The sequence below is a fragment of the Bos taurus genome, chromosome 15 (genome assembly GCF_002263795.3).
Source record: "Bos taurus isolate L1 Dominette 01449 registration number 42190680 breed Hereford chromosome 15, ARS-UCD2.0, whole genome shotgun sequence".
Lineage (NCBI taxonomy): Eukaryota > Metazoa > Chordata > Mammalia > Artiodactyla > Bovidae > Bos > Bos taurus.
This window is the reverse complement of record NC_037342.1, coordinates 16079729-17233161: the sequence shown is the minus strand read 5'-3', so window position 1 is coordinate 17233161 and position 1153433 is coordinate 16079729. Positions and strand designations below refer to the sequence as shown.

Genomic DNA, 1153433 nt, shown 5'->3' with positions numbered 1-1153433 from the left:
TGATAGCCATTCTGACTGGAGTGAGGTGATATCTCATTGTAGTTTTGATTTCCATTTCTCTAATAATGAGTGATGGTGACTGCAGCCATGAAATTAAAAGATGCTTACTCCTTGGAAGGAAAGTTATGACCAACCTGGATGGCGTATTCAAAAGCAGAGACATTACTTTGCCAACAAAGGTTCGTCTAGTCAAGGCTATGGTTTTGCCTGTGGTCACGTGTGGATGTGAGAGTTGGACTGTGAAGAAGGCTGAGCGCCGAAGAATTGATCCTTTTGAACTGTGGTGTTGGAGAAGACTCTTGAGAGTCCCTTGGACTGCAAGGAGATCCAACCAGTCCATTCTGAAGGAGATCAGCCCTGGGAATTCTTTGGAAGGAATGATGCTAAAGCTGAAACTCCAGTACTTTGGCCACCTCATGCGAAGAGTTGACTCATTGGAAAAGACTGATGCTGGGAGGGATTGGGGTCAGGAGGAGAAGGGGATGACAGAGGATGAGGTGGCTGGATGGCATCACTGACTCGATGGATGTGAGTTTGAGTGAACTCCGGGAGTTGTGATGGACAGGGAGGCCTGGCGTGCTGCAATTCATGGGGTCGCAAAGAGTCGGACACGACTGAGCAACTGAACTGAACTAAATAATGAGTGATGTTGAGCATCTTTTCATGTGTTTGTTAGCCATATGTATATCTTCTTTGTAGAGATGTCTGTTTAGGTCTTTTCCCCACTTTTTGATGGGGTTGTTTCTTTTTCTAGTATTGAGTTGTATGAGCTGCTTGTATATTTTGGAAATTAATCCTTTATCACTTGTTTTCTTTGCTATTATTTTCTCCCATTCCAAGGGTTTTCTTTTCACCTTGCTTACAGTTTCCTTTGCTGTGCAAAAGCTTTTAAGTTTAATCAGGTCCCATTTGTTTACTTTTGTTTTTATTTCTGTTACTCTAGGAGGTGGATCATAGAGGATCTTACTTTGATTTATGTCCTCAAGTATTCTGCCTATGTTTTCCTCTAAGAGTTTTGTAGTTTCTGGTCTTACATTTAGGTCTTTAATCCATGTTGAGTTTATCTTTATATATGGTGTTAGGAAGTGTTCTAATTTCATTCTTTTACATGTAGCTGTACAGTTTTCCCAGCACCAGTTATTGAAGAGGCTGTTTTGCCCCATTGTATATTCTTGCCTCCTTTGTCAAAAATAAGGTACCATAGGCACATGGGTTTAGTTTTGGAGTTTCTATCTTGTTCCATTGGTGTATATTTCTGTTTTTGTGCCAGTACCATACTGTCTTGATGACTGTAGTTTTGTAGTATAATCTGAAGTCAGGAAGGTTGTTTCCTCCAGCTCCATTCTTCTTTCTCAAAAATGCTTTGGCTATCTGGGGTCTTTTGTGTTTCCATATGAATTGCAAAAAATTTTTTCTAGTTCTGTGAAAAATGCCATTGGTAATTTGATAGGAATCACATTGAGTCTATAGATTGCATTTGGTAGTATAGTAATTTTCACAATATTGATTCTTCCTCCCCAGGAACATGGAATATCTCTCCATCTCTTTACATCATCTTTGACTTCTTTCATTAGTGTCTTATAATTTCCTGTATACAGTTCTTTTGTCTCCTTATATAAGTTTATTCCTAGATATTTAATTATTTTTATTGAAATGGTGAAGGCGATTGATTCCTTAATTTCTCTTTCTGATTTTTCATTGTTAATATATAGAAATGCAAGTGATTTCTCTGTCTTGATTTTGCATCCTGCAACTTTGCTAAATTCACTGATCAGCTCTAGTGATTTTCTAATCCTATCTTTAGGGTTTTCTATGTACAGTATCATGTCATCTACAAACCCTGAGAGCTTTACTTCTTCTTTTCCAGTCTGGATTCCTTTTATTTCTTTTTCTCCCCTGATTGCTATAGCTAGGACTTGCAGAACTATGTTGAATAATAGTGGTGAAAATGGACACCTTGTCTTGTTCCTGATCTTAGGGGCAATACTTTCAGTTTTTCACCTTGAGAAGAATGTTTGCTTTAGGCTTATCATATATGGCCTTTACTGTGTTGACATAGGTTCCTTCTATGCCCATTTTTTAAAGAGTTTTAATCATAAATGGGTGCTGAATTTTGTCAAAGGCATTTTATGCATCTATCAGACCACCTGATCTGCCTCTTGAGAAATTTGTATGCAGGTCAGGAAGCAACAGTTAGAATTGGACATGGAACAACAGACTGGTTCCAAATAGGAAAAGGAGTACGTCAAGGCTGTATATTGTCACCCTGCTTATTTAACTTATATGCAGAGTACATCATGAGAAACGCTGGACTGGAAGAAACACAAGCTGGAATCAAGATTGCCAGGAGAAATATCAATAACCTCAGATATGCAGATGACACCACCCTATGGCAGAAAGTGAAGAGGAACTCAAAAGCCTCTTGATGAAAGTGAAAGTGGAGAGTGAAAAAGTTGGCTTAAAGCTCAACATTCAGAAAACAAAGATCGTGGCATCCGGTCCCATCACTTCATGGGAAATAGATGGGGAAACAGTGGAAACAGTGTCAGACTTTATTTTTCTGGGCTCCAAAATCACTGCAGATGGTGACTGCAGGCGTGAAATTAAAAGATGCTTACTCCTTGGAAGGAAAGTTATGACCAACCTAGACAGCATATTCAAAAGCAGAGACATTACTTTGCCAACAAAGGTTTGTCTAGTCAAGGCTATGGTTTTGCCTGTGGTCATGTATGGATGTGAGAGTTGGACTGTGAAGAAGGCTGAGCGCCAAAGAATTGATGCTTTTGAACTGTGGTGTTGGAGAAGACTCTTGAGAGTCCCTTGGACTGCAAGGAGATCCAACCAGTCCATTCTGAAGGAGATCAGCCCTGGGAATTCTTTGGAAGGAATGATGCTAAAGCTGAAACTCCAGTACTTTGGCCACCTCATGTGAAGAGTTGACTCATTGGAAAAGACTCTGATGCTGGGAGAGATTGGGGTCAGGAGGAGAAGGGGACGAAAGAGGATGAGATGACTGGATGGCATCACTGACTCTATGGACATGAGTCTCAGTGCACTCAGGGAGTTGGTAATGGACAGGGAGGCCTGGCGTGCTGCAATTCATGGGGTCGCAAAGAGTCGGACATGACTGAGCGACTGATCTGATCTAATCTGATTGAGAGGATCATATGGTTTTTATCTTTCAATTTGTTAATATGGTGTATCATACTGATTGATTTGCATATATTGAAGAATCCTTGAATCTCTGGAATAAACCTGACTTGATTATGGTGCATCAGCTTTTTGATGTGTTACTGAATTCTGTTTGCTAAAATGTTGTTGAGGATTTTTGCATCTATGTTCATCAGTGACATTGGCCTGTAGTTTTCTTTTTTTTGTATTGTCTTTGTCTGGTTTTGGTATCAGGGTGATGGTGGCCTCGTAGAATGAGTTTGGAAGTGTTCCTTTCTTGGCAACTTTTTGAAAGAGTTTTAGAAGGATAGGGATTAAATCCTCTCTAAATGTTTAACAGAATTCTCCTATGAAGCCATATGGTCCTGGGCTTTTGCTTTTTTGGGAGATTTTTGATCACAGCTTCCATTTCAGCTCTAGTGATTGGGTTGTTCATAATTTCTATTTCTTCCTGGTTCGGTCTTGGAAGATTGAATTTTTCTAAGAATCTGTCCATTTCTTCCATTATCTATTTTATTGCCATATAGTTGTTCATAATACTCTCTTATAATCCTTTGTATTTCTGCACTATCTGTTGTAATCTCTCCTTTTTCATTTCTAATTTTGTTGATTTGATTCTTCTCTTTTTTTCATGATAAGTCTGGCTGAAAGTTTGTCAATTTTGTTTATCTTCTCAAAGAACCACTTTTAGTTTTATTAATCTTTACTATTGTTTCTTTAATTTCTTTTTCATTATTTCTGCTAGGATCTTTATGATTTCTTTCTTTCTACTAATTTTGGTTTTTTTTTTTTTTTTCTTTTTTCTTTCTCGGTTGTTTTAGGTGTAAAGTTAGGTTGTCTATTCGATGTTTTTCTTGTTTCTTGAGGTAGGATTATATTGCTATAAACTTCCCTCTTAGAACTGCTTTTGCTGCATCCCATAGGTTTTGGGTTGTCATGTTTTCATTGTCATTTGTTTCCAGAAAATTTTTTGTTTCTGTTTTGATTTCTTCAGTAACCCGTTGGTTATTTAGAAACATGTTGTTTAATCTCCATGTGTTTGTGTCAATTACAGTTTTCCCCTTGTAATTGATATCTAGTCTCATAGCATTGTGGTTGGAGAAGATGCCTGATACAATTTCAATTTTCTTAAATTTACTGAGGTTTGCTTTGTGACCCAAAATATGGTCTATCCTGGGGAATGTTCCATGTGCACTTGAGAAGAAGGTGTATGTATTCTTCTGCATTTGGATGGAATGTCCTGATGTTATCAGTGAGATCCATCTCATCTAATGTATCATTTAAGACTTGTGTTTCCTTATTAATTTTCTGTTTTGGTGACCTGTCCATTTGTGTGAATGGGGTGTTAAAGTCTCCTACTATTATTTTGTTACTGTCAGTTTCTCCTTTTGTGTCTCTTAGTGTTGTCTTATGTATTGAGGTGCTCCTATGTTGCATGCATAGATATTTACAATTGTTATGTCTTCTTCTTGGATTGATCCCTTGATCATTATGTAGTGTCCTTCCTTATCTCTTGCAATATTCTTTATTTTAAGGTCTATTTTGCGTGATATGAGGATTGCTGCTCCAGCTTTCTTTTGCTTGCCATTTGCATGAAATATATTTTTCCATCCTCTCACTTTCAGTCTATATGTGACTTCAGGTCTGAAGTGGGTTTCTTGTATCATGCCACTCTCTCTTGGTCTATAAAGTTTATATAGAGCAATCAGATAATACTTTTATTGAGAATCCCTTGTATATGACTGCCTTTCTCTTGATACCTTTAGAATTCTCTAACTTTTGCCATTTTAATGTGATACATCTTGGTTTGGGTCCATTTAGGTTCATCTTGATGGGACCTTCTTCTGTGATTTTTGTACCTGATTATCTGTTTTCTTCTTTAGGTTTAGGAAGTTTTCAACCATAATTTGTTTAAATAAATTTTGTATCTTTTTCTCTTTCTCTTCTCCTTCTGAAATCTCTATAATGGGAATATGAAAGGTTTAAGATCTGTATGTTGCTTTCATTTTTTAAAATCTGTCTTTCTGTCTGCTGTTGTGATTGAGTGATTTCTATTAGTCTGTCTTCCAGATCACTTATGCACTCTTTGTGTCATTTAGTCTGCTGTTCATTGCTTCTGGAGTGCTTTTAATCTCAAATATTAAGTTATCTATTTTTTTCTCGATCTTCTTGATATTTTCTAGGTGTTTTTAAAAATGATTCAGTCCTTAGATTAATTATCTGTCCTAATTCAATTAGTATTTTTATTACCCACACTTTGAATTCATTTCCTAATAGACTCTCTTTCATTTTTTATTTCTTTCTCTTGCTCTTTCAGTTGAGAGCAGTTCCTCTGCCTTTTCATTTTATTTAACTTTGTCTCTATGAATTCAGATGGAACAGCCACCTACTGTGCTTTTGAAGGATTGTCTTTGTAGGAGTGTCCTTGTGTAGACTGTGTGTCTCCAGTGCCTTTGAGGGGGAGAGCTGGATTTGCTGTGGATGCCAGTCATGTCTTTCATATCTGCCGACCGCTATCACCTTGGTATGGAGTGTGGCTGGTTTTGGAGGAGATAGAGACTTCTCAGGGTGTGACGTGGGACATCATCTTTGATCAGTGGCCATCATCACTGGCTCCCAAATTGTTCCAAAGTTTCTTAATTGAAAGCCCTGAGGGTTGAGCTTGAGCTGGCTCTGTTCCCTTTAAGTGTATGTTTTCCCTTCTTCCTTCACTGGGACTTTGCCCCAAAGGAAGGGTGCTTATGCCACGTGTTTGTGCACTTACAGAGGTGCTGCCTGTTCAGTGTCTTTGGCTCTGCTCAAATGCAGCCCGTGGTTGTATCTTTTCCTTCATTCCATCCACCTGAGATCTAGTGCTAGGTTGTGTCATGGAGTGGGTGGTGCTGAAGCATTCATTTGGCTAAACCTGAGAAGTATGGTGTGGAGTTGTGGGAGTTCAATTGGCTGCACTTCTATCAGAAGTGTGGGTTGCTTCTGTGGTGCATTTAAGTGCCAATAATGCCCACTGCCACCCTACCTGGATCACACCCACATTGCTTCTGTGTCCCTAGATCCAGTGTTTCCCCTGGTCCTGACCATCATAGATCCAGTGCCAAGCTGTGGCATGGAGTGAGTGGGACTGGGACTTCACACAGACTGGGAGTGTGGTGGAAGCAGTAAATGCTAAGGCAAACTTCTCTCTGCCCTATCTATGGAAAATCTAGCACCTTCCCACTCCTGAGTGGAGTCTAGGCTTCTTCAGCCTATCTGCCCCAGTGGTTCCCAGATTAGCTCAGAAAGCTTGCCTCCCCTGCATGGGATCCCAGGGCTGGGATGCTCAGTCTGTGGCTTGACTAACTCACTCCCCAGAATGAGTGTCTACCATGTGATCTCCCTTTTCTTCTGAGTCCCCTCCCAGGGGCCCATGTCCCAGCCTAATGCTTTGCTTCCCACTCTACCTGATTATGTGTATATCTTTCTCACAACCTTGTAGGAGTCCTTCTGCCTGTTTCCTATTAGTTTTCTGTGAGTATTGTTTCATGTGTAGATGTATTTTTGATGTGTTTTTAGAGGGAGGTGATCTCTATACCATCTTACTCTACCATCTTGATCTCCCTCCCCCTTCAGGCCCAGTCAGTCATGGATTACATCTCCACTCTGTCAGAATGACTGTAGCTGACTAACCAAAAAAGTGGAAAGCTAAACTTGTAAGATTTGATTTTTGATACAAGTGATGAAACAATCACACTTTGATTTTGGAAATGAACCATTTGTAATTTGAGAGATCACCAACCTGAAACACATTGTATATGATACCATATGTCATTGAATTTAATGATGGCTTTGGACCAGTCCATTTTGAATGTCTCATGAAAAATCATATCTCTGATATTTAACATTACTGATGGTTAGCTCCTGAGTCATAAAGCATTCTCTTCCTGAGAAAGTTGTGTATAACAAAATATATTTTCCTTGTAGATCTCTGTAGTTGGTTCTATCTCCCCTTTTCCATCTTTTCCTGGTATTTTCTGTGTCCCAAATATGCTTATTCTGATACCATGATAGTTAATATGAACTTTTAGCTCAGGTTGCAGTAAATCTGCAAACCAATCCCCCCAATAATAAGATATTCCTTCTATCTACAATGAAAAGATAAAGCAAGCCTAATGCTTCACACCTAGCTGTAAAAGCCACATTATCACTCATATATGGAGAGGAACATGAAAGCTTACCTCTTCTGAGAGAAATCATGTCATAGTATCTGACCTTCACTTTTTTCTATAGGGCATATATTTTTATAACTATTGCTTTTTATTTGCAATTCAATTACATTGGCAATTGTTCTTCTGAATATTCCACATTTATACAATTGAAACTGTGCGATTGTGAGGATATTTATGACCATGTTTCTCTTGCCATGGACTGGAAAGTATGTTGGCACATCATCCTAACTGGATGCCCAGGACTCTCTATTTAATATCAAGCTTTATAATTGAACAGTTACCTGAAAAGAGTGGGCTCAGAGGTGCTTGAATCAGAAGTTTGTTGAATCTCTCACTCTTTTTTATGGTTGCTTAATAATAAACACTTTAACCTTCATTATGGCTGGAAATAGAACAAAAATTTTAGCAAGGGTTGAAATTTTAGCTGTGCAGAGGAATAAATAGCCCTGTGACCTCTGAGATTTCCAACAATATCATTGGATGGTTTCCCTGAGAACTTTCTTTACAACTCTCAGATGCTAAAACCAGTTGCTTACAGATCTCTTTCCCTACTCTCAAGGAACATGATCTAAATATGAATCATCATAGGATCTTGGCTAGACAATCTTCCTAGTGACACAATATCCTTTTCCTTGAGATATGCCAAAGGAATTCTTTCCACAGTTTCTTCCTCAGAAGAGAACATAGTGGGAAAACATGGGCTTTGATGACAATTAGACTGAAGTTTTAATCCTGACTCAGACACTTACTAGCAATTTGTTCTATGACAAGTAAATTAATTCCCTAACCCACAGTTTGGCAGATTAATTCCAATGAATGAATGGCAGATTCATTCCAATCCCAAAGGAAGGTAATGCTAAAAAAATATTCAAACTACCTTACAATAGCACTCATCTCACATGCTAAAAAGTAATGCTCAAAGTTCTCCAAGCCGGGCTTCAACAGTATGTGAACTGAGAACTTCCAGCTGTTCAAGCTAGATTTAGAAAAGGCAGAGGAATCAAAGATCAAATTGCCAACATTCATTGTATCATCTAAAAAGCAAGAGAGTTCCAGAAAAACATCTACTTCTGCTTCATTGACTACACCAAGGCCTTTAACTGTGTGGATCACAACAAACTGTGGAAAATTCTTCAAGAGACGGGAACACCAAACCACCTTACCTGTCTCCTGAGAAATCTGTATGCAGGTCAAGAAGCAGTAGTCAGAACCGGACATGAAACAATAGACTTGTTCCAAATTGGGAAAGGAGTACATAAAGGTTGTATACTGTCACCCTGCTTATTTAACTTCTATGCAGAATACATCATGAGAAATGCCTGGCTGGATGAAGCACAAACTGGAATCAAGATTGCTGGGAGAAATATCAATAACTTCATATGCAGATAATACCACCCTTGTGGCAGAAAGCAAAGAAGAACTAAAGAGCCTCTTGATGAAAGTGAAAGAGGAGAGTGAAAAAGTTGACTTAAAACTCAACATTCAGAAAACTAAGATCATGGCATCTGGTCCCATCACTTTATGGCAAATAGATTGGGAAACAGTGAAAACAGTAACAGACTTTATTTTGGGGGAGACCAAAGTCACTGTAGATGTTGACTGCAACCATGAAATTAAAAGGCTGTTACTCCTTGGAAGAAAAGTTATGACCAACCTAGACAGCATATTGAAAAACAGAGACATTACTTTGCCAACAAAGGTCTGTCTAGTCAAGGCTATGGTTTTTCCAGTAGTCATGTATGGGTGTGAGAGTTGGATCATAAAGAAAGCTGAGCACTGAAGAATTGATGCTTTTGAATTGTGGTGTTGAAGAAGATTCTTGAGAGTCCTTTGGACTGCAAGGAGATCCAACCAGTCCATCCTAAAGGAAATCAGTCCTGAATATTCATTGGAAGGACTGATGTTGAAGCTGAAACTCTAATACTTTGGCCATCTGATATGAAGAACTGACTCATTGGAAAAGACCCCCATGCAGGGAAAGATTGAAGGTGGGAGGAGAAGGGGAAGACAGAGGATGAGATGGTTGGATGGCATCACTGACTCAATGGAAATGAGTTTGAGTAAACTCCAGGAGTTGGTAATGGAAAGGGAGTCCTGGTGTGCTGCGGTCCATGGGGTTGCAAAGAGTTGGACACGACTGAGTGACTGAACTGAACTAATCTGAATTCTTCATTTGTATAAGCTACAGGTTGTTGAGGCCCTCTGGGTTGTGTCATCACTCCCAAGGCCATACCTTTTCTTTCAGTAACAAACAGATTAAACCTTGACCCTGTGGGCAAGCTTAAAGCAGGAGTCTGCAGGAGAGCAGTTTGAAGAGCCTTGAAAACCTTTGAATCTCTGATGACCAGATAAACTTACCAGTCTTGGCCTGTTGAGTTTCAGTTATAAGTTTATATTAAGGCTGGGCAAGTTCCCCATAACCCGGAATCCAAATGCAGCAATTGCCTGTAATGCCCAAGAATCCTCTCAATTGTCTTGAAGTCATGGTAGGTAGAGGATGGTTTAGTGTCAGTTCAATGTCTTAGTCATGTCCGACTCTTTGCGACCCCATGGACTGTAGAGGCTTCCCTGTCCATCACCGTCTTTTCCAGTGAGTCAGTTCTTCACATAAGGTGGCCAAAATATTGGAGTTTCAGCTTCAGCATCAATCCTTCCAATGAATATTCAGGACTGATTTCCTTTTGGATTGACTGGTTTGATCTCCTTGCCGTCCAAGGGACTCTCAACAGTCTTAGCCAACATGACAGTTCAAAAGCATCAGTTCTTCAGTGCTCAGCTTTCTTTGTAGTCCAACTCTTGTATCCATATATGACTACTGAAAAAATCATAGCCTTAACTAGACAGACCTTTGTCAGTAAAGTAATGTCTCTGCTTTTTAATATGCTTTCTAGTTTGATCATAACTTTTCTTCCAAGGAGCAAGCATCTTTTAATTTCATGGCTGCAGTAACCATCTGCATTGATTTTGGAGCCCAAAAAATAAAGTCTGCCACTGTTTCCACTGTTTCCCCATATATTTGCCATGAAGTGATGGGACCAGATGCCATGATATTAGTTTTCTGAATGTTGAGTTTTAACCCAGCTTTTTCACTTTCCTCTTTCACTTTCATCAAGAGACTTTAATTTTTCACTTTCTGCCTTAAAGGTGGTGTCATCTGCATATCTGAAGTTATTGATATTTCTCCCAGCAATCTTGATTCCAGCTTGTGCTTCATCCAGCCCAGCATTTCTCATGATGTACTCTGCACAGAAGTTAAATAGACAGGGTGACAATATACAGCCTTAACGTACTCCTTTCCCAATTTGGAACCAGTCTGTTGTCCCATGTCTTGTTCTAACTGTTGCTTCCTGACCTGCATACAGATTTCTCAGGACACAGGTCAGGTGGTCTGGTATCCCCATCTCTTGAAGATTTTTCAGTTTGCTGTGATCCACACAGTCAAAGGCTTTGGCATACTCAATAAAGAAGAAGTAGATGTTTTTTTGGAATTCTGTTGCTTTTTCAATGATCCAACTGATGTTGGCAATTTGATCTCTGGTTCCTCTGACTTTTCTAAGTCCAGCTTGAGCATCAGGAAGTTCATGGTTCACGTACTGTTAAAGCCAGGCTTAGAGAATTTTGAGCATTACATTGCTAGCGTGTGAGATGAGTGCAATTGTGTGGTAGCTTGAACATCTTTCATATTGCCTTTCTTTGGGATTGGAATGAAAACTGACCTTTTCCAGTCCTGTGGTCACTGCTGAGTTTTCCAAATTTGCTGGCATATTGGGTGCAGCACTTTCACAGCATCATCTTTTAGGATTTGAAAGAGCTCAACTGGAATGCCATCACCTCCACTAGCTTTGCTGGTAGTGATACTTCCTAAGGCACTCTTGTCTTCACACTCCGGGATGTCTGGCTCTAGATGAGTGATCACACCATCGTGATTATGTGGGTCGTGAAGATCTTTTTTGTACATTTCTTCTGTGTATTCTTGCCACCTCTTTTTAATATCTTCTGCTTCTGTTAGGTCCATGCCATTTCTATCCTTTATTGTGTCCATCTTTTCATGAAATGTTGCCTTGGTATCTCTAATTTTCTTGAAGAGATTGCTAGTCTTTCTCATTCTATTGTTTTCCTCCATTTCTTTGCATTGATAACTGAGGAAGATTTTAGTTTATTAAAGGTTTAATTCTAGAAAGCATCCTTTAAATCAATGACTGAAAAATATTTGGCTTGTTCAGGAATTTCAAACAATAAAGTATAATGTCTAGGCACCATGGGGTGTAAACAAACCACAGCCTCATTTATTATTTATAAATTTTGATCTAATTTCCATTTATCATTTGACTTTTTTACACCCAAATAGGAGTGTTTCATGGACTGTTACAGAGAATTAATAGCCCCAGTTCCTTTAAATTGTCAATGATGGGTTTTAACCCCTCCTTAACCTTGCTTTAATGGATACTGCTTTTGATAAAGAAATAGGTGAGGGTCTTTGAGCTTGATAATGAGAGGAACAGCATTTGTGCTCGACCCAGCTTTTCCATCAGCTGACACTCTAGGACTTATATTTTATTCAGTTAATGGGAGAGAAAGAGTGAATTTCATATACATGAAAACAGAGGCCTGGACCTTGCTCAGTATATTCCTCCCCAGAAGGGGTGAGGGAGACTCTGGCACAATTAGAACTCTTGAGAAAACAGCACAAAGTCGCAGTTGCAGCTTAAAGGATGACGGAAATAATGGCATTTGGCTCAACCAGAGAGCCGCATTATGGTAGTGGATCAGGAGCAGTGGGTCAGGGGCTTGAGTGAGCACAGGGAACGTTGCCCCAGTGTCCAAAAGGAAATCGACTGATTGCCCCCCACCCCCGCAGTTTTTAGCACCCGGGGTTCCTCAGATGTAATTAGGATGGAAGGTTGTGGTGGTGGGGGGGGGGTGGTTCCCAGGCACCTACACTCCTGATTGTCTTGAGAGTCCGACCCCTGGGGCTTATGCTTCTGAGGGCAGTCTCCAGTGTGGTCCTGTGCAGACCAGACATGGAGCTGGAGGGGGCTTAAATGATTGACGACAACCCTGCTTTGTGTCCCCCCTTTCCAGTGTAATAGTAAGTCCATCCCTTGTCACCTGGGTCCCTCTGGGCATTTTTCCTCAGACTGTTTCAGAGCAGATCTGACAGCCATCGCTAGGGTTTCAGTCTCTCCCTAGTCTTTTTCTGCCTCTTCTCCTCCTCCTCATACTCTCTGCCATAGAAGACCATTTGAGCCAGCTGCAGTAGTTTATCTAAGGACTGATTTAATCTAAACACCTGTTTTAATAGCTTATAGCAGATATCTGCAGTCAACTGAGTGAGAAATCTATCTTTTAAGGTCACTCCTCCCTTTGCACTTTCAGAATCAATCTCAGTGAATATGAGAAGGGTTTCCCATAGTCAATCTAGGAATTTACCAGGAGCTTCCTTCTCTCCCTATTCTATGCTTGCCAATTTGGCAGAATTTAGTCTTAGCATATGCCCACTTGAGTCCTTCAGGAATACATCTGACAAAGTGACTCTGATCCCATCTTCCTTTAGCCATGTTATAGTCCCAGTCTGACTCTATTGTGGGGACTGTCTGACTCCCCCATAGGGAAGGCTGCTATCTCTTGTTCCCTCTTTCCTATTGACCCATGTTCAAGCCATTCATCTCCAAAAGCAGTAGCTTTTTTCCAAAACCCGAGTTTTTGAGTCAGGAGTCAGCCTGTGTCCTAAGATACACACTACATCTCTCCAAGTAATGTCAAGCTCAGGGATCGAATTTATCCCAGTTTAAAATACATTTCAAAAGGGTGGTTCTGGAACTGTTATCTCCCATCTGTAAGAAGGAAGAAAGTGGCATCCAGCACTGTGGCTTTTTTCTTCTGGAATCATCCCTCCTTGCTCTAGATTGGGGTGGAGTCAGGCTTTCCACCAAAGCTTTGCTTCCCTGGTTGAACTTAGTCTGTCCCTTACCAACAGAGGCAACTTGCTCATTCTTGTCAGCCCTCCTTGCTCTACCACCGAGATGGGGTGGAGATGCACCAGGGATAGACTTGATGGGCATCCCAAATTGATTTCTAATTCCTTACCATTAGGACCTTGGCTTGATTTCCCCTTTTCCTCTGGTGCCACCTGGGGTGGAGCAGAGTAGTCTTCTGGAATGTTTCCCAAGCTAGGAGCACTAGGGAAAGCATCTGTGTTCTGTGTGCCTGTGCACGTGCTTGAGCATATTCCCGACCTCCGTAGAAGCAGTGAGTCATAAAGGGATGAACAGAAAAACCCAAGATGTCTCTTCCAAGTGTCACCACACCACTATATGTGATAGCAAAAGAGGTGGTGGAGGGTTGGCCAGCAAGAAAAAAGTGATTTTTGTCCTCGAGCTACAAGGGCCAATGCTTCCAGTTCATTTTCATAGATTCCACAAAAGGAATGTCTAGGGAGTTAAGACAGAAGCCACTGGAGAACTTTATCTGGTCCGCTAAGAGCTAGCATGTGGTGTACTGGAGAATAGAATGGCAAACCACTTCAGTATTCCTGTCTTGAGAACCCCATGAACAGTATGAAAAGGCAAAGTGATAGGATACTGAAAGAGGAACTCCCCAGGTCAGTAGGTGCCCAATATGCTACTGGAGATCAGTGGAGAAATAACTCCAGAAAGAATGAAGGGATGGAGCCAAAGCAAAAACAATACCCAGTTGTGGATGTGACTGGTGATAGAAGCAAGGTCCAATGCTATAAGAGCAATATTGCATAGGAACCTGGAATGTCAGGTCCATGAATCAAGGCAAATTGGAAGTGGCCAAACAAGAGATGGCAAGAGTGAATGTCGATGTTCTAGGAATCAGTGAACTAAAATGGACTGCAATGGGTGAATTTAACTCAGATGACCATTATACTACTGCGGGCAGGAATCCCTCAGAAGAAATGGAGTGGCCATCATGGTCAACAAAAGAGTTTGAAATGCAGTACTTGGATGCAATCTCAAAAATGACAGAATGATCTCTGTTCATTTCCAAGGCAAACCATTCAATATCACAGTAATCCAAGTCTATGCCCCAACCAGTAATGCTGAAGAAACTGAAGTTGAACGGTTCTATGAAGACCTACAAGACCTTTTAGAACTAACACCTAAAAAAGATGTCGTTTTCATTATAGGGGACTGGAATGCAAAAGTAGGAAGTCAAGAAACACCTGGAGTAACAGGCAAATTTGGCCTTGGAATACGGAATGAAGCAGGGCAAAGGCTAATAGAGTTTTGCCAAGAAAATGCACTGGTCATAGCAAACACCATCTTCCAACAACACAAGAGAAGACTCTATACATGGACCTCACCAGATGGTCAACACCAAAATCAGATTGATTATATTCTTTGCAGCCAAAGATAGAGAAGCTCTATACAGTCAACAAAAACAAGACCAGGAGCTGACTGTGGCTCAGATCATGAACTCCTTATTGCCAAATTCAGACTGAAATTGAAGAAAGTAGGGAAAACCACTAGACCATTCAGGTATGACCCAAATCAAATCCCTTATGATTATACAGTGGAAGTGAGAAATAGATTTAAGGGCCTAGATCTGATAGATAGAGTGCCTGATGAACTATGGACGGAGGTTTGTGACATTGTACAGGAGACAGAGATCAAGACCATCCCCATGGAAAAGAAATGCAAAAGAGCAAAATGGCTGTCTGGAGAGGCCTTACAAATAGCTGTGAAAAGAAGAGAAGTGAAAAGCAAAGGAGAAAAGGAAAGATATAAGCATCTGAATGCAGAGTTCCAAAGAATAGCAAGAAGAGATAAGAAAGCCTTCCTCGGTCATCAATGCAAAGAAATAGAGGAAAACAACAGAAAGGGAAAGACTAGAGATCTCTTCAAGAAAATTAGAGATACCAAGGGGACATTTCATGCAAAGATGGGCTTGATAAAGGACAGATATTATATGGACCTAACAGAAGCAGAAGATATTAAGAAGAGGTGGCAAGAATACACAGAACTGTACAAAAAAGAGCTTCACGACCCAGATAACGATGGTGTGATCACTGACCTAGAGCCAGACATACTGGAATGTGAAGTCAAGTGGGCCTTAGAAAGCATCACTACAAACAAAGCTAGTGGAGGTGATGGAATTCCAGTTGAGCTATTTCAAATCCTGAAAGATGATGCTGTGAAAGTGCTGCATTCAATATGCCAGCAAATTTGGAAAACTCAGTAGTGGCCACAGGACTGGAAAAGGTCAGTTTTTATTCCAACCCCAAAAAATGGCAATGCCAAAGAATGCTCAAACTACCGCACAATTGCACTCATCTCACACGCTAGTAAAGTAATGCTCAAAACTCTTCAAGCCAGGCTTCAGCAATACGTGAACTTCCAGATGTTCAAGCTGGTTTTAGAAAAGGCAGAGGAACCAGAGATCAAATTGCCAGCATCTGTTGGATCAAAGAAAAAGCAAGAGAGTTCCAGAAAAATATCTATTTCTGCTTTACTGACTATGCCAAAGCCTTTGACTGTGTGGATCACAATAAACTGTGGAAAATTCTTCAAGACATGGGAACACCAGACCACCTGACCTGCCTCTTGAGAACTTTGTATGCAGGTCAGGAAACAACAGTTAGAACTGGACATCGAACAACAGACTGGTTCCAAATAGGAAAAGGAGTACGTCAAGGCTGTATATTGTCAGCCTGCTTATTTAACTTATATGCAGAATACATCATGAGAAATGCTGGGCTGGAAGAAGCACAAGCTGGAGTCAAGATTGCCGGGAGAAATATCAATAACCTCAGATATGCAGATGACACCACCCTTATGGCAGAAAGTGAAGAGGAACTAAAGAGCCTCTTGATGAAGGTGAAAGAGAAGAGTGAAAAAGTTGGCTTAAAGCTCAACATTCAGAAAACAAAGATCATGGCATCCGGTCCCATCACTTCATGGGAAATAGATGGGGAAACAGTGGAAACAGTGTCAGACTTTAACTTTTGGGGCTCCAAAATCACTGCAGATGGTGATTGCAGCCATGAAATTAAAAGATGCTTACTCCTTGGAAGGAAAGTTATGACCAACCTAAATAGCATATTGAAAAGCAGAGACATTACTTTGCCAACAAAGGTTCGTCTAGTCAAGGCTATGGTTTTGCCTGTGGTCATGTATGGATGTGAGAGGTGGACTGTGAAGAAAGCTGAGCGCTGAAGAATTGATGCTTTTGAACTGTGGTGTTGGAGAAGACTCTTGAGAGTCCCTTGGACTGCAAGGAGATCCAACCAGTCCATTCTGAAGGAGATCAGCCTTGGGATTTCTTTGGAAGGAATGATGCTGACGCTGAAACTCCAGTACTTTGGCCACCTCATGCGAAGAGTTGACTCATTGGAAAAGACTCTGATGCTGGGAGGGATTGGGGGCAGGAGGAGAAGGGGACGACAGAAGATGAGATGCCTGGATGGCATCACTGACTCTATCGACGTGAGTCTCAGTGCACTCAGGGAGTTGGTGATGGACAGGGAGGCCTGGCATGCTGCGATTCATGGGGTCGCAAAGAGTCGGACAGGACTGAGCAACTGAACTGAACTGAACTGAATTGAAGAGCTAGCATTACCAAGGAAAGAATCCTACTGTATTCCCAGTCTGGCTGGATTCTGGGTTCCCATCCTATCTTTTTAGAAACCTCATGTTCATTAGCAGCACTTCCATCCATATAGTCCGGAGGTATAGCCATTGCAAAGGACTCACTTCTGGGGCTCTGGGCCTGTATGGAAGCAGCCAAGAGAGAGACACTCCTGGAGCTAGAGCTCCACCTAGCTTCCATCAGCAGTGCATGAGCAAACAACCAAGATGTAGCTTTTGGATCCTTGCAAGGCTGGGTGCCTCATGACTATCAATCCAAGCTTGGGGTCTAAACAACAGTACATAGTAATAGCATGGATCACAAGTCCCTTGAAAGTCTACGATTCAACAGATTAGGTTAGTAGTTCTAATTCCCCAGGCAGTTAAGAGATGGTCAAAGAGACCAGAGAAAGATGACCGAGAAAGGAAAGTTCAGTCCACGTGCTTTGCCCATTTCTCGCCGCTCCCCTTTGCAGGGATGGTGGGTGCCTCTTGGCATTGGCAGGGTGAGTATAAACCCCTGATAGGCTCCCCTTTCAGGGCTGCCTTTAGTCGTTACAAGGCGCCACAGAACCACAAAGCCGGGCTCAACACTTCCTTGTTCTTGTTTTGTACGTCTCAGACTTTCAGTCAATCACACACACAGGCACGCTGTAGAGTTAGTAAAAAAAAAAAAAAAAAAGGCAGAAAATTTGTATGAGAAAGCAGAGAGACTAAAGCTTTCTGCTTACCTTGTCCTTACTTTGTCTTGAAGATCCCAGATAAGCCCCCAAGATGATAGCTTATGGTGAATTGTGTTGGATTTGTGATCTTAGAAGGAGAGAATTTAGCTTCGGGACCAGAGATGGGGCTTCAGGCACTCAGAGTTTCATGTGGCAAAAGTTTTATTACAGTGAAAAAAGGGATAGCAAAAGCTTCTGACACAGACATCAGATAGAGAGTGCCCCACTCACTAGTCTTATCAAGGCCTTATATACTTTTTCAATCGGTTACTAACAATAGATCAAAAGAATGTCTCAAGGTTGTAAATGTCTTACCAGACCCACTCCCACAACATACATTTTAGGGTTAGTCAGAAGGTTCTTAAGAAGGAGAAACTTGTTTTCAAGGAAGATACTTTGTTGTTATATAATCATTAGCACAGAATTTAAGGGAAAACATATCCTTGAGCAAGATGAGTTGTTTTGTTGTGTAATCATTAGCTCTGGGCTTAAAGAAAATTAGTCTTAGGTGAAATAGATTGTTGCCATAACAACCGAGAGCTTAAGAAAAAAAAGTATATTATGTGACTAAGAGGAAGAAATGTAGAAAAAAAAAAAAAAAAAAGCTTGTTCCTTTCTCCTCTTCCTCCTCCTCCTTCTTGAGGGCCCCCAGACTCCTTATCAACCTACCTAAGAATTAGCTCTCTCAACAAGTATCATTATGCTCTGTTCATTTCATGAATATGAATCTTCTCTCCTCAGCTTATTTTGCCCCAGGGCCTAGGCCACTGTGGTACCTAATAATATTTCAATAAATGTGTGAATGGAAACCTGTAGGTTGATTTGCCAACTACCTGTTTTTTCAACTTCTATATTTTAGCACTTCCGGGCCCTGTTCTTCCGAGACCTCTGGCTGTTCCAGTGCCTCCTATAGCAACCTGTTTAGGCTGCAGCCCTGTGTCCAACTCTTTCCTGCCATCTTCCTTACTTCTCAGAGTAGTTTATTACTATCAGGGACTTTTTTTAGTGAGAGACCATTTACAATAGCAACAGGGAAAGAAAACAAATCCACAGGTACAAAGCCAGTAAGAAGTGAGACATATATGAGGGAAATGACAAAACTTTACTGATGAATCAGATTTGAATATTTGAAAAGAGACAAGAATCTTGATGGGAAGATTCAGATTTCATCTATTTAAAATAGATGAAAATTTCATAAAATAATCTACAAATTTTTCTATTCCTTCTTTTCCCTCTATCATACCTTGATACTTCTATCACAATCTTTCCAAATGCATACTCTCCACCTCAGTTGCTAATTCCTTCTGATTTAATCTTTCAAACAGTTTTTGAATCTTTTCCCTCTTCTACATATCCACCCCTACATTTCCAGTTTGATCCCCAATAATTTGTTACCTGAACTGCACTACCAATCTCCCAACAATCTTGCTGTCTTCCTTTTGACCTCTTGAATTCACCCTCAAGTGCCAACTCTTTAAGAAAACTTTGGAGGCCATTCTTATTCTGTGTTCTCAGACCTCTGACAAGGCTGAACTGCTTATAATACTCTGCCCAGATTGTGCTTTGTTCACCTTGGTGCCTTTGTCCATACTGTCCCCATGGTGTTGTCTCCCATAGCACCTAATACAGTCCAACTATTTGACTCACCTCACTGTAGTGTAATGGATTGTGTGTCTATCTTCCAGCTGGACTTGCAGGCAATGAGCTCATCTTATTCCTCTTTGTACCCTTGAGATTAGCATAATGCCTGACATATAACCGGCCCCCGGGGAATATTTGCTGATGAATGGATGAATGGATGCACAGTTCCCTAGCCCTCTGATTGTGAAGAAAAGAAAAAAGAACATTTTTCAGGGATATTCTACTTATATAACAGGACTATAAACAAATCTGCATCAGGTACATGGAGCTGCTGGGTGGTAGGAAACAAAAACAGGATATTCAGGGTGATCAGTGAGATGGAAATAAATATGGTTGTTTGAGCTGAAACTGTCATTCCTTGCATCAGTGATAAGACATATATATTCATGGTCCCATTATTCAAAGAGTTGTGAAGTGTTGACAGAAGATGTACTGCCTGGAATTTTTGCTTCAGTGACTCAAATTATTACTGATAAAATTTAAAAAAGAAAAGAAAACAAACTAGTGGTCTTCTTAAACATCCTTAGTGAGATGGTAGCTACAAACTTTCTGCTAGAGGGACCAGGTGATGGGGATGGATGACTCTAGATTATCTCATATAATGCCTGCATGACCCACAGCTGCAGTGTCAGTGCCAAATCAACAATGAAGCCAGGAGGGCTGAGCGGCCTGGCAGACCTGCAGAAGGCAGTAGATTCAGGGAAAGCTCCAGCATAGTGTCAAGGTCAAGGCTCCCTTTCAGTCGTTTGTGAGAGAGCACATCTGGGAATGTGGGTATTTTTTGACTTGTTAGGGAAAATTTTTAATCCAAGTTCTGTGTTCCTGAATATTAGCAGGCGTGGTATACCACACCCTTCATGATCAGGCCTCTGCCTCCACCCTTGGCTTCTGCCTCATTTTTAGTTAGGTGTCAATAAATACTCTGTCCAAAGGTGTGCTGAGCTAATGGTGTTCCCTGGATGGATCATGTATGTCTCCATGCTTTGGCACCTGGTATATTCTGTCAGAATTCTGTCCACTTATAAACAATAAAGACTTAAATAAAGAACAGACTAAACCAACTGAAACTGAAAGATAATGTGTTACACCTTCACATAAAAGTCTGGAGAAGACAGTCTAGGGCTGGTAGATCAGCTGAGGCCCTCAGGGACCTGGCCACATTTAACTTATCACTCACATCCTTACAATGTGGCTTTTGTATTTATGGTCCAAGATGGCAAGTATCACATCCAGTTTATAGTAGCAGAGGGAACTAGAAACAAGTAAAGGGACAGAGGGCATTTCTTTAATGGAACATTCTTAGAAGCTTCTCACAACACTCCCACTTACATTCTACTTAATAAAATTTGTCAAATGATCACTTCTAGCTGGAAGAGAATGCAGGAAATGTAAGTCTTTAGTCTTGGGTAGCCATGCCCTCCAGCTTATTACTAGGGATTTCAGTTACTATGAGAGATGAGTCAAGAAAATACTGGGGAATGATTAGCATTATTTGTTGTACCAAGAAATTATCTTTAATGTAAAATGGTATAGCCCCTCTGGAAAACAATTGGACTGATTCTTAGAAAACTAAACATGAATTACCATATGATTTAGCAATTGCACACTTAGGCATTTATCCTAGAGATATGAAAAGTTATTTTAACATAACTGGTGAAATCGAATTTGGGTGGATTAGTTATCATTGGGGGTAAATGGATGAAGGGTATATGGGATCTCTCCATATTAGTCCTTTTGATAGCACTGTGGTATGAAATACAGTTATATTAAGAAGTTTAATTAAAAATGCTTTCAGAAGCTGAGGAGAAAAATTAAAAAATAACATAATTAGAGGTGGTCCCAAGATGGTAAAGGAATAGGATGGAGAGACCACTTTCTCCCCTCCCAGATTCATCAAAAGATCATTTGAATGTTGAACAACTTTCACAAAACAACTTCTGAATGCTGGTAGAGGACATCAGGCACACAGAATGGCAGCCCAGTCTCTCTGAAAGGATGTAGGACAAAATATAAAAGATGAAAACAAAGACAAAAGATTTGGGGATGGAGACATCCTGGGGAGGGAGTCATGAAGGAGGAGAAGTTTCCACACAGTAGGAAACCCTCTCACAGGCGTGTCTGTGGGGAACTTTGGAATCTCAGAGGGCAACATAACCAGGAGAAAAAAAAAAAACCCCACAGAATACACACCTAACTACAACTACTACAAGAGAAGTGACACTGATGTTTGCATCCACCAGCAGCGAGTGGGGGCTGGGCAGGGAGGCACAAGCTGCATCATTGGTCCTTAGGGTAAGGACTGGGCCTGAATTCCCTGAGGGCAATCTGAGGGAGCTGATGTGAGATAGCAACCCAAACCGGGGGATTGCCAAAGAAACAAAAAAACAAAAACCCTTTCCCACAAGAGGTTCTAACTCCATACGGTGACCCCTGGCATGCTCACAGAACAAAGGATTGATCAAATAGCAGAGGAGAGCAAGACAGCTGCCATAGAGGACCCTTCCTCCGCAGAGGCAGAGAGGCAGTTGTGCAATAGCCAGAACCACAAGGCAAGGGGCTGCTGCAATCTTGGCCCCAGAGACTGCATCTTCCACCAAACCATGAGCAGGCTCCCCATTGATAACCACATCTTCCTGGGATCCTGGACGGTTGACATCTGTCAGGAGTGTCACAGCCTGAGGTCAGCTCCCCAGAGGAGACACATGGCACGCATGAGACTGCCCTAAAGGCACACCTAGGACACTGAGAGGCTGGGACTAGGGAGGTGCATAAGACGCACGGCCCGCCTGGGACAGTGCACTCACCAAGCACCCGGTCACTTTGGCTGCTTGGACCTGGGAAGGGCACAAAACACACAATCCATCTGGGTCTGTGCCCTTGTGGAGGACCTGAGAACCTGAGTGGCTTAGACCTGGGAAGTGCACGACATGCAGCGCCCACCTGGGACAGTGCCCTTGCAGAGCACCCTGAAGCCTTAGCAGTGTGGACCCGGGAAGTGACTCTTGGGCCTCTGGCAAACCCAGCGTGGCCCATCCATGGTGAGCACTCCCCATATATGCCAGCGGAATTTGTTTGCGGTGTCCCTCCCTCCCCACAGTACAACTGAAGAAGTGAGCCTAAATGAGTGGCCTCCTTTACTCCCTTGTGTCAGGGAAAGTTAGACACTGAAGAGACTTGCAAACAAAGGAAGCAGAAATAAACAAAGAAGGGGAAAATACTCTGGAAGTGACAGGTGTAGCAGATTAAATCCCTGCAGTTAATGATGAGACTGTGCATTTGAGGGGCAACCATAGAGCTTGAGAACAAGTCCAAGTTGGAACGAGGGACTATTTGACACTGAACTGACCCCATACTGCTCACAACAGCTCTAGAGAAATTCCCAGATAAATTTTTACTATTATCATTTTTTAATTTTTAAAAAATTTTAGTTATTATTCCTTTAACTTTCATTTATATAGCCTATTATTAACATTTAAATAACTTCTATTAAAAAAAAACAAATTCCATATATATTTTTTAAAATTTTTGTGATAGATTTTGTTTTGTATTTTTTATATTGTATTTTTGAGAGTTTAACCTCTATTCTAGGTTTTTAATCATTGCTTTTTGATATTTGTTATCAATTTTGTACCTTTAAGAATCTAATTTTCAATATCCATTTTCACTTAGGGATTTGATTACTGGCTTGATTGCTCTCTCCCTTTTCTCCTCTAGGTCGACCACCTCTATCTCCTTCCTCCATCTTCTCTTCTCTATATAACTGAAAATTTCTCTGAGTGTTCCTGGCTGTGGAGAATTGTTTCACCATTAATGTAGGGGCTTTATCTTCTGTGCTGTATGGACAGAGAAGTCTTGGAGCTACTGTAAGAGAAGGCCTGAAAGCCAGAGGCAGGAGGCTTAACTCCAGAACTTTAGACCATCAGAAAACTCCTGACTCTAGGAAACATTAATAGACAAGAGCTCACCCAAAAGTCTCCATACCTATGCTGAAACCAAGCTCCACCCAAGAGCCAGCAAGTTCCAGTGTAAGACACATCATGCTAATTCTCCAGCAATATAGGAACACAGCCAAGAACATTAAAAGACAGGCTGCCCAAAGCTATGCCAAACCCACAGACACCTCAAAACTCACTACTGGACACTTGCATTGCACTCCAGGGATAAGAGATCCAGCTCCACTCACCAGAATACAGATGCAAGCTCCTCCAAGAGAAAACCTTGAGAAACCACTGGTCCAACCTCACCCACAGGGAGTGGACCCCACAATTAAGAGGAGCCATGTACTTCCAGCCTGCAGAAAGGGCACCCCAAACACAGCAAGCTAAACAAAACGAAAAGACAGAGAAATGTCCAGCAGGTGAAGGAACATGATAAAAATCCACCCAACCAAACAAAAGAGGAGGAGATAAGGATTCTACCTGAAAAATAATTCAGAATAATAATAGTAAAGATGATCCCAAATCTAGACAACAAAATGTAGTTACAAATAAATAGACTAGAGACAAGGATTGAGACAATGCAAGAAATATTTAGAAAGGACCTAGAAGAACTAAAGATGAGTCATAAAAAATGAATAATAATGGTGAAAAATTAAAAGCATTTCCTCTAAAACCACAAACAAGACAAGGGTGCCCACTCTCACCTCTACTATTCAATATAGTTTTGGAAGTCCTAGCCACAGCAATCAGAGAAGAAAAAGAAATAAAAGGAATCCAGATTGGAAAAGAAGAAAACTCTCATTGTTTGCAGATGACATGATCTTCTACATTGAAAACCATAAAGATTCCACCAGAAACTTACTAGAGCTAATCAATGAATATAGTAAAGTTTCAGGATATTAATTTTATATTCTGTGTATTAATTTTATACACAGAAATCCTTTGCATTCCTATACACTAACAATGAAAAAACAGAAAGAAATTAAGGAAACAATCCCATTCACCATTGTGACAAAAAGAATAAAATACTTAGTAATAAATTTACCTAAAGAAACAAAAGACCTATATATAGAAAACTATAAAAAACTGATGAAAGATATCAAAGATGACACAAATAGATGGAGAAATATACCATGTTTGTGTATTGGAAGAATCAATATAGTGAAAATGAATATACTACCCAAAGCAACCTATAGATTCAACACAACCCGTTTCAAGTTACCAATGGTATTTTTCACAGAACTAGAACAAATAATTTCACAATTTGTATGGAAACATAAAAAGCCTCAAATAGCCAAAGCAATCTTGAGAAAGAAGAATGGAACTGGAGGAATCAACCTGCCTGACTTCAGTCTATACTACAGACCTACAGTCATCAAGACAGTATGGTACTCACACAAAGACAGAAATATAGATCAATGGAACAAAATAGAAAGCCCAGAGATAAATCCACGTACCTATGGACACTTTATTTTTGACACAGTAGGCAAAAACATACAATGGAGAAAAGACAGTCTCTTTAACAAGTGGTGCTGGGGAAACTGGTCAACCATGTGTAAAAGACTGAAACCACAACACTTTCTAACACCATACACAAAAATAAACTCAAAATGGATTAAATATCTAAATGTAAGACCAGAAACTATAATCACAGCAAGATCCTCTGTGACCCACCTCCCAGAGTAATGGAAATAAAAACAAAAATAAACAAATGGTACCTAATTAAATTTAAAAGCTTTTGCATAATGAAGGAAATTATAATTAAGGTGAAAAGGCAGCCTTCAGAATGGAAGAGAATAATAGCAAATGAAACAACTGACAAAGAATTAATCTCCAAAATATACAAGTAGCTCATACAGCTCAATACCAAAAAAAGTACAACCCAATCAAAAAGTGGGCCAAACAACTAAACAGACATTTCTCCAAAGAAGACATATAGATGGCTAATAAGCACATGAAAAGATGCTCAATATCACTCATTATCAGAGAAATGCAAATCAAAATCACAATGAGGTACCATCTCATGCTGGTCAGAATGGCTGCCATCAAAAAGTCTACAGACAGTAAATGCTGGAGAGGGTGTGGAAAAAAGGGAACCCTCTTACACTGTTGATGGGAATTCAAACTGGTATAGCCACTATGGAGAACAGTGTGGAGATTTCTTAAAAAACTGGAAATAGAACTGCCATAAAACCCAGCAATCCCACTGCTGGGCATACACACTAAGGAAACCAGAATTGAAAGAGACACATGTACCCCAATGTTCATTGCAGCACTCTTTACAGTAGCTAGGACATGGAAGCAACCTAGGTGTCCATTGGCAGATGCATGGATAAGGAAGTTGTGGTACATATACACAATAGAATATTACTCAGTTATAAAAAGGAATGCATTGGAGTTAGTTCTAATGAGGTGGATGAAAATGGAACCTATTTTACAGACGAAGTGAGTCAGAAAGAGAAACACCAATACAGTATATTAATGCATTTATATGGAATTTAGAAAGATGGTAATGACGACCCTATATGCAAGACAGCAAAAGAGAGACAGATGTAAAGAACAGACTTCTGCACTATGTGGGAGAAGGCAACAGTGGGATGATTTGAGAGAATAGCACTGAAACATGTATATTACCATATGTGAAATAGATGATGAGTGCAAGTTTGAAGCATGAAGCAGGGCACTCAAAGCCGGTGCTCTGAGACAACCCAGAGGGTTGGGATGTGGAGGAAGGTGGGAAGGGGTTCAGGATAGTTGGGACACATGTGCACCCATGGCTGATTCACGTCAATGTGTGGCAAAAGCCACCACAATATTATAAAGTAATTATACTCCAATTAAAATAAATTTTTTAAAAGTAAGGAAAACTTTGCTAAAAAGCTAAAGTTAATCGGAAATTTTATAAGTAATCAATTAAGCTAAAAGAAGGCTAGACAGGAAAAAAGATCAAAGAACATGCCATTATATATTTGTTCAAATCCATGTAATGTACAACATCAAAAGTGAGCCGTACTGTAAATTATGGATTTGGGGTGATTACGATGTGCCAGTGTAGAGTCAGCAGTTAGAACCACTGTACTATTCTGGTGGGAGATATTGTTAATGACAGCATGCGTGAGAACAGGGAACAGATGAGAAAACTCTGAAACTTCTGCTCAATTTTCCTGTGAACCTAAAAGTGCTCAAAAAATATAGTCTATTGAAAATAAAGTTTAAAAACAGATGAGATAAATAACAAATCATAAAATCATAGAACTAAATCCAATCATATCAATAGTCAAATTAAGTATTTGTGGAAGTAAGAGTCCAAGAAAAGGCAAGCGTTGTCAGATGGAGAGAATAAACTATGATATGTTCACACCATAGAAAACATTCAGCAATGAAAATAAAACAACTCTACTATATACAATAATATAGATGAATTTCAAATTTTGAGGGAGAAAGTTGGACCCATCAGGTTATATACAGTATAACTGCATTTAGATGAAGTTTAAAAGAAGGAAAAACCCAACAGGGATGGCAATACATACATATAAAACACACATTCAGGTGGTAAAACTATATAGTAAACTAAAACAGATTCTACCATCCAAATGATGAGTTATGACTTCAAAGGAGTGGGCATGAAGGGAGCGCTTCTGAGACGCTGATAATATTTTCTTCCTTGACCTGAGTGGTGTAAATAATTTATATTTTATTTTTGCTACATTTCTTATATCTCTATTAAACTTCACAACTTAAATGATTACAAACAAAACAAAAATAAAACAAATGATTAAACACATTAATCCATTAAAAATCCACAGCAAGTTAATAGCATTTTAAGATGGATCTTCACATTTGTGTGGCACATTCATGCATGTTAATTCATTTCATATTTAAAGAGAGGTAGGAACACAAGTTGGAGAAGGCAATGGCATCCCACTCCAGTACTCTTGCCTGGAAAATCCCATGGATGGAGGAGCCTGGTAGGCTGCAGTCCATAGGGTCGCAAAGAGTCAGACACGACTGAGTGACTTCACTTTCACTTTTCACTTTCATGCATTGGAGAAGGAAATGGCAGCCCACTCCAGTGTTCTTGCCTGGAGAATCCCAGGGATGGGGGAGCCTGGTGGGCTGCCGTCTATGGGGTCGCACAGAGTCGGACACAACTGAAGCAACTTAGCAGCAGCAGGAACACAAGTACAAGTTAGGCCCTAAAAGCCAGGAAATTAGTTATGTGTAAATGTAACTCCAAGTCTAGTTATTTCATAAGACTATTTTAATAGCTTTCTTTGAACTGGCTAGTACTCTAAATTACATTTACTATCTTTATTCTAAATCATGAAAAAAGATTCAGATTGTTGTTAATCTGTGTGAGAGTCTTTGGTTTATTTAAGAATGGCTCTATTCTGTTTTGGTATGCTCTTAAATAAGGTCAGAACATTTGCACAGCAGAGTTGCATTATTTTGATTGTCATTCTCTTGGTGTTTTCAAGCTCCTGGGTTCATTCTAGGTTCAGACTTCAAATAATTTCTCTGATAGTTGTGCATATTCAGTTGCTAAGTTGTGTCCAACTCAGCCCACCAGGCTTCTTTGTGCATGGGATTTCCCAGGCAAGAATACTGGAGTGGGTTGCCATTTACTTCTCCAGGGGATCTTCTCAACCCATGGATCAAATTTGCATCTCCTGCATTTGCAGGCAGATTCTTTACCACTGAGCTACCTGCCAAGTTGCAATTAGGTGGTTTCTCTTCAGTGAGGTGAAGAGTTTGGCTAGTAAGTGAAGACTGTTTTCTCCAGCATGTAGGAAGCTAGCCACCCTGCCTGACACCTTGAAAGAAGGAAACTCTTTGAGAATGGCCATCTGTCGGTGTGTGCATCTGGGGCAGCAGCAGCTTTGGCTACTGTGGGAAACTCCTCAAGAAGCATTTGGGGTGGGAGGGCTGGCAATTCGCCTGGGACCTGCATCCGCATTGATGTCTTAATTTGGGGGAGTTGCTATAACAATACTATGGAATGAGTGGCTTAAACAGGAAACTTTTGTTTTTCACAGCTCTGAAAGCTGAAAAGTCAAGATCAAGGTGCAACATTAGTGTCTGGTGAGGACTGTCTTCTAAGTAGATGGCCATCTTTTCACTGTACCCTCAAAAAGCAGAGAAAGGGAGAGGGTATGGAGAGAGAGAGAGAGAAAGGAAGCTCTCTCCTGTCTTTTTTTTATAAGGGCTCTAGTCCTATTTATGAGTTTTACCACCAAAGGTGATAAAAGATCCCACTTCCTAATACCATCACCTTGAGGGTTAGGATTTCAGCATAGGAATTTGGGAGGACACAAATATCCAGTCCATAACAACTTTCCACTTTCTCTATACTAACTCCTGTTTGTGCCTCTGGGTAATAACAAAACATGCAGTCCTTTGTTAGAGGTGGGTACAGTGTCAAGTTATATTGACAAAGTAAATTGAAGGAAAGCAAAGGACGTGTTTGATTTACTTCTAAAACTATTAACAGTTGAGACTAAACCATGTAAGGTTTCAGTGAAGAATGACCAGATCAATATTTTTCAGAGCAAGAAGCAAGGCAGTAGATTTAGACTATGAGTTCTATGAGATCAATAGCACCATATTCTTTTCCATTTGATCCCCAGAGTTGGCAAATCCCTGATACAAAAATAAGTTCTCAATAAATGCTTGCTGAATAAAATTAATGGGGACACTGGCTACAAGGACAAATTTTATAGCTTAATTTTCTGTTAGAGTAAGCTCACAGCCAAAAACCAAACAGATAAAAGCCAACCATAATTAGACATAATTAGTACCGTAATTACTACCAATGTGTTTAATTGGTACTTTGGAGCTTCCCAAGCACTTTAATGAATGATAGTTTGTTTATTTGATTTTTATTCTTACAGTAATCTTCTGAAAGGGAGCTGCCATTATTATTTTTCTGTTACAGATGGTAAGCCAAGTTTGAGAGGGTAAGTCATTAGCCTGAGGAGGCTAGCAGCACATAAACTGGAATATGTGTCTTCTGCCTGCAGATTTTTCCTAGTGTACCCTGCAGAAATAGTAAAAACTTAACCAAAAGTGGATTACAAAACTCCTGGTATCATACCACTTCAGGCTGTTGATGTTCCTATTTCTCAGTAATTGCTACACGATTTGCACAGAAGAGCTAATACATCTAGAATATAACTGTATGGGTGTGATATGAGATTTGGCAAAAAAATAACTCAAAATCTCTCTCTGGGCTTCTGGAACAAACCAGCTGTTCTTCTTTCTCCCAGCAGAAGGACCTACATGCAAGCTCAGCCTCCCTGAGGACTGGAGATTTCCTTCCTTACGGTAACATCCCATAGACCCCAAAGTCTGCAGGGATAGAGCAGCTGGCAGCCAGATCCAGACTGCCTGGCCACAATATGCACCTATCAGTTCATTTCCTCTGCCGAGGTGTGTTTCGGTTTGCCCCCAAAGAGAAGAGGAAGAGGAGTGCAGGAGCTCTTCACCTGGACCCAGACTGACAGTGTGTCTGGCACAGCACACAGGCCCTGGTAGCCTTGGGACAATGGGAATCATTTATACCTTTTTTTCTCTTACTAATACTTGCTTTGAAATTTCCCTAGGAAAGCCTATTCCAAACTCATGTCTTGGGATGCTGTGGAATTCACTCAAGCTCTTGTATGGTGGGCAGTGATCTACCATGAAAGGGTTCCCCTCATCCCCAACTTTGTCTTGATTCACCTTGCATGACAGAGGGGGTTTAACTGTTGTTTTACAAATTTAATCTCAGCTTTCCCTTCTCTTTGCCACACTTTTCTAGTTGCCATCAACTTTCCTCTATAGTCTCTTTTGCAAGACAGGCCACAATGCTAGGTACATAATAGATAAAATAATAGAAAGGGACTAAGTCAACATTTTATTTTTTGCAACCCTACCCCCTGTGAAGTATCCCAGGGTTGTTAACAGATGACATCACACATGTTCAGGTGCCTATGAGTAGTAGCATTCTGGCAGCTATGTCAGGTCATGGGACATAAGAATCTTTGAAGTAAAAGGATTGTTTTATTTATAAAGAATTCACATCTTTGAAGTTCTATAAAGCTCTTTTTTCTACAGATATGCCTTATAGCTACTAACCTGAATATATTGCAGTCAGGCCCTGCAAGGGCACTTTGCTGAGGTTTTCCACTGCAGGGCCAGAAGGAGGTATGCAGGCTTCTCTTGCTCTTGGAGGAGGCAAGGATCTGGAGATAGAGCTCATAATCCTGTTGGAATTGTTCTTTCTGTATCAAGGAAGAAATTCTGGCCAAAAATATGGCAAGTTCTGAGGGATAGTATGGTTAAGTATGAATTCATCCCACGGACATCTGAGCAAGAGATGTTATTTATGTATAGTGTATTATAACTTGGGAGGGGTATATAATCTACGTGTTTATAATCTACCCTTGACAGTAGAAAATAATTCCAACTAGGTAGCCAGCATAATGATTAAGTCGGCGCTTAAGGCTCTGGGTTCAAGATCTTGTTATGCTGTATCTATCATCTATGTATCTATGATCTATCTATTGTCTTTTGACAATAGGTAGATCACATCACCACTGTGTGATGCTACTTATTTGTTTATTCATTTATTACCTTTTGACTATCTTCACACATTTGGCCCAGCCCATACATCATGCCTCTGGCAACTACCTATCTGTTCTTTGTATCTAAAAGTTGCTTTAAAAAATAGATTTCACATATAAGTGAGATCATATGGTATTTGTTTTTCTTTGTCTGACTTAAGATCCATCTATGTTGTTACGAATGAAAGGATTTCCCTCTTCACCATGGCTGAATAATATTCCATTGTGTATATAAATATATCATGTTTTCTTTACCTATCCATCCATCGAAGGACAGTTAGGTTAATCTCATGATGTGGCTATTATAAATAACGCTGCAATGAACCTGGAGGTGCATGTATCTTTTTGAATTAAGTGTTTTCATTTCCTTTGGATATATATCCAAAAGTGGAATTTCTGGATCCTAGGGTAGTTCTATTTTTAGGACCCTCTGTACCGTTTCTGAGTTGACTCATTGGAAAAGACTCTGATGCTGGGAGGGATTGGGGGCAGGAGGAAAAGGGGACAACAGAGGATGAGATGGCTGGATGGCATCACTGACTCGATGGATGTGAGTTTGAGTGAACTCCGGGAGCTGGTGATGGACAGGGAGGCCTGGTGTGCTGCAATTCATGGGTTCGCAAAGAGTCAGACACGACTGAGCGACTGAACTGAACTATACTGTTTCCCACAGTGGTTATACCAATTTACATTCCCATCAGTAGCACACAAGGGATTCCTTTTTCTTCATATCCTTACCAACACTTGCTATTTCTTTCCTTTTTGATAATAACCATTCCAACAGGTGTGAGGTAATACTTCCTTGTGACTTTCTTTCTCTTGAGACTTCTGGCAATATTTTTAAATTCTCTAATCTTGTTTGTCTAGAAAAACAAGCATGCAAATAATCTCAATTTGCATGTTGTTGAGGAGATGAAATAATGTAAGGGAAGGACTAGCAGTCCTGGCATCTGGCAGCAACCCTCACTAAATGTTAATTCTTGAAACAGAATCCATACCAGAATCTCTTTCATCTTCTAGGACTTGATATTATACTTTGTCCTGCTTTTTTGCCATTTTGTTTCTGGATTAGAGCAGTCACTTTTGTCAGGCTCCCTGAAAAGTCAGAGGCATTGCGTTGATGAAGCGTGTGTCACTATGGCTCAGTTTCCTGGATGTGGCTCTGGGCTTGGCTGGCACTTTTCCTTTCTGCCTCTTTTTTCTTCCCTCCACCTCCCATTCCCTAGCTCTACATTCCACCAATCCTGGAGGAGGTTCCCTCCTCATTCCTGTTCAGTATGATCTGGCCCTCTGTGTTTATGGATCAGGATAGTTTGTCACCATGAAGTTTGGTTGCTGGACTTTGTATCCCCATTGCTGACCTGCTATAAGCCCACCTTTCAGTTCAGACCAAGCCCTTATCTCTGATGTGTCTTAAGATTTGGGGGTAGTATATTAGATATCAAAATATCTATGTCCCTATGACGTATTTTTCCTGCCAGAGGTTAGAAAGTGAAATTAGTTTGCATTTGTCTGCTTGGATGAGTAGGATGATTCCTACTTATGTCTGTCTCTTTGTCTCTCACCTAATATCTCAGTTTCCTCAAATTGTCCCAGTTCACCCTACTGTCCTAAAGAAATTAACAACATCCTCTTTTTCTCTCAGAAGTACCTGGTTTGGAAGATGTATCTTTCAGACCTTTTTTTCAGGTCTAGTATATATTTAAGCTTCAATTCAAAGAGTAACGATGGTGGGTCACCAAGCAAAAAATATTTTTTTTCACTACAATAACAAGAAGTGTGAGAAGGAAAATCAGATTTAAGTCACAATTTTCAGAAATGGTGCTTCAAAAAGTTTTCTTTCTTGGGCAAACTGTTTTTTATCATAGCAAGTAGTGTTTTGAAAAACCTGGTAAGGGCATGCTACCTAATTTACATTTTAAGTGGTTGACCCTTGTTCAATGAAGTAACTATAAGCAAGCTAAAAATGTTCAAGGGAAAAACACATAGCGACATCCCACTTTAAAATATGCCTTTGAAAGTTTCTCCCCTTTTTTTTTCACACCTCACTTCATATGACAGGATAGAATACATCTTTCACAAAGAGGTGTGAACAAGAAATCTAATAATAATCAGAACTAGAAGGAGTTGGCAGAGTCTGTTCATCCTAAAATTGTGTAGTCGTGTTAAGAAACAACAGAGAGAAATTCAAGGAGCTGGGAGGGAAAGCTCCTAGCTTTGTTACCATCAACCATCTCTGCCTGATTTGATAGACAGAGTGCCTGATGAACTATGAATGGAGGTTTGTGACACTGTATAGGAGGCAGTGATCAAGACCATCCCCAAGAAAAAGAAATGTAAAAAGGCAAACCTATTGTTTGTGGAGGCCTTACAAATAGCTGAGAAAAGAAGAGAAGCTAAAGGCAAAGGAGAAAAGGAAAGATATATACATCTGAATGCAGAGTTCCAAAGAACAGCAAGGAGAGATAAGAAAGCCTTCCTCAGTGATCAGTGCAAAGAAATAGAGGAAAACAATAGAATGGGAAAGACTAGAGATCTCTTCAAGAAAATTAGAGGTACAAAGAGAACATTTCATGCAAAGATGGGCACAATAAAGGACAGAAATGGTATGGACCTAACAGAAACAAGATATTAAGCAGAGGTGGCAAGAATACACAGAAGAACTATACAAAAAAGATCTTAATGACCCAGATAACCACGATGGTGTAATCACTCACCTAAAGCCAGACAACCTGGAGTGTGAAATCAAGTGGGCCTTAAGAGGCATCACTACGAACGAAGCTAGTGGAAGTGATAGAATACCAGTTGAGCTCTTTCAAATCCTAAAAGATGATGCTGTAAAAGTGCTGCACTCAATATGCCAGCAAATTTGGAAAACTCAGCAGTGGCCACAGGACTGGAAAAGGTCAGTTTTCATTCCAATCCCAAAGAAAGGCAATGCCAAAGAGTGTTCAAACTACTACACAATTGCTCTCATCTCACATGCTAGCAAAGAAATGCTCAAAATTCTCCAAGCTAAGCTTCAACAGTATGTGAACCGTGAATTTCCAGATGTTCAAGCTGGACTTAGAAAAGGCAGAGGAACCAGAGATCAAATTGCCAACATCTGTTGGATCACTGAAAAAGCAAGAGAGTTCCAGAAAAACATTTACTTCTGCTTTATTGACTACACCAAAGCCTTTGACTGTGTAGATCACAACAAACTGTGGAAAAGTATTCAAGAGATGAGAATACCAGACCACCTTATCTTCCTTCTGAGAAATCTGTATTCAGGTCAAGAAGCAACAGTTAGAACTGGACATGGAACAACAGACTGGTTCCAAATAGGGAAAAGAGTACGTTGAGGCTGTATATTGTCACCCTGCTTATTTAACTTATATGCAGAGTACGTTACGTGAAATGCCAGGTTGGATGAAGCACAAGCTGGAATAAAAATTGCTGGAAGAAGTGTCAATAACCTCAGATATGCAGATGATACCAACCCTATGGCAGAAAGCAAAGAGGAACTAAAGAACCTCTTGATGAAAGTGAAAGAGGGGAGTGAAAAAGTTGGCTTAAAACTCAACATTCAGAAAACTAAGATCATGGGATCTGGTTCCATCACTTCATGGCCAATAGATGGGGAAACAATGGAAACAGTGACAGACTTAATTTTCTTGGGCTCCAAAATCACTGCAGATGGTGACTGCAGCCATGAAATTAAAAGATGCGTGCTGCTTGGAAGAAAAGTTATGACCAACCTAGACAGTATATTCAAAAGCAAAGACAAAGGTCTGTCTAGTCAAAGCTATGGTTTTTCCAGTAGTCATATATGGATTTGAGAGTTGAACTATAAAGAAAACTGAGCACCAAAGAATTGATGCTTCTGAACTGTGGTGTTGGAGAAGACTCTTGAGAGTCCTTTGGACTGCAAGGAGATCAAAGCAGTCAATCCTAAAGGAAATCAGTCCTGAATATTCATTGGAAGGACTGATGCTGAAGCTGAAACTCCAATATTTTGGCTACCTGATACAAGAACTAACTCATTGGAAAAGGCCCCTGATGCAGGGAATGATTGAAGGCAGGAGGAGACGGGCATGACAGAGGATGAGCTTGGTTGGATGGCATCACTGATTTGATGGACAGAAGTTTCAGCAAGCTCTGGGAGTTGGTGATAGACAGGGAAGCCTGCTGCTACTGCTAAGTCACTTCAGTCATGTCCAACTCTGTGCCACAGATGGCAGCCCACCAGGCTCCCCCGTCCCTGGGATTCTCCAGGCAAGAACACTGGAGTGGGTTGCCATTTCCTTCTCCAATGCATGAAAGTGAAAGTGAAGTCGCTCAGTTGTATCTGACTCTTAGCGACCCCATGGACTGCCGCCTACCAGGCTCCTCCATCCATGGGATTTTCCAGGCAAGAATATTAGAGTAGGCTGCCATTTCCTTCTCCAACAGGGAAGCCTGGCATGCTGCAAGCTTGCAAAGAGTTACACACGATTGATCGACTGAACTGAACTGATCTCTGCCTTACAGAAGAGACATGAGCTGGTTAAATATGATACATTATCGAACCATGTTAGTGACACATGACTATACTGGATAGGAAGAGACAATGCATATATGTGGCTTACAAAAGCGTGAAATAGAATAACACCTTCATATATAACAGTGTCAGCTGTGGTGGAAACTCAGGGCTCCCAAAACAGGTCATTTACCAGGTTTACAAATTCTCACTTATTCTGAAGAGGAATATATATTCCTGTCACTATTCATGGTATATATCATGCATTAAATCAACTCCTTCCTTTCCCCATTCTAAGAAAAGGCACAAAGGTATGTAAGATGCAGTGCAAAATCCTGCCACCTGGCACGCAGCTGAAAGGGAAAGGACAGCAAAATCCTAGAGGAGCTGGAATGGACTGGAAACAACAGGCACCTTAAAATCTTCTATATCAGCTAACAGTAGAGAAATTAGGCTTTAAAGGAAGTTGCAAAGAAAAAGCTGGATCTTATTCATTCATTAAAGCAACATCAGGCCTCAAGGTTAGTTAAATAAAAGCAATCTCTCAGACATAACACACTGTAATTCATACCTGGTTACTCATGATTTATATTTAGCTCCAGGTTGTCAGTCTTTGACATTCTACCCACCCGCATATTTGCATATTCAGAAGGTGTACAAACACAAAAATATTAAAATGAAATCCACTATACATTATAGTAGAATGACAGGTAATTTATTCATAACTGAGTTAGGCCGTACTCAAAATTCACTTAAATAAGCAAATGATTACACAAATGTCTAATAATACTAAAATTGATAGTCAGAAGGTATAAAATACCATGGGGATGAAATGCCATGGTAAATACTATTCAACAGACTATAATCATAACTCTGAACTAAATCATGGTTTTTAAAATTACTTTAAGCAGTTTCGAAATGATTTGATTTTGTTCCCCTGCCAAGCAATTTACTTCTTCCATTGATAAAAGACAGGGCCATTAGTTTCATAAGTCAGGTTCTTCTCTTGCAACACATTTTCTTGCAAAAAATTTTTTTAATATTACTTTTTGACATAGACAACAAACCAGCCAGCACTCAGTGCCCCAAGCAAAGATGCTTGGATCACAAAAGGGCCTGGGTTTAACTCTGAGTTCAGCAAGAGGCAGGCAGTGAAAAAGCTTTTGCAGCATTTGCAGTATGCATACTTCTTTTCTGAGGCTGAAGCATCATAAATATATTTAGGCATCCAAGCCAGAAAAATTATGAGAATAAAATAATATGATGTCCAGATGACAATGCCACAATTACAACTGGGGGTAAATTATAATATAATTCTGTAGTACTTCAGACAAAAACAACACCTACCTAAATTTGCTTCTTGTAAGCCTTGTTACATTTTCATGAAGTGCAGGGGTGTTTGTAATAATGATTTATCTTATCATGTGTCTGTTTGTATCATTTTAAAGTCTTATACTTTATTGGAATGAGGTCCAAGCATGAACCTGGTCTGAAGAGCTAGCAGCTGTAGTCACAAAACATATCAATAAATTAAAAGGCTTTCACAGAACAAAATTCAGCTAAATCTTTTACATATAAAATACAGCTAGAGAAATACAATTCTTCAATGCTAAATTATGAGTGAGAGGAAGACAATTTAAAAAAATAGAAAACTCTCTCCATACTGGGTGTCAAGGCAAGATGTAACACTGCATGATGCCACAATATGAGCAGTCACTGGAGGACAGATACTCCAGACATGGTGGTATCTGGGGATCTGGTAATTATGACCAAGATATGAAAACACTGTAACAAAAGGCATGCATACAATCACTGAGTGCATTCAGTGCATGAGCCAGGACCTAAGCAGAGATCTAACACAATAATGAGGCAGTGTTCCGGGCTATCCATTGAAACAAGTGTGGGTGACTACATGTTGATTAAACCTTCTGAGGCAGCAAAGTGCGGGCACAATGCCATGTCTGGATTCTGCAGCTGTTTTATGATCCTCTTGCGGAATTTCTCTCGCACACGATTAAATTCCATTATGTCCATAGGGTCCTCTTCAATCCAAAACTTATGAAACTCGTGCATCAGATAACCTGTTAGAGATAGGATAAGTGACAAGAATGCAAGAGGAAAAAAAAAAATCCTTAATCTTATTCAAAATCACCCTGAATGCTGAAAGAGATGTCAAACCAAGTATCAGCAACTATAGAGTGCAAATGCAATAAACACTAGTGTTAAAAATTATTCTTTAAAACTAGTGCAAGTAGAAGCTACCAATCTACAAGATTTTTGCACCTGGTCCCAGAATTATTCTCACTCTTCTAGAGCTGCTGCTAAGTCGCTTCAGTCGTGTTGGACTCTGTGTGACCCCATAAGACGGCAGCCCACCAGGTTCCTCTGTCCCTGGGATTCCCAGGCAAGAATACTGGAAAAAATCAATTCTGCCATTTCTAGAATATGAATAACATCTGGAACATATTCTGAAAGGTAGACAGTAACTACTTCATTCTTCCCCTCCTAGTTAAATTAACATAATGGTCTGATTTTTCAAAAGTACTCCACTTAGCCTTTTTTCTCTTGAAATTTGATTTGAATCAAGTTTTAAATTACCCTGACAAGTCAAGCAATTGCATTTTGACTATTATGAGACAATGAAAACTATAAATCAACTCTGAACAATACAGACTGGTCATTAAACTACATGAAATTGTTAATAAGACACTTTTGCTTTGAACCATAATTTCATATTCAAATCTTTTTGTCTCAAAAACGTTGTCTAGATTGGGGACATTTTGGAATAAATGCTAAGTATTTGACATGAGAACTTACTTACTGTATTCTGCTTCCCAACTGTGACCTCCTTCTACCACATTTAAAACTGAAAGGTGAATCAGTTCAGTTCAGTTACTCAGTAGTATCCAACTCTTTGCGACCCCATGAATTGCAGTACGCCAGACTTCCCTGTCCATCACCAACTCCTGGAGCTTGCTCAAACTCATGTCCATTGAGTCAGTGATGCCATCCAACCAGCTCATCCTCTGTCATCCCCTTTTCCTCCTGCCTTCAATCTTTCCCAGCATCAGGGTCTTTTCCAATGAGTCAGTTCTTCACATCAGGTGGCCAAAGTATTGGAGTTTTAGCTTCAGCATCAGTCCTTCCATTGAATATTCAGGACTGATTTCCTTTAGAACTGACTGGTTTGATCTCCTTGCAGCCCAAGGGACTCTCAAGAGTCTTCTCCAACACCACAGCTGAGAAGCATCAATTCTTCGGCGCTCAGCTTTCTTCACAGTCCAACTCTCACATCTATACATGACTAGTGGAAAAACCAGAGCTTTGACTAGACAGACCTTTGTCGGCAAAGTAATGTCTCTGTTTTTTAATATGCAGTCTAGGTTGGTCATAGCTTTTCTTCCAAGGAGCAAGTGTCTTTTAATTTCATGGCTGCAGTCACCATCTGCAGTGATTTTGGAGTCCAAAAAATAAAGTCTGTCACTGCTTCCATTGTTTCCCCATCTATTGGCCATGGAGTGATGGGACCAGATGCCATGATCTTAGTTTTCTGAATGTTGAGCTTTAAGCCAACTTTTTCACTCTCCTCTTTCACTTTCATCAAGAGGCTCTTTAGTTCTTCTTCACTTTCTGCCTTAAGGGTGGTGTCCTCTGCATATCTGAGGTTATTGATATTTCTCCTGGCTATCTTGATTCCAGCTTGTGCTTCATCCAGTCCAGCATTTTGGCTGATGTACTCTGCATATAAATTAAATAAGCAGGGTGACAATATACAGCCTTGACATACTCCTTTCTCTATTTGGAACCAGTCTGTTGTTCCATGTCCAGTTCTAACTGTTGCTTCTTGATCTGCATACAGATTTTTCAGGAGGCAGGTCAGGTGGTCTGGTAGTCCCATCTCTTGAAGAATTTTCCAGTTTGTTGTGATCCACACAGTCAAAGGCTTTGGCATAGTCAATAAAGCAGAAGTAGATGATTTTCTGGAACTCTCTTGCTTTTTTGATGTTCCAACAGATGTTGGCAATTTGATTTCTGGTTCCTCTGCCTTTTCTAAGTCCAGCTTGAACATCTGGAAGTTCATGGTTCACATATTATTGAAGCCTAGTTTGGAGAACTTTGAGCTTTACTTTGCTAGCCTGTGAGATGAGTGCAATTGTGCAGTAGTTTGAACACTCTTTGGCATTGCCTTTCTTTGGGATTGGAATGAAAACTGACCTTTTCCAGTCCTGTGGCCACTGCTGAGTTTTCCAAATTTGCTGGCATATTAAGTTCAGCACTTTCACAGCATCATCTTTCAGGATTTAAAATAGCTCAACTGAATACCATTGCCTCCCCTAGCTTTGCTTTATTTACCACTGTTGACAATAAACAGGCACTGTGAAAAATTCTTTAATGAGGAATTCATTTTCCACAGTGTGAATTTCACTCACTCTGAATGTTATCTAAGACGGCACAGGGGTTTTAGAAGAATACAAATCCATTTGGTTTCACCATTTTTCTACCTTACAGGCAACTATAGGAAAACATTTTGAAAGGTTTAAATGACTAGAATAAGAGTTGAAGGTGGAGGGGTTTTTTAATAATCTAACACCATTCTCCTCCCTCTCAAGGCTACAAAAGTCAAGCTGTAAATCTTGAAAACCGATTCCCTGAGACTCTTTCTCTATCACATCAGAAAAATAATTAGACACTGTAACATTATTCTAATCAAAATGTGAAAATGGTGGCTTGGCTTCCAGGGTACATATCATAATCACAAAACTTCACTCATTTGTATAACATTACAGAGTGTTCACAAATCCATTTGGCTTACTGACCAATTGGCTCATCTGCTAATTAACAAACATGTAACAGATACAAGGATAAGGTAGAGCTCCATGCTCCCCAACTCTCAGTTTTTTGGAGAGGGACCAAGGCAGAAAATTTCAGATAATGATTTGTTAGCTAAGGAAGCTAACATAATGACATGGAGAGCAGAGGAAGGAAAGAGAAGCCAGTCTCTTTTATAATTGCTTACAGTTTTATTGCTTACAGTCTTATTTAATTCTTACAACAGCTTTATAGAATAGGAAATGCAGATAAGTCTAAATTTTACAGATGAGGACAGCGGGTTTAAACAGATACCTGAATGGTGTACAATCACACAATTATGGCTGGAAGCTAGGACATGAAATAAACTGCCTTTTCCAGTGGATTCACTTCTTCTGGTTATTATTCCTGTGTATAGTTCCTTCTTTTGAAGGTCAAAGAAAAGCTAATTCTTTTTTCTCTTGTGGCCATTGTACTTCCTTCTGCTCACTACACCTAATCTCATTTCATTTCAATGCAGCTGCACGTTCAGTGGAGCTTTAGATCGAATGTAATTCTCATAGCACATTGACGTGGCAGCGCAGTCAGTGCTCACTGAGTAATACTGTAAAGTCAAAGTAACAGAGCTCTTATATATTCGTTCACCTAGATGAAATGCCTGTTCGGAATACAAACTTGCCTTTCCAACCCAGGACTGCAGCAAATTTGTTGTTGCCTGACTGTGTCCTGGTTTTGCTTCACTGCATTTGATTAGTACACAACAGAAACATACCTAAGGACACAGGTAACTGCAAGAATATTACAGAGGAGATGTGCAGAACGGATTACGTTTGATAGAGGAATAAAAAATCCAGGGCAGTTAGCTTCTTCTAAAGAGGCCTAGTCCCTCTATTATAGGAGTAAATATAATCACCTAGTTGTCAAAGTAAGAGCTGTAATCACAAATACAAGAGACTTTCACTTTCCATTAATAAGTCATGAAAATTTAAGTATTTTAAAATTTGCTTTTTTATTCAAGTTATACATGTTTTTGCTGTTCAGTTGCTAAGTTGTGTCTGACTCTCTGTGACCCCATGGACTGTAGCATGCCATGCTTCCCTGTCCTTCACTATCTCCCAGAGTCTGCATAAATTCATGTCTACTCAGTTCTGATACTATCCAACCATCTCATCCTCTGTTGCCCTTCTCCTCCTACTCTCAATCTTTCCCAGCATCAGCGTCTTTTCCAGTGAATTGGCTCTTCACATAGGTGGTCAAAGTACTGGAGCTTCAGCTTTAGCATCAGTCCTTATGAATATTCAGAATTCGTTTCCTTTAGGATTGACTGGTATGATCTCCTTGGTGTCTAACGGACTCTCAAGAGTCTTTTTCTCCAGCACCACAATTCAAAAGCATCAATTTTTTGGGCAGTTTTCTTTATGGTCCAATTCTCACATCCATATATGTCTACTGGCAAAGTCACAGCTTTGACTCTATGGATCTTTGTCGGCAAAGTGATGTCTCTGCTTTTTAATACACTGTCTAGGTTTGTCATTGCTTTTCTTCCAAGGAGCAAGCATCTTTTAATTTTGTGGCTACAGTCACCATCTGCAGTGATTTTACAGCTCAAGAAGATAAAATCTGCCCTGTTTCCACTTTTTCCCCATCTATTTACATGAAATGATGGGACCGAATGCCATGATCTTAGTTTTTTTAATGTTGAGTCTCAAGCCAGTTTTTTCACTCTCCTCTTTCACCCTCATCAAGTGACTCTTTTTAGTTCCTCTTCAATTTCTGTCGAGTGGAATCATCTGCATATCTGAGGTTGTCGATAATTCTCCTGGCAATCTTGATCTCAGCTTGTGAGTCTTCCAGCCTGGCATTTTGCACGGTGTACTCTGCACAGAAGTTAAATAAGCAGGGTGACAATATCAATATGCAGCCTTGACCTACTCCTTTGCCAATGTGGAACCAGTCCATTGTTCCCTGTCCAGTTTTAACTGTTGCTTCTTGACCTACATACAGGTTTTTCAGGAGGCAGGTAAGATGGTCTGGTATTCCAATCTCTGATGAATTTTCCACAGTTTGTGTGATCCACAGTCAAAAGCTTTAGAATAGTCAATGAACTTATTGATGTACAGCTGATTTACAATGTTGTTATTAGTTTCAGGTGTACAGCAAAATAATTCAGTTATACATATATATACCTATTCTTTTTCATATTCTTTCCCTTTTTGGTTATTACAACATAGTCAGTATACTTTTATGCTATACAATAGGTCCTTCTTAGTTATCTATTTTATGTATAGTGTGTATAAGTAAATCCCAACCTCCTAAGTTAACCTCCCCACCTTTCCCCTTTGGTAGCCATAATTTGTTTTCCACTGCTGTGGGTCAGTCTATCTTTTTTGTTGTTGTTACTAAGTTCATTTGTATTTTTTTCAGATTTCACATAAAAGCTATATCATATGATATTTGTCTTTGCCTGGTTAACTTCATTTAGTAGGATAATCTCAAGGTCCATCCATGCTGCTATAATTGGCATTATTTCATTCTTTTTTTATGTCTGAGTAATACTGCATTGTGTGTGTGTGTGTATCTATCCATCTGTCTATATCATATCTTCTTTATCCATTCATCTGTTGATGGACATTTAGGTTGCTTCCATTCCTTGGCTACTGTAAATAATGCTGCAATGAACATGGCGTGCATGTAACCTTTTGAATTATAGTCTTCTCTGGATATATGCCCAAGAATGGGATTGCAGTTCTATTTTTTTTTTTTTTTTTTAAGGAACGTCTACACTGTTCTCCATAGTAGCTGTATCAACTTACATTCTCACCAACAGTGTAGGAGGGTTCCTTTTGTTCCATGCCCGCTCCAGCATTTATTATTTGTAGATTTTTTTATGATGGCCATTCTGACCAGAGTGAGGTGAAATCTTATTGTAGTTTTGATTTATATTTCTCTAATAATTAGTGATGCTGTTGTTTAGTCGCTAAGTCATGTCCAACTCTTTTTCAACCATGTGGACTAGCCCGCCAGGCTCCTCTGTCCATGGGATTTCCCAGGCAAGAATACTGGAGTGGGTTGCCATTTCCTCCTCCAGAGTATCTTCCCAATCCAGGGATCTAACTTCCTGCATTTGCAGGCAGATTCTTTACCACTGAACCACCAGGGAAGCCCCAATAATTAATGATGAAAGTGAAAGTGAAAGTCACTCAGTTGTGTCCAACTCTTTGAGACCCCAAGGGCTATACAGTCCATGGAATTCTCCAGGCCAGAATACTGGAGTGGGTAGCCTTTTCCTTCTCCAGGGGATCTTCCCAACCCAGGGATCGAACCCAGGTCTCCTGCCCTGCAGGCGGATTCTTTACCAGCTGAGCCACAAGGGAAGCCCAATTAATGATGAAGAGCGTCAAACTATACATAGAGTCAAATAGTTTAGAAGTTTTGTTACAAAACACAAACAAAACCCCAGAAACCCTTCCTATCCTAATTCCTGCTTCTTTAAATAAACATTTCAATTCATTCAGTTGATTCTTTGATTACTGACTTCCATATCTCTAAATAACATATTTTCCATTGCTTGATTTTTTTACTTCCTTCATTCTGAAGATTCTCTTCTCTTTCTTTATAGATCTCCTGCTTTCTGGACCCCACTTATTCCTGTAAGGATTACTCTCTTATTTCCTGGAAATACATCCTTTAAGAACTTTCTTATAAAGATACAAAAAAGTAAAATGTTTAAGACCTTGTATTTAAAAAATGTGTTTATTTTATTCCCACACTTAACTAGTAAGTTAGACTGGTTATAGAATTCTAAATCGGAAACTATATTCCCTTAGATTTTAAATAACATTCTCAAATGTTTGAAGACATTATTCTACCATTTTCTAGAATAAAATGTTGCTGTTGAGAAGTTCAATGCCACCTTAATTCTCAATTCTTTATGTGACAGACTTGGAAATATTTAGAATCATTTCTTCCCTAAGTCATAAAATTTCACAATGATATGGACCTGAGTGTGAATCCATTTTAATCTATTATGCTAGTTCTTACCAGCTGAAATATGAAAGTCATCCTTCAGTTGTGAATATTTTTCTTGATGTACTACTTTGATTCATTCCCCTTAGTTTCACTGTTCTTTTTCTAGCCCTTCTATTATAGATGTCTAAGAATGGTCCTTTCAAATCTTTCTTTTCTGTTTCCCATCTATATTTCTTGTTCTACTTTCTGGAAGAGTTTCCAGCTTTATCTTCTAATTCTCCCTCAAGGTTTCATTTATGTAATCTGATTTTTAATTTCTAAGAGTACTCTTTTGTTCTCTGAGTGCTCATTCTATGGCACCTTGTTCGTGTTTCATAGTAGCAATTCTGCTCTTATCTCCTGGGGACAGTAATGATACACATTTTTAAAGTTTTCTTCTCTCTGCCTTGTTTCTATTTCTTTAGAGCGGCTTTATTTCTGCCTGCTTTAGACTCTCTTTCATGCTTGAGGCTTTCCTTACTGTTTTTGCTATCTAGGGCTGCACTCAATATGCCAGCAAATTTGAAAATTTAGCAGTGGCCACAGGACTGGAAAGGTCAGTTTTCATTCCAATCCCAAAGAAAGGCAATGCCAAAGAGTGTTCAAATAACTGCACAGTTGCACTCATCTCTCATAGACTAGCAAAGTAATGCTCAAAGTTCTCCAAGCTAGGCTTCAACAGTATGTGAACCATGAACTTCCGGATGTTCAAGCTGGACTTAGAAAAGGCAGAGGAACCAGAGATCAAATTGTCAACATCTGTTGGATCATGGAAAAAGCAAGTGAGTTCCAGAAAAACATCTATGTCTGCATTATTGACTATGCCAAAGCCTTTGACTGTGTGGATCACAACTGCGGAAAATTCTTCAAGAGATGGGACTACTAGACCACCTGACCTGTCTCCTGCGAAATCTGTATGCAAGTCAAGAAGCAACAGTTAGAACCGGAAATGGAAAAAAAGACAGGTTTCAAATCGGGAAAGGAGTATGTTAAGGTTACATATTGTCACTCTGCTTATTTAACTTATATGCAGAATACATCATGTGAAATGCTTAGTTGGATGAATCACAAGCTGGAATCAAGACTGCTGGGAGAAATAACAATAACCTCAGATACGCAGATGACACCACCCTTTTATGGCAGAAAGCACAGAGGAACTAAAGAGTCTCTTGATGAAAGTGAAAGAGGAGAGTGAAAAAGCTGGCTTAAAACTCAGCATTCAAAAAAAGAAGATCATGGTATCTGGTCCCATCACTTCATGGCAAATAGATGGGGAAACGGTGGAAACAGTAACAGACTTTATTTTGGGGGGCTCCACAGCCATAAAATTAGAAGATGATTGCTCCTTGGAAGAAAGCTATGACCAACCTAGATAGCATATTAAAAACCAGAGACATTACTTTGGTGACAAAGATCTGTCTAGCCAAAGCTATAATTTTTCCAGTAGTCATTATGCATGTGAGAATTGGACTATAAAGAAAGCTGAGTGCTGAAGAATTGATGCTTTTGAATTGTGGTATTGGGGAAGACTCTTGAGAGTCCCTTGGGCTGCAAGGAGATCCAACCAGTCCATCCTAAAGGAAATCAGTCCTGGGTGTTCACTGGAAGGACTGATGCTGAAGCTGAAACTTCAATACTCTGGCCACCTGATGTGAAGAACTGACTCATTTGAAAAGACCCTGATGCTGGGAAAGATTGAAGGCAGGAGGAGAAGGGGACGACAGAGGATGAGCTGGTTGGATGGCATCACCGACTCGATGGACATGAGTTTGAGCAAGCTCTGGGAGCTGGGTGATAGACAGGGATGCCTGGTGTGCTGCAGTCCATGTTGTTGTAAAGAGTCACAAATGACTGAGCAACTGAACTGAAATGAACAGAGGGCTGCTTGAGAAATTATTCCAAAATTCTGTGGCTTAAAAGAACCATTTTAATATACTCATTTATTCAATGGGTTATCAGGAATTAGGAAAGGGCATAAGAGGGATTCTAAACGTGATTTCTGCTTCATTGACTGTGCTATAGCCTTTGACTGTGTGGATCACAACAAATTGTGGAAAATTCTTCAAGAGATGGGAATACCAGACCACCTTATCTGCCTCCTGAGAAATCTGTATGCAGGTCAAGAAGCAACAGTTAGAACCGGACATGGAACAACAGACTGGTTCCAAATAGGGAAAGGAGTACGTCAAGGCTCTATATTCTCACCTTGCTTATTTAACTTATATTAAGAGTACATCATGTGAAGTGCCGGACTGGATGAAGCACAAGTTGGTATTAAGACTGCCAGGAGAAATATCAATAACCTCAGATATGCAGATGATACCACTCTTATGGCAGAAAGTGAAGAGGAACTAGAGGGCCTCTTGATGAAAGTGAAAGAGGAGAGTGAAAAAGCTAGCTTAAAACTCAGCATTCAAAAAACGAAGATCATGGCATCTGGTCCCAACACTTTATGGGAAATAGATGGGGAAACAGTGTAAATAGTGACAGACTTTATTTTCTTAGGTTCCAAAATCACTGCAGATGGTGACTGTAGCCATGAAATTAAACGACACTCGCTCCCTGGAAGAAAAGCCATGACCAAACTAGACAGTATATTAAAAAGCAGAGACATTACTTTACCAACAAAGTTCTGTCTAGTTAAAGCTCTGGTTTTTCCACTAGTCATGTATAGATGTGAGAGTTGGACCATAAAGCAAGCTGAGTGCCAAAGAATTGATGCTTTTGAACTCTAGCGTTGGAGAAGACTCTTGAGAGTCCCTTGGACAGCAAAGAGATCAAACCAGTCAATCCTAAAGGAAATCAGTCCTGAACATTCACTGGAAGGACTGATGCTGAAGCTGAAACTCTAATACTTTTGCCACCTGAGGCAAAGAACCGACTTATTGGAAAAGACTCTAATGCTCGGAAAGATTGAAGGCAGGAGGAGAAGAGGATGATAGAAGATGAGATGGTTGGATGGTATGATTGATTCAATGGACTTGAGTTTAATGTGCTCTGGGAGTTAGTGATGGACCGGGAAGTCCATGGGCTCTCAAAGGGTCCACAGGGTCACAAAGAGTTGGACATGACTGAGCAACTGAACTGACTGACTGATAAGAGGGATGGATCCACAATGCCTGGAGTCTCAAATGGGAAGATCTGAAGGTTGGGGGTGGTGACTTGACAGCTGGTGGCAGGAATCATTTGGAGGCATATTCACTCACATGTCTAGTGGATGCTGACTATCCACTGGGACCTCCTCTGAGGCTGTCAGTCTCGATTACTACATATGGCTCCTCTGTATGTCCTGGATTTCCTCACAACACAAAGGAATCAGATCCCTTAAATGGTGGTTCATGCTTCCAAAGGCAGCTCAATCCTTGATCTCCAGATCAAAACTTTTTTTCTTTAAAAATATTATTTTATTGATATATAGTTGTGTTACAATGTTTTGTTAATTTCTTCTGCATAGTAAAGTGACTCAGTTATACATATATGCACATTCTTTATAATATTCTTTTCCATTATGGTTTATCATAGGATACTGAATATAGTTCCCTAGGATATACAGTAAGACCTTGTTGTTTATCTTGTTGGAGTTGTGTCTGCTAACTCCAACCTCATTCCATCCCTTCCCCAATCTGCTGTTCCTTGGCAACCACAAATCTGTTCTCTACATCTCTGGGTTTGTTTTTGTTTCATAGAGAGGTTCGTTTGTGTCATAATTTAGATTCTACATATAAGTGATATCATATGGTATTTGTCTTTCTCTTTCTGACTTACTTCACTTAGTATTATAATCTCTAGTTGCATTCATGTTACTACAAATGGCATTATTTCATTCTTTTTTTTATGGCTGAGTAGTACTGCATTCCATTGTATATATGTACCACATATTCTTTACCCACAAATGAAAGCCTTTCCTAATGTAGCCCTAGAAGTCACATAGAATGAATTCTGCTTATTCTACTGGTCAACCAACTGGTCAGCCCAATTGGGCTGGGATGACAGGAACACAAAAACCCTACTTTTTAACAGAAGAAGTGTCAAAGAATTTAAGGACATGTTTTTAAGCATCTCACTCAAACATCTGATAATAATTTGGCTCTCTGCAGTGTATTTTACTAAATAAAAAGCCAATTGGAGTAAAAGTTAATTGGAAGTGCTAAGCACTAGGTAGGTTTTGCTGATAGTGAGCATGACTGTAGAGTGATACGGCTAGGCTGTTTCACGGGACAGACCCAGAGGTCAGCGTTTTCAGCTATTTTCTCTTGGGATGTTCAGATTTCAGAGAAGGCCTTTGTCAATCTCTTGACTGGCTGCCAAAGTGATAGGAACCGGGTAGGAGAAGGAGCCTGGGTCTCAGTCTTCATCATCACTTTCAGTATGGTTTGCCATTAGCTGTACCTGATTCTCATAAGACCAGAAACCCTTTCTTTTTCTCTCTCTGGAAAGTAACCAGCCTTTGCTGAGGAGGCGTCAGGACAGAAGCTGTCTCTTGGAAAATGGGATTTAGGCCTCTAAGAGATTCTTAACATATTTTCAAGCAAACTTGCCAGTTTTGGTCTTATGTTAACCCTCATTTATGAGATATTTAATGCTGCCAATTCTTAAACCTTTTGGAGAGTCTTGTGGAATAAATCAGGTTGCTTCTTACTTTCCATGCCACCTGTTAGGGATCTGCTTTCTAAAGCAGATGTCCTGATTAAGTCTCTCGCTCAGTTGTGTCTGACTCTTTGTGACCCCGTGGACTGTAGCCCACCAGGCTCCTCCATCCATGGGATTCTCCAGGCAAGAATACTGGAGTGGGTTGCCATTTCCTTCTCCAGGGGATCTTCCCGACCCAGGGATCGAACCCAGGCCTCCCACATTGCAGGCAGACGCTTTAACCTCTGAGCCACCAGGGAAGCCCTGGATGTCCTGATTAGGCAGATATAAGAGATGACAGAATCCTAGATAATATAAGCACTATTAATTTAGGAATCTAAATAAAATAAATATCTGTTAACTTTTGACTTTATCACATTTTAAAAATGAACCAGGGAACAACACTTTCCTGTGGTAGATTTGGGGTGGAATGATGGGGTCTTAACCATAATTAGAAACAGTGCAGACCTGGTTACCAACTTAACAGAAGGAAAAAAAAAAGCTAAAAAAAAAAAAAAAAAAGGAGAAGAACTTTGACAGTTTCTTGCTAAAAAAAAAGCTTAAGTAAAGCCATCAGTGCAATAAGCAATGTCTAAATGAACAGGAGCCTGGCGTGCTCCAGTCCATGGGGTCACAAAAAGTCCGACGCGATTTGGCGACTGAACAACAAAAACTACAAAATAACTTAAAAGGCATTTCTTCTATAAGTTGCTTAGGGTTACTTGATGATTTGGCAGATTATCTTTCTATGTTCCTCCAAACCAGTTAACGTCTGGCCTGCAAAGATAATAACGACATATAGCTACATTTTAAGATTCTGCCTTTAAAACTGGACAATAGCATACCAGGACTCTACTAAACAGTCTGATCTTTATCATCTGAAACCTCAGCACAACTGCAACCTCAGGTTCAGGGTCAACAATAATTCCCTCTATTAGCACCTACAGTTAGAAGGAACTGCAAATACTACCCTCTGTAGCAATAGTGGTAGTGGTAAAATTAATACCAACAACTCCACCACCATCTGTATCCCCCACTAAACCCCCACCTCCTCTTTCTAATGCTCACGGAGCACTAACAATGGGACTAGCCAATAAAAGAAACATTTTATCTTCATCTCATTTTGCATCCATTTTATAGATGAGATGGCTGAGGTTTAGGGGAGGGTAGTAAATGTAGATCTGGAGTCAACTCAGGCTGTTTTCAAAGCCTGTACGGTTAAGTGTCATGCTGGATCAGAGGGAGAAAGACATCCATGATGTCTTTAAGTCAGATGGGAAGTTGATACATTGAATATTAGGTAAGAGGAGGGAATGAGAAAAGATTCATGATGCCTGAAAATATGTGGTTTTGAATGAGAAAACAAAATACAAACGAAAGGAGGAGTTCAATGGCTCCAAAGCAACCAAATCACAAAGATCTCTCAGCTTCAGCCCTTGCTGAAAGTGTTCTCTACAGAAGTCTATGTCAATAATTAAGCAACGAGACACTTACAGAATGTTTGCTGAAAGTGCGATAATGTTGGAGCTTCTGGAGCGATGTTGTAGAAATGAGTTTTTAGTGCTCCGCTCACCAGTAGATTATATGCCAGATCAGTTATATTGATGCCCACAATTGCAAACGAGTACCTGTAAAGTACAAGCCACAACACCAACTGTGTGTCACATATGGGAAGTAAGCATCTCAAAAAAATGGTAATTTGATTTTTACATTACTATTAAATTATGAGAATGGCAGATTTCCCTTCCTCACAGCCTTATCAAAACTCTGAATCTTATTAATTAACAGAAAATTTTAATAATGTTTGCCAAGAGAATTGAAAGTTTGTATGCTTTAACATACTAATTCCATTCCCAAATATATGAGAAAAAAAAAGAAAATGAAAAAGCCTTATATGCAATGATAGTCATTTATATGGCAAAGATATGTAAATTATTCACATATCCTAAAGAACATGATTGGTGAAATAAATTATGGTAATCTCATCGTGTACTACAGCTAGTAAAACTATATTCCTAAAGATGATTTAAGCAGGATATAAAACAATATATAAGGAACAAGCCAAGTTTTATTATATACATTCAAATGTGAACAAAAATATTCTAAGAATTAAATGCTATAAAATATTAATATGGGTATATTAGAGCAATATGACTAGGGTGTTTCTGTTTACTTCTCTATATTTTTGAAATTTTCTATAATAAATCAAATATTACTTTTAAAATGAGGAAAAATTAGTATCTTAATACTCAGGGTATATTTTCTAGTTCATTTTCCACATGTCTATTCAAAATTAAGTCAAATGGATTCTTAAGTCTTCTCTGGTACTGTAAATCCAGCACATAAAAAAGAAGTACTCTGTTCAGAAATATTTTTGGATGACATGAGGCATTATGTCCTAAAGTAAAATTTGAACTAATAGCTAGACACTTGATAGAAATCCTTAAAAGCAAACTAGCAAATACAATTCCAAATTATGATTTTTGAAAATCATTTCCATACAGTTATAACTTTCTAAACCTTATGACTAGAACACAAGCAAAGGAGTATCATATAATCATATAAGTAAATCCAAATAACATAAACAGGTCCTTTTCAAAACTGGATTATTTATTTCCATCAGGACAAGTGGATTTTCATCCTTGCCATTTTTTGCAGTGCTCTTAGGACATTTTGTTCTGGTTCTGGCTCAGACTGACAACCCGTTATATATGGAGTCCCAGACTCACCCAATTGCTTTATCCATCCTTTTCTTCTCCCATTCTGCTTTGCTGAACTTGCTGAATAAATGAGTGAACAAATAAGTAAATATGTAAGATCTGATCTCTAATTAGCAGCTGTTCTCTTTTAATGTTTTTTCTTTAAACTGTTGACTAGATGTGGGGAAGCCTATAACTAAGTTATGAAACACTAATCAATTTAAATGTTATTAACTAAAAAGCTACAATGCAATTTGTACAGAGCTCAGAAATGGAATTATTTAAAGCCATGGTATTTATCCCTTATTCACTATAGTACAGTAGTGAGAGACAGACCTAAAAGTCAAATGTACTCTTTTATGTTATCCATTAATTATCAAACAATACTTCCTCCATGAAACCTCATCTGGTATTGCTCTCTCCTCTAGCAAGATTCTACCTCACTTTCTCATGATTTCCCACACTGCACTTCATCTGGTTTTCCCTCATGGTAATTATATTATTTAACCTTATTTGTGATGTCTTATACACAGCAGATTCCAAATAAACATTTACTGATAGTGAAAGAAAGAAAGAAGGACAGAAAAAGAGGGGGGAGGGAGGGGAGAAGGGAAGGAGAGACACATAAGCTTTAAAAATTCTGTTCCAACAAGTGCTATAGCATATCCTCTTGCTAAGCTGAGATAACTAACCCATAGCAGACACATTTTAACACATTTTTTATAATTGGAGCTTATGAATAAGACTATCTGAAGAAATGGTACTAAAATAAAGGCATTCTGAAAATACTAACTTGCATTCTATTATTTTGTGTACTTTCTTATGCCCCTTCTCACCCACTTCCATACTGCCAACATCTTGTAGGCAGGAACCACCTTGGACTCTTCTCTGTGGCCAATGTGACCTTCATTCAGTGCTCTACACTAAAAACTGTCATTAGTCTTGGAACTAAATACAATTTTCAAACTAGAGTTATTACGAACATTTAGCTTCCATCTAAGTAAGAGAAAGAGTTCTTCATAAAACAATGCAAACACTACATCAAAAGACACACATGTTATACACAGCACAAGCCCACAAAAACATGATGCAAAATTGGTGTTTTACTCTAAGTACTTTCTACTCTATAAATGACTGGCTCTACTTCAAAGTAACTGTCTTTAATTCATGTCAAAATAAGCCACTTCTTTTTAAAGTGTAACTGCCAATTATCAGCCAAAGAGGCATCGGGAGATTTTTACCTTAACCGACTCATACCCAAACTAAAAAGAGTTAGGTGTGAAATTTAAGAAATTTTGTATAAACAAATTTATAAGCAGCTCTTTTCAACAAAGCTTTATAAATTCATAGTGTCTCTGTATTTTGTTAAATTAAATCTATCTGCATTGGAAATGTAAGAAAAGGCCAAATGACCTCCACTCATTTCAATACTTATAAGTAATGATACTCTATAGGATGTCCGAGCCCAAACAGAAGGAATTCCTCTCTTCAGGAAACATCCACACCACAAACAAGCACAAAAACAAACTGTCAAAATTCTCCTCTTAAACTCCAATCTACTTTTATCCCTCAAGTTACTTCAGGATAGATCTTGACAAGAGCAACAATGTATAATGCTTGCTGAAGGGTAGACAGGGAAAACCTTCCTTTAGTATTTACTGGCTTCTCCCTGTTCAGCACCTGAAATATTCAGGGTCTGAAAGAATCTGGGGTGATATCACAATGGGTTAATAAATATTTCTTTCAGATACTGGTGAAGGACAGTGGTAATTTCAAGACATTCTGATTTGCATTCAATGACATTTACCATCAATTTGAAGTGGTTAATAGTTGAACTTCATCTAGTCAATTTTATTTGTAGCTTGAGGGACAAAGGATTTGCATGCCCCTCCACCCCACACATTCTAGTCTCTTCTTAAGTGTAAACACACAAACCCTTAATACTTCCTCTCTGATGGCCAACACAGGATATAAAATTATAAAGCTTTTCTTTCAGAATGGTTCATAGACAAAACTAATCCCTCTCCAATAGTTTATTAACAAATATTTTAAGCTTATTGCCACTTCCCAAGGACCATGAAGGATTTATGTCTTCTACTTAATGCTTTTCCACAGAATAACAGTGCAGACAGACTCCTCAGCCAATTTTAATTATAGAGACTTCAGAATCTCTACATTAACAGAAACACGTAATTCAATGTAGTTAAAAAATTAAAATAGCTTGATTTTAGCCACGCAATGTATGAAGAAAGAGTTAAGGGATCTTAGTGTTTTTCTCAAAGTAAATAAAAGATAAACAAAATGAAAATTTAACCTTATAAAAGATTATAATTATAAATTTGGGAAGTATAGTATAATTTAATGAATCTTAGCCATTGAAGCTACAGTCAGTATAATATAAGATAAGAGGGGAGCCCCAAAGTCAATCTATACCACTCACAGATTCTGAGAGTGGTATGATAAAATTTGGGACTTATTTAGTAATCATGAACACTAACAAGGACTCTGTTCATGCTGAGGAGCAAAAAGTGATACAAAAATATGAATATATAATAGAAGAACTCCTTATAATGAGAGTGCTAAAGCATGAATATACTCTTCATAATAATACAATTAGAAATACATTAATAGAAGCGTTAATATGCTTTGTGCAACAAAATTCCCAAATAAAATGTCCATCTCTTGGAGTAGATGGGATCAGAGATATGTGGTAATGTGTTCAGCCTTAGGTGACATTTCAAAATGTTTTTTCAATAGACACAGTTGTAGAAAAACTCTGACATTTTCTATCAGGTCAGTCTAATCTGATTTTTCCTTTACCAAAACGCAGGCCAAATGTAACAAACTATATTATATAAAATGTCGGGAAATGTTTGCTTTTAGAAATTTTTCATGAATTTATATTTCTTGAAAAATTCTTACCCATACTTAGCCTAAAATAAAAGTGAGAAAAAGCAAAAGCAAAGAAAAATACCTTATTTCCTCTTTAGTGATATCCCTTAATGCAATCGGTTAAAAAAAATTTAGAAAGTTAAATGAAAACACAAACAATTTACAATCTGGAATTTTATTAAGAAAATAAAAGAGCCTCAGCAATTTCAGACGTTCTCACTTGGTCTCTGACTCCAAGACTTCCATTCTTCCCTCTATTCCCCCTCTCTGGTCTCTTGTGTTTCACTTCTTTCCTACTCTACTGTCTCCTTCCTCTATGCCCATCTACTACTCAGTCTTCTCAGACATCAGGGGTACTACTAATCCCTTCAGGTAAATACATATTTCACTTGAACTGTGCCACTCTACATCCTAAAACCTGTAACAAGTCTGACATTTTAACTTTCCTATTCAGCATTTGTCAAAAGTGCTTGTTTAAAAGAGCTGTAAGCCTCACTTTTGGTGGCTTGACTCTCTTGAGAATCTCATCAATAGAGCCATATAGGAGATGAAGTTAATTCTACCTAATTTACAAAACCTAATTCACCTTTTATTTTTAATGATTACCTGCATTTGGGGTGAAGAGAATCAGAGAGGACCTGCTGAGCTGCTGCAGCATCTCTTTCTGCAAAATACCTGCAGTTGGAGGGAAAAGAAAACCATAACTCCAGACCTTATGAATACATTCATTTCAATCCAATTTGAGGTCATTTCGGATTCAGAGATGGATACCAACATAAGTGATATCACTTGTTTCAGCTCCTCCAGAGAATGAACAGCTTTTCATAACAGAATTTTCTAAATACAATGAGAATCTAATAGGGTAGTTGTAAAATCCACAAAGTTTTAGGAATGATTCCAGTAGGTTTGAACATTTAATTATGAACTTTACCATTCCCCAGAGAGCCAAAGATATTCTTAATGAGAGTTATAGATTCTTTTGTTTGTTTGCTTTTAATTTATTTTTTAATTGAAGGATAATTGCTTTACAGAAGAGGGTTACAGACTCTTAATAGGAAGGCAGGATGAGGCCCCTCAGAAGGCAGAAAAGGCCTGGTTGAAGGCAACATGGTGAGAGGTTCTGACAGCCAAACAGCAGAGAAAGGATGAGACTAGATGAGGGTCAGTGTATTTTCTTGGAGAATATTCTTGGGGTAAATTTTGGATGAAAATATCTTACAGAGCATAGAGATGTTAAAATTCTGTTTTGGGGGAAAAGGGGCAATGAATTTCCTAACAAATACAAAAAGCTTACATACCCTCAAAAATATATCATAAAAGTTACTTCGTAAAGGCAATTATAAAATACAATTAAGTATAGCATATATTATTTGATTTGATGTGTATATAATTTCCTGAATATATCTAAAGGATAAAACAAGCTCTTAAATTTTCTTACAAAAAGTTCAAAGATAGTCAGCAAATTTCATAAACATATCTGTGATTATTAATGAAATTGAGTCTCTTCATACTTTTGTTGATCATCTAGGTTTCTTCTTTTATAGCCTATCTGTTACTATTTCTTGGTCCAGTATATCTACAAATACATTCAAATAAATAAGATAAATAAACCCTCAGAGCCTAATATACTAGAGATGGATCCTTTATCATGTATATGAATGTCAATCTTGGTTTTCATTTTGTCTATGGTGGCTTATCTTACAGAAAGTTTCACTTTTAATGTCTGAGAGCCATTGATTTCTCTTTTACAGCTGGGCTTTTTTGGTTTTTGTCTTTAAGAGATCCCTCTTTACTCACATATTTCAAAGATTTTCTCCTAAAAGTTGTAAACAGTTGTTTTTGACATTCATCTTGTAAACTGAGGCAAGATAGATATTTATTTTTCAAATAGAACGTCCCAGCTGTACTTATCAAAAGCTCATCCTTTACATACTTATTTGCAACCCCACCTTTACTTTTCTATTCATTCACACATTACATAATAATGTAACATTTAAAACACTTCATAAAAGAATGGGTGACTATTCACACAAAGAACAAACTAGTGGTTACCAGTGGAGAGAGGGAGGAGGGACAAAATCAGGCTAAAAGAGATACAAACTGTTGGGTGTAGGACAAGCTATAAGGATGTATTTTAAAACGTGGGGAATGGAAGCAAAATTTTCTAATAACTGTAAATTTAATATGACCTTTAAAATTGTATAAAATATTTACCATCTTAAGAAAAGGCATGGGTGATATTAAACTTCTTAAATTTAAAATAAAAGCAAAGATCTAGGGGGAAAATGGGTGCTATTAAAAATGTCAGTTTTCTTCTTTTAAAAACATATCACTACCCTTCCTAGGAACAACCTACAAGGACTCCTTTTTTCTTGAAAATGAATGGCTACAAATGACCTAATTTAAGCATGAAAAAAATAATGAGGACAATTATTAAATCACATAAACATACAAAAACCAGGAGTTAAAATGATAATTAAAAATATAGAGATAAAGCCAAGAAAAAAAAAGTGTGATCACTAACAAAAGAACTAGGGCACCAACTCCTCCCTCTGAAAACTGGTAACTTATTTACTTGAGCAGCTAGCCTGCCTGTATTTTAGAGAAATCAAACAACCATATTTAATAAAAGAAACTGTCTTTACAGAATTCCAGCCAAAAACTGTGGGAAGAATAACAAAATTAGAGAAGCATTCTATGTACAATTAATTGGTTCAGTGACGATCACTGGAGGAAATGGTTAAATGGCTAGATGGCAACTGAGCCATCAGGCTGTGATTCCTCTGATTCATCTCAGCATAAAACTGAGAGTGGGGATGCGACACTCTCAACATGAACCTATTCAAGTGTTTCCGAATATCTCTTATTTTCAAGAAATACCGGGATGGGTACAGATGCAAACAGACAAATATAGACTGTGGGACATTTTATAGTACTGGAAACTTGACCTAGATTCTTGTATGAGTTTAATGACATGACTGGGAGTGCAAAAGGAGAGGATAGAGGGGGGGAAATTGCTTGAATTAAAAAAGACCAGAAAGATAATCATTAAGTGCAATGCATAGATCTTACATGGAACTGGATTATGACAAACCAGCTATAAAAGACATTTTTGAGAGAATTAGGAAATTTGAATATGGTCAGGATATAGATAATACCAAGGAATCATTGTTAATTTTGTTAGGTGTAATAATGTCATTGGGGTTAATGTAAGGTAATATTCATGTCTTCTAAAGCTACATATTGACATATGAGACTGAAACTACAAACAGTATAAGATTTTCATTAACATAATTCTACCAAAAAAAAAGTGCTGCAAGTATTTCAAAATGTCAATAATTACTAAATCTGGATGATCAGTATAAAGGGGATTCTTTATAATCTTCCCTCTGTTTTTGTATACAACTGAAATTTTTCATAATAAATAATTAAAATAAATTTGAGACTTGTTTAAAAGAATGCATGAAGTTTGCCAGATAAAAGGAAGATGGTAGTAGTTTTTTAAATTTTATGAACCTGAGTTGAAGTCAGAGGACTTGAATGTTTACTTGGAGTCTTCTGGGAAGTAGCTTCTAGGACTAATAACTCAACTTTGACATTTCTATATAAGGAGGCCAGACATAACTTTAAAGCTCAACCATTCTTCATTTTACTTACTGCAAATTGTACAGTCCCAAAAGTCCCATTCCTCGGAAATCTGTTTTAGGATCATCACCTTGGAAACCAATTTCACACCATTGCTTAGAAATCCGGGACTCCAGTGGAGTATTGGGCTTCAAGAATTTCCATAACTGAAGACAAGGGAAAAATTAGCTTGTTAATATACACACATACAATACTATTTCTTACTGGCTAAAATTTAGTAAACTACACTATTAAGAAGAACTTTGGAAATCTGAATATATGCAAGTATATTACAATTGCAGATCTGATTATCTTTCAATTATCTATGACAATAGCTCTCAAAGTATGACTGAAAGACTCCTCGAGGGAGCCTAAGATGTTTCCAGGAAGCCGGGGAAGCAAAAATTATTTTGTAATAGAACTAAGAGGTCAGTTGTCTTTTCACTCTCATCTTCTCATAAAAATACAGTGGAATTTTCCAGAGGCTGAATGACATGTGATGATATCATTGATCTGAAGGCAATGGAATGTATACTTGTGTATATTTTAGTGTTTTTAATCTTTCTGTTTTAGTTCCTAGTCAGTGATAGGTTTATGTGTATATGTGTGTATCAGTGCAGTTCAGTTCAGTCGCTCAGTCGTGTCTGACTCTTTGCGACCCCATGAATCGCAGCATGCCAGGCCTCCCTGTCCATCACCAACTCCTGGAGTTCACTCAAACTCACATCCATTGAGTCAGTGATGTCATCTAGCCATCTCATCCTCTGTCATCCCCTTCTCCTCCTGCCCCCAATCCCTCCCAGCATCAGAGTCTTTTCCAATGAGTCAACTCTTCACATGAGGTTGCCAAAGTACTGGAGTTTCAGCTTTAGCATCATTCCTTCCAAAGAACACCCAGGACCAATCTCCTTTAGAATGAACTGGTTGGATCTCCTTGCAGTCCAAGGGACTCTCAAGAGTCTTCTCCAACACCACAGTTCAAAAGCATCAATTCTTCAGCGCTCAGCCTTCTTCACAGTCCAACTCTCACATCCATACATGATCACTGGAAAAACCACAGCCTTGACTAGATGGACCTCTGTTGGCAAAGTAATGTCTCTGCTTTTGAATATGCTATCTAGGTTGGTCATAACTTTCCTCCCAAGGAGTAAGTGTCCTTTAATTTCATGGGTGCAATCACCATCTGCAGTGATTTTGGAGCCCAAATAAATAAAGTCTGCCACTGTTTCCACTGTTTCCCCATCTATTTCCCATGAAGTGACATACACAAAATCTTCTACAAAAGTGTTTTGGAATCTTCAAAAACATGTAAGAGAATAAAGGGAAGGGAAGAAAAGGAATAATTTTGAGGTCATGCATTAGTCAAGTCCTCAGAAATGATTAGCTAACTTTATAGCAAAACTATTAGCAGCACTGTTAACAAAAAGAAAGTGAACTGACTTGAGTTTCATTTTTCATTGAATAACAGGGACAAGAATAAATAAGCATCATATAGTTGAATAAAGAAAGATGTTCTTGGATTACAAGAATCAATATGTGAAAATGACTATCCTACCCAAAGCAATCTACAGATTCAATGGAATCCCTATCAAATTACTAATGACATTTTTTCACAGAACTAGATCAAAAAATTTCTCTATTTTTATGGAAACACAAAAGATCCTGAACAGCCAAAGAAACCCTGAGAAAGAAAAATAGAGGTAGAGAAATCAATCTTCCTGAATTCAGACTATACTACAAAGCTAGTCATCAAGGCATATTGTACTGGCACAAAAACAGGCATATAGACGAAGGAAATAAGAGAAAAAGCCCAGAGATAAACCCACGTACCTATGGGCACCTTAGCTTTGACAAAGGATGCAAGAATATACAATGGGGAAAAGATAGCCTCTTCAATAAGTGGTGCTCGGAAAATCGGACAGCTACATGTAAAAGAATGAAACTAGAACACCTTCTAACACCATACACAAAAATAAACTCAAAATGGGTTAAAGCCTTAAATATAAGGCCAGAAACTCAAAACTCTTAAGAGGAAAAAGGACACTCTTTGACACAATTCACAGCAAGATCCTTTTGACCCACCTCTTAGAGTAATGGAAACAAAAACAAAAATAAAGTAGCAGGACCTAATTAAACTTAAAAGCTTTGGCAAAGCAAAGAAAACTATAAACAAAAACTATAAACAAAGGAAAAGACAATCCTCAGAATGGGAGGAAATAACCGCAAATGAAACAACTGACAAAAGATCAGTCTCCAAACTATACAAGCAGTTTATGCAACACAGGATCAGAAAAACAATCAAAAAATGGGCAGAAGACCTAACCAGACATTCCTCCAAAGAAGACACAGAAAATGGTCAACAAACACATGAAAAAATGCTCAGTACGCTCATTATTAGAGAAATGCAAATCAAAACCACCATGAGGTATCACCTCACACCCACTAGAATGGTCATCATCACAAAGTCTACAAACAATAACACGCGAGAGAGAATGTAGAAAAAGGGAACCCTCTTGCATTGTTGGTGGGAATGTAAATGGATACAGTCACTATGGAGAACAGTATGGAGATTACTCAAAAAACTAGGAATAAAACTACCGTATGAACCAGAAATCCCACTACTAGGCATATACCCTGAGAAAACCATAATTCAAAAAGACACATGTATCCCAATGTTCACTGCAGCACTATTTACAATAAGTAGGACATGGAAGCAACTTAGATGTCCACGGACAGAATATGGATAAAGAAATTGTGGTACAATCTATACAATGGAATATTGCTCAGCCATAAAAAGAATGAACTTGGGTCAGTTGTAGTGAGGTGGATGAACCTAGAGCCTGTTATACAAAGTGAAGTAGGTCAGAATGTGGAAAACAAATATCATATATTAATACATATATGTGGAATCTAGAAAAATGGTACTGATGAACCTATTTACAGGGCAAGAACAGAGACACAGAAGTAGAGAATGGGCTTGTGGACACAGCTGGGGAAGGAGAGGGTGGGATGGATTGAGAGAGAAGCACTGGAATATATATACTCCCATGTGTAACACAGATAGCTAGTGGGAAGTTGGTACAGAACACAGGGAGCTCAGCATGGTGCTCTGTGATGACCTAGAGGGTGTGATGGTGGTGGGGAAGCTCGACAGAGAGAGGATATGTGCACATTTAGAGCTATTTCATGTGGTTGTACAACACTGTAAAGCAATTACACTTCAATTAAAAATAAAAATATATTGTCACCCTGCTTATTTAACTTGTATATAGAGAACATCATGTGAAATGCTGGGCTGGATGAAGCTCAAGCTGGAATCAAATTTGCTGGGAGAAACATCAATAACCTCAGATATGCAGATGATACAACCTTTATGGCAGAAAGCGAAGAAGAACAAAGGAGTCTCTTGATGAAGGTGAACGAAGAGAGTGAAAAAGCTGGCTTAACTCAATATTCAAAAACCTAAGATCATAGAATCCGTTCCCATCACTTCATGGCAAATAGATGGGGGAAAAAGTGAAAATAGTGACAGATTTTATTTTCCTGGGCTCCAAAATCACTGTGGACTGTGACTGCAGCATGAAATTAATAGATGCTTGCTCCTTGGAAGAAAAGCTATGACAAACCTAGACAGCATATTAAAAAACAGAGACATCACTTCGTCAACAAAGGTCCATCTAGCCAAAGCTATGGTTTTTCCAGTAGTCATGTGCAGATGTGAGAGCTGGACCAGAAAGAAGGCTGAGCACCGAAGAATTCATGCTTTTGGACTGCAGTCCTAAAGAAGATTCTTGAGAGTCCCTTGGACAGCAAAGAGAATTAAACCAGTCAATCCTAAAGGAAATCAAGTCTGAATATTCACTGGAAGGACTGATGCTGAAGCTGAAGCTCCAATAGTTTGGCCACCTGATGCCAAGAGTTGACTCACTGAAAAAGACCTTGATGCTGGGAAAGATTGAGGGCAGGAGAAAAGGGTGACAGAGGATGAGATAGTTGGATGGCATCATCAACTCAACGGACATGCGTTTGAGCAAACTCTGGGAGAAAGTGAAGGACAGGGAAGCTTGGCATGCTGTAGTCCACAGGGTCATAAAAAGTCAGACATGAGTGAGCGACTAAGCAACAACAAAAAATAAAAAAGAAAGATCAATAACATTCATGAATAAACCTCAAAAAGATATTATCATTGTTAAGAGTTACCTAAAATAATTTATGATCAATTGCATTTTACTGGACAGATATAAATTCTAGACATTATGCTCTTTATTGCTTAAGAAACTGGTTGTACTTTTTAAACTTCCTATAGAAAAATAAACTCAGAATGTATTATTACTTGAGAGAGTGAGAAAGACTGAGACCCACAACTGTATAAACATGTAATGTTCAAAATATTAGTTCTTTCTAGTAAATGAAGATGGGTATGTAAATTTACTTTTAGGCCAAATTTACTTTTTAGGCTATTAATAATATTTCATGTTATATCTTCATTATAGACAAGTATAAACAGAAATATAAAATTTCTTATTACTATTTAAGACATAATTCACCTTCTAAATTGCTAATTCTATGTTATATGGATTTTAAAGCTTAAAGGGAACTGTATATATCACATCTGACATAGTATAAAGCAAAGTCCAATGACAGGAAATACTAACAAAAAGAGTTGTAATTCATCAAAGTTCTTTTAGGCATGAATGCAAAATTACTTATTATTCAAGTGATACAATATTTTATGTTTTAGCACAACAGGTAAATTCAATCTAAAGGGTGAGAAAAAAATTTCAGAGAAAAGAAAGTATATCTATCATGCTTGAAAATAAAATATCAAACTGATATAAAAAAACTCTCTCTTTTTTTTTAAAATTTAGTTAGTTTTGGCTGTGTTGGTTCTCCATTGCTCAGCAAGCTTTTCTCTAGTTGTGGCAAGCAGGGCTACTCTCTGGTTTCAATGCATAGGCTTTTCATTGCAGTGGCTTCTCTTTTTATGAAACATGGGCTCTACTGCTTCAGTAGTTTCAGCACATGGGCTCAGTAGTTGCCACTCCTGGGCTCTAGAGCACAGGCTCAATAGTTGTGGCAAACAGGCTTAGCTGCTCTGACATATTTCTGATTTTCACAAGTCAGGGATCGAACCAGTGTCTCCTGCATTGGTGGGTGGATTCTCTACTCCTGAGCCACCAGGGAAGCCCCCAGAAATCTCTTTTTATATTGCCCATATAAGAATTTGCCAGTGCTGTTTATTCATCCAAAGACAAAATGTTGTAATTCACTGGAAAAGTACAAAAAACTGAGAGAAAAGATTTCCTTAAAAAAAAAATCCTCTGGGAACTGATTTGGTTACTGCCACAGTGAAAACCAAGCAAACAAAAACAGAATGCAAAGCTCATCATATTCACTTGAACAATATCTGGAAGTAATCTCAAGGCCCTACACAGTTTAAAAATACCTGGTTTGATCAAGTGAGTGGAATAAAATGCCAACAGCAAGCATTTCACTTCTACAGTTAAAGGATAAACTTCCTTCATTTGGAGAATACTTGGTTTGGGAAAGTAAAAGCTTTGAGTGATAAAATGTTTTAAAAATAAATTTAAAAAAGAAATTCCATTTTAATAATTCAGTATATCACAACAGACTAGATTAATGGCTAAAAAGTGTTCTTAATTTCTTAACGTGTCACTTTCATGGAAAATGAAAGTCAATTATGCTAAACCACTTACATGAAGTGCTACCAATTGTACATTTCCTGTAAGAATGCTTGAGTAACTGCCTACTGGATTCTCCTCTGATAGATAAGCTCTTCCCAGAAAAATAACAGGAGGCAGCAGGGTAGCTCTGAAAGGTAAGGTCATTTCTTGCGCCTGGAAGCTGACTGAAATCTTAACTAAGGTGGTGGGCCTCTGGTGAGGGGCTTTGATGAGTCTAGCCATCTAAGGCTGTACTACTGAGAGTAGAATGATTACAAAGCCACCTGCCAACTGCAGGAGACAAGGGTTAGAAGGGTCATTCTTGTGCAGATGACAAGCTAGAGATGTGAAAGCTGCATGCGGAGTCAGTCCATCATCCTGTGCTCTGTTTAATTCTCTCCTCTTTGCATTCAGACTTTATTGCAAGCGTATTTGAACACTTCTGCCCTGTCTCTGGTCTGCCACAGAACAGAAAGAGCAAGGGCATTTGTCTATCTATCCACTGAAGAAGAAGCAGCTCTATGATCAGACCTTTTAATTTTGGGTTATATTTTTTCTGTTAAGTACACGAATCCACCTAAATTTTTGCCTTTACTATTAACTTGGTTAGAAAACACTTAATAGGAATGTCCATTTGAGTAACGCATATGGACAGTGCTACATCAATGTAAAGTGATGTTAATCAGTTGTATCCCAGCCTATGTTTAAACAACCATAAAAATCAAGGTTTTTTTCTTTTCTTTTTAAAATAATTTTATAATTTTGGGTTTTTAAAATAATTTTATTTATTTGGCTGTTCTGGGACTTCATTGCTGGGCTCTTCCTCTAGTTGTGGTGAGCAGGGGCCATTCTCTAGTTGCAGTACCTGGGCTCCTCATTGCAGTCACTTCTCTTGTTACAGAGTGGAGGCTCTAGAAACATGGGCTTTAATAGCTGCAGCACATGGGCTTAGTAGTTGTCGTGCCTGGGCTTAGTTGATCTGTGACATGTGGCATCTTTCTGGGCCAGGGATGGAACCTGTGTCTCCTGCACTGGCAGACAGATTCTTTGCTGAGCCACCAGGGAAGCCTCAGATTTCTTTTTCATGGTTTATAAGGAGAACCACTGATAATGGTCTCCTTTGGTCTCCTATGTTTATATGGAGAAGGCAATGGCACCCCACTCCAGTACTCTTGCCTGGAAAATCCCATGGATGGAGGAGCCCTGGTAGGCTGCAGTCCATGGGGTCGCTAGGAGTTGGACATGACTGAGCGACTTCACTTTCACTTTTTGCTTTCATGCATTGGAGAAGGAAATGGCAATCTGCTCCAGTGTTCTTGCCTGGAGAATCCTGGGGACGGTCGAGCCTGATGGGCTGCCGTCTATGGGGTCGCACAGAGTCGGACACAACTGAAGTGACTTAGCAGCAGCAGCATGTTTATATACATGAAAGCAATTAAATAATTTGGCAATATATCACTCAAGCGTCTAAACCAAGGGTCAGCAAACTTTGTCTGTAAAGGGTTAGACAGCAAATATCTTAAGGCTTTATTGGCCATAAGTTCACTGCCACAACTACTTGATTTTTTCAATGGGGTACAAAAGCAGCCATAGACAACACATAAATGAATGAGCATGGATGTGTTCCTATAAAACCTTACTTAGAAAAATGGGTGGCAGGCCAGATTTTGACCTACAAGTTTTGGTGTGCTTACTTTAGCTCTAAACAATTTTGTGAAGTAGATAATAATGATATTATTATCCATCTTAAAGATGAAGAAACCTAAGCTCAATAAGTTAAACATAAACCACAGGCCAGCCACTGGAAATAACAAATATGAACAAGACATAGTTTCTCCCTTGAGAGATAGCCTAGTGCAGGAATTAAAAGCCCTTTCTAACTATGTGAAAAATGAGAATAATATCAATTTTCTTCATCTGCAAAATGGGTATAATACCAATATTGGTTATTGTGACAATTAAATGGAATAATGCTATAAAACCTTTACTTTAACAATTGACACATATTAAACACTCAAGGAACATCTTATTATTGATTTTATTATTATCAGCTACGGAATTTTAATTAACTGAAGAAGACAATAAAGATCCTATGCCTAAATCTGCTAGAAAAGATTTCAAAACTCAATGAACAACATTTTTAAAAAAATGAGCCAGATTCTACTCTGAGAGTAATGGGTAACAGGGTACCACAGTTGGATGGCATGGCTTAATCTGGGTCATGGTGAATGACAGAGTATGGGGGAGCTGTACATAATAGGATAAAGGAGAAATAGCTTAAAGAAATAAACTGGAAAGGGTCCAAAATGCATGTGAAGATGCCTTCTGGTTTTCTTCTACCAGACACCGAAAACCTGAAGTTTGTAATTGAGAATACAATGAAAATAATCCCTCCAGTGGTATTTTAGAAGATGGAAGGGAGAAGGCTAATAGTTAGTGGCAGAATTAAAAGGCTATTCTAATAGCTCAAGTTGGAAATGATGGCTAAAATAAGGCAGTGGGAACAGGAATCATTTGAGAGGTATTTTAGAGACACATGAGAGCTGGACTGTGAAGAAAGCTGAGCGCCAAAGAATTGATGCTTTTGAACTGTGGTGCTGGAGAAAACTCTTGAGAGTCTCTTGGACTGCAAGGAGATCCAACCAGTCCATTCTGAAGGAGATCAGCCCTGGGATTTCTTTGGAAGGAATGATGCTAAAGTTGAAACTCCAGTACTTTGGCCACCTCATGCGAAGAGTTGACTCATTGGAAAAGACTCTGATGCTGGGAGGGATTGGGGCAGGAGGAGAAGGGGATGACAGAGGATGAGATGGCTGGATGGCATCACTGACTCGATGGATGTGAGTCTGAGTGAACTCTGGGAGATGGTGATGGACAGGGAGGCCTGGTGCTGTGATTCATGGGGTCACAAAGAGTAGGACACGACTGAGAGACTGAACTGAACTGAACTTAGAGACACTCTATGGATAAGATTTAGTGTCTTTTGAAGATGTAGAGCACCTCCCAAATTAGATTACAAGCCATTTGAGAGTAGAAAATATGTCTTTCCTCAAGGTGCCTATTATAGAGGGAGACAGCCATAGCTTTGTAATTCACTAGCTGTGTGAATCGGAGACTGGACTAACATACTTTAGTTTGCTTATCTCTGAAGTAATGAAAACCAAGATTGGGCAAGATGGCAAAGTAGAAAGATTCTGAGCTCACTTCCTACTACAGGCACATCAAAATCACAACTATTTACAGAAAAATCATCAATGAAAAAGACCAAAATCTACCAGAAAAAAAATCTTCTACAACTGAAGATTAACAGAAGGAATAACAAGACAGGTAGAAGGGGTGGAGTTGCAATATAGTCATGTCCCATACTCCAGGTGGGTGATCCACAAATGGGAGAATAATTAGAAATGCAGAGGTTCTCTCCAAGGAGTGAGAGGTCTAAGTCTCACATCAGACTCCCCAGCCTGGGGGTCTTGTGCTGGGAAGATGAGCCCCCAGAGTATCTGACTTTGCGGGTCAGTGGGGTTTTTCTTTCTAAATTACCAAAGGGCTGGGGGAAATAGAGACTTCACCCTTAAAAGGCACACACAAAATCTCACATGCAGTGGGCCTGAGGGAAGAAGCATTAATTTGATAGGCACCTGGGTCAGACCTACCTGCTGATCTTGCAGAGTCTTCTAGGGCAGCAGAAGGCAACTGCAGCTCACCCCGAGAATACAGACTCTTATGACTACCATTTTGAGGAGTTCATTCTACCACATGGACAATGGTACTGGCAAGCACCATTGTAGACAGAGGACCCACCCCTGCTCTGGCCCAGAACACTGTAGGCACCAGCACTTGGACATCTCAGGCCAAGCAACTAACTGGATGGGGACAGAGCTCCCACCCACCAGCAGACTAGGTGACCTTATGACATTTTAAACCCACAGTTGCTTCTGGAATATGGCCCTTCTAATCAGAGAACCAAGAATCCAGATCCATCAATTACCAAGCAGATATCAGTCTAAGAATCACCTGGGTTCTGGCCCTGCTCTCTAGGGAACCTTCTCTAGCCTCTAGAGCAGCCTCACCCACCAGGGAGCAGATAACAGTCACAAGCCTACATACATGGCCTATCTACCAGTAGGCCAGGCCCTGCACTGGGACCAGCTAGGCTCTGGCCCCACCTATTAGCAGGCTAACAATACAAGCTTTGGGATGCTCCAGACCCTACACCCAACTGTATCAGGAACTGACTCCATCCACTAGCAATCTGACACCAGCTCCAGGACCCCCTGGGTCCTGTAGCCAGATCCTTAGATCTGTACTCCACCCACCAGTGTGCCAGTACTAGCCTCAGGGCTACCCAGGATTCTGCAGCAGCTGCCTCCTGAGCTGGTCCAATGGGATCGGTGACTAACAAGCCTGCCATACTGCCCACATAGTCAGCCCACCACAACAGAAGAACCCTTGCAGTTCTCACAGGGGGAATCCCTAAAACATAAAGCTCAGGTAAAGAGAGGGAAGTTTACTGCTGGGACACATAGGATATCTCCTACAAAAAGCCACTACTCCAAGTTTGGGAAATATAATCAACCTACTAGATCATAAAAATTAAAAAAAAGCAGGAGATAATTTCAAGATGGTGAAGCAGAAGAACGTGTGCTCACCTCCTTCTGCAAAAGAACCAAAATCACAACTAAATGCTGAGCAACCATCAAAAGGAAGATGCTGGAACCCACCAAAAAAAGCACCCTATGTATAATGACAAAGGAGAAGCCACAATGAGATGGTAGGAGGAGCACAATTACAATGAAATCAAATTCCATATTAGTGTAGTGGTGACCCACAAATTGGAGAACAATTATACCATAGAAGTTTTCCCACTGTTGCAAAGGTTCTGAGTCCCACGTCAGGCTTCCCAACCTGGGGGTTAGGCAAAGGGAATAGGACTGCTCAGGAAATCTGACCTTGAAGGCCAATGTGGATTCGACTGCAGGACTTCCACAGGACTAGGGAAAACAGAGACTCTACTCTTAGAGTGCATACACAAAGTCTTGTGTGCATCAGAGTCCAGGGAAAAGGAGCAGTGAACAAAGGATACAGAACCAGATCTATCTGCTAGTGTTGGAGGGTCTCCTGAAGAGGTGTAGGGGTGGCTGCGGTTTACTGTGTGTACAAGGGCACTGGTAGCAGAAGTTCTAGGAAGTACTCATTGGTGTAAGCCCTCCTAGAGGCCACCATTTGCCCCACCATCGAGCCTCTGGCTCCAGGGCTGGGTTCCTCAGTCCAAACAACTGACAGAAAAGGAGTGCAGGCCCACCCATCAGCAGATTAAAGTTTTACTGAGCACAGTCCTGCCCACCAGAGAAAGAGACAGTTCTACTAGCCACCAGTCCCTCCCATCAATAAGCTTGCACAAGCCTCTTAGATTGCCTTGTCAACCAGAGGGCAGACAGAAGCATAAAGAACTGAAATCCTGCAGCATCCAGAAAGAAAACTACAATCACAGAAAGTTAAACAAAATGAAAAGACAGAAGATTATGTTCCAGAGGAAAGAAAAAGATGAAATCCCAGAAAAACAACTAAATGAAGTGGAAATAGGCAATCTTCCAGAAAAAGAATTCAGAATAATGCTAGTGAAGATGATACAGGATGTTGGGGGAAAATGGAGGCAAAGATTTAGAAGATGCAAGAAATGGTTAACAAAGATATAGAAGAGAGTCCAAGGCAGGACAAACCCAAGGAGAAACACAATGAGACACAGAGTAATCAAACTGACAAAAATTAAAGACAAAGATAAAATCTTAAAAGCAACAAGGGAAAAACTACACATAACATACAAGGGGACTCTCATAAAGTTATCAGCTGATTTCTCAGGAAAAACTCTGCAAGACAGAAAGGAGTGGCACAAAATATTTAAAGGGATGAAAGGGAAGAACCGACAACCAAGAATACTCTACCCAGAAGGCTCTCATTCAGATTTGATGGAGAAATCAAAAGGTTCACAGACAAGCAAAAGCTAAGAGAACCACCCGATCAACTATGCAACAAAAGGAACTTCTCTAGGTGGGAAAGAGACTAGCAATTTACAAAACAAAACAAACAGACAAAAAACCATGTAAATAGATGAACTGTTACAGCACAACTTTATGGGAACAGCAAACCTCCAAACTACAATAGATACACACAGAAAAGTAAAAGCAACCCAAACACAACACCAAAGATGGTCATCACAAGAGAAGAAAATGAAAGACGAAGGGAAAAAAGAGACCTATAAAAACAAACCCAAAACAATTAAGAAAACTGATATAGGAATACACTTAAATGTAAATGGGTTAAATGTGCCAATAAAAAGACACAGACTGGCTGGGTGAATACTAAAACAAGACCCCTATATATGCTGTCTACAAGAGACCCACCTCAGATGTAGGGATATATACAGACTGAAAGTGATGCATTGGAAGAAAGTATTCCACGCAAAAGAAAATCAAAGGATAGTTAGAGTAGCAATACTCGTATCAGCCAAAATAGAATTTAAAACAAAGACTGTTATAAGAGACAAAGAAGGATGCTACATAATGATCAAGCTACTGCTGCTGCTGCTAAGTCACTTCAGTCGTGTCCGACTCTGTCCGACCCCATAGACAGCAGCCCACCAGGCTCTCCCGTCCCTGGGATTCTCCAGGCAAGAATACTGGAGTGGGTTGCCATTGCCTTCTCTGATAATGATCAAGGGACCGGTATAAAAAGGAGGTATAACAGTTGTAAACATGTATGCATCCAATATAGGAGGCACTTCAATATGTAAGGCAAATACTAACAACCATAAAGGGAGAAATCAACAGTAGCACAATCATAGTGGGGGGCTTAACACTCTGCTTTCATTAACAAACAGATCATCCAGACAGAAAATCATAAGGAAATAGGCCTTAAATGACATATTAGAGCAGATGGACTTAACTGATATTTATAGAGCATTCCATTCAAAAGCAGCTGAATATACGTTACTCTCGTGAGCAATGGGACATATTCCAGGATTAACTACGTGCTAGGCCACAAGGTCAGCCTTAAAAATTTAAGAAAACTGAAGTCATATCCAGCATCTTTTGTAATCAGAGTGCTACGAGATTAGCAATAAACTACAAGAAAAACTACAATAAACACAAACACATGGAGGCCAGTAATATAAAAGTAAAAACCAATGGATCACTGAAGAAATCAGAGAAAGTAAAAAAACACCTAGAGACAAATGAAAGCACAATGATCTGAAACCCAGGAATGCAGCAAAAGTAGTTTCAAGAGGGAAGTTTATATCAATACAACCTTACCTCAGGAAACAAGAAAAATCTCAAATAAAGACCTAATCTTACATCTAAAGCAACTCAAAAAAGAACAAACAAAAACCTAAGTTAGTAGAAGTAAAGAAATCATAAAGATCAGAGCAGAAATAAATGAAATAGAGACAAAGAAAATAATATAAAGATCAATGAAATTAAAAGCTAGTTCTTTGAAAAGATAAAATAGATAAACCTTTAGCTAGACTCAACAAGGAAAAAAACAAGTAAGTACAACTGACACCACAGAACATAAAGGATCGTGAAGGAAGTGAAGTCACTCAGTCGTGTCCGACTCTTGGTGACCCCATGGACTGTAGCCTGCCAGGCTCCTCCATCCATGGGATTTCCCAGGCAAGAATACTGGAGTGGGTTGCCATTTCCTTCTCCAAGGGACTGCCTGACTCAGGGATCGAACCCAGGTCTCCCGTACTGCAGGCAGACTCTTTACCATTTGAGCCACCAGGAAAGCCCATAAAGGATTGTAAGAGACTACTGTAAACAACTGTATGCCAATGAAATGAACAACCTAGAAGAAATGGACAAATTCCTAGAAAGTGCAATATCCTAGGGCTGAATGGGGAAGAAATAGAAAATATAAACAGTTCTATTGCCAGTAATGAAAGTGAATCAGTAATACAAAAAAACAAAAAAAAACCTCTCAATAAACAAAGTCCAGCACCAGTAACCTCCCCAGGCAATGGAAATATAAGAAAAAATAAATAAACAGGGAATAACCAAACTTACAAGCTTTTCCCTAGCCAAGGCATTCATAAACAGAATGAAAAGACAATCTATGGACTGGGAGAATATGTTTGCAAACAATGCAACCAACGAGGGCTCAGTTTCCAAAATATACAAACTGCTCATGCAACTCAATAACAAAACAACAAACAACCCCAACCAAAAAATAGGCAGAAGATCTACACAGACATTTCTCCAAGGAAAACATAGAGAAGGCCAATAGGCATATGAAAAAAAATGCTCAACATTATTAATTATTAGAGAAGTGCCAATCAAATCCACAATGAGATATCACTTCACTCTGGTCAGAATGGCCCATCATTAAAACATCTACAAACAGCAAACACTGGAGAGGTGTTGGGGAAAGAGAATCCTCCTACACTGTTCGTGGGAATGTAAACTGGTATAGCTACTGTGGAAAACACTGTGGCGTCTCCTCAACAGACTAAAAATAGACCTGTCATCTGATCCAGCAATCCCATTCCTGGGCATATATCTGGACAAAAGTATAATCTGAAAAGACACCTGTACCTCAATGTTCATAGCAGCAATATTTACAGCAGCCCAGTTATAGAAGCAACATAATTGTCCATTGACAAATGAATGGATAAAAACAGAACACAACTCAGCCATAAAAAAGAATGAAATAATGCCATTTGCAGAAACTGTGGTATTGGAGAAGACTGTTGAGAGTCACTTGGAGATCACAGCAAGGAGATCAAACCAGTCAATCCTAAAGGAAATCAGTCCTGAATGAATATCCATTGGAAGGACTGATGCTGAAGCTGAAGCTCCAATACTTTGGCCACCTGATGGGAAGAAATGACTCATTGGAAAAGATCCTGATTCTGGGAAAGATTGAAGGCAGGAGGAGAACGGGAAGACAGAGGAAATGATTGGAGGGCATCACTGACTCAATGGACATGAGTTTCAGCAAGTTTTGGGAGATGGTGAAGGACAGGGAAGCCTGGCATGCTGCAGTCCATGGGGTCGCAGAGAGTCAGACATGACTGACTGACTGAACAACAACAGAGAGATAATCATACTAAGGGAAGTAAGTGAGAAAGACAGATATCATATGGTGTCACTTATACGTGAAATCTAAAGTGTGATGCAAATGAACTTATTATGAAATAGAAATGGACTCAGAACATAGAAAACAGATCTGTGGTTGCCAAGAGGGTAGGTAAGGAGGGATTGATTGGGAATCTGGGATTAGCACATGCAAACTATTAAATATGGAATGGATAAACAACAATTCCTACTGTACAGCACAGGGAACTATGTTCAGTATTCTGTAATAAACCATAATGAAAAGGAATACGAAAAAGAATATGTATATGTGTGTGTATGAAACTGAATCACTTTGCTGTACACCAGAAGCTATTGTCTCTTGAGTATCCTGCATTGGCAGGGGGATTCTTTACCACTCGAGCCACCTAGGAAGCCCCCAGAAACTAACATAACATTGCACATCAACTGTACTGCAATAAAATTTTTTAAAATATGATTAAAAATAGGCAGAAGATTTGAATAAACATTTTTTTCTAAGAGGGCATATATTTCACCAACAGATACATTAAAAGATGCTCAACATCATTAATCCTCAGAGAAATGCAAATCAAAACCACAGTGAGAAATCACCTCATTCCTGTCAAAATGGCGATCATCAAAAAAAACCACAAGGAAAAAATGCTGGTGAGGATGTAGAGAAAAGATAACCTTCGTATACTGTTGGTTGTAATATAAATTGGTGCATCCACTGAGAACAGTATGGCAGTTTCTCAGAAAACTAAAAGTAGAACTACTATATGACTCTGCAATTCCACTCCTGGATATATGTTCAAAAAAACCTGAAAACACTAATTTGAAAAGATACATGTACTACAATGTTCAAAGCAGCATTATTTACAGTTGCCAGGATACGGAAGCAAACTAAGTGCCCAGCAACAGATAAACAGATAAAGACATGGTATATATATTATACATACAATGGGATTCAGCCCCATGGACTTGGAGGATATTATGCTAAGTGAAATAAATCAAATAGAGAAAGAAAAATACTACACAATATCACTTACATATGGAACCTAAAAAAATAAACTAGTAAATAAAACGTTAAACAAGTATCATAGATATAGAGAACTGGTGGTTACCGGTTGAGAGACGGAAGCATGGAGGGGCAAGATAAGGGTAGGGCATTAAGAGGTACAAACTACTATATATAAAATAAGCTATAAGGATATTTTGTAAAGCACAGGAAATATATCCAATATTTTATAAGTAAATGGAGTATAACCTTTGAAAATATGAATTATTATTTAGGGCATCTCTGATAGTTCAGTTGGTAAAGAATCCTCCTGCAATGCAGGAGACCTGGGTTCAATCCCTGGGTGGGGAAGATCCCCTGGAGAAGGGAAAGGCTACCCACTCTAGCATTCTGGCCTGGAGAATTCCATGGACTGTATAGTCCATGGGGTCTCAAAGAGCTGGACACAACTGAGCCACTTTCACTTTCACTTTCATTGTGTATAACCTGAAACATAATACTGTACATCAACAGTACCTCTATAAAAAGTTTTTTAAATAAAGTTAATGATGAAAAAAATTAAGATAATGACCATCAAGAATCCACCTGCCAATGCAGGAGACACAGCTTTGATCCCTGGGTTAGGAAGATCCCCTGGAGAAGGAAATGGCAACCTACTCCAGTATTCTTGTCTGGGAAACCCATGGATAGAGAAGCCTAGCAGGCTACAGTACGCATGGTCACAAAAGAGTCAGACACAACTTAGCTACTAAATAACAACAAAAATCGTCCCCCTGCCTATCTCGTATAGTTATGACTATAAAAATAACACTGACATACTCAAATTGTATCATAAAAGTTCTTGATCTGTATCTATGACTTCAATAATTCATTCATTCACTCGTATTTGCTGAAAACCTGTGTGCCAGGACACAAACAACAGATCAACTAAGATGATGTATATCAGGTACCCAAATGTCATTGATTCAGAGGGCATTTTAGTCATTTTAATGAACTGCTCAGGAGCATATGGCCAGTGCGTTAACTACAACATGTCTTTTCTCTTTCATCACCTCTTATTTCCCACCTTTGAGTTCCTTTAATTAAAGTTGACTATCCCTAGCAGAACACAGGAAAAAACTAACCAAAGAGATGAAGCTCAGCCACTAAGTAGCTAAAAGTAAGCAGAGGAGAAAAAGAAGAAACTATTGTTAAGAATAAAACTATTGTTACTTTTAATGACTGACATCAGATCTAGCACTAATTAGTACGGATAAATGAGTCATCTGCTTAAGCATTTACATACACAAAAATATATACTACACACAAAATCACAAAAGGATACACTTTTCAAATTATAGTTTCTATTTACATTTTTCAATGAAATAAGTTAAAGCGGCTAAACAAATGTTTTCTTCCAATTTCATTACCGCCATTTTGAATTCTAGGAAAGGACAAAGAAGCACTCCAACTTAAAGAGCATCTATTTTCAGAAATGAATTTATAAAACATTTCAGATGAATAGTTCTAAAGACTTGTCTTCATTTTTTAAAGTTTTATTGATGTGTCATAATATAGTATCAGATCAGATAAGATTTTGAAGATTTTGCTTTGACAGCCAAGAAGGAGTGTTTAAAACTGCATATTATTCTTCAAACAGCTTTAATACACCATATATAAACTTTTACCTACTCTTTAATACTCTCCAAGTTACATGAATAAATAATCCTCATTAAGATCTTCGGTAATTTCCCCAGGGAGCTATTGTGGAAGCAGAAACCAACTTCATCTTCTTTGACGTCTACTAAAAGCCATAAGTGGAAATCCTAGGTCACTCTTTGACTAATGCTATTTCTATTGGTTTTCGACACAGTTAAACAATCTAAGTGAATGTGAAAGTATTATAGTTGCTCAGCTGTGTCTGACTCTTTGCAACCTCATGGACTGTAGCCCACCAGGCTCCTCTGTCCATGAAATTTTCCAGGCAAGAATACTGGAGTGGGTTGTCATTCCCTTCTCCAGGGGATCTTCCCAACCTGGGGATCGAACCCAGGCCTCGTGCATTGCAGGCATATTCCTTACCATTTGAGCCACCAGGGAAGCTCTAAATAATCTAAACTTGAGCCAAATGTGAGAGGCCATATAAATCACCTCTCATGCCTTTTTAGATCACACATGAAAATTGGCTTTAACTTCTCACATGGATTTTCTACTGAAAAATTTACCTTCAACATCTGAACTAGCAAGAAAAAGTAGGTTTTACCTATTATTTCAGTGTTCGTGTCATATTCACCCTGGTTTCCCCCACATCCAGACCGGTGCCTAGCACACAGTAGGGGCTTGACAAACAGCTGACCTAAGTGAAGAACTGAAATGTGTTCAAGGACTGACCTTCAAAAGCATTTCTTCATGTTGGGGATTATCAGAATCGTAGGATTCTCTGCGCAGTTTTTCCACATCTGCAATAAGGTTTCTGTAGCCAACAATTTGCAGAAGGCAAGCCTGAAGAGAGATTCCCAATCTAAGGTGTTAAAAAATAGAAGAAACACATATGAGGAAAAACAAAACATATTCTTTGGCGTTTGTTCACTTAATGTATGTACAATAGGGCTTTTCATATTTATATAATATTTAGGAAATTGCTCAAATAGGATCTAATAGAAGCACAATTTTTAACTGAAACTCCACATGGACAATTGTGGAAGTCAGTTAAAATTTACCTCTCATTCCAGTCTTTTCTTAAGTCAAATTGCAATAATATGGCTTAAAAACATGGGAGCTCTTTATGCAGGTGACTTGAAAGATGTAGAAAATACAGGTGGTCATAGTTTCTTAGGGATCATTTTACTCCCTTAGGTAGATACATCAGAAACTCTTCAGAAGGGTGTGTGTGGGCAGCTATTTAGTGTGAGAGAAAGAAATCGTCCCAGGGGCTTAGGGGTAAGAGAAATTTCAAAACAAATGAAAGCAACAAAAATTAAAACACTTCTGCTTGCAAGCACCCCTGACAGATAAGTCAATGCCAAGAGAAAGAACTCACTACTTTACATTTCCCATTTCATTCGAACCACTCTACTTGTCTGAATGCTTTTTCTTATGCTGAAACCAAATGTGCTTTATTACAAAATGGTTCAAATGCTGTTCTCAGAGAAAATATATTTCCACATTTCCCTGCCACGTCTATTAATTTTAAGACGAATTCTTTCTTCCAGTCTCATCTCCAGGGTCTTATCTCAAATCCCCACTTTCTGCTGTTCCTTCTCATGGGACATGGTTTTCAGATGTTTTACTATCTTGCTCAGTCTTCTCTGAATGTACAGGTTGTTTGATTATCAGTCCCCTTAAAACATATCACTGGAACAAAAATCAACCTGGCAAGCATGACATAGAGATGATCATTATTTCCTGTGATCTGAATGCTGTTTTTCTCTCCTATAACACAAAATGTGAAATAGAGTCTCCTTAAGCAGTCAAATAACATTACGAGTTCATTAAACAGGTGACTAAATAATCACCAAGATCCTGTTTTTCCATAAATTACTGTTACATAAATTACCCTCCTGTATTCATTTGATGGCTGCTAGTTTCCTTATAGTCATTCAACTTTGTGATTCAACAATAGCAATTTCATATGATGCAAGCCAAGAATTACTGCTCAATATACTCTGACTTCTAATTCACTCACTAAATTTAAACATTTTTTGTTGGAATGGGGGGTCATCATAATCACAACGACAGTGTCATAACCATCTTTTTGGAGAGGGAAGAGATGTATAGAGTTTAACTCAAAGTTGAGGGCAATAGAAAATCTTATTTTAGGACTGTATGTTTATTTCAAACACAAAGGGCAGTGTCAGATAACCCAGAACACTAAACTGATATAAAACTGAATGTTCAATTTAAAAAAAAAACCTAAATCTGATATTTAAACTTAGGAAAAAGGCACAGTGGTACTCATCACCCAGAAAATCAACAGAGGACAGAGAAGACAGTTAATTTGGAGCAAAGAGGAGAGTGGGAAAAATAAAAAAGAGAACAAGGGAGCCAATTCAATTTTACAGTAGTAATTCTTACCACCACCATAAGTGGCACCTGAAAAAATGTATAAAACAAAGTAAGGTTAATAGTAGTGATGGCTTGATAGATTACATGGTATTTCCCCCAGCTCTATTTCTTGATTTTTTTTCCAGAAAATTATTTAATTTTTTAAAGATCACATTTTGTCAATGTCAAACTGGAAAAAAAAAAACACTAAAATTCATATTCGGCTGTAAAATACAATCTATTGGGTCAGGGTCTAACCATAACCCTAAACGCTAACCCTAACCCTAATTTCTGCATTGTTGAAATTTGCCATTTGATATTGGAATACAGTCTTAAATAAATGTGGCCATGTTATACATCATTTTAATGCACATTTCTTGCTTTACGTTTTTTGCTAATGACTTATTAGATGCTTTTTATTTTAAATTTATTTGACACTGTGGAAATGATGTTTAGGCAAAAAGCAAATCTGAACAATTTTCTCATTCGAGTTTAAATGGATTGTAAAGCAATGGAGACAACTCACTGCATTTGGCCCAGGAACTGCTTATGAACATACAGTGCAGTGGTGGTTCAAGAAGTTTTGCAAAGAAGATGAGAGCCTTGGAACTGAGGAGCGCAATGGTCAGTCACTGGAAGCTGACAATGACCAACTGAGAGCAATCATCGAAGCTGAACCTTTTAACACAAGAAGTTGGCGAAGAACTCAACATCAACCATTTTATGGTCATTCAGGATTTGAAGCAAATTGGAAAGGTGAATAAGCTCGATAAGTGGATACCTCATGAACTGACTGCAAATCAAAAACTGTCATTTTGAAGTGTTTTATTCTATGTAACAACAGCAAAGCTTTTCTTGATTGGATTGTGATGTGTCATGAAAGTGGATTTTATATGACAACTGGCAACAACCAGTTCAATGGCTGAACCAGAAGAAGCTACAAAGCACTTCTCACAGGCAAACTTGCATGAAAAAAAGGTCATGATCACTGTTTGACGGTCTGCTGCTGATCTGATCCACTACAGCTTTCTGAATCCCGGCGAAACCATTACATCTGAGAAGTATGCTCAGCAAACTGAAGATTTGCACCGAAAACCACAATGCCTGCAACCAGCACTGGCCTACAGAAAGGGCCCAATTCTCCACGACAATGCCCAACCACATGTTGCACAACCAAGACTTCAAAAGTTGAACAAACTGGGCTACGAAGTTCTGCGTATCCACTATGTTCACCTGACCTCTCAAAGTACAACTACTACTTTTTCAAGCAACTCAACAACTTTTTGCAAGGAAAACGCTTCTACAATCAGCAGGAGGCAGAAAATGCTTTCCAAGGGTTTGTCAAATCCCAAAGCATGGGTTTGTATGCTACAGGAATAAACAAAAATTTCTCATTGGCAAAAATGTGTTGATTGTAATGGTTCCTATTTTGATTAATGAAGCTGTGTTTGAGCCCAGTTATAATGATTTAAAATTCACGGTCCAAAACCACAATTAAATACTACCTATAAAAGTTTTTTCTTCCTAAAGGAAATCAAAAGAATAGATGGTAAGGAAACACTTCTGAATGAAATATATAACTTTCATAAAAGAGACAGAAAAGATTTGCTATTAAATCTAACCCAATCTCTATAGGTCTAATATATCTCTCATGCTTAATTGTAATCTTAAATTTTAAATGAATTGCATTCTTACCACCATTTCAGAGAAATAAGTCAGGTTTCAAAAAGACATTTACTATATAATTAAATCATATTTAATAAAGCTGAATAAGGGAAAGCAGCTAATTAGCTGAAGCATCTGCAGAAGAATGCTATGGATACCATGTGGAAATGGAGTTTTGTGATGAGCAATTAGCTAGTACCTGGAATCCCTCCAACATAAGAGACCTATGCTAAGTGCACCCTGAATGTAACATCTGAAGTTCTTAAGTATGCACATCTAAAAGACAATTTGACTGTTACCTACCTAAACTGTATCTGACTGTATCTGCATACAGAATTTATTCTACCCAATATCCTTAGACTAAAATTTTACAGAAAAATTCCTGTACCCAATGGAAAATATAAAGCTAATTTTAAATATCATGTACATTGCCAAATGCATTTTAATACTTCCAAGATAAGACAACTAATTACAAAATTCTAAAGTCTTCATATAAAAGTCATCTCTCCTCCCACACATGTCTGTCTTCTTCACAAGCAGGTAATAACTGTCTCCAAGATTAACAGTCTGTCATGAACTGAAGAAATATTCTTCATAGAGCAGAGTCAGCTCAGGCACATTTACAATTTGTACATTTACTGTTAATGTAAAACATAGGCAGCATATGGAGTGACTGTTGATGGATGGGCACCCTTTATTTCATCTTCTGATATCAAGGGCGTCCATCAGATTTCTTACATTCATTGCACCTCAAAGCATAAACATAAATCACAACAGAATTACAAAGTTGCTGCTATTTACAAAAATGAAAAAGGCATCTTTTTTCTTTATTTTTCACCTGAAAGTCAAAACATGCAGATAATTATCTGGGGCAGAGAAAGGAGAGAGAGAGAGAGAAAGCGTGTGTGAGAAAGTATTTAGAAACAGCATATTTAGAAATACTAAGTATGTGGCATGTGACTTCTGTTTTATATTTATAACATGATGAACATATTCTTACTGTGGATTTATGTCGGGGTTAATTTTTTTCAGTTCCATGATGTCGTCTATAGTTTTTTCAATAGCATCAGGATGAACACTCACTGAAGTCTGTAATAGCTAGAAAACAAGTTTAAATCAGTTCCCTTGTCATGAACACTAGTATCTTAAGTGGGGTCTAATTAAATTGGGGCTTCAAATATTTGTTTAAAGCTTAAAAACAAAAATTCATGTAGTCTTTAAATTCTAGTAAATTTGGTGTTTTTCTGAATAAGGTAATAAACATAAAACAAAAATACATAAGCTTGTTTTTTTTACCACTTCCATCTGTTTCAAGTTACTCACATAGAAATATTATATTTTCTTTTTCTCACTGAATACACATGGTTTCCATTGTTAATGAGTATATGTCTATGACTGTGTGAAGTACATAGGAGATACAGTCTTAAGGATGTCAAAGTTAAATATTCAAGAATCTTAAGAAACAAATTTTTCTTTCTTATGTGGGTGCTTAACTATGTGCTAGAAATGCTAGCATAGTGGCTTGGAAAATCTTGAGTATAAAGTTAAATGATTTGGATATTGAGGAAGTAGCAGAGAGATAACACTTCTCTTATTTCCATGGAATATTTATGATTTGGAAATGAGATATAAAAAGGGATGAATTCAACAATGAAGTAATATGTGCAGCATAAATCTGTCTGGAAATTCATGAGTACCTGCTTTTAGATAAAAAGCACAGTGGTTTGTGATGGGAAAAAATTCTTTCTTCTCAGTTTGCCTTAGTATACATGTGCTCAGTCGCTCAGTTGTGTCCACCTCTTCGTGACCGCATGGACTGTAGCCTGCCAGGCTCCTCTGTCCATGGGATTTCCCAGGCAAGAATACTGGAGGGGGTTGCTATTTCTTTCTCCAGGGAATATTCCTGACCCAGGGATTGAACCTGGGTCTCCTGCATTGCAGGCAGACTCTCTACCATCTGAGCCACCAGGGAAGCCCATAGCCAGAGGTAAATTTTGTTTCTGAAAATTTTTACTTTTGGATGATTGGAGGTAAGCCTCCAAGTGAGAAGTTGCTGAAAAATATAGAAACAATTTTACCTACCTTACTTTTTGAATCTCTCAGTGATGTTTCTGGAAAAGAGATAATTTTAAAAGCTATTCAAATATTATCTTTTACAAGTGGTTTACAATTATTGTACTGAAATATAACACTGTATCTTCAATTACAGAAAGTCTACATTGTGCTTACTTCTTTGTTTCATGCTTACCAATTTTCATGGTTCTAGAAGCTCCAGGCTTGGTATTATAACAGATTCGTTGCAGTTCACATCTTCCAGTCAGTTTTCTCATTACAAATTTCAGGCAACGCCACAAAAATTTACAATAAAAAAACAGGCACACCTGGATCAGCATTCTGTCAAAAATAAAAGACAGCACTCTTCCAACAGAACTCTGGAAGAGAATAGAAAGCAGCCACCACCAGCAAGCAACAAGCCCAGAAGAAAACCAACCATTAGACTTCTTGGGTTCACACGCATATTTCCTTATTTCAATCCCATGTTACTTTATTTGAGGTAGCTACAAAATCCATCATCAGGAGTGAAGCCCTAGGTCTGTAAGGACATACCTACTATGACAGCAAGCTCCAGAATGCCTATTCTAGTAAATTTGATACACCAACAGAGGGTGAAGCATGGGAATCCTTTCTTTTCCTACCTTTGGCTAAAAATATTTTTAAAACCAATCAGTACCTTGAATACAGAATCCTTGTGTTTTAGAAGCTGTCTCTCCTATAGCCATGGGAAGAACATGCTATAGCAACCCTCATCTTCTGCCTCCATGAATAGCCTCTCAGCTCACCCTCGTAAATTTCCAGTTTTTCCTTGGTGCCTTTTTTGGCTACTGTTTATTTCTTCCCTTGCTCCCATTTTTCTCCTTTCCTCTGCTTTTGTTTTGGTACTATTGTCCTCTTTAAGGCTCGATTGTGTGGCCACCTGTCTTTTCTGCTGACCAATCCCAATACTTCTTGGATGTGCCAGAATGCCTCCTTATCAGCTCACTGAACAAGCATGTTGACCTTTGGTTCTCCAACATTCTCTGATTTAAACTTTCCAAAATCTCCCCCTCTTGACAAGTTTGTTCCGGGCTCCTGCTAAACAAAGTTTTCTTCATTGTACACCCTATCTCACTCCAATAAAGTATTGGAACTATACTTTAGGGGACAAACTATAAAATATATCGTCACCAATCATGTACTTATCCACAATGTCTCTGGCACATGTGAATTTGCATTTTATGGCAACTTTTAGTTTTTAATACAAGTCTACATATTTAATATGTGAATCTACATATTTACATATTTAATATGTAAGTCCACATATTTAGTTTTTAATATGTCTACTACTTCATGATACTGTTAGGAGTCTCAAATGACTCAGGCTATAGAGGTAAAGATTTATTATCCAGGAACTTGTATTCAACTCATCTTCTTTGAATACTAGAGTTTCCCTAGAAGGTAGAGTTGTTTTCCTAAAAGGCAGAATTATTTATAATACTTCTTATTGGTGTCATTTCTAAAAGATATTTTTCTCACATGTTCACTAATTTCCTCCAATTCTAACATAAGGTGATCCAGGGTCACTCAGATGAATTAGTGTAGTTAACTAATTAATTAGTGTAGTTAAGCCTCTGTGATGTGATGATTCCCTGATTTGAACAAATACCTTAATTGTGTTCCTTTGTTCAACTGCTCTGGCTCCAATACTTCGAACAGCTTAAGTTAAAAACAACAATTCCAACAAACTAACTTGTACAAAAGCATGAAGTTTATATCATATAAATGCAAAGGGAACAGAGGAAACATATAAGTAACCAAAACCGCTACACTAAAATATGAGAGAATCCTTTGTAGATAATAAAATTGGATTCTAGAGTACCTAATAACATAAAATATCCAAAGAACATGTATGGAATAATATATCTTTTCTTATAATAAATAAAACAAAAAATTTAATGATGATATACAAACAAGGAGAAACAGATTGGCAGGATATTCAACAAAAAGGTTAACAGAGGTTTGTCTGGGTAATGGAATCATGAGTAATTTTTACTTGCTTTTCTGGTTAAGTAATTTTCTTTTTTAATATGTATACATTATTTTAAGAAAAAAGAAAGTTATAACAGTGATCACGAAAAATCACTACAAACAAGTAGATATGAAATTTCTATATGAAGTCAGATTCTACTGAAAGACAAAAAAATGGATTTACTGTGTTGTGAAGTCTGCAATTCAACTGTTTTAGTCAAATATGTTCTAAGATCTGTTAAGATTTAGATTACCAGCTTCTAAAAAATGTAACCCTGAAAATAATTAACGGAACATTTTAATTAGATGAGTAAGAAATTATACACAACTTCAACTCGCTTTCTTGAAAAAATTTTCTATTTTTCCAACTATTGGATAGCTATGACAGAAGAAAAGATTGAGCAATATCCTTATTAACTGGTTATCAGCCAAACGGTAATGATATTAATAACTGGTTGGCATTAATCCTATTACTAAGTCAAAAATAAAGCTTTCCATGATATCTGCCCTTATGGTACCCATGTGCAACTTCCTGTAAAGTCTGTCTAGCATGTGGGCCAGCTACTCAGATGAAGCCTCTTTTAAGTCTATACATTAGGACTGCATAATAATCAGGTTCTTATAGTTCTCTAAATCTGCCTAGAGAAAAGGTTCTAATTACTGTTTAAGGAGTATCTTTGTATTCACCCTATTTAGGTACAAGCCAATTAAGTTAAACTGCAGAAAATTTCCCCCATGCAAATTCTTCATCAGATCTATACAAAGATGTGGCTTGAGACCTAGAGGTGACCTTCTAGGTGGCAGGAAGCAGTCAGATGTAGAGAGGCTTATAGCCCATCTATGATTTCTCCCACTGGCCTCCTTGCATATGAGAAGAAAATGCTTGGGGAATTATTTTGCATCAGACAATCTTACACAAAAGGAGAGAAAAGATATCATGTTCTATGCATTTCTTTTTTTCAGTTCCCCTGAGGATATTCACACAGTCAAAGACAACAACATCTGGTGGAAACCCACAATGAGGGGTTAAAGATGATGTCTCATTTCTTAGGGCTCACTAGCTCTGTAAAGTACATCACAACTCTCTCATATAATCACAGGAAGAATATCACAAATCATGAAAGAGAAATGCTCCTTTCAGTTGTGAAAGTGTTAGTCACTCAGTTGTGTCTGACTCTGTGACCACATGGGCTGTAGTCTGTTAGACTCCTCTGTCCATTAATTCTCCAGGCAGCAATACTGGAGTAGGTATCCATTCCCTTTTCCAGGGGATCTTCCAGATCCAGAGATTGAACCTGGGTCTCCTGCATTACAGGCACTGACTTTTATACACTGCTTCCTTACCCTTTCATAATTTCTGGGCTGATAGTCCAATTATGTTATTTATCAATAGTATCCAGGATATATTTTTATTTTTTCCCCTTGTTTTTCTAATTGGCCAACATGCCCATAAATATTTCATTAAGCAACCAGCTTGTTATAGTAGGCACTGTACTTTCTTTGTATGTGAGGTATTTTCCAGCCAATCATCAGATCAAACCATGTTTTGCCAGATACTATTTATTTTGCATTTAGATCATAAACCTAAGGCATGGTCAGAGAAGGAAACATCAGTGCTACCTCTTAATTTGGAAGTCTTATTTTGATGAGAACAAGTACCCAAGTTGCTTCCTCATGAAAGGACCAGATCAGCAAAACCTCCATATGAGCACCTCAGGATGGCTGTTCCTCATCATCAAATGCTACCTACCAGGAGATCATTCCTTAAATGTTTGAATCTATTTCAGTGTGTTAATTATAAAGTTTGTGGGAAAACTGCTTAAGGTCCAGAGAACAATAAAAATGATTAAATATTTGGGAAGAATGTTAAAGTCGTTTGTCATGTTTACCCTGAAAAGGAAGAAATTAAGAAGTGCATCTTTAAATGCTCTTAAGAGATCCAACCTTAAGAGATCTCCTCCATTCTGAAGGAGATCAGCCCTGGGAAGGAATTCCTTCTTTGAAAGGAATGATGCTAAAGCTCAAACTCTAGTACTTTGGCCACCTCATGCGAAGAGTTGACTCATTGGAAAAGACTCTGATGCTGGGAGGGATTGGGGGCAGGAGAAGAAGGGGATGACAGAGGATGAGATGGCTGGATGGCATCACTGACTCGATGGACTTGCGTCTGAGTGAACTCTGGGAGTTGGTGATGGACAGGGAGGCCTGGAGTGCTGCGATTCATGGGGTTGCAAAGAGTTGGACATGACTGAGCAACTGAACTGAACTGAACTGAAGCTAATCAGTAGTTGGTTTAGGAAAAAAGAAAGAAAGGAAGGAGGGAGAAAGGGAGAAAGGTGTGTCCCTTTCCATTCTGTGTTTAGGAATAGGAACTTTTGGATTTATAGTACTTTTCCTTCTTTTAATTTTATCTCCTTTCTGACCGCATGCTTGGAATGAAGGCATCTCAAATATACCTATGTGGCAGATCCCATTTGCTTTCTTTAATCCTATCCTTCTGTTCCTATTCTTAGAAGAATTACTGACATATATTCTTTACCACCTGAACCCTATGTTCAGAGGGTTTAAAGCGCAGCTTGTTTTGTTATTTCCTAACTTGAATCATCAAACCAACAGTCTTAGTTTTATTTAGGAAGATAGTTTGATTTATTCTTCATAACACTATCCTTAGTTTTCTTAGTTCTTATGGAAGATTCTCAAATCACTACTGTAAAGCTCTGCTATATTGTATAGGAACTTAACAATCAAATTCTCAAGACTAAAAAAAGAAAATACTGTCACATCTCCTGTTCTTTCATATGTGTGTGCTTTTGTGTGTGTGTGTGTTTGCCACGCTGCATGGCTTGCTGGATCATAGTTCTCTGCCCAGGAATTGAACCAAGGCCCACACTCAAAGCACAGAGTCCTAACCGCTGGCTTGTCAGGGAATTCCCACCATCTCCTATTTTTAATAAATATATGTACAGATAGCAGGTTTTTTGTGTTTGTTTCTCTTTTTTCAATCACAGCTTCTTGATCATGTTCCAAAAGGAGCTACTGCAGTTTCAAAGATGAATGCCTTGCTTAAGCACTGGAAGAATCTGATTTAACATAAGAGCTACTTATACAGTCTTATACAGGGCCCAGGGTTCATGTCCCTGTCCAGGAACAAAAATTGAATAAATACACAAGAGCTACTTACTCATATTCTATTTCCAACATTTTCTGTTACTGTTATTTACTAATATGCTGCAGAGTGAAGTTTATGGCTGAATTCACAGCAATGTCCTTCCATAAGGCAAAAATGATCACTTTTATCATTTAACATTCATCCCCTAGTTTGCACAAGAATAGCCACCCAATGTAAATTATTCAAACTGAATCCTATCTCTACCAAATAAAAGTGAGCTCCTGTCTCGTGCGTCTTTGTTAGGGGAATCCATTCAGCAGTGATAAGGCCTCGAAAACAGGAGATGTACCTAGGACCCTGTGGTCTCCTGTTTGTGGGGTGGGGGTGTGGGTACCTGTACACTACTCCATCATCTTAAATTTGTGACTCTGATATCTTCTTTTGGAACAGGAAGAGAAAAGTAGCTTATTTTGAACAGTTTCAATGAATTTGCTACTGAAAGTTAATTCTTGCTTGAAGGAATCCTATAATAAACAAGAAATACACTACTGGTGAGGAAAGACACATACAAAATAATCACAATTCTTGGATCAAAACAACTTTCTTAAATGAAATACTTTCATCTGAATGGCCATAAAGAACAGCAGACTACTGAATGTTTCCAACATCACATGTACTTTCTGAAATGACATTTTAAAAATTTTTAGTTGCTCTATTGAAGTTCCCAATTAGGAGCACTGGCAGTCAGGTGGAAATTAACTCATCAACAGGTATTTGGCCTAGTAAATGGGTCCTTCTAAATAATGAGAATCCATAGGAAAAGAGGCTCTGGAGGACTTGATACATGGATTAGAAATGTGAAATCATACAAATAAACCATTTGTGGGCCTCTAGAGAAACAAGATTATCTCCCTCACATTAAGCAGCAGTGAGGCAGTGTGCAGCCCCTTGGATGGAATTCCATCATTCTTTTTTTTTTTTTTTTGGCCTTGTGGCATGTGGTATCTTAGTTGCCTGACCAGGGATGGAACCTGCATGCCCTGAAGTAGAAGCACAGTGTCCCAGCCACTGGACCAGCAAGGAAGGCCCTCTCCGGCTCTTTTCCATCATTCTTTATCTGAAAAGACATGCTGCCTTCTAAAATTAGTGGGTATAAATCTATCATGGATAGACATTATTCCAAATGCTATTGCTATAGTAAAGGGCACTATTTTTTAATTCTGGGACATTTTATATGAGGGATTAGGGAGCAATAGCTGACTGTGGTACAACTGAAATAATAATGGTTTATTCTTTTCCTTTCAAAGAAGAGAGACATAAGCTTCTCTTAAATTGCTAATGAGATCACTATTTAATTAAAAACAATGTTAAATCCATCCATTTTACAAGATTTATTTTTAAAATTCAGGTTTTTTTTCTATTTGGACAACATACTTACTAGTTTATTTATAAGAGAATCAGCAAACACATTATGCTTTGACATTTAGGAAGCATTTAGACAAGGGGACTGACCAAGATGGCAGAGTAGGAAGACTGCTTGCTCACCTCCTTCCATGGCACACCAAACTTGTAACTATTTACAGAGCAACAGCTGATAAGACCAGAAGACTAGCAGAAAAGATCTTCTACAACTAAAGATATAAAGAAGGAACCACAACAAGACAGGTAGGAGGGGTGGAGATGAGGCACAGTCAGACCCCTGGGTAGATGACCCACAAATGAGAGAACAATCACAACTGCAGAGGGTCTCCACATGGAGCAAAGAGGTCAAGCCCAACATTAGACTTCCCAGTCTGGGGATCCTGCACCAGGATGATGATCACCAAAAGGTTAAGGTCTGAAGGCCAATCAGGGGACCCGGAGAGCGGTAGGAAAAAGACCTCACTGTTAAAGGGCACACACAAAATCTCACGGGGCTTCCCTGGTGGCTCAGGTAAAGAATCTGCCTGCTAATGCAGGAGATGCTGGTTTGATTTCTAGGTCTGGAAGATCTCCAAGAAGAAAATGGCAATCAGTCCAGTAAAGTTTCCATGGACAGAGGAGCCTGGTAGGCTACAGTCCATGGAATCCCAAAGAGTCAGACATGACTGAGTGACTCAACAACAACACAAAATCTCACACGCTCTGGCAACCAGGGCAGAAGCAGTCATTTGAAAGGAGCCTGGGTCAGACCTACCTGCTGATCTTGGAGAGCCTTTTGGAGAGGCAGGAGGCAACTGGAGCTCACCCTGGGGACACAGACACTGGCAGCAGCCATTGTGGGGAGTGTGTCCTACCATAGGGACATGTGTGCTGGCAAGTGACATTTTAGAATCCTCCCTGGAACTTAGCTCTGGGACCTGGCCCTACCCACCGGCCTGTCAGCACCAGTACTGGGATGCCTTAGGCTAAGCAATCAGCTGGGTAGGAACACGGTCCCATCTACCAACAGGACTACTGCCTTAAGACCCCTGCCCACTAGAGGGCCCAGGACCTGGCCCCACACACCAGGGCACCAGCACTAGCCCTAGGACCCCAGGGCCTCAGCCCTGTCCACCAGCATGCTGACACCAGCTTCAGGACCCTGGGTCCTACAGCCTGAGACCCCAGGACCAGGGCTCACCCACCAGGAGACAGACACCACTTCCAGGACCACGGCAGTACCCCCACAGCCTAACATGTCACAACCCAGCCTATCCAACAGCAGGCCAACACCAGTTCTAAGACCTCTGAGCCAGGCACCCTAGGATCCAGCCCCTAGATCACTAGTGGGATTATACAAGCTTTGGGACACCCCAGACCCTGCAGCCAGCTGTGTCAGGAGTTGGCCTCACCCAGCAACACACAAGATACCACCCTACATCAGCTCCAGGACCCCCAGGGCTATGCAGCCGGAGAACCCAGAACCTGGCTCTGCCTACCCCAGGCTGATAGGATACCAGTTCTGAGACATTTTGAACACCTCAGCCAGTCATTGTGGGATCCAGCCCACTCACCAATGAGCTGAAACTATCTGGGGACACTCCAGGCCCTGCAGTGGGCCATATAATGAACAGGCTCCGGCCATCAGCAGACCAACATTTGATCAAACACCCCCAGCCCCACAAACACTTGTCCTGGATCCCAGGTCAACCCACAGGAGGGCCAACACTAGCCTCTGGAATCCCCAAAGTGCTATCTTGTGACCCATCCCTGCCACCAGCTGCCAGCAGCTTCTGCACAAAGCAGGCTTTGCAACCAACTGACCAAGGCAGGGGTAGGGGTGAGAGGTAAGAATAGCCATGCCTACCAGACCATCTACAGTATTCAGCCCACTGCAGTAGAAGGTGGAGAAGTAAATGGCAACCCGCTCCAGTACTCTTGCCTGGAAAATTCCATGGATGGAGGAGCCTCGTAGGCTATAGTCCATGGGGTCACAAAGAGTCGGATACAACTGTGTGACTTCACTTTCTTACTTTCTATAGTTCCTTTTGGGGAAGGAAATGGCAACCTACTCTGATGTTCTTGCCTGGAGAATCCTATGGATGGAGGGGCTGGTGGGCTACAGTCTACGGGGTTGCAAAGAATCAGACACGACTAAGCAACTAACACACACACAGTATAAGGATGCATGTAGTCCACATAGGGGGCACCCCAAGAGCACTGAGCTCTGGTAATAAGAGGTGAGTGTACTGCTGGGATACATAAGACATCACCTATGAAAGACCAGTTCTCCAAGGTCAGAAAACAAAACAAACCTTCCAAATACATGGAAATAAAAACAGCAGAAACTGGAGCCTATTATACAGAGTCAAGTAAGCCAGAAAGAAAAACACCAATACAGTATACTAACACACATATATAGAATTTAGAAAGATGGTAACGATAACCCTGTATGCCAAGACAGCAAAAGAGACACAGATGTATAGAACAGTCTTTTGGACTCTGTGGGAGAGGGAGGGATGATTTGGAAGAATGGCATTGAAACATGTATATTATCATATGTGAAACAAATCGCCAGTACAGGTTCGAGGCATGAGACAGGGTGCTCAGGGCTGGTGCACTGGGATGACTCAGAGGGATGGGATGGGGAGGGTGGGAGGGGGATTCAGGATGGGGAACACATGTACACCTGTGGCGGATTCATGTCAATGTATGGCAAAACCACCACAATATTGTAAAGTAATTAGCCTTCAATTAAAACAAATAAATTTATATTAAAAAAATAAAAATAAAAACAGCAAATCAAGCAAAATGAGATGGCAGAAAAATATCTTCCAAAGGAACAAGATAAAACCCCAGAAGAACCAGGTGAAGTAGAGATAGACAATCTACCTGATACAGAGGTAAAGTTAATGACTTAAAGATGTGCAAAGAACTTGGCAGAAGATTGGATGAACAGAGTAAGAAATTAGAATTTTTTAATAAAGATTTAGAAAATATTAAGAAGAACCAAACAGAGATGAAGAATACAATAATTGAAATAAGAAATACTCTAGAAAGAATCAACAGTAGCTTAGATGAGGGAGAAGGCAATGGCACCCCACTCCAGTACTCTTGCTTGGGAAATCCCATGGACGGAGGAGCCTGGTGGGCTACAGTCCATGGGGGTCACGAAGAGTTGGACACAACTGAGGGACTTCACTTTCACTTTTCACTTTCATGCACTGGAGAAGGAAATGGCAACCCACTCCAATATTCTTGCCTGGAGAATCCCAGGGACGGGAGCCTGGTGAGCTGCCGTCTATGGGGTTGCACAGAGTCAGACACGACTGACGTGACTTAGCAGCAGCAGCAGCAACTTAGATGAGACACAGGCAACAAATCAGTGAGCTGGAAACACAGTAGTGGAAATCACTGAAGCTAAACAGAGAAGTAAAACAAATGAGGCCAGTTTAAGAGATCTCTGTGACCACATCAAGTATACTAACATTCACATTATATGGGTCCCAGAAAGAGAAAAGAGAGAAAGGGACAGAGCATATATCTGAAGACATAAGAGTTGAAAAAGTCCCTAACCTGGGAAAGCAAACAGACAGGGCAGGAGAACTAATATTGTAGGTTCAAAAAACATGTCATGGCAAGCTCTGATGAGGTCACCTATAGGAAACTGCCTAGAAAACTCTTCAGGTTAACATATTCCAATAAGGGTATGGATACTTTGTTTTAATACAGGAAACAAAATAATTTGAAATATATATGTGTAAACATGTGTACCTCTGTATGGGTCTATATATAATATATACACATACATAGATATATATATATATGTATGTATACATGTGTATATTTATGTATGTATATACATATGTGGTGTGTATGTATGTGTCCTAAAAAAAAAAAGAGAAAACTATGGCTAAAAGTACCAGTCTACAATGAGAGAGGTATTCGGGTGTACCATAAATCTACCATTTTTTCAGGACTTTGCTTCAACATCCAAAAAATATGCTCAGTTAAAGTCTCAAGTGAGGCTAATCAAATTCTGGAAGAATTACATGAACCTGCACCTTCAGCCCAGCAAAAGCAGTGGAAATTAGTTGGTGCTGAATGGAAATGCTACCCAATTAAATAGGGAAGTGTCTGAAGTCTGACTTCAAATCTACCCTCAATACTGTATGACTGTGCACAAGCTACTCATAATGGAAGGAATGGACTAGATATCTGGCTCTAAGATAAAGTTAGACATATGTTTTAAGGAAAAAAGATTTTCTTTTTTTTTTTTTTTGGTCTGACATCTTTTTATATAAGGGCTTCCCTAGTGGCTCAAACAGTAAAGAATCCACCTGCAATGCAGGAGACCCAGGTTCGATCCCAGGGTTGGGAAGATCCCCTGGAGAAGGAAATGGCAACCAACTCTAGCATTCTTGCCTGGAGAATTCCATGGACAGAGGAGCCTGGTGGGCTACAGTCGATGGCGTCACAAAAGAGTCAGACACGACTGAGTGACTAACTTTCACTTTCAGGTTCATCTTTTTCTTTAAGGTCCATATTATTTCTTGGTGAAAGTGTTACCATGCTTCTGGGCTGTTTTATGCCATGCTTCCAAAGGTGTCCAAGAACTGCCCCCCAAATTTATCTTTGCACCTTATCTTGTACTCATCCTAAAAAGGATTTACAGCCAATAAGCCTTGACCACTTGATGCTTGTGGCAGCTGGTCATACTTTCTTAGGCTTTGCTCAAGCACCTTCTCCATGTATTACATCCTCTATCTCTTTCCTTCAACATCAACTCAGTGAGGCCTTCCCTGAATATTCCTGTCACAAAATAGCTGCAGCATGTCACCAATCACATTCTTTCTTACATCTTAATTTTGTAAGTGTGGCTTTATCTCGTTACCAAGTGGTATGCTACTTTAGAGAACAGGCCACCTCATATTCATTTTTGTATCACCCAGAACACCTCACAACAGGTATACAGTAAGGGAGTAACATGATACAGATATTAAGAGAAAAAAACTTTGACGTCAGATAGGTGTGCATTCAATATCTGTGTGCTTTGCATGAGTTTTTTTTAACTTTGTTAATAAACTTTTTGCCCCGTGCTATAAAGTGAAGTATTAATTCCTCTTTTATTACAGTTGTTATGAAGAGAAAATAAAAGTTAAAATGTGGCATAGTACTAGAATTATTAGTAGTACTAAATGTTACTAATTCAATCAGTGGATGAAGATATTAATCAAGTGTGAATGACTTCTAAAACTCCATTTACAGATATTTTTGTGAACTGGAAGCCTGTATCTATTAATCATAGCAGGGAAATACTGTTTCTCCCTCTATTGTTTCATAGCCAGTACAAGTCTGCTCTATATCTCAGTTTCTCCCATGGAGGTTTGAGGTTGGCAGATGTTTTCACTTTCCTCTCTTCTGCTTAAGGAAGGAAAGTAACCAGTAAGGTCCATGCCAAGAAACTGAGATCTTGAGGCTGAAATAGCTGGAAGCAATTATTTATATGGGGTGACTCCTAATATCCCCTTTATTAGAAAAATTCAAAATTAATAATGTTCCAGTGACCTTAAATGTATATAATCTCAATAACTAAATTCTAGTAAAGGAAAAGATCTTGATATAAGTGTTAGGTCCTCTCTGTTATAAACATCAATTGAATTGAAATTAATGAAATATATTAAATAAACTAAACTCTAAGCTTCAGTTCTATTTTGGACTCAAAAAGTGTCCCCTCTTTCTGATCACACATAGACACACTTTCTTCTCAGTTTTATCCCGTGTTTTTTTTTAATGCAGATCATGGCTAAAGTCATACTGGGTGACTATGGGGTACTTATCCAATATCCCATATCTAATGTGAACTTAAAACACACCCTTCATCTGGGTGTATTAATCCTATAGCATTTATTTCTATTTTTTTTTATAGTTTTATTTATTTATTTTTTTTCTCTAATTTTATTTTATTTTTAAACTTTACATAATTGTATTAGTTTTGCCAAATATCAAAATGAATCCGCCACAGGTATACATGTGTCTCATGTCATGTTTTTCCTATTCCCTTAAGCTTTGAGTAGTTACACCATTAACATATGTGATGGTAGCAGGTAGTCAGAGAGAAGAGTGTGGGCTCCATGTACCTTAAATGTGGATTAAAACTCATTTTTTTCCCACACTTGGTTTCTTTAAGATTAACTTCATTTCTTCTGAGGCTGTACATGACCTCAGAAATTGCTCATTCTAGAGTAATTCAGAAGTAGACAGATTAATCACTCTGTGGGCTTTTAAATGATGCCAATTCTCCTCAGTGAAAGTCAACTCCTTATTCTGCATAATATATTTGCTGAGCTCAGGAATTAACACATGATTTGTTCAAGTTATATTTATGTAACTATCTCTTTAGTTCCAATGTAAAGATTGCCAAATTGTCCAGCATCTGTAGGAACGGACCACAGGGAACAGAAGGCAATCTAAATTACCTGATAGGGCCTGTGATGCAGGATTCTTGCTTCTTGCCCTCTTATTCCTCCAAATCCCACAAACATTAACATATAATGAATACACACAAGTTATAACTTAATAAGAATTAAAAACAAAAATTAAAGTCAAAAGCAATAATTAACTAAGAAGAAATGATGATTGAGTTTCCTTTTGTTATTTCAAAACCAAGGATTAACGAGAAAATCCTCATTTCTTTCTTGATGTGTAGCTTATTTTCCTAGCTTCAGTTTCAATGTTAAGTAAAGTTTATACAACAAATGTGCCAAGTTAAAAGAGAACAATTTGTATGAGAACACATAACTGATAGGGATATGCCAGTTCCATCACCCTTGGTGCTGCTCTGTGTGAAATTAGAGTGGTAGATTTCCCACTGTATCGGTTTTAAATCATAAAATACAAATTAATATTAAAAATATAATCTCTATACCTACGCAACTTAACATAATCTAACAGAAACAAATGCTATTTCTCTTTAAATGGCTGGTTTTGAGGCCACTCAGGTTTTTTTTAAAACAAATAAAACATTGAAGAAGAAATTCAGTAGTTCAAGGCTTGGTACACGCTTCACCACTACCACCCCCCCCCCCCCCCCCCGTTTTACAAAAGGAACTCCTAATCTTCAACCAGTATTAAAGCTCTCTGTTAATATGATTCTACAACTAAAAAACACCACATTTACATTCAAGGGAGATTTATAGTTACTAATTTTTCATGAATGTGTAAACAGGTTAATTGCCATGGCAACCAAAAATGTATGAGTTAAATACTTTGATGGTAAATGTCCCAGTGATTTTTCAAATACTATCTTTTTACACATCTAAAATAAACAGGTTGAGAAATATTTGGTACAACAAAATAAATGCTAATGTATGTAAATAATTTAGTTCTAACCTTCTGAGAGGTTTTCACAATTCTAAGATTGGATAAACACCAGTAGCCAACCAAAACATAGTGAATTCCACACAAATAATTTAGGTGCTCCAGAAATAACAATGCAATGAAAACCAGTGGGAAAAAGAAAATCTTAAATTGCATCTACTGAAAGAATTAAATCATTTCCTAAAAGAAATAAGCCAACTAATTATTTTCTTAGAGAAAATAGCCAGAACAAGGGATGAGAATATGAAATATAGGTAGGTCACCAACTTGCAGGAAAGAAACTCAATATTGTAGAGGGTGTGTTTTATTTTCTAACATTCAGGACCAAATTAACTTTATTTTGTCATATTTTAATTTAATGTAAAATTTCTCTGAGCATTTTATTTATAGAACTGTGAATGACAGTCAATACTCTTAAAAGTAATTATGACTATATGTCCAACTAAATGGCTTTCAAAACAAAACAAGATCATTCTAAAGTACACAAACATATATGGCACCCTATACAGCATAATATTCAGGGAACCAAAAATTAGTGAAGATCTCAGAGGCATCACTGAGGCAGGCAAAGCAAAAGCTTAGAATATATATTTTTCTCCAAAAATGAAGATTTGAAAATGCTTGTACGGATTGGCCGGCCAACCAAAATCTATATTTAAAATTACTTTTTTCAAAGAAAAAGATTCTATACAAATTATACTGATTCCTTGACTACTAATTCCTCAAACCTAAACCATCGAAGTATACCTGCCCCATGCTTTTGTGCCTATATTCTCTTGTAATCTCCTATTTGCAAGTATTCTCTCCTAGCATCAGTATGCATATAAAGTTGGCAGAAGGAACTCTATGGCTAAATCATTCTTAGCCAAAACAATGCTATTACATGCAATCCAAAGAGACCTGCTTATAGGATCACAAATGGTGAACAGAAATACTATACTAATTGTTAAGGAAGTCTCTCCATTTCATAAGGCTCATCCAGGAAACCATTAATACTCACCTCAAGAAGTGCTTCATTGTGACTATTTTGATTATCCAGATGTTATACAAACTGGTCGTAAGTGTCTCCAAATTTGCCTTTGTCAAAGTAAACTGTGGGAAGAAATTAGATATATTTACTGTTAATGGGGCTAGAAAAATCAAATTTCTGCTAATCTTAGTAAGCAGATAAGGTGCTATGTACCCAAAACTTTTAACAACCAAACTGACCACACAGCAATGTAATTCAATGGGTGGAGATTAAAGCTAAAGCCTTTCACTTTATAATTACACAATGTCTTTCAAGTCGCTTGCTGGAGAAATTGTTAGTTTCAAGAGCAATCTCTTCAAAAGTAAACTTTTCATCTATTTTGGATACTGTTCCTATATCTTGAAGAATAGTATTTATATGAAAGAGAAAAATGAAGAACCAATAAATTAACTATTCTGATTTCCAGATATCAGATGGTCTTCAATCTGGCAGCCTCAGCCTTTCAGAAGTATAACTCAAAAAATAACTAGAAGCAACTGGTGATGTTTTTTAAGCTAAAAAAAAAACAAAGCTGATAAAAAGCAAGTACTCGAAACAAATGAATAATATGTCCCTAGCTGAGTGCGGAAGAATTGATGCTTTTGAACTGTGGTGTTGGAGAAGACTCTTGAGAGTCCCTTGGACTGCAAGGAGATCGAACAGTCCATTCTAAAGGTGATCAGCCCTGGGTGTTCTTTGGAAGGAATGAGGCTAAAGCTGAAACTCCAGTACTTTGGCCACCTCATGTGAAGAGTTGACTCATTGGAAAAGACTCTGATGCTGGGAGGGATTGGGGGCAGGAGGAGAAGGGGACGACAGAGGATGAGACGGCTGGATGGCATCACTGACTCGATGGATGTGAGTCTGAGTGAACTCCGGGAGTTGGTGATGGACAGGGAGGCCTGGCATGCTGAGACTCATGGGGTCGCAGAGAGTCGGACACAACTGAACTGAACTGAAGTGAACCCCATCTCTGGAGGGCACTCTAAATAAAATGGTGAAATTATATATTTCTTTCATGCGTGTCAGTTTATAACACACTTTCACAAAATCTGCAATATCAAGCTAACGGTCTTCTTCCAACAAGGAAGGACATCAGCAGCTGCCTACAAAGCAGTAAATTGGGATGAGGCAATGGCACCCCACTCCAGTACTTTTGCCTGGAAAATCCCATGGACGGAGGAGCCTGGTGGGCTGCAGTCCATGGGGTTGCTAGAGTCGGACACGACTGAGCGACTTCACTTTCACTTTTCACTTTCACGCATTGGAGAAATGGCAACCCACTCCAGTGTTCTTGCCTGGAGAATCCCAAGGACAGGGGAGCCTGGTAGGCTGCTGTCTATGGGGTCGCACAGAGTCGGACACGACTGAAGCAACTTAGCAGCATGAAGAAACATATAGAGAAGACAGAGTGGCTGAGAGCAACAGCAGAATGAAGTTACCTTAATAAGAGAAAGAAAAACAACACTAGTTGCAACAAAGACAAGGCAAGAAACTAAATGTGTGGACAAGTGGCTTTCAGTAGAGACACAATTACCAACTAGAACAGCCTAGGAATGTGGAAACTCAGCCTAAACAAAAGCCAGTCTCTTCTCAAGTTGAAGTATAGATGATTTACAATATTACATAAGTTTCAGATGTACAACATAGTGATTCATAATTCTTAAAGGTTATATTCCATTTATACTTATTGTAAAATATTCAATATATTCCCTGTTCTGTACAATATATCCTTATAGCTTATTTGTTATATATATAGTAGTTTATATTAATCTCTCTTAATCCCCTACTTTTCTCTGGCTATTCCCTCATCCCTCTCCCCACAGGTAACCACTAGTATGTTCTCTATATCTGAATATGTTTCTTTTTTGTTCTACTTACTAGTTGGTTTTATTTTTTATGTTCCATATATAAGAAATATCATGCAGTATGGTATTCACTTATTCCACTTAGCATAACACCCTCCAAGTTGCAAACAGCAAAATTCTGTTCATTTTTATGGCTGAGTAGTATTCCACTGTGTATATATACCACATCCTTTTTTACCCACTCATCTATTGATGGACACTTTGGTTGCTTCCATATATTGGCAACTGTAAATAATGCTGCTATGATATTGAGTGCATATATCTTTACAAATTATTGCTTTCATATCTTTTGGGAACATACTCTGGAGTGGAATTGCTGGGTCATATGGTAGTAATATTTTTAGTTTTTAAAGAATGCTCCATATTGTTTTTCACAGTGGCTATACCAATTTACATTCCCATCAACAGTAGATAAGATTTACCTCTTCTCCACACTCATGCCAGCATTTACTGGTTGTAAACTTTTTGATAATGGCCATTCTGACCAGTTTGAGGTGACAGTTCATTGGTTTTGATTTGTATTTCATGAATAACTAGCAATGTTGAACATCTTTTCATGTGTTTTTGGCCATCTGTATGCCTTCTCTGGAGAAATGTTTATTTAGATCATCTGCCCATTTTTGATTGGGCTATTGTGCTTTTTTTTTTTTTTTTTTTGAGCTGCATGAGCTGTTTGTATATTTTGGAGATTAATCCCTTGTTGTTGCTTCATTTGCAAATATTTTCTCCCATTTAGTGGGCTGTCTTCAGTTCATTTATGGTTACCTTTGTTGTCCAAATGTTTTTGAATTTAATTAGATCCCATTTACTTAGTTTTTATTTTCATTATTCTGTGTGGTGGATAAAAAAAATCTTGCTGCAATTTATGTCAAGGAATGCTTTGCCTATGTTTTCCTCTAAGAGTTTTATAGTATCTGGCCTTACACTTAGGATTTTAATCCATTTGGAGTTTATTTTTATACACGGTGTTAGAGAATGTTCTACTTTCATTCTTTTGCATGCAGTTGCCCAGTTTTCCCAGCACCACTTATTAAAGAGACAATAGTATCTCTGTCATATATTTCACCTCTTTCAGTTCAGTTCAGTTCAGTTCAGTCACTCAGTCATGTCTGACTCCCTGCAACCCCATGGACTACTGCAGCAAGCCAGGCCTCCCTGTCCATCAACAACTCCCAGAGTTTACCCAAACTCATCTCCATTGAGTCAGTGATGCCATCCAACCATCCCATCCTCTGTCATCCCCTTGTCTTGCCACCTTCAATGTCTTCTTAGTCAGAGAGTAATTGACCATAGCCGTGTGCATTTATTTCTGGGCTTTCCATCTTGCTCCATTGATTTTATTTCTGTTTTTCTGATAGCACCACACTGTTTTGACGACTGTAGCTTTGTAGTATAGTCTGAATCCACTTTTCTTTCTTAAGATTGCTTTGGCTATTTGTGGTCTTTTGTGTCTCCATAAAAATTTTAAGATTTTTTTTCCTTCTAGTTCTGTGAAAAATACCATTGGTAATTTGATGGGAATTGCATTGAATACGTATATTGTCTTGGGTAGTATAGTCATTTTCACAATATTGACAATTCAAGAACATGGTATATCTTTTCATCTGTTTGTGACATCTTTGATTTCTTTCATCAGCATCTTATAGTTTTTGGAATACAAATACAAATGCTATAATACATCTTATAGCTTTTGTATCTTCTGGTACATTTATTGCTAGGTATTTTATTCTTTCTGATATGATAGTAAGCAGGATGCTTCCTTAATTGTTCTTTCTCATCTTTTGTTGTTAGTGTACAGAAATGCAACAGATTTCTGTGTAGTAATTTTGTATCCTCCAAATTTACTTAATTTGTTGATGAGCTCTAGGAATTTTCTGGTAGCATCTTTAGGATTTTCTATGTATAGTATTATGTCATCTGCAAAGAGTGACACTTTTGCTTCTTCTTTTCCAGTTTGGATTCCTTTTTCTTTTTCTTCTCTGATTGCCATGGCTCAGAATTCCAAAACTATGTTGCATAGAAGCGGTGAGAGTGGACATCCTTGTCGTGTTCCTGGTCTTAGAGGAAATATCTTTCAGTTTTTCACTGTTGAGTATGATGTTAGCTGTGGGTCTGTCATGTATGACATTATTATGATGAGGTATGTTCCCTCTATGTCCACTTTATTATAAATGGGTGTTGAATTTATATTGTTCATTTATGTTTGTTCTTTAAAGCTTCTAGCTCTTTATTAAACATTCCCTGTATCCTTTCAGTCTGTGTCTCCATTCTTTTTCCAAGATCTTGGATGATCTTTACTATCATTACTCTGAATTCTTTTTTGGGTAGTTTGCATATCTCTACTTCACTTGGTTGTTCTTTCAGGGTTATATTTTGTTCCTTCATCTGGAACGTATTTCCCTGCCATTTCTTATTGTCTACCTTTCTGTGTTTGTGGTCTCTATTCCTCAGATTGTAGGACTGTAGTTCTTTCCTGTTTTGTGGTGTCTGCCCCCTGGTGAGGGTTGCTGGTCTAGAAGGTTGTGCAGGCTTCCTGGTGGGAGGGACTGGCCTGTCCTCTGGTGGGTGGAGCTGGTTCTTGTTCCTGTGGTGGACAGGGCCACATCAAGGGGTGCATTTAGAGGTGGCAGTAGGCTCAGGATGACTTTAGGTATTTTTAACCATCCTGGTGGTTGTTTGGCTTGAGGTGTCCCAGCACTGGAGCCCGCATGCTGTTGTGTGGGGCCAGTCTTGTTGCCAAAATGGTGTCCTTCAGGAGCGCTCACGCCAATGAATATTCTCTGGGGCCCCCACCAGTGTCCTTACAGTGAGCCACAGACATTTCCTACCTCCCAGGAGACCCTCCAAGACCTGAAGGTAAGCCTGGCCCAGGCTCCTGTGGAGTCACTGCTTTGCTTTGGGTCCCAGTGCACATGAAACCTTGTGTGCATCCTCCAAGAATACAGTCTCTGTTTCCCCCAGTCCTGCATAGCTCCTGCACTCAAGTCCCACTGGCCTTCAATTCCAGATGTTTTGGCAGCTCCTCCTCCCAATGCCAGACCCTGAGGTTGGGATTCAGAACTCTCACTCCTATGCAGAACCTCTGAAATACAATTATTTTCTAGTTTGTGGGTCATTCACCTGGCAGGTATGGGATCTGATTATATCATAAAAGTGCTCCTCCTATCATCTTATTGTGGCTTCTTTGTCTTTTGGCGTAGAATATCTTTTGGAGTAGGTTTGAGTCTTTTGTTCATGGTCGTTCAGCAGTTAGCTGTGATTCTGGTTTTTTTCATGAGGGGAGGTAAACTCAAGTTCTTCTATTCCACCATCTTGTCTCTTGCCCCTCTCAATAGTATGATTTTTATTCTTCAATTTGTTAATATGGTATATCACATTGATTGATTTATGGCTACTTGCATCCCTGAGATAAATCCCACTTGAGTATGGTAAATGATCCTTTTAGTGTATTGTTGGATTCAATTTGCTAATATTTTCTTGAGTTTTTTGCAACTATGTTGATCAGTGATACTGGTTTTAATTTTCCTTTTGTGTGATATCTTTGTCTGGTTTTGGTATCATGGTGAGTTAATCAAATGAATTCAGAAGAATTTCTTCCTCTGCAATTTTTTGGAGTAGTTTAAGAAGGATAGGTATTAAGTCTTCTCTAAATGTCTGGTAGAACTCACTTTTGAAGCCACCTGGTGGCTAGACTTTTGTTTGTTGGGAGTTTTGCCAGTATTTTAATACACAGCAATTTCTGTAAAATATTTTATGCATGAAAAAAATTTTATGTGTCAACTTAAGATTGTGGTTGCTTCTGAGAAGAGGGAGGGTTTTAGGACTGGAGAGTGAAATAAAGGCCTCCAATTTTAAAAATATTTTATTTATTAAAAAGCAAAATAAATGGTAAATGTGTTCATTCTGAGTGATGGGGCTGTATACTATTCTTTGTACTTTTGTGTCTTTTAAAAAGTATGAAGCTTAAGATAATTCATGAATGTGGCTTCATGAAGCAGTTTTTCAATGTAGACAGAACAGTCTTCTATTGGAAATGCCATCAAAGACTTTCAGAAATGAAAAGAAGTTATTGCCTGACTTCAAAGTTTCAAAAGACAGGCTGACTCTCTTGTTAAGGGCCAATGCAGTTGGTGAACTTAAAGTTAATGCTCACTTATTCAGAAAATCCTAGGGCCCTTAAGAATTAGGCTAGATCTACTCTTCCTGTGCTCTATAAGTGGGACAACAAAGTCTGGATGACAGCACATCTCCTTACAACATGGTTTACTGACTCTTTTAAGCCCACTGTTGGGAAATTTTGCTAGAAAAAAAGGATTCCTTTAAATATATTACTACTTAATACACCTGGTCACCCACGAGCACTGATGGAGATATACAATGAAATCTATACTGTTCTTATGTTTGCTAACACAAAATCCATCCTGTAGGCCATGGGTCAAGGAGTCATTCCAAATTTTAATTCTTACTATCTAAGAAATATGTTAGTAACACTATAGCTGCCATAGATGGTGATTCCTCTAATGGATCTGGGCAAAGTCAAATGAAAACATTTTGGAAAGGATTCACCATTCCAGATGTTACTAAGAACATTCATGATGAACAGGATTTTGGAAGAATTTGATTCCAACTTTCATGGATGACTTTGAGGGGCTGAGGACTTCAGTGGAGGAAGTAACTGCAAATATGGTAGGAACAGTAAGAGAACTAGAATTAGAAGCAGAGTCTGAGGCTATGACTGAATTGCTGCAATCTCATAAAACTTGAGCAGATTAGAAGTTGCAAAGAAAGTGGTTTCTTGAGAAGCAATCAACTCTGGGTGAAAATGTTGTGAAGATTATTGAAATGACAACAATGGATTTAGATTATTACATAAACTTAATTGATAAAGCAGAAGCAGAGTTTGAGAGATTGACTTCAATTTTGAAAGAAGTTCTTCTGTGGGTAAAATGCCATCAAACACTACACAGAAATTGTTCATGAGAGAGTCAATTGATTCACCAAACTTTGCTGCTGTCTTAAGAAATTGATACAGTCACTCCAATCTTTAGTAACCACCACCGTGATCAGTTGGCAGCCATCAACATCAAGGTAAGACAGTCCACCAGAAAAAAGATTATGACTTACAGAAGGCTCAGATGTTGGCCAGCATTTTTAGCAATAAATACGTTATATTATTAATTAAGGCATGTACATTTTTTAGACATAATGTCATTGCACACTTAATAGACTATGGTATAGTTTAAACATAATGTGTATACGCACTGGCAAACCAAAAAATTCTTACAATTCAGTTAATGGCATTGGTTTAGAAACAGGCCCACAAAATCTCTGAGGTATGTCTGTAGTGACTTCCTGGGTACAATAATGAAAGGGGAGAAGTAAGTAACTTTACAGTTGAGAAAGCTGACAAATATTAACTTGGGCAGATGATAAAGATTAATATTACAGTGATAATTCATGTTGACAGTATATACCCTTGATATAACGTAATGAAATGGCACTTTAAGAAATGCAGCCCCAAACTGAAAATTTGCTGGACGGACAAGGGAGATGGTCATCTCTTCTCTCAGGTGCTGGTCTGCCCAGTCCACACTGACGTACTGACCTTGCCTGGCCACCTCCAAGGAATCCTAAGAGTTTTGGTCCAGCTTCTAGATGTCCAGGTTCAGACAAAAGTATACATGACGTAAGACTTTCTCCATGGACTTGTGGTCAATACCCTGTGGAATTAGGAAGCAGAAGTTGTGGGGGGTGAACAGCTGAGATCTGTGAGCTATGGACAAAGCTTTGGCTAGTTACTTAGAATATGTGTTTGGAATAGGGTTGGGCTTAGGAAGGCCTTGATGTGTCTGAATGTGGGACTCAGTGTTTGGGATGCTGGGTGAATAATGTAAAGTAAAGTCACTCAGTCGTGTCCGACTCTTTGCGACCCCATGGACTGTAGCCTATCAGGCTCCTCTGTCCATGGGATTTTCCAGGCAAGAGTACTGGAGTGGGTGAATAGGAAACTACAAAGATATAAAATCGAGGCAGTGTGATTGTCAGAAAGTATGTCATAGTATTGAAGATGAGGTTTGTGAATATATGAAAGTTGTTAACCAGTGATGTTTATCTTTGGCCAAACTGACAAAACTTTTCACTTTCTTGGAGCATCAGTATATTTCAGATTTGGAGGGGCAGCAATTAAATCCTTTAAAAAAAGAAAAATAACAGCAATTTACCTCTGTGGTTTTTCTCCTTTAAACCCAGATTAATCATGATAAAAACATCAGACAAGTACTTAATGAGGGCTATACCAGAAAATAACCAGTATTGCTCAAAACTCTCAAGATCAAAAACAAGGAAAGTCTGAGGAGCTGTCCCAGTCAAGAGATGCCTATGGAGTTACGATTATTAAATACACTGTGGTATCAAGGATCAGATCCTAGGACAGAAAAAGGACATTAAGTTAAAACTAGGGAAATCTGAATAAGCAGAGATTTTCGTTAACAGGGATCAGTATCCGTCCATTAGTTGTGACAAATGTAGCATATTAATATAAGATTTTAAAAAATTAGAGTATAATTGCTTCACAATGTTGTTTTAGTTTCTTTGTTTTATACAACAAAGTGAATTGGCTATGTGTATACATATATCCCCTCCCCCTTGAGCCTTCCTCCCACCCCCCATCCCACCCCTCTGGTCATCACTAAGCACCAAACTGAGCTCCCTGTGCTATACAGCAGCTTCCCCCAGCTATCTGTTCACACATGCCAGTGTGTGTATGTCACACACTGCTCCCAATTTGTTCCACCCTCCCATTTCCACATGTCCATTCTCTACATCTGCGTCTCTATTCCTCCCTTGCAAATAGGTTCATCTGTACCCTTTTTTCCTAGATTTCACACATATATGTTAATATATGATATTATATGATATTTGTTTTTCTTTTTCTGACTTACTTTACTCTGTATGACAGACTCTAGGTCCACTCACCTCACTACAAATGGCCCCGTTTTGTTTCTTTTTGTGGCTGAGTAATGGCTCATCTGGTAAAGAATCTGCCTGCCAATGAAGGAGACGCAAGAGATGTGGGTTAGATCCCTGGGTCAGGAAGATCCTCTGGAGAAGGAAATGGCAACCTGCTCTGGTATTCTTGCCTGGAAAATTCCATGGGCAAAGGAGTGTGGCGGGCTACAGTCCATGGGGTCACAAAGAGTTGGACACAACTGAGCACACATTCCTACACACACACACAATTAACAATAGAGGAAACTGGGCACTAGTATAAGGAAACTCTATAGTATCTTTGTAATGCTTCTGTGAATCTAAAGCCATTTTAAAAAATTATTACAATATGTTAGTGCCTACTATGCTCTAAACACAGTTAGGCACTAAGGATACAGGGTGAACAAGAGGTTATGAATTCCATCTTCCTGACCCAACAGTCTTAAGGAAGAGAGAAGAGAAGCTGGTGTATCAATACAAAAACAAATAGGTACTTAACCACAATATTACAAGTGAAAATGGGTGCTGGGACAGTGAATGTAAGAGATGCTTACCTTAGATGTAGGGTTTGGGGGTTCCCCCAAATAGCACATGCAAAATCCTAGAAGCAAGAATATATTATACACAATGTACGGAGGAGAAAACATTCAATATGACCTAGTGCTCAATGAGAAGAACAGGTAAAAACTGAGATGGCAAAATATGGATGGTCAAGAAAGGATCAGGTCATTGAAAACTTTATGTGATATTAAAGACCTCTGAAACTTATCCCATGAGCAGTGAAGAACTACTGAAAGTTATAGACTGGGATGTGCCATGATCAGAGTTGTAGTCTTAAAAATGTAATCTCACTGTAGTATGGAGAATAAATTAGATTGTGGTGAAATATAAGTAGGTGCATCATTTTTAAGGTTGTTACAATCATCTAGGCAAACATAATAATGGGAGGATAAGGCAAAAGACAGAGACAAATTGTGATGGATCTGAGAGATATTTAGAAGGTAAAATCAATAGGACTTTTGTTAACTGACTGATTGAGGGTGGTTAGTGAAGGAAAAGGAGGAGTCAAACATTATGCCCATGTTTATGGCTAGCAACTAGGTAGACAGTGGAATTTTCCAGTAAGACATGGAATTTTGGAAATGCGGATTTGGGGGTCTGGTTGTATCTGGGGATCTTGGGTTCATTTTGAATTTTCAGGCTCAAGAGGGATTGTAGATATACATGTTTCTGAAAGTTAGGAGAGAAATCTTAGTTGTATACAAAGATTTGGGTTTCCTCAGCATATAAATGGTAATTTAAACTACAGCCCAGAGGAAATGATAAATAAACAGCATATGCAACATTTGTTGTTCCTAACAATACTTTTTGCTATCAGGATAATATTAAATTAGGATTGTCATAAGGCAATAAAGTAATGGAGTACATTTCAGAAAGATTTTTATAAAAATTTCTAAAAATTATACTTAATGGTTTAATTTCAGTTAGCTAGAAAACTGGTTTACCTAAAAAAATAAACTCATTCATGATGATGTGGGATAAATGAAGTATTATAATACTTCAGCTTCATGACCTGTACATAGTGGTTCCTCAGTCTTTCCATTAAAACAAAACAAAAACTTCTTGAATATTTGTGTGCCAGTACTGTTCTGGGTAACATGTGCATGTGTGCTAAATTGTGTTGCTTCAGTTGTGTCCTACTCTTTGTGACCCAGTGGACTGTAATCCACCAGGGTCCTCTGTCCAATGACCTTCCCAGGCAAGAATACTGGAGTGGGTTGTCATGCCCTCCTCCAAGGATGGAACCTGAATCTCCTGCGGCTGCTGAACTGCAGGTGGATTCTTTACCACTGAGCCACAGGGGAAGCCCTTTCTGGATAGGGCAACTTAGTTTAATACTACAAAGGATCCTTACTATTTAAGGGAAATTTGTCAAATATGACAGAGAATATGCATGCTGGTTAAGAGCACAAGTTCTGGAGACAGAATTCATGTCTGAGTTTCACCAATAGCCAAATGGCTTTAGACAAGTTGCTTAATCCCTCTGGGGTTCAGTTAGATGGGGAGAGAAATCACAAGTACATTTAGAAGGACTGCTCTAAGAAGTGAATCAACCAAAGCATAGCATAGTTAAATGTAATATGCAATCAATGAGTTGCTACTTATTTCTAGTATTATTATTACTGTCTTATCATTCTTATTATATCCTCCCCTACAGTAAAAGATCATTTTGTCAAGAATCACTTAAGAGACTGTTTAGATAAATTCTGGCAGGTTGTGACCTGAACTGGCACACCAAAGATTGTGATAAAGAGAAGCAAACAGAAGTAAAAAATAATTCAAAGGTAGAATCAAACTGACTTTCTGGTTGTGTAGGACAAGTGATGGGAAGGAAGATAGTAATTAGTTCTAATTATTTGTTCTCCAAACAGGAAACAAAAATAGCAATTAATTCTAATTATCTGCCCCTAAAGAGGAAACACCAAAAACAGCTTTGGATGGTAGAAGAAAGCATTTTGCAAATGGTATTTAAGTCCCTGCTCACTGGGTGCTCATTAAATAACTTCTCTAAATGTTTTCTAGAGAAAGCAAAAAGAATTGCTTTATTTTTTAAATCTAGCTTTGTTTTAAAGAGGCACATCTGTTAATATATTAATTACTGTTAACTAGAAAATTACATAAAAGACAGGAACAAATCATAATTGGTATGCAATGTATGATACTCTGAGACACTACTGGTGAGAAATGTCCTTTGAATTGTTTTTCCATAAGTGGTGCTGAGTTAATCTACTCCTTTGTAGCCAAAACAGCATTTCTGAAGTGGCTGGCCATGGCCTAAGCTCAGGGAAAATTTGAATTTACTTTTTGTTTGCACAGCACTCTAACAAAATAGTAGCCTTGATAGACTTCTCAAGTATTTTATACACCAGCCTGCTGACTTTAACTTGATGAAGCTTCAGTTCAGTTCAGTTGCTTAGTCGTGTCCAACTCTTTGCAACCCCATGAACCACAGCACATCAGGCCTCCCTGTCCATTACCAACTCCTGGAGTCCACCCAAACCCATGTCCATCGAGTCCGTGATGCCATTCAACCATCTCATCCTCTGTCGTCCCCTTCTCCTCCTGCCCTCAATCTTTCCCAGCACCAGGGTCTTTTCAAATGAGTCAGCTCTTCACATCAGGTGGCCAAAGTATTGGAGTTTCAGCTTCAACATCAATCCTTCCAATGAACACCCAGGACTGATCTCCTTTAGGATGGACTGGCTGGATCTCCTTGCAGTCCAAGGGACTCTCAAGAGTCTCCTCCAATACCACAGTTCAGAAGCATCAATTCTTCGGTGCTCAGCTTTCTTTATAGTCCAACTCTCACATCCATACATGACTACTGGGAAAAACCATAGCCTTAACTAGACGGACCTTTGTTGACAAGGTAGTCTCTGCTTTTGAATAAGCTGTCTAGGTTGGTCATAACTTTCCTTCCAAGGAGTAAGCGTCTTTTAATTTCATGGCTGCAATCACCATCTGCAGTATGATGAAACATAAAACATATTCTCTGACTCAAACATTTTTATTCAGGTTAAACCAGGTTGTTGTTTAGTTGCTAAGTCATGTCTAACTCTTTGAGACCCCATGGACTGTAGCTCACAAGGCTCTTCTGTCCATGGGATTCTCTAGGCAAGAATACTGAAGTGGGTTGCCATTTCCTTCTCCAGGTAAATCAGGTTAATTAAGTCTATAATATGTTATAGGGTGATCACATATGACTAACTCACGTCCTTCTTAGCCTCCCAACTCTATACTGCATAGTCTCTCTGAGCTCTGGTTCCCTTCCCCTATCATAGTCATCATAGTCATTCCATTCACATTCTCACCTATACACAGGGTTCAAGACTACTTCCTTTTACTACAAAGATCACTCTGATCATAAACATCTCAGGAATGATAAACATTTATCTATACATAGACTAAGTGAGTATATAAATGTTTGGTTGAAGGCAGAGCATGGCCTAATCCAAGCTCTATTTTCTTATCTTTGTTTGATATGGTTTAATGTGATGCTACTTCTTGAAAGGTCTGCTTTTGGCTTCCATGTTTCCATGTTCTCCTGATTTTCTGTCTATCTCACACTCTTCCTCTGCCTGCCCTTTAAGTATAGGTGTTCCCCAATGTTCCTATTCTTCTGCTATACCTTTCCTAAGTGACCTTGTGTGGCCTCAAACAAATTCAATAAATGATTTATCCAAGGACAGACAGCCAATTGGTAGGAAGAGACCTCAGTTCTTAATTCTAGTCAATAAATATCATTATGCACTCATTACATTCACTAGAGACTCAAAATAAGTAAAACAGTCTTTGCCCACACTGCCTTTTCTGAAGTCAATATAGAAGCTCTGAGCTTTTTCAGTCTCTTCTTTCACTTTCATCAAGAGACTCTAGTTCCTCTTTGCTTTCTGCCACTAGGGTGGTGTCAACTGCATGTCTGAAGTTATTGATATTTCTCCCAGCAATCTTGACTCCAGCTTGAGCTTCATCCAGCCTGGCATTTCGAATGATGTACTTTGCATAGAAGTTAAATAAGCACAATGTTATATAGCCCTGACGTACTCCTTTGCCAATCTGGAATCAGTCTGTTGTTCCATGTCGAGTTCTAACTGTTGCTTCTTGACCTGCATACAGATTTCTCAGGAGGCAGGTAAGGTCATCTGGTAGTCCCATCTTTTGAAGAATTTTCCAGTTTGTTGTGATCCACACAGTTAAAGACTTTGGTGTAAACAATAAAGCAGAAGTAGATGTTTTTCTGGAATTCTCTTGCTTTCTCTATCACCCAGCGGAAGTGTGGTAGTTTGAACATTCTTTGGCAGTGCCTTTCTTTGGGACTGGAATGAAAATTGACCTTTTCCAGTCCTGTGGCCACTGCTGACTTTTCCAAATTTGCTGGCATATTGAGTGCAGCACTTTCACAGCATCATCTTTTAGGATTTGAAATAGCTCAGCTGGAATTCCATCACCTCTACTAGTTTTGTTTGTAGTGATGCTTCCTAAGGCCCACTTGACTTCGCATTCCAGGATGTCTGGCTCCAGGTGAGTGATCACACCATTGTGGTTATCTGGGTCATTAAGATCTTTTTATACAGTTCTTCTGTGTATTTTTGTCATCTAAATATGTTTATAGACTTCCATCTAAACACAACAAATAAAACACATGTAATCCAACACATAATCCAACTAACACCAACCTAGACAGCATATTAAAAAGCAGAGACATTACTTTGCCAACAAAGGTCCGTCTAGTCAAAGCTATGGTTTTTCCAGTGGTCAGGTATGGATGTGAGAGTTGGACTATAAAGCAAGCTAAGCACTGAAGAATTGATGTTTTTGAACTGTGGTGCTGGAGAAGACTCTTGAGAGTCCCTTGGACTGCAAGGAGGTCAAACCAGTCAGTCCTAAAGGAAATCAGTCCTGAATATTCATTGGAAGGACTGATGCTGAAGCTGAAACTCCAATACTTTGGCCACCTGATGCACAGAACTGACTCATTGGAAAAGACCTTGATGCTGGGAAAGACAGAAGGTAGGAGAAGGGGACAACAGAGGATGAGAGGGTTGGATGGCATCACTGACTCAATGGACATGAGTTTGAGCAAGCTTCCCAAGTTGGTGATGGACAGGGAAGCATTGTGTGTTGCAGTCCATGGGGTCTCAAGGAGTCGGACACAACTGAGTGACTGAACTGAATTCAACTAACGTAAATAAATCAAAAGCATAAATCCATAAGGCTAAGGGCAACAGGAGTGCATATGAGATGTCAGCAGAATCTGGAAGCTGAAAGATAAGCAAATGGCAATGTACTTCACCTATCTGACTAAACCTACAGTGAGGGAAGTAAACCCAAAGGCAATACAATTCAGAGTACAGAATCTCAGTCATGTTCAGGAGTTAGGGATGCCAAACTCCTCTAAAAATGGGAATGCAGAATGAATCAACACAACTTGATTGAAAGTTTTCATAAGGATAAGTTAGGGCCTAGATCTCCTCCCTACCTAAAGAGAATAGGCATAACGCCTCTCCATTCCATCAGAAGAGGTGAGATTAACTTTTGAAGGGGATGAGTTAAATAGGTTCTGAACTTCTAGAAACAAGAAATGAGGCTGAGCTCTATACCGAATACTAGGAAGTTAAACAAAAGTCTACATGATAAATGTGAGATTTATCCAGCCTTCTTCTCCCATTCAGCTCCCAGAACAGTGGCAGACAGATCACTAGTCCTCAGATTTACCCTTCAGAAAACCATCCAAAGCAAGATACATGTGAAACTCTCTTAGGTGAAAACAGAGATAATGGGAGAAGTGAGGAAAGAGAAAAGAATGCACATAAGGGAAAGATGTTACATATGAAAGTTAAATCTTCACTTTTATAGTAGAAAATCAGTAGATATGATATTTTTAAATATTGAGAAATAGCAATATTAGCGTATTATTTAAAAGTAAGGTGGAATACACCAGAAGAATAAGCTAAAAGAATTAAAGTGAGTATACCTGAGAAACACATGTGGAATGGAAAAGGACTGGGCAACAGGCCTATTTTACATTATAATACTGTATAATTATATGACATTTTAAATGATATATATTACTTTGATTAAAGACAAAATTTTTTTTTTTTTTAAGGTGACATACATAGGGTGGTGTTTCCAGCCTCCTGAGGTCCAATGGCCTTAAACTCGGTGAACCCACACTTTAAAAAAACAAAAAAGAAGAAACTAAGGTTCAAGGAACTAGTCAGTTGCTTACATCAAGTAGATAGATTCAAAAAGCCCAAGTTACTTTAGAATAGTATGCCACCAGACCACACGCTGTAGGTTGTTTGTTGAATTTGACACAAATTAAAATGTATTGAAAATATTTAATGGGAAAGTGGAAGAGTTTGAGCTGACAAATGTTGACACAGTTCAAGTCATTTGATATAATAACTAGGAATCCTCCTCTTGGGGCCCAAAATAATAACAGAATAGATATGACATTTCTGAAGATTGCTTTGGAAATGGCAAGAACAGCAGTATATTCTTTAAACACATCTTCAACTAGAGAACATATTCAAAACAAAGTTGCAGAGTGGGAAATCAAGATATATATTACTGCAGGATTATAATATGACCTACTAGCATCATATAAATGTCTTACAAATAAATCAGTGGACACTGAAGTATTCTTCAGATGGTTTTCTTTTTAAAAACCTCCCCCAAAAGGTAGCTTAAAACCTAATTAAAATAAACACACAATTTGTTTATTTAAAAAGGTGCTACAAACTATAAATTTTATTTCTAGGAAAGCAGAAAAACAGTATTTTGAGTATGTGTTTTAGAGATATACACTGAAATATTTACAAATGGTATGGTATGATGTCTGAGATTTGATTCAAAATAAAATTGGGTGGATAGAGAGTAGGGGCTAAAAATCGAACAGCATTTATCATGAATTGATAACTGTTGAATACTAGGATCCATTATGTTATTCTGTTGACTTTTGTACAAATAGAAAAGCCATCAAAAATAAATGTGCCATCCACAAACTGAGAATCACTGTAAGTATACAGGCACATTTTAAAGTCAAGTAAAGTTAAAATGATTAGTACCTGAATTTGTTCATAACATAAATCTACTACTATTCTTTAACAGCTTTGGTAGACTACTAGAACAACGAAACAGAATTTGGTATTTAACTCACAACATTTCCATGACCGACCTAATTATCTTAAGTTCTCTTTAAATCTACTCTAGAGCCCCCACTATGCTGTTACGTATCATCATTTTTTAGTAATTACTTACAGAGCCTTTTTTCTTAATGGTAAAAATGTAGTAGTATATATTCAATGACATCTTAGACTTGGTGAAATATGTTAGATGGGTTGAGGAGAAAAAGGTGGCAATTAAAAAATGACACACTTGTTTTCTAATTTTTCTAATGTGTTCTAATTTCATAAATGTTAAGATGAAGAAAACAATTTGACTCTTAGCATTGATGACACATATATTTTTCCCCCAAAGCATTCTTTCTCACCCCAACCTTTCATCCCTACACTAACTAAATCTTGAGAGTCAGAAATTCAAAGAATATCTGCCTTTATCAAAGTTTGACAGTGGCATCCCTACCTTCTCCTACTTGTCCTCATACCACTAATTTGAAAATACCAGTTTTGCTTGCCTTTCCTACCAAATGCCAAGCAAGGTGCCTTGTTAAAGAAATACTCAGAAAATGAATAAATATTTCCTCTTGAGCCTTTCAGAGTACTTTGTACTCAGTAGGCACCAGTGACTGACTAAGATGCCAGTGTAAGCATGGACTTGTTTGCCTCATACCAGTCAGGGTTTCTTATTATGACAAGGAATGGAAACTAGCTCTCCTATTTAAGCAGAAAATGAATTTGAAGGTAATCTACAGAATCTCCAGGAGGGCTGGAGAACTGGGTTTAGAGGTTGATGCTGCTGCTGCTGCTAAGTCACTTCAGTCGTGTCCAGTGAAACGTAGACAAAAATAATGCTTAAAATGACAACATAAAGCCAGTCTAATAAAGACACCTTTACTTCCATTATCAGGTCCAGAATCAATAGCTGGCTCCACTGACCCCTCCCTAGGACTGATCAAGAGTATTGCCAAAAAAATATGTGCTTCTGGGGCAGACTCTGGGTCCATGTCTCTGATGAGTCCACGTCTTATCTCACGCAAGGATGCCTGGGAGAAAAAGCATCTGGCACTTTTAGCTGCTATGGTGAGAAGTGGCCTCTGTCTCATAATGTGAGACAGCCCCCTCAACACAGGAAAGGGGTTCAGACAGCAGTGTTCAAGAGTAAAGATGGGTGTCCACTCTATATAAACAAATACCTTTGAAAGCCAAAACACACTGCAGACAGAGTACACTAGAATACACTGAGTGAATACATGTCTGCCTTTCATCTTTGTCTACTTTTTGCCATTTTATTTTAGAACCTGAACATGATCCTTTGTGGCTACTCTGTGGCTATTCAAAGAACATATTATTTTATCTAAGAATTTCAAGTCTGATCTTAACTAGGTGAACCCACTGGTGGTCACAAAGTAGAAGCATTTAAGTGATGATTGGTTAACTATCTAAGGAATAATCTTTAAGTAGAAAAGAATGAGGAGAGATATTCATTATTAATCAAGGAAAGGATGTACAATAGTTATGTGCTACATAAATGTTACTAAGTTAATTAGATGTTGGCAGGTTCATAGTAAATGCCTAAGAACTCAATGTAAAATGCATAATCAGATTTAGGAGGTGCTTTTAAGGTCATATGAGCCAACATCCTACCCAGGCTCACAAGAGTCAGGCATTCCCTTACTACATTTCCTGATAGATGGCCCAAAATGCATCACTTTCAGTACAGTGAGTTAATAGTGTCTGTTTTTGATCTTTTTAATATGGACTCTATGAATGCAACCAAAGAAAGCATTAATTTCTTCTGTACTGTTGGTTAATACTCAAGTGAACTAACTTTTACAACTCAAACTGTTGTTAAAGAAGGACTTCTACTCCCTGACCTTAGCAACTAATCTTAGAAACTAAATGAAACCAACTCTTTCTGCACATAATTTTAGTTTCAGCTCTTGCTCTGGGCTAAGGGATATTAAGTGTAACCCTGATTGTCATTCAAATTCACTAGTTCTTGGAGCTTTGCATTATCAACAAACCTGATATATGTATAGTCTATCTCTGTGTGTATGTGCTCAATCACTCAGTTGCGTCTGACTCTTGGCAACCCTCTGGACTGTAGCCTGCCAGGCTCCTCTGTCCATGGGATTTTCCCAGCAAGAATACTGGAGTGGATTGCCAATTCCTCCTCCAGAGGATCTTCCTAACCTAGGGATCCAGCCTACGTCTTTCCAGCATCTCCTACATTGATAGGGGATTTCTTCACCATTGAGCCACCTGGGAAGCCCAAGTATATCTGAGGCATTGATAAAACTGTAGAAATGTCAGGGTCAAGGGAAGAGATCTGAAGCAGGCCAACAGGAACAAGCTTCTATGTGGCTTTCACACTTAGAAACATTCTTTGGTTCCAGCTGATGAATCCAGCTATTAGATCTCATCCCAGATCTCATTTTTTCATTTCATCTACAAAGATTACTCAAGAGTCTAGTTGACAGATATATTCCAGAAGGTTGGTACAGATGTAAAAATTTGATGAGTCTGGCTCTATTTTAAATATTCTATGTTATCTACAATTTAAGGGAATAATAGAAGAAATACTTGATACAAAACATCAAAAACTATAATCCAATCTTTCTGTTTTATGTCTTGATTTTCATGTACTAGTTCACATATTGGGCTACATAGAGATCATACATGAGACAGAATATGAAAACCAAATTTCTATGCCAGATATTTTAATGTAAGCTTTCAAAGTTTTAAGTTATGTATTTAGGTGGTCCTATGAAGGGTGAATATATATTTACAACTGTTATGATTAATGATGTGCATAATATATATTAATTAAAATAGCTTTGATAAATGTTTACCATTTTAAAGAATATATGATAAAACTTCTCAATTAAAAACAACTGTTTTAAGATTTTTGCTAATCTAAATGGATTCTAAGACCAAAGAAAATTTCAAATTAAAATATAACTGTTCTACCAGAATATAGAATCTTCAGAAAATTTGGCTTTCAAATACTGAAGGGCACAGCATCTTGATTCTTCTTCTGAAGCAAAAGGAAGAAATATATTTGTATAGTTAATTCATGCCAGAGACTGATTCACACTTAAAATATTTATAATGCCAAACTGTAATGTAAAAAAAAAAACAATAGGGAACAGAGTTTATGTTATCATTGATGACATTTGCTAAACCAAAAAGTAGCCATGGTATAAATAAGTTATTAGTTTCATCATGAATGAAAGCTTCTAAACATATGGTAGCTTTACTTATACAAGGGAAAAAGGACTGAGAGTTATATCAGCTGAAATAAGACCTTATACCACACGTTCTAATTAACAAAGTCCCAATCCCAATAATTAAAATGGAAACTACATTTAAAAGTTATGTAGACTTTTGAATCTGTAGTCATTAGCTTGTTTGAAACTGATTTTAAGGGGGCTTAATGAGCTCTCCTTGGAGAAGACAATGGCAACCCACTCCAGTACTCTTGCCTGGAAAATCCCATGGACAGAGGAGCCTGGTAGGCTGCAGTCCATGGGGTCGCTAAGAGTCGGACATGACTGAGCGACTTCACTTTCACTTTTCACTTTCATGCATTGGAAAAGGAAATGGCAACCCACTCCAGTGTTCTTGCCTGGAGAATCCCAGGGACGAGGGAGCCTGGTGGGCTGCCGTCTATGTGGTAGCATAGAGTCGAACACTACTGAAGCGACTTAGTAGCAGCAGCAGCAATGAGCTCTCCTTAAACATTTACCACAATCATCTGATTTATATTTAAAAAAAGCAAAAGATCAAACATAGCAAATTCTGAATTATTCTGGTGGCATCAAAAACATTACAGATTGTACACAGACAATATAGAAATTGTCTAATTACATTGAGATTGAAGTTATTTATCCCTTAGAACACAGTTAATGTTTATTTTATAGACAAAGATGATTGAAGTTGACACAATATTCTCTTTTGAAATGTGTATATCTTTCATTTTTCAGCACAGAAACTGATGTTAAATAAGACTTGCTCATGGTCAGCATAAATGAACTGGAGGGCTAAAAGTTCCTGGGATGCAAAAACAAACTGTCTTCAGAGTCTCTAAATTCAGACTATTTACTGAAGACTTAGAATGTGAACTGAGCACACAATTTCAGTTAAAGCTTTTTCTGGGTGACAGTTCGCATAAGCTGTCTTTAGAGATCACTGAAGTAAGGCTTTCTTTAATAAGTCATATCACTTTAATAAGTGAAACCCTGCTGAAAATAGAAACTGTAGTCTAATTGCTTTGAGATTTTGGCAACTTCAAGATGTCTTTGATCACTTTTTTTCTCATGTACTATCAGAATTATAAGGCAGGATATGTTTGCCAGACACTACAAAGAAGAACAATATAAATACTTGAAACAGTGTTTTCTGTTTTATTTTTAAGGAATAATCATTTGATAAGGAAAAACCTGAATTAACTGCTTCACTACGCATTTAAGCATAGAGTAATTTTGTGATTTAAAAAACTTACTGTAATTTAAAGTTTATATTTTATATGCTTATTTACTGTAATATAAAGTAGAAATTTAACCATACATATGGATACTCAGGGCTTCCCTGGTAGCTCAGCTAGTAAAGAATCCACCTGCAATGCAGGAGACCCGGTTCGATTCCTGGGTCAGGAAGATCCCCTGAAGGAAGGGGTAGGCTATCCACTCTAGCATTCTTGGGCCCGGTGGCTCAAACGGTAAAGAATCTGCTTGTAATGCGGGAGACCTGGGTTCAATCCCTGGCTTGGGAAGATCCCCTGGAGGAGGGCATGGCAACCCACTCCAGCATTTTTGCCTGGAGAATCCCCATGGACAGAGGAGCCTGGCAGGCTGCAGTCCATGGGGTCCCAAATAGTTGGACACGACCGAACTACCAAGCATAGCACAGCACTGCATGGATATTCAATTATATGAAGCTTTTCTGAAGATGGTCCCTAGAGATAACTATATCTGTAAACAGACATGAAATCTAGGATGGCACTCTACCATCATTTGCTTGAGACTGGCAAACAGGAACCTTCAGAAAAAGGAGATTTTCTGTTCTCTATTTGGACCATAGTGGTTTGATCTTCAACTTCCCTGGAAAATTCCTATAATGATCAATAGTGAAAGTACCCACTGGGTCTTCAAAGACATAAATATAAGTGGTGTGTTTTTGGAATTAATTACATTTGAAATATTCTGAGTAGGTATTTTCTAGTACTATAAGCATATGGCTATTTTCATATAGTTCTATTTCTGTAAAATCTACATTTTTTTCCATTATCAGAATCTGCTTCTTTAAAGATAGCTGAACTAAATCAGAAAATGATTGCAATTTAGTATCTTTTCCTATTTGAAGCAACAGACTTGCTAAAGCCAAAACATCGGCTTATCTTATTTCAGGAATTTGGGCAAAAGCAACCAAATATTGATCAGCATCACAAATATCAAATTTAAATATCATCTTTTACATAAAAATAACAAAACTTTAAAATGCTATATACCAGATTTGTTTGATGATGATTTTTTTCACCTGAGGAAACCAGGAAGGTAGCAGAACTGTGAAGAAGCCCTTTAAGTATTAGTCAAAAGGCAAACAAACTATTTTTTTAATGCAGTGAGATGCATTCACCCAAGTACCGTTTACCAATCCTTGGACTTGTCCCTTTTCAGCTCCCTTTTCCATTCCCATCACCAACTATGTAATGTCCTTTAGCATTCCCTTTTCATTTTCCTCATTCTCAGCAGGCTTCTTTGTCCTCTGACTGAGGCCGTCAACCTCTAGCTCCACTCCATTAGGTATAAAGGCATGAATTTCTTTATTCCTTACCTCCCAGGGTAAGATCTCTCTCATTCAAGGTCAGACCTGTCAAAACTGCTCATCATTTTTGACTAGAGCCGCTAAGCAGAATTCAGTGGCTTTCCCAGGCTCCTCGAGTGGACCCTGGAAGTCTCATATCTTATGATACAGAGCTCTTCCTCTACCCCCACTTCCCTTACTCATCTTTGTATCTTTTGGCACCTCTCACTAAATCTAGCAAGCAGAGATGTGTTGAACGATTCACTTTTTAAAAGTATTTAAAATTTTTTTTAATTGGAATATAACTGCTTTACAATGTTGTGTTAGTTTCTGCTGTACAACAAGGTGAATCCAAATGCGTATGCATCTCACTTTTAAGCATGAGTTATTTTCAATAGCTTGAACCAGAACTGGACTTGTCCCAGATTGTCTGTAAAAAAGCATATGATTTCTGCTCCACTTTCAATTTTCAAAACACAATGACCCCAAAAAGAGGACCGAAATATTTCCAGTGACTATAGAGTTGCCAGATAAAATACAGGCAGCTCAGTCAAAACTGAATTTCAGATGAACAACAAATAAAACAATTTTTAGTATACCTCAAATTGTGCATGGGATATACTTGTACTAAAAACAATTATTCATTGTTTATCTGAAATTCAAATTTAACTCATGAGCAGCTTATATTTTTATTTGCCAAATCTGACAGCTTTACCAGTGACTCTAAAAATTCTCACAGGACTCAAAGAATGCTTCTTTAGAGCACCTGGAGGCTTGTTTCTGAGCTCTGCAAACTTCTCAACTGGCCATATTTTATGTCTGTTAATGATACTGAGTTACTTTCTGAGCAAGTCAGTAACATACTTTAGGAAATGCTGTTTCTTATACAAAATTTTTACTTATTTTGTTAATTTCATAGAATTCACTTCTAATACCATCTATCAATAATTTCAGCACAGAGAATACTGTAATGTTGCCCCAGATTTCTTGGAAAGCTGATATTCAGAGTCATTATCAATACTATTTCTGAATTAAGTCCTTGCATTTATGTATTAATAATGAAAAATTTTTTGAAATTTTAAGTTTGAAAACACAATATGAGAAATATATGTCTTTCATTCGGGGATTCCTTTTCTTCATCAAGCACAGTGAGACATACTGTCCTCACTAACAGGCTGGGGAGAAGCAGCCCCGGAGGCGGAGGTGGAGCCTGTGATGTAACTGCAGTGGGGCTTTGCTAGAAAAGTCTTCTCTAAATGAGAAATATCTGTACACCGAATTGTTTAGCTTCAATGTGCATGGTCTTACAAGAGAAAAGACTTGTCTCTTTCAGCATAATGTAAATCTTAGAGGCTTGAAATCTTGGTCAACAGAGGAATTCCTCACATTGTTTAGAGACATACTAAGAGTCTCACTAAGGGAGGAAAAAGCAGGTTTCTTCAGCAAAGGAGTACCACTGTAGCGCATTAATGGTGTGTGTGTTATAGTGGAAGTTATAACCCAAAGTGTGAGGAAAGATGCCCTACAGCTTCTTCCAATCCTGAAAGTTTCCTACATTACTGTGTTGTTTCCTTATTCTTGACAGTGATTATGGAAAAGACCTTCATTTCTTATTCCCACGGAAGAATTCAGGAGAGAGAAATGTCTCCCAGTTGTAGAGGGATACAAATTTTGCCTTTCTTAAAATTTCAACTAGATCTCAGATTCAACTTCTAGGGAGACAATGACTAATTCTGTGTAACTACTTGGTGTCTTAAGATGATAATGAATTAAGACGTTTATTCCAACATAAGCATATTACCTGCTTTCCACCATATTGGAAGCTCCGGTTTGTCAAGCTCCAGGCTCAACACGCACACTGCAGAGATGCAGAACAACGCTTGGATATCTGCCCAAGACTGGTCTCTCCGAACGACAGACTCAAATTTACGGTACCAATCTAAAGCTCACCGTGGGGTTGGCAGTATCTTTTTCCTAGTTGGTATAGGAAAGGGATGAGATCTGGCAAACTGAGGCACGGGGCTTCTACCTGCCTGTGCGGAGCATAAAGGCTGACAAACATATTCATTAAACTTGATCTGAAGCAACCGAGCCTACGAGGTCGTTCCTGAAATATTTATAAGGTGTGTTACCGGACTCGCCACTTACAGGTGGGGAGGAAACACGGTGAATAGAAGCACCCACACTTGAGGGGCGGGGGCGGGGACGGGGTCGGGGGGCGGCGAAAGGCACTCACAATCGCACAGCTCACCACCACACTTAACTGTTTTGCTTTTAATAGCTCTGTCAGCCGTCGCTCCCCAGTCGCCTGTTCAATTCTACCTGCCTAGGAAAGAGATGTTCTCGTAAGTGAGGGGTTTCCTGGTAGTAGGAGGCACCGAGCGTCAGCTCCTAAGACAGGTCCCCGGGTTCCGGGCGCTGATGACCCTCCAGCTCTGCGGCCCGCCAACCCGAAGTCCTGCACTGCCCCTAGGGCCTCAGGCCGTGGGGCAGGGGGCCCCGAGACCCCGACGGGCCACTCGCCCTGCCCTGCCGCCCTTGTCTCCGCTCCTATTTTGGTCTCTGCCAACCATGCCTCCTCAAAAGCTTTCGGCGTTCGGTCAATAGGTGATTAGCGCCCCAGCCAAGATGTAAACAGCTTCTCCTGCCTACCTGCATCCCCCGGGTGCTAATTTGGGGTGGCAAGATGAGGGGACAGATGACGGTCCTCAATGACCACGAAGCCCCTGCACCGAGGTAGTATGCACTTTTCATTGCAACACCCTCCTCCCACACCCGCAGCATTCCTGCTGCGCCCCACACGCTGCACAGCTCGCGCGATGCCTCGCGTCCTCGCCGCCACCTCGCTCCTCTTCAAGGGCATTCGCGCCTCTCCTCTCGGCTCCCGGTGGGTCGCCCCAGGGCGCCGCTACTCACGTGAACTCGGCGGCCGCAAAAGCTCAGCAGGTCCCGGCGTGCGGCAGTCGGGTCTCCATCTCTGCTCTCCCAAGCGCTCCGGCTGCGCGCTCCGCCCGGCGCTGGACGAGGTCGGTCCCAGCGCGGAGCTTGGACCAGGGCTGCCGCACTAGCTGCGGACGCGGGCGGGGCGGGGGCAGGGCCGGAATTTGGGTCGCTAGGAGCTGAGCAAGCTGGGATGGGCCCCAGGCGGCGGGCGGCGAGCAGGCAACAGAGAGCAGCCCCGGGTAGGGCGTGCGGAGGTTTCCCTGGAAGCACAACCCGGGAAGCCACTGAGCATGCCCAGTCGCGGGGGAGGGAGCGCGGGCGTCTGGAGGGGAAGGGTTAAATCTGCAGACCTGGCTGCTTGGGCAGAAAGCAAGGAGTACAGGCTGGAATATGGTGAACCTCAGGAGACTTGTCTATGGGGCTCCTAAAGAATCCTGGAATAAGAAGGCAAGATGTATTCCTTGCTCCCTTCTCGGAGAATTGTTCAGAGCGCCAAGTTTGTTTTTTGCTCAGCTTATTTTACCAAGTGAGATCTCTCCAATCCAGACATTCACCCCTCACCTGCTTCCCTGAGCCTGGGGTCCTCACCTACAGGGATGCCTCAGCAGTACCCTCCTTTCCCGATTACTAGACCAGTCCGGTCAAGTTAAAGAGCCAGCTTTTTAGTTTGGTTTGTAATTGAGGTCACGTCAATCCTCTCAGGTTACATATTTGCATTTTTATCAGGTTTCAGAAACAATACCTTAACCCTGGGGTTAATTATAATGGATGAATTATGAACAACAAGACCTGGGGCTGTTTGGGGAACTTTGCTTCACAGTGCAAGAGGACTTGGCTCTGAACTCACTTAATACACACACACACACACGCACACACGCACACACACACGGAGACCTGTGCCTTTATTTTGTATTGTGTTTCGTATTAAGAAGAACGTTTTTCTCTCTAAACAGTTTCTTAAGTTAGAAGCAGGATAGAGTAGGGGAAAGACTATGACCTTGGAGGTAGGCCTCGGTTTCGGTTTCATTTACTACTCGAGTAGTTTACCCAGCTATTCTTCCTCTCTGTTACCTCATCTATAAAATGGTAAGTCCTGGACTTCCTCTCTGGACTGGCGTAAGGATTAAGTGAGACAATGATTGCAAAGCACCTGTTACATAGTAAATGTTCACTGAATAAAATTCCTGTAGGTTCCACCTCCACCATACAGTTTTTATGAAAGGCTAGGTTAGTGATAGCCCTTAAATGGTGAACAAATTGTGTTCCTTCCTCACATCATATAAGCATTACCCTTTATCCTTCCAATTTTTTTTTATTGTTGTTAGAAGCATTATCCACTATTACCTTCCCTTTATACTCTTCAGCTTCTTCATACTTCTAAAATAAAACCTCTTGGGCAGCCATATATGAGTCCTCTTTGGAAGGCAAAGCTTTTTAGGAGAGATTCACTGTTGACAGGTTTATCCACATGACAAAAGAATTTCACTCCAAAGCCGATTTTTAAAGTAATTTACTATTCTTCTTTTACTACTATTCCATAAAGTAAAGTATACTTGCATGGGAAGAAATTTACTTTCCACTGATACTGCATACATTTTAAAGTACCATTGCTCAAAAAATAAACTTTTCAATAGCTCCCGAACATTCCATGTGTTTCGTAATGCTTTGCCTTTATTTATGGTGTTCCAAACTTTCTGGAAGACTCTTCTCTTTCCATTCTGCTTTACAAAGTCCTACCCATTCTTCAAATTCAAATGCCACCTTCTTTCAGAATGCTTCCCCTAACTGCAAGGTAGAGCTAATGCTCTGCTTCCAGAGCACCAATGCATTCTGATGGTACAGCGCTGATCACAGTCTACTGCTATTGTTTAATGTAAAACAGTTTACTGTGCAGGCATTGTTCTGGGAAAACAATTATGAATAAGACAGACATGGTCTTTGCCCTCATAGCGCTTAAAATCTAGCTTGAAGAAGATAGGCAATAAACACCTACAAAGTAAATAATCTCCAAGGACACAAACCAAGCATTTTTGCCTTTGTGTTCATCAAATTAATCTATAGGCCTTGATTCCTTCTCTCAAAAATATCAGTAAAAATAATGATAGCCCTTGGTCCACCAAACTACATGGACTTGGATCCCTGCCAATTATTTTTATTCTTTTCATTTGACTCCTTCAGCTAGCTCCTCTAGGTAGGGACCTGCAATTCAAATGATGAACTGGAAGGGGTACGGGAAGCCCATAGAGTTTAATCCCCACACCAAATTAAATCTTTTATCTAACCTCAAAGAATGGCATTTCTCCAGTGGCCATATTCAGCCTGGACTCTCATATCTCCTACATCTCAAACATCTCTTCCAGGATCATTTACCTCCTAAACCTTCACCTTCTTACCACCTTTGACCTCTGTTTATGTTCCTAGTTATTCTCTGTATTAGTTGACTGTTTGGTTCTACCTACTGTCTGAATAACTTAAGTTTTTCTCTCTGTTTCTCTTATAATCTGAATGTGAGACAGACTTGGCACCACTTAGAATCAACTTTTCCAAAGTATGTTTGTATACATGTATTCCATAGTATTTAGAGGCAGCCTTGCCACGTATTAATGTTTAACTCGGGGCAGGATCTCATTCACCTTGTATTAAAGAATTTAACAGATAACTGATATGTGATAGATCCTGCATAAAAGATTGTGAAATAATGAATGAATATATACAGGTTCTCAACTCTTCTCAATCTCTTAGACTATATACATCTTTTCTTATTAGTCTTCTTAATAAGCCTAGGATTGGAGACAGTTTTTCCCTTTCCTACTCTATTAATTTCCCTCCAGTCACAAATTTACAGATTTCTACCCTTAAGGATCCACAGAGCATTGTGGAAAAAAATCCTAGCCAAAGTTCATTACAAATTTGTGTGTTTTAGCTAAAGCCACAATCTATCATCTATAAATCAGTATTACTATTACCTCCTCCAATTCACAGCAGCTATCCTTAAAATTTTTCTCTTTTCCACATTCTCAACCCACCATGTTTTTAAAAAATGGACATCCAGCTCACCCCACTGCACCAGAGAAGAAAGACTACTGAGCGTCATCGCCCTAGGAATTAGCTTGTTATTGTAAGTTAATCACTTAGTCATGTCCGACTCTTTGTGACACCATGGACTGTAGCCCACCAGGCTCTTCTGTTTCATGGAATTCTCCAGGCAAGAATACTGGAGTGGATTGCCATTTCCTTCTCCAGAGGATCTTCCCGAAACCTGGGTTTCTTGCATTGCAGGCAGACTCTTTCCCATCTGAGCCACCAGGGAAGCCCAACCTTTCTTTCCTTTTCCTAATCAACCTCAGTAGAGTAGGTATTCTCTTCCTTTCTTGAGCTCAGTTCAGTTCAGTCGCTCAGTCGTGTCAGACTCTTTGCGACCCCATGAATCGAAGCACGCCAGGCCTCCCTGTCCATCACCAACTCCCGGAGTTCAACTCAGACTCACATCCATCGAGTCAGTGATGCCATCCAGCCATCTCATCCTCTGTCGTCCCCTTCTCCTCCTGCCCCCAATCCCTCCCAGCATCAGAGTCTTTTCCAATGAGTCAACTCTTCGCATCAGGTGGCCAAAGTACTGGAGTTTCAGCTTCAGCATCATTCCTTCCAAAGAAATCCCAAGGCTGATCTCCTTCAGAATGGACTGGTTGGATCTCCTTGCAGTCCAAGGGACTCTCAAGAGTCTTCTCCAACACCACAGTTCAAAAGCATCAATTCTTCGGCGCTAGTCTATACCAATAAAATATCCCCATGATAAAATATCCTTTATCTTTTAGCTGACTACTAGGTACTGTTTCAAGGAAAACTACTATGATACATAGCTTTGTCACAAGAAAAACAAAGCATTTCTCATCAGTTAATAAACTTTGGGAAAATATAGCTAATAGACAACCTAGTAGGATGACACATAAGTTTATAGAATTTCAGGTTATAGACTTGTTGGGACTAATATATATTTGAATTAATTCAGGAAGTCCTCATGGGCTGCCAAACTGCCAGGGACTTATACTCAGGTAGTGTGAAATCTTGGCCTTCCCCAATCAATAGAAGTTGACTAAGTGCCAGACAAGAAATTCAGGGAAGGATTTATTGAGGCTCCTGTGGTGGAGAAGGCAATGGCAGCCCACTCCAGTACTCTTGCCTGGAAAATCCCATGGACAGAGGAGCCTGGTAGGCTGCAGTCCATGGGGTCGCTAAGAGTCGGACATGACTGAGCGACTTCACTTTCACTTTTCACTTTCATGCATTGGAAAAGGAAATGGCAACCCACTCCAGTGTTCTTGCCTGGAGAATCCCAGGGATGGGGGAGCCTGGTGGGCTGCCGTCTATGGGGTCACACAGAGTTGGACATGACTGAAGCGACTTAGCAGTAGCAGCAGTAGCAGCAGCAGTGGCTGCAGGAAGAAGTGAAAACAAGTAATAGCTTCCCTTGCCCACTACCCAGAGTGGGGGCAAGCTAGTTTCTTATATGGAGTAAGGGTAGGGGTGTGTCCATGTGTCAGGCAGGAGGGGTAGCTTAACTGTTTGTCTACTCTTTCAGTGGTGTTAAGTGTGGAGGCCATGCACAGTACCTTGCTTCTGCTCCTGACACCTGGCTTTTGCGCCCAGCTCTCCAGAAGTGGCAGCTGGGTCTTTTGGTCTTTTTGTATCTTTTTGTGCCTAATTTGCCCCAACTATGCATGCCTACTGCAGATGGTGACTGCAGCCATGAAATTCAAAGACGCTTACTCCTTGGAAGGAAAGTTATGTCCTACCTAGATAGCATATTCAAAAGCAGAGACATTACTTTGCCAACAAAGGTCCATCTAGTCAAGGCTATGGTTTTTTCCTGTGGTCATGTATGGATGTGAGAGTTGGACTGTGAAGAAGGCTGAGCACTGAAGAATTGATGCTTTTGAACTGTGGTGCTGGAGAAGACTCTTGAGAGTCCCTTGGACTGCAAAGAGATCCAACCAGTCCATTCTGAAGGAGATCAGCCCTGGGATTTCTTTGGAAGGAATGATGCTAAGGCTGAAACTCCAGTACTTTGGCCACCTGATGCGAAGAGTTGACTCATTGGAAAAGACTCTGATGCTGGGAGGGATTGGGGGCAAGAGGAGAAGGGGACGACAGAGGATGAGATGGCTGGATGGCATCACTGACTCGATGGAAGTGAGCCTGGGTGAACTCCGGGAGTTGGTGATGGACAGGGAGGCCTGGCGTGCTGTGATTCATGGGGTCGCAAAGAGTCGGACACGACTGAGCAACTGAAGTGAACTGATGCATGCCTACAGTTATTTTTAGTCTCTTATAGTTTCTTTGTATTTTGTTGCTCAAGGAGATGTTTGTCCAGGTGCAAGCATTACATCACTGCAGCAAAGGTCCAAGGTCCCACCCTGTACCACAGTTAATTGTTTGAATTAATTGTGTTTGGTGACATTTGTTACAGCAATGTTACATAATGTTCAGGTACTAGCCTGGAAGTTAAGCAACCTGGCCTTAACCTCTTTCAGTTTTATCTCTAGAGTGAGGATGATAATATAATAAACTAAAGGATATTTACCCTGTGTTGTTGCTGGCAGGATTAAACTCATAAATGATTTGTTAAATGCTTAGCATAATTGTTGTCCCATAGTGGACCATAATGGAGAAGGCAATGGCACCCCACTCCAGTATTCTTGCCTGGAGAATCCCAGGGTCACACAGAGTCGGACACGACTGAAGTGACTTAGCAGCAGCAGCAGCAGTGGGCCATAAATGTTAGCCATGAATCCACCTGCCATTATTTCCACATAAAAAGCATATTTACCAGATTACCATGAGATTCACAGAGAGATAATTGAAGAAACTGAAATCACCTGATGTAGTATTTAGATGTGATGAGTAGGGAATCCATGGAGGAAGAAGTTGTGCCTCTAAAGTCTGCCTCAGTAGTGGATCCGAGGAGGAAGGGAAGACCTAGGAGATACTATGCTCTGTCATCTATTTGGACTCCAGATTGATCCATTACAAGTGACACAGGGATTAGTCTTTTCCAGACAGGTGACTCTCTTACTGAGCATCATCCTTAGGAATTTATTTGCATAACAACTTCTCCACCCAAAGGTCTCTTTCTTTAGCAAGGTTAGATTGAGCAATGGTTAAGTAGAAATTTCCTGCTTGAATCATTTTGTGGGTGGAGTGGAATTCATGGCCCATTTATTCATTTTTAATCTAGCTTTGGTCTTAAGTGTTGTTACTTGAAGAATTTGTAATAGAAGATGTATGTGTTGAATGTATCAGTTTCATAATGAAAGTAGAAATGAAAACTATGGGCTTAAAAAACCATTAGGCCGTTGCTTAACTGTTGTGTAAAATTTAAAAATTAATTTAAGACCACTCTTTTCTAATAGAACAAATTTTATAGGCCTATGGAGTTCTGTGTCCTAAACGGAAGTGAGAGTTGGACCCAGAATGGCTTTTAATATCTGTGTTGATAAAACTGTGACTGAGATTACATGAGTTATTCATTCTGCTAGGGACTTCTTTAAATAAAATAAAGGAAGATTTATAGATATGTTTCTATGGCAGTAGTTCTTAAAACATGATCTGGAGAAGGCTTTCCAGTTGGCCTAAAGACTGGTCCAAAATGTAATTCACTTAATAATCATTTATTGAGTGCCTCCACTCCAGTATTCTTGCTTGGATAATTCCATGGACAGAGTTTATAATCCATGGGGTTGCAAAGAGTCAGACCCAACTGAGCAACTAACACTTTACTTAGTATGTATAATACACTGTCTTAGATATTGGAGATACAAAGATGGATAAAATACCTTGAACTATGAACTCGAGGTATTGAATGTAAAGATGATCAAAGGACTTGAGAGAAGAATGGATGAACAGAGTGAGAAGTTAGAGGTTTTTAATGAGTTGGAAAATATAAAAATGAACCAAACAGATGAAGAACACAATAACTAAAATGAAAAATATGCTAGAAAGAATCACCAGTAGATTAAATGATACAGAGGAATTTATCCGTGAGCTGGATGACAGAGTAGTGAAAATAACTGAAGCTGAACAGAAAAAAGAATAAGATAAAAATAGTCTAAGAGACCTCTGAGACAATACTAAGCATGATAATATTCAAATTAAAGCAGTCCTAGAAAGAGAATAGAAAGGGGACAAGAACGTATTTGAAAATGTAAGAGCTAAAAACTTCCCTAGCCTGGAAAATGAAACAGACATTCAGGTTCAGGAAGCACAGAGAGTTCCAAATAAGATCAACACAAAGAGGACACACAGTAATTAAAATGGCAGTACTTAAAAATAGAGAATATTAAAAACAAAAAGGGAAAAGCAACAAGTTATATACAAGGGAACTGCCATAAGGCTGCTGCTGCTGCTAAGTCGCTTCAGTCGTGTCCCACTCTGTGCGACCCCAGAGACGGCAGCCCACCAGGCTTCCCCGTCCCTAGGATTCTCCAGGCAAGAACACTGGAGTGGAGACCCATAAGGCTATCAGTTGAATTTTCAGCAGAAACTTTGCAGGTCAGAAGGAATTGGCATGATATATTTAAAGTGATGAAAGGGAAAAACCTGCAGCCAAGAATTCCTGGCACAGTTTTCATTCCGATTTTAAGGAGAGATAAAAAAATTTTATAGAGAAGCAAAGCTAAAAGAGTTTGTCACCATGAAACCACTTTTACAAGAAATGTTAAAGGAATTTCTCTAAATTAAAAAGAAAAGGCCACAACTAAAAGCATGAAAATTATGAAAGGAAAAATTCATTGGTAAAGGTAAATATGGTAAAGGTAGTAAATCAACCATGTACAAAGATAGAAGGAAGGCTAACAGACAAAAGTGGTAAAATCATCTATTTTCACAATAAGTAGTTAAGGAACACACAAAGCAAAAAGATATAAAATATGATATAAAAAATATGATGTCAAAAATAAATATGTTGCAGGGAATAAAAATGCAGGCTTTAAAAAATGCATTTGAAATTAAGAGATCAGCACCTAGTAATAATTATGTATATATTTAAATTTCTATAAATAAACCTCATAGTAACCACAAACCAAAAATCTATAATAGATACAAATATCAAAAGAGAAAGGAATCCAAACATAACACTAAAGATAGTTATCAAGACACAATAGAACAAAAGAAAAAAAAAAGAAACAAAAAAGGACTACAGAAACAACTCCAAAATAATTAACAAAATGGCAGTGAGTACATACATCAAAAATTATTTTAAGTGTAAATGGAGAAAATGCTCCAATCAAAAGACGTAGAGTAGCTGAATGGATACAAAAACAAGACTCATATATTTACTGCCTACAAGGGATGCACTTCAGATCTAAAGACACACACAGAATAAAAGTGAAGGGATGAAAAAAGACATTCCAGGCAAATGGAAATTTTTTAAAAATCTGGAGTAGTAATACTTATGCTAGAAAAAATAGACTTGAAAACAAGGACTGTAACAAGAAACAAAGAAAGATAATACATAATGATTGAGAGATCAATCCAACATAAAAATACAACAATTGTAAATACGTAGCACCCAACATAAGAGCACTTAAACACATAAAGCAAATACTTACAGACATAAAGGAACAATTGACAGTAACAAAATAAGAGTATGAGACTTTAATATCCTACTTACATCAATGGACGTATCATCCAGAAAAAAAAATCACTATGAAAACACTGACATTAAAAGACACGTTAGACAAAGTGGACTTAATAGATATGTGTAGAACATTTTATCAAAAAACAGCATAATACACATTCTTTTCAAATACGCATGGGATATTCTCTAACATAGATCACATGCTAGGTCAAAAACAAGTCTCAATAAAATTTAAGAAAACTGAAATAATATCAAGCATCTTTTCCAACCATAATGCTATGAAACTAGAAATCAACTACAAGGAAAAAAAACTACAAAATGTAACCACAAACATATGTGCACGTTCACACACACACACACACACATAATTGGGATTTTTATTCAGGTTTGTTTCCAATAAAGAATTAAATCTCTACTAAGCCTCTTTCTCTTCTCATCTCAATCAACCAGTCAGACTCCTTTGTGGTTGGTGTTTGTTTAAGATGTCATTCCAGTATAACAATGTAGGCTCAAAACATCTATGAGTCTTGGTTCTCAGGTACAAGAAAATATAATTAATCTCTGAAAGATGGTTGATCCTGCAGAAATCTAAGAATAAGAAACTAGTGTTAGACAACAAGATAATAGTTCAAATATACCAACACTGTGTATGATGCTCCTACTTGGAAATTTTAATGGGCTCATCTTACAAAGGCTTTTACAGATGGGCAGCCTCAGGCAGGGACATTGACATTCAATCAGTGGCAACTTCCGTACCAGAATCTATTTTTAAGGCACAAATTTACATTTTTAAAACAGTTTTGAAGAACAGTCAAGTTTAGCAGAAAGGAGAAAATTTAGGCTTCTATGGTTCCAGGAAAATCAGGCTCTGAATCAGATTTATTATGTAATTTTTTGCTAGAAATTTATCTTAGGTTGAAGTAAAACCTTTTGGTGAAGTTCCAGAAGGACAAGTTGTCTGTTTGATGCCAAGATAAACTTTGAGGACAATTCACTATATCTACAAAAAGATATATTTGCCATGAACAACAAATAAAAAATACATCTACTAAAAAGTTATCAGATGTGACCTAAAATACATCAAATTAAATGGGAATACCATGTGCTGTGTGAATGGTGCTGGGCTAGACATTGCTCCATATGACATCAATTCTCTTCATGGTCAAAGTCCAGCCAACTTCTTGGGATCTCAGTGTTAGGGAAGCTCAAGTGTATTAAATATTTTAACTGCTTATTGCTGATCCTAAGGTGAATAGTGAAATTTGCTAATATTACTGATGGCACCATCAAAGACTCTTGAAAACTAGAACTCATATCTGGCGATCAGGCTTGAAGGAATCAAGGTCCAAGAGTCTCAGAGCATATTCAGCAACACCCAACTCCCTGTTACTTCTGGCATTAACTTGGAAGATGCAGTCAGGAAATCTGTGGCCAGCATGACAAGGAAGTGGTTCCTCTGTTTCTAATCTATTGTGGATAGAAGTCTCTGTTCTTAGAAAAAGAGACAGTTCCCATCACTAGGAAGAAAATAGTGTCCATTGGAGATAGTGGAGGGAAATGAGTGATGGTCAGGAATCAGAAACAAAAATTTTATATCTGTACTTTTTTCAGGACAAGGTACCTAAGTAGCTTAAATAATTCTGATCTCATATACAACTTTCATTAAATAATGGCCTATCTTTTGTTATATTCTTTATCATGGTAAATCTGCCAGTGAACAGCATTTTGTTGATGTTTGGGTGCAATCTATATGGTAAACGTGGATAGAGTGAAAAATTCAACTCAGGACCTAGTTTATTTAGGAGAATTCTGCAGGACATATAGTCCAGAGTTAAAAAAAAAAGGTGAAAGAAAAAAATCTCAAGCATAATTACACTTAAAACAGATGGTTTGAAAAGATACAACTGAAATATAGCTGTGACAAAAGTTATAACAAATAGCTATTACACAACATAATAACAAATTTCTTATTCTAACACATATTGTGAATTAGTTGTTCTTCCAAAAATATTTTTGTACTGTTTACCCCACATATGTATTGTCCATTTGCTTCATCTTCTATATTCTATTATCTTAAAATCAACATGAAACCTAAAGGCTTATTTGCATCTGTGAAACAGAATTTTTATATTTCAAAGCTGAATAATTTTCTTTGAAAATCTATATACTTAATTCATTTTCAAGTAACACAGCACTGAAGATTAAGTTTGTCATAGATATTAGTGCTTTAAATTAATTTCTTTCCCTCAGAATCTATCATCCTGTTGTTGAAAGAGGGGAAGATATAATAAAGAAAGCAGGATTTCTTTTCATGATATTTATGTGGTGGAGAAGAATTTGATTTAGGTTTTTGTTAACATGGCTGAGGTATTCATCTGTCCAGAATTTTCTGACTCTCCAGATCTCAAATATTTTCATTGTCAGATTGTATTTTAAATGATGTCTCAATATTTGATTCATAAAATATGTTACCATATACACGGAGACATTTCTTTTTTAAATTTAACACAGAAACTGAAAAACATGCAAATTACAATGACATTCTATTTTCATTCAGCATTTATTGGTGGGCAATAAAGATAGAAGATAAATAATGTGAAGCCTGCCCTCAAAAATCCCTGGAAGTAGAAAACATCATGGAAAAGGTGAAATTAATGCTGAAGAGTAAGTGGTAAATTACAGATATGGACAGATTTTGATAGGACTCCATTGGAAGGAGTGTCACTGATATGTCTTTCTTTAGTATGCCCAGAAATTTCCTACATATAGTAAAAATATTCCACTGAATTGCATGTCTCTGCTTAGTTCAGTGGTGTGTCATATAAAATTCTATAACTTTATATTTCATGGCATGGTGTATTTAAATATTTCAGTGAAAATCTAGAGCAGCCTTTGAAAATCTGACTTTTCATTCTTGAAATTCCACTTAACAGTTGGGTTTAGAGTTTCTGTTCTTTCTGTTGTTATTGTAGAAAGGGTGTTTCTTCTATGAAGCATTTCTGAAATTCAAAAACATTATTTATAAATTCATGATTCTTTAACTTCAACAAACTGTTCTTGAGTACCTACTAAAGTCAGTCAGTTCAGTCACTCAGTCATGTCTGACTCTGTGTGACCCCATGGACTTCAGCACACACGTTTCAATGATGGCTATTCTTACTAATGTGAGGTAATAACTCTTTTAGTTTTGATTTGCAATACTCTAATAATGTTAAGCATTTTTTTCATGTGTTTCTTGGCCATTTCAGTGTCTTTTAAATGTCTGTTTAGGTCTTCTGCCCATTTCTTCATTGGACTATTTGTTTTTTTGATATTGAGCTTCATGAGCTGTTTGGAGATTACTCTTATGTTGGTTGAATTGTATGCAAATATTTGCTTCTATTCTGTGGATTGTCTTTTCATTTTGTTTATGGTTTCCTTTGCTGCGCAAAAGCTGTGGAGTTTATTAGGTCTCATTTGATTATTTTTGTTTTTATTTCCATTACTCGAGGAGATGGATTGAAAAATCTGTTGCTGCAATTGAAAACAAAGAGTGTTCTGCTTATGTTTTTATTTAAGAGTTTTATAGTATCTGGCCTTACATTTAGGGCTTTAATCCATTTTGAGTTTAGTTTTGTGTATGGGATTAGAGAATATTCTACTTTCATTCTTTTGCTTGTAGCTGTCCAGTTTTCCCAGCACCACTCGTTGAAGAGACTGTCTTTTCTCCATCATATATTTTTGCTTCCTTTGTCACAGATTAATTGACCATAGGTGCATGGGTTTATTTCTGGGCATTCCATCCTGTTCCATTGATCTTTATTTCTGTTTTTCTGCCAATACCATACTGTTTTGGTGACTAGTATCTTTGTAGTATAATTTAACATAAGGGAGTGTGATTTTTCCAGCTCCATTTTTCTTACTCAAGATTGCTTTTGCTATTTGGGGTCTTTTGTGTCTCCATACAAATTTTAAGATTTTTTGTTCTAGTTCTATGAAAAATGCCATTGGTAATTTGATAGGGACTGCCTTGAATCTGTATATTGCTTTGAGTAATATATTCATTTTCACAACATTGACTCTACCAATTCAACAACATGGTATATCTTTCCACCTGTTTGTGATATTTTTTATTTCTTTCATCAAAAATACATCAGAGAGTGTTTTGCCTATGTTCTCCTCTAGGAGTTTTATAGTTTCTGGTCTTACTTTTAGATCTTTAATCCATTTTGAGTTTATTTTTGTGTATGGTGTTAGAAAGTGCTCTAGTTTCATTCTTTTACAAGTGGTTGACCAGTTTTTCCAGCACCACTTGTTAAAGAGATTGTCTTTAATCCATTGTATTTTCTTGCCTCCTTTGTCAAAGATAAGGTGTCCATATGTGTGTGGATTTATCTCTGGGCTTTCTATTTTGTTCCATTGATCTATATTTCTGTCTTTGTGCCAGTACCATACTGTCTTGATGACTATGGCTTTGTAGTAGAGCCTGAAGTCAGGCAGACTGATTCCTTCAGTTCCATTCTTCTTTCTCAAGATAGCTTTGGCTATTCGAGGTTTTTTGTATTTCCATACAAATTTTGAAATTGTTTGTTCTAGCTCTGTGAAGAATACCATTGGTAGCTTGATAGGGATTGCATTGAATCTATAAATTGCTTTGGGTAGTATACTCATTTTCACTATATTGATTCTTCCAATCCATGAACATGGTATATTTCTCCATCTATTAGTGACCTCTTTGATTTCTTCCACCAGTGTTTTATAGTTTTCTATATATAGGTCTTTAGTTTCTTTAGGTAGATATATTCCTAAGTATTTTATTCTTTTTGTTGCAGTGGTGAATGGAATTGTTTCCTTAATTTCTCTATTTCCTCATTATTAGTGTATAGGAATGCAAGGGATTTCTGTGTATTAATTTTATATCCTGCAACTTTACTATATTCATTGGTTAGTTCTAGTAATTTTCTGGTGGAGTCTTTAGGGTTTTCTATGTAGAGGATCATGTCATCTGCAAACAATGAGAGCTTTACTTCTTCTTTTCCAATTTGGATTCCTTTTATTTCTTTTTCTGCTCTGATTGCTGTGGCCAAAACTTCCAAAACTATGTTGAATAGTAATGGTGAAAGTGGGCACCCTTGTCTTGTTCCTGACTTTAGAGGGAATGCTTTCAATTTTTCACCATTGAGGATAATGTTTGCTGTGGGTTTGTCATATATAGCTTTTATTATATTGAGGTATGTTCCTTCTATTCCTGCTTTCTGGAGAGTTCTTATCATAAATGGATGTTGAATTTTGTCAAAGACTTTCTCTGCATCTATTGAAATAATCATATGGTTTTTATTTTTCAATTTGTTAATGTGGTGTATTACATTGATTGATTTGTGGATATTGAAGAATCCTTGCATCCCTGGGATAAAGCCCACTTGGTCATGGTGTATGATCTTTTTAATGTGTTGTTGGATTCTGATTGCTAGAATTTTGTTAAGGATTTTTGCATCCATGTACATCAGTGATATTGGCCTGTAGTTTTCTTTTTTTGTGGGATCTTTGTCAGGTTTTGGTATTAGGGTGATGGTGGCCTCATAGAATGAGTTTGGAAGTTTACCTTCCTCTGCAATTGTCTGGAAGATTTTGAGTAGGATAGGTGTTAGCTCTTCTCTAAATTTTTGGAAGAATTCAGCTGTGAAGCTGTCTGGACCTGGGCTTTTGTTTGCTGGAAGATTTTTGATTACAGTTTCAATTTCCATGCTTGTGATGGGTCTGTTAAGATTTTCTATTTCTTCCTGGTCCAGTTTTGGAAAGTTGTACTTTTCTAAGAATTTGTCCATTTCTTCCACGTTGTCCATTTTATTGCCATATAATTGCTGATAGTAGTCTCTTATTTTGTATTTCTGTGTTGTCTGTTGTGATCTCTCCATTTTCATTTCTAATTTTATTGATTTGATTTTTCTCCCTTTGTTTCTTGATGAGTCTGGCTAATGGTTTGTCAATTTTATTTATCGTTTCAAAGAACCAGCTTTTGGCTTTGTTGATTTTTGCTATGGTTTCTTTTGTTTCTTTTGCATTTATTTCTGCCCCTAATTTTTAAGATTTCTTTCCTTCTGCTAACCCTGGGGTTCTTCATTGCTTCCTTTTCTAGTTGCTTTAGGTGTAGAGTTAGGTTATTTATTTGACTTTTTTCTTGTTTCTTGAGGTATGCCTGTATTGCCATGAACTTTCCTCTTAGGACTGCTTTTACAGTGTCCCACAGGTTTTGGGTTGTTGTGTTTTCACTTTCATTCGTTTCTATGCAAATTTTGATTTCTTTTTTGATTTCTTCTGTGATTTGTTGGTTATTCAGCAGCGTGTTGTTCAGCCTCCATATGTTGGAATTTTCAATAGTTTTTCTCCTGTAATTGAGATCTAATCTTACTGCATTGTGGTCAGAAAAGATGCTTGGAATAATTTCAATTTTTCTGAATTTACCAAGGCTAGATTTATGGCCCAGGATGTGATCTATCCTGGAGAAGGTTCCGTGTGCGCTTGAGAAAAAGGTGAAATTCATTGTTTCGGGATGAAATGTCCTATAGATATCAATTAGGTCTAACTGATCTATTGTATCATTTAAAGTTTGTGTTTCCTTGTTAATTTTCTGTTTAGTTGATCTATCCATAGGTGTGAATGGGGTATTAAAGTCTCCCACTATTATTGTGTTATTGTTAGTTTCTCCTTTCATACTTGTTAGCATTTGTCTTACATATTGCGGTGCTCCTATGTTGGGTGCATATATATTTATAATTTTATATCTTCTTCTTGGATTGATCCTTTGATCATTATGTAGTGACCTTCTTTGTCTCTTTTCACAGCCTTTGTTTTAAAGTCTATTTTATCTGATATGAGTATTGCTACTCCTGCTTTCTTTTGGTCCCTATTTGCATGGAAAATCTTTTTCCAGCCCTTCACTTTCAGTCTGTATGTGTCCCCTGTTTTGAGGTGGGTCTCTTGTAGACAACATATGTAGGGGTCTTATTTCTGTATCCATTCAGCCAGTCTTTGTCTTTTGGTTGGGGCATTCAACCCATTTACGTTTAAGGTAATTATTGATAAGTATGATCCCATTGCCATTTATTTATTGTTTTGGGTTCGAGTTTATACACCGTTTTTGTGTTTCCTGTCTAGAGAATATCCTTTAGTATTTGTTGGAGAGCTGGTTTGGTGGTGCTGAATTCTCTCAGCTTTTGCTTGTCTGAAAAGCTTTTGATTTCTCCTTCATATTTGAATGAGATCCTTGCTGGGTACAATAATCTGGGCTGTAGGTTATTTTCTTTCATCACTTTAAGTATGTCTTGCCATTCCCTCCTGGCTTGGAGAGTTTCTATTCAAAGATCAGCTGTTATCCTTATGGGAATTCCCTTGTGTGTTATTTGTTGTTTAGAGCACTTTCTAACACCATATACAAAAATAAACTCAAAATGGATTAAAGATCTAAACATAAGACCAGAAACTATAAAACTCCTAGAGGAGAACATAGGCAAAACACTCTCCAACGTACATCACAGCAGGATCCTCTATGACCCACTTCCCAGAATATTGGAAATAAAAGCAAAAATAAACAAATGAGACCTAATTAAACTTAAAAGCTTCTGCACAACAAAGGAAACTATAAGCAAGGTGAAAAGACAGTCTTCAGAATGGGAGAAAATAATAGCAAATTAAGCAACTGACAAACAACTAATCTCAAAAATATACAAGCACCTCCTACAGCTCAATTCCAGAAAAATAAATGACCCAATCAAAAAACGGGCCAAAGAATGAAATAGACATTTCTCCAAAGAAGACATACAGATGGCTAACAAACACATGAAAAGATGCTCAACATCCCTCATTATCAGAGAAATGCATATCAAAACCACTATGAGGTACCATTTCACACCAGTCAGAATGGCTGCAATCCAAAAGTCTACAAGCAATAAATGCTGGAGAGGGTGTGGACAAAAGGGAACCCTCTTACACTGTTGGTGGGAATGCAAACTAGTATAGCCACTATGGAGAACAGTGTGGAGATTCCTTAAAAAACTAGAAATAGAACTGCCTTATGATCCAGCAATCCCACTGCTGGGCATACACACTGAGGAAACCAGAATTGAAAGAGACACGTGTACCCCAATGTTCATCACAGCTCTGTTTATAATAGCCAGGACATGGAAGCAACCTAGATGTCCATCAGCAGATGAATGGATAAGAAAGCTGTGGTACATATACACAATGGAGTATTACTCAGCCATTAAAAAGAATACATTTGAATCAGTTCTAATGAGGTGGATGAAACTGGAGCGAAGTAAGCCAGAAAGAAAAACACTTATACAGTATACTAACGCATATATATGGAATTTAGAAAGATGGTAACAATAACCCTGTATACGAGACAGCAAAAGAGACACTGATGTATGGAACAGTCTTTTGGACTCTGTGGGAGAAGGAGAGGGTGGGATGATTTGGGAGAATGGCTTTGAAATATGTATAATATCATATATGAAACGAGTCACCAGTCCAGGTTCGATGCACGATACTGGATGCTTGGGGCTGGTGCACTGGGACGACCCAGAGGGATGGTATGGGGAGGGAGGAGGGAGGAGGGGTCAGGATGGGGAACACATGTATACCTGTGGCAGATTCATTTTGATATATGGCAAAACCAATACAATATTTTAAAGTTAAATAAAATTTAAAAAAATATGAAAGACATATTCTTTCATTTTGGAGTACAGGTATTTTGTGTCCTCAGGTATGTTTATTCCTAGGTATTTTATTCTTTTTGCTATGTAGTAAGTGGGATTGTTTCAGGCTCCACAGGTGGTGCCAGTAGTAAAGAACCCACCCATCAATGCAGGAGACATAAGAGTTGGGGTTCCATCCCTGTGTTGCAAGGATCCCTTGGAGGAGGGACAGCAACCCACTCCAGTATTCTTGCCTGGATATTTCTATGGACAGAGAAACCTGGCGGGCTACAATCCATGGGGTCGCAAAGAGTCAGACATGACTGAAGTGACTTGGCATGCACGCATGGAATTATTTCCTCAATTGCTCTTTCTGATCTTTTGTTTTTAGTGCATAGAAATACAACAGGTTTCTGTGTATTGATTTTGTATCCTGAAAATTTACTGAATTTATTGATGAAGACTAGTAGTTTTCTGGTAGCATCTCTAAGGTTTTCTATTTAGAGTATCATGTCATCCTCAAACAATTACAGTTTAACTTATTTTCCAATTTGGATTCTTTTTATTTATTTTTTTCCTTCTCTGATTGCTGTGGCTTAGAATTCAAAAACTATGTTAAATAAAAGTGGTGAGAGTGGACATCCTTGTCTTGTTCCTAATCTTAGAGGGATTGCTTTCAGCTTTCCCCATTGAGTATGTTATTAGCTGTAGGTTTGTCATATATGGCCTTTATTAGGTTGAGATATGTTCCCTTTATATCCACTTTCTGAAGAGTCTTTATCATAAATGGGTGTTGATTTTTTTCCAAAAGCTTTTTTGCCTCTATTGAGATGATTGTATGGTTTTTAATTCTTCAAGTTTTTGATGAGCTGCATCAAACGAATTGATTTGCAGTTACTGAAAAATTTTTGCATCCCTGGGATAAATCACACTGCATCATGGTGTATGATAATTTTAATGTATGGCTAGATTCAGATTGCTAACATTTTATTGAGGATTTTTGTGTCTGTGTTCATCAGTGATATTGGCCTGTAATTTTCTTTTTGTTGTTGTATTTTTGTCTGGTTTTGGTGTCAGGGTGATGGTGGCCTCAAAGAATGGGTTGGTGAGACTTCTTCCCTCTGAGATTTTTTTGAAATAGTTTCAGAAGGATAGCTGTTAACTCTTCTTTAAATGTTTGACAGAATTTACCTGTGAAAGTCCTGAACTGTTGTTTGTTGAAGTTTTAAAATCACAATTGCAATTTCAGTACTTACGCTTGAAGATTCATATTTACTATCTTCCTGGTTCAATCTTGGTAGATTGTACCTTTTTAAAAATTTGTCCACTTCTTCTAGGTTGTCCATGTTATTGATGTATAGTTGCCTGTAGTAGTCTTCTATGATTCTTTGTATTTCTGTGGTGATTGTTGTAACTTCTCCTTTTTCATTTCTGATTTTATTGACTTGAGCCTTCTCACTCTTTCTTGATGAGTTTGGCTAAAGGTTTATCAATTTTGTTTATCTCTTCAAAGAACCAGCTTTTAGATTCATTGATCTTTTCAGTTGTTTTTTTCATCTTCATTTCATTTATATCTGCTCTGATCTTTATGATTTCTTTCCTCCTACAAACTTTGTGCTTTGTTTGTTTGCTTTTTTTCTCCAGTTGCTTTAGGTATAAAGTTAGGTTGTTTGAAGTTTTTCTAGTTTCCAAGGTAATATTACATTATTACAAACTTTCCTCTTAGAACTACTTTTGCTGCATCCTATGGGTTTTTTTTTTTTTAATTAGATTATAGTTGCTTACAATATTATGTTAGTTTCTTCTGTGCAGCAAACTGAACCAGTTATACACATACATGTATCCACTCTTTTTCAGATTTCATTCCAATTTCGGTCATCACAGTGCATTGAGTTGAGTTCCCTGTGCTATGTAGTAGGTTCTCATTTGTTATTAGCTCTGTACATTGTTAGAGCTGGATGTGGAACAGCAGACTGGCTCCAAATAGGAAAAGGAATGTGTCAAGACTGCATATTGTCACCCTGCTTATTTAACTTATATGCAGAAGGCAATGGCACCCCACTCCAGTACTCTTGCCTAGAAAATCCCATGGAAGGAGGAGCCTGGAAGGCTGCAGTCCATGGGGTCACTGAGGGTCGGACACGACTAAGTGACTTCACTTTCACTTTTCACTTTCATGCACTGGAGAAGGAAATGGCAACCCACTCCAGTGTTCTTGCCTAGAGAATTCCAGGGACGGGGGAGCCTGGTGGGCTGCCGTCTATGGGGTCGCACAGAGTCGGACACGACTGAAGTGACTTAGCAGCAGCAGCAACAGAATATATCATGAGAAACGCTGGGCTGGAGGAAGCACAACCTGGAATCAAGTTTGTTGGGAGAAATATCAATAACCTCAGATATGCAGATGACACCACTCTTATGGCAGAAAGTGAAGAGGAACTAAAAAGCCTCTTGATGAAAGTGAAGGAGGAAAGTGAAAAAGTTGGCTTAAAGTTCAACATTCAGAAAACTAAGATCATGGCATCTGGTCCCATCACGTCATGGGAAATAGATGGGGAAACAGTGGCTGACTTTATTTTTGGTGGCTCCAAAATCACTGCAGATGGTTATTGCAGCCATGAAATTAAAAGATGCTTACTCCTTGGAAGGAAAGTTATGGCCAACATAGATAGCATATTAAAAAGAGACAATACTTTGCCAACAAAGGTCCGTCTAGTCAAGGCTATGGTTTTTCCAGTGGTCATGTATGGATGTGAGAGTTGGACTATAAAGAAAGCTGAGAGCTGAAGAATTGATGCTTTTGAACCGTGGTGTTGGAGGAGACTCTTAAGAGTACCTTGGACTGCAAGGAGATCCAACCAGTCCATCCTAAAGGAGACCAGTCCTGGGTGTTCATTGGAAGGACTGATGTTGAAGCTGAAACTCCAATACTTTGGCCACATGATGCGAACAACTGACTCATTTGAAGAGTCCCTGATGCTGGGAAAGATTGAGAGCAGGAGGAGAAGGGGACGACAGAGGATGAGATGGTTGGATGGCATCACCAACTCGACGGACATGGGTTTGGGTGGACTCCGGGAGTTGGTGATGGACATGGAGGCCTGGCGTGCTGCGGTTCATGGGGTCACATAGAGTCGGACACGACTGAGTGACTGAACGGACTGACTGACTGACTATACATTGTAGTGCATATATGTCAGTCCCAGTCTGTCAGTTCATCCTACCCACCCTTTCTGCCCTATATCCCATAGCTTTTGGATCATCTTGTTTTCATTTTCATTTGCCTCTAGGTATTTTTTTGATTACCTCTTTAATTTCTTCACTGATCCATTGGTTGTTTATTATCAGATTGTTTAGCCTCCACATGTTTTTGTTTTTTTATAGGTTTTTTTTTTCTTGTAGTTGAGTTCTAATTTCATAACATTTGGGTCAGAAAAGATGTTTGATTGATTTAAATTTTCTTAAATATTCTGAGACTTGTGGCCCAGCATGGATCAACTCTGTGTATACTTGAGAAGAACGTGTATCCTACTGTTTTTGGGTGGAATGCTCTATAAATGTGAATTAAATCCTTCCGGTTTACTTTGTCATTTAAGGTCTGTTTTTCCTTATTGATTTTCTATCTGGATGATCTGTCTGTTGATGACAGTGGGGTATTAAATTCCACCACTATTATTGTGTAGAGTTGATTTCTCCTTTTATGGTGGTAAGTTGAGATTCTTCTTGATGAGTGCGTATGTATTTAAAATTGCTATAGGTTCTTCTTGGATTGATCTCATCATCATGATGTAATGTCCTTCATCTCTTGTAACAGTCTTTATTTTCAAGTCTATTTCATCTAATATGAGTATTGCTATTCCAATGTTCTTTTGATTTCCATTTTGATGGTATATCTTTTTCCATCCCTTCACTTTCAGTTGGTATGTGTACCTAGATCTGAATTGGTTCTCTTGTAGACAGCATTTTTATGAACATTGTTTTATATATATATATTTTTTTTCATTCAGTCTTCATCTATTTGTCAGATCATATAATCCGTTTACATTTCAGGTGATTATTGATATGCATATTCTTATTGCCATTTTGTTAATTGTTTGTGATTTCTTTTTGTAGGTGTTTTTTTTCCCTTTTTGTGTTCTCTCCTCTTGATATTCGATGACCAACTTCAGTATTGTGTGTGGATTCCTTTTTCTTTTTTGTGTATATCTATTGTAGAATTTCAGTTTGTCCTTACCATGAGGCTTTGATATAGCAGTCTATATACAAAAAAGACTGTTTTAAGTTGTTTGTCTTTTAATATCAAATGCATTTCCAATATCTTGCATTTGTTCTGTCTTCACAACTTCTGGTTTTGATATCATATTTGTGTGTTGGTACCTTTACTGTATGTTTGCCTTTGCCAGTGAGTTTTTCCATTTATAATTTTCTTATTTCTAGTTATGTCCTTTTCTTTTCAGCCTAGAGAAGTTCCTGTAGCATTTATTTCATAGTGGTTCTGTTGGTGCTGAATTCTCTTAGCTTTTGCTTGTCTGTAAAGCTTTTGATTTCTCTGTCAAATCTGAATGAAAGACTTGCTGGGTAGAGTACCCTTGGTTGTAGGTTCTTCCTTTTTGTCATTTTAAATATATTGTAAAACTACCTTCTGGTTTGCAGAATTTCTACTGAGAAATGAGCTGACAGCCTTATGGACATTCTTTTGTTCATTATTGGTTGTCTCCCCTGGTTGGTTTCAATATTTTTCTTTGCCTTTAATTCTTGTCAGTTTGATTATGATGTGTCTCAGCATGTTCATCCTTGGCTTTATCCTGCTTGGAATTTGGAAAACTGTTTCCTTTCCCATGTTAGGAAAATTTTCAACTCTTCAACTACTTTCTGAGGTCCTTTTTATTTCTCTTCTCTTTCCGTAATCTCTATAATGCAAATAATGCTACATTTAATGTTGTCCCCCCATCTCTCTTACACTGTCTTAATTTCTTTTCATTCATTCTGTTTCACAGTAGTGATTTCCACCATTGTCCCCTAGGTTAACATTTGTTCTTTTTTTTTTTTTACTGTGATTAAAAACACATACAATTTTTACTATCTGATCCATTTTAAGTGTACAGTTCAGTAGTGTTGCATATATTTGCATGATTGTAAAACAGATCTCCATAACTTTTTCATATTGCACATTTGAAACTTGATACCCATTAAAAACAGTTCTTCCTGTCCCCCATCTTCCAAGCCTAAACCCATTCTACTTTCTGTTTCTATGATTTTGACTTCTTGAGGTATCTCATGTAAGTAGAATCATATAATATGTGTCCTCTTTTTTTTCCCCAAACGTTAAACTTTTTATTTTGTATTGGGATATATAGCCAGTTAATGGTGCTGTGTTAGTTTCAGATGAACAGCAGAAGTAATCAGCCATATGTGTATTTGTCCTCTTGTAACTGGATTATTTCACTTAGCATAATGTCCTCAATGTATCTATGTTACATTGTGTGACAGAATTTCTTTCCTTTTCCAGGCTGCATTCTATGTATATACCACACTTTATCCATTTATCTTTTGATGGACATTTGGGTTGACTCTACTTCTTGGCTATTATAAATAATGCTACTTTAAGTTTAGATATGCAAATATTTCTTTGAGGCCCTGCTTTCAATTCTTTTGGATATTTACCCAGAAGTGGGATTGCTGAGTCATATAGTAGATTTATTTTCTGTTTTTTGAGGTATTCTTATACTGTTTTCCATAGCAGTTATACCATTTTACAATCTTATCATCAGGGTTGGAGCAAGGGTTCCAATTTCTCCACATGCCCACCAATATTTGTTTCTTTTTCATTTTGTTTAATAGCAGCTGTGTTAATACTGTGGAGGTAATATCTCATTGTGCTTTAAGTTTATATCTCTCTGACAGTTAGTGATTTTGAGTATTATTTCATATGCTTATTCACCATTTGTATATCATATTTGGAAAAATGTTTTTTCAAGTCCTTTGCTGATTTTTTAAAATTAATTTATTTTTTATTGAAAGATAATTGCTTTAGAGCCATTGCTGATTTTTAAATTGAGTTACTTCTTTTTGTTGAGTTGTTCAGTTCAGTTCAGTTGCTCAGTCATGTCCGACTCTTTGTGACCCCATGAATCACAGCACACCAGGCCTCCCTGTCTATCACCAACTCCTGGAGTTCACTCAAACTCATGTCCATCGAGTCGGTGATGCCATCCAGTCATCTCATCATCTGTTGTCCCCTTCTCCTCCTACCCCTAATCCCTCTCAACATCAGGGTCTTTTCCAATGAGTCAACTTTTCACATGAGGTAACCAAAGTATTGGAGTTTCAGCTTCAGCATCAGTCCTTCCAATGAACACCCAGGACTGATCTCCTTTAGAATGAACTGGTTGGATCTCTTTGCAGTCCAAGGGACTCTCAAGAGTCTTCTCCAACACCACAGTTCAAAAGCATCAATTCTTCAGCACTCAGCTCTCTTCACAGTCCAATTCTCACATCCATACATGACCACTAGAAAAACCATAGCCTTGACTAGATGGACCTTTGTTGGCAAAGTAATATCTTGTTGAGTTGTAGTTCTTGATATATTCTAGATATCCCTTATCAGGTAAATGATTGTAAATATTTTCTCCTATTCCACAGGTTGCCTTTTTATTCTGTTTGCTGTGTATTTTGATGAATATAAGTTTTTAAGTTTGATGCAGACCCATTTGTCCATTTTTAATTTTTGTTTCCTGTGAATATTTGTTTATTCTTTCAGCACTTCAACATGTTCTTTCTTTTTAAAAAAATTTTTGTTTATTTATTTTTAATTAAATTATTTTAATTGGAGGATAATTTATTTACATATTGTGATGGTTTTTGCCATACATTGACATGAATCTGCTACGGGTACACATGTGTTCCCCCATCCTGAACCCCCCTTCCATCTCCCTCCCTACCCCATCCCTCTGCATTGTCCCAGAGCACCAGCTTTGAGTGCCCTGCTTTATGCATAGAACTTGTACTGGTCATCTGTTTCACATATAGTAATATACATGTTTCAATGCTATTCTCTCAAATTGTCCCACCCTTGCCTCCTCCCACAGAGTCCAAAAGTCTGTTCTTTGCATCTGTGTTTCTTTTGCTGCCTTGCATATAGGATCATCATTACCATCTTTCTAAATTCCATATATATGTGTTAATATATTGTATTGGTGTTTCTCCTTCTGACTTACTATACTCTGTTTAATATTCTCCAGTTTCATCCACCTCATTAGAACTGACTTAATTGTGTTCCCTTTTATAGCTGAGTAGTATTCCATTGTGTATATGTACTATAACTTCCTTATCCATTCATCTGTGGATGGACATCTGGGTTGCTTCCATGTCCTAGCTATTGTAAACAGTGCTGCAATGAACATTGGGGTTCATGTTTCTCTTTCAATTCTGGTTTCCTTGATATGTATGCCCAGCAGTGGGATTGCTGGGTTGTATGGCAGTTCTATTTCCAGTTTTTAAAGGAATCTCCACACTGTTATCCACAGTGGCTGTACCAGTTTGCATTCCCACCAACAGTGTAAGAGGGTTCCCTTTTTTCCACACCCTCTCCATCATTTATTGTACGTAGACTTTTTGATGGTGGCCATCCTGAGTGGCATGAGATGATGCCTCATTGTGGTTTTGATTTGCATTTGTCTAATAATGAGTGATGCTGAGCATCTTTTCATGTGTTTAGTAGCCATCTGTATGTCTCCTTTGGAGAAATGTCTGTTTAATTTTTTGGCCCACTTTTTGCTTGGGTGTTAATTTTCCTGGTATTGAGTTGCATGAGCTCCTTTTATATTTTGGAGATTAATTCTTTGCCAGTTGTTTCGTTTGTTATTATTTTCTCCCATTCTGAAGACTGCCTTTTCACCTTGCTTATAGTTACCTTCATTATGCAAAATCTTTTAAATTTAATTCAATTCATTTCAGTTCAGTTCAATTGCTCAGTCATGTCCGACTCTGCAACCCCATGGACTGCAGCATGCCAGGCGTCCCTGTCCATCGCCAACTCCTGAAGCTTGCTCAAACTCATATCCGTTGAGTCAGTGATGCCATCCAACCATCTCAACCCCTGGTGTCCCTTTCTCCTCCTGCCTTCAATCTTTCCCAACATCAGTGTCTTTTCCAATGAGTCAGTTCTTCACATCAGTGGCCAAAGTATTGGAGTTTCAGCTTTAGCGTCAGTCCTTTCAATGAATATTCTGGACTGATTTCCTTTAGCTCATTGATTTAATTAAAGTTTAATTTGGGTCCCACTTGTTTATTTTTGTTTTTATTTCCACTACTCCGGGAGGTGGGTCATAGAGGATCCTGCTGTGATTTATGTCAGTGAGTGTTCTGCCTATGTTTTCCCCTAAGAGTTAAATAGTTTCTGGTGTTACATTTAGAGCTTAATCCATTTTGAGTTTATTTTTGCATATAGTGTTAGAAAGTGTTCTAGTTTCTTTCTTTGACACGTGGTTAACCAGTTTTCCCGGCACCACTTGTTAAAGAGACTGTCTTTTCTCCATTGTATGTTTGTAATAAACTGTGCTTAGCTGCCACAAAGTAGGAGGGAATGCCTTAACCATACACATGTTGTCAGGCCTGAGAGCCTCTTCCGTCCTCATCAAGGGGAGTGCTAACCTTCTCTCCTTTCATACAACATTCTTCTGGGGTTTTTATCTTGTGCCTTCATCTGGGACATATTCTTCTGCCATCTCATTTTATCTAGCTTTCTGTGTTTGCGTATTCCATTCCTCAAGCTTCAGGGTTGTAGTTCTTCTAGCTTCTGCTCCTCACCTCCTGGTCAATGAGGCTGTCTAGAGACTTGTGCAAGCTTCCTCATGTGAGAGACTTATACCCACTCTCTGGTGGGTGGATCTGGGTTTTGTCCATCTGGTGAGTAGGGCTGTGTCTGGGTCTGTGTTTTTTATCAAGCAGTTGTTTATTCATGGAGACTTTAAACAGTCTGTCTGCTGATGAGTGAGGCTGTGTTCTAGTCTGATTGAATGTTTGGTCTGAGGCTTCCCAGCACTGGAGTCTACAGGTGGAGCCACCATCTTATCCACAAAGTCTCCCTTTTCTACTCATTAAAATGGTAGAAAACCTCACCCAAAGAGTTTCTGGTACCTCAATCCAAATGGAAAATAATTCATAATTATAAAATCATAATTTCATGATTATAAACTTAAACTACAGGCATTTACTTCTGTGATTAGATAATTTGTTAAGAAATCGCTGGTATACCTACTTATATGGAGAGGCCATAAAAATTGTGGGTGATTTTCTTAACTCCAGTAGTTGAAATTGCTTTTTTTGGATGGAAGGCAATGGGCCAGGAATACTTGGAACACTAGTTCTACATCAGAACCACTTAGATAAACAATTCCAAATAAACGTGCCAGAACATCACCTAGGCCTAGTGAATCAGAATCCTTTAGGGACAGGGCCTAGGTATATATTGTTTTTAAAAACTCCCAGGTGATTCTAAAGTGCACAGCTGATTAATAAGAGTCAGACACATAGGAGATAAGCCAAGTTATGTAAAAGCATGAACTGTAGCTCACTTGTTTTTTATATTCTTGCAATAAAATTATAAAATTTGTTTGTTGCCCAAGGCTAAACCTCCTAAACAGGCCTATTGTGGATATATTATGATGTGGTTACCACCTTTCTCTGCCTGAGTGAAACTAGTATTTTTCTAGCAAAACAGCAAGAGCAATAGCCATTCCACAGAGAGAAGCAATGATTGCTATTGTTTACCATTAACATTTATTAGGCTGTGGTAGGCACGGTAAGGCCACAGGAGACTGGGCCAATGCATTTACAAAGGAACATGATGTATTAGAAAAAGGTGGGGGCAAAGCTGTAAAGCAAAATATTTTTTTAGAATAAGGTTCTTTGTGCCAGGATTTATTCAAAACATTTTACTTGTATCATCTTATTTCATCATCATGACAGTTGTGAAGGTGAGGTCTATTATTATCCCATATTAAAGAACCTGAAGTACAGAGAGATCAAGATCAGAGCTGGCAAGATTCCAGGTCATTTATCTATGGAGTCCACATGTGACCTACTATGTGATATTGTCTTTCAAAATTATGCTAGTTGACTGCTCTTTGATGAGATGAAAGAAAAAGTGCAAGTTTTTAAAAATTGTTAGCCAAAGCAGTGCCATATTTAATGGCAGTTTGGAGCATGTTTTAGAGAAGCAGAAGAAAAGAATAAATATCACTGTATACCAAGATGTTGTGTTCTCTCACCCATGCACAGTAAAGCCAGTCAGAGACCAAATTGTGGTGAAAGAAAGTACAGCATTTATCGTAAAGTGGTAGACAGGGAGTCCAGGGCAGCTAATGCTCAAAATATCTGAACTTCCTGAGGGGTTTAAGGAATGCATATTTAAAGGCAAGGTGACGGGGGTGGGGGGTTCACAAGGTATGTAATCAGATCATGTACAATTCTGACTGGTTGATGGTGAGGTAACAGGGCCATGTCACAAGGGCTAACGTTATCAGTTTTGGGACTTGGGTAGGTCTGCAGGCTGTTATGTGCTCCTGGTCATCAAATAGTTAACTTCCATTTCATGGAGTTTTTGTATCTGTAAAACAATTTAGGAAATGTGCATCAGGTACTGTTATCTATGTATTTTAGAAAGGAACTAAGGATTCTGTGACTGCCATGTAGCTAACTTATGTTTAAATTGTTACCAGTTCTCCTTGCCCAGCTACTACATATTCACATCCTTTTATTAGAACAGATATATAGCAAAATATGGGCTTCCCAGGTGGCTCAGTGGCAAAGAATTTGCCTGCCAATGTAGGAGATGCATGTTTGATCCCTGCATCAGGAAGATCCCCTGAAGAAGGAAATGGCAACCCACTCCTGTGTTTTTGCCTGGGAAATCCCATGGACAGAGCAGCCTGATGAGTACAGTCTGAGGGGTCACAAAAGAGTCAGACATGAATCAGCAACTAAAACAACAACAAACAAAATCACTAAATATGAGCAGAGAAAGGGGGCCAGGCTAAATGGCAGGAAAACATACATCTTGTAAACAACAGGAGTCTTTGGGCAAACAAAGAAAAGCAGAAACCTCCGACTGACAGGAAGCCATATACCTTGAGGAGATAGGTGTCCTGGAGGTAGACAAAGATAGGTGGGAAAATGCAGGAATTTTCAGCATCTTAATGTAACATTTTGCTTATTCTCTCATTAAAATGGAATTATCCTTGCAGATAAGTAGTACCTGGAGAAGGCAATGGCACCCCACTCCAGTACTCTTGCCTGGAAAATCCCATGGATGGAGGAGCCTGGTAGATTGCAGTCCATAGGGTCGCTGAGGGTTGGACACGACTGAGCGACTTCAATTTCACTTTTCGCTCTCATGCATTGGAGAAGGAAATGGCAACCCACTCCAGTGTACTTGCCTGGAGAATCCCAGGGACGGGGGAGCCTGGTGGGCTGCCAGCAGAGTTGGACACGACTGAAGCAACTTAGCAGCATCAGTACCCATCATGCACTGATGCTGTAACACTTCTGATCAAGGCTTTTGTTGTTGTTCTTCAGTCATTAAGTTGTGTCTGACTCTTTGTGACCTCATGGACTGCAACTTGCCAGGCTTCTCTGTCCTTCACTATCTCAGAGAGTTTGCTCAAATTGATGTCCAATGAGTCTATGTAACTAGCCTATCTAGTTAGATGCTATCTAACTATCTCTCCTCTGCCACCCCCTTCTCCTTTTGCCTTCAATCTTTCCCAGCATTAGGGTCTTTTCCAATGAGTCAGCTCTTCACATCAGGTGGACAAGGTATTGGAGTGTCAGCTCCAGCATCAGTCCTTCCAATGAATATTCAGGGTTGATTTCCTTTGGGATTGATTGGTTTGATCGCCTTGCTGTCCAAGGGTAAATAAGGACAAAAATCCTTCCTCTCTTTGGGATGATAGAGCTGGGATGAAAATCAAGAAATATGACCCCCAAACCATCCCTCCCCAATGAATATTCTGCCCATTTATTTTTACACCACCATATACTGGACATGGAACAACAGACTGGTTCCAAATAGGAAAAGGAGTACGTCAAGGCTGTATATTGTCACCCTGCTTATTTAACTTATATGCAGAGTACATCATGAGAAACACTGGGCTGGAAGAAGCACAAGCTGGAATCAAGATTGCCAGGAAAAATATCAATAACCTCAGATATGCAGATGACACCACCCTTATGGCAGAAAGTGAAGAGGAACTAAAAAGCCTCTTGATGAAAGTGAAAGTGGAGAGTGAAAAAGTTGGCTTAAAGCTCAACATTCAGAAAACGAAGATCATGGCCTCTGGTCCCATCACTTCATGGGAAATAGATGGAGAAACAGTGGAAACAGTGTCAGACTTTATTTTTGGGGGCTCCAAAATCACTGCAGATGGTGATTGCAGCCATGAAATTAAAAGACGCTCACTCCTTGGAAGAAAAGTTATGACCAACCTAGATAGCACATTGAAAAGCAGAGACATTACTTTCCCAACAAACGTCCATCTAGTTAAGGCTATGGTTTTTCCAGTGGTCATGTATGGATGTGAGAGATGGACTGTGAAGAAAGCTGAGAGCTGAAGAATTGATGCTTTTGAACTGTGGTGTTGGAGAAGACTCTTGAGAGTCCCTTGGACTGCAAGGAGATCCAACTAGTCCATTCTGAAGGAGATCAGCCCTGGGATTTCTTTGGAAGGAATGATGCTAAGGCTTAAACTCCAATACTTTGGCCACCTGATGCAAAGAGTTGACTCATTGGAAAAGACTCTGATGCTGGGAGGGATTGAGGGCAGGAGAAGAAGGGGACAACAGAGGATGAGATGGCTGGATGGCATCACTGACTCGATGGACGTGAGTCTGAGTGAACTCTGGGAGTTGGTGATGGACAGGGATGCCTAGCGTGCTGCAATTCATGGGGTCGCAAAGAGTCAGACACGACTGAGTGACTGAAGTGAACTGATATAACTAGTTTGCCAAAGAAGTTCATGGTAATTACTCACGTGAGTCCGCCCACTCTTCCCTTTTGAGTGTAATAAAGTGCTTAATAAATCCTTGCTTTGTTTTCTTGATCTCCATGTTTTGTCTCTGAATCCTTTTGTGATAGGACAAGAACTCACTCTTCAGTAGCACTTTCAACCATTAATTGTTGAGACAGGCTTTTGTAAGTCAGCGGAAGACTGGGAGACTGTAGCTTTTCTACAACAAGAGGCAGGCAGAGGACATAGAAGGAAGGGTCTGTCCCAGAAAGCCCACATAGGGTCCTGCTTGGTTACAGAGAGACCATACATACCTCCTTCTTCTATTACTCCTCTTGGTTTCCTTATTTCCTATCATATTTTCCATTTCTTCTTCCTGTATCATTTTTCCTTCTCCATTGTTGAGTCTGTTAATCTACAGATGTCACTCACATAAATTTCTTAGTGGTTTTGAGAACCCTTGGGTATGAATAGGCAGAGGGGTGAAAAAAACAAACATTATGCCAGCAAAGAAGTAATAGTAAGAAGTAAGAGATAAAAACATCATTGAAAGGGAAAAATCAAAAGAATCAGAGATGTATCTAAGGCTAGCAGAGATAGAGGTGTCTCAGATAAGTCTCCTAAAAATTAGAACACTAATTAGGCTGGAGGAAAGGGAGGTTGTCACACATTTGAAATGACTGAACTGAAGGGTGTGAAAGAGGTATGTGGTTAGAAGCAAACAACACAGCTGTCTTTATTTCACCTTGGCAAAAATGGAAAGTGAGGGTAAAGGGAAGCACAGTTCTTGCACTAGGATGGAATTCAATTAATAAGATTCTTCCCACCTAATGTCTATGAAATTACAAAATCATGTTAAAGTGAAAAGGACCTTTGAAATAATTGAGTCAGGTGACTCAAAAATATTTAGTTACAGAACTCTAGAAACCAAGCAGGACCTAGTAAAGCCCACCCAGATTTTTTTTAAAAAGGCTTTCTATGTCTCCTGTTTCTTGTTTGTAGGAATGTTTCAGCCTCTCAGAGCTTCCTTGAGTTCCAAAGGCAGATTCAAACAGTTATGAGTTAGGGGAGTAAGGCGTTTAAGGGATAACAGAAACAAAGGAAAGACAGTCAAGAAAACTAGTGCAGCCATGAGGCAGGGTCCTGGTTCCTCCTCAAGGGATATACATGACAACCTGATACACTTCTGAGTTCTCCTATAGGGACTAAGGCCCCCACCCAGGGGGAGGATGATAACTTCCAGCTGAGCATAAGCACAAGGACCCCAGACTGGTTGGAACCAGAGGCTGTGATTGGGATTCCGGGGACACCACCCTGTTACCTTACCACCCATCACTCAGAGGAAGGTCAGACTTCACCTGAAATTTTGGGTCATTAGACCATGAGCACCCACCCTCCTCTCCAATCTCCTTGATTTATTGGCCCTTGCAATAAGGCTTTCTCTGCTCTAGATTCTGATGCTTTGGTTTTTTGGCCTCACGGTTTGTTGAACTTGGGTTCAACAACGTTCTTACAAATGAAACTTCAACTCTGAACTCCAAAATGTAAAACCAACAAAAGTGAATCTGCTCTCAATAAAGTGGTCATGGACCAGTGTCCCTTTCCTCTTCACACTTGCATTGTGCACGATGGCTCCTGAGGCATGTTTAAGAAACCGTAAGTCTTAAAGAAGCATAATTTAAAAATTAACAGTGTTACACCAAACTGGGTTCACCTGTTGTCATGTGTCAAGCCAAAAGACACAACTAAGCATAAGATTAGGAGAAGGAAATATTTATTATTACTTGCAGCAAGTAAGGAGAACACCAGGGATCTTCCCAAAGCAGGGTCTCTCAGAACAACAAAACTGGGAAAGTTTTAAGCTTATAGTACATGCATATTCATGAAGGGGCAGAAAGAACTGAAGTGCATAAAAGTGACAAGATTTGCCAGAATTAAATGCTTGTGTTTCTATGCAGGGTGCTTCTCTATTGTACCATGCTGCCTCTAAATTAGCAGTAGAATGAGTCAGCAAATATATATTAGTACTACTTATATGCAGTACTTAATCCTGGATGCCAAAGTGTAAGATACAAAAGTATAAGCTGTGGGCTTCAAAGAGTTTATAGCTTGATTAAGAAAAATTGAATTAACAATGTAAAATTTGAATAGTTGAAAGAAACCAGGAGATGGGGCCTACCTGACCACTCTAAGAGGTATAAATCAGATGCCCCCTCCATCTCTGTGACCTGAAGGCTTGGCTTGTTCTCCCAGTGGGAGCCTTTTGAGCGCACCTGTAGACCCAAAGCAGCTGTTGCCCCAGCTGCTTCCCCCAACAGGGATTTGAAAGCCTCTGTAAGGCTCCTACCCGCTGCTCAGTTTCAGGTTTAGTCTGGGAGCCTTTTGAAAGTGCTTCCTGTCCATTACTTCTGAATCCATGTCCTGGGAACAAATTTGCTTTCTATGAGAAGGGAGACCCTGCTTTGCTTTTAGGAGTTCTCCAAAGGAGATCACTTTGCTTGTAAACTCTTCAAGCCTTTTACCTCCTGGTGGACTTCCTGCTGTGGCTTCCCAGGTGGCACTAGTGGTAAAGAACCTGACTGCCAGTGCAGGAGATGCTAGAGACAGGGGTCAATCCCTGGGTCAGGAAGGGACTTCCTGGTGAAGATGCCTGCTGGGAATTCTAAGGTTTGCCTGCTGTTGGATCTCTCTTCCTTTTGTCACTGTTTTGTGATGACGTTGCCACCTTCTGTTGCTTGCATGTCACTTACAAGTCTGTCCTGTTTTCTGAATATACTGTTTTCGAGCAACACTGGTGGACTGATGTTTAGTTTCTATGTGCAGTTCTGTACTTCCCCTGGGGTTTAAGCAGACCCTGCCAACAGTGGTTGAAGAGGTCCTGACTCTTCTTGCTGGTGGCTTCTCCTGTTTTTAGCTGCTGCTAGACTACCAAATAAGCAGGGTGACAATATACAGCCTTGATGTACTCCTTTTACTATTTTTGTCACCCTGCTTATTTAACTTATATGCAGAGTACATCATGAGAAATGCTGGGCTGGAAGAAGCACAAGCTGGAATCAAAATTGCCGGGAGAAATATCAATAACCTCAGATATGCAGATGACACCACCTTTATGGCAGAAAGTGAAGAGGAACTAAAGAGCCTCTTGATGAAAGTGGAGAGTGAAAAAGTTGGCTTAAAGCTCAACATTCAGAAAACGATGATCATGGCCTCTGGTCCCATCACTTCATGGGAAATAGATGGGGAAATAGTGGAAACAGTGTCAGACTTTATTTTTTGGGGCTCCAAATCACTGCAGATGGTGACTGCAGCCATGAAATTAAAAGACGCTTACTCCTTGGAAGGAAAGTTATGACCAACCTAGATAGCACACTGAAAAGCAGAGACATTACTTTGCCAACAAAGGTCCTTCCAGTCAAGGTTATGGTTTTTACAGTGGTCATGTATGGATGTGAAAGTTGGACTGTGAAGAAAGCTGAACGCTAAAGAATTGATGCTTTTGAACTGTAGTGTTGGAGAAGACTCTTGAGAGTCCCTTGGACTGCAAGGAGATCCAACCAGTCCATTCTAAAGGAGATCAGCCCTGGGTGTTCTTTGGAAGGAATGATGCTAAAGCTGAAACTCCAGGACTTTGGCAACCTCATGCGAAGAGCTGACTCATTGGAAAAGACTCTGATGCTGGGAGGGATTGGGGGCAGGAGAAGAAGGGGATGACAGAGGATGAGATGGCTGGATGGCATCACCAACTCAGTGGACGTGAGTCTGAGTGAACTCTGGGAGTTGGTGATAGACAGGGAGGCCTGGCATGCTGCAATTCATGGAGACACGGCTGAGCGACTGAACTGAACTGAACTGAACTGAGACTACCAAATGTGTTTTATCCTTACCTGAGTACATGTGTATCTTTTAGGGCTTTACATCCACTAGGGAGTTGGAGAGTTGCCTTTGACAACCTAACTTGCAAAGAATAACATGAGTGGACTCTGAGTCTCACCTGTGCCTCCCAGGCCTTGACTTTACCCTGGAAACAATATGCTCTGTTCTTAGTTGCTCAGCCAAGTCTGACTCTTAGCAACCCCATGGACTCTAGCCCACCAGGCTCCTCTGTCCATGGGGATTTTCCAGACAAGAATACTGGAGTGGATTGCCATGCCTTCCTCCTAACCCATGGATCGAACCCAGGTTTCCCACATTGCAAGCAGATTCTTTACCATCTGAGCCACCAGGGAAGTCTAAAAATGCTGGAGTGAATAGCTTATCCCTTCTGCAGGGGATCTTCCCAATCGAGGGATAGAACCAGGTTCTCCTGCATTGCAGGTAGATTCTTTACCAGCTGAGCTACCTGGGAAGCCCAACAATATGGTGTAGGGCATTTAAACCAGCAGTTGCTGAAAGAGAATTCTGCTGTGAGGTCTTACATTCCTTTCTTACTGAGGAGGACCAACTCTTGAAGACTCAGCAAATAGGACATCTCATCACAGTGAAGCCTTCTTCCTGGGTGATTTGACAGTGAGGAGGAAGTTACAGAAATCCTGTCTAGCTATTTGATGTTGACTTACTGTTTTCTAGCTTTTGGGGGCCTAGAATCTAATCATGAACTCTTTTACCAGTCACATGAAAATAAGGCTGAAGATCATTTGCCTCAGGAGGTAAGCAACTTGCTGTGTGATGCCCATAATGGCATTTATGGATAGGCTCTGACAAAGTTGTAGGGAGGAAAACAGCAATAGTGTGAGAGAGGAGTAGTAAAACAGTGTTTGAATCCTAGGCTGGATGTCTTTCTCTAAGAGAAATTGAGGTGTATCACAGCAGAGAAGTGCTCAAGCCTCAGCTGTTTACAGCAGACCTATGTCAGTTGTAGCAGTCAGACTTTTGCAGTCACATGCCCAGTATACACCAAGGGTGGAGATGGCTCAGCTCCACATTAAAGGGCTTAAGTTCTCTCCTGTCAGGGCTGCTTTGGGTTTCCTCTTCTGATACCTGTACATAACTTGAAACTGTGGCAAGTTCTCAGTTCATGAACTGCTGAAGGCTAGCTTGAAGGATTTGAGCATTACCTTGCTAGCATGAGAAATGAATGTAATCATATGGTAGTTGGAACATTCTTTATCATTTGCCATTCTTTGGGATTGGAATGAAAATTGACCTTTTCCAGTCCTGTGGTCACTGCTGAGTTTTCCAAATTTGCTGACATATAGAGTGCTGCACTTTTACAGCATCATCTTTAGGATTTGAAACAGCTCGTCTGGGCTTCCAACACCTCCACTACTTTGTTCATGGTAATGTTTCCTAAAGATCACTTGACTTCACACTCCAGGATGTCTAGTTCTAGGTGACTGGCCAATACCATCATGATTATCCAGGTCATTAAAACCTTTTTTGTATAGTCCTGTGTGTTCTTGACCCTTCTTAATCTTTTCTGCTTTGTTAACTCCTCATCATTTCTTTCCTTTGTTGTGTCCATCCTTGAGTGAAATATTTCCTTGATATCTCCAGTTTTGTTGAAGAGATCTTTAGTCTTTCCCATTCTATTGTTTTCCTCTATTTCTTTGCATTGTTTTAGAAGGGCTTCTTATCTCTCCTTGCTGGTCTCTGGAACCCTGCATTCAGTTGGGTATATCTTTTCCTTTCTCCCTTGCCTTACGTTTCTCTTCTTTCCTCAGGTATTTGTAAAGTCTCCTCAGACAACCACTTTGCCTTCTTACATTTCTTTTTCTTTGGAATGGTTTTGGTCACTGCCTCCTGTACAATGTTATGAACTTCTGTCCATAGTTCTTCGGGTACTCTGTCTACTAGATCTAATCCCTTGAATCTATTCATTACCTCCACTGTATAATCATAAGGGATTTGATTTAGGTCATACCTGAATGTCCTGGAGAAGGCAATGGCACCCCACTCCAGTACTCTTGCCTGGAAAATCCCATGGGTGGAGGAGCCTGGTAGGCTGCAGTCCATGGGGTCGCTAAGAGTCAGACAAGACTGAGTGACTTCACTTTCACTTTTCACTTTCATGCATTGGAGAAGGAAATGGCAACCCACTCCAGTGTTCTTGCCTGGAGAATCCCAGGGACAGGGGAGCCTGGTAGGCTGCCGTCTATGGGGTCACACAGAGTCGGACACGACTGAAGTGACTTAGCATAGCATAGCATACCTGAATGTCCTAGCGGTTTTCCCTACTTTCTTCAATTTAAGTCTGAATTTTGCAATAAGGAGCTCATGATCTGAGCCACAGTAAACTCCTGGTCTTGTTTTTGCTCACTGTATATAGGGCTTCTCCATATTTGGATGCAAAGAACTAAATCAATCTGATTTTGGTATTGACCATCTGTTGATGTCCATATGTAGAGTCATCTCTTGTGTTGTTGGAAAGGGGTGTTTTTTATGTCCGGTGTGTTCTCTTGTTAAAACTCTGTTAGCCTTTTGAACTGCTTAATTATGTACAGGTAAGGCCAAATTTTCCTTTTATTCTGGGTATCTCTTGACTTTCTACATTTGCATTCCAATCCCCTGTGATGAAAAGGACATCTTTCTTGTGGTGTTAGTTCTAGAAGGTCTTGTAGGTCTTCACAGAATTGGTCAACTTCAGTTTCTTCAGCATCAGTTGTTGGGGCATAGACTTGGATTACTGTGGTATTGAATGATTTGCCTTGGAAACGAACTGATAGCAGTTTTTGAGGTTGCACACAAGCACTGCATTTTTTACTCTTTTGTTGACTATGAGGGCTACTCCATTTCTTCTATGGGATTCTTGCCCACAGTAGTAGATATAATGGTCATTGAATTAAATTCACCCATTCCAGTCCATTTTAGTTCACTGATTCCTAAGATGTTAACGTTCAATCTTGCTATCCTCTGTGACCACGTCCAGTTTATCTTGATTCACGTACGTAACATTCCAGGTTCCAATGTAATATTGTTCTTCACAGCATCGAACTTTACTTTTACCACCAGACACATCCACAACGAGCATCATTCCCACTTTGGCCTAGCTGTTTCATTCTTACTGGAGCTGTTAGTAACTGCCCTCCACTCTTTCCCAGTATCATACTGGATACCTTCCAACTTGGGAGGCTCATCTTCTGGTGTCATATCTTTTTGCCTTTTCATATTGTCAATTCTCAAGGCAAAAATATTGGAGTGGGTTGCTGTTTCCTTCTCCAGTGGACCATGTTTTGTCAGAACTCTTCATTGTGACTTGTCTGTCTTGGGTGGCCTTGCATGGCATGGATCATAGCTTTGCATCATGCCCGGGCGCATCATTCCCTGTAGTTAATGTCACAGCCTGGCTAGGGCCAGACCAGAGCCTGCCCCCACGTTTTGCTGCTCCTGCTCAGTCCAGGGCTGGCCATGATCATCGATGCCAAAGTTATGTGCATACTCCCCCAAGAATTGACAACCCTTTTGCCTTTCCCGCTTGCAATATGGGAGACCTGGGTTTGATCCCTGGGTTGGGAAAATCCCCTGGAGAAGGGAAAGGCAACCTACTCTAGTATTCTTGCCTGGAGAATCCCATGGAGCCTGGGGGGTTACAGTCCATGGGGTCACAAAGAGTCAGACACAACTGAAGTGACTTCACTTTCTTTTTCACTTCACTATGTCCTATAATTTAAAAGAAGACTTCAGTACAACCAAGAAATTCTTACTTTATCCAACCTAATATATGTGGTTTTAACCCTGCTTTAACAGAAAAGTATAGCTAGGGGAAATGGCAACCCACTCCAGTGTTCTTGCCTGGAGAATCCCAGGGACAGGGGAGCCTGGTGGGCTGCCGTCTATGGGGTCGCACAGAGTCGAACACGACTGAAGCGACTTAGCAGCAGCAGCATAGCTAGGGGAAGGAAATAGTATCCTGAGGCACAGTTTTCGCTTGGGAAATTCAAATGATCATTCAAATATGAGCATTTATTTAGAACACCAAGCAAAGGTTTTCAGCTGTTCTTCAGTTATTAGTTTGACCCACTTCTCCACTTTCAATATTCCTAGGTACTTATAGCTTCAACCACCATCTCTGTGATAGACTTTTCTAGAAGAACTAAAGACAATTCCAGATCATCTTGAGACCAAGCCATACTTTATAAAATGGCACAACCAAGAATGCATGGCATTGTACTAGAAGTGAACTCTTTACTGTAACGTGTTCCCATTTGGTGATTAAGCCTGATAGCCTCTCCCTACCCGTCTCTTTAACATACAGGTAAAACAATTCATTTGCCTTCTCTTATCTGACTCATTTTGACACCATGGTTTCAGCCCTCCATCACTGTATTTACTTCAACAACTAATGTAAAGGAAGGAGGTGCTTGTGATTTACAGCATTCATTTTTAGCTACTCTCATAGAAACCTTCAGTACAACCAAGAAACTGAACTACCCTTAAATAAACAATCATTCTCCATTGCCAAAATAACATCCTAGTCTTGATTTCAGTCCTCCCAGGCAGTCTGTTCATATGCTCCCCACCACTGCTCTAGTAATTGTCAGAACCAGGTGCCCCATTTAGATTTTTGGCAGTGACCACTGTGTCAACGTCTTTTGTTCCCAGTCAGATTTGCTTTGTCTCTGTTCTATTACTTGAGTCTTAAATCCTTGTAATCTTTCTGTTTCTTATTATAGTTCTTTGTCTTTGGTCAAATTATAGTTGATTTTTCTTGGTTTAAACGAAGCTGGCTTCTGAGAAACCTTTTGCTACCATGGCTTGATAACAGTTGTTCACTACTCCTAATTTGATTTTAGTACTTAGATTTCTATTTGTTCTTTAAATGGGAGAATATCTGGGATCACTTCAGTGAAGTGGAACTTCCTAAAGGCCTCCATGTCAGCCAGAAGACTTTGGTGATTATGGAACTTTTGAGGCAAGTTCCTGACTTCCAAATACTGTTGGTATCTCTTTTGTTTCTGCAAGTTCCTGCTTCCACTATTGCTATCTCCTAATCAAAAGTACCTGCTATATTAAAGGAATATGGCTATGAGTTTAGTATAGTTCCTTACGTTCTAGATTCCATTTCTTTAACAATTTGTCACTAACTCCTTTTGTTTCCTGAACTCTCATCCAAGGCTTGTTTAATTACTTTACCCACCTCAACATCCTTGGGTCAGATTAGAACCAATTAACATTATTCTGGGCTTCCCAGGTGGCTCAGTGGTAAAGAATCTACCTGCCAATGCAGGAAACGTGGGTTAGATCCTTCAGTCAGGAAGATCCCGTGGAGAAGCAAATGGCAACCCACTTCAGTATTCTTGCCTGGGAAATCCCATGGACAGAGGATCCTGGTGGGCTACAGTCCATGAGGTCACAAAGAGTCAGACAAAACTTAGCCACAACAACATGAAGCCACTGTCATGATAATATTTATAGTCATTGGACTATAAATTGGAAGAGCATTCAAAACTATGGAGGAATTTGTAACAGAAGCATAAGAAATCTGTCAGAGACTCATAAACCCCAAGCAATTATTTTCACAGGCATGGAAAACATTTTAACTTGAGATCATGGTCTACCTTTATTATTGCCTCAATAATTCAGTTTCACTAAGTTTCTTGTTTCATATGATTTTTCAAAGTTATTCCTATTATGTTTAGATTTCATGAAGAGTTCCATAATCAATGCTAATTATTAATTTCTCATTCTGAGAATGTCAACAGGTTTCTTAGAGATGTTGGAAAGATCTAGTTAAATTCTAGGTCTAGTTAACTTTCTACTAACCCACATGGTCCCTGAAGCTATGATTTCAAATTGGTTGAGAAAATGGTGACAGCCAATCATTTATGACACAAACTGAAACAACAAAAGAAAACAAGACAATTAATGCTGCTTGTCTTTTTTGGAAATTAATAATAAAGCATCTAAGCTTTCAAATAAGATTCTGGGTTCCGTTCAGTTCATTTGCTCAGTCGTGTCTGACTCTTTGCAACCCCATGGATTGCAGCACTCCAGGCCTCCCTGTCCATCACCAACTCCTGGAGTTCACTCAAACTCACGTCCATTGATTTGGTGATGCCATCCAGCCATCTCATCCTCTGTTGTCCCCTTCTCCTCCTGCCCCCAATCTCTCCCAGCATCAGAGTATTTTCCAATGAGTCAATTCTTTGCATGAGATGGCCAAAGTACTGGAGTTTCAGCTTTAGCATCATTCTTTCTAAAGAACACCCAGGACTGATCTCCTTTAGAATGGACTGGTTGGATCTCCTTGCAGTCCAAGGGACTCTTAAGAATCTTCTCCAACACCACAGTTCAAAAGCATCAATTCTTCAGCACTCAGCTTTCTTCACAGTCCAACTTTCACATCCATACATGACCACTGGAAAAACCATAGCCTTGACCAGACGGACCTTTGTTGGCAAAGTAATGTCTCTGCTTTTAATACTCTGTCTAGTTTGGTCATAACTTTCCTTCCAAGGAGTAAGCGTCTTTTAATTTCATGGCTGCAATCACCATCTGCAGTGATTTTGGAGTCCAGAAAAATAAAGTCAGCCACTGTTTCCCCATCTATTTGCCATGAAGTGATGGGACTGGATGCCATGATCTTAGTTTTCTGAATGTTGAGCTTTAAGCCAACTTTTTCTCTCTCCTCTTTCACTTTCATCAAGAGGCTTTTTAGTTCCTCTTCACTTTCTGCCATAAGGGTGGTGTCATCTGCATATCTGAGGTTATTGATATTTCTCCCAACAATCTTGTTTCCAGCTTGTGAGACTCTGGGTACACTATATTTATTGAAGGTTTAAAGTTATACTGTGTAAATTATTTCTGCATGTGTTTGCTTAAGAAATGCAACATTTAAATAAAACATTTTTTCATTTATCATGTCTATATTTGAATCATAGCTTTGGATAGACTTTAAAATATCAGACATTTTCTCTGCAATGGTGTTCCTGAGCATAAAGATTGCAATTAGAAAAGAGGCAGAGCTTTGGGCTGGAGTCCTTCTTCTACTATTAATTATGTGATCTAGGAGAAGTTGCTTAACTTCGCTGAGCCTCAGATTCCATATTTGTCAAATTGAGGACATAAAATTTATTCCCAGGGTTGTGTTTTCTAGGATTAAATAATAAAGTATGTTAAGTATAATATTTGCTGCTGCTGCTGCTGCTAAGTTGCTTCAGTTGTGTCCGACTCTGTGCGACCCCATACACGGCAGTCCACAAGGCTCCCCCGTCCCTGGGATTCTCCAAGCAAGAACACTAGACTGGGTTGCCATTTCCTTCTCCAATGCATGAAAGTGAAGTCGCTCAGTCGTGTCCTTTAGCGACCCCATGGACTGCAGCCTACCAGGCTCCTCTGTCCATGGGATTTTCCAGGCAAGAGTACCAGAGTGGGGAGCCATTGCCTTCTCCTAAGTATAGTATTTAATACCTCACAAAAATGTAGCTGTAGATAGATATGTTTTAACTTATAAAACTGTGCCCTTTTATTCATATAAGAGCACAGACATGAATGTAAATCAGTCTTAAAAACTATTTCCTAAATAGTTTATACAGTTTGTCTTTTAAGTTGCTTTATCTGTAAAATGAGATATGGAAATGTCAATAATTAGAATTATTTTAAGATAATTTTATGGTGTGTCATTGATCCTGTTCATAATGCCAATTGTCTTACTGTTCACACTGTTCTTTGAACCCAGGGTAGGAAAAGCTTGAGCTAAGAGGCTGGAAGAAGACTTGAGGCACTGTAGGAACAGCAGCACATTTATTCTCTCTTGGCTGGCATGGCAGCCATAATACAGCCTCTCTCTGGGCTGATGCAGCAGCTGTAACAGCAGCTATACTAAACCATAACACAACCATAATGTAGCCGTACCATAACCTCATATAACATAACCATGACGCTCCTCCAATGTAGCCTCCATGCAGCAGCCCCCAGGGCTTTTCAGTTGAAGCTTATGTATGCTTTCCAAACAAAAGTAGCCTGTGGCCAAGAGAGTACCTCATGATGGGCAAGCACTATGCTATAAGTGATCTCAGCTGTTACATAAGCATGCAGAGTTACTGTTTACAGAACATGGGGTGAGAGGGCATGAGAGCGTGGGGTGAGAGAACCTGACTGGTGCCATCTTGTTAATTTCCCCACATATGGGTTCTTTAATAATTTGATAATCTGAGCACTGTATCGTCTGTATCTTCTTGGTCCCTTGAACCTTATAAAATTACATTTCATCTGAAATAAAAATTCAAAATACATTAGAAACTTGACAGTTTGTTACTCTGGAACAGATTTTTAAGAGCTCTATGTTGATAATTTTCTTCAATGGTTAGAAGCAAGACTGCTTGTTAAGCAAGAAGATGGTTGGGTGCTGGCCCCAGAGATTTTGAAACAGACACTATAATTCACTGGGGTTCAGAGAAACTACTAAAACATATATTGATTTTAGCTGATTTATTATATCTAACGGGGTATGGACCTCGGTGTTTTTGCAAGTATTGCAGTGATTCTGATGCAACTAGTCTGAGGACCATCCTTTGAGACATAAGCTCAAGTGCAGGCCTCTGATGTGCAGTGTGCACAGCTTAGGTTATCTGGGAAAATGTGTTGGAATTCTACCTATCAAGTTAATCTCTACTCACATTTAGTATACCGGGGGTTTCATTATATCTGCATGTCTGATTGTCACATGTCACAGATTTTAAGAAGTGCTCTAAAAGAAGACATTAGAGTGGGAGTTCGCAGGCAGGGAGGCTGCCTCTGGCCCCTCCCTGCTTTGCTTTAAGCAAGACATGATTCTTGTGCCTGGCAGGCAGGGAAAGCCTTTTGGGATATTATGTATTTTTAGTGGAGAAAATATAACACAGTGCTGAATTTTGTCTTAGAGGAACCAATGAGGTTAGTTCTCATGGTTTATTGGGAGCACCAGAAGTGAGGTGGGCAAGGCAGTGTAGATTTTCCAGCATGTAGACAAGTTTTTCAATTCTCTGAGGTTTTTTTAAAATAAATACCAGATGAGCATACAATTATGTGTGAGATACTGACTATTATCATTAGCATTATTACATAACATGTTTGGACTCCTCTATGCTAGGCATTGCTGTATTAATAAATGCTTTAAAATATTACACAATTTAATCCTCAGTACACATCTGTAGTGGAGAAGGCAATGGCATCCCACTCCAGTACTCTTGCCTGGAGAATCCCATGGACGGAGGAGCCTAGTGGGCTGCAGTCTATGGGGTCGCTAAGAGTTGAAGACGACTGAGCTACTTCACTTTCTCTTTTCATTTTCATGCATTGGATAAGGAAATGGCAACCCACTCCAGTGTTCTTGCCTGGAGAATCCCAGGGATGGGGGAGCCTGGTGGGCTGCCGTCTCTGGGGTCGCACAGAGTCAGACACGACTGAAGTGACTTAGCAGCAGTTGCACACATTTGTAGATTGGTGTGAATGTAAGTAGCTGACATGAGGAGAATGAAGTGGAAGCAGATAAAATAACTTACGATTCCATGGTAAATGCTTATATAACCCCCAAACTATTTCTGCAAAATGGACAAGTGAGTTAGAAAACTGTAAATTCTCTGCAGTGAAGATGAAGATCATAATCTAAGCACAAATAACCAACAGAAAGTGGCAAAATGGATGCTCCTAATAAGAGGTCTCAGTCATCATGTAAGTAAAAGTTAAGGTCACCTAATCAGCTCTAGCAAGTCTCCCCAAAGTAGAACTGATTATAAAGATTATATGAAATATGGATTTATACCCAGGATAGTTAATGATGAAATTGCCCTCTCTGGGCAAGTATCTTTGTATTTTGGGGTCTTTGAGAGATTAATGATAGTATGAAGCCATTAAAGCAGGTAGACATTTTAAAATGAATTGTTTATATATTTTTAAGAGAAATTTTTTCTTGTAAAGACAAACATTACAGAAATTGTTTTATCATAACTTAAAAAAATCATAAATCCTACTCCTTTGGCCACTCTAAAGATTTTCCTGCACCCTGAATTATCTCTCTCTCTCTCTTTTTTTTTTACAACTTATTTTTGGCTGTGCTGGGTCTTTGTTGCTGCACTGGCTTTTCTCTAGCTGTGGTGAGTGGGCACTGCTCTCTAGTCACAGGTTTCAGTCTTCTCAGTGTGGTGACTTCTCTTTTTGCAGAGCACGGGTTCTAGGACATGAGGGCTTCAGTAGTTGAGGCATGTGGGCAAACTGTTGTGACTCCTGGGCTCTAGAGCACAGACTCACTAGTTGTGACCCATGGACTTAGTTGCTACACAGCACGTGGGATCTTCTTGAATCTGTGTCTCCTGCATTGGCAGGCAGATTCTTTGCCACTGAACCACTAGGAAAACCCTATATCTGTTATGTTTTTACTCTCTTCTACTTGAAAAATATGTTGCAGAAAAATATTCTGGAAGTAAGCAATTTTTCAGCATCAAGAATTAACCATTTTGTGGGGAAGGGGTGGTGGTGGGAGTTGGTCAATACTTTATAGCTAACATATTTTGCAATGGACCAAAACACAATCCTCCAAGCAGAATCTTATGTTTTGTATTACATATTAAAGACTGGCCCCTTTTCTTTTTTTTATTACTTTTGCCTCTGTTACTGCATGGCAATACTTTCATCATATGACTTATAAAACTGCAAACTTTTCATTGAATTTTCATCACTATAGCAATGAATAATGCATTCAGTCCTCAAAATGTCACAGTGAACATCAAGTGGTTTTAAATAATACGTTCTTGATGGAGTTTCAAGAAGCCAGCAATCCAAGGATGCAGCAGAGAAGGTGAAGTTTGGAAAGTAAATTTCGTATAAATTTGTCAGTTATCCAGGATTGATGAAATAAGTGGAGAGGAAAGACTGAGAAATAAAAATGTTTTTTAAAAATCAAAAATAGGAAAAAGAAAAAAGCAAAATGAACACACTTGTCACTAAGGACAGAGGGGGAAATACAGGAAGTAGAAAAAAACAGATGGTATGCAGTGGGGGGTAGATGGAGGAGGGGAAATTAGCAATCTCATAAGTGAAGTATAGGAATTGAATTTTTTTAAACTTCTTTTTTTGACTTGGCTGGGTCTTTGTTTCTGTGTGCGGATTTTCTCTAGTTGCAGTTCAGTTCAGTTCAGTCGCGTCCAACTCTTTGCGACCCCATGAACCGCAGCATGCCAGGCCTCCCTGTCCATCACCAACTCCTGGAGTCCACCCAAACCCATGTCTATTGAGTCAGTGATGCCATCCAATCATCTCATCCTCTGTCGTTCCCTTCTCCTCCTGCCCTCAATCCTTCCTAGCACCAGGGTCCTTTCAAATGAGTCAGCTCTTTGCATCAGGTGGCCAAAGTATTGGAGTTTCAGCTTCAGCATCAGTCCTTCCAATGGACACCCAGGACTGATCTCCTTTAGGATGGACTGGTTGGATCTCCTTGCAGTCCAAGGGACTCTCAAGAGTCTCCTCCAACACCACAGTTCAAAAGCATCAATTCTTTGGCGCTCAGCTTTCTTTATAGTCCAACTCTCGCATCCATACATGACCACTGGAAAAACCATAGACTTGACTAGATGGACCTTGTTGGCAAAGTAATGTCTCTGCTTTTCAATATGCTGTCTAGGTTGGTCATAACTTTCCCTCCAAGGAGTAAGCATCTTTTAATTTCATGGCTGCAATCACCATCTGTAGTGATTTTGGAGCCCCCCAAAATAAAGTCAGTCACTATTTCCACTGTTTCCCCATCTATTTGCCATGAAGTGATGGGACTGGATGCCATGATCTTCGTTTTCTGAATGTTGAGCTTTAAGCGAACTTGTTCACTCTCCTTACACTTTCATCAAGAGGCTCTTTAGTTCTTCTTCACTTTCTGCCTTAAGGGTGGTGTCATCTGCATATCTGAGGTTATAGATATTTCTCCTGGCAATCTTGATTCCAGCTTGTGCTTCCTCCAGCCCAGGGTTTCTCATGATGTACTCTGCATATAAGTTAAATAAGCAGGCTGACAATATACTAGCTGCAGTAAGTGAGGGCTACTCTCTAGTTGCTGTGTGGAGGTTTCTCATTTAGTGGCTTTTCTTGTTAGTTGCCACGTGGCATGTGGGATCAAACCTATTTCCCAGGTGTTGGCAGGCATATTCTTAACCACTGGACCACCAGGGAAGTCCTAGGAATTGAATTTGAAGCTGTAGTGAAATCATATTTTGGAACCATAATAAATATTAACAATTTTCAAGGCTTTGGGAACATTTTCAGTGTTTTCTGAGTGAGGAATCTTGAATGAAATATAATAACTATTAGAATGCTACGTTTGAATATTTATTAGTTGATGAGAGTACTCTTCTTTCTAGCATCCTTTTCTCTTAGGTTTTGAGATAGACCATATTATGATAATACAGCCAAATGAAATTTTGAACCCCCAATGGAGCATGCTGTTAACTGTTTATCCAACAGATGTTCTCTTATTTTTTTCTTGCTATGCTATGCTAAGTCACTTCAGTTGTTTCCGACTCTGTGCGACCCCGTAGACAGCAGCCCACCAGGCTCCCCCGTTCCTGGGATTCTCCAGGCAAGAACACTGGAGTGGGTTGCCATTTCCCTCTCCAATGCATGAAAGTGAAAAGTGAAAGTGAAGTCGCTCAGTCGTGTCCGACTCCCAGCGACCCCATGGACTGCAGCCCAACATACTCCTCTGTCCATGGGATTTTCCAAGCAAGAGTACTGGAGTGGGGTGCCATTTTCTTGCTAATAGACTCCTAATTTTATTTTTCTCCAGATATAGTATCAAGGCCTCTTAATCTCAGGGAGTATGGGCCTCATACCAGCCCCTCAGAATTAATCATCACTAGCTTAAAGTAGTCATGGTAATTCCCCTCCCTTTAGCTAATGATTGGTCTGGAGTAAGCATGTGTAATAAGAGTTTCCTATTGCTGATGTAAAAAATTATCACAAATTTGTTATTTCACTGTTACAAAGGCCAGAAGTTTGGGTTAGCTTGCTTGGTCTCTCTGCTGTGAGTTTTTTAAGGACAGAATCAAGGTGTTGACTGGCTGAGCTCTTATGAAAATGCTCTGGAAAGGATCTGCTTCCACACTTTTCAGTTTGTTGGTAGAAATTAGTTCCTTGTGGTTGTAGGACTGAGGTCCCCATTTCCTTATTAGCTCATAGGAGCCTCTCTTCAGTCTTTGCAGATGGACCATTACATCTCAGAAAGTAGAAGTGTGTTGAATCCTTCACAGTTGAAACTTTTTTGACTTCTTCTGCTTGATCTCTTCTAGCTCCAGCTTTGGTAAATGTTTTGCTCTTAAGGAATCATGTTATATTGGGTCCCTGGATAATCTTCTTAAAGTTCTGCAAACTTTATTATATCTGCATATTCACAAGTTCCCAGGATTAGAGTGTGGATATCTCTGGGTGTCCATTATCATGCATAATATTATATGTAAGCCATATGTAGTCAAAGAAATGAGGGAGATTCCATTTCCTAGATGAAAAGATGGAGACTCGGCTTACTGTACCCAGCTAGAGATGCTAGTGTGTGGGGGAGGGTGGACAAGGTGTCTAGAGTGGCAGCAGCTACCTTGTAACCAGGGGACATCAAGAATGAAGATAAACTCAACATACTAAGGATGGTGGAGCAGGAGACTAGAAACCACCTAGATCCTCTTGATGATATTTTAGAATAGCAGAACCAGTGCCAGTGACTGCTTTTTGTCTGGATAGCTTGTCATTTGAGGAAAAATAACTATTTGTTTACAAGCAGTCAGTTCAGTTTTCTGTCACTAGCAACTAAAAGCAATTCTAAATGACATGTTGCTCGTATCCCTAGTTTTTGGAACTCTGCTGTGGGACAGATCTCTACTTTACTACACTGTAAAATGTAGTAATTGACTAATCTGATTAAATTCATTTATACTATAATTTGTAATAAGGGTCTTCAGATTGTGGTGCCAATCTTAGCTTAACCTTGAGACTGTATTCAGGATTATGGAGTCCAGGAAAGAGGATCTAGGGGTCAGCAAACTACAGCCATGAGCCAAATCCTGCTGGCATAAGCCAGGCAGCTAAGAAGGGTTTTCATATTCTTGCTTTTGGCTGTGCCACATGGCATGTGGGATTCTCCCTGACCAGGGGTGGGACCTGTGCCCCTGCATTTGGAGGGTAAAGTCTTAACCACTGGACTAACAGGGAGGTCCAAAAGGTTTTCATATTCTTAAAGCATTTGTACTTGTGGCCCTCTCCCCGACCCCGCAACAACAACAGGAATATCTGACCAGAGACCATATGTGGCCACAAAGCTGAGAGTTTATTATATGGGCCTTTATGGAAAGATCATGCCAACCTCTGCACTAGTCTCACCTATCATGAAATTGAGAATGGGTTTTACTAAGGTAAGTTATTAAGTAAGCGTTTAATACCTTTGAAAAATTATTGTAAATCACTGTGTAAAGCTTTTGGCTCAGGTAAAAATGAATTCTATCTTCAAATTAGGTTTCTTTTCAGTTCAACATTTATTGAATTTCTGTTATTACAAGACTATGGAAGACACCGAAGTTATACAATGAATAAATCAGGGTCTTAATGTAGCTGGAAATCACTTCAGGGAGTAATCTCTGGGAAAAATGATCCATGCAATATTCTGAGCAAAAGATAAGGGCTTGTATAAAAAGTACTGAATAAAAAATTAAAAAAAAATTTATGGAAGGATAATTGCTTTACAATATTGTGCTGGTTTCTGCCATACATTAACATGAATCAACCACAGGTATACATATGTCCCTTCCGTCATAAACCTCCCTCCCACCTCCCATCCTATCCCACCCAGGTTGCCACAGCTCACTGAGTTGAGCTCTGTGTGTTACACAGCAGAGTCCCACTGGCTATCTGTTTTACATATGGTGAAGTATACGTTTCCATGCTATTCTCAATTCTCCCCACCTTCTGCTTCCCCACTGTGTCCACAAGTCTGTTCTCTATGTCTGTATCTCCATTGCTGCCCTGCAAACAGGTTCATCCATACTATTGTTCTAGATTCCATATACATGCATTAATATACAATATTTATCTTTCTCTGACTTAGTTCACTCTATACAACAGGCTGTAGGTTCATCTACCTCACAAAGATTGGCTCAAATACATTCTTTTTACAGCTGAGTGATATTCCATTGTATATATGTACCACAACTTCTGTATCCATTCATCTGTTGAATGATATCTAGGTTGCTTCCATGTCCTAGTTATTGTAAAAAAAATGCTGAATGAACAGTGGGGTGCATGCATTTCTTTCAATTATGGTTTTTTCAGGGTATATGCACAGTAATGTAATTGTTGGGTGATATGGTAGTTCTATAATTAGTTTTTTAAGGAATCTCCATACTGTTCTCCATAGTGGTTGTATCAGTTTACATTTCCACCAGCAGTGCAAGGGGGTTCCCTTTTCTCCACACCCTCTCCAACATTTATTGTTTGTAGATTTTTAAATGATGTCCATTATGACTGTGTGTCACCTCATTGTGGTTTTGATTTGCATTTCTCTAATGATGAGTGATATTGAACATCTTTTCCTCTAATAGTTTTATAATTTTTGGCCCTACATTTAAATCTTGACTCCATTTTGAATTTATTTTCGTGTATGGTGTTAGACAGCATTCTAGTTTCATTCTTTTACATGTAGCTGTCCAGTTTTCCCAGTACCACTTTTTGGATTGGCTGTCTTTGAATGAAAATTTTTTTCTGTATTGGGTTTCTGTGACAGTCCAGTGGTTAGGACTTGGCACTTTCACTGCAGGGGCCTGGGGTTTGATCCCTGGTTGGGAAACTAAGATCCCTCATGCCATGAGGAGTGGCCAAATTATATATATATATATATATATATATATATATATATGTATCTACTTTTTTTAAGGAGGAATGGATGGACAACAAGTGGTTGGAAATTTGGGTCTATAACTCAGGATCAGGAGGGTAGAAAAGGAATGAACAACCACTAATAGCTACTTTCTATTTGATAGTCAAATTGTTACATAAATCCCCATTGATTGAAATGGCAAATGTTATTTTGCAATTTCTACTTCAGGTCACACGCTCCAGTGTTCATATTGTTTTTACTAAATCAAACTGCCTCCTAAAGGGAAGAAAGGATTGAAGATAAAAATTAGGAGAAGATTCACAAATCTGTTGAAGAGGCAGACAGGGAGATTGTAGATAAAAGGGTCAAACACAAAACACGAAGGATTGCCTGCATTTAATCATGGAAAGAGAGAGAAGCTAGTGAAAAACTCTGAAAACAAGTGATCAAAAAGTATAAAGAAAACTAGGAGTTGTTTCACAGAGGCTAAGAAATTCAAGTTTTAAAAGCTCCAGTACCATCAAGCAGAGTGGATATAGAGATGAAATAAACTGAAATTGGTTAGCAGGACATAATGTCATATTTTGTCCACTAGCTAGCTAGCTAGCTCTTCGGAGAAGGCAATGGCACCCCACTCTAGTACCCTTGCCTGAAAAATCCCATGGACGGAGGAGCCTGGTGGGCTGCAGTCCATGGGGTCGCTAGGAGTTGGACATGACTGAGCGACTTCACTTTCACTTTTCACTTTCATGCACTGGAGAAGGAAATGGCAACACACTCCAGTGTTCTTGCCTGGAGAATCCCAGGGATGGGGGAGCCTGGTGGGCTGCTGTCTCTGGGGTCGCACAGAGTCAGACACGACTGAGGCGACTTAGCAGCAGCAGCAGCAGCAGCAGCAGCTAGCTCTTTACATTTAAATTAGTTAAAAAAATCAAACTTAGTTCCTTAGTTGTACTAGCTACATTTGAAATGCTCAAAAGTCAGATGTCACTAGTGGGTAGCATACCAGGCAACTCAAGCCTTTGAGTCATCACAGAAAGTCCTAGTGGTATGTGCCTTTTGCTGTTGTTATTGTTTGTCTGTTTGAACATCCAGTAGAGCAGAAGCAAGAATGCAATGTGAAAATTGAACATGTTTTCTCTTATGCCCTCTACAGTAGTTTGCAAAGTGCAATATCAGCTTGATTTGGTATCTTTAGCTTGATGTTACCTCTTCCCTTTTGCTATTCAGTTTTAGCCTCACCCTCTTTTTTACTGGACTATCGCAGTGGCTGCCTATCTGCCTTTGCATCTTGTTCTTTCCTTTTAATTTTTTCTCCATATAAATCATTGATCCACTCAACAACACTCTTATTAATGCCACTTTTCCTGGGAAGCCAACCTTAAGTTTTCTTGATAGTCCACTGTGGTATGGTGCAAATGGGGGCACCACATCAGCACCATAACCCACTCCAGTGCTCCTGCCTGGAGAATCCCAGGGACGGGGGAGCCTGGTGGGCGGCCGTCTATGGGGTCGCACAGAGTCGAACACGACTGAAGCGACTTAGCAGCAGCAGCAGCACCATAAGGAAGTAATTTCTTTTCTACTCCCAAGTTTCCTTCCCTGCACTTACACAGCTCATAATCAATGCAAGCAGAATGGTTATAATACATTCACATCACACAAATAACATTACAGCAGAAACAATAGCTAATCATCATCATCTCCTGGTATCTTTTATTTCTGATCTATTACCAAATCTTTTCCCTTTTCACTTCAGCACTGCAATAGCCTGTACCTAGTCTTCTTTTAGTCTCTCTTCCTACCTCCCACCAGAAGCTCTGGTCATATTAGTCCCTTTCAGGGATCCCCTTAGGCCTACACAACAGAATGGTGTAAAGTCTTCCATTATATAGGACAACCCATCTTTCCTGTCTTACCTCCCTCAACATTCTTCCACACATCTTTCTGTGGTATTCATCATTCCGGGGCACCTTCATACATAGTCACCTCCCTCTCTCTTGTCCTTGCAAGTCATCTTTTAGACTCCAGAGTCCCCACCCATACCCCTAATAAGACTCAGGAAGAAAGATGCACGCAGTCCAAGGAGGAGGTGGGTACTAATCAGGGCCCGAGGGACACAAACCTGTTTGACCATGTCCATTTGGGAAGCTACTCCAAGTAAGCTGCACTCACAACGCTTACTACACCCCCTCAAAAGACAACGTAATTTTCACTGGACCGGAGAGGAGGCACCTCAGTAATTAAACACTCTTGGCAGAGACAGTTTTAGCTAGTTTCTGGGAGGCGAAAGGGATTCTGGGAGCGCCGTTCATCGCCCACAAGGCTCATGGGAAATGTAGTGCAGTTTTTCTCCAACATGGCGGCGCCCGGGTGAGTTGTGTGAGAATATCCGTCTCGGTTTTCTGTGTTAGAGTGGGAGAACTTGGCGAAGGAGAGAGCTCTCGTTTGCTGAGAACCGCTCCTGAGCCAAGGTGGAGATTTGTGGTACTTCTTATTGGTCGGAACGAAGGCTGCATATCTCCGCTTTCCCTTGTTGCCTTTTCCGGTGTCCTGTTTCTGCCGCATGAGCTTCGGACCTCACCAGGGAGAGGAGGGATTGTCCGTGGGCAGTAGGGTGTCTGTGCGTTGAGTGGTTCTGTTAGAGTTTGAGGTGCATGTGCTCCCGTGGTGCCTGTGTCAGTCTTTTTGGAGGGTTTGGAGACAAGCGATTGTAATCTGGGGAGTATTGGTCTGTGGTGTTAGCTTGAGTTTTTCTGATTCCTGCCAGTGCAGTGACGAGAGTGTTGCTGGTGGTCTGCTGCTGCTGCTGCTAAGTCGCTTCATGTCCGACTCTGTGCGACCCCACAGACGGCAGCCCACCAGACTCCGCCGTCCCTGGGATTCTCCAGGCAAGAACACTGGAGTGGGTTGCCGTATCTTCCTATGCCCTTTTTTTGAGTAATCCCTGAGACTCTTGTGCTTTTCGTAGTGTGAGCCAATAGTTTTGGCTGATTTCATTTAGCAAATATTTACTGTGTACTTTCTGAATGCCAGACACTCAAATTCTGTGCCTTCAATTAGGCGACAGCCTTCTGGGTGAACGCAGCACACAACAAAGTAGTTATAATATGATGTGAAAATGCAGGGATATAGTTGCACATCATATATTAATGAAAACATTGAAGAGGGCCACCAAACTCAATTCTGAAGAAGAGGTTTAGAACGTAAGATGGCAAATTCAGTAAGTTTAGGCTTACTCAGTAAGAGTTTATCGATTGGCTACTATGTGCTAGGTCCTGCTCTAGGTGCTGGGTGTTACAGGGTGAATAATACAGACAAAAATCTCTACTATCATTTTATTGTTGTTCAGTTGCTCAGTGGTGTCTGATTTTGCGACACCGTGGACTGCAGCATTCCTGGCTACCATGCCCTTCACTTTTGTATAAGTTTTGCTCAAACTCTTATACATTGAATCGATGATGCCATCCAACCATCTCATCCTCTGTTGTCCCCTTCTCCTCTTGCCCTCAGTCTTTCCCAGCATCAGGGTCTTTTCCAACGAGTCGTCTTTGTTATAGCTTTTCTTCCATTTTAGTAAGTTAAAGGAGGAAAACAGAATAAACACATTAAAGAGGGCATTAAAAAAGATAGAGTAGTTGTTCTTCAAAGAATTAAAGTGAAGTGATATGACAAGTGATGGGGTCAGTTTTTGCTAATCATTTTTCCCCCCTTTTAAAATTGATAATGCAATTTGAATAGCTACTAAATTGAAAAGTTGCAAAAGAGGAGCTTTCACTCCTTCTCATTCCTGTACCCAGTCTACCTATTTTCCCTTCCTTGAGTCAACCCATATTACTGATAATGTGTATGTCCTAGAAATTTGTATGTGTAATTTGTATATCTGTACTATATACTTTATAGCCAAGCCTCAAATTGTTTCCAATCTTTGCTATTAATTTAATTTATGTACAAGCACAGGAACATTTGTCTGTACTACTTGGTTCATTATAGGCTCTTATTCAAGGAGACCATAAGACATATATTATTATTTCCACTTAGGGCAGTATCCAATAGAATGTATTGGGGTTAAACTTTCTTACAGACCAGATGCGATTGCAAAATTCTTATTATCCTATGGGGAGTGTGCTTAGGCCAGACACAGCATGGCTAATATTCTCATAAAATAGTGACCTTGCTCTTGTCACATCCCATAACAGTCCCATAACATGGCAAGGCATGTGCACACCTTTGTGCAGTAGTGGAAATTCCTTGGCCAGGGAATTGGCCTTGTTAGAAAGGGGCCCCTCCAGGTCTCAGCAGCTGGTATCAGTCTTTTCCTTGTTAAGGGGACTCAGACCTGTCTTCACTTGTAGTACTATTGCCTGACTGAGGGAAGAAGGGAAAGGGGATACCAGAAATGTGATTATGAGGCTCCATCTGCTGGTGACTCTTAGTGTCAGACTTAAAACAATGTATTCAGATTCTTTTCTTTCTCATTTCTTCCACTTTGCAGTCTTTGCTCATGTAACATATTTAGAAAAAAACTCTTAGTAGATTCATCCCCATTCTTCATTGCTGACTGCAAAAATGGTGATCTTGGAATGGAATGGCAATAAGATAATTCTTTGAGGCCCCCTCAGCTTTTCTTGGTCTTTAAACCAGTCTCATCTGGCTCTTCTGGAAATTAACAGTAATTTAGTAATAGACATATGTAGTCATTTAAGAAAGTTATGAAATTATGTCAGAGAGTAGCACAGCCAGACATTAGTTAAAATAGTGAAAACAGATTTTATTTAGGTAATTATGGACAGTAGGGGAAAGAGCTAAGCTCTGCTCCAATTTGTTTGTAAGTGCTTAGGGTGTGTGGGGGCGCTCAGTAGAGTGAAAGTGAAAGTGTTGGTCTCTCAGTCCTGTGTGATTCTTTGTGACCGCATGGGCGGTAGCCCCGCAGGCGCCTCTGTCCATGGGATTCTTTAGGCAAGAATACTGGAATGGGTTGCCATTTCCGTCTCCAGGGGATCTTCCTGATGTACCAGCTCAGTAGAGTTGGTCAGTGGAAATGCACTTAGGCCACCTGTTTGTTAGCTGGCAGTTATCAAAGTTAGGATTCCATCCTGTCACAAAGACGGTCATAGAGGCCCTGTGCTTCCTGATGATTACATTTCAAAGGGGAAATTTCCCTGCCAGTTCAGTGGTTAGGACTCCATGCTTTCATTGCTAAGGGTATGGGTTTAATCCCTGGTCAGGGAAATAAGATCTCACAAGCCACATGGTGCAGCCAAAAAAAAAAAAAAAAGCACACCATAACAAACCCAAAATACATTTCAAAAGAATAACACTCAGGTCCTTGAGAGAAAAACTTCTGAATTGTAAGAGATACTGATACATGTTCACAACTGTAAGCTGTTTTTAATAAGTGCCTTAAAAAAAAGGAAGGTCAGAGGCATTGTTATGAGTTGCTAGAACAAATAGCAAAATTTCCTGGCAGCATTTTAAGTTTTCTCAGTCAAACATTTAAAAAAAAATACTTATTTTTAATTGATTGATGATTGGCATATAATATTGGTTTGATTTCTGTCATGCATCAACTTGAATTCACCTTAGGTGTACATATGTTGCCTCCTTCTTGAATCTCCCTCATGTCTCCCACCCATTTCCACCCCTCTAAGTTGTTACAGAGCCTCAGTTTGAGTTCCCTGAGTCATACAGCAAATTCCCATTGGTTATCTATTTACATACGTTAGTGTATATGCATCCATGCTGCTGCTGCTGCTGCTAAGTCACTTTAGTCGTGTCCGACTCTGTGCGACCCCATAGACGGCAGCCCACCAGGCTCCCCCGTCCCTGGGATTCTCCAGGCAAGAACACTGGAGTGGGTTGCCATTTCCTTCTCCAGTGCATGAAAGTGATAAGTGAAAGTGAAGTCGCTCGTTGTGTCTGACTCTTAGTGACTCCATGGACTACAGCCTACCAGGCTCGTCCATCCATGGGATTTTCCAGGCAAGAGTACTGGAGTGGCTTCCCATTGCCTTCTCTGATGCATCCATGCTACTCTTTCCATTTATCTCACCCTCTTCCTCTTCTCCGCCACTCTTGTCCGTAAATCTGTTCTCTATGTCTGCATCTCCATCGCTGCTCTGTGAACGAGTTTGTTAGTACCATCCTTCTAGATTCCATATATATGCATTAATACAATATTTGTTTTTTTTTTTCTTTCTGATTTACTTTGTATAATAGGCTCTAGGTTCATCCACCTCATTAGAACTGACTCAAATGTGTTTCTATTTATGGCTAAGTAGTATTCCATTGTATATATGTACTGCAGTTTCTTTATCCATTCATCTGTTGATATACCTCTAGGTTCAGGCATTCATTTTAATGAGAAGCTGGGATCATCCTAAGATATGGCTTTATGCTACTATAAACCATGGTAGAGTTTGGTCACATTTTTTAGGGCAGGGTTTGGATGGAGTTATGTGCCACGAATAGGCACTCTTATTCCTATTTTATAGGTGAAGAAACCTAAGTACAGAAAAAACTTAGTAACTCACACAGGTTCATGATAGCTAATAAAGGGTAAAGCTGAGGTTTGAACTAGAACTTCGACCTCTAAACACTGTGTTATATTGTCTGAGGAGGCTGTGGGGAAACAAAAATATTTAATTTTTGTCATTAAAGAGCTCGTAGTCCAGTGGAAGGGGACAAACAGAACAAATAGTGCAGTGTTAAAAATGTATATTCAGCTATCTCCTTCTTGTCTAATGATGACTCCAGAAACTTTCTTTCTAACCCTATTTCTTCTCCTTTGCCACTTTATATTTTCACCTGCCAGCTAGACATTGAAACTGTGTATCTCACCAGTAATTCAAACATATGATATCCTAAATCTGACTTATCACTTCCCCTTACTGATCTGCTCTTCCTGACCGTCTTCTGACTTTGCGGTCAGAATTGGGAATGATATTACTGTAGCCTCTCTGTCACTCACTCTGTCCTGTTAGTAAAGTCAAAGTGAAAGTAATAGGCACTCAGTCCGATCTCACTCTTTGTGACTCCGTGGACTGTAGCCCACCAGGCTCCTCTGTCCGTGGAATTCTCCAGACAAGAATACTGAAATGGGTAGACATTCGCTTCTCCAGGGGATCTTCCTGACCCAGGGATTGAACCCAGGTCTCCTGCAAGATTCTTTACCGTCTGAGCCACCAGTCCGATTCTTCTCTTCCTCGTGTCTGAGTAGTCATCACCGCCTATTGAGTAGTCATCACAGCCTAAAAAAAACTTATCTTTTGCCCTCTCTCCCTGTTTGCCTTTTCCTTCTTTCTACAGCCTTTACCCTGGATGAGACACAGCATTTCTACTTCTTAAACTGGATTATTGCAAGTCCTCTTGCCTCTCATTTCCCTATTGTGCTGTCCAGCTCGCCTATTTTACTGGCCTTACCTCCTGTCTCATGTGCTACATGTATTATTTAAGCTGGATTACTGCCGTTTTTTCAGTAGTCTCAACATTTTTATTCTGTATATAAAAACTAATAGAGTTTTGACTCTTTAAGAGCCACTTTGAAATTATTTTATTTAAGTTCATAAGTTTATTTTGTTTGCTAGCTTTGAAGGCTTTCAAGTGGGTGAAGAGTGGAATTGGTGGGTCAGCCAGCATTCTCTCTTCTAAAAAATTATGTCGCTACTCAGTGTCTTTGCCAGACACATCCATTTCTGTTTTTAGCTTCTGTTCTTTATTGCCTCTCTGGATCCCTTCCCTTCCGTATGACTGTGTAATCTTCTTGTCCTGTGATACTCATCTCAAGTCCCCTTCTGTTTTGAAGTTCTCCCAAACTTTTCCAGTTAACATCAATCTTATCTTTTTTGTCTCTATATCACTCTTAAAGAACATTAACACTTAATTACTTAAAGATATGTCATATTCTTTCATTGTTTAATGTTTGTCTGTTTTCCTCAACTAACTTATAAACCTGTGTTGAAAGCATAAACCATGTATTGAATTTGTATGCTGTAGAGTGCTGAGTCCTTAAGTAGGCATGTGTGTGTTCACTCATCATTTGTTTATCCCTTTAACAAACTTTTATTGAGCACCTGCTATGTGTTGGCATTCCTGTTCTCCTGGAGTTTACATCCTGATGGAGGAATTAAGCCAACAAATTAAACATCACAAATTTTGTTAAATTCTGTATTTATTTTGCTATAAAACGGGCTTCTGTAATAAACATGGTGCAGGGAGCTGATTTGGATAGTGTGAAGACCTTTTGGGGAAAGCACTCAGGAACTACTTACTGATTGACATATCTTTAAAAAGTGAAAACATAATTCTATGGTTTCTTATACCTGTTATTTTGACAGTTATAGATACCAAATATTTAACATACAGAGTTTATAAAAATAATAAAATAAACACCTAAACCACCACCTAGCTTAAATACTTTTAATACTTCTGTGTGTCCCTTTCATATCGTAGTTCTCTCTTCTCCCCTGAAATAACTTCTCTCCTGTACTTTGTATTTATTATTTCCTTGCTTTTATGCTATATATGTATTTCTGAACAACATATGGCTTACTTTTGAATTTTGAACTTTATATAATGGAATCATACTGTATATTCTACTGTGAATTTTTTGTTTTGTTTCTTTTTTTTTCCTTTCCTAATATTGATGAAGGTAAAAGAGGAGAGTGAAAAAGCTGGCTTAAAACTCAACATTCAAAAAACTAAGATCATGGCATCCAGTCCCTTCACTTCATGGCAAATAGATGGGAAAAAAGTGGAAACAGTGACAGCTTTTATTTTCTTGGGCTCCAAAATCACTGCACATGGTGACTGTAGCCATGAAATTGGAAGACACTTGCTCCTTGGAAGGAAAGCTATAACAAACCTAGACAGCATATTCAAAAGCAGAGACATCACTTTGCTGACAAAGGTCCATAAAGTCAAAGCTATGGTTTTTCCAGTAGTCATGTATGGATGTGAGAGTTGGAACACAAAGAAGGCTGAGTGCCAAAGAATTGATGCTTTTGGATTGTGATGCTGGAAAACACTGTTTAGAGTCCTTTGGACAGCAAGGAGATCAAACCAGTCAATCCTAAAGGAAATCAGCCCTGACTATTGAAAGAACTGATGCTGAAGCTGAAGCTCCAGTACTTTGGCCACCTGATGGAAAGAGCTGACTCATTGGAAAAGAACCTGATGCTGGGAAAGACTGAGGGCAGGAAGAGAAGGGGGCAGCAGAGGATGAGACGGTTGGATGGCATTACTGACTCAGTGGACATGAGTTTGAGCAAACGCCAGGAGAAAGTAAAGGACAGGGAAGCCTGGTGTGCTGCACTCCATGAAGCTGCAAAGAGTAGGATACGACTTAGTGACTGAACAACAATAACAAGAACATGTGAGATTTGTCTGGCGCATTTTACTTATGACTTCATAAATAAAGAGATTGGATATGGGAAAACAGCCCACTTAATAGCACTAAAGCACGGACTGTTTTGTAGAACCTACCAGGGATGCTGTTAGATGTTCTTGCTTCTTTCTTACCTTCTTAAATATTCCTTTGTTGTCCATGCATCTGTTTGTTCTCACTTCTCTTGGTTGGTGAAAAGTATAGTAGGTGTTTAAAAATTGTCACATAGAAACATTTATAAAGTATAAAATACATGAACAGTATTATAACTATCCCTTTCTGATTCCTAAGATTGACATTTTGTCCTTTCTTTTTTCCTCCAGGATTGTCATGGATAGCAACCACCAAAGTAATTACAAACTCAGTAAAACTGAGAAGAAACTCTTAAGGAAACAAATTAAAGCCAGGCATACTTTGCTGAGACATGAAGGCATTGAGACAGTATCTTATGCTACTCAGGTAACCTAGAACTATTATTATAATTTGAATTTAAATGTATTGTCATGTTATTGTGTTCTAAGTAGCATTGTTAATAATTGCTCAGAGAAGAAGTTCCATCATGTGTTACAATCTCTGTTAAATGTGTGTATATATATATATATATATATATATATATATGATAGGAGCTTCTAACTTTCTGTTTTGGGACATAGCCTAGTATAGCTTGAATTTCCATTGATTGTGTTGTTTGAACTAGAGGAAACTGCAATTCTGCATTAATAACAATAACACCATATATCTATTTACAGTTTATAAAGCATACTTATATTCATTATTATATTTAATTTCCTAGAAGTCATTGTGAGATAGGTGAGAAAACTAAGGTTCTGAGAGGTTGTGATATGTCCATTGACATAAGGTGCTGAGTTGAAATCTAAAGCTAGATCTTTTGTACCCTAATGCAGTCTTCTTTCTTCTATTCCTAACTTCATCTCTATTATAAAGTATTTTGATTATATGCTGTGAAACATTTTTTTATTTATCAGATTTTATTTATAAAACCTTTTTATATTTCTGATGGGCAATGATTAAATGATATATATGTATGCATGTATACACACACACACACACACACACACACAACTCTTCCTGGGCTATGAATGAGGAGAAGTTAGCTTAACTCTTAGCTTCTCCACTCATTTGTACATGAGCAGTACCCTTTGACCTCAGCTTTCTTCATTTGTAAGGACATACTATTACATACCTTTTTATTACATTGGGTTGTTAGATTCTAAAGAGAACATGTGTATGATAGTACTTCCTAGTCATTGAAATACCATATGAGTATAAAGTATTCTTATGCTATTCGTTCTGATTGTAAAGATATAGGATAAGGATAGTAAGGGAACTTACTACTGAGGGCCAAAGACATACAGTTTAGAAGGTGAAGCTGAGATCAAAACTTAGATCTCTTGATTCTCAGACTAGTACTCTTCTGTCACTCTTGTTCTGTCTTCTGTGCTGCATCGCAGTTTAGGAATGAGTGGAGCTTTAGTATTAGCCCTGCTTAGATTTCTTTACATATTAGTAGCTTCAGGCTCACCCACCCGTGGTGTCCTTGCACAGTGTGCCTCACGCCCAGGCTCCTGTACTGTTCCCTCATGGTCACGGGCCTCCAGGTACTCCTGCTCCCGCTGCCTGTGCTGACGATGCTGGGTGGCTCGTGGGCTCCACAACCGATGAAATACAGTTTAATGTAATTAGGTAAGCTGCTTGTGGTGTGAGATGCGTTCCTGTGGCCTGGTTCTGCAGTGGAGAGCAGGAGCGCCAAGATGGGGCTGATAAGAAATGTGCTTTGCAGATGCAAAATCCTTATCAAACACTAAGCACTGAAGAAACAGTTGTAAGGCATCATCTAAAAACCAGCCTAGTGGAGGACTTTTCCTTTCCTGAAGAAGACCTTCAATAAAAGCACACACACACACACAAATTAATAACTTCAGATAATTTAAACCAAATCCCACAAAAAAGGATGGAGTAGATAATAGATTAGAATTAATATATATGCACACACTTACTGCCAAGAGCCACTGCGGCTGTGAGGCTTTCAGAAGATTAATGACATACTCTATTTTCATCAATTCTCAAGCATAACTGGCTTTTTTTCCCCTTACAGGGGTTGTGTAGAAAAGTAGTAAGAAAAGAAATGGGTTTCTTTGCTGCCTCTGAAACTTGTTTCTGGTTGAGATGAACTTCTCTTTTAGATCTTTAGAAGTTTTAACCTCATCTTCATGGCTCCCAAAGTGTCATTTTATTTGGACTTGATTATTTTTTTCTCCTCAGTACTTTTAAAGGAAGAGAAAACATTTGTAGAAGGACTTCCAATTATATATTATATATCTAGAGGAGAACAAATGCTTTTTTTACTATATGTCATAAATATAGATATCTTTGTGGACTTCCCGGTGGTAATAGTGGTAAAGAACCCGCCTGCCAGTACAGGAGTCTTAAGAGACGTAGGTTTGATCCCTGGGTCAGAAGATCCCTTGGAGGAGGCATGGCAATCCACTCCAGTGATCTTGCCTAGAGAACCTGTGGACAGAGGAGCCTGGCAGGCTGCAGTCCTTAGGGTTGCACAGAGTCACACATGACTAAAGCAACTTAGCACGCATGCACGTAGGTATCTTTGTACAATGTTATAGAGATTGTTAGGTTTTTCTAGAGCCATGGTCCTCAACCTATCAGGACTGAGATAACTTTAAAAAAATCTGAATTCTTTTCTTCATATTACTGGAAAAATTGCTTGACTGAACAACTGTTTATTAAAGTAAGCATTAATTGTATAGCCCACATGAAATAGTAAGTAAGTTCCTCCCTTCCTTCCCGCATTGCACTTGTTTTTGTGTGGTTTGACTTTAGCATTGCCCACAAATCACTTGGACAGCATTTCTGAGTACTGCTACTCCTCAGGTCACCTCTCACTGTCTTCCCCAATTCCTAGGTAGGGCTATGGATCCTTGTCAGTTACAAAACTTGTGTGTCCTTAGATTTGGGAATACTGGAAATATTTTTGTATTATGGCTACATATGACCAAAGCTATTCTGGTACTTTAATTTATAATCTCACTTAATGAATCCAGGATAAACCATCTGAGACTAAATTTTATACCATATTTTATAGTATTGTATTAGTATGTTTATTGTGTGTGTGTGTGTATATACTTACATGTTCTTTTGTCATTAAGTCCTGTTCAGCTCTTTTGAAACCCCATGGATGGTAGTCTGCCAGGCTCCTCTGTCCATGGGATTTCCCAGGCAATAATACTGGAGTGGGTTGACGTTTCCTTCTCCAGGGCACCTTCCCCACCCAGGGATCAAACCTGTTTCTCCTACACTGCGGGTGGATTCTTTACCACTGAGCCACCGTACATATAAACTATTGGCTGCCCCATAACAGAGCAGAGTTTTACTTATTATCCAATTTTATAATAATTTCTTTTATATTCTTTTAAAACAAGGTTCTAGATATGAACCTTCTCATTTTATACATATGAAACTGATACATTATGTTCTAAACTCCAGCTTCATATAAATCAAGTGTTGGCAGACTACTGTCTTCAGGTCAAATCTGACTTGTTAGCTAAGAAAGAGTTTTACATTTTAAGGGTTGTTAAAAAATTACAACTAAATAGAGACTTAGTAGATGCTGAAGAGATCAAGAAGAGATGGAAAGAATACACAGAAGAATTGTACAAAAAAGATCTTGATGAACTGGATAAGTATGATAGTGTGATCAGTTACCCAGAGCCCAGGGCCAGATATTCTGGAGTGTGAAGTCAAGTGGGCCTTACTTAGGAAGCACTGCTGTTAAGAAAGCTAGTGGATGCGATGGAATTCTAGTAGCTGTTCACAACCCCAAAGGATGATGCTGTCAAAGTGCTGCACTCAATATATCAGCACATCTAGAAGACCCAGCAGTGGCTACAGGACTGGAAAAGGTCAATCCTCATTCCAGTCCCCAAGAAGGGTAGTACTAAAGAATGTTCAAACCATCAGACAGTTGCACTCATCTCCCATGCTAGTAAGGTTATGCTTAAAATCTTGCACACTGGGCTTCAGCAATACATGAACCAAGAACTTCCAGACGATCTACCTGGGTTTAGAAAGGGCATAGTAACCAGAGATCAAATTGCCAACACTCGCCTGATAATAGAGAAAGCAAGGGAATTCCAGAAAAACATCTATCTCTGTTTCATCAACTATACTAAAGCCTTTGACTGTGTGGATCATAACAAATTGTGGAAAGCTCTCAAAGAGATGGGAATACCAGACACATTTAACCTGTCTCCTGAGAAACCTTTCTGTGGGTCATGAAGCAACAGTTAGAACCCTGTACAGAACAACTGATTGGTTCAGAATTAAGAAAGTATGACAGGGCTGTCTGCTGTCACCCTGTTTATTTAACCTGTACGCTGAGCACATTATGAGAAATGCCAGGCTGGATGAGTTATAAGCTAGAATCAAGATAGGCGGGAGAAGCATCAACAATCTCAGTTACATGGATGATACCACTCTAGTGGCAAAAAGTGAAGAGGCACTAAAGAACCTCTTGATCAACCTCTTGATAAGGGTGAAGGAGGAGAGTGAAATAGCTAGCTTAAAACTAAATATTAATAATAAGATCACGGCATCCTGCCCTATTACTGCATGGAAAATAGAAGGGGAAAAGGTGGAAGTAGTGACAGATTTCCTTCTCTTGGGCTCTAAAATCACTGCAGATGGTAACTGCAGCCAAGAAATCAGAAGATGATTGCTTCTTGGCTGGAAAACTATGACAAACCTAGACAGTATATTGAAATGCAGACACATTACTCTGCTGACAAAAGGTTTGTAATAGTCAAGGCTGTGGTCTCCCCAGTGGTCATGCACAGTTGTGAGAGCTGGACTGTAAAGAAGGTAGAACATCAAAGAATTGATGCCTGCAAACTATGGTGCTAGAGAAGACTCCTGAAAGTCCCTTGGACGGCAAGGAGATCAAACCAGTTAATCTTAAGGGAAATCAACCCTGAATACACTTTGGAAGAACTGATGCTGAAGCTGAAGCTCCAGTATTTTGGTCAACTGGTGCAAACAGCCGACTCATTAGAAAAGTCCCTGATGCTTGGAAAAGATTGAGGGCAGAAGAAGAGGGTGTCAGAGAATGAGATGGCTGGATGTCAACACTGATGCAATGGACATGAACTTGGGCAAACTTCAGGAGATGATGAGGGACAGGGAGACCTGGCATGCTGCAGTCCCTGGGGTTGCAAAGAGTTGGACACAACTGGATGACTGAACAACAAAAAATAATTAATGGAACTATGTGACAGAGCCTTGTATGATGTGTGAAACCTAGAATATTTACTCTCTGGCATTTTTCAGAAAAGCTTTGCCAGTGTCTGGTGTAAATGATGAAACTGACGCGGGTAGGCCATTAGTTGTTTACTTTTGTTATGCTTCAGAATTTCAAGATCTTAACATGGTGAAGAATGTTTTTAAGTATAGAGACTATGAGGCTTCAAGCATCAGGATAAAAATAGGAGACCTCTTCCCCACCAAATTCCTTGAGTAAAGTTGAACAGGATTGCAAATGACAAGGAAGTAAGCATGATATTTTCAAAGAAAAAAAATTTAATTGCAAAATGACTGGATTATCCAGATACAGGAAACTTTTCCTAATTCGTATTCAATAGAACTCGTAGTTGTTTTTTTCTTTGAGCCAGTACCTTTACCTTTAGTTTTTAGTAAACATTGTATAATGGTTATATCAAAAAGTATAGATTCTGGAAACTGACAGAAGTAAATTTGAAATTCAGCCCCAAACAATTACTACCTTAACCTCATTTTCTGATTTTTAGTTTCTTTCCATATGAAGTGGGGCTAATATTACCCACTTTGTAGGATTATTGTGAGGGCTTCTCAGGTTGTGCTAGTGATGAATCTACCTGCCAATGAAGGAGTTGCAGGGATGCAGGTTCAGTCCCTTGATTGGGAAGATCCCCTGAAGTATTCTTGCCTGGAAAACTCCATGGACAGAAGAGCTTGGTGGGCTATAGTCTGTGGGGCCACAAAGAGTCGATGTGACTGAGCACATACAAGATTGTTGTGAAGATTGTTTTAATGAAGATTGAGTATAAAAATATATAGCACAGTGTCTAGCCAAAAAGCAAGATTTATGTAAATCCTCGTTTCTTCTCCTCTCTACCTCTTCTTTCTGTTTCATTATGTTAAATTTATGAACAGTGAAAGTTATCTTTTAATTTGTGTTTATGGTCACTAAAAGGCTATTTAAAAATCAGTATCATTTACAATATTTTATTTTAAAATGTTATTTAAAAATAACAGGTTGATATCAACTGCTCATATTACTTTCTTTTTTTGTCTTTTTAGAGTCTGATTGTTGCCAATGGTGGTTTGGGTAATCAAGTGAGTAGGAACCAACTGCTTCCGGTTTTAGAGAAATGTGGATTGGTGGATGCTCTCTTAATGCCACCTAATAAACCCTACTCATGTGTAAGATACAAAACTGTAGAAGAATCCAAGACAGCCTATGATACTCTCAATGGTAAAGAAATAGTAGATGATTTAGGACAAAAGATCATCCTGTACTTGAATTTTGTGGAAAAAGGTATATCAGACAGGTATCTTTTTAAAAATGTTTTTGCTTTTGTGTGAGTTTTCTTTCATATCTAAGTCGAAAGTTTTAGTTATTGTGAAACAAAATAGGACATCCCATTTTGGGGTTAAGCAAACCCCTCTTTTTTTTAACATTCTTTAAACGCCTAGTATTGTATAGGTATGGGACTAGTAGTTGAAGGGAGATGATTGAGATACAGTTAATTATTTCTGAGGAGCTGGTCCCACCAAGCTAACAATATCTTTATTATATATGTTATTTATTTTGGAACCCTGCTGTCTAATTGTGTTTTTCAGTATTTATTGTTAAGGGTTCAGATTTATTTTACAATGTCTACCTAGAAGCTTTCAATTAATCACTTAGGAATTAATTGTGATCCAAATGATTGTGTGCCAAGGTTCACGATTATGGAGGAACAGCTTTAGCCACCAAAGATGCATGAAGCTTTATAGTGGTGATAGTCAGTTGAACTTTCTGTGTTGGTAGAAATATGTTTATATTTTATATCTGTGTTGTCCAGCATGATTCTGTGGATTTTAAAATTTGATTTTATTTAAATAAATTCAATTAACTAATTTAAATAAAAGTTTGACAGACTGCTTTACAAAATTGCTGTAGGGGTTATTCCATCTTTTCACCACTGACCCATGGAAATGAGATATATTGAGATGAACTTTGATGTTTAAACATCTCATCTCCTGCTATTATATTCATTTGCTACCTGTTTAGGCAGTTAAACAGTTTTGTCTAGATAAGCTGTGGGTAAGTAAGTGAGTATATGTCAAAATGATGTTTTTTAAAATAAGACTCAAAGGAAACTTTAAATAACTCCATTAAAAATATGTTTTATAAGTTATAATTCTCAGTGTCTATATGTACTTAATTTTAAATCTGACTTAAGCTTTCAGATTTTGCAAAGCAGATTGTTTTCATATTTTGTTTTTGTGGTCAGTTTTTAAAAATTATATGGTTTAAGAATAAATCTTAATCAGAGAATATTATCATTGGGTTTTCCTCCAGCATGTTGAACAGTGTAAGAAATTGCATGAAATGAATTTTGGAATGGTTTTTATTTGAAATCCTATATTAGATCCAGAGACTTTCTTTTTTTTAAATTGAAGTATAGTTGACTTACAATGTTGTATTAGTTTCTGGTATATAGTGAGGTGATTCAGTTATATATATATGTGATATATTTTACACTGTGGTTTATATGGGATATTGAATATAGTTTCCTGTGCTACACAGTAGGACCTTGTTGTGTATCCGTTTTATATGCAGTAGCTTGCATCTGCTAACCCCAAACTCACAAACCATGCCTCTCCTACTTCCCTGCCCTTGGCAAGCAACCAAAAATCTGCTCCCTATATCTGTAAATCTGTTTCTGTTTTGTAAATAAGATCATATGTGTCATATTTTAGATTCCACATATAAGTGATATCATATGGTATTTGTCTCTCTCTTTCTCACTTACCTTAGTATGATAATCTGTGTTTCGATCCATGTTGCTACAGGTGGCATTCTTTCATTTTTTTATGGCTGAGTAGTATTCCATTATATATATATATGTGTGTGTGTGTGTACACATACATCTTCTTTATCCATTCATCTGTCCATGGGCATTAATGTTTCTTCCATGTCTTGGCTGTTGTAAATAATGCTACTGGGAACATTGGTGTGTGTGTATCTTTTTGAATTATAGTTTTGTCCAGATGTATGCCCAGGAGTGGAATTGCTGGGTCATATAGCAACTCTAGATTTTTGAGAAACCACCATACTGTTATTTCACATTTTTCTATTACTTGACCATAGAAGTAAAAATAAATATTTAAATTTTATATTAAGTATTTAGAATCTGGTTTGTTTATGGAGGGGCATACTGTAGATATGAGAAAACTTTCTTAGATTTAAAAAGTGGCCTGATCGTGTTCAAACAAAATACTTAAGTAAATACTGTTGTATTTGCTATTGGTAATTGCAGTGGATAAAATGTACCATGATTTTTATCTCAGCCTTAATTTTTGTATTTTTAATATGTTGTGTGCTGGGCTCCCTTTGGCAGCACACATACTGACATGTTATATGCCTTTCAACATTATGATTTCTAAAAATGAGGCTTAGAATGTTGACTGAAAAAACAAGTCACAACCTAGAAATTGACAGTTATGTTTTATTTGGTGGGAATGTTTAGGACTTCAAGCCCAGGAGACAGCATCTCAAGTAGTCCTGAGAAACTGCTTTGAGGCAGTGGGGGAAGCAGTCAAGTTATGTAGGAGTTTGCAATACAGTGGGGCAGGTAGTCTCAATGTCAAAGATTACTGTTAATTAGGGAAAATCATATATCTTTCAAGTTAAGGAATTTAACACTTTTCTAAGTTTAGAAATATGCAAGCGTCTGGGTATACTGAAATAATTTCTTCCATGTGAACCTCACCTATGTGGGGCCAGAATCCTGTTTCTTGACTTAAAAAAAAATTTAACTATTTTAATTGAAGAATAATTAACTTTACAGTATTGTGATGGTTTTTGCCATTCATCGACATGAGTCAGCTACAGGTGCACATATGTCTGCCAATCCTGAACCCCGCACTCATCTCCCTCCCTACCCCATCTCTCTGGGTTGTCCCAGAGCACTGACTGACTTTGGGTGCTCTGCTCCATGCATTGAACTTGCATGGTCATCTATTTTACATATGGTAATATACATGTTTCAGTGATATTCTCCCAAATTATCCCACTTTCACCTTCTCCCACAGAGTCCAAAAGTCTGTTCTTTACATCTGTGTCTCTTTTGCTGCCTTGTATATAGGATTGTCATTACCATCTTTGTAAATTCCATATATATGTGTTATTATACTGAATTGGTATTTCTCTTTCTCACTTACTTCACTCTGTATGATAGATTCCAGTTTATCCACCTCATTAGAACTGACTCAAATGTCTTCCCTTTTATAGTTGCATAATATTCCATTGTGTTTATGTACCACAACTTCCATGCATCTGCCAATGGACACCTTGGTTGTTTTCATGTCCTACCTATTGTAAACAGTGCTGCAGTGAACATTGGGGTACATGTGTCTCTTTCAATTCTGGTTTTCTTGGTGTACATGCCCAGCAGTGGGATTGCTGGGTCATATGACAGTTCTATTTGTAGTTTTATAAGAAATCTCCATATGGTTCTCCATAATGGCTGTACCAGTATGCATTCCCACCAACAGTGTAAGAGAGTTCCCTTTACTCCACACCCTCTCCAACATTTATTGTTTGTAGACATTTTGTTGGTGGCCATTCTGACTGGCATGAGATGATACCTCATCATGGTTTTGATTTGCATTTCTCTAATAACGAGTGATGTTGAGCATCTTTTCACGTGTTTATTAGCCATCTGTATGTCTTCTTTGGAGAAATGTCTCTAGTTATTTGGCCATTTTTTGACTGGGTTATTTGTTTTTCTGGTATTGAGTTGCATGGGCTGCTTGTATATTTTGGAGATTAATTCTTTGTCAGTTGTTTCATTTGCTGTTATTTTCTTGTGAAGACTGCCTTTTCACATTGCTTATAGTTTCCTTTGTTTGCAAAAGCTTTTAAGTTTAATTAGGTTCCATTTGTTTATTTTTGTTTTATTTCCATTACTCTGGGAGTTGGGACATAGAGGATCTTCCTGTGGTTTAAGTGTTCTGTCTATATTTTCCACTAAAATTTTATAGTTTCTGGTGTTACATTTAGATCTTTAATCCATTTTGAAGTTATTTTTGCGTATGGCGTTCGAAAGTGTTCTAGTTTCATTCTTTTACACATGGTTGACCAATTTTCCCAGCACCACTTGCTAGAGAGACTGTCTTTTCTCAATTGTATGTTTTTGCCTCCTTTGTCAAAAATATAAGGTGTCCAGAGGTGCATGGATGTATCTCTGGGCTTTCTATTTTGTTCCATTGATCTATATTTCTGTCTTTGTGCCAATACCATACTGTGTTGATGACTGTAGCTTTGTAATATAGTCTGAATTCAGGCAGGTTGATTCCTCCAGTTCCATTCTTCTTTCTCAAGATTGCTTTGGCTCTTTGAGGTTTTTTGTGTTTCCATACAAACTGTGAAATTATTTGTTCTAGTTCTGTTGAAAATACCATTGGTAGCTTTATAGGAATTGCATTGAATCTATAGATTGCTTTGGGTAGTGTAGTTATTTTCACTACATTGATTCTTCCAATCACGAACATGGTATATTTCTCCATCTATTTGTGTCATCTTTGATTTCTTTCATCATTGTTTTATAGTTTTCTATATATAGGTCTTTTGTTTCTTCAGGTAAATTTATTCCTAAGTATTTTATTCTTTTCATTGCAATGGTGAATGGGATTGTTTCCTTAATTTCTCTTTCTGTTTTTTCATTGTTAGTGTATAGGAATTCAAGTGATATCTGTGTATTAATTTTATATCCTGCAACTTTACTATATTCATTGATTAACTCTAGTAATTTTCTGGTGGAGTCTTTAGGGTTTTCTATGTAGAGGATCATGTCATCTGCAAACAGTGAGAGTTTCACTTCTTTTCCAATTTGGATTCCTTCTATTTCTTCTTCTCTGATTGCTGTGGCTAGGCCTTCCAAAACTGTTGAAAAGTAGTTGTGAGAGTTGGCACCCTTTTTTCCTCATTTTAGAGAAAATCCTTGTAGTTTTTCACCATTGAGGATAATGTTCTCTGTGGGTTTGTCATATGTGGTTTTCATTATGTTGAGGTATGCTCCTTCTATTCCTGCTTTCTGCAGAGTTTTTTTTTTTTTTTAATCATAAATGGGTTTCTCTGCATCTGTTGAAATAATCATATGGTTTTTATCTTTAATTTTGTTAATGTGGTGTATGACATTGATTTGTGAATATTGAAGAATCCTTGCATCCCTGAAACAAAGCCCGCTTGGTCATGATGTTTGATCTTTTAAATATGTTGGTGGATTCTATTTGGTAGAGTTTTGTTGAGGATTTTGCATCTATGTTCATCAGTGATATTAGCTTGGAGTTTGCTTCTATTTTTTTGTGTGTGGCATCTTTGTCTGGTTTTGGTATTAGAGTGATGGTGGCCTCATAGAATGAGTTTCAGAGTTTACCTTCCAATATTCTGGAAGAGTTTGAGTAGGATAGGTATTAGCTCTTTACATTTTTGGTAGAATTCACCTGTGAAGCCATCTGGTCCTAGGCTTTTGTTTGTTGGAAGATTTTTGATTACAGTTTCTATTTCCGTGCTTGTAATTGGTCTGTTCAGATTTTCTATTTCTTCCTGGTTCAGTTATGGAAGGTTATACTTTTCTAAGACTTTTGTCCATTTCTTCCAAGTTGTCCATTTTATTCACATATAGTTGATCATAGTAGTCTCTTATGATCTCTTGTATTTCTGTGTTGTCTGTTGTGATATCTCCATTTTTATTTCTAATTCTGTTGATTTGATTCTTCTTCCTTTTTTCATTGATGAGTCTGGCTTGTCTATTTTGTCTATTTTGTTTATTTTGTTTAACGGTTTGTCTATTTTGTTTATATTCTCAAAGAACCAGCTTTTAGTTTTGTTTATCTTTATTATAGTCCACTTCATTTCTTTTTCATTTATTTCTGCTCTGATTTTTATGATTTCTTTCCTTCTACTAACTTTGGGTTTTATTGTTGTTGTTGTTGTTGTTTTCTAGTTGCTTATGTGTAAAGTTAGGTTGTTTATTTGATGTTTCTCTTGTTTCTTGAGGTAGGCTTGTATTGCTATGAACCTCCCTCTTAGCATTGCTTTTATTGAATCCCATAGGTTTTGGATTGTTATGTTTTCATTATCATTTGTTTCTATGCATATTTTGATTTCCTTTTTGATTTCTTCTATGATCTGTTGGTTATTCAGAAGCATGTTGTTTAGCTTCCTTATGTTTGTGTTTTTTATAGTTTTTTTTCCCTGTAGTTATTATCTAATGTTACTGCATTGTGATCAGAAAGGATGCTTGAAACAATTTCAAGTTTTTAAAATTTACCAAGACTAGATTTTAGGCCTAGGATATGATCTATCCTGGAGAATGTTCCGTGTGCACTTGAGAAAAAGGCAAAATCCATTGTTTTGGGGTGAAATGCCCTGTAGATATCAGTTAGGTCTAACTGGTCCATTGCATAGTTTGAAGCTTGTGTTTCCTTGCTAATTTTCTGTTTGGCTGATCTATCCATAGGTGTAAATGGGGTATTAAATTCCCCCACTATTATTGTGTTGCTGTTAATTTCCCCTTTCATACTTGTTAGCATTTGCCTTACATTATTGAAGTGCTCCTGTGTTCGGTGCATATATATTTATAATTGTTATATCTTTTTCTTGGATTAGTCCCTTGATCATTATGTAGTGTCCTTCTTTGTTCCTTGTCATGGTTTTTATTTCAAAGTCTATTTTATCTAATATGAGTATTGCTACTCCTGCTTTCTTTTGGTCTCCATTTGCATGAAATATCATCTTCCAGCCTCTCACTTTCAATCTGTATGTGTGCCTAGGTTTGATGTGGGTCTCTTGTCGATAGCATATATAGGGGTTTTGTTTTGTATCCATTTGGCTAGTCTTTGTCTCTTGGTTGGAGCATTTAACCCATTTATGTATAAGGTAAATTATTGATAAGTATGATCCCATTACCATTTACTTTGTTATTTTGGGTTCATTTTTATAAACCTCTGTGTTTTCTGTCTAGAGAAGATTCTTTAGCATTTGTTGAAGAGCTGGTTTGGTGGTGCTGAATTCTCTCAGCTTTTGCTTGTCTTTAAAGCTTTTGAATTCTCCTTCATATCTGAATGAGATCCATGCTGGGTAGAGTAATCTTGGTTGTAGGTTTTTCTCTTTCATCACTTTAAATATGCCCTGCCATTCCCTTCTAATCAGAAGAGTTTCTTTTGAAAGATCAGCTGTTATCCTTATGGGGATCCCCTTGTGTATGATTTATTGCTTCTCCCTTGCTGCTTTTAATATTTGGTCTTTGTGTATAATTTTTGTTAGTTTGATTAATATGTGTCTTGTGGTGTTTTGCCTTGGGTTCATCCTGTTTGGGATTCTCTGAGTTTTTTGGACTTGGTTGGCTATTTCCTTCCCCATTTTAGGGAAGTTTTCAACCATTATCTCCTCAAGTGCTTTCTCATGCCCTTTCTTTTTGTCTTCTTCTTCTTCTGGGACATGTATGATTCAGCTGTTGGGGCGTTTAACATTGTCCCAGTGGTCTCTGAGGTTGTCCTCATTTCTTTTTATTTTTCCCTCTCTTCTTAATTTATTTCCACCATTCTATCTTCCACCTCACTTTTCCTCTCTTCTGTCTCAGTTATTCTGCTGTTGGTTTCCTCCAGAGTGTTTTTAATCTTAGTTATTGCATTGTTCGTTATTGATTGACTCTTCTTTGTTTCTTCTAGATCCTTGTTAAACATTTCTTGCATCTTCTCGATCCTTGTCTCGTTTATTTATCTGTAACTCCATTTTGTTTACAAAACTTTGGATCATCTTTAATATAATTATCCCGAGTTCTTCTTCAGATAGACTCCCTGTTTACCTGTTTTGTGTTTGGTTTGGTGGGTTTTTATCATGTTTCTTCACCTGCTGGAGATTTCTGTGTTTTCATTTTGCTTAGCTTGCTGTGTTTGGGGTGCCCTTTCTGTAGTCTGGAAGGTTGTGGTTCCTCTTAATTGTGGAGTCTGCTCACTGTGGGTGGGGTTGGACCAGCAGCTTGTCAAGGTTTCTTGGGTGGGGGAACCTGTGTCTGTATTCTGGTGGTTGGAGCTGGATCTCTTCTCTCCAGAGTGCCATGAGATGTTCAGTAGTAGTTTTGGGTTGTCTGTGGGTTTGGTATAGCTTTGGGCTGCCCATCTTTTAATGTTCAGGGTTGTGTTCCTATTTTGCTGGAGAATTAGTGTGGTGTCTTGAACTGAAACTTGCTGGCTTTTGGTGGAGCTTGGTTTCAGTGTAGGTATGGAGTCTTTAAGGTGGGCTCTTGTCTATTAATGTTCCCTGAGTCAGGAATTCTCTGATATTCTAAAGTTCTGGAGTTGAGCCTCCTACCTCTGGGTTTTGTTCCCAATCTTACTGTAGCCTCACGACTTCTCCATCCATACAGCATAGAAGATAAAACCCCCAGGTTAGTGGTGAAACAACTATGAACAGCCAGAAACACACAGAGAGTTTCACAGAGTTGTAGAGAGAAAAGAGGAGGGAGATAGAGGTGACCAGGAGGAGAAAAGGGAAGAGACAAAAGTGGAGAGAGAAGTCAAGCCAGTAATAAAGTCCCTAAGTCCTCTCCACAGCTAAGAATACCCAGAGAAATTCACAGTTATATAGAGAAGAGAAAAGGGAGGAGGGTGATAGAGGTGACCAGGAGGAGAAAAGGGAAGAGTCAAAAGGGGAGAGAGCTATCAAGCCAGTAATCAAATCCCTGAGTGAAAATGGATATTGAAGATTAGATTCTTAAAGATAGAAAATTAATAATAAATATCAAAAAGCAAAGATTAAAAACTTAGACTAGAGGTTAAACTCCCAAAGATCCAATATAGAAAATATAAAATTGATCACAAAAATTAAAAAGATATTTTTTATCTTTTTATGGAATTTGTTTTTTAAAAAATAGTTTCTTTTTTTTTTAGAAAGGTGACAGTAGGCTATAAAAATGAAAGTTAAAGGAGTAATAAAGAATTCAAGTTTTCAAAAATTGAAAGGTGATAATAGTAAAAATACATGTAGGGATTTCTATGGAGCTGTTGCGGGCAATGTGGGTTCAGTTCTGTGTCAGATTGTGTTCTGGCTTGTACTTGTTCTCCAGGTCTATAGCTGCCCCCAAAATACACAGTATCAGCATTAACGTCAGGGTTTTAATTTGTTGCACCTGTCACTTCCAGGGTGGCTACCCCTTCTTTGTTTATTTTGGCTTGCTCTGTTTGCAAGTATCTTCAGTGTCTTAATTTCTGCCTTGACATGAGGGGGCGAAGATGGCCACTTATTTTGGCTCACTTGTTCAGTTGTGCTGTGGAGAGGGGGGAACATTGCAAACAAATACTGCTGGCATGTGTGGGCAATGCTCGCATTGGATGGACCACCCTGGGTTTGCCACAGCCCAAGGCGGAGTGTACTTTCCGGGTCCACAGTGCTCAGGCTCAGGGTGCTCCGTGAGGGTCCTGTCCCAAGTGGATCCTGTGTTTTGTGCACTTCACAAGTCTAAGCCTCTCAGGTTCCTGGGTGCCCCACAAGGGTACAGGCCCAGATGGGGTGTCTGTTTAGTGCTCATCCCAGGTCCAAGCTGCTCAAGCGACCAGTGCTTGGCGAGCCCACGGTCCCAGGTGGGTCATGCATCTTACCCACCTCCCTAGTCCCTGCTGCTTGGTTTCCTGTGTGTGCCACGAGGGCCTAGTCCCATGTGTCCCATGTGTCTCCTCTGGGAAGCTGATCTCAGGCTGTGACTCTCCTGGTGGATGTGGACCTTCCAGGATCCCAGGAAGATGTAGTTAGCTGGCAGCCTGTTTACAGCTTGGTGAAAGATGCAGTCTCTTGGGCCAACATTGCAGTGGCCCCTTGCCTTGCGACTCTGGCTGTCGCACACCTGCCTCTCTGCCTCCGGGGAGGGAGGGCTTCAAATAGCAGCTAGCTTCCTCTCCTTTGGTATTTGCTAGGATGCAGATGCAGTCTTTTGTTCTGTGAGTGCTCCAGGTGTTACCACTGGCGTTAGAGCCTTTTGTAGGAAACATCCTTTTTTTTTTTTCATCTCTCTGGCGATCCCATAGTTTTGGTTGCTATGTCACATTAGCCTACTCAGATTGTTCGCAGGTCATCCAAACCTGGTATTTATCCTAAGGACTGATGATCCAGCCTGTGCCTCCCTGCCCAGCCCCCACTCACTGGTGGCAGATGGTATCTGAGCCACTTCTCCACTGGTAGTTGTGGTTAGGCGTGTATTCTGTGGGTTTTCTTTTTTTTTTTTCCAGTTATGCTGGTGGCTGAGACTCCACAGCTCCCCACTGACAGCCTGGGAAAGTATTTCCTATTGTGTGGAAGCTTTTCCTCCTTCACGACTCCCTCCCTGGGACAGGTCTCCATCTCTAAATCTTTTATCTTTGTTTTCATCTTTTATCTTTTGTCCTACCTCCTTGTGAAGACATTGGGCTACCTTTATGAGTGTCTGGTGTCCTTTGCCAGTGTTGAGAAGTTGTTTTGTGGAAGTTTCTCCATATTCAAATGATCTTTTGATGAATTTGTGGGGGAGAAAGTGGTCGCCCCATCCTGTTCCTCTGCCATCTTGGAACCACCCCTGTTTCTTGATTTTATTATATCCTTAGTTCTTCATTCAACATAGGGAGTGGTGACAGCTGACAGTTGCTGTATTGAAGGCATTGTCCTCTCTTTTGGGTGCCCTCTGGGCTCAGCAGTTTACATTTGGAGGCAAGAAATCACTGATGGTTTTTATATCCTTGATTACTGATATGGCAGGAAATACTCCCATTTCACAGTCTCTGCCCATGGTCGGAAATTTGACCAATATTTGAGAGACATTTCATGACTATTTTTTGTCGCATGGTACTTGGCGGATTATCCCAGATTGGACCAAAGTTCTTTCTTGTTGATATGCCACTTCTGGTAATTTCCAGATTAGACTCAGTCCAGTTCAGTTCAGTTGCTCAGTCCTGTCCGACTCTTTGCGACCCCATGAATCACAGCACGCCAGGCCTCCCTGTCCATCACCAACTCCCGGAGTTCACTCATACTCACGTCCATCAAGTTAGTGATGCCATCCAGCCATCTTATCCTCTGTCGTCCCCTTCTCCTCCCGCCCCCAATCCCTCCCAGCATCAGGGTCTTTTCCAATGAGTCAACTCTTCGCATGAGGTGGCCAAAGTACTGGGTTTCAGCTTTAGCATCATTCCTTCCAAAGAAATCCCAGGGCTGATCTCCTTCAGAATGGACTGGTTGGATCTCCTTGCAGTCCAAGGGACTCTCAAAGAGTCTTCTCCAACACCACAGTTAAAAAGCATCAATTCTTCAGCGCTCAGCTTTCTTCACTCTCCAACTCTCACATCCATACATGATCACTGGAAAAACCATAGCCTTGACTAGACGGACCTTTGTTGGCAAAGTAATGTCTCTGCTTTTCAGTATGCTATCTAGGTTGGTCATAACTTTTCTTCCAAGGAGTAAGAAGCGTCTTTTAATTTCATGGCTGCAGTCACCATCTGCAGTGATTTCGGAGCCCCCAAAAATAAAGTCTGACACTGTTTCCACTGTTTCCCCATCTATTTCCCATGAAGTGATGGGACCAGATGCCATGATCTTCGTTTTCTGAATATTGAGCTTTAAGCCAACTTTTTCACTCTCCACTTTCACTTTCATCAAGAGGCTTTTTAGTTCCTCTTCACTTTCTTCCATAAGGGTGGTGTCATCTGCAAATCTGAGGTTATTGATATTTCTCCCATCAATCTTGATTCCAGTTTGTGCTTCTTCCAGTCCAGCATTTCTCATGATGTACTCTGCATATAAGTTAAATAAGCAGGGTGACAATATACAGCCTTGACGTACTCCTTTTCCTATTTGGAACCAGTCTGTTGTTCCATGTCCAGTTCTAACTGTTGCTTCCTGACCTGCATATAGGTTTCTCAAGAGGCAGGTCAGGTGGTCTGGTATTCCCATCTCTTTCAGAATTTTCCACAGTTTATTGTGATCCACACAGTCGAAGGCTTTGGCATAGTCAATAAAGCAGAAATAGATGTTTTTCTGGAACTCTCTTGCTATTTCGATGATCAGGCAGATGTTGGCATTTTGATCTCTGGTTCCTCTGCCTTTTTGAAAACCAGCTTGAACATCTGGAAGTTCATGGTTCAGGTATTGCTGAAGCCTGGCTTGGAGAATTTTGAGCATTACTTTACTAGCATGTGAGATGAGTGCAACTGTGCGGTAGTTTGAGCATTCTTTGGCATTGCCTTTCTTTGAGATTGGAATGAAAACTGACCTTTTCCAGTCCTGTGACCACTGCTGAGTTTTCCACATTTGCTGACATATTAAGTGCAGCACTTTAACAGCATCATCTTTCAGGATTTGGAATAGCTCAACTGGAATTCCATCACCTCCACTAGCTCTGTTTGTAGTGATGCTTTCTAAGGCCCACTTGACTTCACATTCCAGGATGTCTGGCTCTAGATGAGTGATCACACCATCGTGATTATCTGGGTCGTGAAGATCTTTTTTGTCCAGTTCTTCTGTGTATTCCTGCCACCTCTTCTTAATATCTTCTGCTTCTGTTAGGTCCATACCATTTCTGTCCTTTATCGAGCCCATCTTTGCATAAAATGTTCCCTTGGTATCTCTAATTTTCTTGAAGAGATCTCTAGTCTTCCCCATTCTGTTGTTTTCCTCTATTTCTTTGCATTGATCCCTGAGGAGGGCTTTCTTAATCTCTTCTTGCTATTTTTTGGTACTCTGCATTCAGATGCTTATATCTTTCCTTTTCTCCTTTGCTTTTCACTTCTCTTCTTTTCACAGCTATTTGTAAGGCCTCCTCAGACAGCCATTTTGCTTTTTTGCATTTCTTTCCCATGGACATGGTCTTGATCCCTGTCTCCTATACAATGTCACGAACCTCCGTCCATAGTTCATCAGGCACTCTATCTGTCAGATCTAGTCCCTTAAATCTATTTCTCACTTCCACTGTATAATCATAAAGGATTTGATTTAGGTCAACCTGAATGGTCTGGTGGTTTTTCCCTACTTTCTTCAATTTAAGTCTGAATTTGCCAATAAGGAATTCATGATCTGAGCCACAGTCAGCTCCTGGTCTTGTTTTTGTTGACTGTGTAGAGCTTCTCCATCTTTGGCTGCAAAGAATATAATCAGTCTGATTTTGATGTTGACCATCTGGTGATGTCCATGTGTAGAGTCTTCTCTTGTGTTGTTGGAAGAGGGTGTTTGCTATGACCAGTGCATTTTCTTGGCAAAACTCTATTAGTCTTTGTCCTCCTTCATTCCGTATTCCAAGGCCAAATTTGCCTGTTACTCCAGGTGTTTCTTGACTTCCTACTTCTGCATTCCAGTCCCCTATAATGAAAAGGACATCTTTTTTGGGTGTTAGTTCTAAAAGGTCTTGTAGGTCTTCATAGAACCGTTCAGCTTCTTCAGTATTACTTGTTGGGGCATAGACTGGGATTACTGTGATATTGAATGGTTTGCCTTGGAAACAAACAGAGATTATTCTGTCGTTTTTGAAATTGCATCCAGGTACTGCATTTTGGACTCTTTTGTTGACCACGATGGCTACTCCATTTCTTCTAAGGGATTCCTGCCCACAGTAGTAGATATAGTGGTCATCTGAGTTAAATTCACCCATTCCCGTCCATTTGAGTTCGCTGATTCCTAGAATGTCCACGTGCATTCTTGCCATCTCCTGTTTGACCTACTTCCAATTTGCCTTGATTCATGGACCTGACATTCCAGGTTCCTAGGCAATATTGCTGTTTACAGCATCGGACCTTGTTTCTATCACCAGTCACATCCACAACTGGGTATTGTTTTTGCTTTGGCTCCATCCCTTCATTCGCTCTGGGGTTATTTCTCCACTGATCTGCAGTAGCATATTGGGCACCTATTGACCTAGGGAGTTCCTCTTTCGGTATCCTATCATTTTGCCTTTTCATACTGTTCATGGGATTCTCAAGGCAAGAATACTGAAGTAGTTTGCCATTCTCTTTTCCAGTGGACCATATTCTGTCAGACCTCTCCACCGTGACCCACCCATCTTGGGTGGCCCCACGGGCATGGCTTAGTTTTCATTGAGTTAGACAAGGCTATGGTCCTAGTGTGATCAGATTGACTAGTTTTCTGTGATTATGGTTTCAGTGTGTCTGCCTTCTGATGCCCTCTTGCAACACCTACCATCTTACTTGGGTTTCTCTTACCTTGGCGTGGGTTATCTCTTCACGGCTGCTGCAGCAAAGCGCATCTGCTGCTCCTTACCTTGGTATCTCCTCAGTGCTGCCCCTCCTGACCTTGAATGTGGAATAGCTCCTCTAGGCCCTCCTGCACCTGTGCAGCCACCACTCCTTGGTCCATGGGATTTTCCAGGCAAGAATACTGGAGTGGGCTGCCATTTCCTTCTCCAGGGGATCTTCCCAAGTTCGACCCAGGGATCGAACCTGGGTCTCCTGCATTGTAGACAGACTCTTTACTGTCTGAGCCACTATGGTAGTAGATTAGACTCATTGACAGATAATAAAAGATTCTCTGGATCCTCTATCTTTTAACCTATTAGGATCCACGAGATATTTTCCCTTGCCTGCTTCCTCCCACACCTAGAATCACACTATCACAATTATTGATGGCATATAGAACTACATTTTTGACCAGTTGCTTGAAGTTATGTAATCATCATTACATTTGTTGGATGCCTGGTCACATACTGTAAGAGACAAAAATATTATAAGTAATGTAGCTAGTAACATTGACAAAGTCATAGTGTAGCAGAGAGATAAAGATATAAACAATTTGGAAACAGAAAACAAGTTAAAGAACAAATTATTAGTATAACTAGTTGTAATCAAGTTGCAATACCATCAAGTCCATAGGAAGGCCAGCCGGAGAAGCCAAATCTTGGCAAGGTCGACTGAGCTTCTTCACTCACTTTTCACTTTCATGCATTGGAGAAGGAAATGGCAACCCACTCCGGTGTTCTTGCCTGGAGAATCCCAGGGACGGGGGAGCCTGGTGGGCTGTCATTTATGGGGTCACACAGAGTCGGACACAACAGAAGTGACTTAGCAGCAGCAGGCAGAGAGAATACTGAAAATGTTTTATCTTTATTTACAAAGGCATTCTTTATCAACTTGTAAGTCACAGCATAAAAAAAAAGTTTATTTAAACAGATTGAAGTTAGTATGTTCTGAAGTCAAAGTTATTTATCACATTTATCAGTTCATTTAGTCCCATGTAATTGATTCCTTTTGATCTGTATGAAGTAAGCAGGTTTTCCATTACAGTTTGTAATTTGTTATACAATTTAGTAGCATTAAGCCTATCAGAAACACATTTTTTTTTAAAGTTCTTTCTATGTCTTCTTGAAAATCTTTATTGTGTAAAAGCAGTATAAAATTATGATAGTCTGTAAAGGACAAAACTTAAAATAGCATGGTATAGAGTTGAGTACAATGTAATTAGGAAACTTGGATATTTCTGCAACATATAATATGTTAGTATAATCATTACAATTATGACTGATAACATTATATCAGGACATACCAGATGTTAGGGATGTCATATAAATTTTGGAATATCTGTATTAATGATATTTATCCATACATTACAACCTAAAGTTCATCTTCAATCACTTGAGAATGTTTTTGAGTTGGGGCTTCTCTGGTGGCTCAGATAGTAAAGAATCTGTGTAAAATGTGGGAGACCTGGGTTTAATCCCTGGGTTGGGAAGATAAAAATACCAAATAAACTTAGTTTAATATTCATCTCTGAGATGTCTCAAAGACGCTTCTTCAAAGTATCCATCCCAGAGTTAGCTGGAGACTAAAAGAGCTTTAGTTAGATTTTGATATTTGGGAAGTTTGTTAGAAATATCATAAAGGTTTTAAAACATAACAGGATCATAGGTCAATGAAATGATACCTATTCTTTTAACCAAAGTCACAAAAACTATTAAAAGAAAATAAATATAGATCATTTAAGGGTGCAGAAACTCACACAATCTATTATAAAAGGAGTATTTTAACAAATTAAATTCCAGTCCTGTCCTAGCTCACTTAAAGTCCATTTACTCAACAACTTCAGTCTAAATTTGGTTAATCCTGACTGTGTATAGAACTCTTTCCTCAGGGTTTGTTTCCACACTCTCTCATCACTTTCTGTATCCATCCTGTGTCTCATTTTCCATCCAAATAAAATTAACCAGCTCATATTTTTTTTTAATAAAATGTAATTCCATTTCTCATACCTTCTTTACTGAAATCATGCATTCTACTTCTTATTGTATACTGAAATGTTACTGTGTTATTCTTATTCACATTAACTACATGTTTAAATTAGAATCCTCAACTCTTAAAGCTTTGATTTTTAGTAAAGCTAACAAGCAATTATGAACTGTCTTTAAATTGAAAGTGAAAGTGAAGTGGCTCAGTCGTGTCAGACTCTTTTTGACCCCATGTACTATACAGTCCATGGAATTCTCCAGGCCAAAATACTGGAGTGGATAGCCTTTCGCTTCTCCAGGGGATCTTCCCAACCCAGGGATTGAACCCAGGTCTCCCACATTGCCGGCAGATTCTTTACCAGCTGAGCCACAAGGGAAGCCCAAGAATACTGGAGTGGGTAGCCTATCCCTTCTCCAGCAGATCTTCCCAAACCAGGAATTGAACCAGGGTCTCCTGCATTCCAGGTGGATTCTTTACCAACTGAGCTATCAGGGAAGCATTCTATAAATTGGTGAGCATAAACACCAGTGATAATTTTAAAAACATTTGTTTTCTTATAGAGAACATCTCAGGTGATATCAAACATTTTCAACAATATTTCCAACTACCTTAATTTTTCTATTAGTAATTGATGTCTCAGTATCTTTTTAGCTATTTAATAAACTTTCATCACTTAATTTAACACAGTTCTAGAACTTTAAGTTACCAAATATCTGGAAAGATCATTTTAAGTAGATATTTCTAAAATGTAATTACATTGAAGTCTTTATACCAAAGTTCTTATTTCATTTACTTTTACTTTAAATTTATTTCATGTCAAGTTATTTTTCTTGCAAGAGATCTAGTAAGGTCTTATTTATTAAACCTAGGTTAGGTACAATCGTCTTCAGTTCAGTTCAGTTCAGTTCAGTCGCTCAGTCCTGTCTGACAATAATCTTAACATGTCTTAATTAGATCAACAATCTTAAGCATCAATATCAGATATCAGCCTAATAGTGAATATTTCTCAGTTCACATGAACCTGAAAATCATCTTTGCCATTTTAAATGTAAATGCTTTTTATTAAAATTAAGTATAACTCTTTATAGACTTAATTTTGATAGTACTTTCTAGAAGTAGAGATATCTCATATGTATAATGTGTACACAGACATAAACAGGCAAACTAGAGATCTCATGGCTTTACTAAAAGCTTAGATATGAATCACATATAACAATATAAACTTACTAGTTTACAAACAGAATACATTAAGATTGCTTGCTCAGATGACTAAGGCTTGTTATCTGTAAGTTTGGCTAAGGGAGCATTTCCAGTGGTTTGAATTTTAAAACTGCCATTTTTTCCCCTTTGTTTTAGGTTTTGTGTGCTTGAGTTAATTGGGCTCAGTCTCAGGTCCTTATGGCCTGTATTCACATTCTGGTTTTAGAGATTTGGAAGAGAAAGACAGTTGTTTTTAGCTCCACGAAGAACAGTTCTATCACCTAAAGTTACTGAAATCAGTGACAAGATTTTAATTGAACTGAAATGTATTTTACAAAATTCTGTGTTCTATAATTTTAGAATTTAATTTATCATGCCTTTAAAGGTTTGTATAAAACATTCAGCAAAGACTATTCTGAGTTTATGAGTTAAACTAAAGCAAAATCACTAGTTTTATATTAATTACCCCTTGCATGTTAGTTCCCAGTTTTTGCTTGTTTGTGTGGTTCAGGTAACTGCTGGTTAGTACATTCAGTTAGTATGTTCTTAGTGGTAATCTATATGCCTTGTCTTATAATACCATGCAGGGGAATTATTCCCCAATGGAACATGCCTATTTCACAGTTAATTTAAGCAAAAGAGATGTAACCATCTTGTATAAAGAAGGTTTTACCAAGCCAGGTTTTAACTTTAACTGTGTTTGCAGTGAAGAGCCCCCTCAATTTCCAGGGTGAGATTTTCTCCAATTTCCGATCAAGTAAACACTTGTAAGTTTTGTAACATACATTTGCCCAGCTAGGGTACTAGAACTTTGTCCTTACTTTTTCTTTTATTTTGAAACCTTTGTTTCCCATTTTGAAGTCAGTTTGTCAAGACAAAATTGCTAATGAGGATCATGTGGCAGACCAGCGTGTGCTGCTTGAAGGCTTACTCTTCTGGTTTTGCCTCAGAGTTGTTTCAGCCCCCTCTTATGTGCCTTGGGTATCCCAGTGAAGTATAAGACTTCCACAAGTGCTCAGATTGGGGAATGGCCCATTCTTATGCACGTCCCTGGTTGAGCAGATTGTTAATTATGTGAGTGGGTTTCCCTGTAGGTGCAGCCTCATGCACCTACAGACCTAGAGGTCTGCCTCTACCAGTCCTGCAAGTTTCTGTCACCTGAGAAAGCCATTGCTGGCTGGAAAGAAGAGTCCCTTTGGAGCTCAGAAGTTCTCATAAGATTTTTATTTTATTTTGAGCCACTCTGTTAAGGTAAACCAAATCAAGGAAAAACAACAAGTCAGTCTTACCCCTAATAACTCAGTCCTACCTTACTCAGTGTTTAACTGAGCAAAGTCTCTTAACTGAGGCTATCTACTCAGTATCCAAACTGAGCCTTCCCAGTGCCTTAACACTGAGGGTTCCCTGCTGGAGCAGAATCTTTCTAGTCCTCTGACTGAGGGTATCCCACCCTGTGTCTAAACTGAGCAGCCAGGTACACCTTGAAACCAAGTTTCGAGGATAACTTCTTCCCCCACTGAATAAAACTTAGGATCATCAGCCAATAATGGGAAATCCTAGAACCAGGAGAGACTCACCCAGATTCACCTGGACTGGCCGAGCAGGCTGATGGGCAAAGGAACCAAGGCTCTGGATCTCTGTAGCATCCAGGTGAAGAAGAGGAATCTGCTCTGGTTCCCTTGTCCATCAGCCAAGTGTCAACTAAAAAAACTAGTCACAGCCTGAAAGTAGAGAGTTTTCAGTGAGAATTCTTGGGACTTCAAGCCCAGGAGGCAGCATCTCAAGTAGCCCTCAAAGCTCTGCTTTGAGGAGGTGAGGGAAGCAGTCAGGTTATAGAAAAGTTTGCAACAAAGAGGGGCAGGTAGTCTGAACATAAAAGATTGTTAATTAAGGAAAACCAGGTATCTCAAGGGATTTAGTGCTTTTCTAAGTATGGGAAGATGCAAGCATCTGGGACTTATTTACTGAAATCCTTCTTTCTACAAACCTCATCTCTCTGGGGCAAGCATCCTGTTTCTTGATTTTGTTATATCCTTAGTTCCTTGTTCACTGTAGGGATTGCTAGCAGCTGATAGCTGGTGGATTGCAGGCATTGGGCGCCCTCCAGGCTCAGCAATTTATTATATTTGGAGGCCCAAAATCGCTGATCACTGTGCCATCCTTGTTTACTGATACAGCAGGACATACTCCATTTCACAGGGGTTTTGTGAACTGGTAAAAGGCTAACTGAACAGAATTATTTGTCTATGAGAACTTTAAGTTTTGTATGTTGACTGTTTTAATTTTGTTTCCCACAGCACAGTGGAAAGAGTTGGGGCTTCAAGCCTTGCCTCCAGGTCTCAAAGTAATAGAAGAAATTATTTCTTCTGAGGATGAGAAAATGCTTTTGGAGAGTGTTAACTGGACAGAAGATACAGAAAATCAAAATTGTAAGTAAAACTTTAAATCTGATATTTAAAAGCTTCTGCAAAATGTCTTCTTCTCCTTTGGTTTATTAAATTCTGTTTCCTCAAAATTACTGAAAGTGCTCTGGATCCACTGTTAGGTAAGTCATACTAACAACTCTTAAGAGCATTAATAATAGATAGCTTTTATATATAGGTATCAATTTAAAACTCCAAATTGATGTATATTTATTAGCCAACATTTGTGGAGTTGACAGAGGTCCATCTTGTCAAAGCTATGGTTTTTCCAGTAGTCATGTTTTTCCAGAGCATCAAAGAATTGATGCTTTTGAACTGTGGTGTTGGAGAAGACTCTTGAGAGTCCCTTGGACTACCAGGAGATCAAATCATCAACCCTAAAGGATATCAGTCCTGAATATTCGTTGGAAGGACTGATGCCAAAGCTGAAGTTCCAATACTTTGGCTACCTGATGCAAAGAACTGACTCATTGGAAAAGACTGTGATGCTGGGAAAGATTGAAGGCAGGGGGAGGAGGGGATGACAGAGGATGCGATGGTTGGATGGCATCACCGACTCAAAGGACATAAGTTTGAGCGAGCTCCAGGAGTTGGTGATGAATAGGGAAACCTGACGTGCTGCGGTCCATGGGATTGCAAAGAATTGGACATGACTGAGCGACTGAACTGAACTGTAGAGCTAACATTAATAAGCTGTTTCACATACGTTTGGTTGTCTGTATTCATGGGTTCTGTATGCATGAATTCAATCAACTCTGGGTTGAAAAAATCTGAAAAAGAAGTAAAATTCTAGAAAGTTCCAAAAGGTAAAATATGTTGGCAGTTCATAATATATGAAAGTGAAGTTGCTCAGTTGTGTCCAACTCTTTGCAACTCCCTGGACTGTAGCCCACCAGGCTCCTCCATCCATGGGATTCTCCAGGCAAGAATACTAGAGTGGGTTGCCATTTCCTTCTCTAGAGGATCTTCCCGACTCAGGAATCAAACCCAGGTCTCCCACATTGCGGGCAGATGCTTTAACCTCTGAGCCACCAGGGAAGCCCAACATATATATCAGTTCAGTTCATCTCAGTCGCTCAGTCGTGTCCGACTCTTTGCGACCCCATGAATCACAGCACACCAGGTCTCCCTGTCCATCACCAACTCCCAGGGTTCACTCAAACTCACGTCCATCGAGTCGGTGATGCCATCCAGCCATCTCATCCTCTGTTGTCCCCTTTCCTCCTGCTCCCAATCCCTCCCAGCATTAGAGTCTTTTCCAATGAGTCAACTGTTTGCATGTGGTGGCCAAAGTACTGTAGTTTCAGCTTAGCATCATTCCTTCGAAAGAACACCCAGGGCTGATCTCCTTCAGAATGGACTGGTTGGATCTCCTTGCAGTCCAAGGGACTCTCAAGAGTCTTCTCCAACACCACAGTTCGAAAAGCATCAATTCTTCGGCACTCAGCTTTCTTCACAGTCCAACTCTCAAATCCATACATGACCAATGGAAAAACCATAGCCTTGACCTGATGGACCTTTGTTGGCAAAGTAATGTCTCTGCTTTTGAATATGCTATCTAGGTTGGTCATAACTTTCGATATACACAGATATATATTGTATATGCAACTGTTTTACATGTCATATACATTGTACTAGGTATTGTAATAATCCAAAGATGATTTAAAGCATTCTGGAGGATGTAAAAGATATGTTTAGATTATACGCAAATGCTGCACGATTTTATGTAAGAGACTTAATCCTCCTTGGATTTTGGCAGTCACTCAGTCGTGTCTGACTCTTTGTGACCCCATGGACTGTAGCCCACCGGGCTCCTCCATCCATGGGATTCTGTAGGCAAGAATACTGGAGTGGGTTGCCATTTCCTTCTCCAGAGGATCTTCCCGACCCAGGGATCGAACCCAGGTCTCCCGCATTGCGGTCAGATGCTTTAACCTCTAAGCCACCAGGGAAGCCCAGTGTATATATATATACACACATATATATTGTATATGCAACTGTTTTACATGTCATATACATTGTACTAGGTATTATAAGTAATCTAAAGATGATTTAAAGCATTCTGGAGGATGTGAAAGATATGTTTACTTTATATGCAAATGCTGCGCTATTTTATGTAAGAGACTTAATCCTCCTTGGATTTTGGCATCTGAGGGAACCAATTCCCCAAGGATACACAGGGACACATGTAAATTGTCTTATTTGGTTCTCTCTACTCTAAGGCAATTTTTACAATGAGAAATTAGCAGTTCAGTACTCTATGATTATAATGTAGTTAAGAACGTCCTAGAGAAATTTACAAAGTAGTTACTCTGTTTCCAGATCATTAGCAGTCATGTGAGCGGCAGGGTATATGTTTAGCTTTTTCAAATTGATTGGGTGAAACCCTTAAAAGATTGTTTCTATTTTAGACTTAAAAGAATAGCAGATATGAAGTAGAATGTTCAATTTTACTGAAGACAATAGTTTAGCAGTTAACAAAAATTACCATTACTAAATTAATCCTTATTCATAAAGTTAACTTTGAAATATATGAAGGAATGAAGTTCTTTTTCTCCTAAATAGTTTACTTCTCTTGATACAGTTCAAAAATCCTTAAAACACAGAAGAGTAAAGCATTTTGGCTATGAATTCCACTATGAGAACAACAATGTAGATAAAGATAAGCCGTTACCTGGGGGTAAGTAATTGTTAGCAAACAATAAGATCTGGTTCAGGAAAAATATTAATATATAATATTAGGATATCATGGTTGAGATTATTTTTCATTTGTTATTTGTATGTTAACATATAAAACAGTTGATTAAATGTTAAGTCATTTAGATTAAATAGTGTAGTTTTGTGTTAAAAATGTTATACATACAAATAAAGCTAAATTTAATTTCTCTTGAGCACTATCCTTACTCCATACACCTCTTCAGAAGTAATACAGTTAACAGTTTAGTGTATATTATTTCAATCTTTATAAATGAATTTACATCCAAATAACCTGTTTAAGTATATAGTTGTTAACATGTAGCAGTATATTGTATGTCATGAATTATATATTCATATATTGTCACATTATCACAGTATATGTTAGAGATCTTATATAGGTTTTCATTTTATTGAATATTCAGTAATTGCTTATTCAGTTAGTTTCCTTTTGCTAGATATTTAGGTTATTTCTAGCTTTTGGCTTTTACAAGTTGTGCTGCAGTAATATCTTTGTATACACCTCTTTATTTGTTAAGCAAGAGTTGCTCAAGGGAAATGAAACTGCTGGATTAGAATTCTGTCAAAGTTATGCTCACTTAAAAATGTCAGTAGACACTGACAGATTGCATCCTAAAAGAGCTATACCAACATTCTCTCACAAAGTGCTTACTTCCTTACCCCCTACCTCAGTTGCATGTGAAATATCACTTTTAACTTTATACCCAATTACTAGTGAGATTGGCCATTTTTATTTCCTTTTCTGTGAATTCTTTTTCATCTTCTTTGCTAGTTTTTTCTAATGAGTAGTCCAATCTAATAATAAGATTTTACCATATAATCTAGATATTAATCCTTTGGTAGATGTCTTTGTTGGAATTCAATTTATGTGTATTTTTATGACTTTCATCTTATTTAAGGATTTCCTTTGCCTCATGAAATAACATTTATGACCCCAATAAAAGTAACTTAGTTCTACTTTGAAAAACATGTTTTTTAAATGAATTCATTTCAAATAATTAAATTTAAAATAAATTAATAATTTAATAAGAAATTGGTCAGGCTAGTTTCCATATAATATAGTAAATTTTATAATTTTATTGCTACTTTAAAAAATACCAAAATTGTTGTCTGCAAAATTCTTTTGTATATTTTATTTGATAAAGTTAATAAAATAATTTTAAAAGGTTATTAAGTTTTGTTTTTATTTTCTTTTGCTTGTGAACTTACTGTTATGTTTGGATCTGACTACTAAACTAAACGCTGTGTGATTTTTATCACAGTGACTGTTTTTTTCATTCTTGGGTTAAACATGAAAAGTAAATAATTTAGTATGTTTCACTTTTATCATTACTGATTTCAGGTCTTCCTGACATTTGTGAAAGCATTTTAGAGAAATGGTTGAAGGAAGGATTCATTAAACATAAACCTGATCAATTGACTATAAACCAGTATGAACCTGGGCATGGTGAGTATTTCTTCTTTTACAATTCCAGTCATAAATTTCGTAATTTAGTGGGTTACATAGCTCCCTAAGATCAAAGATATTATTTTTTTGCTTAAATTTACTTTTAGAGTAATTTGCTTATGTCCATTACCTGTGTTGATTTTAATCCCTTTGCAATTTTACACTCAGTTTCTTGAGGAATTTGCATCTTAAGTGTAAACAGATTGACATGTTGTTATTTGTAATATTCTTTTGTTCCCCCCTCAGCATTGTTTTTTGGAGAGGAAGAAGATTTCTTTAAAAACAAAGAAAGCATGTAAAATTGAAGAAATCAAATAATGTATAGGTACCAAGAAGAAGGCTAATTAGTTAGATCATCTTGATCTTCTTATTCTTCTGTAGAGAATGTGGAAGATAATTCTAGGATGACATTTTAATGGAAAAATTTTAGGTTATTAACTTCTTTGCACTTGTCAGCATCTTCATCTGATATTTGTACTAATCAAATGATATTGAGGGCTTTATTAGTGACAAGTTATGGCATTTTTTTTCCCTCTGCATTTATCATGTTTTGTGATAGCTTAGTTTCCATTGGTCTATAAACTCCTTAAAGACAGGGATTGTGTCTTACTAGCTTTATATACTCTCACAATGTAGCAAAGTTTCTTTTAAGTAAGAGAGATACTCAGTCAATGTAGTTTCAGGGTGTATATTGTCACCCTGCTTATTTAACTTATATACAGAGTACACCATGTGAAATGCTGGACTGGATGAATCACAAATTGGAATCAAGATTGATGGGAGAAGTATCAATAATCTCAGTATGTAAATGGTACCACCCTAATGGCAGAAAGCAAAGAGGAACTAAAGAGCTTCTTGATGGAGGTGAAAGAGGAGAGTGAAAAAGCTGGCTTAAGCTCAATATTTGTAAAAAAGAGGATCATGGCATTCGGTCCCATCACTTCACAGTAAATAAATGGGGAAAAAATGGAAACAGTGGTAGACTTATTTTCTTGGATTCCAGAATCACTGTGGACGGTGACTGTAGCCATGAAATTAAAAGATACTTCCTTCTTGGAAGAAAAGCTATGACAAAACTAAACCACATATTGAAAAACATAGATATCACTTTGCCAGCAAAGGTTCATATAGTCAAAGCTATGGTTTTTTCCAGTAGTCATGTATGGATGTGAGAGCTGGACCATAAAGAAGGCTGAGTGCCAAAGAATTGATGCCTTCAAACTTTGGTGCTGGAGAAGACTCTTGAGAGTCCCTTGGACAGCAGGGATATCAAACCAGTCAATCCTAAAGGAAATCAACCCTGAATATTCATTGGGAGGACTGGTGCTGAAGCTGAAGCTCCATTACTTTGGCCACCTGATGAGAGGAACTGACTTGTTGAAAAAGACCTTGATGTTTGGAAAGATTGAAGGCAGGAGGAGAACAGGACAACAGAGGATGAGACAGTTGGGTGGCATCACCTACTCAGTGGACGTGAGTTTGAGCAAACTCTGGGAGATGGTGATGGACAGGAAAACCTGTCATTTTGCAGTCCATGGAGTAATAAAGAGATGGACATGACTTAGTGACTGAAAAACCACAGCAGTGTTGATTGAGAGACTCGTGAAAGAAGCCATATCTTAAATATTCATAAGATTAGTTTTCATGCCTGGCTGTTGTTTTTGTTCTACAAGTACTTGGGAATCCAGTATTCATAGGTCAGAATGATTTTGTTAGCTATCTTGGGATGAGATTTGGGAAATGCCCTGGTTAAGCAGTGACTCTCAAGTCTTGATTTTACAGTCAAGTCACAACGGTGCTTTAATGTAAAGTTATATTTTTAGTTTAGACCTAGTTTAATTTTCATACTGTTCATGGGATTCTCGTGGCAAAAATGCTGGAGTGGTTTGCCGTTCCCTCCTCCAGTGGACCACATTTTGTCAGAACTCTCCACTATGACCTGACATCTTGAGTGACCCTGCACAGCATGGCTCATAGGTTCATTGAATTACACAGTCACCTTCGCCACAACAAGGCTGTGATCCATGAAGGCTGTGATCTGGAAGATGAGCCCCATGGGTCAGAAAGTGTCCATTATACTACTGGGGAAGAGTGGAGGTAATTGCTAATAGCTCCAGAAAGAATGAAGAAGCTGGGCCAAAGCAGAAATGACAGTTGTAGATATGTCTGGTGGTGAAAGTAAAGTCCAGTGCTGTAAAGAACAGTATTGCATAGGAACCTGGAATGTTAGGTCCTTGAATCAAGGTAAACTGGATGTGGTCATGCAGGAGATGGCAAGAGTGAACATCAACATCTTAGGAATTAGTGAATTTAAATGGGTGAGAGTGGGTGAATTTAATTCAGATGACCATTATATCTACTACTGTGGACAAGAATCCCTTAGAAGAAGTGGAGTAACCATCATCATCAACAGAAGGGTCTGAAATGCAGTACTTGGGTGCAAAACTGATCTTGGTTCTTTTCCAAGGCAAACCATTCAGTATCAGCAATCCAAATCTATGCCCCAACCACTAATACCGAAGAATCTGAAGTTGACTGGTTCTATGAAAACCTATAAGACCTTCTAGAACTAATACCAAAAAAAAGGGTGTCCTTTTCATTATAGAGGATTGGAATGCAAAAGTAGGAAGTCACATGATACCTGGATTAACAGGCAAGTTTGGCCTAGAAGTACAAAATGAAGCAGGGCAAAGGCTAACAGAGTTTTGCCAAGAGAATGCACTGGTCATAGCAAACACCCTCTTCCAGCAACACAAAAGATGAATATACATGTGGACATCACTAGATGCTCAATACCAAAATCAGATTGATTATATTGTTTGTAGCTGAAGATGGAGAAGCTCTATACAGTCAGCAGAAACAAGACCAGAAGCTGACTGTGGTTCAGATCATGAGCTCCTTATTGCAAAATTCAGGTTTAAATAGACGAAAGTAGGGAAAACCACTGGGCCATTCAGGAATAACCTAAATCAAATTCCTTATGATTATACGGTGGAGGTGATGAATAAATTCAAGGAGTTAGATCTGATAGAGTGCCTGAATAACTATGGACAGAGGTTCATAACATTGTACAGGAGGCCATCCCAAAAGTAAAGAAGTGCAAGAAGGCAAAGTGATTGTCTAAGGAGGCTTTACAAATAGCTGAGATGAGAAGAGAAGTGAAAGGCAACAGCCATCTGAATGCAGAGTTCCAGAGAATATCAAGGAGAGATAAGAAAGCCTTCGCAAGTGGACAATGCAAAGAAATAGAGGAAAACAATCAATAGGAAAGACTAGAGATCTCTTCAGGAAAATTGGGGATATCAAGGGAACATTTCATGCAAGGATGGGCACGACAAAGGACAAAAACTGAGGACCTAACAGAAGCAAAAGAGATTAAGAACAGGTGGCAAGAATACACAGAAAAAAAAAAGTCTTAATGACCTTGATAACCACCTAGAGCCAGACATCCTGGAATGTGAAGTCAAGTGGCCTTGGGAAGCATTACTATGAACAAATCTAGTAATGGTGATGGAATTCCAGGTAAGCTGTTTCAGATCCTAAACGATGATGCTGTTAAAGTTCTGCACATAGTATGTCAGCAAATTTGGTAAACTCAGCACTGGCCACAGTATTGGAAAATATCAGTTTTCATTCCAGTCCCAAAGAAGGACAGTGCTAAAGCCAACTTCTGTACAGTTGCACACATTTCACACTTTGAGCAAGCTTGTGCTCAAAATCCTTTAGGCTAGGCTTCAGCAGTGTGTAAACCAAGAAATTCCAGATGTATAAGCTGGGTTTAGAAAAAACAGAGGAACCAGAGATCAAATTGCCAACATCCATTGGATCATAAAGCAAGGGAGTTGCAGAATATCATCTACTTCTGCATTGACTACACTAAAGCCTTTGCCTTTGTGAATCACAAGAAACTGGAAAATTATTAAAGAGATAGTTTAATTTATCTCTGACCACCTTAATGGTCTCCTGAGAAACCGATATGCAAGTCAAGACACAAGAGTTAGAACAGACATGGGACAATGGCGTGGTTCAAAATTAGGAAAGGCTGTGTATTGCCACCCTGCTTATTTAACTTATATGCAGAGTACATTATACAAAATGCTAGGCTGGATGAAGCACAAGCTGGAAGTAAGATTACCGGGAGAAATATCAAGAACCTCAGATATGTAGATGATACCATGATAATGGCAGAAATTGAAGAGGAACTAACGAGCTTCTTGATGAGGGTGAAATAGAAGACTGAAAAAGCTGGCTTAAAACTCAACGTTCAAAAAGCTAAGATCATGGCATCTGTTCCCATCATGTCATGGAAAATAAAAGGGGAAAAGTAGAAACAGTGACAGACTATTTTCTTGGGCTCCAAAATCACCATGGACGGTGACTGCAGCCATGAAATTAAAAGATACTTGTTCCTTGGAAGGAAAGCTACGACAAACCTAAACAGTGTACTAAAAGCAGAGACATCACTTTGCCAACAAATGTCTATATGGTCAAAGTGTTGGTTTTCCTGTAGTCATGTATGGATGTGAGAGTTTGATCATAAAGAAGGCTGTGCACCAAGGATTTGATGCTTTCGATTGTGTGCTGCAGAAGGCTCTTGAGAGTCCCTTGGACTCCATGGAGATCAAAGCAGTAATCCTAAATGAAATCCATACTGAATATTCTTTGGAAGGACTGATGCTGAGAGTGAAGCTCCAGTACTTTGGCTACCAGATGGGAATAGCTGACTCTTTGGTAAACACCCTGATGCTGGGAATGTGTTGAAGCCAAAGAAGAAGGGAGCAGCAGAGATTGAGATGGTTAAATAGCATCACTAACTCAGTAGATATGAATTTGAGCAAACTCTGGGCATATTGAAGGACACGGAAGCCTGGCATGCTGCAGTCCACGGGGTCACAAAGAATTAGACATGGTTTAGAGACTCAACAACAGCAGCAACAACAAATTTAATTTTATTTACATTAATCTTAAATGTTTCCTTTACCTAAAATTATAGTAGATTCTTGTTTATCAAATGATGTTTTCACTATAATCCTTGAGGCTATATTTAGAGATGTCTTAAATGTACTAAAAAGAAAAGTGAAGTGACCTGTTACCCTATCTTCAATCTCAGGAATTCCTGCTCATATTGACACACATTCTGCTTTTGAGGATGAGATCATTTCTCTCAGTTTGGGATCAGAGGTAAATTTTCAAACACTTTTATTAGCTATCAGCAAATGTCTTACTTTATGCAATGCCCTTTTCATAGGATTTCTCACATTTCTCATTTCAGATGAATTAAGAGTTAAAAATGAAGTGTAAAGACACCATTAGTATTTAATTTCTTATAGAATGTGAAATTATCACAGTCTCTTCTTTTAGGTGTCCAGAGTTTTAGGTATCAGCTCACTAGATGGCAGGAAAGCCCTGTAATGGTACTTTTGTTAAGTAAAACCGAAATGGCCATTTTACAGTGATTTACTGTAGCAACATTGCCATCTAGTGGCTAAAGATAGTAACTGCAGTCTATAGATAAAACTAAAATGTGTCTGGAATTTTGATAAACTTGTTCACATATATTTAATGATTCAGTCCCGTCAAAAACTTTGAACAGTAATGGGTAATGTTGTTTTCTTTACAAATAAAGAAGAGGTTCATGTTTATTCACTGATATATTTTTATAGTATAGTTGTACTTTATTTGATCTGCTATTTGAAAGTTGCTCAGTCATGTTCTACTCTTTGCAACCCCAGGGACTATACATATTCAGTCCATGGAATTCTCCAGGCCAGAATACTGGAGTAGGCAACTTTGGCATTCTCCAGAGGATCTTTCCAACCCAGGAATTGAACCCAGGACTCCTGCATTGCAGGTGGATTCTTTACCAGCTGAGCCACAAGAGAAGCCCTTAAACTGCTATAGAAGCTATCAAAAGCATGATTTAAAGCAATCCATGCAAACTGAAGCTCTGAGGCCTTCCCTCATAGCTCAGTTGGTAAAGAATCCGCCTGCAATGCAGGAGACCCCGATTCAATTCCTGGGTCAGGAAGATCTGCTAGAGAAGGGATAGACTATCCACTCCAGTATTCTCCAGTTTCCCTTGTGGCTCAGCGGGTAAAGAATCCGCCCACAATGTGGGAGACCTGGGTTCGATCCCTGGGTTGGGAAGATCCCCTGGAGAAGGGAAAGGCTACCCATTTCAGTATTCTGGCCTGGAGAATTCCAGGGACTATATAGTTCATGGGGTCGTAAAGAGTTGGACATGACTGAGCGATTTTCACTTCACTTCATGCAAACTGAAGATAGAGTTTTAGATAGAAATCAAAATTTCAAATCTAGAAGAGTCTTTAAAATATGAGGTTGTTTCAAAATCTTACCTTGTTCCTGGATGTAAATACTGTTTTCTAGTATTTTTTGCATATGCTTAGTTCAGTTCAGATCAGTCGCTCAGTTGTGTCCGACTCTTTGCAACCCCATAGACTGCAGAAGGCCAGGCTTTCCTGTCCATCACCAACTCCCAGAGTTTACTCAAGCTCATGTCCATTGAGTCAGTGATGCCATCCAACCACCTCATCCTCTGTCATCCCCTTCTCCCGCCCTCAAGCTTTCCCAGCATCAGGGTCTTTTCAAATGAGTCAGTTCTTTGCATCATGTGGCCAAAGTATTGGAGTTTCAGCTTCAGCATCAGTCCTTCGAGTGAATATTCAGGACTGATTTCCTTTAGGATGGACTGGTTGGATCTCCTTGCAGTCCAAGGGACTCTCAAGAGTCTTCTCCAACACCATAATTCAAAAGCATCAGTTCTTCAGTGCTCAGCTTTCTTTATAGTCCAACTCTCACATTCATACATGACTACTGGAAAAACCATAGCTTTGACTAGACAGACCTTTGTTGGGAAAGTAATGTCTGCTTTTTAATATGCTGTCTAGTTTGGTCATAACTTTTCTTCTAAGGAGCATGTGTCTTGTAATTTCATGGCTGCAGTCACTATCTGTATTGATTTTGGAGCCCAAGAAAATAAAGTCTGTCACTGTTTTCACAGTTTCCCCATCTATTTTCCATGAATTAATGGAACCAGGTACCATGATCTTAGTTTTCTGGATGTTGAGTTTTAAGCCAACGTTTCATTCTCTTCTTTCAGTTTCATCAAGAGGCTCTTTAATTCTTCACTTTCTGCCATAAGGGTGGTGTCATCTGCATATGGGAGGTTATTGATACTTCTCCCAGCAATCTTGATTCCAGCTTGTGCTTCACCCAGCCGAGAGTTTCTCATGATGTACTCTGAATATAAGTTAAATAGGCAGGGTGACAATATACAGCCTTGACGTACTCCTTTTCCTATTTGGAAGCAGTCTGTTACTCCATTTGCTTGGCAACCCACTCCAGTACTCTTGCCTGGAAAATCCCATGGGTGGAGGAGCCTGGTAGGCTGCAATCCTTGGGGTCATGAAGAGTCGGACATGACTGAGCGACTTGACTTTCACTTTTTACTTTCATGCATTGGAGAAGGAAATGGCAACCCACTCCAGTGTTCTTGCCTGGAGAATCCCAGGGACAGGGGAGCCTGGTGGGCTGCCGTCTATGGGGTCACACAGGGTCAGACACGACTGAAGCGACTTAGCAGCATCGCTGAATTTTGCTTTGGCTTTTGAACTTTTGCTAAGCTTGTGTGATCATGTTGATACTGTGTCTATAGAGCTAGGGTATACGTTTGATAAGGCCAAACCATCTTATCCTCTCCACGTGTGGATTCTTACTAAGTGCTTTAAAAAGTAATGAGGACAGGAAGGGAAAAGAGCTCTTCTCTGTTTTGTTTATTTTCATTTTACCTCTTATCCTGGCTTGTAGCTTTAGGGGAACAGTAAAGAATATCTTTGTTTTTTCCTCCTAACTGTGTAACCAGTGTAGAAATGAAATAAAAGATAAATGAAAACAGAATGTCAGCAGCTGAGAAAACATGAAAGATAATGGCTTTGGATCTGTTGCCAACTGGATTTATTAATACTTCAACTCTGAATTAGAGTTAGATTTGAAAAGTAGAAGAAAGGGCTCATTGAAGAAGGTTTGGCTCTAGACCAACCAATGAGCTGAGGTGTGCCTTCTCTGTGGAGAGTTGGAAGTAAAGAAATGGAGAAAAACAGGTCTTCCTATTACTTTCACTCTTATAGAAATTCTCTCCATTCCTACAGACGTATAAAAAATGGGGCCTAAATATTCCTCCAACACCCTAAAAGGTGATTATATAGTTTTTAACGATAAGTTATAAAGAAGGGGAAAACTTGCCTCTAGTTGCAGTGAAAATCTACTGTAATCATTATCTCCATTTGGTGTCTCTGGAGTTACACACTTTTTCCTCTAGTGGAAAAAAAAAAAAAGAAGTATAATTGCCTTACAGTATTAGTTTCAGTTATACAAGCCAGATTCAGACTTAAATTGAAGAAAGTGGGGAAAACCACTACACCATTCAGGTATGACCGAAATCAAATCCCTTATCACTATACAGTGGAAGTGAGAAATAGATTTAAGGGACTAGATCTGATAGACAGAGTGCCTGATAAACTATGGACAGAGGAGGTTCATGACATTGTACAGGAGACAGGGAGCAAGACCATCCCCAAGAAAAAGAAATGCAAAAAAGCAAAATGGCTGTCTGAAGAGGCCTTACAAGTAGCTGTGAAAAGAAGAGAAGCAAAAAGCAAAGGAGAAAAGGAAAGACATACCCATTTGAATGCAGAGTTCCAAAGAATAGCAAGGAGAGATAAGAAAGCCTTCCTTAGTGATCAATGCAAAGAAATAGAGGAAAACAATAGAATGGGAAAGACTAGAGATCTCTTCAAGAAAATTAGAGATACCAAGGGAACATTTCAGGCAAAGATGGGCTCAATAAAGGACAGAAATGGTATGGACCTAACAGAAGCAGAAGTTATTAAGAAGAGATGACAGGAATACACAGAAGAACTGTACAAAAAAGATCTTCATGACCCAGATAATCTCAAAGGTGTGATCACTCCCACTCACCTAGAGCTGGATATCCTGGAATGTGAAGTCAGGTTGGCCTTAGGAAGCATCACTACAAACAAAGCTAGTGGAGGTGATGGAATTCCAGTTGAGTTATTTCAGATTCTAAAAGATGATGCTGTGAAAGTGCTGCACTCAATATGCCAGCAAATTTGGAAAACTCAGCAGTGGCCACAGGACTGGAAAAGGTCAGTTTTTATTCCAATCCCAAAGAAAGACAATGCCGAAGAATGCTCAAACTACCGCACAGTTGCACTCATCTCACACGCTAGTAAAGTAATGCTCAAAATTCTCCAAGCCAGGCTTCAGCAATATGTGAAGCATGAACTTCCAGATGTTCAAGCTTGTTTTAGAAAAGGCAGAGGAACCAGAGATCAAATTGCCAGCATCCGCTGGATCATTGAAAAAGCAAGAACATTCCAGAAAAACATCTATTTCTGCTTGATTGACTATGCCAAAGCCTTTGACTGTGTGGATCACAATAAACTGTGGAAACTTCTGAAAGAGATGGGAATACCAGACCACCTGACCTGCCTCTTGAGAAACCTGTATACAGGTCAGGAAGCAACAGTTAGAACTGGACATGGAACAACAGACTGGTTCCAAATAGGAAAAGGAGTACGTCAAGGCTGTATATTGTTACCCTGTTTATTTAACTTATATGCAGAGTACATTATGAGAAATGCTGGGCTGGAGGAAGCAGAAGCAGGAATCAAGATTGCCGGGAGAAATATAAATAACCTCAGATACGCAGACAATACCACTCTTATGACAGAAAGTGAAGAAGAACTAAAAAGCCTCTTGATGAATGTGAAAGAGGAGAGTGAAAAAGCTGGCTTAAAACTCAACATTCAAAAAACAAAGATCATGGCATCAGTCCATCACTTCATGGTAAATAGATGGGGAAAAAATGGAAGCAGTGGTACATCTTATTTTCTTAGACTCCAAAATCACTGTGGACAGTTACTGCAGCCATGAAATTAAAAGATGCTTGCCCTTGGAAGAAAAGCTTTGACAAACCTAGACAGCATATTAAAAAGCAGAGAAATCACTTTGCTGACAAAGGTCCATATAGTCAAAGCTGTGATTTTTTTCAGTAGTCATGTATGGATATGAGAGTTGTGCCGTAAATAATGCTAAGTGCTGAAGGATTGATGCTTTTGAATCTTTGGTGCTGGAGAAAGCTCTTGAGAGTTCCTTGGACAGCATGGAGATCAAATCAGTTAATTTTAAAGGAAATTAACCCTGAATATTCATTGGAAGGACTGATGCTGAAGCTGAAGCTCCATACTTTGGCCACCTGATATGAAGAGCCAACTCACTGGAAAAGACCATGATGCTAGGAAAGATTGAGGGCAGGAGAAGAGGGCGACAGAGGATAAGATGGTTGGAGGGCATCACTGACTCAGTGGGCATGAGTTTGAGCAGACTCTGGAGATAGTGAAGGACAAGGAAGCCTGGTGTGCTGCAGTCCATGGGGTCACAAAGAGTGCTTAGTCACTTAGACTGAATAACAACAACAGTTCCCCCACTATTATTATTTTACTGTTGATTTCCCGTTTTGTGGTTGTTAGCATCTGCCTTATGTATTGAGGTGCTCCTATGTTGGGTGCAGAAACATTTATAATTGTTATATCTTCTTGGATTGATCCCTTGATCATTATGTAATATGGTTCTTTGTCTCTTGTAATATTCTTTATTTTAAAGTCTATTTTATCTGATATGAGTATTGCTACTCCAGCTTTCTTTTAATTTCCATTTGCATGGAATATCTGTTTCTGTCCCCTTCTTTCAGTCAATATGTGCCCCTAGGTCTGAAGTGGGTCACTTGTAGACAGCATATATAGGGTTTTGTTTGTATATCCATTTAGTTAGTTGTGTCTTTTGGTTGGAGCATTTAATCCATTTACATTCAAATTACTTATCAATATGTATGTTCCCCTTACCATTTTTTAAATTGTTTTGGTGGATCTTTTTCTTCTCTTGTGTTTTCTGCCTAGAGAAGTTCCTTTAGCATTTGTTGTAAAGCTGGTTTGGTGGTGCTGAATTCTCTTCTCTTTTGCTTTACTGTGAAACTCTTGATTTCTCTGTTGAATCTAAATGAGATCCTCGCTGGGTAGAGTAATCTTGCTTTTAGGTTTTCCCCTTTCATCATTTTAAGTATATCCTGTCACTCCCTTCTGGTCTGTAGCTCCCAGGTAGGAGTCAAGGAAGGGAAACTGGTTTCTTGTGGTCTTTGATTTTAACTTTTCTTAAAGGTTGGAAACTAAGCAGTCATGTGTAATATAGGTGTGTGTGTGTGTGTATGTGTGTGTGTGTGTGTGTGTTAGTCATTCATTCATGTCCAACTTTTTGTGACCTCGTGAACTATTGTCTACCAGGCTCCTTTGTCCATGGAATTCTCCAGGCAAGAATACTGGAGTGGGTTGCCATTCCCTTCTCTAGGGGATCTTCCCAACCCAGAACTTGAACCTGGGTCTCCTGAATTGCAGGCAGATTTTTTACCATCTGAGCAACCAGGGAATCCCGTGTAGTATAGGTAGGAGATTTAAATTCCTCTGCTTTGGAAAAATATGGTATACCAGAAGGCTTCTCTTCTAGGTACTTTTCAGCTTAGGAAAGTATACTTTTGGGAGTATCATCTTTTGTAGAGTGACAAAAAGCTGTATTTATTTTACTAAAAATATACTGAGTTCCTCTTCACCCCAACAGTGGACTAATTATCTTATGATATGGTGGGATTCTGTATTTATAAATCCAGGGAACATGTTAACAGATATTTTTGTTATTGCTGTATTTTTTTGTAAGTAATTTGTTTCAGTCTTGTATCTCTGCAGTTGTATTTGTCTCTTCTTTTCTTTTTCTCCTTTTCTACTTGTCAGGATAAAACAGTAATCTGAGTTCTTGTTCACGGAGCCGAAGAATGAACTTTATAAACACGCAAATAGTCACACAGGCAGGGTTTTATTTTGAAGGAGAGAGAGAAATATAAAGCTCCCAGCATAGACACTGAGAGGGGGTGAAGTGCCCCAAAAGGGCATCAATTATAGCGGTTTATATCTTTACCAGTATTGATCTGTTCATTTTTGGTTGGCTCACATCCCTGATGTATATAATTTCTGACCAATTAGTTTGAAAGTCCCTATGTCTTCCAGTTTTGTTATTTTTATGACTTTTTAAAAAATTCCTCTGTCCTTGAGTTTTCTTAGACATTGGGTCACCATCCTGTGACTCTTTCTCATGACCCCACGCCATCATTTAAGGACCGGATAAGGACCAGAAGTATGGGCTAAGAGTTAATGGTCCATCTAGTGTTTTCCTATCTGATAAGTTGGTCAACAGTTACTGATTGTTCTGTCTTGAGTCTGGATATTTTGTGACCCTCCATGCCAGGGAGACTTTCCTCTGAATGCCTGGAATCTGGAACAACAAGTATAGCTTTAAGTCAGTGGAGCAAAATGTTTATATGGGAGAAGGAGTTGAAGTTAAAAAAATGAACTGAGGTCCTGGCCCTACAGTGACTACCTAACAATTTCTACCTCACAAATGTGGCAGACATGGCCATGGTGAGGTATGTGGAATCCTTTGTGTGCTGTTTAAAATAAAAAGCAAACTTACTTACAAGTTGTTACTGAACCAAATTTGTATCTGCTTGCCTGAAAAGAGTAAAGCCAATCTGCTGACACTGTATTGTGGGGAGGAAGAGTGCAGCATTTTTTGTAAAGGCATCAATACAAGAAGAATGGGTGGCTTATGCTCTAAAACCCTGAAGTCTTCAAAGAGTTTCAGAAAAGCTTTTTAAAAGGCAAGGTGAGGGAGGGGAGTGTCCCAGGGTATGTGATCAGCTCTTGCAGAGTTCTCTGATTGATTGATGATAATCAGTCTTTAGGCACCAGAAGTTTGGGAGCTACATGTTCATAATCATCAAGTAGTTAATTTCTTCCTTTGGTGGTGGTTTTAGCATCTAAAAACTCAGGAAATATGTGTCAGATACTACTACCTAGGCACTACTGAGAGGAGCTAAAACAGAGGCTATGGGGAGAGGTCTGTCCCAGGAAAGCCCAATAGGGTCCTGCCCAGTTGCAGTTTGAATCCCATGGAAAAGTTAGTGCAACTACAGAAGATTTATATTTGGCAGGCTTCTTTGTAGTCTGCTAAATTCTCAGGCATGAAATATTTTCTCCAGCTAAATATATCCTCTCAGCTTTCTGCATTCTCTATGAATCACACATCATTCTTCATGTCTTATTGTCTCTTGTTGATATATCCTTAAGAGTTTCAAAAGGTTAAAGGTCTCAGCCTATTTTTAACCAATAAGGATCAGGATTAAATTTGTCTTCTTTCTCAGAAGTGCTCCCAGAGTGTTATATGTTTTCATTTTCCTGTTTAGCCAGCATGGAGGAGATCAGTGTCATGGACTTTTCGGTTATGCATCTGTCAACTTAAAAAATATTCAAAACCTATAAGTTGAGAGTTACGTTTTATTCTGTGGGAATTTTTAGGACTTCAAGTCTGGGAGACAGCATCTCAAGTAACCCTGAGAGAACTGGTCTGAGGAGGTAAAAAGGGGAGCGAAGTTTTGTAGCCAAAGGCAGTAGTCTGAACGTCAAAAGATTGTTAAAAAGAAAACCAGATATCCCAAGTTAAGGAATTTAATGCTTTTCTGTGTATGGGAAGATGCACGTGTCTGGGCTCACTGAAATCATTCCTATAATATGCATCTTGCTGTCCTGGGGTCAGTGTCCTGAGCTTTTTCACATCCTGAACTTCCATGGGGCTCATTGTAGGGAGTGGTTGCAGTCTGATAGCTGCTAGATCACAGGTTTCTTCTTCTTCCTGAGTGCCCCCAGAGCTTACCAGCCCACATTATTATTGTTCAGTTACTAAGAGATGTCTGACTTTTTGTGACCCATGGACTGCAGTACACCAGGTTTCTCTGTCCTCCAGTATTTCCCAGTGTTTGGTCAGATTCATGTCCATTGACTTGGTGATGCTTTCTAACCACCTCATCCTTTGTCACTCCCTTCTTTTGTCTTCAGTCTTTCCAGCATCAGGGTCTTTTCCAATGAGTCACTGCAATTGCTGATGACTGTGACATCCTTGTTTACTGATTCAGCAGGAAATATTTCATTTCTCACATCTTATCTTTACTTCAGTAAATACTTGATAACTATGCAGTTTCCTTTCTGTTGTATTTGGTTGTGTTAAAGGTTTTATGAGAGCTGCATGTTTAGGGTTTTTTGTTTGCTTTGAACTAAATATTATCTTTAATCTTGCCCCATTGTTGCAGGAGAAGGGGGTGTGAGAAAACAGTCATGTCCCAGGTCTTGGGTGAGTTCCTGGGATGGCTGCCAAGTGAGGATTCTTGGCTTCATGTGGAAAAGAATTCTAGAGTGAGCCATAGTAAAGTAAAAGATCTTGTAGAGAGATAAACATTCCATAGACAGAATGTGGACACTCTCAGAAGGCGAGAATAAGATTTCAGGCTGTGGTGTATTTAGTTTATGGGCTGGGTAATTACATATGCTAAGAAGTAGGAGGACTGTTGTAACCGTTTGAGAGAAGGGGCAGAAGTTTCCCGGAGCTGGGCCACAGCCCACTTTTTGTCTTTTTATGGTCAACCTGGAACCTGTCATGGTGTCTGAGAATGTGTCATTTAGCATGCTAATGCACTGCAATAAAAGTATAATAAGGCTCAAGTGCTTTTGCAATTCGAATCTTCAGCCATCTTGGGCCACATTGGTTATAACCAGTTTTGTTGTATCCTCAATGGATGTGTCATTGTTATAGTGATTGTATCCTGTTGCCTTTCTTCCTGTCTTATCATGAGCTTGCTGCGAACTTGATCTTTATTGACTCAGAAAATAAAATATGTAAAACCGAAAAGAATAATTGGAAAAACTTCCAGTGGAGCAAAGCTGTCACAGGGCAGAATGATTCAGCAGTTGCTGGCAAGGATTGTTGATTGTGAATCCTTAATAAATATTTGAAAAAGTCTTTTTTTTTTTTTTCTTTCTTGGTCTTTAACAAGCAGTGTTTTCAGGAAAACATTATAGATTTTATAATATTCCCTCCCTGTTGTTTGACCTGAGACCATGACAGGGAGGGAACACAGTCCTGCCCATCAACAGAAAATTGGCTTAAAGATTTACTGAGCATGGCCCCGCCCATCAGAACAAGTCCCAGTTTCCCCCACAGTCAGTCTCTCTGATCAGGAAGCTTTCATAAGCCTCTTATCCTTATCCATCAGGTGGCTGACAGAATGAAAACCAGAATCACAGAAAACTAATCAAACTGATCACATAGACCACAGCCTTGTCTAACTCAGTGCAACTATGAGCAATGCCATGTAGGGCCATCCAAGACGGACAGTTCATGGTAGAGTTTTGACAAAACATGGTCCACTGGAGAAGGCAATGGCAAACCACTTCAGTATTCTTGACTTGAGAACCCCATGAACAGTGTGAGAAAGCAAAAAGACAGGACACTGAAAGATTAGCTCCCCAGGTTGGTAGGTGCCCAATATGCTACTGGAGAAGAGTGGAGAAATAACTCCAGAAAGAATGAAGAAATGGAGCCAAAGCAAAAACAACATCCAGTTGTGGATGTGACTGGTGAAGGAAGTAAAGTCTGATGATGTAGAAAATAATATTGCATAGGAACCTGGAGTGTTAGGTCCATGAATCAAGGTAAATTACAAGTGGTCAGACAGGAGTTGGCAAGAGTGAACATCGACTTTAGAAATCAGTGAACTCAAATGGACTGGAATGGACGAATTTAACTCAGATGACCATTATATCTACTACTGTGGGCAAGAATCCCTTAGAAGAAATGGAATAGCCTCATAATCAACAAAAGAGTCTGAAATGCAGTGCTTGGGTGCAATCTCAAAAATGACAGAATGATCTCTGTTTGTTTCCAAGGCAAACCATTCAATATCACAGTAATCCAAGTCCATGCCCCAACCAGTAGTGCTGAAGAAGCTGAAGTTGAATGGTTCTGTGAAGACCTACAATACCTTCTAGAACTAACACCCCAAAAAGATGTCCTTTTCATTGTAGGGGACTGGAATGCAAAAGGAGGAAGTCAATAGATATATGAAGTAACAGGCAAGTTTGGCCTTGGAGTACAAAATGAAGCAGGGCAAAGGCTAACAGAGTTTTGACAAGAGAACACACTGGTCATAGCAAATACCCTCTTCCAACAACACAAAAGGCGACTCTACACATGGACATCACCAGGTGGTCAATACCGAAATCTGATTGATTATATTCTTTGCAGCCAAAGATGGAGAAGCTCTATAGAGTCAGCAAAAACAAGAATGGGAGCTGACTGTGACTCAGATCATGAACTCCTTATTGCAGAGTTCAGACTTGAAGAAAGTATGGAAAACCACTACATCATTCAGGTATGACCTAAATCAAATCCCTTATAATTATACAGTGGAAGTGACAACTAGATTAAAGTGATTAGACCTGATAGAGTGCTTGAAGAACTATGGATGGAGGTTCGTGACATTGTACAGGAGGCAGTGATCAAGACCATCCCCAAGAAAAAGAAATGCAAAAAGGCAAAATGGTTGCCTGAGGAGGCCTTACAAATAGCTGAGAAAAGAAGAGAAGCAAAAGTCAAAGGAGAAAAGGAAAGATATACCCATCTGAATGCAGAGTTCCAAAGAATAGCAAGGAGAGACAAGAAAGCCTTCCTCAGTGATCAATGCAAAGAAATAGAGGAAAACAATAGAATGGAAGAGACTAGAGATCTCTTCAAGAAAATTAGAGATACCAAGGGGACATTTCATGCAAAGATGGGCTCAATAAAGGGCAAAAATGGTATGGATCTAACAGAAGCAGAAGATATTAAGAGAGGAGGTAGCAAGAATACACAGAAAACTATACAAAAAAGATCTTCATGACCCAGATAACCAGGATGATATGATCATTCACCTAGAGCTAGACATCCTAGAATGCAAAGTCAAGTGGGCCTTAGGAAGCATCACTACAAACAAAGCTAGTGGAGGTGATGGAATTCCAATTGAGCTATTTCAAATCCTAAAAGACGATGCCGTGAAAGTGCTGCACTCAATATGTCAGCAAATTTGGAAAACTCAGCAGGGGCCACAGGACTGGAAAAGATCAGTTTTCATTCCAATCCCAAAGAAAGACAATGCCAAAGAATGTTCAAACTACTGTACAATTGGACTCATCTCACATGCTAGCAAAGTAATGCTCAAAATTTTTCAAGCCAGGCTTCAACAGTATGTGAACCGTGAACTCCCATATGTTCCAGCTCGATTTAGAAAAGGCAGAGGAACCAGAGATCAAGTTGCCAACTTCTGTTGAATCATCACAAAAGCAAGAGAGTTCCAGAAAAAGTCTACTTCTTCTTTATTGACTACACCCAAGCCTTTGACTGTGTGGTTCACAACAAACTGTGGAAAATTCTTCAAGAGATGGGAATACCAGACCACCTTACCTGCCTCCTGAGAAATCTGTATGCAGGTCAAGAAGCAACAATTAGAACTGGAAATGGAACAACAGACTGGTTCCAAATTGGGAAAGGAGCATGTCAATGCTGTATATTGTCACCTTCCTTACTATTTAACTTCTATGCAGAGTACATCATGGGAAATGCCTGGCTGGATGTAGCACAAGCTGGAATCAAGATTGCTAGGAGAAATATCAATAACCTCATACGCAGATAACACCACCCTAATGGCAGAAAGTGAAGAAGAACTAAAGAGTCTCTTGATGAAAGTGAAAGAGGAGAGTGAAAAACTCGACTTAAAGCTCAGCATTCAGAAAACTAAGATCATGACATCCAGTCCCATCCCTTCATGGCAGATAGATGGGGAAACAATGGAAACAGCGACAGACTTTATTTTGGGGGGCTCCAAAATCACTGCAGATGGTGACTGCAGCCATCAAATTAAAAGATACTTGTTCCTTGGAAGAAAAACTATGACAAACGTAGACAGCATATTAAAAAGCAGAGACATTACTTTGCTGACAAAGGTCCGTCTAGTCAAAGCTATCTTTTCTCCTGTTGTCATGTATGGATGTGAGAGTTGGACTATAAAGAAAGCGGAGTGCTGAAGAATTGATGCTTTTGGAACTCTCATGTTGGAGAAGACTCTTTGAGAGTCCCCTGGACTGCAAAGAGATCAAACCAGTAAGTTCTAAGGCAAATCAGTCCTGAATATTCATTGGAAGGGTGATGCTGAAGCTGAAACTCCAATACTTTGGCTACCTGATGCGAAGAACTGACTCTTTTGCAAAGACCCTGATGCTGGGAAAGATTGAGGGCAGGAGGAGAAGGGGTCGACAGAGGATGAGATGGCTGGATGGCGTCACTGACTCAATGGACATGGGTTTGAGCCAGCTCTGGGAGTTGGTGATGGACAGGGAAGCCTGGGGTTCTTCACTCCTTGGCTTTGCAGAGTCAGATGTGACTGAGCAACTGAATTGAAGTGATAAAACTGTAGAGTCTGAGTCTAGTATCTGATGATATTTTCCCATCAAGTGTTTTCACCCAGATTGATTTCATTCCTTTGAGTCATAGCTGATCATGTTTGTGTGTGCTCAGTTGTGTCTGACTCTTTGCAACCATTTGGACTGTAGCCCTCCAGGCTCCTCTCTAGGGGTTTTTCCAGGCAAGAATCCTGGAGTGGGTTTCCATTTCCTCCTCCAGGGATCCTCCCAACCCAGGGATTTGACCCAGGGATGGAACCCACATCTCCTGTGTCTCTTGCATTGCAGGTAGATTCTTTACCACTGAGCCAAATTAATAATAATCTATTATTGTTTCTTTTTTGTGGACCTTAGTGTTTATTCAGAAAATTGAAGCCTATATGTATGTTTGCTTTAAAATGGGCTACAGTGGTACTTTTCTCCCTTTTCCCAACATATAATAATGAAATTTTTTAGACAGAAAAGTTGATCATATTATACAGTAAGTCTGTATAAATTCACCACCTAGATACTACAGTTAACATTTTAATATATCTGCTTTATTAAATGTCTGTCCATCTATTGATCCTCAGTCTGTCAGCCCATCTTCTGTTAGTTATACATTTCAGGGAAGTTTCAGGTTTCAGTACGTTTCATGTCCCAAACATAATTTATCTACAGTGTTTTTAAAATAGAATGCTTTTGGAGTGTGGAGAGTGCTTTATGGACTGTTTGAAATTATGTGTCATCATTTGGAATAGATAATTGGAAAACTAAATTCTATCATCATACTTTATTTTCTATACTTAGTTTGAAAGGGCATATGAGAAAATGAAAAAGAGTTTTTTAGACCAGTATTATTGTTGTTCAGTCGCTCACTCATGTACGACTCTTTGCAACCCCATGGACTAACATGCCAGAGTTCCCTGTCCTTCACTATCTCCTGGAGTTTGCTCAGACTCATGTCCCTTGAGTCAGTGATGCCATCCAACTGTCTCATCCTCTCTCACCCGCTTCTCTTCCTGCCCTCAATCTTTCCCAGCATCAAGGTCTTTTCCAGTGAGTTGGCTCTTTGCATCAAGTGGTCAAAGTGTTGGAGCTTCAGCTTCAGCATCAGTCCTTCCAGTGAATACTCAGGACTGATTTCCTTTAGGATTGAGTGGTTTGATCTCTGTGTTGTCCAAGGGACTCTCAGGAGTCTTCTCAGTACCACAGATTTGAAAACATTGATTCTTTGGCACTCAGCCTTCATGGTCCAACTCTCACATTCATATATGACTACTGGAAAAACCATAGCTTTGACTATGTGGACCTTTGTTGGCAAAGTGATGACTCTACTTTTTAATACGCTGTCTAGGTTGGTCACAGCTTTTCTTTCAGGGAGCCAAATGTCTTTTAATTTCATGATAGTGATCACTCTCTGCAGTGATTTTGGAGCCCAAGGAAATAAATTCTGTCACTGTTTTCATTTTTTCTCTATCTGCTTGCCATGGAGTGATGGGACCGGATGCCATGATCTTCGTTTTCTGTTTTTCTTTTAGATCTTAGATTTTTGAATGTTGAGTTTTAATCCAGCTTTCTCACTCTCCTCTTTCACACTTCATCAAGAGGCTCTTTAATTTTTCTTCACTTTCTGCCATTCGGGTGGTGTCATCAGCATATCTGAAGTTATTGATATTCCTCCCGGAAATCTTGATTCCAGCTTGTGCTTCATCCAGCCCAGCATTTTGCATGATGTACTCTGCACAGAAGTTAAATAAACTGGTGACAGTATGCAGCCTTGACATACTCCCTTCCCAATTTGGAACCAGTTCGTTTTTCCATGTCCAGTTGGTTCTAACTGTTGCTTCTTGACCCACATACAAGTTTCACAGGAGGCTGGTAGGATGGTCTGGTTTTCCCAATTCTTTAAGAATTTTCCACATGTTGTTGTGGAAAGTCAAAGGCTTTAGCATAGTCAATGAAGCAGAAGTAGATGTTTTTCTGAAATTCCCTTGCTTTTTCTATGATCCAGTGGTTGTTGGCAATTTGATCTCTGGTTCCTCTGCCTTTTCTAAATCCAGCTTGTACATCTGGGAGTTCTTGGTTCACATACTGTTGAAACCTAGCTTGAAGGATTTTGAGCATGATCTTGCTAGCATGTGAACTGAGTGCAACTGTGCAGAAGGGCAAGCCCTTCTTTGGAATTGGAATGAAAACTGACCTTTTCCAGTCCTGTGGCCACTGCTGAGTTTTCCAAATTTGTTGGTATATGGAGCGTAGCACTTTAATAGTATCATCTTTTAGGATTTGAAATAGCTCAACTGGAATTCCATCACCTCCCCTAGCTTTGTTTCTAGTGATGCTTCCTAAGGACTGCTTGACTTCATGCTCCAGGATGTCTGGCTGTTGGTGATTGATCACACCATCATGGTTATCTGGGTCATTAAGACTTTCTTGTACAGTTCTTCTGTGTTTTCTTGCTACCTCGTCTCAATATCTTCTGCTTCTATTAGATCCATACCATTTTTGTCCTTTATTGTGCTCATCTTTGCATGAAATGTTACCTTTATATCTCTAATTTTCTTGAAAAGATCTCTAGTCTTTCCCATCCCATTGTTTTGCCCTGTTTCTTTGCATTGATCACTTTAAAAGGCTTTCTTATTCTCTGTGTGCTATTCTTTGGACTCTGCATTCAGATGGGTGTATCTTTCCTTTTCTCTTTTGCCTTTCATTTCTCTGCTTTTTACAGCTATTTGTAAGGCCTCCTCAAACAACCATTTTTGCTTTTTTTTTTAATTTTATTTTTAAACTTTACATAATTGTATTAGTTTTGCCAAATATCGAAATGAATCCGCCACAGGTATACATGTGTTCCCCATCCTGAACCCTGCTCCCTCCTCCCTCCCCATACCATCCCTCTGGGTCGTCCCAGTGCACCAGCCCCAAGTATCCAGTATCGTGCATTAGCCATTTTTGCTTTTTGCATTTTTTTTTCTTGGGGATGGTTTTGATCACTGCCTGCTGTACAGTGTTATGAACCTCCATCCATAGTTTTTCAGGCACTCTGTTTACCAGATCTAATCCCTTGAGTCTATTTGTCACTTCTACTGTATAGTCATAAAGTATTTGACTTAGGTCATACCTGAATGGCCTGGTGGTTTTCCCTGTTTTCTTCAATTTAAGTCTGAATTTTGCAATAAGGATCAATATAATTCTATATAATTTATGAAGAATTTTCATGTGTATCATCTGTTTTACCCAATATTATTATTATTAATAGGTATTAGTTACTAAATGCTTGCTTTGGTGCCTAGTGCTGTCCTAAATTTACCTCTGATGAAGGTATTATGCTAAATAATGTTCATCCCGCTGATACTAACTTGGCATATTTATTTTTCACATGGATTGATTTGTTCACTTAAATTTTTTTTAGCCCTTTGATGTGCCTTTTAAAAATTCACATTTAGAGATTTCCCTTGTGGTCCCATGGCTAAGATGGTACTCCAAATTCAAGAGCCCCAGGTTCAATTCCTGGTCAGGAAACTAGATCCCATGTACTGCAACTAAGACCCAGTGCAGCCAAATAAATAAATAAGAGAATATTTAAGTCTAAAATGTTGTGTCACTTTAAAGGAAAAATGAATTACATGAAAATCTGCATGTAATAGTTACTTCTCCTTAAATTGTTAATTGTTAATATTCTAAAATGGGCTTCCCACATGGCACTAGTGATAAAGAACCCACTTGCCAGTGCAAGAGATATAAGAGATACACGTTCAGTTCCTAAGTCAGGAAGATCCTCTGGAGGAAGGCATGGCAACCCACTGCAGTATTCTTGCCTGGAGAATCCCATGGACGAAGGAACCTGGCAGGCTACAGTCCAGAGAGTCACAAAAAGTTGGACATGACTGAAGTGACTTCGCATGCCTGCATATGAATAATATCTACTGTTTTTGTACTTACAATGTACCAGATACTATGACAATCCTTTAAAAATTGAGGAAACTGGACACAGAGGTGTTAAATAAGTTGTCCTGAATCATATGGCCAGTAAGTGAAAAAGCCAAGATATGAATGTTTCAGGTTCTAAGTCCTTGAATTTGACTACTAATGTTTTTCATAGTATGAATGCTTCTCTGACCACCTGCATCATAATTTCCTTAGGTAATTGTTAGAAATGCAGATTCCTGAGCCTTACTGTAGACCTACTTTTAGTCATTCAGTTGATTCTTATGTGCACTGAAGTTTGAGAACCACTGTGCTATGCTTTCCTATAAACATTACCATGTTTTAATCTCTATTAGCTTAGAAAGATAGAATCAGTGAATTGCTCTTATCTTTGGAGTGTATGACTTTTTGGGTTGATTGATCTTCATGCTTTTGCCTTTATTTCAAGATTGTCATGGATTTTAAGCACCCAGATGGTATGACAGTGCCAGTTATGCTGCCTTGTCGGAGTTTGCTGGTGATGACAGGAGAATCTAGATACCTTTGGACCCATGGGTATGTACTGAGATGACCCAGATGACAGGATACCTTTTGCCTTGTGGGAGTCTCATTCTTTTCTGAGCCACTAGAACCATGCCTCAGGCTTGCACATTGAGGCTTGCACATGTCCTGGCTTCCCCAGGGACATCTATGGCTTTTTAAAAAACTCTTTATTTTGAAAAAATATCAAATTTAAAGAAAAATTATAAGCATAATATGGTGAATTCCCTTCACCTTTCACATAGGTTTACCAATTGTGAATATTCTGCTGTCTGTTTTCATTGCTGCCAAAATCTTGTCTCTATGTCCACTGCTGCCGCACAGAAATATGAAGAAAGAGTTTGGAAGAAATAGAAATCTGGCTTTAATCCTCAGCTTTTGAAGCTAAGGAGGGAGGATTGCTTGAGTCCCAGGAGTTCTGGGTAGTACACTATGCTGATCAGGTGTCTGCACTGTTTGTCATCACTTTTTTCTCTAATGTGTTATTGTTGTTATTATTTTTGCTCAGTCTTTGAGAGGAAGTTGCAGCTATGATGACCTTTTATCTTTACATGGTTCATTGCATATTTTTAAGGAGCAGGAACATTGTCTGTATTAGGGGTTGGCAAACTATGGCTCTTGAGCTAACTTCAGCCCTTATTTTTACATAGCTCTTGATCTAAAAGTGGTTTTACATTTTTAAAGTGTTGTAAAGAACAAAAACAAAAAAGAATATGGTGATAGAGACTATAGATCACCTTCTATGCCTGAAATACATACTATCTGGTCTTGTTACAGAAAAAGTTTTCCAGCCCCTTATTCTACGAAACTGCAGTGTATGCCTCAAATTCAGGAAATTCAACATTGATCAAATGCTCTTATCAGGCTCATACAATCCATTTTGAAAATTTGCTAGTTGCAGTTTATACTACTGTTAAAGAAAACCAGACCTTGACAGTAGTTAGAGCAACAAAAACAGATTTTACTCAGGAACTGTTGGAATAAAGGAAGAGAGTATAGGGGTGGACTCAATTTCAAATGTAATAAGGAAAAATGGAGATTTATAGGCAGGGAGCCCGGGGTTGAGGGTAGGGCAGTGTGTATGGATAGAAAATTACTAACAAGAAACATCAGTAGGAAGGGAAAATTCTGGCTACAATAGGATTCTTCCTGAAGGCAGGCCACAGTGATCAGACATCACCTGGGGGAAAGATAGGTGTAAGGAATTTGGTCAGTTACCAAGGATGATCAGATAATGGAGGATAGTGGATTGTGGCTAAACTGACTTAACAGGATTCTTGCTAAAATGGGGCTCTAGACATGCCTAGGAGAAGGCAATGCACCCCACTCCAGTACTCTTGCCTGGAAAATCCCATGGACGGAGGAGCCTGGTGGGCTGCAGTCCATGGGGTTGCTAAGAGTCGGACACGACTGAAGTGACTTAGCAGAAGCAGCAGCAGCAGACATGCCTAAGGACAGGGCCTATTTGGGCTCAGAGTCACTTTAGTTCAGTAGCTCAGTCATGTCCAGCTCTTTGCAACCCCATGGACTGCAGCACGTCAGGTTTCCCTGTCCATCACCAACTCCCAGAGCTTGCTCAAACTCATGTGCATTGAGTCAGTGATGCCATCCAACCATCTTGTCCTCTGTTGCCCCCTTCTGCCTTCAATCTTTCCCAGCATCAGCATCTTTTCCAATGAGTCAGTTCTTTGCATAAGGTACCAAAGTATTGGAGCTTCAGCTTCAGCATCAGTCCTTCCAGTGAATATTCAAGACTGATTTCCTTTAGGATTGACTGGTTTGATCTCCTTGCAGTCCAAGGGACTCTCAAGAGTCTTCTCCAACACCACAGTTCAAAAGCATCATTTCTTTGGCACTCAGCTTTCTTTATGATCCAGCTCTCACATCCATACATGACAACTGGAAAAACTATAGCTTTGACTATATGGACCTTTGTTGGTGAAGTAATGTCTCTGTTTTTTAATATGCTGCCTAGGTTTGTCATAACTTTTCTTTCAAGGAGTAAGTGTCTTTTAATTTAATGGCTGCAGTCACCATCTGCAGTGATTTTGGAGCCCTTCAAGAAAATAAAGTCTGTCATTGTTTGCATTGTTTCCCCATCTATTTCCTATGAAGTGATGGGATCAGATGCCATGATCCTAGTTTTTTGAATGTTGAGTTTTAAGCCAGGTTTTTCATTCTCCTCTTTGAACTTCATCAAGAGGCAATTTAGTTCTTTTTCTCTTTCTGCCATAAGGGTGGTGTCATCTGCATATCAGAGGTTATTGATATTTTCCTGGAAAACTTGATTCCAGCTTGTGCTTCATTCTTCCAGCCCAGCATTTTGCATGATGTACTCTGCATATAAGTTAAATAAGCAAGGTGATAATATACAGCCTTAATGTACTCCTTTCCCAATTTTGAACCAGTTGGCTTTTCCATGTCTGGTTCTAAGTGTTGCTTCTTGATCTGCGTACAGATTTCTCAGGTGGCAGGTAAGGTGGTCTGGTGGTCTGGGCTCATAAGAACCTGCCAAAAGTTTGGTTGAGGAGAGTCTGTCAGTACCTCATGGTAAGTTTTCCATCTGATCTAGGATTTGATCCATGATCCTGCATTACATTTAGTTGTCAGTTCTCTTTAGCATTCTTTAATTTGAAGCAGTTTTTCAACTTTTTTTTGTCTTTTTGACATTTACACTTTTAAGAATGCCAGTTGTTTTACGTAATGACCCTGAGTTTTTTTAATTGAATCTAATGTAAATAAAATGGGTTATTAATTCTTGGCAGGAATAAATCCTCAGCCTTTTGAGGTGGAAGCATCGTTCTGCTAAAATTTACATATATTGTCACTTAAAATACTGCTGAATTCCGAACTTATTAATGCTGCCCTGGTTGGAGATTTTTTTTTTTTGACTCATTTTTTAAAAATTCAGAGAAGTGAGCATTTAAATGAGTTTGTAACGTGTCCTAAATGAACCATAAAGACAGATAGCCTGATTTTGTGCACTAAGGATTACATTTGCCTGATTTATTTTTTCATATCCATTTAAAATATTTTTCACTTTCAGCAATTGAAAATGGTGATGAGATCCAGCTTCCCTGTAATTTTGAAAATACTAAAGGCAAAGGAGAAAAGGAAATATATATTAATCTGAATGTAGAGTTCCAAAGAATAGCAAGGAGAGGTAAGGAAGCCTTCCTCAGCAATCAATGCAAAGAAATAGAAGAAAACAATAGAATGGGAAAGACTAGAGATCTTTTCAAGAAAATTAGAGATACAAAGGTAACATTTCATGCAAAGATGGGCACAATAAAGGACAGAAACAGTATGGACCTAGCAGAAGCAGAAGATATTAAGCAAAGGTGATAAGAATACACAGAAGTATACAAAAAAGATCTTAATGACCCAGATAACCAGGATGGTGTGATCACTCACCTAGAGCCAGGCATCCTGGAATATGAAATCAAGCGGGCCTTAGGAAGCATCACTACAAACAAAGCTAGTGGAGATGATGGAATTCTAGCTAAGCTATTTCAAATCCTAAAAGATGATACTGTTAAAGTGCTGCACTCCATATGCCAGCAAATTTGGAAAACTCAGCAGTGACCATAGGACCGGAAAAGGTCAGTTTTCATTCCAATCCTAAAGAAGAGCAATGCCAAGAATGTTCAACCTACTGCACAGTTGTACTCATGTCACATGCTAGCAAGCTCATGCTCAAAATCCTTCAAGCTAGGCTTCAACAGTATGTGAACCAAGACCTTCCAGATGTTCAGTTGGATTTAGAAAAGACAGAGGAACCAGAGATCAAATTGCCAACATCCTTTGGATCATAGAAAGAGCAAGAGAGTTCCAGAAAAACATCTGCTTTATTGGCTACGCTAAAGCCTTTGACTGTGTGGATCACAACAACCTGTGGAAAATGTTAAAGAGATAGGAATACCACATTACCTGCCTCCTGAGAAATCTGTATGCAGGTCAAGAAGGACATGGAACAACAGACTGGTTCCAAATTGGGAAAGGAGTACGTCAAGACTGGACATTGTTACCCTGCTTATTTAACTTATATGCAGGGTACCCATGCAAAAATGCCTGGCTGGATGAAGCACAAGGTGGAATCAAGGTTTCTGGAAAAAATATCAATAACCTCAGAAATACAGATGATACTAGCCTTATTGCAGAAAGTGAAGAACTAAAGAGCATCTTGATGAAGTGTGAAAGAGGAGAGTGAAAAAGCTGGCTTAAAACTCAACATTCAAAAAACGAAGATCGTGGCATCCAGTCCCATCACTTCATGGCAAATAGATGGGGAAACAATGGAAACAATGACAGACTTTATTTTCTTGGGCTCCAAAATCACTGCAGATGGTGACTGTAGCCATTAAATTAAAAGACACTTGTTCCTTGGAAGAAAAGCTATGACAAACCTAGACAGCATATTAAAAAGCAGAGACATTACTTCACTGCCAAAGGTCCGTCTAGTCAAAGCTATAGTTTTTCCAGTAGTCATGTATAGATGTGAGAGTTGGACCATTAAGAAAGCTGAGTGCCAAAGAATTGATCCTTTTGACCTGTGGCATTAGAGAAGACCCTTGGAGTCCTTTGGACAGCAAGGAGATCAAACCAGTCACTCCTAAAGGATATCAGTCCTGAATATTCATTGGAAGAACTGATGCTGAAGGTGAAGCTCCAATACTTTGACCACTTGATGTGAAGAACTGACTCACTGTAAAGACCCTGATGATGGGAAAGATTGCAGGCAGGAGGAGAAGGGGATGTCAGAGGATGAGATGGTTGGATGGCATCACCAACATGAAGGACATGAATTTGAGCAAGCTCTGGGAGTTGGTGACAGGGAATGCTGGTGTGCTGCAGTATATGTGGTTGCAAAGAGTCGGACATGACTGAGAGACTGAACTCCTGACCGAGCATTTGTATTTTTCAAAAAATTTCAAGATTTTTCTTATATGCATCTGGATTTTAAAAATTGATTACAGATTTTTCTATTAGATCCTAGTTTTGGTCATATAGAGTTCTGTTGTTTTTCTGTTGACCAATCATGATACAATGGTATTAAGTGAGCAATAGTTACGTAACCACAAGAGTAAAAGATGTTTATCAGTTTTCACAATCAATAGCCAGAAAAAAAATAAAAGTTGCAATTGCAAACCATAATGCAAGCATGATTAACTTAACAATATAAAATAGTTGCATACAATTTGGGAGGGTCAAGCAGAGTAATGTGGTACGTGGAAGTGTATACATGCACATGTTTTCATCCACCCAGCCAGTCTGTATCTTTTGGTTGGTGCATGTAATCCATTTACATTTAAGGTATGTATCAATATGTATGATCCTATTACCATTTTCCTAATTGTTTTAGGTTTACTTTCTGCCAGTCTTTTCCTTCTCTTGTGTTTTCTTCCTAGAGAAATTCCTTTAGTGTTTGTTGTAAAGCTGGTTTGGTGATGCTGAATTCTTTTAACTGTTACTTGTCTGGAAAGTTTTGATTTCTCCATCAAATCTGAAGGAGAGTTTTGCTGGGTAGAGTATTCTTGGTTGTAGGTTCTTTTGTTTCTTCACTTTAAATATATCATGCCATTCCCTTCTGGCTTGTAGATTTTCTATTGAGGAATCAGCTGGTATCCTGATGGGAGTTCCCTTGTATGTTATTTGTCATTTTCCCCTTGTTGCTTTTAATATTTTATCTGTCTTTAATTTTTGTCTGTTTAATTACTGTGTGTCTCGGTGTTTCCTCCTTGGGTTTATCCTGTCTCTGTGTGTGTATGTATGTGTGTGTTAAGAAAAGAGAGAGAAGAAGGGAGAAAAGTGAAGGGAAGAGACAGTGATAGGAACAGAGGGAGACTGACCAAAGAAACGGTGTGTCAACTATTGGAAGGTTCCTTGGAATGTGAGTGGAAGGGAGAATTAATCAAAGAAGCACACTTAATGTACTAAAAATACATATAAACTCTAGAAATAAACTTTGAATTAAAAATATTTTGATCTGTGTTAAAAAGCATTAGAAAGCACCACTGAAGAAGACTGATTCACACAGCCAGTTCAAATACTTTTTTTTTTGGCTGCACTGGGTCTTTGTTGGTTTTTGTGCAGACTTTCTCTAGTTGTGGTGAGGGGGGACTCCTCTTTGTTGCAGTGCTTGGACTATTTGTTGAGGTGGTTTTTCTTGTTGCAGAGCACAGGCTCTAGGTATGCAGGATTCAGTATTTGAAACTGGGCTTCAGTAGTTGTGGCACATGGGCCTAGTTGCTCTGAGGCACGTGGAATCCTCCTGTACCAAGTATCGAACTGTGTCTCCTGCACTGGCAGGTGGAGTCCTATCCACTATGCCACCAGGGAAGTCCCCAAACACTTTTAATTGGATATAGTTAAAGTTTACTGTTCTAGTTACTATGCACTAAAACAGAGATGGCAGACTGGCAGAACATGAGTCAGATATAGCAGTCAGACTGTTTAGCTGGGGCACTGGCAGTCAACATTGTAATTTTAAAAAATTGGTTGTATATGAATATCAGCAGCTTTTACATGATTCTGAATTTTCAGCTTCTTTTGAAAATTGAGAACATCTGAAAACATAAGACCACAGTATCTTTTGACAGCAGTAGCTGAGACTATCAATGGCCTTCTTTAGGTGCAACAATATTTTCAGGTTCTCTAAGGTTCCTACTGCTTTCTATGATTACCTGCAGTATGACTGAGTATCAGTTGTCATTTATCACTGCGCTCATACTAATGTTTTTATCTTATAACAGAGTTAAATGAAAATTAATTATTTCTTAAACTTACATCTGTTTTAGAAGTGGGTGGGAAAGCTAGAAGGAATAGGAATGTGTGTTTTAAGAAAAATGGAAGAGAATGCTTAATTTTTTTGAAATGAAGACAGTTCCTATGTGTTTAATGGCAAACAGTGTATTTCTAAAGTCTACCTGCTTCACTCATTTATGTTATTAGACTAGCCTTGGGTTCAGTTAGTTCATGAATCTGTTTGAGCTCTCCTTTTAAATATTTTTGGAGCCCTTTGTGCTAGATACTGTCTGAAAGCTTTACATACATTAACTCATGTAACTGATATAATCACAGTGGAAAGTTTTTTTTCATGGTTTTGTCCACATTTTTAAAGGAAACTGGAGCATAAGGAGGTTCCATAACTTGTACAAAGTTACAAAACCAGTCAGCGACAGAGACAAGATCAGAGTCTGCCTTCAGGATCTACGCTCTTAACCATACTGTTACAGCTAAATTTGTTTGCTCCCTTTCATCTGAATTTATGCAGGTGCCTTGTAGCCTTCACACTTTTGTCAACTCTTAATGGAATAAATTTCATTTTCCTTTCCATTCACTTCTTTTTAACATATAGCTCAACTTTTTTGTTTGTTTGTTTCCTTTATGATGTATAAAGTTTTTTCTGATGACAATAGCCTGAAATAATTTCTCCCTTAACTCCTAAAGACTGTGTTGTCTCCTACTGGCTTGTGCTATCTTTTCTATCGTATTGAACTATCATTTAAATTTATAATAATGTTTTTATCTTTTTATTTAATGTTTTCCCAACTAGATTATAATTTGAGTACAGTGGAAAAAAATGTTCAGAGATACTTAAATAATTATTTTTAACATATAGATTGCCTATTCCCGAAAATCTGAGATTGGTTCCAAAAGCAGTAAGTACTGCTTGACCTTTGCCTAAGATTTAACTCTAGGCAACTGAAGTAGTTGACTTCAAAGAGCCATAATAGAGAACTATTTAGTACCTAAGAGAGAACTGCTAATAAGAGTTTCAAGATATTCATTGTTATAAAATAACTGAATTTTGTTCTTTGTTCAGCATTTTAGTTTCAATCATTTTCTGCTATCAGAGTAACAGTCATATAATTTCAGGCACTGTTTGTTTGTTTTTACTTCTAAAAAATTGCCGTTAGCATGAACTCTTTTAAATGAGCTGTTCTTACAACTTGTTTTATGAAGCTGGCACTATCCTGACACCAAAATTTGTCAAGGACATTACAAAAAAGGAAATTGCAGACCAATATCTCTCAGAGATAGTAAAAGTCTGTGACAAATTATTAGAAAACTCAAACCTACAATATATAAAAATGAAAATACATCAAGACTAAGTGGAATTTATCCCAGAGTTGCAAGATTGTTTAACAGTTGGAAATCAAAGAACAAAAGAGAAAAAATAATCATCTTGATTGATGCAGAAAATATATCTTGAAAGAATTTGGCATCCATTCATGATAAAAACTTGGCAAACCGAATAAGAAGAAAAGTTCTTAAGTGTGATTAAAGAGCATCTGTGAAAAACCCACGGGCAGTATCACAGTTAATAATAAAATATTGAATGCTTTTTCCTAAAATATTGAAAAGGCAGGGATTTTTGTTCTCATCACTTCTATTTAATATTATATTGGACATCTTAGTATGATAATACAAGAGAAAGCAATAAAAATCATATGTGATTGGGGGCTTCTGGTTTAAGATGGTGGAATGGAAGGGTGTGTACTGATCTCCTGCAAGATCACCAAAATCGCAACTGTTTTGAACTCTTGAACAGCCATCGACACCAAAAAAAGATACCCCACATCCAAAGACAAAGAAGAAGCCACAGTGAGATAGTAGGAGGAGCGCAATTGCGATAAAATCCAATCCCATACCCGCTGAGTGGACAACCCAAAAACTAGAGAACAATAACACTGAAGAAGTTCTCTGAGTGTTGTGAAGGTTCTGAGCCCCATGACAGGCTTTCCAGCTTGGGGATCTAACAAAGAATGGGAATCCCCAGAGAATCTGACCTTGAAGATCAGCGGAATTTGATTGTAGGACTTCCACAGGACTGGGGGAAACAGAGACTCCATTCTTTGAGGGCACAAAATTTTGCTTGCACCAAGACCCAGGGGAAAGGAGGAGTGACCTCACAGGAGACTGAGCCAGACCTACCTGCTAGTGTTAGGCAGTCTCCTGTGGAGGCATGGGTCAGCAAGGGCTTGCCACAAGGATGGTGGCACTGGTAGCAGCAGTCCTGGAAGATGTCCCTTGGTATAAGCCCTCTTGGAGGTCACCATTAACCCTACCATAGAGTTCATAGATCCCAGAGCTGGGTCACCTCAGGCCAAACAACCAACAGGGAGGGAGCAACAACCCCACCCATCAGCAGATAAATGGATTCTAGCTTTACTGAGCAAGACCCTGCCCACCAGAGCAAGACCCAGTTTTCCCCACTCAATCCCTCCATCAGGAAGCTTATACAAGCCGCATTTGGCATCATCTACTAGAGGGCAGATAAAAGAAGCAAGAAGAACCACAGTCTCAAAAGCATCACAGAAAGTTAATCAGGATGAAAAAGCAGAAAGTTATGTCCCACGTGAAGGGACAAGATAAAACACCTCAAAAAACTAAATGAAGTGGAGATAGGAAACCTTCCAGAAAAAGAAATCAGAATAATGATAGTAAAGATGATTCAGGATCTTGGTAACAAAATAGAGAAGATGTAAGAAGTGTTTACCAAAGACCTAGAAGCACTAAAGAACAAGCAGACAGAGATGAACAATAGATTAGAAGGAATCAATAGCAGAATAACTGAGGCAGAAGAATGCATAAGCGACCTGGAGAACAAAATGGTGTAAATCACTGCCACAGAACAGAATATAGGGGGAAAAAAAATGAAGACAGTCAAAGAGACTTCTGGGACAATGTTAAATGCATGAACATTTGCATTATAGGTGGAGTCCCAGAAGGAGAAGAGAGGGAAAGGACCAGAGATAATATTTGAAGAGATAATAACTGAAAACTTCCCCAATATGGGAAAGGAAACAGTCAGCCAAGTCCAGGAAGCACAGAGAGTCTCAGGCAGAATAATCTCAAAGAGGAACACACAAAGACACACAATAATCAAACTGACAAAAGTTAAAGACAAAATATTAAAACAACAAGGGAAAAAAATGACAAATAACATACAAGGGAACTTCCATAAGATTATCTGCTGATTTCTCAACAGAAACTCTGCAAGCCAGAAGGAAATGACATAATGTAAAGTGATGAAAGAGAAGAATCTATAACCAAGAATAGTCTCCCAGCAAGACTCTCCTTCAGATTTGATGGAAAAAATCAAAAGCTTTCCAGACAAGCAAAAGTTAAGAGAATTCAGTGTCACTAGACCAGCTTTACAACAAATGCTAAAGGAACTTCTCTAAGTAGAAAACACAAGAGAAGGAAAAGACCTATGCAAAATAAACCCAAAACAGTTAAGAAAATGGTAATAGGATCATGCTAAGTTGCTTCAGTCGTGTCCAACTCTGTGCGACCCCATAGACGGCAGCCCACCAGGCTCCCCTGTCCCTGGGATTCTCCAGGCAAGAACACTGGAGTGGGTTGCCAATGGATTAAATGTACCAACCAAAAGACATAGACTGGGCAGATGAGAACATGTACATGTATGTATTTCAACTTACCACATCACTCTACTTAACCCCCCAAATTATATGTAATTATTTTATATTGTTAGATTAATCATATTTCCTAATGATCTTTTATTTTTTGTCTGGCTATTGATTGTGAAAACTAATAAACATCTTTACTATTGTGATTATGTAACTATTATTCACTTAATACCATTGTATCATGATTGGTCAATAGAAGATAGTAGAATTCTATATCACCAAAGCTATCATTTAATAGAAAAATCTATTATCACTTTTAAAAATCCAGATGCATATCAGAATTATCTTAGAATTTTTTCATAAATACAAATGCCCAGGTTTTGCATTTTTTTTCCAGAGCTCCAGATGTGTTTCTAATGAGTAGCCATGTTTAAAAATAACTAGACTGTATGATGATCTTTTATCTTGTTTCACATTTTCTATTTCATATTCAATGCTCCCATTTCATTTAGTTTGTTTCCAACTTCTCCATCTCTTCTTTTTGATGTTCTTTCTCAAGCCTTTATCAAGCATAGTAGAAAAACCTTTGTATACATATATATATAGTATATATAAGATAATAGATACATTTTAGAAAACTTATGAATTTTTGCCTAGCTAAAAAATTTATGACATTTTGATTCCACTTGCTTAACTTAGTATGAATAGAATGCTAGGTTTCTAATTTTTAAAAAAATAGGCAACAAGCAACACAGGTTTATTGTGTAGTACAGGGAACTATAGTCAGTATCTTGTAAACCTATAATGGAAAAGAATCTGAAAATAATATATGTGTATATATATAACTGAATCACCTTGCTGTGCACTTGAAACACTGTAAGTCAACTATACTTCAATAAAATATATATATTAAGAAAAAAATATCATATGTATTTGAAAGGAAAAAAGTAAAACCCTTTGTGGATTGGAAAATTCTAGCATATCTGCAACAGTGGAAACAGTGGCTGACTTTATTTTTGGAGGCTCCCAAGTCCCTGCAGATGGTGACTGCAGCCATGAAATTAAAAGACACCTACTCCTTGGAAGAAAAGTTATGACCAACCTAGACAGCATGTTAAAAAGCAGAGATGTTACTTTGCCAACAAAGGTCCGTCTAGTCAAGGCTATGGTTTTTCCAGTGGTCATGTATGGATGTGAGAGTTGGACTGTAAAGAAAGCTGAGTGCTGAAGAATTGATGCTTTTGAACTGTGGTGTTGGAGAAGACTCTTGAGAGTCCCTTGGACTGCAGGGAGATCCAACCAGTCCATCCCAAAGGAAATCAGTCCTAAGTGTTCACTGGAAGGACTGATGTTGAAGCTGAAACTCCAATACTTTGGCCAACTGATGCGAAGAGCTGACTCATTTGAAAAGACCCTGATGCTCCGAAAGATTGAGGGCAGGAGGAGAAGGGGATGACAGAGGATAAGATGGTTGGATGGCATCACCAACTCAATGGACATGAGTTTGGGTAAACTCCAGGAGTTGGTGATGGACAGGGAGGCCTGGTGTGCTGCAGTCCATAGGGTCACAAAGAATCGGATACGACTGAGCAACTGAACTGAGCATATCTGAAACATAAGTACTAGAATTAATAACCAAATGTGGCATACAAGGCTGTAACATATAAGGTTGATAATCAAAAATTAATTTTTGGAGAGAGAAGTGAAATCATTTTTGAAACAGCATCAGGACTTTGTTACCAAAGCATACTTGGGTTCGCTTGCCCACACTCAGTAAAATCCAGTCTATTGACTTCAGATTGTGGTGAAGGAAATTGCAGCATTTATTGTTGGGTACTACACATGGAGTCTGGGACAGCTAGTTTTCAAAAAGCCTGAACTCCTCAGTGGGTTTCAGCAAAACATTTTTAAAGTCAGAGTGAGGGAGGGGTCTCCCAGGTTATGTGATGCATTTATGTACAGTTGTCTGATTGGTTGATGTCAGTGAAGTAAATGATGGTGTCACAGGGGTTAATTTTCATCCTTAGGCTCCAGTAGGTCTTGGGTGCTCATGGTCATCAAGTAGTTGATTTCCTTCATTTGGGAGGGGTTTTAGCATCTGTAAAACAATTAAGGAAATTCAAATCAGAAACTATTATCTAGGTACTTTAGAGAGGAGCTAAAAGCAAAGGATTCTTTACCAATTGAGCTATGAGGGAAGCAGAGGATGGGCTTCCCTCAAACCTAGTCAGTAAAGAATTTGCCTGCAATGCAGGAGACCTGGCTTTGATTCCTAGGTTGGGAAGATCCCCCGGAGAAGGAAGTGGCAACCCACTCCAGTATTCTTGCCTGGAGAACCCCATGGACAGAGGAGCCTAGCAGGCTATAGTCCACGGGGTCACAAGAGTCGGAGACGACTTAGTGACTAAACCATCAAGAGCAGAGGATATGGGGGAGGGATCTCTTGGGGAAGGCCAGGTAGGGTCCTGCTTGGTTACAACTTGTAAAATACTTCTTTTCTAATACTCTGAATTAATTAGTTTCAAAAGTAAACAGTTTCAAAAGATGTCAGCCCAGAAGTTCTGATTTTTTTTTTTTTTTTGCTAATCTATTTTTAATTGAAGGATAATTGCTTTACAGAATTTTGTTGTTTTCTGTCAGACATCAATAAGAGTCAGCCATAGGTACACCCTGTCCCCTCCCTCCCAAACCTCCTTCCTATCTCCCTCCCCATCCCACCCTTCTATATTGTCACAGAGCCCCTGTTTGAGTTCCAACTCATACAGCAAATTCCCATTGGCTATTTTACATATGGTATTTTAAGTTTCCGTGTTACTCTCTCCATATGTTCATCTACATATGGAGTGGGTTGTATTAGTTTCAGATGTACAGCAACCTGATTCCATGTATATATTGCAAAATAGGCAAAACAGTAAGTCTAGTTAATATCCGCAACCACACAGTTAAACATTTTTTTCTTACACTGAAAACTTTTGTGATACACTGTCTTAGCTACTTTCAAGTATTCAAAATAGTATTATTAACTATAGATACCATTACAGCCAGAACTTATTTACTGTATTACTGGAAGTTGTCTTTTGACCACATTCACCTTCTTTTGTTCTATATATTGCATGTAAATGAGATCATATAGCATCTGTCAACTAATTTCACTTAGTGTAATTCCCAGTTGTTTTCATGTCTTGGCTATTGTAAATGCTTCAGTGAGCATAGGGGTACAGATGTCTTTTTCAATTAGTGTTTTTGTTTCCTTCAGGTAAATACCCAGAAGTGGAATTGCTGGATCCTATGGTAGTTCTATTTAACATTTTTTGAGAAATCTCCTTTCTGTTTTCCATAGGGATATACCAGTTTACATAATCACTGACATGTATAAGGATGGTCTTTTCTACACATAGTTGCCAACACTTGTTATTTTTTGTCATTTTTGTAATAGCCATTCTAATAAGCATGGACTGATCTCATTGTGACTTTGATTTGCATTTCACTGATTATTAGTAACATTGAGCTCCTTTTTATGTACGAGTTAGTCATTCTGTATGTTGTCTTTGAAAAAAGTATCTATTCAGATCTTCTGCCTGATTTTGAATGATTGTTTGGTTTTTGTTATTGTACTGTATGAGTTCTTAATTTTTTTTTTGCAGAGGCATATAGTTTGAACTATGGTCAGTTGTTTTCTATTTTCTCTTTAAACTAGAATTTGTGGATAATAAATTTCATCTTAACTTGATCATATTTTTGTCATGTTTGCTTTGTAAACTAGGTTTTATCTTTTACCCTTCCTATGATCTTTATGATCACTACCTCGAACTCTCTGTTGGGTTGATTGCTTGTCTCCACTTCATTTAGTTCTTCTTTTGGGCTTTTATCTTGTTCTTTCATTTGGAATCTCTTCCTCTGTCACTTCTTTTTGCTTAAATTGCTGTTTTTGTGTCTATGTATTTTTTGGGTTACATTTCCCAATCTTAGAGAAGTGGTCTTATGTAAGAAGTATTCTGTGGGGCCCAGCAGAACACTCTCTTTTGGACACCAGAGCTATATGCTCCAGGGGTGCCCTCTGTGTGAACTGCTTGGTTCCTTCTGTGGGCAGTCTGCTAGGCATAGCTTGCCCCCAGCCTGGTTGTCTGTGAGGCCACACCCTGTGGGTAGCTGCCCTCTGTTGGTGGATGGGGCTTGGTCCTGGCATGGCTGGCTGCATGTTGAGAATGGTCCTGGTGCTGGTGCCAGCCTGCTGGTGAGTGAGACAGGATCAGGAGGGAGCTGGCTATGCAGCCCTGGGAGGTGTGTGTAGGGGGGTGCGTGTAGTGCTAGTATTGGCCTGCTGGGAGGCACGGCGGGTTCCTGACACAGCTGGCTGAAGAGCCCAAGGTATTCTGAAGTTGGTGTCTGCTCATTGGTGAGTACAGCAGGGCCCTCAGGGTCCTGGACTGGTATCTGCCCATTGGTAGGTGGAGCTGAGTTCTGGGTTCTTTGGCTGTGGGGCCTGAGGGCCCTAGAGCTGGTGTTGGCCCTCTGGTGGGCAGGCCAGGGTCCTTGGGCTCCTGGGGCTAGTGCCACCAGCCAGTGAGTAGGGCCAGGTCCTGGGCCCTTTGGTGGGTGAGGCAGGATCAGGCTCAGAGGTCCTATGACAGTTGTCCTGCTAGTGGATGGGGCTGTGTTCTCACTCAGCTACCTGCCAGGACTGGTTCATACTGGCTGGAGGGTAGGGGCAGGTCCCAGCCCTAATAAGCAAGAGAGAGGATTCCATAATGGTAGATGCCAGCACCAGTGTCCCCAAGGTAAGTACTAATTGCCTCTGCCTGTCTGGTAGGCTCTTCAAGATTGGTCAGTGGGTCTGACCCAGGCTCCTTTCAGATTGCTGCTTCTGTCCTGGGTCCTGAAGCATGTGAGACTCCCTGTAAGAGTGGAGTCTCTTATTTCCCTTAGCCCTCTGGCTTTCCAGAAATTAAGCCCTGCTGGCTTCCAAAGTCAAGTGTTCTGGGACCTCATCTTCCCCGTGTTGTACCTTCAGTGGGGAGCCTGATGTGGGGCTCAGATCTCTGGGGTATGGATCCTGACTCTACCACATCTCTGCCCCTCTACCCATATCATTGTGGTTCCTGCTGTATGTCTTTAGTTGTAGATCTCTTCTGCTAATCTTCAGGCTGTTCTCATTGATAGTTGCTCTATACATAGTTGTAGTTTTGGTGTGCTGCTGGGAGGACGTGAGCCCAGGGTCTTCCTACTCCACCATCTTGGCCCCCACCAGTTCTTAATATATTTTGGATATTAACCCTTATCAGATATTTAATCTGCAAATATTTTCTCCCATTCCATAAGAATTCCCATGCCATAGGAATACCATAGGTTTCTTTTTCATTTTGTTAATGATTTCCTTTTGTTGTGCAGAAACTTTTTTGTTTGATGTAGTCCCACTTATTTTTTGTTCTGCTGCATTTTGGGAATCCAGTTCTAGGATCAGGCTGAGTGAACAGTGACCAAATGAAAATTGAAATACATCATATTATTTCATTCTAGGATCAAGCCCACTTTAGTTATATGGTTGATTTTTCTCTTTTCTAGGTGTGTAGTCAACATATTTGTTTCTTGATGTATCAACAACTTTAGTATAAAATTGTGCTTTTTAAAAATCTGCTGACATCTTTCAGGCTTGGCACATTCTCTGTGAGCATGAAATCTACTTCTATAGGCATATAGCCTTGCTAAAGTAAATCAAGCAGAAAACTTGGCTTCAAATGAGTTAAGTGTTAGGAGTAGATTTAACAAGAGATACACAACACATGTATGCTAAAAATCATGAAACATTGCTAAGAGAAATTAAAGAAGGCCAAAATAAATGAAGAGATAAGAGATATCATAATCATGGATAGGAAACTTAATATTGTTAGATAGCAGTTATTCCCAGATTGGTCTAATGATTTAGTGTAATTCTAATCACAATCTTAAAAGGACTTTTTTTGTAGAAATTGATAAGCAGATCCCAAACCATGAACTTCCAGATGTTCAAGCTGGTTTTAGTAAAGGCAGAGGAACCAGAGATCAAATTGCCAACATCCGCTGGATCATCGAAAAAGCAAGAGAGTTCCAGAAAAACATCTATTTCTGCTTTATTGACTATGCCAAAGCCTTTGACTGTGTGGATCACAATAAACTGTGGAAAATTCTGAAAGAGATGGGAATACCAGACCACCTGACCTGCCTCTTGAGAAATCTGTATGCAGGTCAGGAAGCAACAGTTAGAACTGGATATGGAACAACAGACTGGTTCCAAATAGGAAAAGTACGTCAAGGCTGTATATTGTCACCTTGCTTATTTAACTTATATGCAGAGTACATCATGAGAAACGCTGGACTGGAAGAAGCACAAGCTGGAATCAAGATTGCCGGGAGAAATATCAATAACCTCAGATATGCAGATGACACCACCCTTATGGCAGAAAGTGAAGAGGATCTAAAAAGCCTCTTGATGAAGGTGAAAGAGGAGAGTGAAAAAGTTGGCTTAAAGCTCAACATTCAGAAAATGAAGATCATGGCATCCAGTCCCATCACTTCATGGGAAATAGATGGGGAAACAGTGGAAACAGTGTCAGACTTTATTTTTTGGGGTTCCAAAATCACTGCAGATGGTGACTGCAGCCATGACATTAAAAGACGCTTACTCCTTGGAAGGAAAGTTATGACCAACCTAGATAACATATTCAAAAGCAGAGACATTACTTTGCCAACAAAGGTCCGTCTAGTCAAGGCTATGGTTTTTCCAGTGGTCATGTATGGATGTGAGATTTGGACTGTGAAGAAAGCTAAGCACCAAAGAATTGATGCTTTTGAACTCTGGTATTGGAGAAGACTCCTGAGAGTCCCTAGCAAGGAGATCCAGCCAGTCCATTCTAAAGGAGATCAGCCCTGGGTGTTCTTTGGAAGGAATGATGCTAAAGCTAAAACTCTAGTACTTTGGCCACCTCATGCAAAAAGTTAACTCATTGGAAAAGACTCTGATGATGGGAGGGATTGGGGGCAGGGGGAGACGGGGACGACAGAGGATGACATGGCTGGATGGCATCACCAACTCGATGGACGTGAGTTTGATTGAACTCCGGCAGTTGGTCATGGACAGGGAGGCCTGGCGTGTTGCAGTTTATGGGGTCGCAAAGAGTCAGACACGACTGAGCAACTGAACTGAACTGAAGATTTATCAGGAAATGTGAGTGATAGAGAATAACCAAAACAATCTTGAACATAGGAACAATGTTGGAGGATTTATTCTACTTGATGTTTAAGATTTACTGTGTATAAAGCTACCTAATCAAAAGAGTATAGTAGTATTGTACAGATAAATCAGTGAGACAGAATATATTCATAGATGTAGTGTCAGCTGATTTTTGACAAAGATGCCAATACAGTTCATTATGGAATGGAAAATTTTCAACAGATGGTGCTGGGAAAATCAGAGATCTGTGTGGAAATAGCATTAACCTTGATATACCTCATGCCATTCACAAAAATTAGTATGGGGTAGATCATAGATTTAAATGTAAACACAAATTATGAGATGTCTAGAAGACAATACAAGAGGATACTTTTGCAAATCTGAGGTAGGCAAAGTTTTTTTTTTCCCCCCCTTGAGAAAGGTTTCAGAACACTAGAAGAAAAAGAAGACAAAATAACTGCATCCAAATTTAAAACTTCTGTTTATCAAAAGACAGCATCAAGAATGTGAAAAATCAATCTATACTTGGGGAAGAATATCCATAATACATGTATATAACAAAGGATTGGGCATAAGATCTGTTCAACAGATCCTTTACCAGAAGGATCTATGAATGGCTAAAAAGCACATGAAAAGAAATACAGTATCATTGGTCATCAGATAAATACAAATTATAACTACAGTTTCATGTCAATTTCCACTTGCTAAAATTATTAAAATTTAAAACTTACATTGTTTTGGTGAGAATGTCAAGGAGCCTGAAACTCTAATATGCTGCTTGTGGGAGTGTAAAAGTCTGTGCAACCATTTTGGAAAACTAGTATTTTCTTACCCTTTGACCCAACAATCTCACTCTTAAGTATTTTCCCAGGAGTATAAAATAATGTTTCTGAAAGAAATGTATATAAGCTTTATTTGTAATAGTCCCAGACTGGGAATACTAAATATTAGTAAACAGGAGATTTTGGATAAATTGCAGCATGTTCATATAGTGACACTTTGCTCAGTGATTAAAGAAAAACATGCACTACTGAAACACAAAAAGCATGGCTCAATCTCCAAATTATGTGGAATGGGCAAAGCCAGAGAGAAGATAGTGCCAACTATATATGAAATTCAAGAACAGGCAAACTGTGCTGATGGAAACCAGGTTAGTGGTTGCTTTGATTGACTGGAAAAGGGCATGAGGGAGTTTCATGGATAATTGGAAATATTCTACATCTTGATTGGGATGGTGGCTACATGGTTGTATACATTTGCCAAAACGCATGAACTATACACTTAAGATCTATGCGTTTCACTCTATAAATTTAACTTTGAAAAGGCCATTGTTTTTTGACTTTTAGCAAGAATCATACCAAATGATTTCTTTTTTCTATTCAAAAACTTGATCTTACTTCCAAGACTCCCTTTAAACTTTCCTAAAATTTACAATGGCTTGTACTTTTCTCTTTTTATTTTGCATCTTTGTTTTACTTATTGTATCTGTGTTAATCATATGCTTTTTTGTTCCATTATCTGTTGTTTTCTGATGTTGATGTCTTTGTCTCACAGCTAGATTTCACTTACTGAGAAAGATATATTAGAAATTCCAAAGATATTTATGTATTTCTCCATTTAGATTTTTTTTTTTTCATTTTTTGGATTATATATTTTGAGAATGCCCTATTAGGTGCATACAAATATGTAGAATTTTATGTTTTTTGTTGGATTGACCCTTTTATCATTATGAAATGTTCCTTTTTATCTCTATTAATACAAGTTGCCTTAAAGTCTACTTTCTGTAGACTTCCCTGGTGGCTCAGACAGTAAAGCATCTGTCTACAATGCGGGAGACCCGGGTTCGATCCCTGTGTTAGCAAGATCCCCTGGAGAAGGAAATGGCAATCCACTCCAGGACTATTGCCTGGAAAATCCCATGGACAGAGGAGCCTAGTAGGCTACATCCCATGGGGTCGCAAAGAGTCAGACACGACTGAGCGACTTCACTTCACTTCATTTCACTTCTACTTTCTGTGATTAGTATAACTATACCACTTTTTCTCTGGCTTTGCTAAGTATATGCAAAATAATTGTTGTTTGTATGTTGTATTTTTTTTCTATCTGTTTTTCAGCCATTCTCTTTCTTTATTATAAGGTGTATCTCTTGTAATCAGCATGTACTTGGATTTTTTTAAAAAATCCAATCTGAAATTGTTTGTTCTTTAATTGGATTTGAAGTCCTTTTACATTCAACATAATTACTGATAATTGGATTGAAATTTGCTGTTTCCCTTTTGCCATCTGTTTCTTATTTTTTTTTTCCTCTTGGCATTGATATTAATTAAACATTTGTTATTATTCTATTTTCCCCCTTGAATAGTTAGTTAACTGTAAATTCTTTTAATGATTACCCTGGAGATGATTTCCTAAGAGACAGGAGACTTCTATTTCTTTGTTTTTCTGCGATACAGTAATTCAGGGGATCCAATAAACATTTGCAACAAATTCTTGTAGATTTACTGTATTCTCTTAATGTTTTTAAAGGACCTGAAATATTTTTTATGAATACAATGTTAAATAAATTAACTGTTGTTTCTAGAATCACACCCAGAAAATTTGATACTGTTCAAGCATCCAAGGGTCACAAAAGTGGAATTATCACCAGTGATGTTGAAGACTTAACTTTAAACAAGAGGGGAATACGGACATCATTTACATTTAGGAAAGTGAGGCAAACACCTTGTAATTGTAGTAAGTATATAATTTGTTTCTACTGTAAATGGAGTAAATCTAGTTTGAAAATCTTTTTAAGTCCATCAGAACTGAGAAGAGCTTTATCTTAACTCCTGTAATGGCATTTACCATATTCTGCCTTGTATTGTACTTACTTATACTTTTCTTAACCACCCACATTAGAGTTTATATTTCTTGAGGGCAGGAACTGTATCTTACTCATCTTTATTTTCCTTAAACATAGTACTTGAGCATTATTGGATTCTAAATGTTTTATTTATTGTACTCATGGTTAAGAGGACTACAGTTTGGGGGCATTAAAGTATCACTGTACAAAAATAGATTTTTTCGTGAAACAGCTTATCACATTTTTAAATTACTTCTCATTAATGCAACAGGGAAATTTGAGGATGACAAATTGTTCTCTAATAAGTAGATAACTTTAGGGGGATAAAGAGTGGTTTGTCTTATTTGGAAAGTGTTCAAAAACTTGTCAGGAGGATGCTGTTTTGTATTGTCTCTACAAGTACATCATTACCTGTTTTTCTTAGACTCAATAAATTAAAATCCCTTTTTGTTTTATAAGTAATGACAATGATGTTAAGATTCTTTTTACATTTTGGTGGTTTCAGTTATGGAAGGTATCTCAACAGGAGCTTTTGGACTTAGTTATCTTAAAATTATGCTTTAAATTAGAAATCCTTTTTATATGTGCATGATATTATTCTGTTAGGAAACTTGAAAGCTTCATTTTTGATATTGTCATGTTAGTGAAAAGCTTAAAATAGGTTTTAACAGATTTTTGTTTCTTCTGCTAAAAGTGGCAATGAAGACTTAAAATATCACAATTTTTTCATTGATTAAAAATGTTTATTTAGCATTTGATGAATGTCTAACACAGCCATAGATTTACAAGCTATAAAAAAGTAAAGCATGGCTCTGTACCCCAGGAACTTGAAGTCTAGTAGGAGAGAAAAGTTCATTTTCTTATGCCACTATTTTTCTTGTTGTTAAGGACATTAACTAAGTAATTTTTATTTTTTAAGTTATAAAAGTATGATAACATTTACAGGAGACTTGGAAAATACAGAAAAAGTAATATATAGTTTTACAATATATTACAATTATTTTTAAGTAGATAAATCAAGATTTTTATTTGGAGTTTCATTATCAAACTCTCAAAAAATAATAGAATGAATGTACAGAAAAATAGAAGGATATAATAGACCTGAAAAGCACTATGAACCAGCTCAACAAAATTAAGGATTTATACAAATTTTCACACAGCAGCAGGGTACAAATTCTATTTAAGTTCCCATAGACTATGAACCAGGAGACATTAGAATATCCAGGGACGTAAAACAAGGTGTACAATTTTCATGATCACACACTAGCAAAGTAATGCTCAAAATTCTCCAAGCCAGGCTTCAACAGTAGTGAACTGAGAACTTCGAGATGTTCAAGCTGAATTTAAAAAAGGTAGAGGAACCAGAGATCAACTTGCCAACATCCTTTGGATCATCAAAAAAGCAAGAGAGTTCCAGAAAAACATCTACTTCTGCTTTATTGACTATGCCAAAGCCTTTGACTGTGTGGATCATAACAACGTGTGGAAAATTTTTAAAGAGATGGGAAGACCAGACCATCCTACCAGCCTGCTGTGAAACCTGTATGCAGGTCAAGAAGCAACAGTTAGAGGCAGACATTGAACAACGGACTGGTTCCAAATTGGGAAGGGAGCACGTCAAGACTGTATATTGTCACCTTACTTATTTAATTTCTGTGCAGAATACATCATATGAAATGCTGGGCTGGATGAAGCACAAGCTGGCATCAAGATTTCTGGGAGAAATATTAACAACCTTGAATATGCAGATGACAGCACCCTTATAGCAGAGAGTGAAGAACTAAAGAGCCTCTTCATGAAGGTGAAAGGAGAGTGAAAAGGCTGGCTTAAAACTCAACATTCAGAAAACTAAGATCATGGCATCCGGTCCCATCACTTCATGGCAAATAGATGGGGAAACAGTGGAAACAGTGACTGACTTTATTTTTTTGGGGCTCCAAAATCACTACAGATGGTGACTGCAGCCATGAAATTAAAAGACGCTTACTCCTTGGAAGAAAAGCTGTGACCAACCTAGACAGCATATTAAAAAGCAGAGACATTACTTTGCCATCTAGTCATCTAGTCCATCTAGTCAAAGCTATGGTTTTTCCAGTAGTCGTGTGTGGATGTGAGAGTTGGACTGTAAAGCAAGCTGAGCACCGAAAAATTGACGCTTTTGAACTGTGTTGTTGGGGAAGACTCTTGAGAGTCCCTTGGACTGCAAGGAGGTCCAACCAGTCCATCCTAAAGGAAATCAGTCCTGAACATCATTGAAACTGCCTCATTGGAAGAGACCCTGATGATGAGAAAGATTGAAGGCAGGAAGAGAAGGGGACGACAGAGGATGAGATGGTTTTATGGTATCACCAACTTGATGAACATGAGTTTGAGCAAGCACTTGGAGTTGGTGATTGACAGGGAAGCGTGACGTGTTGCAATTCATGGGATCTCAAAAAATCAGACACGACTGAGCTACTGAACTGAACTGAAAGGTTTTGAAATCATACAGAGTCTGTTATCACTGTGGAATTATGTTAGAAATCGATATAAAAAGATATTTGAAAATAACACACATATTTTCAAGTGCAGTGTGACATTTACCAAGAGAGATCTTTTGCTAGCCATTGAAAGCCTCAGGAAGGTTAAAAGACTGAAAAAACACAGAGAGTGATTGCAGAGAAGAAAGCATTTAAGTGAGCAATTAATATCAATATGATAAATTAATATCAAGGATACTTAAAAATCTCCATGCATTTGGTAATTAAATGTCTACTTTTAAATGGTGGGTGTATCTAAGAAGCCATAACAAGGAAAGTTGGAAAATATTTGCAACAGGATAAAAATGAAAGGAAAATTTATTTCATGCAGCTGAAGCTGCTCAGTGCAACTAAATACAATGTGGAATATTAGATAAGGTATGAAAACAAATAATGGACACTAGCATAAGTGAAATTTGAACAAAACCTGAACTTTAGTTACTAATACTGTATCATATGGTAATTTCCTTTTTTTTTTTTAACAATAATATTTCTTTACTTTCAGAATTGGTTTAGAAGTTTCAGGCCTCAATTTTTTTTCAAATATTAATAAAATAATAAGCTTTTAAGACTTTCAACAGTAATACTAGATGCCAGAATAATTGGACCTATATAAAGTTTTGAGTGAATATAAATTAGAAATCTAGCATTCTATTCATACTTAGTCAAACAAATGGGACCAAAATGTCATAAATTTTTTAGCTAAGCAAAAATTTGTAAAGTTTCTAAAACGTATATATTATACTTACTATTTATGTATGTATATGTGTGTGTGTATAAAAGCTTTTCGACTACACTTGATAAAGGCCTGAGAAAGAACAACAAAAAAAGAGACCAAGAAATTGGAAAGCATAAACTAAATGAAATGGGAGCGCTGAATTTATTAATTTAGTGTAAGGGATGGTGTAAGAAGCTCTGATTATTCAGTTTACAGATTTTTTTTTAAAAGTTCAAGGCCAACTTTTAGATACTTTTAGTCAAAATTTGTGGATTTAAGTGATCCTCCCTTTACCTAATTTAGATGTTCATAGTTTCCAAGAGAATATGATTTTTACCAAGACTAGTTGAAAGGAATTTGTATATTGTAGTGTAATTGTAATTCTGTTGTAACTGACATACTAACCCATCTGTTGCCACATGTATGTTAGAGCCCTCAAAGTTTCTAGGGTTACTCTTTTCTTAAATGTCCACATAAAGTGTTTAGAGCCTCACTTTACTCATTAGTAGGGACTAGATAGTTCCACCCCCATTTAAGATTTGGCATCTTCTAGTTACATTTAGGGAAAATTCCTGAAGTCATCAATGCTATAGCCCAATTCTTTGCTGCCATATGATTTATATATATTGCTTTAAGTCTTGTCTGTGATTTCTCTGGGAACACTCCTTTTTCCTTTATTATCTAATATGCTGCTGCTAAGTCACTTCAGTCGTGTCCGACCCCATAGATGGCAGCCCACCAGGCTCCCCCGTCCCTGGGATTCTCCAGGCAAAAACACTGGAGTGGGTTGCCATTTCCTTCTCCAATGCATGAAAGTGAAAAGTGAAAGTGAAGTCACTCAGTCGTGCCCGACTCTTTGCGACCCCATGGACTGAAGCCTACCAGGCTCCTCCGTCCATGGGATTTTCCAGGCAAGAGTACTGGAGTGGGGTGCCATTGCCTTCTCTGATTATCTAGTATACTACCCATAAAAAGATGTGTGTCACAGGCTGGCTGAAGATAAAGGGAATTTAGAGCATAGCAGAGAATAGGAAGAATTTGAAATGAATATTAGATGTTATTATAAAGAAAGGGAACAAATTCAAAATTAATTTGACATATTGTATTCTAAATTTCCTCAGTCACCGCATTTACTTTGTGTTCTTCTTATGATTTACCTTTTTTTTTGGAAGGAGGCAGCACAATGTAGTCATTGAGAATGTGGGTTTTGGAGTTTCCATTGCCTGGGTTCAAATCTTAACTTTGTGACTTACCATCTTTGTCACTTTAGTATCATTATTTAATGTTCTGTGTCAGTTTCCTCATCTGTAAAATGAATGTACTGGTTCCTACCTCACAGTGTTACTGTGAGACAATATATATAAACCACTTCAAATAGTATTCATTAAATCTTGTGATTATTACCAAATCACACACAGTTTCTAGGTCTGGTTCTTCTTCTGAGAGTATTAGGGTCCCCAGAACTCCTACTAAGACAAAACCCCTAAATCCTGTTAATTGCTAAGTTTCTTCAGATTAGGCCAGGCCCATCAAGATCCTTTCTTCAACAGGAGGACCCTTAATCCTAAGATGAAATAAGCATCTTCAATATAAGGCATGCAGAATTACAGTCATGTTTTGTTGCAGATGGATTTACCCCTTTTTATATTAGACTCTTCACATATATAACTGGTAAGAACTACTTTTTTAAAATGATAAATAAGAACCTACTTATCCCTGGTCATCAAATGTGGATTGATTTGCCTTTTCTTTTGTGAAAGCAGTCATAACTTTATTATTCATTTGGATAAAAATAATGGTTTAGGGATTTCCCTGGCAATCCAGTGGTTAAGACTTTGCACTTCCAATGCAGGAGGCCTGGACTCGATCTCTGTTTGGGGGTCTAAGATCCCACATGGCATGGCCTAAAAATAAATAAATGGTTTATATTGCTTTATTTTTTTCATCAGGTTACCCTTTGGTCTGTGATAGCCAGATGAAGGAGACTCCTGCATCATTTCCAGAGAGTGATAAAGAAGCCTTACAACTGGAGCAAGATTATGTCCATCGGGTTTATGAGGAAATTGCTAGGCACTTCAGCAGCACGAGACACACCCCTTGGCCACATATAGTCGAGTTTTTGAAAGCTTTGCCAAGTGGTTCATTAGTTGCTGATATTGGATGTGGAAATGGAAAGTATCTTGGCATCAATAACGAGTTATATATGGCAAGTAATTACCTTTTCTGGCTTTATTTTTGCTTTATTTGTAAAGGTTATCACCTTCCTCATGTTATAATGCTGTGTTTTTAGGTCATTGCAGAAAATTTATAACAGGTTGAAAATTAATGAACACTCTTATTCTTTTTTATTCCCCTAGAAATTTAGAGGCATGCCATTATTTGTAGTTCCTTGGCTTTTTGTTCCCTTTAGATTATGCTTTCTAAGAAGATTACTTTATCAGTAAAACTATCTTATATAACTTTATAGGTTATAAAAAGGATTTTTATTTATAGGAAACATTTTCTTTGCTTAGTTCCTCATAAGAAGTATAAAGTAGATACTTTGATCCATCTTTAATAATTGAAGAAATTGAGTCTCACAGAGTTTTTATATTATTTCCTTGGTATTTTATTATTGGGCTTACCTGGTGGCTCAGACAGTGAAGAATTTGCCTGCAATGTGGAAGACCTGGGTTTGATCCTTGGGTTGGGAAGATCCCCTGGAGGAAGGCATGGCAACCCACTCCAGTGTTCTTGCCTGGAGAATCCCCATGGACAGAGGAGCCTGGCAGGCTACTGTCCATGGGGTCGCAAAGAGTCAAACACGACTGAGCAACTAAGAAGAAGTGAAAGTCACTCAGTTGTATCTGACTCTTTGCGACCCCATGGACTGTGTAGTTCATGGAATTCTCCAGGCCTGAATACTGGAGTGGGTAGCCTTTCCCTGTCTTAGAGGAGATAACTAGAACTTGAGCCCATGCCTTATGACTCCAAATCTAGTATTCTTTTACTCATAGTAGAAGAAAAGGTTAGTATTTATTGTCTTTCTGTTGAGAAAATTAAGCCTCAAGTAGATTAAAAATTTGACCAAGGTTATAGTGCTCTACCTAGGATTGAACCCACTTCTCTCTGATGCCAAAGTTTTCAGTTTTTACAATTTCCTTTTCTTAGGGATCACTTTTTTTCCCTGCTATGTTAGGAAGTAGGAAGTTCTCCGTGCATTAGTGTGTTGTTTGTAAATACTCCTGTCAGCACTACTCTCTGAGGACTGGAGCTTCCCTTTCTCAAAGTTAGGGAAGGAAGGACTAGAGTAAGGGGATTATGTAAGGGGAATGAGAGCAGTTCACTCATGGGCTGTTGTAGTATGTCAGATTGCTTGTAATCTTTACCTCATCCTAGATATTATACACCTACATAAAGAAAGAAAGGTAATACTACAGTTGAGGAAAGGTAGACTTTCTTCATTAAGAGGCAGACAAAAGAATTGCTTTTCATAAAAATAAGACATTAAGTATTCATATATTGCCATCATGCTTACAACTAAATTTTAGTTTATAAAGAATAAGGTCTTGTGAATTAACTTTGTTTATATTTAAGAGGAAATAGGTTTTAGATTTGTCACAGCTCTAACCATAGGTTCAAACAATATATCTTCTGATGTTTTAATCTTAAGGTACTGTCCAAAAATGTTTTTCAGTGAGTTCTGCTTTTACACTTTCTTTATGGTAACCTACGGCTTTATCTAGTCAGGTATCATTTGTGACAGTGAAACTAGGTTCAAGTCAGCCACACTGATTCAGTCACAGTATAACATTATCCTTTTACAGTCGAGACAAATGATTTCTTGATAATCTGAACGAAGAATCTAAAGCTGATTCAAGAAGGAATATATTCAGAAGAATTAGAAAATCATAAGTGCCCTCACTCTCCATTATCTGCATTCATTTCATCTGTGGCAGGCTGCATGTATTCTTTTCTTTCTGCTCTTCTATTGCCATTTTCTGACCTTAGAGAAGGCTCGGTAGATGTTGTTCATGAATGAATGAAAACTACTTGTCTGGGTTGGAGTTAAGGTTTTCATTATACAAGAAATGGAATTATGTATGATAAAAGAGAAACCTACTCTTTTAAGCTGCTGAGGCTCCACCTGGATGGAGCAATGATATTTGAGTGTATTTTGAACAGCATCTTTGAGCATGAAAACACATGCGTTTCTTGACATTCATGAGACGATGTGACCTGAGACATTATTCTAAGTATTCAAATGTAGGATAGTCTCAAAATCTAAAAAAATTATTAGTGTCGCTGTTTTATATAGTTTCTAACAAAGTATATTTTTTAAATCCTAGCTTGGGTTCTCTTAGAAATAGTTTTATGAACAACTATTCATTTCTTTTAGAAGTAAATCTGTTCTTTTCCTATCTGAGGTATGCATGCACTTTTTCTTTTGCTATTTAACTCAAAAGTTCTATATTCTGGCTAAGAAACACTTCTTTTTCATACTTTTTCATTCCTAGCATCAGCATTAGCTGTTGGCTTTATTTTCAGAGTTAAAATTTACCAAAAAGATTTTATACCTTCAAGAAACTTATGGCCTTTATAATTGTACCAATAATAGATGAGATATGCATACCCAGAGCTTGGCCTAGCTTATTTACCAAGTGATGTTTTGTGCATTGTTCTTAAAGTACTTTTAGTCCAGATGTATTTCTTAGATAAATAATTAATATTTGGTATGAACTTTCTTGGTTGTTATAAATAGTTGAGATTGCAAATTTAATAAAATAATAATAATGTCAGGTATCTATAATGGTAAGAATTGAAGATATGATTATATAGGTTTCTTTTATACATTTCTGTTTTTGTTTGGCTTTGCTTTTTAACTGTTGACTGCCCAGTAAAGAAAGGAACAGAAAGGACCTAACAGTGTCAAGTACCTGCTGTGTGCTAAGTGCTATAATGGGGAAGTGGGAAAGCTGACACTTGATCAGGTTATGACATGCTCAGGATTACAAGGTGTCAGGACAAGTTTTAACCTCATTTCCAACTGTAGAGTTCATACTGTGTGGCATTCTAAGAAGAGAGATACCTTAGAGGCTAGCTATGGTGACAGCATCAGGCTGTTAGCTCAGACACAGCAGGGCTGTCTGATGTCCACTTACTTACACATAAAAGAAACTTATTAATGGTTTGTTGAATAGTGAGGAGCAAATCTGTGAATTCACCTTCAATTTCTTACATGAAATTGAAGAATACCACACCATATATATATATATATATATATATGATGTGATCTATAATCTTGAAGGAAATGTGACAACCTCAAAATGCATGGTCTTTTAACTCAGTGGGGTACCCTAACTCAGAGTACGTTACATGGACTTCTCTTCATATCTAGAATTCAGGACAAGAATCTTGTGCATCCTTTGTTTCATATAGCAATAATAACTAACATTTGCATAGTGCTTTTATAGTTATTTAAATATTTAATATGAATCATTTCATTTGATTCTCATGCTAACCCTGAAAAGCAGGTATTTTTATAATGAGAAAACAGAGGCTCTGAGAGATTAGCTATTACTCAAGACAGAATTCAGATCAAGAGTTTAATATGATCTTTTCATTGTACTTTATGCCTTTGCTTATTTCTCTGCCCTTTAAACTATATGTTGACAATCTGATTTTCCTATAATTGCATGTTTTCTCAGTAGTTCTTAATATGCTATTTTTAAAATTTATTTTTTATTGAAGGATAATTGCTTTATAGGATTTTATTGTTTTCTGTCAAACCGCAATATTAATCAGCCATAGGAATACATTTATCCCTTACCTTTTGAATCTCCCTCCCATCTCCCGCCCCATTCCACCCCTCTAGGTTGATACAGAGCCCCTATTTGAGTTTCCTGAGCCATACAGCAAATTCCTGTTGGCTATCTATTTTACATATGGTAAGATAAGTTTCCATGTTACTGTTTCCATACATCTCACCTTCTCCTTCCCTTCCCCCATGTCCATAAGTCTACTCTCTATGTCTATTTCTCCACTTCTGTCCTATAAATAAATTCTTGAGTACCATTTTTCTAGATTTCATATGTATGCATTAGAATACGATATTTATCTTTCTCTGACTCATTTCACTCTGTATAATAGGTTCTAGGTTCATCCACCTCATCAGAACTGACTCAAATGTGTTCCTTTTTATGGCTGAGTAATATTCCATTGTGTATGTGTACCACAACGTCTTATCCATTCATCTGTTGATGGACATCTAGGTTGCTTCCATGTTCTAGCTATTGTAAGTAGTGCTGCAGTGAACAATGGGATATATGTGTCTTTTTCGATTTTGGTTTCCTCAGGGTATATGCCTAGGAGTGGGATTGCTGGTTTTATTCCTAGTTTTTTCAGGAATCTCCATACTGTCTTCCATAGTAGCTGTATCAATTTTTATTCCCACCAACAGTGCAAGAGCATTCCCTTTTCTCCACACCCACTCCACCGTTTATTGTTTGTAGACTTTTTGATGATGGCCATTCTGACCGGTATAAGGTGATATCTCATTGTAGTTTTGATTTGCATTTCTCTAATAATGAATGATGTTGAGCATCTTTTCATGTGTTTGTTAGCCATCTGTATGTTTTCTTTGGAGAAATGTCTGTTTAGGTCTTTTTCCCACTTTTTGATTGGGTTGTTTGTTTTTCTGGCATTGAGTTATATGAGCTGCTTGTATGTTTTGGACGTTAATCCTCTGTCAGTTTTCTCATTTGCTATTATTTTCTCCCATTCTGATGGTTGTCTTTTCACCTTGCTTATAGTTTCCTTTGCTATGCAAAAACTTTTAAGTTTAATCAGGTCCCACTTTTTTACTTTTGTTTTTATTTCTGTTACTCTAGGAGGTGGGTCATAGAGGATCTTGCTTTGATTTGTCATCAAGTGTTCTGCCTATGTTTTACTCTAAGAGTTTTGTAGTTTCTGTTTTTACATTTAGGTCTTTAATCCATTTTGAGTTTATCTTTGTGTATGGTGTTAGGAAGTGTTCTAATTTCATTCTTTTACATGTAGCTGTCCAGTTTTCCCAGCACCTTTTATTGAAGAGGCTGTCTTTGCCCCATTGTATGGTCTTGCTTCCTTTGTTGAAAATAAGGTATCCATAGGCGCATGGGTTTATTTCTGGGCTTTCTATCTTGTTCCATTGGTCTGTATTTCTGTTTTTGTGCCAGTACCATACTGTCTTGATGACTGTAGCTTTGTAGTATAATCTGATGTCAGGAAGATTGATTCCTCCAGCTGCATTCTCATGACTGCTTTGGCTATTTGGGGTCTTTTGTGTTTCCATATAAATTGTGAAGCATTTTGTTCTAGTTCTGTGAAAAATGCCATTGGTAATTTGATAGGGATCACATTGACTCTGTAGATTGAATTTGATAGTATAGTCATTTTCACAATATTGATTCTTCCTACCCAGGAACATGGAATATCTCTCCATCTGATTATGTCATCTTTGATTTCTTTCATTAGTGTCTTATAATTTTCTGTGTACAGTTCTTTTGTCTCCTTAGGTAAGTTTATTCCTAAATATTTAATTCTTTTTGTTGCAATGGTGAATGGCATTGATTCCTTAATTTCTCTGATTTTTCATTGTTAGTATATAGAGATGCAAGTGATTTCTGTGTATTGATTTTGTATCCCACAACTTTGCTAAACTCACTGATCAGCTCTAGTAATTTTCTGATACTATCTTTAGGATTTCCTATGTACAGTATCATGTCATCTGTAAACAGTGAGAGCTTAAATTCTTCTTTTCCAAACTGGATTCATTTTATTTCTTTTTCTTTTCTGATTGCTTTAGCTAGGACTTCCAGAACTATGTTGAATAATAGTAGTGAAAGTGGACACTCTTGTCTTGTTCCTGATCTTCGACTAGGGAATGCTTTCAGTTTTTCACCATTGAGAATAATGTTTGCTGTAGGCTTATCTTACATGGCCTTTACCAAGTTGAGGTAGGTTCCTTCTATGCCCATTAGTTGAAGACGTTTATTCATAAATACACAGAAGAACTGTACAAAAAAGATCTTCACAACCCAGATAATCACGATGGTGTGATCACTGACCTAGAGCCAGACATCCTGGAATGTGAAGTCAAGGGGGCCTTAATAAGATCACCACGAACAAAGCTAGTGGAGGTGATGGAATTCCAGTTGAGCTATTTCAAATCCTGAAAGATGATGCTGTGAAAGTGCTGAACTTAATATGCCAGCAAATTTGGAAAACTCAGCAGTGGCCACAGGACTGGAATAGATCAATTTTTATTCCAATCCCAAAGAAAGGCAATGCCAAAGAATGCTCAAACTACTGCACAATTGCACTCATCCCACACACTAGTAAAGTAATGCTCAAAATTCTCCAAGCCAGGCTTCAGCAATATGTGAACCATGAACTTCCAGTTGTTCAAGCTGGTTTTAGAAAAGCCAGAGGAACCAGAGATCAAATTGCCAACATCCGCTGGATCATGGAAAAAGCAAGAGAGTTCCAGAAAAACATCTATTTCTGCTTGATTGACTATGCCAAAGCCTTTGACTGTGTGGATCACAATAAACTGTGGAGACTTCTGAAAGAGATGGGAATACCAGACCACCTGATCTGCCTCTTGAGAAATCTGTATGCAGGTCAGGAAGCAACAGTTAGAACTGGACATGGAACAACAGACTGGTTCCAAATAGGAAAAGGAGTAGGTCAAGGCTGTATATTGTCACCCTGCTTGTTTAACTTATATGCAGAGTACATCATGAGAAACGCTGGGCTGGAAGAAGCACAAGCTGGAATCAGGATTGCCGGGAGAAATATCAATAACCTCGGATATGCAGATGACACCATCCTTATGGCAGAAAGTGAAGAACTAAAAAGCCTCTTGATGAAGGTGAAAGAGGACAGTGAAAACTTTGGCTTAAAGCTCAACATTCAGAAAACGAAGATCATGGCATCTGGTCCCATCACTTCATGGCAAATAGATGGGGAAACAGTGGAAACAGTGTCAGACTTTATTTTTGGGGACTCTAAAATCACTGCAGATGGTGACTGCAGCCATGAAATTAAAAGATGCTTACTCCTTGGAAGAAAAGTTATGACCAACCTAGATAGCATATTGAAAAGCAGAGGCATTACTTTGCCAACAAAACTTCATCTAGTCAGGTTATGGTTTTTCCAGTGGTCATGTATGGATGTGAGAGTTGGACTGTGAAGAAAGCTGAGCGCTGAAGAATTGATGCTATTGAACTGTGGTGTTGGAGAAGACTCTTGAGAGTCCCTTGGACTGCAAGGAGATCCAACCAGTCCATTCTGAAGGAGATCAGCCCTGGGATTTCTTTGGAAGAAATGATGCTAAAGCTGAAACTCCAGTACCTTGGCCACCTCATGTGAAGACTTGACTCATTGGAAAAGACTCTGATGCTGGGAGGGGTTGGGGGCAGGAGGAGAAGGGGACAACAGAGGATGAGATGGCTGGATGGCATCACTGACTCGATGGATTTGAGTCTCAGTGAACTCCGGGAGTTGGTGATGGACAGTGAGGCCTGGCCTGCTGCAATTCATGGGGTCGCAAAGAGTTGGACATGACTGAGCGACTGAATTGAACTGAATTCATAAATGGGTGCTGAATTTTGTCAAAGGCTTTTTCTGCATCTATTTAGATTATCATATGGTTTTTATCTTTCAATTTGTTAATATGATGTATCACATTGATTGATTTGCATATATTGAAGAATCCTTGCATTTCTGGAATAAACCCAACTCGATCATGGTGTATGATATGTTGCTGTTTTGATATGTTTTGATATGTTGCTGAATTCTGTTTGCTAAAATTTTGTTGAGGATTTTTGCATCTATGCTCATCAGTGATATTAGCCTGTAGTTTTCTTTTTTTTTGTATTGTCTTTGTCTGGTTTTGGTATCATGGTGATGGTGTCCTCGTAGAATGAATTTGGAAGTGTTCCTTCCTCTGTAATCTTTTGGAAGAGTTTTAGAAGAATAGGCATTAGCACTTCTTTAAAGGTTTGATAGATTCTCCTGTGAAGCCATCCGGTCCTGGGCTTTTTTTTGGGGGGAGATTTTTGATCACAGTTTCAATTTCAGTGCTTGTAATTGTGTTTTTCATAATTTCTATTTCTTCCTGGTTCAGTCTTGGAAGATTGGACTTTTCTAAGAATCTGTCCATTTCTCCCAAACTATCCATTTTATTGCCATATAGTTGTTGCTGGGAAAGATTGAGGGCAGGAGGAGAAGGGGACGACAGAGAATGAGATGGTTGGATGGTATCACTGACACAATGGACATTGGTTTGGGTGGACTCTGGGAGTTGGTGATGGACAGGGAGGCCTGGCGTGCTGCGGTTCATGGGGTCACAAAGAGTCGGACACGACCAAGCAACTGAACTGAATAGTCTCTTGTAATCTTTGTATTTCTGCAATGTCTATTGTAACCTCTCCTTTTCATTTCTAATTTTGTTGATTTGATTCTTCTCTCTTTTTTTCTTGATGAAGGCTTGTCAATTTTGTTTATCTTCTCAAAGAACCAGCTTTTGGTTTTATTAATCTTTACTATTGTTTCTTTCTTTTTTTCCCCATTTATTTCTGCTCACATCTTTATGATTTCTTTCCTTCTACTAATTTTGAGGGTTTTTTGTTCTTCTTTTTCCAGTTGTTTTAGGTGTAAAGTTAGGTTGGCTCTTCAGTGTTTTTCTTGTTTCTTGAGGTAGGATTATATTTCTATAAACTTCCCTCTTAGAACTGCTTTTGCTGAGTCCCATAGGTTTTGAGTTGTCGTGTTTTCATTGTTATTTGTTTCTAGAGTTAGTAGTGTTTGCTATGGATTAGATGTGAGGTCCCCCAGAGAATGAGGAGTCAGATGCCTGGCTTTATGTTCTGAGCAGCTAGATGGATAGTGCTGTCATCTTTAATGATCCTTGTCAGGTTGGTTTAGCCAGAATGCCCTGATGTTTCCTCTTAGTGATTTTTCATCCACAGTCCCCAACTCTTCTCCGGATCTCGTGGCTGACCATATGGAGAACAGCATCTGAAACTCAGACGTGGTACCTATCCTTCTAATTCATGCTGAGCCCAGTAGAGTGGAGATGGGAGAGGCTGGATGGTCTGTTCCTAGACTGTCCCCACCCCAAAACCAATTTCCCGGGGTGCCTGCCTTGGAAGGGACTGTAGGGACCCACACGCAGAAAACACTGCTTAGTTTGATATTTAAATCTGGCATACCAGAAATAACATTCCTTTTTCCTGCACCACAGTCTCTTAGTCTATGCTCACAAAATGCTGGCTTAACAAAAACTAAGGCAGATTACACAGAAAAGAACCACAGAACCAGTGGGAGCCAGACTTGAGAGGGTGGCTCATGTGCTCTATACTTTTAAGAAATAAAAACAATATAGGCACAACTCAGAAAATGGGTGAAGTAAAATATATTCCCTTATAATCCTAATGCCATAATAAACAAGTTTATTGTGAAGATATCCTTTTAGTGTTCTTTTCCTATATTTTGTTTAATGTAGTCATGAGTATGCATACAATTTGATAACTCAAATATATCACTTAATATTTCTGTCTTGATATGTAGTCTTATATAGTTCCTGGACTTTATAATATTCTAAGACGTGGCTATAACTTGACATTTGGTTGTATTCAGTTTGGAGCTACCAAATAACACTGTAGTGAACATGTATATTAAATACAAATGTGACAAGAGGAAGAACATGAATTTTTAGAGTGTAACAGACCTGGGTTTAAATCCCTGCACCCACTTTACTACTGCTCAACTTAGGGCAAATTACTTATATTCTTTGAGATGGAGTTTTCTCATCAGGAATATGGTAATAATAATATCTGACTCACAGTCTATTATCAGAGTTAAATACATTTTTTATTGAAGTATAATTGCTTTATGATGTTATATTAATGTACCCCAGTGTTCACTGCAGCACTATTTACAATAGCCAAGACATGGAAGCAACCTAAATGTTCATTAACAGATGAAGGAAGATGTGGTATATATATCCAATGGAATAGTATGCAGCTATGAAAAGGAACGAAATTGGGTCATTTGTAGAGATGTGGATGGACCTGGAGTCTGTCATACAGAGTAAAGTAAGTCAGAAAAGAAAAACAAATATCATATATTAATGCATATATGTGGAATTTAGAAAAATAGTAGATTTGCAGAATAGGAATAGAGATGCAGACATAGATAATGAGCATGTAGACACGGTGGAGGCAGGGAAAGGGAGGGTGGGAAGAATTGGGAAATTAGGACTGACATACATATATATATATATATATATATATATATATACACACACACACACACACTACTATGTGTAAAATAGATAATGGAAGAGTTAAGTACATTGTTTATTTGTGTGTTTTTTAAAAAAATTATGTTGGATTGTAGTTGATTTATAATGTTGTGGTAATTTCAGGTGTAAAGCAGAGTGATTCAGTTATTCATATACATATATCTATTCCTTTTCAGATTCTTTTCCCAATAGGTTATTACAGAGGATTGAGTAGATTTCTCTTGACTGTCTGTTTTATATATATTGAGAGTGTGTATCTGTTAATTCCAACCTCCTCAGTTATCCCTCCTTCCACATTTCCCTTTTGGTAATCATAAGTTTTTTTTCTAAGTCTATGAGTCTGTTTCTGTTTTGTAAATAAGTTTACTTGTATCATTTTTTTAAAAATTTGTACATATACATGATATTATATTTAATAATATAATATATATATTTATCTTTCTTACTTCACTTAGTATGATAAACCTCTAGGTTCATTCATGTTGCCACAAATGGCATTATTTCATTTTTATGGCAGAGTAATATTATGTTGTGTGTGTGTGTATATATATGTATATACACACAAACATATTAATATGAGGGATTGCTGGATCATATAGTGGTTCTATTTTTATTTTTTTTAAATAACCGTTATACTCTTCTTGAAAGTGGCTATGCCAATTTACACTCCCAACAATAGTGGAGGAGAGTTCCCTTTCCTCCACACTCTAGCCTTTATTGTTCATAGACTTTTAATGATGGCCATTCTGACTGGTGTGAGGTGATACCTCATTATAGTTTTGATTTGTATTTCTCCGATTATTAGTGATGTTGACCATCTTTTCTTGTGCTTTTTGTCTGTATGTATGGAAATGTCTACTTAGATTTTCTGCCCAATTTTTTTATTCAGTTGTTTGTTTTTTTGATGTTGAGCTGCCTGAGAGGTTTGTGTATTTTTGAGATATACAAAATATCTTGTCAGGATTTTTTTTTTTGAGATATACAAAATACCTTGTTGGTTGCTTCATTTGCAAATATTTTCTCCCATTCTCTGAGTTGTCTTATTTTGTTTATGGTTTCCTTTATGTCCAAAAACTATTAAGTTTAATTAGGTTCCATTTGTTTATTTTTGTTTATTTGTTTGTTTGTTTTCATTATTCTTGGTGCTGGATCCAAAAAGATATGGCTGCAATTTATATCAAAGAGTGTTTTTGCCTGTTTTTGTGTGTGTGTGTATGTAAGAGTTTTATAGTATCTGGTTTTATATTTAGGTCTTTAATCCATTTTGAGTTTATTTAATTGTAGTAATCTGACACGACTAAGCAACTTCACTTTCACTTTTCACTTTTTACTTTCATGCATTGGAGAAGGAAAATGGCAACCCACTCCAGTGTTCTTGCCTGGAGAATCCCAGGGAAGGGGGAGCCTGGTGGGCTGCTGTCTGTGGGGTCGCACAGAGTCGGACACGACGGAAGCAACTTAGTAGCAGCAGCAGCAGCAGCAGCAGCAGTCTCTTAAGATCCTTTGGATTTCTGTGGTATCAGTTGTGATTTTTTTTCCCATTTCTAATTTTATTGTTTTGAGTCCTTTCTCCTTTTTGCCTTGATATACCTGGCTAAAGGTTTATCAATTTTGTTTATCTTCTCAAAGAACCAGCTTTTACTTTCAATAATTTTTTTTCTCTGTCTTCATCTATTTCATTTATTCCTGCTCTCATCTGTATGATTTTTTTCCTTCCACTAACTTTGGTTTTGTTTGTTCTTCTTTCTCTAATTGCTTTAAGTGTAAGGTTAGGTTTATTTGAGATTTTTCTCTTTCTTGAAGTAAGACTATATTGCTGTAAACTTCCCTCTTAGAACTGCTTTTGCTGCCACCCATAGGTTTTGGATCTTTGTACTTTGTCTAGTTGCAGTGAGCAGGGGCTACTGTTCATTGCAGTGCACAGGCTTCTCATTGTGGTGGCTTATCTGGTTGCAGAGCACAGGCGCAAGGGCTTCAGTAGCTGTGGTGCATAGTCTTAGTTGCTTTGCAGCATGTAGGATCTTCCCAGACTAGGGATCGAACCCATGTCCCCTGCACTGGCAGGCAGATTCTTAACCACTGACCACCGGGGAAGTGCCTATTGGATGTTTCTTGTATCTTCTCAGTTTGTGCCTCCATTCTTTTTCAAGATCTTGGATCATTTTTACCATCATTACTCTGGACTCTTTTTTTGCTAGATTGCCTATTTCTCTACTTGTTTTTCTCGGTTTTCATCTTGTCCCTTCATCTGGAACATATTTCTCTGCCATCTCACTTTGTCTCACTTTTGTCAACTAGAAAAACATGCACAATGTGAAAATGCAAGTTAGGTTTTATTTGGGGCAAAATGAAGACTGCAGCTCCAGAAACGGTATCTCAGATAGCTGAGAAACTGCCCCAAATTGATAGTGAAAGAAGCTCAATAGGGCTGCCCTGGTGGCTCAGACAGTAAAGCGTCTGCCTGCAAAGCGGGCAACCCGGGTTCGATTCCTGGGTCAGGAAGATAGCTCAATATATATAATTTTGGTGAAAGAGGAGTTCAGTGCAATCCAGTGCTTACCTTACAAAAGGTTTTCTGCTAGGCATGAGGAGGTGATGTCACCATGAAGGGATTTAGTGCTTTTCTAGATCTGAGGAGATAAGGATCATGAAATCAGTTCTGAAAATATCTACCTAAAGACTTGTTCGCCAGTTTCCTTGAAGCACAGAGTGCCTCACTCTCCACCCTGAATTCCCTTCAGGGCGTGAAAGTAAACAGCTGTAGCAACAGAGGATTCAGTCTCTCCAGAGGCAGATGACAAATGCCCTTTGCAAAGTGCCAATAGAGGACCCCCTCATGGTAATAAGTTTGACCATACTTTGGGAGGCATTTCATGACCATTCCATTCCACATTGCTAGGAAGACTCATTCCTAGTTCTGGAGAAGGCTACTCAGCGTGCTATTACTGGGTTTAGGTCTTAATAGTCAAAGATCTCTAGACACTTGTCTTCTAGTTAGGGTCCAGTTATGTCTTTTTCCAGTCCTTGCTGCAGGTTGTGAGGCATCTCATCTTTGTCAAAAGATTGATTACTGAGATAAGTCTCAGAAAAAAGCTTAGAATATCCTTTAATAATTCAGTTAAATTTTATATTCAGTTCAGTTCAGTTCAGTCGCTCAGTTGTGTCTGACTCTTTGCAACCCCATGAATCGCAGCACGCCAGGCTTCCCGGTCCATCACCAACTCCCAGAGTTGACTCAAACTAATATCCTTTGAGTTGGTGATGCCATCCAGCCATCTCAGCCTCTGTCATCCCCTTCTCTCCCTGCCCTCAATCCCTCCCAGCATCAGAGTCTTTTCCAATGAGTCAGCTCATCACATGAGGTGGCCAAAGTGTTGGAGTTTCAGCTTCAGCATCAGTCCTTCCAGTGAACACCCAGGACTGATCTCCTTTAGAATGGACTGGTTGGATCTCCTTGCAGTCCAAGGGACTCTCAAGAGTCTTCTCCAACACCACAGTTCAGAAGCATCAATTCTTCGGTGCTCAGCTTTCTTCACAGTCCAACTCTCACATCCATACATGACCACTGGAAAAACCATAGTCTTGACTAGACGGACCTTTGTTGGCAAAGTAATGTCTCTGCATATGCTATCTAGGTTGGTTATAACTTTCCTTCCAAGGAGTAAGAGTCTTTTAATTTCATGGCTGCAGTCACCATCTGCAGTGATTTTGGAGCCCCCCCAAAATAATAAAGTCTGACACTGTTTCCACTGTTTCCCCATCTATTTCCCATGAAGTGATGGGACCGGATGCCATGATTTTAGTTTTCTGAATGTTGAGCTTTAAAACAACATTTTCACTCTCCTCTTTCACTTTCATCAAGGGGCTTTTTAGTTCCTCTTCACTTTCTGCCATAAGAGTGGTGTCATCTGCATATCCGAGGTTATTGATATGTCTCCCGGCAATCCTGATTCCAGCTTGTGCTTCTTCCAGCCCAGGGTTTCTCATGATGTACTCTGCATATAAGTTAAATAAGCAGGGTGACAATATATATTAGTATAGCATAACAACAAACAACTATCTAGGAAATGAGTCTTAGTAGATACAGACCTCAATCGACAAACTGGGATTTAACATTCATCAAAATATCTTTTTCTCCGTAAAATTAACCTCGATTTTTACCAAATATAACTAAATTAAGATAAGTCTGTTTGCAAACTAAGGCTGGTTTCAATAAAACTGGCTTGGTGGTTTATATAACCATAACTATCATATATATATATATATATTTTTTTTTTTTTTTGCTTCACTGAAATTTTTATAAAGAGTCTCAGACTGAACTTAAAACTCTTAGGGCTAGGAAAGTCACACCAAGGGCTTATCACAGATTTTACCTAACAGATCTAGGTGAATTCTTCTCTTCTCCTGATCTGCAGAATTCCAAGATTTCTTTATATGGACCACTTACTGAGATAATTTTTCTAATTTATCTGAAAAAGCTACTGGAAACTTAGAGTTTCCAATCTCTGGAGGGATAGGGTAGAGAGAAAAGGTAAAAATGTTTCAATTTTGCTTTCTTGTTGTTGTCTTTCAGTTCAGTTGCTCCTTCATGTCCAAGTCTTTGCAGTCCCATGGACTTATAACATGCCGGCCTTCCCTGACTTTCACTATCTTCCAGAGAATGCTCAGACTCTAGTACAGTGAGTTGCTGATGCCATCCAACCATCTCATCCTCTGTCACCCGCTTTTCCTCCTGCCCTCAATCTTTCCCAGCAATAGGGTCTTTTCCAGTGAGGTGGCTCTTCTCATCAGGTGGCCAGAGTATTGGAGCTTCAGGTTCAGCAGCACTTCTTCTAATGACTATTTAGAGGTTATTTCCTTTAGGATTATCTGGTTTGATCCCCTTACTGTCCATGGAAACCTCAAGAGTCTTCTCTAGCACCACAGTTCCAAAGCATTAATTCTTTGGCTCTCAGCCTTCTTTATGGTCCAGCTCTCACATCCAAATATCCCTACTGGAAAAAGCATAGCTTTGACTATACAGACTTTTGTCAATGAAGTGATGCCTCTCCTTTTTAATAGGCTGTCTAGTTTGTCGTAGCTTTTCTTCCAAGGAGCAAGCATCTTTTAATTTCATAGCTTCAGTCAACATCTGCAGTGATTTGGAGCCCAAGAAAATAAAGTCTGTCACTGTTTCCACTGTTTTCCCATCATTTGCCATGAGGTGATGGGACTGGATGTCATGATCTTCATTTTTTAAATGTTGAGTTTTTTGTTTGTTTGTTTGTTTTTAAGTTTTTTTTTTCTTTAATAGAAAATTATTTAATTAGTATACATGTGTTCCCCATCCTGAACCCTCCTCCCTCCTCCCTCCCCACACCATCCCTCTGGGTCGTCCCAGTGCACCAGCCCCAAGCATCCAGCATCGTGCATTGAACCTGGACTGGCATCTCGTTTCATACATGACGTTTCACATGTTTCAATGCCATTCTCCCAAATCTTCGCACCCTCTCCCTCTCCCACAGAGTCCATAAGACTGTTCTATACATCAGTGTCTCTTTTGCTGTCTTGTATACAGGGTTATTGTTACCATCTTTCTAAATTCCATATATATGCGTTAGTATACTGTATTGGTGTTTTTCCTTCTGGCTTACTTCACTCTGTATAATAGGCTCCAGTTTCATCCACCTCATTAGAACTGATTCAAATGTATTCTTTTTAATGGCTGAGTAATACTCCATTGTGTATATGTACCACAGCTTTCTTATCCATTCATCTGCTGATGGACATCTAGGTTGCTTCCATGTCCTGGCTATTATAAACAGTGCTGCGATGAACATTGGGGTACACGTGTCTCTTTCCCTTCTGGTTTCCTCAGTGTGTATGCCCAGCAGTGGGATTGCTGGATCATAAGGCAGTTCTATTTCCAGTTTTTTAAGGAATCTCCACACTGTTCTCCATAGTGGCTGTACTAGTTTGCATTCCCACCAACAGTGTAAGAGAGTTCCCTTTTCTCCACACCCTCTCCAGCATTTATTATTTGTAGACTTTTGGATCGCAGCCATTCTGACTGGTGTGAAATGGTACCTCATAGTGGTTTTGATTTGCATTTCTCTGATAATGAGTGATGTTGAGCATCTTTTCATGTGTTTGTTAGCCATCTGTATGTCTTCTTTGGAGAAATGTCTATTTAGATCTTTGGCCCATTTTTTGATTGGGTCATTTATTTTTCTGGAGTTGAGCTGTAGGAGTTGCTTGTATATTTTTGAGATTAGTTGTTTGTCAGTTGCTTCATTTGCTATTATTTTCTCCCATTCTGAAGGCTGTCTTTTCACCCTGCTAATAGTTTCCTTTGATGTGCAGAAGCTTTTAAGTTTAATTAGGTCCCATTTGTTTATTTTTACTTTTATTTCCAATATTCTGGGAGGTGGATCATAGAGGATCCTGCTGTGATGTATGTCAGAGAGTGTTTTGCCTATGTTCTCCTCTAGGAGTTTTATAGTTTCTGGTCTTGAGATCTTTAATCCATTTTGAGTTTATTTTTGTATATGGTGTTAGAAAGTGTTCTAGTTTCATTCTTTTACAAGTGATTGACCAGATTTCCCAGCACCACTTGTTAAAGAGATTGTCTTTAAGCCATTGTATATTCTTGCCTCCTTTGTCAAAGATAAGGTGTCCATATGTGCGTGGATTTATCTCTGGGCTTTCTATTTTGTTCCATTGATCTATATTTCTGTCTTTGTGCCAGTACCATACTGTCTTGATAACTGTGGCTTTGTAGTAGAGCCTGAAGTCAGGTAGGTTGATTCCTCCAGTTCCATTTTTCTTTCTCAAGATCGCTATTGGAAAAGAAGAAGTAAAACTCTCACCATTTGCAGACGACATGATCCTCTACATAGAAAACCTAAAGACTCCACCAGAAAATTACTAGAACTAATCAATGATTATAGTAAAGTTTCAGGATATAAAATCAACACACAGAAATCCCTTGCGTTCCTATACACTAATAATGAGAAAACAGAAAGAGAAATTAAGGAAACAATTCCATTCACCATTGCAACGAAAAGAATAAAATACTTAGGAATATATCTACCTAAAGAAACTAAAGACCTATATATAGAAAACTATAAAACACTGGTGAAGGAAATCAAAGAGGACACTAATAGATGGAGAAATATACCATGTTCATGGATTGGAAGAATCAATATAGTGAAAATGAGTATACTACCCAAAGCAATTTATAGATACAATGCAATCCCTATCAAGCTACCAACAGTATTCTTCACAGAGCTAGAACAAATAATTTCACAATTTGTATGGAAATAAATGTTGAGTTTTAAGCCAGCTTTTTCACTCTCCTCTTTTGCCTTCATGAAGAGATTCTTTAGTTCCTCTTTGCTTTCTGCCATTAGGGTGATGTCATCTGCATATTGGAGGTTATTGGTATTTCTCCTGGCAGTCTTGATTCCATCCTGAGTTTCATTCAGGCTTACATTTTGCATGATGTACTCTGCATATAAGTTAAGTGAACAGGGTGACAATGTACAGCTTTGATATACTCCTTTCCCAATATTGAACCAGTTCATTGTTCCATGTCCAGTTCTACCTGTTGTTTCTTGACCTGCACACCAATTTATCAGAAGGCAGGTAAGGTGGTCTGATATTCCCATCTCTTTAAGAATTTTCCACTCTGTGTTTTGATCCACACCAGTCAGTGGCTTTACTGTACTCAGTAATGCAGAAGTAAATGTTCTTCTGTAATTTCCTTGTTTTATCTGTGATCCAGCAGATGTTGGCAGTTTGATCTCTATGCTTTTTCTAAGTCCAGCTTGTACATCTGGAAGTTCTTGGTTCATGTACTGTTGAAGCCTAGCTTGAAGGATTTTGAGCATAATCATGCTAGCATGTGAAATGGGTGCAATTGTGTGATAGTTTGAACATTATTTGGCATTGCCCTTCTTTGGGATTGGAATGAAAACTGACATTTTCCAGTCCTGTGGTCACTGCTGAGTTTCCAAATTTGTTGGCATATTGAATACAGCACTTTAGCAGTATCATCTTTTAGGATTTGAAATAGCTCAACTGGAATTACATCACCTCCACTAGCTTTGTTCATAGTCATGCTTCCTAGGGCCCACTTGACTTCACACTCTAGGATATCTGGCTCAAGGTGAGTGATCACACCATCGTGGTTATCTGGGACATTAAAACCTTTTTGGTACAGTTCTTATGTGTATTCTTGCCACCTCTTCATAATCTTTTCTGCTTCTGTTTGGTCCATACCATTTCTGTCCTTTATGTGACCATCTTTTCATGATGGGCAATTGTCTCTTGTGTTGTTAGAAGAGGGTGTTTGCTATGACCAATGCATACTTTTGGCAAAACTCTGTAAGCCTTTGCCTGGCTTCATTTTGTACTCCAAAGCCAAACTTGCCTCTTACTCCAGGTATCTCTTGACTTAATCCTTTTGCATTCCAGTACCCTGTGATGAAAGAGGCATCTCTTTTTGGTATTAGTTCTAGAAGGTCTTATAAGTCCTCATAGAACTGCTCAACTTAAGGTTCTTTGGCATTAGTGGTTGGGGCATGGACTTGGATTACTGTGGTAGAAATGGTTTGCTTTGGAAATGAATGGAGATTGTACCCAAGTACTGCATTTTGGACTCTTGTTGACTATGAGGGCTACTCCATTTCCTCTAAGGGATTCTTGCTTACATGAAGAGATATAATGGTCATCTGAATTAGATTTGCCCATTCCTGTCCGTTTTAGTTCACTGATTGCTAAAATGGTGGTCATCTCTTTTTGACCACTTCCAATTTACCTTGATTCGTGGACCTAACATTCCAGGTTCCTATTGTAATATTGTTTATAGCATTGGACTTCACTTTCACACCAGTCACATACACACTGTGTGTTATTTTGGTTTTGACTCAGCTTCCCCATTCCTTCTGGAACTATTTGTCTACTGTTCTCCAGTAGGATATTGGACACTTACTGACCTGGGTGGTTCATCTTTCAGTGTCATATCTTTTTGTCTTTCCATACTTTGCATGGGGTTCTCAAGGCAGGAGCCAAAATGGTTTGCCATTTTTCTCCAGTAGACCATGTTTTGTCAGAACTTTACACCATGACCTATTTATCTTGCTTGGGTGGCCCCCTTCAAGGCTTGGCTCATAGTTTCATTAAGTTACACAAAGTTGTGATCCATGTGATCATTTTGGTTAGTTTTCTGTTATTGTGGTTTTCATTCTGTCTGCTTTCTGATGGAGGAGGATAAGAGGTTTATGCAAGCTTCCTGATGGAAGGGACTGGCTGTGAGGAAAACTGGTTCTTGCTCTAGTGGCAAAGCCATGCTCAGTAAATCTTTAATCCAGTTTTCTACTGATGGATGGGGTTGTGTTCCCTTCCTATAGTTTGGCCTCAGGTCAAATTACAGTAGGGATAATGGTGACCTCCTTCAAAAGGATTTATGCCAACATGCCATGCCCTTAGAATTGCTGCTGTCAATGCCCTGACTTGGCAGCAGGCCACTGTCAACCCAGTGCCTCTGCTGGGGACTCCCAAACACTGACAGGCAAGTCTGGGTCAGTCTCTTATGTGGTCACTGCTCCTTTCTCCTTGGCCCCAGTGTACACAATATTTTGTTTGTGCCCTCCAATAGTCTCTGTTTCCCCAGTCCTGTGGACATTTTATAATCAAATCCCACTCACCTTCAAAGTCAAATTCACTGGGGATTTTCAGTCCCTTTGTTGGATCTCCAGGTTGGGAAGTCTGTTGTGGGGCCTAGAACTTTCGCAGTAGTGCCAGAACTTCTTTGGTATAATTGTTCTCCAATTTGGGATTGCCCACCCTGTGGCTCTATGGTGGGGCTAATGGCAACCTCGTCCAGGAGGACTGATGCCACATGCCACACCTCCTAGGACTGCTGCTGCTAGAGTCCCTGTCCCCATGCCAGGCAACTGCTACCCCAGGCCTCCACAGGAGACCCTCAAACACTCACAGGCAGGTCTGGCTCAGTCTCTTGTTGGGGGTCACTGTTCCTTTCCTCGGTTCCTGTGTACACAAGGTTTTGTTTATACTTTCCAAGCTTCTCTGGTGGGTATGAGGTTTGATTTTAAATGCGATTGTGCCCCTCCTGCCATCTTGTTGCAGCTTCTCCTTTGCCCTTGGACGTAGGGTATCTTTTTTTTGTGGGTTCCAACATTCTCCTATCGATGATTGTTCAGCAGCTAGTCCTAATTTTGGTGTTCTCGCAGGAGAAGATGAGCACATACCCTTCTACTTGGCCATCTTTGTGTAATGTAGATAGCTCAGCCTGAACTAGGTTGCCTCTGCATGCACCTGGAGGCAAGGCCTCAAGTTGTAAAAGTATAACTTACCAAATTACTCTAAGTCATAATTAGTTTGAGGGGAAGGTTTTCCTTATATCTGGAAAACACAGTGCAAACCAGTAGTTTTTCAGATATAAACCATAAAAGTTATAAGCATATTCACCTGATCATTCTGTCCTTTTGTTAACCTTTGGGAAGCCATCAGATTTCCCATTAGAATCCTTTAATTTCTTACCCGGTTCAGCATTATGGTCTGAAAGTCAGACTTGTATGTATCCAAAAGTCCTTTCTGTAAATCTTCTTGAGGAGGAAGCATTTTTGCAAAAACATCAAAATAAAACCTTAACTGTCTATAATGGCAAAAGACTTTGAAGGCACATTTAAAATCTGATTACAATGCAGTTGACAAAGAAACTTGGTTATGGCCATGACAACACTTTACTAGTATAACTGGAATTATGACTGATAACATATTAACCAGGACATATCAGAATTTTAGGCACTCCATACAATTTCTAGGATAGCTGTATTAGTAACATTTACCATAGTATATAATCTGAGGTGATTTATTACTCACTCAACAATACTTTCCATGCAATTCAGCATACCAAATGAACCTAATTAAATATCTCTCTTTGGGATGTTTCGGGGTCCTCTGAAGCATCCCAAAGTTAGCCAGAAATCAAAAGAACTTTAATTAAAATTTGATATTTGGGAAACTTGTCAAAAAGTTTAAAATCACTTGATTAGATAAGATTAGTCATTGTGAGACCATACTTACTCCTTAACAAAAGTTACCAGAGATCTCAAAAGCAAATACAAATAATTTAAAGGCAAAGAAACTCATATCATCTGTTATCAATGTATATTTGATCATATGATTTGAAAATCATATGATCAAAAATGTCATTCAAAGAAAACTTTTCTCTGAACAGAAAGAAAAAGCCAAATCCAAGTCTTAGCTTAGTCTCAAAAAGGTTCGTTTACCCAACTAAATTCAGTTCAGTCTTGGGAAATCCTGATTATGCATAACTCTTTTCAGTATTCTTTTATTTCTCACACTTTCTTTTACTGAAAACATAGCTTAGTTTCCTTACAGTTTTTTCTACATTGAGTTACTTGCCTTGTCAACAGATTTTTAACAGATAAGGTTTTATTTGACCACTAGTAAACCTAGGTGAAGAAGGCTGAACACCAAAGAATTTATGCTTTTGAACTGTGGTGTTGGAGAAGACTCTTGAGAGTCCCTTGGACTGCAAGGAGATCCAACCAGTCCATTCTGAAGGAGATCAGCCCTGGGATTTCTTTGGAAGGAATGATGCTAAAGCTGAAACTCCAGTACTTTGGCCACTTCATGCGAAGAGTTGACTCATTGGAAAAGACTCTGATGCTGGGAGGGATTGGGGCAGGAGGAGAAGGGGACGACAGAGGATGAGATGGCTGGATGGCATCACTGACTCGATGGACGTGAGTCTGGGTGAACTCTGGGAGTTGGTGATGGACAGGGAGGCCTGACGTGCTGCAGTTCATGGGGTCGCAAAGAGTCGGACACCACTGAGCGACTGAACTGGACTGAACTGAACTCCTTGGAAGGAAAGTTATGACCAACCTAGATAGTATATTTAAAAGCAGAGACATTACTTTGCCAACAAAGGTCCGTCTAGTCAAGGCTATGGTTTTTCCAGTGGTCATGTATTTCTGCTTTATTGACTATGCCAAAGCCTTTGACTGTGTGGATCACAGTAAGCTGTGGAAAATTCTGAAAGAGATGGGAATACCAGACCACCTGATCTGCCTCTTGAGAAATTTGTATGCAGGTCAGGAAGCAACAGTTAGAACTGGACATGGAACAACAGACTGGTTCCAAATAGGAAAAGGAGTACGTCAAGGCTATATATTCTCACCCTGCTTATTTAACTTATATGCAGAGTACATCATGAGAAACCCTGGGCTGGAAGAAGCAGAAGCTGGAATCAAGATTGCCAGGAGAAATATCAATCACCTCAGATATGCAGATGACACCACCCTTATGGCAGAAAGTGAAGAGGAACTAAAAGGCCTATTGATGAAAGTGAAAGTGGAGAGTGAAAAAGTTGGCTTAAAGCTCAACATTCAGAAAATGAAGATCATGACATCCCGTCCCATCACTTCATGGGAAATAGATGGGGAAACAGTGGAAACAGTGTCAGACTTTATTATTTTGGGCTCCAAAATCACTGCAGATGGTGACTGCAGCCATGAAATTAAAAGACGCTTACTCCTTGGAAGGAAAGTTATGACCAACCTAGATAGCATATTCAGGGAACACATGTATACCTGTGGCGGATTCATTTTGATATTTGGCAAAACTAATACAATTATGTAAAGTTTAAAAATTAAATTAAAAAAAAAAAAGCAGAGACGTTACTTTGCCAACAAAGGTTCGTCTAGTCAAGGCTATGGTTTTTCCTGTGGTCATGTATGGATGTGAGAGTTGGACTGTGAAGAAGGCTGAGCGCCGAAGAATTGATGCTTTTGAACTGTGGTGTTGGAGAAGACTCTTGAGAGTCCCTTGTACTACAAGGAGATCCAACCAGTCCATTCTGAAGATCAGCTGTGGGATTTCTTTGGAAGGAATGATGCTGAAGCTGAAACTCCAGTACTTTGGCCACCTCATTCGAAGAGTTGACTCATTGGAAAAGACTCTGATGCTGGGAGAGATTGGGGCAGGAGGAGAAAGGGACGACAGAGGATGAGATGACTGGATGGCATCACTGACTCGATGTACGTGAGTCTCAGTGAACTCTGGGAGTTGGTGATGGACAGGGAGGCCTGGCGTGCTGCAATTCATGGGGTTGCAAAAAGTTGGACACGACTGAGCTGAAACCTAGGTACAACAGGAATATTTATACTTAACATTGGTAACTTTAGACATATCTATATTAATCAAACCAACAAGCTTAAGCCACTTCAGTAGCAGATATCAATTCAGTACTGAATATATCCCAGATCACAAGTCCTAAAATTTATCTTGGCCAGTTTTTTATATATTTAGATTTAATTTGTAAGTACTTACTTTCAAGTCAGTTCAAAATTCCTTTACCTGTTAACTTTTACATGAAGACTGAACCAGAAATCTCAGTGTTTTTTGTGTTTTTTTGCTTGCGTTCAAAAGGATTTTTCCCTACCACTGCCCCAACCCCTCTTTTTTTTTTTTTTTTTCCTGAGGGCTTGGGCACAGGAGAGAGAAATACCAATTTCTTTCATGGAAGCATAGTTGAAGGTCTCACAGTGTTCTAAAAATACCCTGGGTGTTTGGGGGGACTATAAGATGGAACAAAGCTTTCCCATAACAAAGCTAGTCCAAAACGGAAAATCCCAGTGAACTTTCCACCACAAGCAGAACCTGAGTCAATAGGGAAGGATTCCCTGGTGTGGTCACATGTGAGCCCTGTCCTGTTATTTACCAAAGTCAATGTAAGTACCAACACATGTCAACAAACAAACATTAATACCAAGTATTAATTAGATCCTTAGTATTTCCCAATTCACATGAACCTGAAATCCATTTAGCTTAATTTCTCTTGGACTTAGCATTGTTTGATTTTGAAGTGCCTACTTTTCTTTAAACCAATTAAATATAGCTCATTTACAAATTAACTTCAGCAACAATATCCAAATACAAAGACATACACTGAGATATACATATATCCAAATAGACACAACAAGAGATCTCATAACTTTGTTTTCCAAACTTAGGCATGAATCACATATCACAATATAAAACTCACTAGTTTATATGTAACAGTTGGAATAAGGACTTTTCCATTTTTTTTTTTTTTCTCAGTTTCAAGAATTAGTAATGATCTAGACAAGTGTCCCGGAGGGCCATGGTCTCAAGGCAAAGGGAGAGAAAAGCATCTTTTCCTAGTAGGAAAATTTCAAAAAAGTTTTAGCCAATTTTCTCTGGAGTCTAAAGACTATTATGGGCACACTATCAAAAATTCTCTTTATATTTCTATGGTCCTAAATTTAGACTAGATAGTGCTCAAATCAGCCCTGATAACAGGGCAACTTGGTCCCATTGGGGACTGCCCCTCTGGGGGAGATGAGAGGTCTTAGTTTGACCAGCCCCAGGCTGTTGATTTGGAAAAGGCAATGGCAACCCACTCCAGTACTCTTGCCTGGAAAATCCCATGGACGGAGGAGCCTGGTAGGCTGCAGTCCATAGGGTCGTGAAGAGTTGGACACGACTGAGCGACTTCGCTTTCACTTTTCACTTTCATGCATTGGAGATGGCAACCCACTCCAGTGTCTTGCCTGGAGAGTCCTAGGACCGGTGGAGCCTGGTGGGCTGCTGTCTATGGGGTCGCACAGAGTCAGACATGACTGAAGCGACTTAGCAGAAGTAACAGCAGACTGCTGATTATAGGGGAAGAGTCCTGAAAGTAAGGCAACTTCAGTCCATTTACCCATCATAGAGATCTAATATTTTTAGGCCATTTTTCTTTGTCATTAGATCAGAGCTATAGAACAAGTCATTTACAGTTTTTCCCAAGGGGTTCCCAGGTTGGTTGTGGAACCTTAGAGGAAGCATTTCCCATTTCAGCTCAAGCAGTTCATACTGGATGTCTGCGTGCTCAAACCAATCTTTGTGTTCAAACCAAAGTAACTAAAGCAAACCAGAACCTCACCAACTGGAAGTCACATTCCAAATAAAACAAATGGCAAAGAGATGCCTAGAAATCAAAAGCCAAATGGAATAAACAGCAATGTAATACCCCAAAATGAAAGCCGAAAGGCAAAAAAAATACCCCAAGAGGATCCCAAAGAGATACCCATAAGAAAAGCCAAATGTAGAGGGTGGGAAGATTTGGGAGAATGGCATTGAAACATGTAAAATATCATGTAAGAAACGAGTTGCCAGTCCAGGTTCGATGCACGATACTGGATGCTTGGGGCTAGTGCACTGGGACGACCCAGAGGGATGGTATGGGGAGGGAGGAGGGAGGAGGGTTCAGGTTGGGGAACACATGTATACCTGTGGTGGATTCATTTTGATATTTGGCAAAACTAATACAATTATGTAAAGTTTAAAAATAAAATAAAATTAGGAAAAAAAAAATGGGGCAAAAAAAAAAAAAAAGAAAAGCCAAATGTGACTTCTCAGTCCTGCTAGATCTGTGACCCAGCAGAGTCAGTGCTAGCAGCCTTTTTTAGTTCTGATATAGTTTAAAGCAATTTCTTGTTGGTTTCCTGTGAAGTTCCTCTATTATTTCCTTTTCTAGAACCTTCTGATACTAAAGTAAGCATTCTATTCGGTGTGTTTGATTTTATGGACTGGCTTTTTCTAACTATGCATGCAAAATATCAATTTTGTAATATCAAAAGAACCTCAACTTTTTCGGTTGATGTCTCCTTCAGTATAATTTCCTCAACTAAGTAGTTATTTGCAAGTATAAGTTTTGTGTGTTCATAACCCTGGCTGAAGTGTTAGAAGCTACTTTCTGATGCTCCTTCTTTCTAGGAGGCTGTATTTCCCATTTTAAGTTGAATGTGTTGTGGATAAAATTCACTCTTCACTTTTATCCCAATAAATTCTATTAAGGCACCTGAATTGAGGAAGAGCCTTATGTCAGCCTCTTACCTAACTCAGCACAGACCACTCAATCTGCTACAACTGAACAACCTCAGTATCTTTCAACTGACCCTCCCCCAACCAGTACTTTTCCACTGGTGGATTTTTCCTGGTGTCTTTCAACCATCCCTCCCCCACCAAAATTTTTCAACTGGAGGGGTATTTCTTGGTATCTTACAACTGAGCCCCCTTAGCGTCTAGACCATGAGTGGGTATGTCTGAGTAGAGTTCAGCTGTCCGCCTCCCCCCAGTATGTTTCAACTGGGAGGGGCAGGTAACCTGCTCAACTGCCAAATAAAATTCAGTATCATCAACCAATACTGGAGATCAAAGAACCAGCGAAATTCATTTGGACTCCTTGAGGAAGCACATGGGCACAAGGGCCGGCTACCAAAGCTCTGCTTCCTTGTAGAGTGCAGGTGAAGGAGGGAAGTCCATCTGGGTTGCCTCACTGGTTGCCATAAGGGTTGACTAAAATATGATGCACAACATGAGAGGGCGAGTGAGGTTTTGTTTGGTGCAAAATGAGGACTGCAGCTTCAAAGACAGCATCTCAGCTAGCTCTGAGAAACTGTTCCAGAGTGGTGGTGGGGGAAGGTCAATGTATATGATTTTGGTGAAGGGAGAGTTCAGTGCAATCAAGTACTTATTTTACAAATGGTTTTCAGCTAGTTATGAGGACCTGATGCCAGCAGATGTTCAAATTACTGTAGTATTGTACTCATTCCACATGCTAGCTAGATTATGCTCAAAATCCTTCAAGCTAGGCTTCAGTAGTAGGTGAACTAAGAAATTCCAGATGTACAAGCTGGATTTAGAAAAGGCAGAGGAACTAGAGATCAAATTGCCAACTTCTGCTGGATCATAGAAAAAGCAAGAGAATTCCAGAAAAACATCTGCTTCACTGACTATGCTAAAGCCTTTGACTGTGTGGATCACAACAAACTGTGGAATATTCTTGAAGATATGGGAATACCAGACCACCTTACCTGCCTCCTGATCAACTTGTATGCAGGACAAGAAGCAACAGAACTGGACATGAAACAATGGACTGGTTTAAAATTGGGAAAGGAGTACATCAAGGCTGTATATTGTCACTCAGCTTATTTAACTTATACGCAGAGTACATCATATGAAATGCTGGGCTGGATGATTCACAAGCTGGAATCAGGATTGCTGAGAGAAATATCAATAATCTCAGATATGCAGATGGCACCACCTTCATGGCAGAAATCAAAGAGGAACTAAAGAGCCCCTTGATGAAGGTGAAAGAGGAAAGTGAAAAAGCTGGCTTAAAACTCAACATTCAAAAAACAAAGATCATGGCATCTGACTCCATCACTTCATGGCAAATAGGTAGGGGAAAAGTGGAAATTTTTCAGTGTCAGATTTCATTTTCTTGGACTCCAAAATCACTGTGGACAGTGACTGCACCCACGAAATTAAGACACTTGCTCTTTGGAAGAAAAGCTATGACAAACCTAGGCAGTGTATTAGAAACCAGAGACATTACTTTGCCAACAGAGGTCCATATAGTCAAAGTTATGGTTTTTCCAGTAGTCATGTATGGATGTGAGAGTTGGCCCATAAAGATGCTTGAGTGCCAAAGAATTGATGCTTTCGAACTGTGGTGGTGGAAAAGACTCTTCAGAGTCTCTTAGACAGCAAGGAGATCAAACCAGTCAATCCTGAAGGAAATCAATGTTGAATATTCATTGGAAGGACTGGTGCTGAAGCTGAAGCTGAAGCTCCAATTCTTTGGCCACTAGATGCAAAGAGCTAACTCGTTGAAAAAGACCCTAATGCTGGAAAAGATTGAGGGCAGGAGAAGGAGGCAACAGAAGATCAGGCATCATCAACTCAATGGACATGAGTTTGAGCAAACTCAGGGAGATAGTGAAGGACAGGGATGCCTGGCATGCTGCAGTCCATGGGGTTGCAAAGAGTCAAAAACAACTTAAGTGACTGAACAACAACAACACCAACAATGTCACCATGTAGGGATTTAGTACTTTCTAAAATGAGGATATGTAAGGATTGGGATTGTGAAATCATTTCCTGAAAATATCTAACTATCTAAAGACCTGTTCTACCAGTTTCTTTGGAGCACTGAGTGCCTCACTCTCCACCCTGAACTCCCTTTAGTTCAGTTCAGTCGCTCAGTAGTGTCCAACTCTTTGTGACTCCATGGACTGCAACACACCAGGCCTCCCTGTCCATCACTGACTCCCAGAATCCACTCAAACTCATGTCCATTGAGTCGGTGATGCCATCCAACCATCTCATTCTCTGTCGTCCCCTTCTCCTCTCGCCTTCAATCTTTCCCAGCATCAGGGTCTTTTCAAATGAGTCAGCTCTTCCCATCAGGTGGCCAAAGTATTGGAGTTTCAGCTCCAACATCCGTCCTTTCAATGAACACCCAGGACTGATCTCCTTTAGGATGAATTGGTTCGATCTCCTTGCAGTCCAAGAGACTCTCAGAGTCTTGTCCAACACTGCAGTTCAAAAGCATCAATTCTTCGGCGCTCAGCTTTCTTTATAGTCCAACTCTCACATCCATACATGACTACTGGAAAAACCATAGCCTAGACTAGACGGACCTTTGTTGGCAAAGTAATGTCTCTTCTTTTTAATATGCTGTCTAGGTTGGTCATAACTTTCCTTCCAAGGAGTAAGCATCTTTTAATTTCATTTTTCGGCTTCCCTGGTGGCTCAGAGGTTAAAGCGTCTGCCTGGAATGTGGAAGACCCGAGTTTGATCCCTGGGTCGGGAAGATCCCCTGGAGAAGGAAATGGCAACTCACTCCAGGACTCTTACCTGGAGAATCCCATGGAGGGAGGAGCCTGGTAGGCTACAGTCCATGGGGTCGCAAAGAGTCGGACACAACTCAGCAACTTCACTTTCACTTTCACTTTCATTTTTCAGGGTGTGTCGAACATTAGCAACTGCAGCAGCACAGGATTCAATCTCTGCAGAGGCAAATGCCCTTGGCACGCTCCAATTTGCAGTTGACACTTTCTGTGTTTGCAATCTCTATTCTGTAGGCTGCAGCATTGTAGACTGTAGGCTGCAGGATTGTAGGTGGGTAAAGCTGGTCTAGAGGGTTATGTGAATTTCCTGGTTAGAGAGACTGGTACCTGCCCGCTGGTGGGTGGAGCTGGGTCTTGTTCTGCTGGGCTGGGCTGTGTCAAAAGATGTGTTTAAGAGGTGGTTGTGGGCTCAAGAAAACTTTTGGCAACTTGTCTGTTGATGGGTGGGTCTGTGTTTCCTCCCTTTTGGTTATATGGCCTGAGGCATCCCAGCCCTGGAGCCAGAGGCTATTGGGTGGGGCCAGGTCTTGGTGTCTCCAGGAGAGCTCACACCAGTTTGCTGGTACCTCTGCCACCTTCCCTGGTGGCTCAGATGGTAAAGCGTCTGTCTACAATGCGGGAGACCTGGGTTCGATCCCTGGGTCGGGAAGATTCCCTGGAGAAGGAAATAGCAACCCACTCCAGTACTCTTGCCTAGAAAATCCCATGGACGGAGGAGCCTGGTGCAGGCTACTGCCCACGGGGTTGCAAAGAGTCAGACCCGACTGAGCAACTTCACTTTCACTGCCACCAGGGTTTTTATCCCCGAAATGAGCCAGAGCCCTCCCTACCCCTACATATACACACTTGCCCCTGCAGCATACCCTCCAAGACAAACAGGTAGGTCTAGCATAGGCTCCTGCGAAGTCACCAAGTTCATGGGTCTTGGTGTGCATGAAACCTTGTGTGCCCCCTCCATACTGGAGTTTCTGTTTTCCCTAGTCCTCTGAAATTCCTTCAGTCAAACCCTGCTGGCCTTCAAAGCCAAATGCTCTGGGGCCTCCTCCTGATGCTAGGCTTGCAGACTGGGGAGCCTGATCTGGGGCTCAGAACTCTCAGTCCTGTGGGAGAAACTCTGTGATGTATTTTCCAGTTTGTGGGTTGCCCATTCAGTCAGAATGGAATTTGATTGTGTTGCAGATGCACTCTTCCTGCTGTCTCATTGTGGATTCTTCTTATCTTTGGATGTAGAATATCTTCTTTGTTGATTGTTGTTCAGCAGTTGGTAGTGATTTTCGTGTTTTCTTGAGAGTAGTTTGGTGTTTCTGTGAGAGGAGGTGAGCTCAAGTCCTTCTACTCTACCATCTTGTCACTCTCAAGAGTTAAGTACATTAATACAAAGAATGTGCTGTAACATATGGTAGATTTCATTAAAGACAGTTTCATTAGCCTGTTTACCTTTTTCCATACTTTGGATTATTTTCTTAGGATAAATTTTTCGAAGAATAAATATTGGGGTCAAAATTGTGAACATTTTTATCTTTCTTAAAAGATGGTTTGTAAAATTGCTTTTTAAACTAGGTCCAGCCAATTTGTATTAATGAATATGTTATGAGAGGAAGTTACATCACAGTGCTATTACTGTAGTATACTTCGGTTTTGAAATATTTTTGATACTTTAATAGAAGAAAAGTGAAACTTGATTTAGTTCTGTTATTAAGTTGAATGCTTTTTCCTTTTTATCAGTATCTTTAGAATTGAATATTTAATATTATGTTGATGATTTTAAAATTTTGAAAAACCTGTATGCAGGTCAAGAAGCAACAGAACCAGACATGGAACAAGAGACTGGTTCAAAACTGGGAAAGGAGTATGTCAAGGCTGTGTATTGTCACCCTGCTTATTTAATGTATATGCAGGGTTCATCATGCGAAATCTTGGGCTGGATAAATCACAAGTTAGAATCAAGATTGCTGGGAGAAATGTCAACAACCTCAGATATGCAGATGATGCCACTCTAATGCCAGAAAATGAAGAGAAACTAAAGAGTCTCTTGTTCAGTCCCTAAGTCATGTCTGACTCTTTGAGATTCCCTGTCCTTCACTATCTCCCTGAGTTTGCTCAAATTCATGTCCATTGAGTCAGTGATGCTATCCAACCATCTCATCCTCTGTCACCCTCTTCTCTTGCCCTTAATCTTTCCCAGCATTGGGGTTCTTTTCCACTGGAAGGACCAATGCTGAAGCTCCAATATTTTTGCCACCTGATGCAAAGTGCTGACTCATTAGAAAAGACCCTTATGCTGGAAAAGATTGAGAGCAGGTGGAGAAGGAGGCAACTGAAGATGAGATGGTTGGATGGCATCACTGACTCAATGGACATGAATTTGAGCAAACTCAGGGAGATAGTGAAGGACAAGGAAGCCTGGTGTACTGCAGTCCACAGGGTCACAAAGAGTTAGACACAACTGAGTGGTTGAACAAGAACAAAGCAAAATTGAAACATTTACCTTTTCTCTCTACCTGATCCTTCCAGAGATTGGAAACTTTTAGGTTTCCAGTAGCTTAACAAATAAGTCAGAAAAACTATCTTGCTAACTACATATCAAAATGAAGGACATAAAAGCATGGTGTGCTATAGTCACAGAGTCAGACATGACTTGGCCACTGAACAACAACAAGGCCAATTATATATCTTACACAGGTAACAAGAGCAGTTAATTGGGAATTGTGCCACTGTTGTTACTAAAGGACTCTTAGTACTTTTCCATCTTAAAATGTAATCAAAATGACATTACTATACTTTACTTCTAGCTTGGTACCTTTATTATACCTCAGGTATTAATGCAGCTGTGGGCTGGAATACTGAAGCTATTGAATGTTAATTAGAAATTGAGCAAATTCATATTAAGTATTACTGACATGGCAGTGTGACTTGACTCAGAAAGAATTCTTTTGATGAGAAGATTCATATCTTTATTCTCAGATGAACTGAGGGAATACTGATCCTTCAGCATTAATCAAAACTTATCACATCAAAAATTCCAATGAGTAAATTATAAACTTTATGTGGCTACCTCTGTTAGATGAAATCTACTTATATATATATCTCCTCTCTATTGTAGAGATTGGATTAAGAAGAAATATCTGGAGATAATCATTAGTGATTTTTTTTTAATCATTAGTGATTTAACTTTAACCTCCAGTTCCTTCCCTAGTTTATATGTGCACATTGCACGTGCATGCATGCACTTTCTCTTTTTTTCTCTTTCTTGTCTTTCTCTGTTTCTGTCACTCCCTCTATATCTGGTATCTTTAGAACAGCAAAGCTGTGTACAAAACAATAGCAAAACTAGAGAAAAGACAGGCAGTCCTAACCCACAGACACTTGCCACAGTACCAGACATATGCATAAGGCATGTTAGGCCTCACCTGCTTGGGGAGATTAAAGGATGCTGTTAGCTGCCTTCACTGTTTTCATTGCCATAAAATGGTTTGGTTATACTAAAAAAATTAATTCAATTGCATTTTACAAATTTCAAATGCAACACTGTATTCTTGTCAGCTCAGTTTAGTTCAGTCACTCAGCTGTGTCCGACTCTTTGTGATCCCGTGGACTGCAGCATCCAGGCTTCCCTGTCCATCACCATTTCCCGGAGCTTGCTCAAACTCATGTCTATCAGTGATGCCATGTAACCATCTCATCCTCTGTTGTCCCCTTCTCCTCCTGCATTCAATCTTTCCCAGCATCAAGGTCTTTTGATGCATCAGTTCTTCATATCAGGTGGCCATAGTATTGGATTTCTGTGTCAGTATCACTCCTTCCAATGAATATTCAGGATAGATTTCTTTTAGGATTGACCAGTTTGATCTCCTTGCAGTCCAAGAGCTCTCAAGAATCTCCTTCAACACCACAGTTCAAAAGCATCAATTCTTCGGTGCTCAGCTTTCTTGAGATATACATATTTAGCAGAACAAGAATCAATGGCTTTAAAAAATGAAATAAGTTATTTAACTTTATTTAGGGTGATTTTATTTTATGATGGTGCATGTAATACATCTTGAAAGTATAAAGAAGCAGGATAAAGTAAGCCATCCTCATGACATCTGGGCCATTACTAAATAGTTTATATCCTAATAAGAGATACTTTGAACCTATTATTTGTAGCTCCCCCAAACGACTAAATGTCTTTATTTATGTCATAATTTCCATTTTAAAATGTGTGATATTGGACTTCTCTGGCAGTCAGTGGTTAATACTCCATGCTCCCACTTCATGGGGCACAGGTTTGATCCCTGGTCAGGGAACTAAGATCCACATGCCATGTGGCATGGCAAATAAAATAAGATAAAAAATAAAATATTACAAAAAAATTCAAGATTCTGAATGGTGATCAATTAGATGCCAATTGGAACTTCTCGTTTCCACCAATGGTATTTTTATTCTAGTCATTTGTTTCGATTCACTAATTTGAATTCTGTCTGGTATCTGTTAAAATAATAAATGCTCCCTTGTAAATTATATAAATGATTTTGTACTGGCTGTAAGAACTGATAATATCATAGTCTTAGACCCTTTCACAATGAATATGAAATCTGTCTAATAAGTTTATGGCATTTAAACAAGATGTTTTGTAATTCTTTATCTCTTACAGATTGGCTGTGATCATAGCCAAAACCTTGTGGACATTTGTAGAGAGAGGCAATATCAGGCCTTTGTCTGTGATGCTTTGGCAGTACCAATTCGCAGTGGATCTTGTGACGCTTGCATTTCCATTGCTGTTATTCACCATTTTGCTACAGCAGTAAGTATTGTCTTTTTTGCTCTAAAAACTTGTAACTAAGTGGCAGGAAGCAGGAACAAGATGGCGGAACAAGTTGGACATGGAGTACATCTCTCTGCACGGATACATCAGGAGTGCACCTTCAGACACAGAAGTGCTTGCAGAACACCAGCTGAGAGCAGACAGAGTACTTGACCACCAGAAAAGAATATATAGAACCACGCAGAACTCCATAGGATGAAGGAACTAGGGGGAAAAACAACTAGGGGGAAGAACTGGATCTGCCCTCAGCAGGTGGGGGAACTGAAGCAGGGTCCCCAAGCAGGGGACCCTGATGGTCCCCACATCAGGGCAATTGCTAGGTCCAACAGTTAAGGCTGAGAGTGAAGCAGCTGATCTGTGACAGCCTAAATGGAATGAGAATCAGACAGTCCTTGCTGCAGCCATATGTGCCCCGGACAGGGACGCAGGTCCCCTAGAAGCCGCAGCAGCTGGGAGCTGGAGTGTAAGGGTGCTGGAGGAATCCCAGGGCAAGGACTGCTATTAACTGTGTAGAGACGGACCAAGGGGACATGAGGGAGGAGATTGTGGTGGGACATGCCTGTGGAGAAAGCCAGGCAGCCATGGAAGCAAGATGATACTGCTGAGTCATGCATAGTGGATCAGTCACTGTAGCCTCTCTCTCCCCATACCCCAGCATTGGTAGCTGAACAATAGATAGGCTGGCCCATCAAGCACCTGACACGCAGAACAACAGAATAGGACCCCACCCAGGGTGCCCCTTTAAGTGCCTGACACGCCAGTCTACAGAGCAGGACCCCAGTTGGGGGGCCCGTCTATGTGCCTGATGCCACAAACAACAGAGAAGGACCCCAGGCAAGGACGCCCTCTAAGTGCCTGAAGGGGTGGAAATATGGAGAAAGACTAGCCAAAGAGGCCTTCTGATTGCCAACTACTAGAGGCTTGAAAAAAGACTCTGATAGGGGCATAACTCCTTCGGCTGAGGCAGTCTGTGTCCCTGCACACTTGGTGCCATCAGGGTCCCCTCAACCCAAGCAGCCATGCCACCTTCACACTTAATCCTCACTGGGACAGAGCTGCCACAGGCAAAAAAAGACTTGCGCCTGTGCACATGGGTTCTCTTCAGTTGTGTGCAACTCTTTGTGACCCTGTGGACTGTGGCCTGCCAGGCTTCTCTGTCAGGGAGGGGGTTCTCCAGGCAAGAATACTGGAGCGTATTGGCCAATACTGGTTGCCCTCCCTTCTAGAGCACTATATTTCCTGCTGCCTTAGCTGCCAACTCCCCTGAGTACCTGGTGCTGCCAGAACCCCTGCGACCCAAACAGCTGCACCACCTCCACTCCTGGCCCTCACAGGGGCAAAACCAAGTCCTTCAGGGAAGCCTCAGGAGCAAACCCCAGTGGATGACCCACATGCAGAGGTGGAAATAAAACCACAGTTGAAACCCAGGGGCAGTGTGGAAGAAGACCCAAAACCTTCCCACCAGCTGTACCAGCTGCAGATTAAATCCACATGATCAACTAAGCAGACACTGTCTCTATAGAATATATAAAAGGACATTGAGAGCTCCCACAAAAGAAAATGTACTCGTTCTGATAGCTGTGGACATTGGAGGCAAGAACACACAGGAGTGGGACCAGATTAGAGTCTGAGCTGTCCCCACAGCAGGTCCAGAGACCAGCACAGTGTTGGAGGGCATCCTAGGAGGTGAGGTGGACTGTGACTCCCAGTGAGGGAAAGGACTCTGACAGCAGTGACTCAGGAAAAACATTTATTATTCTTACATTTTGACTTGTTCTTTAGTTTCTTATGGATTTTTCCCCCTTTTCCTTTTTACCCCCTTTGTTGTAGTTGTCAGTTTTATTAGCACTGTGAGATCTAATTAAGCTTTTGAGTTTTTTTAAATCACACTTTGTATTGCTGTTATAATAAACCTCTCCCTCTACATTGGTCTTTTGCAGTTCTGTGGAGTTTTCCTTTTTTTTTTCTCTCTTTTTTTATAATTTTAACTTAAAATTTTTTTAACCTATTATTTTTTCTATATTTATTCCTTTGTTTACTTTTCCTATCCTTTTCCTGTCCTTTTCCCTTTGCAGTTAATCTTTAATGTATATAAATCTTTGTCTACCTCTATTTAACTTTGCATTTCTATTCTTTTCTTTCTTCTCTTTCTTTTTCTCACCATATTTGTTTTGTTTTCATTGCTTTATTCCCCAGTTGATATCTTGCTTTAGTTTTGTTTTCCAGTTTGTGCTTCAGTTAATTTTGTTCTTAACTGGTGGATATCATTTTTGGTTTCCTTTGTTTGCAGGGTCAGTCTATTGTACTTTATTTTTGTTGGACTGTTTTGAGTTTGCTTATGGGTATTTATGTGTATATTCCATTATTTTAATTATTATTTGCCTGATTTTGTAACTGCACTTGTCTGTAGATCATCTTTGGTTTCTTATGTTTGGGTATTTGTTTTAATCTCATTTAATGCCATAACAAACCACCTGTGGAATCTCCATTTCTGGCAAGAGATCAAGCCCTGAGCCTTTGGAGTGGGAGCACTGACTCCAAGACCCTAGGCCACCAGAGAACTCCTAATCCTAGAGAGTATCAAATAGTGAGAACTCCCACAAAGGAAACCACTTGAATACAAGACCCAGCATCACCCAACTGCCAGTAGCACCCTGTGCAGGATGCCTCATCCAAACAACAAACAAGACAAAAATACAAACCCAATCATCAGGAGACAGGATTTCCACCTCACTCAGCCCTGCCCCATCAGAGGGAAAAAAAAAAACAACTCAGCACAAATCTCACCCTTTAGGAAGCTTACACAGACCACTGCACCAGCCTTAGGAAGGCAGAAACCAAAAGGAAGAAAGAATTCAACCTTGAAGCTAGGGGAAAGGAGACCTCAAACACAGTAAGTTTGAAAAAAAAAAAATGATGAAAAGGCAGAGAAATACTGCACAAATGAAGGAATAAACTAGAAACACAGAAGTCCATAAATGAAGAGGAAATAGGCAAACTACCTGAAAAAGAATTCAGAATAATGATGATAAAGATGATCAGAAACCTTGAAAATAGAATGGAGAAAATACAAGAATCAATTAACAAAGACCTAGAAGGATTAAAGAATAAACATACAGAGGCAAACAATACAATTAATGACATTAAAAATACTCTAAAAGGAATCAATAGCAGAATAAGTGAAGCAGAAGAATGGATCATTGAGCTGGAAGATAAAATGGTGGAAATAACTGCTGGAGAGAAGAATAAAGTAAAAGAATGAAAAGAATTGAGGCAGTTTCAGAGCAGAGAAGTACTCCTGCCTGGAGAATCCATGGATGGAGGAGCCTGGTAAGCTGTAGTCCATGGGGTCGCTAAGAGTCGGACATGACTGGGCGACTTCACTTTCACTTTTTACTTTCATGGATTGGAGAAGGAAATGGCAATCCACTCCAGTGTTCTTGCCTGGAGAATCCCAGGGATGGGGAAGCCTGGTGGGCTGCCGTCTATGAGGTTGCACAGAGTCGGACATGACTGAAGCGACTTAGCCAGCAGCAGCAGCAGCAGCAGCAGTCTCAGAGACCTCTGGGATAACACTAAGTGGCAGGAAATGTTCATAGATTTCACTGACTTGGACTACATTTCAGCTTTTCCTTTCTTTCCATGTCATAAAGTGTACCCCAGTTTTGAAAGAAAGCCCGTGGACTGGAGATGAGCTACATGGGAGTTGTGCTTTCTTAAACAGAGATTTGTCGTGACTATGCTTTACTGCTGCGTATTTCTGCGTTTTTCCTGCCTGAGTCTTACTCATCTTTAAATGTCTTCCTCAAATACACAGAGTTGCAGAACTTGAGCTATAAGAGACTTTAAGAGATCAGCTGTAGGCCTCTTGAGGATTTGTTCTCTCTTCTCAGCCTCTGAGCTTCTTCTCTATTTCTGTTTCCCATCTTACTTCCTCAGCTGTTTCTCTCATTCCCAAGATCTGAGTTTCTATTTTTCTTCTTTTCATATTCTTTTCTTTTCAAAACTCAAGTATTTAACTGGTAGTGGTATGCTAATGTTTTTAATTAGTCACTATGCTTCTCATTTTAAAATAAGTGAATTTAATATTTTATAGGAAAAAAAAATCTTATTACTCCTGAGTACTACTCATTTTCTCCTGATCTAAGCAGTAACATAGATTCCTCTGTGCTGGAGTTACTGGCACCTTAACTGAATTCAAAACAAAACAGAACACCTTCTGTGCCCATTATTGGAAAGAAAAAAAAATTTTTTTTCTATTTATCCTTTTACCCTCCTTGACTGCAGAACACAATTCTTCTTTTTTCCTTTTTTTTTTTTTTTATATAAGATTTGTCTTATGTTTGATTTTCTGTGCTGTCCATCTTAATTGAAAACAGTCCTGTAGTCAATCATATTTCCCATTTCCTCTCTGTATCTCTTTCTGGCTGATAAACAACAATACAGTTTTGTTTCTTTCTTGTTTTTTTCCACTAGGAGCGTAGAGTGGCAGCTCTCCAAGAACTTGTTCGACTCCTAAGACCTGGTGGGAAGGCACTCATCTATGTTTGGGCTATGGAGCAAGAATATAATAAGAAGAAGTCCAAGTATCTTAGAGAAAACAGAACTAGCCAAGGCATGAAAGAGGAAATCAGCAATGATGCATCAGTGCAAGAGTTGCTTGTGAAGCAGTTGCCTAATGTAGGCAATCAAGACTCAGCACACTCTGTCTCCTCCATAAATGACTTTCAAGATGGGGGATGTAATTCAAAGAATGTTGCTAATTCCAAGTTGCCTATTCATACTAACAGGACTTCTTTTCATTCTCAAGACTTACTGGTTCCCTGGCATTTTAAGGGAAATCCTGGTAAGGACAAGCGTGTTGAGCCATTTGGTCCATTAGGATCCCGTGACCCAGGTCCTGTGTTTCATCGTTATTACCATGTGTTTTGTGAGGGAGAATTGGAAGCTGCCTGCCGGACTTTGAATAATATCAGCATACTGCAAAGTTACTATGATCAGGGAAACTGGTGTGTAATTCTTCAAAAGGTCTGATTATCTCTATGAACATATTATATATAGGGAAGAAGTGCTCAGCGTTTTTTTTTTTTTAATGAGATTAAATTACCTATATTTTTTAATTAAAGAGAAAATGTGTGGAAAAGTATCAAAGGAGAGTGCCTGGGAGAAATTTGGAAGTAGAGACTAGTTAGAATATATTCAGTCTACTACTATTGCTGACATCACTTAATCCATGATGGAGGAACAGGGATGGTTTTTAAAGTAATTGAAGTAGTTCCTGAAATATTTGGGATCTTGGGGTAAGAGTACAGCATTTTGAAGATAAACTTTTGTTACAAAGTGTTGCTAAATGAACTAAATTATGTAGAATCTTAACGAAGTAATCACGTAACTTTTTATCAATAAAAAAATATTCCTGTTCAGTAGAAAATTGTCTGAAATTTTATCTGTGATTGTTAGCTCTGTAAAATCACAGATGATAACCACTCTGTCACTGCACTTTACTAGCACAGGCCTTGACACATCATAGGTACTCAGTAAAATTTTAGTCAGTTGGATAGTACCCATACATTAAGGTAGGGGTTTTCATCCAATAAAAGCTTACTGAAATTGTACAATGTACCAGTCACTATTTTAAGTTCTGGGAGGCGAACAGTGAACAAGAAAAATACAAAGTCGATGCCCTTGTTGAGCTTACATTCTAGAAGGAAAGACAGACAATAAACAATACAGGACACCTGGGTTTGATACCTGGATCAGGAAAATGCCCTGGAGAAGGGAATGGCAACCCACACCAGTATTCTTGCCTAGAACATTCCATGGACAGAGGAGCCTGGTGGCCTACGTAGTCCATGGGGTCACAAGGCGTCCGACGTGACTGCGTGACTTCATAGTCGATTAGCAATGTTGTAATAGTTTCAGGTGAACAGTAAAGGGACTCAGCCATACATATGCCTATATCCATTCTCCCCCAAACCCCTCTGAGACCTATCCAGGCTAGCACATAACATTGAGCAGAGTTCCGTGTGCTATACATTAGGGTTTTGTTGGTTATCCATTTTAAGTATAGCAGTATGTACATGACCTTGCCAGAGTCCTAACTATCCCTTCCCCCTGGCAACCATGAGTTTGTTTTCCAACCCTGTGAGTCTCTTTTTGTTTTATAAGTTCATTTGTATTATTTCTTTTTAGACTCTACATGTAAGGGTTTTCATATATTTCTCCTTCTCTGTCTGACTTACTTCACTCAATATGACACTCTCTAGATCCATCCATGTGGCTGCAAATGGCCTTATTTCATTCTTTTTAATGGCTGAGTAATATTCCATTGTGTGTATGTGTATATATATACCACGTTTACCCATTCCTCTGTCGATGGAATTCGCTACAGTGCAAGAACTTCCTTGGTATTATTGTTCTCCAGTTTGTGAGTGGCCTACCCTGCAGGTATAGGATTTGATTTTATCGTAATTGTTTCCCTCCTACCATTTTGCTCTGGCTTCTCCTTTGTCCTTTGATATGGGATATCTTTTTTTGGTGGGTTCCAGTGTCTTCCTCTCTGCCAGGTGGATTCTTTACAACACTGAGCCAGCAGGGAAGCCCTGCAGAAACAGTAGTGATCAATAACTCTTAGATGAGATATTGATTACCTTTGTCATGGAATTTCAGTACAAGATTATACATTTGCCCTTTAGATGAATTTGTAAGGTTCATGATATGAGAAGAAAGAATTACAGGCTAAAAATTTAGCCTTCTGATCTCTATGTCAGAAGCTTTATCTATCTTTTTTATACTTTAATAAAACTTTATTGTATAAAAAGCTCTGAGCAATCAAGCCGCATCACTGGCACTGGATCAATTTCCTCATCTCTGGAGGCCAAGAATCCCGGTATCTTTCACAGCTCATCACAGAAACATTTCAATACAAAAGAGATCCTTCCAGAACTAAGAGTCTTTTAGCAGTACAGAGCTATAGATTACAAAATGAAAATACATATGATCCCCCTAATTTGTGTGGCTTCACAGGTGGCTCTATGTGGGTCAGGAAGATCCCATGGAGGAGGGCATGGCAATCCACTCCAGTATTCTTGCCTGGAGAATACCATGGACAGAGGAGCCTGAAAGGCTACAGTATATAGGGTCGGACAGAGTGGGACACGAATGAAGTGACTTTGCACTCACACACCCTAATTTGTCAAGAAATAGCTGGAGCAACAGGCTAATTTGACACTGGAATACAGAATGAAGCAGGGCATAGGCTAACAGAGTTTTGCCAAGAGAACACACTGGTCATAGCAAACATCCTCTTCCAACAACACAAGAGATGACACTACACATGGACATAACCAGATGGTCAATATCAAAATCAGACTGATTATATTCTTTACAGCCAACGATGAAGAAGCTCTATACAGTCAGCAAAAACAAGACTGGGAGCTGACTGTGACTCAAATCATGAACTCCTTATTGCCAAATTCAGATTTCAGTTGAACTAGGGAAAACCAATAGACCATTCAGGTATGACCTAAATCATATCCCTTACAATCACACAGTGGAAGTGACAAATAGATTCAATGGATTAGATCTGGTAGACAGAGTTCCTGAAAAACTGTGGACAGAAGTTGCTGACACTGTACAGGAAGCAGTGATCAAGATCATCCCCAAGAAAAAGAAATGTAAAAAGGCAAACTGGCTGTCTGAAGAGGGCTTACAAATAGCTATGAAAAGAAGAGAAGTGAAAGGCAAAGGAAAAAAGAAAAATATACCCTTTTGATGCAGAGTTCCAAAGAATAGGAAGGAGAGATAGGAAAGCCCTCCTCAGTGATCAATGAAAAGAAATAGAGGAAAACGAGAATATGAAAGACTAGAGATAGCTCCAAGGAAATTAGAGACACTAAGGGAACTTTTCACACTAAGATAGGCACAATAAAAGACAGAAATTGTATGGACCTAACAGAAGTAGAAGATATTAAGAAGAGGTGGCAAGAATATACAGAAGAATTGTGCAAAAAAGAACTTCACAACCCCAGATAATCACCATGGTGTGATCACTCACCTAGAGCCAGACATCCTGGAATTCGAAGTCAAGTGGGTCTTAAAAGGTGTTTTCATTCCAATCCCAAAGAAAGGCAATGCCAAAGAATGCTCAAACTACCACACAATTGCACTTATCTCACACGTTAGCAATGTAATGCTAAAAATGCTCCAATCCAGGTCATGAGTAAATGAACTGTGAACTTCCAGATGTTCAAGCTGTACTTAGAAAAGGCAGAGGAACCAGAGATCAAAGTTCCAGCATCCCTTGGATCATCAGAAAAGGAAGAGAGTTCCATAAAAACATCTACCTCTGCTTAATTGACTACACCAAACCCTTTGACTGTGTGGAACACAACAAACTGTCTACAATTCTTCAAGAGATGGGAATACCAGAGCACCTGACCTGCCTCCTGAGAAATCTGTATGCAGGTCAAGAAGCAACAGTTAGACTTGGACATGGAATGACAGACTGGTTCCAAATTGGGAAAGGAGTAAGTCAAGGCTGTATATTATCATTCTCTTTATTTAACTGATATGCAGAGTACATCATGAGAAATGCTGGACTTGATGAAGCACAAGCTGGAATCAAGATTGCCGAGAGAAATATCAATCACCTCAGATATGCAGATGACACCACCCTTATGACAAAAAGCAAAGAGGAACTGAAGAGCCTCTTGATGAAGGAAAAAGAGAGAGAAAAAGCTGGCTTGAAACTGAACATTTAAAAAAACAAAGATCATGGCATATGGTCCCATCATTCCATAGCATATAGATAGGGAAACAGTGGAAAAAGTGAGAAACTTTATTATTTTGGACTCCAAAATCACTGCAGATTGTGACAGCAGCCAGGAAATTAAAATATGCTTGCTCCTAGGAAGAAAAGTTATGACCAACCTAGACAGCATATTAAAAAGCAGAGACATTACTTTGCCAACAAAGGTCCATATAGTCAAAGCTATGGTTTTTCCAGTAGTCATGTATGGATGTGAGAGTTGGACTATAAAGAAAACTGAGCCCCAAAGAATTTATGCTTTTGAACTGTGGTGTTGGAGAAGGCTCTTGAGAGTCCCTTGGACAGCAAAGAGATCAAACCAGTCCATCCTAAAGGAAACCAGTCCTGAATATTCACTGGAAGGACTGATGCTGAAACTCCAATACTTTGGCCACCTGATGAGAAGAACTGACTCATCTGAATGACCCTGATGCTGGGAAAGACTGATGGTGGGAGGAGAAGGGGGTGACAGAAGATGAGAAGTTGGATAGCATGACCAACTCAATGGAGATGACTTTGAGTAATCCCTGGGAGTTGGTGAAGGACTGGGAGGTCTGGTGTGCTGCAGTCCATGTGTTCACAAACAGCTGGACACAACTGAGTAATTGAAGTGAACTGAACCCTAATTTGTTAGGAAATTATTGTCACAGACAATATGAGGAGGGCTGAAATATATGTGCAGGTACAAAATGAACAATGAAAGCAACAAATTTGCACCCCCCCCCCAAACCCTCTGATAGGCAGAACAGATGGTAGACAGGTGAAACAGCAGATATATACAAACCTCTGTCATTCCTGAAGATGTGTTCAGTAAGTGAAGTCCATGGAAGGGCTTGTGTTTGAAGATGCAAGTTTGATGAAAAAGCTGCCTCTAGACATGCCTACACTAAGAAAAATCCCTACCTTGCCCCTGTCTAGATTCCACCACAAAAAAATGGGGTCAACTTCACTCTTCCTAACTAGACACTTGGAAACTGTAATAAAATGGAAGGAACGCAAAGGCAGCCCTGGTGCTCCCGCTCCCCAGGGTGTGATCCGAGCTCACCTGTCCTTCAGTCCAGCTGCCTTTCTGGCCAACAGGGATGCGACGGCTAATGGTAGGGCCACAGAGCTGTGTCTGCTCAAGTCAGGGTCACCCAAATGACCCACCTGAAAGGCTGAAGTCTGAGCCACAGACCACAGATCGAGTGTATGTCGTGAATGTTTGGAGTCTAGGACAACACATTTCCCACCAGGATGGTGGAACCTTGGACTTCAGTCATAGCCTGCTCTATTCTCCCCTCCCATTCATTTGGCAACACTCAACTGCCATCCCAGCCTTGAATCCAGCAGGCTGTTTCAGTCCCTGAGAGCCAGGCTGGCCTTGGGAACCTCTATTCAGGGGCAACGTCTGGATGATCCAGTGCACCCCTACAGGCTGGGTTACGGCTGTGCTGCACATCGGGAAGTGGATGACCACCTGCCAGGTCAGGAGGACGAGAGGCTGGTCCAGACGATGCCCTGGTGCCCGGCAAGTCTGCTTGAATTTCAGTTTCCCCATCTCTAAAAGTCAATGACCAGTTTTCCCAACACCATTTACTGAAGAACTGTCTTTTTTTTTTTCTCCATTGTGTGTTCCTTTTATATTTAATTCTGCATTTTAAGGAAAGATGGGATCCTAGCTGTTAGCCTAGCCCACCTTCACTGAAAACCTATCTGTAACCCATATTAATGTCATTTTTTCAATTTTTAAACTATATTTTCAGGGCGTGAAATTCATTACAAAGTGTATTCTTATTACATACACCTTTTGGAGGGTGTTTGTGGTGTCTGCATTATGAACATATTTCCTCATTGCTATACAACTTCTGACAGATGATACTTGACACGTGTAATTATTATGTAGGGAACAGAAAATTGTACACATGACAACAGGGAAAAGTAGTGAATGTGATCAAAGAAGCTGTCATAGAAATGAATTTACCCTAGATTTACTTGGGCCTGGAGTGCTAGGCTAAAATGTAACACTCAGTTGTTGCCATTTTCGTCCATGAAATCCTTCTACTGTTTCATTGCAAATTAGGTCAAGTATTAAGAAAAGTACCACCAAAAAAAAAAAAAAAGTATGTAAGTCAGAGAAAGGCAAGTGTATGTTAATGCATGGTTGTGGAATCTAGAAAGATGTGACTGATGAACCTATCTGTAAGGCAGAGATGGAGACGCAGACATAGAGAACAGACTACAGACTTGTGGACACAGTGGGGGAAGAGAGGGTGGGACCAATTGAGAGAACAGCTTGGAGACATATAAATGAGCTTACGTAAAACCAGAGCAAGTGGGAATTTGCTCTGTGACACAGGGAGCTCAACCTAGTGCTCTGTGACAACCTGGAGGGGTGGGATGGGCACGGAGAAGGGAGGGAGTTTCAGCAGGAAGGGGACATATGTATACCTGTAGCTGAGTCATGCTGATGTATGGCAGAAACCAACACAAGACTGTAAAGTAATTATTCTCCAATTAAAGAAATAAAAAGAAACATGATGTAGTAAACACAAAATTAAAAGCTATTGAGAAAGACAGGCCAGCTTGACTTTCTATCATAGAAAAACATTTCTGGTGTTAACAGCATTTTCACTGCTATGAATACATCTGAACAAGCTTTAAATAAACCCTTTAGACTGACCTTCATATAACATTACAGGAAACAAAAATTTACCTTTTTTTCTTTGAAGATAGTAAAAAGTGAAACTTTATGGCTATATTCTTTAATATCCATAAAAAACGATCAACTTCAGTTTAAATACTTTTTGCTTTATCAAACAAGGTATAAAATACTCAATTATACATATTTAAACATCATTATTTTTAAAATCAGTCATCTCTTCATACAGCATGTTTCCAATGCTTCCACAGTACCATAAATAACTATATCTCTGAAAAATCATGAACTTTGAAAAAATAACACACAAAACAACACAATTTATGCAGTAGGCCATCCTAATGAGGGATGGTGATCCTTGTCTCCTCTAGTGATTAGTGAGGCTGAGCATCTAAAACTTGGACATTTGTGTGTCTTTGGAGAAATGTCATCAACTTGAGAGTCCAGAAACAAATCCAAGCATCCATGGTCAACTCATCTGTGACAAAGAAGGGGAGAATATACAAATGGGAACAAGAAGGTGTCTTCAGTAAATGTCCATGGAAAAATCGGACAGCTACATCCAAAAAATTCTATTGGTTTTTATCTCATACCACCTGAATATCAGTGAAACACATCAACCCAAAGACCGATGTTACGAGATTTCTAGAAATAAGCATTGGTCGTAGGCTCCTTAACATGAGAGTCTCCTTCGCATTTGGTGGGCAGAAGCAGAAATGGGTCTCTCTTCAAGTAAGGGAAACAGGAAAACAAGGTACACCAATGGGTTTCCATCCAATTGAACAGCTTTGCAACAGAAAAGCTAAGGATTCACAAATCAAAAAAATAGTCAACTGAACATGAGAGACTACTTGCAAGTGATGTATCTGATAAGCGGTTCATATGTAAAATAGACTAAGAACAAACAGCACTCAAGTCTCCAAGAAAAAACACACCACCCTTGTCCCTTCCCCCAACACCAACTCCAACCTAAACCCTTTATCTTACTCTACTGCTACTGCTGCTACTGCTAAGTCATTTCAGTCGTGTCCGACTCTGTGCGACCCCATAGATGGCAGCCCACCAGGCTCCCCTGTCCCTGAGATTCTCCAGGCAAGACACTGATGTGGGTTGCCATTTCCTTCTCCAATGCATGAAAGTGAAAAGTGAAAGTGAAGTCGCTCAGTCGTGTCCAACTCTTTGCGACCCCATGGACTGCAGCCTACCAGGCTCCTCCATCCATGGGATTTTCCAGGCAAGAGTACTGGAGTGGGGTGCCACTGCCTTCTCCATTATCTCACTCTAGTTCAGTTCAGTTCAGTCGCACAGTTGTGTCCGACTCTTTGCGACCCCATGAATTGCAGCACACTAGGCCTCCCTGTCCATCACCAACTCCTGGAGTTCACTCAGACTCACGTCTATCGAGTCAGTGATGCCATCCAGCCATCTCATCCTCTGTCATCCGCTTCTCCTCCTGCCCCTAATCCCTCCCAACATCAGAGTCTTTTTCCAATGAGTCAACTCTTTGCATGAGGTGGCCAAAGTACTGGAGTTTCAGTTTTAGCATCATTCCTTCCAAAGAAATCCCAGGGCTGATCTCCTTCAGAATGGACTGGTTGGATCTCCTTGTAGTACAAGGGACTCTCAAGAGTCTTCTCCAACATCACAGTTCAAAAGGATCAATTCTTCGGCACTCAGCCTTCTTCACAGTCCAACTCTCACATCCATACATGACCACAGGAAAAACCATAGCCTTGACTAGACAGACCCTTGTTGGCAAAGTAATGTCTCTGCTTTTGAATATGCTATCTAGGTTGGTCATAACTTTCCTTCCAAGGAGTAAACGTCTTTTAATTTCATGGCTGCAGTCACCTAACCTGTCCCTAAAACCTATCCCTAAGCTAACAATATACATGTGCATTCAAAGGCATCCATCCATCCACAGGAGAGACAGAGAGAGAGAAAGAGGAAGACATAGGCTGAATTCAGAAAGGAAAAGAAAGAGAAACATCTAGAGAGAGACACTGAACAAAAGAGAGGAAATGAGTAGATTTTAGAGACTTTTCATATATCTATCTGGAAGTTAGAAGCAATGACAGTGTCCATCCACCCCAGAACGGGGAAAATGACCCAAGGTTATGAAAGTAAAAGACAAGAATGCAGGGAGCCATTATAAGCTCAGCCACCCACAGAAGCCGAGATGGGGCACTTGAACCAGAATCTCAGTGGAAAAAGAGGACCAGAAAGTTGGGCCCTCTTTTGTATAAGAGAAGGTGACCTTCGAGTCTTCTTTCAGTCCTCCATTGGGGGATCAGGGTCTCGAAATAGGCAGGAAGGGGAGTGCCTTTTCCTAGGTCCCAGAGCCCATCCAGGCCTGTTTCTGCCCCATTCTGTGCTAGGTCAGCCCTGTATTGAATCCTTCCTTTGGGAAGTCCCAGCGCACAAGCTCCATGTGATACCAGCCCCAGGTTGAAAGGCATGGAGGTCTTGTAGGCCGACAGTCCTAGGCAGTAGATGGGAGAATGACCCCCATTCTGCAGAAGGAGAGACTGGGGAAACCCTGAGGGGCACATGGCTTGTCCAGAGCCACATCACAGATGAGAAGAAGGAGCCTGGTCTGAAAGCAGCTGTGTCCTCAGAGCTCAGGCCCTGGCTGCACCCAGGCCTTTCAAGGCTGTGGGGTGGGTGGTGTGGGTGTCACTGTGCCTGCACATGGCCTAAGAGGGTGGGTGAACAGTCAACCCAGAGGTTCCCATGGGGAACTTTGTTTAAGGGACCTTAGTAAGAACCCAGGAAATGATGTCACTTCCTGGCAACAGAACCCAACAGAACCCGGAACGTGGGTATCCAGGCCTCCACAGCAGAGAGGAGCCCCCAGCCAGATCGCTTGCTGCCAAGATGTTCTGCTGTTTGCCCCTGCCCAGAGGCCGGGGCCTCGGGAGAGCTCACAGGCAGAGCGTGTGGGAACATGCTCAACGCTGGCTCAGGCTCCCCCCGAGAGGCCTCTGTCCCTTTGCCTGAAGGAAAAGGAAGGTAACACAGGAGCCCCAGGCCAGGCCAGGTCCCCTCTCCCATCCCATCCAGGTAACCCTGAGTCCTTTCCCTGTGTGCGTGGAAGGGGGTTTCTCGGGCTGTGTCTGCCTCAAGCAAGCCCAAGCGGATGTGGGTCAGAAGCCTGTGGGCCAGTTGTGTCCACACCCCAGGGGAGAGCAGGCTAGGCAGGATGGGAAGAATTCAGGCAGGGCCGGCTGCTCAGGCAGACCTCACGCCCTCAGGTGGGTCTCCTTCCTCCTGGGTAGGTACCTGAGCAGACATATGTCTCTGCTGGGAGCAGAAGTTCGAGCGGGCAGAAGCAGCAGCCATACTGGCCAGGCCCAGCTTGGAAAACTCCAAGCAGGGCTGGCTGACGGTCATTATCATTGCAGAGCTTCCCACTGGATGTGGCCGATGAGGGGGACACCCCGTCCACCTCCCTGACGGAGGGGTTGGACCACCACCCCCCTGCCCGTGAGCCCCAGTGCAGGCTCCAGGTGAGTGTGCCCACGGAGGGGTCAGCCCAACTGGGAATGAAGAGGAAGCAGGGAAGGCTGTGGCCCAGACACCACCCAGGACACACCCTGGGGCCCAGTCTCAGGCTCCCACAAAGCTCAGCACATCCAGCTCCAACCCAGAGCCCCGAGAACCCCTGCCTCTGAGGCAGCAGGAGGACCTGGAGCCCAGCACGGCAGAGCACAGAGGTGAGGAGGCTGGGGCTGTGCATGTGAGGGTGTGGGGAGGGGCTGCTGAGCCACACAGGGAGGAGTCCCCTAGAGCTGTGGCTGGGCCTGAAGCAAAGGCTGGCCTCACACCACCCATCTTATAGACTGCAGAGAAGACTCCTATGCTGGAATTCTTTGGGAATCTCTAGGAAGCTTTAGTGCCCAGTTAGGCACATGGCAAGGTTAGCCTATGGGCAAACTTTTCTCTTCTCCCAGGTCTAGCTCTGACCTTCAAATTCAACCAGGCTCCACTTCCAAGACCTGTCCCTACAGAGGTGGTTGCTACAGGTGCAGGACCCAGGGATCCACTGAGGGGAGATCGAGACCTGAGATTTCCCCTCCCAAAGACACCAGGCCAGCTGGGTACTGGCCAGCACCCTGAGAAGATCGGATCTCTGTGCCTGCAGGACCCCCAGCCCCAGGCACTGATGTCCCACCCCCTCAGAGAAAACCTCCACCTCCACCTGCACCTGTACCTGCTCGGGCTTTGGCAGAAGAACCCCTGTCCGGGGATGAGTTACCACCTCTGCAGGGAGAGCCTGCCCTGGCTCCTGCCCAAGACCCAGATGCCCATGATGACTCACCCACCCCTGCAGGGAGAATGGGCCCCCGCTCTGGACAGAGACCCAGATCCCTTTCTGGAAACACCTCGTCCAGGAGCACGGTTGGCTCTGCAGCGCCTCCATCCCTGTCTGATTCCCATGGACGCCATCAACTCGCTCCCCACCCAGGGGAAATTGAGTTCCCTTCCCCTGAGCTTCTTTTAATCTGGTTTGTGTTTAGTTTTCTTGTGAGGTTTTATTTTTTTTTATGGATTTATATATATTTTTCTGTTAAGTTTTTTTAAATAAATTTTACTTTAATTGATGCAATCTGGGAATCTTAAGGCCTTCACAAAGCTGTGTAACCATCACCAGTGTCTACATTTGGACCCTCTCATTCTATCCCCCCCACTTCTCAGCAAAGCTGGGATTCATGTCAAGCACTCCCTGTTCCTCCCTCCCCCACCTGACAGCATTTAGTCTTCTTCTTTCTCCATTTCTCCCCATTCTTTGGGTGTCCACAATCAATGCCAATCACTGAAATGACAGAAAACTGGATTTTTTTCTGACTGAAAGTGAAAGTTATAGTCGCTTAGTCTTGTTAGACTCTTTGCAACCCCATGGATTTTACAGTCCATGGATTATCTAGGCCAGAATACTGGAGTGGGTAGCTTTTCCCTTCTCCAGGGGATTTTTCTGACTCTCCACATATTGGAAGACTAAACTTGAGAATTCTTGTTTTTATTTCTTTTGAGGTAGCCTTTGGGTATCTGAAAGGACAGTGTAGGTACTTTCAAGATGTCATCTGCAAAACGAAGCCCTTTTGGCAAATGTGGTCAGAATCTCCTGGTAGGCATTGCTGTTGTGTGACATATCAGCCAGAAGGGAGATGCTGAGCTCTTTCTCTGGCACAAACAAATTCACAGAATAAGCCAAGAAAGAGAGCTGGAAAAACAAACCACACCAACAACAGAAAAGCAATCCTCATTGGACAAAGCTAGAGAAAACCCAACATCCTATAGCCCAAAAACCCTCTTGGAAATGAATGTTCAGTAAGGAAGAGAAGAAACATGTGAAGGTCCAAGGACAGGCCATGCCCGTGGCCAGTATAGTTTAGAGACAGTCTGACTGCTCAGATGAAGACACACGCCAGTGTATACCCTTTGCAGACAGCAGCGATGGTCATCACCGTGGTAAGTGTTTAGTCTGGTGACAACCTGCCCCGGGCACCACACAAGGGAGCAGACCTGGTTCTCTTCCTCTGCTCCCACACCACTCCCTCATGAAGGCAGCTCAGATGCTTTTGGGACCTGCCTGCCTGTCTGGCTCATCCAGGAGCTGTGACCACCTCCAGGGTAGACTCCATCTTCTCTTCTCTGTGCACCGTGAACCTGCACACAGTGGGCCTTCAGAACCTCAAGAAACTCGCCCCAGCGCCACTATAACCAGAAGCCCCCCCAGGCATCAAAACATTTGCCTGTAGAGTCACTTTGGCCCAAGCCCTAGTTCTGGATCCCTGGAGCCTACTACAGCCTTTACAGCATGAATAATCAGGTCCTTTATACACAGATTCCCAGCTGTCAGATCTGAGCTTTGGCTTCACAGTCAGCTCGGTCCCTCCCGTGGCAGCCAGGTGGGCCACAATGCAGGCAAAGGAGCTCATGAGCTGAGTTTCAAGGGAGGCATTGAAACGACAGCAGTGGATACAACCTGTTGCAAACTGAAGGAGGGTCCCCGCATGTCTCAGAAAAGGCCTCTAGTGTACAAGTGTGGAGGAGGGCCCCGATGGTGAAAGAGAAGAGGAAAGAGGCAAAGGGGCAAAGGCTCTTGGCCTCTGCTGTAGCAGCTGCAGTTGGTATCCTGTGAACAGTGGACAGCCAACGTGGTCACATGAGCATGACTCTAATTTCCTCACAAAGCAAGAGAAAGGGGGCAGGGTGTGGGAGTACCCGGAGGGTGTGGTTGGGTGGATGAAGGGAGATGCCCTTCCTCTCTTCAGTGCCAACTATAGTGCAAATGAGTCTCAGAGCTGCCAGATGGCAGTTACCAAGTCAGGTCCCCACAGCACCCAGTGGGCTGGGTGCCTTAGTCCCTGTCACACGAACAAGCCCCACCATGTGGCCTCCCTGAGTTCTAACAGCAGGATCTGGGGGGGTTGTCTGGCTACACACTTCCCTGCTATAGCTGAGTTACCCCCTTCTTAGAGCCCCAGTTTTGTCCTCTATAATAAGGACACTGATTGCCAGCTTAGCAGGTTGCTACCTTAATCCTGTGAAGAATCTTTAGGGTAATCCTACAATTAGTAGCTGGTCTTAAGAGATGTTGGGCTTCTCTGATACCTCAGCTGGTCTCCTGCATTGCAGGAGACCCCGGTACGATTCCTGGGTCAGGAATCCTGATCCGCTGCAGAAGGGACAGGCTACCCAGTCCAATATTCTTGGGCCTCCTTTGTGGCTCAGCCGGTAAAGAATCTGCCTGCAATGCGGGAGACCTGGGTTTGATCTCTCGGTTTGGAAGATCCCCTGGAGAAGGGAAAGGCTGCCCACTCCAGTATTCTTGCCTGCAGAATTCCATGGATCATATAGTCTCTGGGGTCACAAAGAGTCGGACACGACTGAGGGACTTTTCACTTCACTTTCAAGAGATATCACCTGAATCCAGATTAGACTGGAGTCTCCCAGTTGTCATCTGGCATTTCTTCCCTGAAGCCAGCCAAAACCCACACACTAGCATTTCCAGGGTCTCCACTTAGCCCTCTGGACAGAAAACCCAGGGAGGTTCAAACAAGCTCACAGATAAGCAGGAGGACTCACAGGCAGAGGGCTTCCCTCAGGTCTCAGGTGGAGCTCCGGGACCACAGCAGGAACCGGTGCTCTCAACCCCTGGGCTCAGCAGCGCCCTCATCTTCAGGCTGGCGGCTGTGCCCTGACGGGAGCAGGAAGGTTACCAACTGCCCCAGGCCGACCTCACACCCCTCCCACTGCTGTAGACTGACCTCACCGGCCCCGCCCCTTCCGGCAGAACGAGAGGTCCTCTTTCCCTTGATTCCAGCTCTGAGTCCGGGTCCTGGACGCCGTTTGGTCACCGCCCCAGTCCTGAGCCAATCAAGGTGGCCAGGGAGGATGGGACACACTGATTGGACAGATCCAGGTCATGTGACCATACTCTCCAGGACACCTGTGAGCACCTCACCGTATGTCAGGGGTGAAGACAGTGCAATGCCCCAAGAGCAGGGCTGAGAATCCAGTTACTGTCTCCATGTGCTCAGTGTCCTGGGACCACCGTGTGCATCCTCTCTGCACACAGCTTCGTTCTCTGCAGACAAAATATTCATGACACACCTCTTCCCTTCCAAGCGCAGTTTCACGCACCCATATTCAAGGGAGCAAGGCCTCCTGTTTGAAGATAGGTTTGGGGATCCGCCTCCTAGCATCTAGGCTTCTTTTGTGTGTCATGTTAGAATAATTGATTCAGTCAAAAAAGACCCACGAGCACCACCGCATGCTGCTCTGTGTTTTCAGGATTATTGCCTGTTCTGAGTATTGGACATGGCCCAGGGGACCCTCATGTGGAGTGAATTTTGTCCAAGGAAGCACGTGAAACACTGAATCCCTGAATCACTTTGCTATACACCTTAAACTAACAAATCTTTAAAAATCCATAATACTTCAATTAAAAAGATATTCACTCATCAAAAATAGTTGTAAAATGTGTCAAGTTTTCAAGTGTTGGTTCTTAGTGTGTGTCTAAATGCTTTGGTGGTGTTTTGTGAGGCAGGGATCCAAGTTACTTTCCCAATGGAGCAAAAATAGCCCAATGGGCCTCCTCTCTCCATTTACATATTAAGAAGCATTTTTCAAAATCCCAAGTAGCAAGGACTTCAGAGCTTTGGCAATTTGTGGAGCACCCCAGAAGCAGGTTTCCTTTTCTGTGTCTTCTCCTCGCATTTGGCCATTACCAGTTTCTAGTATTCAGAAGTGCCATCAGAGGGTTCTCTGTAGTGAACCATGCATGTTTCTTTGAGGACAGGGAATGTGAGCACAGAGGAGGGGCTGAGTCCACAATGACCACCGACCATGCTGAGCAACCCCAACATTAAGTCTAATGTGATAAAATCACATCTTATAAGGGATTTCTACCTTTAACATTGAGAACTCCTAAAACTGAACATAAACAACCTGTTCAGAACATGGGCAAAGAAGCTAAATAGACATTTGTCCAAAGACACACAAATGTCCAGCAAGTTAAAGATATTCAGCCTCACTAGTCACTAGGGAAGTCAAGGATCACCCTGCCCTGTCGGGATGGCACACTACATCAATTTGTGTTTTTTTGCGTTTATTTGTCACAGTTCACAATTTTATATATCTATAAAATATAGTGGTGAGGAGAACAATATAGAGGTGGGGGGAGAAAAAACATTATTATGGGAATATAGGAGATTAGATGAAATCATGTATGAACCTTCTGAAAATTGTAGAGCAACTTAGAATTTAAAAAATCTTTCTATAAAAATATTAAATACACTTTTAAGTGTGATATTTATTTTTTTAAGTATTTGGTTTTGTCGAGTCTTAGTTGCTACATGTTGGATCTTCACTGCATTTTGCCAGACGACTTGCTGTGGTGCACAGACCCTCCAGTTTTGTCGTATTGCCTGCAGAGTGTACAGGCCTCAGTAGTTGTGGGGCATAGACCAAGTTGCTTAATGGCATGTGGGATTCCAGTTCCTGAGTCCCCTGAATTGCAAGGTGAACTCTCAAGCACTGAGCCACAAGGGAAGTCCCTGGTTTTCATCTTGAGGTGATGAAAGTTTCTGAAATTACATAGTTTTATGGCTATTTTTGAATATAATAAAAGCCACTGAGTTGTAAGCTCTGGATGAATTACATGTTAATGTGAATTTTATCTCAATAGAGCTGTTACTTTAAGAGCCCCTTAAAAGCAGAACAGCTTGTAGGACATCAGGGGAGGTAGAGCACAGGCCAGCTCCAAGAGATTTCGATGTTGCAATGCTGGATGACCCTGTTCTGTGAGGTCAGTGGGTAGGGGGCACCGAGGCATCCTCCTGGGCTGCACTAAGCACAGGAATGTCTTGGTTTATTGAGTCTTGAGTTAATGCCTTTCACACATCATTCCCTTGAAAAAAAAATTTTTTTAACAAATCTATGGTTTGTAGCAGCCCTTTGTGGAGCAGGTCTATTGATATCAAAGATCCTTTTTTCAGACAAGATCCCTTCACAGTTTCTGGGGCACAAATCTTTCAGGGACACCATTCAACCTGCTTTCTATATAAAGTGACCCTCTTCTTCTAGGAACTGACTGAGGTCCCATATAAATTGGAACAACACCAGCCATGTGGGTGGGGTTCTGGGGAGAATGAGGACTCTGTGGGTTGGGGCTAGGGGCTAGGCTATGTCCAATCTTATCTTCTGGATTTTCACTCCAGTTCTGGGACAGGGTTGGCCTCACCACTGGGCTTCATTTTTATGCAGTCAGATTATCAGTTTTTGTGGCTTGTAGACTCTTCACATATTTGGAAAGGGCTTCCTAATCTGAGGATGTAATAATTGTTATCCCTTGGCTTCTACACAACTGTTTGTCTCTTGGCTTTTGGTTGCACACCTTTGGGCCAGCTGTAGGGTGTGTGTGTGTATAAAGTGTGAGACAAGAATATCTTTTCCTAGATGACTATCTAGTTTTCTCACTATCAGTCAAGAAAAGATCTCCCTTTCCCAAGCTATGTGAAATATTATGTTAATCTTCTGCTAAAATTATGCATTTTGGGGAGTCTGTATCTGGCTTTTTCATTGTTCTCTGCATCTCTCTGAGAATCCATGCATCAAGGCCAGTCCAAGGCACACGTGTCTTCACACTCCTGAGATCTCTGAATTGGGAGGCACCTAACAAGTCAGAACCTTAATAATTGGCAGTATTTTTAGTGGTGGTTCATGAGCCAGTAATGCACCTTGTACTACACAGTGGCCTGGCTTCTTCAACAAAATGATAATAATCATGGCTTTAAAATCTGTCTCATCTCCTGGCAGGCCTTATCACACCTTATCACTTGACCTGATTTTTTTTCCCTCAGGCGTTTCCTGAGGTATTCTTGCTCAGTTTTCTGTATGAAGCTTAGACTCAGTTTATCCTGAAAATCAGTCTGAATGTTATTAATTAGGATTGCATTAGATGTTAGACTAATAAGAAGTGACATGTCTAACATTCAATCTGATCATTAAGTACACTGTATATCTTCACAATGACTCACGTACTTGCATGTGTGTAGATTTCTCCAGAAAGTGTTGAAGTTTCCTTTATGTTCCTTCTGTTAATACTGCACATTACACTGGAGACGCGGCATGAACAAAGTAGACACGAGTTCCTGTCCTTGGATTTTTGCCTACCTGTGATCATGAAGATATTCCCCTATGTCTTCTTTCAGGTTTTCTTACCTTCCCATTTAGATCCACTATTCACTTGGAACTGACTTTTGTTGGACTGATTTTATTCCATCTACATTGGCAGTTCAGAGAAGGCAATGGCAACCCACTCCAGTACTCTTGCCTGAAAAATCCCATGGAAGGAGGAGCCTGGTAGGCTGCAGTCCATGGGGTCGGTAGGATAGGACACGCCTGAGCGACTTCACTTTCACTTTTCACTTTCATGCATTGGAGAAGGAAATGGCAACCCACTCCAGTATTCTTGCCACGAGAATCCCAGTGATGCAGGAGCCTGTGGGCTGCCGTGTATGGGGCCATACAGAGTCGGACATGACTAAAGCGACTTAGCGGCAGCAGCAGCAGCACATGGGCAGTTAAAAAAGCACCACTGACTTAAAATCCACTTCACTGCTGACTGGTACTAGTAGTGTAATAAAGCAAGTACTCATATATGGGTAAGACTAGATACATTTGAAAGTCAGAATCAACTTTATTTTTCTTCCATTCATATCTTCGTATCTGGGGTTGATGGAAAGGAAGTAGCCAAGAATGACACCGTTGTTTGGGCCTGAGAAACAAGAAGCAGTGACAACTATGGGGGAGGGCCCCTGGAGGAACAGACAGGGAAGTGACAAGTCACGGCTGTGGACCTGCCCGAGCTTGAGGCATCTCTTAGATATCAACATGAAGATGGGAGGTAGGCGAGTGGGGATGAAAGTAACAATTTATATCTCTGAGCACCATTCCCTTTAGAAAATTTAGATATTTGAAAGCAAAAAAGTATTAACCCTCCATGTAGTCAAAAATTATGTGTACACTTTACAGTCAGCCCTCTGTAGCCTTAGTTTCACATCTGTGGATTCAAAAACCATGGGTCATGTCATAGTATGTATTTATCAAAAAAAAATCCAGGTGTAAGAGGACCTGTGCAGTTCACACCTGTGTTGGTTAAGGGTTACCTATATATGTAATAGATGAATGTATCCATCACCCCAAATATTCTCTTGTCCTTTTCCCAACCACTTCAATCAACCCCAGGCAGCCAATAATCTGCTGATCTCCATAGATTAGATCTACTTTTCTAGGATTTCATACAGATTGGATCATGTATTTTCCTTTGTGTCTGACACCTATTGTTTGGCATAGTAAGTTTTTGGTTGCTTTTTGTTTGTTTTTAAATTTCCTTAATTTATTTCTGTTAATGTCCAAGTCTTTTCCTTAAAAAGAAAGGTACCCATTCTTTATAAAGTTCATTAGAAATATATAGATAACATTTTGTGTATTTATGCTGCCTGTGATGTTTGTATTTTTTAATTTGGTTTTTATTTGGTTGCTCTGGGTCTCAGTTGTGGCACGTGGGATCTAGTTCCCTGACTAGTACAGGAATCTGGGTTCCCTGTATTGGGAGCACGGAATCTTCACCACTGGACCACCAGGGGAGTCCTGGATATTCATATTTTTATTTGTTCTTTCTTTTTCCTTATTTCTAATTGTGTTATAGTTATTTTACAATGCTGCATTAGTCTCTGCTGTAAAATGAGTGAATCATTTGTATGTGTACATATACACCCTCCCTGTTGATCCTCCTCCACCCCTCATTCCTCTTTAGCTCATCCAAGAGCACCAAGCTGAGCTTCCTGTGCTGCTCAGCAGCTTCCCACTAGCTAGCATTTTATACATGGTAGTGTATATACGTCAATGCTACTCTCTCAGTTCAACCCCTTCTTTCCCTCCTCTGCTGTGTCCATGAGTTCATTTTTTATGTTTATCTCTATTTCTGCTCTGTAAATAGATTCATCAGTATGATTTTTCTAGATTCTATATATACATATACATATTCTGTGCTTAGTTGCTCAGTCCTGTCTGAATCCTTGTGACCCCATGAACAGTAGGGTGCATGTGTCTTTTCAAATTACGGTTTTCTCAGGGTATTGCCAAGTAATGGGATTGCTGTGTCATAAGGTCTATTTTCAGATTTTTAAGGAACCTCTGTACTGCCCTCCATAGTGGCTATATCAATGTACATTCCCAGCAAGAGCACAAGAGGCTTCCCTTTTCTCTATATCCTCTCCTGCATTGTTTGTAGATTTTTTGATGATGCCAATTGTGATTAGTGTGAGGTAATACCACATTTGTAGTTTTGATTTTCATGTCTCTAGTACTGACAGAATAGTGAGTGATGTTGAGCATCTTTTCATGGGTTTTTGGCCATCTGTATGTCTTCTTTGGAAGACATCAAAGTCTTCTTCTATGTTTCAGCCTCCATTGATCTTTACTTCTGTTCTTGTGCCACTGCCATACTGTCTTGATTACTGTAGCTTTGTGGTATAGTCTGAATTGAGGGAGGCTAATTGTTCCAGATTCATTTCTCATTCTTAAGATGCCTTTGGTTATTTCGGTTCTTTTGTGTTTCCATACAAACTGTAAAAATTTTTGTTCTAATTCTGTGAAAAATGCCATTGGTAACTTGACAGGGTTTGCATTGACTCTCTAGATCGCTTTGGGTAGTAGAGTCATTTTCACAATATTGATTCACTGAATCCAAGAACATGGTGTATCTCTCCATCTGTTTGTGTCATCTTTGATCTCTAAGGATAATGTTTTGATATTCAGAAATTTTAAATGTATCTGCATTTCATTCCTTTATTAAGCTACTTCTGCATTGTTCAGACATATATTGTTCATCTGTTGAACAACTGCTTCTTTCCCCACCAAGTTTTGGCTATTTTAAGTAAAACTATTATAAACAGTTTAGTTCAGTTCAGTTCAGTCGCTCAGTCATGTCTGACTCTTTGCGACCCCATGAATCACAGCACACCAGGCCTCCCTGTCCATCACCAACTCCCGGAGTTTACTCAAACTCATGTCCGTCGAGTCGGTGATGCCATCCAGCCATCGCATCCTCTGTCATCCCCTTCTCCTCCTGCCCCCAATCCCTCCCAGCATCAGACTCTTTTCCAATGAGTCAACTCTTCGTATGAGGTGGCCAAAGTATTGGAGTTTCAGCTTTAGCATCAGTCCCTCCAATGAACACCCAGGACTGATCTCCTTTAGGATGGACTGGTTGCATCTCCTTGCAGTCCAAGGGACTCTCAAGAGTCTTCTCCAATACTACAGTTCTAAAGCATCAATTCTTCGGTGCTCAGCTTTCTTCACAGTCCAACTCTCACATCCATACATGACCACTGCAACCTTAAAGCTCCCAAAAAACACTCTGATAGCTTTTCTTCTATTCATTGCAGCAATGCCTCTGGTTAAACATGTGATTTTTCTTAAAGAAATAGGGCATGAGCAACTTTTTGCTAAGAGCACAACTCACATAACTTCTAAGCATAATCAGAGTATTAACTAGGGTATACTACTTACCACACACAGAATATCTTGCTCAAGTGTTTTTTTCATGGAAGGATCTTGTTTGTCCCAAATGCTTTTTCACAATGCAGAAACTAAAGGGAAGCAAACTGTAGAGTCCCTTGGACAGCAAGGAGATCAAACCAGTTAGTCCTAAAGGAAATCAACCCTGAATATCCATTGGAAGGATGATGCTAAAGCTGAAGCTCCAGTACTTTGGCCACCTGATGCGAAGAGCTGACTCATTGGAAAAGATCCTGATGCTGGGAAAGATTGAGGGCAAGAGAAGTGGGCAACAGAGGATGAGATGGTTGGAGGGACATGAGTTAGAAGGACTCAATGGAAATGAGTTTGAGCAAACTCTGGGAGACAGCGAAGGGCAGGGAAGCCTGGCATGCTGCGGCCCATGAGGTTGCAGAGTTAGGCATGACTTAACGACTGAACAACAAAATGCTGTATGTCAACTAGGAAATTGGGGTATGCATGAAAAAATCAGTTTTTTCCACCCATGAAAGCTAGGTAATTGTGTCCTCAAACCTGCCTGAAAAACACTCTGGTTGCTTGTCTTGTATCCAGTGTAGCAATTTCGCTGGTTAAACATGAATTTTCTTAAGGAAACAGGGTCTTGGCAACTCCTTGTTGCGAGCACACCTCATAGAACTCCTAGTTCTTACTAGAGTAGTAACTTGGGTATTCAACTCACCAAAAATTGAAAATGCTGCACACACACGTTTCTTCACTGAAGGTTTAATGTGACACAGTTGTCTTTTCACAGCTTGGAAACTGCAGGGCAGGGAAACCGTCTATATGTTTGGAAATTGGGGTCTGCTGGAAAAAGCTGTGTTTTCCACCTGTGAAAGCTAGGTAGCCACGGCTTCAAAGCTCCCAGAAATAAAGCTTCCATGGCTTCTTGTCTTCTATTCATTTCAACAATGTCTCTGGTTAAACAAGTGAACTTTCTGAACTATACAGGTTGCTTGCAATTCACTAGGAGCACACCAAACAGAAATTCTAGGGCTAACTAGAGTAGTAATTCTGGAATGCCACTCACCACACACAGAATACAACCTACACATGATTCATCATGGAAGGATAAGTGTGCTTCCATTGTGTCTTTTCACAATGTTGAAACCAAATATGTTGTTTGTAATCTTGGAAACTGATGGCTACACACAAAAGCAGTATTTTCCATCTATAAAAGCTAATAGTTGCACCCTCAGAGTTGCCTGAAAAACACTCTGGTTCCTTGTCTTCTGTTCATTGCAACAATGTCTCTGGTTAAACATGTGTTTTATTAAAGAAACAAGGTGCTTGCAATTCCTTTGTAGGAACAGACATCATAGAACTCTTAGCATTACAAATAGTAGAACCTCAAGTACACCCCTAACTACATACAGAATATCTACACAAATGAGTTTCTTCATGTAATGGTTTAATGTGTCCCAGGTGTGTCTTTTCACTGATAGGAAACTATGAGTAAACACGCTGTGTCAAGTGAAAATTGAAGCCTGTTGGTGGAACAAGTATTTTCCACCTTTGAAAGCTAGTTATATGTGGCAAGAAGCTCCTGGAAATCACTCCGTTTGCTTGTGTTCTATTCATTGCAGCAATATGAAATGAGTGAGTTTTCTGAAACAGGGTGTGTGCAACTAGAGGTTAGTAGTACACCTCAAGAAAATCCACCTCAAGAAAATCCAAGGCCTAACCAGAGTAGGAACTTGATTATTCCACTCATCATACACAGAACATGCTTCTGCACACAAGTTTCCTCATGTGTCCCAAATGTGTCCTATTACAACTTGTAGACTACAGGAAAACTCACTATACATCAACTTGGAAATCAGGACCTGGAAGCAAAAGCAATACTGTTTACCATGAAAGCTAGGTGACCGCGGCTAAAAGATGCCTGAAGAACACTCTGGTTGCTTGTCTTACATTCACTGCAGCAATGTCACTCATTAAACACGCAGGTTTTCTGAAAGAAATGAGATGCTTGCCACTTGTTGCTAGTAGTATATTTCTCAGGACTCCTAGGCGTAACCAGGGTAGTAACACAGGGTATGCCACTCCAAACACAGAAAACCTCACGCACACAAGTTTTTCTATTGAAGGACTTAATGTCCCCCAGTGGTGTCTTTTCACTACTCAGAAATACAGAGAAACATGCTAGGTATTATCTTGAATATTGCAGCATGCAGGGAAAACAGGATTCTCCACCTGTGAAAACTTCGTGGTTGTGGCCTCAAAGCTTCCTGTGAGAAACAATCTGGTTACTTGTCTTCTATTCGTTGCAGCAATATCCCGATCAAACAAGTTGAGTTTTCTGAGAGAAACAGGTTGCTTGCGACTGCTTGCAAGTGGAATAGCTCATAGAACTTCTGGGCCTAACCAGTGTAGTAACTTGGGTTTTCCAAACACCACACACAGAAAGCCTCACGCACAAAAATTTCTTCATGGAAGGTTCTGCTGCTGGTGCTGCTGCTAAGACTCTCTGCGACCCCATAGATGGCAGCCCACCAGGCCCCACCGTCCCTGGGATTCTCTAGGCAAGAACACTGGAGTGGGTTGCCATTGCCTTCTCTGATGGAAGGTTCTAGCAGGTCCTAAATGTCTCTTGTCACATCTCAAAAATGACAGGGAAACACTCTGTGTGTTTATATGTAAATTTCAGCTTGAAGGCCAGAGCAATCTTTTTCATTATGAGAGCTAGGTGACCATGGCACAAAGCTGCCTGAAAAACACTCTGGTTGCTTGTCTGATATTCACTGCAGCAATGTTTCTGGTTACACAAGTAACTTTTCTGAGAGAAAAAGGTTACTTGGCAAACTCCTTACCTGTGTGGTACCCTCCACAGTACTCCTGGGCATAATCAGTGTAGTAACTCAAATATTACACTCACCACACCCAGAACACGCCAGGCACATAAGTTTCTTCATGGAAGCATTTAGGGTGTCCCAGTTGTGTCTTTCACAACTCAGATATACAGGGTAACATACTCTGTAAACTTGAAATTTGGGACTTGCAGCCACATTTTGTCTTTTTTACCTGCTACAGCTAGCTAGTTGTAGATTCAGAGCTGCCTGAAAAACATGCTAGTTGCTTGTCTTTTGTTCCTTCAGCAATGACTCAGTTGAACAAGTAAGTTTTCTGAGAGGAACAAATAGTTTGCAATTCCTTACTAAAGCACACCTCACAGAACTCCTAGGCTTAACTCCTAGTAGTAACTCAAATATTCCGCTCACCACACATAGGAAACCCTGTGCATAAAAGTTTCCTCATGGAAGGGTCCAATGTGTCCTAAATGTTTTTTTTATCACAATTTGGACTACAGGGACTTACTATGTGTCATGTTGGAAATTGCAACTTCTAGGCAAAAAGCAGTACTTTCCACCTGTGAAAGTTAGGTAGTGGCGACTTCAGAGCTGCCTGAAAAACTCTGGTTCCTCATCTTCTATTCACCACAGCAGTGTCTCTGGTGTAACAGATGAGCTTCTGGAAAAAACACAAGATGTTTGCAGCTCTTCACTGGGAGACACCTCAAAGAACTCTGCCTAACAAGTGCATTAATGTGGATATTCCACTCACCAAACAGAGAATTTCATGCACACCAGTTTCTTCATGGAAGGGTTCACTGAGTCCCAGTTGTGTCTTCTTATAGGTCAAATGCATAAGGGAAACGTGGTGTGTGTTACCTTAAAGCTTGAGATCTTCAGTCAAAAGCAGTATTTTCCATCTATGAAAGCTATGTAGTTGTGGCTTCAAGCTACATTGGTGGCTTGTCTGCTATTCATTGCAGAAATGTCTCGGTCAAACGAGTGTTCTAGAAAACCAAACAAAAGACCAGACTGCTTGTAACTTTTTTATAAGAGCACAACTAACAGAACTTCTAGTCTTAATCAGAGTAGTAAATTGGATATTCTAATCACCACACACAGATCACCCTGGGCACACATGTTTCTTCATGGATAGGTTCAGAGTATACTGTCTCCTCTTACAACAGGGAAAGAACAATGAAGCATGCTATGTGTCAACTTGGAAACTGGGACTGCAGTCAATCGCAGTATTTTCTACTTGTGATAGCTGCTGCTAAGTTGCTCCAGTCGAGTCCGACTCTGTGCGACCCCATAGACGGCAGCCCACCAGGCTCCCCATCCCTGGATTCTCCAGGCAAGAACACTGGAGTGGGTTGCCATTTCCTTCTCCAATGCATGAAAATGAAAAGGGAAAGTGAAGTCGCTCCGTCGTGTCTGACTCTTAGCGACCCCATGGACTACAGCCTACCAGGCTCCTCCATCCATGGGATTTTCCAGGCAAGAGTACTGGAGTGGGGTGTCATCGCCTTCTCCATGTGATAGCTAGGTAATCGCAGTTTTGAAGCTGCCTCAAAAACACTCTGGTTGCTTGTTTCCTAGTCACTGCATGAATGTCTTTTGTTTAAAAGAGTCAGTTTTCTGAGAGAGAGACAGCATGAACAAGTTTATCCATTGAAGGGTTGTGTCACTACTGTGTCATTTCACAACTCAAACATACACACACACACACACACACACACAGGAAAACATACTCTGTATTACCTTTAAATAAGCACCAAGAAAGGAGATCCTAACAGAGTGTTTCCTTCAGGAAGCTCACTTATTTGACCAAAGAGTTAACTGCAGTGAAGAGAATCCAAGCAACCAAAGTGTTTTTCTTGCGGTTTTGAGAGGGCAATGTATTAGCTTTTAAGGGTGAACATATTGCTTTTGCCTTTAGACCTTAACTTCCTGGTTCACACAGGAATGTTTCCCTGCAGTTTCCCAGCACTGAAAAGACATGACTGGGACACAGTGAACATGTCCATGAGGTAACTTGTGCGTGCAAGTTGTTCTGTGGGTGGTGATGGGATATCCATCCTAGGCTGCTTTGGCCTGGGGATTCTGTGAAATAAGATCCTAGCAAGAAGTGGCAAGCACACTGTTCATTTCAGAGAACATACTTGGAGCAAAGAGTTTATTGCAGTGGAGAGAAGACAAGCAAGCGTAGTGTTTTTCAAGTAGCTATTAAGGGTGAACTCTCAAGCTTCACAAGGGACAATAGTTAACTGTGAACACTATACCTGGGTTCACACACAAGATGTTTGCCTGCAGTTTCTGTGCAAGGTCGAAATACAAATGATGTATACACACTGAATTGCTCCATGAAATAAGTGGTGTTCACAGGTTGTTCTGCTTGTGTTGAGTAGATAGCCACACTATGCATTCAAACCTAAGTGTTCTATTAAAAGAGCTCCTAGTAAGGAGATCCCAGCACAGTGTTCCTTTCAGAAAACTCCCTTGTTTGTGCCGAGAATTGACTATAGTGAAGAGGGAATCAGTACCCAAAGTGTTTTCTTAGATTGGTATGACAGTGAAACATTATTGCTTTTGCCAGCAGACCCAAATTACATTCGCATTCAGCATATTTCCTTACAATGTTCCAACACTGAAAATACACATTTGGGACAAACAGAAACTTTCCATGAAGGAAGTTGTGGGAACTGGTTGTTCTCTGGGTTGTGAGTGGCACACCCATACAATGCATTTTGGACCTAGGTATTCTATTAGATGAGTTCCTAGTAAGGAGATCCAGGCACAGTGTTTCCATCAGTAAAGTCACTTGTTTCCAGCTAGAACTGAGTGTAGTGAAGAGAGAATCAACGTCCAAAGTGTTTTCCTAGGTGGGTTTGAGTGTGAAACATTCTAGATTTCACAGGATGAGAACATTGTTTTTGCAAAGACCCCAGTTGGCAGATTCACACTCAGCATATTACCCTGAAATATCTCAGCACTGAAAATGTATAATCATGACAAATTGAAACTGTCCATTAAGGAAATAGTGTGAACTGGTTGTTCTCAGCGTGGTGAGTGGCATACCCATAATGCATTATGAACTTAGGTGTTCGATTAGATCCTAGAAAGGAGATCTAAGCACAGTGTTTTCTTCAGAAAAGTCACCTGATTATGCCAAAGATTGACTGTAGTGAAGACAGAATCAGCACACAAAGTGTTTTCCTGTGTGGGTTTGAGAGTGAAACAGTCTAGCTTTCGAAGATGAGAACACTGTTCTTGCCAGAAGACCCCAATTGGCAGGTTCATATGCAGCATGTTTCCCCACAGTGTCTGAGCACTGAAAATGCACACTCGAGATAAACTGAACCTTTCCAAGAAGGAAATTGTGTGAATTGGTTGTTTTCTGTGTCTTGAGAGGCATACCCATACAATACATTATGAACCTAGATGTTCTTTAGTTCTTACCCTAGTAAGGAGATCCAAGCACAGTGTTTCTGTCTGAAAAGTCAGCTGGTTGCACCATGAATTGACTGCAGTGAAGAGAAAAACAACACCTGAATAATTTTCTTAGGTGAGTTTGAGAGGGAAACACTCTAGCTTTAAAGGATGAAAGAAAGAAAGAAAGAAAGAAAGCCACTCAATTGTGTCTGACTTTTTGCGACCCCCTTTTTGGCCCATGGAATTTTCCAGGCATGGATACTGGAGTGGGTTGTCATTTCCTTCTCCAGGGTATCTTCCCAACCCCGGTACCAAACCCAGGTCTCCCACAACTGCAGGCAGATTCTTTATCGTCTGAGCCACCAGGGAAACCTAGAAAATGAGAACACTGTTTTTGCCTGCTGACCCCAATTCACATCAGGCATATTTCTCTGCAGTACCCAGCACTGAACACACGCACTGAACACACACACTTGGGACAAACTGAACCTTTCCATGAAGGAAGTTGTGTGAAACTGAAGTTGCTCACTTGTGTCTGACTCTTTGCAACTCCATGGACTGCAGCCTACCAGGCTCCTCTGTCCATGGGATTTTCCAGGCAAGAGTACTGGAGTGGGTTGCCATTTCCTTCTCCAGTTCTCTGTGTAATCAGTGGCATATCCATATAGCACATTATAAACCTAGGTGTTGGATTAGATGAGGTCATAGTAAGGAGATTGAAGCACAGTGTTTATTTCAGAAATGTCACTTGATTGCACCTAGAATCGACTGTTGTGAAGAAAGAATCAGCACCCACAGTGGTTTCCTTGGTGGGTCTGAGTGTGAAAAATTCTAGCTTTCCCAGGGTGAGAGCACTGTTTGTGCCAATAGACCCCAACTGGCAGGTTCACACCCAGCATATTCTCCAGGAATGTCCCAGAACTGAAAATGCACAGTTGGGACAAACTAAACCTTTCCATGAAGGAAGCTGTATGAATTGGTTGTTTTCCGGGTACGTGGCACATCCATACAATGCATTATGACCTAGGTGTTGTATTAGATGAGCTCCTAACAAGGAGATCAAAGCATATATTTTCTTTCAGAAAAGTCATTTTCTTTGAAAAGAATTGACTAGCAAAAGCAAATCAGCACACATAGTGTTTTCTTGAGTGATTTTGAGATTGAAACATTTTGGCATTTGTAGGGTGAGAATACTGTTTGTGCCAGTGGACTGAAATTGGCAGATTCACAGCCAGCATGTTCCCTGCAGTGTCCCAGCACTGAAAATGCACACTCAGGATAACTGAACCTTCCATAAGGGTGGTTGTGTGAACTGATGATTCTCTGAGTCATTAGAGGCATGCCCATACAACACATTATAAACTTAGGTGTTCTATTACATGAGCTAGTAAGGAGATCCAAGCACTGTGTTTCCTTCAGAAAACTCACTTGCTTGCACCAAGAATTGATTGTAGTGAAGAAGAATCAGCATGCAAAGTGTTTTCATAAGTGGGTTTGAGAGTGAAACATTCTACTTTCACAGGGTGAGATCACTGTTTTTGCCAACAGACACCAATCAGCTTTTTCATGCCCAGCATATTTTCCTGCAGTGTCCAGCACTGAAAATGCACACTCGGGATAACTAAACTTTCCAAAAAAAGAAGTTGCGTAAACTGATGTTTCTCTGGGTTGTTAGACGCATACCCATACAGCACATTATAAACCTAGGTGTTCTAATACATGAGCTGCTCGTAAGGAGATCCAAGCATGGTATTTGCTTCAGAAAACTTGCTTGCACCAAGAATTGATTGTAGTGAAGACAGAGTCAGCACACAAAGAGTTTTTTTAAGTGGGTTTGAAAGTGAAACAGTATAGCTTTCACAGGGTGAGAACACTGTTTTTGCCAGCAGACTACAATTGGCAGATTCACACATTTTCAGCAATGTCTGAAAAATGCACACTCAGGACAAACTGAACTTTTCTATGAAGGAAGTTTTGGCTTCACAGGTGATTTCTACTAAAAATTTAGAAAAGAGATAACGCCTATCCTACTCAAACTCTTTCAGAGTATTGCAGAGGAAGGCAAACTCCCAAACTCATTCTAGGAGGCCACCATCACCCTGATACCAAAACCAGACAAAAATGCCACAGAAAAAGAAAACTACAGGCCAGTATCACTGACGAACATAGACGCAAAAATCCTCAACAAAATTCTAGCAAACAGATTCCAGCAACATATTAAAAAGATCATACATCATGACCAAGTGGACTTTATTCTTGGGATGCAAGAATTCTTCAGTGTTCACAAATCAATCAATGTGATACACCATATTAACAAATTGAAAGCTAATAACCATGTTATCTCAATATATGCAAAGAAAGTCTTTGACAAAATTCAATACCCATTTATGATAAAACCGTGCAAGAAAGCAGGCATAGAAGAAACACACCTCAACATAATAAAAGCCATATATGACAAACCCAGTGCAAACATTATCCTCAATGGCAAAAAATTAAAAACATTTCCTCTAAAATCAGGCACAAGGCAAGGATGCCCACTCTCACTGCTACTATTCAACATGGTTTTGGAAGTCCTAGCCACAGCAGTCAGAGAAGAAAAAGAAATAAAAGGAATCCAGGTTGGAAAAGAAGTAAAACTCTCACTGTTTGAAGATGACATGATCCTCTTCATAGAAACCTCAAAGCTACCATCAGAAAATTGCTAGAGATAATCAATGAATATAGTAAAGTTTCAGGATATAAAATTAATACACAGAAATCATTTGAATTCCTATATACTAGCAATGAAAAAACAGAAAGAGAAATCAAGGAAATAATTCCATTCTCCATTGCAATGAAAAGAATAAAATACTTAGGAATAAATTTGCCTAAAGGAACAAAAGACCTATATATTGAAAATTATAAAACACTGATGGGAGAAATCAAAGATAACAGAAATAGATGGAGAAATGTACCATGTTTGTGGATTGGAACAATCAGTATAGTGAAAATGAGTATACTACCTGAAGCAATCTATCAATTGAAAGCAATCCCTATCAAACTACCAATGATATTTTTCAAAGAACTAGAACAAATAATTTCACAGTTTGTATGGAAACACAAAAATCCTCGAATATCCAAAGCAATCTTGAGAAAGAAGAATGGAACTGGAGGAGTCAAGCTTCCTGACTTTAGACTATACTACAAAGCTACAATCATCAACACTATAGTACTGGCACAAAGACAGAAATACAGATCAATGGGACAAAATAGAAAGTCCAGAGATAAATCCATGCAGCTATGGACAACTTCTCTGGTGCAGAGGTTAAAGTGTCTGCCTGCAATGTGGGAGACCTGGGTTCGATCCCTGGGTTGGGAAGATCCCCTGGAGAAGGAAATGGCAACCCACTCCAATATTCTTGCCTGGAGAATCCCATGGACAGAGGAGCTTGGTGGGCTACAGTCTGCAGGTCACAAAGACATGACTGAGCGATTTCACTCCACATGGACAACTTCTCTTTGACAAAGGAAGCAAAAACATATGATGGAGAAAAGACAGTCTCTCTAACAAGTGGTGCTGGGAAAACTGGTCAACCAATTGTAAAAGAAACTAGAATACTTTCTAACACCATACACAAAAATAAACTCAAAATGGATTAAAGATCTAAATGTAAGACCAGAAACTATAAAACTCTGAGAGGAAAACACAGGCAGAACACCCTCTGACATCAATCACAGCAAGATCCTCTATGACCTACCTTCTAGAGTAATGGAAATAAAAAACCAAATGAACAAACTGGACCTAATTAAACTTAGAAGCTTTTGCACAATGAAGGAAACTATAAGCAAGGTAAAAGGGCAGCCTTCAGGATGGGAGAAAATAATAACAAATGAAACAACTGACAAAGAGTTAATATCCAAAACATACAAGCAGCTCATGCAGCTCAATGCCAGAAAAATGAACAACTCAATCTAAGTGAATAAAGAACTAAAAAGACATTTCTCCAAAGAAGACATACAGATGGCCAATAAACACATAAAAAATGCTCAACATCGCTCGTTATTAGATAAATGCAAATCAAACCACAATGAGGAATCATCTCACACCAGTCAGAATGGCCACCATCAAAAAGTCTACAAACAACAAATGCTGAAGAAGGTGTTGGGAAAAGGGAACCCTTTTATACTGTTAGTGGGAATGCAAACTGTTACAGCCACGATGGAGAACAGTGTCTGTTCCTTTAAACTTCCTTTAAAAACTGGAACTAGAACTGCCATATGATTCAGCAATCCCACTGCTGGGCATATACACTGAGGAAACCAGAAATGAAAGACACCCATGTACCCCAGTGTTTCACTGCAGCACTCTTTACAATAGCTAGGACATGGAAGAAACCTAAATGTCCATTGGCAGATGAATGGATAAGGAAGTACATATCCATAATGAAATATTACTCAGCTATAAAAAGGAATGCATTTGAGTCAGTTCTAATGAGTTGGATGAAACTGGAGTGTATTATACAAAGTGAAGTAAGTCAGAAAGAGAAACGCCAATACTGTATATTTAGGCATATAAATGGAACTTAGAAAGACAGTAATGATGACCTTATATGCAAGGCAAAAAAAAGAGACACAGTGTAACAACAGACATTTGGACTATGTGGGAGGTGAAGGTGGGATGATTTGAGAGAATGGCATTGAAAGATTTATATTACCATATGTAAAATAGATGACCAGTGCAAGTTCAGCACAGGAAGCAGGGCATTCAAAGCCAGTGCTCTGGGACAACCCAGAGGAATACGGTTGGGAGGGAGGTGTGAGGGGGATTCAGGGTGGGGGAGACACATGTACACCTGTGGCTGATTCATGTCAATGTATGGCAAAAGCCATCACAATATTGTAAAGTAATTATCCTCCAATTAAAATAAATTAACTATATTCTTTAAAAAATTCAAATACCTCAATTTTACATATTTTAAATATTAGCAAAAATAGGAAATTGAAAGAACTTTGAATTTATAAAAAGGAACTATGAAGAATAAAACATAAAATTAATACAGAAGGGTTAAGTCCCTTTGTAGAAGAATGGTAAAACCAGGTAAGAGAGGGAGGAACAGCAGAAAATGGGCAGCAAAGATCCAGGTGATTTCATTTATAGTGTACAATTATAGTAATTTTTAAAATTTGACTATATCACAGGGGAACTTTTTACTTTATCTTAATTTGCTTCAAGGTAAGTCTTCAACATCTACTCAGTGCACAGGTCAAGGATAGAGGCACGTACTTCATAAATAAATGTACATTCCTGCTAGTTTGAAGGAATGAAAGCCACTTAAAAAAAAAAAAAAAAAAACAAGGAAGATCATACACCAAGAGAAATTTTTTAAAATCTCTATCTTTACTTAAAAAAAAACTGTATTATTATTAGAGTGAAAACCTTCCGTTTCTGAGCTTTAATTCTTGCCACCCCAGTTGTAGGAAGTTAAATGGTAGTTAGAATTGAAAGGACCTTTTCAGCTGTATCTCTTCTGAGTGAGAGCATCAACATATAACGTTTTATAGAGGTGGTATGTCAAAGTAATTGATTTTTAATGGACACCTACTGGGATTCTAAATACAATCCTACTTCACTTGCCTTAGGGGTAAAATTAAGATGCATAGAATTATATATTCAAAATAAACTTATCTATATTGCTGTCCTGTTATCATGAGAAGCCCTTTTTCTTAGGCATCCCACCTTGCCATGATGTTCAGAACAAAAGCTTTATGGGTAATTCTATATGCTGTGACCTACTCCATTTATGAGTAATGTTGATTGTTTTCTCATCCCTAAACTGCATAGACAGCAATAAACTCTTTCTAAAGTCCTTGTAACGAAACAATCCTTCAAGTATGCTAAGGCTGAATTTACTTTGCCACATTCTGATATGGTTGTCTTGTGGAGTTGGGGGAAAAGTGAGACTCTGCTGCAAGGAGGTAAATATTCTCTGCCAGTCATCCAGAGAGAAGATGGGGAACCTCAGAAAAGAAACTCTTATGTTTTTCTGGGCATCAGTCTCTTTGTTTGAATATTTAAAAAACTGAATTACATATTGAGGGTATTTCTATGAAAAACTGAAGAGGTGATCTTCTGACTGGAGGACTAGATGAGAGGTGGACAGGGTGCCACAGAGTTCCTACCATTTGATTCCATTTATACGAAGGTCAAGACAGCTTAAATTAACATGCAGTGATAGTGGTCAGAGAAGTATTTATCCTAGGGTGAGTATTGCCTGGGAAGGGGCACAAAGAGCCTTCTGGGGTGCTGGCAATGTTCTATATCTTGATCTTCTTGAAAGTTTTACAAGTATGAACATATGTAAACACTGATAAAGCTTTAAATATTAAGATTTGTGCACTTACTAAACGTTACATCTTAATACAAATAAAAAATGTTAAAATTGATGCCAGTAAAATAAAAAAAAAATCCCTTGAGACAAATGACAATGAAAGCACAGCCACGCAAAATCTATGGGATGCAGCAAAAGCAGCTCTTAGAGGGAAGTTTATAGCAATACAAATCTTCCTCAAAAAACAAGAAAAGTCTCAAATAAACAACATAATCTGTGCTGTGCCAAGTTTGCTTCAGGCATGTCTGACTCTTTGCAACCCTATGGACCATAGCCTGCCAGGCTCCATGGGATTCTCCAGGCAAGAATAACCTACCACTTAGAAAAATTAGAAAAAAAAAAAAAAAAATTAGTCTAAATTCAGCACAAGGAAGGAAGCAATAAAGATCAGAGAGGAAATTAATAAAATAGAGATTAAAATACAGTAGGAAAACAATCAATAAAGCCAAGAGCTGGTTGTTTGAAAGGGTGAACAAAATTGACAAACTTCTACCCAGGATAACCAAGAATAAAAGTGAAAGAACCCAAATAAACAAAATAAGAAATGAAAAAGGAGACATAAAGCAGATACTGCAGACACGCAAAAAATGATAAGGTAATACTATCATTATACAACAACAAATTTGAGAACCTAGAAAAAATGGAAAGTTTCTAGAGACATACATCCCACCAAAACTGAATCAAGAAGAATTAGACAATTTGAACTATTGATCACTAGAAGTGAAATAGAATCTGTAAAAACAAAACACTCCCTAAAAACAAGTGTTTAGCACCAGATGGCTTCACAGGCAAATTCTACCAAACATAGAAAGAACTCATGCCAACCCTTATCAAATTCTTCAAAAAGTGTTGAGAAGGGAACACTCTCAAAGACATTCTATGTAGCCACAATTACCCTGATAAGAAAATCAGACAAAGACCACCACCAGAAAAAAAAAAAAAAATTGGAGGCCAATATTTTTGTCCACATAGAGGCAAAAATCCTCAACAACATATTAGAAAAATGAATCCAACAGCACATAAAAAGATTATACACCATGATGAAGTGAAATTCATCCCAAGATCATAAGGATGTTTCAACATATGCCAATCAATCAATGTGATACACCACATAAACAAAAGACAAAACCCACGTGATCATTTCAATAGATTCAGAAAAAGCATTTGACAAAATTCAACATCCATTCATGATAAACTCTTAACAAACTGAGTATACAGGGAACGTACCACAACATAATAAAGGCTATTGATGACAAACCCACAGCCAATATAATACTAAACTCAACTGAAAACATTATTTCTAAAAGCTGGAACAAGACAAGGTTGCCATTCTTACCTCTTCTATTCAATGTAGTTTTAGAAGTCCTAGTCACAGCAATTAGACAAGAAAAAGGAATAAAATGTATCCAAATTGGAAGGGAAGAGGTAACATTGTCACTATATGCTGATGACATAATACTACATATAGAAAACCTTAAGCATTCCACACAAAACTACAAGATTTAATAAATAAATTCATCAGTGTAGCAGGATATAAGATTAACATTCAGAAATCAGTTGAATTTATTTATACTACCAATTAGATATCAGAAATAGGATGCAAAAAATCTTTTAAAATTGTACCAAAATAAATAATACCTATGAATAAACCTGTCCAAGGACGTGAAAGACTTACAAACACTGAGAACTATGAAACATTAATAAGAAAATTAAAGAAAATTCAAATAAATGGAAAGCTATTCCTTGCTCTTGAATTGGAAGGCTTAAAATTGTTAAAATGGCAATACTATCCAATCTTCTGAGATAAACCATAGTGGAAAAGAATATTTATAATAAGAATGTATATATATATATAAAAAGAATGTATATATGCGTAAAACTTAGTCACTTTGTTGTACAGAACAGATTGGCACAACATTGTAAATCAACTATACTTTTAAAATTTTTGGCCAATATAAGTAAATAAATACCCTATCTTGTGCTACCTCTTACTACCTCATATATTTCTGAAACAATTATGGATCAAAATTTCAAAATGAAATGTCATGTTATTCCTCATCTTCACTGAGAAACTGGGAATCCTGTATTTAAATTACTGAACATTCAAAATTTAATTTTCCTTCACACGTTTTCTGAGCATGCTAAGCTCTTAGATTCAACTTTTTAAATTCTCTGATCATGGTAATGTTAGTAGATGTTTTGTACTTACCAGCACCATGCTTCCCTCAAATAATGATATTGATAGTAATAATGAAGATAATAATAATGTTAAAAGATAAAGATGTAGGTGTTTACCTACAAGAAAGGAATGCATAAAAACAATGTGCTTGCATACATATGTTGCTTCAAAACAAATTCCTCAGCTGTTCCTTCCTACAGATTGTAAATGCTAACCTCTCCTGTATAGGTCCCAGAGATGCTATGGAAGATAAAACACCACCACTCAAATGCAAACAATTCCAGCACTGGATTAGGGAAGTGTTAAAAGGAAATCATCCTTTCTGGCCAACAGAAGTTATTGTTGTTGCTTTTGAGATCAGCATTTTACTGAAGTCAGTAAAGTCTAGACAATTCTGTGCTTAAATGAGGATCACAGACTGCACCCAGACTTTCTTAGAAACATATTTCTCTTTGTACACAGTGTTCTGGTGACAGGGTGTTAAAATGTGAATTCATAAGGGAGTCATTTATACCAGTGTGCAGAACATTTGCTTTGAACAGAAAAAATGATCTCAGAGATCCTTTTGTCGCAAAGTATTTTCCAAACACCTCTTAGCAGACATGTTCCTAGTCTTCTGTATATAAAATTTTTGACATTTCCAGCCTCTTCTTTTAGTATGTCTCTAGAAACACTTGATCCTTCTCGTTCTCTTTGAAGCCCTACAGTTTAATCTGGTTTTAGAATATCAGATTCTTGTTTCAAACTAACATCTCATTGTTATTCTAGATTTCAGAGGAAAGCTTACACTTCAGTTTCTCAAATTTCTATAATTAAAAAGCTGATCTTTTGTCTTTCCTTCACATATCAATACATGTACTTACCAAGAAGCTGTGAAAATTTTAACAAAGAAATTATGAGTTCAAGCAAAACTAGTATGTTAAATTTTATTAATATTTCCATTTGTTTACATATACATAAAGGATAAGCTTTAGATAATAAAAATGCACATGTATCCAACAATCTTAGGATTAACTGAGATTCTGTCAGCATACATTTTTGTTCGATCACTATATTGTGCTATTTGAACTTTGTTAAACTGCCCTGAAGCACTTCAAGAAATTAAAAAATAATTGGAATCACCAAAAATTAAAAAAATAAAATCTGCATTAATATCAATAAAGTTTTAGGACTGAATATGTTGTATTGAGGGCTTCCTGGGCGGCTCAGCAGTAAAGAATCCGCCTATGATGCAGAAGATGCAGCAGACACTGTGGATTCAATCCCTGGGTCAGGAAGATTTCCAGGAGGAGTGTCAGGTTGTCAGGAGGGTATGACAACCCATTCCAGTGTTCTTGCTTTGGAGAATCCCATGGACAGAAGAGCCAGGCTGGCTACAGTCCATAGAGTTGCCCAGTGTCTGACATGACTGAAGCAACTGAGCATGCACACATATTGTATTTGACCTATTTATAATCTGGCTATGTTTGAGTGATGTGTATAGAAATTTGCTGTTAACTAAAATGTTTGATTAAATCATGTGATGTGAAAACAGCAGTGGTAGCTAAAATATTTAACAACCAGTAGAACACAGGCAATAACTCTTATCAGTCATAAAAAACCAGGTAGTACCATGCCACTCAGTTTCTATTATACTTCTTCCTGGAACTTTGACCTTTAACATTCCTCAGCTTTAATAGTAAGCCATCTCCTTTACTACCATGTTACTCATATTAGGCTCTACATATATTACTAAGTGGCACTATGTTTAAACATTTTTGGTGAAAACACTTTAGGATAGTGGAAGACATTTTATAGATCACAGAATGTACTTTGTTATATGTACAGCTATGTCATCCAGTAAATGAAATGTGTGTATAATTTATCAAATGACCTCTAAGTTTTGATATACCAATTAAATTTCCTAATTGAAAAATAAATCCAGAGAAATTAATCAATTTTTCTAACATACTTGAAAATGGATCTAGGATCTTAAGGTGAACTCAGTCTTAAAGTTATATTTTTTTTTTCATTATATTATCCAGAAATAGAGCCTCATTAATTTCAACTTTGGCAGCAATTGTTTGTTGGGTATCTGCTTTGTGCCAAACACTGGGTGTTAGACACCAAAAAATAAAAATGAGAAAGCAGTTTCCTCTTGAAGCTACTGTGTATTTTGCAAACAAATTATACAATCATAACTCGGTGTGATAGATACTACTTCAGTTCAGTTCAGTTCAGTTCAGTCGCTCAGTCGTGTCCGACTTTCTGCGACCCCATGAATCGCAGCACGCCAGGCCTCCCTGTCCATCACCAACTCCCGGAGTTCACCCAGACTCATGTCCATCGACTCAGTGATGCCATCCAGCCATCTCATCCTCTGTCGTCCCTTTCTCCTCCTTCCCCCAATCCCTCCCAGCATCAGAGTCTTTTCCAATGAGTCAACTCTTCGCATGAGGTGGCCAAAGTACTGGAGTCTCAGCTTCAGCATCATTCCTTCCAAAGAAATCCCAGGGCTGATCTCCTTCAGAATGGACCGGTTGGATCTCCCTGCAGTCCAAGGGACTCTCAAGAGTCTTCTCCAACACCACAGCTCAAAAGCATCAACTCTTTGGTGCTCAGCCTTCTTCACAGTCCAACTCTCACATCCATACATGACCACAGGAAAAACCATAGGCTTGACTAGACGGACCTTTGTTGGCAAAGTAATGTCTCTGCTTTTGAATATGCTATCTAGGTTGGTCATAACTTTTCTTCCAAGGAGTGTCTTTTAATTTCATGACTGCAGTCACCATCTGCAGATTTTGCAGCCCCCCAAAATAAAGTCTGACACTGTTTTCCACTGTTTCCCCATCTATTTCCCATGAAGTGATGGGACCAGATGCCATGATCTTTGTTTTCTGAATGTTGAGCTTTAAGCCAACTTTTTCACTCTCCTCTTTCACCTTCATCAAGAGGCTTTTTAGTTCCTCTTCACTTTCTGCCATAGAATGCATTAGATTTCACAAATCAGAGAAGTAAGGAAACCAGGATACCAGAATAGTATTTACTGCTCCTTATACCTAGGAATTGTATCCTACTCTTTTTTTATTTTTACCCTTAATACATTATTATTACTATATATTTTAAGCAATAAAATTATGCAGAGAATAGTACAAGGAATACCATGTGTTATTCCAACATTCAGCTTTATAAAATCTTATGATTTTTGCCCTATTCACTTTAAGATCATTCTAAGAGATAAAATATTAAACCATATAGGTAAAGTGACACGTTCTGGTTACCTATGCCTGACCATTTCCCTCACCAAATAGCCAATATTTTGATTTTTTTTTTTAATTCTATTTCCTTTACTTCTCAACTTACTACCTCAATTTCTTTTTAAAATATTTTATGGTTTATGTATTTTGGCTGCACTGTGTCTTAGTTGGAGCACATAGGAAGTTTTGTTGCTGTATGCAGGCTCAGTAGTTACAGCACAAGGGCTCTCCAGTTGTGGTGCGTGGGCTCTAGAGCACACAGGCTTGGTAATTGTGGTGCATGGGCTTAGGTGCCCCATGACGTGTGGGATCTTAGTTCCTCACCAGGGATTGAACGTGGATCCCTTACATTGCAAGGTGGATTCTTAACCACCAGACCACCAGGGAAGTCCTGTGAATTTTAGACTTAACCATATTGATACATGTAATTGTAGTTTTAGCTAATTAGAGTGAATATTGTATAACTATATGACACTTTATTTTTGAACATGTTCTGGGGCCTTTATATATGAATTTCTCCTGGATATAAACCTACATTTGAAATGGTTGGATTTAGGAGATGTGAATTCTAAACCTTTAATTTACCTTTATAGTGCTGTCAAATCTTGTTTTTTAAAATAACTTTAAAGTTTTGCCAGCATCTCGATTTGAAATGGAATATAATTGTTAGTATGCATTTCCATGATTAGTAGTGTTTTAATTCCCCTTTTAAATGTTTATTAGCTATTTGTATTTCTTCTTTTGAATTATTTCCTGCTTATCCTTTGTAGCTTTAGCACCTAACTTCATATTTGTCTGTCCATAAACATTACATTTTTAGATTTATTTGCTTTTGAACTTTATGTAACTAAAATAACACAATATAATTTTTTAAAACTTATTTCCTAGGTCAACATTATGTTTTAGAGATTTATCAATGTTGTACCATATTTATTTCAATAATTTTGCATACTTTGTTTTAGATCATTTTAGGAATATACAATAATTGCCAATCTTTCCATTGCTGATGAACATTTGGATAGTTTTAATTTTTTTTGCTTTAGAACAAGGCCTCAGTAAATAATCTTGAAACCTGACTTCTGGTACACATGGAAAAAAATTGCCTCAGGTATATATGCAATAGTGGAATTAATAGGTCATAAATTACAAGTATGTTGCATATATTCAGCTTTACTAAGTGATGCCAAATTGATTTTCAAAATAATTTTACTATTTTACATTCTCATCAGAAGTGGGAAAACACTTTCATTCCTTCACACACTCTAGCCATCACTTGATTTTGTTTGATTTTTAAACTCTGTTCATCTGAAGGTGGCAATGATGATACTCGGTGGTTTTGATTTGCATATCTCTGATTACTGATGAGGTTCAATATTCTTCATATGTTAAGTCAATTATACACTCTTCTGTGAAATTCCCTTCTTTTTGTTCATTGCTTATTAAGTAGTAAACTATTTTCTCACTTATTTGTAGGAGCTCTTTAATATATTCTGGAAAATAAATGCTTTATTGGTTATATAATAAAATATGTTCTTTTGTTTGAGCTTGCTTTCCCATTTTCTTTATGGCTTTTAAAATGAACAGAATTTCATGTAGTTGAATATACCAGTATTTTTCTATATGACTTACACTTTCTGTGTCTCATTAAAAATTTCTTCCCTGGCCAGTAGCATCAAGATTGTCATTCTGTTCTTCTTTAGACGTTGTAGAGTCTTCCCTTGTACATTTAAGTCTTTAAACCACCTGGGATGGATGCTTATGTTTTCTGAAATAGAGGGCTGACTTACTTTGTATGTGAATGTTATAAGGATCACTAGGAAAAGATTTAAGAGTTTTAAATCATGAAAGTCAATGATATATGGGTCAAAGAACAAGCCATAATGGAATTTAACCAATGTTTAAAGCTAGAAGATGATAATCTTTTGGACTTTATAAAGATATATTTATGGCACCATGTGGTACAATTTCAAACCTATTTTATGAACTTGAAAAGAAAGTGTACTCTGTAACAACTTGGTAAAGGGTTACACAGGGTTAAGTGTATTATTAAAATATTCCATACACTTATGGATATTTTATCTGCTTGATCCATTAACTACTAAATGAAATATCTAAAAAAAATCTTTTGTTATAGTTGTTGATTTTCCTGTTTTACCTCCCTGTTTTGCCAATTTTGTTGGCATATCTGTCTGCATGATATGCCACTAAAATTGGGGATTAGGAATGCCAACCCTCTGTAGAGTAGAAAATATGCATATAATTTTATAGCTGGCCCTTTGTATTATTTTAATGTCATGATGTTCACTTAAAAACACTTTCATTACTTACAAAACCTCAGGTAAATCAATATCTAAATAAAAACCTCTAGCAATAACACAAGGATATAATCTTAAAGCACATAAGGATGTGTAAATGTCTTCCATATTATCTCTGATTAACATAGGCCAACTTATATGCTATTGTTGTTGAATATTCTGATTTTGCCATGTTTTATAACCCTCTAGTATTGTTATGATTGCTTTAAGTGGTCAATTTTTTTTTAATCCACATTTTTTGCTTTCTACTTTTTTTTTTTTTTCGCTTATTGTAGAGTCTCAAGTATGTTTCCTGGGCTTATTTTCCTCTCACTTGAAATACATCTTTTAGAATTTTTTCTTTCATAAAGTTCTACTAGAGACAAATTAGGACCATTTTTTTGTTGCCTTATTAAACATTTTTTATTTTGATGGAAGGATTCAAGAAGGCAGTATAGGAAGCCATTGAGCTCACATTTCAGGGACACACCAAATCTATACATACACATAGAGAAATTCCTCTTGAAGAAGACTTGAGGGCTGATTTAATAGCCACTACACATATAAGGATGATGTAGAAATGAGTAGGAAAGAGAGAGACAGAGTATCCATGGGAATCCCATCCCAATGCAGCAACCTACAGTAGAAAGGAAAGGAATATTGCTGAAGGGCCAGAGTACAGATTCACACTCTTTGGATCCAATAAAAACAAAATTAATTTTAAGGGTATCTAGAATGTAGGGGAAGGAAATTTTTTTGCTAGACACACAAATTTGGTCAAATGAGTAGTGAACTGATGGAGTCTGCTCCAGAACTGGAAGCACCAGTAAGCATGATTGTTTGAGAGTTCCCCCCACTCCTAGTCTGCCCCTGATTAAGGTCTGATCCAGCCCAAGCAAACCTGCCAAGTTGGTCTCAGGTACAGCATTCCCCAAGGACTACCCCCAGCCTGGACCCAATCCAGCCTCAGTCCCTCCATGAAGGTGACACTGGCATTGTGCTCCCCAGGAGCTGCATCTAGGTTGCGCCTCCTCCTGCTCCAGCCACTTTGCCAAGGCATCTCAGCACAGCACCCCCCAGAACTGCCTTGGCCTATGCTGCTAGGCACAAGCAATTTACACAAAAAATGCTTCTACATAAGCTTTTAGACTACATAATCTTTTAGACTATGAGTAATGGTTATTTCACTTGATTAATAGGAACAAAATCCTAACGTTAAACAAAATGAGGAGATTGAGAAATATGTTCCAAACTGAAGAACAATATAGAATTCCAGAAAAAAAAAAAAAAACCCCTAATGAAATGGGAATAAATTATTTACCTGACAAAGAGTTCAAAGAAATGGTCATAAAGATAGTCACCAAATATGGAAGTAGAATGTAGAAACTTAGTGAAAATTTCAGCAAAGATTTAGAAATTATGAGAATCAAACATAACTGAATAACACAAGTCAAATATGCTAGAGGAAATCATCAGCAGATTAGATAATAGAGAAGAATGGATATGCAATCTAGAAGATAAAATAGTGGAAACCATCCAGTCAGAACAGCAAAAAGAAGATTTTTTTTTTTAATAAAAGGTTTAAGCGATCTCTGGGACAACATCAAGGATATTAATATTTGCTTTGTAGGGTTACAGAAGGAGAAGAGAAAGAGTAAAGAACAGAAAACATACCTGAAGAAATAAAGGCCGAAACTTCCCCATTGTGAGGAAGGAAACATACATCCAGGTCCAGAAAGCACAAAATCAACTTGTTTCAAACAGGAAGCACAAACACAAACTTGTTTCAAATAAGACAAATCCAAAGAGATTCACACCAAGACATTCTATATTTAAGATAGCAAAAGTTAAAGAGAGAATCTTAAAAGAACCAAGAGAAAAACAACTAATCAAATACAAGGGAAACCCCATAAGACTATCAGCTCATTTCTCTGCAGAAAATTTACAGATCAGTAGGGAGTAGCAGGATATATTTAAAGCTCTGAAAGTAAAAACAAGCAAAATACTTAAACCTGAAACACTCTATGCTTCAATCTTATTGTTCAGAATTGAAACAGAGATAAATTTTCCCAGGCAAGCCAAAGATAGAGAAACTCATTACCACTAAAATGGCCTTTTAAGAAATGTTAAAGGAGAAAATAAAAGGCCACACCACAGCTAGAAGTAAGAAAACATGTCAAAGGAAAAATCTTACTGGTAAGGGTAAATATACAGTAAAAGCAGTAGATCACCCACTTAAAAAGCTAGTTCGGTTCAGTTCAGTTCAGTTCAGTCGCTCAGTCGTGTCCAACTCTTTGCGACCCCATGAATCGCAGCACGCCAGGCCTCCCTGTCCATCACCAACTCCTGGAGTTCACTCAGACTCACGTCCATCGAGTCAGTGATGCCATCCAGCCATCTCATCTTCTGTAGTCCCCATTTCCTCCTGCCCCCAATCCCTCCCAGCATCAGAGCCTTTTCCAATGAGTCAACTCTTCGCATGAGGTGGTCAAAGTACTGGAGTTTCAGCTTTAGCATCATTGCTTCCAAAGAACACCCAGGACTGATCTCCTTTAGAATGGACTGGTTGGATCTCCTTGCAGTCCAAGGGACTCTCAAGAGTCTTCTCCAACACCACAGCTCAAAAGCATCAACTCTTTGGTGCTCAGCCTTCTTCACAGTCCAACTCTCACATCCATACATGACCACAGGAAAAACCATAGCCTTGACTAGATGGACCTTTGTTGGCAAAGTAATGTCTCTGCTTTTGAACATGCTATTTAGGTTGGTCATAACTTTCCTTCCAAGAAGTAAGCATCTTTTAGTTTCATGGCTACAGTCACCGTCTGCAGTGATTTTGGAGCCCCCAAAAATAAAGTCTGACACTGTTTCCACTGTTTCCCCATCTATTTCCCATGAAATGATGGGACCAGATGCCATGATCTTTGTTTTCTGAATGTTGAGCTTTAAGCCAACTTTTTCACTCTCCTCTTTCACTTTCATCAAGAGGCTTTTTAGTTCCTCTTCACTTTCTGCCATAAGGGTGGTGTCATCTGCATATCTGAGGTTATTGATATTTCTCCCGGCAATCTTGATTCCAGCTTGTGCTTCTTCCAGCCCAGCGTTTCTCATGATGTACTCTGCATATAAGTTAAATAAGCAGGGTGACAATATACAGCCTTGACGTACTCCTTTTCCTATTTGGAACCAATTTGTTGTTCCGTGTCCAGTTCTAACTGTTGCTTCCTGACCTGCATATAGGCTTCTCAAGAGGCAGGTCAGATGGTCTGGTATTCCCATCTCTTTCAGAATTTTCCACAGTTTATTGTGATCCACACAGTCAAAGGCTTTGGCATAGCTGATAAAGCAGAAATCAATGTTTTTCTGGAACTCTCTTGCTTTTTCAATGATCCAGTGGATGTTGACAATTTGATCTCTGGTTCCTCTGCCTTTTCTAAAACCAACTTGAACATCTAAACTCAAAAAAACAAAACTATCACAATCAACAATAAATACAGTAAGCAGTTAGGGGATACACAAAATAAAAATGCAAAATATGACATGAAAAACATAAAATAGGAAGGAGAGTAAAAATGTAGTACTTTTAGAATGCTTTTAAAATCAACTGACTATTGGAGAAAGATCAAGATGGCAGAGGAGTAGGAAGCAGAGTTCACCTTCTTTCACAGAAACATTGAAAATACATCAACAAGTGAAATGAGTCACACATAACAGCTTCTGAGCACTGACAGAAGATGTTAGATATATGAAACAACAAGAAAAACTCCTCATAAACGAGTAGGACAAAAGGAAAAAGAAACAGAAGGAATCATAATGGGGCCTGCACTTCAGGGAGGGAGCTGTAAAGCAGGAACGTTTCCTGCACCTTGGTAAATTTCCTCACTGTCAGGGAGACAAGCCTGGACGAAGGAGAAATTTGGAGCCCAAGAGGAGAGAATAGTAACCAGCTTGAGGAAGGCAAAACGGAGAGTAACCTGCACAGGAGGGCGGCACTGCCACCGAGTTCTCTCCAACCTGACACACGGCTCTGTTGGCTGGGATGTGGGTCAGGTCCTGAAGTTCAAGCTCCAGAGTTCAGGCCCAGGGAGAGGTGTGGAAACAGCTTGAAGAGGTCAAACTGTGGCAACTGAGGGTGTACTTGGAAGAGAAACCTGTGCCTGCCAGACAGGTAAAGCAGCATTATTGGGAGGCAAACAGAGCGGGAAGGGACCACCATAAAGTCTTCTTTCACTGAGTGCTGCCAGACAATAGGACACTGCCTACAGGTGCTCCAGGTGTGGGTGTGAGTCTTGGGCTTCAGAGGTGGGCACTGGCTGCTTCTTCCAAAACTGTGGGCAGAGGCCAGATAACCTCAACAATCCCACTGGCCAGAAAGGCTATGGACAGCTCCCACCAGTAGGAAATCCATCAGTGGGTGTCAGGATCTGCACCAGTGTCCCAGGAGGTGTGAATAGCTCTCACTACTAGGAAATCCTCCAGCCGTTGCTGGGATCTTGCCTGCTGTCAAAGACAGGCATAGATAGCTCCTTCCACTAGGAAATCCACTGAGAGGAGGGACTGAAATCATAGCTGATTTCCAGAGGCTGTGTGCCTAAGGAAGAAGCGCTGAAATCTCTCCTCATTACTACATGAACCATGGAAGTACACCTTCACCAACGGCTTCCTAAATTCAGGGTCTGCAAAACACTTGAAAGGACAACAAGTCGTCCTGCAGCTGGGACAGATCTTGCTTTAGCAGGTGGGGGCTTTGTGTGCAGGGACATACGGAGGGGGACAGGCCAGAGTCTGAGTCGCATCCATAGCTCCCACAGGGGGTCCAGGTGCATGACTACTGCAGTCCTGGGACCTGACCTCAGTGGATCTGCACCAGGGGCTTAATGAAAACAACGCTTATGAGACACCAGGGCCAAGTGCAGGCCTACCCAGTTAAGTGGGACTGAGAGTGGTACCAACAACAGTATACTGTGTGAGCCTGCACAGTGAGCAAAAAGGGACACAACAGAGCACATTCACAGCTGAACAAATCTAGTGGAGGAATACACAGTGGTTTCTTTCCCAGTGAGAGTGCTACATCCCACCTACCTTGCACTGCAGATCAGAAACACAGCTAAGAAACAGATCTGAAGGCCTCTACTCAAATAACTAGGAAACAGATGCTGCCCCTCTCAGGGAAGTGACAACCACAGAGCAAAGGGGAGGCCCCATTCATTATCTAGTGCAGGCTCTGGTCACCACAAGACCAATCAAACCTCGTTTCAAGGGGATAGTGGCAAAGCCTCTGGACCAACATCATGCACCAGGGGAAGATACCAGAAGCAAGAGGAACTATGGTTCTGCAGCGTGCAGAAAGGAGAACACAAATACAGTAAGTTTCACAAGATGGGGCCAAAAGAAATATGTTGCAGAGGAAGGAGCAAGATAAAAAACCTATAAGAACAACTGAATGAGCAGAAGATAAGCAAGCTACCTGAAAAAGAATTCAGAGTAATTATAGCAAAGATAATCAAAGACCTCAGAAAAAGAATGGAGGCAAGAATCAAGAAGATAAATGAAATGTTTTAAAAGAACCTAGAACAAACAGAGATGAATAATACAGTAACTGAAATGAAAAAAAAAAAAAAAAAAACAACTAGAAGGAATCAGTAACAGAACAACAGGCAGAAGAATGGATAAGTGAGCTGGAAGACAGAATGGCCGAAATCACTGCTGTGAAACAGAATAAAGAAAACAGAATGAAAAGAAACAAGGGCAGAATTAGAAAGCTCTGGGACAACATTAAATGCACCAACATTCAAATTAAAGGAGTCCCAGAAGAAGAAGAAAAAGAGGAAGGCTCTGAGAAACTATTTGAAGAGATTAAAGTCAAAAATGACCCTAACAAGGGAAAGGAGATAGTCACCCAAATCCAGAAAGCACAGTCTCATCCAGGATAAATGCAAAGAGGAATATGCCAATACACATATCTATCAAACTAAAAATATCAAATATAAAGAAAAATATTGAAAGCAACAAAGGAAAAGCAACAAGTAACATACAAGGCGATCCTCAAAAGGTTAACAGTTCAGCTGATTTTTCAGCAGAAACTGCAGGCCAGAAGGGAATGAGATGATAAATTCAAAGTAATGTAAAGAAAACAACAGAAAATTGAAAGAAAACTCAACCTTAAATGACACAATAGACCAGATGTTAATAGACCAGATGTTAATGGATGTAGACGGATATTTATAGGATATTCCATCCAAAAGAACACACTTCTCAATGGCACACAGAACATTCTCTGAGATAGATCACACCTTATGTTTCAAATCAAGCCTCAGTAAAATTTAAGAAAATTAAAATCATGTCAAACATTTTTTTTCTGATCACAACAATACGAGATAAGAAATCAGTTATAGGAAAAAACTGTAAAAAACACAAATACATGGAGGTTAAATAATATGAAATTAAATAACCAATGGATCAGGGAAGAAATCAAAGAAGAGATTTAAAAAACAATCTAGAGACAAATGTCAGTGAAAATATGACAATCAAAGACATATGGAATGCAGCAAAAGCAGCTGTAAGAGGGAACTTTATTTATAATGATACAATCTTACTTCAGAAAACAAGAAAACCCCCAAATGAACAACCTAACGTTACACATAAAGCAACTAGAGAAAAAAAACTTGAAAAATTCTAAAGTTAAGAAGAAAATCATAAAGACCAGAGCAGATATAAATGAAATAGATATGAAGAAAACAATAGAAAAAAATCAATGAAGCTAAACTGGCTCATTGAGAAGATGAACAAAATTGGTTAAACTTCAGACTCATGAAAATGGGGGAAGAACTCAAATCAATACAACCATAAATGAAAAATGAGAAGTTACAATGGACATCACAGAAATACAAGGATCATAAGAGACTACTGCAAGCAACTATATGCCAATAAAATGGACAGCCTGGAAGAAATGGACAAAATCTTAGAAAGATACTAACTTCCAAGATTGATAAAAGAATAATAAAAATTTGAACAGACAAATCACAAGTACTAAAATTGAAACTGTGATTAAAAATCTTCCAACCACCAAAAGTCCAGGATCAGATGGGTTCTCAGGTGAATTCTGTCAAATGTTTAGAGAAGAAGTATTACCTATCCTTCTAAAACTCTTCCAAAAACTTGCAGAGGAATAAAACATTCCCAAGCTCATTCTACAGGGCCACTATCACCCTGATACCATAACCAAACAAATATAGCACAAAAAAAGAAAATTGCAAGCTAATATCACTGATGAACAAGACACAAAAATCCTCCCAAAACACTAACAAACTGAATTCAACAACACATTAAAAGGCTTCTACACCAGGATCTCTTAGAATTTATCCCAGAAGTACAAGAATTCAATATATGAAAACCAATCAATATGATATATCATATTAACAAATTGAAGAATAAAAACCCTATGATCATCTGAATAGATGCAGAAAAAAACTTTAGACAAAGCTCAACACCAATTTATGACAGAAACTCTCAGACATTGGGCACAGAGGAAACTGATCTCAACATAATAAAGGCTATATATAACAAAACCATAGCAAACATCATTCTCAATGGTGCAAAACTGAAAACATTTCGTCTAAGAACAGGAACAAGAAAAGGATGCTTGTCACTCATGTCACTATTATTCAACATAATTTTTGTAGTCCTACCCACATAATCAAAGAAAAAAATAGAAGGAATCCAAATTGGAAAGAAACAGTAAAATATTCACTGTTTGCAGATGGCATGATACTATACATAGAAACTCTTAAAGACGCTACCAGAAAAGTACTAAAGCTCATCAATGAATTTGTTAAAGTTGCAGGGTACACAAAAATCTTTTGCATTTTTATGCATTAACAATGAAAGATAAGAAAGAGAAATTAAGGAAACAATCTCATTTATCATCACATCAAAAAGAATAAAATGCTGAGGAATAACCCACCTAAGGAGACAAAAAAACCCTGTATTCAGTAAACTATAAGATACTGATGAAAAGTATCATGGATGGCACAAACAGATGGAGAGTTATACCATATTCTTCGATTGGAAGACTGAATATTGTGAAAATGAATATAGTATGTAAGGCAATTTATAGATTTAAGGCAATCCCAATCAAATTTGTGTTGTTGTTCAGTTGCTAAGTCATGTCCCACTCTTTGCAACCCCGTGAACTGCAGTACACCAGGCTAGTGTAAAGAGTGTCACTATCACATCCAGGCTAGACAGTCCATCACTGTCTCCCTGAGTTTGCTCAAACTCATGTCCATTGAGCCAGTGATACCACCCAACCATCTCATCCTCTGTTGCCCCCTTATGCTCTGGCCCTCATTTTTTCCCAGCATGAGGGCCTTTTTCAATGAGTCAGCTCTTCACATCAGGTGGCATTAGAGCTTCAGCTTCAGCATCAGTCCTGCCAATGAATATTCAGGGTTGATTTCCTTAGGATTGACTGGTTTTTCTCCTTGCTGTCCAAGGGACTCTCAGGAGTCTTTTCCAGCACCGCAGTTTGAAAGTGTTAATTCGAACCTGGACTGGCGACTCGTTTCATATATGATATTGAGGCTGGTGCACTGGGACGACCCAGAGGGATGGTACGGGGAGGGAGGAGGGTTCAGGATGGGGAACACGTGTATACCTGTGGCGGATTCATGTTGATATATGGCAAAAGCAATACAATATTGTAAAGTTAAAAAATAAAATTAAAAAAAAATAAAGTAAAAAAAAAAAGTGTTAATTCTTTGGTGCTCAGCCTTCTTTTTGGTCCAACTCTCACATCCATACATGACTACTGGAACAATCATACCTTTGACTATATATATGGACTTTCATTGGCAAAGTGAAGTCTCTGCTTTTTAAAACACTATTTAGGTTTGACATATCTGTTCTTCCAAGGAGCAAGTGTCTTTTAATGTCGTGGCCACAGTCACTGTCTGTAGTGATTTTGGAGCCAAAGAAAATGAAATCTGACACTGTTTCCACATTTTCCTTGTCTTTCTGGCATCAAATGATGTGACTGGATGCCATGATCTTAGTTTTTTGAATGCTGAGTTTTAAGCCAGGTTTTCCACTCTCCTCTTTCACCTTCATCAAGAGGCTTTTTAGTTCCTTTTCACTTTGTGCCGTTAAAGTGGTATCATCTGCATATCTGAGGTTGTTGATATTTCTCCCAGCAATCTTGATTTCAGCTTGTCATTAATTTAGCCTGGTATTTCATATACTTTACTCAAGTTACCAACTGCATTTTTTCACAGAACTCAAGCAAAAAATTTACCATTTGTATGGAAACATAAAAGACCTTGAATAGTGAAAGCAATCTTGAGAAAAATGAAACAACAGAGTGAGAGAAGGCAGGTTCTCTGACTTCAGATCGTACTACAAAGTGACAGTAACGTAAACAACATAGTACCTTCACAAAAACAGAAATATAGATCAATAGAACAAGATAGAAAGTCCAGAGATAAACCCATGCACCTGTGGTCGCCTAATATACAGCAAAGGATGTAAGAATATACAGTGGAGAAAAGACCGTCTCTCTAATAAGGGGTATAGAGAAAACTAGATGGCTACAGGTAAAGAAACATCTCTAACATTATGCAACAAAAACAAACCGAAAATAAATTAAAGACCTAAGTGTAAGCCCAGACCCTATAAAACTCTTAGAGGAAAATATAGGTAGAACACTCTTTTACATAAATCACAGCAAGATATTCTTTGACCACCTTCTAGAGTAATAAAAATTTTTTAAAAATGAATGGGATCTAATAATACTTACAAGCTTCTGCATAGCAAAGGAAACCAGAAATGAAACAAAAAGACAACCTCCAGGATAGGAGAAAATTTTTGCAAATGAAGAAACCGGCAAGGTATTAATCACCAAAATATACAAGTAACTCATGCAATTATATGCCAAAACAAAACAAAGCAAAAAAACAAAAACAAACCAAAAAATCAAGAAGTGGGCAGAAGATCTAATAGAGAAATGCAAATCAAAACTACAATGAGATATTACTTTACACCAGTCAGAATGGCCATCATCAAAATATCTGTGAACTAAAATGTTGGGAAGGGTGTTGAGAAAAGGAAATACTTCTACGTTGTTGGTGGGAATGTAAATTGGTACAGTCAATATGGAGAACAGTATAGAGGTTCCTTAAAACCTAAAAATAGAACTACCATATTCCCCAGCAATCCCACTCCCTGGCATATACCCAGAGAAAACCATAATTCAAAAAGATACAGGCTGGAATATTGGAATACATTCATTGAGCCACTATTTGCAATAGCCAGGACATGGAAGCAACCTAATTGTCCATCGACAGAGAAAAGGATAAAGAAGATGTGGTACATATATACAATGGAATACTACTCAACTATAAAAAGAAACACAATAATACCACTTGCAGTGACATAGATGGGCCTGGACCTTGTCATACTGAATGAAGTAAGTCAGACACAGCAAGACAAATGTAACATGACATTGCTTATATGTGGAATCTAAAAAAGGGTACAAATGAACTTAGTTACAAAACAGAAGTAGAATCACAGATCTAGAAAACAAACATGGTTACCAGAGAATAAGGCAGTGAGGGATAAATGGAGAGATTGTGATTGATATATACACTATATACATAGTGTATACTGACATACACTACTACATATCTTTTTGTCCTTTTATGCAGTTCTTGAGATTCTCACAGCAAGTGTACTGGGCTGCTTTGCCATTCCCTCCTCCAGTGGATCACATTTTGCCAGAAGTCTCTGCTATGACCCTTCTGTCTTGGGTGGCTGTACAGAGCATGGCTCATAGCTCCATTGAGTTATGCAAGCCCGTTTGCCACAAGGCAGTGATCCATTACATGCTGGAATCAAGACAGGTGGGAGAAACATCAACAACCTCAGATACGCAAATGATACCACTCTAATGGCAATTAAGGACAGAGACCCTGGTTCGATTCCTGGGTCTGGAAGATCCTCTGGAGAAGGGATAGGCTACACACTCTAGTATTCTTGGGCTTCCCCTGTGGCTCAGCTGGTAAAGAATCTGCCTGCAATGTGGGAGACCTGGGTTTGATCCCTGGGTTGGGAAGATCTTTTGGAGAATGGAAAGGCTACCACTCCAGTATTCTGGCCTGGAGAATTCCATGGACTGTATAGCCCATGGAGTCACAAAGAGTTGGACACGACTGAGCCACTTTCACTTTCACATAATAATAAAGGGGTCAATCCAACAGGACTATAAAACATTTGTAAATATCTATGTAGATAGATGTATAACCAACATGGAGCACCAGTATACATAAAGCAAATATTAACAGAATTCAATAAAAGTGGTGGACTTTAATACCCCAATTACATCAATGGATAGATAATCCAAACAGAAAAATCAATAAGGAAACACTGATATTAAACAATACACTAGCCTAGATGAAATTAAAAGAAAAAATAATATATAGAACTTTCTATTCATAAATAACAGAATACATATTCTTTTCAAGTATAAAAGAAACGTTTCCAGGACAGGTCACATGTTATGTCACAAAACAAGACTCAATAAATTTATGAAGATTGAAATCATATCAAGCATCTTCTCTTTCCACACAATATGAAAGCAGAAATAAACTACAAGGAGAAAACTGGAAAAAAGACAGACACATGGAGAATAAACAACATGCAATTAAACAATCCGTGTGTCAATGAAGAAATCAAAGAGGGTATAAAAAATACTCTGAGATAAATGAATATGGAAATACAACATTCCAATATTTATGGGATACAGAAAATCCTAAGGATGAAGTTCATAGCAATAAAGGCTTACTTTATGAAACAAGAAAAATCACAAATACACAACCTAAATATACATTTAAAGAAACTAGAGAAACAGGAAAATGTTAAACTTAGCAGAAGGAATAAAAATCAGAGGAAAAACAAACAAAAACAGAGACTAAAAAACAATGGAAAATATCAATAAAATAAAGAGTTGGTTCTTTGAAAAGATAAATAAAATCGACAAATTTTTAGCCAGACTTATCAGGGGAAAAAAAGAAAGCCCAAATAATAAAAATCATAAATAAAAGAGAAGAAATTACAAATGATGGCAGAGAAATACAAAGGATCATAAGACAGTACCATCAACAATTATATGCCAACAAATCAGACAACCTTGAAGAAATGCATAAATTCATGAAAAAATGGAATAAACCAATTATTAGTAACAAAACAGAATCAGTTAAACTTCAATACCCCAAAACAAAAGTGCAGGTCCAGAGGCTTCGTAGGTGAATTCTACCATATATTGAAAGAAGAATTAATATCTATCCTTCTCAAATTATTGCCAAAAATTGAAGAGAAAGGAACATTCCAAACTCATTTTATAAGGCCAGCATCACCCCTATATGAAAACCAAAGACATCATAAAAATATTAACGGCCAATATTCCTGATGAAAATAGATACAGAAATCCTCAATAACATATTAGCGAATTGAATTCAGCATTATATTAGTATTAAAATGATCACACAACATGATCAACTGGGATTCATTCTAAGAATGGAAGGATGTTTTAATATCAATAAATCAATCATGACATGCCTCATTAACAAAGCAAAGGATAAAATTATATGATCATTTCATTAGATGCAGAAAAAGCTTTTGACAAAATTCAACATCCATTATGACAAAAAAATCTCAAAATGCATATAGAAGGAAAATATCTCAATATAATAAAGGCTAAGATAATCACAATGGTGTGATCACTCACCTAGAGCCAGACATCCTGGAATGTGAAGTCAAGTGGGCCTTAGAAAGCATCACTACAAACAAAGCTAGAGGAGGTGATGGAATTCCAGTTGAGCTATTTCAAATCCTGAAAGATGAGGCTATGAAAGTGCTGAACTCAATATGCCAGCAAATTTGGAAAACTAAGCAGTGGTCACAGGACTGGAAAAGGTCAGTTTTCATTCCAATCCCAAAGAAAGGCAATGCCAAAGAATGCTCAAACTACGGCACAATTGCACTCATCTCACACGCTAGTAAAGTAATGCTCAAAATTCCCCAAGCCAGGCTTCAGCAATACGTGAACCGTGAACTTCCAGATGTTCAAGCTGGTTTTAGAAAAGGCAGAGGAACCAGAGATCATATTGCCAACATCTGCTGGATCATCCAAAAAGCAAGAGAGTTCCAGAAAAACATTGATTTCTGCTTTATTGACTATGCCAAAGCCTTTGACTGTGTGGATCACAATCAACTGGAAAATTCTTTAAGAGATGGGAATACCAGACCATGTGACCTGCCTCTTGAGAAACCTCTATGCAGGTCAGGAAGCAATAGTTAGAACTGGACATGGAACAACAGACTGGTTCCAAATAGGAAAAGGAGTATGTCAAGGCTGTATATTGTCACCCTGATTATTTAACTTATATGCAGAGTACATCATGAGAATCGCCGGACTGGAAGAAACACAAGCTGGAATCAAGATAGCCATGAGAATTATCAATAACCTCAGGTATGCAGATGACACCACCCTTATGGCAGAAAGTGAAGAGGAACTCAAAAGCCTCTTGATAAAAGTGAAATTGTAGAGTGAAAAAGTTGGTTAAAGCTCAACATTCAGAAAACAAAGATCACGGCATTCGGTCCCATCACTTCATGGGAAATAGATGGGGAAACAGTGGAAACAGTGTCAGACTTTATTTTTCTGGGCTCCAAAATCACTGCAGATGGTGACTGCAGCCATGAAATAAAAAGACACTTACTCCTTGGAAGGAAAGTTATGACCAACCTAGATAGCATATTCAAAAGCACAGACGTTACTTTGCCAACAAATGTTTGTCTAGTCAAGGCTATGGTTTTTCCTGTGGTCATATATGGATGTGAGAGTTGGACTGTGAAGAAGGCTGAGTGCTGAAGAATTGATGCTTTTGAACTGAGGTGTTGGAGAAGACTCTTGAGAGTCCCTTGGACTGCAAGCAGATCCAACCAGTCCATTCTGAAGATCAGCCCTGGGATTTCTTTGGAAGGAATGATGCTGAAGCTGAAACTCCAGTACTTTGGCCACCTCATGGGAAGTGCTGACTCATTGGAAAAGACTCTGATATTGGGTGGAATTGGGGGCAAGAGGAGAAGGGGACGACAGAGGATGAGATGGCTGGATGGCATCACTGACTCGATGGACGTGAGTTTGAGTGAACTCCAGGAGTCGGTGATGGACAGAGAGGCCTGGCGTGCTGCGATTCATGGGGTTGCAAAGAGTCAGACACGACTGAGTGCTCTGATCTGATGTGATCTGAAAGCTATGTTAGGTTCAGTTCAGTTCAGTTCAGTTGCTCAGTCGTGTCCTACTGTTTGTGACCCAATGAATCACAGCACACCAGGCCATCACCAACTCCCGGAGTTCACTCAAAGTCATGGCCATCGAGTCGGTGATGCCATCCAGCCATCTCATCCTCTGTCGTCCCCTTCTCCTCCTGCCCCCAATCCCTCCCAGCATCAGAGTCTTCTCCAATGAGTCAACTCTTCACATGAGGTGGCCAAAGTACTGGAGTTTCAGCTTTAGCATCATTCCTTCCAATGAACACCCAGGACTGATCTCCTTTAGAATGGACTGGTTGGATCTGCTTGCAGTCCAAGGGACTCTCAAGAGTCTTCTCCAACACCACAGTTCAAAAGCATCAATTCTTTGGCGCTCAGCTTTCTTCACAGTCCAACTCTCACATCCATACATGACCACTGGAAAAACCATAGCCTTGACTAGATGGACCTTTGTTGGCAAAGTAATGTTTCTGCTTTTGAGTATGCTATCTAGGTTGGTCATAACTTTCCTTCCAAGGAGTAAGCATCATTTAATTTCATGGCTGCAATCACCATTAGATTAGCCCCAACCTAACCTCTTGGCTTTCAGGTGGAGCTTCTATATGCTTAGAGAATAACAGTAGCCCTAGGCCAAGTGAGTATCTTATGATGCATGTGCACAGTGCTATAAGTGTTCTCAGCTGTTACATAATCATTATTTACAAAACATGGGACAAGAGTGAGAGGCTGTGGGGCAAAAAGCCTGACCACACCATCTTGACTAATTTACCCTTTACCTACATACGGCAAATGCAAAGATAAGTTCCCCTAGAAAGGTCTTCTGTTTGCTTCTCAGGTGCTTGGGATGCAGCCAGTCTGAAATGACACAAAAAGAATTCTTGCTTTAACATTATTTATTCAACCCATGTCGTGTCAGTTTGGCTCGCACACCAAGCAAGTCAACTGTAGTTATAATTGCTCAAAAGAGATTTTTATTTCCTCTTCCAATCAATACCAATGAATGAAACAGATGTTTTTGTTATTTTCTGGGTAGTAAGATCCAGCACGGGAGAAGAAACCACATTTTAGTTTATCCTTACATTAAAAGGTATATATTTGCAGTTTGAGTTCATGGAGCAAGGGCAAGGCCCTGGATTCAAATTCTGCTCTCTAATGAAGATCATGGCATCCGGTCCCATCACTCCATGGTAAATAGATGGAGAAACAATGGAAACAGTGACAGACTTTATTTTCTTGGGCTCCAAAATTGCTGCAGATGGTGACTGCAGCCATGAAATTAAAAGATGCTTGCTCCTTGGAAGAAAAGCTATGCCAAACCTAGACAGTATATTAAAAAGCAGAGACATCACTTTGCTGTCAAAGGTCCATATAGTCAAAGCTATGGTTTTTCCAGTAGTCATGTATGGATGTGAGAGTTGGACTATAAAGAAGGCTGAGCATCAAAGAATTGATGCTTCTGAACTGTGCTGTTGGAGAAGACTCTTGAGAGTCCCTTGGACTGCAAGGAGATCAAAACAGTCAATCCTAAAGGAGATCAATCCTGAATATTCATTGGAAGGACGGAAGTTGAAGCTCCAATACTTTGGGCACTTGATGCAAGGAGCTGACTCATTAGAAAAGACCAAGATGCTGGGAAAGATTAAAGGCAGGAGGAGAAGGGGTTGACAGAGGATGAGATGATGGATGGCATCACCAATTTGAGGGACATGAGTTTGAGCAAGCTCTGGGAGTTGGTGATGGATGGGGAAGCTTGGCATGCTTCAGTCCATGTGGTCGCAGAGTCAGACCTGACTGAGCGATTGAACTGAATGAACTGAATGATTTGTTGTTGTTATTCAGTTACTAAATTGTGTCTGACTTTTTCTGACCCCATGGACTGCAGTGTGCCAGGCTTACCTGTCCTTCACTATCTCCTGGAGTTTGTTCAAATTCATGTCCATAGAGTCTGTGATGCTATCAAAACATCTCATCCTCTGTCACCCTCTTCTCCTTTTGCCTTCAGTCTTTCCCAGCATTGAGTCTTTTCCAGTGAGTCAGCTCTTTGCATCAGGTGGCCAAAGTATTGGAGTTTCAGCTTCAGTATCAGTTCTTCCAATGAATATTCAGGGTTGATTTCCCTTAAGATTGATTGGTTTGATCTTCTTGCAGTCTAAGCGACTCTCCAAAGTTTTCTCCAGCAGCACAATTCAAAAGCATCAATTATTTGGTGCTCTGCCTTCTTTATTGTCCAACTCTCATATCAGTACATGACTACTGGTAAAGCAAAAACTTTGATGGGACCTTGGTCAGCAAAGTGATGTCTTTGCTTTTAATATGCTGTCTAGGTTTGTTTGTCATAGGTTTCCTTTCAAGGAGCAAGTTTCTTTTAATATTGTGGCTGCAATCACCATCTACAGTGATTTTAGAGCCCAAGAAAATAAAATCTGCCACTGCTTCTACTTTTTCCCCTTCTATTTGCCATGAAGTGATGGGACTGGATTTTAATTATTTGAATGTTGAGTTTTAAGCTCACTAATGATTCAAGTCTTCAACTCACAAATGTTCAGTTTCACAGGGCATAGCAAAGTGTTCAATAGGAAAGTTGGGTCTATTTAAGAATATAATTTTATTTCATATGCATGTATGAATATTGTTATATATAAAATATATAAATATAGTACAAATAAAACAGCACTATTTTTTTAGTTTTTCAGAATAAGGCCCAGGTACATAAACTGCCGTATTTCCAGAAGTTGAACAAGTCATTTCACTTAAGTATCTAGGGTAAAAGTTCTCTTTATATGAATTGGTAATATTGATTTCCATCATTGTCATTAATTACTTCAATATTTGGATCTATTTACATTTTACACTGTATTTTTTAACTACGCCTTTTTATTCTCTTTTCCTATTTCTTTATATTGATCTGTTTCTTTAATCCTTCTTTTCTCTTTTACTTCTTACTATTTATATTTGATAGTTTTACAAGTTATTTTCATTGCTATTGAATTTACCTTTAAATTTTAATGGAAATAAATAATGTAGAAAGTCTAATGTCAAACAACACACATCTTCCTTGCAAACAATATGACATCATTTACTCCCATCTTATGTCATTACTTCTTATAATATTTCACCTGGATTTTAAAAATGTCTTGAATGCATTATAATTCATATCTATTTATGTAGCCAATATTTGTTGGGATTTATCAACATATATATTTTTATCCTTGCTCCTTATTCTTTTTACATCTCAGAAAGTCTTTCTGAAATCCTTTCATTTAACATTATATTTTGAAGTCCCTCTTTTAGCAAGTTCATATGCCCTAATTCTTGAATTCTAAAGTCACATCTTCTTCACATTAAGTATGCTTTTTTATGGCTTATGTTATGACTATAGAGAAATGTGGTATCTATCTAATTTTTTCCACTGAAGGAAATATATTTCCTTAGGTTGCTTTTAAATTATGATCTTGTGTAAAATGGTTCCATTCTGTTAACTGAGATCAATAACACCCTCTTTTTCCTCCCCCGCCCCATTGTTTATTTGCTTTTTCTTGGTGACAATTTTCCCCTTCTATGTTATAAAATTCTAGATTTGGCAATGCTTTATTATAAGGATTAATTTATTCTGGGTTGCAGGAACTGCAGAGATGTTTTGCATTTTCTTTTGATAGGCATACAAGGAGTCTCAGTGCAGCAGTACAGGAAAATTTTTTTATAGTAGTTCAATTTAAAAATATTGTGATCTGTATTTATCAGTTCTTAGGAGAAAATTTTGTCCCATGTGAACAATACTGAGACAGAAAAACTTCCAACATTCAACTTTCAAGTAGAAGGTGGATTTTTTTTTTTTTTGGATTCACTTTTTTACTGACAGTGCAATCCCATGTGATTGCTGGCTTTATCCTTAGAGTATCCAATTCCCTATGGCCTATCCTTATATGCCTATTGGGTATTAAACAGCTAAAGTCTCTTGTTTAAGGAGAGCCTCTTTGCTTAACCATCTCCTTGTTCCCCTCATACCACCATAGGCCTTCTGCACCCATGTAGGCAGACAGGGTAGGGGGTCTCCAGAGGAAGAGAACCAAAAATGACATCTTTTTTTGATGTAAAATAAGCCATTTTGGTCTAAACCCTTTGTGACCTAAGTGAAAAAAAGTGTTGGTTGCTCAGTCCTGTCTAACTCTTTGTGACTCCATGGATTGTGGCCTGCCAGATCCTCTGTCCATGGGATTCTCCAGGCAAGAATACTGGAGTGGGTAGCTACTTCCTTCTGCAGGGGATCTTCCTGACCCAGGATCAAACCAAGGTCTCCCACACTGCAGGCAGATTCTTACTGTCTGAGCCACCAGAGAAGCCCTAAGCCTGACTACAAATGCCTGCTCTTGAACAGATTTTGGTAGTTAATGATCTTAAGGGAACACAGCAATGTAAGAACAGAGAAAAAGCAGTCAAACAATAGTGCAATGATAAAGCAGAACCCCTGATGGCTCAGTTGGTAAAGAAGCCTCCTGCAATGCAGGAGACCCAGGTTCAATCCCTGAATTGGGAAGATCCCCTGGAGAAGGAAATGGTAATCCACTCCAGTATTTCTGCCTGGAGAATCCCATGGACCTGACAGAGGAACCTGACAGGCTACACTTCATGGGGTTGCAAGGAGTCAGACATGACTGAGTGACTAAACAGCAAAGTAGAGTTTAGTTCCTCCTCAAGGGATATACCTAATAATATACATTTAAGTTCTGCAGGAACTAAGGCCCTCATCCACCAGCATGATGAAATAATGATGACCTTCCTAATGTCAATCAACTAAGACTTGGGCTTGGTCAACCTTGTCTTAGTTCTATACTGAATTCTCCTCCACTCAAGTTTCTTCATAAATATGCATGTACTCTTACCTTAAAACTCCAATATTGCTATTTGAGAAGATACTGCTTTGGGAGAGACCCCTGGTGTTCTTCTTACTTGATGCAAGTAATAATCAATCATTTCTTCCCCCAGTCTTTGGCTCGGTTATATCTATTGGTCAAATGACTAAGGTGAACCCAGCTTTTGGGTAGCAGAATCAACTCAAATGTTTCTTTTATTTTCTAGTTCATCTTTTTGCTTTTTCACTAAATTATTAATTTTGTCCTTCATTTCTAGCTCTTTTTTAGAGGGGTGTTTTCAGGTTTTCTCCTCTATCACAGTGCTAGAGATACAGGTTTTCTCCCAATATTTTTCTGTAGAATTCCTACCTACCCTTCAGATCTCAGCTCATAAGTTACATCCTCAGTGATGTATGTTTTCATCCCTATCATGTGCTATCACAGTACACTGTAAGTCTTCCACTTCATATTATTTGCAATTTCTATTTATATATTGTACAGCTCCAATTAATCTGTGTCCCCTACAATCCATTATGTTGACACTCACACAGGCAGAATTTGACTTCAGAGAATAGAAGTACAGTGCTCTCAGCATAGACACTGAGAGGGAGGAAAAGTGTCCTGAAACCACAGGAATCACAACAGTTTATATCTTTACCAATATTGACCTGTTCATTGTGGGTTGGCTCAGGGGTCCCTGACCAATGAGCTTAAAAATCAGCATGTCCAGCTTTTAAATTTTGTGGCTTTCTTTGATTTTCCAGTCCTTGGATTTCCCTAAGACTTTGAGTCTCCAGCACCTGACCTTTTCTCATGACCTCAGGCCATTGTTCAAGAACCAGATATATATATATATTTTTGAGTTAATGGCCAACCTGGTGTTTTTCCCCTTGATGAGTTGGATACCAGTTACTGATTGTCCTATCGTGGGTTCAACTGTTTTATGGCCTCCGGGCCAGGAAGGCATCCCTGTGAATGTCAAGGAACAGGAACAGGAAGTACTGCTGTAGTTTACTGGAGTGCTGGAGTGAGACACTTGTATGAAAAAATAGGTGGATATTGGAATTGAATTTTTAGGAGGAGAAACCCAGGCCTTATCTCCTACACGGATTACCTAATGACTTTCTATCTAAATAAGATAGGGTCATGGTATGGTGATTCAATGCCTGAGAAGACTTAGAAACTGGGGATCAAAAGAATACATAAAAATGGCAAGTTAAGCATTTTAAACTGATTGGTTAGAAATGACATATGTTAAGGACAAGAGCCAAACAAAATGTACAGATCAATACTAGTCAGGATGTAAATTGCTGTAAGTTCCGCCTTTTGGGGGCACTTTATCCCCTTTCAGTGTCTGTGCTGAGAGCTTTGTACTTTTCTTTATAAATTCTATTTGCTTGCTACTGTGAGTGTTTGTGTGTTCATGAAGTTCATTCTTTAGCTCCATGAACAAGAAGCCAGATTCCTATTTCAAAAGATCATTGGAAATGTAAGCCATCACCTCCTTTAAGGTGAAAACATCAGATAAATTACATGCTAAGATAAGGAAATTTATAACTTCTAAAAGAGCTTTGTCTTGTTATAACAAAGAGACATACTGTTCTTCTCATGTTGGGATTTAGCAAGAAGGATGGGAAAAAAGTTTTCTTTCCTTAGTGGAAATCTAGGCTGAGAGAAGCAAAATTGTCAAGCTGAATAGGAATGTTTTCTTAGTGTTTCCACTAATCACACAGCTGGGATTGGTCCCAGGTCTGTATGTTACCAAGTCCAAACTCGCTCTGCTCATCACACAATAGGTAAATAAATCTGAGAGATGAGGGTTTAAGACAAGGAAGGGACTTTATTTGGGGAGCTAGCTGACTGAGAAGATGGCAGGTTGGCACCTCAAAATAACCATCCTGTCAGGGTCTCGATGCCAGGTTCTTTTGTAGAGTTAGAGAGAAAGAAGCAATGAGGAACTGAAATCAAAAGGCAGAATAGAGAGAGAGGGAGACAGTGGGGAAGTAAAGTGAAAGGGTCTTCAGTCTTACAAAATTTCTTCAAGGGAATGGCCAGCCTTTGGAAGGGGTGTGCTAAGCTCTTCTATTCACAGGTGGACCGGGTCAGATTATCTCCCTATGAACTGAAAAAGGCACTTTAGTTTACAGTCAGACAGAGGGGAAGAGGCAATCTATTAAGTATGATTATAACAAAAGCAATGAAAAGCAAGTCAATAAAACAGTTTCCAACATGCAGTCAAAATTGGTTTCCTCTCTGCAACAGGCATAATTCCAAGTATCACATAATAAAAATAACTTGTGCTTACTTCTTTGCATATAAGTTTCTGTGTGTGTGTGTGTCTGTGTGTGTGTGTATGCTGTCACTTCAGTAATGTTCAACTCTTTGTGATCCCAGGGACTGTAGCCCGCCAGGCTTCTCTGTCCATCAGATTCTCCAGGCAAGAATACTGGAGTTGGAGTTGGTTGCCATGCCCTCTTGCAGGGTATCTTCCAACCCATGTCTTATGCCTCCTGCATTGGCAGGTGGGCTCTTTACCACAAATGTTGAGGTAGAAATTGGTAGGCAGTCAGTGTGAGACTCTGAGACTTCTATCTTGTTTTCAATAAACATCTTACTCCATTAACCTAAAACCATATCTTTTGTTCCAAATTCCTGAAATGTGTCCTTGGTCTGATAAATGATCAGCACTCAGATCCCAGAAAAGGCAATAATTAACTTCTGTTCCTTATGCCTGATGGAAAAACAATTGGTGAGTATTAATCTTTAGTCTGATCCATTGTAAAATGGCCAAGGGGCATGAAAAAGGATGGCAACTTAATCCGAGGATTAAGAGAAGTCATAAAGATGTTAAGTTAAACACCGAGACCTTTAAACTGATTGGTTAGAAATAACATATTTTAAGGACAGGAGCCAACCAAAAATGTACAGATCAAGACTAGTAAGTAAATGTGCTGTGCTGTGCTTAGTTGTTCAGTCATGTCTGACTCTTTGTTACTCCATGGACTGTAGCCCACCTGTCTCCTCTGTCCGTAGGGATTCTCCCAAACTGCTGTAGGTCCCGCCTTTTGGGGGGACACTTTACCCCCTCTCAGTGGCTATGCTGAGAGCTTTGTACTTTTCTTTTCTCTAAAATAAATCCTATTCACTTCCTACTGTGAGTATTTGTGTGTTCATGAGGTTCATTCTTCAGCTTCACAAACAAGAACTCAGATTCCCCCTTCAGTGCCACCTGGGAAGCCAGGTGTTTCTGTAATAATAATAATATTAATAAAAAAAAATAATCAAATAAAGATGTTATGTTTCTATAAGGAACTTCAAATAAAAGGCATAAATTTAGATCTAAATTTAGTGAAGTGTTTCTGTATAACTCTATTTTGAGAATTGAAATCTTATGGGTATTGTCTTTTCCATAATGGAAAATGTCCTGGGCTTAGCTTGAAGTCCAAAACTAAAAATACAAAAGTGTGTAAAACTTGAACGGTACTGAGATGGGGGATTTCTTACCTCCCTTGTTCTTCCAGTTATTGTAATTCTATTTAAAATAATGTAGGAAACCCTTTTTGGCACTTTGCATATACCAGATTTTCCTTTCAACTAGATCATGCGTCCCTTTTTGCATGCCTGGCACATATGCATTCCTCCTGAGGTATTTACATTATTTTCATCTTGTTATTTGATCATGGAAATTATGACATTTTGCAGTGGATCCTTTCTTGATTATCAGAGTTCACTCAACAGAAATCTGGGAGCCTGGTGGGAATCTGTGATCTGGTCAGTTGATGTCATTGGAGGATTTGCTTGAAGATATTAATCATTAATTTGTTTAGAGTATCTCTTCCTATGAAAATTAGAGAAATAAGACAACCCCACAGTTAATATCAAAAGCATGATTTCTAAAATATTTCAGCTGTTTTAAATAGAGAAACACTGTCTTAAGCTTAAGATGGTTAAGTTTCCCCCAAAATAAGGTAATAAGTAATGTCACTCTAAAAAATTTATTGTGGCAGAAATATATAACTGTTCATCAAAATTAGTAGATACAAATTGGAGTGTATTTTCCATCCTATCTTGCTGTTAGGTGTAACTGTGTAATTGAATTCATAGGCAGGAATGTAAATGAAAGTCATGTATACAGTTACAATGGCTAGTCTATAAAATCCTACCAGGCAAAATGACCATCAAACTGGGTCCCTGAATAACAGCGAGAAGCAGATTTACTATGACCTAGAACCTCTTCATAATGATATATGCAATACACATTTATGCTGATCGACCTTGGGCTGATAATGGCTCAACAAAGCAGTATTCATGTCAATTGTCTTATGGCTGAGGATGACACATTTTGTGCCATCCTACCTCAAAAATGCATATTGTGGGAGAGGGGCATGGTGAAACTCCCTCAGCCTTGAAGTGTCTCTCTTATCTGATAAATAACTTTCTAACAGACATAAAACAGCCTGCTAAAAACTAGCAAGGGGGCACTTTTCTGTTCCCTTCTAATGTCTATGTCAGAAGCTTTCCCTATCGCTATTATACTTTAATGAAACCTTGCTACACAAAAGGCTAACCCACTCCAGTACTCTCGCCTGGAAAATCCCATGGACGGAGAAGCCTGGTGGGCTGCAGTCCATGGGGTCGCGAAGAGTCAGACACGACTGAGCGACTTCACTTTCACTTTTCACTTTCATGCATTGGAGAAGGAAATGGCAACCCACTCCAGTGTTCTTGCCTGGAGAATCCCAGGGACAGGGGAGCCTGGTGGGCTGCCGTCTATGGGGTCGCACAGAGTCGGACACAACTGAAGCAACTTAGCAGCAGCAGCAGCAGATGTATATATTGAAGGAAATGGCAACCCACTCCAGTGTTCTGGGGTTGCACAGAGTCGGACACGACTGAAGCAACTTAGCAGCAGCAGCAGCACACAAAAGGCTCCAAGTAGTCAAGCCTCGTCTGTGACCCTGGATGGAAATCGTCTCCTCTGGAGGTCACGAATCCTGGCATAACATAGAGTTTGCAGCAGCAACCTTTCATCTTGGGGGCTCCTCTGGGATCTTCAAGACAAGGTCAGGATGCTTGAAGCGCTAGTTCTTTGCTCTCCTAGTAAACACGTTTCCTGTGGGACTGTACTAACTCTACACTATGCCTGGCTCTGTAAAACCAGCATGAGTGAGATGTGGAATTGGCCTGAAAGTGAGCACTGAGCCCTGCTTTGTGGTTTTGTGGTGCCTCATAATTGGAGAAGGCAATGGCAACCCACTCCAGTACTCTTGCCTGGAAAATCCCATGGACGGAGAAGCCAGTCCATGGGGTCGCTAAGAGTCAGACACGACTGAGCGACTTCACTTTCACTTTTCACTTTCATGCATTGGAGAAGGAAATGGCAACCCACTCCAGTGTTCTTGCCTGGAGGATCCCAGGGATGGGGGAGCCTGGTGGGCTGCTGTCCATGGGGTCTCACAGAGTCGGACATGACTGAGGCGACTTTGCTGCAGCAGCAGCCAGTGCTAAGAGGCACCCAACGTCTCTGCAAGGGGAGTGGCCAGAAATGGGCAAAGTGTGTGGACTGAACTCTCCTTTCTCAGTCACCTTTTCCTGGTCTCTTTGACCACTTCATAACTGCCTGAGAAATTAGAACTACTAACCAAACCTGTTGGATCAGAGACTTTGAAGGGACTTCGATCCATGCTGTTGTTGTTTTATCACGCAGACAAGAGCATGTTCGGTAGCTAGGTGGAGCTCTAGCTCCAAGAACATCTCTCAGGCTAGACGTTGCTCTCTGGGCTGCCTGCCTCAGGGGCTAGCGACCTGAATGTGAGTCTTTATCATGATAGAAGCACTGCTGGTGACCATGAGGTTTTTGAGGACATAGGTTGGGAGTCCCAGGATCTGGTCAGACTGGAAGTGCAGTGGCCCAGACTGGGACCATAACACAGCTAAAGGAAGATGGGATGAGTCATTTTGTCAGACGTACTCTTGAAGGGCTCAGGTGAGCATGTGCTAAGACTTTCAGATCAGATCATATCAGATCAGTTGCTCAGTCATATCCGACTCTTTGCGACCCTATGAATTGCAGCACGCCAGGCCTTCCAGTCCATCACCAACTCCCGGAGTTCACTCAGACTCACGTCCATCGACTCAGTGATGCCATCCAGCCATCTCATCCTCTGTCGTCCCCTTCTCCTCTTGCCCCCAATCCCTCCCAGCATCAGAGTCTTTTCCAATGAGTCAACTCTTCGCTAAGACTTTAAACTATGCCAAATTGGTAAACATAGAACAGGAAGAGAAGGAATCACCTGGTAAATTCTGAGATAGACTTTGAGAAGCCCTTCACAGATTCACTGAGCTTGATCCCCAAAGTGAAGAGGGAAGAATGATCTTAAAGAATACGATTTCTCAGTCAGCTCCAGATACCCACCGCAAGCTACTAAAACAGGCATATGGACCAAATCAGTCTTCAGATAGTCTGTTGCGACTAGCTCAGAGAGTTAATTCTGGCAGGGAATATGAGGAGAGGAAGGAAAGTCAGCGGAAGACCAAGGAACAGACTGAAGCCCTATTAATGGTGGTCAGAACTGTTCTGAGACAGCCTGAGAAAAGTGCCCAGAGGGACCCAGGTGGAAAGGGATGGATTTGCTATTACTGTGGAAAGGAGGGGCACCTCAAGTCGGATTGCCCTCAGGCTTCTAAGCCACTCCTGGGTCCATGTCCAGTCTGCAAAGGACCACACTGAGGGAGAGACTGCCCCCAGAGGTGTAGGCCACAGGGATTGGACTCTCAGGACAGTCAGGACTGAAGGTGGCTAGGGGTCCCCACACAAGCTTCTGTTCCTAATTATACCTGAGGAACCCCAGGTATTAATAACTGTGGGAGGAAAATCAGTTGATTTCCTTTTGGACACTGGGGCTACTTACTCTGTGATTATGGAAGCCCCTGGTCCACTTTCTCCCCAATACTCTACTGTAATGGGATGAGGCAAATGTTAGCATTTCAGTTGTCCTCTAAGCTGCAACTGGACTCTGTGCTGTTTTCACATGAGTTTCTGATCATGACAGAATGTCCCTCACCCCTTTTAGGGAGGGATATACTGAGCAAGTCCATGCCTCTATTTTCATGAATATGGAGGCTCCTCTTTCCCTCCCAGGAACTGAACAAAATGTAAATTCTAGAGTGTGGGTTGATGGAAAAACTGTGGGTTGAGCACAAAATGCTTTTCCTGTTGTTGCCAAGCTCAAAGACCCACACGTATTTCCATATCAAAAGCAGTATCTTCTAAAACCTGAGGTTAAGGAAGGGTTAAAACTTATCATTAAAACTTCAAAGGAACAGGGGCTATTAATTCTCTGTGAGGAGGCCTTACAAATAGCTGTGAAAAGAAGAGAAGTGAAAAGCAAAGGAGAAAAGGAAAGATATAAGCATCTGAATGCAGAGTTCCAAAGAAAAGCAAGGAGAGATAAGAAAGCCTTCCTCAGGGATCAGTGCAAAGAAATAGAGGAAAACAACAGAATAGGAAAGACTAGAGATCTCTTCAAGAGAATTAGAGATACCAAGGGAACATTTCATGCAAAGATGGGCTTGATAAAGGACAGAAATGGTATGGACCTAACAGAAACAGAAGATATTAAGAAGAGGTAGCAAGAATACACAGAAGAACTATACAAAAAAGATCTTCATGACCCAGATAACCATGATGGTGTGATCACTAAGCTAGAGCCAGACATCCTGGAGTGTGAAGTCAAGAGGGCCTTAGGAAGCATTACTATGAACAAAGCTAGTGGAGGTGATGGAATTCCAGAGTGTTTTCAAATCATAAAAGATGATGCTGTGAAAGTGCTGCACTCAATATGCCAGCAAATTTGGAAAACTCAGCAGTGGCCACAGGACTGGAAAAGGTCAGTTTTCATTCCAATCCCAAAGAAAGGCAATGCCAAAGAATGCTCAGACTACCGCACAATTGCACTCATCTCACATTCTAGTAAAGTAATGCTAAAAAATCTCCAAGCCAGGCTTCAGCAATACATGAACCATGAACTTCCACATATTCAAGCTGGTTTTAGAAAAGGCAGAGGAACCAGAGATCAAATTGCCATCATCCGCTGGATCATTGAAAAAGCAAGGGAGTTCCAGAAAAACATCTATTTCTTCTTTATTGACTATGCCAAAGCCTTTGACTGTGTGCATCACAATAAACTGGAAAATTCTGAAAGAGATGGGAATACCAGACCACCTGACCTGTCTCTTGAGAAATCTGTATGCAGGTCAGGAAGCAACAGTTAGAACTGGACATGAAACAACAGACTGGTTCCAAATAGGAAAAGGAGTACATCAAGCTTGTATATTATCACCATGCTTATTTAACTTATATGAAGAGTACATCATGATGAACACTGGGCTGGATGAAGCACAAGCTGGAATCAAGATTGCTGGGAGAAATATCAGTAACCTCAGATATGCAGATGACACCACCTTTATGGCAGAAAGTAAAGAAGAACTAAAGAGCCTCTTGATGAAAGTGAAAGAGGAGAGTGAAAAAGTTGGCTTAAAGCTCAACATTCAGAAAACGAAGATCATGGCATCTGTTCCCATCACTTCATGGGAAATAGATGGGGAAACAGTAGAAACAGTGGCTCTTTATTTATTTTTTTGGCTCCAAAATCACTGCAGATGGTGACTGCAGCCATAAAATTAAAAGACGCTTACTCCTTAGAAGGAAAGTTATGACCAACCTAGACAGCATATTAAAAAACAGACACATTACTTTGTCAACAAAGATCCATCTAGTCAAGGCTATGGTTTTTCCAGTAGTCATGTATGGATGTGAGGGTTGGACTATAAAGAAAGTTGAGTGCAGAGAATTGATGCTTTTGAACTGTGGTGTTGGAGAAGACTTGAGAGTCCCCTGGACTCCCAGGAGGACTGATGTTGAAGCTGAAACCCCAATACTTTGGCCATCTTATGTGAAGAGCAGACTCATTTGAAAAGACCCTGTTGCTGGGAAAGATTGAGAGCAGGAGGAGAAGGGCACGACAGAAGATGAGATGGTTGAATGACATCACCGACTCAATGGACATGACTTTGGGTAAACTCTGGGAGTTGGTGATGGACAGGAAGGCCTGACGTGCTGCGGTACATGGGGTCGCAAAGAGTTGGTCGGATATGACTGAGTGACTGAAATGAACTGAGCTCAACAGTCCATGCAACACTCCTATTTTGGGAATGAAAAATAAATGATAAATGGAGACCAGTTCAAGATTGACAAATATAACTGAGGCTGTGCCTCCTTTACATCCCCTCGTGCCTAATCCTTATACTCTACTGTCTGTAATTCCTGAATGAGCCAAATATTTTTCAGTAATTGATTTAAAAGATGCCTTCTATGCTATACCATTGACGAAGGGAAGCCAATTTTTATTTGCCTTTGAAGACCCTATCCAGTCAGCTTCTCAGTTAACCTGGATAGTTTTGTCCCACAGGTTTGTGACAGCCCTCACTTCTTTGGACATAGTTTGTCAAGAGATCTACAAAACGTCAATAGCCCTGAGACAGTGGTGTTACAATACATAGATGATATCCTGCTCAGTGCTGAGACAGAGGAAGTTTGCTCAGAAGCCTCAGAAGACTGCCTAAACTTTTTGGCTGACTGCAACTATAAAGCATCAAGGGAAAAGGCTCAGCTTTGTCAACAATCTGTTAAACCAGATCAGATCAGATCAGATCAGTCACTCAGTCATGTCTGACTCTCTGCAACCCCATGAATCGCAGCACGCCAGGCCTCCCTGACACAGTGAGGGACTCCTCAGACACACTGCTGAGACTATTCCAAAAGCTGAAAAAAGGTAGGCATTATCATTTCATGAGCAGTTAAAAAGGTCCAATGGAACCAGTATCAAGAGTGTAGTGTGCTCATCCTAGTGCATCTCAGAGAGAAGCAGAAAACTTAGACCTCGACTTTACCGTTTCGAAGGCTGAAAGTCGCAAAATGTGGGTAGTTTTGGTTGGTAATTTCTTGGGTAGAACTGGCTATCCTTTATTCTACTCAGCAGGCATCTTTCAGTCTTATAAACACCAACACCCGGAGTTCACTCAGACTCACGTCCATCGAGTCAGTGATGCCATCCAGCCATCTCATCTTCTGTCGTCCCCTTCTCCTCTTGCCCCCAATCCCTCCCAGCATCAGAGTCTTTTCCAATGAGTCAACTCTTCGAATGAGGTGGCCAAAGTACTGGAGTTTCAGCTTGAGTTTCAGCTTTAGCATCTTTCCTTCCAAAGAAATCCCAGGGCTGATCTCCTTCAAATGGACTGGTTGGATCTGCTTGCAGTCCAAGGGACTCTCAAGAGTCTTCTCCAACACCACAGTTCAAAAGCATCAATTCTTCGGTGCTCAGCCTTCTTCACAGTCCAACTCTCACATCCATACATGACCACAGGAAAAACCATAGCCTTGACTAGATGGACCTTTGTTGGCAAAGTAATGTCTCTGCTTTTCAATATGCTATCTAGGTTGGTCTGGGCCTAAAAAGCTGAGCACTGAAAAATTGATGCTTTTGAACTGTAGTGTTGGAGAAGACTCTTGAGTGTCCCTTGGACTGCAAGGAGATCCAACTAGTCAATTCTAAAGGAAACCAGTCCTGAAAATTAATTGGAAGGAATGATGCTGAAGCTGAAACACCAATACTTTGGCCACCTGATGCAAAGAACTGACTCATTGGAAAAGACCCTGATTTTGGGAAAGATTGAAGAGAGGAGGAGAAGGGGACAACAAAGGATGAGATGGTTGAATGGTATCATTGACTCGATGGACATGAGTTTGAGTAAGCTCTGGGAGCTGGTGATGGAAGGGAGGCCTGGAGTGCTGCAGTCCGTGGGTCGCAGAGAGTCAGACACTACTGAGTGACTGAACTTTGTCACTGAAAGAAAAGTTATGGTCTGGGGAGTTATGGCACAACGCCGAGGGTCTCACCAACAACCTATAGGATACCTGAGTAGAGAATTAGATGTAGTGGCATATGGCTGGCCACACTGTCTAAGAGTAGTTTTTGCTATTGCTTTACTAGTACTGTAAGCTCTTAAGGTTATTAATGGGCCTGATAGTCTATATGGGCCTGCTTCTGTTGACTCCAAAATTCCTGAGTCTGCCATTTGAGTTTGATCCTTAAGGCCTTCCTGTCCTGGCCTCATTGCTCCACTGCATTCCATAATCAGTCTGATTGCTGGGTCTGTGGAGCACACCCTTCCTCATCAGAAGGCTTTCCATCGTGGCCGTTTCCACTTCAGGGACAGGACTTTCTCCATGTCTGCAACCTTCACAAACAATTATATGTGATGCCTCTTTTTAACCTAATGATGTCAAACAATCCTAAAATGGACTGGTGATAGAGTTTTTACCTTAACTATGGACATAATGTGACTTTTAACTTGGATTATACTTTGTCTTGGTTTAATGACTATTTTGCTACACATAAGAAGACAGATCTGATGGTTTTTTACCTAATGTTTATATAGGATGAGGTCATATGGCTAACTCCTGAAAAGGGACGCCTAATGTTTACCCCATATGCTGGGAACAAACAAAGCCATCCTCAGAAGTTGGCTGACAACTTAATTATAATGAAAGTGAAAGTGAAGTCGCTCAGTCATGTCCGACTCTTTGTGACCCCATGGACTGTAGCCTACAAAGCTTCTCCATTCCATGGGATTTTCTAGGCAAGAATACTGGAGTGGGTTACCATTTCCTTCTCCAGGGGATCTTTCCGACCCAGGGTTCGAACCTGGGTGTCCTGCATTGGAGGCAGATGCTTTAACCTCTGAGCCACCAAGAAACAATTGGGGTTTTTGCCTCAAGAAATATGCAATGTAATCATTTCTGTGTTTTCTAACCCCAGTTCAGGTCCTCTTTTTGCCTGGCCAGGCACTGATTGGGACTGGATCCCTCAGTAACACTGGCTTGCTCCAAAAGGGACCTACTGGATATGTGGGGCTCTTACCTAAGGGTGTGGCTTCCCCTTAGCTGGTAGGAAGATGCACCCTAGGTCTAAATTTTAGTCATGGCTTCACATTTGCAGAGCCTCCAGAGAAGCCTGCTATTTTGCCACACCTTAGAACTCATTGGATAAGGTCTGTATTTCACTGGTATGGTTATTTGGCTGCAATATTTGTTCCCTCCCTGGGAACTACAGAGGTTATGCTACGAGTTGATGCTCTAACTACTCAACAAGCCTTACAAGATTCTTAGAAAGCTATTTCAGCCCTTAATGCTGAACAAATACAAATTAGAAAGGTGGTTTTACAACAGACTGGCCTTAGATATTCTAACAGCCACACAAAGAGGAACTTGTGCCATTATTCATACCCAATGTTGTGCATATATACCGGGTAGCAGCACTAATGTTACTCACTTTACTAAACACATGAACACAATGATTCAGGCTATGGATAATCCTGAAGTTTCAGTTGCTTCACTTTGGGAGACATTAACTAGTTCCACATGGTGGAAGACTATCTTAATTGCAATAATTCTGATTTTTCTGTTTTTGCTGTTCGCTCCCTGCATCTGTAACTGTGTAGCTGGATTTGTTTCTAGCTGCATGAAGGCTTTTAAGTTACAAATTGTTGTCCAAACTCCAACAAGTGCCACAGCTTCTTCCAACTACTACTTAAGACCTCTGGATCAGAGACCCTCAATATGAGGGCTAGGAGAATATGTTGCCTCACCAATTTAGGCATGACACCCCTTATCAGCTCAGAGCCAGTTATGGGATGAGAAAGCCGCCCTTTCCCTAGGCAACATGATTCTCCTAAAAGAAAAAGGTGGAATGAGAGGGTAACAGGTAGGAAGGCCAGAGGTCCCCAAGAAGTAGGAGGAAGTAAACTGCAAGTGGAAGACTTTTTTTTCCTTCTCTGTTGATGAAACCAGTTCTGCCGAAGACTAAGTTTTTTATTTTTTTTTCCTTTTCTCAAACCTTGGGCTGATAATGGCTCAACAAACCAATATTCATGTCAATTGTTTTATGGCCTGGGGAGACACACCTTGTACCATCCTATCTCAAAAATGCATATTGTGGGAGAGGGGTCTGGTGAAACTTCCTCAGCCTTGAGGTGCCTCTCTTATCTGATTAAGTTTTCTAACAGACATAAAACACCTTGCTAAAAACTAGCAAGAGGGCTTTGCTCAGATTAATGTCCATTGTGTCACTGATGCTATATACCCATCTCATCCCCTGCTACCTCTTTCTCATTTTGCCTTCAATCTTTCCCAGCATCAGGGTTTTTTCCAGTGAGTCAGCTCTTCACATTAAGTGGCCAAAGTATTGGAGCTTCAGCTTCAGCATCAGTCCTTCCAATGAATATTCAGGGTTGATTTTCTTTAGGATTGACTAGTTCTATCTCTTTGCAATCCTAGGGACTCTCAAGAGTCTTCTGCCAGCACCACAATTCAAAAGTGCCAATTCTTTGGCACTCAGCCTTCTTTATGGACCAACTCTCACATCCGTACATGATTACTGGAAAAACCATAGCTTTGACTATAGGAACCTTTGTCAGCAAAGTGATGTCTCTGCTTTTCTATATACTAAAGAACCCCAAACCCTGCCTCAGGGATTCACTGAGCTTCTTCCCTTCCATCATTTTTTTCTTTAAAGATTGTCATGGTTGAGCAGAATCCTTGGAGATGATTTCTGGAAATGAGTTCACCATCTCTCCAAGTTGCAGACTTTTCTGATTAAAGCATCTTTCCTTTCTATGGACACTTGCTCCTTAAATTATTGGATTTTGAGTGGCAAGCAGCCAAATAAGAATTTGGTAACATGGAGAGCCAGAATACTGTGTATTGGCTTCTTCATCTTGCATTTCATAAAGTACCAAGAGACGGAGTTAAGTTTAGGACAGAACTGTGTAGTTTGCACACAGAATTTGGAGAGGCTAATGACTTCTGCACTCAAAAACAAAATAAAGAAAAGAAAAATAGAAAAAAGAAAAAAGGAGATAGATTGGAAAAGAGTAAGACAAGACTGAAACAAGCATTGGAGACCCATAAAACTCCTCAGTTTACAGAGTCCTGTGGCAAAGATCAAATTAAGAGTACTGCCTTTCCTCTCAACCTTCCCTCTCAAGCCTTCTCTCCAGTACTGTGGACACTGAAGTTCTGGAAGATATTTAATAATTAAGGAGAGTTTTCATATTATAAAAATAATTAAAAATTGGCCTTGCCTGATGTTGTGTCAGTAGCATCATATTTAGTCATAATGATAACACATTGTGAACACTCCATTCACTCATTTACTGGTTCCCCATTCTTTCATTTACTATTCATTCATATTCTAAGTCATTGTCAGTCATGGTATGAAAAAATACACTAAGAAGGATCTATAGACTTGTCTGTTTTGGTATTGTTTATTGATTTAAATATTTTATAAGCGACAGTTTTGACTTATAAGGTAAATAAATGTTTGGTTTAAACAGAGAGTTTTGTAATGAATTATGTAAATATAACACACAACTGTTATTTCTACTTTGTTTTATAAGAATCCCAAATTTTTAATCACTGATTTTTCATATACAAATTTATCTTATTTTTCGGTCTGTAAATACAAAGACATTTTATATAATGAAACATACTATTTACATCATGCACGATTTAGAATAACTATAAATAAGCACAATCACATGAATAAAAAGTGGTGTTACATCAAAAGCAAAGACGTTTAGAATCCTATAAGTGCTTACATACTTTTACACACACTAGTATTCTTAAACTTCTAGTGAAATGAGACATATTTCATCCTTTCAATCAGAAAGCTTCTCTAAACTTGTACTATTGAGTAAAGAAAAAATACCTTAAAATATAATATGAAACACCAAACTTTTAAAATTAATGCTACATGTTTAAAGGATGCAATCATCTTTAAAATTCAAAAATAGCTTGACATTTAAAAACATATGTAACTTAACCATGCCCTATGAATATATTAGTATATATCTTAGTATTATTTTATGACATTGCAATTTAAGTTTGTGATAACTAGCTTTTTAAAAGTAATGATTTTACAAATTATAATTTGATAATAAAATAGCAAATGGAAAATACTATTTACATTACAGGTCAAACAAAAAATTTAGACACATAAGATTATAGCAAATGAATTGGACAAAACATTAAAACAATTCTGTTATCTGGTTAAGTAAAACCTACCCCATGCAGAGGAACTGAATGAAGGCCTAGCACAATATACTCATATGATTTTATTAAGTGGGTTGGGGAAACCTGTTTATATTTGTATAGCATTTGAATGTTTGATAGAAATGCATTGGCTACTTACACATTAAAATGAGCAGGCAGATTTTTGTTTATTTTGTTTTTATCTAAATACTGTTAGGGAAATGAAAACCTTTGGCTTGGTAAAATGGGTATTCACAGTTGAAGTGTCAGAATTCAGGTAGATTGATTTTGAAATGAAGAATGATATGTATTATTTCTGAAATACACTTAATTGTCTATGGCCATACCACCCTGAACATGCCCGATCTCTTCTAAAATGCACTTAATTGATAAATTTTAAAAGCATAATGAGACAGCTTTGTCACTTGATTACCAAAATTATAATGTGATTAAAGGCAGTTATAAAATTACAGTTTGTCCAAGGAAAACTTTTCAGGAAGTTTTTTTTTTTTTTTTTTTAAAGAAAAAGCTGTTAATTCAACTCTAAGAAAATCAAAAAGTGGTTTTGCCCATGAACTGTTTTTCTATTTGAACTTGACCTGACTTTCGTAGTAGTAATAAGCTGCCATTATTATGTGAATCAATTTCCACATAGTTGGAATAATTTTTGCTTATTTCTAAATAATAAAAGGAGACAATGACTAGTAGTTGTTATTTTTGCCAGTCTGGACCTTCAATATAAATTCAGTAAGAGGCAACAAAATAGAGGGAGAAAATGGGACTGTAGCTCACAGCTGTTCAAATGTCATCTTATATTTCATCTGTTTTCCCTCAACCATATTTCTTCTATTTTTACATTCATTACTGAAAACATTTCCCTCAACAAATAAAAATGACAAAGATACTGAAGGTCATATTTCTTCCAAAAAAAAAAAAAAGTATTAAGGTCTATCATTTCAAGACAAAGGTTTTCTTAACACTGAAAAATATAGGAAGAAAGAAATTTGCATTTTCATAGATGTCAATTTATATGGAAGCTGCCTATTTTTTCACAATTTCAAAATAAATAAATATCAATGTGGAATAAATAAAAATTGATTGACATAGAAATTCTTCCCTTTGAAGTTTTAAATTTTCTGAATTTTTCATACCCTTTCCTTTGACAGATTACCTGATTTGTTATAGTAGAAGATCCCTGAGGTGTTCAATGAAGTTCAAATGAGAAATAAATACCAAAATTCAAAGGTATTTGACTTACTGAAGCAAATCTTTCCAGAGAGAAAACATAGCTATATCATTTCTACATAATTTGCTGTTAATGAACACAAACAAATGTATGTCACATAGAAAACTTATTAAAGAGCTTGAATGTAATATTAATACACAACAAAAAATTAATAAAATTTTCAGTTTTAGAGATTAAATATTTTTTAAATCTTGTTCAAGACTTGTTCAAATTATTGTGGTATTAGGGATATCTAAAATAGAAGAACATACTCTCTGTCTTTCTCATTATTCCTTTAAATGAGACGTTTTATTTCTTTTCCTTTATGAATCATATTATCTGCTAGAAATCACTGAATTTCCCTGGAAAAAAATGGTTTTGGATTGGGATTTGTAAATAATTGATCCCTCAATATAACTACCATAAAATGGTCCAACCTGTGTTTTTATACTTAAGATTTCTAGTAATTTGTTAATTCTAGTGAATAACTCAAAATGATGGTAATAAACAACTATCTGAATACATGCCAAAATTTAAAGGCATAGAGCTAAGAAATTTGGAATACATATTACTTTTTCAATACAGTAGACATGAAATTGATAGCAAACATTTTCAAACCCTCAAAAAAGAACCCAAACACCATACTATGTCAAACTGAGTTACAGAAGAGTATACAGGAAGCAAGACAGTGTATCCGTCATCTCTAGACAAAGAGCCAATAAAATCAAGTGGTACCTGGGAAGTCGTTTTTGAAAAAAAATTTCCCTATAGGTATAAGAAGCTTCTTTTCTATTTTTATCTTTAGCAGTGTGGTACCCAAGGAAAGATTTACCATTTGAAAACAAGAGGATTTTTTCAAATTAAGATGTTTGTAGGAGGAGAGTGTCCAAAAAGGGTCACCCTGATATTTCTTGAAATCGTGTTAAAATTCAATAAAAGAAGAGCATTTTAAAAAGAAAACAAAAACTCATGTTTGTCTTAACTGATGAAATGTCATAGAAGCCAAGTTCCCAATTGTCTCAATCATTTCTATACCCAAGTGGTCTGTATCTGAACAGTCACCTTCTTTTCCTTATCTCATGAATTCACAAAGTGTCCCATCATGTGAAAGTGAAAAAGCAATCTCAACCATAATAATAAAATATTATTTTTCCCATACTTTGTAAGAAAAAGAAAAAAAGGAAGGAAGGAAGGAAGGAAGGGGTGAGAGGAAGAGGGAGGGATCAAAGGAAGGAAAGGAGGGAGGGAGAGATAGAAAAGAGAAGCTGGGGATGCTGACAAACTTGAGCCCAAATATTTTGCCGCACATAACACCTATAGATACAGCCATTCATTTCACATTCATAACTAATCTTACTCAGAAGTAACATCAAACTCTACTGTTTATTCAAGTTAGAGCCACACTTGATATTTGGACTCTTGCATGGTTTCTTATCAGCATAAAGACTATGCTAATATTAAATTAGATCATAATGCAAATATTGATTACATAGTACCAAATATTCCCAAATTCTGCACTGATGGGCACATATAAAACAAGATTATTTCTTTCTTTAAATCTTTTTATTCTGATTAGCATATTTCCTGTTTCTTGATCAAAATTTTGACATGCTGAATTTCATGATATTCTGTTATGTATTAATAGTGTTTTAAAAATAAACTATAATCAGTTAGTCTTCCCATCTATCTTCAACTTTCTTCTAAGTTAAGAGGGTTGAGCTATTTAGGCAATTTAATGTATGCAAAGTGATTTTTGTCTCTTGTAATCTTCTATGTAGGTGTCTTTTTTTTTTTTTTTTGATTGCAGTCCAGCTGAAGTAAAATGGGATACTTCCTATAGTCAGATATTCATTTGCATTTTAGTAGGAGAATTTTTCTTTAGACAGGAAAAAAAAGTATTTTAAGGATTAAAAGAAAAAGCAATGAGTACCAACTGTTTCAGGTCACTGAATTGCATAACAACTGAAAGGGATGGATTTTATAATTGTCTGGTAACATACTTGAAACAAATTAAAAGGATAAGAATAATAATTTTGGCTACCATTCACTAGTAATTATCTTTGTACAATAAGAGCAAAAATATTTTTTTTTAATTCCTTGAATTATTGTAGATAATTATAGTCATCCAGTTTATCTATACGTGCTTTGCTAGAATGAAATCTAACATAAAAATAAATTTCTTATTCTTTTTTTTTAAATTTCTTATTCTTGATAACACTTTCTAGTCAAATAATAAAAAACAATTTATCTGAGACTTCAAGCCAATCTGATTTTAACCTGGTAATTTATATCAATAAAATTTGGAGAGGGAGGTTTCATGTTGATAACATCTGGCCACTCCAACATGGAGTTTTCTTTAACTACGGAGATTTGAACTAAAAAAAAGCTTAAAAATTTGGGGGGGGGCAGATTTTAAATTATTTTATAGAAATAATTGGTGCAGATCATCCTAGTCTCAGGTATTATATATCATCTCATACTCGCCTGCCAGCCTTCAGCGATAGTGATATTGACCATAAAGGAAAGCTTCTTGGGAGTCAATAAAAATAGAATTGTTCTAGGAATTGAGATTTAATTAAGTATAGAAATGCATACCTTCTTGTTAGTCATAAAACATATAGAATAACATATTTATTGTTCAAAATTTTGAACATAAATTATTTTTCATTTAGATTTATTCTGAGAAGTTGAGCTACTTTGCTCTAGATCCATATATAGATGAATGGGAATATAGTATACTTGACTGTTACCCTTAACCCTCATATTATTAAAAACAGCTTATTATTTTAAGTAAAAGAATGTTGCCAAATTTACAAACCATAGCTCATTGCCAAAATTAATAACTTTGACTCATTTATGACATCTTCTACATCTTTCTTTCTTGCAACAAATGGAAAACGTAGAGAAAAAAATTGAAATGTGATTTGTAATTCTTTGTTATCTTTTTCTTTCTCAGTGCTGAAGCACTTCATACCTTTAGAAAACTTTCAAAAACCTTTAGCATTCTGAAATTTTGCTATAAGTAACCTGGCTTTCAAGACAGCAACTTTTTGTCCTAAATTATTTTTTTTAACACAGGAAGCTCAACCTGGTGCTCTGTGACAACCTATAGGGGTGGGATGGGGGCTTGGTGGGAGGGAGGGAGGTTCAAGAAGGAGACAATATATGTAAACTTATGGCTGATTTGTGTTGTTGTTCAGCAGAAACCAACACAATATTGTAAAGCAATTTTTCTCCACTTAAAAATAAATTTAAAAAACAGTCTAATAATTCTGATTAAAAATTGCTCAGGTTTGTTTCTTCCTTTTAAAATTTCAGTTCTAAACAAACTCTGCTTGAATTCACTAGCTTCATGTAAAGTGAAACATCTTGAAATGATGTTTAGAGACTATCTAACCCATTTAATTTTAAAAGACTGGGAGTACACCTTCATCTCTCCTTCAGAACATCATCAAATGTTGTGAGGTAATTGTCTCCCCAGCTCCAGGACTCTGGAGCATCCCAGAATAAGATGGAAAGGCCTGGTGTCATAAAATCTTTTATCTCCTCTAAAGTTGATCACCTGTTTTGCTTGCAGCTAAAGCCCAATTTGAAAGCAATGTGAAGAAGAATATAGAATATAGTATAGATCCCCCAAGCCATTATATAGATGTAACTACACAGAATAAATATTTCCTTACCTTTGTGATTAGATTTTCCAACTAGGGAATGATATAACTTCTATAATGTCAGAACAACAACAACAAAAAATGAAGTACAAAATCAAATTGTATTCTTCTCTCTGAATGTTAGCTCAACCAGGCTTGTTATAAAAGGAAAAAAAATATTTTGCTTTAGTATTACTTGAACACAAATAGTCTTTTGTGCTAATTTTCACAGGCTTTCTGTGATATACATCTGATCTGATCTGATCTGGTATTTTTTCTTCTTTGCTCCTCAAGTCCAGATATTCTGACACTTGCATTGATCTTAATCATCGTAACGAAAACTAGCTCTATGTACCACCTTCAGAGTCTCTATATATAGCTTTGTGAGCTTCTAATTCCAGTTTCACAGATGTGTGCCCCTGCTAAGAGGTTGTCACTACCTCCTAAGAAAACTGAAATTAGTTCATGAAGGATTTTTTTCTTTCTTTTTAAAATAAAAATGAGCAAATCATTTGGCTTTCACTAAACCACATGTGTCTATTATGAAAACTGCCTCCCTTTAGGAGTATGTATACCTTCACAAAGAAAAAAGTTCAATCTCTATCCAATCTCACCTAAGCTCCTGCTCATCCCACCCCTCCATCTGTCCCTGTGTACTGAGTCTGATGCCAGGCAGCAAAATGGGAAGAACTGTCTTCAAAAAAAGTAAGGAGTGTGAGGAAACAATTTTGCAGAATTCTGATTTTATCCCAATTAATACATTACTGTTCTACTTGTTAATTACACTTAATAGCCCACAGTAAAAATTCATTTAGTAGAATCCCTTCTTTATCTCCAACTAGCCAAAAGGCCACAGAGGAAGATGAAATATAAACCAATTCCTTTATTTAAAAAATATATATCAAAAGAATTAGAAAAAAGCTGTTACTTAAGCTCACCATTTAGTTTTTCTTGTCTCTTCTGCTTTCAAATAATTAGCAATAGTACTTAAGTCTAACATTAAGAGTGGTCTGATCAGCAACTACATAACTGAGGAAATTAAATTCACTGTAATTTTTTAGTGGACTCAAATATTTTTATTATTTATTATCAAAAGCGTATTAAGGTATAAGCTTCCAATGATATATTAGAAGATGATCATCAAATGCTTTCTCAGTAGGAAAAATAAACAACTTTCCCAGTGACTCAACACACCCTGTTTAATTTTTATAGGGGAATTTTATAAACTGTGTGTAGGAGGATGTTAATTTAAGCTTTGATGTTGGTAGTTGAAAGGTAAAATACTAGCAAGTTCACTCACGATTACAATTGTGTTCAGATTCAAGATTATAAGGGAGTTTATCCATCTAGACAATAATAGAAGCTGTAATTAATGGACAGAGGAGCCTGGCAGGCTACAGTCCATGGGGTCACAACGAGTCAGACATGACTTAATGACTAAACAACATTCTTATTTAGAGGCTTAGGAATGGATTCTGACCTTATATGATTTTGCCAAATAATAATCAGATGATTAGAAGTACCTCAGTGTATCATAAATTTACCTGTTACTTTAATTGTAATCTTGATACATGATTCTAAATGAGGGAGGAACAATTTAACTACTAAAGGACTGATTATTATTAACCATGCTGTATCTGATTAAAATTATATTTTAAGAAAATAGAAATATGAATTAATCATTATGAAGCCTGTGAGATTTAGTGTAATTGTCAAATGAAAAGTACAGGCTATTTAAAATATAATTATACAATAATTTTCAGACATTTTAAAATTATACTTCAAGGTGAATTTCAACCAATCACATTCTGAAAGCCAAAATATTATTGTAGTTACTAAACATTCAGTGTCACAGAAAACAGTGAAAATGACTCTTTAATCTTTCATCTTATCAGAACTAATAAAACCAATAGTTGAATTAATTACCTTATCCCAAGGTGTATCTATATTTTTGCCAAGCCTACACTCTCAATTAGTTCATCCAACCCATTCTATATTTTTGCTCATTTATCTATACTTAAATACATCTATTTATTATATACTACAGAGATCTGAAAATCTGGGCACAAAACATTCACAATGATTTCAGAGGAATAGAAATCATATTATGATAGGTATCAATAATTATATATCAGAAACAATCTGATCAGAACATATCAATTACTTCATAGCATGTGTGAAAATGAAGAATTTATGAGAGAGATTAAGCATGTTACCTGCTCAGATAATTTTTATCTATCCCTTGCTGCTCATTTTGCTGTAGTAGAATGGTGAATATCATTTAAAAGTCCACACTACTTATATTATTGCTTATGTAAGACATGTCTCTCTTTCCCTGAACTTGCATAGGAGTGCAAGTTTCATACATCATCATCATCATGGCTTAGATTATTGCTTAAAGGTTGTTATAAAATATTGCTAGGAAATAATTTTTAGATGAATGTATGATTCAATGTGAAAAGTACAGAGTGAGACTAAGCATCATGTTGGTGATGTTTTAGAACATAAAAACCAAAGCATTCAGAAGTAAGGCTGTTACTTTGACATTTACTTCTCTGTCCAAACATTCATAGTTCATATCTTGGTGGTAAGGGTCAGCAAATATTGTGATGTTCTCTGCACAGCTCTGGCAGTTTCTAAGAAAATCTTACTGTGTCTATAATGCCTAATAGTGAGCAATATTAATCCCTCATGCTTATCAGTATTGACTTAAGTCTATAATAAATTTGAAGACTTATGCTCAAAAAAGTGGACTATAAATTTGAAACCAAAGCTGAAAAATTAAAACTTGTGAAAGAAATAATGCTATGAAACCTGGAGCATTTGCTTTTCAAAATAACTACAAATAAAATAATATATTTCTATCTCAGTCAGCTTGTATTTATTCCTAGTAGTTGGGATTATTTGAATATTCTTCAATGATCCCCAAATCTGGCTGTATATTAGCATAACCTAGAGTGATTTTCTAAATACAGATTCCTAGGCCTTCAACCTGAAACCTACTGAATCCAAATCTTAAAGGTAAAGCCCAGTAATTTGTGTCCCTAAAATTTCCTCAGGTCTTCCTTCATAGCTCAGTTGGTACAGAATCTGCCCGTAATGCAGGAGACCTGGGTTCGATTCCTGGGTGGGGAAGATCCCCTGGAGAAGGAAATGGCAACCCACTCCAGTATTCTTGCCTGGAGACTCCCAAGGACAGAGGAGCCTGGCAGACTACAGTCTATGGGGTCACAAGAGTCGGACATGACTTAGTGACTAAACTACTACCACTACTAAAAGCTTCCTAAGGCAGTCAGACACTGCCAAGCGAAGAGTTGAAACATTGAACAGGATCATTTCTTAGTAAGGATGGAACTGCCAATGAGGCACGTGGCTGAAGCTGTGGTCTGCGTGTCACAGCACAACAGAAATAAAGACACAGACTTGACTTCTCTATATCCCAAGTCCTTCCAACATGTCATTCCTTTTACTCATGTAATATCTACATTCAGTGCACACAAATGCACATTGTTTATTACTTTATAAAACTAAAACTATTCTATAACATAAGATTAGCTGTGATTCTTCCTGTTTAGAAATGTATCAATGACCTTTTATGAAAGGAAGAAGAAAGAAAAGAAGGAGCAATGACTTTTGTGAAAGGAAAAAGGAACAAAAGAAGGAAGTAAACAGAAAGGTAACATAATACTCAGGCTTCAACTTTTTGAATCAAGTATAAGGAATTTTGCACACGGTCTCAAAATGCTCTGACAAAATTTATGTTAGTCTGTATATAACATCAGTGTCTGTTCTTCATTCAAGACCAGGAGGAGCATGAAACTGAGTCCACAGCTGCAGTCAGTTTATCCATTTACAGTAAAATTTGTTCAATCATGTAAACACAGTTTATGTACATGGTAAGTCAGCTGGTTGTAAATTAAGTGTATTCATATTAAGAGCAACCCTTAAAGAATCATCATGTAGAATGTAGTATGTTACACTTTAACAATTAAGCCTCTCGTGCATTGTGTTTTTCAGGTTACATCTAATAAGATATGCTCATAGAAGCCTCTGAAATGACATAATTTTTGTAGCTGAAGATCTGCTATAGTTTTCCAGTCACCAAGTTGTGTCCGACTCTGTTACCCCCATGAACTGTGGCATGCCAGGCTTCCCTGTCCTTCATTATCTCCCTGAGTTTGCTCAAACTCATATCCATTGAGTTAGTGATGCATCCAGCCATCTCATCCTCTGTTGCCCCTTCTCTTCTTGTCCTCAATCTTTCCCAGCATCAGGGTATAATCTAAGAGAAATACCCAGGCTATAATATAGGGCTTAGGTCTTGGACTTGAATTTCTAGGTATTGTTGGCTGAAAGACATCTGGTGCCACCCAGAGCCTATTCAGAGCCACGTGTAATTCATTCTGAAGGAACATTTATTGAAATTGCACAAAGTGCTTAGAGCCAGATTGTATTTTGAAGAGAGCAGAGAAAGAAGCTACAGGTATAAGCAATGCTCCAGCTCAACTAAGAATGGTTAGTTCACTTGATATGTGCTTTGTTACTTGGGCCTGGAGTTTTGTGTATCTTCCAATCTGTCTAAAATAGGCATCTGCAACTGTTTCTATGGCCATGTTAGGTTCAGAGGTACAGAGAAAATGGGGTTTGATGGAACCAAACTTGACTTGGTAAGATGGTTTCCAATGACAGCATGGAGTAAGAGAGGATCTGGGCATGGGTTAAGTTGTGCTGAAAATGCATACAGACAAAAACCTACAAATAGAAGTTTTACTGTCTTCTCTAATAATCCACAAACTTGCCTTGAGTTAGGAAGACAAGGAATCTTCAATAAATATATTTAATGACATTCATAATCTTGAGCTCCCTCTTTATACCACATGATATCAAATATACCATTTCAACTAATATCAGTATGATTCTGTAGAAAAAGACATCCTGGCAGTTTTCCAAATTCTCTGTGATTTTGTGTTCTGTATCCATCAATTTAATTTTGCTTTATTGCTATAACTCTTTGGAGGAATTTGCCAAATTAAGACTTGTGAATGAGATTTTGTTTAAGTTGTTCTATTTTGCTCCTGGAGAGACACACAACTTTGCACTTTGACACTAAAACGCTATGCTCCTGCTACTATTGTTACTAGATAAGAAAAGTGTGAGATATTGAGAATACATACTTGAAGCACTGGATCCCCCATAAACCCACTCTCAAGTCTTAGGCCATCAGTGCCTGTCTCAGAGTCACTGTTGGTCATACACAGCTCACTGGATTTCACACATAATCAGACATTAAAAGGGAAATAAAAATATTTTAAATTTTTAAGAGAAGAGATGAGTATCAAGGCCGATTTTAGACAGTTGGACTAAACTGTTATCTAGAAGTTGTTTCTTCCTTCCCATCTCTACTCAACACTACACAGTCAAGAGTCCCAACTATATGTGTTCTTTAGGCATTGAGCATTATTCTTTTTATTATGGCTGTTACTTATTTATTAAGGTTCACAAAGCACATACTGTACAGTAGGTTTTGGGTACTTATGGGGGGTTTCCTGGCTTTGTTATATAACTCATTTATTTGTAAACAATGACATTCCATTAAAATCATATTGATGCCAACATGAAGGTTTGGTACTGATGGCTAGTCATAAAGTAACTTCTTCAAACCAGTTGCTTGAAAGAATACTGAAACAGAGGACTATAGGTGCCATTTTTTCCCTTAAAGTATCCCCTTTAGAGTGGGTAAAGCCATTTCCCCAATTTAATACCACTTGATTTCTAAAGGGACATTCATTTAAATTCCTTCCAATCTGCCACACTAAAACACATGATGGATGTAATAGTTTGTCCATGCAAATACTGTAGAGATATTTGTCAAATGAAAAACCAAATGCCACCCGTTATTACAATCACAATTGCTAATGGAGGATACATGTATTGTACTCTATAGGACACATAAAAATATAATGCTTTTTCACAGCCTCTAAATTCTATGATTGCAGCTAGAATGAATTGCCATTTTATACCATATTTTGCAAATACATATAGGAAGAGTGTAGCTACAATAAGTCAGCTGTACTAGGTTGGAAAAATGGTGATAGATCAGAATATTGCCTCAGACTATATCTTCAAAGATATATATTGTATGAAAAATGTAGTTTACATCCTGTTTGTGATATTGAATAGATCTCTGGCATATTCTTCATTGTGACATTTGTGACAACGTAAATAGCTACTTTTCTCTAAGTAAAATCATATAAACTAAGAAAGAGCTTATTCTTCTCACAAATTGAATATATACAATTCTTATCCCAAGCCCTATCAGCAACTACTAGATAATGAAGTAGATTGTTGAGGATGCTTTTAAAATATGCTTCCCACAGATAGTTTTAAGTATAGAGAAAATAACCATATGTTTAGAATAGTTGCTTAGACAAATCTTTACAAAAAGCAGAGAAATAGATCGGATGATTCTTGGAAGTCCCTTTCAGCCTTATGGTCACAAAACACATTGGTTATGATTAAAATACTTATAATTTACTATTTCACAATATGCTTTAAGTGACTGTGCAGAATAAGCCTAAATGACTTCAGTGAGTTTGGTTCTTTCTGCATGCTCCTGCGCTATAAGAAGACCACTGGCATAGCTAAGGCATTTCCTAGTCTCAGCAGGAGGATTAAAGTGCTCCCAGAGCCTATTCTTTCTACACTGACTGTAAGCTTGCCCTCTATTCCCTATGGAAGAAGTGAGTTAATCTTCTATGCCACTAAAGAAATTATTTTGTGAGTAATTATTCATATGAGAGCACCTTGTCCTCTGCCTCCACAGCCTCCTATAAACACCCTGGCCTTCTTGCTCAGATGTGGTTAAAAATAGAGACTTAGATCCAAGGAATGGAGGGACAGGCAAGGATTCAGAGAGTTCAGGATCTAGGTCCTATCTCCACATGAAAAGTGTTACACTAGTGTCCTCTTATGCTCCAAGGAGAGACAGAGTTCAATAATTATAAAAATGATAACCATTATAACAAATATTTTGCATATCTAAAAGTATTTCCTAGTTGTATACTTAGGGAGCTTGAAAACACTAATTAATCCTCACAGACTACATTGGACACTAGTTAATATATTCCTTAACTGAGTTATGTGATAAGCAAATCATAATGCAGTCAAAACCCTAAACAGAAAAATGTGTTTTATTTAGTAGACATAAGCTACCAATGAATATACTTACTGGAGTAAGAAATTGGCCACCACAAGGTTTCAAGGAAACAACACTTTCTAACTAATTAGACTGAAGAGAAACTTAGTTTTTATATCTGAACCAAATTAGGAAAATTGTGGACATACTGTGCTCCTAATTTCAGGGTGAGTCTGTAATAATATTTTCATGCATTGTTAATCCGAACATGCAGTGGAAGCCTATTTGTAACTACTGTGATTACTAAGTATGAAAGTTAGGCATACTTCAGTGTTAATGAAGGTGATTCACTGAACTTAAAAGTCACATCAAATAAACTATGGAAGAACAGTAAAACATCTCAAATTCATAAAGCACGTTTTCCCTTGTTTTTATTATGCAAGAATAAACAACATCCTTGGCAAAATAACCTACACTTCTTTCTCACTAATGCCAGTGTTTAGTAATTTATCCCCAAGTGTGGCAGTTAGCCTTTTGGAAGCATACATTGAAGAAGGTGACAGGGCAAGGGGAGAGTTACATGTCATTTAGTAGGATGCTGTTTATTATAATTTAGTATATTGTAAAAACTATGTATATTTAGAAGTGCTAAGTTGAAAGGGTCCAGTGTAGCAAAGCATTTTATTTTCACTGATATTTCTTAGAAAATAGCAAAAAGATCTTTAATCTTGGTTACAGATACATACGTTTGCTATTAGGAAATTCCATTTCCTTTGGATTCTGTGCTACATTAATGAAATCTAAAAGATATAATTACTAAGTAGATATACAATGCTTTCTTGGCATCTGAAATGCTAGGTTATGTTTAAGTCTAAGTGAAACTATATTTAACTTATAAGTTAGAATTATATAATGTATCAACTATACAGAAGCATATTCTGAAAAATCTAGTGCTGCATGAAATTATATAGAGGTATGTATAAAAATAGGTAATATCCCTAAAATATTTTGCAGTTACAGTTTTTCCTGCTGGGAAGTTTACCACACTGCCAAGATATATGTATGAAATGTCTGCTCAGAAAAACAAAATTAGAAAATATTCCTCTCATACCAACTCACTAAATGTAGGAATATATAATCAAAACTGGCTTTCAAAAGCAATACAAATATATAAAGATACCTATATGTGTGACAAACAAGAAAACATGGACTGTTGATTAGTTTTGAATGGGCCCCACATTTGTAATTAATTAAAATACATATATATGTATTATACATATATAATATATATATGACCTAAATCACTCATAAGAACGAATACATTGACCCCTTGCTCTCCAGGTTTTTTATTGACAGTCATAACCCATCTTTTTCCAGGATTATTGCCTGACATAACAGAAATTCCACTGTTTGTTCTCAACAAAGCAGTGAAAGAGAAATCTCTCTCTTCATTCTCCTGTCATGACCCATGTTCTGGGCTTGTGCTTTTTGGAGGAGTCTTTGATCTGCAGCAGGTCTCAGAGGCTTGTCTCCCGGAGGAACATAGTGCCAATGTTGTAGGAAACCTTTTTTATTTTCGATGAAGAAAGAGAAGGCTTTGGCTGCTTAGGACCAGTTCTTACCTCCAGGAAATAGCAGATACCAGGGATTTCTTTTGGAAAGTTGTCTGGAAGCTCTTCACGGGACCGAGGAATGAATGTGAAACTTTCTTCTCGTTTTAATAATCTAAGAAGAAAATATATAATGTGAATCATATGGGCAGGAGAGATGAGAAAAAATGGACACAAACTTTAGAGAATCAGGAAGCCTATAAAAGACTGCATGCATGTGTGCTTAATAGTGTCTAACTCTTCGTTAGTGCGTGGACTGTAGTCCCCCAGGGTCTTCTGTTTATGGGATTTTCCAGGCAAGAATACTGGAGTCGGTTGCCATTTCCTCCTCCAGGGTGTCTTCCCAACCCAGGGATTGAACCTGTGTCTCCTGCATTGGCAGGCAGATTGTGTACTATTGAGCCACCTGGGAAGCCTGATAATAATGAATTAAAAAAGCAAAGTTGTTCCTGGTACTACTTGACAATATTTGTTCAAAGTTGATTTGATTTTTTGTTTAAAAGGCTAAAGAAACTGCATAATACATGTTTTTATTCAAACATGCAAGATTTACCCTTTCTGTTTTAAAAATCTGCCTAAAGTCTGGAACATTCCTTCAATGTTTTATAGACTCTGAATAAGCTTTAAATCCTATGTGTCATTCATATAAATCAAGTTTTTAGCTTTGTAGAACAGTCATAACTCAATGTGTCTGTGATATCTGGTTACTATTTTCTAGCAATACATATTTTGTAAACTTACCAGCATTTATTTGTCAAATAGATTGACTCTTCCAGTCATAAAGACAATTTTCTAGTATACTAATATTGGAGATTTATTCTTGACCAATTCTAGGAAAGGTTCAGTTTAATAGCCATACATAGACAAGTGTCCTAGCATTTCAATTTTTAAAATTATTTATTTATTTGACTGCATTTAGTGGGTCTTGGTTGCAGCACACACTGCGTCCTGCAGGATATTTCCTTGTGGTATGCAGACTCTCTAGTTGGGACATTCGGACTCCAAAGGAAATGGACCCAGTAGTTGCAGCTCACAGGCTTATTTGCTCCAGCGCATGTGGGATCTTAGTTCCTCAACTAGGGATCAAATCCACATTCCCTGCATTGTAGGCAGATTCATAACCACTGGACCACCAGGGAAGTCCCCAGCAATTCAATTTAATTCAACAACTCTTATGGGTTACAATTATTGCCCTAGAAAAGTATCCTAGATACTGTTGTGAATATAATGATAGGCAGAATACAACAACCTAAGAAGCTTCAAGTTTTGCCAACAGACAAAGACACAGAGAAAAAAGAAACAGAAAGTAAAAACTGAATAAGCAAAGAAAAGTCACAGTAATATAAAAGTAATATAACACAATAGACTAGGGACTTCCCTGGTGGTTCAGTGGTTAAGGATCTAGCTTCCAATGCAGAAGACACAGGTTTGATCCCTACTTGGGAAACTAAGATTCGGCATGCTGTGGGGAAACTAAACCTGCATGCCACAACTTCTGAGCCTGCCTGCCTCAACTAGAGAGGCTGCTCACTGCAAATACTGAATCACTCTGACGCTCATACCACAATGAGAGAGAAGCCCATGTGCTGCAACGAAGAGCCTGTGTGCTACAATGGAAGATCCTGCATGCCACAAAGATCCTAAGTGCCTCAACTAAGATTCAACACAGCCTATATATATATATTATACACACACACACACACACACACACACACACACGGGCTTCCCTTGTAGCTTGGGTGGTAAAGAACCTACCTGCAGTGCAGGAGACTCCCCTTCAATCCCTGGGTTGGCAAGAGCCCCTGGAAAAGGGAATGGCAACCCACTCCAGTAATCCTACCTGGAGAATTCCATGGACAGAGGAGGCTGGTGGGTTACGGTCCCTGGGGTCACAAAGAGTCAGACACGAATGAGCAACTAACACACACACACACACCAATTAATTAATTTAAAATGACCAAAAGGCTAGATGCCATAAAAAAGGTTAATCCACAAAGGTGTTGAAGTTCAGAGAGGGTTTACAGTGGGAGGGCTACTAAACTCTCATGAATGAAATGGTATTTAAAGAGAGGCAGAATTTCAACAAATGAACGTGGGGAACAACATAATCAAAGATTTAGATACAAGAAAATTATGATCAGGATCAACATGTTCCAATCATCGGATTTTATTTTAGAAGAGGTAAGAATGAGAGTTAAAGCTGAAGCAGTAGGTTAAGACAAACTTTAAAGTCTGGAGCTAAAACTTTAGACTTTATTTGGAGGCACAATAGAGCTAAACCTATCACCCTTTCCCTAAAAACAACTCATTTTCCTAAGACACGTAAATGTTAACAGGAGATTGAAGTTATGCAGGATAAGAGATAGATTGAGAAGAAAGGAATCATTGTGACAGGGAGAAGGCAAAGTCAAAAAAGCAGTTAGTGTGAGGAGAAGAAGCAATGTTTGAAAAATGTAAGATTATTACACAACAATAATAATCTTTATACTAAAGAGGGAAAAACCATGTCTTCTCAAATGTTTTTAATGGATAAAAATATTATTTGAAAACAATAGTTGGCAGTATTAAGAATTCTTAAAAGTGAGCAATCTATATTCACTTTTATGAATGACAGGTGAAGTATTTTATCTTGAAAAAGTATTTTTTTAAAATATTTTATTCTTATTTGTTCAATTTATTTATTTACTTTAATTTTTATTTCACATAAAAATACACATATAGGGTATAGGTGATTTACAATGATACATTAAATTTAGGTGTATAACAAAGTGGTTCTTTTTCAGATTCTTTTCCCACATAGGTTACAATAGACTATTGAGTAAAATTCTCTGTGCTATAAGTAGGTCCTTGTTGATTACCTATTTTATATACGTAGTGTATATATGTTAAACTCCTAATGTACCAGTCTGCCTCATCACTATCCTTTGGTAACCATAAGATTGTTTTTGAAGTCTCTGATTCTGTTTCTGTTTTGCAGATAAATTCATTTGTATCTTTTGAGTCTACATAGAAGTGGTATCACCTAGATAGCATATTGAAAAGCAGAGGCATTACTTTGCCAACAAAGGTCTGTCTAGTCAAGGCTATGGTTTTCCCAGTGGTCATGTATGGATGTGAGAGTTAGACTGTGAAGAAAGCTGAGTGCTGAAGAATTGATACTTTTGAACTGTAGTGTTGGAGAAGACTCTTGAGAGTCCCCTGGACTGCAAGCAGATCCAACCAGTCCATTCTGAAGGAGATCAGCCCTGGGATTTCTTTGGAAGGAATGATGCTGAAGCTGAAACTCCAGTACTTTGGCCACCTCATGCGAAGAGTTGACTCATTGGAAAAGACTCTGATGCTGGGAGGGATTGGGGGCAGGAGGAGAAGGGGACGACAGAGAATAAGATGGCTGGATGGCATCACCAACTTGATGGATATGAGTTTGAGTGAACTCTGGGAGTTGGTGATAGACAGGGGCCCTGGTGTGCTGCAATCCATGGGGTTGCAAAGAGTCGGACACGACTGAGCAACTGAACTGAACTGAGAAGTGGTATCATATGATATTTTGTCTTTCTCTGCCGACTTCATTTTGTGATAATCTCTAGGCTCATCTATGTTGCAACAATTAGCAGTATTTCATTCTTTTATATGGCTCAGTAACATTGTATTTCATATATTTACCACATTTTTTTAATCCACTCATCTGTCAATGGACATTTAGGTTGCTTCCATGTCTAGGCTATTATAAACCATGCTGCAGTGTACACTGTGGTGCTTGTATCTTTTGAATTATGGTCTTCTCCAAATATATCCCCAGGGGTAAGGCACTGTTGGCACTGGAAGTAGAATCCAGACCTGTTAATTCCTAATAAAGTTTAGTCCTGTGGGCCCAGGAGGGCCAAGTGGAGCTACTCCATGTTCAAGGTCAGGAAGAGCAGCTGTGAGGAGATACCCCTAGTCCAAGGTAAGGACCAAGGGCTGCACTTTGCTGGAGAAGTTGTGAAGAGATGCCCCATGTCCAAGGTAAGAGAAATCCAAGTAAGACAGTAGGTGTTGCGAGAGGGCATCAGAGGGCAGACACACTGAAACCATAATCACAGAAAAATATTCAATCTGATCACATGGACCACAGCCTTGTCTAACTCAATGAAACTAAGCCATGCCGTGTAGCGCCACCCAAGGTGGGCGGGTCATGGTGGAGAGGGCTGACAGAATGTGGTCCACTGGAGAAGGGAATGGCAAACCACTTCAGTATTCTTGCCTTGAGAACCCCATGAACAGTATGAAAAGGCAAAATGACAGGAGAATGAAAGAGGAACTCCCCAGGTCAGTAGGTGCCCAATATGCTACTGGAGATTAGTGGAGAAATAACTCCAGAAAGAATGAAGGGATGGAGCCAAAGCAAAAACAATACACAGTTGTGGGTGTGACTGGTGATAGAAGCAAGGTCTGATGTTGTAAAGAGCAATATTGCATAGGAACCTGGAATGTTAGGTCCAGGAATCTAGGTAAATTGGAAGTGGTCAAACAGGAGATGGCAAGAGTGAACGTCGACATTCTAGGAATCAGCGAACTCAAATGGACTGGAATGGGTGAATTTAACTCAGATGACCATTATTTCTACTACTGTGGGCAGGAATACCTCAGAAGAAATGGATAGCCATCATGGTCAACAAAAGAGTCTGAAATGCAATACTTGGATACAATCTCAACAATGAAAGAATGATCCCTGTTTGTTTCCAAGGCAAACCATTCAATATCACAGTAATCCAAGTCTATGCCCCAACCAATAACACTGAAGAAGCTGAAGTTGAATGGTTCTATGAAGACCTACAAGACCTTTTAGAACTAACACCCGAAAAAGATGTCCTTTTCATTATAAGGGACTGGAATGCAAAAGTAGGAAGTCAAGAAACATCTGCGGTAACAGGCAAATTTGGCCTTGGAATACGGAATGAAGCAGGGCAAAGCCAAAAGAGTTTTGCCAAGAGAACATACTGGTCATATCAAGCACCCTCTTCCAACAACACAAGAGAAGACTCTACACATGGACATCACCAGATGGTCAACACTGAAATCAGATTGATTATATTCTTTGCAGCCAAAGATGGAGAAGCTCTATACAGTCAACAAAAACAAGACCAGGAGCTGACTGTGGCTCAGAACATGAACTCCTTATTGCCAAATTCAGACTTAAATTGAAGAAAGTAGGGAAAACCACTAGACCATTCAGGCTGACCTAAATCAAATCCCTTATGATTATACAGTGGAAGTGAGAAATAGATTTAAGGGACTAGATCTGATAGAATGCCTGATGAACTATGGAATGAGGTTCATGACATTGTACAGGAGACAGGGATCAAGACCATCCCCATGGAAAAGAAATGCAAAAAAAGAAAATGCCTGTCTGGAGAGGCCTTACAAGTAGCTGTGAAAAGAAGTGAAGTGAAAAGCAAAGGAGAAAAGTAAAGATATAAGCATCTGAATGCAGAGTTCCAAAGAATAGCAAGGAGAGATAAGAAAGCCTTCCTCAGTGATCAGTGCAAAGAAATAAAGGAAAACAACAGAATGGGAAAGACTATAGATCTCTTCAAGAAAATTAGAGATACCAAGGGAACATTTCATGCAAAGTGGGCTTGATAAGGAGAAATGGTATGGACCTAAAAGAAGCAGAAGATTTTAAGAAGAGGTGGCAAGAATACACAGTAGAACTGTACAAAAAAGATCTTCATGACCAAGATAATCATGATGGTGTGATCACTCACCTAGAGCCAGACATCCTGGAATGTGAAGTCAAGTGGGCCTTAGAAAGCATCACTATGAACAAAGCTAGTGGAGGTGATGGAGTTCCAGTTGAGCTATTCCAAATCCTGAAAGATGATGCTGTGAAAGTGCTGCACTCAATATGCCAGCAAATTTGGAAAACTCAGCATTGGCCACAGGACTGGAAAAGGTCAGCTTTCATTCTGATCCCAAAGAAAGGCAATGCCAAAGAGTGCTCAAACTACTGCACAATTGCACTCATCTTATACGCTAGTAAAGTAATGCTCAAATTCTCCAAGCCAGGCTTCAGCAATATGTGAACCGTGAAGTTCCAGATGTTCAAGCTGGTTTTAGAAAAGGCAGAGGCACCAGAGATCAACTTGCCAACATCTGCTGGATCATCGAAAAAGCAAGAGAGTTCCAGAAAAGCATCTATTTCTGCTTTATTGAGTATGCCAAAGCCTTTGACTGTGGATCACAATAAACTGTGGAAAATTCTGAAAGAGATGGGAATACCAGACCACCTGACCTGCCTCTTGGAAGCAACAGTTAGAACTGGGCATGGAACAACAGACTGGTTCCAAATAGGAAAAGGAGTACGTCAAGGCTGTATATTGTGCCCCTGCTTATTTAACTTATATGCAGAGTACATCATGAGAAATGCTGGGCTGGAAGAAGCACAAGCTGGAATCAAGATTGCCGGGAGAAATATCAATCACCTCAGATATGCAGATGACACCACCCTTATGGCAGAAAGTGGAGAGGAACTAAAAAGGTTCTTGATGAAAGTGAAAGTGGAGAGTGAAAAAGTTGGCTTAAAGCTCAATACTCAGAAAACTAAGATCATGGCCCCATGGGACTGAGATCTACTCTCATCACTTCATTGGAAATAGATGGGGAAACAGTGGAAACAGTGTCAGACTTTATTTTTTGGGGCTCCACAATCACTGCAGATGGTGATTGCAGCCATGAAATTTAAAGACACTTACTCCTTGGAAGGAAAGTTAGGACTCCCTGGTGGCTCAGATGGTAAAGCCTCTGTCTACAATGCGGGAGACCAGGGTTCGATCCCTGGGTTGGGAAGATCCCCTGGAGAAGGAAATGGCAATCCACTCCAGGCCTATTGCCTGGAAAATCCCATGGACAGAGGAGCCTGGTATGCTACAGTCCATGGAGTCGCAAAGAGTCTGACACGACTGAGCGAATGAACTGAACTGAACTGAGATAGCATACTGAAAAGCAGAGACATTACTTTGCCAACAAAGTTCCGTCTAGTCAAAGCTATGGTTTTTCTAGTGGTCATGTATGGATGTCAGAGATGGACTGTGATAAAAGCTGAGCGCAAAGAATTGATTCTTTAGAACTGTGGTGTTGGAGAAGACTCTTGGAGTCCCTTGGACTGCAAACAGATCCAACCAGTCCATTTTAAAGAGATCAGTCCTGGGTGTTTTTTGGAAGGACTGATGCTGAGCTGAAACTCCAATACTTTGGCCTCCTCATGTGAAGAGGCCATTGGCAAAGACTCTGATGCTGGAAAGGATTGGGGGCAGGAGGAGTAGGGGACGACAGAGGATGAGAAGGCTGGATGGCATCACTGACTCAATGGATATGAGTTTGAGTGAACTCCAGGAGTTGGTGATGGACAGGGAAGCCTGGCGTACTGCAATTCATGGGGCCGCAAAGAGTCATACACGACTGAGCGACTGAGCTGAACTGAACTGAAGACTAAAATATTTTTTCTTAAATAGTGTTATTGCAGTATAATTGACATATAGCACTGCATAAGTTTAAGGTGATCTGCTGTAATTACTTACACCATAAAGTAGCTACCACAATAAGTTTAGTGAGCATCTTATATATACATGCTCAGTTGCTTCAGTTGTGTCTGACTCTTTTTAAACCTATGGACTGTATCCCACCAGGCTTTTCTATCCATGGGATTCTCCAGGCAAGAATACTGGAGTAGGCAAGAATACTGGAGTAGATTGCCATGTCCTCCTCCAGGGGATCTTCTGGACCCAGGGATCAAACCTGCAGCTCCTGCATTGTAGGCAGATTCTTTATCATGAGCCACCAGGGAAGCCCAGTGAACATATCATAAACATACAAAATTAGAGAAAAAAAAATCCCTTTGATGAGAACTGAGGGTTTACTCTTAACAACTTTCAAATATAACATGCTGCTGCTGCTGCTGCTAAGTCGCTTCAGTCGTGTCCGACTCTGTGCGACCCCTGAGACGGCAGCCCACCAGGCTCGTCCGTCCCTGGGATTCTCCAGGCAAGAACACAGTCCTGTTAATTACATTTTTCGTGTTGTATCTTACATCTTCAGTACTTATTTATCTTATAACTTAGTTTGTCCATTTTGACTACATTCATCCCATTTCTGCTCCCTCCAACCCCTTCTGGTAACCACAAATCTGATCTCTTTTGCTATGTTTGTTTAGTTTTGAAGTATAGTAGATCTACAATATACTATTTTGTTTTCTGCTACACACAGTAGTGATTTGATATTCTATACATTTCAAAATAATCATCATGATAAGCTTAGTTACCATATGTCATCATATAAAGATATTACATAATTACTGAAATATTGCCCACACTGTACATTTGATAATCATAACTCATTTATTCTATAATGAGAACTTTGTTTCTCTTAATCTTCTTCAACTATTTCTCCTGCCCCCAACATCTTCCTCTCTAGTAACCATCTGTTTGTTCACAGTATCCATAATGCTGTTTTTGTTATGTTTGGCCACTTGTTTTGTTTTTTAGATTCCACACAAAAGTGAAATTATGCAGTATTTTCCTTTTCCTGTCTGACTTATTTCACATAGCATGATACCTTCTAGAGCCATCCATGTTGTCCCAAATGACAGGATTTCATTATTTTTTATAAATGGGTAATATTCCATTATATGCATATACCATATCTTCTTTATCTATTCATCTATCAATTGACACTTAGTTTGCTTTCATATTTTTGTCTTTGTTATAAAGTTGCAAGGAACATAGAGGTGTATATCTTTTCTTATTAGTGTTTTTGTTTTCTTTGGATAAACATCCAAGAGTGGAATTTGTGGGTCATATGATAGTTCTACTTTTAATTTCTTTTTCCATTGTAAAGTAGGATAATTGCTTTATAATATTGTGACGGCTTTTGTCACACATCATCATGAATCAGCCACAGGTATACATATGTTCCCTCCCTCTTGTATCCCCCTCCTATCTGCCTCTCCCACCCACCTCTATAGGAGTGACAGAGCACCAGCTTTGGGTTCCCTGTGTCAGGCAGCAAACTCCCACTTGCCACCTGTTTTACATTTGGTAATTTGTATGTTTCAATGCTATTCTCTCATATCATCCCAACCTCTTCTTCCTCCATTGTGTCCAAAAGTCTGTTCTTTATTTCTGTGTCACATTTGCTGCCCTGCACGTAGGATCATCAGTACTATCATTCTAGATTCCATGTGTATGCATTAATATATGACATTTGTCTTTCTCTTTCTGACTTATTTTGCTCTGTATTATAGGCTCTAGATTCATTCACCTCATTAGAACCGACTCAAATGCATTCCTCTTTATAGTTGACAACAGACTGGTTCCAAATAGGAAAAGGAGTACGTCAAGGCTGTATGTTGTCACCCTGCTTATTTAACTCATATGCAGAGTACATCATGAGAAAGGCTAGGCCGGAAGAAGCACAGGCTGGAATCAAGATTGCCAAGAGAAATATCAATAACCTCAGATATGTAGATGACACAACCCTATGGATGAAGTGAAGAGGAACTAAAAAGCCTCTTGATGAAAGTGAAAGTGGAGAGTGAAAAAGTTGGCTTAAAGCTCAACACTCAGAAAACTAAGATCATGGCATCTGGTCCCATCATTTCATGGGAAATAGATGGGGAAACAGTGGAAACAGTGGCAGACTTTATTTTTGGGGGCTCCAAAATCACTGCAGATGGTGATTGCAGCCATGAAATTAAAAGACGCTTACTCCTTGGAAGGAAAGTTATGACCAACCTAGATAGCATATTGAAAAGCAGAGACATTACTTTGCCAACAAATGTCTGTCTAGTCAAGGCTATGGTTTTTCCAGTGGTCATGTATGGATGTGAAAGTTGGACTGTGAAGAAAGCTGAGCGCTGAAGTATTGATGCTTTAGAACTGTGGTGTTGGAGAAGACTCTTAAGGGTCCCTTGGACTGCAAGCAGATCCAACCAGTCCATTCTAAAGGAGATCAGTCCTGGGTGTTCATTGGAAGAACTGATGCTAAAGCTCAAACTCCAGTACTTTGGCCACCTCATGCAAAGAGTTGACTCATTGGAAAAGACTCTGATGCTGGGAGGGGTTGGGGGCAGGAGGAGAAGGGGACGACAGAGGATGAGATGGCTGGATGGCATCACTGACTTGATGGACATGAGTCTGAGTGAATTCCAGGAGTTGGTGATGGACAGGGAGGCCTGGCGTGCTGCAATTCATGGGGTCACAAAGAGTCGGATACGACTGAGCGACTGAACTGAACTGAACTGAACTGAACTGAACTGAATAGTCCATCATGTCTGTGTATCAAAACTGCCTCATACATTCATCTCCTGATGCACATCTAGGTTGCTTCCATGTCCTAGCTATTGTAAATAGTGTTCCAATGAACACTGGGGTATGTGTGTTTTTTTCAACTATGGTTTCCTCAGGCTCTATGCCCAGTAGTGCAATTGCTGGGTCATATGGAGTTTTATTCCTAGTTTTTAAAGGAATATGCATACTCTTCTTCATAGTGGCTGCATCAATTTTCATTCTACCAACAGTGTAAGAGGGTTCCCTTTTCATCACACTCTCTCCAGCATTTATTGTTTGTATATTTTTAAATGATGGTCATTCTGACTGGTGTGAGGTGATACCTCATTGTAGTTTTGATTTGAATTTCTCTAATAGAGAGTGATATTGAGAATCTTTTCACTTGTTTACTAGCAATCTTCATGTCTTTGGAGAAATATCTGTTCAGGTCTTCTGCACACTTTTTTGATTGTGTTATTTTTCTTGTATTGAGTTGCATGAACTACTTGTATACTTTGGAGTTAATTCTATGTTTGTTGTTTCATTTGCTATTATCTTCTCCCATTCTGAGGATTGATTTCACCTTTCTCATAGTTACCTTTGTGTGAAAAACCTTTTTATTAGGTCCTTTTGTTTCTATTTCCATTCCTCTAGGAGTTGGGTCATAGATTCTCTTGCTGTGATTTATGTCAGAGAGTTTCTGCCTAGGTTTTATAGTTTCTGGTCTTACATTTAGGTCTTTAATCCATTTTGTATTTATTTCTGTGTATGGGGCATTAGGACATGTTCTAATTTCATTCTTTTGCACTTAGCTCACCAGTTTTCCCAGCACCACTTGTTGAAGAGACTGTCTTTTCTCTATTGTATGTTTTTGCCTCCTTTGTAAAAGATAATGTGTCCATGGCTGCATGGATTTATCTCTGGATTTTCTGTCTTGTTCTATTGGTCTATATTTATGTTTCTGTGCCAGTATCATACTATCTTAATAACTGTAGCTTTGTAGTATAGTCTGAAGTCAGGAAGGTTGATTGGAAGAGGTCAGTTTTCATTCCAGTCTCAAAGAAGGGCTATGCCAAAGAATACTCAAACTATCATATAATTGCACTCACTTCACATGCTTATAAGGTTATGCTCAAAATCCTTTAAGCTAGACTTCAACATATGTGAACTAAGAATGTACAATCTGGGTTTAGAAAAGGCAGAAGAGACAGAGATCAAATTGCCAACATTCATTGGATCATAGAAAAATCAAGGAAGTAACAGAAAAACATCTACTTCTGCCTAATTGACTAATTTAAAGTCTTTGACTATGTGGATGACAACAAATTGTGGAAAATTCTTAAGAGATGGGAATACCAAACCATCTTACCTATCTCCAGAGAAACCTGTATGCAGGTCAAGAAGCAATAGTTGGAACCAGGCATGGAACAATGTACTGTTTCCAAATTGGGAAAGGAGTATGACAAAGTTGTACATTGTCACTCTGCTTATCTAACTTATATGCAGTATACATCATGTGAAGTGCTAGGCTGGATGAATCACAAGCTGAATCAAGATTGCCAGGAGAAATATCAACACTCTCAGATATGCAGATGATACCACTCTGCTAAAGGAGAGTAAAGAGCTAAAGAGCTCCTTTAGGAGCTAAAGGAGGCTAAAGAGCTTCTTGCTGAGGGTGAAAGAGGAGAGTGAAAAAGCTAGTTTGAAACTCACATTAAAAAAACTAAGATCATGGCATTTGGTTTCATCACTTCATAACAAATAGAATGGGGAAAAGTAGAAGGAGTTACAGATTTTATTTTGGGGGGGCTCCAGAATCACTGTAGATGGTGACTGCAGCCAAGACATTAAAAGATACTTGCTCTTTGGAAAGAAAGCTACGACAAGCATAGAAATCATGTTTAAAGGAGAAGACATCTTTTTCCTGACAAAGGCTTCTATAGTTGAAGCTATAGTCTCTCCAATAATTATGTAGAGATTTGAGAGTTGGCACATAAAGAAGACTGAGTGCCAAATAATTGATGCTTTTGAATTGTAGTGCTGGAGAAGATTCTTGAGATTTTCTTGAACAGCAAGGAGCTCAAACCAGTCAATCCTAAATGAAATCAACCCTGAATGTTGGAAGGACTGATGTTGAAACTGAAGCTCTGATACTTTGGCCACCTGATGTGAACAGCTGACTCACTGGAAAAGACCATAATGCTGGGAAAGATTGAAGGCAAAAGGAAAAAAGAGACAATGGAGGATGAGATGGTTAGACAGCATCACTGACTCAATGGAAATGCATTTGAGCCAAGTCCAAGATATAGTGAAGAACAGGGAACCCTTGCATGCTGGAGTCCATGGAGTCAAATGTGTCAGATATGACTTAGTGACTGAACAAAAACAAAGTTTAAAGGTGACTTCTCCCAATATATTCTATTTTCTTACCTTTAAAATGTATTCTCATAATAAAAATTATGGTCTTTGTTTGAAATTAAACTCCTTTGTTTTGTGAGGAATTGAAACATACTTATATACTTAATATAACAATCCAATATATTAATAATACAATATAAAATTTTGCAAATTCCTTTAAAGAGCAATGTGCATAAATGAGAAAAAGTGATAAACAGAAATTGACTTAGAAAAGTTTGATTACCTGCCAAATCTTGAATTTTGAAAGAAAAAAAATAAGTTCACAAAGCATTATTATTTTTAAAATTTAGTAAAAATGACATTACAATACATATAATAGCTATGTGATTTTGCCTAGTTAGCTCTGTTAGTTATTTCTTTAAAGATAATCATATGTTAGAAATTTCCTTCTATTCCCACAACCTCAGTCTTAGCTCAAGTCTGGAACTGTAATATTGTCTTTTAATAGTTATATTTCCTCTAGTTTTCCCTATTCCCTCCATGTGAAACATTACCTCTAAATAAGTTTTTCTTTCATCATGTTTCTTGTGGACTCAAATGTATGCAATGGGTCTCTAATAGCATATATCAAAGTTGAAAATAAAATAAATTCTCAGCCTTGCTAGATGTAGTTTATATTGGAATAATTTTAGATTTAGAGAAGTATTGAAAGGATAGTACAATGAGTTCCCCTATACTATTTACTCTGTTTTCCTAGTGTTAACATTTCACATAACTCTGGTATTTATTTGTCATAACTAAGAAATCAATTATAGTATGCTATTAATATTAACTGAACTGAAGGCATTATTTAGATTTTACTATTCTTCCACTAATATCCTTTTTATTTTCCATAATTTAGTGTACAATTTTTGGAAATAATATAGACCTGCTGATTTTTTTCTAACTCATGAGGAAACAGAAGACAAGATTATTCACATGTCTTACCTAGGGTCATAAACTAATTAGAAGCAGAAAATTAAGGTGAACTTGAGTTTCCTGATATTGATATTTTTTTGTTTACCCAATCACTTATTTAATCAGTCAGAAACAATTAAGGAATCTTCCAAACTACGGGTCACTTTGCATCTAATGTATTAGAAAAAAACATTTTTCCAGAAAAGTACACACAATAGTCTTGTATCACTGATCGTGTTTGTGACGCAGATTGCCTTGTTGTTTCTCACTGTGTGCACTGTTCACTGAATGCAGGGTTGGCAAGGCTTGAGCTAAGAGGCTGGAAGAAGACTTGAGGAGCTGTAGAAACTGCAGACATGTTTATTCTTTCATGGCTGGCTTGGCAGCCATAACACAGCCTCTCTCCTGGCTGACCCAGCAGCCATAGCAGCAGCCACAACATAACCTCATATAACATAACCATGATGCCGCTCCAATGAAGTCCTGATGCAGCAACAGCCAGGGCTTTCATGACCAAGTGAGTACATGACATGCATGAGCAGTGTTAGAAGTGATTTCAGCTGTTACACAACCATGCAAAGTCATTGTTTACAGAACATGGGCAAGAGGGCATGAGAGCATGGGGTGAGAGCATGACTAGCACCATCCTGTAATTTCCCCACAAATATGCTTAGAAAATATGTCAGGGAACTCATAAACACGCTAACCTTAATATTTACTTAAATAGTATACCATCACTCAATACCTTAACATACTGTATTTATCTATGTTCTACTTTAGATATTTAAATCAAATTTCACTTAATTGGTTTCATAGTCAAGAAATATTTAAAAATTTAGCTTAGACTTTTTAGCTTAAATGTGAACATCTAAAAAATTCTAAATAAATAATGTTATTTATTCGTTATTAATTGCAAAATAAACATTTACCACCCAGTCACCTACCATGGTGCCATTTTTAGTGAAGAAAAGAAAGATGTGCCTTCGATTTCCCTCTTACTTTAGAGGGAATTATGCTCAATTATTTTAGTAACTAATTTTCACTGCATAGTGATCTAGATAATATGAAGAATTTAGTAAACTTGGTATTATTTGTAAAGATATTTATGGCCAATAAAATAGCTAGTTTTTGTACTTCATTGAAATTCCTCTTTTGTGTGAAATTAATAGATGTCTGCCAAATTAGAGCTATTGACATGAAACCAACTCATGTCTTTAAACTCTGCCCCCTAAACTTGGTAATTAACTTTGTAGCATTACTGTCATGGGAAAAGAGAAACACCCTTCATACAGAGTAAAGAATGTGTCCTAATATAGCAATATTTCTGCATTCAATCTAGAGCCTTATGATATAGACCAAACCTATGCCAGTCAGTCAGACTATCATAAGAATGTCAAAATTGCAAGTCCCACTTTTCATTTCATATCTATGAAAAATTGTTGTTTAGTTGCTAAGTTGTGTCCTACTCTTTTGTGACCCAATGGACTATAGCTCATCAAGCTTCTTTATCTGTGGGATTTCCCAGGAAAGAATACTGGAGTGGATTGCCATTTCTCTCTCCAGGAGATCTTCCATACCCAGGAATTAAACCCATGTCTCCTGCACCGCAGGCAGATTCTTTACCACTGAGTCACCAGGGAAGCACTAGTTAGCCATTATTACATAATACTTACTTATATATTTTTGTATTGATTCTGACAACCATAAGCAATTAGACTTACAGAAGTGAACTAATATATATAACTTTTACTATAAAAATAATATAACATTATATTCTTATCCTCAAAGACTTCACTATTATTACCTTAACTGTGGTGGTAAATATATGGAATGATTGAGGTAGAATATTCCAAGTGTCAAAAAAGTCAACCAGATTGATTTTTTAAAATTAGGAAGCCTTATGATTTCCAATCTTCAGAATTATATTATCTGAGGAAATATGCTATTTGATACATCAAAGAGACAAAGGAAGAAAGAGCAAAATAAAAAATGTCCTTAAGTAGAATATCCCAATCAATTTTGCTCTGTGTGACTTTTATTGACACTTTTAAAAGGATAATGTGAATATTAGTCTTTGTAATTGAAAAAAAAATAGAAATATAATTCTTTATTTTTAAATTACTTAATTAATTTTAATTGGAGGTTAATTACAATATTGCGGTAGTTTTTGCATACATCGACATGAATCAGCCACGGGTGCACATGTGTCACCACATCCTGAACCCTCCTCCCATCTCCCTCCCCACCCCATCCAGAAATATAATTCTTGAGTCACAGCTTAATTTGTCATTTTGGAAACAGTATTGGCATTTGTATTTACTAATTTTTTTTTATTTTGTAAAATACAGTGTTTACTATCTTTGGTGCTTCTCTGAAGAATAAGATGATCAATAAAGTCACTTGAAAGACTTATAGGACAAGAAAATACCAGCCCAAATTAAAAAAAAAATATAGTCACTAGTGTGGATGAGCATTCTGATTTTTTAAAAACCAAACTCTATATATACTAGACAGAATTCTCTGAAGCCCTTTGAATGTATTTCCTCTTATTAAGTATCTATACTAAGAAGCATAGATATTTACAATAATATCTCATGCTTATGTAATAATAATATTGACAAGGAATAGAAGCAGATTTTCTATGTAGTGTTGCAAACCACTCCAGTATTCTTACCTGGAAAATTCCATGGACAGAAGAGCCTTGAGGGTTACAGCCCATGAGGTCCCCAAGAGTCAGACAAGACAGACACACACACTCAGTAACTATTAACTTTCACATGCAAAGAAAAATATATCCAAGTAGGTTAATCTTTCTTCAGTTTTTCCATGCATATCTCAGTTTACTAGAAACATGCATTCCTCTAAATTGTAAAGTGAAATTCTGAATAGTATGCCTATATTCACTGTGATTTTTGTTATATGCATTAAACACACAATGTTTTAGCATTACAAACAGAGATGGTTTTCTGTTTAATGTGAAAGCCAAGGCATTCTAATTCTGGTTCACTTAGCCACTACTGTATCCTGCTCCACTGTACATCACCTGATATGATGAGCTGTTTATATATCACTGGTTAGAAGGTAACTTGGTTTGAACTGAAAAAGGGGTCTCTCACAGTCATTGAAAAGAGGCATTCTGAAAAGTCTATGCTATGCTAAGTCACTTCAGTCATGTCCGACTCTGTGCGACCACATGGACGGCAGCCCACCAGGCTCCCCCGTCCTTGGGATTCTCCAGGCAAGAACACTGGAGTGGGTTGCCATTTCCTTCTCCAATGCACGAAAGTGAAAAGTGAAAGGGAAGTCGCTCAGTCGTGTCCAACTCTTAGCGACCCCATGGATTGCAGCCTAACAGGCTCCTCCGTCCATGGGATTTTCCAGGCAAGAGTACTGGAGTGGGGTGCCATCGCCTTCTCCGGAAAAGTCTGTAAGCAGATCACTTGTAAAATATGAGAAAAGAAAAATGCTTAAAAGTTAAGGAAATTTTATATAAAGGAATTAAACAGTCTTTCTACATTATTAGTTTGCACTTAGTAAGGAAATACAATTGATTCTGCTCAGGCAAATAATTTGAGTATGAATACCATTTCAAAATTTGCTGAAAATGTCCCTAATATAAGGAATTATTTCAGTTTCATAGATCAGAAACATGATATTATAGACAATTGCTTGTAAAATGTGGATTATTTACAAATGTGAATCAGTGGGAATAAAGATGAGTGCAAACATAGCATCATTCAGAGAGAAATGAAAACATCAAGCATGAAAAATTCAATAAAAATTTCTTTTTGTCTAGAAATGAAACTGGCAATAAAGTGCTCTAGGTGAAAAAGAAATGATCCTTGAGCATTACTGCAGGCAACAAGATGACTCACACTCAGTCTAAAAAATAAATACTATGATATAAAAGTTACAGTCTTGATTTCAAAATCTTCATTCCTAGGTCAAAATGAATATTGAAGTAAACAATGCCTAATCATTCCAATTCTAGTAACCTAGAGGAAACTCAGTTATTTATATCACATGAAATGTAAGTAGCTTAAACTTATGTAATGATCATAGTGATCATGTCATGTTCATAGGAACATACTTTGTAATAATTAAAAATTAAAAAGAACCTAAGTGTTCATCAATACAGGAATAGATGACTAAAACTGAAACACAGCACAGTCATACCCTGGAAAGTTGAAGCATGATTAAAATGATGAACTAGAGCTATATACATCTCAGCAAGGATGGATGCTAAAACATGAAATTTTTAAAAAGGTCAAATGAAGGTTTATAGAGACATATCATTTATGCAAATTAAAATAAAATTCTATTGTTTATGGATACACACAAGAAAGTCAATGTATAAGACACTAGGCTTTGAAAGACACCAGATTCATTAGGGTATTTGTCACAAAGAAAGGAAGGAAAAATTTCAAAGGAAATGTCTTTATTTTTATTAAACAAGATTTGAAACAAATATAAATTCTCAAACCAGTGGTGAAATTATAGTATTATGTTATTCATTTTAAACTTAACACTTTAAAAATATTTCTAAAAGTGTTATTTTCATCAACTACTTAGACATTTCAGGCAAAATATATTTGGAGTGAATTACCCAGAAAATTATTTCAATTTATCATAATATGCAAAATATACACCCTTTCAAAGTTTATGGAATTATATAATCTTTCTAAAAATAAATGAATATAAACTTTTCTGAATGAGGAAAGGGGATCAAGATAGTAGTCTTGATCTTGTCTTACTCAACAGTAAGACATAGAGTTCACCTTTTCCCTCAGAAACATTGAAAATACATCTACAAGTGGAATAATTCACACAGAACAGCTACTGATAGTCAGCAGAAGACTTCACACATCCAGGAAAACAAGAAAACCTCCACATAACTGGGTAGGACAAAAGGAATCAGAACAGAGCTTGCACCCCAAGGATAGAGCTGTAAAGGAGGAAAGATCCCTCCTCCCTGGGAAGTCTTTCCATTAATGGGGAGATCAGCCTAAATAGAGGGCGAGCTTCACAGCCTAACAGAAGAGAGCAGCAACAGGTTTATGGAAGGAAAAATGGAGAGTACCTTGAACAGAGATTCAGCACTTCTGCCCTTCAGTTCCCATCCTGAGACATTCCTCTGTCAGTACAGGTGGGGACCAAGTGCTGAAGCTCAGGATCTGGAGGTCAGATCCAGGGAAAGGACTAGGGTTAGATGTGTAGAAACAGTTTGAAGAGGTCAGGTTATGGAAACTGAGGGTATGATCTGAAGGAGCCTGGGCCTGCCAGAGAGGCAAGTCATCATTATTTTAAAAAAGGCTCACAAAGAGATGGGCAGGGCCACTATTATTGGGAAAAAAAAAAAAAGGCTCATAAAGAGACGAGCAGGACCACCATACGTGCTTTTTTCCCTGTTAGCACTCCCAGGCAACAAGGCACCACCTATAGGGGCTCTAGGGGCAGGTGTGAGTCACTGCTGCCATCTTAGGCTCCAGAGGCAGGCACTGGCTGCCTCTATCAGACTTGTGAGTAGATGCCATGTCCTGCCCTCATTGTCCCAGGAGAGTCCATAGCTTCTGCCACTAGAAAATCCATGTCAGGGGTCAGGTGTCAGGTGTCAGGACCTGTGCCAGCTGCCCCTGGATGGTATGGATAGATTTCACAACTAAAAAAATCTGCAAAAAAAAATGGGACCAGAGCTTCCTCCCATAGTCCCAGGATTATGTAGATAGCTCTTGCCACTAGGAAATCCATGAGCAGGAGCCAGGACTTGGCCCCACTGTCTAGGGAAGGGCTGCTGTACCTTAACACTGCATATCAAGGAGATAATGGCCAGCACATACTGAGGAAAGAGGCAGCAAGCATCCAAACTAAAAGCAGCCCCTTGATTCTGGAAAAGAGGACAGAGTAGAAGGATTTGAGCTCATTTCCTCTCAGAAAAATGCCAAAATCAAAACTTCTAAATAACCATCAATAAAAATAACTGGAACTAACCAAAAAGATATTTTACATTAAAAAACTAAGAAGCCACAACGAGATGAAAGGAGGGACACTTTCATGACATGATCAAATCTCATATGCACTGGGTGAGTGACCCATGAACCGGAAAAAAATATCACAGAGGTTCTCCCATAAAAATGAGAGTTCTGAGCCCCACATCAGGCTCCCCAGAGTGTGGCCATAAGAACAATCATCTCCAAAGCATTTGGCTTTGAAGGCCAGTAGAAGTAGAGAACAGGAACTCCACAGGACTGGGAGAAACAAAGACTCTACACTTGGAGGGTAAAAACAAGGTTTTACATACACTGGAATCCAGCAAAAAATAGTAACTCCACAGGGGCCAGGGCTGTATCTTCATATGAAAATTGGAGGGTATCCTGGAGAGGTGGGGGTTGGCTGTGGCTAACTGGGGATGGGGGCTGTGAGGGGACAAAGACACTGGTGAAGGAAGTCCCAGAGAATAGTGATCACTGTGCTAGCACAAAGACCCAGCCCTAGCCAACATCCTGCAAGCTTCGGTACTAGAACACCTCACGGCACACAACCAGCAGGATAGGAGTACAGACCTGCTTATCAGCAGACAGGGTGCCTGAAGCCATATGGAGCTCACAGTTCAGTTCAGTAACTCAGTCGTGGCTGACTCTTTGAGACCCCATGAATCGCAGCATGCCTGGCCTCCCTGTCCATCACCAACTCCCGGAGTTCACCGAGACTCAAGTCCATCGAGTCAGTGATGCCATCCAGCCATCTCATCCTCTGCCGTCCCCTTCTCTTCCTGCCCCCAATCCCTCCCAGCATCAGTCTTTTCCAATGAGTCAACTCTTCACATGAAGTGGCCAAAATACTGGAGTTTCAGCTTTAGCATCATTTCTTCCAAAGAAATCCCAGGGCTGATCTCCTTCAGAATGGACTGGTTGGATCTCCTTGCAGTCCAAAGGACTCTCAAGAGTCCTCTCCAAAACACAGTTCAAAAGCATCAATTCTTCAGCACTCAGCTTTCTTCACAGTCGCACTCTCACATCCATATATGACCACAGGAAAAACCACAGCCTTGACTAGACGGACCTTTGTTGGCAAAGTAATGTCTCCTGCTTTTCAGTATGCTATATAGGTTGGTCATAACTTTTCTTCCAATGAGTAAGCATCTTATAATTTCATGGCTTCAGTCACCATTTGCAGTGATTTTGGAGCCCCCCAAAATAAAGTCTGACACTGTTCCACTGTTTCCCCATCTATTTTCCATGAAGTGATGGGACCAGATGCCATGATCTTCATTTTCTGAATGCTGAGCCTTAAGCCAACTTTTTCACTCTCCTCTTTCACTTTCATCAAGAGGCTTTTTAGTTCCTCTTCACTTTCTGCCATAAGGGTGGTGTCATCTGCAGATCTTAGGTGATTGATATTACTCCCAGCAATCTTGACTCCAGCTTGTGCTTCTTCCAGTCCAGCATTTCTCATGATGTACTCTGCATATAAATTAAATAAGCAGGGTGACAATATTCAGCCTTGATGTACTCCTTTTCCTATTTGGAACCAGTCTGTTGTTCCATGTCCAATTCTAACTGTTGCTTCCTACCTGCATATAGGTTTCTCAAGAGGCAGGTCAGGGGGTCTGGTATTCCCATTTCTCTCATAATTTTCCACAGTTTATTGTGATCCACACAGTCAAAGGCTTTGGCATAGTCCATAAAGCAGAAATAGATGTTTTTCTGGAACTCTCTTGCTTTTTCCATGATCCAGCGGATGTTGGCAATTTGATCTCTGTTTCCTCTGCCTTTTCTACAACCAGCTTGAACATCTGGAAGTTCATGGTTCATATATTGCTGAAGCCTGGCTTGGAGAATTTTGATCATTACTTTACTAGCATGTGAGATGAGTGCAATTGTGTGGTAGTTTGAGCATTCTTTGGCATTGCCTTTCTTTGGGATTGGAATGAAAACTGACATTTTCCAGTCCTGTGGCCACTGTGGAGTTTTCCAAATTTGCTGGCATATTGAGTGGAGCACTTTCACAGCATCATCTTTCAGGATTTGAAAGAGCTCAACTGGAATTCCATCACCCCCACTAGCTTTGTTCGTAGTGATGCTTTCTAAGGCCCACTTGACTTCACATTCCAGGATGTCTGGCTCTAGGTGAGTGATCGCACCATCGTGATTATCTTGGTTGTGAAGATCTTTTTTGTACAATTCTTCTGTGTATTCTTGCCACCTCTTCTTAATATCTTCTGTTTCTGTTAGGTCCATACCATTTCTGTCCTTTATCAAGCCCACCTTTGCATGAAGTTTTCCCTTGGTATTGAGAATGTAACAGGCAGGAAGGCCAGGGATCTCCAAACGGAGGAAATAGCCTGCAAGTGTCAGACATTTTTAGCTCTCTTAAGCGGCAGGACGAAACAAACTAGCAATATTTTTTCCTTCTCTATACAAATTTAAAAGGAGGTTTCTCTTAAAATACTGTGTTGCCATAATGACACCTGGTTTCACCTAGAGATAACCAATACATTTTTCTTAAGGAAATGTTTATCTTAAGATATGCTAATATACTATGCATTTACCCCCAAACTCTGTCTTCAAGTCGGTTCCGCCTCTTGGCTCAAAACCTACTTGACAAACCAGTATGTTATACTCAGATATTGTTACCCTAATCTATGTAAATGAAACTATTTGTATGGTGGTCTGCCCTTATTCAAGATTCAAGTTAATCATTTTATGGCCCATAATCCATTTTATGGATAAACCATTTGGTGCCAAGATTACCCCAAAATGCATCTTATGGGTGAGGGGCCTGGTGCCATTCTGAATTTTAAGACATTCCTTTCTTTCATTAACAGACTGCTAATGACTATATAACATCCAGCTGAAGACTAGCAGGGGGGTACTCTTCTGCCCCCTTCTGATGCCTATGTCAGAAGCTTTCTCTATCTCCTTTATACTTTAATAAAACTTTATTACACAAAAGCTCTGAGCGATCAAGCCTTGTCTCTGGCCCCAGATTGAATTATTCTCCTCTGGGGGCCAAGAATCCTGGTGTCTTTGCGTGATTCAAAAACAACCTTTCAGTATCTCTAATTTTCTTGAAGAGGTCTCTAGTCTTTCCCATTCTGTTGTTTTCCTCTATTTCTTTGCATTGATCGCGAGGAAGGCTTTCTCATCTCTTCTTGCTATTCTTTGGAACTCGGCATTCAGATGTTTATATCTTTCCGATTCTCCTTTGCTTTTCACTTCTCCTCTTTTCACAGCTATTTGTAAGGCCTCCTCAGACAGCCATTTTGCTTTTTTGCATTTCTTTTCTATGGGGATGGTCTTGATCCCTGTGCCCTGTACAATGTCATGAACCTCCGTCCATAGTTCATCAGGCACTCTATCAGATCTAGTCCCTTAAACCTATTTCTCATTTCCACTGTATAATCATAAGGTATTTGATTTAGGTCATATCTGAATGGTCCAGTGGTTTTCCCTACTTTCTTCAATTTAAGTCTGAATTTGCCAATAAGGAGTTCATGATCTGAGCCACAGTCAGCTCCTGGTCTTGTTTTTGTTGACTGTATAGAGCTTCTCTATCTTTGGCTGCAAAGAATATAATCAATCTGATTTCGGTGTTGACCATCTGGTGATGTCCATGTGTAGAGTCTTCTCTTGTGTTGTTGGAAGAGGGTGTTTGCTATGACCAGTGCATTTTCTTGGCAAAACTCTATTAGTCTTTGCCCTGCTTCATTCCATATTCCAAGACCAAATTTGCCTGTTACTCCAGGTGTTTCTTGACTTCGTATTTCTGCATTCCAGTCCCCTATAATGAAAAGGACATCTTTTTTGGGTGTTAGTTTTAAAAGGTCTTATAAGTCTTCATAGAACTGTTCAACTTCAGCTTCTTCAGCGTTACTGGCTAGGGCATAGAGTTAGATTACTGTGATATTGAATGGTTTGCCTTGGAAACAAACAGAGATCATTCTGTCATTTTTGAGATTGCATCCAAGTACTGCATTTCAGACTCTTTTGTTGACCATGATGGCTACTCCATTTCTTCTAAGGGATTCCTGCCTGCAGTAGTAGATATAATGGTCATCTGAGTTAAATTCACCCATTCCAGTCCATTTTAGTTCGCTGATTCCTAGAATGTCAACGTTCACTCTTGCCATCTCTTGTTTGACCACTTCCAATTTGCCTTGATTCATGGACCTAACATTCCAGGTTCCTATGCAATATTGCTCTTTGCAGCATTGGACCTTGCTTCTACCACCAGTCACACCCACAACTGGGTATTGTTTTTGCTTTGGCTCCATCCCTGTATTCTTTCTGGAGTTATTTCTCCACTGATCTCCAGTAGCATATTGGGCACCTACTGACCTGGGGAGTTCCTCTTTCAGTATCCTGTCATTTTGCCTTTTCATACTGTTCATGGGGTTCTCAGGGCAAGAATACTGAAGTGGTTTGCCATTCCCTTCTCCAGTGGACCACATTCTGTCAGACCTCTCCACCATGACCAGCCCGTCTTGGGTGGCCCCACAGGGCATGGCTTAGTTTCATTGAGTTAGACAAGGCTGTGGTCTGCGTGATCAGATTGACTAGTTTTCTGTGATTATGGTTTCAGTGTGTCTGCCCTCTGACGCCCTCTTGCAACACCTACCATCTTACTTGGGTTTCTCTTACCTTGGACGTGGGGTATCTCTTCACGGCTCTTTCAGCAAAGTGCAGCCATTGCTCCTTACCTTGGATGAGGGGTATCTCCTCACTGCCACCCCTCCTGACCTTGAACGTGGAGTAGCTCCTCTAGGCCCTCCTGTGTCTGCTCACAGCCGCCTTTAAACATGTCCATTGACATGGCCCTGCCCACTAGATCAACCAGTGAGTGAGCAGGCAGCAGTCCCTCCCAACATGAAGCCGAAACAAGTCTCAGAACCAAAGTCACCCACCAGAGGGCAGATACCAGAAGCAAGAAGAACTATGACCCTTCAGCCAGAAAAAAGGAGAATACAAAAAAAGTTAGAGAAAATGAGATAGGAAAGAAGTAATTTGCAGACAAAGGGACAAGATGAAAACCCATAGGAACAACTAGGTGAAGAGGAAATAGGAAATCTCGGAAAGAATTTGGGCTAATGATAGTACAAATGGTCTAAGTTCTTAGAAAATGAATTGAGGCACAGATTGAAAAGTTACAAGGGTATTTAACAAAACATAGAAGATTAAAGAACAAACAAACGATGAACAATATAATATTGAAGTGAAAATATACTAGAACACTAGGAGAAAACAATAGCAGAATAATTGAGACAGAAGAATGAATAAGTGAGTTGGAAGACAGAATGGTTGAAATCACTGCCATGGAACAGAGTAAAGAAAAAAGAATGGAAAGAAATGAGGACAGTGTCAGAGATCTCTGGGACACCATTAAACACACCAATATTCACAATATAAGGCTCTCAGAAGGAGAAGAGAGAAAGGGTCAGAGAAAATATTTGAGGAGATTATAGTTGAAAACTTCCCTAACATGGGAAAGGAAAAAAATCACTGAAGTCCAAGAAGTACAGAGAATTCTATACAAGGAAAATCCAAGGAGGAACATGCCAAGACACATGTTAATCAAACTGGTAAAAAATTGTAGACCAAAAAAATAAATAAATAAAAAATAAATAATAATAAAATCAACAAGAGTGATGGATAACACATAGAGAAGGCATGAAGTGCTCCAGAAGCCTCAGTACTCCCTGAGTCATTGTCTGGGTGGTAGAGGAGGTTCTGTGAATGTGAACTGCCCTGATCTGCACCTGCATGGCCATGGAAGGGACCAAGAAGCACTCAGAGTGCCATTGCTTCTAGGCCCAGATCCCATCCAGGATTTTGTGGAAACCCCCACCCCCATTCCAGGCCTTCCACAAACTCCACAGTAACAGCCACAGCCACTTCATATGATTTAAGAGACCTGCACTCCTATACCGGAGAAGGCAATGGCACCCCACTCCAGTACTCCTGCCTGGAAAGTCCCATGGATGGAGGAGCCTGGAAGGCTGCAGTCCATGGGGTCCCTGAAGGTCGGACACGACTGAGTGACTTCACTTTCACTTTTCATTTTCATGCATTGGAGAAGGCAATGGGAACCCACTCCAGTGTTCTTGCCTGGAGAATCCCAGGAACGGGGGAGCCTGGTGGGCTGCCGTCTATGGGGTCACACAGAGTCGGACACGATGGAAGTGATGCAGCAGCAGCAGCAGCAGCACTCTTATACCATATGGAGGAAAAAGCCAAAACTGAGTCCTGTCAATGTCACTGTGGGTACAGGACGCTAGTGCAAGGCCATGGCTGCAGTTCTTTGGGATGTACGTGGAATAACTGTAGGGTACTGCAGTGGGAGAGGTGAAGCTTTTTGATACTGGGGTAAGTAAAATTTCTCTTTTCAAAAGATGGAGTGGTTCACATTGACAGCTGAGTGGACCTTTCCTGCTACCCACCCAACAGAATTCTCCACCTTTCCTAGGGACAGAACCCTATTTCTGTACTAGGGCAGGAATTCATTGATATCAGGAAGGGAAGCCCTTACCCCAGTTTCAGGGACCAGCAAACCTATTTCCTTTTGCTAGGAGTTGGGAATTAGTTTGGGATAAGCATGGGATCCCTTCTGGCCAATGACAGGTACAGGGATGTTTTCTGTCTCGGGATAAAAAGCATCATTAGGAAAATTTTGGGCTTTCCTTATCCTTTCTTGTTTGGGGGATGTTTGTGTGAGGATATGATGCCTGAGCTCTATCAACCATCAGTCTTTCATCAACCATGATGAAAGCCCACATAAATAAAAAGCCAATTCTCTGAGGATGAAGTTCTGGAAGAAAAAACCTGATTTATGAAGCATCATTGAGCAGCTGAGCACCTTAAACAGTGCACATTGAACAGTGAGCACCTACTTTTGGGCTTTTTGTGTGTGTGTGAGAGAGAGAAAAAGCAAACCCACATATATGTAAATTACAGAGCCAGACATGAAAGTCTAGGACATTAAAGAAAAGCTGCATATATGGGGAGATTAGAAAGTGACAATGTATGCCCAGATAAAGGCTCAGGAAAGACCTGAGGAGATTTAAGCTTATGCTTCAACTGATTCTCAGCACAGAGATTCTACAACAACAAAAAAACAACAACAGCAAAAAATAAGAGAAAACTGAAAAACTTGGGGAAGGTTAAGAATCTTATTTCCAGATTTAACATATTATTAGACTCAGATATCTAGTGATTAACCACAAATTACAACACACACAAAGTTACAGAAAAGAATTGCCCATTTAAAGAAAAAATAAATCAACAATAAATCAACTTTGTCCCTGAAAAAGACCTAATGGCAGCCATACTAGACAAAGACTATAAAACATCTGGCTTAAAAATACTCAAAGAAATATAGGAAAGATGTGGAGAAAGTCAAGAAAACAATGCATAAACAAAACGGAAATATGAAAAAAGAGAAAACCTAAAGATAAAAGAAATTCTGGAACTGAAAATTACAATAACTGAAATGAAAAATTCACTAGAGGGATTCAAGTACAGATTTAAGCAGGCAAAGAGAGTCGTGAACTTGAAGATAGGGCAATGGAAAATTTCAAATTTGAAGAACAAGAGAGAAAAAGGGTTGAAGAAAAGCAAACAGAGCCTAAAGGACTTGTAGGAAATTAGTAAGAGGTTCAGTATATACATCATGAGAGGCCCTGAAGGCCAAGAGTTGGAGAAGGGGCAGAGAGGATATCTGAAGTAATAATGACTGAAAGCTTTCCAAATGTGGTGTCAAGACATGAATATACACATTCAAGAATCTCAATGAATTCCAAGTAAGATAAACTCAAAGAGATCCAGACTGAGACACATTATAATTAAGTTTTCAAAAGGCAGAGGCAAAGAGAGAGTCTTTAAAAATAGCAGGAGAAAAACAAAGAATTCCCTGCCAGTCCAGTGGTTGGGACTCTGCACTTTCACTGCCAAGGATGTGCGTTTGGTCCCTGGTCAGGGAGCTAGGATCCTGCTGACATGACAACTACCCATCCTCCCAAGGAACACACAAGAAAATAAAGAAACACATGACCCCACTATTAGCTATCTACAAGAGACCCACTTGAAATTCAAAGACATAATGACTCTTTGTGACCCCTTGGACTATAGCCTGCCATGCTCATCTGTCCATGGAATTTTGCAGGCAAGAACACTGGAGTGGGTTAGCATTCCCTTCTCTAGGGGATCTTCCAAACCCAGAGATTGAAACTAGGTCTTCTGCATTGCAGGCAGGTTCTTTACTTTGTGAGCCATCAGGGAATCCCTAACCAGGTTGAAAGTAACCAAAAGAAATCAGGAGTGACTTCACTAATATCAGACAAAATAGACTTTAAATCAGAAAAGGTTATGAGAGGCAAAGGACATTAAATACTAATAAAAGGTTCGATTTAGCAAGAAGATATAATAATTATAACATACATGTACCTAATGACAGACTATTAATACTTATAAAACAAACACTGACAGGATTAAAGGGAGAAATAAACAGTTCTAAAATCGTAATTGGAGATGTCAATACTCCACTCATAATAATGATAGAACAAGACAAAAGGTAAGTAAGGAAACAGAGGACTTAAACAACACAATAAACCAGCTAGAGTTAATAGACATATATAGAACACCACCCTACAACAACAGCATATACATTCTTCTCAACTATATATGTATCATTTTCCAGGATGGACTATATGTTAGGCATAACATTAAATCTCATTTTTTTTTTTTTTTTTTTTTACTTTACAGCCGTCCATGTGGGATCTTGGTCCCCTGACCAGAAGTTGGGTCCTTTCCCACTGCAGTGGAAACTTGGCATCTTGACCACAGGACTGCAAGAGAATTCTCTGCTGCTGCTGCTGCTAAGTCGCTTCAGTTGTGTCCGACTCTGTGCGACCCCATAGACAGCAGCCCACCAGGCTCCCCTGTCTCTGGGATTCTCCAGGCAAGAACACTGGAGTGGGTTCCCATTGCCTTCTCCAATGCATGAAAGTGAAAAGTGAAAGTGAAGTCGCTCAGTCGTGTCCGACCCTCAGCGACCCCATGGACTGCAGCCTACCAGGCTCCTCTGTCCATGGGATTTGCCTGGGAGAGTACTGGAGTGGGTTGCCATCGTCTTCTCTGAGAGAAGTCTCTAAATAGATTTAAAACTATAGATATCATATGAAGTATCTTTCCTGATCCATGGAATAAAGTCAGAAAGTAATAACAAAAGGAAAATTATAAAATTCACAATATTGTAGAAATTGAACAACACATTTAAAAAAACCTGATAGATCAGAGAAGAAACCACAAGGGAGATTATAGAATACTTAGAGATAAATGTAAATGAAAATGCAATATACTAAAATTTTGTGGATGCAGTGAATGTAGTACTAAGAGAAAATATTACAGCAGATTATTTATACATTAAAAAAATTTCAAATCAACAACCTAAGTTTACAACTTCAGGAACTAGAAAAAGAACAAACTAAACCCAAAGCTAGCAGAAGGAAGTAAATAATACAGATTGTGGCAAAGATAAACAAAATAGATAACAGGAAAATGATAGAGAAAATCACTGAAACCAAAAGTTGGTTCTTAGAAAAGACCAAGAATATTGACAAAACTTTAATTAGGTGAACTAAGAGAAAAAGAGAGAAGACTCAAATGACTAAAATCAGAAATGAGGGAGTTCCCTCCAGTCCAATGGTTAGGCCTTCATGCTTTCACTGCAGGGGACACAGGTTTGATCCCTGGATGGGGAAGTAGGATACTATAGACTATGGGGGGTGGCAAAAAATAATAAAACGAAATAAAATAAGAATTACTGCATATTCTACAGAAATGAAAAGCATGATAAGACAGTACTGTAAAAAATTGTACACCAAAAAACTGGATAACCTAGATGAAATGAATAAGTTCTTAGAAACACCAAACCTGGTAAGACTAAATCACAAGCTAATAGAAAATTTGAATAGACCTGCCTGTAACAAGTAAGGACACTAAATCAGTAATCAAAAATCTTTCAGCAAGCAGCACTGTTTACAATAGCGAAGACATGGATACAACCTAAGTATCCATTAAAAGATAAATGGTTTAAGATTATGTGGAATATATATATGATGGAAGAGAACTCAGCCATAAAAATAATGAAATATTGCCATTTGTAGCAACATGGATGGACCTAGAGAATATTATATTTGGTGAAGTAAGTCATCCAGAGAAAGACAAATATTATATATCCCTTATATGTGGAATTCTAAAAATAACACAAATGTATCTATATACAAAACAGAAATAAAATCACAGACATAGCAAACAAATTTATGTCTACCAAAGGAGAAAGGGTAGGAAGGACTAAATTGGGAGTGTGGGATTAACAGATACAAACTACTATACATAAAATAGATAAATAAGGACCTACTGTACAGCACAGGGAACTATATTCAATATCTTGTAATAACCTAATGGAAAATAATCTGAATTATATATGTGTACATATATACACAGTGAACTTTATGCACATTTTCAAAACTTTTCTATCAAAGGATACTATCAACAGAATAAAAGGGCAACCCACAGAATGGGATAAAATATTTACAAACCATATATCTGATAAAGGATTAATATCCAGATAATAGAACTCTGATAAGTTGATAATAAAATAAAACAACAAAAAACACTTAAAAAATGTGCAAAGAACTTGAATAGACATTTCTCCAAATAAGACAGACAAATCGCCAATAAGCACATAAAAAGATGCTCAACGTGAGATGCTCAATCATGCTGCTGCTGCTGCTGCTAGGTCGCTTCAGTAGTGTCCAACTCTGTGTGACCCCATAGACGGCAGCCCACCAGGCTCCCCCATCCCTAGGATTCTCCAGGCAAGAACACTGGAGTGGGTTGCCATTTCCTTCTCCAATACATGAAAGGGAAAAGTGAAAGTGAAGTCGCTCAGTCGTGTCCGACTCTAGCGACCCCATGGACCGCAGCCTACCAGGCTCCTCCATCCACGGGGTTTTCTAGGCAAAAGTACTGAAGTGAGGTGCCATTGCCTTCTCCGGCTCAAGCATGAGAGAAGTGCAAAATAAAACTATGAGATAACATTCCACACACATTAGGATGGCTGCTATCAAACAAACCCAGAACTATATGCCAATAAAATGGATAACTTGGAAGGAATGGATAAATTCTTAAAAAGGATGATCTTCCAAAATTGAACCAGGAAGAAATGGAAAATCTTAACACACCCTTTACAAGCATGGAAATTGAAACAATAGTCAAAAATCTTCCAACAAAATAAAGCCCAGGACCAGAGAACTTCACACGTGAATTCTACCAAAAATTTAGAGAACAGCTAACACCTCTCCTACTCAAACTCTTCCAGAAAATTGCAGAAGAAGGTAAACTACCAAACTTATTTTATGAGGCCACCATCACCTTAATACCAAAACCAGACAAAGATCCCACAAAAAAGGAAAACTACAGGCCAAGAACACTGATGAACATAGACGCAAAAATTCTCAACAAAATTATAGCAAACAGAATCCAGCAACATATTAAAAAGGTCATACATCATAACCAAGTGGGCTTTATCCCAGGGATGCAAGGATTCTTCAATATTCCCAAATCAATCAATGTGATACACCAGATTAACAAATTGAAAGATAAAAAACCATATGATTATCTCAATAGATGCAGAGAAAGCCTTTGACAAAATTCAGTATCCATTTATGATAAAAACCCTCCAGAAAGCAGGCACAAAAGGAACATACCTCAACATAATAAAAACCATATATGATAAACCCACAGCAAACATTATCTTCAATGGTGAAAAATTGAAAGCATTTCCTCTAAAGTCAGGAACAAGATAAAGATGTCCAATCTCACCACTACTATTCAACATAGTTTTGGAAGTTTTAGTCACAACAATCAGAGAAGAAAAAGAAATAAAAGGAATCCAGATTGGAAAAGAAGTAAAACTCTTACTGTTTGCAGGTGACATAATCCTCTAAATAGAAAACCCTAAAGGCACCACCAGAAAATTATTAGAGCTAATCAATGAATATTTAAAGGTACAAAATTAATACACAGAAATCCATTGCATTCTAATATACTAATGATGAGAAAATAGAGAGAAATTAAGGAAACAATCCCATTCACCATTGCAGTGATAATAGCAACATACTTAGGAATAAATTTACCTAAAGAAACAAAAGGCCTATATATAGAAAGCTATAAAACACTGATGAAAGAAATCAAAGATGACACAAATAGATGGATAAATATACCATGTTTATGCATCAGAAGAATCAATATAGTGAAAATGAGTATACTACCTAAAGCAATCTATAGATTCAATGTAATCCTTATCAAGCTACCAACGGTATTTTTCACAGAACTACAACAAATAACTTCACAATTTGTATGGAAACACAAGAACCCTCGAATAGGCAAAGCAATCTTGAGAAAGAAGAATGGAACTGGAGGAATCAACCTGCCTGACTTCAGGCTATACTACAAGGCTACAATCATCAAGACAGTATGGTACTGGCACAAAGACAGAAATATAGATCAGTGGAACAAAACAGAAAGCTCAGAGATAAATCCACGCTCCTATGGACACCTTGTCTTTGACAAAGAAGGCAAGAATATACAATGGAGAAAAGACAATCTCTTTAACAAGTGGTGTTGGGAAAACTGGTCAACCACTTGTAAAAGAATGAAACTAGAACACTTTCTAACACTAAACACAAAAATAAACTCAAAGCGGATTAAAGATCTCAATGTAAGACCAGAAACTATAAAACTCCTAGAGGAAAACATAGGCAAAACACTCTTCGATGTAAATCATAGCAGGATCCTCTATGACCCACTTTCCCAGAATATTGGAAATAAAAGCAAAAATAAACAAATGGGACCTAATTAAACTTAAAAGCTTTTGCACAACGAAGGAAACTATAAGCAAGGTGAAAAGACAGCCTTCTGCTCAATGTCACTCATTATGAGGGAAATTCAAATCAAAACTACAATGAGGTACCATCTCACACTGGTCAGAATGGCTGCCATTAAAAAGCCTACAAATAATAAATGTTGGAGAGGGTGTACTCTTACACTGTTGGTGGGAATGCAAACTAGTACAGCCACCATGGAGACAGTGTGGCGATTCCTTAAAAAACTGGAAATAGAACTGCCATACAACCCAGCAATCCCCCTGCTGGGCTTACACACCAAGGAAACCAGAATTAAAAAGAGACACGTGTACCCCAATGCTCATTGTAGCACTGTTTACAACGGCTAGGACATGGAAGCAACCTAGATGTCTATCGGCAGATGAATGGATAAGAAAGCTGTGGTACATATGCACAATGGGATATTAGTCAGCTATTAAAAAGAACACATTTGAGTTAGTGCTAATGAGGTGGATGAAACTGGAGCCTATTACACAGAGTGAAGTAAGTCAGAAAGAAAAACATCTATGCAGTATATTAACACATACATATGGAATTTAGAAAGATGGTAATGATGACTCTATGTGCTAGACAGCAAAAATGACACAGATATAAAGAACAAACTTTTGGACTCTGTGGGAGAAGGCGAGGGTGGGATGATGTGAGAGAATAGCATTGAAACATGTATATTACCATATGTGAAATAGATGACCAGTCCAAGTTTGATGCATGCAACATGGCACTCAAAGCTGTTGCACTCGGATGATCAGGGGGATGAGATGGGGACGGAGTTGAGAGGGGGGTTTGGGATGAGGGGGACACATGTACACCGTGGCTGATTCATGTTGATGTATAGCAAAAACCACCACAAAATTGTAAAGTAATTACCCTCCAATTAAAATAAATAAATTAAAAAAACCCAGAAAACACGTGTTGGTGAGAATGTGGAGCAATTAGAAACCTTGTGCACTATTGATGGGAAATTAAAATGGTACAGTCACTGGAAGACTGTATAGTGATTCCTAAAAACTTAAAAATAGAGTTACCATATGATCCATCAATTGAACTTCTGGATATATGCTCCAAAGAATCAAAAGCAGGGTCTAGAAGAGATACCACTGACAGGTGAATGAATAAGCAAAATATGGTATATGTGTAAAGTGAAATATTATTCAACTTTAAAGAAGGAAATTCTGCAATATGCTACAACATGGATAAACCTTGAGGACATCATGCTAAGTAAAATAAGGCTGTCACAAAAAGACAAAAACTGAATAATTCCACTTACACAAAGTACTTATAATCATCAAAATCATAACAGGAAGTAAGATAGTGGTTGCCTGGGGCTAGGTGGAGGGCAAAATGACATTTTGGTTTAATGGATATACAGTTTTACAAGACGAAAAGAGTTTTGGAAACAGATGGTGGTAATGGTTGTGCAACATTTTGAATGTATATGTAATACCACTGGAGTGTATACTTAATTGTTAAGATGGTAATTTTTATGTATACTTTACCACCATAAAAATGCCCAATGAAAGTGAAGATAATTTAAAAAAAAGGGAAGCCTAAAAAAAGGGAAGCCATACAAGGGAAGCCTAAAAAATCAGAATTTTTTAGCAGAAACTCTGCAGGCCAGAAGAGAGTGACATCATATATATAAAGTTGTAAAGAAGAAAACCTATATTCAAGAATACTCTACCAAGTAAGGCTCTGATTCAGATTCAAAGGAGAAATCAAAACTTCTTCAGACAGATAAAAGCTATCAGAATTCAGCACCACCAAACCAGCATTGCAACAAATCCTAAAGGAACTTCTCTAGCCAGAAAATAAAAAAACACAAATAGAATCAAGAAAATTATGCGTGGGGAAACTTATTGGGAAGGGCAAATATAAAGTATACGTGGGAATTCATTCACAGAAAAATATGATATCAAAAACAGCAATCATGAGAAGGGGAGAGTACAGATGCAGGAAATGCAGTGTAAACTAAGAGACCAGTAAGTTAAAACAATCTGGTATGTGTGTGTATGTATGTATATATATATATATATATATATATAGACAAACACACACAAAAGAAAAAAAAGCAATCTAAACACATCACTAATGCTAGGCATCAAATCACAAGAAAACAAAAAAGGAAAAGAAAAAAGGCCTTTGAAAACCAATTCAAAACAAGTAGCAAAATAGCAATAAGAAAATTCATATTGACAATTACCTAATATATAAATGGATCAAATATTTCAACCAAATGTCAGACTGGCTGAATGGGTCCAAAAACACGAACCATATATATTCTATCTAAAAGAGACACACTTCAGATCTTAGGGACACATACAGACTGAAAGTGAGAAGATGGAAAGGGTATTCCATGAAAACAGAAATCAAAAGAAGGCTGGAATAGCAATATTCATATAAGACAAAATAGACTTTAAGATAAAGAATGTTATAAGAGAAAAATAAGGATACTTCATAATGATCCAGGGATGAGTCTAGGAAGAAGATATACGAATTGTAAGTATATATGCACCCAACACAGGAACACCTCAATATATAAGGCAAACACTAACAGACATAGAAGGGCGGCGGCCAAGAGGAGATATCCCACGTCCGAGGTCATGGGCAGCGGCCGAGAGTACCAGACTGCGATGGCACAGGAACGGCCGAGAGGAGCTACCCCGCGTCGGAGGTCAGGGGCGGCGACGAGAGGAGTTACCCCGCGTCCGAGGTCAGGGACAGCATCCGGGAGAAGATACCCCAGGCCCCAAGCCTGAGGCCAGGGGCAGTGGCCGGGAAGACCAACCCCATGTCCACGGAGCTGTGGCTGCACGGGCGCAGGAGGGCCTAGAGGAGCTATCCCATGTTGAAGGTCAGGAAGGGTGGCAGTAAGGAGATAGCCCTCGTCCAAGGTAAGGAGCAATGGCTGCGCTTTGCTGGAACAGCCGTGAAGAGATACCCCACGCCCAAGGTAAGAGAAACACAAATAAGATGGTAGGTGTTGCAAGAAGGCATCAGAGGGCAAACAGACTGAAACCATACTCACAGAAAACTAGTCAATCGAGAGGGAGGAGCCAAGATGGCGGAGAACTAGGACGGGGAGAACACTTTCTCCCCCACAAATTCATCAAAAGAGCATTTAAACGTCGAGTAAATTCCACAAAACAACTTCTGAATGCCGGCAGAGGACATCAGGCACCCAGAAAAGCAACCCAACTCTTCGAAAGGAGGTAGGAAAAAATATTAAAAACAAAAAAAAAGAGACAAAAGAGGGAGGGACAGAGTTCCGTCCCGGGAAGGGAATCTTAAAAAGAGAGAAGTTTCCAAACACCAGGAAACCTTCTCACTGCCGAATCTGTGCCGAGCTTTGGAAGCACAGAGGGCAACATAACAGGGAGAAAAAAATAAATAAACAATTAAAACTCGCAGATTGCGAGCCCTACGGTAACTCCCCCAGCGGAGAAGCAGCGCAGATGCCTGCATCCGCCATCAGCAAGCCAGGGCTGGGCAGGGAGGCGCGGCGTGGGCTGCATCGCTGAGAGTAAGAATCTGGCCTGAATACCCTGAGCGCTATCTGAGCGAAATAATTTGGGCTAGCAAACCAGACTGTGGGATATCTACCACGCAAAAAGCCAGCCCTAACCTAAGACCGCCAGGCCCGCGCACGGAACAAAGGATTGAACAGAGATAGCCAGCTGCAGATCTTCCCCCTCCGGTGACAGGCAGCCAGAGCCGGAAGGGGGCAATCGCAGCCCCAGAGAGACATTATCTATAAAACTGTAAGCAGGCTTCTTTGCTAACTAAAACTTCTTGGGGGTCTGGATGGTCAACATCTGCCTGAGAAGGTGCGCCGGTTTTACACCCAGATAACCGAGTGGCGGGGAGGCGATAAGTCGCAGCATTGGCACTCGCCAAACACCTCATCACCTGAGCTGCTCGGACCTGGGAAGAGCACAAAACGCAGGCCCAACTGAGTCTGCACCTCTGAGGACTACCCAAGTGCCTGAACCTGAGCGGCTTGGACCTGGGAGGTGCATGCAGCCCAGGGCCAGCCTCGGATTGTTCCCGGCGGAACAACCTAGAGTCCGAGCAGTGTGGACAGGGAGGCTACACGCGCTGTGAGCGGGGGCAGACCCAGGGTGGCTGAGGCACTGCGAGCCCACGCCAGTGTTATTTGTTTGCAGCATCCCTCCCTCCCTCCCCACAGCACGACTGAACAAGTAAGCCTAAAAAAATAAAAAAAAAGTGTCCTCCACCGTGCCGTTTGTGTCAGGGCGGAAACCAGATACTGAAGAGACTAGCAAACAGAAGAAGATATAACAGAGGGAAACGCCTTGGAAGCTACAGGCAATAGATCAAAACCCTGTGGTCACTACGGACTACATAGGAAGGGGCCTATAGATCTTGAGAAATATAAGTCTGACCAAGGAACTAGCCAAAAATGAACTGAACCCACAACACCCACAAAAAAACCCAAAAAAGTCCTAGATATATTTTTATTATTTTTACGATCATTCTTTCTTTTTTAATTAAAAAAAATTTTTTGAGTCCTCTATTGTTCCTTTAATTTTCACTTTTATAACCTATTACTTTGCAAAAAAAAAAAAAAAAAAGACCCTATTTTTTTCTTCTTTAGCAAACTTCATATATATATATTTTATAATTTTTTGACCTTGTTTTTTGTTTGTTTGGTTTTTGTTTTTTTCTTCTTTTCTTTAACATTGTACTTTTGAAATTCCAAACTCTACTCTAGATTTTTAATTTTCGCTTTTTGGTATATGTTATCAATTTTGTACCTATAGTTTTTTTTTATATAATTTCTGTGACTTTTTTTTTTTCTTCTTCTTCTCTGTTTCTTTCTCTTCTTCTTTTATATAACATAGTATATCTGAAATTCCAAACTTTACTCTAGATTTTAATTTATGCTTTTTGGTATTTGATATCAATTTTAGACCTGTATCTTTCTTTATAATTTTTTGTGACATTGTTCGTATTTGTTTGTTTGTTTCTCTCTTTATTTTTCTTCTTCTTCTTCTTTTTTTTTTTTTTTAACATTGTATTTTTGGAAATTCCAAACTCGTACTCTAGATTTTTAATTTTTGCTTTCTGGTATTAGTATCAATTTGTACCTGTATCTTTCTTTATAATTTTGCGACCTTGTTTGTTTTTGTTTGTTCGTTTTTTTCTCTCTTTCTTTCCTTCTCTTTTCTTTAACATTGTAATTTTTGAAATCCACCTCTACTCTAGATTTTTAATTTTTGCTTTCTGTATTAGTTATCAATTTTGTACCTGTATTTATAATTTTCGCGACCCCTTGTTTGTTTGTTTTGTTCGTTTTTTCTCTCTTTAACTCTACTCTAGATTTTTAATTTTTGCTTTCTGGTATTAGTTATCAATTTTGTACCTGTACTTTATAATTTTCGCGACCTTGTTTATTTTTGTTTGTTCGTTTTTTCTCTCTTTCTTTTCCTTCTTCTATTCTTTAACATCGTATTTTTGAAATTCCAAACTCTACTCTAGATTTTTAATTTTTGCTTTTATGTATTTGTTACCAATTTTGTACCTTTAAGGACCCAATCTTCAGGACCCATTTTTCACTAGGGAGTGAGATTACTGGCTTGACTGCTCTCTCTCCCTTTGGACTCTCCTTTTTCTCCACCAGGTCGCCTGTGTCTCCTCCCTAACCCGTCTCTACTCTACCCAACTCTGTGAATTTCTGTGTGTTCCAGACGGTGGAGAACACTTAGGGAACTGATTACTGGCTGGATCTGTCTCCCTCCTTTTCATTCCGCCCTTTTATACTTCTGGCCACCTCTGTTACCTTCCTCCTTCTTCTCTTCTCTGTATAACCCCGTGAACATCTCTGAGTGGTCCAGTTGTGGAGTGCACACAAGGAAGTGACTACTGGCTAGCCCACTCTCTCCACTATTGATTCACCTCATCTCATTTGGGTCAACTCTAACTCCCTCCTCCCTCTTCTCTTCTCCATGTAACCCTGTGAACCTCTCTGAGTGACACTCACTGTAGAGAAACTTTTCATCTTTAATGTAGATGTTTTATCAATGGTGCTGTATAGAAGGAGAAGTTTTGAAACTACTGTAAAAATAAGACCGATAACCGGAAGCAGGAGACTTAAGTCCAAACCCTGACTCCAGGGAACTCCTGACTCCAAGGAACATTAATTGACAGGAGCTCATCAAATGCCTCCATACCGACACTGAAACCAAGCACCACACAAGGGCCAATAAGTTCCAGGGCAAGACATACCAAGCAAATTCTCCAGCAACAAAGGAACACAGCCCTGAGCTTCAAGATACAGGCTGCCCAAAGTCACCCCAAAACTATAGACATCTCATAACTCATTACTGGACATTTCATTGCACTCCAGAGAGAAGAAATACAGCTCCACCCACCAGAACACCGACACAAGCTTCCCTAACCAGGAAACCTTGACAAGCCACCTGTACAAACCCACACACAGTGAAGAAACGCCACAATAAAGAGAACTCCACAAACTGCCAGAATACAGAAAGGACACCCCAAACTCAGCAACTGAAACAAGATGAAGAGACAGAGGAATACTCAGCAGATAAAGGAACAGGATAAATGCCCACCAAACCAAACAAAAGAGGAAGAGATAGGGAATCTACCTGATAAAGAATTCCGAATAATGATAGTGAAATTGATCCAAAATCTTGAAACTAAAATGGAATCACAGATAAATAGCCTGGAGACAAGGATTGAGAAGATGCAAGAAAGGTTTAACAAGGACCTAGAAGAAATAAAAAAGAGTCAATATATAATGAATAATGCAATAAGTGAAATTAAAAACACTCTGGAGGCAACAAATAGTAGAATAACAGAGGCAGAAGACAGGATTAGTGAATTAGAAGATAGAATGGTAGAAATGAATCAGGATAAAAGAAAAACGAATTAAAAGAAATGAGGACAATCTCAGAGAACTCCAGGACAATACTAAACGCTACAACATTCGAATCATAGGGGTTCCAGAAGAAGAAGACAAAAAGAAAGACCATGAGAAAATACTTGAGGAGATAATAGTGGAAAACTTCCCTAAAATGGGGAAGGAAATAATCACCCAAGTCCAAGAAACCCAGAGAGTCCCAAACAGGATAAACCCAAGGAGAAACACCCCAAGACACATATTAATCAAATTAACAAAGATCAAACACAAAGAACAAATATTAAAAGCAGCAAGGGAAAAACAACAAATAACACACAAGGGAATTCCCATAAGGATAACAGCTGATCTTTCAATAGAAACTCTTCAAGCCAGGAGGGAATGGCAAGACATACTTAAAATGATGAAAGAAAATAACCTACAGCCCAGATTATTGTACCCAGCAAGGATCTCTTTCAAGTATGAAGGAGAAATCAAAAGCTTTTCAGACAAGCAAAAGCTGAGAGAATTCTGCACCACCAAACCAGCCCTCCAACAAATACTAAAGGATATTCTCTAGACAGGAAACACAAAAACGGTGTATAAACTCGAACCCAAAACAATAAAGTAAATGGCAACGGGATCATACTTATCGGTAATTACCTTAAACGTAAATGGGTTGAATGTCCCAACCAAAAGACAAAGACTGGCTGAATGGATACAAAAACAAGACCCCTACATATGTTGTCTACAAGAGACCCACCTCAAAACAGGGGACACATACAGACTGAAAGTGAAGGGCTGGAAAAAGATTTTCCATGCAAACAGGGACCAAAAGAAAGCAGGAGTAGCAATACTCATATCAGATAAAATAGACTTTAAAACAAAGGCTGTGAAAAGAGACAAAGAGGGTCACTACATAATGATCAAAGGATCAATCCAAGAAGAAGATATAACAATTATAAATATATATGCACCCAACACGGGAGCACCACAGTACGTAAGACAAATGCTAACAAGTATGAAAGGAGAAATTAACAATAACACAATAATAGTGGGAGACTTTAATACCCCACTTACACCTATGGATAGATCAACTAAACAGAAAATTAACAAGGAAACACAAACTGTAAACGATACAATAGACCAGTTAGACCTAATTGATATCTATAGGACATTTCATCCCAAAACAATGAATTTCACCTTTTTCTCAAGCGCACATGGAACCTTCTCCAGGATAGATCACATCCTGGGCCATAAAGCTAGCCTTGGTAAATTCAAAAAAATAGAAATCATTCCAAGCATCTTTTCTGACCACAATGCAGTAAGATTAGATCTCAATTACAGGAGAAAAACTATTAAAAATTCCAACATATGGAGGCTGAACAACACGCTGCTGAATAACCAACAAATCACAGAAGAAATCAAAAAAGAAATCAAAATTTGCATAGAAACGAATGAAAATGAAAACACAACAACCCAAAACCTGTGGGACACAGTAAAAGCAGTCCTAAGGGGAAAGTTCATAGCAATACAGGCACACCTCAAGAAACAAGAAAAAAGTCAAATAAATAACCTAACTCTACACCTAAAGCAACTAGAAAAGGAAGCAATGAAGAACCCCAGGGTTAGTAGAAGGAAAGAAATCTTAAAAATTAGAGCAGAAATAAATGCAAAAGAAACAAAAGAGACCATAGCAAAAATCAACAAAACCAAAAGCTGGTTCTTTGAAAGGATAAATAAAATTGGGCATACACACTGAGGAAACCAGAAGGGAAAGAGACACGTGTACCCCAATGTTCATCGCAGCACTGTTTATAATAGCCAAGACATGGAAGCAACCTAGATGCCCATCAGTAGATGAATGGATAAGAAAGCTGTGGTACATATACACAATGGAGTATTACTCAGCCATTAAAAAGAATACATTTGAATCAGTTCTAATGAGGTGGATGAAACTGGAGCCTATTATACAGAGTTAAGTAAGCCAGAAGGAAAAACATAAATACAGTATACTAACGCATATATATGGAATTTAGAAAGATGGTAACAATAACCCTGTGTACGAGACAGCAAAAGAGACACTGATGTATAGAACAGTCTTATGGACTCTGTGGGAGAGGGAGAGGGTGGGAAGATTTGGAAGAATGGCAATGAAACATGTAAAATATCATGTAGGAAACGAGTTGCCAGTCCAGGTTCGATGCACGATACTGGATGCTTGGGGCTGGTGCACTGGGACGGCCCAGAGGGATGGTATGGGGAGGGAGGAGGGAGGAGGATTCAGGATGGGGAACACATGTATACCTGTGGCGGATTCATTTTTATATTTGGCAAAACTAATAGAATTATGTAAAGTTTAAAAATAAAATAAAATTAGGAAAAAAAAAAAACTTAAAAAAAAAAAAATTGACAAACCATTAGCCAGACTCATCAAGAAACAAAGGGAGAAAAATCAAATCAACAAAATTAGAAACGAAAATGGAGAGATCACAACAGACAATACAGAAATACAAAGGATCATAAGAGACTACTATCAACAATTATATGCCAATAAAATGGACAACGTGGAAGAAATGGACAAATTCTTAGAAAAGTACAACTTTCCAAAACTGGACCAGGAAGAAATAGAAAATCTTAACAGACCCATCACAAGCATGGAAATTGAAACTGTAATCAAAAATCTTCCAGCAAACAAAAGCCCCGGTCCAGACGGCTTCACAGCTGAATTCTACCAAAAATTTAGAGAAGAGCTAACACCTATCCTGCTCAAACTCTTCCAGAAAATTGCAGAGGAAGGTAAATTTCCAAACTCATTCTATGAGGCCACCATCACCCTAATACCAAAACCTGACAAAGATCCCACAAAAAAAGAAAACTACAGGCCAATATCACTGATGAACATAGATGCAAAAATCCTTAACAAAATTCTAGCAATCAGAATCCAACAACACATTAAAAAGATCATACACCATGATCAAGTGGGCTTTATCCCAGGGATGCAAGGATTCTTCAATATCTGCAAATCAATCAATGTAATACACCACATTAACAAATTGAAAAATAAAAACCATATGATTATCTCAATAGATGCAGAGAAAGCCTTTGACAAAATTCAACATCCATTTATGATAAAAACTCTCCAGAAAGCAGGAATAGAAGGAACATACCTCAACATAATAAAAGCTATATATGACAAACCCACAGCAAACATTATCCTCAATGGTGAAAAATTGAAAGCATTTCCTCTAAAGTCAGGAACAAGACAAGGGTGCCCACTTTCACCATTACTATACAACATAGTTTTGGAAGTTTTGGCCACAGCAATCAGAGCAGAAAAAGAAATAAAAGGAATCCAAATTGGAAAAGAAGAAGTAAAACTCTCACTGTTTGCAGATGACATGATCCTCTACATAGAAAACCCTAAAGACTCCACCAGAAAATTACTAGAAATAATCAATGACTATAGTAAAGTTGCAGGATATAAAATCAACACACAGAAATCCCTTGCATTCCTATACACTAATAATGAGAAAACAGAAAGAGAAATTAAGGAAACAATTCCATTCACCATTGCAACGGAAAGAATAAAATACTTAGGAATATATCTACCTAAAGAAACTAAAGACCTATATATAGAAAACTATAAAACACTGGTGAAAGAAATCAAAGAGGACACTAATAGATGGAGAAATATACCATGTTCATGGATTGGAAGAATCAATATAGTGAAAATGAGTATACTACCCAAAGCAATTTATAGATTCAACGCAATCCCTATCAAGCTACCAACAGTATTCTTCACAGAGCTAGAACAAATAATTTCACAATTTGTATGGAAATACAAAAAACCTCGAATAGCCAAAGCGATCTTGAGAAAGAAGAATGGAACTGGAGGAATCAACCTACCTGACTTCAGGCTCAAATACAAAGCCACAGTTATCAAGACAGTATGGTACTGGCACAAAGACAGGAATATTGATCAATGGAATAAAACAGAAAGCCCAGAGATAAATCCACGCACATATGGACACCTTATCTTTGACAAAGGAGGCAAGAATATATAATGGATTAAAGACAATCTCTTTAACAAGTGGTGCTGGGAAATCTGGTCAACCACTTGTAAAAGAATGAAACTGGACCACTTTCTAACACCATACACAAAAATGAACTCAAAATGGATTAAAGATCTAAACGTAAGACCAGAAACTATAAAACTCCTAGAGGAGAACATAGGCAAAACACTCTCCAACATACATCACAGCAGGATCCTCTATGACCCACCTCCCAGAATACTGGAAATAAAAGCAAAAATAAACAAATGGGACCTAATTAACCTTAAAAGCTTCTGCACATCAAAGGAAACTATTAGCAAGGTGAAAATACAGCCTTCAGAATGGGAGAAAATAATAGCAAATGAAGCAACCGACAAACAACTAATCTCAAAAATATACAAGCAACTCGTACAGCTCAACTCCAGAAAAATAAACGACCCAATCAAAAAATGGGCCAAAGAACTAAATAGACATTTCTCCAAAGAAGACATACAGATGGCTAACAAACACATGAAAAGATGCTCAACATCACTCATTATCAGAGAAATGCAAATCAAAACCACTATGAGGTACCATTTCACACCAGTCAGAATGGCTGCGATCCAAAAGTCTACAAATAATAAATGCTGGAGAGGGTGTGGAGAAAAGGGAACCCTCTTACACTGTTGGTGGGAATGCAAACTAGTACAGCCACTATGGAGAACAGTGTGGAGATTCCTTAAAAAACTGGAAATAGAACTGCCTTATGATCCAGCAATCCCACTGCTGGGCATACACACTGAGGAAACCAGAAGGGAAAGAGACACGTGTATCCCAATGTTCATCGCAGCACTGTTTATAATAGCCAAGACATGGAAGCAACCTAGATGTCCATCAGCAGATGAATGGATAAGAAAGCGGTGGTACATATACACAATGGAGTATTACTCAGCCGTTAAAAAGAATACATTTGAATCAGTTCTAATGAGGTGGATGAAACTGGAGCCTATTATAAAGAGTGAAGTAAGCCAGAAGGAAAAACATAAATACAGTATACTAACGCATATATATGGAATTTAGAAAGATGGTAACAATAACCCGGTGTACGAGACAGCAAAAGAGACACTGATGTATAGAACAGTCTTATGGACTCTGTGGGAGAGGGAGAGGGTGGGAAGATTTGGGAGAATGGCAATGAAACATGTAAAATGTCATGTAGGAAACGAGTTGGCAGTCCAAGTTCGATGCACGATGCTGGATGCTTGGGGCTGGTGCACTGGGACGGCCCAGAGGGATGGTATGGGGAGGGAGGAGGGAGGAGGGTTCGGGATGGGGAACACATGTATACCTGTGGCGGATTCATTTTGATATTTGGCAAAACTAATACAAGTATGTAAAGTTTAAAAATAAAATAAAATTAGAAAAAAAAAAAAAAGAAGAAGAAAAAAAAAAAAGAAAAAGAAAGCAACAGTTAGAACTGGACATGGAAAAACAGACTGGTTCCAAATAGGAAAAGGAGTACATCAAGGCTGTATATTGTCACCCTGCTTAGTTAACTTATATGTAGAGTACATCATGAGAAACACTGGGCTGGAGGAAGCACAAGCTGGAATCAAGATTGCCAGGAGAAATATCAATAACCTCAGATATGCAGATGACACCACCCTTATGGAAGAAAGTGAAGAGGAACTAAAGAGCCTCTTGATTAAGTGAAAGAGGAGAGTGAAAAAGTTGGCTTAAAACTCAACATTAAGAAAACTAAGATTGTAGCATCTGGTCCCATCACTTCATGGCAAATAGATGGAGAAACAATGGAAACAGTGACAGACTTTATTTTTGGAGGGCTCCAAAATCACTGCAGATGATGATTACAGTCATGAAATGAAAAGACGCTTCCTCCTTGGAAGGAAAGTTATGATCAACCTAGACAGCATATTAAAGAGCAGAGACATTACTTTGCCAACAAGGGTCCATCTAGTCAAAGGTATGATTTTTTCAGTAGTCATGTATGGATGTGAACGTTGGACTATAAGGAAAGCTTAGCACTGAGGAACTGATGCTTTTGGACTGTGATGTTGGAGAAGACTCTTGAGAGTCCCTTGGACTGCAAGGAGATCCAACCAGTCTATCCTAAAGGATATCAGTCCGGAATATTCATTGGAAGGACTGATGCTGAAGCTTCAACTCCAATACTTTGGCCACCTGATGCGAAGAACTGACTCATTGGAAAACCCCCTGATGCTGGGAAAGATTGAAGGTAGGAGGAGAAGGGGATGACAAAGGATGAGATTGTTGGATGGCATCACTGACTCGATGGACTTGAGTTTGAGCAAGCTCTGGGAGTTGCTGAGGGACAGGGGTGCCTGGTGTGCTGCAGCCCATGGGGTCACAAGGAGTTGGACACGACCGGGTGACTGAACTGAATAATGATTATTATTATATTGCATAACTTAGAATTCCAGAGATAATTATAGCTTTAAGAGAGAAATGATCTAGAAACTCACTGAAACAATTTTTTCTCTTCTCTTACCCCTCTGTCTTTTATGGTTTCTATTCAACTTCAAGACTCTCCCCACTAATGATTTTTTAAAAGACGGCCACAATAGTTCAAGACTGTTTCAATACCAACTTAAAGAGAATGTCTGATGGCTCTTACATACGTCCTGGAATTCACACTTTCTCACTACCCTAATTGGGCCAAATATTAATCCTTGAACTAAACTTGATAGTCAGAAGGACGGGGTAAAGTGATGGGATAAAGTGAATTAGGACCCATCTCTGGAACTGAAAATGAGATGAGTCCTGCACAAACCTTATGCATAAAGTGAATTAAGCAAAGGAAAATTAGTGTATTATTGAAAGGAGATATAGGGAATAAATGTGAAAAAGACAATTAAAAAAAAAAAAAAAGAAAGAAAACTAGTCAATTTAATCACACTAGGACCACAGCCTTGTCTAACTCAATGAAACTAAGCCATGCCATGTGGTGCCATCTAAGGCAGGCGGGTCATGGTGGAGAGGGCTGACACAATGTGGTCCACTGGAGAAGGGAATGGCAAACCACTTCAGTATTCTTGCCTTGAGAACCCCATGAACAGTATGAAAAGGAAAAATGATAGGATACTGAAAGAGAAACTCCCCAGGTCAGTAGGTGCCCAATATGCTGCTGGAGATCAGAGGAGAAATAACTCCAGAAAGAATGAAGGGATGGAGCTAAAGCAAAAAGAATACCCAGCTGTGGATGTGACTGGTGATAGAAGCAAGGTCCGATGCTGTAAAGAGCAATATTGCTTAGGAACCTGGAATGTCAGGTTCATGAATCAAGGCAAATTGGAAGTGGTCAAACAAGAGCTGGCAAGAGTGAATGTCGACATTCTAGGAATCAGCGAACTGAAATGGTCTGGAATGGGTGAATTTAACTCAGATGACCATTATATCTACTACTGCAGGCAGGAATCCCTTAGGAGAAATGGAGTGGCCATCATGGTCAACAAAAGACTCCGAAATGCAGTACTTGGATGCAATCTCAAAAATGACAGAATGATCTCTGTTCGTTTCCAAGGCAAACCATTCAATATCACAGTAATCCAAGTCTATGCTCCAACCAGTAACGCTGAAGAAGCTGAAGTTGAACGGTTCTATGAAGACCTACAAGACCTTTTAGAACTAACACCCAAAAAGGATGTCCTTTTCATTATAGGAGACTGGAATGCAAAAGTAGGAAGTTAAGAAACATCTGGAGTAACATGCAAATTTGGCCTTGGAATACGGAGTGAAGCAGGGCAGAGACTAACAGAGTTTTGCCCAAAAAATGCACTGGTCATAACAAACACCGTCTTCCAACAACACAAGAGAAGACTCTATACATGGACATCACCAGATGGTTAACACCGAAATCAGATTGATTATATTCTTTGCAGCCAAAGATGGAGAAGCTCTATACAGTCAGCAAAAACAAGACCAGGAGCTGTCTGTGGCTCAGACCATGAACTCCTTATTGCCAAATTCAGACTTAAATTGAAGAAAGTGGGGAAAACCAATATACCATTCAGGTATTACCTATATCAAATCCCTTATGATTATACAGTGGAAGTGAGAAATAAATTTAAGGGCCTAGATCTGATAGATAGAGAGCCTGGTGAACTATGGAATGAGGTTCGTGACACTGTACAGGGGACAGGGATAAAGACCATTCCCATGGAAAAGAAATGCAAAAAAGCAAAATGCCTGTCTGGGGAGGCCTTACAAATAGCTGTGAAAAGAAGAGAAGTGAAAAGCAAAGGAGAAAAGGAAAGATACAAACATCTGAATGCAGAGTTCCAAAGAATAGCAAGAAGAGATAAGAAAGCCTTCTTCAGCAATCAATGCACAGAAATAGAGGAAAACAACAGAATGGGAAAGACTAGAGATCTCTTCAAGAAAATCAGAGATACCAAAGGAACATTTCTTGCAAAGATGGGCTCTATAAAGGACAGAAATGGTATGGACCTAACAGAAGCAGAAGATATTAAGAAGAGATGGCAAGAATACACAGAAGAACTGTACAAAAAAGATCTTCACGACCCAGATAATCACGATGGTGTGATTACTGACCTAGAGCCAGACATCCTGGAATGTGAGGTCAAGTGGGCCTTAGAAAGAATCACTAAGAACAAAGCTGGTGTAGGTGATGGAATTCCAGTTGAGCTATTCCAAATCCTGAAAGAGGATGCTGTGAAAGTGCTGCACTCAATATGCCAGCAAATTTGGAAAACTCAGCAGTGGCCATAGGACTGGAAAAGGTCAGTTTTCATTCCAATCCCAAAGAAAGGCAATGCCAAAGAATGCTCAAACTACCGCACAATTGCACTCATTTCACATGCTAGTAAAGTAATGCTCAAACTTCTCCAAGCCAGGCTTCAGCAGTACGTGAACCATGAACTTCCAGATATTCAAGCTGGTTTTAGAAAAGGCAGAGGAACCAGAGATCAAATTGCCAGCATCCGCTGGATCATCGAAAAAGCAAGAGAGTTCCAGAAAAACATTGATTTCTGCTTTATTGACTATGCCAAAGCCTTTGACTGTGTGGATCACAATAAACTGTGGAAAATTCTGAAAGAGATGGGAATACCAGACCACCTGATCTGCCTCTTGAGAAATTTGTATGCAGGTCAGGAAGCAACAGTTAGAACTGGACATGGAACAACAGACTGGTTCCAAATAGGAAAAGGAGAACATCAAGGCTGTATATGGTCACCCTGCTTATTTAACTTATATGCAGAGTACATCATGAGAAATGTTGGACTGGAAGAAACAGAAGCTGGAATCAAGATTGCCGGGAGAAATATCAATAACCTCAGATATGCAGATGATACCCCCCTTATGGCAGAAAGTGAAAAGGAACTAAAGAGCCTCTTGATGAAAGGGAAAGAGGGGAGTGAAAAAGTTGGCTTAAAGCTCAACATTCAGAAAACGAAGATCATGGCATCCGGTCCCATCACTTCATGGGAAATAGATGGGGAAACAGTGGAAACAGTGTCAGACTTTATTTTTCTGGGCTCCAAAATCACTACAGATGGTAACTGCAGCCATGAAATTAAAAGGCGCTTACTCCTTAGAAGGAAAGTTATGACCAACCTAGATGGCATATTCAAAAGCAGAAACATTACTTTGCCAACAAAGGTTCGTCTAGTCAAGGCTAAGGTTTTTTCTGTGGTCATGTATGGATGTGAGAGTTGGACTGTGAAGAAGGCTGAGCGCCAAAGAATTGATCCTTTTGAACTGTGGTGTTGGAGAAGACTTGAGAGTCCCTTGGATGGCAAGGAGATCAAACCAGTCCATTCTAAAGGAGATCAGCCCTGGGATTTCTTTGGAAGGAATGATGCTAAAGCTGAAACTCCAGTACTTTTGCCACCTCATGCAAAGAGTTGACTCATTGGAAAAGACTCTGATTCTGGGAGGGATTGGGGGCAAGAGGAGAAGGGGACGACAGAGGATGAATGGCTCGATGGCATGACTGACTCAATGGACGTGAGTCTGAGTGAACTCTGGGAGTTGGTGATGGACGGTGAGGCCTGGCGTGCTGCGATTCATGGGTCTCAAAGAGTCAGACATGACTGAGTGACTGATCTGATCTGAACATAGAAGAAGAAATCAATAGTAATAATGTAATAGTAGGGGGCTTTAATATCCCCACTCACACCATGGGACAAATCATCATGAAAGAAAATCAATAAGGAAACCCAGGACTTAAATGACACATAGAGCAGATGGACTTAATATATATCATAGAATATCAATATGGACGTAGCTGAATACACTTTCTTCTCAAGTGCAAACTGGAACATTATCCAAGATAGATCACCTCTGGGACCATAAATCAAGCTTTGGTAAATTTAAGAAAACTAAACCATACCAAGTATCTTTTCTGACAATAAGCCTATGGAATTAGAAATCAATTACAGGAAAAAAAAAAAAACAAAACTAAAAAACACAAACTCATGAAGGCTAAATAATATTTTACTAAACCACAAATGGATCATGGAAGGAATAAAAGAAAAATGAAAAAAAAATACACTGATGTATAGAACAGTCTTATGGACCCTGTGGGAGAGGGAGAGGGTGGGAAGATTTGGGAGAATGGCATTGAAACATGTAAAATATCATGTATGAAACGAGTTGCCAGTCCAGGTTCGATGCACGATACTGGATGCTTGGGGCTAGTGCACTGGGACGACCCAGAGGGATGGTATGGGGAGGGAGGAGGGAGGAGGGTTCAGGATGGGGAACACATGTATACCTGTGGTGGATTCATTTTTATATTTAGCAAAACTAATACAATTATGTAAAATTTAAAAATAAAATAAAATAAAAAAATAGTTCAAGACAAATGACAACAAAAACATGATAAATCAAAATGTGTGGGATACAGCAAATCAGCTCTAAAATGGAACTTGCTGCAGTAAAATTTTACTTCAGGAAATAAGAAATACTGCAAGTAAAGAAACTAAGCTTACATTGAGAGCAACTAGAGAAAGGAAACAAACAAAACCCAAAGGTAAGAGAAGGAAAGAAATCATAAAGATCAGAGCAGAAATAAATGAAACCGACATGAAGAAAATGATAGCAAAGATCAATGAAAATAAAAGCTAATTATATGAGAAAATATACAAAATTGATAAAAGTTTCATCAAACTTGAGAGTGTTAACAGCCTCGGTAGGGAGGTCAGAGGTACCCAAGAGGAAGGAGGAAATAAACTGCAAGTGGCAGATGTTTTTCCCTTCTCTATTTACAACACCTGGTTCCACCTGAACTTAACTTTTCTCAAACCTTGAGCTAACCAATGAGCTATTCTTTGGCATCACTGACTCGATGGACGTGAGTTTGAGTGAACTCCGGGAATTGGTGATGGACAGGGAGGCCTGGCATGCTGCGATTCATGGGGTTGCAAAGAGCTGGACATGACTGAGTGACTGAACTGAACTGATGTTGATGAAACTATGTATTTGCTTTGGAATCTACCTTTCTTCAAATCAGTTTTGCCTAAGACTACATTTTTTTCTTTTCTCAAACCTTGGGCTGATAATGGCTCAATGAACCAGTATTCATGTCAATTATTCAATGGCCAGGGATGACAGACCTTGTGCCATCCTATGTCAAAAATGCATATTGGCCCATTTTTTGATGGGGTCATTTATTTTTCTGGAGTTGAGCTGTAGGAGTTGCTTGTATATTTTTGAGATTAGTTGTCAGTTGCTTCATTTGCTATTATTTTCTCCCATTCTGAAGGCTGTCTTTCCACCTTGCTGATAGTTTCCTTTGATGTGCAGAAGCTTTTAAGGTTAATTAGGTCCCATTTGTTTATTTTTGCTTTTATTTCCAATATTCTGGGAGGTGGGTCATAGAGGATCCTGCTGTGATGTATGTCAGAGAGTGTTTTGCCTATGTTCTCCTCTAGGAGTTTTATAGTTTCTGGTCTTACGTTGAGATCTTTAATCCATTTTGAGTTTATTTTTGTGTATGGTGTTAGAAAGTGTTCTAGTTTCATTCTTTTACAAGTAGTTGACCAATTTTCCCAGCACCACTTGTTAAAGAGATTGTCTTTAATCCATTGTATATTCTTGCCTCCTTTGTCAAAGATAAGGTGTCCATATGTGCGTGGATTTATCTCTGGGCTTTCTATTTTGTTCCATTGATCTATATTTCTGTCTTTGTGCCAGTACCATACTGTCTTGATAACCGTGGTTTTGTATTTGAGCCTGAAGTCAGGTAGGTTGATTCCTCCAGTTCCATTCTTCTTTCTCAGGATCGCTTTGGCTATTCGAGGTTTTTTGTCTTTCCATACAAATTGTGAAATTATTTGTTCTAGCTCTGTGAAGAATACTGTTGGTAGCTTGATAGGGATTGCATTGAATCTATAAATTGCTTTGGGTAGTATACTCATTTTCACTATATTGATTCTTCCAATCCATGAACATGGTATATTTCTCCATCTATTAGTGTCCTCTTTGATTTCTTTCACCAGTGTTTTATAGTTTTCTATATATAGGTCTTTAGTTTCTTTAGGTAGATATATTCCTAAGTATTTTATTCTTTCCGTTGCAATGGTGAATGGAATTGTTTCCTTAATTTCTCTTTCTGTTTTCTCATTATTAGTGTATAGGAATGCAAGGGATTTCTGTGTGTTGATTTTATATCCTGCAACTTTACTATAGTCATTGGTTATTTCTAGTAATTTTCTGGTGGAGTCTTTAGGGTTTTCTATGTAGAGGATCATGTCATCTGCAAATAGTGAGTTTTACTTCTTCTTTTTCTGCTCTGATTGCTGGTGCCAAAACTTCCAAAACTATGTTGAATAGTAATGGTGAAAGTGGGCACCCTTGTCTTGTTCCTGACTTTAGAGGAAATGCTTTCAATTTTTCACCATTGAGGATAATGTTTGCTGTGGGTTTGTCATATATAGCTTTTATTATGTTGAGGTATGTTCCTTCTATTCCTACTTTCTGGAGTGTTTTTATCATAAATGGATGTTGAATTTTGTCAAAGGCTTTCTCTGCATCTATTGAGATAATCATATGGTTTTTATTTTTCAATTTGTTAATGTGGTGTATTACATTGATTGATTTGCAGATATTGAAGAATCCTTGCATCCCTGGGATAAAGCCCACTTGGTCATGGTGTATGATCTTTTTAATGTGTTGTTGGATTCTGATTGCTAGAATTTTGTTAAGGATTTTTGCATCTATGTTCATCAGTGATATTGGCCTGTAGTTTTCTTTTTTTGTGGGATCTTTGTCAGGTTTTGGTATTAGGGTGATGGTGGCCTCATAGAATGAGTTTGGAAGTTTACCTTCCTCTGCAATTTTCTGGAAGAGTTTGAGCAGGATAGGTGTTAGCTCTTCTCTAAATTTTTGGTAGAATTCAGCTGTGAAGCCATCTGGACCTGGGCTTTTGTTTGCTGGAAGATTTCTGATTACAGTTTCAATTTCCGTGCTTGTGATTTCTCCAAAGAAGACGTACAGCTGGCTAACAAACACATGAAAAGATGCTCAACATCACTCATTATCAGAGAAATGCAAATCAAGACCATTATGAAGTACCATTTCACACCAGTCAGAATGGCTGCGATCCAAAAGTCTACAAATAATAAATGTTGGAGAGGGTGTGGAGAAAAGGGAACCCTCTTACACTGTTGGTGGGAATGCAAACTAGTACAGCCACTATGGAGAAGAGTGTGGAGATTCCTTAAAAAACTGGAAATAGAACTGCCTTATGATCCAGCAATCCCACTGCTGGGCATACGCACTGAGGAAACCAGAAGGGAAAGAGACACGTGTACCCCAATGTTCATCGCAGCACTGTTTATAATAGCCAGGACATGGAAGCAACCTAGATGTCCATCAGCAGATGAATGGATAAGAAAACTATAGTACATATACACAATGGAGTATTACTCAGCCATTAAAAAGAATTCATTTGAATCAGTTCTAATGAGGTGGATGAAACTGGAGCCTATTATACAGAGTGAAGTAAGCCAGAAAGAAAAACACCAATACAGTATACTAATGCATATATATGGGATTTAGAAAGATGATAACAATAACCCTGTGTATGAGACAGCAAAAGAGACACTGACGTATGGAACAGTCTCATGGACTCTGTGGGAGAGGGAGAAGGTGGGAAGATTTTGGCGAATGGCATTGAAACATGTAAAATATCATGTATGAAACGAGATGCCAGTCCAGGTTCGATGCACGATACTGGATGCTTGGGGCTGGTGCACTGGGACGACCCAGAGGGATGGTATGGGGAGGGAGGAGGGAGGAGGGTTCAGGATGGGGAGCACATGTACACCTGTGATGGATTCATTTTGATATTTGGCAAAACTAATACTATTATGTAAAGTTAAAAAAAAAATGCATATTGTAGGGGAGGGGCCTGGTGAAACTCCCGTCAGTCTTGAGGTGTCTCTATTATCTGATTAGCAGCTTCATAACAGACATAAAATGCCTTACTAAAAACTTGCAAGAGGGCACTATTTCTGCTCCTTCTGATGTCTGTCAGAAGGTTTCCTTATCTCTATTATACTTTAATAAAACTTTGCTACACAAAAAGCTCCAAGCAGTCGAGTCTTGTATCTGGCCGCAGATGGAAGTCTTCTCCTTCAGAGTCATGAAGGAGAGGTCAGTATAGCACATGGCTCACAGTCACAACATTTCAGACTCATCAGGAAAAAGAGGGAGAAGATTCAAATCAATGAAATTAGAAATGAAAAAGGAGAAATTACAACTGACACCACAGACATACATAAGATCATAAGAGAATATTGCAGACAACAATAGACCAATAAAATGGACAACCTAGAAGCAATGAATAAATTTTTAGAAAGATACAACCTTGCAAGTCTGAACCAGGAAGAAAGAGAAAATAAAAACAGACCAAACGTAAGTATTAATTGAAATTATGATTAAAAATCTTCCAAAAAGAAGTCTAGTGCCAGAGGCTTCACAGGTCAATTCTAGAAAATATTTGGAGAAAAGTTAACATCTATTCTTCTGAAACTCTTCCAAAAAATTGCAGAGGGAGAAACACACCCAATTTCAATCTAGTAGGCCACCACCACCCTGATACCAAAACCAGCGCTGCCGTAAAAAAGAAAATTACAGGCCAGAATCAATGATAAACATGGATACAAAAATCCTCAACAAAATACTAGCAAACATAATCCAAAAATGCATTAAAAGAATCATATACAATTACCAAGTGTATTACCCAGAGATTACCCAGGGATTCAGAGATCTTCAATATTCAAAAATCAGTCACTGTGATACACCAAATTAACAAACAAGGATAAAAACATATGATCATCTCAATAGATGCAGAAAAGCTACTGAGATATTTTACAACTATTTAAGGAAAAGTTCCCCAGATAGAGGGAATAAAGGGAATTTAACATAATAGAGGCCATATGAGACAAGAGATGGGAATACCAGACTAACCTGCCTCCTGGGAAATCTGTATGCAGGTCAAGAAACAACAGTTAGAACTGGACATGGAACAATAGAGTGGTTCCAAATAGGAAAAGGAGTACGTCCAGGCTGTATATTGTCACCCTGCTTATTTAACTTATATGCAGAGTGTATCACGTGAAATGCTGGTCTGAATGAAGCACAAGCTGGAATCAAGATTGCTGGGAGAAATATCAATAACCTCAGATATGCAGATAACCCCACTCTTATGGCAGAAAGCAAAGAAGAACTAAAGAGCTCCTTGATGAAAGTGAAAGAGGAGAGTGAAAAAGCTGGGTCAAAACTCAACTTTCAAATAATAAAGATCATGGCATCCGTTCCCATCACTTACGGCAAATAGATGGGAAAACAATGGAGACAGTGACAGACTTTAGTTTTTTGGGCTCCAAAACCACTGCAGATGGTGACTGTAGTCATGAAATCAAAAGTTGTTTGTTCCTTGGACGAAGAGCTATGACCAACCTAGACAGCATATTAAAAAGTAGAGACACTATTTGGTCAACAAAGGTCTGTCTAGTAAAAACTATTGTTTTCCAGTAGTCATGTATGGATATGAGAGTTGGACTATAAAGACAGCTGAATGCTGAAGAATTGATGCTTTTGAACTGTGGTGTTGGAGAAGACTCTTGAGAGTCCTTTGGACTACGAGGAAATCAAACCCAGTCAATCCTAAAGGAAAACAGTCCTGAATATTCATTGGAAGGACTGATGCTGAAGCTGAAGCTCCAACACTTTGGCACTTTATGTGAAGAACTGACTCATTGGAAAAGATGCTGATGCTGGGAAAGATTGAAGGCAGGAAGAGAAAGAGATGACAGAGGACAAGATGGTTGGATGACATCACTGACTCGACGGACATGAGTTTGAGTAAGCTCTGGGAGTTGGTGATGGACAGGGAAGCCAGGAGTACTACAGTCCATGGGGTTGCAAAGAGTCAGACACAACTGAGCAACTGAACTGAACTGAGACAAGCCCACTGCTAACATCCTTCTCAATCGTGAAATCCTGAAAGCATTCCCTCTAAGATGAAGAACAAGGCAAGTATGTCTATTGCCATGATTTTTATTTTATTTTTTTAAAGTTTTTTTAAATTAATTTTATTTTATTTTTAAACTTTACATAATTGTATTAGTTTTGCCAAATATCAAAATGAATCCGCCACAGGTGTACATGTGTTCCCCATCCTGAACCCTCCTCCCTCCTCCCTCCCCATACCATCCCTCTGGGTCGTCCCAGTGCACCAGCCCCAAGCATCCAGTATCGTGCATTGAACCTGGACTGGCATCTCGTTTCATACATGATATTTTACATGTTTCAATGCCATTCTCCCAAATCTTCCCAAAAAAGAGACACTGATGTATAGAAGAGTCTTATGATTTTTATTTGACATAGTTTTGAAAATCTTTGACACAGCAATCAGAAAAGAAATAGTACAAATTCAAATTGAAAAAGAAGACGTAAAACTGTCACAGTTTGCAGATTTTTGTTGTTAAGTCGCTTAGTTGTGCAGGACTCTTTGCAACACGATGGACTGCAGCACGCCAGGCCTCTGTGTCCTTCACCATCTCCCAGAGATTGCTTAAACTCATGTCCATCGAGTCAGCGATGCCATCCAACCATCTCATCCTCTGTTGTCCCTGTCTCCGCCTGCCTTCAATCTTTCCCAACATCAGGGTCTTTTCCAGTGAGTTGGCTATTCTCATCAGGTGGGCAAAGTATTGGAAATTCAGCTTTAGCATCAGTCCTTCAGTGAATTTCAAAGGGTTGATTTCCTTTACGATTGGCTGGTTTGATCTTGCAGTTTAAGGAATTCTCAACAGTCTTCTCTACCACAGTTCAAAAGCATCAGTTCTTTGGTGCTCAGCCTTCTGTATTTCCCAGCTCTCACATCCATACATGACTGTTGGAAAACCATAGGTCTGGCTATAAGGAACTTAGTCAGCAAAGTAAGTCTCTGCTTTTTAATATTCTGTCTTGGTTTGTCATAGTTTTTCTTACAAGGAGCAGGCGTTCTTAAATTTCATGGCTGCAGTCACCATCCTCAGTGGTTTGGAAGCCCAAGAAAATAAAATATGTCATGCTTTCCACTGTTTCCCCACCTGTTTACCATGAATTAATGAGACTGGATGCCATAATCATAGTTTTTTGAATGTGGAGTTTTAAGCCAGCTTTTTCACTCTCCTCTTTCACTTTCATCAAGAGACTCTTTTGTTCCTCTTTGATTTCTGCCATAAGGGTGATGCCATCTGCATATCTGACATTATTGATAGTTCTCTTGGCAATCTTGATTCCAGTTTGTGATTCATCCAGCCCAGCACTTCACATGATGTACTCTGCTGCTACTGATGCTAAGTCAATTCAGTCGTGTCCGACTCTGTGTGACCCCACAGATGGCAGCCCACCAGGCTCCACTATCCTGGGATTCTCCAGGCAAGAACACTGGAGTGGGTTGCCATTTCCTTCTCCAATGCATGAAAGTGAAAACTGAAAGTGAAGTCGCTCAGTCATGTCCGACTCTTCGCAGCCCCATGGACTGCAGCCTACCAGGCTCCTCCATCCATGGGATTTTCCAGACAAGAGTACTGGAGTGGGGTGCCATTGCCTTCTCCATTGATGTACTTTGCATGTAAGTTAAATAAGTAGGGTGACAATATATATGGTCCTGACATACTCCTTTCCCAGTTTGGAACTAGTCTGCTGTTCCATGACTAACTGTTGCCTCTTGACCTACATAAAGGTTTCTCAAGAGGCAGGTAAGGTGGTTTGGTATTCCCATCTCTTTAAGAATTTCCCAATTTGTTGTGATCCACACAATAAAAGGCTTTAGCATACAAAGTCAATGAAGCAGAAGTTGATGCTTTTCTGGAATTCTGTTGTTTTTCCTATGATCCAATGTATATTGGCAATAAGATCTCTGGTTCCTCACCTTCTCTAAATCCAGTTTGTACATCTGTAAGGTCTCGGAGGTTCACACACTGTTGAAGCCTAATTTGAAGGATTTTAAGCATGACCTTGCTAGCATGTGAAATGAGTGTAATTGGGTGGTAGACTGAGCATTCTTTGGCATTGCCCTTCTTTGGGATTGGAATGAAAACTGACCTTTTCTAGTCCCATGGCCACTGCTGAGTTTTCCAAATTTGCTGGCATATTGAGTGCAGTACTTTAACAGCATCACCTATTAGGATTGAAAGAGTTCACATGGAATACCATCACCCCCACTAGTTTTCTTTTAATGATGCTTCCTGAGGCCCACTTTAAATCTGGCTCTAAGTGGGTGATCACACCATCATGGTATCTGGATCATTAAGATCATTTTGTATAGTTCCGTGTATTCTTGCCACCATTTCTTAATATCTTCTGCTTAGTAAGGTTCATACCATTTCTGTCCTTTATTGTGTCCATCTTTGCATGAAATATTCCCTTGGTATCTCTAATTTTCTTGAAGACATCTCTTGTTATTGTTCAGTCTATCAGTCGTGTATGACTCTTTGTGACCCATGAACGGCTGGATGGCAGGCCTCCCTGTCCTTCACCATTTCCTGGAATTGGTTCAAACTTATGTCCATGGAGTCAGTGATGCTATTCAACCATCTGATTCTCTGTTGTCTCCTTCTCCTCCTGCCTTCAGTCTTTCCCAGCATCAGAGTCTCTTCCAATAAGTTGGCTCTTCACATCAGGTGGCTAAAGTATTGGAGCCTCAGCTTCCACATCATTCCTTCCAATGAATGTTCAGGGTTGGTTTCCTTTAGGAGTGACTGGTTTGATCTCCTTGCTGTCCAAGAGACTCTCAAGAGTCTTCTCCAGCACCACAGTTTGAAGGCATCAGTTCTTCAGTTCTCAGCCTTTCTTATTGTCCATCTCTCACATTTGTACATAAGTACTGAAAAAACAACAGCTTTGACTATATGGACCTTTGTAGGCAAAGTAATACCTCTGTTTTTTAATATGCTGTCTAGGTTTGTCATTGCTTTTTTCCCCAGGAAAATGCCTCTTCTAATTTCATGGCTGCAGTCTCCATCCACAGTGACTTTGAAGTCCAAGAAAATAAAGTCAGTCACTGTTACCATTATTTCTCCATCTATTTGCCATGAAGTGATGGCATGATCTTCATGCTTTGAATGTTGAGTTTTAAGCCATTTTTTTCACTCTCCTCTTTCACCTTCATCAAGAGGTTCTCTAGTTCCTCTTCACTTCTGGCATAGAGAAGAGATCCCTGGTCCTTCCCATTCTATTGTTTTCCTCTATTTCTTCACGTCGTTCACTTAGGAAGGCTTTTTTTTTAATCTCTCCTTGCTCTTCTTTGGAACTCTGCATTCAGATGGGTCTATTTTTCCTTTCCTCCTTTGTCTTCCACTTCTCTTCTTTTCTCTGCTATTTGTTAGGTCTCTTCAGACAATCATTTTTGCATTTATTTTTCTTAGGGATGGTTTTGGTCACTGCCTCCTGTACATTATACTACATATAGAAAAATCTAGAGATATTACCAGAAAACTACTAGTGCTTATCAATGAATTTGGTAAAGTTGCAGGATAAAAAGTTAAAACACAGACATCTATAGCATTTCTGCACACCAACAAAAGATTAGGCTCCCAAGGTGGCTCTGAGGTGAAGAATCTGCCTGCCAGTGCAGAAGCTGCAGGAAACATGTGCCTGGGGCCTGGGTCAGAAGGATTCCCTGGTAGAGGAAATGGCAACCCCCTCCAGTATTCTTGCCTGGAGAATCCCATGGGCAGAGGAACCTGACAGGCTACAGTCCATAGTGTTGCAAAGAATCAGATAGGACTGGGTAACTGCACACATGCATCAGCAAAAGATCAGAAAGATAGATTAAGGAAATGACCCTGTTTACCATTGCTTCAAAAAGAATAAGATACCTAGGAATAAAGCCATGTTAGCAAGCAAAAATCACTACTCTGAAAAGTATAAGATGCTGATAAAATAAATCAGAGATGACATAAGCAGATTTTCTTGGATTGGAAGAATCAATATTTTCAAAATGACTATAGCATCTGATGTAATCTATAAACTTAATAAAAATCCTTACCCAAACTCCAATGTCATTTTTCCTAGAACTAGAGGAATTAAAAAAAAAAAGTTGAAAAAAAGACCCTAAATTGTCAAATCAACCCTGAAAAAGAAAAACAAAGTTGCAGAAATCAGACTTCTTGAATTCAGACTATACTACAAAGATACAATAATCAAAACAGTATGATACAGCACAAAAAAAACATAAATATAGATGGATGGAATAGGATAAACATCCCAGAAATAAACTCACATCCCTATGGTAGTTAATCTATAACAAGGGAGGCTAGGATATACAACGGATAAGACAATCTTTCAGTAAATGGTTCTTGGAAAACATAGAAAAGTATGAAATTAGAGTATCACCTGACACTGTACAGAAAAATATACTTGAAATGGATTAAAAACTTAAATGTAAAGGCAGATACTATAAAACTCTTAGGGGAAAACATAGATGGAACACTCTTTGACTCTTTGACATAAATTGCAGCAAGATCTTTTCTGATCAATCTCTGATAGTAATGGGCTTCCCTTGTGGCTCATATGGTAAAGAATCTGCCTGCAATGCAGGAAACCCAGGTTTGATCTCTGGGTTGGGAAGATCCCCTGGAGAAGGGAAAGGCAATCCACTCCAGTAGATCTTCCTGGAGAATACTATGGACAGAAGAGCCTGAGGGGGCTACAGTCCACCGGGTTGGAAAGAGTTGGACACTGCTGAGTGATTTTCACTGTGAGAGTAATTAAAATAAGAAAAAATATTTCAATGCTATTCTCCCAAATCTCCCCACCCCCTCCCTCTCCCACAGAGTCCATAAGACTGATCTATACATCGGAAATAAATAAATAAACAAATGGTACATCATTGAGCTTAAAAGCTTCTGCACCATAAAGGAAACTGTCAACAAAACAAAAGTATAACCTACAAAGTAGGGGAAAATATTTGCAAATGATATGACCAAGAAGGGATTAATCTCCAAAATATGTAAACAGCTCATGCAACTCTATGTCAATAAAACAAACAGCCCAAACAAAAAATGGGCAGAAAATCTAAAAAGTTTTTGGAAGAAGATATAGAGATGACAAAAAGGCACATGGAGAGATACTCAATATCCCTAATTATCAGAGGAACACAAAATTATAGCGAGTTGTCATCTCACACCTGTCAGAGTAGCCATCATCAAAAAGTCTACAAAGGGCAGAGTCAAGCTGGTACAGTAGGAGGATAAGAAGTTTATATCTCCTCACAATTAAAGCACCTACAAGTCACCTGTGGGTGACCTCAGATATCTAAGGGGATGGGAGGAATCTCTGCATGACCTAGTACAACATGAGGAGGATAAATATTTGAGATGTGAAAGTTCCAATACTCTTGAGGGGCAGATGGGGGCAGTGAGGGTTTTCCATGCTGGGAGGTGTCCACCCACAGTGCTGGGATCAACAGGGAAAGGGAGAGATCTTCAGAAGACTGGGGAATTGGAGAGGAACACAGTCACTGTCTCCCCTGCCTGGTCAGGTCCTGGCAACCCTACTGGGGTCCCGGGTGTGAATATCAGCCCTCTGTCCATACAGGTCCTGGGGGCTTGGGAATGATTTAGAGCTGGATAAATGGAGGCAGGAGAGGACCCAGAACCCCTGAAGGGCAGCAGGGGACTGAGAGTATCTCCCACACTTAGAGGAGCCACCCTACAGTGTGGGAATCAGTGGGGATGGTGAGAGACCTTCAGGGGATCAGAGACTGGAGGGGAACATGGCCAGTGTCTTCACTGCCCACTTGGCCCCAGCGAGTCTTCTAGGGACCTGGGCCTGAATCTACCTTCTGGGGACCCTTATGGCTATGTGGGTCCTGAGCTTAAGATTTGCTCCCTCAGGGCCTCTTTCAGCTGAGAGGGCCCCAGGTCTGAGCCCCACCTCTCTTCACTGCCAAGCCCTTTTTGGCTTTTATTTATTTTTGCTGTTGTGGTTCTGTTTTGCTTTGGCATTTTTCCTTTTTATTTTTTATAATATTTTTTCCATTTTTCTAATTTTATTTTTCGTTGTTGTAGTTCTGCTCCTTTTTGTTTGTTTCCTTTTCTTTTTAGTCACGTTGAGTGGCTTGTAGGATCTTGATTCCCAATCTGGGGATTGAGCCTGAGCTCCTGTAGTGGGAGTGCTGAGTCCAAATGGCTGGACTAACATAGAACCTCAGATCCTAGGGAATATTAATCAATGTGAGCACTCCCTAAAGACCTCACCTCAGCACTGGGACTGACTCTCCACAATTGCCTACAAACTAAAGTGTTGAAAGTCTTAGGAAAAACACCAGCAAGACAGGAACACAGCCCCAGTCATCAAAAGGACTGAATTAAACACACACACACACACACACACACACACACACACACATATGGTACAGACAAAGGAGAAGGTAAAAACTTACAAGACCAAATAAATGAAGAGGAAATAGGCAACCTGCCTGAAAAATAATTCAGAGTAATGATAGTAAAGATGATCCTAAATCTTGGAAATAAAATGGAGGCATAGACTGAGAAAATATAAGGAATATTTAATAAAAACCTAGAAGAACTAAAGAACAAACAGTAAATAACAACACAGTAACTGAAATGAAAAATACACTAGAAGGAATCAATAACAGAATAACTGAAGCATAAAAGCAAATAAGTGAGCTGGAAAATAAACTGGCAGAAATAACTGCCACAGAGCAGTTAAGCAGATAAAAGAATGATAAGAAATGAGGACAGTCTCAGAGACCACTGGGACAACAGAAAATGCACCAGTGTTTGAATTACAGAGGTCCCAGAAGAAGAGAACAAAAAGATTGGGTCTGAGAAAACATTTGAAGAGATTATAGATGAAAGCTTCCCTAAGATGGGAAAGCAAAAAACTCACTCAAGTCCAGGAAGTGCAGAGTCCCATACAGAACCCAAGGAGAAACAACCAAAGAAACATATTAATCAAATTGATAAAAAATTAAGCTCAAAGAAAAAAAATGTTAAAAGCATCAAGGGAAAAGCAACAACTAACACAAAAATGAATCCCCCAAAAGTTAGCAATTTCTCCACAGCAACTCTGCAGGTCAGAAGGGAGTGGTGTGATACATTTAAAGTGTGAAAAAGAAAAATCTACAATCAAGATTACTCCATCCATCTAGGATCTCATTCAGATTCGATGGAGAAATCAAAAGTTTCATAGGCAAGCAAAATCTAAAAGAATTCAGCATCATCAAACCAGCTTTACAACAAATGCTAAAGGCACTTCTCTAGGTGGGAAACACAAGACCCCCCAAAACAAATCCAAAACAAGTAAGAAAATGTTAATAAAAACATACATATGGATAATTAGCTTCAATGTAAATGGTTTAAATGCTCTAACTGGAAGACACACTGGCCAAATGGACATAAAAATGAGATCAGTATATATGCTGTCTACATGAGACCCAGTTCAGATCTAGGGACACAAAGAGATTGAAAATGAAGAGATGGAAAAAGGTATTCCATGCAAGTGGAAATCAAAAGAAAGCTGGAATATCAATATTTATATCAGACAAAATAGATTATGAAAAGAATGCTGTTACAAGAGTCAAGGAAGATGATATAACAATTGCAAATACTTATGCACACAACATAGGAATATATCAATACATAAGGAAAACACTAACAGCTATAAAAGGGGAAATCCAGAGTAACAAAATAATAGTTGAGGACTTCATATCCTACTTACACCAATGGACAGATCATTCAGACAGAAAATAAATAAGGAAACACAAGCCTTAAATAGCACAATAGATCAGATAAACTTAATGGATGTTTACAGGGCAATCCACCCAAAAGCGGCACAATACATTTTTCTCAAGTGTGCAAAGAACATCCTCCAGGATATATCACATTTTCGGTCAAAAATCAAGTGTTGGTAAGCTTAAGAAAACTGTAATCATATCAAATATCGTTTCTGACCACAATACTATGAGAATAGAAATCAATTACAAAAAACAGAACTATTAAAAAATAGAAATACATGGAGGCTAAAAGTATGCTACTAAGTAACCAAAAATTCACCAAAGATTTCAAAGGGGAAATTAAAAAAATAGAATAAAGTGACAAATAAAACATGATGACCCCAAACTTATGAGACACAGCAAAAGGGAAGCTGATAGCAATTCACTCCTACCTCAAAGGAAAAAAAAAAATAAGAAAAGAAAAGAAAATTAACAACCTAACTTTACACCTAAAGCAACTAGAGTAAAAAAGAACAAAAACAACATCAACAATAATAATAAAAGCAAACAAAACAAAACAAAACAAAACCCAAAGTTAGCAGAAAGAAATAAGTCATAAAGATCATAGTAGAAATAAGTGAAATAGAAATGAATAAAAGGATAATAAGACCTAACATAATAAATTAAATATATCTAAAAGTTGGTTTTCAAGAAAATAAAGAAAATTGACAAACAGTAGACAGATCATCAAAAAAAATAGAGAAAAGACCCAAGTCAGTTAAATCAGAAATGAAAAAGAAGTTACAACCGACACCACAGAAATATCTAGGATCATAAGAGGCTAATACAAGCCAATAAAATGGACAAACCTGAAGAAATGGACACATTCTTAGAAAGGTACAAACTTCTAAGACTGAACCAGGAAGAAACATAAAATATAAATAGACCAATTACAAGTAATGAGATTGAAACTCTAATTAAGAGTCTTCCAACAAACTAAAGTCTGAGACCAGATGGCTTCACAGGCAAAATCTATCAAATATTTAGAGAAGAGATATAACCTGTCCTCAAACTCATCTAAAAAATTGCAGAGGGAGGGTCACTACCAAACTCATTCTATGAGGCAATGATCATCCTGATAGGAAAATCAGACAAAGATATAACAAAAAAGAGAAAACTACAGATTAATAACACTGATGAACATAGATACAAAAATCCTCAACAAAATCCTAGGAAATAGAATCCAACAACACATTAAAAGGATCATACACCATGATCAAATGGGATTTATCCAGTGATTCAAGGATTCTTTAACATATGAAAATCAATCAATGTGATACACCATATTGATAAATTAAAGAATAAAACAATATGATCATCTCAATAGATGCAGAAAAAGTTTGGGGCAAAATTCAACACATATTTATGATAAAAACTCTCCAGCAATTGGGAATAGAAGGAACCTACTTCAACATAATAAAGGCCATATATGACAAACCACAGCAAATATCATTCTCAATGCTGAACAACTGAAAACATTTCCTCTAAGATCAGGAACAAGAGAAAGATGCTCACTCTTGCCACTCTTATTCGACATAATTTTGGAAGTCCTAGCCACAGCAACCAGAGGAGAAAAAAAGAAATAAAAAGAATACAAATTGGAAAAGAAATAAAAGTGGTACTGTTTGCAGATGACGTGAAACTATACATAGAATATCCTGAAGATGCCACTAGAAAACTACTAAAGCTAATTGGTGAATTGGCTAAAGTTGCAGGATGCAATATTAATGCACAGAAATCTCTTCCATTGCTATACATTAACAACAAAAGATTAGGAAAGGAAATTAAGGAAACAATCTTATTTACTATTACATCAAAAATAATAAAATACTGAGGAATAAACCTATGAGAGGGGGTAAAAGACCTTTACTAAGAAAACTATAAAACACTGATGAAAGAAATCAAAGACAACACAAAGAGATGAAGAAATATACTATGCTCTTGGATTGAAAGAATCAATATCATAAAAAGGACTATTACTACCCAAAGCAATATACAGATTTTAGTGCAATCTCTATAAAACTACCAATGGCATTTTTTCACAGAATTAGAGCAAAAAATTTCACAATTTGAATGGAAACATAAGACCCCAAATAGCCAAAGCAATCTTGAGAAAGAAAATGAAGCTGGAGGAATCAGGCTCCATGACTTCAGACTATACTACAAAGTTACAATAATCAAGATTGTACAGTACTGTCACAAAAATAGAAATAGAGATCAATGGTACAGGATGGAAAACTCAGAGATAAACCCACATATCTAGGCTCACTTAATGTATGACAAAGGAGGCAAGACTATAGAATGGAGAAAAGACAGTTTTTTCAATAAGTAGAGCTAAGAAAATTGAACAGGTAAGAATGAAATTGGAACACTCCCTAACACTATACCCAAAAATAAATTAAAAATAAATTAAAAACCTAAATGGAAGACTGGACACTATCAAACTCTAGAGGTAAAGAAAGGAAAAACACTTTTGACACAAATCACAGCAAGATCTTTTTTGACCACCTCATAGAGTAATGAAAAAAAAAAGTGAAAATAAACAAATTGGACCTAATTAAACTTAAAAGCTTCTACACGGCAAAGGAAACCATAAATATGAAAAAAGACAGACTTTAGTTATTTTGCAAACAAAATAACTGACAAAGGATTAATCTCCAAAATATACAAACAGCTCATGCAGCTCAATATCAAAACAACAAAAAACCCAATCAAAAAAATGGGCAGAAGACATAAGTAGACATTTCTACAAAGACGACATACAGATGGTCAGCAGCATGTGAAAAGATATTTGATATCACTAATTATTAGAGAAATGCAAATCAAAACTAAGGAAGTATCATCTCACACCATTTATAATGGTCATCACCAAAAATCTACAAACAATAGAGCTTCCCTGGTGGTTCAGTGGTAAAGAATTCACCTGCCAATGCAGGAGACATGGCTTGATCCCTGATCTAGGAAGAAACTAAGCCCATGCACCACACTACTGAGTCTGTGACCTAGAGCTCAGGAGCCACAACTACTAATCCCATGTGTCACAACTTCTGAGGCCCATGCATCCTAGAGCCTGTGCTCCACAGCAAGAGAAGCCACCTCAATGAGAAGCCCACATACAGCAACTAGAGAAAGTCCAGGCACAGCAACTAAGACCTAGCACAGCCAAAAATAAATTAAATTATTTAAAAAAAAGATATTGTGGTCTTACATTAAGATATTTAATCCATTTTGAGTTTATTTTTGAGTGTGGTGTTAGAAAGTGTTCTAGTTTCTTTTTTTTAATTTTTATTTATTTTTAAATTTTATTTTATTTTTTAACTTTACAATATTGTATTGGTTTTGCCATATATCAACATGAATCCGCCACAGGTATACACGTGTTCCCCATCCTGAACACTCCTCCCTCCTCCCTCCCCGTACCATCCCTCTGGGTTGTCCCAGTGCATTCTTTTACAAGTGGTTGACCAATTTTCCCAGCACCACTTGTTAAAGAGATTGTCTTTTCTCCACTGTATATTCATGTCTCCTTTGTCAAAGATAAAGTGTCCATAGGTGCGTGGATTTATCTCTGGGCTTTCTATTTTGTTCCATTGATCTATATTTCTGTCTTTGTGCCAGTACCATATTGTCTTGATGACTGTGACTTTGTAGTAGAGCCTGAAGTCAGGCAGGCTGATTCCTCCAGTTCCATTCTTCTTTCTCAAGATTGCTTGGGCTATTCGAGGTTTTTTGTCTTTCCATACAAATTGTGAAATTATTTGTTCTAGCTCTGTGAAGAATACCATTGGTAGCTTGATAGGGATTGCATTGAATCTATAGATTGCTTTGGGTAGTATACTCATTTTCACTATATTGATTCTTCCCATCCATGAACATGGTATATTTCTCCATCTATTAGTGTCTTCTTTGATTTCTTTCACCAGTGTTTTATAGTTTTCTATATATAGGTCTTTAGTTTCTTTAGGTAGATATTTTCCTAAGTATTTTATTCTTTTTGTTACAATGGTGAATGGAATTGTTTCCTTAATTTCTCTATTTTCTCATTATTAGTGTATAGGAATGCAAGGGATTTCTGTGTGTTGATTTTATATCCTGCAACTTTACTATATTCATTGATTAGTTCCAGTAATTTTCTGGTGGAGTTTTTACGGTTTTCTATGTAGAGGATCATGTCATCTGCAAACAGTGAGAGTTTTACTTCTTCTTTTCCAATTTGGATTCCTTTTATTTCTTTTTCTGCTCTGATTGCTGTGGCCAAAATTTCCAAAACTATGTTGAGTAGTAATGGTGAAAGTGAGCACCCTTGTCTTATTCCTGACTTTAGGGGAAATGCTTTCAATTTTTCACCACTGAGGATAATGTTTGCTGTGGGTTTGTCATATATAGCTTTTATTATGTTGAGGTATGTTCCTTCTATTCCTGCTTTCTGGAGAGTTTTTATCATAAATGGATGTTGAATTTTGTCAAAGGCTTTAAAGATCTAAATGTAAGACCAGAAACTAAAACTCCTAGAGGAGAACATAGGCAAACCACTCTCTGACATACATCACAGCAGGATCCTCTATGACCCACCTCCCGGAATATTGGAAATAAAAGCAAAAATAAACAAATGGGACCTAATTAAAATTAAAAGCTTCTGCACAACAAAAGGAAACTATAAGCAAGGTGAAAAGACAGCCTTCAGAATGGGAGAAAATAATAGCAAATGAAGCAACTGACAAACAACTCATCTCAAAAATAAACAAGCAACTCCTGCAGCTCAATTCCAGAAAAATAAATGACCCAATCAAAAAATGGGCCAAAGAACTAAACAGACATTTCTCCAAAGAAGACATACAGATGGCTAACAAACACATGAAAAGATGCTCAACATCACTCATTATCAGAGAAATGCAAATCAAAACCACAATGAGGTACCATTTCACGCCAGTCAGAATAGTTTCTATCCAAAAGTCTACAAGCAATAAATGCTGGAGAGGGTGTGGAGAAAAGGGAACCCTCTCACACTGTTGGTGGGAATGCAAACTAGTACAGCCACTATGGAGAACAGTGTGGAGATTCCTTAAAAAACTGGAAATAGAACTGCCTTATGACCCAGCAATCCCACTGCTGGGCATACACATCAAGGCAACCAGAATTGAAAGAGACACGTGTACCCCAATGTTCATCGCAGCACTGTTTATAATAGCCAGGACATGGAAGCAACCTAGACGTCCATCAGCAGATGAATGGATAAGAAAGCTGTGGCACATATACACAATGGAGTATTACTCAGCCATTAAAAAGAATACATTTGAATCAGTTCTAATGAGGTAGATGAAACTGGAGCCTATTATACAGAGTGAAGTAAGCCAGAAAGAAAAACACCAATACAGTATACTAATGCATACATATGGAATTTAGAAAGATGGTAACAATAACCCTGTATGCAAGACAGCAAAAGAGACACAGATGTATAGAACAGTCTTTTGGACTCTGTGGGAGAGGGAGAGGGTGGGATGATTTGGGAGAATGGCTTTGAAATATGTATAATATCATATATGAAATGAGTCACCAGTCCAGGTTCGATGCAGGATACTGGATGCTTGGGGTTGGTGCACTGGGTGACCCAGAAGGATGGTACGGGGAGGGAGAAGGGAGGAGGGTTCAAGATGGGGAACACAGGTATACCTGTGGTGGATTCATGTTGATATATGGCAAAACCAATACAATACTGTGAAGTTAAAAAATAAAATAAAATAAATTAAAAAAATAATAAAAATAAAAATAAAAGTCCCATATAACCCAGAAATCCATTCTTGGTTATATATTCTGATAAAACCACAATGCAAAAAGACACATGTATAACAATACTCATTGCAGCACTATTTGTAATAGGCAGGACATGGTGGCAGCCTAAATGGCCATCAACAGAAGATTGGATGAAGAAGATTTGTTACACATACACAATGGAATATTACTTAGCCATTTAAAGGAGCAAAATAGTGCCATTTTCAGAGATGTGGCTATACCTAGAGACTGTCATACAGAAGAAACAAGGCAAAGAGAGAGAAAAAAATATCATACATTAATGCATATATTTGGAATCTAGAAAACTAGTATCAGTTCAGTTCAGTTCAGTTGCTCAGTCTTGTCCAACTCTTTGTGACCCCATGAATCGCAGCATGCCAGGCCTCCCTGTCCAGCACCAACCCCCGGAGTTCACTGAGACTCACGTCCATCAAGTTAGTGATGCCATCCAGCCATCTTATCCTCTGTCATCCCCTTCTCCTCCTGCCCCCAATCACTCCCAGCATCAGAGTCTTTTCCAATGAGTCAACTCTTAGCATGAGGTGGCCAAAGTACTGGAGTTTCAGCTTTAGCATCATTCCTTCCAAAGAAATCCCAGGGCTGATCTCTTTCAGAATGGACTGGTTGCATCTCCTTGCAGTCCAAGGGACTCTCAAGAGTCTTCTCCAACACCACACTTCAAAAGCATCAATTTTTCAGTGCAAAGCCTTCTTCACAGTCCAACTCTCACATCCATACATGACCACTGGAAAAACCATAGCCTTGAGTAGATGGACCTTTGTTGGCAAAATAATGTCTCTGCTTTTAAATATGCTGTCTAGGTTGGTCATAACTTTTCTTCCAAGGAGTAAGTGTCTTTTAATTTCATGGCTGCAATCATTATCTGCAGTGATTTTCAAGCCCCCCAAAATAAAGTCTGACACTGTTTCCACTGTTTCCCCATCTATTTCCCATGAAGTGATGGGACCAGATGCCATGATCTTCGTTTTCTGAATGTTGAGCTTTAAGCCAACTTTTTCACTCTCCTCTTTCCCCTTCATCAAGAGGCTTTTTAGTTCCTCTTCACTTTCTGCCATAAGGGTGGTGTCATCTGCATATCTGAGGTTATTGATAATTCTCCCAGCAATCTTGATTCCAGCTTGTGCTTCATCCAGCCCAGCGTTTCTCATGATGTACTCTGCATATAAGTTAAATAGCAGGGTGAGAATATACAGCCTTGACGTACTCCTTTTCCTATTTGGAACCAGTCTGTTGGTCCATGTCTGGTTCTAACTGTTGCTTCCTGACTTGCATATAGGTTTCTCAAGAGGCAGGTCAGGTGATCTGGTATTCCCATCTCTTGAAGAATTTTCCACAGTTTATTGTGATCCACAGAGTCAAAGGCTTTGGCATAGTCAATAAAGCAGAAATAGATGTTTTTCTGGAACTCTCTTGCTTTTTCGATGATCCAGCAAATGTTGGCAATTTGATTTCTGGTTCCTCTGCCTTTTCTAAAACCAGCTTGAACATCAGGAAGTTCACTGTTCATGTATTGCTAAAGCCTGGCTTGGAGACTTTTGAGCATTACTTTACTAGTGTGTGAGATGAGTGCAATTGTGCAGTAGTTTGAGCATTCTTTGGTATTGCCTTTCTTTGGGATTGGAATGAAAACTGACCTTTTCCAGTCCTGTGACCACTGCTGAGTTTTTCAAATTTGTTGGCATATTGAGGGCAGCACTTTCACAGCATCATCTTTTAGGATTTGAAATAGCTCACCTGGAATTCCATCATCGTCTGCTAGCTTTGTCCATAGTGATGCTTCATAAGGCCCACTTGACTTCACATTCCAGGATATCTGGCCTCTAGGTGAGTGATCACACCATGGTGATTATCTTGGTCCATGAATCAAGGCAAATTGGAAGTGGTCAAACAAGAGATGGCAAGAGTGAACGTTGACATACTAGGAATCAGCGAACTAAAATGGACTGGAATGGGTGAATTTAACTCAGATGACCATTATGTCTACTACTGTGTGCAGGAATCCCTTAGAAAACTAGTATAGATGAACCTATTTGCAGGGCAGGATTAGAGATGCAGATGTTGAAAACAGACATGTGGATATAGGTGGAGAAGGTGATGGTGAGATCAATTGGGAGATTAAAAGAGACACATACACTTTACCATGTGTAAAATAGAGAGCTAGTGGGAACCTGCTCTGTAGCACAAGTTGCTTAGCTTGGTGCTCTGTGATGACCTAGATGGGTGGGTTGGGGAAGGAGTGGACAGGAGGTCCAAGAAGGAGGGGATATATATACCTATAGCTGATCTGATTCACTTTGTTGTACAGCAGAAACTAACACAGTATTGTAAAGCAACTATACTCCAATTAAAAGAATTTGTCAAAAAAATATACAAATAATGCTGGAGAGGGTATGGAGAAAAGGGAACCCTTCTATACTGTTGGTGAGAATGTAAATTGGTACAACCACTATGGAGAACAGTATGGAGGTTCCTCAAAAAGCTAAAAATAGAACTACCATAAGACCTAGCAATCTCACTTTTGGGCAAATATCCATAGAAAACCATAATCCAAAAGCATACATGCACCCCAATGTTCACTGAAGCAGTATTTACAAATAGCCATGTCATTGAAGTAAGCAAAATGTTCATCAACAGAGGAATGAATAAAGAGGTGGTACATAAGGTATACTTACATATGGAATCTAGTTTTTAAAAAGATACAAATAAACTTATTTACAGAACAGAAGCAGGCTTAATGATATTGAAAACAAACTTACAGTTATCAAATGGAAACGTGGGGCATGGGGGAACAAATCAGGAACTTGGGATGAACACATACACTATACTATATATAAGATAGATAACCAACAAGACATAGGAAACTCATAACCAGCAAGACACAGGAAACTATCAAATATTCTGTGATAACCTATATGAGAAAGAATCTAAAAAAGGATGAATATATTTATACATATAGCTGAATCACTTTGCTGTACATCTGAAACTAGCACAACACTGTAAACCAAGTATACTCCAATAAAATTAAAATGTTAAAAAATTTTTTTAAAAACTTGTCTGAAAATTTCAAAATAACCAGCCAATATTGGACACTTTACAGCATTTAATTCAGGAAGTACAATTGGAAATTTCCAGCTCTTAGGAGCTTAATACTTAGTTTTATTTCACAAATTCCTATTTGCTTTAACTTCAGTTTTATGTTTATATTTCCTCATAGGGAATGTCCCTGAAAAGTCCATCAGGCATTTCACTGTGAGTAAAATGGAAAGGGAAGTATACTCTATACCTGTGGATTCATAAGTCACCTATACTATGTGAAATAGAACAATTGTACATAGCTGAAGTGTAAATGGTATGTATAAAACCAAAAGAAAGCACAAATGTGCTTTCTGTATTAGTCACAAATACATCCATAATCTGAAAACCCAGTCAACTGAGATCATATACCTATATTTAGTGTTCTAGAAACGTATCAAGAACCAAAGTAAATTGTTTTTGATGGTTTCCAAGGTGGGGATAAAGGCTTCCCTGATAGTTCAGTTAGTAAAGAATCTGCCTGTAATGCAGGAGACCCTGCTTGATTCCTAGATTGGGAAGATCCGCTGAAGGGATAGGCTACCCACTCCAGCATTCTTGGGCTTCCTTTGAGGCTCAGCTGGTAAAGAATCTGCCTGCAATGCGGGAGACCAGGGTTCAATCCTTGGGTTGGGAAGATCCCCTGAGAAGGGAAAGTCTACCCACTCCAGTATTCTGGCCTGGAGAATTCCATGGACTGTATAGTCCATGGGGTCGCAAAGAGTTGGACATGTCTGAGCGACTTTCACTTTCAGATGAAAATGGGCTTCTCAGGTGGCCCTAGTGGTAAAGAACCCATCTTCCAATGCAGGGGACATAAAAGACATGGGTTTGATCCCTGGGTGGGGAAGATCCCCTGGAGAAGGGCATGACAACCCACTCCAATCTTTTGCCTGGAGAATCCCATGGACAGAGAAGCCTGGCAGGTTACAGTCCATAGGGTTGCAAAGAGTCAGACATGACTGAAGTGACTTAGCACGCAGCATGCAGATAAAAATGGATGTTAACAGTCACTGGTCCAACTGCTCTTCTAAAACATGGGAAGACAAGTTGAAACATCAAATAGTTTGGATTCTAGGATCTCAGTAATTAGCCACATTTCCATCAAGGAAATGAGAATGACTACTTCCTTTCAATCACTGGATTGGTGCCCTTCCTAATCTGTTCTCTTTTTACAACCTTGGAAATCTTTTTAAAGTACAAATCTGGCCAAGTCACACCTATGCTTATAACTCTTCAATGTCTTTCTTTGCTCTTAGGGTTAAATTGAAACTTCTTAACATGTATTATAGCTTCAGTTGGTCTGATTTCAGTCTATCTCTTTCTTCATCCTTATTTTAGTCTACTCCTCCTCTTATTCTAATACTGTGTTCAGGGTTTCTTGACCTCAGTACTAGTCTATTGTAATAAAGTGTTTACTTTCATACATTTACCTTTTGATTTGTGGTCTCTTCCATGAAGATGGAGATCATATTTATGCTGTTTATTGTTGTAACATTAGTGCCTATCATAGTGCTTGGAATATTAAATAAAGTATTAGTAGAAATTACAAGATTTGGGACCAGTAAGAGACAGTATCTTTTACAGTCTACACAGATGGCAGCCCAATGTATTGATCTATGCCCCATTTATGTTTTTATCAGGGGGAAGTTGTTGGAGGTGGGGCATATCATAATAGAATAAAACGTTTCAATGCTTACTATATTTGAAATGATTCAATTTTTTAGACATTATAGATCACCAAGTATCATTACAAACTTCCATCAATGTGATAAAGATTATGAAAATTTAAAGACAGCACCAAAATGCTCAGACTCTGTGTGACTTGTGGGGTTTCCTTTATTAGTTACATGTAAATAAAGCCAGCTAGAGCAATGACAGTTAAGCTTAGGGTATGAGCTCCTTGCATGGTTGATCCATTCTTTACACATCAGTTTTTAAATAATGGAGTTTCTGTAAATCTACACTGACTTATACAAACAGGAAACATAAATATTAGCTCCATGATGGGAAAAATCATAACCATGGTAAAAGGATATATGTTTGGGGGTTGATCTTCAGGAATTTTCCTTACCCTGTGGTCTAGAGCCCAAAGTACACAGATCTAGAGAAGCTTCAGATCAGTGCTGAAGCTTTTGAAGAGATTTAACATGGAAATCTTTGTGACATCATCTATATTATGCCCAAAATTGTGTCAGAAAAATTGGGAGAAACTGAAAAGAGGCAATACCCTTACATAAATACCCTAAAATGACATGTAGTTCTTAGGAAACATTTTCTTGCTTTTATATTTGTAATTTCTTCCCTTTCTCATGTGCTCCTCAGGAATCAGGAAATATTTATCTTTCATCTAAAAAAACTTAATTTCCTTTTATATAGATGTGGTATCAAAAATTTCAAAATACCACCATTTTGTTTCTTATTATAAACCAACATTTATTATGTATATATTTAAGCTTTCTGCTCCTGGGATTTTTGCTGTTGTTGTTAACCTGAGTAAACGTGGTAGCCATGTTAATAAAAAATATCTTTGGCACTATTTCTACTTTACAGTTTTAAGAACGTGATATCTGAGTCATTTAAATCATGGAACTAGTGAAACAGTTTTTACACCAAAGCTTACTTAACATTGGTTTTCCCTTGTAGCTCAGCTAGTAAAGAATCTGCCTACAATGTGGCAGACCTGGGTTTGATCCCCGGGTTGGGAAGATCCCCCGGAGAAGGGAAAGGCTACCCACTCCAGTATTCTGGCCTGGAGAATTCCATGCACCATGCACTGTATAGTCCATGAGGTCGCAAAGAGTCAGACACGACTGAGTGACTTAAACACACAGACACACACACACATTACCTAACATTTAGCCAAAACCAATCAGGAGATATTCATACTGCTTTCTTAGTATAGAGATGTTTATCTTACCAATGCATAAAATTTTTTTTATTAAATATAAATTTTATTTATATTTATATTAAATATATTTATATTTTATATAAATATATATATTATATATAAAAATAATAATATAAATATAAATATATAAATATAAATATAAAAATATTTATATTAAATATAAATATTAAATATAAATTTTATATTTATATTTATATAAATATAAATATTTATAGAGGGCTCATTACGTGCTAAAATTTTTTTTAAGTTTTGGAGATAGAGTGGTGAACAGACTTGGTCTCTGCCCATATGGAGCTTAATATCTAGTGGGTGAGATGACATCTACCAGGCACAAAATAAAGTTTATTTCAGCTGTCAAAATGTGTAGAGTTGTCAGATATGACCTTTAAGATAGATAAAGTTTGAAGTTTTACTCTGTACCCAGTATATATTTAGAGTCCCTATTTATATTCACTATCCAGAAAAATAAAAGAGACAAATATCTTTATATCCAAAGTCAAATGACTTTTATAAACATTGAGGAACATTTTGAAAGTATTAGAATTTCCAGTGTGATGCAGACTCTTAATATTTTCTCTCCTGTATTTTAAACAGGAATACCTAAGAAGGACAGAGACTGTGGGAAATGACAAACCTGATCTACCTCTCAATCAAGTCAAGTTTTCTGGGTCCTTTCTTAGGGTGCAATTTAAATTTTGTGTCGTAATTGCTATCTTTCAGACTGGATGGATCTACTCATTATTAGAGAATAACAGGATCAAGAAAAAATAGAGTGTCACAAGTGACAGGCTATTAGCATTAGGCAATGGCAAAGAACACTTACTGGTAAGTGGTTGGGCTGACATTGATGCGTCGAGGGTGACTTCCTGATTCGAATTTGCTTGCCAGCGTGACATTATTTCCAAACAGGCAATATCGTGGCATTCTTACCCCAACAACTCCAGCCAGCACAGAGCCTGAGTGAATGCCTATCCTCATCTAAAAAAGAAAAGGAAAAAGAAAAAGGGTATGCTTATGTTTTCATTTGGTATGCAATTATTTTAATGAGAGGTTGTTACTGTTGTTCAGCTGCTAGGTCATGTCCAACTCTTTGTGACCCCATGGACTGCAGCATGCCAGTCTTCCCTGTCCTTCAACATCTCCCAGAGTTTGGTCAAACTCATGTCCACTGAGTCAGTGGTGCCATCCAACCATTTCACCCGCTCCTTCCCCTTAAGCTTTCCCAGAATCAGGGTCTTTTCCAGTGAGTTGGCCCTTTGCATCAGGTGACCAAAGTACTGGAACTTCAGCTTCAGCATCAGTCCTTCCAATGAATCTGAAAGGGTTGATTTCTTTTGAGATTGACTTGTTTGATCTCCTTCCTGTCCAAGGGACTCTCAAGAGTGCTCACAAGTGCTGCAACTTGAAAGCATCAATTCTTTGGTGCTCAGTCTTCTTTATGGTCCAACTCTCACAGCCACATATGACTACTGGAAAAGCCATAGCTTTAACTATGCAGACCTTTGTCGGCAAAATGATGTCTCTGCTTTTAATACACTGTCTAGGTACTGCTGAACTATTAGACTCCTAGCTTCTCAAAGTCAGGAACTGGGGGTCTTAGTTATTTTTATCAGCCATATCTGGACTATTATACTATCAGTGAACACAGATGTTGTGGGAAAAAAATCAATGAATGGTTTATTATAAGAAAAAACACTACATTTAATTTTCTACATGAATCCAATTGTGTTTTATGTTAAATCAGGTTTATTTGTACCTAATATGCTCTAAATGTTCTCCCTCCAGTTATTCTCACATAAAACCTTCCTTTTTCCTTCATAGCGTTAAACATAATTGTAAATTAAATGTTTATATTTCTTTTTATCTGTTCATTTAAAATATTTTCATCTCTACTTTAGATTTCTATTTCTAAATTTACTAATCTTCTCTTTGTAAAACCTTATCTTTTGCTAATCACATCCAGTGCATTTTTCTTTTTAGATATTGAGATTTTCATTTCTCAACATTCAATTTGAACATTTAAAAAAATCTTTCAGGTGTCAAATTAATTTTTGAACATACAGAATACTAGTAAAATAACTGTTTTAATACTTTTGCCTACTAATTCTACCATAGGCTCCAGTTCTGTGTCAATTTTGATTGACAAATTTTTCTCATTATTATAGGCTATATTTTTCAGCTTTTCTGCCTAGTAATTTTTGGTTAGATAACATGAATTGACTTTGTTGAATGCTGGTTATTTTTATATTCTTATATATATATTTGAACTTTGTCCTTGGATGGGGTCAAGGTACTTGGAAACAGTTTTTCTTTTTTCTTCCAAGTCTTGCTTTTTAAAATTTGTTAGGCAAGTCATGAGCTGTGTTTCATGTGGGACTATTTCCCACTACTGAGGGGAGAACCTTCTGAGTATTATACCAAATGCATATGATTTATGAGGTTTTTCAGTCTTCCTGGTGGGATTAGTCATTTTTTCCAAGTCCTGTGTGAATTCTGGGAATTTTTTTCTTAATCTTTTCAGGTGTTTTTTCCCCACTGGGCTAAGGTAGTTTTGTCACATACAAACAATTATTGGTAATTTAAGGAACATATAGGAGGCCCATTGGAAGATCTCTGGTAGTCTCTGTGCAACTCTCTTAGTGGTACTCTGTCCATGAATTCTAGCTTTCTTGGTCTTCATAGACTCTCAGCTTCAACTCTTCAACTGGGGGAGTTTGTTGAGTTCCTCCTGATTTGTCTTTCCCTAAACAACTTGAACATACCCCCAAAATATGCCAGGGAAATCATATGTTTCCTCTTGTTCTCTCGACTCTCAGGCATCACTGCCTTCCACTGCCTAATGTCCAACATCATGAAACTGTTCTTTTGTACATTTTGTCCATATTTTTAATTGTTGATGGTGGGAGTAAAAATGCAGCCCCTGTTTTTCCACATTTGGTGGAAGCAGAGATGAGACATATATTATTTTAGGAATGCAAGTTACCTTAAAAATTTAGCCTGTTTCTCATGAGAGATTGTCTATTTGGATTTAAAAGTTAAAAAAGGCAATTGTTAGCATAAGCTCTTATGCCTGACACAAAGTGAGGCTAAACAAACCAAAATGCTGGAGTTTGAAGCAGAGAAAGTTTTGTTGCTGAGTGATGCAAGGAGACAGGTAGCTCATGCTCCAAAAAAATTTCAAGGTCCACAAAATGTTTCAGCAAAGCATTTTTAAAAGTCAGGTGAAGGAGGGGGGTTGCCAGGTATGTGTATGTGATCAGTTCATGCAGAGTTCTCTGGCTGATGGTGAGGTAACAGGGTGGGGTCACAACAGTTAACATTATCAGGCACTAGGAGGCACAGCGCTATGTGTTCATGATCATGAAGTAGTTAACAGCTTCCATTTGGTGAGGGGCAGGGATTCATAATTGTGAAACCCAGGAAATGCACATCAAACATTATTATCTAGGTACCTCAGAGAGGACATGTGGGAAGGCCTGTCCCAGGAAAACCCCATAGGGTCCTGCTCAGTTATATAATGAATGGTAGTATTCCTTATCGGAGAAGGCAATGGCACCCCATTCCAGTACTCTCGCCTGGAAAATCCCATCGATAGAGGAGCCTGGTGAGCTGCAGTCCGTGGGGTCGCTAAGAGTTGGACACGACTGAGCGAATTCACTTTCACTTTTCACTTTCATGATTGGAGAAGGAAATGGCAACCTACTCCAGTGCTCTTGCCTGGAGAATCCCAGGGACAGAGGAGCCTGTTGGGCTGCCGTCTATGGGGTTGCACAGAGTCGGACATGACTGATGCGACTTAGCAGCAATATTCCTTATAAACAAGCATAAAGCACTGTTTTCTAATATTAGCAAGGCATTTTGACAAAATATTATTATATATCTTTGGGCTTCTATTTGCTTTCAGAGGGTTTATTATATTAAATTAATTTTAGGACTGCCTAAAAACATCCAGACCTTAAATATTGTTAAGTTATTGATAATTAAATGTTGACAAATAAAGATGTCAGGTTGGACCTTTGATCTTTTTAAGTGGAAAGACAGCAGAAATTATCAAGTAGACACATTGTACAGCCTCTATATTCTGTGTTTTTAGTCTCAGAAGAAGACTCTATACCTCAGATAAACTATATGGAAGGGTTATATGGTTTCACCTCTGCCTCATTTCAAAAGACCTGAAGCTGTTTCTTGTTTTAAAACCAAATTATCATAATGATAATTATTATAACCAAAAAAATACTGAAGACAAAACCCCCAGTATTCTTGAGAAAGGTTGCTGGAGAAATGGTAATTTTGAAAAACCCTTATCTCTTAGAAGACTACTATAAAATATGCACAAGAATATCAACAAACACAAAAATTGCTCAGATTCACTGTTTCTGTCACTATTTATAATGGAACAGGACTCAGAAAATTATTTACTCTTGGATGTAAGGAGATACCGTTAAGAACTTACAAGCTTAATCATAAGACTCTATTCATTATTTTATTTTTACTTTTCTAAACAACTTTTTGAGATTTCCTAGTAATTGTTATGTTATAAAGAAATCACTGATTGCCACATTCAGAATCTTCCAAAAGCATGTAGCAGGTAGGCAAAGTAGAGAGCTACTTTTAACTGGCAGTGAGGGATTTAGATTCATTTTGGCAAGATTAAACTTCAATTGGTTAACCATCAGTAACATTTGCATCCATCTAGTCAGTATACCCTAGTTAAAGAGGACTTCTTTGCACTAAACCAGTAGTTGTCAACTGGGGCCATCTGTGCCCCTCAGTAGACATTTGACAATGTCTGGAGAGTTTTTTTTTTTTTTTTTCACAACCAGGATGGAGAACTACTGGCATCTTTTCAGTAGAGCTAGGACCTCCCTTGTGGCTCAGCTGGTAAAGAATCCTCCTGCAATGTAGGAGACCTGGGTTCGATCCCTGGGTTGGGAAGATCCCCTGGAGAAGGGAAAGGCTACCCACTCTAGTATTAGGGCCTGGAGAACTCCATGGACTGTATAGTCCATGGGGTCACAAAGAGTCAGACATGACTGAGCTACTTTCACATTCACAGAGATTCCCAGGATACCTTCCTCATGTGAAAGAATTTTCCAGGCTAAAATAGCAATAGTGCTGAGATTGAGAAACCCTGCATTAAACAGATATACAATACATGCTTTAATAAGATCAGTGCTTTGGTGAATAACACTAGACTTCACTTTTTAGAGAAAGTTTATGAAAAAAATTGTGCTTGTCCTAGGGATTTATTGAAAAACACAATAACTTTAAGACCTATCTTGAAGTTAGGATATCTATTACTCAATCTTCCATACTTATATGAAGTGTATGAAATAATGCAAAACTTAGAAGTATATCAAAATTCCCAATAATCAAAAGGTCCAGTTATTTTCATTATACTCTACTGATTATTTGCCAAGGAACATAAACAACTGCATTTTAAGATAATATTTCTTTGAAAACTCTTAAAAAGAGAAGACTTAAATAGTTCAACCTCAGCTAGTCAAAACTGTTTTGATTTACTTAAGTAGGAATGTTTAGATTGGGAGGGCAGCACAGATCCATTAGTCTAGCTCCCTCAGTTTATAAATAAACTAAAGTCAAAAGAAGCACAATGAAAAGAACAAATTAGTGTTAGAGCTAGCTATGGACCATAGGTTAGTTGACTCAGGGTTTAGTGCACTATAAAAAATACCCAAACTAAATATATATATATATATATATTCTTGGGCTGTTTTTACAAGGCCTATCAGACCAAAGAAGACAGTAAAAAAAGAAAAAAAAAAAAAAAGATTTAAACTGGTTTGCCTACTTTACATACACAGAAGGACTAGCGCTTTACAATTGAAACTCAAAAAAAAAAAAATGTTATACATTCATTAAATCCAGGATCAGAAGACTTCCACCCCTCTTCCATCCTTGTTCATGCTTGTGTGTGTGCTCAGTAGCTTCAGTCATGTCTGACTCTTTGCGACCCTACGGACTGTATCCTGCCAGGTTTCTCTGTCCATAGGAATTCTCCAGGCAAGAATACTGGAGTGGGCTGCCATGCCCTCCTCCAGGGGATCTTTCTGACCCAAGGATCAAACCTGCATCTATTATGTCTCCTGCATTTGCAGGTGGGTTCTTTACCACTAGTGCCACGTGGCTTCTCCACACTAAATTTTTCTAACTGGCCTACTCACCATATCCCCCAAATGCCTAGTATACCCATGCCTCTGAGTTTTTACTCATGTTAATAGCCTTACCTGAAATGCCATCCAGATGCTTTACTAGATACTCAGAGTATAAAGAAGAACCAAAAATGTATGTACCCTTTCTTCTGGGAGTTTTCATTTGAAGTAAAAGAGTAGCTAATTGAAATTATAGTAAATGCTAAACAATTGAAGTGTTTTTTTAAAAGCACTTTAAAAAAAGTTTTTTAAAAAAGAAGGCAGTATGTAGGCAGTAGAGGGGTAGGGTTGACCAAGTCAGGGACATGAAATCGCCCTTAAATAATCTTTGAGCTTAGTGCTGAAGAAGGAATGATTTTGGCTACGTGGAAAGGGGTGGCAGAGTTGTACTTAGAGGAGTGGGAGGTAGAATGAAAATAACAGGCAAAGATCCTAAAACCTAAAGAGATTTGGTACATTTCAGCACTGAAGGAAGGCAATTCAATGTGGCTCTTGCTTAAAGAAAAAGTAAGAGAGAGAGACAGGGAATAAAGCTGAGAGACTATGCCTGGCAGATCATACAGAATAAGATTTCTCAGTCTTAGTTCTATTGACATTTTGGGTCAGATAATTCCTTTCAGGGAGAAGTTGTATTGTACATTATAGGATGCTAAGAGTCCCTGGCCTCTGTCCATTAAATGCTAGCTGTAGGTCGAAAGCAGAGATTATGTTTGGGTAGTTTTGTTGAATAACCCAAAAGGTATAGACTTTATAAGCATTCCCAGTTCCATTATCTACTTAATAGTGGAAAGCATTCTCAAGCCAATAGCACTATGATTTTCTTTAGGCCATTTTCTTTCTCCTACTCCAGGTCCAGGAGTAGGCCCTGACTGGTAAGTGTGTGTCAGTCCTCCAGTGTTAGTAATTAGTTTAAATAATTAATTAAAAAAATTTAAATGGCATTTTAAGTGAGGTCATTAACACGAGTAAAAACACAGAGACATTGGATATACTAGGCAATTTGAGGATGTGGTGAGTAGGCCAGTCAGAAAGATTTAGTGTGGAGAAACATGAACAAATTTAAGCTAATGGGAGAGAGAATCTCAGAAATTATGGGAGAGCTACAAGAAGAGATCTCTTTTCCCCAAGACGGTGTGTAACACATTTTGAACAGAACACAGGGTTCCATTTTGGAACTATGATGCTGAGGCTTGGAGCTTCAGGGGGCCACCTTATGGAACCTGAGGAGGAAACTAACATGGAGTAGGCAAACCAAAGGGAACAAAAGAGAAATCAAAGTCATAGTAACATCATATTTTTAGTTGTCTCTAGCCTCAGGTGAAGTTAGTCCTACCTCTTAGCTTTTCAGTTATGAGTCAATGCATTCCTTAATTGTGTCATCTTTTTTATTCTGTCATTTGCAAAACAAGGACTCAAGTCTTTCTGTTCACTAGCTATGTGGTTTTAGTCAAGTTAACTAGCCTATCAAAAGTTATGTGTACAATAATAACCATAGTACCTTTTCAGAGGGGCTGCTGGCAAAATCAAATGAGGTAAACTATAAGACAACAGTAGGCACTGAAAAAAAAATTTCCCTTTCCACACTTGGTGGTAGCCATTGCAAAGCTATGGTGTGAAGGATGAAGTCACGTGCTTATTTACAATTTAGTAAATAGATAGCAGTGGAGAAGACTCTTGGGAGTCCCTTGGGCAGCAAAGAGATCAAACCAATCAAACCTGAATATTCACTGGAAGAACTGATGCTGAAGCTGAAGCTCTAATACTTTGGCCACCTGGTGCAAAGAGCCATCTCATTGGAAAAGACCCTGGTGCTGAGAGAGCTAACTTAGGCAGGTTGATAGGCAGTCCAGGGTCCTTTAAGGAGGAGGTGAAGATTCTCCCTTATGCTTTCCTTAAGCCTTGTGCAACAATGTATCTTGCCTGAGAGAACTGGCTTTTCTTTAGATCTGGGGCTAATGAATACACAGCAATCATACATGTTACTCATGGAAAATGCTTTTCTTACACCCCATTATGCTATGCTAAGTCACTTCAGTCGTGTCCGACTCTGTGTGACCCCATAGATGGCAGCCCACCAGGCTTCCCCGTCCCTGGGATTCTCCAGGCAAGAACACTGGAGTGGGTTGCCATTTCCTTCTCCAATGCATGAAAGTGAAAAGAGAAAGTGAAGTCACTCAGTCGTGTCCGACTCTTAGCGACCCCATGGACTGCAGCCTACCAGGCTCCTCTGTCCATGAGATTTTCCCGGCAAGAGTACTGGAGTGGGGTGCCATTGCCTTCTCCGTTACACCCCATTATGCTTTTCTTAATCTATGTTAATGATTATAATGGTAACAAATCTTGCCTGGAAACCTGCTTCTCAGCAACACAGTTATCCAGAACTCATTCCTTCTGGTTAATCTTGTACTAAAGTTGTCTCAGGATGTATGCCTTGGGAAAAGGTCTGGTGTAACTTTTATGACCTTGAGACTTTCTTTGTATCTATTCTCAGCAGCCAGTTGAAAATTATATAATGCCCTGCTTAAACTAGTGAGGTGGGTCCTCTCCTACGTGCTTCCAGTGCCTTTTACTGGAAGATTTCTCTATCCTTTTTCTCCTTAATGAAACTGTTACATGAAACTCTGAGTGACTGAGACCGCATCTCAGTGAATCCCTCTCCTTTGGAGACCATGAATACCGGCACCATTCACCATCAGCTATCAATGCTGGGAAAGATTGAAGGCAGGTGGAGATGAGGGCGACATGGTTGATGGCACCACAGAATCAATGGACAGGAGTTTGCGTCAACTCTGAGAGACGTGAAGGACAGGGAAGGCTGGAGTGCTGCGGTTCATGGGGTCACAAAGAGTTGGACATGACTGAGCGACTGAACAACACCAACAACAAATAGATTTACTAGTTCTGGAATGTCCAAGTGAAACTAAAATCATGATTAACATTATGCTCCTGAAATAGTCCTGCTTGAGCAAGACAAAATACTCAAATCAAAATAGAAAATATGCAGTAGAAAAAGAAGGAAAATTTCTAGCAGAAAATTGCCAGTTAACTGTTTACTGATGTATGCATTTAAGTATGGTCCTTAGATTTATGTGATTAATTATTTTTAGCTTTTATAAGTGGCCAGATGGTGGAGTAGGAAGACTCTGAGGTCACATTTTCTCATGGGCACACCAAAATTACAGAGCAACTTATCCATGATAAGAAAGACCATTAATGGAAAAGATCGTGTACAACTAAAATATCAAGAAGGAACCACAACAAGACGAGTAGGAAGATCAGACACACAGAACAGTCAAGATCAATACCCCAAGTGGGCAACCCACAAATGAGAGGGTTGTTACATGGCAGAGGTTCTCCCCAAAGAGTAAGAAGTGTGAGCCTTACTCCAGGCTCCCCAGCCTGGGGGTCTTATACCAGGAATGACAAGCCACCAGAATATGTGGCTTCAAAGGTCGAAAGGGCTTACTTTTGCAAAAGCCAGAGGGCTATGGAAAATGTAAATACTACTCTTAAAGGGCACACATAAAATCTCACACACTCTGGGACCCAGAACAGGATCAGTAATTTGAAAAAAAGCCTGGTTCAGATCCACCTACTGATTGTGGAGAGAGGCACAAGGCAACTGGGTCTCACCTTAGGGACATGAACAAACAATGTGGCAGCAATTTGGGGGGATTCTTTCTCTGAGAAAAATGACGGTGCTGGCAAGCAGAATTTTGAGACGCTCCCTCTAGCTTCTTAGCATTAGGACCCAGCTCTGCCCACTAGCATGTCTGTACTAAGACTAGGATACCACAGGACAAGCAGCTACCTGGCCAGGGACAGAGGCCCTCCCATCAGCAGGGCACTGCCTTAAGACCCCCTGTACCCCCAGTCATTGTGGGACCCAGTCCTGCCACCAGCTGGCAGACAACTATTTCAAGACCACCAGGACCCTGCAGCTAGAGACTCTTAGACCAAGCTCTTCCCACTACTGGGCTAACACCAGTCACAAAATTCTCCTGGGACCAAGCCATACCTCTGCCTACCAGTGGACAGACACCAGCATCAAGACGACCACAATCCCACAACTTGCTGTGTCAGGACCTAGCCGATCCACTAGCAGGCTGAATCAGCTCACGGACCCCTTGGGCCCCAGTCTCATCTACCAGCAGGAGAAAACCAGCTCTGGGATAACCTTGGGCCCCACAATCCCTAGGATCCAGTCCTACCCATTAGCAGACTTACACCAGTTTGGGGACACCTGTGCTGCAGCCAGCTGTGTGGGAAATTGGCCCTGCCCAATACCAGGCTGACACGAGATCTGGATCTTCCAATTCCATAACCACCAATCTTGGAACCAAGGTCCACCCTCAAGTGGGCCAGAACTAACCCTGAGGCATCCCCAGGACCCTGTCACTAGCTGCTTTGTGACCTTACCCTGCCTGCCATGGGCTGGTAGCCACTGCAAAAGCAGAGCCCAGCAACTGACCAGAACAAGGCCAATCATGCCTACCAGACCATATACAGTAGTCAGCCAGTCACAGGAAAAGAATTTACATAGCTCACAAAGGGGGCACCCCTAGAGCATAGAGAATTGGTGACCAGAGGGGAGTGCACTGCTAAAGCACATAGAAAGTCTCCTACCATGGCCACTTCCCCAAGGTGGGAAAATGTTATCAACCTACTCAATATTAACACATAGAAATAAAAACAACAAATTAGGCAAAATGCGACAGCAGAGGATTATGATCCAAACAGAGGCACAAGATAAAGTCCCAGAACTAAGAGAAGCTGGATAAGCAATCTACCTTATAAAAAAAGGAATTACTGACCAATATCACTGATGATCATAGATGCCAAAAAAAAAATCAACAAAATGTTAGCATACAGAATTCAAGAAGATGACCCACCAAAAACAAGTGGGATTTATCCCAGGGATGCATGGATGGCTCAATATCTACAAATCAATCAATATGATATACCATATTAACAAATTGAAGAATAAAATCATATAATCATCTCAGCTGCAGAAAATTTTTTTGACATAATTCAACATTCATTTATGATGATAAAAATTTTCAACAGAGTGGTTATTGAAGGACCACACCTCAACATAATAAAGATCAGGTATGACAAACCTATGGGTTTTCCAGGTGGTACTAGTGGTAAAGAATCCGCCTGCCAATGCAGGAGATGTAAGAGATGCAGGTTTGATCCCTGGGTAGGGAAGATCCCCTGGAAGAGGGTATGACAATCCACTCCAGTATTCTTTCCTGGAGAACCTGATGGACAGAGCCTGGCAGGCTACAATTCACAGGGTTGCAAAGAGTCAGACACTACTGAACCAACTGAGCACACACACATGACAAACCCATAGCCAACATCATACTCAACAGTGAAAAAATGAAAGTATTGCCTCTAAGATTAGGAATAAGACAAGGATGCCTATTCTTGCCACTTTTATTCAACATACAATTAGAGCTTCTAGCCATAGCAATCAGTAAGATAAAGAAATAAAAGGATTCCAAATTGGAAAGGAAGATGTGAAACTATTATTGTTTGCAGATGATATAATAGTCTACATAGAAAATTCTAAAGATGCCACCAAAACCTATATAGCACTCATCAATGAATTCAGAAAAGTAACAGAAGATAAAATTAATGAAAATCTGTTGCATTTCTATGTTCTAAATCACATATCAGTGAAATTAAGAAAACAATCCTATATGTAATTGCATTCAGTTCAGTCGCTCAATTGTGTCCGACTCTTTGCAACCCCATGGACTGCAGCATGCCAGGCTTCCCTGTCATGAATAAAATACTTAGGAACAAACCTAACCAAATACTCAGAAACTATGAGACCCTGATGAAAGAAACTGAGGAAGATACAAACAGATGGAAAGATATACCATATTCATGGATTGGAGGACTGAATATTGTCAAAATGATTATCCAAGGCAATTGGACAATACAGATCAATGCAATTCTTATCAAAACACTAATTGCATTTGTGGAAACACCAAAGGTTCTGAACAGCCAAAATTACTGTGTTGTGTGACAGGAGTTTGCATACTGTTGAAGGTCAATTATAGTTAAAAAAAAAAAAAAAAAAAAACAAAATCTCAGAATCAGATCTTTTTTTGTGGTTTCCAGTGGTAGGAATTGTAGTAGTGAGAACTGGATGAAGAGAACCAAAAAGTACAAACTTCTAGTTGTAAGACAAGTACTAGAGGTGTAATGTACAGCATGATCAATATATGATCAATATTGTTACTATTGTTCTATGTTACAAAAGTTGTTAAGAGACTAAATCCTTGTGTTCCCACCACAAGGATTTTTTTCTGTTTTAAAAATTTATGTGTGTGTGTGTGTGTATATATATATATATATATATATATGAGATATTCACTAAACTTACATGTTCACTAAATCATTACAGCATAATGATTTGACTTATGCTGTATCCTTTAAACTTATCAGTGCTGTATGTCAATTATATATAAATAAACTGGGAAAAAAGATTTCAAGCTATTGAAAAGTTTTTAATTGTTACAATAGTAAGGAGATTAAAATGATTATTCACATTCTTAGGTAAGATTGAGGAAAACAAGTACTTCATCCTTATACAGGAATTGGTTAACATTTATTTATTATAAAGTTTTATCATAAAATTGTCCTTTTACCCATAAAATCAGATTAATAGAACTTCCTTTTACATAGTTTTATCTTATTCTGTTGGTTGTAACAGTATATTTATGACAAGAAACAATCAATTAATGTTTTAAGTTCTAATTTCAAAAGCTCAGAATTCTTAGGAACAATGCTATCAACTCACATAATCTATGTAGCTTTTACAATTTCCTCTTGTTTCTCTGATGTGCAAGAAAATGGGGAAATATTCTCTTGTGACATTTTTTTCTTTTGTCAGTGGCCTCAGTCTCTAGTCTAGTGGTATCAACAAACAGCACTGACAGCAAAAGTCTTACTGGGTTCATTTTGATTATTACAGAGGTGCCAATCATAGATAAATTTCACTTTATAGGAAGTATTTGACCAAAAAGTGATTCTTATCACTGGTATGGTAACATATAATTTCTATATTTTAAATAGGGAGGATATTACCCTATGAATGGTGGATGGGACTGAAAACAATATTAGAGACTGCTGGGGGATATAGCAATATGGCTCAACTTCACTACTGCCTACTTATAAGACATTAAATATGTATATGTGGTTATTTAAGTATGTATGATACCTGATAAAAGATTTAAATTTGCCCCGACTTTTAAGAGTATTTTTATTAAGGCCTGTATGGATGTGAGAGTTGGACTGTGAAGAAAGCTGAGCACTGAAGAATTGATGCTTTTGAACTGTGGTGTTGGAGAAGACTCTTGAGAGTCCCTTGGACTGCAAGGAGATCCAACTAGTCCATTCTGAAGGAGATTAGCCCTGGGATTTCTTTGGAAGGAATGATGCTAAAGCTGAAACTCCAGTACTTTGGCCACCTCATGCGAAGAGTTGACTCATTGGAAAAGACTCTGATGCTGGAAGGGATTGGGAGCAGGAGGAGAAGGGGACGACAGAGGATGAGATGGCTGGATGGCATCACTGACTTGATGGACGTGAGTCTCAGTGAACTCTGGGAGATGGTGATGGACAGGGAGGCCTGGCGTGCTGCGATTCATGGGGCTGCAAAGAGTCAGACACGACTGAGCGACTGAACTGAACTGAAGTGCATAGAATCTTGTAGATTTCCTTGTGTAGCATGGTCATTTTGACAATACTGATTCTACCGATCCAAGAACACAGTATATATTTTTCCATGTGTTTGTGTCAGCATCTTACAGTTTTCAGGGTACAGGTCTTTTGCCCCCTTAGGTTTTTCCCTAGAAGTTTTATTCTTTTTGATGAGATGGTAAATGAGATTGTTTCCTTAATTTCTCTTTATAATTTTTTGTTGTTAGTATAGAAAAATGGAACAGATTTCTGGGTATTAATTTTTTTATCCTATGACTTTACAACATTCATTGATGAACTCTAATAGTTTTTGACAGCATGTTTAGGATTTCCTATGTATATTATCATGTCATCTGCAAACAGTGACAGTTTTCTTTCTCCCTTTCCAACTTGAACTCCTTTTATTTCTTTTTCTTCTCTGAGTAGTGTGGTTAGGACTTTTGAAACCATGTTGAGGAAAAGGGATGAGAGCGAACATCTTTCTCTTGGTCCCGAACTTAGAGGAAATGCTTTCAGCTTTTCATCATTGATCAAAAGCTTAGTTGTGGATTTTTCATGTAAGGCCTTTATTACTTTGAGGTGTGTTCCTTCTAGGGCCTCCCAGGTGGTGGTGGTGCTGCTGCTAAGTCGCTTCAGTCGTGTCTGACTGTGCGACCCCATAGACGGCAGCCCACCAGGATGCCTCGTCCCTGGGATTCTCCAGGCAAGAACACTGGAGTGGGTTGCCATTTCCTTCTTCAATGCATGAAAATGAAAAGTGAAAGTGAAGCCGCTCAGTCGTGTCCGACTCCTAGCGACCCCATGGACTGCAGCCTACCAGGTTCCTCCATCCATGGCATTTTTCCAGGCAAGAATACTGGAGTGGGGTGCCATTGCCTTCTCCTCCAGGTGGTGCTAGTGGTAAAGAATCCACCTGCCAATAAAGGAGACCTAAGAGATGTGGGTTCGATCCCTGGGTCAGGAAGATCCCCTGGAGAAGGCCATGGCAACCCACTCCAGTATTCTTGTCTGGAGAATCCCATGGACAGAGGAACCTGGCAGGCTATAGTCCACCGGGTTGCAGAGAGTTGTACACGACTGAAGGGACATAGCACACATGCACATGTTCCTTCTATTCCCACTTTCTGGAGAGTTTTTATCTTAAATTGGTGTTGAATTTTGTCAAAACCTTTTTCTGCATCTATTGAGATAATCATATGGTATTTATTCTTCATCTTGTTAATGTAATATATCACAATGATTGATTTGCAGATTTTGAAAAATCCTGGCTTCTCTGGGATAAATCTTACTTGATCATGGTGTGTGATCCTTTCAATATGTTGTTGGCTTTGGTTGGCTAGTATTTTGTTAAGGATTATTTCATCTATGTTCACCAGTGATATTGGCTTGTATTCTTTTTGTGTGGTATCTTTGTCTGGTTTTGGTATCAAGGTGATATTGGCCTCATAGACTGAGTTTGGCAGTTTATCTTCCTCTGCAATTTTCTGGAAGAGTTTGAGTAGGATAGGTGTTAGCTCTTCTCTAAATTTTTGGTAGAATTCACCTGTAAAGCCATCTGGTCCTGGGCTTTATTTTGTTGGAAGATTTTTGATTACTGTTTCAATTTCTGTGCTTGTGCTGGGTCCGTTAAGCTTTTCTATTTCCTCCTGGTTTAGTTTTGGGAGGTTATACTTTTCTAAGAATTCGTCCATTTCTTCCAAGTTGTCTACTTTATTGGCATATAGTTCTGGACTTCAGTCTTTTGGAAGTTTTTAAGTCACAGATTCAATTTCAGTACTTCTAATTCATCTGTTCATAGTTTCTATGCCTTCCTGGTCCAGTCTTGGGAGAGTGTACCTTTCTAAGAATTTTTATATTTCTTCTATGTTTTCCATTTTATTGGCATAAAGTCGCTTGCAGTAGTCTCTTATGGCCCTTTGTTTTTCTTTGGTGTCAGTTGTAACTTGTATGTTTTTATTTCTAATTTTATTGATTTCAGTCCTCTCCATTTTTTTTTTCTTGATGAAGCTAAAGGTTCATCAGCTTTATCTTTTCAAAGAACCAGCTTTTAGTTTCATTTATCATTTCTATTTTTTCTTACTCTATACTTCATTTATTAAAACAATCCAATCCAAAAATGGGCAAAAATTCTAAATAGACATTTCTCCAAAAAGACATACAGATGGCCAAAAGGCACATGAAAAGATGCTCAACATTTCTAACTAGTAGAGAAATACAAATAAAAACTACAATGAGGTATACTACTTTGCACTTGTCAGAATGGCTATCCTCAAAAAGTCTACAAACAATGAATTCTGGAGAAGATGTGAAGAAAAGGGAACACTTGTCCACTGTTGGTATAATGTAAACTGATCAAACCATTACAGAGAAGAGTATGGACATTTCTTAAAAAACTAAAAAATAGAGCTACCATATGGCCCAGCAACTCTTGTGCATATATCTGGAGAAAATCATAACTTGAACAAATTCATGCACTCCAGTGTTCAGTGCAGGAGTATGTACAGTAGCCAAGACATGGAAGTAACTTAAATGTGCACTGAAGGTGAATGGATAAAGATGTGGTATATTTATACAATGAAATTTTACTCAGTCATAAAAAGAATGAAATAGGACCATTTGTAGCAGCATAAATGGACTATCATACTAAGTGAAATAAGCCATAGGAATACAAATATCATATGATATAGCTTATATGTGGAATATAAAAATATATGAAATATAAAAAATGATACAAGTGAACTTACATACAAATACAGAAATAGACTCACAGACAAAACAAACAAAAGGGAGAAAATGAGGGGAGGGCTAATTTAGGAGATTCAGGTTAACCTATACACAGTACCATATATAAAATAGACAACCAACCAGGACCTACCGTATAGTACAAACTATAGTCAATATTTTGTAATAACTTCTAAGGGGTAAGAATCTGAAAAAAAATATGCATAGCTGTCTAACTTTGCTGTACATTGACACTAATATATATACTGTATACCTAAAAAAAACTGCAAGGATATATTGTATAGAACAGGGAATATAGTCGATATTTTATAGATTTAAATGGAGTATTATCTATAAAAAAACCTTTTAATCACCATATTGTACACCTGAAACTAATACTGTAAACCAACTGTACTTCAATTAAAAAATAACAAATAACTATGAGGTACCATTTCACGCCAGTCAGAATGGCTGCGATCCAAAAGTCTACAAGCAATAAATGCTGGAGAGGGTGTGGAGAAAAGGGAACTCTCTTACACTGTTGGTGGGAATGCAAACTAGTACAGCCACTATGGAGAACAGTGTGGAGATTCCTTAAAAAACTGGAAATAGAACTGCCTTATGATCCAGCAATCCCACTGCTGGGCATACACACTGAGGAAACCAGAAGGGAAAGAGACACGTGTACCCCAATGTTCATCGCAGCACTGTTTATAATAGCCAGGACATGGAAGCAACCTAGATGCCCATCAGCAGATGAATGGATAAGAAAGCTGTGGTACATATACACAATGGAGTATTACTCAGCCATTAAAAAGAATACATTTGAATCAGTTCTAATGAGATGGATGAAACTGGAACCTATTATACAGAGTGAAGTAAGCCAGAAAGAAAAACACCAATACAGTATACTAACACATATATATGGAATTTAGAAAGATGGTAACAATAACCCTGTGTACGAGACAGCAAAAGAGATACTGATGTATAGATCAGTCTTATGGACTCTGTGGGAGAGGGAGAGGGTGGGGAGATTTGGGAGAATGGCATTGAAACATGTATAATATCATGTATGAAACGAGTTGCCAGTCCAGGTTCGATGCACGATACTGGATGCTTGGGGCTGGTGCACTGGGACGACCCAGAGGGAGGGTATGGGGAGGGAGGAGGGAGGAGGATTCAGGATGGGGAACACAGGTATACCTGTGGCGGATTCATTTCGATATTTGGCAAAACTAATACAATATTGTAAAGTTTAAAAAATAAAATTAAAAAAAAAGAAAAACATATAAAAAAAAAAAGAAAATATTTTCCAAATCTCAATCTGAAAAAAAAAAAAATAATTTTTTTAAAAATTTGAGATTCTCAGATGTACAAGGTAAAAATACAAATAGGTGGAATACTGAATCCTCACTTTAGGATGTTTAACTTCAACTTTCCCCCTTACTAAATATTTTAGTATTTGTTATAAAAAGTGGAATGGTACGTTGCATTTTTTAACCTCTTTTTCCTTAGTGTCAGGAAAATATACAATTGCAAAAAAAGTAGAAACAATACCAGCAACAAAGGGCATTAATATTCTAAAACTTGGATATTCAGATCTTGATTGAGTTGATTATAAATACTAGATTATGTTAAAAAATGTTTGAGTAATTTTTCTAATTTCCATTGTACAACATTTGTTTACAATCCAGGAATATTAGTTGCATAAAGAATAACCCAGAATGTAGGATGATTTGTATAATATCCCAAAGCTACCCTGTAGCATTTCTAGGGTATCATCTGGGTGAGCAGTAATTTCTAACTTAGAATTCAGGTGTCAATTTATATGATAGTTCCCTGAACAGTTTAGTTGTGGGTCTAAAATATGGAAGAAGCTCATCAAAGATCATGATGTATATAATAACACTGCCCATTTTAGATTGCCCTGAATGCTGTATATTTTGGTTTCTTCTCTGGGCCAATGAGATGGTGATTGAGGCAAGGATGGTAACAATTGCCATCAGAACTTGTTATTTCTTTAAAGTTTCAAAGAATCTTTTATACATTACATATTTCAGATTATATTTGAAACTGGCAGCTTGGCTGAAAAAATAAATAGAAGGCCAAAAAGTAAAATTAAAGTATAGTTGATTTACAGTACCACGTTAATTTTGGGTGTACAGCAAAGTGATTCAGTTATACACACTTTTTTTTTTTTCAGATTATTTTCTATTATATGCTATTACAGGATATTGGATATAGTTCCCTGTGATATACAGTAAATCCTTGTTGTTTATCTATTTTATGTATAGCAGTTTTTATCTGTAAATCCCATTCTCCTAACATACCTCACCACTTTCCTTTCCCCTTTGGTATCCATAGGCTTGTTTTCCATGCCTATGAGTCTGTTCAGTTTTGTACACAGATTCATTTGTATTACTTTACAGATTCCACATATAAGTGATATCATATAATATTTACCTTTGTTTAACTTACTTAAGTAAGCATGATATTCTTTAGACCCATCATGTTGATACAAATTTCATTCTTTTTTACGGCTAAGTAACATACACATATATATGAATATATTTCACATCTTCTGAAGACAATTGTCTATTGATTGGCAATTGGGTTGTTTCCATGTCTTGGCTATTTTAAGTAGTGCTGCTATGAAAATTGGAGTATATGTGACTTTTTGAATTAGAGTTTTTGTCTTTGCTGGATATATGCACAGGAGTAGTTACAGGAGTTACTGGATCATATTACAGCTCTATCTTTAAATTTTAAAGAAATTTCCATTCTGTTTTCCACCCTGGCTACAACAATTTACATTCCCACCAACAGTGTAGGTGTTTTCCTCAATTATTGATTTATCTGGATGGTTTCCATGCTTTAGACTGAAGTTTAGAAGCCACTTCCTCCAGGAAGCCTCCCATTAGGAAGTTAGGTATCCCTGGTATGAACTTTATTCACTGCATTTCCTGTTCCCTAGGACACGACTGAGCGACTTCACTTTCACTTTTCACTTTCATGCATTGGAGAAGGCAATGGCAACCCACTCCAGTGTTCTTGCCTGGAGAATCCCAGGGACGAGGGAGCCTGGTGGGCTGCCGTCTTTGGGGTTGCACAGAGTCTGACACGACTGAAGCGACTTAGCAGCAGCAGCAGCTAATATATTTTAATTTTTTCCCTCTATCTGTGTCCTTTATGTAGTGCTAAGCTCTGAGAAAACAAGGATCCATGTCTTACTCACTGTTATATCCCCAGCACCTACCAGAAACTTCCTACATGTAATAGTGTCTCAACAAATATTGAAGTAAATATAAATGTAACCACTTTTTTTAAAACCTCAGAATATTTTGAATTGGATATTTGAAATATACTTTGTGTTCTTTATTCCTTTTCATAAAAGATATAATAAAAATACATTTAAGCAAAGAATAATTTGTCATAAACTTGCCTAAGGTGTTCCTCCATTCCCTTTCACTACTTTTTCTGTCAAATTAAAGAAAACACATTAACCAAACAAGCCAAATCAGGTTAAATGTGTGTGTCTGAGCAATTGCTCCTGCCCTGTGGGACCACCTAAGTATTTGCGTATTGAAATGCATCACTTTATACTAAAAAATGACTTGCTTTTTTCTTTTTTTTTTTTTTACTAATACACTTAGCTAACTGAAATAACTTTTAAAATTGAAGTATTTGGCATAATTTTGATAACTGTAGGATATACATGTCTTCCTAAATACCTATTCACACAGATGTCATAATATTTTAGTGGGTAGTGTCAATAAGAGGTAGATATTGGCCTCATTTTGCTGTGTGCTTGGCTTCTGGTATACAGCTCTAACAGGCAACCCTTACATCATTGAGGTGAATGTCTGAAAATGTCTTAGAAAGTACCATACCATAACGAATATGTTCTCATTGAAAGGATTTACAAATATTTCAGAGTACTTTGACCAAATACTGAAAATGAAAAGATATTTATTATTTTATGAATCTAAAAAGTAGTTAATGACAGACATTAGCATGGTTAATGAGATGCCTGAATCACTAGTGGCTATCACAATGACAGCAGTGGCTCCTAGCTTCTTTTACCAGATCATTTTAGTCTACCTTTTATATAGCCATGCATGGACTGGGGAGCAAATAAAGAACACAAGAAGGAAAAGGAGGAAAATGCAAATAAAAACAAATCTTATCAAGTAAGATTCCCATTTTTTTCAATTCGTAGGAAAGGGCAGACCATGGATATCAAGAATTATAAGGACTTTTGATATGATTCAGAAAGCCATCAAGAATATTGGACTTGACCACGTCTATTTTGTTTATTGTGGTAACCTTATATCTTTTCCCAGTGCCTGGTAGAGAAATAAGTGATCAATAAATATAGATAAACTAGCAAAACTTACCTCTAAATGAATCACAGCCTTGTTATGGCACAGGGGCTTGCATAAATCAAGGAAGCTATGAGCCATGCCATGTAGGGTCACCCAAGACAGACAAGCTACAGTGAAAAGTTCTGGAAAAAATGTGACCTCTGGAGGAGGGAATGGCAAGCACTCCAGTATGCTTAGCAGGAGAACCACATGAACAGTATGAAAAGGCAAAAAGATATGATACTCAAAGTGGAGCCTCCCTGGTTGGAAGGTGTTCAATAAGCTACTTGGGGAGAGCAGAGGGTAATTACTAATAGCCTGTGAAAGAATGAAGAGGCTGGGTCAAAGCAGAAATGATGCTAAGTTGTGGATCTCTCTGGTTGTGAAAGTAAAGTCTGATGCTGTAAAGAACAACACTGCACAGGGACCTGGAATGTTACATCCATAAATCAAAGTAAATTGGACATGATTAAGCAGGAGATGGCAAGCATGAACATCGAGATCTTAGGAATCAGTGAACTAAAATGGACTGGAATGGACAAATTTATTCAGATAACCATTAAATCTATTACTGTGGGAAAGAACCCCTTAGAAAAACATGGAGTAGCTCTCATAGTCAACTGAAATGCAGTTGTTGTTGCTCAGTCCCTCAGTCATGTCAGACAATTTGTAACCCCATGGACTGCAGCACGCCAGGCTTCCCTGTTCTTCACTGTCTGCTGGAATTTGCGCAAATTCAAGTCCATTGAGTCAGTGATGCCATCCAGCCATCTCATGCTCTGTCACCCCCTTTTCCTCCTGCTCTCAATCCTTCCCAGCATCAGAGTCTTTTCCAATGAGTCGGTTCTTTGCATCTGGTGGCCTAAGTCTTGGAGCATTAGCTTCAGCAGCAGTCCTTCTGATGAAGATTCAGGGTTGATTTCCCTTAGGATTGACTGGTTTGATATCCTTGCTGTCCAAGGGACTCTCAAGAGTCTTCTGTAGCACCACAGTTTGAAAACATCAATTTTTGTGACCCTCAGCCTTCATTATGGTCCAACTCTCACATCCATACATGACAACTGGAAAAACCATATCTTTGACTATATAGACCTTTGTTGGCAAAGTGATGTCTTTGTTTTTTAATATGTTGTCTAGGTTTGTCATAGCATTTCTTCCAAGAAGCAAGAGACTTTTAATGTCATGGCTGCAGTCATCGTCCTGCTTGCCAAGTCGCTCAGTGGGTAAAGAATCCACCTGCAATTCAGGAGCCACAGGAGACACGGGTTCAACCCCCAGGTTAGGAAGATACTCTGAGGAAGGGCACAGCAACCCATTCCAGTATTCTTGCTTGAAGAACCCCATGGACAGAGGAGCCTGGCAGGGTATGGTCCATAGGGTCACAAAGAGTCGGACACCACTGAAGTGACTGAGCACAGTCACTACCCACAGTGATTCTGGAGCCAAAGAAACTTAAGTCTGTCCCAGTTGGAATTCTCTTGCTTTTTGTATATCCAACAGATGCTGGCAATTGTATCTCTGGATCCTCTGCTTTTCCTAAATTCAGCTTGCACATCTGGAAGTTCTTGGTTCATGTACTGTTGAAGCCTAGCTTGAGGGATTTTAAGCATTACTTTGCTAGTCTGTAAGATAAGCACAATTGTGCAGTAGTTAGAGTACATCATGAGAAACGCTGGACTGGAAGAAACACAAGCTGGAATCAAGATTGCCGGGAGAAATATCAATAACCTCAGATATGCAGATGACACCACCCTTGTGGCAGAAAGTGAAGAGGAACTAAATAGCCTCTTGATAAAAGTGAAAATGGAGAGTGAAAAAGTTGGCTTAAAGCTCAACATTCAGAAAACGAAGATCATGGCATCCAGTCCCATCACTTCATGGGAAATAGATGGGGAAACAGTAGAAACAGTGGCAGACTTTATTTTTTTGGGCTCCAAAATCACTGCAGATGGTGACTGCAGCCATGAAATTAAAAGACGCTTACTCCTTGGAAGCAAAGTTATGACCAACCTAGATAGCATATTCAAAAGCAGAGACATTACTTTGCCAACAAATGTTTGTCTAGTCAAGGCTATGGTTTTTCCTGTGGTCATGTATGGATATGAGAGTTGGACTGTGAAGAAAGCTGAGCGCTGAAGAATTGATGCTTTTGAACTGTGGTGTTGGAGAAGACTCTTGAGAGTCCCTTGGACTGCAAGGAGATCCAACCAGTCCATTCTGAAGGAGATCAGCCCTGGGATTTCTTTGGAAGGAATGATGCTAAAGCCGAAACTCCAGTACTTTGGCCACCTCATGTGAAGAGTTGACTCACTGGAAAAGACTCTGATGCTGGGAGGGATTGGGGGCAGGAGGAGAAGGGGACGACAGAGGATGAGATAGCTGGATGGCATCACCGACTTGATGGACGTGAGTCTGAGTGAACTCCGGGAGTTGGTGATGGACAGGGAGGCCTGGTGTGCTGCAATTCATGGGGTCGCAAAGAGTCGGACACGACTGAGCGACTGAACTGAACTGAACTTGAACATTCTTTGGCTTTGCCCTTATTCGGGATTGGAATGAAAACTGACCTTTGCCAGTCCTGTGGCCACTGCTGAGTTTTCCAAGTTTGTGGGCATATTGAGTGCAGCACTTTCACAGCATTATATTTTAGGATCTTAAATAGCTCAGTTGGAATTACATCACCTCCACTAGCTTTGTTTGTAGTCATGCTTCCTAAGGCCCACTTGACTTCACACTCTAGTATGTCGGGCTCTAGGTGAGTGATCACACCACTGTGGTTACCTGGGTCAGAAAGACCCTCTTTGTACAGTTATTCCCTGTATTCTTGCCACCTCTTAATCTCTTCTGCTACTTTAGGTCCATACCATTTCTGTCCTTTATTGTGTTCGTCTTTGCATGAAATGTTTCCTTGGTATCTCTAATTTTCTGGAAGTGATCTCTGGTCTTTCCCATTCTATTGTTTTCCTCTATTTCTTTGCATTGTTCACTTAAGAAGGCTTTCTTATCTCTCCTTGCTATTCTTTGGAACTCTGCATTCAGATGGGTGTATCTTTCCTTTTCTCCTTTGACTTTTGCTTGTTTTCTCAGCTATTTCTAAGGCCGCCTCAGACAACCATTTTGTCTTGTAGCATTTCTTTTTCTTGGGGATGGTTTTGGTCACCACCTCCTGTACAATGTTATGAACCGACCTCCACAGTTCTTTAGGCACTCTATTAGCTCTAATTCCTTTAATCTATTTGTCACTTCCTCTGTATAATCATAAGGAATTTGAAAAGTAGTACTTCAGTGTAATCTCAAAAATAACAGAATGATCTTGGTTCATTTCTAAGGCAACTATTCAGCATCATAGTAATGCAAGTCTATGCCCCAACCACTAATTCTGAGAAGCTGAAGTTGACTGGTTTATGAAGACCTATAAGACTTTCTAAAACGAACAGGAAGAAAAAGATGTCCTCTTCATCATAGGGGACTGGATGCAGCAGTTGGAAATCAAGAGATAGACACAATAACAGGAAAGTTTGGCCTTGGAGTACAAAACGAAGCAGGGCAAAGGCTAACAGAGCTTTGTGAAGAGAACACACTGATCATAGCAAACACCTTCTTCCAACAATACAAGAGACAACTCTACACATGGACATGACCAGATGGTCAATAGCAAAATCATACAGATTGATTATATACCTTGCAGCCGAAGTTAGAGAAGTTAAATATACTCAGCAAAAACAAGATCTGGATCTGATTTTGGCTCAGTCATGAGCACCTTATTTCAAAACAAGCCTTAAATTAGAAAAGTAGGGAAACCACTAGGCCTTTCAGGTATGACCTAAATCAGATTCCTTATGGAGGTGATGAAGAGATTCAAGGGACTAGATCTGGTAGACAGAGTGCCTGAAGAACTACGAATGGAGGTTCATCACATTGTCCAGGAGGTGGTGACCAAAACCATAAAAAGAAAAAGAAATGCAAGAAACCAAAGTGGTTGTCTAAGGAGGCTTTACAAAGAGCTGTGAAATGAAGAGAAGCAAAAAGCAACGGAGAAAGGGCAAGATATACCCAGTTGAATGCAGAGTTACAGAGAATAGCAAGGAGACATAAGAAGGCCTTCTTAAATGAACAGTGTCAAATAGAGGAAAACAATAAGTGGGAAGGACTAGAGATCTCTTCAAGTAAACTGAATATACCAAGGGAATATTTCATACAAGGGTCTGCATGATAAAGAACAGAAACAGCAAGGACTTAAGAGAAGCAGAAGAGATTAAGAACAGGTGGCAAGGATATACAAAAGAAATGTACAAAAAATTGTTAATGACCCAGATAACCATGATTGTGTGTCACTCATCAGACATCTGGAGTGTGAAGTCAAGTGGGCCTTAGGAAGTGATACTATGAGCAAAGCTAGCAGAGGAGATGGAATTCCAGTTGAGATATTTAAGATCCTAAAAGATGATGCTGTTAAAGTGATGAACTCAATAAGTCAGCAAATTTGGAAAACTCGGCAGTGGCCACAGGACTAGAAAAGCTCAGTTTTCATTCTAATCTGAAAGAAGGGCAATGCCAAAGAATGTTCATGCTACTATACAATTGTGCTCACTTCATGTGTTAGCAAGGTTAACTCAAAATCCTTCAAGCTAAGCTTCAGCAATATGTGAACTGAGAACATCCAGATGTATGGTTTGGATTTAGAAAAGGCAGTGTAATCAGAGATCAAATTGCCAACATTTGTTTGATCATGGGCAAAGCAAGGGAAAAGAGAAAAAACTTCTACTATGTTGACTACACTAAAGCCTTTGACTGTGTGGATCACAATAACCTATAGAAAATTCTTAAAGAGATAGGAATACCAGACCACCTTACCTATCTCCTGAGAAACCTGTATTCAGATCAAGAAGCACTAGTTAGAACCGGACATGGAACAACAGATTGGTTCCAAATTGGGAAAAGAGTACATAAAGGCTATATATTATCACCCTGCTTATTTAACATATATGCAGAGTCAGTTCAGTTAAGTACAGCCGCTCAGTCATGTCCAACTCTTTGCGACCCCATGGACTGCAGCACGCCAGGCCTCCCTGTACACCACCAACTTCCAGAGATTACTCAAACTCATGTCCATTGAGTTGGTGATGCCATCCAACCATATCATCCTCTGTTGTCCCCTTCTCCTCTTGCCTTCAATCTTTTCCAGCATCAGGGTCTTTTCAAATGAGTCAGCTCTTTGCATCAGGTCGCCAAAGTATTGGACTTTCAGCTTCAACATCATCCTTCCAATGAACATTCAGGACTGATTTCTTTTTGGATGGACTGGTTGGATCTCCTTGCAGTCCAAGGGACTCTCAAGAGTCTTCTCCAACACCACAGTTCAAAAGAATCAGTGCTCAGCTATCTTTATAGTCTGACTCTCACATCCACACATGGCCACTGGAAAAACCATAGCCTTGACTAGACGGACCTTTGTTGGCAAAGTAATGTCTCTGCTTTTTAATATGCTGTCTAGGTTGGTCATAACTTTTCTTTCAAGGAGTAAGCGTCTTTTAATTTCATGGCTGCAGTCACCATCTGCAGTGATTTTGGAGCCCCAAAAAATAAAGTCTGCCACTGTTTCCCCATCTATTTGACATGAAGTGATGAGGCTGGATGCCATGATCTTTGTTTTCTGAATGTTGAACTTTAAGCCAACTTCTTCATTCTCTTCTTTCACTTTCATCAAGAGGCTCGTTAGTCCTTCTTCACTTTCTGCCATAAGGGTGGTGTCATCTGCATATCTAAGGTTATTGATATTTCTTCCAGCAATCTAGATTCTAGCTTGTGCTTCATCCAGCCCAGCGTTTGTCATGACATACTCTGCATATAAGTTAAATAAGCAGGGTGACAATATACAGCCTTAACGTACTCTTTTTCCTATTTGGAACCAGTCTTTTGTTCCATGTCCAGTTCTAACTGCTGCTTCCTGACCTGCATACAGATTTCTCAAGAGGCAGGTCAGGTGGTCTGGTATTCCCATCTCTTTCAGAATTTTCCACAGTTTATTGTGATCCACATCGTCAAAGGCTTTGATATAGTCAATAAAACAGAAGTACATGCTTTTCTGGAACTCTCTTACTTTTACCATGATCCAATGGATGCTGGCAATTTGATCTCTGGTTCCTCTGCCTTTTCTAAAACCAGCTTGAACATCTGGAAGTTCATTTTTCACATATTGTCGAAGCCTGGCTTGGAGAATTTTGAGCATTACTTTGCTAGTGTGTAAGATGAATGCAGTTGTGTGGTAGTTGAACATTCTTTGGCATTGCCTTTCTTTGGGATTGGAATGAAAACTGACCTTTTCCAGTCCTGTGTCCACTGCTGAATTTTCCACATTTGCTGGGATATTGAGTGCAGCACTTCACAGCATCATCTTTTAGGATTTGAAATAGCACAACTGGAATTCCATCACCTCCACTAGCTTTGTTCGTAGTGATGCTTTCTAAGGCCCTCTTGACTTCACATTCCAGGATATCTGGCTGTATATAAGTGATCACACCATTGTGATTATCTGGGTTGTGAAGATCTTTTTTTGTACAGTCATTCTGTGTATTCTTGCCATCTCTTCTTAATATCTTCTGCTTCTGTTAGGTCCATACCTTTTCTGTCCTTTATCAAGCCCATCTTTGCATGAAATGTTCCCTTGGTATTTCTAATTTTCTTGAGGAGATCTTTAGTCTTTCCCATTCTATTGTTTTCCTCTATTTCTTTGCAGTGATCAGTGAGGAAGGCTTTCTTATCTCTACTCGCTATTCTTTGGAAATCTGCATTCAAATGGGTATATCTTTCCTTTTCTCCTTTGCTTTTTGCTTCTCTTCTTCTCACAGTTATATGTAAGGGCTCCTCAGACAGCCATTTTACAATTTTGCATTTCTTTTTCTTGGGGATGGTCTTGCTCCCTGTCTCCTGTACAATGTCACGAACCTCCATTCACGGTTCATCAGACACTCTGTCTACATGAAGAGTACCTCACGCGAAATGCCAAGCTGGATGAAGCTCAAGTTGGAATCAAGATTACTGGGAGAATTATCAACAATATCAGACATGAAGTAAAACCACTCCAGTGGTAGAAAGTGAAGAGGAACTAAAGAACCTCTTGATGAGAGTGAAAGAGGAAAGTGAAAAAGCTGGCTGAAACCTCAACATTCAAGAAACTAAGATCATGGCATGAGGCCCATCACTTCATGGCAAATAGAAGGGGATAAAGTGGAAATAGTGGCCGGTTTTCTCTTTTTGGGCTCTATAATCACTGTGGATTGTGACAGCTGCCATGAAATTAAAATACACTTGCTCCTTGAAAGGAAAGCTATGACAAACCACACTAGTCAGCATATTTAAAAGCAGACTTCACTTTTCCAACAAAGGTCCGTATATTCAAAGCTATGGTTTCTCCTGTAGTCATGTACAAACGTAACAGATGGACCATAAGGAAGGCTCTGCCCTGAAGAATTGATGCTTTGGAATTGTAGTGCTGGAGAAGACTCTTGAGAGTCTCTTTGATCACAAGAAGATCAAACTGGTCAATCTTAAAGGAAATCAACCCTGATTATTCACTGGAAAAACTCATCCAATTCTGAAGCTTTGATACATTGGCCACCTGATACAAAGAGCCAACACATTGGAAAATACCCTGATGGTGGGAAGCATTGAAGGCAAAAGGAGAAGGGTGCAGCATAGGATGAGATTTGAGAGCATCACTGACTCAATGAACATGAATCTGAGGAAACTGGGAGATAGTGAAGGACAGAGTAGAATGGCATGCTGCAGTCCATGGATGTGCAAAGAATCAGACATGACTTAGCGACTGAATAGCAACAACAAAGCTAAACTCACACCGGCACACTGGCATGCCCTATTTCTGTGTTAGAATATTATGGGTTACTTTAGAAAGACCAGAAAGACTATATACTAAACAAGTTCTTAGTGGAAGTTGAGTGGTAATGCTGATGGAAAGGAGGGAACCTGTTAGAGAGATATGTAGGTGGCAAGTTGACAAGATTTGGTGGCTGGATGTAAGAAAAAATTAAAAAGAGACAAGGAAGGATGCTCAAAATGCTGGATTAGTGTGCTGTGTTGATGAATTGAAATAAGGGGTAAAAGAGAAAGTATAAGTTCTCTTTTGGTGGGACTAAGATGATAGTTAATTTTGGATGGGAGAGTTAAATATGAGTTAAATTTGATTTGGGAGATATCAGCTTTGAATTGGTTCTAGAAACCATGGCTGTGTCAGACTTACCAGCGTGTATAACATGGGGGAAAAAAGAGTTGGGTGACATCACTCATTATCAGAGACATGCAAATCAAAGCGACTATGAGGTACCATTTCACGCCAGTCAGAATGGCTGCAATCCAAAAGTCTACAAGCAATAAATGCTGGAGAGGGTGTGGAGAAAAGGGAACCCTCTTACACTGTTGGTGGGAATGCAAACTAGTACAGCCACTATGGAGAACAGTGTGGAGATTCCTTAAAAAACTGGAAATAGAACTGCCTTATGATCCAGCAATCCCACTGCTGGGCATACACACTGAGGAAACCAGAAGGGAAAGAGACACGTGTACCCCAATGTTCATCGCAGCACTGTTTATAATAGCCAGGACATGGAAGCAACCTAGATGTCCATCAGCAGATGAATGGATAAGAAAGCAATGATACATATACACAATGGAGTATTACTCAGCCATTAAAAAAATACATTTGAATCAGTTCTAATAAGGTGGATGAAACTGGAGCCTATTATACAGAGTGAAGTAAGCCAGAAAGAAAAACACCAATACAGTATACTAACGCATATATATGGAATTTAGAAAGATGGTAACAATAACCCTGTGTACGAGACAGCAAAAGAGAAACTGATGTATAGAACAGTCTTTTGGACTCTGTGGGAGAGGGAGAGGGTGGGAAGATTTGGGAGAATGGCATTGAAACATGTATAATATCATACATGAAATGAATCGCCAGTCTAGGTTTGATGCACGATGCTGGATGCTTGGGGCTGGTGTACTGGGATGACCCAGGGGGATGGTATGGGGAGGGAGGAGGGAGGAGGGCTCAGGATGGGGAGCACGTGTATACCTGTGGCAGATTCATGTTGATGTATGGCAAAACCAATACAATATTGTAAAGTTAAAAAATAAAATTAAAAAAAAAAAAAAAAAGAAGAGTTGGGTGAATAAGTTTGAAGAAAGTAAATATTTAAAAGATTCACAGTCAAACTGAAACAAAGGATCTGAAGACAAGTCAAGAGTCTGAAATTTTAAAGCAGACAGTAGAGTTTGTGGCACCCCACTCCAGTATTCTTGCCTGGAATATCCCATGGATGGAGGAGCCTGGTAGGCTGAAGTCCATGGGGTTGCTAAGAGTTGGACACGACTGAGCGAATTCACTTTCACTTTTCACTTTCATGATTGGAGAAGGAAATGGCAATCCACTCCAGTGTTCTTGCCTGGAGAATCCCAGGGATGGCGGAGCCTGGTGGGCTGCCATCTATGGGATCGCACAGAGTCGGACACGACTGAAGTGACTTAGCAGTAGAGTTTGTAGGCTAGAGCAAAATAGAGGGAATAAACCAGGACTTAGGAGACGCATAAAAACGTTATGAAGTTTGAGACAATGAAAAAAAAAAAGAGAGAGACCTCAATAGTAAAGCAAATCTGTTAGGACAATAGTCAGCCCCTTAGCAGAACCTAAGGATCTGGGGAAAGAAGAAAGTAGGTAGAAGGACATGCATGTTATGGTGAGTAAAGTCCGGGGCCTCTCCTAACAAGGAGAGACCAAATTCAAGAGACGTCCTGAGAGGAACAGTCCATCTTGAGAGTGTCTCTGCTCAGAGTCCTCTGAATCAGACTCATTGAGTCTGGCAAAAATAATCTATGTGCTTAGTTGCTCAGTCATGTCTGACTCTTGCTACCTCATAGACTGTAACGTGCCAGGTTCCTCTGTCCATGGGATTCTCCAGGCAAGAATACTGGATTGGGTTGTCATTTCCTTCTCCAGGGGATCTTCCTGACCCAGAAATAGAACCCAGGTCTCCTGCATTGCAGGCAGGAGAAAAATAATCTAGCCACTGGCATTTTTCCACATCAATAAGGCGAGCTTCCCTGGTAGCTCAGCTGGTGAAGAATCTGCCTGCAATTCAAGAGGCCCTGGTTTGATTCCTGGGTCAGGAAAAGCCCCTGGAGGAGGGATAGGTTACCCACTCCAGTATTCTTTGTCTTTCCTGGTGGCTCAGATGGTAAAGAAACTGCCCGCAATGTGGGAGACCCGGGTTCAATCCCTGGGAGATATGGGTTCAGTCTCAGCGTTGGGAAGATCCCCTGGAGGAGGGCATGACAACCCATTCCAGTATTCTTGCTTGGAGAATCCCCATGGACAGAAGAGCCTGGCAGGCTACAGTACATGGGGTTGCAAAGAGTCAGACATGACTGAGTGACTAAGCACAGCACAGCACAAGGTGAGAATATGCAATGGATGACATAAGCTTCTCAGTTTGATGGCCTTAATTTCCTGATCTTGGATGGAAACCACAGACATTCTTAATATCTGCTAATGCTAAGCTGCTAAGACACTTCAGTCATGTCCGACTCTGTGAGACCCCATAGACGTCAGCCCAGCAGGCTCCCCCATCCCTGGGATTCTCCAGGCAAGAACACTGGAGTGGGTTGCCAGTTCCTTCTCCAATGCATAAAAGTGAAAAGTGAAAGTGAAGTCGCTCAGTCATGTCCAACTCAGCGACCCCATGGACTGCAGCCCACCAGGCTCCTCCGTCCATGGGATTATCCAGGCAAGAGTACTGGAGTGGGGTGCCATTGCCTTCTCCATCTTAATCTGGAGGGTTTGAAAAAATTTAAATCTACTGAACATAGTATTAAGGTCACCTTTTTGTAGTAATCCATTGCCCAGGTCATTTCAACATAATTCAACACAAAAAAGAAACCCATAAAATAGAAACAACTCATATTCAGAAACTGTGAACACTGGAACACTTAGGAAGTATCCTTTCAATTCAACCTCCTGTTTCTCTTTCTAAATAACTTCTCATCTCCATTTCTACTGTTTCAACCTTAGCTGGGGGATCTCATTCTCTCCTTGGACTATCACACTAATCTCCTAACTTGTCTATCTGTCTCTAGTCTAGTTCTTCTTCAGTCTTCCAACATGCAGCTGCATATGGTACTGTCTAAAATATTTTAATACATTTACCCCAATAAGGTTTTTCCCAATTAGAATTTCTCAATGATTCTTAATTTCCTACTGCATAATATCCAGATCTCTTTGTAAGCACTTCATGATCCCTAATGGCCTGGCTCTTAGTCAATGTCCCATTTCATCTGACACTTCCAAATCTTCATAAATTTTGCTCTTAAAACACCAGATGCCTGTTGCTTTCTAAATTCATGGAATAATTTCACACTTCTGGGCTTCTGCACATGCTATTTCTTCTGTTTGTACTGTCTTCCTTACCTAAATCACCTGACAAACTCCTACTTAATCTATTAATTTTCAATACTCACTTCATATTCCCTCTTAATAAAAACTTCCCCGACACATTGCCTTTCAGCCTCCCACACTTCATCAGCCACAGTGATATTCTCTGCTATCTTGATATCTTTTACATTTCTTTATTTTAACATGCAATAATAGACTCTAAATTCTACTGAAGAGATGAAATGAAGAGGAAATATCTTTGGAAATCCAAACAAATCTTTGAAAAGCTCTGAATTCACAATGCCACAACATCAAAAAAGTTTTTCCCAAAATGCTTATCTAAGAATGAGACAATGCAACCCACGTGGATGTGCAGATGGTAAACAGTAATCTAAGCTCACTGACTAGATCCTTACATTGCAGCATGGGTGATTTAAATGCATCTCTTGGCAAAAACTTTTTTAGTCCAGTTGTGAATTGTTGATACTGTGAATGCAAATTTTACAAAATACCAAGGGCCAGTATTATAGCACTTTCTTGTTTATGCATTTCTCACCCCATATAAATCTACATCCTATGAGGAGGACACTATGTCTATTATTTTTTCTGTTAGAAATAGATTTTCAATAAGTATTAAAAGTATGAATCATAAACCTGAAATTCAGTTACACTATCTAAACAACTACAAAATGTTCATTCCCACCTTCCACGCTTTTGAGATTCACATTGTAACATCTTCCTACTTTAAAAATCTATGATTGCTAGAGGAAAAGATTTACTTCATTCAATAGTGAATTCTTTCACCTATGTATTCATTCACTCACCACATATTTGTCAATTTCTTACTATATGCTACACATTGTTCTATGTTTTGAGGATAGAGGAATATACACAGTAGATGAGGACTCTGCTTTTATGGTGCTTTCATTCTTATGGAGACACACAATAAGCAAATAAATAAAAATCCCATACTACCACAAATTTATATTATTTTAAATGCCTCTTTGTTCTTCTTTAAACTTGGTAATGACTTAGATATGGGGGCTGAAGTTAGCAAGGAAGAACTGGTGTGTCCTGCTCTTTATTGCTGCCACTACATGATACAGTCTTTGAGCTTTGCAATTTCAGAATTTGAAGATTTTTCAAACTTTGTAGTTTTCTTAACCTGTTTGTATAAAAAGCACTGCCAAATGAATACCCAAAATAATTTTTCATTTATGTGGGCTGAAGGTATGACTTTGCAAATGAGCAACTTTGCCAGAAAACTGATGAGAGGTATATTTTAAAAGCTCTTAGTCTTATAATAGAGACCATGTCCTAACTGAGAAAACGGAAGGGAAAAATATACAGCTCTAGAGTGAAAACTGCTCTTTAGAAGTCAGTAAAATTTAATCAGAGACCATTTTCTGCAATGACATTTGTCAGCCTACTACTGAAAAATCAGTAAAGGAAAAAAAAAGATTCCTTCAATGACAAAAAACCTCTTTTTATAAATTCAGAAAATGTCATACCTGCCAAAGTTGTCACAATTAATTATGGCAGGCTAGGAAGATTAAAAATATCGTGAGTTTCTCATAATTACTCTCTCACTTGGAATAATTTCCCCTCTACATGTCCTTCAAGATCCAGCTTAGGGAACCCATCTTTTGTGAACTCCTTTTCTGAACCCTTTTCTCAAAACATTTACTCTTTCCTCAGTTACTAATGTACTTTTAGAAAGTTCCACTAATTCAAAGAATACATTGCACTTTAATTATATTTTATAAATGTTCCTCCTTGATTGTAATCTTCTTGAGTCCATGTATATCATAAATCTCCAGAAGTTATCTTTCTGCAGTAAATGGAATAAATAATTATAGTCTATTGTCTATATTTGCAAAAGTAAACATATTATTCTAAAGTGATTTTTTTTAAAGTCACTTTGAAAATGGCTAAATAACATTGCTTAATTAAGGTTATATATTTTTATATTTCTATTCTTCAATTTTATGTGGGTAAAATTAACTCCATAAGGCAACATATTTAGGCAATGATAATGACAAAGTATTTCCTTGAAGGAAAACAAATATGTTATCCCTAACAATAAAATACTTAATGGGATTGACAGCAAAAAACCATATTGGGAGCAGGAAATTCTGTAAGCTCTATATTTGGGATGACAACTTGTCTCACTACAGAAAGTAAGAAATGGCAAAAAATTGGCTTATTTGTGAACAAGGCAAGTGGATACAGAAATAATTTTTAACTAAACCTAAGTGATAAGGAAGTCCAAGATAAGATAAAAAGACAGTAGAAAAAGGACAGGAAGAAAATATGGACTAGATTTTATAATAAAAATATCCTTACTTTCCCTTCCTCATTCATTTGCTACAAAATCATGTGTAGAAAATTGGTTCCTGAAAGACAAATAACATAGAAATGGAAAATTCAGATTTGGAAAAATCAGACAATTACAGTCTAAGATTATTTGCTATACTTTCTCTTAGCACTGTAATGCTTTCTGGAATATTTATTTTTTAGCAAAGTAACTTATGGGCTACCAAATGTATTTGTGATCAAGCTTGTCAAAAGGACTTATTTTCTAAATCAGTTAAAATTTAAAATTTCTAAATTTTAAACTGCTGGTCTGGGGGTAGGGACTGGGAGGAAGGTTCATGAGGGAGGGGATATATCTATATCTATATCTATATCTGATTTTCATTGATGTATGGCAGAGACCACTGCAAACTGTAAAGCAATTATCCCCCCAAAAATAAATAAGCTGTTGGTCATAATCTTTGAGTGAGTTGTAAGATTTAGCATTGCTTTATTAATCTTTTAATTTTTCATATTTTATATATACAAATAAACACAAATGTGTGCTCTGTGTCAAATGCATTTGTTTTTTGTTGTTGTTTTGTAAAAAAATTGGGAGCTATCATATTAAAGAGCCTGAGTAATTTGACCATGTTTAATGGAAACATTTGAATTCCCTGAGGCAAGATTAACTCAAGGTATAAATGAACTAAATGAATGCTTATAACATGTTGACTGAAGAATATAAGCAATATTTCCTCAGGAATTTAACTCCTCAAATAGTGGCCAAACACCACACTCTTTCCTTAAAGTCTCATCATCAGTACTTGTTTTTTTTCAGTTTTATGGAGATATAATTGACATATTGTGTATGTTTAAGGTGTACAATGTATTGACTTGCTACATCTTTAAATGCAAAATCATTACCACCGTAGTTTTAGCTACCATTGACATCCCATCACATAGTTACTATTTCTTTTCTGTGATCAGCACATTTCAGATCTAAAAATTTGCCTTCAGTATTCATGGATCAATCAACCATGGACGAAAAATATTTGGAAAAATCTAATTTCAGAAAGTTTCAAATGGTAAAACTTGAATTTGCTATGTATCACTAAAATTAAAAAAAAAAAAAAAAAGCATTTACACTGTATGGTTGCCAGGAGGGAAGGATGGAGGGAAGGGACAGTTAGGGAGTTTGGGATGGACAAGTACACATTGCTTTATTTTAAATGGATAACCAACAAGAACCTGCTGTATAGCACAGGAAACTCTGCTCAATGTTATGTGGCAGCCTGGGTGAAAGGAATTTATGGGATACATGTATGGATACATGTATCCAAAATGGATACATGTATATTTATGGTTGAGTCCCTTTGTTATCCACCTGAGACTTTCGCAAAATTGTGCATTAGCTATACTCCAGTACAAAATAAAAAGTTTAATTAAAAAGATAGTATAAAATAAATAATCCAGTGATGATTTAAAGTATATGGGAGGATGTGCATAGGTTATATGCAAATAGTACATCATTTTATTAAGGGAATTGAACATCCAGAGATTTTATATACAAAGTGGATCTTGGAAACAATCCCCTGCAGATACCCAGAAATAACTGTACTCTCTTGGAACATTTAAGTATATGATATAGTATTATTAGCAAAAGTCACCATGCTATATATTAGATCTCCATATGTTAATTTTATAACTGTAAGTCTCTACCCTTTGTGCAATATCTGCTCATTTCCATTAATGCTTCTTAAAGATTATTACAAAACTGCTTCAGATCATTTTAAAGAAATAATTTTTACCAAAATAAGATGAATTTTAAGTCTAGTTATGATATTGGCTATTTTATTAATAGTAGAATGAAGCCATAGAAAGACTGGCTTTGAGGGGATAAGAGGTACAGGGCATACATACCATGTCTTCCTAATGAGAGAGCCAGTAAGTTGAGTGATGGGGGGCTAGCAATGGGCACTAACTGGGAAAGGAAGAGGAGCTTGGACAGGAAATATGGTCCTTAAAAGCAAGAAGGAAAGAGTAAGGATATAGGGCCAGGAGAAGGAAGACCTTGGCAGTGTGATGCCCAAACTTGAATACTCTAACTTCTGAATACTGAAATGTTTGGCTACAAGTAGTCTGTAGATTATAACTGTTCAGCCATAGTGAATAATTTTAGGAATGATAGATAACAATATATTAATCCCCCTCCACATTATTTCCTCTAGACAAATATACCAGAGTTCCCTTTTTATCTGTAAAACAACAGAAAAAAAAGACCAATATCAGTTAATAGGAAGTAATATTGTAGAGTGGTTTTCTAATGTGCTTTTTAAATAACCACTTTCTGAAGAACATAAAGCCAGTATATTATTACCCCCAGATAAAAATCAGAGTGGTTATGAATCACACAAGTTCACAAACCTAGCAATTACTGGAGCAAAACTAAAATCTGAGTTTTTGCACTCCAAATCCTTTGCACTTTGATTGCATTAACCTGCTTTTCCTTTTGAGAGCAAACAAACAAAAAAAGGTACATTCTGCTTACCTCATAGCTTTGCCTGTGGCCTGCTACAACTTTAGGACATACTAAGAATATCTTATAAACCTGTGTAAATGTTTTGTCCTTTGCTTATTCATTCTCTTTTACTACTGGTTGAAAAATACTGCATTTCATAGAATCAAAGACTCTGCAAATTACAAAATCCAAGGATTAATATTAATTTTGATTAAAAGGAAAAAAAAATAAGCAATTGACCCACATATAATGCTCTCATATCTCTTAAAATGTCCTTTAACAATTACTTCGAGTTACTTAGCTAACTCTAAAAATCACATTTTTATCACATATTCTCTCAGTTCAGTTCAGTTGCTCAGTTGTGTCCAACTCTTTGCCACCCTATGGGCTACAGCACGTCAGGCTTCCCTGTCCATCACCAACTTGCGGAGCTTACTCAAACTCATGTCCATAGAGTCAGTGATGCCATCCAGCCATCTCATCCTCTGTTGTCCCCTTCTCCTGCCTTCAATCTTTCCCAGCATCAGGGTCTTTTCAAATGAGTCAGTTCTTCACATCAGGTGACCAAAGTATTAGAGTTTCAGCTTCAGCATCAGTCCTTCCAATGACTGATTTCCTTTAAGATTGACTGGTTTGATCTCCTTGAAGTTCAAGGGACTCTCAAGAATCTTCTCCAACACCACAGTTCAAAAGCATCAATTCTTCAGCACTCAGCTTTCTTTAGAGTCCAACTCACATCCATACATGACTACTGGAAAAACCACAGCTTTGACTAGATGGATGGTTGTTGGAAAAGTAATGTCTCTGTTTTTCAATATGCTGTCTAGATTGGTCATAGCTTTTCTTCCAAGGAGCAAGTGTCTTTTAATTTCATGGCTGCAATCACCATCTGCAGTGATTTTGGAGCCCAAGAAAATAAGTCTGTCACTGTTTCCATTGTTTCCCCACCTATTTGCTGTGAAGTGATGGACTGGATGCCATGATCTTCATTTTATGAATGTTGAGTTTTAAGCCAGCCTTTTCACTCTCCTCTTTCACTTTCATCAATAGGCTCTTATGTTCCTCTTCACTTTCTGCCATAAGGATGGTGTCATCTGCATATCTGAGGTTATTGATATTTCTCCTGGCAATCTTGATTCCAGTTTGTGCTTCATCCAGCCTTGCATTTCACATGATGTACTCGGCAAGTTAAATAAGCAGGGTGACAATATACCGCCTTGATGTACTCCTTTCCCTATTTGGAACCAGTCTTTCTGTTCCATGTCCAGTTCTAACTGTTGCTTCCTGACCTGCATATAGATTTCTCAGGAGGCAGGTCAGGTGGTCTGGTATTCTCATCTCTTGAAGAATTTTCCACAGTTTGTTGTGATCCACGCAGTCAAAGGATCTGGCACAGTCAATAAAGCAGAAGTAGTTGTTTTTCTGGAACTTTCTTGCTTTTATGATGAGCCAACGAAAAGAAGCCTGGTATGTGGCAGTTCATGGGGTGCAAAGAATTGCACAGGACTTTAAGACTGAACGGCAACCAGTAAGGAGAGAAAGGTGTCATAAGGCATGTGATCAGTTCATGCACAACTCTTTGTTTTATTGATTGTGAGGAAACAGGGTGGTGCCACAGGGTTTAAATGAGTAATTTTTAAGCTCCAGTAGGCCTGGGTGCTATGTGTTTATGGTCATCACGTATTTAATATCTTCCATTTAGTGGGGGTTTTAGTGTCTCTGCAACAACTCAGTAAATGTGCACCAGATACTGTTATCTAGACTAAAGCAGAGGATATGGGAGATGGATCTATCCCAGGAAGGTCCGATAGGATCCTATTTGATTACATAAGTTCTTGCTTGATTTTGTTAATAGTAAGAGCAGATTGTATAATCTGAATAAAACCCTCTGTAGGTCAGGTCACAAGGCAAAGAACAACAACAAATGGGTGAAGATGAACCTGAGTAAAGGTGAGCACTAATTTGAGAGTGCTTTTCCATTATGACTTTCTGACCTCAGAAGTGACTGAGAAGGTGAGAAAGTAAACAGTGCTTTTAAAACAGGGACAAAAATTAGAGTTCAATATTGCCAAGTGGGAGGCCCTAGTAAGAGCCTCCACACTTTGAGATTATTACCGGCAACACTAACATGGATAGAATAGGAAGATAAAATAATTAACTTAGAAACTCCATTAGGGAATTGTAGATAGGGACTCTTTGAGGCTTTGGGAGACCACATTCAGACTAATGATCACTCAAAAAAGATGGGAAAATTCTGAAACAATGTCGGCTTGCTTGACTCATAAAGCAAAAACAAGTCAAGTAAAACCAAAGTCAGATTGGCTTGCTTAACAATAAAATCAAGATAACTTGCTTAGCAACAAAACCATGCAACAGAAGCAAGAGGCATGTCCCAAAAACATAAGATAATGGTGGCATGGGGCCTACATTCTGCCCAGTGAGCTCAGTGAGTTTATAGCCACCCGAACATGCTCTTTGGCCCCTAAAATATATTCTTAGCACAGTGCCCCGCAAACAATAAAATGATACTATAAAACAAGGCCTACGAACTGCCCAGTGGTATCATCAAGCTAATGACCCCCAAAACAAGCTCTGTGCACACACAAAAAAACAATCATTTATGGAAAGGTGAGTTTTCAAAATGAAAGACCTGAAAATATTTTTTCCAAAATGCTATGATAGTCCTGGCCTGACCCATATAGGGACAAGTAAACTTCCCTGCCCTCCCTGGGGGAGGAACTGATGTTGCAAATGTGACATCTAGTCAAGAAAGACTAAGAAGTTATTCTCCCCCTTCCCTCTCTTCCTTGGATTATAAAATTGTAACCCATTGAGTACTCGGGGAAGTGCAACACTTGCCTGCCTGCTAGTAAACCTTACAAGCATCCTATCCTAATAAATCACTTCTTATCTATCACTTTGCCTCAAGCTGAATTTGTTTCTATGTTAAGACATAAAGGACTGTGGTGCTGGAGCTCTTTGGAGCTCTGAAAGTGACACCTAACAGCTTCAGCTAGTGACTATGGCAAGATTGTGGTAAGATAAGAAGGTCTGAGGTCTGGTCCTAGTAGGCCCATGGGATACCTCTGGCCAGGAGTTCCAGGGAAGGATGCTCCACTGATGACAGTCCATTTCACTCCAGCCAGTCAACCCCAAATGCTTTGAGGCTCTGATTGGGTTCCTAGGTACAGGCCAGGGGAATGAAGATATGGATGTTTAAAGATATGGAACTGGAGGAACGATGGCAGTCTGTATGAGTTGCCATAGGAAAGTGGTATGGAAATATGGGAGGTATCTTAGTGCAAGTACAAGAGATAAGGGAAATGGCATATAGAAAGGAAGAAATTTCACTGTCTGGGATGCTTTGATCAGGTTTGAGTCCTGGCTACAAAGATACATAAAAAGGCAGTGGAACAGGTATGTTTGTGCACATCAAACAGCTAGCCCAGAATAAAGCCAGTTGCTGTATGATGTTGCAGGATTTAGCAATCTATAATCTTCTCTTTCACTCTGAGGTTTTCCTTCTACAGTAAGTTCTACATCTGTTTCTGTTCCATTTCTTTTCTTTTAATTCCAAGACCTGTATAATCACCAGAGTGTAACAATTCATTCTTCTTAGTTTGTCATGGAACCAGCTTATAGGACTTAAAGTACTTTTCCATAATTACTAGGAGTGCTCAATTGAGGAGGACCTACCAGGCTCCGATGTCAGTCTTTTCCTCCTTCTGGCTCTTGCAAATGTTAACTCTTTTATATCTGACTTGAAGCCAGAACAATTTCAGATTATTGTTGGCAGCTCTAGGAACATCTTCGGTATATTCATTAGTGCTAGAGCACTAACATCTGGTTGGGAGACTTCTTTGGAAGGGATACAATGTAAAGTCATAAGTGCAAGTCTTGATCAAATTACACACAAACAAAAATTTTGGCTAGTTCAGGAATCAGAGACATCTCCCCAGGTTTGGGTCTAAGATGGGTCAAACTGAATCAATCCCAGTTGACACCCCTCTGGGACATGTACTCCAAGATTGGAAAAAAATGTGAAAAGGAAAAAGCTTACCAGGGTATATAACCAGGTTTGGCTGCAATGTATGTAAATTAAAAAGAATACATTTGAATCAGTTCTATTGAGGTGGATGAAACTGGAGCCGATTATACAGAGTGAAGTAAACCAGAAAGAAAAACACCAATACAGTATATTAACTCATATATATGGAATTTAGAAAGATGGTAGTGATAACCCTGTATGCGAGACAGCAAAAGAGACACAGATGTATAGAACAGTCTTTTGGACTCCGTGGGAGAGGGAGAGGGTGGGATGATTTGGGAGAATGGCATTGTAACATGTATAATATCATATAAGAAATTAATCACCAGTCCAGTTCAATGCAGGATACAGGATGCTTGGGGCTGGTGCACTGGGATGACCCAGAGGGATGGTACGGGGAGGGAGGTGGGAGCGGAGGGGTTCAGGATTGGGAACATGTGTATACCCGTGGCGGATTCATGTTGATGTATGGCAAAACCAATACAATATTGTAATTAGCCTCCAATTAAAATAAATAAATTTAAAAAAAAAAAAAAAGAAAGCCAAGAAAAGTGACCACTGAATGGGTCTCTAAATTGTACTACTATATTGTAATTAAATTTACAGTGTAGAAGGGAATGAAAATGGAGTGAAATACCATATGTTCAAATTTTTATGACCTTGCATTTGGAAACTGTAACAGGAAGAGAATAAAATATATGTGCAACCCAGAAAACTAATTTAAGGAAGGAATCAGAGAACATTTTAGCTGACACAGCTTATGGGGCCATGCAAACACCAGATCCCCCACAGAAAGAAGCTGCTGCTCTTGCAGCAGCAGCTGTCCTGGCAGGAGCCATTCCCCACCCTCCTGGAGAAGCTATTGTGCCAACAGAGGCTCCCACATCTTCAAGAGCTGCTACTCCTGTTGAAGCTAAAATCCCAGAGGAAACTGTACCCAACAGTGAGGAGAGGCCACCACCACATTCCAGAACTCCTTCTCTATATCCTGAGTTATCCAAGGGACCCTATCTCAGCCCAGTTCCACGCATAGTGGCCTAAGTTACCAGCCAACTGCCCGTACACTCTTGCCTCTGAGGGAAGTTCCAGATAGTAATCAAGGAACAATAAGAGTCCATGTGCCCTTTTTGATGTCTGATCTAAGGCTGGCAGAGGATAAATTGGGAAGTTTTTCTGAGGACCCTGAACTTTACTAAGCAGCTTACCAGGTTAATGAGATCCTTTGATCCTACTTGGGGAGATTTACAAATTTTAGTATTCCACTGCTGCATCCCAGATGAAAACAGCATATAATACTAGCAGCCAGAGCTCATCCTGACCAAATGGCAACTAGAGCCCAACAGGGACATGCAGTCTTTCATGTGGGGAATTACACCATCCCTGTGGCTGATCCACAGTGGAATTACCAGATAAATTCTATTGATAGGCACAGATGCAACCATATGACTAACTATTTGAAAGAAGGCATGAAGAAACTTACAGTAAAGTCTGTTAACTATGAGAAAGTAAAAGAAGTCCAGCAGGGACCAGATGAAAATCCAGCAGCTTTTGAAAGGAGATTAATGGAAGCTTTTAGAAAGTATACATACGTGGATCCATCGTCCTCCAAGGGACAGCCCCTTTGGCTATCTATTTCATAGCCCAATCTGCCCCAGATACCAGGTACAAAATTCAAAAGGAGACTTCTAGTCCCAGACACCTAGGAATGATTTGCTCTAATTGGTTTATTCAGCTTTCAATAACAGGGATATGACCAAAAAGGCTGAATGCATGCACAGAGATAAACAAAAGGCCCAAATGAGTGCAATGGATTTTGTCCACTCAGTCCACTCAGGGACCACCAAGGAGAGGCCAGGCTTTGTGGGCCAATCTGGTCATGGTGGGCCACGAGGCCCATGGATCCTAGACAAAATCAGTGTGCCCTGTGTGTATAAAACGGACGTTGGAGGAAAGACTGTGGTCAATACAGTCTTTGCAAACAGCTAAAACATTGGCAGAGGGAATGCCCCAGATGCCAGTAAGCAATGGGGGCCCCTTGGCCACTTAAAATTTCACAGTCAGAAGACTGACAGGATCCAAGATCAGAAGTGGCCCTGCCGAGAGATTCCTTCTACATAACTAATACCAAGCCTTGGGTTATCACTGAAGTGGAAGGCCACTTGATAGAATTTCTTGTAGACACTGATACAACCTTACCAGTCTTAACCCAAATGATTGGAAATCTTAGTGGTCATAAGGCATAAGTTATGAACGTATCAAGAAAAAGACAGGGGCACAGTTTCCTGGAAACCCTTGTGTGCAACATTAATGGCAACAACTTTTACATTCCTTTTTGTTTGTGCCTGAATGCCCTATCCCTTTAATAGGAAGAAATTTATTAATCAAGTTTGGGGCCACTCTGTTCTCAAAGGACAAGGAAAACTTATTCATCATCAAATGATTTAAACAGAGAATAAAAAGTAACAGACTGAGTCTACAATTGAGATAGAAATCTTAGCAAACCCTGAAGTTTAAAACACTGAGGTGCCAGGCTTAGCCAAAGACATTCAGCCAGTAGTTATCAGGCTAAGACCTGGATGGAAATATCCATGTAAAAAACAATATCCTTCAAAGCTAGAAGCCCCAGACAGAAATTTCTCTTGTAGTGAAGAAGTATGTTTCATATGGATTATTGGTACCCTGTCAGTCACCATGTAATACTCTGATACTACTCATTCTTAAAGCCTAGTGAAGAATATTGATTTACACTAGACCCAAGGGCTATTAATGAAGCCGTGGAACCAATTTATCCTATTGTTCCTAATCTTTATACTACCCTGAATCAGATTCCAGGGGAAGCAAATTGGTTTATTGTGTTAGATTTAAAGGATTTTTTTTCTGTATCCCCTTGGCATAGGAATATCACTTCCTGTTTGTCTTTCAGCAGACAGACTTCAAAACAAAAAGAAACCTGACAATACACCTGGACCAGACTTCCTCAAGGATTCAGGAACAGCCCACATATTTTTGGAAATGCTTTAGCACAAGATTTGAAAGGAATAAATTTATTGAACGGTCATTCTACAGTAATATGTAGGATTTTAAATAGCAAGTTCTTTTCATAGCAAATTCTTCAAAAAAAACACATCAAATTAAACTACTGTTAAGGCCCTAATTCATTGGTGGGAAAAGGGCTATTGGATATCAAAATCTAAAGCACAAATTTCTAAACAAAAGTACATTATCTAGGATGCATGCTTATTACAGGAAAAAAATATGTGGCTGTTGATAGAATAATATTAATTCAAAACTTGAAGCCAACCAAAAACAGTGAAACAGCTTACAGTCTTTTTGTGGGTGACTGAATATTATCGGATTTGGATTCCTGGCTATGGGTTAGATGTCAAACCACTGCTAAAAGCTAAAACAAAGCACAGAAACTGGACCATTAAATCGGGGGAAAATAGAAGAACCGGTCTTTTACACTCTAAAGGAAAAATTACTATACTACAGCTCTGGGGTTACCTAATTTAGAAAAAAACATTTTTTTTTTCTGTTTGTAACTGAAGGTGGGGTTGCAGCTCCCCAGGATGTAGGCAGTACCTATAAACATGTTGCATATCCATCTAAGGGTCTGGACCAAACAACAACAGGATGGTCACCTTGCTTACAAGTGGTTGTAGCAACCGTCTTACTAGTAACTGAGGCTACTGAACTGACAGAGGGCAAGAGGATGACAGTATTTACACCCCATCGAGTAGTTTCAGTTTTTTTTTTCTTTTTTAAAATTTTATTTTATTTTTAAACTTTACATAATTGTATTAGTTTTGCCAAATATCAAAATGAATCCACCACAGGTATACATGTGTTCCCCATCCTGAACCCTCCTCCCTCCTCCCTCCCCATACCATCCCTCTGGGTCGTCCCAGTGCACTAGCCCCAAGCATCCAGTATCATGCATCGAACCTGGACTGGCATCTCGTTTCATACATGCTATTTTACATGTTTCAATGCCATTCTCCCAAATCTTCCCACCCTCTCCCTCTCCCACAGAGTCCAAAAGACTGCTCTATACATCACTGTTTCTTTTGCTGTCTCGTACACAGGGTTATTGTTACCATCTTTCTATATTCCATATATATGCGTTAGTATACTATATTGGTGTTTTTCCTTCTGGCTTACTTCACTCTGTATAATAGGCTCCAGTTTCATCCACCTCATTAGAACTGATTCAAATGAATTCTTTTTAATGGCTGAGTAATACTCCATTGTGTATATGTACCACTGCTTTCTTATCCATTCATCTGCTGATGGACATCTAGGTTGCTTCCATGTCCTGGCTATTATAAACAGTGCTGCGATGAACATTGGGATACACGTGTCTCTTTCCCTTCTGGTTTCCTCAGTGTGTATGCCCAGCAGTGGGATTGCTGGATCATAAGGCAGTTCTATTTCCAGTTTTTTAAGGAATCTCCACACTGTTCTCCATAGTGGCTGTACTAGTTTGCATTCCCACCAACAGTGTAAGAGTGTTCCCTTTTCTCCACACCCTCTCCAGCATTTATTATTTGTAGACTTTTGGATCGCAGCCATTCTGACTGGTGTGAGATGGTACCTCATAGTGGTTTTGATTTGCATTTCTCTGATAATGAGTGATGTTGAGCATCTTTTCATGTGTTTGTTAGCCATCTGTATGTCTTCTTTGGAGAAATGTCTATTTAGTTCTTTGGCCCATTTTTTGATTGGGTCATTTATTTTTCTGGAGTTGAGCTGTAGGAGTTGCTTGTATATTTTTGAGATTAGTTGTTTGTCGGTTGCTTCATTTGCTATTATTTTCTCCCATTCTGAAGGCTGCCTTTTCACCTTGCTAATAGTTTCCTTTGATGTGCAGAAGCTTTTAAGGCTAATTAGGTCCCATTTGTTTATTTTTGCTTTTATTTCCAATATTCTGGGAGGTGGGTCATAGAGGATCCTGCTGTGATGTATGTCAGAGAGTGTTTTGCCTATGTTCTCCTCTAGGAGTTTTATAGTTTCTGGTCTTATGTTGAGATCTTTAATCCATTTTGAGTTTATTTTTGTATATGGTGTTAGAAAGTGTTCTAGTTTCATTCTTTTACAAGTGGTTGACCAGATTTCCCAGCACCACTTGTTAAAGAGATTGTCTTTAATCCATTGTATATTCTTGCCTCCTTTGTCAAAGATAAGGTGTCCATATGTGCGTGGATTTATCTCTGGGCTTTCTATTTTGTTCCATTGATCTACATTTCTGTCTTGGTGCCAGTACCATACTGTCTTGATAACTGTGGCTTTGTAGTAGAGCCTGAAGTCAGGTAGGTTGATTCCTCCAGTTCCATTCTTCTTTCTCAAGATAGCTTTGGCTATTCGAGGTTTTTTGTATTTCCATACAAATTGTGAAATTATTTGTTCTAGCTCTGTGAAGAATACTGTTGGTAGCTTGTTAGGGATTGCATTGAATCTATAAATTGCTTTGGGTAGTATACTCATTTTCACTATATTGATTCTTCCAATCCATGAACATGGTATATTTCTCCATCTATTAGTGTCCTCTTTGATTTCTTTCACCAGTGTTTTATAGTTTTCTATATATAGGTCTTTAGTTTCTTTGGGTAGATACATTCCTAAGTATTTTATTCTTTCCGTTGCAATGGTGGGGACCACTGGATGACTGGAGTACACATCATTAAGACCTTGATTGTGCCCTTCTCTTGGACACGCCAGAAGTAAATTTAAAGGTATGCCAAATTTTAAACCAGTGACTTTCTTCCCCAATCTACATATAGAAGGAGATGAGAAAGCTGCTTCATGACTGTATACAGCCTATTAAACAAATTTATTCTAGTAGACCTGACTTTTGAAAAGCTCCAGTTGATAATCCTGATGTTGAATGGTATACAGATGATGCAGTTTTATTGAAGAAGGAAAGAGAAGGGCAGGATATCCTGTAATGAGTGTTTATGACACTGTAAAATATGGACTTCTTCCCAAGTGGCTTTCTTCCCTCTTTCCAGAGGGCTGAACTTATAACATTAATTATGGCACTTAAACTGGCAAAGAGAAGAAAGCCACAATTTATACAGACACTGTTGTTGTTCAGTAGCTAATCCATGCCCAACTCGTCACAACCCCACAGGCTGCAGCATGCCAGGCTTCCCTGTCCTTCACTATATCCCAGAGTTTGCTCAAATTTCGTGTCCATTGAGTTGGTGATGCCATCCAATAAATCTCATCTTCTGTTCCCCTTTTCCTCCTGCCCTTAATCTTGCCCAGCATCAAGGTCTTTTCCAATGAGTCAGCTCTTTGAATCAGGAGGCCAGAGCGTTGGAGTTTTACCTTTAGCATCAGTCATTCCAATGCATATTCAAAGTTGATTTCCTTTAGGATTGACTGGCTTGATGTTCTTACAGTCCAAGGGACTCTCAAGAGTCTTCTCCAGCACCACAATTCAAAAGCATCAATTCCTTAGTGCTCAGCCTTCTTTATGGTCCAATTCTCACAACCATACATAACCATCAGAAAAACTATAGTTTTGACTACATGGACTTTTGTCAGCCAAGTGAAGTCTTTGTTTTTTAATATGCTGTCTAGGTTGGTCATAGCTTTTCTTCCAAGGAGCAAGTGTCTTTTAATTTCATGGCTGCAGTCAGCATCCACATTGATTTTGTGTGCTAGGTTGCTTCAGTCATGTTTGACTCTTTGTGACCCTGTGGACTGTAGCCCTGAACTGAATTGGACGGTAGCCCACCAAGCTCCTCTGTCCATGGGATTCTTCAGGTAAGAATACTACAGTGGGCTGCCATTCCCTTCTCCAGGGGATCCTTCTGACCCAGGGATTGAACTCACATCTTCTTAAGCTCCTGCACTGCAGGCAGATCCTTTACCACTGAGCCACAGGGAAGCCCATAGTTTCAGAACTGAAGAAAATAAAATTTGCTGCTCTTTCCACTTTTTTCCCCATATATTTGCCATGAATTGATGGGAATAGATGCCATGATCTTAGTTTCTTGAATGCTGAGTTTTAAGCCAGCTTTTTCATTGTCCTCTTTCACTTTCATTAAAAGGCTCTTTAGTTCCTTTATGTTTTCTGCCATTAGAGTGGTATGATCTACATATTTGAGGCTACTGATATTTCTTGCAGTAATCTTGATTTCAACTTGACTCAGCCAGCCTTGTATTTTGCATGATGTACTCTGCATATAAGTTCCATAAGCAGGGTGACCATATAGAGCCCTGATGTATTCCATTCCCAACTTTGAATCAGTCCATTGTTCCTTGACAGTATTAACTGTTTTTATTGTCCTGCATACAGGAGACAGGTAAGGAGGTGTGGTACTCCCATCTTTTTAAGAATTTTCACAGTTTGTTGTGATCATCATATCTACTACTGTGGGCAGGAATTCCTTAGAACAAATGGAGTAGCCATCGTAGTCAACAAGAGTCTGAAATGCAGTACTTGGATGCAATCTCAAAAACGACAGAATGATCTCTGTTCATTTCCAAGGCAAGCCATTCAACATCATGGTAATTCAAGTCTATGCCCCAACCAGTAATGTTGAAGAAGCCGAAGTTGGACAGTTCTCTGAAGACCTACAAGACCTTTTAGAAACTAACACCCAAAAAAGATGTCCTTTTCATTATAGGGGACTGGAATGCAAAAGTAGGAGGTCAAGAAACACCTGGAGTAACATGCAAATTTGCCCTTGGATTACGGAATGAAGCAGGGCAAAGACTAATAGAGTTCTGCCAACAGAATGCATTGGTCATAACAAACACCCTCTTCCAACAACACAAGAGAATACTCTACACATGGACACTACCAGATGGCCAGCACTGAAATTAGATTGATTATATTCTTTGCAGCCGATGATGGAGAAGCTCTATACAGTCAGCACAAACAAGACTGGGAGCCTACTGTGGCTCAGATCATGAACTCATTGTTAAATTCAGACTTTAATTGAAGAAAGTATGGAAAAACCACTAGCCCATTCAGGTACGACCTAAATCAAATCCCTTATAATTATACAGTGGAAGTGAGAAATAGATTTAAGGGACAAGATCTGATAGACAAAGTACCTGATGCGCTATGGACGGAGGTTCATGACATTGTATAGGAGACAGGGAGCAAGACCATCCCCAAGAAAAAGAAATGCAAAAAGGCAAAATAACTGTTTGAGGAGGCCTTACAAATAGCTGTGAAAAGAAGAGAAGTGAAAAGCAAAGGAGAAAAGGAAAGATATAACCATCTGAATGCAGAGTTACAAAGCATAGCAAGGAGAGATAAGAAAGCCTTCCTCAGCGATCAATGCAAAGAAATAGGGGAAAACAACAGAATGGGAAAGACTAGAGATCTCTTCAAGAAAATGAGAGATACCAAGGGAACATTTCATGCAAAGATGGGCTCAATAAAGGACAGAAATGGTATGGACACAAAGAAGCAGAAAATATTAAGAAGAGGTGGCAAGAATACACAGAAGAACTGTACAAAAAAGACCTTCACCATCCAGATTATCACAATGGTGTGATTATTCACCTAGAGCCAGACATCCTGGAGTGTGAAATCAAGTGGGCCTTAGGAAGCAGCACTCTGAACAAAGCTAGTGGAGGTGACAGAATTCCAGTTGAGCTATTTCAGATCCTAAAAGATGATGCTGTGAAAGTGCTGCACTCAATATGCCAGCAAATTTGGAAAACTCAGCAGTGGCCACAGGACTGGAAAAGGTCAGTTTTCATTCCAAACCCAAAGAAAGCCAATGCCAAAGAATGCTCAAACTACCACACAATTGCAATCATCTCACACACTAGTAATGATCAAAATTCTCCAAGCCAGGCTTCAGCAATATGTGAACCGTGAACTTCCAGATGTTCAAGCTGGTTTCAGAAAAGGCGGCGGAAACAGAGATCAAATTGCCAACATCTGCTGCATCATCGAAAAAGCAAGAGAGTTCCAGAAAAACATCTATTTCTGCTTTATTGAGTATGCCAAAGCCTTTGACTGGGTGGATCACAATAAACTGTGGAAAATCCTGAAGGAGATGGGAATACCAGACCACCTGACCTGCCTCTTGAGAAACCTGAATGCAGGTCAGGAAGCAACAGTTAGAACTGGACATGGAAAAACAGACTTGTTCCAAATAGGACAGGAGTACGTCAAGGCTGTATATTGTCACCTTGCTTATTTAACTTATATGCAGAGAACATCACGAGAAACGCTGGGCTGGAGGAAGCACAATCTGGAATCAAGATTGTTGGGAGAAATATCAATAACCTCAGATATGCAAATTATACCACCCTTATGGCAGAAAGTGAAGAAGAACTAAAGAACCTGTTGATGAAAGTGAAAGGGGAGAGTGAGAAAGTTGGCTTAAAGCTCAACATTCAGAAAACTAAGATGATGGTAACCAGTCCAATCACTTCATGACAAATAGATGGGGAAACAGTGGAAACAGTGGCTGATTTTGTTTTTCTGGGCTCCAAAATCACTGCAGATGGCGACTATAGCCATGAAATTAAAAGACGCTTACTCCTCGGAAGGAAAGTTACGACCAACCTAGATAGCATATTAAAAGGCAGAGACATTACTTTGCCAACAAAGGTCCATCTAGTCAAGGCTATGGTTTTTCCAGTGGTCATGTATGGATATGAGAGTTGGACTGTGAAGAAAGCTGAACATAGAAGACTTGATGCTTTTGAACTGTGGTGTTGGAGCAGACTCCTGAGAGTCCCTTGGACTGCAAGGAGATCCAACAAGTCCATCTAATGGAGATCAGTCCTGGGTGTTCATTGGAAGGACTAATATTGAAGCTGAAACTCCAGTACTTTGGCCACCTGATGGGAAGAGCTGATTCATTTGAAAAGACCCTGATGCTGGGAAAGATTGAGGGCAGGAGGAGAAGGGGATGACAGTGGATGAGATGGTTGGATGGCATCACCAACTCAATGGACATGAGTTTGGGTGAACTCCAGGAGTTGGTGATGGACAGGATGGCCTGGCGTGCTGCGGTTCATGGGGTTGCAAAGAGTTGGCCAGTCAAAGGCTTTAGTGTCAGTCACTGAAGTAGATGTTTGGAATTCCCTTGGTTTTTGTATGATCCAACAAATGTTGGAAGTTGGATCTCTAGTCCTTTGTCTTTTCTAAACCCAGCTTGTCATTCTGGAATTGCTCGGTTCACCTACTGTTGAAGCCTAGCTTGGAGGATCCTGAGCATTTCCTTGACAGCATGTGAAATGAGCACAAGTATATGGTAGTTTCACCATTCTTTGGCATTGCATTTCTTTGAGATGGGAGTGAAAACTGACCTTTTCCAGGCCTGTTGTCACTACTGAGTTTTCCAAATTTGTTAACATATTGAGTTCAGCACTTTTACAGCTTCATCTTTTAGGGTCTGAAATAGCTAAGCTGGAATTGCATCACATCTACTAGCTTTGTTGGTAGTAATGCTTCGTAGGGCCCATTCGGCTTCACATTCCAAGATGTCTGGCTCTAGATGAGTGACCACATCATCATGGCTATCTGGGTTAAGGCCTTTTTATGGATAGTTCTTCTGTGTATTCTTGCCACCTCTCAGTCTTTTCTGTTTCTGTTAGGTCTTTGCCATTTTTGTCCAATATTGTACTTATCTTTGTATGAAATGTTCCCTTGGTATTTCCAATTTTATTGAAGAGATCTCTATCTAGTCTTTCCCATTCTATTTTTTCCCTCTATTTCTTTGCATTGCTCACTTAATAAGGTTTCCCTTTCTCTCCTTGCTATTCTCTGGAACTCTGCATTCAGTAGCGTATATTTTTCCCTTTCTCCCATGGTTTTTGCTTCTCTTCTTTCTCAACTATTTGTAAGGCCTCCTCAGTCAACCACTTTGCCTTTTTGCATTTCTTTTTCTTTTGGATCATTTTGGTCATCACCTTCTGTACAATGTTATCAATCTCAACCCATAGTAATTTAAGCAGTCTGTCTACCAGATCTAATCCCTCAAATCTATTTATCACCTCCACTGCATAATCATAAGGGATTTGTTTTGGGTCATACCTTAATGGCTTAGTTGCTTTCCCTATTTTCTTCAACTTAAATCTTAATTTTGAAATTAGGAGCTCGTGATCTGAGCCACAGTCAGCTCCAGTTCTCTCTTTTGCTGACCATATAGAACTTCTCCATCTTCATCTGCAAAGAGTATAATCAATCTTATTTCAGTGTTGACTATTTTGTGATATCCATGTGTAGAATCGTCTCTTCTGTTGTTAGAAGTGGGTGTTTGGTATGACCAGTGCATTCTTTTGTCAAGACTCTGTTAGCCTTTACCCTGCTTCATTTTGTACTCCAAGGTCAAACTTACCTGTTAGTCCAGTTATTTCTTGACTTCCTACTTTTGTATTCCAATCCCCTATCATGAAAAGGACAACTTTTTTTTTTTTGGTGTTAGTTCTATAAGGTCTTGTCTTCATAGAACCATTCAACTCCAGCTTCTTCAGCATTAGTGGTTGGGGCACAGATTAGGATTACTGTGATAGTCAATGGTTTGCCTTGGAAATGAGCAGAGATCATTCTGTTGTTTTTGACACTGCACCCAAGTACTGCATTTCTGACTCTTTCTTCACTATGAGGGTACTCCAAATTTTTTAAGGGATTCTTTCCCACAGTAGTAGATATAATGGTAATATGAATTAAATTCTCCCATTCCCCTCCATTTTAGTTCACTGACTCCTACAATGTTGATGTTTACACTTGCCATCTCCTGCTTGACCATGTCAGGTTAACTTGATTCATACATAGGACATAACATTGCAGGTTCCTATGCAATATTGTTCTTTAAAGTATTGGACTTTACTTTCACCACCAGATAGGTACACAACTAAGAGTCACTTGCACTTTGGCCTAGGCTCTTCATTCTTTCTGGAGCTTTTTCTCCACTCTTTCCTAGTAGCATACAGACTCTAAGTATTGCTTTTTGATTCTCCATGCTCATGTCACTATTTGGAGGGAAAGGCGCATGCTAAATGCTAAGAAGTCTCTTCTTAAGTATGAAAAGGAAATCCTTAAATTATTAAAGGCAGTATAGGATGCTAAAGAAATACTTGTGGTACTCTGTAAGGGACACCAACCTCTAGCTTCTGGGTTAGAAAATGGAAAGGGAAATCATTGAGCTGATGAGAGACAAAGAGAGCAGCTTGTAAATTAATAGACAGCATTCAGGCAGTTTTAAAATTCCCAAGCCTAGTAGAAGAAATGCTACAAACTTGCTACTCCAAGGAAGAGGAGGACTGGGCTAAAAGCAGAGGATTAATAAATCAAAGAGGATGAAAGTGAAAGTGAAGTCGCTCAGTTGTGTCTGACTCTTTGAGACCCCATGGACACCAGGATCCTCTGTCCATGGGATTTTCTAGGCAAGAGTACTGGAGTGGGTTGCCATTTCCTTCTCCAAAATAAAAGAACTGTGATTCCACAAGTCCAACAGTAAAAACTAATTAAGGCTTTACACAAAACTTCCCATTATGAATATGAAGTTTTTGGAATTTGTTAATATATTTGTTTATGGGAAGGGAAATGAAGACTGTGGTGGCACAGATCACCAAATCATGTGACACCTACTTACAAAATAACCCTAAAACTTTGCCACTTTCCCCTGTATTAGTTAAACCTGTTCAACACAGAGGAAGCTATCTAGGAGAGGTTTGGCAGATTGATTCCACTCAAATGCCCAGGTCCCAAGGATATAAATATTTGTTATTGATGGTAGACACATTTACAAGTTGCATAAAGGCATTCCCTATATGAACTGAGTGGGCTTCAAAAGTAACAAAAAATTTACTTAAGGAAATAATCCCTTGCTTTGGTTTACCTCAATCTATACAAAGTGATAATGAGCCCACTTGACTGCCTAGATACTAAGTCACTTCAGTCATGTCTGACTCTTTGCAACCTATGGACTGTAGACCACCAGGCTCCCCTTTCCACAGGATTCTCTAGGCAAGAATACTGGAGTGGATTGCTATGCTGTCTTCCAGAGGATCTTCCTGACCCAGGAATTGAATCTGCGTCTCCTGTGCCTCCTATATTGCAGGTGGATTCTTTACCGCTGAGCCACCAAGGAAGCCCAAATGGCCTGCATATTTCTCTAAAATCACCCAACAAGTATATAAAACTTTAGAAGTAAGGTATTTCTTTCTTGCTGCACGGAGGTCCCAATCCTCAGGAAAAGTAGAAAAGATGAATGAGTTAGCTCACAGTGAAGTGAACTATAGCTGAATTATGCCAAGAGACTGGAGAAAAATGGGTCCAAGTATTAACAGTTTCTCTAATGAGAATAAGAGCAGCCCCTAAGGAATAACTAAAGGTCAGTCCCTATGAGTTAATGTATGGGAGAACTTTCTTAACAAATGACTTTGTGTTAAATGAAAAAGCAACTGTACTTAAAGATTATGCTGTTAATCTAGGACAAGTACAATGGGCTCTAAAAATCATAGGAAAATATATTGTCAGATAAGACAGAGATTCATCAAAACACTGTTAACATCAATCCGAGAGATTGGGTTCTAATTAAAAGTTAGAAAGAGGGGTCATCCAATGATCAGTTATGACCAAGGTGGTTAGAAAAGGTCAACCTCCCAAGATTGAACCAGGAAGAAACAGAAATTATGAACTACCCAATTACAAACACTGAAATTGAAACAGTGATCAAAAATCTCCCCAAAAGACTTTAATGCCCATCTCACACCTATGGATAGATCAACCAAACAGAAAATTATCAAGGAAATACAAACTTTAAAGGATACTATGGACCAGTGAGATCTAATTGATCTCTATAGGACATTTCACCCCCAAACAATGAATTTCACCTTTTTCTCAAGTGGCACACGGAATATTCTCCAGGCTAGATCACAACCTGGGCCATAAATCTAGCTTTGGTAAATTCAAAAAAATTGAAATTATTTCAAGTATCTTTTCTGTTCATAATGTGGTAAGATTAGATGTCAATTATAGGAAAAAAGGATCTTCACAACCAAGATAATCATGATGGTGTGATCACTCACCTAGGGCCAAACATCCTGGAATGTGAAATCAAGTGGGCCTTAGAAAAAATGACTATGAACAAAGTTAGTGGAGGTGATGGAATTCCAGTTGAGCTATTTCAAATCCTGAAAGATGATGCTGTGAAAGTGCTGCCCTCAATATACCAGCAAATTTGGAAAACTCAGCAGTGGACACAGAACTGGAAAAGGTCAGTTTTCATTCCAATCCCAAAGAAAGGCCAATGCCAAAGAATCCTCAGACTACTGCACAATTGCACTCATCTCACATGCTAGTAAAGTAATGATCAAAATTCTCCAAGCCAGGCTTTAGTAGTACGTGAACTGTGAACTTTCAGATATACAAGCTGGTTTTAGAAAAAGCACAGGAAACAGAGATCAAATTGCCAACATCTGCTGGATCATCAAAAAAGCAAGAGAGTTCCAGAAAAACATCTATTTCTGCTTTTTGACTATGCCAAAACCTTTGACTGTGTGGATCACAATAAACTGTGGAAAATTCTGAAAGAGATGGGAATATCAGACCACCTGACCTGCTTCTTGAGAAACCTGTATGCAGGTCAGGAAGCAACAGTTAGAACTGGACATGGAACAACAGACTGGTTCCAAATAGGAAAGGCTGTATATTGTCACCCTGTTTATTTAACTTTTATGCATAATCCATCATGAGAAATGCTGGGCTGGAGTAAGCACAGGCTGGAATCAAGATTGCTGGGAGAAATATCAATAACCTCAGATATGCAGATGACACCACCCTTATGGCAGAAAGTGAATAAGAACTAAAGAGCCTCTTGATGAAAGTTAGAGAGGAGAGTGAAAAAGTTGGCTTAAAGCTCAACATTCAGAAAACGAAGATCATGGCATCTGGTCCTATCATTTCATGGCAAAAAATGGAGAAACTGGCAGACTTTATTTTTCTGGGCTCCAAAATCAGTGCAGATGGTGAATTGCAGCCATGAAACTAAAAGACACTTACTTCTTGGAAGGAAAGTTATGACCAATCTAGACAGCATATTAAAAAGCAGAGACATAACTTTGTCAACAAAAGTCTGTCTAGTCAAGGCTGTGGTTTTTCCAGTGGTCATATATGGATGTGAGTGTTGGACTCTAAAGAAAGCTGAGCTCCGCAGAATTGATGCTTTTGAACTGTGGTGTTGGAGAAGACTCTTGGGAGTCCCTTGGACTGCAAGGAGATCCAACCAGTCCATCGTATAGGAGATCAGTCCTGGGTGTTCATTGGTGGGACTGATGTTGAAGCTGAAACTCTAATATTTTGGCCACCTGATGTGAAGAGCTGACTCATTTGAAAAGACCCTGATGCTGGGAAAGATTGAAGGCATGAGGAGCAGGGGACAACAGAGGATGAGATGGTTGGATGGCATTACTGACTCAATGGACATGGGTTTGGGTGGACTCTGGGAGTTGGTGATGGACAGGGATTTCTGGCGTACTGTGGTTCATGAGGTCTCAAGGAGTCGGACACGACTGAGCAATAGAAATGAACTGAACTGAAAGTCAGGAACAAGAAAAGGTGCCCATTCTCACCACTACTATTCAACAGAGTTTTGGAAGTTTTAGCCACAGCAATCAGAGAAGAAAAAGAAATAAAAGGAATCCAGACTGGAAAAAAAGAAGTAAAACCCTCACTGTTTGCAGATGACATGATCCTCTACATAGAAAACCCTAAAGACACAACCAGAAAATTACTAGAGCTAATCAATGAATACACTAAAGTTGCATGATATAAAATTAACACACAGAAATGCCTTGCATTCCTACACACTAACAGTTAGATAACAGAAAGAGAAATTAAGGAAACAATTTCATTCACCCTTGTGACGAAAAGAATCAAACACTTAGGAATACATCTACCTAAAGAAACAAAAGACCTACATATAGAAAGCTATAAAACATTAATGAAAGAAATCAAAGATGACACAAATAGATGGAGAAATATACCATGTTCATGAATCAGAAGAATCAATATAGTGAAAATGAGTATATTACCTAAAGCAATCTATAGATTCAACACAGTCCCTTTCAAGCTACCAATAGTATTTTTCAGAGAAATAGAACAAATTATTTCACAGTTTGTATGGAAATACAAAAAACCTTGAATAGCCAAAGCAATGTTGAGAAAGAAGAATGGAACTGGAGGAATCAACCTGCCTGACATCAGATATACAACAAAGCTACAGCCATCAAGACAGTATGGTACCGGCGCAAAGAAAGAAATATAGATCAATGGAACAAAACAGAAAGCCCAAAGATATGTCCATGCACCTAAGCACACCTTATCTTTGACAAAGGAGGCAAGAATATACAATGGAGAAGAGACAATGTCTTTAATAAGTGGTGCTGGGAAAACTGGTCAACCACTTTAAAAAAATGAAACTAGAACACTTTCTAACACCACACACAAAGAAACTCAAAATAAATTAAAAATCTAAATGTAACACCAGAAACTATAAAACTCCTAGAGGAAAACATAGGCAAAACACTCTCTGACATAAATCACAGCAGGATGCTCTATGACCCACCTCCCAGAGTAATTGAAATAAAAGCAAAAATATACAAATGGGACATAATTAAACGTAAAACCTTTTGCACAATGAAGGAAATTATAAGCAAGGTGAAAAGACAGCCTTCAGAATGGGAGAAAATAATAGCAAACAAAGCAACTGACAAAGAATTAATCTAAAAAAATATACAAGCAGATTCTCCAGCTCAATTCCAGAAAAATAAAAAACCCAACCAAAAAATGGGCCAAAGACCTAAACAGATATTTCTCCAGAGAAAACATAAAGATGGCTAACAAACACATGAAAAGATGCTCAACATCACTCATTATCAGAGAACTGCAAATCAAAATGTACCAGAATGAGGTACCAACTCACGCCAGTCAGAATGGCTGCTCTCAAAAAGTCTATGAACAATAAGTGCTGGAGATTGTGCAGAGAAAAGGAAACCCTCTTACACGGTTGGTGGGAATGCAAACTGGAGAACAGTGTGGAGATTCCTTAAAAAAGTGGAAATAGAACTGCCATACAACCCAGCAATCCCACTGCTGGGCATACACACCAAGGAAACCAGAACTGAAAGAGACATATGTATGTCAACATTCATTGCAAAGCAACCTAGAGGTTCATCGGCAGATGAATGGATAAGAAAGCTGTGGTACATATACACAATGGAATATTACTCAGCTATTAAAAAGACATATTTGAATCAGTTCTAATGAGATGGATGAAACTGGAGCCTATTTTACAGAGTGAAGTAAGTCAGAATGAATAACACCAATATAGTATGCATGCATGCATGCTAAGTTGCTTCAGTCGTGTCCGATTCTGTGCGACCCCATAGACAGCAGCCCACCAGGCTCCCCTGCCCCTGGGATTCTCCAGGCAAGAGTACTGGAGTGGGTTGCCATTTCCTTCTCCAATGCAGGAAAGTGAAAAGTGAAAATGAAGTCACTCAGTCGTGTCCAACTCTTAGTGACTCCATGGACTGCAGCCTACCAGGCTCCTCTGTCCATGGGATTTTCCAGGCAAGAGTACTGGAGTGGGCTGCCATTGCCTTCTCCCAACCAATATAGTATATTAATGCATATATATGGAATTTAGAAAGATGGTAACAATGTCCATATATGCAGGACAGCAAAAGAGAGACAGATATAAAGAAAAGACTTTTGGACTCTGTGGGAGAAGGTGAGGATGGGATGATTTGAGAGAATAGTAATGAAACATATATATTTCCATATGTGAAATAGATCACCAGTCCGAATTTGATGCTTGAAATAGGGCACTCAATGCCAGTGTGCTGACACATCCCTGAGAGATGGGATGGGGAGGGAGGTGGGAAGGGGTTCAGGATGGGGGACACGTGTACACCCATGGCTGATTCATGTCACCGTATGGCAAAAACCACTACAATATTATAAAGTAATTAGCCTCCATTTAAAATAAATAATTAAAAAAAAAACTCCCCAAAAATAAAAGCCCAGCATCAGATGGCTTCACTGGGGAATTCTATCAGACATTTAGAGAAGACTTAATGCCTATTTTTCTGAAACTCTTCCAAAAAGTTGCAGAGGAAGGAACACTTTCAAACTCATTCTACGAGGCCACAATCACCCTTATACCAAAACCAGGCAAAGACAATATGAAAAAAGAAAATTACATGCCAATATCACTGATGAACATAAATGCAAAAATCCTCAACAGAATTTTAGCAAACAGAATTCAACAACACATTAAAAAGCTGATACACCATGATCAAGTCAGGTTTATTCCAGGGATGCAAGGATTCTTCAATATATGCAAAGCAATCAATGTGATACACCATATCAACAAATTGAAAGATAAAAGCCACATGATCATCTCAACAGATGCAGAAAAAGCCTTTGACAAAATTCAGCACCCATTTATGATAAAAGTGCTTCAAAAAATGGGCAAAGAAGCAACCTACCTCACTATAGTAAAGGCCATATATGATAAGCCTACAGAAAACATTATTCTTAATGGTGAAAAACTGAAAGCATTCTCCCTAAGATCAGGAGCAAGACAAGGGTGTCCACTCTCACCACTATTATTCAACATAATTTTGGAAGTCCTAGCTATGGCAATTAGAGAAGAAAAAGAAATAAAAGAAATCCAGATCAGAAAACAAGAAGTAAAACCCTCACTGTTTAAAGATGACATGATACTATACATATAAAATCCAAAAGAAACTATCAAAAAATTACTAGAGCTAATCACTGAATTCAGCAAAGTCGTAGGATACAAGGTCAATACACAAAAATCACTTGCATTCCTATATACCAGCAATGAAGAATCAGAAAGAGGAATTAAGGAATCAATACCATTCACCACTGGAACAAAAAGAATAAACCTACCTAAGGAGACAAAAGACCTGTATATAGAAAGCTATAAGACACTGATGAAAGAAATCCAAGATGATGTAAACAGATGGAGAGATATTCCATGTTCCTGGGTAGGAAGAATCAATATTGTGAAAATGACTATACTACCAAATGCAATCTACAGATTCAGTGAGATCTGTATCAAATTACCAAGTTCATTTTTTCACAGAACTAGAACAAAAAATTTCACAATTCATATGGAAACACAAAAGACACCGAATAGCCAAAGCAGTCTTGAGAAAGAATGGAGCTGGAGGAATCAACCTTCCTGACTTAAGACAATACTACAAAGCTACAGTCATCAAGACAGTATGGTACTGGCACAAAAACAGAAATATAGACCAATGGAAAAAGATAGAGAACCCAGAGATAAACCCATGCAGAGATGGGTACCTTATTTTTGACAAAAGAGGCAAGAATATACAGTGGGGCAAAGACAGTGTCTTCAACAAATGGTTCTGGAAAAACTGGACAGCTATGTGCAAAAGAATAAAATTAGATCACTACCTAACACCAAACACAAAGATAAACTCAAAATAGATTAAAGACTTAAATGTAAGATCAGTTCAGTTCAGTTCAGTCACTCAGTCATGTCCAACTCCTCATAACCCCATGGACTGCAGCACGTCAGGCCTCCCTGTCCATTGCCAACTTCCGGAGTTTACTCAAACTCATGCCCATTGAGTCGGTGATGCCACCCAACCATCTCATCCTCTGTCCAGAGACTATCTCTTAGAAGAGAACATATGCAGAACATTTGATGACAAATCACAGAAAGATTTTCTATGACCCACCTCCTAGAGTAGTGGAAATAAAAACAAAAATAAACAAATGGGACCTAATTAAACTTAAAAGTGTTCCATAGCAAAAGAAACTACAAACAAAGTGAAAAGACAAGCCTCAGAATGGGAGGAAATAATAACAAAGGAAACAACTGACAAATAATTTCCAAAATATACAAACAGTTCATACAACTAAATACCAGAAAAGCAAACAATCCAATGAAAAAGTAGGAAACGAACCTGAAAAGACATTTCTCGAAAGTAGACATACAAATGGCTAACAAGCACATGAAAAGATGTTCAACATCACTCGTTTTTAGAATGAAAATCAAAACTACATTGAGATACCACCTCACACCAGTCAGAATGGCCATCCTCAAAAAGTCTACAAACAATAAATGAGGAGAGGGTGTGGAGAAAAGGGAATACTTGCATTGCTGGTGTGAATGGAAACTGATACAGCCACTATGAAAGACAGCATGGAGATTCCTTAAAAAGCTAGGAATAAAACCACCATGTGACCCAGCAATCCCACTCCTAGGCATATAGCCTAAGGAATCCAAAATTGAAAGACATGTACCCCAATGTTCAATGAAGCACTATTTACAATAGCTAGAACATGGAAGCAACTTAGATGTCCATTGACAGATGAATGGATAAGGAAACTGTGTATATATGTACATATTTACAATGGAATACTACTGATCCAAAAAAAGGAACACATTTCAATCTGTTCTAATGAGGTGGATGAAAGTAGAGCCTATTATACAGAGTGAAGTAAGTCAGAAAGAGAAATATAAATACCATATACTGACACATATACATGGAATCTAAAGAGATGGCACTGATGAATTTATTTTCAGGGCAGCAATGGAGAAACAGATACAGAGAACAAACCTACGGACATGGGGGTAGGAAAGGAGGGAGAAGGGGAGTTGTATGGAGAGAGTAACATAGAAACTTAAAATACCACATGTAAAATAGATAGCCAATGGGAATTTGCTATACGACTCAGAGAACTCAAACAGGGGCTCTGTGACAGGCTAAAGGGTGGGATGGAGAGGTACAATAGGAGTTGTACCTATGGCTGATTCTTGTTGATGAATGACATAAAACCACAAAATTCTGTAAAGCAATTATCCTTCAATTAAAAAACTAAAAAAAATAAAAATAAAAAGTTATATTAACAAATCCCACTGCCAATAAATAATAGAGGGATATTCTTCTTGGTCCACCTCTCTAGAGTTAAACCCTATAACTCAACCAACCAAAATGAGTGCACTTATTCTTATAAACCTGTTAACGATCTTAAGTTTCTGTTTAAAAGGCAATCATAGATGGGATATGCTGATCCTATCTAGGGAACCTACATGGATAAGTGATTTACTTACTCCTTGTTTTATTTATACCTCTCTTCTAGATATTGAGGTGTCACATTTGCTGGAAAAACATCGAAAAATCCCACTCTACAGCCTCCAAAACAGACAAATACTTAGTTAAAATTTCCATTTAAAAAATAAATAAATAAAAATTATAAGATGGTATATGATTATTAGCTTAGTTCACAATGTTGCTTCCATAAAAGCTGAAGAGAGTTCAAATGTTTTCCTACTCTGGGCTAAGTCTTATGCAGATTTTACTGATAACTCTAACTGCTGAATATGTGGTCAACTTCCCCTTTCCAGCAGCTCTGGATTGCCATGGTGGGTCTTCCAACTCCAGCATGCTGACTGGTTAGTTTTAAGACATTTAATTTTAGAAGAAAAAAATGCTAGTATGATCCTCCAAGAGAAAATCCATCACTTTATGGGATCACTTTTCCTGGCCTATAGCTTCCACCATATAAAATCCTGGACATTCTATGCATTTTTCATATAGTAAGACAGTTTCTCAGGCTCACTGGAAAGCCTACCCTAAAGTTAAAGACAAAATCAAAAGTCTATGGGCTGGAAACATATTCCAAATTTGGGACAGGTTTATTTGGCTCATTAGAGGATATGGTAGACTAAATGATAGAACTCTTTTTTGCTGGGAGCAGAAAGATCACTCTTGGATAAACAAAGAATATTTTACTAGAAATATGGGATGGTTACCTAGGGATGACTGTCACCACATCACAGTTCTAAGAGATAATGAATGGTTTAAAACAAACTGGGAAAGGAGGCTTAAAACACACTCTAGGATTCTCTTGGGCCCAAGGACATATGTTAACTTCTTTGAGTCACTCTCCAGTCAACCTCCTTATGATGTGTGCTAGATGGACTTGGTCTGTCATTCAATAGTATGATCATTTAGCCAACATCCTTATGCCAGGACTAGGTTTTGAAAATGTAGTTCACATTGAGGCTCTAACAAAATTTATTCAAGGAGCCTTCCATCATAGAAATAATGCCAAATCCCTCTAAATGATGAAATGTCTCTAATGAGAAAAGCTGTTCTATAAAAGAGGATGGTCTTGGACATCATTACAGCTTCTTAGGGAGAGACCTGTGCTATCATCAAAACAAAATGTTTCTCTTTTATTCCAGATGAATCTATTAATGTATCTCAAATGTTAAAACATATGCACACACAAAAAATTGAGGCCTTACATAACCCATAACCCTCTTTCTGATTTGGGAACTGTTCTGGGAAAATGGCTTGGATCTCCAAAATCCTGATTACAATCTCTTTTGATGACCCTTCTAATGTTCACTGTTGTGTTTCTTTTGATCTGCATCTTTAACAGACTTTTAAAATACTTACAGAGTGCTTATAGAAAAGATAATTTGAGTATTATAAACTGAATAAGTAAAATAGTATATTCTCTGGTAATATTTAAAATTAGAATTTTAGCCAATCAATTTTACACTTATTGATTCAAGGACATAACAAAACATTTGCAAGCAATTATAATTGATAATTCAAGTTCCTATTTCCTATCATGATAGGTGCCTCAATGGTGTGTAAAACCATATAAAATTTGTAATTTGTTTTTTCAAAATTTGAGAGACTTGGGGAATTTTCCTTTGTCTTGAGCAAGTATTGCAACTCAAATAACTTAAATTTATAAAGCCTAAAAACTTAGATAGTTTGAAATAAACAGTCAACTGATCACATATAAGCTACTGTAACAATCAAACTTGTTTAATGAAAGATTCTTCCAGTAAGTTTAGAAACATGCCCATGGAAACAAGTTAGTAGCCAAATCAAAATCAAATAAAAATGACAAAAAGCAACTCTAAACTTTGCAAATAATATAAATTAGTAATGAAGCTAAAATTGAGAGGGACAGAATAAAGAGACAAAGTAGGGTAATCTCACTAGGGGACTATAAGTAAAGGGAAAAAGTATGGGAGACTCCTGTAAGTTGAGCTTTACTCAAGAAAGCAGCTTTGTTTAACCACAAAACCAAGCAAGCTTGCTTAGCAACAAAGCATTCAGCAGACGCAAGAGACATGACCCAGAACAATAAAGTAATGTGACACAAAACCCACATTCTGCCTACAGAGCTCAGTAGTTAATGACCCCTAGGATATGCTCTCTGCACACATAAGAAACAAGACTTTATGGAAAGGTAATATTTCAAAGTAAAGATTCTTATTGTACTGAGACTTAAAATATTTTTTCCATAGTTCCATGATAGTTCAGGCTTGACCATCTAGGGCCAAGAAACTGGTGGAGTTGATGATAGAAGTGTGACATCCATCTACTTAAGAATAAAGAAAAAAGTGGTCTTTTCTCCTTCCCCACTTTCCCTTCGATTCTAAAACTGTAGCCCAGGTTCTCAGGTGCACCCTCTCATCCTCCACTTGTAAACATCACAAACATCCTATTCTAATAAATCACTTCTTATCTATCACTTTACCTCTTGCTGAATTCTTTCTGTGCTGAGACATAAAGGACTAGAGCTCCTTGGAGCTCCCTGAAATGTCACTAAATGATTTCAAAATGATTAAGGGGATTTTAATACTTTGAATTCTCTGTTTGAATCCTTATTAAACCATTATTGGCATGCCCTCTTCTGATTTGATAAAGTAATTCATAGTCAGACCAGTTTCACATCCCCAAAAAGAAAATACGGATGAGCACACTGTAAAACTCTATTCCTTTGGTTTGGTTCTATAGTAATTTAAGTTTGCTTTGACAATGCTGCATCAATATAAACATTATATCTCCTGTAAAAGAAAACCCAACATAGAAAAACAATCTCAAATGATAAATTTGCTGAGCTGGTAGCCTTGAAAATGTAAGATGTGATATCAGTTCAATCCGGAATGTGTATTTTTGCCATTTGCTTCACATTTGAGACATCATTCCTCTTTTTTGTTTGTTTTCCTGGCAGTGGTAGGAGTGTCAGTCACACGTGTAAATACTTCAATAATTACATTGAGGGAACTTAAACTTAGATTTAAAAAAAATTATTGCTCCATGCTTTTCTGTTTTCACCATTGTTGGGAGTGGTTTGAAAACCGTTTCTCCCCATTTAAAAAATTTCAAATGTAAACATACATGTACACATTTAGCGTGTGTTATGCTAAGTCACTTCAGTCGTGTCCGACTCTTTGCAACCCTATGGACTGTAGCCTGCCAGGCTCCTCTGTCCATGGGATTCTCCAAGCAAGAATACTGTAGTGGGCTGCCATTTCCTCCTCCAGGGAATCTTCCTAACCCAGAGATTGAAACTGCGGCTTGTGCGGCTTCTGCATTGCAGGTGGATTCTTTATTGCTGAGCCACCAGGGAAGCCCCACACATTAAGCATAGTAATAAAATTAATAATTTTGCTATAATCTCTATATTAATCTTCTTTATTGCATGCTCCTTCATCCAATCACTGTATTTCTTTCCCTAGAAGATAAGCAACATCTTGAATTTTGTATTAGTCATTTCTCACTTTCTACTTTCTCCATCAAGGTATTTCAAAATAACATATTTTTCATCTTTCTAGTTTCTAATTTTAATTCAATAGGATAATACTATAGCATTGTTTATAATACTATAAACAATAGCATTTAACCAGAAATCAAATTGCCAACATCTGTTGGATCATAAAGAAAGAGAATTCCAGAAAAACATTTACTTTTGCTTCATTAACTATGCTAAAGCCTTTGAGGGTGTAGATCACAACAAACTGGAAAATTCTTAAAGACAGGGGTACACCAGACCATCTTATCTGCCTCTTGCAAAACCTGTATGCAGGTCAAGAAGCAACAGTTAGAACCGGACTTGGAACAAAAAACTGGTTCCAAATTGGGAAAGGAGTATGTCAAGACTGTATATTGTCACCCTGCTTATTTCACTTCTATGTAGAGTTCAGTTCAGTTCAGTTTAGTTGCTCAGTCATATCCGACTCTTTGCGACCCCATGGATTGCACCACGCCAGGCCTCCCTGTCCATCACTAACTCCTGGAGTTTACACAAACTCATGTCCATTGAGTTGGCGATGCCATCCAACCATCTCATCCTCTGTTGTCCCCTTCTCCTCTATGTAGAGTACATCATGAGAAATACGGGGCTGGATGAAGCATAAGCTGGAATCAAGATTGCTATGTGCTGTATGCTGTGCTTAGCCGCTCAGTCATTTCTGACTCTTTGCAGCCCCATGGACTGTAGCCTGCCAGGCTCCTCTGTCCATGGGGAGTCTCCAGACAAGAATACTGGAATGGGTTGCCATGCCCTCCTCCAGGGGATCTTCCCAACCCAGAGATCGAACCCAAGTCTTCCACATTGCAGGGCATTCTTGCAACCGTCTGAGCCACTGAGATTGTGGGGAGAAATATCAATAACCTCAGATATGCAGATTACACCACTCTTATGGCAGAAAGCAAAGAGGAATTAAAGAGTCTCTTGAAGGTGAGAGTGAAAAAGCTGGTTAAAAACTCAACATTCAAAAAATGAAGATCATGGCATCTGATCCCACCACTTCATGGCAAATAGATGGGGAAACAATGGAAACAGTGAGAGACTTTATTTTCTTGGGCTCCAAAATCACTGTGGACAGTGACTGCAACCATGAAATTAAAAGACGACTGCTCCTTGGAAGAAAAGCTATGCCAAACCTAGACAGTGTAGTAAAAGACAGAGACATTGCTTTGCTGACAAAGATCTATATAGTCAAAGCTATGATTTTTCCAGTAGTCATGTAAGGATGTGAGAGCTGGACAATCAAAAAAGCTAAGTGCCAAAGAATTGATGCTTTCTAAACTGTAGTGTTGGAGAAGACTCTTCAGAATCCCTTGTCAGCAAGGAGATCAAAACCTGTCAGTCCTGGAGGAAATCAACCCTGAATATTCATTGGAAGGACTGATGCTAAAGCTGAAGCTCCAGTACTTTGGCCACCTGATGCGAAGAGCTGACTCGTTTGAAAAGACCCTGATGCTGGGAAAGATTGAAGGCAGGAGGAGAAGGGGATGACAGAGGCTGAGAGGTTGGATGGCATCATTGACTCAATGGACAAGAGTTTGAGCAAACTCTGGGAGATGGTGAAGGACAGAGAAGCCTGGTGTGCTGCAGTCAATGGAGTCACAAAGAGTCGGACATGACAGAGTGACTGAACGATGATGATTCTTCCATCACTTGCTTCCTTTGCACAATATTATGTTTTTGACATCCATCCATGTTGATGTTCAGTAGCTGAAGCCATTCTTTTTCCTTGCTGTAATAGTATACCGAGGTATAATGTATCATCGTTTATCCATTCTATTTTTAAATGGATATTTATCTCAAGACTCTTTGGGGCCTTTATGAAAGTATCATTGTGAATAATATTGTGTGTGACTTCTCCTGCATACGCACACCAACTTTCTTGGAGCAAACATTTGAGAGAGGGATTACTGGGTTGTAAGAAAGGCACAAGTTAAACTCTACTAGTTAATGCCAAGCAAATCATACCATTTATACTCCCACCAGGTTTGTATGAGACTTCCTGCTACTCCAATTCCTCAGCAATAAAGTCACTGTCAGACCTTCAAAGTTGTGCCAAACTCATATGTAGGAAAGCTACATTATAGTGTTATTAATATGTCTAATGTGAATGCTGATGAGATTAACCAATGATATTTTATTACTTTTATGTATTGCAAAAAATTATCCTAGCTGTGGTTAACTTTTCATTCTCTATAGGTGTTCTTTGTCAAACAGGACGGTTTTAGTTTTAATGTAGTAAAATTTATCCATATTTTCTTTTATGGTTTGAAAGTTTTTGGCCTGCCTAGTTTCCAAAAAGTTCTCTACTCTTATTCAAATTTCTAATTATATCATATTGTATGCAAATGTCAAATCATTATGTAGTACACCTGAAACTGACATGTTTATGTTAATTATAGTTTAGTAAATAAATCACTGAGTTTATAAATTCCTAATTATAAATTAATAATTGTATACTACAGCCTATAATATTTAATCCACCTGTAATTGACTTATGTGCATACACAGGAAGTAGGGATGCAATTACATATTTTTTAAACATGGATAACAAATTGGCCCCCAAACATTTATTGAATAGACCATCTTTTCCCTACTGATGAATGTCACTGTTGTCTTTTATCGTGTCCTCTTTTTCTCTCATGCACTACAGTCTCATCGTTGCTCAGTCACTCAGTTGTGCCTAACTCTTTGTGACCCCATGAACTGCAGCACACCAGTGAGAGGGTAACAGGCAGGAAGGCCAGGGGTCTCCAAATGGAGGAAATAGCCTGCAAGTGTCAGACATTTTTTATCTCTCTTAAGCGGCAGGAGGAAACAAACTAGCAATATTTTTTCCTTCTCTATACAAATTTAAAGGGAGGTTTCTCTTAAAATACTGTGTTGCCATAATGACACCTGGTTTCGCCTGAAGTTAGCTATTCTCGAGCCTAGAGATAACCAATGCCTTTTTCTTATGGAAAGGTTCATCTTAAGCTATGCTAATGTACTATGCCTTTACCCCAAACTCTGTCTCCAAGTCGGTTCGCCTCTTGGCCCAGAACCTACTTGACAAACCAGTATGGATATTGTTCCCCTAATCTATGTAAATGAAACTATTTGTATGGTGGTCTGCCCTTCTTCAAGATTCAAGTTAATCATTTTATGGCCCAGGATAAACCATTTGGCGGCAAGATTATCCCAAAATGCATCTTACGGGTGAGGGGCCCGGTGCCATCTACGGGTGAGGGGCCCGGTGCCATTCTGAATTTTAAGACATTCCTTTCTTTCATTAACAGACTGCTAGTGACTATATAACATCCAGCTGAAGACTAGCAGGGGGGTACTCTTTCTGCCCCCTTCTGATGCCTATGTCAGAAGCTTTCTCTATCTCCTTTATACTTTAATAAAACTTTATTACACAAAAGCTCTGAGCGATCAAGCCTCGTCTCTAGCCCCGGATTGAATTCTTCTCCTCCAGGGGCCAAGAATCCCGGTGTATTCGCGTGATTCAACAGCAACCTTTCACCAGGCTTCCCTGTCCTTCACCATCTCCCAGAGCTTGCTCAAACTCATGTCCATTGAGTCAGTGATGCCATCCAACCTTCTCATCTTCTACCACCTGCTTCTCCTCTTGCCCTCAGTCTTTTTGAGCATCAGGGTCTTTTCAGATGAGTTGGCTCTTTGCATCAGGTGGCCAAAGTATTGGAGCTTCAGTTTCAACATCTGTCCTTCCAATGGATATTCAGGGTTGATCTCTGTTAGGATTGACTGGCTTGATCTCCTTGCTGTCTGAGGGACACTCAAGAGTCTTCTCCAGCACCACAGTTTGAAAGCATCAATTCAGTGCTCAGGCTTTTTTATGGTCCAACTCTCACATCCCTACATAACTAATGGAAAAACCATAGCTTTGACTACTGACCTTTGTCGATAAAGTGATGTCTCTGCCTTTTAATATGCTGTCTAGGTTTTCATAGATTTTCTTCCAAGGAGCAAGCAGTCTCACTAAGATATGTCTAGTTTTGTTAAAATGTTTTGTATAGCAAAGGAAACCTTGGACAAAATGAAAAGACAATCTACTGAATGAAAGAAAATATTTGCATATAATATAATATAATATTTGAATATAATGATTGATAAGCAGTTAATGTATAAAATATATAAACAAAATATATAAACAGCTCATACAACTCAATGTCAAAAAATAAACAATTCAATTAAAAATGGGCAGAAAACTTGAACAGATACACTTCCATCAGGCATATGAAAAAAATGTTCAACATTCCTAGTCATTGGAAAAATGCAAGTTAGAACCACAGGGAGATACCACTTCATACCGGTCAGAATGGCTCTGATCAAAAAGACCACAATAACAAATGGTGAGGATGTTGAGAAAAGAGGACTCTTGTATACTGTTGATGGAAATGTGAATTTGTGTAGCAACTGTGTAAGACAGTTTGGAACTTACTCAAAAAATTGAAGATAGAAGTATCATATGACCCATCATTTCAACTCCTGGTTATATATAGCTAAAGAAAACCAGAACACTTATTTGAAAGGATATGTGCACCTCAGTGTTCATAGCAGCATTATTTACAATTATGAAGATATGGAAATATTCTAAGGGTCAATCAACAGATTGTGGTATATATATACTACAGAATACTACTCAGACATAAAAAAAAATGAATAAAATTTTGCCATTTGCTACAAAATGGATGGACCCAGAGGATATTATACTTAGTGGAATAAGTCATACAAATACTGTATGTTATTACTTGAATGTGAAATCTAAAAATTAAAACAAACTAGTGAATATAACAAAAAAGAAATAGACTCACAGACATAGGAAAAAAAAAAAAAAAAACAACTATTGATTACCTGTGGGGAGAAGGAAGAAGGGAAGGGAAAAATAGGGATAGGGGAGTAAGAAGTACACATTACTATGTATTAAATAAGCTGTAAGGATATAAAGTGGGCTTCCCAGATGGTGCTAGTGGTAAAGAACCCACATGCCAATGCAGGAGACATAGAGAAATGGATTCTAAGCCAGGGTCAGGAAGATCCCTGGAGGAGGGCATGGCAACCCATTCCAGTATTCTTGTCTGGAGAATCCCATGGACAGAAGAGCCTGGCGGGCTGTGGTCAATAGGGTTGCAAAGAATCTGACATGGCTGAAGCAACTTAGGACGCACAAGCATGCAAGGATATATTGTACAGCACAGGGTATATAGCCAATACCTTATAATAACTATAAGTGGAGCATAATCTGTAAAAATTGTGAATCATGTTATATACCTGAAAATAAGAAAATATTGCAAATCAACTGTATCTCAAAAAATATATACATATCCCATTATACACATTGCAGATGTATCATGAAATTAAGTACAAATGAAGTAAAACATTAAAAGTAAACTAAAATACTTTTTATTTAAAAAGTAAAAAAAACACATTAATTAAAAAAAAGATATAGCTTTGAATTCCCATGATTTCTCTTTTGTAGAATTCTTTAAGATTACTGTGTCTGAGACCTGATTTGTGTCTTTCAATAATTCCAGAGAAATTTTCAAAAATATTTTCTCTATTATCTTCATGTGCAGGTAATTCCAACTGAACTTATAATGTCTCCTATATATTTTACATTCTTTTATTCATATTTCCCCATTTTTAATTCTCTGGACAAATTTATGTATATTTTCTTTAACTGTATCTAATCTGCTTCTAAACTAATCTACTGAGAGTATTTTTGTTTTGGTTTGCTTGATTTTTTATTTTTGTTTGTTTTGGTATAGTGTTGATTGCTTAGAAATTCTCTGGTTCATTTTCAAACCTAGCTTTTCCAGCCTTGGATTTTTAAGCTTCTCTTTATTTCTTTAATTATACTAAGTAATGTCATTTAGATTATGTACAATAATTTTGATATCTGACAACATTCCAGGTCTGTTCTCATCTCCTGTTTCTATTGGTTCTTACTCATAGCACTTTGCTTTCCTATGTGAGTGTGTGTTTTTTCCCCCTTTGTTTTATTTTGCTTTGTATTTAGTATTAGGCATTCATTTTTCAGAGAACTTTATCTGTGGAAATTCTTTAAAGAGTGAATTGAGGTTGACTTTCCTTGTGGAGGGATAGTGTTTTCTAGTGTCCTGTTATCACTTCTAATGATAGAGCACTTTAATTCACCTCTTAAATTTTGTTTATATATATAATATATATGTGTGTGTATATATATATGTGTGTGTGTGTGTGTGTGTGTGTGTTCAGCAATATGCTTAGTAGTTTCCAAAAAGCTACTATTTGTAAACTATTTAACACTACATTTTAATAATTTTATTCAGAAGGGTCACTCAGGGTATCTACTTTGCCATAGTGCCAAACTAGAAATGTATTCATATTTTGAGGTGTTTTCTGTATGTTTTGACCCATCATTGATGAACTATTAAAGAGATGCCTTGAATTCAAGGTTACTTTGCCAAATACAAATTTTGGTTTATACATATTCATAGTAAAAGTATTTCTGGGATCTATCAGGTGCTTTCAGAAATATAGCTGGGTGACTTTATCCATTCTCAGATGTAAATCCCAACTGCAGACAGCTATCAGCATCAAAAAGAGTACAATACACTGGAAACTACATTTTCCAGCTTTTGATGTTTCCTCAATCTTGGGCTTGTCAACCACAAGTTGGCACTTGCCACGGGCACTTGCCATCGACCTCTATGAGGACTGAATCATGTGCTGCTGCAGCTGCTGATTTTCAACACTCTCTGAAGAGCTCAGGGTGGAGAGGAGAAACGAAGCACTCTGTGCTCAGGGAAAAACTGACCGGTAGATCTTCAGATAGCTATATATTTTCAGGAGCTGATTTTATTAGCCCAATTCTTGTATCTCATCATATCTACAAAAGCACTAAATTCCTTCATGGTGATGATTGCTCCTTGTGACTAGCAGAAATCATCTGCCAAAAAATATGTGCTCAATTGCATGTATTTCCCCGTCACCAAAATCACATATATACTGACCTTTGCCCCTCCCTATTTGGAGCAGTTCCTCAGATCTATCTGAGGTGCTATATTCCAGTCTACAGTCCTCATTTTGCCTCAAATAAAACTAAACTCACAACTTTCATGTTGTGCTTTTTTTTTTTTAAGTCTGAAGGTTCCAACGTTCAAGCTCTGAAACAAAAAACAATTCAAAAGTAACCCTGAGCCCTGAGCTTCATAAGAACACCTGTACACTATGCACAGGAAGTTGTCCAGGTCCTCCAATTTCTCGCTTCTTATTTCTTGTTCTATGGATTATCTCTCAGGACCAATTCTCATCATCACCCTTCTTTAGTGGGGGTGAACTGTTCACTAACAGTGGGTTCCTTCCTAGGTTTAATCCTTTAACTTTTTTTCCCCCATGGTAATTTGTCTTCCTCACACTTTTTCCTATTCTGGGTGGGTCATATTTCATTTGTTCCTTTCCTGGATTTGTAAGTTATCTCTAGTAATCCCTCTTTCTTAAGCAACTGGCTTATCTAGATTTGTAAACTATAGTAAGTAGAATTCAGAATGGAATTTCTTGCCTTCTTCAGTTACAGGTGCATTACTATTCAAACAAAATTGTTGAGAGGCTTACCTGAATTGGTCTTCCATCAGGTGTCAACACCTCTTCTGAAAGTTCCATCATCTTCAGGGCCATCAGAGCAATGGGTTTAGCATGGCAAAGGCTTTTTCTGTGGAGCCCTGCAGCAACACAGTATGCATCACCTATTGTTTCCACCTGCAGCAATCAGACAGATTAAATGCAAATGTGTGATAATGAACCAAAACAGAAATATTATCTGTGATCACAAATGTTGCTGGAAAATATATCAGCAAAGCACCAGTAATTAAACAATTAGAAAACCTAAGTGTAATCATAGCAGAGTCAAATACTAACATCTAGAGCTGTTTGTTGATCAACATTATCACCATAGATGATCATTAAAACCAGAAACAACTAGAATATAAAATAATTATCCCCCACAAAAATAGGATTGTCACTATTTTGCCTGGAAAATTTCCAAATAATGACATTTTACAAATACACTCTCATCTACTCAAGCCTTCAAGTAGACCTTCACTGGAAAGTAATTCTCTGTAGTTTTTCCAAAATACTCCACACATTTCTTAGTATTAAAAATTTTTTTTAAATTGAAGTATAGTTGATTTACAATGTTGTGTTAATTTAAGGTATAACTATGTTTGATACCAGAGAAGGCAATGGCAACCCACTCCAGTACTCTTGCTTGGAAAATCCCATGGACGGAGGAGCCTGGTGGGCTGCAGTCCATGAGGTCGCTAGGAGTCGGACACGACTGAGCGACCTCACTTTCACTTTTCACTTTCATGCATTGGAGAAGGAAATGGCAACCCACTCCAGTGTCCTTGCCTGGAGAATCCCAGGGACGGGGGAGCCTGGTAGGCTGCCATCTATCGGGTCGCACAGAGTCGGACACGACTGAAGCAACTTAGCAGCAGCAGCATGTTTGATATATCTATAATTTATTGTCTAGCCTATTCTTCAGTTCAGTTCAGTCATTCAGTTGTGTCCTGCTCTTTGGGATCCCATGCTTAACTCTTAATAATTCTAACACTGAACACTTCTTGAATTCATACTCTCTACCATTAATAGCATCAACTGCTTAACACACTTTATTTCATTTAATCCTCACAAATATCCTAAGTGGAAGAATTAGTATTGGTTATATTCTAGAGATTACAAATTGAAGCACAGAAACCCCTCCATAATCTTACAATTAAAGAGTTTGCGGACACTGTCAAGAGTCTTTCCAGATCCTGTTGTAACTCTTTTTTAAATTTATTTTTTAATTGGAGGAAAGTTGCTGTATAATGTTGTGTTGGTTTCTGCCATACGTCAACATGAATCAGCCATAGGTATACACATGGGCTTTCCTGTAGCTTAGGTGGTAAAGAATTTGCCTGCAAGGCAGGAGACCTGGGTTCAATGCCTGGGTTGGGACGATCCCCTGGAGAAGGAAATGGCAACCCACTCCAGTATTCTTGCCTGAAGAATCCCATGGACAAAGAAGCCTGATGGGCTACAGTCTACAAGGTCGCACAGAGTCAGACATGACTAAGTGACAAACGCTACTACTACAACTATACATATGTCACTTCCCTCTTGATCTTCCCTTCCATCTTCCACCTCATCCCATCCCTCTAGGTTGTCCTAGAGCATCAGTTTGAGCTCCCTGAATCATATAGCGAATTCCCACTGGCTATCTATTTTACATATGGCAATGTATATATTTCAATGCTACTATCTCAATTCTTCCCAGCCTCTTTCCCATTCTGTGTCCGTAAGTGTGTTCTCTATGTCTGCATCTCTATTGCTGCCCTAGGAATAGGTTCATCAGTATCAGTTTTCTAGATTCCATATATATGCATTAATATACAATATTTGTTTTTCTCTTTTTGACCTACTTCACTCTGCGTAACAGGTTCTAGGTTTATCCACCTCACTAAAAGTGGCTCAAATTTGTTTTTTATAGATGAATAACACTCCATTGTATAAATGTATCACAACTTTTTTACCATTCATCTGTCAAAGGACATCTAGGTTGCTTCCATGTCCTGGCTACCGTAAATAGTACCGCAATGAACAGAGTACAGTTGACTTTTCAAGTTATGGTTTTGTCAGGGTATGTATCCAGTAGTGGGATTACTGGGTCATATGGTAGCTTTATTCCTAGTTTTTAAAGAAAATTCCATACTGTTCTCCATGGTGACTGTATTAATTTACATTCTTAACAGTGTGTTGAGATTCCTTTTTCTCCACATCCTTCCCAGCATTTATTATTTGTAGATATTTTGATTATGGCCCTTCTGACTGGTGTGAGGTGATACCTCATTGTAGCTTTGATTTGCTTTTCTCTAATAATAAGTGATGTTGAGCATCTTTTCATGTGTTTATTAGCCATCTGTATGTCTTCTTTGGGGAAATGTCTGTTTTAGTCTTCTGCCCATTTTTGATTGGATGGTTTTTCTGATTTTGAGTTGCATGAGCTTCTTCTATATTTTAGAGATTAAGTTTTTGTCAGCTATCTCATTTACAATTATTTTATCCCAATCTGAGGATTATCTTTCATCTTCTTTATGGTTTCCTTTGCTGTGCAAAAGCATTTAAGTTTAATCATGATCCATTTGTTTAGTTCTGTTTTTATTTCCATTACTCTAGGAGGTAGGTCAAAGATTTTTCTATGGCTGTGTCAAAGAGTGTTCTAAGTTTTCCTCTAAGAAAATTTTTATAATTTCTGGCATTACATTTAGGTCTTTAATCCATTGTGAATTTATTTTTGTGTATTGTGTTAGGAAGTGTTCTAATTTCTTTTTTTTAATTTTTAAAAATTATTATTATTATTTTTACTTTGCAATATTGTATTGGTTTTGCCATACATGTACACCTATACTACTCAAACTCTTCCAGAAAATTGCAGAGGAAGGTAAACTTCCAAACTCATTCTATGAGGCCATCATCACCCCCTTTTTTTTTTTTTTTTTTAATGTATAGCTATCCAGTTTTCCCAACACAGTTTATGGAGGAGACTGTCTTTTCTCCATGGGATATTCTTGCCTCCTTTGTCAAAGCCAAGGTGCTCAGAGATGTGTAGGTTTATCTTTGGGCTTTCTACTTTGTTCCATTGGTATATAGTTCTAGTTTTTTGGGTTTTTTTTTTTCGCCAGTACCATACCATCTTGATGACTAACCTTGTAGTATAGTCTGAGGACAGGAAGATTGATTCCTCAAGCTCCATTCTTCATTCTCAAGATTGTTTGGGCTATTCAGGGTCTTTTGTGCTTCCATATAACAAATTTATTCATTTTTATGGCTTAGTAATATTCCATTGTACACATGTACCACAACTTCTCTAAACATTCATCTGTCAATGGACATCTAGATTGCTTCCATGTCCTAGCTATTGTAATTAGTGATGCAGTGAACACTGGGGTACATGTGCCACTTAGAATTGTGACTTTCAGGGTATAAGCTCAGTAGTGGGATTGCTAGGTCATATGGTATAATTATTCCTAGTTTTTAAAGGACTCTCCATAATGACTCTATCAGTTTACATTCCCACAAACAATGCAGAAAAGTTCCCTTTTGTCCACTTCCTCTCCAGCAATGACTGTTGGTATATTATTTGATGATGGCCATTCTGAATGGTGTGCTTAATCCTGATTTCATCATCCTCTGTGATTCTTAAATATTGTATTAAATCACGGTTAAAATTCCCCAAATTTCAAAGCATAGAACATGGTATAAAAGTTAGGAATAACTCATTTCTAGAGGAAAGTTTTCTAATTATCAAGGTAAATATGGTGACTAAATCCTAAAAAATCTAATATTTTAATTAGAGCAAAGTGATGAAATATTGTATTAAACATCCAGTTCCACTATCACCTTTTCTGTGAATCACTCCATGGCTCTTCCATTAGTTCATAGTAGCAAAACTAATCCTTTCTTTTACTTTCAACAACACTTTCCATACCTCTCTACTAGAGCTGTCATTAATGAATATGCATGTTTTAATCAATATGCATCAATGCATAATCAATATGTATCCCCAGCTACAAAATAAACTCAAAATGGATTAAAGACCTAAACATAAGGTCCTTAAGAAAAGGATCATGTATTTTAAATGTCTGTATTCATAGTGATCATCAATGTGTCTTAAATATAACTATTTAGTAAATATATACCAAAGATATACATAAATTTATTATATTTAACTATCAATATAATTAAAATAGTTCAGCTCAGTTCAGTCACTCAGTTGTGTCCAACTCTTTGTGACCCTGTGTACTGCAGCATGCCAGGCTTCCCTGTCCATCACCCACTCCTGGAGCTTGCTCAAACTAATGTCCATTGAGTCAGTGATGCCATCAAACCATCTCATCCTCTCTCGTCCCCTTCTCCTCTTGCCTTCAATCTTTCCCAGAATCAGGGTCTTTTCCAATGAGTTAGTTCTTCGCATCCGGTGGCCAAAGTTATCAGAGCTTCAGCTTTAGCATCAGTCCTTCCAATGAATATTCAGGACTGGTTTCACTTAGGATTGACGGGTTTGCTCTCCTTGCAGTCCAAGGGAATCTCAAGAGTCTTCTCCCACGCTGCAGTTCAAAAGCATCCGTCGTTTGTGCTCAGTTTTCTTTATGGTCCAACTCTCACATCCATACATGACTACTGGAAAAGCCATAGCTTTGACTAGATGGGCCTTTGTGGTAAAGTAATAAGCAATGTCTCTGCTTTTTAATATGCTGTCTAGGTTGGTCATAGCTTTTCTTCCAAGAAGCAAACATCTTTGAATTTCATGGCTGCAGTCACCACCTGCAGGATTTTGGAACCCAAGAAAATAAGGTCTCTCACTGTTTCCATTTTTTCCCCATCTATTTGCCATGAAGTGATGGGACTGGATGCCATGATCTTCATTTTTTGAATGTTGAGTTTTAAGCCAACTTTTTCACTCTCCTCTTTCACTTTCATCAAGAGAATCTTGAGTTCCTCTTTGCTCTCTGCCATAAGAGTGGTGTCATCTACATATTTGAGATTATTGATATTTATGCTGGCAATCTTGATTCCAGGTTGTGTTTTATCCAGCCTGGCATTTCACATGATGTACTCTGCATAGACTTTGAAGTCTTTGCATTGGAATTCCCTGGTGGCTCAGATGGTAAAACGTCTGCCCACAATGCGGGAGACTTGTGTTCAGCCCCTGGGTTGGGAAGATCCTTTGGAGAAGGAAATGGCAATCCACTCCAGTACGCTTGCCTAGGAAATCCCATGGATGGAGGAACATGGTAGGCTACACTCCATGGGGTCGCAAAGAGTAGGGCACGATTGAGCAACTTCACTTCACTTTTAACTCTGCATAGAAGTTACATAAGAAGGGTGAAAATACACAGCCTTGACTTACTCCTTTCCCAATTTGGAACAAGTCTGTTGTTCCATGTCTAGTTCTAACTGTTGCTTCTTGACCTGCATACAGATTTCTCAGGAGGCAGGTAAGGTGGTCTGCTTTTCCTATTACTTTAAGCACTTTCCACAGTTTTTTTGAGATCCACACAGTCAAAGGCTTTAGCATGGTCAATGAAGCAGAAGAAGATGTTCTGGAATTCTCTTGCTTTTTCTTTTTTTAAAACTAATTAATTTTTAATTGGAGGTTAATTAGTTTACAATATTGTCGTAGGTTTTTCCATACATCGACATGAATCAGCCATGGGTTTACATGTGTCTCCTCATCCTGAAGCCCCCTCCCATGTCTCTCCCCTTCCCATCCCTTTGTGTTGTCCTGGAGCACCAGCTTTGAGTGCCCTACTTCATGCATCAAACTTACATTGGTCATCTATTTTACATATCGTAATACACATGTTTCAATGCTATTCTCTCATATCTTCCCACCCTTGCCTTCTCCCACATAGTCCAAAAGTTGGTTCTTTACATCTGTGTCTCTTTTGCTGCCTTGCATATAGGAACACTGTTACCATCTTTCTAAATTCGATATACATGCGTTAATATACTGTACTGTTTCCCTGACTTACTTCACTCTGTATAATAGACTCCAGTTTCATCCACCTCATTAGAACTGACTCAAATGCATTCTTTTTTTATAGCACAATAATATTCCAAAATGTATATGTACCACAACTTCTTTATCCATTCATCTGCCAATCTAGGTTTCTTCCATGTCCTAGGTATTGTAAACAGTGCTGCAATGAATATTGGGGTACATGTGTCTCTTTCAATCCTGGTTTCCTCAGTGTGTATGCCCAGCAATGGGATTGCTGGGTTGTATGGCAGGTCTGTTTCCAGTTTTTAAAGGAATCTCCATACTGTTCTCCATAGTGGCTGTACTAGTTTGAATTCCTACCAACAGTGTAAAAGGGCTCCCTTTTCTCCACACCTTCTCCAGTATTTATTGTTTGTAGATTTTTGATGGTGGCCATTCTGATCAGCATGAGATGATATCTCACTGTGGTTTTGATGTTGAGCATCATCAACATTTCATGTGTTTGTTAGCCATGTTGGTGATGGACAGGGAGGCCTGGCATGCTGCGATTCATGGGGTCGCAAAGAGTCAGACACGACTGAGCGACTGATCTGATCTGATCTGATCTGATGTCTTTTTCGGAGAAATGTCAGTTTAGTTCTTTGGTCCACTTTTTGATTGGGTTGTTCGTTTTTCTGGTATTGAGCTGCATGAAATATCAATTAGGTCTAACTAGCCCATTGTATGATTTAAAGCTGTGTTTCCTTGCTACTTTTCTTTTTTGGTTGTTCTATCCATATCTTATTCCATCCCCTTACTTTCAGTCTGTATATGTCCCTAGGTTTAAGGTGGGTCTCTTGCAGACAGCATATATAGTGATTTTATTTTTGTATCCATTTGGCCAGTCTTTGTCTTTTGGTTGCAGCATACAATCCATTTACATTTAAGGTAATTATTGATAAGTATGATCCCATTACCTTTTACTTTGTTGTTTTGGGTTCATTTTAATAAACCTGTTTTTTTGTGTGTTTCCTGTCTAGAAGAAATCTATTAGCACTTATTGAAGAGCTGGTTTGGTGGTGAAGCTTTTGTTTGTAAAGCTTTTGATTTCTCCTTCATATATGAATGATATACTTCCTGGGTAATCTTGGTTGTACATTTTTCTCTTTCATCACTTTAAGTATGTCCTGCCATTCCCTTCTGGCCTGAAGAGTTTCTATTAAAAGATCAGCTGTCATCCTTATGGGGATCCCCTTGTGTATTTTTTCTTGCTTTTCCCTTGCTGCTTTTAATATTTGCTCTTTGTGCTTAATTTTTATTAGTTTGATTAATAAGGAAAGTTATGACTAACCTAGATAGCATATTAAAAAGCAGAGACATTACTTTGCCAACAAAGGTCCATCTAGTCAAGGCTATGGTTTTTCCAGTAGTCATGTATGGATGTGAGAGTTGGACTATAAAGAAAGCTGAGTGCTGAAGAATTGATGCTTTTGAACTGTAGTGTTGGAGAAGACTCTTGAGAGTCCCTTGGACTGCAAGGAGATCCAACCAGTCTATCCTAAAGGAGATCAGTCCTGGGTGTTCTTTGGAAGGACTGATGCTGAAGCTGAAACTCCAGTACTTTGGCCACCTCATGCGAAGAGCTGACTCATTGGAAAAGACCCTGATGCTGGGAGGCATTGGGGCAAGGAGGAGAAGGGGACGACAGAGGATGAGATGGTTGGATGGTATCACCGACTTCATGGACATGGGTTTGGGTAGGTTTCGGGAGTTGGTGATGGACAGGGAGGCCTGGCGTGCTGTGATTCATGGGGTCACAAAGAGTCGGACACGACTGAGTGACTGAACTGAACTGAACTGGGGTGCTTCACTTTGGGTTTATCCTGTTTGGGACACTCTAGATTTCTTGGACTTGGGTGGCTATTTCCTTCCCCATTTTAGGGAACTTTTGGACTATTATCTCCTCAAGTATTCTCTCATGCCCTTCCTCTTGGCCTTCTTCTGGTATCCCTATGATTTGTCTGTTGGGGCATTTAACATTGTCCCAGATGTCTCTGAGGTTGTCCTCATTTCTTTTAAATCTTTTTTCCTCTATGCTTCATTTATTTCTACTATTCTATCTTCACCTCACTTATCCTTTCTTCTGCCTAGTTATTCTACTGTTGGTTCTCTCCAGAGTGCTTTTAGTCTCAATTTTTGCACTGTTCATTATTGATGGCCACTTCTTTATTTGTTTTAGGTTCTTGTTAAACATTTCTTGCATCTTCTCTATCTTTGTCTCTAGTCTATTTATCTGTAATTGCTTTTTGTCCTCAAGATTTGGATCATCTTTACTATGATCCAATTCTTTTTCAGGTAGACTCCATACCTCCTCCTATTTTGTTTGGTTTGGTGGTTTTTTATCATGTTCCTTCACCTGCTGAATATTTCTCTGTCTTTTCATTTTGTTTAGATTGCTGTGTTGAGGTGCCATTTCTGCAGGCTGGAAGTTCGTGGTTCCTCTTAGTTGTTGAGTCTGCTCCCTGTGGGTGGGGTTGGACCAGTGGCTTGTCAAGGTTTCCTGGCTGAGAGAAGTTGTGTCTGTACTCTGGTGGGTGTAGCTGGATCTTTTTTCTCTGGAGTACAATGAAGTGTCCAGTAGTGAGTTTGGGGTGTTTATGGGTTTTGCATGGCTTTGGGCAGCCCATCTTTTAATGTTCAGTGTTGTTTTCCTGTTTGGTGGTGCATAGGCGTGGTGTGTCTTGCACTGGAACTTGTTGGCTCGTAGATGGAGCTTGGTTTCAGTGTAGGTATGGAGACTTTTGGGTGCACTCATGTCTATTAAGTTCCCTGGAGTCTGGAGTTCTCTGATATTCTCAAGTTCTGGAGTTAAGCTTCTTGCCTCTGGATTTCAGCCCTTCTGTTACAGTAGCCTCAAGACTTCTCCATGCAGCACAGAAATAACTCTCCACATCCAGGAACATCCAGAGAGATTCACAGAGATACAAAGAAGAAAAGAGGGAGGGAGGAGATAGAGTGATCCAGAGGAGAAAAGGGAGAGTCTAAAGGGGACAGAGCAATCAAGTTCAGTCGCTCAGCTGTGTCCAACTTTTTGAAACCCCCATGGACTGCAGCATGCCAGGCTTCCTTGTCTATCACCAACTTCCAAAGCTTACTCAAACTCATGCCCATCGAGTTGGTGATGCCATCCAGCCATCTCATCCTCTGTCATCCCCTTCTCCTCCTGCCTTCAATCTTTCCCAGCATCAGGGTCTTTTCCAGTGAGTCAGGTCTCCGCATCAGGTGGCCAAAGTATTGGAGTTTCAGCTCCAGCATCAGTCCTTCCAATGAATATTCAGGACTGATTTCCTTTAGGCTTAACTGGTTGGATCTCCTTGCAGTGACTCTCAAGAGTCGTCTCCAACACCACAGTTCAAAAGCATAAATTCTTCAGCACTCAGCTTTCTTTATAGTCCCACTCTCATAACCATACATGACTACTGGAAAAACCATAGCTTTGACTTGTTGGACCTTTGAGAGCAATCAAGCCAGTAATCAAATCCCTAAGTGAAAACGGATACTGAAGATTAGATTCTTAAAAGTACAAAATTGATAACAAATATAAAAAAGCAGAGATTAAAAACCTAGAATAGACATTAGAGTTTCAAAAATACAATATAAAAATACAAAACAAAACCGATCCCCCAAATTAAAATATATATATGGAATTGTTTTTTAAAAAACAGGGGTTTTTTTGGAAAGGTAATAAGTAGGAGGCTATAAAAATGAAAGTTAAAGGAGTATTAAAGAACTAAAATTTGTTGATGTATGGCAAAACCAATACAATGTTGTAAAGTAATTAGCCTCTAATTAAAATAAATATTTTTTATTTTTTTATTATTATAAAAAATAAAAAAGCCAGGAAAAAAAATAAATTTAAATTTAAAAAAAAGTTATGATAGTAAAAATATATCTAGAATTTCTTTGGAGATGCTGTGTGGTGTCAGTTCAGTATCAGTCCCTTGTTCAGGCTTGTACTTGTTCTCAAGGTGTATAGTTGCCCCTCAAATGCAGTCTCAACATCAACTGCAGTTTTAATCTCTTGTACCTGTCACTTTCAGAGAGGTCCCCCCTTCTTTCTTTATTTTGGCTTCTTCTGTTTGCAAGTCTCTTCAGTGTTAATTTCTGCTCTGACATGACGGGGTGAAGGTGGCCACTCATTTAGGCTCACTCGTTCAGTTGTGCTATGGAGAGAGACGGACACTACAAACAAATTCCACTGGCATGTGTGTGGAGTGCTCACATTGGATGGGCCACACTGTGTTTGCCACAGCCCGAGGCAGCATGAATTTCCTGGCTCCACACTGCTCAGGCTCTAGGGTGCTCTGCAATGGCACTGTCCCAAGTGGACCCTGTGTTTCATGTACTTCCCAGTCTAAGCCGCTCAGGTTCTTGGGTGTTCTGCAAGGGCACAGATCCAGATGGACTGTGGGTTTTGTGCCCTTCACAGGTCCAAACTGCTCAGGCAACCAGTTGCTTGGCAAGCGCGCTGTCCCAGGTGGGCCTTGCATCTTATGCACTTTCCAATCTTGGCGACTCAGTTTCCTGGGTGCACCATGAGGGCACAGTCCCAGGTGTGCCATGTATCTCCTCTGGGGAGCTGATCTCAGGCTGTGACACTCCTGGCAGATGAGAACCGTCCAGGATCCCAGGAAGATGTCATTATCAACTCGCAGCCTGCTCACAGTTTGGTGGAAGATGTGGTCTCTGGGGCCAAGATTGCAGGAGCCCCTTGCCTTCCGTCTCTGGCTGTTGTGCACCTGCTTCTCTGCCTCTGGGGAGGGACGGCCGTAAATGGCAGTGGGCTTGCTCTCCTTTGGTATTCACTAAGGCATGCACAATCCTTCATTCTGTGAATGCACCAGGAGTCACCATCCTGTGTTAGAGTCTTCCACAGGAAAAGTCCTTTTTGTGTGTGTGTCTCCGGTGATCCCACAGTTTGGGTTGCTATGGCACATGAGCCCTACAGATTATCCTCAGGGCATTCAAAGGTGGTCCTTATGCTAAGGACCAATGATGCAGCCCATACTTTCCTGTTCAGACCCCACTTGCTGTTGGCAGATGCAGGCATCTAAGCCACTTTTCTGCAAGTAGTTAAGGTTAGGTGCGTGTTCTGTATCCCCGGAACCCCGAGTTATGTTGCTCTCTGAGATACCAAGTCTCTCCACAGACACGCCTGTGAGAGGGTTTCCTACTGTGTGGAAACTTACTCCTCCTTCAAACTCCATTCCCAGGATAGGTCTCCATCTCTAAATCTTTTGTCTCTGTTTTTGTCTTTTATATTTTGTCCTACCTCCTTTTGAAGAGACTGGGCTGCCTTTCTGCGTGCCTGGTGTCCTCTGCCACCATTCAGAAGTTGTTTTGTGGAAGCAGCTCAACATTCACCTGATCTTTTGATGAATTTGTGGGTGAGAAAGTGGTCTACCCACACTATTCTCAACCATATTGGGAGCGCCTCTTCTCTTGCTTTTTCTATGATCCAGTAGATGCTGGCAATTTGATCTCTGGTTCCTCTGCCTTTTCTAAATGCAGCTTGAATATCTGGAATTTCTCAGTTCACATATTGTTGAAGCTTAGCTTGGAGAATTTTGAGCATTACTTTACTAGCATGTGAGATGAGTGAAATTGTGTGGTAGTTTGAACATTCTTTGGCATTGCCTTTCATTGAGGTTGGAATGAAAACTGACCTTTTCCAGTCCTGTGGCCACTGCTGAGTTTTCCAAATTTGCTGGTATATTGAGTGCAGCACTTTCACAGCATCATCTTTTAGGATTTGAAATAGCTCAGCTGGAATCCCATTACCTCCACTGGCTTTGTAGTGATGCTTCCTAAGGCCCACTTGACTTCATACTCCAGGATGTCTGGCTCTAGGTGAGTGGTCACACAATCATGGTTATCTGGGTCATTAAGATCTTTTTGGAGAGTTCCTCTGTATTCTTGCCACCTCTTCTTAATATCTTCTGCTTCTTTTGGGTCCATGCTGTTTCTGTCCTTTATTGAGCCTATCTTTGCATGAAATGTTCCCTTGGTATCTCTAATTTTCTTGAAGAGATCTCTAGTCTTTCCCATTCTATTGTTTTCCTCCACTTCTTTGCATTGATCACTGAGGAAAGCTTTCTTATCTCTCCTTGCTATTCCTTTGAACTCTGCATTCATATGGCAAGGCTTTCTCCTTTGCCTTTCACATCTCTTCTTTTCTCAGCTATTTGTAAGACCTCCTCAGACAACCATTTTGCATTTTTGCATTTCTTTTTCTTGGGCGTGGTTTTGATCACTGCCTCCTGTACAGTGTTATGAACCTCTGTCTATAGTTCTTCAGGCACTCTGTCTATCAGATCTAATCCCTTGAATCTATTTGTCACTCCTACTGTATAATCTCAAGGGATTTGATTTAGGTCATACTTGAGTGGTCTAGTGGTTTTCCCTACTTTCTTCAATTTAAGTCTGAATTTTCCAATAAGGAGTTCACCCGAGCCACACTCGGCTCCTGGTCTTGTGTTTACTGACTGTATCAAGCTCTCTGTCCTCAGCTACAAAGAATAAAATCATTCTGATTTCTGTATTGACCATCTAGTGATGCCTATGTGTAGAGTCATCTCTTGTGTTGTTGGAAGAGGGTGTTTACTATCACCAGTGCATTGTCTTGGCAAAACTCTGTTAGCTTTTGCCCTGCTTCGTTTTGTACTCCAGGACCAAACTTGCCTGTTACTCCAGGTATCTCTTGACTTCCTACTTTTGTATTCCAGTCTCCTATGATGAAATGGACATCTTTTTTTTCGTTTTAGCCCTAGGAGGTCTTGTAGGTCTTCACAGAACCATCCAACATCAGCTTCTTCAGCATTAGTGGTTGGGGGCATAGACTAGGATTACTGTGATATTGAATGGTTTGCCTTGGAAATAAACAGAGATCATTTGGTTGCTTTTGAGATTACACTAAAGTATTGCATTTAGGACTCTTTTATTGACTATGCGAGCTACTCCATTTATTCTGAGGGATTCTTTCCCACAGTAGTAGATATAATGGTCACCTGAATTAAATTCGCCTATTCCAGTCCTATTCCTGTGAGTGGTGGCTGTGGCACAGGAGTGGCTAGTGGCAGTTGGGTGGTGCAAGAGCAGCGAGTGGCAGAGAGGAGATACCCCACGTCCAAGGTCAGGAGTGGTGGCCATGAGGACATACCCCATGTCCAAGGTAAAGAGCAGCAGCTGCACTTTGCTGGAGCAGTCGTGAAGAGATACCCCATGTCCAAGGTAAGAGAAACCCAAGTAAGAAGGTAGGCACTGAGAGAGGGCATCAAAGGGCAACCGGACTGAAACCACAATCACAGGAATCTAGCCAATCTGATCACATGGACCACAGCCTTGTCTAACTCAATGAAACTAGGCCATGCCTTGTGGGGCCACCCAAGATGCACAGGTCATGGTGGAGAGGTCTGACAATATGTGGTCCACTAGAGAAGGCAATGGGAAACCACTTCAGTATTCTTGCCTTGAGAAACCCATGAACAGTATGAAAAGGCAAAATGATAGGATACTGAAAGAGAAACTCCCCAGGTCAGTAGGTGCCCAACATGCTACTGGAGATCAGTGGAGAAATAACTCCAGAAAGAATGAAGGGATGGAACCAAAGCAAAAACAACACCCAGTTGTGGATGTGACTACTGATAGAAGCAAAGGTCCGATGCTGTAAAGAGCAATATTGCATAGGAACCTGGAATGTTAGGTCCATGAATCAAGGTAAACTGGAAGTGGTCAAACAGGAGATGGCAAGAGTGAACATTGACATTTTAGGAATCAGAAAACTAAAATGGACTGGAATGGGTGAATTTAACTCAGATGACCATTATATCTATTATTGTGGGCATGAATCCCTTAGAAGAAATGGAGTAGCCATCATGGTCAACAAAAGAGTCTGAAATGCAGTACTTGGTTGCAATCTCAAAAACGACAGAATGATCTCTGATCGTTTCCAAGGCAAACCATTCAATATTATGGTAATCCAAGTCTATGCCCCAACCAGTAATGCTGAAGAAGCTGAAGTTGAACAGTTCTATGAAGACCTACAAGACTCTCTAGAACTAACACCCAAAAAAGATGTCCTTTTCATTATAGGGGACTGGAATGCAAAAGTAGGAAGTCAAAAGATACCTGGAGTAATAGGCAAATTTGGCCTTGGAGTTCAGAATCAAGTAGGGCAAAGGCTAATAGAGTTTTGCCAAGTGAACACAGTGGTCATAGCAAATACCCTCTTCTAACAACACAAGAGAAGACTCTACACATAGACATCACTAGATAGCCAACACAGAAATCAGATTGATTATATTCTTTGCAGCCAAAGATAGAGAAGCTCTGTACAGTCAGCAAAAACAAGGCCAGGAGCTGACTGTGGCTCAGATCATGAACTCCTTATTGCCAAATTACGACTGAAATTGAAGAAAGTAGGGAAAACCAATATACCATTCAGGTATGACCTAAATCAAATGCCTTGAGATTATACAGTGGGAGTGAGAAATAGGTTTAAGGGACTAGATCTGATAGACAGAGTGCCTGATGAGCTATGGAAAGAGGTTCATGACATTGTACAGGACACAGGGATCAAGGCCATTCCCAAGAAAAAGAAATGTAAAAAAAGCCAAATGGCTATCTGAGTAGGCCTTATAAATAGCTAAGAAAAGAAGGGAAATGAACAGCAAAGGAGAAAAGTAAAGATACCCATTTGAATGCAGAGTTCTAAAGAATAGCAAGGAGAGAAAATAAAGCTTTCCTCAGCAATTAATGCAAAGAAATAGAGGAAAACAATAGAATGGGAAAGACTGGAGATCTCTTCACGGAAATTAGAGATAACAAGGGACCATTTTATGCAAAGATGGGCTCAATAAAGGACAGAAATTTTATGGACCTGACAGAAGCAGAAGATATTAAGAAGAGGCGGCAAGAATACACAGAAGAACTGTATAAAACAGGTCTTCACTACTGAGTTAATTACAGTGGTGTGATCACTCACCTAGAGCCAGACATCCTGGCATGTGAAGTCAAGTGGGTGGTATGAAGCATCACTATGAACAAAGCTAGTTGAAGTGATGGAATTCCAGTTGAGCTATTTCAAATCCTGAAAGATGATGCTGTGAAAGTGCTGCCACTCAATATACCAGCAAATTTGGAAAACTCAACCGTGGTCACAGGACTGGAAAAAGTCAGTTTTCATTCCTATCCCAAAGAAAGGCAAAGCCAAAGAATGCTCAGACTACTGCACAATTGCACTCATCTCACACGCTAGTAATGTAATGCTCAAAATTCTCCAAGCCAGGCTTCAGCAATATGTGAACCGTGAACTTCCAAATGTTGAAGCAGGTTTTCGAAAAGGCAGAGGAACCAGAGATCAAATTGCCAACATCTACTGGATCTTCGAAAAAGGAAGAGAGTTCCAGAAAAACATCTATTTCTGCTTTATCGACTATGCCAAAGCCTTTGACTGTGTGGATCACAATAAACTGTGGAAAATTCTGAAAGAGATGGGAATACCAGACCACCTGACCTGCCTCTTGAGAAATCTGTATGCAGGTCAGGAAGGAACAATTAGAACTGGACATGGAACAACAGACTGGTTCCAAATAGGTAGAGTATATCAAGGCTGTGTATTGTCACCCTCTTATTCCGCTTATATGCAGAGTACATCATAAGAAATGCTGGGTTGGATGAAGCCCAAGCTGGAATCAAGATTGCTGGGAGAAATATCCATAACCTGAGAAATGCAGTTGACACGGCCCTTATGGCAGAAGATTAAGAAGAACTAAAGAGACTCTTGATGAACGTGAAAGAGGAGAGTGAAAAAGTTGGCTTAAAGCTCAACATTCAGAAAACTAAGATCATGGCATCCGGTCCCATCACTTCATGGCAAATAGATGGGGAAATAGTGGAAACATTGGCTGACTTTATTGTTTTGGGCTCCAAAATCATTGCAGATGGTGATTGCAGCCATGAAATTAAAAGATGCTTACTCCTTGGAAGAAAAGTTATGACCAACGTAGACAGCATATTAAAAAGCAGAGACACTACTTTGTCAACAAAGGTCCATCTAGTCAAGGCTACGGTTTTTCCAGTAGTCATGTGTGGATGTGATAGTTGGACTATAGAGAAAGTTGAGTGCAAAAGAATTGATGCTTTTGAACTGTGGTGTTGGAGAAGACTCTTGAGAGTCCCTTGGACTGCAAGGAGATTCAAGCAGTCCATCCTAAAGGAGATCAATCCTAGATGTTCACTGGAAAGACTGTATTGAAACTCAAATACTTTGGCTACCTGATGCGAAGAGCTGACTCATTAGAAAAGACTGATGCTGGGAAAGATTGAGGGCAGGAGGAGAAGGGGACGACAGAGGATGAGATGGTTGGATGGCATCACCGACTCAATGGACATGAGTCTGGGTAGGCTCTGGGAGTTGGTGATGGACAGGGAAGCCTGGTGTGCTGCAGTTTATGAGGTCACAAAGAATTGGATACGATTGAGTGACTGAACTGAACTGATTCCAGTGCATTTTAGTTCACTGATTTCCTAAAATGTCAACGTTCACTCTTACCACCTCTTTTTTGACCACTTTCAATTTACCTTGATTCATGGTCCTAACGTTCCAGGTTCCTATGCTATGTTGTTCTTTACAGCATCCTACTTTACTACCATCACCAGTCACTTCCACAACTGGGCATTTTTTTCGCTTCGGCTCAGCCTCCTCATTCTTTCTGGAGCTATTTCTCCATTCTAGTACCATATTGGGCACCTACCAACCTGGGGAATTCATCTTTCAGTATCATATCTTTTTGCCTTTTCATACTGTTCATGGAGTTCTCAAGGGAAGAATACTGAACTATTAAATATAATTAAAATAACAGATAATTATAAATGTAAACCATAATGCATAATATAATTTTAAATGTATAACTATAAAATTTAAAAACAAAGTATAATTAATATAAGTTATTCCAATCATTTGCTCATTTGCTCCATTTATTTTATAAATACAAATTAGTCTTGTGTGCAATGGTGATCTGGATATGATAAAAATACCTCTAAATTACTGGAGATGCTTCTATTATAATAAGAATTATAATATATTCTATTGGTAAGATTTAATTTTGCTGTTACCATTGTTTAGTCACTAACTGTGTCCTACTCTTTGAGACCCCATAGACTGTAGGTGCCAGGCTCCTCTGTTCATGGGATTTCCCAGGCAAGAATATTGGAATGGGTTGCCATTTCCTTCTCCAGGGGATCTTCTTGACCCTTAATAGGAATATATAGATTTCATATGAATACATCCTAACACTTTAACATTAAAAAGCTTATTGCATTAAATTCTATTACATATAAAGGAACATGAATCTCATGAAATAGGGATACCAAAATTATCACTTGATTTTCACAATCATTCAGGAAATATGCATAAAAAATGATTCAGATATCCTTGGACCGATCATGAATTTATGAATCTTCACTTCAAGATCCATTGTCTGATGCTAGAAAATGGAAATTAAGATTATATGATAAGAACAGAGAGATGATGCAGTGTGAGTCAGCAAAAGTTTTATACTAAACACTAAAATACATTTCCACCAAAGAACTCTCACTGCGGAAGAGTGGCCATTTACCATTTTCCCTTAAAAACTCAATGTCTTTTGCTAACCCCCACATTTATCTCATACCTTTGTATTTCTATACAATTAAAAAACCTAGAATGCTGATAGTTATATAATTAGAAACTTGCTTCTGACTTTACAATATTAGATCATATAGGCAGTAAATTATTTGTATAAATTGAATTGCTCTCCAGTCATTCTGAACATGCATGTTCCTGGAGTATGATCTCTTCTTGGAGTCTCTATCATCATCAAACTTATCAGCATCTAAATGTGTATTTCTAGAATTTTAACACAGGAATATATAAAGATTAGTAATAGTATGGATGAGATAGACTAATATGTTACAGAATGATATAACAAATCCAATGAAGTGCACAACATAAATATAAGAAATTCACATCAAAGTCAATATATGATCATGTAAGATTTCATAATATTTAGTTTCCAAATATTTAAAGTCACACTGGCTATCAGAAATAATAGGATCAAGAACTTGGTTTAAGATAGACATAAAAAGCCATATATTCAGATATGAAATTCTCAAAATTACTCTAAAAAGATTATTTATTTATTTATGGCCTTGCTGGGTCTTCATTGCTGCACATGGGCTTTCTCTAGTTCTGACAAGCGGGTTTATGCTTCATAGTGGTGCTCGGGCTTCTCACTGCAGTGGTTTCTCTTGTTGTGGAGCACAGGCTCTATGTGTATGGGCTTCAGCAGTTGCTGTCCACAGGCTTAGTTGCATGTGGGATCTTCCACATGCTCAAACTCAGGGCTCAAACTCATGTCCTTTGCATTAGCAGGTGGATTCTTAATCACCAGGGAAGTCCCACAGTTATTCTTAGACACTCACCATAAAGAAAAAAAAAAATCTAAATGATGTTTTTTCATCATGCCAACCTAGGTAATGCTTCAGTGTCAATACAACCTTCAAATCATAATGCACTAAAATAACAAAGGTTTATTTCTGATTGATGTTGCATATTCATGTGTGTTAAAGAAACGGGGAAGAGGAGAGAAATCCGGGGCTGCATTTCTTCACTCTAGAGATAATGCTAACAGAATTTCCTCATCTGAAGTTGGTTGACATGGCTGAAGAAAAGAGGTTCTGATTGTACACTAGCTCTTACAGTTTCCTCCCAAATGTGACAAATATAGCTTTCTCATGATTAATTCACAACAGTAAGTTATATGATGGCCATTTTTAACATAAGAAGATGGGGAAATGCAGCCAACCTTGTGCCCAGAGAAGGGTCAGAAATACTTGGTAACTAGTATTAATGAGAACATGAATGGATATGTAATCTTTTAAAAGTTTTCAAATAAACAGATGTATGTAAAGTGCAAGTAATACATCCTTGTGATGTTTTTCTTTCCTTGAAGATATATTTCGCATTTTCACCTGAAAATCTTGGATGAAACACCTCAGTAACTCAGCTTTCCATTAAAGCTCAATTCTTCTCTCCTCTTCCTTCACATCAGTCAGATCCATACAGGCTCAGCAGAATTGGATACTTATGAAAATTTTAGTGGATTCTCTTCAAAACAATGCCAACTTTGCTTTCACAAGGAACAGGGAAAGTGAAAGAATTATATACCAATTAACTTGATCTTTAGGCTTTTTTCTTGAGTTAAAGTTAAACAAGTAGACATTATAAACATATAAAAGCAGCAACAACAAAAATGGTTCAAATAGATGACTATGATCTGTATTCCTTTATAATTATCCCAGTCTTTCTTAATAGACACATCTAAAATAGTGCATCTCATTTACTTTCAGTATCTCTAACCTGTTCTTAAATGACATTAAATAAAAATAAAGATGACTAACCTAAGTTTGGAGATGGAAAAGATAGTGCTTATGCAAATGTCAGAAAAATCTTACATCCTTCTCTGAACATAAAAGAGAAGGCTTAAATACTAAAAATATTATATAACAACTGCTAGCCCACACATTATTATATTTGCTTTCATCAAATCTTAAATTCATCTATCTCAGTATATTTTCTCAACACTTTATAATCAAAGTCCCCACATTATTCCAGAAATAAAGATGATATAAACAAACTTCTTAGATTATATATTACATTATTTTAGCTTTAGATTAATTATTTAAAATAATTTCTTGAGACTTTCTTTTAGAATATCATCCCCAAGAATGTTCAAGTAATATCTGGGAAATTTCATGGAAATTTGGGCACAGTGGGGAGGAGAAAATGTCATTGGTAATTTGATAGGGATTGCACTGAATCTGAAGATTTCCTTGTGTAGTATAGTAACTTTGACAATATTGATTCTACCAATCCACAAACATGGTGTATCTTTCCATCTGTGTGTTCTCCTTCATCAGCATCTTATAATTATCAGAGTACAGGTCTTTATACCCTTAGGTAGATTTGTGCTGTGCTGTGCTAAGTCACTTCAGTCGTGTCTGACTCTATGTGGCCCTGTGGACTGTAGCCTTCCAGGCTCCTCTGTCCATGGGATTCTCCAGGCAAGAATACTGGCTTGTCATGCCCTCCTCCAGGGGTTCTTCCTGACCCAGATATAGAACCCACAGCTCCTGTGGCTACTGCACTGCAGCAAATTCTTCACTGTTGAGCCACTGGAGAAGCCCCAGGTAGATTTATTGCTATTTTATTATTTTTTATGTCATGATAAATGGGATTTTTCTTGAATTTTCTTTCTGATCTTTCATTATTTGTATATATAAATGCAACAAATTTCTGTGTATGAGTTCAAGTAATTAAGTGATGAGTTCAAGTAATTTCCTGGTAGCATTTTTAAGATCTTCTATGTATAGTATGTCAATTGCAAACAGTGACAGTTTAACTTCTTTTCAATTTGGATTCCCTTTACTTCTTTTCTTCTCTGACTACTGAATCTTGGACTTTGAAAACTATGTTGAGCAACAGTGGTGAGAGTGGACATCCTTGTCTTCTTACTTAGAGGGGATGCTTTCAGCTTTTCACCACTGAGTATAATGTTAGCTGTAGGTCTGTTTTATATGGAGTTTTTCTTACATCGAGTTATGTTCCCTCTCACCCACTCTAGCATTCTTGCCTAGAGAATCCTGGCAGGCTACAGTCCATGGGGTCACAAAGAGTCAGACACAATTGAAGCAACTCAGCATGCATGCATGCATGTTCCCTCTATGTCCAGTTTCTGGAGAGTTGTTTTTTTTTTTTTAAATTATAAATGCTGAGCTTTGTTTTGAGAAAGTTGGATGGCATCACTGACTCAATGGACATGAATTTTAGAAAGCTCCAGGAGATGGTGAAGGACAGAAAAGCCTGGCATGCTTCAGTTCATGGGTTCACAAAGAGACGGACACAACTGAGTGACTGAACAACAACTTCTGCCAGGTAACAGATAAATTTTTATTCTCACCAGGTAACAGGTAAATTTTATGATTCTCAATGCTGAAGACTTCTGATGTATGAGGTGAGTTAAAAATACATAAAATCTGCCCAGGTTTTTTTTTTAAGTGCCAATAAGCCTTCAGAGTGGAGGAAAGCAGTCCTATTCTGAACTCCAGCCATTCCCATATAACCCTCCTCTGACTCTCACCATAATCATGGGGGTAAAATCTTCTCCAGATATTTCCTTATTTTTCAGAACTTTATATTAAAACCCCCAGCTGACCTCTCCTCAACCCTACATACACACACACACCAAATGCTTTGAGTCATGTGGCATAGTAGGTATTCAATGACCCAAAGTCTGTTATTAAACACATCCAAGTATATTCATTGTGCATAATGGTTTAACAGTTCAAATGGACACAAGTTTAACTAAGGACTTACTGATAAAACTACTTCAAAAAACTCATTCGTTAAAAAATCTAATTATACTCATTTTGATTGGTATTTCTGACCCAAATACTACTTCTTTCAAGAATGCCTCGATAGTGCTCAAGTGATACAGCATATTGAAAAAGAGGTCATGGATATAAATAGAACAGTGATTGGCCTGGGAACTACTCCCAAAAGAGGGAAAATGGGTTCCAAATGCCTACCTAACAAAGAAAGCTCTTCTGATAAAACTCTTAGTAGATCTATTAATGCAAATTCCAGTTCCTGTTTAAGAATGTCAATCATGTGGAAAACAATATTGCCAAGCCTTAGACCATTTATCACAAGGGTTATTAAATATCTAGATATGCTAGGATATTCTATATAGATATAGATGGGCTTCCCTGATGGCTCAGTGATAAAGAATCTACCTACAATGCAGGAGACATGGATTTGGTCCCTGGGTTGGGAAGATCCCTTGGAGAAGGAAATGGCAACCCACTCCAGTATTCTTGCCTGGGAAATTCCATGGACAGAGGAAAAGCCTAGAAGCCTATAGATTATGAGGTTGCTAAAGTGTCAGCCATGACTTAGCAACTAAATAACTATGATAGATATAGATGACAGATAGACAACTTTTTTTCTGGTCAAAATTTTCTTGTAAATCCTCAAGTTAGATGTGGCAACTGAAAATTTCTTTCTGCTACATAGTAGACGCTCCTGTAAGATCGTCATTAATATGGCTCTAATATCCTACCCTTACCCATCACTGTCATCCTAATTTATTCCATGCTTCAATTGATATGAATAACTCAATGTTCTTTGCAAACTTTTTGTACCCCCACCACCTACATTTATACCCAGTTATTTCTCTCCCTGGAATCCACACATTCACTGTTTATAACAATTGAGCCTACGATTTTTTAGAAAAGTTTTCCAGAGATTCCTGATTTATCAGAACTTTACATGTGTCCCCAGAGAATAGTGAATGTCTGAAGGCAGTGGCACCCCACTCCAGTACTGTTGCCTGGAAAATCCCATGGATGGAGGAGCCTAGTGGGCTGCAGTCCATGGGGTTGCTAAGAGTCAGACAAGACTGAGCGACTTCACTTTAACTTTCCACTTTAATACTTTGGAGAAGGAAATGGCAGCCCACTCCAGTGTTCTTGCCTGGAGAATCCCATGGACGGAGAAGCCTGGTGGGCTGCAGTCCATGGGGTCACACAGAGTCGGACACGACTGAAGTGACTTAGCAACAGCAGCAGCTGTATTTTCAGTAAGTACATAATTAGTGCTAAATCATGTTAGTTGATGTCACAAAAGTGAATAGCTTCAAGATTTACTACAAAGCTACAGTAATTTGGACAAGATGGTATCAGTAAAAGGATACATAAATAGATCAGTTAAACAGAATAGAGTCTAGAAGCAGACCCAATAAATATAGTCCACTGATCTTCAACAAAGGGGCAAAGGAAACAATGGAGCAAAGATAGTGTCTTTAACAAATCGTGCTGTAATAACTGGACATCTACATACAAAAATATGAATCTATGGGCGGAGGAGCCTGGTAGGCTGCAGTCCATGGGGTCGCTAAGAGTTGGACACGACTGAGCGACTCCACTTTCACTTTTCACTTTCATGCATTAGAGAAGGAAATGGCAACCTACCCCAGTGTTCTTGCCTGGAGAATCCTGGGGACGGCAGAGCCTGGTGGGCTGCCGTCTATGGGGTCGCACAGAGTTGGACACGACTAAAGCGACTTAGCAGCAGCAGCAGCAGCAGCAGCAGCAGACACCTATCAAAAAATTAACTAAAAATGGTGGGTAGATCTAAATGCAAAATAAAAACCTATGCAACTCCTAGAAGATTGCCGGGAGCCAGCATGAGGAACTCCGCTCGTGGCAAAGGTCATGAGGAAAGAGGCTTGGCATACACAAAGGCAGGATTGAGCCTCAGGAGTCCCCCTGGAAATTCTCGAGCATCTACCCCCAAAACCAGAGTCTGCCTACTTTACTGCTTTGTGCTCTCACCTACACCTCTGACTTTACGGGGGGCTGTCCCCCACCACGTCTCTCTGAAAAAGAGTTGCTGCTGCTACTGCTAAGTCGCTTCAGTCATGTCCGACTCTGTGCGACCCCATAGATGGCAGCCCACCAGGCTCCGCCATTACTGGGATTCTCCAGGCAAGAACACTGGAGTGGGTTGCCATTTCCTTCTCCAATGTATGAAAGTGAAAAGTGAAAGTGAAGTTGCTCAGTCGTGTCCGACTCCATCGACCCCAAGGACTGCAGCCTACCAGGCTCCTCCATCCATGGGATTTTCTAGGCAAGAGTACTGAAGTGGTGTGCCATTGCCTTTTCCAAGAGTTAACTTAGAGCTCCAGTTAATAATAATTCCTGGGCGTGAGAGTGTTTCAACCTACAAACTCCTCTGAAGGTTCTCTAGCCTGCCTGACAGGCTTGTCTGGCCAAATGTGATTGTTCACAGCCTCCCAACGGTGAGAGGCACGAGATGCTTGAAACCTTCTAAAAACAGGTTCTTTAGAGAAGTTAGAAAACTATTAGTATAGTATAGTGGGCTGATTAGAAATTGTACTGGTGAAGGGTTTTTTCATTTGTTGAGCCAATGTTTGCTGCTAAGTCTCCACATCCCCTGCCCTTATACACATTGATGAATATATAGAAGAAATAAGTATTAACCCTTGATATTAATCACATTAGACCTTAGGCTAACCAATTCTTTCCTTAATTAAAACCCACTGCATCCTCACCTTATAAGAATGTAACCATTCTGGTACCTTTGGAAGGTGGCTCTGTTTTAAGAATAATCACCCCTGGAGAAATAAGTGTTCTGGTTGACTGATCACTGTCACAAGGACAGGGTCATAAATTGTTAGCAGGCCCCCTGGCCAGAAGATGATGTAACACCCCTAAGACCTTTGTATACATTTGTATAAAGCACCTGACTTTAATAGAAGTCAGGACTGCTGACCCCGCGTGACTTTTGTATCACATCTCAGTGTATAAAAACAGACCCTGGAAAATAAAGAATGGGATCAGTTCCTCGAAAGACTGGTCTCCTCATGTCATTCTTTCTTTCACCTTCTGGCTGAATTCCCATCTGGAGAGCGGAGGCCCGCCAAGCCTACTAATTATGCCTGGGCTTCTAAGATCTCACCGGGGAGGCCTTAGTTTTTCCTCTCCCTCGGGAGAATGGGAAGACGCCTGTGGCCTACGTGGGTGGTGCAAACTTCTTGTCTTGAAGTTTTATTGGTTTTCTGCGTAAACCAAGTTATTCAGCCTCTTTTCTCCACTGAATTTTCCCACTGAGCTATCCTTATACTATTACTCTTTATATCTCTAATTAATATTTAATTAAAACTATTGTATCCAGTTTGCCAAAGCCGTCTCCCTTCGAATTCCCTGGATCCACCGGGGCTGGACCCCGGCAGAAGATGACATAAGAGAAAAACTAGATGACCTTGGCTATGATGATGCTTTTTTTGATAACACCACCAAAGATACAGTCTATGAAAGAAAGAACTGATAAACTGGATTATATTAAAACTAAAAGTTTCTGTCCTTAGATAATGTCTAAAGAATTAGAGGACACATCACAGGGAGAAAATATTTGGGAAAACATATCCAATAAAGGATTATTATCTAAAACACTTAAATAGCTCAACAATAAAGAAAAAAATCCAGTGTAAAAATTAGCCTAAGACTATAATACACACTTCACAGAGAAGATATATAGATTGCAAATAAACGTATTAAAAGATGGTCCATATTATATATCATCAAAGTGAAAGTGAAGTCACTCAGTTGTTCTGACTCTGCAACTCTATCGACTGTAGCCTGCTAGGCTTCACTGTCCATGGGATTTTCCAGGCAAGAATACAGGAGTGGGTTGCCTTCTTCTCCAGATCTTCCTGACCCAGGGATATATCATCAGGGAAATGCAAATTTGAACACAGTGAGGTACCATTATAAACTTATTTGAATGATAAAAATCCCGAACACTGACTGATGGTGAGGATATGGAACAACAGGAACTCAGTCATTGCTGGTGGAATTAAAAACGGTACAGCCTCTTTCCATTGGGAGAAATATCAATAACCTCAGACACAGAGATGTGAAGAGGAACTACTCTTATTGCAGAAAGTGAATAAAAACTAAACAGCCTTTTGATGAAGGTGAACGAGGAGAGTGAAAAAGCTGGCTTAAAAGTCAACATTCAAAAAATGAAGATCATGGCATCCAGTCCCATCACTTCATGGCAAACAGATGGGGAAATAATGGAAACAGTGACAGACTTTATTTTCTTGGGCTTCTAAATCTCTGTGGAAGGTGACTACAGCCGTGAAATTAAAAGATGCTTGCTCCTTGGAAGAAAAGCTATGACAAGTCTAGACAGTGTATTAAAAAGCAGAGACACTACCTTGCTAACAAAGGTCTGTCTTATCAAAGCTATGGTTTTTCTAATAGTCATGCATGGATGTGAGATTTGGACCATAAAGAGGGCCTGAGCACTGAAGAATTGATGCTTTCGAACTGTGGTGCTGGAGAAGACTCTTGGACTGCAAGGAGATCAAACTAGTCAATCCTGGAGGAAATCAATCCTGAATATTCATTGGAAGGACTGATGCTAAAGCTGAAGCTCCAACACTTTGGCCACCTGATGCAAAGAGCCGACTCACTGGAAAAGACCCTGATGCTGGGAAAGATTGAAGGCAGGAGGAGAAGGGAATGACAGAGGACAAGATGGTTGGATGGCATCACTGACTCAATGGACATGAGTTTGAGATAATCCGGGAGATGGGGAAGGACAGGGAAGTCTGGCATGCTGCAGTCCATGTGGCTGCAAAGAGTCTGACATGACTGAGTGATGGAACAACAATAACAACAGCCTCTTTGGGAGACAGTTTGGTTCTTTCTTACGCTACTATACAAATTCTTATGACACAATCTTTTCAGCAATCAGTATTTACCTAAAGAAGTTGAAAATAGATATCTGTGCAAAAATTTACATATGGAAGCAAGTGAGATATCCTTCAGTAGGTGAATAAATAAACAAACTGGTACATTCAGATCGAATTATGACAAGACAAAGGAATCCTAGATGCATGTAACTAAGTGAAACAAGTCAATCTGAAAGTTCTACGCATTATATGATTTCAACTATACAACAGTCTGTGAAAGACAGAATTATGGAGACAACAAAATTGTGTTGCTGGAGGTTGAGAGAATGAGTAGATGAAGCACAGAGGATTTTTACGGCAGTGGATATATTCTGTACAATACTATAATGATGTATATACATCATTACATATTTGCCCAAATCCATATAATGTACGTCAAAACTACCAACTTGGTGATGATGACATGTCAATGGGTTCATCCTTCATCACTCATCATTCTAGTGAGTGATGTTTACAGTGTAGAACGCTATGCATGTATAAGGGTACTGGTATAATGGGAAAGCTCTGTAACCTCCGCTCAGTTTTATTGTAAAGCTAAAACTACCCTAAAAATTAAAATCTCGTTTTAAGTGAATAGTGTAGACAAATTAGCAACTTCAATGGAAATACTCCACTAAGAATTTGATTTTCAAAAGATAATTAAACTTCTGTAAATCCTACCATCCTCAGATTATCTATGTAAATACTAGCTTTTATCCCCTCAAATTAAAAACGGTTTTAAAAAATACATTTTCCCCAAACTATCTTGCATGAGTCAAACTTGTCACTTCTAAATCCATCTTCATGCCATATCTTTTCTCAAAGTATTTGCAATCCTTCAATAGGATACCATCATTGCTTTTTTTAGAACCCCAATAAAACTTGGTTTCTCCATCTTTTATTCTGCATTCATTTGTGTTCGTACTTTCTCTAATATCAAGGTGTCTAGACTGTTAAGTCTAATTTTGAAGGCAGAAACAATGCTTTAGTTATCTTTCATTTTTAAAATATTTTCCTATTTTATTTTTTACTATCAAGACCCTTTTCTTTTTTAGACTATCATTTTTATTGAAGCACAATTGCTTTACAATGTTGTATTAGTTTCTGCTGTACAAGGTAAATCAGCTATATGTATACACATATCCCCTTCTTCTTGAATCTCTCTCTGGCCCCATCCCCCATGCCACCCTTCTAGATCTTCACAGAGCAAAAAGCTGAGCTCCCTATGCTATATAGCAGCTTTCCAGTCAGTTCAGTCAGTCAGTTCAGGGGCTCAGTCATGTCCAACTCCTTGCGATCCAATGGAATGCAGCATGTCAGGCCTCCCTGTCCATCACCAACTCTCGGAGTTTACTCAAACTCATGTCCGTTGAGTCAGTGATGCTGTCCAACCATCTCATCCTCTGTTGTCCCCTTCTCTTCCCGCCCTCAATCTTTCCCAGCATCAGGGTCTTTTCAAATGAGTCAGTTCTTAGAATCAGGTGGCCAAAGTATTGGAGCTTCAAAATCAGTCCTTCCAATGAATATTCAGGACTGATTTCCTTTAGGATGGACTGGTTGGATCTCCTTGCAGTCCAAGGGACTCTCAAGAGTCTTCTCCAACACCACAGTTCAAAAGCATCAATTCTTCGGTGTTCAGCCTTCTTCACAGTACAACTCTCACAACAATACATGACTACTGGAAAACCCATAGCCTTGACTAGATGGACCTTTGTTGGCAAAGTAATGTCTCTGCTTTTTAATATGATGTCTAGGTTGGTCATAACTTTCCTTCCAAGGAGTAAGCATCTTTTAATTTCATGGCTGCAGTCACCATCTGCAGTGATTTTGGAGCCCCCCCAAAATAAAGTCTGCCACTGTTTCCATTGTTTCTCCATCTATTTGCCATGAAGTGATGGGACAGGATGCCATGATCTTAGTTTCCTGAATGTTGAGCTTTAAGCCAACTTTTTCACTCTCCTCTTTCACTTTCATCAAGAGACTCTTTAGGTCTTCGCTTTCTGCCATAAGGGTGGTGTCATCTGCATGTCTGAGGTTATTGATATTTCTCCCAGTAACCTTGATTCCAGCTTGAAGCACAGCTTGTGCTTCATCCAGCCCAGTGTATATCATGATGTACTCTGCATATAAGTTAAATAAGCAGGGTGACAATATGCAGCCTTGACGTACTCCTTTTCCTATTTGGAACCAGTCTGTTGTTCCATGTGCAGTTCTAACTGTTGCTTCTTGACCTGCATACAGATTTCCCAGGAGGCAGGTCAGGTGGTCTGGTATTCCAATCTCTTTCAGAATTTTCCACAATTTGTGGTGATCCACACAAAGGCATTCGCATAGTCGATAAAGCAGAAATAGATGTCTTTCTGGAATTCTCTTGCTTTTTCAATGATCCAATGGATGTTGGCAATTGGATCTCTGTTTCCTCTGCCTTTTCTAAATCCAGCTTGAACATCTGGAAGTTCACGGTTCGTGTACTGTTGAAGCCTGGCTTGGAGAATTTTGAGAATTACTTTACTAGAGTGTGAGATGAGTGCAATTGTGTGGTAGTTTGAGCATTCTTTGGCATTGCCTTTCTTTGGGATTGGAATGAAAACTGACCTTTTCCTGTCCTGTGCCACTGCTGAGTTTTCCAAATTTGCTGGCATATTGAGTACAGCACTTTCACAGCATCATCTTTTAGGATTTGAAATAGTTCAACTGGAATTCCATAACCTACACCAGCTTTGTTCTTAGTGATGCTTCCTAAGACCCATTTGACTTTACATTCCAGGATGTCTGGATCTAGGTGAGTGATCACACCATCATAATTATCTGGGTCGTGAAGATCTTTTTTGTACAGTTCTTCTGTGTATTCTTGCCACCTCTTCTTAGTATCTTCTGCTTCTGTTAGGTCCATACCATTTCTATCCTTTATTGAGCCCATCTTTGCATGAAATATTCCCTTGGTCTCTAATTTTATTCAAGAGATTTCTAGTCTTTCCCATTCTATTGTTTTCCTCTATTTCTTTGCACTGATCACTGAGGAAGGGTTTCTTATCTCTCCTTGCTATTCTTTGGAACTCTGCATTCAAAGGGGTATATTTTTCCTTTTCTCCTTTGCTTTTCACTTCTTTTCATTTCATGGCTATATGGTACGCCTCCTCAGACAGCCATCTTGCTTTTTTGCATTTCTTTTTCTTAGGGATGGTCTTGATCCCTGTCTCCTGTATCTCCACCCATCACCAGAATATTGGTTTAAAGATTTACTGAGCATGGCCCCACCCATCAGAAGAAGACCCAGTTTCCCCCTCAGCAGCTTCCCACTAGCTATCTATCTTGTGCATGGCAGTATATATATGTCAATCCCAATCTCCCAAATTGCCCCACCACCCTTCAACTACTCTCTGGGTTCACATGTCTGTTCTCTACATTTTTGCCCCTTTTCCTGCCCTGAAAATAAGTTCATCTGTACCATTTTTCTAAATTAGTTTTAAGATATATTTTAAGTCCAATAGGGCCTAGCACCTTGCTAACATAATAGACATGTAGAGAATTATGATTGAGTCAAATTTCATTATTAATGTTTATAGGAAGAGCTAGGTCAACATAGACAATGTGTGAATTACCTTTCCAAGTCATAGTCATTGTCACATGGCTCTAAAACATTCATTCAATACAGTTTAAGCCTACATAATTCCAAAACAAGAACATATTCAGGTGACCAGGTGATTTGCATGAATGATGAAAGAGAAATACTTCCAATATTAAGTAGACAAAACTGACCACTTACTTCAAGGTTCCAGCACTGACTCTTGTACATGTCTAACCAGTCCAGGTAATGCTACCACCATTCTTCAACTGAATTATGGCATTAATATCCTTATATTCGACTACTTCCCACCCATCCCTCCCATACTATTGTTGAAGTGATTTCTTTTAAAGCACATCTACTTGGGTCACTCTTGTATTCAAGTCTTCAATGCCTTCACCTTGCTTTTATGACTAAGAACATAAACACTGAAATAGCTAAATTTCAGTAAATACCTATACATTCTACTTCCTACCTACTTCTATACATTTAGCTTGTCTTGCTGTTCTCTCCCCTTTATGGCCCACTGCCTTATCACAGCGAAGGGACTTTCTTGACTCAATGGAGCTATGAGCAATGCCATGCAAGGCCACCCAAGGCAGACAGGTCATAGTGGAGAGTTCTGACAACTGTGGTTCACTGGAGGAGGAAATGGCAAGCCACTCCAGTATTCTTGCCACCAGAAACCCATGAATGGTACAAAAAGAAAAAAGGTACAGCAGATACAAAGATAAAAAAGACACAAAAGATACAAAAAGACATCGGCAGATGAGCCACCAGGTTGGAAAGTGTCCAATATGCTACTGGGGAAGAGCAGATGCAATTACTAATAGTCCCAGAAAGAATGAAGTGGTGGACAAAAGTGGAAATGATGCTCAGTTGTGGATGTATCTAGCAGTGAAAGTAAAATCTGATGCTGTAAAGAACAATACTGCACAGGAACCTGGAATGTTAGGTCCATGAATGTGGTCAAGCAGGAAATGGCAAGAGTGAACATTGGCATCCTAGGAATCAGTGACTAAAATGGATGGGAAGGGGCAAATTAACTCAGATGACCATTTTATCTATTACTATGGGCAGGAATCCCTTAGAAGAAGTGGAGGAGCCTTCATAGACAACAAAATAGTCTGAATCCAGTACTTTGGTGCAGTCTTAAAAACGACAGAATGATTTCAGTTCATTTCCAAAGGAAACCACTCAACATCACAGTAATCCAGTCTATGCAGCAACCACTGATGCTGAAGAAACTAAATTTAACCTGTTCTATCTGAAGCTGAAACTCTAGTACTTTGGCCACCTCATGCAAAGAGTTGACTTATTGGAAAAGACTCTGATGCTGGGAGGGATTGGGGGCAGGAGGAAAAGGGGACGACAGAGGATGAGATGGCTGGATGGCATCACTGACTCGATGGACGTGAGTCTGAGTGAACTCTGGGAGTTGGTGATGGACAGGGAGGCCTGGCGTGCTGCGATTCATGGGGTCGCAAAGAGTCGGACACGACTGAGCGACTGAACTGAACTGAACTGATGAAACCTATTAGACCTTCTAGTGGTGGTGGTAGTTTAGTCACCAAGTCATGTCTGACTCTCATGACTCCATGGACTATAGCCCATCAGGCTCTTCTGTCCATTGGATTTTCCAGGCTGGAGTGGGTTACCATTTTCTTCTTTTCTTCTGCAGGGGATCTTCCTGACCCAGAGAACCAACCCAGGTCACCTGTACTGCAGAAAGATACTTTAATGACTGAGCCACCAGGACTTTCTAGAACTAACACCAAAAAAAAAAAAAGATGTCCTTTTCATCATAGAGGATTGGAATGCAAAAGTAGGGGGCAAGTTTGGACTTGGAATACTAATGAAGCAAGCAAAAACTAACAGAATTTTGCCAAGAGAACACACTGGTCATAGCAAACACCCTCTTCCAACAACACAAAAGATGATTCTACACATGGACATCACCAGACGGTCACTACCAAAATCAGACTGATTATATTCTTTGCAGCTGAAGTTGAAGATACTCTTTACAGTCAGCAAAAACAAGACCTGGAGCTGACTGTGGCTCAGATCATCATCCTCTTTTGGCAAAATTCAGGCTTAAACTAAAGAATGTGGGGAAAACCACTAGGCCATTCAGGTATGAAGTGAAGTGAAGTGAATTCGCTCAGTCGTGTCCAACTCTTTGTGACCCCATGGACTGTAGCCTACCATGCTCCTCCATCCATGGGATTTTCCAGGCAAGAGTATTGGAGTGGATTGCCATTTCCTTCTCCAGAGTACCTTCCTGACCCAGGGATCGAACCCAGGTCTCCTGCATTGTAGGCAGACGCTTTACCCTCTGAGCCACAAGGGAAGTTCAGGTATGACCTAAATTAAATCCCTTATGATTATACAGTACTAGTGACAAATAGCTTCAAGGGATTAGATCTTATAGATAGAGTATCTGAAGAACAATGGATGGAGATTTGTAACATTGTACAGGAAATGGTGACCAAAACCACCCCCAAGAAAAAGAAACGCAACAAGGCAAAAAGGGTTGTCTGAGGAGATCTTACAAATAGTGGCAAGAAAAGAAGAGAAATGAAAAGAGAAGAAAAGGAGACAAGGAATCAAATACCCATCTATATGCAGAGTTCCAAACAGTAGCAAGGAGAGGTAAGAAAACCATCTTACATGAACAATGCAAAGAAATAGAAGAAAACAATAGAATGGGAAAGACTAGAGATATCTTCAGAGAAGTAGAGATCAAGGGAACACTTCATGAAAAGATGGGCTTAATAAAGGACAGAAATGGTATGGGCCTAACACAAGCAGAAGAGATTAAAAAGAGGTGGCAAGAACACACAGACGAACTATACAGAATGATCTTAATCACTCAGATAGCCACAATGGTGTGATCACTCACCTAGAGCCAGATATCCTGGAGTATGAAATCAAGTGGGCCTTAGGAAGCATTACCACCAACAAAGATAGTGGAAGTGATTGAATTCCAGCTGAGCTATTTAAAATACTAAAAGATGACAGTGTTAAGGTGCTGCAATCAATATGTCAGCAAATTTGGAAAACTCAGCAGTGGCCACAGGACTGCAAAAGGTCATTTTTCATTCCAATCCCAAAGAAGGGCAATACCAAAGAATGTTCAGATACTGCACAACTGCACTCACTTCACATGCTAGCAAGGTCATGCTCAAAATCCTTTAATGTGGCCATCAACAGAATGTGAACTGAATTTCCAGATGTACAAGCTGGATTTAGAAAAGGCAAGAACCAGAGCTCAAATTGCCAAGATCCACTGGATCATAGAAAAAGCAAGGGCATTTCAGAAAATCATCTCCTTTTGTTTCACTGAGTAAACTAAAGCCTTTGACTGTGTGGATCAAAACAAACTGTGGAGAACTCTTAAAGAGATGGGAATACAAAACCACTTTATCTACCTCCTGAGATCTGTATGCAGGTCAAGAAGCAACAGTTAGAATTGGACATGGAACAATGAACTGGCTCAAAATTGGGAAAGGAATACGTCAGGCTATATACTGTCACCCTGCTTATTTAACTTATATACAGAGAACATTATGCCAACTGCCAGGCTGGATGAAGCTCAAGCTGGAGTCTAGATTGCCTGAAGAAATATCAATAACCTCAGATATCCAGATGACATTATCCTAAAGGAGGAAAGTAAGGAGGAACTAAAGAGCCTCTTGCTGAAGGTGAAAAAGGAGAGTGAAACAGCTGGCTTAAAACTCAACATTAAAAAAAACTAAGATCATGGCATCCGGTCCCATCACTTCATTGCAAACAGAAGGGGAGAAAGTGGAAGCAATGATAGATTTTATTTTCTTGGTCTCCAAAATCACTGTGGACAGTGACTGCAGCCATGAAAACATGCTTTCTCCTTGGAAAGAAAACTATGACAAACCTAGACAGCATATTGAAAATCAGATACGTCACTTGTTGACAAAGGTCAAAACTATGGTTTTTCTCGCAGTCATGTACAAATGTGAGAGGTGGACCACAGAGAAGGCTGAGCACCAAAGAAAAGATGCTTTCGAACTGTGGTGCTGGAGAAGGCTCTGATGAATCCCTTGGAAAGCTAGGATTTCAAGCAAGCCAATCTTAATGGAAATAAACCCTGAATATTCATTATAAGGACTGATACTGAAGCTGAAGCTCCAATACTTTGTCCACCTGATGTGAAGCTTTGACTATTGGGAAAGACCCTGATGCTGGAAAAGACTGAAGGCAAAAGAAGAAGGTTGCAGCAGAGGATGAGATACTTAGATAGCATCACGAACTCAATGGACATGAATTTGAGAAAATTCCAGGACAGAAGAGCCTGGTGTGCTGTGGTCCATGGGGTCACAAAGATTCAGACATGATTCAGTGACTGAACACCAACAAAAAGATGTAATAGTCCATCTAACCAGAAGGGAAAGAGACACATGTACCCCAATGTTCATCGCAGCACTGTTTATAATAGCCAGGACATGGAAGCAACCTAGATGTCCAACAGCAGATGAATGGATAAGAAAGCTATGGTACATATACACAATGGAGTATTACTCAGCCATTAAAAATAATACATTTGAATCAGTTCTAATGAGGTGGATGAAACTGGAGCCTATTATACAGAGTGAAGTAAGCCAGAAGGAAAAACATCAATACAGTATACTAACACATATATATGGAATTTAGAAAGATGGTAACAATAACCTGGTGTACGAGACAGCAAAAGAGACACTAATGTATAGAACAGTCTTATGGACTCTGTGGGAGAAGAAGAGGGTGGGAAGATTTGGGAGAATGACATTGAAACATGTAAAATTTCATGTAAGAAATGAGTTGCCAGTCCAGGTTCGATGCACGATACTGGGTGCTTGGGGCTAGTGCACTGGGATGACCCAGAGAGATGGTATGGGAAGGGAGGAGGAAGGAGGGTTCAGGATGGGGAACACATGTATACCTGTGGCGGGTTCATTTTGATATTTGGCAAAACTAATACAATTATGTAAAGTTTAAAAATAAAATTAAATTGAAAAAAATAAAAAATAAAATTGTCACAAGATTGTTTTATCATTCATTTACTGTCTGACAAAAAATGTGACATAAATGGTATTTCTAAAGTCACTATATAACTACATGGTCCATTGGTTGGATAAGTGAAGCAATATTGAGTGACATATGTACTACTTTGATGGTAAAATGAAAACAAAATTGTCCGTGAATGATGTGTGACCAGGAGCACTGTTTAGCAACAAAATAATGCAGAATGGAATGCCCTTCTCCAAGCAATATTTCTCTATCTCTGGGATAGTGTATTTTAAAGATCAGTCCTGTAAAATGACATTTTGTAACCAGGTTTTGGGCTTACTCTTCCGCACAACAGGAAGACACTCCTTGGCTATGATTTTAAGAGTTTTGGGGTTTTCTGAATAATAATCTAAAACAGACTTCAGCTTCATATCAACAGAAGCACTGCCATCAAACAACAGTCAGCATATCCTTTGCTGCTTTATGGACTGAGATCAACTTTTCCTCCATGCTGGTGTAACTTTGTCTGGCATTTTCTTCCAGTACAATCTTGTCTCATCCACATTAAAAACCTGCTTGGGTAAATACACACCTTAATCAATAATTTCTCAAAGCATTTCAAGAATTCCTGAGCAGCCATCTTATCTGCACTTTCTTCTTTGATACTTACTTTTAATTTGTGAAGTTTGGCTCAAGCCTTAAGCCAATAAAACCAGTCATGGCTGGCATTAAAACATGTTCCCTCTGATTCTTTGCCATGTTTATTCTTCAAGTCTTCATAAAGACTATTAACTTTCTCTTGAATTAGTATTAAGCTGAGTGGGACTGATTGCTGATGCTGATTCTGCATCTGAGAACTTTCTCCATCTGCTCCATCATTTTTCCACATTTCATTGATATTATTTTCAACATCATTGGCACAGCAGACTTCACATGTTCCATGATCTTGTTCTTTAGAATCATGCCAATGGTTCAACAATTCATGTTATAAGAATGAGTGATTTCTACCATCTTTTTGCCTCACTTCACTCACTCAATTATTTCACTTTTGTTTCCATTGTTATTGCTTGGTTCTTCTTAGCAGTACCAGCTATATCACCATTGCTATTACATTTGCTTTTACACTTCCAGATACCTGGGCTTGAAGTAAAGACATTATCCTACTGCACTCTATATACTACTGTCCAGTATAGTTCACAAAAGCACAACCCCTTGTAGAGGATGCATGCTGGTACAATGTATGCCAGACACATGAACTAACTTACACGACTGGACATGTGAACACAAATTCCTATCTTTGAAAGTTCACAATTTGAAGATTCATATGTAGGTGATGTACAGTACCAGTGGACAGCTCCTAGGAAGGAATATACAGTGAGATATGTGTGGAGACTAACAAAATATCAGTGCGCCAACAATGAGATCAAAGGGGAGACCAGAAAATACTTCAAGACAAATGGCAGTGAAAACACAGCTGTACAAAATCTATGGACTTCAACAAAAGCAGTCCTAAGAAGCAAATTCATAGCAATACAGGACTTCCTCAAAAAACAACCTAACCTACAATCCAAAGGATTATGAAAATAACAAATGATATTAATTCAGTAGAAAAAAATAATAAATTTCAGTGAGGAAATAAATAAAATGGAGGAAAAAGGCAGAAAAAAATCAATTAAAAAGTATATATAATAACAGAAATCACCCAATCATAAAGCAGAGAGAAAGTTTAAAAAATGGAAGCAGCGCATGAGAACCTATGGGATATTATAAAGCATGGAATCTATACCAAGTAAGAATCCCAGAAAAAAGAACAAGAAAACGGAATAAAAAATGACCCAAAGTTGGCTATCCCCTATATACCAAAACCAGACAAAGATACTACTAAAAAATAAAATATAGCCCCAAATCTTTGATGAATATAGATGAAAAAATCTTCAATACAATATTAGCAAACCAAATACAGTAACACATAAAAAGGATTATACAGCATGATCAAACTGAATTCACTTCAGATCACAAGGATGGCTCAGTTCAGTTCAGTTCAGTCGCTCAGTCATGTCCAATTCTTTGCGACCCCATAAATCGCAGCACGTCAGGCCTCCCTGTCTGTCACCAACTCCCGGAGTTCACTCAGACTCAAGTCCATCGAGTTGGTGATGCCATCCAGCCATCTCATCCTCTGTCGTCCCCTTCTCCTCCTGCCCCCAATCCCTCCCAGCATCAGAGTCTTTTCCAATGAGTCAACTCTTCACATGCGGTGGCCAAAGTACTGGAGTTTCAGCTTTAGCATCATTCCTTCCAAAGAAATCCCAGGGCTGATCTCCTTCAGAATGGACTGGTTGGATCTCCTTGCAGTCCAAGGGACTCTCAAGAGTCTTCTCCAACACCACAGTTCAAAAGCATCAATTCTTCAGCACTCAGCCTTCTTCAGTCCAACTCTCACATCCATACATGACCACTGGAAAAAGCATAGCCTTGACCAGACGGACCTTTGTTGGCAAAGTAATGTCTCTGCTTTTCAATATGCTACAAGGATGGCTAAATATATGCAAATCAATAAATGTAGTACACCACATTAAGAAAAGACAAAAATCAAAAGATCATCTCAATAAGTACAGAAAAAGCATTTGATAAAATTCAGTATCCATTCAGGATAAAAACTGTCACCAAAGTGGGTACTGAGGGAACATATCTCAGCATAATAAAAGTCATTTATGACAAACCCACAGCCAACATAATACTCAACACTGAAAAACTAGAAGCCTTCCTGCTATATTCTGGAGCAAAACAAGGATGCCATTCCCACCACTTCTATTCAACATAGTAGTGGATGTCTTAGCCAGAGGAATCAGACAGGGAAAAGAAATAAAAGATATCCAAATGTGAAGGGAAGAGGTAAAATTGTCATTATATGTAGATGAAAGACTCCACACAAAAATTCTTAGAATTGATAAATAAGTTAATCAATGTAGCATGATACAAGGTTAATATACAGAAATATTTTGCATTTCTTTGCACTACAATGAAGTATTGGACTTCCCTGATAGCTCAGTTGGTAAAGAATCCACCTGCAATGTAGGAGACCCCGTTTGGATTCCTGGGTTGGGAAGATACACTGGAGAAGGGATAGGCTAGCCACTCCAGTATTCTTGGGCTTCCCTGGTGGCTCAGCTGGTAGAGAACCCACCTGCAATGTGAGAGACATGGGTTCAAACCCTGGATTGGGAAGATCCTCTGGAGAAGGGAACAGTTACCCACTCCAGTATTCTGGCCTGGAGAATTCCATGGACTGTGTAGGTCCATGGGGTCACAAAGATTCAGACATGACTAAGCAACTTTCACTTTCACAAAGAACATCAGAAAGAGAAAGTAAAAAAAAAAAAATGCTTAAAATAAGATCAAAAGTAAAACAGAATATCTAGGAGTACACCTGACGAAGGAGGTGAGAAACTGATATGCTGAGAACTATAAAACATATATAAAGGAAACTGAAGGTGATTCAAAGAAGCAGAAAGATATCCAATACTCTTGGATTGGAAGATTTAATGTTATTAAAATGGCCATACTACCCAAAGAAATCTACAGATTTAAAGTGAACCTTATCAAATTACCCATGCAACTTTCACAAAAGTAGATCAAATAATCCTAAAATTTATATGCAACCATAAAAGAACCAGGATTGCCAAAACAATACTGAGGAAAAAGAACAAAGCTGGATGAAGATCCTTCCAGACTCCAGACAATACCACAAAGCCACAGTAATCAAAACAATGTGGTATAAGTACAAAAACAGATGGATCAATGGAACAGACTAGAGAACCTAGAAATAAACCCACTCAATTAGTCTTCCAACAGAGGTTAGAAAATACAATGGAGAATAGACAGTCTCTTCAACATGTGGTGTTGGGAAAACTGGGCAGCTACGGTTAGAACATTCTCTCATATTGTATAAAAAATAAATTCAAAATGGTTTAAAATTGTATATATAAGACATGATACCATAAAACTCCTATAAATGAACATAGGAAAAATGCTCTTCGAGATAAATCATAGCAATATTTTCTCAGATCATTTTTCTAAGACAAAATAAATAGAAACAAAAAAATGAGGCCTAATCAAGAGGTTTTTTGTAATAGAGGAAACCATAAACAAAACAAAAGACAGTCTACAGACTGGGGCAAAATATTTGGAAACAATGTGACTGACAAAGTCTTTATTTCTAAATATATATATATATAGCTCATAGAACTATAAATATACAATATAAACAAACCAGTCAAAAAAAGCATGGAAGACCTAAATTGATTTCTCCAAAGAAGACATACAGATAACCTCAACATTGCTACTTATTAGAGAAATGCAAATACTTATTAGATAAATGAAATCAAAACTACAATGAGGTTTTATCACCATTTACCTGTGAAAATGAACATTATCATACAAATAATAAAAGCTGGAGAGAGAGTAGAAAAAACAAAACCCTGCTACACCGTTGGTGGGAATGTAAATTAGTGCAGCCACTATGGAAAACAGTCTGGAGGTTCCGTCAAAAACTAAAAATAGAGTTATCATATGATTCAGCAATCTCACTCCTGGACATATACCTGGGAAAGATAAGAACTCTAATTCAAAAAGCAATGCACTCCAATAATCAGGAAATGGAAGCTACCCACTGTCCACCAACAGAGGAGTGGACAAAGAAAATTTGGCTTATATGCACGATGGAATATGATAACATCAAAAGAATGAAATATTAATACTATCATTTGTAGCAACATGGATGGAACTAGAGATTGTCTTACTGAGTGGGGTGAGTCAAAGATAAATAATATATGATATCATTTATATGTGGAATCTAAAACAATAACAGAAATGAACTTATTTACAAAACAGAAATTGACTCACATACCTGGCTTGGTTGATATATTCCTTTGCTGTGCAAACTATTTTAAGTTTAATCATTTGCTTATTTTTTGCTTTTGTTTCCATTACTCTAGTTGATGGATCTCAAAAAAATATATTGCTGAAATTTATGTCAAACAGTGTTTGATGTTTTTCCCTAGGAGTTTTATAGTATCTTGCCTTACATTTAAGAACTTAATCCATTTTGAGTTAACTTTTGTGTATGGTGTTAGAGAATGTTCTAATTTTATTCTCTTACTAGTAGCTGTCCAACTTTCCCAGCACCACTTATTAAAGAGACTGTATTTTCTCTGTCATATATCCTTGCCTCCCTTGTCATAGATTCATTGACCAAAACTGTTGGAATTTACTTCTGGGCTCTGTATTCTGTTCCACTGATCATTGATTGTTTCTGTGCCAGTATCATACTCTTTGGATGACTGTAGCTTTGGAGTATAGTCTGAAGTTAGGGAGCTCAATTCCTCCAGCTCTGTTTTTCTTTCTCAAGATTATTTTGGCACACTGAGGTCTTTCGTATCTCTTGACATGAATTTTAAAATCATTTGTTCCAGTTTTGTAAAAAATGTCATTGGCATTTTGACAGGGATCGTTTTAAATCTGTAGATTGCCTGGGATAGTACAGTCATTTTGACAATATTGATTCTTCCAACTCAAGAACATGATATATTTTTCTCTCTATTTCAGTTTCTTTTATCAGTGTTTTTTCATCAGTTTTCTGAGTGTGGGCCTTTTACCTCCTTAGGCAAATTTATTCCTAGGTATTTTATTCTTTTTGATGCAATCATAAATAGGGTTACTTCTTTAATTTCTCTTTCTGATATTAACTGTTAGTGTACAGAAATGTAACAGATTTATGTATATTAACTTTGTATAACTTTATCAAATTAATTGATGAGCTCTAGTAGTTTTCTAGTGGCCTCTTTAGAATTTTCTATGTATAGAATCATATCATCTGCAGACAGTAAAAGTTTACTTCTTTTTCAATTTGGATTCCTTTTATTTCTTTTTCTTATATGACTGCTGTGGCCAGAACTTCCAAAAATGTAAAAGTGGTGAGAGTGGACATCTTTGTCTTGTCTTGACCTTAAAGGAAATACTTTCATATTTTCACCATTGAGTATGATGTATGATGTTAGATCTCGGGTTTTCATATGTGGCTTTTATCATGTTGAGGTATGTCCCCTCCTTGCTAATCTACTGAACAGGAAGAGATATTTTCAGATGATATGACCAATAAGGAGTTAATATCCAATATACACAAACATCTGATAAAGCTCAACATCAAAAATATTAGCAACTTGATAAAAATGGATGATCAACGAGCACATGAAAAGATGCTCAGTATTGCTAATCAACAGGGAAATGCAAATCAAAACCACAAGGAGATATCACCTCACAGAGGTCAGAATAGCTATCATTAAAAAGAAAACAAAATATAAAAGTTGGTGAGGATGCAGGGAATAGGGATCCCTCCTACACTGTTCGTGGGAAAATATTGATAAATTGGTGCAGCCACTCGGCAGGTAAACTGGTACAAAAGTAGCCAATTTTGAGGTTTCTCAAAAAACTAAATATAGAATTACCATATGACCTAGGAATTCTACTCCTGGGTATACTTCAGAAAGAAACAAAAAGACTAATACAAAACGATGCTCCCAAAGTTCCTAGGAGCATTATTTATTATTTATAATTGCCAAGGAATGGAAGCAACCTAAAGTGTCCAACAACAGATGAATGGATAAAGAAGATGTGTTTTATGCAGACAATAGAACACTACTCAGTCATAAAAACAATCAAATTTTCCCATTTGCAATAACATGAATGGACTTAGCAGGCATTATTCCTAGTGAAATAAGTCAAGCAGAATAGAAAAATACTATATGATATCACATATTGAAAATTAAAAATAAACAAATGCTTTAACATAAAAGAAGGAGACTTTTCATAGATATAAAGATTAAACTAGTGAACTAGTGGTTTATCAATAGGGACAGTGAAGGGGAGGGGGCATAATAGGGTTGAGGGTAAAAAAGCGTTTCCTGTGGTATTATATAAAGTCATGTGTATGAAAATTTTGAAAAATTGTAAAGCACTATAGAATTTAAAGAATCTTACATCCAATTTTTTAAAAAAATTTAAAAACTGGCTCTGGTATCATTTTACCTTAAAATTTATCACTAAAATTTCATAAGAAAAATGAATGTGAGTGAAAGTTGCTAGTCACACCCAACTCTTTTGTGACTCCATGAGCTCTACAGTCCATGGAATTCTCCAGCTGAAGGAAACTAGCATGGCAAATCAGTGATTTAGAAGGGAGAGACTGTGGTTGCAGAGCTTGTGCAGTAGTGCACAAAGTCTAGGGAATTCGCTGGCTACCCAGTGATTAATACTGTGTGCTATTACTGCTTCATGAGTTCAATCCCTGGTTGGGGAATTATGATCCTGCAAGTCAGGTGCCCCCCAAAATAAATAGTGTACACAGTGTGAAGGAAAAATAGTGCTGGAAATTCAGGACAATCTGCTTTATTTTCTGGCATTGACAATGATAGATTCATATGTCTCCATTTAGCATCAGACACTGGCTACTTCTACCATAAATTACATAAAAATAAAATATAAGAAAGTTAATTTATAAAAACTCATATTTTATATATCAAGGCAAATCCCTCATACATATATCACATTGAATGTTTACTACTCAGAAGAGGCTTTCTAAAATATTTAACATTGGCTATGTATCATGCATAAGTAACCTCTAGTGGCTCAAGTGGTAAAGAATCTGCCTGCAGTGCAAGAGATCAGGGTTCAATCTGTGGTTTGGGAAGACCTCTTGAAGAAAGGTTTAATGAAACTAGTGAATATCTTTCCCTAAAGGAGATATACCTTAACAAAAACACCCTCTGGACCATAATATGAAACTAAAACGTAAAACAAGTTCTTTTTGAATCTGCTTATGTGAAGATCATACTATGAAGAGAAGTTTAGATGATGTAAAAAAGAAAATAAAAATCACTAGTTCAACTAGTTTGTTTTTACTAAAAGTAATGACTGTCCTTCATATTAAAAAAAAAAGTCATTTACTATGTAATCCATGCACAATGTAAAGTCACAGTTATTCATTAGATGGATGGAAAGCTGAATCACTCAAAATATTGCTATAATTTTAATAAATTAAAACCATAATTGTTTTAAATTATGACACATGACCCCCAATGTTCATTGCAGCACTACAAATATCATATATTAACACATATATATGGCATCTAGAAAACTGGGACTGATAAACCTATTTGCAGGGCAGAAATAGAGACTCTATAAACATAGAGAACAAACGTATGGACACAGTGCGGGAAGGAGAGGGTGGGGCAAATTGAGAGAGCAGCACTGAAATACATATATTACCATATAAAAAATAGATAGCTAATGAGAAGTTGCTGTATAACACAGGGAGCTGAATCTAGTGTTACACTGTGACAACCTAGAGGGATGGATGGAAGGCAGGTGGGAGGGAGATTCAAAGAGGGAGGGAACGTATATATACTTATGGCTGATTCATGCTGATATATGGCAGAAACCAACATAACATTGTAAAGCAATTATCTGCCATTTAAAAATAAAGAAAAAGAAATTAATAAGTAGCTCACCAAATCAGGCTAACAAATGGTGACCTGCACACATTTTCAAAACTCTTCCATCAAGTAACTTGGAAAATTAACATGCTTCCAATAAAAATCATTGGTTATTTGGACAATAGCTAGAACATTTATATGCATTTTTTTCAGAATGAAAAGGATCTCAATTCTCAATGAAGTAGAAAATACTTAACATGTTAAGTAATTAATGATTACTTTATAAAGTAAATTATTACTTTAATTACATTAATAATTAATATGTTTTAACATATACTGCTGTTCCTTTTAACTACCAATATAAAATTTTTAGTTTATATTATAATCCTACTCTTTAAGGAAAATTAATTATGTGGTTAAAAGTTGCCAATATTTCAGCAAGCTTATTTTATCTTTTTGATAATAATGAATTTAGAAGATTAGTTCCATAGAATTTTTCCTTTCTGACAAATATATAAATCAACTCATAGTGAAAATTCACTCAAAGATCAGATATACTTGTATTCTGAATATTTCTAAATGAAAATTATCCATCACTTATTCTTGTTAAATAGAAAAATATATTGCATGCTTGTAATTTAATGAAGATGATAATTTACCACTAAAAATACTTTTATATAAACAACCAAATCCCATTACCTTATAAATATCCAAAAATCCACATTGGTGGTCGAATCTTGTGTACAGCTCATTCAGCATGCTGATGACTTGCATGGGGGTACACTGGGCACATATGGCCGTGAAGCCAACAATGTCTGAAAACAGCATGGTGACATCATCGAACTTTCTGGCCTGTACTTGCTGCCCTTGCCACAACTGCTGGGCTACATCACCAGGGAAAATGGAGTATAGAAGATCCACTGTTTTCTTTTTCTCTTCTTCCAGGGCCTGGTGAGTTCTTTCTAAAGTTGCTTTTAATTTATCCATCCTCTTCTTCAGCCCATCCTGGGCCTTTGCCTGCTCGCCAACCAAGATGACATCTCGAGTAGCATCATGGATAGGGATGTCCGAGAGATGTAGCCCTCGTCCCATAAGTTCATCCAACTTGTCCACACATGGAGAACCCAAGAATAAAATGGAATTTGATTCCGAGACATGGATCATTTGTCCTTTAACTTCCATCACCTGCAAAATTAACACGGAATTTTAGTCAGCACTCTTTACATAGTAGGTTCACAAAAATTAATTTATTATCAGATGGAGAAGAAGACTAAGAAATTAGCCTTACAGACTTTCTCCATATAGACAAATCTAAATGTGATTTGGGGCCAATGTAGAATTTATGATTCTAAATAGAAATATTTGCTATTGTTTCCCACTTGGCCACTTTCTTAAGACAATGATCAAATGAAAAGAGAGATCAATAAGAATTGAAACAGAAAACATTTTCATTCAAAATGAAATTGTACCCAGGTACATCATGAAACTGATTCACCAACCAGTTCAAAAACTTTCAATCTGCTTAGTAATAATAGAATTTGGATAATTCCACCTGTCAAAATACTAGATTTAATTGTCATTAAAATAAAACTCAGAAAATAAGTCCAGGAGACTACATGAATCCAAATAATTGTTTAGTCATATGTAAATCATTTTAAGGTCCATCTAATCAAGGCTATGGTTTTTCCAGTGGTCATGTATGGATGTGAGAGTTGGACTGTGAAGAAAGCTGAGCGCCGAAGAATTGATGCTTTTGAACTGTAATGTTGGAGAAGACTCTTGAGAGTCCCTTGGACTGCAAGGAGATCCAACCAGTCCATCCTAAAGGAGATCGGTCCTGGGTGTTCATTGGAAGGAATGATGCTAAAGCTGAAACTACAATACTTTGGCCACCTCATGCAAAGAGTTGACTCATTGGAAAATACCCTGATGCTGGGAGGGATTGGGGGCAGGAGGAGAAGGGGATGACAGAGGATGAGATGGCTGGATGGCATCACCGACTCAATGGACATGAATTTGAATAAACTCCGGGAGTTGGTGATGGACAGGAAGGCCTGGCGTGCTGCGATTCATGGGGTTGCAATGAGTCGGACACGACTGAGCCACTGAACTGAAATGAAGTCATTTTTTTCATCTGTTGTAGTCCTATGAAAGTATATTGATTCTTGCATTGACTAGATTAGTTGATAATTCATTTGGACTTAAAAATAAAAATTTAAGCTAGATTTCATTAATAAGTATTAGCAGAAAATGACTACCAGTTAACTAGCATATTCAATATAAGCTAAAAGTAGCCCCCTCCCCCAAGTCAGGATAGTATTAAAGAAACCCAGCTAGTAAGATAAAAAATCTGAATACACTGTATTGGTGTTTTGCTTTCTGGCTCACTTCACTCTGTATAATAGACTCCAGTTTCATCCACCTCATTAGAACTGATTCAAATGTATTCTTTTTAATGGCTGAGTAACCAATACAATATTATAAAGTAATTAGCCTCCAATTAAAATAAATAAATTTAAATTAAAAAATTAAAAAATTCTGAATATACAGTAATTTAAATCTATCCCTCCTTTCTGTGCTTTTTGGAGAATTTAGAGAATTGATGTTTAATGAAAAACTTCATGAACACTGGCTCATGTTATCTTAGCTTAATGCTCTAAGGAACCCTCAGAGGGGATGAACATCAGCAAGAAAGGAAGGGAGTCTTAGGCTATATTTATCCAAATACCCTTACTTGGGTTAAGATAGGATATTTCAGCACATCTCAAGCGGAAGCTAGTTGTCATTACCTGCAGAGAGTGCTAAGTGCTAAATTGCTTCAGTCGTGTCTGACTCTTTGCAACCCCATGGACTGTAGCCTGCCAGGCTCCTCTGTCCTCTGTCCTGGAGTGGGTTGCCATTTCCTCCTCCAGGGGATCTTCCAGACCCAGGGATCAAACCGATGTCTCTTATGTCTCCTGCACTGGCAGGTAGGTTTTTACCACTAGCGCCACCTGGGAACCCCTGAAGAGGACTGCTTACAAATTGACCAACTGAGATTGTGTATCAGTTTTATCTATGTCACTTTCTGCAACTACATGGAATGTGCTCAATAAATTTATTTTCTTTTGATCTTCATAGCATGAAGTATAGGTTAGTTGATGAAATTGGAGGCATAGAACAAATATGGGGTAAAACTACAGAGATTTTGTCTTCTAAGCCTGAAAATATTTTACTTTGTTCCACCTGCACCATTTACCACGATCTAGTCTATATAAGGCGGAGAAGGCAATGGCACCCCACTCCAGTACTCTTGCCTCGAAAATCCATGGACAGAGGAGCCTGGTAGGCTGCAGTCCATGGGGTCGCTAAGAGTCAGACACGACTGAGCGACTTCACTTTCACTTTTCACTTTCATGCATTGGAGAAGGAAATGGCAACCCACTCCAGTGTTCTTGCCTGGAGAATCCCAGGGACGGGGAAGCCTGGTGGGCTGCCGTCTCTGGGGTCACACTGAGTCGGACATGACTGAAGCGACTTAGCAGCAGCAGCAGCAGCAGCAGCAGCAGTCTATATAAGGAAAAAATGAATCCTTGCTTCATGTTATAAATTGTATGAAACAAAATGTTCACTTTTTATACAAAGTCTGCTAATGTTCAGTATTTCATTATTTTATATATAATTTATTCATTGAAGTGTTTATTGAGTGTTTTCTATTTATCAGTGCTGCCCTGGCTGATAACCATAAAAAGATAATACAAGGTTCCCCTTTTAAAAGATACCACACTATGGAAACAAGAGACACAACTATATAGCCCGTAGAATAGAATGAAGAAACATTTCAATTCCCTATTTAAGATAGGCTGTCAAAAACTGCAGGCTATGGTTTGAATACAAAGAATGCAATTGTCCTGAAAAGTATTTCCAGATTATTTCATATATGCTGGGTATGCTTTTTTTTGGGGGGGGGGGTTGTTAATGATTCATACTCATTAGACTATTAGAAGTGTAATAAAGAAGATACACAAAATGTACAACATCATAGCTTGAAAACTAGTATAATCATTTTTTTCTTAAGATTTAAGGTAAAAGCAAACCTCTGATGCTCATATAGTTAGACCTCCATCTGGTCTCTTTCTTTTCACATTTCTTTCTAATCATTTTCTTTTTCTTCTACATCTTGCTTTTTTCTCCCTTCTTCCCTTTGTTCTTTGGACTTAACTCTTTTGTTTTATTTTTCAAACATTCTTTCTTCATTTACTCTTTATCTCTCCTGCTTGCCTGGCTTTCTTTGTCATCACTGGTTACTTCATTTCCTTGTTGGTTCTTCATTTTTGTTTCTCTTTTTTCCCCTAGGTATTAACTTTCACATTTCCTATTATAAATTGACCTTTTTCTTTTCTGCCTTTGCTTCTACCTCTTTTTATTTAAAATATAAACCAGTATATGTATATAGGCATAAATAATATTATATATTATTTGCTATATGTAAAAAATATGTTTTTCTTTAACTTTCAAAGAAGCGAAATGGAATATATTATATTCCATCTAAAAAAACCCATAAATATATTCCCAATTTATATATGGCATAGTTCTTTTTTTTTTTTGAAATTTATGACAGAATAAAATATTTTTATTTTTATTTTATTAATTAAAACAAATTTCTGACAGAATGAAATAATTAAAATAAAATATTTAATACTTAGATCACATGTTTTTCTCTTTTAACAATGCCATAGAAAGCTTAAGAAAATATTAAGTATAAGAACTTTACTCAGTTCTAAAGATGGAGTTGAGGTTAAGACAGTTATGGTCTCTGCCCTCATGGAGCTTATATTCTAACAGAGGGGATGATTATATATATATATATATATATATATATATATATATATATATTTTTTTTTTTTTTTTAAAGAAATGGCAGGTTATGGAGGGCTGTGGGACCCTCTTGCTGTAGAACAATTAGATACATATTTTAAAAAATACTTATGAGTCATCTCTTAAGAGGCAAAGGTTTCCAAGTACATCCCCATATACACGCACTAGCAAAAGAAACAAATTAAAACAAGGCAAACAAACAAAAAGTGAAACCTTGATCTGAACCCCCAGTAGGAGCAGAGAGAAACCAGGCTGTCCTAAGAGTCATGTGGAAAGAACACTTTTATTGGAATTCTAGACTTGGAACGTTTGTAAGATTAGAGAGCCTAGTGAGATTCTTTTTTTTTTTTTTTTTCCTAATTTTATTTTATTTTTAAACTTTACATAATTGTATTAGTTTTGCCAAATATCAAAATGAATCCGCCACAGGTATACATGTGTTCCCCATCCTGAACCCTCCTCCCTCCTCCCTCCCCATACCATCCCTCTGGGTCGTCCCAGTGCACTAGCCCCAAGCATCCAGTATCGTGCATCGAACCTGGACTGGCCACTCATTTCTTACATGATATTTTACATGTTTTAATGCCATTCTCCCAAATCTTCCCACCCTCTCCCTCTCCCTCTCCCGCAGAGTCCATAAGACTGTTCTATACATCAGTGTCTCTTTTGCTGTCTCGTACACCAGGTTATTGTTACCATCTTTCTAAATTCCATATATATGCGTTAGTATACTGTATTTATGTTTTTCCTTCTGGCTTACTTCACTCTGTATAATAGGCTCCAGTTTCATCCTAGTGAGATTCTTGACTTGAAGATTCATCCTCAGAATTAAAGAGGTCCTTAGTCAACTGGCACCTAAAACTTCCCCATCTTAGGCTCTCAAAACTCTCGATATGATTAAGCTCAAGCAATGAACAAAAGCAAATAATGAACACAAGATTTAGATGACAAAAACTGAGTGATGGGAATGTCAACTTCAGAATATACAGCAGCTATTTATTTACAAGTAAAGATACAATTTCAGAGAAAGATTAATGACAGAAATGATATGGACCTAACAGAAGCAGAAGATATTAAGAAGAGCTGGCAAGAATACACAGAAGAACTATCCAAAAAAATCTTAATGACCTAGATAACCACAATGGTGTCATCACTCAGCTAGAGCCAGACATCCTGGAATGTGAAGTCAAGTGGACCTTAGGAAGCATCACTATGAACAAAGCTAGTGGAGGTGATGGAATTCTAGTTGTGCTATTTCAAATCATAAAAGATGATGCTGTGAAAGTGTTGCACTAAATATGTCAGCAAATTTGGAAAATTCAGCAGTGGACACAGGACTGGAGAAGGTCAGTTTTCATTCCAATCCCAAAGAAAAGCAATGAATGCCAAAGAATGCTCAAACTACCGCACAACTGCACTCATCTCACACACTAGCAAAGTAATGCTCAAAATTCTCCAAGCCAGATTTCAATAGTACATGAACGATGAACTTCCAGATGTTCAACCTAGATTTAGAAGAGACAGAGGAACCAGAGATCCAATTGCCAACATCCGCTGGAACATTGAAAAAGCCAGAGAGTTCCAGAAAAACATCTATTTCTGCTTTATTGATTATGCTAAAGCCTTTGACTGTGTGGATCACAACAAACTGTGGAAAATTCTGAAAGAGATGGGAATATCAGACCACTTTACCTGTCTCCTGAGAAATCTATATGCAGGTCAGGAGGCAACAGTTAGAACTGGACATGGAACAATGGACTGATCCCAAATTGGGAAGGACTATGTCAAGGCTGTATATTGTCACCCTGCTTATTTAACTTATATGCAGAGTATATCATGCAAAATGCCAGGCTGATGAAGCACAAGCTGAAATCAAGATTGCTGGGAGAAATATCAAGAACTTCAGATATGCAGATAACACCATCCTTATGACAGAAAGCGAAGAGGAACTAAAGAGCCTATTGATGAAAGTGAAAAAGGACAGTGAAAAAGTTGACTTAAAACTCAACATTCAAAAAAACGAAAAGCATGGTATCTGGTCCCATCACTTTATGTAAAATAGATGGGGAAACCATGGAAACAGTCACAGAGTTTATTTTCTTGGACTCCAAAATCACTGCAGATTGTGACTGCAGCCATGAAATTAAAAGACGCTTGTTCCTTTTAAATTAAAAGCAAAGCTATATATCAACATGACTATAGCTTTACTTTTAATTTAAAAGGAGCAAGCGTCTTTTAATTTCATGGCAAAACCAATACAATATTGTAAAGTTAAAAAATTAAATTAAATTAAAAAAAATAAAAAATGACAAGCAAAAAAAAAAAAAGAAAATTATTCTCCAGAAAAAAATAAAAATAAAAGCAAAGCTATGACAAACCTAGACAACATATTAAAAAGCAGAGACGCTACTTTGCTAAGAAAGGTGCATATAGTCAAAACTGTGGTTTTTCCAGAAGTCATGTATGGATGTTAGTGTTGGACCATAAAGAAGGCTGTGTGCCCAAGAATTGATGCTTTCGAATCTGTGGTGTTGAGAAGATTCCTGAGAGTCCCTTGGACAACAAAGATGTTAAACCACTCAATCCTAAAGGGAATCAGACTTTAATATTCATTGGAAAGACTGATGCTGGAACTGAAGCTCCAGTACTTTGGCCAGCTGATGCGAAGAGCTAAATGCTGAGAAAGATTGAAGGCAGGAGGAGAAGGGGGTAACAGAGGATGAGTTGGTTGAATGGCATCACCGACTGGATACCCATGAGTTTGAGCAAGCTCTGGGAGTTGGTGATGGATTGGGAAGCCTGGCAAGCTGCAGTCCATGGGGTTGCAGAGTTGAACATGACTGAGTGACTGAACTGAACTGAACAGAGAAAGATTAGCACCAAGAGACTATGAGGAAGGAGTAGGCAGTTAAAAACTTAGAACAGGTCATAATGTAAATGATAGTAGTATTTAACTCAAATAATTGTAATGAAATAATTACATACAGGCCTGTTTACCATATTGAGTGTGATATCTGTCACAAATGAGCCTTTGATAAATATTAGGTGACCTTACTGTGGGTTTTGAAACTACCTCAAGCCTTCTAAACCAGAACCCCTTGTTGTTGAACTCAGAAACTGATTTTTCTAAAAAATAAGGAGTACATATGATCCTGAAATTTCACTAGACAGGAATTATTGTCTCAAATGTCATCTTACACAATCTAATTGTAAATGAAGTATAAATAAAGAAAATAAGGGATGGAAAGGAAATACAGATTGCATGGAATAACAAACCAAGTTGGTAAAGGGTAAGGACTTGAACCAGAAATCTTGATATACACAGCCACAGTGTAGACTGTCAGAAAGAATATTTGGATAAAACAAAGAGTGAAATATGAAGTTCAGAGATGACTTAAAGCTCGGACAGGAACAAGACCACCAAATTCCCTATGAATATATCAATCAAAGGTAAATCACAAAACTGTTTCAACAAATGTTATAGACGGTTTTGTTTTAACAAGTTTATAAATGACTTTCCTTCATATCTGTGGAAACATTCAAGATGTACAAGGATCCATTACATTTTTTCATTGGCATGGTACTACATTTATGAGAGGAATTATGTAATTTTGTTATCCAATTTGGGTACTTGAGTCTCCCATAAATGTTTGCCAAAGGTCTGCTTGACAAATTCTATTTGTAACCCAATAATATCTCTTAACTGTCCCTTAGTTGGTACAACAAATAACATTTTCAAAATGCTTCCACAGACATTGCTGCATTTTGTCTTCTTGACAGTGTAAGCGGCACCCAAAGTTGCTATAATCGAGGTAGCTAAGACCAGGGAAGGTTGAGTAAGTTGCCAGAGATCACACAGTTGAGTTAGAGAGCCTTGAACTGCCTGACCCAGTGTTCTTTTCATACATAAGTAAAGAGCTGAAAGGAATGAGAGCTTTTGAAATTAAAAATGTTCAGGGTTTAAAGCCCAGTTTTACCACTTGCTGACTGAGTCACCATAGGTGGATCACATGGCCTCTCAGAGATCCAGTAACATCATCTGTAGTGATGTAATGTAATGATGGAATAAAGGTAATTTTATAGAACAGCATTAGGATAAAGTTTAAATGAAATAATATATATATAAAAGTTTAGCCTAATACCCACATTAGCATTCACTCAGTTTCTCTCAGTTATTATTGTTATTGTTATTAATCATTATGAAATAAGATAATGATGATTTGGTTGGTGCCAGAGAGATATTACAAATAGGAAATAATAATAATAATGAATAGGAAATATAATAAATAGGAAATAAACAATAATAATGCATCTCTTAAAAAATATCTAATATGATGTTAGAGAAATCATAGTTATATTTTATGAAGCTATATTACATAGGCATCGTTTACAAATTATTTTCAGTAACAGTGAAAAGCTATAAACAACTTTCATGTTTATAAATGCATTTCTACTTAAATGATTTATGATCTATCAGTTAAGAAAAAAGTTTCACAAACCATACAAAATGCTACAATAATTAAAATATCACAATGCAGGTGACTTTGAATTGGCAAAATGTCTCAGACATGCATTATCAGAATTTGTCTTGTAAACTTCCCCATGAACATGAACAATGTATAAGAATTCCTTGTCAAGACAATAGCATTTAGCTGAAGAAACATGCCCTGGAGGCTACCTATTATAGTGAAAAATGTAATAGCTATTGGAATATGGCAAGGGAAATATTCCAAGATGAGTAAAGGAAAATTCAAATCCCCAGAGAGAAAGAAGAGCATAGCATATTTAGGGCATTTATGAAGGACCAGTATGATTACACGGAGAAGGCAATGGCACCCCACTCCAGTACTCTTGCCTGGAAAATTGCATGGGCGGAGGAGCCTGGGAGGCTGCAGTCCATGGGGTCGCTAAGAGTTGGACATGACTGAGCGACATCACTTTCACTTTTCACTTTCATGCATGGGAGAAGGAAATGGCAACCCACTCTAGTATTCTTACCTGGAGAATCCCAGGGACGGTGGAGCCTGGTGGGTGGAGGCTGCCATCTATGGGGTCACACAGAGTCGGACACAACTGAAGCAACTTAGCAGCAGCAGCAGCAGTATGATTACAACAGAGAGCAAAGGGGCAATGACCAGGGTCTAGTGAGGTCAAGGCCGTACAACTGAGTTATGATAATTGCAATGTGAACCTACTCCTTATAATTCTCCAGTCCTCTCTACTCTTTCCTCTATTACCATGAGAGCCACATGTCAACGATGTGGGAAGCAGAAGAAGGAGCCTGGGTTCTAAAGTCTCTTTTGCAACAAGACTGCTCAAAAGACACCTAACCTGTCCCAGATCTACGATGTGAATAAGAAATATATTTTTACATAGTTAATGGACAGGGATTTGAAGATTCTTGTAGCAGTTAGCATTATTAATCTTGACTAACATACCAGTTCCTGGTAAAAGATCAGTTTCAGCCATCTCCATCACACATTTGCAATGTGGTCTAGACTTACACCTACGTCACACTAGGATCTTGGTGAAAAGAATCCACCGTGATTCTTTCCCATTCAACCCAATTACAGTCACCATCATTCTAATTAACACCATTCCCATTTACAATTCTATGAGACCAGTGAATTACGGATTGGTCCTGAGATCAACACACAGTTGAATCTTTAAGTGTGAATCTAAAGCTTTGCTTAAAGGACTGGTTGGTTTTATGCTTATCCAACTTGAATCATCATGAATTATAACTTCATACATTTTTTTATACTTGAAGCTAAATTACATGTGCATCTTAGATTCCAGTAATGTGATATCAAAACTTTTTAAGTATACTATAAATCATTTTTAAGTATACTGTAAATTATTTGAATGCCTTCTTAGACACAAATGTTCACAAACACTGTAGAAGTTAATACATTCATTTGGGGGGGATGTTAAGGAGATATTCCTCCCCAAACTGAAAATCTTCAGTGTAAGTAATTTATTCCTTTTTTGATGTTTATTTTTAAATTTAAATATACCTGATTTAATTATATAAGGTATTAATTTCATTGAATATATAATATATACTCATATATATTAATTATATAATCATGATGGCATGATCACTGACCTAGAGCCAGACATCCTGGAATGTGAAGTCAAGTGGGCCTTAGAAAGCATCACTACAAACAAAGCTAGTGGAGGTGATGGAATTCCAGTTGAGCTATTTCAAATCCTGAAAGATGATGCTGGGAAAGTGCTCCACTCAATATGCCAGCAAATTTGGAAAACTCGCAGTGGCCACAGGACTGGGAAAGGTCAGTTTTCATTCCAATCCCAAAGAAAGGCAATGCCAAAGAATGCTCAAACTACCGCACAATTGCACTCATCTCACACACTAGTAAAGTAATGCTCAAAATTCTCCAAGCCAGGCTTCAGCAGTACATGAACCATGAACTTCCAGATGTTCAAGCTGGTTTTAGAAAAGGCAGAGGAACCAGAGATCATATTGCCAACATCCGCTGGATCATGGAAAAAGCAAGAGAGTTCCAGAAAAACATATATTTCTGCTTTATTGACTATGCCAAAGTATTTGACTGTGTGGATCACAATAAACTGTGGAAAATTCTGAAAGAGATGGGAATACCAGACCACCTGACCTGCCTCTTGAGAAACCTATATGCAGGTCAGGAAGCAACAGTTAGAACTGGACATGGAACAACAGACTGGTTCCAAATAGGAAAAGGAGTACGTCAAGGCTGCATACTGTCACCCTGCTTATTTATCTTCTATGCAGAGTACATCATGAGAAACGCTGGTCTGGAAGAAGCACAAGCTGGAATCAAGATTGCCGGGAGAAATATCAATTACCTCAGATATGCAGATGACACCACCCTTATGGCAGAAAAGCCTCTTGATGAAAGTGAAAGTGGAGAGTGAAAAAGTTGGCTTAAACCTCAACATTCAGAAAACGAAGATCATGGCATCTGGTCCCATCACTTCATGGGAAATAGATGGGGAAACAGTGGAAACAGTGTCAGACTTTATTTTTTTGGGCTCCCAAATCACTGCAGATGGTGACTGCAGCCATGAAATTAAAAGACGCTTACTCCTTGGAAGGAAAGTTTTGACAAACCTAGATAGCATATTGAAAAGCAGAGACATTACTTTGCCAACAAAGGTCCATCTAGTCAAGGCTATGGTTTTTCCTTTGGTCGTGTATGGATGTGAAAGTTGGACTGTGAAGAAAGCTGAGCGCTGAAGAATTGATGCTTTTGAACTGTGTTGTTGGAGAAAACTCTTGAGCGTCCCTTGGACTGCAAGGAGATCCAACCAGTCCATTCTAAAGGAGATCAGCTCTGGGTGTTCTTTGGAAGGAATGATGCTAAAGCTGAAACTCCAGTATTTTGACCACCTCATGCGAAGAGTTGACTCACTAGAAAAGACTCTGATGCTCGGAAGGATTGGGGGCAGGAGGAAAAGGGGATGACAGAGGATGAGATTGTTGGATGGCATCACTGACTCAATGGATGTGAGTTTGAGTGAACTCCAGGAGTTGGTGATGGACAGGGAGGCCTGGCGTGCTGCAATTCATGGGGTCGCAAAGAGTTGGACACGACTGAGCAACTGAACTGAACTGAACTGAACCCAGCTTTTTTAAGTGTAAGAATGGAAACTGAAAAAAGTTAAGTGATGTGTTCAAGGTCTGTAGCTAAGGAAACAGAGATGGGACTACAACATGGGTGTTCTCATCTTAGGTTGTATACCCTACATATTTTCCTACATATTTCACTCTCACAATAAAAGGGACTTCTAAAAATTGTAATGAGTACTTGTGGTATTGGAAACCTTCAGGAAATTCTTCTATATCAGACTTAAGAATCTCTGCACTGTTATATAATATTTGCTTGAATGTTTTCCCGCTCTTCAGAAATAAATGGCATGACCAAACTGACTCCACGCTTTTAAAATGGAAATAGTAATTAAATCTACCTAATAATATTATTATTAAAATACATATTGTAAATGTTTACAAAGTACTCAAAATAGTCAACAATATATAATAAACAAGTATATGTTTAATTAAAACTGCCTGGCTTGCAGTTGCTATAAGTACTTTTAGAATTCTATAACTAATCATCTACTATTGTCCTACAGACAATTTAAGCTTTGATTACAACGAATAGAGGCTGTATTAGTTTTCTAGGGATGCTATAATAAATTAACACAGAATGAGTGGTTTGAACAACAGAGGTTTATTGTCTTAGCTCTGGAAACTAGAAGCCCAAGATCAAAGTGTTGGTGGGGCCAGGGCCTTCCCTCTCCTAGCTTTTGGCTGTGGCAGCATAAGTATAACATTCACATTGTGCTCTATATACATGTCTGTCTCTGTGAACCAATTTTCACATTTTATAAGGACATTAGTCAGAAAGTGGCCAAGGTGGCAGAGTAGAAAGACCCTGGTTCACCTCTTCTCATGAGCACACGAAAATCACTATTATGTTCAAAACAATCATTAGTTAAAATGATTGCAAGCTGTGAGAAAAAGTCTTTTAAAACTAAAGACATAAAGAAAAAACCACAATGCGATGAATAGGAGGGGTGGACTTGAGATACAATCAAATGCCATACCCCAAGGTGGGTGACACACAAGTTGGAGAATGATTATATTGCACAGGGTCTCTCACATGAATGCAAGTTCTAAGCTCCACATCAGACACCCTTGGACAATAGGTCCTGCACCAGGAGGATGATTACCAAGAGCATTTGGCTTTGAATTCCAGTGGAATTTAATTTTGAGAGTCCCAAAGGACTGGGAGAAATAGAGACTTCATTCTTAAAAGATATATACAAAATTTCATGCACACTGGGTCTTTGGGCCAAAGCAATAATTTAATAGGAGCCTGGGCCAGATAGAGCTTCTGGACTTGGAATGTCTTCAAGAGAAATGGTGGGGGAGGCTGTGGCTCATACAGGGGACATTAGACACTGGTGGAAACCATATTTGGGAACTTGCTACCACAAAACACTACTACTGGTGGCTGCCATTGTGACTCATTAGGGCCCCAACCTGGCCATCCTGAAAAACCACAGGGACACAGTCCAGTCCCACTCATCAACAGAAAGGTTCTTAAAGACTTCCTGACCCCATAGCTACCTCTAGACATGCCCCTAGACATGGCCCTGACCACCAGAGAATCAAGACCAAGTCCCACCCACCAGTGGGCAGGCACTGACACTTCCCTCCTAGAATCCTGTATTAGACACTAGACCAGTCTCACTAAACAAAGAGCAGATATAAGATGCTACAAAACTATGATCTCACAACCTGAGAAACCAGCCCACTCACAGCAGGACAGACCCAACCCTGGGACCAGCTAGACATGGGCCCAGTGCACTAGCAGGCCAATGCAAGATTCAGAACACCATGGAGCAGATACCAAACTGTCAGGAACCATCACTCACCACCACCAACAATCTAAAATGAGCTCTGTGATCCCTGACTCCAGAGACCAGCTCTGCCTGCCAGTAGTCCGACATTAGCCCCAGGACCTGGTTTCGCCTGGCAGTGGCTGAGCAACAACCACAGAATCTTCAAGATCCTGACTCGGCCCAACAGGGACTTAGCACCAGCCCTGGGGCTCTACAGGGTTCTACAGCATCCAGCAGCATCCATACAAGGCAGGACCTGGCATTCCACCCGGCTAGGAGCAAATGAAGACTATTAGACCCCACATATTTAGCCTACCACAACAGAAGGACCCACAGCCCTCTCAAGGGGAATCCCTAGAGCATATAACCTGGTGACAGGAGGGGCGTGCACTGTTGGGAAATACAGGACATCTCCTGCTAAAGGCTTGTTTGCAAGGCTGAGAAAGGTGCCAATGTACCACATACATAAATATACAAATGGCAAATTATTAACAACAACAACAACAAAAAGCAGAAGGGTGCATATCAGATGAAGGAACAATATCAAATCCCTGAAGAAAAGCTAAGTGAAGTCAAGAGAGACAACCTATCTGAGAAAGTGTTCAAAGTAATGATCACAAAGATGATCAAAGAACTTGGGAGAAGTATGGATGCACACAGTGAGAAGTTAGAAGATTTAACAAAGAGTTAGGAAAATAAAAACAGACATGAAATGAAAATGAAAAATACAATAGAAGGAATCAAAATTAGACTAAATGATACAGAGGAACAGATCAGTGAGTGGAAGAAAAGTAGTGAAAATCACTGGTGCTGAAAAGAAAAAGAAAAAAAGAGTATGAAAAGAAACGAGAGCAGTTTAAGAGACCTCTAGGACAACATCTAGCCCACAATCACATTATAGGGGTCCCAGAGTTCAGCACCAGCAAACAAACTTTAGAACAAATTAAATACAAAAATTTCCAGGTGAAAAAGTCCGTAAATAGAGACAAGAAAATGTGAGATGAAAAAGCTCACGGGTAAAAGAAAACATACAGTAAAGTCAGGAAATCATCCACACACAAAGTGAGTAGAGAATGAAAAAAGACAAAAGTGTAAAATCATGTATAGCCACAATAAGTAGTTAAAGAAAGAAAGAAAGTGAAGTCACTCAGTCATGTCTGACTCTTTGTGACCCCGTGGACTGTAGCCCACCAGGCTCCTCCGTCCATGGGATTCTCCAGGCAAGAATACTGGAGTGGGTTGCCATTTCTTTGTCCTGGGGATCTTCCGGACCCAGGGATCGAACCCAGGTTTCCTGCATTGCAGGCAGACACTTTAACCTCTGAGCCACCAGGGACATATTCAAAATAATTGTGTGTAAATTATAATTTTAAAGTATCTAACGTATCTCAAAAACAGTAATTGTAAGGGGAGGACAGTATGAATGCAAGGTTTTTAAAATGCATTTGAAATTAAGAGAACAGTAACTTAATCATGTTTATATATAGATTGTTATACAAAGACCTCATTTCAGCTGCAAACCAAAACTGTACAATAGATACACCTTCAAAAAAAAAAAAAAATCCAAACCTGACAGTATAGATAGTCAACAAATCAGAAGAGAACAGAACAAAAGAAGAAAAGGGGGAAAAAGCTACAAAAACAAATCCAAAACTATTAACAAAATGACAATAGGAACATACATGTTGATAGTTACTTTATTTATTTATTTTTTTCAAGTTGTTTTCCTTTTTTTTTTAAGCTTTTTTTTGTGTGTTAAATTTTTTTTTTTTAACTTTACAATATTGTATTGGTTTTGCCATAGTTACGTTGAAGGTAAGCCAACTAAATGCTCCAACCAAAAGAAAGAGTATGGCTGAATGGATTAAAAAAAAAAAATGACCTGCATATATGCTGCCTTGAAGAGAGTCACTTCAGATTTAGAGGCACATACAAACTGAAAGTGAGGGGATGGATGGAGAAAGGCATTCCATGCAAATGGAACCCTATAAAAGCCAAGACAGCAATATGTATACCAGACAAAATAAATGTTAAAATGAAGACTATTACAAGAGAAAATGAATGACACTATCTGGTGATCCAGGAATCAATCCATGAAGAAGATATAACAATTGTAAATATAAATGCACCAAAATATAGAACCTAAATATATAAGGCAAACATTACCAGACAAGAAAGAAATAACAGAGTAACACGATAACAGTTCAGTTCAGTTCAGTCGCTCATTTGTGTCCGACTCTAGGTGACCCCATGAATCCCAGCACGCCAGGCCTCCCTGTCCATCACCAACTCCCAGAGTTTTCTCAAACTCATGTCCATCAAGTCGGTGATGCCATCCAGCCATCTCATCCTCTGTTGTCCCCTTCTCCTCCTGCCCCAATCCCTCCCAGCTTCAGGGTCTTTTCCAATGAGTCAACTCTTCGCAGGAGGTGGCCAAAGTACTGGAGTTTCAGCTTTAGCATCATTTCTTCCAAAGAACACCCAGGACTGATCTCCTTTAGCATGGACTGGTTGGATCTCCTTGCAGTCCAAGGGACTCTCAGGAGTCTTCTCCAACACCACAGTTCAAAAGCATCATTCTTTGGCACTCAGTTTTCTTCACAGTCCAACTCTCACATCCATACATGACCACTGGAAAAACCATAGCCTTGACTGGACGGACCTTTGTTGGCAACGTAATATCTCTGCTTTTGAATATGCTATCTAGGTTGGTCATAACTTTCCTTCCAAAGCGTATTTTAATTTCATGGCTGCAATCACCATCTGCAGTGATTTGGGAGCCCAAAAAATAAAGTCTGACACTGTTTCCACTGTTTCCCCATCTATTTCCCATGAAGTGATGGGACCAGATGCCATGATCTTTGTTTTCTGAATGTTGAGCTTTAAGCCAACTTTTTCACTCTCCTCTTTCACTTTCATCAAGAGGCTTTTGAGTTCCTTTTCACTTTCTGCCATAAGGGTGGTGTCATCTGCATATCTGAGGTTATTGATATTTCTTCTGGCAATCTTGATTCCAGCTTGTGCTTCTTCCAGACCAGCGTTTCTCATGATGTACTCTGCATAGAAGTTAAATAAGTAGGGTGACAATATACAGCCTTGACATACTCCTTTTCCTATTTGGAACCAGTCTGTTGTTCCATGTCCAGTTCTAACTGTTGCCTCTTGACCTGCATATAGGTTTCTCAAAAGGGAGGTCAGGTGGGCTGGTATTCCCATCTCTTGAAGATTTTCCCACAGTTTATTGTGATCCACACAGTCAAAGGCTTTGACATAGTCAAAAAGCAGAAATAGATGTTTTTCTGGAACTCTCTTGCTTTTTCGATGATCCAGCGGATGTTGGCAATTTGATCTCTGGTTCCTCTGCCTTTTCTAAAACCAGCTTGAACATCTGGAAGTTCACGGTTCATGCATTTCACTTCCTTAGTCAAGTTTATTCCTTTATGTAATTTTAAACAGGATTTTTTTTTTTACTTTTTCTTTCTGATTGATCGTTATTAGTATATAGAAATGCAACAGATTCCTGTATATAATCTTGTATCCTGCAACTTTGCAGAATTCACTTATTTGTTCTAATAATTTTGAGATGGAGATTTTAGGATTTTCATATAAAGTATTATCTGAAATAGTGACAATTTTATCTCTTCTCTTTGCATTTGGATACCTTATATTTTATTTTCCTGTCTGATTGCTGTGGCTAGGAATTCCAGTACTACATTAAATAGAAATGCTAAGAATGGGCATCCTTGACTTCTTCCTGGCCCATAAGTGGGAGGTAGGCAATCCACAGATGGGAGGATTACAAATGCAGAGTTTCTGCCCCAAAAGCAAGGTTTCTGAGTCCCAGACCAGGAGTTTCACACTGGAAAGATCAGCCCTGAGAAAGTTAGGCTTTGAAGGTGAGTGGCACTTACTTTCAGGAGCACCAGAGGACTATGGGAAACAGATGCTCCACTCTTAAAGGACACACACAAAATCTCACACACTCTGGGACCTAGGGTAGAAGCAGTAATTTAATGACAGCCAGGATCCTATCCACCTGCTCATCTTGGACAGTGTCCCAGAGAGTCAGGAGGTGACTGGACCTTATACCCTAGGGACATAGACACTGGTGGTAGCCAGTTTGGGGAAATTGTTTACCATAAAGTCACTGGTGCTGGAAACCACCATTTTGGAAGCATCCCTCTAGCTTATCCCTGGAGCCTAGCCCTGCCCATCAACATGTCTGCCCCGGTAAGTGGGACACCTCAGGCCAAGCAGCCAGCTCATAGGAAAACAGCACTGCTCAACAGCAGGCGAGCTATGTGAAGACCCCTGAGCCTACAGCTTCCTTGAGACACAGCCTTGTTCACCAGAGGGCCCAGGATACAGTTCTGAACACCAGGACACTGGGAATAGGTCGAGGACCCCAGGGCCCTTCAGGCAGAGACCCCCCACATCCATCTGTAGGCACCAGCCCAAGAACCCTAAGAGCCCTGGTCTTGCCCAGCAGCAGTCTAACATACCAACTCCAGAATGCCCAGGGGCCTGCAACCAGAGGTCTCCAGGACCTAGTTACCTGCAATAGAGAGCCAGGACTAGCCTAAGAACATGGCCTCATCCACCAGTGGGCTGGCACCAGCCTTGAGACCACTTTGGCCATGATCCCACCAACTAATAGATCAATACCAAGTCTGGGACATCTAAAGAACCTTAGGCAGCCACCCAGGGACCCTGTCTTACATGCCAGTGAACTGACACAAACTTCAGGAAACCACAGAACCCATAGCCAGCTGTGTCAGGAACCAGCTCCTCCTATCAGAGAGCTGACATCAGCTTTGCAACTTTCAGGGCCCTGCAGACAGAAACCAAATGATATGGATCTACAAACCAGTGATACAGCACTACACCCAAGATCCCTTGGGACTTATCCTTTATCACAACCAGGCCAACAACAGTCCTAGAATATGACTCCCATTCCAGGCCATGGCCCAACCCATCAGCAGGCCAATACCAGATCTGAGACACCTTGGACCTTTCAGCCAATGGTCCCAAGATTCAGCACCACTCACCAGTGAACTGACATGAGCTTTGGGACCACCCAGAAACTGTAGCAATCTGTGTCAAGAGCCAAAATTCCCAACAGCAGCCTGACAGTAGATCCAGGACTCCAGGCACCACAACCAACCACCTCAGAATCAAATCCAGTCGCCAGTGGCCAGCCCTAGTCCCAGGACCATTCAGGAAGATGCAGCCATCCAACTTGTGACCTGGCCCCTCCTACCACTGTCTAGCTCTACACACACAAGGCAGGAGCTGGAAACCTACTAGAGCAGAGATCAGCCACACCTACCCTTCCACCCATGGTAGTCAGCCCAACACAGTGGAAGGACTCATGTAGCCTACATGGGCTACATGTAGGACACTCGCACAGCATATAGCCCTCATGACCAGAGAAGAGCGTGCTACTAAGACACACAGGAAATCTGTAATAAGCCACTTCTCCAAGGAAGTGATGTTGTAAGAAATGTAACCAACGTATCAAATATATAAACATAAAACAGCAAATTAGTCAAAATAAGGTAACAGGTAAATATGTTCCCAATGAAGGACCAAGGTAAAACCCCAGAAGAAGAACTAACTGAAGATAAGTGATCTACCCTATAAACAGTCTAAGGTAATAAACATCAAGATGTTTGAAGAATTCAGGAGAAGATTGAATAAAATGAGAAAATTTTAACAGAAAGTTAGAAAACAAAGGAAAAACTAAAGAAAAATACAGTAATTGAAGTTTTTTAAAAAAATAACTAGAAGAGAAATAGTCCAGTGAGTTAAAAGCAGAGTAATGTGAATCACTGAAGTTAAATAGAAAAAAATAAAAATAGAATTTAAAAAATGAGGACAGTTTAAGAAATCTCTAAGACAATGCCAAATGTACTAACATTATAAGGGTCCGAGAAGAAGAGAGAATGGGGAAGAAAATATATTTGAAGACATAATAGCTGAGAATTTTCCTAACTTAGGAAATGCTTTCATAATAGCACCATTAGTGGAAAAAAATGTGTCTGCCAAGGAAATTCCTAAGAAAGATGCTTATTTGAACGTTTGATCCTTTAATGAAAATTCCACCTTATTGTAGTATTTGTTGTTGTTTAGTTGCTAAGTCATTTCCAACTCTTTGTGACCCCATGGCCTGTAGCCCACCAGGCTCCTCTGTCCATGGGACTTCCCAGGCAAGAAAGCTGGAGTGGGTAGCCATTTCCTTCTCCAGGGCATCTTCCCAATCCAGGGATATAATCTGAGTCCTGCAGTGTAGGCAGATTCCTTACCACTGAGCCACCAGGGAAGCCCCCAATTCCTATAGCCATCTCCAAACAGACAAAGCCCTAAAACTTGCCCGTGAGTCTACATAGAGTGCCAGTAGGGCCAAAGGGGACCTTCTGGAACAAAGTCAGTCCTTGATATATCTTAGCGTTTATTGGTGTTCCTAGATCTGCCCTTCTCCAAGCTCTACATCTGGAATAAATAAGTTCATTTGTATCTTTATTTTTCTGTTTTTAGATTCCAAATATGATAATATTTATCTTTCTATGTCTGACCTACTTCACTTGGTATGATATCTGCGGTTACATCCATGTTGCTGCAAGTGGCATTATTTCAGTCTTTTTAATGGCTAAATAATATCCCATTGTATATAAGGACCACACCTTCTTTATCCATTCATCTTTTCCATCTACGTTTTTGCATATAACATTATTTTCTTTAAAATAGATGAGTAATATTCCATTGTTTATATGGAAAACATCTTTATTCACCCATCTGTGGATGGACATTAAGGTTATTTCCATTTCTGGGCTACTGAAAACAGTGTTTCAATGAACATTGGGGTGCATGTATCTTTTTAATTATGATTTTCTCTGGATACATGTCCAAATGTAGGATTGCTGGATTATATGGTATCTTTTAGTTTTTTTTTAAAGGAAACCCCATACTGTTCCATAGTGGGTGCACTGATTTTCATTCCTACAAACACTGGAGAAGAGTTCCCATTTCTCTACACACTTCCCAGCTTTTATTGTTGGAAGACTTTTTTATAGTAGGTATGATGACTGGTGTAGGGTGATTATCTTATAGCTTTGATTTGAATTCCTCTAATAATTAGCAATGCTGAGCATTTTTTCATTTGTCTCTTGGCCATCTGTAGGTCTTTTTATTTTCGAGAAATGTCTCTTTCAATCTTCTGTTCATTTTTTATTGTGTGGTTTGTTTCTCTTGATACAGAGAAAAATGAGCATCTGTCAATTATGGAGACTAAACTTTTGTTGGTCGCATCATTTGCAAATATTTACTCCAATTCTGTGAGTTGTCTTTTCATTTTGCTTATGGTTTCCTTTGCTATATAAAACATTCAAGTTCAATTAGGTCCCATTTGTTTTGTTTTTATTTCCATTATTTGGGGAGACAGATCAAAATGGATATAGCTGTAATTTGTGTTAAAGAGTATTCTGCCTATATTTTCCTTTAAGAGATAGAATCTGGTTTTACATTTACATCCATGTTGAGTCTTTTTTGTGTGGAATATTAAGGAATGTTATAATTTAATTTTTTTACACGCAGCTGTCTGGCTTTCCAAGCACTACTTATTCAAGAGACTATCTTTCCTCCATTTTCAATTCTCTTCTCCTTTGTTGTAAATTGACTGATCATAGGTGCCTGGGTTTATTTCTTGGCTTTACATCCTATTCCATTGATCTACATTTCTCTTTTTGTGTTGGTATAATACTATTTTGATGACTGTAGCTTTTATTTTTTAATATTCATTTATTCATAGATTTATATTATTTGGTTGTGACAGGTCCCAGTCACAGCATACGGATCCTGGTTGGGTCATCTGGCATCTTTAGCTGCAGTGTGTGGGCTCAGGAGTTGCAGTGCATAGGCACAATTACCCTTTGGAACAAGAGATTCCAATTCCTCCACCAGGGACTGAACACACATCCCTTGCATTGCAAAGTGGACTCCCAACCATTAGACCACCAGTGTAGCTTCATAGTATAAGCTGAAATCAAGGAGCCTGATTCCCACACCTCCATTTTTCTCTGTGAAGATTGCTTTGGCTATTTGGGTCTTTTGCATCTCCACACAAATTTTAAGACTTTTTCTTCTTGTTCTGCAAAAAATGACATTATTTTGATAGGGATCACATTGAATCTGTATAGGCCTTGGGTAGCTTTCAATTTAAGAATATGGCATATCTTTCCATCTGTTTGTGTCCCATTTGATTCCTTTCATTAGCATTTTATGGCTTTTAGAGTACAGGTCTTTTGTTCCCTTAGGGAGCTACATTCCTAGATATTTTATTCATTTTAATGCAATGTTAATGAGATTAACTTATTTAATTTCTCCTTCTGGTCTTTTGTTGTTAGTGTATAGAAATGCAAAGGATTTCTGCGTATTAATTTTGTATCCTGCAACTTTACTGAATTCATCAATGAGCTCTAGTTTTCTGGTAGATCTTGTATCATATCACCTGCAAACAATTACACTTTTACTTCTTTTGCAATTTGGATTCTTTTTATGTCTTTGCTTCTATGATTGTTGAGTCTAGAACTTCCAAACTATGTTGAATAAAAGTGGCAAGAGTGGATACACTTATCGTGTTCTTGATCTTAGAGGAAATGCTTTCAGCTTTTCACCATTGAGTATGCTGTTAACTGTTAAGCAGGCCTTATATAGCATTTATTATGTTGACGGAGGTTCCCTGAATGCTCACTTTCTAGAGTTTTTAGTCATAAATGGGCATTGAGTTTTGTCAACAGTTTGTTCTGCACATGTTGAAATGACCATATGGCTTTTAATTCTTCAATTTGTTGATTTTGTGTATGAAACTGATTGATTTGTGAATATCATAAATCCTTCCATCACTGGGATGAAGCCCACTCAGTCATGACATATGATCCCTTTAACGTATTGCTGGATTTACATTGCTAGTATTTTGTTGAGGATTTTTGAGTCTATGTTCATCAGTATTATTGGTCTATAATTTTCTTTTCCCAGGGCATCATGGTCTGGTTTTGGTATCAGGGTGATGGTGACCTCATAGAAAAAGTCTGGGAGTATTCCTTTTAATGCAAGTTTTTAGAAAAGCTTGAGAAGGACAGTCTTATCTAATGTTTGATAGAATTCTTATGTGAAGCCATCAATTCCTCGACTTTTGCTTGTTGCGAAGGAAGATTTTTAATCACAGTTTCAATTTCAGTACTTGTTATTGGTCTGTTTATATTTTCTGTTTCTTCCTGGTTCAGTTTTGGGAGATTGTGCCTTTCTAAGGGCTTGTCCGTTTCTTCCAGGTTGTTCATTTTACTGGCATGCAGGTACCTCTAGTAGTCTTTTATGATCCTTTGTATTTCTGTGGTGTCAGCAGTAAGTTCCCCTTTTACACTTCTAATTTTATTGATTTGAGCCCTCTCCCTTCTTTTCTTAATGAGTCTGGATAAAGGTTTATCAATTTTGTTTATCTTTTCAAAAAAACCGAAGCTTTTAGTTTCATTGAATTTTCTATTATTTTTTTTTCACATCTACTTCATTTATTTCTACTCTGATCTTTATGAGTTTGTTCCTTCTGCTAACTTTAGGTTCTGTTTATTCTTTCTCTATTTGCTTTAGGTATGAGGTTAGGTGATATATTTTTTATTTTTCTTGTTTCTTGATGTAAGATTGTGTTGTTATAAACTTCTCTCTTAGATCTGTTTTTGGTGTGTTGCACAGGTTTTGGATCATCACGCTTTCATTTTCATATGTCTCTCTATATTTTTTTATTTCTTCAGTGTTGTTTAGTAGCATATTGTTTAGCTTAAATGTGTTTGTTTTTTTATTTTTTCTTGTAGTTCATTTCTAAGCTCACAGCTTTGTGGTTGGAGAAGATGCTTAATATGATTTCAATTTTCTCAAATTTACTGAGGCTTGCTTTGTAGCCCAGCATGCAGTCAGTCCTGGAGAATGGTTCATGTACACTTCAGAAGAATGTGTATTCTGCTGCTGCTGCTTTTGGATAGAATGTCCTATAAATATCAAATAAGTCCATATGGTCCAATGTGTCATTAAAGGCCTTTGTTTCCCTGCTGATATTGTGTCTGGATGACCTGTTCATTGATGAAAGTGGGGTATTAAAATCCTCCAGTATTACTGTGTTACTGTTGAGTTTTCCCTTTATGGCTCTTATTATTTGTCTTTTATACTGAGGTGCTTCTATTTTGGTTGAATATATATTTACAATTGTTATATAATCTTTTTGGTTTGATGACTTGTGTCCTTCCCAGTCTATTCTTTCTGACATGAATGTTGCTAATCTAGCTTTCTTTTGATTTCCATTTGCATGAAGTACACTTTCCATCCCCTCACTGTCGGTCTGGATTTGTTCCTAAATCTAATCAGTGTATTTTATATACATATATTATGTGTATACACATATCTTTTAAACACAATACACACGAGCTTTGTTTCTGTATCCAACCAGCCGGTCTATGACTGTTTTTTGGAGCATTAGTATGTTTTTGTTTAAGTTAATTATTAATATGTATGTTTTTATCACCATTAATTGTTTTGGAATAGCTTTTGTATGGCTGTTTCTTCCCTTCCTCTTTTGTTCTCTATTTATTCCTGTTAATTGATGAATAACATTACTGCTATAACTGAATTCTTTTGTCTTTTTTGTGTGTGTATCTGTTGATTTTCAAGCATTTGTGATCTCTTACAGTTGCTGGTTTTGATATTGTATTTGTGTGTAGATGATTTCTTACCTTACTGTATGTTTTCTTTTACTGGTGCACTTTTCCATTTGTAATTTTTCCTATTTTTAATTGTGGCCTTATCTTTTCTGCTTAGAGAAGTTCCTTTAGCATTTGCTGTAGAGCTGTTTGGGTGTTCCTGAAATCTCTTAGTTTTTGCTTGTTGGTAAAGTCTTTGATTTCTCCATCAAGTCTGAATGAGTGCCTTGCTTGTTTAAAGAGGCATGGATGCAGGTTCTTCTGTTTCGTCACTTTAAATATACATTTCATTCCCTTCTGGTCTGCAGAATTCCTGCTGAGAAATTAGCTAATAACCTCACAGGAACTCCTTTTTGCATGCTATTTGTTACATTTCCTTTGTTGCTTTTAATATCTTTTTGTCTTTAAAAAATATTTTGATTATCATTTTGGCATGTTCCTCACTGAGTTTATCCTGCCTGGGTTTCTCTGTGCTTCCTAGACTTGAGTGACTGTTTCCTTTTATATGTTAGGGGAGTTTTCAGATATTATCTCTTTGAACATTTTCTCAGTTCTTTTCTCTCTCTTCTCCTTCTGGGAGACCTATAATGCAAATGTTGATGTATTCAATATTTATCCCAATGGTCTTTTTGCTGTCTTTATTTCTCTTCAGTATATTCTTTTTATTCTGTTCCATGGCATGGTTTCCACTATTCTGTCTTCCACATCACTTATCCATTCTGCCTCAGTTACTTTGCTATTTAATTCCTCCTAGTATACTTTTATGGAGAAGGCAATGGCAACCCACTCTAGTACTCTTGCCTGGAAAATCCCATGGACGGAGGAGCCTGGTAGGCTGCAGTCCATGGGGTCGTGAAGAGTCGAACACAACTGAGCAACTTCACTTTCACTTTTCACTTTTATGCATTGGAGGAGGAAATGGCAACCCACTCCAGTGTTCTTGCCTGGAGAATCCCAGGGATGGCAGGGCCTGGGGGGCTGCCGTCTATGGGGTTGCACAGAGTCAGACATGACTGAAGTGACTTAGCAGCAGCAGCAGTATACTTTTAATTTCAGTTATTTGATTGTTCAACTCTCTTCATTAGTTCTTGTAAGTGTATGTAAAACATTCCTAGTATCTTCTCAATTCTTGCCACCATTCTTTTTCTGAGATCTTCAATCATCTTCAGTTCAGTTCAGTTGCTCAGTCATATCCAACTATTTGTAACCTCATGGAGGTTGAAATAAGGCCTGCTTTTTAATACGCTGTCTAGGTTGGTCATAACTTTTCTTCCAAGGAGTAAGCGTCTTTTAATTTCATAGCTGCAATCACCACATTCAGAAATTTTGGAGCCCAGAAACATAAAGTCAGCAACTGTTTCCACTCTTTCCCCATCTATTTGCCATGAAGTGATGGGACCAGATGCCATGATCTTCGTTTTCTGAATGTTGAGCTTTAAGCCAACTTTTTCACTCTCCTCTTTCACTTTCATCAAGTGACTCTTTAGTTCCTCTTCACTTTCTGTCATAAGGGTGGTGTCATCTGCATATCTGAGGTTATTGATATTTCTCCTGGCAACCTTGATTCCAGCTTGTGCTTCCTCCAGCCCAGCATTTCTCTTGATGAACTCTGCATATAAGTTAAATAAGCAGGGTGACAAGATACAGCCTTGACGTACTCCTTTTCCTATTTGGACCGGTCTGTTGTTCCATGTCCAGTTCTAACTGTTGCTTCCTTACCTGCATACAGGTTTCTCAAGAGGCAGGTCAGGTAGTCTGGTATTCCCGTGTTTTTCAGAATTTTCCACAGCAGATGTTACTAATTTGATCTCTGGTTCCTCTGCCTTTTCTAAATCCAGTTTGTACATCTGGAAGTTCTTGGCTCATATACTGTTGAAGCCTAGCTTGGAGGATTTTGAGCATGCCCTTGTAGCATGTGAAATGAGTGAAACTGTGCAGTAGCTTGAACATTCTTTGGCATTTCCCTTCTTTGGTATTAGAATGAAAACTCACCTTTTCTCCTGTAGTTGTTCAGATTTCTCACCACCATGTTTTGAAGAGACTGTCTTTCCAAAATTGTGTATCTTGCCTCTTCTGCTATAGATTAATTGACCAAAGGTGCATATATTTGGGGGCTTCCCAGGTGGCACTAGTGGGAAAGAACCTGCCTGCCAATGCAGAAGTCAAAAGAGATGCAGGTTCAGTCCCTGGGATGGGAAGATACCCTAGAAGAGGGCATGGGAACCCACTCCAATTTTCTTGCTTGGAGAATCCCATGGACAGAGGAGCCTGGTGGGCTACAGTCCATGGGGTTGGTTGCAAAGAGTTGCACACAACTGAGTGACTAACAGTTTCACTTTGTGTCTCCATAAAATTTTGAGATTTTTTTTTCTAGCTCTGTGAAATGCCATTGATAATTTGAAAGCGACTGCATTATATCTGTAGGCTGCAACCAGTCCACTCAAAAATGGACAGAAGACCTAAATACACATTTTTCCAAAGAAGACATACAGATAGCCAACAGGCACACTAAAAGATATTCTTGATCACTAAGTATTAGAGAAATGGAAACCAAAACTACAGTGAAATATCATCTCACACCACCCAGAATGGCTATCAACAGTAAATCCACAAACCATAAATGCTGAAGAGGCTGAATTCTACACTGTTGATGACAATGTAAATTGGTATAGATACCACGGAGAACAGTATGGAGGTTCCTTAAAAAGCTAAAAATAGAGTTAACATATTACCCTGCAATCTCACTCCTGGGCATTTATCTGGAGAAATACATGATGCTAAAGGATACATGCACCCAAACAGTCACTGCAGCACTGTTTATACTAGCCAAGACATGGAAGCAACCTAAATGTTCATCAACAGAGGAATGGATAAGGAAGATGCAGTACATATATATGATGGAATACTATTCAGCCATTAAAAAGAATAAAATAACATCATTTGCAGCAACATGGATGGACCTAGAGAATGTCACACAGAGTAAAGTAACTCAAAGTGAGCAGAAATATTTTATGACACCCTAAATGTGGACTCAAAAATAGAAATGTTACAAACAAACTTACTTACAAAATATAAAGAGACTGACAGATTTAGAGAATGAACTTATGGTTGCCAAGGGTAAGGATAGGGGGAAAGGACAGTTAGGGAATCTGAGACGGACATGTGCATATTGCTACATTTAAAATGGATAATCAACAAGGACCTTGTTGAATTTTTTTTTTTCCCATGACAAATTAAAGTTTATATTATATCAGTGTGCTACGCTGTGCTTAGTCATTCAGTCATGCCTGTAGCCCGCCAGGCTCCTCTGTCCATGAGGATTCTCCAGGCAAGAATACTGGGGTGGGTTGCCATGCCCTCCTCCAGGGGATTTTCCCAATCCAGGGATCTAACCCAGGTCTCCTACATTACAGGCAGATTCTTTACTGCCTGAGCCACCAAGGAGGCCCATATATACCAGTAATACAAAGTAATTAAAAATAGCAAAAATTAAGAAATGAACAATCCAAAGAAACAGAGGACAACAATAAAATGGGAAAGACTAGAGATCTCTTAAAGGAAATTAAAGGTATCAAGAGAATATTTTTTGCAAGGACAGGAATGATCAAAGACAGAAACAGAAAGGACCTAACAGAAGCAGAAGAGATTAAGAAGAGGTGGCATGAATACACAGAAGAACTATACAATAAACGTCTTAATGACCAGTACAACCACATGGTATTGTGACTCACCTAGAGACAGATATCCAGGGATGTGAAGTCAACTGGGCCTTAAGAAGCATTACTACAATCAAAGTTAGTGGAGGTGATGGAATTCCCGCTAAACTATTTAAAATACTATAATATAATGCCATGAGAGTGCTGCACACAATATGTCAGCAAATTTAGAAAACTCAGCAGTGGCCAAAGGATTGGAAAAGGTGAGTTTTCATTCCAGTCTCAAAGAAAGGCAGTGCCAAAGAATGTTCGATTACAGCATAATTGTGTGCAATCCATGTGCTAGTAAGGTTATGCTCTAAAACCTTCAAGGTAGACTTCAGCAGTACTTGAATCAGGAACTTGCAGATGTTCAATCTGGGTTTAGTAAAGGCAGAGGAACTGGGGATCAAATTGCCTACATTTGTTGGATCATAGAGAAAAGAAGGGAATTCCAGAAAATACTTCTACTTCATTAAGTATGCTAAAGCCTTTGATGATGTGGATTACAATAAACTGTGGAAAATTCTTAAAGTGATGAGAATATCAAACCACCTTGGTTGTCTCCTGAGAAACCTGTAAGCAGGTCAAGAAGCAACAGTTATAACCAGACACGGAACAATGGACTGGTTCAATATTAGGAAGAGAATACACTGTCACCCTGCTTATTTAACTCATATGCAAGCACATCATGCAAAATGCTGGCCTAGATGAATCACAAGCTAGAATCAGGATTGCTGGGAGAAATATCAACAAATTCAGATATGCAGACGATAACACTCTAATGACAGAAAGTGAAGAGGAATTAAAGAGCCTCTTGATGAGGGTCAAAGCAGAGAGTAAAAAAGCTGACTTAAAATTCAACATTCAAAAAATTAAGATCATGGCATCTGGTCCCATCACTTCATGACAAATAGAAGGGGAAAAAGTGGAATCAGTGACAGACTTTATTTTCTTGGGCTCCAAAATCACTGCGGATGGTGACTACAGTTATGAAATAAAAAGATGCTTGCTTCTTGGAAGGAAAGCTATGACAAACCTAGACAGCATATGAGAAAACAGAGACATCACTTTGCCACAAAGGTTTGTATAGTCAAAGCTATGGTTTTCTCAGTAGTCATGTACAGATGTGAGAACTGGACCATAAAGAAGGCTAAGCACTGAAGAATTTATACTTTCAAATTGTTGTGCTGGAGAATAATCTTTTATACAGCAAGGGGATCAAACCCATCAATCCTAAATGAATATTTATTGGATATTAAATAAATCCTGAATATTTATTGGAAGGCCTGATGTTGAATCTGAAGCTTGAATACTTTGGTACCTCATGCAAAGAGCTGAATCATTGGAAAAGACCTTGGTGCTGGGAAAGATTGAAGGCAAAAGGTATGGGGACAGTAGAGGATGAGATGGTTAGATAGGCTCACCAATTCACTGGCCACAGATTTGAGCAAACTCCAGGAGATAGTGAAGGACAAGGGAGCCTGGCATGCTCCAGTCCAGGGGGGTGGTAAAGTGTCCAACATGACTTAGTGACTGAACAACAACAACAATTATAAGTGGCACTAATACACATATTTACAGGATCCAGAAAAAGGTCAGAACATGCTACACCAAGTTAGGCAACATATTAGTTGCATTAGCCAAAGCTTAAGGTTGAAATTTTCCTAGAAGAACATGATTAATAGGTAAAATGACTGGAATTTTAAGTTTGGAGAATTAAAAGGTAAGGAAGAGTCACCTTTAAATATCTGGGAAGTGGATATATAAAATGAGGAGTAAGACGAAAATTAAAGTAATGCAGTTGAAAATATTACCCATGTATAAACATCAGAGGCAGATCTTAGCAAAATATATAGGTAAAAATATCTGGCAATAAGCACTATTCAAAAGTATAATTGCTGTTTTGTGAACTCTGGATGTGATCATGGTATCTGGATTACCTGATTAAGTCTCAGCTCCTCAGAATGGCACATGCACAGATAAAAATAGCCTTTTGTGGTTTAGTCTTTACCATTTCACATCATGTCAATCTACTCATAATTCTTTAAATTTTCTGTGTTCTCTTCTTGTCTGTCTTTGAATATTACCTACTTTACTTGGCATGCTCTTCACTGTTATTGTTCAAGGAATGTCTCAAATGTTATTCCTCAGAATGAATTTTCCAGCTTTCACCACATGTGTCAAGTATCCTACTCCAGAGTTGTTATAGCTTGAATATATACATCTATTTTACTCTTTGTTACAGGGTATTGTAGTAGTCTGTTCACTTATTCTTCTTTCCTACTAGATCATGGGCTTCGATGAGGGGAAGATGTTTTGATTTTATCTATCACTGATGTCCAACATAATGCTTGCTAGTTAATAGGTGATAAATATATGCTGAATAAATTGTGTCAAGTGTATTCCCCTACTGAATAGAATGTTGTGTTTGAAAATTTTTAGGTGATCCTTAAAATCCAATAGAATGTAGCTTTTGTATATACAGTAGGATTGACTACAGAAACAAAATAGTCTAGGAATTTATTAATACAGAAATAGTAGGTATAAGTGTTGAGGAATAACATTAGTATACATGAAGATACCTGATATTAACTTAAAAGTGGTCTATTTATCCAAAAATAAAATGTTTGAATCTTCCTTTCTTTTGCTTATCCCTGTTATTGTCAAATACTTCAAAGCAGGGTAGTTCTGAATAGTCATATACTGCATGTTGCTGTTGTTGAGTCACTGAGTTGTGTCTGACTCTGTGACCCCATGGACTACAGCATGTCAGACTTTCCTATAAACCACTGTCTCCCGGCGTTAACTCAAGTTCATGTCTATTGAGTTGGTGATGCTATCTGATCATCTCACCCTCTTTTCCTGTTGCCTTCAATCTTTCCCTGAATCAGGATCTTTTCCAATGATTTGGCTCTATGCAGCATGTGGTCAAAATACTGTAGCTTCAGTTTTAGTCAGGGTTGATTTCCTTTAGGACTGACTGGTTTGATTTCCTTGCAGTCCAGGGGACTCTCAAGAGTCTTCTGCAGCACCACCCAGCCTCCCTTATGGTCCAACTGTCAAATCATAGCTTTGTCTATACGGACCTTTGCTGGCACAGTGATGTCTCTGCTTTTTAATATGCTATCGAGGTTTGCCATAGCTTTCCTTTCAAGAAGCAAGTGACTTCTAATTTCATGGCTACAATCACCAACCACAGTGACTTTAGAGCTCAATTAAAGAAAATCTGTCACTGCTTCCACTTTTCCCCCTTCTATTTGCCATGAAGTGATGGGACCACATACTTTGATCTTAGTTTTTTTTTTTTTTTTTTTTACATTTTATTTTATTTTTAAGCTTTACATAATTGTATTAGTTTTGCCAAATATCAAAATGAATCCACCACAGGTATACATGTGTTCCCCATCCTGAACCCTCCTCCCTCCTCCCTCCCCATACCATCCCTCTGGGTCATCCCAGTACACTTAGCCCCAAGCATCCAGTATCATGCATCGAACCTGGACTGGCATCTCATTTCATACATGATATTTTACATGTTTCAATGTCATTCTCCCAAATCTTCCCACCCTCTCCCTCTCCCACAGAGTCTATAAGACTGTTCTATACATCAGTGTCTCTTTTGCTGTCTCGTACACCGGGTTATTGTTACCATCTTTCTAAATTCCATACACATGCGTTAGTATACTGTATTGATGTTTTTCCTTCTGGCTTACTTCACTCTGTATAATAGGCTCCAGTTTCATCCACCTGGAGAGGGTGTGGAGAAAAGGGAACCCTCTTACACTGTTGGTGGGAATGCAAACTAGTACAGCCACTATGGAGAACAGTGTGGAGATTCCTTAAAAAACTGGAAATAGAACTGCCTTATGATCCAGCAATCCCACTGCTGGGCATACACACAGAGGAAACCAGAAGGGAAAGAGACACGTGTACCCCAATGTTCATCGCAGCACTGTTTATAATAGCCAGGACATGGAAGCAACCTAGATACCCATCAGCAGATGAATGGATAAGAAAGCTGTGGTACATATACACAATGGAGTATTACTCAGCCGTTAAAAAGAATACATTTGAATCAGTTCTAATGAGGTGGATGAAACTGGAGCCTATTATACAGAGTGAAGTAAGCCAGAAGGAAAAACACCAATACAGTATACTAACACATATATATGGAATTTAGAAAGATGGTAACAATAACCCGGTGTACGAGACAGCAAAAGAGACACTGATGTATAGAACAGTCTTATGGACTCTGTGGGAGAGGGAGAGGGTGGGAAGATTTGGGAGAATGACATTGAAACATGTAAATATCATGTAAGAAACGAGTTGCCAGTCCAGGTTCGATACACGATACTGGATGCTTGGGGCTAGTGCACTGGGACGACCCAGAGGGATGGTATGGGGAGGGAGGAGGGAGGAGGGTTCAGGATGGGGAACACATGTATACCTGTGGCAGATTCATTTTGATATTTGGCAAAACTAATACAATTATGTAAAGCTTAAAAATAAAATAAAATTAAAAAAAAAAAAAAGAAAGCTATGGTACATATACACAATGGAGTATTACTCAGCCGTTAAAAAGAATACATTTGAATCAGTTCTAATGAGGTGGATGAAACTGGAGCCTATTATACAGAGTGAAGTAAGCCAGAAGGAAAAACACCAATACAGTATACTAACGCATATATATGGAATTTAGTTTTTTTTTTTAATTTTGAGTTTTAAGCCAGTTTTTTCACTCTCTTCTTCACTCTGGAATAACCATGTACTGCACAGGGATAGGCAAAGGGAGGGAAGATCCAAATTTTATATACATATGTATATACACAAAAATTTATATATATATGAATTTGCTATACATCTGAAACATTGTAAATCAACTTAACATCAATTTAAATAAATACATGAATAAACAAAAAAAAAAAAAAAAAAGAATTCTATAGCCTTGACGCAACTCCCCCAAAATCACAGAAATTTTAACTCCTTATCCAATTAACTATTTACTGTTTCCAGGTAAAAGTAGTAGTAATAATAAAAACCTTCAGTTAATATTCAATTAAAGTTAATTTTCAGGGGAGACCTTCAAGATGGTAGAAGAACAGAATGGGGAGACTGCCTTCTCCCCCACAAACATATCATAAAAATCATCTGCATGGGGGACAGTTCCCACGGAACATCTTCCGAATGTTGGTAAAGGATCCCAGATTTCCAGAAAGGCAAACCAATCTCCTTGCAATGAGACAGTACAAAAGATAAAGACAAAATGGAAGACCAAGGAGCTCAGGACTGGGCCCTCGTCCGGGAGGAGAAAGTCATGAAGGAGGAATACTTTCTGCACACTAGAAAACCCCCTCACAGGTGGGGCCAGTGGGGGGCTTCAGAACCTCAGAGGGGAGCACAGTGAGCAGATGTTCTGAAAGCAAAATGGAGAAAATTCACCACAGAGATCACACCAAACAGCACTTCCCAACCAAGAAGAGGCTCACACGCTCATGTCCACTCACAGTGAGATGGGGCTGGGTGCAGAGGCTAAGGCCTCTGGGGTCGGTCCTCAGGGAAAGGACCAAAACTGACTGCCATGAAGGTACTCTGAGGGGGATAATGTGACACTACAGAAGCAGCCCAAGGAAAACCCCGGGACCTCCAGAGAAGAAAAAGATAACTTCCACAGGGAGGCTCTAATGCTTTGCTCTAATTCACATGCTTACAGAACAAAGGACCCTGCCCTAATGAATGCTGAAAGGGGGCAAACTTTCTGCAGTCTATGGAGCCAAAGGCAGAGAAACAGGTGGTAAGGCCAGAGGTCAAAGGAAGCGGACTGCTATGGTCCCAGCCCGAGATCACAACTACTGCCAAGCTGTGAGTGACTGCAGATCGCCACCCACATCTTCCTGGGGTCCTGAGTGTATCAGCTCTGCCAAGGGTGTCACAACCAGGACCGACTCGCCTGGGGAAGTGCAGGACTCACCTCAGGCTGAGGTGACCTCCTACAGAAACCAGCTGTGGTGAATACTCCCCATACACCCCTTGTGGCATCTGCTGTACTGCTCCCCTTTCCCAGCACAACTGAGCAAGATAGCCCTAAGAAGCGGCCACTTTTGCACCCTCGTGCCTGGGTGGAGAACAGAACACTGTAGAGACTTACAAATAGAAGCAGGCCCAAAACCAGAGTGAAATTCCAGGGGCTGTGTAAGCAAACAAAAGAAGGGGAAATGGCCAAAGAAGTAGCAGGTGCAAAGCTTTAATTTCTTGCCATTAGCCTGAGACTGTGTGCTTTAGGGGAAACTGTAGACTTTGAGAACAAGTACAAGCTGGAGCAAGGGAAGATCTAAGTTTGATCTGACCCACAATGCCTAAAACAGGTTTAGAGACCTTCTTGGATATATTGGAGGACTTTCTGAGTAGGTAAATCTGGAGCAGGAAAATGGGAAAATAATTTTGGCATTCCCCTCACTACCAGTCTATATATTGGAGAAGGAAATGGCAACCCACTCTGGTACTCTTGCCTGGAGAATCCCATGGATGGACCAGTCTATATATAGCCCTTCTTTATTCCCCCATTCCACTGTCCTAATATGGTTCTTTATTACCCTTTCAATTATTTTATAACCTACATTTTCCTTTAAAAACTATTTTAATATAAATTTATTTATTTTAATTGGAGGCTAATTACTATCGTAAAGTAAAAACTATTTTTAAATAAAATCCATGTTTTGTATTTTTGTTTCTGATTTTGTATTTTTGAGAGTTTGAATATTGGCTTGACTACTCTTTTCCCTTTTGACTCTGTTTCTTATTTTTTTCCCCACTTTTTATCTTCTTTCCCTCTTTTTTCCCCCTATATAAGGGTGTGAATCTCTATGGGTGTTCCTGACTGTTGAGAATTGTTTCACAATTAGTCTATGGGTTTTCTCTCCTATGCTGTGTGGTCTGTAAATTCTTGATGGTACAGTTAAGGGGTCAGGCCTGAATCCCAGAGGCAGGAGATGTGATGCAAGGCCTTTGGACCACCAAAGAACTCCCAACTCCATGGAACATTTATAGTCTAAAGCCCTCCCAAAGGCCTCCATCTCAACACTAAGACCAAGATCCACCCAAAAGCCAACAAGTTCCAGTGCCAGGAGCCCCACATCAATCCTTCAAACAGGGACACAACTCTGCAAATTAGCAGACAGTCAGCTCAAAGCCATACCAAGCCAATGGGTACCCCATAATACACCACTAGACATGGCACTGCCCTCCAGGAAGATAAGACCTAGGTCCATCCATCAGAATGCAGGCACAAGTCCCCCCATCCAGGAAAACTTCACAAGGCACTGGCTCAACTCCACCCATAAGAGGCAGACTCCACAATTAAGAGGAACTACAACCTTCCAGCCTGAAGAAAGGAGACTCGAAACACAGTAAATTAAACAAAATGAAAATACAGAGAAGTATGCAGCAGATAAAGGAACATGGTAAAAAAACAAAAGATTAAACAAATGAAAAGGAAATAAGCAGTCTAACTGAAAAAGAATCCAGAGTAATGACAATAAAGATTACCCAAAATATTGAAGATAAAATGGAGGCATGGATAAATAGACTGGAGGCACAGATTGAGAAGATGCAAGAAATGTTTAACAAGCACCTAGAAGAATTAAAGAATAAACAGTGATGAACAATGCAATAACTGAGATTAAAAAGACACTGGAGGGAAGATGGTGGAGGAATAGTATGGGGAGACCACTTCCTCCCCTACAAATACATCAAAAGACCATTTGAATGTGGAGCAGTTCCTGCAAATCAACTTCTGAATGTTGGCAGAGGACACCAGACACTCGGAAAGGCATGTAGGAAAGGCGTACAGGGGTAGGTGTGTCCTATCCCTTTGAAAGGAGGTAGGACAAAAGATAAAAGACAAAAGGAGAGAGAAAGGATTTAGGGACAGAGACCCATCCTGAGGAGGGAGTCATGAAGGAAGAGAAGTTTCCACACAATAGGAAATCCTCTCATAGTTTGGGTCAGTGGGGAACTTTGGAATCTCAGAGGGCAACATTACCGAAAGAAAAAAAAATTACCACAGAATTCATGCAAACTGCAATTACAGCAGAGAAGCAACTCAGATGCTCACAGCCACCAGCAGTAAGTGGGGGCTGGGCATGGAGGCATGGGCTACATCAACGGTCCTTAGGGTAAGGACCAGGCTTGAATGCCGTGAGGGCAATCTGAGGGGGCTCATGTGACATAGGAACCCAAACCATTGAAACACCAGAGAAATAAAGAAATACAAAGGACCTTTCCCTTGGGAAGGCTCTAATACCCCACAGTGACCCCTGGCACGCTCACAGAACAAAGGATCGCACCATAGCGAATACCAAAGGAAAGCAAGCCTGCTGCCATTTATGACCTTCCTCCACGGAGCCAGAGAGGCAGGTGTGTGACAGCCAGAGGTGAAAGGCAAGGGGCTGCTGCAATCGACCCCAGAGACTGCATCTCCTGCCAAGCTGTGAGCAGGCTGCCAGTCATTAACCATGTCTTCCTGGGATCCTGGACAGTTCACGTTGGCCAGGAATGTCACAACCTGAGACCAGCTCCCCTGAGAAGACACATGGCACACCTGAGACAGTGCCCTTGTGGCACACACAGAAAACTGAGCAGCTTGGGTCAGGGACATGCACAAGACTCAGGGACCCCCTGGGACAGCATATTCGCCGAGTATCTGGTCACCTGAGCAATTATTTCTGCTAACCCTAACCAACATGTTACTGAAGAATAAAAAAGCAAATCAATATATGCCTAGAAACAAATGACAATGAAATCACAACAACTCAGAATGTTGGGATACCGTAAAAGCAGTGCTATGAAGGAAGTGTATAGCAATAGAAGCCTACCTCAAGAAACAAGAGGCACATCAAATAACCTAAATTTACACCTAAAGCAACTAGAAAAAGAAGTACCAAAACAACAACAACAACAACAACAAAAAACCAAAAAACAAAAAAACCAATTTTAGTAGAAGGAAAGAAATCATGAAGATCAGAGCAGAAATAAAAAAGAAAAGAAAGAGACTATAGAAAAGAGCAGTAAAACCAAAAGTTGGTTCTATGAGAAGATAACCAAAATGGAAAAACCATTAGCCAGACTCATCAAGAAAGAGAAAACTCAAATCAATAAAAATTAGAAATGAAAAAGTTGAAGTTACAACAAAAAACACAGAAATACAAAAGATCATAAAAGACTACTATGAGCAACCATATCCCAATAAAATGTACAACCTGGAAGAAATGGACAAATTCTTAGAAAAGTATAAACTTCCAAAACTGTAAAGGGATGAAATAGGAAATATGAACAAACCAATCACAAAGATGGAAACTGAAACTGTAACCAAAAATCTTCCAACAAACAAAAGCCCAAGGCCACATGGCTTCACAGGTGAATTTTACCAAAAACTTAGAGAAGAGCTAATACCTATGCAGCTCAAACTCTTTCAGAAAATTGCAGAGAAAGGAAAACTCCCAAAGTCATTCTAAGGGGCTACCATCAACCTGATAACAAAACCAGACAAATATAACACCAAAAAAGAAAATTACAGGCTAGTATCACTGATGAATATAGATGCAAAATCCTCAACAGAATTCTAGCAAGCAGAATCCAACAACACATTAAAAAGATCATATGTAATGATCAAATGGGCTTTATTTCAGGGATACAACCAATATACACAAATCAATCACTGATACACCATATGAACAAATTGAAATATAAAAACAGTATGATCATCTCAATAGATGAAGAGAAAGTTTTAGAAAAAAAATTCAACACCAATTTCGATAAAAATTTTCCAGAAAGTATTCTTGCCTGGAAAATCCCATGGAGCCTGGTAGGTGACAATCTATAGCATCACAAAGAGTCAGAGATGACCAGAGTGACTTAAGCCAGCATACACTCCAGAAAGTAGGCATAAAATAAACATACCTCAACATAATAAAAGCCATATATGACAAACCCACAGCAAATATTATTCTCAATGGTGAAAATCTGAAAGCATTTTCTCTAAAATTAGGAACAAGACATGGGTAACTCTTGCCTGTATTATTCAGCATAGGTTTGGAAGTCCTAGCCACAGCAATCAAAGTAGAAAAAGAAATAAAAGGAATCTAGATTGGAGAAAAAGAAATAAATCCCTATTTGCAAATGACACGATTATTTACATAGAAAATCCTAAAGATACCACCAGAAAAGTACTAGTGCTAATCAATGAATATAATAAAGTCACAGGATATAAAATTAATACACAGATATCCCTTACACTCCTATACACTAACAATAAAAAATAAGAAAGAGAAATTAAGGAAACAATCACATTCACCACTACCACAGAAAGAATCAAGTACTTTGGAATAAACTTATCTAAAGAGACAAAAGTCCTATATTCAAGAAAACCAAAAGATGCTGATGAAAGAAATTACAGATGACAGAAACAGATGGAGAGATAATACCATGTTCTTGGATTGGAAGAATCAATATTGTGATAATGACTATACTACCCAAGTCTATGGCTGATTCATGTTGATGTTTGGCAGGAAACAACAAAATTCTGTAAAGCAATTATTCTTCAGTTAAATAAATCAATAAATTTTAAAAAAGAAAAAAGAAGCAATCTATAGATTCAACACACTCCCTATCAAACTATCAATGGTATTTTCCACAGAACTAGAAATATAATTTTACAATTTGTATGGAAACACAAAAGACCCCAAATAGCCAAACAATCTTGAGAAAGAAGGATGGAGCTGGAGGAATCACTTTCCCAACTTCAGACTATACTACAAAGCTACAATCATCAAGACAGTATGATACCGTCACAAAACCAGAAATATAGACCAAAGGGATAAGATAGAAAGCCCAGGGATAAATTCACGCACCCATTGGCATCCTGTCTTTTAAAAAGGAGGTAAAAATATATAATGGAGAAAAGACTGTCTCTCCAATAAACAGTGCTGGGAAAATTTGGCAGCCACATGTAAAAGAATGAAATTAGACTACTTCCTAATACCATACACAAACGCAAACTAAAAATGGATTATAAACCTAAATGTAAGGCCAGAAAATATAAAATTCTCAGAGGAAAACATAGGCAGAATACTCTTTGACATAAATCCTCCATGACCTACCTCTAGAGTAATGGAAAGAAAAACAAAAAATAAACAAATGGGACCTAATTAAACTTAATAGCTTTTGCACAATGAAGGACTCTATAAACAAGGTGAAAAGACAACCCTGACAATGGAAGAAAATCATAGCAAATGAAACAACTGACAAAGAAATCATCTCCAAATTGTATAAGCAGCTCGTGCAGCTCAATACCAGAAAAAGAAACAACCAAATCACAAAGTGGCAAGAGACCTGAACAGACATTTCTCCAAAGAAGACATACAGATGGCTAATAAACTCATGAAAAGTCAAAGTCAGCTTGCATCTTATATCTTTTGGGTGTCTCTCCTTGACACTCTTCCACATTCATCATTCTATTGCTCTTGCTGAGTTAGTTCCTTCATGCTCGCTTAGGACACTGTGCATATATTTATACTTTCAGCAAATAAATGTCTGCTGAGTAATCATCACTGTATATCTTTAGTATAACCATCATATATACTGTAATTGATGCTTAAAAATCGGTTACTCATAGTGCTAGAGAGAATATAGATAGTATATTTCCCCATTTCTTTCATCCTTAATGCACTATATAGATATTAAGTAACTGATTAACCAATTCATTATTGGAAGTCTGCTTTACCTACAGTTCAACTAGATGACACATCCAGCACCCTGCTGTCATAGTTCCTTGACTTCATTTATTTCATTGACCTTCCTCTACTTACATGACATCAATTTAGACAGTATTATCCAGAGACAAAGATATCTTTAATCTCAAAATTTTAAAGCTGTCTTACTTACCCATAAAACTCCAGCTGTCTCTCAACCACAAAACCTCCACTTAATTGTACAGTCCCTTGATTTCATGCTTTCCCCCAGACACCAAATTCTCCCTTGCTTCTTTTCCTTCATTATCCAGCTTGGATCTCATACCAATCTTTTCAATTCCTTTCATTTTCACTATTTATTCCCAATTTATCTCATCTTTATGTTGTGTCACATCTACCCAGTCATGGAAACTAGTTCAAGTTAATTATTTGTTTACAATGCTGGGTGCTACTGGGAGAAGAAAAGGTAGCCTGTGACAGAGATGTGGACTTTTAGCTTAAGTGGCAAGCCTCAAGACTAAAGTAAGACATCTCTCCATTATAAGATATTCTAGGGTAGTTACACTGAGTAAAAGCCATAGAATTAGACCCTTCAAGACAGAAGTAATTCCAGCCTTATATTGTCATTATTCCACTAGAGATTTTCAACTACTGCAATTCATAATGTCATTTTTATCTTTTGCCAGTAGGGCCAGAGTCCTACCTCGTTTTTCATCAGTCTCTGAAGGTTATTACCACAGTGATTCTGTATATAAATCACTTTAAAAGTTGCCTAAGGAAGCTTCTCTTTGAAGGGATAAATGAACAAATACATAATCACCTGTGCCTCACTAGTGTGTCCTGAGTCTAATTTGTCTAAAAATGTCTTTTAAAGATGCTGAGAATTAAAACTGACTCTGAATGAGAAATCTATTTTTATTGTACAGGCTTTGAATATAAATTCATCAACACATGCTGTCAGAAAAGTAGCACAATTGTTTTTATTTTCATTATCTTCTGCTTTTTTTTAAGGGCTGTATTTTTGTTTTATAGCCAACAGGTCTTTCTACCACCATCAGTATAATGATTTAGTAAATATTTAATTAATCATTTCTGGTTGCTGGATAGAATGGTTAAAGCAATTACTTCCTTCTCCCAAAAGAATAGTTAGAAAAACTCATTTCCTTGGTGTTATACTCTCTTTGATTGTTGGAAAAGCAACTGATTTCCTTTCCAATTTGGCATCATGATATATACTCCTACTCTGGCCCATTCCCTATTTTAAAACAACCTATTCTTGTAAGATTTACTGAAGACCAGGTAAGCTGTAGATAGTACAAAATGGTTACTCAAAACAGCAACAAAAGTTCTCTTCAAAAGTACAACTTATAAGGTTATACTTTAACTAAGTACTCTTCATTAAAAAAATACTGAAAACTTTCCACTGGATAAAAAGAAATTATGTGCAATGCAGTGTGCCTCTTCTTCACATAATATATATAAATTAAGTGAAAGCTGTATTCCATGAATGTCTTTTTATTGTCATACTTCTTGGCTTGCATTTTCTATCTCTTATTCTTCTTGATCATTTAAAGTCATTTAACAATATTCTCAGGTAAAATATGCTTTAACTCCTGCCTCTCAGAAGATAATTGCATTTCATGGAAGGTTAGACATAGTATTTTTAGCATTTTTTTTTCTCTAGGATGAGCTTCCATGTGTTCAAAAAGACCCAGAAAGATACAAGGCTCAGAAAGAAGGCCAAATCAGTCAGCCAGTCATGGACAGAAAGTAAATCACTTGGTCATAACAGATTCTCATAAGCTTCTTAAGAGGTATACATAGAATCTTGGCTTCCTAGTCTTGAAACTGTGTAAACCCAACCTATGTAGCAAGATCTCTCTAATTCTATTTCTAATGTCTCATAGCCCACTTCTGTAACAAGGAAAAATCCAGTACTAACACATTTATCACTTGTTATTGTAATAACTTGTTATTGTTATTATTACTAACACCCAAAAAAGAAGTCCTTTTCATTATAGGGAACTGGAAGGCAAAAGTAGGAAGTCAAGAAACACCTGGAGTAAAAGGCAAATTTGGCCTTGGAATACACAGGAATACACAGAAGAACTGTACGGAATGAAACAGGGCAAAGACTAATAGAGTCTTGCCAAGAAAATGCACTGGTCATAGCAAATACCCTCTTCCAACAACACAAGAGAAGACCCTACACATGGACATCACCAGATGGTCAACACCGAAATCAGACTGATTATATTCTTTGCAGCCAAATATGGAGAAGGTCTAGACAGTCAACAAAAATAAGACCAGGAGCTGACTGTGGCTCAGACCATGAACGCCTTATTGCCAAATTCAGACTTAAGTTGAAGAAAGTAGGGAAAACCATTAGACCATTCAGGTATGACCTAAATCAAATCCATTATGATTATACAGTGGAAGTGAGAAATAGATTTAAGGGACTAGATCTGAAAGACAAAGTGCCTGATGAACTATGGGCAGAGGCTCGTGACACTGTACAGGAGACAGGGATCAAGACCATCCCCATGGAAAAGAAATGCAAAAAAACCAAAATGGCTGTCTGAGGAGGCCTTACAAATAGCTGTGAAAAGAAGAGAAGTGAAAAGCAAAGGAGAAAAGAAAAGATACAAGCATCTGAATGCACGAAGAGATAAGAAAGCCTTTCTCAGTGATCAATGCAAAGAAATAGAGGAAAACAACAGACTGAGAAAGACTAGAGATCTCTTCAAGAAAATTAGAGATACCAAGGGAACATTTCATGCAAAGATGGGCTCGATTAAGGACAGAAATGGTATGGACCTAACAGAAGCAGAAGATATTAAGAAGAGGTGGCAGGAATACACAGAAGAACTGTACAAAAAAGATCTTCATGACCCAGATAATCATGATGGTGTGATCACTCATCTAGAGCCAGACATTCTGGAATGTGAAGTCAAGTGGGCCTTAGAAAGCATTACTACGAACAAAGCTAGTGGAGGTGATGGAATTCCAGTTGAGCTATTTCAAATCTTGGAAGATGATGCTGTGAAAGTGCTGTACTCAATATGCCAGCAAATTTGGAAAACTCAGCAGTGGCCACAGGACTGGAAAAGGTCAGTTTTCATTCCAATCCCAAAGAAAGGCAATGCCAAAGAATGCTCAAACTACTGCACAATTCCACTCATTTCACATGCTAGTAAAGTAATGCTCAAAATTCTCCAAGCCAGGCTTCAGCAATACGTGAACTGCAAACTTCCAGATGTTCAAGCTGGTTTTATATATATATTTTTTTAATTCTTTTTTTTCTTTTCTTCTTTTATTTTATTTAACTTTACAATATTGTATTGGTTTTGCCATATATAAAAATGAATCTGCCACAGGTATACATGTGTTCCCCATCCTGAAGCCTCCTCCATCCTCCCACCTCCCTCCTCCCTCCCCATACCATCCCTGTGGGTCATCCCAGTGCACCAGCCCCAAGCATCCAGTATCATGCATCAAACCTGGACTGGCAACTCGTTTCCTACATGATATTATACAATGTTTCAATGCCATTCTCCCAAATCATCCCACCCTCTCCCTCTCCCACAGAGTCCAAAAGACTGTTCTATACATCAGTGTCTCTTTTGCTGTCTCATATACAGGGTTATTGTTACCATCTTTCTAAATTCCATATATATGCATTAGTATACTGTATTGGTGTTTTTCTTTCTGGCTTACTTCACTCTGTATAATAGGCTCCAGTTTCATCCACCTTATTAGAACTGATTCAAATGTATTCTTTTTAATGGCTGAGTAATACTCCACTGTGTATATGTACCACAGCTTTCTTATCCATTCATCTGCTGATGGACATCAAGGTGGTTTTAGAAAAGGCAGAGGAACCAGAGATCAAATTGCCAACATCCGCTGGATCATGGAAAAAGCAAGACAGTTCCAGAAAAGCATCTATTTCTGCTTTATTGACTACGTTAAACCTTTGACTGTGTGGATCACAATAAACTGTGGAAAATTCTGAAAGAAATGGGAATACCAGAGCACCTGACCTACCTCTTGAGAAATTTGTATGCAGGTCAGGAAGCAACAGTTAGAACTGGACATGGAACAACAGACTGGTTCCAAATAGGAAAAGGAGTACATCAAGGCTGTATGTTGTCACCTTGCTTATTTAACTCATATGCAGAGTACATCATGAGAAACGCTGGACTGGAAGAAGCGCAAGCTGGAATCAAGATTGCCGGGAGAAATATCAATAACCTCAGATATGCAGATGACACCACCCTTATGGCAGAAATTGAAGAGGAACTCAAGAGCCTCTTGATGAAAGTGAAAGAGGAGAGTGAAAAAGTTGGCTTAAAGCTCAACATTCAGAAAATGAAGATCATGGCATCTGGTCCCATAATTTCATGGGAAATAGATGGGGAAACAGTGGAAACAGTGTCAGACTTTATTTTTTTAGGCTCCAAAATCACTGCAGATGGTGACTGCAGCCATGAAATTAAAAGACGCTTACTCCTTGGAAGGAAAGTTATGACCAACCTAGATAGCATATTGAAAAGCAGAGACGTTACTTTGCCAACTAAGGTCCGTCTAGTCAGGGCTATGGTTTTTCCTGTGATCATGTATGGATGTGAGAGTTGGACTGTGAAGAAGGCTGAGCACCGAAGAATTGATGCTTTTGAACTGTGGTGTTGGAGAAAACTCTTGAGCGTCCCTTGGACTGCAAGGAGATGCAACCAGTCCATTCTGAAGGAGATCAGCTCTGGGATTTCTTTGGAAGGAACGATGCTAAAGCTGAAACTCCAGTACTTTGGCCACCTCATGCGAAGAGTTGACTCATTGGAAAAGACTCTGATGCTGAAAGGGATTGGGGGCAGGAGGAGAAGGGGACGACAGAGAATCAGATGGCTGGATGGCATCACTGACTCGATGGACATGAGTCTGGGTAAACTCCAGGAGTTGGTGATGGACAGGGAGGCCTGGCGTGCTGCAATTGATTGGGTCACAAAGAGTCGAACATACTGAGTGACTGAACTGAACTGAACACATTTATTACAGGACCTTTGAAACCTGAAGAAATTTTAGACAAAGGATGAAACATCATTTTATTTTATTCAAGTGCTAAAATTTTTTTTTTTAATTGAAATCTCTTCACATGTCCACAAAACTTCTGTATTTCTTCACTGCTGCTATCCAATAAAATCTGGTCATTTTTCAGTATCAGTAACTGATACTTTATACCTGTGACTTTGCATATTTGCTGAAAAGTGTCAAAAGAAACAGAAGTCTGTATTAAAGTTTCCTTAATGTGATAAAGCATATTAATTCTAAACACTGTGTAATTTATTATCTTCAGAGGATTTTTAATGAGGAGTTTATAATTTACAATAGAAAAAGTTACCAAATAAACTAGCTTGTATAAACTTTCATACTAAAAACACATGTCACATAAATAAAAATCTCTTAATTTCTTAAACCCTCAATGCTATTGGATACATCTTCAATCACATGCCACAGTTGCTTCAATTGTATTTTATACTCTATACATTCTCACCAAATTCATTAATTTTACCTGCCTCAGACTGCCTCTTCTATTTGGAATCATCCCAGTTACGTAAAAATAAATTGTCACTTGAACTCCATTGCCATTAAATCTATCACTCTATATTTTGACCTGACTTTAAGGACACAATCTATGAATTATGTGACCCCCAATTTATTTGTCTGTGATCCCGTGGAGCAGCGACTGCATGGTGCTGTAGCGACTGTGAGGAGATACTCCATGTCCAAGGGCAGAGAAGCCCCGGCAAGATGGTAGGAGAGGCAAAATCACATTTAGAATCAAATCTCATATCTGCCAGAGACACTCACAGGGCTCAAACATACCTTGTGTGCACGTGGACCCAGAGATCCCACAGAGACTGAGACACACCTGTGTTTGGGTGTCTCCTGAGGAGGTATAGGTCAGCAGTGGACTTCTGTGGGGGCAGGGGCTCTGGGTGCAGTAGACCTGGGTATGGTATAAGCCTTCTTGAATGAGGTCACCATTAACCCCACCACAGAGCCACCAGAACTTATACAGGTCTTGGGAAACAGACTCTGGGAGGGCACAAACAGAACCTTGTGTGCACCATGATGCAGGAGAAAAAAGCAGTGACCCCACAAGAGACTGACCCAGACATGCCCATGAGTGTCCAGGAGTCTCTGGTGGAGGCATAGGTTGGTGGTGGCCTGCTGCAGGGTTGGGGACACTGAGTGTAGCAGTGCATGCATGCAGACCTTTTGAAGGTCTTCATTACCTGCACCATAGTTTGATCTCATATCAAATAACAAGGAGGGACACACAGCCCCACCCTTCAACAGAAAATTGGCTTAAAGATTTACTGAGTATGGCTCTGCCCACCAGAACAAGACCCAGTTTCCACCTCAGTCAGTCTCTCCCATCAGGAAGCTTTCATAAGCCTCTTATCCTTCTCCATCAGAGGGCAGACAGACTGAAAACCACTGTTACAGTAAACTAACCAATCTGATCACATGGACCACAGCCTTATCTTACTCAATGAAACAATGAGCCATGCTGTGTACAGCCACCCAAGACGGATGAGTCATGGTGGAGAGGGCTGACAAAATGTGGTCCACTGGAGAAGGGAATGGAAAACCACTTCAGTATTCTTGCCTTGAGAACCCAAGGTACACTATGAAAAGGCAAAAAAGATAGGACACTGAAAAAATGATCTCCCCAGGTTGGTAGGTGCCTGGAGATCAGTGCGTGGTCGGTATGCTACTAGAGGTCAGTGGAGAACTAATTCCAGAAAGAATGAAGAGGTGGAGCCAAAGCAAAACACCACCCAGTTGTGGATGTGACTGGTGATGGAGGTAAAGTCCGATGCTGTAAAGAGCAATATTGCATAGGAACCTGGAATGTTAGGTCCATGAATCAAGAAATTGGAAGTGATCAAACAGGAGATGGCAAGAGTCAATGTCAACAGTTTAGGAATCAGTGAATTAAGAGGACTGGAATTGGTGAATTTAACAAGATGACCATTATATCTACACTGTGGACAAGAATCCCTTAGCAGAAATGGGGTAGCCATCACAGTCAACAAAAGAGTCCAAAATGCAGTACTTGGATGCAATCTCAAAAACAACAGAATGATCTCTGTTCATTTCCAAAGCAAACCATTCAGTATCACATTAATCCAAGTCTATGCCTCAACCAATAATGCTGAAGAAGCTGAAGCTGAACAGTTCTATGAAGACCTACAAGAACTACTAGAAATAACACCCCCAAAAGATGTTCTTTTAATTATAGGGGACTGGAATGAAAAAGTAGGAAGTCAAGAAACACCTGGAGTAACAGGCAAATTTGGCCTTGGAATACGGAATGAAGCAATGCAAAGGCTAACAGAGTTTTGCCAAGAGTACACACGGGTCAAGCAAACCCCTCTTCCAAAAACACAAGAGAAGATGCTACACATGGACATCATCATATTGTCAATACTGAAATCAGATTGATTATATTCTTTGCAGAAAAAGATGGAGAAGCTCTACACAGTTAGCAAAATCAAGACCAGGAGCTGACTGTGACTCAGATCATGAACTCCTTATTGCAAAACTCAGACTTAAATTGAAGAAAGTAGGGAAAACCAATAGACTTTTCAGGTATTACCTGAATCAAATCTCTTACGATTATACAGTGGAAGTGAAAAGTAGATTCAAGGGATTAGATCTGATAGAGTTCCTGAAGAAGTATGGATGGAGATTCATGACATTGTTCAGAAGGTGGTGATCAAGACCATCCCCAAGAAAAAGAAATGCAAAAAGGCAAAATGGTTGTCTGAGATGGCCTTATAAAGAGCTATGAAAAGAAGAGAAGTGTAAGGCAAAGGAGAAAATGAAAGATATACCCATTTGAATGCAGAGTTCCAAGGAATAGAAATGAGATAAGAAAGTCTTCCTCAGTGATCAATGCAAAGAAATAGAGGAAAGCAATAGAATGGGAAAGACTAGAGATCCCTTTAAGAAAATCAGAGATACCAAGGGGACTTTTCATGCAAACATGGGCTCAATAAGGACAAAATGGTATAGACCTAACAGAAGCAGAAGGTATTAAGAAGAGGTGGCAAGAATACACAGAAGAACTATACAAAAAAGATCTTCATGACCCAGATAATTACAATGGTGTGATCACTCACCTAGAGCCAGACATCCTGGAATGCGAAGTCAAGTGGACCTTAGGAAGCATCACTATGAACAAAGCTAGTGGAGGTGATGGAATTCCAGTGGAGCTATTTCAAATCCTAAAAGATGATGCTGTGAAAGTGCTGCGCTCAGCAGTGGTCACAGGATTAGAAAAGGTCAGTTTCCATTCCAATTCCTAAGAAAAGCAATGTCAAAGAATGTTCAAACTACTACACAATTGCACTCATCTCACACGCTAGCAAAGAAATGCTCAAAATTCTCCAAGCCAGGCTTCCACAATACATGAACCATGAACTTCCAGATGTTTAAGCTGGATTTAGAAAAGGCAGAGGAACCAGAGATCAAATTGCCAACATCTGTTGGATCAGCGAAAAAGCAAGAGAGTTCCAGAAACATATCTACTTCTGCTTTATTGACTATGCTAAAACCATTGACTGTGTGGATTACAACAAACTGTGAAAAATTCTGAAAGAGATCAGAATACCAGACCACCTGACCTGCCTCCTGAGAAATTTGTATGCAGGTCCAGAAGCAACAGTTAGAACTGGACATGGAACAACAGACTGGTTCCAAATAGGAAAATGAGTATGTGAAGGCTGTGTATTGTCACCTTGCTTATTTAACTTATATGCAGAGTACATCATGAGAAATGCTGGACTGGATGAAGAACAAGCTGGAATCAAGACTGCTCAGAGAAATATCAATAACCTCAGAAATGCAGATGATGCCACCTTTATACCTTTATGGCAGAGAGTGAAGAAGGATTAAAGAGTCTCTTGATGAAAGTGAAAGAGGAGAGTGAAAATGTTGGCTTAAAGCTCAACATTCAGAAAACTAAGATCATGGCATCTGGTCCCATCACATCCTGGCAAATAGATGGGGAAACAGTGGAAACAGTGGCAGACTTTTATTTTTTGAGCTCCAAAATCCTGCAGATGGTGATGGTAGCCATGAAATTAAAAGACGCTTACTCCTTGGAAGGAAGGTTATGACCAACCTAGACAGCATATTGAAAAGCAGAGATATTACTTTGTCTAGTCAAGGCTATGGTTTTTTCAGTAGTCATGTATGGATATGAGAGTTGTACTATAAAGAAAGCTGGGTGCTGAAGAATTGATGCTTTTGAACTGTGGTGTGGGAGAAGACTCTTGAGAGTCCCTTGGACTACAAGGAGATCCAACCAGTCCATCCTAAAGGAGATCAGTCCTGGGTGTTCATTGGAATGACTGATGTTGAAGCTGAACCTGCAATACTTTGGCCACCTGATGTGAAGAGTTGATTCATTTGAAAAGACCCTAATGCTGGGAAAGATTGAGGGCAGGAAGAGAGGGGCCGACAGAGGATGAGATGGTTGGATGGGCATCACTGACTCGATGGACCTGAGTTTGGGTGGACTCCGGGAGTTATTGAGGGACAGGGATGCCTGGCATGCTGCAGTTCATTGGGTCTCAAAGAGTTGGACACGACTGAGCGACTGAACTGAACTGAACTGAATTTGCTTCAGTCGTGTCCGCCTCTTTGAGACCCTATTGGCTGTAGCCCACCAGGCTCCTCCATCCATGTGATTTTCCAGGCAAGAATACTGGAGTGGGTTGCCATTTCTTCCTCCAGGGATATTCCAAATCCAGGGATCAAACCTCTGTCTCTTATGTATTACATTGCTTCTCTACTCTTTAGGAAATTCAAGATTCTAATTCATTCTATAACTAATATTCACGACCTTACCCATCCACAGAAATTTACAATTTTAGCATTTATATTTATGCTTATGATCCACCTTGAATTAACTTTTGGTTTTTATTTGAGAAGAATGTCAAGATTAATTTTCTCCCCACATAAATAGCCAGTCACAGCAATACTATTTTATTCAAAGTTCTTCTAATTATTAAATTGCTCTGTTTCCGTTATCAAAAATATAATATGTTTGGGCCTATTTCTGATCTCTCAATTCTGTTTCATTGACCTTTTTATCTGTGGCAATTGCTATAACACACTTTACTAACTACAGCCACTTTATAATGTATTGAGTCTGGCATATTCTCCAACTTTATTCTTTTGCTTCAAGATGCTCTTGGCTATTCTAGGCATTTTGTATTTTCATAAAAACTTTAGAATCATCTTCTACAAAAAGTAACTGGATTTTGATTGGGATACGATAGATCAATGTGAGGAAACTGGCACCTATTCATTTATTGTTATTTATTTTCATGTTTCAATGGTTTGCTGGTAACATAGACTTCTCCATGGTGACACAGTAAATATTAACTAAAAATTTAAGCATATTTGACTAATATTAATTCTATCTCTCTGGGCTGTTAATATATTTACAGTCATCATCCTAGATATATGAAATTTAACTTTTATAATCATTTCTTGCTTTCAGACTTGCCAACTGAATACTGAGCTTACTTTTTTTTTTTCTTTCTTTCTTAATTGAGATAAGTCAGCTTTCCCAAGAATATTCACTTATCAAATGTTTCTTTCCAGAAAAGACCAGGAACAATATTTAATGGCTGCTTTAAAAATGGTCTTTTTGACATTTTGAGTATACAAGCCAAAGCCAAATACATAATTTTAAAAGACCATTCCTGATATTCTCTGTAGAGCTGGGAACTAGCATTATACATATGATATAAGTATATTGGCTACATGGCATTCGGTTGAACTCAATATATACAAACTCTCACACAATAAAATACAAAGTTGCGTATTTTTTTTTAAACTTCTTCAATATCTGGAAGAAAAGTTTCCAACAAATTCTCTTTATTATTTGTATCCCATAATATCTCTAAGCTCTAAGCCAAATGTGGCATCTACTGAAAAACAAAATTGTAAATTACAACATGAGATATATACTTTAAGGTGACTTAAGGTTTCTGGTGCAGAATACAAGGTGTTTGGAAGTTGTCACTCTTCCCTGACAACATGAAAAAAGCTGAACAAATGGAAAAATCAACAGTTCTTCTTAGATCCATGAAGCATGACATCATATGGCAAATTGCTGCTGTCAAAATTCACGAGACCGGTAAATACAGAGAATCATAACAAACCAGAGAAGAAACTCATAAATAGAAACCTCCACCAGAAGAAGTGCCAGAGTAGGAAAATTTGAACTGTACTTGACAAATTGCTGGAGACTCAATCTGTTCAAGTCTGACTGATTAAACACTATGGGGATGGGGTATGCAATTCAATCATGGGCAAGGGAAACATTTTGTGAGCTTTACCTTCTGAAGCTTTACTAGTTTCTCACAGTGAATATCAGAGGAAAATCCCTGGTGCTTTTAATTGGTAAGACGAAAGGGAGCCATTTTGAAACACACCAGAACATTCTGTTATTTTTAACAAGGTTGACCCACAGGATAAGCTTTCACCTGAGCTTAGCCAAATGAGGTTTTATCAGAGTCTAAATGACCTGGGGAGAAGGGGAATACCCAACTCTAGACAGCTGTAACCTTCCTTGTGGAAAAAAGAGAATGTTTAACTCCTGTGTACTTGAATCATCCTGTCCTGCTAAGGGTAAAGTCAGGGAGACAGAAACTAAGAATTATGAACTTCACAGTTCAGAGACACAGGTTCACTGAAAGACTGAGATACAATCATAGGAAGATAGAATGCTTCCTCTCTCATACGTTTCCATCACATTACTAAAAGTCTACTTACAGTGGTTCCTTTTATTCAGTGTACAATATCTGTATATCAAGGAAAAACTACAAGGCATACTAAAGGCAAAGAAATCATTATTTGAAGATGCAAAGCAGAAATCATAACCAGACTCAGATATGGCAGAGATTTTGGAATCATCAGGCAAGGGATTAAAAAAAAAAAAAAACTATGATAAATATGCTGAGTGCTAATGGATAAAGTAGATGTCATGCAAGGCCACTACAGATGGTTACATAAGCAGAGAGATAGAAATTTCAATAAAGAATGAAAAAGAAGTGCTAGATCAACAGAACTGTGACAGAAATGAAGAATGTCTTTGATGGACTTACTAATAGCTTTATTCAGCTTTATCCAAGAGCTGAGGGACAGCTACAAATAGTATAAAATACATGTAATTGGAATACAAGAAAGGGAAGAAACAGAAAAAGGGACAGAAGAAATATTGAAACAATAATAACTGAGAATTTATATCAAGCACAGATCCAGGAAGTTTAGAAAACACCAAAAGGATAAATGCCAAACAATGACACTTAGTCACATCATATTCAAACTACAGAAAAACAAAGATTAAAGAAAAAATCCTGAAAGAAGCCAGAGTGGGGGGAAGTTTTACCTATAAAGAAGCAAAGATAAGAATAAGATTTGACTTCTCTCAAAAGAAGAGAAGAAACCACACAAGAAAGAAGAAAGGGCTTCCCAGGTGACTCAGATGATAAAGAACCTGCCCACAGTTCAGGATATCTGGGTTCAATTCCTAGATCAGGAAGATTCCCCCAGAGAAGGGAATGACAACCCACTCCAGTATTTTTGCCTGAAGAATTCCATGGACAGAGGAACCTGTCAGGCTATTGTCCACGGGATTGCAAAGAGTTGGATATAACTGAGTGACTAATATACACACATTCTCTCAGGAACCAGGCAAGAAAGAAGAAAGTGGAATAAAATATTTAAAGCACTGAGAGAAAAAAAATCCACTAACCAAGAATTCTGTGCCCTGCAGTGTTATCCTTCAGAACTGAAGGAAAAATAGACTTTCTCTCAGACAAAAATGGGAAACATATGGCCAGTAAATCATCCCTGTTAAAAGAAATCCTTTAGATAGAAGGCAACAAATATATGTCACAAACTTGGGTCTACATAAAGAAAGGAAAAAAATAACAGCAACATGTTTCCAATTTTGTATACTCATTACAGGTGAAATAAATAATAGCAATGACACAAGGAATGAGAGGAAAGAATGAGGAATATTTTGTTATTATAAAGTACTCATATTACCCTTGAGGCAATATAGAGTTATTTGAAAGTGAACTTGGGTTTGTTGTAAAAGAATATTGTAGACTCTAAAGCAGCCACTAAAATTTTCTTAAAACAAAAATAACTGCTATACTAAGAGACAAGAGTAAAATGAAATTACACAAAATGCCCTATTAAAACAACAAAATGCAGAAAAAGACTGGAAGAAAAATATGAAGAACAAAGGCAACAAATAAATAACAGAAATAGATATAGTAAGTCCATTCTGAAGGAGATCAGCCCTGGGATTTCTTTGGAAGGAATGATGCACAAGCTGAAACTCTAGTACTTTGGCCACCTCATGCGAAGAGTTGACTCATTGGAAAAGACTCTGATGCTGGGAGGGATTGGGGGCAGGAGGAGAAGGGGATGACAGAGGATGAGATGGCTGGATGGCATTACTGACTCGATAGATGTGAGTCTGGGTGAACTCTGGGAGTTGGTGATGGACAGGGAGGCCTGGCGTGCTGCGATTCATGGGGTCGCCACGAGTTGGACACGACTGAGCGACTGAACTGAACTGAAGTATTAATCTAACCATGCTGTGCTTAGTCGCTCAGTTGTGTCTGACTCTTTGGGACCCCATGGACTGTAGCCCACCAGGCTCCTCTGTCCATTAGGGATAGAAGTGGGGTCTCCTGCATTGCAGGCGGATTCTTTACCAGCTGGGCTACCTGAGAAGCCCCAGTCTGACCATATCAACAGTCATTTTAAACATCAGTTCACTAATTAAAACATAAAGGTTGTCAGAATAGATCAAAAACTAAATCTGTGTGTTGTCTACAAGGAACTCACTTTAAATAGAAACATACTGAAGTAAATGAAGGAGAAACATACTGAGTTAACATTATTCAAAAGACAGTAGGAATAGCTCTATCAATTTCAGACAGAAGACTTCATAGCAAGTAAAATTATCAGAGATAAAGAGGGGGATTGCATTGTGATTAAGGGATCAGTTCCCTAAGAAGATATAACAATATTTAATATGTATGCACCTATCAAAAATATGTGAGGCAAAAACTAATAGAACAGTAAAGAGAAATAAATGAATCCACTATCATAGTTGGAGATCTCAAATTCCTCTATTAGAAATGGATTAATTCAGCAAGCAGATTTGATAGGACATAGTTGAACTCAATAACACTATCAATCAACTAGACATAATTGATATCAATTGATTTCTTCATCCAACAACAGCAGAAAACATGTTTTTCTTAAGCTCACATGGAACATTCACATTCTGAGCCATAAGATACATCTTAACAAATTTAAAATAATGAAAATCACATGACGTCAGCTCTCAGACCTCTATGGAATTACACTAGAAATCAATTTCCAAATCAAATCAACTTGAAAATCTCCAAATGCTTGAACATTCAACAAAACACTTCTAAATAACACATGAGACAAATGAAAACTCTCAAGAGAAATTTTAAAATATTTAAACTAAATGAATATGAAAATGCAACTTATCCAAATTTGTGGGATGCAAATAAAGCAGAGCATAGAGCAAATACATAGTATTGAATACAATGTATATATTAGAAAGGAAGAAAGATCTAAAATTAATAATCTAAGCCTTTAGTTTAGGAATCCATGAAATGAGGAGCTTATTAAATCCAGAGTTAGTATAAAAAATAAAAATTAGATAAAAAATTTAAATAAAAAATGAAATTGTAAAAAGGAAATCAATAGAGAACAATCAACAAAACCAAAATCTGGTCCTTTGAAATTATCAATAAAATAGATAAGGCTCTATCCAGGCTAAGAAGAAAAAGAGAGAGAATACAAATTATTTATATCGGAAATGAAAATGGAAGCATCACACAGTTCCATGGAAATTAAAAGGATAATACAGAAATACCATGCAAATTTCTATATTTGCATATTTGATAAGTGGTTCATTTCATAATGATCAGTTCTTTAAACTTCAATTAGAAGAAATATGAAATCTATATGTATTAAAGATATAATGAATAATCTTTGAAAACAGAAAGCACCAAGCCCACCCAGATAAGTAACTGATAAATCCACCAAACATTTAACGGAAAAAAAAAAAAACAATTCTCTACACTCTTGCAGGAGACAGAAGTAGAGAGAATACTATCTAATTCATTCCATGAAGCTGAAGTTCACTAACACCTCCGTATCAGAACTATACAAAAACATTACCAGAAAACTGTAGACCAATATCTCTCATGTTCACACATGCAAAAATCCTCAACAAAATATTAGCAAATTAAATATAGGAATGTATGGCAAGAATTACACACCCCAACCAAGTAGAATTTATAACAGGTATGTAAGCCAGGTTCAACATTTCAAAATCAATTAAAAGGCTACATACAAAGGGAAAAAAATTACATGTTCATATCAATAGATGCAAAAAAAATATTTGACAAAATCCAATATTATTCATGATAAAACTCTCAGCAAATGAGAAATGGAGAGAAATTTTCTCAACTTGACAAAAAAATATCTATAAACCCTTACAGCTAACATCATACTGGTGCAAAAAAGATTCTTTCCTTCTGAGACCAGGAACAAGGGATGCACAGCCCCTATCACCACCCTGTTTCAACATTGTACTGGAAGTCCTAGCTATATGAAATAAGAGAGGAGAAATAAATTAAAAATTATATGGATTAGAAATGAAATAAATCTTATCTTTGTTCATAGATGAGAAAACTGTCTATGGAGAAAATAGAAAAGAATTGACCAAAAAACTCCTGAAACTAATCAGCAATTATAGCAAAGTGGCAGGATATAAGGTTATCTCACAAAAGCCAAACCCTTCCCTATTTACCAGTAATAAACAAATGGAATTCAAAATTAAAAACACCATACTTACACTGACACCTAAAAAATGAAATACTTATGTATAAATATTTTTAAAACATACAAGAATATATATGTAAAGTATATATATACATATGTAGTTAGATTTGTGAGGAAAACTAAAGAACTCTGATAAAATACATCAAAATAGAACTAAATAAATGGAGAGATATTCCATGTTTATGAGTAGGATAACTCAATATTGCCAAGATGTCAGTTCCTCCTGAGTTGAACTACAGATTCAATGCATTCCCAATCAAAATCCCAGCAAGTTATTGCTGACCAACAAAATGATTCTAAAGTTTCTATGGAGAGGGAAAAGGCCCAGAATAGTCAATACAATACTGAAGGAGACAAAAAGCTTTGGAAGATTGACACTACCCAACTTTAAGATTTACTATAAAGCTACAGTCATCAGGATAATAAGTTATAAAAGAAAAAAAACAATAAGCAACTTAAAAGTCAATCATAAGGCTACAAATAACCCATATAAAAATTGGCCAATCCCTTAAGAGATATTTCTTTAATGAAGATGTACAAGTAGCAATTAAGTATATGAAAAGATGATCCACATCATATACCATCAAGGGAATGCAAATTGAAATTATTGATACAATGAGATTACCATACACCCATTTGTTGTTTTTTATTCACCAAATCGTGTTTGACTCTTTTGCAACTAGCCTAAATCCAGAACACTGACACTAAAAATACTAGTTAGATTTGTGAGGAAAACTAAAGAACTCTGATGTTGCACAACAGGAACTCTCACTTATTGCTCTTGGGACTACAAAATGGTACTATCTCTTTGGAATACACTTTGGTGGTTTCTTACATAAATAAAACATAATCGACACACACTGATCCCACAAGCATATTCCTTGGTGTTTACTCAAAGAAGTTGAAAATGTATGTTCACACATAAGCCTGCACATGGATGATTATAGCAGCCTCTTTCATAATTGGCAAGCTGTAGATGCAACCAAGCTGTCCTTCTGCAGGCGAATGGATAATAAGCTGTACTTAATTCAGACAATTGAGAGTTAGTGCCAAAAATATATGAATTGTAAAGCCATGACAAGATGTGGAGAAACCTTAAAGGCTTATTACTAACTGAATGATGTCTATCTGAAAAGGCTACATACTGAAAATTCCAACTGCATGACGTTCTTGATAAATCAAAAGTATGGAGATAGTAAAAAGAGAAGTGGTTGCCAGGGTTTGCCAGGTTTTGGAGGGAGGGATGAATAAGTAGAGCATAGAGGACATTTAGTGCAGTGAAACTACTTTATATGGTCCTATAAATGTGGATGCATGTTGTTATGAATTTGTTAAAACTTACAGAACATGCAACATCTAGTGAGCCCTGTGAATGTGGGATAATGATGTGTCAAGGTAGGTTCATCAGTTATAACAAATGTACCTCTTTGATAAGGGATGCTGATAATGGGGAAGGCTATGCAAGTGTTGAGGCAGGAAGTATATGACAAATCAAGGTACCTTCACTTGGTTTTGCTGTGAACTTAAAAATGTTTTGAAAAAATAATGTGTTAATAAGGAAATACATCAAGTCATGCATTTAATATGATCAGCACTTTTTAAAAATATAAGTTACATCTTAAAAAAATTTAAATGTATCTGCAATATGTATGTAATAAACACTTCGTAATGAATCCCTCAAAATGAGACATTTTTAAAAGAGGATACCAGGAAATATCATTAGAAAATATACAAACAACAACAAAAAAATGTGAATACATGACAAGGAAATTAATCTATACAATGGAAACCTGACTCATTCAAAATGTGTTTTTCAATACAATTAAACTAGCTTCCCTGGTGGCTCAGAGGTTAAAGCATCTGACTGGAATGCGGGAGACGGGGGTTCAATCCCTGGGTTGGCAATATCCCCTGGAGAGAAGAAAAATGGCAACCCACTCCAGTATTCTTGCCTGGAGAATCCCATGGAGGGAGGAGCCTGGTAGGGGTCACAAAGAGTTGGACACAACTGAGCGACTTCACTCTCACTTTTTCTTTCACATTTTCAAAGAGTTCGAATGAAACAAAATAATCTAGAAGAATATACTGTTAAATATAAAAGAGGAAGTGTCCTACATGTGGAAAATTTAGTATCAGCCTAAAGCATGCTGTTTCCATGGAGCAATACATAGAAGAAGAATGAGTGAATTTCATTTACTGTAAATTAATTCAGACAATTAAAGGACTTGTGCTCTGTCTAAATAATGTCAAATTAACAGTTATAGACAGTTAATTCAAGTAACCAGATGTTTAATCTCTTATATTAAAATCTATATTTTCCTCCCCATAGAGTTCAAATACGGTATTTGTGGACAATTCCATAAATATAGAATAACTAGGAGTACTTCTAGGAAAACTTTTAGATAATCTAGTAGACCTTCACCCCATAAAAATAATCATGTACCAAACTTTTTATATTAGCACTTCAGGGGGTTCAGGAAGCTCTTGAAATACATCTAAATTAAGAACCTATGTTGGGGGGTGGTCCCAAGATGGTGGAGGAACAGGAAAAGAGACCACTTTCTCCCTTGCAAATTCATCAAAAGATCATCTGTATCTGGAGCAACTCCCATAGAACAACTTCTGATCACTGGCATAGGATCCCAGATGCACAGAAAGGAAAAAAAAATCTCCTCAGAATGAGGTAGGGCAAAGGATAAAGATGAAAAGGGAGACAAAGGATTTGGGGAATGAAAACTGTCTCCTGGGGAGGGAGTCATAAAGAAGGAGAAGTTTCCACACAGTAGGAGACCTTCTCACAGCGAGGTCAGTGGGGACTTAAGGAACCTTAAGAGGAAGCATAACTGAGAAAATTCACCACAGAAATCATGCTGAATGGCAATTACCAGCTGAGAAGCTGCTTACATGTCCACGTCCACCTGAAGCAAGTGGGGGCTGGATGTGGAGGTGTGGGCTGCATCTTCAGTCCTCAGGGGAAGGACTGGGTTTGAACGCCATGAGGACACTCTGAGGGAGCTAATGGGACTTAGCACAGACAGAATGGGGGAAACTGTGGACTTGACAGAGAAACAAAGATTTCCCACGGAAAGGCCCTAACACCACACTCTGACTCCTGGCCTGCTCACAGAACAAAGGACTGTGCACTAGTGAATACTGAAGGGGAATGATCCAGCTGCCATTTATGGCCCCTGAGACAGAGAGGCAGGTGTGTGACAGCTGGAGGCAGAAGGCAAGGAGTTGCCGCAATCAGCTCCAGAGACTGCATCTGCAGCCAAGCTGTGAGTGGACTGCCAGTCACTACCCACGTCTTCCTGGGATCTTGGATGGCTCAGATCTTCCAGGAGTGTCACAGCCTGAGATCAGCTCCCTGAGGAGACACACGGCCCACCTGCAACTATCTCTTGTGGAACATTCAGGAGACTGAGCAGCTTGGACCTGGAAGGTGCACGCCCGCCTTGGCTGTGGCAACTCCCATGTGGTCCAGCCACTGCAAGTGCTCCTCACACATGCCAGCAGCATTTGCAGTGTCCTTACCTCTCCACAGCACAGGTGAGCAAGTGGGCCCAAATAAGTGGCCACTTTTGCTTCCTCGTGTCAGGGCAGAGGTCAGACACTGAAGAGAGACTCGCAACCAGAGGTGGCCAACATGAGCAAAGAAAAGAAAGGAGAACTGCCCCAGAAATGCAAGGTACAACAGATTCAAATCCTGCAGTTAAACTGAGACTGTGCACTTCAGGGGCAACTGGAGACTTCAAAAACACATACAAGCCAGAGAAGGGAATATCTGAGACTGATCTGACTCCACACTGCCCACAAGAGATCCAAAGACCTTCCTGGATATATTGGAGGACCTTCTGAGGAGGCAACTAGATTGGAGCAGGAAAAAGAAGGAACATTCATCTCACTACCACCATATATAATTACATACTCTCCACCTCCTATAAATTTTTTTCTTTATTATTTTTTATTTCTATTAATTTTTATGAATTTTATTTTATATTACTTTCTTCCCCCTTTTTTTCTTTTTTCTCCTCATACTCTCTTAATATGGTTCTTTATATTTTTTATAGCCTACTTTTAAAAATATAGCCTACTTTTACAGTATACTAACGCATATATATGGAATTTAGAAAGATGGTAACAATAACCCGGTGTACGAGACAGCAAAAGAGACACTGATGTATAGAACAGTCTTATGGACTCTGTGGGAGAGGGAGAGGGTGGGAAGATTTGGGAGAATGGCATTTAAACATGTAAAATATCATGTAAGAAACGATTGCCAGTCCAGGTTCGATGCACGATACTGGATGCTTGGGGCTAGTGCACTGGGACGACCCAGACGGATGGTATGGGGAGGGAGGAGGGTTCAGGATGGGGAACATGTGTATACCTGTGGTGGATTCATTTTGATATTTGGCAAAACTAATACAATTATGTAAAATTTAAAAATAAAATAAAATTAAAAGTAAAAAAAAAGTACATTATTTTTAAAATAAATTCCATATTTTTCTATTTCTGTGTTTGATTCTGTGTTTTTATATTGTACTTTTGGTGGTGCTAATGGTAAAGAACCTGCCTGCCAATGCAACAGATGTAAGAGACATGAGTTTAATTCCTGGGTTTGGAAGATCCCTTGAAATGGGCATGGCAATCTATTCCAGTACTTTTGCATGGAGAATCTCATGGACAGAGGAGTCTGGTGGGCTATGGTCCACAGGGTCTCAAGAAGTCAGATACAACTGAAGCAACTTAGCATGTACTTTTGAGAGTCTAATTTTCCTTCTTTTTAAATTTTCACTTCTTGATGTTTTCTTATTAATTTTGTATCTTTAAGAGTCTAATTTTTAGTATCCATTTTCACTTAGGGATTTGATTATTGATCTGATTGCTCTCTTCCTTTATAACTCTCCCTTTTGTCCTCCTTGTCACTTCTCTGTCCTTCCTCCCTCTTCTCTTCTCTATATAACACTGTTAATCTCTTTGTGTGTTCCTGGATGTGGAGAGTTGTTTCACCACTAACCTAGGGATTTTTTCCTCTGTGATGTGTGGGCTGAGAAGTCTTGATGCTACTGTAAGAGGTCGGTACTGAAACCCAGAGGCAGAAGGCTCAACTGCAAGACTCCTGATCCCAGGGAACATTAATAGATGAAAGATCACCCAAAAGCCTCCATACATATACTAAGATCAACCTCTTCTAAGAGCCAGCAAGCTCAAGTGCAAGACACTATACACTAATCCTCCAGCAAAACAGGAATACAACTCTGAATATTAATAGACAGGCTGCCCAAAGTCATACCAAACCCATAGACACCCCAATGAATATAGTAAATTCAATGCTATAAAATTAATACACATAAATCCTCTGCATTCCTAAGCATTAACAATGAATAATCAGAAAGAGAAATTAAGGAAACAGTCCCATTCACTTTTGTGACAACAGCAAAAAATAAAATACTTAGGAACAAACGTACCTAAAGAGACAAAAGACCAATATACAGAAAACTATAAAACACTGATGAAAGAAATCAAAGATGACACAAATAGATGGAGAGATATACTATTTTTTCGATTGGAAGAATCAACATGGTCAAAATGAGTATACTACCAAAAGCAATCTATTGACTCAATGCAATCCTTATCAAACTATCAATGGTGTTTTTCACAGAACTAGAACAAATAATTTCACAGTTTGTATGGAAACACTAAAGACTATGAATATCTAAAGCAATCTTGAGAAAGAAGAGTGAGACTAGAGGAATAAACCTTCCCAACTTCAGACTACACTACAAAGCTACAGTCATCAAGACAGTGTGGTACTGGCACAAAGACAAAAATATAGATCAATGCAAGAAATTAGAAAGCCCAGAGATAAATACATGCTCCTGTAGACATCTTATCTTTTCCAAATGAGGTAAAAATATACAATGGATAAAAGACAGTCTTCAATAAGTGGTTCTGGGAAAACTGATCAACTACATGTAAAAGAATAAAACTAGAATACTATCTAACACCATACACAAAAATGAACTTGAAATGGATTAAATACCTAAATGTAAGAGCAGAAACTATAAAACTCTTAGAGGAAAACATAGGCAAAACACTCTCTGACATAATTCACACAAAATCTTCTATGACCCACTTCCCAGAGAATTGGAAGTAAAAACAAAATAAACAAATGGGACCTAATTAAACTTAAAAGCTTTTGCACAATTAAGGAAACTATAAACGTGGTAAACGGAGAAGGCAATGGCAACCCACTCCAGTTCTCTTGCCTGGAAAATCCCCGAGCCTGGTAGGCTGCAGTCCATGGGGTTGCTAAGAGTCAGACACAGCTGAGCGACTTCACTTTCACATTTCACTTTCATGCACTGGAGAAGGAAATGGCAACCCACTCCAGTGTTCTTGCCTGGAGAATTCCAGGGACGGAGAAGCCTGGTGGGCTACCGTCTATGGGGTCGCACAGAGTCGGACACGACTGACGTGACTCAGCAGCAGCAGCAGCAGCAAACATAGTAAAAAGACAGTCCTTAGAATGGGAGAAAATAATAGCAAGCAAAACAACTGACAAAGAATTTATCTCCACAATATATAAACAGCTCATGCAACTCAATACCTGAAAAATGAACAACCCAATCAAAAAGTGGGCAGAAGACCTAAACAGACATTTCTCAAAAGAAGACATACAGATGGCAAATAAACACATGAAAAGATGCTCAGCATTGCTCATCATTGCTGCTAAGTCTGCTGCTAAGTCACTTCAGTCATGTCCGACTCTGTGCGACCCCAGAGATGGCAGTTCACCAGGCTCCACCGTCCCTGGGATTCTCCAGGCAAGAACACTGGAGTGGGTTGCCATTTCCTTCTCCAATGCATGAAAGTGAAAAGTGAAAGTGAAGTCGCTCAGTCGTGCCCGACTCCCAGCGACCCCATGGACTACAGCCTACCAGGCTCCTCCGTCCATGGGATTTTCCAGGCAAAAGTACTGGAGTGGGGTGCCATCGCCTTCTCCATGCTCATCATTAGAGAAACGCAAATAAAAACCACAAGGGAGTATCATCTCACACCATTCAGAAAGACCATCTCAAAAAGTTTACAAATGCTGGATAGGGAGTTGAGAAAAGGGGATGCAAACTGATATAAACACTATGGAGACCACTATGGAGATTCCTTAAAAAAAAAAATCTAGGAATAAAACTACCGTAAGACCCAATAATCCCACTGTTGGACATATATGCCACGGAAACCCAACTGAAAAAACACATGTATCCCAATGTCCATTGCAGCACGATTACAATAGCTAGCACATGGAAGCAACCTAGATGTCCATAGCTAGATGAATGGATAAGGAAGTTGTGGTACATATATGTAATGTAATATTATCCAGCTATAAAAAGGAACACATTTGAGTCAGTTCTAGTGAGGTGGATGAAGACAGAGTCTATTATACAGAGTGAAGTAAGTCAGAAAGAGAAAGACAAATACTGTATATTAACTCATGTATACAGAATCTAAAAAGATGGTACCAATGATCTTACATACATACAGGGCAGCAAAGGAGACACACACATAAAGAACAGAGTTTTGGACTCAGTGGGAGGAGAAGGTGGGATGATTTGAGAGTGCAGCATTGAAACATATACATTACCATATGTAAAACAGATAACCAATGGAAGTTGTATGATGCAGGGCACCCAAAGCTGGTGCTGTGTGACAACCTGGAGGGACAGAGTGGGAAGGGAGGTGGGAGGAGGGCTCAGGATGAAGTAGACACATGTCTACCTATGGCCAATTCATACTGATTCATGGCAAAAACCATCACAATATTGTAAAGCAATTATCCTCCAATTAAAATAAATTAAAAAATAAAGGGCTTGTAAGATTAAAAAATTAAAAAATAAAATAAAATAAAAAAGGAAAGAAAGAAAAAATAATAAAGTGATTCAGAAGAAAATAAATAAATAAATAAAAATAAAGGGCTCACCAAAGTGGTATGAATGAATTCTATCAGGGTCCCATTACATCTCTTGGAGAGGTGGTTGGGACTTTTGCAATAAATGTGGAACAGTATAAAAAAAAAAACAAAAGGAACCTATGATAAATGTAGTCAATTAATGTATGATATCTGGTAACTGATATAATGTTTTGACAAAAAACCAAGCATAACCAGCTATTAATCTATTAGCCATAATTGCAAGGCTCAATATGGCAAAGAAAGTAGTAATAAAATATCTATATTCAAATAAAAATATGATATCTCTCATAAATCAAAAGGACTGTGGTGTTTCTAAGAAACAATTTCTTTTTTGGATTATTTCTGAAAACATCTTAAACATCTCCAGTTTTTTTCTGCATTTTCCCACAGCACATTTTAAGAAAATGTATGAAGCTTCTTTTCATCAACATTGAAAAAAAAAATCATTATTTATTCTTACCTTTAATCAAAACACTGTGTAAGTAATATTTTTCCAAAAAGGTATTCTAATCCTTCTAAAAGACAAAACTGGAAATTTTAACATTAAAGAAAATAAATAAATATTCCAAGTGCTATGGAATTTAGGAACTTTTGAAACAAGAAATTTAGTTTAGATCAAACAGTTAAAGTAAAAAAGAGTACACCCTCTCTTTTCCTTGGATAAAGTAGGCCTAAAACTGTCATACTTAAAATATGTCCTCAAACACACAGGAATTTTATAAATCATGTCAGGGAACCCATAACATCAAAATTGTTTTTAAAAATAATATCAAGAATTAATTGTGTTTTTCACTGTGTTAACATTTTTACAAAGAGTGCAAAGGCAATGATGAATAAAACTGCCGGTACCTCAAAAAGGGAGTGTCTCCAAACTGTACCAGATGTCTGCAATTTTCCATTATAATCACGAGAGTATTTACATATATTTTTCTTATGAACCTATGCCTGGCAAAGAGTGTTCAAATATAAAAATTAATCCAACTTCCAACATGTGTCCAATGACATTCTGTCCTAAAATGCTGATTTCATTTTTAGAGTATAAACTTCCAAAGGAGAAAAATTAATTCTAATTTATTGTATAATATTAAATAGATGTGACAAAAGTCCCAAGAACAGGAGACTACTAAATAAATAATTAGAACACTCTTTGAAATTATAAAAAAATTCCATTACTGATTTCTGAAGCTTTTCACAGCCAGAGTCAATTTATTCTCTAATGCTGTTTGCTAAGTGGCTTAAGTTGTGTCTGACTCTTTGCAACTCCATGGACTGCAGCCCTCCAGGTTCCTCTGTCCATGGGTTTCTCCAGGCAAAAATACTGGAGTGGGTTGCCATTTCCTCCTCGAGGGGATCTTCCTGACACAAGAATAGAATGCATGTTTCTTACATCTCCTGTACTGGTAGGTATTTTTTTTTTTCCAGTTTTCTAATTTTTTTTTAATTAAAAAAATTATTTATTTACTTTTTTACTTTACAATATTGTATTGGTTTTGCCATACATTGACATGAATCTGCCACAGGTGTACATGGGTTCCTCATCCTGAAGACCCCTCCCACCTCCCTCCCCATCCCATCCCTCTGGGTCATCCCAGTGCACCAGCCCCAAGCACCCTGTACCATGCATTGAACCTGGACTGGCGATTCATTTCACATGTGATAATTTACATGTTTCAATGCCATTCTCTGACATCATCCCACCCTCGCCCTCTCCCACAGAGTCCAAAAGACTGTTCTATACATCTGTGTCTCTTTTGCTGTCTCACATACAGGGTTATCATTTCCATCTTTCTAAATTCCATATATATGTGTTAGTATACTGTATTGGTATTTTTCTTTCCAGTTTATTTCACTCTGTATAATAGGCTCCAGTTTCATCCACCTCATTAGAACTGATTCAAATGTATTCTTTGTAATGGCTGAGTAATATTCCATTGTGTATATGTACCACAGCTTTCTTATTCATTCGTCTGCTGATGGACATCTAGGTTGCTTACATGTCCTGGCTATTATAAACAGTGCTGTGATGAACACTGGGGTACACGTGTCACCTAAAGAAATAAAAGACCTATATATAGAACACTATAAAACACTGGTGAAAGAAATCAAAAAGGACACAAATAGATGGAGAAATATATCGCTTTCATGGATCAGAAGAATCAATATAGTGAAAACGAATATACTACCCAAAACAATCTATAGATTCAATGCAATCCCTATCAAGCTACCAATGGTAGTTTTCAAATAACTAGAAAAAATAATTTCACAATATGTATGGAAATACAAAAAACCTTGAATAGCCAAAGCAATCTTGAGAAAGAAGAATGGAACTGGAGGAATCAACCTGCCTGACTTCAGTTTCTAATACAAAGCCACAGTAATCAAGACAGTATGGTACTGGCATAAAAACAGAAGTATAGATCAATGTAACAAAATAGAAAGCCCAGAGATAAATCCACGCACCTATGGATACCTTATCTTTGACAAAGGAGGCAAGAATATACAATGGAGAAAAGACAATCTCTTTAACAAGTGGTGCTGGGAAAACTGGTCAACCACTTATAAAATAATGAAATTAGAACACTTTCTAACACCATACACAAAAATAAACTCAACATGGATTAAAGATCTGAACATAAGACCAGAAACTATAAAACTCCTCAGTTAGTTCAGTTCAGTTCAGTCACTCAGTCGTGTCCGACTCTGCAACCCCAGGAATCGCAGCATACCAGGCCTCCCTGTCCATCACCAACTCCCGGAGTTCATTCAGGCTCACATCCATCGAGTCAGTGATGCCATCCAGACATCTCATCCTCTGTCGTCCCCTTCTCCTCCTGACCCCAATCCCTCCCAGCATCAGAGTCTTTTCCAATGAGTCAACTCTTCGCATGAGGTGGCCAAAGTCCTAGAGTTTCAGCTTTACCATCATTCCTTCCAAAGAAATCCCAGGGTTGATCTCCTTCAGAATGGACTGGTTGCATCTCCTTGCAGTCCAAGGGACTCTCAAGAGTCTTCTCCAGCACCACAGTTCAAAGGCATCAATTCTTTGGCGCTCAGCTTTCTTCACAGTCCAACTCTCACATCCATATATGACCACTGGAAAAACCATAGTCTTGACTAGACAGACCTTTGTTGGCAAAGTAATGTCTCTGCTTTTGAATATGCTATCTAGGTTTATCATAACTTTCCTTCCAAGGAGTAAGCATCTTTTAATTTCATGGCTGCAGTCAACATCTGCAGTGATTTTGGAGCCTAAAAAAATAAAGTTTGACACTGTTTCCACTGTTTCCCCATCTATTTCCCATGAAGTGATGGGATCAGATGCCATGATCTTCATTTTCTGAATGTTGAGCTTTAAGCCAACTTGTTCACTCTCCTCTTTCACTTTCATCAATAGGCCTTTTAGTTCCTCTTCACTTTCTGCCATAAGGGTGGTGTCATCTGCATATCTGAGGTTATTGATATTTCTCCCAGCAATCTTGATTCCAGCTTGTGCTTCTTCCAGCCCAGCATTTCTCATGATGTACTCTGCATATAAGTTAAATAAGCAGGGTGACAATATACACCCTTGATGTACTCCTTTTCCTATTTGGAACCAATCTGTTGTTCCATGTCCAGTTCTAACTGTTGCCTCATAGGCAAAACACTCTCCAACATAAATCACAACAGGAACCTCTATGACCCACTTCCCAGTATATTGGGAAAAAAAAGCAAAAATAAACAAATGGGGCCTAATTAAAATTAAAAGCTTCTGCACAACAAAGGAAACTATAAGCAAGGTGAAAAGACAGCCTTCAGAATGGGATCAAATAATAGCAAATGAAGCAATGGACAAAGAATTGATCTCAAAAATATACAAGCAACTCCTGCAGCTCAAATCCTGAAAAATAAATAACCCAATCAAAAAGTGGGCCAAAGAACCAAACAGACATTTCTCCAAAAAGACATACAGATCGCTATGAAACATATGAAAAGATGCTCAACATCACTCATTATCAGAGAAATTTAAATCAAAACCACAATGAGGTACCATTTCACGCCAGTTAGAATGGCTGCTATCTGAAAGTGTACAAGCAATAAATGCTGGAGAGGGTGTGGAGAAACTTACAAAGTTGGTGGGAATGCAAACTAGTACAGCCACTATGGTGAACAGTGTGGAGATACTTTAAATAATTGGAAGTAGAACTGCCATATGACCCAGCAATCCCACTGATGAGCATACACATCGAGGCAGGTATATTCTTAACCACAATATCCAGTTGTCTCAGTTCAGTTGTACTTCCTCCCTATCTTGATTCAATCTAACTTTGATGCTTAGTGAACTGTCTCTAGAGAAACAATAATATAGTAGTTCTTTGTATTACATTTCAGCTTACAGGATCTATTATGGCATTGCATTGTACCAAAATATAAAAGCAAGGCCACCAGTAATCCTATAGGATTTCCCATGGAGGCCAGTACATTTCTATTTACACTAAAGTATTTCTCTTGTAACTTTCTCAAAGTCAATTTGGATTTAATCATAACCAAAATTCCATTACAGACAAAACCATGAACCTTTCAACAGGGTTCATTTTAAACTAGCATATATTTCAGGCCCTGGTGGAAATTGTAACTAACTCCAAATGCAATAGAGGCTTTTATTTCTAGAGTAGCTAGATTGAAATTGCTGTGCTGTGTCCTTAATTGCTCAGTTCACGTCCAATTCTTGGCGATCTCATGGACTGTAGCCTGCCAGGCTCCTCTGTCCATGGGGATTCTCCAGGCAAGAATACTGGAGTGAGTTGCCATGTCCACCTCCAGGGGATCTTCCCAACCCAAGGATTGAACCCAGGTCTCCTGCATTGCAGGTGAATTCTTTACCATCTAAGCCACCAAGAAATTGCTAGATACCACTCAAATGAAGATTTGTGACTTTCCAGACTTATTTTCAGAGTTGTTTTAGGTTCACAGTAAAACTTAGTGGAAGACACAAAGATTTTCCTCATGTCGCCTGCCCCATGGATGCAGAGCATCCCCTGTTATTAGCATCCACTACCAAATTGTTATAACTGATGAACCTATATTGACACATCATAATAACTCACATCCATAGTTTCCATTACCATTCATTCTTGGCGTTGTGCATTCTATCGGTTTTGACAAATGCATAATTACATAGGCAATGATTATCATATCATACAAAGTAAATACTCTAAATACCCTTTGTGCTCTACCTATTTATCACTCCCTCCACCTCCCACCACCAAGCACTGGCAACCATTACTCTTTTTATTGTCTCCATAGCTTTGCTTTTTCCAGAATGTCATGCAGTTGGAATTGTTCAGTATGTAGCCTTTTCAGATAGACATCCTTCAGTTAGTAATACGTCTTTTTAAGGTTTCTCCATGTCTTGTCATGACTTTACAATTCATATCTTTTTGGTACTAACACTCAATTGTCTGAATTAAATACTACAGTTTATGGTCCATTCACCTGCAGAATGACATCTTGGTTGCTTCTACATTTTGCCAATTATGAAAGAGGCTGCTATAAACATCCATGTGCAGGCTTATGTGTGAATATACATTTTCAACTCCTTTGGGTAAACACCAGGGAATGTGATTGCAGGATCAGTGTGTGTCAAGATTATATTTATTTATGTAAGAAACCACCAAAGTGTCTTCCAAAGAGACAGTACCATTTTACATTCCCACTAGCAATAGGTGAGAACAGAATTTTTAAAATAAAAATTCTTATTATTGGTACTTCCCTACAAGTCCAGCGGTTAAGACTTCACCTTCCAGTTCCAGGGGTGAGAGCTGGATTCCTGGTTGGGGAGCTAAATCTTATGTGCCTTGTGGCCAAAAAATCAAAACATAAAACAAACAATATTGTAACAAATTCAATAAAGACTTTAAAAATGATCCACCTCAAAAAAAAAAAAAAAAAAAGATTCTGATTACATATTTCATCTAAATAGCAAAGGAGACAAGGAAGTTGCCAAGGGTAGGGAAGGTACTAGAAAATGACAAAGGGCCTCTATTATACATTACTATAAAACTAGAGTCTGGTCACTAGTTTGACAATTATAGACAATTGGGTAAAATTGTCTTTAATTTCTTATAAGCACTTTTGTAAGGACATTTACAACACAGTACACCACAATTGTCAGATAATAATATAAAGATGACATAGTTAATGTGAAATTTTTCCTTAGAGAATAAAAAGCATTTTTCTAATTGAGCATTAGGCTCTTTATATTACCAACTCTAGCTAAATAATGGAAACTGAAGTAACCAGAATTATTTTCTTATTCAAGAAAATATTATAAAATCTTTACAGAATAAAAATATACAAGACGGAAAACTATCAAGTTACTCATAGCTATTATAGTTTAACCTAAGATTATTTCTAAGCAATCACATTTAACTGGCAGTGAACACAGGGCCAGAGCTACTTTAAAGAAAGCTAAACAAACTATCCCTTATTTGATCTATACCATCCTTAGAGGAAACCAGTAGTAATTTTTTCACAATATAGAGTGCAACTCTGCAGGACTTTACCTGTATCTCATCCAAAATGGAGACGAGTAATATCCTGAATGTGTTTATCACAAGTTTTCAGTGCTTTCCTTACTGCCAATGACAATCAAAGTATTTACATTTCTATAATGTTCTCTTAATATTCCATCATGTTGACTAAATAAATGTTTAGAATGTATAATCATGTATTATTTTGTTAGTAAACATGTCTATCTGGTAACTCAGAATTGATCACTGAATTCCTTTGGAAAAGTTTGTCTTAATTATTATTTGAGAAGCACTTTAAAAATCAATTTCAGAATGGTTCAAATACCTACATAAATTAATTTTGATATGAAGGGTTTTTAAAAATTGTTTCATAATTCGTAATAAATATCTATCCATCTATTGTTCTAACATGTTTCAAGCACTGAGTTAGGCATTAGTTAAATAAAGATAAACTTTCTTTTCTATACTTATGACTAAGACTATCTTTTATATAAATTTAATATATCCAAAAATTTAATACATCCAAATTTAATATATCCAATGTAAGAATGAAGTCTCAAATAGAGATTTGAGAAAATATCAGATTACTATGACATATTGCCTTGAGTAAAAAATATGTATGATGCCAACTAATATGGAAAACTGGTACAATTATCTAATTTTGAAGATGACTCTGACTCCTTAAATGGCCCCTCTGACTCAAAAAAAATTAAGATGTATAAGCAATTCTATTTTGGATTCCAGAAGCCCAGCTTATTAAGTGACTCAGGTGTCCTCACTGAATCAGACAGTGAAATAATTTTATATCTGATGTCATAAAAGATAAGAAATGATGTTTTTCCTCTGGCTTACTTCACTCTGTATAATAGGCTCCAGTTTCATCCACCCTATTATACAGACTGAAGTAAGCGAGAAGGAAAAACATCAATACAGTATACTAACGCATGTATATGGAATTTAGAAAGATGGTAACAATAACCCGGTGTATGAGACAGCAAAAGAGACACTGGTGTATAGAACAGTCTTATGGACTCTGTGGGAGAGGGAGAGGGTGGGAGGATTTGGGAGAATGACATTGAAACATGTAAAATATCATGTAAGAAACAAGTTGCCAGTCCAGGTTCCATGCACGATACTGGATGCTTGGGGCTAGTGCACTGGGATGATCCAGAGGGATGGTATGGGGAGGGAGGAGGGAGGAGGGTTCAGGATGGGGAACTCATGTAGACCTGTGGTGGATTCATTTTGATATTTGGCAAAACTAATATGATTATGTAAAGTTTAAAAATAAAATAAAATTAAAAAAAAAAAAAAGAAATGACACATAAAGCCTATCCATGATATAAGACACTGAGATGACTAGAAAAAGAGTTGCCGTTACTTCTTAAAGTAGTTCATTATGAGAGGGTTACAGGCAGGAAGGCTAGGGGTCCCCAAATGGAAGAAATAGACTGCAAGTGTCAGACTTTATTTATCCTTCTCTATACAAAATTAAAAGGAGGTTTCTTTTAAAATTCTGTGTTGCCATGATGACACCTGGTTCCAGGAGAACTTAACTTTTCTCAAACCTTGAGCTAACCAATGCATTTTTCTTACGGGAATGTTTTTCTTAAGCTATGTTAATGAACTATGTATTTACCTTAGAATCTGCCTTTCTTCAAGATCCATGTCAATTGTTTAATGGTGCAGGATGACTCACCTGGTGCCAATACTATCTCAAAATGCATTTTGTGGGTGAGAGACCTGGTACCACTCTCTGAGTTCTGCTGCTGCTGCTGCTAAGTCGCTTCAGTCGTGTCCGACTCTGTGCGACCCCATAGACGGCAGCCCACCAGGCTCCGCTGTGCTTGGAATTCTCCAGGCAGGAATACTGGAGTGGGTTGCCATTTCCTTCTTCAATGCAGGAAAGTGAAAAGTGAAAGTGAAATCGCTCAGTCATGTCCACTCTTAGTGACCCCATGAGTCCACCAGGCTCCTCTGTCCATGGGATTTTCCAGGCAAGAGTACTGGAGTGGGGTGCCATTGCCTTCTCCGCTCTGAGTTCTGAGACATTTCCTTTCTCTAATTAGTAGCTTGCTAATCAAGCTGGTTTTAGAAAAGGCAGAGGAACCAGAGACCAAATTGCCAACATCCGCTGGATCATGGAAAAAGCAAGCGAGTTCCAGAAAAACATCTATTTCTGCTTGATTGACTATGTCAAAGCCTTTGACTGTGTAGATCACAATAAACTGTGGAAACTTCTGAAAGAGATGGGAATACCAGAGCACCTGACCTGCCTCTTGAGAAATTTGTATGCAGGTCAGGAAGCAACAGTTAGAACTGGGCATGGAACAACAGACTGTTTCCAAATAGGAAAAGGAGTACGTTAAGACTGTATATTGTCACCCTGCTTATTTAACTTCTATGCAGAGTACATTATGAGAAACGCTGGACTGGAAGAAGCACAAGCTGGAATCAAGATTGCCGGGAGAAATATCAATAATCTCAGATATGCAGATGACATCACCTTATGGCAGAAAGTGAAGAAGAACTAAAAAGCCTCTTGATGAAGGTGAAAGAGGAGAGTGAAAAAGTTAGCTTAAAACTCAACATTCAGAAAACAAAGATCATGGCATCTGGTCCCATCACTTCATGGGAAATAGATGGGGAAACAGTGGAAACAGTGTCAGACTTTATTTTTCTGGGTACAAAATCACTGCAGATGTTGACTGCAGCCATGAAATTAAAAGATGCTTACTCCTTGGAAGGAAAGTTTTGACAAACCTAGATAGCATATTGAAAAGCAGAGACATTACTTTGCCAACAAAGGTCTGTCTAGTCAAGGCTATGGTTTTTCCAGTGGTCATATATGGATGTGAGAGTTGGACTGTGAAGAAAGCTGAGCGCTGAAGAATTGATGCCTTTGAACTGTGGTGCTGAAGAAGACTCTTGAGAGTCCCTTGGACTGCAAGGAGATCCAACCAGTCCATTCTGAAGGAGATCAGCCCTGGGATTTCTTTGGAAGGAATGATGCTAAAGCTGAAACTCTAGGACTTTGGCCACCTCATGAGAAGAGTTGACTCATTGGAAAAGACTCTGATGCTGGGAGGGATTGGGGTCAGGAGGAGAAGGGGACGACAGAGGATGAGATGGCTGGATGGCATCACTGACTCGATGGATGTGAGTTGGAGTGAACTCCAGGAGTTGGTGATGGACAGGGAGGCCTGGCATGCTGGGATTCATGGGGTCGAAAATAGTCGGATACGACTGAGCGACTGAACTGAACTGAACTGAATAGGTATATAACTTCTTGCTAAAAACTAGCAAAGGGGCACTGTTTCTGCCCTCTTCTGATGTCTATTTCAGAAGCTTTCTCTATCTCTTTTATACTTTAATAAAACTTTATTACACAAAAGCTGTAAGCAATCAAGCCTTGTCACTGGCCCCAGATTGAATTCCTCTCCTCTGGAGGCCAAGAATCCCAGCGCAGTTCACAACTCAGCAACAACCTTTCAATTAGGAGTCAGAAAACATGGAAAGATATGACCAATGGCTCATTTGTTATAATGTCAAAACATCCTACAAGAAAAAGGATTTCTAATGGAAAGCTGACTCATAACTCTAACCACCAGGGCATTAATTAATAAGGCCATCACTCTGATGTAAGACTTAATGTCTTAGTCAGCTCAAACTGCCGTAACAAAATACCATAGACTAGATGGCTTAAACAACAGAAATTTATTTTACCATAGTTCTGGAGGATGGAAGTTTGAGATCAGAGTGCCAACATGGCTACCCATTGGTTAAACTGCTCTTTCTGTCTTGCAGATAGCTGCATTCTTGCCATGTGGGTCACATGGCAGAGAGAAAGCCCTAGTGTCTGCTGCCTGAAGGCCAGAACAATTTTGTTTTCACTATGTAAGTTCCTTTAAGTGTACTAGTTATATAACTAAACTACACTCTCATGACTTCATTAAACTTTAATTACCTCCTTAAAGATCCAATCTGTAATGCAGTCATATGGGGGGTTAAGTCTTCAGTCTATTAATTTAGGGGATGGGACACAATTCAGCTCATAACACTTAAGAGAACTGAGATCAAGCACATATTACTGCAAAATGAAGTCCACATTAAGACAAGACCTATTTGTCTGGGACTGTTCTAGCTAAACCTAAGACATACCAATAATTATCTTTATGCAAATAAGCTTATCCACACAATTTCAAGAAAGTGTAAATTGGGTTTCAAACATTTCTGATAGATTTCTATAATTGAGAATTACACAATACAATAATAAGGGAACATTTACAAGCATTAAAACAGAAACCTATGTGTTAGTATCATAATAATCACCTAAGCATTAGTTCATGTACAGTTGCTGCTGCTAAGTTGCTTCAGTTGTGTCAGACTCTATGCGACCCCATAGACGGCAGCCCACCAGGCTCCCCTATCCCTGGGATTCTCCAGGCAAGAACACTGGAGTGGGTTGCCATTTCCTTCTCCAATGTATGAAAGTGAAAAGTGAAAGTGAAGTCGCTCAGTCGTGTCCGACTCTTAGCGACCCCATGGACTTCAGCCCACCAGGCTCCTCTGTCCGTAGGATTTTCCAGACAAGAGTACTGGAGTGGGGTGCCATTGCTTCAGTTCAGATCAGATCAGATCAGTTGCTCAGTCGTGTCCTACTCTTTGCGACCCCATGAATCGCAGCACGCTAGGCCTCCCTGTCCATCACCAACTCCTGGAGTTCACTCACTCACGTCCATCGAGTCAGTGATGCCATCCAGCCATCTCATCCTCTGTCATCCCCTTTTCCTCCTGCCCCCAATCCCTCCCAGCATGTGCTTTAATTTGCTTCCTGGGGGTCCCAGGGGCTGCTCTCCAGACGGAGGCGCTAGGCTGGGCTCTCCTGCAGTGGGCCCCCCACGCCAGCCCTGCAGACCCTTGGGAAGGGTCGTGTGTACAGTTGTATGCATAAAATCCAAAAAAAAAAAAAAAAGAAGAAGAAGCATGAATACTAAAAACATCATAAAAGAGACATGGGGCAAATGACACTGAGCTAGAAATTGCCAGGCAGTCAGTGTAGGACTCTGAGACCTCGGTCTTGTTTTTGATACACATCTTACTCCATTAACCTAAAACTGTATCCATTGTCCAGAATTTCTGGAATGGGTCCCTAGTCTGATAAATTATCAACACTCAGATCCAGGAAAGGGCAGTAATTAACTTCTGTTCCATATACCTGAGGGAAAAACAACTGGTGATAAGTAATCTTTAGCCTGAATATCTGGTTGTAAAATGGCTCAGAGGGCATGAAAAAGGGTGGTACCTTAATCTGAGGATAAAGAGAAGCCATAAAGATGCTGTTAAACATTTTGACCTTTCAACTGATTGGTTAGGAATGATGTATTTTAAGGACAGGAGCCAACCAAAAATGTACAAATTAATACTGGTAAGGATATACACTGCCGTCCATCCCATGTTCATGAAGTCCATTCTTCAGCTCTATGTACAAGAACTCGGATTCGTGTTTCAACACCAGGGCTCCTTTGTTAAAGGGATGAGATAGATGGTTGGATGGCATCACCAACTCGATGGACATGAGTTCGGGTAAACTCCGGGAGTTGGTGATGGACAGGGAGGCCTGGCATGCTGCGATTCATGGGGTTGAAAAGAGTCGGACACGACTGAGCGACTGAACTGAACTGAACTGAACAGATGCCAGTGCAGGAGATGCAGATTTGATTCCTGGGTTGGGAAGATCCCCTGGAGAAGAAAATGGCAACCCATTCCAGCATTCTGGCTTGGAAATCCCATGTACAGAGGAACTTGGCAGGCTACAGTCCATGGGATCACAAACAGTTGGACACTATTTTAACAACTAAACAACAAAAACAACATACATATATCCCTTCCCTCTTGAACTTCCCTTATAATTGACCAAACCCAGCCCTACAGGTTGTCACAAAGAACTGGGTTGAGCTCCCTGTGTTATACAACAACTTTCCATCAGCTATCTATTTTACATATAATAATACCTATGTTTCAAAGCTACTCTCTCAGTGCATCCCACCATCTTCCTTTTCAGTTGTGTCCACAAGTCTCTATGTCTGGGTCTCTATTTTTGCCCTTCAGATAGATTTATCAGTACCATTCTTCTAGATTCCATATATATGCATTAATATATGATATTTGTTTTTCTCTTTTTGACTGATTTCACTATGTATGATTTCCTTGGTGGCTCAGATGGTAAAGTGTCTGCCTACAATGTGGAAGACCCAGGTTCAGTCCCTGCATTGAGAAGGTCTCCTGGAGAAGGAAATGGCAACCCACTCCAGTACACTGGCCTGGAAAATCTCATGAACAAAGGAACCTGGCAGACTAAAGTCCATGGGGTCGCAGAGAGTCGGACATGACTGAGCGACTTCACTTCACTATGTATAACAAGCTCTACGTTCATCCACCTCATTATAACTGACTTAATTTTTTTCCTTTTTATGGCTGAGCAATATTCCATTCTATATGTACCACAATTTCTTTATCCACTCATCTGTTGATGGATATCTAGATTGCTTCCATGTCCTGGCAATTGTAAATAGTGCTGCTTTGAACATTGGAGTACATGTGTCCTTTTGAATTATGGTTTTCTCAAGGTATGAGGTCAGTAGTGGGATTGCTGCCTAATATACAAGCAGCTCATGAAGCTCAATACTAGAAAAACAACAACTCATCCAAGAAATGGGCAAGAGACCTAAACATACATTTCTCCAAAGAAGACACAGATGGCCAACAAACACATGAAAAGATGCTCTATATTGCTTATTATTAGAGAAACACAAATCAAAGCTACAGTGAAGCATTACCTCACATTGGTCAGAAGAGCCATCATCAAAAAATCTACAAACAATGAATGCTGGAGACAATGTGGAGAAAAAGGAAACCTCTTTCACTGTCAGTGGGAATGTAAATTGGTACAGCCAGTAAGTATAACAGTATGGAGGTTCCTTAAAAAACTTAAAACAGAATTACCACATGACCCAGCAATTCCACCCCTAGGCATATATCCTGAGATATATGGATAATTCAAAAAGACACATGTACCCCAATGTTCAAAGAGCAACACTATTTACAATAGCCAGGACATGGAAGCAGACTAGATGTCCATGGACAGATGAATGGATAAAGAAGTTGTAGTACATATGCACAATGGAATATTACCCAGCCTTAAAAAGGAATGGCTTTGAGTCAGTTTAATTGAGGTGAACCAAAATTTAATCCTTTGCCCATTAAAGAACACCTGGCTTATTTCCAGCTTTTAGCTACTATGAATAAAGTTTTTATGGCAATTCCCATATAGCTGTTTGTATGAAGATAAGTCCTTGTTTCTCTAGCATAATAGTCAAGAGTGCAAGTATTGGGTCATCTGCACATTTATTCCTGTTTAGAAAAAGTGTTCCTTGCTAGAAATTATTTTTGTTTTTAAAATTTAAAAGTAGTTAAAATAGAGTGTATCAGTGTGAAAGCTACTGGTTAGTTTTGGCTCACAATGTTAACCCATGGCTATGGATCCATGAACATTAATTATATATTAAATCTATTCCCCACTTCTTTTCACTCACAGGACTATATTACATTTCTCAGTTTCCCTTGCAATTAGCACAAATATGTGACTGCAAATGTGAATTAAACTTAAACGTACTGTTCCCAGTCCTGGTTCATAAACATGTCCTGCACAACACTCCATGCTTTCTACCCCTCACATGGGCTAAAACGGCAAAGACCCAAGAATCCAGGCATTAGCCTGAGTCCCTTACTAACTATGTAGAGAAGGGACCCATCCTCTTCATTTGCAACATTTATTACCAGAAACTGTTCCTTGAGAAAGACTTCTGCTTTGCTTGAGCTATTGCATAATGGCCATAAAATGTAGCCTACCCTAGCTAATATAACTCTGAGGGAAGAACATTTTATCTACACCAAAGTCAGCATAACTTGCACCTGCATAGCTTATATGTGGAGTACAACATGCAAAAGGCTGGACTGGATGAATCACAAGCTGGAATCAAGACTGCCCGGAGAAATACCAATAACCTCAGATATGTAGATGACACCACCTTATGGCAGAAAGCAAAGAGGAATTAAACAGTCTCTTGATGAAGGTAAAAGAGGAGACTGAAAAAGCTGGTTTAAAACTCAACATCCAAAAAATGAAGATAATGACATCCACTCCCATCACTTCATGGCGAATAGATGGAGAAACAATGGAAATAGTGACAGACTTTATTTTCTTGGGCTCAAAAATCACTGTGGCCAGTGACGGCAGCCATGAAATTAAAAGACACTTTATCCTTGGACAAAAAGCTATGACAAATCTAGACAGCATATTAAAAAGCAGAGATATTATTTTGCTGACAATGGTCTGTATAGTCAAAAGCTATGGGTTTTCCAGTAGTCATATATGGATGTGAGAGATGAACAATTAAAAAGGCTGAGCACTGAAGAAAGGATGCCTTCAAACTGTGGTGCTGGAGAAGACTCTTGAGAGTCTCTTGGACTGCAAATGGTTCAAACCAGTCAATCTTAAAGGGAATCAACCTTGAATATTCATTGGAAGAACTGATGCTAAAGCTGAAGCTCCAATACTTTCGCTACCTGATGTGAAGAACTGACTCATTGGAAAAGATCCTGATGCTGGGAAAGATTGAAGACAAAAGGAGAAGTGGACAACAGGGGATGAGATTGTTGGATAGCATCACTGACTCAATGGACGTGAGTTTGAGCAAACTCTGGGAGATGGTGAAGGACAGGGAAACTTGGCGTGCTGCAGTCTAGGGGGTCACAAAGAGACAGACACAACTGAACAATAACTGCAACAATGTCAGTCATCTGGGTATGTAAGTCTTAACACCAACAAAATTATTTGATTATGCCCTTGGTTAGCCATGAAAAATGAAACTTCTCCCAAGGCATCCCACTGTTAAGGCATATGCAGACATATATCCCTGGCACAAAGATAAGTATTTTTAAATAAACAGGGAGGAAAGGGGCAAGGAATGGAGGGAGAGAAGAAATAAAGAGAAAAAGAACACTCAGGAAAAGTTAATATGGTACTGCATGCAAACTGTACAATTAAATAGTGTTTACCCAGAGCTAACCTCTATATGAGATAAAAATGCATTACAAAATGTTTTATGTTCTTGAAATGGCCACTTGTACCAAAGACTGAACCAAAGACTACCAGGAAACTAAGCCCAAAGCAAAAACAAATTCTTGACTATCCAGGAAAAGGAGGAACATAAGCTATCTGATAGCCAGAGATCATCTTAAACCCTATTTTATACACTTTTTAAAAACTCTTTCTCCAAATATCTGCCATAAAAATACCTTTTATTTGTCTCTCTTGCTCCTCTAGGAAGACACTAGCTAAAAGTGAAATAAACGATAAACAGAAGCAGCAGAAATTGAAGCATGAGATTTAGATAATCCTCCTATTTGATAATCATCCCTTCAATGCCCAAACATTGGTTTGGCATATAAATTACAATTTGAAAATTCCAAGGGTTATAAGGCTTAAGGGTTTCACAAAATGATAACAAATTGTTTTCAAGAATCTATTTGTTTACCATCAAGAAGAAAAGACCTTAGTTTTTGTACAAATATGAGCTGTTTCAAAAATATTTTTAAATATTCACTTTAAAGCAAACTATGAAAAGTCATACATAATTAAATACATAAAATCAGCTTGAGAATTTAGAGGCTTTCTAATATAAAATTTTATTACAGTATATAATTTAGATTATATTTTAGATGACAAAATAACCAAATATTCTAATATTTCTGGTACTTTAGTTAATAATTTGCATCAAATTGGTTACTCTTAAATCCATATAGAGTACTTAGAAGAACTGATGTGTTTACTGGTAAGAATTAGCCTAAACAGAAATCCAAAATTTCAGGAAATTTGTTTTCCAAAGTCACTTGCCTATTCTTGTTTCTTTAAGCTCCAGCAAGCTAGCTGCTGAAAAAAATAAAAATGAATGCAAGTTATAGCATATACTTCATATTAACTCATAGGTTCTTATTAATTCATACCTAAATTCCACATCAACATCTGTTTTTTAAAATTCAGCTCTCAGTGTAAATCCTTCCTCAAAAAGACTGATTTAATTTTCTCAAAAACAGTTCTCAAAAGAGCTTAGAATACTGCCTCCCACTTAAAAAAAAAAAGTTTAAAATACTTGAGCCATACACTGGTTCATTAACCTTCCAATCATTCTCTAATTACATATGTGGGGAGGCCAAAATTCCATTTAAACTCAAGTCTTTCCTTCTGACCCAGATAGTCTCTGTGTTTAAAATATATTTTCTTTTAAACCACATAATAGCTACAAAGGATAGTGGACAATGTAAACCTCTATTCTAGGATATTTTTCCACCTACAGTCACTCATAAACTAAGTTTTCTTCTTAAATTTGAGATATATGCAATGGGGTGATTCTTTATGTTCTTAATTCTGTGATTCTTTATATTCTTAATTCTGTGATTCTTTATATTCAATCATAATGAAGGCTTGGATGTACCTCAGTACAATCTTTCAATGTAATATATTAAATGATTTCTCTAGGCCCTAAAGCAGTTCAGTTCAGATGCTCAGTCATGTCTGACTCTTTGCATTCCATGGACGGCAGCCCACCAGGCTTCCCTGTTCATCACCAACTCCCGAAGCTTGTTCACAGTCATGTCCATCAGGTCAGTGATGCCATCCACCCATCTCATCCTCTGTTGTCCCCTTCTCCTCCCCTTCAATCTTCCCCAGAATCAGGGTCTTTTCAAATGAGTCAGTTTTTCGCATTAGGTGGCCAAAGCATTAGAGCTTCAGCTTCAGCACAGTCCTTCCAATGAATATTCAGGACTGATTTCCTTCAGGACTGACTGGTTTGATCTCCTTGCAGTCCAAGGGAACTCTTAAGAGTCTTCACCAACACTACAGATCAGAAGTATCAATTCTTTGGCACTCAGCTCTTTTTATGGTCCAATTCTCACATCCATACACGATTACTGTTATGAATCTTTGTCAGTAAAAAATATCTCTGCTGTCTAGGTTTGCAATAGCTTTTCATCCAAGGAGCAAGCGTCTTTTAATTTCATGGCTGCAGTCACTGTCTGCAGTGATTTTGAAGCCCCCCAAAATAAAGTCTGACACTGTTTCCATTGTTTCCCATCTATTTGCCATGGAGTGATGGGAGCAGGTGCCTTATCACTGTTTTTGAATGTTGAGTTTTAAGCCAATTTTTTCACTCTCCTTTTTCACTTTCATCAAGAGGCTCTTTAGTTCCCCTTAACTTTCTGCCATAAGGGTGGTGTCATCTGCATATTTGAGGTTATTGATATTTCCCCCGGAAATCTTGATTCCAGCTTCTGCTCCATCCAGCCAGGCATTTCACATGATATACTCTGCATATAAGTTAAATAAGCAAGGTGACAATATACAGCCTCAACATACTCTTTTCCCAATTGGAACCAGTCCATTGTTCCATGTAAGGTTCTAACTCTTGCTTGTTGATCTGCAAACAGATTTCTCAGGAGACAGGCAAGGTGGTCTGGTATTCCGATCCCTTTAAGAATTTTTCACAGTTTGTTGAGATCTACACAGTCAAAGGCTTTAGCATAGTCAAGGAAGCAGAGGTAGATGTTCTTTGGGAATTCTCTTGCTTTTTCTATGATCCAACTCCAGAGTATCTGGCTCTATGTGAGTGATCGCACCATGTGGTTATCTGTGTCAGTAAGATATTTTTTGTATAGTTCTTCTGTGTATTCTTGCCACCTCTTCTTAATATCTTCTGCTTCCTTTAGGTCCAGACCATTTCTGTCCTTTATTGTGCCCATGTTTGCATGAAATGTTCCCTTGGTATCTTTAATTTTCTTGAAGAGATTTCTAGTCTTTTTCATTCTATTGCCTTCATCTATTTCTTTTCACTGATCACTTAGGAAGGCTTTCTTATCTCTCCTTGTTCTTCTTTGTAACTCTGAATTCATATGGGTATATCTTTCCTTTTCTCCTTTGGCTTTCACTTTTCTTTTCTCAGTTACAATGTAGATGAAATATCATACTATGAAGAGAAACAGCATTACTGAAAAAGAAATTGCTGACTCTGTCCTTTAATGATACTGCTGTTTCTCTGCTTGACTAATGTTGTATCTATACAGCATTAGAACAACCAGCTGAGCAGTTGCTCAAATTAACTAACAGTTTGATCTACTTGCTTCCAAACAACTTACACTGACTTCTACCACTGAATTTGTTATAAAAGACAAATATTTTTACATTATAAAGACACAATCTATTTGCATTTGGCTGACACACCCTGAAAATGTTTGACAAACCTAGGATTTGACAAAGCATAGGTACAAGTGAAATGAAAGATAATAACATTTTTAAAAATGAAACATCTGGGTCAGATGGCAGTTCTATTTCCAGTTTTTTAAGGAATCTCCACACTGTTCTCCATAGTGGCTGTACTAGTTAGCATTCCCACCAACAATGTAAGAGGGTTCCTTTTTCTCTACACTCTGTTCAGCATTTATTGTTTGTAGATTTTTGGATAGCAGCCATTCGGACAGGCGTGAGATGGTACCTCACTGCGGTTTTGATTTGCATTTCTCTAATAATGACTGATGTTGAGCATCTTTTCATGTGTTTCTTAGTCATCTGTATGTCTTCTTTGGAGAACTGTTTGGTTCTTTGGCCCACTTTTTGATTGGGTCATTTATTTTTCTGGAATTGAGCTGCAGGAGTTGCTTGTATATTTTTGAGATTTATTTTTTGCCAGTTGTTTCGTTTGCTATTATTTTCTCCCATTCTGAAGGCCATCTTTTCACTTTGCTTATAGTTTCCTTCGTTGTGCAAAAGCTTTTAAGTTTAATTAAGTCCCATTTGTTTATTTTTGCTTTTATTTCCATTACTCTGGGAGGTATGTCATAGAGGATCCTGCTGTGATTTATATCGGAGAGTGTTTTGCCTATGTTTTCCTCTAGGAGTTTTATATTTTCTGGTCTTACATTTAGATCTTTAATCCATTTTGAGTTTATTTTTGTGTATGGTGTTAGAAAGTGTTCTAGTTTCATTTTTTTACAAGTGGTTGACCAGTTTTCCCAGCACCACTTGTTAAAGAGATTGTCTTTTCTCTATTGTATATTCTTGCCTCCTTTGTCAAAGATAAGGTGAAGAAGCCAGAATTGAAAGAGACACGTGTACCCAATGTTCATGGCAGCACTGTTTATAATAGCCAGGACATGGAAGCAACCTAGGTGTCCATCAGCAGACGAATGGATAAGAAAGCTGTGGTACATATACACAATGGAATGTTACTCAACCATTAAAAAGAATACATTTGAATCAGTTCTAATGAGGTGGATGAAAGTGGAGCCTATTATACAGAGTGAAGTAAGCCAGAAAGAAAAACACCAATACAGTATACTAACAGATATATATGGAATTTAGAAAGACATTTATATGTCTTTAGAAAGACATATATATAAGAGACAGAAAAAGAGTCATAGATGTATAGAACAGACTTTTGGACCCTGTTGGAGAAGGCATGGGTGGGATGATCTGATAGAATAGCAATGAAACATGAATATTACCATATTTGAAACCAATCACAAGTCCATGTTCGATGCATGATACAGGGTGCTCAGGGCTGGTGCACTGGGATGACCCAGAGGGATGGGATGGGGAGGGAGACGGGAGGGGAGCTCAGGATGGGGAACACATGTAAACCCATGGCTGATGCATATCAATGTATGGCAAAAACCACTATAATATTGTAAAGTAATTACCCTCCAACTTAAATAAATAAATAAAAATGAAAATCTAATAAAACTAAGAATGTTGTATAGATGTTTGGAATTTTTGAACTGTATTTTGAAGGACAAAGAATAAGTCAATGTACATAAGCAGGACGCTATAGGGTCTTCCCAAGACACCCCCATGTTCTCCACTTGCCTGTTGCCTGTAGAAAACTAGCCTTCTAAGCCTTCCATATTCCAAAGAATAAATTTAGTCAAAGTGAGAAAATGCAGAAACAATGGAAAACAGACTAAGTAAGAGATCTTTAGTTCCTCCTTAAAAAATTAAAGATAATATAGATAATATTCTGAGCCATATCCTTGAACTACTTAGCAGATACTGAAACTTCCATCAAGTGGAAGAAGTTAACTGCATGCTCATGACCACCAGCACCTAGACTAGTTAGAACCAGAAGGGTGATGCTATTGACTCACCACCCACCAAGCAGAAGAGTACCCCTGAGCTGATCACATACCCTGTAACTCTCTCCTTCACCCTGTCTTTAAAAACCTTTCCCTGAGATCCATCAGAAAGTTTGAGTCTTTTGAGGAAAAGCTTCCCACACTTCTTGCTTTGTGCCTTGCACTAAATGCTTCACTTTACTTCATCACAACCTGGTGTCAATATTAGATTTACTTCCTGCAGGCTAGTGGATACAAGTTTGATTTGGTAACAACATGGGGACTTCCAGTTTCAGCACTGTATGTAGAGTCTGGAAGTTGCGATCCATCTTTCAAAAAGAAAAATGCTAGACAAACTGAAAATCAACAGCTTATCTTGGATCAATTGCTCATTTGATTGGATCATTGCTCAAACTACTGCACAACTGCACTCATCTCACACACTAAACAGTATGAGAACCATGAACTTCCAGATGTTCAAGCTGGATGTAGAAAAGGCAGAGGAACCAGAGATCAAAATTGCCAACATCCACTGTATCACTGAAAAAGCAAGAGAGTTCCAGAAAAACATCTATTTCTGCTTTATTGACTATGCCAAAGCTTTTGACTGTGGACCAGAACAAACTGTGGAAAATTCTGAAAGAGATGGGAATACCAGACCACCTGACCTCCCTCTTGAGAAATCTGTATGCAGGTCAGAAAGCAACAGTTAGAACTGAACATGGAAGAACAGACTGGTTCCAAGTTGGGAAAGGAATACATCAAGGCTATATATTGTCACCCTGCTTATTTAATTTATATGCAGAGTACATCATGAGAAATGCTGGGATGGATGAAGCACAAGCTGGAATCAAGATTTCCAGGAGAAATGTCAATAACCTCAGATATGCAGATGACACCACCCTTATGGCAGAACGTGAAGAACTGAAGAGCCTCTTGATGAAAGAGGAGAGTGAAAAAGTTGCTTTACAACTCAATATTCAGAAAACTAAGATCATGGCATCTGGTCCCATCACTTCATGGCAAATAGATGGGGAAACAGTGGACACAGTGTCAGAGTTTATTTTGGGGGGCTCCAAAATCACTGCAGGTGGTGACTGCAGCCATGAAATTAAAAGACACTTGCTCCTGGGGAAAAAAGTTATGACCAACCTAGATAGCATATTAAAAAGCAGAGACATTACTTTGCCAACAAAGGTCCATCTAGTCAAAGCTATGGTTTTTCCAATAGTCATGTATGGATGTGAGAGTTGCTCTGTAAAGAAAGCTGAGCACCAAAGAATTGATGCTTTTGAACTGCAAGCACATCCAACCAGTCCATCCTAAAGGAAATCAGTCCTGAATTTTCACTGGAGGTACTCATGCTGAAGCTGATGCTTCAGCCAATACTTTGGCCACCTGATGTGAAGAACTGACTCATTGGAAAAGACCCTGATGCTGGGAAAGATTTAGGGCAGGAGGAGAAGGGGACGACAGAGGATGAGATGGTTGGATGGCATCACCGACTTGATGGACATGAGTTTGAGTAAACTCCAGGAGTTGGTGATGGACAAGGAGGCCTAGCGTGCTGCAGTCCAAGAGGTCACAAGGAGTTGGACACAACTGAGCGACTGACCTGAACTGATCTTGGATCAAATTATGCAAACAAGAAGAGTAGAATGAAAAACGTGTTGACATATTTTAAAAATCAACCTAGAATTCTATGTTGCAATACTTCAAAACTAAAGAAGAAATATAAACTTTCTGAGACAAACACAAACTCAAAGAATTCACTATCAGCAAATCTGCCCTTCAGGAAAATTAAAAGCTTTTAACTTTAATCTTTTAAAAAACTTAAAAGAAGTTCTTCTGGAGGAAAGAAAATGACATAGGTCAGAAACTTGCATCTATATGAAGGAAGAGCATTGGGGAAGAAAAGAGATAAAATAAAATCCATTATTTTTTTGCCACGGGCGGAATTCCTCATGCTGGCTCCCATTTTTCTTATTCTTAACTCTTCTACTAGGTATCTTTGTTTGACAAAGTAATAATAGAAACATCTTGTGTGACAATAGCACATAAAAAAGAGAAATGAATGACAGCAATGGTACAAGGAAGAAGAAGGAAAGAATGGGGCATATTCAGCTATAATACTATTATATATATACATATATATATACACACTATTATATATATATATACACACACACACACACACACACACACTATTTATAATACACTAATACATATATCGGAGAAGGCAATGGCACCCCACTCCAGTACTCTTGCCTGGAAAACCCCATGGATGGAGGGGCCCAGTGGGCTGCAGTCCATGGGGTCGCTAGGAGTCCGACAGGACTGAGTGACTTCACTTTATTTTTTCACTTTCATGCATTGGAGAAGGAAATGGTAACCCACTCCAATGTTCTTGCCTGGAGAATCCCAGGACGGGGGAGCCTGGTGGGCTGCCATCTATGGGGTCGCACAGAGTCGGACATGACTGAAGCGACTTAGCAGCAGCAGTAGCAGCAATACATATATATTATTTATAATACACTGATATATATATACTATTATATATATACATATATATATATATATTATTACATTTATACACTAGGCATGCATGCTAAGTCACGTCAGTTGTGTCCTAATCTTTGCATCCCTATTGATTGTAACCTGACAGGATCCTCTGTCCATGGGACTCTCCAAACAAGAATACTGGAGTGGGTTACCATGATCTCCTTCCTGACCCAGGGATGAAAGCCGTGACTCATGTCTCCTGCATCGGTAGGTGGGTTCGTTACCACTAGTGCCCCCTAGGAAGCCCCATTCACTATATTACAGACTAAAAATATACATTATAATATTATATTCTAGTCATGAAGCAGCATAGTGAGTCATTTGAAAGTGGACTTCAATTAGTTGTAACTATATATTGAAAAATCTATGGTAACCACAAAGGTTAATTTACAACACATGTGAAAAGCGCCATGTTTATGCAATTGACAATTTATCAATGAGAGGGGAAAAAAATCCTTTGAATGTGTGGCCGCTGCTGCTGCTGCTAAGTCTCTTCAGTCGTGTCAGACTCTGTGTGACCCCATAGACGGCAGCCCACCAGGCTGCCCCGTCCCTGGGATTCTCCATGCAAAAACACTGAAGTGGGTTGCCATTTCCTTCTCCAATGCGTGAAAGTGAAAAGTGAAAGTGAAGTCACTCAGTCGTGTTCGACTCCTAGCGACCCAATGGACTGCAGCCCACTAGGCTCCTCCATCCGTGGGATTTTCCCTGCAAGAGTACTGGAGTGGGGTGCCATTGCCTTCTCCAAGTATTAATCCTAGGTAAGGTAAATGCTTATTTAAGAATAGGAAGTGAACACAGTGACTGCCTTGCTCCAGATTCAGTAGCTACTGAAGCATTTCTAAGTCATTTCTGGAGATCACTGAAAGAAGAGATTTCTTGTTTCAGCCCAACTTTGATATAGATGAACCAGGCAAATTGAGTGAAAAATGATTATGCCTGATTTAAGATTCCACACTAATTGTATATTTAAAATCTCACACCTATTTGTTGGAAATTCAATTGGGCATTGCAAGCTGAATTCCATTAAGACACTTTGGACTTATTAACAATGAAAAAGAAAAAAAAAACAACTTTTGGAACCTAACCCAAAATATGGGAGCTTCCTATACCCAGCACATTTTTATATATCATGGTTAACATCACTCTTACTGCAAAAGTATATGGAAAGTGAAAACACTGTGTGTGTGTGTGTGTGTGTGTGTGTCTGTAGAGATACTGTCTTCCATTTAATAGTATTTTAGAATTTTATTTCATGAAATTAAACTTTAATCTTTTCAAGAACTTCTAGTTTCTACTTTTCTAAAGCTCAGAGTGCTTGTCTAACTCTACCCATTGTTTCTTTTCTAGCTATTATGAACTCTAGGATGATATGATCATGTTCTCCTGAGATTTCTATCATTTACATTTTCACAACCAACCATCCTTGCTAAAAAGAAATATATTCAGAGAATTAATTCATCAATTTCCATAATTTTTTACATGTGTTCTAGAAAAACACATGGAATTATCATCAAAGCAAATAAAAACATTATATCAAGTGCTCTGCTCTCAGCAAAATGCCAAGAGACTGTCAACTGACATCTGGAAAACTAAGGTGCTACATGTATTTTCATTTTGTGTCAACTTAACAATTTCTGTTAGGAAGTGCAGTTCAGTCGCTCAGTTGGGTCTAACTCTTTGTGACCCCCATGGACCACAGCAGGCCAGGCCTCCCTGTCCATCACCAACTCCCGGAGTTTACCCAAATTCATGTCCATCGAGTTGGTGAAGCTATCCAACCATCTCATCCTCTGTCATCCCCTTCTCCTCCTGCCCTCAATCTTTCCCAGAATCAGAGTCTTTTCAAATGAGTCAGTTCTTAGCATCAGGTGGCCAAAGTACTGGAGTTTCAGCTTCAGCATCAGTCCTTCCAATGAATATTCAGGACTGATTTCCTTTAGGATGGACTGGTTGGATCTCCTTGCAGTCCAAGGGACTCTAAAGAGTCTTCTCCAACACCCCAACACCGTAGTTCAAAAGCATCAATTATTTGGCACTCAGCTTTCTTTATAGTCCAATTCTCACATCCATACATGACTACTGGAAAAACAATACCTTTGACTAGACGGACCTTTGTTGGCAAAGTAATTTCTCTGCTTTTTAACATGCTATCTAGATTGGTCTTACCTTTTATTTTATTTTTAAAATTTTTTATTGGAGTATAATTGACTTACAATGTTGTTCTAGTTTCTGCTATACATCCAAGTGAGTCAGATATATGTATACATATATCCCTTTATTCTAGGACCTCCCTCCCACTGCAACCCCTCTATCTCACCCATCTAAGTCAGAACAAACCACAGATCTGAGCTCTCTGTACTATACTGCAGGTTCCAACTAGCTATCTATTTTACACATGGTAGTGTATTTATGTCAAGCCTAATCTCCCAATTCAACCCACCTGCCTCTTCCTCCATATGTTCACACATCCTTGCTCTACATCTGCACTCCTTTTCCTGCCCTGGAAGTAGGTTCATCTGTATCATTCTCTCTAGATTCCTCATAAATGCACTAATATACAATATTTGTTTTTCTCCTGGGGCTTCCCTAGTAGTTCAGCAGGTAAAGAACCTACCTGCAGTGCAGGAGACCCCAGTTCGATTCCTGTGTTGGGAAGATCCACTGTTGAAAGCATAGGCTACCCACTCCAGTATTCTTGGGCTTCCCTGATGGCTCAGCTGGTAAAGAATCTGCCTGCAATGTGGGAGACTTGGGTTCAATCCCTGGTTTGGGAAGATCCCCTGGAGAAGGGAACAGCTACCCACTCTGGAATTCTGGCCTGGAGAATTCCATGGACTATATAGTCCATGGGGTCACAAAGAGTGAGACATGACTGAGCAACTTTCACTTCTGATTTACTTCACTCTGTATGACAGACTGTAGGTACATCCACATCTTGACAAAGGACCCTATTCCGTTCCTTTTATGGCTAAGCAAAGTATTATTCCATTGCATGTATACACTACATCTTCTTTATACATTCATCTGCTGACAACTTAGGTTGTTTCGATGTCCTGGGTATTGTAAATAGCTCTACAGTGAACACTGCATGCGTTTTTTTTTTTTTTTTTTGAAGTATGGTTTTTTTTCAGGGTGTGTGCCCAGGAGTGGAATCACTCAGTCATATGGTAGTTCTATTTTCAGTTTCTTAAGGAACCTCCATACTGTTCTCCATAGTGTCTGTACCAGTTTGTATTCCCACCAACAGTACAAGAGGGTTCCCTTTTCTCCACACCCTCTCTAGCATTTGTAGACCTCTCTATTTTTGTAGACTTTTTGATGATGGCCATTCTGACCAGTGTGAGGTGGTACCTCATAAAACTCTTAGAGGAAAACATAGGAAAAACACTCGTTGACGTAAAACCATCGAGCGTTTAAAATCTACCTGTAATGCTTTCATGTTTTGATTGATTGGTTTACATAGAGATCTCCTTCACTAGTCTTACATCTATTTTCTAAGAAAACAGTTTCCTCTTCCATTGCATCACAATACTGCTAAGTATTAGTGATAGTATTCACAGGACTGTAATGTATTAAGCTTCTTATTTCAATTTATTACTGATAAAATATGTATCAATGTATATCTATTACAGACCACAGCAATTGTTCTTGACTCCTCTTTCCTGCTGCTTTTTACTGTCAGTTATTGTACAAAGGTATTTTCTTTCAATGCCTTTTGATATTTAATTATCCAAACTGGCTGAAGCTTCATTTTAACTGCTATCTTAAATTTTATTTAAAAGACCTCGTGATTAGGTCACTGAGTAGCCTATTAAACACAATCCTTGTAGTCTCCGTGAGCTGTACTCTGTTCCTTTCTAAAACAGAATTCCATATGTCATAAGGCACAGTGTATAAAACACAATCCTCATCCTCAGCACCTTTGTTTATACCTGACTCTTCTCACAATGCTTCCTTTTCCTTTTATAGGCATTGACACTTGGCTGAAGCAAGAATGAAAATAGATTTTAACATATTTACAGTCTTTTCCTCTATGACTTCAATTTGGCTGCCTTGAATTATCATAAATGATCAGCAGTCAGTAGTGTCAATGAATCTCAGGAGGACTATGCACTATTCCAAGCCAAAGCTGTATTTCAGTGTCTCATGACTCTCAAAAGGAAACCACACACCATTATTAGTACCTCTTCATTCCAGAGTTGGGAAAATGATCCCTTACAAATGTTAGCACTCATAAATCCTTCTGTAATTCTATAAGTGAGGGCAGCCAGTATTAGGGCCAAAAACATGATACTACAGCTTATCTGGGGAAATTAATTCAGTTCACTGAACTCCAGCTTCAACATTTGTTAAGGAAAGAAAAAGAATATTTCAAACCGCATAACATTGTGGTTTTATGTGGCAAGAATTAAATTAGTCACAATTTCTGTAGCTACCATTTCCTGGCCCATAGGGTATACTCAGTATATGTTGAATGAACTAAGGGCCTAGCAGGGGGCTATCCTTTAATGATTTCATTCCCTCCATCCCTTTCCTTTTAATTTATGTCACCTACTTCCACTTACCTAACTTTTGTTACAAAGTTGATTCAAACACATGGCTGGTAACTCTCTTGTGTAGGAAGTAATGGCTTACACTTTGGTCACTCAAAAACCTCCCTTGGTGACCATCCCCACAGTGCCTCGGCTGAATTTAGTCGGATGGCTCCCTGAAAATTGCCTGTTTGCTGCACCTGTTTACCACAGGAATGCTGAACTTCTGCGAACACCAGCTTTATATCAAGGTCACAGCTCCTATATGTTAAAGTCCGCTGCTGCTACTGCTGCTAAGTCACTTCCGTCGTGTCCGACTCTGCTACCCCATAGACGGCAGCCCACCAGGCTCCCCCGTCCCTAGGATTCTCCAGGCAAGAACACTGGACTGGGTTGCCATTTCCTTCTCCAGTGCATGAAAGTGAAAAGTGAAAGTGAAGTCGCTCAGTCGTGTCCGACTCTTAGCGACCCCATGGACTGCAGCCTACCAGGCTCCTCCGTCCATGAGATTTTCCAGGCAAGAGTACTGGAGTGGGGTGCCACTGCCATCTCCTAGCCAACTAGAAGTACAGCCTATTTAGGCAAATGCATTTCTTAGAAAGTCACTCACAAAGTTATTCATCACTCTATCCTAACAACTAGCTAGGCTCCTACCCTGTTGACTCCTAAATTAAAAGTCACCATTTTCTCTTTTTTAAATTGAAGTATAGCTGATTCTAAATATAATATTAGTTTCAGATATATGACATAGTTATTCAGTATTTTTATATATTATACTCCATTTAAGATCATTATAAAACAATGGCTATATTTTCCTTGGTGCTTATTTACCTTATACAGTAGCCTGTATCTCTTAATCCCTTAGCCTATCTCCTCCCCCTTTCCCTTCTGTGCTGGTAACCACTAGTTTGTTCTCTATATACATGAGTCTATCTGCTTTATTATTCATTCATTTTATTATTTAGACATCACATACAAGAACGTTGAAGTACACGAATCCTTTAGAATTATAGTTTTTATATTTTCTGGCTATGTACCCAGAAATAGGATGCTGATTCACACGGAAGCTGTATTTCCAGTCGGTTTTTAAGGAACCATTCTATTGTTTTCCATTGTGGCTGCACCAATTTACATTACCACCAACAGTACAGAAGGGTTCCCCCTTTTCTCCACACCCTCTCCGCATTTATTTGTAAACATTTTGATGGTAGCCATTCTGATAGGTGTGACGTGGTACCTCATTTTACTTTTGACTTGCCTTTCTCTAATAATTAAAAATGTTGATCATCTTTCACATGAGTGTTGGCCATCGGTATATCTTATTTACAGAAAAGCACATTTAGCTCTAGCTGGAAGGATTTTGAGAATTCCCTCATTAGCATGAGAAATTAGTGCAATTATGTGGTAGTTGGAACATTCTTTGGCACTGTCCTTCTTTGGTAATGGAATGAAAACTAACCTTTTCCAGTCCTGTGGCCACTGATGAGTTTTCCAAATTCACTGTCTTATTGAGTGCAGCACTTTAAAGCATCATATTTTAAGATTTGAAATACCTCAGCTGGAATTCCATCACCTCTACTAGCTTTGTTCGTAGTAATGCTTCCTAAGGCCCACTTGACTTCACACTCCAGGATGTCTGGCTCTAGGTCCGTGATCACATCATTGTGGGTATCTGGGTCTCAAAATCTTTCAAGCTAGGCTTCAACAGTACATGAACTGAGAACTTCTAGATGTACAAGCTGGATTTAGAAAAGGCAGAAGTATCGGAGATCAAATTGCTAACATACATTGGATCATAGAAAATGCAAGGGAATTCCAGAAAAACATCTACTTCTGCTTCATTGACTATGCTAAAGCCTTTGACTGTGTGGTGGTGGTAGTGGTTTAGTCACTAAGCTGTGTCCAACTCTTGTGACCCCATTGACTGTAGCCCACCAGACTCCTCTGTCCATGAGATTTTCCAGGCAAGAATACTGGAATGGATTGCCATTTCCTTCTCCAGGGGATATTCCCGACCCAAGAATCGAACCTGGGTCTCCTGCATTGCAGGCAGATTCTTTACCGAGAGATATGAGGGAAGCCCATGTGGATCACAACAAACTGGGGGAAATTCTTAAAGAAATGGGAATACCGAAGCACTTGACCTGCCTCCTGAGAAACCTGCATGCAGGTCAAAAAGCAAGAGTTAGAACGTTACATAGAACAACAGACTGCTTCAAAATTGGGGAAGGAGTATGTCAAGGCTGTACATCGTCACCCTGCTTATTTAACTTACCATGTGAAATGCCAGGCTGGATGAAGCTCAACCTGAAATCAAGATTGCTAGGAGAAATATCAATAAACTCAGATATGCAGGTAACACCACCCTTGTGGCAAAAAGTGAAAGGAACTAAAGAGCCTCTTGATGAAGCTGTGAAAGAGGAGAGTGAAAAAACTGGCTTAATACTCAACATTCAAAAACCGAAGATCATAGCATCCAGTCTCATCACTTCATGGAAAACAGATGGAGAAACAATGGAAACAATGACAGAATTTATTTTCTTGGGCTCCAAAATCACTGTGGACAGTGACTGCAGCCATGAAAATAAAGATGCTTGCTTTTTGGAATAAAAGCTATGACAAACATAGATAGCATATTAAAAAAGCAGAGACGTCACTTTGCCAACAAAGATCTGTATAGTCAAAGCTATGGGTTTTCCATTAGTCATATATGGATGTGAGATTTGGACCATAAAAAAGGCTTAGCACTGAAGAATTGATGTTTTCAAAATACAGTGTTGGAGAATACTCTTGAGACTCCCTTGGACTGAAGGGAGATCAAACCAGTCAATCCTAAAGGAAATCAACCCTGCATATTCACTGGAAGGACTGATGCTGATGGTAAAGTTCCAATACTTAGGCCACCTGACGTGAGGAGCTGATTCACTGGAAAAGTCCCTGATGTTGGGAAAGATTGAGGCCCAAAGAAGGTCATGACAGAGGATGAGATGGTTGGATGGCATCACTGGCTCAATGGACATGAGTTTGAGCAAGCTCTGGGAGATGGAGAAGGACAGGGAAGCCTGGTATGCTGCAGTCCATTGGGTTGCAAACATTCAGACATGGCCAAGCAACTAAAGAACAATATTTAAGTCTTCTGCCCATTTTTTGATTGAATAGTTTGCTTTTTCATATTAAATTGTATGAGCCGTTGGTATGAACTATTTGGGTATTAACCACCTGTTAGCAAAATCATTTGCAAATACTTTCTCCCATTCTGCAGGCTGTCTTTTTATTTTGCTGATTGTTGCCTTTGCAGTTGAAAAACGTGTAAGTTTTAATAGGTCGCATGTAGGTGTTTTTTTTGTTTTTGGTTTTTGCTTTTATATCTTTTGCCATGGGTGCACCAGTGCACCTTGAGGCTTCATCCATGCATGCTGTCATGTCCAACTCTTTGTGACCACATGGACTGTAGCCCACCTTGCTCCACTGTCCATGAGATTTTCCAGGCAAAAATACTTAAGTGGATTGTTATTTCCTCCTCCACAGGATCCTCCTAAGCCAGGGATTGAACCTGCATCTCCACAGCTCCTGCACTGGCAGGCAGATTCTTACCACTTGAGCCAACTACTGCTATGATTTGTGTCAGAGAATGTTTAGCCTAAGTTACCTTCCAGGAGTTTCATGGTTCCATGCCTTATATTTAGATCTTTAAACCATTTTGAATTTATTTTTGTATAGGGTATAAGAGGGTGTTATAATTTCACTGATTTACATGTAACTGTCCAGTTTTCCCAACACCGCTTATTAAGGAGAATGCATTTCTCCAATGAATATTCTTAGTTCCTTCCTTATAGATTAATTATAGGAATGTAGGTTAATTTCTGGGCTCTCTTTCGTGTTCCATTGTTTGTATCAGTATGCCACTGTTTTGATTACTGTAGGTTTGTAATATAGTCTGAAGTCTAGAGGGATAATATTTCCAGCTTTCTTCTTTACTACATTAATCTTTGGCAATTCTGTGATTCTTATTTGTTCTGATTTTGTGAAAAATGTCCTGGGTATAGAAAGCGCATGAAATATGTAGATTGCTTTACCTGCTATGGGCATTTAACAATATTAATTCTTATAATTTATGGGATTTCTTTCCATCTTTTTAAATCATCCTCAGTTTTAATTAACAATGTTCTGTAGTTTTTAACATAAAGGACTTTCACCTCCTTGGTTAAGTTTATTACTAGGTATTTTATTTTGTTGATGCAATTTTAAATGAGATTTTTTTTTCTTTTTCTGATATTTCCTTATCAGAAATAGACTATTGTAAAAAATGCAATTGATTTAGGTTTATTGTATCCTGAAACCTCACTGAATCCATTGTTAGTTCAAATAGACTTCAGGTGGAGTGTTTAGGATTCTCTATATAGAGTATCATGTCAGCTGCAAATAAAGTCTCACATCTTCCCTTCAAATTTGGAAACATTTTATCTCTTTTCCTTGTCAGATTGCTGTGGCTAAGGTTTCAAATATTAGATTGAATAGAAGCAGTGAGAATGGGCATCCTTATCTTTTTCCTGAATGTAGCAGGAAGGCGTTCAGCTTTTTAGCATTGAGTATAATGTTGGCTCTGAGTTTGTAATAAATGATTTTTATTACGTTAAGATATGTTCCCTCAATGCCCACTTTAGTAAGAGATTTTTCATGAATGCATGTTGAATTTTATCAAATGTTTTTTGTCTATTGAGATGATCATGCGGTACGTCTTTTGTTTGCTAATTTGGTGTATCATATTGATTGATTTCCACGTTGAACCATTCTCACGACTAACTTGATCATGGTGTATAATCTTTTTATATATTGTTGAATTCAGTTTGTTAATCTTTTATTAAGGATTTTTATATCTATATTCATCAAAGATATTGATCTGTAATTTTCTTTATTGTTATCTTTGCCTGGTTTTAATATCAGTGTGATTATGGCTTCAGAGAATGAATTTGAGTGCACTCCTCTCTTCAATTTTTTTTTTTTTTGGAATAGCTCTTTTTTGGAAGGTGTGTATCACTATGAACCTCCTTCTTAAAACTACTTCGGTTGTATCCCATCGATGTTGCAAGTGTTTTCATTTTCATTTTCCTCTGTTTTGAGATATTTATTGCTTTATTTCATTATTTACCATTTTTAAATAACATGTAGGTTTTCATGTCGGAGAAGGCAATGGCACCCCACTCCAGTACTCTTGCCTGGAGAATCCCATGGACAGAGGAGCATGGTAGGCTGCAGTCCATGGGGTCCCTAGGAGTTGGACACGACTGAACGACTTCACTTTCACTTTTCACTTTCATGCACTGGAGAAGGAAATGGCAACCCACTCCAGTGTTCTTGCCTGGAGAATCCCAGGGACGGGGGAGGCTGGTGGACTGCCATCTACGGGGTCGCACAGAGTCGGACATGACTGAAGCGACTTAGCAGCAGTAGCAGCAGCACGTTTTCACATATGTGTTCTTTCTCCTTTTTCGCCCCAGTGGTTTATTTCTAGTTTTAAATGGTTGTGATTAGAAAAAAATACCTTTGTTGCCATATTGATCTGATTTTCTGTATGAATAATCTGACCATTAATGTCAGTGGGGTATTGAAGCTTCTTATTATTATTTACTCTTATTGTTAAATTTCTCCCCTTTATGATTTTTAATATTTGTTTTATATATTTAGGTGCTCCTATACTGGGTCCTTGCATGGTAATGAACATAACCTTCCTTTCTTGTATTGATCCTTTAAATAATGCCCTTCTTTGCCATTATGGCATTTGTTAAAAAGTCTAGTTTACCTGATATGAGTATTGTGACCATTCATCAGATCAGTCGCTCATCCATGTCTGACTCTTTGCGACCCCATGAATCACAGCATGCCAGGCCTCCCTGTCCATCACCAACTCCTGGAGTTCACCCAGACTCACGTCCATCGAGTCAGTGATGCCATCCAGCCATCTCATCCTCTGTCATCCCCTTCTCCTCTTGCCCCCAATCCCTCCCAGCATCAGAGTCTTTTCCAATGAGTCAACCCTTCGCATAAGGTGGCCAAAGTACTGGAGTTTCAGCTTTAGCATCATTCCTTCCAAAGAAATCCCAGGGCTGATCGCCTTCAGAATGGACTGGTTGCATCTCCTTGCAGTCCAAGGGACTCTCAAGAGTCTTCTCCAGCACCACAGTTCAAAAGCATGAATTCTTCGGCACTCAGCCTTCTTCACAGTCCAACTCTCACATTCATACATGACCACAAGAAAAACCATAGCCTTGACTAGACGGACGTTTGTTGGCAAAGTAATGTCTCTGCTTTTGAATATGCTATCTAGGTTGGTCATAACTTTCCTTCCAAGGACTAAGCGCCTTTTAATTTCATGGCTGCATTCACCATCTGCAGTGATTTTGGACCCAGAAAAATAAAGTCTGTTTCCACTGTTTCCCCATCTATTTCCCATGAAGTGATGGGACCGGATGCCATGATCATCGTTTTCTAAATGTTGAAGTTTAAGTCCACTTTTTCACTCTCTACTTTACTTTCATCAAGAGGCTTTTGAGTTCCTCTTCACTTTCTGCCATAAGGGTGGTGTCATCTGCATATCTGAGGTTATTGATATTTCTCCTGGCAATCTTGATTCCAGCTTGTGTTTCTTCCAGTCCAGCGTTTCTCATGATGTACTTTGCATGTAAGTTAAATAAACAGGGTGACAATATACAGCCTTGACGTACTCCTTTTCCTATTTGGAACCAGTCTGTTGTTCCATGTCCAATTCTAACTGTTGCTTCCTGACCTGAATACAAATTTCTCAAGAGGCAGATCAGGTGGTCTGTTATTCCCATCTCTTGAAGAATTTTCCACAGTTTATTGTGATCCACACAGTCAAAGGCTTTGGCATAGTCAATAAAGCAGAAATAGATGTTTTTCTGGAACTCTCTTGCTTTTTCCATGATCCAGCAGATGTTGCGAATTTGATTTCTGGTTCCTCTGCCTTTTCTAAAACCAGCTTGAACATCAGGAAGTTCACAGTTCACATATTGCTGAAGCCTGGCTTGGAGAATTTTGAACATTACTTTACTAGCGTGTGAGATGAGTGCAATTGTGTGGTAGTTTAAGCACTCCTTAGCATTCCTTTCTTTGGGATTGGAATGAAAACTGGCCTTTTCCAGTCCTGTGGCCACTGCTGAGTTTTCCACATTTGCTGGCATATTGAGTGCAGCACTTTCACAGCATCATCTTTCAGGATTTGGAATAGCTCAACTGGAATTCCGTCACCTCCACTAGCTTTGTTCGTAGTGATACTTTCTAAGGCCCACTTGACTTCACATTCCAGGATGTCTGGCTCTAGGTCAGTGATCACACCATAGTGATTATCTGGGTTGTGAAGATCTTTTTTGTACAATTCTGTGTATTCTTGCCATCTCTTCTTAATATCTTCTGCTTCTGTTAGGTCCATACCATTTCTGTCCTTTATAGAGCCCATCTTTGCATGAAATGTTCCTTTGGTATCTCTGATTTTCTTGAAGAGATCTCTAGTCTTTCCCATTCTGTTGTTTTCCTCTATTTCTTTGCACTGATTGCTGGAAAAGGCTTTCTTATCTCTTCTTGCTATTCTTTGGAACTCTGCATTCAGATGTTTATATCTTTCCTTTTCTCCTTTGCTTTTCACTTCTCTTCTTTTCACAGCTATTTGTAAGGCCTCCCTAGACAGCCATTTTGCTTTTTTGCATTTCTTTTCCATGGGGATGGTCTTGATACCTGTCTCCTGTACAGTGTCACAAACCTCATTCCATAGTTCATCAGGCACTCTATCTATTCGATCTAGGCCCTTAAATCTATTTCTCACTTCCACTGTATAATCACAAGGGATTTGATTTAGGTCATACCTGAATGGTCTAGTGGTTTTCCCTACTTTCTTAAATTTAAGTCTGAATTTAGCAATAAGGAGTTCATGGTCTGAGCCACAGTCAGCTCCTAGTCTTGTTTTTGCTGACTGTATAGAGCGTCTCCATCTTTGGCCGCAAAGAATGTAATCAATCTGATTTCGGTGTTGACCATCTGGTGATGTCCATGTATAGAATCTTCTCTTGTGTTGTTGGAAGAGGGTGTTTGTTATGATCAGTGCATTTTCTTGGCAAAACTTTATTAGCCTTTGCCCTGCTTCATTCCGTATTCCAAGGCCAAATTTGCCTGTTACTCCAGGTGTTTCTTGACTTCTACTTTTGCATTCCAGGCCCCTATAATGAAAAGGACATCTTTTTTGGGTGTTATTTCTAAAAGGTCTTGTAGGTCTTCATAGAACATTCAACTTCAGCTTCTTCAGCATTACTGGTTGGGGCATAGACTTGGATTACTGTGATATTGAATGGTTTGCCTTGGAAACGAATAGAGATCATTCTGTCATTTTTGAGATTGCATCCAAGTACTGCATTTCAGACTCTTTTGTTGACCATGATGGCTACTCCATTTCTTCTGAGGGATTCCTGCCCACAGTAGTAGATATAATGGTCATCTGAGTTAAATTCACCCATTCCAGTCCATTTCAGTTCGCTGATTCCTAGAATGTCGACATTCACTCTTGCCATCTCTTGTTTGACCACTTCCAATTTGCCTTGATTCATGGACCTGACATTCCAGGTTCCTATGCAATATTACTCTTTACAGCATCAGACCTTACTTCTATCACCAGTCACATCCACAGCTGGGTATTCTTTTTGCTTTGGCTCCATCCCTTCATTCTTTCTGGAGTTATTTCTCCACTGATCTCCAGTAGCATATTGGGCACCTACTGACCTGGGGAGCTTCTCTTTCAGTATCTATCATTTTGCCTTTTCGTACTGTTCATGGGGTTCTCAAGGCAAGAATACTAACGTGGTTTGCCATTCCCTTCTCCAGTGGACCACATTCTGTCAGATCTCTCCACCATGACCCGCCCATCTTGGGTTGCCCCACGGGCATGGCTTAGTTTCATTGAGTTAGACAAGGCTGTGGTCCTAATGTGATTAGATTGACTAGTTTTCTGTGAATATGGTTTCAGTGTGTTTGCCCTCTGATGCCCTCTTGCAACACCTATCATCTTACTTGGGTTTCTCTTACCTTGGGCGTGGGGTATCTCTTCACAGCTGCTCCAGCAAAGCGCAGCTATTGCTCCTTACCTTGGACGAGGGGTATCTCCTCACCGCCATTGTGACCATTAATTTCTTATTATTTACATTTTCAAAAAATATCTTTTTCCATCTACTTTCAGTCTGTGTGTGTCATCACCATCAGGTGACTCACTTGTAGGCAACATATTTAGGTTCTTGTTTTTCATTTACTCTGCACTCTATGTCTTTTGATCTGAGTATTTACTCCATTGAAATTTAAAGAATTATTGATAGGATGTATGTATTGCTATTTTATTCTTTTTTTTCCAGTTGTTTTTGCACTTCTTTGTTCATTTCTTCTTTTTCTTTTTCCTTTTGTTGTTTAACGATTTTCTTTTTCAATTTTCTTGAGTTCTGTTTTTGTGCATCCATGTATATTTTTCATTTGTGGTTAATATGAAGTTCAAGTAATTTGGCCCAATATTATACAGCTTGTTTAAGCTGACAGTCATTCAAGTTCAAACACATTCTAGAAGATATACATTTTTATACTCCCCTCCCCATTTTTTTGTATTGCTTTAAATGTTCATATTTTCTTTTTTTACTCTGTGTTGTAGTTATAATTGCTTTTTAAAATGTTTTGATTGCTTTTTAACTTACGTATTGGCTTATTTAAGTGATCTTCGATTATTTTATATACTTGTCTTTCCTACAGTGACTTTCCTTTTCCTATTTTTTCTAGCACCTTTTTTATATATAAAAGCCCCTTCACTACTTCTTTGAGGGTAAGTTTAATATTGCTGAACTCTCTTAATTTTTGCTTGTCTATGGAATTCTTTCTCTCTCCTTATATTCTAAATGTTAATTTTGCTGGGTAGAGAACCTTTGCTTACAAGATTTTCCCTTTTGATACTTTAAATATATCATGACAATCCCTTCTAGATTGTGATGTTTCTGCAGATAAATCTGCTGGTATTCTTATGAGGATTCCCCTGTAACTGTTTTTCTCTTGATGCCTTTAAAATTCTCTGTTTAACTTTTATGTTTTAATTATGTCTTGGTGTAGGTCTCTTGGTTCATTTTTTTTGCTTCCTTTTTTAGGTTTGGGAGGTTTTCAGTCATAATTCTTTCAAATACATTTTAGATCCCCTTCTCCCTCTGTTCTCTTTCTGAATTATGAATGTTCATGTTTTATCTTATCTCACAGATATCATATGTTGCTTTCTTCTTCTTTTTTTTCATTTGCCTATCTGGCTGCTGTTTTGACTGGGTAATTTCCATCACTCTATCTTCCAGATCACCTGTTCGTTTCTCTGTGTCATTTGTCTGTTACTCATTGGTTCTAGATTCCTTTCATTCTCAGAAATTGAATTATCTGTTTAGTTAATTTATCTTTATAGTTTCCACTCTGCTCTTAACAGTGATCTACATTTCCATGGATAATCTTTCTTAATTCAGTTAGCACTTTTACCACCTTTTGGATGCTGGGTTCTGGTAGATTGGTGAGTTCTGTTTAATTTTCTGTTCTTTCAGAGGATATTCTTTGCTCTTGTCAGTAGAAGTAGGTCCTCTGCATTTTCATTTTACTTAACTTTATCTTTCCATGTTAATTTAGAAAAATCAGCTATCCACTGTGGTTCTAATATGATATTTTATATCAGAGTGCCCCTGTGTATACTGTGAGTGTTCACTGATTTTGGCATGATGGTTACTTTTGATGCGGATACCAATCATATCTTTCCTGAGGGTGTGCTGGCCATTATTCCCTTGATAGGGAATGTGGTTGATGTTGGAGAATCTAGAGCCTGTGCAGGATGTGAAGTGGTACTTTCTCTCTTCTCCCTGGCTGTCACTGCACTGTCACTCCCTAGTTGTTGGATTATAAGCCCTGAGGATAAGGTTTGATCAAGCTCCGTTGCCCTGGAATATGTTCCCTGGTCCAAAGATGATTGCTGAAGCAAGTGTGTCCCAGGCAGTCATAGAATACATCAATTGTGTAGGCATTATGAGATTCTGCTCAGAAGCAGCCTGAGGTCACATCCTTTTCTCTGTTGTGTTCCTCCCAGGTCTAGTGCAAGGTTGCCAAGTAGATAGGCTAGTCCTCAGGTTTGGGGCTTTGAGGCTGCAGCTGCCATTGAGATGTGGTCTGCTTTTGTGACAGTCTTCTCCCAGGACCTTTCTGCCCCAGATCTAGCACTATGCTGTGATGTGGAGCAAGGTCTCTCAGTGGGTGTCTCCTGAGCATGTTGACCATGGCCATCACTGCCCCACCTTACCAAAACCCAGGATATCTGGGCTGTTTCTGCATAGTTAGATGAGTCCTCTCCCAGGGCCTCTTTCCCCAAAATTCAGCTCTTGGCTGCTGTGTGCTTCCCTGGCACTGCCCACGTGAGCACCGACATTGGCTGCTGCTAGCCTCGCCTGTCATTCCATGCACACACTGCCAGTGACATTTGAGGCTCCATTCAGACCACACCCCAGGCACCCAAGTCTGTCTCTGTGTAGCTTGATCAATTCTGCTCACATTTTGTGACAGGCTGTTGTGTGGAGTGAGCTGGGCCAAAGTATTCATCCATTTGGTTTCGAAAGTCAGCAGCGTGGAAGCTGCCAATGCATGACGCTCTCCACAGTGATTACTGGCAAGGCAGTCATGCACCCCTCACAAATAGAGTCTAGGCTTCTTTAGCCCTTCTGTCCATCTCAGTGGGTCTTCCAGCAGGCAAAGGGGCTTTTTTTTCCTCCATTCAGGATCTCATGACTGAGATGTGGATTGTGACTTGGCCTGCTTACAAGACCAAGGGCAAAGGTCTGCCTGGACAGACCTCTTTATTATGGATCCCTCTCAGGGGTGCTGGTCTGAACATGATGCTTTTTATTCCACCATATTCGGTTATATGGAGGGCTTTCTTGGAGTTTTGGTTGTACAGACATTCTTCTGCCAGTTTTTAGTTACTTATCTGTGAGAAGTGTTCCACATACAGATGTATTTTTTAAATTTGTTAGGGAAGATGAGATCTATATCCTTCTATTCCATCATTTTGAGGTATTCTCATAATGTGTTTGTCATAGTATTTCCCTACTATTTTTCTTCCATTTCCCTTATATTCTTAAAGATATCCTAAAATCCATATTCCAGAGGGATATATAATGCAATGATAACAGAATAAATCTTCAAACATATTTTAATAACTAGAGCAATATGCTAAAACTGAAGAGATAAGATTTAACAGTGATAATTTACAGTGATAATTGATAAACAGTGATAATTTACAAAGATGAAATTCAAGGCAGAAGAAATGTTTTGAACCAGCTTACTTTAAAATGAAGAGAATTCCAGAAAAACATCTACATCTACTTCATTGACTACACTATAGCCTTTGATTGTGTGGATCACCACTAACTGGAAAATTCTTAAAGAGATGGGAATACCAGACCACCTTACCTGCTTCCTGAGAAATCTGTATGCAGGTCAAGAAGGAACAGTTAGAACTGGACATGGAACAATGGATTAGTTCCAATTTGGGAAAGGAGTACATCAAGGCTGTATATTGTTACTCTGCTTATTTAACTTCTAGGCAGAATACATTATGCAGAATGCTGGGCTGGATGAAGCACAAGCTGGAATTAAGATTTCTGGGAGAAATATCAATAACCTCAGATATGCAGATGATACCACCCTTATGGCAGAAAGCTAAGAGGAACTTAAGAAACTCTTGATGAAAATGAAAGAGAAGAGTGAAAAAGCTGGCTTAAAACAACATTCAAAAAATGAAGACCATGGCATCCAGTCCCATCATTTCATGGCAAATAGATGGGGAAACAATGGAAACAGTGGCAGGTTTTATTTTCTTGGGCTCAAAAATCACTGCGTATGGTGATTGCAGGCACACAATTAAAAGATGCTTGCTCCTTGGAAGAAAAGCTTTGACAAACCTAGGCAGCATATTACAAAGCAGAGACATTACTTTGCCAACAAAGGTCCGTCTAGACAAGCTATGTTTTTTCCAATAGTCATGTATGGATGGGAGAGTTGGACTGCAAGGAAAGTTGAGCACCAAATAATTGACGCTTTTGAACTGTGGTGTTGGAGGAGACTCTTGAGTTCCTTGGACTGCAAGGAGATCAAACCAGTCAATCCTAAAGGAAATCAACCCTGCATATTCACTGGAAGGACTGATGCTGAAGCTGAAGCTCCAATACTTTGGCCCCCTGATGCAAAAAACTGACTTATTAGAAAGTCCTTGATGCTGGGAAAGACTGAAGGCAGGAGGAGAAGGGGGCCACAGAGGATGAGATGGTTGGATAGCCTCACTGACTCAATGGACATGAGTTTAAGCAAGCTCCACGAGTTGATGCTCGACAGGGAAGCCTGGCATGCTGCAGTCCATGGGGTTGCAAAGAGCTGGACATGACTGAGTGACTTCAAAATGATCAAGGCATGGTAATTGACTACTAATTCAACATGAACCCAAAGCATATGCTCCTGAAGGGAAAAAAGCTCACCAGTCACATTAACAGAATTCCAGTTTCCACATCAGTCACTCTCAATCCTTTTTGGCCAGATCATATCTAGATTATGGTATTTGATTAATGATGTAATGACAAATGAAAACCTGTTAGAAGGCAAGCTGGAAGAAGCAATCTCAGAAAAACATATCACATGGTCAGGAGCTTTAGAAACTAACAATTCTTTTCAGAAAGAAAGGCTTGAGAGTTACAAACAGCTGCTTTAGTGATCTTTCAACAGATAACTTAAGAATAGATCAGACTGTCCACAGTTACCTAGGTTTAATTCATATACACAGAGAAACTCAAGACAGACTGACAGACCCAGAACTTGTCTAGAACTAAACTAATCAGCTTGCAGAAATGAGGAATAATTACTTTACTTTTACCTTTGGAAATAAATAAATCATTAAATCATATCTCACTATTTCAAAAAATTTAATAAATCAATGTGGATGAAGTAGTATAAATTAATTAAATTTTATTAAAAGTATAAATAAGATTGTATTTCACAGCAATTTTAATCTATTAAAAGAAACTTAACCACATTTAATGGCTTAAATACTTCCAATAGTTTGCTATTTATACCACATAATTACATATGACTCATATACCAATTTGAGCAAAGTCCGGTAAGCTGCTTTTGTTAACAATTTGTTAGCAATGCAAGTGAAGAGTAGAACATTACATTATTGATCTCTTTCACAATATTGAATAAAGCTGTATTATTTTTTTATTTGCATTTTATGAGTTCCGCTTACTCAAACATTGTTTTCACTCTCAAATAATGGTACTTCAGGGTTTCCCAGGTGATGCTCATGGTAAAGAACCTCCCTGCCAACACAGAAGACATAAGAGATATGGGTTCGATATCTGGGTTGGGAAGATATCATCGAGGTGGGCTTGGCAACTGACTCCAGTATTCTTGACAGGAGAATCCCATGAGTAGAGGAGCCTGGGGGGCTACAATCCATAGGGTCACTCAGAATCAGACACAACTAAAGTGACTTAGTATGCATGCATGCAAATGGTACTTCAGTGCTTCAATAACTATGAAACATTGAAAGCAATGACATCACCATAATGAAAACAAATGGAGCCTCTGCTTTCTCAGATAATTTCTATCATGTTCAGAATTCTATGAATTCAGAATTCATTTTAATTTTTCTTTTCAAATTTTATGATCAAGTCATAAACATAATACTTGCTAAAGTCAGTGAAATGGGCCTTAGGAAGCATCACTATGAACAAACTAACTGGGGATGATGGAATTCCAGCTGAGTTATTTCAAATCTTAAAAGATGATGCTGTTAAAGTGCTGCACTCAGTGTGTCAGCAAATTTGGAAAACTCAGCAGTGGCCACAAGACTGGAAATGGTCAGTTTTCATTCCAGTCACAAAGAAGGGCAATGCCAAGGAATGTCAAACTACACACAATTGTACTAATTTCACATATTGGCAAGGTAATTCTCAAAATCCTCCAAGCTAGGCTTCAATAGTATGTGAACCAAGAACTTCCAGATGTACAGGCTGAATTTAAAAAAGGCAGAGGAACCAGAGATCAAATTTCCAACACTGGTTGGATCATAGAAAAAGCAAGAGAACCTCAGAAAAACATCTGCTTCATTGACTACACTAAAGCCTTTAACTGTGGATCACAACAAACTGAGGAAAATTCTTAAAGAGATGGGAAAACCAGACCACCTTAGCTGCCTCCTGAGAAACCTATATGCAGGTCAAAAAGTAAGAGAACCATAAATGAAACAATGGATTAGTTCCAATTAGGGAAGGGACTATGCCAAGGCTGTATATTGTCATCCTGATGATTTAATTCATATGCAGAGTACATCATGCAAAATGCTGGGCTGGATGGAGTACAAGCTGGAGTCAAGATTGCCAGGAGAAATGTCAATGACCTCAGATATGCAGATGACACCACCCTTATGCCAGAAAGCTAAGAGGAACTAAAGAGCCTCTTGATGAATGTGAAAGCGGAGAGAAAAAAAAAGCTGGCTTAAAACTTATCATTCAAGAAACTAAGATCATATCATCTGGTCCCATCACTTCATGGCAAATAGATGGGGAAACAATGGAAATAATGACAGAATTTATTTTCTTGGGCTCTAAAATCACTGCAGATGGTGACTGCAGCCATGCAATTAAAAGACACTTGCTCCTTGGAAGAAAAGCTATGACAAACCTAGACAGCACATTAAAAAGCAGAGACATTACTTTGCTGACAAAGATCCATCTAGTCAAAGCCATGGTTTTACCAGTAGTCATGTATGGTTATGAGAGTTGGGCCATAAAAAATGCTGAGCACCAAAGAATTGATGTTTTTGACCTGTGGTGTTGGAGGAGACTCTTGAGAGCCCCTTGGACTGCAAGGAGATCAAACCAGTCAATCAACTGGTTTGATTGGAAGGAAATCAACCCTGTGTATTCACTGGAAGGACTGATGCTGAAGGTGAAGCTCCAATATTTTGGCCACCTGATGTGAAGAACTGACTCATTGGAAGAGACTCTGATGCTGGGAAAGATTGAGGGCAGGAGGAAAAGGGGATGACAGAGGCTAAGATGGCTGGATGTCACCACCAATTCAGAGGACATTAGTTTGAGCAAGCTCCGGAGGACAGTAAAGGACAGGGAAGCCGGGCGTGCTGCAGTTCGCAGGGTCACAAGCAATTGCACACAACTGAGCTACGAACAACAAAATGCAGTGAAAGGTATTAGATTATGAGGTTTATTGTTATGTAGTCTGCTTTATTCAGTCCATGTGCGTTAAACTCAACTTCTTTTATCCTGAAATATTCCAAGACTAGAAATTGTATCATGATTTCTTCTCTTACTGGACCTGACCAGAAAATCTGGAAGATGTATCCAGGGACCCATGCCAGACACAAAATTTTCATGACAAAATGTGAACCAAAAAAGCTTCAAAGGTGACTGGAAGACAAAAATTCTGTTTTTACTGAGAATATTCACTCTTTTATTAAGAACCCTAACATTTAAAAATATGTTAGGGTTCTTCCTTGACCAATATGATCAGTTCATTCCATTCCTAAATTCCTTCTCTGATTCTTCTATAAAGAACCAATCAGATACTCTCATAACACAATAGTCTTATTTCTAGCTTTTCACCTCTAAAATGAGAACAGCAATTTGACCTTATAGGACTGATGGAATTATTAAATGAGATTTTGCATACAAAGTATTTAGTCTAAGACTTTGATCATAGTAAGCACTTGATAAACAGTAACTAAGTTAACACGCAAAAAACAAACCTCTTCTATTTAAGCAGCTGCTACAATGTATTAGATATTTACCACAATTAATTTGTTCTCCTTCACCAGGATGGGAGCTCATTAACAACAGATGACTCATTTATTATTGAGTCCTTAACATCCACCACACAGTCACTAGTACAAAATAGGTTCTCAAGAATTAATGAAGCTATTGAATTTAACAAGAAAATTGTTGTTTCCAATTCCAGGTAGAAGCTTGTCATCAGGTATACACTGACTAAACCCTAAAAAAAAAAAAAAAAAAAAAGCATTTATTTCATAAAAGTTGGAAAATTAATCCCTAACATTCCTACAATTAGCTTTTTGTATAGGTTGATTTCTCATAAAGATGATTTGGGGACAGCTGTCAGCAGACAGGCTGCTAGCAGGCTTCATGCATGCTAAGTTGCTTCACTTATATCTGATTATTCATGACCCTATGGACTGTAGCCCTTCAGGCTGTCTATGGGATTTTCTGACCAAGAATACTGGAGTGGGTTGGCATTTTCTCCTTCAGGGGATCTTCCCAACCTAAGAATCAAACCAGTATCTCTTGCATCTCCTGCATTTTCAGGTGGGTTCTTTACCTCTAGCTCCACCTACAACAGTGTATAGTGAATCATCTCTGTCATTTGCTTCCCTGTTTCCTCAACAATAAATTACCTGCCCTCCTACTTTAAAAGGTGATCTTGAAAGAAGAATTTTAATTTATACGTGCCCTTGCAATAAAGGATAAAAATCTTCATCAGTTTGTTCATTTAATCAATGATTGAATGCCTATTTTATGCCAGCCAGTGAATGGGATACCTAAGAAGTACAAGTAGATAAGATATAGAAGGCATTCTTTTTTTTTAATTGAGGTATACTTGATTTACTATGCCATATTAGTTTCAGATGTATAACACAGTGATTCTAAATATTTTATACATTATATTCCATTTATAGCTGTTATATATTTGTTATATTATATGTGCACTACAACATATCCTTGTAGTTTGTGTTGTGTTTCCAGAAGTGGGCTTTAGGAAGCACCACTTCCAGAAGCTTTGGGCCTTAGGAAGCACTACTATGAACAAAGCTATTGGAAGTGATAGAATTCCTGCTGAGCTATTTCAAATCTTAAAGATGATGCTGTTAAAGTGCTGCACTCAATATGCCAACAATTTGGAAAACTCAGCAGTGGTCACAGGACTGGAAAAGATCAGTTTTCATTCTAATTTCAAAGAAAGCAATGCCAAAGAATGTTCAAAGTACCTACAACTGAACTCATTTCAATGCTAGCAAGGTAATACTCAAAATTCTTTAAACTAGGCTTCAGCAGTACATAAACTGAGAACTTCCAGATGTACAAGCTGGATTTAGAAAAGGCAGAGGAACCAGAGATCAAGTTTCCAAAACCTGTTGGATCACAGAAAAAGCAAGGAAATTCCAGAAAAACGTCTACTTCTTTTTCACTGGCTGCTAAAGCCTTTGAATGTGTGGACCACAACAAACTGTGGAAAATTCTTAAAGAGATGGGGATACCAGACCACTTTACCTGCCTACTAAAACACCTGTATGTAGGTCAAGAAGCAAGAGTTAGAACCTTACATGGAACAATGGATTGGTTCCAAAAGTGAACCAGTACACCTTGGGAAAGGCATACGTCAAGGCTGTATACTGTCACCCTGCTTATTTAATGTATATGCAGAGCACATCATGCGGAATGCCAGGCTAGATGAAGCACAAGCTGAAATCAAGATTGCTGGGAGAAATATCAATAACCTCAGATATGCGGATGACACCTGATGGTAGAAAGCAAAGAAGAACTAAAGAGCCTCTTCATGAAAGTGAAAGAGTAGAGTAAAAAAGCTGGCTTAAAACTCAACATTCAAAAATTAAGATCATAGCATCCAGTCCCATCATTTCATGGCAAATAGATGTGGAAAAACAATGGAAACAGTGACAGACTTTGTTTGCTTAGGCTCCAAAATCACTGCAGATGGTGACAGCAACCATGAAATTAAAAGACATTTGCTCCTTGGAAGAAATGCTATGACAAACCTAGACAGTATATTAAAAAGCAGAGACATTACTTTACCAACAAAAGTTCATATATTAACATCTATTTTTTTCCAGTAGTCATTTATGGATATGAAAGTTGGATCATAAAGGCTGAGCACCAAAGAATTTATGCTTTCAAACTGTGGTGCTGGAGAAGACTCTTGGGAATTCCTTGGACTGCAAGGAGATCAAACCAGTCAATCCTAAAGAAAGTCAACCCTGAATATTCATTTAAAACACTGATGCTGTAGGTAAGGCTTCAACACTTTGGCCACCTGATGTGAAGAGCTGACTTACTAGAAAAGACCCTGATGCTGGGAAAGATTGAGGACAGGAGGAGAAGGGGGCGACAGAAGATGAAATGATTGGATGGCATCATCAACTCAACTGAGCAAGCTCTGGGAGATGGTGAAGGACAGGGAAGCCTGGTGTACTGCAGTCCATGGGGTTTCAAAGAGTCAGACACAACTCAGCGACTGAACAACAAGAATGTAAATATGTATAAAATGGCATGTATATTATTTCACAGAATAATAAATTCATGATAGGGAATTGGTCTCTAAAGACACAAAACAGAGTCCAATGGTAACAAAACCATTGAAAATAATTGTCATAATTTGCTCTTAAAGATCTTATGATTGGAAGAAATCAAAAGCTATGTTGGCAATGCATCATAGTAGCACAGAAACTTTTTAAAGTAAAATGCTATAAGAATTACTTTATAGGCCTTGTTTACTGAAATTCTAACATTAGAGCTACACTTATCATTACATTTCTAACAACATATAATTGAAAATTATGTATATATTTTTTTCATGGAGATAGATTTTCTCAAACCTTTCCTAAAATGGAAAGATTTCTGAAGCTGATATTGAATGACCAACAGACAATTATTCATTCATTCATAATTTTGAGACATAATGGACTTGAAATCTCAGTCCTTTTATGGAGCTGTGCTGAGCTTAGTCGCTCAGTCATGTCTGACTCTTTGCAACCTCATAGACTGTAGCCCACCATGCTCCTCTGTTCATGGGGATTCTCCAAGTGAGAATACTAAATTGGGTTGCCATGCCCTCCTCCAGGGGATCTTACCAACCCAGGGATCAATCCAAGGTCTCCCGCATTGCAGGCGGATTCTTTACCATCTGAGCCACCAGGCGAGACCGTTATGGAGCTGTACACAATATCATAAGCATTCTTAATGCTAACATCACCGATAAGTCTGTCTTCACAAGAAATGTAGTTCTTGACCTCTCCTTCAAAAGAAAAGAATCTGGGGATCAACTTTCTTTCTCTGCTTATTTCTTGCAATAAGATCAGATTTTGATTTTGACTCCACTGACTTTTCATGAAACACACACACACACAGTCTTGAGGGGAAAATGAAAACAAACAGAGACCGTCATGTGATTCAAACAGAAATACCTTGATTCTTCTCTGAAGAAAATGTGCAAACTCTACTCATTCTCTTACAAAATAAGGAAATAATCTTAAACATTCTCAAGGGTTCTGGATCATATTTTTAAGTATGATAGAAACAGGTCTACCTAATAGGAAATTAGTCTTTAACTACTAGAAATGTCAAAACTGACTTCATATTTTCCAATAAGCCTAAATTAAACTCATCAAAGATTCATCTCCTAAAAAGACATGTTTACTATTTCAGAAATTCCCTAAAGGTCCAACTTCATAGATGCTAAAAACCATAAATAGCTTTATTAAAAAGCACTCCTATGAGGTGAAGATATTTTTAAAACAGCCTTTACAATATTTAAGTATTCACAATTGGTCATAAACACCAAGTGTTCATTTCATTTTGAGAAATGGAACTTTTAAAAACAGAGAACCCAAAATAAGTGGCATTTCAAAGCTACTCTATTGAGTAGAATTTTGAAGGGCACCATATTAAACATATGAAAGAACAGGGATTGCTGAATAGAACTTCAGCTTTTACAGTCTATCACATAAATTCTTTTTTAGTTTTTTTTCAGATTAAACTCTATCTACTATGAAAATCAAAATGATATAGAAATATTTTTTTCACTGTAGTACAGAAAGTCTATAAAATGAGTACTATTCTTACTACCTGAAAATAGCATTATAAAAACAAGATGATCATGTTATTTACATTTTAAGATTTCTAGGTTTCCTCTAAGAATCTTCAATAAAATATTCAATATCATTTTGAACTTCCAAGTATTGTATAGCTCACTATCTCACAAAGCAGTTCACTCTGTTCTTAATATCACTAATTTTCATAAATTTCCTCTTAATTCTAAACCATATATAAGACAAATGCTAACAAGTATGAAAGAGGAAATTAACAGTAATACAATAATACTGGATGCCACCAAAAATTTACTACAGTTAATCAATGAATATGGTAAAGTTACAAGATATAAAATTAATACACAGAAATCCCTTGCACTTCTATCTACTAACAATGAAAAATCAGAAAGCGAGACTAAGGAAACAATCCCATTCACCACTGCAGTGAAAAGAATAAAATACTTAGGAATAAATTTGCCTAAAGTAAAAAAGGCCTGTACATAGAAAACTATGAAACACTGATGAAAGGAATCAAGGACGACATGAATAGATGGAAAAATATACCATGTTCGTGAATTGGAAAAACAAACATAGTGAAAATGAGTATACTGCCCAAAGAAATCTACAGATATAGTGCAATCCCCATCAGTATTAGCAACATCAGCAATACCAACAGTATTTTTCATAGAACCAAAACAAATAATTTCACCATTTGTATGGAAACACAATAAACCTCGAATAGCCAAAGCAATCTTGAGAAAGAAGAGTGGAACCAGAGGAATCACCCTTCCTGACTTCAGACTATACTAGTCATCAAGACAGTATGGTACTGACACAAAGACAGAAATATAGATCAATGAACAAAATAGAAAGTCCAGAGATAAATCCATGCGCCTATGAACACCTTATCTTTGACAAAGGAGGCACAATATACAATGGAGAAAAAACACTCTCTTTAATAAAGTGGTGTTGGAAAAACTGGTCAACCATGTGTAAAAGAATGAAACTAGAATACTTTCTAACACCACACACAAACATAAACTGAAAATGGCTTAAATATCTAGATGTAAGACCAGAAACTATAAAACTCTTAGAGGAAAATGTAGGTAGAACGCTCTTCAACATAAATCACAGCAAGCTCCTCTATGACCCACCTCCCAGAGTATTGGGGGGAAATAAATAAACAAATGGGACCTAATTAAACTTAAAATCTTTTGCACAATAAAGGAAACTATAAACAAGGTGAAAAGACAGCCTTCAGCATGGGAGAAAATAGCAAATGAAGCAACTGACAAAAAAATAATCTCGAAAACATACAATCAGCTCATGCAGCTCAATATCAGAAAAACGAACAATCCAATCAAAGTGGGCTAAAGAACTAAATAGACATTTCTCCAAAGAAGACATATGGATGGCTTATAAAGACATGAAAAGATGCTCAGCATCATTCGTTATTAGAAAAATGCAATCAAAACCATAATGAGGCATCATCTCATGCTGGTCAGAATGGCCATCATCAAAAATTCTAGAAACAATAAATTCTGGAGAGGGTGTGGAGAAAAAGGAATCCTCTTACCCTGTTGGTGGGAATTCAAACTGGTACAGCCACTATGGAGATCAGTGTGGAGATTCCTTTAAAACACTGGGAATAGAACTGCCATATGACCAAGCAATCCCACTGCTGGGTATGCACCCTAAGGAAACCAGCACTGAAAGACACATGTATCCCAATTTTCATTGCAGCATTGTTTACAATAGCTATGGCATTTAAGCAACCTAGATGTCCATCGGCAGACGAATGGATAAGGAAGTTGTGGTACCTAAACACAATGGAATATTACTCAGCTTTAAAAAGGAACACATTTGGGTCAGTTCTAATGAGGCAGATGAAACTGGAGCCTATTTTATGGAGTGAAGTAAGTCATAAAGTGAATTAATGTATATTAATGCATATATATGGAATTTAGAAACATGGTAACCACAATCCTACATGCAGGGCAGCAAAAGAGACACAGATGTAAAGAAAAGACTTTTGAACTCTGTAGGAGAAGGTGAGGGTGGGATGATGGGAGAGAAAAATGTATATTACCATATGTAAATGAATAAAAATGTATATTACCATATGTAAAATAGATGACCAGTGCAAGTTCGATGCATGAAGCAGGGCACCCAAAGCCAGTGCTCTGAAACAACCTAGAGAGATAGAATGGGGATGGAGGTGGAAGTGGGATCAGGATGGGGAGACATATGTATACTCGTGGCCGATTCATGTCCATGTATGGTATAGACCATCACAATATTGTTGTTATTGTTTTTGTTGTTCAGTCGCTTAGTCATATCCAACTCTGCAACCCATGCCCTGCAACACAGCAGGCTTCCTTGTCTTTAACCATCTCCTGGAGCTTGCCCAAACTTATGTCCATCGAGTCAGTGATACCATCCAACCTTCTCATCCTGTGTCATTCCCTTCTCCTTCTGCCTTCAATCTTTCCAAGCATCAGGATCTTTTCTAATGAGTCAGCTCTTCACATCAGCTGGTCAAAGTACTGGAATGTCAGATTCAGCATCAGTCCTTCCAATTAATATTCAGGACTGATTTCCTTTAGAATTGACTGTTTTATTTCCTTGCAGTCCAAGGGACTCTCAAGAATCTTCTCCAACACCACAGTTCAAAAGCATCAACTCTTTGGTGCTCAGTCTTCTTTATGGTCCAGCTCTCAGATCCACTCACGATGACTGGAAAAACCATACTTTTGACTAGATGGATCTTTGTCGGCAAAGTAATGTCTCTACTTTTTAATACACTGTCTAGGTTTGTTATAGATTTTCTTCCAAGGAGTAAGTGTCTTTTAATTTCGTGACTGCAGTTACCATCTGCAGTGAATTTGAGCCCAAGAAAATAAAGCCTGTCACTGTTTCCATTGTTTCCCCATCTATTTGACATGAAATGATAAGACTGGATACCGTGATCTGAATTTTTTGTAACAGAAGTATTTTTTTTTTTTTTTACTTTAAAATATTGTATTGGTTTTGCCATACATCAACATGAATCCGCAACGGGTGTACACATGTTCCCCATCCTGAACCCCCCTACCACCTCCCTCCCCGTACACTGAGTTTTAAGCCAGGTTTTTTCACTCTCCTCTTTCAGCTTCATCAAGAGGCTCTTTAGTTACTCTTCGCTTTCTGGCATAAGGGTGGTATCACCTGCATATCTGATGTTATTAATATTTCTCTCTGCAATCTTCATTCCAACTCTGCTTCATCCAGCCCAGAATTTCACATAATGTAATTATCCTCCAATTAAAGTAAATTATTTTAAAATAAATTCTAAACCAAATTTACTTCCTTAAAATCTACTCTATGATCCTGGTTTTGCTTTCTGAAACAAAATAGAATAAGTAATATTCCTCTTCTGTTTTATAACAATTAAAATATGTGAAAGGAGTTTCCACTACTTATGAATATTTTCATGCCAGGACTTATATTTTTTAAAATTCCATGCACTGTCCTCAGTACCTTGCATGAAAAAAAAATCTATCTGTATATATAGATATAGATATACATTCTTCTAAAACATTAAATAACATTAAGAATTAATGATAACTAAATGTAACAAACAGAGAAGGCAATGGCACCCCACTCTAGTACTCTTGCCTGGAAAATCCCATGGACGGAGGAGCCTAGTAAGCTTCAGTCCATGGGGTCGCACAGAGTCGGACATGACTGAGCGACTTGACTTTCACTTTTCACTTTCATGCGTTGGAGAAAGAAATGGCAACCAACTCCAGTGTTCTTGCCTGGGGAATCCCAGGGACGGGGGAGCCTGGTGGGCTGCCGTCTATGGGGTCACACAGAGTCGGACACGACTGAAGTGACTTAGCAGCAGCAGTAAATGTAACAAAGGCAGTAGGTCTTAATAACTATAGTTAGAATGAAAAATAAGGATAACAACAAAAAATAATTAAATAAGCTTGGTAGTAAAAATGAAACAAATAGAAAATGCATTTAAGAAAGTCAGAAGTATGTGATAGTTGTAAGAAAGTGAAGTTGGCATTTAGAGCAAAATTTTAAAAGTCAAGCTGTTTGAAGCCATTCATTTATTAATGACAGAGAGAGCATTTGAAATTGGGAATATTTTCTCAGGGATTGTATTCATTTTTATCATTTAAATTAATTTATTTTAGTTACAGGATAAGTACAATATTGTGATGGTTATTCTTATACATAAAGATGAATTGGCCATAGGTATACATGTGTCCTCCACCCCCTGAACCACCGCCCCCCCCCCCCCACCTCCATCCAGAACATATCTCTCGATGTTGTCTCACAGCAGTTTTGGATGCCATGCTTCATGCATCAATCTCACATTGGTCATTATTTTACATGTGGTAATATTTATGTTTCAATGCTATTCTCTTAAATCATCCCACCCTTTTCTTCCTACTGAGTCCAAAAGTCTGTTCTTTATATTTGTGTCTTATTTGCTGCCCTGCATGTAGGATCATCAGTACCATCCTTCTAAATTTCATGTATATGTGTTAATATACAGTATTTGTCATTCTCTTACTGACTTACTTCACCATTTATGTTGTTGTTGTTGTAGCTCAGTCACTCACTTGTGTCCAATTCTTTGCCACCCCATGGATTACACCATGTCAGGCATCCCTGTCCTTCACCATTTTCCAGAGCTTGCTCAAACTCATTTCCATTGAGTCAGTGATGCCATCCAACTATCTCAGCCTCTGTCATCCCCTTCTCCTCCTGCCTTCAATCTTTCCCAGCATCAGGGTCTCTTCCAATGAGTCAACTCTTCACATCAGGTGGCCAAAGTATTGGACTTTCAGCTTCATCATCAGTCCTTCCAAAGAATATTGATGATTAATTTCCTCCATGATTGACTGGTGTGATCTCCTTGAAGTCCAAGGGACTATCAAGATCAGATCAGATCAGATCAGTCCCTCAGTCGTGTCCGACTCTTTGTGACCCCATGAATCGCAGCACGCCAGGCCTCCCTGTCCATCACCAACTCCCGGATTCACTCAGACTCACGTCCATTGAGTCAGTGATGCCAATCAGCCATCTCATCCTCTGTCGTCCCCTTCTCCGCCTGCCCCCAATCCCTGCCAGCATCAGAGTCTTTTCCAGTGAGTCAACTCTTCGCATGAGGTGGCCAAAGTACTGGAGTTTCAGCTTTAGCATCATTCCTTCCAAAGAAATCCCAGGGCTGATCTCCTTCAGAATGGACTGGTTGCATCTCCTTGCAGTCCAAGGGACTCTCAAGAGTCTTCTCCAACACCACAGTTCAAAAGCATCAATTCTTCGGCGCTCAGCCTTCTTCACAGTCCAACTCTCACATCCATACATGACCACAGGAAAAACCATAGCCTTGACTAGATGAACCTTTGTTGGCAAAGGAATGTCTCTGCTTTTCAATATGCTATCTAGGTTGGTCATAACTTTCTTTCCAAGGAGTAAGTGTCTTTTAATTTCATGGCTGCAGTCACCATCTGCAGTGATTTTGGAGCCCAGAAAAATAAAGTCTGACACTGTTTCCACTGTTTCCCATCTATTTCCCACGAAGTGATGGGACCGGATGCCAAGATCTTCATTTTCTGAATGTTGAGCTTTAAGCCAACTTTTTCACTCTCCACTTTCACTTTCATCAAGAGGCTTTTGAGTTCCTCTTCACTTTCTGCCATAAGGGTGGTGTCATCTGCATATCTGAGATTATTGATATTTCTCCCAGCAGTCTTGATTCCAGCTTGTGCTTCTTACAGTCTAGCGTTTCTCGTGATGTACTCTGCATATAAGTTAAATAAACAGGGTGACAATATACAGCCTTGACGAACTCCTTTTCCTATTTGGAACCAGTCCGTTGTTCCATATCCAGTTCCAACTGTTGCTTCCTGACCTGCATACAAATTTCTCAAGAAGCAGGTCAGGTGGTCTGTTATTCCCATCTCTTTCAGAATTTTCCACAGTTTATTGTGATCCACACAGTCAAAGGCTTTGGCATAGTCAATAAAGCAGAAATAGATGTTTTTCTGGAACTGTATTGCTTTTTCAATGATCCAGCTGATGGCAATTTGATCTCTGGTTCCTCTGCCTTTTCTAAAACGAGCTTGAACATCAGGAAGTTCATGGTTCACATATTGCTGAAGGATGGCTTGGAGAATTTTGAGCATTGCTTTACTAGCGTGTGAGATGAGTGCAATTGTGTGGTAGTTTGAGCATTCTTTGGCATTGCCTTTCTTTGGGATTGGAATGAAAATTGATCTTTTCCAGTCCTGTGGCCACTGCTGAGTTTTCCAAATTTGCTGGCATGCTGAGTGCAGCACTTTCACAGCATCATCTTTCAGGATTTGGAATAGCTCAACTGGAATTCCGTCACCTCCACTAGCTTTGTTCGTAGTGATACTTTCTAAGGCCCACTTGACTTCACATTCCAGGATGTCTGGCTCTAGGTCAGTGATCACACCATCGTGATTATCTGGGTCGTGAAGTTCTTTTTTGTACAGTTCTTCTGTGTATTCTTGCCACCTCTTCTTAATATCTTCTGCTTCTGTTAGGTCCATACCATTTCTGTCCTTTATCGAGCTCATCTTTGCATGAAATGTTCCTTTGGTATCTCTGATTTTCTTGAAGAGATCGCTAGTCTTTCCCATTCTGTTGTTTTCCTCTATTACTTTGCATTGATCACTGAGGAAGGCTTTCCTATCTCTTCTTGCTATTCTTTGGAACTCTGCATTCAGATGTTTATATCTTTCCTTTTCTCCTTTGCTTTTCACTTCTCTTCTTTTCACAGCTATTTGTAAGGCCTCCCTAGACAGCCATTTTGCTTTTTTGCATTTCTTTTCCATGGGGATGGTCTTGATACCTGTCTCCTGTACAATATCACGAACCTCATTCCATAGTTCATCAGGCACTCTATCTATCAGATCTAGGTCCTTAAATCTATTTCTCACTTCCACTGTATAATCACAAGGGATTTGATTTAGGTCATACCTGAATGGTCTAGTGGTTTTCCTACTTTCTTCAATTTAAGTCTGAATTTGGCAATAAGGAGTTCATGGTCTGAGCCACAGTCAACTCCTGGTCTTGTTTTTGCTGACTGTATACAGCTTATCCATCTTTGGCTGCAAAGAATATAATCAATCTGATTTCGGTGTTGACCATCTGGTGATGTTCATGTATAGAGTCTTCTCTTGTGTTGTTGGAAGAGGGTGTTTGTTATGACCAGTGCGTTTTCTTGGCAAAACTCTATTAGTCTTTGCCTTGCTTCTTTCCATATTCCAAGGCCAAATTTGCCTGTTACTCCAGGTATCTCTTGACTTCCTACTTTTGCATTCCAGTCCCCTATAATGAAAAGGACATCTTTTTTGGGTGTTAGTTCTAAAAGGTCTTCGCTAAAACCACAGTTCAAAAGAATCAATTCTTCAGCGCTCAGTCTTCTTTATGGTACAACTCTCACATCCATACATTACTACTGGAAAAGCATAGCTTTGACTATATGGATCTTTTTTGGCAAAGTAATGTCTCTGCTTTATGCTGTCTAGGTTTGTCATAGCTTTCCTTCAAAGGAGCAAGCTGGAAGAATTTCATGGCTGCAGTCACCATCTGCAGTGAATCTGGAGCTCAGGAAAATAGTCTGTCACTGTTTCCAATGTGTCCCCATCTATTTCCCATGAAGTGATGGAACTGGATGACATGATCTTCGTTTCTTGAATGTTGTTTTAAGCCAGCTTTTTCACTCTCCCATTCACTTTCATCAAGAGGCTCTTTAAATCCTCTTCGCTTTCTGCCATAAAGGTGATGTCATCTTCATACCCTGAGGTTATTGATATCTCTCCTGGAAATCTTGATTCTGGCATAGGCTTCACCAACCCAGCATTTTGCATGATGTATTCTACATATAAGTTAAATAAGCAGGGAGATGATATGCAGCCTTAACGTACCCATTTCTCAATCTTGAACCAGTCCATCGTTCCATGTCAGGTTCTAAGTGTTGCTTCTTGACCTGCATACAGGTTTCTCAGGAGGCAGGTCAGGTGGGCTGGCATTCCCATCTCTTTAAGAATTTTCCAGTTTGTTGTGATCCACACAGTAATAGGCTTTAGCATAGTAATGAAGAAGTACATGTTTTTCTGGAATTCTCTTGTTTGGTCTATGACCCAACGGATGATGGCAATGGATCTCTGATTCCTCTGCATTTTCTACACCCAGTTTGAACATCTGGAAGTCCTTGGTTAATGTACTGTTGAAGCCTAGCTTGGAGAATTTTGAGCATTACTATTCTAGCATGTGAAATGAGTGCAATTCTGTGGTCATTTGAACACTCTTTGGGATTGCCTTTCTTTCGTACTGGAATGAAAACTGACCTGTTCTTGTCCTGTGGCCACTGCTAAGTTTTGCAAATTTGCTGGCATATTAAGTACAACACTTTCACAGCATCATCTTTTAGGATTTGATATAGCTCAGCTGGAATTCCATCACCTCCACTAGCTTTGTTCATAGTGATGCTTCCTAAGGCCCACTTGTCTTCACACTCCAGGGTATCTAGCTCTATGTGAGTGATCACACCATCATGGTTATCTGTGTCAGTAAGATCTGTTGTGTATACTTCTTCTGTGTATTCCTGCCACCTCTTCTTAATATCTTCTGCCTCTGTTAGGTCCATACCACTTCTGTCCTTTATTGTGCCCTTGTGTCCTTTATTGTCCTTTGCATGAAAAGTTCCCTTGGTAACTCTAATTTTCTTGAAGACATCTCTAATCTTTCCCATTCTATTGTTTTCCTCTGTTACTTTGCACTAATCTTTTTAGGAAGGTTTTCTTATCTCTCCTTGCTCTTCTTTGGAACTCTGCATTCAGATGGGTGTATCTTTCTTTTTCTCCTTTATCTTTCACATCTCTTCTTTTCTCAGTTATCTGTAAGGCCTCCTCAGACAACCATTTTGCCATTTACATGGTTTTGATCACTGCCTCCAGTACAATGTTATGAACCTCCATCCACAGTTCTTCAGGCACTCTCTATCAGATCTAATCCCTTGAGTCTATTTGTCACTTTCATTGTATAATCATAAGGTATTTGATTTAGGTTATACCTGAATGACCTAGTGGTTTCCCCTTCTTTCTTCAAATTAAGTCTGATTTTGCAATAAGGAGTTCATAATTTAGGCCACAGTCAGCTCCAGGTCTTGCTTTTGCTGACTGTATAGAGCTTTTCCATCTTCAACTGCAAAGAATATAATCAATCTGATTTCGGTATTGACCATCTGGTGTTGTCCATATGTAGAGTCTTCTCTTGTGTTGTTGAAAGAGTGTGACCAGTGCATTCTCTTCTTAAAAGTCTGTATAATAGCCTCTATGTTCATCCACCTCATTATAACTAACTCTAATGCATTCCTTTTTATAGATGAGTAATATCCCATTGTGTGCACCACAACTTCTTTATCCATGCATCCGCTGATGGAAATCTACATTGCTTACATGTCCAAGTTATTGTAAATAGTGCTTCAAAGAACATTGTGGTGCTAGTGTCTCTCTCAATTCTGGTTTCCTCGTAGGATATGCCCAGCAGTGGGATTGCTGCTTCGTATGGCAATTGTGTTCCAAGTTTTTAAAGGACTCTCCTCACTGTTCTCCATAGTGACTGTACCAGTTGGCATTCCCACCAAGAGGGTAAGAAGGTTCCCTTTTCTCTACACCCTCTCCAACGTTTATTGTTTGTAGACTTTTTGATGATGGTCATTCTGAACAGTGTGAGATGAAACCTCATTGTGGTTTTGATTTGCATTTCTCTGATAATGCGTAATGTTGAGCATCTTTTCATGTGTTTATTAGTCATCTGTAGGTATTCTTTGGAGAAATGTCTGTTTAGGTTTTTTGGCTCACTTTTTTATTGGGGTCCTCATTTTTCTGGTAGTGAGCTACATGTGCTACTTGTATATTTGGAGATTAATTCTTTGTCAGTTGTTCTGAGGGCTCTTTTCACCTTGCTTAAAGTTTCCTTTATTGTACAAAATCTTTTAAGTTTAATTTTGTCCAATTTTGCCGGGGTCCAGCCCCGGTGGATCCAGGGAATTCGAAGCGGGGACGGCGTCAGCAAGGATGAGGAAACAACTGCTTAATTAAACTTTAATTAAGGATATAAAGAGTAATGGAATAAGGATAGCTCAGTGAGGAAATTCAGTGGAGAAAAGAGGCTGAAATAAGGATAGCTCAGTGAGGAAATTCAGTGGAGAAAAGAGGCTGAAATAAGGATAGCTCAGTGAGGAAATTCAGTGGAGAAAAGAGGCTGAATAATTCAGCCAGAAGGTAAGAGAAAGAACGACATGGTGAGACCAAGTTTCGGTGAACAAGGCCCGCACTTTATTTTTCAAAGTAGTTTTTATACCTTAAGTTATGCGTAGAGGATAATGGGGGAAGGGGTAGAGTCATGCAGCAAGCCAGGCTTTCTTCCTGCAAACTTATCATATGCAAAAGCTTAGGTGATTTGTATCATCTTCTGGCCCGGAGGCCTGTTAACATTTTAAGACCCTTTCTTCAGAAAACTTATTTTTCTCTAAAGGTGATTGGTCAGGAGCCACCCTCCAAAAGCATTAGATAAAGTTGCATTCCTACAGAGCAAAGGTGTGGTGGACTATAACAAGAAAAAGAATTAACTCAAGGGTCCCAGGTTACAAACATTAAAGCTACTACTTACACCAATTCTATTAATCAATACACTGCCAGGGACACAGCAGGTAAGGGATATGGAAACTTAGCAGCAAACATTGGCCCAACAAGTGAAAATCCCTTCACCAATACAATTTCTAATCAACTTTTAACTACTCAAAAGAATCTGTGTTTAGACAGTTTAGAACATCTCATGCCTCTCGCAGTTGGGAGGCTCTGAACAATCACATGTGGCCGGAAAAACCTATTCAAGCAGGCTAGAGGATTTCCAAAGGAGTTTGTAGGTTAAACACTGTCACACCCAGGAATTATTAACTGGAGCTGTAAGCTAACTCTTTTTTCAGAGAGAGGTAATGGGGGACAGCCCCCTGTAAAGTCAGAGGTGTAGGTGAAAGCACAAAGCAGAAAGTAGGCAGACTCTGGTTTTGGGGCTAGATGCTCGAGAATTTCCAGGGGGACTCCTGAAGCTTGATCCCGCCTTTGCGTTTGCCGAGCCTCCTTCCTCACGACCTTTGTCATGGGCGGAGTTCCTCACGCTGGCTCCAGGCAGTGATAGAATTCCAGTTGAGCTATTCCAGATCCTGAAAGATGATGCTGTGGAAAGTGCTGCACTCAATATGCAATATGCAATATGCACTCAATATGCAATATGCTGGCTCCCGGCACAATTTATTACTTTTTTTATTTCCATTACTCTCAGAGGTGGCTCATACAGGATTTTGCTTGTTCTCCCTATGTTTTCCTCTAAGAGTTTTATAGTTTCTGGTCTTATATTTAGGTATTTAAGCCATTTACAGTTTATTTTTGTGTATGGTGTTAGAAAGTATTCTAGCTTCTTTTACACATGGTTGACCAGTTTTCCCAGCACCACTTGTTGAAGAGATTGGCTTTTGTCCATTGTTTATTTTTGCCTCCTTTGTCAAAGATAAGGTATCCATAGATGTGTGGATTTATCCCTGACTTTCTATTTTGTTCCATTGGTACATATTTCTGTCTTTGTGCCAGTATCATAGTGTCTTGATGAGTGTAGCTTTGTAGTATACTCTCAAGTCAAGAAGGTTGATTCCTCCAGTCCCATTCTTCTATCTCAAGATTGCTTTGGCTATTCAGAGTCTTTTGTGTTTCCATGATGTACTTCATTACTTAGTCATGTCTGACTATTTGCAACCTCATGGATTGTAGCATGCCAGTCTCCTCTGTCCATGGGGATACTCCAGGCAAGAATACCAGAGTGTGGTGCCATGCCCACCTCCAAAGGATCTTCCCAACCCAGGGTTTGAACCCAGGTCTCCCACTTTGCAAGTGGATCTGTTACTATCTGAGCCACCAGGGAAGCCCAAAAATACTGGCATGGGTAGCCTATCCCTTCTCCAGGTGAACTCCCTTGCCCAGGAATTGAACCATGGTCTCCTGCATTGCAGGCAGATTCTTTACCAGCTGAGCTATCAGGGAAGCCTTTGTGTTTCCATACAAATTGAAATTATTTGTTCTATTTCTGTGAAAATATTGTTGGTAGCTTGATAGGGATTGCATTGAATCTAGAGATAGCTTTGGATAGTCGAACTCATTCAGTCATGTCCAACTCATTCAGTCATGTCCAACTCTTTGTGACTCCACAGACTGTACCCCACCAGGCTCCTCTGTTCATGGGGATTCTCCAGGCAAGAATTCTGGAGTGGGTTTCTATACCCTCCTCCAGGGGATCTGCCCAATCCAGAGATCTAAACGTAAGACCAGAAACTATAAAACTGCTAGAGGAGAACATAGGCAAAACACTCTCCGACATAAATCACAGCAGGATCCTCTATGACCCACCTCCCAGAATATTGGAAATAAAAGCAAAAATAAACAAATGGGACCTAATTAAAATTAAAAGCTTCTGCACAACAAAAGGAAACTATAAGCAAGGTGAAAAGACAGCCTTCAGCATGGGAGAAAATAACAGCAAATGAAGCAACAGACAAACAACTAATCTCAAAAATATACAAGCAACTTCTAGCTCAATTCCAGAAAAATAAATGACCCGATGAAAAAATGGGCCAAAGAACTAAACAGACATTTCTCCAAAGAAGACATACAGATGGCTAACAAACACATGAAAAGATGCTCAACATCACTCATTATCAGAGAAATGCAAATCAAAACCACAATGAGGTACCATTTCATGCCAGTCAGAATGGCTGCGATCCAAAAGTCTACAAGCAATAAATGCTGGAGAGGGTGTGGAGAAAAGGGATCCCTCTTACACTGTTGGTGGGAATGCAAACAGTACAGCCCCTATGGAGAAGAGTGTGGAGATTCTTTAAAAAACTGGAAATAGAACTGCCATACGACCCAGCAATCCCACTGCTGGGCATACACACCAAGGAAATCAGAATTGAAGGAGACACGTGTACCCCAATGTTCATCGCAGCACTGTTTATAATAGCCAGGACATGGAAGAAACCTAGATATCCATCAGCAGATGAATGGATAAGAAAGCTATGGTACATATACACAATGGAGTATTACTCAGCCATTAAAAAGAATACATTTGAATCAGTTCTAATGAGGTGGATGAAACTGGAGCCTATTATACAGAGTGAAGTAAGCCAGAAAGAAAAACACCAATACAGCATACTAATGCATATATATGGAATTTAGAAAGATGGTAATGATAACCCTGTATGCAACATAGCATACAACCCTGTATGCAACACAGCATACAACCCTGTATGCAAGAGTCTTTTGGATTCTGTGGGTGCTTAGGGCTGGTGCACTGGGATGACCCAGAAGGATGGTATGGGGAGGGAGGTGGGAGGGGGGTTCAGGATGGGGAGCATGTGTACACGCATGGCAGATTCATGTTGATGTATGGCAAAACCAATACAATATTGTAAAGTAATTAGCCTCCAATTAAAATAAAGAAATTTAAATTAAAAAAATATTTAATCTGTCCCTTCCTTGCCCTAACCCTATGGTACAAATTTACTTTCTACCTCTCTTATGGCATGTATTATTGTTATGTACGTACATACCAATACATTTGTCTGTCTAGGCTGTGAATACCTAAGTGATTGGAATCAAGTCTTACTTGTCTTTCTGTTTTTAGTAGGATGGATCAAATGAATGCTAAATGACCTGGGGGCAAGATTATTTATATTTTGTCTTTTTATCCCTTACATCACTCTGCATAGTTCTTCAGACTTAAGAGTTAACTATAAATATATATTTGTCAAATGTTGTAAATAAAAATATGCTTACACTTGGAGAGCTGAATTTTATTATTGAAGAATTTATGTTATTAAATCATATGTGATATTGCTAATTGTTATTGCTAAGTCACTTCAGTCGTGTCCGACTCTGTGCGACCCCATAGACAGCAGCCTATCAGGCTTCCCCATCCCTGGGATTCCCCAGGCAAGAACACTGGAGTGGGTTGCCATTTCCTTCCCCAATGCATGAAAGTGAAAAGTGAAAGTGAAGTCGCTCAGTCATGTCCGACCCTCAGCGACCCCATGGACTGCAGCCTTTCAGGCTCCTCCATCCATGGGATTTTCCAGGCAAGAGTACTGGAGTGGGGGTGCCATTGCCTTCTCCTATGTGATATTAGAAGGCTTTAAGAATTTTTTAAAAAGGCAGATCATAAAATTATATGGAAACACAAGGGATCTAGAACAGCCAAAACAATTTCAAAAAGGAATAAATTTGGAAGACTTAAATTATCCAATTACAAAACTTATTTTGATACAGTAATCAAAACATTGTGCTATTAGCATAAGGTCAGATATTTTAAAATAGAAAATAGGAAACCTAGAAATATTTTAGTCAATTAATTTTGACAAAGTTACAGAGGCAATTCACTGATGAAATAATAATTTTCTCAAAAACTGGTGAAACAATTTGACGTCTATGTGTAAAAAAAAAAAAACAACAAAAATTTGGGCACTTATGACATACACAAAATATACCTCAAAATGTATCTGAAATCTAAATGTAAGAGCTAAGATTATAAAACATTTAGATAGAGGAAATATCTTTGATCCTGAGTTATACAAAAGTTTTAGATATCATACCAAAAGCATGATCCATAAAAGGAAATAATACTACCATCAAAATTTAAGCTTTTGTATTTCAAAGACAGCACCATTTGAAGTCAATATAATACCCAGAATGTATATTATTTTTAAGAAACTATAATTCAATAATAGGGAGATAAAAAACACAATTAAATACAGAAAAATATTGATTGTACATTTAACAAAAAAAAAATATACTACTAGCTAATAAGCACAAGAAAAGATGCTTAACATCATTAGTCATCAGGGAAATGTACATTAAACCCCCTACCACTCAGAACTCACTAGGATGATTATGATCAAAAAGAGTGATAATATCAAGATCCAGTGAGAATATAAAGAAACTCAAACCTGCATACATTACTCGTGAAATGTGAAATGGCATGGCCTCTTGGGTAAACAGTGTGGCAATTTCTTTAAAAACTAAGCCATATACTTAACTTACCACATAGCAATTCCTCTCCTAGGAATTGGCCTAAGAGAATAGAAATATATGCAACAAACTCTTGTATTCAAATGTTCATTGTAACATTATTAATAATAGCCAAAATATGAAAACAATCCAGTGTCCATCAACTCTTAAATAAACTGTGGTATATCCATGCAATGGAATACTGTTCAGTACTAAAAAGGAAAAAATTGCTTATACATGGTACAACATGAATAAACTTCAAAAACATCATGTCATACCAAAAAAAAAGACTACATTTTATGATAACATTTATTAGAAATGTGTAGAAAAGGCATCTACAGAAATGAAAGTAGATCAGTAGTGCCTGGAGTTGGGAGTTAGAGCAGGGATTGACTGCAAATGGGCACAGGATTTTTGGTGTGATAAAGTATTCTAAAATGGAGTCTTTATCATTGTTACACAATTAAATACATTTACTAAAAATAATTGTACCATATACTTATAAAAAATGTTAGTGTGAAAATAGAGAGCACCATTAAAAATCAGGAAGTAGACAACACACACAAAACATCTGTTCAAATTTTAATTTACTGAATCTGAAATCTACCAGACAAATAAAATAATACTGTTAAAAACAAAATGAAAAATTAAAGAAAAATTCTCAACAATTTTTAACTAAAGGGGCTAATTTCCCACTCATCAGAACCTACACTAGAACTAAATATCTGAAAGTAAAGGCACTTTCTTTTGTAATTTCAAAGATGTAGACTTTCTTGCCAACAAAAATAAAAACACAGCAAAATGCATATATTAAGCATGAGGATTACTATAAGGAATATATAATTCACCATGCAATCACCTACCTGTCCTTTAAATATACAGAATAAGTAACTATACAGTAATATAACATACAGAATAAGTAACTATATAGTAATATAACATCTACTATGTAGTAATTTTAACATTACTGGCATTAAAAAGAATCAAGAAAAAATACCAGGATAAGTGTCAGTAATATCTGCATTATAATTTCAATTTGGAAGTAGTGATATCAAGGCGACAGAGTAAGTGGATGTGGCATTCATCTCTCCCCAACAAACACATCAAAAATAAATACATATGTTGACAAATTCTCACTGAAAACTAACTCTAGACTAGCAGAAGGACTCCTGTTCAAACAAGAGTGTAAGGAAAATAAATATGCAATTGAGCAGGAAGGGAAGAGAAGCAATTGAGTTTGGATTTGTGTCCAGGGAGGGGACTCGGATAAAAAGGGCAATTACATGAGCCGACACTCAGGTGAAAACCCTGGAGAGTAAGCATGTGAAGCCACAGGCTGGGTATCACAGTCCTGGACCTATGTGGAGAAGATACATCCCCTAGTCTAGGTGCAGGTCCACTGCAACAAACAGAAAGTTAAGAAAAAGACTGGACTCTGTTCCTGAAGTGTGCACACATGCTAGCTAATCCTTGAGGCAGGTCAGAGATAGGTCTGCTCTGCTGGGGATCCTGCAACTGACTCTCAACATGCCCCCAAATAAGTAAAGTGAACACCCTACTCTTGCTTATTCCATGTCACAGCATGGCACTGAATCTAGGGTGAGAAGGACCAGAGAAAAGATTTGACCATGGGACATGGAGGCAACCCAGTCCCAAGAAGGAAGTTGGTGCTTCTTCAAGCAGTACCTCAGAAGCAGCCCAGATATCTGATGGTGAGCACTAGACCACAGCTAACCCAACACACACCAAGAATCCACCTAGGACCCCACTGGCCCAGGAAAGAAGCTTCACAGCAGAGTGGAGATGGTGGAAGCAGAGGGTAATGATTTTCTGTGAGTAACAAAGGGGACTTGCACCAGAGGCTGTAGACACCTACACATGCAGTGCATCAGACCTCTGGGCACTATGCAACTCCTCTGATGCAAAGTTTCTGGCCAGAGAGAGGGGAAATATGTACCTAACAGAGCCACACAGAGAAGGCAATGGCATCCCACTCCAGTACTCTTGCCTGGAAAATCCCATGGACAGAGTAGCCTGGTGGGCTGCAGTCCATGGGGTCGCTAAGAGTCAGACACAACTGAGGGACTTCACTTTCACTTTTCACTTTCATCCATTGCAGAAGGAAATGGCAACCCAGTCCAGTGTTCTTGCCTGGAGAATCCTAGGGACGGGGGAGCCTGGTGGGCTGCCCTCTATGGGGTCGCACAAAGTCGGACACGACTGAAGCGACTTAGCAGCAGCAGCAACAGAGCCACAACAAGGCCAACCTTCAAGGCTTCTGCTCCTGGAACTTGAGACAAAACTTCTACCTCTGACAGAGCAGTGATGGCCACTGAGCAGAGAGGAAGTCCCACTTCATACATAGTGCTGTCTCTAGCCACTCTATCTGGACCCCCACCAGTCATTATATAACAAGGTGATAGACACCAGCACACATCTAGGAAAGATGTGATTGTTGTCCATGTCAAGTTCAGTCCTCCCATCAAAGGTGCTGAGCATACACACTTTGCATAGATATGTTTCCATATAAGAAAAAACCAGTCCATTCTAAAGGAGTGGTGTTCTTTGGAAGGAATGATGCTAAAGCTGAAACTCCAGTACTTTGGCCACCTCATGCAAAGTGTTGACTCATTGGAAAAGATTCTGATGCTGGGAGGGATTGGGGGCAGGAGGAGAAGGGGATGACAGAGGATGAGATGGCTGGATGGCATCACCAACTCGATGGATGTGAGCTTGTGTGAACTCTGGGAATTGGTGAGGGACAGGGAGGCCTGGGGTGCTGCATTTCATGGGTTCGCAAAGAGTTGGAAACGACTGAGCAACTGAACTGAAGAAAATACCTTCAAAACTGCAATAGGTAACTGTCTCAACTAAAGTCATAGAAGTACAGAAAGGTAACTAAAGTTAAAAGGCAGAGGAACTACTCTTAATTGAAAGTGAAGTGAAGTCACTCGGTCGTGTCCAACTCCTTGTGACCCCATGGACTGTAGCCTACCAGGCTTCTCTGTCCATGAGATTTTCAAGGAAAGAGTACTGGAGTGGGTTGCCAGTTCCTTCTCCAGGGGATCTTCCCGACCCAGGGATTGAACCCAGGTCTCCCACATTGTGGGCAGATGCTTTACCCTCTGCACCACCAGGGAAGCCCTCTTAACTGAAAGGGCTAGAGTAAACCATTGAAAAAAAAATACTGAAACAAACAATTCACCAGATAAGAATCCAAAGCATTGATAATAAAAATGTTAACTGTATTAGGGAGAAGAAATGATCTAAACACTGATCATTTCAACAAGGAACTAGAAAATATAAAAAGACCCAATCAGGAATGAATAATACAATAGCTGAAATAAAAATCATACTACAAGGAATTAATAGCAGACTAAGTGAAACATAAAGAAAGCTGAACACTGAAGAATTGATGCTTTTGAATTGTGGTGTTGAAGACTCTTGAGAGTCCCTTGCACTGTAATGATATCCAACCAGTTTATCCTAAAAGAGATCAGTCCTGAATATTCATTGGAAGGACTGATGCTGAAACTGAAGCTCCAAAACTTTGGCCACCTGATGCGAAGAACTGACTCGTTAAAAAAGTCCCTGAGGCTGGGAAAGACTGAAGGGGATGACAGAGGATGAGACGGTTGGATGGCATCACCAACTTGATGGACATGAGTTTGAGCAAGCTCTGGGAGTTGGTGATGGACAGGGAGGCCTGGCAAGCTGCAGTCCATGGGGTCACAAAGAGTCAGACATAACTGAATGACTGAATTGAACTGAACTGAAATGACACAGAAGGAACATGGAAATGATATGGAAAACAGAATGATGGAAATCACCCAATCAGAAGAGCAGAGAGAAAAAGAAATCTCAGAAAAAGAAATTAAGAGATTTTTAAAACAATGTTAAGCATTCCAAAATTTACACTACAGGTGTCCAGAAAGGAAAAAGAGAGGGAAGGGGATTGAAAATGTATTTGGAGAAATTATGACTGAAAACTTCCCAAACCTATAGAAGGAAATAGATATCCAGGCACAGGAATCACAGAGTTCCAAATATGATGAACCCAGACAGACCTGGACCAAGATATATTATAATTGAAATGGCAAAAGTTAAGGAGAGAATTCCAAAGACAGCAAGATAAAAATAAAGATACATATGAAATATATATATGAAAATAAATATATATATATATTTATATGAAAGATGTAAATGAAACCCTCATAAGGCTTTCAGCTAATTTCTCTACAGAAATTTTACAGATCATAAGGACTATATGTATGCTGTCTACAAGAAACTCACTTTAGACCTAAAGACTCATATAGACTGAAAGTGAGAGGATAGAAACATATATTCCATGCAAACGGGAAGCAAAACAAAGCTGGAGTAGCAATACTCATATCAGAAAAAATAGACCTTAAAATAAAGAAAATTTCAAGAGATAAGGAAAGACACTACAACATGATCAAGGGTTCAATCCAAGAGGAAGTCATAAAAATTTTCAGTATCTATGCACATAACATAGGAGCACCTCAATACAAAAGTCAAACACTAACAGACATAAAAGGAGAAATTGACAGTAACACAAGAGTAGTAGGAGACCTTAACACCCCACTCACACCTATGGACAGATCATCAAAACAGAAAATTAATAATGAAACACATGTCTTCAATGATATATTAGATGGGATGGATCTCATTGATATCTTCAGGACATTCCATCCAAATGCAGAAGAATACAGCTTCTTCTCAAGTGCACATGGAACATTCTCCAGGATAGACAACATCTTGCATCACGAATCAATCCTTGGTAAACTTAAGAAAATTGAAATCATATCAAGCATTTTCTCCAACCACAATGCTATGAGACTAGATATCAATTACAAGGAAAAAACTGTAAGAAACGGAAACACATGGAGATTAAACAACACGTTTGTAAATAACCAACAGGTTACTAAAGAATCAAAAGGGAAATAAAAAAATTCTAAAAACAAATGACAATGAAAATATGAGAACTCAAGTCCTATGGGATGCAGCAAAAGCAGTCCTAAGAGGGAAGTTTATAGTAATACAATCCTACCTCAAGAAACAAGAAAAACATTGAATGACAACCTAAGTTTACACCTAAAACAACTGGAAAAAGAAGAACAAAAAAACCCTCAAAATTAGTAGAAGGAAAGAAATCATAAAGATCAGAGCAAAAATAAATGAAAAAGAAATGAAAGAAACAATAGTAGAGATTAATAAGACTAAAAACTGATTCCTTGAGAAGATTAAAAAAAAAAAAAAATGGACAAACCTTTAGCCAGACTCATCAAGAAAAAAAGAGAGAAGAATCAAATCAACAAAGTCAGAAATGAAAAAGGAGAGGTTACAACAGACAGTGTAGAAATACAAAGGATTGTAAGAGACTATAATGGAGAATTCTATCAAATATTTTGAGAAGAGCTAATGCCTGTCCTTCTAAAACTCTTTCAAAAAATTGCAGAGGAAGGAACACTTCCAAACTCTTTCTACAAGGTGGATACCTGATACCAAAACCAATTCATAGACAACACAATAAAAGAAACCTACATGCCAATATCACTGATGACATAGATACAAAAATCCTCAAAAAATTTTAGCAAAGAGAATTCAGCAACACATCAAAAAGCTCATACACCATGGTCAAGTTGGGTTTATTCCAGGAATGCAAGGACTCTTATTATATGTAAATCAATCAATGTGATACACCATATTAACAAATTGAAAGAGAAAAACCATATGATAATCTCAATAAATGCAGAAAAAGCCTTTGATGTTATTCAGCACCAATATATGATTAAAACTTCAAAAAATGGACATAGAAGGAACCTTCCACAACACAATAAAGACCATATATGATAAGCCTATAGCAAATTTTATTCCCAATGGTGAAAAGCTGAAAGCATTCCCCCTAAGATCAGGAACAAGACAAGGGTGTCCACTTTCATCACTATTATTCAACATAGTTCTGGACGTCCTAGCTACAGCAATCAGAGAAGAAAAGGAAATAAAATGAATCCAGATCAGAAAAGAAGTAAAGCTCTCACTGTTTGCAGATGACATGATATTATACACAGAAATCCCTAAACATAGTATCAGAAAATTACTAGAGCTAATCAGCGAATTTAGCAAAGTTGCAGGATATAAAATCAAGGCAGAGAAATCACTTGCCTTTCTATATACTAACAATGAAAAATCTGAAAGAGAAATTAGGGAATCAATCCCATTCACCACTGCAACAAAAAGAATTAAATATCTAGGCGTAAACTTACATAAGGAGACAAAAGAACTATGCACAGAAAATTATAAGACACTGATGAAAGAAATCAAAGACGACATAAACAGATGGAGAGATATTCCATGTTCCCGGGTAGAAAGAATCAATATTGTGAAAATGCCTATACTATCAAAGGCAATCTACAGATTCAGTGTTACACCTATCAAATTACCAATGATATTTTTCACAGAACTAGAACAAAAATTTCACAGTTCATGTGGAAACAAACAAACAAAAAAAACCCTGAATAGCCAAAGCAGTCTTCAGAAAGAAGAATGGAGCTGGAGGAATCAACCTTCCTGACTTCAGATTATACTACAAAGCTACAGTCATCAAGACAGTATGGTACTGGCATAAAAACAGAAATATAGACAAATGGAACGAGATAGAAAGTCCAGAAATAAACCCATGCACCTATGGGTACCTTATTTTTGACAAAGGAGGCAAGAATATACAATGGGGCAAAGACAACCTCTTCAATTAATGGTGCTGGGAAAACTGAACAACTATATGCAAAAGAATGAAATTAGAACACTTCCTAACACCAAACACAAAGATAAATTCAAAATGAATTAAAGACCTAAATGTAAGACAAGAAACTATAAAACTCTTAGAGGAAAAGATAGTCAGAACACTCGATGACATAAATCACAGCAAGACCCACCCTCTATGACCCACCTCCTTGAGTAATGGAAATAAAGACCAAAGTAAACAAGTGGGACCTGATTAAACTTAGAAACTTTTGCACAGCAAAGGAAACTATAAGCAAGGTGAAAAGACAACCCTCACAATGAGAGAAAATAAAGCAACTGAAACAACTGGCAAAGGATTAATGTCCAAAATATACAAGCAGCTCATACAACTCAATACCAGGAGAACAAACAACCCAATCAAAAAGGAGATGAAGACCTAAACAGACATTTCTCCAAAAAAGACATACAGATGGCTAACAAAGTCATGAAAAGATGCTCAACATCTCTCGTTATTAGAGAAATGCAAATCAAAACTACAATGAGATATCACCTCACACCAGTCAAAATGGCCATCTCAAAAAGTCTACAAACAATAAATGCTGGCGAGGGTGTGGAGAAAAGGGAACGCTCTTGCACTGTTGGTGGGAATCTAAATTGATACACCCACTATGGAAGATGATATGGTGGTAGTGTTTTAGTTTCTAAGTCATATCCAACTCTTGCGACCCCATGGACTATAGCCTGCCAAGCTCCTCTGTCCATGGCATTTTCCAGGCAAGAATACTGGAGTGGGTTGCCATCTCCTTCTCCATGGACCTTCCCGACCCAGGAATCAAACCAGGTCTCCTGCATTGCAGGTGTATTTTTTACTGGCTGAGCTATGAGGGAAGCCTAGAAGATGGTATGGAGATTCCTTAAAAAAGCTAGGAATAAAACCACCATATGACAGAGCAATCCCACTCCTAGGCAAATACCCTGAGGAAACCAAAATTGAAAAAGACACGTGTATCCCATTGTTCATTGCAGCACTGTTTACAATACCTAGAACATGGACGCATCCTAGATAGCCATCGACAGATGAATGGATAAAGACGTTGTGGTACATAAACACAATGGAATATTACTCAGCCATAAAAAAGAATGCATTTGAGTCAGTTCTGATGAGGTGGATGAACCTAGAACCTATTATACAAAGTGAAGTGAGTCAGAAACAGAAAGATAAATATTGTATTCTAATGCATATATACAGAATCTAAAAAAATGGTACTGAAGAATTTATTAACACGGCAGCAATGGTGAAAGAGACATAGATAATAGACTTATGGACATAGGGAAAGGGGAGGATAGGATGAGCTGTATGGAAAGAGTAACATGGAATCTTATATTAGCATATGTAAAATAGCCAACTGGAATTTGCTGTATGACTCAGGAAACTCAAAACAGGTGTTCTGTATCAACCTAGAAGGGTGGGATGGGGAGTAAGATGGGAGGGAGTTTCAAAAGGAAGGGATATATGTATACCCATGGCTGATTCATGTTGAGGTTTGACAGAAAACAACAAAATTCTGTAATGCAATTATCCTTCAATAAAATAATAAATTAAAAAGAAAAAAAAAAGAAAGCTACGGACTTTAATGATAGTCTATAAATAAAAAAGCAGACTCAAACAACCAATCCTATAGCATTTGTGACAAATAGTCTTCTAGTCATTATTAAGAAGATAAACCCAAATCATATTTCATGATGATGTTAGGCAGACCTGGTACTTCTCCAAAATTATTCAACCTACTGATCTCCAGTACTTACTTCCATAAGGCAAGAAGAGAGGTGAATGGATAGGAAGAATATTACAAAAGGAAAGGAACAAGAATTATAACAGTGGTAGAATTAATAATAATGAGCATTTAATCAACACTTAACCCTGAAGCCAAGGATATAAGAATTTTACATGGATTATATCATTTAATCTTTTCAAATAACTCTCTAAGATAGGCAGCCTAAGTTGTCAGGAAATAATTTAACTTAATCTTAATAACAGATTGAGCTCTTCCTGGTTGAAAATCAGATTCCCTTTTGCCTCTCTTTGGAAATCTATTAGATGCCTCTCAGTGACATTCTTGCTTCTGGTAATCAACACATGTCCTTAGACCTTATTACTGCAGAATAAAGATATAAATTCTCTGAAACTAAGATGATGACTACCTCATCAAATTGCTCACAGGAGTATTCTGCCTCTAGCTATATGGTTAACCCTAACTGACAACACAAAATGACAAAGATCATGGTTTAGCGAAAGCAATACAGTTCACTCTGAAAATGATTTACCATCATTCAGCTGTATGATTAGCTCTTGTTTTTTGTTGCTTTTCTTTTTGATGGAAGAGGGTGGTAGCTAACTGATAGTATGTGCATAGCCAAAATAGTTACATTCCAATGAAAGCCTTCACTGTAGACTAAAGAATAAATATCTTATACTGTTGAAAAATAGCACTTTCTTATAAAAGTCCAATATAAAACTGGAAACTTCAGACAACTATTAACAAGGCCAGCAATTACAGAAGAAATCATGAATCAAGGCCAAATTTATCAACAGTGTCATCATTTTTAATTCTGATTTTCTTCTTTTCGTGTTTTAGAAAACTATAATTTTGACACTAAAATAACTGAAAAATATTACTCATCTGGTTAAGATTCCGTGTCATAACTTTATTGACTATAATTTTGTTTGGACTAACTGTAGCCTCCTGAATGTCGCATTCTAGCAAACCCAGGTGAATAAGCAGAAATGTAAACAGAACAAGAGGACTGCTATCCCTATTTTAAATAAAAATGCTGTCTATTGCTGGTTTATTTTTAAACCACCACTAACATATTTAAATTATAATTGGATCTTCTTAATGAGCAGTTTCCTATTATTGGAACTTGCAGGGGGCCTTGACATTTGAGTCATCCTCTCATTGTGTCTATTTCGTACTGTGACATACAAATTAAATAGACATACAAGCCAGATGAAATATAGGGGGGAAAACTTGAAGCAGTAACTTTAAATTAAATTAATTGTTCTAAAATCTATAAAATCTATAAAGCAATCAACATTGACAACAATGTATTTTACTTTAAGCACATTTTCAATAATATTAACTTCAATTTTAAGGCCCAAAATGCTTCAAACCCTCCTAGCCAAATACTATACTTCTAGAAAGCAAAACCACAGCTTTAATATTCCTTAAATTAAAAAAATAGAATAATTCCAGTGTATTCTCTCAAGGAGTGAAAATGTTCTAAAGAAATGTTTCTTTTTTAACACTAAAATTTAATTATAAATTTTGATATAGGCACTTAATATATTGTTCTGCATATTAAGAAAAATAGGATGTAAACCAGAGTTCCTAGGTTGTGAAATTTAGAACATAACATATCAAAGTGTAGCTAGCTTTTACTTATATTTATTTAAGGATAAGGCAAGCAATTCCCACAATGTTGAAATGAGTCTTACTATTTCTCTCAGAGCTTGACTCAATCAGTGGAAATATTCGTGGATTTATAGTATCAGGTCTTTAGTAAATCCTATCATTTTTGTAATTACTATGGCTAGTAATAATAAATGTCTGCTTTTTATGTGATGAAATAGATTAATGAAACAGGCAGACAATATGCAAAATTGCTGGGAATAGGGTCAAGTCTTTTTATATATATCCAGAAACCAGTAATTTTCTAAATGGCACTCTAGGTTCTCTTGCCTAAATAATTATAAGTACCGCCAGCATGTAATATACTAAAAGAATTATGAAATCTCCCAGTTCCTATCACCCATATCAACATGGCCACTTACCTTGTCTTTATTCTCAGTGCCAGAAGCCTCAGGCTTGGTCCTAATCACAAATGGGGTGGACAGGCGCAGCAGAACCCTTTCGAAGGTGGCATTAACCTTCGGAGAAATGATCTCAAAGCAGTCCTCAAACTTGAGCACTTTGTGAGTGTCACATCGGAGCTGCTTCCTTAGGCCTTCCCCCAGCTGAAGGACTGACATGTGGGGGTCAAACATCAAGTGAAAAGGGAAGGCTCTGCAGAAGGTGTTGATGCTAATTCTGAGGTCCGCAGGAACTTGGGATGTTCCCTGAGGAAGGTTCTTCGTGATATTAGCATTTTCACATTGTCTGATAAGGAAAGCGAGGCCATTACAATTGCCTGGGTTTGAACCATCAGAGCACAGTTTCTCAGCGACCTGGTTCACTTCCACGTCCAGCCGATAGATCTTCTTTCCCGCAGCCTTAATCATTCCAAGCATTGCAAACCCCACAATGTGGTGAGGGTGGAAGTAGTGGAGTATAAGAGTACCTTCACGGAGCTCTTTGCATAGGAATGATGGTGACTCTAGAGTGGCCTGTTTTCCAAAAGAAGTTCTAATATGTTCCAACAAAGCATCAAAGCCATTAAAAAAGTCCTGCAATGTGCCACCTACAGCTCGAAGGACTCTCTCATTGTCATCAAAGCATATATTAAAGAACTCCTCACCAAATCTTTCTTGGATTTCCTCAAACTTCAAACCTAGGGGTAAATGGAAGCAAATGTTAAAAAGATATAATACAAGTAATTGAATTTATAGCTTCTTAAATGTTTATCAGAAGAGTAGCTAGTGACCAAAGCAAGAGAAGCAGTCCCCTTGGGTACACAAATTTCCCCAATAGGTTAAGTCATTCATTTTGATTTAGAGAAAGTAAATTTCAGTTCATCTTCTAGATGCTTCTAAGATGTTAATGAGCATAAACATTTTGTTGTTGTTTGATTTTAAATATTTTTAGAGTAGTTTTAGATACATAGGAAAACTTAGTTGAATATAAATATATTGTCCATGTACCCCCATTCACTTCCTGCACACAACCTCCTCCCCTGGAAACTATTGATATTGTACACTACAGTGGTACATTTGTTACAATCAATGAACCTATATTTATATAACATTATCATCCAAAGTTCATTGTTTACTTTAAAACAAAGTTCATAATTTTCACTCTTGATGTTATATATCCTTGAGTTTTGACAAATGTGTAATAATATGTGCCCACCATTTTACTATCATGCAGAGTAGTTTTGCTGCCTTAAAATCCGTTGTGCTCCACCTATTCATTCCTGGGTCCCCTCAACCCGTGGAGCATGATCTTTTTAAAAGCTGCTAATCTAGCTGTTTTTCAATATTATATCCCATTTTCTGTAATTACCATGAATATTATATTTTACTTAGCAATTTCCTTCACCATTGAATAATTTTTAAGAGGCTATTATGTCCACTCAATATTATTATTTTAATTATCACAATTCATTTGCTAAATGGGAAATATAACCAGAGAGGGACTCTATGGTACACAAGCAGAGACAAGCACCAGGTTATCTTGAACAAACAGAATTGCTTAAGTTACAATAGTAATCTCAAAGAAAACATGCAGGTCAGCTAGACCCCAGGAAGGAAGGGACAAAATAAGGAATTAAAACTGTGGAATGATCTGCATTCATTCTTTCATTCACAAAAACTAAAGCAGACAAAACTAGAAAAGGAATCTGACCAGACAGAGTTAAAAGTCTTTGTTTTCTCAATTCATACTTATTCCCAGATGCCATGGCAAAAGGAAATCTACCTTTTAATAATGGAATTATAATGATAAATAAATATACACAATGCATTATATAGTAATTTCAAGCAGGATCATATATGATCTATCAATAGTAAGATCCACCCTGAGGAAGAACACTGCACAGATGAAAGAGTTGAGTTTGTATCGCAAATAAACCTTCTTTGTAGAGTTACCCTGTTGCTTCTTCTTTGACTTTGGCTGAAATCAGTTATATGTTGTCTACATATACTCATATTTTGTTTCTTATCTATCTCATCTTATAACGAGGTCCCAAAAATCTGACAGGAAAAGCCAGGTCCCTTTGCTAGTGTCCTGTTAGAATGCAAACCAGTCTATGTTGTCCATGGCTTAGTTTGCTATTCCCTATAAGTTCTCCCCATCCAGAAGTGAGGGGATAAAACAGAGTCAGTAATATAGTTATAAAACATAGTCTAAATATATTATATATTTTTGAAAGCTTACTATAGAGTCTAAATATTGTGAGAGCCAAGTTAAGAGGTTGGTTTGAAAAAGAAGTTCTTAAAATTCATGTTAATCAAGAAGTAGAAAGTCTAAGCTAAAAACAGTATCTTTATTAGTATTTCACATATATTTTAGTTTAATATATTTGACAGAAGCTTAGAAAGTCACCTGCTAGGATAAAAACATCACCACTCATCTCATATTGTCATGTTACAAGACTGAACTTCAACATATGTTGTATTCACTAACAATAATGCCAGTCAGAATTGATAATAATAGCAATTTTCTGTCTAGTTCTCAAGTGTGAATGAAAAAAAACAAGATAGATTATATTCACTGCAATCTGGCTCCTTCTCCAACTGCTCCCTTGAAACTGCTTTTGTAATTAGCTAATCCAATATATCATATTTTGTCCTTATCTTATTTAACTTTGGTTGCTTTTTTTCCCTTTAGTTTGACAGTGTTCATCTTCTCTTCCTCCTAAATCTCTCTTCTCTGTTGGATTATAAACCATTATCTCCTGGTTTGATTACTAGCTGTCTGAAATGCCCTTCCTTAAAACTTCTTGCTAAAATCCTTACATCATCACCACTATACTGTAACTAAAAAATTCTAATACAAATTAAACTTATGTTCCTTTAATGACAATATTCACTGTTGATATTTTTTTTTAATTATTAATTTCTTGTTGTTGTTCAGTCACTCAGTCATGTCCGACTCTTTGTGACCCCATGGACTGCAGCATGCCAGGCTTCCCTGTCCTTCACCATCTCCCAGAGCTTGCTCAAACTCACGTCCACTGAGAAGGTGATGCCATCCAAACATCTCATCCTCTGTCATCCCCTTCTCTTGTCTTCAATCTTTCCCAACAACAGGGTCTTTTGTAACGAGTCAACTCTTTGCATTAGGTGGCCACAGTATTGGAGCTTCAGCTTCAGCATCAGTTCTTTCAGTGAATATTCAGGGTTGATTTCCTTTAGGATTGACTGGTTTGATCTTCTTAATTTAGTATTTAATTCTTATTAAATATGAAATTCATTGTAAATAAAATTGTTATAATCTAACTACATTGCTGAACAACAAAACTCCATGCACCACTGACAATATCCCAAGGCTTTCTTCTATATTTTGAAGATTTGTATCTTAAAAGGACTTAGGGTCTTCATGCACAGGTGAGAAAATGAGAATTTCTTCTAACTTGCATCTTTCATAACATTAAAAATACTCTCACAATTGTTAAGAACACAGATTTTAAAAAAGTAAGCTTATGTCCTATTTCCAATGCCACAGTCACCCAAAATCATCCAGAAAATAACAAGTAAGTATAATTCACTAGAGGCAACAAATTAAAAACTACTTTGTAAGCACAGCGGTCTATGAACTTGAAATTCTTGTTGCTCTAAAAAGCACTTCTGAACTTGAGATACAATGGTTAAGACTCAAATGATAATGTTAAGGACTACCATTGTGCTAACATGACTTGTATCAATAAATAAAAATTAAATTATTTTGAATACTATATGCAAATACTATACATAGCAATTCTATACACACTACCATATTAAATAAACTAATACACGTGTGTGGCGGATTCATGTTGATATATGGTAAAACCAATACAATATTGTAAAGCTAAAAAATAAAATTAAAAAATTAAAAAAAGAAAATACATATGTAAATAGTAAAATAAATAAATAAAAACAAAAATAAATAAACTAATAAATATTTTTGGTTTCACACTTGTTAAACTGTGCAAGCTGATAAAAGAAAAAAATTCTTACAACTTGAAAAATTAAAACTAAGGAACGATCACTTCAGCTTTTGCAAAATGCTATGATCCGTTGCCCAAGACGTCTACATTAAACATCTCAAAATTTAGAAAGCACAGAGCAAGTGGTTTAGTTCAGTGTCACATGCAAGATTCCACTCATGATTGAAGCACACCCTCTAATTATAGTAAATCACTTGAAACATAGAGATAATGCTCATCTACCTATACCATAAGAAGCTAGGACAGTTTGAAATTTGGGTATATAAAAATACATTCCTTAAAGGAGCAAAACTTACAAAGAAACTGTTTTCACTAACAGGTAAGTTGAAAGAATATTTTTTTTAAACTTTATTTATTTGGCTGTGTCAGGTCATAGTTGCGGCACGGCACACGGGATCTTTCATTGCAGCACACAGGCTCAGTAGTTGCGGCGGTTTTAGTTACCTACCCCATGTCATATGGGATCAAACACACATCCCCGGCATTGAAAGACAGATTTTCAACCACTGGACCATCAGGGAAATTCCAAAAATTTTAAATAACTGTTAATTTATCTCTTCAAAACAATGAATAGGCTAAATCTGACACCCTTTAATTGTAAATGAAATAGTACATTCATCCATTGCATGAATCTTATGTTCCTCATCCAACTTCACATTGTGTACCTCTTGGGGCATACATAAGTGCATACTATCACCAGCATAATGCCTAACACAGGGTGACTAAGTATTCATTCATAGAAACTAAACATTCATCTAGAATCAAGCTACACTTGTGCCACACCAAAGGATACCAAGACAACAAGACATAGCCTTTTATCTCATGGGCCCCCACAGATAATTAAGTTACAAATGACTCGACTATAACAGGCACACAGGAGCTATGGAAATATGGAGAAAACGAATGTCTGACTTTCTCCTCAAGGAGATAGAGTTTGACAAGCAATTCGTAGAAAAAGTATATGTTCAGAAGGCCAACAAGGAGAGAACAAGAACTCTAGAAGACAGGTGGTAATGAAATATGAATGAAGCAGGGAGGTGGAAGAGCCCAGCATAGTCAGAGGAGGGCAAGAAGTAAGTGTGAAATGGTTGGGGAAAAGGGGTATTGGGATGAGTTGCTAATTAATCAGCAATGTAGAAGTTGGACTTCAGAGTGAAAAGAGTAGAGTCAAAGATACCAAAGAAATGCTGCAAAGTCTATAAGATTATATTCATTAAATTAGGTAGTTCCAGTAAGAATGCAGAAATCAGTGCCAAGTGGTATGCCAAATATTTTTATAGATATACTTTTAAAAACTCCCATTAAGTGGATACTTTTAATGCCTCTCATTTTAAAAGCGAGGAATGCTAAGAAACTTGACCATGTTCATACAATTGTAGGTAACAGACCCAGGTCTCAAAGTGAAGTCTGTCTAATACTAGATGATGTGTAGTAAACTGTGATATTGTGTACAATATTAAATGAGTAAAACATTTGCATGGCAGAAAAAAATGCATGTCTTGCTCACTGATATATCATCAATGCCTAGCATTCTGCCTGACTTTTGTTGTTATTGTTCAATCGCTAAGTTGTGTCCAACTCTTTACAAACCCATGGATTGCAGCACACCAGGCTTCCCTGTCCTTCACCATCTCCCAGATCTTGCTCAAACCCATGTCCATCGAGTCAGTGATGCCATCCAACCATCTCATCCTCTGTCACCCCCTTCTCCTCCTGCCCTCAGTCTTTCCCAGCATCAAGGTCTTTTCCAATGAGTTGGCTCTTCACATCAGGTGGCCAAAGTATTGGAGTTTCAGTTTCAACATCAGTCTTTCCAAAGAATATTCAGGGTTGATCTCCTTTAGGATTTACTGGTTTTATCTTCTTGCAGTCTAAGGGTCTCTCAAGAGTCTTCTCCAGAACCACCATTTGAAAGCATCAGTTCTTTGGTGCTCAGCCTTATTTACAGTCCAACGCACACATCCATACATAACTACTGGAAAAACCATAGCTGTGACTATATGGACTTTTATCAGCAAAGTAGTGTCTCTATTTTTTTAATACACTGTCTAGGTTTGTCATACTTTTTCTTCCAAGGAGCAAGTGTCTTTTAATTTTATGGCTGCAGTCACCATCCAGTGATCTGTGTGTGTGTGTGTGTGTGTGTGTGTGTGTGTGTGTGTGTGTGTGTGTGTCATTTCAGTTGTATCCAACTTAACAGTCGCTTCAGTTGTGTCCAACTCTTTGTGACCATATGGACTATAGCCTACCAGGCTCCTCTATAGGCTCTTCTGTCCATGGGCTTCTCCAGGCAAGAATACTGGAGTCAGTTGCCATTTCCTTCAGGGGATCTTTCGGACCCAGGGATCAAACCCATGTCTCTTGTGTCTCCTGCATTGGCAGGCGGGTTCTTATCACCAGTGACACCTGAGAAGCCTGGAAATGATTTTTGGAGCCCAAGAAAATAAACTCTGCCACTGTTTCCACATCTATTTGCCATGAAGTAATGGATTGGATGCCATGATCTTAGTTTCTTGAATGTTTCATTTTAAGCCAGCTTTTTCACTCTTCTCTTATCCCTCATCAAGAGGCTCTTTAGTTCAGTTCCTCTTTGATTCTTGCCATTATGAAGATGATACCACAACTGTATTTCAAGTTCAAGAGATTTCAACATTTTAAGGAAATAACTATCTTCTTAAACAATTGTCCCAGCTTTATTGAGATATAAACATGGTGCAAGTTTAAGGTTTACAAAGTGTTGATTTGATAGACTTAAATACTGCAAAATGATTAGCACTGTACCATTAGTTTGAACCTCTGCCATTTCATATAACTACAATTTCTTCTTTTGAGGTGAGAATATTTAAAACAAACAAACAATCATGTCACTTTTAACTAGCACCTGTACTGCTAATAGAAATACAAAGTAGTACACTGGAAGGCAATTTCATGATGTGTATCAAAAGCCTTAATAAAGGACATGCCCTAGCAAAAAAATAAATAAAAAAAATAAAATCTGCTCTTAATTTTCAATGTATAACGCACAATTGTTAACTATAATCAAAATGCAATGCATTAGATCTCCAAAACTTAGTCACCTTCTAACTGGAATTTAGAATAGCTCCCCATTTCCCCTAGAGTCCCAGGAACCACCATTCTACTCTCTATATGAGTTTGGCTTTTTTAGATTCCACATATAAGTGACAGCTTACAGTATTTTTCAAGAAAAATTATTTTATCTAGCAAGACAATAAGACATTTTTCAACTATGTTTGAAACCCAGATGACACTTTTTAAGAATATAACTCTAGTGCCATGACAAGTTACAAATAAATAAGTCTCTACATCCCAGAGTTTAAGGACTGGAGTTACATGTCTCAGACATGTCCACCTCTTTGCGACCCCATGGACTATACAGTCCATGGAATTCTCCAGACCAGAATACTGGAGTAGGTAGCCTTTCCTTTCTCCAGGAGATCTTCTCAACCCAGGGATCAAACCCAGGTCTCCCTCATTGCATGCAGATTCTATCTGAGCCACCAGGGAAGCCCTAAAATTAAATATGCTTGATGCTTGCTCCTTGGAAAAAAAGCTATGACAAACCTCAACAGCATATTAAAAAGCAGAGGAGGAGGAGCTAAGATGGCAGAGGAATAGGACGGGGAGAACACTTTCTCCCCCACAAATTCATCAAAAGAACATTTAAACGCCGAGTAAATTCCACAAAACAACTTCTGAATGCCGGCAGAGGACATCAGCCACCCAGAAAAGCAACCCATTGTCTTCGAAAGAAGGTAGGAAAAAATATAAAGGACAAAAAAAAGACAAAAGAGGGAGGGGATGGAGCTCCTTCCTGGGAAGGGAGTCTTAAAAAGAGAGAAGTTTCCAAACACCAGGAAACATTCTCACTGCCGAATCTGTGCCGAACCTTGGAAGCACAGAGGGCAACATAACAGGGAAGAAAAATAAACAAACAATTAAAACCCACAGATTACGAGCCCTACGGTAACTCCCCCAGCGGAGAAGCAGTGCAGAAGCCTGCCCACACCACTAGCAAGCGGGGGCTGGGCAGGGAGGCGCGGCACAGGCTGCACCGCTTAGAGTAAGGTCTGGCCTGAATACCCTGAACGATATCTGAGCGAAATAATTTGGGCTAGAAAACCAGACTGTGGGATATCTACCACGCAAAAAGCCAGCCCTAACCTAAGACACCACCAGACCTGCGCACAGAACAAAGGACTGAACAGAGATGGCTGGCTGCAGACCATCCCCCTCCGGTGACAGGCAGCCAGAGCCAGAAGGGGGCAATCACAGCCCCAGAGAGACATTATCTACAAAACTGTAAGCAGGCTTCTTTGCTAACTAAAACTTCTTGGGGTTCTGGACTGTCAACATCCGCCTGAGAAGGTGTGCCGGTTGTACACCTAGATAACCAAGCTGCGAGGAGGCAATAAGTCGCAGCAATCGTGTTCACAAAACACCTCATCACCTGAGCTGCTCGGACCTGGGAAGGGCACAAAACACAGGCCCAACTGAGTCTGCGCCTCTGAGGACTACCCGAGTGCCTGAACCTGAGCGGCTTAGACCTGGGAGGTGCAAGCAGCCCTGGGCCGGCCTTGGATAGTTCCCAGTGGAGCAACCTAGAGCCTGAGCAGTGTGGGCAGGGAGGCTACACATGCCGTGAGCGGGGGCAGGCCCAGTGTGGCTGAGGCACTGCGAGCACACGCCAGTGTTATTTGTTTGCAGCGTCCCTCCTTCCCCACAGCGTGACTGAACAAGTGAGCCTAAAAAAAAAAAAAGTGTCCTCCACCGTCCCCTTTGTGTCAGGGCGGAAACCAGACACTGAAGAGGCCAGCAAACAGAAGAAGCTATAACAGAGGGAACCGCCTTGGAAGCTACAGGCAATAGATTAAAACCCTGTGGTTAGTACCGACTACATAGGAAGGGCCCTATAGATCTTGAGAAATATAAGCCGGACCAAGGAACTAGCCAAAAATGAACTGACCCCAGAATACCCACAACAACACCAGAGAAAGTCCTAGATATATTTTTTCTATTTTATGATCATTCTTTCTTTTTTTTTAATTTTCAAAAAAATTTTAAGTCCTCTATTACTCCTTTAATTTTCACTTTTATAACCTACTATTAATTTGCAAAAAAAAAAAAACTCCACTTTTTTTTTAAAAGCAAACTTCATATATATATTTTTTATAATTTTTGTGACCTTGTTTTTTTTTTTTTTTCCTTCTTTTCTTTAACATTGTATTTTTGAAGTTCCAAACTCTACTCTAGATTTTTAATTTTAGCTTTTTGGTATTTGTTATCAATTTTGTACCTATTTTTTTAAATAATTTTTGTGACTTTTTTTTTTCTTTTTTCTCTTTCTCTTCTTTTCTTTAACATTGCATATCTGAAATTCCAAACTCTACTCTAGATTTTTAATTTATGCTTTTGGTATTTGTTATCAATTTTGTACCTATATTTTCCTTATAATTTTTGTGACTTTGTTTGTTTTTGTTTGTTTGTTTTTTCTCTTTCTTCTTCTCTTCTTTAACATTGTATTTTTGAAATTCTAAAGTCTACTCCAGATTTTTAACTTTTGCTTTTTGGTATTTGTTATCAATTTTGTACCTATATTTCCTTTATAATTTTTGTGACTTTTTTTTTCTCTTTTTCTCTTTCTTTTCCTTCTTCTTTTCTTTAACATTGTATTTTTGAAATTCCAAACTCTACTCTAGATTTTTGATTTTTGCTTTTATGTATTTGTTACCAATTTTGTACCTTTAAGAACCCAATCTTCAGTACCCATTTTTTCCTAGGGAGCGAGATTACTGGCTTGACTGCTCTCTCCCGCTTTGGACTCTCCTTTTTCTCTACCAGGTCGCCTGTGTCTCCTCCCTAACCCCTCTCTACTCTACCCAACTCAGTGAATTTATGTGTGTTCCAGACAGTGGAGAACACTTAGGGAACTGATTACTGGCTGGATCTGTCTCTCTCCTTTTCATTCCCCCCTTTTATCCTCCTGGCCACCTCTGTCTCCTTCCTCCTTCTTCTCTTCTCTGTATAACTCTGTGAACATCTCTGAGCGGTCCAGTTGTGGAGTGCACATAAGGAAGTGATTACTGGATAGCCCGCTCTCTCCTCTATTGATTCCACCTCATCTCATTTGGGTCACCTGTAACTCCCTCCTCCCTCTTCTCTTCTCCATGTAATGCTGTGAACCTCTCTGGGTGACCCTCATGGTGGAGAAACTTTTCATCTTTAACCTAGATGTTTTATCAATGGTGCTGTATAGAAGGAGAAGTTTTGAAACTACTGTAAAAATAAGACCGATAACTGGAAGCAGGAGGCTTAAGTCCAAACCCTGACTCCAGGGAACTCCTGACTTCAGGGAACATTAATTGACAGGAGCTCATCAAACGCCTTCATACTTACACTGAAACCGAGCACCACACAAGGGCCAACACGTTCCAGGGCAAGACATACCAAGCCAATTCTCCAGCAACACAGGAACACAGCCCTGAGCTCCAAGATACAGGCTGCCCAAAGTCACCCCAAAACCATAGACATCTCATAACTCATTACTGGACACTGCACTGCACTCCAGAGAGAAGAAATCCAGCTCCACCCACCAGAACACCGACACAAGCTTCCCTAACCAAGAAACCTTGACAAGCCACCTGTACAAACCCACACACAGCGAGGAAACACCACAATAAAGAGAATTCCACAAACTGCCAGAATACAGAAAGGACACCTCAAACTCAGCAATTTAAAGAAGATGAAGAGACAGAGGAATGAATACCCAGCAGGTAAAGGAACAGGATAAATGCCCACCAAACCAAACAAAAGAGGAAGAGATAGGGAATCTACCTGATAAAGAATTCCAAATAATGATAGTGAAATTGATCCAAAATCCTGAAATCAAAATGGAATCACAGATAAATAGCCTGGAGATAAGGATTGAGAAGATGCAAGAAAGGTTAAACAAGGACCTAGAAGAAATAAAAAAGAGTCAATATATAATGAATAATGCAATAAATGAGATCAAAAACACTCTGGAGGCAACAAATAGTAGAATAACAGAGGCATAAGCTAGGATTAGTGAATTAGAAGATAGAATGGTAGAAATAAATGAATCAGAGAGGAAAAAAGAAAAACGAATTAAAAGAAATGAGGACAATCTCAGAGATCTCCAGGACAATATTAAACACTACAACATTCGAATCATAGGGGTTCCAGAAGAAGAAGACAAAAAGAAAGACCATGAGAAAATACTTGAGGAGATAATAGTTGAAAAATTCCCTAAAATGGGGAAGGAAATAATCACTCAAGTCCAAGAAACCCAGAGAGTCCCAAACAGGATAAACCCAAGGAGAAACACCCCAAGACACATATTAATCAAATTAACAAAGATCAAACACAAAGAACAAATATTAAAAGCAGCAAGGGAAAAACAACAAATAACACACAAGGGAATTCCCATAAGGATAACAGCTGATCTTTCAATAGAAACTCTTCAAGCCAGGAGGGAATGGCAAGACATACTTAAAGTGATGAAAGAAAATAACCTATAGCCCAGATTATTGTACCCAGCAAGGATCTCATTCAAATATGAAGGAGAAATCAAAAGCTTTACAGACAAGCAAAAGCTTAGAGAATTCAGCACCACCAAACCAGCTCTCCAACAAATACTAAAGGATATTCTTTAAACAGGAAACACAAAAAGGGTGTATAAATTCGAACCCAAAACAATAAAGTAAATGAGAACGGGATCATACTTATCAATAATTACCTTAAACGTAAATGGGTTGAATGCCCCAACCAAAAGACAAAGACTGGCTGAATGGATACAAAAACAAGACCCCTACATATGTTGTCTACAAGAGACCCACCTCAAAACAGGGGACACACACAGACTGAAAGTGAAGGGCTGGAAAAGGATTTTCCATGCAAATAGGGACCAAAAGAAAGCAGGAGTAGCAATACTCATATCAGATAAAATAGACTTTAAAACAAAGGCTGTGAAAAGAGATAAAGACGGTCACTACATAATGATCAAAGGATCAATCCAAGAAGAAGATATAACAATTATAAATATATTCTCACCCAACATGGGAGCACCACAATATATAAGACAAATGCTAACAAGTATAAAAGGAGAAATTAACAATAACACAATAATAGTGGCAGACTTTAATACCCCACTCACACTTATGGATAGATCAACTAAACAGAAAATTAACAACGAAACACAAACTTTAAATGATACAATAGACCAGTTAGACATAATTGATATCTATAGGACATTTCATCCCCAAACAATGAATTTCACCTTTTTCTCAAGCGCACATGGAACCTTCTCCAGGATAGATCACATCCTGGGCCATAAATCTAGCCTTGGTAAATTCAAAAAAATAGAAATCATTCCAAGCATCTTTTCTGACCACAATGCAGTAAGATTAGATCACAATTACGGGAGAATAGCTATTAAAAATTCCAACATATGGAGGCTAAACAACACGCTGCTCAATAACCAACAAATCACAGAAGAAATCAAAAAAGAAATCAAGATTTGCATAGAAATGAATGAAAATGAAAACACAACAACCCAAAACCTGTGGGACACTGTAAAAGCAGTCCTAAGGGGAAAGTTCATAGCAATACAGGCATACCTCAAGAAACAAGAAAAAAGTCAACTAAATAACCTAACTCTACACCTAAAGCAACTAGAAAAGGAAGAAATGAAGAACCCCAGGGTTAGTAGAAGGAAAGAAATCGTAAAAATTAGGGCAGAAATAAATGCAAAAGAAACAAAAGAGACCATAGCAAAAATCAACAAAGCCAAAAGCTGGTTCTTTGAAAGGATAAATAAAATTGACAAACCATTAGCCAGACTCATCAAGAAACAAAGGGAGAAAAATCAAATCAATAAAATTAGAAATGAAAATGGAGAGATCACAACAGACAACACAGAAATACAAAGGATCATAAGAGACTAGTATCAGCAATTATATGCCAATAAAATGGACAACGTGGAAGAAATGGACAAATTCTTAGAAAAGTACAACTTTCCAAAACTGGACCAGGAAGAAAGAGAAAATCTTAACAAACCCATCACAAGCACAGATTTTGAAACTGTAATCAAAAATCTTCCAGCAAACAAAAGCCCCGGTCCAGACGGCTTCACAGCTGAATTCTACCAAAAATTTAGAGAAGGGCTAACACCTATCCTGCTCAAACTCTTCCAGAAAATTGCAGAGGAAGGTAAACTTCCAAACTCATTCTATGAGGCCACCATCACCCTAATACCAAAATCTGACAAAGATCCCACAAAAAAAGAAAACTACAGGCCAATATCACTGATGAACATAGATGCAAAAATCCTTAACAAAATTCTAGCAATCAGAATCCAATAACACATTAAGAAGATCATACACCATGACCAAGTGGGCTTTATCCCAGGGATGCAAGGATTCTTCAATATCCGCAAATCAGTCAATGTAATACACCACATTAACAAATTGAAAAATAAAAACCATATGATTATCTCAATAGATGCAGAGAAAGCCTTTGACAAAATTCAACATCCTTTTATGATAAAAACTCTCCAGAAAGCAGGAATAGAAGGAACATACCTCAACATAATAAAAGCTATATATGACAAACCCACAGCAAACATTATCCTCAATGGTGAAAAATTGAAAGCGTTTCCTCTAAAGTCAGGAACAAAACAAGGGTGCTCACTTTCACCATTACTATTCAACATAGTTTTGGAAGTTTTGGCCACAGCAATCAGAGCAGAAAAAGAAATAAAAGGAATCCAAATTGGAAAAGAAGAAGTAAAACTCTCCCTGTTTGCAGATGACATGATCCTCTACATAGAAAACCCTAAAGACTTCACCAGAAAATTACTAGAGCTAATCAATGCATATAGTAAAGTTGCAGGATATAAAATCAACACACAGAAATCCCTTGCATTCCTATACACTAATAATGAGAAAATAGAAAGAGAAATTAAGGAAACAATTCCATTCACCATTGCAACGAAAAGAATAAAATACTTAGGAATATATCTACCTAAAGAAACTAAAGACCTATATATAGAAAACTATAAAACAGTGGTGAAAGAAATCAAAGAGGACACTAATAGATGGAGAAATATACCACGTTCATGATTGGAAGAATCAATATAGTGAAAATGAGTATACTACCCAAAGCAATTTATAGATTCAATGCAATACCTATGAAGCTACTAACGGTGTTCTTCACAGAGCTAGAACAAATAATTTCACAATTTGTATGGAAATACAAAAAACCTCGAACAGCCAAAGCTATCTTGAGAAAGAAGAATGGAACTGGAGGAATCAACCTGCCTGACTTTAGGCTCTACTACAAAGCCACAGTCATCAAGACAGTATGGTTCTGGCACAAAGACAGAAATATCGATCAGTGGAACAAAATAGAAAGCCCAGAGATAAATCCATGCACATATGGACACCTTATCTTTGACAAAGGAGGCAAGAATATACAATAGAGAAAAGACAATCTCTTTAACAAATGGTGCTGGGAAAACTGGTCACCACTTGTAAAAGAATGAAACTAGACCACTTTCTAACACCATACACAAAAAGAAACTCAAAATGGATTAAAGATCTAAACGTAAGACCAGAAACTATAAAACTCCTAGAGGAGAACATAGGCAAAACACTCTCTGACATACATCACAGCAGGATCCTCTATGACCCACCTCCAAGAATATTGGAAATAAAGGCAAAAATAAACAAATGGGACCTAATTAAACTTAAAATCTTCTGCACAACAAAGGAAACCATAAGCAAGGTGAAAAGACAGCCTTCAGAATGGGAGAAAATAATAGCAAACGAAGCAACTGACAAACAACTAACCTCAAAAATATAAAAGCAACTCTTACAGCTCAATTCCAGAAAAATAAATGATGCAATCAAAAAATGGGCCAAAGAACTAAATAGACATTTCTCCAAAGAAGACATACAGATGGCTAACAAACACATGAAAAGATGCTCAACATCACTCATTATCAGAGAAATGCAAATCAAAACCACTATGAGGTACCATTTCACGCCAGTCAGAATGGCTGCAATCCAAAAGTCTACAAGCAATAAATGCTGGAGAGGGTGTGGAGAAAAGGGAACCCTCTTACACTGTTGGTGGGAATGCAAACTAGCACAGCCACTATGGAGAACAGTGTGGAGCTTCCTTAAAAAACTGGAAATAGAACTGCCTTATGATCCAGCAATCCCACTGCTGGGCATACACACTGAGGAAACCAGAAGGGAAAGAGACACATGTACCCCAATGTTCATCCCAGCACTGTTTATAATAGCCAGGACATGGAAGCAACCTAGTTGTCCATCAGCAGATGAATGGATAAGAAAGCGGTGGTACATATACACAATGGAGTATTACTCAGCCATTAAAAAGAATACATTTGAATCAGTTCTAATGAGGTGGATGAAACTGGAGCCTATTATACAGAGTGAAGTAAGCCAGAAAGAAAAACACCAATACAGTATACTAATGCATATATATGGAATTTAGAAAAATGGTAACAATAATCCTGTATACGAGACCGCAAAAGAGACACTGATATATAGAACAGTCTTCTGGACTCTGTGGGAGAGGGAGAGGGTGGGATGATTTGGGAGAATGGTATTGAAATATGTATAATATCATATATGAAACGAGTTGCCAGTCCAGGTTCCATGCATGATACTGGATGCTCGGGGCTGGTGCACTGGGACGACGCAGAGGGATGGTATGGGGAGGGAGGAGGGAGGAGGGTTCAGGATGGGAAACTCATGTATACCTGTGGTGGATTCATTTCGATATATGGCAAAACCAATACAATATTGTAAAGTTAAAAAATAAAATAAAATAAAAATAAAAAAATAAAAAGCAGAGACATTACTTTGCAACAAAGGTCCATCTAGTCAAAGCTATGGTTTTTCCATGGTCATGTATGGATGTGAGAGTTGAGACTATAAAGAAAGAAAGAGCACTGAAAGAATTGATGCTTTAGAACTGCGTTGGAGAAAATTCTTGAGAGTCCCTTGGACTGCAAGGAAATCCAACCAGTCCATCCTAAAGGAAATCAGTCCTGAATATTCACTGGAAGGACTGATGCTGAACCTGAAACCAATACTTTGGCCACCTAATGTGAAGAACTGACTCATTGTAAAAGACCCTGACGCTGGGAAAGATTGAAGGCAGGAGGAGAAGGGGTCGACAGAGGATGAAATGTCTGGATGGCATCGCCAACTCGATGGATATGAGTTTGAGCAAGCTCTGGGAGTTGGTAGACAGGGTAGCCTGGTGTGCTGCACTCCATGATGTCTCAAAGAGTTGGACCCAACTGAGCAACTAAACTGAACTGAACTGATTATGTATGTCTAAATAATAACAACGAAAGACAAAATAAATCACACTTCCTAAAGTGTAATTTTAAGGAAAATTGTTTTGAATCTGAGCTATCAATACAGTCTCATTTGCACCTTGGTGAGGTGGGATAAAAACTTTTAGCTTGAGTACTTAATATTAAATAAGTAAAACTGTTGGGATAATAGTAAAAAAGAAAGATTCTTATCAATGAACAGTTAATATAAGGTTATGAAGGGTTAAACAGAAAGTTTCTACTATTTTAGGGTAATTTCTTTCTTTATTGTATGTGTGGCATTTCTTTCCATAGAACACAGCATATATCATATATTTAAGTGTAGGTAAACTAAATTTTACTGTATATCTGCTTAAGTTCCTGAAATACAGAGATAAAATCTTTTAAGTTGCAGGAAAGAACAAGTAGTTTTCAAAAACCTTAAAAATCATATTCTTATCTGCAATTCTTAAAGCTACATGATAGTGAAATAATATATTTGGAACACTGACAGAATGTAAATCTAATGTTTCATTACCAGCCAAGATATCTGGCAGATATTCCAAAATAACTGAGAAAACACTTTAACCAAACAACAAATGCAGAGGAGGTATTCTGGTAAAAAACAAGATGGAAAAAGTAAAAACATCAAGGAGCAATGAACCCTGCAACACACAATCTGTCAATGACAGCTTTTTGTTGTTGTTGATAATTTGTAATGCAAATATAAATACAGATTATTGAAATAGGAAGAAAGTGAAACAATTGACAACTACAAGGTAAATTTATTGATAATCTGGAACTAAACAACCTCAGCAATACCCAAGAGTTGGGAGGCTGAGAAAAAACAAAAGTGAAAGTCGCTCAGTCATGTCCAACTCTTTGCAACCCCATGGACTGTATAGTCCATGGAATTCTCCAGACCAGAATACTGGAGTGGGTAGCCTTTCCCTTCTCCAGGGGATGTTCCCAACCCAGAGATAGAACCCAGGTCTCTCGCACTGAAGGCAGATGCTTTACCAACTGAGTTATGAGGAAAGCCCGGAAGAAACAATGGGGAAGGGGGGAAAAGAAAAAGTACTAACAGAATTCTAAAGGCCTCTTATAAATGGGATCTTTCCACAGTTATTGTGATCCACACAGTCAAATGCGTTGGCATTGTCAATAAGGCAGAAATAGATGTTTTTCTGGAACTCTCTGGCTTTTTCAATGATCCAGTGGATGTTGGCAATTTGATCTCTGGTTCCTCTGCCTTTTTTAAAAACCAGCTTAAACATCTGGAAGTCCATGGTTCACGTATTGTTGAAGCCTGGCTTAGAGAATTTTGAGCATTATTTTCCTAGAGCAATTGTGCGGTAGTTTGAGCATTCTTTGACATTTCCTTTATTTGGGATTGGAATGAAAACTGACCTTTCCCAGTCACGTGGCCACTGCTGAGTTTTCCAAATTTGCTGACATATTGAGTGCAGCACTTTCAAAGCATCATCTTTCAGGATTTGAAATAGCTCAACTGGAATTCCATCACCTCCACTACTTTTGTTCGTAGTGATGCTTCCTAAGGCTCACTTGACTTCCCATTCCAGGATGTCTGGCTCTAGGTGAGTATGAGTGATCACACCATCGTGATTATCTAGGTAGTGAAGGTCTTTAATGTACACTTCTGTGTATTCTTGCCACCTCTTCTTAATATCTTCTGCTTCTGTTAGGTCCCTACCATTTCTGTCCTTTATTGTGCCCATCTTTGCATGAAATGTTCCCTTGGTATCTCTAATTTTCTTGAAGAGATCGCTAGTCTTTTCCATTCTATTGTTTTCCTCTATTTCTTTGCACTGATCACTGAGGAAGGCTTTCTTGTCTCTCATTGCTATTCTTTGAAACTCTACATTCAAATGGGTATATCTTTCCTTTTCTCCTTTCCTTTTCACTTCTCTTCCTTTCACAGCTATTTTTAAGGCCTCCTTGGGCAGCCATTTTGCTTTTTTGCATTTCTTTTTCTTGAGAAACCTGTATGCAACAGGTACAACAGGCTGGTTCCAAATAGGAAAAGGAGTTCGTCAAGGCTGTATATTGTCACCCTGCTTATTTAACTTACATGCAGAGTACATCATGAGAAACACTGGGCTGGAAGAAGCACAAGCTGGAATCAAGATTTCCAGGAGAAATATCAATAACCTCAGGTATGCAGATGATACCACCCTATGGCAGAAAGTGAAGAACTAAAGAGCCTCTTGATGAAAGTGAAAGAGGAGAGTGAAAAAGTTGGCTTAAAGCTCAACATTCAGAAAACTAAAATCATGGCATCCGGTCCCATCACTTCATGGCAAATAGATGGGGAAACAGTGGAAAGAGTGGCTGACTTTAATTTCCTGGGCTCCAAAATCACTGCAGATGATAATGACAGCCATGAAATTAAAAGACGCTTATTCCTTGGAAGGAAAGTTATGACCAACCTAGACAGCATAGTGAAAAGCAGAGATATTACTTTGTCAACAAAGGTCTGTCTAGTCAAGGCTATGGTTTTTCCAGTAGTCATGTATCGATGTGAGTTGGACTATAAAGAAAGCTGAGTGCCGAAGAATTGATGCTTTTGAACTGTGGTGTTGGAGAAGACTCTTGAGAGTCCCTTGGACTGCAAAGAGATCCAACCAGTCCATCCTAAAGGAGACCAGTCCTGGGTGTTCATTGGAAGGACTGATGTTGAAGCTGAAACTCTAATACTTTGGCCACCTGATGTGACGAACTGACTCATTTGAAAAGCATCCTGCATCCTGATGCTGGATAAGGCTGGTGCACTGGGACGACCCAGAGGGATGGTACGGGGAGGGAGGAGGGAGGAGGGTTCAGGATGGGCAACATGTGTATACCTGTGGCGGAGTCATGTTGATATATGGCAAAACCAATACAATACTGTAAAGTTAAAAAATAAAATAAAATTTAAAAAACAAATGAAAAGTCCCTGATGCTGAGAAAGATTGAGGGTGGGAGAAGTGTACGACAGAGGATGAGATGGCTGGATGGCATCACCAACTCAATGGACATGAGTTTGGGTAAACTCTGGGAGTTGGTGATGGACAGGGAGGCCTGGTGTGCTGTGGTTCATGGGGTCGCAAAGAGTCAGACACGACTGAGCAACTGAACTAAACTGAACTGAAATGGGATCTGACAACTAGAGAAAAAATATATTCTTAGTAGGGAAATAAGTGATATTTTGTTTTTAAAAAATGAAGAATACACACAGATCTAACTTTAGTAACAAGAAAGGAAAGCTAACTAAGGAAGAAAGGAAGCCATTATTTATGCATTGCATTAAGTATAAACAAATCAATATGCCAATCAAATGGCAGAAATTTTCAATCCATTATATAAGAATTTCATATATATATAATAACTTTTAAATTAGAGAAAATAAGATGATTTTAAAAAATGATTGAAGATAAATGTTAGACAAAAATTTTCAAGAAACTAGAAGAAGAATAAAAGCACAGAAGAAGAGTATTAATATCAAACAAGGTGAAATTAAGGTTAAAAGTGCTAATCAGGATAGAGCCATTATACAACAAAATCACAACTTACAAATAAGACCTAAGAGACATAAACCTGCAAAATCGTAGGTAAATATGCTAAGCATGAGCAATTAAGAATTGATTGCTAATGAGTATAGGATTTCTTTATGAAGTGATAAAATATTCCAAAATTGATTGTGGTATCAGCTGCACACTTATCTAAAAACCCAGTTTAAATGAGTGATTTTTATTGTATGTGAATGATATTTCAATATGGGTGTGACACATTTTAAAATCTAAACTTAATCTAATGAGAAAACTCTAGAAAACTATAGAGGAAATTTGAGTTGGGTTACAGTGAGAAACTTTAATATATCTCTCTCAGAAACAGATGGATCTGAGAAAAAAAGAGCAAAATCATAGAGAAATTAAATAAAAATAAATTCAAGAAAATATTCAATAAAAAAGTTTAATAAAAATAAAATGTCATTAGTAAACTGTAACACACCTCTTACAGAACTAAAAGGATCAAAGATTTAAAAAACATAGTTAAATATGAAGAACTATAAAATTTTAAAAAGTATTGGAAAAATGACATTAAATAAAATTTAGTAACAAAGCCAATATGTGCAGACATATGTATATGTATATACACAGGTATGCATATTTATAGTGTTTGAAAAAATTACAAAAATTGCTCAAGTATTTAGCCACAAAATTTCAATAATATAATTTTAAGTAAGATTTTGCTGATCACAATTTCTAATAATAATATCAATAACAATAATAAACACATTAAAAAGATAATCAGAAAGCTTTATTTAGAAGTGAAACACCACCCTTTCTTGAATTAAAAGCAAAAATTGAAATTATAATTTCTGGAAATCAGTGAAAAGGAAACTGATTCATTCAAAATTCTATGAGGCAAAACAGTCACTGTACTCAAATAAAAATATGTATCATAAATATTTTCAGCAACAAAAGTAAGTAAATAAAATCTTTCAATTAAGAAAATTAATATTGAGCTTAAAATTAAAAGATAAAAGCTGAAATTAGTAAATTAAAACTAAATTAGGAGTGAGAAAGAAGATATAGTTCCTATTAGGGACAAATAGAGGAATCACAGGAGAAGGCAATGGCACCCCACTCCAGTACTCTTGCCTGGAAAATCCCATGGATGGAGGAGCCTGGAAGGCTGCAGTCCATGGGGTCACTGAGGGTCGGACACGACTGAGCGACTTCACTTTCACTTTTCACTTTCATGCATTGGAGAAGGAAATGGCAACCCACTCCAGTGTTCTTGCCTGGAGAATCCCAGGGATGGGGGAGCCTGGTGGGCTGCCATCTATGGGGTCGCACAGAGTCGGACACAACTGAAGTTACTTAGCAGAGGAATCACAAAAGAGCCATACAATGTTCTGCCAACAAATGTTTAAATGTAACATAAATGGATAATTTTCTAGCAGCACATAAATGACAAAAATTGACCCAATATGAAATGGACAACCAGAGTTTTGGATAGCCTTTAAAAATATATAATTCCAAAGTTAAATATTTCCAGGCCATAGAAAACAATTAAAGCTACTCAATTCTTTTTTATTAAATCCACATAACTTTAATGCTAAAACTTGATACAGTATACTATTCAGTGTACATATACAGTATACTATACAGTATTCATATTCTCTTATGAATATTCAATATTAATAAAATAGCATCAAATAGAGTTTAACAGTCTATAAAAGAATGATGCATCATTACCAAGTAGTACTCATATCACAAATGAAAAAGTAGTTTAATATTAAAGAATCAATAGGCATAATAAACTATGGTATTTATAAAACTATGGTATGTATTTATGGTATTTATAAATTTATGGTATTTAGAAAATAATATTGTTTTATCAGTAGATTCTGAAAAGTCTGAAACTTAACAGTTCACTCAGTCGTGTCCAACTCTTTGCGACCCCACGGACTGTAGCCTACCAGGCGCCTCCATCCGTGGGATTTTCCAGGCAAAAGTACTGGAGTGGGTCGCCATTGCCTTCTCCGGGGGATCTTCTCAACCCAGGGATCGAACTGGGTCTCCAGCGTTACAATTACAGACAGATGCTTTATCACCTGAGCCACCAGGGAAGCCCAATAGTAAAGAATCTATAGGCATAATAAACTATGGTATTTATAAAACTGAGAAAATATTGTTTTATCAGTAAATTCTGAAAATTCCGAAACTTAACAGTTTCAATAAAAATTTTGAGCAAAACAGGGATATAAAGAAACTACCCAAATATAATAAATGCTGCTATTCAAAAATCAGAAGAACATTCCAAATAAAATCAGAAATGGGCAAATAAGCTTGTTACCACAAGTGTTCTTCAGTATTATCTTGGAGATTCTAGCAGATGCTATGAGATATAAGAAACAATTAAAATCATGTTTTTGCGAACAAAGAATGTACACTTAGAACACCTAGAAAGTCTTTTAATTTCAACGCTCTTTCTTGCATTTTTGTTAAAAAACCACATTATTTTATAAGAAATAACACCTACTAGAGCTAATAAGTAAACATTGTAAGTAGCTGAATATAAAAGAGAGAAAGAATCTATAGCTTTTTTAATATTAGCAGTAAAGACCAAGAAGTAGAAATGTGAAAACAGCCTATTCAAAGCAACAATGAAAGCTATAGAAATCATAAGAATACATTTAATAAGAAAGGCATAGAACTTACACTACAAAAATTATTAAAACTTAACAGAAAACAGAAACTGAACAAATTTTTTAAATTCCACATCAAAATATAAAGACTCAACATTATAAAAATATCAATCCTCTCAAAATAAACATATGAGTTTAATGCATTTCTAATTATAGTCTCAACATGTTTTATTATTAATACATTAAGTTTTAAAATTACTGATTCACATAAAAGAATAAATAATGATAATAAATAATAAATGCCTAGAGTAGCCAAAAATTCATGAATAGGACTACTAAGAAGAATCAGATATTGGAATAAATAAAATGCACTATAATAAAAATGTTTATTTCTATAGAAACAAAGAGATTATTATGTCAAAAGGAAGAATTCAAAAGCAAATCTGTGTATATAATTTTTAACATATCACAAACTAGTATTTTAAATCAATGGAGAAAGAATGGTCAATTTACTAAATGGCATTAGCCATCTAAAAAACTAAAAATTAAATACCATCTCACAACACTGAAAAAAATAAAATTTAAGATCAATAAAAGTTTAAAGTTAAAAAAATAATGATAACAATAAATATTGTAGAGGGAAATCTAGGAGAAAATTATGTATGCCCTAACCAAAACTGGCAAATATATACACAAAAATACCTAAAGATATATGTGATATGTCATGATAAAAAGCTGTTAAAACTATCAGAATATTGTATAGAACACAATTTTATTTTAGTAAAAATATAAATGTGTGTGCATGTGTTTGTGTGTGTGTCTATGAATGTGTGTGCATATGGTGTATCTCCCCTGACCTTCTTTTTTTTATTATTATTATTGGAGTATAATTGGTTTACAACATTGCATTAGTTTCTGCTGTACAATGAAGTGAGTCAGAAATATGTACACCCATGCTGCTGGTGCTGCTGCTGCTGCTAAGTCACTTCAGTCATGTCTGACTCTGTGCGACCCCATAGATCGCAGCCCACCAGGCTCCTCTGTCCCTGGGATTCTCCAGGCAAGAACACTGGAGTGGGTCGCCATTGCCTTCTCCGATGTATACACATATTCCCTCCCTTTTCGACCTTCTTCCCACACCTTCATCCCACCCATCCAGGTCACCACAAAAGCATGCAGCTGAGTTCTCTGTTCTCTAGAGCAATGCCCACTAGATATCTGTTTTACACATTATAATGCATATATGTCAACCATTAACTACTCCTAATTTGTCCCACCATTCCCTTACCACCTTGTGTCCACATGTCTTTTCTGTAGGTCTGCATCTCTATTCCTATCTTAGAAATAGATTCATCTGTACAACTTCTCTAGATTCCACATATATGCCTTAAAATACATTTTTTCTATTTCTGACATATTTTACTTTGTATAACAGACTCTAAGTCCATCCACATCTCTATAATTGCCCAATTTCATTTTATGGCTGAGTAATATTCCATTGTATATTTGTATCACTTCTTCACTATCAATTAATCTGTCGTCAACAACTTGGGTTGTTTCCATGTCCTGGTTATTATTGTAAGCAGTGCTGCAATGAAGAGTGGGGTACACACATCATGCTGAAATATTGTTTTCTTAGGGTACATGCCCAATAGTGGGATTACTTTTAGTTCTTGAGAAACCTCCATACTACTTTATATGGTATCTGTATCAATTTACATTCCAACCAACAATGGAAGAGGGTTCCCTTTTCTCCAGACCCTCTCAAGCAATTATTCTTTACAGATTTTTTTTGACGATGACCATTCCGAGAGGTGTAAGGTGATAATTCATTGTAGTTTTCATTTGAATTTCTCTAATAATTACTGATGTTGAGCATCTTTGCATGTGTGTATTGGTCATCTGTATTCTTTGGAGAGTTGCCACTTTAGGTCTTCAACCCATTTTTGATTGGGATGTTTATTTTTTGATATTGAATTCCATGTTGTTGTTCAGACACTCAGTCATGTCCAACTTTTTGCGACTCCATGGACTGCAGCACACCAGGCTTCCCTGTCCTTCACCATCTCCCAAGTTTGATCAGATGCCATGCAACCATCTCTGTCTCCTTTTCCTGCCTTCAATCATTCCCAGAATCAGAGTCTTTTCAATGAGTCAGTTCTTTGCATCAGGTGGCCACAGTATTGGAGTTTCAGCTTCAGCATCAGTCCTTCCAATGAATATTCAGGACTGATTTCCTTTAGGGTTGACTGGTTTGATCTTCTTGTAGTCCAAGGGACACTTAAGAGTCTTCTCCAACACCACAGTTCAAAAGCATCAATACTTTAGCATTCAGCTTTCTTAATGGTCCAATTCTCACATCCATACATGACCACTGCAAACACCATATCTTTCACAATATGGAGCTTTTTTGGCAATGCAATGTCTCTGCTTTTTAATATGCTGCCTAGGCTTGTCATAGCTTTTCTTGGAAGGAGCAAGAGTCTTTTACTTGCACAGCTGCAGTAACCATCTGCAGTGATTTTGGATATACTACTTTCCAAATTTTGAATGACTTCACTGTTCCATGTGAAAGAGAAAGAGAGTTCAAAAAAAAAATCTACTTCTGCTTTATTGACTATTCCAAAGCCTTTGACTCTGTGGATTACAACAAACTGAAAATTATTCGGAGAAGGCAATGGCATCCCACTCCAGTACTCTTGCCTGGAAAATCCCATGGATGGAGGAGCCTGGTAGGCTGTAGTCCATGGGGTCACTAAGAGTCAGACACGACTGAAGTGACTTAGCAGTAGCAGGAGTGAAAATTATTAAAGAGATGGGAATACCAGACCACCTTACCTGCCTCCTGAGAAATCTGTATGCAGGTCAAGAAACAACAGTTAGAACTGGACATGGAACAACAGACTGGTTCCAATTTGGGAAAGGAGTATGTTAGGGCTGTATATTGTCACTCTGCTTATTTAACTTCTATGAAGAGTATATTATGTGAAATGTGGATGGATGAAGCACAAGCTGGAATCAAGATTGCCTGGCGAAATATCAATAACCTCAGATATGCAGATGACACCACCCTATGCAGAAAGTGAAAAATAACTGAAGGGCCTCTTGATGAAAGTGAAAGAGTGAAAAAGTTTAAAAGACTTAAAAGTCAACATTCAGAAAACTAAGATCATGGCATCCAGTCCCATCACTTCATGGCAAATAGATGGGGAAACAATGGGAACAGTGACAGACTTTATTCTTTGGGGCTCCAAAATCACTGCAGATGGTGACTGCAGCCATGAAATTCAAAGATGCTTGCTCCTTGGAAGAAAAGCTATGGCCAAACAAGACAGCATATTAAAAAGCAGAGATATTACTTTACCAACAAAGTTTTGTCTAGTCAAAGCTATGGTTTTTTCCAGTAATCATGTATGGGTGTGAGAGTTGGACCATAAAGAAAGCTGAACACCAAAGAATTGATGCTTTTGAACTGTGGTATTGGAGAAGACTCTTGAGAGTCCCTTGGACTGCAAGGAGATCCAACCAGTCAATCCTAAAGGAAATCAGTCCTGAATATTCACTGGAAGAACTGATGCTGAACCTGAAACTCCAATACTTTGGCCACGTGATGGGGAAAGACCTCATTGGAAAAGACCCTGTTGCTGGGAAAGATTGAAGGCAGGAGAAGGGGATGACCGAAGATTAGATGTTGGATGGCATCACTAACTCAATAGACATGAGTTTGAGTAAGCTCTGGGAGTTGATGATGGACAGGGAAGCCTGGCATGCTGCAGTCCATAAGGTTGCAAAGAGTTGGACATGACTGAGTGAACTGAACTGAACTGAACTGATCTTGCAGATACTTACACCCAAATTCCTCCAGAAAACTTTCCTTGACAATCATAGGCTGAGATGGATGCCTCCAATTCTTTGATTTCCAGAGCACTTCCTAATATTTATCACACAAATATTGGGCTACTAGCAGGCCCCCCCCCTCAACCAGAGAATCTCTTTGAAAACAAAGGTTATGTCCTTTTGACTATTCATTACTTTATTAAAAAAAATGATAACATTTGTTCTGTATCAGTCTCAGTGAGCACTAAAGAAACTATGGTGTTCAGAATAGATGCGGATCTTACCCATATTGAGCTATGTGAAAGATAGTATAACCCAGTAATTGTACACATAATCCAACAACTGTACAGAGAAATCACATTATGATAAGTATTAGGATGATAAGGTACAGAATCCTATGAGAGCATATAACTGGGACCTAATATAATCACCGAGTCAAAGAAAACATCCTTTAAAAGGTGGCACATCTGAAAGATTTGTAAAATTCAACTAGGCAGCCAAGAAGGAGGAAAGAAAAGCCATTCCAGACCAAAGGAACATGTACGCAAGCATCTTGGAAGAGAAACTAAAATGACACTTTTGAGAAACTAAACAAAGACCACTATTGTAATCCTAATCCCTGGCACAGCTCCTGTTTCTAGTAATATTTTGAATGAATAGATGAAAGTATCAGTTAATGAATAAACAAATATGGCTGTGTGTGACTGACCACATCTCTATATATAATATATACATATCACATAAGATATATATTATGTAATATCTATAATGAATATAGACGCTTGTTGGGTGCATGGGCATACATATAGCTTTTTCATTGCTATTTTTCATGCCCTCCAGTGTTCACTGGCAGGTATTTTTACATAAGTGTGGGCAAGTTATACTAAATGACTAATTTAATAGGTGTTAATGCTTACTTATCCTTTGACAAATTCTTGTCCCTTTGCCAACAAACAGCCTTAAGTGAGAACGAAGAAATGGACAGACTCAGGGCAGCACATCTATAATCATGTGGCCTTATCAGGGCTCTGTGTTATCCTTGCCATCAGAAGTTGCCCACCTGTCAGGTGATGAAGAGCTCATCACATTTCACAGTCTTCCTTCCTTAGCATCCTGATATGTCACTGTGTAAGACACTAAGCCAACAGTCCCACAACAGTGTGGTACAGATTCAAAAAATGCAAAAAGATGAGCTAATTAAGAAGAGGAGTAAAAAAAAAAAAAAGAAGAGGAGTTACAGAAGCATCTGCCTCAGCCTTGTACCCACACCCTGGTCCCCACTTCTGAAATGCACCAGCCACACTGTGAAAATACGTCAATGTCTCACAGGCTTTCAAATCTCTCTCAGAGAGGTACTCTTGGTATTTCTCATGCCTGCACTTTTTACCAGTCTTTTACTTGGTGGCTAAGAATTTAAGGAAGAGAATTATTATGTAAATAAGTGGATTATGATTTCTGCTAATGATAACTGGCCCAATTCAAATTGGAGGCCACAATAAATGACTGTGTGCTTAGATGCTCAGTCGTTTTCGACTCTTTGTGCCCCATGGACTGTAGCCCACCAGGCTCCTCTGTCCATGGAATCCTCTAGGCAAGGATACTAGAGTGGGTAGCCATTGCTTTCTCAAGGGGATCTTCCCAACCCAGGGATCAAACTTAGGTCTCCTGCATTGCAGGTGGATTCTTTACCACTGAGTCACCAGAAAAGCCCAGAAGAGCATAATCTTCACAAGGATGTATCCTAAAAGGGCTTACTCAGAGATGTTCATCACTGTTAATAACTTTTTACTATGCTTTTTATAATCACTAAATTGTGATTCACCCTCCTCAAATGTCCCAACAGTCTTAGGAGCTATGCCTCTATACAATTTGTGCAGAGAGGATTAACTTTTGGAATAAAAGTTGTATTCTTGAAAATAAATAAAATTAACAAGAATCTGAATTTTTTATAATTTCAAACTGTTTTTCAGTATCATATTTGATTTACCCTGTTCCATTCACACTTTTCATTCCTAATTTCCTTTTGATCACATACATATAAGATGTTACGCTGGGTATGAAAGTAATTTAAGGCTGTGAAAAAAGTATCAACGGCATACATAGGGACTGAACCCATAACCATTGCTTCTTTTGCCTCATAGGTGAGGCCACCCTAGGAATGGCTGAAACTAGCCAAAGCAGAGCAACTGTTCATATGTGTTACTATCTTAAAGTGAATCTGACAGCAACACTGAGCTATGTTTGTCATACCACACCTGAAGATATTCTACAAATAGAACACAGAAGAAAGCCTGAGACATTCAATAATTAATAAAAATGGTAGTCTTTTAAAATTGGGAGATAAAAAGACAACATACACTTGAGTTCTTCTGATACTGTAATGGAAACTACAATATTTTTCACTTAATGGCTTATTTGACAAAAAGTTATGTTCTTATGAATTCACTCACTTTTTTTTTTTTTTTTGGCCATACTACCTAACATGCAACCAGAGGTCAATGTGTACCCTGCTGCAGTGGAAGTGCAGTGTCCTAATTACTGGATCACCTACTTCAGTTTTGCAGCACTGCTGTGTTCATTTTCCTGTGTCCTCTCCCAATTATTGTACGTACTCATACATATATTCCCTGGAGAAGGGAATGGCAACCCACTCCAGTGTTCTTGCCCAGAGAATCCCACGGACAGAGGAGATCCTGGTGGGCTACAGTCCATGGGGTCGCAGAGTCGGACACGGCTGAGCGACTTTCACTCACTCACTCACTCATACATATATTACAGTGGAATTCATAATATAATAATGCACATGAAACATTGTGTGTTTTTTTCCTTTTGTGTAATATTTCATCTGTAGTAGATTCTGGGAGCATGTGAAGCTATCAGCTCCAGGCTGAGTCTTGCTCTGGGAACTGCTTTCAACTGAAGAGAACTGCCTGCCCCAATGTCCATCCTTTCCCCAGGTCAGCCTGAATCCAGAAGTTAGTTTGGTTTGGAAGGTGGCAAGCTGTAATACAAAGGCAAGATATCCTTGCCTCAGTGGGGGACAATTCTGAAGAGATTAGCTGAGACATTTGCTGTGACTGTGCCTTTGCAAAGCAGTTTAACTTCTCTCCCCCATTCTACTTTCTTCACATCCTGACAGGAAAATAGTCATAAAACTGCTAAGCTGTGAAGACATGCTTTCTTGCATGAAAAAAGGATGACTAAAGGGTGGCGTTATGAACCACAAAGGACTATTCTCAGGTATTGAACCCTACTTTGGTTTGTCTTGTTGGGTCACTGATCCTGAGAGCACTATCCAATAGCCTTTCTGAGCATAGCTATTTCTCCATCTCAGAGCCTGTTTACTGGGGAAACAGACCTATAATAACATTATAAACATTTTCCTATGCTGAAGAATAATCCTGCCACACAGTTCTCAATGAAACAGTTGTTTAATGTTCTTATAAGCCATTTATCATATTTTAATTAACCATTTCCTTATAGCTTGACAGTTGGTTGTTGCTAATATTTTGTCAGAATAAATAGCATTAACTGAAGAGGATCCAGCCATTTTTGACATTCACTATCTTGGACAGGAAGATCAAACCAGTCAATCGTAAAAGAAATCAACCCTGAATATTCATTGGAAGGACTGATGCTGAAGCTGAAGCTCCAATACTCTGGCCACCTGATGCTAAGATCCAACTCATTGGAAAAGACCCTGATGCTGGGAAAGATTGAAAACAAAAGGAGAAGGGGGCAATAGGGGATGAGATAGTTGGATGGCATCATCAACTCAATGAACTTGTGTCTGAGCAAACTCCAGGAGATGGTGAAGGACAGGGAAGCTTGGCATGCTACAGTCCATGGGGTTACAAGAGTCAGACATGACTTAGCAACTGAACGATAACTTATTATTTTAAGCTATTTCTTTAAAAAGTCAAGAGTGGGCCATTATTAAGATAATGATATAAAGGTTTCCTATTGATATGAAAAGTGAAGTAAACTAAAGTAAAAATCGCTCAGTCATGTCTGAGTCTTTGCAATCCCATGGACTATACAATCCATGGAATTCTCCAGGCCAGAATACTGGAGTGGGTAGCATTTCCCTTCTCCAGGAGATCTTCCCAACCCTGGGATCAAAATCAGGTCTCCTGCATTGCAGGCAGATTCTTTACCAGTTGAGACACAAGGGAAGCCCACTGATATTACAGGATTTATAAATCATAGCATCCCAAACATAAATCCAATAGTAAGATAAACCACCAGAATTCTAAGGAACTCAGAAATACTATTTTTTATATATTGTGTCTTTAATCTAAGACTCAGAATAGGATGCTTGAAAATCCCAAAGAGAAAAAGCAAATAGAATGGTCTATAATCAACTTCTGCAGCTAATTCTCCTGTACTTGGCTGAAGAAATCAGAATCTACACAGTACTAGCACCCAGTATATAGTAAATATTTGTTGAATACATCTATGTATGAATGAGAAATAAATATTCAGTTTGCTTTAAATTTTAATTTAAATTCAGGAAAGCTCATTAATGTAAAAATGTAGAAAATGCAGGTAATGTAGAAAATATGGACTACAGACTGAGAAGCACTTAGCTTTAAGTTCTTAAATCGTCCCCATTCACAAGCAAACTTGATGATATAGTAGCAGTAGTAATATATGTGGGTATGTAGAAGATAGTAGAGGGACTAAAGTGAAAAAATTAAAGAGGAATAAAATAAAATTGTAACTAATAAAAGCACTCAGAGTCAACCAAGAAAACAGTAAGTAAAGTTTATTATTACACCAGGACATATGTCACAAATTCATGGAGAGAAATCTCAGAGACTAGAAGATATTAATGAATATTCAAATTTTAAACTTGGGGCAGATGAGGAATGAGGGCCTGGCATATCTAGCGAGATGCACTGGCAATACTATAGACACAACATAAGATTTATCTCCTTTCTCTCTTAAAATGCCTCAACAAGAATCATTTCTCAAACCAGGCTGTCTCTTCGATGACTCATGAGCACATCTTGCTCATTGCAACATGTGTCCTGTCACTCTCAGTGCCTCTCCTGGTATCCTCAAAAGAGAGCCACCCCCACTGGACAGGCTTAAACAAGGGGACAAAGAGGGGAGGAATCCACTTCTCATGAAAGCGGGGGAGAAAATAATACATCTTCTAGGAGGCTGGCAACAGGAAAAACAGAAGCAGGAGAAAGTAAACCGTACCAAAGGCTTAGTTTATTCTGATAGAGCTATTAATAGCTAATCCTAGAGCCACCTTACCTAGAAGAGATATAAAACAAAAGTGTCTGAATTTGGGTCTTTTCTTTTTCCCACAAACTTCTGTCACTTCTCCAACCCTCTTTAAGTCCTAAAGAAACCAAAAGGTTATATAGGAGATCTTTCATAATATCTGATAGCAAACAAAAATGCATTATGCAAAAGGACAACCACATTCAGCACTTGACAGGAAAAATATACTACAAAGCAATAAGATATTGAATTCACACACAGTGAAAAATGCCCTATTCTTTTCAAAGCACTTCTTTACTACACTGAAGAAAAATCATAATTAAAAGTCAAAACACATGCTGACTTTTCTCAGTCCATTCCCACACCTTGCCGGAATATTGCTGCTATTTCCTTTCTAACTTCCAGAAGAATATTAAAGGTCAATATAGTTCGTCTATCCAACTAACAGTGAAATGATTGGCCAGATGGGCTAGAAGGCAAATAGATATTTGAGATTTTTTTAGCCTTGTGACCATGTTAACTTTGCTCCAAGTGTAAATCTCATGATGTAGGCAGTCTTCTTTTTAAACAATGAGCCAAATTTAAATTCCACTGTCTGCAAAATCTATACTACAGTAACACTTACCACTAACATCTCTGTTTTGGAAATCAGAACTAATCAAAGACTTATATAAATGAGCCAAAAATGAAGACACATGAAGCCAAGTTCCCAGGTGGTAATACCAAGATTTGCTCTATCTCACAAATCCCTCCTATTTGCCTAACATTTACACTAAGGTGAAAGCAGGGACCTCGGTTTGTGAATAGTAATGTTACTTGGCTGTTTGCCTCCCATTAGCAACTAGATTCATCCCATTGTTTAATTAAAACTTTTGTCCCCTCAAAATCAAGATTGTCATTCATAACAGCATGAAAGCATACATTTGAGTGTAGTGCTGAGGGGAGGGGAAAGAAAGTTAAGGGGACATTAGACATAAGTAAGACCTGAGATGGTATCCATCTGCTTCATATGTTTGCTTAAGGTCACAATAAGTTTGAAATTTGAGTATAATTCATTTAAATCCTAATTCAAGTTTTAAAGAATTAAATATGTATATGTATCTAAAATAAAACCATTTTATAAGATACTTTGTCTATTACAATAAGGAAAGAAATGAATATCTAGTATATGCTGGATGCTTTGACCTGATATTAATTCTGAAGTTTGAGCTATGATAATGATTTTAACCATATACAGCTATAGTCACTGGGCTTTCTATCATCTCCTAAATAGTTTGCTTTTAACTCCTATTAGCTCAATTTAAAAAAACTAAACAGTTACTTTAGTGTGATATCTTGCTTTAGATGAAGATTCTACTTAGCTAACTTTGTATAAACTACCATGTAGAGATGCAGAAAGCACTGTTATTAAATATAGAAACACTTCTATAACACACTGCAATATTATCTAATGACTCATGACAGACTGAAAAAACATATTTACCTTTGGTATTTAAAATGTCAGGGGAGCAATAAAAAATCAGCATCTAAAGAAAAGATTATGTCAATGAAATCATAACATCATTGTTATGACAAAAATGTCATAATGTAATAGTAAGATGATTATAAGAAGAAAGGAACAGGTCCTAGTATAGATGCCACTCACTGTAGTATCCAAAAATATGTAACTTGAGCAGTAGAAGTAGTCAATAGTTTTATCACTAAGTCAGGTCGTAAGGCTACAAAACTTGAGGAAACTAAAATCTATAGTTGGATATCAATTTGGACATGGATTATATATTAATAGAATTGATGCTTTCATAGATGACATTAGGAAGAGCAAAATATACTCAAGTATAAAAATAGACTACAAAAGCTCTTAAACTTATTATTTTTTTATTTTAGTTTTAGATTTTTTTTTTTAATTGGGGTTACAACCAAGTAAAAATAGAAGGTCCCTTTGGACCAGTGATCTATTTTAAGTATAATTTTATTCATAGCTTTTAGAAATGTTTTATGTTGATTAATTTTAAATTTAGAGGAAAATTGCAAGATTAGTACAAGAGCTTCCATATTCTTTAACAAGATTCACTGATTTGATAAAAATTTACTCCATTTGCTTTATTATACTCTCTCTCTCTTTCAACCATGTGAAGACATACACATCATTTGAGAGTAAGTGGCAGAAATTAGGAGAAGGCAATGGCACCCCACTCCAGTACTCTTGCCTGGAAAATCCCATGGGTGGAGAAGCCTGGTATGCTCTCTGCGAAGAGTCGGACATGACTGAGCGACTTCACTTTCACTTTTCACTTTCATGCATTGGAGAAGGAAATGGCAACCCACTCTAGTGTTCTTGCCGGGGGAGCCTGGTGGGCTGCCATCTATGGGGTCGCACAGAGTTGGACACGACTGAAGCGACTTCGCAGCAGCAGACATTATGTCCCTAATGCCACTAAATACTTCAATGTGTGTTTTCTTAGAACAAGGATGTTCCCTTACATAAACTCAGTAAAATCACAAAGATGAACATTCAACACTGTTGTTCTTCAGTGGCTAAGTCTTGTCCAACTCTTTGCGACCCCATGAACTGAAGCAGGCCAGGCTTCCCTCGTCCTTTACTATCTTCCAGAATTTGCTCAAGCTTATATCCGTTTGAGAGAGCTAACTCTTAGGCAGGTTGGTAAGGAGTCCAGGGCCCTCAAGGAGGAGAAAAGAGTAAGCATTTTATTCTATTTGTCAGAAGCTTTCTTTATTCCCTTCTTCTCTGTAATAAAACTTTTGCCACACAAAGCTCTGAGTGACTGAAGCTGTGTCTTTGGTCCTGAAGTGAAATGCTCTCCTTCAGAGCTCATGAATCCAACACCATTTACCATAAGCTGTCATCTTGGGTGATCAGGATCTTCAAGACAAGGCAAGGACACTCAGAGCTCTAGCCTCTCTGCCTTCTCAGTATACACATTTTCTGCTTTACTTTACTAGCTCTATGGTGTGTCTGTGTGTGTGATTGATAGCAAGCCCAAGGCATACAAAAACAAGTACAAAAATCACTTTTTGCTCACTGGCCAATCCTCCACCATCTCTTTTGCTATCACATACATTGGTGTGGCAACACTCAGAAGAGACATCTTGGTTTTTTGTTGTTGTATTTGTTGGTCATCCCTTCATGACTCACCACTTCTACTGCAGTCAGGAATATGCCCAGGAATGTACACAGGCACACGGAAGATGGATGTTTCCCCTAGGGGTCTTAGCTTGGGAAACATTCCGGATAACTACTCTGTTATACTCCGGGTAGCATCAGAGGAAAAGGGGCAAATCAAACAGAGGTCTTGATGGTAAAGAGCAGGAAATCAATTTGGGATGCGTCAAGTCCAGCGCCTCAATGGCAGAATGAGGACAGCTGAGGAGAATGAGCACAGTGCCTGCAGGGGTAAGATCAGACTAAGTCTGATCAGAGAAAGAAAGCTTCCATGGGAAGTCTGTCTCCACCCCCACTCCCCCATCTAGAACAGGGAGGGGACACCTCCAGTGGAAAAAAACAAGGGTGCTAGACGTTGCTTTTTCCTCTCTTACAGAAGTTCCAGAACCACCCTTTGAAATGTATTTTAAAAACTGGGTTAAGTTTGATCCCCAGAGCTTAACCTTACTTGGGTATGTCCTGGGATAGAGGCTGTCCCCTGATTCAAAAACTTGAGTTTTGGGGGAAAGCTATTGCCTATGGAGATGAGTGGCTTGGTAATAAATCAACAAAAAAGAGGGAAGATGAGATGGGCGCCCCTCCCTACTGGGAATCAGACCATCCCCACAACAGAGCTATACTGGGACTGTAACAGGTCCAAAGGAAGGCGGGATCAGAGCCACTTTGCCAGATGTATTCTTGAAAGCCTCAAGTGGGTGCATGCTAAGACTTTAAACTATGCTAAGCTGGCGGACATATAACAGGGAGAGAGGGAAGTTCCTGGTAAATTCCTAGATGGACTACAGGAAGCCCTTTGCAGATTCACCAGGATTGAGCCCAAAAGTACAGAGGGAGGAATGATCTTAAAAGATAGATTTCTCACTCAGATATTCTCTGTAAGCCACTAAAATAGGCTTATGGACCAAATTAGTCTTTAGATAAGCTTTTATGGACTTCCCTGGTGGCTCAGATGGTAAAGTGTCTGCCTACAATATGGAAGACCTGGGTTCGATCGCTGGGTCAGGAAGATCCCCTGGAGAAGGAAATGGCAACCTGCTCCAGTACTCTTGCCTGGAAAATCCCATGGATGGAGGATCCTGGTAGGCTACAGTTCGTGGGGTCGCAAAGAGTAGGACATGACTGAGCGACTTCACTTTCACTTACAACTGGCTCAGACAGTTTATTATGGCAGAGAATTGGAAGAAAAACAAAAATGACTAGGGAAAGACTAAAGCCTTAGTGATGGCTGTCAGAATCCTCTGAAATATCCTGAAGAAAAGTGCCCAGAAGGGCGCAGGTAAGAAAAGGGATGGGCTTGTTATTAAGGAGGAGCATCTCAAGTAGGATTGCCCTTAGGTGTCTAAGCCACCCCTGGCTCTATGTCTGGTCTGCAAAGGACTACATTGGAGAAGAGACTACCCTCAGAAGCACAGGCCCCAGGGGTCACACTTTCAAGACAATCAGGACTGAAGGTGCCCAGTGGCCCCCACACAAGCTCCCATCCCAATTACACCTGAGGAAACCTGGGTATTAATAACTGGGGGGCCAACGAGTTGATTTCCTTTTAGACACTGGGCCAGCATACTCTGTGCTTACTAAAGCCCCTGGCCCACTTTCTCCCCAATCCAGTTCCTGTAACGAGACTGTCTGGATGAGCCAAACTTTATTATCTAATTGTCCTCTAAGCTAAAACTGGGACTCTGTGCTGTTTTCACATAAGTTTCTGATCATGTCAGAGTCTCCCTCACCACTTTTGGAGAGGGATATACCGAGCAAGGTCCATGCCTCTGTTTTCATGAATATGGAGCCCTGTTGTTCTCTCCCATTAATCAAACAAAATGCAAATCCTAGAGTGTGAGCTGATGGAAAAACTGTGGGTCAAGCAAAAATGCTGTTCCTGTCATTATCAAGCTCAAAGACCCTCACCTACTCCACATCAAAAGCAGTATCCACTAAAACCCAAGTTAAATCACATTAAACATTTAAAGGAACAAGGGCTATTAATTCTCTGTAACAGTCCACACAACACTCCTATTTTGGGTGTAAAAAAGTCAAATGATAAAAATGGAGACTGGTTCAAGATTTACAGACAATAAATGATGCTATGGTTCCTTTACAGCCTGTGGTGCCTAATCCTTATACTTTATTGTCTGAAATTCTTAACTAGCCAAATATTTTCCCCCTACCTATGATATTAAAACAATTGAGAGTATTTTTAGTCTATGGGCTATTGCCACATTTGGATTCCAAGTTATGGGGAATTCGCCCAGTCTTTATATAAACTTGTAAGTGAAACTCAGTAGGCCCAAACCAACAAGCTAGTTTGGTCTCCAGAGAAGCAAAAGGTTTTTAAGGCCAGGTCTGGGCTGCTGTAGAGACTCCAGGGTGACAATGGCGCCACCTTTATTATTATTATTTTTTTATCTGTAAATACTTCATTTATTTTAATGAAAAAGGCAAAAAATTAAAAAAAATAGGTAGTGAATGTATAATAATTTGCTCATTATTCTCCAATTTAAAATTTATTTAATTTTTTTGATTTTTTTTTTCTTTTTACTTTACGATATTGTATTGGTTTTGCCATACATTGACATGGATCTGCCATGGATGTATATGTGTTCCCCATCCTGAACTCCCCTCCCACCTCCCTCCCCTTCCCATCCCACTGTGTCATCCTGGCCAGCAGGAAGCTGTTACAGAACGAGATTGCTGTCTCTTTCCCTGGCAGTCATATTCTCCTAAAAGAAAAACCAGGAAATAAGAGAGCTAATTCGTAGGTAGGTTGACAAGGAGTCTGGGATCCATGCAGAAGAGAAAGGGGTCTAGGGCCCTCAAGGAGGAGAAACATACAAACATTTTTCTTTTATATTCCTTTGTCATAGTCTTTTTTTTTTTTTTCTTGAGCTCTGAGTTTCCTGACAGAGGAACTCTTACAACTTAGAAGAGTACTGAATCCCAAATTTCTTAGTTAATTTGGAGGTGGGGCTCCCAATTCTCTTGAGAAGACTGTCTTCCAGTGGCCATATACAAGCATCATTTCATTCTGCCCACTAAGTATACAAGCTCTATTCCATCTGTCATGTAGCCTTTACATGAGCTTCTAAACTGACAGTGCTAAAAGGGGAGAGATTATGTCTGTCTTCAGTCAGTCAGTTCAGTCGCTCAGTTGTGTCCAGAACTTTGCGACCCCAGGGATTGCATCACACCAGCTTCCCTGCCAATCACCAACTCCTAGAGCTTACTCAAACTCATGTCCATCGAGTCGTTGATGTCATCCAACCATCCTATGCTCTGTCGTCCCCTTCTTCTCGTACCTTCATTTTGCTCAGCATCAGGGTCTTTTCTAGTGAGACAGTTCTTCACATGAGGTGGCCAAAGTACTGGAGTCTCAGCTTCAGCATCAGTCCTTCCAATGAATATTCAGGACTGATTTCCTTTAGGACAGACTGGATGGATTTCCTTACAGTCCAAGGAACTCTCAAGAGTTTTCTCCAACACCACAGTTTAAAGCATCAATTCTTCAGCGCTCAGCTTTTTTATAATCCAAATCTCACATCCATACATGACTACTGAAAAACCCATAGCTTTGACTAAATGGATCTTTGTTGGCAAAGTAATCTCTCTGCTTTTGAACATGCTATCTAGTATGATCATAACTTTCCTTCCAAGGAGCAAGTGTCTTTTAATTTCAAGGCTGCCGTCACCATTTGCAGTGATTTCGAAGCCCAATAAAATAAAGTCTACCACTGTTTCCATTGTTTCCCCATCTATTTGCCATGAAGTGATGGGACAGGATGCCATGATCTTAGTTTTTTGAATGTTGAGTTTTAAGCCAACTTTTTCACTCTCCTCTTTCACTTTCATCAAGAGGCTCTTTTGTTCTTCGATTTCTGCCATAAGGGTGGTGTAACCTGCATATCTGAGGCTACTGATATTTCTCATGGCAATCTTGACTTCAGCTTCTACTTCATCCAGCCTGGCATTTCACATGGTGTACTTTGCATATAAGCTAAATAAGTAGGGTGACAATATGCAGCCTTGTTGTACTCCTTTTCTGATTTGGAACCAGTCTGTTGTTCCATGTCTGGTTCTAACTATTGCTTCTTAACCTGCATACAGATTTCTCAGGAAGCAGGTCAGGTGGTCTGGTATTCCCATCTCTTGAAGAATTCTCCACAGTTATGTTGTGATCCACACAGTCAAAGGCTTTGGCATAGTCAATTAAGCAGAAGTAGGTGTTTTTTCTGAAACTCTCTTGCTTTTTCAATGATCCAACAGATGTTGGCAATCTGATCTCTGTTTCTTCTGTCTTTTCTAAACCCAGCTTGAAATTCTGGAAGTTCATGGTTCACGTATTGTTGAAGCCTGGCTTGAAGAATTTTGAGCATTATTTTGGTAGCAAGTGAGATGAGTGCAATTGTGTGGTGTTTGAACATTCTTTGGCATTGCCTTTCTTTGGGATTGGAATGAAAACTGACCTTTTCCAGTCCTGTGGCCATGCTGAGTTTTCCAAATTTGCCAGCATATTTAGCACAGCACTTTCCTAGCATCATCTTTCAGGATTTGAAATAGCTCAACTGGAATTCCATCACCTCCACAAACTTTGTTTGTAGCAATGCTTCCTAAGGCCCCCTTGACTTCACATTCCAGGATGTCCAGCTCTCGGTGAGTGATCACACCATCATGGTTATCTGGGTCATGAAGATATTTCTTGCATAGCTCTTTTGTGTATTCTTGCCACCTCTTCTTAATATCTTCTGCTTCTGTTATGTCCATACCATTTCTGTCCTTTATTGTGCCCATCTTTGCATGAAATGTTCTCTTGATATCTCTAATTTTATTGAAGAGCTCTCTAGTCTTTCCCATTGTATTGTTTTCCTCTATTTCCTTGCATTTATCACTGAGGAAGGCTTTCTTATCTCTCCTTGTTATTCCTTGGAACTCTGCATTCAAATGGGTATGTTTTCTTTTCTTCTTTGCTTTTCACTTCTCTTCTTTTCACAGCTATTTGTAAGGCCTCCTCAGACAGCCATTTTGCCTTTTTACATTTCTTTTTCACAGGGATGGTCTTGATCACGGTCTTTGTACAAAGTCACAAACCTCCATCCATAGTTCTTCAGGCACTCTGTCTATCAGATATAATCCCTTGAATCTATTTGTCACTTCCTTATAGTATCCCTTATAATCGTAAGGGATTTAATTCAGGTCATACCTGCCTGGTCTAGTGATTTTCCCTACTTTCTTCAATTGAAGTCTGAATTTAGCAATAGGAGTTTATGATCTGAGCCACAGTCAGCTCTTGGTCTTGTTTTTGCTGACTATATAGAGCTTCTCCATCATTGGCTGCAAAGAATATAATCAATCTGATTTCTGTATTCTATCTGGTGATGTCCATGTATAGAGGCTTCTCTTGTGTTGTTGGAAGAGGGTGTTTGCTATGAATAGTGTGTTCTCTTGGCAAAACTCTGTTAGCCTAGGCCCTGCTTCGTTTTGTTCTCAAAGTCCAAATTTGCCCATTACTCCAGGTATCTCTTGATTTCCTACTTTTGTGTTCCAGTCCCCCATAATGAAAAGGACATCTTTTGGGGGTGTTAGTTCTAAAAGCTCTTGTAGGTTTTCATATAACCATTTAACTTCAGCTTCTTTAGCATTACTGGTCAGGACATAGACTTGGATTACCATGATATTGATTGGTTTGCCTTGGAAACGAATAGAGATCATTCTGTCGTTTTGAGATTGCATCCATTTACTACATTTTGGACTCTTTTGTTGACTATGATGGCGACACCATTTCTTCTAACAGATTCTTTTCCAGAGTAGTAGATATAATGGTCATCTGAGTTAAATTCACTCATTCCAGTCCATTTTAGTTCACTGATTGCTAAAATGTCAATGTTCACTCTTGCCATCTCCTGTTTGACCACTTCCAATTTGCCTTGATTCATGGACCTAACATTCCAGGTTCCTACACAATGTTGCTCTTGACAGAATCGGACTTTATTTCCATCACCAGTCACATACACAACTGCTTGTTGTTTTTGCTGTGGCTCCGTCTCTTTATTCTTTCTGGAGTTATTTCTCCACCAATCTGCAGTAGCATATTGGGCACCTACCAACCTTGGGAGTTCACCTCTCAGTGTCCTATCTTTTTGCCTTTTCATACTGTTCATTGGGTTCTCAAGGCAAGAATACTGAAGTGGTTTGCCATTCCCTTTTCCAGTGGACCACATTTTGTCAGAACTCTCCACCATGACCCATCCATCTTGGGTGGCCCTAAATGGCACGGCTCATAGTTTCATTAAGTTAGACATGGCTGTAGTCCATGTGATCAGTTTGGTTAGTTTTCTTTGATTGTGGTTTTCATTCTGTCTGCCCTCTGATGGATAAGGATAAGTGGCTTATGGAAGCTTCCTGATGGGAGAGACTGACTGAGGAGGAAATGGTCTTGTTCTGATGGGAGGTGTCATGCTCAGTAAAGCTTTAATCCAATTTTCTGTTGATAGCCAGGGCTGTGTTCCCTCCCTGTTGTTTGACCTGAGGCCAAACTATGGTGGAGGTAATGAAGATAATGGTGGTCTCCTCAAAAAGTCCCATGCATGCCATGGAGCACTCAGTGCCTCCGATCCTGCAGCAGGCCACCACCATCCCACGCCTATGCCAGAGACTCCTGGACACTCACGGGTAAGTCTTGGTCAGTCTCTTGTGGGGTCACTGCTCCTTTCTCCTGGGTCCTGGTGCATACAAGGTTTTCTTTGTCCCCTCCAAGAGTCTGTTTCCCCATTCCTTTGTAAGTTCTGGCGGCTCTATTATGGGGTTAATGGCAACCTCCTCCAAGAGGGCTTATGCCATACCTAGGTCTGCTGCACCCAGAGCCCCTGCCCCTGTAGCAGGCTACTGCTGACCTCTACCTCCACAGGAGACACTCAAACACAGTTTTGGTTCAGTCTCTGTGGGGTGTCTGGGTCCTGGTGAGGACAAGGTTTGTTTGAGCCCTCTGTGCCTTACTCCCTGTCAAATCTCTAGAACCAGCATAGTCTTGGGTACACAGAAGATGATATTTATGGAATGGTGAACTCTAGTTGGGACCTTTCTCAGCTCAAAATACTATGACACAGCATCACTGGCTCCTTATAGAGGTCGTTGCTACTCAGACAATGGTGGGGAAACTACAACTTTCATTGACCTCCTCCATATTAGATAAATGATGTTTAAAAAGAAAAGGTCCATTTTTTTCCAATGATCTTTGAATCAACGTAACACTATAGTCATGTATAAATCTATTAGAACTGCTTAAATGAATTTAAATGATTACCATTAACATATTAATCATTTAAGCCCTTCATCACTCTCTCTTATATTCCACTGTCTCATTTTTCTTCATAATGCATCACTCTGATGTAATCATTTGTGTTATTCATGTTTTTTGTTGTTGTTGTTGTTGTTGTTATCTACCTCTTCACTTTCTGTTTTTCTCTCTGCTAGTCACAAGAACCTAGAAAAGTAACTGAAAAAAGTAGATACCCAATAAATACTTGTGCCGATGGAGCAAAGTACTTGAAAACTGTTTCTTTAATAATCAAAACATTCTCTATAACATTATATACACATACCACTGGATTAATAAAATAAACCTTTTCCTGTAGTTAATAATAAGTTTTAGCTCAGCTAAAGCCTTGGTTATCATTTAGAACCTTAAACTGAGGAAATTTTATAGATTTGCAGCAAGTAAGAGTCTCTTGATTACTAATTTTGCCATCTAAAAATTTAAGCTTAAATATGGCATGAAAGCAAAAAGTAATGACAAATTAAAAGAAGCAAATTTTTAAATGCTTGGAAGATTTGCATTTTCCTTTTTATTAATATGAAGGATTGAGTATATGATTAATGAAAAAAGAAAGAGTATGAAAACAAACAAAAACAGAGATAAATGAAAAACAGTCCTAAATACTAGATGTGAATGAAGAGGTGAAAGGTGTCAAATTTTGTAGGAAGTACAAAGAATCAGGAAAAACAGGACAAAAAGTAGAAAAATTATGGCAATCAGGTATTTTCAGTCAAAAATCTTCTATGTGTTACTCAGTAGAGTAATTCACAAAAATCAGGATCATTTGTCACTGCTATGCTTGCTCTTTGGCTGAAATCCCTCTTGATCTTTCCTTTGAAAAAGCCTAAAATAACTTTGCTTTATGAAAGCTCACAGACAAATAAAAACTTCCCTTTCCCTCAGTAGCTGCAAACTCACCCTAATGCCCACTCTATTTCCCCATCTAGGCTAAATCTGTCCTCTGGTCATCAATAGGATTTCTGGTCTGAGTAGTGGTGGAGAGAAAAATGTTACTAAAGCCAGCATTCTACTAAAACTATGAGTAAACAGTCTTTCTTAAGTGACAATCTTCCACACATTTGTGCAAAGTTAAAGACATAAAATGAAGAAACAGAGGGAATGACCCAGAACTAGTTTGCTCAGTTTTCTCATTGGAGAAAATCAGGAAAAAAAAAAAAAAAGACATGATAAATGTGTGGTACAGACAGTAGCAGTCCTCAACATTAAGGAGACTTTGCAAAGAGATAAAGGGCCAGGGTAGGGAGAAACCCTGATTAGAGCACAGGGGATCTAGCAGGAGCTATTAAACCTAGAGCCAGAAGACAAAGGGCAGTGAATGGAAGCAGGGCTCCAGTTCCTGTTTAGAGTTCAGAAGCAAAACTAAAAGTCCTAAAGAGAAGTAAAAAGAACCAAATGGTGTACAAAGAAATAATCCACCATCAGAAATAAGATAGAGAGAGAAACCTAGATTCTAGAATCCCTTGTTTCAGAAAGTATAACTTGGTACCTAATTCTCTAAGAATTAAATGAGAGCTTACAAGGCATCCTTGCCAAAGAACAAGGTTAGCTTTGGAGTTCCAGTGTTAAGTTATGGATGCATGCAAAATCTATCAGGGGAGCTTTTTCTCTTCCAGCTTTCTTGAGATATAATTTATGCAGAACACTGTATAAGCTTAAGATGTACAGCATAATAATTTGACTTACATACATCATGAAATGAGTATGACTAAGTTTAATGAACATCTATCTGACATAGATACAAAATTAAAGATAAAAGAAAATTTTCCTTGTGATGAGAATTCTTTCATATCATATGAATATAATTAAAGCATTACTGTTAATTATACTGATACTGTTGTACGTTACATCCCTATTATTTATTTACCTTATAACTGGAAATTTGTATTTTTTGATCATCTTTCTCCAACTCAGTCTCTCACAAACTGCCACTTCTGGTCTGATACACAAATCTGAACTTTTTTAAATCAAACTTTTTATTTTATACTGGAGTATAGCCAACTGAGAGTCCCTTGTACAGCAAGGAGATCAAACCAGTCAATCTTAAGGGATATCAACCCTGAATACCCATTGGAAGGACTGATGCTGAAGCTGAAAAGCCAGTATTTTGGTCATCTGTTGTAAACAGCGGACATCTGATGTGAACATCAGGAAAAGTGCCTGATGCTGGGAAAGATTGAGGGCAAAAGGAGAAGAGGGCATCAGAGGATGAGATGGCCGGATGACATCACCAATGCAATGGACATGAAAGTGGGCAAACTTCGGGAGCTGGTAAGGTATAGAGAGACCTGGCATGCTGCAGTCCATGGGGTTGCAAAGAGTTGGACACAATTGGGTGACTGAACAATAAAACAACATAGCCAACTAACAATGTTTTAACAGTTTCGGGGGGCAGCAAAGGGAGTCAGCCATACCAAATCTGATCTTTTACCCTATGAGTTTTTGTTTGCTGGTTTTAGAAGTATAATTGACCTACAATACTAAGCTAGTTCCTGTTATACAAGATTCTGATTTGATATTTCTATACATATCAAATGATAACTATAATAAATCTAGTTAAAATGTCACCATACATAGGTATTATGTAGTTATTAACTATATTACCCACACTGTATATTTCATACTTGTGATGTGTCTATTTTGTAACTCGAAGTTTGTACTTCTAAATATCTCTCATCTCTTTCTTTCCTCTGCACACCCTCTCAACAAACGTCTCTTAGTTCTCTGAATCTATAACTCTGTTTTTACTTTATGCTTGTTTATTTTGCTTTTTAGATTCCACATAAAAGTGATATCATACATTTTTTGTCTTTCTCTGTTGTACTAATTTCACTCAGCAAATAACTATAGGTTCATCCATGTTGATGGAACTGGCAAGATTTCACTCTTCTTTATATGGCTAGGGAATATTCCACTGTGTGTGCATCTGTGTGTGAGTCTCACATTTTAATCTATTCATTTATTGATGGATACTAAGATTGCTTCCATATCTTGGCTATTGTAGAGAATACTTCAATAAAAATTTGTTGCTGTTCAGTAGCTAAGTCATGTCCTACTCTTCGTGACAAGATGGACTGCAGCATGCCAGGCTCCTCTGTCCTCCAACATCTTCCAGACTTTTCTCAAGTTCATGTCAACTGAGGTGGTGATGCTATCTAACCATCTGATCCTCTGCCAACCCATTCTCCTTTTGCCTTCAATCTTTCCCAGTGTAAAAGTCTTTTCCAATGAGTTGGCTCATCCCATCAGGTGGCCAAAGTTTTTCAGCATCAGTCCTTCCAATAAATTTTCAGGGTTTATTTCCTTTAGTATTGACTTGTTTGATGTCCTTGAAGTCCAAGGGACTCTGTCTTCTCAGCACCACAATTCTAAAGCATCAATTCTTTGGCTCACAGCCTTCTCTATGGTTCAACTCTCACATTCATATATAACCACTGGAAAAACCACAGTTTTAACTATGTGATGTGCAAAGTGATTTCTCTGCTTTTTAATACACTGTATAGGTTTGTCATAGCATTCTTTCCAATGAGCAAGTGTCTTAATTTTATAGCTATAGTCACCATCCACAGTTATTTTGGAGCCCAAGAAAATAAAATCTCTCATTGCTTCCACTTTTTCCTCTTCTATTTGCCATAGTGATGAGAATGGATGCCATGATCTTAGTTGTTTTTTCTTTTTTAATGCTGAGTTTGAAGCCAGCTTTTTCACTCTCCTCTTTTACCTTCATCAAGAGATTCCTCAGTTTCTCTTCATTTCCTGCCATTAAAATGCACATAGGCAATTGTTGATATTTCCCCTGGTAATCTGGATTCCAGCTTTGGTTCATCCAGCTGGGAATTTCACATGATGTACTCTGCACATAAAATACATAAGCAGGGTGACAATATATAGCCTTGTCACATTCCTTTCCCAATCTTGAACCAGTCCATTGCCTCATGTCCAGTTTTAACTGTTGCTTCGTGACATGCATATAGGTTTCTCAGGAGAAAAGTAAGATGGTCTGGTATTCCCATCTCTTTAAGAATTTTCTAGTTTGTTGGGATCCACAGTCATTTTAGCATAGTCAGTGAAACAGAATTAGATGTTTTCTCTGGAATTTCCTTGCTTCCTTCATGATCCAAAGAATGCTGGGAATTTGATCTTAGTTCTTCTGCCTCTTGAAAACCCAGCTTGTTCATCTGGAAGTTCTCAATTCATGAACTGATGCCTAGCTTAAAGGATTTTGAGCATAACCTTGCTAGCATGTGAAATGAGCACAGTGGTACAGTAGTTTGAACATTTGTTGGCATTGCCCTTCTTTGGGATGGAAATGAAAACTGACTTTTTCCAGTCCTGTGACCACTGCTAAATTTTCCCTATTTGCTGACATATTGAGTGCAGCACTGAACAGCATCATCTTTTAGGATTTGAAATAGCTCAGCAGGAATTCCATCACTTCCACTAGCTTTGTTTGAAGTAATGCTTTCTAAGGCCCACTTGACCTCATACTCCAGAATGTCTGGCTCTAGGTGAGTGAACACCATCATGGTTATCTGGCTCATTGAGACTTTTCTTGTATAGTTATTCTTTGTATTCCTGTCGCCTCTTCTTAATTTATTCTGCTTATTTTAGGTCCTTATCATTTCTGTCCTTTGTCATGCCCATCCTCCAGATCTCCAATTTTCTTGAAGAGTCTCTAGTCTTTCCCATTCTGTTGTTTTCCTCTATTTCTTTGCACTGTTTATTTAAGAAGCCCTTCTTGTTTCTCCTCATTGTTCTCTGAAACTCTGCATTTAGTTCGCTTTGTCTTTCCCTTTCTCCCTTGCTTTTTGTTTCTCTTCTTTCAATAGCTATTGGTAAAGCCTCCTCACACAACTACTTTGCTTTCTTGTGTTTCTTTTTCTTTGTAATGGGTTTGGTCACTGCCTCCTATGCAATGTTACAAAGTTCTGTCCATCCATAGTTCTTCTGGTAGTCTGTCTTCCAGATTTAATCTCTTGAACCTATTCAATAAACATAGGGGTTCATATATATATTTTTAATCAGTGGTTTTGTTTTCTTTGGATAAATACCCAGGAGTGGAATCGCTGGATTATATATAGTTGTATTTTTTTAATTTTTGAGTACTCACCATACTGTTTTCCATAGTGGCCAAAAGAGTTCCAACAGAGAATGAAGGTTCCCTTTTCTCCACATCCTCACCAACAATAATTGTTTGTTGTCTATTTGAGAATAGTCATTCTGACAGGTGGGAGGTAATAGGTCAATGCTCTTTTGATTTGCATTTATGTGTGATAGTCATGCTGAACAACTTCTCATGTTCCAGTTGGCCATCTATATATCTTCTTTGGAAAAATGTCTATATAGATTCTCTGTACATTTTCTAATCAGTTGTTGTTTGTTTGATGTTGAATTGTAAGTGTTCTTTGTATGTTTTGGATATTAACCCCTTATCAGATACATCATCTGCAAAGATCTTTCCCATTCGTTAAGTCGCCTTTTGGTTTTTCTGATAGTTTCCTTTGCTGTGAAAATGCTTTTTAGTTTGATGTAGATTCATGTATTTATGTATATTTTGTTTCTCTTGCCTGAGGAGACATATCCAAAAAAATATTACTAAGACTGATGTCAAAGCACATACTGCCTATATTTTCTTCTAGAAGGCTTATATTTTCAGATCTTTAATTTTAGTGTTTAATTCATTATGAGTTGACTTTTGCCTACAGAATAAGAAAACGGTCCAGATTGATTTTTAGAATATAGCTGTCCAGTTTTCCCAACACCATCTATTGATGAAGCTTTACTTTTCTTACTATACATTCTTGCCTCCTTTATCATAGATTAACTGCTCATGTAAATGTTGGTGTATTTCTGGGCTGTCTATTCTGTTCCATGCATGTATATATCTGTTTTGCACCAGTACCACACTGTTTTGATGACTGTAGCTTTGTAGTAGCATTTGAAATCAGACAGTATGATACTTGAATGTCTGTTCTTTCTCAGGTTGTTTTGGCTATTTTGGGTCTTAAGGTGTATACTGTCCTATGTGACAGAATCAAAGGCCTGGGTGGGGTTGCCTGGCACTTCAGCTTCTCCTGGCCTGCAGCAGCAGCAACAGTAACTGCAGCAGTGGAAGCAGGGATACACCATGCAGCAGCATGCAGCACTCATAGCTGGACAGGATCGGCCCTTGTCTCAGCTCAGCTGGGTCCTGCTGGGCTAGTTGGAGGGAAACTGCCACCAAGTGCATGAGAGCCAGAGCCCAGGCTGGAAGGTGACCTTTTCTTTTCCTTTAAATAAATATATTTGTTTTTAATTGAAAGATAATTGTTCTACAATATTGTGTCAGTTTCTGTGATACATCAACATGAATCAGCCATAGGTATATATATGTTCCCTCCCTCTTGAAACTCCCGCCCACTTCCCAGCTCATACCACCCCTCTAGGTTATCAAAGAGGGATGGGATGGGGTGGGCTTGGAGCCCTCTGCATCATAAAGCAAGTTCCCACTGTCTATCTATTTTATATGTGGTAATACATATGTTTCAATGTTGCTCCTTCAACTTATACCTCCCTCTCCTTCCACACTGAACCCATAAGTCTGTTCTCTGTTTACACATCAACACTGCTGCCCTGCAAATAGGTTCATCAGTATCATCTTTCTATATTCCACATATATGCACTTATATAAGATATTTGTTTTTCTCTTTCTAACTTACTTCACTCTTGATAATGGGCTCTAGGTTCATTCATCTCATTAGAGCTGACTCAAATGCATTCCTTTTTGTAGCTGAGTAATATTCCATTGTATATATGTACTACAACTTCTATATCCATTTATCTGTTGATGGACATATAGACTGCTTCCATGTCCTAGATATTGTAAATAGTGTTGCAATGAATATTGGGGCACATGTGTCTTTTTCAACTATGGCTTTCTTAGGGGATATTCCCAGTAGTGGGATTGATGGGCCATATTGTAATTTTGTACAGATGTGAAAGCTGGACCATAAAGAAGGCTGAGCACCAAAGAATTCATGCTTTTGAACTGTGGTGTTGGAGAAAACTCTTGAGAGTCCCTTGGACAGCAAGGAGATCAAAGCAGTCCATCCAAAAGGAGATCAATCCTGAATGTTCATTGGAAGGACTGATGTTGAAGCTGAAACTCCCAATACTTTGGCCACCTGATGTGAAAAAACCTACTCACTGGAAAAGACCCTGATGCTGGGAAAGATTGAGGGCAGGAGGGGAAAGGGGCAACAGAGGATGAGATGGCTAGATGGCATCATCAACTCAGTGTACATGAATTTTGAGCAAACTCTGGGAGATAGTGATGGACAGAGAAATTTGGCATGCTGCAGTCCAAGAGGTCGCAAAGAGTCAGACATGACAGTGACTGAACAACTATAATAATGGTAGTTTTCTTCCTAGTTTTCAAAGGACTCTCCATACTGTTCTCCACAGTTGCTGTATCAATTTACATTCCCACCAAGAATGCAATAGAGTTCCCTTTTCTCCAAACTCTCTCCATAAAATAAAATAAAAATTTATTGTTTGTAGAATTTTTGATGATGGCCATTCTGATCACTGTGAGGTGATACTTCATTGTGGTTCTGATTTGTATTTTTCTAGGATGTGAGAGTTGGACTGTGAAGAAAGCTGAGTGCCGAAGAATTGATGCTTTTGAACTGTGGTGTTGGAGAAGACTCTTGAGAGTCCCTTGGACTGCAAGGAGATCCAACCAGTCTATTCTAAAGGAGATCAGTCCTTCCATCATCAACAGAGGATGAGATGGCTGGATAGCATCACCGACTCGATGGATGATGGAAGGGATGATGGAAGGGATGATGCTAAAGCTGAAACTCCAGTACTTTGGCTATCTCATGCGAAGGGTTGACTCATTGGAAAAGACTCTGATGCTGGGAGGGATTGGGGCAGGAGGAGAAGGGGACAACAGAGGATGAGATGACTGGATGGCATCACCGACTCAATGGATGTGAGTTTGAGTGAACTCTGGGAGTTGGTGATGGACAGGGAGGCCTGGCGTGCTGCTATTCACGGGGTCGCAGAGTCGGACATGACTGAGAGACTGAATTGAACTGAACTGAATAATGAATGATATTGAGCATCTTTTCACGTGTTTATTAGCCATCTGTATGTCTTCTTTGGAAAAATGTCTGTTTAGGTTTTCTGCCCATTTTATCAGGTTTTTTTTTTTTTTTTTTTCTGGTATTGATTTGCAAGAGATGCTTGTATATTTTGGAGATTAATCTTTTGTCAGTTGTTTCATTTACTACTATCTTTTTCCATTCTGAGGGCTGTCTTTTCACCTTGCTTATAGTTTCCTTTGCTGTGCAAAAGCTTTCAAGTTTAATTAGGCCCCATTTGTTTATTTTTGTTTTTATTTCCATTTTTCTAGGAGGTGAGTCACAGAGGATATTGCTGTGATTTATGTCAAGGAATGTGCTGCCTATGTTTTCCTCTAAGAAGTTTATAGTTTGGGGCCTTGCATTTAATTCTTTAATATATTTTGAGTTTATTTTTGTGTATGGTGTTAGGAGATTTCATCATTTATATGTAGCTGTTCAGTTTCCCCAGCACAACTATTGCAGAGGCAGATTTTTCTCCACTATATATTCTTTCCTCCTTTGTCAAAGATAAGGTACCCACAGGTGCATGGGTTTATCTCTGGGCTTTCTATCTTGCTCCACTGGTCTATTTTTCTGTACTTGTGCCAGCACTATACTATCTTGATGACTGTAGCTTTGTAGTCTAGTCTGAATTCAAGAAGGCTGATTCCTCCAACTCTGTTTTCCTTTCTCAAGATTGTTTTGGTTATTTGGGGTCTTTTGTGTTTCTATACCTATTGTGATTTTTTTTTTTTTTTTTGCTCTAAATTATGTGAAAAATACTACTGGCAGTTTAATAGGGATAGCATTGACTCTGCAGAATGCTTTGGGTAGCACAGTCATTTTCATAGTACTGATTCTTCCAGTCCAAGAACATGGTATATCTATCTGTTTGTATCATCTTTGATTTCTTTCATCAGTGGCTTATAGTTTTCTGCATACAGGTCTTTTGTCTGTTTAGGCAGGTTTACTCCTGGCCTTTTTTTTTTTTTTAATGTAGATAAATCTCAATAACATTTCTTATAAGGCTTATTTGATGGTGCTGAACTATTCTAGCTTTTGTTTGTAAAACATTGAATCTTTCCATCAAATTTGAGTGTAAGACTTGCCAGATAAAGCATCTTTGGTTTTAGGTGTTTCTTTTTCATCACTTTGACTATATCAAGTCACTCCTTTCTGGCCCACAGAGCTTTTGTTGAAAAGTCACCTGATTGCCTTACAAGTGTTTCCTTATACCTAAAATGTTACTTTCCCCTTGCTACTTATAATATTCTCTATCTTTAATTTTTGCCATTTTAATTATAATGTGTCTTGGTATTTTCCTCTTTGAGTTGATCATATTTGAGACACTCTGTGCTTCCTGGGCCTGGATCTACCCTTTCTCATGTTAGGGAAGTTTTTAGCGATTATAACTTCAAATATGTTCTCTGATCCTTTCCCTGTCTCTTCTCTTTCTCAGACCCGTATAATGCAAATGTTAGTACTATTGATGTTGTTGTAGAAATCTCTTGAATTTTCTCAATACTTTTTATTCTTTTTTTTTTTTCTTTTTTCTGTTCAACTTCAGTGATTTCCACTACTCTTGTCTTCCAGCTTGCTGATCTGTTCCTCTGTATCACCTAACCTACTCTTGACTCCTCCCAGTGTATTTTTTATTTAAGTTATTGTATTCTGCAGCTCTGTTTGGTTCTTTATATTTTCTAACTCTTTGTAAATTTCTAACTTTTCACCCTGTTTATCCAGTCTTCTCCAGAATTCTTCAAATAACTTTACAGTCACTACCTTGAAATCTTTATCAAATAGATTGCCTATCTTCAGTTCACTTCACTTCACTTCATTCTTCATCTGGGGTTTTATCTTGTTCTTTCATTTGGAACATATTCCTCTGTTGCCTCATTTTGCCTAACTTGTTCCAACTTCTATGAATTAGGTAGGTTGTTACATTTCCTGATCTTGGAGAATGACCTTTTGTAGGGGAAGTCTTATGCTTTCCAGCAGTGCACTCCCTCCTGGTCACCAGAGTTATAGGTTCTAAGGTACCCCTTATGTGGGCTGCACAGGTCTTTCTGTTGTTGCAGGCTGACTACTATGGGCAGTCTGGTAGGCATGGCTGGATCCCAGTTGCGTTTTTCGCCATGCTTTGTACAGAGGCAGCTGGCCCCTGGTGGTGGGGCTGAGTCACAAGGTGACTGGCTGCAGAGTCCCAGGTGGTACCAGGGCTGATATTGGTCAATGAGTATGCTGAGCAACATCTCCCATGGGTGGTTGTGTGGATGGGGTTCCAAGATATAGTGTCAGTCTGCTGATGGCTAGGGCTGATGATACCGGACACAGCTGACTGTGGGATTCACAGGGTCCAAAACTGGTGTCAGCCTAATGGTTACTGATCAGGGTTCGGGCCAGTGCACTACAGCGCAGGGCCAGGTCTTAGGCCATCTAGTGGACAGAGCTGGGTCCTGGGGTGGCAGTGAGCTCAGGAGGCCTTAAGGCAGCTGGCCTGCTGGTGGGTGGGCGTGTGTTCCTGCCAAGGTAGGCACTTAGGCTGAGGGTAGTACTGGCACTGGTAGACTAGCAGGTAAGGCCAGTTCCCAGTGCTAATAATCCAGAGGAAGGATTCCAGAATGGCACTTGACAGCACCAGCATCCTCATGGTAAAATAAGCTCCCAAAATGGCTGACAATAATATACTCCCAGGGTAAGTTTCAATTTCCTCCTGCCGTTTCAGGAGTGTCTCCAAGATCAGCAGGTGTGTCTGACCCAGGCTCCTTTCAAATAACTGCTTCTGCCCTGGGTCCTAGAAGATGTGAGATTTTGTGTGTACCATTTAAGAGTGAAGTCTCAGCTGGAGCCTATTACACAGAGTGAAGTAAGTCAGGAAAGAAAAACACCAATACAGTGTACTAACACATAAATATGGAATTTAGAAAGATGGTAACATTAGAACTGATTCAAATGTATTCTTTTTAATGGCTGAGTAATACTCCATTGTGTATATGTACCACAGCTTTCTTATCCATTCATCTGCTGATGGGCATCTAGGTTGCTTCCATGTCCTGGCTATTATAAACAGTGCTTCGATGAACACTGGGGTACACGTGTCTCTTTCAATTCTGGTTTCCTCAGTGTGTATGCCCAGCAGTGGGATTGCTGGGTCGTATGGTGGTTGCAACCGGAGCTGATTATACAGAGTGAAGTAAGCCAGAAAGAAAAACACCAATACAGTACACTAATGCATATATATGAAATTTAGAAATATGGTAACGATAACCCTGTATGCGAGACAGCAAAAGAGACACAGATGTATAGAACAGTCTTTTGAACTCTGTGGGAGGAGGCAAGTGTGGGATGATTTGAGAGACTAGCATTGAAACATGTATATTATCATATGTGAAACAGACCGCCAGTCCAGGTTCAATGCATGAGGCAGAGTGTTCAGGGCTGGTGCACTGGGATGACCCAGAAGGATGGGATAGAGAGGCAGGTGGGAGTGGGGTTCAGGATGGGGAACACATGTACACCCATGGTTGATTTCATGTCAATGTATGGCAAAACCCACTACAATATTGTAAAGTAATTAGCCACCAATTAAAATTAATTAATTAATTTAATTTAAAAAATTTTTAAAAGAGTGAAGTCTCTATTTCCCACAGCCCTGTGGGCTTCCTGAAGGTAAGCCTCGCTGGCCTTCAAAGCCAAACATACTGGGGTTTGTCCTGGTAAGGACCCCAAGACTGAGGAATCCAATACAGGGCTCGGACTCCTCACTTTTGGGGAAGAATTTTTACAACTATAATTATTCTTTCACTTGTGGGTCACCCACTAGTATGGGTCTTGTCTATACTGCATCTTAGCCCTTCTACCCATCATGTTGTGGTTCCTTCATTATCTTTAATTGTAGAAGATCATTTTTGATAGCCTTCTGGTCTTTATCATTAATAGTTGTTCAGTAAATAGCTGTAACTTTGGTGTGCCTTTGGGAGAAGGAAAGGTCAGGATCATACAAATTTGCAGTCCCTATTCTAGATATGGTGAATGAGAATATCTAGATATAGCGTGTACAAGTCTGTTTTTTTCCAGATGATCTTTTTTTCAATTCACTAGAAGAATCTACTCTTCTAGGGTCTAGAGTAGAGAAAACTACTTCTGGGGTTAGAATTGAGATTAATAATACCAAAAATAAAAGTCTCTCTCAGGAGGACAAAAGCATAAATTCATAAATGTTAGAATAAATATACATATATTCAAAGTTGGCTTTTCTTCTCTTTTTCTTCATCTAGCTCTGGAAAATGTTCAGTCCTGACCAATATGTATAAGTCAGTAATTATGTCAGCATTCTTGCTTATGAATATCACACTTCTGTGCTTCCTCGAACTGACTGATACACATGCTTCATTGATTTCTTTTCATATCTACCAACAGCACTCTGCTTACATCAAACATTGCATCTCATACAACCAACTATTCATCTCTCCTGTGGGGACTCAGAGCTGGTTATTCTGACTCTTTTTTCCTACATGGGAAGGGACGCTAGTCCTTCCTATCTCCAACCATTCTCTATCTCCCAAAAATCTACTCCAACCAAATCTGGACAACAATAGTGGGGAATAAGAGTGTAGAAGCTGCCTACAAGCCCTACATTAAAATTAACATGTACCACAGGGAAAAATTCTGACTAGTATTTCCATATCTACATACCTTTCTTCACACATGAAAATTGCCATTTCTTATCATAAAGTTATTTATTGATTTAGAAAAGGCAGAGGAACCAGAGATCAAACTGCCAACATCTGTTGAATCATAGGAAAAAAACAGGAGAATTCCAGAAAAACATCTAATTTTGCTTTATTGATTACGCCAAAGCCTTTTATTGTGTAGATCACAACAAACTGTGGAAAATTCTTCAAGAAATAGGAATGTCAGACCACCTTACCTGCCTCCTGAGAAATCTGTGTGCAGGTAAAGAAGTAACAGCTAGAACTGGACATGGAACAATGGGCTGGTTCCAAATTGGGAAAGGAGTATGTTAAGGCTGTATATTGTCACCCTGCTTATTTAACTTATATGCAGAGTATATCATGCAAAACGCCAGTATGGATGAAGCACAAGCTGGAATCAAGATTGCCAGGAGACATATCAATAACCTCAAAAACACAGATAACATCACCCTTATGGCAGAAAGTGAAGAATTAAAAAGCCTCTTGATGAAGGTGAAAGAGGAGAGTGAAAAAGTTGGCTTAAAACTCAACATTCAAAAAACGAATATCATGGCATCAGGTCCCATCACTTCATGGCAAATAGATGGTGAAACAATGGAAACAGTGACAGTCTTTATTTTCTTGGGCTCAAAAATCACTGCAGATGGTGACTGCAGCCATGAAATTAAAAGACGCTTGTTCCTTGGAAGAAAAGCCATGACCAACCTAGACAGCATATTCAAAGGCAGAGACATTATTTTGCCAACAAAGATCCATCTAGTCAAAGCTATGGTTTTTCCAGTAGTCATGTATGGACGTAAGGGTTGGACTATAAAGAAAGCTGACAGCTGAAGAAGTAATGGTTTTGAACTGTGGTGTTGGAGAAGACTCTTGAGAGTTCCTTGGATGGCAAGGAGATCAAACCAGTCAATTTCAAAGGAAATCAGTCCTGAATATTCATTGGAAGGACTGATGCTGAAGCTGAAACTCCAATACTTTGGCTACCTGATGTGAAGAAGTGACTCATTGGAAAGACCCTGATGCTGGGAAAGATTGAAGGCAGGGGGAGAAAGGGACGACAGAGGATGAGATGGCTGGATGGCATCACAGACTCGATGGACATGAGTTTGAGCAAGCTCCGCAAGTTGGTGATAGATGGGAAGACTGGCATGCTGCAGTCCACAGGGTCACAAAGAGTCAGACACGACTGAGCAACTGAACTGAATTGATCATAAAGTTAAGATCAGACCTGGTGGAAAAGCATGATAGGCAAGGAATTGGAAGTTTGGGCTCCATCATACTACATTTGAAAGAAATCTCTTATCTCACTTCAACTACCTACCATTACAGGTAACAGAAATAGGGAAAGAGAACTCCAAAACACTTATAAAAATCATCCATAATACATAATCATAGCTCCCCACATGGAAAATAAAACATATGAGAATTTTAACTGAACAGGCTCATTAAAAAAACAAAGATTAACATTTTATTTTTGAAAGATGAGACTGAAGTGAGATAGTAAGGTGGATACATCATATACAACAAGCCTCAATTTGAGTAACATCTTTATTCTGACTCAGAAAATTCTATTCACCAAATTAAATAAATGGTGATAGAAATGCTGTCAAAAACACTTAAAATTGACTGAACATCTAAACTCAAGGTTAAAAAGAATGACAACTCATCTAGCATAGAACATAGGGTATTTGAATTTAATCTTACTTAAAACTTTCATTAATTTTCAGAATAATTAAGTAACAAATTAATAAAATGTATAGTCCAGTCAAAGTTAGAGATCTGTAGTAAGGAATAATAAGAACACAGAATGTAAGGGATCAAAAAAAAAAAAAAAAAAGTAGACCTAAGTAAAAATTTAATGAATAAAAGGCATAAAATAAAAAGGGGGAAAAAAGGGGAAGAAAAGGCAGTATGTTCATTTGAACTAAAATATTCAGAAGGAATGAACACAAAGATGTTAAATTTAAAAAGTAAATATGCCAAATCAATGTGACTTTTTTCCATCAGATGGTAATAAAAATGAACTATGAGTCTGCCATAGGAAGTGGTATGGGCCCACAACCATCTTTCTCCATACTAAGAAAAGAATAGATTTCTTTCTAACTCAGAGAAAAACCAAAAATTGTTCTTTCATAATAGAAGCAGTAAAGAGGTCAATAAGGAATGCAGCACTCTCTTACATCACAGCCTCACAGACTTCCTACCTTCTCCACATGCCCACACAAAAAGCCTGACTTAACTCTGCTTCTACTTCTTCTAAGTTACAGATCATTTTTTTCTAGGTTAGGAATTTTCCAATATTAAATGGAAGTGATACTATTTCCTGAGAAAAGAGCAACAGGAGATTGTTTAAGAGGCTTGCAAAACCTGCTTATGAGAATGAAATGAGTAAAAGAAGTTTCCCTTAAGTGTGTCTCACTCACTAGCCACTGATAGTGTTGAAAAGAATTCAAACTGCAGCAATCTGAGGATGAGGGGAGCATAAGCATAATCATAAAGACTTTGTGAATATCTTATATTTTTAACATCTTCAATAAATAGTATTACAAGTTATATCACTTTGAAGTTCCACCTAAATTCCTCAGTAATCATTTTCCACTATATAAGAGTGGCCTACTCCATTCCCAGGGCTTATTTTTACCAAATCAGAGGGAAATATTCTGCCTATTAGCACTATGGATAATTTCTGGTATGACTTTTAATCATACTATGATTTTTAATAATTTTAAAACAGTTTCTAAATTCATTCATATAATCTTAGAAAAGCACTCATATTAAAAAGAGAAAAACAAAATTCTCATCTATAGTTCGTATATGTTTAAATTATAAGGAGATAGTGGGTGCACTTGTAGTAGAATGACTAAATTAAGAAAGAAATCTGACAATACCAGTTTCTGAAGAGGATAAGGAGCCAACTGATACCATCATTTTGGAAGACACTTCAGTACTTTCTTACACAGCTAAACAAAGCACAACAGTCACCTTATTAGGTACTTACCTAACTGATTCAAAAATATGTCTACATAAAACATGCAGGTGAATGTTGATAGCAAGCTTATCCATAATCACCAAAAATGGAGGCAACCAGCTGTCTTTCAACCAGTGAATGGATAAGTAAACTGTAGTATATTATTATGATGATATACTATTCAGAGAGAAAAAAAGGAACGCACTATCAAGCCACACAAAGGCATGTATTAATCCTAAACACACACTGCTAAGCAAAAAAAAAAAAAAAAAGAAAAGAATGTGAAAAGGCTACATGGTATTTGATTCCATTTACATAACATTCTGGAAAAAGCAAAGCTATAGAATGGTAAAATGACGGAGGCAGAAAATATACAAGATGAGTTTGGAGCATCTTATAATACAAGATTGGAAGTCCTCAGAACACACACACACACACACACAAAATAATGATGGACATATGTCAAAGTACCACAGCAGGCAAATGAAAGCAAGCTGACTAGTATTCTTTAAAACCATCAACATCATCAAAAACAAGGAAAGTCTGAAAAACTGTCACAGCCAAGAGGAGACTAAGGAGACCTAACAACTAAACGTAGTATATCCTGAGTGGGATGCTGGAAAAGAAAAAAAAAATATGGGTAACAACTAAGGACATCTAAATAAAGCATGAAATTTAGCTAATAGTAATGTATCAATACTGGTTCATTAACAGGGACCAAAGCACTACATTCATGTAAGATCTCAATAATAGTGGAAATTGGTGCCAAATGTATGAGAACTTTGTATACTATTGTCATACCTGTCCTGTAAATTTGAATCTGTACTAAAATTAAAAATATTATAATTTTTAAAAACATAAAGGGAAAAGAAAAGTAAAAATTTATTTACAAAAAATATTCAGAAAAGAGCAAGAGATGGTCTGAAGAATTAAGGATGTGTGTGGTTGACCTCCCACACAAAGAAGAGGTCCAGGACAGAAAGCTGCTAGTGATAGGGAAATAATGCATTAGAGATAAAGAAGAGTACAAAATAAACAAATAAAAAAGAAAGATGACTGTCACATTTTTCCAGTAAGGAATGAAAGCTTAGTATGGGAAATTTAGAAGGATAAATGGGAAAAATTTCATCAAAAGATTCAGAAGAAAATGCTCCCAAGAGAAAAAAAAAAAAAAATTGTCTAAGGGAGTAAAGAAAGCTATTTACATTTCATCTCAATAATTTATATCTTCTAAAACTGGCCTGTATAATTTAAGGATCAATTTTTATTAAAATGTCCTATAATTTTACACATATTGGAGGAAGTGTTCACATTCAGTGGTCTCATTCTTTTTCAGGCCTACCTACTACGTCTCATTTCAGAAAAAAGTATGCAAGCAGAGAGCAGAAAACAGAAGTTATTGCTCATATACAGAGAATCACTACTCAAATTTCTATTAATAATTATTAATTGAGGGTGGCGGTCTTGGACAGGTCAAGAGGGTCAGAAGTGGAGGGGTTTCTGAAGAGTCCTGGAGGTATGATGGATTAAAGATATGAGAGGGAGGCATCAGTGGCAGGATACGGTCTGGGAAGAGATCAAGCCCTGAGCCTTTGGAGTGGGAGCACTGAATCCAAAACACTACACTACCAGAGAACTAACCCTAGGGAGTATCAAACAGTGAGAACTCACACAAAAGAAACCACTTGCATACAAGACCTGGCATCACCCAACCACCAGCAGCACCCTGTGCAGGACGCCTCATCTAAACAACAAACAAAACAAAAATACAAACCCAATCATCAGCAGACAGGATTACCACCTCATTCAGCCTTACTCATCAGAGGAAAAACAAACAAACAAACAAACAAAACCCTAAAATCTCACCTTATATGAAGCTTACAGAAACCACTGGACCAACATTAGGAGGGCAGAAACAAAAAGGAAGAAAAAATTTCAACCTTGAAGCCTGGGAAAAGGAGACCTCAAACACAGTAAGTTTAAAAAAAAATAATGAAAAGGCAGAGAAATATTACACAAATGAAGGAACAAACTAGAAACACAGAAGGAACCTTCCTCAACATAGTAAAAGCCATATATAATAAGCCTACAGCAAACATTATTCTCAATGGTGAAAACCTATAAGCACGCCCCCTAAGATAAGGCACAAGACAAGGGTGTACACTTTCACCATTATTATTCAACATAGTTCTGAAAGTCCTAGCTACAGCAATCAGAGATGAAAAAGAAATAAAAGGGATCCAGATCAGAAAAGAAGTAAAGCCCTCACTGTTTGCAGATGACATGATACTGTACAAAGAAAACCCTAAAGATAGTATCAGAAAATTACTAGAACTAAACAGTGAATTTAGCAAAGTTGCAGGATACAATATCAAGACAGAGAAATCACTTGCATTTCTATATACTAACAATGAAATATCAGAAACAGAAATTAAGGAATCAATCCCATTCACCATTGCAACAAAAAGAATTAAATATCTAGGAATAAACTTACCTAAGGAGACAAATGATGCTGTGAAAGTGCTGCACTCAATATGCCAGCAAATTTGGAAAACTCAGCAGTGGCCACAGGACTGGAAAAGGTCAGTTTTCATTCCAATCCCAAAGAATGGCAATGCCAAAGAATGCTCAAACTATCGCACAATTGCACTCATCTCACACGCTAATAAAGTAATGCTCAAAATTCTCCAAGCCAGGCTTCAGCAATACGTGAACCGTGAACTTCCTGATGTTCAAGCTGGTTTTAGAAAAGGCAGAGGAACCAGAGATCAAATTGCCAACATCCGCTGGATCATGGAAAAGGCAAGAGAATTCCAGAAAAACATCTATTTCTGCTTTATTGACTATGCCAAAGCCTTTGACTGAGTGGATCACAATCAACTGTGGGAAATTCTGAAAGAGATGGGAATACCAGATCACTTGATCTGCCTCTTGAGAAATGTGTATGCAGGTCAGGAAGCAACAGTTGGAACTGGACATGGAAAAACAGACTGGTTCCAAATAGGAAAAGGAGTATGTCAAGGCTGTATATTGCCAACTGCTTATTTAACTTATATGCAGAGTACATCATGAGAAACGTTGGACTGGAAGAAACACAAGCTGGAATCAAGATTGCTGGGAGAAATACCAATAACCTCAGATATGCATATGACACCACCCTTATGGCAGAAAGTGAAGAGGAACTCAAAAGCCTCTTGATGAAAGTGAAAGTGGAGAGTGAAAAAGTTGGCTTAAAGCTCAACATTCAGAAAACGAAGATCATGGCATCCGGTCCCATCACTTCATGGGAAATAGATGGGGAAACAGTGGAAACAGTGTCAGACTTTATTTTGGGGGGCTCCAAAATCACTGCAGGTGGTGACTACAGCCATGAAATTAAAAGACGCTTACTCCTTAGAAGGAAAGTTATGATGAACCTAGATAGCATATTGAAAAGCAGAGACATTATTTTGCCAACAAAGGTCTGTCTAGTCAAGGCTATGGTTTTTCCTGTGGTCATGTATGGATGTGAGAGTTGGACTGTGAAGAAAGCTGAGTGCCGAAGAATTGATGCTTTTGAACTGTGGTGTTGGAGAAGACTCTTGAGAGTCCCTTGGACTGCAAGGAGATCCAACCAGTCCATTCTGAAGGAGATCAGCCCTGGGATTTCTTTGGAAGGAATGATGTTAAAGCTGAAACTCCAATACTTTGGCCACCTCATGCAAAGAGTTGACTCATTGGAAAAGACTCTGATGCTGGGAGGGATTGAGGGCAGGAGGAGAAGGGGACGACAAAGGATGAGATGGCTGGATGGCATTACTGACTTGATGGACGTGAGTCTGAGTGAACTCCGGGAGTTGTTGATGGACAGGGAGGCCTGGCACGCTGCGATTCATGGTATTGCAAAGAATCAGACACTACTGAGTGACTGAACTGAACTGAAGGAGACAAAAGAACTGTGCACAGAAAATTATAAGACACTGATGAAAGAAATCATGGATGATATAAATAGATGAAGAGATAGTCCACGTTTCTGGGTAGGAAGAATCAATATTACATAAATGACTATGGCTGCTATCCAAAAGTCTACAAGCAATAAATGCTGGAGAGGGTGTGGAGAAAAGGGAACTCTCTTACACTGTTGGTAGGAATGCAAACTAGTACAGCCACTATGGAGAACAGTGTGGAGATTCTTTAAAAAGCTGGAAATAGAGCTGCCATATGACCTAGCAATCCCACTACTGGGAATATACACCAAGGAAAGCAGAATTCAAAGAGACATGTGTACCCCAATGTTCATCACAGCACTGTTTATAATAGCCAGGACATGGAAGCAACCTAGATGTCCATCAGCAGACGAATGGATAAGAAAGCTGTGGTACATATACACAATGGAATATTACTCAGCCATTAAAAAGAATACATTTGAAACAGTTCTAATGAGGTGGATGAAACTGGAGCCTATTATACAGAATGAAGTGAGCCAGAAAGAAAAACACCAATACAGTATACTAACGCATATATATGGAATTTAGAAAGATGGTAATGATAACCCTGTATGCAAAACAGCAAAAGAGACACAGATGTATAGAACAGTCTTTGGACTCTGTGGGAGAGGGTGAGGGTGGGATGATTTGAGAGAATGGCATTGAAACATGTATATTATCGTATGTAAAATGAATCGCCAGTCTAGGTTCAATGCATGATACAGGATGCTTGGGGCTGGTGCACTGGGATGATCCATAGGGATGGGATGGGGAAGGAGGTGGGAGGTGGAGTTCAGGATGGGGAACACACGTACACCCATGGCAGATTCATGTCAGTGTATGGCAAAACTACTACAAAATTGTAAAGTAATTAGCCTCCAATTAAAATAAATAAATTTATATTATATAAATTTTTTTAAATGACTATACTACTAAACAAAATCTACAGATTCAATGCGATCTCTATCAAATTACCAATGACATTTTTCACAGAACAGAACAAAAAATTTCACAATTTATATGGAAACACAAAACACCCCAAGTAGCTAAAGCAGTCTGGAGAAAGAAGAATGGAGCTGGAGGAATCAACCTTCCTGACTTCAGATTATACTACAAAGCTACAGTCATTAAGACAGTATGGTACTGGCATAAAAACAGACATATAGACCAATGGAACAAGATAGAAAGTCCAGAAATAAACCCATGCACCTTTAGGTGCCTTATTTGTGACAAAGGAGGCAAGAATATACAGTGGGGCAAAGACAGCCTCTTCAGGTAATGGTGCTGGAAAAACTGGACAGCTGCATGTTACAGAATGAAATTAGAACACCTCCTAACACCATACACAAAGGTAAACTCAAAATGGTTTAAAGACCTAAATGTAAGACCAGAAACTATAAATCTCTCAGAGGAAAACATAGGCAGAACACTTGACATAAATCAAAGTAAGATCCTCTATGACCCACCTCCTAGAGTAACAGAAATAAAAGCCAAAGTAAACAAGTGGAACCTGATTAAACTTAAAAGCTTTTGCACAGCAAAGGAAACTATAAGCAAGGTGAAAAGACAACCCTCAGAATGGGAGAAAATAATAGCAAATGAAACAACTAACAAAGGATTAATGCCCAAAATATACAAGTAACTCATACAACTATTGCCAGAAAAAACAAAGAACCCAATCAAAAACTGGGGAAAAGATCTAAACAGACATTTCTCTAAAGAAGACTAAAGATGGCTAACAAACACATGAAAAGATGCTCAACATCACTCTTTATTAGAGAAATACAAATCAAAACTACAATGACATATCACTTCACACCAGTCAGAATGGCCCTCATCAAAAAGTCTACAAACAATAAATGCTGGAAAGGGTGTGGAGAAAAGGGAACACTCTTGCACTGTTGATGGGAATGTAAATTGATAGAGCCGCTATCAACAACGATATGGAGATTCCTTTAAAAACTAGGAATAAAACCACCATATGACCAACAATCTCACTCCTAGGCATATACCTTTGAAGAAACCAATATTGAAAAATACACATGTATCCCACTGTTCATTGCAGCACTATTTACAATAGCTAGAACATGGAAGCAACCTAGATGTCCATTGACAGATGAATGGATAAAGAAGTTGTGCTTCATATACACAATGGAATATTACTCAGCCATAAAAAGGAATGCATTTGAGTCAGTTCTGATGAGGTGGATGAACCAAGAACCTATTATACACAGTGAAGTAAGTCAGAAAGAGGAAGACAAATATCATTTTGTAACACATATATATGGAATCTAGGAAAATGGTACTGAAGGATTTATTTTCAGGGCAGCAATGGAGAAACAGACATGGAGAATAGATTCATGGACATGGGGAGAGGGGAGGAGAAGGTGAGATGTATGGAAAGAGTAACATGGAAACCTATATTAGCATATGTAAAATAGACAGCCAAAGGGAATTTGCTGTATGGCTCAGGAAACTCAAACAGGGGCTCTGTATCAACCTAGAGGGGTGGGGTGGGGAGGGAGATAGGAGGGAGGTTCAAAAAGGAGGGGATATATGTATACTTATGGCTGATTCATGTTGAGGTTTAACAGAAAACAACAAAATTCTCTAAAGCAATTATCCTTCAATAAAAAAAAAAAGAATTACTATTTGAGATACAGTAAGAACATTACTAAACTTAACCATTAAAAAAAAACAATAGCATTGTAAATATTGCCTTTTGCAACCTTCGAGTTGGGCCAGTTATGTCTAACATTAAATTAAACTACCAAGATCAGCTTGAATTTAAACTTGTGGCTGACAGGACTGGCATAGGGTTTGCTACAGCATAACTATGAATCCACATTTGTGTCATGAGCCAAAGACTGTCACTATTAATTTGTACTGTTATCACATGAACTATGAAAAAATTTTTTTTACTTAGTAATGAACTAAGCAAATGCAAAAACATGACAATTTTCATAATTCAGAGAACTAGAAAATCCATGTAATTAGCATTGGAGGTGTGATGTAAAATGGTCTCAGTCCAATGACCCTTGAAGGCAGCATGAAGCAGGGAAAGGTATGAAATAGACTGACCTAGGTTTAAATTCTGCTTTTCTGGCTTGTCAACATTGACAAAGGAACTTAACAAGTTAATCTCTCAAAATATGTCTCCTTATGTACAAAAGGGAATAATATTTATCTCCTAGTTCTGATACAAACATTATTTTGTGAATATTCAATAATAAGTACAAACACTTTAGCATTTGTTATTTATCAGGTTGCTATAAGTATTTTATATAAATCAACTTACTTAATCTTCCTAACAATTCTTGGAGGTATGTACTTATATTATCCCCATTGTACAAATGAGAAATATTTAGTATGAAAAAATTAAGGAACTTACTCCAGTTCCTTACTGCTACTTACTAGTACTCCAGTTACTCCAGGAACTTACTAGTACTAGTACTCCAGGAACTTACTCCAGTTCCTTACTACTACTTACTACTACTCCACACAACTAGTATGTTCTCATAACTATGTAGTCTGGCTCTAATCTTTGCTCAAAATTACTACATAATAATATCATTATTAAATCAGTTAATAAAACAGTTCCCTTCTAGTCACCTTAACTCTAACTCATCTCATTGAAATACTGACACTATTTACTTCTAATTTACTTTTAATGAAAGAGAAAACTAATCAGTTACCAAGTTACAGTAATAAGAACTATACTGAACTATATTCAACATCCTATGACAAAGCACATAAAAATACATATAAAATAATATAAAAAAGAATCTGAACCATTTTTCTGTACAGCAGTAATTAACACAAGACTGTAAATCAATTATACTTCAATAAAAAATAAATCAAATAAAACAACATTGCCTCCCCTGAAAGAACTATATTGGAAGAATTTGTGTATTGCTATCAATTTTAACTCATCAATAAAAAGATATGTGTTTATTATATCCACTAGCTCTCCAATATGCTAAATGTGTTAATTCTATTCTAATTCACTAAATAACTACATGTTTTAGAGTTATTCTAAGAAAACCTTCAGGTAATCTTAATCCTAAAGTAATGCTAACTCATTACAGTATTATAACCAACTAAAAGGCTGCTAACTGCACAGTCCAAATCATATTAAAACCAAAAAAGTGTATCAAGTTAACATACAAGCAATAAACTATTGTTTATATCAAACAAGTGAAAATAAAAAAAGTTTCATGTCAGCTAGTGATTCTGGAATCAGTGGCACTTTATAGGGAATCAGGTTTCAGAGTATTTCAGAGTCCCTGATACCATAAAAATATTGACACCAAAAGCCATCCTCTGTACCCTCTTCATTAGCATTTTCCCAAGTAATCCCAAGAGAACATTACTCAAATACTGAGTTTAAATGGCACCAAGTTTTAGAGACAATAAATTTCCACTCTAACAGAAAATAGAAATAGAAAAAAAAATTCAATGAATATTCTTTCACAATTCATGTCCTTCATTAATTATTTTGAGAGAAAATGCACTTAGCAAAGGCAGAACAAATCCAAACTTTTACTATTTTAATAAGCTTATTAAATTACCTTAGATCTCTCATTTCTATCTGATGTCTATCCTACTGAGGAATGACTATCCTACTCCATCTACATATCTATATTTTATGGCTCTTGACACTCTACAATGAAACACCCAGAACCCTTATAATAGTATCAAAACCTTTTAAAACTGAGTATCAAAACCTCATTTTGTTGTTGCTGTTGTTTCATCTCCAAGTTGCATACCAATCTTTGTAACCCCGTGGACTGCAGCCCACCAGGCTCCTCTGTCCATGGATTCTTCAAGCAAGAATACTAGAGTGGGTTGCCATTTCCTTCTCTGAAATCCTCACAATCCTCCTTTATTTTAAATTGTACTACACAAAGGGAGCGAAATTATCCTTCTCCCTTAAGTCTCCCTATTCAATTTTGTCTTCCTTTCCTCAACATTACCCAAATCCAAGATATAGGATCAGGTGGCAACATTTCAGCATAAAGTACGGTACAGATCCTTTAATGCTTCATCACAGACACTTCATTATACCAATCAACTGTTAAAATTTTCAAGAAAATACTCAGTGCTGTACCTCATAATGCTATAAACACATTTTATACTTAATTTGAGCTAAAAAACGCACATCATGGCTGGAAAGGTTTACATTTTTCAGACAACTAAAATTAGAAGATCAGGGAGAGACAGGATGGCAAAGGAGTAGGTGGATGTGGAGTACATCTCCTTCCACAGTGCACCAGGAATACACCTTAAGATGCAGAAGATCTCTCAAAACAACACTGAGAGTGGGCAGGAGTCCCTGAACATACGTAAGGAATATACAGATCAATGCAAAACTTGGTAGGACTAAGGAAGGAAGGGAAAAAGAGGAGAGTGAGCAGGACTGGACCTGCACCCCGAGGTGAGGGATCTGAAGCAGGGGTCAGATCCCCGCATTGGGGCAACTGTTTGGGACAGAGGAGAAGCATTTGAGACTGTTGGAAAGTAAAGCAGCTGATCTGTGACAGTCAGAATGGAGAACCACAAAGACTATCCCTGGTGCAGCCCTACATACTCTGGACAGGAACATAAGTCCCCTGGACTGCACAGTGACTAGGAGCTGGACTATATGGATTGGAGAGCAATCCCAGGGTGAAGTCTACTGTTGACTGTGGAAAGATGGCCCAAAGGGACATGAGGGAGAAGACTGCACTGGGGAATGCCTTTGGAGGAAAACTGAGCAGCCCTGGGGGCAAGGTGATACTGCTGACTCACACAAGGGGGCGGAGCCATCACTGTAGCCTCTCTCTCCCCACGTAACTCCAGAACTGGCAGCTGACTAAGAGAGAAAGACATCAGAGAGGGTAGCCTTTTAAATGCCTGATGCACCAAGCAATAGAGAAGGACTCCCACCAGAGAGGTCATTTGAACACCAGCTGCCAGAAGCTAGAAAAAGGCTCTAATAGTCCCATACCTTCTGCACCTGAGGCGGCCAGCATACCTGCACACTTGATGCCACCAGAGTCTGTCCTGCAATCCAAGGGCAATACAACTCCACACTCAGTCTTCAGTGGGGCAGAGCTGCCAGAGGCTAGAAAAAATCCTAATAACACAGTATCTCCTATACCAATGGCCACCGGCTCCCCTGCGTACCTGGCACTGTGAGGGTGCCCATGATCCAAGCAGCTGTGCCACCTCCATGCTCAATCCCACTGAGACAAAGCTGTCAGAGGCTAGAAAAAACCCTAAGAGTACCATATCTCATGCTCCCTTGGCCACTGGCTCCCCTGCATACGTGGTGCTGCCAGAGTCTCTGTGATCCAAGCAGCTGCTCCACCTCCACACCCAGCCCTCACCAGGGCAGACCCAAGTCCTCCAGGGAAGCCTCAGGAGCAAACTCGTGTGGATGACCCACATGCAGAGGTGGGGATAAAACCACAACTGAAACCCAGGGGCAGTGTGGCTGAGGAGGAGGGCTGAAAATCTTCCCCAAACCTGTACAAGATGCAGATTAAATCCACATGATTAATTTAGGCAGAGTGTCTATGGGATATATAAAAGAACAATGAGAGTTGCCACAAAAGAAAACACACTAACTCTGGCAGCTGTGGACACTGGAGGCAAAAATATGCAAGAGTAGGGCCAGATTAGAGTCTAAGCTGTCCCCAAAATAGGTCAAGAGACTAGGCCCATACTGGAGGACATCCTAAGAAGGTGAAGGTGGACTGTGACTCAGGGTGAGGTAGAGGACACTGACAGCTCAGATACGAGAAAAACATTTATTATTATGTTTATATTTTGATTTGTTCTGAATTTTTTTCCCTCTGATGCTGTGCTTGTTGATTTTATTACTACTATGAACTCTATTTAAGCTTTTGAAAGTTTTTTAATTACACTTTTTATGTCCTTATATATTTTTATTGCTGTGTTGTCTTTTTAAGGTCCTGTTGGTGGGGATGGAGGGCAGTTCTGTCTTTTTAAAACTTTTTGTTTGGTTGGTTTTGGTTTTTTGTTTTTCTTATTGCTCTTTTCTTGCTGTAGTTATTCTATAACACATATAAATCTTTTATATGTACTTCTATTTAACTTTGTTTTTCTATTTTTTTCTATTCTTGATTTTCTCTTTTTTTCCCACCATGTTTGTATTTTGTTTTCTCTGCTTTATTCCCTAGCTGGCACTCTGCATTAGTTTCATTTTCTGGTTTATGCTTTAGTTAGTTTTGTCTTTAATTGGGCAATATCATTTTTGGTTTCCTTTGCTCACCGGGTCACTGTCTTGTACGTTCTTTTCTTTGAACTGCTTTGGTTTTGCTCGTGTATGTGTACGGGTATGTGTTTATGCTCCTTGGTTTTGTTCCTATTTGTCTGATTTTGTGTTTACTATTTGTCCTGGTTTGCTTTTGTTTCTTGTTTTGTTTTGTGATTTTGTATGTTTGTTTTAATCCCCGTTAATGCCATAACAAATGGCTTTTGTAATAATAATACATGTTTTTCTCTTATCTCAGCTGTCAGCGTCCTTTCCCTCACTATGAGTCACAGCCCCCCTCTGCCTCCCTAGGATGTCCTTCCAATACTGGCCTGTCTCTTGACCTATTGTAGAGACAGCTCAGACTCTAATCTGGCCCTACTTCTGCATGTTTTTGCCTCCAATGTCCACAGCTGCCAGAGGTAGTGTGTTTTCTTTTGTGGAAACTCTCATTGTCCTTTTATATATTCCATAGACACAGAGTCTGCCTAATTAATCATGTGGATTTAATCTGCATCTTGTACAGCTATTGGGAAGATATCAGATATCAGGCCTAAGCCTTTGGAGTAGGAGCGCTTAGTCCAGGACACTAGACTGTCAGAGAACTCTTGACCCCAGGGAGTATTAATTAGTGAGAACTACCACAAAGGCCTCCACGTGTATCCAAGACCGAGAATCACTCCCCTGCTGGCAACACCCAGTGCAGGACCCTTCACCCAAACAACAAACACAGAAACACAAAGCCAATCATCCTCAGAAAGGCTTCCCAAAGACATCAAAACATAGCACTCACACACCCCTGCCCATCAGAGGGGGAAAAAAAACCCCTCAGCTTCTCCCACCAGAACACAGGCACAAGACCCTCCCAACACGAAATCTACATGAACCACTGGACGAACCTCGCCCACTGAAGGCAGAAACCAAAGGTTATAAGGAATGTGACCCTAAAGACTGGAAAAAGGAGACCTCAAACACAGTAACCTAAAAAAATGAAAAGAAAGAGAAATATTTTGCAGAAGAAAGAACAAGGTAAAAACTCACAAGACCAAACAAATGAAGAGGAAAAAGGTAAACTATCTGATAAAGAATTCAGAGTAAAGATAGCAAAGATGACCCAAAACTTTGAAAACAGAATGGAGAAAATGCAAGAATCAACATATTTAACAAGAAAAGAAATCAAGAATAAACAGGTGAACAACACAATTACTAAAATTAAACATACTCTAGAAGGAATCAATACCAGAATAACTGAGGCAGAACAATGAAAAAGTGAGCTGGAAGACAAAATGGTGGATAGAACTGCTGAAGAGCAAAATAAATGAAAGAAAATGAAAAGAAGATAGTCTCAGAAACCTCTGGAACAATGTTAAATTGAATCACATTCAAATTATAGGGGTCCCAGGAAAAGAAGAGAAAACGAAAGGGTATGAACAAATTCTTGAAGAGATTATAGTCAAAAACTTCCCTAACATGGAAAAGGAAATAGTCAATCAAATCCAAGAGGCACAAAGAGTCCCATATAGGATAAACCCAAAAAGAAACACTCCAAGGCACATACTAATCAAACTAAGATTAAACAAAAAGAAAGCACACTAAAAGAAGCATGAGAAAAGCAACAAACAAGGGAAACTCCATGTGATTAACAGCCGATCTTTCAGCAGAAACTCTGAAGGCCAGAAGGGAATAGCAGGATATATTTAAAGTACCGAAAAGGAAAAATCTGCATCCAAGATTACTCTAACTGGCAAGGATCTCATTCAAAATTGGTGGAGAAAACAAAAGCTTTACAGACAAGCAAAAGTTAAAAGAATTTAGCACCACCAAACCAGCTTTACAACAAATGTTAAAGGGAATTCTATAGGCAAGAAACACAAGAGAAGGAAAAGATCTACAAAAATAAACCCCAAACTATTAAGAACATGCCAACAGAAGCATATGTATCTATAATTTCTTAAAATGTAAACTGATTAATTTAGTCACCCAGAGCCAGACATTCTGAAGTGTGAACTCAAACAGGCCTTAAGAAGCACTGCTATTAATAAAGCTAGTGGCTGCGATGAAATCCCAGCAAAACTATTCAAATCCCTAAAAGATCATGCCATCAAAGTTTTGCAATCATTATGTCAGCAAATCTGGAAGACTCAGCAGTGGCCACAGGATTGAAAGAGATCAATCCTCATCCCAGTTCCCAAGAAGGATAGTACCAAAGAATGTGCTAACCATCGGACAACTGCACTCATCTCCCATGCTAGTTAAGGTCATGATTAAAATCTTGCATGCTAGGCTTCAGCATTATGTAAACCAAGAATTTCCAGATGTCCAAGCTGGTTTAGAAAAGGAAGAGGAACTAGAGATCAAATTGCCAACATTTGCTGGATTATAGAGAAAGCAAGGGAATTTCAGAAAAACATCTATCTCTGTTGCATCGACTACAGTAAAGCCTTTGTGTGGATCATGACAAACTGTGGAAAGATCTTAGAGAGACAGAAATACCAGACCATCTTACTTGTCTTCTGAGAGATCTGTATGTGGGTCAAGAACCAACAGTCAGAACCCTGTATGGAACAACTGACTGGTTCAGGATTGAGAAAAGAGTACGACAGAGCTGTCTTCTGTCACCCTGTTTGTTTAACCTATACACTGACCACATAACCAGAAATGCTGGGCTGGATGAGTTACAAGCTGGAATCAAGATAGGTGGAAGAAACATCAACAACCTCAGATAAGTGGATGATACTGCTGTAATGGCAGAAAGTGAAGAGGAACTAAAAAGCCTCTTGATGAGGGTGAAAGAGGAGACTGAAAGAGCCGGCTTAAAACTAAATATTAAAAAAAACTAAGATCATGGCATATAGTCCCATTCCTGCATGGCAAACAGAAGGGGAAAGGTGGAAGTAGTGTCCGATTTCCTCTTCTTGGGCTCCAAAATCACTGTGGACAGTGACTGCAGCCATGAAATTAGAAGATGACTGCTTCTTGGAAGGAAAGTGATGACAAACCTAGACAGTGTGTTGAAAAGCAGAGACATTACTCTGCTGACAAAGGTCCATATAGTCAAGGCTATGGTCTTCCCAGTGGTCATAGGTGGTTGTGAGAGCTGGACCATAAAGAAGGCAGAACACCAAAGAAATGATGTCTTCTAACTGTAGTGCTGGAGAAGACTCCTGAAAGTCCCTTGGATAGAATATCAAACCAGTCAATCTTAAGGGAGATCAACCCTGGATATTCGCTGGAAGGACTGATGCTAAAGCTGTAGCTCTGGTATTTTGGTCACCTGATGTAAACAGCTGACTCATTGGAAAAGTCCCTGATGCTGGGAAAGATTGAGGGCAAAAGGAAAAGAGAGCATCAGAGGATTAGATGGCTTGACAGCATCACCAATGCAATGAACATGAACTTGGGCAAACTCCAGGAGATGATGAGGGACAGGGAGGCCTGGCATGCCGCAGTACATGGGGTCACAAAGAGTCAGACATGAATGAACAACAATAACAAAAAACTGATTAAACACTCCAAACAAAAGACACAGATTGGCTGAATTGATATAAAAACAAAACCCATATATATGCTGTCTAAAGAGACTCATTTCAGACCTAGAGACACAAACAGACTGAAGGTGAGAGGATGGAAAGAGATACTCCATGCACATGGAAATCAAAAGAAAGCCAGAGTAGTAATTCTCATATTGGATAAAATAGACCTTAAAATAAAGAATACTATAAGAGATAAGGAAGAACACTACATACTGATCAAGAGATAAACCCAAGAAGATATAACAATTATAAATATTTATGCACTCAATATAGGAGCACCTTGATATATAAGGCAAACACTAACAGCATAAAAGGGGAAATTGACAGTAACACAATAGCAGGGGACTTTAACACCCCACTTGCACCAATGGACAGATCATCAAAACAGAAAATTAATGACATACAAGCCTTAAACATCACACTATAACAGATGAACCTCGCTGATACTTCAGGACATTCCACCCAAATGAAGAATACACTCTTCTCAAATGAAAATGGAACATTCTCCAAGATAGACCACTTCTTGGGTCACAAATCAAGCCTCATTAAATTTAAGAAAATTGAAATCATAACAAGCATCTATTCAGATGACAATATTATGAGACTAGATATCAATTACAGGATTAAAAAAACTGCAAAAAAAAAAAACAAAAACACATGGAGATTAAACAATATGCTTCAAAATAATGAACAGGTTACTGAAGAAATAAAAAGGAAAATCAAAAAAATATTAGAAACAAATGACAAAGAAACATGATGATGACTCAAAACCTATGGGATACAAAAAAAAAAAAAAAAGCAGTTCTAAGAGGGAAACTTATAGAAATACAATTTTACCTCAGGAAATAAGAAAAATATCAAACAGAGAACCTAACTTTACACCTAAAACAACTGGGAAAAGAATAAAAAATCCCCAAAGTTAGTAGAAGGAAATAAATCATAAAGATTAGAGCTGAAATAAATGAAAAAGGAATGAAGGAAACAATTAAGATTAATAAAACTAAAAGCTGGCTTTTTAAGACGATATATAAAATTGACAAACCATTAGCCAGACTTATCATGAAAAAAGGGAGAGGAAACAAATCAACAAAATTAGATGAAATAGGTGAGGTTACAACAGAAAATGCAGAAATATAAAGGATCAAAAGAGACTATTACAAGCAACTATATGCCAATAAAATGGACAATCTGGAAGAAATGGACAGCTTCTTAGAAAAGTTCAACCTTCCAAGACTGAACCAGGAAGAAATAGAAACTACGAACAGGCCAATTACAAGCACTGAAGTCAAAACTATAATGAAAAATCTGCCTCCCACAAAAAAAAAAAAAAAAAAGCCCAGATGGCTTCACAGGTGAATTCTATCAAACACTTTGAGAAGAGTTAATGCCCAGGCTTCTGAAACTCTCCTGAGAATTGGAGAGAAAGGAACACTTCCAAACTCATTCTATGAAGACACCATCACCCTGATACCAAAAACAGACAAAGACATCACACCCACACAAAATTACAGGTCAGTATTACTGATGAACAGAAATGCAAAAGTTCTCAACCAAATTCTAGCAAACAGAACTCAACAACACCTTAAAAAGATCTTACACTATTATGAAGTTGGGTTTATCCCAGGGATGCAAGGATTCTTCAATATATGCAAATGAATCACTGTGATACACCATATTAACAAATTAAAAGATAAAAACACATGATCATCTCAATCAGAACTACCAGCTGAGGCAATCAGAGAAGAAAAAGAAATAAAAGGAATCCATATTGGAAAAGAAGAAAACCTCTGTTTACAGACTACATGATACTATATATAGAAAACTGTGAAGATACTGTCAAAAAACTACCAAAGCTAATTTTAGGGCCTCCCTGGTAGCTCAGCTGGTGAAGAATTCACCTGCAATGCAGGAGACCCCAGTTTGATCACTCAATTGGGAAGATCCCCCCCGACTCTAGTATTCTTGGGCTTCTCTGGTGGTTCAAATGGTAAAGAATCTACCTGGAAAGTGGGAGAACTAGGTTCGATCCCTGGATTGGGAAGATCCCCTGGAGAAGGGAAAGGCTACCTACTCCAGTATTCTTGCCTAGAGAATTCCATAGACAGAAGAGCGTGGTAGGCTACAGTCCGTGTGGTCACAAAGAGTCAGACACGACTGAGCAACTTTACTCACTTCACCAATCAGTGAATTTAGTAAAGTCTCAGGATACAAAATCAAAACACAGAAATCACTTGCATTCCTATACACTAACAACAAAAATCAGAAAGAGAAATTAAGGAGTCAATCCTATTTATCATTGTGCAAAAAGAATAAAATATCTAGGAATAAACCTACATAAGGAGACAAAAGCTGTACACAGAAAACTATGACACTGATGAAAGAAATCAAAGATGACATAAACAGATGGAGAGATATTCCATGTTCCTGGGTTGGAAGAAGTAATATTATGAAAATGATGATACTACCCAATGCAACCTATAAATTCAATGCAATCTCTATCAAATTACAAATGGCATTTTTCACAGAACTAGAACAAAACATTTCACGATTTGTATGGAAAAACAAAAGACCATGAATAGCCAAAGCAATCTTGAGAAAGAAGGATGGAAATGGAAGAATCATTCTTTGACTTCAGACTACACTACAAAGCTACAGTCATCAAGACAATATGATACTGGCACAAAAACAGAAATACAGACCAATGAAACAAGATGGAAAAACCCACAGATAAACCCACACACCTATGGGAAACTTATCTTTAACAAAAGAAGCAATAATATACAATGAAGAAAAGATTATCTCAATAAGTGGTGCTGGGAAAAACTGTACAGCTATGTGGTAAAAGAATGAAATTAGAATACTTTTTAACACCAAAGAGAAAAATAAACTCAAAATGGATTAAAGACCTAAATGTAAGACTAGAAACTAAAAAACTCTTAGAGGAAAATATGGGCAAAATACTCTATGATATAAATCACAGCAAGAGCCTCTATGACCCATCTCCTACAGTAATGGAAATAAAAACAAAAATAAATAAGTGGGACCTAATTAAACTTAAAAGCTTTGGCAGAGTCATGGAAACTATAAACAAGGTGAAAAGACAATGGGAGAAAGGCAAAAGACAATAAGAATGGTAGAGAATAATAGCAAATGAAATAACTGACAAAGCATTAATCTCCAAAATATAGAAGTAGTTCATGGTGGGCTGCAGTCAATTGGGTCGTGAAGAGTCAGACACAACTGAGCGACTTCACTTTCACTTTTCACTTTCATGCATTGGAGAAGGAAATGGAGAATCCCAGGGATGGGGGAGCCTGGTGGGCTGCCGTCTATGGGGTCGCACAGAGTTGGATACGACTGAAGTGACTTAGCAGCAGCAGCAGCATACAACTCAATACCAGACAAACAATCCGATCAAAAAGGGCACAGAAGACCTAAACAGACATCTCTCCAAAGAAGATATACAGATGGCTAATAAACATATCAAAAGATGCTCATCATTGTTCATTATTAGAGAAATTTAAATCAAAACTATAATGGTATGGGGAGGGAGGTGGGAGGTGGGTTCAGGATGGGGAACACGTGAACACCCGTGGCGGATTCATGTTGATGTATGGCAAAACCAATACAATATTGTAAAGTAATTAACCTCCAATTAAAATAAATAAATTTATATTTAAAAAAAAAGACTATAATGAGGTATCACCTCACGCCAGTCAAAATGGCCATCATCAAAAAATCTGCAAACAATAAATGCTGGAGAGGGTCTGGAGAGAAGGCAACCCTCCTGCATTGTTAGTGGGAATGTAAATTGGCACAGCCACTATGGAAGACAGTATAGAGATTCCTTTAAAAACTAGGAATAAAACTATCATATGACCCATTAATCCCACTATCAGGCATATACCCTGAGAAAAGCAAAATCAAAAAAGACACATGAACTCCAATGTTCACTGAAGCACTATCTGCAATAGCTAGAACATGGAAGCAACCTAGATGTCCATTGACAGATGAAAGGATATAGAAGCTATAGTATATAAACACAATGGAATATTACTCAGCCATAAAAAGGAATGCATCTGAGTCCATTCTAATGAGGTGGATGAACTTAGAACCTATTATACAGAGTGAACTAAGTCAGAAAAACAAACACGATATATTAATGCATACATATGGAATCCAGGTAGATGCTACTGATGAACCTATTTGCAGGGCAACAATGGAGACACAGTCATGTGGACTTGTGGACAGGGTAAGGGGAAAGGAGAGGTTGGAACAGATGGGGAGAGTAGCATGGAAACAAACACTACCATACGTAAAATAGATACCCAGTGGGAATTTGCTTTACAACTCAGGAACTCAAACTGGGGTCTCTGGCAACCTAGAAAGGTGGCATGCTGTAAGAGGTGGGAGGGAGGTTGAAGAGGGAGAGAACATGTATACCTATGGCTGATTCATGTTTATGAATGGCAGAAACCAAGACAATAATATAAAGTAATTCTCCTTCAATCAAAAACAAACTTAGTGAAAAGCAAATAAAATCATACACCTTGGTATGCAAATTATTTACTAAATAAAGCAATACATTTACGATTTCTAAAAGCCTCCAGTATGGAGGGCATTGTTCACAACTATCTCTCTTTAAATATCCTTTTTACAGAGTTTAAAGTCTCTTTCAGATCAGATCAGTCGCTCAGTCGTGTCCGACTCTTTGCGACCCCATGAATCGCAGGATGCCAGGCCTCCCTGTCCATCACCAACTCCCGGAGTTCACTCAGACTCATGTCCATCGAGTCAGTGATGCCATACAGCCATGTCATCCTCTGTCATCCCCTTCTCCTCCTGCCCCCAATCCCTCCCAGCATCAGAGTCTTTTCCAATGAGTCAACTCTTCGCATGAGGTGGCCAAAGTACTGGTGTCTCAGCTTTAGCATCATTCCTTCCAAAGAAATCCCAGGGCTGATCTCCTTCAGAATGGACTGGTTGGATCTCCTTGCAGTCCAAGGGACTCTCAAGAGTCTTCTCCAACACCACAGTTCAAAAGCAACAATTCTTCGGCACTCAGCCTTCTTCACAGTCCAACTCTCACATCCATACATGACCACAGGAAAAACCATAGCCTTGACTAGACGAACCTTTGTTAGCAAAGTAATGTCTCTGCTTTTCAATATGCTATCTAGGTTGGTCATAACTTTCCTTCCAAGGAGTAAGCGTCTTTTAATTTCATGGCTGCAGTCACCATCTGTAGTGATTTTGGAGCCCAGAAAAATAAAGTCTGACACTGTTTCCACTGTTTCCCCATCCATTTCCCATGAAGTGGTGGGACCGGATGCTATGATCTTCGTTTTCTGAATGTTGAGCTTTAAGCCAACTTTTTCACTCTCCATTTTCACTTTCATCAAGAAGCTTTTTAGTTCCTCTTCACTTTCTGCCATAAGAGTGGTGTCATATGCATATCTGAGGTTATTGATATTTCTCCCGGCAATCTTGATTCCAGCTTGTGTTTCTTCTAGTCCAGTGTTTCTCATGATGTACTCTGCATATAAGTTAAATAAACAGGGTGACAATATACAGCCTTGACGTACTCCTTTTCCTATTTGGAAGCAGTCTGTTGTTCCATGTCCAGTTCTAACTGTTGCTTCCTGACCTGCATACAAATTTCTCAAGAGGCAGATCAGGGGTTCTAGTATTCCCATCTCTTTCAGAATTTTCCACAGTTTATTGTGATCCACACAGTCAAAGGCTTTGGCATAGTCAATAAAGCAGAAATAGATGTTTTTCTGGAACTCTCTTGCTTTTTCCATGATCCAGCAGATGTTGGCAATTTGATCTCTGGTTCCTCTACCTGTTCTAAAACCAGCTTGAACATCAGGAAGTTCACAGTTCACATATTGCTGAAGCCTGGCTTGGAGAATTTTAAGCATTACTTTACTAGCATGTGAGATGAGTGCAATTGTGCGGTAGTTTGAGCATTCTTTGGCATTGCCTTTCTTTGGGACTGGAATGAAAACTGACCTTTTCCAGTCCTGTGGCCACTGCTGAGTTTTCCAAATTTGCTGGCATATTGAGTGCAGCACTTTCACAGCATCATCTTTCAGGATTTGAAATAGCTCAACTGGAATTCCATCACCTCCACTAGCTTTGTTCGTAGTGATGCTTTCTAAGGCCCACTTGACTTCATATTCCAGGATGTCTGGCTCTAAGTCAGTGATCACACCATTGTGATTATCTGGGTTGTGAAGATCTTTTTTATACAGTTCTTCTGTGTATTCTTGCCACCTCTTCTTAATATCTTCTGCTTCTGTTACATCCATACCATTTCTGTCCTTTATCGAGCTCATCTTTGCATGAAATGTTCCTTTGGTATCTCTGATTTTCTTGAAGAGATCCCTAGTCTTTCCCATTCTGTTGTTTTCCTCTATTTCTTTGCATTGATCGCTGAAGAAGGCTTTCTTATCTCTTCTTGCTATTCTTTGGAACTCTGCATTCAGATGTTTATATCTTTCCTTTTCTCCTTTGCTTTTTGCTTCTCTTCTTTTCACAGCTATTTGTAAGGCCTCCCCAGACAGCCATTTTGCTTTTTTGCATTTCTTTTCTATGGGAATGGTCTTGACCCCTGCCTCCTGTAAAATGTCACAAACCTCATTCCATAGTTAATCAGGCACTCAGTCTATCAGATCTAGGCCCTTAAATCTATTTCTCACTTCCACTGTATAATCATAAGGGATTTGATTTAGGTCATACCTGAATGGTCTAGTGGTTTTCCCTACTTTCTTCAATTGGCAATAAGGAGTTGACTTTATTATATCACAGTGAATACCAGAGTATCAAAATAAGGACTAGTCTGTACATAATATCCCTAATTTATAAATAATGAGACAATATAACAAAAACTAGCTTCTAAGTCACCAAAGGAAAATCAATGCAAAAATGCTGATGTCTAGAAATAGTTCTTTCCCATTGCTAAATCGTTTCAGTCGTGTCCGACTCTGTGTGACCCCATAGACGGAAGCCCACCAGGCTCCCCCGTCCCTGGGATTCTCCAGGCAAGAACACTGGAGTGGGTTGCCATTTCCTTCTCCAATGCATGAAAGTGAAAAGTGAAATGAAATCGCTCAGTCCTGTCCAACTCTAGCGACCCCGTGGACTGCAGCCTACCAGGCTCCTCTATCCATGGGATTTTCCAGGCAAAAGTATTGGAGTGGGGTGCTACTGCCTTCTCCTGAGGGTATAAACCACTCTGGAATGTGCACATTTCCAGGGAGTCCTAGGGAAGAAGCAATGGAAAAATGAATGGGAGAGGCATAACTGGTCCTCTGTAACAATCTTTCTCCTTCTCTTCAGGTTTCTCTTTTTATCCCATGCCATTCACTAATCTCAAACTTTAACCTGAAGAGCCAGTAAATGGTCAAACTACAGTTTATACCAAGTCGATAGAGATGGTCATTTTGAAAGGACAAAAAATTTGCTATTCTGATCATATTTTCTGACCTATGACTTTAAATGTTTTTCATGACATGTGAAATATAAGTAACATTCATATGAGTGAATAAACACAATTCTAGTCTCCACCATGTGTGTGTATTCGTCGCTCAGTCCTGTCTGACTCTTTGCAACCCCATGGACAGTAGCCTGCCAGGCTCCTCTGTTCATGGAATTCTCCAGGCAAGAATACTGGAGTGTGTAGCCATGCCTTTCTCCAGGGGATCTTCCTGACCCAGGGATCAAACCTGGGTCTCCTGAATTAGCAAGCAGATTCTTTACCATCTGAGCCACAAAGTAAACCCCAGCCTCTACTATATTCTCTAATATGTTAAGACAGTGAATGAAATATGTATCCCCTGATTTCAACTCACCAATATTCTAACCAGACTACACAAAGCTGGTAAATATAAATCATAGATTTGTAAAACTGTCCTCTGGCATGCATAGAGAAGAGTACCAGGTAACAACATTTTTCTTTAGTTGAAACTATTTCTCCATGCTAAACTCTCCAACTCAAAACAGGTTCATTTTCTTTATGGTGTTTTTCTTTCCAATGAGTTAATCAGTTCTTACCTTTGCATAATCATTGCACAAGAGACTTTAAATGTAATTTTTTTAAAAAGGTAAGATCTAAGCAAACCAAGATTAATCCATACTTCAGTCACTTGTTAAAAATAAAGCTTTCATTGAATATGACTAGTAAAGCTGCTATTTTTGTTTTTAGTCTATATTTCAAGAATAATGAAAGGACATTATTCAAGAGAACAGCTACAGTTTAGGCACATGCCAGCATCTAGTGAACAGGTCACAGTCATTTATAAGATTGTGCTTTATACATTTTAAGAACTACCCATCATTGCTTGCGGGGAAAAAAGTCAGACTTAATATCTCTGTTTTAGAAAAATCTAATGGTAATGAAAATCTCAACGCTGTTACACAGTCCCCTTCTAAATTATACTTACTTATTTAAAAACTACTCCTTCCCTAATATCATCAGGCAGCATACTGCCTATGTTGTTTTCACTCACTCACTTGATCTACCTCATGGCAACTTCTGAAAGGCAACCAAACTGAGCTAGGCCTACAGTATCACCTGGGTGCGTGTGCTCAGTTGCTTCAGTTACATCTGACTTTTTGCAACTCTATGGACTGTAGCCCGCCAGGCTCTTCTGTCCGTGGGATTCTCCAGGCAAGAATTCTGGAGAGGGTTGCCATGCCCCTTTCCAGGGGATCTTCCAGGCCAGGGATCACGCCTGCATCTCTTATGCTTTCTGCATTGGCGCGCGGGTTCTTTACCACTAGTGCCACCTAGGAAGCCCCAACAGAGCTGGGTGTCACCTGGTGGTGACACTGGTGGTTATTGCAACAAATTATCTAACTAAAATTTCTTGTAGGAATTGTGTACATTTATGTGCAAGTTATAGTTAGAAAGAGTCTTTAGTAATTCTTACATATTCTTCATCTTGTACACCTTTTACTCCCTCTAATAGAAATTCTCAAAGTGGGGAACATAAGGAAAGGAAAGGAGATGTGAGGTTCAGGCAATCATTTAGAACTGGCAAGTAAAGAACATTTTTTCAATATAATAAACATCGCTTGGCCAAGATTCTGATGCATTCCTCATAGTGGGACACCATCTCACCCCATTAATTCAAAAAATCACAATGCATCAAAAGTAATTGATAGTGCTTGTGAGAGAGTGCTGGGAAATACAGAATCAGAAAACTATAAACAGTTCTTGGGTGATACCCAACCCCATCCCACTCTCAACCCTTATCTTCTCCAATAATAATGTTTGTCTGGGTAGCATTTCACCCATGCAGTTGCACTAAGATCGACATAAGTAAATCTTTGGCCTTCCTTTTCATTGCCCAATACTATCTTGGACAAGCCACTTAGAACTCTATGCTTCCCTCACAAAAGTTTCATATTCTTATTGTAATATTTTATGTTTAAGAAAGTTACCCAGGAAGAAAACATAGTCAGTGTGTAGCTGTAGTCCCAGTTTGAGTGTTAAAGCTAGGTGTGCCTCTCATATGTTTAGAAAACTCTGGTAAACTCATGAGCTGAGGTCACTTGAAATCTGTTTGTAGGAGGGACTCAGATGTCTCCAGGGAAAGCACTTACCCTAAAGGGAAAGAAAGGGAAGCAAGTTTTCCCTAGTCTGCAAAATCTGATTCTGAAAGAGAGGTGATTCTGAGTTTTATATGGAGTCAGTCACTAAGATTTGCTGTTCCCCACTACCACTCCCTACAACTCCAGGGATTTCTGTCTGAGTCATAAGACAAAAAGACAACACAAAAAAACACTGAAAGAGGTATATTTCCCCCCAAAAAACTCTGTAAGATATTAGAGCAAAAGGGATTCCTGCTATGTTATCTACTTTGCATATAATAAAATGTAGCTCTCACACACCAAGAACTTTAGATCACAAGATAGTGCATCTCACTTACGGTACCTTATGGCCGCATGAATCCGTGCAGTATAACAGTAATCCTTACTGTGGTGGGAGCTTCTAAAAACAGCCTTATATCATAAATATTAGTATTTTGAAGATAGACACTCCTCAACAAGTAGGACACAGAGACTTCCATGGATGACCTGCTTCACTGCCTTTGAGTTGCAGAGCCTACTATGAGTACATGTGAACCACCCTCCAGCACCAACCAGGCTTTCCAGAAATAATGGAATAAATAATAAGAATAAAGCAAAAGCCTTGAGAAAAGAGGAAGATCTCCAGTTTCAACTGAGAGTCAGAGAAATATGGATTACAGGAGGCTAATAATACTAACATATGAATATCTAGAAAAGTTTACTTGGAATGTGTTTTTAACATTATATTTTCCAATCTCTGAGTAAATGGCATGCAGGTAACTTTCATTTAAACATCATCAGAAGTATTGGAATTAAATCACTTAAAGACAAGGTCCTGGTCTCAGTTCACCATAGTCTTCAAATCTCTCTTTAGTGAAACTGCAACACTCTTTTCCTTTCCTCTCCTCCCCTCACTCATTCTCTCTCAATCTTATAAACAAACGGTTACTATACCGAGTACATTAGCAGTACACTGAAGAATTCCTGAGACCTCTTCAATGTCCTCTTTGTTGGAATGGTCTGCATAGGAGCATCTGTTAGAGATATTGTAGAAATTCTTTTCCGTATCCCTGTAACTAAGAAGAAAACAAAATTAGCATACAGAGAAAATTTTTGAAGCCTCTGCAAATGCATTCCTATACATATACAAAAGCATATGTAGTTTATACTCTTGGCTTGATGATATTTGAAAATCACTGAAGCTTTAAAACATAATATCTGGCATAACCCATCATTAATATTAGCATAAGGAATGTGGACTTGGAACTGGAAGCAATTATTAATAAGAAAACAACATGTTAAAAAAAAATGGTGAGAACCAGAAAATATATCAGATTGTATAGCTAATGTTTCTTTAATTGAGTCCTCTGCAGACACTGGCAATTTGTTTCTACAATGAATTTTCCTGGAAAAAGAATAATTAACCATGATAATTTGCATTGGCACTAACCGTGTTGAAAGTAAACACATCTTAACTTCTATCACAGTCAAGAAGATAGAAGTATGGTGCATGGATAACAAGCAAACAAAGTGTTTGGTCTCTGACAGAATTTGAATCACAGTCTTACCTTTATCTGTGAGACTTTGGGCAACTTATATAATCTCTGTTAGTCTAACTTTCCTCCTTATAAAATGGAGGTAACTCCTAAATTTCTTATGAGGACTGAAAGATAAAATGCCTGCATCGACTGAAACTTTTCCAGTTTCCTTTGAATTAAAGCTAAGGCACCAAAGCTGCAGACAACAGTGGTCAGGGTCAAATGCCCTAATGTTCCAAAACAGTAGCCAAGAAGACCAGACATCACCTTCAGAAATTAAGAAGTGACTAAGTGTCACTATCACCTCACCATCAGCATACAAAAGCAAAGGAATAGGAACAGTTTGAAAGAAAATAATCAGAAGAATGAGTTAAAATAATTAGGAGAGTACAGCTGTTCTCCCCATCACACCCTCATACAAACACAAGTAAATGAGAGAAGGAGAATGTTCCCTGCAGAAACCCAGTTGGTGAAAGAGGGATTCACTCTGATAGAGACTGAGGGTTAAGTCCCTCATTAAATATCTGCTGCTGCTAAGCTGCTGCTAAGTCACGGCAGTCATGTCTGACTCTGTGCGACCCCATAGACGGCAGCCCACCAGGCTCCCCGTCCCCGGGATTCTCCAGGCAAGAACACTGGAGTGGGTTGCCATTTCCTTCCCCAATGCATGAAAGTGAAAAGTGAAAGTGAAGTCGCTCAGTCGTGTCTGACTCTTAGTGACCCCACGGACTACAGCCCACCAGGCTACTCCATCCATGGGATTTTCCAGGCAAGAGTACTGGAGTGGGGTGCCATTTCCAAGGTGGTGCAATTTCTGAACATCCTGATATATCTGAATGGAAGAAGAAGACTCCAGAGAGACTTACCTAGGGAAAATAAAGCCATCCTGATATATCTGAATGGAAGAAGAAGATTCCAGAGAGACTTATCCAGGGAAAATAAAGCCAAACTGGGATTTGCCTACAGTCATACCGTTTAATAAGGTAAAAACAAAAAAAAGAAAACATGAGTTTCTCATGGGTTAGGGAAATATCACTAAAGAAAGGTGAGCTGGGGGGGTGTCCCATCCTTATTGCTTTCCCAAACTAGAAGCTGCAGCCAGGGGCAGGGATACCACTAGCAAGACTGTGGAATGAAATCCACAGAGCCAAGAACCAGGGAATCTGAGGCAGTAAAGGCAGAGCCTGTATACATATCTCACTGAGGGCATCACAGCCAAGAGAGGATTATTATAACCACCAGTGAAATGAACAAAGGTTCTACTATTTTCCATTTTATTCATGCCTTTCCAGGTGGCTCAGTGGTAAAGAATATAGGAGACACATGTTTGATCCCTGGATATGGAAGATCCCCAGGAGGGGATCTGGCAACCCACTCCAGTATTCTTGCCTGGAAAATCCCATGGACAGAGGAACCTGGCAGGCTACAGTCCATAGAATCACATAGAGTCAGACATGACTGAGTGACTAAGTACGATATAACACATCAGAAGAGAAAAGGAATCAGAAAGGATTGGCCTAAAGCAGAGGATTCAATAATACATGACATCACCTCTACATTGGATTCCAAGTTTCTCACCAAGGCCTGACCCAGGCAGAGAGGGACAGAGAATTAGATAGGATATGAGACTGAAGATTTGATTTGGTCTGGAGTGCACTTTATACTCCCTGAAATTACTTGGAAAACAGAGCAATCTTCTCCCAATCTAGTGTCAAAGAGGGCTTATTCTAGCATGTTTGAAATGATTGGAGAGAAAAGATAAAAGGGCTTAATGTTTCTACACCTCACTAAGATTAGATTCCAGTAAACCAGTTAAGAAAAATGCTTACTACAGTTTCTAGAATGCAGGAGTTACTCAGTAAAAGGTGGGATGGGGAGCACAGTCATTAAATGCAGACAAATACAGGTTCATTTTTAAATCAAACTCCACCATTTTAATGAGTGACTTTAAACAAAATATATATTCTCACAATCTCAATTTCCTCATCTTTAAAAAAAATGAAGTTAATACAATGATCCTATGAATTAGATTGTTAGTATTAAATAAAATACAAAGTACCCCATTTGTGTGTGCTTAGTCATGTCCAGCTCTTTGTGATGCTATGGACTGTAGCCTGCCAGGTTCCTCTGTCCATGGGATTATCCAGGCAAGCATACTGGAGTGAGTTGCCATTTCCTCCTCCAGGGGATCTTCCCAACCCAGGGATCTTCCCAACCAAGGGATTGAACTTGTGCCTCCTGCATTGGCAGGTGGATTTGTTACCACTGAGCCACCTGGGAAGCCAATAAAGCACCCCGTATATTACTCCAAAAACAGACAGCAATCAGTAAATATTATCTTTTATTTAACTTATTGTTTTTATTCACTGTTTTATTCTATGTAAATAAATCAAAAAGAAGCTAGATGACTTTTTAGATAAAATAATTTACAGCCACAAAATCTGACCATGACAAACTTATGATATTGATATAATATTAAGTAATATCACTGAAGTTAGTTAAACAGAATAATCAGGGTTAACTCACCCTTATTTTCACTTCTAATATTCTACAGAAATTATTGTAGCTTAATCTTTATTCAAGGGAAGAGAAGAGTTGACTCATTAGAAAAGACCCTGATTCTGGGAAAGATTGAGAGTAGGAAAAGGTAGCAAGAGAGGACAAGATGGTTGGATGGCATCATCAACTCAGTGGATGTGAGTTTGAGCAAACTCCGGGAGATAGTGGAGGACAGGGAATCCTGGTGTGCTGCAGTCCATGGAGTCATAAAGAGTCAGCATGACTGAGCAACTGAAAAACAGTTCACTATATACATACCTCTGTGTACATACCATTAAGGTACAACACATTCGTTTATTCACACTTTTCCATTCCCACCCCCCAACAAAAACTGTTAGTTCTTCCTACATACCAAGCATTTACAAAGATACAATTACATATAATAGAAGTAAACAAGATAAATAACAAAATACAGAAATAATTAATATAAGCTAATGATAAGCACTATAAAAAGAGATAATATAGAATAATGTAGTAGAAAATCCTTGGGGTAGAGATTGAAGTAGGTGATCGAGGAATACTTCAGATTGATTGTCTTGTCTTCCTCGGGATATGAGATTTAAACACAGACTTACCTGTATAAAGAATAATCCATGCAAACATTTGAGGATAGAGCATTTCAGGAATGTGCAAAATCCTTGAGGCTAAGCAAACTTGGCATAGTAGAGAAACAAACAGAAGGCTGGAAATGGCTGGAGTAGACTGAAACGTGGGAAGTAGAATACTGTGAAATCAGAGGGGTAAGCAGAGGCCCAGATCACAGGAAGAGCTCAGATTTTATTCTATCACAGTACATTATTGTATGGTTTTTAATGATCCCTGAACCAGCTGCATCAGAGTATTTGGGAACTCCTTAGAAATATCAATTCTTGAGCCCCAGGGCTTCCCTGGTGGCTCAGATGGTAAAGAATCTGCCTGCAATGTGGGAACACTGGATTCAATCCCTGAATCAGAAAGATCCCCTGGAGAAGGAAATGGCAACCCACTCCAGTATTCTTGCCTGGAGAATTCCATGGACAAGGGACCCTGTGGGCTGCAGTCCATAGAGTCACAAAGAGTCAGACACGACTGAGTGACTAACACTTTCACTTTCAGATATGCTTAATCAGAAACTAGAGGAGTAGAAACCAGAAAACTATTAACAGAGTGGAACCTCTCTCTCAAGAGACGATGGTGACAGTGGAGATCAAGAGGTGAAGATTTATTACACTGCATGAATAAATTATTTAAGCACTTATTCTCCCAACTTGAATGATGTCTATGTATGAATAAATGAACAAATGAATGAATAAGTTGAGGCATAGAAATGTTTAAAGATAAAGTGACTGAAGTACTGAGAGGTTATTTTACTTCCTAACAAGAGCCTCCATCAGCTACTCCCTCCCAATCCTCCATCTGTCTGATCCTTTGAACAGCTGCTCACTGCATTCAAGTCTAGGTCTCACAGACTAAAAAAGCCTTAGAGAGTTCCTATGGGCTACTGGTATTTTAAAAATTCGTCAAGGAGCAAGATTATACAATCCTAGAGCTCTGATAAATAGCACAGACCCAAAGGCAGAATACTAAAACAGAGAAAAAGGATAGGAAAGTTAGAAGTTAGAGACTGAACTAAAAATTGAAAAGAAAATGGTTAGCTCCTACTCTCTGTTATCCACTTTGATTTCTCATCCCAATTAAAGGCACCTAAAAACTGAATTACTTCAGCTGCCTAGACTAGCTTTAGGCAAAGCACAATTTCAGAAATTAGGGAGGGAGATTGGTTCAAGACAATGGAATAGAAGGACGTGTGCTCATATTCTTCTGCAAGAGCACCGAAATAGCTATTTAACAACCATTGACAGGAGAATGCTGGAACCCACACACAAAAAAAGATAGTCCATATCCAAAATCAAAGAAGAAGCCACAACCAGATGGTAGAAGGAATGCAAACACAATAAAATCAAACCCTATGTTTGCCAAGTGGGCAACCAACAATCTCGAGAACAATAACACCAAGGAAGTTCTCCCACTGTTGTGAAGGTTCTGTGCCTCATATCAGGCTTCCCAGCCTGGGGATCTGGCAAACAGACTGGGAATCCTCAGGGAGTCTGACTTTGAAGACTAGTGGGATTTGATTACAGGACTTTCACAGGACTGGGGGAAATAGAGACTCTACTCCTGGAGAGCACAAACAAAACCTGTGTGCACTAGGACCCAGGGGAAAGGAACAGTGACACAACAAGAGACTGAGCCAGATCAACCTGTGAGTGTTTGAGGACCTCCTGCAGAGGCACGGGTGGGAAGTGGCCTGCTATGGGGACAGGGGCACTGGCAGCAGCAGTCCTGGGAGATGCATCTTGGCATAAATCCTCACGGAGGTTGCCATTAGCCCTACCATAAAGTCTCCAGAATCCAGAACTGGGTGGCCTCAAGTCAAACAACTAACAGGGAGGAGTGTGATCCACCTATCAGAAGACAATAAGATTAAAGCTTTATTGACCAAGGCCCTGCCCACCAGAGAATGAACCAGTTTTTCCACAGCCAACCCTCGCATCAGGAAGTTTGCACAAGCCTCTTATTCTCATCCACCAGAGGGCAGAGAGAAGACACAAGAACTATAAGCCCACAGCCTAAAGAATGAATACCACAATCACAGAAAGCTAACCAAAATGAAAAGAAATAGAATTATGTCCCAGATGAAGGAAAAAGATAAATCTCCAGAAAAACAACTAAATGAAGTGCAGATAGGCAACCTTCCAGAAAAAGTATTAAGATTAATGGTAGTGAAGATGATCTGCTGCTGCTGCTAAGTCATCTTGTCCGACTCTGCAACCCCATAGACCGCAGCTCACCAGGCTCCACCGTCCCTGGGATTCTCCAGGCAAAAACACTGGAGTGGGTTGCCATTTCCTTCTCCAATGCATGAAAGTGAAAAGGGAAAGTGAAGTTGCTCAGTCGTGTCCGACTCTTAGCGACCCCATGGACTGCAGCCTACCAGGTCCTCCGTCCATGGGATTTTCCAGGCAAGAGTACTGGAGTGGGTTGCCATTGCCTTCTCCAGAAGATGATCTAGGATCTCTGAAAAAGAGTGGAGAAGATGCAAAAGATGTTTACCAAACATTTCTAAAGAACAAAGAAACACAGATAAACAATACATTTCAATTCAGTTCAGTTCACTCAGTCGTGTCCAACTTTTTGCGACCCCATGAATCACAGCACGCCAGGCCTCCCTGTCTATCACCAACTCCCGGAGTCCACTCAAACTCATGTCCATCAAATTGGTGATACCATCCAGCCATTTCATCCTCTGTTGTCCCCTTCTCCTCCTGCCCCCAATCCCTCCCAGCATCAGGGTCTTTTCCAATGAGTCAACTCTTTGAACGAGGTGGCCAAAGTACTGGAGTTTCAGCTTTAGCATCAGTCCTTCCAAAGAACACTCAGGGCTGATCTCCTTTAGAATGGACTGGTTGGATCTCCTTGCATTCCAAGGGACTCTCAAGAGTCTTCTCCAACACCACAGTTCAAAAGCATCAATTCTTTGGCGCTCAGTCTTCTTCACAATCCAACTCTCACATCCATACATGACCACAGGAAAAACCATAGCCTTGACTAGATGGATCTTTGTTGTCAAAGTAATGTCTCTGCTTTTTTAATATGCTGTCTAGGTTTGTCATAACTTTTCCCCCAAGGAGTAAACGTCTTGTAATTTCATGGCTGCAGTCACCATCTGCAGTGATTTTGGAGCCCAGAAAAATAAAGTCTGACACTGTTTCCACTGTTTCCCCATCTATTTCCCATGAAGTGATGGGACCAAATGCCATGATCTTCATTTTCTGAATGTTGAGCTTTAACCCAACTTTTTCACTCTCCACTTTCACTTTCATTAAGAGGCTTTTGAGTTCCTCTTCACTTTCTGCCATAAGGGTGGTGTCATCTGCATATCTGAGGTCACTGATATTTCTCCCAGCAATCTTGTTTCCAGCTTGTGCTTCTTCCAGCCCAGTGTTTCTCATGATGTACTCTGCATATAAGTTAAATAAACAGGGTGACAATATACAGCCTTGACGAACTCCTTTTCCTATTTGGAACCAGTCTGCTGTTCCATGTCCAGTTCTAACTGTTGCTTCCTGACCTGCATACAAATTTCTCAAGAGGCAGATCAGGGGTTCTAGTATTCCCATCTCTTTCAGAATTTTCCACAGTTTATTGTGATCCACACAGTCAAAGGCTTTGGCATAGTCAATAAAGCAGAAATGGATGTTTTTCTGGAACTCTCTTGTTTTTATTAATTATCCAGAGGATGTTGGCAATTTGATCTCTGGTTCCTCTACCTTTTCTAAAACCAGCTTGAACATCTGGAAGTTCACGGTTCACATACTGCTGAAGCCTGGCTTGGAGAATTTTGAGCAGGAGCTAGCATGTGAGGTGAGTGCAATTGTGTGGTAGTTTGAGCATTCTTCGGCATTTCCTTTCTTTGGAATTGGAATGAAAACTGACCTTTTCCAGTCCTGTGGCCACTGCTGAGTTTTCCAAATTTGCTGGCAAATGGAGTGCAATACTTTCACAGCATCATCTTTCAGGATTTGAAATAGTTCAACTGGAATTCCATCACCTCCACTAGTTTTGTTTGTAGTGATGCTTTCTAAGGCCCACTTGACTTCAAATTCCAAGATGTTTGGCTCTACGTGAGTGATCATACCATCGTAATTATCTGGGTTGTGAAGCTCTTTTTTTTTTTTTTTAATTTTATTTTATTTTTAAACTTTACAATATTGTATTAGTTTTGCCAAATATCGAAATGAATCCGCCACAGGTATACCTGTGTTCCCCATCCTGAACCCTCCTCCCTCCTCCCTCCCCATACCCTCCCTCTGGGTTGTCCCAGTGCACCAGCCCCAAGCATCCAGTATCGTGCATCGAACCTGGACTGGCGACTCGTTTCATACATGATATTATACATGTTTCAATGCCAGTCTCCCAAATCATCCCACCCTCTCCCTCTCCCATAGAGTCCATAAAACTGATATATACATCAGTGTCTCTTTTGCTGTCTCGTACACAGGGTTATTGTTACCATCTTTCTAAATTCCATATATATGCATTAGTATACTGTATTGGTGTTTTTCTTTCTGGCTTACTTCATTCTGTATAATAGGCTCCAGTTTCATCCACCTCATTAGAACTAATTCAAATGTATTCTTTTTAATGGCTGAGTAATACTCCATTGTGTATATGTACCACAGCTTTCTTATCCATTCATCTGCTGATGGGCATCTAGGTTGCTTCCATGTCCTGGCTATTTTAAACAGTGCTGCGATGAACACTGGGATACACATGTCTCTTTCCCTTCTGGTTTCCTCAGTGTGTATGCCCAGCAGTGGGATTGCTGGGTCATAAGGCAGTTGTATTTCCAGTTTTTTAAGGAATCTCCACACTGTTCTCCATAGTGGCTGAAGCTCTTTTTTGTACAGTTCTTCTGTGTATTCTTGCCACCTCTTCTTAATATCTTCTGCTTCTGTTAGGTCCATACCATTTCTGTCCTTTATCGAGCCCATCTTTGCATGAAATGTTCCCTTGGTATCTCTAATTTTCTTGAAGAGATCCCTAGTCTTTCCCATTCTGTTGTTTTCCTCTATTTCTTTGCATTGATCGCTGAGGAAGGCTTTCTTATCTCTCCTTGCTATTCTTTGGAACTCTGCATTCAAATGGGAATATCTTTCCTTTTCTCCTTTGCTTTTCACTTCTCTTCTTTTCACAGCTGTTTGTAAGGCCACCTCAGACAGCCATTTGGCTTTTTTGCATTTTTTTCCATGGGGATGGTCTTGATCCCTGTCTCCTGTACAATGTCACAAACCTCTGTCCATAGTTCATCAGGCACTCTGTCTATCAGATCTAGTCCCTTAATCTATTTCTCACTTCCACTGTATAAAAATAAGGGATTTGATTTAGGTCATACCCGAATGGTCTATTGGTTTTCCCTACTTTCTTCAACACTACAAGGAATCAAAAGCAGAATAACTGAAGCAGAAGAATGGATAATGGACCTGGAGGACAGAATGGTGGAAATCACTGCTACAAAACAGAATATATAAAAAGAATGAAAAGAAATGAAGACAGCCTAAGAGAACTCGGGGACATTAAACACACCAACATTCACATTATAAAGGTCCCAGAGGAGATGATAGAAAGAAAGAACTTGAGAAAATAATTGAAGAGATAATAGTTGAAAACTTCCCCAACATGAGAAAAGAAATAGTTAACCAATTCAAGGAAGGGCAGAGAGTTCCAAGCAGAATAAACCTAAAGAACACATAGTAATCAAAACACATAGTAATCAAAGTGGCAAAAATTAAATAAAGACAAAGATAGAATATTAAAAGCAACAACAGAAAAAGACAAATATCACCCAATAGAAATCCCAGGTGGTTATCTCAAGCTGATTTCTCAATGCAAAGTCTACAAGCCAGAAGGGAATGGCATGATGTACTCCAAGTGATGAAAGGGAAGAAACTACAACCAAGACTACTCTACCAAGCAAGACTCTCAATAAGATTTGATGGAGAAATAAAAGCTTTGCAGACATGCAAAAGTTAAAGATAATTCAGCACCACTAAAACAGTTTTACAATAAATGCTAAAGGAACTTCTCTAGGCAGTAAACACAAAAGAAGAAAAAGTTCTACAAAAAATAAACCCCCCCAAACTGACAAAATTGTAATAGTATCATACATATCAATAATTTCCTTAAATATAAATGAATTAAATGCACCAACCAAAAGACATAGGTTGGCTGGATGGATATAAAAACAAGACCCATATATATATGTTGTCTACAAGAGACCCACCTTAGGCCTATGGACAGTTATAGACTAAAAATAACAGGATGGGAGAAGGTATTTCATATAAATGGAAATCATAAGAAGGCTAAAGTAGCAATACTCACACCAGACAAAATAGACTTTAAAACAAAAACTGTTATAAGAGACAAAGAAGGACACTAAATAATGATCAAAGGTTAAATTCAAGAAGATATCACAATTAAAAATATACATGCACCCAACATAGGAGCCCCTCAATATGTAAGGAAATACAAACAAACATAAAGGTAGAAATCAACAGTAACACAGTACCAGTGAAAGACTTTAATACCCCACATTCCTGAATGGACAGATCATCCAGGCAGAAAATCAATAATGAAATACAGGCCTTAAGTGATACGTTAGACAAGTTGGACTTAGTTGATATGTATAGAACATTCCATCCAAAAGCAGCAGATTACACATTCCTCTCAAGTGCACATGAAACATTCTCCAGGACTGACCACATGCTGGGACATAAGGCTAGCCTATGCAATTTTAAGAAAACTGAAATCTTATTAAGGGATTTTTTCTGATCACAATACTATAAGATTAGAAATAAACTAAAAGAAAAAAATCTCTAAGATTAAACACAAACACATGCTGGCTACATGATACACTATTAAACAACCACTGGATCACTGAAGAAATCAAATAAGAATTTAAAAATCCCTGGAGAAAAAAGAAAATGAAAGCACAACATCCAAAACTTACAGGATGCACAAAAAGTAGTACGAAGAGGGAAGTTTCTAGCAATACAATCTTATGGCAAGAAACAAGAAAAATCTCAAATAAACAACCTAACCTTAAATCTGAAACAATTAGAGAAAGAAGAACAAAAATAAAATTTAAAATCAGCAGAAGGAAGGAAATCATAAAGATCAGAGAAAATAAATGAAATAGAGACAAAGAAAACAATCAATGAAACTAAAAGCTGGTTCTTTGAAAAAACAAACAAAATTGGTAAACCTTTAGTTAAACTCATCAAGAAAAACAGGGAGAGGACACAAATCAGTAAAATTAGAAATAAAAACAGAGAGGTTACAATTGACTCCATAGCAATACAAAAGATTACAAGAGACTACTATGAACAACTGTATGCCAATAAAATGGACAACCTGAAAGAAATAGATAATTCTTAGAAATGTATTGTCTCCCTAGACTGAACCAGGAAGAAACAGAAAATATGAACAGACCAATCACAAGCACTGAAATTGAAACTGTGATTAAAAACCTCCCCCAAAACAAAATTCCAGGACCTGATGGCTTCACAGGCAAATTTTATCAAATATTTAGATAAGAGGGAACAGTGACCCTTCTGAAATCGTTCCAAAAAACCTGCAGTGGAGGAAAGCTTGCCAACTTATTTTATGAAGTCACCATCATCCTGATGCCAAAACCAAACAAAGATACCACACAACAAAATTTACAGGCCAATAAAACTGATGAACATAGATGCAAAACTCCTCAACAAAATACTAGCAATTCATATTCAACAGTACATTTAAAAGATCATACACCGTGATCAAGTGGGATTCAACCCAGGGATGCAAGAATATTTCAACATCCACAAGCTAATCCGTGTAATACATCCATTAACAAATTGAAGAATAAAAACCATATGATCATCTCAATGATGCATAAAAAGCTTTTAACAAAATTCAGCACCCATTTATGATAACTCTCCAGAAATTGGGTTGAGGGCATACACCTCAACATAATAAAGGCTATATATGACAAACCTACAGCTAGCCTACATCTACATACTCGATGGTGAAAAGCTGAAATCAATCCATCTAATATCAGGAACAAGTTAAGGATGTCCGATCTCACCTTTTTTATTCAACATAGTTTTGGAAGTCCTAGCTATAGCAATAAGAGAAGAAAAAAAAGTAAGGGGAATACAAATTGGAAAATAAGAAGTTAAACTGTCACTGTTTACGGATGACATTTTAGTATACATAGAAGATTCTGAAGATGCTACCAGAAAACTACTAGAACTCATCAATGAATTTGGTAAAGCTGTAGGTTACAAAATTAACACACAGAAATCAGTTGCATTTCTATAGACTAACAACAAAAGATCAGAAAGAGGCATTCAAGAAGCAATTCCATTTACCACTACATCGAAAATAATAAAATATCTAGGAATAAACTGACCTAATCAGACAAAAGACTTGTACTCCAAAAACTATAAGATGCTGATGAAAGAAACTGAAGAAGTCATAAATAGATAGAAAGATATACCATGTTTTTGGATTGGAATAATCAATATTGTCAAAATACCTATACTACCTATGGCAATCTACAGATTCAGTGCAATCCTGATCAAATTACCAATAGCATCCAGTATTCTTGCTTGGAGAATTTCATGGACAGAGGAGTCTGGTGGGTTACAGTCCATGGGATTGCAAAGAGTCGGACACAACTTAGCAACTAACACTTTCACTTTCAGAACAAAAAAATCTCAGAATTTTTATGGGGACACAAAAGACCCAGAATATTCAAAGCAATTCTGAAAAAGAAAAACAGAGCTGGAGGAATCAGGTTCCCCGACTTCAGACTATACTACAGTTATCAAAGCAGTATGGCCCTAGCACAAAAACAGATATACAAAGCAATGGGACAGGATAGAAAGCCCAGAAATAAGCCCATGCACCTATGGTCAGTTATACTATGACAAAGGAGGCAAGACTACACAATGTTGGAAAGACAGTCTCTTCAACAAATGGTACTGGGAAAATTGGACAAGCACATGTAAAAAAATGAAATTAGATCATTCCTTAACCCCATACACAATAATAAGCTCAAAACGGATTAAAGACCTAAATGTGAGACCAGACACTATTAAACTCCTAGAGGAAAACATAAGTAGAACACTCTCTAACAAAATTCACAACTATATCTTTTTCAATCCACCTCCCAAAATAATGGAAATAAAAGCAAAAATAAACAAATGGGACCTACTTAAACTCAAAAGCTTTTGCACAGCAAAGGAAACAATAAACAAAGCGAAAAGACAACCCACAGATTGGGAGAAAATCTTTGTAAATGATTTGACCAATAAGGGATAGGTCTCCTACCGGGGTCCAGCCCCGGTTGGATCCAGGGGTTCCCTGGTGAAAGAATAGCAAAAGGGGAGAGACAGAGGCTTGATCTAACTGGTTTACTCAGAAAGCCAATAAAACCTGTGACATCAGGTTTGCACTGACCACGGAGGCCACAGGTGCCCTCTCGAATAGCTGACGGTGCCCCGCGTTAGGCACCTTCTCGAGTGGGTCTTAGAAGCCTGGGCAGGTAAGTGGTCTCAGAGGGCCCCCACACTCCAAATTAGTCATCCTGAAGAAAGAACAGAGAAGAAAAGGAGAGAAAAGGAAACAAGAAAGAACGACATGGGGAAACCAAGCTTGATGAGCATGGCCCGCAACTTTATTTTCCAAAGTAACTTTTATACCTTAAGTTGTGCATAGAGGATAATAGGGGGTGTAGAGTCATGCAAGGTCAGCAGTCCTTGACCCTTATCGAAGCCAGGCTTTCTTTCTGCAAACTTATCATATGCAAAAGGCTTTAGGTGACTTACATCATCTTCTGGCCAGGAGGCCTGTTAACATTTTATGACCCTTTCTTCTGAATAATGGTTAGTCAATCAGAAAACTTATTTTCTCTAAAGGTGATTATTCTAAAGTCAGGCACCACCCTCTGAAAGCATTAGATAAAGTTGCATTCCTATAGGGCAAAGGTGTGGTGGGCTATAACAAGAAAAGAATTTATTAACTCAAGGGTCCAAGGTTGTTAACACCAAAGTTACTACTTATTTTCCCTATATACCAACTATATCAATATACTCCCAAGGACACAATACAGGGGATGTGGAAACTTGGCAGCAAGTATTGGCTCAACAATGAAACCCTCCACCAGTGCTATTCTAATAATTTCTTAACTCCCTGAGAAGCTCTGCATTGTTAGAATATCTTAAGCCTCCCGTGCCTCTCATGGTTGGGAGGCTGTGAACAATTTCATGTGTAGCTGTAAAGAGTCCGGAAACCTGTCAGGCAAGTTAGAAAGCTATCTGAGGGATTTGAATTGGAACACACCTATTATACCCTGGAGACTTATTAACTAGAGTTCTAAGTTGATTTTCTACAGAGAAAGGTGGTTGGGGATAGCCCCCCGCCAATGTCAGAAGAGTTGGTGAAAGTCGTAAACAGTAAAACAGACAGATTTTGGTTTTGGGGTAGATGCTCGAGCAGATCCAGGGGGCCCCTCAAGTTCTGATTCGCCTTTGCATGTCAGGTCCTCTCCACATGACCTTTGTCATGGGTGGGAACCCCCCTGCTGGCTCCCGGCAGTTTCCAAAATTTACAAACAGCTTATGATGCTTAATAGCATCAAAGCAAACAATCCATTCAAAAAATGGGCAGAAGACCTGAATAGACATTTCTCCAGAGGACATACAGATGGCCAATAGGCACATGAAAAGATGTTCAACATCATTTGTTATTAGGGCTTCCCTGTTGACTCAGATGGTAAAGAATCTGCCTGCAATGTGGGAGACCTGGGTTTGATTCCTGGGTTGGAAAGATCCCCAACCAATAGAACTGAATGGCCACCCACTCCAGTATACTTTCCTGGAGAATTCCATATACAGGGGACCCTGGCAGACTATAGTCCACAGGTTCACAAAGAGCCAGACACGACTGAGTGGCTTTCACACTAGTTATTAGAGAAATGCAAATTAAAACTACAATGAAATATTACCTCACACCAGTTAGAATGGCTATCATTAAAAACACTCACAAACAACATATGCTGGATAGGGTGTGCAGAAAAGGAAACCCTCCTACACTGTTGATGGGAATGTAAATTGATACAGTCTCTATGGAGGACAGCAAGGAGATTCCTTAAAAAACTTAAAGCACTAACATATGACCCTGCAATCCCACTCCTGGGCATATATCTGGAGAAAAACATGATATCAAAAGGATATATGCACCCCCAATGTTCATTACACCACTGCTGACAATATCCAAGACATGGAAGAAACCTAAATGTCCACTAAGAGAGTAGTGGATAAAGAAGAAGTGGTATATACATTCAATGGAATATTACTCAGTCATTAAAAAGAATGAAATAATTCCATCTGCAGCAACATGGATGGACCCACAGTGCCATACTGAGTGAAGTATGTCAGACAGAGGAGAAATATCACATGACATCCCTTACATGTGGAATACAAAAAGAAATGATACAAAATGAACTTACTTACAAAACAGAAAGAGACTCATAGACTTAGAAAACACACTTATAGTTGCTAGAGGAAAGGGATAGTTAGGGACTTTGGGAAGGTCAAGTACACACTGCTATATTTGAAATGGATAACCAACAAAGACCTAATGTATAGCACATGGAACTCTGTTCAACGTTATGTGCCAGCCAGGATGAGAGTGGCATTTGGTGGAGAATGGATGCATGTGTATGACTGAGTCCCTTCTTCTGTTCGCCTGAAAGTACCATAACACTGTTAATCAGCTATACCCCAGTACAAAATTAAATGTTTAAAATTCTGGAGAAAAAGATTAGGAAAAGCACCTTCACCTCCCCCAGAAACATGTAAGATATACTTGCCAGCATTTACCTTCAATCGCCTGATATCCCTTAAACTGGAAGAAACACACTCCTTTTCATGGAGTTACAACTGTGTTTCACAAAGAGGAACAACACATATGAGTAAATACATGTTAAATTTAAGTGTTAGTGATCACAGATGCTCTCCGTTTTCATATGGCTAAAGGAACTTGAAAGCAGAAAGATGGACTCTAAAAGGCAAAGAGACAGTTCCTCTCATCAAGAAGCTTGCACAAGCCTCTGAGATAATTTCATCCGCTAAAGGTAAGACAGAAGAACCAAGAAGAACTACAATCCTGCAGACTCCAGAACAAAAACCACAATAAAAGAAAGTTAAACAAAATCAAAAGGCAAAAGATTATGTCCCAGATGAAGGAATAAAGTAAAACACCAGAAAAACAACTAAATTTAGAGGAGATAGGCAACCTTCCAGAAAAAGAATTCAGAATAATGACAGTAAAGATGATCAGGAACTCTGAAAAAGAATGGAGGGAAAGATTGAGAAAACACAAGAAATGTTTAATAAGCATTTAGAAGAATTATAAACAAACAGGGATGGATAATACACAAACTGAAAAAAAAAAATAAACTAGAAGGAATCAACATCAGAATTAATGATGCAGAAGAATGGATAAGTGACCTGGAAGACAGAATGGTGTAAATCTCTGCCACAATACAGAATAAAGAAAAAAAGAATGGAGAGAACCTAGAGATCTTTGAGACAACATTAAACACACCAAATTTCTCATTATAAGGGTCCAAGAAGGAGACGAGAAAGAGAAAAGACCTGAGACAATATTTCAAGAAATATAGCAAAAATGTCCATAACACAAGGAAAAAACAGTCAACAAAGTCCAGGAAGCTCAGTGAGTCCTAGGCAGAATAAAAACAAGTAGGAACAGGCCAAGAAACCTAGTAATCAAACTGACAAAAATTAAAGATAAAATATTAAGAAAAACAATAGAATATAAATCAAGGAAATTCCCATAAAGTTATCAGCTGATTTCTCAGCAGAAACTTAGCAAGGCAGAAAGGAATGGCACAGTATATTTAAAGTGATGAAAGGAAAGAACATAGAACCAAAAATAATCTACCCAGTGAGGCTGTCATTCAGATTTGAGGAGAAAGCAAAAACTTTAAAGACAAGCAAAAGTTAAGAGAATTCAGCATCACCAAATCAGCTTTACAACAAATGTTAAAGGAACTCCTCTAGTCAGGAGACCCACCTCAGACTTAGGGACACATATAGACTGAAAGTGGATGGATGGAAAAGGATATTCCATGCACCTGGAAATCAAAAGAAAACTAGAGTAGCAGTTCTCATATTAGACAAAATAGAGTTTAAAATAAGAATATAACAAGAGGCAAGGAAGGACACTATACAATGATCAAAAGATTAATCCAGGAAGAAGACATAACAATTGTAAACACTTATGCACCCAAGTAGCACCTCAGTCTCAATATGTAAAACAAATACTGATAACCACAAAGGGAGAAATCAACAGTAACCTAATAACACTGGGGAATTTTAACACCCCCATCTTTGTCAATAGATCTCCCAGACAGAAAATTAATAAGGAAACATAGCCTTAAATAACACATTAGATCAGATTTATAGAGCATTCATCCAAAAGCACCACAGTGCACATTCTTCTCAAGTGCACATAGAATATTCTCCAAGATCAACCACAAGGCCAGTCTATGTAAATTTAAGAAAATTGGGATCATATCAAGCATCTTTTCTGATCACAATACTATGAGGTTAGAAATAAACTATGAGAAAAAACAGGAATGGAGGCTAAAATATGCTACTAAATAACCAATATATCACTGAAGAAATCAAACAGGAAATCAAAAAATTACTACAGGCAAATAAAAATGAAAGTAGAATAATCCAAAACCTATGGGATGCAGCAAAATCACTTTTAAGAGGGAAGTTTACAGCAATAAAACATCACCTCAAGAAACAAGGAAAATATCAAATAAACAATCTAACCTTACCCCCAAAAACAACTAGAGAAAGAAGAACAAATAAAATCTAAAATTAGTAGAAGGAAAGAAAACATAAAGATCAGAACAAAAACAAATGAAACAGAGACAAAGGAAACAATTGCAAAGATCAATGAAACTAAAAGCTGGTTCTTTGAAAACATAAACTAAAGTGATAAACCTTTAGCCTGACTTATTAGGGAAAAAAGGGAAAGGAATTCAAATCACTTAAATGAAAAATGATTAAAAAAAAAAAAAAAACAATGTTACAACCAACAACATAGAAATACAAAGGATCGTAAGAGACTACTACAAGCAACTGTATGCTAATAAAATGAACAACCTGGAAGAAATTGACAAATTCTTAGAAAGGTAGTCTCCCAAGACTGAATTAAGAAGAAATAGAAACTATAAAGAGACTAATCACAATAACTGAAATCGAAACTGAGATTTTAAAACTCCTGGAGGTAAAACCAAGATGGCAGAGACAGAAGACAGGGAGTTCCTGTCTCCTCACATCTAGGACACTCACCAAACTCTGGTGGGGGACCTCAAACAACCAGGCAGATGGGAGGAACCCCTGAGCAACCAGGTAGGATGTAGTGGGGAGCAAGGGGCAGGAAGAGAAGTGAAGGCTCAACAGGCCTAGCACAGGTGAGGGGTGGCTGAAGGAGTGAAGAGCAGTGGTTCAAGCATCAGAAGAGGCATGCTTGCTTCCAGATCAGTGGGGAGGAGGAAAGACCCTCAGAGTAGGTGAATTAGGGAGAACACTCTTGATGTTCCCCCACCCACTTATCCCTGGGAAGTCTTTTAAGGCCCCGAGCCTGGTCCTCCAACCTCTGGGGCACTCTTTGCCCTAGTAAGTCTTTTGGGCATGAGAGTGAGCAGGGAAGGAGAAAGAGCCAAACCAGTTGGGGGAGGGTCCCCCGGGACACCCTTGGGAGGCTCCTTGGTACCTCTGTGTGACCACTCAGTCCCAAGGAGCCTCCTAAGGCTCCAGGCTGGGATCCTGCCTTGCAGGGTCCCTCAGCCTTCCAGGGCCCCTCCACACTTGAGGGCCACCTCCACAATCTGGGGCCCCCTCTGCCACTCAGGTTCCCCTCGATCACCTGGGCCCCCCTCCATCCTTCAGGGCCCCCTCCACCCATGTAGCTCCTGTGTGCATGAATGGAGGAACTGGCCAGGTTTAGGTGGTGTCAGGACGTAAAGGAGCCAAGTCAGCTGGAGGATGGTCCCTCTGGGTTCAAGGAGCAGGGAAATTGCCAGGTATTTCCCTACTCCTTGGCCCTGAGGAGCCTCCTGAGGCCCCAGGCCTGGCCCTCCATGCCCTGAAGCCAGAGGCATTCTGAAGTCCCCATTGACTAGGCTGAGCCCGAGTTCACCCCCATCTTCACCCAGGGCTTTTTCTGGGGCATGGAATGCTGGACTCTGACACCACCGAAATCCGGTCATCACCTAAACCCTTCCTCACCTAAACCCCAGCCCTCAAAACACAAGGTTTTTTCTTCCTTCTTTTCTTTTGGTGGGAGGGGTTTGTTTTTTGCTAGTGGAGTTTACTTTCACCCTTCAGTGGTTGTTTCATAAGTAGTCTTATTTTTTCTAATTTATTTGCTAGTTTTCTGAATATTTTATTTTTATTCTATTGTTCTGCTCCCTTTTATTTTTTAAATATGATTATGCTCTTTCTTCTTTGCTATTGGAGTTCAGTTTTATCCTCCACTGCTTGTTTCATATAGTTTCTTGATTTTTTCTAATACATTTGTTAGTTTTCTAAATGTATTTTATTTTTTTCTTCTTTATTATTGTTCTGTTTCTTTTGTGTTGTTGTTGCTGCACTCTGCAGGATCCCAGCTCACAGGCCAGAGATCAGGCTTGAGCTCCTATTATAGGAGACATTAGTCCAAAGTACTGGAGTAACAGATAAAGTCAAGCCCCAGGAAATATGAATCAAAGTGAAGTATCCCAGAGGTCCATATCTCAACACCAAGACCCAGCTCTACACAACAGCTTGCACATCCCATTGCTGGAAACCTGAGGTCAAATACTTGGGGAACACAGTCCCACCCATCAAAAAACAAAGGCAACAAAAAAATGGGAAAGCAAGGTAACACCTACAATACCAAATAAATGAATAGGAAATAGGCAACCTATCTCAAAAAGTATTTAGAATAATGACAGCAAACAAGTTCAAAATAAAGTTCAAGTAAAAACCTTCAAAATAAAATGGATAAACTGCAAGAAGCATTTAACAAGGATCTAGAAGAACTAAAGAAAAAACAAACAGTGACAAACAACACAATAACTGAAATTAAAAACACTGTAGAAGGAATCAAGGACAGAATAACTGAGGCAGAAGGCAATAACTGAGCTGGAAGATAGAATGATGTAAATAATGGCCGAGGAACAAGAAAAAGAAAAAAGAATGTAAAGAATTGAGAACAATCTCAGAGAATTCTGCAATGATACTAAACATGGCAACATTTGAATTATAGAGGTACAGAAGAAGGAGGAAAGGGGTCGGAGATAATATTTGAAGATTTACTATATATTTACTATAAGTAAAAAAGTTCACTAATATGGGAAAGGAAATACCACCAAAGAACAGGAAGTACATAGAGTCCCAAACAGGAGAAACATTAGGAGAAACACAACAAGACACATATTAATCAAACTAACAAAAACCAAATGCAAAGGAAAAATATTAAAAGCACCAAGGGAAAAGCAAAAAACAAACACAAGGGAATCCCCATAAGGCTATCAGCTGACTTTTCAGAAAAAAAAACCCTGCAGGCCAGAAGGGAGTGGCAGAATAAATTTAAAGTGAGGAAAGGGAAAAATCTACAGTCAAGATTGTTCTACCCAGCAATGATCTCACTCAGATTTGATGGAGAAATCAAAAACTTTACAGACAAGCAAAAGTTACGAGAATTCAGCATCAGCAAACCAGCTTTACAGCAAATGCTACAGAAACTTCTCTAGGAAGGAAACAACAGAAGCAAATGACCCACAAAAACAAACCCAAAACAATTAAGAAAATGGCAATAGGAACATACATATCATAATTACCTTAACTGTAAATGAATTAAAAGCCCCAACCAACAGACACAGACTGGCTGAATAGATAGAAAAGCAAGACCCATGTATATGCTGCCTTCTTGGTGGTGGTGGTCAATCATTAAGTCATGTCCAACTCTTGGCCATTCCATGGATTATAGCATACCAGTATCTCTAAGTGACTCTCAAAAGTCTTTTCCAGCACCACAATTTGAAAGCATCAATTCTTTGGCACTCAACCTTCTTTAAGGACCAGTTCTCACAACTGTACATGACTATCAGAAAAACCATAGCTTTGACTATATGAACATTTGTCAGCAAAATGTTGTTGTTGTTCAGTCATTAAGTCATGTCCACCTCTTTGTGACTACATGGAAAGCAGCACACCAGACTTTCCTGTCTTCCAATATCTCCCAGAACGTGGGCAAATCCATGTGCATTGAGTCAGTGATGCTTACTAACTTTCTCATCCTCTGCCATCCCATTCTCCTTTGCCTTTAATCTTTCCAGCATCACAGTATTTTCCAATTAGCTGGATCTTTGCATCAGGTGGCAAAAGTTTGGGAACTTCAGCTTCAGGATTAGCCCTTCCAAAGAATATTCAGGGTTGATTTAATTTAGTTTTTACTGGCTTGATCTCCTTGTATTCCAAGGTATTCTCAAGAGTCTTCTCCAGCACCACAATTTGAACATATCACTCCTTCAGCATACAACCTTTTTTAAGGTTCAATTCTCACATCCATACATGACTACTGGAAAAACCATAGCTTTGACTAGACAGACCTTTGATGGCAAAGTGATGTCTCTGCTTTTTAATATGCTGTCTAGGTTTATCAGAGCTTTCCTTAAAAGGAACAAGCATGGAATTTTAATTTCACGGCTGCAGTCACCATAAACTGATTTTGGAGCCCAACAAAATAAAATCTCTCACTGCTGCTGCTGCTGCTAAGTCACTTCAGTCGTGTCCAACTCTGTGCGACCCCATAGATGGCAGCCCACCAGGCTCCCCCATCCCTGGGATTCTCCAGGCAAGAACACTGGAGTGGGTTGCCATTTCCTTCTCCAGTGCATGAAAGTGAAAGTGAAAGTGAAGTCACTCAGTCATGTCCGACTCTTAGCGACCCCATGGACTGCAGCCTACCAGGCTCCACTGCCCATGGATTTCCAGACAAGAGTACTGGAGTGGGGTGCCATTGCCTTCTCCAAAATCTCTCACTGCTTCCACTTTTTCCCCTTCTATTTGCCATAAAGTGATGGGACCAGATGCCATGATCTTAGTATTTTTAATGTTGAATTTCAAGTCAGCTTTTTCATTCTCCTCTTTCACACTCATCAAGAGACTCTTCAGTTCCTCTTCATTTTCTGCCATTAGAGTGGTATCATCCACATATCTGAGGTTGTTCTCCCAGCAACCTTGATTCCAGCTTGTGATTCATTCAGCACAGAGTTTTGCATGATGGTCTCTGCATATAAGTTAAATAAGCAGGGTGACAATACATGGCCTTGTCATAGTCCTCTCCCAATTTTGAACCAGTCAATTGTTCTATGTTCATTTTTAACTGTTGCTTCTTGACTGCATACAGGTTTCTCGGGAGACAGGTAAGGTGGTCAGGTATTTCTATCACTTTTAAGAATTTCCCACAGTCTGTTGTGATCCACACAAAGACTTGTATACAGTCAATGAAACAGCAGTAGATGTTTTTCTGGAACTCCTTTGCTTTCCCCATGATCTAACGAATGTTGGCAATCTGATCTCTGGTTCCTTTGCCTTTCCTAAATCCAGCTAGTACATCCAGAGTTCTCAGTTCATGTACTGCTGAAGCCTAACTTGAAGGATTTTGAGCATAACCTTCTAGTATGTGTAATAGGTACAATTGTATAGCAGTTTGAACGTTCTTTGGCACTGCCCTTCTTTGGGATTGGAATGAAAACTAACCGTCTCCAGTTCTGTGGCCACTACTGAGTTTTCCAAACTTGCTGACATATTGAGTGCAGCACTTTAACAACATCATATTTTAGGACTTTAAATAGCTTAGCTGGAATTCCACCACCTCCACTAGCTTTGTTCACAGTAATGCTTCCTAAGGCCCACTTGACTTCACACTCTAGCATGGCTGGCTCTAGGTGAGTGACCACATCATTCTGGTTATCCAGGACATTAAGACTTTCCTTGTATAGTCTTACTATGTATTCTTGTCACCTCTTCTTAATCTCTTTTGCTTCTGTTAGGTCCTTACCATTTCTGTCCTTTATCATACCCATCCTTGCAAGAAATATTCCTTTGGTATCTCCAATTTTCTTGAAAATATTTCTAGTATTTTCCATTCTATTGTTTTCATTTCTTTGCATTGTTCATTTAAGAAAGTGTTTTTATCTCCCCTTGCTATTCTCTGGAACTCTGCACTCAGATGGATATATCTTTCCCTATCTCCCTTGCCTTTCTCTTCTCTTCTTTTTTCAGCTATTTGTAAACCTCCTCAGACAACAACTTTGCTTTCTTGTATTTTTTTTTTCTTTCAGATGGTTTTGGCCACTGCTTCCTATACAATGTTATAAACTTCTGCCCACAGTGCTTTAGGCACTCTGTCTACCTGATCTAATCTCTTGAATCTATCTGTCACTTTCACTGTATAATCATAAGGGGTTTGATTTAGATCATACCTGAATGGCCTAGTGGGTTTTCCTACATTCTTCAATTTAAGCCTGGATTTTGAAATAGGGAGCTCGTGATCTAAGCCATAGTCATCTCAGAACATTGTTTTTACAGATTGTATAAAGCTTCTTCATCTTTGTCTGCAAAGAACATAATCAGTCTGATTTGGGTGTTGACCATCTGGTGATGTCCATGTATAGTCACCTCTTGGGTTGTTGGAAAAGGGTATTTGCTATGACCAGCATATTCTCTTGACCAAACTTCGTTAGTCTTTGTCCTGCTTAATTTTGTACTCCAAGGCCAAACTTGCCTGTTACTTCAAGTATCTCTTGACTCCCTACTTTAGCATTCCAGTCCCCTATGATGAAAAGGACATCGTTTCTTGATATTAGTTCTAGAAGGTATTGTAGGTCTTCAAAGATCTTGTCAACTTCAGCTTCTTTGATATCAGTGGTTAGGGCACAGACTTGGATTATTGTGATGTCGAATGATTTGCCTTGGAATTGAACTGAGATTACTCTCATTTCTGAGATTACAAACAAGCTCTCTTGTTGTTTATTTCAGACTCTTTTGTTGACTGTGAATGCTACTCCATTTCTTCTAAGGGATTCTTGCCTGCAGTAGTAGATATAATGGTCATCTGATATAAATTCTCCCATTCCCATCCATTTTAGTTCACTGATTCCTAACATGTCTATGTTCAATCTTACCGTCTCCTGCTTGACCACATCTATTTACCTTGATTCATTTGACTGAGCTACAAAGCCCCTTCATAGCAACAAAGCTGAGATTCATAAAGCGGATACGCTGCCTACCAGATCTACTTAAGATCTAGGGACACATTCAGACTGAAAGTGAGGCGATGGAAAAAGATATTCCATGCAAATGTAAATCAAAAGAAAATTGGATTAGCAATGCTCATATCAGCCAAAATATACTTTAAAATAAAAACTGTTTCAATGGATAAGGAATGGTACTACACAACAATCTAGGGATTAATTCAAGAATATGTAACAATTGTTTAAGTATTTATGTAATTAACATAAAAGCACCTCAATACTTAAGCAAATGGTAACAATCATCAAAGGAAAAATGAACTTTAACATAAGAATAGTGGAGGGCTTTAATACCCCACTTACACCAATCAACAGTTATCCAGACAGAAAATAAATAAGGAAACACAAGCATCAAATGACACAATAGACCAGATAGATTCAATTGATTTTTATAAGATATTCTACCCAAAAGTGGCAAAGTACACTTTCTTCTCAAGTACACATGGAACATGCTCCAGGATAGAACAAATCTTGGGTCACATATCAAGCCTAGGAAAAATTAAGGAAATTGAGGTTTATCAAGCATATTTTCCAACCATAATTTCCTACCACTGCTGCTAAGTCGCTTCAGTTGTGTCCGACTCTGTGTGACACCATAGACGGCAGCCCACCAGGTTCCCCCATCCCTGGGAGAACGTCCCAAGCAAAAACACTGGAGTGGGTTGCCATTTCCTTCTCCAATGCATGACAGTGAAAAGGGAAAGTGAAGTTGCTCAGTCGTGTCCGACTCTTAGCGACCCCATGGACTGCAGCCCACCAGGCTCCTCCATCCATGGGATTTTCCAGGCAAGAGTACTGGAGTGGGGTGCCATTGCCTTCTCCAAACCATAATGCTATGAGACTAGAAATCGAACATAGGAAAAAAGTTTAAAAAAAAACACATGGAGACTAAAAGTGTGCTGCTAAATAACCAAATGATCACTGCAAAAATTAAAGAAATAGTAAATATATAGAAACAAATGGTAAAGAAAACACAATGAATCAAAGCCTACTGGATGCCTCAGAAGCAGTTCTAAGAGTAAAGTTTATAGCCATTCACTATCACCTCAAGAAACAAAAAAAAATCTCAAATAAACAATCTAACATTACACCTAAATTATCAACTAGAGAAAAAAGAACAAAGAAAACCCAAAGTCAGTAGAATTAAAGCATAAATATTAGAGCATAAATAAATGAAATAAAAAAGAAGAAAACAATAGCAAAGACCAATAAAGGCAAAAGTTGGTTCTTTGAGAAGATAAATGATAGAACTTCAGCCCGAATCCTCAAGAAAAAAAAAAGGGAGAGGACACAAACTAATAAAATTAGAAATGAATAAGGAGAAGCTACAACTGACACTGTAGAAATACAAAGGATCATAAGAGATTACTATAAGCCATGACACACCAATAAAATGGATAACCTCAAAGAAATGGAAAAATTCTTCAAAAAGTACAACCTTCCAAGACTGACTCAGAAAGAATCAGAAAATGTAAACAGACTAATTACAAGTAATGAAATTGAAACTGTAAATAAAAAATCTTCCAACAAACAAAAGCACAGGACCAGATGGCTTCAAAGGTGAATTCTATCAAACATTTAGAGAAAAGTTAACACTGATCCTTCTAAAACTTTTCCAGAAAAATTCAGAGGGAGGAACACTCCCAAATTTATTCTACAAGGCCACCATCACCCTGTTACCAAAATCAGATGAGGATATTAGAAAAAAAGAAAATTGTAGACCAATGTCAGTGGTGAACATGGAGCCAAAAATCCTCAACAAAATACTAGTAAACAGAATCCAACAACACATTACAAGGATTACACACTATAATAAAGTTGGGTTTGTCCCAGAAATGCAAGAATTCTTCAGTATACACAAATCAATCAGTGATGCAGCATATGGTATGGGGAGGGAGGAAGGAGGGGGATTCAGGATGGGGAACATGTGTATACCTGTGGTGGATTCATGTTGATGTATGGCAAAACCAATACAATATTGTAAAGTAATAAATAAATTATAATAAATAAATAAATTTATATTTTAAAAAATCATGATAATCATAATAGATGCAGAAAAAACTTTTAAAAAATTCAACACACATTTATAATAAAAACTCTCCAGAAAATGGGGATAGAGGGAACATCCATTAACATAATAAAGGCCATATACAACAAACTGACAGTAAATATCATACTCAACTGTGAAAAACAGAAAGCATTTCCCCTAAGATTAGGAACAAAACAAGGATGACCACTCTTATTACTCTTATTCAATATAGTTTTGGAAGTCCTCACCACAGCAATCAAAGTAGTAAAATAAATGAAAGGAATACAGATTGGAAAGGAAGAAGTATAACCATCATGTTTGCAGACGACATGTTACTATACGTAGAAAATCCCAAAGATTCTACCAAAAATCTAATGGCCCTAACCAGTGAATTTGATAAAGTTACACTATACAAAATTAATCCACAGAAATCTCTTGCATTCCAATACACTAACAATAAATAGGAAAAAATTCTATTTCCCATTGCAACAACAACAACAAAAAACACCTAGGAATAAATCTTATTTTTTTGTTGTTGCAGTGGGATGAAGCTGGGGATTCCCTGGTGGTTCAGATGATAAAGAATCTGCCAGCAGTACAGGAGACCCAGATTCGATCTCTGGGTCAGGAAGACACCCTGGAGAAAGGAATGGCTATACACTCCAGTATTCTTGCCTGGAGAATTTCATGGAGAGAGGAGCCTGGCGGACTACAGTCCATGGGGTTTCAAAGAATTGGACATGACTGAGGGACTAACACTTCACTTTTCACTTTCAGGGATAAATCTACCTAAGGAAGCAAAAGACCTGTACTCAGAAAGCTATAAAACACAGATAAAAGAAACCAAAGAGAACACAAACAGATGGAAAAAATACAGTGTTATTGAATTGGAAGAATGAATATAATACCCAAGGCAATCTACAGAATCAATGCAATTCCTATCAAACTACCAATGGCATTCTTCACAGAATTAGAACAAAAAAATTAACAATTTATATGTAAACACAAAAGACCCAGAATAGTCAAAGTAATCTTGAAAAAGAAAAATGGAGCTGAACGAATCAGCTTCCCTGTCTTCAAACTATGCTGAAAAGCTACAGTAATCAAAGCTGTATGATACTGGCACAAAAACAGAAATATAAACCAAAGGTACAGGATAGAAAGCCCAAAGATAAACCCATACACCTATGGTCAGCTAATCTATGACAAAGGTGACAAGAATATACAATGGAGAAAAGACAGCCTCTGGAGTAAGTGGTGCTGGGAAATCTGGACAGCAACATGTAAAATGATGAAATTAGAACACTACCTAACACCATGCACAAAAAATAAGCTCAAAATGGATTAAAGACATAAATTAAGACTGGACACTATAAAAATCTTAGAGGTAAGCATAGAGAAAACACTCTTTGACATAAACCAGAGCAAGATCTTTTTTTGACCCACCTCCTGAAATAATGAAAATGAAAACAAAAATAGACAATTGGGAACTAATTAAACTTAAAACCTTTTGCACAGCAAAGAAAATCATGAACAAGACAAAAAGACAACACTTAGAATGGGGGAAAATATTTGCAAATGAAACAACAGTCAAAGGATTAATCTCCAAAATATACAAACAGCTTATGGAGCTCAATATCAAAAAAAAATATCCAATCAAAAATGGGTGGAAGACCTAAAGAGACATAACTCAAAGAAGACATACAGATGGCAAAGAGGCCCATGAAAAGATGCTCAACATCACTAATTATTAGAGAAATATAAATCAAAACTACAATGGGATATCACCTTTCCACAGTCAAAATGGCTGTCATCAAAAAAACGTACAAACAGTAATTGCCAGAGAGGGTACAGAAAGAAGGGAACTCTCCCTTACACGCTGATTGTAAATTGGTACAGCCACTATGGAGAACAGTATGGAGGTTCCTTAAGAAACTGAAAATACAGCTACCATATGACCTTGTAATCCCACTCCTGGGATAAACATAATCTGAAAGGATACAAGCACCCCAATGTTCACTGCAGCACTGTTTACAATAGGGTGTCAGCAAATGGTGACAAATGATTACATGGAAGAAACCTAGAAATCCACTGAGAGAGGAATGGATAAAGAAGATGTAGCACATGTATACAATGGAATATTACGCAGCCATTAAAAAAAATGAAATAATGCAACATGGGTGTACCTTGATTATCATACTGAGTGAAGTAAGTCAGATAGAGAAGGAGAAATATATCTATGACATCTCTTTTATGTAGAATCTCAGAAGAAACAATACAAATGAACTCATTTACAAAACAGACTTTGAGAACAAATGTATGGTTCCCAGCAGGGGTAGGATGGAAGGAGGGATAGTGGGTGAAAATGGCTACATGTATATCTATGGCTGAGTCCCTTTGCTATCCACCTGAAACTATCACAATATTGTTATTCAGCTATACCCCAATATAAAAGAAAAAAATTAAATAAATAAAAGGCAAAGAGGGTACTAGACAAGGAAATCATGACCCTTTTGTCTTCAGCAGCATGAGCACAAAAAAAGATAGTGAGTAAAGGTACTTCAAATTCTCAGAGGGTAGCCAACACTTAAGCAAAAATAAGCTACTAGGTCTTAGAACCAGTAGGACATTAATATATCTCTTTATATGGAAGTCCTATACCCTGTCTGTTTTTTAAATACTGTGGCTGCACTAAGCAGAACTAGGGAAAGACCATTTAGGCAATACACAGATTGAAGGGATAGTTAAGGGAGTTATTTAGATAAAGAGAACTCCATCCTACTAATAGAAAAAATAATTTTCTGCTGATTATAGAAATACAGTTTAGTTCTTTTTATCATATTTTTAAGATTCCCACTCCAACTTGCCACAAAGACATAGTTTAGTTCACAAATAAGACTACTTCATCAGTTATTTTTTTATTTCAAAATGGAGAGGGCATTCATAATTTTAGAACATAACTTGCATTTCATTACTGGTAGTTGTTGTTCAGTTGCTCAGTCACGTCCGACTCTTTGAACCCCATGCATTGCAGCACGCCAGTCTTCCCTGTCCTTCACCACCTCCCAGTGTTTGCTCAGACTCGTGCCCATTGGGTCAGTGATCCATCCAACCATCTTGTACTGTCATCTCCTTCTCCTGCAGTCATCTAGCATCATGGTCTTTTCCAATGAGTCAGCTCTTACCATCAGGTGGCCAAAGTATTGGAGCTTCAACTTCAGCTTCAGTCCTTCCAATGAATATTCAGGACTGATTTCCTTTAGGATTGACTGGTTTGATCTCTTTGCTGTCCAAGGGACTCTCAAGAGTCTTCTCCAACACCACAGTTCAAAAGCATCAATTCTTTCTCACTCAACCTTCTTTATGGTCCAACTCTCACATCCATACATGACTACTGGAAAAATCATAGCTTTGACTAGACGGACCTTTGTCGGAAAAGTAATGTCTCTGCTTTTTAATATACTGTCTAGGTTTGTCATAGCTTTTCTTCCAAGGAGCAAGCATCTTTTAGTTTCATGGCTACAGTCACCATCTGCAGTGATTTTGGAGCCCAAGAAAACAAAGTCTGTCACTATTTCCATTGTTTTCCTGTCTGCTGCTGCTAAGTCACTTCAGTAGTGTCCAACTCTGTGCGACCCCATAGATGGCAGCCCACCAGGCTCCCCCATCCCTGGGATTCTCCAGGCAAGAACACTGGAGTGGGTTGCCATTTCCTTCTCCAATGCATGAAAGTGAAAAGTGAAAGGGAAGTCGCTCAGTCGTGTCCGACTCTTCACGACCCCGACTCTTCACGACTGCAGCCTACCAGGTCCTCCGTCCATGGGATTTTCCAGGCAAGAGTACTGGAGTGAGGTGCCATTGCCTTCTCTGGTTTTCCTGTCTATTTGCCAACAAAAGATGGGACTAGATGCCATAATATTCAGGTTTTGAATGTTGAGTTTTAAGCCAGCTTTTATACATTCCTCTTTCATCTTCATCAAGAGGCTCTTCTGTATCTGCCACAAGGGTGATGTCATCTGCATATCTGAGTTATTGATATTTCTCCTAGCAGTCTTGATTCCACCTTCTGCTTCATCCAGCCTGGCATTTTGCATTTGAACAAAATTGGAACCAGTTTCTAATTTAGAACCAGTTTGTTCTTCTATGTCCAGTTCTAACTGCTGCTTCTTGACCTGCATATAGGTTTCATAGGAGGCAGTTAAGGTCTGGTATTCCCATCACTTGAAGAATTTTCTACAGTTTGTTGTGATCCACACAGTCAAAAGTTTTTTCATAGTCAATGAAGCAGAAGTAGATGTTTTTCTAGAATTCTCTTGCTTATTCTATGACCCAATACATGTTGGCAATTTGATCGCTGGTTCCTCTGCCTTTTCTAAATCCAGCTTGAACATCTGGGAGTTCTTGGTTCACGTACTGTTGAAGTCAGTTTACATACTGTTGAAGCCTGCCTTGGAAAATTTTGAGCATTACTTTGCTAGCATGTTAGATGAGTGCAATTGTGCAGCAGTTTGAACATTCTTTGACAGTGCCATTCTGTGGGATGGAATGAAAACTGAGCTTTTCCAGTCCTTGACCACTACTGAGTTTTCCAAATTGTGCAGGACTTTAACAGCATCGTCCTTTAGGATTTGAAATAGCTCAGCTGGAATTCCATCACCTCTACTTGCTTTGTTCGTAGTGATGCTTCCTAAGGCCCTCTTCACTTTGCACTCCAAGATTCCTGGCTCTAGGTATGTTACCACACCATCATGGTTATCTGGGTCATTAAGATCTTTTTTGTATATTTCTTCTGTGTATTTTGCCATTTCTTAATATCTTTTTCTTCTATTAGGTCCATACCATTTCTGTCCTTTGCTGTGCCCATCTTTACATGAAATGTTCCCTTGGTATCTCTAATTTTCTTGAAGAGATATCTAGTCTTTCCCATTCTATTGTTTTCCTCTATTTCTTTGCATTGTTCACTTAGGAAGACTTTCTTATCTCTCCTTGCTATTCTTTGGAACACTGCATTCATATGGGTATATCTTTCCTTTTCCCCTTTGCCTCTCATTTCTCTTCTTTTCTCAGTTATTTGTAAGGTCTCCTCAGACAACCATTTTGCCTTGCAGCATTTGTTTTTCTTGGGAATGGTTTTGATCACGACCTTCTGTACAATGTTACAAACCTCTGTCCACAGTTTTTTTGGGCAGTCTATCAGATCTAATCCCTTAAATCTATTTGTCACTTCCACTGCATAATCCTAAGGAATTTGATTTAGGTCATACCTGAATGGCCTAGAGGTTTTCCCTACTTTCTTCAATTTAAGTCTGAATTTTGAAATGAGTTCACAGTCTGAGCCACAGTCAGTTCCTGGTCTTTTTTTTTTTTTTCCTTTTTTTGCTTACTGCATAGATGTTCTCCACCTTCGGCTGCAAAAAATATAATCCATCTGATTTTGGAATTGACCATCCAAGTCCATGTACAGAGTCATCTCTTGTGTTGTTCGAAGAGGGTGTTTGCTATGACCAGCACATTCTCTTGGCAAAACTCTGCTAGCTGTTGCCCTGCTTCATTCTGTACTCCAAGGCCAAACTTGCCAGTTATTTAGGTATCTCTTGACTTCCTACTGTTGCATTCTAGTCCTCTATGATGAAAAGGACATCATTTTTTTGGTGTTATTCATTTTGATGTATGGTCATTGCAATATTAAAACATTTAATGACAATAAATATGGGGAATTCCCTGGTGTTCCAGTGGTTAGGACTCTGCACTTCTGCTGCAGGGGGCATGAGTTCAATCCCTGTTCAGGAAACTAAGATCCCAAATGTCAAGTCGCATTACTGATACTGTCATTAAAATATTAAAAAACATAATGATAATAAATATAAGAGTAAACAAGCATGTGGTGCTCACCATGTACCAGGAACTATTCTAAATACATTAACTAATTTAATCCAAACACCACACTTTGAAAGCAGCAAATAAAAGGAGAATGATTGCTTTATTTTAGAGTACATGGGAAGAGATTACTTTACATTATTTATCTCCATTAAAATAAAGCATTTAGACATTAGCCTCAAATTAAAAGCCATTCATGAGTTTAAGTAATGTTTTCCCTAGTACTGCACTCTTGAGGATTGATATGACAAAGTTTCAGGGCAATTTCCTTTGAAACGATACTTAATATACTAATCAAGCACTTAAAGTGTATGGCATTTTACTAGATACTGAGATTATTTTTTCACTATGCTTTCCTCCCTTCTGTTCTGTAGGAAAAAAAAAAAAAATACAGTACATCCTAATAGCCAAAAATATGTTCTTGATCCCTATGGTAATGGCTATGACCCATAGTGTTATAGCCTTTAAAGAGATACCAGGATTTGAATCTTGACTCTCAGAAGTTCTTAAACCCCTACAAAGATAAACGTACATTGTACATTTAATTTAAATAGCTCGACTACATCAGAAAGTGAATTTAGGCTTTTGGATTTGCCAACTGCTTTCTGCCATAGCCAATCAAAGACAAACCTTTACACTTATTTGGAGGTTTCTGCTTACAAAATACTTTCATTAAAATTACCTCATTTAATAATGACAAATAATCCTTGATTTAGTTATCATCATCATCACCCTTTAAAACAGTAAAGTTACTTTTAAGTTCTATGTCCTAGTGAGGCCTTGAATTCCTGTCTCATAACCTTAAAGCTTCTTACATCAGACCACACCACTTCAAAAAGAGGGGAACAAATAAAAGAAATTCTGTAGCACAGGTCTCTAACTAAACAAAACAAATACTTCTCACTCAACTATATTCAGCTTATAGTGATTTTGATTAAACTTGACTGAAGGATCCTAAAATTTCCTTTAAAGCTTTACCATATTACAAAGGCAAAATATGAAATTCAATGAATGAGAATGAGAAGCAAGAGCACAAGAAGGGAAAAAAGGAAAAAATAGCAAAAGGGATTTTATTAAAAAGGATTCAACACAAATAATCCTTTGACAGAAATAATCCCAATAAACACAGGACCCCTATGAGCCCCCACTCCACTCTAAGCATAACCACTATGGAATAAGATTGGCTTGGGTGGCAGAAAATCTCATGTTCCACTACTACATTTGAGTAATTATTCTTTTTTAATTTAGTTATAGTAATTTATAATGTGTTAATTTCTACTATATGGAAAAGTGATTCAGTTACACATATATACATCCTTTATATATATATTATTCTTATGATTTATAACAGGATATTAAATATAGTTCCCTGTTCGATACACTAGGGTCTTGTTGTTTATCCATTCTGTATATAATAGTTTACATCTCCTAACATCAACTTCCCACTCCATCCCTCCCCCAACCCTCTCTCCCTTAGCAACCACAACTCTGTTCTCTATGTAGGAATTATCTTTAACTTGTTCCCAATAAAAACCAAAATCCAATTTTCCTTACCCTGTAACTTGGTGCTCATAATATTGCAGTGTCCTCTTGAGAGTCTGCTGTATCATCTGGGGCTACAGAATAATAATAATACATTATCAGCAAATCAGTGTCATCCCCCATTCTGAGTATCATAAGCAGATATGTAGCTTCTGAATCATCTCATACGAATTTTCCCTTTACAATATCAACTCATTGTGAATTTTGCCATGTGTTTTCCCCACAAGAATATGAGACACTAGGTAATTACTCCAAATTTCCCAATTTCAAGTATGATAGCATTCCTTAGCCATATTTTCCCCAAAGCTTTTGTATCAGCTATTAAGTTCAAAGAAATGCTCATCGAGTACCTACAATAAACCTAGATATTGGGTAGGGGGGCAGTGGAGAAAGGGTGTTCTAAAGAAGAGTAATGCCCAGGTCAAGCCTGACTTTCTCAAGAGATCTCAAGCAATGGTTCCAGAGCCTCCTGGAGGGGCAAGAAATAGGATCTGCAGAAAATAACTAAGCAGCTCATGACTGAAGTTTATATCCCCTCCTCTTCACAATAGCTGAACACAGAGTTTCCTAAACTCAGACCAAGAATTATTCCAAGACGTATTTAGGCAATGAAGCCTCAACTTGGGAGTCTCAGACCTAGGGAGGCATGAGTGAAACAAAAACCTTAAAGCACAGATTTTATTAACAAATTATAAGAACCAAATCCTCAGTGACAAGACAGTGAATTTGTTAAATAATAAAAACCTTTAATCAATCAAGCAGGAAAAAAAAAGCTTATCAAAACACTGAGCCATTATAGCCATGGATGAATTTTATATTTTCTTGGGCTCCAAAATCATGGCAGATGGTGACTGCAGCCACGAAATTAAAAGAATTTAAAAGAATTTAAAATTAAAATGGAGATAGTGAAGGACACGGAAGCTCGGCATCCTGCAGTCTGTGGGGTTGCAAAGAGTCAGACACAACTTAGTGACTGAACAACACAACAAAATGACTCTAACACAGATCCTTCAAGGTATGAGGGCCGCATGGTAGTTTGGTAATCTCATGGTCTGCCACTAATTAGCTCCTTGGAAGAAAAGCTATGATAAGCCTAGACAGTGTATTAAAAAGCAGAGACAACACTTTGCCAACAAAGGTCTATCTAGTCAAAGCTATGGTTTTTCCAGTAGTCATGTATGGATGTGAGAGTTGGACCATAAAGAAGGCTGAAAGCTGAAGAATTGATGTTTTTAAACTGTGATCCTGGAGAAGTCTCTTGAGAGTCCCTTGAACTGCAAGGAGATCAAACCAGTCAATCCTAAAGGAAATCAACCCTGAATATTCATTGGAAGGGCTGATGCTAAAGCTGAAGCTTATTGGAAAAGACCCTGATGCTGGGAAAGATTGAAGGCAGGAAGAGAAGGGAATGACAGAGGATGAGAAGGTTGGATGGTATCACTGACTCAATGGACATGAGTTTGAGCAAACTCAGGGAGACAGTGAAGGACACAGAAGCTCGGCATCCTGCAGTCCATGGAGTTGTAAAGAGTCAGACACAACTTAGTGACTGAACAACACCACAAAATGACTCTAACCCAGATCCTTCAAGATATGAGGGCAGCATGGTAGTTTGGTAATCTCATGGGCTGCCACTAACTAACTACACAAACCAAGGTAAATCTAAAAAAGGTAATCTGCAGGAGGATATAACACAATGCTGGTGCTAAGAAGCAGTTAATAAATATCAGTTTATTTCCCATCTCTAATCCTTCAAACTGATTTTCTTTAAGATATATGATTTAAAGGAGTCTACGCAGTTTTTTGTCAGGGTTCTCCTGAAATTCTTCCATGTCTACCTCCCTATGAAAACGTCCAGTAGACATGTAAAAATCTCCCTACTTAATACTCAAAAGTTTCAACAACTTCCTTTGTAGAAAATGGTTATCTTAGTTTCAGGGAAGGAGAGAAAAATTACAGACCTCTTTGATTATCTTTTCTATGATAGGGACCGTGGATTTTGTCTCATTCCCAACCCTTGTCTCTCCGATCTTGTGGCATGTAGCTATAAAAGTATTTAGACCATCTAACTCTCCTGTCACACATTCTTTACGTCCCAGGAAGGGGGTTCATGGATTGCTTCTTATTAGTTATATACAGCATGAGGCCTGAGGTCCTGATCTTGTCTGTGGTGCATCAGTGTCCTAAAGCCTAGGCCTGGCTTTATGTCTATTTTCAATCTCACTTTTGAGAATTCTGCTTTTGTCACCATCTCTCTGCACTGATCTGAAGATTTTGTTGGAAATATTTGTACATTCAGCTTCCATTTTCCTATTTTCCTCCATTGTAATAGGCACCATCTTCTCATTATTAGTCTTAGTGGTAAGTCTATTGATATTTTTAGGTCATGAGGATCTTAAAACATTACACTTGTGGGGTGGGTGTTCTAAGATAAACTTTGTGCTCCTCTACTAGATTTTGAGAGTCTTGAGGTAGGAACCATGTTTTTAGCTGAACAGAGTTATGACTATCATTTATTTAGCACCTACTATGTACCAGAGACTTTATTTCAATTAATTACCTTAAAAATAATATATACATGAGAAATGATTTCAGATAGCCTAAGTAAACTGTCCAAGGTCATCTAGTTTGTGAGTCAGAGTTGGATTTTGACTCAGTTTGATCTTAAATCCTCTTTTATAAATCATCTTTCCAAGCTCCTTCTTAAAGGAAAGGACAGATACAGAAAACAGGAATGGGATTTTAGCCTGTATAAGGTTACATGGAGAAGTTTTTTTGTTTGTTTTGTTTTTTATTTTTTAACTTTACAATATTGTATTGGTTTTGCCATTATCAACATGAATCCGCCACAGGTATACACATGTTCCCCATCTTGAACCCTCCTTCTTCCTCCTTCCCTGTACCATCCCTCTGGGTCATCCCAGTGCACCAGTCCCAAGCATCCAGTATCGTGCATGGAGAAATTTTTTTAAAAAGCTTGAGAAAAGTGAGTTTCAATTAAATCAAGAGCAACCACTGAGAACTATTCTGCACTACCATTTAGAAGAACATCTCATTGAGCAAATCTAAGAGTTCAGACATATTCTTCACTTTAGTCAAGCCATTTCAGAAATTAATTTGAGGAAGAATCTGCCTCCAAGTGTTTGGGGAAAGAAGTACAGGGTAATTTCTTTCAACCTGTTTTTCATTTATACTGGGATAAGATGTTCATGAGGCCTCAAACTCGCATAGATGTTTCTGTTGAACAGAACAGAATCAAAGCAGAAGAACATACCTAGAAAAGATAAATTATTCCTGACCCAAGCAAAGAGGCTCTGGAAAAATCTGAAGAAAGTGAAATAGACATAGCAATCCTAATGCACATGAAAAGTATGTTTTAAAAACCCAACTCATGGCCAACCTAAAGCAAGTCATTATCAGTCACTGGCTTAGAACTTCTGTGATCTGAGTCTCTTGTACTGGTTTGGCAGTTTCCAAGCTAAAATAACTTTCACTTTGGCAACATGCTCTAAAAGCAGTGACTATCCACAGAGGGATTATCCTTCCAATAACCTCTAGTGACAAAACCTGGAACATAAAGCAAGAACCAGAGTGCATAGGGACAGTTAAGACCAAAATGACCTAATTTTTGCCAAAGGTCATTTTTTTCCTATAAAGGAATTTCCCAGTCATTAAAAGCAAATGTTTATGAAAGGAGTTAAGCCTTTTAAAGAACCGACTTTTTTTTTTCTTTTCTGAAGCAATTACTCTTACTCCCCAAAAGGAATTATATTTAGAGTTTCCAAATACATTAAATGGAAAATGCTCTCTGGGCACATTCAACAAAGCTTCAACTTCATAAAGATTTATATACTTTCTGCTGCTGCTGCTAAGTCGCTTCATCCATGTCTGACTCTGTGCGACCCCACAGACAGCAGCCCACCAGGCTCCCCCGTCCCTGGGATTCTCCAGGCAAGAACATGGGAGTGGGTTGCCATTTCCTTCTCCAATTCATGAAAGTGAAAAGTGAAAGTGAAGTCGCTGAGTCCGACTCTTAGCTATCACTTGCCAAATCCAATGGGCACATTCTGGTGGTCTGAACTACGAGCAAAGATCCTTGGATCTTCAGTAAGTCAAGGGTGACTTCAATGCAGCCCTGACTCCTCACCATGGATTATAATCATGGATTCACTCCAATTTTCTTCAGAGTTTGCCTATTTATGAGACATCATCACATAATCTGAGTCTCTCTGATATGAATTAAAAAGCACAAAGTGAAGACATGTGCATGGGAGGGGTGACTTCTGCCTTGAAAGCTGAACAACATTTGCTAAACGTCCATGTATGCCAGTAATGCAAGTCAATGTGGATTAGTGCGAAAAGCAAGGGCTCTGAAGATTCGTGGATCTCCTTTCCTTTTCTTTAAGAATGCAACTCCATATCAGTTTCATCAACCATCTACAGGCCAAAATCGCATTCCTGTTACCTGTATCTATCCTTTCCTTTGGGATTCCCTGATGGCTCAGCTGGTAAAGAATCCGCATGCAATGCAGGAGACCTGGGTTCGATCTCTCAGTTGGGAAGATCCCCTGGACAAGGAAACAGCTACCCACTCTAGTATTCTGGCCTGGAGAATTCCACGGACTGTATAGTCCATAGGGTCTCAAAGAGTTTGACACAATTGAGTGACTTTCCTTTCCTTTAAGAAGTAGTTTGGAAAGACGATTTAGAAAAGAGGATTTAAGATCAAACTGAGTCAAAATCCAACTCTGACTCACAAACTAGATGACCTTGGACAGTTTACTTAGGCTATCTGAAATCATTTCTCATGTATATATTATTTTAAGGTAATTAATTGAAATAAATCAAAGTCTCTGGTAAATAGCAGGTGCTAAATAAATGATAGTCATAACTCTGTTCAGCTAAAAACATGGTTCCTACCTCAAGACTCTCAAAATCTAGTGGAGGAGCACAAAGTTTATCTTAGAACACCCACCCCACAAGTGTAATGTTTTAAGATCCTCATGACCTAAAAATATCAATAGACTTACCACTAGGACTAATAATGAGAAGATGGTGCCTATTACAATAGAGGAAAATAGGAAAATGGAAGCTGAATGTACAAATATTTCCAACAAAATCTTCAGATCAGTGCAGAGAGATGGTGACAAAAGCAGAATTCTCAAAAGTGAGATTGAAAATAGACATAAAGCCAGGCCTAGGCTTTAGGACACTGATGCACCACAGACAAGATCAGGACCTCAGGCCTCATGCTGTATATAACTAATAAGAAGCAATCCATGAACCCCCTTCCTGGGACATAAAGAATGTGTGACAGGAGAGTTAGATGGTCTTAATACTTTTATAGTTACATGCCACAAGATCGGAGAGACAAGGGTTAGGAATGAAACAAAATCCACGGTCCCTATCACAAAAAAGAAAATCAAAGAGGTCTGTAATTTTTCTCTCCTTCCCCTAAACTAAGATTGAGGTAGTGACTTCCTACTGTCCTACTCAGCACAAAGAAACAATGCATAAGAAGATAGCTGAGAAGAGAAGGCAGCCATCTGTGTCCTGCACATGTACTGCCTAGAGCGCAAAGAGGAAGTACACAAAAGCTTCTGCCATGTGGCAACAAGAAGCCATCTTCATCTCTAGTCTCATTAACAGCTTCACTCTAGTTAGTCAGCAGGGACAGACCCCCACAAACTAAATGTTATGCTCATGAAAAGTCATGGCATCCAAACAACCAGCCATGACATAGTCCAAACAGAGCCAGAGACATGATCCATGAATGGCAGGAGGAAGAAGTTTTCAGCAACTGGCCCTGCAAGCTCAGACAGCCCCGCAGAAGCTCCCACACAATCCCTGCTCTACATATCCGTAACCAGGCAGTCTGCAGATCAGGCAGGAGGCAGGGAATGAAAACTGGGTGTGTCAAGATTGTGTCTGTGTGTCACATGAAAAGGAGTCAACATCATACAAAGTACACACTCATCTCAACTCTACAGAGATGAAGTTAGGGCTCAAATTGATTAAGTACCCCAAGATCATAAAACTTGAAAATGAATGAGTCACTGCAAGCCAGGATTTGCTTCCAAGTGTACAATCTTTCTACTAGATGCCTTGCAGGTCCTTCTCACCTTTAATATTATGTGATTCTATATACATTTTTAAAATATATATAGCATTTATTATGCCAAAAACAAAAATCCACAGATAATTTAAAAGCAAATAAATTTCTCATTTTTGCTTTATAATACATATCCACAAGCTAGAGAATTAACGAAAACAATAGATCTTCCTTTAAAGAAATATCCAGAAATAGCCATGTTATCTTATTTACTTAAATATGAGAAAAATTATATTTTAATGTCAGAAACTAAATGATATAGATATATATTTAATTACTACAGCCCGAGGCAACATGTGAAGAGCTGATTCACTGGAAAATACCCTGATGCTGGGAAAGATTGAGGGCAAGAGGAGAATGAGGCGATAGAGGATGAGATGGTTGGATGGCATCATCGACTCAATGGGCATGAGTTTGAGCAAACTCCAGGAGTTAATGAAAGACAGGGAAGCCTGGTATGCTGCAGTCGTTGGGGTCTCAAAGAGTTGGACACAACTGAGCAACTGAACAACAAGAAATAGGCCAACAATTTTCAACTTTGCCTACACATTAAAATCCCCTGGGGAGCTTTTAAAAAATACCAATGCTGAGTACCAGGGGTACCCATTTACTTCGAATGTTAGTCAGGATTGAAAATCTTTCATTTAAGATAAAAACATGATGATCAAGACCAATACTCTATAAAAATTACCTAAATCAGCAGTAATGACAGTAGTTTCAAAAAAGAAGCAAGCTTCTGAAAGATGTTCACATGTAACTGCTAAATCAACACAATTTCACTAATAGTTTAAAATTAAATATTATTTGTAAACACAGAGAATTATATTGCTTGAAGCATTTACATAGGATTTTAAAATTTTTCCAAGTAACTAAGTCCCACACACTTATATCAGCATTCAATTTTGTGCCAGCATACACATAACAACAATTAATACTGTATTGTATTGTATGTAATATTGACTGTTGCACTTAATTTCAGAGAAGGCAATGGCACCCCACTCCAGTACTCTTGCCTGGAAAATCCCATGGGCGGAGGAGCCTGGTAGGCTGCAGTCCATGGGGTCACTAATAGTCAGACACCACTGAGCGACTTCACTTTCACTTTTCACTTTCATGCATTGGAGAAGGAAATGGCAACCCATTCCAGTGTTCTTGCCTGGAGAATCCCAGGGACGGCGGAGCCTGGTGGGCTGCCGTCTATGGGGTTGCACAGAGTCGGACACGACTGATGCGACTTAGCAGCAGCAGTACTAATTTATGCAAGGCACTGGGCTTTAAGCCCATTACAAATATTAACTCATTTGATTTTCATATTAACATTATGAGGGAGATTATTATTTTATAGATGAGAAAACTGAGATACAGAAAGTTTATTCTGTCCTATGTCAAACAAGTAAAAACAGGCAAAGGCAGAGTTGAAACTCAGATAGTCTGTTCCAGAATCCAAACACTTAATCTCCAACCTGAACTGCACATAATATTTAACATCTTTTATTTGGTTGAGCACTTTACATTTCATGTTTTTAATGTACCAATCCAGGGAAATAGACTGATTTTAATATTATCACCATTTGACTAAAAAGGAATAAACGCTAGAGAGATTAGAAGCCCTCCTTTACAAAAAGAGAAATTTTAAAGTTGACATAAGAATGAAGAATTACATGGATTCAAATTAATTGTTTGCTTCTTGAAAGCACACTTAATGTTCTTTAAATCTATGTACACAAAGACCATAGACAAAAATCATGACTGTCTTGTCTTAGATGTACTTTATTTTTATTATAACCATTTTTTAAAATTTTTTCTGATTGTTCAGTCATTAAGTCGTGTCCAACTCTTTGTGACCCCATGGACTGCAGAACACCAGTCCTCCCTGTCCTTCTCTATCTCCCAGAGTTTAATCAGATTCATGTCCATTGAGTCAGAGATGCTAGCTAACCATCTCATCCTCTATCATCCCCTTCTCTTTTTGCTTTCAGTTTTTCCTAGTATCAGGGTCTCTTTCAATTAGTAGGCTCTTTGCATCAGGTGACCAAACTATTGGAACTTTCAGCTTCAGCATCAGTCCTTCCAATGAACAGTCAGGATTGTTGTGGCTAATTTTGTGACTAATTAATTTAGGACTGACAGATTTGATCTTGCAGTCCAAGGTACTCTCAAGAGTCTTCTCCAGGACCACAGTTAGAAAACATCAGTTCTTCAGTGCTCAACCTTTATGGTCCAACTCTCACATCTGTACGTGACTACTGGAAAAACCATAGGTTAGACTACACGGACCTCTGTTGGCAAAATGATGTCTCTGATTTTTAATATGCTGCCTAGGTTTGTCATAGCGTTCCTTCCAAGGTGCAAGCATCTTTCCATTTCATGGCTGAAGTCACTGTCCACAGTTACTTTGGAGCCCAAGAAAATAAAATCTGTCACTATTCCCACTTTTTTTTTTTTTTTGCTTCTATTAACTATGAAGTGATGAGGCCAAATGCCAGGATTTTAGTTTTTTGAACACTGAGTTTGAAGCCAACTTTTTCACTCTCCTCTTTCACTCTCATCAAGAGGCTTTTTAGTTTCTCTTCAGTTTCTGCCATTAGAGTGGTATCATCTGCATATCTGACGTTGTTGATATTTCAAGATTTCTGACAATCTTGATTCCAGTTTGTGCTTCATCCAACCCAGCATTTTGCATGATGTACTCTGCATATCCTCCTGCAACACAGGAGACCCATGTTTGATCCCTGGGTAGGGAAGATCCCCTGGAGAAGGAAACAGCAACCCACTCCATTAATCTTGACTGGGCAATCTCATGGATAAGAGAAGCTTGGCAGGCTTCAGTCCATGGGGTCAAAAAGAGTCAGACCTGACTGAGCAACTATCACTCACTCACACCCTGCATATATGGCTTCCCTGGAGGCTCAGTGGTAAAGAATCTTCCTTCAATGCAGGAGAGACCTGGGTTTGATCCCTGGGTTGGGAAGATCCTCTGGAGGAGGAGATGGCAACCCACTCCAGTATTCTTGCCTGGAGAATCCCATGGATAGAGGAGCCTGGTGGGCTATAGTCTCTAGGGTTGCAAAGAGTGGGACACGCCTTAAGTGACTTATCACGCACTCATGCACTCTGCATATAAATTAAATAAGCAAAATGATAATATATAGCCTTGTAGTAATCCTTTCCCAATTTTGAACCAGACTGCTGTTTCTTGTCCAGTTCCAACTGTTGCTTCTCAACCTGCATACACATTTCTCAGGAGGAAAGTTAAGTGGTCTGGTATTCCTACCTCTTTAAGAATTTTCCAAGTTTGTTGTGATCCACACAGTCAAATGCTTTAGTGTAGCCAATGAAGCAGTAGATGTTTTGGGGGGATTCTCTTGCTTTTTTTTTATGATCCAATGGATGTTGGCAATTAGATCTCTATTTCATCTGCCTTTTCTAAATCCAGCTTGTACATCTGGAAGTTCTCAGTTCATGTACTATTGGAGCCTAGCTTGAAGGATTTTGAGCATTACCTTGCTAGCCTGTGAAATGAGCACAAATGGTACTATGAATATTCTTTGGCATTACCCTTCTTGGGGATTGGAATGAAAACTAACTCTTTCCAGTCCTGTGGCCATTCTGAGTTTTCCAAATTTGCTGACATACTGTGTGTAGCACTTTAACTTATATTACTGTGATGTTGAATGGTTTGCCTTGGAAACGAACCAAAATCATTCTGTTGTTTTTGAGAATGCACCCAAATACTGCATTTTGGACCCTTTTGTGACTATGAAAGCTACTTTATTTCTTCTAAATGATTCTTGCCCACATAGTAGTTATATTGGTCATCTGAATTAAATTTACTCATTCCTGTCCATTTTAGTTCTCTGTTTCCTAAGCTAATGATGTTCACTCTTGCCATCTCCTTTTTATTTGGGGCTTTGCTGAGTCCTCAGAGAAGGCCTTTTCTTTGTAGTGATCTGGAGCTTCTCTCGCTATGGGACATGGACTTTAGGGTGCATGGGCTTCTGTAGCTGTGGGGCAGGGGCTCAATAGTTGCTGTTCCTGGGGTCGAGAGCACAGGCTCAACAGTTGTGAAGCATGGCTTAGTTACTCCTCTGCATGCGATATCTTCCCAGACCAGGGATCAAACCCACATCTCCTACATTGGCAGGTAGGGTCTTTACCACTGAGCCACTAGGGAAACCCTTTGATGCACTTTCACTTTCTCTTCCTTAGCTTTCTCTCACCCTCTTCCCTACCCTCTGAGTGTCCAGTTTATTTATGCTGCATTCTGATAGGATAAATCCCTACCACCATTATCTAAACTCCCCAAAACAGGCCTCCAAAAATCATCATTGCATATTCTTTCCCTCCTTCATCAAAATTTGAAATCCCCTTAGTACTCTGACCCCAGATGGTACTCAGGAGAAATCTTACCTTAATATCTTAAAAAACTTGATCCTCAATCCTTACTAAGGTAGATGATAGTATAAATGAGCTTTCCTACTTTACATAAGATGATCTGAACTACTAAAGGTGGAATTGTGGTAAATAGGCTTGTCAGTGAGAGATAAATTTCAAAGCAAGGAATCTTTTCATCACCTTCCAAATCACAATCCAAAGATCATTTTCTTTGTAACAATAGAGCACTTTGCTTATAAGGAATTTGTATATGTCAAATTCCTTCACTTAAAGTGATCAAAATGATAATATCTTACATTTATGGGGTTGGTCCATGGACACCAATGGATCAAAATATATGATGGGTATTTTTAATAAAACTAGCCAAAATTATAAGTCATTTCAAATAACCAGTGTAAGTACTTCTGAAAGGCATGCAGTTGTGGTAATCACCAGTCTTGCTAAAGATCCCGGCATAATATGAATTTTCCTAGCTTCTGACTAAGCTTACTATACATAAACCAAAAAACAAAACAAAACAAAACACTGCAAATTAAATATAAAACTTTGAGTCAAGACCTCTGTATTTCAAGCCCAGCTGTGCTACTGACCTTTTTGTTTATAAAACTGGCCAAAATCCCTTCACCTGGAAGTAAGGAAACTTGGGGAAATGCCTCCATTTTCCCATCTAAAAAACACATATAAGAAGTTAATAGTTCTCAAAGTCATTCTGAAGTAAAGAATTGTAAAGTTAAGCACTTGCAAACAGAGGGTCAGAATGTGCCAGGCATTACACCACCTCTCAGGAAACTTGGAATACCATTTGTGAACTACAACACTAGTTTGCTAAACAAAATTGGTAGTACAATTACAAAAATAAAAAATGATAAGTATGCTAAAAAAAATAAAAGTTGGAGATGCATTATAATATATAGTTCTATACATACTGGTTGAAAATCTGCATGATTTCATCTCGTCTCCACTTTACTCTCCTTGTGAACACAGGTGTACATGTCAGTGCCCTCATGAATGGTTACGGTAAAGACTGACATTATGCTAATTGACCCATAAAAGGATTCAAACTTATAGCCTTAGCCTTATTCAAATTATGCTCTAATTAGCAAAGCACAGCGCTCATCATCATTTAATTATCGACTTTAAATTGAATATACTTACAAAGAAGTGAAGTTGCTCCGTCATGTCCGACTCTTTGCGACCCCATGGACTGCAGCCCACCAGGCTTCTCCGTCCATGGGATTCTCCAGGCAAGAATACTGGAGTGGGTTACCATTTCCTTCTCCAGGGGATCTTCCTAACCCAGGGATCGAACCTGGGTCTCCCACATTGGAGGCAGACACTTTAACCTCTGAGCCACCAGGGAAGCCCTTACAGACTTAACATATACTCAATGTGATAAGGTTTTCTATACAAAATATCTTTGTTTTCCAGTAATTTCCCCTTTGTTACTTTTTTAATGCCTTTCCAAAAGAGCCACTGAATTTCACTTTGACAAGACCTAACACCTGGTGGCTCAGAGGTTAAAGCGTCTGCCTACAATGTGGGAGACCTGGGTTCGATCCCTGGGTCGGGAAGATTCCCCTGGAGAAGGAAATGGAAACCCACTCCAGTATTCTTGCCTGGAGAATCCCATGAACGGAGGAACCTGGTGGGCTACAGTCCACGGGGTCGCAAAGAGTCGGACACGACTAAGCGACTTCACTTTCACTTTGACTTTCACTTTCAACACCATCAATACTGATTTAATCTGAAAACATACATTCCTTGAACTAAAATAGAGCCAAAGGGCTATTTATTAGTTCTCCTCCAACTCAGGAAAGAGCACATTCAAGTAATCTAAGAATTTCTGTTTTCAGTGAACTACAGAAAATAACACCACCTTCCGTTGGTGCAACATTTCACAGTTTACAAATCACTTTTTTTTCCTTCATGTCATTATATATTCACAACAACCTTTTAAGTCTCAGATATAATTATCCACATTTTACAGATGAAAATACTGAGATTTAAAGAGATCAAGGTGTTTTGCTCAAGTTACATGCTGGAAAGAGATGTTAACTAGACAAAAACTTAGGTCTCTTGTGCTTTTTCTCCCACAGGCTGCTGCCTGCATGTTAATTTATCTCACTTTACAGACCATTGGTAAATTATTCCAAATACCTAACTAAAACCTCATTTCCTTTTATTCCTTTTAGTGATGGAAGTGAAAACAACGTTGAAAATTGTTTTCCCAATTTGTACATGTTATTGTTATTTTAAAAGTTCTGGTGGGATCATTAACTAATTAATAGAGAAACTTTAGGAGAAACATGCTTTCCTGGTTACCATCTTGGCTAATTGAATAAAAATTCTGACTTTGAGACAAGATGGTACCACTTCTAGACATCTCAGGAAAATTGATAATTCTTTACTGCAAACCTTTGGAGAAACATGATTTTAGTCCTAAACCCTTAAATCAAACAAGACCCCGCAGATGGCACAGGGCTGACTCAGTCTCCAAAATGAAATAAGAATAAGTCTTCTGGATTCAACACTATAGTATCAGTTAAATGCTAACGTGTTGAACGCTAACTGTCAAACACTTGGCCCAACATGTTACATGCCCCAACTCATTTAATCCCCACAAAAATCCTGTAAGAGAGGAACAAAATATTTCCCCAATTATATAAATGTGAAAACTGAACCCATAAAAGTTAAAAAAGAAAAGTGCCCAAAGTCACTTAGGTAGTAGCAAGTATTATCTACTTAGTGTCTGATCTATATCTGACTACCTCCAAAAGTTCAGCTATTAATTTGCTCCTCTAAACTGAAATACAATGCTCTATATTTACCAAGGTAGAAAAGATTACAGTTGAAAGGGGTAATTAAGCCTTAGCTAGATTATATGACTTTGGATGCAGCATTTATTTTTCTGAACCTCTTTTTCCTTTACTATAAAATTGGGGAATTCCTAGCATAATGGTTTCTCGGGGTTGGTAAGTACAAAATGAAATAAAGCTATTAAGTACTATAAAAACAAATGTTATAGGTTAATTCCATGCAAAAGTCTGTTGGTGAGGAACTGGTCAAAAAATTGTTAAATTGAACTAAACTGACCATGTGTAACACCTGGAACTATTGCCAGGCATGCCTCATAGCCCAAAGATTACAATTATATGCTGCAAAGCTAATTAGTGCCACTTCAACTCATGTAGAGCAATGGTCTTCATGTCAGAAAACAATTTCTAGCTTTTAAAACATCTTTGCAGCCTCCACCTGAGCATTTCCAAAGAATTCCCTCTTGTTTTCAGTACTTGGGAGTTACAGTGAGGTGTTTTCTAAACAGGGTCTGGAAATAAGAGAAGTGATATTTCTGTCTGACAGTTGTTATCAAATTAACTCATAAAACAGGGAACTGCTTTGTCAACCATAAATGCACCAGCTTAAACAATAATTTGTAAATGGGTGGCTGAAAATTACCTTCAAATACCAGCCAAGGTATAATAGCTCCAGGCAAAGCGGGCCACTGAGTAACGAAAGTAGGTGAAATTAGAGAGAGCAAACCACAGGAAAGAGAATGGAGGGGAATAGTTTTTTAGAGATATTAGAATATTTATAAGAGATAATAGAAACATTATCTCTAATACTGTTCAAGAGCATATTGGTCCTCTATCACATTAAGAAAAATTATTCTTAAGGTAAGGAAAATTCTTCAACCATCTTAACTAAAATGAGTCTTATGAATGAATGTGGAGCATCAGATCTCATTGTCATTGTAAGACTTCCCTTACAACCAGATAGATCCTTAAATTGGATTAAAGTATTTGGCATTAAATTCATTTTGCTTTGGCTCTACCTGGTCTAAAGCAAACTTTTGGTTCTCATTTGGTTCCTCAAGTAGCCCGAATAGATAAGAAATGTGCTGACCATGCAGACTTTGAGTAATAAACTTCATTTCAGAGTTATCACTCACTGTAAATAAGTAAAATGTCATTCAGACACCGACCAAAGTGCTGGAGACACTTTGTTTAGCCAGTCAGTGGCTAACAATCTGATTATTTCAGGACTCTGACCACACCACGTCCTTGGAGTTTAAAAGTTTGAGATGTTGAAACATACAGAAACCATCAAAATACTACCCAGGGACAGTCTTGCTCAGTTCTACTGCTTCAGTCTCTCTTGGAAGATAAAACTCAGCAAGGTTATAAATATAATCAGATCTAGTATTGACTATAATTCTGATTATCTAAATGGATACAAAATCTCCTTATTAGGCAGATGCTTGGCAGATAGTGACTCCCATGTCATCACTATTTATGATGAACTACATTTCTAACTAAAGGTACAGAATAATCACATTTCTTTCTGAAAAAAAATATGCAAGTCAAAGAATATCAATACTTCATGATATGAAAGTACTTTTATTTTTATTTAAATCTATCCAAGCACATTTTTTAATATAAGTTATTTCTGCTACATCAAGTATTTGAACATATATTTTTATGGTACATTTATCAAGTTAAACACTCTGCAAGCTAAAATATAATAACAAAATAATAATAATGAATGCTCTCACCTTATGTGTAAGATCATCCAAAGAATGTATTTTATTTTAGGAGTAATAGGAAACTGAATAAAGGAGTAACACTATCAGGTTTCAGTTTTAGAAGATTCAATCTGACAGCTGTGGGGGATCAACTATCAGGGATTGGCTGTGGGAAAACTGAAAAAATTCAATGGGTTAGGAAGCTAAGCAGTTCTCCAGGGGAGAGGTGAAGGCTTGCTTGGATTATGGCATTAGTAGTAGAGGTTTTATTTTATTTTAGCATTTTATTTTTAATTATTGAAATAATATAGCTTTACAGTGTTGTGTTAGCTCCTGCTGTACAACAAACTGAATCAGCTGTATGTATACATATATCCCCTCCCTTTTGAGCTTCCCACCTACCCACCTCCAATCCCATCTCTCTAGGCCATCACAGATCATTGAGTATCTGAGCACATTTTTTAACCTAGGTATCACTCCATTTTACCGAATCTATTATACTGCTTCCTCATTCCTTCTCTGCAGAATAATTATATACAATCTATTAAGAAAAATTTATACCCTTATGAATAACCATTTCTATAATAACATGACTTCCTTCTTATTCAGAAACCAAATGATAAGTAACATAATCGCTATTCCCAGATTCTGCAGCAGAAGTTGAGCTGTTGGCAGTGAGGATGGCTTCTGTCACTCTTTGCATAGCTGCCTCACCCATGGGAGCCTGGAGCATGACAGTGGATAGGCAAACTAGGTCAGCCTAGAGGCAGAGCCCTGCTGAAGAAAGAACCCGCTGTCATTCCTAACATAAGTCTATGCTATGTGAACTCATAGCACAGTCAGGAACTAAACGATTGGTAAGAGGAGGTAAGGTTCAAGAAAACCCAACAGGAAATTTCTATCAGCTACTCCTTAGCAAGTCACAAAGTAAGGGAATGAAATAGCAAATAGGGAGTCTATTCTCAACAATATTATATATTGCTAAATTGAAGATGGAATAATTCATGGACATGTTGCAAGACACACCAAGGTGAAAAGGGCTTAGGACCTGAAACAGGAAAATTTAACTTACACTAAAAGTTAACTATTTAGGTTGGTGCAAAAAGTAACTGAGGTTTTTTACACTGTTGAATTTTTCTGCTTGGTATTGGTATATATTCATAAACAAATGTGGTTATGCTAAACATCATTTTAATGTGCATTTCTCACTTTTTTGGACTAATGACATTATTTTCTGTTCATTTCGTATTTATTTTAGACTAGGGAAATGATGTTAGACAAAAAGCAAATTTGAGTGATTTTCTTATTTGAGTTCAAAATGGGCTATAAAGTAGAGCAGACAACTCTCAATGTCAGCAACACATTTGGCCCAGGAACTGCTAATGAATGTACAGTGCAGTGGTGGTTCAAGAAGTTTTGCCAACGAGTGAGATCCTTGAAGATGAAGACCACAATGGCCAGCCATCGGAACTTGATAACAACAGGCTTAGAGGATCAGCTTCGATGATCCTCTTACGACTACATGAGAGGTTGCCAAAGAACTCAGTGTCAACCATCCTATGGTCATTTGGCATTTGAAGCAAACTGGAAAGGTGAAAAAACTCAATAAGTGGGTGCCTCACGAACTGACCAAACATTAAAAAAAATTGTTGTCTTCTCTTATTCTACACAACAACAATGAACCATTTCTTGATTAGATTGTGACGTGCAACAAAAAGTGGATTTTATGTGACAATCAGTGATGACCAGGTCAGGGATTGCACTGAGAAGAAGCTTCAAAATACAAATTTGCACAAAAAAGGTCATGGTCAATGTTTGGTGATCTGCCTCCTGTCATCCACTACAGCTTTCTGAATCCCTGTGAAACCATTACATTTGAGAAGCATGCTCAACAAATCAATGGGATGCACTGAAAACTGCAACACGTTCAGCTAGTATTGGCCAACAGAAAGCGCCCAATTCTCCATGAAAACACCCAACCAGACATCGCACAACCAACACATCATATGTTGAATGAATTGGGCTATGAAGTTTTGCCTCACCTGCCATATTCACCCGACCTCTTGCCAACTGATGACCATATCTTCAAACAGCTTGACAACTTTTGCAGGGAAAATGCTTCCACAACCAGCCAGATCCAGAAAACACTTTCCATGAGTTTGTCAAATCCCAGAGCATGGATTTTTACAGAACAAGAATAAACAAACTTATGAGAGGCCAGAGCTCCTAAGCAGCAGGAGGAAATAAAACTGCAAGTGGCAGACATTTTCTTCCTTCTCAACACAAAGTAAAAGACACCTGGTTCTGCCTTGAGCTAACCAATGCACTTTTCTTATGGAAATGTTTTTCTTATGTTATGTTAATGAAACTATGTATTTGATTTAGAACCTGCCTTTCTTCAAAATGGTTCCACCTAAGATTAACCTTTTTTTCTTTTCTCAAACCTTGGGCTCAACAAACCACTATTCATATCAACTATTTTACTTAGGGCCTGGGATGACACACCTCCTGCCATCCTATCTCAAAAATGCATATTGTGGGAAAGGGGCCTGGTGAAAGTCCCTCAGCCTTGAGGTTTTTCTCTTATCTAATTAGAAGCTCCTTAAAAGACATACAACACCTTGCTAAAAACTAGCAAGGAAGCATTCTTTCTGACCCTTCTGATGTTTATGTCAGAAGCTTTCTCTCTCTCTCATACTTTAATAAAATTCTGTTACACAAAAAGCTCCAGTGGCCGAGCCTGGTCCCTGGTCCCAGATTGAAATCCTCTCCTCCGGAGGTCACACATCCTGCCTTAGCACACTGCTCACAGCAGCAACTTTTCACTTACTTGTTGTTGGCAAAAATGTGTTGATTGTAAAGGTTTCTATTTTAATCAATAAGCATGTGTTTGAGCCTAGGTATAATGATTTAAAATTCAGAGTCTGAAACTACAGTTACGTTTGCACCAACCTAATAATCAAAATAAGCCATGTATCACAAAATTGAGTATGATGATGTGAAACGATAAAGAGGTCACTGTAGAAGAACTCAGCAAAGAATACTAAACTTGCTCGCATTAGAACTAGATTTTTATCTATGTAGTATTTCTTGGCCATTTATTTGTCTTATCATTGTGCATTAGTATACAATATTTGTATTTCTCTTTCTGACTTACTTTACTTTGTATAATAGGCTCTAGGTTTGTTCACTTCATTAGAACTGACTTAGATGCATTCCTTTTTATGGCTAAGCAGTATTCCTTTGTATATATGTACCACAGCTTCTTTATCCATTCATCTGTCAATGGACATTTAGGTTGCTTAAAGTGGATTAAAAACCTAAATGTAAGACCAGAAACTATAAAACTCTTAGAGGAAAACATAGGCAGAACACTTAATGACATAAATCAAAGCAAGATCTTCTATGACCTACCTCCTAGAGTAATAGAAATAAAAACAAAAATAAACAAGTGGGACGTAATTAAACTTAAAACTTTTTACACAACAAAGGAAACTACAAATAGGGCGAAAAGACAACCCTCAGAATGGGAGAAAATAATAGAAAATGAAACAACTGACAAAGAATAAATTTCCAAAATATATAAACAACTCATACAACTCAATACCAGGAAAACAAACAATGCAATTAAAAAGTGAGGAAGAAATTTAAAAAGATACTTCTCCAAGGAATACATACAGATGGCTAACCAAACATATGAACAGATGCTCAACATCACTCATTATTAGAGAAAAGCAAATCAAAACTACAATGAGATACCACCTCACAGCAGTCAGAATGGCCATCATCAAAAAGTCTACAAACAATACATGCTGGAGAGGGTGTGTAGAAAAGGGAACACTCTTACACTGTTGGTGGGAATGGAAACTGATACAGCCACTATGGAAGAACATATGGAGATTCCTTAAAAAGCTAGGAATAAAACCACCATATGACCCAGCAATCCCACTCCTAGGCATAAACCCTGAGGAAGCCAAAACTGAAAGAGACACATGTATCCCACTGTTCACTGCTGCACTATTTACAATAGCTAGAACCAGGCAGGCATATCTTGATATGAGTTATAGATCACAAAAAGTGGCTGAATACCATAACTAATGGCCAAAAATTGTTAGTCTGATCTTATTATTAGATTCATATTTATAGATTCACAATTTATATTTTTATAATTTTAACAATTTCATTGACCTGCATTTGAAAGTGACTTACTCATATGTATCCTTTGAAAAATTATGTCTCTTGGGATTGCTGTTGTTTTTCAGTCACTGAGTGATATCTGATTCTTTGCAACCCTATGGACTCCAGCACCTCAGGCTTCCCTGTCCTTCACCATCTCCCGGAGCTTGCTCAAACTCATGTCCATTGAGTCAGCAATGTCATCCAACCATCTCATCCTTTGTCATCCCCTTCTTCTCCTGCCTTCAATCCTTCCCAGCATCAGGATTTTTTCCAATGAGTCAGTTCTTCACCTCAGGTGGCCAAATACTGGAGTTTCATCTTCAGCATCAGTCCTTCCAGTGAATACTCAGAATTGACTGGTTTGATCTCCTTGCAGTCCAAGGGACTCTTAAGGGTCTTGTCCAACATAACAGTTCAAAATCATCAGTTCTTCAGCACTCAGCCTTCTTGACGCTCCAACTCTCACATCCATACATGACTATAGGAAAAGCCATAGCTTTGACTATACAGACCTTTGTCAGCAATGTGATGTCTCTGCTTTTTAATATACTGTGTAGGTTGGTCATAGCTGTTCTTCCAAGGAGCAAGCATCTTTTAATTTCATGGCTGCATTCACCATCTGCAGTGATTTTGGAGTCCAAGAAAAGAAAATAAAGTCTCTCACTGTTTCCATTGTTTCCCCATCTATTTGCCATGAAGTGATGGGACCAGATGCCATGATCCTAGTTTTTTGAATGTTGCGTTTAAGCCAGCTTTTGCACTGTCCTCTTTCACCTTCATCAAGAGGCTCTTTAGTTCCTCTTCAATGATAACTTGTAGTAAAATGCTTTTTCCAATCAAAATAATTGGGTATCTATGTTTTTCCAACTATATATCAATGGAATTGTTAATTTCATTTGTCATCATTAATGCCATTGATTAATCTGATATATCCCATTGCTACAATAAAAATAATTGGGAATCTATGTTAACTATGTGTTTGAAATATTTCTCAATAGTCCAGAATGCTAAGCTAATGGTGAAAAATTACAACTTAAAGGACTATATGATTTTCTCCACAGTCCCCTACTCCCATGCCAAGACTGCAGCTGAATAAGAAGAGAACTGCCTAAGCACTTAAAGCAGCAGCAGGCACCAGTCTCACAAACCGTAGTTCTCACAGTTAGCCCCTAGCAAGCTGTGGATATATCTCACCCATTCTCCTTCAGCAGGAAAGTTAGCTTTGTACTTTGCAAGCATACGTTTGAAAAAATAATTGAATTCAGAACAAAAGGAGAGACTAGTTTCTCTGAAATGTGTTTATAATGGTAATGAGTTAACACAACAGGGGGAAAAGGGGGAGGATTTATAGCCTTCAAATGCTGTCATGTCTACCAAGTGTTTACTGACCTTTGTGTCAGGAGGAAACAACAAATCTTTCTTCCAGCATCCACACTAGAAACTTCCTTATGTCTGTGTGAAGCTTCAAATGGAATTACAATAATATGTAGCTAAATTGTATTCTTTCCTCAGTCTTTGTTTCATTACAGCACAATCTCATCATTATCACTGCTTACAATAAATGCCTTGGGAGGGCAGATTCTTTGTTAATGTGTTAAAAGATATTTTCATTACTGCGGAAAATTCTTTAAAAGACAAAATCAAAGAAATTTTTTCTACTTCAGATTTGTATTGAATTACATTTTTAAATACGGAATCAGATAGAGTAATTTCCTCCATGGCAGATTCATGTTGATATATGCAAAACCAATACATATTGTAAAGTAAAATAAATAAATAAATAAATAAAATCAATAATAGGTTGATGATAGATTTCAAAAATTTCATCACAAATATATGATAAAAATACAATCTGTAAGAATCTCTGTATTCTTTCCTTTCTGAAAACAAATAAATTCCTTAGATTAGAAACCAAAAATTTGTAAGATAATATTCAAAAATCAAGTCATCTCCCACATGTAAATTAAACTGATCACAGGAGGGAAAAAATGAAATTGGAAGACAGGCTCAGAGTAACCCTGTACTGAGAGAATTGGTCAACAAGCATTGAAACTAGATATATTTGTCTTTTTTTGAGATGTACAGAAACTTACTAAATTACAATGACAAGCTTCTTACTAGTGCAGCAACAGGTACTCCCTAAATTTGCTGTTAAGTTAATGTGAATTTTTCTTTCAAAAGTTCTTGCTTCCCTGGGAAAAGTTAAGGTAAGCAAAAACTTTATACAAAATAATAATAATAATAAAGAGGTTGGAAACAAAAGATAAAACCTTTCTGAAATATTATTCCTGAAATGTTTCAACAGAATTGGAAGAATCACAAGAAAAAATGGTAAGGGGGAGGGGAGCAGTGGGGAAGGTAGATTATAAGTATTTTCTACAAATGAGATATCTCAAATTCCTGGCACAGAAAAGGCCAACAACAAATATTTGCTTAATGTGTGTATGTCTGCTTCGTCACTCAGTGTCAGACTCTTTGTGACTTAATGGACTGTAGCCCACCAGGCTCCTCTGTCCATGGGCTTCTCCAGGCAAGAATACTGGAGTGGGTTGCCATTCCCTTCTCCAGGGCATCTTCTGGACCCAGGGATCAAATCCGTGTCTCCTGCATTTCAGGTGGATTCTCTACCATCTGAGCCATCATGGTAGTCAATCTGCTTACTAACCAATGTTATTTTTTCTTAAATATATTTGGATTATGTAGAAAAAAATTATTCTTTCTTTCTAATATGTAAGTTGACTAGTGTAGCAAATTACAAGGGTATTTAAGGAAAATCCAGTACATTTTATTTTTCAACGCTGAGTTATGGAGCCATTTTGTGTTCCATAGATCTTATGTTTTTTGCTCAGGATACAATAAGTCAAACATGCATAGAAGGTGAATGATAAACATATGATAAAGCATAATAGGATATATAATTATTTACATTTCTATAATATGCTTTGTCTATTTGCTTTTGTTACTGACATTGATTTTTCTAAAATGCATTTGTATTTACTATCCTACTTGTTTCTTATTTGTATAGTATTGTTAGAATAAATATCTTTATATTCACTCTAAATTTAATCACTTAGCAAATGCTTACTGATTAGCTACTATGTGTCAGGCACTGGCAGATTTGGGATTTTGCAGTATATAAAGACAGATAAAAATGCTTGCTGAAATTGAGTAAAATCGCCCCAAAAAATGAAAAAGGAGAGGGCCAAGAAGCTACGTTTGATTGTGTATGTCTTGCTTGGCCTTATTTTGCCTTCCACACTACCTTTCAACTGCATAAAATATATTCAATATAAGAACAAAGTAGACTCCTATTCACTTGGTTCCTAATACCTCAGGAGTTCCTTCCTTTAGTGACTTTTTCATCAATGTCAAAAAAAGCTCTAATGCTAAACAAAGTCATATCACACACAGAGATGGTAGGAATAGGGGTTATATATATATATAAATATGGGTTATAAATATAAAGTGTAAATCAAATTACCTTTAAAACTAAAAAAGAACAAGCTAGTACAAGCACAAATCAAAAGTTTCCTCCACATGGTGTTCAATTTATAAACTCTTATCTTTAGAAGAATAAGAAAAAATCTGAAGTTTTCAAAAAGTAATCTACAATGGAATATACCCAAAAATGTACACTTCATAGTTTAAATATAAAATTTCTAAAGAATGAATTACTAACCTTTCAGACCTCATTTAACATCCCACAGTGAGTGTAGCTGCCACAGCTAAGGTATGCCTGTGCTGTGCTTAGTCACTCAGTCGTGTGTGACTCTTTGTAACCCCATGGACTGCAACCCGCCAGGCACCTCTGTCCACGGGGATTCTCCAGGCAAGAATACTGGAGTGGGTGGCCTTTCCCTCCTCCAGGGGATCTTCCCAGCCCAGGGATCAAACCCAGGTCTCTCGCATTGCAGGCGGATTCTTTACCTTCTGAGCCACCAGGGAAGCATTTAGGGAGTGCATCAATGGCTACCATACTCACAGAAGTATACCTAGAGAACTGCAATTTGAAGTCGAGAGTCATTAAAATATACAAAATTACTGACCTATCATTGAGTTAGAGTGATAAAATCAAGATAAGGCTCTAATAAATTAGGTGTAAATAAAACCAAAATCTGATTGCTGTCTTTGCACTATACCCCTACCATGCAATACTGCATTCCCCTTGGGTGCACAGAAGAGAAGAGAAATAAGTACCCTCATTTTTGGCAAAAAAGCCACAAAATGTCTCTTGCTCAACTCCATCCTTTCCCAAACCCTATGTATCTCACTCATCTATAGCTTTTTTGATGACTCTGTTACCTTCAAACATGAGTTTCCATTTCTTTTTAATAAACTTTGATTTGGCCTCACAGGCCCTGCCAACTATCTCACTTTACTTGTATTGCCAAAAGTCTTAGAAGATAAATGTATGCCCATGATATCCTTTGTTTACTCATCTTATTAAACAGACTTCTATCTCAGCTGCAGGGCTGACATCACTTTTGAAGACCACCAGAAACCTCATTCCTACTGGGTTTGAAAGTAAATTCTTAAATTCACATCATTTTTCAAATATCAACCACTACAATCCTTGCTCCCAGCTGCTCTCCAGCCACCTCCCACCACACAAACAAACAAAAGCATCCTTGCACCATATCCTGCGGATTCCTTTTTGTACACTGCTTCTCAATTCTCTATTGTTCTTATTTTTCCTGTCTTTCAATTAGAGAGGTTGTCAATATTCCAGATATTTGCTATGACCGCCATGAGCTGTCACCCAAACTCCAATCTTAAGTCTTTAATGGTCTGTTTATTGAATGACCGGTCTACAATGTGACAGTCACTATTCAGAGGCTGGTGATCCAATAATAACAAGTTCACAAAGAACTGACAGTCCAGAGCCAATCATTTCCACATAAATTCAAAAAATACAAATCCAAGGTTATCATTATATTCCTTCCAAATACCACTTTTCCATACTACTTATGCACTTGTATCAGTGCCATCACAATTCTCAAACTCACTATTGCAGGCAGGGTTCCCTGGGAAGCAGACTCTGAGATGATTAGCATTCAGAAAGATTATTAAGGGATACTCCAAGGATCAATACCCATGAAAGAAGAAGTTGGACTGCCATGCCATCTCAGTTGAGGCACAGCTGACCCTCCATGGAGTTCTAACTTCAGAGTTGGCTGAATTAGGGCAAAGGGGGAAAGTCTTCATATCCATGTGCTGATCAGTCACTGGAATGGGGAAGTACGTCGGGCAAGGCATCTCTCTTCAGTCCGTGCGTGCGTGCTCAGTCCCTAAATCGTGTCTGACTCTTCATGGCCCCAAGGACTGAAGCCCATCAGGCTCCTATGTTCATGGGATTCTCCAGGCAAGAATACTGAAGTGGGTTGCCAATTCCTTCTCTAGGGGATCTTCCCAACCCAGGGATCAAACCCATGTCTTCTGCAGCAGCAGGAAGATTCTTTACCAAGGAGCCACCTGGGAAGCCCTCTCTTCAGTCCAGGAAATACATATAAGAGACTGACAGTTGAGGGTGACTGTTTGCCGCACTCCTAGCATCTAGGGAAATAAATCCACCATCACTAAAGTACGGGCATCTAGGCAGTGCATCACAGTGTCTATCATACTCACAGAACTGTGAAATATATAAATATGGCAGGAGAAATAGACTTTTGAGCTAAACAGACCGAGATTCTAATCTTATCCCCATCATTAATTAACTGTGGTCACAGGCAAGTTACTCAAATTCTCTCAATTTCTTATAAAAATATTTTGAAAATTCAATGATACATATAATGAAAACACTTAATGCTGGATCCACAGTAGTTGCCTGACACGTGTTAATTCTCCTTCTATGCTGTAAGTTTTTTTTAACTATGCTCTTTCTCTTCCAGGTATTAAGACTTCTTTCAAAATGACATATATTCACTCAGTCAATAAAGAGGTACTGATAACTTGCCTTTAGCCAGAGCTATTGTAGGCACTACAAAGACCACTATGAGCAACTCAGAGAAGGTACCTCCCCTTGAACATCTTAAATTACAATGAGGGAAGACAAATAATACATAAGTGAACAAATAAATAAAAAGATAACTTCTGATAGTGAATGCTATGATGGAGATAAACAATGACATTAAAGAGAATGATTGGTAGAGGAGAGCTATCATCTGTTGAGGTGACACTGAGCTAAAATCTGAACTAGAGTGAGTGGGTATTTCTGACATAGAGGATACAGTAGAAAAGTTCTGAGGCAAGATAATACTTTTCTGGAATGTTCGGACCATGTGTGTGGATTACAGTTCATGAGGTAACGTCAGAGAGGGAGTCTCTTGGTAACTTGTAGACCATGGTAAGGCATCACTCCTACATTACCCTTGTGAGTATGAAAATAGATCAAAATGTATAGAGCATTTAGTACAGTGCCCAGTACATGGTAACAACTTGATAAGTCATCAGTTGTTATTATTACTATCTTCCTCCTCCTCATCATCAAAAAGTTCAGTTTCAACTGAACCTTTTACAAACAGACCCCTCCTTGGTCCATATTTTCATGTGCTAAATAAGGAAAGTTTGGCATAGGATGAGAGAGAGCAACAGAAATAGCTGTTGTGCACATTATTTGCCAATTTTTTAAAAAGGAGTCTTATATTTTTTTAATCCAAACAGATCATATCAAATTTCTGTCTGAATGCCCCATTTCTTGTGTGTATTTAATGCATATTGATTGCATGATAAATGAGTCAATAAATGCTCATTTGCTAAATAAATGCTGTCTGAAAGAATGAATGTGAGGGGTTAGAGAAAGTGAATAAACAAAGTGATCAGTAAGATCACATTTATTTTTAAGATTTCTGGGAGATTTCATAACTCTGAAATGTTATGTACCCAAGATAGTTAAAAATATTTCCTATAAAAAGCAGGGGAAAGCTAAGCAAGAACTATAAAGAAGAAATTTCTACAGGTTTTGGAAAAGATGTGTCTGGAGAAGGAAATGGCAACCCACTCCAGTGTTCTTGCCTGGAGAATCCCAGGGACAGGGGAGCCTGGTGGGCTGCCGTCTATGGGGTCGCACAGAGTTGGACACAACTGAAGCGACTTAGCAGCAGCAGCAGCAGCAGCAGTGGAAGCAACTCAAGTTATCAGGAGATGTGATTTACAATATGCAGATCAGTAAAAAACTGATAAGAAGCAATTAATGAAAGCCACCAAAATTAATTGATCATTTCTGTATTCTGTATTCAATTACTATATAGGCATTATACTTTTAATCTTCATAATATTTTTAATTATCTTCATCTTATAGATAAGAAAATAAGCCTTATAGAGGCTTATCTAAGAATGCACAATATAATGACCAGCATTGTGTCTGACTCAAACCTATTATTTTCCCAGAATGTAGAGAATGAGGAATCTGAACCACTGCCTTAGTCTTCAAGGAATCAGCATATCAACATGATGAACAAACAGTTAAACACATTGTCTTCAGTTCACTATTCACGGTTTATGACATATTTACCCTTGAGTGAGATTATTATTATATATGATTTCAGAGATGTAAGACAGAGACAGAAAAGTTATTTCCCCAGAGTAAAATTAAAACGAAAATCAGAATGCAGCATTAATTGCATTGTAACCTCTGCCACCAGCATCCCACCTCCCCACCCATCATGCACACACACATACACTAACAGGCATTTTTCAAAAAAAAATAAGACATGCACATTAACCAAATTATAGACAGAACATTAAATATTTTTTAAATCCCAAGCTTTTTCAAATCACATCTAATGTGCCACCTATTGCCTGCGACTCTGATGGAAGAGGAGAAACTGAGCATGCATACTAATTCTTTCAGACCACAAGGACCTCTATGTAGAGGAAATTTCGTATTACAAAGCATTTGGTTATCTAAAACATTTCACTTACATGGTAACTAGCCTTATTGTGGTGCTCATTTTTAAATGTAATAGAAATACCAAATCAATATATTGTATAAAAGGAACCAACAGTGTTGTGGATCAATTATATTTCAAAAACAAACTCTGAAAGAAAGATCAGATTTGTGGTTACCAGAGTCAAGTTATGAGAGGTGGGAGGGAGAAAGATAGTCAAAAGGTTCAGACTAAAAAGCAAAAGAGACACAGATATATAGAACAGTCTTATGGACTCTGTGGGAGAGGGTGAGGGTGGGATGATTTGGGAGAATGGCACTGAAACATGTATAATATCATAGGTAAAACAAATCGCCAGTCCAGGTTCAATGCATGATACAGGATGCTTAGGGCTGGTGCACTGGGATAACTCAGAGGGATGGTATGAGGAGGGAGGTGGGAGGGGGGTTCAGGATGGGGAACCATGTACACCTGTGGCGGATTCATGTTGATATCTGGCAAAACCAATACAATATTGTAAAGTAATTAGCCTCCAATTAAAATAAATAAATTTATATTAAAAAAATAAAGCAAGTACTAGGGATGTACAACAGGTTAAATATAATTAGCACTGCTGTATGTTACATATGAGTTGTTAAGAGAGTAAATCCTTAGTTTCCAAGTATTAGTTTTAACTTTCAAAACATACTAAGTCACTTTGCTGATTGAAGAAACTAACACATTGTAAATCAAATATAATTGAACAGTATGAAAGGCAAAAAATAATAATAATAATGAGAATTGTAACCAGGAAGCTAGAACTGAGTTTCTCAAAGACCAACTAGTTAGCAGTCATCAGTCTTGTAGATGGAGACCTGGGGGACCAAGCAGCTATTCTAAGAGAATGAATAGTCAAAGAACAGGACCTAGATTTATATTAAACAAGCTTAATGTCAGGTATCTGTCTGATACCAGAAGGCTAGAAATGCTTTTGAGTATTATGGTCTGCCCCATTTGATATTCACTCCCATTATTTCCAAGATATAACCTTCCTCTACCAGTTGCTCCGGAGAAGGCAATAGCATACCACTCCAGTACTCCTGCCTGGAGAATCCCATGGACAGAGGAGCCTGGTAGGCTGCAGTCCATGGGATCACTAAGAGTCAGACACAATTGAGCGACTTCACTTTCACTTTTCAGTTTCATGCATTGGAGAAGGCAATGGCAACCCACTCCAGTGTTCTCGCCTGGAGAATCCCAGGGATGGGGGAGCCTGGTGGGCTGCCGTCTATGGGGTTGCACAGAGTCGGCCATGACTGTAGCTACTTAGCAGCAGCAGCAGCAGCTACCAATTGCTCCTTAGTACTTCAAACTGACTTATACAATTTTAATATACAATAAATACTTTCAGCTTTTTATACTTCTCCAAGTCATACTCATCCTCTCAGTTTAGGCCACAGATTCATCATCTCCAACCTCACCTGTGCCCTCAAAAAATACCCAACAATATGTTCCAAGTCATACTAATCCTCTCACTTTAGACTACAAATTCACTATTCTCACCTGTAGCTGGGTCTTCAAAAAATACCCAACAATACATTAACCTGTTCTTGGTCAGTTTTCTGCCTCATTCTTTAAATCAATAATTTCTAACTTACCATTTTTCCCAAGGACTCTAACACTCTAGTACCATTATTACGTCTATAGTGGTATCTATGAGATAGATATGTGGATGTGCTGGTTTGTAGAGATTTTTAATACAATGTTTGATAACACAAGATTTCTTATTATACTGAAATAATAATGAATAGAAAAGCATGATAGAGATACTGTCTCTGTAGTATAAGAACACTTATCAGTGGCAACATAATATGCTCTCCCAAATAGTCACTATGTCTATGGACATTTTCTGATAATCATACTAACCAAAGTTAAAGATAACTGGCAAAAAATCTAATGACTTCTGAAGCTCCAATAAAAATGCCCAATAAGTGATTTTTTTTAGTCTTAAAGCTTTCTAAAAACTGCTTTAATTATCTCTACTCTTATTTGTATCTGAAAAATCTACCAACATGGCAGTTAATCAACTAAAATATGACACCACAAAATCACTGTAGCCTACAGAGCATTAGTAGATATACTACATACTACACAAGAATTTATGCAATTATTTATTCATCCTAATATTTATTTAGTGCCTTTGTAAACCAGACTTACTGCTAGGCATGGGCATGCATAGATCTCTGTCTTAAGAAGGCAGAATTAACCAAAAACACCAGTCAACACAATAAGTCCTATTATACAGATTTGAGTAATAACTTAGTATTCTATAAGGAAGATATGCAGTGACAGAAAATAGGATAGATGTGTATGGGTATGTGTGGGCACAAAACTATTCAGAAAAACCATTCTGTCCCAATATTAAATTGAAGGGCCCATGCATGAAGAAGCATAGAGCAGTATAAAGTATATATAAAGAAGTATAAAGCAGCAAAGAAAAGTACCTTATTAGAATATTTTCATTTTCTCCACTGGGCACAACAGACCCACACATCACAAATATAGTACAGCGAATAGTAAATGAGTCAAGTTGACTTCAAGGACTTGCAACTAAGATAACATCAGGAACTTCCACACAGACAGCCTCCTCCCATGATAGGTTGGTTCCAGATTTCTCTGCAAATGCACATTTCTTCAAATGTTGGATCATGATTTATTTAGAGAGTTCAACTAGACCCCTACCCACCTTAGCCACTGAATGAAAGAAAGATTAATTAGCTAAGGATATAAAGTTTAGTGACCATTATTCAGAAGTTTCTCTGGTGGCTCAGACGGTAAAGAATCTGCCAAAAGTGCAGAAGACCCAGGTTTGATCCCTTGGTCAGGAAGATACCCTGAAGAAGAGAATGGCAACCCCCTCCAGTATTCTTGCCTGGAGAATCCCACGGACAGAGGAGCCTGGTGGGCTACAGTCCATACAGTCCATGGGGTCACAAAGATTCAGACACAACTGAGCAACTAACACACACATTATATCTGTCATATTTTGGTAGAGTTTTAGAGGTGGTTCTATAATCTGATATCTGAAGCTCCTACTGCTTCCTTTCTAGGCAAAATATATATATATTTTTTTTTTTCATCTAGATGTTTCCTCTCTCTTCACCTTTAAAAAACTTTCCATTGGCACATGAATTTGTGTGCCACATTACTTCAAAATGATCCAGTTGGCTCATTTGTGAAATGTTATGTTGATCTTGCTTTAAAAAACACAGATACTGATAATAATATCATATTGACAATCATGACAACCCTTCTCCTTTCTTCTCAATTAGCCCCAATGTTTTTGAATAGCTATTTCTTTATTTTGAATAAAGAGGCCACATGACATGTACACCAATGACATGTGACCTATTAAATATAAACTTTAGGGGAGAATCCTCAGGAAAAATGAGAAGAGTCTGTGAATAAAAGTACAAATGCTTAAACTTCAAATAGTTTCTAACACAGAGGCAAAAAAAAAAAATAATTTTGAACAGGGAGGATACGGGAATAGGATGAGGTTGAAAGTCACCTTCTCTATTCTATCCCTATTAGGGCAATAATTGCCTGGGATACCATCATTCCAAAGGAGCAACTTCGAGGATTATTCTTTTCCAAATAAATGAATCTACATAACTCACTGAGCCTAGATCAATGACCCAGAAAGTGTGTAATTCATTAACCTTTAAGCATAATTTTCCTGGACCTAGCAATCACCTGGAGTTTGTTAAAAATACATAGTCCAGGCCTCTTCCTAGAGTTTTTAAACCAGAACCTCAGAACACAACCATCTGAAATCTATGGGACACAGCAAAAGAAATTCTTAGAGGTAAGTTCATAGCAGTACAAGCCTTCTTCAAAAAACAAGAAAAATCTCAAATAAGCAACCTAGTACACTAACTACAATAACTCAAAAATCAACAAACTAAACCTAAAGAAATATTTTTTTGCTTTTTCATACTGTAAAAAAGATAAGACTTTAGGTTTAGTTTGTTATGGCAAACTAAACTAAACCATATGGCAGAAAGCAAAGAAGAACTAAAGAGCTCTTGATGAAAGTCAAAGAAGAGAGTGAAAAAGTTGGCTTAAAACTCAACATTTAAGAAACGAAGATCATGGCATCTGGACCCAACACTTCATGGCAGATAGGGAAACAATGCAAACAGTGAGAGTCCTTATTCTGGGTGACTCTGAAATCATTGCAGACAGTGACTGCAGCCATGAAATTCAAAGACGCTTGCTCCTTAGAAGAAAAGCTATAACCTACCTAGACAGCATATTTAAAAGCAGAGACATTACTTTACCAACAAAGGTTCATTTAGTCAAAGGTATGGTTTTTCCAGTAATCTTGTATGGATATGAGACTTGGACTATAAAGAAAGCTGAGCACTGAAGAATTGATGCTTTTGAACTGTGGTGTTGGAGAAGACTCTTGAGAGTCCCTTGGACTACAAGGAAATCAAATCAGTCCATTCTAAAGGAGATAAGTCCTGGGTGCTCATTGGAAGAACTGAAACTAAAGCTGAAACTCCAATACTTTGGTGACCTGATGAGAAGAACTGACTCACTGGGAAAGACCCTGACGCTGGGAAAGATTGAGGGCAGGAGGAGAAGGGGATGACAGAGGATGAGATGCTTGAATGGCATCACTGACTTAATGGACATGAGCTTGAGCAAGCTCCGGGAGTTGGAGTTGGACAGGGAAGCCTGGCATTCTGCAGTCCATGGGGTCTCAAAGAGTCGGACGTGACTTAGCAACTGAACTGAACTGAAACCTAAAATCAGAAGAAAGAAGGAAATAATCAAATAGACAATCTAACTTTATACCTAAAACAACTGGAAAAAGAAGAACAAAAAAACCCCAAAATTACTAGAAGGAAGGAAATCATAAAGATCCAAGCAGAAATAAATGAAAAAGAAATGAGAGAAATAATAGTACAGATTAATAAAACTAAAATCTTTGAGAAGATAAATAAAATTGACAAACCTTTAGCCAGACTCATTAAGAAAAAAAGAGAGAAGAATCAAATCAACAAAATTAGAAATGAAAAAAGAGACGTTACAACAGACAATGCAGAAATACAAAGGACTATAAGAGACTATTATGAATAACTCTATGGCAATAAAATGGATAACCTGGAACAAATGGACAGATTCTTAGAAAAGTTCAATCTTCCAAGACTGAACCAGGAAGAAATAGAAATTATTAACAACCCAATTTCAAGCACTGAAATTGAAGCTGTGATCAAAAATCTCCCAAAAAACAAAAGCCCAGGACCAGATGGCTTCATAGGAAAATTCTATCAAACATTTACAGAAGAGCTAATGCCTATTCTTCTAAAAATCTTTCAAAAAAATTGCAGAGGAAGGAACACTTCCAAACTCGTTCAATGAGGCCACCATCACTCTGATGCCAAAACCAGACAAAGACAACATGAAAAAAGAAAACTAGAGGCCAATATCACTGATAAACATAGATGCAAAAATCTTCAACAAAATTTTAGCAAAACGAATTCAGCAACATGTCAAAAAGTTCATTCACCATGATTAAGTGGGTTTATTCTAGGAATGTAAGGATACTTCACTATATGCAAATCAATCAATGTGATACACCATACTAACAAATGAAAAGATAAAAACCATATGATAAAATCAATAGATGCACAAAAAGCCTTTGACAAAATTCAGCACCCATTTATGATTAAAACTCTTCAAAAAAATGGGCATAGAAGGAACTGACCTCGTTAACATAGTAAAGGCCATATATGATAAGCCCACAGCAAACATTATTCTCAATGGTGAAAAACTGAAAGCATCCCCCCTAAGATCAGGCACAAGGCAAGGATGTTCACTTTCACCACTGTTATTCAACATAGTTCTGGAAGTCCCAGCTACAGCAATCAGAGAAGAAAAAGAAAGAAAAGGAATCCAGATTGGAAAAGAAGTAAAGCTCTCAGTGATTGCAGATGACATGATACTGTACATAGAAAACCATAAAGATAGGATCAGAAAATTACTAGAGCTAATCAGTGAATTTAGCAAAGTTTCAGGATACAAAAATCACTACACAGAAATCACTTGCATTTCTATACACTAACAATGAAAAATCAGAAAGAGAAATTACGGAATCAATCCCATTCACCATTGCAACAAAAAGAATTAAATATCTAGGAATAAACTTACCTAAGGAACCAAAAGAACTGTACACAGAAAAGTATGAGACACTAATGAAAGAAATCAAAGATGACATAAACAGATGGAGAGATATTCCATGTTACTGGATAGGAAGAATCAATATTGTGAAAACAACTATACTACCAAGTACAATCTACAGATTCAGTGCAATCCCTATCATATTACCAATGGCATTTTTCACAAAACTAAAACAAAAAAAAAAAAAATTCACAATTCATATGGAAACACAAAAGACCCCAAATATCCAAAGCAGTCTTGAGAAAGAAGAATGGAGCTGCAGGAATCAAACTTCCCGACTCAAGATTATACTAAAAAGCTACAGTCATCAAGACAGTATGGACTGGCCCAGAAATAAACCCATGTACCTATGGGTACCTTATTTTTGACAAAGGAGGCAAAAATATACAATGGCAAAGACAGCCTCTTCAATAAATGGTGCTGGAAAGACTGGACAAATATAAGAATGAAATTAGAAGACTTGCTAACGCCATACACAAAGATAAATTCAAAATGGATTAAACATCTAAATGTAAGATCAGAAACTATAAAACTCCTAGAGGAAAACATAAGCAGAACACTCGATGACATAAATCAAAGCCAGATCCTCTATGATCCATCTCCTAGAGTAATGGAAATAAAAACTAAAGTAAACAAGTGGGACCTGATTAAACTTAAAAGCTTTTGCACAGCAAAGGAAACTATAAGCAACCCTCAAATTGGAGAATATAATAGCAAATGAAACAACTGACAAAAGATTAATGTCCAATATATACAAGCAGCTCATACAACTCAACACCAGGAAAACAAAGAACCCAATCAAAAAGTGGGGAAAAGACCCAAACAGACATTTCTCCAAAGAAAACATATACATGGCTAACAAACACATGAAAAGATGCTCAACATCACTCATTATTAGAGAAATGCACTCAAAACTACATTGGGATATCACCTCATACAGGTCAGAATGACCATCATCAAAAGGTCTACAAACAACAAATGCTGGAGAGGGTGTGGAGAAAAGGGGACACTCTTGCACTGTTGGTGGGAATGTAAATTGACACAGCCACTATGGAAGATGGTATGGAGATCACTTAAAAAACTAGGAATAAAACCACCATATGACCCAGCAATCCTACTCCGAGGCAAATACCCAAGGAAACCAAAATTTAAAAAGACACATGTATCCCACTGTTCATTGCAGCACTGTTTACAGTAGCTAGAACATGGAAGCAACCTAGATGTCCATCAAGAGATGAATGGATAAAGAAGGCTTGGTACATACACACAATGGAACATTACTCAGCCATAAAAGGAACACATTTGAGTCAGTTCTAATGAGATGGATGAACCTAGAACCTATTATACAAAGGGAAGTAAGTCAGAAAGAGAAAGATAAATATCATATTCTTATGCATATATAAGGAATCTAGAAAAATGCTACCGATGAATATTTTTGCAGGGCAGCAATGGAGAAACAGACATAGAGAACAGACTTATGGACATGGGAGAGAGGAGGAGAGGTTGAGACGTATGGAAAGAGTAACATGGAAGCTTACATTACCATATGTGAAATAGATGGCCAACAAGAATTTGCCATATGGCTCAGGAAACTCAAACAGGGGCTCTATATCAACCTAGAGGGGTGGGGTGGGAAGGGAGATGGGAGGGAAGTTCAAAAGGGAGGGGATATATGTATACCTATGACTAATTCATATTGATGTTTGACAGAAAACAACAAGATTCTGTAAAGCAATTATCCCTCAATGAAATAAAAAATTTAATTTTTAAAAACTGAATGAAAAAAAAATGGCCATTCTGGCAATCCTAAACTTAAGATAAGAGCTATAGAATCATTTTTAAAATGTAATTTTCTTAAAATTAAATTTAAAAACTTGAAATTAAATTATGTTCTATCACCATCTTAAACAAAACAAAAAACTTTTAAAATTGAATCCAAAAATAAAATACTTAGGAATAAACCTGACCAAGGAGGTGAAAGACTCACTTAAAGCTATAAAACATTAACAAAGGAAATTGAGGACAATTCAAAGAAATGGAAAGCTATCTCATATTCTTGGATTAAAATAATTAGTACTATTTAAATGGCCATACTATCCAAAGCAATCTACAGAGTTAATGTGGTCCCTATCAAATTACCCATGACATTTTTTACATAAGTGGAACAAATAATCCTAAAATTTGAATGGAGCCATTAAAGACCCAGCATTGCCAAAGAAACTGTGAGGAAAAACCAAAGCTGGAGGCATAACCCTCCTCAGACTTCAGACAATAATACAAAGCTGCTGCTGCTGCTGCTGCTGCTAAGTCACTTTAGTCGTGTCCGACTCTGTGCGAGCCCATAGACGGCAGCCCACCAGGCTCCCCCGTCCCTGGGATTCTCCAGGCAAGAACACTGGAGTGGGTTGCCATTTCCTTCTCCAATGCATGAAAGTGAAAAGTGAAAGTGAAGTTGCTCAGTGGTGTCAGACTCTTAGCGACCCCATGGACTGCAGCCTACCAGGCTCCTCTGTCCATGGGATTTTCCAGGCAAGAGTACTGGAGTGGGGTGCCATTGTCTTCTCCTAATACAAAGCTACAAGAGTCAAAACAGCATGGTATTTGCACAAAAACAGACATATGAAACAATGGAATAAAGAGCTCAAAATAAACCAAGACACTTATGGTCAATTAATCTTTAACAAAGAAGGCAAGAATATACAATGTGAAAAAGACAGTCTCTTTAGCAAGTGATGTTGGGAAAGCTGGACACCTTCATATCAATAAATGAAGTCAGAACACACACCGATCATTCATAAAAATAAACTCAAAATGGCTTAAAGACTTAAATATAAGATATGACACCATACAGCTCCTAGAAGAAAACAGAGGCAAAACATTTTCTGACATCAATAGTACCAATGTTTTCTTTTTCTTTTTTTTTTTTTTCTATACCCGACAGCCAGCTTGACGCCGCCACACTCAGCCGCGTCACTCGACCCTTTCAGCGGTCGCCACCGGATCCGGAAGTAGTCCCTCGGAAGCTACCAATGTTTTCTTAGATAACTCTCCCAAAGCAATAGAAATGAAAGCCAAAAGTGGGGCGGGGGCGGGCGGTAGTGCATGGGGGCACCTAATGAAACATACAAGCTATTGCACAGCAAAGGAAACCATAAACAAAATGAAAAGACAACCTGCAGAATGAGAAGAAATATTTATGATGCTACTGACAAGGGCTTAATTTTCAAAATATACAAACAGCTCATAAAATTCAACAACTAAAAAAACAAATAACTCAATCCAAAAAATGGGCAAAAGACCTACAGACTTCTCTCCAAAAATAACATATAGATGGCCAATTAGCACATGAAACAATGCTCAACATGACCCTTCTTCAGGGGATCTTCCTGACCCAGGGATCAAACCTGTGTCTCTTGTCTCCTGCATTGGCAGGTAGGTTCCACTAGCACCACCTGGGAAGCCCAATGATTAGGGAAATGCAAATAAAAACTACAGTGAGATACCACCTCAGAGCAGTCGGAAAGGCCATCATTACAAACAGACAAATTCTGGAGAGGGTATGGAGAAAAATGGAATCCTCCTACACTGTTCGTGGGGGTGTAAAACACTATGGAGGTTCCTCAAAAAATTAAAAGTGGAGTTGCCATATGATCCAACATTCCCACTCCAGGGCACATACCCAAACAAAAACTATAATTCAAAAAGATATAAGCACTAGTTCAAGATGGCAGAGTAGAAGGATGTGTATTCATCTACTCCTGCAAGAACACCAAAATTGCAACTAGCTGTTGAATAACCATCAACAGGAGGACACTGGAACCCACCAACAAAAGATACTTCATGTCCAAAGACAAAGAAGAAGCTGCAGCAAGATGGTAGGAGGGGCGCAATCACAATAAAATCGAATCCCATACCTGCTGGGTGAATGACCCACAAACTGGAGAACAATAATAACAAAGAAGTTCTCCCACTGCTATGAAGGTTCTGAATCCCACGTCAGGCTTCCCAGCCTGAGGATCAGACAAAGGAACTGAATCTCCAGGGAATCTGGCCAGCATGATTTGATTACAGGTCTTCCACAGGACTGGGGGAAACAAAGACTCCAGTCTTGGAGGGCACAAACAACATCTTGTGCATACCAACATCCAGAGGAAAGGAGCAGGGACCCCACAGCTGATTGAACCAAAACTGCCAGCTAGTGTTGGAGGGTCTCCTGTGGAGGTGAGGGTCACCAGGGGCTCACCACATGTCACCTCAGGCCAAACAACTACCAGGGAGGGAGTGCACCTCACCCGTTAGCAGAAATCTGAATTAAAGCTTTACTGAGCAAAGTCCTGCCCACAAGTTTAGTTCAGTTCAGTTGCTCAGTTGTGTCCGACTCTTTGCAACCCCATGGACTCTGGCACGCCAGGTTTTCTTGTCCATCACAAACTCCCAGAGTTTATTCAAACTCATGTCCATTGAGTTGGTGATGCCATCCAACCATCTCAATCCTCTGTTGTCCCCTTCTCCTTCTTCCTTCAATCTTTCCCAGCATCAGGGTCTTTTCTAGTGAGACATTTCTTCGCATCAGGTGGCCAAAGTATTGGAGTTTCAGTTTCAGCATCTGTCCTTCCAATGAATATTTAGGACTGATTTTCTTTAGGATGGACTGACTGGATCTCCTTGCAGTCCAAGGGACTCTCAAGAGTCTCCTCCAACACCACAGTTCAAAAGCATCAATTCTTTGGCGCTCAGCTTTCTTTATAGTCCACCTCTCACATCCATACATGACTACTGGAAAAACCATAGCTTTGACTAGATGGACCTTTGTTGGCACAGTAATGTGTCTGATTTTGAATATGCTGTCTAGGTTGGTCATAACTTTCCTTCCAAGGAGCAAGCGTCTTTTAATTTCATGGCTGCAGTCACCATCTGCAGTGATTTCGGAGCCCAAAAAATAAAGTCTGTCACTGTTTCCACTGTTTCCCCATCTATTTGCCATGCAGTGATTGGGCCAGAGCAAGACCAAACTTTTCCCATAGCCAGTCCCTCTCATCAGGAATCCTCATCCATCAGAAGGAAGACAGAAGAAGGAAGAAGAACCACCATCCCATAGCAGCTAAACAAAAACCATGTAACAGAAAGTTAATCATGATGAAAAAGCAGATAGTTATGTCCCAGATGAAGGGACAGATAAAACCCCAGAGAAACAACTAAATGAAGTGGAGATAGGCAAAACACCAGAAAAAGAATTCAGAATCATGATAGTGAAGACAACACAGGATCTAGGGAAAACAATGGAGAAGATGCAGGAAATGTTTACCAAAGACCTAGAAGAACTAAAAAACAAACAGAGATCAGTAATACTCTGCTGCTGCTGCTGCTGCTAAGTCGCTTCAGTCGTGTCCGACTCTGTGCGACCCCAGAGACGGCAGCCCACCAGGCTCCACCGTCCCTGGGATTCTCCAGGCAAGAACACTGGAGTGGGTTGCCATTTCCTTCTTCAAAACATGAAAGTGAAAGTGAAGTCGCTCAGTCATGTCCAACCCTTAACGACCCCATGGACTGCAGCCTACCAAGCTCATCTGTCCATGGGATTTTCCAGGCAAGAGTATTGGAGTGGGATGCCATTGCCTTCTCAATAATACACTAGAAGGAATCAATAGCAGAATGGATAAATGAACTGGAAGATGGAATGGAGGAAATCACTACTGAAGAACAGAACACAGAAAAAAAGAATGAAAAGAAATGAAGACAGCCTAACAGACCTCTGGGACATGAAATGCACCGACACGTGCATTATAGGAGTCCCAGAAGGAAAAGAGAGAGAGAAAGGACCTGAGAAAATATTTGAAGAGATAATAGCTGAAAAGTTTCCAAACATGGGAAAGGAAATAGTCAACTAGTCCAGGAAGTACACAGAGTCCCAGGAAAGATAAACCCAAGGAGGAACACATCAAAACACATAGCAATCAAACTGACAAAATTAAAGACAGAGATAAAATATTAAAACAACAAGGGAAAAATGACAAATAACATACAAGGAAACTCCCATAAGGCTATCAGCTGATTTCTCAACAGAAACTCTACAAGCCAGAAGGGAATGGCATGATATATTTAAAGTTATGAAAAGGAAAACCTACAACCAAGAATATTCTACCCAGCAAGACTCTCCTTCAGATTTAAAGGAGAAATCAAAAGCTTTCCAGACAAGCAAAAGTTAAGAGAATTCAGGACCACCAAACAAGCTTTATAACAAATGCTAAAGGAACTTCCCTAAGCAGGAAACACAAGACAAGGAGAAGACCTACAGAAAATAAACCCAAAACAATTAAGAAAATAGTAATAGGATCACACATCTATATAATCACTTTAAATGTAAATGGATTAAATACACAAATCAAAAGATATAGACTGCTGGGCATATGAAAACATGTGCATGTATGTATGCACTTCCACTTACCACATCACAATGCTTGACCCCCAAATTGTGTTTAAGTATTTTACATTGTTAAGTTCCTTATGTTTCCATTATGGCTTACAATTGCAATTACCTTTTATTTTTTGTCTGGCTATTGATTGTGAAAACTGATAAACATCTTTCACTATAGTGATTATGTAACTATTACTCAATACCATTGTATCATGATAGGTCAACAGAAAAATAATAGAACTCTATATATCACCAAAACTACAATTTAACAGAAAAGACATGTGGTGCCAAGAAGAAGGAAGGGTAAAGGAAGGATGGAGGGGGCATTTGGAGTTAGCAGATGAAAACTAGCATATCAGTTCATTTCAGTCATTCAGTCGTGTCTGACTCTTTGTGACCCCATGGACGTCAGCATGCCTGGCTTCCCTCCATTGAGTCAGTGATGCCATTCATCCATCTTATCCTCTGTCGTCCCCTTTTCCTCCTGCCTTCAATCTCTGCCAGCATCAAGGTCTTTTCAAGTGAGTCATTTCTTCGCATCAGGTAGTCAAAGTATTGGAGCTTCAGCTTCAGCATCAGTCCTTCCAATGAATATTCAGGACTGATTTCCTTTAGGATTGGCTGCTTTGATCTCCTTGCAGTCCAAGGGACTCTCAAAAATCTTCTCCAATACCACAGTTCAAAAGCATCAATTCTTCACTGCTCAGCTTTCTTTACAGTCCAACTCTCACATTTACACATGACTACTGGCAAGACCATAGCTTTGTTTAGATAGACCTTTGTTGCAAAATAATGTCTCTGATTTTTAATATGTTGTCTAGGTTGGTCATAAATTTTCTTCCAAGGAGCAAGCATCTTTGAATTTCATGGCTGTAGTCACCATCTGCAGTGATTTTGGAGCCCAGGAAAATAAAGTCTGTCACTGTTTCCATTTTTGCCCATCTATTAGCCATGAAGTGATGGGACTGGTTGCCATGATCTTAGCTTTTTGAAAGTTGACTTTTAAGCCAGCCTTTTCACTCTCCTCTTTCACTTTCATCAAGAGGCTCTTTAGTTCCTCTCCACTTTGTCATAAGAGTGGTGTCATCTGCATATATGAGATTATTGATATTTCTCCCAGCAATCTTGATTCCAGCTTGTGCGGCATCCAGCCTAGCATTTTGCATGATGTACTCTGCATATAAGTTAAATACGCAGGGTGACAATATACAGCCTTGATGTATTCCTTTCACAATTTGGAACCAGTCTGTTGTTCCATGTCTGGTTCTAACTGCTGCTTGTTGACCTGCATACAGATTTCTCAGGAGGCAGGTAAGGTGGTCTGCTATGCCCATCTCTTACAGAATTTTCCACAGTTTATTGCGATCCACACAGTCAAAGTCTTTGGCATAGTCAATAAAGCAGAAGTAGATGTTTTTCTGGAATTCTTTTGTTTTTTCCATGGTCCAACAGATGTTGGCAATTTGATCTCTGGCTTCTCTGCCTTTTCTAAATCCAGCTTGAGCATCTGGACACTCATGGTTCATACACTGTTGAAGCCTGGCTTGGAGAATTTTGAGCATTACTCCGCTAGTGTGTGAATGAGTACAATTGTGCAGTAGTTTGAACATTCTTTGGCCTTGCCTTTCTTTGGGATTGGAAACTAGCATATACAGAATGGATAAGCAAGGTCCTACTGTATAGTACAGTGAATAGTCAATATCTTACGATAAACCATAATGGGGAAGAATATAAAAAAGGACATGTATATATAACAGAATTACTTTTCTGTATAGCAGAAATCAGCACAGGATTGTAAATCAACTACATTTAGATAACAAAGAAACAGGTGGAAAAAAACAACAGGCCCACTGAGAAAGAAGCCCAGTAATCTGCATTTCAACAATCGTTTTTAGGTATTTCTTTTGTTCACTGACGTTTGATAACCTCTAGCTCAAATGAAGAACTGTTTAATAAATCCCAAATAAAGTCTGGGCAGGAAGTGATTTCTCACTGTTCTATTTATAAGAATGTTCACTCTTTCTCAGTTCCACCAAACAGCCATAACAAATCAGTCTTCCAAGATATTTCCGGCTCCCCTACCTCCTAAATCAATCTATGCTGAAATTTTCAATTTTATGAGATGCCCTGAGCTTACAGCACATAAGTCTAGATCTTCAGATCCTGTCCTGAAGTGATATTTAAGGAGTAAGATTTTTTTACTCCATCTAACAATGCATTTTTGGTGACAGTAGCCCACTTACTGACAAACAGTTCCCGCCAGAAAGAGAGCTGTACAGAAAATATAAGCAGACTTCTACTGGAGACTGAGAGAGTTGTTACATTTACCTAATTTCTTAAAATATAAATTGGCTTCTCAAGGAGTTCCAGCAGAAGGATCCTTTTCCATTTCCTTTCATTTTAGCACAACTTCATTCTGAAGTTTTGCTTTAAATGGCAAGAGTAAGTAAAATTCAAGCAGGTCTGCATACTTGAAAGTATCTCTCAGAGACTGGGTATGAAATCTATTTTATTTGATTCAACCAAATATAGCACAGGAAAAAATTAAACAAAAGAGAAATAACTATAATTGGATAAACAATAATAGTAGTAATAAATTATTAATATAATAATAATAATTCTTAAACAAGAACATCTTTCACTTATTCTGAACATTTTATTGAAAATCCATTAAGTATCAGGTACCATAATAAATACAAGATAAAAATAAGAGTATTGAAATGAGTCAGAATTAAACAGCAGAACTTTGACTTTTGACCTAACCATTGGTCTATGCATCAAATAAGGCCTGCAAAGAAGGTGTAGTCCTTAAAGGCCTAGCCAGTTCTTATAAATATTTTCCCTACTTATGCCACATAATGTTTTTCTTCCTAGATGTGTGTGAAATTCACAGTAAACAGTGTTTATATCTAGAGATAACCCACTAATTTTACTACCATATTCAAAAAAAACATTTAAGTTTACCTTCAGTTCCATATGCTAGAGGCAACAAGATAAAACAAAAAAGGACTTCCCTGGTTGTCCAGTGGTGGAGAATCTGTCTGCCAATGCAGGGAAACAGGTTTGATCCCTAGTCCAGGAACATTACATGTACTGTCGGGCAATTAGGCCCTTACTCAACAACTACTAAAGCCTGCACGCTCTAGAGCCCATGCACTGCAACTACTGAAGGCCTTGCCACTGCAATAAGAAGCACACACAGCAACTAGAGAGTTAGCTGATGCCTACTCGTGGATGTGTCTGGTGGTGCAAGTAAAGTCTGATGCTGTAAAGAACAATACTGCATAGGAACCTGGGATGCTAGGTCCATGAATCAAGGTAAATCGGATGTGATCAAACAGTAGATGGCAAGAGTAAACATCAACATTTTAGGCATCAGTGAACTAAAAAGGACTGGAATGGGTGAATTTAATTCAGATGACCAATATCATCTGAATATCATTATCATCTTGCCTACTACTGTGGGCAAGAATCCTTTAGAAGAAATGGAATAGCCCTCATAGTCAACGAAAGAGTCTGAAATGGAGTAGTTGGGTCCAATCTCAAAAAATGACAGAATGATCTCTGTTCAATTCCAAGGCAAACCATTCAATATCATAGTAATCCAAGTCTATACCCCAACCACTGATGCCAAAGTAGCTGAAGCTGAACAGTTGTATGAAGACCGATAAGACAGTTGTATGAAGACCTATAAGACCTTCTAGAACTAAGACCCCAAAAAGATGTCATTTTCATCACAGAGGATTGGAATGCAAAAGTAAAAAGTTAAGAGATACCTGGAGTAACAGGTAAGTTTGATCTTGGAGTACAAAATGAAGCAAGGAAAAAGCTAACAGTTTGGCCAAGAGAATACACTGGTCATAGCAAACACCCTCATCCAACAACAAGAGATGACTCTACACATAGACATCAACAGATGGTCAATACCAAAAGCAGATTGACTACATTCTTTGCAACCAAAGATGGAGAAGCTCTATATAGTTAGCAAACACAAGATTTGGAGCTGACTGCCACTCAGATTATGAGCTCCTCATTTCAAAATTCAGATTTAACTTGAAGAAAGTAGGTAAAACCCCTGAGCCATTCAGTTACAACCCAAATCCAATCCCTTATGATTATACAGTGGAAGTGACAAATAGATTCAAAGGATTAGATTTGACAGACAGAGTGCCTGAAGAACTATGGACAGAGGTTCACTGCATTGTACAGGAAGCGGTGATCAAAACCATCCCCAAGAAAAAGAAATGAAACAAGGCAAAATGCTTATCTGAGGAAGCCTTACAAATAGCTTAGAAAAGAAGAGAAGCAAAAGGCAAAGGAGAAAGGGGAAGATATGCCCAAATGAATGCAGAGTTCCAAAGAATAGCAAGGAGAAATAAGAAAGCCTTCTTAAGTGAACAATGCAAAGAAATAGAGGAAAACAATAAAATGGGAAAAACTAGAGATCTCTTCAAGAAAATTAGCAATACCAAGGGAACATAATATGCAAAGATGGACACACTAAAAGACAGAAACAGCAAGGATCTAACACAAGCAGAAGGGATTAAGATGAGTGGAAAGAATACACAGAAGAACTGTACGAAAAAGGTCTTAATGACTCGGATAATCACAATGGTTTCGTTACTTACCTGACATCCTGGAATGTGAAGCCAAGTAGGCCTTAGGAAGCATTATAAAAACAAAGCTAGTGGAGGTGATGGAATTCCAGCTGAGCTATTTATAAATCTAAAATATGATGCTGTTAAAGTGCCCTGGTGGCTCAGATGGTAAAGTGTCCGCCCACAATGTGGGAGACCTGAGTTCAATCCCTGGGTTGGGAAGATCCTCTGGAGAAGGAAATGGCAATACACCCCAGTATGCTTACCTGGAAAATCCCATGAATGGAGGAGCGTGGTAGGCTACAGTCCATGGTGTCGCAAACAGTCAGACACGATTGGGTGACTTCACTTCACTTCAAAGTGCTACACTCATATGACAGCAAATCTGGAAAACTCAGCAATTGCCACAGGACTGGAAAAGGTCAGCTTTCATTCCAATCCCAAAGAAGGGCAATGCCAAAGAATGTTCAAACTACCACACAATTGCACTCATTTCACACGCTAAAGTTAATGCTCAAAATCCTTCAAGCTAGGCTTCAATGGTACATGAACAAAGAACTTCCAGAATGTACAAGCTGAATTTAGCAAAGGCAGAGAACCAGAGATCTAATTGCCAACATCCATTGTATCATAGAAAACCCAAAATACCTCGTGCAAAATGCTGGGCTGGATGAAGCACAAGCTGGAATCAAGATTGCCAGGAGGAATATTAACAACCTCAGATATGCAGATGACACCACCTAATGGCAGAAAGTGAAGAGGAACTAAAGAGCCTCTTGATGAGTGTGAAAAAGAAGGACAGGAAAGCCTGATAAGCTGCACTCCACGGGGGTTGTAAAGTGTTGGACACAGCTTAGCAACTGAACAACAATAGCAATCCCTCTCACACACCTCAGAGTACTTCAAGGTAGATAAACTATACAGTAAAAATGATAATATAATTACATTACCTCTACTAACAAACTAATAATCACTGATGTCATTTCCCACAGTCAAAATTTATCTTTAAAATGAAGGTCCAACAACTGAGCTGGTAGAATAGAGTGCCTTATACAAAACATAAAAGTTATTAGTTGGGTAACTGTTGTATCTCACAGCCTAAGCCTTTGAACATACATACAAATTATTTTGAATGCAATGGATGGGGAACTCTTGAAATTTTCAGGCAAGTGAAATAAACAATTTTTCTTTCATCTAATGATTTTTCCTAAGTTAAAAATAATTTGCATTGAAATACCCATATTCTACCAAATACATATGTTCTAGTATTTTTATCAGAGAAGGCAATGGCACCCCACTCCAGTACTCTTGCCTGGAAAATCCCATGGACAGAGGAGCCTGGTGGGCTGCAGTCCATGGGGTCGCTAAGAGTCGGACACGACTGAGTGACTTCACTTTCACTTTTACTCATTGGAGAAGGAAATGGCAACCCACTCCAGTGTTCTTGCCTGGAGAATCCCAGGGACGGAGGGGCCTGGTGGGCTGCCGTCCATGGGGTCGCACAGAGTCAGATATGACTGAAGCGACTTAGCAGCAGCAGCAGCAGTATTTTTATGGAATTTATAGTAATGGTACTCATACTTCCACATAACATTCAACAGTTTGACAGAAATTTTTGAATCTGTAATGATTATACATATTTATGTACTCACATGAGTCACAGCCAGGGAGCCAAAAATGGGCTCCACTTTTAATTTTTTAATGGATAGACTGGGCAATGCCAATAAAATTTACACTGGGCAATGCCTAAAAAATTTTACCAATACGTTTAGGTACACATCATCAGTTGACCAATGAACTCTTTTAATAAGGTTGTTGTTCTTGTTTAGTCTGACTTTGGGACCCCAGGCTGCCAAGCTCCTCTGAGAAATCATGGGATTTCTCAGACAAGAATACTGGAGTGGGTTGCCATTTATTTACTACTGAGCCACCAGGGAAGCCTTTTTTAATAAGGTTATTAATAAGTAAGGTCTTCCCAGGCGGCACTAGTGGTGAAGAATCTGCCTGCCAATGCAGGAGACAAAAGCGATGCGGGTTCAATCCCTACGTCAGGAAGATTCCCTGGAGGAGAGCATGGCAACCCAACCCAGTATTCTTGCTTGGAGAATCCCATGGAGAGAGGAGCCTGACAGGCTATAGTCCATAGCACTCATGCACTGATAAGTAAGTTACTGAGAAAAAAACAAAAAATTATAGATCATTTGGAGGCATTTAAATTTGACTGAAGTTAATGAATCGCAGCTTGTAACTATCATTTATCAAGTTCAAGAAATTTTACAAGAAATATTGCTCCTCTTTCACAACACAGCTATAAGGTAGTCATGATTCCTACTTCACAAAATAGAAAACTAAGGCTCTGAGAAGGTAGGGGTTGGCTCTCCCAGGGTCTTAGATATAGTAAAGGGCTCAGGAAGGAGTTATTCAGATTGTCTGTCAAAAAACATATCCTTGTACTTTCAACTCTGCCAAGCTGTTTCTGATGACTAGGGATGAAGCAGAGAAAAGTAATAGAAAACAGAATACAGAAATATTTCTATAGAAATAGAAAAGGTCATTAAATTCTGATTTCAGATTGTAGTATCTAATTTATACAAAAGTGAAAACATTAAACTACTAGAATACATTTTGTTTCATTTTTAACTTTAATGAATCTATTGCTCAGAAGTTTAAAATCCACATTTAACTTCAAAATCTTAAAATTTCAATTAAAACACATAAATGTGTCAAATACCTTACCTCACAAATATATTTTATATACTTTTAATGATTTACATGTTAGTTACACTTACAATTTCTAAGGTTTTATTTAAGGCCTTATACATCATGGGGTTCATTTTATTTAGTGAGAGGCTAAATACATATTTTTTATGCTCTTTCAATTTTCCATTGGCATATATCAGTAAAATTTCCTTTCCAAAAACAATTTTTCTTTTTTGCTACTTAAATTCAAGCTTCCCTTCCTTTTTCTTTCCTCGCTGTTCTTTATTTCTTGGACTAATCCTCATGTAAGTAGCTTTCCTCCCTTTACATGCCATCCTTGCAATTCTGTTACTTTTCTTCCTGTCATTCCGCTATCTATAGCTTCCGAAGTCTTCAAAGCCGCCTGTAATGTGCCTGGAGGGCTATAGTCCTTGGGGTCACAAAGAGTTGGACGTGACTGAGCAACTGAGCACGCAAACAAATGTTGTAACAGCTAGTAGTGCTCAGTCAAGAGACCTAAGAAAGCCTTGCCCCCAGTTAATTTCTGAGAGTATCTTCACTGATAGGCTGACATTAGCAAACCCCAAACTGAGGTCAAAGTGACAGGGGTCTAAGCAATCATCATTCATAAAAATAAAATGAAAATAAAATGAGATCCCAAATGTACCCTTGACGCAAAAGGTCCCAGCTGTTTCTTCGTATGTGTTCCCAAGTAAATTATTTCAAAATAAATAACATAATAAGTGATTTATACCAGATCTTTAGGATTATTTTTCTCTTTATGGCTGCATCCCAGAGATCTGCAGTGAACAAAACCAACCAAAGTGGAGGATAAAACTTCCCCTAAATATCTCCGCAGCAACCGGAGTTCTTATATTTTCCCTCAATACAGTTTACTTAGAATAAAAGCTATAATTAAAGTTTCATGAGGTTGAAGAATGCGAAAGTTGTATTTGGCATTTGTATCACCAACGCTTTGTACAATACTTGCCACATAGCAGACCCTCAAGTATTTTTTAACAACTAAGTGGAAAAAATAGTACTTTGATGCCCCCACTTGAGAAAATAATCTACTTTCCCCAGTTTTAAAACTCATATGTCCTTGCTTTTTATTTCATATGCCACTGTGAGAGCTTATTCAAAACTTATTTAACTTATATGCAGAGTACATCATGAGAGACGCTGGGCTGGAAGAAGCACAAGCTGGAATCAAGATTGCTGGGAGAAATATCAATAACCTCAGATATGCAGATGACACCACCCTTATGGCAGAAAGTGAAGAAGAACTAAAGAGCCTCTTGATGAAAGTGAAAGAGGAGAGTGAAAAAGTTGGCTTAAAGCTCAACATTCAGAAAACGAAGATCATGGCATCCAGTCCCATCACTTTCATGGCTAATAGATGGGCAAAAAATGGAAACAGTGACAGACTTTATTTTCTTGGGCTCCAAAATCACTGCAGATGGAGACTGCTTACTCCTTGGAAGAAAAGCTATGACAAACGTAGATAGCATATTAAAAAGCAGAGACATCACTTTGCCAACAAAGGTCCGTATAGTCAAAGCTATGGTTGGAGTCATGTATGGATGTGAAAGTTGGACCATAATGAGGGCTGAACCCCAAAGAATTTATGTTTTCTAACTGGTATTGGAGAATACTCTTGAGAGTCCCTTTAACAGCAAGGAGATCAAACCAGTCAATCCTAAAGGAAATCAACCCTGAATATTCAAGGAAGGACTGATGCTGAAGCTGAAGCTGAAGCTCCAATACTTTGGCCACCTGATGGGAAGAGCCAACTCGTTGGTAAAGAACTTGATTCTGGGAAAGATTGAAGGCAGGAGCAGAAGGGGATGACAGAGGATGAAATTGTTGGATGGCATCTCTGATTCAATGGATTTGAATCAGAGTTTGACAAGCTCTGGGAGATAGTGAAGGACAGGGAAGCCTGGTGTGCTACAGTCCATGAGGTTACAAAGCGTCAGACATGACTGAGTGACTGACTTGGTGACTGAACAACAACATTGAAAGCTTGACGATACCTGTCTTCATAGAATGTCAGACCAGGGAGAGGCTTTAAATGTAATAATTTACAGAAAAGAATGATCCTAGGTAGTAAAAGTGATATACAGAGTGACATACATGTATTTAGTTATCCAAGGCACAATGAATGAGAACCAGGTCTCCTGAATTTTGTATTTTTTTTCAATTTCATCAATTCAATTTATTTTTATTATTGAAATGTTATGAAGTATCATAACCTGTATAGCTAACATCAATGCAGCTATTAGTATCTCTTAAAATACCAAAAGCCTGAGTTTGAATATTCCATTGACCAAATTACTAGCTGAATTACTTGGCAATATCATAGTATTTATTAAATGTATTTCCATTTCCCTACTTGCAAAGTATTCTGAATAAAAAAGAAAGAAATCTCCAGTGATCAAGACAACATTCCACAATGAGACCACTAAGAAGACAAGAGCTTCCACAGCAATGCAAGAAGGTTTGCAAAACTCAAGAAGGTTTAAAACAACTAGAAATTTCCATCTAAGAATGCTCTGATAATGGCTATTCTCAGAGTTTTTTGGGTTTGGGTTATTTTGCTTGTTCATTCGTTTTTAAGTTGTTCAGCTCTAATGAAAGGACACTGGATAAGTGTTGGACATAAGTGTTTCCAGAGAAGTTTAGAATGCTGACAGCGTAGGAGAACAAATTTACAGTAATTTTTTGAAGCAGTGTTCTAGTTTGCCAAACAAAAGAAAATGCGGGTAGAGAACACAGAGTAGTCACTGCTTTGAAATATATTGTTTTGTGTTACCAAGTCCACTGTTGATATGGTGAGTCAATGAGAACCGGTTTATACATGTCTTCGGAAGTTGGAATTGTTACACTATATTCACCTATATGTTTCCAGCATTATAGGTGAAAAAGCTTTTTCAAAATATAAAAAATTACAGAATGGAAAGTACATACAGCTGTTGCTTATTTCTGATTATCACAATTATTTTCAAATTTGTTATCTAAACACCTGATTACATGTTTTTTTTTAATCTGGCAAAGAGCCAAAGTCATTCAAATTTTACATTTTTTAAAGGGTAAAAGTCAGAGACTGTTTCTTCCCTCTTATTTTGGCAGTAAATAGTAGCATTCAATTTATTTTATCTACTTCTAACATAAGTCATTGAGAGTAGTCTTATGTTAAACTCGCATTACCAAAGGCACTTCCACAACTTTTGAAAAATTTCTAAATTCTGATTTTTAGGGAAAAAAAAAAACAAAAACCCTCCAGAATTATCAAAACAATTCCCACAAAAATCTAATACTTATCTTTAGTAAAATTATCATGTTACATATGAACCTGTTACAATGAAGAATTAGTATATTGCACAAATGTTGCTTTGGGCACTGACACAAAACTACATATGCACAGGATTACTGGACTCCTTTTATAAAGGCTTAAGTTCAACAATTTGCAACATCAAATAGTTCCTAAAAGTGTGCTTCCTCGGAAATATTTGCATTAATAATAGCAAACAGTAGCTAACCTATTTTGGGTTTTGTACCTAGCTTATCAATAGAAGAAGTGGCAAAAGGTAATTGAAGGGAAAATGCACAAAAAAGGAAGATGACTGAGACAGTAGTCTCATTGCTAGAGGAAAAGGCCATACTCCATTAAGGCAACAGCCCCAGGATACTTGTAGGCCTGTCTGGTACAAATCCCCGGTCTCTGGATCCAATTCTTTCTCAAGGTCCTCCTACCATCAACTGCAAGAGTACTTTCAAAAGGGAGACTCAAGAGCAGGCAAACAAGTTCAATGTTCAGATTCACTTTGAAAACTTTAAAGAAGTAAAAGTCTCCAAGATGGGCAGCTAAAAGTGCTTTCAGAAGTTGAAATCCTTGTAACCAATCAAGGTGCAAATAAAAATCAGCTTTAGTTTGACAGTGAATCTCTTTAGGATTCTGTCTGCAATGGAGTTCCTTCAAAACAGAGCTCATACAGTCTAAGAAAGACTGAAACAGAAGTCTGGCATTACTGCAAAGATTAAAAGTCAAGAGTAGCTGAAATGCCTGACCAGGAATGAGGCAGAGTGCTCTGGAAAGATACCAAGAATCATAGGGAGTCTGGAGTACACCTGGAACTGATGATACAGCCATCCCTAATGAACACAAGTTAGAGAGAGCTAGGCAGGCATTCGGAGAAGGCAATAGCACCGGGCTGCCGTCTATGGGGTAGCACAGAGTCAGACATGACTGAAGCGACTTAGCAGCAGCAGCCAATACTCTTGCCTGGAAAATCCCATGGACGGAGGAGCCTGGTGGGCTGCAGTCCATGGGGTCGCTAAGAGTCGGGCACGACTGAGCGACTTCATTTTCACTTTCATGCATTGGAGAAGGAAATGGCAACCCACTCCAGTATTCTTGCCTGGAGAATCCCAGGGATGGGGAAGCCTGGTGGGCTGCCGTCTATGGAGTCGCACAGAGTCGGACACGACTGAAGCGACTTAGCAGCAGCAGCAGCAGCAGCAGCAGGCAGGCACTTATTCATTCAACAGATAGTTACGCAGGGCCTAATATAAGGAAACTGAAAAAATGAGGGAGAATGCACTAAAGATTCCAGGGGACAGAGTGTGAAGGATGAGGTAGGGGTGCAAGAAAGAGAAGACAGGTTTAGAAAACCAAATACCCGGGTTACCGACAGAAGAAGACTGAGCCAATAAATGACCAGTAACCAAGAAAAAAATACACGAGGTGGTGAGAAAACAAGAGATGAGAGGGCTCTTCATCAAAAAATTATCTGACAACCGGTCCCTAAAGATTGAGAAAAGGAATGCAACCTAGGAAGGCAGTTAGCTTGCAGAATTCAAATTTGTCAGAGAAGGTCATGCTAAGAGCAAGAGTGTCGGGGGGAAAAAAAGAGGGGAAGAGTTTCCTGGAAGGGAGCAGGGGTTCCTGTGGGATGCTGGAGAAGAGAGGAGGCACAGTGCTTGGAAAAGTTTTGGGGAAAGAAAACAGGTGGGTGAGAAGGAGCCGTCGAGCCATCAGGGTGACTGCGACGAAGGAGGTTGCAAATGCTGGGGGTGGGCAGACAGACCTTTGAATCAGGAGGCCCCCGGAGGAGTGAAGTCTCACTCCATGCCCGTATCCCAGTGCCCCCTTCCACTAGGGCCCAAAGTCCAGGTCTCTCCCGGGGGCCATCGGGAACTAGGCCGGGCTAGGCCCCGCCACCCCGCCCCCCTCCCCACACACACCCCAGCGGCGGGGCTCTTGGCACGCGGCGGGACCAGCCTGGCGCCCACCTGCCCGGTCCGCGTCCTTCCACCCGAGGCTCGGCCCTGCCCCTCGTCTCTACTCACCGAGGGCGCCGTCAGACGGCTGATGCTCTCGCCCAGCGAGTCCAGGTTGACCCGCCTGCGGCGCTGCGCTCGCCTGGCCCCGGCTGTGGCGGCGCTGACTGCGGCGGCGGCTGCTGCGCCGGCCGCCGGGGCTCGGGCGGAGACGTGCGCCGCTCTGGGCTCGGGCAGCCCGGGCGCGCTGCGGCCGCCGTTCCAGCAGAGCCTGGACAACGGGCACTCCGCCTCCTCCTCGGGGCTGGTCTCCAGATAGTCCGAGCCCAGGGAGCTGAAGGACTCGGACGAAATCTTCCTCCGAGACATGCTGTCGGCGCTGCGGCGGCCGAGGCGGCGGCGGCGGGAATACGGGCGGCGGCGGCGGCGGCTGCACCGGCGGCGTTAGGTGCGCTGCGACCGCGGGGAAACGGGGCAGGGCTGCTCGACCGGGAGGGCGGCCCCGGAGCCGCGGAGCCTCGAGAGCCGACTGCTCATGGCGGGAACTTGCAGCGCCGCGCTGCCCTGGGCCCGCGTTCGCCGGCCGCTGCCGCCTCGGCGCGCGCCTGGACGCGTCTCCGCGGCTGCTCTCAGCTCGCGGGGAGGCTGCGAGTGAGAGCCCGGGGGCGGCCGGGCGGGGAGGCGGCGGCCGCGCGGCAGCGGAGGCAGAGGCTCGCGCCGCCCGCGCCGCCCGCGCGCCCAGCTCGCCCCTGTTGCCCGCCCTCCGCCCGCCAGTCCCTCCCACCTCCCCTCGCCGTGCCGCCCGCCTGCTCCCTCCGCGCGCCCCCTCCTCCGCGCCGTCTCTCCGCAGCCGTCACGTGTTGCCTTCGCACCCACTGGAAGTCTCTGCCTCTGTGCTGTCGCCACGCTTCGGGAGCAACGGGGACACTTCGGCGTCCTCTGAGCGCCACCCCAGCTCCCGCCATCCCCACCTCCTCGCGGAAGAGGCAGCTGAGGAGCAGACGGGGCCCGGTGGGCCCTGAGACAGGGGGGCACCCGGCCGGGACGGAACACCTGCCTCTGCAGCCGCCTCAGGGAAGCCTGAGGGCGTGGGACTGGGGGTCCATCATTTAGAGTCCATCATTGACCTTTCCCTCCGAGTTCATTTGGGAAGTTCTGAGGCCAGGGGGAAAGGCCGAGGGGTCCAGCCCGCCCATGCCCAAGGAGTCGCTTACAAGGGAAGGGGAGGGCCAACGTGTTGGTACCCACCCTGCTGGAGCAGCAGCTAGTGAGGACGGGTGTTCTCGGCCGAGGCTGCGTGGGCTTGTAGATAGCCCAGAGCCGAGAGGCAGGGAATGAGGACAGCGTCTGCTTGGGCAAGAGCCCTGTTACCGAGCGTCGGCCTGGCTGGGCGAGCCCGGGCTCCTGGCCCCTCCGCCTCTGTGCTGGTGCTGGACAGCTCCGCTGGCCACCTGCAGCCGCGTTTGCAGGCGTAGTCCTTTCATAGACTCCACCACCTGGGAGCCGGGGAATGACACTACCCTGTCCTTCATTCTCCTGGAGCTTTGCTCCAAATATGCGATCTGTTCGGGCTAAGCTACAAATGTTGCTCGGAAAGCCAAGGGGAGTGAAAGACTTTTCAAACCCCAAGAACAGCGTCCCAGGTTTGCTGTGGAGCTGCTTCATTCCAAAGCTTGTGCTGTGCTGTGCTTAGTCTCTTAGTCGTCTCCGACTCTTTGCGACCCCATGGACTGTGTAGCCCGCCAGGCTCCTCTGTCCATGGGGATTCTCCAGGCAAGAATATTGGAGTGGGTTGCTATGCCCTCCTCCAGGGGATCTTCCCAACCCAGGGGGCGAACGAAGGTCTCCCTTGTTGCAGGTGGATTCTTTACCGACTGAGCTACCAGGGAAGCCCCATTCCAAAGCCTGCCTCTTGGCAAAAGAACAGTGGCGCTTCGTGCCTGTAGTGCCTGTCCCCATTGTGCTTGCTTTAGCTCCAGGAAAGCCTGGAACTTGTTCTAACATTGAGATGGGCAAATAAGGGTCCCCGGCTGTGCTTCCCTCTGCAGCAAAGCACCTGAGCACGCTCCCCACCATTCCCCTTCCCTGGAAAAGAAAAGTTGATAGGTTCTGGCTTTCGCTCCGCTCCGTAGAGATACAAAAGCAAAAGCAGTTTTTCTTTTAAAGGTTCTTCCAAGGTAAAGACAGATAGGTTTCTGGATTATGTCTATTTTATAACTAACAGATAAAACAAAAACTCTTTGCTGCAACACAACCTCAGTTTGCTTTTAATTCTAAATCTTCCCGTTTGTTTAGGAGAATGTCTGAAGATTCCTTTTACATTTGAGGAAAATGCCCTCAAATTGATTCAGAGATATGCCTTAATCAGGTTTTAAATAGGTGTTAAAGATATGAACTTGCATATTACCAGTCACATACTTCCCTTCAAATACATATATATGTATATGTGTGTGTGTGTATATATATATATATATCTCAGTTCAGCTGCTCAGTAGAGTCCAACTCTTTGCAATCCCACAGACTGCTGCATGCCAGGCTTGCCCTTTGAGTCGGTGATGCCATCCCACAATCTCATCCTCTGTCGTCCTATATATGTATATATTCTTTCTCAGTCTGCTAATTGCTAACTACATAGTTTCTCCTCTTAGTAGAGGAAATCAGGCCTCTTTTTAAAAATAATAATAATAGTTATTATTTATAATCATTATTATTATTATTTTGATATTTTGGTGTATCTACTGTTGATTTTCCCACTACTTCGCTTAATTCTATATGCATTTGTTTCCACTGGAAATTAGATACACGTTATATTTTTATCATAAAGTTTATTCATTAGTTCTGCTGAAAACTTTCACTGGCCTTTTTTCCTTATTTGGGGGGTGGTAAACTACATTATTACAACATTGGGAAAGCTGTTTAATATTCTTGTTGTGCAGTATCAATCATAACATAATGCTGGAATTTTTAGTTCTCTTTTTTCAGTAATAATGATATAACTGTCAAGTTCTTTACAGTCATATAATTTTAGATCTTCTATTCTGGATACTAAACAGCATATGCCTTTTATATTCTTTTAATAACTACTGTAGCTCACACACTCACACAAATGTGCTTTTTTGGTAATGGCAAATAACCTTTACATTGAACTTAAACCAAAACTTTTACTAATCATTCATACTCTTGTCTGAAAGTCAAATGCCTGAGTTCAAGGCAATAAATATCATTCATTTACAAAATTTACAGGCAGCCCAAGAGTCTTCTTGTTTACACTGAAAGTTTGTTGCCAGAAAGAATTCTGTACCTATGGGACATTTTTGCTTTGTGTGAACCATTTGAATCAGACTCTTTATAGTATCTAGCCAGAAGAAGTGGGTCTTACAATTTTCTGTATGAATTGATTATCACAATTTCCCCACTGATTTTTAAACTATAAATAAATGGAGGCCTAGATATAAATAGTATATCAATCTATTTTACTTTCAAGGGTTTCCTTTATATTTCTGCTCAGGAGGAGGGTTCAAAACTTGTCTGTATGAACAATGCCATGTGCTATACTTGAATTAACATCTTTAAAAGATAACATAACCTATTCTCCATAAAACAAAAATTTAAAGCCTTAGAACTATTAAAAGGAATCCAAATATTTTAGAAAAGAGTAGTCCACTGAAAAATGAAAGATTTGTGCTCTGATTTTAGGGGGAAAACTTGCACAGACTCATTCCCACAAATCCAGTCCTGCTAAATATATTGTGTTTCTATAAATTCCTCAAAGTAAAGTATCGTATTGGAAAAGGAAAATGCAGGAATGTACTTGGTTTGTTTGTGAAATTAGTGAGGGCAGTTGAGGCTTCAATTCAGAATAATCAAGCATTGGGAAGGATTCCTTAAGAGAGTAGATTCCTCATCTTAATTAAAATGGTGACTAATTCCCCTTTAAACATAAAAATAAATTGTTGTGTATGTCTTACCTTCATGTACAACATTGCTGTTTATAAAGTCCTTTCACTGTTACATTGCCTCATTTGATTTGATTTTCATTCTGTCCAGAAAAGTCAAGAAAAATTACCTCTGTCGAGTTAAAAATGAAAAACAAACTAAAAAACTTACATCAGTCCTCAGTCTCCAAATTCTTTGCAATTCAGAACTTCAAAATCTTTCCTAATTTCTTTTCTTCCTTCCAAGTCTTCAGCAAGAAAACCTGCAACATCTAACTACATAAGTGTTCTTGCTTTATACAGAAGACTGAGGAAATCACTCCTTGTAGTCAATCTTTACATAAATTTGGCAATTTACGGGAACTGTGCATGTAATAGTAAAGCAAGTTCTTCAAAGAAATATATATAGCAGCTGGTGAATTCTTAAGTAGGACAACTTTTTCTGTATCCCTGACTTAGAAAATTACCACACACACACATATTCCATATTTGCAGGTTAACCCTATGTACCTGTTTCCTAAATGAGATCTGTCTATCTCTCCCACTTTCTCATAATCTCTTTTTTATAAGAGGGAAAACATACTTTCTCAGTGAAAGACTGAACAAATAAGAGCAGAGATATCATGCTTTATATTCATGCATAAGGACTTCCCTGGTGGCACAGAGGACTTCCCCAGTGGCTCAGTGGTAAAGAACATCTGCCAGTTCAAGAGATGCAAAAGACGTGGATTCGATCCCTGGGTTGGGACGATTCCCTGGTGAAGAAAATGGCAACCCACTCCAGTACTCTTGCCTGGGAAATCTCATAGACAGAGGAGCTTGGTAGGCTACAGTCCATGGGGTCACAAAATGTTGGACACGACTGAGCGACTAAATAACAACAACATTAAGTATCAAAATGAGATCAACTATCTGGCATGTTCATATGTAAAGGAATACCTGGAAGACAGTTCAAACCATCATTCTATGATTAAATTTTATCATAATACCTTCAAGAAGTACTTCTTGCTCAAAATAGGAAGGCGGCTGGAGGGGAAGGAATAAAGCCAATCCAACACGTGGTAGATTTGTACCCAACAGACACTTATAAGTGGGACAATTGCCTCTTTTTTTATCCTGCCATATCCAAGAAAGCAAGAAAGAGGAAAAGTAATCATTGTCTTTTGGGGCCTCAGACAGGCAACTCTCTCTTCCTCAAGTGACTGTAAATGGCTTTGCACTCTCAGTTATGCACTGCAAAAATCTATCCTCCTCTGAGGAGAAACTATAAGTCCGTGTCTCCTACAATTTCCAGCCTTTTTGTCTTCAGAAGTATTAGCTCTCTACACCCTTTATTTGAGATTCTTTTTCATGTACTAAGTACAGATTATATTGGAAGATTATTGTGTTTTCACATATTTTTATAAATCACATTTTTGCCCTTATATATCTAATAAGAGCAATACTTTGTACTAAGTGATTCAACTGTGGTCCACATAGCCTTTAATCATTTCCCTAAATATTTCTCCCATATTGTACCCAAACCTTTTGCCTTTCAAATTATTTTTGAAGGCTTGCCTTCCAAATCTAAGTAAAGATGAATTAACATTTGTTGAGAACCTACTATGCACTAGGGTATTTTTCCTTTTTGCTTCATTTAATCTTTACAATGACATCACAGGATGCATTTACCCAGTTTTACACATATGAAAATTTTGCACAGAGGTTTTAAATACTTTCCTCAAGATCATGGAGCTGATACGTATTAGTCAGAATTCCTTCCAGTCCTACTCCCAAACCCATATATTTCTATTGAAACCTGTTTCCTGCCTTCATTTTGTAATTGACCTCAAATGTTTGAAAAATACAAAGAAAAACAAATCTGATTAATTAAAATCACAATATGAGTGGTTTATTGCATTATAAATACATATTGTACATTGGAATTATTCTCTGGAACACAATGTCATGAAAAAGCACTGATCTGTGCAGAAGCTTTACTTAATAGTAACCACTTGGCTAATGACTAGCCATGTGACCCAAAAGCAAGCTGCTTAACCCCTCTAGGTCACAGACCCCACATCTATAAATTAAAAGAGTTGAGTAAAATCTTCAGAATATCATCAGTCCCCAAGATTTAATAATCTCTTTTTCTATTTGTGGAGTTATTAATTTTATTTCCAGATATGTCTTGTGCCTAGAAAACTTTCACCTCACATATTATAGGGTCAGTTCCTCTTTTTCCTCCCTATCACATCCTTTCTGAGAATGCAATTTCTCCTCAAATCCCTTCTTTAATTGCCTGAGAGCTTCTTAAATGAAGCTGCCATGAACATGGTCCACAGAATTAAATGGATAAAAAGGAAAAATTTCAACTCAATTGTATTTGGTTAGATGTTCACCATCTCTCTGTCTTTTCATAACCTAATTCTTCTGTCTGCTTTATTATATTATGGAAAGGAATCATATTTTCCTGTCTGCAACTTATTATGCTTGACAGCTAACAAGAATTAGTATGAATTATCAATGTGTGTCTTTATATAACCTTGTTAATGTTGGTAGACATTTACTTAAATATATTCAACTTGTCATGCATATTCACTCAGTCCATGGGGTCACAAAGAGTCAGACATGGCCAAGCAACTGAACTGATGCACTCTGTCATGTAATCATTATTTTAAATTAATAATCTATTTTTAATCCAATTTTAATATAAATACTAGAATTCTTAAAAGTTTTAGCATTCAGAATGAAATATTATGCTGTTGTCACTAGGTATAAAATAAACATTAGTAAAGGCACTGGCACCCCACTCCAGTACTCTTGCCTGGAAACTCCCATGGACGGAGGAGTCTAGTAGGCTGCAGTCCATGGGGTCGCTAAGAGTCGTGTCACTTTCCCTTTTCCCTTTCATGCATTGGAGAAGGAAATGGCAACCCACTCCAGTGTTCTTGCCTGGAGAATCCCAGGGATGGGGGAGCCTGGTGGGCTGCCGTCTGTGGGGTCACACAGAGTCGGACACGACTGAAGCGACTTAGCAGCAGCAGCAGCAGCAGCAAAGTGTTATTAATGATGATCAAATGGCAGTGTACTTAGATCCCTTAAAGTAACTAATAGAAAAATATTTGTTTAAAATTAAGAAAAAAGTCACAATTTATACTCATTTGCATGATAATCTTTGGAAAGGATTTCAGGGTGATATTGAAATAACTGATCTCAATAATTAATAGATCAGTTCAAGTCTAAAAAAATTAGTTAAAGTAATTCTAAAATTTTTATCCACCAAAAGACATGAAATTTTAAAGTAAAACATACGTTTACTCATTTCTAACAGTTCTCCTTTTAATGAGCACTATAAGTGTTAATTTCTCTATTGGTATACTAAAATGGACAGGCATTTATACCACCACTGTGAACTAAAATTAAAATGTTCTTTTCTCAAATTCGTACAGGGACTTATTTTGGTCACATAAATAGTTATCCTTGTTTCCAGATAAGTAGTGTGTGATTGCATCAACAGTCATTCCAAAGCCTGTGCACTAAGACCACACAAGTGATTCTGTGTTTCCTTGCGGGTTGTGTAGACATAAGCTGGATCTATCTTTCCGAGTTCCACTTTTTACCCAGTGGAAAGAAGGCCTTTCTGCTTCTTTCTCAGAGAAGACCCAAATTTTCTTGGTTTTTAGGTTTTCAAATAATTTTTAATAGTACCCTAAACCAAAAGAAATACTTAACAATTCACTGTATAAGACAGTTGTACTGAAACAATTTTATTAGGACTTATGTCCTAGCAACTTAGTAGCATTTAAAATATGTACTTTTTATATTTTTGCCATTTTTGCTAAGCAAGATAGCAATATATACTATCTTGATTCCTATAGCTGTGTAGTATGGCCTGAAGACAAAGATCATGATTCCTCTAGTTCCATTTTTCTTTCCCAGGATTGTATTGGCTATTTAGGGTCTTTTGTATTTCCATACAAATTGTAAAATTTTCTCTGTTGTTGGGAATGTAAATTGATACATCCACTTTGAAGGACAAAATCAAGCTTCCTTAAAAATCTAAAAATAGAATTGTCATACTACTAGGCATATACCCAGAGAAAATCATAATTTAAAAAGACACATGTACCCCAATGTTCATTACACTACTCTTCACAATAGCCAGGACATGGAAGCAACCTAATTGTACATCAACAGATGAATAAGATGTGGTACCTATATACAATGGACTATTACATAGTCATTGAATGAAATGAAATAGTGCCATTTGCAGAGACATGGATAGATACAGAGAATGTCATACAGAGGGGAGTAAGTCAGAAAGAGAAAAACAAATATATTAACACATATCTAGAAAAATGGCATAGATGAATCTATTTGCAGGACAGGAATCCAGAGGCAGACAGAGAGAATGGACATGTGGACACAGCAGGAGTAGGAGAGGGTAGGAAGAACTGAGACAGTAGCATTGAAATATATACAATACCATATGCATAATAGATAGCTAGTTGCTGTACGTCACAGGAAGCTCAGCTCTATGCTCCGTGATGACCTAGAAGGGTGGGACAAGGGGTGAGTGGCAAGGAGGCTCAGGAAGGAGGGGACAGCTGATTCACTTTGTTGTACAGCAGAAACTAACACAACTTTGTAAAGCAATTATATTACAATAATAAAATTTTTTAAAAATTAAAAAAAAGTTTAATGATATAGATGATCTTATTTACAAAACAGAAATAGAGACATGGATGTAGAGAACAAGTATATGGATATCAAGGGGGAAAAAGAGGGGTGGGATGATTTAGGAGACTGGGATTGACATATATATATATACACACACACACTACTGATACTATTTATAAAACAGATAACTAGTGAGAACCTACTGTATAGCTCAGGAAACTCAACTCAGTGCTCTGTGGTGAACTAATGGGAAGGATTACAGCTGATCCATTTTTCTGTACACTAGAAACTAACCCAGCATTGGAAAGTAACTGTACCTCAATAGCTGAGAAGAGAAGCAAGAAGCTAAAGGCAAAGGAGAAAAGAAATGATATACCCATCTCAATGAAGAGTTCCAAAGAAGAGCAAGGAGAAATAAGAAAGCCCTCCTCGGTGATCAATGCAAAGAAATAGAGGAAAACAATAGAATGGGAAAGTCTAGAGATCTCTTCAAGAAAATTAGAGATACCAAGGGAACATTTCATGCAAGCTCAATAAAGGACAAAAATGGTATGGACCTAACAGAAGCAGAATATATTAAGAATAGGTGGCAAGAATACACAGAAGAACCATACAAAAAAGATATTCACGATCCAGATAAATCATGATGGTGTGATCATCACCTAGAACCAGACATCCTGGAATGCAAAGTCAAGTGGGCCTTAGGAAGAATCACTATGAACAAAGCTAGTGGAGGTGATGGGATTCCAGCTGAGCTATTTCAAATCCAAAAAGATGATGCTGTGAAAGTGCTACTGCACTCAATATGCCAGCAAATTTGGAAAACTCAGCAGTGGTCACAGGACTGGAAAAGGTCAGTTTTCATTCCAGTTCCAAAAAAAGGCAATGCCAAAGAATGCTCAAATTATTGCACAATTGCAGTCATCTCACATGCTAACAAAGTAATGCTCAAAATTCTCCAAGCCAGGTTTCAACATTATGTGAAGCATGAATTTCCAGATGTTCAAGCTGGATTTGGAAAAGGCAGAGGAATCAGAGATCAAATTTCCAACATCTGTTGGATCATAGAAAAAAACAAGAGAGTTCCAGAAAATGTCTACTTCTGCTTTATTGACTATGCCAAAGCCTTTGACAATGTGGATCACAACAAACTGTGGAAAATTCTTCAAGAGATGGTAATACCAGACCACCTTACCTGTCTCCTGTGAAATCTGTATGCAAGTCAATAAGCAACAGTTAGAACTGGACATGGAACAACAGACTGCTTCCAAATTGGGAAAGGAGTACGTCAAGGCTGTATATTGTCACCCTGCTTATTTAACGTATATGCAGAGTACATCATGAGAAACCCTGGGCTGGAAGAAGCACAAGCTGAAATCAAGATTGCTGGGAGAAATATCAATAACTTCAGATATGCAGATGACACCACCTTTATGGCAAAAAGCGAAGAAGAACTAAAGAGCCTATTGATGAAAGTGAAAGAGGAGAGCAAAAAGCTGGCTTAAAACTCAACATTCAGAAAACTAAGATCATGGCATCCGGTCCCATCACTTCATGGCAAATTGATGGGGAAACAATGGAAACAGTGAGAGACTTTATTGTTTGGGGCTCCAAAATCACCGGAGATGGTGACTGCAGCCATGAAATTCAAAGACACTTGCTCCTTGGGAGAAAAGTTATGAGAAACCTACACAGCATTTTTTTCTTTTTTTTAATATAAATTTATTTATTTTAATTGGAGGCTAACTACTTTACAATATTGTGTTGGTTTTGCCATACATCAACATGAATCTGCCACGGGTGTACACGTGTTCCCCATCCTGAACCCCCCTCCCACCTCCGTCCTCGTACCATCCCTCTGAGTCATCACAGTGCACCAGCCCCAAGCATCCTGTATCATGCATCGAACTTGGACTGGTGATTCGTTTCATATTTGAAATTATACATGTTTCAATGCCATTCTCCGAAATCATCCCACCCTATCCCTCTCCCACAGAGTCCAAAAGACTGTTCTATACATCTGTGTCTCTTTTGCTGTCTCGCACACAGGAAAAAGCAGAGATATTACTTTGCCAACAAAGATCTGTCTAGTCAAAGCTATGGTTTTTCCAGTAGTCATATATGGATGTGAGAGCTTGAACATGAAGAAGGCTGAGGCTGAAGAATTGATGCTTTTGAACTGTGGTGTTGGAGAAGACTCTTAAGAGTCCCTTGGACTGCAAGGAGATCAAACCAGTCAATCCTAAAGGAAACCATTCCAGAATATTCAATGGAAGGACTGATACTGAAGCTGAAGCTCCAATACTTAGGCCACCTGATGTGAAGAACTGACTCATTTGAAAAGACCCTGATGCTGGGAAAGATTGAAGACAGGAGGAGAAGGTCATGACAGAGGATGAGATGGTTGGATGGCATCGCCGACTCAACGGACATGAGTTTGAGCAAGCTCCAGGAGTTGGTGAAGGACAGGGACGCCTGGCCCATGGGGTCGCAAAGAGTTGGACATGACTGAAATACTGAACTGAACTGAACTGATACTTCAATAAAAATTAATTTTATAAAATACAGTGTGTAAATATATATATATATATAAATATATAAAATGGAAATTTGTATTTCATTCTTAAACATTTGTAGTTATTTAGTTATTTTGTAGCTGGGCATTGCACAGTTTCTCAAAACTTGAGATGAGATTGAACATTGCCACTTCATTTCCTGCTCCACACTTTTTCCTGTGGCAGCCACTTCAATAAACCTAGCTTGCAAATGTATGAATTGATCAAAACAATGTAGCACAATTCACTGTTAAACTATAAATCACCTCAAGCTAATATTTTCTCAATTTTCAACAGATGTCAAATTTTACTGTTTCCCTCAAAATTTTAATATATCCCTCTGTACTCCTATGCACTCATTACATTCTCCCAGGCCCTCTTGGTGAACAGTTTGGAAACTGTGACTTTGGTTGTTCAGCCATTCCAAAGTTCTCAAGTCTTTTATCTTAATTACAGAGTCTGAGTAAATAGACAATAAGAGCTTGAAAATGTAAAATGGAAATTATACATTTTAAAGTTATTCTCTATTATAGTAAGTTTGTATACAGGATTCTACCTAAAGTATAATTTATGTAGAGTGCATTGTTCTGTAATTTAAATCTATTTTATGTCTTAACTCATTACTCATCTGTCAATTAAGCTTTGAATACATAATAAGAAACAAAATAATTTGAAAAGACAATAAAATATTTGCTTTTGATATTTCTTATACATATAATCTTTTTACCAAGGGTTGTATTTGCCAAGAATATAGCAAAACAATATTATCTCAACACAAAACTTTTAAAGAGTTTAAAATATTTTTACTTTTAAAAACTAACCCTGAGGAATTCCTGGTGGTCCAGTGGTTAGAACTCCACGCTTCCATTGCAGGGGCCACAAGTTCAAGTTCTGGGGGAACTAAGATCCCACAGGCCACACACGATGGCCAAAAAAACCAAAAACATAAACAAACAAAACTGACCCTGAAATGTTGATGACTATTCTTTGTTTGAAAAGAACAAGAAAGACAAGGGTAAGGTTCTTTATTCCCTATAACTTCCCTTGTCAAGAAAGGGAAAGAAGGCCTTTCATTGCATTTTGTTGACAGAGAAACAGACATCCAAAGACTGCGGGACCTGTCCATGGTCCAACGGTACGCAGTTAATCCCAGGTAGAGCTGTTAGAGCTCTCAGCGGGCTTCCCTCTGATCCAGCTGGTAAAGAATCTGCCTGCAATGCAGGAGACCTGGGTTCGATCCCTGGGTTGGGAAGATCCCTTGGAGAAGAGAACGGCTACCCACTCCAGTATTCTGGCCTGGAGAATCCCATGGACTGTATAGTCCATGAGATCACAAAGAGTCGGACACAATTGAGTGACTTTAACTTTCAGAGCTCTTAGCATGGCAAAATCTCATTCCATATTTCTGTTGTAGAAGATTGTACCTAACAATGACTATCCCTTGAGAAGGAAAAGAAAAAGTCTGGTTCATTATTTGTAAAGAATATCATTTGAGTTGTGTTCTCAGGTAGTAAGAATACCGATTACACATAACCACCATGGAGGAGAAGGGGGACATAGAGGATGAGATGGTTGGATAGAATCACCAACCCAATAGGCATAAATCTGAGCAAACTCCAGAAGAGAGTGAGGGACAGGGAAGCATGGCATACTGTAGTCCATGGAGTCACAAAGAATCAGACACAACTTAGCAACTGAACAACAACAATTGGCTAAGTAAATTCATCCATATCCATTCATTTCAACACATATTTGAGTAACTAAAAATTTAGTACTAAACCAAGCACAGTAGAGTTTATAAAGATATCATCCCCACTTTTGGAAAATTTACATTAATAAACCTAAGGGGAAGTTCTATAACATCAAAAACAAATGGCCATACAAAATAGAACCAGATTAGATGTCACATGGAAAATCAGTTATAATATTTTAAAAGAAAAACAAATGTGAACTCTATTTTCTTTTGACAGGAATGTGACTTGAATTGATCTTTGAAAAATGGGCAAAATTTGAATAGATGAAAATGAGTGAATTGGACATGGAGAAGAGAGAGAAGGTTGTGTTTGGAAATACTGTGTATGGCATCCAAACTGGATCAGAGAATAAATACTGAGGAATCATGAGAAGTTGAATAAGAAAATAAAGACCAGATTAGACAAGGCCTTTACTATGGACTTTCTCTTGTAGGCAGTGAAACATTAACTTTTTGACCTGGCAAGTGACATAAAGAGAGTGTTTTATGGGTCAAGATTTTATGCACCTATATACATAAAATTCCTCCATACAGTTGATTATTCCCAAGAACATAAACCAGCAGAAAGACTGCTTCACTTGTCCAAGAAATCTGTCCATACCATTAAAATGAAGGTATATGGCCTCTTCATGATTCTTCCTCTCCACATACACATACATACACAGAGCCATTTTCTGTATCATTCAAATTTGAGGCATATTTGCTATATATTATGTGCTTATGATGCTGTCCTAGAATATAATTCAAGTCAGTAAAATAAATATATCACTTCCCTATTTCAACTTATAATTTTCTAAAATGGCCAATTTTCAAAGCATATCAGTCATTAAATCAATAGGAGGAAAGATATTCTCTAAAATTCATGTTTTAATTGAACTCCCAAAATATCCAATAAGTACTATCTCTGTGTTTGGGTTAGTGGTGTGTCTTGTACTTAACAAATAACCCCCCAAATCCTTCATTTGATGTCCTAAGACTGTCACTTGGTTGATTCAGTGAAGAAGATTCTAAAACAGATTGATCAAGAAAAATCATCCCACTTTGATTCATACAAAATATAGTGTGCTCTTGAATTCAATCAAATACATTTTCTTTCTCTATCAGAGATTTTCCATTTACTACCTTTGTTTCCAACAATTGAAAGAGAATGTTCATCCATACAAACTGAGAAGACTGGCTTTCAGCAATTTCTTGTCAGTTAATGGACCAGACCAAATATACACTTTAAAAGCATTGTCAGCTGGGTCCAAGAGATATAGAGCCAGAGGGGAGATTAGGAAAAGATAGAGAGATAGCTATAGAATATTCAGGGGGGCATATCATGTGGTCAGCAATAAATACAATACTAGAACAAACTGGTCAACAGAAGTGAGGATGCAGTATTTGAAATGAACATGTTGGAATGATACTGAAGCATAAAGTTTGCCAACTGAACACAACATGAAGAATGAAAATTTTGATGAATGAGATCTTTGTTTAGAGACAGCACAACTGAGAATAATTACTAATTGTGTATGAGAAAACAAAAGAAAAATGGTTTCAAAATTAAGTCATCTCTAAAATTTCCCATATTTATTCTCCATTTTTATAAGGCAGTGGCCTCCATTTTCAACTTTGTACTTTTGAAGTACCTCAAAAACTACTTTAAATATTTTGATTACAGTGTTAATGTAAATGCCTCATTCAAACATCACAATTAAATAATTCTAATATTTTTTTAAAATAACTAAAGTACTTTGAAATCAAAGTAGCATAAAAGTCACCAAGGGAAATGCTCATTTTGCTCTCTATCTATAGCTCTTCTCATTGCTCCTATTTGTCTCTTAGTTTACATGATGCTTGTATTTTCAAGAGGTTATTTAACAAACTATAATAAAATTAATTGTCCCCAGACTGATGAAGTCATGGATTCTCAGTGTTCTTGATTTCTAATTACTTTAGCAGAATTCCTTTCTCAGTTGTTTCCTGGTTTATTTGATGTCATATTTATAAAATGAACACTTTTGCTTTTTTCTGTTTGCCTTTTGTTGGTAGTTTTCCATTAGTAAGAAAATCAATTCCTTATTATTATTATTTAAATGGTATAATTTCTGGGCAGTCTGACCAGACTTTTTAAAGACAGATACTAATCACCAAAATTACTATAAATATATAAAATAGATTATAATCTTTTTCATATACTTGGGAATTAAAATAAACATGAGCATTGCCAAAACTTGACTGTCACTCAATTTCATTGAAATTCAGCAGTCAACACCAAATTGATAGTCTAACAACTTGTGGCAAATTCCAGTGTTTTAAAGCAAAGACATACAGTCATTTCACAAAGAAAAAGAATATTTCCCCCCCAAGTTATTGATACCTGGTTCCTAAGATAAAAAATAGACATATTTCTGTTGTGTAAACTGACAATTTGAAACATTATTGATACTTTCATATTTGAATGAACACAAATACAAACAAAGATTTCATGCCTATCATTATATATGAGTTTAAATTGCATAAATCGGAGAAGGCAATGGCACCCCACTCCAGTACTCTTGCCTGGAAAATCCCATGGGCGGAGGAGCCTGGCAGGCTGCAGTCCATGGGGTCGCTAAGAGTCAGACACGACTGAGCGACTTCACTTTCACTTTTCACTTTCATGCATTGGAGAAGGAAATGGCAACCCATTCCAGTGTTCTTGCCTGGAGAATCCCAGGGACGGAGGAGCCTGGTGGGCTGCCATCGTCTACGGGGTCGCACAGAGTCGGACACGACTGAAGCAACTTAGCAGCAGCAGCAGCAAATTGCATAAATAAATATTCTCTATCTTCATTATCCCTTCACTTATTTATATTGAATAGGAAAAAAATAGAAAACCTTTTCTTAGAGGTAATATAAGAATTCTTTTTTCTATTAATCACCATATCATGACTTATTTTTGCTATTCTGTGTAAAGCAATTTCTTTTTAAAACAAGGAACCGTATCACAGATGGAGTTAGTTTTCTTTTCTTCAGTATGATAGTTGTCTCTACTATGACTATTATCTAAATACTTAGAGATAATGGCTTCACACACAAAACAAAAAAAAAGTGTTTCTGATTTTACTGAGAAAAATAATAAAACCAACATATATACATTAATTCATTCCTTCAAACGACAAGCATTTATTCAGTAACATTTTGTGTCAGGTACTGTAATAGGTATTTGTGAAGGAAAGGAGCATAAAACAGTTATTTTCTTCAAAGACCCAGTAATAGAGTTAAAAAAGAAATACTTTGGGAGAAACAAACACAAACTGATATATATTTTAAAATGGTAAGCTTAATAATGGAGATATACAAGGGATACAGAAGACAACAAATACAAACTTGGATAAAAAGAAGTTTTAAAATGTCTCTTGGAGGTAAAGATATCTAAGCTGAAAAATAGAATTTTAAGATGTCAGGAAGAAGATGGCAGAGGAGTAAGACAGGGAGATCACCAACCTTCCCACAAATACATCAAAAACTCATCAAGATATGTAACAACTCCTACAAAGCAGCCTCTAAATGACAGCTGAAGACCTCAGCCCTCCAGGGGACCAGGCTAAGCTCCCTGAAACGAGGTAAGAGAGAGGATGAAGGCATAAAAAAAGAGAAGACAGAACTTCTGGACCGGAGCTTGTGCCCTGAGGACAGGAGGGAGTCCTGGAACAGAAGTGCCCGTGCACTAGGAAGCTCTCTCACAGGTGGGTCCAAGGGGGAGCTGTGGCGTCTCAGAAACCCAGGCAGAGCAGGGGTTTAGAGGGCAGAAAACAGAAAACCTGCACTTCCCAGCCCGTGACTTCTCAGCCCTTGAACAACTCGGGGACTGTGGTCCCAACCAGATTGAGGGCTCAGGGAACCGAGAGAAGCCCATAGATACCCTGCAGTACAGAGGGCAAGCCTGGGTAGCCAAGTGTGGCATGGCATACAAACCTGGCCAGTGCACACAACCCTTGTGGCACCAAGGGCAGGCCAGGGTGCCAAGAGAGGGGAGACATACAAACCTCGGGCAGTGCACACAACTCTCACCACACAGAGGGTGGGCCTGGGGAGCCAAAAGAAGAACACACAAGCCCTGAGACAAAGAGGGTTGGCCAGAGAGATGAAACAAGTGCACACAAGCCCTGCAACACAGAGAGAGAGTCCAGGGAACCAAAACCAGCGCACACCAGCTCTGCAACGCAGAGGGCAGGCCTGGGGAGCTGAAACAAGTGCACACAAGCCCCACAATGCAGAGGGAGGGCCCAGGAAGCCGAGACAAGTGCGCACAAACCCCATGACACAGAGGGTGGGCTCAGTGGGCTGAGGGAAGCCCCAAACAAGACACTGCAATGCAGAGGGCTTGGTCGGGGAACTGAGAAAATATCCACACAAGCCCCTACCCAGCAAGCTTCAGCCATCAGTGCAGGGTAGGACAAGGGAACAGAAGCATCAGCAATGATGCCAGGGACAAGTAGGGGGCTGGCGGCAGTAAGACATGCTGAGAGAGCCACTTTGAAGCAGCTGTGGAGATAAACATGTCTAACACTGTCAAAGACAGAAGGACTGCCCAAAGACACACTGAACCCTTTGATAGCCCAAAACCTACTACTGGACACTGCACTGCTCTTCAGAAAGAGAAGACCCAGCTCCATCAACCAGAACACAGGTACAAGCTCCCCCAACCAGGAAAACATCATGGGACACTAACCCAACACCATCCAAGGGGGCAGACTCCACAATCAAGACGAACTATAACCTTGAGAATCATACTTTTTTCTTATTTTTCTTATAAATCACACTGTTTTTCTCCCCTACATATTTCCACCTGAACATTAGCATTTTGTGATGCTGTAAAGTTTTACTCTGTGCTTTTCTTGTTAAAATTTTTTTTCATTTTGGGAGAGGGAGAGGGTGGGGAGATTTGGGAGAATAGCATTGAAACATGTATAATATCATGTATGAAACGAGTCGCCAGTCCAGGTTCGATGCACGGTACTGGATGCTTGGAGCTGGTGCACTGGGACGACCCAGAGGGAGGGTAGGGGAGAGAGGAGGGAGGAGGGTTCAGGATGGGGAATGCAGGTATACCTGTGGCGGATTCATTTTGATATTTGGCAAAACTAATACAATATTGTAAAGTTTAAAAATAAAATAAAATTTAAAAAAAAAGATTTTAAAAATATTTTCACCCCTTTTTTAAATGAATTATTTTTACTGTTTTTTTTTTTATATATACATTCAACTGCTTATCCTATAGTACTTTATGGTCTGTAGCTATTCCTGAATATATAGAAAAAATTTTCACATATGTCTATTTATCTTTGCTTTTCTATTATTTCTTTTCTTTCTCTTTTTCTAAACATCTTTCCCACCACCTCCTTTTCACTTTTCCCTGCCTTCTCTTCTTTTTCTCTCATTTTTCTTCTCCCCTTTTTTTCTGCACTCTTTCCTTTTTCATCAAGTAAGTTAAATTGATGTGCTCTCTTTCACCAGCTGGCACTCTGCTCATGCTCAGTTTTCCAGATTCAGCATTAGCTAGCTCTGCCTTTAAACTGGTTAATATAAATTTTGATTTCCCTTGTTCACCAAGTCAATCTCCTGTACTCTTTTCTTTAGAATACTTTGGTTATAACTGTATATGTGGAAGTGTGTGTATATGTCCCATTATTTCTGCAGTTACCTGCTTATGCTTGATCTCCTCCCATTAGAACACAGGCACATCACCCCTAACAAGAAATCAACACAAACCACTTGACCAACATTTCCCTCAAGGGCAAAAACCGAAAAGAAGAAGGAATAAAACCCTAAAATCTTGGAAAAGGAGACCTCAAGTGGAGCAAATTAGGCAAACTACCTGAAAAAGAATTCAGAGTAATGATAGTAAAGATGATCAAAAACCTTGAAAACAAAATGGAGAAAATCCAAGAAGCAATTAACAAAGACCTATAAGAGTTAAAGAATAAACATTCAAAGACAAACAAAACAACTACTGAAATTAAAAATACTCTAGTAGGAAACAATAACAGAATAACTGAGGCAGAGGAACAGATAAGTGCACTGGAAGATAGAATGGTGAAAATAACTGCTGAAGAGCAGAATAAAGGGAAAAGAATGAAGAATTGAGGATAGCCTCAGAGACCTTTGGGACAATATTAAACACACCAACATTCAAGTTATAGGAGTCCCAGATGAAGAAGAAAAAAAAGAAAGGCATCGAGAAATTTTTTGAAGAAATTATAGTTGAAAACTTCCCCAAGATGGGAAAGGAAATAGTCAATCAAGTCCAAGAAGCACCCTTACTGGATAAACGCAAGGAGAACACATCAAGACACATATTAATGAAGCTAACAGAGACTAAGCACAAAGAAAAAATATTAAAAGCAGCAAGGGAAAAGCAACAAGTAACATACAAGGGAAAACCCATATGATTAACAGTGGATCTTTCAGCAAAAATTCTGCAAGCCAGAAGGGAATGGCAGGATATATTTAAAGTATTGACAGAGAAAACTCTACAACCAAGATTACTATATCTGGCAAAGATCTCATTCAAAATTGATGGAGGAGTAAAAAGTTTTATAGACATGCAGAAGTTAAGAGAATTTAGCACCACTAAACCAGCTTTGCAACAATACTGAAGGGACTTATATAGCTAGTAAACACAAGAGAAAGGCAAGACCCACAAAAACAAACCCCAATTAATCATGAAAATTCCACTAGGAACATATGTATCAAAAATTACCTTAAATGTAAATGGAGTAAATGCACCAACCAAAAGATACAGACTGACTGAATGGATACAAGAACAGGATCCATATATATGCTGCCTACAAGAGACCCACTTCAGACTTAGAGACACATATGGGCTGAAAGTAAAAGGATGGAAAAAGATATTCCATGTGAATGGAAACCAAAAGAAAGCCAGAGTGGCAATTCTTATTTCAAACAAAATAAATTTTAAAATAAAGAATATTGTAAGAGACCAAGAAAGACACTACATAATAATCTGCATAATTTATGGACCCAGCATAGGAACACCTCAATACAAACACAAACCCTAACAGGCATAAGAGGGGAAATTGACAGTAACACAATAATAGTAGGAGACTTTAACACCCCACTAACACCAATGGACAAATCATCAAAGCAGAGAATCAATAAGGAAATGCAAACCTTAGATGAAACATTAGATCAAATGGACCAAACTGATATCATCAGGACTTTCTGTCCAAATGCAGAAAAATACAATTTCTTCTCAAGTGCACATGCAACATTCTCCAGGATAGACCATATTTTGGGCCACAAATCAATCCTCAGTAAATTTAAGACAATTGGAATCACATCAAGTATCTTCTATGACCACAATGCTATGAGAATAGATATCAAACACACACACACACACACACACACACACACAACACAAACTCATGGAGATTAAACAATACATTACTAAATAATGAAGAGATTACTGGAGAAATAAGAAGGGAAATCTAAAGATTTCTAGAAAAAAAATGACAATGAAAACATGATGATTCACTTCTGGGATTCAGTAAAAACAGTTCTAAGAGGGAAGTTTATAACAATACAATCATACCTCAAGAAGCATGAAAAGCATCAAATAGACAATTTAACTCCACATCTAGAGTAGCTGGAAAAACAACAACAACAACAAAAATCCAAATTCATCAGAAGGAAAGAAATCATAAAGATTGAGCAGAAATAAGTGAAAAAAAAAATGAAAGAAACAATAGCAAAGATTAATAAAACTAAAACTTGGTTCTTTGAGAAGATAAACAAAATTGACAAACCACTACCCAGACTCATCAAGACAAAAGGGATAAAAATCAAAACAACAGAATTAGGAATGAAAAAGCAGAAGTTACAACAGACAACACAGAAATACAAAGGATCATAAGAGAATATTATGAGAAATGATATGCTAATAAAATGGACAACCTGGAGGAAATGGACAGATTCTTAGAAAAGTTCAACCTCCCAAGACTGAACCAGGAATAAATGGGAATTATTGTAACAATCCAATTACAAACACTGAAATCAAAACTGTGATCAAAAATCTGCCAAAAAATAAAAGCCCAGGGCCAGATGGCTTCACAGGAGAATTTTATCAAACATTTAGAGAAGACCTATTGCTGACTTTTCTAAACTCTTCCAAAAAATTGCAGAGGAAGGAACACTTCAGGCAGGGACAGCACAAAAAAAGAATTACAGGCCAGTGTCACTGATGAACAAAGATGCAAAAATCCTCAATAAATTCTAGCAAAAAGAATTCCACTACACATTAAAAAGCTCATACACCATGATCAAGTTGGGTTTATTCAAGGATGCAAGAATTCTTCAATATACACAAATCAATCAATGTGATGCCCTATATTAACAAATTGAAAGATAAAAACCATATGATCATCCCTTTAGATGCAGAAAATCCTTTAACAAACTTCAACACCCATTTATGATAAAAACGCTTCAAAAAATGGGCATAGAAGAAACCTACTTCAACATAGTAAAGGCCATATATGATAAGTCTACAGTAAACATTATTCTCAATGGTGAAAAACTAAAAGCATTCCCTCTAAGATCAGGAATAAGACAAGGGTCTCCACTCTCATCACTATTATTCAACATAGTTTTGGAAGTTCTAGCTATGGCAATTAGAGAAGAAAAAGAAATAAAATGAATCCAGATTGGAAAAAAAGAAGTAAAACTCTCACTGTGAAAGGTTGTTGCTGACCCACAAAATGATGCTGGGATTCTTGGCCTCTGGAGGAGAAGAATTCAGTCCAGGGTCAGAGATGAGGCTTGATCGCTCAGAGCTTCTGTGTAATAAAGTTTCATTAAGTATAAAGGAGATAGAGAAAGCTTCTGACATAGGCATCAGAAGAGGGCAGAAAGAGAACCCCCCTGCTAGTCTTCAGCTGGATGTTATATAGTCACTTGCTAAGTCACTTCAGTCGTGTCCGACTCTGTGTGACCCCATAGACAGCAGCCCACCAGGCTCCCGAGTTACTGGGATTCTCCAGGCAAGAACACTGGAGTGTGGGTGCCATTTCCTTCTCCAATGCATGAAAGTGAAAAGTGAAAGTGAAGTCGCTCAGTCATGTCCAACTCCCAGCGACCCCATGGACTGCAGCCCACCAGGATCCTCCATCCGTGGGATTTTCCAGGCAAGAGTACTGGAGTGGGGTGCCATTGCCTTCTCCGTATATAGTCACTAGCAGTCTATTAATGAAAGAAAGCAATGTCTTAAAACTCAGAATGGCACCAGGCCTCTCATCCATAAGATGTATTTTGGGATAATCTTGGCACCAGGTGAGTCATCCCGGGCCATAAAACAGTTGACTTGAATCTTGTAGAAGGGCAGATTACCATACAAATAGTTTCATTTACATAGGTTAGGGAAACAATACCTGAGTATAACATAATGGTTTGTCAAGTAGGTTCTGAGCCATTAGGCAGAACTGACTTGAAAACAGAGTCTGAGGTAAATGTAGAGTACACTAACATAGCTTAAGACAAACATTTCCATAAGAAAAATGCATTGGTTAACTCAAGGTTTGAGAATAGTTAACTTTAAGTGAAACCAGGTCTCATTATGGCAATACAATATTTTAAGAGAAACCTTTTACATTTGTATAGAGAAGGGGGGAAAAAATCACTAGTTTGTTTCCTCCTGCTGCTTAAGAGAGAGAAAAATGTCTGACACTTGCAGCGTATTTCCTCCGTTTGGAGACCTCTGGCCTTCCTGCCTGTTACCCTCTCAACTGTTTGAAGATGACATGATACTACACATAGAAAACCCAAAAGAAACTACCTGAAAATTACCAGCAAATCTGTGAATTCAGTAAAGTCACAGGCTACAAAGTCAATACAGAAATCACTGCATTCCTATATACTAACAATGTAAAACCAGAAAGAGAAATTAAGAAATCAATCCCATTCACCATTGCAACAAAAAGAATAAAATATTTAGGAATAAACCTACCTAAGGAGATAAAAGACCTGCATACAGAAAATTATAAGACACTGGTGAAAGACACAAACAGATGGAGAGATATTCCATGTTCCTGGGTAGGAAGAATCAATATTGTGAAAATGACTATACTACCAAATGCAATCTACAGATTGAATGAGATCCCTATAAAACTACCAATGGCATTTTTCACAGAACTAGAATAAAAATTTTCACAATTCACATGGAAACACAAAAGACCCTGGAAATGTCAACACAGTCTTGAGAAAGAAGAATGGAGCTGGAAGAATCAGCCTTCCTGACTTCAGACTACATTACAAAGCTACAGTCATCAAGACAGTATGCTACTGGCACAAAAACAGACATATAAACCATTTGAACAAGATAGAGGACCTAGAGATAAATTCACTCACCTATGGGTACCTTATTTTTGACAAAGGATTCAAGAATATATAATGGGCCAAGATACCTTTTTCAACAAGAGGTGCTGAGAAAACTGGACAGCTATGTGCAAAAGAAGGAAATTAGAACACTTACTAATGCCATCAGTTCAGTTCAGTTCACTCACTCAATCGTGTCCGACTCTTTGAGACCCCATGAATCGCAGCACGCCAGGCCTCTCTGTCTATCACCAACTCCCAGAGTTTACCCAAACTCATGTGCATCGAGTTGGTGATACCATCCAGCCATCTCATTCTCTGTCGTCCCCTTCTCCTCCTGCCCCCAGTCCCTCCCAGCATCATGGTATTTTCCAATGAGTCAACTCTTCGCATGAGGTGGCCAAAGTATTGGAGTTTCAGCTTTAGCATCAGTCCTTTCAATGAACACCCAGGACTGATCTCCTTTAGGATGCCATACACTAGTTCAATACACAAAGATAAATTCAAAATGGATAAAAGTCCTAAATGTAAGACCAGAAACTATAAAATTCTAAGAGGCAAGTATAAGCAGAACATTCAATGACATAAATCAAAGCAAGATTTTCTATGACCCACCTTCTACAGTAATGGAAATAAAAACAAAAATAAACAAGTGGGACCTAATTAAACTTAAAAGCTTTTGCACAGTAAAGGAAACTACAAACAAGGTGAAAAGACAACCCTAAGAATGGGAGAAAATGATAGCAAATGAAACAACTAACAAAGATTTAATTTTCAAAGTATACAAGCAGCTCATACAACTCAACACCAGAAAACAGACAACCCAATCAAATAGTGGGGAAAAGACGCAAAAAGACATTTCTTCAAAGAAGACATGCAGATGGCTAACATGCACATGAAAAGATGCTCAACGTTGCTCATTATTTGAAGAATGCAAATCAAAACTACAATGAGATACCACCTCACACCAGTCAGAATGGCCATCATCAAAAAGTCTACAAACAATGCATGCTGGAGAGGGTGCAGAGAAAAGGGAACACTCTTGCATTGCTGGTGGAAATGTAAACTGATACAGCCACTATGAAAGACGGTATGGAGATTCCCTAAAAAGCTAGGAATAAAACCACCATATGACTCAGCAATCCCACTCCTAGGCATATACCCTGAGTAAACCAAAATTGAAAAAGACACATGTACCCCAATGTTCATTGCAGCACTATTTATAGCTAGAACATAGAAGCTACCTAGATGTCCATCAACAGATGAATGGATAAAGAAGCTGTGGTACATATATACAACGGAATACTACTCAACGATAAAAAGGAACACATTTGAGTCGTTCTAATGCCTTTGACTGTGTGGATCACAATAAACTGTGCAAAATTCTGAAAGAGATGGGAATACCAGACCACCTAACCTGCCTCTTGAGAAACCTATATGCACATCAGGAAGCAACAGTTAGAACTGGACATGGAACAATAGACTGGTTCCAAATAGGAAAAGCAGTACGTCAAGGCTGTATATTGTCACCCTGCTTATTTAACTTATATGCAGAGTACATCATGAGAAATCCTGGGCTGGAAGAAGCACAAGATGGAATCAAGACTGCTGGGAGAAATATCAATAACCTCAGATATGCAGATGACACCACCCTTATGGCAGAAAGAGAAGAGGAACTAAAAAGCCTCTTGATGAAAGTAAAAGAGGAGAGTGAAAAAGTTGGTTTAAAGCTCAACATTCAGAAAACAAAGATCATGGCATCTGGTCCCATCACTTCATGGGAAATGGATGGGGAAACAGTGGAAACAGTGGCAGACTTTATTTTGGGGGGCTCCCAAATCACTGCAGATGGTGATTGCAGCCATGAAATTAAAAGACGCTTACTCCTTGGAAGGAAAGTTATGACCAACCTAGATAGCATATTCAAAAGCAGAGACACTACTTTGCCAACAAAGGTCCGTCTAGTCAAGGTTATGGTTTTTCCAGTGGTCATGTACGGATGTGAAGAAAGTTGGACTGTGAAGAAAGCTGAGCGCCAAAAAATTGATGCTTTTGAACTGTGGTGTTGGAGGGGACTCTTGAGAGTCCCTTGGACTGCAAAGAGATCCAACCAGTCCATTCTAAAGGAGATCAGTCCTGGGTGTTCATTGGAAGGACTGATGCTAAAGCTTTAACTCCAATACTTTGGTGACTTCATGCGAAGAGCAGACCCATTGGAAAAGACCGTGATGCTGGGAGGGATTGGGGGCAGGAGGAGAAGGGGACGACAGAGAATGAGATGGCTGGATGGCATCACCAACTCTATGGACATGAGTCTGAATGAACTCTGGGAGTTGGTGATGGACAGGGAGGCCTGGCATGCTGCGATTCATGGGGTCACAAAGAGTCGGACACAACTGAGCAACTGAACTGAACTGAACTGAACTGAATGATATGGATGAACCTAGAGCCTACTATACAGAGTGAAGTCAGTCAGAAAGAGAAATGTGAATATCTTATTTTGACACATATATATGGAATCTAAATTAAGTTGCTACTGATGAATATATTTTTAGGTCAGCAATGGAGAAACAGACATAGAGAAAAGATAAATTTACACAAGGGCATGGGAGGAAGGAGAGGATGAGATATATGGAGAGAGTAACATGGAAATTTACAATGCCATATGTAAAATAGATAGCCAATGGGGATTTGCTGTATGACTCAGGGAACTCAAACAGGGATTCTTTGACAATATATATGGGTGGGATAGGATGGAAGATGGGAGGGAGGTTTAGGAGAGAGGGGACATGGGTGTACCTATGGCTGATTCTTGTTGACATATGACAGAAAACCACATAATTCTGTAAAATATTATCCCTCAATTAAAAATAAAGTTTAAAATTCCACTAAAAAATGATCATTAAAAAAAATAGAATTTTGAAGACAGAGGAGTTAAGGACAGAGGATTAGCCAGAGAAAAAGCATAAATTTGAGAAACAACAGATGTACAGCAAAAAACACAAGGAGTTCAGAATTGCTAGAGTGTGGAGTTAAGGCTCAACAGAATAATGTAAGACGGGTCCCAGATTGCAGAGATACCTCAAGGAGAGTCATTTTGCATGTTAGAAAAAAATCATGTAACTATGTGAAGAACACACTTGAAGAGACAAAACTTAAAAAAGATATGAGGAATTTAAATAGAGCTGTAGAAGAAGCTCAATGCTGTGTTTAAATCCCAACTCACTTCTATGTAACTTTGCACAAAAACCTGATATCACTATGCTTCAATTTTTTATCTGTAAAGTTGGCATAAAAATGCCTACAAGATTATACACTATTGTCCCATTTTGCAAATGAGCAAACTGATAGCTGAAATAAGGATTAGAATTCAGACAGTTTCAGACAAGTATATGGAAGTTAAGTTAGCAGGACATGGTAACTGATTTCATATAGGAACTGAGCGAGGAATGAGATTTAAGAATATCCCCATGTTTCAGTTTTGGAGACTATTAGCTAATATTGAGAACACCGGAGGAAGAAACGATCTGGTGAAAATGGTAAGGTTTATTTCTTATAATTGAATTTGAAATAGATCCAGATGAAAATATCTAGCAAGCAGTTAGATATATAGATGTTGAATACAAGACAGAAAGCTAGGTAGGAGATGAAAATGTGGGAATCATTGTTGTTGTTTTTCAGTTGCCCAGCCATATGTGACTCTTTGTGACCCCATGGACTGCAGCACGCCAGGCTTTCCTGTCCTTTACTATTTCTCCTAGTTTGCTCAAACTCATGTCCATTGATTTGGTGATGCCATCCAACCATCTCATCTTCTGTCCTCCCCTTCTCCTCCAGCTTTCAATCTTTCCCCACATCAGGGTCTTTTCCAATGAGTCAGTTCTTAGCATCATTAGCATTTAGGTATTCATCAAAACCGTAAGAATGAAGGAAATGAACAAGAGTACAATGGGACTGAACAAAACCACCCAAAGATCTTCACATCTGAATCCCTGAAATTTATATGCTGCCATATAAGGCATATGTCTTCTAGATGTTCAAGCTGAATTTAGAAAAGGCAGAGGAGCCAAAGATCAAATTGCCAACATCTGCTGGATCATAGAAAAAGAGAATTCCAGGAAAACATCTACTTCTGCTTCACTGACTATATCAAAGTCTTTGATTATGTGGATCACAACAAACTTTGGAAAATTCTTGAAGAGTTGGAAATACAGATCATCTAACTTGCCTCTTGAAAATTCTGTATGCAGGACAAGAACCAACAGTTAGAACCAGACATGGAACAATAAAGTGGTTCCAAATTGGGAAAGGAGTATGTCAAGGCTCTGTATTGTCATCTTGCTTATTTAACTTATATGCAGAGTGCATCTTATGAAATGCCAGGCTGGATGAAGCACAAGCCAGAATCAAGGTTGCCAGGAGAAATATCAATAACCTCAGATATTCAGATGACACCATCATTAAGGCAGAAAGCAAAGAGGAACTACAGAGCCTCTTGATGAAAGTGGGAGAGAAGAGTGGAAAAAGCTGGCTTAAAACAGCGTTCAAAAAACAAAGAACATGGCATCTGGTCCCATCATTTCATGACAAACAGATGGGGAAACAATGGAAACAGTGAGAGACTTTATTTTCTTGGGCTCAAAAATCACTGCAGATGGTGACTGTAGCCATGAAATTAAAAGATGCTTGCTCCTTGGAAGAAAAGCTATGACCAACCTATTACTTTACCAACAAAGGTCCGTATAGTCAAAGCTATGGTTTTTCCAGTAGTCATGTATGGATGTGAGAGTTAGACCATAAAAAAAGTTGAGAGCAAAGAATTGATGCTTTTGAACTGTGGTGTTGGAGAAGGCTCTTGAGAGTCCCTTGGACAGCAAGGAGATCCAACCAGTCTATCCTAAAGGAAATCGGTCCTGAATATTCATTGGAAAGACACGCTGAAGCTGAAGCTCCAATACTTTGGCCCCCTGATGTGAAGAACTGACTCATTGGAAAAGACCCTGGTGAATGAAGAGTTCCAAGAATACCAAGGAGCGACAAGAAAGTCTTAGTAATGAATAATGCAATGAAGTAGAGGAAAACAATAGAATGGGAAAGACTAGAGATTTCCTCAAGAAAATTAGAGATACCAAGGGAGCATTCATGCAAAGATGGACACGATAAAGATAGATAGACAGAGACTTATATATTTTTAGTGTATATGCACATCTCTTAGCTCAGTCCTCAGAGAAACCCTAGAAGCAATGACATCCCAGTAGAAATAAGCACACCCAGTAGTCAGATCTTGATATTCTAAATATAAGTTTTCAATAAAGGAACTAGGGATCTTTAGAGAAATGGCTGATTCTAGAACTAGTTCAGGGGAAAATGAAAGATGAGCTTATAGGGTCTTCTAGTGCCAGAAAATGAAGCACTTGTGTAAGGTATGTTTGTCAAACATACATCTTCTAGTGCCACAAAATAAAGAAGTACTAACAAAAAAAGTAAACAAATGTATGTTTGTCAAAGGTATGTATGTCAAAAGAACACTGGAGCCAGCCTAAAAGAGCTTCCAATGGTCAAAGGTGGAAGAATATGAAGATTAAATAATGTATTATTAGATATAACCCAATGTATAAAATAAATATCCACTAGTTTATACTGATATAATTAAATTACTGAATAAACAAACAAATGGAGAGAAGACATATATCTTTCTTACAAAAAATTCCAAGTAATATATGTAGATACTCCTTCCTCCATCCTTTAACCTTCATTCTTCCTTTACCCTCACCACAGGCAGACATGTGTTGAGTATGGACCGCACTTCATGACACATTTTCAAAGAATGGAATATGAAAAGGGAAAAACAGTAACCTCAAAATAGAGAAATCTGACAGATACAAATATGACTAGTGATAAGCCATATAGGTATCATGTATCTCTGACATCATGTGATGAGAAGCGTATTCCACCAATGTGGTCTTTATCCCCCAAATCTGTAACTCCAGTTTAATCATTTGAAAAGCATGAAATAACCCAAATTGGGGGACGTTCTACAAAATATGTAACCAAGTATCTTCAAAACTATTAAGACCATAAAAAACTAAAAACAACTAAGATATTGACACAGACATGGGGAATCTAAGGATACATGACAACTAACTTCAATGTGGTATCCTAGATTGACTCCTGAAAAAGACAAAGCACATTAGTGGAGAAGCAGGTGAAATTAAAACAAAGTCTGAAGTTTAGTTGGTAGTAACATACCAATGTTAATTTCTGTTTTAACAAATACACCATGATTATTAACTTGTTAACATTAGGAGAATCTGGGTGATGGGTATATGGGATCCTTGTATTATCTTCATAACTTTTCCATAAGTCTAAAATTATTCCAAAATAAAATGTTTTTAATAAACTTGGTTGACAAATTTTAAAATCCAGAATCTAGCATTTGAGATCATTAAATGCAACCACAGTGATGAGTGATTTTTTAAATGCCAAGACTTAAATATTCATCATATCTATGACCAGTATGTGTCCACTAAAATGTTTTGATGATCTATAGTAACAATAAAATCTGTGTTCTCCTTAGAGTAGTCATTTAGTCCATATTATGATGAGAAGATCAAAGAAAGCCTCCTTTTCCAATTATATTTAAAAAGAGGTTTCAGACTGCAATATTTCATCTCATAAATGATTCTGGGTAAAAAGGGAAAAATTTTATGAGTGATTCTGTGTAAAGAATACAAAGTATGCACCACTTACCTGCTCCTAATTGAACTTTTAATAACTCTTACCTCTTTTTCTTAACTACTTAAAATGAAAGGTCTTGGTTACTTTCAGTCTCACAATATAGTCTCATCTATATTCTACTTGTTTTCTTTTCCTCTCCAAGATTTCTCTTTTTACTTTTTACCTCTCAAATTTTCCCACCATACTCTCTAGGGTTTTTGTAGCATTGTTAATAATTGAGTTAGGTACACATCTTCACAATGAAATACTAGCATTTATATCCACTAGCATGGCTAAATTAAGGCTGGTCATACCAAATGTTGTCCAGTATGTGGAGTGCTGGAAATTCCTTATATTATTGTTGAGACTATAAAATGGTATAACTACTATGGAAAACTATTTGGCAAATTCTTGTAAAGTTAAAAATGTACCTACACTATGCTATGCTAAGTCACTTCAGTCGTGTCGGACTCTGTGCGACCCCATAGACAGCAGCCCACCAGGCTCCCCCGTCCCTGGGATTCTCCAGGCAAGAACACTGGAGTGGGTTGCCATTTCCTTCTCCAATGCATGAAAGTGAAAAGTGAAAGTGAAGTCTCTCAGTCGTGTCCGACTCTTAGTGACCCCATGGACTGCAGCCTACCAGGCTCCTCTGTCCATGGGATTTTCCAATTTCGTTTTTAGGTATACATCCTAAAGAAAGGAAGGCATATGTCTACAAAAAGTGCATACAAGAAAGTTCATAGCTTCTCTATTCATGATAATAAAATATTGTTAGTAATTGAATTGATCATCAAAAGTAGAATGGATGAGCAATTTGTGTTATATTTATACAATAAAATGCTTTTCACAATAAAAATATTAGTACATCCAACAACATGGATAAATTTCAAAAATGACATGCTGAGTGAAACAAGACATGCTTAAAAGTACATTCCATTTATATAAAGTAAAAGAAGAGGCCAAATTAATCTATAATGATAGAAATGAAAATGGTTGATGGAGACGGGGGCTACTCAGGGAAATTGCACTAAAGGGGCATGAGAGGATTCCCTAAGGTGATTAAAATCTCATATCTTGACTTAGATATCAGATACATAGTTAATTATTTTTGTCAGAACTTGTCAAAGTAAAAACAGATCTGTGCATTTACAAAAAATGATTAGGAAAGAACTCACATCTGTTTTATTAATACATGCTTGTTGTTGCTTTTGTTCAGTTGCTTTCTCATGTCAGACTCTTTGTGACACCATGGACTGCAGCCCACCAGGATTCCATGTCCTTCACTATCTCCCAGAGTTTGCTCAAACTTATGTCCATTGAGTCGATGATGCCATCCAACCATCTCATTTTCTGTCACCCCTTTCTCCTCCTGCACTCAATCTTTCACAGAAACAGAGCCTTTTCCAATGAGTCAGCTCTTTGCATCAGGTGGCCAAAGTATTGGAGCCTCAGCTTCAGCATCAATTCTTCCAAAGAATATGTGGGTTGGTTTCCTTTAGGATTGACAGGTTTAATCTTGCTGTCCAAGGGACTCTCAAGAGTCTTCTGCACTACAGTTCAAAAACATCAATTCTTTGGCATTCTGCCTTCTTTATGGTCCAAATCTCACATCTGTACATGACTATTGGAAAAACCATTGTTTTGACTATACAGATTTTGCCGGCAAAGTGATGCCTCTGCTTTTTAATATGCAGTCTAGGTTTGTCGTAGTTTTCTTCCAAGGAGCAAGTGTCTTTTAATTTCATGGCTGCAGTCACTGTCTGTGGTGATTTTGGAGTGCAAGAAAACAAAGTCTGTCACTATTTCCATTGTTTCCCCATCTATTTGCATGAAATGATGGTACCGGATGAGATGATTTTCATTTTTTGAATGTTGAGTTTTAAGCCAGCTTTTTCAACTCTTCACTTGCATATTAATCCATAGGCTCTTTACTTTCTCTTCACTTTCTGCCATTAGGGAGGTGTCATCTACATATAAGAGGTTATTGATATTCATCCCAGGAGTCTTGATTCCAGTTTGAACTTCATCTAGTGTGGCATTTCTCATGATGTGCTCTGCATACAAGTTAAATAAGCAGGGTGAAAATATACAGCCTTGACATACTCCTTGTCCAATTTTGAACCAGCCTATTGTTCCATATCCAGTTCTCACTGTTACATCTTCACCTGTATACAGGTTTCTCAGGACACAGGTAACATGGTCTGGAATACCAATCTCTTTAAGAATTTTCCAGTTTGTTATGATCCACAGAGTCAAAGGCTTTAGATAGTAAATGAAGCAGAAGTAGATGTTTTTTTTTTGGGGGGGGGGGGAGGGGATTCCCTTGCTTTTTCTATGATCCAATGGATGTTGGCAATTTGATCTCTGATTCTTCTGCCTTTTCGAAATCCAGGTTGTATATCTGGAAGTTCCTGGTTCATATACAGTTAAAGCTTAGCTTGAAGGATTTTGAGCATTATTACATTGTTAGCATGTGAAATGAGCACAATTGTGTGGTAGTTTATTGTCACCCTGCTCATTTAACTTCTATGCAGAGTACATCATGAGAAATGCTGGGCTGGAAGAAGCACAAGCTGGATCAAGATTGCCAGGAGAAATATCAATAACCTCAGATATGCAGATGACACCACCCTTATGGCAGAAAGTGAAGAGGAACTAAAAAGCCTCTTGATGAAAGTGAAAGAGGAGAATGAAAAAGTTGGCTTAAAGCTCAACATTCAGAAAACAAAGATCATGGCATCTGGTCCCATCACTTCGAGGCAGATAGATGGGGAAACAGTGGAAACAGTGACTTTATTTTTCCTGGGCTCCAAAATCACTGCAGATGGTGGTTGCAGCCATGAAATTAAAAGACACTTACTCCTTGGGAGGAAAGTTATGACCTAGGTAGCATATTCAAAAGTAGAGACATGACTTTGCCAACAAAGGTCCGTCTAGTCAAGGCTATGGTTTTTCCAGTGGTCATGTATAGATGTGAGAGTTGGACTGTGAAGAAAGCTGAGCACTGAAGAATTGATGCTTTTGAACTGTGGTGTTGGAGAAGACTCTTGAGAGTCCCTTGGACTGCAAGGAGATCCAACCAGTCCATCCTTAAGGAAATCAGTCCTAAATATTCATTGGAAGGACTGATGCTGAAGCTGAAACTCCAATACTTTGGCCACCTCATGCGAAGAGTTGAATCACTGGAAAAGACCCTGAAGTTGGGAGGGATTGGGGGCAGGAGGAGAAGGTGACGATAGAGGATGAGATGGCCAGATGGCATCATCGACTCGATGCACATGAGTTTGGGTAAACTCCAGGAGTTGGTGATGGATAGGGAGGCCTGGCATGCTGTGGTTCATGGGGTAGCAAATAGTCAGACACGACTGAGCGACTGAACTGAACTGAACTGAACTTGAACTTTCTTTGTTGTGGTCCACACAAAGGCTTTGGCATAGTCAATAAAGCAGAAGTAGATGTCTTTCTGGAACTCTCTTGTTTTTTCCATGATTCAACTGATATTGGCAATTTGTAAATCCAGCTTGAACATCTGTAAGTCCACAGTTCATATACTGTTGAAGCCTGGCTTAGAGAATTTTGAGCATTACTTTACTAGTGTGTGAGATGAGTGCAATTGTGCGGTAGTTTGAGCATTCTTTGGCATTGACTTTCTTTCAGATTGGAATGAAAACTGACCTTTTCCAGTCCTGTGGCCACTACTGAATTTTCCAAATTTGATGGCATATTAAGTGCAGCACTTTCACAGCATCATCTTTTAGGATTTGAAATAGCTCACCTGGAATTCCATCACCTCCACTAGCTTTGTTCATAGTGATGCTTCCTAAGGCCCACTTGACTTCACATTCCAGCATGTCTGGCTCTAGGTGGGTGATTACACTATCGTGATTATCTGGGTTGTGAAGATCTTTTTTGTATAGTTCTTCTGTGTATTCTTGCCACCTCTTCTTAAAATCTTTTGCTTCTGTTAAGTCCATACCATTTCTGTCCTTTATTAAGCCCATTTTTACATGAAATGTTCCCTTGGTATCTCTAATTTTCTTGAAGAGATCTCTAGACTTTCCCATTCTATTGTTTTCCTCTATTTCTTTGTGCTGATGCTGAGGAAGTATTTCTTATATCTCCTTGCTATTTTTTGGAACTCTGCATTCAAATGGGTACATCTTTCCTTTTCTCCTTTTCCTTTTGCTTCTCTTCTATTCACAGATATTTGTAAGGCCTCCTAAGACAACCATTTCACCTTTTTGCATTTCTTTTCCTTGGGATGGTCTTGGTCACTGCCTCCTATACAATGTCACGAATTTCTGTCCATAGTTCTTCAGGCACACTATCTATCAGATCTAATCCCTTTAATCTATTTCTCACTTCCACTGTATAATCAAAAGGGATTAGATTTAGGTCATACTTGAATGATCTAGTGGTTTTCCCTATTTTCTTCAATTTAAGTCTGAATTTGGCAATAAGGAGTTCATGGTTTGTGCCACAGTCAACTCCAAGTCTTGTTTTTGCTGATTGTATAGAACTTCTCCATCTTTGGCTGCAAAGAATATAATCAATCTGATTTCAGTATTGACATATCCTGTTTGACCACTTCCAATTTGCCTTGATTCACGGACCTAAACATTCCAGGTTCCTATGCAATATTGCTCTTTACAGCATCGGACTTTACTTCCATCACCAGTCACATCCACAACTGGGTGTTGTTTTTGCTTTCTCTCTTCGTTATTTCTGGAGTTGTTTCTTCATTGATTTCCGGTAGTATATTGGGTACCTACCGACCTAGGGAGTTCATCTTTTAGTGTCCTGTCTTTTTGCCTTTCCATACTGTTCATGGGATTCTCAAGGCAAAAATACTGAAATGGTTTGCCATTCCCTTCTCCACTGGATCACATTTTGTCAGAACTCTCCACCATGATTCATCCATCTTTGGTGGCCCTACACAGCATGGCTCATAGTTTCATTGAGTTAGATAAGGCTGTGGTCCATGTGATTAGATTGGTTAGTTTCCTGTGATTGTGGTTTTCAGTCTGTCCTCCCTCTGATGGAGGAAGCTAAGAGGCTTATGGAAGCTCCCTGATGGGAGAGACTGACTGTGGGGGGAAACTGGGTCCTGTTCTGATGGGTGGGACCATGCTCAGTAAGTCTTTAATCCAATTTCTGGTGATGGGCGGGGCTGTGTTCCCTCCCTGTTATTTACCTGGGGCCAAACTATTGTGGAGGTAATGAAGGTAATGGAGACCTCCTTCAAAAGGTCCCGTGCATGCACTGTTACATTCAGTGCTCCCAGCCCTGCAGCAGCCACCACTGACCCACACCTCTGCTGGAGATTCCTGGACACTTACGGGCAAGTCTGGGTCAGTCTTTTGTAGGGTCACTGCTCCTCTCTTCTGGGTCCTGGTGAACACAAGGTTCTGTTTGTGCCCACCAAGAGATTGGTTCCCAGTCCTGTGTAAGTTCTCATGGCTCTATGGTGGGATTAATGGCGACCTTCTCCAAGAGGGCTTATGCCATACCTAGATCTGCTCTACCAGAGCCCCTGCCCCTGCAGCAGGCCACTGCTGACCTGTACCTCCACAGGAGACACTCAAACACAGTTCTGTCTCAGTCTGTGTGGAGTCTCTGGGTCCTGGTGCGCACAAGGCTTGTCTGAACCCTCTGAATGTTTCTAGCGGGTATGTTGTTTGATTCTAAACTCAAATTTTCCCCTCCTACCATCTTGCTGCAGCTTCTCCTATGTTCTTGGACATGGGGTATCTCCTCATAGTCACTCACTGTCCTGCCTCCACTCCAGCACCTACCATCTTGTTGGGCTTCTCTGCCTGGAGTTTGGAGAGAAGCATTTGAAAGGTGTCTCCTCTGTGAACAATTTCCTCACTTCTTAACTTCTTAAAGAGACTGGAACACCAAAACACCTGACCTGCCTCCTGAAAAATCTGTATGCAGGTCAGGAAGCAACAGTTAGAACTGGACATGAAACAACAGACTGGTTACAAATCAGAAAAGGAGTACGTCAAGGCTGCATATTGTAACCCTACTTATTTAGCTTCTATGCAGAGTACATCATGAGAAACGCTGGGCTGGATGAACCACAGGATGGAATCAAGATTGCCAGGAGAAATATCAATAACCTCAGATATGCAGATGACACCACCCTTATGGTAGAAAGCAAAGAAGAACTAAAGAGCCTCTTGATGAAAGTGAAAGAGGAGAGTGAAAAAAAATGGCTTAAAACTCAACATTCAGAAAACTAAGATCATGGCATCAGGTCCCATTACTTCATGTAAAGTAGATGGGAAAACAGTGGAAACAGTGACAGACTTTATTTGGGGGAGGCTCTAAAATCACTGCAGATGGTGACTGCAGCCATGAAATTAAAAGACGCTTACTCCTTGGAAGGAAAGTTATGACCAACCTAGACGGCATATTCAAAAGCAGAGACATTACTTTGCCAACAAAGGTCTGTCTAGTCAAGGCTATGGTTTTTCCGGTAGTCATGTATGGATGTGAGAGTTGGACTCTAAAGAAAGCTGAGCACAGAAGAATTGATGCTTTTGAACTGTGGTGTTGGAGAAGACTCTTGAGAGTCCCCTGAACTGCAAGGAGATCCAACCAGTCCATCCTAAAGGAAATCAGTCCTGAATATTCATTGGAAGGACTGATGCTGAAGCTGAAACTCCATACTTTGGCCACCTGATGGGAAGAACTGACTCATTCAAAAAGACCCTGATGCTGGGAAAGATTGAAGGCAGGAGGATAAAGGGACGACAGAGGATGAGATGGCTGGATGGTGTCACTGACACAATGACATGAGTTTCAGTAAGCTCCAGGAGTTGGCAATGGATAGGGAGGCCTGGCTTGCTGCAATCCATGGAGTTGCAAAGAGTCAGACATGACTGAGAGACTGAACTGAACTGAACTAAACTTGAACATTCTATGGCATTGCTTTTCTTTGGGATTGGAATGAAAACAACACTTTCCAGTCCCGTGGCTACTGCTGAGTATTCCAAATTTGCTGGCATATTGAGTGCAGCACTCTAACTGCATTCTCTTCTAGGATTTGAAATAGCTCAGTTAGAATTCCATAACTTCCACTAGTTTTGTTTGTAAATAATGCTTCCCAAGGACTACTTCACTTCACACTCCAGGATGTCTGGCTCTGTGTGGGTGATCACACCATCATGGGTATCTGAGTCATTAAGACCTTTTTTGGTATGGTTCTTCCATGTATTCTTGCCACCTCTTCTTAATATCTTCTATTTCTTTTAGGTCCATGCTGTTTCTGTCCTTTATTGTGCCCATCTTTGCATGAAAATTTCCCATGTTATCTCTAGTTTTCTTGAATAAATCTCTAGTCTTCCCATTCTATTGTTTTCCTCTATTTCTTTGCACTGTTCACTTTAGAAGGCTTTCTTTTCTCTCCTTGCTATTCTTTGGAACTCTGCATTCACATAGGTATATCTCCCCCTTTATCCTTTGCCATTCACTCTCTTCTTTTCTCAGCTATTTGTAAGACCTCCTCAGACAAACATTTGCCTTGTTGAGTTTCTTTTTCTTAGAGATGGTTTTGGTCACTGCCCTCCTATACGATGTTATGAACTTCTGTCCATAGTTCTTCAGGCACTTTGTCTATCAGATCTAATCTCTTGAATATATTTGTCACTTCCATTGTATAATCAAAAGGGATTTAATTTAGGTCACACCTGAATGTCCTGGACTTCCCTCATAGCTCAGACAGTAAAGAATCCACCTGCAATGCAGGAGACCTGGGTTCAGTCCCTGGGTTTGGGAGGATCCCTTGGAGGAGGGCATGGCAACCAGCTCCAGTATTCTTGTCTAGTGGTTTGCCTACTTTTTTCAATTTAAGTCTGAGTTTTGCAATAAGGAGCTGATGATTTGAGCCACAGTCAACTCCCAGTTTTGTTTTGTTTATTGTATAGAACTTCTCCATCTTCGTCTGCAAAGAATATGATCAATCTGATTTCAGCATTGAAGTCCATATGTAGGGTCATCTCTTGTGTTGTTAGAAGACAGTGTTTTCTATGACCAGTGAGTTTTTTGACAAAACTCTGTTAGCCTTTGCCCTGCCTCATTTTGTGCTGCATGGCCAAACTTGCCTTTACTCCAAGTATCTCTTGACTTCCTACTTTTGCATTCTAACCCCTATGATAAAAATGACATAATTTTTTGGTGTTAGTTCTAGAAGGTCTTGTACATCTTCATAGAATTGTTCAACTTCAGCTCCTTCTGCATTAGTAGTTGGGGCATAGACTTGGATTACTGTTATACTGAATGGTTTGCCTTGGAAATTAGCTGAGATCATTCTGTCGTTTTTGAGATTGCACCCAATCACAGACTCCTTTGTTCCTAAGTTGACTTTCATTGACTATTCCATTTCTTATAAAGGATTCTTGGCCACAGTAGTAGATATAATGGTCATCTGAGTTAAATTCACCTATTCCCACCCATTTTAGTTCACTGATTCCTAAAATATTGATGTTCACTCGCCATCTCCTGTTTGACCTCTTCCAATTTACCTTGATTCGTGGACCTAACACTCCAAGTTCCCAGCATGGGTCTTAGCTTTCACCACCAGCCATATCCACAACTGTGTGTCATTTCTGCTTTGGCTCAGACTTTCATTCCTTCTGGAGCTATTTCTCCACTCTTCTCCAGTGGTATATTGGACACCTACCAATCTGGGGTTTCATCTTTCAGTGTCATATCTTTTTGCCTTTTCATACTGTCCCTGAGGTTCTCAAGGCAAGCATGTTGAAGTGGCTTTTCATTCCCTTCTCCATGGACCATGTTTTGTCAGAACTCTCCACCATGACTCGTGGCCCTCCACAGCATGGCTCATAGTTTCACTGAGTTACATAAGGCTGTGATCCATGTGATCATTGAGTACAGTTTTCTGTAATTGTTGTTTTCATTCTGTCTGCCCTCTGATGGATATGGATAAGAGGCTTGTGCAAGCTTCCTGATAGGAAGGAATGGCTGTGAGGAAAACTGGGCCATGTTCTTGTGGACACGGTAATGCTCCATAAATCTCTAACCCAATTTTCTGCTGATGGTTAGGGCTATGCTCCCTTCCTATAGTTTGGCCTGAGGCAGCCCAATCCTAAATTCTGTAGCTCTATGGTAGGCTATAGGCTCTATTATAGAGGTAATGGCGACCTCCTCCAAGAAGACACACCATGCCTCCCAGAACTGCTGCTGCCAGTGCCCCTGATCCCACAACATGCCACTGTCGACCTGGGCCTCTGTCAGAGACCCCCAAACACTCACAGGCAAGCCTGGCTCAGTCTCAGGTGGGGTCACGGCTCCTTTCTCCTGGGTCCTGGTGTGTACATGATTTTGTTCGTGCTCTCCAAGAGTCTGTTTCTCTAGTCCTGTGCAAGTTCTGTAATCAAATCCTGCTGACCTTCAAAGTCACATTCCCTGAGGATTCTCAGTCCCTTTGCTGGATCCCCATGTTGGGAAGCCTGCTGTGGGGCTTAGAACTTTCACAACAGTGTGAGAATTCCTTTGGTATAATTGTTCTCCAGTGTGGGTCACCCACCCAGCAGCTCTATGATGGAACTAATGGTGACCTCCTCCAAGAGGACTTATGCTACATGCCACACCTCCCAAGACTGCTGCTGCCAGAGCCCCTGTCCCAGAAACAGGCCACTGCTGACCCATGCCTCTCAAACACTCATAGAGAGGGCTGGTTCATTCTCTTGTGGGGGGGCTCAGTCTCAGGTGGGGTCACTGCTCCTTTCCCTGGGTCCTGATGCCACAAGGCTTTGTTTGTGCCCTCCAAGTGTCACTGGTGGGGATGAGGTTTGATTTTACATGTGACTGCACCCCTCCTACCATCTTGTTGCAGCTTTTCCTTTGTCCTTGGGTGTGGGGTATCTTTTTCAGTGAGTTCCAACATCCTCCTGTTGATGTTTGGTCAGTAGCTAGTTGCAATTTTGGTGTTCCCACAGGAGATCAGCACACATCTTTCTACTCCACCATCTTGGTATATAGGCTTAATACCTACAATTAAGCAATTTGTACTTAATACTTATTAAGTAATATTTTAATATATAGTATAATACCTAGCCCAGAATCAATTAATAAATAATTGTCCATATATTTTGATTTTCATCAATATCTGGCACATAAGATCAGAATCCAAATCTTCTGGATATATACTCCTTCAACCCAGCAAATTTCTTGTTCCATCTGAAACTAGTTCTATCTTATTTCTAGCCCAGCCTTGCCATTCACAGTGTTGGGAAGAGGTATAGGAAGTGTAAAAACATACTTAGCATGTTAGTCATCTGGTTAAAATGGGAGACATATGGAAAAAAGGAGACAGAAAAAGAAGGAGGAGGGGGAAGGAGAAGAAGGGATAGAGGAAGAAACAAAAACTAGTAAGAGGTATTTTATCCAAAGCAATCCTATAAAAAATTATTTTAAAAGTATCATTGTATGTTATATATGCAGATATATAGTGAATCAGTACAATAATTCAGAATACCTGTATGTCATTAGTCACTCAGCTATGTCAAACTCTTTGTGATCCCATGGACTGTAGCATGCCAGGCTTCCCTGTCCATCACCATCTTCCATAGCTTGCTCAAACTCATGTCCATTGAGTTGGTGATCCCAACCAACCATCTCATCCTCTGTCATCCCCTCCTCCTCCTGCCTTCACTCTTTCCCAGAATCAGGGTCTTTTGTAATGAGTCAGCTCTTCACATCAGGTAGCCAAAATATTGGAGCTTCAGCTTCAGCATCAGTCCTTCCAATGAATATTCAGGATTGATTTCCTTTAGGATTTACTGGTTTGATATCTTTGCAGTCCAAGGGACTCGCAAGAGTTTTCTCCAACACTACAGTTCAAAAGCATCAATTCTTCCTATATAGTAAATGCAAAAACTTAAACTCACTATTTGGTAAGCAAAAAGCATATACATCCATTAAAAAAGACTATCTGGAAATAAAAATTTCTTCCACAGTCATTTCATAAGTATTTTAATTGCTAATTAAGTTTATAAATTTTATATTGTTACAAACTAATTTTCCCTCTCATAACAGCAACAACAGTAAAAATAAAATTAGGTAACTACTTAGTCTGATAGGCAAGAGTTAGCTGTCCACTTTAGCCCCATCTTGTGGTAGTCTAGGAAACTGTGACTAAACTCTCATTTTCTTTTGGAATTATGGTTTACTCTGAGAATATGCCCAGCAGTGGGCTTGCTGGGTCTTGTGGTAGTGTTATTTCTAGTTTTTTAAATAAATCTCCATACTGTTCTCCATAGTGACTGTACCTGTTTGCATTCCAACCAAGAATGCAAGAAGATTCCCTTTTCTTTATACCCTCTCCAGCATTTATTGTTTGTAGTTTTTTGATAACAGCCATTCTGACATGACGGTGACTGCAGCCATGAAACTAAAAGATGCTTGCTCCTTGGAAGAAAAGCTATGGCCAACCTAGATAGCACATTAAAAAGCAAAGACATTACTTTTCCAACAAATGTCCATCTAGTCAAAACTATGGTTTTTCCAGTAGTCATCTATGAATGTGAGAGTTGGAAGGTAAAGAAAGCTGAGCACCGAAGAATTGATGCTTTTGAACTGTGGTGTTGGAGAAGACTCTTGACAGTCCCTTGGACTGCAAAAAGATCAAACCAGCCAATCCTAAAGGAAATCAGTCCTGGGTGTTCACTGGAAGGACTGATGCTGAAGTTGAAACTCCAATAGTTTGGCCACCTGATGTGCAGAAGTGACTCGTTGGAAAAGACCCTGATGCTGGGAAAGATTGAGGGCAGGAGGAGAAGAGGTTGACAGAGGATAAGGTGGTTGGATGGCATCACTGACTCGATGGACATGGGTTTGAGAGCAAGCTCCAGGAGTTGCTGATGGACAGGGAAGCCTGAAGTGCTGCAGAGGTCACAAAGAGTAGGACTCGACTGAGTGACTGAACTGGAAACTGATTCTGACAGGTGTGAGGTTACACCTCACTGTATTTTGATTTGTAATTCTCTAATAATTAGTGTTACTGAGTATTTCTCATATGTTTGCTGTCCATCTGTATGTCTTCTTTGGATAAATGTCTGTTTAGGTCTTTCACACATTTTGATTGGGTTTTTCTATATTGAGTTGCATAAACTGTTCCTGTATTTTGGAGATTAATCATTTGTCAGTTGCTTTGTTTGCAAATATTTTATGCCATTCCTTGGGTAGTCTTTTTGTCTTATATACGGTTTCCTTTGCTGTGCAAAAGCTTTTAAGTTTAATTAGGTCCCATTTGCCAATTTTTTTTTTTTTCCACTTTTTAAGGAGGTGGGTAAAAAAAGATCCTGCTGTAATTTATGTCAAAGAGTGTTATGCCTACATTTTCCTGTAAGAGTTTCATACTGTGTGGACTTACATTCCTATCATTAATCCATTTTGAGTTTATTTTTTGTATGGTATTAGGAAGTGTTCTAACTTCACTCTTTTACATGTAGCTGTTCAGTTTTCCCAGCACCATTGTTTGGAGGGACTGTTTTTCTCCCACTGCATATTCTTGCCTTTTATGTCATAGATTAGGTGACCATATGTACATGGATTTATCTCTGGGCTTTCTATCTTGTACCATTGGTCTATATTTCTGTTTTTGTGCCAGAACCATACTATCTTGATTACTGTAGTTTTATAGTATAGTCTGAAGTCAAAGAGTTTTATTCCTCAAGCTCCATTTTTCTTTATCAAGATTGCATTGTTTATTTGGGATCTTTTGTGTTTCCATACAAATTGTAAAAATTTTTTTTCAGTTCTGTGAAAAATGCCATTAGTAATTTGACAGGGATTGCTTGAATCTGTAGATTGTTTTGAGTACTGTAGTCATTTTCGCAATATTGATTCTTCTACTCCAAGATCTTAGTATATGTCTCCATTTGTTTGTGGCCTCTTTGATTTCTTTTTGTCAGTATCAAAAAAAGACACATGCACCCCAATGTTCATTGCAGCACTACTTACAATAGCTAGGACATGGAAGCAACCTAAATGTCCATCAACAGAAGAATGGATAAAGAAGGTATGGTATATACATGTACCTATATACAATGTAGTAGTACTCAGCCATAGAAAAGAATGAAGTTGGATTATTTGTAGAGAAATGGATGGGCCTCGAACCTGTCATACAGAGTCAAGTCAGAAAGAGAAAAATGAATATTATATATTAACACATATATGTGAAATCTATAAAACAATGGTATAAATGATCTCTCAAAACAAAAACAGAGGCACAGACACAGAGAGCAAATGCATGGACACTAAAGGGGGAAATGGAGGGAGCAATAAATTGGGTGCTTGGGATTGATATATACACTAGTGATACGATATATAAAATACACAGGGAGAACTTACTGTATAGTTCAAGAAAGTCTACTCAGTGCTGTGTGACGACCTAAATGGGAAGGAAAAAAGATGGGATATATGTGTATATTTAACTGGTTCACTTTGGTGTACAGTGGAAACTAACACAGTATTGTAAAGCAACTACACACCAATAAAAATTCATTTAAAAAGTAAATTTAAAAATAAGTAAATAAAAGCACTCATTGTCCCACTGTGTTTTTGAAACTTTAAGTGTAAATGATACTATCCTTAGTAATGGTTAGGGCAAACAAAACTGGGCTGAGGTAAATAAGTAGTCAATGAGTCAATGGTTTCCTACTTTTTAGTTATATCAATAAAACACTCAAAAGTGTTTGTGAACTATTTAGATTGCTTGAAAAAAAAGAAGAACCACTTCTTTCAGTATAATTGTTTTCATAGAAGACTTGTGCTAAATAAAGAAAATCTTCATGTAAATACTGGGTCAGAAAACAAGAAGCAAAAAAAAAAAAAAACCCTCAAAAGACATTTTGAGAGCCATTCAAAAAAGAGCAGCATGATGCTGTTCTACCATCTCTATAGTCATTATAATTTTTAAGCAAAAGATAATATACAAAGCTATTAAGGAATATATGTTAGCAAAGATTCATACAGATCAGTGACATTCATGGCACCCCACTCCAGTACTCTTGCCTGGAAAATCCCATGGACAGAGGGGCCTGGTGGGCTGCAGTCGATGGGGTCGCTAGGAGTCAGACACGACTGAGCGACTTCACTTTATTTTTTCACTTTCATGCATTGGAAAAGGAAATGGCAACCCACTCCAGTGTTCCTACCTGGAGAATCCCAGGGACGGGAGAGCCTGGTGGGCTGCCGTCTATGGGGTCACACAGAGTCAGACATGACTGAAGCGACTTAGCAGCAGCAGCAGCAGTGACATTCAGCTAAAAGATGAAGCTGGAATTTACTTCTTTTGTTTCCATTTTATTACCTTCAAAATGATGTGTAAAATATAATTTTTATCTGTCTTTTGGCAATAAAAGCACCACAGTTTTTGGAAGTGCCATTTAGAAATGTCTGTCGCCTGACCTTCAATGCCAAATAAAACTTGCTCTATGAGATTGAAAATAGAATTTCTTTCTATCTAATTTAGACAGTTAACCAGAATATCATTCTGAATATCATGATTATTCATATATAATTATCTAAATGAAAATTACTTGGATACATAACTGAACTCAATTGAATTAGATACTTAGTAATTCACACAGAAAGGCTTTTATTTGAATTGTGTCAGTGTAGTGTTTTGCAGAAAGTTTTGCTTTTGTTTTATGTTCAAATGATTTGTTAACAAAAGAAACCACTCATCACACACACAATAAACAAGTTCAATATTTAATAGAGGGTTGTTGGACTTGATTTCAATACATAGTTACTAAAAGAAGAGAAATAGAAACAATAGAAAAAAGTAACAGCACATACATACATGTCCAAATTGGGCCGACAAACATCCAGACTTGAACAGTACTCACTGGGAAGTCCCTTGTTAACAGCAATTTGGAGCTCCAACTGGGAAACAGACCCAGGTTGTGCTTTCATTCCATTGGTGAAACTTCAAATTGCAATTTTGGAAACTCCAGCTTATAATCTCAGGCCACAAATTAATATCATAATCACTTTCCACACAAAAATGCAGCTGTGGTTTTACTTTAACTCTTTTACAGCTGTTTATTTCTTCTTGTGATTCTCTAAATTTTCCAGAGCCTGGGGCGGGGGGGGGGGGGGGGGGGTGCTGGCCAGGCCTCCAGAGGCTTAAGAAAATTCCAGGACCCAATCCTTCTCTTATCTAAAGTGCCAGCTGACTTGCTGGTAACAACAGTGTGCTCACCCAGGCAGTGTTCATGCAGGTCAGAACCAGGTTAGAGGTCTACTGTGCTGTTCCTAAAGCCTGAACAAGACTATCTGATTTTAATTTTCTTAACAGTTGGCCTCAGGATTGTTTAGGCTGAAGAGCATAGGAAAAAAGGCAAAATAACATGGGCAGTTTTCTTAGGTCAAATAACAATTCCAAATAGAAGAAACATAATATAATAAGTAAGGGGTTAAACAAAGTATAAAACCATATGTGAAGAGTAGGGAACATGTTGAAGAAAAAGTCCCACCATCAATGAGAAGTATGTTTCTGAACATTAAATCCTATATTCATGAACATATTGACTGTCATAATAATAAAAACAGAATGTTCAATCAAGGTACAAGTAGATCTATCTATGAACCCTGTAATTCCCTACAAAAAGCTACATAAGGATTCTAAGGAGAAACTAATATTAGAAACAGACAACATAGGGGAATAACATTTGGGTCCACAATACCCGAGTTTTCATAGGGAGAAAGTAGTAAGCGGTCCTTTCCCAATATAAATGATCAATATGTGTTAGACATCTGGAAAGAGGAGATCCTAACTGATACACAGAAGTTGTGCTTAGATTATCAGTCACAATACACACTAATTGAGGGGATATTAAAAAAAAACATTATAGGATTTAGGAATAACAGTCCATTCACAATGCTTGATGCAATGTTCCAATAAATAGGTCTCCCAGGTGCAAAAAGTTGCTCCACATAGAAGTCCTTCAGTAGTTTTATCACAGTCAGTCCATAAGTGCATGGTATTATCAATTCCAAATAATTTCCAGTAAAATTTAACCAATGCTGTATGGTGTGCTTAGTCACTTAGTCTTGTCCAACTCTTTGCAACCCCACAGACTGTAGCCAGCCAGGCTTCTCTGTCCATGGGGATTCTCCAGGCAAGAAAACTGGAGTGGGTTGCCATGCCCTCCTCCTGGGGATCTTTCCAACCCAGGGATCGAACCCAGATCTCCCCCATTGCAGGCAGATTCTTTACTGTCTGAGCCACCAGGGAAGCCCAAGAATACTGGAGTGGGTAGCTTATCCCTTCTCCAAAGGATCTTCCCCACCCAAGAATTGAACCAGGGTTTCCTGCATTACAGATGGGTTCTTTACCAGCTGAGCTACCAGGGAAGCCCTCAGTTCAGTTCAGTTCAGTCTCTGTCGTGTCTGACTCTTTGCAACCCCATGAATCGCAGCACGCCAGGCCTCCCTGTCCATTGCCAACTCCTGGAGTTCACTCAGACTCACATCCATCAAGTCAGTGATGCCATCCAGCCATCTCATCCTCTGACATCCCATTCTCCTCCTGCCCCCAATCCCTCCCAGCATCAGAGTCTTTTCCAGTGAGTCAACTCTTCACATGAGGTGGCCAAAGTACTGGAGTTTCAGCTTTAGCATCATTCCTTCCAAAGAAATCCCAGGGCTGATCTCCTTCAGAATGGACTGGTTGGATCTCCTTGCAGTCCAAGGGACTTTCAAGAGTCTTTTTCAACACCACAGTTCAAAAGCATCAATTTTTCGGCGCTCAGCCTTCTTCACAGTCCAACTCTCACATCCATACATGACCACAGGAAAAACCATAGCCTTGACTAGATGGACCTTTGTTGGCAAAGTAATGTCTCTGCTTTTGAATATGCTATCTAGGTTGGTCATAACTTTCCTTCCAAGGAGTAAGTGTCTTTTAATTGCATGGCTGCAGTCACCATCTGCAGTGATTTTGAAGCCCCAAAAAATAAAGTCTGACACTGTTTCCACTGTTTCCCCATCTATTTCCCATGAAGTGGTGGGACCGGATGCCATGATCTTCGTTTTCTGAATGTTGAGCTTTAAGCCAACTTTTTCACTCTCCACTTTCACTTTCATCAAGAGGCTTTTTAGTTCCTCTTCACTTTCTGCCATAAGGGTGGTATCATCTGCATATCTGAGGTTACTGATATTTCGCCCAGCAATCTTGATTCCAGCTTGTGTTTCTTCCAGTCCAGCGTTTCTCATGATGTACTCTGCATAGAAGTTAAATAAGCAGGGTGACAATATACAGCCTTGACATACTCCTTTTCCTATTTGGAACCAGTCTGCCCTAATGTAACCAATATTCTTTCTTAAATATAATGGGTAATGTATGAAATTGGCCCATGACGCTTGTGTTAGCTGTATTATACTAATATATGGTTCCCTGGCACATGGTTCAGTGCACTTAGTAATGCCTTCAGGAATAAGAAGTCTGGAGAAGGGAAAGGCTACCCGACTCCAGTATTCTGGCTTGGAGAATTCCCTGGGGTCACAAAGAGTTGGACATGAATGAACGACTTTCACTTTCAGTAATAAGAACCCAATGGTTGTCAGTAATCCATTCTTTAAATAAGTCCTTTCATGCATAGGAATTGAAAGTGAAAGTTGCTCAGTCGTATCTGACTCTTTGTGACGCCATGGACGATAATAGCTTGCCAGGCTCCTCTATCCATGGAATTCTCCAGGCCAGAATACTGGAGTGGGTAGCTGTTCCCTTCTCTAGGGGATCTTTCCAACCCAGGGATCAAATTCAGGCCTCCTGCAATGCAGGTGGATTCTTTACCATCTGAGCCACCAGGAAAGTCCAAGCATAGGCATTCGTAGATACCAAAATCCCTTGGGCTCTATCTCTTTGAGCTAGGTAATATAACAGCTGTATAGAACAAACAGTCCAATCAAACATATAATTAAAGATTAGTTTGGTTTAGTTGAATTATTATTGAGTCATTAATCAACTATAAAAAGTCTTAATCATACCTTAAGCTGAGTTCATGTGGCTTTAATGTGGCATGTTTCTGTTTATCATTAAGGGTTAAGGCCTGGGCTATATCCTTGCCAGCAGTGTGTAATCTTGTGGCCAAGGTTTCTCTGTTGACAGCACTATTCATACCCTTACCAGTACCAACCAGTCCTAACAGAATGTCATACCATGTCGTTTGAGCCTACATTTAGGGCAGGCAGGAAAACTAACATTAAAATATGATACAGTCTTGTTCAAGATGGTAGAGTAGAAGGACATGCACTCATCTCCTGCAAGGGCACAAAAATCACAGCTAGCAGTTGAACAGCCATTGACAGGAGGAATCCATAAAAAATAAAAAAAATTAAAAAAACCCATGTCCAAAGACAAAGCTACAACAAAGAAGAAGCTACAACCAAATGGTAGGAGGAGTGCAAGCACAATAAAATCAAGTCCTATACCCACCATGTGGGTGACCTACAACCTGGAGAATAGTACCAAAGAAGTTCTCCCACTTTTGTGAAGGTTCTGAGCCTCATGTCAGGCTTCCTAGCCTATGGATCTGGTAAAAGGAATGGAAATCCAAGGGAATCTGAAGACCAGTGAGATTTGATTACAGGACTTTCACAGGACTGGGGGAAACAGAGACTCCACTTTTGGAAAGGGCTCAAATAAAATCTTGTGCGTGCCAAGACCTGGGGAAAGGAGCAGTGAGTCCACAGAAGACTGAACCAGACCTGCCTGTGAGTGTTAGAGGGTCTCTTGTGGAGGTGTGGGTCAGCAGTGGCTCACTGTGGGGATGGAGGCACGGGTAGCAACAGTCCTAGAAGGGGCCCCTTGGCTTAAGTCCTCTTGGTCACCATTAACCCTACCACAGAGCCCATAGACTTCAGGGCTAGATTGCCTCAGGCCAAAACAATAACAGAGGGAAAGCAGCTGCACCTATCAGCAGACAATTGTATTCAATTTTTATTGAGCACAGCCCTATCTACCAGAGCAAGACCCTATTTCCCTCACCAGCAGTCCGTCCCATCAGGAAGCTTATATAAGCCTCTTAGTCTCATTCACCAGAGGATAGACAGAAGAAGCAAGAAGAACCACAATCCATCACAACTAGAACCAAAGCCACATCACAAAAAGTTAACCAGAATGAAAAAGCAGAGGGCTTTGTCCCAGATGAAGGGACAAGACATAATCTCAGAAAAATAACCAAATGAAGTGGAGATAGGCAGTCTTCTAGAAAAAGAATTCAGAATAATGACAGTGAAGATGATCCAGGAACTCAGAAAAAACAATGGAGGCAAAGATTGAGAAGATACAAAAAAATTTACCAAAAACTTAGACCAACTAAAAGAACAAACAGAGATGAACAATGCACTAGAAGGAATCAATAGCAAAATATCTGATGTGGAAAAATGGAAAAGTAACCTGGAGGACAGAATGGTGGTAATCACTGCTGCAGAACAGAAAATAGAAAAAAGAATGAAAAAATAAAGACAGCCTTAGAGGCCGCTGGGACAACTGTAAACCACCAACATTCGCTTTATAGGGCCTCAAAAGAAGAAGAAGTGGGAGAAAAGGACCCAAGAAAATATTTGAAGAAATAATAGCTGAAAACTTCCCATAACATGGTAAAGAATGTATTCAACCAAGTTCAGAAAGCACAGAGTTCTAGGCAGTTATGATAAACTCAAGGGGGATCACATTGAGACACATAGTAATCAAAATGGTGAAAATTAAAGACAAAAATAAAATATTAAAAGCAAGGGAAATATGACAAACAGCATACTAGAGAATCCTTATAAGGTTATCAGCTGATTCCTCAACAGAAACTCTACAAATCAGAAAGGAATGGTATATTATTTAAAGTGATGAAAGGGAAGATCCTACAACAAAGACTACTCTACCCAACAAGACCCATTCAGATTTATTGGAGAAATCAAAAGCTTTCCAGACAATCAAAAATTAAGAGAATTAAGCACCTCAAAACCAGTTTTACAACAAATACTAAAGGAACTTCTTTAGGCAGACACACAAGAGAAAGAAACGACCTATACAAAACAAATCCAAAACAATTAAGAAAATGGTTTATTTTATTATTGTTGTTCAGTTGCTCAGTCATGTCCAACTCTTTGCAACCCCATGGGTCACAATTACAAATTTTTCTAGCCAGGACATGGAAGCAACCTAGATGTACATTTCCTTCTCCCATGCATGGAAGTGAAAAAATAAAGCTTTTTAAAATCCAGATGAAGAAGAGAATCATTTTGGAATTTTTTGGAAAATACAAATGCCCAAGTATTGTTATTTTTCTCCAAAGGTCCAGTTGTGTTTCTTTTTTTAAAAATTGATTTATCTATTTTAATTGGAGGATAATTACTTCACAATATTGTGGTGGTTTTGGCCATACATTGACATGAATCAGCCACGGGTGTACATGTGCCCTTCTGTCCTGAACCCCCTACCACTCTCTGTCCCCATCCCATCCCTCTGGGTTGTCCAGAGCACTGGCTTTGAGTGCCCTGCTTCATGCATTGAACTTGCACTAGTCATCTATTTTACATATGGTAATGTACACGTTTCATTGCTATTCTCTCACATCATCCACCCTCACCTTCTCCCACATAGTCCAATAATCTGTTCTTTACATTTGTGTCTCTTTTGCTGCCTTGCTAATAAGATTGTCATTACCATCTTTCTAAATTCCATACATATGTGTTAATATATTGTATTGGTATTAATCTTTCTGACTTCACTCTTTCTTATATCTGAGTGATATTCCATTGTGTATATGTACCACAACTTCCTTATCCATTCATCTGCCGATGGACATCTAGGTTGCTTCCATGTCCTAGCTGTTGAAAATAGTGCTGCAATGAACATTGGGGTACATGGGTCTCTTTCATTCTTGGCGTGTATGCCAAGCAGTGGGATTGCTGGGTCATTTGGCAGTTCTATTTCCAGTTTTTTCAGGAATCTCCACACTGTTCTCCATAGTGGCTGTACTAGTTTTCATTCCCACCAACAGTGTAAGAGGGTCCCGTTTTCCCCACACTATCTCCAGCATTTACTGTTTCTGGGCTGGCATGAGATGATACCTCCTGGAGGAGGACGGAGGGCCCTAAATGTCAGCCAGCTTGCTCTCCTTTGGTATTCAACCTTGCGGGATTAGAGTCTTTCACAGGAAAGGTTTTTTTGATTTGTTTTGTTTTGTTTTTGTTTTTGTTTTTTGTCTCTCTGGCGATCCCATGGTTTGGGTTGCTATGTTGCATTAGTTCCCTCAGATTGTCCTCAGGGCATTCAAGTCCAGTACTTACCCTAAGGACTAACGATGCAGCCCACACCTCCCTGTCCAGCCCCAACTCACTGGTAGTGGATACGAACATCTGCGCCCTTTCTCCATTGCTAGCTGCAGTTACATGCATATTCTGTGGGTTTTTTTGTTTTTTGTTTTTTTTCTCCCCCATGTTATGTTGCCCTCTGAGAATCCAAAGCTCCCCACCGACAGTCTGTGAGAGGGTTTCCTATTTTGTGGAAACTTCTACTCCTTCATGACTCTCTCCCCAGGACAGGTCTCCATCCCTAAATCTTTTGTCTCTGTTTTCATCTTTTATATTTTGTCCTACCTCCCTTCAAAGAGATCAGGCTGCCTTTCTGGGTGCCTGGTGTCCTCTGCCAGGATTCAGAGTTTGTTTTGTGGAAGTTGCTCGACATTCAAATGATCTTTATATGAACCTGTGGGGGAGAAAGTGGTCTCCACATTCTATTCCTTCACCATCTTGGGAACTGCCCCTCTCCAGATCTGTTTCTAATGAGCAGCCCATGTTTTAAAGCAACTGGAGTATATGATGATCTTTTACCTTTATCTAGGTTGTTTCCCTTTTTCAACTTCATATTCAGTGATCCCATTTCATTAAGTTTATGTTTTACAATTTCTCCATCTCTTTTTGTTGTTGCTGTTTTTCCTTCTCAAGCCTTAAGCATAGTAGAAAAGCTTTTGTATATACACATATATATAGTTAATTGCTCAGCCGTGTCCAACACTGCTATCCCATGGATTAGCCCGCCAGGTTCCCCTGTCCATGGAATTCTTCAGACAAGAATACTGGAGTGGGTTGCCATTTCCTTCTCCAGGGGATCTTCCTGACCCGGGATTAAACCGAGGTTTCTTTGTGTTGCAAGCAGATTCTTTTAGTCTAAGCCACCAGGGAAGCCCAATATATATATATAGTATGTATAATATATATATATTAGAAAATCTATGAATCTTTGCCTAGCTAAAAAAAAATTATGACACTTTGATTTCACTTGTATGACTTAGTATGAATAGAATGCTAGATTTCTAATTTATTTTCACTCAAAACTTTCATATAGTTCCATGTATTTAGGCATCTTCTATTATTACTAAACATCTAGAATATTTATTATCTTAGTGTGCTGGAGTCCAACTCCAGCAACCAGGGATTCAACTTGAAGAGATGGATGGTGTCGGCCAATGAGACAGCCTCTCAGTTTTCTATGGACTGCCTGTTTATTTCAAGTTTAAGATTCTCTTTTATACTTTACAAAAACATTAGGCCAGAGGTTTGACATTTTCAGTTCCCCCTCTCCCAGATTTATTATCTCCATAAATTTTTGTTGCTCTTCAAACAGAGTTCCTGCTTCAGGGATTCTCTCAGAATCAGCCTTATCATCTATTATCTACCTTTTCTAATGTGTCCTATAGTTAACTTGTGATTATATTGTAACTCATGCTACATTCCTCAGTTTACTACTTATCTTCCTAAATCCTGTTTGCCCCTAACGTCCTGAGCTCACTATCTCTTAAAAAGGCTTCTAGCTATAGTGTCTCTAAAAAATTCCTAACTTCTATAAGCTATAGTAAAATATGCTAGCTTTACAACATTCCTTAAATCTTTAACTTCTAACTATTTTAATTATTTCTAAGCCCTAAATTCAGTAAACTCCTTTGCCATAAACTTTCTCCTCACAAATAGGCTTCAGATATCAATCCCTCCCATGGCCTCAAGCTATGCCTATGTGCTCATCCTGGAACACTCTTTTGTAAAAGTCCTTGAACAAATGTCAGTGATTATGAATTATTTTCTGAGCAATGCTGCAGAAGGCTTTGTGCCTTCTCATGCTCCTCTCAAGACCAATAAGCACCTTAATATTCATTTTCAGTCAACTCAGCTGAGAAGAGGAAAAGACAAGTCAGAATTACAAGTCCTAACTCCTTCATCCCAGGATCCATGCCTGCAGAATGAGAGGGGGCTGGGGACCGAGCCTCCATTTTGTCAGTAATGCCTAATGCGGCTCCCGACATTAGTGATTTTAAAAAATTGAATGAGGCTTGAAATTTCTAATCCAATTCTGAGAATGTAAAGAGAACTGTTAGAAAAAAGCAGGTTATTAAAAAGTGATATAGTATTATTAACTAAAGTACAGATTTTGTTCAAATTTCACAAAAAGTTATGCTAGTGTTCATTATTTGTTTTCATGCCTTATTCAAGACTTTGCAATGTATTTAATTTAATTGAGCAGCTTCAGCTGCATGCAACAAATTCTGGTCAATTCTCTTCATTTTATTCTATTATAAAGATTTTCTAATTTTCCTTGTTATGGCTTCTTAGATACACTTTCATTTAAAAGTGTACATTTAATTTCCAAATACATAGGATTTTGTTTAAAATATCTTTAATATTAATTTCTCATTTTGATAATAATTTCTTGTTTAAATTCTTTCTTCTCTGCAATAACCCTCTGTGTTTTTTTCAGTCTAACTTTATTGAGGCTTTCAATGGCTAAGTCAAAGGTCTTTATTAGTAACTGTCACATTGTACTTGAAAATATGTGGGTGATTTTCAAATATCTTTTGATATTGAATTTGATATTCAAATATCTTTTGAAATATCAAAAGGTATTTCAAATATCTTTTGACATTGATTTCTAAAATAATTCCACAGTAATAACAACATCTGTATAATTTCAAATCTTTAGACTATGAAAATTTTGCACTGTGTTTTTTTGTCCCTAGTCCCTAGTCTCCTATGTTCCAGAGTCTCCTAGTCTACAGTCTATGGTATCTTGAATAAAATTTGTATCCTACTGATCATATAAATCTTAATTGTATTGAATTGGTTCATGGTGATTTTCAGGTCTACTATATCCTTCTACTTCTTTGTATTAATTCATTCTATCAAATTAATTAATTCATTCTATTAATTTTTGAGTTTGATATTGAAATTCCAACTAAAATATTAATTTATCTAATTAAAAATATAATTGCAATATATAGTGGAACTATCTGTAAATTTATTCCATATTTTCCAAGTCTCTTATAAATGTGTTATCATACTTTTATAATTTAAAAAAATGTTACAAATATAATGAAAACTTTTGATAATGTTGAGCTAGTTGTGCACATGGTGAGGAATCTTGACTAATAAGTGGGGCATAACTTTAGGCAGATAGCTTATGATGGTAATGAGATTGCTCAGTGACCTCTTCCATAAATTTGTGAATTATTCACTCATATGAAGACAGAAATCTGTATTAAAGATACATTCTGTGCAGTATCTCCATTGTATAATTGTAAAGCAGTAATGTTTTTATAGGAATTTATACTTTTGTGCATATGGTGAGCAGCAGGATCATCAGGAGGAATTTTTAAGACATTACAGCACATTATTAATGCACAGGGAGTTAATTCAGCTACCAAAGAGGAGGCGTGTGGTGATCACACAGTGACTCAGTCACATATGCTGTCAGGATTTATCCCTGACCAGACAGATAAATTTTGTTCATAGTAAGTTACCATTAGGAGTGGGCAGTGCTGCTTTCCCAGGCAGGTGAAATTATCTTGAGTTTGAACCTGGCTTGCATTTCTCCAGTGGAAAGTACTATAGTGGTCTCCTATGTCTTTTCTTCTTAATTGCAGCATCTCCTGAAAGATGGAGGTGTAAATCTCAATACATATTACAGTCAGGCCTCCAAGAATAATCAATTCATGAGAATAACAGTGGGTTAATGGCACATTTTTCCTGTCTGGGGATAATCACTGATATGATATTGTCTTTTCCATGCACAGTGACATCAGCAGCTATAGTAATATTTGTTGGGCTGCTTCACCCAGATTTTAGTTCCAATTGCAGTTATTTCATTTATGGATCCAGACACTCTTTCACCTCTAAATGTTAGTAAGGTAAGAGGTTCTCCTTTTTGTACTTTGCCAATTACACATGGAAAAATCAGCAATTGGGCAATTTGATCATGTTTATTAATAAATGGAGCATCCTTTCCTTCATTTTGTAGAATTACTCAGATTTCTCCTTGGTAGTCTGGGTCCATAACTCCTCATTGACACAGATCCCTTGTAACAATAAACTGTAGCATCCTTTGATTAATTCAAAGTGTCCAGGAGGCATTTGATTCCAATACTAGTTGAAATGGCACATATCAATCTTTTAGTAAGCATATGTTCAGATATAGAGTACAAATCCAGTCTGGTGGCCTCAGGAGTAGCCTGGAAAGGGATAATTTCTTAATTGTTTCAGAATGGAAATCTATTTATTTGGAAGAGTCACTTTCATCAAAAGAATTTCTGATTTTCCTATAGGTCCATTATTTAAAATATTGAGGGCAGAATTCAGGTCTCCCAATTTTTATACAAACCCTCTCCAAGTTTAATTAACTGATGTTTAAGCAAACCCTTCATTTCACTCAAATCAACAGCTTGAGGATAATTAGGAATATAAAAATTCCACTGTATGTTATGTTCCTGGACAAACTCTTGTATTAGCTTACATTTAAAATGTGACCAATTTTCACTTTGAATTTGAAGCAGAACACCATAATATAAATTAATTATCTCCAAAGTTTTAATAGTATTAGTCTGATTGGCTTTCCCAAAGGGAATGGCCACCAAACATCCAAAATAGGTATTCTCAAATATTGAGAATACATGTCCACACTTACTGGCATCCTTTATCTTGAATTAATGGGCCAATGTAATCAATTTGCCATATTTTCCCAGGCAACTTGCCACATACCAATTGTCCTTTGACAAGCCATGGCAAGCTTCTATGCTTAATATATTGACAAAATGGACATTGTAAAGTAACAGATTTAATTAGATTCATAGTTAAAGAAATACCTCAATCCTGGCCCACCTGTATGTTGCTTTTTCTCCCAGATGGCCACATTTTTGGTATGCTCACAAAGTCAGGCCTTTTAAGTCATTGGAGTCTGGATCAGCTTCTACAGCTTGGATTCGGGTTTGTTCATCTGTAATAGAGTTATACCTTGATTCTGTAGAATTTGGAACACTGTGGGCGTATACATGAAACAATGAAACTTTAGTAGTTTGAACAGTTTCCCAAATGTCAGACCATAATTCCTTTCCCCATAGCCCTTTGGATTGAATTTTCCATTATTCTCTACCCATAAGGGGAACCAAGTGGCCAATCAATTGGCTACTGACCATGAATCTGTGTATGTATGACATTCAGTTAAATTTTCTTGCTTTAGTACCTAAGAACACCATAAAACTCAGCAAACTGGCTACTTTTTACCCTCCCCAGTAGTTGTTAGCAATTTAGTAGTGATTGAATTATATGCCACCATTTCCCAATAGTGAGTGGATCCTATATATTTAGCTGACCCATCAGTGAACCACGTTTGCTGTTTTTCTTGTGTGGTTTAAGAGTCAAAGGGCTTTCCCCATTTTACAGGTGACTCAGTTATCTTAGGCTAATTATAGCCTCTTGCTCAAGGCTTTCTATAGGAATTTCAGAAACCTTTTCAGGTAAGGCAGTGACTCCATGTGGTCCAGGTTTAGTTCAGTCCTGAATATACCATTTCCATTTTATTATGATGGGCACTTCGACTTGCCCAATCTTGTGGTACAAGGATGGTACCCAATGGTACTTTGTACCAGAGAAACTTTGTACCATTGCATGATTGGCACTTAAGATCTCAATATTATAGTGTGATATATAGTCAATTAGGGCTTTCCAGATGGCTCCAGTGGTAAAGAACCTTCCTGCCGATGCAGGAGACTCAAGAAACACAGGTTTGATCCCTGGGTTGGGAAGATCCCCTCGAAGAGGAAATGGCAACCCACTCCAGTATTCTTGCCTGGAGAACCCCAAGGACAAAGGAGTTTGATGGGCTACAGTTCATGGGGTCACAAAGAGTCAGACATAGCTGAGCAACTAACACTAATATTAATATAGTCAATTACTTTGTATCAACCAAATGTCAATAACAAACCAAAAACTTTTTTTTAAGGTAGTGTTATTTCTCCTGACCTTTGGAAATTTCTGTTCAAACTACCGCACAATTGCACTCATCTCACATGCTAGCAAAGTAATGCTCAAAATTCTTCAAGCTAGACTTCAATAGCACGTGAACCAAGAACTTCCACATGTTCAAACTGGATTTAGAAAAGGCAGCGGAACCAGAGATCAAATTGCCAACATCCACTGGATCACCAAAAAGCAAGAGAATTCCAGAAAAACATCTACTTCTGCTTTATTGACTAAGCTAAAGCCTTTGACTGTGTGGATTGTGCTTCATCTAGTCTGGCATTTCACATGATGTACCCTGAATATAAGTTTAATAAGCAAGGTGACAATATACAGCATTGCCATACTCCTTTCCCAATTTGGAACCAGTCCATTGTTCCATGTCCAGTTCTAACTGTTGCCTCTTAACCTGCATACAGATTTCTAGGGGACAGGTAAGATGGTCTCATATTACCATCTCTTGAAGAATTTTCCACAGTTTGTTGCCAGGAGAAATATCAGCAACGTCAGATATGCACATGACACCACCCTTATGGCAGAAAGCAAAGAGGAAGCAAAGAGGAACCAAAGAGCCTCTTGATGAAAGTGAAAAAGGAGAGTGAAAAAGTTGGCTTAAAACTCAATATTCAAAAAACTAAGATCATAACATCTGGTCCCATCACTTCACGGCAAATAGATGGGGAAACAATAGAAACAGTGAGAAACTTTATTTGGGGCTCCAAAATCACTGCAGATGGTGACTGCAGCCTTGAAATTAAGAGACACTTACTCTTTGGAAGAAAAGCTATGAAAAACTTAGCATATTAAAAAGCAGAAATATTACTTTACCGATAAAGGTCTGTATAATCAAACCTATGGTTTTTCCAGTAGTCATGTATGAATATGAGAGATGGACCATTAAGAAAGCTGAGTGCCAAATAATTGATGCTTTTGAACTGTGGTGTTAGAGAACGCTCATGAGAGTCCTTTGGAATACAAGGAGATCAAATCAGTCAATCCTAAAGAAAATCAATCCTGAATATTCATTGGAAGGACTGATGCTGAAGCTGAAACTTCAATACTTTGGCTATCTGATGCGAAGAATGGACTTATTGGAAAAGACCCTGATGCTGGGAAAGATTGAAAGCAGGAGGAGAAAGGGACAACAGAGGATAAGATGGTTGGATGGCATTACTGACTCGATGAACATGAGTTTGAGCAAGCTCTGGGTGTCGGTGATGGACAGGGAAGCCTGGCGTACTGCAGTCCAGCGGTTCACGAAAATTCGGTCACAGCTGCGTGACTGAACTGAACTGAACTGAGAATTTCCTACTCTAAAAGCCCAAAGGTATTCTTTTGTCTTGCTGTTTTTGCCATGAGCTCCAAAGTAGTATACTGTTCAGTTATAGAAACATACAATTATGTGTTGCCAGGTTATACTGATCATAAGTCTAAAGCACGCTGTATTGCATTTAGTCACATCAAAAACCTGTTGTTTCTGAACAGCCCATTGAAATTCATGCTTTTTCCTAGTTTCTTTGTAAAGTGGACTCAATATCTGGCCCAAATGTGGAATATACTGTCTCTAGAAACCAAGTAGCCCTACAAATTTCTGAGTCTCCCTCTTCTTTTGGGGAGTTTTAAATTCCATTATGTTTTGCTTAGCCTTAGGCAAAATCTCTCTGTGTCCTTTAGCCCATTGTATTCTTGAGAAAACTTTACAGTGTGGGTGAGTTCTTGAACTTTAGAGAGAAAGTTCATCTCCCATCATTTGTTTTTTAAGATATTAATACATTGGTTTAGAGTTTTTAATACTATTTCCTCTGTTGGCCTTTGTATCATTTGATCAATATAATGAGATATTTGTACATCTTCGGACACTTATAGGTGATCTGAATGTTCAGCAGCAAACTTGTGACAAATAGTAGACTTATGTATACAACCTTGTGAAAAGCAGCTGAACATATATTGTCTTCCTTGCCCATGAATACAAATCAATTCCATAATTGTTCTATGGGTATAGTAAAGAAAGCATTGACCAGATCAATTACTGCATACCATTGTCCAAGATTGCTATTTGTTCTATTAAAGCTATAGTATCAGGGATTGCAGCAGAGGTAGAGTTACTTTGTGATCCTATGGACTGTAGCCCACCAGATTGCTCTGTCCATGGGATTCTCCAGGCAAGAATAATGGAGTGGATTGCCATGCTCTCCTCCAGGGGAATCTTCTTGACCCAGGGATTGAACCCACATCTCTTAACTTCTCCTGCATTGGCAGGTGGGTTCTTTATCACTTACCCAACCTGGGAAACTCAGCAGCCATACAGAGTTATTCAGTTCACTAAATGTGCTTTGTATAGTTTTAGTAATTCAAATTGCCCCGTGGGAATTCAGTATTGCTTCAATTTAACTAATTTTCTAGTGGCCGGCAATTTTATGGGGGCACAACTAAATTTCCCACAGTTTCAGGAGATGCCAGTTTTAAAGCACACACTTCAAACTGATATCTTCTAGCTTCAAGACTGAAAGTCATGCTGGCCAAAATGTCAATCCCCATTTTATATTCTGGAATAGGAGTGATCATTACTGATTAAGTTCTTAAATTATCTTTAAGATAATTGCCCTATTTTAAAATCAATTATAGTTTGTACAACTTCTGTTTACCCCCAAGGCCAGTTATTATAACTTTCACTTTCTGTCCTTTAAAATTCTTGGGATTTCCAAGACAGCAGAGGAATAAAACAGGGAGATTACCTTCCTCCCCACAAATACATCAAAAAATTTTCTACATATGGAACTCCTAGAGGACCTTTGGAATGCTGGCAGAAGACCCCAGACTTCCCAAAAGCAAGTCAATTTCCTTTTAATGAGGTAGGAGAAAGATTTTAAAGAGAGAGAGAGAGAAAGAATTTCAGGACAGGGATATGTGCCCCAGGGAGGAAGACGTGAAGGACGAAAAGTTTCCCCACACTCAGAAACCACCTCATAGGTGAGGACAGGAGGGAGCTTCCAAACTGCAGAGGGGAGTACAATGGTGGGTGCTCAGGAGACAAAACGGAGAGAATTCACCACAGAGATCATTGTCGAACAGCACTTTCCAGCCAAAAGTGGCTCTCACACTCACACCCACAGCAAAGAGTGGGTGCGGGATGCTGAAGCTCAGGCTTGGGTCTTGAACCCAGGGAGAGAACCAGGGTTGGCTGCAGTGAGGATATTCTGAGAGGGCTAGTGGGCACAGCTTAGAGAGACCAGGGAAAATATCGGATGTCCCAGAAAGGTAAGATATTGTTGTGGATGAGACACTGTAACTCCATGCATTCATAGACAGTGGCTGTGTGCCCCAGTGGCCACCAAAACTGGCAAAACCAGTAGCAGTGTCAACAGCAGAATTAGACCCATCTGCAGTTTACAGTCCCAGAGAGGGAAATGTAAGCCACCAAGTAAGGGAAAGTGCCTGAGGCAGCAGGCAAAACATTGCCACTGTGGTCCCAAATCCAGAGGTGGCAGCTGCCACCAGGTGGTGAGCAGACACAGGTGCCACCTACACCTTCCTGGGGGCCTAAGCTTTCCTTAGGGACCCACGACTTGGAGGCAGTTCCTCTGGGAGAGTGCACGGCCCGCCTCAGGCCAAGTCTCTACCATTGCAGGCACTCCTGGTACATCTCAACTGTGGCTTTGATATCCGTCCCTCTTCCCAGCCTGAGTGAGCAAGTGAGCCCTAACAAGCCTTGGCCTCTCCCCCCTCCCCCCACCCTCCCCATGTCTGAGAGGGAATAGACACCAGAAGGTGGCCTACAAGCAGAGCCAGGCCCAAAATCAAAGCAGAACATCAGGGGCTGTATGACCAAAGAAGAGAATGGGAGTTAGTAGGTACACTGGATTAAATTCCCCAATTAGGCTGAAACGTGGATTTTAGGGGCAACTGTGAACTTTGGGAGCCAGTAAAAAATGGAGTAAGGCCATATCTGAGACTGAGTAGACCCTACACTGCCCACAACAGGTCCAGAGACCTTCTTAGAAATATTGGAGGACTTTGATATGAGTTCCTTTCAGAATTCTGGACCATTGAATGTTTCTTTCACAAATAGTCTTGAAGTTTTGTCTTCTGTGCTTTGCAGTCTATGAAGTCATTCTACAGTAATGGGTCAGGCTTGAATACCTGATGCAGCAACCTGAGTCCAGGACTTTGAACCACCAGAGAATTCCTAACCCCATGAAACATTAATTGGCAAGAGCTCTTCCAAAGGCCACCATCTCAACACTAAGATCAAGCCCTACCCAAAAGCCAGCAAGCTCTGGGGCTGGACGCCCCATGCCAGTCCTCCAGCAAATGAGCATCACAACCCTGCACATTAGCAGGTAGGCTGGCCAAAGCCATACAAAACCCATTGATAGCCCAAACTACATTACTGTACATAGCACTGCCCTTCAGAGAGACAAGATTCAGCTCCACCTACCAGAACACAGGCACAAATTTGCCAACAAGGAAAACTTCACCAGGCAATGGTCCAAACCCATCCATGGGGGGCAGAATTTACAATAAAGAGGAATTAAGACCTTCCAGCCTGACGAAAGGAGTCTCCAAACATAGTAAATTAAATGACAGGAAAAGACAGAGAAACATGCAGCAGATGAAGGAACACAGTAAAAACCCACAAGACCAAATAAATGACAAGGAAATAGGCAGTCTACCTGAAAAGAAATTCAGAGTAATGAGAGTAAAGATGAATCAAAATTGTGAAAAATAAAAATAAAAAACAGAGGCACAGATAAATAGATTGGAAGTATGGATTGAGATTTGATTGCAGAACTTACACAGGACTGGGGAAACAGACTCTTGGAGGGCGCAAACAAAACCTTGTATGCCCCAGAACCCAGGAGAAAGGAGCAGTGATCCCATAAGAGACTGACCCAGACTTGTCTGTGAGTGCCCAGGAGTCTCCAGGGGAGGCATGGGTCAGTGGTGGCCTGCTGCAGGGTCGGGGGCACTCAGTGTTGCCGTGTGTGCACAGGACCTTCCGAAGGAGGTCACCATTATCTTCATTACCTCCACTAAGGTCTGGTCTCAGGTCAAACAAGGGAGGGAACACAGCCCCACTCATCAACAGAAAATTGAATTAAAGATTTACTGAGCAAGGTCCCACCCATCAGAACAAGACCCAGTTTCCCCCATGGTCAGTCTCTCCCGTCAGGAATCTTCCATATGCTTCTTATCCTTATCCATAAGAGGGAAGACAGAATGAAAATCATAGTCCCAGAAAACTAATCAAACTGAACACATGGACCACAGCCCTGTCTAATTCAATGTAACTATGAGCAATACTGTGTAGGGCCATCCAAGATGGATGGGTCATGGTGGATAGTTATGGGAAAAAAAAAAAAAAAAAAAAACGTGGTCCACTGGATAAGGGAATGGCAAACCACTTCAGCATTCTTGCATTGAGAACCCCATGAACAGTATGAAAAAGCAAAAAGTTATGACACTGAATGATGAATTCCCCAGGTCAGTAGATGCCCAATATTCTACTGGATAAAAGTGGAGAAATAGTGGAGAAATTCTTTCATACAGAAAGAATGAAGAGATGGAACAAAAGTGAAGATAATGCCCAGTTGTAGATGTGACTGGTGATGAAAGTAAAGTCTGATGCTATAATGAACAATATTGCATAGGAACCTGGAATGTTAGGTCCATGAATCAAGGTAAATTGGAAGTGGTCAAACAGGAGGTGGCAAGAGTAAACATTGACATTTTAGGAATCAATAAACTAAAATGGACTTGAATGGTAAAATTTTAAATCAGGTGACCATTATATCTGCTACTGTGGGCAAGAATCCCTTAGAAGAAATGGAGAGCCCTCATAGTCAACAAAAGAGTCCAAAATGCAGTACATGGGTGCAATGTACTGCAAAATGTACTTTCAAAAATGACAGAATGATCTCTGTTTGATTCCAAGGCAAACTATTCAATATCACAGTAATTCAAGTCTATGCCCCAACCACTGAAGCAAAAGAAGGTGAAGTTGAAAGGTTCTAAGAAGAACTACAACACCTTCTAGACCTAACACCAAAAAAAGATGCCCCTTTTCTCATAGGGGATTAGAATGCAAAAGTAGAAAGTCAAGAGAAACCTGGAATAACAGGTAAGTTTGGCCTTTGAGTACAAAAGGAAGCAGAGCAAAGGCTACCAGTTTTGCCAAGAGAACACACTGGTCTTAACAAACACCCTCTTCCAACAACACAAGAGACGACTCTACACATGGATATAACCAGATGGTCAAAACTGAAATCAGATTGACTATATTCTTTGCAGTTAAAGATTGAGAAGCTCTGTACAGTCAGCAAAAACAGTACTGCATTCCCATTGTGGCTCAGATCATGAACTTCTTATTGAAAATTCAGACTTAAATTGAAGAAAGTAGGAAAAACCACTAGACCATGTAGGTATGACCTAAATTAAATCTATTATGATTATATAGTGGAAGTGAAAAATAGATTCAAGGGATTAGATCTGACAGATGGAGAGTCAGAGAACTACAGACAGAGGTTCATTACATTGTACAGGAGGCAGTGATCAAGACCATTCCTAAGAAAAAGTAATGCAAAAAGGCAAAATGGTTGTCTGAAGAGGCCTTACAAATAGATGAGAAAAGAAGAGAAGTCAAAGGCAAAGGAGAAAAGGAAAGATATATCCACCTGAATGCAGAGCTCCAAACAATAGCAAGGAGAGATTGAAAAAAAAAAAAAAGCCTTCTTCAGTGATCAATGTGAAGAAATAGAGAAAAACAATAGAATGGGAAAGACTAGAGATCTCTTCAAGAAAATTAGAGATAGCAAAGGAACATTTCATGCAAAGATGGGCACAATAGACAGAAATGGTATGGCCCTAACAGAAGCAGAAGATATTAAGGAGAGGTGGCAAGAATACACAGAAGAACTGTACAAAAAAGATCTTCATGACCCAGGTAATCAAGATGGTGTGATCACTCACCTAGAGCCAAACATCCTGGAACGCAAAGTCAAATGGGCCTTAGGAAGCATCACTATGAACAAAGCTAGTGGAGGTGATGGAATTCCAGGTGAGCTATTTCAAATGCTAAAAGATGATACTGTGAAAGTGCTGCACTCAATATGCCAGCAAATTTGGAGAACTCAGCAGTGGCCACAGGACTGGAAAAAGTCAGTTTTCATTCCAATCCCAAAGAAAGGCAATGCCAAAGAATGTTCACACTACTGCACAATTTCACTCATCTCACATGCTAGCAAAGTAATGCTCAAAATTCTCCAGGCCAGGTTTCAACAGTATGTGAACCATGAAATTTCTGATGTTCAAGCTGGATTCAGTAAAGGCAACATAAGCAGATATCAAATTGCCAACATCCGCTGGATCATGGAAAAATCAAGAGAGTTCCAGAAAAACATCTACTTCAGCTTTATTGACTACACCAGAGCCTTTGACTATGTGGATCACAACAAACTGGAAAATTCTTAAAAAGATGGGAATACCAGACCACCTGACCTACCTCTTGAGAAATCTGTATGCAGGTCAAGAAGCAACAGTTAGAATAGGACATAGAACAACACACTGGTTCCACACGGGAAAGGAGTAAATCAAGGCTATATATTGTCATTTTTTTATTTAACTTATATGCAGAGTACATCATGAGAAATGCTGGACTGGACGAAGCACAAGCTGGAGCCAAGATTACTGGGAGAAATATCAATAACCTCAGACATGCAGATGACACGACCCTAATGGCAGAAAGTGAAGAAGAACTAAAGAGCTTCTTGATGAAAGTGAAAGAGGAGAGTGAAAAAGTTAGCTTAAAGCTCAACATTCAAAAAACAAGGATCATAGCATCCAGTCCCATCACTTCATGGGAAATAGATGGGGAAACAGTGGAAACAGTGACAGACTTAATTGTTTTGGCCTCAAAATCACTGCAGATGGTGACTGCAGCCATGAAATTAAAAGATGCTTGCTCCTTGGAAGAAAAGCCATAACCAACCAAGACAGCATATTAAAAAGCAGAGACATTACTTTGCTGACAAAGGTCCGTCTGGTCAAAGTTATTGGTTTTTCCAGTAGTTATGTATGGATATGAGAGTTGGACTCTACAGAAAGCTGAGTGCCAAAGTATTGATGCTTTTGAACTGTGGTGTAGGAAAAGACTCCTGAGAGTCCTTTGCACTGCAAAAGATCAAATCAGTCAATCCTAAAGGAAATCAGTCCTGAATATTCATTGCAAGGACTGATGCTAAAGCTGAAACTCCAATACTTTGGCCACCTGATGTGAAGAACTGACTCATTGGAAGACACCCTGATGCTGAGAGAGATTGAAGGCAGGAGGAGAAGGGGACAACAGAAGATTAGATAATTGGATGGTATCACTGACCTGATAGACATGAGTTTGAGCAAGCTTCGGGAGTTGGTGATGCACAGCGAAGCCTGGCATGCTGCAGTCCATGAGGTCATGACAAGTGGGACAGACTGAGCGACTGAAATGAACTGATGGATCGAAAAAACACAAGCAATGTTTAACAAGGACCTAGAAGTATTAATGCTTTTGAACTGTGGTGTTGGAGAAGACTCTTGAGAGTCCCTTGGTCTGCAAGGAGATACAACCAGTGCATTCTGAAGGAGATAAGCCCTGGGATTTCTTTGGAAGGAATGATGCTAAAGCTGAAACTCCAATACTTCGGCCACCTCATGCGAAGAGTTGCCTTGTTGGAAAAGACTCTGATGCTGGGAGGGATTGGGGGCAGGAGGAGAAGGGGACGACAGAGGATGAGATGACTGGATGGCATCACTGACTTGATGGACGTGAGTCTGGGTGAACTCCGGGAGTTGGTGATGGACAGGGAGGCCTGGCGTGCTGCAATTCATGGGGTTGCAAAGAGTCGGACATGACTGAGTGACTGAACTGAACTGAACTGAGAAGTATTAAAGAATAGACAATCAGCAATAAATAACAAAATAACTGAGATTAAACACACACTAGAGGGAACCAGTAGAAGATTAACTGAGGCAGGAGAATGGATAAGAGAGCTGAAAGAATGGTGGGAATAACTGTAGCACAGCAGAGTAAAGAAAAGTGAGTAAAAAGAAATGAGGAAAATCTCAGAGACATCTGGGACAATATTAAGGGAACAAACATTCAAATCATACAGGTCCTGGAAAAAGAAGACTAAAGAAAAAGGCATGAGAAAATATTTCAAGAGATTATAGTCAAAAATCTTTCCTAAAATGAGAAAGGAATTATCCACCCAATTACCAGTAGCCCAGAGGGTCTCATACAGGATAAACTCAAGTGAAAGATGCCAAGACACATATAAATCAAATTAACAAAAATTAAACACAAAGAACAAATATTAAAAGCAGCAAAGGAAAAGAAACTAATAATATACAAGGAGGTTCCCATAAGGCTAACAGAGGATCAACTGAAGCTCTGTGGGTCAAGAAGGGAGTGACAGGATATACTTAAAGTGCTGAAAGGACAAAACTTACAACTAAGATTATTCAATTAGGCAAGGATCTTATTCATATTCAAAGGAAAAATCAAAAGCTTTATAGATAAACAAGAATTAAGAGAATTCAGGATCATAAACAGCTTTACAACAAATTCTAAACGAACTTCTCTAGACAGGAAACATTAGAGAAAGAAAAGGCCTACAAAAACAAACCCAGAACAACAAAGTAATGGTAATAGGATGCTGCTGCTGCCGCCGCCGCCGCTGCCGCTGCTGCTGCTAAGTCGCTTCAGTCGTGTCCAACTCTGTGCGACCCCATAGACGGCAGCCCACTAGGCTTCCCCGTCCCCTGGGATTCTCCAGGCAAGAGCACTGGAGTGGGTTGCCTTTTCCTTCTCCAATGCATGAACGTGAAAACTGAAAGTGAAGTTGCTCAGTCGTATCCTACTCCTAGCGACCCTATGGACTGCAGCCTACCAAGTCTCCTCCGTCCGTGGGATTTTCCAGGCAAGAGTACTGGAGTGGGTTGATGTATCAATAATTACCTTAAATGTTAATGGACTAAATGCTCCAACCAAAAGACACAGATTGGCTGAATGGATACAAAAGTTAGTCCCCTATACATGCTGTTGACAAGAGACCCACCTCAGATATAGGGACACATACGGACTGAAAGTGAGGGGCAAGAAGAAGATTCTACGCAAAGGAAATTAAAAGAATGTGGGAGTAGCAATACTTATATCAGATAAAATAGAATTTAAAGAGTGTTACGAGAGACAAAGAAGGGCACTATATATTGATGAAGGGATCAATCCAAGAAGAAGATATAGGAATTATAAATATACATGCACTCAAAATAGGAGCACCTCAATACATAAGGCAAATACTAACAACTATTATAGAGGAAATCGAGAGTAACACAATAATAATGGGAAACTTTAATACCCCATTCACACCAATGGAAAGATCATTCAGACAGAAAATTAATAAAGAAACACAAGCTTTAAACGATACACTGGACCAATTGGACCTAATTGATATCTACAGGGCATTCATCCAAAAGCAGTAGCCTTCACTTTTTTCTTAAGTGCACATGGAACAATCTCCAGGACAGATCACATCTTGGGTCAGAAATCAAGCGTTGTCAAATTTTTAAAAACTGAAATCACTTCAGGCATCTTTTCTGAGGACTATGATATAAAATTAGGTGTCAATTACAGGGCGGAGGGACTACAAAACCACAAACACATGGAGGCTAAACAATGTGATACTGAATAAACAACAGGTCCCTGAATAACTTGAAAGGAAAATCAAACTATAACTAGAAAATAATGAGAAGGAAAACATGACAACTGGAAACCTATGGGATGCACTAAAGCAGTGCTAAGAGGGAAGTTTATAACAAGAAAAGCTTACATCTAGAGACAAGAAAAAATATCTAATAAACAACCTAACCTTAACCTAAAGGAACTAGAAAAAATAGAACAAAAATCCCAAAGTTAGTAGAAATAAATAAATCTTAAGAGCAGAGCAGAAACAAATGAAAAAGAAATAAAGGACACAATAGCAAATACCAGTAGAGCTAAAAGATGATTCTCTGAGAAGATAAAATTGACAAACCATCAGAAACATCAAAAAATTAAGGGGGGGGGTGGAATTCAATCAAAATTAGAAAAGAAAAAGAAGATACAGCAGACAATACAAAAGTTCTTAAGAGGTTACTATGAGCGACTCTATGCCAATAAAAAGGACAATCTAGAAGAAATAGACAAATTCTTAGGAGTAAAACCTTCCAAAACTGCACCAGGAAGAAATAGAAAATATGAACAGACCAATTCCAAGCACAGAAGTCAACACTGTAATAAAAAAAAAAAGTCTCCAAAAAAAAGCAAAAGCCCAGGGTCAGATGGCTTCACAGGTGAATTCTACCAAAAGTATAAAGAAGAGCTAACACATATACTGCTCAAACTCTTTCAGAAAATTGCAGAGGAAGAAAAACTCCCAATCCCATTTATGAGGTTACCATCATCCTGATAATTAAACCAGACAAAAGTGCCAAGAAAAAAGAAAATTACAGGCCAATATCATGATGAACACAGATTCAACAATCCTCAATAAAATTCTAGCAAACAGAATCAACAACACATTAAAATGATTGTATACCATGATCAAGTGGGCTTTATCTCAGGAATGCAAGGACTTCAATATATAAAAATCAATCAATGTGATACACCATATTAAAGTTGAAATTTAAAAATCATATGATCATCTCAATAGATGCAGAGAAAGCTTTTGATAAAATTCAACATCCATGTGTGATAAAAATTCTCCAGGTAGTAGACATAGAAGGATCATACCACAATGTAGTAAAGGCCATATACAACAAACCCACAGTAAATATTCTCAATGGTGAAAAACTGAAAGTATTTCCTCTAAGATCAGGAAAAAGACAAGTGTGCCCACTCTTGTCACTATTATTCAACATAGTTTTGGAAGTCTTATCCACAACAATCAGAAAAGAAAAGGAAATAAAAGGAATCTAGAGTGGAGGAGAAATAAAATTCTCATTGTTTGCTGACAACATGACATTAAACATAGAAAATTACCAGAGCTAATCACTAAATATAGCAGAGTCACAGGATATAGTATTAATACAAAGAAATCCCTTGCATTCCTATATACTAAAAAAAAAAAAAAATCAGAAAGAGAAATTAAAGAAATAATCTCATTTGCCATTGCAACAGGAAGAATAAAATACCTAGGAATAGATCTAATTAAAGAGACAAAAGACCTGTATGCAGAAAACTATAAGACATTTTTGAAAGAAATCAAAGATGACACAAACAGATGGAGAGAGATATATACCATTTCTTGGATTGGAAAAATCAATGTTGTGAAATGATTATAATACCCAAATCATTCTACAGACTCAATCAATTCCTACCAAACTATCAGTAGTGCTTTTCACAGAGCAAAAAATTTCAAAATATGTGTGGAAACACAAGAGACTCTGAATAGCCAAATCAATCCTGAGGAGGGGAAATAAAGGAGCTAGAGGAATCAGTCTTCCTGTCTTCATACTACACTACAAAGCTACAGTCATCAATATAGTATGGTGCTGGCACAAAAACAGAAATATAGGCCAATGGAACAAGATAGAAAGCCCATAGATAAGCCCATGCAACCATGGGCACCTTGACTTTGACAGAGAAGGGAAGAATATACAATGGAGAAAAGACAGCATCTTCAATAAGTGTTTCTGGAAAACTGGATAGCTACACTTAAATTAATGAACTTAGCACACCCCCTAACACCATACACAAAAGTAAACCCAAAATGGATTAAAGACTTATATGCAAGGCCATAAACTATAAAACTCTTAGAGAAAAACATAGAACACCCCTTGACATAAATCACAGTAGGATACTTTATGATCCACCTTTTAGAATAATGGAAATAAAAACAAAAATAAACAAGTGAGACCCAATTAAATTTAAAAGCTTTTGCACAGCAAAAAACAAGGTGAAAAGACAATCCTCAGAATGGGAGAATATAATAGCAAATGAAACAACTGACAGAGTAATCTCCAAAATATACAAGCAGCTGATGCAGCTCAATACCAGAAAAACAAACAACAACAACAAAAAAAAAAAAAACTGGGCTAAAGACTCAAACATACATTTCTCCAAAGAAAACATACTCAGATGGTAAAGAATATGCCTGCAATGCAGGAGACCTGGGTATGGAAGATCCACTGGACAAAGAAATGGCAACCCACTCCAGTATTCTTGCTGGTGAATTCCATGGACAGGGGAACCTGGCAGGCTACAGTCTATGAGGTCACAAAGAATCACACACAATGGAGCAGCTAACACACACACACACATACACACACAATACACACATGAAGGGATGTTCACCATCTCTCATTATTCAATTCAGTTTAGTTCAGTCGCTCAGTAGTGTCTGACTTTTTGTGACCCCATGAATCGCATCACGCCAGGCCTCTTTGTCCATCACCAACTCCCAGAGTTCACTCAGACTCATGTCCATCAAGTCAGTGATGCCATACAGCCATCGCATCCTCTGTCGTCCCCTTCTCCTCCTGCCCCCAATCCCTCCCAGCATCAGAGTCTTTTCCAACGAGGCAACTCTTCGCATGAGGTGGCCAAAATACTGGAGTTTCGGCTTTAGCATCATTCCTTCCAAAGAAATCCCAGGGCTGATCTCCTTCAGAATGGACTGGTTGGATCTCCTTGCAGTCCAACGGACTCTCAAGAGTCTTCTCCAACACCAGTTTAAAAGCATCGATTCTTCAACGCTCAGCTTTCTTCACAGTCCAACTCTCACATCCATACATGACCACAGGAAAAACCATAGCCTTGACTAGATGGACCTTTGTTGGCAAAGTAATGTCTCTGCTTTTCAATATGCTATCTAGGTTGGTCATAACTTTCCTTCCAAAGAGTAAGCGTCTTTTAATTTCATGGCTGCAGTCACCATCTGCAGTGATTTTGGAGCCCAAAAAAATTAAGTCTGTCACTGTTTCCACTGTTTCCCCATCTATTTCCCATGAAGTGATGGGACCAGATGCCGTGATCTTCATTTTCTGAATGTTGAGCTTTAAGCCAACTTTTTCACTCTCCACTTTCACTTTCATCAAGAGGCTTTTTAGCCTCTTTTTAGCCTTTTTCCTCTTCACTTTCTGCCATAAGTGTGGTGTCATCTGCATATCTGAGGTTATTGATATTTCTCCTGGCAATCTTGATTCCAGCTTGTGCTTCTTCCAGTCCAGCGTTTCTCATGATGTACTCTGCATATACGTTAAATAAGCAGGGTGACAATAAACAGCCTTGACGTACTCCTTTTCCTATTTGAAACCAGTCTGTTGTTCCATGTCCAGTTCTAACTGTTGCTTCCTGACCTGTATACAGATTTCTCAAGAGTAGAGAAATGCAAATCAGAACTACAATGAAGTATCACTTCACATTGGTCAGAACGGCTATCATCAAAAAATCTACAAGTAATAAACCCTGGAAAGGGTGTGGAGAAAAGGGAAACCTCTTGCATGTGGGAATGTAAGTGGATACAGCCACTATGGAAAACAGTATGGAGATTCCTTAAAAAAAAACAAACTCTTGCATGTGGGAATGTAAGTGGATACAGCCACTATGGAAAACAGTATGGAAATTCCTTTAAAAAACAAACAACTAGTAATCACACTACCGTATGACCCAACAATCTCACTACTGGGTATATACACTGAGGAAGCCATAATTGAAAAAGATGCATATACCCCAATTTTCACTGAAGCACTGTTTATAAGAGCTAGGACATGGAAGCAAGCTAGATGCCCATTGATGGATGAATGGATAAAGTAGTGGTACATACATACAATGGAATAAAAAGTAATAAATTTGAGTCAATTTTAATGAGGTGGGTGAACCTAGAGCCTATTATCCAGAGTGAATAAGTCAAAAAGAGAAAAACATATTGTATATTAATACACATATATGGAATCTATAAAAATTCTACAGATGAACCAGTTTGCAGGGCAGCAATATAGATGCAAACATAGAGAACAGATTTTGGACCCAATGGGGGAAGGAGAGGAAGGTACGAATTTAAAGAGTAACATTGAAACATATACATTACCATATGTAAAATAGATAACAAGTGGGAATTTTCTGTATGATCAAGGGAGCTCAAATCCTGTGCTCTGTGAAACCCTAGAGGGGTGGGATGGTGTGGAAGTTGATAGAAAGGTTCAAGAGGGAGGGGACATATGTATGCCTACGGCTGATTCATGTTTATGTATGACAGAAAGTAACACAATGTTGTAAGGCAATTATCCTCCCATTAAATATTTAACAAATTCTTGGGATTTCATATATTAAAGAGGCCCCTGCCTCGGTGTTTTTAATGCCCCAACAGTCATTTCTGAGCCATTATCCAAAAAACATTATTACTTTTACATGAGGCTGCCTATCTTTTCTAGCCTAAGAATCTACCAGATCTTGACCTTTTTTTGTGTGTGAGTAAACTTTTTATTTATTTATTTTTGTTGTTTTTTGTTTGTTTGTTTTTTAAGTATAAATTTATTTCTCTTAATTGGAGGCTAATTACTTTACAATATTGTATTGGTTTTGCCATACATTGACATGAATCTGCCACTGGTGTACATGCGTTCCCCATCCTGAAACCCGCTCCCGCCTCCCTCCCCATCTGGGTCATCCCAGTGCACCAGCCTCAAGCATCCTGTATCATGCATCGAACCTGGACTGGCGATTCATTTCACATAATGATATTATACATGTTTCAATGCCATTCTCCCAAATCATCCCACCCTTGCCCTCTCCCACAGAGTCCAAAAGACTGTTCTATACATCTGTGTCTCTTTTGCTGTCTCACATACAGGGTTATCGTTACCATCTTTCTAAATTCCAGATATAGGCATTAGTATACTGTATTGGGAGGAGCTACCCCATGCCCCCACGCCCGAGGCCAGGGGCGGTGAGGAGTTACCCGGAGCCGTGGCTGCGTGGGCGCAGGAGGGCCTAGACGAGCTATCCCACACTGAAGGTCAGGAAGGGCGGCGGTGAGGAGATACTCCTGGTCCAAAGTAAGAAGCAATGGCTGCGCTTTGCTGGAGCAGGCATGAAGAGATACCCCACGCCCAAGGTAAGAGAAACCCAAGTAAGACGGTAGGTGTTGCAAGAGGGTATCAGAGGGCAAACACACTGAAACCATACTCACAGAAAACTAGTCAATCTAATCACACTAGGACCACAGCCTTGTCTAACTCAATGAAACTAAGCCATGCCCGTGGGGCAACCCAAGACGGGTGGGTCATGGTGGAGAGATCTGACAGAATGTGGTCCACTGGAGAAGGGAATGGCAAACCACTTCAGTATTCTTGCCTTGAGAACCCCATGAACAGTATGAAAAGGCGAAATGATAGGATACTGAAAGAGAAACTCCCCAGGTTACTAGGTGCCCAATATGCTACTGGAGATCAGTGGAGAAATAACTCCAGAAAGAATGAAGGGATGGAGCCAAAGCAAAAAGAATACCCAGTTGTGGATGTGACTGTGATAGAAGCAAGGTCCGATGCCATAAAGAGCAATATTGCATAGGAACCTGGAATGTCAGGTCCATGAATCAAGGCAAATTGAAAGTGGTCAAACAGGAGATGGCAAGAGTGAATGTCGACATTCTAGGAATCAGCGAACTGAAATGGACTGGAATGGGTGAATTTAACTCAGATGACCATTATATCTACTACTGCGGGCAGGAATCCCTCAGAAGGAATGGAGTGGCTATCATGGTCAACAAAAGAGTCTGTAATGCAGTACTTGGATGCAATCTCAAAAACGACAGAATGATCTCTGTTCATTTCCAAGGCAAACCATTCAATATCACAGTAATCCAAGTCTATGCCCCAACCAGTAGTGCTGAAGAAGCTGAAGTTGAATGGTTCTATGAAGACCTACAAGACCTTTTAGAACTAACACCCAAAAAAGATGTCCTTTTCAGTATAGGGGACTGGACTGCAAAAGTAGGAAGTCAAGAAACACCTGGAGTAACAGGCAAATTTGGCCTTGGAATACGGAATGAAGCAGGGCAAAGACTAATGGAGTTTTGCCAAGAAAATGCACTGGTCATAACAAACACCCACTTCCGACAACACAAGAGAAGACTCTACACATGGACATTACCAGATGGTCAACACGAAATCAGATTGATTATATTCTTTGCAGCCAAAGATGGAGAAGCTCTATAGAACCAGCAAAAACAAGACCAGGAGCTGACTCTGGCTCAGATCATGAACTCCTTATTGCCAAATTCAGACTTAAATTGAAGAAAGTAGGGGAAACCACTAGAACATTCAGGTATGACCTAAATCAAATCCCTTATGATTATACAGTGGAAGTGAGAAATAGATATAAGGGCCTAGATCTGATAGATAGAGTGCCTGATGAACTATGGAATGAGGTTCATGACATTGTACAGGAGACAGGGATCAAGACCATTCCCATAGAAAAGAAATGCAAAAAAGCAAAATGGCTGTCTGGGGAGGCGTTACAAATAGCTGTGAAAAGAATAGAAGCGAAAAGCAAAGGAGAAAAGGAAAGATATAAGTATCTGAATGCAGAGTTCCAAAGAATAGCAAGAAGAGATAAGAAAGCCTTCTTCAGCAATCAGTGCAAAGAAATAGAGGAAAACAACAGAATGGGAAAGACTAGGGATCTCTTCAAGAAAATCAGAGATACCAAAGGAACATTTCATGCAAAGATGAGCTTGATAAAGGACAGAAATGGTATGGACTTAACAGAAGCAGAAGATATTAAGAAGAGATGGCAAGAATACACAGAAGAACTGTACAAAAAAGATCTTCACAACCCAGATAATCACGATGGTGTGATCACTGACCTAGAGCCAGACATCCTGGAATGTGAAGTCAAGTGGGCCTTAGAAAGCATCACTACAAACAAAGCTAGTGGAGGTGATGGAATTCCAGTTGAGCTATTCCAAATCCTGAAAGATGATGCTGTGAAAGTGCTGCACTCAATATGCCAGCAAATTTGGAAAACTCAGCAATGGCCACAGGACTGCAAAAGGTCAGTTTTCATTCCAATCCCAAAGAAAGGCAATGCCAAAGAATGCTCAAACTACTGCACAATTGCCCTCATCTCACACGGCTAGTAAAGTAATGCTCAAAATTCTCCAAGCCAGGCTTCAGCAATATGTGAACCGTGAACTTCCTGATGTTCAAGCTGGTTTTAGAAAAGGCAGAGGAACCAGAGATCAAATTGCCAACATCTGCTGGATCATATAAAAAGAAAGAGAGTTCCAGAAAAACATCTATTTCTGCTTTATTGACTATGCCAAAGCCTTTGACTGTGTGGATCACAATAAACTGTGGAAAATTCTTCAAGAGATGGGAATACCAGACCACCTGATCTGCCTCTTGAGAAATTTGTATGCAGGTCAGGAAGCAACAGTTAGAGCTGACCGTGAAACAACAGACTGGTTCCAAATAGGAAAAGGAGTTCGTCAAGGCTGTATATTGTCACCCTGTTTATTTAACTTATATGCAGAGTACATCATGAGAAACATTGGACTGGAAGAAACACAAGCTGGAATCAAGATTGCCAGGAGAAATATCAATAACCTCAGATATGCAGATGACACCACCCTTATGGCAGAAAGTGAAGAGGAACTCAAAAGCCTCTTGATGAAAGTGAAAGAGGAGAGTGAAAAAGTTGGCTTAAAGCTCAATATTCAGAAAATGAAGATCTTGGCATCTGGTCCCACCACTTCATGGGAAATAGATGGAGAAACAGTGGAAATAGTATCAGACTTTATTTTTCTGGGCTCCAAAATCACTACAGATGGTGACTGCAGCCATGAAATTAAAAGACGCTTACTCTTTGGAAGGAAAGTTATGACCAACCTAGATAGCATATTCAAAAGCAGAGACATTACTTTGCCAAAAAAGGTTCATCTAGTCAAGGCTATGGTTTTTCCTGTGGTCATGTATGGATGTGAGAGTTGGACTGTGAAGAAAGCTGAGCACCGAAGAATTGACGCTTTTGAACTGTGGTGTTGGAAGAGACTCTTGAGAGTCCGTTGGACTGCAAGGAGATCCAACCAGTCCATTCTAAAAAGATCAGTCCTGGGTGTTCTTTGGAAGGACTGATGCTGAAGCTGAAACTCAAGTACTTTGGCCACCTCTTGAGAAGAGTTGACTTACTGGAAAAAACTCTGATGCTGGGAGGGATTGGGGGAAGGAGGAGAAGGGGATGACAGAGGATGAGATGGCTGGATGGCATCACCGACTCGATGGACATGAGTTTGAGTGAACTCCGAGAGTTGGTGATGGACAGGGAGGCCTCGTGTGCTGTGATTCATGGGGTCGCAAAGAGTCGGACACGACTGAACTGAATACTCCATTGTGTATATGTACCAAGCTTTCTTATCCATTCGTCTGCCAATGGACATCTAGGTTGCTTCCATGTCCTGGCTATTGTAAACAGTGCTGTGACGAATATTGGGGTACACGTGTCTCTTTCAATTCTGGTTTCCTCGGTATGTATACACAGCAGTGGGATTGCTGGGCCATATGGCAGTTTTATTTCAGGTTTTTAAAGGTATCTCCACACTGTTCTCCATAGTGGCTGTACTAGTTTGCATTCCCACCAACAGTGTAAGAGGGTTCCCTTTCTCTCCACCCTCTCCAGCGTTTATTGCTTGTAGACTTTTGGATAGCAGCCATTCTGACTGGTGTGAAATGCTACCTCATTGTGGTTTTGATTTGCATTTCTCTGATAATGAGTGATGTTGAGCATCTTTTCATGGGTTTGTTAGCCATCTATATGTCTTCTCTGAAGTAATGTCTGTTTAGTTCTTTGGCCCATTTTTTGATTGGGTCGTTTATTTTTCTGGAATTGAGCTGCAGGAGTTGCTTGCATATTTTTGAGATTAATTCTTTGTCATTTGCTTCATTTGCTATTATTTTCTCCCATTCTGAAGGCTGTCTTTTCACCTTGCTTATAGTTTCTTTTGTTGTGCATAAGCTTTTAATTTTAATTAGGTCCCATTTGTTTATTTCTGCTTTTATTTCCAATATTCTTGGAGGTGGATCATAGAGGATCCTGCTGTGATTTATGTCGGTGAGTGTTTTGTCTGTTTTCCTCTAGGAGTTTTATAGTTTCTGGTCTTACATTTAGATCTTTAAGGAGAGCCATAAACATCTTTTCTAGATACTGTGTTAATTGCTTTTGTTGCATTCCCTGTCTTCCTTTTCTTTCAAAATTCCATTTTCCTAAATCACCCAGTTGCTGGACTTAATCAATTACTACATTAATGGGAGTGCCCATCTCATTTAACAAAGGGTTAAAATGACATGCTTGTAACTGGGAAGAGCCATTTTAAAGATTTTGTTTCTCATCTGTACTATTAAAAGCATTTGTGACATCTCATCTACATGCCCCACAAAGATAGCACTTTTCATTCATAGCCTCCTCCTTCAGTCTGAACACAGTGGTTTAAAGTATACCAAGGGTGATCACTTCCATCCAAAGTGGATTCTAAAGACTATTTCTTAATGCACCCTTCAACCACTGCTTCTAGAAGATTTGAGTCTCCAGGACTTTTTACTTTTATTTCTAAAAACTTGTTGCACACAAGAATCATTGCTGATAGTGTCAAATTTATTTGTGTCATCCTCATCTATGAGAATTTCAGCTGCCCCAGTATCATATATGCACACTACCCAGGAAAAGAGGGCTCTCCAGACCTGTGAACAACCTGCTTATGATGTCATTAATTTCATGTTGAGTGTAATCCTCAAGGGTGTCTTTCCTAAGTATCATTATAGATCAACATGCATGAGCAACATTGAAACCACAAATCCAACACATACAATAGAGTCACAAAAACCAATACACAATAGACCATTTAGACTTAATTGATATCTACAAGACACTACCTCTGTAAAAAGCAGAATACACATTCTTTTCAACTGAGTATGGAATGTTCTCCAGGATAGACCAATTACTAGCTCGCAAAACAAGTCTCAACAATTTAAGAAGATAGAAAAGATATCAAGTATTGTTCCAGACCACAACTGTATGAAACAAAAATCAACTACAGAGAGAAGAAAGATTTTAAAAATATATATGGAGACTAGACAACATGCTACTAAAAAAAAATCATTGGCTCAATGATGAAATCAGAAAACATCTCAAGAAAAACATCAATGAAAGCATTATTTTACAAAATCTATGTGACGTAGCAAAAGCAGTTCTAAGAGTGAAGTTCATAGCAATACATGTGTTTCTCTAGAAACAAGAGAAATTCATACAACCTAACCAATCACCTAAAAGAATTAGAAGAAAACAAAGCCCCGAGTCAGGAAAAGGAAGGAAATAATAAAGATCAGAGAGGAAACGAACAGAGTAGAAATTTCAAAAAATAGAAAAGATCAATGAAACCAAAAATTATTTTTTTGAAAAGATAAACAAAATTGACAAACCTCTGGCCAGACTCACCAAGAAAAAATGAGAGATGGCCCAAATGAATGAAATAAGAAATGAAAGAGGAAAACTAACAACAAATACCACCAACATACAAAAAAAGTACCCAGCAAGTTGGGTAGCCTATAAGAAATGGACTAATTTCTACAAACTTACAGAGTGCTAAGACTGAGTAAAGAAGGAGCAGATAATCTAAACAGATTGATCAGTAGAAGTAAAACAATCTGTAATTTAAAAACCTCCCTGCAAACAAAAGTCCAGGACCAGATGGCTTCACAGAGGAACTCTTCTAAGCACATATAGAAAAATATATACCTATCCTTCTCAAGCCATTTCAAAAAATTAAAAAGCAGGGAACACTATTATCCTGACATCAAAATCAGATGAAGACACTACAAAAAAAGAAAATTATAGCCAATATATTTGATGAGTATGGATTAAAATCACCAAAAAAAAATCAGCAAACTGAATCAAACAATGCATACAAAGGATCACAAATCATGATCAAATTGAATTTATTCCAAGGTCACAAGGATGCTTCAATTTATGCAAGTAAATCAATATAATGCACCACATTAACAAAAGGAAAGACAAAAACTATACGATTATCTCAATAGATGAAGAAAAGGCATTTAACAAAATTCAACATCCATTTATGATTAAAAAAAACTTTCATCAAAATGGATATAGAGGGAACATAACTCACCATAGTAAAGGTCTTTTACAACAAACTCACTGACACTATAATACTAAAAGCTGAACCCCTTGTCACTAAAATAAGGAACAAGACAAAGATGCCCACTCTCATTGCTTCTATTTAGCATAGTATTGGAAGTACTAGCAACAGTAATCACACTAGAAAAAGAAGCTATCCAAATTCGAAAGGAAGAGATAAGACTGTCACTATTTGCAGATGACAGGATACACTACATCAGTTCAGTTCAGTTCAGTTACTCAGTCGTGTCCTACTCTTTGCGACCCCATGAACCGCAGCATGCCAGGCCTCCCTGTCCATCACCAACTCCCAGAGTTCACTTAGACTCATGCACATCGAGTCGGTGATGCCATCCAGCCATCTCATCTTCTGTTGTCCCCTTCTCCTTCTGCCCCCAATCCCTCCCAGGAACAGAGTCCTTTCCAGTAAGTCATCTCTTCGCATGAGGTGGCCAAAGTACTGGAGTTTCAGCTTTAGCATCATTCCTTCCAAAGAACACCCAGGGATTATCTCCTTTAGAATGGACTGGTTGGATCTCCTTGCAGACCAAGGGACTCTCAAGAGTCTTCTCCAACACCACAGTTCAAAGCATCAATTCTTCGGCGCTCAGCTTTCTTCACAGTCCAACTCTCGCATCCATACATGACCACTGGAAAAACCATAGCCCTGACTACATGGACCTTTGTTGGCAACTAATGCCTCTGCTTTTCAATATGCTATCTAGGTTGGTCATAACTTTCCCTCCAAGGAGAAAAGGTCTTTTAATTTCATGGCTGCAATTACCATCTGCAGTGATTTGGGAGCCCAAAAAAATAAAGTCTGATACTGTTTCCACTGTTTCCCCATCTATATGTCAAGAAGTGATGGGACCAGATGCCATGATCTTCGTTTTCTGAATGTTGGGCTTTAAGCCAACTTTTTCACTGTCCTCTTTCACTTTCATCAATAGGCTTTTTAGTTCCTCTTCACTTTGTGCCATAGGGTGATGTTATCTGCATATCTGAGGTTACTGATATTCCTCCCGGCAATCTTGATTCCAGCTTGTGCTTCTTCCAGCCCAACATTTCTCGTGATGTACTCCGCATAGAAGTTAAATAAGCAGGGTGACAATATACAGCCTTGATGTACTCCTTTTCCTATTTGGAACCAGTCTGTTGTTCCATGTCCAGTTCTAACTGCTGCTTCCTAACCTGCATATAGGTTTCTCAAGAGGTAGGTCAGGTGGTCTGGTATTCCCAATTCTTTCAGAATTTTCCAATTTATTGTGATCCACACAGTCAAAGGCTTTGGCATAGTCAATAAAGCAGAAATAGATGTTTTTCTGGAACTCTCTTGCTTTTTTGATGATCCAGCAGATGTTGGCAACTTGATCTCTGGTTCCTCTGCCTTTCCTAAAACCAGCTTGAACATCTGGAAGTTCACGGTTCATGTATTGCTGAAGCCTGGCTTGGAGAATTTTGAGCATTACTTTACTAGCGTGTGAGATGAGTGCAATTGTGCAGCAGTTTGAGCATTCTTTGGCATTGCCTTTCTTTGGAATTGGAATGAAAACTGACATTTTCCAGTCCTGTGGCCTCTGCTGTTTTCCAAATTTGCTGGCATATTGAGTGCAGCACTTTCACAGAATCATCTTTCAGGATTTGAAATAGCTCAACTGGAATTCCTTCATCTCCACTAGCTTTGTTCGTAGTGATGCTTTCTAAGGCCCGCTTGACTTCACATTCCAGGATGTCTGGCTCTAGGTGAGTGATCATACCATCATGATTATCTTGGTCATAAAGATCTTTTTTGTACATTTCTTCTGTGTATTCTTGCCACCTCTTCTTAATATCTTCTGCTTCTGTTAGGTCCATACCATTTCTGTCCTTATCAAGCCCATCTTTGCATGAAATGTTCCCTTGGTATCTCTAATTTTCTTGAAGAGGTCTCTAGTCTTTCCCATTCTGTTGTTTTCCTCTATTTCTTTGCATTGATTGGTGAGGAAGGCTTTCTTATGTCTTCTTGCTATTCTTTGGAACTCTGCATTCAGATACTTATATCTTTCCTTTTCTCCTTTGCTTTTCACTTCTCTTCTTTTCACAGCCATTTGTAAGGCCTCCCCAGACAGCCATTTTGCTTTTTTGCATTTCTTTTCCATGGGGATGGTCTTGATCCCTGTCTCCTGTACAATGTCATGAAGCTCAGTCCATAGTTCATCAGGCACTCTATCTATCAGATATAGGCCCTTAAATCTATTTCTCACTTCCACTGTATAATCATAAGGGTTTTGATTTAAGTCATACCTGAATGGTCTAGTGGTTTCCCCTACTTTCTTCAATTTAAGTCTGAATTTGGCAATAAGGAGTTCATGATCTGAACCACAGTCAGCTCCCGGTCTTATTTTTACTGACTGTATAGAGCTTCTCCATCTTTGGCTGCAAAGAATATAATCAATCTGATTTCGTGTTGACCATCTAGTGATGTCCATGTGTAGAGTCTTCTCTTGTGTTGTTGGAAGAGGGTGTTTGCTATGACCAGTGTGTTCTCTTCACAAAATTCTATTAGCCTTTTCCCTGCTTCATTCTGTACTCCAAGGCCAAATTTGCCTGTTACTCCAGGTGTTTCTTGAGTTCCTACTCTTGCATTCCAGTCCCCTATAATGAAAAGGACATCTTTTTTGGGTGTTAGTTCTAAAAGGTCTTGTAGGTCTTCATAGAACCATTCAACTTCAGCTTCTTCAGCATTACTGGTTGGGGCATAGACTTGGATTACTGTGATATTGAGTGGTTTGCCTTGGAAACGAACAGAGATCATTCTGTCATTTTTGAGATTGCATCCAAGTACTGCATTTCGGACTCTTTTGTTGACCATGATGGCTACTCCATTTCTTCTAGGGGATTCCTGCCCGCAGTAGTAGATATAATGGTCATGTGAGTTAAATTCACCCATTCCAGTCCATTTTAGTTACACTACATAGAGAACCTTAAAATCTCCACCCCAAAAATATTAGAACTAACACATGAACTCACCAAGTTTGCAGGATACAAGGTTAATATTTTAAAAATCTGTTTTGTTTATACATATTAATAATCAAATATCACAAAGGAAAGTAAAAAAAAAAAAATTCCATTTACAAAAAAAACCTAGGAATAAAATTAACCAAGGAGATGAAAGACCTATTTACTGGAAACTGGACTGGAAGAAACACAAGCTGGAATCAAGATTGCCGGGAGAAATATCAATAACCTCAGATATGCAGATGACACCACCCTTGTGGCAGAAAGTGAAGAAGAACTAAAAAACCTCTTGATGAAAGTGAAAGTGGAGAGTGAAAAAGTTGGCTTAAAGCTCAACATTCAGAAAACGAAGATCATGGCATCCGGTCCCACCACTTCAGGGGAAATAGATGGGGAAACAGTGGAAACAGTGTCAGACTTTATTTTTAGGAGCTCCCAAATCACTGCAGATGGTGACTGCAGCCATGAAATTAAAAGACGCTTACTCCTTGGAAGGAAAGTTATGTCCAACCTAGATAGCATATTCAAAAGCAGAGACATTACTTTGCCAACAAAGTTCCGTCTAGTCAAGGCTATGGTTTTTCCTGTGGTCATGTATGGATGTGAGAGTTGGACTGTGAAGAAGGCTGAGCACCAAAGAATTGATGCCTTTGAATTGTGGTGTTGGAGAAGACTCTTGAGAGTCCCTTGGGCTGCAAGGAGATCCAACCAGTCCATTCTGAAGGAGATCAGCCCTGGGTGTTCTTTGGAAGGAATGATGCTAAAGCTGAAACTCCAGTACTTTGGCCACCTCATGCGAAGAGTTGACTCATTGGAAAAGACTGATGATGGGAGGGATTGGGGGCAGGCGGAGAAGGGGACGACAGAGGATGAGATGGCTGGATGGCATCACTGACTCGATGGATGTGAGTCTGAGTGAACTCCGGGAGTTGGTGATGGACAGGGAGGCCTGGCGTGCTGCGGTTCATGGGGTCGCAAAGAGTCGGACACGACTGAGCAACTGAACTGAACTGAACTGATAAAACATTGATAAAGAAAACTGAAAATGATTCAAAGAAATGAAAAAAAATATCCCATGCTCTTAGATTAGATTGGAAGAATCAATATTATTAAAATAGGTAAACTACTCAAAGAAATCTGCAGACTTAATGCAATTTCTCTCAAAATACCCAGAAGTATTTTCATAGAACTAAAACAGATAATTCTGAAATTCATATAAAACCTCAAATTGCCAAAGCAATCCTGGGAATAAAGAATAAAGCTGGAATTATAATCTTCCAGACTTTAGGACTATACTCCCAACCTATGGTAATCAAAGTAGGGTGGTATTAGCACACACATAAAAAACAGAACATCAGAACATAAATCAATGGAACAGAAATAGAGAGCCCAGAAATAAATCCACACACCTATGGTCAATCTATAACAAAGGGGACAAGACTTTATAATGGATAAAAGACAGTCTCTTCAAGAAAAGATACAGGGAACGCTGGCCAGCTACATGTGAAACGATGAAATTAGAACTTTTCCTCATACAATATACAATACTAAAGTGAAAATGGTTTAAAGACCAAAATTTGAGACATGACACCATAAAACTCCTAGAAGAGAACATAGACAGAACACTCTTTGACATAAATTGTAGCAACACATTTTCAGATTGGTCTGCTAAGGCAAAATAAATAAAAGCAAAAATAAACAAATGAGACATTTAAACTTAAAAGCACTTACATAGCAAAGGAAATCATCAAGAAAACAAATAGATGATCTATAGAATGGGAGAAAATATTTACAAACAATGCAACCAACAAGGGGTTAATATTCAAAGTATTCAAATAACTCATGCAACTCAAAATCAAATAAGCAACCCAATTAAGAAGGGGGCAAAAGACCTGACTAGACAGTTTCTAAAGAAAACACATAGATGGCTAAGAGGTACATGAAAAGATGCTCAACATTGCTTATATCAAAGAAACACAAATCAAAAGCACCATGAGATGTCACCTCACACTATTCAGAATAGCCATCATCAAAAAGCCTACAATTAATAAATGCTGGAGAGGGTGTGGAGAAAAAAACCCCACTCCTACACTGTTGCTTGGAATATAAATTGGTGTAGCAGTTTGGGAAACAGTATAGTGGTTCCTTAAAAAACTAAAAGTAGAACTACCATATGATCCAGCAATTCCACTCCTGAGTATGCATCCAAAAAAGAGGTTCTCAAAAATGCAAGTGAAGACAAATCTCTGACTATAGCAAACCATAAGCTGATGTCATGTAATTAATTTTATACAGTAATGAGTTTTGCAGCAGAACAGTACTCTAATTTAGTTCTGCCAAAGTCAAGTGAGACCATATCACACCTTCCAATTTGGCCCGTACAAAAATTACCCTCAGCTCCTTGTCCATTTTATAACATCCTCATGCTCTTGAGATATGACAGATCAACAGTGGAACAAACATCAAGGGTAGATTGATTTAGATACTTGCCTCTGACTTGATAGAAAACACAGGAGCAGTGTAGCAAATTACAATGAAACTTCCCAGTCCCAGGAATGAGGTTGGTAAAGCTTCTTTTGTGCTTGCTTTTTTTTTTTCCTGGAAGGCCCTTAAACTTGCACCTGTTCCTTTCCCAAGAAAGCAACACCTACATACCAACTTACTAGGCAAACAGTCATACACGACTATTAAGAAACGGAATGCTTTTCTGTCAGTTCACATGGAGCACTTTATTAACGCCACATTTGAGTCAGTCTTATTAAACAAAAAAACTATTTAAGAGCTCCAGCACAGAGCATCGATGCACTCTGCCAGGTCCATGATTTGCATTTGAAGGATAAGATTCAGTGTTCACAGTCAATCACAAGTGAAACTACTACTTTGAGGGGCATATTAAATACACCAGTAATCTGGGCATCAAGATACTCATACTTTGAGCTCTAGATGTTGTTCTTTCACTGTCACTTATACAAGCATGAAGTCAAACTGATAAGACCTAGATGAAAACAGTCCTTTTATGTGAGGTTCAACAATTTTTATTCATTTCTTTCTAAAGATAATGAGCTTGTAGTACTAAAGACTGATGGAAATTAACAAAACAAAAACTAAACCTGCCTCAGCCACAATTCAGTTTTCTTCCCCAGATTCTTCCCAAACCATCACTATATAAAAGACCCCAAAGAAAAGCTTTTCAAAAACCACTAAAATAACCAAGGAACCAAATCATACTAATATTTTGACTGATTTTAAGGCACTGATCTCAGGAAATCTCACTATTGTTCTCTCTATGCAGATCAAAGCTGAAAATGAGCAACAACACTGAGAAGCAGTATGTGTGGTCAAAACAAAACAAATGGTGAGCAGATCTGGGGCAACAGAGCTTGGTCTGAATATGAAAGTAGAAAGTTTTGCACATTTTAAAATTTTTGGTCATTAATGCATGACAATGATTATATTCTAAAAATCTAGGTTTTCACACAGTAAATCTATTCCCTGTTATATATATATGACAGCACTTGACCTTTCCAGCTAATAATTATACCGTTTTTCTTTATTAATTTGCTTCCTGCTATGTTCACAGCAAATTATTCCCACTTTCTTTTTTGCAATTAATTGTATGATTTGTTTAATTGATCCTTCCCCAGTTTGGATATCTTTTTCCAAATTGTTGCTATTTCTTTTAAATTGTGATTTAGTATTTAGGAAAATTTTACTTTTCAACTGTACAAAGACAAAATATGATAACTATGTTCTTGAACCTCTTTTTTATTCTTGAACCCAATTCCCACCACATCAAAAACAATTCTAGGCTACTAAGAGAGTGAGAATTCAACTCAGTTCTGACACTTTCTACCCAGAGGCAGCATCACATTCTACAGGTCACGGATTCAAGACTACAAGACTAAATTCAGGTGGAAGTTACATGCCCTAATTGTTGCTATAAATAAGAAATCCCCATGACCCCTTCCTCTGGTTCAATTAATTTGCTAGAGCAACTCACAGAACCCATAGCAATATTTTCCTCACCAGATTACCAATTTATTACAACAAGATATAACTCAGAAACCATCAGAATAAAGAGATACACAGGGCAAGGCACAGAGCTTCCATACTTTTTCCAGGCACTTCACCATCTCAGCACATGTAATCTGGAGGTTTTACAAACACTGTCCTTTTGGGGTTTTACTGAGGCCTCGTTACTTAGGCATGATTGATGAAATCCTTGACCATTGGCAACTAATTCAATCTCCAACTCCCTTTCCCCTCCCCCAAGGTCAAAGGGATGGTGCTGAAAACTCCCATCCACTCCCAAAGCTAGTGGATGTGATGGAATTCCAGTTGATCTGTTTCAAATCCTAAAAGATGATGCTGTGAAAGTGCTACTTTCAATATGCCAGCAAATTTGGAAAACACAGCAGAGTCCACAGGACTGCAAAAGGTCAGTTTTCATTCCAATCCCAAAGAAAGACAATGCCAAAGAATGCTCAAATTACTGCACAATTGCACTCATCTCACATGCTAGCAAAGTAATGCTCAAAATTCTCCAAGCCAGGCTTCAACAGTACATGAACTGTGAACTTCCAGATGTTCATGCTGGATTTAGAAAAGGCAGAGGAACCAGAGATCAAATTGCCAACATCCACTGGAACATCAAAAAAGCATGAGAGTTCCAGAAAAACATCTACTTCTGCTTTATGACCATGCCAAAGTCTTTGACTGTACGGATCACCACAAGTTGAGGAAAATTCTTAAAGAGATGGGAATACCAGACCACCTGACCTGCCTCTTGAGAAATCTGTATGCAGGTCAGGAAGCAACAGTTAGAACTGGACATGGAACAACAGACTGGTTCCAAATCGGGAAAGGAGTACATCAAGGCTGTATATTGTCACCCTTCTAACTTAACTTATATGAAGAGCACATCATGAGAAACGCTGGACTGGAAGAAGCACAAGCTGGAATCAAGATTGCCGGGAGAAATATAATAACCTCAGATAGGCAGATGACACCACCCTTATGGAAGAAAGCGAAGAAGAACTAAAGAGCCTCTTAATGAAAATGAAAGAGGAGAGTTAAAAAGTTGGCTTAAAGTTCAACTCAGAAAACTAAGATCATGGCATCTGGTCCCATCACTTCCTGGCAAATAGATGGGGAAAGAGTGGAAACAGTAACTGACTTTATTTTTCTGGCATCCAAGATCACTGCAGATGGTGATTGCGACCATGTAATTAAAAGATGCTTACTTCCCTTGTGGCTCAGACGATAAAGCGTCTGCCTACAATGCAGAAGACCCAGGTTCGATCCCTGGGTCGGGAATGTCCTCTGGAGAAGGAAATGGCAATCCACTCCAGTACTCTTGCCTGGAAAATCCCATGGATGGAGGAGCATGGTAGGCTACAGTCCATGGGGTTGCAAAGAGTCAGACATGACTAAGCGACTTCACTCACTCACTCCTTGGAAGAAGAGTTATGACCAACCTAGATAGCATATTAAAAAGCAGAGACATTACTTTGTCAACAAAGGTCGGTCTAGTCAAGGCTATGGTTTTTCCAGTAGTCATGTATGGATGTGAGAGTTGGACTATAAAGAAAGTTGAGTGCCAAAGAATTGATGCTTTTGAACTGAGGGGTTGGAGAAGACTCTTGAGAGTCTCTTGGACTGCAAGGAGATCCAACCAGTCCATCCTAAAGGAGATCAGTTGGGTATTCATTGGAAGGACTGATGTTGAAGCTGAAACTCCAATACTTTGGCCACATGATGTGAAGAGCTGACTCATTTGAAAAGACCCCAATGCTGGGAAAGATTGAGGGCAGGAGGAGAAGGGGATGACAGAAGATGAGATGGTTGGATGGCATCACCAACTCAATGGACATGAGCTTGGGTAGGCTCCAGGAGTTGGCCAGACAGGGAGGCCTGGCACACTAAAGTTAATGTGGTCACAAAGATTCAGACACGACTGAGTGACTGAACTGAACTGAGGGGAACATTTCATGCAAAGATGGGTACAATAAAGGACAAAAATAGTATGGACCTAACAGAAGCAGAAGATATTAAGAGGTGGCAAGATACACAGAAGAACTACACAAAAAAGATCTTCATGACCCAGATAATCACGATGGTGTGATCACTCACCTAGAGCCAGAAATCCTGGAATGCAAAGTCAAGTAGGCCTAAGAAAGCATCACTATGAACAAAGCTAGTGGAGGTGACGTAATTCCAGTTGATCTATTTAAAATTACAAAAGCTGAGTGCTGTGAAAGTGCTGCATTCAATATGTCAGCAAATTTGGAAAATTCAGCTGTGGCCACAGGACTGGAAAAGGTCAGTTTTCATTCCAATCCCAAAGAAAGGCAATGCCAAAGAACGTTCAAATTACCACACAATTGCATTCATTTCACACACTAGCAAAGTAACGTTCAAAATTCTCCAAGCCAGGCTTCAACAGTACATGAACTGTGAACTTCCAGATATTCAAGTTGGTTTTAGAAAAGGCAGAGGAACCAGAGATCAACTTGCCAACGTCCATTGGATCATCAAAAAACCAAGACAATTCCCAAAAAACATCTACTTCTGCTTTATTGACTATGCCAAAGCCATTGACTGTGTGAATTACAACAAACTGTGGAAAATTCTGAAAGAGATGGGAATACCAGACCACCTGATCTGCCTCTTGAGAAATCTGTATGCAGGTCAGGAAGCAACAGTTAGAACTGGACATGGAACAACAGACTGGTTCCAAATCGGGAAAGGAGTACATTAAGGCTGTATATTGTCACCCTTCTAACTTAACTTATATGCAGAGCACATCATGAGAAATGCTGGACTGGAAGAAGCACAAGCTGGAATCAAGATTGCCGGGAGAAATATCAATAACCTCAGATATGCAGATGACACCACCCTTATGGCAGAAAGAGAAGAACTAAAGAGTCTCTTGATGAAAGTGAAAAAGGAGCATGAAAATGTTGGCTTAAAACTCAAATTCAGAAAACTAAGATCGTGACATCCCGTCCCATCACTTCATGGCAAATAGATGGGGGAAAATGGAAACAGTGAACAATTTTATTTCCTTGGATGAAAAGCTATGATCAACCTAGATTCCATATATAAAAAGTAGACTTTTTATATGCTGACAACAGTCCATATAATCAAAACTATTGCTTTTCCAGTAATCATATATGTATGTTAGAGTTGGACCATAAAGAAAGCTGAGCACTAAAGTATTGATGCTTTTGAACTGTGGTGTTGGAGAATACTCTGGAGAGTCCCTTGGTCTACAAGATCAAACCAGTCAATCCTAAAATAAATCAGTCCTGAATATTCATTCTAAGGACTGATACTGAAGCTGAAGCTCTAATACTTAAACCACATGATGCGAAGAACTGTATCATTAGAAAAACCCTGATGCTGGGAGAGATTGAAGGTAGGAGAAGAAGGGGATGACAGAGGATGAGATGGTTGGATGGCATCACCAACTCAATGGACATGAATTTGAGCAAGCTCTGGGTGTTCATGATGGACAGGGAAGCCTGGCATGCTGCAGTCCATGCGGTTGCAAAGTGTCAGACAGGTAAGATATTGAACTGGCTGAACACTTAAATTGGTGGACTGAGAAATGTCTATGTTGATAAACATTTATTAGAAGTATTTTTTTTTTCATTTACTCATCAAGAAAAAAATGAACATGAATTTTTTTCTTTATTTTTGCATCTGAGTCACCAGAGAAGCCCCCATACAGCTTTTCAAAACTGGGAGATAGGCAGCTTTAAAGTCATCTTCCTTGTATCTCTACAGCCCGCAAAGAAGTCAAATTAAAATTACTAGGTCTAAGTTATCTGATGTTTTTGATATACAAGTCAAGAATTAAGAGAAATTTTAAGACATTAAAGAGAAATTCTCTTAAGGGAAGAGAATTTAGGACAGGTAAAATGATGTCTGTAGATCTGAGGGTAAAAATAGAGGTAAAACTACTTTTTCAAAAAATTCCCTGCTTACTCGCAAAGAAACACTTTGATCACCAGTGGTGTCTGAAATATACCCACAGACATCTGTAGAATGTGTCAGATAATTTTTAGCAGTACTCTTTGGACTCAGAGAATGTCCAATTATTCATTCATTTATGGACACAAAAACTATTTTAAAGAAACATTTACTAAACATTTTCATTTCTTCTTCCCCACATTTAAAAGTCTAGAACCTCCCTTCATCAGCATTCCCCAACACCACCAGCTAATCTCATGATGGTTTTCAAAGACCTCTTGTATATGATTCCATCCAGCTTTGCTCAACCCAAAGTGCTTTAGGATCTAAATGCGAGCTTCAGTAGCTCTTCCTCAAGACACACACATGTATGCACACACACACACATCCTTCAGCAAGGCATATTTCTCATTAAAAGCAAGTATGCTGTGAATAGCAACAAAAACTTTACCCGTGGGGAACATATGAATTTTTAAATATTAGATTGTGCATTATGAGATACTATGAATAAGGAAATGTAACAAGTATATTCTGTTCTTAACAAATACCACCGACCCACATGCCATATCCTCCATCACGTGCAGTTAAACACACCCAAGTCATTAGAAGAATAAATTTTAGAATTAGCACAGAAAAGTTTTCTTATCTCTAAAATATTGCCAAAATTATTATTTCTAACCGACCTTAGAGTGCTTAGTAGATTTCAGAGTTTTATGAATGATAAGTACGTCTATCTGTCCTGCCTTACAGAGTAATAAATGGGCCAATTTCCTTTGTCTTTGCATATGAACAATCTACACTTTGCCTAATAAAGGCTATGAAAGGAAGTGAAATTCACTGAGAAAGCTTGGGCTATAGCACCTAACTGCAAGGATGGAACTCTGACTCTGTCAGTGCCTGTTAACTTTGGAACTATTCATTCATTCAAAAACATTATTCAGTCTTCAAAATATACAAGCAGCTCATGCAGCTCAGTTTTAGGAAAGCAAGCAACCCAATGTAAAAATGGGCAGAAGACCTAACCAGACATTTCTCCAAACAAGATACACAAGGATCAACAAACACATGAAAAGATGTTCAACACTGCTTGTTATTAGAGAAATGCAATCAAAACTACAATGAGTTATGACCTCACACCAGTCAGAATGGCCATAATAAAAAACTCTATAAACAATAAATGCTAGAGAGAATGTGGAGGAAAGGGAAATCTACTGCCCTGCTGGTGGGAATACAAATTGATACAGCCACCATGGAGAACAATATGGAGATTTCTTTAAAAACTAGGAATAAAACTACCATATGACCCAGCAATCCTACTACTGGACATACACCCTGAGAAAATCATGCACCCTGATGTTCATTGCAGCACTATTTACAATAACCAGGACATGGAAACAACCTAGATGTCCATTAACAGATATGAATAAAGATAATGTGGTACATATAGACAACTGAACATTACTCAGACATAAAAAGAACAAATTTGAGTCAGTTCAACTGAGGTAGATGAACCTAGAACCTGTTATATAGAGTGAAGTAAAAGAGAAAGAGTAAAATAGGTATTGTATATTAAATCCTCGGAGAAGGCAATGGCACCCTACTCCAGTACTCTTGCTTGGAAAATCCCATGGACGGAGGAGCTTGTTAGCCTGCAATCCATGGAGTCGCTAAGGGTCGGACACGACTGAGCGACTTCACTTTCACTTTTCACTTTCATGCATTGGAGAAGGAAATGGCAACCCTCTCCAGTGTTCTTGCCTGGAGAATCCCAGGGACGGGGGAGCCTGGTGGGCTGCCATCTATGGGGTCGCACAGAGTCGGACATGACTGAAGTGACTTAGCATAGCATTAAACTCTAGAAAAATGGTACTGATGAACCTATTTGCAGGGCAAGAATAGAGACACAGACATAGGGAAGGGACTTGTGGACACAGCAGGGAAGGGTGAGGGTGGGATGAATTGAGGGAGTAAGTACTGAAATATATACATTACCATGTGTGAAACAGATAGCTAGTTGGAATTTTTGGTATAACACAGGGAGCTCAGCCTAGTGCACAGTGACAGCCTAGGGGGTCAGATGAGGGTGGTGTTGGAGGGAGGTTCAAGAAGGAGGGGATATATGTATACACATGTCTTATTGAAGTTGCTGTATGGTAGGAACCAATACATTTTAAAGCAAGTATGCTACAATTAAAATAAATTTGAAAAATTGTATTCAATCAGTCAAAAATTTATTGAGTGCTAATAGTGTACTAGGCACTATTTTAAGTGCTTGCAATACAACAAAGAACAAAACTAAGCTTCCTAATCTTTTCAAGATTATAGTCTAACAAGAAGAGAGAGAATAAATTATCAGTTCAGTTCAGTCGCTCAGTCGTGTCTGACTCTTTGTGACCCCATGAATCACAGCATGCCAGGCCTCCCTGTCCATCACCAACCCCCAGAGTTCACTCAAACTCATGTCTATCAAGTCAGTGATGCCATCCAGCCATTTCATCCTCTGTCATCCCCTTCTCCTCCTGCCCCCAATCCCTCCCAGCATCAGGGTCTTTTCCAAAGAGTCAACACTTCACATGAGATGGCCAAAGTATTGGAGTTTCAGCTTCAGCATCAGTACTTCCAATGAACACCCAGGACTGATCTCCTTTAGGATGGACTAGTTGGATTTCCTTGCAGTCCAAGGGAGTCTCAAGAGTCTTCTCCAGCACCAGAGTTAAAAAGCATCAATTCTTTGGTGCTCAGCTTTCTTCAGCTTTCTTCACAGTCCAACTCTCACATCCATACATGACCACAGGAAAAACCATAGCCTTGACTAGATGGACCTTTGTTGGCAAAGGAATGTCTCTGCTTTCAATATGCTATCTAGGTTGGTCATAACTTTCCTTCCAAGGAGTAAGCGTCTTTTAATTTCATGGCTGCAGTCACCATCTGTAGTGATTTTGGAGCCCAGAAAAATAAAGTCTGACACTGTTTCCACTGTTTCCCCATCTATTTCCCATGAAGTGGTGGGACCGGATGCCATGATCTTCGTTTTCTGAATGTTGAGCTTTAAGCCAACTTTTTCACTCTCCACTTTCACTTTCATCAAGAGGCTTTTGAGTTCCTCTTCACTTTCTGCCATAAGGGTGGTGTCATCTGCATATTTGAGGTTATTGATATTTCTCCCGGCAATCTTGATTCCAGCTTGTGCTTCTTCCAGCCCAGCATTTCTCATGATGCAGAGTCTGCATATAAGTTAGATAAGCAGGGAGACAATATGCAGCCTTGACACACTCCTTTTCCTATTTGGAACCAGTCTGTTGTTCCATGTCCAGTTCTAACTGTTGCTTCCTGATCTGCATATAGGTTTCTCAAGAGGCAGATTAGGTGGTCTGGTATTCCCATCTCTTGAAGAATTTTCCACAGTTTATTGTGATCCACACAGTCAAAGGCTTTGGCATAGTCAATAAAGCAGAAATAGATATTTTTCTGGAACACTCTCGCTTTTTCAATGATCCAGAGGATGTTGGCAATTTGATCTCTGGTTCCTCTGCCTTTTCTAAAACCAGCTTGAACATCTGGAAGTTCATGGTTCACATACTGCTGAAGCCTGGCTTGGAGAATTTTGAGCATTACTTTACTAGCATGTGAAATGAGTGCAATTGTGCGGTAGTTTGAGTATTCTTTGGCATTGCCTTTCTTTGGGATTGGAATGAAAACTGGCCTTTTCCAGTCCTGTGGCCACTGCTGAGTTTTCCAAATTTGCTGGCATATTGAGTGCAGCACTTTCACAGCATCATCTTTCAGGATTTGGAATAGCTCAACTGGAATTCCATCACCTCCACTAGCTTTATTCGTAGTGATGCCTCCTAAGGCCCACTTGACTTCACATTCCAGGATTTCTGGGTCTAGGTGAGTGATCACACCATCATGATTATCTGGGTCGTGAAGCTCTTTTTTGTACAGTTCTTCTTGCCACCTCTTCTTAATATCTTCTGCTTCTGTTAGGTCAATACCATTTCTGTCCTTTATTGAGCCCATCTTTGCATGAAATGGTCCCTTGGTATCTCTATTTTTCTTGAAGATATCTCTAGTCTTTCCCATTCTGTTTTCCTCTATTTCTTTACATTGATCACTGAAGAAGACTTTCTTATCTCTCCTTGCTATTCTTTGAAACTCTGAATTCAGATGCTTATATCTTTCCTTTTCTCCTTTGCTTTTTGTTCCTCTTCTTTTCAAAGCTATTTGTAAGGCCTCCTCAGACAGCCATTTTGCTTTTAAATAATAGTATAATAATAAATAATAGTTATTATTAAAAAGTAACTATACATGGCATGTTATAGTATGTTAAGTGTTTATGGGGAAAATATAGGTAGGATAGGATGAGAAGGATAGCAAGGTGAAGGGAATGTCATTTTTAATAGAGTTGTTTTGTAGGCCTTATTGATCCTTAAAAAAATATGAAGGAGATGAGAAACGTATCCATGTTTGACAAGTTCAAAAATATCATGGAAGCCATTTTTGCTAGGACAGAGTGATCTATGTAGTAGGAAAGAAGTAGGAAACTTCTTTCCATAAAGTAGGAAAGAAGATCAAAAAGGTTAAGGATGGGGTAGCTAGTAGGTGTGTAGATCATGTAGAACCTTGGAAGACACTGAAAAAAGTTATACTCTGTGTAAAATGATGGAAAGTGGGAGACCACTGCATAGTTTTGAGCAGAGGGAGTAATATAATCTGACTAATATTTAAAAGGGTTAGTTTGATTGTTATGTTAAGAAGGGACTGGGGTGGGGGGGAAGAATGGACTGTGCGAAGGGGGTGGGAAAGAATGGAAACAGGAAGACTTGTTAGGATATTTCAATAATCTGGAGAAATACGATTATAATACCACTAAACCTATGGTCTGATCCTGAATATATTTTGAAAGAATCAAAAGATTTTCTAAGAGGTTATATATGAGGATAGAAAGGAAGAAAAAAAAAACATAAGCAACTCCACTTGTGTTAAACAGCTGCTTGAAAGAATAATGTTGCTGCCATTAAAATGAGGAAAGTTATATGTACAGCAGGTTTGGGAGGACAGTGAGTTCAGTTTCAGACATACAGAATTGGAGGCCTCTAAGTGAACATAGCAAGTAAGTAGGTGGAAACATGTGTCTAGAGTTTGCGAGAGAGGTCTTGATTAGAGATATACTGATAATAAGAAATTACCAAAGGAATAAGTGCATATAAAAAATAAAAAAGACAAAGGAACAAGCGATGAGATATTCCAATATCCAGAGGTCAAGAGGAAAAGGAGGATTCAGCAAAAAAAAAAAAAAAGACTATAAAGGAATGATTAGTGAGGCACAAAGAAAATCAGGATAGCACAGTGTCATAGAGACCAAATAAAGAAAATATAAGAAGCAGAAGAATTCAGTTCAGTCACTCAGTCATGTACGACTCTTTGTGACCCCATGAATCACAGCACACCAGGCTTCCCTGTCCATCACCAACCCCCGGAGTTCACTCAAACTCATGTCCATTTAGTCGGTGATGCCATCCAGCCATCTCATCTTCTGTCGTCCCCTTCTCCTCCTGCCCCCAATCCGTCCCAGCATCAGGGTCTTTTCCAATGAGTCAACTCTTCACATGAGGTGGCCAAAGTATTGGAGTTTCAGTTTCAGCATCAGTCCTTCCAATGAACACCCAGGACTGATCTCCTTTAGGATGGACTAGTTGGATCTCCTTGCAGTCCAAGGGACTCTCAAGAGTCTTCTCCAACACCACAGTTCAAAAGCATCAATTCTTTGGTGCTCAGCTTTCTTTACAGTCCAACTCTCACATCCATACATGAGCACAGGAAAAACCATAGCCTTGACTAGATGGACCTTTGTTGGCAAAGTAATGTCTCTGCTTTTGAATATGCTGTCTAGGTTGGTCATAACTTTTCTTCCAAGGAGTAAGCGTCTTTTAATTTCATGGCTGCAATCACCATCTGCAGGGATTTTGGAGCCCCCAAAAATAAAGTCTGACACTGTTTCCACTGTTTCCCCATCTATATGCCATGAAGTGATGGGACCAGATGCCATGATCTTCATTTTCTGAATGTTGAGCTTTAAGCCAACTTTTTCATTCTCCTCTTCACTTTCATCAAGAGGCTTTTGCAATTCCAAATATTGATGAAAATCCAATTAAAATGAAGAATGAAAATTGACTACTATTGAATTCAGCAGCATGAAGGTCATTGGTGACCCTGACAAGAGTAATTTAGGTGAGGTAGTGGAGATAAAAGGATGATTAAAATTGGTTTAGGAGAAAAAGAAAAAATAATTGGAAACAGTGAGTGTAAACAGCTATTGTGAGGAGTTCCTGGAAATGGGATGCAAATAATTAGGTTGATAGGGGAGCTTTTCTTCCACTTTTCCATGCTTTTTACAAAAGGAGAAATAACACTGTATGCTGACAAGAACGTTCCAGTAAAGAGTAACATTTTATTATGTAGGAAAGAGATGTTGGACCAATGTCTTGAGTAAGTGAGGGAGGTGACAGTGGTGGTGCCTAGTAAACAACTTGCAAGACCAGTTTTAAATAAGGCCATGGATAGATCAATTATGGTAATAAGGGAGAAAGCAGAAAATGTAGGTTTAAGTGTTAGAAGGTAAATAAATGTGGGAAAGTAGTTAATGTAAGATCTTGTCTGAGTACTTCAATTTTTTACTGAAGTAAAAAAAATAGTAAGCTGAGGGGAGATTGGGGAAGGTGATATTGGATGTTTGAGAAGAGGAAAGGTCTGAAGTAATTGTCTAGAGAGTATGAGAATAAACACACTAGGAAAATATAGTAAGACTGCCAAGCAACATTAAGGGAACACTTAGTGTTTACAGATATGAATTTAACAAGACTCTTAAGAAAGTCAAGGAATATTCAAAAGAGTGACAACAATAATTGGCTTTAAAATGGTAAGCTGAATAAAGAGGGAAAAGAGGACTTAAAGGAGGTGAAGATCAATGATAAAGAGATAAGATCAGTCAATGGACTGGTGATCCTAGTAGGACTAATGAATTCTTAGAATTGGAGTACTAACAGGGATGATGAGATGGCAAGAAAGGATGCTATTGAGATAGAGAGGTTGCAGGTATTAATATAACAAGATCCAGAGTATGAACATTGGAATGAGCTGCTCAGGTAGAGTAGAAGACAAGACCACTGGAAGAGAGAACTTCAAGGAATGATAGTACAGGTATTAAATGGGTCAAGTATATTGAATAAAACAAGGATTATAATGAGACTTATTAGAGAATTCTAATCAGGCAGGAGCTAAAATAACTGGAAAAGGGGGGTGGGGGATGCTTCAAGAGTGTGAAGTTGAAAGGAGCAATGAGTGGTAATAGGTAATATAAATTAATGCCATGATAATCAGGGATGGAAATTTTTAGAAATATCTAACAGTGAAAGGAGTACATCATGAGAAATGCTGGGCTGGAAGAAACACAAACTGGAATCAAGATTGCCGGGAGAAATATCAATAACCTCAGATATGCAGATGACACCACCCTTATGGCAGAAAGTGAAGAGCAACTAAAAAGCCTCTTGATGAAAGTGAAAGAGGAGAGTGAAAAAGTTGGCTTAAAGCTCAACACTCAGAAAACGAAGATCATGGCAATTGGTCCCATCACGTCATGGGAAATAGATGGGGAAACAGTGTCAGACTTTATTTTTTGGGGCTCCAAAATCACTGCAGATGGTGACTGCAGCCATGAAATTAAAAGACGCTTACTCCTTGGAAGGAAAGTTATGACCAACCTAGATAGCATATTGAAAAGCAGAGACATTACTTTGCCAACAAAGGTCCGTCTAGTCAAGGCTATGGTTTTTCCTGTGCTCATGTATGGATGTGAGAGTTGGATTGTGAAGAAGGCTGAGCACCAAAAAATTGATGCTTTTGAACTGTGGTGTTGGAGAAGACTCTTGAGAGTCCCTTGGACTGCAAGGAGATCCAACCAGTCCATTCTGAAGGAGATCAGCCCTGGGTGTTCTTTGGAAGGAATGATGCTAAAGCTGAAACTCCAGTACTTTGGCCACCTCATGTGAAGAGTTGACTCATTCGAGAAGACTCTGACGCTGGGAGGGATTGGGGGCAGGAGGCAAAGGGGATGACAGAGGGTAAGATGGCTGGATGACACCACTGACTCGATGGACATGAGTCTGAGTGAACTCCAGGAGTTGGTGATGAACAGGGAGGCCTGGTGTGCTGCAATTCATGGGGTCGCAAAGAGTTGGACACAACTGAGTGACTGAACTGACTGAACAGTGAAAAGTTAAAATTGGATGTCTTTCAAAGATATCGGACTTCACATGCATAAATTGGAACTCTAGGTTTACTCTCCCAAAACACCAACTCCAGGGTTTTTCATTTCCTCATTTCTGTGAGTAGCATGACATCCACCCAATTGCAGAAGCAAAAAACTGAAGACTGGCCTTGATTTCTCCCTATCCTGCAGTATCCACATTCAATACAAAGTTCTGTCAATACAATCTCAACAGTATCTTTTAACCACCCACTTTCCTAGAGCTTCTCTGCTCTATTAAGCCACATTAAGTCAAGCCCCATCATCTCTTTCCATGTAACTGCCACCTAACTAAAATCTCCATATTCACTCTTGCTTTCCTCAAATCCATACATCACACAGAAAAATGAACCAAAAATAAAAAATGAACTTTTAAAATATAAAATCCAGCCATATTATCTCCTTGCTTAAAACTACTCAAAATAATAGTTCTAGATGAAAATAAAGTTTAATTTATTTTATTTTATTTTTATTTTATTTCTAATCTAGGAATGAAGAAGGCCTTTTAATCATGGTTTAAATCTGGGCACAATAAAAAACAAATTTTTGTTGTTTTTGACTACTTGAAAATGGAATCTGGACAGCAAGAGTTTCAAGATGGAAAAACATTTGTTACAATATCATGGGGCATATTTCTCATGATTACAGATGAATAATTTGACAAAGAACTCACATTAATCAATAATGAAAAGAATGATCAGCATAAAAGTGATTAAAATGTATGAAAAGAGAGTCACAAAGGTGCAAATATTAAAAATTACAAGCATAAAGAAAAAACTCAATCCCATTCAAAATGCAAAGAAATTTATTTCAAAGACACTGAGATTAAAATTTTCCTATTACGGGGCAGTCCCAAGATGCCAGAGGAATAGGATGGGGAGACCACTTTTTCCCCCACAAATTCATCAAAAGATCATCTGAATGCCGAGGAACTTCCACAAAACAACATATGAATGCTGCCGAAGGACACCAGGCACTCAGAAAGGCAGCCCAATCTCTTTGAAAGGAGGTGGGACAAAATATAAAAGACAAAAGCTGAGGCAAAAGATTTAGGAATGGAGACCCATGCTGGAGAGGGAGTCGGGAAGGAGAAGTCTCCACACAGTAGGAAACCCTCTCACAGGCATGTCTGTGGGGAGTTTTGGAATCTCAGAGGGCAACATAACTGGGGGGGGGGGGGGGGGGGGCGGGGATCATAGCATATGTGCCTAACCGCACTGCCAGTGGAGAAGCCCAGAGGCTTGCATCCACCACCAGTGAGTGGGAGCTGGGCAGGGAGGGCTGCATCATTGGTCCTTAGGGCAAAGACCAGGTCTGAATGCCCTGAGGACAATCTGAGGGAGTTAATGTGAGATAGCAACCCAAACCGTGGGATCGCCAGAGAGACAGAAAAGGAAAAAAAAAAAAAAAACCTTTCCCGTGAAAGGCTCTATTGTAACACGGTGACTCCTGGCACGCTCACAGGACAAAGGATTGAGCAAATACAAAAGAAGAGCAAGCCGGCTGCATATAGGGGCCTCCCTCCTTGGATGCAGAGAGACAGGTGAATGACAGAGCTGGAAGGCAAGGATCTGCTGCAATCTCAGCCCCAGAGACTGCATCTTCCACCAATCTGTGAGCAGGCTGTGAGGTGCTAACCTCATCTTCCTGGGATCTGGGACGGTTGACATCTGCCAGAAGTGTCATAGCCTGAGATCAGCTCCCCAGAGGAGATACACTGGACACCTGGGAATGTGCTCTCACAGCACACCCAGGAAAACTGAGCGGCGGGGACCCGGAAGGTGAATAAGATGCATGGCGCACGTGGGACAATGTGCTTGCCAAGCACCTGGTCACTTGAGTTGCTGGGACCTGGGAAGGATACAAAACGCACAGCCCATCTAGGCCTGTGCCCTTGCAAAGAACCCAAGAACCTGAGTGGGTTAAACTTGGGAAGTGCTCAAAACTCAGGGCTTACTTGGGAGAGTGCCATTGCAGAGCACCCTGGAAACTGAGCAGTGTAGACCCGGGAAGCACACGCCACCCTGGGCTGTGGCAAACCCAGTGTGGTCCATCCACTGTGAGCACTCCCCACACATGCCAGCGGTGCTTGTTAGCAGTATCCCTCCCCACCAACAAGACAACTGAACAAGTGAGCCTAAATAAGTGGCCACCTTTGCCCCCTTGTGTCAGGGCAGAAATTAGACCCTGAAGAGTCTTGCAAACAGAAGAAGCAGAAATAAATAAAGAAGGGGAAATTGCTCTGGAAGTAACAGGTGCAAAATATTAAAACCCTGCATTTAATACTGGAGACATTTGAGGGGCATATATAGACCTTGAGAACAAGTACAAGCTGGAATAAGGAACTATCTGACTCTGAACTGACCCCAGACTGCCCACAACAGCTCCAGAGAAATTCCTAGACATATTTTCACTTTTATCACTTTTAATTAAAAAAAAATTTAGTTCTTTATTACTCTTTTAACTTTCATTTTTATAGCCTACTATTACCTTTCCAAAAAAAACCTATTAAAAAATTCCATATATTTTTAAAATTATTGTGATTGAATATGATGATTATTACTTTTTATATTGTATTTTTGAGAGTCTAACCTCTATTCTAGGTTTCTAATTTTTGCTTTTTGATATTTGTTATCAATTTTGTACCTCTAAGAATCTACTCTTCAGTATCCATTTTCACTTAGGGATTAAATTACTGGCTAGAATGCTCTCTCCCCTTTTGACTCCCCCCTTTCTCCTCCTTGGGCTTCCCTTGTGGCTCAGCTGGTAAAGAATCCGCCTGCAATGTTGGAGACTTGGGTTCGATCCCTGGGATGGGAAGATACCCTGGAGAAGGAAAAGGCTACCCACTCCAGTATTCTAGCCTGCAGAATTCCATGGACTGTATAGTCCATGGGGTCACAAAGAGTTGGACATAACTGAGCGACTTTCACTTTCTCCTTCTGGTCACCTTTATCTCCCTCCTCCCTGTTGTCTGTATAACTCTGTGAAACTCTCTGGGTGTTCCTGGCTGTGGAGAACTGTTCCACCAATAAACCTAGGGGTTTTATCTTCTAAGTTGTATGGATGGAGAAGTCTTGAGGCTACTGTAGGAGAAGGACCAAAAGCCAGAAGCAGGAGGTTTAACTCCAAATCTTTAGAACATTAGAGAACTCCAGACTCCCGGGAACCTTAATAGACAAGATCTCACTCAAAAGTCTCCACACCTACTCTGAAACCAAGCTCCACCCAAGAGCCAACAAGATCCAATGCAAGACACAGCATGATAATTTTCCAACAAAACAGGAATACAACACTGAACATTAAAAGCCAGGCTGCCCAGAGCCATGCTAAACCCATAAACACCCCAAAACTCACTACTGGACACTTATTTGCACTCCATAGAGAAGAGAGTCCGTTTCACACACCAGAACACAGACACAAACTCCCCCAACCAGGAAACCTTGACAAGCCATTAGTCCCAGGGAGCTGACTCCACAATTGAAAGGAACCATGAACTTCAAGCCTGTAGAAATGGCACCCCAAACACAGCAATCTAAACAAAATGAAAAGGCAGAGAGAGTTCCAACAGAGAGAGTGGCTAGAAGCAGATGAAGGCCTTCTACCCTGGGGCCCTCCAGGCCCTCCAGCCTCTGGTCGGTGGGTGAACTGGGGGGTCCCAGGACAGTCTCTGGTGTGTTTTGCAGAGCAGTGGCTGAGGCCGCCAGTTGGCGGGGCCCAAGACCAGAAGCAGCTGCGAACCCCGCCCCATTGGCCGCAACCTAGTGGCGGCGGTCCCTCCGAGCCAGGATCGCTGGGTCCCTTCACCCACGGCTGCAGGGCTTGGGCTTAGGCAAAGCCTCCACTTGGCCACTGAGATACTGGTGCCTTTGGGCATTGGACGCGGCAGGACTAGAAGAATTGCGGGTGCTCAAACTCCCGGAGGTCCCGGGAAGGATTGTGGACGCCAGCTCCTCCACCCTTAGGCCTTGGCCCTGAGCTGATCCGCGACATGAGGTGATGGCCCAGTCCCAGTTGGACGAGACCTTGCCTCGTCCGGACGACAATGGACAAAGGACGTAACGGGGCCCAAGAGGTGAGCAGAGCCATGATCGTCGATGGGTGGAAAGTTAGCGGGCCATCCAGCGGTTGATTCAACCAAGACTTTGATGTTGGAAGATAGAAATGGTAGAATAACGTACCCCTTGTGGCCAACATAAAGTGTCTGCCGCCCTTTGGGAAAATTTACTGGCCGCTGATAGAAGGCCTGTGTATATAATATGAAAAAGCTGTTCTCAGCTTTACCCCCAACACTTCAAAAGAAAACATTAACTACATCTAGGCCTCCTAGATGTAAAGAGGTTGCTGACATATGATAAAATAGTTAGAAAAATCATATGTCTTGTAAATGCCCATTTGTTTTATATATATATATATATATATCAGATAAGATCGGATCAGTCGCTCAGTCGTGTCTGACTCTTTGCAACCCCATGAATAGCAGCACGCCAGGCCTCCCTGTCCATCACCAACTCCTGGAGTTCACTGAGACTCACGTCCATCGAGTCAGTGATGCCATCCAGCCATCTCATCCTCTGTCATCCCCTTCTCCTCCTGCCCCCAATCCCTCCCACCATCAGGGTCTTTTCCAATGAGTCAACTCTTTGCATGAGGTGGCCAAAGTACTGGAGTTTCAGCTTTAGCATCATTCCTTCCAAAGAAATCCCAGGGCTGATCTCCTTCACAATGGACTGGTTGGATCTCCTTGCAGACCAAGGGACTCTCAAGAGTCTTCTCCAACACCACACTTCAAAAGCATCAATTCTTTGGCGCTCAGCCTTCTTCACAGTCCAACTCTCACATGCATGTATGACCACAGGAAAAACCATAGCCTTGACTAGATGGACCTTTGTTGGCAAAGTAATGGCTCTGCTTTTCAATATGCTATCTAGGTTGGTCATAACTTTCCTTCCAAGGAGTAAGCGTCTTTTAATTTCATGGCTGCAGTCACCATTTGTAGTGATTTTGGAGCCCAGAAAAATAAAGTCTGACACTGTTTCCCCATCTATTTCCCATGAAATGGTGGGACCGGATGCCATGATCTTCATTTTCTGAATGTTGAGCTTTAAGCCAACTTTTTCACTCTCCACTTTCACTTTCATCAAGAGGCTTTTGAGTTCCTCTTCATTTTCTGCCATAAGGGTGGTGTCATCTGCATATCTGAGGTTATTGATATTTCTCCTGGCAATCTTGATTCCAGTTCGTGTTTCTTCCAGTCCAGCGTTTCTCATGATGTACTCTGCATATAAGTTAAATAAACAGGGTGACAATATACAGCCTTGACGAACTCCTTTTCCTATTTGGAACCAGTCTGTTGGTCCATGTCCAGTTCTAACTGTTGCTTCCTGACCTGCATACAAATTTCTCAAGAGGCAGATTAGGTGGTCTGGATTTCCCATCTCTAGAAGAATTTTCCACAGTTTATTGTGATCCACACAGTCAAAGGCTTTGGCATAGTCAATAAAGCAGAAATAGATGTTTTTCTGGAACTCTCTTGCTTTTTCTATGATCCAGTGGATGTTGGCAATTTGATCTCTGGTTCCTCTGCCTTTTCTAAAACCAGCTTGAACATCAGAAAGTTCACGGTTCACATATTGCTGAAGCCTGGCTTGGAGAATTTTGAGCATTACTTTACTAGCATGTGAGATGAGTGCAATTGTGCGGTAGTTTGAGCATTCTTTGGCATTGCCTTTCTTTGGGATTGGAACGAAAACTGACCTTTTCCAGTCCTGTGGCCACTGCTGAGTTTTCCAAATTTGCTGGCATATTGAGTGCAGCACTTTCACAGCATCATCTTTCAGGATTTGGAATAGCTCAACTGGAATTCCATCACCTCCACTAGCTACATATATATATATATATATATATATATATATATATATAAATAGAGATGTCTTCTGGAAATGACTTTTCAAATGGAGTTGTTTGATTACCTCTAGAAGCAACTTGCTGAAACTCCAATACTTTGGCCACCTCATGCGAAGAGCTGACTCATTTGAAAAGACCCTGATGCTGGGAAAGATTGAGGGCAGGAGGAGAAGGGGACAACAGAGGATGAGATGGCTAGATGGCATCACCGACTTGATGGACATGAGTTTGGGTGGACTCCGGGAGTTGGTGATGGACAGGGAGGCCTGGTGTGCTACGATGCATGGGGTTGCAATGAGTCAGACATGACTAAGCAACTGAACTGAACTGAAGTGAGAAGCAATTTCCGGAGCCACCGAAGTGGAGGTTTGTTCAGTGGGTTGGAGAATGTAGAATGGAAGACCTTGAGGAGGAAGAATAGAAAGTTCTATGCCAGACTGGTCATACTTAGAAGACATTTCCATATAACCTGTGTTTTGTGTGTGCATTTTATTTCTCACTACTGCATATATAGTTGACAATAAGTACTTTTTTTGAAATATCTAATCTTTCTAGATGCTCTGAAGTGCCTGATATATGTTAAAGTAGAGGTAGTAAAAAGAGATTTTGTAAATATCTTTTTGTTAAAATTCATATGAAATGTTGTTGGGGGTAAGGGGGATTGGCCAGACCACCTCCTGGAGCAGTACACACTGTGTTTTGTGCACTGGTTCAAGGTTGGGGTGGTGGGGGGGGGGCGGTGGGGGTGGGTAGGAGAGGGATGTGCAGACATCTGTGCCAGTGTGTTTATAGTGAGGCAAGATTAACCATTGTCTTTTTCTTTTTCATTGTCTTTTTCTGTTTGTGCATTTTGTTTCACTTTGCTTTATATATAGTGTATATAATGGACAAATGAGTCTTAATTTATAACATCTAGTCCTTCTAGATGTTAAAGAGGTTGCCAGTGTATGACAAAAATAGAGTTAGTAAATAATAAATTTTGCATAGTTTTTGGTAAAAGTTTCTAGGAAAGATTGTCTTCTGAAAATTGAGCATTATAGTCTTCTGGGTATGATGGAGAGGGGAGAGAAGGAAAGGGTCTTAGGCTAGAATACTCATATTTTGAAGACAATTTCAGATTATAACTGTTAGATACGGCAGTTCATTCATGAGTTCTCTGTATATAGTGGACAAATTAAGTCCTTATTTGAAACAGTTACTCCACCTAGCGGAGAAGGCAATGGCACCCCACTCCAGTACTCTTGCCTGGAAAATCCCATGGACGGAGGGCCTGGTGGGCTGTCGTCCATGAGGTCGCTAAGAGTCAGACAGGACTGAGCGACTTCACTTTCACTTTTCACTTTCATGTATTAGAGAAGGAAATGGCAACCCACTCTAGTGTTCCTGCCTGGAGAATCCCAGGGATGGGGTAGCCTCGTGGGCTGTTGTCTATGGGGTCGCACAGAGTCAGACACGACTGAAGCAACTTAGCAGCAGCAGCAGCAGCAGTCCACCTAGATGTTGAGAAGTGCCTGACTGTATGTTAAATGTAGAGGTAGTGAACTATCACTTTATAAATATTTTTTTGCTCAAATTCATAGGAAGTACTGTCTCCTAAAGGAGATCTGTCCTGGGTGTTCATTGGAAGAACTGATGTTGAAGCTGAAACTCCAATACTTTGGCCACCTGATGTGAAGAGCTGACTCATTTGAAAAGACCCTGATGCTGGGAAAGATTGAGGGTGGGAGGAGAAGGGGATGACAGAGGATGAGATGATTGGATGGCATCACCAATTCAATGGACAGGAGTTTGGGTAAACTCCAGGAGTTGGTGGTGGACAGGGAGGCCTGGTGTGTTGCAGTTCATGGGGTTGCAAAGAATTGGACACGACTGAGTGACTGAACTGAAACTGTCTTTGGGAATGTTAAATGTTAAACCACCTCTGTGACCAGTATACTATTGTCTATACTTGTTCAGTGGTTTGGAGGAGGTGGGAGGGAAAGAATTACAGAAAGTAATATGCTAGTGTGCTTGCACCTGGTCATTTTCAGATGAAACCATTTTTATGTGTTATGTGCACTTTGTTTTGCTGTGTATATAGTGTATATAATGCACAAACGAGTCCTAATTTTGTGACATCTAGTCTCTAGATGTTAAAGAGGTTGCCAGTGTATGACACAGTAGTTAGTAAAATAAGCACATTTTGTACGCTTTGTGTTGAAATTCATAGGAATGCTTGTCTTCTGTAAATGATTTTCTGATATGAATTTATTCAAACACCTCTAAGCTACACATGCCTGTACTTGTCAACTGGATTGGTGGTGGAGAGAAGGAAGTGAGCGAAGGAATGGTTCAGGCCCAAATGGTTATATTTAGAAGATATTTCAAATCATAACCATTGCTACGTGTGCAATTTAACAATACTGTGTACATAGTGCACAAGTAAGTTCTTATATGAAATATCTTGTCTTGCTAGATATTTTGAAGTGCTTGATGCATTTAAAAGTAAAAGCAGTATAATAATGCTTCTTTTACATAGCTTTTTAAAACTTATGGGAAATACGGGAATTGGAATTGGAATTGTTAAATCTCCTCTCCGAATAGTATACTCTGTACTTTTTCACTGGGTTGAGGGAGGTGGGAGGGAAGTTTGCAAAAGATCTTTTGCTAGTGTGTAGTAGAACATTTCAGCTTACCATTGATTTATATGTGAAGTGCATTTCATTTAACTTTACTGTATATATTATGTATATACTGGACAAATGGGTCCCAATTTTATAATATCTAGTCTCTAGGTATTAAAGAGGTTGCCAATGTAAGACAAAAGTAGGGTTAGTAAACTAACATATTTTGTATACTTTGTGTTAAAATTCATTGAAGGGCTGTCTTCTGAAAAGGACTTTTGGAAGTGAAATTGTAATCACATCTAAGTGATACATATGTTTGTCCTCGCCGCCCACTGTTGGATGGATGGCAAAAAGGAGGAATTGGGAAAAATGGAAGGTTTAGACCAGAATGTTCCTTCATAGAAGACACCTTTGGATATAACTGTTGTTACACGTGTGTATTCAACAATACTGTGTATATAGCAGACAAACTTAAGTACATGTTTAGAAGTGCACAAAATATGTTAAAAGTAGAGGTAGTGAACTAACATTTTGTAGATATATCCTTTTGTTAAGATTCACATGAAATACTCATTTAGAAATGGAATGATCGAAATATTCAAACCACCTCTCTGAGCAGTACATATTATTTTATTTGTGTGGGTTCAGGGAGAAACTGCAAGGGGGTTTATACCAGTATGTTTATGTTAGGCAAGGTTAACCATTGTCCCATATTTGTCTCTGCGTTTTGGTTTACTTAGCTGTGTATATAGTGTACATAAGGGACAAACATCCAAATTTACAAGAACTAGACATGGAACAACAGACTGGTTCCAAATAGGAAAAGCAGTACGTCAAGGCTGTATATTGTCAACCTGCTTATTTAACTTATATGCAGAGTACATCATGAGAAACCCTGGGCTGGAAGAAACACAAGCTGGATCAAGATTGCTGGGAGAAATATCAATAACCTCAGATATGACACCACCCTTATGGCAGAATGTGAAGAGAAACTAAAAACCCTCTTGATGAAAGTGCAAGCGGAGAGTGAAAAAGTTGGCTTAAAGCTCAACATTCAGAAAACGAAGATCATGGCATCTGGTCCCATCACTTCATGGGAAATAGATGGGGAAACAGTGTCAAACTTTATTTTTGGGGGCTCCAAAATCACTGCAGATGGTGACTGCAGCCATGAAATTAAAAGACGCTTACTCCTTGAAAGGAAAGTTATGACCAACCTAGATAGCATATTGAAAAGCAGAGACATTACTTTGCCAACAAAGGTCTGTCTAGTCAAGACTATGGTTTTTCCAGTGGTCATGTATGGATTTGAGAGCTGGACTGTGAAGAAAGCTGAGAGCTGCAGAATTGATGCTTTTGAACTGTGGTGTTGGAGAAGACTCTTGAGAGTCCCTTGGACTGCAAGGAGATCCAATCAGTCCATTCTGAAGATCAGCCCTGGGATTTCTTCGGAGGGAATGATGCTAAAGCTGAAACTCCAATACTTTGGCCACCTCATGGGAAGAGTTGACTCATTGGAAAAGATTGATTCTGGGAGGGATTGGGGGCAGGAGGAGGGGACGACAGAGGATGAGATGGCTGGATGGCATCACTGACTCGATGGACGTGAGTCTGAGTGAACTCCAGGAGTTGGTGATGGACAGGGAGGCCTGGAGTGCTGTGATTCATGGGGTCGCAAAGAGTCAGACACCACAGAGCGACTGAACTGGACTGAACTGAGTCTTCCCAGATGTTAAAGAGGCTGCCAGTGTAGGACAAAAACAACCAATAAATACATTGTGTACACTTAATGTTAAAATTCATAGGAAACACTTCTGAAACAACTGGCAGAAGTGAAATTGTTAAAATCTGCTCTAAACATTACAGAGGCTTATTAGATTTGTGCAGTGGGTTGGTAGAGATGAGAAGGGGACAGGTTCTTGGCTAGAGTGTTGTTTAGATGACACTTTTAGACTATAGCCGTTGTATGCAGTGTATTCAGTGCTACCACATGTATGTACAGTGGACAAATTTAAATCCTTACTTGAAACATCTAGCTTTTGTAGATGTGTAAAAGTACACAACCTATTTTGAAAGTATAAACACCTTTTAAGTTTTTTTTTTTTTCTGTAAATTCATAGGAATGGTTTTACTTGGGGAGTGGAATTTGTCTTTGACTATAAGCTGATCTTCATGACCCAGATAATCACCGTGGTGTGATCACTTACCTAGAGCCAGACATCCTGAAATGTGAAGTCAAGTGGGCCTTAGAAAGCATCACTATGAACAAAGCTAGTGGAGGTGATGGAATTCCAGTTGAGCTATTCCAAATCCTGAAAGATGATGCTGTGAAAGTGCTGCACTCAATATGCCAGCAAATTTGGAAAACTCAGCAGTGGCCACAGGACTGGAAAAGGTCAGTTTTCATTCCGATCCCAAAGAAAGGCAATGCCAAAGAATGCTCAAAGTACCGCGCAATTGCACTCATCTCACACGCTAGTAAAGTAATGCTCAAAATTCTCCAAGCCAGGCTTCAGCAATATGTGAACCGTGAACTTCCTGATGTTCAAGCTGGTTTTAGAAAAGGCAGAGGAACCAGAGATCAAATTGCCAACATCTGCTGGATCATAGAAAAAGCAAGAGAGTTCCAGAAAAACATCTATTTCTGCTTTATTGACTATGCCAAAGCCTTTGACTGTGTGGATCACAATAAACTGTGGAAAATTCTGAAAGAGATGGGAATACCAGACCACCTGATCTGCCTCTTGAGAAATCTGTATGCAGGTCAGGAAGCAACAGAACTGGTCATGGAACAACAGACTGCTTCCAAATAGGAAAAGGAGTTCGTCAAGGCTGTATATTGTCACCCTGTTTATTTAACTTATATGCAGAGTACATCATGAGAAACGCTGGACTGGAAGAAACACAAGCTGGAATCAAGATTGCCGGGAGAAATATCAATAACCTCAGATATGCAGATGACACCACCCTTATGGCAGAAAGTGAAGAGGAACTCAAAAGCCTCTTGATGAAAGTGAAAGTGGAGAGTGAAAAAGTTGGCTTAAAGCTCAACATTCAGAAAATGAAGATCATGGCATCCGGTCCCACCACTTCATGGGAAATAGATGGGGAAACAGTGGAAACAGTGTCAGACTTTATTTTTTTGGGCTCCAAAATCACTACAGATGGTGACTGCAGCCATGAAATTAAAAGACGCTTACTCCTTGGAAGGAAAGTTATGACCAACCTAGATAGCATATTGAAAAGCAGAGACATTACTTTGCCAACAAAGGTCCGTCTAGTCAAGGCTATGGTTTTTCCTGTGGTCATGCATGCATGTGAGAGTTGGACTGTGAAGAAGGCTGAGCGCTGAAGAATTGATGCTTTTGAAGTGTGGTGTTGGAGAAGACTCTTGAGAGTCCCTTGGTCTGCAAGGAGATCCAACCAGTCCATTCTGAAGGTGATCAGCCCTGGGATTTCTTTGGAAGGAATGATGCTAAAGCTGAAACTCCAGTACTTTGGCCACCTCATGCGAAGAGTTGACTCATTGGAAAAGACCCTGATGCTGGGAGGGATTGGGGGCAGGAGGAGAAGGGGATGACAGAGGATGAGATGGCTGGATGACATCACTGACTCGATGGACGTGAGTCTCAGTGAAATCCGGGAGTTGGTGATGGACAGGGAGGCCTGGCGTGCTGCGATTCATGGGGTCGCAAAGAGTTGGACACGACTGAGCGACTGATCTGATCTGATAAGCTGATTGTTCAATGGGTCAGGGGAGGGGACAGGGAAGGAAGTGCAGAGAGAAGGGCTCTGTGTCCATTGGTCTTTAGACAAGTTCAGATTGTCTAGCCATTGTTCTGTTTGTGCATTTTAGTTAATATTGCTATGCATTAAACAACAAGCAAGTCTTAATGCCCAAAGTATATTAAAAGTAGAGGTAGTAAAATAACCCCTTAATAAATGTTCTTTCACTGGTTTTTAGGAAGGGCTGTGTCTTCTGGGAATATCTATGTTAATCCACCTCTTGGAACTAGATGTAGTCTGGTACTTAGTCACTGAAATGCTGGAGGAAGAGGAAGAGGAAGGGTGATGGGAAAGGCTCTTAGCTAACATCTCCAATATCTGGAAGACAGTTTTAGGTTATAACCATAGGTCTGTATGTGCATTTTTGTGAAGTACCTATTATTGAGGACAAGGTTCATTATTTTGCAACATCTAGGCTTTTTAGATGTCCTGAGATGACAGTGTATGATAAAAAATAGAACTCCTTTATTAATCAATTTGTAAATATCTTTATTATAATTGATTTTTTAAAAAAGGCAGCATCTTGGACCTGGAATTATTAAACTGTCTTTAAGCAATGTACATCAGGACTTGTTCATTTAGGTTGGCAGCTCAGGGGTGGAAGGAAGTATAGAGGAAGGGCTGTAGGTGGATGTGTTCATGTTTATCTTTTGATGATAACCATTGATGTGTGCATCCCCTGGCTGTACTGCAGGAATGCACTGTTAAACAACTCAGCAGAAACATACCTCCTTGCTAAAACCTTAATAGTTTAGATCGGATGATGAATCCTCTTAGGAGCACTATACTTTGTGTACTCTGTTGCTTTATGTCTCATTTTTAGTTGAACATTAAGGGAATGTAATATTTTAATCATAGCTCTGCCAATATGTTTATATAGAGGCCTGTTGTCATTTTTGTCTTTGAAATTTTTGTTGCCAAGAAAGGCAAGATTATATATTTTTTCCTTCCAGATTGAGTTGGTGTAGTGTATTCTTGGTTATCAAAATACTCACAGCTTTGGGACTTTGAAATGGACGGCAAGATAAATAACTGTATTATCTTAATTACATAAAAATGGATGCTTAATTGTGAACATACACAAATGAGACCTAGAGGGACATGTCAAATGGTTAAACTGCTTGTGATTATTAATGACTTTGTATTTTGCTTCTTGTGTTTTTTGGTTTCCTATTATGCACATGTTAACTTTTAAGAAATAAATATTATCTTGAAACCTCTTTTAAAAAGGCAAAGAAATATTCAGCAGGTGAAGGGATAAAAAAAAAAAAAAACACCAAACCAAACAAAAGAGGAGGAGATAGAGTCTATCTGAAAAAGAATTCAGAATAATGATAGTAAAGATGATCCAAAATCTTGAAAACAAAATGGATCTACAGATAAATAGACTAGAGACAAGAATTGAGAAGATGCAAGAAATGTTTAACAAGGACCTAGAAGAAATAAAGAAAAATCAGTCAACAATGAATAATGCAATAACTAAGATCAAAAGCACTCTAGAGGGAAACATTAGTAGACTAATTAAGGCAGAAGACAGGATAAGTGACATGGAAAATAGAATGGTGGAAATAAATGAAGCAGAGAGGAAAAAAGAAAAAAAAAGAGAAGAAATAAGGACACCTTCACAGACCTCTGGAACAATGTAAAATGCTCCAACATTCGAATGACAGGTGTCCCAGAAGAAGACAAAAACAAAGGGCATAAGAAAATACTTGAGCAGATAGTAGTTGAAAACTTCCCTAATATGCGGAAGGAAATGGCCACCCAAGTCCAAGAAACCCAGAGAGTCCAAAACAGGATAAACCCAGGGTGAAACACCCCAAGACAAATATTAATAAAACTAACAAAGATCAAACACAAAGAGAAAATATTAAAAGCAGCAAGGGAAAAGCAACAAATAACACACAAGGGGATCCCCATAGGGATAACAGCTGATCTTTCAATAGAAACTCTCCAGGCCAGAAGGGCATGGCAGGACATGCTTAAAGTGATGAAAGAGAAAAACCTACAACCAAGATTACTCTACCCAGAAAGGATCTCATTCAGATGTGAAGGAGAAATCAAAAGCTTTACAAACAAGAAAAAGCTGAGAGAATTCAGCACCACCAAACCAGCTCTTCAACAAATGCTAAAGGATCTTCTTTACACAGGAAACACAGTAAAGGTTTATAAAAATGAACTCAAAACAACAAAGTAAGTGGTAACAGGATCATACTTATCAATAATTACCTTAAATGTAAATGAGCTAAATGCTCCAACCAAAAGACAAAGACTGGCCAAGTGGATACAAAAACAAGACCTTATATATGCTGTCTTTAAGAGACCCACCTCAAACCCAGGGACACATACAGACTGAAAGTGAAGGGCTGGTAAAAGATATTTCATGCAAATGGGGACAGAAAGAAAGAAGGAGTAGCAGATATCTGATAAAATAGACTTTGAAATAAAGACCATGATAAGAGACAAAGAAAGTTAAAATGATCAAAGGATCAATCCAAGAAAAAGGTATAACAATTATAAATATATATGCACCCAACAGAGGAGCATGTCAATATGTAAGGCAGATGCTAAGTATGAAAGGGAAAATTAACAGTAACACAATAATAGTGGGGGACCTTAATACCCCACTCAAACCTATGAATTGATCATCCAAACAGAAAATTAGCAAGGAAACCCACACTCTAAATGATACAATGGACCAGTTAGACCTAACTGATGTCTATAGGGCATTTTGCCTGCCCCCAAAAAAGGTTTTCACCTTTTTCTCAAGTGGACATGGAATATTCTCCAGGGGAGATCACATCCTGGACCATAAATCTAGCCTCAGTAAAATTAAAAAAAAAAAAAAATTGACCATTTCAAGCATCTTTTCCGATCCCAATGAGGTAAGATTAGATGTCAACTACAGGGAAAAAACTATTAAAAATACAAAGATATGGAGGTTAAACAACATGATTCTGATAACCAACAGATCATAGGAGAAATCAAAAAGGAAATAAAAACATGCATAGAAACAACTGAGAATGAAAACAGGACAACCCAAACCTATGGGATTCAGTAACAGAAGTGCTAAGAGGGAGATTCATAGCAATATAAGCCTACCTCAAGAAACAAGAGAAACATCACATAAACAACCTAACTTTACATCTAAAGCAACTAGAAATAAAAGAAGAACCCCAAAGTTAGTAGAAGGAAAGAAATCATAAATATCAGAGCAGAAATAAATGAAAAAAAAATGAAGATTATAGCAAAAATCAACAAAACTAAAAGCTGGTTCTTTAAGAAGATAATTAAAATAGACAAACCATTAGCCAGACTCATCAAGAAAAAAAGGGAGAAGAACCAAATCAATAAAATCAGAAATGAAAATGGAGAAATCACAAAAGACAACACAGAAATATAAAAGATCATGAGACTGCTATGAGCAATTACATGCCAATAAAATGGACAATGTGGAAGAGATGGACAAATTCTTAGGAAAGTATAGCCTTCCAATACTGAACCAGGAAGAAATAGAAAATCTTAACAGACCCATAAAAGAAATCGAACCTATAATCAAAAATTTTGCAACAAACAAAAGCCCAGGTCCAGATGGCGCCACAGCTGAATTCTACCAAAAATTTAGAGAAGAGCTAACACCTATCCTCGGAGAAGGCAATGGCACCCCACTCCAGTATTCTTGCCTGGAAAATCCCATGGATGGAGGAGCCTGGTAGGCTGCAGTCCATGGGGTCGCTAGGAGTCGGACACGACTGAGTGACTTCACTTTCACTTTCCACTTTCATACATTGGAGAAGGAAATAGCAACCCACTCCAGTGTTCTTGCCTGGAGAATCCCAGGGACGGGGGAGCCTGCTGCGCTGCGGTCTCTGGGGTCGCATAGAGTCGGACACAACTGAAGCGACTTAGCAGCAGTAGCAGCAGCAACACCTATCCTACTCAAACTCTTCCATAAAACTGCAGAGGAAGGTAAACTTCCAAATTCATTCTATGAGGCCACCATCACCCTAATACCAAAACCAGACAAAGATGCCACAAAAAAGAAAACTACAGGCCAATATCATTGATGAACATAGATTCAAAAATCCTCAACAAAATTCTAGCAAACAGAACCCAACAACATATTAAAAAGATCATACATCATGACCAAGTGGGCTTTATCCCAGGGATGCAAGGATTCTTCAATATTCACAAATGAATCAATGTGATACACTGTATTAACAAATTGAAAGATAAAAACCATATGGTTATCTCAATAGATGCAGAGAAAGCATTTGACAAAATTCAGCACCAATCTATGATAAAAACTCTCCAGAAAGCATGCATAGAAGGAATATCCCTCAACAAAATAAAAGCCATATATGACAAAGGCACAGCAAACATTATCCTCAATGGTGAAAAACTGAAAGCACTTCCTCTAAAATCAGGAACAAGACAAGGGTGCCCACTCTCACCACTACTATTTAACATAGTATTGGAAGTCCTAGCCACAGCAATCAGAGAAGGAAAAAAATAAACAAATAAAAGGAATCCAGATTGGAGAAAAAGAAGTAAAATTCTCACTATTTGCAGATGACATGATTCTCTACAGAGAAAACCCTAAAGACACCACCAGAAAATTACTAGAGCTAATCAACGAATATACTAAAGTTGCAGGATATAAAATATACAGAAAAAGAAATTAAAGAAACAATCCCATTCACCATTACAACAAAAAGAATAAAATACTTAGGAATAAACTTACGCCAAGAAACAAAAGCCCTACATATAGAAAACTGTAAAATACTGATGAAATAAATCAAGGATGACACAAATAGATGGAGAAATATACCATGTCTGTGGATCAGAAGAATCAATATAGTGAAAATGAGTACGCTACTCAAAGAAATCTATAGATTCAACGCAATTCCTATTAGCTACCAATAGTATTGGTCAAGCAGGTTGATTTCTCTAGTTCCATTCTTTTTTCTCAAGATTGCTTTGGCTATTTGAGGTTTTTTGTATTTCCATACAAATTTTTAAATTATTTGTTCTTGTTCTCTGAACTAGAGGAATCAACCTGCCTGACTTCAGACTATACTACAAAGCTACAGTCATTAAGACAGTGTGGTACTGGCACAAAGACAGAAATATAGATCAATGGAACAAAATAGAAAGCCCAGAGATACGTATTAGCCACAAGGGCTTCTCTTTTGGCTCAGCTGGTAAAGAATCCGCCTGCAATACAGGAGATCTGGGTTCGATACCTGGGTTGAGAAGATCCTGTGGAGAAGGGATAGGCTACCGACTCCAGTATTCTGGCCTGGAGAATTCCACGGACTGTATGGTCCATGGGGTCACAAAGAGTTGGACACAACTAAGCAACTTTCATTTTCACTTTCAAAAAGCTTCAGTCATCAAGACAGTATGGTACTGGCACAAAGAAATATAGATCAATGGAACAACAAAAAAAGTCCAGAGATAAATCCATACACCAACAGACACCTTAACTTTGACAAGTAGGCAAAAATATACAATGCAGAAAAGACAATCTCTTTAACAACCCATGCTGGGAAACTGGTCAAACACCAGTAAAAGAATGAAACTAGAACACTTTCTAACACACACCTAAATAAACTCAAAATGGATTAAAGATCTAAATGTATGACAAGAAACTATTAAACTCTTAGAGGAAAACATAGGCTTAACACTCTATGACATAAATCACAGCAAGTTCCTCTATGATACACCTCCCAGAGTAATGAAAATAAAAACAAAAAATAAACAAATGGAATCTAATTAAATTTAAAAACTTCTGAACAACAAAGGAAACTATAAGCAAGGTGAAACAAGCAGCATTTAGAATGTGAGAAAATAATACCAGAAGAAGTAACAGACAAAGAATTAATTTCCAACATATGTAAGCAACTCACACATGCAGCTCAATACCAGAAAAACAAATGTCTCAATCAAAAAATAGAAGAAATGGGAGTAGCCCACATAGTCACCAGTAGAATCTGAAATGCAGTACTTCGGTGCAATCTAAAAATAACAGAATGATCTCTGTTTGTTTCCAAGGCAAACCATTCAATATCACAGTAATCCAAGTCTATGCCCCATCCACTAATGCTGAAGAAGGTGAAGTTGAACAGTTCTATGAAGACCTATAAGACTCTCTAGAACTAACACTCAAAAAAAATGTCCTTTCATCACAGGAGACTGGAATGCAAAAGTAGGAAGTCAAGAGATACCTGGAGTAACAGGCAAATTTGGCTTTGGAGTACAAAATGAAGCCGGGCATGGGCTAACAGAGTTTTGCAAAGAGAATGCAATGGTCAAAGCAAACACCCTTTTCCAACAACACAAGAGAAGACTCTACATATAGACATCACCAGATGGTCAACACCAAAATCATTTCGATTATATTCTTTGCAGCCAAAGATGGAGAACTCTATAGAGTCTGCAAAAACAAGACTGGGAGTTGACTGTGGCTCAAATCATGAACTCTTTATTCCCAAATTCAGACTTAAATTGAAGAAAGTAGGGAAAACCATTAGACCATTCAGGATGACCTAAATCAAATCCCTTAAGATTATACAATGGAAGTGACAAATATATTCAAGGAATTAGATCTGATATACAGAGTGCCTAAAGAACTATGGATGGAGGTTTGTGATAATGTACAGGAAGCAGGTATCAAGATCATCCCCCCAAAAAGAATTGCAAAATGGCAAAATGGTTGTCTGCGGAGCATTACAAATAGCTGTGAAAAGAAGAGAAGCGAAAGGCAAAGGAGGAAAGGAAAGATATACCCATTTGAATGCAGAGTTGCACAAAACAGCATGGAGAAATAAGAAAGACTTCTTCAGTTATCAATGCAAAGAAATAGAGGAAAACAATAGAATGGGAAAGACTAGAGACCTCAAGAAAATTAGATATACCAAAGGAACATTTCATGCAAAGATGGGCTCGATCAAGGACAGAAATGGTATGGCCCTAACAGAAGCAGAAGATATTAAGAAGAGGTAGCAGTAATACACAAAAGAACTATACAAAAAAGATCTGCATGATCCAGATAACCATAATGGTGTGATCACTAGCCTAGAGGCAGACATGCTGGACTGTGAAGTCAAGTGGGCATTAGGAAGCATCACTACGAACAAAGCCAGTGGAGGTGATGGAATTCCAGTTGAGCTATTTCAAATCTAAAAGATGATACTGTGGAAGTGCTGCACTCAATATGCCAGCAAGTTTGGAAAACTCAGCAGTGGCCACAGGGCTGGAAAAGGTCAGTTTTCATTTCAATCCCAAAGAAAGGCAATGCCAAACAATGCTCCAACCTCCATACAACTGCACTCATCTCACATGCTAGTCAAGTAATGCTCAAAATTTTCCAAGCCAGGCTTCAACAATATGTGAACCATGAACTTCCAGATGTTCAAGGTGGTTTTAGAAAAGGCAGAGGAACCAGAGATGAAACTGCCAACATCTGCTGATCACTGAAAAAGCAAGAGAGTTCCATAAAAATGTCTATTTCTGCTTTATTGACTATGCCAAAGATTTTACAGTGTGGATCACCATAAACTGTGGAAAATTCTTCAAGAGATGGGAATACCAGACCACCTGATCTGCCTCTTGAGAAATCTGTATGCAGGTCTGGAAGCAACAGTTAGAACTGGACGTGGAACAACAGACTGGTTCCAAATAGGAAAAGGAATACATCAAGGCTGTATATTGTCACCCTGCTTATTTAATGTATATGCAGAGTACATCATGAGAAATGCTTGACTGGATAAAGTACAAGCTAGAATCAAGACTGCCAGGAGGAATATCAATAACCTCAAATATGCAGATGACACCACTCTTCTGGCAGAAAGTTACGATGAACTAAAGAGCCTCTTGATGAAAGTGAAAGTGGAGAGTGAAAAAGTTGGCTTAAAGCTCAACATTCAGAAAACTAAGAACATGGCATCCAGTCCCATCACTTCATGACAAACAGATACGGAAACAGGGGAAACAGTGACACTTTATTTTGGGGGGCCTCCAAAATCACTACAGACAGTGAATGCAGCCATGAAATTAAAAGATGCTTACTCCTTGGAAGAAAAGTTATGACCAACCTAGACAGCATATTAAAAAGCAGAGACATTACTTTGCCAACAAAGGTCCTTCTAGTCAAGGCTATGGTTTTTCCAGTGGTCATGTGTGGATGTGAGAGTTGGACCTTAAAGAAAGTTGAATGCTGAAAAATTGATGCTTTTGAACTGTGGTGTTGGAGAAGACTCTTGAGAGTCCCTTGGACTGCAAGGAGATCCAACCAGACCATCGTAAAAGAAATCAGTCCTAAATATTCATTGGAAGGACTGATGCTGAAGCTGAAACTCCAATACTTTGGCTACCTGATGTGAAGAGTTGACTCACTGGAAAAGACCCTGATGCTGGGAAAGATTGAAGGTGGGAGAAGGGGACGACAGAGGATGAGATGGCTGGATGGCATCACCGAGTCAATGGACATGAGTTTGGGTAAACTCCGGAAGTTGGTGATGGACAGGCAGGCCCAGCGTGCTACGGTCCATGCGTTCCCAGAGTCAGACACAACTGAGCGACTGAACTGAAGCATTTTTTATTTTTGTACTACCAGTATGCAATAAAATGCCCTGTAAACAAATGTTTGTTAACACACTCATTAAATAAGGAATGTTAAAGATATCTCTGAGACTTTGTAGCAAGGCCAAAATAGTCTGAAAACAGCAATAAATAAAATTTATACTGTCAATTATCAATTTGATAAAAAAGACTTAAATGCAATTTGCAAATACTGAGAATTTGAAATGATTAAACTTCCAACTTTTATTAAAATTTTAAAACGAGATAAAACATAAACATTTCCTTTTTCAAAATACTAAAGAAAGATATCAATATTAAAAATAACTGTCTGGTTATGAGTTACTCTAGAGTACATGTCACATTGATTTTAAATATTCAACATTTCATGACAAAATGTCAAGGTTTGGCTCCAAAAAATCAACATCTTTGAAAAAGGGTGACTACAAAAATATCTTCCATGTAAAAAATAAAGTAGCAACACTCTTGGAGATGATGGCCATGTCTTATACTTATCAGTTTTTTCTCTTCATACCAAGTGTAAGCATAAAAGAATATGAAGAACCTTAGATCAAATGGGACAACAGAATGTGCTCCTGCCACTTAAAAATACACACATTACTTATTACTTAATATTTTGTAATAATCAATACAACCCCAAAACGATGACTTGGCTAAAATTTTTAACTTTCACAGAAACCCCAAATGACTATAAACTGTGATTTTTGGACAGTACATGTAAAATCACCGAAATTCAAACACACTATTTAAAACTGCAGAAATAAAAACAAATTACGAATGTATTATATAATTCATTTAATTATTTATTATTGGAGACATTCTTTTTTCCTCTAATAAAAAGAATAGCAATGATATATATGGTATTGGAAGAAAAGTAAGAGCTTCTATAAAACACTGTGAAAAGAAATTTCAATTATCACTAAATATGCCAAGTTTTAGTTTAAATGCAAAAGAAGCTAGTCAGTAGACTTAAGAAACTTGAAGTAGAGCCATTTCCATTTGAACCAATGATTTGCAATAGTTCCTAGATAATTCTTCAGAAAAGTCTTTCTACAGATTAACTAAACAGTTTAGAACATGAAGACACAGGTACAGAACAGAACATGAACAGGTCACCCAACATAACTGGTCTCCATGGTTACTACAATGCAGTCCACAGGAGCAGGTGGTGAAGGAAACCAATACAGTTCAGTGATGTAGAGTTGTCAGAAACCTAGATCCTGACACTCTTTTTCTATTACCTGATGGTTAGTTGTTTAGCTAGATGAAATGGAAATAAAACTGAAAGAAATCCAAAAAGGAAATAAAAAATGAAAGCTTTGCCTCAACATTTTTTACTTCCGGTGAAGTCAAATGGTTTCCACCACTGAGCAAACTGCAGTGCTTTCTTCCTCTGATCTTCAAAGCTTTCTCGCATCCCTTTCCTCCAAACTCTTGGTTCTATATCCAGCATGCCACCAATGATTTCCTTTTAAAGAATGAGAAAAATACACACACATACATGTATAAAGACTGAAAAATAGGAATCAAGCTATTCCTGTTTATTCTGTTACTAAATATAATATTAAGTCCTTCTCTGCAAGGATGCTTACATTTTATATAAATATTAGTTTCAAGTTAAAAACAAACAAACAAAACTTGTTTTCATTTAATTCTAACTATGTAAACCCTGTGATTCCAAGGGTCCTTAGTTGTGTCTCCTGTCAAATAATTTGTCCATTTTGTTGCTTCTTAGTACATCTATCAGACAGCAGCAAAGGGGAAGAAGAGAGAATGAAATTTAATTAATTTGGTCCTTATTAGCTGCTCTGGTAAGAAAGTCTGAAGAAAAAGTTGACCAACATGTAGCAATTATAAACTTGATTGTTCAACTACAGTTTAATCTTAGGCTAATATTCTCTCTACTATCCAATATATTTAAAAGCCAGTTTCTTCTATTAGCTGGAGATCTTTTTTTAAGAAATGAAATCATATTTTAGTACCAATCCATGTAAACCAATAATTAAAAATTATAATCACCTTCATTTAAAAAGCCATATTCCCAAGTCCTGAAATAATATATTTTCAATGGTCTGCTTATTATTCTAGATAATTTCTTTCACGATTGTCTTCCTGTTCCTATGATATCAGCTATAGAGATTAATTAAATTTATGAGAGTGAGTGGGTTTCTCTGGTGGTTCAGTGGCAAAGAACCCTCCTGCCAATGCAGGTGATGCTGGTTTGATCCCTGGGTCACGAAGATCCCCTGGAGAAGTAAACAGAACTCACTCCAGTATTCTTGCCTGGGAAATCCCATGGACAGAAGAGTCTGGCAGGCTACAGTCCATGGGGTCACAAAAGAGTTGGAGGTGACTTAGTGACTGAGGACAGATGCATGATAGTGAGTATCCATATACAGAAAGATATGGGGGAGATTTATAATGCTTCAAGGAAGAGAAGTATGGTAATACAGGAAAACTCTGGGCTCGAGGTAGAATTCTGCATATTCAGTCTAGGTCTACAGGACTGTTAAGACCTTGGATGTAATTGCTCTAAGACATAGGTTCTTCATCTTAACAAACACTCTATTAATGAAGGGATCTACTATATACAAGCAATGGCCAAATACTGTAGGTGATACAGAAATAACTAACACACATTTCTCTGTCTTCAGAAAACTCATAATAGAATGCAGAGCTGTGGTGGGAGCCACAATAATAACCCAACTACATAAAGGACTGTCTTATAAAGCAGAATAAGGTAAATGCCAAAGTAGACTATATAGAGACTCAAAAAGAAAGGAGATTCTATTTGCTGGATATATCAAGAAAAGCTTCATGGAAAAGGAAATCTCTTCGTTGGGTAAAGGAAGTAAAGGGGCCAAGAGAGACATAGTGTAAAAAGAGGACAAATTTAATGCAAGAGTTTCTTAGCATCAGCCAATCACTAGCCATGTAGTTTAAGAAAGCCTAGCTTTATTGACCTAAATTTTTCTAAAATTTGACCTAAAATTTTCTATAAAACATCAAGTTTTGTCTCATGTGTACCATTAAGGCACACATACTACAAGGATTGATCCTTGTTCTGTTACCGAAGCAAATATTAATGTAAAGAGACCAGTCCTTCTTGCTGTCTAAACAACTGCAGGCTGAAGGGAGTTTGTGCGTACATAGGCTTTTTCTTGGAAAGAAATTTCGAGGAAAATGGATTAGCACTGTAACGCTAACTAAAAGTTTTCAACACTAAAACAGTATCATATAAATCATAACATGTGCATAATATTTGAAGGAGGACAATCTCCCAATTAAACTTAGGCAAGTTAAAAACTAGGTATTTACTTCATTTTTACTAGAATCATTTTTTTAAATAAAAGCAGAGTCATAAAATTTCTGAGTTATAAAACTCTACTGAAATTTAACAATGTTTTTCAGAGTAATGAAAACTAATTTCTTTCTAGTTAACTCTGGGAAAAGATATTCTCTCAGACAAGTTTCTAAAACGTATTTCAACAGTTCATAGATGAACGTGATTTGGAGTCTCTCGTTAGCCTTTAAGGACAACAGTATAAAAAATTATGAGTCCAAACTGCTCACAGGTCCCTAATCATTGTAGAAAATGATCTGACACAGGGGATGAAAGTGGGTAGGAAGAACAGGGAACCATGGACAAAGTTCATCTAGGCTCCTCTAATTTAGAGAGAAAGGCCTGACTTACACTAGATTGAAAGGTTACTTTCTTGAGCTGTTATTGCCCAAACTTCTTTTGATTGCTCCCATGCTACATTAATTTCATTCTAGGCCCTGATACTAACTTACATACTTCCCAGATATTCAAAAGAACTTAAATTTAAGGACTACACCCCTAGAAGACAATCTGTAGTAATGGAAAGAATCTACTAGCAACTGAAAGATCTACAGTATCTGACCAGAAACTATGTGAAATGAGTGCTATATTCTTCTAGGAGCGTACAGTACTTAGTTATAAACGAATCTGTGAGATCATTTGTTTTCTAGTTCAACCAAGAGCTTATGCACCCCTTGGTCTGTCACTTACTAGCACATGATCCTGGGGAAGTTATATTGGTTTCAACATCTATAAAATATAGATTGGTTTCAACATCTATAAAATGAAAGTATAAAATGTCTACATGATAGTGTTATTATGAGCATTAAATGAGTGCTAAGAACATTACCAGGCTCACTGTAAATCCTCAATGAATAGGTTATCATCATTATCAATTATCATTCTCAGCACAAGCCTGGCTGTCTCCACAGGAAAACACTACAGTCACTGCTGACACTGTCAACAAACCGTTTGGTTCCAAAGTAACATTCCTGATTGTTATAAATATCCTGGTATATATTTCTTAATAGCTTCTGGGTACTCCCTCTGAAAACTGGGTTTTACAACAGTCACCAACTTCACTGTACATTGTGCCCAAAGTTATTTCCCTTCAAAAGCAATGTGACAAAATGGCTAAATTCTGAAATTTTACCAATCTGTGAGCATACCTTTCCAAAGTAATGTGGGAATTTGTGCTGATCTTCAATGACATGGGCAAACCCTCCCTGGAGGCCAAAATCCACAGAGAAGTAAGGTAAGCCTTTGGGTACCTAAAAAACAGATAAATCACACTTGAAAACAGCATGAAATCAGGAAGTTATGCTTAATCCCTCTTCCTAATTAAGTATTCCTCAAGACAAACATATACAATGAATTTCCAATTATAAAAATACTTCAAAAAATAATCTAACATCTTAACTAAAACATTTCATTTTGTTGACTTTCGGTTGGATAGTGCTTCATAATATCCAGCAATTATAATCAGAACCAATTATTTTTCTGTCTCTGGGAAAAACAGCAAAGAAAAAGGCACTTTAAAAATATTTAACAACACAATAATTTTCTTTAGACTATGCAAATACAGATTAAGGATATGCTTTCTTGTATTTTTTCTCACAGTGCAGAAAAGGAACTGGGGCTTAGTCATATACTCAGAGCTTTGTTTATAATATCCTGGAACTTTTATTACTACTTATTGATCAAAGATAAATACAAACAATCATAGCTTTTTTATTAACTGGTAAGGTGGTATAGTAATATTTAGTTTATCAATCTCATTTTAAAATATTTCCAGTATTAAGTATTATCTTTCCCTACCTTTTTTCCCTCCCTCTTACTAAACACACTCAAAGACACACATGAACACACACACACACGTGTGCAGACATGAAGTATTTCAGACACTATCTTGATTGGAAAAGGTCATAATTTCTAGCTTTATATTAAGTAGATCTTCTGTCCTTGCAAGTTTTCCCTCCAAGCCCTAATTCTGTTACTAGAAAGTATTCAAACTGGTCAATTTAAAGTAATATTGGGCACTTCCCTGGTGGTCCAGTGGCTAAGACACTGTGCTCCCAAGGAAGGGGGCCTGGGGTCGAACAGTGGTTGAGGAACTAGAACCCACATGCCGAACTAAGAATTTACATGTCACAACTAAAGATGTGGCACTAAGACCCAACACAGCCAAATAAGTAAATAAATAAATTTTTTTAAAAAAGTAATATTGCAGTTGTTCAGTCACAAAGTCGTGTCCAACTCTTTGCGACCCCATGGACTGCAGCATGCAGGCTTCCCTTTCCTCCACTATCTCCCAGAGTTTGCTCAAATTCATGTCCAGTGAGTTGGTGATGTTATCTAACCATCACATCCTCTGCCACCCCCTTCTCCTGCCTTCAATCTTTCCCAGCGTCAAGGTCTTTCCAAATGAGTTGGCTCTTCACATCAGCTGGGCAAAGTATTGGAGCTTCAGCATCAGTCCTTCCAATGAATATTCAAGGTTGATTTCCTTTAGGACTGACTGGTTTGATCTCCTTGTAGCCCAAGGACATCATGTCTTCTCCAGCATCACAATTTCAAAGCATCAATTCCTCTGCACTCAGCCTTCTTTATGGTCCCAGTCTCAAATCCATACCTGACTATTGGAAAAACCACAGGTTTGACAATATGGAACTCTGTCAGCAAAATGATGTCTCTGCTTTTTAATATGTTGTCTCAGATTGTCGTAGCTTTCCTTAAAGGAACAAGCATCTTTTAATTTCATGGCTGCAGTCACCATCCACAGTGCTTAACATCTCTCTCCCTTAATCCCCTCATAAAGTCACATTTGCTAATTTTGGCAGTGAATTATATTTGTTGTCATTCAGTTACTCAGTCATGGCCAACTTTTTGTGATCCCATGGATGCAACATGTCAGGCTTTCCTATTCTTCACCATCTCCCAGAGCTTGCTCAAACTCATGTCCATCAAGTAAGGGATGCCATCCAACAATCTCATCCTCTGTCGTCCCCTTCTCCTCCTGCCTTCAATCTTTCCCTGGACCAGCATCTTTTCTAATGAGCTGGCTCTTCACATCAGGTGGCCAATGTATTGGAGCTTCAGCTTCAGCATCAGTCCTTCTAATGATTATTCAGAATCAATTTCCATTCAGATTGACTGGCTTGATCTCCTTGCAGTCCAAGAGTCTTCTCCAGCACCATAGTTCAAAAGCATCAGTTCTTCAGAGATCAGCCTTCTTTATGGTTCAACTTTCACATCCATACATGATTACTGGAAAAACCATACACTTGACTGTATGGACCTTTGTTGGCAAAATAATGTCTCTGCTTTTTAATACACTGTCTAGGTTTGTCATAGTTTTTCTACCAAGGAGTGTCTTTGGATTTTGTGACTGCATTCACCATCTGCAGTGACTTTGAACACATGAAAATAAAGTCTGTCCCTGTTTCCACATCTGTCTGCCATAAAGTGATGGAACTGGAGGCCATGATCTTTGTTTTTTGAATGTTGAGTTTATGCCAGCTTTTTCCCTCTCCTCTTTCACCTTCATCAAGAGGCTATTAGTTCTTCTTTGGTGTCTGCCATAAGGGTGGTGTCATCTGCATATCTGAGGTTATTGATATTTCTCCTTACAATCTTGCTTCCAGTTTGTGTTTCATCTAGCCTGGCATTTCACATGATGTATTCTGCGTATAAGTTAAATAAGCAGAATGACAACATACAGCCTTGATGTACTCCTTTCCCAATTTGGAACCAGTCTGTTGTTTCATCTTTGGTGTTAACTTTTGCTTCCTGATATCCATACAGGTTTCTCAGAAGGCAGGTAAAGTGGTCTGGCAGCCCCATCTAATTAATAATTTTCCATCGTTTGTTGTGATCCACACAGTCAAAGGCTTTAGAATAATCAATGAAACAGAAGTAGATGTTTTTCTGGAATTCTCTTGCTTTTTTGATGATCCATCAGATGTTGGCAATTTGATCTCTGGCTCCTCTCCCTTTTCTAAATCCAGCTTGAACATCTGAAAGCTCTCAGTTCATGTACTATGGAAGCCTGGCTTGGAGAACTTGAGTATCACTTTGATAGCATGTGAAATGAATGCAATTGTGCGACAGTTTGAACATTTTTTGGCATTACTTTCTTTGGGATTGGAAATGAAAACTGACCTTTTCCAGTCCGGTGGCCACTGCTGAGTTTTCCAAATTTGCTGGCATATTGACTGCAGCACTTTAACAAACACTATCATCTTTTAGGATCTGAAATAGTCTAGCTGGCATTCTATCACCTCCACTAGCTTTGTTCACAGTGATGTTTCCTAAGGCCCACTTGACTTCACACTCCAAGATGTTTGGCTCTAGGTGAATGATCACACCATCGTGGTTATCCAGGTCATTAAGATATTTTTTTTGTATAGTTTTTCTGTGTATTCTTGCCACCTTACTTAAAATCTTCTAATTCTGTTAGATCCATACCATTTCTGTCTTTTATTACGCCCATCTTTGCATGGAATGTTCCCTTGGTATCTCTAATTTTCTTGAAGAGATGTCTAGTCTTTCCCATTCTATTGTTTTCTTATGTTTCTTTGCATTGTTCACTTTGGAAGACTTTCTTATCTCTACTTGCTAGTCTTTGGAACTCTGCATTCAGGGGGGCGTATCTTTCCTTTTCTCCTTTGCCTTTTGCTTCTCTTCTTTCCTTAGCTATTTGTAAGGCCTCCCCAGAAGGCCATTTTGTCCTTTTGAATTTCTTTTTTCTCAGGGATGGTTTTGGTCACTGCCTCCTGTACAATATCATAAACCTCCATCCATAGTTCTTCAGACACACTATCAGATCTGATCCCTTGATTATCACTTCCATTATACAATCATTGGGGATTTGATTTAGGTCATACCTTAATGGCCTAGTAGTTTTCCCTACTTTCTTCAATTTAAGTCTGTGTTCGGCAATAAGGAGTTCATTATCTGAGCCACAGTCAGCTCCTGGTCTTATTTTTTCTGACTACATAGAGCTTCTCTATCTTACGCTGCAAAGATATAATCAATCTGATTTTGGTACTGACCCAAGAAAAAGAAATGCAAAAAAGCAAATTGGCTGTCTGAGGAGGCCTTACAAATAGCTGTGAAAAGAAGAGAAGCGAAAAGCAAAAGGGAAAAGGAAAGATATAACCATTTGAATGCAGAGTTCGAAAGAATAACAAGGAGAGATAAGAAAGCATTCCTCAGCAATCAATGAAAAGAAATAGAGGAAAACGATACAATGGGAAAGACTAGAGATCTCTTCAAGAAAATTAGAGACACCAAGGGAACATTTCATGCAAAGATGGGCTCAATAAAGGACAGAAATGATAAGGACTTTACAGAAGCAGAAAATATTAAGAGGTGGCAAGAATACACAGAAGAACTGTATAAAAAAAGATCTTCATAACCCAGATAATCACGATGGTGTGATCACTCACCTAGAGCCAGATATCCTGGAATGTGAAGTCAAATGGGAATTAGGAAGCATCACTACAAATAAAGCTAGTGGAGGTGATGGAATTCCAGTTGAGCTATTTCAAATCCTGAAAGATGATGCTGTGAAAGTGCTGCACTCAATATGCCAGCAAATTTGGAAAATTCCGCAGTGGCCACAGGACTGGAAAAGGTCAGTTTTCATTCCAATCCCAAAGAAAGGCAATGCCAAAGAATGCTCAAACTACCACACAATTGTACCCATCTCACACACTAGTAAAGTAATGCTCAAAATTCTCCAAGCCAGGCTTCACCAATACGTGAATCTTGAACTTGCAGATGTTCAAGTTGGTTTTAGAAAAGGCAGAGGAACCAGAGATCAAACTGCCAACATCCGCTGGATCATTGCAAAAGCAAGAGAGTTCCATAAAAACATCTATTTCTGCTTCATTGACCATGCGAAAGCCTTTGTGTGGATCACAATAAACTGTGGAAAGTTCTTAAAAAGATGGGAATACCAGACCTCCTGAGCTGCCTCCTGAGACATTTGTATGTGGGTCAGGAAGCAATAGTTAGAACGGACATGGAACAACAGACTGGTTCCAAATAGGAAAAGGAGTATGTCAAGGCTGTATATTGTCACCCTGCTTATTTAACTTATATGCAGAGTACATCATGAGAAACGCTGGGCTGGAGGAAGCACAAGCTAGAATAAAGATTGCTGGGAGAAATATCAATAACCTCAGATATGCAGATGACACCATCCTTATAGCAGAAAGTGAAGAACTAAAGAGCCTCTTGATGAAAGTCAAAGAGGAGAGTGAAAAAGTTGGCTTAAAACTCAACATTCAGATAACTAATATCATGGCACCCAGTCCCATCACTTCATGGCAAATGGATGGGGAAACAGTGGAAACAGTGGCTGACTTTATTTTTCTGGGCTCCAAAATCACTGCAGATGGTGACTGTAGCCATGAAATTAAAAGACACTCCTTGGAAGAAAAGTTATGACCAACATAGACAGCATATTAAAAAGCAGAGACATTACTTTGCCAACAAAGGTCTGTCTAGTCAAGGCTATGGTTTTTCCAGTGGTCATGTATGGATGTGAGAGTTGGACTATAAAGAAAGCTGAGCACCAAAGAATTGATGCTTTAGAACTGTGGTGTTGGAGAAGACTCTTGAGAGTCCCTTGGACTGAAAGGAGATCCAACCAGTCCATTCTAAAGGAGATCAGTCCTGGGTGTTCATTGGAAGGACTGATGTTGAAGCTGAAACTCCAATACTTTGGCCACCTGATGCGAAGAGCTGACTCATTTGAAAAGACCCTGATGCTGGGAAAGATTGAGGGCATAAGGAGACCAGGACAAAAGAGGATGAGATGGTTGGATGGCATCACCAACTTGATGGACATGGGTTTGGGCGGACTCTGGGAGTTGGTGATGGACAGGAGGCCTAGCATGCTGCAGTTCATGGGGTTGCAAAGAGTTGGACATGACTGAGTGACTGAACTGAACTGAACTGATGTCCATATGTAGAACCATCTCTTGTGTTGTTGGAAGCAGGTGTTTGCTATGACCAGTGCATTCTCTTGGCAAAACTCTGTTAGCCTTTGCTCTGCTTCCTTTTGTATTCAAAGACCAAACTTGCCTGTTACTCCAGGTTTCTCTTGACTTCCTACATTTGCATTCCAGTCCCCTATGATGAAAAGCACATCTCTTCTTTAGTGTTAGTTCTAGAAGGTCTTATAGTTCTTCATAGGACCTTTCAACTTCAGTTTCTTTGGCATTAGTGGTTGGGGCATAGGCTTGGATTACTATGATACTGGTTGAATGGTTTGCCTTGGAAACGAACAGAAACCATTTTGTCGTTTTTGAGATTGCCCCGAAGTACTGCATTTCAGACTGTTTTGTTGACTCTGAGGGCTACTCCCTTTCCTCTAAGGGATTCTTGCCCACAGTGGTAGATATAATGGTCATCTGAATTAAATTTGACTATTACTGTCCACTGTAGTTCACTGATTCCTAAAATGTCGATGTTCACTCTTGCCATCTCCTGTTTGACCACTTCCAATTTACCTTGATTCATGGACCTAACATTGCAGGTTCCTATGCAATATTGTTAAAAGCATCAGACATTACTTTCACCACCAAACATATCCATAACTGGGTGCTATTTCTGCTTTGGCTCAGCCTCTTCATTCCTTTTGGAGGTATTGCTCTGCTCTTCTCCAGGAGCATATTGGACACCACCAACCTGGGGAGTTCATCTTTCAGTGTCGTATCTTTTTGCCTTTTCATACTGTCATGGGGTTCTCAAGGCAAGAATGCTGCAGTGGTTTGCCATTCCCTTCTCTGATGGACCACGTTTTGTCAGAACTCTCCACCATGATCCGTCCATCTGGGGTGGCCCTACACGGCATGATTCAGTTTCACTGAATTACATATTTCTATTTAATTACATATATTTTGTATTGTGCCCTCCAGAAGTCATGCCTTGGGAAGAGATAGTGTAGTGTGATAGGGTGGAAGAAGAGTGGTCATCTTGAAATAGTATAAAGCAATTAAAACCGGGGCCTATAAAGAGTTGTATAGGTTATAGGAAAAGTGTAAGTTAAACAATCAGTTTACAAAATAGTATATAACATACAATGCAGAGAAATGGTTACTACTCGTGCTTTTTAAAAAATATTTTCACATTTTTAAAGTAAAATTTAAAACACATATGACATAGTTAGCCAAAAAAAATAGATAGACAAGACTCTAATCACAGTTCTGTTACTTATAACTATAATTTTAGGCAAGTTGTTTAAGATCTGTGAGTCTTAACAATAAATATGAAGAGCTCAGAAGTCTGCTGTGAGGATCAAATAGAAAAATGCATATTAAGTACACAGACTAATGTTTGGCAAAGAGAATATTATTCAAATATTATTTTCATTTCCATCTCCTACTAACAATGCTTTGTGCAAATCTAGTAGTCAAAAAAGAATGGAAGGCTCCATTAAAATACTTTTTGCTATCTGAAATAGATCAATGTATGAACATGAATATGAATGGCTAAAATTATATTGAAGACTACATGGTAAAGAACAGTACTCTCCAGGAAGAGATCTTGAGGAATCAACTTATGATAACAGTGCCCATGTTTTTTGTTGGTATGATACTGTATTTTGCAGAAAAATGGCTTCCTAAATATGTCAATGCTCTTATTCCCTATTTGCCATAAATAAATTATATTATAAGGCAAAAGGGGCTTTGCAGATATGATTAAGTTAGAGATCTTGAAATGGAAAGATTATCCCAGGTTATACAGGATATGACAGAAAGGTCAGAGTCAGAGAAAGACTGGAAGATCCTATACTGGTTGGCTCTGAAAGAACCACAAGCCATGGAATGCAGGTGACTTCCAGAAACTGAAAACGGCAAGGAAATGGATTCTCCCTAAGAGCCTCAAAAAAAAAGCAGGCCTGCTAACATCTAGATTTTAAACCCATTTCATATTTGTGACTTCCAAAATTATGAGATAATAAGTGTGTTATTTTTAAAGCACTAAGTTTGTGGTAATTTGTATATACACAGTAAAGCTCAACAACATATTGTATAATTTCCAAGATGAACATACTGTCACAAGCAACTCTTCTCTCATTGAAGGATGCAAAAGGTACAACCTACACTCTTGCTAGAGTTATTAGTCAGTAGGCACTGCCAAGGCTCCATTATCAAAGTACATGTACATTTAGTACTCCCCTTTTCCTGCCCTGACCAGCAGGAGTGAAAGAAGTTGGAACTTTGGTACCACCCATGAAGAGTACTGACAGAATTACAGCAAAAAAATTTATTGATCATAGAAAAACAGTAGTATTTGTTTTCCCCTTTAAACATTCCAGTCTTTAATCCTGACTTTCTATAATTGTCCTCATATTTAAAGATCCCAGGGTAAACTCAAATTTCCCTTGAGGTGGACTTTGCTTAGTTTCGAAAGTCAAATCGAAGATGTCTTACATGTTTTTCAACTGCTACAGTTATCACAGAATTAAATTTCAAAATCCTAATAAAAAGTTGAGAAGAATTCATGTGACCTCTCTATAAACTGTCTTGAGAATTTAAAAAAAAATCTTGTGAAAAAAGATCACTTTCTTGACAACTTGCGTGAACATCATGCAACCCCTCTGCAATTAACATTCAGATGTTTTTCCCTTGCATATTTTCATGAACTTCACACTACACTGAAAATAAATTAAAAAACCTAGAGCAAGTAGACAAAATAGACATTAAGAAAAAGTTTATACTCACACAAATAAAAACATAAATGAACAGAGAGTTAGAATGAATTATAAATAGGCAAATCTGTACTAACAGCTAAGAATCTACTATGGGAAAAAAATCACCACCCCAACACACATACAAAATACTTCATGAACTAAGGAGATGGGATAGAGGGCTGCTTTTTTTCTGGACGTAGAGTTTTTTTAAAAGAAGCAAAATGAGATTTCTTCGGAATTAAAATAAAGTTAAAATAGATCAAGATTGTTCACTTCATGCTCAGAAACATTATCATGTTAAAAAGACACTGGAAAGCTTAACTTTGTAAAAAGTGACCTGCTTTGAAATTATTCTTGGACTCAAGTTCTCGTCACAATTCCATCCACATAATTATTAAATCCTAAAGCTAAGAGGGATTTCAAGAGGTCATCTAGTTCATTCCCAAGCTGCTCTGACTTGGATAAACAGTCTCAGATAAAACACTATGTGGTGATTTAGAAAAGAATCCACTTCAAAGTTAAATATGTAATAACCATTGCAAGAAGAATTTGTATGTGTTTCTTACTGGTTAAGTGAAAATATTAACCTCCAGGAACTTATTTCAGCTATATATTCAGATTAAAATAAATAAACTTGCAGTAGATACTAGATTGTTGTTGTTGTTCAGTCGCTAAGTCATGTCCTATTCTTTGCGACCCCATGGACTGCAGCAGGCCAGGCTTCCCTGTCCTTCACTGTCTCCTGAAGTTTGCTCAAACTCATGCCCATTGAGTTGGTGATGCCATCCAACCATCTCATCCTCTGCTGCCCCCTTCTCCTGCCCTCAATCTTTCCCAGCATCAGGGTATTTTTCAATGAGTCGCCTCTTCGCATCAGGTAGCCAAAGGACTGGAGCTTCAGCATCAGTTCTTCCAATGAATATTCAGGGTTGATTTGCTTTAGGATTGACTGGTTTGATCTCCTTGCTGTCCGAGGGATTCTCAAGTCTTCTGCAGCACCGCAATTCAAAAGCATCAATTCTTCAGCACTCAGCCTTCTTTATGGTACAACTCTCACATCTGTACATGATTACTGGAAAAACCACAGTTATGACTACAGCGACCTTTATTTGCAAAGTGATGTCTCTGCTTTTTTTATACACTGTCTAGGTGGGTCACAGCTTTTCTTTCAAGGAGCAAGCACCTTTTCATTTTGTGGCTGCAGTCACCATCCACAGTGATTTTGGAGCTGAAGAAAAGAAAATCTGTCACTATTTCCGTTGTTTCCCCATCTATGTGCCATGAAGCAATGGGACCGGAAGCCATGATCTTCATTTTTTGAATGTTGAGTTTTATGCCAGCTCCTTCACTCTCTTCTTTCACCTTTACCAAGAGGCTCTTTAGTTTCTCTTCTCTTTCTGCCATTAGAGAGGTATCATCTGCATATCTGAGGTTGTTGATATTTCTCCTGGAAATCTTGATTCCAGCTTGTGATTCATCCAGACTGGCATTCTGCATAATGTACTCTGCTTAGAAGTTAAATAAGCAGGGTGACAATATATAGTCTTGATGCATTCCTTTTGCAATTCTGAACCAATCTGTTGTTCCAAGTCAGGTGCTAACTGTTGCTTCTTGACCTGCATACAGGTTTCTCAGGAGGCAGGTAAGGTGGCCTGGTATTCCCATGTCCTTTAGAATGTTCCATAGTTTGTTGTGATCCACACAGTTAAAGCCTCTTCATTCTTTCTGGAGCTATTTCTCTGCTCTCTCCCAGTAGCTTATCAGGCACCTTCCAGTCTGGGGGATTCATCTCCTGGTGTCATAGCTTTTTGCTTTTTCATACTGTTCATGGGCTTCTTGAGGCAAGAATACTTTAGTGGTTTGCCATTCTCTTCCCTAGAGGTACTAGATGGCTTACCAATAAAATACTGCATATATAGTAGTTATCATGGAGTTCATATATGTTGACTTATATCTATCAATATATATACTTGTTTTAAACTGATTTTAAGTTCAAAGACATTCTAAAAGATCTATTATTTTTTATTCCCCCTACATGTTTTCTATTTTTGATATCATATTTTACATCTTTATGCCTATCCCTTAACTGTTTACTTTAGTTATACTTAATTTTATCATTTTTGTCTTTTAACTTTTCTAATAATTCAGTTTAAAAAATACTTATTTGGCTGCATTGGGTCTTAGCTGCGGTATGCAGGATCTTTGCTGCCATGCACCCAGGGCTCTCCAGTTGCGGCATATGGGATTTGTCACCCCATGGCATGTGGGAACTTTGTTCCCTGACCAGGGTCGAACTTGCATCTGAAGGTGAATTCTTAACCACTGGACCATCAAGGAAGTCCCTCTATAGTTCTTCTTTTTGATATATATATTTTTTAACCTTCTTATTTTATACTGGGATATAGCTTATTAACAATGTTGTGATAGTTTCAGATGAACAGCAAAGGGACTCAGCCATACATATACATGTATCCATTCTTCCCCAAACTCCCCTCCCATCCAGGTTGTCATGTAACACTGAGCAGAGTTCCATGTGCTATACAGTAGGTATTTGTTGCTTATCCATTTTAAATACAACAGTGTGAACACATCCATCTGAAACTCCCTAACTATCCCTTCCCCCGGCAACCATAAATACATTCTCTAAGTCTGTGAGTCTCTTTCTATTTTGTAAGGAAGTTCTTTTGTATCATTTCTTTTAGATTCCACATATAAGGTATGTCATACAATATTTCTCCTTCTCTACCTAACTTACTTCACTCAGTATGACACTCTCTAGAGTAGGAGGGTTCCTTTCTCACCACATCTTCTCCAGCATTTATTTTTGATGATAGCCATACTGCCTGGTATCATTTCTTTACTATTATTTAACTTCTCTATGGCTGTTTCTTAAGCTATAAGATAGGGGAAAAGAGTTGGGTAGTTCAAGAAATAAACATATAAATGGCCTGGAGCTACTAAGCACTTAATAAATGTTTGCTCTAAGGCTATCCTGGTAGGTGTTTTAGATAGATATATATATCTCCTCTTTTGTGAAATGTTTTATCAAGTCCTTAGTCCATTCATTAGGTAAGTTTTAAGGGGCTTTTCTATCGATACTTACAAGTATTTTAAATATTAACAATATTAACCTCTGTCTTATCTGCCCCAGTTAGTGAAAGAGAAGAGATTTAACATGAAATCAATGACATCTGCTAACTTTGTGGGCTCTTCTCATCTAAGTTTAAAAGGTATCCTTCTTTCAGAAGTCTAGCCAAAAATACAATTCTATTGTGTTCTAAATTATTGTTAAAACCTAATTCTAATTTTGTTGTATACTCTGAAGCCTTGACTTTAGCAGGGAGCAACAGGAGGGGGTAGATGTTAGCTGTGTGTTTTTGTCATATATGGCCTTTATTATTTTGAGGTATGTTCCCTCTATGCCCACCTTCTGGAGAAATTTATCATAAATGAGTGCCAAATTTTATCAAAAGCTTTTTCTGCCATCTATTGAGATGATCACATGGTTTTTATTTTCAATTTGTTAATGTGGTATATCACATTGATTGATTTATGAATACTAAAACATTCTTGGAATTCTGGGTTAAATCTCACTTGATCATGGTATATGATCTTTTTAATGTATTGCTGGATTCAGTCTGCTATTATTTATTGAGGATTTTTTCATCTATGTTCATCAGTGATACTGAACTCTAATCTTTTTTGTGATATCTCTGTCTGGTTTTAGTATCAGGTTGATGCTGGACTCATAGAATGAGTTTAGAAGCGTTCCTTCCTCTGCAATTTTTTGGAATAGTTTCAGAAGGATAAATGTTCAATAGAATTCAGCTGTAAAGCCATCTGGTTCTAGATTTTTGTTTGCTGGAAATTTTTAAATTACTGACTCAATTTCAGTATTCATAATTCGTCCATTCATCTTTTCTATTTGTGCTTGGCTCAGTTTTGGAAGATTATACCTTCGAAAGATCCCAAACAACCAAAACAATCTTGAGAAAGAAGAACAAAGCTGGAAGAATTATGCTCCCTGACTTCAGACCATACTCTTTAATACAAAGCTATACCCATCAGAACAGTTTGATACTGGCATTGAAAACAGACACAGATCAATGGAACAGACTAGACAGCCCAGAAATAAACTCACACACCTACGGTCACCAAAAAGAACCAAGAATATACAATGAAGAAAAGACAGTCTCTTCAATAAACAGTGCTGGGAAAACTAGACAGATACATGTAAAGAAGTGAAATTAGAACATTCTCTAACACCATACAAAAAATAAAAGTCAAAATGGATTAAAGATCTAAAGTTAAGGCCAGATACTATAAAATGCCTACAGGAAAATAGAGAACATTCAGTGACATGAATCACAGCAAAAGTTTTTGTATCCATCTCCTGGAGTATATTAAATAAAAGCAAAAGTAAACAAATGGGACCTAAGTAAATTTAAAAGCTTTTACACAGCAAAGGAAATTATCAACAAAATTTAAAGACAACCTACTAAATGGGAGAAAATTTTTGCAAATTATATGACCAATAAGGGGTTAATCCAACATACATAAACAGTCAATACAACTCAATATAAAAACAAACAAACAAACAACCTAACTAAAAAGGGGATAAAAAAACTGAATACACATTTTACCAAGGAGGAAATGAAGATGGCCACAGGCATATGAAAAGATGCTCAAAATCTCTAATCATCAGGAAAATGCTAATCAAATCCAAAACCACAATGAGATATCACCTCACACCTTTATGGCTACTGCTAAAAATAAAACAAATAACAAAGTCAGCAAGGATATGAAGAAAAGAGAACACTAAAATGCTATTGGTGGGAATGTAAATCGGTGTAGCCACTGGGCAAAACAGTGCAGAGGTTTATTAAAAAACTCAATATACAGCTACCATGTCACTCAGCAATTCCTCTCCTGGGTATATATATCTGAAAAAAACAAAAACACTAATTTGAAAAGGTATATGCATAGAATGTTTATGCTGTTGTTCAGTTGCCAAGTCATGTCCAACTCTTCACAATCCCATGGACTGCAGCACTCCAGGCCTCCCTGTCCCTCATCATCTCCCAGAGTTTGCCCAAGTTCATGTCCATTGACTTGGTGATGCCATCCAACCATCTCATCCTCTGTTGCCCTCTTCTCTTTCTGCCTTCGATCTTTCCCAGCATCAGGGTCTTTTCCAATGAGTCAGCTCTTTGTATCAGATGGCCAAAGTACTGAAACTTCACAGGATCACCATCAGTCCTTTCAATGAATATTCAGGGTTAATATCCTTCAAGATTGACTGGTTTGATCTCCTTGCTGTCAATGGGACTCTCAAGAGTTTTCTCCAGCACCACAGTTCAAAAGCATCAATTATTCGATTTTTTATCATCCAATTCTCACATCTGTGTATGATTACCGGAAAGACCACAACCTTGACTATACAGACCATGACGGCAAAATGATGTCTTTGCTTTTTAATACACTGTCTAGGTTTGTCATGGGCCTTCCTGGTGGGTCAGGGGTAAAGAATCTGCCTGCAAGGCAGGAGATGCAGGTTCGATCCCTGGGTGGGGAAGATCTCCTGGAGGAGGGCATGGCAACCCACTCCACTATTCTTGCCTGGAGAATGCCAATGACAAAGGAGCCTGGTGAGCTACGGTCCACTGGGTCACAAAAGGTCAGACATAACTGAAGCGACTGAGCACTGTTTGTCATAGCTTTCCTTCCAAGAAGCAATCGTCTTCTAATTCCATGACTGCAGTCACCATACACAGGGATGTTAGAGCCCAAGAAGAGGAAATCTTTCACTGCTTCCACCTTTTCCCCTTCAATTTGCAATGAAGAGATGGGACCAAATGCCATTTTAGTTATTTTAATATTGAGTTTTAAGCCAGCTTTTCCACTCTCTTCTTTCACCCTCATCAAGAGGCTCTTTAGTTCAACCCCACTTTCTGCCAGTATAGTAGTATCATCTGCATATCTGGTTGTTGATATTTCTCCTGGTAACCTTGATTCCAGCTTGTAAGTCATCGAGCCCAGCATTTCGCATGATATACTAAGCTAAGCACATCATGTATAAGCTAAATGAACAGGGTGACAATACACAGCCTCGTTGTGCTCCTTTCTCAATTTTGAACCAGTCCATTGTTCCATATAAGGTCCTAGCTGTTGCTTTTTGACCTTCATACAGGTTTCGCAGGAGACAAGTAAGACGATCTGTTATTCCCATCTCTTTAAGAATTTTCCACAGTTTGTTATGATCCACACAGTCAAAGTCTTTAGCACAGTTAATAAGACAGAAGTAGATGTTTTGCTGGAAATCCCTTGCTTTCTCTATGATCCAGTGAAAGTTGGCAATTTCATCTCTGGTTCCTCTGCCTTTTCTAAACCCAGTTTGTACATCTTGGAAGTTCTTGTTTCACGTAATGCTGAAGCCTAGCCTGAAGGATTTTGAGCATAACTTCTCAAAAGTGACTGCAAGTGTCCAGTAGTTTGAACATTCTTTAGCACTGCCCTTCTTGGGAACTGGGATGAAGACTGACCTTTTCCAGTCCGGTGGCCACTGCTGCTGCTACTGCTAAGTCACTTCAGTTGTGTCCGACTCTATGCGACCCCAGAGACGACAGCCCACGAGGCTTCCCCATCCCTGGGATTTTCCAGGCAAGAACACTGGATTGGGTTGCCATTTCCTTCTCCAATGCGTGAAAAGTGAAAAGTGAAAGGGAAGTCGCTCAGTCGTGTCCAACTCTTAGCGACCCCATGTACTGCAGCCTAACAGGCTCCTCCATCCATGGGATTTTCCAGGCAAGAGTACTAGAGTGGGGTGCCATTGCCTAGGTTTTCCAAATTTGCTGACATATTGAGTGCAGCACTTTAACAGCATCATCTTTTAGGATTTTAAACAGCTCTGCTGGAATTCCATCACCTCCACTAGCTTTATTGGCAGCAGTGCTTCCTAATGCCCTTTTGACTTCACACTCCAGGATGTCTGGCTCTAGATGAGTGATCACACCATTGTGGTTATCCGGGTCATTAAGATCTTTTGTGTACAGTTCTTCTGTTTGTTCTTGACATCTCTTCTTGATCTCTTCTGCTTCTGTTAGGTCTCCACCGTTTCTGTCCTTTACTGTGCCCATATTTACATGAAATGTTCCTTTGAAATTTCCAATTTTCTTGAAGAGATCTCTAGTCTCCTTCATGGTCACTGCCTTGTCATGTTGAAGGGGCTTGCGTAACTCTATGAAGCTATAAACCATGCCATGCAGGGCCACTCAAGACGGACAGTTTCCACTGGAGAGTTCTGACATAATGTGGTCCACTGGAGGAAGGCGTGGCAAACCACCCCAGTATTCTTGCTATAAGAACCCCATGAATTGTATAAAAAGCCAAATGTTCATCAGTTCAGTTCAATCACTCAGTCGTGTCTGACTCTTTGCAACCACATGGATTACAGCATGCCAGGCTTCCCTGTCCATCACCAACTCTGGGAGCTTGCTCAAACTCATGTCCATCAAGTTGGTGATGCCATCCAACCATCTCATCCTCTGTCATCCCCTTCTCCTCCTGCCTTCAATCTTCCCTAGCTTCAGGGTCTTTTCCAATGGTCAATTCTTCACATCAGATGGCCAAAGTATTGGAGTTTCTGTTTCAGCATCAGTCCTTCCAATGAATATTCAGGACTGATTTCCCTTAGGATTGACTGGTTGGAAAATGTTCATAGAAACATTATTTACAATAGCCAAGATATGAAAGCATCTTAAGTGTCCATCAACAGATGAATGGATAAAGATGTTAAAAAGAACAGAATTTTGCTATCTGCAGCAACATGGATGGACTTGGATGGCATTAGGCATTATGGGAATTGAAATAAGGCAGAGAAGGACAAATACTATATGATATCACTTATACGTGGAATCGAAAAAAATACAACAAACTAATGAATAAAGGGGAAAAGAAGCAGACATATAGATATAGAGAACAAACTGGTGGTTACCAGTACCAATGAGCAGGGGTGATATGGGGTGGGGGAGTTGAAGGTACAAACTATCATGTGTAAGATAGGCTCAAGGATGTATTGTATAACATGGAGAAAACAGCCAATATTTTGTAATAACTGTAAATGGAAAGTAAACTTTTAAAATTGTATTAAATTTCTTTTTAATTTTTAAAAAGAGAAAAGACTTATAAATGGTTTTACTTTTGAATTAAAACTGTCTCCAATAATGCAGATTTCAATCTTTTGTCTGGGATATAATAAATGTAATATAATAAAGGTAATACAGGATATAAAAAGGGAGATTCTATTAGTCACATGTATCAGGAGTCTGGATTTCCAAAAGAAATGCGAGAGAAATATTCTAGTGATATCTTCTATAATAAGGGTCAGCAAAATTTTAAAAATTTATAAAAAACTTTTTAAAACCTATAATAAAAGTTTTAATTTAAATAAAATAATGTGGGCATTGCAGATCATAAAATTTTTATTGTAACTCTCAATTCTGCCCTTGTAGCATGAAAGCAGCCCCAAACAGTACTTATACAAGGATATATCTATGTTACTATAAAACTTCATTCACACAAACAAGGCAGCAGGCTGGATTTAGTACAAAGAATGCAGTTCCCAACTCTTGCACCAGAATATAAGCTACAAAAAGTCTTTGCTCTGCTTCATTATGTATAAATGTACCTAGAACACTGCCTGGTAAATAGCAGGCACTCAAATATACATTCATATAATACTCTTTTCATAGGAAAAGAAAAAGAAATCTATAGTTCTATTATATATCTATTCCATTTAATGTATACTTCTAGAAAAGAAGGAGGTCACTACAGAAGTACTCAACTTAAGTGCTCCTTCAATTTAAAACTTGACCTGAAAATCAAGATTAAACTATGAAGCATGATTAGTAAAGACTATAAAAGAAAAATGTATTCATAATCTAACTCAACTACTATTTTAAAGGAACATAACAGTGAACCTATGTATAAGCCCTCCCTGTCAAAAAAAGGAACGAGAAAGAGAGGTTTTTTGTGTGTGTGTGTAATAAAGTTTTATTGAAGTATAAAGGAGATAGAGAAAGCTTCTGACATAGGCATCAGAAGGGGGTAGAAAGAGTACCCGCCTGCTAGTCTTCAGCTGGATGTTATACATCTGCACAAATTAACTCAAGAGACGCAGGACAAATGGACTAAAGTCCTACCCATAGCTTTAATGAGGGCTCGAACTACCCCCAAAAAGGAGGGACTGTCCCCCTTTGAATGTATTTATGGAAGGCCTTTCTTACGCACAGACATTGTTATAGACCCTGAAGCCTTGGAATTAACTAATTATGTAACTCAGCTCTCAGCTTTTCAACAGACATTAACAGAACTCCGGGAGATGACTCCTGACCCAGCCTCCGAGTCAAGCAGGCCTCTATTTGAGCCAGGAACCGAGGTCCTCATAAAAACACTGGGATCTGGGGGGCCATCCCTCAAGCCTCTCTGAGAAGGTCCTTACCAGGTTATTCTTTCCTCTCCCACAGCTGTCAAAGTGCCAGGAACTGATTCGTGGGTACATCATACTCGAGTTAAGAGGTGGCACCCTGACCAAAATTAAGTGACTTCATTTTATGTCTTTACTTTCTATGCTCTGACTTTGTACCTTTTAGATGGGCCTGATAACCTATGTGAGCTTACTTCTGCTGACTCCAAATATCCTGAGTCTGCCGTTGGATCCTCAAGACAATGTCTTCCTGTCCTGGGCTTACTCCTATGCTGCATTCCACAATCGGTCTAACTGCTGGGTCTGCGGAGCGCTCCCCTCTTCGTCAGTGGAAGCCTTCCCCTGGTGGACATCCCCACTTCAAGGAAAAGACTTTCTCCAAGTCTGTGAATACCTTCGACAACAATCACATGCGATGCCTCTTCTTCATCTGATGACATCTACCAACCCTAAAATGGACTGGAGCAACACTTTGTACTCTAACTATGGACATAATGTGACTTTTAATTTTGATTCTGGTTGTTTTGTTCTTGCTGTTTGCTCCCTGCATCTGTAATTGTATAACTGGATTTGTTTCTAGCTGTATGAAAGCTTTTAAGTTACAAATGGTTGCTCAAACTCCTGCTACTGCTGTAGCTTCCTCCAGCTACTATTTGGGGCCCCTGGATCAGATATCCTCAATATGAGGATTAGGAGAATATGTTGCCTCACCAATTTAGGGACCACGCCCCTTGTCAGCTCAGAAGTAGTTATGGAATGAGAACGACGCCCCTTTTCCCTAGGCAACATAATTCTCCTAAAAGAAAAGGGGGGAATGAGAGGGTAACAGGCAGGAAGGCCAGGGTTCTCCAAATGGAGGAAATAGCCTGCAAGTGTCAGACATTTTTCTCTCTCTTAAGCGGCAGGAGGAAACAAACTAGCAATATTTTTTCCTTCCCTATACAAATTTAAAGGGAGGTTTCTCTTAAAATACTGTGTTGCCATAAAGACACCTGGTTTCACCTGAAGTTAGCTATTCTTGAGCCTAGAGATAACCAATGCCTTTTTCTTATGGAAATGTCCATCTTAAGCTATGCTAATGTACTATGCCTTTACCCCAAACTCTGTCTCCAAGTCGGTTCTGCCTCTTGGTTTTAAATTCAAAACAGGATCTTCAGGAAAGACCAATGTTTTTCTCATTACAAATTCAGTAACAAGAAAGCATCTTTCCTCACTTGTCCCACAGAGGCTGACAATCTCATAAGAAGAACTTTCACGGCTGAGAATCTCATAAGAAGAATTTTCACGGCAGTCTTATGGCTGTCATAACCAATTATAAGTACTACTGCAGAGGGCCGGAAAATCAGGAATAAATATTAATATAAGCCACTAGACAAATAAGGATTTGCTAGACCAGGTAAGATGAAAATAATTTCTTCTTCATTTATAGAATTATATGTACTTCACCTTTGGTCACTGAGCCAAATGGTCTCTTTCTCAAATAAGATATGGAAATTACAAAGATTCTAACAGTAGGATTATTTCTTTTATTAAGAAAAAGTAATACTTACAGACTTTCTGATGTCTTTTGAAGAGAGATCAATCAATTTCTTGTTTATAGACCATTCTTCATCAGATTCCATTATGGCTTTCTAAGAAATAGCCATTTGTTAATGAAAATATACAAGTAAATACAAAGCAACAGTTTAAAAATAAAGTAATACGGTGAATCAGCTATAGGGTATAATATACATGTTAGGTCATTATTATGAATGAATTAACCCTTTAATTTCTGTTACTTAAAATTGGAATTTCTTGATTTCATACAAGTCTGATCTTCACCCAAATTTATTCTATATTACTCATTCTATATTCCTGTACATAAAAATTCACAAATTTCCTACTCCATTCATAGCATGTGTGCATGCTTAGCCTTTCAGCTGTGTCTGACTCTTTGTGACCCCATGGACTATAGCTTGCCAGGCTCCTCTGTCCATGAGATTATCCCAGCAAGAATGCTGGAGTGGCTTCTATTTCCTCCTGCAGGGGATCTTCCCAAACCAGGGATCAAATCCATGGCTCTTGCATCTCCTGCATGGGAAGAAGAGCTGTTTTGTTTTGTTTTTTTTAATTGGAGGCTAATTACTTTACAAGAATACAAGTAAAGTAATGCAAAAAAAAAAAAAAGAAATGCAAAAAAGCTAAATGGCTGTCTGAGGAGGCCTTACAAATAGCTGTGAAAAGAAGAGGAGCAAAAAGCAAAGGAGAAAAGGAAAGATATACCCATTTGAATGCAGAGTTCCAAAGAATAGCAAGGAGAGATAAGAAAGCCTTCCCCAGTGATCCCTGCAAAGAAATAGAGGAAAACAATACAATGGGAAAGACTAGAGATCTCTTCAAGAAAATTAGAGACACCAAGGGAAGATTTCACGCAAAGATGAGCTCAATAAAGGACAGAAATGGTATGGACCTAACAGAAGCAGAAGATATTAAGAAGAGGTGGCAAGAATACACAGAAGAACTGTACAAAAAAGATCTTCATGACCCAGATAACCACGATGGTGTGATCACTCACCTAGAGCCAGACATCCTGGAATATGAAGTCAAATAGGCCTTAGGAAGCATCACTACAAACAAAGCTAGTGGAGGCAATGGAATTCCAATTGAGCTATTTCAAATCCTGAAAGATGATGCTGTGAAAGTGCTACACTCAATATGCCAGCAATTTTAGAAAACTCAACAGTGGCCACAGGACTGGAAAAGAATCCCAATCCCAAAGAAGGGCAATGCCAAAGAATGCTCAATGAGTGCACAATTGCACTCATCTCAAACGCTAGTAAAGTAATGCTCAAAATTCTCCAAGCCAGGCTTCAACAATACATTAACTGTGAACTTCCAGATGTTTAAGAAAAGGCAGAGGAACCAGAGATCAAATTGCCAACATCAGCTGGATCATCAAAAAAGCAAAGAGAGTTCCAGAAAAGCATCTATTTCTGCTTCATTGACTATGCCAAAGCCTTTGACTGTGTGGATCACCACAAACTGTGGAAAAGTCTTAAAAAGATGGGAATACCAGCCCACCTGACCTGCCTCTTGAGAAATATGTATGCAGGTCAGGAAGCAACAGTTAGAACTGGACATGGAACAACAGACTGGTTCCAAATACGAAAAGGAATACATCAAGGCTGTATATTGTCACCCTGCTTATTTAACTTATATGCAGAGTACATCATGAAAAATGCTGGGCTGGATGAAGCACAAGCTGAAATCAAGATTGCCGGGAGAAGTATCAATAACCTCAGATATGCAGATGACACCACCCTTACAACAGAAAGCAAAGAAGAACTAAAGAGCCTCTTGATGAAGGTGAAAGAGGAGAGTGAAAAAGTTGGCTTAAAACTCAACATTCAGGAAACTAAGATCACGGCATTCGATCCCATCACTTCATGGCAAATAGATAGGGAAACAATGGACAGTGACAGACTTTATTTTTTGGGTTCCAAAATCACTGCATATGGTGACTGCAGCTATGAAATTAAAAGATGCTTACTCCTTGGAAGGAAAGTTATGACCAGTCTAGACAGCATATTGAAAAGCAGAGACACTAACTTTTCAAACAAAGGTCCATCTAGTCAAGGCTACGGTTTTTCCAGTAGTCATGTATGGATGTGAGAGGTGGACTATAAGGAAAGCTGAGCACCAAAGAATTGATGCTTTTGAACTGTGGTGTTGGAGAAGACTCTTCGAGAGTCCCTGGGACTGCAAGGAGATCCAACCAGTCCATCCTAAAGGAAATCAGTCCTAACTATTCATTGGAAGGACTGATGCTGAAGCTGAAACTCCAATACTTTGGCCACCTGATGCGAAGAACTGACTCATCTGAAAGGACCCTGATGCTCGAAAGATAGAAGGCGGAAGGATAAGGGGCTGACAGAGGATAAGACGGTTGGATGGCATCACCAACTCGATGGACATGAGTTTGAGTAAACTCTGGGAGTTGGTGATGGACAAGGAGGCCTGGCATGCTGCAGTCCATGGGGTCACAAAGTGGACACGATGGAATGACTGAACTGAACTGAATTACAATATTATGGTGGTTTTTGCCATACACTGACATGAATCAGCCACGGCTGGACATATAGCCCCCGGCTTCAAACCCCACTCCCACCACCCTTCCCGTTCCATTCCTCTGGGTTGTCCCTGTGCACCAGCTTTGAGTGCCCTATTTTATGCCTCAAACTTGGACTGGTCATCTATTTCACATATGTTAATATACATGTTTCAACTCTATTCTTTCAAATCTCCCACCCTCATGGCAGGTAGATTCTTTACCACTGAGCCACCTGGGAATCCCATTCCATTCACAGACATCAACTCAAATAAATTCAATTTGCTTTATTGCTCTTCTTTGAAATATAAGAAATTATTTATGTGCTTTCTGGTAACCAAATACTTGAACTATTTCTGGTTACAGAAAAAAGGAGCAAAACTGTATGGGAAAAAAGACATAGAAATGGAATTATAAGTCTTATCTAAGCTAATCAATATGTCTAATATGTATTATAAAAAAATATGTAATAGAAAGAAGCACTAGGGTGATAAGTATAAAATACTCTCATTTTATAATAACAGCACTATAATGAAGCAAATTTAAATGTGAAATTAACATTCAAATAAGCATAGTATACTGCTATTCCCTATTTAAAAGACATGTGTTTCTTGTGTTGACACTATAATGTAGTACATTTGATAGACAATTGAAGCCAGATCAAATAAATACATCTTTAATGATCATATAAGAGTTAGTATAGAAAAGTGATATATCATTCTTCTAAAAGATGAGACTTCTGTCACCCACCATTGAGCAACAGTAGCTGCTTATGTTGTGCCCTATATACTTCAATACTTACATTCATAATCTAGTACTCTACTGAGGAAGTATAAGAGAAAAAGAAAAGACACTGAAGAAAAGCATAATAATCTCTTTCTCAATTGATTTTGTTTAACACAGGACTGATACAGAGTTGCAGATTATCTGGCTTGTCTGTATTTTAATAGCATGACATTTCAAAGCAAATAATCAGATTGTTTTACAAAATTTCTACAGGAAAAGTAGATTTTCACCACCTCAGCAACCTTAATAGGTTTTATAATTCTTTTTTAAAAATAATCTTTTTTACTGGGATTTGTAGTCCATATTAATTAAACTTTACAATCCTATACTGTCTAAACTTTGCAAGTTCCTATATCACCTCAACAAAACATTATCTTTTTTAAATGTAGATGTTACTATTCCATATACGTTCTACATTTACAAATTTATATTAGTCTATAAATTATACTGCACTCAGGTCAGTATTAAACAAAGGTTATTTAGCTAAAACTGCCTGAACATTATGGGCTTTTCTAGTGGCTCCATGGTAGAGAAACCACCTGGCCGAGCAGGAGACCCCTGGAGAGAGAAATGGCAACACGCCTCTGGGAAATCCCATTGATAGAGAAGCCTGGCAGGCTATAGTCCATGGGCTCGCAAAACAGTGAGACACAGCTTAGCGACTGAGCACACACGGATGCATGCTTGAACATTATAATGAAACCTAATTGTTTAAGAACTCTAATCATTTATTGTAATGTTCAAAAATGCACGGCAAGGTTAGATTTTAGTTTCTTTTTACAAACAGCATGATGAAATATTAAATACTAAAACTTACAGCAATAACTTATCTCAGCAATTGTAATTTATACTGTTTGCATATAACTATCTCTGACTCTGATGAACTTCAATGGTAAGTTTTCTAGAGTTATGACTATAATTTTGACTTGAAAGTACTTCAAGGTAAAACTCTGATTTTTCATTTGAGAAATTAACATAGAAATTACAAATTACTATTTGATACTATATTCACACTTACAAATAAGCATGCTTTTAAAGGTCAAAATTTCAAATTTATTTCTTCAAAAATTTAAACAGCAGAATTTTTTGTGCTTTACATCATTTCTTAATGATATAAAAATTGATAAGTATATAGGAGAAAAATATCAGAATAAAGATAACTGTTTTCAAAACCATAATACAATAAAAAATAAATATGTATGTAAAGATTATTATAAATACCTTAAAATAAATGGGAGCCATATCACCCACTTCCTTTGGGAGAGGAATACATTCATAAACCATATGGTACTGTTTCTTCATGTTCATATTCGTTTCTAAAAAGATACAGTCCAATCCTTTCTCTTCAAACATTTTCACCAATGATTTTCTAAACATCTGAAGAAAGCAAAATGGCTAGGTAAATAAAGCAATGATAGGAGATTCAAAAAATGAAAACAATAAAAAGTGTAGCAAATTCTTTAAAAAAAAAGAAATATTAAACAATGTTGGAATTCTATAATGTTACCTTATAGTTACTTTACTTTCTAAATCTACCACATTTCACATAGTTAAGCAACATTTTTTTTAACTGAAACTCACTCTGCTCAGTATTATGTATATATCACAAACAGTTTCAGTAAACTAATAAAAGGAAGTGATAAAATCAAAATTACATGGTAAATTACATAGAACTAACAGTAAAAGCATATAAAAACATCCAAAAACCAAAAAAAAAAGTACTCTGAGCAGGTAGGCATCCTTAAATTCAGTGAGACAAGCAGAATTCACTTCCAATTATTTTTCTGACCTCAAAGTAACTTCATTTGCTGGTTCCCTTTATATGTGTGCTGATCCTTCACTTGCAAATTTTCATTCAGCATAATTTCCTCGAGATTCAACCAGGTTATGTTAAGACCCTGCCTAGTTACTGCCACGTGGAGACAGCAGTTCAGGTTTGCCACTGAAGCCTCTCTTGTCACCCAAAACAGGGAAAGGATACAAATTACTGCTGGGTAGGGGGTGGGAGTTCTAGATTCCCATGAGGTCTCCTCTGACTATTTAATACTGATCCCTCATCACTATTCAATTTTCCAATCCTTTTATATATAAACAAGAGCAAGTAGGGAAAAAAAAGCAAATAATGGTAATTTGACATGAACTAAAATGCTACCTAATAAGCAACAGATAGAGGATTCACTAGTCATTTCTAACCACAGCTAACTGTAAGTTCAGCATAGTCTCTTTACTTCAGATAATTTGCTGCTGAAGTCTTAGCAAATACCTATGATCTCATGGTAGGTGACTGTTAGCTAAATCATTATAGATGATTATAGACAATTGGTTCCCCTTTCAAAAATTGTCTGACTTTGGTATTATACTTTCTAAAATCACATTAATGGAGACAATGTACATACAATATAGTTAAATTATGATAAAATAATAATAAAATATAGTATAAATATCTATATGATAAAATCAATCATTTAAATTTTGTACTTCCCATGCCTCCAATCTGTTATCTGTATATAAAAATGCTTCCCCCTAAAGGCTGTGTTCACTAAATTGTATCATTTTTTTCTGCTTGAGCAAACAAGAAGACGAAACTCCCCGTATCTCTGGGACTTAAGTGGGGCCGTGTTTAGTTCTGGGTAATGTATATGGAAATGACATGTGTTACAAGAGTTATCAAAAGGTAGTGTTGTCTTCTCACGTCTATTTTCTTCAAACCAAGGGTCTGAAAGGGAAGAACGGCACCACAGGAGAAGCTAATCATGGAAGAAATCTGAATGCCTGATTTACTTCTTGAAGGCAATCTTCCACAATGGATGATGATATAAGAAATTAACTTTAGCTGTCTCAACGTATTGTGAATTAGGTGCTGTTTGCAACAACAGTGAAGAAGACACCAATGATATAACTCAAGCTGTTTCAGACAAATCAGAAAATGACAACAGAGAACTCTATTTTCCCACTCAACTATATCCCAGATAGTTATCTTCACATGTCTAATAATACATGCACAAAACAAAAAACAGCCAAATGGAAAGTACGTTTGGCTTTATAATATAGTTTTAAAGATTATCTTTATTTTGTTAACTTAGAACATTTGTGAATTTTTATTTATTATGCATATTTTCAATTAATTGTTATTTATTGAATAATCACTTAGTTCTGTGGAGAGAATTTTATAACATTAGAGAGAAGGAAAATAATTACTAGAATGGAACTATATACCTGAAAACCAATTGTTTAAAAAAATGAAAAAGTAGATTAAATACAACAGCAACAACAATAAAAATTTAGATACTCTAAAGATTATCTAATAAATTCTTTACTTCGGATTTTTTCATTAAGTCTTTTCTGGTTTAACTGTTGGATGACTGTTCTAGTGTCTATCTGGACAACAGCAAATAAGACAGACTTAAGATGTCATGGATTATAAATGAAACCTTAAAATCACTAAATTAGTAGTGATGCAAAAATAGTTCAATATTATAAAATGTATAAACATCATACCATTAGCCTCAAGGAGGACACACACACACACACACTTTTAAGTACTTCTCATATAGATATATAGATATATAGATATAAAAGACTTAAAAAATATGAGTTTAATGGTATAATTTCAGGTTCAGTTCAGTTCAGTTGCACAGTCGAGTCTGACTCTTTGTGACCCCATGGACTGCAGCATGACAGGATTCCCTGTCCATTACCATCTCCTGGAACTTGCTCAAACTCATGTCCATTGAGTCAGTGATGCCATCCAATCACCTCATCCTCTGTCACCCTCTGCTCCTCCTGCCTTCAATCTTTCCCAGCATCAGCGTCTTTTCAATGAGTCAGTTCTTTGCATCAGGTGGCCACAGTATTGGAGTTTCAGCTTTAGCATTAGTCCTTCCAATGAATATTCAGGACTGATTTCCTTTAGGATGGACTGATTGGATCTCCTTCCAGTTCAAGGGACTCTCAAGAGTCTTCTCCAACACCACAGTTCAAAAGCATCAATTCTTTGGTGCTTAGCTTTCTTTATGGTTGAACTCTCACATCCATACATAACTACTGGAAAAACCATACCTTTGACTATATGGACTTTGACTATTACTTTGTCGGCAAAGTAATGTCTCTGCTTTTTAATATGCTGTCTAGGTTGGTCATAGCTTTTCTTCCAAGGAGCATCTTTTACTTTCATGGTTGCAGTCACCATCTGCAGTGATTTTGGAGCCCAAGAAAATAAAGTCTGTCACTGTTTCCATTGTTTTCCCATCTATTTGTCATGAAGTGATGGGACCAGATGCCATGATCTTAGTTTTTGAATGTCAAGTTTTAAGGCAGCCTTTTCACTTTCCTCTTTCACTTTCATCAAGAGGCTCTTTAGTTCCCCTTCGCTTTGTGCCATAAAGGTGGTGTCATCTGAATATCTGAAGTTATTGATATTTCTCCCAGCAGTCTTGATTCCATCTTGTGCTTCATCCAGCCTGGCATTTCTCATGATGTACTATGCATATAAATTAAATAAGCAGGGTGACAATATACGGCCCTGACATACTCCTTTCCCAAAATTGAGCCAGTCCATTTTTCCATGTCAGGTTCCAACTGTTGCTTATTGACCTGAATACAGGTTTCACAGGAGGCAGGTAAGGTGGCCTGGTATTCCCATCTCCTTAAGAATTTTCCAAAGTTTGTTGTGATCCACATAGTCAAAAGCTTTAGCATAGTCTATGAAGTAAAAGTAGATGTTTTTCTGAAATTCTCTTGCTTTTCCTGTAATCCAATGGATGTTGGCAATTTGATCTCTGGTTTCTCTGCCTTTTCTAAATCCAGCTTCAACATCTGGGAGTTCTCAATTCATTACTCTGGAAGCCTGGCTTGGAGAATTTTGAGCATTACTTTGCTAGTATGTGAAATGAATGCAATTGTGCAGTAGTTTGAACATCCTTTTGCATTGCCCTTCTTTGGGGCTTGAATGAAAACACCTTTTCCAGTCCTGTGGCCATGCTGAGTTTTCCATATTTGCTGAGATACTGAGTGCAGCACTTTAACACATCATCTTTTAGGATCTGAAATAGCTCAGCTGGAATTCCATCACCTCCACCAGCTTCTTTCGTAGTGATGCTTCCTAAGGCCCACTTGACTTCACACTCCAAGACACCTAGCTCTAGTTGAGTGATCATACCATTGTGGTTATCTGGATCATGAAGATCTTTTTTGTATAGTTCTTCTGTGTACTCTTGCAACTTCTTTATACCTTCTACTTCTGTTAGTTCCATACCATTTCTGTCCTTTATTGTGCCCATCTGTGCATGAAATGTTCCCTTGGTACCTTGAATTTTCTTGAAGAGATCTCTAGTGTCTCCCATTCTATTGTTTTCCTCTGTTTCTTTGCATTGTTCACTTAGGAAGTCTTTCTTATCCCGCCGTGCTAGTCTTTGGAACTCTGCATTCAGATGGGTCTATCTTTCCTTTTCACCTTTGCCTTTGGCTTCTCTTCTTTTCTCAGCTATTTGTAAGGCCTCCTCAGACAACCATTTTGCTTTTTGCATTTCTTTTTTTTGGGAATGGTCTTGATCACCATCTCTTGTCCAATATTACAAACTTCTGTCCGTAATTTTTAAGACACTCTGTCTATCAGATCTAATCCCTTGAATCTATTTATCACTTCCACTGAATAAAGGTAACAGATTTGATTTAGGTCATATCTGAATGGCCTAATGGTTTTCCCTACTTTCTTCAATTTAAGTCTGAATTTTGCAATAAGGAGTTCATGGTCTGAGTCACAGTCAGCTCCTGATCTTGTTTTTGATGACTTTATAGAGGTTCTCCATCTTTGACTGCAAAGAATATAATCAATCTGATTTTGCTATTGACCATCTGGTGATCTCCATGTGTAGAAAGGTCTCTTGTGTTGATGGAAGAATGTGTATGCTATGACTAGAGCGTTCTCCTGGCAAAACTCTGTTAGCCTTTGCTCTGCTTCCTTTTCTACTCTAAGGCCAAACTTGTCTGTTATTCAAGATGTCTTGACCTCTTATTTTTGCATCCCAGTCCCCTATGATGAAAAGGACATCTTTTTGTGGTGTTAATTCCAGGAGGTCTTATAGGTCTTCATAGAACCGTTCAACTTCAGCTTCTTTAGCATTACTGGTTGGGCCAAAGACTTGAATTACTGTGATACTGAATGGTATGCCTTGGTAACAAACAGAGACCATTCTGTCATTTTTGAGACTGCATCCAAGTACTGCATTTCAGACTCTCTTGCACTGTGAGGGCTACTCCATTTCTTCTAAGGGATTCCTGCCCACAGGAGTAGATATAACGGTTATCTGAATTAAATGCACCCATTACAGTCAATTTTAGTTCACTGATTGCTAAAATGTCAATGTTCACTCTTGCTATCTCCTGTGTGACCACTTCCGATTTACCTTGATTCATGGACCTAACATTCCAGGTTCCTATGCAATACTGTTCTTTAGAGCATCAGAGTTTACTTTCACCACAAGACATATCCACAACTGGGTGCTGTTTCCGTTTTGGCTCAGCCTCTTCATTCCTCATGGAGCTATTTCTCCACTCCTCCAGTAGCATATTGGGCTACTGGACCTGGGAAGTTTATCTTTTAGTGTCATATCTTTCTGCCTTTTCATACTGTTCATGGGGATCTCAAGGCAAGAATGCTGAAGTGGTTTGCCATTCTCTCCAGTGGAACACATTTTGTCAGAACTCTCTACCATGACCCATCTTCTAAAGAGACCCATGATTAGTCTCTTAGGAAGTCTTAAAATGTTCATGGTTTCTAATTAAGGGTTCTTATAACCCCTATTCACTTGTCAACCACTGGAAAAACAAGTGTTTTTTCTCTCTTCCTGTTTTGGTGAGTATAAGGTCTTGAAATCACTTAGCAGCAATTTCACCCATGTTGTGCCTTTCAAGTTCTTGAAGATTCACTCCACACCACACACACAAAATCCCTGAATCCAAATATCAGCCAGGCTATAAGGGAAAAGTGTGGAAATGTAGCCTGATAACAAAATCATGACACTATCACTGTAGCAGAAAATGTCAATGCCATTGTAGGAAAATATAACAATCACTAAGTATAAATCACAATCTTCCAAAAATTACTTTTTATTATCTGAAAACATCCTTCTTTTTGGCTGTAATCTATTAGCTTACCTTGGCAAAAATGATTATTTCATGTTCCACAAAAGCAAATATTAGAAATCTTAAACACTGATTTTTATTTTAAATAAATATAATTAGTTGGTCAAAGTTAATTTAATAGCCAAAAGCTATCAGTTGTATACCTGAAACTAGTACATTATATGACAATCATTACCTCATTAAAAATATTTGTTTAAAGCTTTCAATAAAGTAAAAATGTAGTGAGTGGTGAAAACACCATGACCCACAGGTATACACAACTATGGAAATGTGTATGTGTTTAAATTTAGAATGTAAAATCATTGAATGAAGGTATAAAACTTGTTAGAATTTGTCACAATAGTGTGTAAAAATTGCTATGGATCATAACAAAGATTATGAGCATTATCATGCTGACCTGAATTTCCTCCCAGATGTCTTCATCCAATAAGGTAGCTGCCCTATGGTGCTGCAAAGGGACGATCAAGCAGTGCCCTTCAGTAAGAGATCGCACATTGGGTAAACATAAATAAACCTATGGGGAAAAAAGATGCAAAGGTGAAATGCTCTTGTTATTTATTCTCAGTTCTGAAAGATGAGCCCCTTGTAGGTCAATATGGCTAACATTTAATAAAATATACCTGGTCATAATATATTATACTTTAATACTTTGAAGATATTCACTATTTAAAATTTTAAAAGCCATGAAGATACCTTTTAATAAACCAGAAATTTATTGCAGAAGTCTCAATTTTGAGTAAGATACCTCAAAGATGAAACTTACCAAAGGGGAGAATGATTGACATTTTATCCTTCATCTGAGAAAGCTACATGTCTTCAGAGCTCATGAAACAACACAAATTTTGCAAGGAAAAAAAAACATACAAGACCTGGTAATGAAATGGAAGTTAAACTGATGCCTATTAATCATTAGCTAAGAAAAGAGACATAACTTCTACATGGCTTTACAGCACTGGTTAAGTTCTATGCATTACCTAGAAGCTGGCACTATTTCTCCATTTTACACAAACTGTATTTTTTTTTTAAAGTCAAAAAGGTCAATTACTATACATGTAGAAAGCAAAAGGTATTCATAAGGACCATAAATATTCTTCAAACTGGCTTGATCTTATTTTCTATAACTTTTTGGTTAGGTTTTAGCTAGAAAAACTTTATATAAGAGAATTAACTGAATAACATTTATTTATTAACTGATTGCTTTACAAAATAATGCAAATTTTAAATTCTTTGGTATTTGAGTGAAGAACTAGGAGTGTATATGAATATGGCTATATATACTTAAACTTACAGTTAAATCGTAACAATATTCACAATTAAAAGCAATATCAGGAATAAGCATTGGAGAGGTGACCAAGATGGTGGAGTAGGAAGACCCTGAATTCACTTCCTCCTACAGCCACAACAAAACTACAAGTAATTACAGAGCAACTATCTATAAGAACAACCTGAATACTAGCAGAAACAATATTTTGCAAATAAATACATAAAGAAGAAACCACAAAGAGACTAGTAAAACGTGAAGGTACACTATCGTTAGGACATACATTCCCAGGTCAGCAACCCACAAACAAGTGCACTTCTCTAATAATGAGCGATGTTGAGCATCTTTTCATGTGTTTGTTAGCCATCTGTATGTCTTCTTTGGAGAAATGTCTGTTTAGATCTTTTTCCCACTTATTGAGTTGTTTGTTTTGCTGATATTGAGTTGATGAGCTGCTTGATTTGGAAATTAATCCTTTGTCAGTTGCTTCATTTGCTATTATTTTTCCCCATTCTGAGGGTTGTCTTTTCACCATGTTTGTAGTTTCCTTTGCTGTGTGAAAGCTTTTAAGTTTAATGAGGTCCCACTTGTTTATATTTATTTCCATTACTCTAGTAGGTGGTCATAGGGGATCTTGCTTTATGTCATTGAGTATTCTGCCTGTGTTTTCCTCTAAGGGCTTTATAGTTTCCGGTTAGGTCTTTAATTAATTTTATCTTTGTCTATGCTGCTGTTAAGGGTTCTAATTTCATTCTTTTATACGTAGCTGTTTGGCTGTCCAGTTTTCCCAGCACCACTTATCAAAGAGGCTATCTTTGCCCCACTGTATATTCTTGCCTGCTTTGTCAAAAAAAAGGTACACATAGGTGTGTGGTTTTATCTCTAGGCTCTCTATCTTGTTCCACTGGTCTCTATTTCTGTTTTTGTGCCATAGCTTACTGTCTTGATGACTAGCTTTGTAGTGTAGTGTGAAATCAGGAAAGTTGATTCCTCCAGTTCCATTCCTCTCTCTCAAGACTGGTTTTGCTATTTTAGTGTTTCCATGTCAATTGTGAAATTTTTTGTTCCAGTTCTGTGAAAAATGTCACTGGTAATTTGATAGGGATCACACTGAATCTGTAGATTGCACTTAGTAGTATAGTCATTTTCACAATATTGATTCTTACAATCCAGCAACATGGAATCATCTATCTGTTTATGCTGTCTCTTATTAAAAATCAAAGCACTTTTTAAAGTAAAGGATACTGTTAGTACAAGAAGGGGATAGGTAATTTTTATTTTTAAGAAAGGAAAAGGTAGGGACAATTTATGATCAGAAACTGATGTATAGAACAGTCTTATGGACTCTGTGGGAGAGGGAGAGGGTGGGAAGATTTGGGAGAACAGTCTTATGGACTCTGTGGGAGAGGGAGAGGGTGGGAAGATTTGGGAGAATGACATTGAAACATGTAAAATATCATGTAAGAAACGAGTTGCCAGTCCAGGTTCGATGCACGATACTGGATGCTGGGGGCTAGTGCACTGGGATGACCCAGAGGGATGGTATGGGGAGGGAGGAGGGAGGAGGGTTCAGGATGGGGAACACATGTATACCTGTGGCGGATTCATTTTGATATTTGGCAAAACTAATACAATTATGTAAAGTTTAAAAATAAAATAAAATAAAAAAAAAAGAAACTAAAATAACTGTTTGATTCTAATGAGTACTAATATAGCTTCCTTAAGAAATTTGTATTTAAGACATTAACTTTAAATATTAGACATTCAAGCAGAGTGAGTATGACTGAATTGCTTTAGAATACTGTTAACTATTACCACCTAACACAAAGTAATTCTTCTGAAACTCATAGTCATATATAATTAACTTGGGTAATAACTAAAAGGATAAATATCTTATTGCTTACTCAGATTAATAAAATAATCTACTGTCTACAACAGATAGGATAAGAAGTCAGATACTGTAGGAAACAGATGAAATTACATCAAATCAATATTTCAAACATTTCTAAATTAAAATATTCACAGATGAAAGTCTGAAACTAATTAAGAGACAGTATTTGGTTAGAGCTAAAATAGCACAATGAAACACAGATCAAGAAACAATATATTCAAATAGTGTTAATAACACGATTCAAATAGTGTTAAAATGAAATAAAAATGATACGGCTGGCCCAAGAGGAAGAAACAGATCAGCTGATGCTCAGTAAGAGACAAAAAGAAGATTTAATACCTTAATTGGAAAATTGACTTTATAATTAAAATTTCAGTTCAGTTCAGGTCAGTTCAGTCGCTCAGTCGTGTCTGACTCTTTGCAACCCCATGAATCACAGTGCAACAGGCCTCATTGTCCATCACCAACTCCTGGAGTTCACTCAAACTCACGTCCATCGAGTCAGTGATGCCATCCAGCCATCTCATCCTCTGTCGTCCCCTTCTCCGCCTGCCCCCAATCCCTCCCAGCATCAGGGTCTTTTCCAATGAGTCAACTCTTCGCATGAGGTGGCCAAAGTACTGGAGTTTCAGTTTTAGCATCATTCCTTCCAAAGAACACCCAGGACTGATCTTCTTTAGAATGGACTGGTTGGATCTCCTTGCAGTCCAAGGGACTCTCAAGAGTCTTCTCCAACACCACAGTTCAAAAGCATCAATTCTTCAGCGCTCAGCTTTCTTCACAGTCCAACTCTCACATCCATACATAACCACAGGAAAAACCATAGCCCTGACTAGACGGACCTTTGTTGGCAAAGTAATGTCTCTGCTTTTCAATATGCTATCTAGGTTGGTCATGACTTTCCTTCCAAGGAGTAAGCGCCTTTTAATTTCATGGTGCAAACACCATCTGCAGTGATTTTGGAGCCCAGAAAAATAAAGTCTGCCACTGTTCCCACTGTTTCCCCATCTATTTGCCATGAAGTGATGAGACCTGATTCCATGATCTTCGTTTTCTGAATGTTGAACTTTAAGCCAACATTTTCACTCTCCTCTTTCACTTTCATCAAGAGGCTTTTTAGTTCCTCTACACTTTCTGCCATAACGGTGGTGTTATCTGCATATCTGAAGTTATTGATACTTCTCCCGGCAATCATGATTCCAGCTTGTGTTTCTTCCAGCCCAGCATTTCTCATGATGTACTCTGCATATGTTAAATAAGCAGGGTGACAATATACAGCCTTGACGTACTCCTTTTCCTATTTGGAACCAATCTGTTATTCCATGTCCACTTCTAACTGTTGCTTCCTGACCTGCATATAGGTTTCTCAAGAGGCAGGTCAAGTGGTCTGGTATTCCCATCTCTTTCAGAAGTTTCCACAGTTTATTGTGATCCACACAGTCAAAGGCTTTGGCATTGTCAATAAAGCAGAAATAGATGTTTTTCTGGAACTCTCTTGCTTTTTCAATGATCCAGCAGATGTTGGCAATTTGATCTCTGGTTCCTCTGCCTTTTCTAAAACCAGCTGGATCATCTGGAAGTTCACGGTTCACATATTGCTGAAGCCTAGCTTGGAGAATTTTGAGCATTATTTTACTAGCGTGTGAGATGAGTGCAATTGTGCGGTAGTTTGAGCATTCTTTGGCATTGCCTTTCTTTAGGATTGGAATGAAAACTGACCTTTTCCAGTCCTGTGGCCAGTACTGAATTTTCCAAATTTGCTGGCATACTGAGTGCAGCACTTTCACAGCATCATCTTTCAGGATTTGAAATAGCTCAACTGGAATTCCATCATCTCCACTAGCTTTGTTTGTAGTGATGCTTTCTAAGGCCGGCTTGACTTCACATTCCAGGATGTCTGGCTCTAGGTCAGTGATCAAACCATTGTGATTATTTTGGTCATCATGATCTTTTTTGTACAGTTCTTCTGTGTATTCTTGCCACCTCTTCTTAATATCTTCTGCTTCTGTTAGGTCCATACCATTTCTGTCCTTTATCAAGTCCATCTTTGCATGAAATGTTCCCTTGGTATCTCTAATTTTCTTGAACAGATCTCTAGTCTTTCCCATTCTGTTTTCCTTTATTTCTTTGCATTGATCACTGAGGAAGGCTTTCTTATCTCTTCTTGCTATTCTTTGGAACTCTGCATTCAGATGCTTATAACTTTCCTTTTCTCTTTTGCTTTTTGCTTCTCTTCTTCTCATAGCTATTTTTAAGGTCTCCCCAGACAGCCAATTTGCCTTTTTGCATTAAAAAGTATAAAATTAAAATTTAATACCTTCTAATTGAAAAATGTGGATTACCTCACAGTAGGAGAGGAAAAGGAATTTGTCTAACAATGTATGGGTTGAAAATAGAAAACGTCTCTTTGCTGGCCAAGAGTTTGTTTCACTAATTGAGAAATGCCTACTATGGGAAATAGTCTATAAAATAGGAGGCAAACAGAAGTTTTGTATACTTCACACCTCTGTGCCTGTGTGGACCTAGCCTGTCTTCAGTGCATTTGGGAAAATGCAGTCACTGAAAAATACCCAAACTTTTTATACAGAATTATTGGAAACTTTGTTACTTTATGTTTAATTTATTCTTTTCCACTGTTTCCCATCTATTTGCCATGAAGTGATGGGACCAGATGCCATAATCTTAGTTTTCTGAATGTTGAGCTTTAAGCCAACTTTTTCACTCTCCTCTTTCACTTTCATCAAGAGGCTCTTTAAGTTCTTCTTTGCTTTCTGCCATAAGGGTGGTGTCAACTGCCTATCTGACATTATTGATATTTCTCCCAGCAATCTTGATTCCAGCCTGTGCTTCATCCAGCCCAGTGTTTCTCATGATGTACTCTGCTAAGTTAAATAAGCAGGGTGACAATGTACAGCCTTTAAGTACTCCTTTCCCTATCTGGAACCAGTCTGTTGTCCCATGTCCAGTTCTACCTGTTGCTTTTTGACCTGCATACAGATTTCTCAAGAGGCAGGTCAGGTGGTCTGGTATTCCCATCTCTTTCAGAATCTTCCACCGTTTATTGTAATCCACACAGTCAAAGGCTTTGGCTCAACATTCAGAAAACTAAGATCATGGCATCCGATCCCATCACTTAATGGCAAACACATCAGGAAACAGTGGAAACAGTGACAGACTTTATTTTTGGGGGCTCCAAAATCACTGCAGATGGAGATGTAGCCATGAAATTCAAAGATGCTTACTTCTTGGAAGAAAAGTTTTAACCAACCTAGACAGCATATTAAAAAGCAGAGACACTACTTTGCCAACAAAGGTCCATCTAGTCAATGCTATGGTTTTTCCAGTAGTCATATATGGATGTGAGAGGTGGACTATAAAGAAAGCTGAGCACCGAATATTTGATGCTTTTGAACTGCGGTGTTGGAGAAGACTCTTGAGAGTCCCTTGGACTGCAAGGAAATCCAGCAAGTCCATCCTAAAGGAAATCAGTCCTGAATATTCATTGGAAGGACTGATGTTGAAGCTGAAATTCCAAAACTTTGTCCACCTTATGTGAAGAACTGACTCATTTGAAAAGACCCTGATGATGGGAAAGACTGAAGGAGAGATAAGGGGACAGCAGAAGATGAGATGGTTGGATGGCATCACTGACTCAATGGACACGAGTTTGAGTAAACTCTAGGAGTTGGTGATGGACAGGGAGGTCTGATGTGTTGCAGCCCATGGGGTCACAAAGAGTCGGACACGACTGAGCTACTGAACTAAACTGAATTTATTCTTACATTTGGTAAAGGTAGGGGCCAGACTGAAGGGGAATGAAATATTTATACAAAATGTCCTAATTATGAAAATATAAATGTTTATTTAACAGTCTAGAAAAGAACATGGGAAAATTAATACCAGTATCTGGTAAGATTGGTTAAGGGTTTTTGATTGATTAAATTTTGAATGGACTTTTTTACTTTTACTTTTTTATAAAGTCTTGGAGAAAGGAATGGCAACCCACTCCAGTATTCTTGCCTGGAGAATTCCACGGACAGGGGAGTCTGGCAGGCTACAGTCCATGGGGTCAAAAAGATTTGAACATGGACTGAGAAACTAACACACACACACTTTTGATAATGTCTAGAGGAAAACAAAGAAATGGAAAAGAAGGGTAATGAAAAATTAAAAGTTAAAGAAACCAAAATTCAAACTGATAAACTGACAGTCTTAATGACCTAAAGGTATTAAAGACTAGAATTGTAATGAAAAAGTCAATACCAGTTCTTTGGCTATGTAGGTGCTGTGTGTATATGTGAAACAAATAATATGTATATGTATATTCTCCACAATAATAGTTTTTGAAACTAGCGTTCATTCATTCAACTTCTTTTCCTACCACTTTTTCTCACTCACTCCACTCTAGCTACACTGGGTTCTTTTTTTCTGTTCCATAAATGCCCATCTCATGTCTTCACTCACTGATACCTCTTTCTGAAACACTACTCATTCAGATTTTCATGTTGCTTGCTTCTTCTCATCTTTCATAGCTTTACTTTCATACCTTTAAAATATCTCCTCAGAGAAGCCTTTCAGATCAGCTTTTCAAAAAATAACCTCTCATCATTTCCCACATTTCCTCTCTATAGTTGTTTTGTAACAACAGTTCCTTAAATCAGGGCAATCATTACTGTGCTCTGTCACAAGTATATTCGATTCTCTACTTTTCCCCAGTGACTAATTAGGTTCTGGCATACATCTGGTACATGATAACTATTTACTTAACATAAGGATTAAATTGCCAAATGCTGAAATAAATGACTATTATTACCGGCTATTAAATAAGTGATATTTAATATTTATTGAGAAGGGGACGACAGAGGACGAGACGGTTGGATGACATCACCGACTCGATAGACATGAGTCTGAGCAAGCTCCAGAAGACAATGAAGGACAGGGAAGCCTGGTGTGCTGCAGTCAACAGGGTGGCAAAGAGTCAGACACGACTGAGTGACTGAACAACAAGAATATTTATCGAAAGAAGTGACTATAAACATACATGTTTGAATATAATGGGATATATGCAAGTATACAATGATAAGTAAAAGTTACCTATACTCATGGAACTAACAGACTACTGAGGGAGACACTCAACAAGTAAAACAAAATACAAATATGAAGGGCTGACTGGGACTTGAGCATCTGTGGATTTTCATATACAAGGACTGAAGAACCAATCCCCAGTGGGTTACTAAGCAGAAACTGTACAATAAACTTCTTCAAATTATGAGATAGTCTATAGAGAAATAACAAGATTTTGTGAGAATGTAAGGGAAGAAGCAGAAGCTACTTTAAAGTAAGTAGCTCTGAAGCGATTTTAATACTGAGACTTAAGTGCCAAACATGAAAGTAAGATCACATAGATGGGAAATGGCAGAGCAAGGGTCTGAATTCACGTGGTCTGGATCCAGAGTCTAGGGCCTGAAGCACAACTCAATGCTGCCTAGCTGTAGAGTGGAATTACATGAAATATGTTTCATATCATTTGAATATTTATACTCAATCTAAAGAAAATTCTAAGAATCATGGGAACTTAGAAAAGAAAATATATAAAACACAGAGTAAGAGACAGATTACTGAGAACCTTAGAAGCATATGGAGAAAGAAGCATTTCCTTAGGATAATAAACACTGTATTTCTTACCTTAACACCTATTGCAACAATAAGGTGCTTGGGAAACTGAGAACTGTCAAAACAATAAAGACATTTTTCCATTTGTGCAACAAGACTCCGGTGCTCAGCAATAGCTTTTTTCCTCTGATTCTCTCCCTCTTCACCAAAACGTTCTCTCTCAGCTGCTTTGGAGACAAACATGTCATCCAGAGTGTAATAATCTCCATCTGTTTTTCCCATAAACTAAAAAATGAAAATAAAAGTAGTGGAGAGAAGGCAGTGGTTTATTCAGTTTATTGTACAGTGTCATGAAAAAAGTAAAATCAAAGTGTTAGTCGCTCAGTTGTGTCTGATAATACTATGGCATACTGAAGTTACATCTATAAGTTCTATGATAAAACTATTACATGAACATTTTTAAAAAGAAAAAACTGATTAAAATTTAAGCTTGAACCACAGAGGTCAATTTATTATCATCATCATCACAAATAAAGTGTATTGAGTATTTACTATGTGCAATTCTATGCAATTTGACTGTTTTATACTCCTATGGCCTTCCCTGGTAGTTCAGACAATAAAGAATCTGCCTGCAATGCAGGAGACCTGAGTTCGATCCCTGGGCCTGGAAGATTCTCTGGAGAAGAGAATGGCAACCCACTTCAGTAATTTTGCCTAGAGAATTTCATGGACAGAGGAGCCTGGCAGTCACAAAGAGTTAGACATGACAGAGACTGACACTTTTTATTTTCACACTCCTTTGAGGAAGGAATCAGTATCATTTCGATATATAAATGACGAAACTAAATCACAGAGAGGTTAAGAACAACTTTCACTATAAAATTAGCATGCTGCTGCTGCTGCTGCTGCTAAGTCGCTTCAGTCGTGTCCAACTCTGTGCGACCCCATAGACGGCAGCCCACCAGGCTCCCCCGTCCCTGGGATTCTCCAGGCAAGAACACTGGAGTGGGTTGCCATTTCCTTCTCCAATGCATGAAAGTGAAAAGTGAAAGTGAAGTCGCTCAGTTGTGTCCGACTCTTCGCAACCCCATGGACTGCAGCCTACCAGGCTGCTCCATCCATGGGATTTTCCAGGCGAGAGTACTGGAGTGGGGTGCCATTGCCTTGCATACATTCTATTAAATTTACCACCAATTTGCTAATAAGTATATGGAGAACAATTTTCTCCCTTCTCTTTAAAAAATATTCTTTTAATTTATTTTTATAGAGGTAACAAATTTATAAAATTATGTATGTTTCACGCATACATAATCAATTTCTTTTAATGAGTCTTTCTAATGGTCTCTTATTGAGAATATCCCACAGTTCAACATGCTCTGCATTCTGTTTTGCGGCTATATAATAAACCCAACTTAATTCTGTGTGTCCCTAGTGGTCTTTGGCTAGACACCACTGACATACTGTTCATTTAGGGGTGTGTGATAATGGTGTTTTGATAATGCTAAAAAACTTGTTAAAAGCTTATTTATCTTATTAAAGTGTGGTTGGTTTGCAACATTGTGTTGATTTCAGGTGTGAAGCAGAGTGATTCAGTTATATACATGTGTGCATATGTATGTCTATGTGTATATGTGTGTTCTTTCTGGATTATTTTCCATTATAGGTTATAACAGAATGGTAAGTATAGTTCGCTGTGTTAATCAGTAGGTCTTTGCTTGCTGTTTTGTACACAAGAGTGTGTATATGTTAATCTGAAACTCCTAATTACTTAAATTAGGAATTAAAATTTATTTTTATTAACAAAAATAAATCCCAGAAACTCACCCATGAAAAAAAATGTTTAAATTAGCATGCACTCCGCATAGAATATAAAACAGTTTTCAACTGTATCTCAAGGCACTTTCTCTTTTAAACCTTCACAATAAACTGTAGCAAGAGGGATGTTTTTAAAACAAAAATTTTATTTACTTATTTATGTCCTGGCTTAAAATCCTCAAAACACCTTACATTGGAAACAGGATCAAGTTCAAACCATTCTTTGCCCTACTAAGTCATAGATATTGAAAGGTATAATGATTAAAAACTTGGGTTCTATAATCAGAACTGTACAAAAAAGACCTTCACGATCCAGATAATCATGATGGTGTGATCACTCACACTCACCTAGAGCCAGCCATTCTGGAACGTGATGTCAAATGGGCCTTAGCAAGCATCACTATGAACAAAGCTACTGGAGGTGATGGAGTTCCAGTGCAGCTATTTCAAATACTAAAAGATGATGCTGTGAAAGTGCTGCACTCAATATGTCAGCAAATCTGGAAAACTCAGTAGTGGCCACAGGACTGGAAAAGGACAGTTTTCGTTCCAATTCCAAAGAAAGGCAATGCCAAAGAATGCTCAAACTACCGCACAATTGCACTCATCTCACACACTAGTAAAGTAACACTCATTATTCTCCAAGCCATACTTCAGCAATACATGAACTGTGAACTTCCAGATGTTCACGCTGGTTTTAGAAAAGGCAGAGGAACCAGAGATCAGATTGCCAATATGCTGCTGCTGCTGCTAAGTCACTTCAGTTGTGTCTGAATACGTGCGACCCCATAGACGGCAGCCTACCAGGCTCCGCCGTCCCTGGGGTTCTCCAGGCAAGAACGCTGGAGTGCATTGCCATTGCCTTCTCCAATGCGTGAAAGTGAAAAGTGAAAGTGAAGTTGCTCAGTCATGTCCGACTGTTCGCAGACAAGCAGCACTGGACTGCAACACTGAAAAACCAAGAGAGTTCCAGAAAAACATCTATTTCTGCTTTATTGACTATGCCAAAGCCTTTGACTGTGTGGATCACAATAAAGTGTGGAAGATTCTGAAGAAGATGGGAATACCAGACCACCTGACCTGCCTCTTGAGAAATCTGTATGCAGGTCAGGAAGCAACAGTTAGAACTGGACATGGAACAAAGATTAGTTCCAAATATGAAAAGGAGTACATCAAGGCTGTATACTGTCACCCTGATTATTTAAATTATATGAAGGGTACATCATGAGAAACGCTGGGCTAGAGGAAGCACAAGTTGGAATGACGACTGCCGGGAGAAATATCAATAACCTCAGATATGCAGACGACACCATCCTTATGGCCGAAAGCAAAGAACTAAAGAGCCTCTTGATGAAAGTGAAAGAGAAAAGTGAAAAAGTTGGCTTAAAGCTTGACATTCAGAAAACTAAGATCATAGCATCCAGTTCCATCACTGCATGGCAAATAGATGGGGAAACAGTGGAAACAGTGTCAGACTTTATTTTTCTGGGCTCCAAAATTACTGCAGATGGTGACTGCAGCCATGAAATTAAAAGACATTTTCTCCTTGGAAGGAAAGTTATGACCAATCTAGACAGCCTATTAAAAAGCAGAGACATGACTTTGTCAACAAAGGTCCGTCTAGTCAAGGCTATGGTTTTTCCAGTGGTCATGCATGGATGTGAGAGGGACTACAGAGAAAGCTGAGCGCTAAAGAATTGATGCTTTTGAACTTTGATGTTGGAGAAGACTCTTGAGAGTCCCTTGGACTGCAAGGAGATCAAACCAGTCCATCCTAAAGGAGATCAGTCCAGGGTGTTCATTGGAAGGACAGAAGTTGAAGCTGAAACTCCAATACTTTGGCCACCTGATGTGAAGAGTTGACTCATTTGAAAAGACCCTGATGCTGGGAAAGATTGAGGGCAGGAGGAGAAGGGGATGACAGAGGATGAGATGTTTGGATGGCATCACCAACTTGGTGGACATGGGTTTGGGTGGACTCCGCGAGTTGGTGATGGACAGTGAGGCCTGGCATGCTGCAGTTCATGGGGTTGCAAAGAGTCAGCCACGACTGGGTGTCTAAACTGAACTATAATCAGAATAACTGTAGTAGTATTCTAAATAATAATAACAGGCAGTTATTTAATCTTTCTGCATTGTCCCTATAGTCTATTTCCCTACTTTACAATGGTTATAACAGTATTATTCATCTAATAAGATTATCTTTCTTAATCCTTTAGCACATGCCTGGCATGCAATAAGGACTTATAAATATGAGTCACCTCAGTCACATGTGATCACGTTGTTGTTCAGCTGCTCAGTCATATCAGACTCTTTGAAACCCCATGGACTGCAACATACCTGAATTCCCTGTCCTTCTGAATCTCCCAGTTTGTTCAAACTCTTGTTCATTGAGTCAATGGTTCCATCCAACCATCTCATCCCTGTTGCCCCCTTCCCAGTAAATCTTTGCCAGCATCAGTCTTTTCCACTGAGTCAGCTCGTCCCATCAAGTGGCCAAAGTAATGGAGTTTCAGCATCAGTCCTTCCTATGAATATTCAGGGTTGATTATCTTTAGGATTGACTGGTTTGATCTCCTTGCTTTCCAGGGAATTCTCAAGAGTCTTCTCCAACACCTCAGTTGGAAGGCATCAGTTCTTCAGTGCTCAGCCTTCTTTATGGTTCAACTGTCACATAATCAATGGAAAAAACCATAGTTGGAGTTTTAAACAAAACCAAAGGTTGAGTTTTAAGCCAACTTTTTCACTCTCCTCTTTCAATTTTATCAAGATGATTTTTTAACTCAACATTCAAAAAACAAAGATCATAGCATCTGCTCCCATCGCTTCATGGCCAATAGATGGGAAAACAATGGAAACAGTGACAGACTATTTTCTTGGGCTCCAAAATCACTGCAGATGGTGACTGCAGCAATTAATTTCAAAAAGACTTGCTCCTTGGAAGAAAAGCTATGACCAATTTAGACAGCATATTAAAAAGCAAAGATATTACTTTGCCAACAAAGGTCTTCATAGTCAAAGCTATGGTTTTTCCAGTAGTCATGTATGGATGTGAGAGTTGGACCATAAAGAAAGCTGAGCACTGAAGAATTGATTCTTTTAAACTGTGGTGTTGGAAAAGACTCTTGAGGGTCCCTTGGACTGCAAGGAGATCAAACCAGCCAATCCTAAAGGAAATCAGTCCTGAATATTCATTGGAAGGACTGATGCTGAAGCTGAAACTCCAATACTTTGGCCACCTGATGCGAAGAGGTGACTCACTGGAAAAGACCCTGATGCCAGAAAGATTGAAGGCAGGAGGAGAAGGGGACAACAGAGGATGGGACGGTTGGATGGCATCACCAACTCGAAGGACATGAGTTTGAGTAAGCTCTGGGAGTTGGTGATGGACAGGGAAGCCTGGTATGCTGCAGTCCATGGGGTCACAAAGAGTCAGATGTGACTGAGCGACTGAATTGAAGAGGCTCTTTAGTTCCTCTTCACTTCCTGCCATTAGGGTGGTGTCATCTGCATATCTGAGGTTACTGATATTTCTCTCGGCAATCTTGATTCCAGCCTGAGCTTCATCCAGCCGGGCATTTTGCATGATGTACTGTGCATAAAAGTTAAATAAGCAGGGTGACAATATACAGCCTTGACGTACTCCTCCCAATTTGGAACCAGTCTGTTGTTCTATGTCTGGTTCTGCTGCTTCTTGACCTGCATACAGTTTTCTCAGGAGGCAGGTAAGGTGGTCTGATATTCCCATTTCTTTAAGAATTTTCCATAGTTTGTTATGATCCATAGGATCAGTCACATGTGATCATATCTCTACTCAAACTCTATATTTTGCCCCCCTATTTGAGTCCCCCAAAGTACTGTTCTCTTCAGGCTTTGCACATATTGCTCTCTGACCAATTTTGTCCTCAATTTCACCATTCCTACTTCTACTCACTTTCTTAATCTGAAGCTGGTTTATAGGGCTGGCCAAAAAGTTCCTTCTGTTTTAACAAGGGATACATTTTCATTTTCACCAAGAACTTTACTGAAAAAATGTATTCACCAGTTTTTCCACTATCTTCTGCTGCTTTCCTGGCAACTTCACAATTCCATCTTCCCAAAACTTTTTATCTTCATGAACAATGAACTGTTCCAGGTATCTTTTACAGTCTTTCAGGGAATTGAAATTTTTTCCATTAAGAGAATTTTGTAAAGACCAAAAGAAAGGGAAATCTGAAAGTGCAATGTCTGGTGAATATGGTGGATGAATCAGAACTTCCCAGTCAAGATGTAACAATTTTTGCCTGGTCATCAAAACATGTGGTCTTGTACTAACCTGATGGAACATTATGTGTTTTCTATTGAATTATCTAATTGGGAGCAGTACTTGTTGGAATTAACACCCCTTCTACATCATCACTCTCAGGGGATACCTGAGTCCTTTTATTCAACTAACAGAGGCAGTAAGAGGAAAACTAGTTCATTTGCTACTCCCACATTTACAAACCTAGCTGTATCTGTGCCTTACCTACTGGTAGACAGTAACCAGATCCTTTCTAAGACTATCTCTTCACCAACTGTTCTTACATTCACTTTTGAACACATCATAATCAAGCTTTTCTGTTTAGCAGACTAAGGAAACCACACTTATCAAAGTCACAAAGGGAGTTTGCTGGTGGGCCAATGGTTAAGATGCAGGACTTTCACTGCCACGGCCCAGGTTCAATCCCTGCTTGGGGAACTAAGATCTCACAAGCTGCATGACATGGTGGAAAAAAAAAAAAAAAGTCACGAGAAACATTCCCAGTGCCAAATGAATACTCACTTTTCTATCTATGAAAATGCTACTGTCTCTCAGAAATAGGTAACAGTTATTCACAACATCTTTCTTGTCTCCTCTGGATGCTGAAACATCACATGCTGTTTTCCTTCCACCTCACTGGTCGAACCTTCTCAATCCCCTTTGTTGAATCTTTTTCCTTCTTTCAGATAGTGCTCAGCTCCGTCTTCAGATCCTCCTCATAAATAATTTCTTAAGTCCCTGTTAACAGCATCTATATCTATATGGGAGAACCAAGATATACCCAGAGCTCTGTGCACAGTCATTCCACACCATCATGTGAATGACTAATGGGCATACTTAATGTGTTAATAATAGTATTCTTCATCTCCCACCTCCTGAAAGATTTTTTCCCTGCCAAAGTTTTTCTGTTACAATGAATGGCACCAGCATTGCCCCAAATCTTACTGCTTTTCATCAGTTTACCAACCTAACCCAAGCCTCTATCTGAATTAAGGAAATTATCCTCCTAAACATTCTCCCTGCTTCCATTCTTGCCTATCTACATTACATTCTCAAAAGAGTCACCAGAAAAATCTTTCAAAACATAAACCAGCAGTCTCCAGACTGGCATTTCAGGGGCTAGGAAGTTGCCACGCTATCCCAACAAGTACAAAGGTGAGCAAACTGAAAACTCGACAGCACTTCTTAGACTCAGGGAAGTAATTGCCCCCAAAATTGGAGAAACAATCAGGTTGATACAAAGAATCCTAATTCAATTTATTTGTGAAAAACCACTGGTTCTGCGAGAACCAGTGCCAGGATAGGAAAATCTAAACTGCAGTTGATAAATTTCAGGAGGCTCAGTGTAGACAAATAGGCAAGTTAACAATCCCAGGGGAATCCAGTCATAAGGGGCCCCCTCAAAATTTTGTGAATTTTATCTCTTGGAGCTCTACCAGGTCTGCAGAGTAAATATCAGAGAAAAGTCCTCTGTGACTTTCAACAAGGGGAAGGGAAAAGGAAACACCCTGAAATGTACCAAGGCATTCTTTTCTTCTTACCAAGGCCAGCCCTTCAGCAGAAATTGCCACACCAGAGTTTAACCTGCTGGAGTTTTAGCAGAGCCTAATCTACCTGAAAGAAGGGAAACATTCAAATCCAGCCCCTTCTAGCCACTCTATTCTATTCCAACTAAGCGGAGAAAAACTTGTGAAGTACTGGTGAAATTCACAGTCCAGCAGCACAGGCTCACCAAAAACAGATGGATAATGTAAGCAAAGACACAGTACATGTACCTACGATCTCTGGGCCAGGAAGATCCCCTGGAGAAGGGAAATGCCAACCCACTCCAGTATTCTTGCCTGAAAAATTCTAAAGACAGAGGAGACTGTCACATTGCAGTCCAAAGAGCTGGACATGACTGAGTGACTAAGCACATGCACAATGTAAGCAGAGATATGGAAATTCTAAGAAAAGAACCAAAAAAAAACAAAAAAACAAAAAAACTAGATGCTGGAGATGAAAAACACTGTAACAGAAATGACAAATGCCTTTGATGGATTCATTAATAATTGGACAAGGCTAAAGAAAAAAATCCCTGAGCTTGAGGATATGACAACAGAAACTTCCACAACTGAAAAGCAGAGAGAACAAAAACAAACAAACAAAAAGAGCCAAGAGAGAATATTTAAGAGCTATGTGAAAGTGAAAGTCGCTCAGTTGTGTCGAACTCTTTGTGACCCCATGGACTATACAGCCCACGGAATTCTCCAGGCCAGAATACTGGAGTGGGTAGCCGTTCCCTTCTCCAGGGGATCTTCCCAACCCAGGGATCAAACCCTTGGTCTTCCAGATTGCAGGCAGATTCTTTACCAGCTGAGCCACAAGGGAAGCTACGGGACAACAATAAAACACAAAATGAGGTCATGATACTGTCCTACTAAAAACCTTCAAATGGTTCCCTATCATTTAAAACAAACAAGGGCTTCCCTGGTGGCTCAGTGGTAAAATTTGCCTGCCAACACAGGAGACATGGGTTTGATCCCTTGTCCAGGAAGATCCCACGTGCTATGGGGCAACTAAGTCCATGTGCCACAACTATTGAGCCTGTGCTCTAAAGTCCAAGAGCCTCAACCACTGAGCTCATGTGCTGCAACTACTGAAGCCCATGCACCCTAGAGCCCATGCTCTGCAACAAAAGAAACCCACATACTGCAGCTAGAGAGCAGCCCTCACTTCCCACGACTAGAGAAAAGCCTGTGGAGAATGAAGACCCAGCACAGCTGGGAAAAAAAAAAAAAAAAGAAAGAGTAGGTGTAAGGCAGAATGGGAAAGCAACTTTTAGAAATAAATAAATAAAACAAAAGCAGAAGCTCTCACACCTTGGCCCCAAGACCTGACATGGTCTGACCATTTCCTCTTCTACACCTCTTTTCATTTCTCCTCTATTCAGAGTCACATGTGTCATCCTGCTGTTTTTTAAAGCTTATAGTATTTGTCTCTTCTTCAGATCAACTGCATTTGTTGTTTCTGCTGCATGGTCTTCCCCCAGATTTTTATACAGATCACTCCCCTTCACTTTGTTCAGAAGTCTGCTGAAATATCACCTTCACAGACAGGTCTTCCTTCAGCATTCTACTGAAAACACCATCCTATCTCCTTTTATCTTGTTTTACTCTCTACAAAACTATTTTCTATTTTGTGACACAGTATTTATGTTATGTAATTTTTTAATGTTATGTAATTTTTATATCATGCATTTGTTCATTTTATATCTCATCTACTAGAAATATAAGCTCCTTGGGGTTGGGGAACTTTATTACTTCACTATACCCAGCACCTAAAATGGTATCCAGCACAAATTAGATGCCCAATAAATACCTTTTAAAATTAATAAGTGATTTATTTTTAATTAAAAATTCTAACAAGGTTTTGTTTTATTTTCTGTATAAATGTGAATGGATTATAATAAAATTACTAAAACTATATTTCATTCAGACTTCTAAATTTCTGAGAAGGAAACTTCCATAAAAATATGTCCTTCTATCTGCAGTGAATTTCCAGACCCTAGAAGATTTCTAGTATTTCACCCCAAATAAAGAGAAGAAAAATTAACCTAATAGGCTAAAGTTAAGTTCCCATATAATTCTTGGTGATAATAAACATTTCTATTTAAATCAAAGTATTTTTTACTCCCTCTGACACACATATATACACACTGATATCTTGATTGCCTTTGTTCTAGTTTTCATTAAGTTAATTTTTTCCATCAGGTAAAACATTCATATAGCTAAAAAGAAAAGTCTAATAAGGTATACAGTAAAAAGTCTCCCTCCTATTCCTCAGATACCTAGGTTCAAGTTCCCATCACCAATAGCATCATAAGCAAGGATGGCAATTTGTTCAATCAAGTGCCAAACAGTAAATATTTTCAGTCTTGTGGGCTACAAAGTCTCTGTCTCAACTACTCAGCTCAGCTGTTATAAAGTGAAAACAGCCCTAGACTACATGTAAAGTGAAAACAACCTTAGATTACATGTCAATGAAGCTGTTACAAAACGAAAATAGCCTCAGACTACATGGAAATAAAATGAACATAGCTGTGTTCCAATAAAACTTCACTTGTAAATACAGTGAGATAAATTTTCCCAGTGGAGTCAAACCCTAATTTAAATGTCTCTTTGGACACTGATGTATAGAACAGTCTTTTGGACTCCGTGGGAGAGGGAGAGGGTGGGATAATTTGGGAGAATGGCATTGAAACATGTATAATATCATATATGAAATGAGTCGCCAGCCCAGGTTCAATGCACGATACTGGGTGCTTGGGGCTGGTGCACTGGGACGACCCAGAGGGATGGTACAGGAAGGGAGGAGCTAGGAGGGTTCAGGATGGGGAACACGTGTATACCTGTGGTGGATTCATGTTGATGTATGGCAAAACCAATACAATATTGTAAAGTTAAAAAATAAAATAAAATAAAATTCAAAAATAAATAAATAAATAAATAAATGTCTCTTTGATAACAAGTGTTAATGGCAGTGTTTGAAAGGAAATGCAATGAAGCGTTTGCAACAAAGATAATTATTTGAAATTAAAGAATTCATCCTACTACCCATGAAACATTGATATACTTTTAAAAAGAATATAAAATTTTTATATGAATAGACTTAAGGTTATTCCAAGATGTCTTCTTTATAATATTTTTTATATATTACTTTAATTATACACCTGTGGCATAATTATGAAGAACCGATGAAACATCAAGACAAAACAGACTGGTAATCTAACTAGCAAGTATGTTGTCAACATTAAAAGTCTTGCCCCAAATGTTCTCTTAAATGGTAGAGCAAATACATAATTAACATTTTCATAGAATACATTATAAAATTAACCCAGAATTCTTATTTTTAAAAAAACTAAATCCCTAAAATATACTGCCCAATCACATCAATTCTAAAATGCAGGTTTCTGATGTGTCTTAGAAAGGATTTAATTTAATAAAACAAAGTTTAGAGAGAACCAGCTATCTCTGCAAAGTACATCACTGTAGACTGAGTAGACGGAATTTCTCAAAATTCAAAGGTATCCCAGCAATATATCTTACCTTCGATGTCATTCTCATAAAAAGTTTGTTGTGACTTTCTGCTGTTCCCATCTTTTCATTCTTGACTAAATCATTTAGGCTTAAGTTATCATCATCATGAAAGTATCTGACCCTTTCTTTTCCCTCATAAGTTGAAACCTATGACAAAATGAACACTGTAAGTTTAATGAAAACACAAGTCTGAAGTATTTTAATAAACTACCTATAAATCTGACATTAAAAGTAAAAATCCCAATATATATCATAATCTTCCCTTCTAGTTTCTTTCTATTCTGTCTGCATCCATGTGGAAGAATTTCCATTAAAATGACACTCCCTACCTCTTCTGTACCATTACCTTCCTCTTCCCAAGGGATGGAAGCATGAAAGTATCTGATTTCTGAGTTTTAGGCAAAGGGCAGAATTGCTTTATGCTTTCTCTCCCCTCCTTGTAGTAAAAAATCCCTAACATTGTAGAGTTAAGTTGGAAGTTATCCAGAGATTGAGAAAGTATATCAAAAACAAAAGTGAGGTTTTAAGCAAATCTACTTCAAACAGCTGTATCAGAAGCAAAGCTGATATTCTGACTCTCATCTAAACAATTCCGGGTTTTCCTTTCAGTTGGTTCCATACCTGTCAGTGGAAAAGAAAAGTGCTGCGTATTACCTACCAAATCAAATCTCCTCAACACTGATCTCAAATTCCCTTATCCAAATAAATCCTGCTGTTCAACTTCTTTGGAACCACCCTCTTATTTTATGCCCATGTTACCATTCTCATCTTCACAACCTTGTATCTCACGTTCTATGACTTCAATCACTCCTTGGATGCAAATCTCTTTCTGGTCCCCTTATCCTTCATTATACTCAAAAAGCAAACCTCAGTGCCAAATGAATGTGTCTACCTCTTTACTCCTGTACCTAGATTACTCAATAGTAAGCAATTCAAGAACATGACTGAATGCCATCTGGCAATGGGTCTATGAACCCCAAGCCAGTTCTGTCATCTCATACAATTCAAACCTTTACTATTTTCCTATGACATCTTTCTTGCAAAACCCGAATACTTCCCATTTCATCAAAAGAGGTGTCTATCCCATTTCTATTTGCACTCAACAGGCAGATTATAAACATTTGACAGAAAGATTCTAAATGACTCTTTTGTGTACTTAATTACTGCTTATAAGATCTTTCAAATTTGAAACAAAAAATCTAACTTGAGAAAATTGAATATGTTGTTTTTGCCATTTTAAGAGCCTCAAGGCAGTGCTATAAATTAACCGCAGCAGCTAGAAGGCAGAAAACAAAATTAGGTTTATAAAGGATAAAACACAGATAAGAGATGTATGGGACCAAGGTTTTCCCTAAGAGCTATGATGAGTATGTAAAAAGAAGCTAGAAATAATGTCAAAGAAATAAACGTTAAAATTAAGACTTCCTTAAAAATTCAATGTTCACATCTGCTGTTGAATTAGATAACATTTTGTAAAAGGCAAAGGGATATAATTAGAAGTAATATCACTATTTACTGCCTTTTAATGTTTGCATTGGGCTTCCCTGGTGGCTCAGGGGTAAAGAATCCGCCTGCCAATGTAGGAGATGCGGGTTTGATTCCTAGGTTGTTAAGATCCCCTGGAAAAGGAAACAGCAACCCACTCCAATATTCTTGCCTGGGAAATGCCATGGACAGAGGAGCCTGGCAGGCTACAGTACATGAGGCTACAAAGAGTCATATACTACTGAGCAATGAAAGACCAACAGCATTTGCATTACTGAACTACATGTCTAAAAATATTTCAAAGGACAGTTGACCCTTGAACAATGCAAAGGTTAGGGGCAGTGAATTCCTCTTTTCCCCTTTGTATCAGATTATAGTTGATCCTTTAACTATACTCCATATCCACAGGTTCAAACCACCACAGATATGTAGTACTACAGTATGTAATTTATTGAAAAAGTTCTGTGTATAAGTGGACTTGAGCAATTCAAACTCAGGTGGTTAAAGGATTAACTGTAAATCTGATACAAAGGGGAAAAAAGGAATTCTAAAGTAATAAACAAAAGATATATGTTAAACATACATTCTGTCTTTTCCTTCTTCCTTCTTGTTTTCCTGGTGTGTTTACAGGCCAGACTCTTCCAGAATGATCTGTTCTGACAAGGATCACTTCTTCCTGATCTTCATCCTATATAAAGTTATATAGGATATATATATACTGAATGCTTGTTAAGTAAACTTAACAAAACTAAAATCGTATCAAGCATCTTTTCTTACAACACTATAAGATTGGACATTAACACAAGAAAAAAAATCTAAAAAACATAAATACGTGGAGGCTAAACAATATGTTGCTAAACAACCAATGGATCAATGAAGAAATAAAACAGGAAATAAAAAATATCTAGAGACAAAGGAAAATGAAGCTCAACCATTCAAAATATGTGGGATGTGAGAAAAGTTCTAAGAGAGAAGTTTAAGACAATACAATCTTACGGCAGGAAAAAGGAAAAACCACAAATAAACAACCTAACCTTACAATGAAAACAACCAGAAAAAGAGGAACAAACAAAACTCAAAGTTAGTAGAAGGAAAGAAATAATAGAGATCAGAGCAGAAATGAAAATTTTTAAAAATTAAAGATCAATAAAACTAAAACCTGGTTCTTTGAAAACAAAATTGATAAATCTTTAGCCAGATGCATCAAGAAAAAGAAGGAGTGGGTTCAAATCAATAAAATTAGAAATAAAAAAGAAGAAGTTACAATGTACCACAAAAATTAAAATGCTCATAAGAGACTGTCTCAAGCAACTAGATGTCAATAATATGGACAAGCTAGAGGAAATGAAGACATTCTTAGAAAGGTACAATCTCCCAAGAATCTTCTTCCATCGTACAAATGGAAATATGAACAGACTAATTACAAGTAATGAATTGAAATTATGATAAAAAATCTTCCAACAAACAAAACTCAGCAACAAATGGCTTCATAGGCAAATTCTACCAAACATTTAGAGAAGAGTTAATATTTACATTTAGAAAAGAGTTAACATCATTCTTCTAAAACTATTTCGAAAAACTGCAAAGGAACAGTCCCAAAGTCATTCTATGAAGCCACCACAACCATCATGCCAAAATGAAACACAGATGACTACAGAAAAGGAGAAAATTATGGGCCAATATCACTGATTAACATAGACGCAAAAGTCCTCAACAAAATACTAGCAAGCTCAATCCAACAAAATATTAAAAGGGTCATACACCATGACCAAGTGGGATTTCTCCCAGGGATACAAAAATTTTTCAATATTTTCACATTAATCAGTGATACAGCAACAAACTTAAGAACAAAAACCATACAGACATATCAACAGGCACAGAAAAAGCTTTTGACAAAATTCAACACCCATTTATGTTAAAAAACAAGAAAACCTTCCAGAAAGTGGGCATGGATGAAACATGTCTGAATATAATAAAAGCCAATTATGACAAAGCTACAGCCAACATTACGCTTACAAGTGCAAAGCTGAAAGCATCTCCTCTGAGATGAGTAACAAGACAAGGATGTCCACTTTTGCCACTTTCATTCAACACGGTTTTGGAAATCCAAGCCACCGAAATTGAAGAAGAAAAAGAAATGAAAGAAATCCAGATTGGAAAAGAAGAAATTAAACTGCCACTGTTTGCAGATGACATGGTACTATACATAGAAAATCTTAAAGATGCTACCAGAAAACTTGTAGAGTTCATCAATGATCGGTAAAGTTAGAGTATACAAAATTAAAACACAGAAATTTGTTATACATCTACACACTAAAAACAAAAGACCAGAAAGAGAAATTAAAGAAACAATCTCATCAACACATGAAAAAGAAACAAACATGCAGGAATAAAGCAACCTAAGGAGACAATAGATGTACAGTTCAAAAACAAGACAATGATCAAAGAAATCAAAGATTATACAAACAGATGAGAAGATATACCACATTCTTGGTTTGAAAGAATCAATACCGTCAAAATGACAATACTGCATAAGTCAATCTATAAAGATTGAATGCAATTCCTACCAAATTACCAATGGCATTTTTTTAGAACAAAAAGAAGAGAAAATTATTTGTATGGAAACACAAAAGACCTTGAAAAGCAAAATGAATCTGGAGAAAGAAAAATGGTGCTGGAGGAATCAGAATCCCTGACTTCAGACTACACTACAAAGCTACAGACATCAAAAAATGGTACTGGCATAAAAATAGAAATACAGATCAATGGAACAGGATACAAAATCCACAAATAAACCCACACACCTATGGCCAATTAATCTATTACAACAGGGGCAAGACTATAAGGGAAGGAAGATGCTCTCTTCAAAAAATATTCCGAAGAAAACAGAACAGCTACATGTAAAACAAGGAAACTGGAACATTCTTTACCACCATACACAAAAATAAACTCAACACGACTAAAAACATAAATGTAAGACCAGATTCTATAAAAAGACTTAGAGGAAACCATAGGCAGAACACTCTTTAAAGTAAATCACAGTACTATCTTCCTGAGGCTGTCTCCCAGAGTAATATGAAAAGACAACCAATAGAATGGGAGAAACTATTTGCAAACAATGAAACCAGTAAGGGATTAATCTCCAAAATTTACAAACAGCTCATGTGGCTCAATATTAAAACACACACACAAACAAAATCAAAAAAGGGTAGATGACTTAAACAGACATTTCTCCAAAGAAGACATACAGATGGTAAAGAGGCACATTTGAAAAGATGCTGAACACAGCTAATTACTAGAAAAATGTAAACCAAAACTACAATGAGATGTCACCTTACACTAGTCAAAATAGCTATTATCAAAAAATCTGCAAACAGTAAAAGCTGGAGAGAGTGCAGGCACTGTTGGTGGGAATGTAAATTGATATAGCCACTATGGAGAAAAGTATGGAGATTCCTCTAAAAACCAAAAACAGAATCACCATATGAGCCAGCAATCCCACTACTGGGCATATACCCTGAGAAAACCATAATTCAAAAAGACACATGTACCCCAATATACCCTGCACCACTATTTACAAAGCAAAGACATGGAAGTAACCTAAATGTCCATCAACAAAAGCATGGATAAGACCATATGATACACATATAGAGTAGAACATCACTTAGCAATTTAAAAAAAAATGCAATTTGCAGCAAAACAGATAGACCTAGAGAATGTCATACTGAGTGAATAAGTTAGACACTGAAAGAACAATACATGTAATACTGCTTATATGTGGAATCCTAAAAAAAAAAAGGTGGGGGGGCACCAATAAATTTATTTACAAAACAGAAACAGATTCACAGATTTAGAGAACAAGCTTACAGTTACCAGTAGGGAAAAGCAGGCAGAAGGGATAGATTGGGAGCTTGGGACTGACATATATGCACTTCTTTTAAAACAGATAATCAACAAGGAACTACTGTATAGCATAGGGAACTCTGTTAAATACTCGGTAATAAACTAAATCAGAAAAGAATTTCAAAAAGAATTGACACATGTATATGTACAAACTGAATCAGTCTGCTCTACACTAGAAACTAACACAACATTGTTAATCAACTATGCTACAATAAAAAATTAAAAAAAAAAAGAATGGCAATTCTATCACAGCAGAAGGAGACTGAAATTCCACATCTTATCCCCTTCAAACCATAACTGAAGCATACTGACAAAGACTATATAGGTTTAAGGTACAAAAAAAGAGTAAAGACCCTACCAAATCTTGAAAGCAATTAAATGACAGAATGAACTTGTTGAATTATCTACCATAATGGTATTCCACGTAACTTCTATTCTTTCAATTAACAGCCCTCAAATGATTTTCACTTCTACTCTTCAAAAGAAGTTATTCCCATGAACTTTTATTAAATATACACCCAACTGCATTCTATGATAAAAACAGAATTTTCCTGAAAAGGTCCTAATAAAAAAATGACATAAAGTATACTAGCTAACAACTTCATTAAAAGTCAATTCAAAACAAGACTAAGCAAATTATTTGCATTTCAGTCTATCTCTCCAAAGAGAATTAATTATTTAAAAAACTTTCAATTTCATTACTAGAGATTTACTTTCCCTGTTGAAACAGAAAGGGAAAAAAATGCATCCAAATTTTCGATCTTACATGCACACACAATATTATGTATTTCCACTATTAATCAACCAGTATTAATTAATAGTGTCATATTTTAAAGAATATCTCAGCTTACAGACACCTTCAACCTTGTAGGTGAAGGACAAAAATAAAAACCTACTAGAACAACCAAATAAAGGGAGACAAGAAATTTATATGAAAAAAAATTTAGAGTAATGAAAGTAAAGAAGACCCAAGATCTCAAAAAGAGATGTGTGGGCCTGGCAACCCTGGGGAGGTGCTGCGGGCTGGTGGGCGGGCTCAGGCAGTGGGATGGCAGAATTTCCACAGTGATAAGTCAACAGTGGAAAATCTGAAGAGATGCGAGCAGCAAAAAGAAACTAAACCAGAAGGTTCTGATGCTTGAAAAAGTAACAGTGTGCTCTCTAAGCTGTAACCAAGCTGTTAACACTGGTCTGCTGTTTCAAATCTTTGCTGCTGCAATACAGAACTGAAGAAATTATACACTCCCCTAATATATCTGGTGCCGTGACCTGGATGTAACCTGGCTGAAATAACCTCAGCTCAGCACCTGCAAGGCAGAGACCAAGCATGGCAGAAGCCAAATTTGACAAAAGCTCATGCTATAGAAGCCAAACACAAAAGAAATCCAGCACAGTGGAATTGACAAGAAGCCCAGCATGCTGGAAACCAGGACACCAAAAACAAACTTGGCAAAAAGCTCATGTGGCTCAGTCTCAGATTCCAGAAGACCTCCAGCTAAGAGATCAAGCCCTGAGCCTTTAGAGTGGGAGCACTAACTCCAAGACCCTAGAGTACCAGAGAACTAACCCTAGGAAGTACCAAATAGTTAGAACTTCCACAAATGAAACCACTTGAATGCAAGAACGGGCATCTTCCAACCACCCTGTGCAAGACGCCTCACCCAAACAACAAACAAACAAAATAAAACAAACCTAATCATCAGTAGACAGGATTACCACCTCACTCAGCCTTGCCCATCAGAGGAAAAAGCAAAAAAAAAAAAAAAAAAAATTCAGCACAAATCTCACCCTATATGAAGCTTACACAAACCACTGGATCAAACTTAGGAAGGCAGAAACCAAAAGGAAGAAATAATTCAACCTTGAAGACTGGGGAAAGAAGACCTCAAACACAATAAGCTTTAAAAAAATAATGAAAAGGCAGAGAAATACTGCACAAATGAAGGAACAAACTAGAAACACAGAAGTCCAAATAAATGAACAGGAAATACACAAACTACCTGAAAAAGGATTCAGTATAATGATAGAAAAGATGATAAAAATTCTTGAAAACAGAAAGGAGAAAATGCAAGAATCAATTAACAAAGACCCAGAAGAATTAAAGAATAACCATATAGAGACAAACAACACATGTACTGAAATTAAAAATACTCTAGAAGGAATTAATGGAGAAGGCAATGGCAACCTACTCCAGTACTCTTGCCTGGAAAATCCCATGGACCGAGGAGCCTGGCAGGCTGCAGTCCATGGGGTCGCTAAGAGTCGGGCATGACTGAGCGACTTCACTTTCACTTTTCACTTTCATGCATTGGAGAAGGAAATGGCAACCCACTCCAGTATTCTTGCCTGGAGAATCCCAAGGACAGAGGAGCCTAGTGGGCTGCCGTCTATGGGGTTACACAGAGTCAGACACGACTGAAGCGACTTAGCAGCAGAAGCAGAAGGAATCTAAAACAGAATATCTGAAGCAGAAGAACAAATCAGTGAGCTGGAAGATAAAATCACGGAAATAACTTCTGAAGAGCAGAAAAAATAAAAAGAACGAAAAGAACTGAGGATAGTCTCAGAGAATTCTGGGACAGTATCAAATGCACCAACATTCAAAATATATGGGTCTCAGAAGAAGAGAAAAAGAAAGGGTATGAGAAAATTTTTGAAGAGATTATAGATGAACATTTCCCCAACATGGAAAAGGAAATAGTCAATCAAGTACAAGAGGCACAAAGAGTACCATACAGGATAAACCACAGGAGAAACACACTAAGACACATACTAATCAAACTAAAAAGATTAAACACAAAGAAAGAATATTAAAAGCAGCAGTAGAAAAGCAACAAGTAATATACAAGGTAAACCCCAGACATTTACCAGCTGATCTTTCAGCAGAAACTCTTCAAGCCAGAAGGAAATGGCAGAATATATGTAAAGTACTGAAAGGGAAAAATCTACAACCAAGATTACTGTACCAGAGTAAAACCAAGTATCTCATTCTAAACTGATGGAGAAATCAAAAACTTTTCAGACAAGCAAAAGTTAAGAGAATTCAGTACCACTAAACCAGCTTTACTACAAATGTTAAAGGGACTTATATAGTCAAGAAATGCAAGAGAAGAAAAAGATTTACAAAATCAATCCCAAACAATGAATAAAATGGCAATAGGAACATATATATCAATGATTACTTTAAATGTAAACAGATTAAATGTTCCAACCAAAAGACACAGACTGGCTGAATGGATACAAAAACAAGACCCATATATATGCTATCTACAAGAAACCCACTTCAGACCCAAGGAGACATAGGGACTGAAACTGAGAGGATGGAAAAATACATTCCATGCGAATGGAAAGCAAAAGAAAGTTAGAGTAGCAATCCTCATATCAGACAAAGTAGACCTTAAAATGAAGAATGTTACAAGAGATAAGAAAGGACACTACATAATGATCAAGGGATCAATCCAAGAGGAAGATATAATTGTAAATACCTATGCTTCCAAGATAGGAACACCTCTACATAAAACAAACACTAACAGGCATAAAAGGAGAAATTGACAGTAACACAAAAATAGTAGGAGATTTTAACACCCCATTCACAACAATGGATATTTCATCAAACAAAATTAATAAGGAAATACAAGTCTTAATTGACACATTAGATGAGATGGATCTCACTGATATGTTTAAGACATTCTATCCAGATGCAGAAGAATACACCTTCTTCTCAAGTGCACAGAGAACATTCTCCAGGATAGACCCACATCTTGGGTCACAAATCAAACCTGAGTAAACTTAAGAAAATTGAAATCGTATCAAGCATCTTTTCTGACCACAATGCTATGAGACTAGATATCCACTACAAGAAAAGAACTGTAAAAAACACAACACATGGAGATTAAATATGTTTCTAAATAACCAACAGGTTATTGAAGAAATCAAAAGGGAAATAAAAAAATTCCTAGAAACAAATGACAATGAAAACACGACAACTCAAAACCTATGAGATGCAGCAAAAGCAGTTGTAAGGGGTAGTTTATAGCAATACAATCCTACCTCAAGAAACAAGAAAAACATTGAATGGACAACTTAACTTTACACCTAAAACAACTGGGAAAAGAATCAAAAATACTCATAATTAGCAGAGGAAAGAAATTATAAAGATCCAAGCAGAAATAAATGAAAAAGAAATGAAAGAAACAACACTAAAGATTAATAAAACTAAAAAGTGGTTCTTGGAGAAGATAAACAAAATTGACAAACCTTTAACCAGATTGATCAAGAAAATAAGAGAGAAGAATAAAATCAACGAAATTAGAAATGAAAAAGGAAAGGTTACAACAGAAAATGCAGAAATACAAAGGATTATGAGGCTATTATGACCAACTATATGGCAATAAAATAGATAACCTGGAAGAAATGGACAGATTCTTAGAAAAGTTCAACCTCCCAAGACTGCATCAGGAAGAGATAGAAATTATGAACAACCCAATTACAAGCACTGAAATCGAAGCTGTAACCAAAAAATCTCCCAAAAAACAAAAGCCCAGGACCAAACAGCTTCACAGGAGAATTCTATCAAACATTTAGAGAAGAGCTAATGCCTGGATAGGCATTAGAAGGATTTCTAAAATTCTTTCAAAAAACTGCAGAGGAAGGAACACATACAAACTCATTCTACTAGGGCACCATCACCCTGAAACCAGACAACACAAAAAAAGAAAACTACAGGCCAATATCACTGATGAACATAGATGCAAAAATCCTCAACAAAATTTTATCAAAAGGAATTCAACAACACATCGAAAAGCTCATTAACCATGATCAACTTGGGTTTATTCCAGGGATGCAAGGATTCTTCAATATATGCAAATCAATTAATGTGATACACCATATTAACAAATTTAAAGATAAAAACCATATGATAATCTCAATAGATGCAGAAAAAGACTTTGACAGAAGTCAACACACATTTATAATTAAAACTACTTAAAAAATGGGCATAGAAGGAACCTATCTCAATATAATTAAGGCCATATAAACATTATTCTCAATGGTGAAAAACTGAAAGCATTCCCCATAAGATTAGGAACAAGACAAGGGTATCCACTTCCACCACTATTATTCAACACAGTTTTGGAAGTCCTAGCTATAGCAATCAGAGAAGAAAAAGAAATAAAACGAATCAAGATCAGAAAAGTAGAAGTAAAGCTCTCACTGTTTATACATGACATGATACTGTACATAGAGAACCCTAAAGATAGTATTAGAAAATTACTAGAGATAAAGATAGTTATCAAACAATTATTAGAGCTAATCAGTGAATTTAGCAAAGCTGCAGGATACAAAATCAATACACAGAAATCACTTGCATTTCTATATACTAACAATTAAAAATCAGAAAGAGAAATTAAAGAATCAATCCCATTCACCACTGCAACAAAAAGAATTAAACATCTAGGAATAAACTTACCTAAGGAGACAAAAGAACTGTACACAGAAAATTATAAGATACTGATGAAAGAAATCAAAGATGACATAAACAGATAGAGAGATATTCCATGTTTCTGGTAGGAAGAATCAATATTCTGAAAATGACTATACTACCAAATGCAATCTACAGATTCAATGTGATCCCTATCAAATTACCAATGACATTTTTCACAGAACTAGAACAAAAAATTTCATAATTCAAATGGAAACACAAAAGACCCCAAATAGCCAAAGCAGTCTTGAGAAAGAAGAATGGAGATGGAGGAATCAACCTTCCTGACTTCAGATTATACTACAAAGCTACAGTCATCAAGACAGTATGGTACTGGCACCAAAATATAGACCAATGGAACAAGACGGAAAGCCCAGAAATAAACCCTTACACCTATGGGTACCTTATTTTTGACAAAGGAGGCAAGAATATACAATGGGGCAAAGACAGCCTCTTCAACAAATGGTGCTGGGAAAACTGCACAGCTATATGTAAAAGGATGAAATTAGAACACTTCCTAACACCATACACAAAGATAAATTCAAAATGGATTAAAGACCTAAATCTAAGACCAGAAACTATAAAACTCTTGGAGGAAAATTAGGCAGAACACTTGATGACATAAATCAAAGCAAGATCCTCTAGGACCCACCTCCCAGAGTAATGGCAATAAAAACAAAAGTAAATAAACTTAAAAGCTTTTGTACAACAAAGGCAACTATAAGCAAGGTGGGAAAAAAAAAAAAAACCCTCAGAATGGGAGAAAATAATAGCAAAGGAAACAATTGACAAAGGATTAATTTCCAAAATACACAAGCAGCTCATACAACTCAATGCTAGAAAAACAAACAACCCAATCAAAAAGTGGGGAAAAGACCTAAGCAGACATTTCTCCAAAACATACAGATGGCTAACAAACACATGGAAAGCTGTTCAACATCGTTCATTATTAGAGAAATGTAAATTAAAACCACAGTGAGATATTACCTCACAATGGTCAGAATGGCCATCATCAAAAAGTCTACAAACAATAAATGCTGGAGAGGGTGTGGAGAAAGGGAACGCTCTTGCACTGTTGGTGGGAATGTAAATTGAGGCATCCACAGTGGAAGACAGTATGGAGACTCCTTAAACAACTAGGAATAAAATCATCATATGACCCAGCAATCCCACTCCTAGGCATATACCCTGAGGAAACCAAAATTGAAAAAGACTCATGTATCCCATTGTTCACTGCAGCACTATTTACAATAGCTAGGACATGGAAGCAACCTAGATGTCCATCAACAGATGAATGAATAAAAAAAAGGTTTGGTACATGTACACAATGGACTATTACTCAGCCATAAAAAGGAACAGATTTGAGTCAGTTCTGATGAGGTGGATGAACCTAGAACCTACTATACAGAGTGAAGTTAATCTAAAAGAGAAGGATAAATATCATATTCTAACGCATATATATGGAATCTAGAAATACGGTACTGAAGAATTTATTTACAGGGCAGCAAGGGAGAAACAAACATAGAGAACAAACTATGCACATGGGGAGAGGGGAGGGGAGGGTGAGATGTATGGAAAGAGTAACATGCAAACTTATATGTAAAATAGATAACCAATGGGAATTTGCCATGTGGCTCAGGAAACGCAAACAGGGGTTCTGTTTCAACCTAGAGGGTAGGATGGGGAGTGAGATGGGAGGGAGTTTCAAAAGGGAGGGGATATATGTATACCTATGGCTGATTCATGTTGAGGTTTGACAGAAAACAACAAAATTCTGTAAAGCAATTATCCTTCAATAAAAAAGATTAAAAAAAAGACACAGAAAGGCTGACTAGATGATAAAAGAAGAGCCTACAATAAACTACCTGCAGAAAACCAACTTTAGGGCAAAAGACACACATAGATGGAATATGATGGGTTGGAGAATGACAGCTCATGCAAACATAACTGCAAGAAATCAGGGTACCAATACTCTTCTCAAACAAAATAGACTTTAAAGCAATGGATATAAAGAGAGATTAAGAAGAACCCTATATAATAATAAAGTGAAAGTGAAAGTCGCTCAGTCATGTCCACTCTTTGCGACCCCTACTGGAGTGGGTAGCCTTTCCCTTCTCCAGGGGATCTTCCCAACCCAGGGATCGAACCCAAGTCTCCTGCACTGCAGGCAGGTTCTTTACCAACTGATCCACAAGGGAAGCCCATATAATAATAAAAGGATCTATAAAAGAAGAGGACTTTACACTCATTAACATATGTGCAACCAATATAGGAACACCTAAAGTAATAAACATACTAACAGACATAAAGAGAGAAAATGATGGGAATACAAAAATAGTATGAGACTTAATACAGAACTCCTATTAATGGACAGATCTTCCAAACAGAAAAATGATAAGGCAACAGAGATTCTAAATGATACAATAGAACACTTAAACGTCATTTATGTTTTCAGGACTCTATATAAAAACAAACAAACAAAAAATACAAATTCTTTTTGAATTCACTATAAACTAAGACACAATATAATCCTCAAGAAATTTGAGTATAATAATTATTTCAAGCATCTTTTCTGACCACAATTGCATGAAACTAGAAATCAAATACTGAGTGAGAAACTAGGAAAAAAACAATATGGAGACTAAACAACATACTACTTAAAAACTAAGGGTCATGATGAAATCAAGAGGAAGTTAAAAAATATCTTGAGATAAATGACAATGAAAACACAACCGTAGAAAATCTATGGGATGCAGCCAAAGCACAGAGAAGTTCACAGCAATACAAGCCTTTCTCAAAAAACAAGAAAAATCACAAATAAGGAACGCAACTTGCCACCTAAAAGAATTACACAACAAACAAACAAAACCTAAAGACAGGATAAGGAAGGAAACAATAAAGGTCAGAGAATAAATAAATAAAGGATGTTTTAAAAAATAGAAAAATATCAATAAAACCCAGAGCTGGTTCTTTTAAAGAATAAACAAAATCAACAAATCTCTGACCAAGAACTTTAAGAAAAGAGAGGACCGCCCCCCCTCCCCTGCAAATAATAAGAAATAAAATGGGAGAAATAGCAACCAATATTGCAGAATACAAAAGTACCAAAAGAAAATATTATGAACAATTACATGCCAACAAAGTGTACAACCTAGAAGAATTGGACAAGTTTCTAGAAACACACAGCCTACCAAAACTGAACAAAAAAGTAGTAGATAATTTGGAAAAGACTGATGAATTTCACTAGAACTGAAATCAAATCTGTAAAAATAAAAATCCTTCCTGCAAAAAACAAGTCCAGGACCAGATGGTTTCACTGGGAAATTCTGCCAGATACACAAATAAGAGCTTACAGTGATCCTTCTCAAACACTTCAAAAAGATTGAAGAGGAAGAAACATTCTTAAATTCATTCCATAAAGCCACCATCACCCTGATCATCAAAACCAGACAAAGACACTGCCAAAACAGAAAATACCTTTGATGACTATGGATACAAAGATTCTCAACACTAATTCATATTCCTCTCTCATCTAAACCATCACAATAATCAAGTCAGCTCTCCTTCAAAATATACACGGAAAACATTTATGCATATAAAAAATCTAATTACTTCAAACATTCTTCAGCTACTATCTTAGTCAAGTTCACTGTTCTTTCCTATGTGTATTAATGCAAAAGCTTAACTAGACCCCATGTTTGCCCTATTCTCCTTCAATCTACTCTTAACAAAAAAGCCAGGATGGTTCTGTCAAAATACATTTTCTGCTCAAAAATCTGAAACAGCTTTACTTCTCACCCAGAATAAAAACCTACTTCCTTAACTTTTAAGCTTAACATGATCTGGCCTCCCACAGACTCTCTAATCTGGATCTTCCACTTTCTTCTCTTTCACTCATTTCACTCCAGCAACACTGGTCTCCTTGCTATTTTGTCTAAATACTGGACACACATCCAATCTTCTGTTCCTTATGTCCACAGTGCTCTTCACTCAGATACATAGAGATCACTGTTTAACTTACTTCAAGTCCTTGCTTCATCGTCACTTTTCTAATGAGAATTAGCCTATGCACCCCAAGACACACACACATAAACATACAGCATACCTGACATTCAAGATTCCCTCTACCCTGCTTAGGATATGTAACTTTCTACTATGCTGTATAGTTTATTATCTTTATCAGTTTATTATCTTTCTCTTCCTGTTCAAATAATACTCTGCAAAGACAGATGTTTTTTATCTGTTTTATTGACCAATAGATAGGCAAACGAATCCTAGAACAAAATATTTTACATGAGAGGGATACCAAATTCAAGTGTCTCATTCTGGACAGAAAGAAGTTAATGACCAGTTTGACTTGTGCTAGGTCAGTCAGTAAATGGCAGAGCCTAGAATAAAACCAGGCCCCCTTGACCCTAGACATAGGCTTTTGTCCATCAGGACACAATGGTATAAGATAAGAGAATACATATGAAAATAAATATTAAAAACAAGCAAACAACCATAAACATATACAAACACATCAGTAAGAGATACAGACACATTTAACATTAAATAGTACCACTGCCAAGCACAAGTATTACACAAAGTAATTGGCTACCTATAATCAAACTGTTATTACTTACCTCCACCCTAGATTTTTTTGATGACGTCTGTGTTACAGTGTCTTGGAATTTATTTGCCTTATCAAGTTGGGCTTTAAGTTGTTCAGCTAATTCCTTCAAATAGAAAAGATAAGAAAAACAGGTGTGATATATAGTTTAATTCATTTGTAGAATATTTCAAATTCATATGATGATGATGATGTTCAGTCATTGAGTCATGCCCAACTCTGTGACTCCCTGGACTGTAGCCCGGCAGGCTCTCTGTCCATGGGGTTCTCCAGGCAAGAATACTGGAGTGGGTTACCATTTTCTTCTACAGGGGATCATCCCCGGACCAGGGAACAAAGCTGCATCTCTTGCATTGGCAGGTGGATTCTTTACCCACTGAGTCTAATGCATTACTTTTTAATGAACTCATCTGTTTTACAAAATTCTCAAATATTCATGGAAATTGTTTATATTTTGGTAGTAAATAATTACAAGGACATATATTTAAGAGAAGATAAAAGAAATACATATCCTTAAGAAGGGAATTTTTATAATTCCTTAGATACTATAAACTTCCAATGCTCAGAATTTCAGTTATTTATAAAAAGAAAGCCATCATAGTATTTAAAATAATACCTTATTTACTGTTGATAGGTAACTTATATAAAAACTGAATGCATTTCATTTTTATTCTAGGAAATCTATAAAATCTATATGTTAGTATAAAATCTATAAAATCTATGTGTTAGTATAAAATCATAAAATCTATATGTTAGTATAAAAAATACTAACATATAAAACAATAAATCACAATGAAATAAATTAAATGAATAGAATACTATGACAAGCAAAGACAGTTTTCTCCACTGCAGTGGTTCCATGAACACAGAACACTTTTTTAACATATGTTAATCTCCTAACATGGTTACCTTCCTTTCACTATTTTAACCAATTTATTTGTGCTTTCAAAACACAAATGTTATTTTCTTGCTGTTAGTGGTGGTCTGTCTCGCTTACTAATTTCTGGGTTGAGCTTAAGTTCAGTGTCATTAAGGATCAGATTCAGAGAGAGTGCAGCATATGCAAGATATGATTTTTATTAGAGATACACACTGATAAAAATAGAAGTATCAGGTTTGTTCACTTTTTGTTCTACTACAGAGTGTCACATAGATAGTGCAACAAAACAGAAGACTACTTAAGATGACTTTTATTTGGATTTGAGATGTTTATATACATGTGACCACAAAAGAATCAATTTTTTCAGGACACAGAAAGCTGTCTGACTTTGCCATTCTGCCATGTGCAGTGTAACATGTATTTGTATAAGAGAAATGTGATAATAATAAATAGATAGATGCCACTCTTACCAAATAATTTCATTTTTATTCAATTCTCAGGTTAAGTCTCAAATCACAACATTATCATGGGAATTAAGTGAGCTACACAAAGCATGTAACCCAGTCAGGCACAAACATGTTGCCTAAAATTTTGAAAAAATTAATTAACCATTCTTTTTAGTAGCTCAATTTTAAAGTTCCTAAGTAAGGGAATTTAAGAAAGTAACACATTATTAATAAAATATGACTGAAAAGTGAAGGAAGACAGTGACATTTCTGTATTTCCCTCAAATATGTTCAGTAAGTTATAAAAAGAAGAATAAAGCAAATATCCAACTTAAAAAGAAAATTTAAAAGCACTTAGTTCCCTAAAATCATAAATTTCAAAAATTTGACTAGTTTACTTAGAAGTAGACAATACTGTTCTTAAGAGTGCTCAGAACTCTCTTCAAAGAATAAATAAGCAGCATTATTGTCAAAAGATGCTACATCCCCATAGCTTAGGAACTGCCAAAATTACTTGTAAGAAGTTAAATATTTAGTAATTATTCTCCAAAAGAACAAAATATAAGCCTTACCATATTTCCCATCATCTCTGCCTTGATAATTTTGGCTCCTAACTTGTTCTTCTCATCAACACTCAAGACGTGGATAGACTCATCCTCTGGACTACTTCTGTTTGAACAGGACAGACAAAGAGTATATGAAATATAAGTACATATTAACAACAAGTAAGCTGTTGTAAATAACAACACCAAGATTCAAATGTTATTTCAAATGACCTTCACAAAGCAATCAACACAAACAGAAATAATAAATATAAAAGCCTCAATGCTTCCCTAAAAATCACTACTTAAAGATACTGTGTTACAATGCCATCATGGCCAATGGCAGTGACCAAAGACCTATACCTGACCAAAGACCCAGTAGCAGTGAGAAAAATAATAAAAGTAATATTCATCATAACTTAATATTCCTGTGAAGTGAAGTAAAAGTCACTCAGTTGTGTCCAAATCTTTGGGATCCCATGGACTATACAGACCGTGGAATTCTCCAGGCCAGAACACTGGAATGGATAGCCTTTCCCTTCTCCAGGGGATCTTCCCAACCCAGGGATGAACCCAGATCTCTCACACTGCAGGCAGATTCTTTACCAACTGAGCTATTAGGGAAGCCCCTAATATTCCCATACTTATTCTAAAAAAAGAAACAAAAATTAACACTATAATCAGGTCATAATTCTACACATCTAGAGAAATTCTTCTTATTCAATGGATAACTTACTGATAATCTAAGAAACTATAATCAGAAAATTACATTTACCTACATTTGAAGAATAAAAATAGTGACCACGTGCTCTTTTGCAATGACAACCCACAATTAGACAACATAAACCTAATTTACAGCTAAGATGATGTATCGAACCTATAGTGTGCAAGCCTCAAAGAAGAAAAGATAAATTTCCTGCCCAGGTCAGATTCCTGGCATATACAAAGTTCTCCTAACAAACTTTGCCTTACTGCCACAAGAAAGATTTGAGACTACAATACAAGGAGGGTGAACCTACGCAGAGCATGAAGGACTCCTCAATGAAAGAGAAATAGCTAAGAGTCCAAGGCAGCTAAAGAGGGGAGAGCTGCACAGTGAAAGAATTCCAGAAAAGTATAGAGAGTTCCCCTTGAGTAATAATCAGAAACTACCTGTAGTCGTGAAAATAACATCTCAAAGAATTAGAGGAACAGCATTCAGCATTCCTGGTAATAGGAATAGGTCCCAATAGCCAAACTAGGAAAATTCATAATTATGAAAGCAGTGGGTAGAGTATTAAAGGTCCTTTTTCATGAATGGGAAATAAACCCTAGACTAAATGCTGCTCTGGGTCCACCTAACAAATATTAAGGGCAAGAGTCCAAAGGACCAGTTTTAAATTAATTTAACCTTGTCCCAAAACAAAATTTAAGAATACTTCCAGGAATACAAATATATCTAGAACTGAAAAAGTAAAACTCCTTTTTTAATTTAAATTTATTTTTAATTGGAGGATAACTGCTTTACAATATTGTGTTGGCTTCTGCCATATATCAACAGGAATCAAAAGGACCAGTTTCCAATTCAGTTAACTGTCTCCCAAAACAAAACTCAAGAATACTTACATGAACGCAAAAATATCTACCATGGAACAAAATAAAATTCTCATTATCTAGTATCCAATTAAAGACTGTCAGACATGCAAACTAGAAAAAAAATAAAACCCTTAATTAGGAGAAAAAGCTATCAATCAAAGCACTGACACAGATTTAACAAACAGAAGACAAGGACATTGAAAGTTAACATAAATTTATTCCACATGGTTGAAAAGTAAGAGACAACTCAGACATAAAAAAGATTAGAATTTAAATTCTACAAGTGAAAATTACAATGGTCAAAATAAAAACTACACTAAATAGGATTAATAGAGATTAGACTGCAAAAGAAAAAAATTTAATTGAAACACTAGTTTCCAATGCCTAACTTCTATATAAAATGAAACACACAGAAAAAAAGAATTTCAGAACAGAAAAGAACAATGGAGACGTATAGGACAACCATAAATAGCCTATCATTCATATTACTGGAGTCCCTGAAATAAATGGGAGACAGAAGAAACAAAGGTCAAAGTTTACTAAAGTTAGTGAAAACTAAAAATCCAAGGAGCTTAGAGAATTCCTAGTACAAAAACCAAACCAGAAAACCACATCAAGGCATATCATAATCAAACTGCTCAAAACTAATAACAAAGAACAATTTATAGCAGCCATAGGGGGGAAAAAAGACATTTATGCACAGAGAAAAAAAGGAAGAGCAGATTTCTCATCAGAAACAACATAAGCAAGAAGAGAGTAACAATATTTTTAAAGTGCTTCAAATTGTCAACCTAGAATTCTATATCAAGTCAAAGTATCTTTTTCACTTCAGAATAATGGAAATAAAAACAAAAATCAACAAATGGGATCTAATTAAACATAAAAGCATTTGCACAACTAAGGAAACTATAAACAAGGTGAAAAGACAGCCCTCAGAATGGGAGAAAACAATAGCAAACAAAACAACTGACAAAGGATTAATCTCCAAAATATACAAACAGTTCATGAAGCTCAATACAAGAAAAATGAACAACTTAATCAAAAGGTGAGCAAAAGACCTAAACAGACATTTCTCCATAGATGGCAGCCCACCAGGCTCCCCCATCCCTGGGATTCTCCAGGCAAGAACACTGGAGTGGGGTGCCATTTCCTTCTCTAATACATGAAAGTGAAAAGTGAAAGTGAAGTCGCTCAGTCCTGTCTGACTCTTAGCGACCCCATGGACTGCAGCCTACCAGGCCCCTCCGTCCATGGGATTTTCCAGGCAAGAGTATTGGAGTGGGGTGCCATTGCCTTCTCCAAAAGAAGACATACAGATGGCTAATAAACACAAGAAAAGATGCTCAACATCACTCATTATTAGAGAAATGCAAATCAAAATCACAATGAGGCATCATCTCACATGGGTCAGAATGGTCATCATCAAAAATTCTAAACAATAAATGCTGGAGAGGGTGTGGCAAAAAGGGAACCCTCTTACACTGATGCAAACTTATATAACCACTATGGAGAAGAGTATGGAGATTCCTTTCAAAACTAGAAATAAAAATATCATACAACCCAGCAATCTCATTCTTGGGTATATACTCTGAGGAAATCAGAATTAAAACAGATGCATGTACCCCCAAGTTCACTGTAGCACTATTTACAATAGTTAGGACATGGAAGCAACCTAGATGTCCATCAGCAGATGAATGGATAAGGAAGTTGTGGTCCATATACACAATGGACTACTACTCAGCTATAAAAAGGAATGCATTTGAGTCAGTTCTAATGAGGTGGATGAACCTAGAGCCTGTTTAGAGTGAAGTCAGAGAGAGAAAGACAAATACCATATATTAATCATGTATATGGAATCTAGAAAGATGGTACCAATAATTCTACGTACAGGACAGCAAATGAGACACAGATATAAAGAACAGTCTTTTGGACTCTGTGGGATGATTTGGGAGAATGGCATTGAAATATGTATAATATCATATATTTATCATATATGAAACGAGTCGCCAGTCCAGGTTCGATGCATGATACTGGATGCTTGGGGCTGGTGCACTGGGATGACCCAGAGGGATGGTATGGGGAGGGAGGAGGGAGGAGGGTTCAGGATGGGGAACACATGTATACCTGTGGCGGATTCATTTCGATATTTGGCAAAACCAATACAATATTGTAAAGTTAAAAAATAAAATTTAAATTAAAAAATAAATAAATAAATAAAAATAAAATAATTACAGACACACACACAAAAAAAGAACAGACTTTTGGACTCAGTGGGAGAAGGAGATGGTGGGATGATTTGAGAGAACAGCACTGAAACATATACATTACCATATGTAAAAGAAACAACAGTGCGCATTTTATGTATGAAGCAGGGCACCCAAAGCTGGTGCTCTGGGACAACCTGGAGGGATCGGGTGGGGAGGGAGGTGGGCAGGGGGTTCAGAAGGAGGGGACACATGTATACATATGGCTGACTCATATTAATGTATGGCAAAAACCACAATATTATAATTATGCATCAATTAAAATAAATTTTAAAATGTAAAAAAAAAAAGGTGAAATGAAGAGACATAAAAAGCTGAAAGAATGTTAAAGAAAAGCCTTCAGATAGAAGAAAAATTATACTAGACTGAAATATGGATCAACTCAAAGGAAGGAAGAGCAACAGAAATGATGACTACAAGGGTAAATATATACTTGTTTCTTATTACTTAAGTCTCTTTAAGATAACTATTTAAAGAAAAATAATAACAAGAGTTTATAACAAGTATAAGTAAACTGTATGAAAACACTAACAGAAAGGACAGGATGGGGAGAAATGTAAATAAACTACTATGAAGTTCTTACAAGAGTAGCATAATACCACTTGAAGGTAGATAAGCTAAAGATGTATGCTGCTGGGACTTCCCTGGCAGTGCAGTGGTTAAGAATACACCTTGCAATGCAGGGGATGTGGATTCAGTCCCCGCTCGGGAAACTAAGATCCCACACGCTGTGGGGCAATGCAATGAAGCTACTGAACCTGCATAATCCGGAGCCTGTGTACAATGGAAGGTTCCATTTGCTGGACACAGACTGGCTGGATGGATAGAAAAACCAGAACTGTATATATCCTGTCTTCAGGAGACCCACTTCAGACCCAGAGGCACATACAGACTAAAGCTGAAGGCATGGAAATCAAAAGAAGTAGCAAAACACATATCAGAGGGACTAGACTTTAGAAGAAAAACTGGAGACTTCTCTGGTGCTTCAGTGGTTAGGAAATCACCAGCCAATGCAGGGGACACAGGTTTGATCCCTGGTCCAGGAAGATTCCACATGCCCTGAGGGCAAGCCCAAGACCCACAACTACTATACTCCCTCCCCCAAAAGCAATTCCTACAGTTACCTCCCATCACCCACATCCACAGCCACACTTTCCTCTTCTTTAACATTTGCACTCAGGATAATCCTACCTGCATGAGTACACTGTATCATACATACATATACACTAACTTTGAATTCCTGCTGAATTATCCCATCTATCATCACTCTATATTTTAAGCTTCTTTCAAACTTGATACTGTCTTTTCCACTAATATATAAACATATTCAAGTTTCTGCACCTTAAAAAATATGGGAGTGAGGGAGGCACTTCGTTAAACCCATGTCTCCCACATATACTCTGTATCTCTATTATATCATAATCCACAGTCATAATTTAGTCCATGAAATCTGGTTTATAAATCCTCTTTTACAATGATAATATTCTTGATTAAGTTGCCAAAGATCTCTATTACTGCCTACCCAAAGGCACATCTTTGTCATTTTTATCACTTTTCTCTGTTTTTGAGAAACTTTCATTTTCTCTTCACTTTTCAGTATACAAAGAATCAATCAAGAGACAGCACCCAAGAAGGTATGCGGACTCCAACCAAAACTCACAAATTTCAAGAAGATAACTGAAATCTCAGAGACCTTTAAAATAGGCAGTGTTCATGGTCCTAAAATTTGTACTCCAAACATTCCTTTTTTTGTTGTTTTGACGGGGTTGTGGAAGGGGTATAATTTCTAACAGAATTGTTTATTAGTGTAGAAATGTAGAACAGGATAAATATGACGATACACAAGAATTCTGAGTATCTCTGGCATTTTCAATATTAACAGATAATTCAACACATAATAGAACAGTAATAGGTATCAAATAAAGACATTACAATGAAAGTTGTTGGGCATCAATGACCAAAGAATATATTATCGTTAATAACACAGTAAAGACACTGCTCTGCAACAAACAGCAGGGACAGACTCTTCCATTTATAATGGAAGACTCTAAGCATTTATAATGGCAAGCATATGCTCTGAAGAAAACATCACCATGGCATCTGCAACTATCCTATAAAAAGAAAAAAGTACAAGCATTTCTCATTTTTCAGGGTTACAGCTATATTTCAAAAGCCCTCGTCAAAATTATTTTCTGAAAAGCAAATCCTATTTTCCCACTTAAATGTATTCTTTTTACAACACACATCCGTATACAAACACACCCACAACAAACTCTGGCTCAAACTTTTGAGGAAAATGTAATTTAAAAAGCTCCAATCCAATCACATTTCAGAAACTTTGAGTATATTGCAATTATTCTTTGCCTGATGACAGTGTTCATAGATCCCATCCCTTTAATTCTTTTCTTAATACTTATTCTCAAATTTTCCCCCCTAAGGATCTCAGTACTCTTGCTTGGAAAATCCCATGGACAGAGGATCCTGGTAGGCCACAGTTCATGGGGTCGCAAAGAGTTGGACACAACTGAACTGAACTGAACTGAACAAAATCTACCAAAATATTTTATGTAGCTTATCCATTTATAAGAACTATTAAAGCTAAATCTATAAATTTAGCTTTATAGATTGCAAAAAAGCAACAAATTTTGAGGAAATATTCACTACTGAATTCATCTTTCAGCTTTTTGTTAAGTAAACTGAAATGAAATACAATATATAAAATGAAACTACTGAACTGTTAAAGGTGCATATCTTATCTCTTACATCAAATTTAAGAAACAAAATCATAACATATCTAATCAGTAACTGATGCTCTAAAAGTACAGTTCAGTATCTTGAATCCACTGGACCTTAGTATTCATTTACTGGTTTAGAAAACAAAGGACAGAATACCTGGCAAGCGAAGATTTTGTGTCCTGTAGATGTTCTTTTGTCATATAGTCATCTCTCAAGCCTTCCTCCTGTGACTTTTCTCTCACATCTTCTGAAACGTATCCAGGGTCAACACTGTGACTGGTTTCTAGTGGCTTTTGATTTGAATGTTTCCTGTCTCCCCTCCCAAATCGACTCCAGCATGATAAACTTTCTTCACTGTTCTCTGTGGATTTTTGAAAACCACAATGCACAGAATCTTGAGGAACTACTGCTGAAGATGAACTAGATGGTTCAAAATTTCTGTCCTTGCTATGAAATGACACTTCTTCATCATCAGAGGGTCTTAAGAATTTAGCTCTTAAATTTACATGAGAAGAAAATTCTTGATTTTTCCTTGGACTGGGTTCTCTTCTATATGTTTCTGAAAACACAGATCTACCATCTTTTTCATCACCACTAAACTTATCTTTAGTGATACTGTTTGCAATATCTGTTGTATTATATCTACCTCTTGAACTTTTACTATATTTTACGAAGTCTGATTTTCCACTTTCTTGACTACTGTGTGCTCTATCTGAGTATGTTGGTTTCTTCCATCGTTCTCGTCTACCATCTTCTTTTGTAAATGCAGCTTTTTCAGCTTCTTTTAATTTCAACTGAAATACTTCCATTGACTAGAAAGGAGGAAAAATTCAGCAAGATATTAAAAATTAAAAATGGCTCAATGATTTGTACTCCACATGCCACTGTGTCATGATACATTGTCATGTAGTACAATGAAAGAAAAACCTAAAAAGGGGGAATGAAAGACCTATACAATCATCCTAAATGACATAGGCTGAAATATGTACCCCCTCCAAAGTCATATGTCAAACCCCTAACCCACAGAACCTCAGAATGTGACATTTGTAGAAAGGATCTTTAAAGAGCTGATTAAGTTAAAATGAGGTCACTTGGTTATGCTTTAATCCAGTATGACTGCTATCCTTGTAATCAGAAGAATGTGGACACACAAAGAGATAAGTACACACAGAGAAAACCCCATGTGAGGACAGAGCTAGGAGGCAGATACTTATGAACTAAAAAGAAAGGCTTCAGAAGAAACCAAACCCTCTAACATCTTGATCTTGAACTTCGATTCTCCTTAACTGTAAGAAAATAAATTGCTGTTGTTTAAGTCACCCAGTCTGTGGAACTGTGTTGTGGTAGCTGGAGCAAAGAAACACATCACTATAAAATGAGTATTTTAAAAAACATGAATAATCCAAGAAAAATTACCAAATAATAAAAAAAATTCTGGGAGCTCAAAAGAAGCCATTTAGACCAAATACCCAGCATTAAAACAAAACAGAATTCAGAAATCAGTAAAAACATAATATTTTAAAAGGTATTTCCTACTATCAGTGAGATTCAAGATGTAACTGCTAAAACAAAACAGACTCTTATGAAAAGAAGAGCAGTTCAAGAGCAAGAAAGACAAAGAAAACTATGTTCTAAGATAGGCAGGTAGTGAGTAGAATGACAGAAAGTATTGAATCCGAAGCTGCGAACTCAACACTAGCCTAGGAATTTGCTATACTCAGGAAAAGATGGTAAACAAACATAAGTTATAGCGCAAAGACACATGGACAATTAGTTCTACAGACATGCATATACTTTCAGAAGGAAAAACCAAAGACAGTAGAAGCACTAACAGAAAAATTGCCCCAGCTAATTTTCTAGATCCAAAGGTCTCATCCAACAGGGGGAAGGAAGAAAGTGAAGCATACAGAAACTCATACATTAAAAAATCCTAATTCCTGAGTCTCAAAATTCATGCAGAAAATAAATTTTTCACAAAGATCAGATCAGAGGAAGGAGTGAATGTGAACAAGTAAACAAACGGGAGTTAGGTAAACAACATTCTGCCAACAAAGGAAAGGAAGTTAAGACTGTTAACAACTTTTTACTAAGTGCTAGAAGATAATGAAGTCAAGATGAAATTTTGAAAAATAATTCTAAGGTAATAATTCTAAATAAAGAATTCAATTCAGTCAAATTATCTTTCCTTGACATGTACAGAAGAAAGGCATTTTCCGAAATGCAACATATCAGAAAGTACATTACTTACTAATTCTAGGGGAGAAATTACTCAGAATCATTAAGCCAAACCGTAAATGAATTAGGGCAGGTATCTTTGAAAAAAGGAATTTAGGCCATAAACTAAATGGCAAATGTAATGGTTAAGTCTAAATAACTGTTCTTATAGTTGTGAAGAATACAACTGTCAAGGATAACATGCATATTTTTTAAACTTATAGTAAACTGTAATTAAAACTTTAAAATCTTTCCATAAAATCTGAGAGTTGAGATGGAAAGTCATTACCTTAAGACGAGGCAGGGATAATCCATTATATTTTATCAAATTATTTTAAAAATCTAGGCTTAACATGTTTCTTAAATTTAATGACAACATGAACAGAATGAAAATGATGGCAGTAAAGGGGGATATTTTCACAATTTAAGCATTGTCTCATAGGCAACTTTTTTCTTTCTTGCTGATACATAAATTAACGATGTCTTTATAATTAGTGGCTTCTAAAATTCAATAAAATATGGTAATAACAAAAACAACAAAAACAGTAGCTGACACAATTTATCCAATGCTTATTGTACTACACTTTTGGATCATTTAAATGGGGTCTACATAGAATGTCTAGGTTCAAATTTATTCATGAATTTCATAATCTTGGTTATTTAAACTCTGCTTCAGTTTCCCCATTTACTAAATAAATATAATAGTACAATTGTGGCTATTAAATAAATTTAATTATACATGATGTAATACAACAGTAGCTGGCAGATGAAAAGCATTCAAATTATTATTAGTGCTCACAACAATTCTATGAGAATGATCCTAATAATCGTGTCTTTAAAATGAAAAATAAAAATGAAGCTTAAGATCACACAGCAAGAGTAACAAACCTCATATTGAAATTCAAGACTATTTAACTACACAGTGAATGTTTTTAACCATTATGTCAAAATGCCTAACTCTTTGATTCTTAACTGTTCCAGAGAATTAAGAAATTATATAAAACTTCAAAGTTTCAAAAATAAACTTACAATAACCCTTAAAAGATAAAAAGAAAAATAAAGATAATATATATATATAAAGATATAAATGCAAAATGAAATATTAACAAATTTAATTCAGTAGTATATTGAAGTAAATGCCATGATCAAATAGGAGTTAAAGAATCCAAGAATGGCCTGAAGATAGAAAATATGTTCAATTCATCTCATTAACAAAAGAAAAAAAATAATTTTATCTCAAAGGATATCAAAACAGTTATTTCATAAAAATTAGATACCCACTCCTAATTTAAAAGCAAATTAACAAAAAAGCACCTTTCAATAAACTGTGAATGCAAAGATACTTTTTAAACATGACAATCTTCATCTTAAATGCACTTAAACACAGAAGAAAGGTGTCTATATCTAAGTCCTGAAATTCTATTTCAAGAATACAAGAAAGTCTAAATATTGTAACACTGAGCAGGAAAAAGTAATCAACATTTCCATGTAACTATTTTCCCAGATAAGCCAGTTTAAAAGAGCTATAGATGTAATGACAAGAGTTAAAAAAAAATGGGCAGACTAATACCAGTCAAGTCAGAAAACATAAAGGAAGAAAGATTCAACATACACTTGAAAAAAATAAAAAATATACTGAGGATAAGGATATATATGTAACAACAAATGGAGAAATGCACTGAAAAGAATAAATGAAAATTTGAACTGACGAATAACCAGTATTTTAGGATGAGAAAATTCAATATTGTTATTCAGTCACTCAGTCTTGTCTGATTCTTTGTGACCCCAGAACTGCAGCATGCCAGGCATCCCTGTACTTCACCATCCCCTGGACCTTGCTCAAACTCATGTCCACTGAGTCGGTAATGCCATCCAACTATCTCGTCCTCTATCGTGCCCTTCTCCTGCTGCCTTCAATCTTTCCCACCATCAAGGTTTTTTCTAATGAAGTCTGTCCTTCACATCAGGTGGCCGAAGTATTACAGCTTCAGCTTCAGCATCAGCCCTTCCAATGAATATTCCGAGTTGATTTCCTTTCGGATTGACTGGCTTCATCTCCTCACAGTCCAAGGGACTGTCAAGAGTCTTCTCCAACACCACAGTTCAAAAGCATCAATTTTTCAGTGCTCAGCTTTCTTTATAGTCCAACTCTCACATCCATACATGACTACTGGAAAAACATGGTATCTCTAATTTTCTTGAAGAGATCTCTAGTCTTTCCCTTCTACCGTTTTCCTCTAATTCTTTGCATTGTTCACTTAGGAAGATTTCCTTATCTCTCCTCGCTATTCTTTGGGACTCTGAATTCAAATTAGGTATACCTTCCCTTTTCTCCTTTGCCTTTCACTTCTCTTCTTTTCTCAGCTATTTGTAAGGCCTCCTCAATCATTTTGCCTTTTTGCATTTCTTTTTCTTGGGGATGGTTTTGATCCCTGCCACCTGTACTATGTTACAAATCTCTGTCCATAGTTCTTCAGGCACTCTATCAGATCTAGTCCGTTGAGTCTATTTGTCACTTCCACTGTATACTCATAAGAGATTTGATTTAGGTCATACACCCATGGCCTAGTGGATTTCCCTACTTTCCTCAATTTAAGTCTGAATTTTGCAACAAGGAGTTCATGATCTGAACCAGTCAGTTTTTGCTGACTCCATCTTCCATTCCAAGAATATAATCACTCTGATTTTGGTACTGACCATCTGGTGACGTCCACCACATGTCCACCATCTCTTGTGTTGTTGGAAGAGGGTGTTTGCTATGACCAGCGCATTCTCTTGGCAAAACTCTGTTATCCTTTGCTTGCTTCATTTTGTACTACAAGGCCAAACCTGCCTGTTATGTCAGGTATCTCTTGACTTCCTTCATTTGCATTCCAGTCCCCTATGATGAAAAGGACATCTTTTTTGGGTGTTAGTTCTAGAAGGTCTTGTAGGTCTTCATAGAACCGCTCAACTTCAGCTTCTTCAGCACTAGTGGTTGGGGGCATAGACTAGGATTACTGTGACACTGAATGGTTTGCCTTGGAAACAAACAGAGATCATTCTGTTGTTTTTGAGACTACAACCAAGTACTACATTTCGGACTCTTTTATTGACTGTGAGGGCTACTCCCTTTCTTCTAAGAGATTTGTCCTCAGTAGTAGATATAAAGGTCATCTGAATTAAATTCACCCATTCCAGACCATTTTAGTTCACTGATTGCTAAAATTTTGATGTTCACTCTTGTGATCTCCTGTTTGACCACTTCCAATTTACCTTGATTCATGGACCTAACATTCCAATGCAATATTGTTATTTAAAGCATCAGCTTTTACTTTCACCACAAGACACACTGACAGCTGGGTATTGTTTCTGCTTTGGTTCAGCCTCTTTATTCCTTCTGGAGCTCTTTCTCCACTCTTCCCCAGTAGTATATTGGGCATCTACTGATGTGGGGAGTTCATCTTTCAGTGTCAAATCTTTTTGCCTTTCATACTGTCCAAAATCACTGCAGATGGTGACTGCAGCCATGAAATTAAAAGACGCTTTCTCCTTGGAAGGAAAGTTATGACCAACCTAGACAGCATATTAGAAAGCAGAGATAAAATTTTGTCAACAAAGGTCCATTTAGTCAAGGGTATGGTTTTTCCAGTAGTCCAATTTTTCCAATAGTCATGTATGGATGTGACTGCAGTCCATGGGGTCGCTAAGAGTCAGACACGACTGAGCGTCTTCACTTTCACCTTTCACTTTCATGCATTGGAGAAGAAAATGGCAACCCACTCCAGTGTTCTTGCCTGGAGAATCCCAGGGATGGGGGAGCCTCATAGGCTGCTGTCTATGGGGTCACACAGAGTCGGACATGAATGAAGCGACTTAGCAGCAGCAGCACCATAGCAAATATAAGTACAAAGAAAACATGAAACTAACAGGAAGATTTATTAAAAGGTCTTAAGTCAATATCCCCAAATGATTAAATACTACAATTAATCAAATCAAATGGCAAAAAATACATGAAAAAAAGAATCCACTTGATTAGTGAACAAATGATAAAAATAAAGGCAAAGAAAAAAAATCTGCTTACCAATCACAGCAGCATAGACTAGAAAACATAATACTACTATTGAAAATCATAGGAAAAAAAGTAATTTTATTGAGTGTAATTCCTTCAATCCTTCTACAGAGAAATTTTGCAATGTAAATCTCACTGCAAGTATCCATATCCTTTAATTGGCAATTCCACTTATAGTAATTCTTTTAAGACAATAACCAGGTAAGTACACAACATTCATTGGAAAAGATGGTCATCACAGTGCTGTTTAACAGGGAAAAAATAAAAACATATAAACATCTCTCCACTAACATAAATAAATAATGGGTTGTTGTTCAGTCGCTAAGTCATGTCCAACTCTTTGCAACCCACGGACTGCAGAACACCAGACTTCTCTGTCCTTCACCATCTCCCAGAGTTTGCCCAAACTCATATCCATTGAATAGGTGATGCCATCTAACCATGTTATCGTCTGTCGTCCCTTTCTCCTCCTGCCTTTCCCAGCATCAGGGTCTTTTTCAAAGAGTCAGAACTTTGCATCAGGTAGTTAAGATACTGAAGCTTCAGCTTCAGCACCAGTCCTTCCAAAGAATATTCAAGGATGACTTCCCTTAGGATGGACTGTTTTGACTCTCTTCAGTCCAAAAGACTCTTAAGTGTATTCTCTAGCACCATGGTTCAAAACTACCAATTCTTCAGCACTCAGCCTTTTTTATGGTCCAATTGTCACATCCATACTTGACTACTGGAAAAACCATAGGTCTGATATATGGATCTTTGTCAGCAAAGTAATGTCTCTGCTTTTTAATACACTGTCTAGGTTTGTCATAACTTTTCTTCCAAAGAACAAGCATCAGTCACCTTCCACAGAGATTTAGGAGCCCAAGAAAATAAAGTCTGTCACTGTTTTCATTTTTTCCCCATCTATTTGCCATGAACTGATGCCATGATCTTAGTTTTTTGAATGCTGAGTTTAAGCTAGATTTTTCACTCTGCTCTTTCATCTTCATCAAGTTTCTCTTCCCTCTTTGCTTTCTGCCATCAGGGTGGTATCATCTGCATGTCTGAGGTTGTTGATACTTCTCCCAGCAATCTTGATTTCAGCTTGTGACTCATCTATTCAGATATTTCACATGATGTACTCTGCATTTAAGTTAAAAAACCGGGGTAACAACATATAGACTTGATGTACTCCTTTCCCAATTTGGAATCAGTCTGTTTTTCTAAGTCTGGTTCTAACTTGCTTCTTGACCTGCATACTGGTTTCTCAGGAGGCAGGTAAGGTGGTCTGGTACTTCCATTTCTTTAAGAATTTTCCATAGTTTGTTTTGATCCACACAGTCAAAGGCTTCAGTGTAGTCAGTGAAGGAGAAGTAGATATTTTTCTGAAACTCTCTTGCTTTTCCTATGATCCAGTGACTGTTGGCAATTTGGTAATCTGGTTCTTCTGCCTTTTCTAAGTACAGCTGATATATTGAGAAGTTCTTGGTTTATGTATGTTGAACCCTAGCTTGAAGGATTCTGAGTATTCCTTGCTAGCATGTAAAATGAGCACAACTGTACGGTAGTTTGAACATTCCTTGGCATTGCCCTTCTTTGGGATTGGAATGAAAATTGATCTTCTCCAGTTCTTAACCACTGCAGAAGAACCAAATTTGCTGGCATATTAAGTGCAGCACTTTAATCTAAAAGCATCTTTTAATCCTAAAAGCATCAACTTTTAGGATTTTACATAGCTAGGCTGGCATTCCATCACCTCCACCATATAAATATATTTATAAATATTAAGAGATCATTAAAATGTATGTATTTACTGGCATCCAACTATGTCTGCTTGTGCAAGTGAAACAAACAATGTAAACTGTAAGTTTATGCTATGTCTGTTGTCAGACTCTTTGTGATCCCAGAACTGAAGCTCTCCAGGTTCCTCTGTTCATAGAAGTTTTCCAGGCAAGAATAATAGAGTGGGTTGCGATCTCCTGCTCCAAGGGATTTGCCTAATCCATGGATCAAACTTGCGTGTCTTAGGTTTTCTGCATTGGCAGGCAGATTCTTTACCACTGAACCTCCAGGGAAGCCCAGTCCATAAGCCTACTTTTGTAACACAGTTTATTTTAAAATTATATAATAATGAGGAAAAAATTATATATATATATATCAAAATATTAACATATATTCTCTTCAGTTCAGTTCAGTCGCTCAGTCGTGTCCGAGTCGTGGCGACCCCATGAATCGCAGCACGCCAGGCCTCCCTGTCCATCACCAACTCCCGGAGTTCAATCAAACTCACATCCATCAAGTCGGTGATGCCATCCAGCTATCTCATCATCTGTCGTCCCCTTCTCCTCCTGCCCCCAATCCCTCCCAGCATCAGAGTCTCTTCTGATGTCAACTCTTTGCATGAGGTGGCCAAAGTACTGGAGTTTCAGCTTTAGCATCATTCCTTCCAAAGAACACCCAGGACTGATCTCCTTTAGAATGGACTGGTTGTATCTCCTTGCAGTCCAAGGGACTCTCAAGAGTCTTCTCCAACACCACAGTTCAAAAGCATCAATTCTTCGGTGCTCAGCTTTCTTCACAGTCCAACTCTCACATCCATACATGACTACTGGAAAAACCATAGCGTTGACTAGACAGACCTTTGCTGGCAAAGTAATGTCTCTGCCAATAATAATTCTCTCACTTTTTGTTTACTCCTTTCTAAACCTCTTTCTACTGAAATTTTAAAAAACAGGACATCAACAGCTACTGAAACAGAAAGATTATTCACACATTGTGAATGGGGGAGCTGGTTCTAAAATATATTGCTTCATTATTCCATTGTTTTATACACACACACGCGCACACATACACAGTAATCATGCCATGTTTTAAGTCAGATCATGTTGCATAACTTGAACTTATGCAGTACTGTATGTCAAGTATATCTCAATAAAACTGGAAGAAAAATGAATAAATATCACTTTCTAAAAGCAAAAACAAACAGTACTTATATCAAAAGATATTCTATGGAGGCTTTCCTATACTATTGAAATTTCTTCACAACAAGAAAATGCTACTTTTACATTAAAAACATACATTCTTAAACTGTCCTTACTTAAGTTTCACATTCATTAAATTTTATATTTAAATATGCTGCACAGGTTTATCTAAAAATGAAATGCAAAACACGGCTTCAGCAGTTGAAGACAGTTAGAAATGAAATTTAATATAGAGTCAATTAAAAAAGGTATCCTAGCACAAAACACTAACAAAGTTAAAGTCAATTTCCATATACCTTTGAAAATAATATTTATCTCCTAAATACCAAGACTTACCCCGTATCTTTCAGCTACAATGTCCTCAAAATTTCTATTTTGTTTCTCAGCTTGTTCTTTCATTCTTTGATAAGACTTCCTTAGCCAGCTTAAACCACCATCTTCTACTGAAATTCAATTGCAAAATTAAATGTCAGTTATATTTTTCATGTGGTTATAACTGCTACTACAGTATTGTACATTATTCTTTGAACATATAAAAATCATAAGTGCATTTAAAATTCAACATATATTTGAGTGCCTATATATGTAAGGCACAGTTTTGCAATAATGAGAAAAGAAAAACAAAAAGAAACAACTGGGAAATTCCATGGTGCTCCACTAACTAATACTCTAGATTCGCAATGCAGAGGGCCCAAATTTGATCCCTGTCAGGGAACTAGATCTCACGTGCTGTAGCTAAGAGTTCACATGCCGCAACTAAAAATACTGCACACCATAACTAAGACTTTGCATGCTGCAATTCAGAGTTTGCATGCCTCAATGAAGATCAAAGACTGCTGCAACACTCAGCACAAATTTTAAAAATAAATATTTAAAACAAAAAGAAATAAAAAATAGAATGACCCTAAAAAAAACTGGAATCTAAGAGAATGAGGATAAGAGGAGATAAATATAACAAATATTACATTTTATCAAAATAGTATTTATCACTATTATAGAGTTACATAAAAATGAAAAAAAGGAGAGAATTATTTCTAAATGTAATATCAGGAGACAATCTCACACACCAGGATGAAAACCGAGTTGGATTTCTACAAAGAGTAGTCAGGACCTGGGCTTTTGTTTGCTGGAAGATTTCTGATTACAGTTTCAGACGGCTTCACAGCTGAATTCTACCAAAAATTTAGAGAAGAGCTAACACCTATCCTACTTAAACTCTTCCAGAAAATTGCAGAGGAAGGTAAACTTCCAAACTCATTCTATGAGGCCACCCTCACCCTAATACCAAACCTGACAAAGATGCCACAAAAAAAGAAAACTACAGGCCAATATCACTGATGAACATAGATACAAAAATCCTTAACAAAATTCTAGCAATCAGAATCCAACAACACATTAAAAAGATCATACACCATGACCAAGTGGGCTTTACCCAGGGATGCAAGGATTCTTCAATATCCGCAAATCAATCAATGTTATACACCACATTAACAAATTGAAAAATAAAAACCATATGATTATCTCAGTAGATGCAGAGAAAGCCTTTGACAAAATTCAACACCCATTTATGATAAAAACTCTCCAGAAAGCAGGCACAGAAGGAACATACCTCAACATAATAAAAGCTATATATGACAAACCCACAGCAAACATTATCGTTAATGGTGAAAAATTGAAAGCATTTCCCCTAAAGTCAGGAACAAGACAAGGGTGCCCACTTTCACCATGACTTTTCAACATAGTTTTGGAAGTTTTGGCCACAGCAATCAAAGCAGAAAAAGAAATAAAAGGAATCCAAATTGGAAAAGAAGAAGTAAAACTCTCACTGTTTGCAGATGACATGATCCTCTACATAGAAAACCCTAAAGACTCCACCAGAAAATTACTAGAGTTAATCAATGAATATAGTAAAGTTGCAGGATATAAAATCAACACACAGAAATCCCTTGCATTCCTATACACTAATAATGAGAAAATAGAAAGAGAAATTAAGGAAACAATTCCATTCACCATTGCAATGAAAAGAATAAAATACTTAGGAATATATCTACCTAAAGAAACTAGAGACCTATATATAGAAAACTATAAAACACTGATGAAAGAAATCAAAGAGGACACAAATAGATGGAGAAATATACCATGTTCATGGATTGGAAGAATCAATATAGAGAAAATGAGTATACTACCCAAAGCAATTTATAGATTCAATGCAATCCCTGTCAAGCTACCAACGGTATTCTTCACAGAGCTAGAACAAATAATTTCACAATTTGTATGGAAATACAAAAAACCTCAAATAGCCAAAGCAAGCTTGAGAAAGAAGAATGCAACTGGAGGAATCAACCTACCTGACTTCAGGCTCTACTACAAAGCCACAGTCAGCAAGACAGTATGATACTGGCACAAAGACAGAAATATAGATCAATAGAACAAAACAGAAAGCCCAGAGATAAATCCACACACCTATGGACACCTTATCTTTGACAAAGGAGGCAAGAATATACAATGGATTAAAGACAATCTCTTTAACAAGTGGTGCTGGGAAAACTGGTCAACCACTTGTAAAAGAATGAAACTAGAACACTTTCTAACACGATACACAAAAATAAACTCAAAATGGATCAAAGATCTAAAAGTAAGATCAGAAACTATAAAACTCCTAGAGGAGAACATAGGCAAAACACTCTCCGACATACATCACAGCAGGATCCTCTATGACCCATCTCCCAGAATATTAGAAATAAAAGCAAAAATAAACAAATGGGACCTAATTAAAATTAAAAGCTTCTGCACAACAAAGGAAACTATAAGCAAGGTGAAAAGACAGCCTTCAGAATGGGAGAAAATAATAGCAAATGAAGCAACCGACAAACAACTAATCTCAAAAATATACAAGCAACTCCTACAGCTCAATTGCAGAAAAATAAACGACCCAATCAAAAAATGGGCCAAAGAACTAATAGACATTTCTCCAAAGAAGACATACAGATGGCTAACAAACACATGAAAAGATGCTCAACATCACTCATTATCAGAGAAATGCACATCAAAACCACTATGAGGTACCATTTCACGCCAGTCAGAAGGCTGCGATCCAAAAGTCTACAAGCAATAAATGCTGGAGAGGGTGTGGAGAAAAGGGAACCCTCTTACACTGTTGGTGGGAATGCAAACTAGTACAGCCACTATGGAGAACAGTGTGGAAATTCCTTAAAAAACTGGAAATAGAACTGCCTTATGACCCAGCAATCCCACTGCTGGGCATACACACTGAGGAAACCAAAATTGAAAGAGATACGTGTACCCCAATGTTCATCGCAGCACTGTTTATAACAGCCAGGACATGGAAGCAACCTAGATGTCCATCAGCAGATGAATGGATGAGAAAGCTGTGGTACATATACACAATGGAGTATTACTCAGCCATTAAAAAGAAAACATTTGAATCAGTTCTAATGAGGTGGATGAAACTGGAGCCTATTATACAGAGTGAAGTAAGCCAGAAAGAAAAACACCAATACAGTATACTAACGCATATATATGGAATTTAGAAGGATGGTAACAATAACCCTGTATACGAGATAGCAAAAGAGACACGGATGTATAGAACAGTCTTATGGACTCTGTGGGAGAGGGAGAGGGTGGGATGATTTGGGAGAATGGCATTGAAACATGTATACTATCATGTATGAAATGAGTCACCAGTCCAGGTTTGATGCACGATACTGGATGCTTGGGGCTGGTGCACTGGGATGACCCAGAGGGATGGTATGGGGAGGGAGGAGGGAGGAGGGTTCAGGATGGGGAACACGTGTATACCTGTGTCGGATTCATGTTGATATATGGCAAAACCAATACAATATTGTAAAGTTTAAAAAAAAAAAAAAAAAGAGTAGTCAGGGTATGCCTCAAAATAAATTAAAGCCAAGAAAGGTACACACATAGAGGGAAAAAGTGACTTCAGATATAACATAAAGAACATATAAGGAGATGAGACCAGTCAAGATGCTGGAACAGAAGGACCTGAGGTTCACTTCTTCCCACAAGCACATCACTAATCACATCTACAAATGAAACAATTTGAACACACCACATGCTGAACATTAGCAGAGGATCCTGGATACATTAAAAGACAAGAAAAGATCCCCAAATGACCAGATAGGATGGAGAGAAAGAGATGTAAAACAAAAGAGGAAACAAGATGGAATCCATAATCTTGGGGTGGTGGAGTGGGGGTGGGGGAGTGGCTGAAGAAGAGGAGAGGTTACCACATCAGGAGAAGGCCCCTTGAATATTTAAGAAAACTGAAATCATATCAAGCATCTTTTCTAACCACAACACTATGAGACTAGAAATCAATTACAAGAAAAAAAAATGTCAAAAACACAAACACATGGAGGCCAAACAATATGCTACTAAATAACCAAGAGATCACTGAAGAAATCAGAGGAAACCAAAAAATATACAGAAAAACAACAACAACAACAACAAAACAACAACCCAAAACCTATGGGATACAGCAAAGCAGTCCTAAGAGGGAAGCTTACAGCAATTCAATCCTACCAAGAGAAACAAGAAAAATCTCAAACAATTAATCTTATACCTAGAGCAACCAGATAAAGAAGAAAAAATCCAAAGTTAATAGAAATAAAAAAATTATAAAAATCAGAGCAGAAATAAATGAAACAGAAATGAAGTAAACAATAGCAAAAATCATTTAAACTAAAAGCTGGTTCTTTGGGAAGATAAACAAAATTGACAAACCTTTAGCCAGGCCCTTGTAATTATCAAGTAATACAAAATTAGTGATGTAATTATCAAGAAAAAAAGAGAAAGGACTCAAATCAATAAAATTAAAAAAGAAAACAGAGAAATTACAACTGACACCACAGAAATGCAAAGGATCAGAAGATTACTGTAGGCAGCTATAGGTCAAGAAAATGGACAATCTAGAAAAAAAATGAACAAGTTCTTAGAAAGATACAACCTTCCAAGACTGAACCATGAAGAAACAGAAAATATGAACAGATCAATTGAAAGAATTGAAAATGAAAGTATGGCAAATTCTATCCAACATTTAGAGAAGAGACAAAACCGACTCTTCTGAAACTCGGGAAATTAGAGGAAGGAACACTCCAAAACTCACCTAAAAGGCCACCATCACTCTGATATCAAACCAAAGATCTCACAAAAAAATCCAAAATTACATGTCAATATCACTGATGAACACAGATGCAAAAATCCTCAACAAACTTCTAGCAAACATAATCCAACAATATATTACAAGATTAATACATCATGATCAAATGGGATTTATCCAAGAGATGTAAGGATTACTCGATATACACAAATCAGTCAATGTGATACACTGTATTAATAGGCTTAAGAATAAAAACCACATGATTATCTCGATAGATGCGAAACAAATTTTTGACAAAATTCAACACACTTTTATGATTAAGGAAAAAAAAACCTCTCCAAAAGTGGGCTTAGAGGTAACCTGCCTCAAAATAATAAAGGCCATATAGGACAAACCTACAGATAACATCATACTCAGAGGTGAAAAGTAGAAAGCATTTTCAGTAAGATCAGGAACACAACGAGTATGTCCACTTTACCATGTTTATTCAACATAGTATTAGAAGTCCTGGCTACAGCTATCAAAGAAAAAGAAATAAAGAAATTGAAATTGAAAGCTTCAATACTTTGGTCACCTGATGCGAAGGGCTGACTCATTAGAAAAGATCCTGATGCTGGGAAAGATTGAAGGCAGGAGGAGAAGGGGATGAGAGAGGATGAGATGGTTAGATGACATCACTGACTCAACGGTCCTGAGTTTGAGCAAGCTCTGGGAGATGGTAAAGGACAGAGAAGCCTAGCATGCTACAGTCCACAGGGTTGCAAAGAGTCAGATATGACTGAATGACTGAACTGAACTGAAAGTGGAAAAGAAGTAAAATTCACTGTTTGCAGATGACATGGTACTATGCACAGAAAATCCTAAAAGATGCCACCAGATAACTACTAGAACTAATTAATTTACTAGAATTTGATAAAGATGCAGGATACAAAATTACTGCACAGAAATCTCTTGTATGCATATCTATACACTAACAAAGAAAGATCAGAAAGAGAAATTAAGGAAACAATTTTATTTATCACCACAAAAAAAGTAAAAGAATACCTAGGAATAAGCCAATCTAAAAAGGTAAAAGACCTATACTCTGAAAACTACAAGATTCTGATGAAAGAAATAAAAGATGACTCAGATAGAGAGATACACCATGTTTCTGGTATATGGATTGGAAGAATCAATATTGTGAAAATGACTATATCACAAATCTACAGGTTCAATGAAATCCATATTAAACTACCAATGGCGTTTTTCACAGATCTATAACAAAAAATTTTACAATTTGTATGAAAACAAAAGAGATCACAAACAGCCAACAAACCTTGAGAAAGAAAAATGGAGCTGGAGGGATCGGGCTATACTACAGGCTGACTTCAGACTTGACTGACTTCAGACTACACTACAAAGCTACAGTCATCAAGACAGTGTGGTACTGGCACAAAAGCAGACATACAGATCAATGGCACAGGATAGAAAGCCTAGAGGTAAACCCACACACATATGGTCATCTAATCTATGACAAAGGAAACAGGAATATACAACAACAGAAAGACACCCTTTTCAATAACTGGCACTGGGAAAACTGAACAGCTACCTGCAAGAGAAAGAATCTGGAACATACCCTAACACCATACACAAAAGAAAACTTAAAACAGATTAAAGACCTAAATGTAAGGTCAAATACTATGAAACTTTTAGAGGGAACCATAGGGAGAACACACTCTGACAAAAATTGCAGCAGTATCTTTTTCAATTCATCTCCTAAAATAATTAAAATAAAACAAATTATTAATTGGCCTAATTAAACTTCAAATATTTTGCACAGCAAAGGGACCATGAACAAAACAAAGAGAAGAATCTCAGGATGGGAAATGATATATGCAAATGAGGCAACTGACAATGGATTAATCTCCAAAATATACAAACTTCTCATGCAGCCCAATATAAAAAAAAAAATTCCAATCAAAAAAAGAGTGGAAAACTTAAATAGATATTTCTCCAAAGAAGACCTTCAGATGGTTAAAAAGCACATAAAATGATGCTCAACACTTCTCATTATTAGAAAAATGCAAATCAAAACTACAATGAGGTTATTACCTCATCCTGGTCAGAATGGTCATCATCACAAAATCCACAAACAAACAAAAGAATAAAAAACAAAACAAAAAACTAATAAACAAACAAAAGATAAAAAAATAAAACAAAAGAATAAATTTTTTTTTTAAATCCACAAATAATAAATGCTGGAAAAGATTCAGAGAACAGGGAACTTTCTTGCACTGTTGGTAGGAATGTAAATTGATATAGCCACAGTGGAGAATGGTATGGAGGTTTCTTAAAAACGAAAAATGGAACTACCATATGACCCAGCAATCTCACTATGGGGCATATATCTTGAGAAAACCATAATTTAAAAAGAAACATGTACCCCATTGTTCACTGTAGCACTATTTACAACAGCCAGGACGTGGAAACAACCTAGATGCCCATCAACAGACGACTGTATAAAGACGACGTGGTACACACACAATGGAATACTACTCAGCCATGAAACTGGCTCATTTGTAGAGATGCAGCTGTATCTAAAGTCTCATACAGAATGAAGCAAGTTAGAAAAACAAATATCGTATATTAACACATGTATGTGGATATACAGAAAAATGGTACAGATGAACCTACCTGCAGGGCAGGAACAGAAACACAGGACAGAGAGGACACGTGGCCACACAAGGGGAAGGGGAAGGTGGGATGAATTGGAGATTAGGTTCGATATAAATACACTACCATGTGTAAAATTGATAGATAGTGGGAACTTTCTGTATAGCACAGGCAGCTCAGCTCAGTGCTCTGTGATGACCTACCTGGATGGGATGGACAGAGGGAAGTTCAAGAGGGAGGGAATATATCTGTAAATATAGCTGATTCACTTCATTTTAGAAAGAAAGTAATACAACATTGGAAAGCAGAAGGGCTTCCCTGGTGGCTCAGTGGTAAAGAATCTACCTGCCAATGAAGGAGACATGGGTTCGATTCTTAATCCAGAAAGATCTCACATAATACAGAGCAACTAAGCCCACGTGTCACACTATTGACCGTGTGTTCCAGAGCTGGAAACTCAACTGCTGAGTCCGCGTGCCACAACTCCTGAAGCCCACGCACCACGCCAGTGGTCCACAAGAGAAGCCACCACAACGAGAAGCCCATGCACCACAACTAGACAGGAGCCCCCACTCTCAACTAGAAAAAGCCCACACACAGCAACAAAGACCCAGGATAGCCGAAAATAAAAAACTCAAATTATTAACAAGAAGGAACGAGTGACAAGGTCTGTTTGATTGGCTTTTTGGCCTGAAATTCCCTATCTCTGGTGATAAGAATTTCTTTCTACCTCAAGATACAAGGAGTGCATCTTTTATGAGATTTATTCCCTGCTTTCAGGAAGGCAGAGAGGAGGGGTCAAAGTGGCCTTCTTATATCAGCTCTTTCTCAAGTAACTTTAATTCAAAATAATCAATATTGAATGAACTCCTGAGGCGGGGCTCAAAATGGTGGGAGAATAGGAAACAGTTAAACTCCCTTCACAGAAACATTGAAAATACATTTGAAAATATACCTACAAGTGGAACTATTCAGAGAAAGCTACTGAGCACTGACAGAAGACCTCAGACCTCCAAAAAGACAAGCAAAACCTACATGCAACTGGGTAGGACAAAAGGAAAAAGAAAAAGAAGAAATCAGGCCTGCACCCCAGGGAGAGAACTGTGAAGGAGGAAAGGTTCCCGCACCTTGGAAAGGCTCCTCACCAGCGAAGAAATTAGACTGGATAGAGGGGGAGCTTTTGGAGCCTAAAAATAAGAGAGCAGCAACTGGCTTGTGGAAGGCACCACCAGCCTATGCTCCTCAACTTGAGATGCTCCTCTGTCAGTAAGGATGGGGCTCAAGTGCTACGTAAAGCTCAGACTCTGAAGCTCCATCCCAGGGAGAGGACAAAGCTTAGGTGCAGAAACAGCCTGAAGAGTTCAGGCCATGGCAACTGAGGGTGTACCAGGAAGAAGCCTGGGCTCACCAAAGAGGCAAGACACCCTCACTGGGAGAGGGAGGGAGAGAGAAGCGGGATCACCATAAAAGCTTCATTTCCTGTGAGCACTCCCAAGCAACAGGACTTCACCTACAGGGGCTCTTTGTGTGGGTGCGAATCACCACCGCTGCCATCCTGGGCTCGAGGTGGGCATGGATACCTCTTTCAGGCCCACAGGCAGACACCAAGCCCTGCCCATGCAGAGCTGGAAGGGCACAGACAGCTTCCAAAACTAGAAACCCCACTAGATGACACAGAAGGGCTAGACTGAGCTACTGGAAATTCCACCAGTGGGCCCCAGGACCTTCCTCCACTGACCTAGAGAGGCACAGACACTCCAGCCACTGGGAGCTCCCCCAGAGGGCCCGGGACCCGCCTCCACTGACCTAGAGGGGCACAGACACTCCAGGCACTGGGAGCTCCCCGAGAGGGCCCAAGACCCACCTCCACTGACCTAGAGGGACACAAACACTCCAGCCACTGGGAGCTCCCCCAGAGGGCCTGGGACCCACTTCCACTGACCTAGAGGGGCACAGACACTCCAGCCACTGGGAGCTCCCCCAGAGGGCCCAGGACCCGCCTCCACTGACCTAGAGGGGCACAGACAGCTCAGCCACTGGGAGCTCCCCCAGAGGGCCCGGGACCTGCCCAGGCTGTCCCAGGAGGGCACAGACAGCTCCCCAACCAGAGGTCCTGCCAGCGAGGCATAGAACCTGCCCCTGCTGACACAGAAAAGCACAGAGAGATCCAGCCACTAGCAGTTCCACCAGGGGCCCTAGGACTCACCCTGCTAACTTGAAAGGGCGTGGCCAGCTTCCATAACGAATATTTCCACAGGCAGGTCACAGGATCCACCCCTACTGGGCTGGAGGGGCACAAACAGCTTTACCTACGAGGAATTCTCCTGGGGGTGGGGGACACAGGATCAACCCCAGCTGACCGGGAAGGGCACAATCCAGCTACTAGAATTCCACCAGCAGGCCCCATGACCTGCCCAGGCTGTCCTGTGATAATGCATGAAGCTTCCACATGGGAAACGTCAGTGGTTGCTGACACCCACCCAACTGTCCCAGGAGTGTACAGACAGATCTCTCTACTACGTAATCCGTCATTGGGTACAAGGACCTGCCCCTCTGTCCTGGCATGGCATGGATAGCTTTCAAAACTGGGAAATCCATCAGTGGATGTCAGAATCCACTCTGCTGTCCTGGTAAGGCAGGGACATTTCCTGCTAGGAAGTCCACCAGTGGGTGCTACGACCTGCCTTACTGTCCCAAGAGGGTGCAGGTAACTAGCCTCCACTAGGAAATCCATTATCAGGACCAAGAGTTGCCCTGTTGTCTGGGGAGCACACAAAAAATCCTCATTACTAGGAAATTTTCGAGTGGGTCCAGGGATCTACCTCACTATCACAGAAGGGCACAGATAGCACAACCCCCACCCCCACCAAACACACACACACACACACACACACACACACACACACACACACACACACACACTAGGAAATTCACCCAGAGGAGGGGCTGAAAACCACAGCTAAGCCCCAGGAAGTGAAGTCACTCAGTCGTGTGCAACTCTTTGCGACCCCATAGACTGTGGCCCACCAGGCTCCTCCATCCATGGAATTTTTCAGGCAAGAGTACTGGAGTGGGTTGCCATTTCCTGATCCAGGGGAAACCCCAGGAGCTATATAACTGAAAAAGATGAGTTGAAACCTCTCCTCAAGGCTGTGCAAACTGCGAAGTTACACCTCCACTGACAGCTTCATAAATTCAGCCCCAGTGAAACATCCAAAAGAACAACAAGTACTTTGCAACTGGGATGGGCTACAGCAGCTGTGAACTCTGTAGACAGGTACATGTGAAGATAGGGACAAACCAGAGTCCGAGCTGCCTCCACAGCTCACAGCGTGACCAGCTGAATGACTACTGCAGCACTGATACCTAACTTCAGCGGACCCGTGCTGGAGGACATGTGAAACAACACCTGAAGAGTCACCAGGGCCAATTGCAGGCATACTTACAGTTAAGGCGGGACCCAGAGCAGCACCCACAAGAGTGCAAGTTGTGAGCACACAAAACAGCTGAAAGGGGACACAACAGAGTAAAATAACAGGTGAACAGCTCCAAAAGAGTAAAATTCAGAGGCTTCCCTACAAGCGGGAGTGCTCTAATCCTGCCTACATCACAGAGCAGATCAGAATTACAGCTGGGAAACAGATTTCGGAAATTCCACTTTAAAAACTAGGGAGGAAACCTTGCCCGTGACAGGGCAGTGACAGCGACAGAGCAACTACGAGGGCCCACTCAATATCGAAGGCAGGCTCCAATTACTACAGTTCAGTTCAGTTCAGTTGCTCAGTAGTGTCCGACTCTTTGCGACACCATGGACTGCAGCACACCAGGCTTCCCTGTCCATCACCAATTCCCGGAGCTTACTCAAACTCATGTCCATTGAGTCGGTGATGCCATCCAACCATCTCAATCTCTGTCATGCCCTTCTCCTCCTGCCTTCAGTATTTCCCAGCATCAGGGTCTTTTCCAATGAGTCAGTTCTTTCCATCAAGTGGCCAAAGAACTAGTTTCAGCTTCATCATCAGTCCTTCCAATGAATATTCAGGACTGATTTCCTTTAGGATTGACCACTTTGACCTCCTTGAAGTCCAAGGGACTCTCAAGAGTCTTCTCCAACAACGCAGTTCAAAAGCATCAATTCTTTGGTGCTCAGCTTTCTTTCTGATCCAATTCTCACATCTATTCACGACTATGGGAAAACCACAGTTTTGACTACATGGACTTTTTTGTTGGCAAAGTAATGTCTCTGCTTTTTAATATGCTGTCTAGGTTGGTCACAGCTTTTCCTCCAAGGAACAAGCATCTTTTAATTTCGTGGCTGCAGTCACCATCAGCAATGATTTTGGAGCCCAAAAAAATAAAGTCTGTCACTGTTTCCATTGTTTCCCCACCTATTTGCCATGAAGTGATGGGACTGGATGCCATGATCTCAGTTTTCTGAATGTTGAATTTTAAGTCAACTTTTTCACTCTCCCCTTTCACATTCATCGAGAGGCTCTTTAGTTCTTCTTGGATTTCTGCCATATGGGTGGTGTCATCTGCATATCTGAGGTTATTGATATTTCTCCTGGCAATCTTGATTCCAGCTTATGCTTCAGCTAGTCTGGCATTTCGTATGATGTATCCTGCATATAAGTTAAATACGCAGGGTGACAACATACAGTCTTGATGCACTCACTTCACAAGTTGGAACCAGCCTGTTGTTCCATGTCCAGTTCTAACTGTTGCTTCTTGACCTGCATACAGGTTTCTTGGGAGGCAGGTAGGATAGTCTGGTATTCCAATCTCTTGAAGAATTTTCCAGTTTGTTGTGATCCACACAAAGGCTCCACACAAGGATCCACACAAAATTGATAAAGCAGAAGTAGATGTTCTTCTGGAACTCTTGCCTTTTCAATGATCCAATAGATGTTGGCAATTTCATATCTGGTTCCTCTACCTTTTCTAAATCCAGCTTGAACATGTGGAAGTTCACAGTTCACCTACTACTGAAGCCTGGCTTGGAGAATTTTGAATATTACTTTGCTAGCATGTGAGATGACTGCAATTGTGCAGTAGTTTGAACATTCTTTGGCATTGTCTTTATTTGGGACTGGAATGAAAACTGACCTTTTCCAATCCTGTGGCCATTGCTGAGTTTTCCAAATTTGCTGGCATGCTGACTATAGCAATTTCACAGAATCATCTTTTAGGATTTGAAATAGCTCAACTGGAATTCCATCGCCTCCACTAGCTTTGTTCGTAGTGATGCTTCCTATGGCCCACTGACTTCAAATTCCAAGATGTCTGGCTCTAGGTGAGTGATCACATCATCGTGGTTATCTGGTTCATGAAGATCTTTCTTGTATAGTTCTTTTGTGTATTCTTGCCACCTCTTCTTAATATCTTCTGCTTCTGTCAGGTCCCTACCATTTCTGTCCTTTATTGAGCCCATCTTGGCATGAAATGTTCCCCTGGTATCTCTAATTTTCTTGAAGTGATCTCTAGTCTTTCCCATTTTATTGTTTTCCTCTATTTCTTTACAGGGATCACTGAGGAAGGCTTTCTTATCTCTCCCTGCTATTCTTTGGAATTCTGCATTCAAATGGGTATATTTTTCCTTTTCTCCTTTGGCTTTTGCTTCTCTTCTTTGCTCAGCTATTTGTAAGCCCTCGTCAGACAACCATTTAGCCTTTTTGCATTTCTTTTTCTTGGGGATGGTCTTGATCATTGCCTCCTGTATGTTATAAATCTCCATCCATAGTTCTTCAGGCACTCTGTCTATCAAATCTAATCCCTTAAATCTACTTGTCACTGCCACTGTATCACTGTAAGGGATTTGATTTAGATCATACCTGAATGGCCTAGTGGTTTTCCATACTTTCTAATTTAAGTCTGAATTTTGCAATAAGGAATTCATGATCTGAGCCACAGTCAGCTCCCAGTCTTGTTTTTGCTGACTGTATAGAGCTTCTCTATCTTTAGCTGCAAATATAATCAATCTGATTTCAGTACTGACCATCTGGTGATGTCCATGTGTAGAGTCTTCTTTTGTGTTGTTGGAAGAGCGTGTTTGCTATGACCAGTGTGTTCTCTTGGCAAAACTCTACTAGACTTTTACCAGCTTCATTTTCTACTCCAAGGCCAAATTTGCTTGTTACTCCAGGTATCTCTTGACTTCCTCCTTTTGCATTCCATCCCCTATAATGAAAAGGGTATCTTTTTTGGGTGTTAGTTCTAGAAGGTCTTGTAGGTCTTCATAGAACCATTCAACTTCAGCTTCCTCAGCATTAGCGGTTGTGGCATAGACTTGGATTACTTGGTTTGCCTCAGAAATAAACAGAGATCATTCTGTTGTTTCCAAGGTTTCCAAGGCAAATCAAACTCAGATTAAAAATATAAAGGCATAAGCCTCTGGAGAAACCACACCCACCAGGAAAGAAACTACAGAAGCAAGAGGAACTGCCACTGGAAACCTGCAGAAAGGAGACAACAAACAGTAAGCTAGAAAAAATGAGATGACAACGAAATATGATGACATGATGTAGCAAGATTGAAACATCCAAGAACAACTAAATGAAGAAGAGATAAGCAATCTATCTGAAAAATAATTCACAGTAATGAAAGTGAAGGTGGTCCAAGATCTTGGAAACAGAATGAAGGCAAGGATCAAGAAGGTACAAGGAAATTTTAACCTAAAGACTAAACAGAAATGAGTAAGACAAAAACCTAATTGAAAATACGCTAGAAGGAATCAATTGCAAAATAACTAAGGCAGAAGAACAGATGAGTAACCCAGGAGACAGAATACTGGAAATCTCTGGCACAAAACACAATACAGAAAAGAGAATGAAAAGAATACACTCTCAAGAGACCTCTGAAACTACATGTACCAAAATTCAAATTAAATAGGTCCCAACAGAAGAAGAAAAAGAGAAAGGATCTGAGAAAATATCTGAAGATACAGTCAAAAAATTCCCAAGAGAGGAAACAGTCACCCAAGTCCAGGAAATGTAGAGAGTCCCATACAGCATAAACCCAAGAATCAACACAAGACACATATTAATCAAACTAACAAAAATTAAATACAAAGTAAAAAATGGTAAAAGCAACAAACACCATACAAGGGAATCCCCATAAGGTTATCAGCTGATTTTTCAGGAGAAATTCTGCAGGTAACAAGAGACTGACAGGATATATCTAAAGTGATGAAAGGAAAAAAATCTACAACAAAGAATACTCTACCCAGCAACAGTCTCATTCACATTCAATAAATCAAAAGCTTTATAGATAAGCAAAAGCTAAGAGAATAAAGCCCCACCAAACCCGCTTTACAACAACTGCTAAAGGAACTTCTCTAGGCAAGAAACATAAGAGAATAAATGAGGAAGGGAGAAAAAAAAGACTTACAAAAACAAATTCAAAACAATTAAGGAAATGGCAGGAGAAACATACATATCAAAAATTAACTTAAAGGTAAATGGATTAAATACTCCAACCAAAAGACACAGCTGAATGGACACAAAAACAAAATCTGTATATAACCTGTCTAAAAGCGACACACTTCAGACCTATAGACAAGCAAATGGAAAGTGAGGGAATGGCAAAAGGTAATCCGTGCAAATGGAAATCAAAATAAAACTGGAGTAGGAATAATCATATCAGACAAAATAGACTGTGAAATGAAGGCTGTTTACATGAGATAAGGAAAGACAGTACATAATGATCAAGGGTTTAATCCAGGAAGAAGATATAACAACTGTAAATATTTATGCGTCTAACACCTTAATACATAAGGCAAGTGCTAACAGCCATAAAAGGGGAAATCAACAGTAACACAATAATAGTGGGGGACGTCAATATCCCAGTTACACTAATGAACAGATCATCCAGACTGAAAATTAATATGGAAACAAAAAGCTTTAAATATTAGACCAGATAGTTTTAACTGATACTTATAGGATATTCTATCCAAAAGCAGCAGAGTATACTTTCTTCTCAAGTGCATATGGAACATTCTCCAGGATAGACTATAGCTTGGGTCATAAATCAAACCTTGGTACAATTAAGAAAACTAAAATCATATCAAGCATCCTTTCCAACCTCAATGGTATGAAATCAGAAATCAATTACAGGAGGGAAAAAACTGTACAACACACGAACATATAGATGCTAAACAATGCGCTACTGCATAGCCAGTGGATCACAGAAGAAATAAAAGATGAAATCAAAAAACCTAGAAACAAATGACAACAAAAGCATGAGTAGTCAAAATCCACGTAATGCAACAAAAGCAGTTCTAAGAGGGAACTTTATAGCAATACAATCTCACCTAAAGGAACAAGAAAAAACATCTCAAACAACCTAAACTTATACTTGGAGCTACAAGAGAAAGAACAAACAAAACCCACAGTTAGTAGAAAGAAATTATAAAGATCAGAACAAAAATTACTGAAATAGAAACAAAGAAAAGAATAGCAAAGAACAATGAAATAAAAAGCCAGGATCTTTGAGAAGATAGATAAAACTGATAAACCTTCATTGAGACTCATCAAGAAAAAAAGTGAGGACTCAAATCAGTAAAATTAGAAATGAGAAATGAAGTTACAGCTGACACTGCAGAAATACAAAGAATACAACAACTGCAAACCAATAAAAAGGACAACATGGAAGAAATGGACAGATTTTTAAAAAGGTACAACCATCCAAGACTGAATCAGGAAGAAATAGAATTATAAACAGAAGATTCACAAGTAATGAAATTGAAACTGTGATTAAAAATCTTCCAACAAATAACAGCCCAGGACCACATGGTTTCACAGTGAATTCTATGCAACATTTAGAAAAGAGTAAACACTTATTGATCTCAAACTTTCTGAAAAAAATTGAAGAGGCAAGAGTACTGGAGTGGGGTGCCATATCCTCATTTTTCTCAGAAGACAGAATAATATGAAAGTAGCAATAAACTCAGTACCAGGAGACCTAGATTTTAGTCTTGTTGTTATTACTAAACAGTTGTAAGCAAGTCATTAACGCCTTCAAACTTTGTCTATCTGTAAAATAAGGCAGTTGATTTAAATTACCTTTTAAATTTTTTCTCAAAAGGTTCTATAAGAGAAAGCCAAAAAATGAAGAGGGAAAAACTCGATTCGATGAACAAAAATAAAGAGATTTAAAGCAAGAATTTTTACTCACTACATGGTAACAAAGTCCTCTAATGAAAATTTAGAGTAACTAACCCTATATTAGAATTAGAAAGAAAAGCTGGGTTTAAGTAGTACTCACATGACTATAGGCAAATAACTTGACCAATTTCAGTCTTAGTTTCCTGAAAATTAGATATTAACTATAATCAATTGGGACATCTACTTTGCTACCCTCGCATGGCTATTACTGAAAATAAGCTAATACAAAAATGTGCCATGTAAACTTAAAAATTGTACAAATGTTCCCATTACTAAAATATGACTGAAGATAATTTTGTATGGACAATGAAAACATGCTTACTTTTCCACTTAATTTTCTCTAAGGAAAAAATATTAAGAGTAACATTAATTATTGTATGTATGTGGCACTTCAATCATCACACACACAAAAATCTGTTGATAAAATCTTCCCAAAACATTTCCTCTTAAGGACAGTTATTTGACATCATCATTATCATCTACTATGTTCTAGATACTGTGACGGAGAAGGCAGTGGCACCCCACTCCAGTACTCTTGCCTGGAAAATCCCATGGATGGAGGAGCCTGGTAGGCTGCAGTCCATGGGGTCGCTAAGAGTCGGACACAACTGAGAGACTTCACTTTCATGCATTGGAGAAGGAAATGGCAACCCACTCCAGTGTTCTTGCCTGGAGAATCCCAGGGATGGGGGAGCCTGGTGGGCTGCTGTCTATGGGGTCGCACAGAGTCGGACATGAGCAGCAGCAGCAGATACTATGATAAAAGATTTTTCTCATTTAATTCTCACAATAACCGTATAAGACAGGAAATACCATTATTTTCTACTACATTTAAACTGGGCTCAGAGAGGTCAGGAAACATTCCCCAAATCACAGAACTAATAAGTGGAAATGCCAAAATTCTAATCTCAAGAAGTCAAACTCCAAAGTCCAAGTCCTTCGATATAAACACCAGCTCTACATACATTCTTAGTATTACTCTTATAATATGAATACTTTCAGGTGTCTTATAGTTTCAACTCTACCACTAGTCTAAACAGAATGACTACACTACCTGCATATGCCAAAAAAAAAAAAAAAACAACAACCCTGTAGATCATTTTTTAAAGCTTAATTTCAACTCTGGGATATGAATGTCTGACAGACATTTGGAGCTTTCTGTCATTCTTCCTCCTAAATAAATATGAGAGGGAAATAGTGAGAATATGATGTGAAAGGGAACAGAAACAGGCTCTCTAAAGCCTTTGTGTAGGTCATTTTTCTCCTACTGCCTTTGATTCTGCTGGATCAGCCAGCTGAAAGATACTACTCAGGGTAGAATTTTGGGTCTTCAATCAGTGAAGAACCTGCTGACTACATATACTCAAGGACAGGATTTATCAATTCTAAGTCTTTCCCATATATGAACTTATTGACTGTTCTCTGAAAACAGGTATTGGTAAAGGCTTTAATCAGTCCTACATAACGGTTCACTGAGAAAACCTATGATCCTCAAACTCTTAAATTTCTAAAACTCAGTATTTCAAAGACACCTTTATATGACTATAGCTATTATTATATAGCCCAGCAGAGACATTTCTGCCCATGATGAAAGGCAATAAAGAAAAGGCTATAATTACTAATAATATCAGTACAAAATAAAAGGAACCTATAAGGTGGCTCCAGGGACATCTCTCATAAAATATAAAGGAACATGATAAATGGCCAAAATAAAAATACACTGTGCATAATAAGAAAGAGAACATTCTGTTGAGAAATCACTAAGATGAAAAGATAAAAATTTATAATATTACTATGTGTATACTTGGTTAACTGTAATTAATTAAACTTTTCACTGAGTTGTCAATGTAACACTTAATTGGCATATAAGTATTTTTTAAATTATGTGTGATTATATAGCTTAAGTATTTTCTGTCCATCTGCTGCAAAGTAACAGCACTATCCTAAGGTCAACACAAATTTATAAATGGTGGCAAAGTAAAAACTTCTAAAGATATGAAATCACATATTTAATACTTATACATTATTTTCATGGAACTTCACAACCTTAACACTTTATACATTTTGTAAAGGGCTTCCCAGGTGCCGCAGTGGTAAAGAACCCGCTTGCCAATGCAGGAGGTGAAAGAAAGGTGGGTTCAATCCCTGGGTTGAAAAGATTCCCGGAAGAAATGGCAACCCACTCCAGTATTCTTGCCTGGAAAATTTCATGGATAGAGGAGCCTGCAGGCTATAGACCATGGGGTCACAAAAGGGTTGGACACAACTGAGCATGCATACATCACACATATAATGTAACAAACCAAAACAAAATTATATCTTTACAGAACCATGCTTGGCATTAGTCCATTCAAAATATAAACTAAAATATAAAAATGTTATTGAGTATAAAAATATTTGATCAATTTGCTACCATATTCAAGGTAAAATAATCTTGCCAAGTTCTTGTAATTTAAATAAGGTCTTCAAAGACTGCAAATGTTTTATCATTGCTTTCCTATATGTAAACTGAACCTTTAGCAATAATCCATAGATGTTCATAATAGAAAACTACAAATTTCACATCAAAAAATCAATATACATCATTGTTTTGCAAATATATAAACAGACACAGATGTTTTCAGACTTGATCAAAATTATAGCATCAAGCAGAAATATTTAAATAAGTAGTGATAAAATTCAGATTTAATACATCTCAAAATCTGATTTGGATTGTTATTCATTTTTGGAATTCATAATACATCTTGCCAATCTACTAGCAGACTCAGGTCATTCCCTTAGGAATACCAAGTAACAAGAAATGTTTATGTGGCTACAAGCAAAATATAAAGATACCTTTAGTGACTGATGATACATTACAGTCTTCTGGTGGAAGACCTGTCCCACCATCCTTCCAGTATGGATTCAATTCTCTTTCCAGCAGTCTGGACTGGAATAAAACATTTTTAGAGGTTTTAATTTTAAAATAACCCCACTATAAAATATATTAATACATTAAAAATCTGAGACTCAGTTAACAATTGCAACCTTAGGGAAATATTAAAACACTCTTTTTTTTTTCCCAATTAACTTATTTATTTTAATTGGAGGCTAATTACTTTACAATATTGTAGTGGTTTTTGCCATACATTGACATGAACCAGCCATGGGTATACATGTGTACCTCATCCTGAACTCCCCTCCCACCTCCCTCCCCATCCCATCCTCAGGGTCAATCCCAGTGCACCAGCTCTGAGTGCTCTGTCTCATGCATCGAACCTGGACTGGCAATCTATTTCACATACAGTAATATACATGTTTCAATGCTATTCTCTCAAATCATCCCACCCTCACCTTCTCCCAGAGTAATGGAAATAAAAGCAAAAATAAACAAATGGGACCTAATTAAACTTAAAAGCTTTTGTACAATGAAGAAAACTATAAGCAAAGTGAAAAGACAGCCTTCAGAATGGGAGAAAATAATAGTAAACGAAGCAACTGATAAAACACTCTTAAGACACACTTCTTCCAACTTGGAGGAAATAATGTCTAAATTAACATTCACTCAATGTATTTACTGAATGCCTACCATGAATTGGAACTGTGTTAGATGCAGAAGATAAAACAGTCAATACCGCTAACTCAGCCCTTGCTAGCTTATAAGATAGTGAGGAATATAGATAATATACAAGTAATTGACAAGTGCTTTGAAGACAGAAGTACAGAGTGCTAAAACCATATACAATTCAAACTCCTCTCACGGTGACAAATCAAAGACTTCCTAGAGGAAGTACTATGAGGAGTATTAAACCTAAGAACGAGTAAGAATTAGCCAGTTTCTTTTGTGGGTACCGAGAGCATTAAGGTGCGCCAAGGACAAGAATAAAAGCATGTTCATAAAACCCTAGAGGAAAGGAAAAGCACTGCAGTTTTAGGAAAGACAGTAATTCAGACTTAAATAAAACTTTAGAAGCACGAATGAGTAGCAACAAGAGATTAGGTTGTACAATAATCAGAGGCTAGGTCACAGGAGCCACTTGAAACAGCTATTGGAGCTTCATGCTGGGGCAATGGTGAGTCATAAACACGATCAGCTTTGTATTATACAAAGAGCAAACTGGTTTCAGAATGGACAAAAGACTGGAGAAGAGCAACATTAGAGGTAGGAAACCAGTCAGAAAACTGTGACAGTAATCAGGAGAGAGAGGATAATAACCTAGTAACAACACGGGAGTCTACCATGTTCCAAGCGCTATGCCAGGCACTGGTGGTGGTGGTTTAGTCGTGAGTCATGACCAACTCTCGCGACCCCATGACTATAGCCCGCCAGGCTCCTCTGCCCATGGGATTCTCCAGGAAAGAATACTAGAGTGGGTTGCCATTTCCTTCTCCAGGGGATCTTTCTGACCCAGGGATAAAACCTACATCTCCTGCATTGCAGGTGGACTCTTTACCATTGAGTGATGAGGGATGCTAGGCACTGAGGCTATAATTAACAAGCCAGGCATAGTTCTTACCATCAAAGAAATTATGGCCTTGAGAAAGGAGAAAGACAGCAATATTAATATAGATAAGCACTATAAAATTACTACAGAAACATATACTAGGGGTATCCAATTTGACTTAGGGGGTCAGAAAATGCTTCTTAGAACTAAAAATTGCAATTACTAGAAATAATAAAGGCAACTGGATAGAAAAGAATAGAAGGAATTAAATGTTAGTTTCTAGTAATATGAACCAACCTTTGAAAACAAAAATGTTTGGTGAAAATAAAAATTTTAAAGCATTTGAAACATATTCATGAGCTGACAAAAAAGTACAGAATCTTCAATGAACAAAATTTAAGTTAGGGACTTCTCTGCAGTTCCGTGGTTAAGATATCACGTTTCCACTGCAGAGTAAGCAAGTTCAATCCCTTGTCTGAGAACTAAGATCTCACGTGCTGCAAGCCAAAAAATAGAAAAAAATAAAAAACAAACAAAAAATTTTAGTTAAAGGTTAACTTGGAGGGATAAACAAAGTAGTATGATTTGACTTCTTATAGTATATACAAAAAGATTCTGTCACCTCCTTTTTTAGTCTACTATAACATACCTAGTATCTACAATCAAGAAATTCCTTCCAGTGCTCTCAGACACTCAAAGAGATACGCATCAGATACTCAACAGGATAACAAAGACTAAAATTACATACTGAGGTGGACAACTGACAAGTAATACAAATTATGAGATACTACCTGAAAGTATAAAAAAGACACACGACTGAATATATATAGAACTACTATCAGTAAGAAAAAGACAACCCCAGAACAAAAATTAACAGAAAACATAAATAGGCAGCTCATATTATGAGAAATCTAAATGACAGAAGAAAACAATGAAGAGATCTTCCCTAGTAGTCAGAGGAATGCATATTAATGCACAAAATACAATTTCTTACACATTAATCAGCATGACAAAAATTAAGTATGACAATACAGACACTAAGTATGGTAAAGAAACATACATTGTTCAGGGACAATACACAGATACTATGTCTTTGCAAGTGTCTGTAAAGAAAATACATGCATACTTCATAACTTAGCAATTTCACTTCTAAATATGTACTATGGAGAAATTTAGCACTGCTTGTAATAGTTTGTAAGAGTGAAAAACAACAAAAGTGGAATGGAAATTTACAAAACGGCAGAGTTAGATTATGAAAGACTACTGAGTAAGTAAAAGGAATGACATGGAAATAAAATACATCAACAGAATCAATCTCTAAAATAAAATATTGGTCATATCATTTGCAAATAATATTTTTGACAACAGGTTAATATCTAAAATATACAAACAATTCTTACAACTCAATATCAAAAAGTAAACCACTCAATTAAAAAACGGTCAGAAGACCTGAATAGACATTTTTCCAAACGCCTATGTGTGCCAAAACACAGCTAGCACACACGCACAAGACAAAATGCTCAACATCACTAACCACTGTGGAACTGCAAATCAAAACCACAATGAGATGTCACTTCACACCTGTTAAAATGGCTATCATCAGTTCAGTTCAGTCGCTCAGTCATGTCCGATTCTTTGCGACCCCAGGAATCGAAGCACGCCAGGCCTCCCTGTCCATCGCCAACTCCCGGAGTTCATTCAGACTCACATCCATCGAGTCGGTGATACCATCCAGCCATCTCATCCTCTGTCATCCCGTTCTCCTCCGGCCCTCAATCCCTCCCAGCATCAGAGTCTTTTCCAATGAGTCAACTCTTCACATGAGGTGGCCAAAGTACTGGAGTTTCAGCTTTAGCATCATTCCTTTCAAAGAACACCCAGGGCTGATCTCCTTCAGAATGGACTGGTTGAATCTCCTTGCAGTCCAAGGGACTCTCAAGAGTCTTCTCCAACACCACAGTTCAAAAGCATCAATTCTGCAGCGATCAGCTTTCTTCACAGTCCAACTCTCACATCCATACGTGACCACTGGAAAAACCATAGCTTTGACTAGATGGACCTTTGTTGGCAAAGTAATGTCTCTGCTTTTCAATATGCTATCTAGGTTGGTCATAACTTTCCTTCCAAGGAATAAGCGTCTTTTAATTTCATGGCAGCAGTCACCATCTGCAGTGATTTTGGAGCCCAAAAGAATAAAGTCTGACACTGTTTCCACTGTTTCCCCATCTATTTCCCATGAAGTGATGGGACCAGATGCCATGATCTTCATTTTCTGAATGTTGAGCTTTAAGCCAACTTTTTCACTCTCCTCTTTCACTTTCATCAAGAGGCTTTTTAGTTCCTCTTCACTTTCTCAAAAAGACCACAAATAACGTGTTGGTGATGCAGAGAAAGAAGAATCCTAGTACATTCTAGGAAAGAATGTAAATTGAGACAGCCACTATGGAATACAGTATGAATGTTCCTCAAAAAAAATAAAAGCAAAATTACTATATGATCCAGAAATTGCATTCCTGGGTATATATTCAAAGAAAATGAAAGACTAATTCAAAAAGACATATGTACTCAAATGTTCATATCAGAATTGTTCACTACCGTCAAAATATTGAAGAAAGCTAAGTATCCATCAATAGATGAATGGATAAACAAGTTGTGATACACACACACATACTGGAATATTACTCAACTGTATGAAAAGAATGAAATTCTGCCATTTGCAAAAACATGGATGAACCTACAGCATATCATGCTTAGTGAAATAAGCCAAGGCAGAGAAAGACAAACACTGCAGTTATTACTTATGTGTGAAATAAATGAATAACAGAAACAGACTCACAGAACAAACTAGTGTCATCAGTAAGGAAAGGTAATGTCAAGAGGTTCAACAGGGGTAGGGAATTAAGATGTACAAACTACTATGTACAAAATAAACTACAGGACATATTGTAGAGCACAGGGAAGTATAGCCACTGTTTTATAAACTACAAAAATACTGAATCACAATGTTGCACACCTGAAACTAATAATGAATATAAACCACACTTCAATAAAAAATAAAATTAAAGTAAAAGCACAATAAAGCTTTTAAATACCAATTACAAAAATTTTAAAAAATTAAAATGCTAACCATCATCTGAAGAAAGAAACAAGAGACTAACATGATGTGCCAGGCATAACATACTCAAACTGGTCTGTGGATGTTTGAAAACTGGCCAGTCTCACTCATTATCTAGATGATTTACTCCTGAACAATAATCTGAATTTTTACCTAAGCAAAAATCAAAAATTACTACAGGTTATGAAACATTAGGACTAAATCCAGGTATTTACAAGGCAGCAAAATAAATTCATGGGTAAAAGAATATTAAATATTCTTCCCTTTCAAATGTATAAAAGGAATAAAGCAGCACATATAGTTTTCTAAAAAGTGTATAATCTCATAAGGGAAGTAAAATAAGACTATTAAATTAGAGCACTTTATAGAAAACTGCAAGTACTAGAAAGTAAAGGAACAAATAAAGTACTATGGAAACATAAAGGAAGAAGAGATTTATTTCAATCAAGAGAAATAGTAAGAATTTCATCATATATATCAAGTTAAGCCTTGAAGGATAAACAAGATGCAGCCATAGAGACATAGAGGGCATGTACTTAGAAAAATCCAGATGAACAAAAATTCCGAGACAGGAAATTGCAGAAAAACACAAAGTAATTAACTATTTTGGTTGAAGTGCAAATCACCCAAAAGAAAAGAGTCCAATCTGTTTGGACTCCATTTGCAGGCAGCATTTTGAGGTCTTTAAAAAAGAACAATAAATATAGCTCCTTTCTTTTCAATCTAGGCTCTGAGCAAGGTAAGAAACAAACACTCACTCACACACACACAAACATACACACACAAAAGAAAAAGAAATAAAAGACAAAAATCACCTTTATTGTTGCTGCTAAGTTGCTTCAGTCATGTCCGACTCTGTGAGACCCCAGAGATGACAGCCCACCAGGCTCCCCCGTCCCTGGGATTCTCCAGGCAAGAACACTGGAGTGGGTTGCCATTTCCTTCTCCAATGCATGAAAGGGAAAAGTGAAACTGAAGTCACTCAGTCATATCCGAATCCTAGCGACCCCATGGACTGCAGCCCACCAGGCTCCTCTGTCCACGGGATTTTCCAAGCAAGAGTACTGCAGTGGGGTGCCATTGCCTTCTCCAACCTTTATTGTTAATGAAGGCTAAAGTGGAATTTTTCTTTCAGTGGACACCAAATGCATCTGTTAACTGAACCCCGCAATGAGGCAGACTTTCCCAGGTGTAGAATGTGATGAACAAATCACTGCAGATGGTGACTGCAGCCATGAAATTAAAAGATGCTTACTCCTTGGAAGGAAAGTTATGACCAACCTAGATAGCATATTCAAAAGTAGAGACATTATTTTGCCAACAAAGGTCCGTCTAGTCAAGGCTATGGTTTTTCCTGTGGTCATGTATGGATGTGAGAGTTGGACTGTGAAGAAGGCTGAGCGCCGAAGAATTGATGCTTTTGAATTGTGGTGTTGGAGAAGACTCTTGAGAGTCCCTTGGACTGCAAGGAGATCCAACCAGTCCATTCTGAAGGATATCAGCCCTGGGATTTCTTTGGAGGGAATGATGCTAAAGCTGCAACTCCAGTACTTTGACTACCTCATGCGAAGAGTTGACTCATTGGAAAAGACTCTGATGCTGGGAGGGATTGGGGGCAGGAGGAGAAGGGGACGACAGAGGATGAGATGGCTGGATGGCATCACTGACTCGATGGACATGAGGCTCAGTGAACTCCAGGAGTTGGTGATGGACAGGGAGGCCTGGCGTGCTGCGATTCACGGGGTAGCAAAGAGTCGGACACGACTGAGCGACTGAACTGAACTGAACTGAACTGAACCCCCACATCATCTCATTCGCCACACAATCTCTGCAGTCTGTTCCATAGGAAGGAAAGGCAGGGCTAAGCCAAGCATGCCCAGTTTATTCTTTGCAAATTTTCTAATAGAAAAAGTACTTCATATCCTCAAGGACAGAATGAGAAAGGAGGGTAGAGCACAAAACACCACTAGCAGAGCTTCATCTGTGGAAAAGGAAATACTAGAAATGGCAAAGACACATTCTCATTAACTTGAATCACTGAAGACTTCTAAACAGAGTAATAAGACCATGACAGAAGCTGTACTCTGAAAAAGTTAATCTGACATCAGGTGCAAGGCTGCTGGGAAAAAAAAAAGGGGGGGGGGGTGTTATTGTAACTGCCCAGGCAAGAGTTAAACCATGGCCTGAACCACAATAATATTTAACCTTGTATGTTTCCTAGTTTCAGGGGCTCTCCTCAGTCACTACACATACTAACTCAGGTCCAGCAGAGAGGACATAAATGAGGCAGAGAGGAGAAGACATACAACTAACAACTGGCATTCAAACTAGAGGAGCAGGAACAGGAGTGAAAACAATGATACAGGTGCAAAAGACAAAAACTACATTATCAAATGAGCAGATCAACAGATGCTAACTTACTTGAATCAGAGAAGTTTATATATAAGAATTTGTAAGAAAAGATTATATTAATTAGAAAGCCTGTTATTCAGTGCTGCTGCTGCTGCTGCTGCTAAGTTACTTCAGTCGTGTCCGACTCTGTGCGACCCTATAGATGGCAGCCCACCAGGCTCCCCCATCCCTGGAATTCTCCAGGCAAGAACACTGGAGTGGGCTGCCATTGCCTTCTCCAACGCATGAAAGTAAAAAGTGAAAGTGAAGTCGCTCAGTCGTGTCCAACTCTTAGCAACCCCATGGACTGCAGCCTACCAGGCTCCTCTGTCCATGGATTTTCCAGGCAAGAGTACTGGAGTAGGGTGCCACTGCCTTCTCCAAATTCAGTGCTAGAAAGTTGATAAGCATGTCAAAGTACTACAGTTTCTTAGGAAAGGAAAGGTTTTCTGTAATAGTATTTCTAAGAAAAACTAATTATTATTTCGATCTACTTAAAAATACTGAAGAATTTACTACGTTCTATTGATATAGAGAACAGGCTTGAATACGTGCAAAACCTAAGATCCTAAGCCAGTGATACCCTAACAGACCAGACTGTTCATGCCTACAAAGAGCAGAGCATGATTTCAGAAGCAAGCATGTGACAGCAATGGGTAAAATCAACTTCCTGACATCATACAACTCCTCTCTCTTGCTCTACTATCCACTGGATATCTCCCTATGCTACTTTGCCCTTGAGTCCCAACTTCTTCAGGTCTAACTCAGAGACAAAACAGAAATAAAGGTGTTCCAAAAATGCCTGGCCCTGAAGTTCCAAATGGACAGCTCCTTAATTATAAAGCCAATACAGATTACCACACCAACATTTTCAAAATTAAAACAGAACTGAGGGGGAAAGAAAACAAAACAAAACAAAAAAAATTGATCACAGGACTTCACGATCACTCCTTCACAGTTTTCATTTATTTGTGCCTCTATGTGGCATTCAAGGTAAATTCTTTTTTTAAAACTTTTTATTTCGTATTCGGGTAAAGCTGATTTACAAACAATGCTGTGACAAATTTCAGGTGAACATCAAAGGGACCCAGCCATACATACACATGTATCCATTCTCGCCCAAACTCCCCTTTCACCCAGGCTACCATACAACACTGAGCAGAGTTCCTTGTGCTATACAGTAGCTCTCAAGGTAAATTCTTAAAGACTATTTTCTTGTTCTTGTTATCTAATACTGTGTTCAGCTGTTTGTTGTTTGACCATTTACAAGTTTTCTAATTTCAACTCTCATATTTGTCATTTCTACAAGTTCGTACTGGCTCTGTCTCAAATCCATGTTATTAATATTTTATCCCATATTCATATTTCCTATTCCTGCTGTTACTATATAAAGCTATTAAATATTCCAAAAGATAAAAGGTTTTAGATCAGATATGGGGCTGATTCTGTTGCTTAGTGTTTTTTTATTGGTATAGATATTTATTTCTTTTCTAAAAAATCAATGAATTGGAGGATAATTACTTTACAATATTGTGATGGCTTCTGTCATACATCAACATGAATCAACCACAGGTATACATGTGTCTCCCCTTAGCCTGAACCCCCCTCCCACCTCCCTCCGTACCCCATCCCTCTGGGTTGTCCCAGAGCACCACTGGCATTGAGTGTGCTGCTTCATGCATCAAACCTGCACTGGTCATCTATTTTACATATGGTAACGTACATGTTTCAATGCTATTCTCTCACATCATCCCACCCTCGCCTTCTGCCACTGAGTCCAAAATCTGTGTCTCCTTTGATGCCCTGCAAGTAGGATCATCGGTTGCTGCTGCTGCTGCTGCTAAGTCACTCAGTCGTGTCCAGCTCTGTGCAACCCCATAGATGGCAGCCCACCAGCTCCCCCATCCCTGAGATTCTCCAGGTAGGAACACTGGAGTGGGTTGCCATTTCCCTCTCCAATGCATGAAAGTGAAAAGGGAAAGTGAAGTCGCTTAGTCGTGTCCGACTCTTCACGACCCCAAGGACTGCAGCCCACCAGGCTCCTCCATCCATGGGATTTTCCAGGCAAGAGTACTGGAGTGGGGTGCCATTGCCTTCTCTGAGGATTATCAGTACTGTCTTCTAAATTCTGCATACATGCATTAACATACAGTATATGTCTTTCTCTTTCTGACTTATTTCACTCTGTATAATAGGCTCCAGATTCATCCACCTCATTAGAACTAACTCAAATGTGCTCCTTTTTATAGCTGAGTTCAAAGGTCTGTCTAGTCAAGGCTATGGTTTTTCCAGTGGTCACGTATGGATGTGAGAGTTGGAGAGTGAAGAAAGCTGAGTGCCGAAGCATTGATGCTTTAGAACTGTGGTGTTGGAGAAGACTCTTGAGAGTCCCTTGGACTACAAGGAGATCCAACCAGTCCATTCTGAAGGAGATCAGCCCTGGGATTTCTTTGGAAGGAATGATGCTAAAGCTGAAACTCCAGTACTTTGGCCACCTCATGCAAAGAGTTGACTCACTGGAAAAGACTCTGATGCTGGGAGGGATTGGGGGCAGGAGGAGAAGGGGACGACAGAAGATGAGAAATGGCTGGATGGCATCAACGACTCGATGGATGTGACTTTGAGTGAACTCCGGGAGTTGGTGATGGACAGGGAGGCCTGGCGTGCTGTGATTCATGGGGTCACAAAGAGTCGGACATGACTGAGCAACTGAACTGAACTGAATATTTCATTGTTTATATGTACCACAACTTCCTTATCGATTCATCTGTTGTTTATTGTTTCAAGTGAATCTCATTTACAGACCATCATTACATTTTCATGTATTTTATGATTTTAGCTTATGACCTTCAATGCCATAGAACTTGTTTCTGAGAGACATGTGAGGCCTAAGTTGATAGGGTCATCCCCTAGAAAGGACCAATAGTTACTTTTGCCAATCACTTCAAGGCACTACTAACTCAAGAATACTTTAAATTCTCACCTCAAAGATTTTCAGACCACATATATAACATGGTTCAAGTCCTAAACCCTTATAAATCAAAGCTGTAAACCAAATTCTATACTCAGCCATATATGCCCTAGAATTATAAATACAACATACATTTATACTTATTTCCGGCAAAAAAAAATTTTTTAAAGAACTTATATCACATTTCATAGTTGTTCCCACTGATTTTATTAAATACCACAAAAAATAATATCTTACAAGTAAAACTGCATTTATATACATGTGTATCACTTAAAGGCAAATTAGAAAGGTAAAGTATTTTAAATATTCTCTTACCTGTTCAAGTGCCTGGGTTTTCTCTTGCTGTGTTTTCCTTGCAGCTTCCTTTTCAGCTTTGAGTGATGATGACGACACAGTTTTAACAGACATAAAATCAACAGTCATCCATTCATCCCTCTATTAAGAAAAAGAAGTCACTTCAGTATAAATTGATTAGAACAACACTAAACATTTAGTAATAAATTTTAGAGATCCTAGGGGCATTGAAACCTGGATTAAAGACACATGGCTGTATAATTTATTAGCAAGTTTCTTAGTCTCTGTAAGCCATAACTCTTCCCTCTAAAAATGGGTAAAAACACCTACATTTCAGGAATGCTATAAGGAGTTAACAAGAAACTGACTTAAGGCATCTAGCTCAATGCCTGATACAAAACAGGCACTCAGACATTAGTTCTTCCCACCTTTCTTTCTTCACTGTTGCTAACAATATAAAAATAACAGTCTTCTTTGGCATATGAACTATAACCCAAAACTGTGACCTATTCAACTAAGAGCATTGCTAATAAAATTTTGGCATGCAGTGAAGCGAAAAACTGTGACTTGAACTCCACTAACTATAGAAAGGTCAGATAGATATAACAGTACAAAGCTTCAAGTACATAAGGGGAGAAGTACCACTTCCCTGTCAACAATCAGAAGCAGAAAACCCTGAGAGACTAGACTAGGGATAAATGTTAACTTTCCCACAGGAGAAGAAACGAAGTTCAAAAGCTCAGCAGATTGCGTTATTGCTAAATTACTTGTAAATTTTTATTGTTTACAAAGTCTAATCTTTCTACTGAAGAAATTATACTGATTTCATTTTAACATTAACCTACTCTTGTAAGTTCACACTTGTTTAAAATCAGGTGGCTTACCTGAATAATCTGATTATCTTCTTTTTCTAACTTTTCATCTTTAATCTTCCAGGCCTTTTCCTTGCCAGGAGTCTGGGAGGGAACAGCCTCAACCCACTCATCTTCAGAGCTCTAAGAATATTTAGAATGTAAGTAAAATTCTCAAATTTACATAGTTTCATATAAAAACTCTGTGTAGTTGCACTCTTTCATTTTTTCTCATCCCTAAAATACCAACCTTATTTGGGTTTCCAGTCTTTGCCCACTATACTTTCTAATCTCTAAATATTCCTCTTGGGGAATTAAATCCATTCTCATGGCTTAAACTACCACCAATTATGCTGACATCTTTCTAATTTATAAACCCTAAGTTTCAATAATTTAAACAACTGCCTACAACATTTAAATGCCACACTGAACTCAGTAAGAACAAAAAGTAAACCCAGCATATACTTCTACAATACTTGTGCCTCTTCCTATATATTTGAATTAAGCATCACTACCCACCCACTTCCCCAAGTCAGAAGTTTCAGGATCATCTTGCCCCTGCCATCTAAACCTACTACTGTATTTCGAAAAGATTTCCAAACTATACCATACAGTGAACATCAAATGACCATCATGGGATCCACCTCCACCCCTGGCCAGAACTGACTGTTTCAGAGGTTGTTACCTAAACCAACTGATTTCAATCTTAGTCACTCTCCAGAAATCTGAAATGGTTTACTCTATAACTAAGGAGAACTGGAAAGACTGTGGCGAGACCATTTCTACCATGAGGCACAGAATTCAGCAAAAATTTATCAGTATCAAGAAAAACAAAAACAGAACTAAGAGGGGAAGAAAAGGAAGATAGAAAGAAGACTCATTAAAGCATTCATGACTCTAGGTCCAGGTATTTCCTAAAACCCACCTGCACTGCTATATGTCCTATGAGACTCTGCTGCTTTAATAGTGATGAAAGTGAAAGAGGAGAGTGAAAAAGTTAGCTTGAAACTCAACATTCAAAAAACTAAGATCATGGCATCTGGTCCCATCACTTCATGGAAAATACATGGGAAAAAATGGAAACAGTGACAGACTTTATTTTGGGGGACTCCAAAATCACTGCAGATGGCAACTGAAGCCATGAAATTAAAAGACACTTGCTCCTTGGAGGAAAAGTTATGACCAACTTAGAAAGCATATTCAAAAGCAGAGACATTACTTTACCAACAAAGGTCCATCTAGTCAAAGCTATGGTTTTTCCAGTAGTCATGTATGGATGTGAGAGTTGGATTATAAAGAAAGCCAAGCGCTGAAGAATTGATGCTTTTGAGCAGTGGTGTTGGGACTCTTGAGAGTCCTTTGGACGGCAAGGAGATCCAACCAGTCCATTCTAAAGGAGATCAGTCGTGAATAATCAATGGAAGGACTGATGTTGAAGCTGAAGCTCCAATACTTTGGCCACCTGATCCAAAGAACTGACTCATTGGAAAAGACGCTGATGCTAAGCAAGATTGAAGGCAGGAGGAGAAGGGGACAACAGAGGATGAGATGGTTGGATGGCATCATGGATTTGATGGACATGAGTTTGAGCAAACTCCAGGAGTTGGTAATGGACAGGGAAGCCTGGCGTGCTGCAGTCCATTGGGTCGCAAAGAGTTGGACACAAATGAGCAACTGAAGTGACCTGAAATCAATTTACATTTGGTTTCTGTTACCTACAATCAATAGTTCCAACTAATATATACTCTTTCCTCCCCATCCTTAAAGCAACAGCCCTAGATCAGATCTGCTTATTTCTCATCTGGAAAAACCAAATTAGTCTCCATAACCCCTGTCTTTCCTGCTCCCTTTCATTCTCCAACTCCCACTCTAAATACATTTAGAGCAATGTAAAGGGCACATCTGGTCACAGTACTACTCTTCTCTGACTACCTGTCATAAAGACTACTTTTACTCCTCTTCCTTCTGACCAATAAAATTCAATTTTATTTAAAGATGTAACATGCCTCCCTTCCTGGAAAGTAAAGGCTTAATCAAATCTCCAATAAGGTGGAAATGAAAGTATTGTGTAGGACGTTCTAGAAGTTAAGAAAAAGAGGGCATCCTCTCTACTGTTATGTAATCTAAGAGGCACTTTTTAAAGACAACAGCATGACAAAACTAGAAGCCTTGGTCCCAGAAGGCCACACTACCATTAAGTTGTCTACCTGATTTCCTTTACATGAAAGAAAAGTTAACTACTTTTACATTATACATATTTTATATTAACCAACGGCTATTCTGAAGTTCTCTAATAAATACAAATGAATCTAATTTGATGATACATTTACTATTACTACTATAAACCAAACTTCATGGTTTACAAAATCCTATCAACCACTACAGCTTCATCTATTGTTTTATATAAGGCAGAGGAACCAGAGATCAAATTGCCAACATCTGCTGGATCATCGAAGAACCAAGAGAGTTCCAGAAAAACATCTATTTCTGCTTTACTGACTATGCCAAAGCTTTGACTATGTGGATCACAACAAACTGTGGAAAATTCTGAGAGATGGGAATACCAGACCACCTGACCTGCCTCTTGAGAAACCTATAGGCAGGTCAGGAAACAACAGTTAGAACTGGACATGGAACAACAGACTGGTTCCAAATAGGAAAAGGAGAACGTCAAGGCTGTATATTGTCACCCTGCTTATTTAACTTATATGCAGAGTACATCATGAAAAACGCTGGACTGGAAGAAGCACAAGCTGGAATCAAGATTGCCAGGAGAAATATCAATAACCTCAGATATGCAGATATGCACTTCCCTTATGGCAGAAAGTGAAAAGGAACTAAAAAGCCTCTTGATGAAAGTGAAAGAGGAAAGTGAAAAGTTGGCTTAAAGCTCAACATTCAGAAAACGAAGATCATAGCATCTGGTTCCATCACTTCATGGGAAATAGATGGGGAAACAGTGGAAACAGTGTCAGACTTTATTTTTCTGGGCTCCAAAATCACTGCAGATGGTGACTTCAGCCATGAAATTAAAAGACGCTTACTCCTTGGAAGGAAAGTTATGACCAACCTAGACAGCATACTCAAAAGCAGAGTCATTACTTTGCCAACAAAGGTCCATCTAGTCAAGGCTATGGTTTTTCCAGTGGTCATGTATGGATGTGAGAGTTGGACTGTGAAGAAAGCTAAGCACCTAAGAATTGATGCTGATGAACTGCGTTGGAGAAGACTCTTGAGAGTCCCTTGGACTGCAAGGAGATCCAACCAATCCATCCTAAAGGGGATCAGTCCTGGGTGTTCATTGGAAAGAGCGATGCTGAAGCTGGAACTCCAATACTTTGGCCACTTCATGCAAAGAGTTGACTCATTAGAAAAGACCCTGATGCTGGGAGGGATTGGGGGCAGGAGGAGAAGGGGATGACAGAGGATGAGATGGCTGTATGGCATCACCGACTCGATGGACATTGGTTTGGGTAAACTCCGGGAGTTGGTGATGGACAGGGAGGCCTGGCGTGCTGTGACTCATGGGGTCACAGAGTCAGACACGACTGAGCGACTGAACTGAACTGAACTGAATCTAACACTGTTAAGTTCTTTATAGTTAAATTTACATACATATATACACAAACATACATGCACACACTTTTATACCATGTTCTTTCTTACTTCCATGCCTTTGCTCTCACAATTCCTTGTGCGCACACACCCCTATGTGCAAGGTTGATTCTTACTCATCCTTTAAATCTCAATTCCAGCGTCATTTCCTCAATAAACCTGCATATAAAATCCTTCTTCCCTAATACCCTGAAATGCCATGGCATCATGAGATTACATACTGAAAGTATGTTTCTACTTAATTAATGAGTTCCCCAAAAGTTCGAACTCTATATATTTATATTCCCCACGTATATGAAAGTATCTGGCAAAAAAGTCAGCATTCAATAAATGTGCATTAAAATTAGCTGAACTGACTCTTCCAACAACTCAAGGTAGAGACTTTGGGCAGCAGCCTGCATCCAAGCATTAAATATCAGGCGCTGAATGAAAGAAGCCTATGTGACACAGCTGACAGTCTTCCTCCTTTATACAACAATGACACATGGACCATTCTGTATAGCTCTCCTGCCTCCATTTCATCTGTATTAATTTTGTTGCTAATTTTCACTCTTATTCACTCACCTCACCACTTCAGCATGATTTATGTTCCCCTCCCCAAACACCATGACCTAAGTTCTCTTGCTGATTTTAATTTCAATTCTCCACCTTACCTTGAAGAATTTATAAACTATCAATGTGACTCTTGACCTAAGAGAGGTCCCAGGACTCTTCTTATGTGTAGCCATCATAATTAACCACACTCCTCTTCCCATCTAACAGTCAAAGCCTAAAGACAGAACCAAGACAGAAAAGTGCCACCAATGAAAATATACATATTTTTATATATGTATGTTATATATGCACATAAAATTCATAAAATTTATATATGTAAAATATAGGCTTTACATGTAATGTGTATATATATATATATAAATATGTATATTTCTCAAGGTACTTGAGGACTTCTGCATTGGTCATGAAAAAAATAAATGGCACATCAGATTAGAAATATACAGAAAAGAAAACAAAAGTAGAAAATATAAGAAACAACTGTTTCTAGACATTGACTCTCAGTTGTGCAGGACTATGATCACTGAGAAAAGAGAAACAAGTGAAAGTTACAATTACACTCTACTGGTTCTTGCCTGCTGGCACTTTCTAGACAAAGGCACAAGGAGAGGTAATTCAAGCACAGTATGACAATCTCACTGAGTTAAAAGAAATAGAATTTTAACTTCATGATGACTGAGACAGAGTATCCATGAAAAGAAACCTACACAGAGAAAGAGTTCTAGAAAACTATATGAGACCCCTGTAGTCTTTAACTCAATAACAAACCGAACACGTTTACAATGTAAGTCCATAAGGATACACAAAGAATAACTACCGTGTAAGAAACAATTATTAGAATAACTACCATATAAGGAACAATTATGCTATTTCCGGCAGAACAATGGTAAAGAATCCATTTGCCAATGCAGGAGATCCAAGAGATGCAGGTTCAATCCCTAGGTTGGGAAGATCCCCTGAGGTAGGAAATGGCAACCTGCTCCAGTATTCATACCTGGAAAATTCCAGAGACAGAGAAGCCTGATGAGCTACAGTCCATGGAGTTGCAAAGAGTCAGACACAACTGAGCACACACACATAAGCAGAGAGATCTCCAGAGCTCACAAACTGCCAGATCAGCAGAGAAACCACAAAACTAGAATTAAAATAGACTGGGAAAAAAACCTAGAAAAAAAAACCCTCGTGGCTCAGCTGGTAAAGAATCCTCCTGCAAGGCAGGAGATACGGGTTCAATCCCTGGGTTGGGAAGGTCCCCTGGAGAAGGGAACAGCTACCCTCCAGTATTCTGACCTGTAGAATTCCATGGACCATGTTAAAAAAAAAAAAAAAAAAGAAGAATGCTAAAAAAAACAACTAACCAAATGAAGCTAAGAGAAAGAAGAGAAAAAGGAATAAAAACAAACGGGACAAATAGAAAAGGGACTGGCAAGAAGAGAAACTCAAACATATCTATAATTATATTAAACATAAATAATCTCAGCACTGTCTAATAGGATCTTTCTATATCTAAACCACCCAATATGGTAGCCACTAATCCAGCCATAGAGACTTCCCTGGCTGCTCAGATGGTAAAGCGTCTGCCTACAATGGAGGAGACCTGGGTTCAATCCCTGGGTCAGGAAGATCCTCTGGCGAAGGAAATGGCAACCCACTCCAGTACTCTTGCCTGGAAAATCCCATGGATGGAAGAGCCTGGTAGGCTACAGATGTGAAGTCGCAGAGAGTCAGACACGACTGAGCGACTTCACCTTACCTTACCTTAATCTAGCCATATGTGTCTGTGAACACAAAAAAATCTGTCTAGTGAGACTAAAGAAATGATCTTTCAACCTGATAACTTCAATAAATTTTGATTAAAAATTTAAAACTCAATGTGGCTATCACATTATATAGTGGAGAAAATTCCCTAATTTAAAAGGAAGAAATTGATCAGCTAAATAAAAAGGCAAGCCTTAAATATAGACTGTCCACAAGAAATACACTTTCAATGTAAAATAAAGATACATTAAAACTAAAAATTTTTAGTTTTTTATCTTTATTGTATCTTTATTATATACCTTGATATATCTTTATTTTACATTGAAAGTGTATTTCTTATGGACAGTCTATATTTAATGCTTGCCTTTTTATTTAGCTGATCAATTTCCACTAATACAGTATACTAACGCATATATATGGAATTTAGAAAGATGGTAACAATAACCCTGTATACGAGAAAGCAAAAGAGACACTGATGTATAGAACAGTCTTTTGGACTCTGTGGGAGAGGGACAGAGTGGGATGATTTGGGAGAATGGCATTGAAACATGTATAATATCATATATGAAACGAGTAGCCAGTCCAGGTTCGATGCACGATACTGGATGCTTGGGGCTGGTGCACTGGGATGACCCAGAGGGATGGTATGGGGAGGGAGGAGGGAGGAGGGTTCAGGATGGGGAACACATGTATACCTGTGGCAGATTTCATGTTGATATATGGCAAAACCAATACAATATTGTAAAGTTAAAAAAAAAAAAAAAACCTAAAAAATTTTTTTAAAAGATATACCATGAAAGCAAAAATAGTAACACAACTAAAAAGGCTTTATTAACATGAGACAGAAGTAGGCCTTAAAGAAGAATATTATCAGAAATAAAGAGGAACATTTCATGATATTATAATCATCAATTCATCAACAAGATATAACTATCCTAAAAGTGTATTTACCTAACAAGACTTCAAAATACATGAGGTAAAACTGACAAAATCCGAAGAAGAAAAAGACAAATTCACAACACAGAGATTTTACACTATGAATAAACTTTCTCCCAAGTTGACATTCACAGAACACTACAACTATGTATATTCAGTATACAACTGAATATACATACGTTTCAATTATACAAGAAATTTTCACCAAGATAGAGCATAGGCTAAGCCATAAACTCAGCCTCATAATTTTTTTAAAAAACTGTAAGTTATACATAGTATGTTTTATGACAACTGAATTAAATTTGAAGCCAGAAACAAAAATGAAATGGGTTAAATCCACAAATTACTGGAAAAATTTAAAACTCATATACAGTCTGTAAGTTTAAAAAATAACAAAGTCAATTAGAAAATATTTTGAAAAGGATGACGATGAAAATATAACACCAAAATCAGTTACATGGAGATATAACAGTGCTAGGAGAAAAATCTGTAGATTATAAATACTCAATTAGAAAATAAGAAATGTTTAGAATGAAAGACCTATGTACCCATTTCAGGAAGTTAGAAAAAGAAAAGGAAATACAAAATATATAATAGAAAGAAATGGAAATAGAAAGACAATGGAAATCAACAGAATGTACACAAATGGAAAAATCAATGAAACTAAAAGGCAATTCTTTGAAAAAGATGATTAATAAAATTGATAAGCCTAAAACTATACTGACCAAGAAAACAAAGAAAAAATAGAAATAGCTAAAATCAGGAATGAAAGGAGGGAACGTAAATTCAACAATTTAGATGACATAAACAAATTCCTTGCAAATCTAAATTACCATAACTCAAGAATAAAGAGAAAACATTTAATACAGATTTTAACAGAATTAAATTTGCACTTTAAGCATCCCACAAAGAAAACACTAGGCCCAAACAGTCTGACTAGTAAGCTTTAACAATCATTTAAGGAAGAAGCCACTCCAATCTTAACACAAACTTTTCTACAAACAGAAGAAAAGGGAATTTTTTTCTAATTCATATGTGAGGCCAGGATTCCCTTAACACTAAAACCCAATATCCCTCATAAACACTGATGCAAAACTTCTCAACCAACTGTGGGCAAATCAAATCATAAAGAAACATATTCAGTAAAATTCACATGTAAATATATATAAATAAAATATTTTATAAAGAAAAATGACCAAACAGTGTTTATCCCAGGAATTCAGCTTCCTGTTACATTAAAAAAGTTAACCTATGTAATTCTTCATGTTAACAGAATAAAAGAGAAAAATCATGATTACATTAATAGATGTGTAAAAGTAATTTGACAAAATCCAATGCTTATTCGATACACCAACTCTTAGAAAAAAATTAAAATAGAGAAGAATTTACTTAATCTAAAAGGGCATACATGAAAAGCCCACAGCTAACATCATGCTTTCAAATGAAAGGTACTTTCCACTTAAGGAACAGGTAAGGAGGTCCAGCCTCATCACTTCTATTGAACACTATACTGAAGTCCTAGCTAGTGAAATAAAATATTAACAAATGAGGTAAAAGGCATAGAGATTGGAAAGAAAAAAAAAGTGTCTTTACTCACACATAACACAATCATATACTAAGAAATCAACCAAAAAAAGCTAACACTAGTACTTGTGAATTTAGGAAGGTGACAAGATACAGGCAAATATGCAAGAATCTATTGTAAAGACATATACTAGCTGCCAATACAAGAAAAACAAAATTTATTTTTAATTCCATTTCCAACAGCACCCCAAGAAAATAAAATATAAAAATATAGCAAAAGATGATAGTAAGACCTCTACACTGAAAATATCAGAAAACTGTGAGAGAAATTTTTAAAAACTTTGAAAGATAGATATACCATATGCATGATGGGTTGCATGACTCTATTTTAAGATATTAATTGTCTCAAAATCGATCTATTGATGCAAAACAATTCCAATCAAAACATCAGTAGCCACTTTTGCTGAAAATGGTAAGTGATTATAAAATTTACTTTAAAAATGCAAATATCCTAGAGTACCAAAACACTTTTTAAAAAGAACAAAATCATAGAACTTACACTACTTTATTCCAAGACTTACCCTAGAATTGCCGTAATTAAGACCAAGGAGAGACATGCAAGTCAACGGAACAGAAGAGTCTAGAAATTATCCCACAAATATATATGCTCAATTGTATTTAAAACACAGGAGCCTAAGTAATTTAACAGAGAAAGGTTAGCCTTCTCAACAAATGATGCTGGAACATGTGGAAATTCATATGGAAAAAAATTAAACTTTGACACTTACTACATACCATAAACAAAAATTACTCAAAATGAATTACTGACAAAAAAGCCAAAGCTACAAAATTTCTTGAAAAAAACATAGGAAAAAATCTTCACAACCTTGAGATGTACAAAAGTTAGGACATCAAAAGCAGTAATGAGGAGAAATTAATGGTAAAAGAACATAATTGATAAACTGGAGTTCATAAAAGAAAACAGAATGGCCAATAAAGATTTAAATAAATGCTCCACATCATTGATCTTCAAGGAAATATCACATGAAATAACTACACACAGTAGGATGGCTAGAAAACTACAAAGACTGAATATTCCAAGTGCTCTTCAAGATGCAGAATAACTGGAACTCTTATAAACTGCTGGAAGGAGTATAAAATGGTCCAAACACTTTGGAAAACAATGGTATTTTTCCAAGAGAAAAACATGTCCACAAAAAGACTTGTAAACATTCACAGTAGCTTTATTCAGTGTTTTTTAGTTACTAAGTTGGGCCCAACTCTTTGCAATCCCATGGACTATGGCTCACTAGGCTCCTCTGCCCATGGGATTTCACAGCAAGAATACCCCCATATATTTGCCATGAAGTGATGGGACCAGATGCCATGATCTTAGTTTTTTGAATGTTGAACTTTAAGCCAATGTTTTCACTCTCCTCTTTCAGTTTCAAGAGGCTCTTTACTTCTTCACTTTCTGCCTTAAGCGTGGTGTCATCTGCATATCTGAGGTTATTGATATTTCTCCCAGTAATCTTGATTCTAGCTTGTGCTTCATCCAGGCTGGCATTTCGCATGATGTACTCTGCATGTAAGTTAAATAAGCAGGGTGACAATACACAGCCTTAATGTACTTCTTTCCCAATTTGGAACCAGTCAATTGTTCCATATCTGGTCCTAACTGTTGCTTCTTGACCGGCATATACAGGAGGCAGGTCAGCTGGTCTGGTATTCCCATCTCTTTCAGAATTTTCCAGTTTGTTGTGATCCACACAGTCAAAGGCTTTAGCATAGTAAATGAAGCAGAAGTAGATGTTTTTCTGGAATTCTCTTGCTTTTCCTATGATCCAATGTAAGTTGGCAATTTGATCTCTGGTTCCTCTGCCTTTTCTAAACCCAGCTTGAACATCTGGAACTTCTCGGTTCATGTACTGTTGAAACCCAGCTTGGAGAATTTTCAGCATTACTTTGCAAGCAAGTGAGAGGAATGCAATTGCACACTGGTTTTAACATTATTGCCTTTCTTTGGGATCAAATGAAAACTGACCTTTTCCAGTCCTGTGGCCACTACTAAGTTTTCCAAATTTGCTGGCATATTAGTCATATTAGCCACAAACTAAAAAACAACTCAAATGACTCTGAACAGATAAAATAGACAAGCAAATTATGGTATATCTACATACTGTAATATAGCAAAAAAGAGAAAAGAAATACTGATACATGCAATCACTTGAGTTGCAAAAATGTAACGTCAAGCCAAAGAATCACAACATAAAAAAGATTGTATTATAGTCGACCCTTGAACAGTGTGGGGCTTAGAGGTGCCTACCCTCTGTGCAGTGGAAAACGAACATGTAACTTTACAGTTGGCCATCCGTATCTACAGGTCCACATCTGCAGATTTAACCAACCAACTGTGGATTATGTAGTACTATAGTATATATTTCTCAAAAAAGAGCCACATATAAATGCACCTACACAATCCAAACTGATGTTGTTCAAGGATTAACCATATATGAATATTTATGCTGCTGCTGTGTTATGCTTCGGAGAAGGCAATGGAAACCCACTCCACTCTTGCCTGGAAAATCCCATGAACGGAAGAGCCTGGTAGGCTGCAGTCCATGCGGTCACGAAGAGTTGGACACAACTGAGTGATTTCACTTTCACTTTCCACTTTCATGCACTGGAGAAGGAAATAGCAACCCACTCCAGTGTTCTTGGCTGGAGAATCCCAGGGATGGTGGAGCCTGGTGGGCTGCCATCTATGGGGTCGCACAGAGTCAGACACGACTGAAGCGACTTAGCAGCAGCAGCAGCAGCAGCTGTGTTATGCTTAGTCGCTCAGTCATATCTCACTCTTTGTGACCCCATGGACTGTAGCCCGTCAGACTCCTCTGTCCATGGGCTTCTCTAAGCAAGAACACTAGAGTGGGCTGCTGTGCCCTCCTCCAGGGGATCTTTCCAACCCAGAAATCGAACCAGGGTCTCCCGCATTGCAGGCGGATTCTTTACCACCTAAGCTACCGGGGAAGCCCATGTGAATATTTATATGGAATCCCAATATAGGGAAAACAAATCTATAGAGTGATAAAGCAGACCTATCGTTGGCCAGAGAGGAGGAAGAAGAGGGAGGGTGAGAAAGAAGAGGGAGGGTGAGGAAGAACTGATTGCAAAGAGCCATGAGGAACTTTATGGGGAATGGAAATGCTCTATACCTTAAATGATAGGGCTAACCAGGTATAAGAATTAAACAGTAGAATTAATAGAGGATTATTTTATTATTTATAAATTATACCTCAGCAAAACTGATTTTAAAAGTTAAAAAAAAAAAATCAAGAGACTGTGACAGTCAAGATATGCTTTCCAGTCTCACATGGATCTTCAAGGGTTCCCATTTGCTTCTATTACTACCTAAGCAAAGTTGTTTCAAATCTACACAATTTCCTCAATCCCTCTATCCTACTTCTACTCTCAAGTTGTCTTTTCACATGATTTTACCTTCCACTTCATAAAGGAAACAGAACATCAAGCAGAAATACCATCAATAATCTGTTTGCTTTATTTATCTGCTACTTCCTCTTCATTTATGTGTTTATGTACATCTTTATTACTTCCCTGCTAAAAAGTACATCTTTATTACTTTCCTACTAAGAAGACAAGGTGCTCCTCCTTCCATTAAGATTACCCCTTCCTCTGAAACCTTGCTCACCCAAATGCATCATTCTCAAGAATATCTAAGCCTGTCTCCATAAAACATTTTCTCAAAAAGAGTTCCCAACCAACCTGATTCCCCAAATTATTCTTCTTTCTTTCCTTTCACTGCCAGTGTAAATTTTTCTTTACTTCTTCAGTCAACCTCAATGTGATGTGGGCACTGAGCATTCATTCAAATTACTCTCTGTAAGGTACGTTACACAACTTTAAAGGCAGTACAAATGTGCATGCTATATGTGGCAACAATAACAACAACAATAGAACAACAACAATAAAAAGAAAACAAAGAATGGGACAGTGAGTCTCTGACAAAGGGAAGCAAGTGCCCTTAATCAAATGGCATAAATGATTAGTCACCCTGACACATATATCCCAGGGGATGGGGATTCTTAACAGCTGTGATACTTGTGTAAATTTCTGATAGTTTTATAAACTCCACTGAAATAAACAACTTTGTATATAAATTTCTTATTGAAGAGAAGATCAGTTTTATCAGATTCTCAATGAAGTCAGCAACTCAATCCCACAATTGTGGAAACATTACCCCTATTTTGCTTTTCCTTTAAGATTTTCCAACTCCCTTTGTCCTGAGCTATATTCAAAAGAATTTTATTTTCTATATAATATTCCTACCATTACAAAACATGCTGGATACTTGATAAAACTATCCAGCTGTATTTCTCACTGTGAATGAAGATGCTTCATTCTCACTGTAAAGAACAACTCTCACTGTAAAGCTGTAAACAACAACACTGCATAGGAACCTGGAATGTTAGGCCCATGAATCAAGGTAAATTAGATGTGATCAAGAAGAAGATGGCAAGAGTAAACATCAACATCTTAGGAATCAGTGAACTAAAATGGACAAGGATGGGAGAATTAAATTCAGATGACCACTGTATCTACTACTGTGGGGAAGAATTCCTTACAAGAAATGGAGTAGCCCTGAGTCAAAAAAAGAATCTGAAATGCAGTACTTGGGTACAACCTCGAAAATGACAGAACAATCTAAGTTCATTTCCAAGACAAACCATTCAACATCACAGTAATTCAAGTCTATGCCCCAACAACTGATGCTGAAGAACGTGAAGCTGACCAGTTCTATGAAGACCTACACCACCTTCTAAAACTAATACTAAAAAAAAAGAGATGCTCTTTTCCTCACAGAGGATTGGAATGCAAAAGCAGCAAATCAAGAGATACCCGGAGTAACAGGCAAGTTTGGCCTTGGAGTAAAAAATGAAGCAGGGCAAAGGCTAACAGTTTTCTCAAGAACACAACAGTAACACCAAACCATTTTCCAACAACCCAAGACACAATTCTACACATGGAGATCATCAGATGATTAATACCTAAAGCAGATTGATATATTCTTAGCAGCTGAAGACGGAGAAGTCATCAAAAGTCAGTCAGCAAAACAGGACCTGGAGCTGACTGTGGCTCTGAGCTCCTTATTGCAAAATTCAGGTTTAAATTGAAGAAAGTAGAGAAAACCATTAGGCCATTCGGGTATGATCTAAATCAAATCCCTTATGATTATACAGTGGATGTGACAAATAGATTTAAAGGATTATATCTGGTAAAGAGAGTGCCTAAAGAACTATGGATGGAGGTTCATGACATTGTACAGGAGGCAGTGACTAAAACCATCCCAAAGAAAAACAAATACAAGAAGGCAAAGTAGTTATCTGAGGAAGCTTTACAAGTAGCTGAAGAAAGAAAAGAAGGGAAAGGCAAGAGAAAGGGAAAGATACACCTAACTGAATGCAGAGCTCCAGAGAATAGCAAGGAGATATAAGGCCTTCTTAAATGAACAATGCAAAGAAACAGAAGAAAACAATCAAATGGGAAAGACTAGAAATCTCTTCAAGAAAACTGGAGATATTAAGGGACATTTCATGCAAGAATGGACATAATAAAGGACAGGAACAGTCAAGATCTAACAGAAGCAGAAGAAATTAAGAAGAGGTGCCAAGAATACACAGAAGAACTGCACAAAAAAGGGTCTCAATGACCCACATAAACACGATGGTATGGTCACTCACCTAGAACCCAACGTCCGGGAGCATGATGTCAAGTGGGCCTTAGGAGGCATCACTACAAACAAAGATAGTAGAGATGACGGAATTCCAACTGAGCTACTTTCAAATGATAAAAAATGATACTGAAAAGGTGTTGCACTCAACATGTCAGCAAATCTGGAAAACTCAGTAGTAGCCACAAGACTGAAAAAGGTCCGTTTTCATTCCAATCCCAAATAAGAGCAATGCCAAAGAATGTTCAAATTACCATACAATTGCACTCATTTCATATGCTAGCAGAATTATGCTCAAAATCCTTCAAACCAGGCTTTAGTAGTATGTGAACTGAGAACTTCTAGATATACAAACTGCATTTAGAAAAGGCAGAGGAACCAGAAATCAAACTGCCAACATTTGTTGGATCGTAGAAAAAGCAAGAGAATTGCAAAAAAATATCTGCTTCATTGACTACACTAAAGCCTTTGAATTTGTGGATCACAACAAACTGTGGACAACTCTTAAAGAGATGGAAATACCAAACCATCTTATCTGTCTTCTGAGAAACCTGTATGGGAGTCAAGAAGCAACAGTCAGAACCAGACATGGAACAATGGACTGGTTCAAAATTGGGAAAGGAGACCGACAAGGCTGTATACTGTCACTCTGCTTATTTAAATTAAATGCAGAGTACATCATGTGAAACACCAGGCTGGATGAATCACAAGCTGGCATCAAGACTACTGGGATCAACATCAACAACCTCAGATATGCACATGGAATATCTGCCACTTTAACGACAGAAAGTAAAGGGGATCTAAAGAGCCTCCTGATGAGGGTGAAAGAGGAGAGTGAAAAAGCTGGCTTGAAACTCAACATGAAAAAAACTAAGACTGTAGCATCCGGTCCCATCATTTCATGGCAAATAGAAGGGTGAAAACTGGTAGCAATGACAAAATTTATTTTCTTGAGCTCCAAAATCAGCACAGATGGTGACTGTAGCCATGAAATTAAAAGATGTTTGCTCCTTGGTAGGAAAGCCATGACAAATCTCAAAAGTACATTAAAAAGCAGAGATATCACTTTGCTGACAAAGGTCCATATAGTCAAAGCTATGGTTTTCCCAGTAGTCATGTCCAGATATGAGAGCTGAACCATAAAGAAGGCTAAGCACCAAAGAATCGGTACTTTCAAATTGTGGTGCTAGAGAAGATTCTTGAGAGTCCTTTGGACTGCAAGGAGATCAAACCAGCCAATCCTAAAGGAAATCAACCCTGAACTGGAAGGACTGTTGCTGAAGCTGAAGCTCCAATACTTCAGCCACCTAATTCAAAAAGTCAACTCACTGGAAAAGAACTTGATACTGGGAAAGACTGAAGGCAAAAGGAGAAGGGGGCAGCACAGGATGAGACAGTCAGATTGCATCAACAACTCAATGGATATGAATGTGAGCAAACTCCAGGACATAGTGGAGGACAGAGTCTGGTGTGCTGTAGTCCATGGAGTAGCAAAGAGTCGGATACGACTTAGTGACTAAAACAACAACATTCTTATATAAAACAAGCTTTCGTGAGCCAATTATCATCTCAGGGCATACTGCCAAAATTTAATTTCTGAAACTACAAGAGGGCCAGACTGGACTGACTTTTTGGAGTCCAGTCTGGCCCTCTTATGAAGACTCATCTGTATAATCCTCTGAAGAGCATACCTAGGAGTGCAATTACACTAAACACCTCCAGCTCATCTCATTAAGCACCACATACTTTTCTCTTCCTGAAAATAACCATGAGGGTTTGCCTTGCTTTCCTTTCTTTTGTGAGTCCTCTCATCCAAAACCTGGCTAGAGACACAACAGATCCAGCATTTTCTTCCTTTCTGTCCCAAAGATAAATATACAAATACAACCCATTTTAAACACTTAATTGTTAACGTCTATGAAATACAAACTGAAAAGTCTTGGTACTCTTTCCCTTATTTTATGGTACTCTTTTTACTCCCCTTTCACTCTTTCCTGTTTCTCCTAATTTTCCAACTGCTTCTACTTAAAATCCTTTACTTGCTGTCTGCCTTCTCAGTATTGGTATTCTTCCTTCTTTTCAATTTCCCAAGGCAATTCATCCATTTTAATGGCTTTAAACAGCAATGACTCTCCAATCATATCTTCATCCTCTAGCCCTTATCTAAAACCTAAGATCCATATTTCTACCATTTCCTGTACACCTCCAAGTAGATGACTCCCAAGCATTTTCTTGGGAGTATACCTTCACTAGTAATATTTCCCAAGTTCTCACATGTATTTTAGGTCCCCATATGTTGCTCCTTTATATACTATATTCTCAAGTAGCTTCTTTGGTTAGTTTTAGCACATACTTACTGATGAACTGTCGGTTGACTCATTTTTTTCACACTTTTGTTTCTTGCTCTTTTTTTTCTTCTCTTTCTTTACTTTTTTTGAATGCTTGTCTTTTTTCTTCTTTTTCTTCACACAGTCTTCCTATAAATAATCAGTTTGAAGAGGCAAGAATTTAGTTTTAGCTTACTTTAAAAAGTAAGTATTTTGAGGAAAAGATCTATGTCCTAAAACACTTTAAATCTTTCATGAGAGGAGACAAGGAATATGATTAAATAAATAGCTTCTTCTAAAAAATTTTGACATGCTTCTATAATATATGCACTACTAATAAACCATATAACTAAAATTTTTTGGAAAAATACAAGGAAAGTTTTAATTTATTTGTAAATATATTGACAGACAGATATAATCAAACATATATATGAAAACACAGTGTGTATATATCTCCTTCCATGAGCCCAAGAGAATTTATAGATTATGAACCACATGAAATCTAACAAGACAGCATAAACTGTGGGAAGAGAAAGCAAGAATTGAGACATCCCCCTTAAAAAAAAAAAAAAAAGCATCACATTAAGTTTAAAACACATAACACTTTAGATCCATAAACTTACCACAAGTGGACTGGAAACTTGGATCTAAGCTTTCTACCAGCCAACTCAACTAATACAATCTTTCCAATATCATGTCCAAAATATTAATATAAACTACTCTAGCCAGAGAGACAAATATTCAGTACTGTCAACTATGTGGTATTCATTCTGTAACTTGTAAAAAAGAGTTTATAAACTTGTTCTTCCAGTATTAACTTGAATAAGTGCAAAAAAAAAAAAAAATAAGCTTACACCAAGTAAGGCTGCTAGTATTTACCTGTGAGATTTGTTCAACTCTCTTAATCACATCAGGTAGCATCCATGTTTCCTCACCCCGAAGTCGTTTCAGTTCTTTACGCCTTTCTTCCTTTTCAAAATTGGCTTTAGCCTAAAACCGTGAAAAAAATAAAAATTAACAATTGAACCCACCTACTTCTCACCAAAAAAGCAAAACAGAAACCTCCCCCACTTTCATGTAAGGCTCACCACAATTTGCTTCTATCAAAGTCTGTGTGCATGTGTAGTAAGACACTTCAGTCATGACAGACTCTTTGCAACCCCATGGACTGTAGCTTGTCAGGCTCCTCTGTCCATGGGATTCTCCTCACAAGAATACTGGAGCGGATTGTCATGCCCTCCTCCAGAGCATCTCCCCAAACCTTGGGACTGAATCCGCATCTCTTACATCTCCTGCACTGGCAGGTGGGTTCTTTACCACTACCACCACCTGGGAAGCCCCTACCAAAGTGTAAGAAAGATTAAAAACAACAAATTCTCCTTCCACATTACCAACTGCATTATCAGTTAGCAATCACTAGTGAAATGAGCCAGACTTCCCTGGTAGCTCAGCTAGTAAAGAATCCGCCTGCATGTGGAAGACCTGGATTCAATCCCTGAGTTTGGAAGATCCCCTGAAGGAGGGCATGGCAATCCACTCCAGTATTCCTGCCTGGAGAACCTCATGGACAGAGGAGCTGGGTGGACTACAGACCATATGGTCACAAACAGTCAGACACGACTGCAAGAGGAAGCAAAGCACAGTACAGTGAAATGAGCCACCAAGCAAGGACAGAATCTTGGGACCTACTATAGACCTCTTCCTCTCCCCTAAGCTCCCTACCTCAAAAATGACTTGAATCTCTTTTCCCTTCACTATCCCACTGATAGTGCCTGATACTTCTGTAACTGTTAGGAGACTGATCTCCATACCTTCAGTCTGCAACGTCCATAATCCTTTACCCACACCCTCAAAATGCTTCAAAAAGAATCACCTTTCTAAAAACAAATGATCATATTGGTAAGTTTTTATCATTCAAAAACAAACTAAGTAACAGCTTCCTAAGAAGCTGTTCCTGCCTTTTCATTCTCTGCCCAAATTTCAAAGCTAGGATTGGTCCTTCTCAAAATTCTATACATAGCTATACTATAAAATTTATCATAATTTACAAATCCACTCCCTCCAAAAATATCAGAGACAAGGATGAAGGATATTTATTATACACATATATTACATATGCTGAAATCAGGGACCACCAACCTTTCACCTCTGTTAAGACTTATTGCCCTTTTCTTCCCCTGTAAAATCTGACTGCAGTCATTATAACTTCTCCTTCCTGTCTGCTATACCGGTTCCTTATTTGTATTTAATAGAGAAGGAAATGGCAACCCACTCCAGTGTTCTTGCCTGGAGAATCCCAGGGACGGGGGAGCCTGGTGGGCTGCCGTCTGTGGGGTCGCACAGAGTGGAACACGACTGAAGCGACTTAGCAGCAGCAGCAGCAGCAGCAGCAGCATTTAAATGTGTTTTAAACGGTTATAGCTTAAAACAGATAAAATAATGATCATCACTTGTTTCACCTTACATTGTTCTCTAACTACAACTTTTCCCCTTCACACTTCTTTTCCCCTGCCACACTTCTCCCATCTTATGAGCTAAGTCAATAGTACAGTTTACTTCCTCCCTTCCTTATTTTACCTCTACTCATTTCAATCTTAATGAAAACACGTTTCTCAACTTTTTCGAGGAGCTAAATGTTTTAGATCTCTGTCTCAATCGCTGTTTGGTTCGGTATGGGTTTGCAATAAGCCGGATAACTGACACAAATAACTTAAAAGGAGAATGAAACGATCTACTTTAACGTGCCTCACACGAGTTTCTGAAAACGGAAAATTTCATTTCAGATATAGCAAGAGGGAGGACTCAAGCTGTAAGATATGCAGGGAAAATAGTGGGGTCCCTTGAAAGTGCGCAGCACAGGTGATCAGGTGCTAGAAATGTCAAGCACAGACGCTTTAAAAGATAAGGAACGTCAGAGGAAAGAAACAAGTTTTCTGGAAAAGAATATGAGCAACTGGAGCCTTCCAGAGCATCTAAGAGGCAAAGGATACCCAACAGTGTGTGAGCATCCCAAAGGAAAACATCTATCCCCACACAACTAGATAAGGTAAGATACTAAGGAACTGAATCAAGAAAGAGTGCGGGGAGGCAGGAGAGCTAGACGCCTAACTACCAGAAGGCCTCCACCCTCAATTCTAAATGATTCCCAAAGCCTCAAAACTGAAGTACCTGGCGCAACACCTCGGTCCTGGCACTTCGAATCTGTTCTTTACGCTCTTCGACGCTACTCTCACTTTCAAATCTAACCCCGGCAGCCGCCATAGTTGTTGTCGTAAAGCTAGGAAGCCGGCACAAAAATCTCGGTTTACGACTGTCGTAATTCAGTAAACAAAGCGGGACTTCCGACTAGAGGGAGGAGGGAATCTGCGCCACCAAAAGAGCATGCGCAAACTTGCTTATTATTTCGGTTAATTGTCTAACCCTTAGGTTCGGAGAAGGCAATGGCACTCAACTCTAGTACTCTTGCCTGGAAAATCCATGGACAGAGGAGCCAGGTAGGCTGCAGTTCATGAGGTCGCTGGGAGTCGGACACGACTGAGCGACTTCACTTTCACTTTTTACTTTCATGAATTGCAGAAGGAAATGGCAACCCACTCCAGTGTTCTTGTCTGGAGAATACCAGTGGCGGAGAAGCCTGGTGGGCTGCCGTCTCTGGGATCGCACAGAGTCGGACACGACTGAAGCGACTTAGCAGCAGCAGTAGCAGTAGGTTTGGAAGAAACAGAAGGTTCAAGTCAAGGGGTTACCCTGAACAGGACTTGTGTCAGCGTACATTTATTACGCAGTTTGCACGGGACTGACGGCATGTCACAGCTGAAGTGAAGTCGCTAGTCGTGTCCGACTCAGCGACCCCATGGACTGTAGCCTACCACACTCGTGGGATTTTCCATTTGATTTTCCAGGCAAGAGTTAAGTCAAGGGGTTACCCTCCTTCGTATATTGGGGTTGGCCTGAACAGGACTTGTGTCCTCGTACATTTATTACGCAGTTTGCACGGGACTGACGGCATTTCACAGCTGAAGTGAAGTCGCTCAGTCGTGTCCAGCTCTTCACGACCCCATGGACTGCAGCCTCCCAGGCTCCTCCGTCCATGGGATTGTCCAGGGAAGAGTACTGGAGTGGGGTGCCATTGCCTTCTCCTTCAGTTCAGTTCAGTTCAGTTAATTCGTTCAGTTGTGTCTGACTCTTTGCGACGCCATGAATCGCAGCACGCCAGGCCTCCCTGTCCATCCCCATCTCCTGGAGTTCACTCAGACTCATGTCCATCGAGTCGGTGATGCCATCCAGCCATGTCATCTTCTGTCATCCCCTTCTCCTCCTGCCCCCAATCCCTCCCAGTATCAGAGTCTTTTCCAAGGAGTCAGCTCTTTGCATGAGGTGGCCAAAGTACTGGAGTTGCAGCTTCAGCATCATTCCTTCCAAAGAACACCCAGGGTGGATCTCCTTTAGAATGGATTGGTTGGATCTCCTCGCAGTCCAAGGGACTCTCAAGAGTCTTCTCCAACACCACAGTTCAAAAGCATCAATTCTTCGGCGCTCAGCTTTCTTCACAGTACAACTCTCGCATCCATACATGACCACTGGAAAAACCATAGCCTTGACTAGACGGACCTTTGTTGGCAAATGTCTCTGCTTTTGAATATGCTATCTAGGTTGGTCATAACTTTTCTTCCAAGCAGCAAGCGTCTTTTAATTTCATGGCTGCAGTCACCATCTGCAGTGATTTTGGAGCCCAAAAAAATAAAGTCTGACACTGTTTCCCCATCTATTTGCCATGAAGTGATGGGACCAGATGCCATGATCTTCGTTTTATGAATGTTGAGCTTTAAGCCAACTTTTCACTCTCCACTTTCACTTTCATCAAGAGGCTTTTTAGTTCCTCTTCACTTTCTGCCATAAGGATGGTGTCATCTGCATATCTGAGGTTATTGATATTTCTCCCAGCAATCTTGATTCCAGCTTGTGCTTCTTCCAGCCCAGCGTTTCTCATGATGTACTCTGCATAGAAGTTAAATAAACAGGGTGACAATATACAGCCTTGACGTACTCCTTTTCCTATTTGGAACCAGTCTGTTGTTCCATGTCCAGTTCTAACTGTTGCTTCCTGACCTGCATACAGGTTTCTCAAGAGGCAGGTCAGGTGGTCTGGTATTCCCATCTCTTAAAGAATTTTCCACAGTTTATTGTGAGCCACACACTCAAAGGCTTTGGCATAGTCAATAAAAGAGAAATAGATGTTTTTCTGGAACTCTCTTGCTTTTTCCATGATCCAGCAGATGTTGGCAATCTGATCTCTGGTTCCTCTGCCTTTTCTAAAACCAGCTTGAACATCTGGAAGTTCACAGTTCACGTATTACTGATGCCTGCCTTGGAGAATTTTGAGCATTACTTTACTAGCGTGTGAGATGAGTGTGATTGTGCTGTAGTTTGAGCATTCTTTGGCATTGCCTTTCTTTGGGATTGGAATGAAAACTGACCTTTTCCAGTCCTGTGGCCACTGCTGAGTTTTCCAAATTTGCTGGCATATTGAGTGCAGCACTTTCACAGCATCATCTTTCAGGATTTGAAATAGCTCAACTGGAATTCCATCACCTCCATTAGCTTTGTTCGTAGTGATGCTTTCTAAGGCCCACTTGACTTCACATTCCAGGATGTCTGGCTCTAGGTGAGTGATCATACCATCATGATTATCTTGGTCGTGAAGATCTTTTTTGTCCTTATCTCCCCTTAAAACTTTCTGCAGTGTGCTTGGTTCGGGCAGATTAAAGGTACATGTTGCAAAGATTTCTATCAAAGTGCCCTTATGGAGAAAGAGGTTTCTGTGCTGGAGGAATGGACTAAAGGAAGGCTGGCCAGAAAGACAGTGCAAGTTAGCAGGAGAGAAGACTTGCTTTAAAGAGTCAGCATTTTGCTTTGGTGGATTTTTTTTTAAGCACAGTATATGAAAAAGTCATGTGAATTTTGCATTGCACTTCATAATTTATACTTTTTTAAAGTGTAACATTTTTTCTGACCTCATATTGTTTGTTCATACTGTCTCAGTAACAAGTGAAAAAAAAAGGAATGAGTTTTTTTCTTCCCTTTCCAGAGAATAAAGAAGATAAACGAGAACAGCGAGCAGGCATGAGTATTCCTAGTTTTGTTTTTTTGTTTTTGTTTACTTTAACAGCTTCTAACTCTGAATGTAACTGAATTTACTCTTCTGCCCCTTAACTCTGCAGGAGCTACACTTCACACCTATTTTCCTTTGACTCTGTGTTAAATACATCCACTATCTGGTGTGAAGGAGAAGGGGGCATCAAAGGATGAGAAGGCTGGATGGCATCATCAATACTTGGGCATGGGAGATGGTGAGGGACAGGGAGGCCTGGCATGCTGCAATCCATGGGGTCGAAGAGAGTAGGACATGACTGGGTGATTGAACAGCAACATCTGGTGTTTACTCTTACAATACCCTTCCCCTTATAGTTGCTTATCAGAAAGAAGGCTGCAGAACCACCCAACTGCTAGACTCAGTGGCTGGATTACTAACACCAGCCTATGGCTGAAAAAATGCAAGGAGAAGAAATCTAGATTCTAACACCATTTCCTTTAGGATGGACTGGTTGGATCCCCTTGCAGTCCAAGGGACTCTCAAGAGTCTTCTCCAACACCACAGTTCAAAAGCATAATTTCTTTGGCTCTCAGCTTTCTTTATAGTCTAACACTCACATCCATGCATGACAAGTGGAAAAACTATAGCTTTGACTAGACGAACCTTTGTTGGTAATGTCTCTCTGCTTTTTAATATGCTGTCTAGTTTGGTCATAGCTTTTCTTCCAAAGAGCAAGCATCTTTTAATTCCATGGCTACATCACCATCTACAGTGATTTTGGAGCCCCCCAAAATAAAGTCTCTCATTGTTTCCCCATCTATTTGCCAAGAAGTGATGGGACTGGATGCCATGATCTTAGTTTTCTGAATGTTAAGTTTGAAGCCAACTTTTTCACTCTCCTCTTTCACTTTCATCAAGAGGCTCTTTAGTTCTTCAATTTCTGCCATAAGGGTGGCATCATCTGCACCAAAGAGGCAGCTGGGGGAAGTCAATAGATAAGATTTTAGTGAAGGAGAGTTCAGTGCAATCAAGTTCTTACTTCACAAGAGGTATTCTGCTACTCACAAGGATCTGACGTCATCAAGAAGCTATTCAGTGCTTTTCTAGATATGAGGAGATGCAAGGATTAGGATCATGAAATCAGTTCCTAAAAACATCCAACTATCTAAAGACTGGATGCAGGAGGAGAAGGGGATAACAGAGGGTGAGATGGTTGGATGGTATCACCAACTTAATGAACATGAGTTTCAGCAAGCTCTGGGAGATTTGAAGGACAGGGATGCCTGGCGTGCTGCAGTCCATGTGGCACAGAGTCGGACATGACTGAGTGACTGCTACTGCTACTGCTAAGTCACTTCAGTCGTGTCCTACTCTGTGCGACCCCATAGACGGCAGCCCACCTGGCTCTGCCGTCCCCGGGACTCTCCAGGCAAGAACACTGGAGTGGGTTGCCATTTCCTTCTCCAATGCATGAAAGCGAAAAGTGAAAGTGAAGTCGCTCAGTCGTGTCTGACTCTTAGCGACCCCATGGACCGCAATCTAAAGACCTGTAGCACCAGATTCCCTGAAGCACAGAGTGCCTTATTCTACCCTGAACTCACTGTAGGGGTGTTGAAGGTCAACAGCTGCAGCAGCACAGGGTTCAATCTTTGCAGAGGCAGATGGTAAATGCCCTTGTTGTTCAGTCAGAGGCAATGCTTTTGGCTAGTGCCAATTTGTAGTTGACAGGTAAGCGCCAACTTGTATTTGACAACATAAACTATATTGAGGTATGTTGACTAAAGAGTTATTCACAACCTAAAATTCAAGAGTTAACATTTTATTGAACGGAAACTTTTAGGATTTCAAGCCTAGAAGACAGTATCTCAAGTAACCCTGATAAACTGCTCTGAGGAGGCAAGTCATGATATACAGAAGTTTTGCAACAAATGGCAAACATCAAAAGATGATTAGTTAAAAACCAGATATGTCAAGTTAAGGGATTTAGCACTTTTCTATGTATGGAAAGATGCAAAAGTCTGGGCTCTTGAAATCATTTCTTTGATATGCACCTCAGCTATCTTATGCCAGTATCTTATGTTTCCATATTCTGAGTTTCCTCAGGATTCACCATGGGGAGCAGCCATGGCCTCTAGATGGCAAGTATTCTTTTCTTCCCAGAGATTCCCTCAGGGTTCAGCAGCTCACCATACACTGTGGCTATAATGTCTGATGACTTCGACCTTCTTTGTTAACTGATATGGCAAGTGATATTCCATTTAACAGGTAATTATGCTTTCTTTTCAAGTTTCATAGAACTGAATTTGTGTTTGCAAGGAACTTTCCAAGGAGTTTCTACTTCACCTATCTGTGAAAATCTTTTTTTCTTCTTCTTCTTACTTTTTATTTTGTATTGGGGTGCAGGTCAGGAAGCAACAGTTAGAACTGGACATGGAACAACAGAGTGGTTCCAAATAGGAAAAGGAGTATGTCAAGGATGTATATTTTTCACCCTGCTTATTTAACTTCTATGCAGAGTACATCATGAGAAACACTGGGCTGGAAGAAGCACAAGCTGGAATCAAGATTGCTGGGAGAAATATCAATAACCTCAGATATGCAGATGATACCACCCTTATGGCAGAAAGTGAAGAGGAACTAAAAAGCCTCTTGATGAAAGTGAAAGAGGAGAGTGAAAAGTTGGCTTAAAGCTCAACATTCAGAAAACTAAGATCATGGCATTCTGGTCCCATCACTTAATGGGACAGATGGGGAAACAGTGGAAACAGTGTCAGACTTTATTTTTCTGGGCTCCAAAATCACTGCAGATGGTGATTACACCATGAAATTAAAAGACGCTTACTCCTTGGAAGGAAAGTTATGACCAACTTAGACAGCATATTTAAAAGCAGAGACACTACTTTGTCAACAGAAGTTCGTCTAGTCAAGGCTATGGTTTTTCCAGTGGTCATGTATGGATGTGAGAGTTGGACTATAAAGAAAGCTGAGCATCAAAGAATTGATGCTTTTGAACTATGTTGTTGGAGAGTCCCTTGGACGGCAAGGAGATTCAACCAGTCCATCCTAAAGGAGATCAGTCCTGGGTATTCACTGGAGGGACTGATGTTGAAGCTGAAACTCCAATACTTTGGCCACCTGATGCGAAGACCTGACTCATTTGAAAAGACCCTGATGCTGGGAAAGATTGAGGGCAGGAGAAGGGGATGACAGAGGATGAGATGGTTGGATGACATCACCAACTCAATGGACATGGGTTCGGGTGAACTGCAGGAGTTGGTGATGGACAGAGAGGCCTGGTATGCTGCAGTTCATGGGGTCGCAAAAAGTCAGACATGACTGAGCGACTGAACTGACTGACTGTTGACATCTGTATGCCTTCTTTGGAGTCTTTTTAGGTCTTCTGCCTATTTTTTGACTGGGTTGTTTGTTTGTTTTATATATATTAAGGTACATGAGGTTTTTAAAAATATTTTGGAGATTAATCCCTTGTCAACTGCCTCATTTGAACGTATTTCCTCCCACTCTGAGGTTGTCCTTTCATTTTTTTATGGCTTCCTTTGCTGTGAAAAGATTTTAGGTTTCATTAGAGCCCTTTTTTTTTTTTTTTTCTTTTTTCTACTTTAATTACTCTAGTCAGGAGAATGAAAAAGATTTTTCTGTAATTTCTGTCATAATGTTCTCACTATATTACCCTCTAAGAGTTAAACTATCCTGCCTTAAATTTAGGTATTTAATCTATTTTGAATTTATTTTTGTGTTGGATCTTAGAGAGTATTCTAATTTCATTCTTTGCCATCTAGCTGTCCAGTTACCCAGCACCACTTATTGAAGAGACTAACATTTCTCCCTTGTATATCTTGCCTCCTTTGTCATAGATTAAGTGGCTATAGGTGCGTGGCTTTAGCACTGAACTTTATTTTATGGAAGATTGGGATTATTAGTTTTTAACTGGAATAAAATTTATTTACAATTGTATTCTAATTTCTATTGTACAATGAAGTAAATCAGCTGTATGTATACTTGCACACCCTCTCTCTTGGATCTCCCTCTCACCCGTTCATTCTGCTCATCTAGATCATCACAGAACACCAGGCTGAGCTTCCTGTACTTTATAGAAGATTCCCACTACCTATCTATTTTACACATGGTGTTGTTGTATATATGTC

The 1153433-nt window shown here is 38.7% G+C and overlaps 5 protein-coding genes and 1 non-coding gene across 14 annotated transcripts; 2 read left to right on the top strand and 4 right to left on the bottom strand.

The window, feature by feature from the left end:
* Nucleotides 1–36261: 36261 nt before the first annotated feature.
* ELMOD1 (ELMO domain containing 1) lies at nucleotides 36262–96565 on the bottom strand (the record flags this gene model as incomplete). Its single annotated transcript, NM_001078108.1, is given in 10 exon segments — nucleotides 36262–37453; nucleotides 50313–50446; nucleotides 51548–51598; nucleotides 55016–55084; nucleotides 58067–58200; nucleotides 76198–76327; nucleotides 80516–80613; nucleotides 81598–81626; nucleotides 81764–81909; nucleotides 96471–96565. Coding segments are annotated over 10 exon segments (981 nt in total). The 3' UTR covers nucleotides 36262–37280.
* A 51057-nt stretch (nucleotides 96566–147622) lies between these two features.
* On the bottom strand, nucleotides 147623–147748 carry LOC112441676 (U6atac minor spliceosomal RNA). Its single transcript, XR_003029541.1, has one exon. It is a non-coding gene; the product is annotated as a U6atac minor spliceosomal RNA (small nuclear RNA).
* A 26359-nt stretch (nucleotides 147749–174107) lies between these two features.
* ALKBH8 (alkB homolog 8, tRNA methyltransferase) lies at nucleotides 174108–299427 on the top strand. Of its 3 annotated transcripts, none has more exons than XM_010812311.4 (12): nucleotides 174108–174213; nucleotides 181549–181684; nucleotides 187595–187769; nucleotides 207259–207390; nucleotides 209969–210064; nucleotides 211442–211546; nucleotides 216657–216727; nucleotides 234371–234477; nucleotides 254627–254778; nucleotides 260074–260330; nucleotides 293826–293975; nucleotides 298473–299427. In XM_010812311.4, exons 1-12 carry the CDS (start codon nucleotides 174170–174172, stop codon nucleotides 299028–299030), a joined length of 1983 nt encoding a protein of 660 aa, XP_010810613.3. In that variant the 5' UTR covers nucleotides 174108–174169; the 3' UTR covers nucleotides 299031–299427.
* A 4312-nt stretch (nucleotides 299428–303739) lies between these two features.
* LOC112441599 (uncharacterized) lies at nucleotides 303740–310047 on the top strand. Its single transcript, XM_059875190.1, has 5 exons — nucleotides 303740–303902; nucleotides 306051–306175; nucleotides 308242–308455; nucleotides 308935–309159; nucleotides 309397–310047. The coding sequence occupies exons 1-5, from the start codon at nucleotides 303740–303742 to the stop codon at nucleotides 309945–309947; spliced, it is 1278 nt and encodes a 425-aa protein (XP_059731173.1). The 3' UTR covers nucleotides 309948–310047.
* A 63328-nt stretch (nucleotides 310048–373375) lies between these two features.
* On the bottom strand, nucleotides 373376–959488 carry GUCY1A2 (guanylate cyclase 1 soluble subunit alpha 2). 3 transcript variants are annotated; one of them, XM_059874953.1, is made up of 10 exons: nucleotides 958892–959488; nucleotides 944570–944684; nucleotides 943216–943344; nucleotides 836096–836157; nucleotides 802501–802622; nucleotides 719262–719977; nucleotides 581004–581489; nucleotides 536889–537032; nucleotides 464201–464355; nucleotides 373376–387899 (listed from the first exon to the last, which is right to left on the bottom strand). In XM_059874953.1, the coding sequence occupies exons 2-10, from the start codon at nucleotides 944600–944602 to the stop codon at nucleotides 387692–387694; spliced, it is 2055 nt and encodes a 684-aa protein (XP_059730936.1). In that variant the 5' UTR covers nucleotides 944603–944684; nucleotides 958892–959488; the 3' UTR covers nucleotides 373376–387691. The 3 variants fall into 3 exon arrangements, with proteins under 3 accessions (XP_059730936.1, XP_059730935.1, NP_001178270.1); XM_059874952.1 differs by lacking the exon at nucleotides 958892–959488 and having other exon boundaries at nucleotides 944570–945036; NM_001191341.1 differs by lacking the exons at nucleotides 943216–943344; nucleotides 944570–944684; nucleotides 958892–959488 and adding an exon at nucleotides 888474–888773 and having other exon boundaries at nucleotides 387692–387899.
* A 48589-nt stretch (nucleotides 959489–1008077) lies between these two features.
* Nucleotides 1008078–1146452, bottom strand: CWF19L2 (CWF19 like cell cycle control factor 2). 5 transcript variants are annotated; one of them, XM_005215777.5, is made up of 18 exons: nucleotides 1146342–1146452; nucleotides 1144053–1144163; nucleotides 1143204–1143323; nucleotides 1126746–1126856; nucleotides 1125883–1126002; nucleotides 1115502–1115595; nucleotides 1096050–1096156; nucleotides 1086645–1087300; nucleotides 1079944–1080040; nucleotides 1078059–1078151; nucleotides 1064635–1064739; nucleotides 1062576–1062713; nucleotides 1051464–1051676; nucleotides 1043024–1043140; nucleotides 1036705–1036860; nucleotides 1032161–1032241; nucleotides 1012587–1012688; nucleotides 1008078–1009563 (listed from the first exon to the last, which is right to left on the bottom strand). In XM_005215777.5, the coding sequence occupies exons 1-18, from the start codon at nucleotides 1146432–1146434 to the stop codon at nucleotides 1009420–1009422; spliced, it is 2658 nt and encodes an 885-aa protein (XP_005215834.1). In that variant the 5' UTR covers nucleotides 1146435–1146452; the 3' UTR covers nucleotides 1008078–1009419. The 5 variants fall into 5 exon arrangements, with proteins under 5 accessions (XP_005215834.1, XP_015330088.1, XP_024831491.1 ...); XM_015474602.3 differs by having other exon boundaries at nucleotides 1096050–1096153; XM_024975723.2 differs by lacking the exon at nucleotides 1051464–1051676.
* Nucleotides 1146453–1153433: the final 6981 nt, after the last annotated feature.

Bases quoted from the DNA above. Each gene is read 5' to 3' on its own strand.
- LOC112441599 (XM_059875190.1), top strand. From the start codon at position 303,740: ATGGGGTCAACTTCACTCTTCCTAACTAGACACTTGGAAACTGTAATA. The intron at 306,176-308,241 runs GTAAGGGAAACA...TCCTGGCAACAG, and splicing joins AGAAATGGGTCTCTCTTCAA to AACCCAACAGAACCCGGAAC. The intron at 309,160-309,396 runs GTGAGGAGGCTG...CTCTTCTCCCAG, and splicing joins CAGCACGGCAGAGCACAGAG to GTCTAGCTCTGACCTTCAAA.
- GUCY1A2 (NM_001191341.1), bottom strand. From the start codon at position 888,773: ATGTCTCGGAGGAAGATTTCGTCCGAGTCCTTCAGCTCCCTGGGCTCG. The intron at 802,623-836,095 runs GTAAGGAAAATT...TTTTCTTCTTAG, and splicing joins TATGAGCACCAAGTTACAGG to TTACAGGGATACGGAAAAGA. The intron at 387,900-464,200 runs GTAAGTGTTCTT...TTTTCTTCTTAG, and splicing joins GTCAGCCCAACCACTTACCA to ATTATTAAAACGAGAAGAAA.
- CWF19L2 (XM_005215777.5), bottom strand. From the start codon at position 1,146,434: ATGGCGGCTGCCGGGGTTAGATTTGAAAGTGAGAGTAGCGTCGAAGAG. The intron at 1,080,041-1,086,644 runs GTATTCTGTCCT...CTGTTCAAACAG, and splicing joins ACAAAATCTTCGCTTGCCAG to AAGTAGTCCAGAGGATGAGT. The intron at 1,051,677-1,062,575 runs GTAAGATATATT...TTCATTTTTTAG, and splicing joins TTATGAGAATGACATCGAAG to TTTATGGGAAAAACAGATGG.
- ALKBH8 (XM_010812311.4), top strand. From the start codon at position 174,170: ATGGGAAATGTAGTGCAGTTTTTCTCCAACATGGCGGCGCCCGG. The intron at 211,547-216,656 runs GTGAGTATTTCT...CTTCAATCTCAG, and splicing joins CCAGTATGAACCTGGGCATG to GAATTCCTGCTCATATTGAC. The intron at 293,976-298,472 runs GTAAGTATTGTC...TTTTTCCACTAG, and splicing joins TTCACCATTTTGCTACAGCA to GAGCGTAGAGTGGCAGCTCT.